The following is a 1,153,433-nucleotide window of genomic DNA, read 5'->3' on the forward strand; positions in this document are numbered from 1 at the left end:
AATGGAGCTCCCAACATTCCAATGTTCTAATTAGATTTGTGTGTTGATTGCACCTGCGGCTGTTTGAGTCTGTGTTTTGATTGCACCAGCGACTGTTCATCTACTACTTGTTATTACCTTTGAATTTTATGATTGTCACGTTTTTAATTGAAGAGCTAACGTGCACTTGTTTTAGAAACACAGTTTAAATGATCTTTGGTACCACTGCATAGATACTGTGTGTGGATCAGTGTTCATCTATTATTGTTTTGGGCACATTGGAGGTTTTGCCTAGCCTTTCTGTCTGAAGGTGATCATTTCTAATGGCGCTTATGTGCTGAAAAATGTGTTAAACCTGAAAAGTGTGCCAAACTTGCATTTTTTTTACATGTAATTGTTTGAGCTTGGCATCGGCTGTCATTATCGGGCAGCGGCGTATTTAAGACTACTGCCATCTGCATCTTTCTATCGTTAACGTTCAATGCGGCATTGTTTAAAAGGCGCACTTCACTTACTGTTTGTCGCGCAACTACCTCGCTGCCTTCGTGGAATTGCCACAGCGTTTCCGTCAGTATTCCAATCCAGTGACATCAGCGCGTACCTCTACGCACTACCCTACGTTTTGGCCGCCATCTTTTGTTTATTTTCGTCACCTGGCAATGCCTGTACGGAGCAATACTACAACTTGGCAATTCCAGTAACTAAAGAAACTCACATGTCGGAAGCTTTCTACTGCATTTTGCTTTCTTTTCAATGCTGTCATTAGTGAGAAGTACTATTTATTATCGTTTTTGGACTCCTTTATTTGTACTTTAATGTGAAAACACCCTGACTTTGTGGACATCGGTGACTACATTTGTTATTTTAAATTATTATTTTAACATTCTATCTTTTAATTTGGGTATTTGTGTATTGCAAATGTTTAACAAATTATTTATTGAACCTTAAAGTGCCATATGTCATCCAATATGTCCAATATTATCGCTCCTCCACATTTCCTATCAGTAGCAGGAGAACCAAAAATGGAATGGTGCCCAATGTTTTTTAGCTTATGTGGATGTATTGGAGGAAGATGGATGTTCTCCTAAGAGGAAACTTGCACTTTTGAGGAATTGTTTAGGAGGAGCGGGTTTGAAAGAATTAGCTAATCTACCTCCCATAGAAGGTTCTGGTGACATTAATGTCTTTGAGGTGACAGTCAAACAAATGAGTATTAGATTTGGTAGGAAGATCAACACGGTTATGGAGAGATTTAAATTTTATTCCCGAGCACAGAAAGTGGACGAATCTATTGAAGATTATGTATCTGCATTGCAAACTTTAGCTGGTTCGTGTGCTTTTGAAACAATAAATTTTGAACAAGTTTTGAGAGATCAGATTATGATGAAGACGAAAAGTAAGAAAATTCAGGAACGTTTATGGATGGGAATTCCTTAAGTGCTGTGCTAAATATAGCTAAAGGAAATGAACAATCAGAAATTTTTGTTAGTGAAATTAGGGGCCAAACTGTTAAAAGTACAGAAATAATTCCTGAAGTAGCAGTAGTAAAAGACCATGCTAATTTTAGGAAACCTTCTTTTATTCCTAATAATAAAGCGAATTTTGGAAAAGATAACAAGTTTCTTGGGAAAAAAGCTCAAGAAGTTTGTTATAGGTGTGGTGGCACTGACCATGTAGGAAGCTACAGAGGATGTCCTGCATGGAATAAAATATGCAATAAATGCAAGAAACCGGGACATTTTAGCAAGATGTGTAGATCTTCCCAAAGAGTTAATTTAATATCATTTGAAGACAGTGAAGACTTTGAACAAGTGTCAGAAATCAATAGTTTACTAAGTATTGGAGATACCAAGTGTAAAAGTTTTCCCAGTGATAACATTTCTATAAATGGTAAAGAAATTTCTAAGCTAATTGGCTCATGCGCTTGGTACACTATTATAGGTAGGAATGTTTTTAACAAATTTTGGAATGCTTCGAAATTACTACCACCTGATGTTCAACCGGGTGGTTATTCGGGTCACAAAGGAGTATCCATCCTTGGTTGGCCTCATCAACAAGAAATGGGCATTAAGCTTGATCCTAACGCATCTCCTCCTGTGTATATTGTACCTCCTGAGAATGATGAGTTCACGAGTAAAATAAGAAATAAGTTTCCTTCGATCTTTACTGATAATTTAGGGGAATTTGTTAATTTCCAACACAAAATCATTCGCAAGGAAGGTGCAGTTCCTGTCCGACAGAGTTAGAAACGTACCATTGGCATATCGGGATAAATTAAAATTGATTCTGTCTGATTTAGTATCTAAAAAAATCATTGAACCTACAGAATCGTCCTACTGGGTTTCTCCAGTGGTTTTATCGCTTAAGAGGAATGGCAAACTTCGTTTATGTGTGGACCTTCGTAGTTTAAATAAAGAAATTTGGATTGACAGGCACCCTTTACCCCATATCCATGAATTAATTTCCACACTCTCTGGTGCTTGTGTGTTTTCCACAATAGATCTAGCTAGTGCATACCACCAAGTGGTCCGGCATGAGGAATCATCATTTTTAACTACTTTTATCACACCTGAAGGTATGTTTCAGTATCGCCGCATGCCATTTGGTTTAGTCAGTGCAGCGTCAGTTTTCCAAAGACTTATGAAGGAAGTTCTGGAAGGGTGTGCTGGCGCTATCGCCTTCCAGGATGATATCTTAATCTTTGGAAAAGATAAGGAAGATCATGATAAAAATTTGGATAGAGTATTACAATGTGTACAGGAAAAAGGTCTGACTTTAAAATTCTCTAAGTGTAAATTTAGGCAAAGTAAAGTGGAATACCTTGGCCATGAAATTTCTTCCCAAGGTATCAAGCCCAAATTCAATCACATTCAAAGTATTTCTAATGCTCCTGCTCCATCAACAAGGGAACAACTTGTATCATTTCTAGGTCTCATTGAATTTTACAGTAAATTTGTACAGGATTATTCTTCAAGAGTGCATCCGTTGAGATCTTTGCTAAAGAAAAATGTAAAATTTGTATGGAACAATGAACAACAATGTGCGTTTGAATCCCTTTAAAAAGAAATTGGGAATGCTCCTTTTGTACGACCGTTTGAAATTGGTAAAGATTGTATTGTATCTGTTGACGCTAGTAATGTCGGATTCGGTTCTGTATTAAAGCAAAGAAACATGGGTGAAGAATTTGTGACTTCATATGCATCAAGAACTCTTCGTGGTGCCGAATATAATTATTCCACTATTGGCATGTACATGGGCTGTGCAACATTGACAGTTTTTGTGGGGCACCAAGTTTCGTTTGCAAACTGATCATAAGCCCCTAATTAATATGCTGGCGTCTGGAGGTGGTAGAACGTGGACTGCTCGCCTGGCACGTTTGGCTGCCAAATTACAGGAATTTCAGTGTGTGGTCAAATATGTTCCTGGCCGTTTTAATGTACGATTGTATGTCTCTGTTACCGTTATCTGACACTCTAGATATTACTAACATTGGTATGGACTTTGATGTAGCATTTTCTATTGAAGATGTTAATCCTGGTCTGATGTTATTTCTGAAAATGAGTGGAAAGCCGCTATGTGCCAAGACAGTGATTTGTCTGATATTGTAAAATTCATGGAATTGGGTTGGCCTGAGGAACGCAAATTGTCTGGTGACCTTTCATCTTTTTGTAAAATAAAAGATGAACTTATGTTTGATCATGGTTTTGTAACCAGGGGTGATAAAATTGTTCCCCCAAAAAAGGTAAGAAAGAAAATAATTTTAATGGCTCATGAAGGCCATATGGGCATTTCCAGCACAAAAAGGCGTATAAGAGAATTTTCTTGGTGGCCAAAAGTTGATGGCATGGTTGACAAATGGGTCAGATTATGTCCTCCATGTGCTAAAAGTGACAAATCTGTCAAACCTGTGTCTACTGATGTTTCTCCCATTGAGTTTGTTACGAGTCCGTGGAAAAAACTTGGTATTGACATTATTGGTTCGCTTAATTTGTCTACCAACAAGGATGTGTCTGCTTTAGTGTTAATTGATTACTTCTCTAAATGGCCTGAGTTGAAGATTGTTGATAAGATTGGTTCAGCGCAAGTGATCGAGTTTTTGGATGAGGTCTTTTGTAGGGAAGGTATTCCGGCAGAAATTGTTTCGGACAATGGGCCTCAATTCATCAGCAGAGAGTTCGAGTTGTTTCTTGATAGATGTGGGATAGTACATAAAAGAGTTTCCAATTACATCCCTCAGGCCAATGGTCAAGTAGAACGCTTTAATAGAGTTATTAAAGAGTCTATTCAATTAGCAGTTATGAGTGGTTTGGAGTGGAAGAAAGCTTTACGTGCGACCTTGTTGTCATACCGTACTTCTCCTAATTCTGTTACAGGGTTTTCCCCCTTTGAGATGTTACGTGATAGTAAACCTGGTTCCAAACTTTTACCTTGGTGGATGAAGATTAAAATTCCTTGTGATTCTTCTATTGATTGTTCTCAAGTTAGAGATAAAGTTTTGAAGTATCAGGATAAGATGAGAGGCAATTCTACTCGTAGTTCAAAAATTAGGATAGGAGATTTTGTGCGTCTCAAATTTGGTGCTTTTCATGGCAATAGGTGGGCTAAATGGTCTGATCAATGCAGAGTATTGGAAGTTTTTAGCAAGGCTGTGAGAGTAGAGGGTGGCAAAATCTGGAATTTCAGACGCATAGTTTTATGTAAAATGGAAAATTCTAAGTTGGCTTCCCAACAACCTTGTTCATCCAAGCCTGGTGACAATTCCGAAAGTTTTCTGCCATGTTGGACACATTTGGGGGTGATGTACAAATTTCTGATACTGTAGTTTCTAGTTCTATGATTTCTAGCAATTCTCAAAGTTCTGTTCCTTGCTTATCTTGTGATAACAACAAACATGTGTGTAATGTTGTTATAGAACCTAGCAATGTGATTGATTTGAGGAAAAGTTCTCGCATCAAACATACTCCTGTCAAATTGCGGTATTTTGTTCATTAATCTTATTTTGTATTTTTTTTATTTTTATTTCTTTTCTTTTTTTAGGGGGAAGGTGTGTAGTATTCTCAGTTAAGTAGATTCTTTGGATTCTTTAGAATTGTTATGTTTCCTCTTTGCTTCAAAATTCTGTATCTGTGAGTTGGACAGAGGGAGAGAGACTTCCGGACTCTGTGGATGTATAAGCTGTTTGATGATAATAAACTTCTTATCTACATCAATCCTGTCTACCAGATTACTTCAGAGGTCAGTTTAGATGCCGCTGTCTCTTGCTGTATTGATTTCTTTGCACCCATATATCAGATCTTTTTCTGAATTGAGTTCTGTAGCAGCATTATTTGCTGTGACTGTGGTTTCACTGATGTTCTTGGTGACCATTTTATTTTTTCATTTACTAGAAGTAGAGATGCAAGAGGAGATCTCGAAGACATAGCCAGAGTAATAACAATACCAAAAGTGACATTAGTGTCCTGCATGACTTGAGGAAATGCCGTCTGTACTAGAGATAAACCAGGGACTGTCTCTCCCGGCAACATTGACCTTATCGCCATTCACCAAATTATCATTAGCACTATGGTATAAACCAGGCAAGATCTTTTTTCTCCTTAAGCGGACTTTGATTGTTTGCTGACTTGTATGAGATAACTCTGCTGAGACACGTGCTATTTCTTTTAGAAATGCATTTAACATTGAACCCCCCTCAGCAACGTCTTTAGTTACAGAGTCTTGATTTGTGTTTAGTTCCTCAGTTGTGTACGAGTTGGGCCTCTTTGACAAATGGTCTTTTCATTTCATAAGGGCATTAGTGCTCAGATTATGTGTATGCTGAATTGTAGATTTTGTTGAGCGAGTTTTCCTCCTCAAGTTGCCTCTAGTGTAGTTGCCACTAATCACCAAAGGTTAAATACTGTATGTATGTTTTAGGGCTATTTGACAAATGAGGTCTGTATTATATATGTAGCCTGTGGAATATGCACACTACCCAGCACCTGGCTGATCCCTTTCTGCTTTTCCACTTTTCTACCTTTCCACACCTTGTGCCCTGCCAACACTTGGACAGGTGGTGGACTCTCTCTGTAGCCTGAGAGTCGAGGAGACAAATAGAGCCAACAAAACACTTTAAAGCCACAAGGATCTACACTCCCAGTTCCAAGTTTATGGGCTAGGATGAGTAGTTCCCAAAATAGTGGTATTGGAACCAGGACAATCGGCAATTGGCTAAGCCAAGCCCAGCCCAGCCATTCCTCAGCCTCGGATCGGGCAAAAGGAGCCAATGGCAGAAGCAAGCCTCCAATGTGTGTGTGTAACAAACAACAATGACTGGTAACCCGGCAAGACGTCGCCAGACGAGGAGGGAGAGGCAAGGACTGCGGGTACCAACAGTAACGGCGGGCAATGGCTCACATGTCACGTGTCGGAAACAATGGTAAAACAGTGGTGCTGACAATATGGCAATATGCATCAGGAGTGGTCATTCCGAGAGAGCCAGCTGTGCCAGCCTAAGGCAGGCCACTTCCGCGCAAACAAAAGGATCTGGGGTTCTAACCTTTCTCACTACAATGCTGCATTGTGCCTCTTGAGTCCTGCACTTTCACTGACCCCTTATCCGACACCTGCTGTCCACCGAGGGGGTAGAAAGAACAAAGGGCCTCCTAACGCCTGCATCGGCTCCGGCTCAGCTTTGGCTTGCACAACATTGCATCTCGCATAACAGCACCATCACTTCCACTTCATCTTGACTTTTCTGTCCTCTAGTGCCAGTCTACTTTCATCCAAGCCCAGTCTTCTCTCCTCCAGTTCTATGACGCTAACTTGGGTCTCGAGGTCGGTGAGCACCTCTGACTGCCAGATACTGGGGAGAGCCTTGGGCGGATGGTGAGGATCAGGATGTCATTGTCCCCCTCATTCTCCTCCATGTGACTCTCCTGTCATCATCATCACCCTCTTCTTGACTGTCTGGGGTAATTTCACTCTCCAAAAGTGCTTGGGCTCTACGGGCCTCCACCCTGGCCCTGAGTGCTCTCTCTGGATCTTCCTTCTTTGCTGGGGTACCCAGGCTGATTTTTCTATCCTTTCAGAAGACTCTCAATTTGCTTATGTTGAGGTTGAACAGAGTGGCTAAGTTGACCTCCATGTTTCCTAACCCTTTGTGTGACTTTCAGAAGCTTTGAAACATTTTGGAAAACTTTTTCAAAGTTTCCAAACCCTTGGAAACTGTGCCTTCGAGACTTAAGAACTTGGCAAACTGATTGTATATCAGAAGTACGTCCTTCTAGGTGTCGACTTGGTGGATTTTTCATTTTTTAAACTTATTAACCATATACAACTGCAAAATACAAGTTCTGGATCCCACTGCTAGGCACCAAGGTAAGGAGAAACGGTGTATTATATGGTGCAGTTGTATCACCTCTCCGTGTAATAAAACTCTACCTCTACTGCATCCAATCACATTCATTTGAGAAACATTAACTCAACCCCTGGGTAACTGTGTCTCTGAACAGTCAGGTTTTATCAAAAGAACAAGTGTAATGCATTAATGGGTACCAAAGCAGATGAATAAGAAAGAAACAAGACCAGTAAAACTCTGACAGCAATTTATAAAAATAAGTTGCATGTGTATCTTTAAATAGCAACCTCCATGATACAAATCCACTGAGGATATGCATTTTCAAATGAACTATTAATCACTACTTTTTCACTAACCTCATTAAATCATTGTAATGGACCACACTAACTTTTATAAAGTTGTAAACCACAACTCCGGTCTGCTTTGGATTATTAACTTCAGCAGGTAGCAAGTCACAGGGACCAACAGATCCAGTTGGTTAGTTTCCTCACAGTCAAAGCAGTCTCCAGTCTAGTTCCAGCACTATGGACAAACCCCCATAGACTTAAATGGAGTTGTCCTGATGTAAGAGATACAGATGCTGAAGATGATGAGGATGCTGATCCAGTGATGAGGTCTTCTAGGGATCATCCCTCCATCCACAATAACATGGAGTGTGAACTACGCCCCAAGCGATCAATATCCCTCAAAGTCCAGGTGAAGTCCAGCTAAAAACCAGTTGCAAATGGTCTACTAGTCTCTAGTTAGAGTGAAACCAATGGTTCCCTTCAACTAGCAATAATGTCCTTGCTAAGCAACTAAACTGCACGCTGATGACTCTCTTGGGTCCAGCAGGCTCAGGTGTAATGTTTAGGATCGCGTCTCAATTTCCCAAATTGCACTTTGGCGGTCAGGGGTTCTTGGCTACCAACTCACCAGGGCAGCCTTCAGCAGATTTTGTGGCCCTGTTGCAAAAACAGTAAGTCAGCCATTAACCCATGGGAACACCTCCCTTCTGAGGGTTAGGGATGACTTTCCTCAAGCAGAGCACCACATGCACTGCCCTCTCTTTACTAGCCTAAGGAGTAGCAGGTGCAGTCTAGTCGTGGGGCAGGCTCTTTGTGCTGGGTTAAGGGAATAGCAGGGCGGTTCTTGAATCTACACTTCAGTACCGACATGATCTAAGGTATGGGTGCTAGAGTTGCCACTTTTATACCCCATTTGTGCCCTCAGGGGATGTGGCGACAACTATCCATTTCATGTAGTTTCCACCCTGTGGTAGGAACTGTGCATTTGTGAATGTCATAACCGTTGGGACGGTGCCAGACAGATTCTATGCACACCTTCAAGCTATGTTGTCCTATAGGCCACCAAGCTCACAGTGCTATAATAAGTACTCCTAAACCAAGGCAGTTTGCAAATGGTTATGGCAACCACTGAACATTACAACCCTGATCCCCCAGGAATCATGGTAAGAGATCTAGAACCCTTTTGCTCAGTCCCTTGTGCTCTCTTATTCTCTGAGTAATGTACAAGGAATACACAGAGGGACATTTTCAATGTTTATTGACCCAGCGATATTCTTGTATTAATTATGTGTGTTGCAATGGTTAATAGACAGAAGCAGGTGAAAGTTATTAAAAGAACTAGGACAGGGAACAGAATAAAAAGTTCAACCATCATGCTAAAGCAATGTTTCATGCAAGCATATAAACAATATAGAAAATCTGACACATGCCTATTATGCAGTCCCTAAACTAAGTGTCTAGAGTGTGTGTTTTGCCAAGAATCCCCATACTGGATGATCCAAACCCGGTTACCTGTACAAAAAATAATGTAAGTCTCGGTCTTGGTCACAAGCTCGACTCCGTACACAGAGATAGCAGAAAGCTGCTCGACCAAAGCTTTAGCGTATAGAGACCTCGCCAATGATAGTCGAGCGCTCCTCTAACGAAACCCAGAAATGCTTTTTTGTTTTTATAATGAAAGCATCCTTGCGAGTCTTGGGCAAGTCAACATTGTATTGGTATATAGATAGCTGTGTTGCCCTGTGGATGAAAAATAGAATGACATTTAGCTAAGCCCGAGCGGAGTTGGCGGAGTGCCACTATGCAGAGTTCCGCTCTCTCCTCTCCCCTCCACCCTCTCTGATTTAATTATAACAAAAAAAAGGTGTGTACGAGGACCGTGCGGATGAGGAGGAGAGAGAGAGACCATGGCGAGGAGGAGGGCAGGCTGGAGACGTCAGAGAAGGTAAGTGCCTTCTTTTTGTTATAATTAAATTAGGGAGGGTGGAGGGGCCGGCTAATTTCACTCCACTGCAGAGTTGGAGTTTTGTCTGAACTCCGCGTTCTCAACGGAGTAGGCAAAACTCCGTAAACTCTGCTGACAGAGCGGAGTTCTCTACCCGGGTTTATATTTAGCACAATGTGTGCCATGGCCGTGTTCAAGGAGTCATGAAAATAGTCTTGCGAAGTGAAATCTGTAAGCAAAACTGTTTCAGAGAAGCTAATACAGCATTGTCACAAACTCAAATGTCTACAAAAGTTTATTGTATGAAAGGGAGGACAACTTAAGAATCGTTTTCATGGTGAAAGATGGAATCGTTTCTACGTGGGCCTAACTAAGACACAAGACACCCACCCTCCTGAAAAAGGAATGGCCAATAAGCTATCTAAAAAATGAAAAGCTATTTAAAAACAGTGGCACATAAAAGCTATGAAATAAAATCATCTAAAGTTAATGATAAAAAATGCAATCATGCAATTTGAAAGTAAAAGTACATGGAAAGTCATTTGTTTAAAAGTAAAAAACATTTAAAAGCTAATAAAATCTGGTTTAAAATCACTTTTTAGAAAAATCAGGGTAAATTAAGCATTCCCACCAAATGGAATAGACAATTATGTATGTGTTCCGAGTGGTAGACAGAACAAATCTGTTCTTAGCAACCACAGACGATGTTCCCAGAGGCGCACCTCGAAGCAGGTTTATGGAGCAAATGTGTTCCCATCCAGCCCCTACAGCGGCCACTGAGGGAGTGACCAAAGCCTGTAAATTGTCCTCTGAGCCAAAATATATTTCACTAGGAGTTTAAGCACCACAGGTTTGCTCGAAAAATGGGTTTAGCAGCAATGGAATATGATGGGAACAACTATATAAATGGGCTTTTAAGGGGTCCACCAGTGCATCAATGTCCGACAGCTAAACCAATTTCTATTTGAGGGGTATATCCAAGGCACATTCGAAAGTGCACAGCAGACAGTGGAATACAGGTTGCACGTTGTGCGGACAGAATGGATAAAATGACAAGAAACCATTCTTGTTCTGTTCCTAAAGCAGAGGTGCACCGAAGCAATGAACCATGCATTCATGGCACAGCAGCAGATTCAGTAGTGCTTGTTCCATTTAGTTTCAACCTGGGAAATCCATTGCAGAGCAGAAACATCAAAATCACAGTCCCAGCAACCAGGAGCATGAATAGCAGAAGACCTCCAAAAATGCTTCAGAGTGCGGAGTGTATGAAGGATTGAATTACTCCAAAAACTGTATATAGACTTAAAAAAGTGTGCTATTCTTTTCATATCAAACATGTAAAAAATACGATGGACCAGCTTCCCAAAATGCAATGGGAAGTTAATCTATAGTAGCGCCTGTATTCTGAAGAGGACCTTGCAACCTGGAGATCAGACATCTCTTTAGCTGATGTTAAGGTCACATCTCTTGAAAACAGCATGGCTTTCAGTTTGCTCAGAGCATCAAAGCATATGTTTGAAACATTTATTGAGGGCTAAAACCTTGCCTCTATAACTGTGTGGGCAGGTGGAAACAAAGCTTGAGTATAACAAGTAGCTATGGAATTTACCATCCTCACCAGATAAGCGATGTCGGGTCTCATTCCACAACAGCCATGACTATTAAGCATCAAATAGCTCCTATTAGAGAGCAATCTAAAAGCCGGAGGAATCATGGCTGCTGGGGAACCTTTCAGGTAACAGGGCAAGTTTGCCACTGACGCATTAAAAGCCCTATGCAACAGGATGTCCTTGCAAACAAAGGATCCACTCAAAGTGTTGTCGCAGTCAAAATCACTGAGAAAGACCAGTTTCACCATGAAAGGCAGTTCCCAATACACGTGCACAAACCCTTCCCCTAACGCTTTATATCTGCCTACTTGGTAGAGTTGCAGACAATATTGGAAATGGAATGTCAAAAGTGGCAAAGTCATATACCCATGGTGTTTCCTCAACAGTGAAAGGTAACTTCTCTAGCTTTTCAATGTGTAATATGGTGTATTTTGCATCTTTACGTGCCATGAGTATCTGCTGTTCCATCAGGTCATATGGAGAAAACAGGCTAGTGGCATTAATATGTCACCATGGCATGTGGCCAGAAAATAGTGTTTGAAGTGTCATGCTCAATAGCATAATAGACCTAAGTTGTGACTGTCCATGTTGTAATGCGGCATATTCTAGAGGATAAGATGGTCATTAACCACTTCCAAAGCCTTTTCTAAATAAACCCTGTCCATTTAACACTGTCTTTCAGCAGCATCCTGCTGAGAATCTTTCCAGAAGCAATTTTGATGTGGCTTCTAGGGACCCAATAAAAAGTCCCTGACCTCCAGGTCATCAGACAAAAGGGACAAGTGTTGTTTCACATGAGACAATGTCAAGGGGTTTAGCCAATCAAGGCACACCCTCCAAACACTGTCATTTGTCACCACCCCGAGTGTTCAAACTGCACATAATATATGCCAGGTCTATCAATCTTGAAACTCTCAGTGCTACCAAGGAATCGTGCCTGACACCTTTAAGTGTCCAGTAGCCAAAATACCCATCCCTTCCTATTGGTGTCATATTAATTGTATGTGCCATTACACAGCATGGCCTCCGATGTATCCTAGCTGTACTGTGTAAATTGTTGCCAATTTTCAAAACAGGCAAATGTGGGAATTTGTGGTTTTTCACCTTGGCTATTCCCAGAAATGTTGTTTGTTGCGCAGTTTTGTTCAGGAAAATCATTTGTTGTGGTATCAGAAATGCTCCAAACAAACCCTCAGTTCCCTGTACCAACCAGTCTTTTCCCCCCAAATAGATTTTACTTCTTCGGTGTCCCTCCAAAAGTTGAAACACAGTACAGACAGCTGGGATGGAAAAGGGGCAGAATATGTCAGCTTGGTGTCAGTGAGAATATTTTTCTTTACACGTAATGGTGCAAGCCTATAAAAATACGAGGCTGAGCCAGCTGTATCATCAAGAAAAATGAGCAAACTTCTGTGCAAATGTTTTTGAAATACCCCATAGTGGTGTAGGGCAATGTTCCCATTGAGTGTAATTGCAAAAAACACGTGGAACACTGGGCTTATGCAGAAAATGATGGCCATAATGTTGAAAACAGAACATGTCACCATAATTAGATTTACCATCATACAATTCATCAGAGGAAACCCCAGTTGAATGCTCTTGATCTAGAAGTGTATGCACTGCATTAATGTCACAATCATCAGAAACAGTACTAGGAGTAATGACATAATTAAAAAAAAATCAGAACAAATATAGAATTTGTAAATGTTTGGTGGGACCTTACAATTCATCCGATTCTCTATCCCAAACAATACCCTCAGGAATTGGAATTGTTGCAATATTCACCAGAGAAAGGTCAGATCAATGGAGACAAACATGCTGTCTTTGTGACCAGCAAGGGGTGGAAGAAGATGGTTCTGGTACCTTCAACAGTCAGCACAGGTACAGGTGCTCTGTAGGATGTCCAAACTCTTTCTTTGTATGCAATTTTCTCCCTGACCAGATCCCCAACCTTCAAGACCCAGTCAGACTTCACCTGAACTACCTTCACTCTCCAGTGGTGGTGCATTTTACTTGGACGTTGCTTTGTTTGTCCCGAAATTTGTTCAGTTCCTGTAAAGCGGCCAAATGTTCATTGGTGTTAAATTGTGTTTTGACCGCAATTGTGCTGGGATTTTCAAGGTCTGGGACCCACATCTTTACCCAAAGCAGGATTTCATTGGGAGTCCACAACTCAGGGATTTTCTAGGCATGTTGTTGGGTGCCCTCTAGACCCCATAAAGGTGATGGAACCAACTGCGAGCTGAGCCTAGAACCCTTGCTGTAAAAGACTACTTTAAGTCTCGGTTTTTCCTCTTCACTACCAAATTTTCCTTAGGATGCTAGGGTGAGGAGTAATGCACGGTCACACCTAACCTTCTCATTGTCTCTTTGTAAGCCTGATAGCCAAACGCTAGACCCTGGTCGGAGTGTAATGTGCCAATTGTGTATGTCCCGATAAAGACTCGTAGATCCATTCATTCATTCATTTCCTTTCTTTCGGTTCATAAAGAACCATAAAAAGTAACCATATAAAATACTAAATACATATGTGTATATATAAAAATACTGTAGGTCAAGAAGTGATAAAAGCAGGTAAGCCTGAGCGGAGTTCGCGGAGAGAAGTACAAAAAAAACTCCACTAGCGAGCTCTGCAAGCAGCGAAGTGCATTAGAGAAATGCAGTTCATGGTGATTTTCAGTGCTGGGTATTCGCAAGGATACGTGATCACTCGCAATGAGAAATTCAACTTCCCGCATTGAGAAATCTCGCCGGGAGGTTGATTTTCCACTCTCCCGATCGCCAACTTGACGCTGATGGTTGCAAAAAAGGAAAAATCTCACCCGGAGGTGTATTTTCCTCGCTCATCCTTACCAACTTGACGTTGACGAGCCCGAACAAGGAAAAATACTCCGCAGTTTGTCAGAGCTCCGCAAGCTCAGCGTAACACAGAGTGCATAAAAATTTGCAAACTCCACGAGCAGAGTTCACAGCCCAGACTTAATCCTGATCAGAGGTGAATGCAAATAACAAGTGGAAGATTAGATTGTGCTGAGCCTGTGGACTTTCTTATGGAAGTATACCAGCCTATTTGCATATTCTTGTTTAAATTCTGGAGAGCAAATTTGAATAAATGTCCTCAGTACTTTGAATGATGAGCTTGGAGTTTAAATAAAAATAGTTTTTTTCTAAAAGATTGTGTATGCGCATGTGGAATTCGAGGGCAGCTTTTGGAAGGAGTTCGATATGGCATTTAAGAGGAAGCAGGCCAGGTGCCAGAATCTATTTTGGGATCAGACTGATGTGAATACATGCCTAAGCCACATGATGCTGAAGAAATCGGAGGTCTATTCCCACCAGCCCTTATACTCAGCACAGAGTTGGAGGGAGAAGAGAAGAGCATGTTGGACATACAACAAAAAGACATGTAGGAGTCCTCCAAGTACCTCCATGATCAAACATAATTCCTCCTTTAGTGGTATACCCACTAGTCCTTATTTTAAAAGTTTCAAGAAAGAAAGAAAAAATGGTTAACAAATGCACTGAGGAGCACTTTCTCTTCAGGAATGCTCATTCCCTGCTTGATTTACATGTTCTTATCGTTTGGCAGTATAGTTATGGCAAAACACATGCCGTGCAATTGCTTTGTGATGACTTTAGATTTAGTTTCAAGAATCCTGCACAGGGTACGGTTGGGGTGCCAATGTGCAAGAAACTGCACGTAAAATGGATGTACTAGGTAAAAGATTGAGAAGGAGAAGAGGTTAAGGTGGATAGCGAGCCTTTCAGCACAGTACTGTTGGGCAATTTTATGTGTTCCCTGCTAGGTGTGGTACCCTAAAAAGTACCAGGAGAGGTTTGCCTTATCCATAACCTTTTTGTCGCACAAGAGAACTCTGTTAATGAGGCGGTTTATCCACCCTATTGCTCTGTCAAATCCACTGCTCCTGACCAAGCGATCACCATTCTGCAAGTTTTGGGCCTAGGGGTATTGTTGGCTTTGGTTTCGATTCTGTGTTCATGTTGTTGTCAGTCCACCTGGATGATGTTTTCCACCTGCTGAGTTTCAGTTTGAGGGACTATTCTACTTTGACAAGATCATGCCTTGGGCTATGCTGTACCATGTTCTTACTTTGTAAAGTCCAGCTCCTTTCTGCAATTAGTGCTTAAGAAAGTAACTAACTCAACTTCAGTGTGACACTAGCTGAATGATTTCCTATTCTTTGGGCCCTCAGTATCAGATCATTTCGGGCAATCTTTGGCAGCATTGGGGGGCGCTAGAGTGCCTGAGGCAAGATGGCCGCACCTTGGTGCTGCTCAGCCAGTCCGGTACAGATATCCGACGTTAATCTGAACATCCCCGCTGCAAACTGCTCATAAATGGTGTGAACAGGGTCTGAGCGACGCTGAGACACTAATAATTTTGAAAACTGCTGAGATGTTTTTGCAGGTGTGAGCGGCTGTGTCGAGGGCCGCCAGCGTGGCTGTGGTGCGAAGAAGTGCCCGTCACTACGATACAGTTGGCACGGCGAAGGTGCAGGTCAGACTGAGTTACAAGGAGCATACCAGCCGCCAGTAAGGAGCGGGCCTGGGAGTGACAGAAGCTGTGAGGCAGGTCGCTTGCAGTTCCCGGCGCTGCGCACTAAGAAGCAGACGGAGATGTGTGTGGGTGCACTCGCATGGTGGCCATGTAGAGATGGCTGTTGGAGGCCTGCAACTGAGGCTAGTGGCGGCAATTAGTGACGGAGATGTGGAGTGTGGATCCGCTCAGGTACTGAATGTGTCTGGAGAAGTGATGCCAGCGGTCTCTGTGCCAGCGCAGCGAAGCAAGTGACTGGGTCTGATCGGCGTTTGGAGGCCGGGACTAACTCGTGTGTGGGGGGTGGGCTCCTGCGGTGCGGTGTGGTGGACTTTAGGCCACATGGTGGCTAGTAGAAGTCGGACTGCGCAACTCACAGTCCCCCTACGGACGTGAAAGAGGCATTTTGCAGACAGGTCCGGGCAGAACAATTGAGGCACAGTGCAGGCGGTGTGGATATCGGGGCCTCCTAATGTAAGAACAGTAGTGGCGAATGCTGAGCAGTCGATGTGTGATGTGCAGTCTATACTGGGAAGGCAGTTACAGAGCCTGGGACTGTGAAGCGACTGACTGTGCTAACCGCTGTAACTGACCAAGTAGGAGCAGTGATACTTCAAGCCTAGGGACAGAATCTCAATATTGACGGCTCAGGCAAAAAGGACACAGGAAAAGGAATTTGCGCCGGAAAGGTCAGTAAAGCCACCATCTGCAGGGCATCGCTTCAGAGTTGAGTAGTGGATCTAGCACCTGTGGGATCGGTGGCAAGTGCACCTGTCAGTATGGGAAAGTAGACAAATCTCAGCCGCGCCTCATCTTCGAGGCCAGGAAAGCCAAAAAATTGGTGCAAGGAGAGCAGAGAGACTCAGACCACGAGTGCAAGGTGCAAGGAGCCACAGCATTAGAATTCACACTACAGGCAATGCAGCAGAGCCTAAGCTCCATAGATAGTAAGATAGACGCACTAAATTTGCACATCAACAGTATCACTACTAAACTGGATAAGCAAACCAACAGAATTACAGAGGCAGAACAAGGAATCTCGTCAGCCGACGATATACTATAAGCAACGGTGAGTAAGTGCTCATATATGGAGAACCTCCTGGAGTCAATTTAAAGATTTGGAGGTGCACTTGAGGCACAGCAATGTGCACTTAGTAGGGTTGCCGGAATCTACCAATACCGGGAAAATTGAGTCGTTGGTGGGGCAAATGTTCAAGGAACTATTTGGGCAAGATGCATTTTCATCTATTCTGGTAGTGGACTGCGCTCACCAGTCGCTGATGTCGAAGCCGCTGCCAGGGGCAATGCCAATCCCCTTCATAGCCAAAATATTGAATTATGAAGAGCAAGACACGGTCTTACGTCTGGCGCGTGAGAAGCAAGAGCTGAACTTTCAGGGATACAGGGTGGCTATTTATCCAGAGTTTACCACGACCTTGCAGGACATGAGGAGGGAGTTCCAGAACATCAAGAAGCAGCTTCAGACGAAGGGAATTCCATACACTATGCTCTACTCGGCCCATTTGCTGAGTGAACATGGAGGATCACAGAAAATATCCATGACCCGAGGGCTGGGCTGGAGTTTATACGATCCATCATGAGACAGATGCGAGGTCCCTGCACTCAAGGAGGCGACGACTCGAATCGAGAACTTTGGAGAGCTGGCGGCAGTAAGCATGTACTCATATATGTGGCATGGATGCCAACTGCATAGTGCTTTGACCCAGGTCAAAGTGGTTCGAGTGGGACTCTTCGATGCCTGGCCTCCCTCCAACCCCAGAGGGAGCTGGTGCTCTGACAGCCCTCCTAGCAGGAGATCCCATTGAGACTGGTAAGTACATTCAAAAGTTTAAAAGGTGGTTTATAAGTGGGGCACTAGAGAAAATATCTTTAGCATATCTGGGTTGCTGACATGGGCGGAGAAGGGGAGGAGGAATGCGGGTTTATTGTTTTTCGTACCACAGCACACAGAAATCGCTTATCAGTTGTTTGCGTGAGGTGGCAAGCAAACACATGAAAGTTACACAATGATCAGATGATGCACACAAATTAATCGGGCACTATTAAACTGGCATGCATGACGTGGAATGTCCGTGGGCTAAATAACCCCAAGAAGACATCACAGGTATTGGCGTATCTCACAAGGCATGATATACAAATTGCGTTCTACAAGAAACGCACCTCACACGAAACACAGAAACAAGGATAGGCGCAGGCTGCGCTGAAGTTCAGCTGGCACCATTGTACTCCTCATATGCACGGGGTGCTCATGCTTGTGAGGAAAGGTACACAGTTCAGGGGAATGTATATGGCCACAGATGCCTCCAGTAAATACGCAATTCTACAGGGAAGCCTCTATTGCCAATTAATAACGTTGGTTAATGTATTTGGAACAAATGTGGATGACTGCCTCTTAAACAGACATCCTAAATGCTGTGTGTTCACTGCTGCAATCAAAGATAATATGGGGGGAACTTGAACACACATTTGGACTCCAACAGGGACAAATCAACACCTCACGGGGGACAGAATCCCAGGGCAGTGAGAATTAGATGGGTTTGGTGGACGCATGGAGATTAAGCTACTCAGACCGCCTAGAGGGTACACATGCTTCGACGGCGTATGGCTACTGGTACAGGCTGGATTACTGGCTGTTGTCCACCAGGATGAATGCCTGGGTGACTGAAGTAGGATGAAGGCCTAGGACACTGTCAGATCATAATCCAGTGGTGTTCACAGTCAACAATTAGTAAAGCCATCACTGAATTTTTTTCAAATGAATAAGAGTTCAGTTAAGGAAGCCTCCACACTACGGGAAGCATTCAATGTTACTATACGGGGGGTAGGCATAAGCACAAAAGCAGGTATATTGAAGGATATCAGGTCACAGCTGCATCACATTGAACAAACTCTATCCTATCTAGAACTATAATATGAAGCAGACCTGAACCAGGACATGCTAGCAGATATTTGAGAGCACATCACAGAATACAATATATTAGCCCACACAGAATTGGGTTACCTATCAAAAAGACATGTAGCAAAGAGGCGTACGGAGAAGGAGACTCGCCAGGGGACAGTCTTGTGACAAAGATAGCTAGCAGAAGGAGCCACCAGCCCAACATTCCAGTAATGGATGAGGCAGGGGAGTTATTATCACCCCCTTAGGATAATCTCTCAATTCAAGAACTTTTAAGAGGGTCTGTACGCTTCGCGCCTGAGGTTCCACTCAGATGAGCTAGACAACTACTTATCAGATATAGCACTTCCATGACTGTCTGAGGCACAGAGTGAATATCTAAGCCAGCCTATTAGCGAAAAGGAGGTAGTGGGGGTGATCCAATCGCTCCCAAATGGCAAATTACCTGGTCCAGATGGATTGGCAGGTGAGTTTTATAAAACGTTCAGGGACCTTCTGGACCTGTATCAGGAAACATTTGACAGGGGCATTTTGTCAGCTACATTGCGGGGGACCTTGATAATAACACTGCTTAAACAAGAAGAACCTCCAACAAGGTGTGAGACTTAAAAACCACTGTCCCTTATCCCTATGGATACTAAAATATTAGTCTGCATACTAGCCAACAGACTCCAGCCCCTTATGGCTCAAATGGTGCTCCCAGATCAGTGATGGTTCATTCCTATGAGGTTTACCACTCATAACCTCTGAACGCTTTTTGCACTTTTTCATCAGTCAACCCAGAGCTCAGGGCAGTGGCAGTTATGCCGGACGCAGCTAAAGCGCTTGACTCCATAGAATGAGGCTATATACTGCAGATACTCTGTTGTATGGGTCTCCCGGACAGCTTTCTAAAGTGAATTGGCCTCTTGTACACATCCCCAACTGCGAGATTACAGGTGGAGGGCTACACTTCTGAACCACTGGAAATAGGCAGAGGCACAAGGCAAGGCTGCCCCCTAATGCCGCTATTGTTTTCTTTAATGATCAAACCTTTAGCATGCAATATAATGCAGAGGCACCGAGTCTCGGCGATGAGGTTTCAGCAAAGACCTTTCAGTATCTCCTTATATGCAGATGATTTGGTATTATATATGAGGGACCTCAAAATATATCTAGAACATATGTTAAGGGAGCACGTCTGCTTTGAATGCTTTTCTGGACTTAGTGTCAACTGGGGCAAATCAGTTATTACACAGAATGTACAATGCCATAGTGATCAAATTCCTACTGGAATGGTCTGCAGAGCCCATGAAGTATCTGGGAGTATGGGTGCATAGAAACCCAAACCGGGTTGTACGGTAAAACTATGGTAGGGCTCTCACTAAACTGGAAAGTAGAGTAGATAGGTGGATAAAAATGCCATTATCACTTGTGGACAGGATAGCATTGATAAAAATGATAATACTCCCGGGTTTTCTCTATTTGTTTGTAAACATCCCTATTACTCTGTCGAGAGTGCTGTTCAAAAAGATATGTACGAAAATGCTCAGGCTAAACTGGGCAGAGAAGCAACTAAGAGTTAAGTTGGACTTCCTCACTATGCCCTACAAAAGTGGAGGATTCTGTGTACCGGATCTTGGCTTGTACTATCTATGTGCGCAAGCGCATTTTGCACATTACTGGTATCAACCCCATGCATACATGCCACATTTAGGGGTAGAGGGGGGCGATGCGCACCTGGTTCCCCTACATAATATGTAAACACAAAATATAAACCAGCTTCTAAAGATAAGAGAAAGATTAATGATATACAACAAGATTCAACAAATTTTAGAATATGTATGTATTCCCATCATTCAACAAGCCTGGTGATAAGCTTCATCATTTGGGTATCCTTTTGTATGGAATGACATTTATGCTCTATGAGTATCAGAGCTCTCTGATGTCAAGAGATATACTTGCCAAGATGAGCAGAATAGAGTATATGGGAACAAATATAAGTGCAGTGCAAAAGTGAAGTGAAAATATGAAATTGATGCGTGATCAGACTATGAATTTTATTAGTGTCTGACACGATCAAAGGTTAAAAACAGATCTTAAAGACCAGTTTTAACAAATAGCTGTCCTAAACAGAAGTGGTCAACATGTTTCAGCACTTAACGGAAAGAGTTAGACCATGTGCTTTCATCAGGACCTCTAAAAATAACAAAGCTACTGCTATTACGATTAATCAAAATTTCAAAATACAAAAAAAGGATATGGTGTGAGTATAGCATCCCACAATTCAGAATTCCTCGCAGACTCAAAGATCTGTGAAAAAAGTGACACAATATTAAATCTTGGGAAAGCAATCACCCAATCGTTCTCGGATATGCGTAGTGAAAAGATTTTAAACCATCGCATACACACCCAATCAATGGGGCGAACCTCCACCTTACCTTGTTAGTGTGGAGGACAAAACCTCACCACACCTGGCAATGGCTCAGGATAAAGGAGGCACCACTCTAAAAGAGAAAGTACACCAAACTAAAGTTTCTGTGATGTGGCATGCGTTAACATTAAAAACAGAAACAATAATGCCCAGGGTATGCGGCACAACAAACCCAGCAAGAACAAACACACACACACTCTCATAACTGTGCAACACTAGATGATATTAGTATTGTCCAAATATATTACTTATCAAGAGGTAATGCAGCCCTTAGCTCCAGATAAAGTGACCATGAATCTCTTAAGAACATTTTAGCCCTAGGACAGGGTTAAACCTGCTCCTAATACATAGTTCATATCTCATGTAGTTACTAAGCTAAAATACCATAACATTATTGTACCAATTGCTTGCAATTTCTGCTGAGCCACCAATACTATGGTACTGGGTAGAGTAAAAAAACCTATGACAGTCCAAAAGTTAAAGATTGTGAAGATCATATTGATCATAATGCGGCAGCACCTAAAGGCACTGTCTCTCATCTCTCATAGTGTAACATCATGGTAGCCCAAGACTCAAAAATAAACATGACAAGGAGATCGTAATGCGGCAGCGCCTAAGGACAATGTATTGCATCTCTCAAATTGTGGCATTGTTATCACTCAGTGAATAGCGATGTTACGAATAGCGATGTTAGGAAAAATCACAATGCGGCATGTGAGCGCTGTCTCTCACCTGTCCGTCGGTACCTCTGACAGTCTACAGAGCCGTCGGGGAGGTACCAACGGTAACTGAAAAGATGGCTAAATACACTCGGACATTCAGCTTCCGGGTTCTATGGTGAAGTCTCGGCATTCGCAAGATCACGCGAGACTACGCCAAGAACTACTGAAAGTTCCGGAGAATCATGGGAAGTGTAGTCAGTCATACTTATGTTAGTATGGAGAATGTATATCAAAAAAAACTCATGAACCCCGGTTAGTATGCAATGATAGCTGTGTGTATAAAGATGTTAACAAACTACAGGGCAAATTAAAGGAGTTTCACACAGATGCGCGCTCACACGAGACTCCACAAACTACTGAAAGTTCAGGGGAATCATGACAAGTGTAGTCAGTCATCATTGTGCTGGTATAGAGAATGTATAGTGAAAAAAACTCATGAACCCTAGTTAGTGTGCAATAATAGCTGTATGTAAAAGATGTTAAATAACTACAGGGCAAGATGAAGGAGTTTCACACAAATGCGCACTCTCTTTGTTATATACACATCAGTAAAGTCTAATTGAATATCGCATGTGTATCCTTGCATGGATATCCATGCTAGTAAGAAGGCCTTAGAACCATGTAACAGTGTGGACACATTAAAGAGATGACCAGGGAATAGAGTCATTAAGTCCTTGTATGTCACTCTTAAGTCTGAAAACCCATCGCTGCTCTCTAAGAAGTAGAAATTTTGAGATATCAGCAACATGTGATGGCATGTAAGGTTGTTCTAAAACAGTCCAAAACATTTCCTCTGGTTTATGGTTAAGTTCAAGGAAATGGGCCGTCAATCTGGTGGCTTGTTTCTTGCACCTCACAGTGCTCATATGTTCCATAATCCATATCTTAACTTTGCGTGCCGTCATGCCCACATTATTAAGTTTACAGGGGCAGGAAATCAAGTAGACCACCTGCTTGTTGTTGCAATTAGTCAGCTTTTTCTGTCCCATGGGCGATCTGTGCCTATATCTACTGTTTTGGATTATCTAGTCATAGGACACACTTTACAAGTACCGCAACGAAAGTATCCTTGCAAGGCAGCTGTGCCCCAGATAGTGTCTTGGGTAGCTGCTTCAGTGGTATGTGATCTAGTATGCACCAGTTTGTCACGTAGGTTGCTGTTTCTTTTAAAGGCAAACAGGGGAGCTAGTAAAAATGTTCTCCTCCAACATTGAGAATTTTCCAATTCTTTCGGATAGATTTTTTTACATCATTAGACACTGTACTGTATGTGTTAACAAATGTCATTCTCGGAATCGGAGTCTGTTTAGTGTTGACTTCGAGTAGACTCTCTCGGTTGTTGGGGGCTTGAGCGAAGGCCTCTTCAAGGGACCCGGTGGATCGTGCTATAGCACATCGTCATCGCCCAGCATTGGATGATCCTGTCTGTTTGTCCTTCCATCCTAGGGCTCAGGGGCTGGTGATTCAAGCAGCTTCGGTCTTGTTGCATTCTGTTCCTCCTTCATTGCTCCTTCCCACTTGGGAGTCTCGCTGGTTGGAGTCATGTGGCCGCCATGTGTTTGCTTCCACCAGTGCAGGCCTTCGATCCCTGAACACGTCCTGCATGTTTGCACAGGCCATTGCTGCTCTTTGGGACTCGGTGGAGCACCTCCTCCCCTCTTTTCCGGAGGGTCCTCGATCTGCCCTGAGTCGGTTGATTTGTGATGGCTGGGACATTGTGCATTTTGCCGTCCGATCGGCCATGGACACCACTGAATCGGTGGATTGTGCTACGGCCCGGTCAGTTGCTCTGCGTCGCCATGCCTGGCTTTACGATGGCTTTTTTCTTTCCAATGTCCAGGAGCGTCTTAGGGATTTGCCCTTTGATAAGGACTCCTTGTTTGACGGACATGCAGACTCCGCGGTTCAACATCTCCTGTCTGAGTTTCCATTAGTTCTATGTTTTCTAGTCCTTGTGTGGACTTGCTTTGGGTTGCAGTCTTGTCACTGCTTAGTTTCCGGGGCTCCATGGTTTCTAGTCATTGTGTTTACTTTGTTGTTGGTTGTAGTCTTGTCACTGCTTTGCTTGGCGCGTACCGTTCTTTGGGTTCAAGTCGTCATTACCCAGACTGTGCGGCTGTTAGCCGCCTTTCTTTTCTTTTGCTGTGGCTGTCCAGCTGTTTTTGTATTTCCATTGTGAGTCTTCTGCTTCAGAGCTTGTCTCAAGAGGTGTCCTTTGCTTGTAGGGATGTGCCTTACCCTATGTGGGGTACTTGTTGGCTATTGTATAGCTACTGCCACAGGAAGTTTTAAAGGCTTCCATGGGGTCTTCTGCCACTTGTTTCCTTTAATGTCTCTGCTGGGGGTTCCTGGTTCGCCCTTCTCTTTTTACTGGTGGGACACCACAGCTGCTAAGCCTCACGGGTTTGATGTTGTCCTCTGTGGGTTGGACCATAGTCCTCTTGTGCCTTCTACTTTGCCTGGCTATCCATGGCGTGTTGTCAGTAGGCCAAAATAGCTCAGTTGGGAGAGCATGAGACTGAAGATCTAAAGGTCCCGGGTTCAATCACAGATTTTGGCACAGTTTTAACTTTTGGCTTTGCTGTGCTCTTTCTGCCTGTCAGCCCGTGCCCCTTGGGGGTGTGTTGTTCTGTTCCATTTCGGAACAGTTTCTCTGTGTTCTATATACACGCCCAATGTGTTCACCATCACAGAGTGTCAACGGTGTTCCTTGCACCTCTGTCTTGACTACGTTCCATTCGGGTCCATCCCTGGTTTGTGTCTTCTCTCTTGGCTCGCGCCCAGTGGAGGTTTTTTTTGTCTATAGACAGTGGAATGCCCGCTAGTTATCTAACTGTGGTGTGTTTCCTAGTTTTCTCTTTCTATTTGCTCTCCCCTGGCAGGGAAACCGGTCCCTTTGTTGCTTACCCCACTGAGGGTTAGCAGCTTCGGCCTCTGGGCTGTTGCTGCTGTTTATGACTGGCTGTGGTGTAGTGGTCTATGTTCCATGCCAGATGTGTCGCTGAATTTGGTTCTCTGTCGATACTGCTGGTGTTATGACTTTTTTCATGACGACCTTCTGTCTATTTATTTTTCACTCTTCCTCGTAAAGTGTGTAGTTGGTATCCCCGTTTGTCTCACAGGAGGCCAGCGTTCCTTCCTCATTGACGGGATGCCGTCGATTTTGGGTATCTTGCCATTGCTGTGACCCACTCTGCACTGGTGCTGTTGACACCTGCGGTGGAGTCTCTTTCCCACGAGCATGCTTCCTGGGTTCTTTACCTGGCTTTCAGAGGGGACGCTTACTGCATGCACGTTTACTGTGCTTCACGTGTCTGGTGTTGTGGGTCCCTACCCCACGTCTCTCTCTCTCTCTCTACTTGTGAGCACGAGACCTTTGTGTCACTCACTGGGTTTTTCTCCCGGTTCTGCTTTGCCGTTGGCACCTTTGGTACGGTGGAAGGCTTGCCTTCCTGATATCTCAGTCCTGGGGTTTTTACTTAGGCATGGTATGGGGTTCATGGTACTCAATGTCTCCTTGTGTGTAACATGTCATCCGCATACATTTTTCTTCTGGTGGCCACGGTTCTGTATTTCTAGAAATGGTGATGTTGTCCCCTCACCTTCCTTTCTTGGCATCCTCTGTCATGTGTGCTTTGCTTGTCTGCTCTGCAGCTGCCCTACTGTCTCGTCCCTCCTTGGGATGGTGTTTTATTGCGCATACCTGGGCTCTGGTGTTACCTTGCACTTCTTTTCCAGACGTTTTTACAAGTTCTTCTATCATACACAAGCGTTATTGGGTCTGTGTTTTTCCTTCTTTTATTCTGCCTGGACAGATGTCTTCTCATCTGTCCTCTGCAGGATTGTGGTGCCTTTGCCTCCCCTTCCCATGGCTCCCCTGTGGATCTTCATGGGTCTCGTGTCGGCAGTGCGGGCATTTGCTGTCCCCACTGTGTTTTAGTCAATGTTATTGACGGATTCCTTCTCTTGTAACTTGGTGGGTTTTCAGTCGCAAACCCCCTCCCCCCCCCCCTCCAATGGGGAATGGCTATGGTATCTATTCTAAGGTAAGGAATCTGCAGCTAATCGCGTGTATAGCAGGGAGGCTCCACTGTTGCTGATTGGCAGCATATAGGAATAGTGGCCAGACACTCCAAAAAGTGCACGTCAGTTTGTCCGGCTTTCTTGCAACAGTCAGACTGACGTGCATTTTAAAGCTCTCCAACCCGAACTGTGTTATACAGTTGAGTGGAGAGTAAGCACAGGCCTCCAGGACCCGAAAAAGCTTCCAGGCAGCCGGTCAGCTCTCTCAAATCCTAGTGCTTCTCTCATGCTGGTTAATAGTAACAGGAGAACAGCATCTGGATTAGTTAGAAGAGTTAACTTTTTGACTCGTGCTTTAAGACACAGACTGCAGGAGAACAGCAAGGACTTGTAGGTAAGTAACATTTAATTTAACTAAAATGTTAGTGTAATGCATGCCAGTGATTTAGTTTCTGTGTTTATATTGCATGATGCTTAATCTGACATAAGCATTAGCTACTCCCACTATGATTTCTTTTTTTTCCATGTAGCTAGCTGAAGGCCTCACCCTCAATATAGGCTAAGTGTTGTGTTTTTGGCATTATCTTCATGCATGAGGTTGCTTACCGAGCACGTGGGGAGAATGCCAGATGAGTTGGAATTGGAATGGGAAGTCGTTGTAGAAGTTGGCTGAGTCTGGGAGTTTCCCCTCTTCTGTCTTGGAATAAAAAAAATATTTTAACTCACTTACATGCGTGCCTGCTCACTACAATTTGGCGACGACAAGAGGACCGCAGACAGGGTGTGCTGCTGTACGGATTGGGCTCCAGTATCACAGAGTTATTCTGCTACCCATCTTCTGGACCGTTATGGTGAGCAATTGATGAAAGGTGTTGTGCCTGAGCAGGTGACCAACATTAGGGAGAGCGGAGAGCTCCATTACGGTACTTTTAAACATTTTGCGGCCGGTGGCCCATTCGCAAGTGGATGTAAGTTGCACTTGCTTCGAGGCGACTTCACTTTTGCTCGTGCTCATTGGAGTGTTCATGCGCATGCCCCTTCAGGCAGCATTGATGTGAGAGCGGAAAACAGCCTTGTCCTATTTCACAGCTCACAGTGCAGATTCGACATCACCACGCCGGTGGCCATATTGGGAGGAGTATATCACTATTTGTGTACACCGCTTGTCCATCGATTTACTGCCATGAAGAAGGAATATTTTTGCAGTGATGCGCACATCTTATGCACATTGTCATATAAAAATACAGACTAACTACCGGTGATTTTCATACATAATTTATGTTTACTACTAATGATGATACACACACCTTCTACACAGGTTTATGCACATGGACAAACTTCTGGTAAATTCTTCCCAGACATTTGTTATTGGTGACAAGCATTTCTACTGCGTGTAGCATAAGAAACAGTGATACACACACCATCTATTGTGAACTTTGCGTACTATCCTTTATGATATTTGAGAGAGATACTGCATTAACCTACTGCTGTGAAGTCATATTATTACGGCTTTTACTTGTTTATTTTTTCATTTTACCACTTCCACTCTGTGTTACTTAGAGTATAACCAACACTTTTTGCACAAACCTTTTTACTCACATCTCCTTTACCATTTTTACCAAGGCCAGGAGAGCCACAAATGAAATGGCCTTAATGAAAAGATTCCTTTCTGTATTACATGTCAGCAATTGAGGAGGAGGGTTCTGATGAATTTTCTCCTTCCCGGTAAAAAAAAATGATTTTACATATTTTGGGACCAGAAGGGTTATGAGTTTATCGTCAGTTGGAAAATAATGTTAGGATGTTTGGGTTTTTTTGGTCCTCATATACCACCTTAGATTCCAGTGTAGTCACAATCGGGAAAAGCACTTCTGTCACAGATTATAAACCTGGCAGGGCATTGTTACAGGAAACTGCCTGGAATCAAATACCCTCAGAAATGTAACACCCTTAAAGACCAACATGAAGAAACCATAGATAAGGGGAAAAAACTCCAGAGAGTCAGCCAAGAACAGGAGAAAGTGCTACCGTTAAGTCCCAATTTTCCAGATGTATCGGGCTTTACAGGTTCAATAACACCACAGGTGTATAATCATCGGACCGGGGGGGGGGACGGGGGGAAACCCGGCCAACTCAGTGGCCCCAAACCAACTGGTGCCAAAATGCCCTCTTGGTTTGGTTGCCAGATCTTGCGAGATCCAGTCTGGAAACTTGCAGAACTGAGGCCTGCCAGTCTATAAATGAGGGAGAGACAGGATCCTTCCATCTTCTACAAATCTCTCTGGGGGCAAGAAGAATGGAATAAAACAGTAAACACTTGGCTTGCCTTTGAACCTGAGCCAAACCCCTGAAGATGATCATTGAAAGATCCAAATTTATTTGCCTTCCGAGTGATGCCGAGAGAGTATGACTTGTAGCATTCCAAAAAGGGGCAAGGCATGGGCATTCGAAGAACATGTGGGCATCCGAAGCTGCGGGCAGACCACATTTAGCACAAACTACCGGATTCCCTTTTGAGAATTTCGTAAGCTTGAGAGGGTAATATTATGCCCTATGGAGCGTGAACAGATGGTTTCTACGCAACCATGCCAGTTTAACGATGTCCCATAAGGTTTTGCAAGATGTATTCCACAGGTCATCTACGTCGCTTCCTGGCAAGGTGTTTCCCCAAAGGTGAGCTGGTAATAAAAAGTCACCATCAACTTCCTCCAATATCGACGTATACCAAAGGGAGACTTCCTTTTTAGCTGGTGGGTTATCTACCAGTTGGGATACTAAATGGCTGTAGCCTCCGATAGGAAACCTATTTGCCAGGCACGGCCGTACATGGAATGCCGGAGTCTAACCCACCATTTGCATATATTTGAACCTTGAAAGGTTCGGACCGACCTTGCCTCTAAGGCAGTCCCACGAGAGGAGATTACCATCCATGAATAGGTCCCCTCAGGCCCTCAACCCGGCTTCTTTAAGTGGAACAACCAAGCTATCACACAACCACAAGGGACTATCTGGAAGACCCCAAAGGGGTGCCCTGCTACCATAATAGCTGATTTTTATGGCAACCGTTAATTTTGCCCATGTTTTTACAAAACCCTGCAGGATTTTCAATTTGATCTTTTTAAAAAACTTTTGGCTGCCAAATTTAAACAAAACAACCTGATTGGCTAAGACCTTCCCCTTTAAGTAAAGCAGAAAATAAAGAGTCAACTCCAAAATCTACAGGCATCCTTAAAAGCATTCGAGCATGGGAGAGTTGGAAAGCCCAAGCGTACATCTGCAGATCTGGAGCGGCCAACCCCCCTTTCTCCCTACACCTCCTAAGTTTCTTCCAAGCAATCCTTGGAAGGTTCTTATTCCAGATAAAAGAGGTGATGTCCGCCTGTAATTTATCTATTAAGGAGGGGTCAAAATAAAGAGGGATGGTGTTAAATAAAAACGAAATTTTGGGTAGAATGGTCATTTCGATCAGGTTTACTCTCCCCAAGAGGGAAAGCGGTAGCTGAGCTCAGGATCGCATTAACTGACGACATACCTTTGCCACAGCTGAGAAGTTGGAAGCTACTAGCTGGTTTATATCTTTAGTTATATTTACTCCAAGATACCTCGTAGATGATCCTGGCTGTATACTGATTTCACACTGATCATCATTCCAGTTTAATACCTCAGTTTTCGATGCATTCACCTCATAGCCAGATATTTCACCAAATTGTTGGGCCACCTCCAGTATTTCTGGAATTGCGGTTTTTGCCTCACATGAAAGGATGAACACATCGTCCGCATAGAGGGCGACCTTTCTCTCCCACCCCCTATAGGAAAAGGGCTTAATTTTAATATCATCCCTCAAGCATTTAGTGAAGGGCTCAATGTATAGATCGAACAAGAGAGGGGAGAGCGGGCAGCTCTGTCTTGTCCCCCTAGAAATATTAAATGGGTCCGACAACACTCAATTACCAGTATACGAGCGGTAGGGCTCTGATACAGAAGGTCAATGACTCGCCGAAAGCTTCCCTCGATATTGAAATTGACATGGGCCTCCGACAGGAATATGCAGTTTACCCTGTCGAAGGCCTTGGTTGCGTCCAATGTTAAAGGAACAAGAGGAAGGGACTCAACTGTAGCTATATCGATAGCTCCTATTAGGTCGTATGTTAATTTGTACAGCTGACTTACATGCGTGCCTGCTCACTACAATTTGGCGACGACAAGAGGACCGCAGACAGGGTGTGCTGCTGTACGGATTGGGCTCCAGTATCACAGAGTTATTCTGCTACCCATCTTCTGGACCGTTATGGTGAGCAATTGATGAAAGGTGTTGTGCCTGAGCAGGTGACCAACATTAGGGAGAGCGGAGAGCTCCATTACGGTACTTTTAAACATTTTGCGGCCGCTGGCCCATTCGCAAGTGGATGTAAGTTGCACTTGCTTCGAGGCGACTTCACTTTTGCTCGTGCTCATTGGAGTGTTCATGCGCATTCCCCTTCAGGCAGCATTGATGTGAGAGCCGAGAACAGCCTTGTCCTATTTCACGGCTCACAGTGCACATTCGACATCACCACGCAGGTGGCCATATTGGGAGAAGTATATCACTATTTGTGTACACCGCTTGTCCATCGATTTACTGCCATGAGGAAGTAATATTTTTGCAGTGATGTGCACATCTTATGCACATTGTCATATAACAATACAGACTAACTACCGGTGATTTGCATACATAATTTATGTTTACTACTAATGATGATACACACACCTTCTACACAGGTTTATGCACATGGACAAACTTCTGGTAAATTCTTCCCAGGCATTTGTTATTGGTGACAAGCATTTCTACTGTGTGTAGCATAAGAAACAGTGATACACACACCATCTATTGTGAACTTTGCGTACTATCCTTTATGATATTTGAGAGAGATACTGCATTAACCTACTGCTGTGAAGTCATATTATTACGGCTTTTACTTGTTTATTTTTTCATTTTACCACTTCCACTCAGTGTTCCTTAGAGTATAACCAACACTTTTTGCTCAAACCTTTTTACTCACATCTCCTTTACCATTTTTACCAAGGCCAGGAGAGCCACAAATGAAATGGCCTTAATGAAAAGAATCCTTTCTGTATTACATGTCATCAAATGAGGAGGAGGGTTCTGATGAATTTTCTCCTTCCCAGTAAAAGAAAATGATTTTACATAATTTGGGACCAGAAGGGTTATGAGTTTATCGTCAGTTGGAAAATAATGTTAGGATGTTTGGGTTTTTTTGGTCCTCATTTACCACCTTAGATTCCAGTGTAGTCACAATCGGGAAAAGCAGTTCTGTCACAGATTATAAACCTGGCAGGGCATTGTTACAGGAAACTGCCTGGAACCAAATACCCTCAGAAATGTCACACCCTTAGAGACCAACATGAAGAAACCATAGACAAGGGGAAAAAAACACCAGAGAGTCAGCCAAGAACAGGAGAAAGTGCAACCGTTAAGTCCCAATCTTCCAGATGTATCGGGCTTTACAGGTTCAATAACACCACAGGTGTATAATCATCGGACCGGGGGGGGGGGGGGTCGCGGGGGGGTAGACCCAAAACTCAGTGGCCCCAAACCGATTGGTGCCAAAATGCCCTCTTGGTTTGGTTGCCAGATCTTGCGAGATCCAGTCTGGAAACTTGCAGAACTGAGGCCTGCCAGTCTATAAATGAGGGAGAGACAGGATCCTTCCATCTTCTACAAATCTCTCTGGGGGCAAGAAGAATGGAATAAAACAGTAAACACTTGGCTTGCCCTTGAACCTGAGCCGAACCCCTGAAGATGATCATTGAAAGATCCAAATTTATTTGCCTTCCGAGTGATGCCTAGAGAGTATGACTTATAGCATTCCAAAAAGGGGCAAGGCATGGGCATTCGAAGAACATGTGGGCATCCGAAGCCGTGGGCAGACCACATTTAGCACAAACTACCGGGTTCCCTTTTGAGAATTTCATAAGCCTGAGAGGGGAATAATATGCCCTATGGAGCGTGAACAGATGGTTTCTACGAAACCATGCCAGTTTAACGATGTCCCATAAGGTTTTGCAAGATGTATTCCACAGGTCATCTACGTCGCTTCCTGGCAAGGTGTTTCCCCAAAGGTGAGCTGGTAATAAAAAGTCACCATCAACTTCCTCCAATATCGACTTATACCAAAGGGAGACTTCCTTTTTAGCTAGTGGGTTATCTACCAGTTGGGATACTAAATGGCTATAGCCTCCGATAGGGAACCTATTTGTCAGGCACGGCTGTACATGGAATGCCTGAGCCAACCCACCATTTGCATATATTTGAACCTTGAAAGGTTCGGACCGACCTTGCCTCTAAGGCAGTCCCACGAGAGGAGATTACCATCCATGAATAGGTCCCCTCAGGCCCTCAACCCGGCTTCTTTAAGTGAAACAACCAAGCTATCACACAACCACAAGGGACTATCCGGAAGACCCCATGGGGGGTGACCCGCTACCATAATAGCTGATTTTTATGGCAACCGTTAATTTTGCCCACGTTTTTGCAAAACCCTGCAGGATCTTCAATTTGATCTTTTTAAAAAACTTTTGGCTGCTAAATTTAAACAAAACAACCTGATTGGCTAAGACCTTCCCCTTTAAGTAAAGCAGAAAATAAAGAGCCAACTCCAAAATCTACAGGCATCCTTAAAAGCATTCGGGCATGGGAGAGTTGGAAAGCCAAAGCGTACATCTGCAGATCTGGAGCGGCCAACCCCCCCTTTCTCCCTTCACCTCCTAAGTTTCTCTCAAGCAATCCTTGGAAGGTTCTTATCTATACTACTATTATAAAGAGAGAACACAAACCTTTTGGCAAGGTAAACTAGGGAACCACAGCGCCAAGCCACACACCCAATACATTATTGTAATCCACTGGGTGGGCAGATGGACATAGGCTATAGAAAATTTTTAAAAAACGTAAATTTAAAAATATAACTTAAAAAAAAAGTAGTGCCCTTAAAGTAGCGCCAGCCGCGACGCTGACAGCCATGACGTAGCGCTGGCTGCAACGTATGTGATGACGAGGAGGAGCGGCGGTGAAGTGAGGAGCTCGGGGAGGAGCGGCGGCTCAGATAAAGGCTCTGGGACACGGGACGGGAGGGAGCCGGTGCGGGAGGTTGGCCCGGAACAACTGCGGTAAGGCTCAGGGTCTGGTGGCAGCATTTCAGGCTTGCGAGGAGGAGCGGCGGTGAAGTGAGGAGCTCAAGGAGGAGTGGCGGCTCATGTAAGGCTCTGGGACACGGGAAGGGAGGGAGCCGGTGCGGGAGATTGGGCTGGAACAACTGCGGTAAGGCTCAGGGTCTGGGAGCAGCATCTCAGGCTTGCGTGCATTCCCGCCCCGGCCCCAGCACGCCACAACATTGCCCGGGACACAGACAATGTCGTGGCGGGCGGGGGCAAGGGCGGGAGTGCACGCAAGCCTGAAATGCTGCCCCCAGCCCCCTTCTGCCCCAGGCAACGCTGGGGCGGGCTGCTAGTTCCAGATAAAAGAGGTGATGTCCGCCTGTAATTTAGCTATTAAGGAGGGGTCAAAATAAAGAGGGATGGTGTTAAATAAAAACGAAATTTTGGGTAGAATGGTCATTTCAATCAGGTTTACTCTCCCCAAGAGGGAAAGCGGTAGTTGAGCTCAGGATCGCATTAACTGACGACATACCTTTGCAACAGCTGAGAAGTTGGAAGCTACTAGCTGGTTTATATCTTTAGTTATATTTACTCCAAGATACCTCGTAGATGATCCTGGCTGTATACTGATTTCACACTCATCATCATTCCAGATTAATACCTCAGTTTTCGATGCATTCACCTCATAGCCATATATTTCGCCAAATTGTTGGGCCACCTCCAATATTGCTGGAATTGTGGTTTGTGCCTCACATGAAAGGATGAACACATCGTCCGCATAGAGGGCGACCTTTCTTTCCCACCCCCTATAGGAAAAGGGCTTAATATTAATATCATCCCTCAAGCATTGAGTGAAGGGCTCAATGTAAAGATCGAACAAGAGAGGGGAGAGCGGGCAGCTCTGTCTTGTCCCCCTAGAAATATTAAATGGGTCCGACAACACTCCCTTACCAGTATACGAGCGGTAGGGCTCTGATACAGAAGGTCAATGGCTCGCCGAAAGCTTCCCCCGATATTGAAATTGACCAGGGCCTCCGACAGGAATATCCAGTTTACCCTGTCGAAGGCCTTGGTTGCGTCCAATGTTAAAGGAACAAGAGGAAGGGACTCAACTGTAGCTATATCGATAGCTCCTATTAGGTTGTATGTTAATTCGTACAGCTGACGCCCCTTTTACAAAACATTTCTGATTTTGATGTAGAAGATTAGGAGCCACGGCAGCCAGCCTCCTCGCCAAGACCATAGTAAAGTTCTTATAATCTACATTTAAGATCGAAACTGGTCTATAAGACCCACAAGAGGAGGCTGGCTTACCAGGTTTCAAGATCAGGGTGATAGAAGCACTACTCCAACATTCGCGGGGGGGGGGTTGGCCAACCCGCAAAATTTGATTAAATAAAGTGGTTAGAGATGGTACTATTTCCTGTTCCAAAAGTTTTAAAATGTCTACTGGTAGGCCATCCGGTCCTGCCGCTTTCCCTTTCCTACCACTTCGAATAGCCAACCTAACCTCTTCCTCAGAGATCTCACTTTCCAGGAGTGTACTCTGCTCAACAGAAAGGGCTGGGAGGGAGATTTTACTCAACCAGGCTTTAACTATTTCTAGATTGATGTTTTATTCTTCATGATATATCTCCTGAAAAAACTCTCTAAAGGTAGATCTTATGCCTTCATCAGAAGAGATTATTTTATTGGTTGCTGTTATTGTCACAATATTATTACGGGCCTGATCTGTTTGGGCCTTCCAGGCCAAAAATTTCCCTGCCCCTTCGCCAGATTGAAAGTGTGCTAACTTGCTGGCCTCCCATCTCTGTTGGACTCTCTTACCTAAAACAGAACCCAACTGCGCTTTAAGGGCGAGCAATTTATCTTGGAGTGGTTTTGAGACTGGGTCCAAAGAAGCTGCATTAGCATCAATGTCCGATTGTGCTTTAGCAATATCTGCTTCAATAGACACAACTTCCTACTTATATTGCTTAAGACGAAATGATACTTTTCCTGTAATAAGCCCCCTTAAAAACGCCTTGAAATAGTCCCATACCACTCCAAGTGCCGCTGAACCAATATTTATATTCATAAAGCTTTGATCTTCACCCCTAAGAAAGGAGACATCATCAGGGTGTGACAGGAGAGAGCGATCAATGGTAGGATGTTGAAAGAGCAAGATTTGTTTTCAATGCTCTGGAAGATCTTGATCAATATTACCTGCCTACTGTATTTGTTACCATTGACAGATTTAACTTCTTTCAAAGGAAACAAGGTAAATCTGAGCCCATCATAGAATATGTTCCAGCCTAAAATAAAGTATCCATTGCTTGCAAGTTCAGCACTTTACATGATGATTTGATTTGCAATCAAGTCATCATGCACACCAATCACTCACACTTACAGGAGACACTGTAGGTGAATGGTGATTTGCCACATAAGGATATAATTGCCTTGGTCAAAAAGATTGAGTTATCTAAAAGATGCGCAAAGGCAGCTTATAGTTTGGCATCTACTGGCTTGGAAGCTAACAAGAGCACGATGATATGCAAGGTTTCTAAGGTGCATAGAAATAAAACAAAGGTGGGGCTCTGAGAGGAAACAAAAAACTCAGAGTGAGTATAGAAACAAGACTTTTGCTTGTTTCAGATGTGGAAGCAAAGACCATTTAGCCAGGTATACGAATTGTCCTGCATTAAAAGCTAAATGTTTATTCTGTGGGGTGTTTGGACACTTTGCAAAGGTGTGTAGGAAAAAGAATAGGATCGCACAGAGTGTAAAGTAAGTTGAGGATAGATGTGAGTCAGATCAGTCAGAGGATCGTCAGGAGGGACAAGATGGTGGACTAAGTATTGAGGGTCCTGTCCTGAATCTGTGAGGGTTGGTTTAGAATAAACCTGTATGCAACTTAAACGTAGGTGGTGTGGAGTTGAGTATCACATTAGATTCTGGGTCACCATATACTATTATTAATAAGAGGGTGTGAAAGAGTAAGTTTGAAGATGTTGTAAAGATGCAGTGAACTGTTTCTGACATTCATCCTAGTTGTGTTCACGGGTGAGAAGATACCTATGTGTGTGTATTGTGTTCTACCTTTTGAATTCAAAGGCAGAGTGATGGTGGGCAAGCTGTATGTTTCTGAAGTGGTCCCGTCATTTTTAGGATGGGTAGATCAAAACGAAATAACATTAGTCTTAATCCTAATAGTGCAGACCAAATGCTAATTTTGGAAGGTATTGAACAAGACATTGTGGATGATGAGAGGCAAAATGGCATCGGAGTGAGTGGTCGCAACAAACCTCGTTCTGTGAGTCCTGACCTGAGCACCGGATTCTGCCTCAACATACCGATGTCCGAGTAAGCCCGAGCCTGAGCTTGTGGCTACCACAATGACTTAACCCCTAACCCTCCAAACTATGAACTACCGGAGCTTCTGTTTTTTGAGTAATCCGATAATCTGAGAAGGATCAATTCGGACTAGTGGGCTAGTGGATTAGTGGGTCTGTTGCCAGCTTTTCTGTGAAGACTTCTGATAATATTAACACTCATGCTTGTACATACGCTGGTACTTAGGCGGATACAAATGTGCTTTTGTGGGTCTCTGGAGCCTTCAGGCTGAAATATGTGACCTGCATCAGAGAGTCGATGTAGCTACCTGACTGCTATATCTTGGTGAGTTACCAATGGGGTATACCCTAAGAACTCGCTGACCTGGGTCAGTTAACATAGGTATGTGTATGAAGGTCAGGGTCTATAGATGCTAGTCATGAGTTAATCATGGATAGAGTTTTTTAACTGTTTTGCAAAAATTACCAACATGTAGTATACAGAAGCATTTATTTCAACATTATTGTGATATTGTGATTCACATTACAAAAATAGAAACCACAGGCATTGAAAAGAAAAACCAATTACTTCATTGGATTTAACTGAGGACTGAAGGGCATAGGTCTCAGATAATTTCTTATATACCAACGCTCTTGTGGAGACAATTCTTAAAAATTCGCTACATATTACATATTTACATATGCGCTCGGAGTGACAAAGAAAGGGAGACAGTTAGGTGGGATAGGTGTGGTTGGGTGTAGGTGAGGACTGGGTAAAGGGTGTTGTGACTTGATTACAATCACAGTGATTAGAAATGCAACCTTTACAGACTAATTAAGTTCATTAGTTCCGTTATATTCTTCAACATAGGGTCTGTATTATTCAATGGGTTGCTTCCTATGTTAAGAAAGTTGGGTGCAATCCGGTCTAAGTTTCGACCCCTGGATTAAGGGTTGATTGATGCCTCAAGCTGGGGTCTTCATCAGGACTTAGAGGTACAGGAGCGCCTAAGGATAACATAATTGTGGTGAGGACTGTATCAAGACTGTAGTTATAAAGGTACTGTGTTACTAACGTGGGCCTATATCACAAATTGGGCTTCTTACTTATTATAGGGCCGTCCAGTGGCCTATTTGGGTTGGACCATCATCGGTTCCATGGAGATATGTAGAAGCCTAAAAGAGTTTAAATTGGAGGTGTAAGTACGGGAGAACTCTTGGTTTATTACTGAGCATGAGTGCTCCAAGAGATAGCAGAGAAGGGCACTTACTGCGACTTCCGTGGTTTTCCACTCAGATCGTTTAGAATCACCGGTCTTGGTACATCTGGAAATATTAAGTCAATCTGACGGGTAAAGAAAGAGATTGAGTTGGTTTTAGTACATGGACAGGTAGTCAGATATTAAAAGACAAAGACAGGCATAGGCAGTCTGAGTCGGTTCATTATAACACCATGATGTAAATTTCAGATGTCATTAAATTGTTAAAAATGCCAATTCTAGTTATTCCACGCAAATCAAGCTAAGTTGAGTCATAGTGTGTCAATTGGCTAAGTTAATGTAGGGCGACATCGTATGGTGGATTAGAGATGTCGTTTTGTTTAAGAAACTATTTCAAAGCAATCCCCAAGTCGGAACGAGTCATGGCGTGTAAAATACCTTGTTTTCGAGTATTCCATGCGTGTCCTCTGGACTGAATCCGATATGATACTAGCATCAGCGCTGCCCGGTCGCGAATGAACCGCGAGGTGCAGGCGCTGGATACTTGCTGGAGGCTCGCCGTGGGCCACCAATCCGGTAGCGGCGTGCACCTCCGCTCAAGGGAATGTCTACAAAGTACATAGAGAGAGCGTACTTAGGGATCGTCATCATTTAGGAGCACCCTCAATGGTTGAAGGCGCGGCAGAGCAAGTTATTACTGAACGAGGATAACAATTTTAAAGAGTACAACGCGTGTAGAAGCGTTATTTAGAGGATGTCTATTATAAAAAGGGTCAACCTCAATTAGAGATCTAAATAAACACGTGGCCTATTTGCATACATTGAATTCTGTTTGCGCAACGCAGTCAAAGGAAAAACAATTATACACAGTGTTAAGCACGAGTGGAAGCATTATTGTAAGGATAAATGCTAACCGAAGGTAAAGCACCAGTTTGAGGTCTAAGTAACCAAACATGTGGCATATTAATGCATAATAGGCTCTGTGAGTGTCTAGCAGTCATATATCATAGAACAGTGGAGCCAATCATATAACACAAATATGATAGCCTTTACAGAGGGATATTCTTACATACGGGCTGGATAGTTATATTGTCAGCTGAGTCCCAATTTTATATATTCATCGTACAGCCACATTCAGCCCTGCAATACAACAGTGTGCATATAGTTCACATTTGGAATTAAGGTCATTGGATTAATCCCAATTAATCAGTGCCATTTGGGAGAACGTTACATCAATCTCATTAAGTCCGTTTTGTACGGAATCAAATCGCTGCATCCATTTACACTCTCGTGTATTCAGAACAGAGTCTAAATCCCCACCCCTGGCTCCCAATGTGATTTTTTCAATGACCACCCATTTGAGGGATTCTGGTGTGTGATTCTTGGCTTGGAAGTGTTCCACTAAGGGCGCTCCCGGGGTTTGGCATCTTATTCTGCTGCAGTGTTGTAGTATTCTGTTTTTTATTTTCTGCTTCTTTTGGCCTATGTAGATAAGGCCACATGGGCATAGAATGGCATATATCACACAGTTGGTATTGCAGTTCGTCAATGATTTTAAATCAATAGTGATGTTATTATGTGTGAAGGTCTTGGTTTCTATGCATAGTGCACAGGCCTTACAGTTAGCGCATTTATAGTTCCCAAGTTGACCCTTTTTATAATAGACATCCTCTAAATAACGCTTCTACACGCGTTGTACTCTTTAAAATTGTTATCCTCGTTCAGTAATAACTTGCTCTGCCGCGCCTTCAACCATTGAGGGTGCTCCTAAATGATGACGATCCCTAAGTACGCTCTCTCTATGTACTTTGTAGACATTCCCTTGAGCGGAGGTGCACGCCGCTACCGGATTGGTGGCCCACGGCGAGCCTCCAGCAAGTATCCAGCGCCTGCACCTCGCGGTTCATTCGCGACCGGGCAGCGCTGATGCTAGTATCATATCGGATTCAGTCCAGAGGACACGCATGGAATACTCGAAAACAAGGTATTTTACACGCCATGACTCGTTCCGACTTGGGGATTGCTTTGAAATAGTTTCTTAAACAAAACAACATCTCTAATCCACCATACGATGTCGCCCTACATTAACTTAGCCAATTGACACACTATGACTCAACTTAGCTTGATTTGCGTGGAATAACTAGAATTGGCATTTTTAACAATTTAATGACATCTGAAATTTACATCATGGTGTTATAATGAACCGACTCAGACTGCCTATGCCTGTCTTTGTCTTTTAATATCTGACTACCTGTCCATGTACTAAAACCAACTCAATCTCTTTCTTTACCCGTTAGATTGACTTAATATTTCCAGATGTACCAAGACCGGTGATTCTAAACGATCTGAGTGGAAAACCACGGAAGTCCCAGTAAGTGCCCTTCTCTGCTATCTCTTGGAGCACTCATGCTCAGTAATAAACCAAGAGTTCTCCCGTACTTACACCTCCAATTTAAACTCTTTTAGGCTTCTACATATCTCCATGGAACCGATGATGGTCCAACCCAAATAGGCTACTGGACGGCCCTATAATAAGTAAGAAGCCCAATTCGTGATATAGGCCCACGTTAGTAACACAGTACCTTTATAACTACAGTCTTGATACAGTCCTCACCACAATTATGTTATCCTTAGGCGCTCCTGTACCTCTAAGTCCTGATGAAGACCCCAGCTTGAGGCATCAATCAACCCTTAATCCAGGGGTCGAAACGTAGACCGGATTGCACCCAACTTTCTTAACATAGGAAGCAACCCATTGAATAATACAGACCCTATGTTGAAGAATATAACGGAACTAATGAACTTAATTAGTCTGTAAAGGTTGCATTTCTAATCACTGTGATTGTAATCAAGTCACAACACCCTTTACCCAGTCCTCACCTACACCCAACCACACCTATCCCACCTAACTGTCTCCCTTTCTTTGTCACTCCGAGCGCATATGTAAATATGTAATATGTAGCGAATTTTTAAGAATTGTCTCCACAAGAGCGTTGGTATATAAGAAATTATCTGAGACCTATGCCCTTCAGTCCTCAGTTAAATCCAATGAAGTAATTGGTTTTTCTTTTCAATGCCTGTGGTTTCTATTTTTGTAATGTGAATCACAATATCACAATAATGTCGAAATAAATGCTTCTGTATACTACATGTTGGTAATTTTTGCAAAACAGTTAAAAAACTCTATCCATGATTAACTCATGACTAGCATCTATAGACCCTGACCTTCATACACGTACCTATGCTATATCTTGGTGAGCAGATCTGAGTGACTACGAGTAACTGTGAGTAACTGTAAGTAAGCAAACATACAGCGCGGTACCAGCGGCTATACACCATGTAAACGCTAATTTGAATTTGACTGTGTCATACTGCTTTGCTTACTCTGTCTGTCTGTCTCCGTCTCCATCCATCACCTCTGCGGGGGTTTCTGCACTCTAGCTCCCGCCGTCTTTTCACGGCCCTTCACGGCCGCTGCCATCGAACTACTTGCCTGCTCATCATACTCTCGCCTCTTGCCTCATCATTCCCGTCATCGGAGCACACAGGGGGTTTCTAGTTTTAAAGAGCCGTACCACTTACAGCCATCAAGGGAACACGGAGGGTGTGCGTGCGTGGCAGCGGCGCGGCACGGCTGATACAGCTGATACTGCAGACACTGTAATAATCGGCGGAAAAGCTGAAAGCTGAAAGCAAAAAAGCAGAAAAGCAGAAAAACAGAAAAGCAGCAAGTGAAACCCTAATCTCCAGTAGACTAATACAGCGCTAAGGATCACCCGAAGTCTGCGATCGGGGATAGCGCACTGAGAAGCTGGGGGCGCTAGTAGAGCCTCAGATAGGGGGTGCTGGAGTCCATATCTATATTTCAACAAACCTATATATAATCAAGGCAAACTCCTCCGTTAAATACTCACGTCCTAAAATCTACCTTTGGAAGTAACAAGAAGTGGTCAAAACAACTACTAAAACTTCAAAGAAAAACGGTCAACAGAGACCAGATAGTGATAAGGATTGCCACAAGTGCCAGAGGGACAACGGAGCCAAGTCCATTCAAACTATATACAACGACCGCGGTAACCACCAAACTAAAACCAACACGGACACCGGCCCAGATACAGGGGGAGGCCGGTAACTCGAGACATTGTGAACAAATAATGGATCAAAAACCCACCAAAGAAGAGACATAAGAAACCCAAGAGGCCCAAGAAGAAACACCAGCAACCCCAAACACATTAGAATCACAGAGCAACGAAAGCACTTCAAACCCACAAAAAGCACATCGCTCGCAGATAACAAAAAGCATGCAGAGACGACCCGAAACTAGAGGATCCAAGGCCAAGGAAGACAAAGAAGACAATACTGAAAGAAATGAGGGCAATGAGAGACCCAAAAGTAAAGTTAAAAATAAAAACACTAATAAGAATGCTGACAAGGAGAAATATAAAGCGAAAGTGAAAAGGAAGGAGAAGACAAACGAGCAAGAGAAGTGTTATGATATCGAAGATAACGATGACGATAAATTGGAGCTAATGGTCAAAAAGGCTAAGAGGCTACAAACTATCAAAAATCTGAAGGCAGCTGCCAAAACTACTGGTCAATCTGTAGATTCTCAGCCGAGGATCTCTAATATATTTATCCCGCTGCCCAAGGATGGGCTGAGCAATACCGCAAAAAATGGGAAACAACAACCGGCAACCACGGATGACCAAAGGAAGCAAGATAACCAAAGAAACGGAACCAGCACAAATACAGGCATACAGCAACCTATCATTGGGATAAAAACAGCTTCAGACCCAGCTCAACGAAATCAGTTTTCGGACATAACCCCGGGAATAGATATTGCCAGCACAACTATAATTGCAACCAACCAAAATGAGCTAATACCTATGTACCCAAGGGATACCCAGGAATATGACCATCTCTCTTCCACGGCACAGACCTCCTCGACGGGGAAAATACCACAATCAGAGAACCAAGAATCCTCTGAGGAATCAGAATCAGACTCAGACATTTATGAAACAGGAGTCTCCATCTCCAGCGAGACAAGTGGGACAAGCGAAATTAGCGATGGCCAAAACCCTGATGTAACAACTCTGGAGGTGTCTGACCATAGAGGCATAAAGGAATTAAGTGAACCCGGACAAGACACAACTCCAAAGAAAAGGTTGGAAAAAAAGAGGACAAGGCACAAAAGATCACACAAACCAACATACAATGAAACCACTGATCCGGGCAGCAATACGGAGCAAGTAAAAGAAAGAACTAATCATATACGGAAAAGTTCAACCCCAAAACCAACAGGAGTACCCAAACGTAATCAGCACACCAAAGGGGGTACCACAGGGGGAGCCCAAAATCAACATGGAGATAGTGGCAGCGCGGGAAAGCCTACAGAGCCATCATTGAGCGAAGTACTCAACTCCATTAAGAATTTCCACACAGATGTAAAAATGGATAGTCAGAGGAACCATGCAGACCTAGAGAACCGAGGCAGAAGAAATAATCCCTGAAGGCGCAGAGGGCAATGACCCAAAGGGCTTCATATCCAACCTCTTAAAATCAGCCCTCCCTGAACTTCAATCCTAGGAAATAGACCGGGAAATTCAACGCGCTCATCTCTTCCCCTTAATGCTCCCCAAGCACACTCATAAGACAAATCATTCAATACCCAAGGGCTATATTGGTTCATTTCGGGAACTTTCTCCTACGAGAGGCTATCTATGACATTTCCAGGCCGACAAACAAAAGAGAATACAAAGGATTCATATTTTTTGCACGTCCAGATTTCTCTCATGCTACGGTGGAACGTAGGTGGAGAATGCGGCAACTCTTCACTCCATTCAAGCAAATCGAAGCGACTGTGTTCCTGCAAAACCCAGCGCACCTAAGAATAATCTGCAAGGGAACAACCAAAAACTTCACAAGCATAATCCAGGCGGAAGCCTACTTAAATGAAATCTCAGAGACAGCGAAGCGAAGCATGGGAAAACAGTAACAAACATTAAAATGTAACAGAGGGAATAGTAGACGGAACAGAATACATCGCCAACCTTTCAAAGGACTATGGGGCTCAATCAGAAATGGTGGAAAGGAGAGGGGATGGGGAATTGATGTTCTATACCTCAAATGTTTTCATACGATAAGGCTAAGTAGAAAGGTATAGAGAAAAAATCATTTTCACATATGACCCCCCTCTTCATCCTATTCACCGCACTTATATTTACTCATGGTCAGGCCACCGGGCGAGCTGAGGTGCACTGACCACTCGGACGCCCACACCTGGGCACCCTCTGACCAAGGACGCCTCAATTGATGATGGGGGGAAGGGGGTAGGGGGTTCTCAGGGTGGGCTGTGGGGGAGGGGAGGAGAGGGAGAGGAGGGGGGGTGAAGGGGTGGGCGGATAATCCGGCACACAGGAAACAAAAGAACACAAATTATAAGCAGGAGTAACACTATTGCCACGCTACAACAGGTACAGCACAAAATAGGGGAAAAATAAAAAAATATTCATGCCCAAACTAAAAATACTCTCCATGAACATCTGTGGATTAAATGACCTACGAAAAAGACAAAATGTCACAATAGGTCTCAGGCCAATAAGGGCTAGCATTGTCTGTCTTCAAGAGACTCATGTAGAGGGTCGCAACATCATCTCTTGAAAACGCTAGGGTATAATTTGATCACTGCTACAACACAAGCAACTTAGACACGCAGGGTGGCTATCTTGGCAACACATGGAGGGCTCCAGTTTACTCGATCTGCAGCCGATAAATTCGGGAGATGGGCGATCGCGGAATGTAATTACGGGTCTGGAAAGAGACTAATTATCTGCTCCATTTATGGATGCGTCACAGATGATCCAGATCTGTTAGAGTCTGTTACTAACGAACTAACGCACTGCCCACTCCCAATAGTTATGTGTGGGGATTTTAATTTAAACTTACCCTCATACGGGTCCTCGGGACCCAACTTTAAATATCAGGGCAGGAAACCTAAGGTAGCGCACCTTTAGAAGTGGTATGGGACACACTTAAAGCCGGAATCAGGGGCGAAACACTCTGATATTCTATCAGAAATAATCAAGCAGCAAAACAAAAAATAACAGAATTACAGGGAAAACTGGCAAAAGCAGAGGAAGGGCTTATCAGAACAGTTGAAGGGGGTTTAAATACAGAAATTGAATTTCAAAAGGTGGATATCGCAAGAAATACAATTACGGAAATATTTGCGGAAAAAGCAATCTGTAAAGCCATAATGTTTAAAGGGAAGGCATATGAATTAAGCAAGCAAATCGGGCATCATTTGGCTATTCACAACAGACAACAAAACACCGCAAACACAATTAAAGAGATCAAAGATCATAATAATTCTCTTAGACAAGACCCAGAAGAAATTAGATCAGAATTCCAGACTGTGAAGGGGCGGACCTTACCTCCCGGGTACAACGCTCCCGTAGGACCGCCCATACGGGCGATAACACTAACCCACAGCCAAAACCGGCTACACCTCTTTCTGTTTCCCTGCAGGCGCCAACAGCAACCCCGGAAGTACAGCGGACCGGAAGCGGCCTGGACCGACCCCGGAAGTACAACGGCCACTAAAGGACCGGAAGTGACCCCATCTGACCCCGGAAGTCTTTCCTCAGGAACCAGAGCGGATGGTAGAAAAGCCGGCGACACAGAGGAGGAGAGGTTCCCAGCAGTGGACTCGTGGCAGGAGTCGGCGAGACGCGACGGACCGGCAGCGACGACTGTAGCAGAGAGGACGAAGAGAGAGAGAGAAGAAGAGGAAGACGTTTGGTGCGAGGATTGGTGGCATCCTCAGGAGGTGGCTGGAAAGCTGCCGTAACTCGGATGAGAGTTACGGCGGGGCACGTGAGTAAACTGTTACCATTCTCCGTGTTTCCCACTCCCTGTGTAATTAGTATAAATAGTGTAAATCTTGTACAGAAATTCACGCGCACCCCACTGTATATTATAAGCACCCCTGCACTGTATAGTACTTTCCACCCAACCCCCCCTCACTATTGACACTCTGTACCTCCAACCCGTCTCTTTCATTCCCCTCTTCCCCGACCTTCCCGTCCTCCCTCACGGTCTGTTTCCACCCTTACACTCCTGGTGTCGGTGTCAACCTGTTGAGTTCCGTGGCCATTGGAACTAACTGCCCTGTGTCTCTTTCCTTTATCTCCGAGGGACACCCCAACTCCCGTCGCCAGGAAGGAGAACCCCAGCAGTGCAGTAGAAGACCTACCTGGACTCTCCTCACCGGAAACCCTCACGCGGAAGCCCAACCCAAACCCCGAGGATCGTACCTAATCACTGAGGCCAAGGACTTAACTTCTCTGTATATAAATAAAACCCTTGCTAATCATAGCACACTATATCCGGCCTCCACGCCTGTTATTCCGGCCCGCACACCCCCACACCCCACAAGTGGTGTCAGAAGTGGGATCGCCAGGAAGCATGGAGGCCGCCGTCAAACAGCTGGCAGAAGGCCAGGAACTTCTCGGCAAGCTGATGGAACGGTTCCTCAAGACCGCAGAAGACGACAGGGGGCAGTTGCACGACGTTCTGAAGGGGCAGGGCACGGCCCAGGACCAAGCACTCGAAAAACTAACGACCGTCATGGGACAGCAAAAACCCATGACATCGCTTCCCTCGGTAGTCTTGCAGAAGTATGTGGCTGGCGAAGACCCCGATTTTTTCTTCACTAACTTTGAACGCCTCGCTCAAGCTGCGGCCTGGCCCGCTGATCGTTGGGGTCATTACCTCGGTCCTCTTCTGACAGGTGAATTGCAAGCAGCCTATCAGCAAGCAAACGTACAAGGTCAGACCCCTTATGCGGATATCAAGAAGTGCATCTTGGAACGTCTGGGGATAGACGATGAAACATACCGGGTTAGGCTCCGCCAGGCCAAGGAGGGGCCACAAGAAAATCCCCGGGCATTGTCCTACCGCATACAGGACTTGGCCGACCGGTGGTTAAAACCTGAGACCTCCAGCAAGGCAGAAATAATGTCTAAGATATACCTGGAGCAATACCTGGCTTCGCTACATCCCGCCACACAGAAGTGGGTCCGCCAACATGCCCGATTGACTCTCGACAGTGCCGTCGAAATAGCCAGCGCTTACAATCGAGCCCAGGAATCCCAACGGGCGAAGGAAGAACACCCAGCCCACATAGCTCGTGGCAGTCATCCCCGCCCATCGAGACCTCCTCTAGTAGTACGAAAACAAGAACCAGCCCCCTTGATGCCTTATCCGGTCCTGCCAAGACCACCTCAACCAGGACCTCAATGTTATCATTGCGGTAGATTCGGACACATAGCCCGCATATGCCCCCAGAAGGAGGAACCCATGGAGATTGGATTGACCAGGAACTATGTGTGTCTTACAACAAACAACCCCTCCGCCCTTCTGTTGCCCCGTACGGATAGATGGACACAGCCTGATGGCACTTGCAGATACCGGATGTCGCCATAGCGTTCTGCGTCCCCAAGAACTACCTCACGCAGTGGGACCCGTGACCGGGTCTGTGGCCATCAAATGTGTCCACGGAGACACGAAATGCTACCCAACAGCACAAGTACGTGTACAACACCCTACCGATAAAGGAAGCCTACTGACAGTTGGTTTGGTGCCCAATCTTCCTGAACAGGCAATTCTTGGGAGTGATTACAGCGGTCTTCCCCATCTCCTTCAAGACACCACAGACTCCCTAAAAAAATGGTGGGCGGAGGCTCTGTTCTCCCGTGAAACCCCTGCTTCGGTGGAGAGTCCCAAACCATTGAAGACCAAGGCCCAAAAAAAAAAGAAAAGAGGGGGTTCGCCCTGGCCTGTCCCGCCCAGGTGGACGACCATCCGTGGGAAACAGATCGGGAGTTCCGTGCTGCTCAACAGGAGGATCCAGTGCTACAGGATGCCTGGGGTCGTGCGCTTCCCGATGAAGACCCTTTACACGTAGGTCCTTACTTCTTCATACGAAACGGACTCCTGTATCAGAAAGGAGGAGCCCAGGCTAATACTCAATTGGTTATCCCAGGGCTGTTTCGCGATAAGGTTTTGTTTCTGGCCCACAGCCATCTGTTAGGAGGACATTTCAGTGATGAAAAGACTGGAGAGGCGATTTTGGAGAAGTTCTACTGGCCAGGCGTGTATGCTCAAATTAAATGCTATTGTCGGGAATGCCCGGTGTGCCAAAGAACCAGCCGGTACCGACCACCGAGAGCTCCCCTACAGCCCCTCCTTCTGATCGATGTCCCCTTCACCAGAGTAGGGATGGACATTATAGGCCCCATGCTACCCTCCAAGAGCGGCTGTAGGTATGCCTTAGTGGTAGTGGACTACGCCACACAATTCCCTGAAGCTGTACCTCTCCGTCAACCAACCACCCAGAACATCTCCAAAGCGCTCATTTCCATCTTTTCCAGGGTGGGGTTTCCACGTGAGATCTTGACCGACCAAGGTACACCCTTTGTCTCCTCCCTTATGCGCCAAGTCTGTTCCAGTCTGGGGATTAAACAAATACGGACTTCCGCCTATCACCCTCAGACGGACGGCTTGGTGGAACGCTATAATGCCACGCTAAAGACCACCTTGAAAAAACTTTTGGGCCTCGAGAGCAAAAGGTGGGAGGAGTTACTTCCTTTGGCCCTTTTTGCCATTAGGTGCAAGGTCCAAAGCAGCACGGGTTATTCACCCTACGAACTGCTGTATGGTCGGGCCCCCCGGACTCTTTTGGACATGGCCCGTGAGGCCTGGGAAGCCGAGCCCGATCGGACCCGTCCTCTCCCCGAATACGTCAACAATTTAAAAACACATTTAGGAGAGATCAGAGAAATCGTGAGACACAACCTGCTGGCCGCCCAAACGTCTCAAAAGCAACAATACAATAAGGGAACCAAACCCCGGTCTTTTGTACCCGGGGACTTAGTACTATTGCTTCTTCCCTCCTCGGACCATAAGTTGCTAGGACAGTGGCAGGGTCCTTTCACTGTAACAAGACAGGTGACTCCGGTCACCTACGAAGTCCAGACAGACGCCACGAGAGGGTCCGTCCAGATATATCATATCAACCTCCTAAAGAAGTGGGAGGGTCCTCGACCCGTCTTGTCTGGTGTTAGCCTCCTCCCCTTTGAGAGCTGTTTTGATGTCGAGCTATCAGAGAGCAAGAAACAGGACCTGTGCCGGACCTTGTCTTCAGTACAAAAGGTGTTTTCTTCCCTGCCGGGACACACTTCAGTAGTGGAACATGCCATCCACACGGAACCCGGGAAAATAGTCAGACAGCGACCATACCGTGTCCCAGAAGCCCGAAGAGCTGTCATAAAAGAGGAAACCAATCAAATGTTAAAAATGGGCATCATTGAACCTTCCTGCAGTAACTGGAACTCGCTCATCGTCTTAGTAGCAAAACCCGATGGCTCCACCAGATTTTGTATTGATTTCAGGGAGGTGAACAAAATCTCAGCCTTCGACTCATACCCTCTTCCTCGCGTAGACGAGATGGTCGAACGCATCGGCAGGGCTAAATATACAAGTACCCTTGACCTCTGCAAGGGATACTGGCAGATCCCCTTGAGAGCAGAGGACAAACACAAGACCGCCTTTTCCACTCCAGAGGGCCTGTTCCAATTTAAAGTTATGCCCTTCGGTCTTCATGGAGCCCCAGCGACCTTCCAAAGGGCCATGAATCAGGTCCTACAACCCCACTCCCAATACTCGGGTGCTTACCTCGATGACATCGTCATCTATAGTGACACCTGGGAGCAGCATCTGTTTCATGTACGGTCAATCGTCACCTCCCTAGGTGCCTCCAGCTTCACCATTAACCCCTCTAAGACAACACTAGCCGCCCAGAGCGTAAAGTATTTAGGGTACCTGCTGGGGGAGGGGCATATCCGTCCACAAGAGAGTAAGGTCAGGACCATCCAAGCCATTCCTTTTCCACAAACCCGTAAAGAACTCCGTGCTTTCCTGGGTATGTTGGGATATTACAGAAGGTTTATACCCAACTTCTCCCATACCGCAGCCCCCCTGACAGATCTACTGAAGAAAACAACGAAAACGGAAGAGATCCTCAAACAGCCAACCCCCTTGTTGCTACAGGCCTTTCATCTGCTCAAAAAGTCCTTAACATCGGAGCCAGTACTGATGAGTCCGGACTATACCCAGCCCTTTATATTGCAGACCGATGCGTCAGACCTGGGGTTGGGGGCGGTCCTATCCCAAAAAGATGCAGATGGAGCTGAAAGACCTGTCCTTTATCTAAGTAGGAAGTTGTTCCCCCGAGAAACCAATTACTCAGTGGTTGAGAAAGAGGCACTCGCCATTAAATGGGCGATAGAAAGTCTCCGGTATTACCTGGAGGGGCGGGAGTTCATTCTGTACACGGATCACGCGCCTCTGGAATGAATGGCACGTAACCGTGGTAACAATGATCGAGTACTCAGGTGGTTCCTCTCACTCCAACCCTTTCGAACTCTACATCGAAAAGGGCTAGAGCAGGGTAACGCAGACTACCTCTCCCGGTATCCACCTTCCGCCTCTTGTACAAGAAACAATCCTAGGGAAAGGGGATGTGAAGGGGCGGACCTTACCTCCCGGGTACAACGCTCCCGTAGGACCGCCCATACGGGCGATAACACTAACCCACAGCCAAAACCGGCTACACCTCTTTCTGTTTCCCTGCAGGCGCCAACAGCAACCCCGGAGTACAGCGGACCCGAAGCGGCCTGGACCGACCCCGGAAGTACAACGGCCACTAAAGGACCGGAAGTGACCCCATCTGACCCCGGAAGTCTTTCCTCAGGAACCAGAGCGGATGGTAGAAAAGCCGGCGACACAGAGGAGGAGAGGTTCCCAGCGGTGGACTCGTGGCAGGAGTCGGCGAGACGCGACGGACCGGCAGCGACGACTGTAGCAGAGAGGATGAAGAGAGAGAGAGAAGAAGAGGAAGACGTTTGGTGCGAGGATTGGTGGCATCCTCAGGAGGTGGCTGGAAAGCGGCCGTAACTCGGATGAGAGTTACGGCGAGGCACGTGAGTAAACTGTTACCATTCTCCGTGTTTCCCCCTCCCTGTGTAATTAGTATAAATAGTGTAAATCTTGTACAGAAATTCACGCGCACCCCACTGTATATTATAAGCACCCCTGCACTGTATAGTACTTTCCACCCAACCCCCCCCTCACTATTGACACTCTGTACCTCCAACCCGTCTCTTTCATTCCCCTCTTCCCCGACCTTCCCGTCCTCCCTCACGGTCTGTTTCCACCCTTACACTCCTGGTGTCGGTGTCAACCTGTTGAGTTCCGTGGCCATTGGAACTAACTGCCCTGTGTCTCTTTCCTTTATCTCCGAGGGACACCCCAACTCCCGTGGCCAGGAAGGAGAACCTCAGCCGTGCAGTAGAAGACCTACCTGGACTCTCCTCACCGGAAACCCTCACGCGGAAGCCCAACCCAAACACCGAGGATCGTACCTAATCACCGAGGCCAAGGACTTAACTTCTCTGTATATAAATAAAACCCTTGCTAATCATAGCACACTATATCCGGCCTCCACGCCTGTTATTCCGGCCCGCACACCCCCACACCCCACACAGACATACTACCAAAATCTATATAAAGAGACTAATAAGGATCAAGAACTAATCATGGAATACCTAGATCAAGCTACAATGACTCAACTCCCACAAATAGACTACGATAATCTAGCGGCAATACCTCAGTGGATCGAAATCTTATTATCCATAAACAGTTAAGCCCCGGGGAAAGCAGCAGGAATCGATGGTATACCCGCTGAATTTTATGTCAAATTTCACAAATCACTCAAAGGAATTTTAACAGAGCTAATGGTTCAAGTATTCCTAGGGGGTAAACCACCAAAATCATGGGCACGAGCCAAAATCATGGTCTTTCCGACGAAAAACAAGGACCCAACTGAATTGGGATCCTATCGCCCGATCACATTAATTAATTGTGACTCTAAAATCTACGCTAAATTATTAGCCACCCGATTAGCTCCAATCATCCACAAGATCATCTCAGTCCGACAACATGGATTTGTCCCTGGTAGATCCACGACAGATCATGTACAAAGGGTAAATACACTCTTTGACATAGCAGAAGTTGCAGCAGACCCCATGGCGCTTATACTCTTGGACGCCGAAAAAGCTTTTGATAGGGTCTCCTGGCAATACCTATGGGCAGCCATGTCAAAGAGTGCAATCGGTGATCAGTTTATAAACGCCATTCATAGCTTATACCATAACCCAGAAGCCGTTGTCATGATAAATGGCGGAATATCGGGCAAGATTGATGTGACTAGAGGGACAAGGCAGGGGTGTCCTTGCTCTCCCCTACTGCTTTCGATATTTATCGACCTATTTATTCGCAAACTTGAGACTAATCAAAGTATATCACCTATTCAAACTCCAAATGGAACCACCAAAACCCTGGCATACACCGATGGCATTGCGATCCCCACAAGTAATCCCAGTGTAGCCGTCAAAATGATGGATGAAGAGGCCAGGCGCTTTGGAGAAATTTCCAGGTATAAATTAATTCAAGGCAAAACCCAGATAATTATTAATAAAATCACAAACTACAGAGATGAAAGGATAGTTGGGAATGCTATATATCTGGGTGTTAACATCACCTCCAATCTAAATCAACTAGTAAAAATCATAATCGACCTACTTCTGAAACAAACTACGAAAAATCTCAGCAAATTGCATAATTTACATCTCACCCTAATAGGTAGATGTAACGTTATCAAAATGATTTTTTCCCCGAAATTTTTATACTTTTTTAGAACCATCTGCCTAAATTTCGACCAGCAAATATTCAAGGAAATAGATAACATATTCTCTCGATTTATTTTGGGATATAAAGATCGCGCAGAGCCTACAGATATATCTCGCTTCCAAGAGATTGAGGGGGCCTCACTGTCCCTAACCTCAAGATTTACTGGTGGACTACACTCTTGAAATATTGTAAGGTTTTATTGACACCAAATAGACATCCGATACAAGAAGGGGGGGTTCCAACTCCACAAGAACTCATTCTCGGATCTGAAGCTGGCGAACATCTGTGGCGACTGACCTATGACAATCACTTTTAAAAAGTTCGTTTTAAAACACTAGCAGGCATTTACAACGCCTGGAAACACATACGTAAACTCGTCAGAATCGGAAGGTATTTGTTGTATTCTACATAATTATAACAGGTATTCGAGCCCTGCTGCCTCTAGCAGCTCAGCCAGTGTGTGTCTTAGTATTAGAATGTTGGTGTGCCTGTGATGCGTGGAATGCCTGGGTGACTGCTTGGGATGAATGTGGCAGTTGGAGATGGGCTGAGCAGCTGGGGAGGCTGCTCCTGATGGGGCTGGTACCACACTAGACTGGATGGAGTACAGAGATGTTTTTACCTTAACTGAAGACTGAAAAAACAAGACTTAAGAATACATCCTAGCTCCTGGTGTCTTTTCTACCAACGACACAACATTATTTTTGGTGACGAGGATGGGATTATGTTCTAGGTCTTTTTATCTTTAGCACTATTCTTGGTTATCCTTTGGGGTCATAGTGCTTTTCATTTACAGAGTATGTGGAAGATAATGCTATGTTCTTATATGAGTTAAAATGCAATGTTCTGATAGGAATTACATTTTCTCGTTTGAAGGGGGATGGGGATTTTGCACTTATGTTGTATTTATTTTTACCATCTTTCCTTTTCGGAAAGTTTTTCTCTTGTGATGTATTTTTTGTCATCGCTGCATCCTAGCATTTAAATATGTTCTAGTAATGATTTCTTATCGCTGCATTCTAGAGATTTGCAATTTGTTCTATTGTTGATTTTCACCTCTTTTATTGATTCCATCTTCTTTGATGCTTTTTCCGTTTGCAGCATCTTTGAGATTAGTAATGTGATTGTATTGCAATGTAATTGTTTTCTTTTGTTTAAAGAAAAAGGGGTAATGTTGTATTCTACATAATTATACCAGGTATTTTAGCCCTACTGCCTCTAGCTACTCAGCCAGAGTATGTCTTAGTATTAGAATGTTGGTGTGCCTGTGATGCGTGGAATGCCTGGGTGACTGAGTGGGATGAATGTGGCAGTTGGAGATGGGCTGATCAGCTGGGGAGGCTGCTCCTGGTGGGGCTGGTACCACACTAGGCTAGCTGGAGTACAGACATGTTGTTACCTTAACTGAAGACTGAATAAACAAGACTTAAGAATACATCCTGGCTCCTGGTGTCTTTTCCACCAATGACACAACAGTATTCCCATTACACAAGCCGCTGTCGAAATAACATTCTACCAGAGATATTCTCTGACATATATATGAAAAGATGGGCTAACAGAGGGATCACCCGATGTGGTGCCTTCTTCTCACCAACAGGCTTTAAATCAATCGAAGAATTGAAGAATGAGTTTGGGCTAGAACACAGAGATTTCTTCAAATATCTGCAAATTAGAGACTTTTTAATGAAAAAGGTGGGTGGAAACGCAGAGTTTCATAAAATCCAGACAATCGAGGCAGTCATCCGTAATAACACAGCCAAAATAGGGGAAATTTATAATAATCTAGTTTCTTCACTGCCGGACGATATGGATAAACACATCCTCAAATGGCAAAATAAATTCGATACAAATGAGGATGCAGTCCAACGGGCAATCCAGCTATCGCAAACACTTCTAATGTCATCCAAACTACAAGCACAATATTATAAAACCTATTTTCAACTATATTACACACCATACCAAATAGCTAAATGGAGTACCGGCAAAGGTACCCAGTGTCCAAGATATGCATCATATGAGCCGATATAATACATATATTTGACACATGCGACACACTAGGCCTCATCAGATGCGAAATCTCTACATTTTTGTCTGGAATCTGGAACACAAGAATCGAAATATCAATAGCCGAAATAATGTTAGGAGTTGACGGAGATCTCAGGCCAAAGGAAATACAGGGACTCATTTTTATCTCCTTGGCTGTTTTCAGAATATGTTTAGCATCTAGCTGGTTAGATCCAAATCCTCCAAACTTTCAACAGTGGCAGGCAAGACTCTTAGCTACATATAGCTTAGAAATAGCTAGCTATATTTAGGAGGAAGGGGTGAAAAGGAAAAAAAAAGGCCTCGAAATATGGGATCCCCTCATACAGTGGATGCAAAACCTTGAATCGTAAAGTGCAAAGTGTAATGTCTAATCTTCTTAAACTAATGTGACTACATTATGAGCTAATATGTCGGTGATATCTGACTATGTATTAATGAGATGTATTACTTTCTTCTTTTTTTTCTTTCTTTTTACATTCTCCGGTTTTCTTTTTCTTTTCTTTTTCTCTCTTTCAAATAACTTGTCAAATGTGGCCGGATGGAGGGTGGAAATGGGGGTGGGAACGCGGGGGAGGGAATGTCTCTGTAAAAAATCTCAATAAAGAATTCTTTAAAAAAAATGACCAAGACTTTGTGGATTGGCTCAAGGAAGAGTTTTCTGGGGTATTTTCAGGTAAGATAGGTAGATTGAAAAATGTTGTCAATAAGAGTTAAGAAATGATGCTGTAGCTATGTCGCACAAAGTAAGGAGCATTCCCATGAGTATTAAGGATGAAGTGACAAGGGAACTGGGAAGTTTGGAAAGTAAAGTCATAATACCAGCAATAGTGTGCCCAGTGGCTGGCACCACTCATGGTACCCATGAAGAGCAATGGAAAATTGAGGGTATGCATCGGCCTTAGAGACCTTAGCAAGAATATCATAGTAGACAAATTTCCGTTGCTCAAAATTAGTGAACTTTTTGGATATTTCCATGTGGGTTAACTGGTTTTCCACAGTTGATTAACCTTATCTTACCACCAAGAGGCCTTAGCAGGCAGACAGCAGGAATCTAACTGCCTTCATAATGGTCATCAGGTGTTTTAGATTTGTTTGCATGCCATTTGGGTTGGCTACTGCTGCAGCAGTCTTTCAAAGACTAATGCGCAAGATCATTAAAGACATACCTGGGATAGCCTAATTCTAAAATGATATACTGATTATGAGCAAGAACAAAGATGAACACAATTGCAGATTGTGTGGAGTTTTTGAAAATGTTGAAGTCTTATGGGTTAGCTGCGGAATTGGGGAAATGCAAGTTTGGCAGTCAATCTGTGATATATCTGGGTCACAAAGTGAGTCGCAGTGGTATAACTCCCAAAAAGGAGATCATTGAGTCTGTTAGGGATGAGCCAGATCCCATGTGCAAGGAAGATTTAAGATTGTTTCTAGAGTTGGCTGAATTTTATGCCAAATTTGTGGAAGGGTTCATGGAGAAAACATATTTATGTATTTATTTATTTAGTGTTTTATATACCAGGCAAGTAACCTGTTAGGGTGTCAGTGAGCTTAACGGAGATATAGTGGTCCCAATTGCGACAATAGCAATCATCATAAACTTACAAATGAAAAACAATATAAAACAGTGGACTGTAAAGTTCTCTATACTTGCAATAATATATGAGACTAACCAAATATCTCAAATTATAAATTTCCTTTTACCATCAAAGGACTCAGAGTTCAAAGGTTAGCTAAGCGCTCGCCTCAGTAGCTTAACAAGTTTGGGGACCCTGGAAAATATTGTGTCTATCCCTATGCGCTTCATTCAAGAATTCATTGAGGGGATTATAAATCCGTAGGGAACGGCTGATGAATCAATAGACAGACGATTAGTTGATTCTTTGTAGAGAGTTATGGTAGGAATTTACCCATTCGGAAGATCTTAGCCTTCTTGAATTTTGAATGGAACTGTATTCTTCTAATGTTTGGCGGTACCAAGTTCCAGATTCTGGGTGCAGTGCCTGAGAAAGCTCTGTTGTATGTTTTCTTATTCTGGAAGAGTTGAGGTTTCATCACAATATCTTTTGCGCCCCGGTAGTACTTGCCTCCTCCAGATATCACCACTTTCTGAGCTAGATACACCGGTGTTTTTGAGTGTAGAGACTTTTGTGTGATGCAGGCCAGTTTGAGTTGTACTCTGGCTTCATATGGTAGCCAGTTCAGAGCTTTCAAGTGTGGAGAGATGTGTTCAAATTTTCTAGAACCAGTTATAAGTCTTTTGGCTGCATTGAGACAGGCTTTTAGCGGAGCTGTTGAGATCTTGGGCAGGCCAGGTAGAGTTAAATATCCGTATTTGATCCTTGCAATGACCAAAGCCTGAACTATCATTTTGAGGTCTGATGTTTCAAGGAATGGTTTCAGTTTTCTAAGACAACTTAGGTGGTACTGGGCGTTTTTTGCCATCATGTTAATGTGGGTTTGCATGTTGATGTTCTTGTCCATAGTCATTATAGGATGAACTGGGGTGGGAGGAGTTTAGCTTTTAATACCATCAAAGAATGGAACTTTCTTCCGTTATATCTCAGAAAAATTACCAATCATCTGGAATTCAGGAAACAGCTGAAGTCCTGGTTATTTCAGCAGTAGTGTAGGTGAGCACAGCACTTTGAGTCCGCTAGCGCCAAGACACCTGAGGGTAATCGTGCGCTGTACAAATTCTATTAACTTTAACATTAACATCGTGATTCCTAGTTATTTGGCTGAGTCCACTAAGATCAGAGTGCATTTAAACGCGGTGATCAGTTTGGACCATTCCTTTATTTCCAAAGAGAAATCGGGGGAGAGGGCGGAAGGGAATTAGTAAAAATTCAGTTTTTTACACTTTTAGTTTAAGCTGATGAATTGTTAGCCAATGAATCATCATCTCTAGTTCTTCATTCATTGACTTGATCTCCTCCAGTGACGAGTCTTTAATGTAAATATGTGTCATCAGCATACACATGACACACAATGTTGGCGTGTTGCAGTCTTTCAGCCAGAAGTTCCATGTAGAGTTTAAAGAGACTTCGGGAAAGAGTTCATCCATGTAGTGCACCAATCGTAGTAGGGGGTGGCGATGGTAGCTTTTGATGTACTAAAAATCTGTGCGATCTGTTCTCCAAGAAAGATTTAAATCTTTTTGTGGACAGTTCTGAGTCGATCTAGCAATTTATCATGGTTTACGGTGTTAAACGCAGACAAACGGTCCAGAAGGATTAAGAGACAAGCTTTGTCTCTGTCTAGAGCTTGCAAGGCGTCATCCACTATATGAAGTATTGTAGTTTCTATACTATGGTCTGGTCTGAAACCTGATTAGCAGCTGTCCAGAAGATTACATTTAGAGATGTGTTGGCTCAGTTGTTGATGCACACATTTTTCTAGCACTTTCGCTAATAAGGGTATATTGGATACTGGCCTGAAATTATTTGGGTCGGTATCGTTCAATGTCGTTTGTTTTTTAATGATGGAGCTGACTTGCCCAGTTTTTAGGCAGTCTGGTATGGAGCCTTGAGTCAAAGAGGTGTTGATTATCGCAGTCCAGATGTGGATGACAAATTGGCTGGTTGTAGTTGAGAATTTCGAAGGGTGAGGATCAACTAAGTGGTTCTTTTGGCTTTGCAGATGAGAGGATTTTGGAGATGTCGTTGTCTTCATATAACTTGAAGGAAGACCATTGAGTTTCATTTTTGTGCACTGTTTGGAGGGAGTGTGAAAGTTCATTGTTTGTGAAGCCGACAGGTTAGGTAGGTTGATAACTGCTGCTCTAAGCTCACTTACCAGTTAATTGATTTTGTCTGTAAAGAAGAACGAAAATTCCTCACAGTCTATTAGGGCTTTTGTTGCTTCTTTAGAGTATTTGGGCAATTTATTTGACTGTAATATTACCATTTCAAAGAGTTTACATGGTCTATTTTGAGCGTTCTCCAGTTCCAATATAAATAATTCTTTTTTTGATTTGAGAATGTTTTTGTTGTGTGCATTTCTGGTCTTTCTTAGTAGTTTAAGTTGGGGGGATGATGGGTGTTTCCTCCATTTCCGTTTGGTTAGTCTCCGATTTCTCCTTTCCTCGTTCAGTTAACCACTAAACCAAGGATTTTTGTCTCTATCTGATTGTTATAATCTGTTTATCTGAAACAGCTCCTAAGAACCCACCAGGAATTTGACTGGAATAGTATGTGTCAGAAACAGCTTAAAGGAATAGCATACCCTTGCAAGGATTCGACCCCAAAGCAAAAACTATTACTACAACTGAGGACAGTTGTAAGGGGTTAGGGGCAGTGTTACCTCAAATCTCCAGTGATAGGAAGACAGTATTATTCCCTTTACCGTCGGGTCCCTAACTACACCGGAAGAGAAGTATTCTGTAATTGAACAGGAGATATTGGTGTGCGTATGGGCAAATGCTAAATTTAGGAAGTTATTTTGGGAAACTAAGTTTACTCTACGCACAAACCGCAAACCACTGGTAAAAGACCTGACAACAGAAGGGTTGAGAAATGCCACTCTGCGCATGGCTAGAATGTCCCTTGAGCTGCTCGATTATGCATACAATGGAGAGTATCTGCCAGGGAAGGTGAACCAACTAGCTGACTATCTCAGCAGGTCACCCTTACAGGGAGGGTGGAATGAAATCAGTGAGTGGGATGAGTACAGTGTGACCAGTGCTGATTGTGATACTGAGGCCATTTTGGATTCTGATTGTGAAGTTGGGTACAGTGAGGATTTAACCTTATGCAAGGTAAAAGAATATATACTGCAGGGTTTGGCCTTAAAAAATAGAAGTTCTGGAACAGTGCAAAGTCTTTTGGGAACTCAGAAATGCGTTATCCATTGCAAGTGCTGGGTTTATATTCAGGGGTGACAGAATAGTTCCACCACAGGGTCTATGCCTGAGGATTCTGGAATTAATGCATGAATGTCACCTAAGTGTTGTTAAATCGAAACAAAGACTCAAAATTTCGCATTGGTGCCCTGGCATGGATATAAGTATAGAGCCGTTTGTTAGAAATTGTGAACATTGTGCTAAGGCTGATAAGTCCCTGGTTGTGCCGAGGCCACCCCTTGGTCTCACAGAAATTCCTTGAAGTGTGGGAGGTTTTAGCCATTGGTTGTACTAAGTCCCCTTTTAGATAGCAAAGGTTTTTCCAAATATGTTGCAGTACTGTTAGATATGTTTTCAAAGTGGCCGGAGTTGATGGTCAGTGAAATGTCAGATGCTGCTACTATTGTTACCTTTCTTGAAACTGTATACCTTAGGGAGGGTATTTCTAAATAAATTTTAAGTTTAAATGGCCCACAATTTGTTTCTGAAAGATACTCGATTTTTTAGAAGGAATGGTATTAAGGCAAAGAAAATCCCAGCATATCATCTTGCCAGCAATGGTGCTATGGAAAGATTTTACAGGGTGGTTAAGGGTAGCATTCAGGCTGCCATTTGTGCTGCGAAGAATTGGGAGTTAGAACACGACATGCTAGTGTGGGCATGTTGCATCACTGCCATCATAACTGGTTCCAGCCCCTCTAAGATATTAAGAGGGCGGGATCCTTTCAGTATGGGCATGTCTGCCTGGATGTCTCAAGAGGTGCAGAGTAAATTGTCACCTGAGGTGGATAAAGCCAATCTGGAGAATGCCCATTGCTCATACAAACAGTATTATGACAGAATGAATGGAGTTGAAGAAGTTGTACTGGAAGAAGTGGAGTGGGAGCGGGTTAAGTTGGCAGGATTGTTGAGACGGATCGTAGTCATTTCTCTGACCACCTCTGGGTGAATAAAGCATTTGCTTGTTCAGCTGAGCAGGAAGATGGATAGGTTTGACATTTTAACAAGTTGGCAAATTGAAACAAAATCTTGTCATGGAGGTGTGGCGGTAGCCCTTCGTTGGAATCATGGATTTGGGATGAAAATGACAAGAGTGAAGTTGGTGCAGACTAAGCTTGCCACGAGTGGAGAGAATTATTTGGAAACTTGTGAGGAAGTCCTTCCTGAAGTTGCACATGAAGTTAGGAGTAACTTTGGATGCACTGAAGGAGCTTTGTCGCTGCAGGTGGAGCACAGTGAACGAGAGGAGAGATCCGGGGTGAAGGTGGCACACTCTGGTAGATCAGTGAACCAACCTGTGAAGTTGAAGGACTTTGTTGTGGGGTAATAATTGTATATTGCTGTATACTCTTAGAACTTGTTATTCACCACTGTGAACTGTGCAGAACAACCTTGCGACCACTTATGTAATAACCAAGTTGTGGGGTATTTACTTTTAAGAACATTAATTGTTGTATTGCATAAACAGGGGAGATGTGTCCTGCTTTTGGCTTTATCTTCATGCGCAAATTTGCTTACCCAGTGCGTGGGAAGAATGTCAGATGAGTTGGAATTGAAACGGGAGGTGGTTTAGAAGTTGTCTGTGTTGACCTGTGTGTCCATTCTTCTGCCTTGGAATACACTTAGATAATTTGAACTTACTGCATACCTGCTCACTACACAAAAGCACTGCAGCATTTTTGGTTTTTGAGAAATAGTGGGGCACTTCACTCGACCCTTCCCTTTCAACTATTACCTGCATGCATTCTCTTTGCTTTGACAGTTGGTCCTGGAGGATGCAGCTTGCTGCAGGGGTCCCATTATGGCCTGATTGTCCTTGCTCTCCTCTCTGGTGGGTGCTGGGGATATCCCAGATTTTTGATCTGGGGGTGAGGGGCTTCTCGCACAAATAAAGAGAGCATGGATTTGCACAAGAGCGGACTTCCTTTTTTCTCTGAGGTGAGCCCATAGTTGGTCCGGGAGGTATGAAGTGCCAGAGGGCGTGGTGGAAGGGCAAACCATGAGTTCGCCAACTGTTTACTGCACAGGGAGTAATTAGGGTTGTATGTAGCTCAATGACTAGTCGGCACATATATGGAAAAACAATTCTGTGTTAACATCTTGGCAATAAGTGCACTTTGTGATGTTATGAACTTGCTGATTTAATATTATTTATTGTGTAATATGGAGGAAATGAGATGTGACTCCCTGACCAAACAACACAAAATTGGTCTCAGGCTGTCATTGAAGTGGGTACTTTGAAGAAGTGGGGAAAAGGCTTTCCAATCTGAAGTCATTGACGTTTCCCCGCCATAACATTACTATTGATTGCGGGTGGATGGTCCAGGTTCCATGGCCCAGATTCCTTTACAACTGTTCCCAAGCGCACTGTAGAATGGCGGGTCTTTCTTTATCTTATTGCCTTTAGATGTTACCTTTAGATGAGGTTGGGAGTAAGCTCCATCTCTATCACTGATCAGATTAACAACAATAAAGAAGATAAAACCCCTTTCGCTTAGATTTTTTTTTTTGCAGCTTTATATAGCACGAACTCGACCCGAGGCACTTTACATGAGCACCAGTCGAATTACACAAGGACACATTCGTGTTGTAAGCACAGGGAGATTAAGTGATTTTGCGCAGAATCACAGGATGTTGAGCCGACGTCGCAACTCCAAACTGGTTCCCCAGTTCCAAAGTCGGCAGCTCTGGTCGTTACGCCAGATCTTCTCTCCTCAAGTGTGGGAACTGGGAAGAAAGTGATAGCAGAAAAAAATGTAGCCATACTAGTGACCCAGGAAAAAGTTTGCAATGTTTAAATGAACTTTTAAGTCAAGACAATATAAATAACGTCATATGTCGCACTTCTTGACACTGCCGATATTTGAATTTAGATAATCGTGGACGGGTTTTGTTTTATCGGGTGAGCGGCGCCTTTTATGCGGTACTTTTCAAGAAACCGACAAGTTTCCCCGATGCTCGTCCAGCATTCACGGCAGAACAAATAAAATTGTTAGATTACTTATTTACATGCAATAATGTCTGATCTGGTATAGAATCTATCAGATTTGCAGCGAGTAGAGAGAATTTATGCTCATCTCATTTTAAAAATGATACATTTCCATTGTTAAATTTACGAATTTTGTTCTACAGTTATACAAACAGTCGATTTGTTTGCATAACTTCTTTCTGTACGAGTCTGTTTTTTTTATATTAAAAGACTGACGGATATGGTCACTACCATTCACCGGTTCTTTTTTCCTGTAATTGGAGCTCCCGCTCAGCCAGGTTGCTATTTCTTGAGTATTTTGATATTCTATATTTCTGGAAATCTTTTTTTATTTCGAAATATATTTATTGAAAACTAACTATGGACATACTGCAGAGGAAGGAATAAATATCACTAACCATAGATTTAGATTGCATTACTAGATGCGGTTCTGCAAGGGAAAAACATAGAACAACAATTACAAAGACATTTTGTTTGTTTGTGTTGGCGCGATCACACTTAAAATGGCAGACAATTTGTGTTTGGGCAATTCTGAAGTCCTTCCAGGATTAAGCAAGGAGGCCCCGCGCTCATTCAGCAGATTCCAAGTCTCCCCTTATTGGCGAAGAATCAATACAACGCGGACAAAGAATATCGCATGCCTATTTGAAAACTTTCAACTTGTGAAATGAAACTTTAAAAATAGCTGGAAACCTAATATAGCCTTTACATGGTCTCGTTTGCAGAACGCATTACAAAAAGATCTAGTTTTCTAAATTGAAAAATATAAGAGACGAAGTAGTAACAAGAAGAAGCTTCAAGCGTTTTTATTTTCGTATGTGGGTAAACTAAATTAATTATTTTTTAACAATACGATATATGTTCTATGACAAGGAGGGCTTTAGAAAATCATCAAAGAAAGGCGTGTCTGGTTAACTAATGGTTTCAACATATATCTTCATCCCAAGATGCTGAATTCACCGTGTCAATCATAAATTAATGGCCGTCTTTAAAAAAACATTGAAAGGGCTCCCATTTTATTAAGTCTACCATTTTATGCATTCCAGATGGGTTATTAAACTATCGTTACCCAGCGGACCAAAAAAAATATACTAAACATGTAAGCAATTTTCCATTATATCCCATGTAAATAGAGGGTGCGGCTCGAGGAGTAGGAATTGATTTGTGAAGCTTTAGGGACTCATAAAAGAGAAAATGTGGGGGCCCCGGTTTATCAACAGTTCTGGCTGCCAGAATATTGAAAATATCATTCATTTTCCATCGTGTCTTCAGTTCATATTTTACCCCTCTTTACTCCAGATGACAGGCAATAGTATTTATTTCAAAACGTCTGCTGAAGGCTGCTTTTAAGGGTTTCCATATTGTTTTCTTGCACGTGTGCTTTATTATGCATCTTGGCTTCCTGCTTGGAGTGAAGTAACTGCGAGGCCGACATCGATACGGATCCGTCTGGTGCACAAATCCTGAAAACTGGATATTTTAGCAAATAAAGTGCATTAAGCCATCCAGAGCTCTGTTTACGTAAGCAGACTGAGCCAAGAACACGACCAGCTTTCCCGCGAATTAAATCAATCTTGTTTTAATGTCAAGTTACACCCAAGTATCTTTCTTGAAGAAAGACACCTTGCTACGGGAAATCTACCTCCACAAAACTGAGCGGTTCTGAGGGGGAAAAGTAGGCTCTCCTTTGGTCCTACTCTGAGTTGTGCAACACAGTGCAGTGTCGAGTAGAAAAGAGGTCAAGATGCGTCATTTTAAAGAAAGGAGATGTGTTTGCAACGCGAGATGAAGAACAAAACAACAGCAGAACAAACCTGAGGTCGGCCCCGTGCTCTGTGCATGGATTCGGTGCGCACTATAGACGTCCATTCAGGAAGAGGTCTAAGCTGCAGCCGCCTTTGTGTTTTTGTCTCAGGGTTTAGCCATGTACAGCACAGAAGTTTACAGGTCTCCTCGTTCAAACACGCTCAGTAGAGCCCATCACCCCACCGCCCACCTAAAGTAAGCTCGTTATTTTGTGGAAAAGATTAAGACGAATCTTGCTCAGTGCTTCGAATGAAAAAAGTATGTATCGCCTCCAAACATAAATTTATTTCGCCTACTTATATTTCCCCAACAAAATAAAAATCACAATAGCTGGATTTTGTGTGTATTTTTTTTTACAGCTGTTAGTACTACGGGATGGTTTGCCGTACTGCTAAAGGTCCAATAATGAACAGTTAAGGTCGCACCTCTCCTATACGGCTCTTTCAGCCACAGTATATTTAGGGCCTTATTTATGAAGGCCTTGCGCCACAGGTGCGTCACTTTTAACATGGGAAAAAGTGACGCACCGGTGGCGCAAGGCCTTCATAAATAAGGCCATTAGTATATAATGTACTTTTAATCAGACAGCACCCCATTGTATATGGTATCATAAAATTAATAAAAACAGAAATTGAGTACTGCCTGTGTTCACGGATGAACGTGCCATTCCACCAGTCGTCCATTTTTCTAGAACTATACGTGAAAAGGGTTAGTGACTCTGTATATGTGGTTGTTCGTGGCAAAGGGCCTCCATAAAAACACTCACGCATACTGTGGACCCAGTTCAAGGAAGCTTCAAGCGTATGTTTAGAAACCGAATCCCTGAGAGGTCGATTCCGAATTTGGCCCTAAACCAGAGCAGCCGACTGTGATACTGCTAAACCGGGTCTGAGTCTGACTGAGGCTCAAACATCCTGTGGTACTGGGCAAATCACTCAATCGCCCGTGTATAAATATGAATGTGTCCGTCTGTAATGCAACTAGTGCTCATGTAGAGCGCTCTGATACCTTGGGGTCGAGTTTGAGTTTTATAAAATGCAAAAAAAAAAAAAAAAAAAAGAATGTGTGTTTGTGTCATCTGTATTCCACGAAGGTAGCCGAAAGACCAACATTCTGCTGTTTCATAAAAAGAAAAAAGTTACACACCCCAATAAACATTCTGCTTATATCCCAATAGAGAGTCCTAGGATCATTCTTCAGTCTTAATACTACTGCTAAACATTTTCATTGTTTAAAACACCCTCTTTCAACCATTGTTAATGTGACCCCGCACACATTGAAGGCACAGGTCCTCTATGTCCATTAGCGGTGGCGACTGTGGGATTCGCAATAAAAACGTGGTTGCCTCACTTCTGAATATGCCCTATTTTCCTGCATAGCGCATATTTCTTAATACACATCCGGAAAATGAAAAGCGACATGTTAATGTTGTTCTGAGTGTAGTCGTATAACTCAGAGGCAGGAGACAGTATTGTTTGATACGAAGCGCTTTATAATGTAATAGCTCTTTATTGTGTATGTAGACAGGCGCACGACGATTAGCAAGTGTAGAAAGAAAGAAATTCGCTGAATGTGGGTGACTTCTTTAACTGGTTTCGAAAATATCGTGACGTGTGAGAGTGTACGGTTGAAAGTCCCCCCGTGCTCCCTGGATGGTCATCGAGAGTGGCCCTTAAAAGCTAAAATATGGAGTATGTATCCCCATGTTTAACGACCACTTACAACTGGTCAAACAAGGGCATCTGTTGCAAATTACGAGTCCAATTCCAGTCTTTTTTAATGAAATACTTGTACAATAAAGAAGAAAAGACCTGTCTTTTGTTTTCGCACATGACGTATGAAGCGGCAACATGGTAGCTGCAATGATGTATCACGAAGCCCTCATACAATGTTCGCCGAATAATCTGAGGCGGGCTGAAGCGGTTTGTTGTGTCAGGCGCGCGGCACCCTGACAATCAGATACAGTGATTCCAAAGAGAGGCTGCTCCTTTCAGAGCATACCCCCCGAATGCCCCTTCCCCCGCGGTGCTATTTTTACCATTTTAATAGAACCGGCGTCACAATTTATACCAGGGAATGATCTGCCTCGAGAATAACTTTACACCCAACAAGGCTATCACTTATTGTCGTGGCTGCTGTTGGACCCTGCGGTTGCACATGTCTACTCCTGCCCTCGCAGGCATTTGGCAGCATCGCTCACGCGGTATGTTTCCGGTTGTACTACAAGGCCGACCCAAAGCCATCTTTGCAGATAAGGTATACGAGGGGTTGACTAAGTTCCCGTTCAGCACCAGTGGGTGGCACCTCACCTTAATCCCTGATATCCACCGACAGCAGCCCTGCAGGGCACCAGAAAGGGATATGTCGAGCTATTTCTGGTAACGATCACATCACACACAGTCCTACATTCCAGCTTCTCTTTTCCCATAGCAGCAACTCTGTAGTCACACGGCTACCGAATGTAGGCTCAAGCGGAATGTACACACGCGCTTTCAAAAACGTGGGTACCTGCCATCTATAGGTTGGTATATTCGAAAGTTTATACTGGTATACACTAAAGTCACGCATATGAAAGATCAGTCTTAACAACTTTTAAAACGAGAATCGTACGTTTTGCATGCAGTGGTATAATTGTTTTTTAAAGGGGGTTTTTCCCAATTCAGCAGTAGTAAGTGTGTCAACATATGGATGCTGGCAGCGGAGTGTCCTCACAGAGATTCGAATCTGTCACTTTAAGATCACATCTCTGAAGCAGACTTCCAACCCCATTGCTCTGTCTTTGTAGCTCCCCAGCATTGTTTCTCGTAATAAAGTCAGCTGCTGACTATGCACGCCTTTAGAGAGCATCAAAGGATAGGGATAAACGCGTCATTTCACGTTATGGACTGTGTGTCCTACTATAAACTTTTGAAAAACTTTCTAGGGGCTCCAGGCCTCGGTATGCAAACGAAGCAGATTACGCAATCATTTTCGGCAAGAAAGTGAATTTATCCAATATTTGCCAACAAGTTAAAAAGTAATACAATAAGAAACCCTTAATTGGAATTTTGCTTTGTTGCACAGGTAAGTATTGTTGAATAAAACTCCCATGAACCTTTGAGTGAAATTGTTTGTGTGGCATTGTTATTTTAACTTTAGGGTTTGTTGCTATCAGGAGATTAATTCCCACTTGTGGGAACACGTTTGGAGTGTCAAAGGGCAATGAGGGGTTACTGTCATCCATCAGTCAATTGTTGCATTATACTCTCTTGACCAGAAGCCATCTTATTAGTGGACCCTCAATTGATCACCAAGTACAGTCCTTTGGCACTTGACCCTCGAGATAGATAGGCAGAGTGGTCCAAGGCTTAGGGAGGTGGCATTGCCTACACCACAGAGCTCAGCACGACCTAATAACACTTCATACATCAGTTTTCAACCAATACTTGAACTTATAAAAGAGAAGTAATTTATGCCACATATATATCGTTACTAAATATATAAAATATCATAATATGGAAATTAGAACAAGACTGAAAAAAGGTAATAGTGTTTCTTCCCACTGAATATGTTCAACCCGCGCTATATTTTTATTGCGAACAGAAGCGTAATTATGTGATTGGCATAATAGTGTAATTGTTGCTGGGATTTCCTGACACGAATTACACTGGCTGGCGTAATTAAAATTTCGCCCGACCTTGAAAGCATCTCACCTTCACACCTCTTCCTGAAATGTAAAATTTGTAAATCTGATACTTGTATAGCGCACTACTCACCCGCAAGGGTCTCAAGGCGCTTGTACGAATACCGCTGTGGAACCCATCCTTGCTTTTCCTGTGAGGCATCCACTCCTGGGCACCCCCAAGGTGGAGGCCAGGCATCCTTAGCATTGTGGGGGCCATTGTGGAGATTAAGCAAGCTATTGTCCAGAGTTGCAGAGTGGGACTCCATGATTGGAATAGGCACCGAGGCGAGAATTATCAGGTCCGTGGAATTTTGAGCCCAAGACCCGCCGAGGCGGGGAATTGAACCCTGGTCCCGGGCTAGACCTCTGCTAGGGTCTGCCGCTCTAACCGTTGAGCCACACTTCTCCACAAATAGTGCACCCCCTCCCTAATCAAGACTAGGACCCCTTCCAGGCTCAATGCGATGGGGGCCAACGGGACGCAGTACCTTGAGTCCACAGAACATAGTAAGCGGGGCTGTCCCTGCACAGTACTTTGGGACTGCACCACTACTTTGGGACTGTACCGCTGCAGCAACAGTTTCTTGGAGTCACATGTTTACATAACGGAGGTCTTTTGGAAGTATTTTCACAGCCACTGAATGGTGTCAGGCATTGGTCGCCAGGATGTTGAGAGTTTAAGACACAGCAGCAACTCCACCAACTCTCCCTGGTAGGAGAGCAGAGCCAAACTAGCTCAAGAGTCAAAGCCAGGGTCGGATTGGGATCACAAATAGGCCTGAGCACCCCAAAAATAGTGGCGCACATTCGTGGAACGCACTCTCATGAAACACTGATAGATTAATATCATGTGATTCGTTTTTGGAGACATAACCAGGACGTTAAGCATTTTAGAGTTTGTATAGGTCAGGACCCTTGGCCAAAGCTGGAAACAGGGTAGAGTTAAACCTTGATAACTTATTTGCAATCTCAATGCCTTAAACAACAAAGTGAAATGCCCTCGCCCAACCATCTATGGGCAAGACTCTGATTGTCACTGAAATCTAGTGGAAAGCCAAGTAGAAGGGTTTAGGTATGCCTGCGTTGGTCAGTCCTCGGGTGGTGGGGTTGGGAGGGCTGTTTAAAGACAGATTAGGTGGTCCTCTGGAGGTGTTCCTCTGATCCTCATAGCTTGAGAGAGTTACAGAAAATAAATGGCTGGCTGAGACTCAGTGGTTTTGGATGGGGGTTGTTGACTGCCTTCTGCCTGGGCCGCGGGAGTTGGACTGATGATCTTGGTCTAGGCCAGCATTCCTTCCTTCTAGGCAGGGCAGGTAATGGCTGAGTCCTAAGGAGATACAAAGATGTTGTCTGAAGTAGAAGTCTGTTGAAGTTGTGTCTCCTATCCACCTGTGGGATGATTGGCTCTTTGCTTTGTCCCCCTTTTGCGACCTCTGGATAAGATCCTGCTGGTAGAGGGCACTGTACAATCAAGCTGCTATTATTGGTCTTACTTCGCTAAAGTGGGCATGAAAATCACGAGGCAGGAAGGAATTCTTTTAATTATCATTCCCCTTCCATCCAGAAATCCCATTTGCTGGCTGGCAGAGAAACGGGTGAGGTCAGACCTTGTGGTAGTAATACCTCAGGCCTGCTCTTTTCAGTGCGATCTTGCCCTAAGCAAGACACATTTTAAGGGCCCCTGTTGGACTAGCTTTGATTTTGTTGCTCATTTTCAGCTAATATAAACCTTCATTATGTCAAACAACACTGAATTATACATTAGCCTTCCAGAAGTGGATAGTACAAAACAGAGGTCCCTAATAAACCAATGAACTCGGAGAAGACAGAGGTCCTTATCCTTGGACCCCCCCCACTACTTGGGACAACTCCTGGTGGCCCCCCACCCTCAGAAACCCACCCACCCCAACAGACCATGCCCAGAACCTTAGCATCACCCTGGACTCCTCCCTCAGCATGACTCGCCAGATCAAAGCCATCACTTCCAGCTGTTTCAACTCCCGCCGCATCCTCTGCAAGACTATCAAGTGGATCCCCACCGAAGCCAGAAAGACCGCCACCCACACACTCATCACTAGCAGACTGGACTACGGAAATGCCCTCTACACGGGAATCAACAAATCTCTGCTTCACAAACCCCAGACCATCTAGAACACCGCAGCCAGAGTCGTCCTCGACACCCCACGGCATGAGCACATGACCCAACACCTGCTAGACCTCCACTGGCTCCCCGTAGAGAAGAGATTAACTTTCAAGCTACTCACACCTACAAATCCCTACACAACATTGGACCCAAATACCTCAACAAAAGAACCTCTTTCCACACAGCCAATAGAACCCTCTGCTCCGCCGACCCCGCCCATCCGCAGAACCAGAGCAGGTGCAAGAGCCTTCTTCTACGTCACAGCCAATTCCTGGAATGAGCTCCCAGTCATCATCAGATGCTCCCCTACCCTGCACACCTTCAGGAAGAGCCTCAAGACCTGGCTTTTCGGCTGACCCGGAACTGCACCCAACCCCCCCTCCCGCCCTTCCCCCACACACACAGTGCCTTGAGACCCTCATAGGTGAGGAGTACGCTTTAATAGCCCCTGATTGATTGAAAGAATAATTGATAACACATCATAAAATGCAAAACAGAAAATGCATTACAATGATGCAGTTGGTGCCAGTGAATAACGTGTGCTTAGTGCCCTCATGTATGTGATACACATGTGTGATGTAAGTGATCATAGTACATATCAAATACAGAAGAACAGCACTGCTTTTAGTATATGATATAAAATATTTTTAAGGGTATGTGCCACAGTCAACAACATTTAGATCCCATCAGATAGATGGTATCATCATCACAACTCTAAATATTGGATCTTGATGGTGGAGCATGTAAGGGTGTTCGTTTCATCCACTGGCACACACTGCATCATTATAATATATTATTTGTTTTGCTTTTATGATTAAATCCCATTTGAATGTTTTTTCAATTGTTCTTTATTGGTATTTGAGGGTCCACCGTTTTTTACTACCCATTTCTGGAAGGTTAGCTTATAATTAAGGGTTGTTGGACATCATGAAGGCAGATATTAGCTGAAAGTGGGCAACAGATTCCCTGCTACTTCAACAGGGTCCCTGGTATATTAGGTATCACTGCTTTTATACTAGCTGTAATACCACAGTTCCCTAATGACTTATGGTTTACTCATTAGTCATTAAAACTTCCAGAGATTGGGGCATGCAAAACCAACTGAAAGCTGAAGCTGGATGACATCTCCCAATTAAATAGTACCAAAATAAAGCTTGGACAAGCATTAATAAAGTCATTTATTTTTACCTTTCGAGCTAAATATTTTGTCATTCAAAAAAGGAGGGAGAAGGGAGGAAGAAATGAGACCGATGTGGAGAGATAGCCGAGGTACGTAGGCACATGCGTTGAAAACAGAAAGGTAAGTTAGTTAGAAAGATATGGAGAGTAGAAAGATGAAGAGGTAGATAGGAAAAGGGGGGTAGGGTGACAACTAAAGGTAGAGAAGTAAATCTGTAGTGATAGCTTAAGACAGGGATACTGAAATGTAGAGAGAGGGGTGGGTTACGCAGAGGGGTGAGGTAGAGAGAAATGTGACATAAAAAGAACGATGAGTTAGGGAGAGCTGTAACAGTAGACAGGCAGAAGGATGATGTAGAAGCATATACAAACTGAAGCTCAAGACAGTGTGGAGGTAGAGAGAGAGAAACAGTGTAGAGGTAGAGAGAGAGACTTATTAAAAAGTAGCGCTTAAGAAGGTAGATTAGATAAAATGGGCAGTAAGATTGAGAGAAAGCTTGATTGAGAGCAGTCAACATTAGGAAAAGAGACAATATTTAGAGAAATTACGTAAAGTAAAGAGACAGAGGTCAGATAAAGAAAGAAATGTGTTTTTGAAATATAGGAAGAGTGAGATTGTGAGGAAGAGCCAGAGAGGTGAAATAGAGAGATGCAAAAAGAAAGGCAGAGAATTGAGACAGAGATAGGGGGTTGAATGGTGATAGAGAGGAGAGAAACCGAGAGAGAAGAGGCAATGATAGATTAAAACAAGGACGACAGGTAGAGAAAGAGACCTAGTGATTAAGAAGTAATGTTGTGAGAGAAGTTATGTATGTGGAAAACTGGTAGCAGGAGGTTGAGAAGTGAAACAGATTGAGTTAAGTTTAGATCTTAGGTAGCAAGAGAGAGAAACATGGGGTGGAGAGAGATGAGGTGGTGTGTGTGATGTGATGTGAAGGAGAGAGAAATGAGGTAGAGAGAGATGAGGAAGAGAGTGGTGAGGTAGAGAAAGGACTCGAAAAGGAAGAAAGAGGTGAGGTATAAAGATAGGGTTGTGAGGTAAAGAAACAGAAGAGGTTGAGAGAGAAGTCAAGTGGATTTAGGAGATAGACAGGGAAGTGAGATGGAAAGAGCGATGAGGTGCTGAAAAAAGGGATGTAGGAAACTGGGTTTTTGTTGCAGTACTGAGGTAATTGAAATTTTTATGGTCAAATGTGTCCCCAACGTGTACCCCAACGGCTCCATGTACGAGTTTCAAGTACATGTAATTTCCCTCCACAACCGAATCTGAAGACGCAAATACATTTGCGTCCAACGTTAACATGTCCTCTATCAGATCCACCATGAATGGATTGATAATTCAGTTCCTAAGTATGCCATGCCACCGTCTTTACATGGTGCACTTTCACGTTTTTCCTGCCTCTGCCGAGCTAGGCCCTGAATTCTGTCTTCAAGCCACGTCTGTTTCTGCCTCTGAAAGCTGCAGCATGGAGACGCATCCCTGACCTCTGCCTTACTTCCTGCCAAGCGAGCGGTGCCCGGCTCGGCCTGGTCTGCCTGCCAAAAACAGTATTTTACCTTCAAGTTATCAGCGTAGCCAGCTTAGCTCTTTGAAAACACATTCCTGTCTAGTGATTTAGGTAAACATATCCCCGGCTGCAGAGCAAAGAGCAAGTCTCCCTGTCTCCGTGCAAGTAATTTACAGTTCCCGTTACCAGAGTAGGCCCATGGCCCCTCACGTAGACACGCAGGCACCTATACACGCACTAACATTCAGTATAGAGTAGCCTCTGCCCAAGTGACCTTTTACTCTAGATTAAACATCCTCTAAATATTAGATATCAGATATGTTATAGGGACAGGTCGATCTGACATGCCAGACTTCTGTCTCTTCTACTAGTGCTAAATGTCAGACCCTTAGCTTCCTCCAGATGTACGTCAATCACACGTCATATTAGCTGCGCGCGCATTCAGGCCACAGGTTTCAGCTGACTCTGCAAGAATTCTCTAAGCATCCACCCACTTGTGACGCTTTTCTGTGACGTTTCTAGTACACGTCTATGTGCACACCCTTGTTCACGCCTTTTTGTTACGCACATGTGTTCTTATCATATACATTTCACTTGTCACGCCTACTGTATTCAATGCTATTGTGTCATTTTACTATATATGTCATGTACTGTGAATAAATCGTTGACATCTTTCCTGCCATCATTGCATACCCGAACCCTTGTATTGATGGAATAGATTTCCATGGCTCGAGTCATCATTTATGATTAAAGCCCTTATGACTCAGACACCACGGACTCTGCCTCTCATTTGATTGAGCTATTTCTTTACTTGTCCGAAATTATATGGAAAACTCGTATACGGTAAAATATTTACCACATAAATTGGCGCCCGAACAGGGACCCCTCCCCCACCCCACGCGCCGGTGATGCGTCGCAGGCTTTGCCCCCGACTATAGCTGTGACGGACCCCATGCGCATCTGCAGGTTTTCTTGTATCTCCCTCAGGCCTACGGAGGTGACTGAGACTGCGATCGACATCCAGACGAGGCGGTGAGGAGTGCGGAGGATCCCGACCAGAGCCCAGCCGAGAGAGCAGTGTCCGAGGTATCGAGAGGCCCACCAGTAGTGTCGAGGCGCATGCGTAGTGCGCAGCAGCAGCAGTGACGTCGTAGCGGTCCAGTCCAGTCGAGTTTCCGAGGACTTCTTTTCTGTGCTTCCCGGTGAGTACCGGTGCTGGGGACGCATCAAGACGGGTGCATTGATTTGTGTCCGGTCAAGACGGGTTTGGGTACACAAATCCGGTCTGCACTGTTTTAGCAGTGTATCTGTACTGTTTAGCAGTGCATCTAGTATCCAGATATCCAGTTATTATTGTTTGTTTCGAAATGTTTCAATGTGTTTTAATGTCGTGGTATGAGTGATTGTTTGCATTTTCTTACTGTGTTTATTGTGTCTAGACCGAGGTAGCTATGCCTTTATTTTCGAAGTTGCGACAGATAGGAACTAGGAAAGGGATACTCGAAGAAGCAGTTCCCATCCCACCCAGGGACACTCCTGGACATTTTATGTACCACAAGCACGGCTTAGATGCCATATTATATCTAGACTTGTGGGTGGATTATACGAAAGACTTAGCAGAGAATCAGAGGTGGCCCGTTACAGGGACATGGGATGCCGAGTGCATCATGAGAGTAGAGGAAGCGTTATGGAAAAAGAAAGCCAGACAATCACAGAAAGATGCCATTGAATTATGGCGTAAAGAATCACACAGACGGACAGAGAAGGCGCTCAGAAAAGTAGAGAAAAGTAGAGAAAAGTAGAGAAGATTCCGAAAAAGCCAAAGAAAAAGACCTACTAGAAGAAGGACAGCGAGTCAGAATAGAACAACACGAAAGACAGAGTAATGCCATTATGACAGGATTGTATCCAGTCCTGGCCGAGGGCCTGCCCAAGGCGACTCCGGAAATACCGAAAGATCTGCCCCCTCCATTGGTTCCGACTAAATTACGTCACAAAACCGCAGCAGATATTTTCCTCTCTTCCTATTTAGACGACGTAGCTCCCGCATATACCAATATAACCGTACCACCTGTACCTGTACCCCCTGTTGATCATCTGCCCCCAGGTCTGCAACAGCAGATCCCTCCCGCACCACTTCCCGCACCTGTTGTCACTTCCCCTATTGTCCCTCCTGGTATTCATCCGCTTAATCCCTTTGGGGCTGGCGCTGCTCAGGTTCCAACTCCGTTACAGATACCGACCCTACAGTCAGGTTATGCTCAAGCCTCCGCCTCAGGAGGTGCTACAGGAGGTTATCGCACCCCGCCACAGTTACAACATATGACAATGAGAGAATTAGCAATGCAGCGTACGCCTAAAGCAGCCCCAGCCGAAAAGCTTAAAGAACAGCTTACAGATTGCAGATATGACACAGTACCTGGTAAAACAGGACCCATGTTGTTAGCATCCCTACGTTTAAGACGTGTTACAGATTACTTGGTGTTATTACCAGAAATGCCAGACCATCTAGACAATATATATCATTTTATTAGAACAGGAGAAAGACCCGAGTGTGTTGGTGAAGCCATGTCACATCAGAAAGTCGAGACACAGGGTTTAATCATGCGATTTTTGGTTAATTGTCTGATAAGGGAACAAGATCAGCCTAGCTTTCCACAAGAAGAGATGGGGCGATTGTCAAGATGGAGTCAGAATATTGCCGAGGGCAAACATGATAGAGAGAGAAGTATACATGCTATGGTTAGAAAGATCCGTAAAGAAATAGTAGCAATACATGCCCGACGAGAATCTGAAAGGCGTTCTGAGTCAGACGATAAAGACACCTCAGAGGAGGAAGAACCGGAGAATCCGGCAGCGACTCAAGATACAATAGCGTATGTAGGTAGAACGAAACTGCCTAAACAATACCCATTAGGTAATCCTTTTGACAGACCCATTCGTTTAGAAAACAAGAAACGTTACCTTTGTCCGATATCAGAGCGATGTTCTCTTGAGCATATATTCCAAATTACTGATAAAGTACTGAAAGAAAGAGTAGGTTATCACAAACTCAATACCCTACGTGATCAGGAACTAGCTCGGTCCGCAGTACAGTGGGCCGGGGATGACAGCATATATAAAGATGATTCAGTAGTGAAAACATTTTTAAGTCTCACCCCAGAAGAACAGCGACTAGCTGGTATATACATGACCCAACACCTCATTATACAGTATGAAAACCAAGCATCTGACCCAGGTCCATTATATAATTTATTGCAGGACTTACTCATGAGAAGATGGAGAGGTCTAGGTACCGATTTAATAGAAATAATCTTAGAACAACGTCACAAGTATAGAACATTCTTAACTCCACATCTTGTCTCCGTTCCACCCCCAGTCAGGCAGCCGTATCACCTAGACAAACAGAATCCTTTACGAGAAGTACATCCAGTCAGGAAAGCCGATGATACCCTTGAACGCGTGTTTGTATACACACCTATAACTAAAATGGAATTGTTAGAAATGAAGAAAATAGTGCCCAGTCATGATAAAGACCCTGCAGGTTTCCACCGTGAAATATAAGACATGTTACTAATGGGAGATTATACCTATCCAGACATTATGAAGATACTGAAAGTGTTATTGCCTGCCGGTATTTACGAGAAACTCAAGGAAAAAGAATGGGAGGTGGGAGACAAAAAGATTAATTGGGCTGAATTAGAAACCGAAGAAACTGGTCGAACCCCAGGTTTAGGTCTTGGGGAGAAAACTAAAGCATTACCAGGATTGTTAGTACAGGTCTTGCCAAGATTATTGGCAACTAAAAAGGAGGATTGGAATGCAATCTCAGCCTGCAAACAGAAACACGACAAAGACACTAGTGATTTTTATTCCCGATTCGAGAAATGTTTTATTATTAATAGTGGCCTGAAAACAAGTAGCGAGTCATACCCACACCTTTTTGTGTCAAAATTAGTCGAGAACTCCCTGCCCCAGGTTAAGAACCGTGTACTGAAAGTTGAGAGCACATGGCAAGCTAATACGCCTTCCCAAATGTTACAAATGTTGCAGTACCACCAGAACAGAATCAGAGAAGAACATGATCACGAACAGAGACGTATGAAAGACACGAAAATGAAAGTACTAGTTGCTCAGTCAGTTCCAGCTGATGGTCATAAAAGGGGTACGGCACACATGAATGATCAGCTGCATATTAATAGTGACAAAGACAATAGGACAAACATAACAAACAGGACAATATTAATAATGTGTTACAAAAACAGACTTGCAAATGCAACAAGAGCACATGTAATTAGTTTCCCGCGTGTTCATGTGTGGTGCAAACTTAATCTAGGTTAGATTAATAAAACAAATCATGCAACAGCGCATTAATTACTTTAGTTAATGTTATGGGGAATTGAATCCACAAGCCAGAATAAAATATTTTCTGCAGCCCGCTTCATCAACTCCCTCATCTGGTGATTTTAAAATCACCAAACACAAAAATTTAGAAAAATTTTACCCATTTTAGAGACAACACACACTGAATTCTCTCGATATTAGTTTCCCTAAACCTCTGTTTCAGCTGTCTGATTATCTCTATCAAACTGAACTCCTCGCATTTCTTCTGATTCATATTCCTTTTCTTGTTCCTTTCTGAGTTTATAAATTCTTCTCTTTTCATTCTGACGCTTCCTCCTCTTGTGAATCAAACAACTAATTTTTAGCAGCATTATCATTATAATAATGACAATTACTGGATAGAGCACTTTGCCAATGATTGAACTGCCAAGTTCTGAAAACCAATCTTTAATAACCTCCATTCTCTTCCCAATTTTCTCAGAAAAGGTCTCCTCCTCCATGGGTTCAATTTCTTCATGGAAGTGCGTGATATTTTTAACAAGTAACTCTATATCCCGACTTTTGTCAGGTATATAAGTACAGCAATGTTGGACATGCAAGACCCCACAGACTCCACCCTCTTTTGCAAGCATAATGTCTAACGCAAGACGATTCTGCATAACCATACTTCTGGTTGCAACAAGTTCTGTGCTAACCAATTGGAAACCACTTGCAGTATCAGTTGACAACCTATCTACAATTGTAGACACTTTTCTAATTTTGATAGAATTCATTGTAATCCCCACCATAGGAATAACAGCACCAAAAATGTCTCCCAGGATTTCAGAAAAACTTTGTCTTTTGTACCTATTCTGATTCAAGTGTTCGCCAAATTCAAAAGTACCTTTTTCATTTCTGTCAACATGAAATATTTTTGGAAAGACCAGGCCAAGATAACATGTCCCATACCAGTGGTCCGGGAGGCTAAAATAAGCCTTATTACCACAAATAAAATAAATTCCAGGGAAAATTGGATCCTTTCCACCTTTGAATCCCCATCCCCCTTCAATACGATAAGTATCTTCACATTGACTAGCACCTACAAAAAGATTATCATATAGAGTATTATCTCTTCTAATGCAAAATTTACCACTAACTGGTTCATCTATATTAATTGCTGCATTAGTATTAACACCATTTAACTTGGCATCTTCTAACTGCCAGTATTTAGATTTAGCATGTTTTCGTTTTTCATTTCTTTTGTAAACAGCCCTTCTCTCCTCAACCATGTTAAGGAAAGTCTTTTCTTCAGCTCTCATTTTGCATGTTAAATTATTTCTATAGGCGTATTCATAGTTTAGTTCATTAGTAACTAAAAATAATTCCCTCATCTGCTTCGCAGACCTTACTTTGTTTAGGCTATTTACAATTTTGAGATTTGCAAAAACCTCATCAAAGTCTGAGTAATAATACTCCAGACGACCAGTTTGATAAAACAGGCTAGCAATCACACTACAAGTAATGCCATAAGTGAGAGGTAACATATTATATGTCACCCCCTCAGAAACAGAGGCCGGTAATTTTATGCACACGTAGCAATCTTTGACATTCATTACTTTGACATATTCAGATAAAAGCCTTGAAAATGAATTAGTTGAAAAGTCACCAATAGATCTATCTTGATGAGACACTGGATCATGATTAATAACTCTACTGGACTTGCCAGCATGCTTCTCATGATTAGACTCTACTTTACTAGTTATATTAGCCTTAGATTTTTGCTTATTAACATCAAAAGGATAGACCACAGCTAAAATTAGCCAAAGTAAAATTAATAATATCACACAAATTGAGGTCATCTTACAACACCTTTTAAAAATTGAACACCTAGAAGTATCTGATCTAGGCATTTCCAAAAACAAAATTTTTAAATAAGAATGTAAGTATAACTAACAAAATTATATCCCCCCTTTTAAATTTTTTTTTTTTTTTTTAAAGATTTTAACCCTAAACAGTTTTTCTTCGACCTTGTGTCACAAAATATGTCTTCTTTAGCTAAACAGAATTTCTTCGACCTAACGTCACCTAACAAATTTTCTTCAGCCTTATGCCAGGAAACAAAAAGTTACCTAACACATATTTTCTTCAGCCTTGTGCCAGGAAATAGATCCTCAACTAATTTCTAACAATTTTAATCTCTGTCACTTTCTAAAAATTCCTGACCACTGCTTTCCACTTCAACAATAGGTGGAATAATTATATAGGTCCATTCTGGAGATCTATATTTTTGGTTTGGCCTAATTACTCTTTTTGTCTTGCGAGTGATAACTTCTATTTTCTTGTCTTCACCTTCAATTTTTTTTTCAAGTTCACTTCCTTGACTAGTAATCTCATTAACTTGTTCCTTTGATTTCTTCACTAGTTTGAATTTCAAATTATTTTCAGGCCAAATGTCTCCTTTTCTCAAGACTTTTTTCTTTGGTACACTTTCGTTACATTCAGTTTTCCAAGCTCTTTTTCTGTGTTTTCTTATTTCAGAATCTTCATCACTTTCAGTGTCTGTATCAGAGACATCAAATCTGTACCTAGGAACTTCTTTACTCGGCAACTTCACTCCGTTTGAAACAATAACTTTATTGGTACTTGGTAATTCTTCTTCAGGAATCACCTTCAGCTTCCCAGTTTCAAGCTTTTTGTTTACAGAGCTACTTCTTCTTTGCCTTTCAAGGGTATCGCTCAGATTTTTGTCTCGCTCAGAATTTTCTGCTTCTTCTGAATCTCTCTTTTCTCTCAGAGACTCTTCTTCAAGCAAATCATCGTCTTCAACATCTCGATTTCCAGTTTTCAGATCTTCTTTATTCAAGTTCTGATTTCCATCTAGATTCTCTTGATGTTGATTTACTTGTTGATCATCAGAATCAGAATCTGAGTCAGAATCAGGATCTTCTGGGTCTCTTTCTGAATCTGAATCAGCTGTTATATCACCTTCTTCATCAGAATTTTCAGGAGGTGACACACAAATTGTATGGCTTGGATGAATCCACCTTTTTAGTCCTCTGCACTTAATTGCATTTGTTGTAATCAAGATTACTTGACGTGGCTTCTGCCACCTCGGTGATAAACAGTTCCTTCTTCGGTGAACCTTCGTTCTTACCCAGTCACCGGGTTGCAAATCATGAGCTTGTACTTTTTCTTTTGAAATAATGTCAGTTCCCACCTGATGAAATACAGAATGCATTACATCAGATAGATTTCGGCAGTATTCAAAAATTGCACTATCATTAATACTCATTAATTTGCCAACTGGAACAAATGCTTGCCTCATCACTCTGCCCATCACAATGTCGTGTGGACTAAGACCTGTCTTTTTATCTGGGATGCTTCTCATTGACATTAGAACAAGTGGAAGTGCATCTGTCCACTTTACTCCTGTAGCATCACACATCTTTGCAATCCTATTTTTGATAGTGCCATTTATTTGTTCAACGACACCTGATGCCTGTGGTCTGTAAGCACAATGCATCTTTTGTTCTATGTCTAAAGCTTTACAGATCTTTTTCATCAAACTGTTCTCAAAATGACTTCCACGATCATTTTCAATGGTAACCGGAAATCCATACCTAGGTATGATTTCTCTTAGAAGTAACTTTGCTACAGTAACAGCATTAGCATGACGAGTTGGGAAAGCTTCCACCCATCTTGAAAACAAACAAACAAATACCAAAATATAATGTAGACCATTATACCTTGGCATTTCAACAAAATCCATCTGCAATCTGGTAAAAGGACCACCCTCCCGTCCTATGATTCCCATGCTTACAACAACCTTTTTGTGGGCATTCATCTGTTGGCAGGTCAAACATCTTTGACAAAGTGACTCCGCAATTGTTCTAAATTTTACATTGTACCATGTTTGTCTGAATAATCTAATCATGGACCCTTTACCTATATGTCCTTGACCATGACACAATCGTGCCATATCAGCAATCATGCTGTCTGGCATTACAACTCTTCCATCTTTGTGTACCCAGATCCCGTCTTCCTCTCTTGGTCTGCAATCACCTTTTAGCCATATGTTTTTCTCTTCCTCACTTGCCTCATCCTGTAAATCTTTTACTTCCTGCCATGTCTCAACTACAGAAATTAGCATGAGAGAATTCATTGTGTGACTATCGTCTTTTTCCCGATTGATTGCGTAATTGTTTCTGGCACAATATTTTGCCATTTCATCTGCAAAAGCATTTCCTTTGGTAATGTAATCATCACCTTTTTTATGAGCTGAACACTTCACTACTGCTATTTGTTCTGGTAATTGAATGCCATCAATCAATCTTCTAATTAATTTTGCATTTCTAATTGGTGTTCCTGCAGAAGTTAAATAACCTCTATTGGACCAGAGTTGTCCATAATCATGAACAACTCCATAACCATACTGACTATCAGTCACTATGGTTACTCTTTTTCCAACTGCTTTTTCACATACTCGAATTAAACCAATTAATTCTGCAATTTGAGCAGAACGAATTCCATCCAAAGGTGAACCTTCAATAACATCTGAAACTGTACACACTGAGTATGCTGCTCTCAGAATCCCTTCATCATTTCTCAAACAAGATCCGTCAACAAAGTATATTATATCTGATTCAGGTAATGGGACATCTTTTATGTCCTGTCTTGGTTTTGTGCAGTAGTCTACAACATCCAGGCATTCATGATCAATGTCATCCTCATTACTTACCTCAGTAATAACTCCATCAGGTAATAATGTGGAAGGGTTCAAGTTCACACATCTAACAACTGATACGTTGTCTGAACCCAAAATTGTTTTCTCATATTTTGTCAGTCTGCTGCTTTTTAAATGTTGAGTTCTACTTCTGGTAAGGAGAATTTCAACTGAATGAGGTACATATACCTTTACAGGAAAACCCATAATGATACCCTCACTTTGCTCAAGACTTACACTTGTTGCGGCCACTGCTTTTAAGCAACCTGGCAAAGCTTTTGCAACAGGATCCAAAACAGCTGAAAAGTATGCAATTGGTTTTCTCAAGTTTCCATGCCTCTGAATAAGGACTGACAATGCACAACCTTCTCTTTCACTGCAGTAAAGTTCAAATTCCTTCTCATAATCTGGCATACCCAGAGCAGGAGCTTCACATAAGCTCTTTTTTAACTGCTCAAAAGCTTCCAGCTCAATTTCTGACAATTTTATTGGATCTTTTACATCTGCCTTTGTTAATCTCTGAAGTGGTTTTGCAATGACTGAAAACCCACTAATCCATTGTCGACAGTAACCAACCATTCCTAGAAACATTCTCACCTGTCTCTGTGTTGTCAGTGGTTGTATTGCTCGAATCATCTTAATTCTTTCAACTGTCACCTTTCTGGTTCCTTTTGCAATTCTGTGACCAAGATATTTCACTTCTTGTTTACAAAACTGCAATTTTGCTGGTGAGACTTTATGTCCCTCATCTGCCAAACGATTTAACAGGGTAATGGTATCAGTAACACAATTTTCTCGTGTTTTGGCTGCCACAAGCAAATCGTCAATGTACTGTACCAATTTTAATTTAAAGGAGCTTGTAGAGCGCCTGGTGACGCCTCCCGGCGTGTCCCCGCGCTGTGGAGAGAGTGTGAGAAGGAGTAGAGGAAAACCCATCACCAAGTGAAGAGGCAGGTTTTTAGTTTCTTCCTAAACAGGATTTCATTATTCTCCATCCTGATATCCGCAGGAAGAAGGTTCCATTTCCTGGCCGCCAAAGTCCGGAAGGATTTGCCTCCCATTCTGGCCTTTTTGGGGCATGTGGTTCTGAGCAGACCCATACCTTTAGACCTAAGCGACCTGCTCGGTTCATAGACAGTAGCCAAATCCGACATGTAGGCCGGTGCTCTGTGATGAATTATTTTATGGCACCACAGCATAGCTTTAAAATCAATCCTCTTCCTGATGGGCAGCCAATGGAGGGCTACAAGAGAGGGGCGAGATGGAGCTCGCCGAGGGAGCCTTAAGACCAGGCGAGCTGCCGAATTTTGTAGCACCTGAAGCTTTTTAATATTTTTCTCAGATGTACCCATGAGCAGCACGTTTCCGTAATCAATACGGGACGTTATCAGTGCTTGCGTCATGGTACGCCTGGAATTAATAGGTAACAAGTCAAGGGTACGGTTCAGAGTTTTCATTACCCCAAAGCATTTGCCCACCGTTTTTCTTATGTGGCTGTCAAAGGACAGTTTATTGTCCACCCACACACCCAAGTTCTTCGCCTCTCGGGATGGGGAGGGCAAAGGACCAAGGCAGCTGGGCCACCACTCCTTCGTCCATTTAGCCTCATTGCCTCCCATGATGAGGACCTCCGTCTTAGTCCCGTTCAGTTTCAGACAGTGGTCGTTCATCCAAGTGGCAAGTTTGGTCATGCAGACATTGAAATTATCAGCTTCCTTGGAAGGGGCTTGGGTCAGAGAAATAAGGAGCTGCGTGTCGTCGGCGTAGGAGACAAGCTCCACGCCGAACGATTGCACTACCTCTGCCAGTGGGGCCATATATAGATTAAACAGGGTAGGGCTCAGGGCAGAGCCCTGAGGCACCCCCTGCTCCAGCCTCACCCTATCGGAGAGAAAGCTCCCCAATGTGGAATGACCAGGCAACACTAGATCTTCCAGGGACTTCTATAATAATTGATTAAAGATAGATGGACTCTCAGTATACCCTTGAGGGATACGACACCAGGCTAGGGTCCTATTTTGGAACCTGAAAGCAAAAATGTTCTGGCTATCTGGATGTAATGGAACTGTAAAGAAGGCATTGCACAGGTCAATGACCGTGTACCATTCTGCATCATGTGGAATCTGGTAAAGAATTACTGCAGGATTTGGAACAATGGGACAGCAGGGAACAACTATCTGATTAATTTTTCTTAAATCTTGAACAATTCTGTATGTTCCATTCGGCTTTTTAATACCCATAATTGGTGAATTGCATGGACTGCTTTCAATTTCTTTTAACACTCCTTGACTTATGAATTTTTCCATCACAGGAATGACACCTTCAATTGTCTCTGCCTTCATTTTATATTGAGGAACATTTGGAAAATCAACTCCCTGTTTAACAGTGATTTTTACTGGATCAATATTTTTCATAAGACCCATATCATTACCTGTTAGGTCCCAAATTGCTGGATTAACCGGCTCTTTGCGCTCTTCTGGCAAATCATTTTTATCAAATACAGGCAATATTGGTGTTTTTTCTTCTTCCACCATCATCATAGTCCATTTATAAAGACCATCTTCTTCTGCTGTTTGCATTTCAATGCCTTCTGGTGAGCAATATATTCTGCAATTCATTTTGCATAATATATCACAACCTAACAGATTCACATGACTGCTGTCACAAACTAGAAATCTGTGTTTATCTTTGTAATTGCCTATCTCCACTTTTACTGGATCTGTCAAACTGGTTCTAATTTGCTGATTAGCTACACCTACAACTTGAATTGTTTCACCCGAGAGAGGAAGGTTTTCTATTTCTGCTGATCTAACAGTAGAACGGGTAGCACCTGTGTCCACAAGGAAAGTGATATCTTTATCATTTACTTTACCATTAACAAATGGACCAGACTGATCTACCTCAAGAGTGGGTCCAAGCACACACTCTTCCTCCTCTCTCAGGCACCGTCATGAGTAATCCTCTGATGAATCACTCACCTCTTTGTCGCTTAACCAAAATTTGGAAGCATTTGTCATATTGACTTTTGACACATTTTTAACCGAATTATTTCCACAGAAACCTGTTTCAGGAGAAAATCTCTGTGTGTTAGCACTACCAGGAAATGGTGCTTGAGGTAACTGACTCTGTTGAATTTGATTTTGCTGTACCTGATTTTGTTGTTGAAACTGGCTTTGCTGTGTCTGGTTCACTATCTGTCGCTGTAGCTGTCGCTGCTGATTTAACTCATGCAGTTGCCGCTGTAGCTGTTGCTGCGGACTTAATTCACACTGCACCTGTGGATTCAATGAATTATTTTTAAAATTTCTGGACAGGTTTTTAAACTCTCGCTTCCAGTGTCCAATTTCGCCGCAATTAAAACATGGGAGCTTTTGTTTTAACTCATCAATATTTACATTAAATTTTGGCTTAGAATTATTAAAATTACCCCTAAACTTTCCCTGTTGCATAGAACCTAACTGTTGTTGTTGTTGCTGCTCAGCTACCTTCACCTGTGCCCACATTGCTTTCTCCTTGAGACTCTTCTGCCTTGCATCTATCTCATCACTGCAATATTTTGCTTTTCTCAGGATGTCATCAACTGATAATGATTGCCAACAAACAATTCCATTTCTAATCATGTCACCAATTTCAGGTCTCAGGCCATATACAAATCTATATATAAAGTGGCTCATGTCTTTTTCACTTAATATTTCATAGCCACTGTACTGTTTAAAGACTAACAGTAACCTTTCATAAAATGAATGAACTGATTCTTTTGGTTCCTGATTTGTTCTGTCTATTTTAACCCAGTCCACTTCTTTTGGGGGAATTTTCTCTTTCAGCCAATAAATTACTTTTTTATAAAGATCCATGACATCTTTTGATGGGGCACCTGTAATTTTATCTCGGGCAGGTTCTTCTTTTGGCCAATCTATAGAAATCTTGCATTCTGTCCAAAGATCTGATGGAACAACAATGTCAAAGAATCCATCCAGATCAATCCACAGGACCTTTGACACCCTTATGAATCTGTCTACCTGACGGTACCACTCCACTGGTTTCTCCCTTAAACGTGGAAAATCATTGGTAAACAGGAGAATATCCTGTCTGGACCAAGGAACATGCACATACCCTCCTCCAGCTATTTCTCTCATTGGAAATTCAGAAATTTCATCATTTCTTAGTCTTTTATCTTGTTCTTTCTTTGACCATTTTATTCTCCATTTACCTAACTCACCTAATTTTCTGAGAAAGCTTATTAATTCTCTTATGTGAGTTATTCTTCCAGCAGCATTTAAATTATCAATGTCCCTCTCAGAGAAATCCACCCTGTAATGTTTCTGTAAATGTTTTTGTTTGCTCAAATCAATTTCTAACTCAGCAGACATTTCTTCCAGTTGTTCATACCTGTTTTTAGTTTTCCACTGAATACTCTTGCAAATGAATAACAATTCATCATCTTGATACAACTTCAAATTATCAGTACCAATTGTGCCAATGATCAATTCCTCCAGATCAGCTTTTAATTTAGCTACATCAAGCTTTTTATAATCAGGGGCTTCAGGGGACATTCCATTTTGAGATAATTCTGTTCTGTTTAAACTTTTTTCTGACAAACCTGAGTCTGAACCTGCCACAGTTGGTGTTTGCGAACTTTATAAACTTCCATGTAGTGTTAAATTTGGCATCATAGATTTTTCTCTATGAATCTCTGAAAGTTCTGAATAAAATTTTTCAGCAACCTTTTGAATTTCAGCATTTAATGGAACTGTTAAGGCTGTTTGTCTATTATCTCCTTGGTCAAAAACTGGTACCACAGGACCAATAGTTACTGGTACTGTAACTGCTTCCATACCTTTTGTCAGCTGTTCAATTAAATCATGCTTCGCTTTATTATAACTAGAAATTTCTTGCTCAGCTGGTAATCTTTCCTGATTCCTTACAGAATTATTTTCTTGATAAGCTACTCTACTTCTGTTAGGTGTACTACAATTATTTACTGAGCCTACCCTTTCAGGTAATTTTAAAAATCTGGGAGAACCTTCCTCAACTTCTCTAGGTGGTGCACTTGGAGAAGCTTCTGTAGAAACTCTCGGGGTAGATTGAGAACCTGCTTGATAAGGTGGCGGTTTGGGTTTAGTGGCATACATATCTTCTAAAACTGCATCATCTAATTCCTCATCAATTCCTCTTCCAGCTGTCTTTTGTTCTAAATCTTCATTAATCATTATTCTTATGGGATACAGACCATCAGACATGTCTGCTTTTCTCCAGCGTCTCACTTTATCTTCATGTGTTTCTTTATTTACAACATATTTTGAATATTTAGGTGCTGTACACTTGCTTTCACGTTCAAGTTCCATCATCTCAACCTCCCACTCAACTAAGGCTTCAAATTGTGTAGGTCTTGGCTTTGGCACAAGATCCATCATCTTTCCTCTCAAATTTTGTAAAACTTTCATATTGAATGACCCATCTTCTGGCCAGGCTAGTACACCATCCTTTTTGGTATACTGCATCCAGTTATCAAACCAAATTACAGTATGATAACCATATTCACCTTCCATATATGCTGCAGGTGTTTTGTACTTATGAAGTAATTTACCACCACGTGTCTCAATTTTCTTGTCAGGTTTAAAATAATTTTTCACCTTTTGAAACCATGTAGGCTTTTTTTATAATCATTCCAATAACTCATGTTTTTATTATTAATGCTGTTTTATCAAAAGCTATAAATATTATAATTTTATTTGTAACTCTAAACAACTGTTTTTATCTAATTTGTATTAATTAAATAATTAATATCCTTATTTTAATCACCTTTGCTACTATTATCCTAATCAGGGTATCTATTGCTGTATTATTTACTAATTAACAGTGGTAAATATCAAAATAATTTTTAAATTTAAAAGAAATGAAGCTTTGGGCATTAATAGCGTGGGAAAAACTAATTTTTCAGCTAAAAGTAAACAATGTGCATCAGCACAAGTATTTCACCTAATCAGCGTGTGGCTGCACAGCGCTCAGCCAATCAGAATGTCTACCAGAGCCTTAACCAATCCTCACTCAATGACTCATAAGCCTTCCTTCACCAAGTCACAGCCTAACAACACTGAGCCTAAAATGTAAGCCTACTTCTTATTCTTACAAATCCCCAAGCAGCAGGCACAAGTGTAGTGTAAAACACAAAAAATAAACAACCTCGAGGCTCACGAAGCCTCAACCAATGAGGTCGCGGCCCTTGTATGACGCTACGCGTCAACAGCCAATGGGTGCACAAGGCTCACGAAGCCTCAACCAATGAGGTCGCGGCCCTTGTGTGACGCTACGCGTCAACAGCCAATGGGTGCGCGACCTTGTTCTGACGTGGAACGAAAGGCGTCTCCCCTCTCTCTGACCATCACAGAGTCAGTTTCTCTCCACACGCGCTCCTCTCAATGCGCGATATACATCTCGAGAGAGACCAAACAGAAGGAACAACAATCTATTACTAAGACGGAGCTTCGCCCAATCAGAACGCGGTTCCTCTAACTAACACGGAGCCTCGCCCAATAGGATGACGCGACGCGTTAACATCCAATGGGTGCGCAATCCTAAAACGAAGGACAAAAAACTTGGCACACGCACTCGGTCCCTCTCTACACGCGCTGCCACACTTTAATTACCATAAATACACGCATTGAGAACATGCATTAATGAGACTGAGCAAGTATCCATCTACGGAGCCTCGCCCAATCAGAGCGCGGCTCTAACTATGACACGTCGGCTTTTGGTCCAATGGGAGCGCGGCGGCTGACGTAGGCAGCCGCTGCAGGCAGCTCTCCTCTCGCTCTTGAGAACCCCCTCCTTCACAGAAAACACTCGGGACACCAAAATAACGTTTAAGAAATTAAACAGTCAGCTATTCTGAGGGAACGCGAACAATAGAAAGCTCATGTCTTTTGTTCTAACACCATTCAATAGCGTGTGAGTTTAAATGAAAGGAAAGCATGCGCACAGTAATTAACAAAGAATCTGAGAAGTGCGCTACTGAACAAGCTCCCAAGACTACGTTCTTTTATCCAATACAATGCAATCAAGGCAGTATTTGCCAAAACAGAGCAGTCTTAAGAGAAAAGAATAGAATTTAAAAAAATGCTTGATCGCACTTCGACCAATAGGAACGCTTGCTCTGACACTCCAATAATTTAAACCAATCAGAGCGCGGCAGGCTCTGACGTATGCAGCAGCTGCAGCTGCAGGCTCTCTCCCCACACGCTTTTACTCCTAAAACAGCCCTTCCCTTCAGAATTTTCGATCGGGGCACTTTTCAATAGATTTAAACAGCGCACAATGTTTCTAAATGTATTTAAATGGCACAAAACACTTTATAATACCCTAAAACAGCGTTTTCTTTACTCTAAGGCTCAAAAAACGTTTCCAATCATTTTATAAAAACGCAATTAATAACATTGAAAACAAACCATTTGTCTGCTTCTCTAACAAAGAGATAGTTTTAAACATTCATTCAAGTATCCTTAGTGTGGAATAGACGACGCTATTCTCACAGAATAGTTTCAAATGCTAATAGAGTAATTTTTACCCTACCCTTCAGTTTGCAAACCATTCACACACTTTCAAACAAGAAAACCCTACTCATACACACACAAATTCTTGGCAGGACTTGAACCAACCACAGAAAACGTCAGGCGTTGATAAGAAAAGACGACGCTATCTCACCCTTCACTCAAGCTTGAATAAATCCTACTACTCTTTTCACAGAAAGCTTTAAAACAGGCTCACCAGGTCCCTCTGCTTAATGCTACAATTTCATAGGCAATCCTCACTATTCATTTAACCATGCAATCTAAGGTCCCTAAACTTGTGTTGTACGCCCACAACATGTGATATATTCTATACCACAATTTTGAAACAGACAAATGCGCTGTGTAACTCTTCTAGTCACACTACCTTGCCGGCAATTAACCAGGAATCTTTCACACTGCTGGAAAAATTCCTTAAGACTACATATAACACTCTGACATAAGTTTTTGGTTAACAGTTGTTAAACATCAATCCTATGTCTATACCAACATATATGTAACATGCATGTCAAAAACAACATATAAACCGTCTGATGCTACCAAATTGATGAAGCCCAAAAACTAAAATACTTCATAAATGATGTCACAATCCACTATCACACTTACCAATCAATACCAGGCCCATAAACATAGAGAGTGAGGTGAATAGATAATATGGTATTTATGACTTTAGGCAATAAACCATCTACAATAAACAAGACCAGCTTGTCATTTTGAAAAGTTTATTTTTAAAATTCATAATTGAAAAATCTTTATGAACTCTCTTTATTAAAATCAAGCATTTAGTTTTATTAATTCAAATCACATAATCATTGGCACAATGTAAGCTGTCAAGATAGATTTGATCAAAATGATGAATTTAAGAAATCATAACTTTTTCTGTAAGTTAATTTTCTAACCTGAAAGAGAAACAAATAATAAACAGTAGCATGCTTACACTCCCAAGGCAATCCGACAGCGCTACGCCCCTCTGGAAAAGACAGTCCCAAACCCTTCAAGAGAGCCAATTTTAGATCATTTTTGCTCTCAAAACTAATTAAATGTTATTATTTTAGAAAAGTTCAGCACTGTGATTGGTTTATGGCTGTCAGGCCACCTCAGCTACCAGTCCAGAGAATATGCGCGTCACCATGCCATTGTCCATTAGAGTGACATCAGCTTCCGAGGCTTTGCAACAAAAAGATGCCAATCTACTTCCACCTAAAGCTCGGCAGATTCACGTTTGTCACTTCCTCAGCCTTGAATAAGAACATTCAGAGCAGTCCATGGAAATATACTTCTTTGTTAGAGTCTCTCTTTTTATAAAAAAGTCAGAGCCACGAGAAGCAAGTTCAATAAACTCTTGCATGGAAAGTTTTTCTTTTTCAACGTGCAGCTTGGCTCCAGCTTCTGCTCAGTTCAGGCCGACCAACTTTTCTCCAAAGCAAAGACTAGGCCTCAGCTCACTCTTGAGCTATTATTTAAACAAACACAAAAAGAGTGATTAATTCAAGTAAAGCAAACCCTTCTGTACCACCCAGTCCCTTATTAATTATTAATTAACCCACTAATAAAAGACATTTAGCATAATCAAACAAATAAAGCAACACATAAAATAACTACCATTCTTCATGTAATCCAGCTTTATGTTTCTGAAAGAGTAAAAAGATAATTAAATGATACACAGACAGACAAACACAACATAGGACATACATGTAAGCACATATAAAAGCACATGCCATGAATGATCAGCTGCATATTAATAGTGACAAAGACAATAGGACAAACATAACAAACAGGACAATATTAATAATGTGTTACAAAACCAGACTTGCAAATGCAACAAGAGCACATGTAATTAGTTTCCCGCGTGTTCATGTGTGGTGCAAACTTAATCTCGGTTAGATTAATAAAACAAATCATGCAACAGCGCATTAATTACTTTAGTTAATGTTATGGGGAATTGAATCCACAAGCCAGAATAAAATATTTTCTGCAGCCCGCTTCATCACCCCCACAATGATACGGGGGACAAACAAACAAAACAGATCAACTTCAAAACCATTCAAAATAGGCTCCAATGAACCAAAATAATTAGGTCACAGCTGGGCCTCTGGCACCAGCCCATCACCCACTGCCCGAATGCCTGAATTGAGTGTCCAACCCTGCTCAAGACTCAATTTTGGGGTCAATAAGTGGAACATACTCAGGGCTTCTGGGATGGGGAGGGCGCACTGCAACTCCTAATAGTGTTGATTTAGTCACAGGGTCCTGCAGTGACAATGTTGTGGTTGTAGGTTGCATGGCCTTTAGCTATGTGAAATAGGAGTTGCCAGCAGGGACGGACTTCCAGCAAGGTCCTGGGCCCATTCCGCTATTGGTGTCTTGCAGGGTATAGGAGTTAACATAGACAAGCTCACATATTGAGTTTTTATGGGTGGCTCTGAAATTCACAGTTTTTTTGTTGTTTTTGGCTAGTCAGTTGGATTTGGATTCCAAGGGTTTTTTAGTTTGTATTAAAATGTAGTACAAATGTGGTGGCACATTTATAAACCTTAAAATTTTTTTAGACTTTATTTATTTATAAATGTTCACAAACCGGGCATCATTAGTTCCCACTCCTTGGGGTCTGCTCTCGGCACCACACATTTGTTTTGTACACCATACAATATATGGGGCCAGATGTTCGACCCACCAATTTGCGAGTTGCAAATTGTGTCGCATTTGCGACTCGCAAATTGGGAAGCACAATAGTGTCTCAGACACTGTTTGCGATTCCTAATGGGGTCGCACATTGCATACCCCATTAATATTAATGAAGTAGGTGCAATTTACGACTGCAATAAGAATGACTAGCACTCACAGGGATGGTGGCCTGCTGGGGTCATCAGACCACCATGTCTGTGACTGCTTTTTTAATAAAGCAGTTTTTTTTTTTAATGCTGCCCGTCTTCCTTGAAGGAAAACCACATGCATTTAAAAAAGTAAAATAAAACTTTTCAGTTTAATTTTTTTTAAGGGTAGGCAGTGGTCCCTGGGACCACTGCCTGCTCTTAAAACATGTTTTTTTCACATACTCACAAAGAAGAAGGGGTCCCCTGGGGACCCCTTCTTGTTTGGTAGTGGTTTACCACCTATTTGAAGTAGGTGGTAAACTGCAAGTGTTTTGCAACCGCAACTGCAGTCTCATAACAATAGTACAGGTCATGGTGACTCGCTATTAGGAAGGGACGCCCCTTCCTAATAGTGAGAGTCGCAAATGCTATTTTGCGATTCAGTTATTTGCAAAATAGCATTTGTACATGCCATTACCCTTTTTTGCAGTCACAAATGGGAAGATCTCCCATTTGTGGCCGCAAAAAAGGGTGGTACATCTGGCCCTTAGTGAAGTTTTTAAACTATTTTCCTCCATTTGCTTCAGCATGTATGCAGGAACATTTACATAGTTTTGGCATCCTGTGTTTCAGGTGGGTGGGTTAGTGCCGGTACTCCAAACATTGCCTTTCATGCTTTGATTTGAGGGGTTGTATCATGTTTTTTTTAAGACTCTTTTTATTGAATAACAAAGAAAAAAGACATTACAAAAAAGAAACCAAAACTCAGGTGAACACATACAGTTTCAGAGCATGGGTCATTGTGGCAAGGTACAGAATCAAATAACAACATTTAATGCTAGGATCTTGGAGATTCCTCTGCTTCCAGTTCTATTCTCAGTGTAAGTGGTTCACAAATCTCTCCTCGGTGGCTATTCCATGCGTCCCATATCTTCCCCCACTTCTTCGGGCAACCCCATGCCATATAAACTGCTTTCTCTCTAAACATACACCAGTCAAGCTCTTCCGCCCATTTGCTGACTCGGGGCGGTTGACTGGCACCCCAGAGCTGAGCTATATTTCGTTTAGCCACCATGCACGCCAGCGTCACCCATTGTTTCTGGTACACATTTAAATCCGTAGGCTCCCACACATTCAACAAACATCTCCGGGCTTCTGGTTGTATCTCCACACCCAAAACCTCCCCCAGCTCGTCGTGCATCTTCGTCCAATATATCTGTATCACTACACAGTGGTAGAGAATATGCATCAAGGTGCCAAGTTCTCCACACTCTCTCCTACACTCTCCACTCTCAGCTCGTCTCATTCATACCGAACAAGGCCCAGTTATATAGGATCTATGTAATATCTTCAACTGCACCAGTCGAAGCCGCATCTGGATAGCGACTACTTTTGGGGAGGAAACCGCCTCTGTCCAGTCCTCATCATCAAGCTCCAACCCATCTGCACTCCATTGGGTTCTAATCCGCTCCAACTGGTTCTCCATATTGTTGACCAGTTTCCTGTATATCAGAGAAATAATTTTCTCAGGAATATGCCCATCTAATACACGATCCTCAAGAGGGGACTCCTCCGGGAGCACCGTGCCCTTAGGGACATGGGTGGTGAGGGCATGCCTCACTTGTCGATATCGGTAATATTCGTTGTCATGTAAACTATAAAGTGTTTTGAGGGACTCTAATGCATGCACTGTGTCATTGTCCCACAATCTTTTATCTGGGTAATTCCGATAAGGTCCAATCTGTCGAACCCCTTAGTTTTCCACAGACTACCCAGCTTCTCAGAGTTCAGCAGGGGAGTGGCCAGTGTCAACCTGCCTTCCCAACCAAGACATTTATTGGCCGCATGCCATACTTGTATCGCATACGCGGTCGGGCCAGTCAACGGAAACGTCCCAGGCCTGGAATATAGAGCTCTATCTATCATCCCACCTGGAGCCTGACCCCGGTCCATGGCATAGCCTGGATCCCCGGGGAGTCCGTAGACAATATGATTCACGGCGGCTAGTTGTGTGGCCCAATAGTACTTCCTTAAATCTGGAAGTCCGATCCCGTTGTCGTACCACGGGAGAGTCAATTTACTGAAAGCTATACAGGCCCTACCGTCCCACAGGAGCTGCCTTTGAAGAGTCTCTATCTCCCTGAAATATGCAACCGGCACTGGGTCCATCGAATTCTGCAAGGTATACAAAAACCGGGGCAAAGTCATCATCTTGAAGAGAGCGGCTCTTCCGAGCAAGGAGAGTGGAAGAGCTTTCCAGCGCTCCACATCTTTCTTACACCTATTCAGCAGAGAAGCTAAGTTCTTAACTTATCGTAACTGTGGATTGAGTGTGATAAATATACCTAAATACTTAAATCCTACCGTCTCAATATGAACAAGGAACGACTGCGGAATCACCGACGGGTCACCCACCAAGACAAAGAGCACAGACTTTGCCCAATTTATGGCCAATCCAGAGTATCTACCAAAAATGGCGAGCATGTCTAGAAAGTTTCGGAAGGATTCCTTGGGGTTGGTGAGGTACAGCAATACATTGTCTGCATAGAGTGAGATCTTATCTTCCCAGTCAGGTGACCATCGTAAGCCCCGTATCCATCTATCCCATCTGACCCAGGGCGCCAAGGACTCCATTGCGAGTGCAAAGAGTAATGGGGACAGTGGGCATCCCTGTCTCGTGCCCTTCCCAGAGAAAAGTCACTAGACTTACAGTTATTGACAATCACCCTAGCTAGGGGTTTTGGGTATAGTAAGCGCACTCAACCAATAAACTCTCTCCCAAAGCCCAGCTTCACCAACACAGCAAACAGATATTGCCACTTAACCCTATTAAAGGCCATTGTGGCGTCTAGGGATACTAACACTGTCGGCTCATGGATCCTCGGGGAACCCCCCAAGGACTCCATGTAGTCTACGCAGATTCAGTGTCGTGTCCCGATGCGGCATGAAACCGGATTGATCCGAGTGAATCAAGGTTGTGATCACCTTGACCAGTCTAGTAGCTAGGAGTTTCGGGAGAATTTTACGTTCTGCGTTGAGAAGCGATATGGGCCTATAGGAGGAGCACTGTGTCCTAGGCTTACCAGCTTTAGGTATGACCACTATATTGGTCACTCATTGGTCGTAGGGGAGCTCACCCTTCTCCCTGCTTTCCACGAACATGGCTCGGATGTGAGGGGCAAGTCTACCAGCATTCAATTTGTACAACTCAATCGGTATCCCGTTGGGGCCTGTCGCTTTACTGGATTTAATCTGCCTGATCGCATGCGCAACTTCATCGTCTGACAAAGCAGAGTCAAGGTAGCTCTTGCCCTCCTCTGACAGACTCGGCATAACAATGTCCCTGATCATTTCGCTATTCTCAGCTTCGGTGAATTCACTACCGGCCATGTAAACCTTCCAGTATTACTCAGAAAACTCGTCTGCCACCGCCTGTCGATCCGTGATCTTACGTGACTCCAACCCTTCCAATTCAGGTACTAGCCAAGATGCTTGCTCCCCGTGCTCAAGCCATGCAATCAACTTACCAGCTTTATCGCCGTGCTCATATATACGGCTTTGGACAGCACTTTTCTGGGCCACTGCTCTATTTCTAACAAGGTCTTTATATTCCTCCTGTCGGAGTCTCAGCAGGTGGAGCTCCGCAGGCGTATTGGACTTGGCCCTCTTCTCCTCCAGAAGTATAACTTCCGTCTCTTTCTGTGCAACTTCTGCAAGACTTTTCTTCTTCTTGCCTGACACCAAGGATAACACCTCACCTCTCGCTACCGCTTTGTATGCTTCCCAGAGGGACTGTGCTGAATCTACAGACCCCTTATTTTCCAGTAACGGTCCGACATCTGAAGTACCTCTTTTTTAATAGCCGGGTCCTTTAACTGCCAGGTGCTAATTGGAGCTATCCTGCCCACTGCCGGCAGATCGAGGGCGAGTCGCAGCCATAATGGAGAATGATCAGAGATTCCTCTCCTGAGATACTTCACCTCGTGGATAATGGTCGCCATTGCCGCTGGCAGCAATATATAGTCTAACCTAAATAAGCTACGGTGAGCTGCTGAAATGTGGGTGGAGTGTTTCAATGTTGGGTTACGTATTCGCCAGCTATCTACCAACCCCAACGTGTCCAGGAATTCTGGAAGCCATTTCTGAGTCTGTCGAAGCGCCCGCGGCGGGCTGCGATCCACCTCTCCATACAACACAGCGTTAAAGTCGCCTCCTAAGACTAGACCACCGAGGGGCAACATGAGAAAGACAGAACTCAGATCACGGAAGGTCTCGGTCTGGAGGCCCGGCGGCACATATATAGATAGAAAGGTGATCGTCTTACCCCCCACTTGCCACGAGACTCCAGCATACCTGCCCCTTTGATCCATCCACGTAGCCTGTACAGACAGAGGAAAGGAGTTCTTAACCAGAATCCCGACCCCCCTGGAGCCGGTGGTAAACCCAGCATGCACCACCAACTTGTACCCCCCTTTGTGGAGGGCCATGCATCTATTACCGACCAAGTGTGTCTCCTGCAACAATACCACATCCGGGGAGTGTCTTCTAATAAGTTGGCTAACCATCCTTCTCTTGATCTTGTCACCCAAGCCGTTCACATTCCAACTCAGCACTCTCATCCCTGATCCTCGACTGCCCTGTGCCATTCAACCCATATAAAGAACATCGCGCCACATTATCGTCACCTGACTCAAAAAGAAAAGGGAAAAATAAAGACAATAGAAAACTACAGTTACACAAAAACAGTCCCATCCCACCTACCCCCACCCTGCACCCCTGCTCGCGGCGTTCGTCAACCCCCAATTTGCAGTGTGCCTGTCGCCCCATATTCTAACTAATCAACTATCTAAATGTAGATCAGAGGAGGAAGCCAGTGCCCCGTATCTCCGCACACGCCCATAGGAATCAAGTCTTACGCCCGGAGCTAGCCCAACGAAAGGAAGCCGTTACATAGGATTAACTCAGAAGCGGTACCCCCGTCCACCAGCTTGTATTACTCGAGCTGCAGCGATACTTATCATTCTTTTTCCTGTGCACCATGTCCATCCTCGCCGCCCTCTCCCCAGGGATCTCTCTGGGGGGAAAGACCCTACAGCCAATCCGAGGCAATTGCAGGGTTATCAAAGAACCAAACTTTCCCACCCACTTCAACTTGCAACTTGGCCGGGTACAACATGGCGTATTTCAAACACCTGTCCCTTAGCCACTTCTTGACTCCAAGGAAACTCAGCCGCTGGCACTGGACCGTCTGAGTAAATTCCGGAAAGAAGGTGAGGGTAGAATTCTCATAACTCAGGGGGCCTCCGGACCTGGAAGCCTGCAGGATAGCGTCTCTATCTCTGAAGTTGAGCACCCTTGCGATCATCGGGCGTGGTGGGGCCCCTGGCTTAGGCCGTCCTCCCGGGATTCTATGAGCACGTTCTACCGTAAAAAAGTTACTCAACCCTTTCGGCTTTAGATGGTTAAGGATAACGTCCTCAATAAAGAGCTCGGGGGCCAGACCCTCAGCTTTATCCAGGACGCCAATAATGCGTACGTTATTCCTCCAAGCCAGCCAATCGTAATCGTCCAGCTTGCGGCTCACCAAGTCACTGACAGCTTTAAGTGCACAAACCTCCTGTTGCAACTCCGACACATCATCAGTCAAGCTCGCCGTTTTGATATGGAGCGACTTGACCTTCACACTGGTTATGGTGAGGTCAACGCGGATCAGGTTGACTTCAATGGACACAGTGTCCAGCTTATGGTCTAGCAATGCCATCTGCTACCCCAAGGAGGTCTTGACCCCCTCTATGGTGGCCATAACATCTTGCAGTGTGGGTTCTGACGTAAAGCCAACAGATTCTTTATTTCCTCCCAGCATCAGTCCCGACCCAGAAGGTGAGCCCCTGGGCAGCGTATATCGGTCCAATGTGTTAGCTTGAATGGATTGGGAGCCTTTAGCTGACCTGGCAGTGTTTTTTTGCCCTCTGGTCGAGCCGCCATCCTGAGTCCGCACGCGGAGGGTCGCCAACCCACGGCCAACGCACCTGCATTGGCAGTCCTCCAAGGTGCACCCTCGTCTCAACCACCGTCTCCAGCACGCCAGTCCCTCACAGGATGTATCAGTATCCACGCCACGAATAATCCATCAGGCCGGTTAGATAGAGGTCTCAAATTCACAGGTCACTCCGCGGGCCACTGAAGCAGCCCACCTCCACGTATCGGTGCAGAGGCTGTGAATGGGGGTCATGTATATATGTCACCATGAGGAGTATCGTCCGCCGGCATCCCCGCAGCACAGGAGGCACCCACCGACAGGGCCGATAGCCAACCCCCAGTCTCACCAAATCAGACAGGGCACCGCAGAAGAGTGCTACAGTTCCGGGCGTACCATCGTCTTCCAATGCCCATAGGACACTGACAACCAGCACCGCAGATCTTCAAGGGGATCTCCGTGGCCCTCACCCAGGCAGCGGCTCGGCTCTCTCCCCACTAGTCCGCTACTCCCTTGGCAATATCTAGATCCTCTCAGCCAGTCAGCCAAGCGACGAACGCGGCTAAAGAATCTCCACTGGCAACTACAGGCCTCATCTGCATCTGTAGAACGCCCAGCCTCGGCGTCTCCCAACTCTTAATTTTCGTGTAGCACGACTTGGGCCGGCCAGTCACCGGATTTCCGAAGCATTGCGCAGTCTGGGGATGCGCTCCTCCCGTTGGCGGGCAGGGAGCCAGATCAGTTCACGGGCCCAGCAAACCACAACCGGCACCCACAGGTGCAGCAATGACCAGGGGGACAGCGATCTCCCGGGACACCCCTGATCGCGCCAGTTGAATTCACGATCGGCTGGGGAAATTCTCTGCACAGAGCTGGTCTGTCTTTATTTCAATAGACCCCCCAACTCCATCTGGTACTTAGAGGGTCAGGCCTTTCAGACGCTGCCAGTCGGCATCCACCTCGTTTTGCTGCACTGCATCAGCTCCACCCGGGGGGCTCCTCCTGGAAAAGGTTGCCAGCAAAAAGACTGCCTTCATTCACTCTCCCCTCATGATCCGCCGGGTCTGCCTGAAACTCTTCACACGGCCGTGCCGCCAATCGGCCCTCAGCGGGCACCTCCTGACGACCGGAGCCCCACCGCAGACGTTCATGGGTCTCCGGCCGTATTGCTCGGTCCGGGGTGAGGTGCGGCCAGGGACTTCCGGCCGGCGCCGCCGATGTTGTTGAGTTCGGCGCCAGCCACTTTAGCACTCGAGTCCCCGACGTCAGTGGCAGCGGAGGCCCAAACTTCACGGGCGCGCCGCTTCGGCCCAACACCACACCATGGGCTCGGAGCGGCACCACCCCACCCCGCTTCCGCTCCGCAAGGCAGGCCCCACAGATGCGCAGCATGATTGTTGCAGGATAGTGAAGGGCTAGGTGCGGGTCACCGGGAGCTACTGGCCTACACGGCCATCTTGGGTGCCCGCATAGCTCCGCCCAGTTGTATCATGTTTAATGTGTCATAGGACTACTGTCACAGAACATGCACATGACCCTTCTAGCACTAGCATTCAGATTGTTCTCCCAAGGGGGATTGAGTGAAGTACGGTGAAACAATTGAATATGTGGTGTTTTTCTCCTGATCCACGCTCTCCTCAGTAAAATCACTTCTTCTATCTTTGGAGAAGAGGCCTATGTTCACAGATTCTTTTTAGATGTGTCAGTAGTTGTTTAAATTTCACAGCAGTAGTGCCTGTCTTTGTGACTGCACAGGCATCATGATTTTAAAAATTGGTGGATGTGTCTCTTGTTGCTTTGTAACATGCACTGTTTAATGTGTTAGAAGGATATGTGAAGTTCCAGCCAATTAAAACATGAGAATGCTCTTTAACTTGTCAAACAGCTCACAGACTCTCTACAAGTCCACTGACTTTAGAAGAATTAGACGAAAGGTGATGTTCTAGGAAGCTTTTTATCAGCTATGTTAAAGAGTTCAGATTTCACAGCAGTAGTGCCTGCCTTTGTGAACTGCACATGTTTCCTGCTCTTCACAAAATGGTGAATTTGTCTCCTGTGCAATGGAAAAGGCCCTTATTTGCCGTGGAGTGAGGATCCCATGATAAAGGCTATTCACCCAAATGCAGTGAGAAAAGGAGTATGCTATCTATGCTGACATGGAGGGTATAGAGAAATATAGTCTCTTCCATAACAAAAACTCGGGAGTGTGCTCTTTCTTTCATTGGATTGAACAAAAAGTGGAGCTTTTTAGATACATTGGCTTGCACACCCATTGAGTGCCCCACTGCCGTCTGGGACGAGGATTCCAGTGAGAATACGGATGTTCCCCACTGTGTAGTTATACTTACGTCAGATCTTTCATAGGAAGAGCGTTTTTTGTTTTAGTAATTGCTTAGGTACAGAATCTTCACAAAATGTTTCAAAACAAAAAATTCATCCAACTTAGCTCTTTCCTGGAAAGTTTCGGGCGATCTGTTAAGCGGGGGCAGAGAAAAAGAGGGGTCCCAAAATGCAAATTCCCCATGCAAATTCCATACGGAATTTTAGACAACACTACAGCCAGAACTGCTCAAGGGAAATAGATCAGATTTGGAAGAAAAATTAGTTCTTTAATTAGAAAGCATGCTTTTTGTGATTTTGTATGAAGCAGTTTAGTAGTTTTTGAGAAATTATGGTTAAAAAATTCTAGAAATATTGACATTTGGGTTTGTATAAAAAAATTCTGATTGGCTGAGGGGGATTTTTTGGATTGAGCATTCTGAGTGGCTGGCCGCAACATGAACAAAAAGTTTCCTGAAGCTATTACATGACTCGAGAACTTGCTTCCCTGTCCTGAAAAGGTTTTAAGAAAAGGACATATGGGGGAAGGGTAGGAATACCCTGACCCCCCGACCCTTGTTGTGGGGTTTCAGACGGATTGAAAAATCAAAAAAACTAATTTGGGTGTGTGGTCACGGCAGTCCCAAGGGACACCCAGAGGACTGTGAAAATAAACAAAGTGGGGTGGGTGTCTGTGGGGTGTTGGCCACACGCAGGCTATTGGGCAAAGAGAAAGGTCACAGGATCTGCATTCAACCCCACTGTGGGAGTTAGTCACCTGTGGGAGGTAGGTACAGCGCCTAGTCACAGGCCAGACCCTGCACCAAACTCCACGCCACACATTCCAGAAGGCCACATGTGCCGGGGGGAGGGCAAGCCGTGGGGGTTGGGTATGGTAATAGAATCTTACATTACGTTAAAAAACATAGAAATTCACTGAAAAACCAAAGATTTAAGTGACATTGTTGGGTATGGTAATAATATTTGACTTTTCATTTAAAAAAAATGAGAAATTTACTGAAAGACGCAAAAGTTAAATCATGTTAAAGTTATGTGAAATTGTCTGTTAAAACATAGCATTTTAAACAAAAAAAATATTGAAATTCACCAGTTATAGTTTACTGAGCTAAGTGAACTTCTGCGTGTCACTTACTTATGAACTTACAGATTGCATCACTCATGACACATTCAATGAAATCATTGATGACAGTTCTAACAACATCTCAAATGATTTAGTTGATGACGACTCTGGGCATAGTGGGGGTATAATTCTAGTTAGATCGCTAAACTTTAGCTAGTGAATTTCATAGCTTTCTGACATTAAAATGTTATGTTTTTAACTGTCATTTTGAGATAACTATGACCTCAATTTAACCTTCAGTTTTTTCAGTGATATTTCCAAGGAACTCCCACAAAATATGTAGAGGTCCTCACTCAAGGACATTTGTCAGTTTATTTAGTCTATATCAGAATATACATATATATATCATGTATAAATTTATACAGAGTGTGAGAGAGTAATGATGCCCCTTCCTTCTTCAACAATGGCAAAAAATAACATATTGTACTCTGTAAATCGACTTGTACACTTCATGCCATGCTGTTTTTCCATGTGTGGACACAGCAAAAGCAAAAGAGGATGATGAGTGGAGTGTTGAACAATGCAAGCACTCACCCCCAGCCTTCATTAGCCAGGCTAGCTTGAATCCAGTGGCAAAGTGAGCAAGGGACCCACGTCTGGACATACCCTGCCAACTTAGGGTGGACAAAGCAAAACCAAAAGTAATGATGGACGGAGTGTTGAACAATGCAAGCACTCACCCCCAGTCAAATTATCTGGGTTTAATCCATCATCATTCTTTAGCTCACTCCGCACCCCAGTTCAGACATGACCATACGCAAATCAGTCTGACCCTGTGCCTCATGGGAACAGTCCAGCCCGAACTGCCAAGCCATGTCTTCTCTGGACCGGAAACAAGCATCCTGGGACCCGTTTTTGGCTAATCAGCCTTCATTAGCCAGGCTAGCTTGAATCCAGTGGCAAAGTGAGCAAGGGACCCACGTCTGGGCATACCCTGCCAACTTAGGGTGGACAAAGCAAAACCAAAAGTAATGATGGACGGAGTGTTGAACAATACAAGCACTCACCCCCAGTCAAATGATCTGAGTTTAATCCATCATCATTCTTTAGCTCACTCCGCCACCCCAGTTCAGACATGGCCATATGCAAATCAGTCTGACCCTGTGCCTCAAGGGAACAGTCCAGCCCGAACTGCCAAACCATGTCTTCCCTGGACCAGAAACAAGCATCCTGGGACCGGTTTCTGGCTAATCAGCCATCATCAGCCAGGCTAGCTTGTGTAGTAGTTATAAACAAACAATTTAAACGACACCCAGAGTACAAGGAGTTAAATCTATGTACTGATATAAGATCACAACAATTAGGCCTTGCAAATTGCTTTTTTCTGTACAGTGATAATAAAATGAAATCCAGTGAGGCATTAAACACTGTTTTGTCATTACAGTCTACTGTGGTAATACCACCTTTGAACTGTAGTAATATACATGCAAGCAAGTACTGTATTTTTTAGCTTTAAGTAATGTGTTATGGAGTTACAATTATTTTCAGCAATATGATATAGCTATATAGTTCTTTCATTGGATTTACTTTCATTTTTTCATAGCAATCTGTTTTGTTTATCTAAAGGTTACATTTCAAGCGCTGTTCCACACTCTAATTGTTTAAAGCTGTTCTTTCCTGTTTTGTCATAATATTCCACTGTTTCCAATTTGTTTCTAATTCTTTTATTTCTTATGCATGAAAAATATATATTCTATTGCCAACTACAAACTACAACAGAAGTTAGATCTTACTTTCATATGCCTTCAGCTGTTACCTAGCATCCCAGTGCCTGGCACTGTGGGCTCCATTTTCCTTTCCAAAAGTTGTTGACACAAAATTATTATTTCTTAAACCATAATTTCCAGGATTGGGAGCCTTGTGTACAGCTCAAAGGATGATGGCCCAGGAATAGAGATAAGCCAAGTCACTTCACATACACCAGCAAAGGTTCAAAGTCAAAACCATGAGGGTTTGTTTAAATTGTAGAGTGATTACCAAAGGCAAGAAAGAGTTATACAGTTCAAATCAAAATGCAAATGAATGCAAATTCTCATAGGGTTCTCAGTGTCTATTCAAGTTATGAATCCAGAACCAGAAATGGTCTAGCACAAGGCAAATCAGTGTATTAGCAAGAAGACAAACATAAGGCCTGCTCAGTTTAAAGTCATGGGTAAACTCCTGAAAATATCTATGTATTGAGTAAATAAACAGACTAATATAGTGTATGCTCTCTAAGGAAAGCCTAGAAGGACTTCTAGAAACATTCCAAAAACACCATGTTAGATAATTTTTCAAACAGAGAAAGCACACTGTCAACATGGTGTGAAGCAAGCGATACATCACAATATCCAATAATAAAAACCCATCACCTGGAAAATTACTTTTCTCTATTACTAATGAATAATCCTCTAGTGTGCATAGAATAGAAAGCACATTTGAAATTACACACACAACCTCCTCTAGCCAGAGGGAAGTGACCTTGTAAAGAGACAGTCCAGCTCTGCTCATTCGTCCAGGAACAATAAAATCGCAAAGAAGAATATATTTTAAACATACAGCAAAACCAGACAGTAAAGCTGCTGGAATTAAGAGTACTTTACAAAATGCTGAAGGACACATATTTAACTCAAGCTTCACATGGAGAGAAATTAGAAACCACAATTATTTTAAACTGTGCAATCTACAACAAAAAGCAGGTGGGTGTGAGCCTTAATGATGTCAAATTAAAAGGCTTTCTTTATGTCAAATACAGCTCAAATACATCATTTACAACCTCATATTATTTTGCAGGGTGTCCCTCCTCCTCACATTATATATCATTTACAACGTATTCATGTTAACTAAACACACTTAAGGCCCGATGCAGGTAAATTAATTTTACCACTTCATAAATACCGAATCATACTGATTCGGTATTTAAGAAGTGGTAAAATGGAGGGGGGGGGGGGGGGGGTGATGTAGGTATTTCAGATTCGGTAAATACCGAATCGTTCTGATTCGGTATTTACCGATTCTGTAAATACCGAATCGGTAATGCCCATTGATTCCTATGGGCATTGAAGCCCATAGGAATCAATGGGCATTACCGAATCGGTATGTACCGATTCGGTAAATACCGAATGTTGCAAGGGTGCAGGGGGTGTCACTTTGACACCCTCTACCACCCCCAATTCAGGCACGTGTGACATGTGGCACACAGACATGCCCTAAGGGCATATCTGTCTGTCACATGGCACAAGTGTGCATGCACACATGTGCATGCACACCTGGATTCTGTATTTTACCACCCAATTAGATTGGGTGGTAAAATACCGATTCTGTAAGGCCTGTGGGACTCAGAAGAGTCCCACCTACATCTCCAAGTTACCGAATCGGTAAAAATACTGATTCGGAATTTTACCGATTTGGTAAATTTACCGAATCGGTAAAATAGGGCCCCTACATCACAAATGACCATTTACCGGTCGGTAACGGCCGAAATCGGCCGTTACCGGACGGTAAATGGCCACCTACATCGGACCCTTAATTTGTTATTTCTTAAATTCACTCCTACAGTTCTTCCCTCTAACTATATACATCATCACACAACATAATATTTAAAACACAGTATGGTAAATTCTTTTTTTTACTTGAAGTCTCCAATGCTCATATTTCATCCTATAACGTCGGTCTAAAGTTGTCCATTTTGGTCTTGTACTTTTCCTTTTTTCTAATTGTTATTTATCTCCCATTTTTGCAGCCACAATTTAACCCATTTCTAAAACATCTTGCTTCTAAGAATTTAGATGTAAGTGTTGTACCAAGTATACACAATAAAATAACAATGGTAGATGTTAATATTTTGTGCATCATTCTTGCAACTACAGAAGCAAACCATTCGCCAATCTTTGTTTAGGTTTTATAGGACTTGATCACCTTTAGACCCTCTCCCTCCTAATCAATGGAAAAAATGGGAAGACAAATTGTCTCTCACAGTGCTACAACTTTGTAACCAGTCCCTTAAATATGGTGTGGTGCCTACATGCTGGAAAAATACCATAGTCAAGCCATTGTTAAAAAAAGCCACAACCAGCCTTACAATCATGCCCAACTACAGATGAATCTCTCTTCTCCCAATCCCTATAAAGATTTTGGAACAACATGTTAGTAAAATTCTCTCCTGTCATTTGGAAGACCATTCATTCTTAGAGGATGAGAAATTTGGCTTTAGAGCAGGCCACAACACTGACACCAGCTTACTCTGCACCACTGACAACATTTGGAGGATGGTTGACAATGATCATTTGATTGGTATTGTCCTCCTTGGCCTGTCAGCAGTCTTTGAGATGGTGAACTACCACACCCTGCTCTCTAGATTAGCCTTAGTAGGTGTTGGTAGTCTTGTGTGAAAATGACCAAAATCATATCTACATCAACGCTGCCAGGCTGTGGCTCTGCCCCCTTTCTGCTCTAGTTTCAGACCTATTCAACATGGAGTCCCACAGGTCTCTCCATTCAGTCTTGTTTAATGTCTAGATCAAGCCACTGATCTCACTTATTAAAACCAATAAGATCAGGGTAATCAACTGTGAAGATGATACTCAACTGATTTCTTTATCAATTAACAACCATCAGTTTGACTGTATTAGCAATTTCTAAGCCTGCATAGCAGACATCTCCAATTAGAGGAGTGTAAATTAACTTAAACTAAACGGAGGTAAAAGAGAGCACCTTTGATGCCTCTAGTAAGGTTCAGGTGCCCCTGCCCTCTATCTTTTGGCCTTGCTCTACCGAGGCTCTTTTTGGTTCTTTAGAGAAGGTTTGGAACCTTGGAGTAACTTTAGACAAACATATTTCTCTTTAAAAGCACTCCAATGGAGTAGTAGGGGTCTGTTTTGCTCTTCTTCGGAGCTTTAAAAAGCGTTTTCCAATGTTACCTGCTTAAGTCAAATCTCTAGTAGTGCTTAGTAGGTAGACTGGACTGCTGCAGTGCCCTTCTTTTGGGAACTCAAATTGTCTTATTAAGAAATTGGTTAGAGTTCAGGTTACTATAGTAAAACAGATGCTAAATAGACCGCAGAATTCTTACGCTTTCAGTTCTCTAAGGGATCTCACTGGTTACCCATTAAACAGAGGATCCCCTTCAAATTCCTTTACATTGTATTCAAAGCCCTCCAGAGTAAGGACCCCAAGCTACTGCAGACCGGACTAAGGAAATATCCTCCAGGAAGATTGCTATGTTCAGCCACAGCTAATCTTGTTCAAGAACATAGATTCAGTAGGATGCCTGAAGAGGGAGGGGGGGGGGGGGGAGCTTTTTCTATCAAAGCTGCTCAGGTATGGAACAAGCTACCACCTCAATTAGGATCTCAGACCAATTTGCTTGAGTTTAGGAAAGCCCTTAAGACTTGGCTTTTCCCAAAATAAGACCGATCAGATGACAGTGCCCCCCCGCCACTCTTTGTACTCTTTTTCCCGTTTCTGCTTCCTATCATGACTTTAGCAATCTTAGCGCCAGGATACCAGTCTGGGCACAATGTGCTCTATAGATATACCACACATATAGAAATTCTTTGTAATAACATTTCCAATCATGTTAAACCATGAACCAACATTTTCTCAAACACCAATCTCTGCTGTACTATAAACAAACTGGTACACCAGCTTCTATAGTGAGAAGAATATGTGAAGTTAGCCTATTCTGTAAAACCATGGCACATATGGTAATCCTGTCTAATCATTTTTGTTAGTGCTCCAGCAGTGCTAGTTGCTAAACGATCAACCAAAGTGCATACCTTTCGAATCTTCACATCATGCAAATCAACACCAATATGAGGATATGCACTTGTAAAAAATTAAGTTTCACTCTTCTAAAACTAATTTCACTCTTTCATTCACATGATACATTCCAGGAAAAAGGAAAGCTAAATAGCAGATGCCCATCCAATTGCATGGTTGATTAAAATGAGCTGTTTCTTTAAGCAAACATAATACATTTCAAAATATATAGAATCTTAACTCTTCATATACTAACCATCAACCAAAAAATGATATCTTCTTTAACTTTTTCCAATCATTTCAAACATTGACAGATTATCACATTTCTCCTGCTTCATGCATTATTCCTTTCTTTTCTTGTTCAATTCTAAGTCTTATGTATCTTTGAAATTCTGAATCTCTCTTCTGCTACTCTTGGAACTGAATTTCTTTTGCTTCACCCAAGTGTCTGCAAATGTTCACTCTTCTATCATTAAATTCTCTAATATAATTATTCTTCACATCAGTCAATTTACATACTCTCTTTTCATTGTTTGGTTTTGTTTCTATGTTTAATTAGTCTTAGGTGCCCTGGTTCAGAAACAAACTCCCCAACATTAAGAAAATCCTCCAATGAAAAATCAAAATTGACGTTGTTTACCACAAGAAATCTGGAACACAAAGAATTTACATGAGGGCACCACACAACAAGCAATAATACAGTGGGAGGTGCTTTTAGGTTGTTCCCTTAAACAAACCAGCATAGGTATTTTTGCTTAAAATCACTCTTAGAAATCTATCTATGATCTAACTTTTTATCCAAAGAAGCATTACTATTAATTTTCAATTACATTTCAGATTTAGGAGCAAGATGTCCAACTAAAGTGTGAAAGCACACAAAGAGACCTATCAAAATTACTAATATGAATATTGTAACAATTGTTCTTCTTTTTTTTTATCAGGAGACATGCGCTATTTTCACAGTGGACATAAATTCAATATCATACGACAAATAGTTCTTTTAGAATAACATGTAGGGATCATACAGAATCCAGCACTAGAAACATGTCTCCAACATCTGGGGGAGTACATATGTCCCCCCTATAGCTATTCCAAGAGCCCCAGATCTTCCCCCACTTCCTGGGACATCCCCTAGCAACGTATACGGATCTCTCCCTGAACATGCACCAGTCTAGATCCTCAATCCATTTCCCAATCTGTGGCACCTGGATGGCACCCCACAACTCAGCAATGTTACGCTTGGAAATCATGCACGCCAGGGTCACCCATTGTTTCCCATGTTCGGTCAGGTCAGTAGGTTCCCAGACATTTAGAATGCAGCGCCGGGTCTCCAACACCAACTCCACTCCCATGACCTCGCGGATCTTAGCATGAATCTTTACCCAGTAGTTCTGTATTCCTACACAGTGCCATAGGGTGTGCATGAATTTCCCCGCCTTTCCACATCCTCTCCGACACTCCCCACTCTCCGCCAAGCCCATTCGCACCAGCCGGGGTCCAGTGGTGTATGACCGATGGAGAATCTTCCTGGAAAAACATGTTCACCATTATCTTACTGAATTTGTTGCTACACACAATTTTCTGCCCTCGGGCCAATCGGGTTTTAGAACTGACCATTCAACAGAAACCACCCTGCTAGGAGTTACCGACAGCATTCGAGGCCAGCTGGACAGGGGTGAGACCGTGGCCCTTGTACTGCTGGACTTGAGTGCTGCATTTGATACGGTGTCACATACTGTATTAATCAATACACTGAGTTCCTTAGGCATTCGTGACTCAGCACTCAATTGGCTTATCTCTTTTTTAACTGATCGCAACTTCCAAGTCTTTTCCCAATCTGCCTGCTCAGATACACATGTTTTAAACATGGAGCTCCTCAGGGCTCTATCCTCAGTCCATTACTATTCAATTTGTAGATGAGCCCTCTGGCCAAAGTGGTGGAAGATTCTGGCCTTCTGATGTATTCCTATGCAGATGATTCCCAGCTGATTTTCTCCCTTTCCTCTGAGAACAATACTACCTCCTCCATACTCAAAGAAGGCCTCATCAACATAGCAGGTTGGATGAATGATAACCTTCTTAAATTAAACAGAGAAAAAACGGAAGTTATCATTCTCGGTAAAGATAAGCACTTATGGGGACCCCACCATTGGCCTCAGGAAATGGGCATCTGCCCTATCCCAGTCTCACAAGCACGCAACCTCGGCATCATCATTGATGATTCCCTTAATATGCACAAGCAAGTTGTAAAAACTGCAGCTACGTGCTTTACCATCCTTAGATGGCTAAAAAAGATATGTTGGATGCTGCCTGAATCCACAAAGAAAACAGTAGTCAATGCCTTGATTACTTCCAGGATCGACTACGGTAAAGAGCTCTATTTGGGCTCAAATAAAGCAACCATCCGTAAGCTACAGGTAATTCAAAATTCTGCTGCCAGATTGATCTGCAAAATCCCTAGATCCACTCCAACTACTCGTTACCTTCGACACCTCCACTGGCTTAAAGTTCAGAACCGAATCAAATTTAAAACACTCGGTTTCATGCATAAAATCTATGCTGGCAAAGCCCCAAAATACCTTCATTCACTTGTCACCCCTTACCATCCTGCCCGTACTCTTCTGTCCTCCACATCAAAAAAATGTGTAATCCCCAAAATTAAACTCTCACGTACGGGTGGCAGATCCTTTTCTTACATAGGACCTTCTTTATGGAATTTTCTGCCTTTTACAGTACGAAACGGAACGAACTACATGAGCTTCCGTAAAACCTTAAAAACCTGGCTATTTAACATCTAGCAACATTTTCTCTCCCTCCCTACTTACATATTCTTCGCAATTCGCGCAGGGAAACCCTTTGTGGGTAGCTGCTGCGCGTTACAAATGCAATAAATAAATAAATAAATAAATAGTACCAACCTAAGCCTCATCTGAGTGGCCACTAATTTAGGGGAGGAAACTGCCTCCCTCCAGTCCTCGTCATCCAACACTAGGCCATTGGCACTCCACTGTTCCCTAAGCGCCACCGACGGATTCCCTATATGGTTAATCAGTTTTATGTATACTAGGGAAATAGTTTTTTCCCGGACATGTCCGTCCAAAAGCCGATCCTCCAGTGAGGAGGCCTCCAGAAGCACGGTGCCCCTAGGGACATTTGCTAGTAGGGCATGTCTGATCTGAGTGTATCGGTACCGCTCACTCTCCCGCAGGTGGTATTTAGCTTGCAGGGCATCAAATGTAAGGATCCCAACTTTCCCCCAGGAGGCCTTAATCTGTGAGATCCCAATGATGTCCCACCTATCAAATCCCTTCGTTTTCGACAAGCTTCCCAATCTCTCTGAACTCCACAACGGAGTTGCTAAAGTAAGCCTCCCTTCCCACCTGAGGGATCGAGCAGCAGCATGCCATATTATGGACCGCGTGTGCCGCTTGAAACCGGCCTTTCTTAGCATACAGAGCCTTAGTATAGTCCCACCCCCGGCATCTGACCAGGATCCATCGCATATCCAGGGTCAAGAGGAGACCCATAGACAACGTGGTTTATCGCCCGTAGTTGAGAGGCCCAGTAGCATTTCTGGAGGTCCGGCAATCCGATCCCTCCATTGTACCAGGGAAGAGTAAGCTTGGAGAAAGCTATGCGTAGTCTGCCTTCCCAAAGGAGCTGTCGCTGGAGGGACTCTATTTCTGTGAAATATGAGGAGAGCACCCGGTCCATTGCATTTTGTAGCGCATATAAGAAGCGAGGGCGGGCCAATATTTTAAACAACACCGCTTTGCCCAGCAAGGAGAGCGGTAACGACTTCCATCTTACCATGACCTTACGAAGTCTAGCCAAAGGAGGACCCAGATTCTTATCATGCCTCAACTTCAGGTCCATAGTCACATATATGCCCAAGTAGCGGAATCCCACCGACTCAACTCGTACCGGGCAGGAGCCTGGGATGACTGGGGGGTCTCTCCACTGTTCCCTAAGCGCCACCGACGGATTCCCTATATGGTTAATCAGTTTTTTGTATACTAGGGAAATAGTTTTTTCCGGGACATGTCCGTCCAAAAGCCGATCCTCCAGTGTGGAGGCCTCCAGAAGCAGTAGGGCATGTATGATCTGAGTGTATTGGTACCGCTCACTCTCCCGCAGGTGGTATTTAGCTTGCAGGGCGTCAAATGTAAGGATCCCAACTTTCCCCCAGGAGGCCTTAATCTGTGAGATCCCAATGAGGTCCCACCTATCAAATCCCTTTGTTTTCGACAAGCTGCCCAATCTCTCTGAACTCCACAACGGAGTTGCTAGAGTAAGCCTCCCTTCACACCTGAGGGATCGAGCAGCAGCATGCCATACATGGACCGCGTGTGCCGCTGGAAACCGGCCTTTCTTAGCATACAGAGCCTTAGTATAGTCCCCCCCCGCGGCATCTGACCAGGATCCATCGCATATCCAGGGTCAAGAGGAGACCCATAGACAGCGTGGTTTATTGCCCCTAGTTGAGAGGCCCAGTAGTATTTCTGGAGGTCTGGCAATCCGATCACTCCATTGTACCCGGGAAGAGTAAGCTTGGAGAAAGCTATGCGTAGTCTGCCTTCCCAAAGGAGCTGTCACTGGAGGGACTCTATTTCTGCGAAATATGAGGAGAGCACCGGGTCCATTGCATTTTGTAGCGCATATAAGAAGCAAGGGAGGGCCAATATTTTAAACAACACCGCTTTGCCCAGCAAGGAGAGCTGTAAGGACTTCCATCTTACCATGACCTTACAAAGTCTAGCCAAAGGAGGACCCAGATTCTTATCATGCCTCAATTTCGGGTCCATAGTCACATATATGCCCAAGTAGCGGAATCCCACCGACTCAATTCGTACCGGGCAGGAGCCTGGGATGACTGGGGTGTCTCCGCTCTGAACAAAAAGCACCGATTTCATCCAATTAATGGCGAAGCGACAATATCTGCCAAATATGGCCAGAATATCCAGGAAACTAATCACGGATTCCCTGGGAGTAGTAAGACAAAACAGTATATCATCTGCATACAGTGAGATCTTATCTTCCCACTCTGGTGTCCAACGCAGTCTTCTGATCGACCGGTCCCAGCAGACCCATGCCGCCAGGGGCTCAAGCGCCAACGCAACCAATAGTGGGGACAGAGGACACACCTGACGCGTGCCCCTATCCAAGGAGAAATCGGCGGATTTATGGTTGTTTACCACAACCCTATCAAGGGGGCCCGTATACAAGAGGCGGTCCCAACCTATGAACTTGTGGCCAATGCCCAACTTTACCAGAACTGCAAAGAAATTTTTTTAGAACTTGGTCCTGAAGAAGGTTGTCTATTGTTAGCCCGTAACCGAAACGCCGCGTCGACCGATGTTCTTTTGAACTTTTAACCAATGTTTACTTTATGTGATTTTTAATGTTTTTAATGAAATGTCTAATATACTTCATGTATTTTTTTAATGATTTGTTATCACTGTGATAAAATGTTAACATTTGAATAAATACACAAAGTATATATATTTTTCCCCAAAAATATTTTCTGGCTTTTCCTTTTTTTATCTTGACTTGAATTTAAGAAATGTGTGCCATAGTGGTTTAATTTTGCAATTTGTGGTGGTTTAATGACTATATTGGTTGGCCTATGTTTTGTAATTTAGCCTTCTGCTTCATATACAATTGTGTGATTGGTATTGTTAAACATCTAAAACTAACTTGGTACCATTATTCCACTCCTCACCAACTTAGTGGTAAATGTGTGGGACAAATTTGGTTTACAATATATCTCCCCTGTCCCAAAGTTGACAGATAAGGGGGCCTCCTTTACTTTCTAGGACTTCTGTAGTAACACCACATCTGGGGAGTCTCTCCTAATGAATTGACTGACCATCCCCCTCCTTAGCTTGTCCCCTAGACCTTTTACATTCCAACTAAGCGTGGATATCCCTAATCCCCGTTTACCAGTAGACATTGTAATAGTAAATCATGTCAAGGTCACCTGATGCTGTGAAAAACCGAAAACAAATTGGTGGTAATGTGTAACATATTGAAATCTCAATTGCAAAAAAAATCCCAACAACTGGTGAATCCACCTGAAACAAACCCCCCCCTAAGCAGAACCCTCCACCCCCCACCCTGCACCCCTGCCTGTAGCATGCGCTCATCCCCAAATACCAGTGTGGTTGTCGCCCAAAAACGAATCTACACTAAATAAAAGTAGTAAATGGAGGGAGGGCCCGAAAGACCCGCCCACCTTCCTCGCCATCAATTCTTAATTACAGGCTGAATCACCGTGATTTTAGTCTGACATAGCCCATCATAAGAAGTATTGAGGACCTGTCCCACCCTCCTCATAACATACAAGTTAAGTCCAGCGATCTCCATTATATGCTCTCCTGTTGTTCATTCGCTTCATCTCGGTCCTGAGCCTCCGCATCGGTCAACTGCACTGTGTCCAACCAGTCCGACGCCACCTCAGAGTGATCAAAAAAACAGGTCTTCCCATTGAGTTCCCCCCGAAGGCGAGACGGAAACATCATAGCATATTTAATCCATTTGTCTCTCAGCTTCTTCTTTACCGACAAGAAACGCTGTCGCTGTTTCTGTACCATTTGAGTGAAGTCTGGGAAGGAGAGGGTCACATTTTCATATTTCAGAGGTGGCCTCGAGCGCACCGGTTGCAGGATCACTTCCCTGTCGCAGAAATTCAGGACTCTCGCAATTATTGGGCGTGGGGGTGCTCCGACTCGTGGTCTTCCCCCTGGCACCCTGTGCGCTTGCTCAACCGTAAAAAAAATTGCTTAGTTCTTTAGGCTTAAGATGGTTGAGATAATGGCCTCAACGAACAGGTCCGGTGTCTAATCCTCTGATTTCTCTGGTACCCCAAGGTTGCAGACGTTATTGCGCCTGGCCCTCCCCTCATAGTCATCCAGTTTACGGTCCGTTAGGGCTCTTGAGGCTTTTAGATCTCGTACCTCTAGCTGCAGCTGAGACACATCATCGATTAGACTGGCTGTCTTGACCTCCAGCGTCTTCAACTTCTCACTCGCCTTTGTGGGGTCCGCTCGTATCAGCCCCACCTCGATCGTTACCGCATCTAGTTTGTTGTCAAGGGTCTCCATCTTGTGACCCAGGGACGTCTGGACCCCATTGATGGCCGCCATAAGATCCTCAAAAGTTGGCTCCGTGGGACTGAGGTGGCTTTTTCTCCAGTCACCTGGGTCCTCTTCATCTCCACAGGGGGTCCCTTAGGCAAGGTATACCGATCTAGCTTATTAGATTGGATAGTTCTGGATTCCTTGGAGATTCTGGACTGAGATTTATCAGGGTGAGTTTTGGTTGCCATCCCGGTTCCGGGGTATGGGTGCTAGACACAAATCAAGGCCCACACCCCAGGCAGACCTCCTTGCCAGTCACAGACGTCTGCAGTTACGATCACTTTTTCCCAGGGTCCCCGCCGGCCCACTCCCGGCGGGGACCCACTCCCGGTCATCAGAAGAAAAACCCAGGCCGGATGAAATATGTTACTCCGATATCACAACTATCCGAACACTGGGTAAGTATGCAACACCTCCAGAGGCACCATCGCGGTCCCCAACGGCTACACAGGTGAGGGCAGTCCACTCCGCTGCCCAATTCCACTGCTACCACCACCACAGGGAACTGTGTGTGCGGGACGGGTCCGTGTCCAGAATAGTGTACAATAGCAATGTGCACACGCAGAAAGTTGGCTACACGCAAACTACGGATCAGAGTATGTGGTGGACACTCTGCACACCATGCCACACCCTACCTCAGCCTACTGGGTGACCGTCTACAGGTGGCAGGCAAAAGGACACTTCTCAGCTCACTCAGGCCACACACCGATCATGTCGCCTCTGGGTGCTCACTGCAATCATGGTAGGTGCTTCTCCGGGGGCACCGCATACCAGCGCTCCACAGGTAGGACCCCAGACACAGCCTGGAAGGTAAACGCAAACATCAGCACTGTCTATTGATAGTCAGCCACCGCAAGGACAAGCTGCAAGACGCCACAAAGGATTATTCTTAAAATCTCAATCTCTATGTGGTCATTGTCACTGTCCTTGTCCTCAGTCTGGACTTCAAATGCAGGTGGTAGTACTTTGAGAGCTTTGCTTTCTCCTGCTCTAGGCGCTGCTTCCTCCACTTAATCCGTCGGTTTTGGAACCATACCCCCACCTGTGTCTCAGTGAGGCGAATAGTGGCTGCCAGCTACACCCTCTCGGTGCCCACCATGCACTGCCGCTTCAGGAACTCCTGTTCCAGCCGCTCCAGCTGGTTGGGCGTATTATTGGAGCCCCGGGGCCGGGTAGGCACATAACCAGCACTCGAGCCGCTCCGTCAAGCCCCAAGCTTTATTCACCCCCACAGGGGCTGCCAGGATATTAGGGATGGAGCCAGATGAAAGTCGGGTCGGGCCGGTCACTTCCGGCCGCCGGCCCCTGTTGTTGTGAAACTCAGGGCAGCCACTCCAGTACCCGAGGTCCCGGCCTTCACGGACCCCCAGGCCTCGATCCGCTGGATGGCACAGCTCCGCCCCAGAGCCACGGAGAAACACCAGAAAGCCCGCGGCAGGAGTCGCTTCACTTCGCATTGCCGGGAGAGGGGCTTAGTCTTAGGAAATATATCAGGATGTTGATGAGAGGACGGGGGGGGGGGTCGGCGGAGCCGGTCCTCTACGCTGCCATTGTGGTCGCCTACTAGGCTCCTCCCAACAATTGTTCTTCTTGATAAGCAGCAGCTTTGTTTTATTTTGGCACTACATCTATAAAAACCTATCAAAAATAAAAATCTAAACTTCTACACATGGTAGAAAAAATTAGTACCTTCAAACATTAATATTTCACCAATAATAAGTTCAGTTCAAGAGAAATATTCATGCAATACCTTATATCTCCTACAGGATACATCAAGTACAAAATGAATCATCTTTGAATATAAGAAATCAGACTCTAAGTAAGGAAACTAATTTAGGCATTTTCAAAAATGCCAAAAAATATCTAAGCTCGATTTCAGTATTCTATCAACAATTATTCTATGTTGTTTTTCTCCATCTTCATTTCACAGCAGGTTCATGGAGGTTCTTCAAAGACAAACTGATAGTCATCTAAGTTAATGTCGTTTTGCTCTGGGTATATGCCCATTCAGGCATTGCATAATTTTTGTTTGGTACTCTTTTTCTTGTAGATCTTCTCTTTGTCATGGTACTCTGTCCGTCAGATCTGTTTCTATTTGTTTTGGTTCATGTTCTAAATCTTCTTCAATTGTTTCTAGTCTGTGATTTTCCTTTTACATTCTTTTCCTCCCTCTCACACTCTTAGGGCATCCATTTTGGATTCAGCTTTCATCTTTAGTCGCACATTTGACAACTGCTGCATCTTCATCTTCACTTTTCACTGTATCTTGAGTTTTTGACTGGAGCAGCTTGATTTGTGCTAGGGATTTTTGAAATTCTAACTTTTAGTTTCACTTTCTGCTTTTCTTGAGTTTGAGAAGTTTTTTGTTGTCCATGCTCCCCCTTGAAATCAAACGACTTCCTTCCCTTGACCTCTTTAGGAAGTCATTGAAAACTTGGCTCTTTATTAAGGCATACCAGTAGGCTCTGTTTCTGTCTGCTAACAGCTTTATATTTTGGTTTAGGCGCCTTGACGCCCACTGGGCATAGCTGCGCGTTATAAATAATATTTCATTCATTCATTCATGCTCTTCTTTTTTCCACAACTTGATATTCTTGTCTTGCTCCTCCCTGGATCCCTGTAGCGTACTCAAGTTTGACGCTATGTGAGTCAGTGGTTGGTGTCAACTAATTATTTATCTGCAACTTTCATGCTTTTTGTGTGAGATCTGTGGCAAACGTTCACATTTCACAGCAGTATTTGTCACAACTATGACTTGATATGGTCCACACCACCTCTGCTCTAGTCAACTCTTCCCAACGTGCTACTTCACTATGATCCAGTCACCAGGTTCCAGGGCATGGAAGGGTTATTCACGTGTTGAAGGTTTTTTGTTTTAACTCAGTCACTAGGTTCCAAGTTGTGGCAGGGTTCATCACTTGCTGAAGGTGTTTTAAAAAAACAATCTGTTTATTAAGACATTCACCAAAGATATCTTGCTATAGAAAGCATTAAACAAGCTGACACACCAAATCACAACAGAATGATGCTTGTACACAGTACACATGGCTCAGCTGGCTTATTTCAGGGCATATCGGCTCTTTAATTGCTTAAACATCCCATCTCAAGCCTTCTCATGCTATCCAGTCCATGCTGCTGGCTTTAACTTCCTAGGTATTCCTCCCCACTCTGTTGTCATTTCCAGTTTCAAAAATCCTTCCATGGGCCCCATATTTTTTCAAATTTCTGAGGGCCGCCATTTGAATTGCAGACCGCTTGGTCTGCGAGCATGCACCAGTCCGTTTGCGCTGTCCATTGGTCCACCTCAGGAATCTCTGGACTGCCCCATGAGGCAATAATGTTTTTCCTGGTTACGGCTAGTGATAGGTTGCAGAGGAGTAATATGTATCGGTGCAGAGTCCTGTCTCCCCAAATGTCCAGTACAGCTACTGGTGGGTTAAGCAAGAGATCCTCCTCAATAATCTCCCCAAGCCTGTGTGTCACCTGGGTCCAAAGGGCTGCATGTGTGGCCAACTCCATAGGGTATGTAGCAATATGTCTGACTGGCCACAGTGTCTCAAGCAGTATTCATTGTCTGCCCTCCGCATGCGGTTCAGCCTAGTTTGTGCGAAATATGCTCTTTGGTGGAATTTAATTTGTACCCACCAAAACCCTGACCTGATCACAAGTTACCGTGGATGTCGATAGCCTTCTCCCAATGTGTCATCTTCCGGGACCCCGAAATTGCATTCCTACCATTCCCGTAACTTGTCTAGGAAGGGCTGACTTGCAGTCGCCAGCGTGCCGTAGAAATATGATGTGGTGTGCTTGTTTAGTGGGCCATCCAGTAGCCTGGACTCCAGGAGGCACCTTCCGTTACCTCCTGCAATCTGTCTCTATTTCTTGCCAGGGTGTGTTTCAGCTGTGCGTATCTATACCTCTGATTCTGCTAACTCTACTGTCTCTGCAGCTTCTCAAAAGGCAAGAGTTCCTGTGTACCCCAAACATCACCCATTTTAGAGATGCCCCTTAGGTCCCATTGTCTTTTCCCTTCTTGTATTTTAGTTCTGTTAGTAAGTCGGAATCCCATGGGGAGATCTCAAGTGTGACCTTACCTTTCCAACCCAACTTCCTTGTGATTTTATTTCCATTCCCACAAAATATACATAGACGTTGGTCTACTCTTAGTGCTGGCTACCTCTGGTCCATGAAGGCCCAATCATTCAACAACAACAGCTCTGCTGCCCAATAATACAGCTTCAAGTTGAGGAGAGCTATTCCTCATTTGTGTGGGGTCCTGGTTAGGGTAGGCAGCACTATTCTCAGCGTGCCTCCGTTCTGCAGTAAAATCTGCATCATTGCATCAATGGTCTGGATTAACTCCTCAGGTAGCTTGAACAGTGTATTTTTTAGTATTATCTTGTTTAGGGCCACTCTACCCAACAATGAGAATATGAGTTCATGCCAGTGGCCTACATCCTTCCTAAGTTCTGTTGTTGGAACATGGCCTGATCTAGGGTTACATTTATTCCCAAGGACTAGAAAGCCCCCTTGTCCAACTGACGGATTAGCCCCAATCCTCCAGGGGATTCCACTGGGTGAGCGGAAATGCCACTGACTTGCACCAGTTTCTGTGCATTCCGAAGAATCTACCAAAGATCCTCAGAATTTCCAATTTTCCAGCCATAGATGGCAGCGAGTTTGTCAGGTAAAGTAAATGGTCATTGGCATAGAAGGAGATCACATCCTTCCAGTCAGGGGTCCATTGTATTCTGCATACTTGGACATCAACCTACACCCAGTCAGCCAGTGGGGCTAGCTCTTATGTGAACAATAGGGGGAGAGCAGGCAACCCTGCCACGTCCATCTTCCCAACTCAAATTCCCTGGGCAATACTCTATTTACTCTTACTTTGGCCTTTTATAGAGAAGTTTAGCCCATGCACAGAACGACGGGCCAAACCCCTTTCATTGCAATGTCACCCATAGGAAATTTCACTCCACAGAGCCAAATGCCTTCTCGGCATCCAGCGCTGAGAGTTGTGCCCCTTCACCTAGGGGTTCCATCCACGCTAGACAGCCGAACAGTCTTCTAACATTGTGCTGCGTTTTTTCTCATCAGCATGAAGCTGGTTTGATCTGCCTTTCCCAATTTGTCACTGACCTTCAAAATCTGGTCAGCGAGCACTATCAATAATACAATAAGAAGGGTCTGAGGGAATTTTAAAGACCCTACATGGATTAAATCCCCCTATCCAATCTATCACAAAAACAACATATAATCCGGGGTCTACTATGCTAATGCTATTCAAGTATGTACCACCTGGTGTACTGTAAGTGAGCAGAGAATGTCAAACCAAGTGTCATCAAGAAAGTGGTAGAAATGGCAAAGAATGATCAGATGGAATGACCCTTCTTGATAATTGGATTCCCATCATATACCAAAGTGATCATTGTCATCATTTGGGTTTATAACCAAACTCCCATATACCCTCTTGATTATAGATGGGTTCTGGGTGGATTGGGTCCTCTCATGGGTCATTCAGAGGAAAAGGAGCAGAAGGAAAGTAAGAGACGTATCTGACCCCTAAGGGAATCCCCAACAGTTGTGAACAAGTGCAGTGCAAAAAGTTGAGTGAGTGATAAAAGAGGATTTGCTAGAGAAAAGAACTTAATGTATTTAAGATGTCACATGCAATCCTTATTAAAACCAGTGCAACAATATAGCAGTATGAAGAAGTTGCACTTTCTCCAGGATTTTGACTTCAATGTTTAATAAAGGGATAGGTTTTTAGGAGGTGCAATGTTCCCCTGGCTTGTCTTCCTTGTGACAGAGCACAATAGTTTCTGTACAGAGATCCCAAGGCAGACTGCCTGCCACCCTCACTTCGCCGAAATTTCAGAGAATAGTTCCCAATCTTATTCCAGGGGATCATAACATTTTCTACCGCAAAGCCATTTGGTCCAGATGTTATGAGAATTTTGAGCTGTCTAATGACATTTCCCATTTTATTCTCCCCAAAGTCTCCATCTAACATTTGCCTGTCTTCTTAGCCTTGCATAATTATCAGTAAGTCGACAACCAACCTCTGGAGCTCATTTGGGATCTCCACTGACTGGGACCAGCACAAATCAAACAGGAAGATAGAAAGATACCCACTATCTCCCCGCCCTTTCCACTTGGTCCACAGTCTTTGTGGTAATGCTTTGTATCCATTGTGGCCCCTCTTCTCTCCATGTCAACCAGGCCAGCAGCTTGCCCACCTTGTTCCCCGTATTGTACAGCTTGTGTTGTCTTGCTCTGTAAACTGCCTGCTCCCTGCCCTCAACCAACACTTTATATGTATCTCTTACCAGGGAAAAATAGTGCATAGGCTTAGGGTTTGTCTGTGCAACATATTCTGCCTTCCAGCAACACAGTCCTTGCACATCAGATATCATCTTCAGTGCTACTGTCTTTTTCCTAGAGAGGTGCAATGTCACCTTGTGTGCCTCCCAGACACCAACTTGGAAGGACATTGATTAGGCATTCTGCATATAGGAGTGCTCTGTGACCAAACCCATGAAAGTTCTCACACACCAGTCGGTTAGATCCCATGGATCTAGTCCCCACTCCCAGGCCCCTTGTGGATCTGTGACCCAAGCCTCGTACTCATCGGTGAGTGATCTGAAATTCCTCCTGGCAGAAACTGTGACTACGAGTACCTCCGTTACTGTGTTCAGGGTACCATGAGATAATATCTAGGCTTGACATCAACCCCATCATTCCCGACATAAAGGAATAGTGTCTTGTATTGTAATTGCTCTCTGATATGATATGATAAAGGAACTTATACAGCGCACGTTCACCAACGATTTCTTGGCGCTTTCAGGACGAGCAAAAGACAGGGCTGCGCGGAAGAGAAATTAATTGTAGGCTTGGGAAAATAGCCAAGTCTTCAGAGCCCTCCTAAATAAAGGATAGGAGGGGGCGAGACGGAGATATCAAGGGGGAGAGCATTCCATAAACAGGGAGCTTGCGAGGCGAATCTTAATCCCCCAAATTCTTTGCGCTTGAAGGAGCTGGTAGACAGTAGGTTATAGCCTGAGGAATGAAGAGCACGGGAGGGAGTGTAACGGTGGAGGCGGGAGGCAATAAAAACTGGACCTTGATGAGAGAGGGCCTGGTGAATCAAGCAGCCAACTTTGAAGAGGCTGCGCTGGACCACAGGGAGCCAGTGCAGGCTCTTCAAGAGAGACTTAGCAGAGCTAGACTTAGGTTGTCCAAAGAGGAGTCTCGCTGCTTGATTTTGAATGAGTTGGAGTTGATGGGATTGGTAAGCAGGGATACCAATGTACAGTGAGTTTACGTAATCAATCCGGGAAATTAATAAACCCAGCGTAACTTGGACTAGGGCATCATGGGTAAAAAATCTACTGATTTTTCTGATGCGGCGAAGATGGAAAAAGCATGCCGACATCACTGATTTAATTTGAGGTCTCATAGAGAGATCCTTACTGATGGTAGCTCCTAGGCTCTTGACTGAGTTGACCGGGCTAGGTGCACCGCCAAGGGAGTGTGGCCAGAAATTAGAGTGCCAGGGGTTTCCAGGGGGCCCAATGAGAACCAGCTCAGTCTTATCTGGGTTAAGTTTGAGCTGGTTAGCAGTCATCCAACTGCTAATGAACTTCATGGTCGACTGAACATTCTCAGTGGAGGTGGGAGAGGAATCAATATTAAAGATGAGCTGGAGGTCATCCGCATAGTTAAAGGTGACCACAGGCCTTTTCCGCAGTTCGCAGATGAGGGGAAGAATGTACAGGTTAAATAACAGCAGGGAAAGGGAAGAGCCCTGGGGGACCCCACAAGTGAGGCCCTTGGCTTCAGACATGAAAGTAGTGAGGCGTTCCACTTGCTTTTGGCCTTGTAAAAATGAAGCAAGCCACCTGACGGTCAACAAAGGGAAAACCAAGGTCATCATCTTCGGATCGTTCCGTCAGAAACGGCACCCACAGTGGCAGTTGGAGAATGCTCAAATACACTATGTGGCCTCGTACAACTACCTGGGGGTTTGGTTCTCGGAACGGGCCAAAGCAAATGTCCACCTCAATCATCTGGCCTCAAAAGCCAACAAGGTAATACACCTGCTAAGACAACTAAACCGGAACCTGATCCGCCCCTCCGCTAGCCCAATTCTGATAGCTTTAAGAGCAAAACTTCTGCCTGCAATCTCTTATGGGCACTTGGCATTTCCAGGGAAGTTGGACGCAATTCTCACCTCTGCCCAGGTCAAGGCGTATAAGTCGGTGTTACATATGCCAAGGTCTGCAAGGAGAAACAGGCTGAGACTGGAGCTTGGCCTAGCAAGGCCAGACGTGATCGGCCAAGGGGAGCTCATCAAACTGTACCTAAGGACATTAAAGGCCCTGGCTAACTCCCTAAAACACCGCATGAGACCCATCTTTGAAGACCCAGCATCGACATGGCACATTAGGCTGGGAAATGCAACTAAAGCTCTTAAGTTAGTAGAAGAAAATTTGTCGCTGCAGGACATTCCGCTGAATGTTTGGAAGAGAGCTATCAACAAACAAGTGAGTAAAATCTCCTTTGAACTTGATTATAGATCCCTTCGTCGAAGCTCGAATTTGAAACCCCTAAACAACTCCTACACGGTGGGCAAGGCACAACCATATCTAAGCGAGGCCATCACAACACATGCCCGAAGTAAAATTCTATCCATGAGGCCGATAATGCTCGGGATAGCTGATTTCAACCCCGCTTGGGCCCAAAAAGGGGTCTCCATATCTTGCAGGCTTTGCACGTACAAAAGGGAATCCTGGCTGCACCTTCTTTGCTGCTGTCCTCATTTCAAGAGTGAACGCCGGCGACTGCTGCGCCCGATCTGCCTCAGAGCATAACAACATGCTCAGAAGCATCAGCCCTGTGCTTGTCAACCACTAAAACCATGTTCCTAGCGAGAGTAGCGAAATTCATTAACCAAATTAGCTTAGCACTAAAAACTCATAATATTTCTTCATCCAGGATACTCACCACAACCAGAACCGACTTGAGCTTAACTGAACTAGACACGTTGTTTCACCGAAAAAGCCACCTGCAATTCCTCGTATCCAAGAAAGTAAAGACTTATCCGAACCAATACAAATGCTGGGAAAGCCTAATCAATGGGACTAAGATTGTGGGAGTTGTATTCTTCTCTCCCCATATTGTTTTCTCTTTGTATACCATTATCCTAATCAGCATTGGTATACACCTTTATTTTTTTTTAAAACATGAAAGGAAGTTTTTTAGGATTATCGATCTTTGTACTTTCTCTTTTACTGTAAAGATTTTAATTAATTGTACAGTTAATAAAAACCTAACCTTAGCGGGGTGCCCCAGATGCCGGCGTTCGACCCGTTCGAGGAGGATGGCATGGTCGACGGTGTCGAACGCCGCCGACAAATCTAGGAGCACCAAGGCCTGAGAGATGTTTTGGTCCGCCCCCTTTCTAAGTTCGTCGTGGACTGCCACGACAACAGATTCAGTGGAATGTTGGGGGTCTAAAACCAGCCTGATGCGAGTCTAAGAACTGAGAACTTTCCACAAAGGAGCCAAGGCAGTTGGTAACATGGGCCTCTAAGAGTTTACCTAAGAAAGGGAGCCAGGATATTGGGCGAAAGTTACTCAAGACCACAGGGTACACACCAGGTTTTTTGAGAATGGAGAGACAACTGATGATTTGAATGGTTTAGGGACCCCCCCCCAGAGCAGAGAGAGTTGTTAAGCAATGAAATAGGTACATCAGGAAGATTAAGAAAGATCTTACGGGTGATATGAGCGGGACAGCTGTGCAGGGTGAGCCAGATCGAACTTTACTGAGAAGAAAAGAGAACGTCTCTTGTGTAATCAGAGGGAAGTTAAGGAAAGAGGAACGGTTGCCCAGAATGCAACCTGGATTGAAACTAGGATCAGGCTTGGGAATACTTGCTTTAATTTTGACTATCTTATCCACAAAATAACTGTTAAGGGAGTCACAAAGAGACTGAGATGAAGAGGGCGTGATGGTAATACGGTCAGGTTTGGCAAGTTCATGGACTATAGAAAAAATGTCTTTCGATTTGTTGGAAGAGTTGAAGATTTTATCAGAAGAATGCTTAGTTTTTGACCCACGGATGGCTGATTTATAATCTTTTCTCAACACAGATCTACTAGGCCAATTGCTTTTACAAATGTATGCAGTAGTTTGTTTGTGCCATCCAACTGCCTCTGACAAGTCTATCCCACTCCCCCCCCCCCCCAAAATGAGTTTCAGAACCCTCCCCCCACCCCACTATAGTGGACATTTCCGGCACTCAGGACAACCAATCTCACATCAAAGTCAACAGACGAGATTTTAGTTGTGGCAGAAAGTTCCTGGAAGCCATTCCTATTGGTTCCCCATTACACCTCCCACTGTGTGCAGCATAGCAGACCCCTGGGTCTACCCAGGTTCTATTAACCTCTAATTGGAGTGATCTAAATACCAAAATGACTACCAAATGTGACCCAGAGGAGAATCCAGAGTGCACTAGTACTTTCTATAGGCCCCTCATGAGGAACTTACAGTTCGTTCCAGCTAGGTGGGTTTCTTACAGTAAGATAATGTCTGGGCTCTACTGGTCCATTGTCCCCCAGTCCATTAAAATTCCAGGACAGAAGATGGAGTCCCCTTTTGTTATCTGTGTGTATACGTCTCTGGTCCTTGTGTGGTGTGCAGTCACCCTCGTCAACTGGTATGTTGCGTTGTGCCAGTCAAACCCCTTCCTTTAAAAACTCCTCACTTCTTTACACTAGATGCTTAAAACTAACCACTTCCCCAAAGCCTGAGGAGTCTCTCACCCCACCCTACCCCTCCATCATCAAACCTATAATTGAACTCTAATGTTCCAGGCTCTTTCTCTGATGACTCTTAGGAATGTCTTATGTCTCAGTTAGGTGCATGGCTGTGCCCCCCTCCTCCCCAAGCACAGTTTTTTCACTGCAGCCAGTCTCTAGCAAGCTCTCATGTCTCTCAGTATTTCTAATGGTGATAGCGTCCCCAGAGTCTTGGTACCTTCCTTGGTTCTGTGTGTTTCCTCATTGCTCCCCACCTCAGCCTCTGTGGTCTCCAGCATCTTCCTTGGGGTGCATACCCTCTTGCCATTCTCACTCTGCTCCACTTCCCATCCATCCAACCTTTCCCTAACCTCCTTCGGTGATATGAAGAACCAGGATTTGCTTTCTGATATCACCTTCAGTTGTGTTGGGAAGATCATCATGTACAGCACCCCCGGTTGCTGTAGCTCCACTTTTATCCTGTTGCAGGATCACTGCCTTGCCTCCACCTCCTGGGTGAAATCAGGGAAGATCATTACTATGTTGTTTTCAAATCACAGAGAGTCTGTCTCACCTCTTTCAAGGTGATATCTTGGTTTCTAAAACTGAGAATGCAAGCTATAAGTGGTTTTGGTTGAGTGCCAGGCTTAGGCTGCATCCCGGGCACTTAGCTGCCCACTCCACTGTGAAGTGGGGTAAGGGTGCCTCTGTTTGGATCATGATATGCACAAAATGCTCCACAAATTGTTCTGCTGTCAAGCCCTCTGCATTTTCTGCGAGGATCATCAGGCATATATTGTTGCATCGGGATCTGTACTTACTTTGAATTGGAGGAATTTGCTAGACTCAGCATGTTCCCCCTAGAATGAGTTCCACCAAGTGCATCTGTTCAGCGATCTTGGCCACCTCAGCACAAGTATAGTGTCCAATACCACCCTATTATTTTCTGGTGAAGATCTGGTCTCTCTGATAGCTAGTAGCAGTTCGCTAAGTGTAGACTCTCTTTCCACCCTATCTTCTCCTCTTGTTGCCACCTTTAGGAAAGGACCATTGCCTCCTTCCTCGTTTTGCCACTTTAAAAAGTGTGCTTGTCTATTTGGTTAACCTGGTATTTGGAGGCTTTCTCAGAACAATATCACCACTGGGAGAAGGTAAAAGGTGCCTTTGCCACAGGTAGACTGCTCCAGAAGTGGGGGACACAGACGTCTGTGTCTGTTGCTTTGTGTGAGAGCCCAGAAGTGTTGGACCGGTGCAACCAAGGGTGTATTGGGAGCTCTGGCAACACCCTGCATGCCGGAAAATTGTGTGGAATTGTCTTGGAATGGTTGTGCATGTGAGTTCGAATGCACCACAATTATCCCTTTGTGTTGCTCAACCACCGTTCTCACCTCTTTCTATCCAGCTCCCACAGAATTGGCAGTCCATACTCTGTGGTGGAGACTGGAGGACCTGCTGCCATAGATTCCTCGGGGGTCCCTCGCTTCCAGTGGCTGCTTGCACACTGTGCCCTCTCAGCTCGGAGCTGCCTGGGAATCTATTCTTGTGGGTGGGTGCCCTATTGGATTCTTCTCCCTCCCACCCACTTTGCAGTATTGAGCTGGATTATCACTGACCAGCAACTACTACCTTGCCAGGCCTCAGCTCCGGCACCCTCTTCACCGTATGCCACCTGGGGCTTGGGTTCAGTCTTGAAGGGGGGGGGCTAATTCAAGCCAGTTGATAGTGACTGCAGCAGGAACCCATGCTTTGAGCTTCAGCCCACCATCCTAGCTGCACTCCTTTCTGAAGGTGTATTCAATTTCAACTGGTTAGAGATGGAGCATAACACACCAGCCAGACTTTTGCAATAGTCTAGAACAATATCATCAGAAATGTTCAACAGTGCAGCCGAAGAAATACCAGGAAAACACATTGCTATGCCCTTGATAACTTCATGAGACAAGCGTCCAGTCCCTTAATTAGGAGTGTTTCTTAAAAATCATCAGAGGTATGCTTCTTCATATGGCATCTATCCATTTTAATGATTTTAAGTAACACATCTTGAACAACTTTGGATTAAGAGTACCATTGATTAACTTGACAAAATGTGAATGCTCTGTGTGATGCTGAAAATGAAGTTTCTATCCAAAATGAGTGCTCTACCCACACCATTCTCATTAGTTTACTTTTAAGGGGGACGCCCCTGCCTGACTCTAAGAAAGTAGGTAAGCCAAATCCAGGGATGAACTCCCTCAGCAAAAGCTTGCCAACAGGTAAGCAGTCACACATCCTAATTGAATACGCTTGTATCCATCTGTAAAAGAGACAAACAATGACTAAACTAATTAGTAACCCATTACATTGAGGCATCTCCACAAAATCAATCAGTAACCTCATAGAATGGCCCTCAGAATGTCTAATGTGATTTAATGACAGGGTCAGACTTGAAATGAGAATTAAAACAAAACTGTGTGAAAAGCTTCAACATCTCATCACGTCCAGCATGTGCAGGCCTATGCATATAACTTGCCATTTGTTTCAAAATACAGTTTGTCAAACCAGATCTTTGATCAACTGACTTCCACATATCATTTTTATGTTTTGCACAACCTGCTGTAACCCACTTTTCCTTTTCATCCTCAGATATATTATTCTGCAGATTTGTTAGTCGTTCAAAGTCTGTATTGATGTTGCCAAAAACAATGTATGCTTTTTTACAGAATGACATTCTCCATTTAATTCCAATGCATAAGATACGGGTATTTTGCAACTTCATCAACATATTGGTGCTAAATGTAACTATATCCTCTTCCCTATTATATGCGTAACATTTTAAAACAGCATTTTATCATGGCAATTGTAATGAATTGAACAAATCCAAAATTCATGACACATTTTAAGAATCCCCTTTGAGACCACAGATGCCCAAAATCATGGAACACTCCAAAACACATAGTCTGCTCATGTGATGACAATATATTCTGCCAGTTGTGCTGCAGTTAAATTACATAATTATGATGCTTCAACAATGTATGTTATTGTTTATTTCACATTAACTGCTCTCAATGTTCCTTTCTGGTCTCTCAGACAAGAACCATAGACAAATAAAAATAAAATTAGCCAATTTGAGTAGTAAATCGTCAATACCTGGTCTTGGGTTGATACACAATTTTGTTACATCCATGTAGTCATGATCACAATTGTTGTGTCCATTAGCAGTATCTTTCCCATCAGGGACTGGCAAAAGTGTGGCGGGATTCAGAGTATTGCAATGTTTAATTGAAATGTTCTAAGCCGCAAGGATTCATACTTCTTCAGACAGCTCCTTACGAGATGCCAAGTTTGGTTATGAATGAGCAAAATCTCAATTGAATGAGGAACTAACACAATATTTGTATAACTCATTCCAACCCGGTAGTGCAGTGGCTACTGGAGCGAATAAATCTGAGAAATAAGTTATTGATCACTTTGATCCTCCTTTTTTCTGAGTTAGTACTGAAAGTGAGCACCATTCTCTCTCATGACAAAATCAATAAAAATATTTTAAGTAATTAGGCATTTCAAGAGCGGGTGCAGTACAGAAACTGTCTGAGCTCACAGAAGGCATTCATAAAGGCTCCGTTCCACGGCACAGGATCACTCATATCATTGTAAGTAAGCATCTGTAAAGGGTTTGCAATCAGGGAAAAGTTTGAAATTCACTGACAGCAATAGCTAACCATTCCAAAAACATGTTAACCTCTTTCCGGGCCATGGGTGGATTAATTTTCAGAGTCACAGAGATGCTTTGGTACCTTTCTCACTTCTTTTTCATTTTGTTGACCCAAACAAACAACCTCTTTTAAACAATATTGCAGCTTTGTTAGAGACACTTTATGACCATTTTCTGTGAAACAGTGCAATTGTATCTAGCTCACAAGCTTCTTTTGTTTTAGCTGTGACCATCTGGTCAGTGTATCCCATCTGTACTCTTAAATCTTTCTGCAAAATCTGGAAGAAAATTGACAGAGGGGCATATTATCAAGTTAAAATGATTGCGGCTTTAGCAGCAGGAAACTGCCGCTAACGCGGCGATAATGAGCTTGATAATATGCCCTTGAGAATTCCAATAGTAGCCCATGTTCTGGTGTTAACATGGGCTTCTATTGGAATTCTCTACTGCATATTATCAAGCTCATCATCGCCATTTTAGCGGCAGTTTCCTGCAGCTGAAGCGGCGATAATTTTAACGCTGTATCTTGATAATATGCCCCAGAGTTTCTGTATACCATTGAGGGATCCTACAACAGACCTTTACTTTATTTAAAAATATGAATGCAAAGAGACACTGGCTATCCTCATGAACAGGGATGAAGAAAAGTACTTGACACAAATATTTGATGGTAAACCACTCTGCATCTGCAGGTATTTGGAGCACAATGACATCAGGATTCGGTACGGCATTACAAAATAAAAACAATATTAGTATTTTACACAGGTCTTTTACGATGTGTCATTTTCCATTCAGCCTTTCAAACCCATGATGGGAGAAATGCACAGGTTTTCTAGCACTTCTTTTAACAGGCCTGTCTCACTTATTTTCTCACTGACCAATGACATTCCTCTGTTTCACTAGTAAGTTTGTACTGAGGAGAATGAGGATACACCATATTTAGTTTCACTTTAATCTTCACTGGTTGTGCAATTTTTACTAATCCAATTTCTTTTCCCTCTAAAATCCCAAATCTCTTCTTTTACTTAGTGCATTAAATCTGTAGGTAAATCTTTTGTGAGACCTGGGGACAAATTTACTCTTAACTCTTGTGATTTTAGTTTGAAATCAGAATCTTCATCATGGGTTTGATTTGGTACACCATCCAGTGTACAGTTCATTTTACAAAGCAAATGACAACCCAATAAATTAACATGGCTCTTGTCACGTATTATGAATTGATGATAATTTTCAATTCAACCAATTTTTACAAGGACATTTGCCGACACTTTATTAGTCAATCAGTCAAACAATAATTATTTATTTGGCCAAACAAACAGGCCATTAAAGACACAGCGAAAAAACACTGCATTGCTCAACAGACCAAAACAGCATCATTAAGAAAGAAAAGACCACAGTTCAGACAACAATATAATTTTAAAAAGTGGTGGTGCAACAAGGTAGTCTGTCAATAAATATCAGCTAACAGAGATAAATACATAACATACTCATGTAGATTAAGGAGTACACATTATCAATGTTAAAACAACAATAAAAACAATCAGCAGATAATAACAAATAAAGAATCACACAAGTCAGTAGTACCAAACATGATAAAAGTATTCATCACAACCTTGAGTAATAAATTAGCCCTCCATCTTATTAGTCATTTGTGTATTGGAAATATGTACAAGTTCTTTTCCAGAGACGGGAAGGTTGGAAACCTCCATTGGTCTAACTGTCACGTGGGTACCTATGTTGTTCAAAAATGATACTGGAAGGCTCGTCATTTAACTTTCTACATATGAGCCACCCTGGTCTACCTCTAGAATTGCACCAAGCATACAATCTTCTATCCACCTCAACTCGGGCATTGTGCCTGACTCGGTCCAGTAGGAGCTCTGACTGTAGGATCAATTTGTGGGAATTTGTCACTTATTACTGAAGTATTTTGTTGAAAACCAGGATTCTGTTGAACATTCTATATTATATTCTCCACATTATGATGTATCACAGGGGTTAACTGCATGTTTCCCTTGAACTGGGTTTGATTCTACATATTCTGTACAGAGACCATTTGGACCAGGACTATTTACTGTGTCATCCCATTCTGTGTTATTTGATTCATGTTCGCATTTAAGAAACCATTTGTCATTCATTTTTGCCCTCTAGTTGGATAATATCTACTTTTTTGTTTCCAGTGCCCAAGCTTTCCACAGAGGTGGCTAGGCGAATTCGTTTTTTGCATGTTAATGTTAGCATTGCCTATGTTGAATTATTAATAAAACCTCTACCTCTACATGTACTTTGTGAGGCAACATTTTCAGTTTGCATCAAAACCAAGATCTGACATATGAGAACATTTACTTGCACCTTTCTGGAAATACTTAGTCTGTGCCACTGCCAGCTTTCCTTGATTTTACTCTGTGTACATCAAAACCATCACTACATTATTTTGGGGTCTATTTCGATGTTGGTCGGGAAGCCTCCGAACGCAAGTCCTGACCGACATCGATGGTTTAAATTCCAACTGCTCAATTACAATCTAGGGATTAGGGGGTCTGTCTTTCTGCCTGGATTCTGATGGGCTCAAGGAGCACGTTGAGCAGTTGGAGACAGGCCCGTAATCCCAAAGGAAGACATTTTTGCTGTTGGGATTACGATGCACTGTTTCTGACAGACTTTCCATGCCAGGCTTTCTGACATGGAAAGTGAGTTTGGGGGCCCCTAGCAGGGCCCTCTTCTGAGGTTCCGTGACAATTGTAAGTGGTGTTTTTGACTCGCCCGAATATGGTCGAGTCTGGTATCTATGAACCGCAAATGACGAGTTTAGTGGGTGTACGCGTTTTCGCTGTGCTAACCTAAGCCGTTTGTTTGTTTCGTGGGTTTCTTCATCTAAACCCAAGGGTTCCATTTTAGATACGGCATCCATTTTGTTTCTTGCCCTCAAGTAGCCAGCGAACGGACACTGTCCGTTTCGTGACCCTGGGATTCCCAAAACTCTTGCGGAAGACACGTGTTCCTTTGAGGGTGTCTTTATGATGAGGGGGATGACACTAAGGCAGATGGCCCCGCTCGAGGCTCATCTTGCCGTGCTGGTCTATTGTCTCAGTTGCGCATTCATTAGACACGTCTCCTTTGATCCCTGCAATTGTGTTTCCTGATACCACCCCTTTTACACTCTCTTCGATCTGTTCGCTATCCTCGTCTTCCTCTGCACCTGTTTCTGTCTCTTCCTTGATTCGTTTACAGTCGAACGGAATGCACTAATGGTGGGAAGATGTACTTTTACAGTTGGGAACTGCCAAATGCTACTGTAATTATGTTCCGGGCCCTGAATACATGAAAGCGACCCCCTATGAAATGTACTGTGGGAACCGGGTTGTAATCTTTTGTTTGCCATGTTATCCTAGGACGAAAAACAGTATAAAAGGAGCGATCTACAGATACAATTCGAAGCAGTCTCCGTGAACCTACATGTTATGTACTTCTCGTGACTTCTGTGTTCCCTGCAGTAAATAAATCTCGAATCTTTGACGCCGAAGGAAGTGTCCCGTGTCTCTGTCATTTGTACGCCGGAACAGGTAACCCACAAAGGTTTCAGGTGTTATCCCTGGCACCGCTGGGTCTTAGAAAAACCCAGTCCTTCAGTTGGCGCCCAACGTGGGGCTGCATCAGCGGTACCGGTCCAAAGCCCGACGATCGTGAGGAACTTCGTGTGAAATCTCCGAGGGAAAGTGCACCCCGCTTCATCGATCCTGTTGTCGAAACAAGTGGCCCGAAGACTTTTCCAGCGAAGTTCCCCCCGTCTCCTGACGGCTGCGACGGACTGCTGCCCTGACTGTAGACTTGTTTTGGCGCCTGGCGTAGACCTTGGTACAGCAAGACGATTGACGGGCCTTCCTGGTGACGCCATTGTTCTTTGAGTTAAGTATTTGTGGGTCGCTCCCAAAGTTCTCAGTTGTGGTGGGTGCTTAGTTGTTGCATGGTTCCATTGCATTCGTGGTTCTTGGTATTTTGTTCTTAGTTGTTCTATTTGACGTCTGCAGTCGCCAAAAACCGAGGGTTTTTGCACTTTTGCAGGGACATTGTAATCCAATAACCCTTGACGTTTGTGAAACTCGGTTAGTGTGCACGATGCCTGGCCGTAGTACTTTGTTCAGTTGCTTTAGAGGTTGTGGTGCAGATTCCCGATTGGAGGACTCGTGTCCGATACCTCCAGTTGGAACTCCAATTTATGAATTATACAGTCGACATGGTATGGGTCCCATTACATTCAAAGATTATTGGGTTTGTTATACTAAAAATGACGGTGTCCTTAGTTGGCCACCTCATGGTAGTTTTGAGACCCCGATTTTAGATAATCTTGAAGCTAAATTGTTCCAAAAGAAAGCAAGGCCGGCCATGTTTGATTCCTTTCGGTTATGGCGTAAAGAAGCCAAGCAGAAAGAAATCAAGCAGCTTAAACGTAATAAGAGAGAAGGTATCGTTACAACGATGAGAAATGCAGAGCAGTTTCAGCGAGACAAAGTAGAGAAGGAAAAGGAAATTCTTGATAGATTGCAGCGTATGACGGTAGATAAATGTTATCCCGCTTTACTGACGGATACGGAAAAGAAGGGAGAGGAAGCAGTAGAGGATCCTTTGTTGTCCTATCTATTGAAGTCGCCACCTCCATATGCACAGGATACCACAGCTCCCGTGGTTCCTCCTGTTCTTCCGCCTGCCGTTCCGGCAGCTGTTAATCAGCCTGTTGTTGGCCCTGCCATTGCGAATCCTCTTGTTCCTATTCCTCTACCTGCTCCTGTTCCTACTGCTCCACCGTCTATACCTTCTCAAGCTGTTGTTCCCGCTACTTCTGCTCTTGTAGCTACTCCTACTGCTCCTGCTGCTCCTGTCTTTAGCCCCCATGTCGTTGCTCCTGTACTTTATTCCTCTTCTCCGTCTGTTCGAAGACGCATTCCTAACACTGTTGCTAATCTTTATTCTCCTTTTGGACCACTTCTTGGGTCTGATGATTCTGATGCTCCCCAACGGCGGAGTCAGCTTCCTGGCGGTAGGGAACATGATACACTAATCAATATGGCGCGTAATTGGATTAGGTACCCTCTTAAAAATCCTCCGCGCATAATTGTTGAGACTTTCTCTCAATTCAATGTCCCAACACAGAGATTTGTGTTTGACGAAATGTGCAAATTCTTACGTGAAGCAATATCTAATGATGAGGTTAACGAAGTACCGGTTGACGTAACTGAACTTCAGCTTCAGTTTGCGAGTGGTATACTTGTGGGTAGCAATGTTCGACGTGCTCTGGAGCATATTCTATCTTTTCGTCCCACTGTGATACCCCGAGCATTGTTCAAAGATGAAACTGAGGAGTGGATGGCAACACCTGGTCAGTATCCCATGCGTGAAGTTCCACCAGTGTGGATGCCAGGTGATGCGCAGGCCAATCCTATTATTCCACCACATTTCCAGAGGGTATGGATACACCTTCCATGGAAACGATTGGAAGTTTTGCAGGTTAAGCAGACTTTGCCCGATCCTCGCAAAAATCCTGCAGGGTACTATAAAGAATTGTCTCAGTTAGTGGATGCTACGATAATGAATCTTGCCGACATCGATATGTTGTTCGGCAACGTTGTACCACAACCAGTATGGGCGAAGATTCGTCAGGAAAACCATGTAGCTGAGTTAGGCGGTGACTGGCCTGCTCTTGTGGCGGCTGATGTCCGACAAGTTGGTGGGGCTAAGCCTGAGCAGCTCATTACCGATCTTCCTCAGAGAATATTTACCCTTATGAAAACGCTTATGCCAGCTATGAAAGTCAATTGGGACAAATTGTCTGCTTGCAAGCAAAAGAAGGACGAGAGTGTCTCCGATTTCTTTACAAGATTTGAGGAGGCATTCATCGATCATAGTGGTCAAGATATGGGTACTGAGGGAGGTCAGAGATTGTTTGTGGACAAATTTGTGTCGAATTTGTTGCCGGACCTAAGCAATAAATTAAAAAATTCAGAGAGTGCGTGAGCTGTTTCCACTTCTGCTCAGATATTGGCTACGGCCCAGTATTATGAAAATAGGGAGAAAGAGGAAAATGATTGTGCAGACAAAAAGACGAAAGAACTCAAAACGAAAGTATTGTTGCAACAAGCGTATCCTCCGCGCTCGAATCAGAATGATTCTCAGCAGCGGAATAGGTCGCAATCGCAGTCATCTAGGTCACAATCGCGAAATGACTTCTTCGCAGAGATCTATGCTTGGGTACAATCAGTGTGCCTATTGTAGAGGTGAGGGTCATTTGAAATTTGATTGTCCAGTTTTGCGTGATCGAAATAGTGGAAATTCATCTAGAGGAGGCCGTAGTGGTCCTCAGCAGGCTTCACGAGGTAGAGGTCGCGGTGTTACGCAAAATCAAAATGATCATTCGAATAATTCCTCTGATTCTAATAATTGTTTTGATCAGCGTGGGTCATCATCAGGTAGATCCGCACAGTACAATGTGGACGATTATTACGTCGATCAGGGCACTGACGACGGTAATTACTAGGACAGCCATAGACAAGGAGAGGGAGTAGTATCAGTTCCGGTTGATCAGAGAGGGCCTTACGTCGCAGTTGCCACCTCGGGCGTAGTTGCCTTTTCTGTTGGACACTGGTGCAGCGAAAAGTTCCATCATGCATTCGAAACTCCCTGGCGCACCTTTGTCTGGCTTAACAAATGTTTCTGTTGGATTCTCCGGCGCCCCTGTTAGCAATCCGGTTTCTCGCCCTTTGCCCCTTACAATTGGGCCTCGTGAGCTGAAAGCTCCTTTGATTTTGACTACTGGTTGTGGTGAAAATCATTTGGGCCTGGATTTGCTGAAACGTCTGTATGCGACTTTGTATTGTTCTCCTGCGGGAGTGAAGCTTACATTGGGTGGGAGAGTAATCTCTCCTATGTATTTGTCCATCGATAAGCTCCCACCGGAATGGAGTTCTCTTCCTGCATCTTTGTGGGCAACAGGTCCCAATGACGTGGGCCTGCTTGATATCTCCCCTTATGTTGTTCAACTGAAATCGAATGTGCGATTACCACGTATTCCCCAGTATCGTATCTCCCGTGATGGTGAGCGAGCGTTGTTAGCAATCATCTATGATTTGATCGAGAAAGATGTCATTGAGGAGACTCGGGGAAACGTGTGTAATAGCCCTGTGCTACCCATTCTGAAACGCACTGATCCGTCTAAGCCTCCTGTTTATCGTTTTGTCATTGATTTACGGGAGGTGAACAAAATTGTGGTTCCTCAGTTCCCTGTGGTGCCTGACATTACGGCTCTACTGACTCTGATTCCAGCATCTGCGTCCTGGTTCTCAGTGATCGATCTGAAGAATGCTTTCTTTAGCATTCCGATTGCTGAAGAGAGCAGGGACTTGTTCGGTTTCTCTTTAGGTGGCCGCAGCTTTAGGTTTAAACACGCTCCTCAGGGCTACTGTGAGAGTCCATCGATATATAGCCAAGCCCTGAAGAGCCAACTTGATGCGTTTGTTATCGGCTGGTGCGGCCTTGATCCAATATGTCGATGACTTATTGGTGGCTGCGGACACACAAGACATTTGCAAAACTGCTACGGTGTCTTTGTTGCAACATCTTTGTGACTTACATCACAAGGTGTCACCTTCTAAACTGCAATATTGTTGCCAAGAAGTAACCTATCTAGGTCACTTATTGTCAAAGGAGGGAAGAAGTTTGACCCCAGAGAGAATTGCAGCGATCGCTCGAATGACTGTGCCAACAACTCAGAGAGATGTGCGTGCCTTTTTAGGTATTACGTCATACTGCAGGCAATGGATTCCCAATTTTTCATTGCTAGCAAAACCATTGGTAGGCCTTACGTGCAAGGATGTTCCAACTCCTTTGCCATGGACGGAAGAATGTCAGAAAAGTTTTTCTGAACTACGTGATGCGTTGTGTTCGGCCCCTGTGTTAGGTACTCCCGACTATAGTAAGCCGTTTACATTATACGTTCACGAGAGGGAAGGTTGTGCGTTGAGTGTTTTGACGCAACAATTTGGCGGTAAGCAGCGTCCATGTGCATATTTTTCCTCGACCTTGGACCCAGTAGCTAGAGCATTGCCGAGTTGTATGAGAGCGAGAGCGGCAGCTGCTGTGTCCATCCGACAATCTGCAGGATTGGTCATGGATAATATGCTTACGGTGATGGTTCCGCATGCAGTTGACACTCTCTTGAATCGTACGAAAACCCAACACTTGACGAGTGCAAGGCTGTCTGGTTACGAGTTGACGCTCTTGGCAAGTCACATTCAAATAAACCGCTGTAATGTACTAAACCCGGCGACTTTGTTGCCAACCAATATGGAATCAGATGAGGTATCACCACACGATTGTTACTTACGAACTGAGGAGGAAACGAAGGGTCGTGTTGACCTAAAAAACACTCCATTGGAAGAACCCGATGGTACTTTGTATGTGGATGGTTCGTGTTTTAAGTTGCCGAATGGTGATGTGACGACTGCGTATGCTGTGGTGACGTTGAGTACGGTTGTGGAGACTGCAAGATTAAACCAGAACTCTGCACAGGCGGCAGAGCTGATTGCCTTAACCAGAGCGTGTGTGTTGTCGAAAGGGAAACGGGTGAATGTGTTTACTGACAGTCAGTATGCGTTTGGTGTTGCCCATAGTTTTGGACGATTGTGGAGAGAGAGAGGTTTTATGACATCGCATGGTACGAAGATTCAGCATGGACAGCTTGTGAACGATCTTTTAGATGCACTTACATTGCCCAAGCAGGTGGCGATTATTAAATGTAGTGCACACCGTAAGGTGACGGATGATGTTGGTCGTGGCAATGCGTTTGCTGATGAGATTGCTAAGGAGACTGCGAGAAACCTTACAACTAGAATGTATGTGACGAGTTCAGTAAGGTGGCCTGCAGAAGCTGGTATGTGTGAAGACACTATTGAGAGTGTGAAAGCGATTCAGAATGAGGCCATCGAGACTGAAAAGACCAAGTGGAAAGAGAGCACGGGAAAGCTGGATGCGAATGGCTGTTGGATTGATTTGTCGGAGAATAAAAGGTGGATGTTGCCGGATGCATATGTGCTAGCTGTTGTGACTATGGCACACGGTTTGTCACATATTAGTGCAAAAGGTATTTGCAAGTTATTGTCCCCTGTATGGAAGAATGATGGTATCGCTAAGTGTGCTGAGAGATTGGTCAAGAATTGCATGATATGTATGATGTACAATCCTGGCAAGGGAACTCCTACACCCCCTGGCCACTTTGCTCCTCCTTCATGTCCCTTTGAGGTAATTCAGTTGATTTCATCCATATGGAGCGATGCAATAACCTAAAATACGTTTTAGTTGTGGTTTGCGCATTCTCCCGATGGGTCGAAGCTTACCCTCTCAAAGACAATACTGCTCTGTCTACAGCGAAGATCCTACTGAAGGAATACTTTCCTCGGTATGGAATGCCACGGATTGTATGGTCTGACAACGGAAGTGAGTTTGTGGGGAGTGTGATGAAGAGTGTGTGTAAGGGCCTTGGAATTACACAAAAATTCCATAGCGCCAACCATCCCCAGTCAGCAGGTTTGGTTGAGGGGTACAATGGCACTCTCAAACTAAAACTCGCAAAGATTCAGGCTACGACTGGTCTGACGCTTTGCCTTTGGCTCTTCTGTCAACCAGGGCGACTGTACACTCTCGAGTACGGCTCAGCCCATATGAGATTGTGTTCGGTCGTCCTGCGAATATTTGGGGGGTCCCTAGACCCAGTGCATTTACCGATCTTGAGTATCCAATGTTGATTGATTACCTTCATGATCTGACTGCTAAACTGAGGTTAATTCATCAACAGGTCTTTGAAGCACTGCCGGCGCAGACGGAGGGTCCAGGCCACCAGCTCCAACCCGGAGACTGGGTGGTTACGAGGAACTTTGGCCGAAAACGAAATCTTGAGCCAAGGTTCATCGGGCCCTTTCAAGTGTTCCTTGCCACGAGAACTGCTGTTCGTTTGGAGGGCCACAGGCATTGGGTGCATGCCACCCACACCAAAAAGGTACCAATACCTTTACCAGCGGACTCGTGGGTGAGGACGGGCATCGCCTCATCTGAAACGGAGGTTTTGCCGAACTTTGTGCCATTCAGTGACGCTCAGCCTGTGGGAGATACCTCAGTGCAGCCGGACAATACTGTACAACCTTTGTCATTGGAGAACTCAAGATCTGAGCTATTGTCTGACCGACAGGACTCTGTTTCACCATCCGACCAACTGTTTGAAGAGCAGACTCGTCCTGGAAGAAGCAGATATTTTCTCCGTTCTACCACTAGAGACTAATAAAGAAAATTATTTTTGCTTTTTCCTTTTGAAATGCACGTTACCCCATTATCACTCTGAACATTTTTGAATAACTGTGATTTTTGTATGAATTCTGAGTTTTTTCCGCATATGTGTATTTGTTTCCACAGCTAGGAGATTTTGTATATATATTGTTTAATTAAAAAAAAAAAGAACCTTACATCCGGGTGGACCGTAGGGCCGTGCGGGTACTTCCTTCTGTTTAGTAGGTCCTTACACTAGGTTGGAGGCCGTCGATTCCTAGGAACTCCTGGGGATTGACTATTGCTACACAGAACGAAGTGCGTCAAGAATGTTGCGGACAGTTTTAGAGGATGGCTTTCTCGAAGCTGTCGGAATCGGAGAAGACTCAATCACAAAGATTCGAATTGCATAGGATTGTACGTACTAAATGCTTTATGTTTCAGGTGTTCCTACTGTTCCTAACTGTTTCTTCGTTATTGGTGGGTGGAGTGTACTATGCGATACAATCCTTATTGCCTTCTGCTTCACCTACCCCTTCTTCTGAACCTAAACCTACTTTCACTGTTTCTCCTCATTCCTTCCACATTCTACCCCAACACGAGCAGGTTAGACGTGCGGAATTTATGAACAATTCCTTCGTTCAGCTCCTCCATCAGCATCAGTTGGTGATGAATACTACCAACTGTTGGGTGTGTGGGTTAATGCCACATACCACCGATAGGGGAATTCCGTACTTGGTCCTTCCTTACAGTTCCCAGGGTTCAGCTCGAGCATTCCAAACAATGTTTCGTAGCGCACTAGATTCTTACCCCCATCGAGAGCCACGCACTGCAGATCATGGTCCTGGCCCGTACCACAAGCCTTTGGCAAGAGCGATTGCCGATTTAGATAGGGATATCTTTGACGCATCGCTTATCCCAGAGGAAGAGGTGCGAGCATACCGAGATCTGAGTGAGGCTGAGTATAGCATGTCAGTGGGTGATCGGCAGCTTAAAAGCTCGTCTCCGATCTGGATCGTACCCCATCTCGGTAATTTCTGTCTGAAAGGCATAGGCCGAAGCCCGCGAGCTCAGCTTGGGAGGAGTGCTTGTACCGAAATGTACGTTTTGCCAATGCTCTCTTCCCCGATTCTTCTGACTGCCAAGGGTACTTACTTTGTTTGTTACGATCGCGCATATACATGGTTGCCTCGTGACTTCTCAGGCACATGTTATATTGCGAATCTGTTGCCGCCGACCTTTACTGTTGGGTCGGATTATCACAAGACCAGAGTTGTGAGAGGTGTAATTAGCGAAGAGGACACTGCCGGTCAAGAGGCAGGAGATTTCTTTAAGGGTTTCTTGCCGTTTTGGGGACCTATGATCAATAGTAGGAACCTGAGACAGTTGACTCGAGTGGTGGAATCGACCACTAATATCACTGCGAGCGCCCTTGGCAACATCACAGCAGAGCTTCAGGCGGACAGGCTTATGACGCTACAAAATCGTATGGTTTTAGACGTTGTCTTAGCAGATAGAGGTGGAGTATATAAGGTGATCCATTCGAGTTGCTGCATTTTCATTCCCGACAACGCTCCAACTGTCTATCAAGCCATCTCGAAGTTGCATAAGATCTCCGAGTCCATACACGTGGACGTAGGTGATTGGACGCTACTCGGGTGGTTTTGGGACCTGATGTCGACGTGGGGTTGGAAAATTCTGATGATCATCGGGGTTGTTTTAGCATTTCTGTTCACGTGTTGTCTTTGTGTGCAGTGTGGTCCTGCCTTATGTGGCCTTTGTGCCACGACGTGTATAAGACGGCCATCTGTTACCAAGGAAGCACTGATGGATAGAATAATGTTGCAACAACATCTGGATGGTCTGATGAATATCGAGATCGATTCCGATTACGACTAGTGCTTGCCTACATGAGGGCAAAAGGAGCGTCTGAGGTTCTGTGACAATTGTAAGTGGTGTTTTCGACTCGCCCCAATATGGTCGAGTCTGGTATCTATGAACCGCAAATGACGAGTTTAGTGGGTGTACGCGTTTTCGCTGTGCTAACCTAAGCCGTTTGTTTGTTTCGTGGGTTTCTTCATCTAAACCCACGGGTTCCATTTTAGATACGGCATCCATTTTGTTTCTTGCCCTCAAGTAGCCAGCGAACGGACACTGTCCGCTTCGTGACCCTGGGATTCCCAAAACTCTTGCGGAAGACACGTGTTCCTTTGAGGGTGTCTTTATGATGAGGGGGATGACACTGTAAGGCAGATGGCCCCGCTCGAGGCTCATCTTGCCGTGCTGGTCTATTGTCTAAGTTGCGCATTCATTAGACACGTCTCCTTTGATCCCTGCAATCGTGTTTCCTGATACCACCCCTTTTACACTCTCTTCGATCTGTTCGCTATCCTCGTCTTCCTCTGCACCTGTTTCTGTCTCTTCCTTGATTCGTTTACAGTCGAACGGAATGCACTAATTGTGGGAAGATGTACTTTTACAGTTGGGAACTGCCAAATGCTACTGTAATTATGTTCCGGGCCCTGAATACATGAAAGCGACCCCCTATGAAATGTACTGTGGGAACCGGGGTGTAATCTTTTGTTTGCCATGTTATCCTATGACGAAAAACAGTATAAAAGGAGCGATCTACAGATACAATTCGAAGCAGTCTCCGTGAACCTACATGTTATGTACTTCTCGTGACTTCTGTGTTCCCTGCAGTAAATAAATCTCGAATCTTTGACGCCGAAGGAAGTGTCCCGTGTCTCTGTCATTTGTACGCCGGAACAGGTAACCCACGAAGGTTTCAGGTGTTATCCCTGGCACCGCTGGGTCTTAGAAAAACCCAGTCCTTCACTTCTCCTGGCAGCCTACAGTTGGGGGTCGAGGGATGCACCTATCGTGCCCCCTTGTTAATCCCGGAACTGCATGGCAGGGATTAACAGAATCTCTAATTTTCCTATGGGAGCTTGTGCTATGGCTGTTTTACGGCGGTCGCATTGTAATTTTGGTGTCAGTACCGCCGACCAGAGGTCGGTAAGTCCCGAGACCACTACGGTGTTGGTCAGAGGCAACTACGACCGACATCGTAATCGAGCCCTTTGTGTTATTTAGAATTTCATCCAAAGACTTTGCTTGCCAAAACATCGCACGGGGACACACTGCTCCCAGTGTAACCATGTGCTTTAGCGCTGGGACACACTGCTCCCAGTGTAACCATGCGCTTTATAAAATGTATTATTATTATTATTATTATTATTATTAAATATGAAACTGATTTCTGGACACTAACCCAATGTGAAAGCTGAAAGCAAACCACTAACACCCTCCTTTGTGGAGTCTTCAACTCTTCTATACTGTCTATGAATCTACACCAATTTCTTGTAATATTCACACTTTGTTTATTTCAGCTTTTATGTTGCCCATGTAATGTTTGACCAATTTATTTCTCTCTGTGTATCCTTAGTCTGCTGATGTTCAATCAGTAATTCATATTTATCCATAACAACAGGTGATAAACTATTATGGAGAGCCACTCTCAGAGTCTGTGTATCTGGCCAACTAAAAATTCCCTAAGCACTCTACTCATAAACCTTCAATGGTAATTATCTCAAATAGTATATTAAAATCTATCTAAAGTACTTTTGAAATTGTTTCAATCTTTCTACTTCAATATACCACTTAGCCAGTACTTCTCTAAGCTTTGAAAAGATTTTCTTAAGTGTGGGAAGATCAGATCCCATCCATGGCACATATGCTCCTCCATTCACTTCTCTCAGTAGGTACCCCACAGCTATTTCACATTCAGCATCACTCACACTGGTGTATTTTTCTTTTTTCTTTTGTTTCTGCATCATTTAACTATACACGGCCAATTATCTTTAAATGCATTTAAGACCTCCTAATCATTTATGCTTTTTATTCATTCTCTTATATGTGTTCTGAAGCTCATATGTCCCATTCCTTGTATTTCATCTTCACTCGTCCATTCTGTAATTTCTGTGTTTTATACAAATTCACATTAATCTGGCAATTCTTTAAGTTGTTGTATGTATCTCACATATTTTTCTATTTTCTTACTCACGTATGCTCTTCCTAATTACAGGATGATATTCTTTTTTAAACCAATAGTACTAATAACAGTTTCTCCAAATTCAACTTTGAGTTTGGAAATGGGAATTTATTTTGTTATTGGCTCACTCTGTGCTCATGCACTAGTAAGCATACTGGGTCCTGCTTCCCTTTTTTTTAATAAATTTGGAAGGGTACACATACACGGCGACCTAGGCTGTGGTAGCAGGCTGTCGGAAATCTTGCTGCTGACCAAATAGCACGCATTTTATTGCATCTTTTAAATTGTATATTTGCACTTTGACTCTGTTGCTGATTTGAATAGCACGCGGAGTTCATTTTAACAATTGTATTTTGCACATTGTATTTGTAGCCTGCCACAGTCACTCTTACCTGTTTCCTTCTCCCCTCGTGGCCCCGTTCCGCCCCGGCTTGTGCCGTTTGCGCGGAGGGTCAGTCCGAGGAGCAGTCACTTTGTGTTCGTGACACCACTTCCGCCCTGCACTGAAGCCCCGCAGGTTAGCGGTCTAGTACTCCCTCCCCCTTCAGTACTTAATGACGGCATTAGGAAGCGCAGCGGACGAGCGCAGCGGGAGCGCCGACTTCGCGCCGAAGTCGCGCTTAAGTCAAGCCCGTCTGCGCCCGTCCGCGGCCGACCGGGCCTAGGGCCTCGTCGTAATGCCCATTGTTATTCTTATTCCTCGGACGATCTCATGAGACTCAATTCTTTTGGACCCATTCCTGCCCGTGCCGTTAAAGCGGCTCTGGCATGCGATATCTTGGCTCCATCAGATTCTCTGCAACAGATCTGCTCCCTTGACCTTTCCCCCCTGGCTCCCCAGACATCCTCGTCCCTATCGATTTATTACCTCAACACCCGCTCCCTTATCCGTCATCAGCTTGAGCTCTTTCAATTGCTGCATCAGAGTTCAATTGATGTCCTTCTGTTAACTGAAACTTGGATTAACGAAGATTCCGCCCCCGACATCTTGGCAGCTATCCCCATGGGATATTACATCATTCACGCTAACCGACCTGCTGGGAAGACAGGTGGCGGGGTAGCGGCAATAATCCGCTCTGAATATACCTTCTCCGAGATTACGGTAATTCCCATCCCCAAAATTGATTATTTGGCAATAAAATTTATTTCCCCTCAATCGTCCTTCATTTGTGTTCTTGTTTATAGGCCCCCCCATCATATGCCTCTGTTCCCCCAACTCTTTAGCGACGCTATCGCTCCGCTTGTAATTAACCATGCCAATATTTTGGTAATCGGTGATTTCAATTATTGGCCTTCTGATGCCCATGAAAGTAACACGTCAGTTGAATTCTCCGAACTTCTAAAAACCATGAACCTCTCTCAACACATCAATACCCCCACTCATCGGTTGGGTCATATCCTTGACCAAGTTTGGACCTCTAACTTAGACATCTCCCCTCCTTCAGTTGTTCCTTGTTCCTGGTCAGACCATTATTTCATTTCGTTTCAGCTACCCCTTCACACTTTGTGCCCTCCACTTCGCATTAAAAATCTGTCCGCTCGCAACTGGAAAAGGGCCAACATGCTTGACTTTCACGATTCGCTGGTCTCTACTGCTCCGGAGTTGTATACTTCACTTGAGAATCAGGCTGATAATCTCAATGATTGGCTACGCCAGGCCAGCGATAAAGTAGCCCCTTTTAAGAAAATAAAAACCAAGCGCCCCCATGATGCTCAATGCTGGTTTTCTGACCAACTTAAAGCAGCCAAACTTGCGCTCAGGCAATCGGAGCGCCGATGGCGGCGCCACTACGATCCCCAGCTTAAGCTCGCTTACAGGGAGACCTTAAAAACCTATAAATTATCCATCCTAGCAGCCAAGACGGCATTTTTCTCTCAAAAAGTTTTGAAGTCTAATAACAAATCGAAGGATATTTTCTCAATCGTGAATGAGCTGTCCCGCCCAGACAGAGTCACCCCTCAACCTTTACCTACCCAAACACTCTGTGACTCGCTCAACACCTATTTTTCAGAGAAAATAACAATAATTAAAAACAACATACCGGCTCCGGCCTCTTCCATTTCTCCCCCTCTCCCCCCTACTAACACTAGTACCCTGACGGAGTTTTCACCCATTTCGCATCAAGAGTTTGTCTCTCTCCTCCACAAAGTCAGCTCTGGCGCCCCCAGTGACTGCTGTCCTCCGCAAGTCTTGAAAGAGGCTTTCCTAGCGTGCCCAGGTCCCCCATTAGCATTGCTAAACAACTCTCTTGCCTCTGGGGAGGTTCCATCCTCCTTCAAGCAAGCTGCAGTCCTACCGATCCTAAAAAAAACAAATGCTGACCCTACCCTACTTAGTAATTACAGACCCATCTCCCTCCTTCCATATTTAGGAAAGATCCTGGAGACTTATGTCACCCGCTGCTTGAGCTCGTTTGTAGAGAAATCCTCTTTCTTGGATCCTCAACAAGCAGGCTTCAGACCCCTCCACTCCACCGAGGCGGTCATAGTAGCAGTCATGGACACTCTCAGGAAGGGTGCTGATAACAACATCTCTCAAGCCCTTGTCCTACTGGATCTTTCAGCAGCATTCGACACGGTCGATCATACTATTTTGATCGACCGTGTCCATAACGCTGGCATTCAGGGAGTGGCCCTTGACTGGCTCAGATCTTTCCTTCATCAGCGTTCTCAATCTGTTCATCTTTCCACTTTTTCCGCTCCTTACACTTCCCTTCCTTGTGGTGTACCCCAGGGTTCTGCACTTTCCCCTCTCCTGTTTAATTTGTATCTCCAGCCACTTTTAGCCTCCCTTCGAAACGCCCCAGTCACAATCCTTAATTATGCTGATGACCTTCAGTTAATTTTTCCCATCACTTCTCATCCGTCTTCCCGCATCGATTTTCAGTCCACTATGCTGTCCATTGCGGAGTGGATGTATCATAGTCATTTAAAGTTAAATCCTACAAAAACAGAGCTTGTCCTGGTAGGAGGACCCTCGCATCCTTGGAATGCCACCTTCTGGCCCACCACTTTGGGGTCAGCACCCACCCCGGTGAGCTCTGTCAAAAGCCTGGGGGTGATCATCTCCAATGACCTCTCCATGAAGCCGCACATTAACGCGGTGACATCTGCCTGTTTTTTTCACCTCAGGCGAATTCGCAAGATCAGTCGTTTCCTTACTAAAGAAGCACTAATTCAAGTTGTCATCGCGCTCATAACTTCCAGGCTTGACTATGCTAATAGTTTGTATGCTGGAATCCCTGCCTGTCACCTCCACCGACTTCAGCTGGTGCAGAATCAGGCTGCCCGGCTGATCTTTCGTCTGCCCAAATATGAACATGTCACCCCCCTTCTCCGTTCTCTTCACTGGCTCCCCATTTCGAAGCGTTCCACTTTCAAACTGGCATGCACTACCTTTAAGGCACTTTCGAACGCAGCCCCTCTGTTTATATCCTCAACTCTGTCTCGTCACATCCCTTCTCGAGCTCTCCGCTCTGCGTCACTCAACCTTCTGGATGTCCCCCGATTTAAAAGGAAAAAACACGGTGGTCTGAGTTTTTCGGTCCTGGCCCCATCGACCTGGAATTCCTTGCCGCCTTTTCTCCGCTTTTGCCCTAAATATGAGCTGTTTCGAAAATCTTTAAAAACTTTGCTTTTTCAAGCTGCTTTCGACTAACTCCCCTCCCTAGGTCACTGGTTACTGTTTTAAGCGCCAAGAAACCTATGGTGATAGCGCGCGGTACAAATAATTTTAATAGAATAATAATAGAATAATAGAAGGGTAACTGCACTCTTTTTGCTAGGTGTGGTAGAGCGATATTACGGTATGTGTGCTGTGCTGGTATGTAGCCTGCAAACTATGGAGTATAAGGTAAATTAGGCCTGGTTGAGAACCAGGACACCAGTACGCACTACTTGATAGAATTTGAACGTTAGTACATTTATTTAATTTTCATCAGTAAATTATCTTAGGTCAACATAACATTCATATTCATGTTACATTTGTTCTAGCGCATGTTCATTTGCCAACAGATACATTGTTATTTTCAAGCATATCATATACATCAAAATATCAATACATTCAGTGTTCACCCAATGCATTTCGGGGCGCGAGGCCCCTTCGTCAGGGGTCTGTGTATAGAGAAAAGAAAGAAGAAGAAAGAGTAAGGAATCTTTTTACAGTTGATGCACTGTCACAAATAAGAGTCTCTAAATGATGTATTCGTCTTACCGCAAACTAGGTGAAATCTATTGAATGATTCTCCAAATTAGATGAGTGATATTAATCTGCATGGCAAAGAGAACTGGGTTTGAATATATGGGTTTTATTAAACAAAAGACGTGTGTAAGAAAATTGCATGAAGCATATGGTTACCTGTGTTCATGTATTGATAAAGTCTGCGGGAACAAAGAAGGGAAAAAGAACAAAATATGGTACGTGGAAGGTTTTAGAATATTTTCATTACACAGTGCTGCATAGGGTATATGCTTACAATATATATGTGAGAGCCCTCACCTGATGTATGCCGACTTAATAGCATGGAGCCTGTGTAAAAAACAAATGAAATGCTATTCAATGTAGCGAAACAGCGATGATTACAGTGAGTAAACGTGCCAATAGTGGCGAAGTTTACCTGTGAGTCCTACTTAGTGAACGTCAGACTCGACAATTGCTCGAGAGGTGAATAGAGAAGATCTGCCAAAATAAACAAATGAACACGATGTTATACAAAAGTGCTGGCTTGCGCGGGTTTTGATTTAAACTAACAGCTGCTGACATGCTCGGCTTGGCGGTCAAGGGAAGAGTCTTACCGGAGCTTGGTGTTTAGTAATCCCGTAGCGGCGTTTCTCCGAGTGGCAATGCGAAGGCAACTAGTCCTTCCTTTATTCAAAAGGTTATTGTGCGCACGGCTATCGAAAACGGACTCTAGTGATCCTGACTCCGCGTTTGTGTGGGTAATACAAATAAGCGGCTAGTCCTTTCTTCATTTGAATGACTGTTTCTTCAATAAGTGTTGATTCACAATGGGTTTGACGCATAATAATAATAAAACGTTGATTTTTTGAACGGAAAAATAGAGAGAACGCGCTAATAGTATATTGCTAACGGAAATCTTAGTTCAGCAGATCGGTTGTTAGTACGGGATTATAGATGGCGATGGGCGCCATCTTAAAGTGGTGTTAGTCACTGCGAATTCTATATTTGAAGTGAATGGGATAGAACTATTAAGGTGAATAAAGAGGGAGAATAAAAAGTTTAAGATGAATGAAAAGGTTAGAACACATGTGGGGGTCAAATAATTCCAACCAAGCAAATCTTATTGCCTCAAGTATATAACCACCTTATATTTCACTGTGAGTGTTGTTGACAAATAAAAAGTGTGAAAGCAAACCTGCCTATTTACATTCTACGAATAGAATACATTATATATCTTTTATGGCTTAATCTTGTCATGGCATATGCCTGTATAAAGTGAGATGAGGAAAGTGAGGACAAAATCAAAAGTAATCAGGTGTGCATTAATGTGGGACCAGGGATGGAGTATAGAATGTGAATAGATGAATTACAATGTCTAGTTAAAGAATGGGTATTGTCAAGGGGACAGTGGTGGTTTGCGGTTTAGAATACCTATAGAAAACATATTAGGTCTAACTTGTCATTCAATCCGTTTGGGGTGAGGGTTTGAAGCCTGCGGATCCAGAATGTTTCTCTCTGAATTAGTATTTTAGCGTTGTCAATGCCCAACTTTTGGGGGACCATTTCAATAACTTGGAATCTTAGTTGGGCGATGGAGTGTCCAGCTTCGTTCCAATGTTTAGCAAGGGGGGCTGTTAGATTCTTGTTGCGGATACGGCTTTTGTGTTCCGTCAATCTGATCTTAAGTTTTCTGTCTGTTTTACCAATATATAATAGTCCACATGGACATTTTATAGAGTAAACCACGTGTTCTGAGTTGCAGTTAGTTGTGTGCCTCAGTTTTATTTTTTCACCCGTTCTTGGGTGCAACAAAATATCTCCTGCAATTACATTGTTGCAGTTTTTACAGTTGTAACATTTCTGGGTTCCTTTATGTATTCTTTTTGATGCCATGTCGTCGTCGGTAGCCTTGTTCAGTAGTTCTTTTAGGTTTTGTGATCTTTTGTATGCGAACAGTGGTTTGTCATGGAAGAGTGTTGCGAAATCTTTTTCAGCTGTGATAATTTCCCATCTTTTGGAGATAATCCTTTGTATGTCTTTTGACACTGATGAGTATTTAGACACAAAGACTGTCCTTTGATTGTCTGTCTTGGTCTTTTTCTGCAGTAGATTCTTTCTAGGCATATTTTTGACTTTTTCCAAGTGACCTTCTAGCAGCTTTTCAGGGTAACCCCTGTCCAAGTATCTCTGTCTTTGTTGTTCAAGGCTTTTCTCGCATTCCTTCTCATTGGATGATATTCTTTTAATTCTCATGAATTGAGAAATTGGGAGATTATTTATGAGGTTGGTTGGATGAAAGCTCTCGTAAAGCAGTGCCGTATTTCTGTCCGTTTCTTTTTTAAAAAGTTTGGTTTGGATCGATCCATTTTGGAGTTCAACGAGAACGTCCAGAAAGGGGAGTGCTGTGTCACTGATACTGTGGGTGAATTGTATTCGAGGATTAGCCAGATTTAAACTCTTGATATTCCGTGCTAGCTCAACAGATGTGTGTCTCCATATGATGAAAATATCATCAATATAGCGTTTGAAATAAACTAGTCCAGCTTGCCATGTAGGATCTTCTAGTATGAAGTCTAGCTCGAACTTCGCCATGAAGATATTCGCGTAGACGCAGGCTCCTGGGAATCCCATGGCCGTACCTGTTTGTTGAGTGTAGAAACTTTCTTTCCATACAAAGTAGCTGTTTAAGAGACACAATTCAAGTAGCTGTAGTAAGAAGTATTTCAGTTCTTCCGGTATTTCTGATCTTAGTAATGCCCATTCCATCGCTTCCAACCCTTGTTTGTGGGGAATTGATGTGTAAAGCGAGGTTACATCAATCGAGCATAGTGTCCAATTTTCGTCGTTCATTTTTGTGACTTCAGTTAGGCTTCTCAAAAAGTCTGACGTGTCTTCTATATATGTGGTCCATTTTTGCATGAACGGTTGCATGTGCGCATCTATGTAGATGCCGAGATTTTCGAAGATCGAGGAGCAACCTGATACGATTGGCCTGAAGGGGGGGTTTTCTAGGCTCTTGTGAACTTTCGGTAGAAAGTATATTTTTGGCCTGCGTGGATAGGGTTGCTGTAGGTAACGTTTCGTTGGATTGTCAATCCAGTTGAGCTCCTCCGCTTTATCCAGAATGTTATCTAAATGCTGTGATATGTTCGTGGTGGGGTCTTGCTCCAGTCTGGTGTATGTGCCAACGTCTTGAACATGTTCATCTCCTTTTTGTGTGTAGAAAGTTGTGTCCATTAGAACTAGTGCACCGCCTTTATCAGCTCTTTGGAATGTGAGGTCTCTGTTATTCGCTAATCTTTGGAGAGCACTATATTCCGCTCTGGTGAGGTTTCTGCTTTTCCTTTTGAGTTGAATTCTATTCATATCCGCTTTCACTAGAGTTTCGAATGTATCTAGAGTTTTGTGGGATGTTGGAGGCATAAAGTTGCTCTTTGGTCTGAATCGTCTGTCTGTTTCCGTGTTGTCCACTACTGGATTCAGGACTGAGAAAAAGTACTTGAGCCTTAGAATTCTCATAAATTTGAAGAGTGCTACCTCCATTTCCAAGGCATTCGTGTGGTACGTGGTTACAAACGATGTGCCTTTGTTTAATACTTTCTTTTCAAAGTCGGTAAGAGTATAACATGAGATATTGATTATGAGGTCTTGGTCTGGCTTCTTAATCCAGTTTTCTTCAGTAGATCTCTGTCTTTCTCCCGCTGTTTTTCCCTTTCCCTGTCCTCTTCGCGATTTTTTTCTCCAGTTGTTGTTGTGGAAGCTTCTGGTGGTTTGCTTGGTGGAAGATCCATAGCTAAAAAAGGAGTCGAAAGTGCTACAATTGCAGTACTTGCTAAATCAGAGGGTTGTGCTGTGGGTTTTGATGTTTGTGTAGTTACCACTGGTTGCCTTCTTGAACTTATGTCACTGTCCGAAACTACACTTTCATCTGAGGAGGTAGGTTGTTGTCTTGTTTTGCTGTTGAATCGTCGCTTCGCGTACACCTCCGCCCAAGTGTAGGCCTCATTTAATTTATAATCAATAGTGTCACGTTTGAATTTACGTAACTTCGTTTCTTCCAGTTCTTTGCCGTATTTGTCTAGTCGTGTGTTTATGTCTTCGAGGGTCCTACCCCATACGTCATCCTCGATTCTTTCTGATAAGTCACGTTTAAGGTTGTGTATTTCCTCTTCCAGATCAGATATGGTTTTAGCAAGTTCCTCAACTAACAAGAGTATTAAGTCCAGGGAACATTTGTTAAGGATTTCAAACCATTTTTCCATGAACTTTTGGTTGTTGTTCAATCTATATAGCATAGGTCTTATTGCTAGTCTGAGTCCTCTAGGTATCCGCTTAACTCGATGGTATTGAATGAGTGTTGTTGCGTGTAATCGCTGGTTTAGCTCACGTCGAGTTAGATATTCTAGTTGCTTCAGTTGTTGTGTTATTGTTCCTCCTTGTGCATCAAATGTTTTGGATTCCTTAATCAGTTTGTAGATCTGATTGGCGTCTTCGACAGTATAAACTTTGGTGTTGGCTCTGTTGTCCGTGATGGCCGCTATTGATTCAAACGACATTTTCTCTGGTTGGTGCTAGTACCCTGTGGTTGCAGTAGAGTATATAGTAAATTTGGAAGGGTAACTGCACTCTTTTTGCTAGGTGTGGTAGAGCGATATTACGGTATGTGTGCTGTGCTGGTATGTAGCCTGCAAACTATGGAGTATAAGGTAAATTAAGCCTGGTTGAGAACCAGGACACCAGTACGCACTACTTGATAGAATTTGAACGTTAGTACATTTATTTAATTTTCATCAGTAAATTATCTTAGGTCAACATAACATTCATATTCATGTTACATTTGTTCTAGCGCATGTTCATTTGCCAACAGATACATTGTTATTTTCAAGCATATCATATACATCAAAATATCAATACATTCAGTGTTCACCCAATGCATTTCGGGGCGCGAGGCCCCTTCGTCAGGGGTCTGTGTATAGAGAAAAGAAAGAAGAAGAAAGAGTAAGGAATCTTTTTACAGTTGATGCACTGTCACAAATAAGAGTCTCTAAATGATGTATTCGTCTTACCGCAAACTAGGTGACATCTATTGAATGATTCTCCAAATTAGATGAGTGATATTAATCTGCATGGCAAAGAGAACTGGGTTTGAATATATGGGTTTTATTAAACAAAAGACGTGTGTAAGAAAATTGCATGAAGCATATGGTTACCTGTGTTCATGTATTGATAAAGTCTGCGGGAACAAAGAAGGGAAAAAGAACAAAATATGGTACGTGGAAGGTTTTAGAATATTTTCATTACACAGTGCTGCATAGGGTATATGCTTACAATATATATGTGAGAGCCCTCACCTGATGTATGCCGACTTAATAGCATGGAGCCTGTGTAAAAAACAAATGAAATGCTATTCAATGTAGCGAAACAGTGATGATTACAGTGAGTAAACGTGCCAATAGTGGCGAAGTTTACCTGTGAGTCCTACTTAGTGAACGTCAGACTCGACAATTGCTCGAGAGGTGAATAGAGAAGATCTGCCAAAATAAACAAATGAACACGATGTTATACAAAAGTGCTGGCTTGCGCGGGTTTTGATTTAAACTAACAGCTGCTGACATGCTCGGCTTGGCGGTCAAGGGAAGAGTCTTACCGGAGCTTGGTGTTTAGTAATCCCGTAGCGGCGTTTCTCCGAGTGGCAATGCGAAGGCAACTAGTCCTTCCTTTATTCAAAAGGTTATTGTGCGCACGGCTATCGAAAACGGACTCTAGTGATCCTGACTCCGCGTTTGTGTGGGTAATACAAATAAGCGGCTAGTCCTTTCTTCATTTGAATGACTGTTTCTTCAATAAGTGTTGATTCACAATGGGTTTGACGCATAATAATAATAAAACGTTGATTTTTTGAACGGAAAAATAGAGAGAACGCGCTAATAGTATATTGCTAACGGAAATCTTAGTTCAGCAGATCGGTTGTTAGTACGGGATTATAGATGGCGATGGGCGCCATCTTAAAGTGGTGTTAGTCACTGCGAATTCTATATTTGAAGTGAATGGGATAGAACTATTAAGGTGAATAAAGAGGGAGAATAAAAAGTTTAAGATGAATGAAAAGGTTAGAACACATGTGGGGGTCAAATAATTCCAACCAAGCAAATCTTATTGCCTCAAGTATATAACCACCTTATATTTCACTGTGAGTGTTGTTGACAAATAAAAAGTGTGAAAGCAAACCTGCCTATTTACATTCTACGAATAGAATACATTATATATCCTTTATGGCTTAATCTTGTCATGGCATATGCCTGTATAAAGTGAGATGAGGAAAGTGAGGACAAAATCAAAAGTAATCAGGTGTGCATTAATGTGGGACCAGGGATGGAGTATAGAATGTGAATAGATGAATTACAATGTCTAGTTAAAGAATGGGTATTGTCAAGGGGACAGTGGTGGTTTGCGGTTTAGAATACCTATAGAAAACATATTAGGTCTAACTTGTCATTCAATCCGTTTGGGGTGAGGGTTTGAAGCCTGCGGATCCAGAATGTTTCTCTCTGAATTAGTATTTTAGCGTTGTCAATGCCCAACTTTTGGGGGACCATTTCAATAACTTGGAATCTTAGTTGGGCGATGGAGTGTCCAGCTTCGTTCCAATGTTTAGCAAGGGGGGCTGTTAGATTCTTGTTGCGGATACGGCTTTTGTGTTCCGTCAATCTGATCTTAAGTTTTCTGTCTGTTTTACCAATATATAATAGTCCACATGGACATTTTATAGAGTAAACCACGTGTTCTTCTATCAAGTAGTGCGTACTGGTGTCCTGGTTCTCAACCAGGCCTAATTTCCCTTTTTTTTAAAACACTTTATTTTCCAGTTATAGAATATTTGTCACATTGCATTACAAACAGCCATCTGACATGTCAATCAATTCGTGCCTGACAGGAACATATATATCTATGTGCATGAAATTACTCAATGTCATGGACCATCTCAACACAGGGGAAATCCAACCCCACCTCCCGCTCCCCACCCCATGTCTCCGAGTACAGCACAAGTAACACGACTAGCGACGTCTCCCACATACAGTGATGGACCAAGGCTGAAGGCAACCCACCGACCTGGAAATGGAAGTCATAACACAAATAAAGAAAAATATCCTCCTTAGCCCACCCCCTCCGGCACCACACCAGCATTCGCCTGTGAGGCAGAGGCCCGCCCTGCGCTCTCAAAATAGGACTTCAGCTGCCCACAAATGTCACATGGACGTGACCTAGCTGGCATACAATCAGCGTATATTTCAGAGTTGGTGTTACAGTGTACCAGGCTCCCCAGCCAATCATGCAGCTTAGGAATAGACTTCCTGCCCCAGTGCAATGCCACCTGCCATTTAGCCAAGAGCAGCCCCAAAGATGCAAGCTTCCTGACCTTCTTGGGAATCTGTACAGTGTACCCTAATAGGGCGATCTCAGGAACGGGGACCATCAGCAGTCCTACTATCTTCCCCAGGGTCACATGCACCTCTGACCAATAGGATTGTAAGCAGGGACATGACCATGCTAAATGTATGAAGTCAGCATGTGGTGCATTACATTTCATGCAAGTGTGTGGTCGACCTGCGTCAATCCTGGGTGCCAAGGCAGGGGTAAAATGAGCACAGCGGAGACATTTAAAATGTAACAGCTTATGGCGACTATTGAGTGAAATGCCTTTGTTGGCCCTCTAATAAACAAAACCACTGCCAATACTGTTCTCCTTGCTACCTGTTATTTGTCACAGCACAATGGAATCAAACCAAAGTGGGCTCTATGACTAATTGTTCAGTCAAATTAAATCATCATTTTGTTTTATTCACTTTAGATGCATATGTCAATTATTTTACACATTTTTTTTCATATCTTTACATCCCTGCGATCAGAAACATTATATACAATGAATAAAAAATACAATACAAAAGCATTCCAAAGCATACATTAATTTCGCATCAATCCAAGCATTCAACATTCATCCAGTCACTCTCATACTCATGAAACAATTATTAACAATTTACATAAAACATTCATCACACCATAAACAATATTTTTTGTGTATTTGTAATTTTGAACAAAAATTGCTAATATTTTAAGATCTTATGGCGTATAAATTAGCGGTCTACGTGTTTCAAACTCCAAATGGTTTGGGAGTTCTCATCAGGACCTCATGACTGTGGAAAGAAACAGAAAAGTCTGTTTATAACCATCCCTTAGTTATGAATCATTAGACACCCCCTACAGAATGCCGCTACCTCTTACCTCCTTCTATGGAGAGGAGTCACAAAACTGAATCCGACGAGAGACATTGTGTCAAAAATAAACAAGCCACCATTATCTGACGGTCATGATAACCCAAGCACTTCTCACGCTAATCACAAGCTGCGCACAGGGCAAAGGATACTCACAAAGGCCCCTGGTCGGGTGGAAGCAGTTCTTTAATTGAATGGGTGAGCAGATCACACTATCCTGTGTGGAGGCAAAATAAATGCTACTATAAACCCTTCTGTTGAGCCAGTCTATCTATCTGTTAGCAAGCAATTGTATGGACCAAGGGGGAGGATTTACCTTGATCGCAGTCTCGGGGCACCGTGTATGAAAGGGGGGTTAGAGTCAATCACGCTCGTGTTGTTTCCTGCAAAACCCAAACATGAGGTGTGTTAGGGAAACGTGTACCGCATTGTGAAGCGCCAAGTCCGTGCATGACGTTACAGAAAGAAATCCTACCTTTCACCGACAGTAATCTGCGTTCTGCAGCACGACGCCGAAGCCGCTGACCTGAACACCTGCTGGGGCCGCATCCGGGCGCAACGTAAATTAAGCGGAAGTTGTGACTACAAAATCCCGATTTCAATGGGAATTGTAGTCAGCCTGTGATGGGTGCGCACCAACTCGAGATTACACATTTAATGAATTATTTACAAGCTGGAAATGTGATTGTTAGGCCCATTAAAGGTCACGAATGGTAGTCACTTATGAAGTTTGACTTCAAATATACAATGATGTTCGACAACGAATTGCACCTACAAAATTCCCAGGTGGTGCTGGGAATTGTAGTCTTCTTGATGTTTACAGACGCAGCACTTGGCCCACTGCTCGTCCGTGATTGTGCACTCTGTATCCACCTCCCAAGCCCGTCTTAGGCCGGAGTCATCCGACGGCAGCATTTCGGCGCAAGCCTTGTACATTTTAGAGATAAGGTGTGTCCCGCCGGAGGACTCCAACACCAGTGTACGTAGAAGGAAAGAATCGGGCTCAGTCGGGTACGTGGGGAAGGCAGCCCGCAGTGAAGACTTAATGCGGCACAACAGGAAATTCGTCATGAAGTCACAATCAGTGAACCAGACGTCTTCATCTAGTGAGAATACATGGCCCCGGGAAACAGATCTCCCACCTTTGTAACCCCCAGCCTGGACAATGTGTTCTGCACCAGTCTCTCCCCAGTAACGGGGACCCATCTAGTGTTGGGTAAGGGCAGGGCAGAGGAGTATAAGTGTGGGGCGCCAGTACCCTTTTCAGCCCATTCCACGCCCATGCAGTTGTAGACACGTCGGTATGTCGTGCTTGTCGCGTGGTAAGCCAGTAGGCAGTACCTCGCATAATCTGTCAGGGAGTAGCAGGTCAGCCTCTGGCCTCAGGAAGGGTATGCGTGCATCAGGATGAAACCAAGTAAACGCATATTGTCACTGTGCTACTAGGTAGTAAAGATGGAAGTCCGGCACATTGAACCCGCCCCTTTCATACGGCAGCATCATCGTAGTCCATAGAACTTGCGGTCTTTTCCCACCCCATACCAGCCTGGTCATGAGAGTCCGCAAAGTATGGAAGAAACCAGCAGATAGCGGGACCGGGATGTTATTAAAAAGGTATACAAATTTAGGAAGAGCTACCATCTTCAGAATGGTGCCCGACCAGCCAGCGACAAGGGCAACCTCAGCCAGCACTTGATCTGATCCTCCAGCTCCAAAGTCTGTCCATAATTGATTTGAGGGGTGTCTAAGTGCATATGTAAACCAAGATTCTTTACCGAATCTTGGCACCCCTCCAGGGTAAATTCGCATTCCCATGGGGCAGTGCTTGCTGTGAGTGGGAAAATGATGGATTTGTGCCAATTGATACCAAGTCCAGAGAAACGGCCAAAGCGAATGATCTCCCGTATAAGAAGGGAAAGATTGATACATGGCTCACAGATGTAAAGGATAGTATCATCGGCATATGGAGAGGCGAGTAGGGGTCCAGTATTAAACTGTAGTCCCCTATGGAGATGACGTTTCTGGAGATGTATGACCACGGAGTCCATGGCTAGGATGAACAAAAACGGGGACAGGGGGCAGCCCTGCCTAGTCTCGCAGTACAGCCGGAACGGCTGGGAAAGGTATGCCGTTTAGCCGAAGACGTGCCGAAGGCTGACTATACAAGAAGAATACCGTGGAGATGAAGCCATGGGGTAGACCCATGCGTTGCGTCGCCTCCACCAGGAAAGGCCACTCCAAAGAATTTAATGCCTTTTTGGCATCTAATAGCACCACGGCCGCAGGGTCCTCCAGGCGTATTCCCTGCAGAACCGCAAACAACGTGCGGAGGTGCAGGGATGTGGATCGCCGGGGAACTAAACCTGACTGCATCGGAGAAATAATGTATTCCATGAGTTGTGAGAGTTTATTAGCTAGCACTTTGGCTAGGATTTTGTAGTCCAAATTTAGAAAGGATAGCGGTCGATAGGAGCCGCATTGTTTATGATCTTTGCCGGGTTTCGGAAGAAGTATGATTACGGCTTCTCGCAATGTAGGAGGGAAAATGTGCTTCTCTAGTGCCTATGCATAGACCTCGATTAACGCTAATATGTCCCTAAATTCTTTATAGAAATCCCCAGGAAAGCCGTCAAGTCCTAGGGCGGAGGAGCTTTGCAGGGTATCTATGGCCATATCTACATCCGTCACTGATATGGGCTCAGCCATAAAGCCAAGCATGTACTTTTCAAGGAACACCAGCGCAATCTCATCTAAATAGGCAGTCTGGGCGGCGCCGTCCAAGTAAGCCCGTGAGGTGTATAATGTGGTGTAATAGTCTAGGAACTCATCCCTGATGGCCGATGTGGTGGACAGTGTGACCCCAGAAACAGAGTGTAGATCAGTATTGTAGGAACGGCTGTAGGGTGGTTTCAACATTTGTGCAAGAACTCTGCCAGGACGTTCGCCCTCGCCATATCTACGTGCCGCCTGATACGTCCCCATATATAATGTCTCCCTTTCCGCCGTGTCCCTACACTCAGTCAGCAGTGCGAGCCGTTCTGGCTGGTCATGTGGACCAGGAAGGGAGACGCGTTGTGCGTCCAGCCTAGAAATATCTTGCTCAATGCGGGTCAATGTGTTGCAGAGATCACGGAGTACTCCGGATTGTTTGGAGATGCATGCTCCCCGAATGACTGCCCTGAATCCCTCCCAAAGCACAGCAGCCATGTCCACCGAGCCAGTATTTAATTCGAAATAGTCCTCGATCGCCTCTTGCAGCTCTGCCTTAAACACTTCGTACAGGAGGGCCCTACTGGTGAACCGCCACTGTCTTTCGTACCTCTCTGGACGCGGGAACAGTAAGTGAAGGGTTATGGGGGAGTGGTCCGAGAACGTGCTGGGAAGTGTGTGGAGGGAACTGTACCAACCCATGATGTGGGGAGAAAGGAGCCAGTAATCTATCCTGGTCCAGGTGCCGTGTGGGCCAGAAAAATGGGTGTAGATGGTGAGAGTGGGGTTGCGCTGTCGCCAAATATCAACCAGTGAGTAATGTGTCCTGAGGGCCATAAGGGCACTCCTCGCCCGTGGTTTAGTGTCTGATGCATTGGATGAACTATCTAGAGCCGGGTCCATCAACAAATTTAGATCCCCCCCAAGAAGTAACGCCTGAGGATCATGTCTTGCAATCCAGGCATCCAGGTCGTGAAAGAAATCTGGATCGTCGATGTAAGGAGCATAGATATTAACCAGGGTGACCTTATAGCCGCACAGAGTCCTCGTGGCAATTACAAATCTACCAACCGGGTCAAGGGTCATGGCAAGAAGAGTGAAGGGGATCCTCTTGTGTATTAGTATAGCCGTACCTCTAGCATAACTGCTACAATTGGCAAAAAATATCTGTGAGCACCCCAGCTGACGCCAAATTGAGCCGAATCAGTGGGGGGGAGGTGAGTCTCCTGCAAGAACACTATGTCGACCTTGTGTCTAAGGAGGTAGTGGATCACCTGACCTCACTTACGGGTATTATTAAGGCCCCGGACATTCCAGGTCATAAGGGTAAGGGCAGAAGGCCTCTGTACATTATCTAATCGAGACATTGAGATCTTGTGAGAACACAATCCTGTCATGGCTGCAATGCGGCAATAACGCAGTAAGCAATGTGCAAACTAAGTGTAAGTTAGAACATTCGTGATATGCAATCTTCCCTGAAACCCCCCACTCCCCACCCAGCCACCTACTAGCCCCAAGGTGGCCCACCCCTGACAACATAATGTACTCGGAAATCATAACTATCACCAGGCTACTAGTTGAGGACCAATAAGTGGGCCTCAAGAGATAAGAACCAATTGTAAGATACACCAGAGGGGGTGGCAGCCCAGGATTCAGCCGGCCTAATGCCACAACAATGAAAAATTACTGATCAAACAAATAAATTTCCCAATTAAACAGTGCAAACCAAATATGGTGGCATGTAGTGCTCTCATTCAGCGCCAGTGTTCGAAAAGAGTTCCACACTGCCATCTAATCCACTGTGATGTGGGGAAGCAAGCCCACTTCCTGCCGAGTTCTGCGAGGCTCATGACTTGCGCGTGCAGCAAAATTCCTGGGCCTCTGCAGGGGAATCAAATATTCGCGATCTGCCTCCCACATCTACTTTCAGTCTCGCGGGGTATAGCATGTTGTATTTGAGTCCAAGATTCTGACACATAGCCTTTACCCCAAGAATTTGTGCCGGGCCTCTTGTACCACTGGAGTGAAGTCTGGGTAGAATGACAGCTTGGACCCCTGCCATTCAATCGTGCCACGTTCTCATGCCAGGCGGAGTGCCGTGTCCCAGTCTCTAAAATTCAGCAGGCGTGCTATGATGGGTCTAGAAAGGAGGCCAGGATTCGGCCTAGGACCAAAAGACCTGTGGACCCGTTCAACAACAAAGCCAGGCATAAATGCCTCGCTCCCAAACAAATCCGTAAGTAGCTTCTCTATGAAAAGGTCCATTCTGCCAGTGGACGTCATCTCCAGGACCCCCATAATGCGGACGTTGTTGCAACGTCCACGCGCCTCCAAATCCTAATTTTTTATAGCCACTTCCTTGAGTAAATGTTCCTCCCACTCCAAGCGCTTCAGTGACTGTGCTGTTCCTTCCTCCAGGTCAGAGACGCGAGCCTGCGTGACATTTGTCGTGACCATGCACTTTGGCGCCCAAGGATGCGATCGTTTGATCTAGGGAATCAAAACAAGAGTCAAGCGCCTTAAATCCCACCTTCATTTCTTGCAGCAATGCAGCGACAGAGGCCTCTGGGGCCTCAGGAGGTGCAGCGGCAGGACCCCCCTCAGCCCCACCCGAACTGTGTGATGCCATGCTGTCGCTCACTGGCTCAAAGGGCAGGGTACGCTGTTTAGGGTCCCTGCGCTCCATGCCCTGAACAGGAAGCAGAATAACAAAGGAGGGGGGCGGATCCAGGCAGTGCTGAGAGGCCCAAAGTCAATAGTGAGGACGCCTGTGAGTGCAGACAACAAGCAACCAGACAGTGTAAGGGGATAGGGGGCAAATAAAGCAAAGGCTGGGTGAAAGCGCAGGCCCACAGTCCAATCAGCAGAAAATGGCTCCTGGCCTCAGGGGCTGTGTGAATGTACCAGCAGAGAGAGAGAGAATCACAGTGCATGTGGAGCTCTTATGATGGAATCAAAGACATTTAATGGGAGGCCACACCAGGCCACATATATCCATTAGTCGCCCCAGTCAGTCTCAGCAAGCGTGTGCTGTGGGGCGGTCCAGCATCGGTGTAACAGTGCCAGCCACTACACTCCCACGGTGCCCACAGTGCCCACGGGGTTAATTGCGGGTAGACAAAGCCGCCGCAATGCCTCTGGTGGCCGCTGCACTCACACCCATCCCCCCATGGCTGCCGCAGTGCCAGGCCAGTGCCCAACCCACCTCAGCCGAGTCTAGAGGGCCCTGTCCCCATTGGGGCTCACAGCAGCAGAGTGGCGGGCCGGAACGACAAGGCCAGTCACCGCATCAGACCGGGACAGCAGGGGAGCAACGCAGAGATCGCGGGTCTGACCTGCTGAGTTGTGGCCTCATGAAGCTCCCCAGCGGCAGCAGGAGGGAGAGGCATACGCATGAATGTTCGTCACGGCAGAGCCGGCCCACCCCACATCGCCTTGGGCTCGACGATGCCCCGCATCAGTGTGGTGCAGGAACCCAGCACCCAGCAGGTCACACGCCACTCCGCTTCAGGCACACGGACCCAGGGATTTTAGCGCCGAACGAGAACGCAGTGCGGGAGAAATTGTCCTTAAGGCTGGCTGTCCACTAGAGCTTCACTTGCGGGTGGCCATCTTTTCCGCCGGCTCGGCCACGCCCTGAGCCTGTTTCACTTTCGTGCGGACTCAGCTCTCCAGATCCTCTCTCATGAGTTTCTCTTGCAGTCTTGGTTCATCGTTATATGGAGTTGTAATGAATAATCGTCTAAGAATCCATTCTACTCATCAGAATGACTTTCTTTCTTTAACAATCACATGGAACAGGTGTACACCTTCTAGCGTGTTATCTCTCCACAAATCTTTTGCATACGCCATCTCACATCCAGCCAATGTTTTACTGCATTTCTAACCTGACTTTTTATAATTTTCTTACCCTTCAATATGATGCCACTCATTTAAAGCTTCGAACTGTGCAGGTCTCGTCTGGGGCCTCACCTCATACATAGCATGCCAAAAATACACTATTGTTCTCACATTAAAGATGCTACTCAAAGGAAGTTGAATATATTTATCACCAGCAGTAATCGTATTCCAATCTTTAAGCTACGAACAAGTATGAAGTCCTGCATTTAGCAACATCTCGTGCGTAGGTGAACCTTCAAGTGTTATTTTAGCTGATTCACAAAAAGGAATTTTGGAACTTTCAAAGCACAACCCATGTTCCCTCAACATAGCTCTATTAAATGCATATTATTGTCACAACAAACCAACCAACCAATCACAATGCAGTTCAAAACAAAAACAAAACTAAATACAATAAGCCTAACTAAAAATATAACTGACTATCTGGTTTACCTGGACAGGGTAAACAAATCAAATGCACTATAAGAAATGGAATAGTGGGTTATACCGGAATTTGCAGGACTTAACTCCGGAGACGATTTTCGCTTATCTGCAGAGACACCACTCTTCAGTCCACTGTTGGTCCAGAAATTAGATGCCTCTCTGACTCTTGAGGTGGTTTCATTGGCCATTAAGCACATAGCAAGCGGTTAGACACCTCGCACCAATGGCCTACCTATTGCGTTCTATGTCTCGTACTGCTCCATTTTAGTCCCAAACTTATTGGATATATGTGCTTAATCCTGCAAGCGTGGTAGACTTTTGGATAGCATGCGAGTAGCCCTAATCACAATACTACTGAAACCCAGAATAGACACAGTCAAGGTGGCATCTTATCGTCCACTCTTTCTACTTAACCCTGATTGCAAGTTGTTGGGCAGGGTTTTGGCAAATAGATTGACCCTGATGGTACACATGGTGGTCCACCGGACCAGAATAGGTTTATTTTGGGTAAGAACATCTGTTATTTATGCAGTGTTAAGGCCTGGGCGCGAAGGATGGACACTCAATGTTGGGTGGCCTTATTAGACATTGAAAAGGCGTTTGACACCCTGGGATGGAGCTACCTGCAGGAAGTTTTACAGAGACTGGGATTTGGCCCGGGATTCAGCAAGTTGATACAGGTCCTTTATGACTAGCCCATGGCCAGGGTACACACAGACAATATTATTTCAGATAGTTTCCCCATTGAACAAGAAACTAGACAGGATTGCCTTCTATCTCCCTTATTATTTGCCCTGTCCATAAAACTGTTAGCTTATCTGCTGCTGGGCGAGCGATTGCATGGGAATATCGGGTCGCAGATCACCCACAGATAGTTTCCATATATGCTGATGATAACCTTATTTATTTGAAAGCAGACCCCTTGTTTCTACCAGTGGTCATGTCGGTTTGGTGGTCATGTCGTTTTTTTGACGATTTTGGCCATAAATCTATACTCCGGACCAATTGAGAGAAATCGTGCATTTTCTCACTGCTGCAGATGCTTGCTCCACTATGTACTCTAGGAGTAAACTTGCCCCTACCATGGGCATACAACATAATCAAATATCTAGGGGTCCATATTAACCATCTTGAACAAGATCTGATAGATAGTAACCTTTGTAAGGTGCTCACCTCAGTCTGGCAGTCACTGCCCTTTTGGACGCAGTTGCCACTATGGGTAGGGCGTCCACAGCGAAGATGTTAATACTTCCCCAACTCTTTTATTTTTTTTCAGCACTTCTGGTGATACTGAAGAAACAATTCTTTGGGGAACTGCGGCGACTGCTCTCCTCCCTGATCTGAGTTGCTAAGAGACATAGGGTAGCAATCGAGACGATGACTCCAGCATTGGAGGTGGGAGGCTTAGGTGCCCCCAATTATGAGCTTTACTACGCTGCAGTTCAACTTCAGTGGCCGCCACCCTAGCTACATGATACATTGAATCCTGAAAGAGCGTGTAACTTATTTTGCTGGACCTTGCCTGCCTCCTGTACCTCAGGACTCCACAGCCCAGAGGGAACCGCTGCCAGACCCGCGTTAGAATCACGCCCGCCGGCGCATTAAGCCTGCCTCCAGCTCCCGCTGTGCGGGAGCGTATCACTTATTTTGCTGGACCCTGCCTGCCTCCTGTACCTCGGCCGCGTTAGAATCGCGACAGCCGGTGCACAAAGCCTGCCTCCAGCTCCCGCTGCATGGGATCAACGCAGGCGCACCCGGGCGAAGCCCGGGCCAAGGGCAGGCCCGTCTGTGCCCGTTGGTGATGGGAGGAGGCCAGACTGGGCCTCCCCCCTTGGCCCTACCATCTCATCCCAGTGATGTAAACGGTTAGGTTCGGTGAGTACCGGAAATCTATTCGGCAAGACTAGCTGGGAAGTCTTTACTCCCGGAAGCCGGCCGAAAATTTGAGACGGTGATGTATAAGAAGTTTTTTTGGTAACTTGGTGTAACAAAAGCTTGGTGACCCGTTGAAAGTACTATAGTATAACCCGTTTTGTATTATTAAGATGTGGAAACTAATGACAGAATCTGTTAAAACACAAGGGAAAACCCTGGTCTCAAAAAAGGACCCAAAAAACAGTACCTCCTTATTGAACTATCTGACGGGCGCCGTGGGGGCCATTGAAAGGCAAATCAGTACAGCGGAAGAGACACTCAACGCAGAAGTCAGGGGAGAGTCACAACCATCTACTATTCTGGGCGAAAAGGGATAAGTAGAGAAATCTTTAACGAAAACACCGACTAAAAATGGTTGTCTAATTAACATCAGTTCAAGTGTGGGTTAGTGACGATGACGAGGAAGGGTATCAACCGCCCTCAAAGCGTATGAAAAATCCTGAGGGTGGGAATGGTTCAGAAAAAGGGGGTTTTCTAGACTCTAATACAACCTCCTCAAGACAACAGAAAAAAGTACCAAAAAGAAAAAAGCTAACAAATCAGCCACAAACAAGAGAAATAGGGAAAAAACCCACACAGAAGGAGCCAAGTCACAGTCATAGTAACAGCGGGTTAAATGACTTTCCATTGATCATAAAGGATTTAGAATTGGTAATCAAAGAAGCACTGAGTAAGTTGGATGATAGATTAAAAAAGATTGAAATAATCCTTCAGAAGATTCAGCGGAAAAGTGTAGTATGTAATGACCAGGTAAATAGTAATACTGAAGCTATAAGGAGACCAAGATTGCATGAAATAGCGACGAGTTTGACAGTAACAAGCATCCTAGCAAATAAGAAAAATGTAGACACGAGAGAAAGAGTTGATCCAGGAAATGAAAGGCAGTATGACCCCCAGGATTTTAAGGCCTACAGATTGCCAACAGGCCAATGTTTCCCACCACAGTACAATATGAGACAAACAAATGATGGGTACAATCTGCCGAGTACCAAAGTGAGAGAAGTTACTACACATTATCCCCAAGCTAGCCAACCCTACCATGCCCTACACAGAACAATAACGGGCAAAATATAAATTGCTTAGAACTCCCCCCAGAAACAATGCCATATTCTATAATTCTGACAAATGTCCTGCAGTTAACTAGCCAAGAAAGAGAATCTTGGGAGAACCTGATAAATAAATCCTTACACTGGCTAAATATAAAGACAAGACTGGATAGAGCGCTGTTCTTGGAGTTTAAAATGGCGAGAAGAACACCATGGGTGGGGAAAACTCCTAAAAACCTAGTAGGGGATCGTATAGTCTTAACTTTTGCTTCCACACATTTAGTACAAACAATATTGGAACGTCTTCGAAACTTTTTGATAAACCCACGAGGTATAGATGTGGTTACTCTGGGATATTTATATAAACCGCCCCAAGAGCGGGAACTTACGAACTGGGCTTATCCGACAAATTCTCGCTGTAGCATCTCCACAACAAATCGATTTAAAAGTCTGTATTGTTTAAACAATCAAGATTGACTTGAAGAAAATAGAGTACCACAATCACAAATTTCAAACATGCCCTCTCTGGAAATATCGGCAGATGGTTCTCCTACGATAAAACTTAAGGCTAACAACTGTACGGTTGAGGCAGATATTTTAGACGGAACATGCACTGACCATATTAAGTTGTTAAAAGTGACTTTTTGGAATGTGTCAGGCTTACAAGCTAAGTTAGGGATTCCAGAGTGGCGTAAATTTGTAGATGGGTTTCAAATTATATTTTTGCAGGAAACGTGGTTAAAAGAGCCCGCATATTTGAGTGGTTATCGCTCTTATCTTACCCCCGCAGTTGGAGGAAAACATGGGAGGGCAAAGGGCGGGCTGGCGATTTATGTGTCTAACATGCTAAGTATAGGGAAAATCACATTAAAACTCGAAGATGTTAATTACCAATTGTTGGAGATATGTATGGGGAGTAAACAAAGATTGATGCTGATAAATTTCTATAATAATGCACCGTCAGATAAAATAGTTAGAATTATTACGAAACCAATAAATGTCTTAGTGGCATTTGCAAAAGAACCCAGAGGGGATAAGTATATCATTTGTGGGGTAGAGGGTGATTTTAATATTGCATTATGTCTCAAAAATTGTACTAATATATGTGGGTTTGTGAACGAAGTAGGCGAATGTGATAAAGTGATAAAAAGCATTGCACCTATAGAAGCCATGTTAGAGAAAATGCAATGAATGAATTAGTTCTGGCATCTTTTCAAGAGGTTACCAGAGTAATAAATGAAGTGTTATGGAGGACTAGCAATAATTCTGTGAAAAAAGCCAATGGCTGCTTTGACTGAAAGTGCACCAAAGCGTATTCTATACTGAAATAAGAGACCCACAACATCCCAAGGAACCCAATTACATTGAGGGAGGCAAGGAAGGGCTAAACAAATGCAATAAAAGAACGCAAAAGGGAACTCAAGGAGAGGCACTGGCTAACCCTACAGGAAGCAGTTAACTCTAAGGACGGGGAGGCTTTCTGGAGGGCTGGCCGGGCACCCTTTTTGGACCCAGAGGATACCCCCAAAATAGAAATAGCCATAACAGAAGACCAATGGGTAGAACACTTTGCCACAATCTTCAGTAACCATGATTCTGGTAATCAGATAAATAATGTAGGTAAAGATGGGGATAAGCCCAACCCCTTACAGCGTGCAGTTATAAATAATCTTCAAATTACATTAGAAAAGGTTAACATGGCAATATTGGCAAGCAAGGGGGGTAAGGCACCCGGCCCGATGTGATCCCCCTAGATCTGTATAGGGCAAATATGGAGTTATGGGGCCCTAAACTGACGCAAACACTAAGGGCTAGTTGCTCCTCAAAGCATATTGAGACCTGGACCTAATCAATCTTAGTGCCAATATTCAAAAAGGGTAACAGACATGACCCGGCATGCTATGTCCAATATCTTTATTAGATTTTTCTGCGAGGATTATAGGGCGTATTATACTGGGAAGACTACAAGAATGGGGTGAGGAAAATCGGATCCTATCAGATTTGCAATACGGTTTCCATAAAGGTTTGGGAACCGTAGAACAAAGCCTTAATTTGAGCATTCTAATAGGGAAATATGTTAACCTAAAGAAAGGAAGGCTATTTTTACCCTTCGTAGTTTTAACTTTGGCCATAGACTGCGTGGTGCATGAGAGGCTGTAGGGGATCCTCCATGAAATAGGAGTGAATGATAACATAGTAGACTTTCTTAAAGAATCAAACCAGAATGCAAAGGCTAAAGTACGCTATTGCAAAGATGGAGAGTGTACAAGATTTTTTCCAATAAGGAAGGGGGTCAGAGAAGGTTGTGTCCTGGCCCCCTATTTTCTTATCATTTGCTAACTCGTCTAACGGGTGCAACATTTCAGAATCTTCTATTCTTAAATGACTGTGTTTTTTCTTTTTGGTGGCCTTGGGTAGTAATTTCTACATAGTATTTAGCTTATATACGTTTTTCTGGTGTTCTTATAGAGAACAATCCTTTTTGTGCATAATGAAATGCATTGTGGGACAGATATTGATTCCTTTTTCCAATACCTATGTCTCCATGGCACTCACAGAGGTTTACTAACATCATTTCATTATTTTTTATGATTTTCCATTTTAAATCAATTCATATAATACTTTATTCGGCTAACTTAGGGCCTAACTACGAGTTTGGCGGTTCAATGGCCAAACTCGGGGTGGAGGAGCGGTGGTGGTCATGGACCACCGCACCAGTGGTCTGAGCGCCATATTATGAATACAGCTGTTGGACTGTGAGAGGACCACCATAGCCGTCAGAGATCTGGGATCCCTGGTGCTAGTCCGGTGGTCTTGAGGCCGCAATATGCTTGGCGGTGCAGCCTTGGGCACTGCCAAGCATATAACGAGTTTCCTCACTGTAACCCTAACCGTGGCAGTGAGCCCGAATTGGAAAGGGTGGCAGTGAGGAAACAAAGGGACCCTTCCTCAGTCCGATGGGATGCATGCAGAGCTGTCTGCATGCGCCCCCTTCCTTACATGGCATGGACTTCAGAGTCCATGGCCTGCAGGAACAGGATTTGAGGTTCCCATTGGGGTGCTATTTGAAAGGCATTGCTGTGGGAACACTGAAGGTCTGCCGCCAGACTACGAGGGAACTCGTAATCTGGCAGGTGGCCGGAGGCCCTGTTTGGGGGTGTGGGAGCAGGGCAGTGGCATGGTGACACACTCCCACACTACCAAACTCGTGATCAGGCCCTTAACTGTAAAAGATAAACATCATCTTATCAAATTTCATAAATTTATTAAAATCAACATTATTATAATATACAATACACCTGACATCTCTATGCAATTTTCCTTTTGCACATTATATAATATAAATATAATATACAAATACTTGCCACCTTATGTATACTGAAATTCATATATGGCACACCATAAAACACATGTTCTATCCTAAGATAGTATCACTATTAAAACATTTAAATAAAATCGATGAATTCCTTCTCCAAACTGCAATACCCATCTTTCTAATTTTCTTGAAATGTACAAAAAATGTAACTATTGAAAAAAAATATAACAGGAATGAAATTGTTGAAGGTACATCAAAGCCCAACTACATTGTACAACATGTAGTGGTTTCATCAACAATATAATATATATTTTCTTGGGGCTACATGAAAAACCACAAAAACAAGGTTACATGAAGTGTGGAGTGCTCAGAAAAGTTATCACATGGGCAAGGTGTCAGGTGTCTATAGAGGAATTTTAGTCATTATAAACATATGGAAAATGTATAGTGTTCAACCGAAATCTAGTCAATAAAAACCGATGTTGCACCGTAAGTATCATAATGAGATAAGGCTGTATTCCAGGGGCTAAATTCAAGTGACTGTATGCTGCCACAGACATTTTACTTAGTTTCCTGTCATTCCTTCTTTCTATTCTCACCTTAGTAACCATGGAAGAGAGATCACTTTTAGTTATTCTCCTTATCAATTCTGGGTCCTCAAAGAAGGTAAGTAATCCAATGCTCTCACATACTTTCTTAATGTAAATCAGCCAAACGATTTGCAGTGCACACTCCAAAGCCAAACAGCCCACCTATTAGCTACCTGTTCAATGAGGCGACCTTTTTTATCCACACCACTCTCCACAATAGGAATTAATTTTATCTTCATGGAATGGGATGCCTAGTTTAGCCTGGCAAATATAATTGGAACAACTGAAGGGAATGCAAGCATCCTTTTCAGGTACCTGTTTTCTGCTTTCTGAATCACATCCACATTATAATAGCCCTAACTGCCTGCCCCATAATTTGCCTCAGTCACACACTTGCTTTTATAAATAATAACCATTCCTTTTAAAGGCTTAATGACCAGTCTTTCAACAAATCTAAAGACCAATGAAATAGCTTAATGAAAATTAAACTTTCTGTTCCCATCAGGGATTTCCAAATGTTTTCGGTACTAAATAACTAGCCAAGGTACAACAATGTATGTGTGGCTAACATCTTTTTACCATTCATAAAATACGTACCAGCTGTTTTGCTTCCTGTTCCAGTGCACTTAGGTAAACTATTTCCCACTATTCACTTTCAAACCCAAATTATCCATAAAATAAGTAAAAGAGTCTATTGAACACTGTAGGACATTGCAACTGTGTACCATCAAAAGCATCATCTGCATAAAGCAGTATGGGAAGTGGACACGTTCCTTAATGTGGCATATCCTATGGTCTTTCCACTAAAAATCTTTCTATATTATTAATGTGTAGTGTAAACAAAAACAGCACTAAAATGCAACCTTGCCTTACTCCTCCACTAACCTCAAACAATTATGTGCCTTCTCCCTGTTTGCTGTAGCTTACTCTGACCTTAGTGTCACCATGAAATTGTTGTAGGAAATCAATAAGAGGCTTCTCCTCACCCATATTTGATAGAAATCCCCACAGAATTGACCTGTTTACACAACCAGTCCATAAAGGCCATTATAAAAACTCCTTTTTTAACTAGAGTATATTTATTCACTAGAAAGTGTTAATTCAGACTGCTCCATAGTGCAGCGGGGCATATTACCAACGCTATGTTGGTTTAGCGGCGATATTTTTATCGCCGAACTGCGGCGATATTTATCGCTTAGGAACCCTGCTATTATCAAGGTTTATCTCCTAAGCGATAAAAATCGGCCGAAATGCATGAATATCGCTGAAAAGTCAGCGACATTCATGCATTAACGAGCTAATGCTCTTAGCCATGTTATCCACTTACCATTGGATAACATGGCTAAGAACTGCTCTGGGCAAGCGTTAGCTTTTGGAGATATTCGCGCTTAGCGCGAATATCTCCAAAAGTTGGTAATAGGAGATAGCGATGTTAGCGAATGTTTCCAGTCGCTAACATCTTGGCACGCCCACTTTGCACGTCATTAGTGATAAATATCACTGACATGCACAGCGGGGCCCAAGATGGTCGCTATCTCCTACTAGCTGTTGCTAACTGGTGTTAGCGACAGCTAGGTAATAGGGAGATAATATTATCCCCGCTTTCTTGGCTTTTAAAGCCAAAAAAGCGGAGATAAACCCCCTTGATAATATGCCCCGAGTTCCTTACGGAAGCCATACGGTACATCACAAATGATGTCCTCTACTCATTCTTTAAACCTGGCCAGAACAATCCTTCCTATGACTTTCAGGGTCGAACCTAACGGAGAAATGTCTTTAACAACTTGGGTGAGATTTATTCCCCTTTTTAAAGAATGGTACGAATATGGACTGTGATACGTAGGTAGTGATCCGCACACTGTAACTACTCTAAGGACATGTGTCAGCAGTGGAGCCCAGAACTCTGTACGTTTTATAAAACCATCTAAAAAAACTCCACCCAGGCCTGGAACTTTCTTTTTACTACTCGCCCTTATTGCTTCAGTCACTTTACTTAGACTATACTCAATGGGAATTGCTGGGAATCCCTCTATGTTCTGTATAGGATCAGTACCCTTCACCCCCTTCTCCTCTTCTCCTGTGGAGTGAAAATTCCGAACCCATTTGTACACCGTGATTACGGTGTCCACAGCAGGGCAACCAAATCACTGAAGTAATGGGCATTAATCCATTTCCAGAAAGCAATGCTATCTGAGTGAGCACATGTTTCCTGAAGAGCTTCCCAATCTTTTGCCTTAATTGTATTGTTCCTCCTAGCAAGAATGAGTTCATCCCATCTACATTTCTAAGCAGCGCTCTATCCCTTGGAATGCTCCCTTATGCACTTTAAAAAAAATTACGGGCCTTACTACAGGGTGCATCTAACCATCCTTTTCTTTTTAGTTGAGATTTGCCTGGTTGTCTTATCAGAACCATTTTGCATATAATTTGCTAACTACAAATGCTGTCAGAACAGCTACCCCATCCACTGTATCATCCAGAGAAGTGTCCACTGAACTATGTGTGTCCTTATTAAATCAGTAAGCAGACTCTCAGCATCCCCACCCTCCCACTTTAAGGTGATTCCATTTTGTCTCCCCACGGTTATCTCCTGACACAGCAATTCTGGGTTAACCCCTATATTTAATGGGTTGAAATTCACAGATAAACGATTATGATCACTCATACCTGATAAAAGACTTTGAAAATTATCAACAAAGGGGCTAAGGGTCTTAGAGATTAAGTTATGATTAATAGTACTGCTATTTTCTTTCCCAATAACATTTGGTGGTGTAGTAAGTGATAGGGGATGAACACCATTTAAAAAAAAATAATTTTCCTTCAGAAAGAGCCCATTAAGAGCATTCCCATAGGTGCTATGCAAAAAGTGATTCAATCCCGCTCCTTCGTTAATAATCATACCCCAAATCTCCTTGGCATCAAACTTAAAAACATTATTATTGAAGTTTCCAAGTCATATTATGTACATCTCCTTATCCCTCATTTCAAGAAAGTCACAGTATCTTAATGCTGCGATCTTCCACAACAGACTGCCACACGATATTGGACCACCCTCCATACTATTTTCCCATCTTACATCCTCAGAGATATTCATAATTAAGTTATTTAGATCCTGAGTGACCTTTGTTATTATTGAACGTTAATCGTGGCTTTGCAAGGTGGTCAAAGGAGTGCACTGAGGGCAATGTCTGGAAGGCTTCCTTTGCCCTGCAACTGCCCATTTTGTCATTCCCTCAGCACCCTGGCCTGGGAGTTTCTCTCCCACTATATTAAGACAGTCGAGAAAACATAAATGAACCACTGTATTTCCTCAGCGTGTAGTGATTGGGATGCCAATATTGATAAAGCTTTTTCCACATAAGATGGGAGCCAAAAATGAACAACCACATAATCCTCTGGGCAAGTATTGTATCGCATCCAGAAAACACTTCTCATCATGCTAATAGCATCCAGCAGGAATTGAACCTTCCAACTCTGTATTTAAACGTGTTGCCCCTTTTAGAGAAATTACTAATGGAGTTGCTTCAGGTGGCAAATGAAGGAATGCTCTTCCATTATCTGAGTTAACTAAGTTCCCTTTTTTTCCTGCTTGTTTGCATACTTGTTGTGCTACCCCCATTTGATTATTCAGAACAATGGGTTGAGTACTGATGGAGCAGGGTTTTAAGTACAAGACCTGCTCGAATTAACGCCCCAGTAACATTTATTAACAGTGTGAAGTGTGACTAATGTGTGCCGGCACAAACACAAGGGGAAAACGCTTTACGCATGCGTGCACTAATGCTAAGACTAATATGAAAGATAAGGCCATGTTTTCCCTTTACTTAAAAAAACTAACAAAAATATTACTGTTTCTGCACACTAATGCAATTGCTAGGAAAAACAACAGTGGGATTAGTACAATGGAGGGAGGTTAACAGTGAAAAGTATATTCGTGAATGAATAATGTTTGTGTTTTATTTACTCTAAAAAATATACGGGTCTGTAATTCTGCATGAATACTAGAGGGTTAATTTGGTGAATGGAACAAAATAAAATACTGAAAATTTAGCACTGACAGAGAGTGGAGAGAAAAGCAGTAGCTGACCTCGCGAAAGCATGTTGTGTGCTTGCCAAGAAGTGGAGAAGATGGCTTGGGTAAGAGAAGAGATGTTAAAACTTCTTCTTTCGAAAGCGGCAGTTTCCGATACATGTTACAGTCTTGAGGAAATGTGGGACCAGCATAATAAGAATAAATAGAAAACAAAGAGGGTATTAAAATTGTGTTCATGACTATGCTTGTGGGACAGAAGAACATCCCCTGAATCAACCAATGAGAAACCGCAGTTTAGTGAAATGTTTCAGCTACTGTGGGTTGGACATGTAAGTTTTAGGATATAACTGGGATGCCTTTATGGGTGTGGTTAGCTCACTCATGCTCAGGTCGGCGTGGGGAGAGGCTTAGAGGGAGATTGTCGCTGTCCGTCGGTTTGCTGAGGCCTACCTGTTTCCTGTTCCTATCCTGCATTGGTATTCTGTGATCTTTGTTCCTTGAAACCTATCTCAAGGGACCCCCTACTATCCCAAAGGCCAAGGGGTTAGTATTAGCTAGATAATTCATACTTTTTTCATAATGATTTGCAAATTTATTTTGTCTCCGGAACTTGTGTCTCTCCATCTATCCACTCCTTCATGTGCATTTATTCATTTTGATATGAGTTTGATGCTATTTGCATTGTTATGTTTTTCTCTCTATCCACGTGAATAATACATTGCTTGGCTTGTGATTTCTGTATATGTATGAGCTATTAACCTTACATTATTTGGTGATAAAAAGAATTAACTTTATACCAAGTTTGTGTTTATTTAGATAATCATAGATAGATAGATAGTTATTATTATTACCATCAACTTCTCAACTTTAGGTCCATCAACCAAAGGAAAGAAGTTGGCATGCAGGCTCAGTAAGTTATTTAGAAATTGTTAAATACGAGCTTGTATAATTAAACACTGATTTTATTTAGTCGTTAGGAACTAAATAATTTAGCGTCAAGGTTCAGGGGATCATAGTTTGCTGTGCCATTGGGACCGTTGAATGTGTTGTCGTGAACTTATCGATTATCGATCCCTTCATGGCGCTGGATCAGTTTTTGGTAGCAGAGAATGGTTAATTATTGATTAGTTTGGTAATAATTATTTATTATTTGTTTCCTAACATGAAGAGTTAGTGCTTTTTTCTATATTTTCTAGAATTGCGGGTATGGAGTTACCTGAGATCCCGGGAGAATGTAATTAGCCTGAAGTAGGCAGAATAATACTGTGGATAAGTTATCACAATGGAGAAGTACTTTGTGTGTTGTCATAATACTGAACAGAGGCTGTAGGTGTTAAATTAGGGACTTTTCATATGGGAGTAGATTTTTATGAATTACAGCGAAAGGTCCACTTCTGAAACTCTGGCGTTATCTCCAAGGGAGTAACAAAACCTCTTTAAATAAAGTCTTCTTGTGAAACTTTGGCCTTATCCCTAGAGGAGTACCAAGTCCGCCTGTAGCTTGTTTGGGTGTAGAATAGCGCTGGTCATTGTTTTACTCGAAGTGTTAGAATCTCTCATTTGAAGTTAATACTATCTCTGTATTTAGTGAAACAGACAAGATTGCGCTGTTTTATGTTGTTATTAACAAGATTTTGGTTAAGAAATCCTAGAAAATACATTGTCGTAATATTTTGTAAAGGGGGGGTCAGTAGAATGAGTAATACCAACGTCAGAAAAAGCAGCACTGGCATTGGTCCGATAGCCGGGGCTTAGAGAGCTGTGATTGGTTGACTCAAGTGAGCTGTGTTGGTATTGGTTGAGAAGTTGCTTACATAGGAGTGCTCTGATTGGTTGGTTGGTGCGAGTTGCGCTTGTATTGGATGACTGTTAACAAATTGAAATCACAGTAGTATTTATTTTATTTTATTTTTAGAGTTTTCTATAGCGCGAACTTGAACCGATTAGGTTATCAGAGCGCTTTACATAGCACCAGTTCAGTTACATGTTATCACAGCAGTTTACATAGAATCAGTTACGTTGCACATTTCAGGATCTTGAACCGAATAGGTTATCAAAGCGCTTTACATAAGACAGCATTCGATGTCCAGTGCCCTCCTCCGCCGTGTAGCGGGGGACCTCTTCCAGCCCTCCGAAGTCGTCGAGCTGTCGGGACTAGGCTCCTGGAATTTCAGCTGTCCCTTTACAACTAATTTGTTTGAAGTCATGACGGAAATCTCAATCCCAGCAACAACCAAGTGAGTTCTCTGTCTCCAAGTTTCTCTCCGCGCTTGGTGATAGTCTAGTATTTTGGATTTAGGCGGCTCGCACTGGTCATGGCACGTGACAGACTTCAGGAAACCTCGTTGTTTTCGCAGGTGCGTCGCCAACTTGGGGACCCACACGTCGCCATCTTGGGGAGCCTGCGGTCATCCGGCTCGGTGGGTGTGAGGGTGCACAAGGTGGTGGAGGTGTTGGTGCGGTCACGCGTTGGCCATGGGGCGCTGCCCAGGCATGTTAAGTGCAGGCCCTATCTTCGCTCTGCGGTCACTGGCGGTCCAAAGCTTAGGTCCATTGGCGAGTTGCAAGGAGCACTAGGGGCCAGTTGTGCACCCCCCTGCCCAGATATGTTAGCGGGAGGCTCCGCTAGGAATCAGCGAGCAGCCAGCGACCCTACCTCCCGGGTTGTTGTCGTCGGGTGGGCACCTCCCGATAAGGCACTGCAAATGTCCGGTAGATCGCACTAGAGGTAGATGCAGGCGAGGGTTACTACCAGGGATCCTTGAAGAGGGCTCACCCCCGCAGGTATGAAACACAAAGAGAGCTTGCGGGGTCGCCTATGGGAGAGGCAGTAAGCGCTGGGACCCATGGTCAAGTGGAGGCGCCGTCCGATAGTTACAAGTCCCACCCGGCCGCCATTTTAAGGTCAGGCAGGCGTGGGAAGGCAGATTGTAACCGGGGCCGCCCCCGGTGTCTTGCCGCTACCGAGGCCCCCGGAATACTATCCTCAACTAGAGGATTCTCAGAGGTCTCTCAGAATCGATCGTCAAGCGTACCTCCCACAGAGAGTTGCGGTCCTCGGCGCACTCATCAGGGCTCCGACCGCCATTTTGCCCGCGGCCGTCTTCTCCTCGCGTCTCCAGACCGATCCAGCCGCTACAGCGGCACCAGGGGCGATCGGAGCAGCCCCGCAGGTGCCCTGCACCTTCCGCTTCGTGTGGTGCCGAAAACAGCCTACGGGCCACTGGGGAACCGCCAGGCCAGGCTCCCGAGCAGCGCCGGAGCCGGGAGCCGAGATGGAGCTCGACCGCCCGGCTCGGCTCCTTCCATGAGGATTGTTTTGTTTGTTGAGTTTTATTTTAGCGTAAAGAGTTGAAAAAAGGAAGTTGGTTAATAAGATAAAGGATTTCGTTAAAAGGGGTAAACCAATTGTGACTAGAGAGGGAGTTCTCATTCCACCTCCGAATAAGCCTGATTCTTTTATGATGTTAGAATGTGGTTATCATACGTGTACCTGGTTAGAGAAATGGATGAAGTATACAGAAGGTGATGGTATTTTGGCTCTCCCAGAGCATGGTACATTTAATGTGAGGATTGTACAGAATATAAGAGATCAAATGACTTCTTTAGAACCAAAACCTAGACCTCCTCAGTATGAAGCACTTGAGGAATGGGAGTTTGAAGCATTTGAGCAAGAGAGGTATGGGGTGGAATAAGATACAGGAATATGTTTACTAGATTTCCTTTTGAGCATCGAGAAGACAGATTAAAAAGATGGAGAAGAGCTGTAGTAACAGAGGGTTTATATCCAGTTCTAGTTGCTGATGAATGGACTGGAGGCAAATGTAAAGAGAAAAAGGAAACATTTATAGACATCAGAATTACATTTTGAGGATTCAGTTGATGAATTGTTAGATGATATTTTGACAAAAAGATCAAGAAAGTCCAAAAGAGACAGTTCCAAATGCACCCTTATTGGGAACATCACTAATTCCGCAATCCCCACCAGTTCCAGTAGTCACTAGAGTAGTCCAGGAGAGTGAAATGGAGATGTTGAATAAAGCAAGAGAGGAGTTAACTCAGAAAATGTATCAATTGAGTTTGAAGCATTGACAGTGCCAGTAACGATTTGTCCTATAGTTCCATTGTATGGAAATAAACAGAACATATCGAAGGTACATACATTAACAGTACTGATGAATGGTGTTGGGAATGAAGTAGGAATGATAGCTAATCAGGTTGAACACGTTGGGTCAAATACCTCATTGATTGACCTTCCTGTTTGTGAGCTGATAACTGAAACTCCAAAGAGAAGTGAAAAAACAAAGCCAAGAAAAATAGTGCAGAGTGTTACTTCAGCATCAGGGAGTTCAGTGGTTCCTTTGCCAGATGAATTAAACAATTGGATAAGGGGAATGGAAAAACGAAAACTTCAACCACAAAGTATAGATGTGAGCAAACTGAGAGTGGATCTGGAAGAAATGATTACTGGTACAATTAGTCCAGACAGATTGGGTACTTATCGAGATGAAGAGTTGTTATTCTTATGTAAAAATATTACTTGGAAAGCAAGGAATCTTCATGAGAAATTAGCAGAGTTTGCTTGTGAATATGGAATAGACATAGAGCAGTCGAAGGTGTTACAGAAAACGTATAGAATGGATTTCTCTGATAAGGACTTCAAGAGTTTGAATGCGTCTGGTAGAAGAGTACAGATAAAAGAGTTGATGAATACTTTGAAGAAATGGGGAGATGTAGAACGATGGAAAGGTGATGGGCAAAAAAGAAAGAAGAAGCGAATACTGAGAAAGATGCATCATTGTTTCCATTGAGAGAGGCAGAGCAAGCTGAAAGAGTGTGTCTGATGAGAGAAGTTCCAGGTGGTGGATATGTTTACGTTCCTTGACCGAGACAGGATATATTGTCTTTTACAAATGACCTTCCTAGATTGAGTAAGAAACCAGTTAAGTGGTGCAAACAGGTTGAGAGGTTTGTGAAAGTGTTACGAGGAAACTAAACTCAGCAGCTAAAAAACCAATTGTGCACGTTTTCACGTAATGCTTATCCTGTTATTTATTGTGTGCATATTATTTTCATTGCTGCCTCATCTGTGACCATTGATTTGTGTCAAATCATCTCTCGATTCTTTTAATCATATTTTGATTCTTTTAAAAGAGGAATGCTGAGTTAATGTGCAACAACTGTAAAACACCCTTGTTGTAACCAATGCTTGTTTCTAATTTGATTCACATGAAACAAGACCTTCTAGAATGTTAGGGAATTGAAGTAAAGAAGCATCTGCTGTTGCACAAAGTCAGTACATGTGAAAGCCGCACACATCTTGTACACGAATAAACTGCCTCAGCAGCCACACGCGCGATGCAAATGAACATCAGCCTCCGCTATTTAAACCCCTCCCGCGTTAGCCCTGATGCTTTGCTTCACGAGACAGTGCTTACCTGACTCTGGTAAGTATCAACGTGGCTCCCATTCCTCTTCCGGATTTCTTCCAGCATGTTCCCTGTCTTCATCCGTCATCCTCAAAGGTATTCCAGCTCTGGATATCCCTCAAATTCTTCTTGTTTCCAGCTGAGCTTTTCCTTCTGGTTTCCTGCAAAAAGAAAAAGAGACAAGAGAATCAACAAAGGGTTGCTAGGAAACCCCCCCGAACCTCCCCGAAGGATACGGTAAAATGTTTTTAGTTTCATAATATAAGGTAAGATCTCTTACATTGCATTTTTGACGCTCCGTTCAGATAAAGGAAAGCAATACCGAAGCTTGGAACATAGAAGGCATTGAGTTGTACTAATTGCTTGACATTAGTTGGAAAAGGAGATAGTTGAAGCGCACCTGACTTTCTAAGGACAAAGAAAAATTATTGGTCTGACTTCAAGACAACCAGAAAACTATGTGCGCTGAAATGTTTGCAGTTTAGGTCTGAGTTAAGAAGATCATCGTTCACAACAAAGTCATTGAATTAATATTGTTTTGGAGATCAGTAACCATTGTAACTATTGTGAAAAAAATATGCTTATTTCTTTTGATTTTTTATTGTTTTATGAAATCCTTTTGGGCAATTGTGCGGGTAACTTCAGGTATGTGTTAACCACAGAACTAAGAGGCCTATTAGGATGGCGGACGGAAACGTGCTAGCGGTAGCGATCAGGATATTAATGACATCAAACATCGACCACGGCGGACGGATCACATTAAACACCGACCGCGGCGGACAGATCACATGAAAGACCGCCGCAAGCGGACGGTACCACAGAAATACCCTCTGCCGCTGACACATTCACCGCGGAAACAGGCCCAACCGCCGCAAGACCTGCGGATGGTCCGGCCGCACGATTAGGATAACCCCGCCATCCCAATGGAACTCACCACCTCCCACGACCGCCGCGGAAAAAAAGTCATCAACAAACGGAGCATGACTGCGGAAGGACCAAACAAACATCACCCCTGCCGTCAAACCGATTAAAAAATGGCGGACGGAAGTAAATAGAAAACACACAAAACAGGACACACACCCACCTGAAACACCAACCCCCAACAACTACACACCGCAATGACACCCCCCCAGCACAAACAAGAGCACCCAAGTCACCACACCCACAGAACACCTGACTGGCAACAACCATTGGGACACAACAACCACGCAGAGTATAAAATGAGTCCCTCCCATTACCACTATCCTTTGCATCACAGCATAGCTGGAAAAAAGAGGCAGAATAGCACAAACAGTAGGCACACACAAACACACATACAACCTGCACACCAACACACCCACCACACAAACCCCCACAACACCATCCCAACATACCACACACCTGCACACCCCACCCCACCCCACGAACACCTTGCACATCACACACCATGACACCCAAGAAAAACCCCAAGTTCACAGAGAGTGAGTTGAAGGTCATGGTGGATGAAATCATCCGTGTCGAACCACATCTGTTCGGTACCTTAGTCCAGCAGACCACCTTGGCAACCAAAACCAACATGTGGGACAGGATAGTGACCAGAGTGAATGCTTCAGGGACTGTGCCACGCACCAAACACAAGATCCAGAGGCGGGGGCACGACCTCAAGGCAAGGGTGGAAGGCATTAGGGCCAAGAACCACCTGTGGGCACACCACACTGGCGGCGGCACTCCCCCGGAGCCCATACCATTTGCCGAATGGGAGGAGAAGGTGCTGGGCATACTGCACTCTGAGAGCCTGGAAGGAATAGAAGAGGGACTTGAGCCTGGTAAGTACAAAGCAATGACCACTATCACACTGTCATGGTCTGCCTTGCACAACTGATATGACACATCTCCCAGGCTCCAATCTATGCATGTGGACCACATAGTCACCCAAATGTGAAGGCCTGGGCTCAAATGTACCCACCATGACCAAGCACAAATGTTGCCTCCTACGTTCCCAGGCGTGCATGTTGTCATACCAGCCAAAACTACAACTTCCAACAGGCCCCCATGTCTACAGGGAGGGTGGGGGTGGGTGGGGGGTGGGTCCAGCACTACAACTCCCAACAGGCCCCCATGTCTACAGGGAGGGTGGGGGTGGGCGGGTGTGGTCCAGCACTAAAACTCCCAACAGACCCTCATGTCTACAGGGAGGGTGGGGGTGGGTGGGTCCAACACTACAACTCCCAAGAGGCCTCCATGTCTACAGGGTGGGGGGGGTGGGCGGGTCCAGCACTACAACTCCCAACAGGCCCACATGTCTACAGGGAAGGTGGGGGTGGGTGAGAGACCAGCACTACAACTCGCAACAGGCCCCCATGTCTACAGGGAGGGTGGGGGGTGGGTAAGAGACCAGCACTACAACTCCCAACAGGCCCCAATGTCTACAGGGAGGGTGGGGATGGTTAGGGGGGTTTCCAGCACTACAACTCCCAACAGGCCCCCATGTCTACAGGGAGGGTGGGGGTGGGTGAGAGACCAGCACTACAACTCCCAACAGGCCCCCATGTCTACAGGGAGGGTAGGGGTGGGTGGGGGGTGGGTGAGAGACCCGCACTACAACTCCCAACAGGCCCCCATGTCTACAGGGAGGGTGGGGGTGGGTGGGTCCAGCACTACAACTCCCAAAAGGCCCCCATGTCTAAAGGGAGGGTGTGGGTGGGTGAGAGACCAGCACTATAACTCCCAACAGGCCCCCATGTCTACAGGGAGGGTGGGGGTGGGTGAGAGACCAGAACTGCAACTCCCAACAGGCCCCCATGTTTACAGGGAGGGTGGTTGTGGGTGGGCGGGGGGGGAGGGTCCAGCACTACAACTCCCAACAGGCCCCCATGTCTACAGGGAGGGTGGGGGTGGGCCCAGCACTACAACCCCCAACAGGCCCCCATGTCTACAGGGAGGGTGGGGTGGGTGAGAGACCAGCATTACAACTCCCAACATGCCCCCTTGTCTACAGGGAGGGTGGGGGTGGGAGGGTCTAGCACTACAACTGCCAACTGGCCCCCATGTCTACAGGGAGGGTGGGTGGGTGGGAGAGTGGGTGGGTCCAGCACTACAACTCCCAACAGGCCCCCAAGGCTACAGGGAGGGTGGGGGGTGGGTGGGGGGTTGGGTGAGACACCAGCCCCACCACTCCCAACAGGCCCCCATGTCTACAGGGAGGGTGGGGGTGGGTGGGGGGGTTAGTCGAGACACCAGCACTACAACTCCCAACAGGCCCCCATGTCTACAGGGAGGGTGGGGGTGGGCGGGGGGTGGATCCAGCACTACAACTCCCAACAGATCCCCATGTCTACAGGGAGGGTGGGGTGGGTGGGGGGTGGTTGAGAGACCAGCACTACAACTCCCAACAGGCCCAATGTCTACAGGGAGGATGGGGGTGGGTGGGGGTGTAGGTCCAGCACTACAACCTCTAGCAGGCCCTCGTGTCTACAGGGAGGGTGGGGGTGGGTCCAACACTACAACTCCCAAGAGGCCCCCATGTCTACAGGGAGGGTAGGGGTGGGTGGGTCCAGCACTACAACTCCCATCAGGCCCACATGTCTACAGGGAAGGTGGGGGTGGGTGAGAGTCCAGCACTACAACTCCCAACAGGCCCCCATGTCTACAGGGAGGGTGGGGGTGGGTGGGGAGGTGGGTGAGAGACCAGCACTACAACTCCCAACAGGCCCTCATGTCTACAGGGAGGGTGAGGGTGGGTGGGGGTTGGGTGAGAGACCCACACTACAACTCCCAACAGGCCCCCATGTCTACAGGGAGGGTGGGGGTGGGTGGGTCCAGCACTAAAACTCCCAACAGGCCCCCATGTCTACAGGGTGGCTGGGGGTGGGTGGGTACAGCACTACAACTCCCAACAGGCCCCCATGTCTAAAGGGAGGGTGTGGGTGGCTGAGAGGCCAGCACTACAACTCCCAACAGGCCTCCATATCTACAGGGAGGGTGGGGGTGGGTGAGAGACCAGCACTATAACTCCCAACATGCCCCCATGTCTACAGGGAGGGTAGGGGCGGGTGAGAGACCAGCACTGCAACTCCCAACAGGCCCCCATGTCTACAGGGAGGGTGGGTGTGGGTGGGGGGGGTCCAGCACTACAACTCCCAACAGGCCCCCATGTCTACAGGGAGGGTGGGGGTGGGTCCAGCACTACAACTCCCAACATGCCCCCATGTCTACAGGGAGGGTGGGGGTGGGTGAGAGACCAGCATTACAACTCCCAACATGCCCCTTGTCTACAGGGAGGCTGGGGGTGGGAGGGTCTAGCACTACAACTCCCAACAGGCCCCCATGTCGACAGGGAGGGTGGGGTGGGTGGGGGAGTGGGTGGGTCCAGCACTACAACTCCCAACAGGCCCCCAAGGCGACAGGGAGGGTGGGGGGTGGGTGGGGGGGGTGGGTGAGACACCAGCACCACAACTCCCAATAGGCCCCCATGTCTACAGGGAGGGTGGGGGTGGGTGGGGGGATGGGTCCAGCACTACAAATTCCAACAGGCCCCCATGTCTACATGGAGGGTGGGGGTTGGGTCCAGCTCTACAACTCCCAACAGGCCCAAATGTCTACAAGGAGGGTGGGCTGTGTGAGAGACCAAAACTACAACTCCCAACAGGCCCCCATGTCAACAGGGAGGGTGGGGGTGGGTGGGGGGGTGATTGAGAGACCAGCACTACAACTCCCAACAGGCCCCCATGTCTACAGGGAGGGTGGGGGTTGGTTGGGGTGGTGGGTCCAGCACTACAACTCCCAAAAAGCGCCCATGTCTACAGGGAGGGTGGGGGTGGGTGGGGAGGTGAGTGAGAGACCAGCACTACAACTCCCTACAGGCCCCCATGTCTACAGGGAGGGTGGGGGTGGGTCGGGCGTGGATCCAGCACTACAACTCCTAACAGGCTCCCATGTCTACAGGGAGGGTGGTTTTGGGTGCGAGATCAGCACTACAACTCCCAACAGGCCCCCATGTCTACAGGGGGGGTGGGGGTTGGGGTGGGGTTGGTCCAGCACCAAAACTCCCAAGAGGCCCCATGTCTACAGGGAGGGTGGGGGGTGGGTTTGGGTCCAGCACTACAACTCCCAACAGGCCCACAGGTCTACAAGGAGGGTGGGGTGGGTGAGAGACCAGCACTACAACTCCCAACAGGCCCCCATGTCTACAGGGAGGGTGGGGGTGGGTGGGGGGGGGGGGTGGGTGAGAGACCAGCACTACTACTCCCAACAGGCCCCCATGTCTACAGGGAGGGTGGGGGTGGGTGGGGGGTGGGTCTAGCACTACAACTCCCAACAGGCCCCCATATCTACAGGGTGGGTGGAGGTGGGTGGGGGGGTGGGTCCAGCACTACAACTCCCAACAGGCCCCCATGTCTACAGGGAGGGTGGGGGTGTTTGGGGGGGTGGGTGAGAGACCAGCACTACAACCCCCAACTGGCCCCCATGTCTACAGGGAGGGTGGGGGTGTGTCCAGCGCTATAACTTCCAACAGGCCCCCATGTATACAGGGAGGGTGGGGGTGGGTGGGTACAGCACTACAACTCCCAACAGGCCCCCATGTCTACAGGGAGGGTGTGGGTGGGTGAGAGACCAGCACTACAACTCCCAACCGGCCCCCATGTCTACAGGGAGACTGGGGGTGGGTGAGAGACCAGCACTACAACTCCCAACAGGCCCCCATGTCTACAGGGAGGGTGGGGGTGGGTGAGAGACCAGCACTACAACTCCCAACAGGCCCCCATGTCTACAGGGAGGGTGGGGGTGGGTGAGAGACCAGCACTACAACTCCCAACAGGCCCCCATGTCTACAGGCAGGGTGGAGGTGGGTGGGGGTGGTCCAGCACTACAACTCCCAACAGGCCCCCATGTCTACAGGGAGGGTGGGTCCAGCACTACAACTCCCAACAGGCCCCCATGTCTACAGGGAGGGTGGGGGTGGGTGAGAGACCAGCACTACAACTCTCAACAGGCCCGATGTCTACAGGGAGGGTGGGGGTGGGTGGGGGGGGGGTGGTTAGAGAGACCAGCACTACAACTCCCAACAGGCACCCATGTCTACAGGGAGGGTGGGGGTGGGTGGGGGGTGGGTCCAGCACTACAACTCCCAACAGGCCCCATGTCTACAGGGAGGGTCAGGGTCGGTGGGGGGTGGGTTTGGGTCCAGCACTACAACTCCCAACAGGCCCCCATGTCTACAGGGAGGGTGGGGGTGGGTGGGGGTTGGTGGGTGAGAGACCAGCACTACAACTCCCAACAGGCCCCCATGTCTACAGGGAGGGTGGGAGTGGGTGGGGGGTGGGTCCAGCACTACAACTCCCAACAGGCCCCCATGTCTACAGGGAGGGTGGGGTGGGTGGGGAGGTGGGTGAGAGACCAGCACTTCCACACCCAACAGGCCCCCATATCTACAGGGTGGGTGGGGGTGGGTGGGGGGGTGGGTCCAGCACTACAACTCCCAACAGGCCCCCATGTCTACAGGGAGGGTGGGGGTGTTTGGGGGGTGGGTGAGAGACCAGCACTACAACCCCCAACTGGCCCCCATGTCTATAGGGAGGGTGGGGGTGTGTCCAGCGCTATAACTTCCAACAGGCCCCCATGTATACAGGGAGGGTGGGGGTGGGTGGGTACAGCACTACAACTCCCAACAGCCCCCCATGTCTACAGGGAGGGTGTGGGTGGGTGAGAGACCAGCACTACAACTCCCAACAGGCCCCCATGTCTACAGGGAGGGTGGGGGTGGGTGAGAGACCAGCACTACAACTCCCAACAGGCCCCCATGTCTACAGGGAGGGTGGAGGTGGGTGGGGGTGATCCAGCACTACAACTCCCAACAGGCCCCCATGTCTACAGGGAGGGTGGGGGTGGGTCCAGCACTACAACTCCCAACAGGCCGCCGTGTCTACAGGGAGGGTGGGGGTGGGTGAGAGACCAGCACTACAACTCTCAACAGGCCCCATGTCTACAGGGGGGGTGGGGGCTCCAGCACTACAACTCCCAATAGGCCCCCATGTCTAAAGGGAGGGTGGGGGGGGGGGGTGGGTCCAGCACTACAACTCCCAACAGGCCCCTATGTCTACAGGGAGGGTGGGGGTGGGTGGGGGTGTGGGTGGGTCCAGCACTACAACTCCCAACAGGCCCCCATGTCTACAGGGAGGGTGGGGGTAGGTGAGAGACCAGCACTACCACTCCCAACAGTACCCCATGTCTATAGGGAGGGTGGGGGTGGGTGAGAGACTAGCACTACAACTCCCAACAGGCTCCCATGTCTACAGGGATGGTGGGGGTGGGGGGGTGGGTCCAGCACTACAATTCCCAACAGGCCCCCATGTCTACAGTGAGGGTGGGGGTGGGTGGGGGGGTGGCTCCAGCACTACAACTCCCAACAGGCCCCCATGTCTACAGGGAGGGTGGGGGTGGGTGGGGAGGTGGGTGAGAGACCAGCACTACAACTCCCAACAGGCCCCCATGTCTACAGGGAGGGTGGGGGTGGGTGGGGGGTGGGTGAGAGACCCGCACTACAACTCCCAATAGGCCCCCATGTCTACAGGGAGGGTGGGGGTGGGTGGGGGGGGGTGGGTCCAGCACTACAACTCCCAACAGGCCCCCATGTCTACAGGGAGGGTGGGGGTGGGTGGGGAGGTGGGTGAGAGACCAGCACTACAACTCCCAACAGGCCCCCATGTCTACAGGCAGGGTGGGGGTGGGTGGGGGGTGGGTGAGAGACCCGCACTACAACTCCCAACAGGCCCCCATGTCTACAGGGAGGGTGGGGGTAGGTGGGTCCAGCACTATAACTCCCAACAGGCCTCCATGTCTACAGGGAGGGTGGGGGTGGGTGAGAGACCCGCACTACAACTCCCAATAGGCCCCCATGTCTACAGGGAGGGTGGCTGTGGGTGGGGGGTTGGGTCTAGCTCTACAACTTCCAACAGGCCCTCATGTCTACAGGGAGGGTGGGGGCTCCAGCAATACAACTCCCAACAGGACCTCATGTCTACAGGGAGGGTGGGGGTGGGTGGGTCCAGCACTACAACTCCCAACAGGCCCAATGTCTACAGGGAGGGTGGGGTGGGTGGGGGTGTGGGTGGGTCCAGCACTACAACTCCCAACAGGCTCCCATGTCTACAGGGAGGCTGGGGGTGGGTGAGAGACCAGCACTACAACTCCCAACAGGACCCCATGTCTATAAGGAGGGTGGGGGGTGGGTGAGAGACCAGCACTACAACTCCCAACAGGCTCCCATATCCCATCCCAGAGCAAGATGGAGTCCGCCCACCATTTGCTGACCAGTGTATCTCCTCCTTCAAATCTACAGGTAGGTAGCCATCTTCACAGAGCACCATCCAATAGCAGGACCGGACCACACGCATCCAAGTATTGTCTCCCCACCTCCACACCACCATAATGCCCAGTGCTGTCTACCATACCAACATGATGACACCAACAACCATTTCCTGATTCCATAATAATTTGTAATGGAACAACAACAACCCTGTCATGTCCACAGCATTGAATGTTAAATTCTTGTCCCTCAGGTGATCGCAACTTGGCAGGCAAAACCAGCAACCGCCAGCATCAGTCGCCCCTCTCACAGCCAGGACTCTCCAGCAAAGATTCCACGGACACCTCGGGTACAGAGGACGATGCTGGCCCAAGTACACTCCCAGGGCCATCAGACTCCCATGACATCCCTGCCTCCAACACCTTGGCCAGTGTCACAACACCAACACCTGCCATTGTGAGCTGTGCAGCTACCACCACCACCACCACTGCCATCACCACTCCTGCCTGTGCCACCCTGCCTGACCCATCGTCCGATGATGGGCCATTGACATCTCAGGCTAGCAGGGAGAGTGGACGGGGGTGGACACAGGTGAGGACACAGGTCACAAACAGGAGTGCAGGTGCAAGGCGAGGTCGGGAACAACACCCAGCCCATCCAGGGACCGAGACCCTAGATGCCATTGCCAGAGTGGAAGCCTCCTACGAGCGGTCGCAGGCACAGGCGGATCGGGCACACCAAGACTCGCTACAGACCTGCCAGCTGTTGCGGTCCATGGACACACGAATGGGACAAATTGTTGTCCTAATGGGGCAGCAAACAGCTCTTTGGAGGGAGTGGTTATCCCATACCACATCACCTCCCCCTCCCCCAAGTGGCCAGCGGGACAGGGTACCAACACCACCTCCCCCTCCCCCAAGTGGCCAGCGGACAGGGCACCAACACCACCGCCACCATCACCTGAGGCCACTGACAGGGATGTCGTCACTGAACAACCTGCCCCCACAGCTGGTCCCGCTCCAGCTCCAAGACGGAGGGGCCGTCCGAGGCTGGATCCAGCTGAGAGCAGTGGCAAAGCATCATCCACCCGCTCGAAGAGGGGCCACCACTGATTTCACCCTTCCTTGAGCCTGGCATTCACTCTGCGAACTATCTTGCCCCACAATGCCAAGCATTGGCACACGTCTGTTGGACTAGGTGTACATCACACAATGTGGTGTCCCCACTGTGTTTTCATCTGAAATGACCTTCAACTCTCACTTCCCTCAAAAATCTATTTGTAAAGATGCACAAACAGTAATCCACACCCTGTAAATAAACACCACGTAAACACTCAATGCTGTGTGACCTCCATGTTTTAAATACAGGTTTGTCTTAGTAGTTGTCATTACCAGGTGCAGGGATCAATGTTCTAGTGAGAATCATGCCTATGTGGGAGTGACCTAGGGATAATGAGAGAACAACAAGCACAGGTCAGGAAACTGAATCACACCCATCACACCACACCGTACTGCAACATCCCACAAACCACACTCATCACTAATTAAGTGGATCACAGGACACACATCAGGGAGCATTGCATGTACACCATCTCCCACACCCATTTGCAAACAGAACATACCAGAACAGGCAGCATTAACACACCACATCCAGACATCACCAGCAAACATACATTACTCTTTGAACACCAGCTCATGAGGTAGTTGCTCACATTCAAGGAAAGAAGCGAGCAATGAGCTGACGCCTCTTGTCCACACCTTCTTCCTCCCCACTCTCCTCATCACTGGACATGGGTGGTATGGGAGGCGGAGCAACCTGTTGTTCTGCAGGGTCCATGATCAGTGCAATATTATTGCGTAAGGCCAGGTTGTGGAGCATGCAGCAGGTAATCACGATTTTGCATACTTTGCCGGGTGAGTATGGCAGGGCCCTTCCGGTTTTATCCAGGCAGCGAAACGTAGACTTCAGCTGTCCAAATGTACGTTCCACCACCCAACGTGTCCTCCCATGGGCCTCATTATAGCGCATTTCACCTAGGGTAGTAGGATTCCGTAGGGGGCTCAGCAGCCACGGTTGGTTTGGGTACGCAGAGTCGCCTAGGTGGGGGATAACAGACACATACATCATTATCAGGATTGGTGGGAACAGCATGGCAGACATACAACACAGTAGTCATCACAGCACACTCACCTACAAGCCACGCACGTTCTTGACGCAGATTAGCCATCAGTTGGGGGACAATGCTGCTCCGCAGGATGTGGGAGTCATGTGCGGACCCAGGAAATCTTGCACACATGTGAGATGATGTTGTCAGCCAGGCACACCACTTGCACATTGATAGAATGGTAGTGCTTCCAATTTGGATAGACGGGTTCACGTGCCTGGGGTAGAATCAGACCAATCTGTGTGCCATCAATGGAACCCACTATGTGTGGGATCTGGCCCAGGGCATAGAGTCTCCTTTCACTGCAGCCAGCTCTGCCGGACATGGAAAATGGACGTAATCATCATTGTAACGCATCATGGCATCCAGCACATCCCTCAGTACCATGCTGAACATGGATTGGGACATCCCCCCGGCATGACCAACTGTGTACTGGAAAGTGCCTGTTGCGAAGAAGTGAAGTGCCGCCATCACCTTTGATGTGGTGTAATTGCTCCTGGATATGGCCTGCATGGCTGCAGATGAGGTGACAATTGGGCTACAAGGTCCTGCAATCTCCGTCTGTCAAGCCAAAATTTGTGCAGTACCTCCTCATCTTCAACCAAGTCCTCCAGCACAGTGTATGGCTGATGCACATTTGGAGCCCTCCTGTGTGGGAGTAGATGGGAACAGATGTCAATTGACCAACAACGCACAGCTGTGCCTCACTATCACATCTTGACCAACACAATACAAATAATACATGTTGTAGATTGCCTACTGATTGTATGTGTAATGTGACCGAAATATAAGGCACTACAGCTGACTACACACACAATGTTCACCCACAAACAACATCCTGTGTGCGAACATGTCCAATGTTACGTGCACACATGTTGAAAGAACAGCCAACATCACATGACTGAGTGCCCAAGTGTTGGCAAGCATCCCCACAGACACACATGACGTGCACACACAACACGAACATGGACCACACCCTCCTTGTCATCATGCACCCATAACCCCACCTACAATGCTCTGCATCCTCACATGACAGGCATGGGCATACAACAGTCGACACACATACGCATACACAGTATGCATGTATACCCCCATCAATGCTACTTGCACACACACACACCACACACTCACGACAGCTTCAGAATGTTGGTACAGAGCCTTGATGTACTGTGTAGATGTGTACCAATAGAAACGTGTGACCTCAAAACCAAGACGTCAACACATAGCCATGCATATCTGACACAACTTGGGCTAACATCACTGGCCTTTGTTAACCACTGGCAAGGTCAATAGTATGACCACACATGTAAGTAATGGACATAAATGACATAATGATTCTTGACGCATTCCGGACATGTCCTGACACACATGTACAACTATGAACATTACATGTGTGCAGAGACATGCAGTGTGTGTACACACGCCATCCGGGTATGCCTTCCCCCAAACACAGAAGATGATCCTTGATACTGCAATAGTGCATAACATTTGCTGCATGGTCAAGGACCATCACGGTCACACCCCGCAAACAGCATGTGCGCACTACTGCGACGGTGCATCTTTTGAAAATCATCACTCACTGGCATCGTAATGGCGGAGCACGCATTCCACGTGGGCGGGACAGGCTAACACATACATTTGAATGTACAAGTTGAAATGCCAGTTGGTATCCCCCCTTTCAGTCACATAGCAGCACCCACTGCAGACCGCTGGGTGCAGGTGGTGGGTGACTGCCGGGTGCGGGCGGTCACCCACCACTGGGTGCGGGCAGTGGGTGACCGCCGGGTGCGGGCGGTGGGTGACCGCCCTGTGTATTGATGTTAGCCTGGCATGGATGGCCCTGGCTGGTCACCCACCACAGGGCACGGGCGGTCAACCACCGCCGGATGTGGGCAGTGGATGACCAGCCAGGCTGGCGGTGGGTGACTGGCCAGGCCCGTCGGTGGGTGACCGGCCAGGCCCAGTGGTGGGTGACTGGCCAGGGCCATCCATGCCAGGCTAACATCAATATACAGGGTGGTCACCCACTGCCTGCACCCGGTGGTCACCCACCGCCCGCACCCGGCGGTGGGTGACCGTCCAGGGTCATCCATGCCAGGCTAACATCAATACACAGGGTGGTCACCCACTGCCTGCACCCGGTGGTCACCCACTGCCCGCACCCGGCGGTGGGTGACCGGCCAGGCCCGGCAGTGGGTGACCAGCCAGGGCCATCCAGGCCAGGCTAACATCAATACACAGGGCGGTCACCCACCGCCTGCACCCGGCCGTGGGTGACCGGCCAGGCCCGGTGGTGGGTGACCGGCCAGGCCCGGCGGTCTGCGGTGGGTGCTGCAATGTGACTGAAAGGGGGGGTACCAACTGCTATTCCCACTTGCACAATCAAATGTATGTGTTAGCCTGCCCCCGCCCCCACGGAATGCGTGCTCCTCCATTGCAACACCAGTGAGTGTTGAATTTAAAATGATGCACCATCGCGATAGCGCGCACATGCGGTTGCAGGTGTGTGACCGTGACAGTCCTTGCACATGTAGCCAATGGAAACAGGTAACGCGGGGCGCGTAAGCGATTTCAAAAATAGCGGAAGCCGTGCACTGTCACAGCAGGGCCAGTCATTGGCTCATTTTGAATGAGTCGGCCCGGGAAAACCAATTGCTGCAGACGTGTGCCACTGATGTCAGCTCAGGGCCCTATAAATGTGTGAATTTCTGTAGCACACATCCACTGCTTCCAGCCACTGCTGCCTGCACCCATCACCTCTACATGCTGCTGCTGAGCAATCCACCAACTGCTGCCTGCACCCATCACCTCTACCTGCTGCTGCTGAGCAATCCACCAACTGCTGCTGTTGTGCCACAGTCCTGGACCTTGCCATGCCGAGAGTGCGAGAGATCCGGTCTCGTCCCTTCACCGCAGCCGAGCTGGATGTCCTTGTGGACGGTGTGCTCCGCCACTATGAATGGCTCTACGGTGCCCCCGGACAGGTGGTAAGTGCAGTGGGGGACATGTTGGTGTGCGTGAGGCGGTCACAGACTCCTGGCTTCTGCAATCTTGGCGGTATGCTGTGGGACCTTCACATGTGCTGTACTGTGCATGGCTGCTGAAAGATACGTGTTGCTCCTATCTTTGTGAATGGCCAAATGCCCACTGACTTTCCCCTCTTGTCTCACATCATGGTAGGTCAAGCTGCACCTTCGCAAGGCCGTGTGGAGGACCATAGCACGTGATGTACGGGCAGTGGGGGTAAGCAATAGACGACACACACACTGCCACAAGCGCTGGGACAACATCTCCAGGCTCAGCAAGAATGTGACGGAGAGGACACTGGGGCTGATTCCAAGATCATCCCGGCTTGCACGACACACCATGACCCCTCTAATGCTCCGTATCATTGCTGTGACCCATCCTGACCTGTCCACCCGGTTGAGAGGGGAGCAGCAGCAAACTAGCGGTAAGCACTCTGAATGTGTTTGTGACTTGTGAGTGCATGCATGTATTGCTGCTCAGACACAGTAGTGACATCCGTGGTGTGTATGTTGTGCTGCAATTGCATGTTGGTGCCATTAGCAGAGTGAGCGTTAGCATCCTTGTCAGCCAGGTGGACATACCAGTTGCATTGTAGTGCAGGGTTCCAGGATATGCCGTTGAGGTCTGTGATCCCATGGTATCACATGTGTGGTGGTCTGCATGCACTTGCTCTGTTTGTTTGATGTACTTGTTTCACAGGCACCCCCGGTTCTTTGACATGAGGATGTCTGGTAGGGGTAGTTCGTGTGCAGGATGGGTGCTACATGTTGGTCAGCAGTCAAGGAAGTTTTGATTTTGTAACTTACAGTACATGAGTGTGGCACTTTGGTATACCTCTTTTCTCTCTCTTTCAGCTTTGGCCGAGGGCACTGACACACAAATGACAGAGCACAGTGGTGGCAATGCATCTGGATCCGAGATCACAAACACGCAGACTGAGACTGAAGAGTGATTCAGAAAAGGGGTTGATGATGAACAGAGTGTCTGAATTAAGCAGACCACTCTTACCCAGTCCAAAGATCAGGGCTTGATCCATCACCGTTTTTTAGCTCACTGCACCATCCCAGCTCAGAACTTGGCTATATGCAAATTAGTCTGACCCTGGCCCAGTGCATCATGGGAACAGGGCAGACCAAACTACCAAGCCAATTCTTATACTGGGAAGGAAACAAGCTTCCGGGGACCGGTTTCTGGCATTTCAGCCGTCTTCGGCCCGGCTTGCTTGAATCCTGATGGTGCATTGAGCAAGGGACTCACATCTGAGTATACCCTTCCACGGTTATGGTGGACAAAAATGATTCAGAAAAGGGGGTGATGATGAACAGAGTGTCTGAATTAAGCAGACCACTCTTACCCAGTCCAAAGATCAGGGCTTGATCCATCACCGTTTTTTAGCTCACTGCACCATCCCAGCTCAGAACTTGGCTATATGCAAATTAGTCTGACCCTGGCCCAGTGCATCAAGGGAACAGGGCAGACCAAACTACCAAGCCAATTCTTATACTGGGAAGGAAACAAGCTTCCGGGGACCGGTTTCTGGCCTTTCAGCCGTCTTCGGCCCGGCTTGCTTTAATCCTGATGGTGCAATGAGCAAGGGACTCACATCTGAGTATACCCTTCCACGCTTATGGTGGACAAAAATGATTAAAAAAAGGGGGTGATGATGAACAGAGTGTCTGAATTAAGCAGACCACTCTTACCCATTCCAAAGATCAGGGCTTGATCCATCACCGTTTTTTAGCTCACTGCACCATCCCAGCTCAGAACTTGGCTATATGCAAATTAGTCTGACCCTGGCCCAGTGCATCATGGGAACAGGGCAGACCAAACTACCAAGCCAATTCTTATACTGGGAAGGAAACAAGCTTCCGGGGACCGGTTTCTGGCATTTCAGCCGTCTTCGGCCGGCTTGCTCAGACATGAGTCCCTTGCTCACTGCACCATCAGGATTCAAGCAAGCCGGGCCGACGACGGCTGAAATGCCAGAAACCGGTCCCCGGAAGCTTGTCTCCTTTCTGGTGAAGAATTGGCTTGGTAGTTTAGTCTGCCCTGTTCCCATGATGCACTGGGCCAGGGACAGACTGATTTGCATATAGCCAGGTTCTGAGCTGGGATGGTGCAGTGAGCTAAATAACGGTGATGGATCAAGCCCTGATCTTTGGACTGGGTAAGAGTGGTCTGCTTAATTCAGACACTCTGTTCATCACCACCCCCTTTTCTGAATTGAGACTGAAGAGAGCAGCCCGGAAGAGGGGGACAGAACTGCCCCTGAGGACTCACATGTGGAGACACCATCGTCCTCATCTTCAGACAGTGGTGGTGAGTCAGCACTGTTGGTAGACACAGGGAGTGGGCAATCTACACCTTCAGTTGGTACACAGCACTCAGGGCCCACACTGCCACCAACTGCAACAAGTACTGCTTGTGCTTGCCAGACTAGGGGGAGCAGAGTGGCATTTGGTGCAGGCACCGCTGCCCCTGCCCCTGTGACACAAAGTGCCCTTTGTGCTGAGGCGGTTGATCTGCTGCGACAGCTGTGTGTAGGGCAGACCAACATGATCAATGCATTCCTAGACCACGATAGGAAGTTGGGGCAGGTGGTAGCATTCATGGAGGGGATGCATGGCGATGTTGCTGTTCTCCACAGAACAGTTCAGTCATTATACAACACAGTGTCTGCAGGACAAGGTTTTACTTCAGTTCCCCCATCCACACCACTTGATGTCTCAGCGGAAAGTGACATTTCTGACCAGGCCTCATTTTCGGGGTATTGCACTAGAAGCAGACACAGGCAGCAAGGATAGGCACGGAGGGCACAGACACCATCCCCTAGGACAGGGAAATCTTTCACAGAACACGACATCAGCTGCCCTGGAGTTGACACACAGGATCCTCAAGGGGTGTTGGGGGACAGGGATTCACATGTAACACAGGCATCCCCCTCAAAAGGTACTCCCAAGCAAAGGACACCTCCCAAGGCCAGGGACACTCCCAAGGACAAGGACACTACAAAGAAAAGGGCACCTCCCAAGGACATGGACACTCCCAAGGACAAGGACACTACAAAGGAAAGGGCACCTCCCAAGGACAGGGACACTCCCAAGGACAAGGACACTACAAAGGAAAGGGCACCTCCCAAGGACATGGACACTCCCAAGGACAAGGACACTACAAAGGAAAGAGCACCTCACAAGGACAGGGACACTCCCAAGGACAAGGACACTGCAATGAAAAGGGTACCTCCCAAGGACAGGGACACACCCAAGGACAAGGACACTGCAAAGGAAAGGGCACCTCCCAAGGACAGGGACACTCCCAAGGACAAGGACACTACAAAGGAAAGGGCACCACCCAAGGCCAGGGACACTCCCAAGGACAAGGACACTGCAAAGGAAAGGGCACCTCCCAAGGCCAGGGACACTCCCAAGGACAAGGACACTGCAAAGGAAAGGGCACCTCCAAAGGCCAGGGACACTCCCAAGGACAAGGACACTGCAAAGGAAAGGGCACCTTCCAAGGCCAGGGACACTCCCAAGGACAAGGACACTAGAACGGAAAGGGACACTACAATGGACAGGGACACTACAAAGAACAAGCCAACTCCCAGGGACAGGGTACCGCCCACGGATCAGGCACATTCCAGAAACAGGACACCTCCTATGGCCAAGGCACCTCCCAGGACCAAGGGTTCTCCCATGGACACGAGCTCCACCAAGGACAGGCATACATCACCCCTGCGTCCCCTGAGGCTGATGTTGGTGAAGGAACGTAAAACACATGTGTCAGCGGTGGAGTCCCCTCATCCCTCTACTTCCATCCACACCCCGCTGAAGCAGAGGAAGGAGTACACTGTTGTTGCATCCCCCATTACACATGATGCAGCTGGCAGAAGGCAGGGCCACAGCAAACGCCAAGCAGGGTCCAGCACGTCCCCAGAGAGCAGACCCCCACCAGCACATGATCCACCTTTGATGGGTGATGTTTCTGATAAGGCCACACCACTTACCAGTCCAGTCATGTCCAGTGTGCCCTTTCATATCCCAAAGAAACGGAGACACCCACCAGTGACACCTGCCCACCCCAATGTCGCTCCAGTACAGCTGTCCCCAGCTCCCAGAGCCACCCTGCCTCCTGGACCATACAGCCCTGTGGCTCATCATTTCAGTGGTCCTAGTGGGTCAGCTGCAGTTCACTCTCATGTGTCAGATAGTGGCACTGTGTCTGTTGTTCGCTGTCATGCCTCATGTAGTAGCACTGTGTCAGTTGTGGCCTTTCCTGTTTCAGGTACTGCCAATGTGTGTGTCCGCCACTCTCATGTCTCAGATGCTGGCATGGTATTTGTTGGTCACTGTACAGGGACATGTCCTGGCAGTGTGTCTGGGTCTATGGCTCATGTGTCAGTCACTAGAGCTGTGGCTGTGTCTCACACCTTTGCATGTGGGTCTGTGGCTCATATGTCAGTCACTAGAGCTGTTGCTGTGTCTCACACTCCTGTATCTGGTGCTGGCAGTGTGTCTGGGTCTATGGCTCATGTGTCAGTCACTACATCTGTGGCTGTGTCTCACACTCCTGTTTCTGGTGCTGGCAGTGTGTCTGGGTCTAGGGCTCATGTGTCAGTCACTAGAGCTGTGGCTGTGTCTCACACTCCTGTTTCTGGTGCTGGCAGTGTGTCTGGGTCTATGGCTCATGTGTCAGTCACTAGAGCTGTGGCTGTGTCTCACACTCCTGTTTCTGGTGCTGGCAGTGTGTCTGGGTCTATGCCTCATGTGTCAGTCACTAGAGCTGTGGCTGTGTCTCACACTCCTGTTTCAGGTGCTGGCAGTGTGTCTGGGTCTATGGCTCATGTGTCAGTCACTAGAGCTATGGCTGAATCTCCCATTCCGGTATCAGATCCTGCCACTGTGTCCGAGGCTACTAGGTCAAGCAGTCTACCAGATTCTGTGCTGTGAGGTGTAGTTCCCATCGCTCACATGTCATTGTACTTGGTGTGTAGATAGTCCATTGTAACTACCCTTGCATTATTAATGTCCATGGGACGGGGTGCTTGACACACGTCCTTGTGCTGCCTCAGATGTACCTGTTCTGTTAGGAACACTACCCTGTTGCTGTTATGATACTGCATTGTGCCCCTCTCATGTGCTACCTGAGATGTACCTGCTCTATGCCATGGACTGTTGATGCACTTAACCCCTCTCATGTGCTGCCTCAGATGTACCTGTATTATTAGGAACACTGCCCTGTTGCTGTTATCATACTGCATTGTGCCCTCTCATATGCTGCCTCTGATGTACCTGCTCTGTGCCTTGCCATGGACAGTTGATGCACTTAGCCCCTCTCATGTGCTGCCTCAGATGTACCTGTTCTGTTAGGAACACCACCCTGTTGCTGTTATGATACTGCATTGTGCCCTCTCATGTGCTGCCTCAGATGTACCTGCTCTGTGCCATGGACTGTTGATGCACTTAACCCCTCTCATGTGCTGCCTCTGATGTACCTGATCTGTGCCTTACCACGGACTGATGATGCACTTAGCCCCCCTCATGTGCTACCTCAGATGTACCTGTTCTGTTAGGAACACTGCCCTGTTGCTGTTAGGATGCTTCATTGTGCCCTCTCATGTGCTGCCTCAGATGTACCTGCTCTGTGCCTTGCCATGGACTGTTGATGCTCTGTGCCCCTCTCATGTGCTGCCTCAGATGTACCTGCTCTGTGCCATGGACTGTTGATGCACTTAACCCCTCTCATGTGCTGCCTCAGATGTACCTACTCTGTGCCTTGCCATGGACTGTTGATGCTCTGTGCCCCTCTCATGTGCTGCCTCAGATGTACCTGCTCTGTGACATGGACTGTTGATGCACTTAACTCCTCTCATGTGCTGCCTCAGATGTACCTGCTCTGTGCCTTGCCATGGACTGTTGATGCTCTGTGCCCCTCTCATGTGCTGCCTCAGATGTACCTGTTCTGTTAGGAACACTGCCCTGTTGCTGTTATGATACTGAATTGTGCCCTCTCATGTGCTGCCTCTGATGTACCTGCTCTGTGCCTTGCCATGGACTGTTGATGCACTTAACCCCTCTCATGTGCTTCCTCAGATGTACCTGCTCTGCTATGAACACTGCCCTGTTGCTGTCATGATACTGCATTGTGCCCTCTCATGTGCTACCTCAGATGCACCTGTTCTGTTCTATCCAGTGCCCATGCTCCTGCCTACTCTAGGAGTCATTTACTAATATGTGCAATAAAGCAAGTTATTTGTGTGTAGTGGTTTCTCAGTGTCATTCCTGGTTGTCTCCTTGCATTGTTGATATATTGGTGCTATCATAAATGCTGTTTCCCCAACAGGCACCTCCCCCTCCCCACGTCACAGCCCCGGCAGGTACTCCCCTTCCGACAGCGATTGGTGTGTTTGCGCACCTGCGTCGTCGTCAGCGACGGTCCATGACTTGCTGGTGGTGGAGCACGAAGGAGCAGAAATGCGTGTAGAGCTGAGTCCATGACAGCGATCTGCCTGTGGTGAGTATCTTTGGAATGTTTTGCCTCTCCGCTGTGGTGTATCCACCGTGTTCAGGCTGGTGGTTTTTCCGCAGCAATTTGCTGTGTCTTTTACGGCGTCGTGATTTGGAAGACAGTCGGAGACGTCATTCCGTACGGCGGTGTCTCTGGATTGGTTACGTCTGCAGCGGGGTCGCGTGTATTTCCGCGGCGGTGCATATTCTTCCGCGGCGTACGGAAATTTGACAGTGCTTCCCATCCTAATATGGCGGATGGACTGCCCACGACTGTCGGACTGTAATAAGGCATTTTCCGCCTACTCAAGGCCGGTGGTTGTCCTTCCGTCCACCATCCTAATTGACTCCTAAGTTAGTGATTGCATGTTTAACCCAGAGAAGTCGCTTATTTACACGGAATAACATTTGTGTTTTCTTATATTTAATGAAGGAATGAGTACAGTTTAAGGAGCAATTTGCAGATATTAAAACTCAGGAAGTGATTCAAGCACCCAGATTAATTGGGTAGGTTGTAAGAGAGTAGGGTTTAAGAGAAGAGTTGATTTAGTAGAATAGTGTCTTTCATGAGCCGATTGTTGTTCTTTTTTAATAGGTGAATGTTCCTGAACGTTTTTCACAGAAAAACCAGACACCCATTCCATTTCAGCTCCCTGAGAGGCATTCGGTGTGACCTTGACTGCAAGGCAGCCATCAAGAATCCTGTGTTTCTCTTCTTGTCTCTCATTTCCACTTCCCCTTTACCCTGGGATTCAATAGGACTGGTAAGCATGTTCTTTCCTTGCCATTCTGGTTGATTTCAGAGGGAGTTGGGAACAGTCAGCATCGAGGAGAGAACAACCCGCAGTACAGGTGGGTGACTTCGCAACAGAAAGTTTCAAAGATTTTGTTGAAAGATTTAGATGGTTTGTTTGAGATTTATGTGCAGCCGATTCGTAGATTGAATGTAAGATTACTGTAGATTCGCCCAAAGATGAATATTCAAGAGATCCGAAGACAGGAGCACTTCAGATGAGGTGATGGAAAAGTACAATCAGGTAACAGCTTACCTGAAGAGTAAAATTTCCCCAAAAGAAACAGATTGGGTTAAAATAGACAGAACGACCCAAGGTGTTCAAACAGTATAGTGGGTTTGAGAACATTGGAGATAAGAATATGGGACATTTTGTATACCGTTTTGTGTTTGCATTAAAACCAGAGATTAGTAACAAGATTCAGCAACATTTAATTTGCTGGCAGAGCAAGACGGTAGATGAAATACTAAGGTATGCTAAATATTGTAGTGATGATATTGAGTTTAGACATAAAAAGTTGAAAGAGAAAATGATGAGGACACAAGTGAAAATAGCAGAGCAGCAAGAAGCGAATAGTGGCTCTCAAACAGATTACCAGATGAAAGGTGTAAATCAGAATGGTCAGATATCTGGTGGTAGTGGCAGAGGTAGAGGTAAATTGAGTAAAGAGGATTTGAAAACGAAATATCCTTGTCATACATGCAGAAAGTTTGGACATTGGAGGAATGAGTGTAGATCTGTACAGAAGAGTAATCAGGTGAATCAAAGTTTAAATCCACAGATGCAGAATGAGGTGGTTGTGACTCAGCAACAGCAACAGTAGCAGCAGGTAGTTAATCCACAGTTACAGGTGCCACAAGCTCCTATGTCAAATGATGTGAATGCTCAAGTACAGAGATACAGTGCGAACACTGGATGTCAGGCAGGTGAACAAGTTGGTAAGAATCAAAATGTGCAAATTGTTTCGCAATACTTGTTGCAATGCAAAGAGAGTGATTCAGACTCATCTCAATGATGGTGTCTGAGGGGGGAGTAAGAGTGGGTGCTTAGCGCAACTCTAGAGGTAGATCAGTCAGGTCCATTTGTTGATGGAAAAGTGGAAGGTAATGACATTACATTCCTAGTGGATACTAGTGCTACCCGTTCTAATGTGAGAGCAGCAGAAATTCATAACCTACCCCTCTCGGGAGAAACATTCCAAGTTGTAGGAGTATCTAATAAGTATATTAAAACTCCAATCACAGAGCCAATTGAGGTTCATATTGGTATATTCAGAGGCATGCATCGGTTCGTGGTATGTTATATGAGTCCTGTGAACTTGTTAGGAAGGGATTTACTCTGTAAGATGAACTGCAACATCTATTGTATGCCAGTTGATATTGAGTTCCAAACACCAGATGAGGATGTTGCATTTAAGATGATGTTAGCGAAGCAAGGGAGAGAAGTGGATGAGTTGTTTTCACTTTTTATTGAGAAAGATTTGCCTGCAGAGCTGAGAGATTCAGTGGGGTCTGATGTATGGGACTTCACAGGAAAATAAATTGGATTGATGAAAATTGTGGATGCTATTCAGGTTACAGTGAAACCTGGTGCCACATATCCAAATACACCTCAGTACAAAATGAGTCCTGAAATAATAGCAGGAGTTTTTCCTGTAATTGATCAAATGATTGAACAGGGTATTCTAAGAGAAATATTAACCAGTCCTTGTAATTCGCCTATTATGGGAAATAAAAAGCCAAGCGGAAAATATAGAATAGTGCAAGATTTGAGGAAAATCAATAAAATTGTTGTACCCCGTTGTCCAATAGTGCCAAATCCAGCAGTGATTCTTTTCCAAATTCCCTGTGACACAGAATGATACACAGTATTTGATCTGTGTCAAGCGTTCTTTTCGATTCCATTACATCCGGTTAGTCAATATTTATTTGCATTCCGGTTCAGAGACCGTGTTTTGGCATGGTGGCAAGTTCCTCAAGGGTACACAGAGAGTGGCTCAATCTTTAATCAAATTTTGAAAAAGTGTCTAGAGACTTTGATTATGCCATAAAAATCAGTATTGGTTCAGTACATTGATGACCTACTGGTGGCATCAAAGACACAAGAGGCATGTGTGGCAGATACAATTGATTATTGAACCCTTTGGCAGAAGGTGGACATAAAGTTGCACCAGCAAAATTACAATTTTGTAAGCAAGATGTTCACTATTTGGGGTACAAGATAGAGAAGGTAGTCAGGAAAGTGACACCAGAAAGGATTAATGTGATTCAACAAATGAGTCCTCCTAAAACTCACAAAGAAATACAAATGTTTTTGGGAATGGTTAGATACTGTCAACAATTAATCAATGGATTTTCATCGAATGCAAAACCTCTACAGAGGTTGACACACAAAGATGTGACTGATCCGATTGAATTGGATAATGAAAGCATGAGATCTTTTATTGAATTACGAGACAGTCTTTGTCAAGCACCTGCATTGGGTATGCCAGATTATGTAAAGCATTTTGCATTGTGTTGTTGTGAGAGAGATGGGTGTGCATTATCAGTTTTGACTAAAAAACATGGAATGGAACGACGCCCAGTGGCATATTTTTCTCTACTTTGGATTCAATGGCTGCAGCGTTACCAGGTTGCTTGAAAGCAGTTGCTGCAACTTGTGTGAGTCTGGAACAGAGTGAAACAATTGTGATGAGATATCCATTTAAAGTATATGTTCCACACTCAGGTAAAATTATTTTGACAAGAACCCAGACTGAGCATATGACTTATACTCGGCTGACCAGGTATGAAAGAGTAATTTTGGGTGCTGAGAGTGTGACAGTGGTGAGATGTAGGATGATTAATCCAGCAACACTGTTGCTTAGTCCTTTTTGTGAAGAGGTTAGGATGAAGCAGGTCATGATTGTTTGGATGTGACAGAGTTGTGTACGAAACCAAGGCCGGACATCAAGGATAGTCTACTTGAAGAATCAGACGGCGTGATGTTTGTTGATGGATCTTGTCTTAGGAAATTAAAGTGGTGTATTGAGTTCTGCCTGTGCAGTATGTACAGTGGCTACAGTTTTAGAAGCATCCTGCAGAAAAGGGGTCAATTCTGCACTAACTTCTGAAAAAATCTGAGAGTAACCATATTTACTGATAGCCAATATGGTTTTGGGGTGGTCCACGACTTTTGGCAGCTATGGATGCAAAGGGGATTTCTGACCTCTTCAGGTTCTCCGATCAAAAATGGGAAAAATGTAAAAGATTTATTGGATGCCTTGCAATTTCCCAAAAAGACTGCAGTGGTGAACTGGTCTGCACATAAATCGGGAAATGTTTATGTGACGAATGATAACAGATATGCAGACCAAATAGCGCATTTCTGTGCATTAAATTCAATTGGCATTAACAGAAGGGTGGAAAAAGAAAATACTAATTGCTACTTGATGTATTCTTCTCTAGAATCTTGGGATGAAATTAAGCAGTTGCTGGATGTGGCAAGTGATGAGGAAAAATTACTTTCCATAAAATCAGGTTCTACAAGGAGAACAGAAGATGAAAGTGGGTGTACACAGATGACAGACCAGTCATGCCAGATTGCTTACTTTCCCTGCTGGCGAGAGTATACCATGGAATTGCACATGTTGCAAGAGATGCAAGGATTAGGCTCTGCAAACAGTCATGGTATAACCCTAAATTTAGGGTTATTGCAGAGAGCCTATGTCAGAGATGTGCCATCTGTCAGCAGCAGAATCTAGGTAGAAAGACAGTTGTTCGTTGGGGACGAATTGAAAAGCAGCAGGACCAGATACAAGACTCCAACTTGATTTTATTGAGTTACCCCCATGTAACAGACAAAAATATGTGTTGGTTGTTTTTTCGTTTTCACGTTGGGTAGAGGCTTATCCTACAAGAAGAAATGACAGCCTTACCGTAGCTAAATTGCTTGTGAGAGAATGTATTCCTAGTTATGGATTTCCAGTCACTTTAGAGGCAGATAGGGAAACATTTTAATAATGAAGTAATTTGTTTGATTTGCGCAGCATTACAAATTGAACAAAAGCTGCATTATGCCTATCAACCAGAGGCTTCTGGAATAGTAGAGTAGATCAATGGCACTATAAAATCTAGATGGGCAAAGGTATGTGCATCCACAACACTGAAATTGCCCGACGCTTTACCCCTGGTTTTGATGAGTTTTAGAAGCATTCCTGATCTGGTGTGTTCTGTGTCTCATCAAGTTGGAGAAATTTCAACCACAACACAGCGGGATCAAGCACATGATTTGAGTCCTGGTAAGGGGGGTTGTCATCAAGAAACACGCGAGGAAGTCGTGTTTAGAACCCAGGTGGCACGGACCATATTAAACCATTTTGGTGACAACAACAGCAGTGAAGTGTGGTGGCTTGCCAAACTGGATTCATGCAAGTCATACAAGGAGAGTCCCAAGTCCACTTGAAATCGATGAACAGCATCTGGTCAAAAAAAAGAAGAAACCAGAAGCTGGAGGTTGTAAAGCCAAAGAATCTAGAGTGACAGATTCTGATGAGCCTGTGGATGATGAACAACTGAGCACCAGCTTCTGGGTCTTGAAAGACTGCTGTTGAGAAAGGAAAAAAAAGTTACAGAAAACAAAAAGCGCAAGTACAACAAAGAGAAGGGCTGAAAAGGAGGTTGAAGAAAAGATTCGAGCAGAAAGAGCGAAGAAAGGAGACTATTGGCCAAGTGGAGTGAAAAGACTGAAATACACTCTTGAAAATAGAAGGCCAGATCAAATAAATTAAGTCTCAAGTCAAACTAAACAAGAAGAACTAGAAAAGGAATTAGTGGGAAAGGGTATAATGCCAATCTTGATCAATTGCTGTTCCCTTGTGATGATCGAAGCAGGCAAACAACGTTAACCCCTTCGCTGCTCATGACGAGCTCAGCTCGTCATGCAGTACACTGGTCGTGTGCTCATGATGAGCTGAGCTCGTCATGAACAATGGGGATCCTGGAGTTACAGCACAGGAGGGGAATTCCCTTAGCACTGATGTGGTTAAACTTTCTATTTTTCTGAAATTTTTATCTAAAATATACAATGTGGTTTCTGATACCATTTTTTAAAAAGACTTCCCCTGTCCACTATAAAGCAGCTTACATGAAAACCCTCAAACTGGAAGACGAAGAACTAATTTTTCGGGTGGGATCGGTTTTGAAAGCTGCAGTACATGCTCGTAATACAATGTGCACTCCATGACGGCTGTTTTTTATTGATTTTATGTTAATATCACACTTATGTTTATAGCTCATAACTTACTGATGTTTTTTTGACTGATTAACTTTTTTACTTTTTCTTTGCAATCAGCCAGGCAACATTCAAGTGGGATTAAGTGAGTCCAAACTGGAATAATTTTCACATGTTATCTTATCATGAATTGATTGTATTTTAATGTTAACTTGGTTACCATTATGCTGCTTTTTTATCCTGTTCTTTTATGGATCTTTATGTAACGCAATAAAGATTTTTTGTTGATTGATTGATTGATTGATGAACAACCGAGCACAAGCCAAGTAAAGTGGTCACCAGCTACTGGGTCTCGAAGGACTGATGTTGAGAAAGGAAAAGAAAAAGTTACAGAATATTAAGAGCAAGTACAACAAAGAGAAGAGCTGAATAAAAGAAATTGTGAAACTGAAAAGAAGGGTGAAGAATAGGTTCAAGCAAAAAGAGCGAGGAAAAGGGACTATTGGCCAAGTGGAATGAAAAGACTGAACTACACTCTTGAAAATAGAAGGCCAGATCAAATAAATAAAGTCTCAAGTCAAACTGAACAAGAAGAACTAGAAAAAGAATTAGTGGGAAGGGGTACAATGCCAATCTTAATTAATTGCACTTCCCTTGTGATTATCAAAGCAGGAAAACAACATTACATTTTCTATTTTTCTGTAATTTTTATCTAAAATATACAATGTGGTTTCTGATGCCATTTTTTAAAAAGACTTCCCCTGTCCGCTATAAAGCAGTTTACATGAAAATCCTCAAACTGGAAGACGAAGAACTAATTTTTCGGGGCGGCTCATTTTTTAAAGCTGCAGTACATGCTCGTAATACAATATGCACTTTATGAAGGTTGTTTTTTTATTGATTTTATATTAATATCACACTTATGTTTATAGCTCATAACTCACGGATTTTTTTTACTGATTAGATTTTTAACTTTTTCTATACAATAGGCCAGGCAACAATTAAGTGGGATTAAGTGAGTCCAAACTGGAATTATTTTCACATGTTATCTTACCATGAATTGATCGTATTTTAATGTTAACTTGTGTACCATTATGCTGCTATTTTATCCTGCACTTTTAGGGATCTTTTTGTATCCGAATAAAGATTTTTGATTGATTGATTGATTGATTGATTGATTGATGAACAACCGAGCACAAGCCAAGTAAAGTGGGCACCAGCTACTGGGTCTCGAAAGACTGCTGTTGAGAAAGAAAAAGAAAAAGTTACAGAAAATAAAGAGCTAGTACAACAAAGAGAAAGGCTGAATAAAAGAACTTGTGAACTTGAAAAGGAGGGTGAAGAAGAGGTTAAAGCAAAAGGAGCAAGGAAAGGAGACTATTGGCCAAGTGGAGTGAAAATACTGAAATACACTCTTGAAAAGAGAAGGCCAGATCAAATAAATGAAGTCTCAAGTCAAACTCAACAAGAAGAACTGGAAAAAGAATTCAGAGCAAAAGATATACAGCCCCAGAGTGGACGTACGTGATCTTAGAAGAAATTGAGAACATTGATCAAATAAAGAAAGAAGCTAGTAATGGTACTGAGCAAGTTGATGAAAGCAAATTGAAATCTCCTGAAAAAGAACTGTAAATAGATTAAGGTGAATCAACTCCAGTCGAAATAAGCTTAAACATAAAGAAGAATTGAAGAAGATTTGAAAGAGACTTGAAAAGACTCTGAAAAATAAAAAGAAGGGAAAAAAAGAGGAGAGTAAAGAAGAAAGCCTTGAAGTGATTGGATAGACTAGATGAGGGTTTTTGATTGGATACACTAGATGAGAGTTTTCTAGTAATTTTTAAGTTTTTCGGAGAGTTATTAGAGTTTTTTTAGATATTTTTTCTAGTTTTTATTTTTTTTATAAGTATACAAAAATCGCAGAGGCTACAGTGACTACACATCCAAAATCAGTCTGAAATGTAGGTGTATTAAAGCTGGTTTATGTAGTGTTTTATTATTAATATTAATGTGGTTGATACTAACTGTCATTGTTCCTGTTCTAATGGTGACTAATAATCAAAATAATAATAATGTGATAAGTGACCGGGCTGCGCCTTTTCTATGGGGAAAATGAGCAAATGCAAGGCTATGAAACGCATTTATAAACGTGGTAGGCTGAGGGGCAGTAAAACTGCAATGACTCACCCTCCATTACAATTCTGGAATATCAATTGCAGGTCCCTTCCCAAGCACAAGCATAATATTTATGATTTTCTTGTTGATGAGAAGCCGGATGCTGTGTTTCTCACTGAGACCTGGCTCCATGAGAGTTCCGGGTCAGATGTTGCAATTGCTATTCCCTATGACTATGTCATGTTGAGGAAGGACAGGAACATCGGTAAAGGGGGAGGTATTGCAATAATTTTTAAATCTATGTATACCTGCAAGCTTGAAGATCTTCCCTTACAAGGATGTGAAGCTGCTCTTTTTAAGCTGGCGATTAACCCCCAATTCACTATGACAGGTCTCTTGGTTTATCGGCCCCCTGGTAATGGAAATTCCTGGGTGTCTTCTCTAGCTGAAACACTAGCCCCTCTGCTCTTAAGGGCAGCTAACTTCACCATTCTTGGTTTCTTGGTGATTTAAATCCTTTACCTTGAAGATTCTTCCTGCATTTCCAGTAAACATCTTATTTCTGACCTTGAGGTTTCTAATATTCTGCTGTGTAACTCAGGTCCCACTCACTCTACTGGTCATTTGCTGGATCCAATCTTTTCTAATCTTCAATTTGACTGTGCACAGAGTGCTCGTCCATTGGAGTGGTCAGATCATTATGCGGTTCACTTCTCCTTACCTCGCAATAAAATCAAGGCCGGGGTCAGAATCAGAAAAGATGGGCATGTACGCCGGTGGGGCAAGATTGATGTAACAAAGTTTAACCAACACCTATCGGGGACTCTTCCTGATACTGATTTGCCCGCCACTGAGTTAAATACCGTGGTACTTCAATGGCTAAATAATACGGTGGATACTCTACTTCCTTTGACATCCAAGCACTCCGGGTCTCATCGTCCACCGTGCCATGGTTCTCTGATGATCTGAAACTTCTGCGGGCAAAATGTAAGGCCCTTGAAAGGATGTGGAGACGTTCATATTCTGTCTCCCGGAAAGTGGCCTACAGAGAGGCCTTAAAAGGATACCATAAGCAATGTAAAACTGTGAGAGAGGCTTATACTGTGAATATGGTGACGCACGCACAGTATAGTTCTCGCGTACTCTTCTCTGTAGTCAAGAAATTGATCGGAGCAGACACTACCCCAGCTCCCCCTGCATTAGATGAGGCTCAATGTAAAGCTTTGGCTGAGTTTTTCATTGCTAAGGTTGAACGCATCTATGCCTCGCTAGGTTCTCCTTCTGTGGTGGAGGAATTCCAGACAGAATCTACATTGCCAGTGTAATGCTCCTTTGCCACAGTGAAGCTCACGGAATGGCAACTGCTAGATGATGTCTCTTTCCTCTCCTGTTTGAACAGTGTAAGATCGGGCTCTCCTCGTGACCCGTTACCTGTTAGAATTCTGAAGCTACTGGATTCCAATTCCCATCAGGTACTTATGAAACTGCTAAATGCTTCTTTAATTGAATCTTATGTACCCCAGGACTGGAAACATGGGATGGTGGTGCCCCTTTTAAAGAAAGCAGGTGCGGATGCTTCCAACTTGTCTAATTTTAGACCTATCTCCTTGCTGCCCATTCTATCGAAGATTCTGGAAAGACACATTAACACTCAGTTAAATCATCTTGTGGAGAGTTCGGGATTTCTGCACCCATCCCAGTCCGGCTTTCGAGCTCATCACTCGACCAAGACTGCTCTCCTTGGAGTTACGTAAAGTCTGCATCACGGTATCGATCGTGGGGAAACATCTGCACTCATCCTGTTGGATTTGAGAGCCGCGTTCGATACCGTGTCCCACTCCATTCTTTTAAATTCTCTCCGGTCCCTAGGAGTGGCAGGCTCGGCACTAGCCTGGATTGCCTCCTTTCTTAGTGGGCGTATGTTAGAAACGGGACCCTGGCCGGCCAAGACTCACGTCGAGGTCAGTCAGGGATCGCCATCTCTAAAGTCAGGGCAGGGGAGTCACACACCAAGGTAACCCCCACTCGCCCTCTAGGTAACGTGGCGCGAGCAGTCTAGGCTAAACTTGGAGGCGGCATGAGTTAAGTATTTGCGCACGCACCCCAGCAACAACACCCAAGGCCCACCACAAAGAAAGACTCCACACAAGGTTATATATAAAAAATAGCCTTTGTATTATAATAAACAAAATACATTAGATAACACACGCAAACTGTACAATGTGCCAGGGGCACGGGCAGAATTTACAAGGGGAATTATGTACAGGACAGGGCCACATGGACCACTGTCAGGGGTAGGCACTTGTTAGAAAATAATACTGGTAGATATACACTTATGTCGTAAACATAGAATGAGTAGCACCAAAATTATAAATGCAACACACATCCAGTAATCACTGGAACAGAGTCAAGACCTCCTACGCAACCCTAAAACACTGTAGGTAAATCACGCAGGTAACTAGGACCTTATCATCAGGACCTAAGGAAGGAATACCAACACCTAAGCAATTCACTCTTAGCAAAGGGAAGGAAACCTAAACATAAAATGAGACATCACCAATCCTCTATGCAGGTCACATTTAGCAGAGTGGATAAACCTAAACAATTCTCTATGCAGGTCACATTTAGCAAAAGGGGATAAACATGAAATGGGACATCACCAATCCTCTATGCAGGTCACATTTAGCAGAGTGGATAAACCTAAAGTGGGATGTCAACAATTCTCTATGCAGGTCACATTTAGCAAAAGGGGATAAACATGAAATACCTAATCAGGTCACTTTTAGAAAAGGTAAGCGGACATAAACAATTGCACATGAGGCATTAAACACAGAGGTGCAGATTAGAACATTTTGCGCAAGAATCACATTCACAGAAATCACAATGCGCGGGGTGCACGTAGCACAACACTCACAAATGTCCCTCAGGCCAACTGGCCTCGAAAGGGGCGGAAGGCCCTGAGTCTCAGTGTCAGGGAGGTCTGCGCAGGCAGCACAGAACACAAAGCCTAAACGTGGCAACTGTCCACTAAGTGCTGGACAGTTGTAAATACAGATGCACAACGTTGGAGCCAGGAGGGCTCAAGAACCAAGTGGGCAAGGAGCCTCTCAGGGCTCGCAAAGCAAAATGTGCAAATTAGAGCTTCAGCGCTCTAAAATAATGAGGGGCTGTGAGCCTCATGGGCTCTTCACAACAAATGCCCCCTTCGAGCCTCGCAGGCTCACCAACAAATATCGCCGTCGTTGGAGCCTCGCTGGGCTCAAAACGAACAACTTGCCCCCAGGAGCCTCGGGGCTCCAATCTGGATGGCAGGCTTCGTTGGAGTCCCTCACGGGGGACTCGCGATCAGAAATGCCCCACAAGCCTCTACTCACTTGGGCCGCTCTCAGGCCCGGCCCGCACACGGAAGGGGAGGGGCGGCACCGACAACGTGCCCCGACGCCCTCCTCCCTCTCTTCACTCACCGGCTGTCTCGCTGGGGCTCCTCCGCACCACGGAGCCCTGCCGGTGTAATCAGCTGTTTCTCCCTTTGCTTCGGGAGCCTCCGGACGGCACGGCAGGCTACTTCCTGCTTCTTCCTCCTCGATGACGCGTGGAAGGCTCGGCCGGCTGGGCCAATCCCAGCGCGGCCGGGCGTTGACGTCAGCGGCTGCTTCCTCTCGTCCCCGGGCTGCAGCGGTGAACACGGGGCAATGCCGGGTGGGCACCGGCTTGAAATAAAATCAGCACAACGGGGCAATGCCGGGTAGGCACCGGCCTCTAATTAAAAATAAAGCGAGGTGGGCACTCGCTCGCCCAAAAATCGGCGAAATTGACTCCAAGGGTGGGCACCGGCAATGTCAATAAAGCGCTCCCAAGCGCTCTGGAGCACAGGAGAAGCGCGCTCAGCGCTTCAAGGAAATAAAAGCGCGCCTAGCGCTCTAAATCAAAATCAGGGTGCCTCCAGGCACAGCAAAGCTCCAGCAGGGTCTGGAGGCAGACAGAGGGGCAAGGCTGGGCCAGAGCCAGCACTCTGGGTCTCCAGGCAGGGAGACAGCCAAGTGGCGGTCCTCTTGGCCCCTGCAGCAGCAGCAGCCCCCTCTGGCAAGGTCCAAAGCAGAACAGAGAACAGGACAGGACAAATTGTATGGGGACACAGCCCCTTCTTATACAGTAAAACCCCTTTGTCTCAGGGTGCAGGGTGGGGGGAAAACCAGTCGCAGCTGGTTTTGAAGTACTCTGTTTACCTCAACCACCCTCTCTATTCACTGGCAGGACTAGGGCCATCAGTCGCACTACAGGGGGTGGAGCCAGCATTGTCCGGGGAAAGTCCAGGCCCATCAGGGACCAGGTGCACTCCTCCCAAGCCATCAAGCATGCTAATCTCACACTCACCACCGGGCAGACTCATCCAGCCTTCCTGGAGCCAGGCTCACCAGCCAGCTCCAGCCAATCACACTGCAGACATATTTTACAGTAATATGCCAAGTCCCAGAAATGGCATTTCTACTCATGACACACACATGCCACATACACCATTGCAAAGCATTCATTCCCACGAACACGCACATACCAAATTCGAGCATGCACTCCCCACACATCAGGAATTACTAGGGACACAGACATTCCCCATGCATGCCTATGGGAGAGCAGGCCAGCCTAACTACATGCACGCACTTTACTCTGGGACACAGAGAAAAAGTGCGCACAGACCAGAAAATCATCCACGCATATCACAGATCTAAAGCAAAAAGATTAGGGGTGAACCTGCCTTAAGGGCCAAGTCCAACAGCGTACTTTCCAGGTCTTTTCAGCAACAGCGGCATCTGCCATCTGTCCATCAGCGCACGGCGTCCCCCAGGGATCTATACTCAGCCCTCTACTGTTTAAGATCTATATCAAACCCCTGGCTACTATCGTGGAGGATGCGGGGTTGACGCTATTTTCCTACGCCGATGACACCCAAATCGTCTTCTCCCTATCAGGCAAAGACGGGAACAACCCCTCTGCTTTGAAGCTCGGTTTATCTCTTGTAGCCGAGTGGATGCAGAGGAATTGTCTTAAGCTAAACGGGGAGAAGATGGAAGTGGTGATATTGGGCAAGAATAAAGACCTCTGGGGCCCCCAGCATTGGCCTAGTGATATGGGGCCGCTCCCACAACCAGCGGCGGTAGTTCGCAATCTTGGATTCCTTGTGGATGAAAAACTATCCATGAGACAGCAGGCTACAAAGGTGGCCGCCACCTGTTTTGTTACTCTAAGATGGCTCCAGAAAATTTTATGGATGCTGCCCATACCTTCCCAGAGAACTGTTGTCCAGGCGTTGGCCGTTTCCCGCCTCAATTACGGTAATGTTCTCTATCTCGGAGCTGACGTAGCAACAACCAAAATTCTTCAAGTGGTGCAAAATGCGTCTGCCCGTCTCCTCCGTAATGTCCCAAGAAGAACTTCTGCTGCCCACGCCTTGCGCGATCTCCACTGGTTCAGAGTTCCGAGTCGCATTAAATTTAAAGCCTTGTGCTATCTGTTTAAGATCAGGCAAGGCTCGGCGCCTAAATATTTGCAGAATTTGGTGCAACCCTATAAACCTCACCGTATGCTGAGATCATCCGAGAATGGTGATTTCATCATTCCAAGGTTCAAGCTTGTAAAAATGGGTGGTCGGTCTTTTTCCCACCTGGGCCCTAAGCTCTGGAATGCTTTACCGGTGACTTTAAAGTTGGAGACAAACCTGCTTCGTTTCCGGAAGGGACTCAAAACTTTGCTTTTTGAGTTTTCTATCTGATGTACCAGTTCCACCTTTATTACCTGCTTTTCTTTCTCGAAATCTGTCCCTAGCGCCGGGAAACCCACTGTGGGTAGCTGTGCGCTTTATAAGTTTAAATAAATAAAAATAAATAAAATAAGTGAAAGAGTGAATGCAGTGACTAAAATACCTAATACTAATATAGAACAAATAGATGAAAGTATTCATCATCAGGATAAATCGATTTGTCAAATCTTTTCACAAGACTACTCTACGTGCATTTGGACACAATGGATGTGAGTGATTGTCATGTCTGCATGTAAATACCTTTGTCTGTCTCAGAGGGTGTGACCTACCATCATTTACCCCTAACATATGGTGTGTCATGTAGTGTACTAACCAGTTTATTTTATGTAACAGGAAAGTTGGAGTTTTACTACTCAAATTTAGATTTAGTCTTTTCTGAAAATCCTATTAGAAAGGATATTGTGAGAAGGTGGCTGGTATATGCTGTCCACTAATTATAGTGGGTATGTGTACCAGTTCACACAACTCTTATGATGTATGAGGTCAAAGATAACCTTTAGAAAGCTATCCTAGTGGTAGCTGTGAAGAGCAGCCTTCAGGCTTAATCTTGAAGGGATGTAAGGCACCTTGTTTCGCCAGAATATCACCTCCTAAATGACTAAATGAAAGGAGAACCACACAGTAGTTATATAAAATTATGTATTTATTAATATAACACTCTCTACTAGTCTCTGTACGAGACTAGGGCACAAAGTACACAATACTGAATCAATAGAACATTCGTAAGATGCAAATTACACAGCCGGCTCCAGGGGGAGACCGAACCATATACTAAAAAAATGGTATAACAATAACGACTTGACTAGACACAGTGCCTAGAGCACATAGAATCGTTGGGACCCCAAGGAACCACCCAGAGGAGTGACACAGGGAGCCCACGGAGGACGGGTGCAGTGAGGAAACATGACAGCGTGCTGCGTACAACTCTATAGGAAAGTTGCAGTTGTAAAGTTACAGTTTAAGGATACTTCTATGAGGACTTCGAGCAAACCCATTGCAACATAGGAAGTTCTAAGGCCAACCCACCAGTGAGTATCAAGGTACCTGTGCTACCTATCCCAGCGGAGCCGGGTGCATAGGGGTCAAGTGGCATTGAAAACCTTTGTCGTTTTCAATGGAGAGTTACAAAGAAGTACTGCTGCCAGGAAGGCGAAGAGTGTCCGGTGGAATCCAAGCCTGGATTTGAGGTGAGAAGAACCTGAAAGCAGAGGGGACAGAGTCTGGGTCACTTCAGGTGACTAGGGCCTCGGCAGTCGAATTCCCAACAATGTCTGGTACTTCAGGTGTTAAGAAGGGTTGCTTGACTCTGCAGCCACGGGGACCAGGAGATGTTGAGGATGACCAGGATCTGGAGGTGAGCTATCGCACAAAGGATGTCGAGTGCTGAGGAATCGATGTCCGGCTGGAGTACCAACAACCCTTGGCAAAGCAACCCATGCGGTCAGAGGAAACAGGTTACGATGTAGACCATCAAGGTCCAGGGGACTCTCCAAGCAATGGAGAGTAAGTACACATCTGGAGCAACCAGGTAAGCCCAAGAACAAACAAGGTGACCCTCGCCAGGACCCAGAGGCCAATGGCCAGGGATCGCGAGGAGACCTCCAGCAAGTTTGCAAAGTACCAGCCCACAGGACACTCGGTGAGTGCAGGCCAGAAATCTTCAGTACAAATACTGCTCGGGGTCAGGACTACACAGAGTCCAATGCAACAGTTCAGAAATTGTCAACAAGCATATGCAAAAGCAAATGTATGCACTGAACAGGGGTTCAGGTTTCACGGTCCCCACAAGGGATACTAGTCTTAGAATCACTGAGAGAGCAGATAGACCTCAGAGACCTTCAGAAACCCACCTCCTGTGTTGCTGAAATCTTCAGAGTCCTCAGGACCTTGGGAGAAGCAAACCAGTCAGATGCATTTAGGTGCCTGCTTTTGAAGGGGTGTAACTCCTTTACTCCAAGGGAGATTCTCCAGTTGTCCAACATCTTGCAGGCAGCCGAAGTACTTGGTTTCTTCTTAGCAGAATCTTATCCAGGTAAATTCTAAAGTCCTGTAGTCAGGTAACCCACTTTATACCCATGGGAAGGGGTTGGACGGATTCTGTGGACCCTCCTAGGTGAGGGGCAGGACAGAGGGGTGGCTACACCCAACTCCTTTGTCTAGTTTCACACCAGAGCAGGAGCCAATGGCTCCCAGAACTGGTTTGAACTGGACTATGCACAGGAACACCAAATGTGCCCCCAGTGCAGACTTTCTGGCACTCTTAGAGTGCACCCACCCAGCCCCAATACACTAAATCCTGACCGGGAGGTGTTCACACCTCCATGTGACAGGATGCCTATAGTCATGCCTTCCTCTGCTCGAGCTTGGCTCAGCAGCAGGCGAGCCGAATCATGTCTGTGGCTGGCAGCATCCATTTTGTGCTGCCCAGGTCGTGAAAGCTGGTACCGGGCAGACGGGTGACCCATAATAGGGGTTCTAGAAGGGTGAATCATACCTCCCACACCAGTTACTGGTGTGGAGGCATTATTCTAAGATGTCTCACACCAAATATGACATATTTCAAAGCATCATTTTAAAATTAGCATTTACTACGAGGTTATAAAGCACTTAAACATATATGTCTGGATGCATCACAGACAACCCCGGAGAATGGTCTCCGAAGGCTGCAGAGGGACTCTGCTCGTGCAGGGGCACCCTCTCATGTAAAACCCAGTACTCTGGATTGATAAGGCCTGCCATAAGGGTGACTGTTAGGCTTTTAAGTGTAGTGATTTAGATAGCTATAGTGAACCTATATCTCAGTAAGTGGTGCAATTCTCATCTTACACATTCTGCAGTAGCAGGCCTGTCGTGTCATTTTGAATGGCCTCTCATGGGTGGCAAAATACATGCTTCAGCCCATGGGAGGCCTCTGTGGTACCTATGGCCTGGGTACATATGTGTACCATATGCTGGGGACTGATAAGGGTACCCGAGTATCCAATCTGGAGTGTACCTAAAGTACATTGATGCAATTTAAGGGAGAAAGCAGATAGACTCGGGTCCCGGATAGCAGGATCCCAGTCAGACTAGGCCAAAAACTGTGATAAATCAGCAAAAAAGGGGCTAACCATAAGAAGCAGATCCTACTTTCCTACAGATATGAAAAGGGTAATTAGTGATAGAAAAACAGAATATATGGGTGAGTTTTTTCATATTACTCGGACTCTAAATATAGTACATGCTCAGAGAAAAAACTTAACTTGTAGTCTGTAAATTGTAGAAAAGGATTTTATTAACATGGTAGAAGATAGAAAACAGGATTTTCAAAGGAAAGTTGCTGAAAAGAGGTCATATATTCCACAATGGGCTTTTAGAGAGTGAAACTATAAGAAGGGTGAGACTTATGCTGCAATGTCTCTTGATTGGCATTATAAAGGGAAATAGTGCTTGCTTAGACTAAAACCTGATGTAGTGTTAGAGGCACTCCTGTGGTTTGAGACCCTGTGATGACCTTTGACTACCACTAAGTTAACTACCTTTAGTGTGTTATTTTATCCTAGTCTGGATGTATGCGACTGTCCTGCATATGCCTTGCTTCTCTTCTTTCTTGTAATCTTGCTGTCTTTCAATGGGAGCTGTCACGGAATGGACAGCCTTGCCAAGAGCAGAGCTTGTGGGATGTGCATTTGAAAGCATGAAAGGGAGAGAGAGGTGAGGAATGTACTCTTTGGCTTCGAAGTGCAGTGTTGTGGGCAGTGATGCACATACATGCTTGGTGTTGTACATTGAGAGATAAAGTAGGTGATGCTATGGTACATTGAGAGATTTAGTATGTGAATCTATAAACAGTTGTGCACAGTTGTGCATTGTGTTGTACATTAATGAGAAATCTGAGAATTACTATTGGCTTTGACATAGCTTCATGTCATCCTTTTTCCCTGGCTTTGCCTTGCTTCAGCTTTGATGTGTGCACAGCAGCGCTTGCAAATTGCTTGGGTTATTTACGTTCAAGGTCGTTCTGTTTTGGTGAGGCATTGTTTGTGTTCTGAAAGGCTTTTGTAAGCTTCATCAAGATAGAGGCTGAAACACGTGCGATTTGGAGAAGGGAACGTGAGAGTGCCTTCCTGCCATGGTAATGCTTGCTTGGAACTTGGCCAGTCCTGGTAAAATTCCTCTGGGCCAGGGCGAGGCCCCGCTCGAATCTTCTAGTGTGTTTAAAGCTGAGGGTTGTGAGTTTGGAGACCAGGAGTTTGGAATCCGAGCGAGGACGAGCGGGCATTAGGTACAAAGGCTTATACCCCACCTGCAATCGGTGTAGGTGGTATTTCTTTCACAACTCACAAGGTTGCACCCAGCTATATTTAAGTCTTCCCAAGAGGTAACAATATCCCTTAAATCCCACTGAGTATTCTCAAACCTTTCTTTAATGTTGCATATTTCCTCATTGATAAACCTGTCTCATTGGTTAAAAAGCTTACAGCTCTGTTTGCTGTAGGTTTCTCCTTACTGGGCAGCATAGTAGGTAAGTTATCTCCCCATGTCAACAAACTTTTCATCAGGGGAGGAGAGAAGGACTGAGGAAAAGAGAACAACTAAAGAGACTGGGCCCTGGCCAGCTTCTTCTGGGCTCTGATTGATACCTATGAGCCTGCTCTTGGCCTGGTCTTTGCCCGACCTCTGCCTAGTGTGTCCCACGCAATGGGTCTGTAGCACGTGCTAAAAGCACGGTAGCGACTCCCCTAGTGCAGGGCAACACAAGGGGCACTCTGGTAGCTGAAGTCCTGTGAGCCCCAGAACTCCAACTGTGCCCGCTGACTCATCCCGCACAGCTGGTCTGTAACACATGCTACTGGTCCTGTTGTTACTCCTCTAGGGCAGGGTAACACAAGGAGTACTCTGGTAGTTGAAGTCCCACGAGCACCAGGACACGAACAGTGACCACTTACTCGTCTCGCACAACTTCTCTGTAGCACGTGCTAAAAGTGCTTTAGCACCTCCTCCAGGGCAGGGCAACGCAAGTGGCACTCTGGTAGATGAAGTTCCCCGAGTCCCAGAACACCAACATTGACCTCTGACTTGTCCCTCACAGCAGGTCTGTAGCACATGTTTAAAGCGCTGTATCTCTTCCTCCATGACAGGGCAACACAAGGGGCACTCTGGTAGTTGAAGTTCCCAGAACACCAATAGCGACCTCTGACTTGTCCCCATTTGTATGTTGGTTCTGATCATTCTTATGTATTTTGTGATATTTCCATTTTGTATCTCTCTTCTTGGTTTCTTCTATCTTTTCGTTTGCATTTTCCTCTTCCCATGTTTCCCAATGTGCCTTGGTTCCTCTTTTTTTTATCTTGATGTGACAATCTCATTTTAAAAAGATATTTATTTGTTTTTGGTTCATCACATTAGTTGATGTGCCTACCTCATCACTAGAATCTGTTTCTGAAATGGTCCCCATTTCTCCTGTTTCTTCTTCGATCGTTAATTTGTCCAGTGTTTAATTTAGCAGCGCCCCGTGCAGGTATGAGTAGTGGGCGGCGAGACTGTGTTGGGGAGGGGGGAGGGGATTTGACAGAGGACCACGAGGGAAAATCAAATAAATAAATAATTTTTCCTCATCGTCGCCTGTCCCCCTCATCCGGCCCCACAGCCCCAGCGCTGTTACCTGCACGCCTGCTCCTTGTTTTATGTTTTCACAAGTTTATAAACTTTTAGGCGAAGATAAATATCCTTCCCTAATCATAGTCTTCTTTATCCCTTTGGAATGTATTTACTTTTCTCATTTTACTTCATTCTCATATTTTAGAATTGTACTAAAAATTATAATCTTGTAATTAGATATCCACTATAAACAGTAGACACCAGTGGCCAGCAGAGTATTGAGTTAGAGTGGTGATACCCAGTACCTCTGTTTTCTATAATCCCATTCCATTTCCCCATGCGGCTCTGGTAATCAACATTTTACTGTGGTGTTTGCTTGGCTGTGGATACTGAGATGTGCCGGAAAGTTAATCACTCCTTTTGGATCTGGAATTTTGGCTTGTGCTTTCTAACAGTATCGTAGATTGTGTCATCTTTCAAGCTGAGCAATGCATTCTGAAACCACTCTGTCTAGATTATAAACGAAATTACACATGACAGCACTTTAGGAAGGTCTGTAAAATGAAGCCTTGCAAGCAGAGTTACTTTGAGTCATACAAGAAATAATTGTCACGCAAAAAGAATAATAAGAAAGACTGTAATCTAGTGTAATTACGCTCGGATTCCAGAAATACAAATCCTTGGCCCTTGCCACTTTTGTTACGTTATTCCAAGCTTCATTAATATACCTATCCACTAGTAACCCCTAATATTACTTTAGGACCTATGGAAAGATTTACAGGAGCTGCAAGGAAGTTCACAGATTCCTTAATCAGTGTCAATTGCATTTTTATGCAAGCATTTTATTCCAACTGATGAAATAGTGACCTTTTGTCTTGCCATATTTAAGTAGGAATGCTGTTAAGTGAAAGGTTCAATTAGTAGAGAAAAAGTGTATAATATTTCTGCCATCTGTGAGCTAATCAGGAAGTTGAATGGCAGAAAGTTGGATATTCTTTCTTTGTATAATGAATTATTAAATTTAAAAGAGGGCTGCCTAGAGTTTTTGAATTATATTACCATATTTAGTTGCTTATCAAAGTCTATGATGTGTGTTGGATGTTTTGACAAAGGTGTAGATCATCCTGCTAAATATGCAGAGTTTATAGAATAAGTGGTATAAATGGATGTTGTTTAGATGAACACCGTTGAGAGAAAGCTAGTAACATATCCAGATTTAGAAGACAGTAGAAAACCTAGGGCCTCCTGAACCTATGCAGTTAGACCGTGAACTCTCTCTCTCTCTCTCTTTCTCTCTCTCTCTTCTCTCTCTCTCTCTCTCTCTCTCTCTCTCTCTATATATATATATATATATATATATAAGTATATAAATCCGTGAAAATTATCCCTGAAGACGAGGTCGGGGTGTGTGAAACTTCGAGTTAAGCCACTGGGCTTTGGTCAGCTATCACTGTATGGGTTGTAACCGTGAACTCAAAGTACCAGCATGCCTCTGGTCTCGACATCGTCACAGGAGGCAAATCCATTGAAAGCGGAGGCTGGGGATTTACATCTACAAAAGGAGTGACCAGAGTTATGCTCAGGACCCTGATTATCCCCAGCTGTGAGGCTCTATGAGGAAACGAGAACCGGCACTGATGAAAGCTAAGACACTTGCTAGAAACGCGTCTGCCTGACATTTTCCTGGACTTTGCTGTGATTTTACGCGCAATGAATCCTGGTGGGAGCCAGCATATGTCGGGCTCATTCTTTCTTTTGAAGGTGAGCGTGGTGTTCATATAAAGAGCCTGTATGCTGTTCCCTGGCTTACCGGCATGCCCTCTTGATCTGGCGTGACACGAAAAATCAGCAAACTTTGGTGTGTGTATAAAACTACAGCGTGTCACCCCCCCAAGCGGTCTCAAAGTATTTTGCTGGGACTTACTGCTATGGGGAAAGAGGCTGCAGCGTGTCTGCAGAGGCCCCACCCGGTACCGTGAAAATTATCCCTGAAGACGAGGTCGGGGGTGTGTGAAACTTCGAGTTAAGCCACTGGGCTTTGGTCAGCTATCACTGTATGGGCTGTAACCGTGAACTCAAAGTACCAGCATGCCTCTGGTCTCGACATCGTCACAGGAGGCAGTTCCATTGAAAGCGGAGGCTGGGGATTTACATCTACAAAAGGAGTGACCAGAGTTATGCTCAGGACCCTGATTATCCCCAGCTGTGAGGCTCTATGAGGAAACGAGAACCGGCACTGATGAAAGCTAAGGCACTTGCTAGAAACGCGTCTGCCTGACGTTTTCCTGGACTTTGCTGTGATTTTACGCGCAATAAATCCTGGTGGGAGCCAGCATATGTCGGGCTCATTCTTTCTTTTGAAGGTGAGCGTGGTGTTGATATGTATATATAGTTAGGATTTTTTCTCTATGGGACTTTTGAAAATTCTATGTCTAATAACTTTGGCGTTTGTGGACGGAATCGGCTGAAATTTTCAGGAAAATGGCATATTTTGTTTCTGAGCAGCCCCTGAAAATGTGGGGGGGTTTCGTCAAGGGGGGGCCGAGAAAAAAGGGGGGTCCCAAAACGCGTTTTTCCCATTCATTTTTCCATAGGGCGTTTGGCCTCACTTTTAGCTCGAACGGCTGAATGGATTTGCACGAAACTTGGCAAAATTGTAGGGACTGGTAGCCCGATGTGCCTTTGCTAGGTCTCAATATATGTGCTCCAGTGGATTTTGAGAAATTAACGTTTTAAAAAACAGATATATCTGTGACAGCGTCCCGGGTAGCGCTCCGGTTCGCGAACTTTTCGCGTAACGGAGCTTTGCGAAGCGAAGCTGATTGGCTCTCCGGTGTCTGTCAACATTCTAAACAGTCCGGAACGGCCGCCATCTTGTCTCTCGGTAGGATCGAGAGACAAGAGGAGGAGAAAAATGAAGGGGGAATTTAATGAAAGGGGGCAAGGTAGACCCTTCTTGACCCCCTAGGAATGATGTTGGGGTTATTAAAGGGTCCCGTGGGGCAAATAAAAAAATGTTGATTTTTCGCGGTAGAAGCGCTTTCCGGTTCGCGAACCGGGTAGCGAACAGGGTCGCGAAACGGGAATTCGCCATTTTGTGTTTCGTTTTAATTAAATTACAAGATGGAGGAAAAACAATGTGAGAAATGGGTATAAGGGGGTACGGGAGACGTATCCTGACCCCCTATGTTTTCTGAGGGTGGCTGAGGATGCTCATATATGTTGATACATGTCTTCCAGCGGCTGCTGCGTGACGTCTGTTAACGTTCGATTCGAAGGAAATCAGGAAGTGTTGACCGCCATTTTGTCACTGCGAGTAAATATATTGTTAAAAATAATTGTTATAAATTAATCCGTATTGATAAACATTGTCTGCGCCATCTTGCCTTTTTTCCAATGCCACACTTTTGTCGTGCACGGCAGCCTTTTTAGATGCCTTGACCAGACCCACTCTCTGCACGCCGCCGATCCTCAGCATGGCTCCCCACCCTCGCAAGCATCTCCCCCACGCACTGGTCACCCCGCTCTCTCTCTCATGCATGGGCCATAAACCTCCCCCCATCTGCGCTGCTCTTCCCTGAGAATCACACCCTGTGCCCGCCCGACACCTCCCTTTCACCCTATTCACTACTGCACCCTCTGACACTCCTCTTCCTCTGTGTCTGATTGTGCAGGCCGGTCCCAGGCTATCACCTAGCCCTGCGGATGTAGTTTATGGCCCCAACTGTAAAGAATCACCCTTCTTCAAAGGAGTTACAGTAGATCAAGGCCCCCAACCCATGAGATCCGTCACACCACACGCATTCCTACTATCTAATAACGATCCTGTATTGTGATTGGGGAGGGGATTCTCACTGTAAGGGTGTGTGGGACTGAGCCTGAAGCGGAAGATTCCAGGGATGCCTTTTTGTACATCAAAGTCTTCACAATTATGTGTCACATTAAAAATCTATAGCACTCCAACAAAGTAGTAGGATTATAACACTTTAATAACTTATAAATATATACAACGCTCCAACAAAGTAAACACGTTAAAAAATAATTTTTTTAAACAAAGCAACAATGGGCTGCTTTGGTTTGTCTTTTAGTCGGCAAAATCCGTCTGCCTGTGAGGTGGCGTCAGTAGCAGTCCGTTGTGCGAATAGGCCGAAGGCAGCACAACGCGCCGAGATCCGGACGGCACCCAGGTTATGTCCAGTAAGTTGCCGCACTGGTCTTGGCATCCAACAATGCTGCACCGAAAAACGGCGTGGGGCGCCCCGGGGGGGGGGGGGGGAGGCGGCGCGAACGGGCCTCCCCCGCCTTCCCAGGTGGAGGCTCCTCTGCTGCAGTGGGGCGCCCCTTTAGCGTTTCAGTCGCCATTCAGCTGTTTACCGCCCGCTTTTGCTGCACTGTGCCTCATCCGCCATTCAGCTGAGTTGCGCCCGCTCTTGCGGCTACAGCGTCTCGCCTACCATCCAGTTGAATTGCGCCCACTCTTGCGGTGCAGCGATAGGCGGCTGCCACAGGACTCTTAAAATGGCGGCCGGCTCTTCGGATTTGGGCCTGGTCCACTAAAATGGCCCTGGGACACATTTGAACTCGGACATTTGCCTGCTAGGGCTTGGGCCCCATTCTCGAAAGCGTCCCCTCAGCCTTGAAGATTCTACAAAAGTCATCGGGGCCCCCGACTCCCGCAGGCTTCCGGTGGGGAGCGGATGCCTTGATTGCTTGCGAAATGGCCACGACGGAGCTACGATATGGGGTGCTCTCATGCTGACGCCAGCTTCAGTCTGAAACATCCAGAAACACTGTAGACTATCAATTCAATGACTTCCGGTGGAGCCCCAACGTGACCCGGTAGGGAAGAACTTGCCCTCTCCTCTTTTGACTGATGGTTCTTGTTGCCTGTCCCCTCTGTTGTCATCTAACGGAACCTTGTTTCAATCCAATGAAAAGTGTTATTTTTAGGTCATATGATCAAGCATTTCATCATTAGGAAACCAAAAGTAAAATGAACCAATGAAAAGTTTTATAAACAAGTCACATGACCTGTTATGCGGCTTTGGGCTATAAAAAGCCTACAAAATCCGTTGGCCTGTGAGGCGGCGTCAGTAGCGGACCGATGTGCGAATAGGCCGAAGGCAGCACAACGCGCCGAGATCCGGATGGCACCGAGGTTGTGTCCAGCAAGTTGCCGCACTGGTGTGGCCATCCTACAATGCTGCGCCGAAAGACGGCGTGGGGTGCCCGGGTGGGGGAGGCGGCGCGAACTGGCCTCTCCCGCCTCCCCAGGTGGAGGCACCTCATCTGCAGTGCGGCGCCCCTTACCGTTTCACTCGCCGTCCAGCAGAGTTGCGCCCGCACTTGCTGCTACAGTAGGCCGAAGGCAGCACAACGTGCCGAGATCCGGATGGCACCGAGGTGGTGTCCAGCAAGTTTCACTGGTGTGGCCATCCTACAATGCTGCGCCGAAAGACAGCGTGGGGTGCCCGGGGGGGGGGGGAGGCGGCGCAAACGTGCCTCTCCTGCCTCCCCAGGTGTAGGCACCTCATCTGCAGTGGGGCGCCCCTTAGCGTTTCCCTCGCCGTCCAGCAGAATTCCGCCGCTCTTGCGGCACAGTGCCTCACCCCCCATCCAGCTGAGTTCCGCTCGCTCTTGAGGTACAGCGTCTCGCCCACCATCCAGCTGAATTGCGCCCACTCTTGCGGTGCAGCGATAGCCGGCTGCAACAGGACTCTCAAAATGGCGGCCGGCTCTTTGGATTTGGGCCTGGTCCACTAAAATGGCCCTGGGACACCTTGGAATTCGGACGCTTGCCTGCTAGGGCATGGGCTCCATTCACGAAAGCGCCCCCTCTTTTGACTGATTGTTCTTGTTGCCTATCTCTTCTGTTGTCATTTAACTGAACCTTTTTGGACTGCCGAAAGGGGTTCTGGTCCGACCGCTGGTTGGTGGAGACATTTTGACTATATCCTGGACCTGCCCGGCCTCGCCCAAAATGGCGCCGGTATAAATGGGACTCGTAACTCCTTGTTGTGTACTGGTTGCCCAACCTTGATATCACGAGATACGTATGCAGTTTTGAAGCACATGGCGGGCGGGGACGAGTACTGATTGAACATTTGGACATCCCTATTGATATTAAGTTCTGATGTGTTATTGATTACTGTACTATTGAAAGTTCGAATTAACGTCACCCATGGTACCTGCCCGCAAATGTATATCTAGATAATTTTATTGTAACTGGCCCTGTCGTACTTTAATTATAAAATGTACGTCCACCGATTTCGCAACTGTTAGACACCTTAGTTCTTGCAACCTAATGGCCCGCCCGTTACGTTCTTCTACAGTGTAAATGTCCCCATATCATATACGATTCCAGTTTGCTCAGTGGCCGGCCCACGTGGTTATAGGCCCGTATTTGTATACTGACATTTTCACAATAAAGGTTTTTAAAACAAAACATGGTAGTAGTACCTAGATTGGTAAAGTTTTGAATAATAGCCACTGTTTTCGAATCAGTAAAAGGCAAGTGAAATAAAGCAGCCCGATTACATGACGGTTAAAAGGTATAATACGCAGGAACGCAGTAAAGATAAATGGTCAAGGGCTGTTGTGTTTTCTACTCCTGCAACATAAAGTGATCGATAAGAATCCAATATTCATGCCTATCAGCGACTAAGACAGCAGGCCGAGCCTCTTTTGTTCAACGGCTCCCTCATGGGACGAAGAAACGCCCTTTTTCTCGAAATAGGAATATTTTACTTGCAGGACAGTTGTAAATTTCCCGGTAAAATACATTAGCCTGGAACATTGTTAGTGATAAACTGTAAATGCATCTGGGTCCTTTGCTTTACAAGTCAGAGTGAGAAAAAAAAAGGTGGGGCTTTCATCATTTGGGGAAAAAAAATGTTCGAAAGCAATGAAAAGTGTTATTTTTAGGTCATATGACCAAGCCTTTCACATTAGAATAACAAAAGTAAAATGAACCAATGAAAAGTTTTATTAACAAGTCACATGACCTGTTATGCTTACGTTACGCGCTGCGCGCCGCGCTCTGGATCGCTTCTGGGAAGCTGCGCCTCGCGCACCGGAGCACTTCCGGGTGCGCTAACGCGGCGCGTCATATGACACATTACACGACAACGCAGGTCCAGAATATAGTCAAAATGTCTCCACCAACCAGCGGTCGGAACACAACCCCTTTCAGTAGTCAAAAAAGTTCTGTTAAATGACAACAGAAGGGACAGGCAACAAGAACCATCAGTCAAAGAGGGGAGGGCAAGTTCTTCTCTCCCGGGTCACATTGGCGCTCCACCGGAAGTGATCGAATTGGTAGTCTACAGTGTTTCTGGATGTTTCAGACTGACGCTGGCGTCAGCATGAGAGCACCACCATCTCGCGGCTACGTCGTGGCCATTCCGCGAGCAATCATGGCAGTCGCTCCCCACCAGAAGTCTACGGGAGTTGGGGGTCCCGGTGACTGTTGTAGAATCTTCAAGGCTGAGGGGACTCTTTTGGGAATGGGGCCCATGCACTAGCAGTCAAGCGTCCGAGTTCCACGGTTGCCCAGAGCCATCTTTGCAGGCCAAGCCCAAGTCTGTGGAGCCGACCGCCATTTCGTGAGCTCCGTAGCAGCCGCCTGTCGCTGTACCGCAAGATTGGGTGCAATTAAGTTGGATGGCGGGTGAGACGTTGTAATAGCAAGAGCAGGTGCAATTCAGCTGGCCGAGCGAGGCACTGTGTCGCAAGAGCGGGCGCAAGTCAGCTGGTCGAGTGAAGCGCTGGGGTGTAGCTGAGAAACCTCCACCTGGGGAGGTGGGGGAGGCTCCTTCGCGCCGCCTCTCCCTTCTAGTGCACCCCACGCCGTCTCCAGGCGCAGGTATATGTGATGGTCGGACCAGGGCACCACAGGACGTGTCTTCAGGTCAAACGGATTGTGGGACAAGGTGTGGAGCAGGCGCAATTATCTCGGGGGCCTCCGTCAAGCGGTTCAGGGAGGCACCGCATCACATTGTTTTCCAATGCAGTCAGGTCCACAAACAGCCCCCACTTACTTTGAGAATAGTGAAGCTGCAGCAGGTGCAAATAAGCTTCAGACAGTGTTACCAGCGCTGCTCGGAACCCTCAACTATGGCACCCAACATCCAGGACTTATGCCATTTGTGCAAGGCAGTGACATCGAAGCATCTCAGGAACCAAGCAACATACTATATCCAGAGTCCTTACCAAAACCTCTGCCTTCCTTCTTACCTAGTTATTGTTCTTTCACTCCCACTCCAGGCTTTTAGTCTGTGGATGGAAAACCATGAACCTACACTCACCTATGAAAATCTTACTATTGATGTTTGATTTTGAGCCCCAAATACAAAGGCTTGTTTGGATCGATGTTGCAGCAGGCTGCCATGTAAATAGATATTTAATAAAACGTTTTACCCTGTTACTTGTTGATTTTGAGTCCCAAATACAAAGGCTTGTTTGGATCGATGTTGCAGCAGGCTGCCATGTAAATAGTTACTTAATAAAACGTTTTACCTTGTTACTTTGCTAGTGTGTTGTATATATTTATAATATTTGCATAGGGTTTGTCGTTATTTTGGGTGGGGTGGGCGGCGGAGCCGAGCTGTCTTGCAGCCATCATGGTGTCGAGCTCAGTTCCTCTCACTAGTTTCGTATTTCTCATGAGGGGTTGTTCAAAATGTTTCTATTTTAGCGAGGTCAAAAAGAGATCCCATTAGTGGCCTACTGATTTTGCTTGATTCCTTTTGTTTTTTAACGATTTTTCACTATCTGCAAAGACTAAACAGAGTATTGCGACTCTGTGCTTGTTTGTAAATAGAGAATGAACCAAAGAGAACCAATTCCAAAACAATAAATGCTAGGATAACAATCAATCAAATGGAGAGGGAAGCAGGCACGACGGATTACAACGGGGGCAAAGGCCTGTGTTACCTACCCTTCACTATCTGCAAAGAGAGAATACTCCTAAAAGAAAAGAGTGGGGGGGGGGCAGCGTTCAAAGCACATCAGCGTGCATAAACACGAAAATGTTTTTACCTACCACGTACTTGAGATTTTACAGCTTTTGATATTTGCTATTAAAAAACCATTGAAATTCACTGAAAAAACCATAGGTTATAGACCATATATAGTTAGGAATTAGCATTTACAAAACCTTGAAAATTCACTGAAAAAACCATGGGTTATAGACCATATATAGTTAGGAATTAGCATTTACAAAACCTTATTTTACTCACACAAAACCATTGAAATTTCATATATAGTTAGTTGCACTAACTATATATCGCGCACCCGCAATCCACTGCTGATCATGTCACATATTACATCATTCATGACATGATCAGTGACATCACTGATGACATCACTGATGACATCACTGATGACATCTCATTTGACATTACTGATCACATCACTGATGACATCATTAATGTGATAATACGGTGAACCTCTTCAGACTCTAATATAATCTTAGATACACTCAGAGTAAATAGACACTCACAGACTGTCACTCATCCATGGAGTTACTCACACACCTAGTCAGTCATGCAAAGAATCAATCACACTTCCATTTCCTCAACTTTACAGTTATACACACCCTACTTATTCAAACATATACTAACACATATTTACTCTCTTATACAATCCCTGATACAAGTTCACAATGATCCATACAGCCACTCACAAATTCACTGGCTCTTATGCACAGTTATTTATATATGTCAACTCTCACATGTACTGTGTTTTACATATGTACTTACTTTGACATGTAGCACTGAGATATCCATTCACTCACCAATACACTCATGCACACAGTCAACCGCCCATACAGCTGTTTCCACATGCACTTTTGAACCCATACATCTAGTGAATCAACTGCTCACACATCTATGCACAGAGTCATACACCTCCCATCCACCCACACACACACTCAGTCTCCCATCCACCCACACACACACTCAGTCTCCCATACAAATACTTGTCTTACATATTGAAGAATGAGCGGATGTATAAGTGTCTGGATGAAGGATTTAGTAGGTGCATGACTGACTGTATGAGTGAGTGATTAAATGTGTCTCACTGAGTGCATGGCTAAGTGACTAAACTGTCTTAATTTGTGCATCATTATGTCTGTTGTTCTGTAAACTGCTGCATGTGTTGATCAGTAGCTTTATGATTAAGTATATGGGTTATTGATTGGTTGCCCAAGTATTTGTATGGGAGACTGAGTGTGTGTGTGGGTGGATGGGAGGTGTATGACTCTGTGCATAGATGTGTGAGCAGTTGATTCACTAGATGTATGGGTTCAAAAGTGCATGTGGAAACAGCTGTATGGGCGGTTGACTGTGTGCATGAGTGTATTGGTGAGTGAATGGATATCTCAGTGCTACATGTCAAAGTAAGTACATATGTAAAACACAGTACATGTGAGAGTTGACATATATAAATAACTGTGCATAAGAGCCAGTGAATATATATATATTCACTGACAAAACCATAGGTTTCAGGTCATATATAGTTAGGAATTAGCATTTAAAAAACCATTGAAACAAATTGCTCCTATATAGTTAGTTGTACTAACTATATTTCGCACACCCGCAATCCACTGCTGATGATGTCACATATTACATCATTCATGACATGGTCAGTGACATCACTGATGACATCACTGATGACATCTCAAATGACATCATTGATGACATCACTGATGACATCTCAAATGACATCACTGATGACATCATCCAGTGACTGTGTGTTTCTGTAAAGTTTAAATATGTTTTACATATTGAAGAATGAGTGGATGTATAAGGAGCCGCGTCCAGCTGATCAACTCGCGCCAAGAGGGGCGCTAAAAGGACGCCGCCCCCGTGTCGCGGGAGCGCCCGGGGCTAAGCCTAGGCAAAGGGCGGGCCGTCTGTGGCCGTCCGGGGACGGTCTGGGACGGGACGGGCCACATCTCTAACATCCCCCCCAGAAAAGGATTACCAACACCAGCAAAAGCCGTAAGAGGAACTTATTATCTTACTGTGACTGTTTTGCCTTAGGGGCAACACATTGTATTCTTTGTAAAGACGATCTCCCCGTACAACCTAGCTACATGGGGGACCGAAAAGCGATGGAGGGGGGAAACGGAGCAGGCAATGCATCAAAGCTTCACAAGGGGAAGAGAGCATCTAAAAAGGCATGTCAAACAGCAGATAGTGACGTTATGGATCGTATTGACATCCTTGTGAATGAGTGTAGAGAAATCCTCGTTGACGATCATCCTAAAATACCTGCCATGTTCAAGGCAAAAAGGAAACGTAAACCCAAGGAAAGTATGGCAAACCCTACTGAGGATTGTTTAATTGCACCAAGTGAATCTGTTAGCGCAGCAGGCAGAACTACTCCGCCTGATTCCGAGGGTGAGACTGAGCCATTGGCCTTAGCCTCGCAGGTACTTTTGGGAAACAGGTTTGCAGTTTTGGCTGAGGTCCATGAAGAGCCTCCTTCTCACTTTAGCAACAATAGTAGCAGGGATAAGATACTGCCTATGGACGTTGGTACTCTGTCCAATCTAGTTATTTTACTAAGAAATGAAATAGAGGCCTTGAGGACATTGATCGTAAATGTAACCTCTATGATCACTGAAAAACGCAAAGGTGTACCAAAACTAGCAAGTAAAGTGGCTCCGCCAGTACGTAACTCATCTCAAACTTATACTGACGTCGTAAGCAAAGAACCCCTAGTTAAAACCCCGAACCAATCTAGTACCCAGAGACAGGGGAATACAGCAGGATCAAACACCGGGTGCCTAGCCACGAAACTGAGGAACACAGACCAGCCTCCCCAAGACCTTAGGGGAGGGGGGTGCGGCCAAACAAGAAGACAAACTATCAACGGGCCAGCTGGTCCCCATTTATACTCGGCCAAAGTCTCTGAGGGTCTACCAACCTTAGGGCCAAATAACTTAGGTCCCAAACCAAGTAGCCTCTATAATAAAGTACACTCCTCTAAGAATATAATATATATGACCAATGTTCCGAAATCAACAAAGGGAAAGCCTGGCAATAGCGAGCCCCCGGATTCTCTAACCAACAAAGCAATCCATTGGCTGCGCCATGTTAGAGGATGCCGATCGGTGATTAGGGAGGATATTGTAGAGGCGAAGAGATTGAGCTCCCCAAATCTTGTAGGTGACTCTATAGAGCTAACTCTGAAATACCCATTCCTTGCAGAAAACCTTTTCACACTGGAGTTTAGAAGTAGTGCCCCATCTCCTTCTCAGATCCAGCTAGGGAAAGCATGCCCCCACACCTTGGTGTCCACCCCTCAACTCCCTGTAAGACTAGGTAGTAGGTTTAACTCTGGGCTAGACAATATTGACTGACAATCATTGGACTCCCACCAACGGGCCCATAGGCTCTAATGTCCTTATTCCTCCCTTCATTGTCCCTACAAATGACATGCACAGGCTATGGTGGGTAAATGTAGCGACCAACCAGCAGGCCATTGCCAACATTAACTGTGAGGCAGATAAAGCAATACTAGCCCTAGAATACATTAACTCCTCTAGTTGTGGTTGAAATTCATGAAACTCTCTTTTGTGTAATCAAAAACCACTTTTGGAAGCCCGTAAAAGTCACTAGAGCGAGAGCCCCCAAACAAGCAAAATGGTTTAATGCCCATTGCAGGGAAGCACGACTGGCCTTAGGAGCTGCCATAAAAGGGAGACAGCCCCTTGCTATTCGATCTGCCAGAAAGGAGTATAAGGCTAGTATAGCGAAAGCAAAGAAAGCCTGGGATGAGCATCATTGGTAGCCTGCGATAGAAATGATTCTAGGTTATTCTGGAGCATTGTTAAGTGGGGTAGTGAGGGGCAACCCGAGCCCCCATGTAACAACGTTCCAGAAGAGGAGTGGGTAAAATACTTTAAAGCACAGTATGCTGAGCCTAAACAGGTCCCCACATTGGTGGGTATAAGTTCAATCACTTTAAAGATAAATCCTTTAGCGCAAAAGAGATCATGGTGGCCCTGAGCTCTGTGTCCAGTGGGCGCGCTCCCGGGCTAGATGGAGTTCCAGCAGATGTCTTTATCAACGATAAGGAACGCTGGTGTAAGTACATCTATCTTCTTATTAACGCTATTGCCCAGGGTGCAGAGGTACCGACATCCTGGCATGGTGTGGTAATAATACCAGTGTTTAAGAAGGGTGACCGATCACAGCCTGGCAATTACAGGCCGATAAGCCTTATTGACACCATCCAAAAGGTAGTGGGGCGTGTGGTTGTGAACAGGCTGCTTGACTGGGCAGAGGAGAACAACGATCTGTCACCTTTCCAAGCGGGATTCCGTAGGTCCACAAGCACGGTGGACCAGGTTTTCCGCTTTACCTTGTTGCAATGGAGGACCGTGGTACTGGGCGGGGGCAGTTTATACGCAGCCTTTGTTGACTAGCGGGCTGCCTTCGACCTAGTGCCACGGTCCAAGCTGTGGTCAGTCCTCAAGACTATGGGTGTTCCTACAGAACTGTTGTCACTGATAATAAGACTTCATGAAACAAACTTTGCTAGGATTCAGTGGGTGGACATGGTAAGGTGACTGAGGACTTCCCGGTTGAGCGGGGCGTCCGGCAAGGTTGCCCAATGGCACCCACCCTCTTTACATTATTCAATAATGGCGTTGTAGCCCGTATGTTGTCTGCGAAGGTGGATGTTCCTTCACAATCTGGCATAAAAATGCCTATTTTAATGTTCGCAGACGACACGCTCATCCTATCAAAGACTCCGAGCGGTCTCCAGAGCGCTTTGTCCATCTTTGATCTATTCTGCGAGTAGCACGTCCTAGAGGTCAATGTGGCCAAAACAAAACTTATGGTTTTCAACCCCCACCGTAGCTTCAAATCTATAATTACTATGAATGGCCGCCCTCTAGAGATGGTGAATGCTTTCACATATTTGGGGATTCATATATCGAGTAAGAACAGATGGAGCCAGCACATAGATCTTGCCACACTGAGACACAGACAACTGTCAGGTGCTATCAGTTCAGAGCATAGAAAATCCATGACTAAACCCGTAAAGCCTGCTCTCCAGGTATATGAAGCAAAGGCTCTTGGCTCCGCACTTTATGGTGCTGAGCTATGGGGGTTTGAGAAGGTGGTTGCACTTCAAACCTCGGAAAATAAGTTTTTCCTGGCAATAACAGGTGTACCTAAAAGTACTCCCTTGCTGCCCCTGAGGTATGATCTGGGCAGAAAAGCGGTTACAGACTTGGTCAGGCTTCGACCGATTCTGTATTGGCGAAGGCTCTGGATGACTCCTGAGCTTTCCCATTATGCCGAGGGGTTCTGAGACATAATTAAGGCAGATGTATTTCACAAAATCGAGTGGCTCAAATCACTCAGTGCAATTTTGACTGAGCTTGGTATGAGTTCACTTTGGATAGATCCAGCGGGAACGCATTTTCCGACTAAAAGAGTCTTAAAAGAAATTTACTGGGAGAAGGTAGCCTCTTGGGACTGGGGTAGCTCGAGTACAGGATCTATGGCTGGAACATTCCTAGAAGCTAAACTTCATCCCTGCCTGGAACCCTATTGGGACATCATAACAAGGCCTGGTGATAGAAAGCTCCTTTTCCAATTAAGAGCAGGTGCACTTCCCCTTAGAGTTTTGACAGCAAAATGGGATGGTGGAACGAGCGACAGTTGTCCTGCTTGTGGTACCGCCAAAGAAACAATTGGACATTTTTTATTTTCTTGCACAGCCTATTCTGATCCACGGCGTACTTGGTTAACACCGATGTGTAAGAACTTGAGAACCACCAGCAGCACTGTTGCCTTGCGTATTATATGCACTAACAGCCTGATATGGCTATCAATAGCTACTGCCAAGTATCTTGGATGGGCATGGTCGATCAGACAGAGACTCCTAGTCATCTGACTATTTTCTGACCACTTAACTTGTCTGCATTCTATGCCTATGTTTTTATCTATAAAATTGTTTTAACCAGGCAAATTTTAATTTTTGTATTATTTTTAACAAATTACTTACTTTGCACTGCTGCAAATTCCTAAAATTGGAATTGCAATCCAAGTCAATAATTGTAAAATGAATGCTTTAGTTCTTAATATAATTAACTGTAATTGTAATTGTATTTTTAAAATGTTGAATGTATCTGCTTTTATGAGTGAAACCTCGAATAAAGCATACTTTGACTTGACTTGACTTGAGTGGATGTATAAGTGTCTGGATGAAAGGTTTAGTAGGTACATGACTGAATGTATGAGTGAGTGATTATATGTGTCTTACTGAATACATGGGTTAGTGATTAAACTGTCTGAATGTGTGCATCAGTATGTCTGTTGTTGTGTAAGCTACTGCATGTGTTGATCAGTAGCTATATGAGCGGCTATATGTGTTATTGATTGGTTGCCTGAGTATTTGTATGGGAGACTGAGTGTGTGTGTGGGTAGCTGGCATATATAAATGACTATAAATAAGAGCCACTGATTGTGCGAGTGGCTGTATGGATCATTGTGTACTTGTATCAGTAATTCTATAACAAAGTAAGTATGTGTTAGTATATGTTTGAATAAGTAAGGTGTTGTGTGTATAACTGTATAGTTGAGGAAATGAAAGTGTGATTGATCCTTGCATGACTGACTAGATGTGTGAGTAACTCCATGGATGAGTGGCAGAGTGTGAGTGTCTGTATAGGTGTTTGAGTGCAGATGATAGTGTTGTGTTGATGAGTGACTGTATGTATGAGTGATTCTATGGGTAAATGATTGGATGTGTGTATAGACCTAGCAATCAGTGTCTGCGTATGTAGTAACTGGTATTGGTGTGTCAATGGTTTCAAGAATGGTAGTCTGGGTTTAACACTGGGTGTATCAAAGGTTATATTAGAGTGTGAAGAGGTGCATCGTATTATCACATGAATAATATCATCAGTGATGTGATCAGTGAAGTCAATTAAGATGTCATCAGTGATGTCATCAGTGATGTCATTTGAGATGTCATCAGTGATGTCATCAGTGATGTCACTGACAATGTCATGAATGATGTAATATGTGACATCATCAGCAGTGGATTGCGGGTGCGCGAAATATAGTTAGTAAAACTAACTATATAGGAGCAATTTCAATGGTTTTTTAAATGCTAATTCCTAACTATATATGACCTGAAACCTATGTTTTTCCAGTGAATTTGCTCTGTTTTTTAAATGCTAATACTTAACTATATATGACCTGAAACCTATGTTTTTTTTATTGAATTTGCAAGGTTTTTTAAATGCTAATATCTAACTATGTAAGGCTTGAACCTATGGTTTTTTCCAGTGAATATATATATTTAATATAATATATATATAGTTTTTATTTTCAAGTTTTTTTTTTATATGATTACAGGGTCCGCGCACCGTAAACGCTCTGAGCTCTTACCCCGACAAATTTTTTAAATTTCTAAAACATAATATCTACGTTTTTAACGTAGATTTTAAAGGTAGACAAAATCTGCTTTAATGTAGATAATGTTTTTTTAAAACTTTTAACAACAGTATATTACTTTTGAAGTAGTAACAAATCTCGCGAGGGTACGTCACACGTGCATGCAACGTAAGAGCTCCGTCCGTGCACCGTAAAAGCTTCGAGCTCTTACCTCCGAAAATTTTATAAACTTTAAATCGTTATATCTACGAATTCATTGCACAATGTAAAGGTACATATTATCTGGGATAATAAAAAACATGTTAATTTAAAACTTTTAAAGACCATATATAACTTTATTTAAGCAATTATAAATCTCGCGACGGTGCGTACTACATAAAGGCATCGTAAGCTTACGTAAGCACTCCGTAAACGCTCCGTAAGCTTACGTCCAACCATGTGACCTTAAAACAAAAGATTTAATTGGTTTATTATACTTCCTACTCCAATTGTTGAAAGACCCCTCCCATGTTCATCATTCTTCTTTGGCTTTCAGAGAAGCAACACCTTTTTTCTACAGCTCCTAGCTACAGAAAAATACTTCCAAATGGCTGAACATCCAGAGTCTGACCATTCTTCTAATGAAGACTTTGTTGAAGAGGACCCTCGCCCAAGTCAGAAGAAGGAGTCCATAGTCTGGAAATTTTTCAGCTTTCCAGAACATCAGAAGAAGGTAAATGCACCACTGGTCACCTGCAAGATCTGTGACACAGTGTTATCAAGAGGAAATCCAAATAAGAAATATTCATTTTGAACCCACACCATGGAACACCATGTAAAAAATATACACCCCAACAATTGGAGTAGAGCTGTAGTGCAAAGATCTCAGAAGGAGGACTCTTCTCCTAGTACATCTACAGCAAGAACCGGAGTACCACCAATACCATCTTCAATGGTGGCGAACATTCAGCCAGAACTGAAAAATTTAATGATGCAATGCATACATTGCAGTAAATTAGTAGCCTTCGGACAACTGTCCATTGAAGTAATTTTGCAGAAGAACAGGAACCACAGATGCAGCAAATAATTTTTTTCTTTCAATTTCATAGTTTGTTCCTGTTGAACAATTGTTTTGTGTAAAAAGTTTATTTTTCTACGTTTTTCCACCAAAACAAAAACCAAAAAAAAAACAGTTCTTTATAGAACTACCTCTACTGGTTAAAGAAAGAATTACATTTCTATGTTTGTATGTAAAAGTTTGTCATAGTGAATGTCAAAGTGCAAAACTATAAGGATGTGGTACAGCATAAACCTATAAGGTGTTTACCTATAGTATACTGTATTACTTCCAAAGCACTGAATTGTAAAATATCTATATAAATATGTTACAACTCTATGGGCTAGATGTACATAATCTCGATTTACCTACTCATAAATACAGAGGGCCCGATGTAGGTAATCCCAGATTACCACTTCTTAAATACCGAATAATACCGATTCTCTATTTAAGAACTGGCAATGGGGATGTTGGTATTTTTACAGAATTAATAACCGATTCGATAAAATTCGGTAATTACCGAATCTGTATTTGCCATTGATTCCTATGGGCCTTGAAGCCCATAGGAATCAATGGCAAATACTGATTCGGTAATTACCGAATCGATAAATACCGAATCCTGCCAGGGGGAACAGGGTGTCACTTTGACACCCTGTAGCACCCCTGTTTTTGGCTTGTGTGCAATGTGACACACATACATGCCCTTAGGGCATGTATGTGTGCACATGGCACAGGTGTACATGCACAGATGTGCATGTACACAGGAATTCCTTATTTACCACCCAATTGTATTGGGTAGTAAATAACGAATTCTTAGACGCCTCTAGCACTGTCAACAGTGCTATCTACATTAGAATTTACATATTTGATATTTTTACTGAGTCTGTATTTACCGATTCGGTAATTTTACGGATTCTGTAAATACAGAATCTGTAAAAATACCAAATCTGTAAATAAATGCCTCCTACATAGGAAAAGGCATTTACCGGTCGGTAACGGCCAAATTCGGCTGTTACCGACCGGTAAATGCCTACCTACATCCGGCCCCAGATCATACCACTTCAATTTTTAAGAGTAGATAAATGGTATGTAGGTAATTTCTCTTTTGAAATGACTGAATCTGTATAATTCAGTCATTATACCACATGCACAGATGTGCATGTACACAGGAATTCATTATTTACCCCCAAACGTTTTATCGTTATATCTACTTATTCATTGTACAATATAAAAGTACACATTATCTGAGATAATAAAGAATATGTATTTTAATTCTTAAACAACATATATAACTTTATTTAAGCAACTTTTAAACAACATATATAACTTTATTTAAGCAACTTTTAAACAACATATATAACTTTATTTAAGCAATTACAAATCTCGCAAGGGTGCATATCAAACAGTTCTTTTTACAACTACCTCTACTGGTTAAAAAAAGAACTACGTTTCTATGTTTGTATGTAAAAGTTTGTCATACAGAATATCATAGTGCAAAACTATAAGGATGTGGTACAGCATAAACCTATAAGGTGTTTACCTATAGTATACTGTACTACTTCCAAAGCACTGAAATGTAACATATGTATATAAATATGTTACAACTCAATAGGCCAGATGTACATAATCTCGATTTACCTACTCATAAATACCAAATCATACCACTTCAATATTTAAGAGTAGTTAATTCGGATGTAGGTAATTTCTCTTTTGAAATTACCGAATCGGTATAATTCAGTCATTTTGCCGAATCGGTATTTACATATTTGGTAATTGCCATTGATTCCTATAAGTCTTAAGGCCAATAGGAATCAATGTCAATTACCGAATCGGTAAAATTACCGAATTGTCAAGGGAGACATGTTGTCACTTTGACACCCTGTTGCACCCTTGATTCTGATTTGTGTGCCATGCCACACACATACATGGTTTTGGAGCATGTGTGTGTGCCACATGGCACAAATGTACATGCACAGATATGCATGTACACAGGAATTCATTATTTTTCTCTGAAAGTTTTATAAAACTTTAAATCGTTATATCTACGTATTCATTGAACAATATAAAGGAACACATTACCTGGGATAATAAAGAACATGTTTATTTTAAACTTGTAAACAACATATATAACTTTATTTAAACAATTATAAATCTCACAAGGGTGCTAAATCATTATATCTACATATTCATTGTACAATATAAAGGAACATATTAACTGGGATAATAAAGAACATGTTTATTTTAAACTTTTAAACAACATATATAACTTTATTTAAAAAATTATAAATCTCACGAGGGTGCGTACCACGTAAGCACATCATAAGATGACGTAAGCGCTCCGTAAATAAAATGTAAACGCAACGTAAGCTTACGTAAGCGCTCCGTAAACGCTCCGTAGGTGCTCCGTAATCTTACGTCCAACCATGTGCCCTTAAAACAAAAGACTTAATTGATTTATAATTAGGGCTCCCGGTTTTATGGTATTTATCTTTTGACCATTTCCGTCTGTATTTATCCATATTTATTTTTTGGGCATTTTTTCTGTATTTATCCACATTTATTTTTGCCACACGCAAAAGACGCCACTACAGGTAGTATTTTTCTGCATTTATTTAAATTGACAATGCACACTAGCGTCTGGTTGTTATTGGTCAACACAATACATTCATCTGAAAACTTTGCCATTGTAGTACAAGCACATGTGCATTTCAGGAGACTTTGCAGACATTGCGGCTCTTTCTAGTTTGTTAATGAAATGAAGACCACTGAAAACCCGTTTAATATTTGCTGATTTGTTGTTTGATGTGCTTTTCCTCTGAACAGTTACCCTCACCGTAGGCAAACACCATACTGACTATCAACCTGATAAGGATGAAAGGCTGAGTGGGTCCACCGATTCAAAATTAACAACCTCTCTTTCAAACAGTGTGCTAATAGTAATAATAAATAATTACATGGAAGTGCAAGGGCCTTGCAGCAGCCGGTGAGTCAGGAGAGTGCAACACACTGAAAGCAAGAAACACAAAGTGAACACAGACCCCTCAAGGAAGTTCTCTCACTATAGGAAATTCTGTACTCCATGCCTATAGAAGTGCCTTCCCAGTGTGTTCTTGTGTTTGGAGTGACAGCACTCATTGCAGTATTATACTTCTATTTGTATCCAGTATGCTTATGTAACATGCACACTTGTCACTGTTCCCTCTTGTAACGTACCGGTTGCTACCTCATCTGGTACCTTGGTTACTGTTGTTACTTGCACAATTGTCACTTTTCCCTCATGTCACGTAGCGTTTGCTCTTGTAATGTTACTGTTCCTATTGTGAAGCGCTCTGATACCTTCGGGTAAAGTCTGCGCTATATAAAAACGCATAAATAAATCAATGCCTTGACAGGGGGCCTAAACGCAACAGTCTGGCCCTGATGACAGCTAGGCACCTGGCATGTGCATAGCGTTCCCATGGGACAGAACTGCAGGACGCAATTCCCATCTCAAGAGAGAGGAGGCAAAGTGCAGGGAGTAGACCAGGATCTGCTGGGCACATGAGAAGGCAGATAGACAAAACTGAGTGCAGGAGCTGCGCTAGGCAGCAAATGGAGCCATACGCACTGCCCCAGTCGATGAGAAGTGGAAGCTGGAACCTCGTGCACCGGGCTGAGCTCTGTACCAAGCTGAGGATAATACATTTTGTTCCTCCAAGCCCTGCTAACATTTCTCCTCGTTTCCTGCTGTTGGGAAAGGCCGGCATAGGTACCGGTTCGCTGTTTGTGGTTATTTAGTTCCTCGAGGTATCGGTCGACTACTGAGCGCAAGAGGGGGTATGTTTGGCTCCCCGTGGTCTGGTACAGCCCTGGGCACAGATACAATCAACAATGCCATGAAAACAAGCATTATTGACAAAGTCCTATATCGAATTGTGCGCTATTACATTTGCCAGGAAGACCGGATCTTGCTTAATGTGCCTGTTACATTATTAAGACCATGCTTGAAGTATGTGTGTGTTAGAAAGTGAAGTTATTTAATCAGAGCATGGTAATAAGGTTTGACAAATGCTGTTAAGTTTGTGAAAATGCCGGCGGGCTGGTGCAGGTGAACTCTGGCGGGGGGCTGGCCTCTGTAAGCTGCCTCTCTCTGTCCCTCTGCAGCCTCGGGCTCCTGCCCTCCCTCCCCCACCCACGCAACACCAGGGATGCAAACAGCTGGTGCTGCGCAGGTGGGGGCGGGTGGGCAGGAGCCTGAGGCTGCAGAGGGACAGAGAGAGGCAGGAGCTGCTTTTATGGTGTATAGATCTGCCCACAGACATCGGTCACATACACCTACTTTTAAAGTGAAAATGCCGGCGGGCTGGTGCAGGTGAACTCTGGCGGGGGGCTGGCCTCTGTAAGCTGCCTCTCTCTGTCCCTCTGCAGCCTCGGGCTCCTGCCCTCCCTCCCCCACCCACGCAACGCCAGGGATGCAAACAGCTGGTGCTGCGCAGGTGGGGGCGGGAGGGCAGGAGCCCGAGGCTGCAGAGGAACAGAGAGAGTCGGGAGCAATCGATCTGCCCATAGACATCGGGCACATACCTTTACAGTGAAAATGCCGGTGGGCTGGTGCAGGCGAACTCATTTACTCGTATTTTTCCGCTTCTACATATAAATACAGACGAAGGAAAAAAACTTTTCCGTCTGTATTTATATGTAAAAATCCGTAAATACGGAAAACCGGGAGCCCTATTTATAATTCTTCCTACTCCAATTGTTGAAAGACCCCTCCCATGTTCATCATTCTTCTTTGGCTTTCAGAGAAGCAACACCTTTTTTTCTACAGCTCCTAGCTACAGAAAAATACTTCCAAATGGCTGAACATCCAGAGTCTGACCATTCTTCTAATGAAGACTTTGTTGAAGAGGTCCCTCGCCCAAGTAAGAAGAAGGAGTCCATAGTCTGGAAGTTTTTCAGCTTTCCAGAACATCAGAAGAAAGTAAATGCACCACTGGTCACCTGCAAGATCTGTGACACAGTGTTGTCTAGATGAAATCCTAATAAGAAATATTCATTCGGAACCCACAGCATGGAACGCCATGTAAAAAATATACACCCCAACAATCGGAGTAGAGCTGTAGTGCAAAGATCTCAGGAGCAGGACTCTTCTCCTAGTACATCTACAGCAATAACCGGAGTACCACCAATGCCATCTTCAATGGTGGCGAACATTCAGCCAGAACTGAAAATTTTTATGATGCAATGCATACATTACAATAAATTAGTAGCCTTCGGACAACAATCCATTGTAATTTTGCAGAAGAACAGGAACCACAGATGCATCAATTTTTTTGTGTAAAAAGTTCATTCTTCTACTTCATCTTCAGAAGAGTTTGTTCCTGAAATCCCTAGAACACAGAGAGAGTCCATAGTACGGAATTTTTTTAAAAAACCAGAAAGAGAGAAAAAAGTAAATGCGCCTTTTGTTTCATGTAAAATCTGTCACACAGTACTTTCAAGAGGGTATCCACAGAAACAGTACAGCTTTGGAACTTATAGCATGGAATGCCATGTCTGGAATATACACCCAAATAATTGGAGTAAAGTTGTAATAAAAAGATCATCAGAGGAGCAGGGCTCTGCTCCCAGCACTTCTTCTGAAGCAACAGCACCACCAATGCAAGCATTAATGGTTGCAAATATCCAACCTGAACTTAAGAATTTGATGATGCAATGCATTCGTTGCCAGAAACTAATAACCTTTGCACAAGAGTCCATTCAAGTTATCCTGCAAAAAAAACAGGAAGCACAGGTGCATTACCAGGAGCATTTTTTCTTTTCTCTGAAGATTGTCTTCTGGATGAATCTTCTAATTCAGTCCTCTTGATTGATAAAGCTTGCTTATAAACTCTTTGTTTGAGATTCTTGGTAGAAATAATCTATTATGACTTTATAGATATGTATAATCTGTTGAATAGAAAAATATGACATATTATAGACCACTACTAACATAGCACATAGCAATTACATTAACTAAACAATATAAACACTAGTTCACATCTCTTTGTGTGTCTCATATCACTCTCTGCCTGCACCATCTCCCTTTTTGCATGCCTCATCTCACTCTCTCCTTCCACCATCTCTCTGTTTGTATGTGTGTGTCATCTCAATCTCTGCCTACACCATCTGTCTGTTTGTGTGTGTGTCTCATCTCACTCTCTGTGTCTAAAATGATTGGAAAGGGGAGACCACTCGGTACCCCCGAACGTATGGATGGGTGCCCCGATTCCCCGGGAAACCATTGTGGGCGGGGGGCGTGTCCCGGCTGGTATGCCCGAAGCGGCGTGGCCGGAGCACGCTCCTCCCGCCCAAAAAGAGGTTGTCCTAAACACCCGCCCGGAAGTCCGTGCACTGAGGGGCGTGCTTGAGGCGGGTCCCTGCCCTCCCACAGCTGGATAAATAGTGCGAGAATCCAACAAAGCTTCCTCTTGTTCCTGTGCTCTGAAGGCTGCACCACTCGTCGCTCATGAGCCCTCAAGGGAACAAGCTGCACTTTTTTGAGGACTTGTATTCTTTGTCTTTCTCTTTCAGTTATCAACACGTGGTTGGAGATCGAGTCGCCTTCCTAGGACAGGTCGGACGGATCGATCGCAGACATGTCTGGCAAGAAGCCCGGAAAGAGCTCCGAGATGGAAAGGATGCTGCGCATGTTGATGAACCAAGTAGCGGTGATGGACCGAAAATTGGGTAAAGTTGACCGGCTAGATCGCGGCTTGGCGGCCATCAGGAAACAGGTGGAGGCCCAGAATGCCCCCGCGGGGCGGCCTAAGAGGGTCATAGGACCGGCCTTGCCGAACGTCACCCCAGGGGATAAGGGTAAAAAGAGGAAGGGGAAGGCAGGTCCCAGCGAGGCCCCGGTTCCGGTAGAAACTCCACCAATTCCGGTAGCGCCAGCGACCAGCCCGGTACCGGGACCGGATGGGGGGTTGCCTATCCCCGTGGTTATCACGCCACTAGGGAATGACCAGATGCCCCCGGAATTAGCGCTTCAGTTAGCGGCGGTGTTACCATGGCTAAAGAAGGGAGCAGGGGGATCTGCAGCAGAGGGAGACCCGACCGAAGAGGCCAGAGTAATTATCGAGCAGTTGCGGCAGGCAAGGGATGCCGGGACAGCGAATGTGCCTTCTATTTCCCCGCAGGTGGCGAATGTGGTCACGGCTGACAACCAGGAGAAAACAACGGATTCGGCTGGAAGCACGGCAGAAGCCGGTAAGGGATCGTTACCGATGGTGGGGGAGGGTGCGGTACCCTCAAGGCGGGAAAGTTTAGCTCAACATGTTCCCATGGTTACGAAAAAGATGGTGTGGGCAAACAAGTATATTAACATGTTTTCACTGTTAACTGATCATCGTGAGTTAGAGTATGCAAAGACCCAGAAAGATTTGTGGCACCCCAGTGTATGGCGGGCCAAGATGGCAGAATTCAGGGTCGATGAGACAATGATGAACTAGATCAGGGCCTTTTCTATTTTTGTAGCGATTATCAGAGAACGTACACCAGAGGTCTTGAGTGACTTAGCATGTTATCAGAGTAGAATCACGAATTTCCATGCAAAGTATGGGGGTGATGAATGGAAGGGCCAGATATGGCCTTTAGAAAGGCGAAGGAATTTAATGTGGCCTTGACATGGGATTGTTTGGATGCAGTCTCCTGGCATGCACAGCTCTTGCCAGGACCAGCGAGTGCTTCAGGGGCGAGCGCCAACGGCTCTGGGGTATTCCCTCAGAGGCAGTCACAGCCCTTTCGGGCGAGCTCTGGGGGGGAGTCCCAACCCAGGTCGGGCGGGAACGGAAGCAAGCGAGGGGTGTGTTGGGGCTTTAACAAGGGAACTTGTAACAGGCCCCATGGAACGTGTAGGTTCCGGCACGCGTGCTCGGGCTGTGGGAATTCCTCACACCCGGAAACGAGTTGCCGATCAAAGGCCAATGGCGCAGGAGGAAAAGGGGGTCCCAAGCAGGATTGATATGGTGCCTCGGAAGCAAACATCTTCGCCCGTAGATATCTTGGCTTTGAACCCCTGGCTAAACGGATACCCTGATCATGCGTCCGCCGGGACTCTGAGGGATGGCTTCTCATATGGCTTCAGGAACCCGGCGGGCAATTTTCATGGGAACTCTTCCTGTAAAAATCAGTTGTCTATTCAACACAACCCAACAGTTGCCGCCAAAAAAATAGCAAAGGAGGTTAGCCTGAGACGGGTGGCAGGACCATTTGGCGACCCACCAGTGGCTGATTTTGTGTGTTCCCCATTAGGAGTGGTTCCAAAGAAGGACCCGGGGGAGTATAGGCTCATTCACAATCTATCGGCCCCGAGGGGGACTTCAGTGAATGAAGCGATTGACCCTGAGATATGCTCGGTAAAGTACGCATCGTTCGATGACGCAGTTGTAATGTTGAATCGCATGGGCCCGGTGCATTGTTAGCTAATTCAGACATTGAATCTGCATTCAGATTGCTCCCAGTTCATCCTCAAGACCAGCGCCTGCTGGGTTTCACATTTCAGGGGAAATACTACATGAATATGTGCATGCCTATGGGTTGTTCAATTTCATGTGCTTATTTTTAAATGTTTAGCTCGGTTTTGGAATGGGTGTTCATGAAGGCCACAGGGCACAAATATGTGATGCATTATCTGGATGATTTCCTCTTTCTTGGCCCACCGGGCACTCGGGACTGTGCGTGGGCATTGCAGGACTTCTGCGTGCTCATGCAGGGTTTCGGGGTTCCGTTGGCACCGGGTAAGACGGTAGGGCCGACTACCTCCCTCGAGTTTCTGGGGATAGAACTAGACTCAGAAGAGGGGTGTTTCCGTTTGCCGTTGGAGAAGGTTGTCAAGTTTAGGGCTTCCTTGTTACGTCTCCGAACGGAGAAGGTGACCCTGCACCAGTTACAACAGACAGTGGGTCAGCTTAACTTTGCATTAAGAGTGATACCGATGGGGGAGGAGCTTTGCGGGCAACCAAGATGGCCGCGTAAGCTCGGAGCTCCGCGGACCTCCCGATCCTCCGCAGATATCCTGTCTGAAATCCTGATCCACGAGGGTGGATTCTTGTTGCTGATGGTCTACTGAGGCGAGAACCGTTTTCAGATCACGAATCGGCGCTTCCTACGCTGAGCTACGTCGAGTGGGACTCTGTGCCAGCTCCGTGCCATTGTCTCTCCGGACTCCGTCGCTACGCACGACCGTCCTGCGGAGTGCCTGCTTGTCGTCTCCACCGGTGGGATACTGGTGGCCACAGTGCGTTCCTGAGACGGCCTCTTACTGTCCGGCCCGGACAAGCCCTCCTGCTCACTAGGCTCGGGTTAGCCTGGCATAACCCTTTGTTCTCTTCAGACCTAACATGGCGGGCAGAGGGGACCCCGACAAGACATCGAGCAAAGGTGTCCGCGGCAAAGCACAGTCGCAACAGAACAAGATTGAGCGCTATACCCAGCCGAAGACACCACCTGTTACCGGACCCTCTGCCAAGAACCTCCCGTCCTCGGGCTCGCCGGACGGCTCTGAGCCTACCCTGGGCGACATCATGGGAGCCATTACTAGTTTCCGGGCGGACATGCAGCAACAACACGAGGTCCTTACACATAAAGTGGACACTATGGCCGTTGACCTGACTCTCATTAGAGCCGACTTGGGCAAGACTAACGATCGAGTCAAAAATCTGGACATTAAGACCTCCAGTCTTACGGCCGTTGTCTCGGACCTACAAACAGAGGTCCGGAACCTGCAGAGGACCGCGGAACAATTCTCAAGGCGGCTGGAGGACTTTGAGAGTCGTGCCAGGCGGCAGAACGTCCGCATTGTCGGTGTCCCGGAGGGTTCGGAGGAGGCGGCGACGGACCTCCTCGTTGAAGAACTGATAAAGACCCATCTGGCACCGCCTGGCCTTAGCAACTTTTTCTCGGTGGAGCGAGCTCACCGAGTACCGGGTGGCCCGCCGAAGTCGGGCGTTGCGCCTAGACCCATCGTGGCTCGTTTGCTCAATTTCCGAGACAGGGACGCGGTCCTGCAGGCTTCCAGACGACATGGACCGCTTAAATTTCAGAACGCCAACATCCATTTCTATCCGGACTTTACCAGGACAGTACAGAGGCAGCGCCAGAGCTACGCCGGGGTGAAACGGAGACTACGGGACTTGGGATACAAATACTCCATGATGTTCCCTGCCAAGCTCCGGATCGAACACGAGGGCCGTGCCCTCTTCTTTGACTTTGCCGAGAACGTAAGTGACTGGCTGGACACTTTGTCGCCGCGTCGAGACGCTCAGGATGAACATGATGGCGGTGCTGCCGGTGGCCCGGACCTATGAGACTTGGCTCTATAGTGGGAGATCCATCGCTTGGTATTTCTGCCTCATGTGACTTTCGGGTATTGTTTTAATTGACTCTGTTGACTTTCCTGTCAGTACATGGAGGGTGGCTGGGGGTGTTCGTGGAGATTCCTTACTCCTCTGGGTCTCTTCTTGTAGAGTAGTTATGGGGCGACAGGCACACTGCTGGTTGGGGGGGCTTTTTAGTCATATGCAGGGGTGCAGGGTGGGGGGTGCAACTATGCAAGTTTATTTGTTTGTTCGTTCTTTTTCTTCCTTTTTCTTGAGGCAATGGATTGTGTGTATTACTGTTTACTTGATGACTGAGTTGGCTGGGGTCGGGAGGGGCGGGTTACTGGACGATGGGGGGTAGGAATTTAAAAGTGATCAGTTGGAATGTTAATGGGTTGGGTGGCCGAGTTAAGAGAGGGGTGGTGATCCAACTGATAAAGCGACATATGCCCGATATTGTGCTTCTGCAAGAGACGCATTTGGTAGGGAACTCCTGCAAGGCCCTCAACCGTAAAGGCTACAAAATGGTTGCCCACTCTGGGTTCTCCTCAGGTTCCCGGGGGGCGGGCATCCTGGTGCATGCGTCCCTTCCCCTTGAAATAGACGTCACAGTGCTTGATGAAAGGGGACGCTACGCCGCAGTGGCGGGAAGATGGGAGGGGCGTTCCTTAGCGCTACTTTCGGTTTATGTTCCCCCGGGCCTCCAATCCAGCACCTTTCAGGACCTTGGTGGCGCCATCTTGTCCCTGCCTTCAGGCCTACTGATTCTGGGGGGTGATCTCAATTCAGTCTGCTCCGGCTCCCTGGACCGCCAACCGCCGAGGGACCTTCGTAGTTCCCAAATGTGGCTGCCGGCCTTCCTCGACTCCATGGGGTTGGTGGACAGCTGGCGATTACTACATCCCGCGCTCCGCCGATTTTCCTTCCTCTCAAGTGCCCATATAGATTGCGTTCTTACCCTGGCGGCACATTCACCTGCCGTATCTGAGGCCCGTTTTCTGGCAAGGGGTATTTCTGACCACTCCCCGCTGTGGGTCTCGTTTGACTTTGGCATCGTCCTGTCTAGCCGACTGACGTAAATAATTAATTTACTCTCTTAATTTCTATGCAGGTAAGTACCTAATCAATGATAACTCAATCAGAAGGAAAGAAAACAGAGTCCGTGGTGTTAGAGTTTCTAAGGGGTTTATTCCTCATAAAGGAATCAGGATATCATGTTCTGACCACCACAGGGGTGTCAGAAGGGATAGATGAGCGCGCTCTCGTTTATTGACAATACATAGCTTATATACTTGATTTACATCATAATGTTCAATGTAAGAGGCGTAACAGCTGAGAGAAGACAAGATAACAGTATACACGTGGTACCAATACATCATCAAGAGGCGTAAACTAGGCGTGAACTAGAGGTGTGTGCTAGAAACGTCACTGATAGGTGACGCAAGTGGGTGGCACCAAGGGGTGGTGCTAACAGAATGTTGCAATGTCAGCAGAAATCGGAAAGCTTGGATGCGCGCGCAGCTGCATGACGTGTGATTGACGGGGTGCAGGGGTCTTGACATTTACACGGACGGAAAGAGACAGAAGTCTGGCATGTCAGATCAACTTGTACTTCTATCATATCTGATATCTGATGTTTAGGAACTATACTATCTGGGCGGAAAGGTCTCTAGGGCAGAAGCTATTCTATGCTAACTATGGATGCGTGTATGAGCGCCTGAATGTCTATATGTGAAGCGTGGGGGCACGGGGCCTTCCATGGAAGCATGGCAACAGAGGCTATGAATTACTTGCATTAAGACAGGTCGGCTCTTTTTGGCTCTGCAGCTGGAGAGGATGTTTACAGGATCTAGTAGGCAGGAATGTATTCTCGGGGAACGGAACAGATAACTCGAAGGTTATAGTCAGTCTTGGCAGAAAGCAGGCTTGAGCTGAGCGCGAGGGGCCGCGCTGAATGTAGGACAGAGTTCACGAGTAGAGAGGTAGCCTGGGCAGAGTCAGGAGCCACAAAAGAGGTTCAGATAGTAGGAATTCAGGGCCTACTCTGGCTAGAGCAGGAAAATGTGAAAAGTGTACTACAAAAAGACGGTGGCATAGCATACTTAGGAACGGATTACATAATCCATTCATGGTGCTTCTGAAAGAGGACAAGTTGACGGTGGACGCAAATGTATTTGCGTCTTCATAGCTGGCACAGGAGGGAAGTTACATGCACTTTAAGCTGGTACATGGAGTCGGTGGGGTACGCGCTAGGGAACACAACATGGCCAAAATTTAATTTTCCTCATTCCCTCCTTGTTCCCTACGGACCCTTCATGAAATATCGATCCTCATGAATCGATCAGTCTGTTCTTGTAACATCATTTGTTCTTCTTTCTTTTGGTTACGTTTTGAGTGAAAACTGGAATGTTCAATACAAGAGGTGGCACACAGTCCACAAATCGCTGGCCCACACTGCAGGCACAGGCAGCAACTGAATACTAGGACTAGGCCAATGCCTAGGAAGGATAGGATCTTCCATCCCCAAGCTGTTAACGTTGTCCAGAACCAACCGGACCAAGTCCAGGTGCCTGGAGTCTGATGTATCTGATTTGCAATTTTATGAAGACGGGTGATAGCTTGATATACAGATGGTGCATTTTGTGGAATGAAAACACAGCAGCTTGACCCGATGACCTTACAGGCTCCACCTCTATCTGCCAAGATGACGTCAATTACAAGACGATTCTGAAGGACAACAACCCGCATAGCGGACTGCTCTTCTGTTAAGTTACCTAAGGCGGAGGCAGTTTCATTTACTACTGCTTCAAGTGTTCTAGTTAATCTGCGTATTAATTTACTATTCTGGACAGGGCCTAAGAAAAAAAAGAATCCTTTATTAAAATCAGTGTACTGTTCCCATGCCGTTTCTGTATAGTCGACAAGGGGGGCATCTCTTCTGGGTCTATTCTTTACTAGATTGCTATTTCTGTGGTAATCAGGGGGAGCTAGAAAAACAGGTGGCAGAAGGAATGCAATGTAACAGGTACCATCCCAATCTGGAGGTAGACGAATGTATGCGGTATGACCACAAACAAAGTAAGAATGACTGACAGTTTTGAAAGACGATTTTCCATGATCACTGAATTCGACCACAGTAGTGCATTTACTATGACCTAAGTGTACGGAACCTTTCTTCTTGATACATAATTCACCAGTGACTGGCAGTACTGACATAATAGGTAGAACTGGCGTGTCTTCGGATTCGACAGTAAGAATCATAAGGCTAATTGTGTAATTACCTAATCCATACACTTCATTTTCTAGATCAGTTCCTATTCTAGTGGGAAGTCCCTCCTTATCTGGGTAACAGACGTCTAGTAGGACCAAGTTCAGGTTTCCCCAAACCCAACCCCCATCGAAAACAGCAATGTCAGGATCTAAGGAATTAATTATTTTGAACCATGCTCCACAGGAGCCATTGTGAGAGAACGGATACGGAAAGAGAGGCAGCGCTCCCTTGTAATTCTGGTAGGGAGGGAGTCGGCCACATATCCAGCAATTTGTAGCATTGTTAGTTCGATGAGAATGATGTAACATACTAATGAATGTATTGTTGCGCAGCGCAAGTCTGTAGGAAAGCTCATGAGGAGGTAACTCACTAAAAGTGTGTTCAGCAGAGACATTGTAAGCAGATTGTTCACGCTTGAAAATAGGATAGTATACAGGTAACAAGATGCTAGCGACAATTATTAATATACTTAGAATAAACATAATTATTAGTGTCACTATGCAGTGACTACGAAGTGATTTGCAATATGTTCTTTTCTTTTCTTCTCTCTCTCTAACTCGATCTAGGGGATACATGTCAGAAACTATTTAACCGATTCACCTAGGGGAGGACTTAAACAATTAAACTGTCTGACTTGCTAGATCGTAACTTCATACGGTATTGTTCTTGAGGAGTCTTTTCTCTTTTAACTTCGGTAAAGTCTTTGGAATCACAGTCTCTGGTGGGGGTGGGTGTGTCTTGTTCCGGTTTCAGTCCTGGGAATGTTTTGATATGGCTTAGGTGGACCCACCCCTTTCTGCCTTCCAATTTGACTGCGGTCCTTGTCGTAAGTAGAACGGTCTTCGGAGACTTCCAGCGGGGCTCCAACGGACTTTTCCTGTCGAAGTTTCGGACTAGCACAACATCTCCGGGGCGGACGTCATGCTCCTTCACATCGGTGTTGTCAGGGAAGGCTGCGGCAACCTGTGAACGACATGATTGGAGTGCAGACATCAAGGAGGCAAGGTAATCTGTCAACATATTAGAATCAACATCGGTTATTTTTTTAGGAATGGGCGTCCCCCACATATTCGGTGGTCTTCCAAAGACCACCTCGTACGGGGATAGCCCTGATCTCGAATGGGCGACCATTCTCATATAGAATAGTGCCACTAGCAGAGCGACTATCCAGTCGACCCCTTTGTCCTGACATATTTTGGCAAGGCGGATCTTTAATGTCTGATTATGCCTCTCAACAAGGCCTGCGGCTTCTGGATGTCGGACACAATGGAACTTCCACTGGTATCCCAATAACAAGGAAACTTCTTTCATTAGGGCAGACGAGAATGGCTGACCGTTATCTGAGTACACGACACGAGGCAAGCCGTACCGTGGGAAAAATTCACGAACCAACTGTTTGGCAGTGGTCGGAGCAGTGTAATCTGGAACTGGGTATGCTTCGGTCCAGCGGGACAGAGCACAGACAACTACGAGAACATATTTAAATCCTCGACAACGGTCCATCTGGATATAATCCATCTGGAGGACTTCAAAAGGGTGATCGGGAGGATGAAATCCACCTTGCTCTACAGGGACGCTTTTACCTGGATTGAACTGACAACAGATCATGCAAGTACGCACTTTCTGTTTTGCGGCTGCTCGTAAGTGTTTATTGTACCAGAGATTTTGCAAACTGTCTAGCATTGCTTTCTCTCCTAGGTGGGCAGGACTATGTGCTGTATTTATCATGACTTGAACCATAGAGTCAGGGAGAAACCATGTAGATTTTCCCTTCGTCATCCAACCTTGATCTGTCTGGATCCCTCCTAGTTCGATCCATTTCTTTATTTCGTCTGCAGTAGCATGTGTCTGAATGTCAATAACATCTAGTGTGGGATCTCTGACTGTCATACAGATTGTCGGATCTGTTGTTTTTGTGGTGTCAGTTGTCTGAGTGTCGGTCAGTGCTGTATGTTTTGCTGTCTGATCTGCCAGGTCGTTACCCTGGGAAACAGAATCTGTGGCTTTAGTATGTGCTTTACACTTCATGACTGATATGGCTGAAGGCAGATGTATGGCTTCTAACAGTGCTTGAATGAGAGGACCATGCTGTATCTTTGTACCATGAGAGGTCAGAAAACCTCGTTCCTGCCAGAGCATACCAAAGTCGTGTACGACTCCGAACGCATAACGGGAATCTGTGTATATGTTAACATTTCTGTTCTTCGCTAGAATACAGGCTTGGGTCAGAGCGATGAGCTCTGCCGCTTGAGCAGACAGTGTATCAATACGATGTGTTTCTTTAACTTCAGTTTCAGTGGTCACGGCATACGCGGCCACTAACTCTCCTGTACTTGTTCTCATGCATGAACCATCCACATAAAGTGTCAGGTCTGGATTTGTCAATGGAACATCTGTTAAATCTCGTCTGGGCTTTGTTACTGCATTAATAATTTCTATACAATCATGTGGAGCTGGATCTGTCATAACTGTAGGTAACAATGTTGCTGGATTCAAGATACTGCAGCGTCTGATTTCTATGTGTGGCTGGAATAATGTCAATTCGTAACCTGTCAGTCGTGCTATAGTTAAGTGTTGAGTCTGAGTTCTGTTTAACAGAACCTCTACAGAATGTGGAACTTGTACTGTTAACTGATGACCTAAAACAATTGAGTCGCTTTGTCTGATTGCTAACGCTGTTGCTGCTACTGACTTTAAGCATGCAGGGAGTGCCTGTGCTACTGAATCCAATGTGCTTGAAAAATAAGCGCAAGGCTTATGTGAACCTGCTTGATCTTGAGTGAGGACAGACAATGCTGTACCGTCACGTTCTGTAACAAAAAGTGTAAACGGTTTGCTGTAACATGGTGTCGCTAAAACTGGTGCTTGGCATAAAGCTTTCTTTAATTCCTCAAAGGCTTGTGTGTGTTCCTGAGTCCAAGGGAGGACAGTCGAAGTTGCTGCCTCCTGTGTTGTTAACTGGATGAGGGGTTTAGCTAGAAATGCATATTGAGGAATCCATTGTCTGCAGTACGAGGTGAGGCCTATGAAGGCCCGCACTTCCTTTTGTGTCTGGGGTCGTGGCATGTTTACAATTAACTGAATGCGATCGGGAGTGAGCTGTCTCCCCACTTTGGACAGCAAGTGACCCAAGTACACAACTTGCTGAACACAGAATTGTAGCTTCGAAGGAGACACCTTGTGTCCCTTGTCGGCCAGAAAATGCAAAACTATCAGAGATGCTTGTTCACATTCGGGCTCACTTCGTGCGGTGATCAGTAGATCATCGACGTACTGTAGTAAAGCGGTATTAACTGGCATTTGGATACAATCTAGTTGTCTTTTCAGTGCTTGACTATAGATGCTGGGGCTTTCTGTAAATCCTTGAGGTGCGCGGGAAAATTTGAAACTTCGTCCATTTAAACTGAATCCGAAGAGATATTGGCTCTCCGGGTCAATGGGTACACTGAAGAAGGCGTTCTTGAGATCGATTACAGTAAAGAACGTTGCTTCTGAATCAATGGCAGTTAACAGGGAGGAGATATCGGGGACCACAGGATACTGTGGTACAATGCATTTGTTCAGTTCTCGAAGATCAATCACCAGCCGATATACTGGCGGTGCATTGCGGTCTGTACGTTTAAGAATTGGAATGATGGGTGAATTACAGATATTGGAGTCGGTCTCTATGACCACTCCCTGGGCAATAAGCTCTTCAATGATTTTCAGTAAAGCCACTACAGCATCGGGTGGTAACTTGTATTGTCTGATTCTGGGTAAAACAACTCCTGTCTTGAGTGTAACACGGTATGGTGTGATATGCATACATCCTACATCAGCTGGGCCTTTTGCCCATAAGTGATCTGGTACATTTTTCAGTCTGACATCAAAGTCACGTAGAACATAATGACCCTTGAAATCCCGTAGAAAGAGTCTGACTCCCTCCGGGGAACAGCAAATTATAGCTCCTAGAGCCTTCAGTGTTTTAATTCCTAACAGATTTTCGGGGCATGATTTCGTAAGTAACAAATCTGTAACTCGAGATAATGGACCCACAGCTAGTGGTACTGGTTCCGATACTTCATTTACAATAGGCTGTCCTGAAAAACCAAGGGAAACATTCTGTGAGCCTGAGAGGGGTGCCCCTGGAACTTCATTATGACTTATAGTAGTGCGACTTGCCCCTGTGTCAATTAAAAACGTTCTGTCTTTTCCTAATACGTGACTATGTACGTAAGGACCTTCTTGATCTACAGGAATTTCAATAAGAGGCAAATCACTTTCCCTCCCTAGGCTGTTTCATGTATAACGCTGATAATCTGGATATGCTGACTGGGCATACTGGTACATCTGTTGTGATACTTGTCGTGTTGCGGCAGCGGGCTGTGTCTGAGCATGCTGTGGCTGCGGTACTGCTACTGTCTGTACTGTATGGGACTGATCATGCATAGGCTGTGTATTCTGCATTGGCTGTTCGTTCTGTGAGGTCTGTTGTTGACCCTGTTCATGTCTAGGCGGACGCGGTCTTTCTTTAGTTTTACCTGTCTCGATGTTATGTTTCAGGACTGGGCATTCATGTACGTAGTGACCTGGCTGCTTGCAATAATTACATGTCCCTTTAACGGGAGCGGCAGAATGATTTGTCTGGGCCCCACCTTTTCTATGACCCTCGGCTGGAATGGTCTGAGCTACTAACATTTTCATTTTCGTGTCTTTCATACGTTTCTGTTCCTGATCTTGTTCTTCCCTAATTCTATTCTGGTGATATTGTAACATTTGTAACATCTGTGATGGCGTATTTGCCTGCCAAGTACTTTCAACCTTGTACACTCTATTTTTAACTAGTGGTAGGGCGTTCTCTACTAATTTTGTTACAAAAAGATGTGGATATGACTCGCTACTAGTTTTTAGGCCACTATTGATAATGAAACATTTCTCGAATCTTGAATAAAAGTCACTAGTATCTTCATCTTGTTTCTGTTTACAGGACGAGATTGCGTCCCAATCTTCCTTTCGAGTTGTCAATAATCTTGGCAGAACCTGTACTATTAAACCTGGTAATGCTTTAGTCAGATCCCCAAGGCCTAACCCTGGGACTCGTTTCTTTTCTTCGTCTTCTATCTCCGCCCATGCTATCTTTGACTCTCCCACTTCCCAATCCTTCTCCTTTAATTTCTCGTAAATGCCCGTGGGCAACAGTACCTTTAGCATTTTCATAATATCATCATACGTGTAATCTCCCATCAGTAACATGTCTTTAAGCTCTCTGTGAAAACCCGCAGGGTCTTTATCATGGCACGGAACTAATTTCTTCATTTCTAACAGTTCTAACTTAGTCAGTGGTGTGTGAACATACACACGCTTCAGGGTATGATCCTCACCCATAACTGGATGTACTTCTCGCAAGGGATTCTGACTTTCAATGCCACCACCGCATTGCATGTGGTACATTTTTCTTTCTGGAGGCGGGGCGGGAACATATTCAGAGCTCAGGAAGGAGTTATACTTGCGTCGTTGCTCTAGAATTATTTGTATTAATTTGGTACTAAAACCTCTCCATCTATCCATGATTAGTGCTTCTAATGTTTCGTGTAAAGGACCTGGATCAGAATGATGGTTTCTGAACTTGATGAGGAGGTGCTGAATCATGTATACACCTGCTATTTTCTGCTCTTCCGGGGAAAGGTTCAAGAATGTCTGCACTAACGTGTCATCATTATATATGTCTGGGTTTTCGGCCCACAACACGGCTGACCGGGCTAGTTCCTGTTCGTCCATAGAGTTCAGTACATGGTACCCCACTCGGTCTCGAAGCCTTTTATCAGTTTCCTGGAACTGATGTTCAGAAGAGTTCGGATTTGTTAAAGCAGAGAAAAGGACTCTCTTGCTCTCCGGACGGACACCTTTCCTAAGGTAGTTTCCCCTACCTACATATGCTATAATGTCTGTATATTTTCCTGATGTTTCATCTTCATCTTCCTCCTCGGAGGAATTTTTATCATTTTCTTCCTGATGTGCAGTTAATACTGCCTTTCTAATTTTCTGGGACATAGTGGCTATGCAAGTCCCCTTGTCATGTTTCGCGTCTGCTATATTTTGGCCCCACTTGTTTAATGCGTCTAACTCACTTTGATCTGTCCCGGGCCTGTCTCGTTCTCTTATTACACAATTAATGAAGAATCGTAATATCTGTTTTTGAATGTCAACTTTCTGTTTATACATGGCAGCTTTGACACTGTCGGGGTCTTTCCCTGTCTGTATGAATTTGTATAGTCTGTCGAGAGCTTCCTGCATTCCTACACAGCATAGCAAGTTATCGGTGGCAGATCTTAAGCGCAGTGATGCTAATACCATTAGATCGTCCTTTCCGGGTACTGGATCATATCTGCAAAATGACATCCTATCTTTGAATGCGTCAAGCCGGGCTGAGTAGGGAGACTGGAAAGGATTCTGTGTGTCCTTTAAATGCAATCTGTGTGTCGGTGGCGGGGTCTGTAGACCCGCTGTCGCACCTCCTGAGGCGGATGCTTGGGCATTATCTCTCCGCGGAGTCTGTATCTGGACTTGAATCTGTCTTTTAGTAAGATCGGGTAATACTGGTTTCGGTAGATCCGTCTTGAGTGGAGGAAGTGGCGGAGGTGGCGGAACAGGGGAGGTCTGTCGCGGTACCGGTGGAACATTATCTGGGGGCGCAGTGCCACCCCCATCCCTGTCAGTAGGCAGGGCACGAACAGGCAGATTGGTGTAAGCTGGTGCTACATCCTCTAGATACGAATTCAGGAATATGTCTTTAGTAGTTTTATGCATTACTTTAGTTGGAACTAATGGTGTCGGTAAGTTTTTCGGTATCTCTGATTCCGTTTCGGATGGGCCATCTGCTACGAGATACATACCGTTTACAAGATTATTTCGGGCACGGTCTATTTGTTCTGTTTTTACTCGGATCCCTTCAGTAACTAATTCGTTTTCTCGCTCTTTATCTGATTCTTTAAGTCTGTCTTCTCTACGGAGTGCTTTGTCAGCACGCTTACGTGATTCCTTACGCCAAAATTCTATGGCGTCCTTCTGGGATTGCCTAGCTTTCTTTTTCCATAATACTTCTTCTACCCTCATGATGCACTCAGCATCCCACGTTCCGGTAACAGGCCATCTGTGTCTCTCATCTAGGTGCTTGGTGTAATCGGCCCATAAATCTAGATATAATATGGCATCTATGCCGTGTTTTTGATACATAAAATTGCCTGGAGTGTCCCTAGGGGGGATAGGAATTTCTTCCTCTAGTAACCCTTTCCTAGTTCCGATCTGTTTTAACTTGCTGAGGAACGGCATCCTGCTTACTTATTGCTGAACGCTAGGTCTTTTATTCCTTGATACGAGTTGCTAGTTGATACAAGAAATACAATAATTACACAATAAAACAGTCACATTCATACCACAACATTAATCACATAAAAACATTAAAAGACATAGCTAACTACCCCCTACACTGAATGTACCGCTCAACGGTACGGATACACTGGTGTAACAGTGCAAAAATTCGGAATACTTTATATACTGCTAAACAGTACAGATACACTGCCTAAAAACAGTGCAGACCGGACTTGCGTACCCAAACCCGTCTAGATACGACCCAGCAATGGTACTCACCGGGAAGCACGGAAAACAGAAGGCCTCGGAAAACTCGACTGGACTCGACTCGGAACTTCGGAAAACCTCGGAGAACTTTCGGAAAACTTCGGAAAACTTCGGAAAACTGGTGGGCCTCTTCACACCTCGGACCTTGCTTCTTTCGGCTGGGCTCTGGTCGGGATCCTCCGCACTCCTCACCGCCTCGTCTGGGTACTGATCGCAGTCTTCGTCACCTCCGTGGGTCAGAGGGGGATGCAGGAAATCCTGCCAGTACACGTGTAGTCCGTCTAACTGATGGCAGGGGACACGGATTGCAACGCACCTTCCGGCGCGTGAGGTGGGGGAGGGGTCCCTATTCGGGCGCCAAAATGACGTAAATAATTAATTTACTCTCTTAATTTCTATGCAGGTAAGTACCTAATCAATGATAACTCAATCAGAAGGAAAGAAAACAGAGTCCGTGGTGTTAGAGTTTCTAAGGGGTTTATTCCTCATAAAGGAATCAGGATATCATGTTCTGACCACCACAGGGGTGTCAGAAGGGATAGATGAGCGCGCTCTCGTTTATTGACAATACATAGCTTATATACTTGATTTACATCATAATGTTCAATGTAAGAGGCGTAACAGCTGAGAGAAGACAAGATAACAGTATACACGTGGTACCAATACATCATCAAGAGGCGTAAACTAGGCGTGAACTAGAGGTGTGTGCTAGAAACGTCACTGATAGGTGACGCAAGTGGGTGGCACCAAGGGGTGGTGCTAACAGAATGTTGCAATGTCAGCAGAAATCGGAAAGCTTGGATGCGCGCGCAGCTGCATGACGTGTGATTGACGGGGTGCAGGGGTCTTGACATTTACACGGACGGAAAGAGACAGAAGTCTGGCATGTCAGATCAACTTGTACTTCTATCATATCTGATATCTGATGTTTAGGAACTATACTATCTGGGCGGAAAGGTCTCTAGGGCAGAAGCTATTCTATGCTAACTATGGATGCGTGTATGAGCGCCTGAATGTCTATATGTGAAGCGTGGGGGCACGGGGCCTTCCATGGAAGCATGGCAACAGAGGCTATGAATTACTTGCATTAAGACAGGTCGGCTCTTTTTGGCTCTGCAGCTGGAGAGGATGTTTACAGGATCTAGTAGGCAGGAATGTATTCTCGGGGAACGGAACAGATAACTCGAAGGTTATAGTCAGTCTTGGCAGAAAGCAGGCTTGAGCTGAGCGCGAGGGGCCGCGCTGAATGTAGGACAGAGTTCACGAGTAGAGAGGTAGCCTGGGCAGAGTCAGGAGCCACAAAAGAGGTTCAGATAGTAGGAATTCAGGGCCTACTCTGGCTAGAGCAGGAAAATGTGAAAAGTGTACTACAAAAAGACGGTGGCATAGCATACTTAGGAACGGATTACATAATCCATTCATGGTGCTTCTGAAAGAGGACAAGTTGACGGTGGACGCAAATGTATTTGCGTCTTCATAGCTGGCACAGGAGGGAAGTTACATGCACTTTAAGCTGGTACATGGAGTCGGTGGGGTACGCGCTAGGGAACACAACATGGCCAAAATTTAATTTTCCTCACGACCGGTGGCGGTGAACCCTTGGTATTTTCGCAATCACAAGACGCGCGCACTCCTAGCCAAGGCCATCGACCTGTATTTTTCCGAAAATGTTGGCTCGGTTGGCTCGGCGGTCACATTGTGGGAGGCGTTCAAGACCGTGCTGCGGGGTGAGGCCCTAGCTCTCATTGCGGAGGCTAGGCGAGTTCGTGATGCCGACCTTGCGCATATTGAAGAAGAGGTCCTGGACCTCGAGTCCCGTTTGGGGCCTGAGCCCGATCCTTCTCTTTTACACGACCTCTCCCTTAAACAGTCGGAGTACCATGATCTCGCCACGAATGCTGCCCTAGTGCTGGCTAAGGAACAGCAGGGCCGCATTTATGACGTTGGGGACAGGGCCGGGAAGTTGCTGGCCTGGTTGGACAGGCGTGAGATGGCTAGTCAGGTGGTGCCGGAGATCTTGGGGGAGGACGGAGTGACGGTCACGGACCCAAGTGCCATTGCCGAGTCTTTCGCTGACTACTTCCGGGGTGTCTATACTTCTAGCTCAGACCGCTCCGAGTCTGACTCGGCCGAGTTCCTCTCGACGATTGACCTCCCATGTCTTTCTGACGAGGAATGTGCCGACATGGATCGAGATATTACCGCGGACGAGATTGCCTTGGCGATCCGTGCCTTGCGGTCGGGTAAAGCGAACGGCCCCAATGGTTTACCGATCGAGTTATACAAGATTCGACCAGACGTGGTCTCTCCTCATCTGAGAACTATGTTCCTGCGGGCTCGGGAGGAGGGTATCCTCCCCTTGGATCAACGACTGGCCACTATTGTGGTTATTCACAAGGAAGGAAAACCGAGAGACGTTTGTAGATCCTACCGTCCTATCTCACTCCTCAACGCGGAGCCCAAGATACTAGCTAAATTGCTTGCAAATCGATTGGTCGGAGTCATTAGTGACTTGGTGCACCCGGATCAATCGGGCTTTATTCCCCGCCGCAACACTGCCCTTAACCTGCGATGGCTGCATGGCGTCATGGCCAGGGCTCATACCCTGGAGGAACCGACGGTGCTTGCTTCTCTTGATGCCACGATGGCCTTTGACTCCCTGGAGTGGAGTTACCTTTGGGCGGTGTTGGCAAAACTTGGGTTTGGACCGGGCTTCCTGAGTGCAACTTCTTTATTCGTGCCCATTGGCTGCTGTCGCAGTCAACGGCCGCATGTCAGCGTCCTTCGCGCTTCACCGAGGTACTAGACAGGGCTGCCCCCTGTCACCTCTCCTGTTTGCATTGGCCCTGGAGCCACTTTCAGCCATGCTACGCTCGCACCCTGACCTGCATGGTATCACCTGGGCCCCGGGCTTTGAAGACAGGGTCTCCTTGTACGCGGACGACATCCTGCTTTATCTTACCTCTCCCTGTAAGTCACTTATTGTAGCATGTGACGTGCTCCGGCTGTTTGGGCGCTACTCGGGCCTGGTCATTAACTGGGCCAAGTCCTCCCTTTACATCCTGAAGGGGGACACGCCGCGCCTCCCTAGGGGTTGCAATATACAACTGGCCGGGCAAGGTTTTACGTACCTGGGAATCTACATCTCGGGCAGCCCGAAGGCGAGATATGACCACAACCTCCTTCCACCTCTCCAGCGACTGCGGAGAGATGTGGATAGCTGGCGCAAGCTTCCGCTTTCTCTTCTGGGCCGGGCGGCATTGTTTAAAATGATGTCCCTGCCTAGGTTCCTGTATGCCTTACAAAACACCCAGGACTTGGTCCCGGCTCGCTACTTTAGAGAGGTTGAGAGCCTGCAACGTGCCCTGCTATGGGAGGGTCGTCCTCATGTCGCCATTCAGAAGCTCACATTGCCATGGTACGACGGGGGTATCTCTTTGCCGGACGTGCGGCGGTATTACTGGTCCTCTCAACTCGCTGCCATCAACCATGGCCTTTACGGCCCCGCGGATAGTCCGGGCTACGCTATGGATAGATGGCTTCTACGTGGAGGCAATTACTACCGCGCCCTGTACTCCAGGTCCTTTGATCGGCGCCTCACGGGCCCGACCAAGGCAGCGGTTCACACGTGGCGGACGATTACTAAGATACAGGGCTGGCAGGGCAGACTGACGAGATTCACACCTTTGTATGATTCTGATATCCTGGGCAAGCTCTGGCACACCAAGGGTTTTGATAAATGGGACCTTATAGGCATCTCCAGGGTGGAAGACATGGTTGCTAAAGGAGAGGTCAAGACCTTCTCCCAACTACAGGCCGAGTATCACTTGGGCGGATCGGAGTTTTTCCGATACGCCCAACTGAGACACGCGTTAAATGCCGCTAGGCAGGAGGAGGGCGAAATCCCTGAAAGCTCCCCCTTGGAGGACAGGATTTTGGACGGCCATATGCCTGATAGTGCCATTTCTTTGTCCTACAGGAAATTGATCAATGTTAGAATTGACCTCCTCCTGCGTTTGCGAGAACAATGGGTAGCTGACGGCCTGGAACTGGACGACGAGGACTGGCAGAGTGCAGTGTCTTCCCCTAAGGAGGTCGCCATTTCCTCGCGTCTACGTCTAGTGCAATTCAAGATCCTACACCGGGTGTATGTCACCGGCCCCCGGCTTGTGCACATGGGCTTCTCGCCTGACGGCTTTTGTCGTCATGGCTGTGGAGCCCTTGCTACCTTTATGCATATTCTGTGGGAGTGCCCTGTCATTGCCCCTTACTGGGAGAGAATACATCGTGTAATGAGGGAAGTGACTGGAGTTGAGTTGGCGGCAGAGGCGAGGAGGTGCCTCCTCAACATTTGGGAGCCGAATGATTATAACACGGCGCAGACTCGTTGGGCTACACTAGGCAACATGGTTGCTAAGCGAGATATTGCGCAGAAATGGGGTTCTACCACGGCCCCCCTGGTGGTGCAATGGAAAGCCAATATGGACTGGTGTATGCTACGGGAAAAGACGGTGTACACTGCCAGGGGGAGGCCTCAAACGTGGAACAAGGTGTGGGGGGCCTGGAATGCTTACATGGGCGAATTGTGTTTACCACCGGAGCCTATTCCCCGCGACGAACACCTGTCACCATGACCGCTGACACCAGCTGCTTCATACTTATTGTAATTCTCCTGTTTTCCTTCCCCCCCCCCAACATCCTACTATCCGTTCTTTCTGTACTTATACCTGACCTCCGATGCCCCCGACTGACTCATACACGTCTCTTTACTCCATTGCCTTTCTAATGCGCCCTTTGGCGTTTCTTTCCTGGTTTGGTTATCTTTATAAAATAATAAAAACAACCTGCAATGTCCTGCTGTAATTTGTTTCGCACATTCGTCCTCCTGATACTATGCTGCCTTGCCTCCTGGATGTTAGGCTGATTAGCTGTGTGCTTTTATATAATAAAGGTTTTAAAAATTAAAAAAAAAAAAAAAGAGTGATACCGATGGCTCGTCCTTTCTCTCGATCCATTGTGCAATCTATGGTGGGCCTTAAAGAAGGACACCACCGCACTAGACTGTCGGCAGAGGTTCGCCAGGACATGCTCATTTGGCTGGCATTTCTGGCAGACTTCAACCGCCGAGTAGTATGGAGCAAACCCCCAGCCTCGTCGGTGGAACTCGGCTTATGGACCGACTCGGCGGGGAGCGTGGGGTTTGGCGCAATCTTCGGAAACCGGTGGTCGGCGCAAACATGGCCGGCGTGGTGGCGAACAAGCGGCCTGACATGTAACATTGGTTTCCTGGAATTATTCCCCATCTGGGTGGCTCTGGTGGCATGGCCGGAAGACTTTAGGGACCGCTCAGTGGTGTTTTGGTCAGATAACATGACAGTGGTCGAGTGCATTAATCAGCAGGCAGCACGCTGCAAATGGATCTTACGACTGTTGAAAGAGATTGTGTCGCAATGCATGAGAGTGAACGTACAGTTCAGGGTAAAACATGTGCCGGGTGTACTAAATAATGCGGCTGATGCGCTCTCTCATTCAAAAATGCAGGCTTTCAGGGATTGTCTACCCTCAGCGGAGCTAGTGGCGGCACCTTTCCCCGAAGCACTATGGCAGATCGGTGCCCCGGATTACAAAACCTCGTGGCAGCCAGTTTAGCGCCCAGGACGAGGAGAGCTTATGAAGGGGCGTTCCGTTCATACTGGGCCTTTCTTGGGCCGGCGGGGGAGCATAGATGGGGGCGGGATGAGTCCTTGCTCCAATTTTTGGTGGCACTTCATAAGGAAGGCCGGTCGGCGGCCACCGCCAATAGGTATAAGGCTGCCATATCATTTATGGCACAGCTCCACGGGATAAGGGACCCGACTGACTCCTTCTTAGTCAGGAAGGCTCTCCGCGGCTGGCGGCGCCTGGAGGGTCGCAGACAGGATAACAGGCACCCGATTGGGTTTGATAAATTGACCACCCTACTGGCGAAACTGGGCGAGACATGCTCCTCGCCCAGCGAGGCAATACTGTTCCGAGCAGCTTTCACATTGGCATTCTATGGGGCCCTGTGGGTGAGTGAACTTGTGGCTGGGAATAAGAAAGATGTGGAAGGAGGTCTACGCAGGGATCACATCCAAGTAAGGGGGATTCTCTGCTGATCTCGATAGCCAGGTCAAAAACGGACCAGGAGGCCCTGGGGAATAGTGTGGTGTTACAGCGCGCTCCGGGGAATCCCGGTTGTCCAGTAAGGCATGTCGAGGCCTACCTGAAAAACAGGTTGACAACATGGGTGGGGGCCCTGCTTAGACATATGGACGGCACCCCGTTGACAAGATTTCAATTTCAGAGGGTGCTGGCAATTACGATTGCAGCAGCGGGTTTGAACCCGTGTGATTTTGGGACCCATTCATTTAGAATAGGGGCCGCTACAGAAGCTACGGCTCGGGGTCTGCAGACAGACGAGGTGAAACAATTAGGCCGTTGGTCCTCGAATTGTTTCAAGAGATATGTGCGGCTGCACATGTTGTAAAAGACTGTTGATGCACTCACGCTTGTTGTCTTTTGTTTGGATTACAGTTTCGCGAGCCTGTGACGCGGGGCGGAAATTGGGTTCGGCCCAGCATCAGCTGACCAGCGGGAAAGGATCCCGGAATGGAGTTCAAGTGGTCTGGGTCGCGGGCCACTCATGCGTGAGGCGTGCTGGGGACATATTCAAAGCAGGTGATGCGATCCACACATCTGAGGAATATGGGTTCAGAGTGACCTTCCATGGGAAGGGCGGCCTCTGTATTGACCGATTGCAAAGTTTTGTGGAGGAACTATTAGGGCGGCACAGGTCACCGCCATCTGTAGTCATAGTGCACGTAGGGGGCAATGACTTGGTGAGACTGGGAAGACGGGTGTTACTTAGGCACATACTGTCTGTAGTTACCTGGTTAGCCAGAAGGCTCCCGGGATGTGCGATTGCCTGATCCCACATTTTTCCCAGGAGGATATGGCGGGGAGGTTTGTCTATGACAGCGTTGAACCACTCGGTAAAGAGGGTCAACAATAAAATTGAAAAATTGTTTCGCTCTGCTCATCTCCCAAGCATTTCTCATGGGTGTATCAGGGGCGATCATTGTTATTTGAAAGATGGGGTGCACCTGTCTAGGACTGGTAATGACTTATTAATAGGAGACATCGTAGCTTGGCTAGTGGGTTTGAGGAGACATGACCTATAGGAGGTGTGGGGGGGCCAGATAGTCGGTCAACTATCTGGCCTGTGGCGGTAAGGTCATGATCGGTGAGCAGTGATTTCAAGGTCCCTAGGGAGGCGCCACCCATTATGGATGGGAGCGCCCGGGGGGAGGTGGCCATTGGCCCCTCCCATGGGGGGGCGGCACCCACTACGGATGGGTCGCCCAGGGGGAGATGGCCATAGGCCCCTCCCGGGGGGAGATGGCTATATGCCCCTCCCACTAATTTCCCGGGGGCCGGATATCCGCTCCGGCGGAAGAGAGTGTGGGGAAGGGGGGGAGTCCACGCTGTCCTTCTTACGGATACCTCGCACACGAACTCAGACGACCTTAAGATGGTGTCGAGTGAAAGGGGTCCCCCACTAAAAGGGAAGTTACAATTGGCGGCGAGGGTAAAGTCCTCTGTGCATGCGCCACTCACACCGTGAGGGCGGGAAGTTGGTGATAGGGATCTGACACCGGTTAAGACCTTGCTGTTGGCCCTTAATGTTAGGTTGTACAAATTCAAATGTAATGCAGTTATCAGGATGCTAGACTCGGCTAGGAAACCTTTGTATTAGAGATTTGTTAAGGTTAGCCTGAAAAACCTGTCTTCATCAAGATGTAATTGAAGTTGAATTTGTACATGATTCATGAAACGTTTTATTTAAAGTTTTACATTTTGTTTCATTTAATTAATACGGCCGGGGGGGTCGTGAGGCCCCCCCGCCTTCCAAAAGTTCAAATCTGCTTCTGTCTCCTCCCATGGGGAATTGGTGTTGGGAGAGTTGGCGGGCATCCCGGCCCATATGGAAAGGGGAGACCACTCGGTCCCCCCGAACGTATGGATGGGTGCCCCGATCTCCCCGGGAAACCATTGTGGGCGGGGGGCGTGTCCCGGCTGGTATGCCCGAAGCGGCGTGGCCGGAGCACGCTCCTCCCGCCCAAAAAGAGGTTGTCCTAAACACCCGCCCGGAAGTCCGTGCACTGAGGGGCGTGCTTGAGGCGGGTCCCCGCCCTCCCACAGCTGGATAAATAGTGCGAGAATCCAACAAAGCTTCCTCTTGTTCCTGTGCTCTGAAAGCTGCACCACTCGTCGCTCGTGAGCCCTCAAGGGAGCAAGCTGCACTTTTTTGACCCACCCACCAGCCCCTTGTAGCAGAGTTTCTGAAATAAAGAGATATCGTCGGTGTTATTGGATGTAATAAAACATGTATGGCAATCATTTCTTGCATCATAAATATATGACGATGGTATGTATGTAATTTGATACTTGCTTGTAGGCCAATTTTCCTTTGTAGAGATGTACAGGAATGGATTTAATAAAGATTGGGCTTTGCTTTAGTACCTTTTTCCCTTTGTAGCAATGTGATGTCGGTGAATTTTTTGAGCTGTTGCAAGTTTAGTCATAGTTTTCTTTCCCTAGTAGATAAAACAACTGTCGTATTTATATTTTGGTCGGGCGGTAAGGTCATGATCGGTGAGCAGTGATTTCAAGGTCCCTAGGGGGGGCGCCACCCATTATGGATGGGAGCGCCCGGGGGGAGGCGGCCATTGGCCCCTCCAACGGGGGGCGGGACCCACTACGGATGGGTCGCCCAGGGGGAGACGGCCATAGGGAGACGGCTATATGCCCCTCCCACGAATTTCCCGGGGGCCGGATATCCGTTCTGGCGGAAGAGAGAGTGGGGAAGGGGGGGAGTCCACGCTGTCCTTCTTACGGATACTTCGCACACGAACTCTGACGACCTTAAGATGGAATCGAGTGAAAGTGGGCCCCCACGACAAGGGAAGTTACAATTGGCGGCAAGGGTAAAGTCCTCTGCGCATGCGCCACTCACACCGTGAGGGCGGGAAGTTGGTGATAGGGATCTGACACCAGTTAAGACCTTGTCGTTGGCCCTTAATGTTAGGTTGTACAAATTCAAATGTAATGCAGTTATCAGGATGCTAGACTCGGCTAGGAAACCTTTGTATTAGAGATTTGTTAAGGTTAGCCTGAAAAACCTGTCTTCATCAAGATGTAATTGAAGTTGAATTTGTACATGATTCATGAAACGTTTTATTTAAAGTTTTAAATTTTGTTTCATATTTTAATAAATACGGCCGGGGGGGTCGTGGGGCCCCCCCGCCTTCCAAAAGTTCAAATCGGCGTCTGTCTCCTCCCATGGGGAATTGGCGTTGGGAGGGGTGGCGGGCATCCTGGCCCATATTACCAATCTAAATGTTTTTTGGTTGAAATGTCTGGCTTCAAGTTTTTTGACAAGGAACACACTGAGTGTGTATGTGAATTAAGGAATTATATTTTCATCTTTTTCCATAATGTTAGCTGTGTGTGCTCACAGTTTGTATATTTTAGCTTACAGGGTACACTTCTTTTTCTCATGCTTGGATTCAATGCTGGTACAGAGATAGTGCTAATAGTTTAATTTGGCTTGTAAATATGCTCCTTTTTTACAAGTGCCTTGCACAACCTTTAACATGGGTGCAAGCTGTGAATATATGGAGAGGGATAAGAATAGCAGATAGAAAACAATATGAAATGGTGTGGGAGATGCATAAAGGATTTCACTAATGGCATCAATTGAGGTGGAATATAAGATAAAGAGGGGCATATTTACAAACCCTTTGCACACTGTTTAACATGGGTACAAGCAGTAAATGCATGCAGAGTGATAAAATTGGCAAACAGACAAGAAATGAAATGCTGTGAGAGATGCATAAAGGATTTTACTAATGGCATAAATTGAGATAAAAAATACAAAAAAGCGAGGCATATTTACAAGTCCCTTGCGCAATGTTTGACATGGGTGCAAGCAGAAAATGCATGCAGACTAATAAAATTGGCACACAGACAAGAATACAAAATGCCTTGAGAGATGCGTAAAGGATTTTACTAATGGCATAAATTGAGATACACTATACAAAAAAGAGAGGCATATTTGCAAGCCCCTTGCGCAATGTTTGACATGGGTGCAACCAGAATATGCATGCAGAGTAATAAAATTAGCACACAGACAAGAATATGAAATGCCTTGAGAGATGCGTAAAGGATTTTACTAATGGCATAAATTGAGATAGAATATACAAAAAAGAGAGGCGTATTTACAAGCCCCTTGCGCAATGTTTGACATGGGTGCAACCAGAAAATGCATGCAGAGTAATAAAATTGGCACACAGACAAGAATATGAAATGCCTTTAGAGATGAGTAAAGGATTTTACTAATGGCATAAATTGAGATAGGAAATACAAAAAAGAGAAGCATATTTACAAGCCCCTTGCGCAATGTATCACATGGGTGCAAGCAGAAAATGCATGCAGAGTAATAAAATTGGCACACAGAGAAGAATATGAAATGCCTTGAGAGATGCGTAAAGGATTTTACTAATGGCATAAATTGAGATAGAATATACAAAAAAGAGAGGCATATTTACAAGCCCCTTGCACAATGTTTGACATGAGTGCAAGGAAAAAATGCATGCAGAGTAATAAAATTGCCACACAGACAAGAATATGAAATGCCTGTGAGAGATGCGTAAAGGATTTTACTAATGGCATAAATTGAGATAGGAATAGGAATAGGAATAGGAATAGGAATAGGATGTGTATTTATACAGCGCGAATTGCTGCCCAGAGGCGTCCAATCGCTAAGAGAGAACCAGAAACCCGCAAGAGAGAGACTATAAGGGAGGCTAGGTTAAAGTTAGTTGGGTAGGTTAAATAGGAAGGTTTTCAGCTGTTTGCGAAACGCCGAAAGATTGGGGCTGGCCCTGAGATGCAGTGGGAGGGAGTTCCAGGACCTAGCTGCATTATGGGAAAACGTCCTGCCTCCAGATCTGGACCTTTTTATTCTAGGGGCCATTGCTAGGAAGGTCTGACTGGAGCGGAGGCTTCTGCTAGGAGTGTAGTGGGTGATTAGGTCACGAGTAATCCTAGGAACAGTGTTCCAGAAGGCCTGGTGTGCTATACACATTGCCTTGAACAGAACTCTCTGGTGCACCGGTAGCCAGTGAAGGCTTACCAGCCCGGCCCTCACTGATTGTCTGCGGGGGAGATCGAGCAATATGCGTGCTGCGCAATTCTGCACTGTCTGGAGCCTACGCAGAGTGTATTCTGGGGCGCCGAGGTAGAGCACATTGTTGAAGTCAACACGTGACTGTATTAACCCCTGTATGGCCACCTGTTTGGCTACCATGGGGAGGAGGGGGAGGATTTTCTTTAACATCCTCATGATGCCAAAACAGGTGGCTAAAAGCTTTGTGGCCTGCACGTTAAAAGACAGGGATCTGTCCAACCAGACTCCGAGACTCTTAATGTTGTTTTTAGGAGTTGGAGGGGGACCCAGACAAGGCGGTCACAGAGAGGCGGGAAGGCTGAGATCTGGGGGCCTAAGAGCATCAGCTCCGTTTTGTCCCCATTCAATTTAAGGAGATCCAGATCTTCACCTCTTCTAGGCATTCTCTAAGCCCGCCTAGTGCAGGCAGGTTGGCTTCCTGCGCCAGTGAGACCACCAGCTGCGTGTCGTCCGCATAAGAGATGATCTTAACCCCAAATGGACGGACGACCTCAGCCAGTGGCCTCATGCACAGGTTAAAAAGTGCGGGGCTAAGGGAGGAGCCCTAGGGAACTCCGCACTTCAGAGGTCTGCTTGTGGACACAGACTCACCCTCGAACACTCAGGAGGATCTGTCCTCAAGGAAGGACTTAAACCATGACCAGGCTTTGTCCTTGATCCCGGCCCGGGACATGCGGCGCAGCAAGGTGTTGTGGCTGACTGTGTCAAAAGCCGCGCTGAGATCAAGGAGGATCACTGCCACTGATCCTCCTTGATCCAAGATTTTTCTGGCTTCCTCTGTGACCATGAGGACTCAGTCCCGTGTTTTGGTCTAAAGCCCGTCTGGGTGGGGTCTAGTAAGTGGTGGTCTTCTAAGAAGTTTACCAGCTGTTGATTTATATATTTTTCCAGGATCTTGCTCACCCATGGAAGCAGGGAGATGGGTCGGTAGTTACCCAGGTCAGTTGGGTCTAGATTAGGCTTTTTCAATAATGATCTGACCATAGCCTGCTTCCAGACGGTCGGAACAGTGCCCGAAGAGATGGATGCATTTAAGACCTCTCTGATTGTGGGCAGAGTGATCTGAGAGGCTGCCATTATTATATCTGGCGGGGCTGGGTCATCAGGGGATCCGGTTTTTACTTTCCGCGCTAAGGATTCAAGGGTAGCGAGATCCAGAGGAGGAAAGTGAGTCAAAGTGGATTGATGTTGACAAGAGGGGGGAGCTGTGGGTTCAATGGGTAGGGCTAAGGGTGTGAGGTTTTTGGGGGGAAGGCTGAGTAGATAGTGTTTACTTTCTGGTGAAATAACTCAGCAACGTTATTACAGTGGGTGGTGGATTTTTCTGCCTGCAGGCTGGGGGAGGGTTTCATTAATTTTTTTACGATTTGAAAAAGTTCCTTAGGTTTTGACTTTGCAAGCAGAATTCTCTCGGAAAAATATGTAGCCTGGGCCGCTTTTACTTGAGCTTTATATTCTCTGATGGATTCTCGGTAGCGGGTTTTATTATCTGCAGAGTAATCTGAACGCCATCGTCTTTCCGATTTCCTGCATAGGCGTTTCTTGTTCTTGAGAGCCTCCGTGTACCATGGTGCAGTTTTGTGGGAGCGCTTGAGCGTAATTTTCTTTTTTGGAAGTGTGTCATCTAGGGTTTGAGTAATCCAGTTAACGTATGCCTGGTTGGCTAGGCCAGGATCATCGTTGATAAGGGGTTGATTACTAGCGAGTTTGATACACCAGTTATCAACTGCTAGGCGGGACCAGGCTCGCATGAATCTCGTGGTAGGTACAGACGGTGAGGGCTTGAGCGCTGTCCAACTGATGGGAACCAGGAAGTGGTCCGTCCAAGGCAGAGGAATAGGTGGACTGGTTAGAAGGTCAGAGCAGTTGCTGAAAACAGGGTCCAGCAAATGGCCCTTCACATGGGTGGAGGTAGTAACACGTTGGGTAAGTTGCAGTGCTGCTAGATCGTCTGCTAAGGTCGAGGCTGTGTGGTCTAAAGAAGAATCGAAGTGAAGATTAAAATCGCCTAGCAAGGTAAAATTGGATGTAGTGCTGACTCGTTCGGCCACACTTAAGGGTAGACTATCGTGGAACTGCTTCGGGGGGCCGGGGGGCGGTAGATAAGAGTGCCTGAGAAGCAGCTGTTAGGGGAGAGTTCAATGTTAAAGGCAAGGCTCTCACATTCCGGGATGGTTTCAGGGACAGCTCGGCAGTGAAGCTGTTCTTCATGAATAATTTCCAGGCCTCCTCCTCTCCCTTTAGGTCGGTCTTGCCGAATAATTTGGAAGCCTGGCGGAAGAGCGTCTACGACAACGGGGATCGACTTCAGAGGTGAGCCAGGTTTCTGTTAAAAACAGTATGTCTGGCGTGTGTTCCTCTATTAAAAGTGCGATTTCGGCCCTGTGTTTTGGTAAGGAACGGCAGTTTAATAAGAACATGCTTAAGTTGTGCGTAAGTTCGTGTGGAAGTTCAGTAGTTATTTTGGGTTTGAGGGGGGGATAACATTTGGGGCAAGCTTGAGGCAAGGTGTCAGCTTGATAACTATGCCGAATGCAGATGCTGGCAGATGGCCTGAGGCTACGGAGGGTTTCAGCGCTGTAATATATGGGATATGATGGCCGAGTTGCAGGGGGACTGGCCCTAGGCCCGGACTCGGCGCCGACGAGCGCAGACTAGCTTGCCTTATGCGCGCCTTTGGCTCGCAATCGTTGCGCCCGCTGCGCTCGTCCGCTGCGCTTCCGGTAAATGCACATTTTTTATGGGGCAGGGAGGGGGCGTGGCCTCGAGGTGGGCGTGTCCCTCATTTCAGCGTGGGCGATGGTGGCTGGCAGATAGCCCACGAGCTCTCCCTCTCAGCGCTAGATCCGCTGGTGGAGTGCTTTCAGGCAAAGACGGGTGTAAGGTAATGGTTTTAGTTTTAAAAGCAGCAAACAAGTTTTAAAAGGAACAAATGTGCAAAGTTCGCAAATTAATCTAACTCCCGGCTGTGCCTCAGGAGGGTTCGAGTTGTCTGACGCGCTAGCAGATCAGCGCGCTTTTATCTCGGCTGAAGGGGGCGTGGCCTCGAGGTGGGCATGTCCCTCGTTTCAGCGTGGGCGATGGCGGCTGGCAGATAGCCCACGAGCTCTCCCTCTCAGCACTAGATCCGCTGGTGGGATAGATAGAATATACAAAAAAGAGAGGCATATTTACAAGCCCCTTGCGCAATGTTTAACATTAATGCTGGTATAGAGATAGTGTAATGGTTTAATTGGCATATACATAACATAAGACACAATCGAAATTAAAACAATACCCTATTAGCTAAGAGATGCAAACTGTCAGAAAATACAGTTAACATTATGGAAAAAGGTGAAAATATAATTCCTTAATTCACACAGACACTCACTGTGATCGTTGTCAAAAATCTTTAAGCCACACATTTGATCAAAAAACATTTAGCATGGTAAATCATTTTACACAAAGAACACAACCCATTTAAATGAGCACTACACTACAATGCAGAAACCTGACTCATTTTCAAAATACAACAGTAATGAAGCCCAATATGCTTGTTATGCTTCCCAATACTGCAAACAACAATCTCTCTATATTACTCACCTTTAAAATCGCTTTTGAAAATGTAGAACAGTGTGAAACACGCACCAGATTTTCTTAAGCAGAATCCCTGAACTGCAGCTCAGACACTGGAAACAGAAATGGTGCAGTTTCCCACTCATTCTTCTCACTTATTTCTGCTCATAATCAATGAAACGTCTTCCCACACTATTTCAAAACTAAACTAACATTTCAATTGGTTCTACATTTCCACACTTTCAAACTCACATAATATTCACCCACCCCCCTACTGCTCATTCAACCTGTTACCATGGTAACTCCCACCTAAGGAAGAACAGAGTTTAAAAGTTCATCATACTATGTTGCAAATAAATTCAGCATGGTTGTTAGAGCTTTCAATATAACACCTAATCATGTGCAATGTTCCTTCCAATGACCTTTTCTGAACCATTAGAATTGCTTCTTTTAAAAAACAAAACTATGCACCCTAATATGCTCTTTTGCATTTTCAGAAAGCACCAATCATTTCTGAAGCTTCAAGTGCAGTGAATGTCCTCCTCTTTTTTTTCTAAACTGCAAGCTTTCCAACTCCCATTTCATTTACAGCCCTCATCTGAGTACAACCGGATCTGCCTTGAACATGCTTTCAGTATGGTTTGTAGGACACAGCTTTGTATTCTGGTCTAAAAGGGATGCAACAAACAGAGGAATTGTAAACCTTGATTTACCAAATGTGTATATTTTATGGATTGGCCAGAGAGGATTGAGATGTCACCAATTGATACCATTGGTGAAATCCTTCATGCATCTCCCACACCCTGACCTCATAATTGTGCACTGTGGTGGAAATGACTTATGCACTTTGACTGGGGTTGGTCTGGAAATGCTAATGAAGGACATCTTTGGACAATTGATGTCACTTTTTCCTCAAACTGCCTTTGTCCGTTCCAATATATGCCAAAGGCAAAAATGGAATTGGTCGAATCAATTTTGTCCGCAGATTGAGAAAGCAAGGAAACATGTAAATAAATCTATTTCTGTATACATGAGAGACTATGGAATGGGTTGTATATACCAGAACAACTTGCGTTACAACATGCAAGGCATCTATAGGACAGATGGTGTACATTTCACTGATGAAGGGAACAGAGTCTATCTCTGTAACATCAGACTCTGCATTGGTACTTACTTGTAGGTACCAAAAAAAACACAATGAACACAATGGCTCTTTTTGGAGCCAACTAACATGTAAACACTCTAATATGATTTTTAACTTTATTTTTTTTATTAATTTTTACCGAGGTCCGCGCACCGAGCACTCACAGAGCACTCCCCGTGCGCGGACATATCGTGTTTTCTGTTATTTTTTAAAAAATAAACATTATTTTTAACCTTAGGAGTCATTGAAGGACCCCCTGAGGAGGCCTAAGGGGTCAGGGATACTCTACCCTACCCCCTTTCCACGTTTTTAAGTTATATTATTCACTCTCTTCTGAAACCACAAAATGGCGGCGATAGGGTTCGCGCACCATGCATTTACCGAGCACTCACGGTGCGCAGACCTAATGGAATTTTTTTTTTAAAACAAAACTAAATGGAAAAGGACATTGTCTCCACTGTAGATACCTTGTATGTTGTAATGCAAGTTATTGTGGTATATTGAATCCATACTGTAGTCTTTCAGGAAAGCAGAAACAGATTTGTTCACATGATTCCTTCCTTTCTCAATGTGTGGTCAGAATTGGCGTAGGAGGTCATGAGTTCCTACTCTGGTGAAACACACTTGCTATTCTATATACTTACTTATGTTGTAAACTAGTGAATCTGAGACAGTGAAAGAAAGGATGCAGGACATGAAGAACACAAAATTGTATCACTTTGCTACTACCTCATAAATTACATTTAAATAAGTATAACATCAAAACAAATGTTTCATTAATAAATTAAAATTTATTTATCAGAATTTTCAAAATCTAAAAGAACTTGTAGCATTTCTTCATCAGAAATTTCATCCGTCTAAGTGTCTGAAAATGATTCATCAAACTCAACAATGTCTACACACTCCATTAATTCCATGTCTAGTGTTTCATCCAAAAAATCTGCCATGGTAGCTCCTTCATGTTCTTCATGATTTGTTTCATCTATAGGATCAATATCCACCACAGAATAATTTGCCTCAATAAATGTTGCTGATATTTCAAAGAAGACATTGGTAGGCTCCTCACCTTCAGTCATCATTTTATGTAAGTGTACTATTAAAAGAAAGAGAAACAGCACATAGGAAGAGTGAGATAGGGCAGAGAAAAACTATTAAATTCTATTAGAAGAGTCACTACTGTGTAAATCTCACACCAGAAATTGAACACCAAAATTTCCTCACAAAACTACTTCAGACACTATAGTCACAAAATGGCCGTGTTTCCCTAGACAGTGTATAGTTTCCCTTCTCCCCAAACCTGCAAAGGTCTTGGAAAAAGCCGTGCAGTTGCAACTCACGGAGTATTTGGAAAGCAACTCACTACTGCACGACTCACAATCTGGATTTCGAGCGGGATACAGTACAGAGACGGCGCTGCTGGAAGTCTCGGAGACTATCCGGGAGTGCGTGGACAGGGGCGAGGAGGCTATGTTAGTCCTCCTCGACCTGTCCGCTGCATTCGATACGGTATCTCACTCCATCCTCCTTGACCGATTAAAACACATTGGCATTGGCGGCACTGCCTTTAGCTGGATCGAGTCCTTCCTTTCAGGAAGAAGTCAGAGGGTATTGTTGCGTCCTTTTACATCGGAGGAAAAACCCCTGTCCTGCGGTGTGCCACAGGGCTCGGCCCTCAGCCCTCTGTTTTTTAACATCTATCTTGCCCCACTGGCCGGCGTGGTGGAGTCCTACGGAGTCAGGGTGGTCTCCTACGCTGATGATACCCAGCTAGTGTTTTCCTTCAGAGACCACTCTGATTCCGCGTTCTCCAACTTCCGCCAGTGCCTTAACAACATCAGTGGCTGGATGTCGGAAAACCATCTAAGACTCAATGCAGACAAAACAGAGGTGCTGTTTTTTAACCAGAAAAATTCCATCCCCTCCTCTTGGTGGTGGCCCACGGCACTCGATCCCGCCCCCTCCCCTGTCCACTCGGCCCGTAACCTGGGCTTCCAGTTCGACGACTCCCTCTCATGCAAGACTCAGATTCAAAAAGTGACCTCTGCCTGCTTCCTGAAGTTACGCATGATCAGGAAAATCCTCCCCTATCTCCCTCTGGATTCCCGCCGTACAGTTACCCATGCCCTCATCACGTCCCACCTGGACTATGCTAATAGCCTCTATGCTGGAGCTCCCCAATACCTGATTGACCGGCTGCAGATTGTCCAAAATGCGGCTGCAAGGCTGATTGGCAATATTCCCTATCGTCAGTCAGTTGCCGCATATCGTAGGGAGTTACACTGGCTACCAGTGGCCAGCCGTATCCAGTTTAAGATCCTCACTCTGACTCATCGAGCCATCAACGATCGTGGTCCAAATTATCTAAAAAAACGCGTTTCTATATCCCGCTCCATCAGATCTCTGAGATCCAATGACCTATGCCTTCTGATCTCTCCCCGTTTCAGACTATCCAGAATGGGTGGCGGAGGGTTTAGTGTCATTGCTGCAAAATTATGGAACGCGCTGCCGGTCGATCTCAGATTCTGTCCCTCTGAATCCATCTTCCGGGCCAGACTCAAAACTTGGCTCTTCTCTGGACTATGATTTACTACGATACTTCCCCTTTCTTTGCTCCTTTTCTCTCCTCTGAGACTCAGGTTCTAGCGCCGGGACACCCCTTCGGGGGTAGCTGTGCGCTCTACAAACTACATAAAATAAATATAGTATCAAGCAAGAATTAGAAATATATTAAATAACTAACAGAAAATGTTTTAACTTAAAGTGAACAACAGAGTTCTCCTTACAAATTAACAACTCACCTTCTAGAAAACTGTTGAACAGTAAATTCTGTCTCAATCACACACCTCAGAAGTATACCACAAACACTAAAATCTCAAAATGGCTGCGTAACTTAAAGTGAACAACAGTGTTCTCCTTACAAATTAACAACTCACCTTATAGAAAACTGTTGAACAGTAAATTCTGTCTCAATCTAACACCTCAGAAGTTTACCTCAAAAACTAAAATCTCAAAATGGCTGTGTTTCCCTCTCATTTCTCATACATAGTCAGATACCCAGCCAATCAAATTTCATCACACACAAAATCAACACCAAAGTAACATTTTAATTGGTTCAAATTATCAACACTTTCAAAATCACATAATCTTCAACCTACCCCCGATGCTTTCTGCCAATTACCATACTAACTCTCCACAAAACACCTACCTAAACCCAAAGGTGAAAGAATCATCACTCAATGTTGCACTCAACCAACAACTAAACACTGAAACTTGTAATTTTAATGTATTTCTTTTTTGTCTTTTTGAGCCGAAGTCCGCGCACGGTGCGAGGACCCCGCGATTTAAAAAAAAAATGTGTTTTTTTTTTTCAACCTTCGGGGTCCTTTACATACCCCTTGACAAAACCTAGGGGGCTCAGGAATCTCTACCCTGCCTCCTTTGTTAACTATTACACTTCTGTTTTCAACCACTATCATCTGCCACAAAAACAAGAGGCGGACAACACTTCCTCATTTCGACTGACTGGAATGTTGACAGACGTCCAACAGCCAATCAGAATTCCGCACGCACACGCTAAGGTCCGCACATGTAAAAGAACAGTGCAAGGACTGAGCATGCCCGTGTGAGCACCGTGTCCCGCCCATAGATATATAATTTGAAAAAAACTCGATTTTTTCAACAATTACTGAAGGGATTTTCACCAAATATACAAAAGGCACAACTGCATACCAGACCCTACCATTTTGCCAAGTTTGGTGTAATTCCATTCAGCCGTTCAGGCTGTAGCCATGTCTAAAGGTCCTATGGAAAATTGCATTGGGCTACATTTCACATTACATTTTTTCAAAAACTACTGGAGGGATTTACACCAAACATACAAAAGGCACTGCTTCATACCAGTCCCTACCATTTTGCCAAATCTGGTGTAATTCCGTTCAGCTGTTCGAGCTGTAGCCTTGTCAGAATGTCCCTATCGAAATTAACATGTTGAAAACATGTTTTGGGACCCCCCTTATTTCTCGGCCCCCGTTTGACGAATACCCCTGTAACTTTCAGGGAAGGAGCGGAGCGCAGCGAGGAAAATTTAAGGAAAATTACAGGCAGATTCCTCAATCAGCGGCAAAGTTATTACCAATAAAATGTTCGGAATTTCCTATGGTAACTAGGTCCTAACTATATATACCTACTGGCTATCACCAGTAGGTAATATATATATATATTTATATATTAAGAAATGATATGTCTGTATGTTTTTGACAATATTGTTTGTTATGCAATACTGTTGATTCCAATATTGTGTCAGTGATCTGCCCTAAGTTTTGTTATGATAGCTATAATTTCACATGGTGTAAGTGATGTCATGTGCAAAAGTATAACCATGCATTGAGAAGGCGCTTGTTTAGGGTGTATTAAGTACTGCTCAGCTCGGGCTCTATTCAGTTTTTGACAGTGTAAGTGATAGGGTTGCCAGATCCCACTTTCGGGTGGACATCATGTTATCATGTTTCAGTCCTGGTTTTTCATTTTAACAGACTGTTGTATTCAGTGAGTTGTTTTCTTCACATTCTTTCATTCAAACCAGCTGGTCTAACACAGCTGGCAACAATGATTCGCCAAGGAAAGGACTAGGAACATGATGTCCTGTGACATGGAGTGATATGCCAAGCGTAGTTGGGGAGCATGAGATAGCAGCAGTCTGAAAACTCTGTTTGGTTGGAACTAGCATCTGGCGAAATGTTGTGTTTGCTCGGATTTGTTCCAATATTCTGAGCAGTACTGTTTCATGATAAAATTGGGAGGGCTATTATTTTATTGGAATATTGCATCTGCTCGGCACATGGTGCTTATCAGTGCAGTTGTTTGTCTTGTACAAGCTTTCTTGTGTGTTTTCATTTGACAGTAACGCAATATTCTCGATTGTCATTATTCTGGCAGTGTATTTATAGGTATCACTTTAGGTGAGACTTACGGTTTCAAAAGGAGCCTTGTTGTCTAGGATTCCTACGGACATCGGAGGTAACCCGTGACAGCTGAAGCCATCTCCCACGGATGTCCTTGTCCTGGGACCACTGTATTATTGCATCCAAGTAGAAATTCTGGGTACTCCCTCCTTACCAGTAAACTCTGTTTGGTAAAGAGGCAAAGAATCTGAAGCGCACTTGAGAATATGATGTGGGCTAGAAACTCAGAACACAGTAAGACACTGTAACATCACTCAACAAGGCTACCACTTTATTCAGTGATTTACTTTGTAAAATCAAAAGTACGTTTTCACACACAATGACGACAGAACCTTTGTTGGCTCTGCCATTGAAAAATCTTGAATTGATAGCTCGTCAGCCACTGGGTTTGCATGAAACCAGTTGACAGTGGCTGTTGTCCTACCTTAGTTTTCCCTGCTTGGGTTTACTGTGTGGGGCATGGCTGACCAGGGCAAGGAAGACTTACAGGGGCATATGTACAAAGCCCTATCACCACCACAACGTCACTTTTCCCAACGTTGTGCTGGTGATAGGGGCTTAACCTTATTTACAAGGCAGCGTTAAGCCACTTAACAAGGCTTAACGCTGCTTTGTAAATAAGGCCTCCTTTCACACTATGGTTAGTGTGAAAGGGGTGGGAAGTGGGTTTTGTTGTGTGCATTCCACCACAACACCCATTGATTTTGACGCTGCACCCTATGTACAAGGGCAGAGAACATAGGAGGCAGCAACTAAATTAAGACCAGGGAAAACTGGTCTTAAATTGGCGAAATGAGGAGAAATGCATTATTTCTCCTCATTTTTGCTTTTTCCATGTGTACTGCCTTGTGCAGCTAAAATGGAAAAATCATACTGCCATGGTTTGTTTATGTACAGGAAGGTCCTCCAACCTGTACATAAATAATCTGTAAAAACAAATGCCCTTTTGTGACTTTCGTGTGTGCTGCATGAAGCAGCGCACATAAAAGTGGCAAAATGGCATTTTAGAATTGTTTATGTGCAGACAGGGACACCTTCCTACACATAAACAACCCTCCCCTGCACGCAGACACCCTTGAACTATGGTGGCAGGGTGCTTGCGTTGGCACTACGCTGATAAGTGTAGTACCAGCACAGGGGGACACGCAAGGCTGCACCATATCCTTGTAAATATGGTGCAACCTTGCGTTTCTGATGTGGCGAAGTGAGGAGTTAAGCCATGATGGTTAATGCCTCTTTCCGCCACTTCCTCATACATATGCCCCACAATTGCTTCACATACAGTGAAAATTCCAGATGCCTCAGCGTCATTATTAACAATGTCTCTCATTTGAGGTTTTTTTTAAAACAAAAAGAAAAAAACAGAGCGAGTAAAACACATGGAAAACATGGAACATACTCGGTATTCAAGCCTGCCTAAGTACAAATGCCACACTGACAGATGCACTGTAGGCATATAGATCCCCACCAGCAGGTAGGGATTTTGAATAATCTCAGGTTAGGCAGCAATGCCCCCTTACTTCTGCTGTCACTTGCTAATCTTAAAAAGAGGCCCTGAATACTGCACAAGAAATGAGGATAAGCATTGAAAACAAGATCACCCTTGCTCTATCCCTGTCAGATGTCCTAGTTCCAATTTCGGTACAGTGAGTGGGTACTTAGCATTACTGTTCTCTCAAAGTGAAGCCAATGGAAATTCTTTTCAAAGGTGTCTACGAATACTATGAGGTCTATTATGATGGTGGGCGGACATCGCTCCGGGAAATGGGATCGCCCACTAAGGGTGTGGAGGTCCTGCATGGGAAATTAGGATGCGCCCGTCACATTGGTGGGCGGATCCCACATTTTTTGCATTGCGGCAGACGGTGCTGTCAGCAGCACCCGCTGCAATACAAAAAAGGCATGTGTGCATTTGCATGCACAATGTGGCAAGCACAGTGCGGTGCCTGCCACTTATTCCATGCAAATGCAGGGGGGTACCATAGGTACCCCACATTTGACCCCCCAACATCTAGGAGGTCCGCAACGGGCCACCAACAGAGAAAACCGCATGCCTTTCTGTGGCAGCAACACTGCCATGGAAAGGCTGCTTCCCGCCTGCATTCTAATATGGACGGCGATGTCTTGCCGACACCGCCACCATATCAGACCCCTTTTCCGCCCAGTCACCTGTGTGACCGGCGAAAAACCGGCAGACGGTCTTCCTGTCTGCCGGGGTCCCCACGCCATCCTAATATGGCAGGGTGAAATGGGTGGCGGGTGGGGAATAATGTCAGGCGGATCGCCACTGCCATACGGGCGGTGGTGTTCCGCCTGACATAATAATTCACCCCATGGTCTCTAAATCCGAACTTGGATTTGTTGATCCTGGTAAGCAAATACACAAACTAATTTCTGTTCTGATGTCGTTCTTTGGCCACTCACTACAGCTGCAGGTATTTCAAATGAGACTTTGGCCGTGTGTGTCACTGGATAAGGAATTGTGCATGCTTCAAAGCATGTTGGATGAGACGAGCCTACTGTACTATAATTGAGATACAAGAGAGGATGAGATTGCCAACATGCATTGTCCAGTACCAGGCACCGTATAGCCATGGGTGTCCAGATGGTGTGGGGACAAAGGTGGTGTCAGTCTAGAATCCCCAGGCTTATAGTATATTATTTAAAAGACTAGAGGGCAGATGTAGGAGAGAAAATACCGGTCGGTAACGGATTTGGCATGTAGGGGCCATCATTTTACAGAATCGGTAAATTTACTGATTCGGTAAATTTACTGATTCTGTAAAATACCGAATCAGTAATTTTACCGATTCGGTAAATCCACATGTAGGTGACACTCCTAAGAGTGTCACAGGCCCTTAAGAATCGGTATTTTACCACCCAATCCAATTGGGTGGTAAAATACCGAATGCAGGTGTGCATGCACATCTGTGCATGCACACCTGTGCCATGTGACGCACAGACATGCCCTTAGGACATGTATGTGTGCCACATGTCATACATGCCTGTATTTGGGGTGCTAGAGGGTGTCAAAGTGACACCCCCTGCACCGTTGCAGGATTCGGTATTTACCGATTCGGTAAATACAGAATCGGTATTGCCCATTGATTCCTTGGGCTTCAAGTATGAGCAATACCGATTCGGTATTTGCCGAATAGGTAAATATCGAATCCTACCGATTCGGTAATTCTTAAATTCGAATTACCTACATCTCCCCCCTTCATATTTACTGACTCTTAAATACCGAATCGGTAAAATTCGGTATTTAAGAGTCGGTAAATATGAATTACCTACATCTGGCCCAATATCTTCACTATCTCTGATCACAACTGATCACAACTAACGTTTCATTAGCCAACTTTGACCTTAACCTACGAGGGTTGTATCTCTGAAACTGCAGATTGGAGGTCAGCCTTATGTGTTCCAGGGAGGCTGCGCATCTGTGAGACAGGCAGGCAGAAATTCTAGGCCCTGATGTACGAAAGTGAGTTTTTACATTCAGAAATAGTGATTATCATCAAATTGCTATTTTCGAACTGAAAAAACTATGCAATCCAGTTACTAAATAGCGGGCTCTTCAGATTCTCTACATTTAAATAATGATTACCTATTTGCAATTCTTTTTTAATTGCAAATAGTGAATCAGTGTTCACAAAGTGCAAACATCGCAGTGTCTGCAAACGATGACATCACAAATTCAGGAACTGTTTCAAAATCATCCATTCTGAGCCTTGAAGGGGAACAGATCTGTAAAGCTCTTGACAGCCATTAAAAGAAAAGAAAATGTAAATAAAGGAGCCATAGGAGGAAGTCAATAGGATACAAAAAGAAAGTTTCATGTCAAAGGGTTGGAAATCCTTGTCGAGGAGTATGTAGTAGAGAATGAATGGTTGCTCGGAGAGACCTACCTTACAATTTCCGAGTCAAGCGAATCCCAAATCTGGAGACAAATCTAAACCAAATAATGCTGGGGTGACCAACGTGTAGAAGAGATTTGGAAAAGTTGGTACAACCTTAGGTCAAGAACAAAAGAAAAAATAACTACCAGAAGACAGGAAGCAACAGTGTAAACAGGCGGACCTAGCTCACAGGAAACACCTTCACCTTTGGAGCAATTCATTGAGTCAACTCTTTAACCTGAAGCAGTATCAGGAGTTTCTAATATTGACTCTTCTGCACGAAGGAAGAAAATTAGATATTTAGGGCCCGATTCACAAAAGTAATCTGAGACAAAATACTAACTTTACAAATTTCTGTAGTCACAGAAGGCATTTAGGAGTACTGAAGTTAGGATTTTGTCTCAGTTAAATTTAAGTTTTGGTCTTAAATTAAATTTAAGACAAATTTAAGTTTAACTGAGACAAAATCCTAACTTTATGACTAGGATTTTGTCTCAGGTAAACTTAAGTTTGTCTTAAGTTTAACTTAAGACCAAAACTTAAGTTAAACTGAGACAAAATCCTAACTTTAGTTCTCCTAAATACATTCCAGGAATACCGAAAGCCATAAAAATAGGATTTTGTCTCAGATTACTTTTGTGAATCCGGCCCCTATATTTTAAATATTTTATTAACTTTTAACATTTGATATTAAAATATAGAATTTAGGAAACTATTTACAAAGCTTTATTATAGAAAAAATTAAAAAACATCCATGTCAAGTTTTAGAAAAAGATTTCAACAGAGAATAATGGTTAATGTAGTCTCTCATTGTTTCAGAAGATTACCGTAAACAAAAATAATTTGTAGATATGCAAAAACATTCTTTAGATATCTTCAAATAGGATATTTTTTTCTTAAATTTAGTTTAGAAATGAGAGTGCAAATCACTATTATAAAACGTATTGTATATCTATGTTACTTAAGAAATTTAAACACAATATTTACAAAAGTCATAACTTCCCAAATAAATCCATATTTAGACATCACAAAGACAGAAACTGTAAATAAAAAAGCTGACTTAGAGACCTTGATGTTATTGTGCATATTGCACTTCACCTACCACCAGATATAATGGACGCAATGCTGACTACTAATAATGAATGTGTTGCGGGTATACGATTGATACACCTAGGGGCCGATTCCGATTCGGTAAAATTCCCTACGATTCGCCGTACGGAGCGTTTTTCCCATACGATTCATAGAGTTTCAACTTCCCCGTACGTACAATCAAGTACGATCCTAACCCAAAGCAGATCTCTGTACGAATCATATCAAACACCATCCAATCAAAAAATACATACAATTAGTATCCGGTTCACGCAATAGGCGACGTCCGTACATAAACAAGCAGCAGTTTCCGGCCCAGCAAGTACGATTCGTCTCTGCGACACTCCATACGACCCTTTTTGTAAGGGAAATGAAAATAGCCGTAAAAGCAGAGTCCGGCTCGAACCGCACCCCGGTACGCGACATACATGCCATGAACCCCATTGGCCGTGTCATCCCAGTCCTGTACGCCTACGACCTGGTGCATAGAAACCGACGACAGCGCAGATGGTGAGTACAACATATCGCAACAACGGAAGTCAACTTGTACATTGCGTCTTACACGTTCGCCTATACCACCATTTCAATAGGGATACGAGCCGCACATATGCCATCAATGTTGGGGTACGGTGCGTTTGACGCTCGCGTATGGCACCATTGTAATAGTGATACGACCCGCACACACGCATGAATGTTGGGTGTACGGTGCGTTTCACGATCGCGTATGGCACCAGTCTAACAGTGATACGACCCGCACACACGCCATGAATGTTGGGGTACAGTGCATGACATCTGAGGGGTGGGTGCAGAGGACACCCAGCAGTGTCCAGACAGATGAGGGGTGGGTGCAGAGGACTCCCAGCATAGGCCAACAGTTTGGGGGTGGGTGGATATGACTCCCAGCAGTGTCCACACATGTGAGGGGTGGGTGGATATGTCTCCCAGCGGTGTCCACACAGATGAAGGGTGGGTGGATATGACTCCCAGCAGTGTCCAGCCAGATGAGGGGTGGGTGCAGAGGACTCCCAGCAGTGTCCACGCAGATGATGGGTGGGTGGATATGACTCCCAGCAGTGTCCAGACAGATGAGGGGTGGGTGAAGATGACTCCCAGCAGTGTCCAGACAGGTGAGGGGTGGGTGCAGAGGACTCCCAGCATAGACCAACAGTATGGGGGTGGGTGGATATGACTCCCAGCAGTGTCCACACAGATGAGGGGTGGGTGTATATATGACTCCCAGCAGTGTCCACACAAATGAGGGGTGGGTGCAGAGGACTCTCAGTAGTGTTCAGACAGATGCGGGGTGGGTGCAGAGGACTCCCTGCATAGGCCAACAGTATGGGGTGGGTGGATATGACTCCAAGAAGTTTCCACACAGATGAAGGGTGGGTAGATATGACTCCAAGCAGTGTCCAGACAGATGAGGGGTGGGTGCAGAGGACTCCCAGCATAGGCCAACAGTATTGGGGTGGGTGTATATGACTCCCAGCAGTGGCCACACAGATGAGGGGTGGGTGGATATGACTCCCAGCAGTGTCCAGACAGATGAGGGGTGGGTGCAAAGGACTCCCAGCATAGGCCAACAGTATGGAGGTGGGTGGATATGACTCCCAGAAGTATCCAGACAGATGAGGAGTGGGTGGATATGACTCCCAGCAGTGTCCAGACAGATGAGGGGTGGGTGCAGAGGACTCCCAGCATAGGCCAACAGTATGGGGGTGGGTGGATATGACTCCCAGCAGTGTCCAGACAGATGAGGGGTGGGTGCAGAGGACTCCCAGCACTGCTCAGATATAGGATGTGTACATCATCATCAGCATACCACAACTACATGGGGGTATGTGTACATCCCTAACTTTTGACTTTCATGACAGTGCCATAGCAACACATCACTTGCAGCAGTGTCCCACTCCCTGGATGATGGATTACTGTCACACACTGCGTGACACACCACATGTGGGTGTGATGTCAAATTCCACATGCATACCCACTCATGGAGTTTGCTGGCTAAATACACACCCGACCATCATGACACTATCGTGTCTAGTGATGTAATAGCCCACCAAAGAAAGAGAGCAAAATGGAACTCACACTGTCACGTACATCCCTGGGCTGATATGAATGTCCAGATGGTGGGCCGACCATCAATATGTAGTCTATCATGGAAGGAATAGGGTTCAAATCCCTTAGGTACAATGCTAAGAATTGTGAGTCATGTGCCCAAATACCCTGCAGAACAATTTCCAACATAGGGGTAGGCTGTGATAACACACATGCATAGTGCCAAAAAGGGTGAATGTGTCCATGAAGGCATTTGTACATACTCAAAACACAAGTAAAGTGAGTAGCATGGATGGCACAGACAAATGAGCAGTACACATCTGTGAGCAGGCATGGCCCTTGCTGAAGGGAACCGTCACCAAAACCGGAAATGTGCACACATGTCAGCACAACAATTGTGCAACTGTCTGCAGTGAAGATCTCAGGTGCCACAGAGGAAGGAACGCTTTTTGGGACAATGTCTGTAGCCGAACTGAACATACACAAACAATGATTAATTGCAGAGACATTGTGAAGACACACAGATCCCATGGTCGACCTCATGACCATCATCAAAAAATATAGTTCACAGCCCCATAACATTAGCATGACACCAACTCCAGGACCCTCATCAACGACATCAAGCACCTGAAATGCAATAGTGTAGAATGCAAAATAAAAGGCTTTATTCAGCTTCAAAATCAAATAATTAGAAAAATGAGTCCAAGCTCGAAAGAGTCCAATTGTCAGTCCATAACAAAGTCCTTTGGGGACGTAGGGGAGGTCATCTACCCTAAACTTGCTTGCACAGGAATGGACTAATGGTCTGTTGACCCTTGGGGGGCATCATCGATTTCAGGACCAGGCACCAAAAGGACAGTAGTGGGAAGGGTAGGTGTGGTGGGTGCAGGGTGGGACGTATCATCCTCAGTGGCTTGTGCAGTGCCAAAGGTGGAAATGTACTCAGCTCTGCACACTGCTGCCAGTTTGTCAAGACCACCCCTTGCACCCGGGGACACTATGGGAGTGGAGGTTGAGGGCTGTGCGGGTTGCGGACTGTGAGTTTGGCTGCGTGTGTGTGGTCTGACCCCAGTCCCTGTGGGTGTGCCTGCCGCCCTCTGAGATTGCGTGCCAGGAGGTGTGCGCTTTGACTTTTGTTGTGGTGTGCTGCATGTGTCCGTAGGTGTGCATGATCGCGCTTTCCTGCGTGTGCTTTGGACAGGTAGGGGAGAGGGGAGTGTGGATGGGTCCGAAGGAGGGGGGACAGACAGCTGCAGGAGGGCAACTGCTGCCATTAGTGAGGAGTCCATGGACATGAGAATCCGATGTTGGTCAGACATCATAGCTGACATGCCCTCCATGAACGACAACAACTGGGTCAGTATTTTAGTCTGGCCATGGAGGACTGTCAGCATTGATGTCTGACCAACATGAATCTGCTGTAGTAGGTCCACAGACTCAGCACTGAGGGCAGCAGGGGAGACAGGGGCAAGGGGTGCGGTGCCTGGGCCGAAGGAGACATGGGGGCTGCATGGACAGAAGGGACTGGAGGAACTGGGAGGGTGGAGATGGTACTGGAGGAGGCGGGGACAGACATAGTGCTGCCATTGGGTGTTGCGGCGTATTCCCCCTCCTCCAGGAAGTCAGAGGGGGACCCATCTGCATGGTAGGAAGTGTCACCTTCCAAAAGGTCTGCAGGCCGACTCCGCTCACCCTCCTTGCCACTGGCTCCCTCCGACTCCACAGCGATGGTAGCACTGTTGCTGGGTCCCTCCTCTTTGTCCCTGCATGTGTCTCCTTCTGTCTCTGTTGATGATGCTGTGGGCAAGTAGAAGAAACTGAAAGGCATCAGTCACTTGTACACATCTGACACATGAGCACAAAAACAGTAGGTCACACTGCAAATCATGGCATGCATCATGAGTAACAGCCAGATAGCCCTGCACATATTTGAGACTTGTACTGCTCAGTTGGTATGGGCACAATGTAACCTGGACACAAGGATCCAAAGAACACACCAGGCCACAACTTGAATGAGAATTACACATAGAGGCTACTGTTTCTTTACAGGAGAGCTGATCAATACAATGAAGTGATGCCACCTCAAAGTCACAAAAAAGTAACAGTAGTGGTGACCCTCAGGGAACAATAACCCACCTCACCCACCAATGTGATACCACAGCTATATGCTGAAGAGTCCCTTCATTTGTTTTTTGTTGTTATCGCTATATGTGCAACTTTATAGAGACTCGATTTCACCTTAACAGTTGAATGCGTATTGACCCAGCTCCCGATCACATGATCGGACGCTGGACCAATCACAATTCGCATTACCCAGGACATTGCTATTTTCCATCTTATCAGACAGCTCATTGGTTGTTCCACACTACCGCTATCTATGTTCGAGTAAGAGTAGAATTGTCGATCGTGTGGGAGACGCTGCGACGTCCTAAAAGTAAGTTTTGTGTTACTTGATTTGTTCTGATACGTGGAGTTTTAAGAATGGACTTAGCGTGTTTTAATGCCAAAACTTTCTCTCACAGTCCATGCAAAACTTCGGAAACATTACCGTTCAAACATCTAAAGTGAGTGCCGGTCGGCATGATTATCTATCATTTATTAACTTCATCACGGTCACTTGTTTTTTTTTCACGTTTCACCACAGAGTTGCATTGCACTATGTTGTTCTTTTTTTAGTTGCATGCTTATGATGATACTATGAATTCAGGGAATTGATTATGTTTTTTATGCACCTTGTTTTCAGCTTTTGGTCCCCGATGAAGGGCATCATAGCCCGAAATGCATTGGACTAACTAAATGTCGGTTTATATGAAAAGCAATAGAATATAAGCCTTTAAAAGAAACAAATGAGAATAATGATGAATAAAAGAAATTTTTGAGACCACAGAATTGTGATATTTATGGAATTCTGGTACGCCAGAAGATGAATGAGTGGAGCGCCAGGGGATGCTTCTATGATTATTGGGAGTACAACTTGTGTACCCTTTAAGATAAAACACTGTTAGAAACAAATGGCATTACAGATTTTCCACATACATGGACCAACGGAGTTCTGGATGTCTTGACACTCATTACTTTGTAAAATTGACAACAAACAAGTGTCAAGACCTCAAGACCACTGTGGGGACATGTATATGGAGATCAAGACACACCATTATTCACTAACACTGGACTCTTTGAAAAGCTGCCTGCTTCTTTGATGAAAGTGGAAATGCCGTTTTGTTAGACTCCCTTGTGAGACAGCTATCAAGCAGGCACATAAGTCAGACCCCCAGGATATAGCAGCATGGATTAGCAAATTTAGCGGCACAAATATGGAAATTTAGCGGCACAAATACGGAAATTTAGCTGTATTTTTGTAGCACTTTATTTTACTCCTAATCATTCATTTTCAGCATTAAAACAATGGAAACTGTTTTAGCAGAGTGTTTCACTTTGAAATAGGCTCTAATGTGAAGTAATTTCCTTTGATGTTCCTTCCACTACCCGTAGCATTTTAGTGAATTGACGCCCATGCTCTAGTTGGCCATGTACCCCCTCACCTTCCATGTCCAATGTACCTGTATTTAAAATATATCTTGATGCATTGAGACAACCCATACTTTCATATATTAAAGCAACTTCTGAATTAGAAAGGTTTATTCTGTCCCACACGGAGAGAAGGGTAGCTAAGCTTAGGTTCGCCTTACTGGATGTGGCCGAAATGGGATTACTGAAATGACAGTAAAACCCTGTATTTTTTTTTAATTACACAACAAACAGCCGCTTTTTTACTCTGATTGGTGGATTTCCCACCCCCCATGCTGGAAGACTTACTCCCTCTGACAAGGCAGCTGTTGAAAATTCACCTTATGAAGGATTAACCAGCAGTGCACAGGAGGGTTTTCCACCAAAGTTGCAGCATCCGCCATGAGAAGAAATACTTTGGTGGGTTTCGGCCTTAATGTTTTATCACCAAAGTGGCTCCTCCCATGGGGGGTGCATATACTCTGTTGAGTAGCATCCAACGCTAAGGAGATTCCACCAGTAACATAGCATAAGTATTTGTAAAGAAAACATTCACCCAAGGGCATCTTGACGCTGAATAACAGATGTTTACTGTTACTCAACTCTGTGGTATAATTTTATTGACCTCAGAAAGGTGAAAGGCTGAGTGGACCCACCGGGATTTGAACGTGTGACTATGAGGACCTGGCTTAACCATGGCCACTGGGAAGGTCCCGCGAAGTGGAAATACAAGAGTTTGCACCACATATCAGCTGGATTTGGCACAGATTTGGGGCGTCATGATGACTACCTTTACATGAAGGCCCACCACGTACTACCTGCCTCATCCTCCCCAAACTGACCCACACATAGCTGCCAACGTTTTAGATTGTGATGTGTGACATTTTCATAATTTCAGTGAAATTATGAGTGACATTTCAATGACTATGAGTGACACTTTCTTAGTTGCAAAATCAAGCAACGAAATCAATCAATGAAAATGAAGGAACATAAATACCATCAATTACACCCAGTTGAGCAACAAGAAACTCCAAGAAGATCTTTCAACTTCTAAAAAGCACCGTAAATAGAAGGGCACTAACCACTCTGTCAATGCCGCCCACCCCACTGTAATGCATTATTGCAGGTATATCCATTCCACCCGTTTGCGCCCACAGGAGGGCCTGTACAGTGAACTGTCCATCCCAGCAGGTGCTGGACTGCTGGAGTACTGCTCTTTCGGCAGCGTGTAACAGAATTCACACAGATGAAACATGGCTCCCGTCAAAGAATAATGGAGGGCTTTCCATTTAAAGGAACAATCTCCTGGTTCACAAAGCATTTGGGTGTAAAGTCAGAAATCTGCCCAAAAGGGATGCTTTTCCATTTCGATGAAAATACCGACTTTTTACCAATTTCCAAAACAAACCCAGTAGCTCGCCGGCAAATCTGACCATAATACATAAGTACAATTTGCTGGTGGACATTTTCCAAAAGGTCGAAGATTCTGCATGAGAGAAAGTCATGCACACTCTTCTGAACTTTTTTTCTCTATGGTGAAATTGTTTCCCTCTGCAGAACCCTTCCACCCTAAACTTCCATTATATGGAGGTGTTACTTTCCCAGTCATACCCAGGAGACAGCCTTCCTTCTGTTTTTGGCAGAGGTAAATTTGTGTGCATTTTCAGAGTAGGAAGATGTTTGATCAAGTTGCGTGAATACCTAAAACAGAGGGATTTTGAGTGTTCACTGACTGTTGTTGAGTCCCACACGTGAAATTCCTCAAACCTGTTCCAGGCTATGAACTTGAGAATGTGGCACCTCGACTACAGTTGTGGTATTTCCGCATTCGTAGGTACACTTTACACATGTAAAAATCAACCAGTCCTGATACTCTGAAAAGAGAAAATGCAAATACATTTGCAAACAGCAATGGTCCTTGAGGTCATTCTAACCACAAAAAAATTGTTGGTAACTCACATCCTGAGGTAGATTTAAAATGTTTGGAAGCTGTGTGCCCTGGTGTAATATTGCATCTCTTCTTTCGACATCCACAGACTTCCAGTCTTACTCATGGGTATGCTTGGCATACTCATATGCCACTGCGCAGGCGGGCAACTAGAGCCAAATTTTGGGGGGGGGACTCAAAAATATTTGGGGGGGGCTAATTTTTCTGAACCTAGACAGAGTGGCTGTAAGAAGGGGTGAACACACAACAAAAGCCTCATTTACAACTAAAAGCCTTATTTACAACTAAATGGTCTTTTTTTTTCAGTAATTTTTTATTGAAAATTATATTTACATGGTGCAGAGGATATACATGGGTGATAACTGAAAACATGAACAAAAGAAAAAACAGGGAAAAGGCGCCCCGGGGTGGGGGTGGGGGGGTTAAGCATTGGCTCGCAGCTATTTTTCCATCTTTCATTCTTGTTTCTTCTTCTCGTCGTTCCTTTCGGCATCCCCCATTCCTCCCTTTGGACTAGACATGTTAAGTACTCGGGTGCAGCTGCAATTAGATGCTCGCCAGCCCGCAAAGCTGTCTTCACCCGGGCTGACACACACGACCGGGGGCGGGGGCTGAAGCCCTGTGAGCCCAATGGGTGTTGAGCGCTTGCCACTGTGCTGTGCAGTGCTGGCATGTAGATTCTAAGAGGCTTGATGGCACAGGAGTTGTGCTGACAAGCCATAATCTGCAAATGAGGCCACACTCCCCACCACCCTCATTTTCACGGGCGCTTATGTAAAAATCGCTGCATTTTTACAAAAGTGCCAATTTCACTGGCACTTTTGTAAAAATCACGTCATTTTTACAAAAGTGCCAATTTCGCGGCAAACCGCGAAATCGCGAAGTCGTGAAATCCAGGAGGGTAATTGACACAATTCATCATATTAACACATCCAAAACATGAACAACTTTTTACAAGTCCTGTGAGTGCCAAGGTACAATCATTTATGTGACACTACTTGAAATAAGACAGTCCTCTCATGGGCATCCATTCCCTGATGACACAGTTGCTTGCACATAAGACCTACTGGTTGTCATGTGAAGTGGCACACATGTCCCAATTCAGGACAATGCTTCAGCTAATGGGCCTGCAATTGTGATGAACAAAATCATTGCTGCATTGTGGACACACTGTTATCCCCAGGCAAAATGTCAATGCAGAAGTGTGCACAGTAACATAACACACCGTAGCATCTGCACTACATACATTTGGCAAAATTGTATGAGGCACAATCATGTCTGGAACCAAATGACATCGGCTGCCAAGCCCCAAATGAAATCACTGACCAACATCACAGGGGCAGTGCATGGTGAAAGATTGATCAGCCAATTCACACCCACAGGTCAGACCTGGCAAGGCTAAATCAGGCAGGCTCATGTAGACCTCTCCTGCACAACACCCCCATACCTCAGTCAATGTGACTGCTACAGCTCAAGAAGTAAGACCTCAGAATCAGGCTAACAAAAACTGTGCAGCAACAATCCAAAAAGTAACAGCAGCTCACCTCATGGGGCTGGCAATACATTTTACTCACAAACAACCAACAGCAGATTGTTGTGAATAGGCACACAGGCACTGCCCAGTGTGAGTATGCACAATCCAAATCTTGTATCCATGTCCAGTGGACACATGTAGCAGACACAGGAAAAATACAAACTATGCCAGGGATCAATACCACTGAGGCAGACCCATGCTGAAGCCACATAGAATGGGCACAGTGTTGGATGATATACATGATTAGGAGGCCAGGGTGTCTCAGGAGACTGTAGTGGGCACACTGGTCCGTGGGTCTGGAATGAGCTGACTGTACCATGAGTAACCGTCATGGTACTATGCATATCTCACACTGATGTGCATCATGTCTGAGAACCCAACATGGGTCTTGCATGCTGCACGGGTGTGCAGTAGAAACCTCACACTCCTATGTTGAGACACATCATCAGTGCAAACACATATGAAGGCAAACCACAATGCACAGGTCATGGCACAGGCAAGGTCCCAACCCATGTCACAGACCACCCTCCCTCATGATGCGTAGATCAACGTGCAGTCTTATTTCCTTACACTATAGATGAGCATGATGCAAATGTGATTACACACAGACCAGGGGACACGTGTGAAGGAGGGGAAGGGATGAAAATGAGTACCAGGTGTCTATGGTGAACTGAAAAGACACTGCACATATAACCTGTCTGACCAGACACCACAATTGTGGGAGTGTAGCCAGGCTTCAGAGCAATTCAAAAAGCATGTAACACACTACACAACAAACAGCCATGTACCTACCCCCTCCTTGCTGCTGTCTCTCATGCAACTACCTATCGAGGTCTGGGAAGACGACTGCATGGGGGGGTGAGGTGATGGCTTCGCCATGCCGGCGTGGGGGCTCCAGGTCCAGCTGGACCTGGGCGATAAACCGGTTTCCAGCACCGGATGTACTGCCACCGTTTCTGAATGTTGTGCAACAGCTGGCGATGGCCCCCGCGGACCTGACGGCCCTGACTATCTCTAACCATATTTCGCCCTTCTCTTAGGCAGTTACCTGTCAGGAATACAAAGTGAAACAACATCACTACACCTGCTCCATGTCTCCGACACACACACTTGCACACCATTGATAATGTGAACAGGGCATAGGATGGTGACAGGACTTGCATCATTGTCCATGTGAATTAGGCCCGTGTGCAAGCCACAATGCACTACATGGCATTGAAAGCTTACAGATGGCGTAATGGGTGCAACAGACTCACAGATCATGGCACATACTGGGCAACACATGCAACTGCAGGGTGTGGGACAGCACGTGACAAGCACTCACATATCCCACTCACTTGAGAACCCTCAGCAAACCAGACAGACACACCCTGGCACAGATCACTCTCCTGTCACTCACAACAGCGGAAACAACCCTCATTTTGCACATGTGCCATTTGACAATGGGGTGTTGTGCTACCTTAGCAATTCAGACACACAGCACTGCTTACATGTCACATCAGATGGCAGATCAGCTGCATAGGCCAGGAAGCAGTGGTGCAAGACATCACATACACACTCAGCCAGATGACAAGGAACATTCACACACATCAATGTTCATGAGGTCTAACACATCATTTGGACAATCTCACCACAGGTCCCCTCAAGTCATAAACATCTGTGAATACAGTCACCTGTCACTCCCATGGGAACACTGTTCCACCTCAGGACATTTGAGAATGAAGCTACTAAGGTCTGGCATGGCTGAAAGTGTCATTCACTATGCAGTGAAGGTCACAGTAAGCACAATGCAAGTGAGGAGTGAACACACATGAACTACATCATGCTCTGCATGAGGAACACCACCATGTACACCCCCGGGACACACTCACCACCACATTGCATGTCTGTCCCACCAATACACAATGCCTGTTGTGAGACTCACACAACAGGTGCACACTGAAAGGTTGTGCAGTCAGTACTCACCTGCTCCTCTGGTCTCCCATACAGCTTGCTGTACTGTGGTAGAAGTGCATCCAGCAGGGCCTTGTTTTCCTCCTTACTGAAGGCTGGGGCCCTATCCACAGTACGAGCCATCATGATATGCCAGAGGATGCAGAGACAGCAGCAGTGTGGTCATCTCCAATGTTGTGCAGGCAAGTGCTCTCTCAGGGCTACATGCAGGCTTAAATCAGTGCCACTGAGGGGCTCTCATTTTCCGGGGTACAGTGTGATAGGCCAGATTAGTTTGCATCTTATGTTTCATCCAATCCCTTCACACATAAGGCCCTGACACACATTTGCATGGTTTAAAATTTGAGCTTTAGCTTCACAATCATTTTGCAACATTGTATATATATATGACCAACTGAATTTTGCAGGGCACCTGTAGCACACATTCAAATCTCAGTATCCATGACAACCAGGATGTATTCAAGGCCTACTACTCATCCCCTAGGTGTCCCCTAACTCTTTTTTGTCATACACACACGTGTACGGTGCGTTTCATGCGCTCGCATATTGCACGATTACAATAGTGATACGATGTGCACACACGCACGGAAAGTAGGGGTACGGTTCGCTCGCTTATGGCACGATTACAATAGTGATACAATGCTCACACACGCACGGACAGTAGCGGTATGGTTCGCTCCCGTATGGCACAATTACAGTAGTGATAATATGCGCACACACGCATCGAATGCAGGGGTACGGTTCGCTCGCGTATGTCACGATTACAATAGTGATACGATGAGCTGAATCCTCGCAAACCGGAGATGGGTGTGCCCCGTGCAATGTCGATCGTGAGTGAAGCGCCAACTCGTTAGCAGAACGATACAGAAAAGGGGGTGTAATGAACAGAGTGTCTGACTTAAGCAGACCACTCTTACCCAGTCCAAAGATCAGGGCTTGATCCATTACCGTTATTTATCTCACTGCACCATCCCAGCTCAGAACCTGGCTATATACAAATCAGTCGGTCCCTGGCCCAGTGCATCATGGGAACAGGGCAGACTAAACTAGCAAGCCAATTCTTCACCAGAAAGGAGACAAGCTACCGGGGACCGGTTTCTGGCATTTCAGCCGTCTTCGGCCCGGCTTGCTTGAATCCTGGTGGTGCAGTGAGAAAGGGACTCATGTCTGAGTATACCCTGCCACACCTATAGTGGCCAAAAATGATAAAAACGGTGATGGATCAAGCCCTGATCTTTGGACTGGGTAAGAGTGGTCCGCTTAATTCAGACACTCTGTTCATCACCACCCCCTTTTCTGAATCATTTTGTCCACCATAAGCGTGGAAGGGTATACTCGGATGTGAGTCCCTTGCTCATTGCACCATCAGGATTCATGCAAGCTGGGCCGACGACGGCTGAAATGCCAGAAACCGGTCCCCGGAAGCTTGTTTCCTTCCCAGTATAAGAATTGGCTTGGTAGTTTGGTTTGCCCTGTTCCCATCATGCACTGGGACAGGAACAGACTAATTTGCATGTAGCCAGGCTCTGAGCTGGGATGGTGCAGTGAGCTAAAAAACGGTGATGGATCAAGCCCTGATCTTTGGACTGGGTAAGAGTGGTCTGCTTAATTCAGACACTCTGTTCATCACCACCCCCTTTTCTGAATCATTTTGTCCACCATAAGCGTGGAAGGGTATACTCAGATGTGAGTCCCTTGCTCATTGCACCATCAGGATTCAAGCAAGCTGGGCCGACGACGGCTGAAATGCCAGAAACCGGTCCCCGGAAGCTTGTTTCCTTCCCAGTAGAAGAATTGGCTTGGTAGTTTGGTTTGCCCTGTTCCCATCATGCACTGGGACAGGAACAGACTAATTTGCATGTAGCCAGGCTCTGAGCTGGGATGGTGCAGTGAGCTAAAAAACGGTGATGGATCAAGCCCTGATCTTTGGACTGGGTAAGAGTGGTCTGCTTAATTCAGACACTCTGTTCATCACCACCCCCTTTTCTGAATCATTTTGTCCACCATAAGCGTGGAAGGGTATACTCAGATGTGAGTCCCTTGCTCATTGCACCATCAGGATTCAAGCAAGCCGGGCCGACGACGGCTGAAATGCCAGAAACCGGTCCCCGGAAGCTTGTTTCCTTCCCAGTATAAGAATTGGCTTGGTAGTTTGGTTTGCCGTGTTCCCATCATGCACTGGGACAGGAACAGACTAATTTGCATGTAGCCAGGTTCTGAGCTGGGATGGTGCAGTGAGCTAAAAAACGGTGATGGATCAAGCCCTGATCTTTGGACTGGGTAAGAGTGGTCTGCTTAATTCAGACACTCTGTTCATCACCACCCCCTTTTCTGAATCATTTTGTCCACCATAAGCGTGGAAGGGGATACTCAGATGTGAGTCCCTTGCTCATTGCACCATCAGGATTCAAGCAAGCCGGGCCGACGACGGCTGAAATGCCAGAAACCGGTCCCCGGAAGCTTGTTTCCTTCCCAGTATAAGAATTGGCTTGGTAGTTTGGTTTGCCCTGTTCCCATCATGCACTGGGACAGGAACAGACTAATTTGCATGTAGCCAGGTTCTGAGCTGGGATGGTGCAGTGAGCTAAAAAACGGTGATGGATCAAGCCCTGATCTTTGGACTGGGTAACAGTGGTCTGCTTAATTCAGACACTCTGTTCATTACCACCCCCTTTTCTGAATCATTTTGTCCACCATAAGCGTGGAACGGTATACTCAGATGTGAGTCCCTTGCTCATTGCACCATCAGGATTCAAGCAAGCCAGGCCGACGACGGCTGAGATGCCAGAAACCGGTCCCCGGAATCTTGTTTCCTTCCCAGTATAAGAATTGGCTTGGTAGTTTGGTTTGCCCTGTTCCCATCATGCACTGGGACAGGAATAGACTAATTTGCATGTAGCCAGGTTCTGAGCTGGGATGTTGCAGTGAGCTAAAAACGGTGATGGATCAAGCCCTGATCTTTGGACTGGGTAAGAGTGGTCTGCTTAATTCAGACACTCTGTTCATCACCACCCCCTTTCCTGAATCATTTTGTCCACCATAAGCGTGGAAGGGTATACTCAGATGTGAGTCCCTTGCTCATTGCACCATCAGGATTCAAGCAAGCCGGGCCGACGACGGCTGAAATGCCAGAAACCGGTCCCTGGAAGCTTGTTTCCTTCCCAGTATAAGAATTGGCTTGGTAGTTTGGTTTGCCCTGTTCCCATCATGCACTGGGACAGGAACAGACTAATTTGCATGTAGCCAGGTTCTGAGCTGGGATGGTGCAGTGAGCTAAAAAACGGTGATGAATCAAGCCCTGATCTTTGGACTGGGTAAGAGTGGTCTGCTTAATTCAGACACTCTGTTCATCACCACCCCCTTTTCTGAATCAACTCGTTAGCAGAAGGCAGCCCGCTGCAATAAACAGTACCTGAACCTAACAAAATTGGACCAACATTGAGCTCCGTGTTGAAATCACTTTACCTTAGCGCGCTAATAGCTGTTGAGAGACTTAAAGAATAAAAATCTGTGCTATCTGAGGTCCAAGAGCTTTCTTGCATCCCAGTGAATAAAACACAGCAGTGTTGGGAGGAACAAAATATAACAGTGAATGCCACTTCCAGTCCACATCCTGATGAGAACCCTCAAGTAAACTTGGGGTTCAAAATGCGTTGACCCTGTGCTGGAGCAAGAATCATAATAGGCGCAACAGGGAATGAATTTTCTCCAGTATTACATCTTTCATAGATTCACATGCTTGTATCTTCCCCGTCGTCATGGTGGGAGTCTCACGGTAACAGAATGACCAAGCAGTATCATAGAAAAGAAAAACTGCATAGAAAATCCCCACAGGGACTGTAATATTTGGTAACCAGACCATTTCCTTGTTTGGTCCAAACGTCAGCCAATCAGCATTGCTGCCCTGCCCTCACACTCCCTAGCAGAAGCTTCCTGCCTCAGATTTCCAACCACCTTCGTGTGAGAAAGGAGTCTCCCTGAGCTCTGCTCAGTTTTCTGTTCCTGAGTGAACTTTTGACCTTTTGGAATCTTACTTTACTGTCTTCTGGATTAAGGTATTGTGTGTACCTATTTTGTTCATTATGGCTGAAAGCTCTAAAAAGAGGCTGTTCAGGCCTTGCAGATCCTGTGGGAAGGCCAGGCTCTTCTCTGAGGACCCACATAAGTACTGCCTTTACTGTCTTCATCCTAAACATGTGGCTAAGGATTGTAAACTATGTAGAAAATTTTCTGACAAAACTAAAAGAGACAGAGAGGCTCGATTGCTGTTATGGCTTCAGAAGAAGAAGGCCACAGCAGGCTCTAATTCTGAGGAGGAATCTTCTCATTTGACACCCAAGAAGAGGAAGGCCTCTGTTTCTGAGGAGAAAGTGGAGCCTAAAAAGAGTAAGTCAAAGGAGAAATCTGCTTCATCTCTTCCTATTACTCCTCTAAAAAAGCAGTCAAGTCTGAAAGGGCCTGGGTCTGCTCCATCGACCAGTTCCCTAACTTCTGCTCCAAAATCTGTGGTAAAGACTTCAGCTCCGTCGACGACTTCACCGTCGACGACGACTTCGTCGACGACGACGGCTTCGTCGACGATGGGATCTAAGGCTGCGTCGACGGCGACAACGTCGATGAGTAGAATTTCGCCGTCGACAACGTCGACGACGACGACTCCGTCGACGACAGGTTTGACGTCGAGGATGTCGACGGGAGCCCCGTCGACGATGGTCTCGTCGACGAAGGCTCCGTCGACGAAGGCTCCGTCGACGATGGGCCCGTCGACGATGGTCCCGTCGACGGCCCCGTCGACGACACCGTCGACGAAAATGATTTTAACAACTGCGAAAGCATTCAAATCGCCGCAGTCGAAGACTATGATCTCTATCCGGTCTTTTCAGTCGACCAGGGGTTCGGCTACTATCAGTAAATCTGCGGAGTTTACCTCATGGACGCAGATTTCACCCTTGCCACCATCCTCATTGTTAGAGCACGACTCAGATGGAGAGGAGTCATCAGGTGCCGCCTACAGTCCCTCTCAGCTCCAGATAAAGAGCCAAGACACGGACGAAGAGGAAATCTATTCCTTCAAGGACAGACCCCAATCTTCCAGATACGAGTCTTTTCAGGAATCTGGTGATTATGATGAGGAAGAGGAGCAACATGAGGACTCACGTGAGGAAGAGCGCCAAGAGTCGGTTTCCATACCTGTGTCTCTTGTGTCTGACCTTAGGTTGATGATTAACGACTACTACCGTCGTTTCCCAGAGGCTAACACCTCTCAACCATCTACGCAGGTGCCATCTTCACAGACACCTGTAACAAACACTGCCTCACAAGAGCAGAGGGTGAGATCACCGCCAGTTGTTACTATTAGGGATGATCTAACGGAATCCGACGAGGATGAACAGCCTGAAGAAGGAGAACTTATTCATGATGCTTCGGGGCAGGAATGGAATGAATACATTTTGCCATCGGCTCCGTCACCTGTCCCACTACCGTCTACCTCCCCTCCTCAAGACATCGGAAGTTTCCACGATATCATGGAAAAAGCGGCTAAGAGGTTCAACTTGGAGGTAGAAGTTCAAGAGACGGATTGTTTCTTGTATGATTTCAAGGACGATGCCAAAAGATCGCTTCGCTCAATTCCTATTATCCCTTATATCTGGGAAGAGGGCCTAAAGATTTTAAAAACACCGGCTTCCGTAGCGGTTTCTGTTTCTCGAATTGAAAAAAAGTACAGAGCGCCTGAGTCTGCAGCAGCCTGTCTCATAGGGCACCCCAGACCGGAATCAGTCGTGACGCAGGCGGCGCTGAGAAATTCAAAAAACCCGGTGGCTACTTCCTTAGTGCCACCAGACAAAGAAGGACGGAGAATGGATGGTGCCGGTAAGAGGTTTGCAGTAATGGCAGCCTCTACTATTAAAGCGGCAAATGCGATGGCCCTTATTAGCCGTTTCAACAGGCAAATGTGGTCAGATCTTGCACCCATACTATCCGCACTGCCGGAAGATAGAAAGGAGGAGGCGGCAGCCATCCTTAAAGACGGAGCTAAATCTGCTGCCGAATCTATCGACATCGCCATGGATGTCTCGTCTATGGCCTTCAGACAGATGGCTGGGGCGGTTTCGCTTCGCAGGCAAGGCTGGCTAAAAGCGACTTCGTTTCTCCCGGAAGTGCAGGCGAAGATTGTCGACATGCCTTTTGATGGCGAAAATTTATTTGGGAAGCATATAGACGAGGCCTTGCAAGGCATACAATCTGACACGGATACAGCTAGAGCGCTGGGTTCCCTTCAACAGGGAAGGTTTCAGTCCTTTCGAAAAAGGGGTGCACGAGGTCAATTTAATCAAAGACCCTCTTTTCAGACCAATCGATATCAACCGTATAACCAACAGGGATATCGACAATACAATGCCAACAACCAGTACAGGTCCTCCAACTCCTCTTATCAGCAGCAGTCTAGGGGCAAAACAAACACCAGAGGGAAGAATCAACAGTCTAACAGACGTCAATGATTTCAGGCAGGCGCTCCCCACACAACAGATCCCGGAAAACGGCCACTATCTGTCTCAATACTTCAACAACTGGATGTCAATAACTTCGGACAAATGGGTTCTGGATGTCATAAGCAGGGGTCATACTCTGGAATTTCTAGAAATTCCAGCAAATCATCCCCCGGTGCTCAGGCTCAACAAACATCGTCAGGAAATGCAGAAGGAAGTGCAATCACTTCTGCAAAAGGGAGCCATAGAGGAAGTGCCACAACATCTCAGAGGGACAGGCTTCTACTCGCACTTCTTTCTCATCAAAAAGAAACAGACCCTGAAATGGAGACAGGTATTGGATTTAAGGGATCTGAATCAATACATAAAGAAGATACCCTTCAGAATGCTATCTTTGCAAGAGATCCTACTAATGATAAAGGAAAGAGACTACATGGCGTCTTTGGATCTCTTGGATGCGTACTTCCATATTCCCATTCATCGGAAGCACAGGAAGTATTTACGATTTGTCGTGGAGAGTCGCCACTTTCAATTCAAAGTCCTGCCATTCGGACTCAAATCAGCCCCGAGGGTGTTCACCAAATGCATGGCCCCGGTGGCGGCCCACTAAAGATTGCAAGGGCATTATGTTTACCCATATCTGGACGACTGGCTGGTGACAGGTCCATCTTTCAGAGAGGCAACGAGATCGCTCCAGTGCTGCATCCGACTGTTTCAGCGCTTGGGACTACGGACCAACTTGGAGAAATCTTCGCTGACTCCGGCCCAGGGCATCCAATTCTTAGGGGCATGGATATGCACCAGAGCGGGAAAGGCCTATCCTTCCGAGGACCGAATGAGAAAGATCATGGGTCTAACGGCGTCGCTTCAAACAAAAAGGTCCACTTCTGTGAGAGTGTACAAGTCCATGTTGGGGATGATATCATCCTGCATCCCACTGGTGCCAAACTGTCGCCTTCGTATGAGGCCTTTACAGGAACAACTGGACGAACAGTGGATTCAGTCCAAAGGAACCTTCGAGGATCGGATTACCATCACGACCCGTATGAAGGTGGCCATGTCATGGTGGAAGGTTCAAAAGAACTTGGACCAGGGCTTGAACTTTGTACCTCGAGATCACGACTTCGTGATGACAACGGACGCTTCGCTGAAAGGATGGGGTGCGCATCTTCAGGATCTGGAGATTCAAGGCCTGTGGTCAGACTGGGAAGCACAGCTTCACATAAACATGTTGGAGCACAAAGCGGTGTTTCTGGGGCTCCAAGCATTCCTTCCCAGGATACGCCAATCGTCAGTACTTATCCAAACGGACAGCACCACGACTATGTTTTACTTGCTGAAACAGGGTGGAACAAGATCCAAACAGCTGTCGACATTGGCGCAAAGAATCTGGAAATGGCTGATAACCAACGGCATTTCAATTCAAGTTCAACATATACAGGGAGTGCTCAACATACGGGCAGATGCTCTGAGTCGCACTTCCAAGGTGACGCACGAGTGGGAACTGCACGACACTCAGCTTCGCAACCTGTTTCTAAGGTGGGGTACTCCCACATTAGACTTGTTCGCAACAAAAAACAACTCAAAGTGCGTTCAGTTTGCGTCCAGGTACCATCAGCAAGGATCCAAGGGAAATGCATCCCACATGGACTGGACGGGGAGGTTTACCTACGGGTTCCCTCCATTTCCTTTGATACCGCGAGTTCTTCGCAAGATGAGATCGGAACCGTGCCATGTCATACTGATAGCACCAGCCTGGCCAAGACAGGCGTGGTTTTCAGACCTACTTCAGATGTCGAAGGGCAACAAGATCCAGCTTTCGACATTCAAGGACCTCATTTCCATGAGAGACGGTCAGATCCTGCATCCGGATCTGCAATCACTAAAATTGTCAGCATGGAACCTCATGAGCGGGAATTTCAAAACCTAGACATTCCGCAGGAATGCAGGCATATTCTCTCGCAAGCCAGAGCTGTGTCAACAAACAAAACATATGCGGCGAAATGGACCCGTTTCTGCCACTGGTGCGACAGTCAAAACGTACACCCGTTTGAAGTTCACCCCGAAGGTATCCTACCTTACCTGCTGTCTCTATCTAAGGCAGGTTTGTCGCATGCCTCGGTTAAAGTGCATTTGGCAGCAATATCACGTTTCAGGAGGAAGCCAAACGAGCCATCCCTCTGGTCTTCAAGGATAATAAAAGAATTTATCAAAGGACTTTTTAGAGTTTATCCACCCATTCGGCGTCCACCAGTGCCGTGGCACCTCAATACAGTCCTATCTCAACTTATGAGGCCGCCTTTCGAGCCTATACACAAAACAGACTTACAATTCCTATCTTGGAAGACAGCCCTACTTCTTGCACTGACATCAGCAAGGAGGGTTAGCGAAATTCAGGCATTTTCAGTAGAAGAGCCCTTCTTACAATTTCGCAAGGACAGAGTTATATTAAGGACAAATCCAACTTTTATTCCCAAAGTTCCTACGTCTTTTCACCTCAATGAGCCTATTATTTTGCCTACCTTTTTCAGCAACCCCTCATCGGAAGCAGAAAAGGCATTGCACTCCCTGGACATCTCTAGATGCTTGAAGTTCTACATTGAACGGACAAGGACATTCCGCAAATCCAAGCAATTATTTATTGCTTTCGAAGGTCAAAGGAAAGGCCTTCCTCTGTCCAGACTGAGTATTGCCAGATGGATATCATCAGCTATCCTGAAATGTCATGAGAAAGCGGGAAAGCCGCTCTGTTCTAAAGTGAATGCAGACTCCACAAGGAAGATGGCGACTTCAACGGCCTTGTTCGCAGGAGTGTCGTGCCCGACATCTGCAGAGCAGCGACGTGGAAGAGCGTGCATTCATTTACAAGACACTACTGTCTAGACACTGCGTGGAAAGAGGACACGGCAGTGGGACAAGCTGTTCTGAAACGCCTATTTCAGTAAGGTATGTTTTAATTGTCTGATTGTTTTTCTATGCAGTACTTTGATTTATGTTTGAGCATACATATATATCTATGCATTTATCATATTATTTTGATGTATGTGGTTATATCATTGCTTTACTGCAGAGCTTCCTTCTGGGTTCTGTCCTGGAAACGCTACAAATTTTATGAGCACTGCTTACTACTCTGATACAAGCATGTGAATCTATGAAAGATGTAATACTGGAGAAGGAATTAGTTACTTACCTGTACACTATAGTTCTCCAGTATTATCTTTCATAGATTCACATGCGCCCGCCCGCCTCCCCGTTTCTCAGACAGATCCTGTTTCTCGGTATTATCCATGTCTCTCACTCGGGGACGGAAATCTGAGGCAGGAAGCTTCTGCTGGGGAGTGTGAGGGCAGGGCAGCAATGCTGATTGGCTGACTTTTGGACCAAACAAGGAAATGGTCTGGTTATCAAATATTACAGTCCCTATGGGGATTTTCTATGCAGTTTTTCTTCTCTATGATACTGATTGGTCATTCCGTTACCGTGAGACTCCCACCATGACGACGGGGAAGATACAAGCATGTGAATCTATGAAAGATAATACTGGAGAACTATAGTGTACAGGTAAGTAACTAATTCCTTAGGATGTATTCCCCCTGAAAATTTGACCCTTTTTAATAATAGCTTCCAGCACAGTAAACAAGCAGGCCCGTGTAAACTATTAATTGTTCGCTTGTTTGTATATATCACATAAGGACTGGTGCCCTCTAAACGAAGTAATTGGAGGCATTCCACTTTTTTTTATATGGAGTCTATATTGATGTTTTTCATCGATTGTCTATATCATGTCTTTTTGATTTTTTGAATGTTTATGTACTGATGGTGTAAAAGTGTTACAGTGGTGTTGTTTTTGGATATAATGAAATGCTATGAAAAGAATATATGTAAATAAGTAAAAGTGATGAAATGAAAATTGTGCCCGCTTAGGATTATTTGGCTAGATGTGGTATAAGAGTGTCCAATGAGCCTATCTGGCCATCTTGTTGTTTAGTAAATTAGAGTGGTCTAGGCCAGGTAGTGATAGGACCCAAGCCTTTTTTGGTTTCACTGAGAGGATGCAGAGACAGCAGCAGTGTGGTCCACTCCAATGTTGTGCAGGTAAGTGCTCTCTCAGGGCTACATGCAGGCTTAAATCAGTGTTGCTAAGGGGCTCTCAGTTTCAAGGGTACAGTGTGATAGGCCAGATTAGTTTGCATCCTATGTTTCATCCAATCCCTTCACACATAAGGCCCTGACACACATTTGTATGGTTTAAAATTTGAGCTTCAGCTCCACAATCATTTTGCAACATTGTATATTATGACCAACTGAATTTTGCAGGGCACCTGTAGCACACATTCAAATCTCAGTATCCATGACAACCAGGATGCATTCAGGGCCTACTACTCGACCCCTAGGTGTCCCCTGACTCTTTTTTGACATACACACACATGTACGGTCATTTCACGTGCTTGCGTATTGCACAATTACAATAGTGATACCTTGCGCACACACGCACGGAAAGTAGGGGTACGGTTCGCTCGCGAATGGCACGATTACAATAGTGATACGATGCGCACTCATGCACGGACAGTAGGGATACGGTTCGCTCGCGTATGGCATGATTACAACAGTGATATGATGCGCACGGAAAGTAGGGGTACAGTGCGTTTCAGACGGTACAGTTCACACGCTGTAGTGAATGCAGGGGTACGGTGCGTTTCAGACGGTACAGTTCACACACTGTAGTGAATACAGGGGTACGGTGCATCTCAGACGATACGGTTCACATGCTCACGTATGGCACCAATACAATAGTGATACGAGGCACACACTTGGCAGGGATGTAGGGGGACGTTTCAAACAAGGATGTCTGTCAAGTTCTTGTCATTGCATACTTACATGAGAAGGCCCTAGGTGTGGCAGGCAGTGATATAGCACAGGACATGTGATCTTGTTGCACAATCGCTGTGTGATGACCTGTTGACACATGTCATGTGTGATGGGGCACTATGTGGTACACATCACCTTTACACTTGTCCCATATGTATCATTATGCAGATTGAATGCACATCAACACCGGGATGGCACATTCATCACTACGGGCACCTGTCTCATGATGCCAGGGACCGGGGCACTTTGTCACTTGACATTTCACGCTCAGCATGACCCTATAAGATTATGTCCGATGTGTGTGATGTTAAAGATTGAGCATGCTGTTTGTGTTCAGTAAACTGCATCTGCTGATGGTGCATCTAACATGGGTCTGTGTTGAGATGGGAATGGTTTCACATGTACGCACACCATGCCACATGTGCATTCTCACAGCTTTTGGCTCTGATGGCATCAGACATTATTTTTCCCCAGGCATACATGTCTGCATCGTGACAATGGCTGTGTTGTTTTGTTTTCACATGCACACCTTAATCGCAATGTGTTTGATATGTACATTAGACATTCCATGTGACCTCTGCTGTCTGGATGGGATGACAACCTTACACGTCAGGTATCGTGAGATGTGTCACTCCCGTGATATCTTGGACTGTTCACTCAGACCAGCCCAGTAGCTCATTTGAGGGCCTGTCATGTTTATTTTAAAATCAACTGGTGTGTCTGGGTTGTTGTAGGAGTGCCAGCAAGCTGCGATATGTGTCCTTGATGTATTGCACACGCCACACTCCATAGTGACCTGATGTGTACTATCAGTTTTGCATGTGCTATGTACATTGCTATCGATGTTGGCTGACAGTTATTCTCCATTCTTCCGAAATATGTCCTGCAGGGCACCGCCTCTACCTAGGCCATTTCCAGACTTGGCTATCATGAGGGAACATGACTGCATCCGACGCTACAGATTCACTCGACAGTTGATTCTGGACTTGACAAACAGGCTGGAACCACATCTCCAACCGTGACACAGGTATCCAAATGCGCTGAGCCCCAAGCTTAAGGTGATGGCAGCCCTCCATTTCTTTGCAACAGGTGTGTTTCAATTTACCATAGGGGATGTCGGGGAATGTCCTAAACAATGTTCAGCCGTGTCCAGCGTGATGTTTTAGCTGCCATGTTGGAGCACATAGATGAATTAATCAGATTTCCAACTCTGGAAGAGATGACAGATGTCAATGGTGAATTCTATGCCCTGGGAGGGATGCCACATGTCATTGGGTCCATTGATGGGACACATGTGGCTTTGGTGCCACCACAGGCTCAGAGCAGGCTTACCGGACCAGGAAACATTACCATTCAATAAATGCCCTGGTGGTGTGTGCTGATAACATGCAGATTTCCCATGTTTGTGCACGCTTTCCAGGACCGTGCCATGATGCATTCATCATGAAGCATAGCAGGGTGCCACGAATGATGCTGCAGCTGCGCAACGATTGGGCATGTCTTGTTGTTGGGTATACTCTGTTTGTCCTCTGTGTCTCAGTATCTTATGCTCTGAAGGCATCTCCTGAACCACTTATTTACATGATGTATATTTGTAGGTGACGCTGGATATCCCAACATGCCATGGCTAATGACACCTCTCTGCAACCAAAGAACAGCTGCAGATCAGCTGTACAATAATGCACACTGGCAGAGCAGGCAAGTGATTGAGTGGACATTTGGGCTCCTGAAGAGCCGATTCCGGTCCCTCGATAAGACCGGCGGATCCCTCCCATATGCCCTGGCCAAGGTCTGTAATTTCTTCATTGTGTGCTGCATGCTGCACAACATGGCAGTTGAGAAGGCAGTGCCACTCATCCTGGATCCTGAGGAGCAGGAACATCCACCCGTTGAGGATGAAGGGCTTGGTCACGATGCAAGTGACGATGAGGAGGAGGAGGATGATATCCGGAGTCAGCTCATACGCTACTTCTTCTCATAATGGTGAGTCACTGGGAATGAGTGTACAAGCATGTAGCATTGAGTGGCATGTGTTGCAATGTGTGTGTCCAGCCGACTGTATGCAATGTAACTTTGATGTGTGTGTTCTGATGTGTCACGCAAGTGCTGATGCCATGCCACACTGAAATGCGCAATGACTGAGCTAGAATTTTACATGTGTACTACATTGTTCCAGTTTATTACATGCCCATGTCCTTGTCAATGAATTTAAATGGTGAGCCCTTGTGTGTCTGTCATTCCCATGTTGCTGTGCCTGTTGTCTGTTCGTGTCATCTTCATCCTCCTGCTATTCCTCATGATGATTGCAAAGTGGACCGAATCAGCGTTCCATGCACGGACATGTGTAAATGTCAGTTTGGATAAGAGATCCAAACAGGCTGTTTATGGTTGGTTTGGTGTGAGAATGTGTGGGAACTGTTTATGTGCATGTTGTAGAAACATACATACATGTCTCATCACCATGGATCACATTTCATGTTGCACCCCTCCCATTACAGGACAATCACCCTTCTTGACTTTCATCTGTTGTGGAGGTTTTTACTCTGGTGAAGCATCAACGTCTGTAAACCTTCACACTGACACATTGCGGATACCACTAGTTGACATTGTGTGGGACATCACAACCACAGGCTCTATGGGGAATTGCAGCATCACTGTGTGCAGCAGGATGTGTTTGGCTCATCCACTTAATCGTGTGTGCCAGTACAATTGGATTTCCAATCAAACATGTTGTGAAGGTGTGGGCCAGTGTATGTCCCACATGTTCTGTCAAATGTCCTGTGAGTATGTTTGTATGGATGCATTGTCCCTTGTGCCTGTATGTCATGCCACTGTCACGTCGCTTCCTCAGGGCCGGTGTAGGACACTGCTTTGAAAGCCTTCTCTGTAAGTTGATGTTAACTTTCTATTCCCATGATGGCAGGAATGTTGCACTGATGACATCACAGCGTTGTGCTGTAGTAAATGTCAATGCATCCGTGGCACCAGTCGTGTGACGTGAAGCCCAGGATTATCGTGTGCAGTGCTGCATATCCTGGTCATGGTAGGGGTGGTTTTGTGCCATTGTGCATCATTACTCTCTGTTGAGTTCTGGACCGGCAGCTTGTTATGTTAGGCATTTCAAAGCCTAGTAGGACGAGCCAATGACTTGCGGGGCTTCCTTGTGTTTACCTAATTTACTCCCTCATTGGATGAGGTTCTTAATGCTCATGCGGATGATGTGTCATTTCCCTTCTTGACCCACACTTATTCCCAGGGGTAACTATGGATTGTTGTCTTTCTGTGAGTAGCACTGCAGCGCATTGAAATGTCTGTTTATTGGAGCCATATTCATACACTGTGATTCCTTGATATCCGCATGGCAATAATTGCATAGAAGCAGCCTGCAGAGTGTTATCCCCCCTTCATTTAGCTGCCAAACTCTGCTACCTTTTATGTGTCCGTGTTCAATCCTCAGATCTACTTACATTATTATTACTGTGATCCCAACTAGGATACAGTGGCTGTTGTTTTCCTTTACAGGTGTAACTGTTACAGTATAGGTCCTGAGGGAATCTGTGACAAGAAGTGTTGAATCCTTATGCTTGTTTACCTTTGTTTCAGATCTTACTACATGCTGTTCCCTTACTTTCCTTCTCTCACCTGATCACCCTTTTCAGTCAGTCAATTGTACTCAGACCAAGGGACTATCGGGAGATGGACCACTTTGCGCAGCACACGTTTCTGGGGATTAAAGAATCGGACAGTCCCAGGCAGTCGTGTGCAGATTGTTTCACCAGCATTACAGGTAACCTGTATGGATGACTGTTATTTTCTTCAGAGCAATGACACTGGCCATGGACATTGGCTATAGCAGCATGGCCTCAACACAACTTTGATCCATTTGTGTAGTAAATGTGTTCCCCACAGTACAATATGCCTCATTATTGTCACCGCAGATCTCTTGCCAGTTTGCATGGTGTCATCTGAGGCATACTTTACGATGATTGTGCATATGGGAGTATGTGTACTGTGGCAACATGCATGCAGTTTATCATGGCTAATGATCCATAATGTACATGAGGTACATGTTTGTATATGTATTTGTGCAGCTTGCAACCACAACGGGCAGCCAACACCTGCTGACGCTGTGTGTTCCGGGCGCAGCTTGGCCTTTTGGTGCCTGATCTTGTGACTGTCATATTTGGTGATTGATCATCCATTTTCTTTCAGTGACCCATGAGTAACCAGACACTCCTTCCTTTCAATACACCTGTTACATTGTGCCTTTCAAAGCTCCTTGTCTTTGTGTGCTACTTTCTGCATGGTTTCTCACCCCTTCCGCCGTCATGTGTTCACTCATTCATGCTGCTGCCTCCCCTGCGGCACCGCACCACCGAGTACCCTGATTCTGCAACACACACGCCTCCGAGATGCTCCTCCCTCCCTCCACTCATTCTTATTTCAGGCAGCAGCTTGTCAGTGTCACTGTTGCGCCACCTCTGTGCCATAGGCAGGACCATCAGCGCCTGCAACGTGCACAGTGCAAAACCCTCTGGTCCTTCCATGATGCAGGTAACACAACAGACTCATGCTCCAGCCATCTGAGGGAAAGCTTCTAGATGGTAGTTAAATGGTGATTGTGAATCTTAGAAAGGAGGTTGTATTGCTTGGCGGGCAAGGGGTCAGTAGGGGAACCGGATTTACACATCTGTAATTCGAGCAGAGAGGCTTCCTATGAAATTGTGTCTAAATCTGAGACCACAGAACTAGGAAACGGCTTTAGTGATTGGTCCTCAGACATTGGACAACTACATCAGCACACAGGCTGTCACCTACACAGATTGCATTGGTCAGCGGAACATCAACTCCTGGCTGGAGGACAACCACACCACCATCCTGCATTGGTACATCAACATTTGCATCCACTTGTCCAAAAAACAACACACTGCACCACACTCCACTTCAATGCACCAGGAAAGCTTGACCAGAGTCAACACAAATGAGCTGTGTGGCACCTTCCCACAGGACACTCCAACCAACTAGACCGTCACACCCTGAAACCGCACACACTGGATCAGTAACTGATCAAACAATCTTGCCACATTGACTGACTTTCCTGTGAAGCACAACAACAGTTAAGCCACCAGGGAGAAGGCAGGCCTACTGGACTCATACAGGTCTAGTCGGACTCATGTGCACACCTTGTAAAACAAACAACCACCTGTTAACTTTCAGCCCTGAAATCCTCCACACACAGATATCACCATATCATCAGCACGGACAAGAGGACAACCTTTAGGTAAGGCCTAGACACCAACACGCACAACATAAATGACATCATCGGCATTGTGAGTGAACTATATAACCCCAGTTCTCCATCCAAAATACATCACACCCTTGCAAGGCCAAGGGGATCCCTTGCAACTTACTACCACTCCAAGCTCGTGGACGTACACAAAATCCTCCCCACACAGAGGCAAACAGCGCTATTTTCCACAGGACATACCCCCCTCAAGTCCTGGACTCCCGTCAGCAGCAAAGACACCACCCGGCTTATGTACACCATCCACTGCAGCTATCCATCAGGAGCCTTCACACACAACATCTCAATCACAGCATACACCATCCTTGAAGCCCACATCCAGCACGTCATGAATGTGTCCTTTGAGTATGCTACTTTCCATGGGAGCTGGAGGCATGCCGAAACCCAGGACCTTCTTTGACAACGGACGTCAGTAACGCAGGATGTCCTGGAACATCACCCTGCTTCCCTACCCGGCAAATGTCATCAATAAGACAGTAAAGGAGCAACTGACCATCTGCCTCGAAGCAAACATCTCCAGCCAACCTGCTCCAGAGCATCTTCCAAAGTAATCACCCCACTGCAACAGCTCTCATTGCCGCCAACAACGACATCTTGGACCCTGCTCAACAATGGTGAGGCCACCACCCTCACCCCATCGAATGCTCCACGGCATTCAACACCATGTGCTAACACACTGTCAGATCACACATCTCCAACACTGGGATCCACAGGAAGACCCAGGATGAAATTACCAAGTACCTCCCCAGCAAGGCCCAGGGAGTCCGCATCACCCCTTCGTCGCATAGTACACTGGGGTCATTGGTCCCATGGTCCAGGCCACATCTCTCAGCGTGACGATCTACAATGTCTCCATGAACCCCCTCTCCAACATCACATGCGCACACGACCTCATCATCATGTCCTATGCCATTGACACCCAGCTGCTCCTCACCCTCACCAAAGACCCAGCCACTCCCAGATCCTACATTCAAGAAGGCATGAGGTGCTTTGACAAATGGATGAACTTCAGCCACCTGAGGCTGGACTTGGACAAGACTGAGCTCATCATCTGAGGAATGTCCCCTTACAGCTGGGACAACTCCTTGTGTCACACCGGCCTGAGCAACGCACAAGCACACAGTGGTCACGAACGCAAGCAGGTGCTGATCGTACACTCCTCGCTCACAATCACCATGCAAGTCAACACCATCACTACCTCATGCTGCAAGTTCCTCCGCATGCTGCAAATGATCTTCAGATAGACCCACTCCTAGTCAAGACAGACAGTCACCCAGGTCCACGACACCAGCCTCCGAAACTACGGCAAAACCCTCTACGCAGGAACAAGAGCCAGACTCCAGGAGGACCTGTGCACATCCAGGGTGCATGCGCACACCTCAGCCTCAACATCCCCTGCCACAGCCACATTACTGTCCACCTGAGATACCTACAATTGTCTCACTGTCAACTGCAGGATCACCTTCATACTCCTCAGCCACACTCAGTAGGCACTCCACAACCCCTGCCCCAAAGAGGATCATGGACATCTCCCATCCAACACCCCATTGCCCCAACTCCCTCCAGCCACCCGTGGCCTGGGCACCATTCATCACATCCACAGTATAACTGCACGCAGGAGATAGTTCTCCCACATCACCAAACAGACCTGGTACTCCCTCCCTAGGCACCTCAACGTGACCCATGACCTCTTTGCCATTTTGAAACTCTTCCAGAAGTCTGTCAGAGCAGTAGGTCAAGCCCCCCCAGCAGATTAAAACCATCACGGGTGAGTATTGCGCTCCATGTATGTATTTGATGATACATTGTGACTTATGTGTGTCCTCAACCGGACTCAGATCCCAGTGTATTGATGGCTTGAGTATGTTGCACACTCTGGCATACTTTGAGATATCCCCACACATAGGTTGTTGACTCGTGTAAAAAGAATGCAACATCAAAATCTATTGTGTTTCTTTTGTTTATTTTTCTATGTTGTGCGGGAAGCGTGAATAAGTGCTAGGTGCTGGACAAAAAGGGGGGAATCCAAAGTTCACAAAGGGAGATGTGATACCTTGCAGTTTGTGTCAACAGTCCAGACCACAGTGCTTGCCATCATTGGTCAGGCTGCAACCAGCAAGTCCATGTGGGTGAGTGGGACAGTCAATAAGGTGATGCTGGTGCACAGAACGGCAAGATGCCAGACCAGGTGACCTGGGAGATTTGCATGGCCCACTGCCTCTCACTGTCTTTTGCGTGTACGACCCACCTTCCTTGGGGGACCCTCATATGCAGGCCTTGACAATGCATGGGATGCTCCGTCGGGCAATTCCTCCTCCTCCTCCCTCCCTGTGCCTGTTGGCGGTCTTCACCTCGATGTTTCTTGTCTGGTGGCACAGGGAGGGTGCTGCATGTTGTCAGCGATCCGACAGAGTGAATGGCTTATGTCCCTGTGCACCGCCAAGAGCTCATCCAGTCTTGCCTCCATCCGCCCTTGGTGTTCTCGTTGACTGGCGTGTTGCTCGGCCTGCAGGTTTTTGATTTATTTTTGTGAGGGCCCCCACTACTTGGCTGAACTCCCTGGTGTCCCGCCGGTATGCCTCCATGATGTTTCGTAGTTTAGACATACCTGGCCCTGCAGCTGGGTGTTCAGGTTCCCGCCTCCGCCTGGTGCCACTCCCACTACCCCTGCCCACATGAGCCTGGCTTGCGGTTGTGGGCACATTGGGTCAACGGGACCCCTGAGGGATGGCAGTGGTGGTGCTGTCTGCCACCTCCTGGGTGCCCGGCGAACCTAGTCCCTCATCGTCAGACTGGCTCAGTTGTGGAGTGTGGGCAGGGCTCCAAGCTGGGTGGTTGGGGCAGATGTCCCTGATCCAGCTGCTGGACGGGTTTGGGCTCAGAGGTGCCAGGTTGGTCGGGGTCATCCATGGAGTGGTGAGAGGCGTCACTGTTGGTGGGATCAGGGTTGTGCGTAGCCTGGGACTGTGGTTCATCTCCCCTCTTGTTGGGGGTCGATTCAGTAGGTTTCCCTGTGGGAGTGAGAGACAGACAACCTTAATGCCATTCCATGCAACATACAATTTTCATATACATTGTCGTTGGCACTGTTCCACCTGGTAGTTGTCTATGCTTTGGATTGTTCTCAATGTTCACTTGTGGATTGGTATGTTGTGGGGTCAGTTTGATCTGTGCTCCGGGGTCATTGACATGTGAGTGACTATTTACAATCACTGGCACAGCTATGCATGTCAGCAGTGATTTGCCAGTAATTGTACACCACAGTTATGCCAGCATGTATGCAACACTCTGACACTGCGTATCACCATGGTGGAACAACGGCACAGCTGCGTCACGCATCTGTGCCATAGAAGTGGCACATTGCTGGAGTTGTGTCGCAGGCGCAACGCAGATCCATCAATGCTCTGTGTGGCCCTATCTGCATAATGCTGCGTCAATCCTTAGGTCTGTGTCAAGCATGCACAGGGTTTTGAAGCAGCATGTGAATAAAAGTGACTGAGTCAAATCTTGAAGATTTCAATCAGCCACTTTTGTGAGGTGTTGCTGCGCCGTGACAGCCACCCACCGCCTCCCCACCGGACCAGTACACCTACTTCTGGTGCAGGGCTTTAGAACATGGTACATCTCCCAGATGCAGCACCTTGTAAATACCCAGCATCAGGGCACAACTTTTGTGCGTTCGCTGTGTCACAAAGGTGGAGCAACGCCATCGTGAAAGAAGCGCAAGGGACTTGTGAATCAGCACTGTGCATTGTTTTTGCTTGGATGCTTCATCTGATCTGTATTTGTTTTGTTGTGTTACATGACGATTGTGACAGTGGGGCACTCCATTGCCTGTCCCAGGAGGCTATGTTTATATAAGGGGTGTGTGTGACAGGCCGTGCTGGTAGTTGGAGTCTGATTTGGAACTGGGCGTCCCTCGTGGTGTGGCTGTCCCCCCACGGGGCATGCTGCCAGGACAGTGTTTTTGAGTTCCTGTCCAAGATATATGACCTTGTTATCCTGGTGTTAGTGTTTGCACTGGTCACAGGAGGGCCTTGTGCTGCCTACACCAGGGTCCAGTGTCAGCTTTCTTGTCAGTACTTTCACACTCCCTGTGCATTGAGCATGGTGCATGGGTGTGTACATAGGCCGTATGGGATGAGTGCAATTGGCCATGGGCGTACACAGAAATATTGATGAGGTGGCCACATTTTTTGCATCATCCCCATCCCCCTTGCACCCTTCGGGCCCCCTGCCTTGCACCCTCCTCTCCTCTGCCTTGCACCCTTCTCGCCCTCTGCCTTGCACCCTTCTTGCCCTCCCCTTGCACCCTTCGGGCCCTCTGTCTTGCACCCTCCTCACCTCTGCCTTGCACCCTTCTCGCCGTCCGCCTTGCACCCTCTTCCACTCTGCCTTGCACAATTCTCGGCAACCACCTTGCACACTTCCCACCCAATGGAGGGTGCTGCCACCTGGGACAATGGCACCATTTCAGAAGCATGATGTACTAGGGCCAGCCCTGACTTGGCCCACACAGACACACTGGTGATCCAGGGGGGCCAGGAGCCAGCCAGGCCCCCCCTGCGGACGCCCATGCAATTGGGTCCTATTTGGAGTGCCACAATGCATTTTGAGACAGCCACCCTCCCGGGATACCGGACGTCCATTCTTGGGTTTCTGCTTCCTGTAGCATGGGACATAGCATGGCCTTGGTTTGTCAATGGGGCATATACATGTTAGTGGCATTAGCGTAATTTTGGCCTGTAGTTATAGGCGCCAGGTGCTTGCCACTTGTTGCTGGCATTTTTTGTACTTGGAGTGTGGATGCCATTACCCCCATGTTACTTGAGTTGTTTGTATACTGACCAGGCTCCACGACGCCTTCAATGCCATGTACTCCCACCGGTGGTAGCAGGGCAATGACCTTCTCCTCCCAGGGATGGTACTGTACTGGTCTGTGGGGACCACCACCTCCAGTGTGCTGGCTATTGGCATAGTCCTCGTCTATCTTCCGCTTCACCATCCTCCGCAGATCGTACCACCTGGCCTGGCAATCCTTCCTGGTGCGCCTGATAGGTGCAACACCATTGACCCTATTGATGATCCTCACCCACAGCCGTGTTTTGTAAGCTAGTCTGTCTGACCAATGCACCAAACAGCTGTGGCTCGACTCTGATGACTTCATCTACAAGGATCTCCATCTCCTCCTTTGTGAACTTTGGATTCTTTTGTGCGGACATGGTGTGGGGTGAATGTGATTGGGGGAGTGACAGTTTGTATGGATGTGGGTGTGTGGGTCTGAATGTGAATGGGGGGTGTGTGGGTCTGAATGTGATAGGGTGGGTATGTGTGAAGGTGGATGTGTGCAGTTGTTGGTGTGTTGCCTGTGTGTCTGTAGCTACATGGCTATGTTACAAAGGATGATAGTTTGTGTGTGTGGGCCATTTTTATTGGTCCATTTGTGGGTGGGGCTTAGTTTGAAAATGTTGGTGGGTGTCTTATAAGGGGTGGCTCTGAGTTGGGACCTCTGTTTGCCTGTTTGGATCTGGCCAGGACATTCATTTCCAATGGATTTTACACAGGAGACATTTTTTAGGGTGTTGTGCGAGTCGATTGCACCCTCCTTGGGCTGTTTTTAGGGGTTCGCGTGCGCTTTATTAAGGGCGGGTTCATTTCGAATTTGTTTGTGTGGCTCGCTCATATGCGACGTTTTTACGGGGTTCGCGTGCGCTTTGTTAAGGGGGTTTGTTTCGTATTTGGTTATGTGGCTCGCTCATACGCGACGTTTTTAAGGGGTTTGCGTGCGCTTCGTTAAGGGGCAGTTCATTTCGTATTTGGTTGTGTGGCTCGCTCATGCGTGACGTTTTTACGGGGTTTGCGTGCGTTTCGTTGAGGGGGTTTGTTTCGTATTTGGTTGTGTGGCTCACTCATACGCGATGCTTTTAAGGGGTTCGCGTACGCTTCGTTAAGGGGGGGTTCATTTCGTATTTGTTTGTGTGGCTCACTCTTATGCAACGTTTTTACGGGGTTCGCAGGCGCTTCGTTCGGGGGGATTCGTGTCGTATTTGATTGTGCAGCTTGCTCATACGCTATGTTTTCAGTACAAATCGCTGTTCATACACGACGACGTCTTCCCGTACAAATCGCGTTCTCGGTCCCCGGACTGGATCATACTTGTCGGGTCGTACGGCATGTTTACGAATCGTACGGTTCACTTTCCGAGTCCGTATCGTACGGATTTTCGCTTGTGTTTCGTACGGTTCACAAACATTCAGACGTATTTTTTGGCAACGGATCGTACTATGCGATTCGGACGGATTTGTACGATTCGTATGGAAACAGCTACAAATACGAATCGTCGGACGGTTTTCTTTCCCGAATCGGAATCGACCCCCTAATGTTACCACTGTATCCCCATAAAAGTGCTAAATTTACTTGTAGGAGTCAGTCTGTCTTGAGACAGGGCCTGAAGACAAGTAGGGCCTTAATTAACTGAAAATATACCATTAGGGACTCACTCTTAGTGAATCTCAGATTCATGCCCTGCCCTGATCTTAACAGCTTAGAAAAAAACACATAGGGCAGCTGTGAGCCTAGTTGAGTGATAAACTAAATGAAGCATGCCATGTCTTAGTGCAATAATATCATCCAGTGTGATATGTCTGATATTACTCAGGCAGTGAGGTATTTATGCTATCAGAGGTGAGGGCGGACAGGCAAAAACAAAGACATAATGATACACACCTATAGGCTTTAAGTTGGGCTGGTGAAAGATTGGCAACTGAAGCAACGACAATGTGTAGATGCACTTCTAACATGCAAGTAAAAAAGGCACAAATGAAATATACCCATGATGAAATAGAATCAACTAATGTGTATATTGATCCAATATTGGCCAATACGAAATTGAAGCATTATCTACTGTTAATGGTGTCTCTGCAACACCCGAGCCTTGTCCTGTTAGAACAACTAGAGGTCAGACTTTACATGGAGAATCCAGTTTAACTTCATGTCCAGTTGATAAGTCTACTTTTAGAGAAACTTGACGTAATACATTTGTCAGATTTGTTTCTTTTAGAACTCAAACATATGAACAAACAATTCACTGTCATAGTACATCATAGATACAACCCATAAAGGGTTATCTTTTACATCATAATTTTCTATTTGCAGCAACACAGAGCAGAGAGAAGGAGAAAAAAATGTAATTTATAATTCAGACATTTTCTGTAGCAATATTAGTTTCACATGAAGCTCGGTATATTCCTTATCGTTAGTATGGTAGGTCAGATCTGGATCTCATGGGTCATCCTTGTTAACTACTGTAACCAAGCTATTCATCATACCCCAGATGCGTATATCCTCTTCATATTTTGAGTTTCTTCTGACCTTTTTCAGGTGCATTTCTTCCACTGTTGCCCATCCAATCATATCTTTTTTCCATATCCTCACCAAAGATACACCTCACTACAGCCATTGCATGGTGGTATGCCCTTTCGCCAGGTCTGGTGGCTCAATGGACTAATGAATCCACTTCAGGGGACCTGTGTTCGACCTCTTGGGGACAGGTTCAGATCCCGGTGGGTCCACTCAGCCTTTCATCCATCTGAGGTCAATAAAATGAGTACCATTGAGTTGGGTAAAAATACATATCTGTTATTCAACACCAAGAAACCTCAAGGTGAACGTGTGCTTTACAAATACGCCTTATGTTTGGCTAGGACCAGGCCCATCCATGAATATTTATGACTTAACACTCTTTTTTTCTTGTTTAGGAATTACTCTCAGACAGAAGTCCTCATCCTCTGACCCTCCCCCTCTGCATGGGACAACAACTGGTGGCCCACTGCCCTCGGCAGCCCTCCCACCCCCACGGACCACTCCCAAAACCTCAGCATCGTACTCAACTCCTCCCTCTCCATGACCCGACAGTTCAATGCCGTCACCTCCAGCTACTGTAACACCCTCTGCATCCCCCAAAAGACCTTCGAATAGATCTCCCCCGAATCAAGGAAGACCATTACCCACGCACTCATAACCAGCAGACTGGACTATGGAAATGCCCTCTATGCCAGGATCAACAAGTCTCTGCTCCACAAACTCCAGACCATACAGAACACCGCAGTCAGACTCAGCCTCAGCATCCCTCGACACAAACACATCACCCAATACCAGTGTAACCTCCACTGGCTCCCCGTCGAGAAGAGAGTTACTTTCAAGATACTAACCCACACCTACACATGCCTTCACAACTCCGGACCCCAATATCTCAACAAGAGAATCTCCTTCCACATACCCAAGAGAAACCTCCAATCCGCTGCCCTCTCCGAAACCCTGCACATCCACAGAGCCAGAACAGGTGGAAGAGCCTTCTCCTACATCATGGCCAAGACCAGGAATGAGCTACCGATTGACATCAGACGCGCCCCCTCCCTGAGTATCTTCTGGAAGACACTCAAGACCTGACTCTTCGGCTGAGAGGTGGTGCTTACCCCCCTCCCAGTGCCTTGAGACCCTCACAGATGAGTAGCACACTTACAATTTCCGTGATTGATTGATTGACTCAGAAAGCATTGTTTTAGGTTTACATTCCAGAGGTAATGTAGTTACCTTCCATAGCCTTGACACAATGGCTTGCCAATAACAAGTTAATCCAGTACAGGGCCATGTCATGTGAAAAAACAGATCTCTGGCATAGAGGACCTGTAAGGTAGTACAGCCATGCTTCTCACTGTCATATTCTGGCACATTTGTTTAGGAGGCTGAAGCTACCTGACATCTAATTCCCTTGAAGGTGTCTATCATAGATCAGTACTAACTGAACACTTCAGCAGCCTTTTTTCCATTCCTTCTCTGGTGAGCACCATTTCTGAGCTGACTTGCCAAGTAACACAATTCCAAGTCTAGGAGTGCAATGTTTCCATTCCCCATTTTATTTTAGGTATGTTTAGTTTGACTCTGCTCCATTTACCGGTTCCACCGAGGAAATCAAAAATGAGTGTACCTCTTTAAGTTGTAGGGCATATAGAAATTTGGATCTCATACAGACATCTGTGCAGGGACACGATTTTGGCTAGGGCAATAGTCCCATTATTGAAAGAGGGAGCATTGCAGAACATGACCAAGGAAACTGAACCCTGTTTGACCTTATCCATATTGTACATATATAGTTGCCTCAGTGTGAGTGACTTGCATACCAAGGTATCTGAAATTATCTGTTTCACTTCTGTTGCCCAGTACAGAGAGATTAGCCATGGGTCGACCTTCAAAGCTCTCCAATGGGCCTGTCACTAATTTGCCACTGTGGTTAACTGGCCCGATACTTTGCAAATGTATTATACTCTATAAGCAGCAGTGGGGCTGCCCTGTGCAGGTGGATGACATAAATCAGCATGTCTTCGGTGTACATTGATATAATCTGTTATATTACAGACAATCTAATTCCGCATCCCTGCAGCTTGTACCTTTGAACGCAAAAGCAAATATCAGGGGTGAGAGTTGGCACCTCCTAGTTGATGCAACATTTTATATTCCAGCTAGACACTATGGGCCCGATGTAGGTGGGCCAATACCGATCGGTAACGGCCGAAAATACAGATTTTCGGCCCTTACCGATCGGTATCCAGCCATCGTGATGTAGGACGCTGAAAACCGTCCGATTCGGTATTTATACCGAATCGGTATAGTTACCGAATCGGACATAAACCGAATCGGAAATACACCGAATCGGTAAAAGAACGAATCGTTAACATACCGATTCGGTAAATATACGGATTTGGTCCATGTACCGATTCGGTAGATATACCGAATCGGTAATTATTCCGAATCGGACTATCTACCGAATCGGTAGAGTTACCGATTCGGTAAATTACCGATTCGGACAGGCCAAAACTCTGATTGAGATTTAGGGAAGCACAGAAATACCGATTTTGCCTCAAAATCAGTATTTCAAATTCGGTATTTACCATGGATTTCAATCAGGTGGTAACCAACTGCAACCTATAAAAAGAGACCCAAAATGCAATGCAACTTGCAGGATGGCGGCATTTTATGTCATTGCAAGGCGGCTACGGCTACAGCAGGAAGGAGAGAGGGAATGGCAAAGAGAGGAACAGGTCTACAGACAGAGGATCACCCTGTTCATGCTCACAGAGGCAGAGATCCTACAGAGGTACAGGCTGGACTCAGACACCATTCTGGAGCTCATCAGGGACCTCAAACCACTGTTGGACCACCCCACCCCAAGGGCACACGCCATCCCAACGCACGTGCAGGTGCTATGCAGCCTACACCTGCTTGCGTCTGGCAGTTATCAAAGTGGAGTCGCTGTGGTAGGAGGGGTGACCCAGAGCAGCCTGTCAAGGTTTTTCAACAAATTCCTTGACGCCATGATACAGAGGATGGACCAATACATATCTTTCCCTGCAACCCATGCGGAACTGGTACAAACAAAAGCAGACTTTTACCAGATGGCACGATTCCCCCAAATCATCGGCTGCATTCATGGCACGCACATTCCGATTTGCCCCCCTGCTGACACAGAATACATATACCGCAATAGGAAGTCTACGCACACCATCAATGTGCAGGTGATCTGCAATGCTAAGTGCACCATCACAGACCTGGTAGCAAAATTCCCAGGGAGTACCCACGACTCATACATTTTTCAAAACAGCGGCATCTATGCACGGCTGACAGCTGGGGAATTTGGTGAAGGATACCTCCTAGGTGAGACACATCATCAGACCCCCATAACACAAAGTAGCAAAGTAAAGTACATGTATGCATGTGAGTAATGTTACCCCTTTTCCTTCTAGGCGACAGTGCATATGCCCTCCGCTCATTCATACTCACCCCCTACCTCAACCCCTCTACACCCAGCCAAAGGAGGTATAACCGGGCCCACAAAAGCACAAGGAATGTAGTAGAACGGACCTTTGGCATCTGGAAAAGCAGGTTCAGATGCTTGCACAAGAGTCGAGGTGCAAGGCAGTATCCCCCCATCACCTGCTGCAAGATCATAGCTGTCTGTGCAATGTTGCACAACCTTGCGGTGAAGAAGGGCACTGAGGTGGAGTTGTCAGACTACTAGGACCATGACGACGACGTTGCTGTGCCACAAACACAACCTGCTGGGGTGTCTACGTCAAGTGATGGCAGATACAGACGTGAGGAGATAACAGAAAACTATTTCTGAGTGAGTACAGATGCACAGACAGGTCAATGGATGTGGAAAAAATAAATTTAATAATGTTGGCACAACGTTACTGCACTGATGTGCAACAAATTAAACAATTACAGAATAGGTGGGGAATGTAAATTGTCCGGGTTGCCTCACCCACCCTGGCAGTCTTACTTCTTAGCTGACCCACTTGCGTGTGGCTCACCCACTTCTGTGTGTCCGGCTGCCTCAGCGGAGCGCCTGGTGCTCCGGCGCGGCTCAGATACAGCGCTGGCGGGGCTGCTGCTGTCCCCAGCCTCGCCCACGTCCAGGGCAGGATTCACCACTGTGTTTGATATAATTAGTCTTCGGTAGGTATCAGGGACCCCCTGTTAGGATCTACTCCTGGGTCAGGGAAACAATCATTTTTGAAAAAGTATATACCCAGGCAGACTTAGGCTACAAGGGACTGGCTAAATCGTAACACATTTTAAGGGCAAAACATGATAAACACACAAATGGTAAAAAACAATTAGTACAACAGACTGTTCTGATATCAAAAAATATAATTTTAATCTCGATTTCTTTCTTTAAAAAATAGCATAGTCAGTGGTCTAGAAAATGTTACTGTGTATACATAATGAATATAATCAGTAAATTAGTACATTAGTTATAAATAGCAAATCTGATACACTGTTAAAATCAAAACATAAAAGGAAACACAATAAAAGTTGATTTCAAGATTATTCCTTCAGATTTTGTTAGACTTGGGCTGTGTGGGCAATTGTTTTTTACCATTTGTGTGTTTATCATGTTTTGCCCTTAAAATGTGTTACGATTTGATATAATTAGTGCCTCCATGGCAGTGGTGATGCGGGCCATGCCCCTGGTCACCTCTGCAGTGTTCTGGGTGAGGCAGTCCTCCATGTTAGCCCCTCGGCGGCATAGCTGGGCGGTTGCTGCAGCAAGGAGGTTGATTGCCCAGTTTTGCACGCGGGCATCCCTGCGCCTACAGTGCTCGTGCTCCTCCATCTTACTGCACAGCTGGGTTATGGCAGTAGTCATGCGCCACAGTCCAGTTGCTATATCCTTGTTGCTCTCAACGAAACTCTTAAATCCCTTTGTCATCTCCCCCATCTGCAGGTTGTGCTCCCGCAATTGGCACTGGCAAGCCAGGATCGACTTGGCCTGCATCCTTTGGATCCGGACCATACTCCCCTCCAACCCTTGGAATACACTGCCCTCCCGTGCTGGTAAAGCACTGCTGGATGTGCGTGGCCTGCGCCGATTGCTGCTGCCCTGCTGTGTGGGCTGGTGTGCCACAGGTGTTGCAGGGGTGGGTGCTGGAGCCTGATCCGCTGCTCCCTCCATGATGTTCAATGGTGCAACGGTGATCCTCCTGGCAGGAGATGTGGCAGGTGCTGGGTGGGTCTGTGTGGGTGAGTTCTCCGGTGAGAACTGCAATGGGGGCGTTAGTGACAGTAGGGCGGAATGGGGAAATGAGAGGGTATGTCCTGTGTCATCCTCATTGCCCACGGCACTGCTGTTCTCCTCCTCCTCCTCCTGTGATGGTACAATGCTGCTTGGCCCTGCCACCGCACTGTCTGATGGTGCTGGAGCTGGAGCTTGTGTAGCTGCTGCTCCACTGCCTGATGGTGCCCCTAGGTATAAAGAAGCATTTGTGAACTGAGTGTAAATGTCTTACAGTCACTACAATAAAAGCATTGCACATCTCATTTTCAATACTCTGATTCAGTTTTTAGGTGCATTTCATTTGAATGTGCACTGGCATTTGTTACTACATTAGCTGACTACATTTACCATGATGCATTGCTCATGTATGTTGCTAGCAGTACTGGGCTGGGGATTGGCTGTGCATTGGGGCTAAAGGGGAGGTGTCTGGTAGGGTGTGTCATGCTGCGCATGCTTCTTACCTTTTGCTGTAGCTCTGGATGAGCTGTCCAGGTCCCCAACTCCCACCACACTCTCGGTCTGAATGGTCGTGGACACAAGTTCCTCAAGGTCAGTGAGGGGTGGCGCCGGGTTCCTGCCTCCACCTGTTAGTCCTGCCTGCTTGTGCAGCTCGGCCAGTTTCCTCTTGGTGAGGCTGCGAATGTCATAAAACCTCTTCTTGAGGTCGTCCAGGCTCCTGGGGGTGACACCAACTGCGTTCACCCTCTCACCGATTGCACTCCACAGCTTCCTCTTGGTGCTCTCTGGGACTGTGAGGGATAGCCTCCCAAACAGCTGCCTGTGGACCCTCACCACCTCCTCCACCAAAACTTGCAGCTCCATGCTGCTGAACTTGGCCTTGCGCTTGCGCTCAGCCTTCTGGCTCTCAGAGCTGCTTGCCATTTCCACACAGATCAGGATAGTGCTACCACTGCTGCTCACTCTGAATGCTCAGCTCAGGCTGCCTCTCCAAAAAGTTCTAATGAGTTGCACCTGCCTGGGTAGCCACTCCCTGCTAGGATGGGGGAGGGTGGCTCCACCTCATTTGCTGTTGTCATTAGTTTCACTTTTACTTGCTCGCCGATTCCGTGTTTACCGACTCGGTATTTACCAATTCGGTATTTACCGAATCGGCTACTACCGATTCGGTAAATACCGATTCGGTATTTACAATGCATTCCTATGGGCCTTTTGGCCCATGGGGGTGTATTGCAATTACCGATTCGGTATTTGCCGAATCGGTATTCGCCGATTCGGTAATTACCGATTCGGTGAATACCGATTCGGTAAGTATCGAACCACGATACCGATTGTTACCGATTCGGTATTTTACCGAATTTTTTTTCCTACATATCATTTTCCGATTTCAAAATACTGATTCGGTAAAAATCGGTATTTTAAAATCGGTAAATGGGTTTTACCTACATCGGGCCCTTAGCCACCTGTTTTCTGTCTTGTTGTAGGGTTGCTGTAAAATAAATGGATTTAGCTCAAGAAATTCCTGCCAAATCCATACCACGATAGGACCTCAAACAGTAGCCCCATTCTAAAGTGAAAACTTAGTGCATTGTCTGTGTCTAATATTTAAAAAAAAATAATGGTACCTGTGGAAAAAAATAATAAAACAGTAACAATGGTACTTGTAATAATGGTATTCATTGAACACAATAGCACTAGATATAAAAAAAGATTCTTGACTCACGTTGCAAACAGGTTAGTATTCTGAAGGAGCAGCGACGGCTCGTGGAGGGAGTTACGGTGGGGCAGGAGGGCGGGGAGGGGGAGGGGCAGGGCGGAGGTTGCTAAAAACCGGCATATGGATAATTGCAGGTAAGTAAACAATTTAATTAATAAAACAAATTTCGTAGCTCGCACTGCATTGCATTTTGCGATGCAAGGCGCACTACGAAATTCGTTTTATTAATTAAATTGTTTACTTACCTGCAATTATCCATATGCCGGTTTTTAGCAACCTCCGCCCTGCCCCTCCCCCTCCCCGCCCTCCTGCCCCACCGTAACTCCCTCCACGAGCCGTCGCTGTGAAGGAGGCAGATGGAAGCGGTCTCCTCCCAGCTGCGCATTTATCTGGAAGCGCCCGACTGATAACTGCAGTCCTCACTTCGCCGATGCAATAATTCTAAATTATACAATCTTCACTTACGGTAAGACTTTCATCAGATTTAGATACCGATATCGGGAAAGCAGCGCAATTCCCTACTTCAGTTCACATGTACTGACTCTCTCGCCTAAACCTATTTTCCCTCAACTCCCCAGAAGTATCATACGCATAAGGATTGTTGGTTGATTCATTCCTCACTGTGATATAAAACGTGAAAATGGATCCATGCTGAAGAGACTGTCAGAGCCCCTCCCACTTACAGGGGTGAGTTTTTTTATCACATCAACGTACGACAGTTTCCCCAAATGGGTCCTATCCAGCCCAGTTAATGATCTCATTTGTCATTTTTGTCTCATATCAGATAGTGCCCGGCTCGGCCCCGTGTAAGTCATTTCCCTCCCGATAACTCCTTTTAAGTCCCTGTGCATATGGGTGTGCACCTCACCGCGCTGATAGAATATTATATCAATTCAAGGTAAAGGAGTAATCCAACAAATTTCCGATTTTCCCAACTCTCATATTTCCAGACTACTGATCCCTTCTTTAAAATTATCTGATTTCTCCCATTGTTAGGTCCTACTGAGAACTATTGTATGAGAGGTCGAAATGCCGCCGACACGCTTGTAAAACGAACCAATTTACTCAGCCTTCATGATTGTTACTAAAGGCTTGTGTAAATTAATTATATATTGATTAGATGGTCGTTTTTGCACTTTGGAAACCTTAGCATATGACACAACCTGTCACTTGTGTATATAGGTTCTAATTTCACTTGGGACTCCTTACACCTCTTTTCTATTCTTACATCAATTTGCTATATAAATAATAATGCATTTTACTTTTTGGGCTTCTTGACTCTTTGTCTGAGTGTGTGCATCTTCTATATGTATTGCCATTGTGCTCAACGAATCGCATTATTACAAGTACCACTGTTAATGTTTTATTATTTTATACACAGGTTCCATTGGTTTTTTGATATATAACATATACCCTGGTTCCTTGCGTTTTCCTGAATGCAAATCTCTGTGCCTAAGGCTATAAAAGCGCTATCCTCTTTAATTGCGTGGTATCAAGCAGTACATGGGTGCACCTGTATATATTCCTTAAAATACAAATTCCGGGATATAACTGGATTGATGCTCGTGCATGAGCATCCCTACCATTCAACCGTAATCTGATTGCCAGAAATTTGCAGAATTTGCAAAAGTACATCATAGACAGGAGTCTACATTAGTGGTGTGGGAAATTTTCAGAACTTGCTTTTCCAAATACATTAAATTATTGCACATTTTTGTGTAATTACATGAAGTCCCTTGCATTAGGGTTGAGTTCTTTCCAAATCTCGGTGCATCCCTATTCATTCATTCAATGATCCTGGCTGGTTTGCATGCTCTCTCTCAGGGATATTTTCTCATAATTCCAGCTAAAATACAGTTAAAATACCCCACCCAGAACGCAAGAACATCTAAATATGGGGCTAGTCTCAAGTCGAATTCGCCCGAATAGAAGGTTTTGATTCAGAACATAAATATTTAAAATTTCTATCTCTCTACCATCCAGCAGACTGTACACCACCCTGTGTCTACCCTCAGGGTCAGCACTAGAATATCTGTTTTGGAAGCTTAGTCCCGAGGCCACCCATATCAAACCTCTTTGGCATAGGTCCTATAGATGGATGAAAAATGAGTCCTCTTCCTTTTTCATGAGTTTCCCTTCCTCTGTAACTGTGACTGTAACCTTGAAATGTCTCTCTTGCAAAAACGGTATATCTAAGGGTTATTGGCACAAATATGTGTGGACTCTATATATTTTAGCAAAATTATTCCCCCTTGACATTCCAGGTAACATACTTAATAGTTTGAGTCGTTGTTACCTAAAGGGGTTACAGTTTGGCTGCCCAATTGTGTTCTACGCAAACATATGATGGACTGAATGCTGAATAAATCATACATTCACCCCCACTCAAGAGATCTGGGTTAAATCCATGTTCTTTTGCTCACCATGCCACCCCGGTTTAGACCTAGCCATTTGCAAATCAGTCTTGACCCTGTGCCTCATGGGAACAGTTCAGCCCGAACTGCCAAGCCAGGTCCTCCCTGGACTGGAAACAAGCATCCTGGGACTGGTTTCTGGGTGTTACCCTTCATCAGCCAGGCTAGCTTTAATCCAGTGGCACAGTGAGTAAGGGACCCACGTCTGGGCATACCCATCCCACATAGGGTGAAAGGTGCTACGCAAACAAATGATGGACGGAATGCTGAATAAATCATACATTCACCCCCAGTCAAGAGATCCGGGTTAAATCCATTGTTCTTTTGCTCACCATGAAACCCCAGTTTAGACCCAGCCATATGCAAATCAGTCTTGACCCTGTGCCTCTTGGGGACAGCCCAACCGAACTGCCAAGCCAGGTCCTCCTTGGACTGGAAACAAGCATCCTGGGACCGGTTTCTGTGTATTACCCTTCATCAGCCAGGCTAGCTTGAATCCTGTGGCGCAGTGAGCAAGGGACCCACGTCTGGGCATACCCATTCCACATAGGGTGAAAGGTGCTACGCAAACAAATGATAGACGGAATGCTGAATAAATCATACATTCACCCCCAGTCAGGAGATCTGGGTTAAATCAATTGTTCTTTTGCTCACCATGCCACCCCAGTTTAGACCCCGTCATATGCAAATCATTCTTGACCCTGTGCCTCATGGGAACAGTCCAGACCGAACTGCCAAGCCAGGTCCTCCCTGGACTAGAAACAAGCATCCTGGGACTGGTTTCTGGGTGTTACCCTTCATCAGCCAGGCTAGCTTGAATCCAGTGGCACAGTGAGTAAGGGACCCACGTCTGGGCATACCCATCCCACATAGGGTGAAAGGTGCTACGCAAACAAATGATGGACGGAATGCTGAATAAATCATACATTCACCCCCAGTCAAGAGATATGGGTTAAATCCATTGTTCTTTTGCTCACTGTGCCACCCCAGTTTAGACCCAGCCATATGCAAATCAGTCTTGACCCTGTGCCTCTTGGGAACAGTCCAACCGAACTGCCAAGCCAGGTCCTCCCTGGACTGAAAACAAGCATCCTGGTATCGGTTTCTGGGTATTACTCTTCATCATCCAGGCTAGCTTGAATCCAGTGGCACAGTGAGCAAGGGACCCACTTCTGGGCATACCCATCCCACTTAGGGTGAAAAGTGCTACGCAAACAAATGATGTACAGAATGCTGAATAAATCATACATTCACCCCCAGTCAAGAGATCTGGGTTAAATCCATCTTTCTTTTACTCACCATGCCACCCCAGTTTAGACCCAGCCATATGCCTGACATTGTTCTGCATCTGTCCATCATTGGTGATTTTTGCATTTGCCCAATTGTGTTCAGCATCAATGTTGTCTGCTTGTTATCGACAACGCTACTTCTGTGTGCCGAAAACTATGAGTGCCCTATGTGTACTGCCAGCTGTAGTTAAGACATTAAAAACTCACAACTCTCTTCACTGCCACAGATAAGCCCTATGTGTACCAGCGCATAAATGAATGCCCATTTAATGAATGCTTTAAACAAACTTTGGTAAGTAACATATCAGGTGTACATTCCAGTACCAACTACTTCACTTAGAGTGTATTCTCAACTAATGTGTGTTAATGCAGGAGAGCTGTGCCCAAGCATCCCTGCCCATATCATACACTGGCTAGGCAGTTGACCCCCATATGACCTTCCTTAGAACTCCTAAACCAAAGTGAGGATGTCATGCCCTCTTCAGGTCAACTGAGCTACCAATATCACCAGATGGGCATACGCCCAAAAAAAGTAACCCTAGCCCTCACACTATTCCCCCACCATGTCTAATACACTTTTCGCCATTCCCATTAATAGGATTTCGAGCACAGTCTGGATTCCCACATCTGTCACCTTCGTGCACAACCCAACCTGCTGGCATTTCGAAAATCTCTGAAGACATGGCTGTTCCCATGAGCTTCCCTCCCTCTTCATTCTATCTGTAATGGTTCAGCGCTGGGACCCTCACGGGCAGCTATGCGCTTTAGAAATCCGGTAACATTACCATTAACATTAACAAGGTTGATAGATATCTGGCGTCGTACAGGTCAACTGCTTATGTTCCAAGCCATGTGGTGCAAGAGGGCTCACAATTCTAAAGTTATCCCGGTTGATTCCTTCCTTATGGATCAGTGCAGTCATAGTGACTAGGGGGCATTTTATCAAGGGGGTTTATCTCCGCTTTTTTGGCCTTAAAAGCCAAGAAAGCGGAGATAAAATTATCTCCCTATTACCTAGCTGTCGCTAACACCAGTTAGCGACAGCTAGTAGGAGATAGCGACCATCTTGGGCCCCACTTTGCATGTCAGAGAAATGTATCACTAATGACAAGCAAAGTGGGCGTGCCAAGATGTTTAACATCGCTATCTCCTATTACCAACTTTTGGAGATATTAGCGCTAAGCGCGAATATCTCCAAAAGCTAACACCTGCCCTGAGCAGTTCTTAGCCATGTTATCCAGTGGGAGGTGGATAACATGGCTAAGAGCATTAGCTCGGTAATGCATGAATATCGCTGACTTTTCAGCGATATTCATGCATTGCGGCCGATTTTTATTGCATTTGCGATAAACCTTGGTAATACCAAGGTTTATCTGCAATAAAAATCGCCGCAGGTCAGCGATAAATTTTTGTCTCTAACCAAGCAATAGCGATAATTATCGCTATTGCTTGGTAATATGCCCCTAGGTTCTTCCTTCCAAGTTGGAATGGAGCCTCCACTCCCCCTACAATCAAGCTCCAATGTGACTTCGTTTCTGACAACCACTCTTGACTCGCGCGGCTGAGATCTATGGCTCAGGATATTTTCAAAAGCTTATCTGGAATGTATAATGGACCTGATAGAGAACCACTGTCTGGTTTGCTTATCACTTCTTCCTGGTCTGTTAGTTCTAACTGGTCCCAGGCCTCATCTGAGTAAATGAAAATAATTAGATTGTTTGTTGTGTATGACACGTAGCTACGCTGGAAAGAGCAACATGTATTTATTGTTCATGGCTCTCAGTTTTTGCTTCACTACCTCAAAGGACTTCCTGAGATTTTGAACATAGTATACTCTCCTAGCTTTCAGAAGGACCTTAGCAATGATTGCTCTGGAGATTGCACCAGAGCCATGTGGGATTTCTCTAAGGTGAAACTTGAAGCTAGAATCTCCGATTTGATGCTCCTTAGCTCAACCCCTTCCGGAAATCTGACAAAACAAATCGTTATTTTGGATCTTCTTTTGCATCCCCAATCCTAAAGTCCAGTCTCTGAACCAAGTCATAGAGCCACAATTTGATGTCAGGTGTGAGATATCAATTTTTAGTTCCTCAACTGTCTTTTCAATTGCAAGGCACCTATTGCTGACTTTGGCTTCCATTGGTAAATTGACTATTTTGCTTTCAAGTGCCTTCCTGGGACTTTAAACGCTATATAATGCTAATATATGAGCTCCTATTTGTTCAGTGCCAGACTTGGGCTCCATTCCTCATTCCTTTCCTCTTCTGACCTTAATTCAATTCGATTTCAACTCAATGCATTTATTTATGCTAGTTAGATAAAACCATTGCATAAAAACACCATGTTATAAAAAGTAATTTCATGAACATTGAATTTAAAACAAACAGCGTTCAGCCCTCACAGTTGACATGCCTGCTCCAAACTGATGTATTGTGGTTTGTGACTCCCTGGGAGCCAGTCCCTACCAATGGTAGTTTTGTGGCCAGATAGTTCAATGTTGCAGGATAGGGTTTGTTGCAGGCACCACCAATCAAATTGGGTAAATAAACACCCCAACCCCACTGTTTTGTGACTACTTAAGTGGATTTTGGGAGTTTGCTTCAATCTGCACAATAAAAGCTTCTAAAATAATCTAGTGTCCCAGGAGGGAAGAAACTGGTGATTCAAATAGCACATTGACAAGTATGGTACCCCTTCTTCAGCACACCTTGGTGAAGTCAAGACTGGTGTGACCATCACCCTTAGGTTCATGTCAGTATATTGCCTGGTCTCCAGAGCCATCTGGGTGAGAGTCACAAGCCCTGGCACTCAGCCCACATCGGAACTGATTCAGAAAGAGGCAGGAAATAGTAAGAAAACTGTTGTCTCTGTGCTTTTCACCATAATCAGTTTGGTGCACCCTCCAGCTATACTGCAGGCTCAACATCCCCAGTTACGCCACTAATCTACTGGTGCATTGTTCAACAAGGCCACAAAGCCAAGGTCTAAAATATTGGACTCCTGTGGCTCCAATTGCTCACTGGCAGCAGTACCTAGTCCCAGGTATAAAAAAAAGCAAGCATGAACAACTCGTTTGCCATATGTGGGTACAGGATGTCGAAGGAGGGTTGAATCGGGAGCCCTTCTTGTTGGCCATAATGTCAGGCCCCACCTACCAGAAATGTTTTGCAAAAAAATCATTGTTCAAAATAAATTTGATACAAAGCTTCATAATGAAGCCACTTAAATGGGCTACTTTGTATTAATGTTATGGATAAAGAAATACATTTTGTGTGTTCAACATTTTTATTAGAGTTTAAACACAAGAAAACTAAAAATCGTAAATGCGATGCGTGATACAAGCTGGGCAAAGCATAGCATGTGTAAAAAGGAACAAGGAGCATATAAACCCCAAAACACATTTGAGAAGAGCTAAGTATGAGTCATCATATAACACCAAAGATAAAAGAGAAAAGAGGGGGCGACAGGAGAATAGGGAAGAGGGGTCAAGGGTATTCAAGTTGAGCAATTCCTACAAGAGTAAGTAAGAGGAAATGGGAAACAAAATAAAAAGATTATGCACAAGGGCCAGCCCTAAAAAAGGTCAGGTAGATGAGGAATTGGATGCCCCAGAAGCCCCAGAAGCTAGAGCACCATGTTAAACAAAGGTGTCCAAGGTTTGCCAGACTGAGCTGGAAATACCCGGAGAAGAGTGACTTGCAGAGTATAATGTATGAGCACTACAAAGATAATACACCAAGGCCCACCAAGTGTGAAAAGACATGTGTTGGAAGGACTTCCATTCCATAAGAATCACTTTGACTGCAATCGATAAAAGTAAATTCAATAATGACATATCCGACTTGTCTAGGGGGAGAGGAGTCATTGATGCCCATGGGCCCAATATAAGGGAGAAGGACAATTTAATAGGAACATTTAAATACTCGCCAAGTGCTTCTGTATAGAAGTCCAATGGCCAGCTAAACGTGTACAATCAAAGAACATGTATTGATGTGTTCCTGGTTTCAAATCACAGCTCCAGCATTTATTATTATCCCTTAACTTCAATTGTGTAGTCAAGCAAGATTCCAGTGAAGCAAATGCATTGTAAAATATTTAGATTAGAAAAGGGCAGGAGCAACTTTAATATGAAGGGAAGGATTCCCAATCAGAAACCAATAATGCGGCGAGATGTGTTCAAATACCCCTTTGTCACAGTGTTTGGATAATGGGGAATAGATCGATGAGCACTGAGGAACTGATGGTTTTGATACAAATTTGTAAACTTGGGAAGCTACATGGCCCGTACGAAGCCAAAGGGCTAGGAGATCAGCTAAGGAAGAATGGCTGGAGAATTGAAATTTTGATAGTTTGACCATAATTTTCAAAAAGTTATAGAAGTCTAGCTTAGTACGAACATATTTTGTACTAAGAAATGAAAAAGGAAGAGGAGAACCGTTAATGTAGTAAAAGTCCTGAATAGTCAGTATCAAAAGTGAGTTTTGGATTAAACCAAAGAGAATACCTCTAAAACTAACAAAATGACTCTCAAGTTCCCTTTCAATATCTTTAAAAGCAGAAACTGTAGCCAAGAGGAACTATGCGAAGGAGAAGGGACACATTTCAACATGGAAATGAAGGAAGAAAGAAAGATTATATGGATGACAAAGAGATTGTTCAATATGTATCCATGGAGGAGAATGAGATGAATCTGTGGAAATCCACAGTGCACCCTGAGAAGCTAGGAAAGTCGTTTGGTACAAACACCAGTCAAGGAAGTTACAACTATACAAAACAACAGGTTTCCTAAGGGCTTTATACGAGATCCTTGTCCGTTTGTCATTCCACAAAAACTTAGTGGTAAGTTTGTCGAGCTCATGAAAGAAATTGGCTGAGAGTCTTGTAGGCAGCATTGAAGATAAGAAATTAACTATTGGTGTAATCATCATTTTAAGAGAATGTAACCTTCCCCACCAGGAAATAAATTTGGGAGGACAGTTATTAAGAAGGTCTTTCACTTTGGATAGTTTAAAAGATTTGTTTAAATTAAAGATTTCCACTTTAGAACTGAAGCGCCCAAGTGGGAGGGAAAACAAACTATGTTAAGAGAAAAAATATCGGTTTTATTTTTATTTAGGGGCCGATTCCGATCTCAGTCGGAAGGTCACCGAATCGGCTTTGGGATTAGCGGATTCAATGGCTGAATTTCCGTCCGAGTCGTACACGGGTCCGGACGTCGATGTACGATGCGAAAAAGCGCGTAATCTCCGTCTGAATCGTTTCCGGGTCCGAACCGCTCCGTACGAATCGGTCACAAGCAAACCGTGGTGCGCAATGGAGATGTTTCACAACCGAGCTAGTATGAAGCTCGATTCGGACAGCCGGATCGAGTGGGAGCGTCTGGCTCGCAATAACTTCCAGAGTTGGACTTCGGGGGTCTGCGTCGGACCCCCTGTTACCCGCAGCCTTACGAATTGTACAAAGGGGGAGACTCCCCAACACAGGCATGTACTGTGTGAATTGCACCGAAGCATACCGACTGTGAGGGGTGCACTTGTCCACAATGTACCGACAATGGGAGCCCATGTACGCGTCGTATGACCGGCTACCATTGACTTCTAGGGGAGTCCGACCGAACCAAGTCCAACAGAATACGGCCGCATCCTACTTGCTCGAGCGGACTGCAGGAGTCCGAATCGGTCGGAAAACACCCCGGATCCGGCTCGGTCACAGGCGTTTCCGACTCAGATCGGAAACTGCCCCTTACTGTATACCCACAGACTTTTAAGAAGTCTTGAATAATACTTATTAACGAGGGACTAGCCATCTCAGCATCCTCAGAAAAAGTAAGTACATCATCTGCATAAGCCGCCGTCTTAAGCGTAAGACCACAAAATTGAATGCCTTTAATGTTATGGTCAGAATTACGAAGTCTAAGTAGAGTATCAATTGTAAGTAAGAAAAGCAGGGGAGACAAAGGGCGCCACTGTCTCGTTCCTTGGTGAAGGTCATAGAACGAAGAAGTAGAGTAACTAATTCTAATGTTAGCCCTAGGATTTACATATAAAGCTAAGATCATGTTAGTAAAAGAAATACATTTTGAATTCAAATATTATAGTAAAGAAAACTGAATGTTGCAAGAATAAATAAAGTGTTTGAATTACCTCAAAAGTAATTGTTAGCCAGATCAATTCAGAATTGTGGACCTTGGGCAGCTCTAGAAGCATCTTGTTCATGGGGTCTAATAATATTTTGATCCTTATTGTCAGAACCAACTGATACTATTTCTGAAGGTATGCGTCACCTAACTCCAATGTTGTGCAGCATTTCACATGAAGCAATCATTGTTCAACATGTTGCATGGTGACACTTCTCTGCACCACCCCACTTATGAAGACAACAAAACCCCTCTTTCAATAATCAGGTGTCCTTTCTTAAACTGATCGGGCTCACCTGTGTGCATGATTGTGCCTCCTCTTTATAGCCGAACTTGGTTGATAAAGAGTATGACTCCAAGTTTACAAAGAATATGTACTGTCACCTAAACAGGTATCAAAAGTTTAAAGTAACATATGTTTACATTAACAATTGAATGTTGAAATGTATCCTTACCAAGCAACCATCTATCTCCTAATCCATATCCAAACTCTAGTATAAGTAGCCGGTAATATAATCTTCAATGTTAAAAATGTATGAATCATGGGTACCTCATGTAAGCTGTGCTACAATATCCTTTATGAGGCATCACAGACCACCAACATATTTAGAGAGGGGTGACATTCTCTTTGGTAATTGATATATTCAGGTTCTTCCGGTGGGCAAATGAAAATACATGTACTGTCTACTCATCCAAGTATATTTGAGAACTTTGAAATATTCTAAACACTTATATTTGTGATTTGAAATTCAACTGGGTGAAAACAGACATGGACATTTACTTTAAAAATAATAGCAACTAGAAAGTTGAGGAATATTCCAGAGACAGCACTCTGCGATATGCCACAAGCAGCTGCTACTATGTGCTGATAACTTAAAGATGCAAGGAGGTGATGGCTACATAACACTTGAATATGTGGAGGGATAGCAAAAACGCTGAATGGACCTTCCTAAAACAGGCTTTAACTCAGAAGTCAAACTTAAATTCATCTCTTTACTAAGCCTGTATCTACAATACACTTCCTCTTCTATTCACACCATGTAGTCCTCTGCCTAAAAATCCTCTCTCTTCTCTTTTCCTCCTTCTCTGGCGGGGACCTAGAATTTGCATCCTCCTCATCATAGCATGCTGTGCTTCCGTTGTGAAAGACTGAAATGCATTTTTGGGCGGGCTTTAATACTTTTGACAGGTTACCACCTGGTTCAAATTTGTGTTAAATTGCAAATGCAACTTGCGTCCATTCGCAAATTGCGAATGCTTAGTATATTCAATTTGTGAATCTGTAATTGAAGTTCACATTTGCAGAAAGCAATCACAAAATAAGAAATAGTAGCTATTCAGTTGGGTCTGCAATTTTAGCGTGCCTGCACTTACGACACATGATGCATCAAAGAAGGCTGGTTTCATGATTGTAAACCATTTTGTAAATACTCTGTGATGCATTATACCTTTGTAAATCAATTCCCTATCCTCACAAATCAATCATTCAACCTCTGATAACTCTACAACCCCACAAAGTATTTCCACACAGTTTCTGAAATGGAGATTAGTGAAGCTCACCTAGTTCCTTGTCTGACAATCTCAAGGTGACTACAAGGAACCAAAGCATTCTTCAAGGTTGTTGTGGGGACAATTATGGTCAGCCTGGTGGGCTCAGAGACAAAGGTGTTAATCACAAATCACTGTAGGTTTTGTCCTTCCCCTGGGCCCAGGCAGTATAGATGGATCTACTGCACTGATCTGAAAGGTACTTGGACAACTAGGACGATGAACTTCTCTCAGGCAGTATGTAGGGTGCAATCAAGCAATCCTATACCCCAGCAGGCATGGCACTTCTTCTGCAGGCAGTCCAGCAGTGTTTCTGGAAGGAACCTTAAGGAAAATTCAATCCACGGAGGTAGGAGGCTAGCCTTCAGCATACTCTGACCCTGCAACACAGCCATCTCTTCAGTGTACAGCTCCTCGTCAGTCAGTGGGGGATCTTGGAACACTCAAATGAGTAACAAGACAGTTCTTAGCAACAGAGCTGACCTATCAGTTGTTGTGCACTTTTCACATTTTTTGGGGGGGCTCCACCGATCAAATGGTGCATGATCACCACATGCCAGGAACAAGGACAACGGAGGCCGTACATGCGGGTTCCAGCCGGGTGAGTATGTGTAATTGAGCCCAAGCAAGAGGCCAAACTCTTAATGGAGCACCTCCGTCAGGTAAAAAGTTGGAATTGAGGATGAGTTTTGAACTGTAGACAAAACTACAAAGCAAGGACAATAGGAGAAGGGAATGAATGCACATGTAGAGTCTTTCTGGTCTGCAGAGATAAGGCCAAGCAGTCTTCCTCCATTTTGTGTTGATTTACACACTCAGAGAAACCAAAATGCACTCCTTCCTATGCCCCACTCAAAGTACACGGAAACAGATTTCACACTCATCTAGCACCACATTCATAGCTCACATGGATGGGTGGATAAATCAATCAATCAATCAGGAGTTTGTATAGTGCGGGTACTTACCCATGAGGGTCTCAAGGCCCTAAGGGTTGGGGATTCTGATCCTTCTAGGCATGGAGGTTCGGGCGAAGAACAAGGTCTTGAGATCCTTCTTGATTTGGATCAGCGATGGGGATCATATTAATAACAAAAAAGACAAAGCCCACCAACTGGGAGTCTGATTGTGACCACACTAATTGCACATAATTACATGGAGCAGAACCAGTGGGATTAAAGGTAGGCTCATTCTACCTGGAAGTCGAGGGCTTATAGCACAGGCCAGTTCAGGTTGAGACACCATGATTCTCTAAGTCTTTGTTTAAACAGTCCATTGTAAATTGGACAAATCGATTTAGACCGCGCTGTTTACCAATCAAAATTGAGCCAGCAGTCCATTGGTTGTTTCTGGTGCTTTAGTTTTGTTAAGATTAATTTCTTTAAAAGACATTTTGTCAACAAATGGCAATATCCTAAGACATCCTTCAGAGCTTGCACTCCTTGGTCACCAAGGAGTGCAAGCTCTGAAACGCATTGAGTTGTTGCCAAGCTAAAAATAAAATCACTGCTTTTTGCAATACTGGGAGTCCACGGCATGCTGTTATTGGCATTGGCAGCACGCTATTTACATCAAGGTATCCTTCTCCGTTGAAAAAGATATATATATATATATATATATATATATATATATATGCACTTTTCACATTTTTTATATATATATATCTTTTTCAACGGAGAAGGATACCTTGATGTAAATAGCATGCTGTCAATGACACGCTAAGGGGACCCTTCCAAAAGCGTTTATTGGACAGGGATCAGTGGCTTAACCCGGACCACCCCACACCCACTGGAGGCAGAGGTTATTGCTGCCAGTTGACAGTCTGTGACCTACACGGAGAGACGGAGTTACTTGAACAGCGTCTCCAAGCCTTGCCGAAAGATGGACTGTGAGGTTGGAAGTGCAGGGCTCAGAATCATTTTTGGCCCAGTACAGTGCTACAATTTAAACCGACCACTCTCAAAACTCAAGCACTCACTTTGAGGTGAAAGAAATCCGGCTGTGGGGAGAATTCGTCTACGCTGTGAACCAACTGCATGATGGGATCTGCAGTCCGTAATCATGAACTGGCCGAGTGCTCTGTGACGAGATGCGGTGCAGGTGTGGCCCACGCTACTTCAGAAGGAGTGGCCCAATAAATAGAAAGGAAAAACATTAAATGTGTGACAACGGAGGCATTTGATGAGGCTACCGCCGAAACGTGTCATGCCAGAAAATCAATAAATAATTCTTTTAAAGCCCTGCCGTGTCCCCTTATTTTTTTCAACGGAGAAGGATACCTTGGTGTATATATATATATATATATATATATATGGGAAGCAAACGCTCTGGAGCTTGGGAGGGAAGCACGACCATGGTCCGCCCTCCGGCCATAACATGCAGCCTGCTGTTACCTTCGTGTTTGTCATTGTCTCTGCCGACGCGTTTCGGGGCTCACACCCCTTCCTCTAGGGCAAACAAAGAGCACGCCATGAGCCCTGCATCTTACGTTATCCAACTTTATTGATACCATTCCCGCCTCCCAGGGGCGTGGTTACATCGCTCTGGCCTCTGGTGCATTCTCATCCCAGGGGCGTGGTTACATCGCGCTGGCCTCTGGTGCATTCTGGGGGATGGAGTTTTCGATGCAGGTAAGTCTCCTTTTAGTAAGTTCAGGCATGGTCTTCCAATCTGTTAAAAATATATTTCTCTGAGTGAGTCACTGTTAGGTGCGAGCAGGCTCAATCTGCATCTGGAGCATGGTGCTGACTTAGTCTCGTAAAGTTCAAAACAGCAGCCTCGCATAGCTGTGATGTGTGTTTTCACCGGCTATGGATGGTTCTCCTCCCCACGGCCATGCACCGTGTGTAGCTATGGGAAGCAAACGCTCTGGAGCTTGGGAGGGAAGCACGACCATGGTCCGCCCTCCGGCCATAACATGCAGCCTGCTGTTACCTTCGTGTTTGTCATTGTCTCTGCCGACGCGTTTCGGGGCTCACACCCCTTCCTCTAGGGCAAACAAAGAGCACGCCATGAGCCCTGCATCTTACGTTATCCAACTTTATTGATACCATTCCCGCCTCCCAGGGGCGTGGTTACATCGCGCTGGCCTCTGGTGCATTCTCATCCCAGGGGCGTGGTTACATCGCGCTGGCCTCTGGTGCATTCTGGGGGATGGAGTTTTCGATGCAGGTAAGTCTCCTTTTAGTAAGTTCAGGCATGGTCTTCCAATCTGTTAAAAATATATTTCTCTGAGTGAGTCACTGTTAGGTGCGAGCAGGCTCAATCTGCATCTGGAGCATGGTGCTGACTTAGTCTCGTAAAGTTCAAAACAGCAGCCTCGCATAGCTTGTGATGTGTGTTTTCACCGGCTATGGATGGTTCTCCTCCCCACGGCCAGGCACCGTGTGTAAGTATGGGAAGCAAACGCTCTGGAGCTTGGGAGGGAAGCACGACCATGGTCCGCCCTCCGGCCATAACATGCAGCCTGCTGTTACCTTCGTGTTTGTCATTGTCTCTGCCGACGCGTTTCGGGGCTCACACCCCTTCCTCTAGGGCAAACAAAGAGCACGCCATGAGCCCTGCATCTTACGTTATCCAACTTTATTGATACCATTCCCGCCTCCCAGGGGCGTGGTTACATCGCGCTGGCCTCTGGTGCATTTTCATCCCAGGGGCGTGGTTACATCGCGCTGGCCTCTGGTGCATTCTGGGGGATGGAGTTTTCGATGCAGGTAAGTCTCCTTTTAGTAAGTTCAGGCATGGTCTTCCAATCTGTTAAAAATATACTTCTCTGAGTGAGTCACTGTTAGGTGCGAGCAGGCTCAATCTGCATCTGGAGCATGGTGCTGACTTAGTCTCGTAAAGTTCAAAACAGCAGCCTCGCATAGCTTGTGATGTGTGTTTTCACCGGCTATGGATGGTTCTCCTCCCCACGGCCAGGCACCGTGTGTAAGTATGGGAAGCAAACGCTCTGGAGCTTGGGAGGGAAGCACGACCATGGTCCGCCCTCCGGCCATAACATGCAGCCTGCTGTTACCTTCGTGTTTGTCATTGTCTCTGCCGACGCGTTTCGGGGCTCACACCCCTTCCTCTAGGGCAAACAAAGAGCACGCCATGAGCCCTGCATCTTACGTTATCCAACTTTATTGATACCATTCCCGCCTCCCAGGGGCGTGGTTACATCGCGCTGGCCTCTGGTGAATTCTCATCCCAGGGGCATGGTTACATCGCGCTGGCCTCTGGTGCATTCTGGGGGATGGAGTTTTCGATGCAGGTAAGTCTCCTTTTAGTAAGTTCAGGCATGGTCTTCCAATCTGTTAAAAATATATTTCTCTGAGTGAGTCACTGTTAGGTGCGAGCAGGCTCAATCTGCATCTGGAGCATGGTGCTGACTTAGTCTCGTAAAGTTCAAAACAGCAGCCTCGCATAGCTTGTGATGTGTGTTTTCACCGGCTATGGATGGTTCTCCTCCCCACGGCCAGGCACCGTGTGTAGGTATGGGAAGCAAACGCTCTGGAGCTTGGGAGGGAAGCACGACCATGGTCCGCCCTCCGGCCATAACATGCAGCCTGCTGTTACCTTCGTGTTTGTCATTGTCTCTGCCGACGCGTTTCGGGGCTCACACCCCTTCCTCTAGGGCAAACAAAGAGCACGCCATGAGCCCTGCATCTTACGTTATCCAACTTTATTGATACCATTCCCGCCTCCCAGGGGCGTGGTTACATCGCGCTGGCCTCTGGTGCATTCTCATTCCAGGGGCGTGGTTACATCGCGCTGGCCTCTGGTGCATTCTGGGGGATGGAGTTTTCGATGCAGGTAAGTCTCCTTTTAGTAAGTTCAGGCATGGTCTTCCAATCTGTTAAAAATATATTTCTCTGAGTGAGTCACTGTTAGGTGCGAGCAGGCTCAATCTGCATCTGGAGCATGGTGCTGACTTAGTCTCGTAAAGTTCAAAACAGCAGCCTCGCATAGCTTGTGATGTGTGTTTTCACCGGCTATGGATGGTTCTCCTCCCCACGGCCAGGCACTGTGTGTAGGTATGGGAAGCAAACGCTCTGGAGCTTGGGAGGGAAGCACGACCATGGTCCGCCCTCCGGCCATAACATGCAGCCTGCTGTTACCTTCGTGTTTGTCATTGTCTCTGCCGACGCGGGCAGAGACAATGACAAACACGAAGGTAACAGCAGGCTGCATGTTATGGCCGGAGGGCGGACCATGGTCGTGCTTCCCTCCCAAGCTCCAGAGCGTTTGCTTCTCATATATATATATATATATATATATATATATATATATATATATATATATATATATATATATATATATATATATATGTATATATATATATATATATATATATATGTATATATATATATATATATATATATATGTATATATATATATATATATATATATATATATATATATATATATATATATATATATATATATATATATATATATATATATTCTCAACATCTTCCACCAAGCTTTGAAAATGGGCTCACAGTGGCACAACGGACTCTTTGTGTAAAAATTGAAACTGTAAAACATTTCCTTTCAGCCTGGGAACCATTATAGACTACAAAGACCAGGAGTCTCAGCCATTGGGGGCGTGTCAAAATGGAAAAAGTATGAAAGCTTGGTTTCCATCAGCTGAAAGGACAAGGACTCACGGCGCACCTTTGAAAAAGCTCGAAGGTCGAGCGAAACATGTCAGGACTGCCGGGTGAGAGAAAGTACTTTTAATAAAAACACAAAGGCTCCGCTGTTGGTGTGCGGCTTACTATCTTTCTTGGTGGAAGATGTTGGGGAATTTGTAACGGCGTGGTTCTGCCGTAAAGCGACGCACCTCCAGCAAGGGGCGCCATGCCTGCCCGAAGGGAACCGCAGGAGGAGTTACAGAAATGTCAAGGGCAGTGCGGTGAACGCCAAAGACCGACTTTGGTAATGGACCACAGGCAGCTTTGAAAATGGGCTCACAGTGGCACAACTGACTCTTTGTGTAAAAATTGAAACTGTAAAACATTTCCTTTCAGCCTGGGAACCATTATAGACTACAAAGACCAGGAGTCTCAGCCATTGGGGGCGTGTCAAAACGGAAAAAGTATGAAAGCTTGTTTTCCATCAGCTGAAAGGACAAGGACTCACGGCGCACCTTTGAAAAAGCTCGAAGGTCGAGCGAAACATGTCAGGACTGCCGGGTGAGAGAAAGTACTTTTAATAAAAACACAAAGGCTCCGCTGTTGGTGTGCGGCTTACTATCTTTCTTGGTGGAAGATGTTGGAGAATTTGTAACGGCGTGGTTCTGCCGTAAAGCAACGCACCTCCAGCAAGGGGCGCCATGCCTGCCCGAAGGGAACCGCAGGAGGAGTTACAGAAATGTCAAGGGCAGTGCGGTGAACGCCAAAAACCGACTTTGGTAATGGACCACAGGGAGCTTTGAAAATGGGCTCACAGTGGCACAACGGACTCTTTGTGTAAAAATTGAAACTGTAAAACATTTCCTTTCAGCCTGGGAACCATTATAGACTACAAAGACCAGGAGTCTCAGCCATTGGGGGCGTGTCAAAACGGAAAAAGCATGAAAGCTTGGTTTCCATCAGCTGAAAGGACAAGGACTCACGGCGCACCTTTGAAAAAGCTCGAAGGTCGAGCGAAACATGTCAGGACTGCCGGGTGAGAGAAAGTACTTTTAATAAAAACACAAAGGCTCCGCTGTTGGTGTGCGGCTTACTATCTTTCTTGGTGGAAGATGTTAGGGAATTTGTAACGGCGTGGTTCTGCCGTAAAGCGACGCACCTCCAGCAAGGGGCGCCATGCCTGCCCGAAGGGAACCGCAGGAGGAGTTACATATATATATATATATTCACTTAAAAAAACATAGGTTTCAGGCCTTATATAGTTAGGAATTAGCATTTAAAAAAACCATGCAAATTCACTTAAAAACCATAGGTTTCAGGCCTTATATAGTTAGGAATTAGCATTTTAAAAAAACATTGAAATTGCTCCTATATAGTTAGTTGTACTAACTATATTTCGCACACCTGCAATCCACTGCTGATGATGTCACATATTACATCATTCATGACATGGTCAATGACATCACTGATGACATCTCAAATGACATCACTGATGACATCTCATTTGACATCACTGATCAGATCACTGATGATATCATTCATGTGATAATACTATGCACCTCCTCACACTCTAATATAACCTTTGATACACCCAGTGTTAAATACAGACTACCATTTTGAAACCATTGACACACCAGTACCAGTTAGTATATACGCACTCACTGATTCCTAGGTCTACACACACATTCACTCATTCACCCATAGAATCACTCATACATACAGTCACTCATCAATACAACACTATCATATGCACTCATACACCTATACAGACACTCACACACTGCCACTCATCCATGGAGTTACTCACACACCTAGTCAGTCATGCAAAGAATCAATCACACTTCCATTTCCTCAACTATACAGTTATACACACAACACCTTACTTATTCAAACATATACTAACACATACTTACTCTCTTATACAATCACTGATACAAGTACACAATGATCCATACAGCCACTTGCACATTCACTGGCTCTCATGTATAGTCATTTATATATGCCAACTCTCACATGTACTGTGTTTTACATATGTACTTACTTGGACATGTAGCACTGAGATATCCATTCACTCACCAACACACCCATGCACACAGTCAACCACCCATATAGCTGTTTCCACATGCACTCTTGAACTCATAGACCTAGTGAATCAACTGCTCACACATCTATGCACAGAGTCACACACCTCCCAGCCACCCACACACACACTCAGTCTCCCATTCAAATACCTGGGCAACCAATCAATAACCCATATAGCCACTCATATAGCTACTGATCAACACATGCAACAGCTTACACAACAACAGACATACTGATGCACACATTCAGACAGTTTAGTCACTAACCCATGCATTTAGCAAGACACATTTAATCACTCACTCATACAGTCAGTCACACACCTACTAAATCCTTCATCCAGACACTTATACATCCACTCATTCTTCAATATGTAAAACATATTTAAACTTTACAGAAACACACAGTCACTGGATGATGTCATCAGTGATGTCATCAGTGATGTCAAATGAGATGTCATCAGTGATGTCATCAGTGATGTCATTTGAGATGTCATCAGTGATGTCATCAGTGATGTCACTGACCATGTCATGAATGATGTAATATGTGACATCATCAGCAGTGGTTTGCGGGTGCGCGAAATATAGTTAGTACAACTAACTATATAGGAGCAATTTCAATGGTTTTTTAAATGCTAATTCCTAACTATATAAGGCCTGAAATTTATGGTTTTTTAAGTGAATATATATATATATATATACAAACAATCGCATTTTGAAGACACCGCACACAACGTTATACTCAACCCTTATTTATTTGGCAGACAACAGCAGACTGAATCAAGTCTTTTCAGTGAAAACGTGCGCCACCTCATGCCATACGTGATTTGAGAAAACTTCTCTTCTTCATTGGCTTGGCATCTCAGGGGAAAGGAGCAGCGGACATAGTTCTTGCAGGTGTTTTAGATTCTTAATTCGGCATCAATGGGCGTGTCTATTGCTCAGAATCCTGAATCTCATAGTCCAAGTGAGTATTTCAATTCTGTAGTAGAGCTGCTTTTCCTTCACCACCAAATTTACACATCCATGGGTTCACTGACAAGCACAGGGCCAGACTGCTGTTCTGCTTGCACCTCACTAAGCATGGGCGAATTTTGCGAATCTCGCATTCGCGAATTTTGCGGATTTGCGAACTCGCAATCCGCAAAATCCGTGAATTCCCGCGAATTTGCGGATTTTTTTTTCATGTTCGCACGGGTTTCTGCAAGTTCGCAAGGGGTTTGTACAATTTCGCAAATTGCGAAATTGTACAAAACGCGTGCGAACTTGCAGAAACCCGTGCGAACACAATGTGCCCAGTAGGGTATGTGCCTCTTGTGTAAATAGAAGGTCAGAGAAAGATCAGTTCAGCAGATGAAGAGAAAGAAGCTCCTGGTCACAGGAACAGCACGGGTATTGCGCTCGTGAAAGTCAAGGATGCAAAGCCTATCCAGCATCACAGCTGATTTTCCACTGTAGATTTGGGAAGAAGGCACACCTGTCCAGCCTCGACGACGCTCACAATTGTTTTTGGGCTAATGAATGAGTCACTGAATTTGAGCATCAACTAGTTTGAGCGACCATGTGTGTGTTACTATGCAATCGCCCCGAAGGGCGCAGGGGTCCCTTGAGTGAGCTGCAGACCTGTGCCCAGCCATGCAAGTATTTTACAATGGCGCAAGCAAGCTGCCAGCGCCGTTGTAAAATAGTTACAAAGTTAGCTTGCACAGGAAGCACTTAGATAAAATAAAGCAGCACCTGCTTCGTTTTATCTAGTGGTTCCTGTGCAAGTTAACTTTGTAACTATTTTACAACGGAGCTGGCAGCTTGCTGGCGCCATTGTAAAATAGTTGCATGAGTGGGGGTTCAACTTTTGAACCCGTTACGTTCGCGGATTTTTTTTTGCGGATTTTGCGGGAAATCCGCAAAATTCGCGGATTGCGGATTTCCCAAAAATCCGCAAAATCCGCGAGCGTAACGGATTTCCCGCTCACACTTACACCTCACCAATCGGGTTTGTTGCTCCATTTCGTGCCTAACAATCACGGCACATGGACTTGCTTACAAGCAGTGGGGCCGTCTTCATGACCTGAGTGGGCCACAATATACTCCATATGCAAATGTTCGCATTTTGAAGACACTGCACACAACGTTGTACTTAACCCTTCTTTATTTGGCAGGCAACAGTAGACTGAATCAAGTCTTTTCAGTGACAACTTGTGCCACCTCATCCCATAAGCGTTTTAAGAACACATCCCTTCTTCATTGGCTTGGCATCTCGGGGGAAAGGAGCAGCCAATGTAGTTCTTGCAGGTGTTTTAAATTCTTAATTCTGCCTCAGTCGGCGTGTCTATTGCTCCAAATGCAGGATCTCATAGTCCAGGTAAGTATTTCAACTCTGTATTAGAGCTGCTTTTCCTTCACTTCCAAATTTACAGATCAATCGGGTCAATGACAAGCACAGGGCCAGTATGCTGTTTTGCTTGCGCCTCACCAAATAGATTTGTTCTTCCACTTTGTGCCTAACGATCACCGCACATGGACATGCTTTACACGCAGTGGGTACACAAAAAAAGATCTGAAACATTCAGATCAAGAGAACCTAGCTAGCTACTGAGACATTTCACAATTGGATCTGTCTTAGGAAAAACAAAATAGGGCAGGGAAAGAAAAACTTTTTCTTTTAGTCCCCTCACTCACCGGAGTTTCCTCACAGTGACATGCTTCATCATAGGGGCTTCCCAACCCGCTGCGGGTTGAGGCGTGCTACAACTAACGATATTGCGTAGGAGCACTTTTTTCGTGAGGACTATGTGTCGTGTAATGTGAAAAGGGGAAAGTGAAGTGGAGTGATAAGGGTTAAAAATATCCTACTAGTGAGCTAAACTAACTTTATTCAGGCGCCTAGCGGATACATTAAAAATGGGGTGATTTACCAGGTGAGCCGGTTCTATTATGAAACACAGTACCCTAGTAAAAAGTCAACTAGTTTCGAGCTGTACCCCCCAGCTCTTCTTCAGGACTACACAGGGTCCCGCCCTGTGAGTACCACTCCAAAAAGAATGTGAAAAGTATGCCTATGTTAATATATGATTATACATACTATTTTTTCTGCAATTCAATGGCATATCTGTAAAGAAAAAAACAATTCCAATGTTATATGCTCAGAACCATATTGATATTAGAATTTCCAATGGTCTTTTTTACTTTTTTTCTTTTTTCAATGTTCAAGTAGTGTCTAGTGACATTCATAGAAGAAAAGTGTATTCATAAAGAATTAATTACACCTTCACCCGTTTTGCACACACGCTCCAAAAACGAGTGATCCCCAAGTGTAGGAACACCCTTAGTGATTTGCCTGTGACGATATTTACATTAATTTAAAAGTAATTTAAAAGAGCACAAATGCGGCGCAGTCTCTAGGTTCAACACAAAACATGACGGACATACAAACAAATAAACGGAGAAGCAAAACATACTTTTTCAGAGGCTTAACTGAACCTCATGGTCAATCGCGGGAAAATTATTTGTCCCCGTAAACACCTAAAAAATGGAGTAATCAGAGAATGGTATAGGTCTTAAATACCTGGGTTTAGGTACACCACGCATTTCAAAAAACGCGCGCGGACCTCGTAACTGTTCCATTTCAATAACTAAGACAGATCTTACTTGTTACGAGGCTCTGTTATTGCGGAAAACCTACTCGGCTTCCCTTGAGACCGGCGGACCCTGTCTCGTTCTCACAGGGCGATTATCAAGCTTCCCTGATCCTGGTCTTACTTCCGGTGGGTAGCTAGACCGCGTTTGTTATTCAAAGATGGCCGTTCGTGTTGGAACCGAATGAGGGCCTTCTTTGAATACTCGGGATGGAAAAATAAACAGATTCAAATGGAGATTTAGAATATACAGTAAAAATAAATGTAGATACAGACAACATGTGATGGGACTTACGATTATTTCAGAATATTCATTTTACGATCTTTCCATGTAGAGATCTTCAGGGTATGGTCGTTCGCAGGGGGTGTATTTATGATGTTAATAGAAACAGACCCTTTACATTGTTTATCATTGTTTTGCCAAAAGGCCCCAAGGGATGGTATCATTTAATCCCTGAGTGTCAGTTTTCAATTTATACACCCACCGTTGTTCTTTTTCCAGCAGACGCTGTTCCAAATTGTCTTGTCCATACAGTTTATCAAGGATTACCCACTTCATATCATTTGGCGTATGATTGCATTCAATAAAATGGGATATCATTTTGGTCGTGATCTTTTTCTGTCTGATATTGCTTCTATGTTCTACTATCCTGGTGCTGGCTTTTCTAGTTGTCATGCCAATATAGTGTAAATTGCAATTACAAGTAATCATATACACTACACCAGAAGTGTTGCAATTGGTGAAATCTTTTATTTCCCAGGTCATGTTATTGTTGAATGTTATTTTCTTCGTGATACTAGTCAAATGACAGACACTACAGTCCCCACACGGGTAATGTCCTGTGGGTACTGTGCTGATAGTTCTTTGTTTTGGGTTCCTATTTTCTACTTTTGGGCGAGTATGGACTAGATAATCTTTCAGATTTTTTCCTCTTTTCTGACTGAACATGGGTTTAGGTATATCTAGAGTTCCGCAGTTCAGGGTGCGCCAATGTTTTCTGATGATATTGGTTACCTTATTGGAGGCAATGTTGTAGGTGGTGATACATATGGGTCTTTTTTCAGAGGTATCTTTGATGGTTTTTGGTTCCAACAATGCGTCTCTGTTGTTGTTGGCCGCTTGTTTTTTTGCTTTTTTTACCAGGTTTACTGGGTATTGTCTGTCTAGTAGTTTTTTTGTGAGATCGTTAGCTTGTTGGTTAAAAGCTTCCTTGGAACTGCAGTTGCGTCTTAGTATTAAAAACTGACCAAAAGGTAAGTTCTCTTTTAGATGTCTCGGATGGAAACTATCAAAAAATAAAAGGCAATTTCTTGCAGTTGGTTTGAAATGAGTAGTTGTACTGAGGGAATTTCCATTAGCCATAATATTTAAATCCAAGAACACCAATTGTGACCTACTCATAGTGTGTGTGAACTTGAGGAAAGGATCCTGTTGGTTTAACCATATCAGAAAATCTTGTGCCTCTATCTCCGTACCTTCCCAGATGAGAAGGACATCATCGATGTACCTTTTCCAAAGACTCACATGTTGTCTGTGAGGATTCATGTTGTTGAGGATTTTCCATTTTTCAAGATGGTGAACGTATAACCCTGCTACGCTTGGGGCGAAAGTACTTCCCATGCTGGAACCATGGGACTGCCGGAAGAGGGTATCTTCAAAACGAAAAAAGTTTTCTGTTAAAGCCAAGCGACAGCATTCCAGGACGACATGGCAAGGTGTTTGATACTCCCATACTTGTTCAAAGAAGACATCCTCCAGTATCTGTAGTGTGTCAGCATGGGGTAAGCTTGTATAAAGACTTTCCACGTCTAATCCAATCAGAATATTCTTGGAGGGGTCAAATGGTAGGTCTTTGAGTACTGTAAGGACCGATTTGGTGTCCTGTAAATAGGTTTCAGTAGATTGAATCAATGGTCTTAGGAAAGCATCGGCATATTTTGATAAAGGTTCCAATATTGATCCTATGCCCGATACTATCGGTCTACCAGGGGGGGTGTTATGGATTTATGAATTTTTGGTATTGTGTAAAAGTAAGGAGTTACTGGATTTTTGCTTTCTAAAAAATCTGCTTCTTTTTTCGTTAGCCAGTTGTTGGCAGTAGACTCTTCTACTAGATACGCTATCTCCTTTCTAAGACGATTAGTAGGGTCTTCTGTGATTTTCACATAATTCCTTCTGTCAGACAGGAGACCAGGACAGACTTCCCTGTAGGTGGTAGTGTTCTGCAGCACTATCGCACCCCCCTTGTCCGCTGGTTTTACTGTAATCTCCTTTATGGATGAGAGTTTCTTCAGCGCTTCGTTTTCTACTTTGCTGAGATTGTGGAAAACTTTGATAGTTTTTGGGTCAATTTCATCAATGTCCTTCATTACCGCCTTTTCAAAAGCTAAAACCTCCACAGGAAGGTTTGCACTGGGGGGAGTGAAGGTAGATTTTTTATGTAGACCTGTGTCTGTGGTAGGTTGATTGGTTAAAGGTTTATCTTTAAAGAAAACCTGTAATTTTATCTTCCTTATGAAGTCATTCATCTCACGGGCTAGAAGGAACTTGTCCATACTGGGGGTTGGGACAAAACCTAATCCTTTCTCCAAAACCTTTCTTTGGATATCTGTGATCTGGATGTCAGATAAGTTTACTACTAAGCTGGTGGTTTGCTCGTTGTTGGTTGGTCTACTGGTCCCATGCTCCTGGTGTAACTCGGGATGTTTCTAATGGTTGGGCCCATTGGACTTGTTGAGTTTTTCTTGTCTTTCCTCTTTGTTGACCCCTGCCTCTCGATAAAAAAGGCTGCTGTTGTTGTGGGGATATTGTGGAGGGAAGCCTGGTGGTCCGTAGAAGAAATGATGACTTGGTGGCGGTGGGCCATATGAGGAAGGGCCAAAAAATCCTGGCCAGTTCGGATTATAACCGCCTCTATTCCTAAAATGACCTCCTCTGGAGCGTCTAGTTTTATTTCGACCATAATTGTCACTGTTGTTGGAATTATCTGATCCTGTATCGGAATTGTCTGAATCCGTATTGTAGCCTGGATTTCTGTTAGGAGGGACGTAGTCATCTTTTGTGTATGGATACATTTTTTCACGTGAAAAATTCTTTAGCTCTTTCTTGAATTTAATGGTCTTTGTGTCTTTTAGACTTATCTCAAAGTCTGCCATTTGTTTATTCAGTTCATCCAAACGTTTCTTAAGGTCAGTTACGTCCTGAAAGGTTTTCAATTGTACTTCAATTTTTATGGCCTCTACTTTCATCTCCTCACCTAATCTTGCAGCAGTTTTTATTATCAAAACGAGGCAATCTCTGGTACAGTGCCAAGAGATTAGCGACCAATCAATTTTGAATTATTTGTCATGCTGGAAAATGAATGGTTCGTTCCTTACTACTAATCCCCTTGGTGCTGTATTTGCCCTTAGGTACTGTGGCATCATTACACCATGTATCAAAGTTTTTACTTGATTTCTTTTGAGTTCCGTTAATTCATCCCAAAACTGGTTGAAGCCATCTGAGTCCCTGTGTGTGTTATCTGTAAATGGAATCATTGATGCCATGACTCTCTCAATTTCTTCCTCTGAGGAAAGACAAGAAAAACTCAACAAGTCCAATGGGCCCAACCATTAGAAACATCCCGGAGTCACACCAGGAGCATGGGACCAGTAGACCAACCAACAACGAGCAAACCACCAGCTTAGTAGTAAACTTATCTGACATCCAGATCACAGATATCCAAAGAAAGGTTTTGGAGAAAGGATTAGGTTTTGTCCCAACCCCCAGTATGGACAAGTTCCTTCTAGCCCGTGAGATGAATGACTTCATAAGGAAGATAAAATTACAGGTTTTCTTTAAAGATAAACCTTTAACCAATCAACCTACCACAGACACAGGTCTACATAAAAAATCTACCTTCACTCCCCCCAGTGCAAACCTTCCTGTGGAGGTTTTAGCTTTTGAAAAGGCGGTAATGAAGGACATTGATGAAATTGACCCAAAAGCTATCGAAGTTTTCCACAATCTCAGCAAAGTAGAAAACGAAGCGCTGAAGAAACTCTCATCCATAAAGGAGATTACAGTAAAACCAGCGGACAAGGGGGGTGCGATAGTGCTGCAGAACACTACCACCTACAGGGAAGTCTGTCTTGGTCTCCTGTCTGACAGAAGGAATTATGTGAAAATCACAGAAGACCCTACTAATCGTCTTAGAAAGGAGATAGCGTATCTAGTAGAAGAGCCTACCGCCAACAACTGGCTAACGAAAAAAGAAGCACATTTTTTAGAAAGCAAAAATCCAGTAACTCCTTACTTTTACACAATACCAAAAATTCATAAATCCATAACACACCCCCCTGGTAGACCGATAGTATCGGGCATAGGATCAATATTGGAACCTTTATCAAAATATGCCGATGCTTTCCTAAGACCATTGATTCAATCTACTGAAACCTATTTACAGGACACCAAATCGGTCCTTACAGTACTCAAAGACCTACCATTTGACCCCTCCAAGAATATTCTGATTGGATTAGACGTGGAAAGTCTTTATACAAGCTTACCCCACGCTGACACACTACAGATACTGGAGGATGTCTTGTTTGAACAAGTATGGGAGTATCAAGCACCTCGCCATGTCGTCCTGGAATGCTGTCGCTTGGCTTTAACAGAAAACTTTTTTCGTTTTGAAGATACCCTCTTCCGGCAGTCCCATGGTACCAGCATGGGAAGTACTTTCGCGCCGAGCGTAGCAGGGTTATACGTTCACCATCTTGAAAAATGGAAAATCCTCAACGACGTGAATCCTCACAGACAACATGTGAGTCTTTGGAAAAGGTACATCGATGATGTCCTTCTCATCTGGGAAGGTACGGAGATAGAGGCACAAGATTTTCTGATATGGTTAAACCAACAGGATCCTTTCCTCAAGTTCACACACACTATGAGTAGGTCACAATTGGTGTTCTTGGATTTAAATATTATGGCTAATGGAAATTCCCTCAGTACAACTACTCATTTCAAACCAACTGCAAGAAATTGCCTTTTAGTTTTTGATAGTTTCCATCCGAGACATCTAAAAGAGAACTTACCTTTTGGTCAGTTTTTAAGACTAAGACACAACTGCAGTTCCAAGGAAGCTTTTAACCGACAAGCTAACGATCTCACAAAAAAACTACTAGACAGACAATACCCAGTACACCTGGTAAAAAAAGCAAAAAAACGAGCGGCCAACAACAACAGAGAGGCATTGTTGGAACCAAAAACCATCAAAGATACCTCTGAAAAAAGACCCATATGTATCACCACCTACAACATTGCCTCCAATAAGGTAACCAATATCATCAGAAAACATTGGCGCACCCTGAACTGCGGAACTCTAGATATACCTAAACCCATGTTCAGTCACAAAAGAGGAAAAAATCTGAAAGATTATCTAGTCCATACTCGCCCAAAAGTGGAAAATAGGAACCCAAAACAAAGAACTATCAGCACAGTACCCACAGGACATTACCCGTGTGGGGACTGTAGTGTCTGTCATTTGACTAGTATCATGAAGAAAATAACATTCAACAATAACATGACCTGGGAAATAAAAGATTTCACCAATTGCAACACTTCTGGTGTAGTGTATATGATTACTTGTAATTGCAATTTACACTATATTGGCATGACAACTAGAAAAGCCAGCACCAGGATAGTAGAACATAGAAGCAATATCAGACGGAAAAAGATCACGACCAAAATGATATCCCATTTTATTGAATGCAATCATACGCCAAATGATATGAAGTGGGTAATCCTTGATAAACTGTATGGACAAGACAATTTGGAACAGCGTCTGCTGGAAAAAGAACAACGGTGGGTGTATAAATTGAAAACTGACACTCAGGGATTAAATGATACCATCCCTTGGGGCCTTTTGGCAAAACAATGATAAACAATGTAAAGGGTCTGTTTCTATTAACATCATAAATACACTCCCTGCAAACGACCATACCCTGAAGATCTCTACATGGAAAGATCGTAAAATGAATATTCTGAAAGAATCGTAAGTCCCATCACATGTTGTCTGTATCTACATTTATTTTTACTGTATATTCTAAATCTCCATTTGAATCTGTTTAGTTTCCATCCCGAGTATTCAAAGATGGCCCTCGTTCGGTTCCAACATGAACGGCCATCTTTGAATAACAAACGCTGTCTAGCTACCCACCGGAAGTAAGACCAGGATCAGGGAAGCTTGATAATCGCCCTGTGAGAACGAGACAGGGTCCGCCGGTCTCAAGGGAAGCCGAGTAGGTTTTCCGCAATAATAGAGCCTCGTAACAAGTAAGATATGTCTTAGTTAATGAAATGGAACAGTTACGAGGTCCGCTAATTTTTTGAAATGCGTGGTGTACCTAAACCCAGGTATTTAAGACCTATACCATTCTCTGATTACTCCATTTTTTAGGTGTTTACGGGGACAACTAATTTTCCCGCGATTGACCATGAGGTTCAGTTAAGCCTCTGAAAAAGTATGTTTTGCTTCTCCGTTTATTTGTTTGTATGTCCGTCATGTTTTGTGTCGAACCTAGAGACTGCGCCGCATTTGTGCTCTTTTAAATTACTTTTAAATTAATGTAAATATCGTCACAGGCAAATCACTAAGGGTGTTCCTACACTTGGGGATCACTCGTTTTTGGAGCGTGTGTGCAAAACGGATGAAGGTGTAATTAATTCTTTATGAATACACTTTTCTTCTATGAATGTCACTAGACACTACTTGAACATTGAAAAAAGAAAAAAAGTAAAAAAGACCATTGGAAATTCTAATATCGATATGGTTCTGAGCATATAACATTGGAATTGTTTTTTTCTTTACAGATATGCCATTGAATTGCAGAAAAAATAGTATGTATAATCATATATTAACATAGGCATACTTTTCACGTTTTTTTTGGAGTGGTACTCACAGGGCGGGACCCCGTGTAGTCTTTAAGAAGAGCTGGGGGGTACAGCTCGAAACTAGTTGACTTTTTACTAGGGTACTGTGTTTCATAACAGAACCGGCTCACCTGGTAAATCACCCCATTTTTAATGCATCCGCTAGGCGCCTGAATAAAGTTAGTTTAGCTCACTAGTAGGATATTTTTAACCCTTATCACTCCACTTCACTTTCCCCTTTTCCCATTACACGACACATAGTCCTCACGAAAAAAGTGCTCCTACGCAATATCGTTAGTTGTAGCACGCCTCAACCCGCAGCGGGCTGGGAAGCCCCTATGATGAAGCATGTCACCGTGAGGAAACTCCGGTGAGTGAGGGGACTAAAAGAAAAAGTTTTTCTTTCCCTGCCCTATTTTGTTTTTCCTAAGACAGATCCAATTGTGAAATGTCTCAGTAGCTAGCTAGGTTCTCTTGATCTGAATCTTTCAGATCTTTTTTTGTGTACTTAAAGCTGTGGAGGGCGAACCTGGCTAATTTTTTCCTCTACCTCCCCCCTTTTTTGAATTTTGTTACACGCAGTGGGGTCATCTTCGTGACCTGAGCAGGCCACAATATACTCCATATGCAAATGATCGCATTTTAAAGACACTGCACACAACGTTATACTCAACCATTCTTCATTTGGCAGACAACAGGAGACTGATTTGAGTCTTTTCAGTGAAAACTTGCCCCACCTCATGCCATACGCGATTCGAGAAAACTTCCCTTCTTCATTGGATTGACATCTATAGGGAAAGGAGCAGCGGATGTAGTGCTTACAGGTGTTTTACATTCTTAATTCTGCCTCAGTAGGCGTATCTATTGCTCAGAATGCTGGATCTCGTAGTCCAGGTGAGTATTTTAATTCTGTAGTAGAGCCGCTTTTCCTTCACCTCTAAATTCACAAATCCATTGGGTCACTGAGGGGCACCGGGCCAGTCTGCTGTTCTGCTTGCGCCTCACCAAACATGTTCATTGTTCCACTTCGTGCCTAACGATCACGGCACATGGACCTGCTTAATACACAGTGGGGCCGTCTTCGTGACCTGAGCGGGCAACAATATACTCCATATGCAAATGCTCTCATTTTGAAGACACTGCACACAACAATATACTCAACCCTTCTTTATTTGGCAGACAACAGGAGGCTGATTTGAGTCTTTTCAGTAAAAACTTGTGCCAACTCATGCCATACGCGTTTCGAAGAAAACTTCTCTTCTTCATTGGCTTGGCGTCTCAGGGGAAAGGAGCAGTTCTTGCCGTTGTTTTAAATTACTAAATTCTGCCTCAGTGGGCGTGTCTATTCCTCAGAATGCTGGATCTCGTAGTCCAGGTGAGTATTTCAATTCTGTAGTAGAGCCACTTTTCCTTCACCTCCAAATTTACACATCCATTGGGTCAATGACAACAGGGTCAGTCTGCTGTTCAGCTTACGCTTCATTAAACGGGGTTTATTGTTCACTGGATGATGTCATCGGTGATGTCATCAGTGATGTCATTTGATATGTCATCAGTGATGTCACTGACCATGTCATGAATGATGTAGTATGTGACATCATCAGCAGTGGATTGAGGGTGCGCGAAATATAGTTAGTACAACTAACTATATAGGAGCAATTTCAATGGTTTTGTATGAGTGAAATGTCCAGCTAACTATAACACCCCTAAAATTTATAGTTTTTTGAGTGAATTTTAAAGGTTTTTTAAATGCTAATTCCTAACTATATAGGGCCTGAAACCTATGTTTTTTCCAGTGAATTTCAAAGGTTTTTTAAATGCTAATTCCTAACTATATAAGGCCTGAAAGCTACGGTTTTTTCAGTGAATTTGCAAGGTTTTTAGGGTTAAAGTATTTTATGTTGGTGCAACATAAATGGACAAACATACAGAGTGCATGAGGCATCAGGTCAGTGCGGACAAGGCTGCGCCCACTGCGTTGTATCTTCAATGGACAGTTCAATCGTGGACCAGTCCGCAGCGACATTGAAGGATATGCATTGTTGCAGTGATAGAATAACCTTCCCTTCTCAAACTCCCCCCCAACCCCAACTCCCGGATCCTCAATCCCCCTGCCCCCCCGCCCCCCATCGTCCAGTGCGCAGGTCTGCTCCCAGCCGTCTACCTTGGTCGCCCTTAGCGAGAGAGGTTGATCCCGCATCCACTCAAGTGGTCAATTCTGCAGGGCTTGGGGGCCTCAAGAGGCGGAGGTATTTGGGACAGGTGAGTTCCTTGAATTCAGTGAGCAGCAAAGAGTGGAACGGCTGCCAGAGATCGTTAAATTGCTCTACATCCCCCGCCACTGTGAGTGATAATTTCTCCATGCCCAGTACATGCCATAATCTATGTAGCCAGCCCGTGATAGAGGGTAATGTGGCGGTGTGCCAATGTTATAAGATGTTCTGAACTGCTGAACCTAATGCAATAGCTATCTGTCTGCCCCTGCGAGATCTGAGGGGATACACCAACATGTTTGGGAGCCCTAACAGGGTGTATGCGGGGAAGCGTGGCAGTTCGGTGTCAAAATGCCAATCAATTTCATCTAACACTTCTTTCCAGTAGGGCTCTGGGAGCGGACAGTCCCATAGAATGTGTGTCAGTGTGCCCCGTTGCCCGCACCCTCTCCAACAGGTGTCGTCCTTGCTACGGTCCATCTCATGGACCCGTTCCGGCGTATGGTACCCCAGTAGGTAGAGACCTTAGTCAGTGTTTCAGTGAGGCCCATGTGGTATGCCGAGTGTCTTGCCCTGTAGGATATCTGCTCCCATTCCTTATGGCTCAGTATCCTGCCCAACTCCCGTTCCCAGCGCTCCCTCCCCGGGTTGTAAAGGTGTGAAGAGAGTGGTTGCAGTAGCTTATAGAGATCTGTAATCAGTTTCGTATCTGACGTGCGTGTCAGGAGCCATCTCTCATAGGGGAGGAGTTGTCTATCGGCCGACCCCCGTACCTGTGGGTGTAGTGCCCAGTGGCGAGCCTGCATGTAGTGGAGTCTTTCAGACTCTGGGAATGAGAATTACTGGCGGAAGTGCGGGAAGGGGATGACCCCTTCTGGGCTATACATATGACACAGGGCTCGACACCCGGCCACTTGCCAGTGGGTAAAGGCCCCCCTTTCCATCCCCGGAGTAAAGTCCGGGTTGTCCACCAATGGTGTGAGTGGTGACGGGAATGTAGTAAGATTGTGCGTGAGGTTGGTGGCATCCCAGACCCGCAGGGGCACTCTGGTGACAAAGGAAGCATATAGATTCGCGGGGCGTTGAGGCCGGCGTAGGAATGGTACCTCCTGCAGGGGTCGGTCTGATGTAAATCGGGGTTCCCAAGGCCTACACGCTTCGGAGATAACCCACTTATACTCAAGAACTGTTGGCACGGAAACTGTAAAAGGCAAAGAACAAGTTTATTAAGACCCCATGGGGTGGTGGTACACTCAAACAGCACCCTTCGGTAATGCAAGAGGTATCACACCGAACACCGGTGTGACCCCGTTTATATACAATTTTGGGGCAATAAAAGATAGGCGGCACAAGTTAAGACACATTTAAGGACATATATGGTCATGTTTTGGAATACTGCCAGCTCATTGGAGGGGGCACTACTCCGCTGGTCAGTTTGGTGCACATTCCTGAAGGCTTACGGGTCAGTGGGAACTGCGCATGTGCGGCTTGACCAATACTAAAAATAGCCTGTTGCTGGGCAGGTTGGGGTGGTCAGTGGAACGGACAACGGACTAAAGGGCACGCCAGCCACGAGGCCGCTCATGGTCTAAGATGGCCGCCGCAACATTCAAAAATGGCGTTTTCGTATATAGCCAAGTTAAGGAGGACAACGTGTAGGTTCAGCTAATCGCTAATGCGGCCGGGCCAATTACGACAGACGACCCTTTTAGCGTTTAGCTGAATCTACCTCATAATGAACATAATCAGGATGTTCGTCCTCGATGTCTATTAACATTATTTGTGTTACCTCTTTGTGAAGCATCATTTTGTCATGGGCAAGAGCTCGTCTTGATGGTATGCAAGCTGATAAACACATTGAGCATAAAACTGGGCCACATTGAATATATAGACATATGAAAAACATGGCTCCCACAAGTATACACAGAATCGTCAACAGTTTCCAGCCCCATGTTGCAAACATGGACCAGAACCATCCCGAAAGTGTCCAAGTTCCATTGTCCGGGTGTATCTCAGCTGCAATCTTATGAAGCTTGGAGATGGCATCATACACAGATGGAGAATTGTCCGGAATATACACGCAACAGCTGCTTCCGATAATTCTACATGCCCCCCCACGATCAGCTAAAACAACATCCAATACCATCCTATTTTGGAGTGTGACAATCCTGGAAATCTGTAGTTCCTCGGTAATATTCCCCAGGGCAATAGCAGTGTCATTCGCAACAGCCTCGACAACACGCGTCAGTCGTCTGATTTTCCGGCTGTTCAGTGCAGCCCCCACAAAGGAGAATAGTCCCAGATTAAAGTCCACATACTGTTGCAATGCAGTGTCTGTTTGGTCAATGTCTTCCAGAACAACAGTTTGTTTGACCCTATTCAAGACAAAGTCATGGTACAAGGTATAATCATTGTGATACATTGGAGGGGCAATGAATACAGGAGGTAACACAAACGATACATAGCACGTGCCCAACCACCCCAATGGAAGCTGATGGTAGCCCTTCGTTCCACAGATAAAATATGTATTTCGTGATGCAACAAATGAAATGCCATTCGGGCTATCAAACGTGAGAGTAGTATTACATTCACTTTTCCCTACTGCAATCGAGCCCTTATTCCTGATACATAAATCGGCTTTTGTAGCAATGACATTTATAACATGAGCACTAGATACATTAATGTTCCGCTGATTGCTGTATACACGTGGGGCAGACACATTATCAGGCCTATACTCTTCCCATTCAAAACGAGTACCCTCAGCCCGGGGAAACCCATCCTTGTCATGGGAACATACTTTATTCAAGCGGAAAAGTACCCCCCCTTTTGTTGGCCATCTCAAAGTAAAGAGGAGGGTGTACCATGCGTTGCATGACCCATTATGCGAAAACGGGAGTGGAATAAGTGGGGTGCCCCCTCTCTTCTGGTGCCCTGGCAACATCCCACACACCCAGCAATTTGAGGTATTGGTCATGTTATGTGTGTGGTGAAGAATCTGAATGAAGCTGTTATTTAAATACGTTTGGCGGTGGCGCTCTTCATGAAAAGGCAATGTAAAATGAAAATGTTCAGAAGGAGCCGGGGTAGTCGGCAGCAAATGTTCACGTACAGGCACCACAAGTTCGACTACCCAGGCTATAACAGCTATCACCACAATAGTCAGAACAAAAAGAAAGGCACCCAATATTTTCTTATCACGAGATGCCGTTGATGCCATAGTTCAAGAATATTCGTGCAAAGTCTCAAATAACACAAATCACGCACAAAGTCTCAGATACACGTACGTGTATACCTAAAAAAGAAAAATACGGTGCTGAACTCCGAGGTAGCCGTTGTTTTCTTCTCCGGGCCAAGACGGGTGTCGCTACTCTGGCAGAACTGATCCCCCCCCCTTGGAATTCCCGGTTTCCGTTTCACAAACCTGGAGCGGTAACCAACCAGTCATAAAAGTGCCAAAAAAAAATCTTCTTATCGTGGACGCAAGTTGTAGCGCTCTCGTCCGGCAGCAGCTTGGTCCGGGAAGGCTCCCTCAACTTCGGTCAACGTCACAGCTGGGCTCTTTTCTTTCTCCAAGATCTCCTTGTAATCAGTCAGTACAGCAGGAGTCACCAGATCCGGAGAGACACGGCGACAATGTGTCGAATGCACCCACCGCTTCCTGTTTGTCACTCATACTGCGGTGCGGGTCGCAAGAAGGACCTGCTCGGGGCCCTTCCACCTGGGCTCCAGACTGCTTGCTCTCTCAAACGAGCGAACCATCACGTGGTCACCAGGGCGGAGATCATGGCCCTCTCCAGTATAGTTGTCAGGGAGCGCTTCTCGAACCTGTTGATGAATAGAGAGCAAATCATTTGTTAATCGTGCCAAATAATCATTCATCATAACACAAGGCACATCATGTATTAATCGCGGCTTGGGCACCCCCCAGATATTCATCGGGCGGCCAAACACCACCTCATAAGGCGTAAGGCCAGTTCGTGAGTGGGGTACTGATCTAAGAGAGAGCAGTGCTAGCGGCAAAGCGTCTGGCCACTTCAACGATGTAGACGCCACAATTTTGGCCAGCTTAAGCTTCAACGTAGCATTGTACCGCTCGACCAAACCTGCTGACTGAGGGTGGAATACAGCGTGGAACTTCTGCTGAATCCCTAACCCCTTCAGTACATATTCCACGATCTTTCCAACAAAATGGGGCCCATTGTCGCTCCACAAAAATTTACAAACTCCAAAGCGAGGAAAGAATTCCTTAAGCAACACCTTAGCTGTTGTCAAAGCCGTGTTGTCTTTCGTGGGGTAAGCCTCAACCCATTTGCTAAAAGCACATACCACCACTAGGACGTACTTCAGGTTATTGCAACGCTCGAGTTGGATATAATCCATTTGAAGCACCTCAAATGGTGCAGAAGGTGGAACGAACCCTCCTTTCGGAGTATGGGTCCCCTTTCCGGGATTGTGTTGCAAACATACCAGGCAGGTCTGCACTACTCTCTTTGCAGTATTAGCAATCTCGGGATGTTCCCAAACTCGTGTTAAAAGCCGAGTGATTGCAAGAGCTCCGACATGAGCCAGTCCATGCGTCATCTGGACCATCGCCTGTAAATAAGCCGCAGGCAATTTCCACTTCTCCATGTCTTTGCTTCTCCAACAACCCTCGTCATCTAGTACCCCATCTGCTGCCCAAGCCGCGAGTTCAGATTCAGTGGCTGAATTTTGAATATCCCGTATTTCTGCTCTAGCATCACTCCATCGCTCAGCCTGTGATTGTACCACGTACATGGGGGAGCTAGTTCGGGACATGGCCGTCTGTCTTGCTATACTGTCTGCAAAGGCATTTCCTTGGCCCACTTTGTCCGTGATCTTTTTATGGGCACTACACTTCACTATCGCTACTTTCTTAGGGCCAAGCAACGCGTTTAGGAGATCACGCACTAGCTCTCCGTGCATAATGTGCTCTCCGTGCGATGTCAGAAACCCACGTTCCCTCCAAAGTAGCCCGAAGTCATGGGCCACTCCAAAGGCATACCGGCTGTCCGTGTATATGTTCACACATAATCCAGCACTCAATTCGCAGGCTCTTGTTAAGGCTATCAGCTCTGCTGCCTGAGCCGACTTTTGTGGTATCCTAGCTGTTTCTACCACTGTCTTAAGCGTCGTGATCGCATATGCTGCGGAAGTCGTACCATCTGGCAGCCTTAAACACGATCCATCAACCCACAGTTCCCCATCCACTTCTGGAAGTGGCATATCCTGTAAATCGACACGACCCTTTGTCTGTTCCTCGGTCAGGAAAACACAGTCGTGATGTTTTTCTTCCTGACCCTCCTCGGCCGGATAGGGCAATAACGTGGCAGGGTTCAAAGTAGCACATCTTTTCAATGTAATATGTGGCGCCAAGAGTGTCAGCTCGTATCCTGTTAGCCGTGCACTCGTAAGGTATTGGGTCTTAGTTTGGTTTAGCAGGGCATCTACTGCGTGAGGAACTAACACCAACAGTTTGTGGGATAACACTATTCCCTCACTCTGTCGTATGGCCACTGCTGTTTCTGCTACCGCTCGAAAACACCCAGGCAACCCTCGTGCTACAGGATCCAGAATGGCAGAGAAGTATGCACATGGTCTCTGCTTATCCCCGTGTAATTGCACTAACACTGACAACGCGCACCCATCATTCTCATGCACATACAATGTGAAAAGTTTCGTGTAGTCTGGTGTACCTAACACGGGTGCGGAACAAAGGGCCTGCCTCAACTGCTCAAAAGCTTTCTGACATTCCTCTGTCCACTCAAGGGGCATCGGTGTAGCTTTGGACAGTAATGCTAGCAAAGGTTTTATGATATGTGAAAAACCCATGATCCACTGCCTACAAAAGGACGTCAACCCTATAAAGGCACGTACATCTCTCTGCGTGCGGGGGACTGGTGTATCTAAAATCGCTTGAATTCGATCAGATGTTAATGCACGCCCCTCCTTAGACAACAGATGACCGAGGTAGGTCACCTGAGGTCTACAGTATTGAAGCTTTTTCTTGGAAACCTTGTGATTGTTTTGTGCCAAAAAGGAAAGCAACGCAAGTGTGCTCTGTTCACATTGTGCATAGGAGTCAGCGGCAAGCAGAAGGTCATCCACGTATTGGATGAGCACGACGCCAGACTGCAATTCAAAAGAATCTAACTGCCGTTTCAAAGCCTGGCTGTAGATGCTAGGGCTTTCAGTATAACCTTGGGGAACACGACAAAATCTATACGATTTATTATTGAGTGTAAAGCCGAACAGGTATCTGCTATCAGGATGAACAGGAATGGAAAAGAACGCATTCTTTAAATCAATGACGCTAAAGGTGGTGGCTGTCGGTGGAACCAAGGTAAGCAAGGTCGTAATATCAGACACCACCGGGTATTGGGGAATGACAATTTTGTTAATCTCTCGCAAATCAATAATAAATCGATAGATTTTACCGTCAGTATCCCTCTTAAGAATCGGAAGGATAGGACTGTTACAAACATTATAAGGGACCTCCTCCACAACCCCTGCAGAAATCAAATCCTGAACAATATGTGTCAATGCAATTTTACCTTCTCTCGAAATCTAATACTGTGGCACTCGTGGCAGAGGGGCCCCCTCCTTAACAGTAATGTGTATTGGTGGAATACGCATCTCTCCCACATCCGTATCTGAGGTCGCCCACAACGTATGCGGTAGAGAGGCCAAAGCTGGAATGTCTAAAATAGCATAAAATCTGTCAGGGTCAGGGTAATTGTCATTCAGGATAACCCGCACTCCCTCTGGAGCGCAACGTATTGTCGCTCGAAAGTATTTAAGCAAATCAATGCCCAGGATATTGTCTGGGGTATGGGGTGATAACAAAAATTGGCCAAAACTGAAATATTTATCAATGCATAGTGCAAGGGGCTTGGACAATGGGCTGGGGGAGGGTGTGCCATCAAACCCTACACACGTAATCATTTCGCCAGACAGGGGAGCCCTCGGAACCAAGTTTTTCGACAAAGCGCTACGAGTAGCTCCTGTGTCGACTAGAAATTGATCAGTAGAACCCAGAATGCCCGCTGTTACATATGGACCTTGCTGATCTACCGGCACTTCAACTGATTCCTTACCCCATCCTACGCAATCCTATGCATGCACATAATCCTGGTGCTCCACATTCTCTCCCTCAGAAATTTGATATTGATTCCGTCTATCAAACGTATTTCGTTCGTCCTGGCCACGGCCCCTCTCCTCAATCTGCCTACGATCACCTCCACCACCTCTCGCTCCAGTATAACCTCCTCTTGACCTTCCACTTCCTCGACCACGCTGACTACGCTGTTCGCGAAGTACCGGACAATCTTCAGCCCAATGCCCAAACTCCTTACAATACGCACACTGATCCTCCGCTATGTCCGTACGACCATACGATGCGTTTCCTCCACCTCGTCTACCTCTATCATTCCCTCTACCCTGTGTTCCCCGAACCTGCGCCAACATCACCTTCGTTTTCAATTCCTTCGCCTTTTTCTCTACACTTTCTTTAGCCTCCACTTCCTGCCGCTCATAATACTGAGCCATAGTTAACAAGGACGCAGGGGTCACCGTGGCCCAGGAACTTTCACTCGACTTCAATCGCTTTGCAATCTCTGGTAGGAGATTAGCTACATACTTATCTACAAACAAATGTCGACCCGTATCGTCAGTTAAAGATTGACCACTGTAATCATGAAACGCCTCCTCGAAGCGTGTAAAGAAATCTGAGACCGTTTCATCGGGTTTCTGCTTGCACGACGTTAACATGGTCCAATCAATCTTTTTGGAGGGAACAAGCGTTTTTAATTTATTCAAGATAGCTGCCGGAAGGTCTAGAATTAGCTGACAAGGCTTACATGCTGGTTCTCTATCCAGATCTGCAGCATTTATTTCTTTCCATGTCCCCCCCAATATCGTTTCATCATTATTTTTACGAATTTGCCTCCACATATCAGGTGGTAAAATTAGCCCAAAAAACAAATCTATATCCACGAGAGTCATCACACAAGACGATATAGCCCCCTCCACCCCCTCATAAAATGCCGCCGGATTCTTCCGAAGATCAGGTAAAGAATTTTTCAATGCCATGACATCTGCTCTATTCCATGGCGTGTAGACCCAATTATACACAAAATACCCTTTCGCATCCTTCGACAATTTATCATCATCATCAGTACCTTCCCCTTTAGGTGGAACATACAAAGGCGCGGCTTCACGCATAGGCATAACATGCAACGCAGAACTCTTATCTGAACCACGGAGAGAACACTCTTTAGCCCGCCCGTTATTCTCCAATTCGGACTCCTTTTGCCTCCGTTTCCGTTCCTCCCGCAATTGGGTTGTCTCATCCCGCAGCTTGATCAATTGCTTGAACAGGTCGTCAACATCTGAAAGATCAAAATCACCTTTAGCCAAATTCTCACGATACACTGACAACACTTTAGGCTCTAACGTATCAGAAAGTTCACGATATGCGTTTACAACTTCATCCGCCAGACTGGACAGAAAATACATTAATTCAAGATCCGACCACCCTTTCTTTTCTGTTAACAACTGCTCCTGAGTAACACAATGCTTATTCACTTTACGAGCCCAACTGCGTAAATGAGCGGACCTTTCCGCAGTAAACCTGAGAGCCGAAACCCCCTTCTGACCCAACTGATCCTGTCCATCGTCCTCTGAATCCGCAGCCGGAGCCGTCGGCGAAACGTACGGAGGCGGTGACCGATCTAACAAAGAAAAATCATCAATTTCATTATTAAGGACAGGATAAAGTGGTCGACGAATAGGAAATTGACCAGTCATTTGCAATTTACGTTCTCGTTCCTCCCTTTCTTTCTTCTCCTGAGCCTCCTTTTCCTCAAGCTGTAAAGCCTTATCCCGAGCAGTCTTACGCTGCTCTTTTTCCGCCAAGGCAACCTCACGCTTCATTCGTTCACGCGCCGCTTTCTCCCACATTCGCACGCAATCAAACATATTTTGTCTAGACCTACGTTGAAACAGACATTGCTCTACAAATTGTATTTTACTTAAATCAAACGACCCGTGTAGAGGCCATTGCAATTCAGGATCGGCCTTGGTATACTTATGCCATAATTTACTGTACATAATAGGGGGAAGGCCAAGTTTGATATACATTTCCCTATTTGGTGTTCCCTCTGGGGGAGCCGGCTGTGCTTCTGCTAACCTAATTGAGGTACCTTCTCCAAGACAACACATTCCTCGGAGTGTGCTAAAAACAGGCATGTTCGAAAAGTATCACGAAAGCGTGACACCGGACAAAATGGCACTTACAGTTCTTCACACAATTGTGCCGCTCAAGGGAAAAAAACAAAGTTAGAGAAACATCTCTACATGCCTGCCTATGTGAAGTGCACTACACATATAAGTTCAAAGATCACAAATTCACAATGTTAGCTAACTCGAATCAAAGACGTAGATCATAGGACTTCGGCAAGCGTCCGAGGACTACCTTACCGATCACAAATCACAGAATTTCAGTAAGCGTCCGAAGACTACCTTACCGAACACAAATCATAGGACCTCAGTAAGCGTCCGAAGACTACCTTACCGATCACAAATCTTACCCAAATTCCCAAATGTCCAGATTCCAACTGCCAAGGTTTTGTAAGCCAAATCAGCCAAACGGCACTTTCTCAGCGATGCAGACACTTCGAAAACTCAGTCGGAGACCGGCGCCACCTGGAAGGTCAGATCGGAAGGAAAGGAAAAAACACCGTGGCAGCCAAGACTCGGGTCACTCGTGGCAGCGCGCGCCCATGGCGGGTTTCCAAGCCTTCGTCACGACCTCTCCTTCGGGCATCCGAGTCGCCGATGAGTCCCTTCGTGGTCGCCAATTGATGTAAATCGGGGTTCCCAAGGCCTACACGCTTCGGAGATAACCACACTTATACTCAAGAACTGTTGGCACGGAAACTGTAAAAGGCAAAGAACAAGTTTATTAAGACCCCATGGGGTGGTGGTACACTCAAACAGCACCCTTCGGTAATGCAAGAGGTATCACACCGAACACCGGTGTGACCCCGTTTATATACAATTTTGGGGCAATAAAAGATAGGCGGCACAAGTTAAGACACATTTAAGGACATATATGGTCATGTTTTGGAATACTGCCAGCTCATTGGAGGGGGCACTACTCCGCTGGTCACTTTGGTGCACATTCCTGAAGGCTTACGGGTCAGTGGGAACTGCGCATGTGCGGCTTGACCAATACTAAAAATAGCCTGTTGCTGGGCAGGTTGGGGTGGTCAGTGGAACGGACAACGGACTAAAGGGCACGCCGGCCACGAGGCCGCTCATGGTCTAAGATGGCCGCCGCAACATTCAAAAATGGCGTTTTCGTATATAGCCAAGTTAAGGAGGACAACGTGTAGGTTCAGCTAATCGCTAATGCGGCCGGGCCAATTACGACAGGTCTGCCACTGCCTGGTCCTGGAAGAGCCAGTGCTTATCCGATTCCCACCTACTCCATTCTACAAGATAACGCAGCTGTGCTGCTTGGAAGTATTTGCGAAGATCCGGTATTCCAAGCCCTCCGGCCTCGGGGGCTAACATGGAGAGTGCCCTGCGCATTCTGGGCTTTCTGCCCTGCCAGAAAAGGTCTGCCTGTATCTGTTGGATCCACCCGACCGGTGGCTGGAGCGGCAAGGCCCGAAACAAGTAAGGAACCTGGGATAGGACCGTCATTTTGACAGCAGCTATTCTTCCTAACCAGGAAAGCATGCTGCGATTCCATCGCCCGAGTTCCTCCCGGATCTTCTTACCCAGTGCGGTGTAGTTAGCCGTCACCATGGCCGGCAAGGTGGGGGCCAGCTGGATCCCCAAGTAAGGCACCAGATCCGACGACCAGAGCATGGGGAACAGGCCTTGTAGATGAGATCTAGTGGCTGGCGCAAGGGAGATGTCCAAAGCCACAGATTTCCCCATGTTTATTTTGAAACCCGCAACAGCAGCAAAGGAGTCCAGCTCCTCGATGCATGCCGGAATGGCCGTCCGGGGCTCGTCTAGCGATAGTATGATGTCATCCGCGTAGAGGCTTATGGTGTGAGTAAATCCCCCGAACCGCACCCCCATCGCCGCCGGATTGGTACGGACCCGCTGGGTAAATGGTTCCATATAAAGGGCGAAGAGCAGGGGCGAGAGAGGGCACCCCTGCCTGGTACCTCTCTCAATTTTAAAGCTCCTCGAATTATAACCATTCACCCGCACCACTGCAGTCGGTAATCTGTAGCAATTAAGGATCATGGAGCGGAAATTGTCTCCTATACCCACCTTCATCAAGACTCGAGATAAGGCCAATGCACTCGGTCAAACGCCTTCTCAGCGTCCACCGCTAGCATCATTCTCTCTCCAAGAATCCGGGAGGCCTTCTCTAAGAGGTGGACGATCCTCTTGGTGTTGTCCACCGTCTGTCCCCCTGGAATGAATCCCGCCTTGTCCGGGTCTATAAGTCCTGGTAGGTGGGGGGCTAGTCGGGCCGCAAGGATCCCTGTGTACAGCTTTAAATCCACATTCAAGAGGGATATCAGCCTGTAAGTGCCGCAGTGCATCCGATCTTTCCCGGGCTTGGGGATAACTGTGAGTGAGGCTCGCAGGAGGCCAGGTGGGATGGCCCCCGGAGCAGCGAACAAGTTAAATAGGCGGGTGAGGAGTGGGGCTAATGTCGTGCAGAACGTTTTATAAAAAAAGCGAAGTATATCCGTCCGGTCCCGGAGCTTTGCCATGCTTGAGTTTGGCGATTGTGGAGATCACTTCCTCCATTCGAATTTCCCTATCTAGGTGCTCTGCCTGCGAGGGGTCCAGGGAGGGGAGGGTGACCGAGTCTAAGTATGTTGACGTCGCAGTATCATCTGGTGGGTCTCCGGCATATAGATCTGCCTAAAATCTGCAGAACGTTTCAGCTATATGGGCGTCCTCCGTGACCATCGCCCCTGTGGAGTCAGAGATCTCTTTCACTAGCTAATTCTGATGTGCCACTCGAAGCCTATTAGCCAGCAGTCAGCCACAGCGGTCCCCCCCGGTGTAGTAGGCATGGCGCAAGCGAAGCGCAGCGTACTCCACGCGGTCCAAGTCTAGGGCCGCTAGGAGTTTCCTCGCCTCCCTAAGCTGCCTCCAGATCCTGGGGGCTCCCGTCCGGCGGTGCATCTGTTCGAGCTCGCGGACCCGCTGGGTAAGTTCATCCCTCTTGTCCTGTCGTTCTTTATTTTCAGCAGAGGAGATGGCCAAAAATTCCCCTCGAAGGACTGCCTTCAAGGCTGCCCACTGCGTTGCCAGGGTGGTGTCGGGGTTATCGTTGTGGGACAGATACTCTCGGATAGCACCCTCAATGCGGTCAACCACTACCTTCCTGTGCAACAAGGTGTCGCGGAGGCGCAATGTTCTGGTAGGACTAGATACCGGCGGTAGACATAATGTGGCGGAGACCGGGGCATAATCTGATAAGGATAGAACTCTCAGGTCCGATGCCGAGACCAAAGCCCGTACCGGTGTCGTGACCAGGAGATGATCTAACCTCACGTACGTCTTGTGGGCATGGGAGTAATATGAATACCCCTATCAGCGGGGTGCATTTGATGCCAGAGATCGTGTAGGTCTACCACCGACAGCTGTGCCTTACACCTGGCTGAGAACTCCCTGACCTGCGGGGAGCGTTGCGCGGATCTATCCATGGCTGAGTCAAAGTCCATATTAAAGTCTCCTCCGATGATAACATGCCTATTCTGCGAAGCAGTGATGTCCACTAGCACTGATCGCAAGAAGCGCTCCTGCTGTTCATTAGGGCTATACAGGGACCCAACTGTAAAAGCGACACCTCCGATCTTAAATCGGTATGCTAACAGCCGACCTTTGTGTTCTGCGTGTTTGTGAAGGATTTCCCCCCTGAAGTGTCGGGCCACCAGGATCGCCACCCCCGCAGTCTAGTCTTGCTAGAAGAAAAGAATTGTGTCGGGAATTTATGTGAGCGCAGTCTGTGGGTGTCTCGGGATAGTAGGTGTGTCTCTTGAAGGAGACAAATATCAGCTCGGGTGCTCTCCAGGAGAGACAATACGGTTAGGACCTGCATAGTGCACTGGACGACCCACCCCCCTTCTTCCAACTCCCCAGCCCCTACCCAAAACTCCCCATCCCCACCCCCCAGCCCTCTCTCCCCAACCAAACCCCCAAAACTCCCCACCATCCCTCCCCTCCCCCTTCCCCCTTGACCCTCAACGAGTCCCAAAACGTCATAGTCCCAGTCCGGTCCTCAAGGGACGAGTCTGTGGTAAGTTATTGAAGTGGACGTCCAGCTACTACACCCCCGCCCACCACCCCCAACCCCTAGAACCCCCAAACCTGCAGTATGAGGAAGGCTGTGTGGATCTCCCCCCGGAGTCATCTTAGGCCGTCAGCGCAACATCATTCAGGACAGTGTCTCCGGGCGCCTCCTGCAGCGCACCGTTCATTCCAGCTCAGATGGTGGGCGAGTCTGGTCGAGCAGAGGAGGCAGAGGGCCGATGGTCAGGGACTCTCTGCCAGCCTTCTCTGGTGATACATCTATGGCGCGGCGTGTGAGCTTCTTCATCTGTCGCAGTGATCCCCAGCACTTCGCAGGTGTCCCGAAGGGAGCGAAGTTGATGTAGTACGCCATTCCACCAAAAGATGAGACGGAAAGGATGTCCCCAGGAATACTGCGTCCCATGGGACCTCAAAAAGTCTGTCGCTATTTTAAACGTTCTGCGTTTCTGAAGCATGATCGTCGATAAGTCCTGGAAGAGAGCAACCGGGTGCCCTCGGAATTGCAACAATTGCTGCTTCCTTGCTTCAAGAAGGATTCGCTCCTGTTATGTTATGTTATGTTAAAATCACTTTTACCGCGCACGGTCACCAAATGGTTTCATGGCGCTCAATAGACAACAGCGGAGGCAGACAGTATAATCACTCAAAAGCTAATTGAAAGAGGTAGGTTTTAAGTAGTTTGCAGAAGCAGAGATAGTTGGGGCAGAGTCGAAGTGGGATAGGAAAAGAGTTCCACAGTGCAGGGGCAAGAAACGAAAAGCACAAGCCACCATGCTTTTTACGTTTGTACCGGGGGGTGATTAGAAGGTTATGGGCAGAAGAGCGGAGATTTCTTAAGGGGATATGACGTTTGAGGCTGGAGGAGGTAAAAACTGGGGCAGAAGCAAGAAGGGCTTTGAAGACAGTACAGCCCAACTTAAACATACAACGGGAAGCTACCGGGAGCCAGTGCAATTTCTTCAACTGGGACGAGACATGTTGATGTTTGGACTGTTGAAAGACCAGTCTCGCCGCCTGATTTTGGACCAGCTGAAGTCGGTGGAGATGGTACGCAGGAATCCCAACATAGAGCGAGTTGGCATAGTCAATCCGGGAGGTGACAAGAGCCATAATGACCAGTATGAGAGCCTCAGTTGTGAGGAATCTGCGGATTTTGCAGATCCTGCGAAGATGGAAAAAGCAGGACGATGTGACTGCATTGATTTGAGGTCTCATAGACAAGTCACTGGATATGATTACGCCAAGGCTTTTCACCGAATTGACAGGACAGGGCGGGATGCCGAGAGCGGAAGGCCAAAAGCTAGAGCACCATGGGTTAGCCGACCCTCCTGTTAGTACCAACTCTGTCTTGCTGGGATTAAGCTTCAGCTGGCTAAAATGCATCCACTCAGAGATGGTGAGCATGGTGGACTGGAAATTGGCACAGGAAGAGGGGGATGAGTCAGCAGGGAAAATCAACTGTAAGTCATCTGCGTAGTTGAAAACAGTGACAGGGGTGTGGCGGAGAGAAACTATAAGGGGTTGCATATAAAGATTAAACAAAAGAGGTGAAAGAGCCGAGCCCTGAGGAACACCACAGGATAGTGCAGAGAAAGGGGTGGAGAAGGTGGAAAGGTGAACTGATTGGGAACGTTGGTGCAAAAAAGATCTGATCCAAGTGAGAGCCTTGCCCCAGATACCGGCATTGTTGACACCCTCGATCAAGATGGCATGATCGACCGTGTCAAAGGCAGCCGACAGGTCTAATAAAACAAGAGCCTGGGCCAAGTTTTTGTCGGCGCCTTGCTTCAGTACATCCATTACGGCCACGATGACAGCTTCAGTGGAGTGAGCCGGTCTAAAACCGGCTTGCTGGTCATCCAGGAAAGAAGACCCCTCAATGAAAGCACTGAGGCAACGGGTAACATAGGTCCCTAAAATTTTCCCCAAATAGGGGAGAAGGGAGATCGGTTGATAGTTGCTCAGGACAGAAGGGTCGGCACCAGGTTTTTTGAGTATGGGAACTACAACCGCCTGTTTGAAAGCATCAGGGATGGAGCCGGTGGCAAGCGAGCTGTTAAGAAGTGCCAATGGTGGATCTGGACAAGCCAAAAAGGCGGCTTTCAGGATTTGGGGGGGACAGCAGTCATTGGGATAGCCAGAGCTTACCATATGTGATAGGGAGGTAAACTCTGTCATAGAAATGGGGGGAAACACATCAAAACAGTGAGGATTGGGGGGGTAGTGAAAAAACAGTAGAGGAGGAAGGGAGGGGAATATTATTTTTAATAGTGATAATCTTGTCAATAAAAAAGGAGTAAAGGGAATCACAGAGGGCTTGTGTGGGTTGAGGTTGGACAGTGACGCTCCTTAAGCTGGAAGTCCTGCAAGAAGGCCAGTATATCAGGCGGGGGTGCCGAGGCTCGGCGCATCGTACCCACCCTATGCGCCCTGTCGATTCTTATAGGGAAGTCCTCTGGCTCACCCAGTATCTCCCTAAGCATGCTTTGCAAATATCCGGCAACGTCCTCCCCTTCCTCCCTCCCTGGATGGCACTCCCCGGACCCGGATGTTATTCAGGCGGGACCGGTTTTCGAGGTCTTCATTGTGTGCCTGGAGGTCTAGCTGTTGTTCCATTAGGCGCAGTACCTCCTGCTGCAGGTGCCCGATCTCTTCATCCCTGGAGTGTCCGGATCCTTCCATGGTAGCCACTCTTTCACCTAGACTATCGACCTCTCTCCGCACCTCTTGGAGTTCTCCAGCTACCTCCTGTTTTAGTGTCTGAAAATCATCCCGCTGGGAACTAAAGAGAGATTCCAGGAAGGACCTGGTGACCAGCGGCTCCCTATCCCCTGCCTCCAGCGAGCTTCTCGAGGGGCCTGGCGAGTGTTGCCCCTTGTCTTCTTTCGTCGTACCCCTGTTCATCATCTCCGGCAATGTCCGTTCCCCTTTCTTGTTCCCTCTGTTGCCGGCCATTGCAGACGTGGGCACCACTCAAGCAAGTCCTGTCGGATCTCCGGCCCAAGGCGGCAGCCAGCAATGTGCAGGGGCACTGCCAACTGGGGAGGGCATCTCTCCCGACTCCGTCGTTCAGCCCGTCAGCCTTGGTGAGCGCAGCGGACCGTCCGCCTCCATCACAGATCTCCGGCGCACACCCCGGGTGCCGTCACAGTGTGGTAGCCACCACCAGCTGCTGTCCAGCCACGTGGTAGATCGTCCTATCTGGCGCAGTTTGGCTTCGTACCCTTCTCGGGCCTCGGGCTGCTATCCCTACTACTGCGGCTTCCAGGCCTGCCCGACCTCTGCTGCTGTCTGGTAAGTCCCAGTCCGGATTCCCTGCGAAGCACCGATCTGACTGTGAGCTTCTGTCAGTCGTCTTCTCCGTCGTAGGGGATCGCGTGGGCTCAATCCGCGCCTCAGCCCCTCCTTGGGCCTTTGCTATGCCCTCTCAGTAGCGAGCAACCGGACCTTCCTCAGTCCTCGGGCCACTTCAGTAGGCCATCATTGCCCCCATTGTCATGGGCAACCCGGGGACGTGTCTGTCCACATGCCCTCGTCTTCAGCCGCCTTGTGACTCCGCCGTCCTTGCCATCTGCCGGCGATGACCCAATGTGCCCACCAAGCCGCAGTCCAACCTCCTCGGGCCGCTGTGCCTGTCTTTCCGGGCCAGGGGCCACTCTCTGCGACACCGCTGGTCCGTGTGCCAGTGTAGGTCGGAGGGCCCACTTTCGTATGGGGCCGGTCACAGCTGGGGGCCCCCAGGTCCCAACTAGGCCACTCGCTCCGGTGTCTGCCGCGTGGCGCGCAGAGAGGGAGGGAGGAGGGGGGCCGGCCGCGCTCCTCCTGTTTCCAGGCCACCGGTCCTCTCTGGTTAGCGGCCCCACCGCTATCGGCTCTGCACTGTTACCAGGGGCTGGTTGAGATGGGAGGGCCCCGAAATGCACTGTCAGCCGCTAATGCGAGGGTCGGCTGGTCAACCGGCCACGTGAAAGGGAGGCTGCGCTTCTTAGGCGGGTCCGGGCCGGGGCCTATCCCTCTCGCTGATCATCGTGCCTTGTGTCCCTGTGGGATTGCTCTCCGCTTCCTTCCATGCTACCGCCAGCCTCCACCTCACCTCCGTCAGCGGCAGGTCTTGTCTCCGCCCGCTCCGCCGAGGGTTCCGGACCGCTCCAGTTCACAGGCCACGTCCCCGACCTCGTGTAGGAGTCTCGTGCCGTCCGGGCTGCACCGGCAGTGTTGCTGGGCGCTTCCGGTCACCCCGCAGACTCTGGGTTACGTCCGCGGAGCCGCTAAAGTCGTGCCCCCACAATCGGGCAGCCTGTCGCCTCCAGGTCCGTCGCGGGCTGGGTCTCGATGCCTCCCTGCGTGCCAGCGGGCCGCGTCTCGTGGCTCCTTCCGTTCCCCGCTCCGGCTTCAACCTGTTTCACGGGGCTCTTTCGGTACGACCTCGGCTTCTGGGCCGCTCTATGACGGACCATAGGTTGCTCCTTCGCCCCCATTGTCTTTCTTCGGCCGACCGGGGGGAGATCAGCGTGAATTCAGGCTTAAAGGTTCAGGTACGGGGGAGCTCGCGGAGAGTGCGTCCGCTCACCTCGCCATCTTGGCCACGCCCTCCCTTGCAAGGTTTTTAAATGCTAATTCCTAACTATATAAGGCCTGAAACCTATGTTTTTTCAGTGAATTTCAAAGTCTTTTTTAATGCTAATTCCTAACTATATAAGACCTGAAATCCCACCAGGAATCTCCAGTATGCGCCAGGGGACTGCATTGATGAGAGGTGTAATGAAGCCACGCCCCTTGTTACACCTCTCTGCAATGCAGCCCCCTGGCGCGTTTGCAGAGGGGGAACTAATTCCCCTTGCATACTGGGGATCTCTGGGGGCCAACTAGCCCACCAGGAGCCTCCAGTCTGCGCCAGAGGGCTGCATTGCAGAGAGGTGTAATGAGGCCACACCCTTTTTTACACCTCTCTGCAACGCAGCCCCCGTGCATGTTTGAAGAGGGGGAACTAATTCCCCTTGCATACTGGGGTTCCCTGGGGGCCAACTAGCCCACCTGGAATCTCCAGTATGCGCCAGGGGCTGCATTGCACAGAGGTGTAATGAGGCTATGCCCCTTTTTACACCTCTCTGCAACGCAGGCCACTGGCGCATTTGCAGAGGGGGTCTAATTCCCCTTGCATACTGGGAGTCCCTGGGTTATATCTGCCCAAATCTGCCGTTATCAACTACTGCTAAAGTCTTTTCTACAATAACTCTGTCAATTTCATGATTCAGCTTATCAGCTTCCTGCTGGAAAACCTTCCAAAGTTAATTGTTTACATCATACAAAAAGTGTCTTTGATGCAGCTTTCTGAGACCTAACAAGAAATTGCCAAAGGTGGATCATAATAAACAACTTTGTTGTTAGCATGTACAGCATGTACAGTGTGTGTGAGTTCACATATGACTTGTTTATGGTGTTATTAGATTTAACTGGAAGTAGCAAACCCTCAGATATCCTGTGCCTGTGGTCAGAAACTTCTGTATTGGGTAATGCTTGTAAATGGATTTCCTGTATGGTACTGAGAGGAGGAAGATAACTACCCAGGTGCCCTTGTGGCCTACTATATGGGACTGTCCACATGGTGTGGTTTGATTAGATCTGTGAAATTGCATTTCTTCTGTTTACAACCAGCAAGGGGTGGTAAAAGTACTATTCTGGTACCTTCAATTGCCAGGACTGGCACCAGTGCTCTGTAGGATGGCTCAAATACCTTCTTTTCCACTAGTTGATCGTTACACTTTCACTGATTCAGTGGCAGTACGTTTTTCTTATTCATTAGAACGACTATCTCCTTAGTCTGTGAATGTCTGTAAGACAGCCAAACGTTCATTGATGTCAAAGGGCATATTCCGCCACCACAGTTCTAGACGTATCTAGGTCTGAAACCAACTTCTGGATGCCAAACAGGACCTCATAGAGGGTCTGACTACCCAAGGATCTTCTAGGCAGATTATTTAATGCTCCCTGGACCCCGTATTGGTGATGGAGCCAGCTACAACCTGAACCATATTGTCTAGCTGTTAAAGACTGATTTAAGTCACGAATATTCCTCTCAACAATTGAGTTTCCCTCAGGATGATAGGGGCAGGAATATTACTCAGCCACATCCAAGGTACTCATGGTATCCCGGTAAGCCTTAGAGGCAAATGCTGGTCCCTTGGTCTGAGTGGAGTGCAGCTACTGCTTATGTCCCATTGAAGACTCACAGATCTTTATAACAATTCGAGCATCAGTCCATAGTTGTAGCCACACCCATAGGAATATAGAACATGAAACTACTGGCAACACAGTATCCAGGTTTTCGCGTTGTATACCAAATAACCGGATAATGCCCCAAACCTTTTAGCTTAAACTTCCACCCTGGGAATAGTTGAAACCATATCTGACGTATATATTACAAGTTCATCGGCATATAATGCGATTTTCTTTCTATAGGTGCCGGAACTAAAAGCAATTACCTGATCATCCAGATGCAACATCTGGGCGAATGGTTTGATGTATATATCAAACAATAATGGTGGAATGAGGCAACCCTGCTGCCTTCCCCCAAAAATCAGGAAGCTTTTAGTAAGAAAGCCATTCAGAAGAATCCTAGCTGTTGTATGTTCATATATAAGGCTTTCAGTGTTGTTGTAAAGAATGGACCGAACCCCATAGCTGCCAGAACTTCCCATAGGTAGGCCCATCAAACGCAATCAAAAGCCCTGACGGCATCCAATGTAACTACGGCCAGGGGTGCCGACCTTGATGTAACCAAGTCTATACTACCAATTAGAACATTGGAATGTTGGGAGCTCCATTGCAAACAATGGAGTGCTCCCTGCTTCTACGGGCCGGTAAAGGCCCGCAGAGCAACATTCCAATGTTCTACAAAGGCTTCTCAAAGTTCGAGGGGATTTATATCCCCTTGAGCTTCGAGAACCCTTTGTTTAATTTGTTAGAACATTCTGCCCTCTAGTAGCAGAATGTTCTAATAGCCTTATAGCCCTTCGTAGCAGGGCTATACGGCTATTGAAGTCCCGCTGTTTCATTAAAATCCCTTGCCTTCAGCTCGGGCCTTTAACGATTCAGCGGGCCTTTAATAGCCAGTATAGCCCACTACGGCGGGCTATACGGCTATATTAATTGCTGGGCCAGTCAATGGATCTGCCTCTCAGGAATAAATCATTTTGATTGGGATGTATGAGTTGGGGAGGCAATTTAGCCAACCTCTCCGCCAAAATGCTGACGAAGATCTTAAAGTCAGCATTCAGCAGGGAAATAGCCCCCCTAATCTCTTCCTGGGTGATTTGAGCTTCCATACTCTCTTCCCCTACTCTAGTCAATTCAGGGAGACTGATTGTCACCAACCAGTCTTTAAGCCGTCGGGGTTCGGGAGTGGTATATTTGATGTAAGGCTGAGAAAAGAGTGCACCTACATGATTCTGCATTCCTTACCAATTATCGAACAGTTTCCCTGAGGGTCCCCTTAGCTCATTAATCATATTCCTGGTCCTTTCAACCCTGGCCTTCTAAGTTAATAACACCCCTGCTTTCTCCCCTTAATCGAATTCCCTCAAATTCACTGCCGCCACCTTGCCTTACATTTTGAGTCTAATTTAAATGTATAATTCAATTGGACCTCTTCTAGTCTTCTTGCCATCCCCTCCCTTTCTTCCCCTTCACTTACAGATTGTAAGGCAGCCTCGAGGTTGCCCACGTCTCTTTCCATACCTAGTAATTCAGCCCTCTCTTCACTCCCTTTAGCACATTCGAGATACAAAAAAACATGTCTATGGCTATGCTTTAAAAACATCCCACACTATTCAAGGGGAGGCGGTGTCCTTATTGATCAAAAAAATAAATATACAGATATGGCCTTTTTTAGAGCAAACACCACCCCCTCGTGTAAGAGAAGAGCATGTTTTAGTGTCCACCTACTATTGGGCTGTACTCCTGGGACCTGTAGTGTCATAGTGACTGCTGAGTGATCCAATATATGACCTGGAGGTTTTATGATCTTTTTAATGTTTGACGCTAAGCATCTTTCAACTAAGAAGTAGTCTAATCTAGAATAGTGGTGGTATTTTTTGCCGTGATAGGTATAGCCTCTCAACTTTCCTCTCAGATGCCTCCAAGCATCCACTAACCCTAAATTCTGCATCAAGCTTTTCAGGGCATGTCTCGTTCTAGGCACTGGGGCACTATCCCACATGTGGATCTATCCTATATGGGATCAAATAGAGTATTACAATTCACCCCCAAAATCACTGGGGTTGATATGTCAACTATGTCAAGCATGAAAATGCAAAATGGGCAAACCATTTGGGGGAACAACAATAAGCACTAAAATAAGGAGAGGGGATACTGTTGCACTTAACACACAGCAAATTGCATTAATCAGCTGCTTGTCACTTAATCAATTCTTGCTTCTTTTTATTGTATCAATTAGTGACTTTACATCACCTACTGAATGATACTGTGTTGGAACGTCCTAGACTGGAAGGGAAATGTTCAGAGTGAGCTTAGATATCTTGGAATTAGTATCATCAACTTATTATAGGGAATTATCCAGCTTAATTTGGAGAGGGTAGCAAAAGAAATCAAAAGGTGGAAGAATCTCCCCCGACTCTACATGGGAGAGTGAATTTCATCAAAATTGTGATTTTGCCTAAATTAACCTACCTTTTCAATCGCATCCCCGTGATGTTCCCTAAAGCTGTGATTGATAAGGTACAGGTGAAATTAGCTAGTTTTGTTCAAGCATATAAGGGAGCCAGGCTCACCTAGAAGAAACTGAGGTGTAAGTTGGAGAAGGTCAGCTTGGCTCTCCCTGATTTAAGAGCATGCTGTATGGCTTTCCAGTTGAAAAACTGCAGAATCCGCTTAGGCAAACCAGGGGTCTTGGGATGGGGTGGCCTGTTGGAAGAAATGGTAAAGGAGTGGGGATCTAAAGGTTTTCTTTATAAGTTTGGGGCAAGGATATTCTTTAAAAAAGTTACACTGAAGATGTTGAAGGCAGCACTTACTCTTTGGCTGGGGGTAAGGAAAATACTTGGAATGGGCTATTTCTCTGATTTCTCACCAATCTGGAATTCACCAGGTATGCCAGAGTGCCTGCAATATCGGTTAAGTCTCCCGCTGAGGAGGGCAGGAATTGAAAAATGGGGGGATCTCCTGACGATGCAGGGAGTGGTGCCATGGGAAGTACTGGTGGGGAAACTGGCAATTGGCTCTCAAGATTCAAGTACCTGCAGCTACTATCCTGGGCGGAGGCTAATAGCCTGGAGAGTGGTGAAGCATGAGAATTCGAATCAAAATTACAGAATGAGGCCCCTAGAAAAAAGGAAGTCGCTGATTGGTATTGGACTTTGTTGCTCACTGAAGATAAGAAGCTAAAAGCCCCGGATGAGAACTGGGAGGGAGCAATTCAGGCGATGGAGCCACAGAAAACTTGGCAACTATCATGAAAACTACTTTATATGGTGATTAAACCAGCTAGCCTGAAAATGAACCATTTCTTCACAATTAACGGGTTGTGCTGGACCCCTCAGAAACTTGCAAAGTTTGTATCAGCTTCAACTCCAAGATGTTATAGATGTGGTATGATACACGCCAAAGCTTTACATATGTTTTTTGAGTGTCCAAAATAACAGGAGTATTGGTATACCATTGAGAAAGTATTTCATGATATTCTTCAGGTCAATATAACAATGAGTTTAATGCTGATATTGTTGGGCAGGAGGATCTGCCTGTTCTCTGCGAATAGGAGGGATCTGTAAGAGATGGACACACCCCTTCCCACCTCAGGGTTTTGACTGGCTCCAGGCAGTTAAAACTATTGCAAAATGAACACCAGTGTTGAGGGTGACCCTCGCAGTATGATCTGGGACGATTATTTGAGTTGGTATGGAACAGTAAGAACTTAATGGAGACGTCCTATGACTACACCTGCGTGAAACCAGTAACCAGGTACCTGGATGGACTGGATTGCAGCCTAGATGTTTAATTGCAAATAGCCTGAGGCGGAACAGGTCGGGTACAAGGCTTGGCTTTGCAAAACACTGGTGATATGAGGACAAAAAAAAATGTAACCACTGCCAACAGAATGCATATAAAGGATCTGTCACTGTTTAACGGCCCACAGGGGTCCAGATACAACAGTCAGAGGCTTGTTAAAAATCAAGATATGTGTCTGCGATGGGTGTGCTGCAGTTGAAACGTATATTTTTTGGCAAATGTCACAACTAAGGACGTACTGTTAGTCTATTTGTATAGACCTGGCCACCAATAGTGTTTCTGTAGTAGTGAAACTATAGTCGCCACACCAACATGGGCAGAAGGTAACCCTTCATGAGCAGCCATGATTAATTATTGTTTGCAATTGGAATGAAACTTTCCTAGCTATCGTAACGGAAAGTTTCAATTCAATTAAGGACTGGGAGGCGAGGATTCTGCCTTCTTTCTCCACTTTTATTAACAGCAGCCACATTTTAAAAGGGTGTTTTAAAAATACAAAACTACATTTCCCAGAACCCTTGGGAAGAACAACACTGTCCAATCAGCCAAAGCCATGGTCTATCCAATCAGGACACAGCTCCCTTGATGTAGACTGCCCTCACCGGCCCATCGTCCTTTTTTGTCACGCGAAGTCAGCCGTCATACAGCATTCATGCGTCTTGTTTGGTTGTATCAGCACCTACGAGGACAAAGGCAAATCGTCATACTGAACTAGGCTACAATTAAACCTAGAAGTTCAAAATCAGTGAGGCAGATGTATATTTGAACACAAAGCAAATATTCACCATTCGCAATAACAAGGGGAGACTTCACCAAGCTGAATTACTTACTCCAATACGGGGAGGGTCACATTGATCAGAATCCTAGGAAGGCATAATCCTTTCCTCCGAGTCCTTAATATAATTGAAACTTTCTGTGACAACAGCTAAGAAAATTTTCATTCTTTGTCAGGACTGGAGGCGAGGATTATGCTAGTTCAAAGCCTGCTCACCACGAGGTGAGCCATATCCAGGACTGGCTTGAAATAGAACCTCTTAAAGGTAGAGTCCGAAGACCAGTCAGCTGTGTTTAGGATATCCTGTAAACGGGCACCCAAGCCAAAAGCTTTCGAAGCCATAGCACCTCGTGCTGAATGAGCTCCAAAGATCCTGAGGTTAATGCCTGCTTCTTGCATTACTCACCTGACCTACCTAGCAATGGTGGGGGAAGACCCAGCCCTAAAGCATTTACGCAGGGCAATAAGACATTGGCGTTCTCCTGGAGAACGGTACTCCTCTGTCATCTCCTCATATGCCTTGCTGCACCGAACCACGCACAACTTAGGAGTATCGGGGAATTCCGGATACGAGATTACCTTTGTGTGACATTTCGTCCTTCTCTGGAGGGTGAAGGTGACTCCGGCCGGCGGGAACATTCTAGACATTACGTCTAAAGCTCATACATGTGAAACTCACCTACAGGAAAAAAGGCAAAGCAGCATTGCTAGTTTTGCTGACAATTGTTTCCGAGTCAAAAACTGATTAGGTTGCCATGACAAGAACACATTAAGGACCTGGTTAACATCCCATAAAGCAGAGTAACAAGGCTCTGGAGGAAGGGAAAGTCTGACCCCTCGAAGAAGCTTACACTCGAGGGGGTGTTCGCCAAAAGCAGAATGATCGATTGGGAGGTGGCCTGCTGAGACAGATGATCAAAAGGTGTTTACGGACCTATAGGTCAACCCGCTCGACACCAGGTGAGCCAAAAAAATCAAGATATGAACTATATCGGTGTCCATGGGATTGAGACCCCGTTGCACACACCCGCGGGCACATCTGCCCCAAGCGGACTTGTATCGCTTGGTGGTGCTGTCTGCCCAAGCCTTAGATATGAGCTCTTCAGCCTTTGACGAAAGTCCTAGGACTTCCCAACGTCCCGGTAATCATCCACGCCATGAGATATAACTAGTTTCCCAGATCCAGAGGTTGAGGAGACCCGTTGGGATTCAAGAGAAGATCTGGAAAGAGGGGGAGTAGGATTGGAGAATCCCAGGAAAGTTCCAGAAGAACTGGAAACCATACTTGTGATCTCCAAAACGGGGTGAGAACAACCACATCTGCTCCTTGTTGTCTGATCTGAGTAGTCACTCTTGTGATCATCGCAAATGGGGGAAATGCATAGCCTCTCTCCTGCTTCCAATCCTGGAGGAAGGCATCCGTGTCCACTTCCCAGGGATCCAGCCTCCAGCTGAAGAACCAGGGAAGCTGGTGGACTAACCTAGAGGCAAAAAGATTGATTGAAAAGGGACCCCCAGGTCGTTCAACTACTGAAAAATCTCTGAATCCAACTTCCATCGACTGGAGTCTTTGAAGTTGCGGGACTGAAAATCTGCTACCGAATTCTCCAGACCGGAAAGATATTCTGCTGTCACAGAGATGTGGTTGTCTAGGCAATATTACCAAAACTCGGTGGCCAAATAGGAGAGGGCTTTGGACCTCGTGCGTCCCAGATGGTTGATATATTGTACAGCTGATATGTTGTTCATCTTTAGAAGGACATAGGACTGAACAGACTCCCTCGTCCAGCAGTGAATGGCGAATGAGCCTGCAAGAAGCTCCAGACAGTTGATCTGTAACTTCCGTTCTTCTGGCAACCACAATCCTCCTGTGGAGAAATCACCGAATTTGGCAACCCAGCCTAACGTGCTGGTGTTGGACTCTATCACTAAATCTGGAGCGGAGTCAAAAATCGCTCGACCGTTCCAGGCCTCCATGTGTTGTAACCACCAATGAATTTCCTCCCGGCCTCTTCAGAAAGCACTACCTTGTGGGAATAGGGGTGCCCTTTGCGCAAATGAAGCACCTTGAGACGTTGCAATGCCCGATAATGAAGGGACCCCGGGTAGATTGCCTGGATGGAAGCTGAGAGAAGACCGACCAAACGGGTGATGTCTCTGAGAGAGACTTGACTCGTGCTTGATCTTGGAGACCTTTCTGGTCGGTAAACTGAGTGTAAATGTTGTGGAGTCTATTACAAAGCCTTGAAAGGTAAGAGACTGAGAGGGCATGAGCACTGACTTAGACTCGTTGATGACGAACCCCAGGCTCTAGAGAAGATCCACTGTCATCCGAAGATGACAAAGAAGCCGAAGAGGGCACGTTTCCATCAAGAGGAGGTCATCCAGGTAGACTATCATATGGATGCCCCGGGCTCTCAAGCATTCCACTACAGGCTTCAGGACCTTGGTGAAGCACCAAGGCTCTCAGGAAAGGCCGAATGGAAGGGACACAAACTCGAATAGCTACCCTCGCCAGATGAACTGAAGAATCCGCCTGTGGGGAGGGAAAATCGAGATGACCAAGTAAGCATCTTTTAGGTCCAGATGCACCATCCAGTCTGAAGGACGTAAGATATCCCTGAGGAAATTAATCCCCTCCATTTTGAAATGGTGGTAAACCACCCACTAGTTGAACCCACTGAGATTCATGACGGGACGTTTGCCTCCACCCGGTTTGTCCACCAGAAAAATGTTGCCGACAAAGCCTCTGGGATGGAAGGCCGCGGGAACTATAGCCCCCTTCGAGAGGAGGGAATCAAACTCCGAGTCCACTAGGGAGGAGTCTATAAGAGAAAACTGCATGGGACGGGCCTCAGTCGCTGAGCAGGCTCATCTATGTACTCTATGTGAAAGCCTTGAAATGTTTGCAGCACCCATGGATCCCCGGTGATAGAAACCCAGGACTGGAAAAAACTCCCCAGTCTCCCCCTACTTTTAGTTGGGAAGAAGGGAGAACACCCACCAGTGTTATTTGAAGCTGCTGCTCCTCGGTATCCTCTATCCTTGCCACATCGACCTCTGGTAGGGTAAAAGTTTCCGAACCGGGACTCATCCTGATATTGTCTCTGCTTGGGGCCTCGCCCTCTGGATTGTTGGTTAGGACCACAGCCGGTCGAGCAGCCCCTACCTCGACCGTCCCCCGTGAAAACCCTGGGAAATAGCTTTTTTATAGTCAATTGCGCTCTGTCAAAAGAGGTAAATGTGTTCACAAATGTACCTAATTCCCTGACAAAGATTTCTCCAAGGAGACCTCCCTGAGCACCTGGTCCTGCCTCTGAATCTGGCAGGTTCCCGAGCTTTGGATCAACTTCGATGAGTAAGGAGCAGCGACGCTCCGTGGAAAGGGTACAATTAGCGTTGCCCAAGAACACTATCGCCCTTTGACCTCACCCAGAAAGGGACTCAGGGGAAATAAGGGAACCTGAAGACTTGGCTTCCTCTGCCTTATCCAGAATTTTGGTGAGGTGCCCAAAAACATCCAGGAGCTTGTCCTGGCATGTACGCCAGGACCTATCTATCCCTTTTTTGGGATCCCGCATAAACTTTTACAAAAATGTATCCATACTGGCATCAATTTCAGGAGTAAGGGCCACTTTGTCGTCCAGTTAAGGATGAGGGCATTCTGCCCGGAGGCAGTTCTGCACTTCTTTATCTAAGGGCTTCCTGATACGCATTGACACATAGCTGGCAACCTTATCTGCCGGGGCCCAGTCCTATGAACAGGTATCAATAATGTCATCAGGATCAAACATATCAGCGGAGTCATCCGGGAGTGTTGAAGTACCAGGCTCGGAAGGGTCAGGGTCAGAGGCATCGTTCCTTATATCGCCCCGAGGATTAGGCAGACCGTCACCTGTAGATGGTAAACTAGGCTGTGTGGCTAAAAAGGCCTGTTTCAGTTTGTCAAAAGAAGAGGAGTCCACCACAGCGTTGAGGGTGCTTTTGTTGGGAGGAGGGACAAGCTAATGGGTTGGAGTAGGAGCAGGGAGCTGGGACTGAAGATGAGCCAATGGAAGGTGAGTGAGGCGAGCCAGAGCTTGGTCAATTTTGCGGGATAGTCTGTCCTCCAAGGGGGCCATGGCTGCCCCCACAACTTTGTAGATTGATGCGTCCACAGCATCATAAAAATCGTCATCCCAGGGAAGGTCGGCTAGGGCATTCTCTTCCCCTTGAAAGTCCTCCTCATAGTCCAGATACATTATTGGACAAAAGGGAAGGAACCAGCACTGGAGTACCCGGTAATAAGCTAGAACTGGGAGTCAGTCATGTTGTTTTCAATATGGGCTGGGTGTCAGCCTGGCCTCAGAGTGCGAGGGATAGTCACAGGTTTTATAGGGCAAAGCCCTGGGCCCAAATGGTCTAGTGCAGCAAAGAAGACATAAAGCAATAACCTGCGTGGGAAGTTGTGCCCAGAAAGGCTTAAAATCCTTGATACAGACTCCAAGGCCATGGAAAATACCAAATACTGACTCCGTTGATAATAAGTGTCAGAATACAGCGGAGCGTGAATAAATTAATACAACCTCCTTGAGGCGTACAGCCAGGCCGGTGCTCACGAGGGAACTACGACGCCCGTTCAAACCCCTAAGGATAAAAACGAGCACGCCGTCTCACGCGAGTCCAGCACACCCCCTAGCAGCGGGAGGACCGTGAGCACACCAGAGATCGGCCGCGTAGGAACGTTAGAGCGTTCCCACGGCCCCGTGAGGATGTGGCACAACACCCACAAACAAAATTCACATATGAGATGAAATGAAGAAAAAACAAACGTGCGTAAGCGCCAACTGGGAGAATTGCACGCAGTGAAAAACACACACGGATATGTCACACGCAGTGAAAGCATAGACGAAAAGCATACCAATATGGGCAGAGTGCGCGTGTAAAACAGCAACTGTGCACAGAGCGCGCTTCAAAGTCAACAGTAAACACAATATAGCAAACTGTGGTAAAATCACACCAAGCAGAAAAGAAACACTTAACTCGGCTGCTCAGCAGCGAAGAAAGAGAACGATGGGCCAGTGAAGGCAGTCTATATCAAGGGTCGCTGTGTCCTTATTGGATAGACCACGGCTGTGGCTGATTGGACAGTGTTGTTTTACCTACATCTTCCCAAGGGTTCTGGGAAATGTCGTTTTGTACTTTTGAAATACCATTTTAAAATTTGGCTACTGTTAATAAAAGTGGAGAAAGAAGACATAATCCTTGCCTCCAGTCCTGACATAGAATTAGAAATTACTCTATACCCACTCCGGGAAGACAACCAAACAATATGTTTTGCACACTCAGTAGGTAGGAGTACTTTGCTGGATATTTGTTAGGCAATGGGGTACCAGCGCACAAAGCATTGACAGCAACGATGATGTCTCCATCAACTCTCTTACATGAACCAGTAATTACAGCTATGACAGCAGTTTGCACTGCTGCCTTTGTGGCTTCATCATCCAGCGAATTCCCAGCAATTTGTATTCCAACACGTTGATGACTCACTGTATTTATTGCATGAGATCTTGGCAAACTTGCTTTAAGATTGGCTACTTATACACAAAACAGTTGGGAGGTCATTAAGATGGCGGGCGGACTTTGCCCGCCTACCATCCTCACGGGGATTGGGACCGCCCGCCATAAGAGCGGGGGTCCCGGGGTGGGGATTAGGATGCGCCCGCCACAGTGGCGGGCGCATCCCTCATTTTTAACATTGTGGCGGGCGGTGCTCTCTGGAGTTTATTCATGAGTCTTTCTTGAATGTTTAAATAGAGACTGTTGCAATAATCCAGCCTTGACATGACCAGTGCTGTGACGACTGTTTGACAGCCAGCAGGTGGTAAAATTGGCAATATTTTCTTGACTGTTCTAAGAATATACGCTGGTCGATGCCACTGTATTTGCTTGGTCACCAAAGTTAAGTCTTTCATCCACTATTACTCCTACGTTTGTAACTTTTTTTGAAGGCGTAAGGAGAGTGCCCATAGAGGCAGGCCACCAATTGGGGGTCCAAAAGTTGGTATCATTCCCAAACAGTATGACTTCAGTTTTGCCTGAATTAAGTTGTAGGCAATTTTCGGACATCCATCTCCCGACTGATTCCATACAGTCTTGGAAGAGTTTGTCCAATTTCCACCTCCTGACCTAGAGACACCACGATTTGGGTATCATCTGTGTATGAGGTGAGACCAAACCCAAAAGCACTAATAAGAGGGCCCCCAGATGGCAGACCCGCCCGTGCATGGCGGGAAAATCGTGGAGGGAGTATAAGACGCCGCTTCCCATAACAGCAGCTCTCACTACATCGTGGAGCTGCGGAGCGGCGCAGAAGAATTTTTAGTCCCACCCACCCACACCTATGTACCAGCAGTGTCGCAGTGCTGGCGGGTAAGAGAGGTACAGTGAATGGTCATGGAGGCACACCGACAGGGCGGTGTGTAGAAGGAGGGCCACTCACACTGGTATGCCAAACGGCAGGGTGAGTTTGCCTGACAAAAGGGGGTAGCAGACAGAGACGGCGCTCGCATCCCAGACCCAGCCGGACGGCAGGGCACAAAAAGTAGACTAGCAAGGTAGCGAATTGGGACCTAACTCTGAGGAGAGGCTACCCTCCACACGCAAAGGAGCATGGAAACCAACAGAACAAGTTGGACCACATAAGAGAGAAGAATAACGAACTGTTATGGTGATTCATGATTATAGGATATGCAGAGGAGGCATGACAAGCAAATGATTTATGACCAAGAATGATGGATGATAATGGAGTTATGACAATGTAGCACAAATGATTTATGACATCCAAATTATGGCAGTCCATCACACAAATGATTTATGGTACACAAATGATTTATGACACATGATGTATGACCCTGGATATGCAAATAAGTGATGACAGATAAATGATTTATGACCGACAGAATGATTTATGACCAACAGTATGATTGATGACAAATGATTTATGACAGGCAACTCTAATCATGTATGACGTCCAATTGATCATAACGCTAAATGATTTATGACATGCAGACAATGTAGGACGCATGATTTATGATATGCCATGATAACGATGTATGACCCTGGCCATAAAAGTGATGCCCAGGGAACAAAATGTGTTGGTATATAATTGTAATAAAACTGCGACCAACAACGACCACAACGAACTACAACTCGTGTTGGCTGTAATTGGGTAACATTGCGTTTTCCGGAGTGGGCCCTGTGCGGGGGTTATGTTGGGAGTAAAGGCAATTGCTTTGTAGACCTAAATGGTAAGCAAACCTAACAATCTATTTCACGAATTATTTAGAAATACAAGTTCACCCTAAAACAGAATTATTTGTTAGAGGGGACAAAGAGTCGAAGGAAGAAACACACACCGTTTTGGATATAATCCCATATGTTCATTATTTTAGAAAGTCTGTCATATATATGGTATTAATGTACATAAAAATGGGTTATCCAAAACAAAGTTAAAAAAACATACAAATAACAGATACGTGCTTAGGTGAATAATAGTGACAGGCGATGTTGACTGTGTGTCAATATAAACATACATAAAAACAAATGGAGATCTGTCCAGGATTCAAAATAAATTAGTTTCAACCAACATTTCTTTTATCTCTTATTGCGGTTGAAACTTGGTATGGACTGATAGGTAATACAACGTCGACGTTTCGATCCTATAAAATGGTGCTGACTTTGTAGCAACCGGATCGGGTCTTCATCGGGACTAAAAGGCAGGTTGACAACCTGTGGAGGAAAAAGGAGGGCTTTCAGCTTCGGGTGTATGGGGCAATGCGTTTAATATGCGACCGTGAGATTCTTCCAAGCATGGCCTTCTCACCTGTAGAAATCGATGACCTGCGTCTATTTCTCAGGACGAGGGCGGGGGGATGTGTCAGCCGACAGCATCCACTAACGGAAGTTCATTCACGGAATCTGCAAGTGAAGTTGCATTGTCACTACACTTGTCATCCTGATGGGTATTAAAACACTACTTAAAGAGAGGGTTAAGTTTAAGAGCCTCTGTATAGTGCACAAGGCGATCTACGGCCATGCGCCGGCCTACATCAAAGCTCGCCTGGAAGTATACAACCCGAAGAGAATACTTAGATCATCGGATTCTCAGTTATTGGTCTGCCCCCGCTACAAATTAGTGACTAAGGGAGGGAGAGCCTTCTCTGTTCTGGCCCCCCAGTTATGGAACAAACTGCCTGAGGGGCTACGCAGGGAGGTGAATCTCCTACGGTTCAGGAAATCACTGAAAACCCTGCTGTTTGGAAGAGCCCTGAACGCAATATAGTCCTGTAGCTGCGTCTCTCTGAGGAGTGAGCCAAGTTATTGTAATGACATCGATTTCCAAGCGCTTAGAGACCTGTAGGTGATTGGGCGCGCTATAAATCTAAACTAACAATAACAACAATAACAATAACTACTATTCTTGGTCAGGACGTATTAGATTCATACGTACCTTATGCAATAATTGCGTGGAATTCCTCCACCAGCCGGTGGAGAAATCGGGAATTAGTTGTAAAGTGCAGCTGTGCGATCACCTATAGGTCAGATGGGAAGAGAGAGGAAAGCTGGAATCAGATTCTCTATGCGTTCTGTCTTGTAACAGCTAAAAACCATGGTGTAGAGGAACTCGAGTTACGAGACTCTAAATGATGGTGGGTGACTTATCTACGTAGCTAGGTCAGGTCTGCTCTTCTTGATATTCCAGTGTCTGCGCGACGGTATTGCAGAGTGCGTGAATGGGGTGAGGGCGGTTCCCGGGGTGTGCTTAGTGTTGGTTATAAACGGTCTCTGTGTACGGGACCCTTATGCGCGCATCTATATACGAAGGTCTGTGTGGTATCATCCATATACTTCCAACGTGTTACTGTATCTACGATGTGCCCGGAGTTGGCGATTATTGCTTCCATTAGAAGGTGCTACATGATTGTGCCTGAAAGCTCTATGTAAGTGTGGTTACCGGAAAATCAAGTGCCGATTAAAAACAATTAGCGTGACTTGGTGCAGTGGAGAAGTACTCCATGATTGTTGAAATAAGTGCCTGGGGTGTTACATAAGTGTAATCTAAGGGGAAAAACGGCTTAGTGAAAACCTATTCTTTAGAGTGGACCTAGACGGTCAATCAGTGTAGCTAAGCACTACCGACAAACCGAAAGTTAGAGGTGCTTTGGGAAATGCAATTGTGGTTGGTGCCGGAGAAAGGTTTATTATGAAAAAGGGGAGTCCGTGAATTTGTCTAGTCAATTTCGGAGACTGATCGAGTGATCTATTGGTGTGGCAAGGCATTACAGAGGCCACAGCAATGCGTGGTGCCTGGGGGAGTGCAAAGCGGTTAGTGCCGCAGATCTGCCTGTTTAATAAATTAAAATAAAAAAATTGGAGACAGTGATTGCCTCTAGTGAATCCAGCGCAAGGTGCCTTGAGAGTACAGCGCGTCTTGTGCAAGGCACAGCAGGAGCGTACTTACTTATGGGCAGAACGAGGGACGTCTCTCTCCTTCGCGATCAGGCTGTCAATGCATGAGGGTCTAGCGTTACGGTGTATCATTTAAGGCTGATTGGGCGTGGTTTAACGTGCCGGAGTGCACGTGGTAGCTAATCCCGAAGGTAGGGCGTAGGATGTGGATATAGGATTCTCTAAGGAATCTAAACTTATGCTAGCGAGGAAATCGGTAAGAAGCATTTAATCTGTTACAAACAAAGGTGGTCGACAAACCGGATAATGTTACATATTCTGATTGCTTGTATCGTGGTGGCAAGTAACATATATTATGTGCTATAAGCAAGAAGATTCACACGATATTTTATGTCTATAAGCGATTTCATATGATAATATTACAACCAGTTCACGGATCAATGGCATATTGATAACATTTCATGCTGTTAAGTGCAATCTACATACAGTTTTAAAGACATACAAGGTATAACTGTTTGTTGCTCAGCTCTGTCTAGGCATAACCATGAGATTTACGATCATGTGGTGCAGGGCTGGTTGGGATCTGATGGAAGGTCCACAAAGTTCAAACAACTTCACAGTTTACTCATTTGTAAATAAGTCTCTTCTTGTTCGTTCAGTCTCTGTGCCACTGAGTTAAGGATATGGATCCACAAGCATTCTTTGTAGTTTAGAGTAGAGGCCATGATCCCTCCTCTCTGGTGTAAGTCCACTTTTTCAATGACCCACCATTCTAAGTCTTCATGGGTATGGTTGGCCATTTTGTAGTGTTCCACTAGTGGCGCCCCTTGCACTTTGCAACAGATTCTGCTCTGGAGCTGCATGATCCTGTTTTTTACACGTTGCGTGGTTTGACCTACATAAATTAGGTGACATGGGCATTTGATAGCATAAACAAGGTTTTGGCTATTGCAATTCGTGAATTTGGTCGTAGTGTGTTGTTTTGACCTATATGTAAATGAATTTCCTGTTGTAGTGTATTTGCACATTTTACAGTGACCACATCTCTGATGGCCCACGATTGGTTGTAGTCCCAGTTGTGTTCTGATGTCGTCTGGCTTGGGAGTTTCCAAGAAGGAAGATACAACATATTCTTTAACATTTTTAGCCCTTTTGTATGAGCACATGGGGGCTTCTGGCATTCCAATTTCTGGGCCCACCAAGTTCCAGTATTTTTTCACAACCTTGGAAATTTCGTGGCTCCTGGTATTAAATGTGGTAACACAAATCAGTTTATCCAGTCCTTCACATTTTTCTTGAACCTCCAGCAATGTCTCTCGGGGGCGATACCATGCCCGTTTGCGGGACCTGTTGGGCCACCCCATTATAACTAATGGCTTTTTGCCAATAAAGCGGCGATTTTTTTATCCCCCCAATTACCAAGCTGTCGCTAACAGCAGTTAGCAACAGCTTTCAGGCGATAGCAACCTATTTGAGGCCCACTTTGCATGTCAGCGATATTTATCGCTAATGACATGCAAAGTGGGCGTACCCAAACTGGCCTATTAGCAATACCTGCGACGCGATAAAAAATTAGCGGCAGGATTTTACACCTGGTAAAAGCCTGACTTAGCGATATTAGTCAATGGGAGGTGGATTCTATGGCTAAGTCACCACCTGCCTATTAGCGAGATTTTCCTTATCGATTGGATTTTTATCACTGGAAATCTCATGTTATAGATGGGATTTGCCGCTATCGCTGGATTTTTTTATTGCTGTGGAGATAAACGTTGGTAAAACTGCGTTATCTCCACGATAAAATTCAGCAATAGGAGGCGATAAAAAAAAATGCGCTTTGTGCAGTTTGTGATAATTATCGCAAGTTGTTGCTAATATGCCCCCAAATTCGATAGTGGCTCTGATAACGTTGGAAAACAGGATATATATTTATTTTTTTTGCGGAGTTTTATATAGCTCGAACTTTACCCGAATCGGGCATCAGAGCACTTTACATAGCACCAGTTACGTTACATGAGGACACACATTCATTTTTGTTAGGCACGGGGAGATTAAGTGATTTGCCCAGAATCACAGATGTTTGGCGTCGTTACCGAGACTCGAACCCAGATCCCCAGGTCCGAGGTCGAGCGCCATAGCCATTTGTTGGCCTACCAGAATCTGAAAATTACTAAACAACGGCACTGACGTTTTCTGTTGCCTGGTTTGCACTGTGCAAGCTAACTATCTTGCTCTCTACCCCTTGATGACTTTGTCACCCCATAGCCAATTGAAGGATTATTTTTTGTAAAGCTTATGTGCATCACATTCCCGAGCCCACCAGATGCCTGTACATAAATGGTATATGCAGGGAAAACATATATAGTGTTGTCCCAAACTGAATTGAAGTGCATGAGAAAAAAGATATTTAGCAGTAAAGCCTGCCTCTTATAAAATGACATTTTTGAATGTCCTTATGCAGAGCCTCTGTAACTTATTACAGTGCACTCGTTACTTTGACGGTGTGATATAAAAAAAAAGACATGGGTAGCAAAAAATAATCTATGGTACATTAATGGAAAGGGTCTGGAGGGGAAGCCAACAGTTCCGGGCTACAGACAGGGGAGCATGTGGTTAGATCATTATGCAGCCGCTAGAAATCCAATCAGCTTCTTCCATCATCAGTGCAGCGACACCTCGTCCATCTACCCAACTAATCCATAACACAGGGCTGAGTAGCCCCCAGCCCGCCTCCAAGGCCAGAAGGCGGCACGCAGAGCATGTAAAGGCCGAGGATAGGAAGACATGCGGTTTCTGTTCAGACTGCTTTACTCAAGAATTTACTACAGGAAACCAAGGGCGTCTGCTGAAACTCGGCCTTGAAAGATTCGGACGCACCCTCGAACAAAGTTAAAAGGCGTGGAAAACAAAAATATGGAGCCCAGGATTGCACGTTGTATACGGGCCCCCAATGAAGTGTACATGTTGGTCATGCACACTTGGACTAAGGGGCGACCACGATCAATTGGACGAGCTTTCCAATCTAACCGCTTTCATTTGTGGCTAAAGGTTCATACAATTTGATGTACTTCTTTTGAGGATTTGTTAATCCTAGCATACGCCCTAACAGGGCTTCTTGGTGTTAGAGAGAATACGTATTAGTGCTGGGAGAGCACGTTAAAAGCTAAAGGATACTTAGGAAAGAATTCCTTGTGGGTACCCTGGGGAATAAAACACGTTTTCACCAATTTCCAGATTTCATTCAGATCAATAGCTGAAGGGGCAAAGAGTTCCAATGTTTAGCAGCCGCCACAGTTAAGGCTCTGCTGACAATGGTATTTAGGCCAAATTTAGGAACCTTTAAAAGTTTATAGTTAACTGATCTCAAAGAGTGGCTGTAACAGTCCCATTGGAATCTAGAGCATAAAGGAGAAAGTGATGCCATATATACTGATTTATGAACCAAGCACCTGGATTTAAACAGAATGGGTTGCTTAACTGATAACCAGTTAACTTGACTTACAGCAGAAGGTCTCCCCCTTCAAGTCCCAGCACAATCTTCACAGTCTAATTCTGGATCAAGGCAGACTCCATCTCTGATAAACAGGAAGCAGCGTCGGATTGGTAACGCGGGCATTCGGGTAATGCCCGAGGGGCCGGTATCCGAGTTCTGCTGTGAGATGCTTTTTTTAGCAGGCTGGGGGCCAATTTGGGCGCTGTCTCTATTGTTCGAGCACAGCCAGCGGCCCAGTGGGTGTCTGAGTGGCCTTTCTAGGGGCAGATAGGCGCTCTTTACCTCCGTTTTGCAACAGGCAGAGGTGTCACTCCCTTTGTCTCGCTGGCCGGCCCATTAATGTGTGCACATACTGAGCGGGGGCAGGGGGTCTTAGTAGAAGTGGCCTCACTTGTTTCACCAGTGTGAACTAAAGCATGCTTTTTTTTACCACCCCCCCCCCCCTAAAGTTTTTTTTATAAGATTACGCCAAAGCAGTGATTTGAGGAGTGACAATGCAAATGTGGGCCGATTTTTTTTTGGGCTTGCCGGGGCCAATTTTCAATCCCAATCCAACCTTGGTAGGAAGTTCAAGATAAGTGGAGTTTCAATAGAAGTCCACATGAGGACGAAACGCGTCGGCGATCTCGAATTTTAAGAATTTGTCAATGGAAAAAGAATAAAGAATTTATTTACCTACAATCAACATTTATCAGTGCTTTCCTTAATTGGGAAGATCTTGACTTATTGTGGTTTCCTTTTATATTTCTGTTTTGATAATTAACACGTAAATGAAATGCTTTGTCATTTACACTGCCGATAGCTCAAACTCTTGTAAATGTGAGACCTCGGCCACCATTGTCCGGGCTGCTAGAAAAGTGAAAGTGCACATGGAGCGCTGAATGCTGCAGGAGAGCATGTTATGCCTGCAGTAGGAGAAACGCATTAAAGAAAATAGTGCTTGCAGACTAAATAAGACAAACCATGTAACAACAGAAGTAAAATGGCCAGTCCTCATGGGAGGTTACAAATGATGACCAGGCGGTACTAAGGATGGGCTAACAAGCGTATTCATGAATCAGAAGCCAGCATTTACAAAGGACAATAACACAAGTCAATGAAAAATATGGTCGGACAGTATGCCGAGCTTCAAGTCCACACTCTAATACAGCATGCCTCACAGAGCAGCACATGTGCTGCCCATGCTCGACCAAAAAGGAGAAAGAAATTTCATATTTTTCTCTATTTAATTTGAACTGGTTAGCACTCATCCAAATATACACCTCTATAGTACGCAATCTCGGGTTCCTCATTGATGAGAAACTCACAATGAGACAGCAGGCCGTGAAGGTGGCCTCTATTTGTTTTGCCACCTTGAGATGGCTTCAAAAAATGTTGTGGATGTTGCCCTCTTCCACACAAAGAACCATAGTCCAGGCGCTGGTTGTTTCACGCCTGGATTATGGTAATGTACTCTATCTTGGAGCCGATCTGACAACCATAAAGAAACTCCAGGTTGTTCAGAATGCGGCTGCCCGGCTCCTCCGCAATGTCCCAAGGAGAACATCCACCTCTCTTGCACTTTGTGACCTTCACTGGCTCAAAATCCCGAGCCGAATTAAATCCAAAGCCCTTTGTCACGTTTTTAAAATCAAACAAGGCTCAGCCCCAAAATATCTTCAGGGCCTAGTTCAGGCCTACAAGCCAAGTCGTACTTTGCGCTCCTCAGGGAATGGTGATTTTTCCGTTCCCAGATTTATGCTAGCAAAAATGGGAGGCTGCTCCTTTGCCCATCTGGGTCCTAAATTCTGGAATGCTCTTCCTTTGACCCTGAAGACGGAAACCAATCTTTTTCGTTTCCGCAAGGGACTCAAAACTTGGCTTTTTCAGCAGTGATTAGAAGCTACTTACCAGTAAAATCAGCATGTCAGTTCTTCTTTAGTCTGTCCCTGAGCGCCGGGAAACCCACTGCGGGTAGCTGTGCGCATTATAAGTTTAAATAAATAAAATATAAGATACTCATCCAATTGAGTGGCTGCATTTTGTTCAGCATCGGATATTGTAACGATGATCTGCTTGTCATCAATATAAAGAAAAAGTGTGAAGCCATAGCTCTCAATGAGGTGAGAAAGTTGGGACATGTAAAGAGTAAACAAAAGGGGGGACAAGACCGACCCTGTGTAGTAGAAGAGGTGAAGGAGGATAAGATTTTGGATCAACGCTGGAACAAAAAAATATGGCAGCCATGACAGTCTGAGGCCTTTGACAATAAAATATTGCTCCTTAGACAGTAAAATTTGGTGATTGATACGCCAAATATGATGAATGCAATCCGAATATTATCTGAACAGCAACACAACTTATCCAAGGCAGTAAGAACTGTGGATTCCTTAGTACAACGATCAGGAAAGACCACCTGACAAAGGTGTAGAAGATGGTTACTCTGAGCAAATTCCGACAGCTGCCCATAAACTGATTTTTCCAGCAGCTTGGCTAGATAGGTCAAACTTCAAATACAATGTACTGGAAATAGTCCATTTTATGAAAGGTATCCACCAGCATACATAACTAAGGGAACAAAATAACCTCTCCCTTCTTTTCCTTAGGTGGAAAATGGCTGTAAACAACAAAAAGCCAGGGCAGGGATAGCTGAGAACTGGAAGAATGTTGCGTGAAGGAAAGTTCTGCTCTTATGGAACTGAACACCTTTCTGACCCGGGATACTTTCTCACTTCGTTTATGTCAACAGCAGTTGCTGCAAATCATATTAAATACACGCTTCCATCTATGGAAAGATGTATATCTAACTTGCAGGTAAGCTTGAAATAGTCAAATATACTGGCATTGTTGGTGGAGGAAGACCTCAGCAAGACAGGTCTGGTGCATGACCGGTTAAGAAACATAATCATCAGTAGCATCACGCTGCTAGAGCCAGAATACCTGACAGGGCCTTCATGCATGTCCCATGGTCTCGTGTCTACTAATACCTGTGATAAAAAAAAAAAATTGGTAATGTCTTTCTTTGCGAATGAAGGCCATCTAGTGGATATTTGTGGGGATGCTGAGTAATCGAAAGTCATGTTTGCTTTAGTGTATAAGTGACACCATCTCATGTTATCGTGTATTTTCGAAACAGTTTCACAGTAGGCAACCTATGCAAATATGACTGAATCTCCTGTCAGCGTCTAAGAAGGCACGGTCTGGGATCAAGATGTACCTCTTCCTGGTTCGCCAGGAGTCTAAATTATCTGACGCTAACAAAATTATTTGCATTGGTTTGAAGCAGTGCCCAGCTTACTGGGGTCTGAATAAAACGCTGTATTAATTCGCTGTCACTGCTGTTTTTTTCTTAAGTGAATGCCACCTCTTCTCTCTGTGCTGCTCCTACGTATGAAGAACCTAAAAGAAAAATGGGAGAGTTCCAGTTAAAACAGGCAGAAAACAGGTATCCTGCCCATTCAATACGAACGCACAGTAGATATATCACCAGGGCACAAGTCCCAAAAAAAGAAGTGGGGGGCGCTGACGTCGCGACAGTAAGTGACGTCACGAAAGGTGGCTTGCACCATAGACTCATTGCCTCCCCTCGCTCACCCCTAAGATGCGATTGAATCAAAGAAGCCAGCGCGTGAGCAGCGTTCTGTGGGTGCTCCGATCTCGCCTCAGGGAGGCCAAAGAGTGAATGTGTGTCTCCATTTGCTCCAGTTATCGAACTCCCGTTAAAATAAATGGTGCGACGCCGTCCACCGACGTGGTACCCCGACTCGAGCCCTGCATATCACCTACCTGTGCATGCCAAAGTGCAGGCCGCGTAGACTTTATTTGTGAAGAACAGCAGAAGGACGACAGGCTGCCCCAGATATTGTCTGTGATATCAGCATACGCGCGACATCATCACACAACTCAGTCCGCTTTTTATGCGTGGCTAATGATTATGTGTGACACTAACTTGTAAAATAATCGTGAATTATATGTCAGAGGTGTGTTGCATTAAGCAATGGCACTAGAGAGTGGCTCGGGTTTTGATTACCTCCCAAGGTATATATAACTATGAGCAAAAAGCAATGCTCAGACCAGCTACCTGATAGGAAGAAAGCCACGCAGAGACACGGACAAAAAAGATCTCGTGAGGCATAGGAGCTGCATTATAAGGCAACTGGAGGGAAAATAGTGGCAAGAAAATACAGCAATGCTAGCCTGGCTTTTGTCACGCAGTTAGACCTTTCTCCTCTGTCTCTGGGGGAGGGGCGCTAGATGTGTTGCTGCTCGCGTATTTTAACAAGAGGCCTGTTGTAAAAGTTTACCTCCATCCCAATCATTTCTTCACCCACCCCACCTTTGGTTTTGTAAATTTTACCTCACAAAAAGTCATCGCGCCGAAACCTGTTGGTTTACTGATTTTGTTAAGTGCACATATTTCACATGACAACCAAAAGTCCTTCGTTCTGTCCACTGCGGGTCTGTGTGCCATCCAGTTCCTCGTTCGTGGAATCGGTTGACTGATCCAAATGAATAGGAATGTGGGGTGGGGGGCGCTCCCACGTTTATGAATAACCGCTTTCTCGTTCTGCTTTTTTTACCTATTTTGTCCCCAACACATGCTCTAATTTGTTCGGTTTGACATCCTAGCTTAGAGATTTGACTTCCTTACCCATTTCAGACCTTACCTATACGATTGAACCATAAAGCCATCGTTATAATGTATTGCTGTTAAGATCACACGTTCTCTCTGTCCAAAGCAATTGAGTTTACAGAACATGTCCGAGCCCGACCGCCTGCCCCTGAAAAGTGCTTCTTCAGTTAAATGCGAAAACTCGGGTTCCATAAAACTAGTAAATATAAGTATTCCTTTGGCGTTTCAACGTCGCTCCTGTTTATACACTTGTGAATCACCAGCGCCGAGAGCACCGGGTAACAAAGTGGGGCTGAGGATGAGAGAACCGAGCGACCCCGCACCCTTCCCAGTCTGCGGTTTTGTGCATTAGATTATGGATGTTAGGTACACCAGTGCAACAACCAGTGCTGGGGGACCCGTGTGCCTCCGTTGCTAACTGACCAAACTTAAATGCGGCCCCGGGCCGGGTAGCACAGGGCTGGTATAATAGGTCGCGGCCGCTGTTGTTGTCTGGGGCTGCCTTCTGAAACACCCATGGGGTGGGCGTCCTGGGGCACTGGAAGTACACAACGGCCATCGGATAGGCCTGTCTGCTGCAGTCTGATCCGAGCAGTCGGGACCGACGCAACGTAAAGTACGCATGGGGGCCACCCCACCTCCATTATCAGTGACGGAGTCACGCAATCTCCCTCATAGGCGTGTTCTGCACCCACTGTTCAACCTTTCAGGAGTATTTCTTTTACCTGCGTGCGTTAGCTTACACGGCTTGTTGGAATGCATCAGCTGGTTTCCCTTCAATTAATTGACATCTCAGGATTATCATTTTTCGCTCTAACCAAACTTCTTGAAATATAACAAATGGCACACACACTTGTATTAGAGTTAGCAAACTCCCCTTGGAGCTAGTGTGACTTGTACACACCATTTGCAGGACTCTGGCGTTAGTTCTCCAAAATACTTTTATCAAGGGCTCCTCGGAAGGTGAACATGCATTAATTATTTGAATTCAAACAATATGCATGTTTTATCCACATGTGACAGCGAAGTGCGTTTTATATGCTATTTCAAACCACACCCGCTTTTTTTGTAAATAACGAGTATCACTATTACCCGATTTAAAAGTAGGTATCTATCTATCTATCTTTCTAGCTATCTATCTACCTATCTATCTATCTAGCTATATACGTCAGAACGTGTGAACACTGGGAAAAAAACTAAGGCAGAACAGGAAACACTGGTCCCATATTCAGTATTTCATCAGAACTTAAAAATTCCCATAAATTATAGACTTCATTTAGCACAGACCCGTCTATACCATTCGCGTTTGAGTCTGATTTCCTTCTTACTTGTTAATTCGTCTTAAGAATGATTTAAAATATCAAAACATCTACTTAAAAGTGACGAAACAAGGATTACTGTTACCTGTTTTCTAATTCGCACTCTTCATCTGTAATGAAAGAAGTCTACCTATAACGGATCGATGGATAATTGGTGGTTGATTGTGTGTATTGTTACGTTCGCTATATTTTTCATGATTTAGAAAGATGCGACGGGAGATATTGTGTATTTAGTTAACATGTTGTTTTTTAATTGAACAGCGACTTTGCCATTTTTAATCTCTGACTTCAATATCCGTTCGCAACTTTTTCTATTTATCTTTAAACAATAACTCAACTATGCAATTGTTTGAGATTGTAAATCACCACACAAAGTTCCAGATTTGTTTCAATTTGTTTGCTCCTAAAATGCACAGAACACCCCAGTCTGATTCTAACGTATGTTCTTGCATTCATTTTAAAGTTACGTTCTTAAACAGGCAAGTTCTTGTGCACCTTTCCCTGCAGCTGCTCAATGCGTTAAAATTAGATTTCTTTCGAAAGGGAGAAAATGGTACGTCTACACAACCTACACGCATTAAAAATCAACTCGTCCTTCGAGAACAACTCATTTGAAACATCCCGACAGACTTTCCAAGCAGCTAAGACGAATTTCCGCTGCCCTGCTGCACAGTAGATGAATTCCTTCCTTTTGAAATTGGGTCTGGACCTATCGAAGTGGTTAAAGGTGGCTTGATTGGCCAGACGACGACAACAAGGACATTGAAAGATGAACCAAGTCACAAACAACAGCCTGCTTCACTTGGCTCTGCTGAATTGTAATTCCTCTATATGAACTGTCTAATAATATGTAACAGGTTATAAAAATATATGTAACTGTTTACAAAATAATTTACTTTATAACTAAATTTGAAAAAGGACACATCATGGAACTAATAATAAAGAACAAGTTAACCTACCTCCGATGCATGTTTTGCACGCACGGCTGCGGGAACTAGGATAATAAAATTCCCCAAATGATAGAATTAAAAGTCCTCAACATGCACACTGCTTGTTTGTCAAGAACTAACAGCTCCATCCGAAAACTAAACTTATTTTCTTCCTGCGAGGGTTTATACCAGAGAATTGGCTTTTGACAAAGTGATGCTGCCTGGATATGGGCGATGGGAAACTCTTTTTTTAAACACTCGAGCCCAGGATTAATTTATTACGCACTGTGAAATGTTTCTGTTTAACAAGCGAATTTCACATTAACAAACCCGTTACCCTCACTATATTCCAGTCATCAAACATGAATGGGGGAGGGTAGTGACTAAAAAAATAATAATAAAGGAAGAAGCAATGGAATATGTCCGCTGTGGGGGAAGCAAGTGCGAGCAAAGTTGGCAGCACAGGGAGTCTGGCGGTTTTTTGTGCCTGCTGTCTCCGCCCTCACCCCACACATATCTAGTTTTGAGTAGCGTAACTGCCCGTGGTGGAGACTGGGGGCGCTACATAAATGAGATTAAAGCAGGTGGGGCTTTGAACTCAGCTTAAGTAACTGACCCTCATAACCAACAGTCCATAAGTTTGGTGCACATGTCGCAAGGGCCCGTCTGCATCGATTTGGATCAAGTGTCTCTGGCCTTCCCCAAAAGTCACATCACAACAAAAGAAAGCAGGCTTCCAAGGCAGCTCCTTGTGTTGCTTTTGTGGCCCATTAGTCCTAATCGACAATTAGTGCCTGCAAGATCCCTTGTCTCTTCACAAAGGAGGACATTCCTGGCGGGAACAATGATTAATATAATCATTAAAAAAAAATCCTTTTAAATTAGGCAATAACAGATATTTCAATAAAGCGTGATAAACAACTCAAGAGTATAATGGATTCAAGAAACACAACTTCACAAAAGGAAGAATTGTCATTTTCCACTTGCACCAAAAACATATCTGAGGTTTCTGTGCAAATGGAGCCGACCTGGGCTTCTACCCGTGTCCTTACATCCATGCAACATCTTTAATCACACTAATAATGATGAAACCAGGAAGGGCAGCGGTGTTCCCGCTAGATGATCCCGCACGTGGTTTGCAGATAAACATATTTCACGCCAGCGAGTTTAAATTACCAGCGATTGATCTGCTTTGCCAGCGGTTTTTACAGTTGTTTACCCTGCCAGGAAGGATCTAGACCCGCACTCCCAGGAATAAATAGGGTAATAAAAACAGGCTGGCGGTACCACCGCCTGTCGAGTTCTGCGATCCTGTGCTCTATAAATCTGCGACTGGTGATCTACCACATCTGGAAAACAACAGGTAGGAAGGCTGGCCCAGCAGGAGTCTTAGAGAACCCCCTTCCAGTTGAAGTGCAAGTCTGGAGAGATTGAGATAAAATGACCCCTGGGTACGGATTGTACGTCCGGTCCCCAGGCCCCGCCCCAGGCCTGCGCTCCGGTCTTTTTGTCAACACCCAAGTGGCAGAGGGTAGAGAACCAACCATGCCTCTGCCAGGCTAGGCCTGTAAGTCAAGGGTGACCTCCCAGGGGAGGTGGAGTTTCAGACGGGCGCTGTCTCAGAGGTCTGCTGTCTCAGAAGTGTGCAGTCTTAGAATTGTGCTGTCTCAGAGGTCTGCAGTCTCAGAGGTGTGCAGTTAGAGGCCTGCAGTCTCGGAGATGTGCTGTCTCAGAGGTGTGCAACTGCGTGGAAGAATGTGGGCGCACGGCACCAACGCACTCTAAATGTACCCGCTAAATAACTGTGCACGCGCGTGCAGCTACGACCCTGAATCCACAACTGCCATTTGGTAAAATGGAACGGAGAGATGACATTTCTTATGCACGTTGTGCTCAACGGGGAACGGGACCAAATGCACCCCATTCCTTGATTGGCTGAAACGAATAGAACCATAACATTTTAGCTATGAAAGTTCACATCTGACTGGCAGAGAAACACAGAAGATTATAGGGGTGTAACCGAGGCTCCTGCAGACCCTGCAGTCGGGGAGGGGGGCGCAGGGGGGGGGGGGGGGGGGGGGGGTGGCGCGGGGGGTGGCCCGCGCTGATTTCTGAACGGTAAGTCAAATCTGGGTCTATACTGTGACCAGGGCCGGCCTTAGGCATGTGCAAAGTGTGCACCTGCACAGGGCCGCCAAACCCCAGGGGCCGCCACGACGAGGATCGGATCCAGGATCGGAATGATACATCGTGGCACTGGCGGCCCCTAGCAGGATTTGGCGGCCTCCGACCCCGGCTTCCAATTTTACTGTCACTTAGTTCCGACCAGTTCCAAGCCCTGACACTGACAGTGAGCCTGTGTGTGTTAAGCAGTTTGTTGTGTATCATTTAACTGGACTCTATGCGGAAAGGACAGTATATCCGTTAGGAGTGTGGCATTTGTTGTGTAAAGGATGTGTACATTTGCTGTAAACAAACACCTAGAGAAGGGTACCAGAGCGACAGAATAAAGGAGCACTCCTATTATTCCACAAACAATAAGAAGCAGAACTATTTTATAAATGGTCCAAACTTAAAGAAAGAGCGGGAAGCATAAACCTAAGAATATGTAATTTCGTCTCGTGCAGCAGCACTCGTGACAGCTACAGTCACAGTCTTCAGTTTCATTGTAGCCTGTGCATGCAGCCTCGGATCTTCCTCATTCCTGATGGTTTTGCACATCTGATACTGCTACAGCTGCTTCTGCCACAATTTGTGGGCACCTTGTGCAGGCGACACCTCAGCCATCAGGCTATGTGTGCACCACTTCTCGGGTAATTAGGCTGACAACAGGGGTGTCCAAGTACGTCCAGGAGGGTGGAATCCCTTGAAGATGTTTTAAGATTGCCACTGACTTATGTTAATTAGTTTCATTTACATTGTATCTGAATGTGTGTTCTGTTTCATACACATTTTGCAATCTCCCCTGGACCTATGCTGGGCATCCACTGTTGCTGTATATCCAATACAGAAAGAACTGCTTCTGTTCTGCTGTTTTTATACTTAGAACAGCCACCACGGCTTCTGTGACATTTTTTGGAAGAAGACTTTATGCAAGTAGTCTAGCTAAGACAACTTTAGCTGTCTTGTGCCTATGAGTTAATGAGATTCTTCTCATTGCATAAATGTGTAAAGCTTTAATATTCCAAATCATCCTGTGAGGAGCTTGAATCGGCAGACACTATGTCAGTCACTCAGTGCACCTGCCAAGCAGGTACAGTGTGAACACAGAAACAGACTTTGGCAGCTTCAGTTCACCTTCAGCAGTTGAAGAAGAAACTACTTGTGCTAGGTGTTCAGACTATTTACAAGAGCGGTGCAACCTGTAACAGGTACACCTAACCACAACAGGTCGGAGGCAACAGTAATATCTTCACGGATGTAGTGAAACATTGTGACAAAACCACTGCTACCCTCATCGACTGTAGAGGAGAGCGACCGTCACTCCAATGTCTATGCATGCATTGACGCAGTATGACATCAGCGGTCCTAGCAGCAGGAGAATGCACGTGCATATACGAATGTGTGACACCTGCAGCCTAAGATGTCATGAAGCATTGGCAAAGAGGACAGTTGCCGAGGCCCCCACCTTCCAATGAGCCTTGGGGAACTGAATTTTCTATATCACCTCTGTATATTCTACTTCTCTTTCTAAATAACTCTTTCTCTCTCCGCCCCGTCCGGACCCCCTCTTCAGGGGCCCCCACCTATGCTCCCTGCACAGGGCCACCATGAGCCTAGAGCCGGCCCTGCTGTGACATGCAGGCGGCCCTCACCGCATTCTGGGGGTGGGGTATGAGGGGGGGTGGGGGGGGGGGGGGGAGGGGGTGGGGGCGGGATGAGGAAGCAGGCACAATGCTGCTGTGCTACACCACTGAAACTACGACAAGTAAACATACACGTGTCTCAGATGTAGGTGTGCTTGAGCAGTACAAAACATCATAGTTACCTTACCTTGGTGGCCCACTGTAGCGTGGTTTACGTTTCATATGAAGATGTTCAAGGCGATAGCTGATGTCGGTATGCGGATTATTTTTACTCTTTTCCCTGTTTGCTAAATTACAAATTTAGAAAATACTTTTAAATAGACAATTCCTATTCTGTGGCAAGTCAGTCAATGGGGGTGAGGAACGGAGGAGCGGTTGAGACAGCCAAATGTCACTTCAACTTTTTTCTTCCGGCCAATTACGGGTCGAAAACCACCTTATTGAGGGATAGAATGTACTACTTATATGTCTCAGCAAACACATCTCTATGTGGCTTTTTAAACCCAGGTGTATTCAAAAACCTCATTAGAAATCACCCACCCCCATTATCTGTGAAAGTGAGCAGACATGCTAGGGAGTTTTACCAGAAAAGGAAGTGGTTGTTCTGGCGATTACTGACCAAGGACCTTGCTTTAACACACTTCATGACATTTTCTGAGAGTTCTATACATTTATTGACCTTGAGATAAACACAACAGCATCGGGGAAAATCCGGGGATATAAAAGTTGTTGTGCAAAACAAACGGCTGAATTGGAGGAATAATTCGCAACAATATAGTCAACCTTTTTGTTGAAAACACTATGTCCGATTATTTGTTTTGACAAACAATGTTTTCTTATTCTTTTCCGTGCAGAAATACGCTGCGACCAATCTTCTCAAAGAAACATTGTTGGCGACATTTCTGTCATATTTCGATGTTTTTAGTCCACGACAAGGATTATAGAGAGTATTTATTCTTAAAGCTGTTGTGATTTATGATGCTAGAGCGATCCTGGTGAGTGGCGGCCATATTAGGTGATAGTTTTCCTGTGACCTGCAAACTCAAACCATTCTGTTTATTTGGCATTTAAGATAACGAGGATGGGTGAATGCATCGGGGAGGGCCGAGGACACATCAACCTTTTAAATGTATTTTTGGAGCGGGGCATGTGGAAGTGTGGAAATATGACGGACGTGACGTGACAGAGGTATACCTCTGCACAAAGGAAATCTTGGGCATTTTTTTTACAAATTGATTACTGATTTCCCTTTAATAGGGCAGCAAGAATGTGGTAGAGTTGGCCCGGCAAAACAGTTATTGGCATATCGACTAGGTCTAATGTAAAAAAAAGTGACGTGTAAAAAAAAAAGATTTAAGTGCCTTTTTATTAATTGGCGGTTTTGTGTGTGTATGTGGATTTCTGAGTGGGCGAAACAATAAATGAGTCAGAGAGTAAATGAACCGGCGAGTGTGCTTGGGTGGTTGAGCGATGAGATACATGGATGGTTGCATGACAAAGTGCATGAGGGTGAGAGCATGGATAGTTGAAAGGATAATAGAGTGAATACGTGGGTGACAATTATTGTTGGTGGCAGAACTGCCCCAGTGGTTCACTTGCACTTGCAGTGATCCATGCAGTCACTAACCCACTCACCCATCCTCAATCACTCACATTCGACCACTTATATATGTAATTCAATTCTTTCATTGACTTATCCATCCTCACACAAATGCATGATTCAATTATCAAGCACTTTTACTATTAAAAAGAAAAATATATGGCTTTTGACAATGCTTTATTTTCTGTGCATTCTAGGAAGTGTTGGGCTACATTTATAAAAGGCAAATCAACTGTACATATTCTGGAGGGAAAACATTAAGGGCTTCATTTACAATACCTTCCTGCACAAAAAACCAGGAGAGGTGTTTTTCTCTTTCTATGTGTTATGCAGAATGCAGCGCACATAGAAAAAGGAAAAACAAGGAGAAATAAAAGTATTTCTCATCATTGCGCCTCCCTTATACCTCTCCTGGGGAGGTGTAGAAATCTGACGCATTCCCAGGTTTAGGAAACCTTGTAAATCTGGGAATGCATCAGGTTCCTTGGATGTTGAATGGGAGCACCCACAGCAACACCCAGTCGAGGCCGGCATGACTCTAGGGTTGGAAGGTTGTGTGGGGGTACACAGGAGGTGGGTGTGGGTTAATTAAAACAAATAAAATAAACTTACCTTACTGCGTCCCGTGCCGTTGCAGCTCCTGGCCAGGTCCTGCGGTAAGGAACAGGAAGCAAGCAGCCTCCCTCCCCTTCCCTAAGCCAAACACAACACTGCAATGGCAGCGTTGTGATTGGCAGGGACGACGGCCAGCCAGGCACCTATGGGGAGGCCATTTTCTCTATGTAGGCTGCAAGCAGCTACATAGAGGAAAAGGAGAGTGAGCATGACTGGTTTGGTTGGCCCCAGAGGTCCGACCAACAGTCAGGCCCACAGCATTGGACTAACCACTCCTCCCCTGCTTTCCAGCAGACCTTCCAACCCGTCCGCTCCCAACCAAACACTTTAGCTTTCTCGCAGTGTGAGAAGAAGAAACATAAAAAGGTAGTTTTACCATGGAACACCCATTTCATGCAGTGTAATGCATGAAAGAGGGCCATATTTACAAGGTCCTAAAAATTCCATGCAGGGTGGCTTTAAGTGGCCTTGCAAAATGGGCAGGCACACTATGCTGTTGGTGCGTCAAAAAAGTTGGTGCACCGGGGCACAATGGGCTTGTAAATAAGCCATCAAAAGTGGAAGTAAATATGCTATTCATGCCTGACATGCGCTATTTTAGGAGCTATGGATTCCCAGGAAAAGTAAGTTGTGTTGGGCACCGCTTCTCATGTAAAAAGTTAATTTCTACAACTCTTTCAAGCAGCATTTGAAATTATTCCACATATTCAGCAACATCTTCTCCCCATAAAGATGCCACAAGATTACACATCACTAACACTAACCCATTTATCAGCCCCTTGCTGCTGCTTAAGAATAGATATTACTTCCTCCATGTACCATCGCCTTTAAATTAGAATGGGAGTGGACCATGGCTACCTTCTTCGACAGCATCTTCGATTCCGGAAGTGAAGTCTAACCCGGGGGCAGTAAACAGCGCCCTGGATCTGTAGTCGAATACAGCCATCCTATGATGGTTATGTAGAGTCTACATAAAAAATCAAAACAGACGCAGTCTTGCAAAAGTCGCTTTACAGTTTAAGTTGTGGCCATTTTTTAATAGGCCTGGGTAGAATTTTAATTATGCTGGAGTAATTTTGGCAATTCTGCATTATTCTTTGAGTTGGAATAACTGAGAAGAAAGCAATTACACCTGCCTACATGATTAAATGTAATTTGGAGGGAAAAAAAAACCTATCCCAAGAGTACATTTAGTGAGCGCGAGAGTCTATTCATGCTGTTGTTTATGTTCTTTTGCATTTAGCGCTATTATTTTAGCGCAAAATGCATTCTCGCATCCATTTTGGACGCAAGGGCGCATTTTGCGCTGAGAGACGCGCTAAATGCTAGGAGTAAGTTGGGGAAAAATCCTGCCACAAGTGCGCAAGCCATTCTTGTTCAATCATTAGCGTTATGTCTTAGCGCAAAATGCATGGTCTCTCCCATTTACGATGTGAGGAGACATTTTTGTTGAAAGAAAATAGTGCAAAATACAGAGTTACTCTTCTCACGTAATTTGCGTAATCTTGTAGAATTTTTGGGTAATTATGCGGGATTAAATTACACCGAATTATGTGAATTATTCGAAAATTTTGAACTGTTTGAACACATGAAAATTATTTTGTGATAAGTAAAATGAAGCGTTGAAAAACGAGTCAATAATGGTTGTTTTATCTATACTACTATTATAAAGAGAGAACTTGCACCTTTTGGCAAGGTAAACTCGAAAACTACACCACCAATCTGAACACCCAAGACATCTTAGAAAACCTCAGGGCAAGCAGAAGGACATAGGCTACATAAAAATAAAAAAAATACGTTGTTTAAAATATTTACTAATAAAAATAAAGTAGTCCCTTGCAAGTAGCGCCGGGCGCGACGTATGCGTGAGGGGAGTAGCGTCGTTCACAGCAACGTCGTTCACAGCAACAGGAAGAGCGAGGACATGAGTAGCGTCTGCCTGAGGGGAGGAGCGGAGTTCACCAGCAACAGCAATACGGAGCGGTGAGAAGCGGAGGAGCAGTGGCAGCGCAGGGAGGTAAGTCGGGACCTGGGGGGCGGGGGTTTACAAAGCCGGGGCAGGAGGCGGGAGGCGGGCGGGAGACTCGAGGCGCGAGGAGGGAGGCGGTAGGTGCTATGCGCTATGCTCAATGTCGAATCGGGGGGCGGCGGGCGGCGGGCTCAAAGCGGCGATATGTGCTATGCTCAATGTTGGGTCGGGGCAGGGGGCGGCGGGCGGCGGGCGGCGGGCTCAAAGCGGGAGGCGGTATAGCCAATGTCAAGGCGGGAGGCGGGAGGGATGAGGACAGGGCAATGTGGGGGGGGGAGGTGCGGTGCAGTGCGGTGCACAGAGGCTTGCAATGCTGCCCCCAGCCCCTTTCTGCCCCAGGCAACCCTGGGGCAGGCTGCTAGTTTATGACTAAAGGTGTAATGCCATAATAGCGGGCCCCAAGCACAGGTGGACCTGACACCTGGAGAAGGGAAGGGGCACACCAACGGCATTTGTTGCTTGGTGTTTTATAAAATTTCGCACACTTTTCTGGACTGCTCGGGAAACTGCGCTTGGTGCCTATTGGCTGCCAGAGGTCAGCAGAGTCCCTGGGCGGCAGGCAGGGGTATTTAAATCGTGGGTTGTTTGAGGCACCCACATCGCTTCCAGGATTAGCGTGACCCTGTCGATTGTCGACTGCTTCCCTGCACACAGGCCACAAAGTCCAGGGTGGTGTCAGCCCAGTCTCCTTCACCTGCCACTATTCAGCTTGCCCAAACAGACATAATTACACTAGGTGAAGAGGCATTAGCGGTCACCACAACAAGGTTTATGGTGGCAACAAGAGATTTGGTCACCAGCTTGGCCAAGTCACTTCCATGACTGTTGAGGTTGGGGTGTGAGAGGTGTGCCCCAATTAACGGGGGGTGATGTCCTATCTGTGGCAAAGGGCATGATAGAAAAAGCCTCAAGCAAGCCTCCAGAGACCCTACCAAGGTCCTCAGCAGCGACAGACACCATCTCCCAGCCTCAGCCTGTCCCAACACCACAACACCCTAGTGTCACCTCTGGGAGTGCTGGCTTATTGGGTCTGAATCCATGGCTGGATGCTTGCTCGAGGCATTTCATAGCTCAGCAGCTTTATTGTGGTTTCTGCTACGGTTTCAGAATTCATGCCCAAGTGGTGCAGGCTGTGGCAGTGCAGCTTCACATTACCATGTAGGCAATTTCCCAAAGCGTACAAACATTTCAAATACAAATAATCGTTTATATTACTGTGTAATTATGTTGGCTTTCCCTTTGAAGAGTGGATTAAATAAACCCCACCTCCCCTGCCAAGCACTAGAGCAGGGCAGGCTTAAACAAAAATAACCATTAATATGTATTGAAAATGGTGACATCTGTACCAAAAGACTTATAGGAAGACTATAAAAGAAAAATGCAATGGCCAGTGGTGGAACCAAAAACAAAGGGGGCAGCTGGGAGATGAAGTAGAGTTAAAATTGAAGGAGGTATTTAAAGATTGGAAAGAGAAAGTGCAGAGAATAAGGTGGACTGGTCAAAAATAATACACACCACACAGGAAAAGGACTAAAGTGTATACTCCTATTTTGACTGCCTTATGCAGGTCTACCAACAGAATAGCAAAATGTGAAACCCTTTGGTAGATGCCCTACTGGCCTTAGTCACCACTTTTGTCCACAGTCCGTGACAACCAATTCAGATACACTTACAGACCTCTTTTGACTTTTTCAGAAGACGCACAGTGGGAATTTTGCCTGAGACTTATAGATCAACTTAGGATCTCCAGACGCATAGCATAAAGGAAGATTAAAGCTTGTTTGCCTATCACGACGCCCTGAAGAAGTCCCAGGCCGGATGACCTTGTCATCAGGGGCGAAGCACGTATTGGCTGTTTGTCACCTTTTGCCAATCCAATTCAGAATTCCTAAATCACCTTCATATAAGGATATTTCACCATGAAACCAGTATGTTGAATTTTTTCCTGAATCAGAACGACTACGTAAACTTGCCGAAAGATCTCTTTCTGACACTTACAGACCTCTTTTGTTTGTTGGCAACTAGAGCAGATAGAAAAGGTGCTAGCAGTGGCTAAATAAGGTGCTGACTACCAGGTACACTTGCAGGCTATGGAGACAGAGAAAGTTAAGAATGAAAAAGTACGCCTGAAAATGGCACAGGAACAGTTTTACAAAGGGCAGCAGACCAGGAGTGAGTGCAGGGGAATGGGACCGGGGACAGACAGGAAATGAAAGGGCAAACTCCCAGCCCCCCTCAGGGACAGTGTGCTTCCACTGTACTGACCCTGGACATTGGAAGGCCAATTGCCCCCTACTTAACAGATTGCAGAGCCAAAGGCAAAGGCCCCAAAGGCAGCACATTAAACAGAGAAATGCACCACAACTGTACACAGACAACACATTTGACACAGACCTTAATAAACAGCAAGACCCCACAACAGCTCAACCATGAAATGGTCCAGCACACACCCCTCCACCCCCACACCCCCCAGAAAGGAACAGGGAACAATATGATATGGCAGTCAATTATCCACCATACCCCGCCCTCAGCAGAGATGTTTTAGGGATGCCTGAGTGTGATGGACTGCCTAATAACACCAGCAATAACAGTGGACTCGGCTGGTCCATATGTTGAAAGGAACATTTTGGACAAAAATTTAAATTTCTTGGTTGATACAGGGGCTACACGATCAATGCTCAAGACATCAGAGATGTTGAATGCAACATTTTCAGGAACACAAATAACGGCAGTCTGCATAACAGGACAATTAGTAGGACTTAACAAAACCTTTGTAGCTGGTAGTGGGCCCAATAGCAGTTCACCACAAATTCATCTTTAGCAGATACTGCCTGGTAATTTTCTTCGGCAGGGACCTGCTTCGCAAATTGCAATGCATCATCCACTGCTTACCATTGAGGGCTTTCTTGGAAAGCACAGCAAACTGGCTATTGTAACAAGCATTCATGATGTGTGCAGAGCCAGTGACACCACCAGAACTGCGAGACAGCGTACCACACCATGTCTGGGCACACCACTCGAACGATGTAGGCCAAGTGCTAAACTATCCACTGGTAAAAATAAAGTTAATACTAGGGGCATCATTACCTTGCATTCCTCAGCACACAATTTAAAAAGAAGGAGAATAAAGCATAGCCTCAGTAATAAAGGGTCTTCTGCAACAGTGCATAATAAGGAAAAGATTCTCTAGTCCTTGCAACACCACAATACTGCCTCTAAAGAAAGTTTCCCAGGGGCTGGATGGGGCCCCCATGTCCAGATCTATGCAGGATCTCCAGGAGTTGAACAAAATAGTGATCTTGTCTATTCCTGTGATTCCTAACCCTGCCATCACTTTGTCCAACATCCCAGTCATGGCCCTTCCCCATCACTATGTTGGACCTAAACTCCGCATTCTTTACCATTCTTCTGCACCCTAATAGCCAATATCATTTTGTATTTACATTCAGACTGAGTAGATATATCTGGTGTAGGTTAGCACACGGGTAAACAGAGTCACCATCCATCTTTACCAATGTCCTGAAAATGGATTTGGACCCCCTGTAACTGCCGGGGGGCTCCACCTTGATACAGTACATTGACAACCTACTGTTGGCCTCACCATCACAGGCAGCCTGCGTAGCAGACACTGTGGTTCTCCTATGTCACTTAGCACTGAGAGGGCTACATGGTGTCCCCAAAGAAGGTGCAGTTCTACTTAACAGCAGTACGGTACCTGGGACACAAACTGTCTAAGGGCACATGAAAATTACTAATTGACAGAATTTCCACTATTACACATTTTCCCTGACCATGTACACAGAAGGAGGTGTGGCCTTTCCTAGGGGTGGCTGGCAATTGCAGGCACTGGATGCCAAACTTTTCCTTGATTGCCCGCCCACTACAACACACAAGGCTGTCCCAGACATTGCACCATGGTTCAATGACTACGACAAAACTATCTATAGCCTAAAGAACGAATTGAGTATGGGACTACACTGGGCCTCCCAGATTACAGTAAGGATTTACACCTGTTCTGCCATGAGAGAGGGGGTTGGTCACTGGGGGTACAGGCATAAAATCATGGATCTTTCTGTCGCCCAGTGGCCAATTACTCTGCCATTCTAGACCCCATTGCCGTGGCTCTCCCACCTTGCCTGCAGGCACTGGTGGTACAAAAGGGTGTGGTGATGGACGGAGCATCTGAATCAATCAAACACTCACACCCAGTCAAAAGATCTGGGTTTAATCCATCACCGTTCTTTAGCCCACTCAGCCACCCCAGTTCAGACATGGCTATATGCAAATCAGTCTGACCCTGTGCCTCATGGGAACAGTCCAGCCCGAACTGTCAAGCCATGTCTTCCCTGGACCGGAAACAAGCTTCCGAGGACCGGTTTCTGGCATTCCAGAAACCGGTCCTTGGATGCTTGATTCCGGTCTAGGAAAGACATGGCTTGGTAGTTCGGGCTGGACTGTTCCCATGAGGCACAGGGTCAAGGCTGATTTGCATACAGCCAGTGTCTGACCTAGGGTGGTGTGGAGTGCAAAAAAAACGATGGATTTAGGCCCAGATCTTTGTACTGGGGTGAATGTAAGACATTGTTCTGCAGTCTGTCCATCAACTGTGTTTTTTGCAATTTTCACCCCGAGTGGGCTGGGTATGCTCAGACGTGAGTCCCAGGCTCTCCACATCACTGGAGTCATGCTATCCAGGCTGAAGAAGGCTGATAGCCAGAAACCGGTCCTTGGATGCTTGATTCCGGTCTAGGAAAGACATGGCCTGGTAGTTCGGGCTGGACTGTTCCCATGAGGCACAGAGTCAAGGCTGATTTGCATATAGCCAGTGGCTGACCTAGGGTGGTGTGGAGTGCAAAAAAACGATGGATTTAGGCCCAGATCTTTGTACTGGGGTGAATGTAAGACATTGTTCTGCATTCTGTCCATCAACTGTGTTTTTTGCAGGCAGTGGTGGCAGCAGCCCTGGTGGTAGAACAATCAGAAAATATGCTGCTGGAAAACGCTCTAGTTTGACATGTTCCACATGCCGTGGACACATTGTTAATATCCACTAAAACACAGCACTTAACAACTGCATGCCTCACTAGGTATGAATTAATGTTATTAGCATCAGACATTTTCATTAAAATGTGTACCAGCCTGAACTCCACCTGTCTTCTGCCCACTGAGTGTGACAACGATGACCCAACAATTGATAATGCTTACCATGAGTGTGTGCATGCTATTGATAGACATACCAAGGTCTGGCCAGACCTGAGGGACACACCATTCCCAGATGCCATCACATGGATGACATGGGGACCCAGCAGGCTCCCTATGCAGTGGGCACAGTTCGAATACTGCTGGAGAGGTGACAGCAGTTAAGAGTGCCCACGCTGCAAAACTAGTGGCATTAATGAGGGAATGGCGTTCTGGCAAAGGGGAAGAGAGAGAACATATACTCAGACAGCCAGTATGCTTTTGGGGTGGCACACAACTTCGGGCAGCTATGGGCAAAGAAGGAATTTCTCACCTCAGCAGGTCAACAAATACAATATGCAGCACTGATTGGTCATCTTCTACAGGCCTTGCTATTGCCAAAGAATGTTGTTATACTCAAATGTGCAATGCATACCTCATCTCAGGACTATGTTTCAGGGGGAAATGCATTCATTGATGGGGAGGCAAAGAGAGTAGCACTAACAGATTGCAAGGTTGCAATGGTTCAGATGACTTCCACTACACAGGTGACAAGAATAAAGGATGATTCCATGTATTTTGACCCTAAGTACATTCAAAACAATGTTGGGGAAGGGGGACAGGAGGAGTGGAAAATTAGAGGATGCGAGCCAACACAATAGAGTTTGTGGACAGGTCCTAATGGTGAAATATATTTGCCTATGTCAATGCTTTTTTTCATGGCCCGCCTTTTTCATGGTTCTCCACATGTGGGACGTGATGTTATGATCCGTTTGTTTTCCCATTGTTGGTACAGCATCATGTTCTGTCAGACTGCAGAACGCTTATGCAGACAATGTGCTGTTTGTGCACAATACAAGACCGGGAGGATTATACCAACTGCACCTGGCCATTTTCCACTTCCACACAAACCTTTTGAAAGCTTACAGCTTGATTTCATCAACATGCCCCCTGTTTACAAATATAAATACATTTTGGTCATTGTGTGCATGTTTAGAAAATGGACTGAGGCATACCCAGAAAAAAACAGTGATGCACAGACTGTTGTCAAATGCTTGGTGAAGGAATTTATTGCACTCTTTGGGGGTCCCTGTGTTAGAATTAAAATAACAAGCATGAACATTGCCGGCGCCATCTTGCTTAACGTACGCCTCTGCAAGCGCCTAAGCGGCAACCATTTTAGACATTGCGGCCATTTCATACACTGCTGGTCACCTGTGTGTCACCCTGACCCCACCATCATCTCCCGCGCTCTGACTAAGCCCGAGCACTCATACTGGGGTCATAAAACCATGTCAGCATGACAGTGCCCCGGAGTCACTTCCCGCGCAAACCCAATTGTCCTTTCATCCTCCATGCACAGGCAAGCCCCCTTTTATAACCTCCTTCCCTGCACCTGGCCACTCAGTCCGGTCCCAGGCTCTAACCGACCCCTGTGGACATTGTTTATTGCCTACACATGGCAGGGCTTGTTTCACCAACAAAGGGGTCTGACTTAATCAATAATCCAAACCCTTAGATCTGACCAATCCCACATACTTTTAGATCCTGTTGGAATGTCCAGCTGCGAGATAGCGATCATCTGTTCCACCTGGGTGGGGGACGATTGCTGTACGGTTTGTGTGGGAACTAGCTTAAGGCGGGGATTCCAAGGATGTTTGAATATGCAATAAACTGATGTCAGGAATGTTTGACCATGTAATAAACAGACAGAAAATAGTATAAAAGGCCATGCCACAGAGATGCAGTTAGAGCACCGCCTGATGATAGCCCCGGTGTCTGATGTGATGTGTTCTCCTCCAGAGAAATAAAGGTGTTCTTCGCCTTCCAATTTCCAGCGCCTGCCTAGTTATTTTGAACGCTATTCTTATGCGAATTAGAGGTGGTTTGCACCAAGCAGCATCGAAAGTATTGGGAGTCAAAGCTGCTTTTACACACCGGTGCTCCTGAGTTCTGACAATGGACCAGCGTTCATCTCCAGGGCTAGGTGGCAGACAGAAACTTGATTGTGCATATCACCCACCAGCAGCAGGTGCCGTTGAGAGAAGAAATCGTGTGTTGAAAAACAAAATATGGAAGATCTGTGCATCCACTGAACTATCCCGGATTGATCTTTTTTAAAACTCTGTTTATTGTTTTCCATATACAAACAACATATATAATGATGACCAATCATACCTTCATTAAGCATGATATTACTAAAGCACTTGGAAAATCATGTGACTCATGATGCTACATTCAGGGTTGAATATCTGTAAACTAAACCCAGTTGTCAATGATTCCAAAGTCAGGGTATTGTTCCATAATAGCACCAGGACCTCTATACAACACCTGTATACTCATGCTGCAATGCCTTATTAACAGGCCAACTTATATTTCCTACCACTATTCGCCCTCCCCCACCCACCTTCTCGTCAGCGTGTCAACTATATAACTAAAGTTTGACAAAATGCCAAAATATATCCATGAGATCTATACATGGCATCATACAGACAGCAGTATTAGATGTTAAGACTATTATTGAAGTGGAGAAAAACCCATCTACGCTTCTTCATATCGTCACTTGGGATAATCATTTTACGAGTCTTCATCCCCAGCAAGGGTGCTCAACTCAGAATCGGACTCCATATCTGCAGCCTTCAGCTCTGCAACCAGGGCTTCCCATGCTCGCGCCGCCTCTAACGCCTTTTCATTATGGGACCGCTGGGTCTATTGCAGGTGAACTATGCTCTCGCTCCCTGCCCAAACAAGTAACATAGCTTTCCATCTGGGGAAACTGGGCCCCCTACAGCCTTCCAGTGGGATGTGATTTCTCTTTTGGCAAGCACTAAGCCTAAGTCTAGGAATTTGCTTGTCAATTTAGTTTTGCTAATATGCGGAAATCAATGTAGTAAGAAGGTCCCCTTGTCCGGACTAATCTGTCGCTCTGTTACACTACAAAGTAAGGTAATTATGTCCTTCCAATATGTACCCAGCTGTGGACAGTCCCACAACATATGTAATAGGTCTGCGTCCCTCAACTTACATCGAGGGCATTGTGCTGTATCTACATGGAAATATTGGTTGATCTTCGCCGGTGTTAAATATGCCCTGTGCAATATATAAAAATGGACCAACTGGAATCTGGCATTTACAGTGCCCTTCCACGCCCTCTTAATTATTTGCGACCAAGCCGAGTCAGGTATTTCTTCATCCATATCCGCCTCCCATTGAGTGCGTAGCCTCTGTGGTGATAACCCCTCTCCGATCATTCGTCTATATAAGCAGGTGATAGCTTTATAATTGCCCGCCGCCATCACTACGTATTGGCACGCCTCACTCACCCGTGCCCCAGTATTTTTGGATGGCAGCAACTAGACCCGCATGGAGTAAAAAGTGTCCCCGTGGGAGCCCAAAGCTCTCCCGGAGCAGACTATAGGGCAATATGACTCCGTCCCCATACAAGTCTCCAATCACCTGCAACCCCAACGCCTCCCACTCCGCAAGGGCAGACCAATCTCCACCATGCGGGAGGGCCGTGCACATGCCCAGTGGTGTCTCTGGGGCGTAAGGTCGCTGCACCCCAACTCTATTATGGTATCGTTTCCAGCAATGCCTCAGAGTGCGTTCTTCAACAGACAGCTCATCTGCTCGTAGGTTTTGTTGTAAAACCAAAAACGACAATACATGTTGTGGCACATCCGGATCAAAGTCTCACTCCGGTCCCCTAAATTCCTGCGCCACTGCCTGAGTAAGGCCTTGGAACTGTGCTGCCAGGTAATATAACTCAAAATCAGGGACTGCAAGTCCCCCCTCAGCTCTTGGACGCATTAGTGTGTCCAGCGCCACTTGTCGCCTTCCTTTCCCTCAAATAAAGCTGCCCACTGCAGACCGGAGTTGCCGAAAAAATGCGACAGGTACCGGTATTGGCAATGTTTGGAAAAAGTAAAGGACCCGGAGAAGCGCCACCATTTTTAACAGGGCCACACGGGCTGCCACCGACAATGGCAAAGTTCCCCAAAACTGCATGCTACTCTTAAGTCCCCTCATTGCTCTGCCAATATTACCTTTGAGCAAATCGTCTCTGAATCTGTGATAAACATGCGTCCCTAAGTAAGGGAGGCAACTGAGTTCCCATGCAATGTCAGGCAGAGTTACAGGTGGATCGCATGTCTGAAATACAGGGAAGACGCAAGTCTTAGCCCAGTTGACTCGTAGACCAGAGATATCCCCAAACCGATGGAGGAGAGCATGCGCTCTCTCCAATGCCTCCCCGGCATTTTTCAAAAACGGAACTATCCTGGATTGATGCACTACAATTAGCTTTGCTGTCCATGAGGAGCACTCCAGACAGAGTCACAAAAGTGAGCCCACATGAGATTTTTTTGGGCTTTCCAATGCATATTCCAGGCCAGATGTCTACTGCTCCTCTGTCAGTATTGAATGATTTGTTTTTGCAGTACTGTAAAAGACTAACATAGACATTGGGTTATCTTCATAGCCAAGTGCTGTAGCATACACACAATCAGCCCATGGGTTCCGGCCAGTAGACTGGGTCTTGGTCAAGGCCCACACCAGACAGCACTGCTTTCAGCCTCGGTGGAAAGGCCCAAACCAGGTCCTCCTGACAAGTGCCACAACGGTCAAGTACGAGGGACTGACCTACTGGACCCACAGCTCTCACACCAAGAAAGCATCAGAAAGATGTCAAGGGTCCCAGGGCCCAACCCCTCTGCTCACAGTGCACTGGCAGGACATCAGTATAACCTCTGTTCTATGGAAATTACCTAGTGGCTGGCGTGGCGAGCTGCTAACCTCTCACGCCACACAAAGGGTACCACTGAACAATTTTGAATCTCTCTGAATTCTTTGTTCCTTTACTCTATCCCACATGTATTGTTACCTGGAACAATGCAACCAATGGAGCAAATGAAAGACAGGTAGGTGCCCTGGGTGCTGACTGAGGTATGCACCCCCATTCCCAGTATAGTAATTACAACAAGAGTGATACTATTTGCTGAACACATCTCCATACCCTTTCTCGATGGACCAGAGACAGTTATGAATAGTACTGAAATACTGTACCAAATGCCACCATCCAATCAACGATGCCATGTCGTAAGAGAACTGGGGGTCTAGGGGTGGTAAGGAGAAAACAATTTGGAAAGAAAATGAAAAAAACAAATACATCCAAATGTTGCTAAGGTGGTGAAGATATATTATATCATTGTGTCAATATATTATATCTGCACACATCTGCCAACACATGCTGAAGAAAAAACAAGCTATAATGTAAAAATACCAGTGCAAAAGTAAGTAGGCTGCTCCATGGTGAGAGATATGCTACTGATCAACCCAATATGTCAATAAAGGCATGACACACACCTAAGGGTATAACAACACCTTCTGGATGGCTCACCTAGCCACGTTTCGTGCATGCCACACCTGAAAGATCACCATGCATGAACCTGCAGCTGTAAGAAAGATTCAACAAAAGCCAAAGACAAGGGGTGGATAGAGGGACAGACCCAGCGGCTTGGCATTCCCCAGGGAACAAGAGAGCAGATGACATCGGGGTGCCAAGTCTAAAAGTGAAGGGCACCATGACCGTACCTTGGTGCATAAGAAACACCCAAGACAACACAATGGGTATTGAGGAGTTACTATATGCACATGGCACATTTCAGGAGCTACTTATGGTCGATCAGGGTCGGAAAAAGTGTAGGGAATGCCCATATGCACCGCACAGAGCACATTTTGCAACCTATTAAGGGGCAAGTGGAACGAGTGAGGGAAACAAACATCCCTAGGAAAACTCAAGCCAAATATTTATGTAGGCTATTACAACTGCGTACATTATGCTATCCTGGGAAGGATCAAAAATGGTCCCCTACAACTGTCACCAGAGTTAGTGAGATATAAGGGGTTGTTTTTGTATGTGGTACATCATCATACTTTGTCTGCCCGCCGGAATGTATGGCAACTGGTACCTCTCCTTTGTACTGCCATGAATGACGCATGTCTCGGCTCGGTCACAGATAGGATCCCAGGGCCACTTAATGGCCCTGCTCAAAAGAACAGCCGCATGGGTGGCCCACATGATGACAGGGATGGGAGTCCTATTGGCCCCAGCAGGGATGGCCTACACCACCTATAGGATGAGTGCGCTGGCAAGACCGGTTGCAGACCTGCCAGGCTCCATGACGGCAGCCCTGGGAAACATAACAGAGAAGCTCACTCTCTGTGATGGGAGTAGTAGTGATTTAGAATAGCATTGCTTTAAACATCCGTCTGGCCAAGGAAAGTGGGGTATGCCAAGTAGTACATCAGACCAGCTGTTCCTACATTCCAGATAACAGCAATAATATCAGCAAGGCAATAGGCAACATGAGAAAGGTGCAGAAGGAAGTGCATAATACACATGGGTGGTATGTGGGGGTCAGTGATATCATGGTTTAGGGCCTGCGGTGCATGGCTGTTTGAAGCACTGATGATTCTGGCGTACTTGTGATTTTATTGAACATGCACTGAAATGCTTTGGGACGCCTTTTTGTGGTTTACAGAAAAAAAGACTGTGCTGAACGTCTGCAAATAAGACACTTGGGGCCCAATGTAGGTAATCCGAGATTACCGATTCTTAAATACCGAATCATACCGATTCGGTATTTAAGAACAGACAAGTGGGATGTAGGTATTTTTACCGAAAAATTACCGAATCGGTAAGTTTCGGTAATTACCTAATCAGTAAATATCGATTCGGTAATTGCCATTCATTCCTATTGCCTGATTCGGTAAAAGGGGGAAACATTGAAGGGTGGCAGGGTGTCACCTTTGACACCCTGTTGCACCCCTTAATTGTGTACGGGTGCACTTTTTGCAGACATACATGCCCTAAGGGCATGTATGTCTGCAACATGGCAATGTTGGAAAAGCAAAAAAAATGCTTTTTCCAAGGTTTTGATTATTTACCACCAACTTGTAGTTGGTGGTAAATAACGAATCCTAAAAGGGGAAAAGCACTCATTTGAGTGCTCCCTACATAGCAAAATCGTTAATTTACCGGTTCGGTATTTTAAGGAATCGGTAATTTACTGATTCGGTATTTTAAGGAATCAGTAATTTACCGATTCCTTAAAATACCGATTCGGTACATTACCAAATCAGTAAAATGCCCACCTACATCTCATTTTCCAAATCCCGGTCGGTAACGGCCGAAATTACCGAATTTCGTCCGTTATCGGCCGGTATTTGCCTACCTACAACTGGCCCTTGGTTACCAAGCCAGCTGTCCCCATGTTCACATATCGTAAATCGTTCTAGATGTGAGCGTGATGAAGGGTTTGTCTTATTTTATTATTTAGGATTCTACATAATCATCCACTATAGACAACATTCACATTTAAACGAATGTTTTTCTCTTTTCTTATCATGATAAACAAAGTGCTCATTCCAGGGTTCTTGCAAAGTCAGTGTAAAAAAATATTTGCTGTAAATTGGGACGTGAAATGCAGGGGAAATAGTTTTCTCCTTTTTAACACTACTTCTAGTTTTTAGGAGGCAGATAGAGTGATTGCAGTAAGAAAGTTAAAGAGTTAGTCAGGGAGGAAGCCCTAAGTAGCAATGAACGTTCCTATGATGAGTCACAGCAATACTGTATACTGAGGTCAGCGCCGGCCATTGCTGAGATAACGCCCTCGATAGAAACCAATTTGGTGCAGTCACTGCTGTTGGTGAATAAAATGAATCAATGAGAGAGCAGGGAGTCTACTTTTGTGATGGTATGTAATGGAGGGTGATGCTGTATGCATAACCTTAATGTAACAGCTCCATGTGCCCCTCTGAAGATTGGCGCCATGGACCTGGGCCCAGCGTGCCAAAAGTTGGCCCTGTCTGATGTTGCTGTGTTTTGGTTGCCTGCAGTAGTTTGCAGAATGTGACTAGGCCAGGTGAGGTGGAGGAAGGACAGTAGGAAATAAACATACATTTTGCTATGTGTACGTTTGGTGTAGGAGTGCTTTCTTGTACTTCTGGGCTTCTTTTTAAAAGGGTAATCAATGTTTTAGTTGCTCCTGGGAATAGTCAGTCTAATAATGCTCCCTTTCACTTTCCTTACAGACCTCTATGACTGGTGCACATCTCAGAAACAAAACACAGACTGCAGCTGAAGGATTTTACATGCATAGCAGTGCCCCTACTGGCTTCTGTGCCACGAATATAGTCAAGATTATTGCCACTTCGTAAAGAAAACAGTACTCAAAGGCAATCCACGTATAATAAATTTGGTGAGGACATCTGTTATTTATAGTCCTTTGAAAAACGATAAGTGTGGTATGTAGTGCTTTATAAGGACAGAATGGAAGGAAGGAGAAAAGGGAGGCCAGACCTGCTTCTCCTTTCTCCTTTGAGCCATAGAATTAATCAGTTCTAAGTCAGTCATCTTTTGCTCTTCTCTTCCAGCGAAATTACCAATCCTGCCCAGGACACTCTTACTTTCCTACTCTCCTTTTCTACAGAATTTGTGAATCATATCCTGGCCAGTTCCGGTTCGTTCTTCTCTTTCACTGCGTTTATCATCCTTCCTAGTTCGGTCCTTCTTCTCTCTTCTCTCCTTTCATATAGCCTACCAGTCCTGTCAGACCAGTACTTCACTGCAATTCCTCTGAATGTATCTTTCCTGCCCCCTAGTCAGTCTTTCTGCATTTGTCTCCCCATGTCTCCAAACAGTTTACCAGTAATACCCAGGCCAGTTTGACTGCTATGTGCTTGTAATATTATGCGCTCAAAAAAGCTTGCACCACGGAAGCATCATCATTGGAAATTAGCTACTCCCTTTTGTTCAATCCATGGCACCTCCACATGACATGAAACTCATGTGCCTAAAAGTGATTCAGTTCACTGTGCTGCTCTATCCAAACCATATTTTATTACTTTTTTGCTTTGACTTATATTTTCTATGTTTATTGTATTTAGCTGATGTGGAGTGTGTTACAGTGAACACTGGCGAAAACTGGCTGATTTCTGGAAAAAGATTTATTGTACTTTTTTGAAGGGGGTACAAAAATGTTTATGAGTCAAAACAGGATGCCACATAAAATTGTGTATATTTTCACAATGTATCAAGCCATTTGTCAACTTAATATTCTGTTTTGATCAATCGTTTAAGTAAAGCTACTTTATAACTGTACCAAGGAAATATGCCTGAGGGACAAGTATAATACTCCCAACCCAAAACCTAGTTTTACCAGAAATGGATAGGTGGCTGGCATAGTGACAGACGATGTACTACAGTTTTGCACATGGCTAAGGGAAGTGCTCTTACAGACAGTCTCTTGCTGCACATGAAGGAATGATATTTGAGGGAACATTGGGTACAGAGTTCCAGCATCTTGAAGAATCAACAATCTGAGCAGGGAAGATGCGCTGAAAAAGAATGAGAAGAAAGTGGGCTTGGGTAGGGGAACGGGTCCATTTTGGGATCTTACCTTTCAGTATTTTATATGGTCCTCTCTGGGGCTGGTTCCCAAGAAAGAGCCTGGAGAATTTATATTGATTTATAGTCTATCAGCCTTCAAAGGTATGTCAGTAAATATTGAAATTCACCCATTGGTCTACTCAGTAGGATATGCTTCACTGGATGGTGCCCTCAAACAAATTGCGAGACTTGGGCCCTGGTGCCCTTATGACAAAAGCAGATATTGAGTCAGCCTTCATACTGCTCCTGGTTCATCCAGACGACTTCCACCTGCCAGGTTTTGAATTTGAGAGTGAATTTTACTATGACTAAGTCTGGGCAGAGTTCGCGTAGCTGTGCTACCCGGAACTCTGTAAAGTTGCAAACAACCTCTGCCGTGCTACGTGGAGTTGCGCAAGCGGGCGGACTTGCTTATCCCACCAGTTGGCATGATGTTTTCTGCCGTACTTCAACGCGGATTGCGTGTTTGGGTTTAAATATCGCACAAAATGCACCACGCGGTTGACATGGGCGCAGCCATCTTGTTTCTTACTCTGTTTATGTTGCTGGGGCCTACTTTTCCATCTTCCTTAATTGCTGTAATCCTTGGCTTTAAAAACTTTTTTTGCCATCTTTTTTTTATTTATTATCTTACCCTTTGTCTTTCTAAGTGCGTATTTGTGTTTTTTTTCTACTTTACTGAGTGTTTTGGTGAGTTTTGTACTTTATTATTTAACTTTCCTGCTTCCTTATTATTAGCTAATCATTCCTTCTTTTTTCCCGTTTCTTTTTTTTTTCTCTTTCCCCCCAGACCCATGGCAGATAAAGGCACCCCAAGGCGCAGCCGCCTTCCTTGCGGATGGTGGCGCCAGGCAGGGGTGCATCCCAAGCCCTGTTTTTCGAGGTGAAGGTGGCAGCACTGGATTTTTATATCCAACACCACCTCCCCTCTACCCTGGCAGTAGGCGACAGGCCTGGGTCTGGATACGGGATTTGGGAGCACCAGCAGCACTGGGTGAGGATGCAACAGGCCTTTTTCATCTGCCACACAAGCTTCCATTGACAAATGGAGGTTTGCGACCGCCATATGGCCTATGGGCGATCACATGGATCCGTAATAGACTACGGTCGGGCGGTTCCAGAACCGCAATGGCGTCCACCCGACATCATTGTAATCATTATAATTAGTCCCTTAGTGATTAGTGCATTGGCCTGTCAAAGGGGGTTGACTTGAGATTGAGAGATTACGAATGAGATTCGAGAAGAAGCAAGCATCATGATTTGTTGCAATTTATTATTAGTAATTCCAAAATGCAGTTTACTATATTTGGAATAGGAGTGGACTAGGTAGGTAGGGTTTGGAAATTTTGACTAGGAAAAGACTCTCCACGATATACTACTACTAGTTGATTTGATTTTGAAAATTTCAATGTTATTGTGATTGCCTTTGCCTGTCAAATATATTTTGGGGACATAATATTTATTGCCACAAATCTTTTTTTGTCTTTATGTTTACATCAGTATCTTGGGACAAGAAGAGGGCTGAGGCGGGTGAGGGTCCTGGAGCTGGAGGTGCCTCCCAAAGTTCCTCAGTTGATGGCTCTGATGGCGCCAATAAGTCCTCCTGGTGTTAACATTAATATATTTATTCCCCTCATTTTTCTGCTCCTTTTTGAATAATGTGACGTCCATCCGTTTTATATTATTTTTCAAATTCCTCTTCGATGTATCCCTTTCTAACTTCTTATCCCTGCATTATCCTATTTACTTATTTTCTATATTTCAAGTTTCTCTCCTTTACGTTGAACTGTGTCTAGTTACTGGTCTGTCTGTTGCTTCCTTCTTCTGCTTTTTTCAGTCAGCTTTCCCTCTACCCTTTTGTGGACTGCCTAGTGGTGGTACTCTAAGACTCAGAGTACCCATTGGTCACACAGTAGTACTACTCCTCTGTCATGCAGATTGCACGCCCATTGCCCAAGTAAAGTATTCTATGCATGTAATAGATGAGAAGGCTTCATCACTAAACCAAGAGAGTGGCAATAGTCACATTGGACACCCCGACATTGTGTCTTCTTATTAGCTAGGCCTAGTAGTATTAGCAGCAGTTGGTGAACTGATGACTATGCACCATGTCTGGGAGAAAGTACGAGGAGGACCGCCCTATTGCATTTGCCAACCAAGGCCATATGCTATTTGTTTCTCAGAATATCAGATTCATCAATCAATAGCTCCAGCCACTCCCTAACAGCTTGTCTCTTCTCTTGACTTCAGGCTTTTTTAAAACTTTCCACCAACAAAATGTCTAACCTGATATTTTTTATGGAAGATAATGTCTGTAATGTATCCAATTTGAAGTGAATGATGTGTGTGGTGTTTTTTTTTAATTTTGCTATAAAACAATTAATAGGGGGAGGTGTATCTGGCATCTAAGAAATACATAATCTTATTTTTCTAGCCGCACTGACCACCAGTGCCGGGGCCAGTGCAGGTGGCGCCAGCCAGTCTGCAGATGTGGCAGCAGCAGGCGGTGAGCCAGACACACTGGCGGGCGGTGATAAGTCATATTGCTTTCTTATTATTCATAATTATAATTATAAGCTCACTGTAAAGGTGTAGTCTTGTTGACTTGTGAACAACATGTGAACACAGCAGGAGTTGAAGTTGAGCTGAGTAACTAATGGCCTCTCCTATCTTCAACTCAGCAGAAAACGGTTCATGAACAAGACCTTTAACTAAGGGTTGTTGGAAAAGGGAAGAATGAAAGGGCAAAGGTTGGATGAAATGTATTATATATGACTGAAAACAAGGATGCGTGGGTGAAAGTGCTGTTTGCATAAATAGTACTATAGGTGGCTGATAGTTAGGATGCATGGGTGGGTGAAAGCATATATGTGAAAGGATGCCTGCTTGGGTGGGTGATTGGAATCCTGTGGTGGTTTCTTTTGATTGAAATAAACTTAAGGACACATGAGTGGGGAAATGTCAAATGAAAAATATATGTTGCTGAAAGGCTGGTACGTGAGATTGTGAGACTAGAGTGAGACAGAGAGCCATGTTTGGAACTTTTGGATGGATGGCTATATGGATGGATGGGTAGTTTCAATGGTGAATAGTGGATTGAGACAATATAAAAACTTAAATGGTGGTGAGTAGAAAATCCAAGGGTGAAGAATAAAAAAATCAAATACTCGACAAACGATACAATGATGAATGTAAAAATCCTTGGGAAGGAGAATAAGGAACTATGGTGCTCCACTGTAGTGGTGTTCGTCACCACTACATCTCCTACGCTGACGACACACAACTGATCCTTTCCCTCACCAAAGACCCTAACACCGCCAAAACCAACCTCCATGAAGGCATGAAAGAAGTAGCCGAATGGATGAAAAACAGCCGTCTAAAACTTAACTCAGACAAAACGGAAGTCCTCATCCTAGGATCATCCCCCTCTGCCTGGGATGACTCATGGTGGCCATCGGCCCTGGGCACGGCACCCATACCCACAGATCACGCACGTAACCTGGGCTTCATCCTAGACTCCTCCCTCTCGATGTCCAGACAGATCAACGCCGTCTCATCCTCTTGCTTTAACGTACTTCGTATGCTCAAAAAAATCTTTCGGTGGATCCCCACCGAAACAAGAAAGACTGTCACCCACGCTCTGGTCACTAGCCGACTGGACTATGGAAACACCCTCTACGCCGGAACCACAGCCAAATTACAGAAAAAACTCCAACGCATCCAAAACGCATCAGCCAGACTCATATTGGACGTCCCACACCAAGCTCACATTACCGGTCACCTGAAAGACCTCCACTGGCTTCCCGTCAACAAGAGAATAACGTTCCGTCTCCTCACCCACGCTCACAAGGCCCTCTACAATCTAGGGCCTGAATGCCTCAACACACGACTGTCCTTCTACTCACCGACCCGCCAACTAAGATCCTCCAATCAAGCCCTCGCTGCAGTCCCACGCATTCAAAGATCCACCATGGGTGGAAGATCCTTCTCCTATTTAGCGGCCAAAACCTGGAATTCTCTCCCCACACACCTCCGCCTCACCCAGAACCACATTTACTTCAGGAACCTGTCTATTCGATAAATAACTCACCCCCTACCCCAAGCGCCTTGAGACCCTCTGGGTGAGTAGTGCGCCATACAAATTCCTGAACTTGAACTTGAACCTTTACTTGTCTGGAATGGTTTTTCAAGGTTTTCTATTCAAAGGGTTGAGGAGGTGGTATTCCAGACCCGTCCCTGGACTCACAGTAGTTTTCAAGTGCAACAGTATGTATCCTTACTACCCACATATAATCAATCACCTCCCGCCTTACCCATTGCATAATTTTCTATGTATTTTGTTCAGAGCATTGCTTGGAATTTGACTTTTTTCTTTCTTGAAATGTAGCTACTCCTGCTGCAGCCCGGACCCGGCGTTGGAAAATGGAGGCTAACAGGACTGAGTACCAGTGCTGGTGGCTGAGGAGGATGACACTGTTAAGGGTACACATGCAGCCATTGGTTCACTCTGTTGATGCAGTATATATGCAGTCTTAATGGTAGTGTGCCTATTCTTTTGTCAGTACCAATGCTTGCTATGTATACAATCACAATGGCAGTTTATATTTTTTGCTTGCTATGTAAACAATCACAATGGCAGTTTATGATTTTCCTTGCCACTAACAATGCTTGTTAGAACAGCACGTCACGCATAGCAGTAGCGGGATGGGCTCCGCGTGCGCTGTATGTAAATAATAAACCGTAGCTTGTGGGAGCCTATTTAGGGAGCGCTCGCAAACGTGACTCTGCTTCGTCTCTTTGCTTTTCGTCATGACGAGCGCTCCAGTCCTGCTCCAGCTTCAACTCCTGTTCCTGTTACCCAGTCCCTGATCTTCCCCCTCGCTCCTGCTCCTTCCTCCTGCTCCAGTTCCCTATTACCTGCTCCCCTTGGCCTTCTCCTCGGCCCCTTTGGTTACCGGCGGCCATCTCCAGGAGATCGTCGGAAGCCATCAGGAATCCCCGCCTTCCAGGAAACGCCTCACAGGAAACGCGGTCATACCTAAAGGACAAAGAAGAAGGACAGTAAGACTCACACTGTTGTTTGGCAATCGGACAAAGGTTTTGCACTGTTTATTAGCAATAATAACAGATTCTGAATACGTGTGGTAAAGAGTTTGTAGTAAACAAGCCTTGGACAATTCCACAGTACTTGTAAAGACTTTAAGAACATCGCATTGTAAAGAATTTTTCTGGATACTTAAATTATGTTTATGTTGGGACAATTTTTTTTCAACCTATTGCACAGACAGGTTTACTGTGTAACATGTTGTATCACTCACGGTGTAAATTTACCACTGTTTGCAGTTGTGCTCTGACCATATAGCATACTTGAAGTCATTCTAGGTTGCTGGTGCCTTTTTGTTTTATTTATTTTTATTTTTCATAACCCCATTATCAGCCATCATCCTGGGTTTTCAGGTATGTGCATGAGTGTTAAGCAATTTCATTAACAACTAACTTCACTAATCTGTTAAACATTTGCATCAGATCAGTAGAAGAACAGACTTTTAAGTATTCTTCTTAATGTTTAAAGGAGTTAGTCCGAGGCAAAATCAGACTGCATAACTCTTGATCCAGCGAAGTGTAAACAAGGTCCGACCTCTCAAATGGTCAGTATAATGTGTATGTATTAACAAATGAATACTTGTGACAACTGAGTCACTCCTCAGAGACTCAAATTAATTGTTGTGTGATATAAATACAGGAGCACGTGCGGACACGCAACCGGCCCTGAACACTTCCAAGAGAAACGACATCTGAAGACCATTGTTTTGTTTGCTTGTTTCTCTCTCTACTTCCCCTTTCCCTTGTGGACGAGTTAGCCTAGCAAGAGCCTTCCATCCTTGCTACGTTGACTAGTTCTTGAGGGAGTTGGGACATTACGACATCAAGAGGAAACAACTGGAGTGTTCCACGTGATTGCGCAGCAGAGGCAGAAGCTGCTGTAGATGCCCCTGGCCCCAGCCAGGCCCCAACAACCACCCCACCACATGGTTTCTGCAGTCCAATGGTTGCCCACCGGCGCGGCCACCATTCAACCAGCACTGCTGCTTCCCCTTATTTCGGCCAGTTTGAGCACTCCATCATGCGAAGGCTGGCAGATATTGAACCCAGGCAGGAATCGGTGGAGAGGCACCTCCAGAAGCTCCTAACCCGCAGTTAGTGCTCTCTTCAGACCCTTTCTATATCTATTTTTGGGTGAGTCGGAGTTGGAGGATTGTTGGATTTTTCTTTATTATGGACATTTCATGGACACTACTTAGACATTGGGGGTGGGCCAGTTTTGGGTTTGGTATTTTGTTCAGGGAATAATAAACATTTCATACTTTTACAATTTGAATGATTTTTAAAAAATGTGGTGGGGATATTGATTGTTTGTTTTACTTCTCAGTGGTGCCTTCGCAACAGCCAGTTTTAAAAATCTGCTGATAGTGTAAACACAATAGTGATGTGGTAACCTCCCTTGTCCTACTACTCTCTCCTCCTAGTCTCTGCATTCTACTCTGCTAATATATATATTATTAACCCCTAAGGACTCTGAGGGGGTGGGTTGAATTACCATTGTATAGAATGATTGTCGTTCAACAATGATCATTCAACCACAGTTCACTTCTCTTACTTGATTAGATGAAGCAAGGGCTCTATGATTTCCCAAGGAACCATATTGGGGGTGGCAGTAGTAGCAGCATGTATTGCTAGTGCTTCTTGTGATATTTCAGGCAAACTTATCAGAACTGAAGCGAGGTCCCACTCCCTCCTAGGCGAACTAGAACTGCAGGATAAGGACTCGGAGAGTGGGGATTTTTCATCGAAAGGGAAGTTACCAAACTGAAATAAAAAAAAGCTAGGTTAATGGTGTTATTATAAGCCAGCTTGAGGACAGTCACCAGAGACTAGCCTACTAGAACAGACTCAATCTCAAACACAAGATGAGAGTATAATAAGCAAAGAAAAATTGAATAATTAGAACAATGTTGAGCTACTACGAACTGTACGAAGTGGACAAGCTTAACTGGCTTAGACGCAAATTTTATACAGTGCTTGAATGATGATGCTGGCAATGCGATGCTCCTCTGAAAAAAATATCATACACTGTGCTGGGGTGGATATTGTATAATATATACTGCTGGTGTAGTCTATATGAGCTTAGTTAAGAATAAGATCCTCATCACCCTGCGCTGAATTGTTGTGTTGCTTTCACCACATCCACCCCACCAAGTGTGTGATCAATTAATGGTGTAAAAATAGTTAATTCACACCTCAATAAATCACACAGCCTGGGGGGAGAGGGTTAGGGGTTTGATGAACGGTTGGGAAGGGGGATTTGAGGGAAAGGTTTTACAGTGACAAATACTATACATGGGCAACACTCATCTTGGCAGCCGACCATCATAAATCTGTTATGTGAGGAAAAGGAAATGCATGCATGATGATGACACCCAAGTTATATACATTATTTTTATGTTCTGTTGTACCAGGCTTAGAAAGATAGCAAATACAATTACATTATCTGTAGTAGTAAAATAAGCAAAAGTAAACAACACACACAGTCGTAATGATTGAAGAGAAAAAAAGATACTGTATAAATTGGGAGTTGCATCTCCGCATTCCTATTGGATTGTCAGCACGTGTATCTTGGGTGTCTGGCGGATGCAGTTTAATATAGTAAGTGTGAGTTGTTTTTCCAGTATGGCGCAGGGTAAAGGCAAGGGCCTGTAGATGGAAAAAAAGGATATTGAAAAATCAAGGAAAAAACAAAAAGTTAAACTGCATAAGTAGTGCAACACAAAGCCTTTCATAGGCAGCATGGCTAAATCAGACTCTGATTCCGGCAGTTACCTCCAACAACAGGCCACCCCCACCCAAACTCCACTTAGCTTTGGATTTGAGCCAGACAGCACTGAGCACACATACATAGTATACACGCAGCAACATAGCATTTTCTAAATGAAGTAAAAAATCAATGCTGTCTGTAACACCACACTCACCGCCCACCGCCACTACACAGACATGTAGGTCAAGTCTGTCTTGTGGTATACCTTTAGGCCACTTCAAAGTCATCATCAATCATCCAAAACGGTTAGTTTCAATGAATTTGAAAAATTCCATCTACTTCTGGTGGCATTTCTCTAAGTAGTCACGCTCACGCCCTGAGTTATTTCATCAATCATCTCTGATCCTCCTGACCTGACTCTGACTGCGAGTATGGTCATGGTGTCCAACTCTGAGTCCTTACTAACAGTGTCCGACTTCTGAGTGAGTCCTCCAGACTCGCAACTCCCAATTCAAAATGCAATGGATCGGCCTGTAGTAGTATAATACTGCTATTAAACAACAACAAGGGAAAGATTGACTTGAGTCACTTTGTAGAGTAGATATTCACAACAAACAAAAATCACTCATCGTGCAATGCATGCCATCATTTACCTGTTCTTCCGGGGCAGTACTCTAGGTTAGGAAAGGATAGATAGATAGTCAGGGCCCTGGGTTGGAGGCAGGCATACATTTGTTTGACTTCTCCATTCAGTGTGTGGCTTAAGGGAAATGTCTTTTGGGCAAATCAGGAGTGGACTTTACGTCTTCATTGACTGCACACAGTTACAACTCTGATCGGGCAATAAAAAGAGTATGACGGTGGGGATGGATTTGTGAACCAGAAAGGCAGTGACAAACACAAATCTTAAAGTAAATAATGTTCCTTAGCTATATCTTTTTTTGTTTATTTTTGGGGCACCAAAGAAAGAAAGTAAGTAACTGGAAAATTAAAGAGGCTAGTTGTCAGGGAAGTAGAGCTCTTCCTCAAACTCTAGTGGTTTGCTCAGAAGTAGATCACCTAACACACTACTTCCATGACCTGAGTCGCCGTGATCATCTTGGTACTGTGCTACTTCAGGTATGGTATAATCCGGTGGTATAAAGTGCTGATTCATTTTGATCATGGTTAACCTCTACATGTTTTGGTGCTAGAGTCCTTCTCACTGTCAGACTGGCCCCAGCAGCACTCAACACACGTTCAGCAGAGACACTTGCAACAGGTCAAGCCAGATAGTTTATCGCCAGCCTGCTGAGCACTGGCCAGTGGCGCCTTTTCCCATACCAATACAGCAATGGATTTTGATCAAAGAAGACCTCTGTTGGGTTATCCAGATAGACCTGGACCATCTGCTCAATGCTCATGGGTGCTCCACTTTACTCAGCCTCTTTTACCTTTGCCTAAGCACTGGACTTAAGCTCTGCCTGTAGAAACCATTCCTGTGCCGATTTTGGGGCTGATGTTTCATGTTGTTGTTGTTATTGTTGTTGATGTTGTTCTTGGTGTTGTTGGTGGTTTTGGCTGCTGTGAGCCAACTGCACTGCTCTCAGGCTCTGAAGTTGAACTTGAAGGCTGGCCTGCAGTACTTTGTGTCCTGGAGGAGGAGCAGGCCTCTAATTTCCGGCCGTTCTTTTTCTAACAGACTGGCTTGCACAGCTATCCAAGTATTGTAGCTGGCAACATCCCCGTCTGAAAAAAGGAATGAAAGTGTGCTGTGCAGTAATGGTTTGTACTGTGGATAAAGAATTGTGCCACAAATATAACGGTTGGATGACACAATGACTCTTTGCACCCTTGTAGGATTAAGCTCTCCACCAACTCATAGGCTTCTTTTTTCCCTCAACACCTGCATACATTGCAGACACCCCCTTCAGCTGTTCCTGTGGCATGTACAACAGTGGGATACCTTGTCCCATAGTGCAGTCCTCCTTGCTGACTTCACATGTGAAGACCTCAAAAGGAAGTAGCATCTCTCTCAGGCATTTAACTAGGCCACTGTAGTAAGGCTTATAGGCCCATTGTCAACTTTTGCTAAGTTAGCATGAGCTTCGCTGTCATGAGGCTGCTTTTGGCACGACAATGCATGCATATATTTCCCTAGACTCTGTTTGTGCCCCTTTCACATCAGAACTGTCTATCTTGCAAGTTCTTTGCTGCGCTCTGAGGTTTAGTCTGCACACAATGCTCAAGGTTAAACAACAATGTCCCTTGTTATTTTGTTTTGATCAGTCCCTCGCACCTAGACATAACATGCTACACACAGCTGCACTCCTGGAAATCGTGTACTTTAATGTTGTAACCGCAACCTGTTTTTGACACATTTTGAAGAGACACCTTTCCGGAAAGAAGAGCTGTGCTTGTCCTGCGATGTGAACATTGCATCTTGGCCCTGAGGTATGGGGGTCTGCTGATAAGCCCAGATGTATTCCTTTTTATAATAAACTATCTCTTGTCAGAGGGAGGGTGGTTAGGTCGTTCAGTCCTTTTCCACAGCTTTTTATAACATACTATCCCGTTCATATTCTATGGTATTGTAACAATGCTGACAATATTGTGTTTATGCATTTTGCTGCTAGTGTTGGCTCGTGTACTGCACCAGAGAGCGCGTTAGTTGAAATAAATATTTTAAACTATACCGGGTCTCTGATTACTCGCATTGTGGACATGCATGAGTGAGTGAGTGAAAGAGTGTCTGGTTCCCGTGATTCCCAAAATAGGGTGTCGTGTTCTGGGTTATCTAATCATTGGTAGCTTCGCTGTAGACAGAGAATGAATGAGACACTATAGCTAGTTGGTTTGGGATGTTGGGTACGGATGTGGTAGGTTGGTACACCACCTATTCACTGAGGCCCTGTTTTCCTGTGCAAAGTTCTGTAAATGTGCAAAATCCCTGCAACACTCCTTTGGTCCATCTTTATGATCATGCCTTTCACGATAGCATCCCTCTTTGCATGACATGTTCATTGATTGGTCTGTACTGCTCAAATAGATGTTCAAGCATGTAATTTGTTGAGTTCCAATGGGTTGGCACCTCCTGGACGAGTGCTTTAACTGGCAATCTATTATCACGTTGAATGAGCCTCAGCTGCTTCCGGGCTTTAAAAGAATGGCTGAAATGTGTGCAGATTCTTCTGCAGGTGGTCAGTAAGTTGCTGACTCTGTATTCTTTTTTCAGAAAGTTTTGAAGAATGATGGTAATGCAGTGTGCCAAACACAGTACCCTGAAATAGCCACCATCGGCCATGGCCTTAACTATATTATTTCAATTGTGCATGGCAACAAAACCAATGTTAAGCCCTCTTGGTCGCAGCCATTCAAAGACCTTGCTGTCAAAGTATTCCGAAATGTTTACAGCAGAATAAGTTTCTCCATGGCAAACATGGCTACAGTTGCATGTTTCTGAGCGGCAATAAAAATCTCAGCAGTGTCAACACCTGCAGATATCTTTTCTGTAACCCCCACAAAAGAGATCCAGTTTGCAGTGATGCACCTGTAATCAGTGGCTTGGCAACTGGTCTACATGTCTGTTGTCAGGTGGATAGTGTGAACAGCACTCTGCTACAAAGCGTGTCCAAGCAATTCCAGAACGTCGTGATGTAGTGCTAGAACAGGAACTCTGGCAAAATAGGATCAGCTGGGAACCTTCCTTTTTGGGGAGATTGGTGCCACAATTTCCAGAAAACCCACCCTTCCACAAAAGAAAAAGGGAGGAGGTCCAGCACTAACATTTTAGCCATCTTTGCATTGTACAAAGGTGCCGTTGGGTGATTGCGTTCATACTGTCCCTCCGGCCTAAACATGCTGCGAATGATAGCCTGGATTTTTTTCTTTTCTGGTGCCACTGATGCACGTGACCTCTTCACACCAGATGTTAGGCTCAATGCATGTTTTTTCATTGCGGTACTCTCTTGCCTTGGACCCCTTGGTGTCTCAGCCTGACTCTTGTGTCATTGCAATGTTGCTGATGATGATGTGGGCGGTACCACTGCACTGTTGGGGACAGGGCTGCTTTGTCTAACAGGTTCACCTTCTCCTGTGATCGGATCTTCTTCTTCAACCCCTCCACCAAACACTTGTGCAGTATTTTGGCCACTAAGGTACGCCTCCCACTGGATCAAGTGGCATTTTCTCAGATGGGTTGTTTGGCCTCCGGTACCATAGTTTGTACAAAGCTTACCCGACTAACACCTTATCCACAAATGGAGCATAAAGCAATGTTCACCTCCTACTGGCTAACCTAAAAAAAGTGAGTGCCACCTGCAATGTCTATGAACTAGTAGGTGGGCGTGACGTTTGACTCTTTGTAGTACCTACGTTTACTGAGGTGGTTGTGGTGGATGTAGGTCACTGCCAATGAAATATGGAAGCTGAAGGTGGTGTTGGTGGTATCTGTGTTGGTGGTATCTGTGCCACATCCCTCACAACAATTTGGGATGAGTTAATGTCAGTCTCCACTGGGGCAGGACTAATGTCTAGGACGGCTGGCTCGGCCGGCACGTCTGGAAGTGCATACCAGCAGACCCCCATCGTTACGGAGAAGCGCTCACAAGCACAAGAATCTAAAACCTGGAAGAGATCACCCAGCAAAATTAGCTCGCTCTGCAATGTTGGAAAAAAAGGAATGGTTCTAGCGCTAAGAAAAACAAAGATGACATACCTATCACGATAAAAAACCCTTCTTTCAACCTGTTCATTATTTAAGGTCAGAATGTGGATCACATCAAAAGGTTGCGAACATAGACTGCTGACCCGCCACCTCCCGTAACGCACTTGTTCAACAATATCAGTACAACAAAACTCCTGCTGAAATCTCTCTAATATTAAAAACTATCGAATCTTCTCTATAATCGGAATCTACTCTACAGATTAATCACAGAATTTGTTGTACACCTGTCTCTGTAAAAAACGAATGACGGTCACCTGATGAAGGCCTCAGGCAGAAACGCGTTGTGTTCTATTCTACCGCATTTGCCTTCATAAATTTTCCATCGACCGAACATATCGTACAGCACCTGTTTGTATTTAGATGTATATTGTCTTGTTTTTTGTCCACAACGAGCACTGCATGTTATTTATTACTATTGTTATGAATTACTAGTGTTTTTCTATGAATCAAATCAATATAGATGTATATAAATAAGAAATATAGAATTGTTCTGTCCAAAATGGAAAAAAGATATAAAAAGTAAATAAATAACAAGAAAAATATAATAATCATATATTTTTCATACGTTGCTGTCTAAGTGAATTATTATTGCCTATGTAAACAATATGTAAAATGAGGGTGTAAAAAGGGCATTAATATTATCAATGGTTTGCTATTCTTCTTCTCAACCCATAGGACGGCTGGCTCGCCATCATCCTCCTCTTCTACATCTATCTCCGTAAGTCTAAGGCTTTCTGGATCCTTCCTTTTCCCTAGCCTTGTCTCATGGCATGTCTCACTCTCAGACTGAGGTGGCTTCCAAGTGGCATCTAGATCACCTGAAGGGGTCTTGCAGAATAAGTTGATGGACTAACCCTTCTTTTCCTTGCTGGGGGTCTGGAAGACAAGGGATCTTATGAAATAGTGGCTAGCTCTTCTTCCTCTGCAGGAAGCTCGATCTCCTGAACTGCCCCTACTTCGGGAGGAACAATTACTATTGGGGGTGGTTGCAGCTGTTATTGCCCACTTATCTGAGTATCCTTCATTGATTGGGTACTACTTTACGATAATGATAAGTCAATTTCAACATCACTACTCATTGGACTCATGATTAGACTGACTGCCTCTGCGACACCCAGGTGTTTGGGCCTAGGTTGGTGGGGTGGGTCCACTGATGCGGGGGTGCTGCCCCACCTTGCTAACTGGACAATGCTGCTGCAGGCGCAATTTTTGGTTTCCCAAATAAGGTCTTGGGCGACATACCGGTCTTGGTAAGTGGCAGTGCCTTCTTCTCTCTGGCAACTTTCTTGGTACTGGACCTGGTACCTTTCTATGGGGCCATCTTGAAGATGTCAGCAGCATGCAGTTGAAGAGATGTCTGTGGTCACAGGTGACGTCAGGTCGTGTGCAGCAGGACTTCTGTCTGGCAGTACAATGGGTGAAGTTGTATCTTCCTTTTTTTTGTTCAACTAAAAGCAAAGAAGCAAGAAGAACATCAGTGAAATGTGGCATTCATTGTTGTGGTTCAATTACAAAATAAACAAATATAATATATAACTTAGTGTGTGGTCACACTTGTATGTGTTCTCAATATTATTAAATGTATTACCTCAGTTATTAGAAAAACATAACAATACAGTGTAGCCATTTGTGAGACTTTGATAACAACAAGGGCTTTCATGGTGTACTGTAGAGTACCCTCTAAAAGGATAGGAAAAAGAACAACAACAAAAATACAAATGTATCGGACCTGGTTTGGCATTGTGCATCACGTGGGATGCAGCCTTCAGGGAGCAGCGGCTGACAATATATGGAAGCAATAGGCCAAGAGGAACAAAGGAAATACATGCAGGCCATTGGCTAAAGCAGTAAAGCACACTAACTGTCACCACAAAATGGCCACCAGCCACATGGCCACTCACAAGTCACAACAACAAGCAGGAGGCCTGGAAAACAATGAACTCAAGCAGACCTATGTATGGAGTTGGACACAGACTTTACAAAATAAATGACCTCTGGCCACATGGGGAGGCTCAGCCAAGGCAAATGCTGCCCACTATTACAAACACACTCACACACTGGCTAGACAGAGGAGGCATGCTAAACAACACAGCTTTAATGCAACAATGCCAAATACCAAAATCCACTGGGCTAAAAAAGGTTTGCAAGTTACAACAACGACAGTGCCACACACATCCAACAAAGGCATTTATTTAACACATGAAAAAAAGTGAAATACCAAAATCCATATTTTGTATTTCAATCCAATTCCATCCATGCCGTAAATTATGTTTAAATTGAACAGACACTGTTGTTTAATGCACCCATGAGTAGCTCTGGGCCTATTGGTTGGAAAATCCATTAGCAGACTAGGCCACATAATGAATCAATTTTAAACAATAATATTGCAAATTTATTAGAAAATGTAGTGAACTCTGCTGCAGTGTTTGCTGGATAAAAGAAGAAAAAATTGCATGCAAAACAAGAACCAGCAAATAGGCCTGGCGACCACAAAGAAGGCTTGCAGGCCTAATGCAGAAGCACACTGGCTGCCCCTCACAAAATGGCCGACAGCCACATGGTCAGGCCACAACAACAAGAAAGGGAAGATAGACAATGCAGATCTATGGCAAAAGCACACTGGCTGACTTCACAAAATGGCCGACAGCCACATAGCCAGGCCACAACAACAAGAAAGGGAAGACAGACAATGCAGCGATATTGCAAACGCACACTGCCTGCCTTCACAAAATTTCTGACAGCCCCATGGCCAGGCCACAACAACAAGAAAGGGAAGACAGACAATGCAGCCATATAGCAAATTCACACTGGCTGCTTTCACAAAATGGCCACCAGCCACATGGCCAGGCTACCACAACAAGAAGCATTAGGCCAAAAGGAACAAAGGACAGACATGCAGACCTATGGCAAAAGCACACTAACTACCACCACAAAATGGCCACCAGCCACATGGTCACTCACAACAACAACAAGCAGGAGGCCTGGAAAACAATGAACTCAAGCAGGCCTATATGGAGTTGGACGCATGCTTTACAAAATGGCCCCTGGCCAGATGGGGAGGTTCAGCCAAGGCAAATACTGCCCACTATTACAAACACACTCACACACTTTCTAGACAAAGGAGCCATGCTAAACAACACAGCTTTATTACAACAATGCCAAATACTAAAATACACAGAGCTAAAAAAGGTTTGCAAGTTACAACAACCACAGTACCACACACATCCAACAAAGCATTTATTTAACACACATGAAAACAGTGAAATACCAAAACCCATATTTTGTATTTCAATCCATGCCCTAAAAGATGTTTACATTCAACAGAAACTGTTGTTTAATGCACCCATGAGTAGTCCTGGGCCTATTAGTTGGAAAATCCATTAGCAGACTAGGCCACATAGTGAATCAATTTAAATCAATAATATTGCAAATTTATTAGAAAATGTAGTGAACTGTGCTGCAGTTTTTTCTGGATAAAAGAAGAAAAAATTGCATGCAAAACAAAAACCAGCAAGTAGGCCTGGCCACCACAAAGAAGGCTTGCAGGCCTAATGCAGAAGCAAACTGGCTGCCCCTCACAAAATGGCCGACAGCCACATGGTCAGGCCACAACAACAAGAAAGGGAAGACAGACAATGTAGGCCTATGGCAAAAGCACACTGGCTGACTTCACAAAATGGCCGACAGCCACATAGCCAGGCCACAACAACAAGAAAGGGAAAGCAGGCAATGCAGGCCTTTGGCAAAAGCAAAATGGCTGCCTTTCCAAAATGGCCACCAGCCACATGGCCAGACCACAACAACAAGAAAGGGAAGACAGACAATGCAGGCCTTTGGCAAAACCACACTGGCTGTCTTCACAAAATGTCTGACAGCCCCATGGCCAGGCCACAACAAGAAAGGGAAGACAGACAATGCAGCCATATGGCAAACGCACACTGGCTGCCTTAACAAAATGGCCGCCAGCCACATGGCCAGGCTACCACAACAAGAAGCAATAGGCCAAAAGAAACAAAGGACAGACATGCAGACCTTTGGCAAAAGTTCACTAACTACCACCACAAAATGGCCACCAGCCACATGGTCACTCACAACAACAACAAGCAGGAGGCTTGGAAAACAATGAGCACAAGCAGGCCTGTATGGAGTTGGACACAGACTTTACAAAATGGCCCCTGGCCAGATGGGGAGGCTCAGCCAAGGCAAATGCCGGCCCACTATTACAAACACACACACTGGTCAGGCAAAGGAGGCATGCTAAACAACACAGCTTTAATGCAACAATGCCAAACACGAAAATCCACAGGGTTAAAAGAGATTCACAAGTTACAACAATTACACATAGACAACAAAGGCCTTTATTTAACACACATGAAAAAGAAGGAAATACCAAAAAAAACATTTTGCATTTCAAACCAATGCTATCCATACCCTAAATGATGTTTAAATGCAACAGACACCATAGAAAGAGTTGTTTCGTGCACCCATGAGTAGCACTGGGCCTACTAGATGAAAGGCCTATTGGCAGACTACTGGGCTACTAAATTAAATAAATATTGCAAATTGATTTCAAAAGTTGGAGAAAATGTAGTGTACTGTACAATATGTTTCCTTTGTAAAAGAAGAAAAATTACTTTAAAAAAACAACTAGGCCCCTACTGAAACTACAGATCACCCGCCACAATAAATAAAAAAACAATGATGAAAAATACAAAAAATCTAGGTGCATGGCCCCAATCAAACAAACAACCCCAATTTTCCAACTTACTTGTGAAATCTCAAATTCAAAAGTCCTCAAATCCAATGATATATGATGCAGCAGACACAAAGAGTGATCATTCTCGCTCCAAATCCAAATGAAAAGTGGAAAGGAGCTGGACAAAGCACTGGGAGGAGCATGCAGGAAAGGAACAGGAAGTTGGAGACTATGGGGCACTTCCCTCCTTTTAAAAAAAAGTGAAAAAAGAAAAAGGACTCCTTGCACAAAAAAGTACAGCCAAATGTCAATTAGAGGAGTTTTATTTAGAGAAGGTTTTGATGCTGCTCGGGAGAGAACCTTCTCCAGATTGCAGAGTCTGTGTGTTCGGGATCGCGTTCTTCACAAAACAGAAGTCCGATGGCGTGCACAAATGATGTCTTCATGATCGCAACCCTTTTGTGATACCGTGTAGCCGGCTAGCAAATTTAGTGGTACTTGCGAATGGCTGGGAAATCTCGTCACGATCGCAGGCACCCAGTAAGTTGGTCCTGCGTGTGCAGAAACTCATTTTGGGAGCACAAACATTAAAAAAAACTCTGCTCTGTTGCAGAGTGTGGAGTTTCCCGGCAACTCCGTGTTCTATTTGGAACGGGGAGTTGCCAAAAATCCGCAAAATCCGCAAGCAGAGCTGAGTTTTACACCCAGGGTTAACTATGACAAGTGCATGCCAATGGAATGTGCAGTCTCTTTCACTTACTTTGAGAGATTCAGCACCTTTTGGGAGTGAGTATTCACACAGGACTCTGATTCAGACGGGGTTCATTCATTATTTTGATGATTTCTTATGTTTGGATCCCAGGGGTTCTGAGACTTGTGCCAACTCCTTATCTACCTTTGTGAGGCTGATGGATAACTTTGTGGTATCGTTTGCCCATGATAAAGAAGCTGGCCCAACCACAACCTTGGTATTCATGGGTATCTAGATTGATTCAGTGAATGCAGCTTGCCACCAGAGAAAGTGCACACATTTAAGTCATCACTAGAGTTCTACCTCCAGGTGCAGAAAGTAACTACATCAGTTACACGTATTGTTATGCCAGATCAACTTCACATTATGCAGCAATTCTATGGGCCTTCCATTCTTCCACTCTATTGCACAGGCCATGACTGGGTTGAGGTGAAAAGAAACATACAACTAGCTTTTCCGCAGCCCAGTAGCAGGACATGTGACTTTGGGTGACATTCTTCGCAAGTTTTATTGGGTCTATGGTATGGCTGGCACTCATGTGTTCGAGTCACGATTTTGGGCTTTTTACTGACACTGCAGGTAGCGTAGGTTTTGCTGCCATATTGTGCTCTAAATGGTGTACTAAGACCTGGCCTTATCATTCGTTTGGTAAAAAATGTGAGCTTCTTGGAGCTTGTTCCCATAGTGGTGGCTTTACATATATGGACGGAGCAGTTCCACAACCAACCAGTAACATTTTGGCCTGATAGCATGTCTGTTGTGCAGTCTATTAACTTCCAGCATGCAAATGTAAGAAAGTCACATGTTTCTTAAAAGAATTAGTACATATTTGTTTAAAAGAATCACATTTTGTTTATAGCTGAGCATGTTCCTGGTCTCCTGAATAATGAAGCCAATTCATTGTCTTGTCTCAAGTTCCAGGACTTTCAGTGCTTCCATCTTGAGGCAGAATCAGAGCCCATTCCTTTTTCAGCATCTCTATGGACTTTTAGTTCCCAGCTCTGCTACAGCTAATCACTGCCAGTCTTGCCCCCAGAACAAGGAGAGCATACCAGAGGGCTTTCCAAACCTTTCTGGCATGCACAGGAGGGCACGCACAAGCACAGCATTTTTCCTTGAGCAGTTGGTTAGGCTTTGTTGAGCAATTGTGAGTCAAGGGCTGGTCTGCTGCATTTGCCTGGCAACATATATAAGCTGTATCTTTCTTCAATAAGCTCACAGATGCACCAGGCCATTCCCATATTTTTTTGGTTAAGAGGGCTCTAAGGGGTTAGTTTAGGAAAGTGGGATTTTGTTGCAATTGTCCCCCACCTTTTGTCTGGTATTTGGTGCAACTTTGACTGAAGTGCACTGGGTTCCTGCTAAACAGGTCCCCAGTGCCAGTGTTCTTTCCCGGCAAAAGAAGATAACTGGTCATTTGATTCCCAAGTGACCAGGCCTTTAGCCGCTCTTTACGTCTCTAGTAAGTGGTACCTCTAGTACCCAGGGTATAGGTACTAAAGAGGGTCCTTAAGAGCTGCAGCCTGTCTTGTGCCATACTAAAGGACCGAGCACCAACCTCAGACAGACTGCCACTGCAGGCTGCATGACAAGGTGCTCTAAAAAGTGAAAACACAACATGTCAAACACCTGTGTGCCATGTCCCCTACTGCATGTAATATTTGTAAGGCAAGGTACATTATATTTAGGGCTCCCGGTTTTATGTTATTTATTGTTTTGACAGTTCAGTCTGTATTTATCCATATTTATTTTTTGCTAATTTTATCTGTATTTATCCATATTTATTTTGGGTTTTGTGGCAAGATGAAGCTGAAATTAGTATATTTCTATATTTATTTAACCAGGTATATATGCACTCATGCTTCAATGCCTAATAGGTTTCAATACTGTAAACATTCACAGAAGATAAATAAATGCACTTATAAGAAGATATGCAAATTTCAGTATCAATATTCTGCATATCTACTGCTGTTAAAGACTCTTTACTAAAATTCCTTTCTTTTTATAGCCCCCTTATCTATCAATCCACACAGCTATTGCCTGGCAGACATGGCAGACAGTATTTAGACACTGAAAAGCACCTCTGCACCCAGCCGGCCCTGTGCCCCCCGAGGGGACCTGTTGGTGCTGCCTTGGACCTTGCCCCAAAATTACCTTTAGCCAGGAGATTGGTCCTATAAGTCGCTGTGAGGTGTCCAAATGCAGTTCATGTTTTTCCCCATTGGATAGCATTGGGCACCGAACGCTGAAAAGCACATCTGCACTCGGCCACCTCAGAGCCAACAGAGATAACCTGTTGGTGCAGCCTTAGATCTTGCCCCATACTTACCGTAAGTCCACGAGATTGGTCCAGTAAGTCACTGTTAAGTACCTGTATGCAGTGTATGTCTTTCCTCCACAGATTAACATTACCACTTTAAAAAATGCACTGTTGATTTTTCAAACTTTATAAATTAATCACTCGAAACTTACTTACCTGATTTTGATGATCTTGGTGCCAAAAGTTATATTAAGACAAGAGTTATTTTTATAAATTGGTGTGGATCTCCTTATTGAGTCGTGTGCATCATTTATTGACTGTGTGTGCATTGCAGATGTCTAACACTCCTCTCTGACACGGCTAAGGCTGTTTGACCAGATAGGGCTCCAGTGGACAGTAGACGTCATATAGACATTGACAAATTGGAAAACATGCTCAGAGTCTTACAGGAAGTTTGCTGCTCAGCTTATGAGGCAATGCTTTTCTGAGTAGCCTTTTCCCTCGCCTTTTACGGGTTGTTCAGGATTTACGAGCTCATGGCCGAGTCAAAAAAGATATCCATAGAGGGCTGTCACACACAGTCATATCTCCTGGCTCAAAGGGGATCTTATTGTCAATCTGCCGCATTCAAAAGTTGGTCAATTTGGGAAGGATGACCAGGTGATTTTGAGACTGGCTTAGGGCATCCTTAGGTGCCCAGTAACCACCGTGTCTACCTTGTACACATTCGGCCTACTACAACTTCCACCTTATTGTAAGTGTATGACTCGGGCATATCGCTCACAAAATACCAGTTCAGTTATGCCATACAGGTGGTGTTACACAAAGTCGGCTTAGATACCACACCTTCAGCTCACATTCATTTAGGATGGGGCTGCAACGTCAGCAGTTGGGCCTGGACTAACCTTGGAAATAGTCAAGAAAATTGGGAGGTGGCAGGCTAATTGCTGAACACGCTATATGCACCTGAATATGGTATAGGGAATGGCCTGATCATTGGAGGTGATAGATTAATGGTGGCATCTTTCCTTCCCATTGTTTATGTGTGTTAGGTCACATGGTTACACACAGTGTGTGAATTATTGGCCATTCTATTATGCAACAAACATAAAACCTGATTGTTTTGGGCCATTTCTTTGCCTGTTTCTGTAGATTGTGGCCCTGTAATTTGGCGAGAAAAACAAGGACCCCCTGGGTATCGATAATACACAGATTCCTAGGGCAGGGTATAAACCAATATGAATTCAAAAATCTAGGCCATCCACAATAAGTGACCATACATGTTGAGACCAATGGAGAAGAAGAATTGCCAAAAGATAACGTGTATATTAAAAAATTATAAATTTAATTAAACATAGATAAAAATCATATAGAGACTCAAACTAATAAGTCAAACTATATGATACAGTAAAACAGTTACATATATATTACTGGAGCAAAAACATCAAATACATTCATTAAAAAACAAATACATCTTTAAAAACAGTGTAGACCCTGACTGATTTTAACAATATTATACACAGACGACAGTTGCATTTATTAGAAAGTTATACAAAGGACTCGACGCGCGTTTCGGCAGTAGGAGAACTGCCTTCCTCAGGAGTCTTTGGTGGAACTCTGTAGAGAATTTTATAAAGAAAGGATGTTATACATAACAGTGCATATATATTCTTGTACATTTTCACACTTATCTGATTATATATCCCTGTGCATATTTACAAACTACATAATCCATGACAACTCTTTATCTAGCCAAGGTCCAGACATACTGATTAGTCACTTAGTTTCCTTTACTGGACTGATGCAAGTTACAACTTTAGTGCAGTACTTCAGCTAAAACTGAAAAGGCCAACAACATAAGTTGGCTACATTAGGGGTATAGGTAATTGTCATAAATAAATTTCACATACACTTTCGCAATGATGATTTCAATTCACAGATTCTTTACATATTGTTAGCATAAACTAGATATAGGGTTCATACATGTAAATTCACTTACATTAATGATGTTATATCATATAGAGCTCATGGCAAAGTAATCGGTGATAACTTCCTTTTGATTCTTGCAGATAGAGCCAACCAGTACAAAGAGCCAGATGGTAAAAATGGTACCTGGTTATAAATGAAAATTATGATGGAATAAGCTACATATTTTAAAAAATTGTGGAGAACGCTTTGCTCACAATAGGTTAAAAAAGGCCAGTTACTTAATGTCACCAAATGTGGTCTTGTATAGAAGGGAATGGGGTGTCTATGTTAGATGATTGTATATACCATTCTGTTGGGCACTTAAATACAGCCAATCTCGTATCTGGATACATAGTTGCCGGTAGATCAAACCGTTTTAGCATATATAAAGAAGGCAGGGGGATTTTTTCGCCCATAATGATATTGTCAGAGAACCCATCACTCTAAGGGTAATATCATAAGTTAGTCGATGGATGGGTTAGCTGTCAGATAGAGAAACAGTTACCTATTAATGTTACCGCATAGAAGTACTGGCTTACAATGCCTTCATGTTGGTGTTCAAATGGATGGAAAGAATAACTGTGGGTAAATACAAAAAAAGATATAAATAGATCATAGATCGTTTCTATTACATGTCTGTTTTTCAAAGAAAAAACATAGTGATGCAGTTCATGAGGCTTAAAGTAGTTAGTTGGTTTAACATAAGAAAGTCCTGGAAATTACCTCCAAAATCGTTTTGTGTAGATATTTCAATAGGGGTTCATAGAGAAGACCGGATGTAATGCCGATTAAAAGATGCCCCAAGCATTGGATAAACTGGAAGATAAAAAAAAAAAGGGGGGTGGAGGGGACACAACGAGCATTAGGAGTGACCAATACCAGCTCTGTATGTGCCAGGGTTTACAAAACACTCAATAGTTTGAAAATTAAAGATGGAATTTCGCATGTATGTAGACCTGTTAATATTCTTTAGGACCACATGAATATAATCAATAGTTACCTCCTAAATGCGTAGCTTAGTGCCGGCAGCAAGGTGGTGCTGTTCCGCTTTTAAAACACCGATCGGGATGTGAAAGGTTGCGGAAACGCTCGGTTCCGTGAACGAGTCGTTTCTATGGTGAAAGATTGAAAATTCAGGGAAAACTGGTTAAATAAATAACTAAGGGGGAAGCCCTATATAGCGATTCCTAAGGATCTCGCTACCTCAAACGGATACTTTTCTTACCTAGTTTTGGTTGTAGTTTCACGGACTGCAGGATGGTGCAGTTCCGGACGGCCAAACGGCGGGGCAGTTTCGTCGGGTTTAGAAAAATGAGCGTCTTGCCGATGACAGCTCTATTATAGTAGAAATTCCGCGCCAAAATAGAGTTTAAAAAAAAAAAAAACTTTGAACAGAGGTGTAATTGAAAGAGTTGGCGGACAGCTTGTCAAAGGGTTCTCGAGTGTTAGATACCCTTTCAAAAATGGCGTTTGAATAGGCGAGAAAAGTTAAAGGACAGAGCCCGATTTGACTCTAAAATGATAGCAGAGAGATGACAACGTCTCAATCAAATATTATATTTTAGAGACACCGTAATATAATCACGGTAGTTAATCTATTATTGATGCTATATCATATGTGATGCTATTAAAAAGATTTAGCCATGGTCAGGGTATTTTCGAAATTACAGATATTACAGAAACAACACACAGAATATTATGAGCTATTTAGTGGGGTATATCTTATATATGTGGGCAAATCTATAGAGGAATGGGTGCTGATTCATAGTACAAAACAAGGAGCCCGTTCCAAGATGGCGCAGGTTATAGCATTTTGTTCCTATGCAATTAAGATAGAAACAGGTTATGTGGTTGTACGAATAGAGTATAGCTGTATAATGGGATATGGTAAAATAAGTGGCAAGAATGTGTGTGGTTATCCGAGGCGGGTTAAAGGGGGGGGGAGGGGAAGGGGTAGGAAGGGGGGGGGGGGAAAGGGGAGGGGGTAGGAAGGCGGGGGGGGGGGAAAGGGTGGAAATGTTTCTTGGTTTCTCTCAACTACCTCAGGCCTTGGTGTGTTCCCTTACCTGTTAAGTAAAGTTGTGATAGGGGCCTTAAAGTTCAGCATTAGATTCTGTCTATAACCCCTTCGATGCTCATGACGAGCTCAGCTCGTCATGAGGCACGGTTGAGCTGTGCTTATGACGAGCTGAGCTCGTCATGTATAATGGGAAAGCTCACCAAGAAGCACAGGAGGGAAAAACCCATAGCAGCCAAGGTGTTAAGCTTCTGCCAGAGTGGGACAAACACTCAGGTGCTCATTTATGAGCTTTGTGATGCAGTGCAGCACAGCAAGAACCTTACTGTCCTTCATGACATGGAAGAGACAGGAATGCACAGTATTTAATCGAAAATGGTGCATTCCTTTCCTTTTCCATGTGCTGGCCCACATCGGGCTGCCTAGCACCAATGCAGGCACCCTTGCACCATGATGCAAGGTGTCCTGATTTGCATGCAGGATTGTTTTTGTGCGGGAAGGGGCACTTTCCTGCACAAAAACAATCCTGGGAGGCATATTCCTCTTTCTAAGTGGGCTTCAGAATGTAGAACACTTAGAAGTAGGAAGAAATGTGGATAATTAGAGATATATCTCCTTGTTATGCCTCCCGTGGGAAGGTGTACATTTTTGGTGCATCCCCAGGTTTACTATTTCTTGTAAATCTGGGGACTTGTCAAAATCCATGGAAGTTGTGTGGGAACACTCATGCAACAACACCAGTGGAATGCCTTCCCAGGACAGAGTAATGCAATGCAGATATTTGTGCTGCGTTGCATTACTCCAGATTTTTTAAGCAATGCAAAGTGGCTTTGTGTGGCTTCAAAAATCTGTCTTATGGTTTGTGTTGCTCTTGCATCACGTTGCGTGGTCCAAGTACGACCCAAATGGGCAGATAATTGGACCATCATATACAGAACACAGCTACCCATCTCCAAAACTACGACCACCCCGCACAGCTGCAAACTGACAACCTCACTCACTAACCTCCCGATATGGAGCAGCAACACTACTGTGACCATATACACAAACGGCACTGTCCTGATTCAATTCAACAACAAGAATCTAGAGGCCTTCGACTCCATCTTCCCCTCGCTGCAAATCACCCCCTTGCACACGCCGCTACCCTCCCCGCCCTTCTCTGTACTCCTGGCCAGTCTTCCATACCAGGAGAGATGATAAACCACTCCTACGGCATATACCAGAACAACCACCATTCCTGCACGAGTCACCACCTGTACCCCCACCCCCACGAATCAAGGGCTACAACCTCCAGCCGAGTCCCACCCTCCTCCCCAGATCACTCAAACCTTCATGCTAGGATCGAGCCCCACCAGCAATCACAGAACTCTAGATACCTCACTCATGCTGTGGACAATAGGACGGCGATATCGCGTCATGACCCACTGCTCCCCCTACCTACGGTCCTCAATACGGTCAGCTCCTCCACCAACAGGCCCCACAACACTGACATGTGCACCTCCTCCCGAGATGCCCCTGCCCGAGCCGCCCTTACCCCCTCCTCAGTAAACATGGAGCAGCGTCTAGCCCTTCTAGAAAGCCAGCTAGAACTGACAACCCAGGGCCTGAGCCAAATCGTAACCAACATAGACTCGGCCCGAAGGATAGGCTTACCCCTCAATGGACTCCCACTCTGACCAGCTCCACCCTTCTAAGACCAGACAACTTACCATGCCTGAATGAGCTTCCAACCACCCCTGAGACCCTGACACAGAGACCCAGAGAAACCGATACAGAGTACCGAACTCAGAGACCCAGAAGAACCAAAGCAGCCATGTCCTCAAAGGAGGCAACCAAACTATCTTTAACCTACGACTCTCCCACCACAGCCTCCCCTAAAGCCAAGATCCAATTGATCACAGATTTCAGAAGGGACCACCGCACCTTGAATTCACCAAGACCCCCGGCCATCCTCACTTCCATACCCAGGGCCCCCCATAAAGGAACACACCAAAGAGGAGTCCACTACCAACTGAATGCTTATAAACTGTAGATCAGCCTCCAAACATGCAACAGAACTAGCAGAAACCATCCTCTCCCATGACATAGACATCGCGTTCATCACCAAGACTTGGCTAAATGAGTTCTCTGCACCAAGCCTAGATATGTTGGTCCCCTCAGGCTTCACTATCATCAACAAGGACAGAAAAGACCAAAGAGGTGGAGGCATAGCAATCATACATAAGAACAACATTGCCATTGTAGAAATGGACACCTTTAATTACAGCACCATTGAATGTCTTACAGCTAACATCAATACAAACGACAACAGAGCAATTCTCTGCCATCTTCTATATCATCCCCCTAGGCAACACTTCCTCATTCGGGGAACACTTGTCTGATCTGATTGCTCACTGCTCACTGCTCACTCAGTGACTCAAACAACTTAATTCGTGGTGACCTCAACCTATGTTGGAATGAGATAAACAATTTGCTAATTCTAACCCTTAACAATCTTCTTCAGGACAACAATCTGACCCAATTCTGCTCAGAAGGAACACACAATAAAGGAGCAACCTTAGATTCCATTATCTCTCAACCTCATCTCCACATCCAAGCCCTCCTCACACGCTCTAGGTCCTCTTCCTCCACAACTGACCAAAAAGCTTAAACTCTCCCTTGCCCCGCTCTGGTGCAAGATCATAAATAGCTCCCTGAGATCCGGATTCATCCCTGATTCCCTCAAAGTCGGGCAAGTCATGCCACTGCTAAAAAAATAGGCCTAGGCCCAAAAGATCTGAATCATTTCAGACCAGTTTCTAACTTGCCTCTTCTATCCAAAACCTTAGAAAGATGCAAGCTCCTGCAACTAACTCGGCACCGGGTTAGCATCAGCCTCCTCGATGCCCACCAATCAGGTTTAAGAAAGGGCTGCAGCACGGAAACTGCGATCCTCAACGTCATTGATGACATTCAAAAATCACTGGATGCGGACAAATGCTGCCTTCTCATTCTCCTAGACCTATTGGCAGCTTTTGACAAGGTCGACCACAAACTCCTCATTAAGGTGCTTCAAGAAAGGGCAGTTCTAGGTGAGGTGGTCTTACAATGGTTCTCCTCCTTACTTCACAACCGCACCCAAAGAAGAAAAATCTAAAACTTTATGTCCGACCTACCTGCTGTCAGCAGGGGAGTCCCCTAAGGTTCAGTGCTCTCCCCGCAACTTTTCAACATTTACATGGAACCACTCACAACCCTACTCAGAAAATCCAACATCCCCTTCCACCTATATGCTGACGACACACAGATCTATCTTGAAACCACCTCCATTGGTGACATTCAGAGACTCAACTACACGCTTAGAGAAGTTCAAGACTGGCTGTCAAGTAACCACCTAAAACTTAATCAACACAAGACTGAAATACTCCACATCTCAAACAAGGAAGAGTATCCACAAATCACGGAATGGATAAATGTGATTGATGCCCTCAACAGAAACTTCACCCTGGCAGACTCTGTAAGATCACTAGGCATCACTTTAGACCCGAAACTGAACATGACCAAACACATTAAGAACTCCGCCAAAGGCACCTACCTCTTTTTTTTAACACATTTTAATATTGAAGTTTTTGTATCAAGTTTCAACTAGTAAAGAAAATGCATATATTGACATCCAAACAATTCAAAATCAGTTTACATAATACAGTTTCCAAAATTACTCAAAAAATGATTTCCAAATTTTATCAAATTTCCTTATCCCCCCAATTCGCTTTGCATAACGAAATTCGCTTGTTCTAACATTTCTCATTTTCTGAAGTCAAATATTAAACAAGGGAGCTTGAGTTGATTTCCAATTCTGTAGAACCAAGGACCTCGCAACTGCCATCACAATAAATAATAATTTAACCGACTGTCCAAACAAGCCGAGATCACTATCATATCCATAAAGTATTAATTTAGCATTATAATCAATCTGAATCCCACAAAACTTTTGTAAGTATTCGAATATCTCAGTTCAAAAAGGAACGATTTTAGTACAGTGAACTGTAATGTGGGACCAATTAGCTGGACTATGTTTCTTACATCTAAAACAGACAGCACTAACGTTCGTATACATTTGTGAGATAACAGCAGGAGTTCGATAAAGAAGCCATTTAGTAAAAAAAATCATTCTCCTCCAATTAGATCCACGAAGAACACTAAAATTCAATTTGTTTATACACTTCCAGGTATTCATAGTAAGAGCATGATTTTCTTGTTCTTGCCATTTTTTAATGGCTCTTGTACTAAGGTCTAAATCAGTGTATTGAGCTAAATAATGCTTCCATGCTCCTGGTTTCTTATTCTGAGAAATCAGAAATAGATCATCCCACAGCTGACAAGGAGAATCAATCATTCTTACTTCCACTTGTCCCAGAACTTTAAAAATCGAAACATATGAGTTAAATAACATAAACTTCCCTGGGATTAATTGTTGCATTTCTCTTGGTGACAGCCAAGTCCCTTCTCTTATAAAGTCAAATAAAGTACAAAACCCAGCTCGCTCCCATTGATAAACAATATCAGATCCAATTTTAATTCTCATAAAAATTAGAGCATTCCTTAGAGGAGTTCTAGAATTGAACTGCGGAAGAGAATATTTTTTCAGGAGGGCGTCCCGACATTTAAAGAACCAATACATTATTTTATATTGAGTAAGTTTTGGCGATTTAGGGATGTGCAAAGGAACAGGGGTTTGAGCCTCTTGACTAATTTTGTCAAAGAAAAAATTAATACAAAAATTTGGATTCTGTCTTTCTAATTTAAATCGTTCTAAATACTGAGCAAAATATGTGCTATAATAATCTCTGAGATTGGGGAGAGATAGGCCTCCCAGTTCAGTATCTACGTAAAGTATCTTTATTGCTATCCTGGGGCGTTTTTGAGCCCATATGAAATTCGAAAATAGGGATTCTACTTTGGAAAAAAGACTACTGGGTAGAAAGCATGGGACAGCTGAAAATAAAACATTGAATAGTGGTAGAACTGACATCTTTATCAGTGCCACCCGTCCCATAATAGAGTGTGGTAGTGAGCCCCATCTAGTAAATAAGGATTGAACTTTTCGTACAAGTGGGTCAAAATTCAACGTAAATAACTCAGAAACCAATGTGGAAAACATAACCCCTAAATATCGTTTTGGTCTTGGATTGATACAACCAGCTAAATCCGCGTGTAAAACCACCTCCCCTCCACCACATACTAAAATTTCAGGGTTTTTTTTGTTAATTCGGTACCCTCCTAAAGCCTCAAATTCTTCAAAGAGCTGCAAGACAGCGGTTTGAGATTGGATATCCGTCTTAGTTATCAACATGATATCATCGGCATAGAGTTTAATTTTTGCCATAGATGTAATAGGTGGAGGGATATTTACAGAATCACGGACAGCAATGGCTAGCGGTTCGATAAAAAAGCAAAAAGGATAGGGGATAAGGGGCAACCCTGTCTGGTGCCCCGTTTGACCGAAACTGCACCTACCTTAACAGAATTTATAATTATATTTGCTCTGGCACCCGTGCATAAAACTAGATTAAACTAATAATTTGTGAAGGGATACCAAAGTGTTTTAAAATAACAAATAAAGTTGACCAAACTACTAAATCAAAAGCCTTCTCCGCATCTAATAATAAAATTAAAGCCGGGATTTTTTTAACCTGAAAATAATTTAACGCTTCAGTAAGAAAATGGGTGTTAGTTGTTAATTGCCGGCCTGCCACAAAACCATTCTGATCTGGGTGGATAAGATCTGTTGCAATTGAATTAAAGGCACCTACCTCAACCTGAAGCTACTGAACAAAATAAAGCCTTTCATTGCATCTAAGCACCTTAAACAAGCCACCCAATCACTGGTGTTATCAAGATTAGTCTATGGGATCGCAGCCCTCTCAGGCACAGCAAAGACACATCTTGCTCCCCTCAAAACAACACTAAACACAGCAGCTAGAATGGTCACAGGAGTGAAGCAATTCAACCATATCTCACCCGCATTCAGAGAACTAAAATGGCTCCCAGTTGAACTGTGTGCCAGTTTCAGAACAGCCAGCCTCACCCACAAAGCCCTTCACACAGGCAAACCTGAATACCTGGCGCCCAAAATCTGGAACGTTATTCGTCCCCACATCAGAACTATATCCTCCTTCGCAAAATTTAAAGGAAAGCTCAAAAACCTTTTCCTAAATTATTCCCTAGTGAAGGGACATGAGCCGCAGAAGCACCGATGACATTACTCCCTGGATGGGAGCGCGACCCTAGACTATGACACCCGGTGAAGGCACTACAAGTCTTCATTGCCCCTGATTACTTAACCCGCTGAAACTCACTGTCCATGCTTGATACTTTCGCTGTATTTTTTGTTACTTGTATTGATACGTTCACCATTTTTTTGTTACCTGTATTTTTGGTCTTTTGCAATTTGCCTGTTGTAAAGCGTTCCAATACCCTCGGGTCTGGCCAGCGCTATATAAAACTTCAAAATAAATAAATAAATACATAAATATTAAATGGCCTCATAAATAGGCCCCTAACACGCTTATTATGAGTGGTACTGCCATATCTAGAGTTTAGTGAGTTGGACAGAGGTGATATGGTCCTGGCCAATACAAGTAGCCCGGTGTATAGAGACTGACGATTTGCGGACCCAGAGAAGCAAGCCTCAAAATCTCACCCTAGCTAATGACTCCCCAATCCATCTGCTTTGAGCAGATTGAAAATGTCAGCGGATGAGTCCCCGGAGTCATGGAAAATATCAGCAGATCTGTATTCTCAGATTTGTTAGGTTATTTCCCATTTTGGGGACACAAATTATAATAGGCTAAATTTTGGTGGCAGGATACTGGACAGAATCTTAGATTTCGTTCCCATGGTATTCCAATGGCAAAATACAACTATTTGAGTATCAAGGTGTATGTCCTCATTATGAGTGGCCCAAAACCATAGTCAATGGGACACACCAAAGTGGTATGCCAAGCAGGACCACTACAACTTGGCCGGTGTAATTCAGGAATGGAAATACCTGGTCCACACATTCTGGATGCAGCAATAAGTGACCATACATGTTGAGACCAATGGAGAAGAAGAATTGCCAAAAGATAACGTGTATATTAAAAAATTATAAATTTAATTAAACATAGATAAAAATCATATAGAGACTCAAACTAATAAGTCAAACTATATGATACAGTAAAACAGTTACATATATATTACTGGAGCAAAAACATCAAATACATTCATTAAAAAACAAATACATCTTTAAAAACAGTGTAGACCCTGACTGATTTTAACAATATTATACACAGACGACAGTTGCATTTATTAGAAAGTTATACAAAGGACTCGACGCGCGTTTCGGCAGTAGGAGAACTGCCTTCCTCAGGAGTCTTTGGTGGAACTCTGTAGAGAATTTTATAAAGAAAGGATGTTATACATAACAGTGCATATATATTCTTGTACATTTTCACACTTATCTGATTATATATCCCTGTGCATATTTACAAACTACATAATCCATGACAACTCTTTATCTAGCCAAGGTCCAGACATACTGATTAGTCACTTAGTTTCCTTTACTGGACTGATGCAAGTTACAACTTTAGTGCAGTACTTCAGCTAAAACTGAAAAGGCCAACAACATAAGTTGGCTACATTAGGGGTATAGGTAATTGTCATAAATAAATTTCACATACACTTTCGCAATGATGATTTCAATTCACAGATTCTTTACATATTGTTAGCATAAACTAGATATAGGGTTCATACATGTAAATTCACTTACATTAATGATGTTATATCATATAGAGCTCATGGCAAAGTAATCGGTGATAACTTCCTTTTGATTCTTGCAGATAGAGCCAACCAGTACAAAGAGCCAGATGGTAAAAATGGTACCTGGTTATAAATGAAAATTATGATGGAATAAGCTACATATTTTAAAAAATTGTGGAGAACGCTTTGCTCACAATAGGTTAAAAAAGGCCAGTTACTTAATGTCACCAAATGTGGTCTTGTATAGAAGGGAATGGGGTGTCTATGTTAGATGATTGTATATACCATTCCGTTGGGCACTTAAATACAGCCAATCTCGTATCTTGATACATAGTTGCCGGTAGATCAAACCGTTTTAGCATATATAAAGAAGGCAGGGGGATTTTTTCGCCCATAATGATATTGTCAGAGAACCCATCACTCTAAGGGTAATATCATAAGTTAGTCGATGGATGGGTTAGCTGTCAGATAGAGAAACAGTTACCTATTAATGTTACCGCATAGAAGTACTGGCTTACAATGCCTTCATGTTGGTGTTCAAATGGATGGAAAGAATAACTGTGGGTAAATACAAAAAAGATATAAATAGATCATAGATCGTTTCTATTACATGTCTGTTTTTCAAAGAAAAAACATAGTGATGCAGTTCATGAGGCTTAAAGTAGTTAGTTGGTTTAACATAAGAAAGTCCTGGAAATTACCTCCAAAATCGTTTTGTGTAGATATTTCAATAGGGGTTCATAGAGAAGACCGGATGTAATGCCGATTAAAAGATGCCCCAAGCATTGGATAAACTGGAAGATAAAAAAAAAAAGGGGGGTGGAGGGGACACAACGAGCATTAGGAGTGACCAATACCAGCTCTGTATGTGCCAGGGTTTACAAAACACTCAATAGTTTGAAAATTAAAGATGGAATTTCGCATGTATGTAGACCTGTTAATATTCTTTAGGACCACATGAATATAATCAATAGTTACCTCCTAAATGCGTAGCTTAGTGCCGGCAGCAAGGTGGTGCTGTTCCGCTTTTAAAACACCGATCGGGATGTGAAAGGTTGCGGAAACGCTCGGTTCCGTGAACGAGTCGTTTCTATGGTGAAAGATTGAAAATTCAGGGAAAACTGGTTAAATAAATAACTAAGGGGGAAGCCCTATATAGCGATTCCTAAGGATCTCGCTACCTCAAACGGATACTTTTCTTACCTAGTTTTGGTTGTAGTTTCACGGACTGCAGGATGGTGCAGTTCCGGACGGCCAAACGGCGGGGCAGCTTCGTCGGGTTTAGAAAAATGAGCGTCTTGCCGATGACAGCTCTATTATAGTAGAAATTCCGCGCCAAAATAGAGTTTTAAAAAAAAAAAAACTTTGAACAGAGGTGTAATTGAAAGAGTTGGCGGACAGCTTGTCAAAGGGTTCTCGAGTGTTAGATACCCTTTCAAAAATGGCGTTTGAATAGGCGAGAAAAGTTAAAGGACAGAGCCCGATTTGACTCTAAAATGATAGCAGAGAGATGACAACAATCAAATATTATATTTTAGAGACACCGTAATATAATCACGGTAGTTAATCTATTATTGATGCTATATCATATGTGATGCTATTAAAAAGATTTAGCCATGGTCAGGGTGTTTTCGAAATTACAGATATTACAGAAACAACACACAGAATATTATGAGCTATTTAGTGGGGTATATCTTATATATGTGGGCAAATCTATAGAGGAATGGGTGCTGATTCATAGTACAAAACAAGGAGCCCGTTCCAAGATGGCGCAGGTTATAGCATTTTGTTCCTATGCAATTAAGATAGAAACAGGTTATGTGGTTGTACGAATAGAGTATAGCTGTATAATGGGATATGGTAAAATAAGTGGCAAGAATGTGTGTGGTTATCCGAGGCGGGTTAAAGGGGGGGGGGTGGGAAGGGGTAGGAAGGGGGGGGGGAAGGGGAGGGGGTAGGAAGGCGGGGGGGGGGGGGGAAAGGGTGGAAATGTTTCTTGGTTTCTCTCAACTACCTCAGGCCTTGGTGTGTTCCCTTACCTGTTAAGTAAAGTTGTGATAGGGGCCTTAAAGTTCAGCATTAGATTCTGTCTATAACCCCTTCGATGCTCATGACGAGCTCAGCTCGTCATGAGGCACGGTTGAGCTGTGCTTATGACGAGCTGAGCTTGTCATGTATAATGGGAAAGCTCACCAAGAAGCACAGGAGGGGAAAACCCATAGCAGCCAAGGTGTTAAGCTTCTGCCAGAGTGGGACAAACACTCAGGTGCTCATTTATGAGCTTTGTGATGCAGTGCAGCACAGCAAGAACCTTACTGTCCTTCATGACATGGAAGAGACAGGAATGCACAGTATTTAATCGAAAATGGTGCATTCCTTTCCTTTTCCATGTGCTGGCCCACATCGGGCTGCCTAGCACCAATGCAGGCACCCTTGCACCATGATGCAAGGTGTCCTGATTTGCATGCAGGATTGTTTTTGTGCGGGAAGGGGCACTTTCCTGCACAAAAACAATCCTGGGAGGCATATTCCTCTTTCTAAGTGGGCTTCAGAATGTAGAACACTTAGAAGTAGGAAGAAATGTGGATAATTAGAGATATATCTCCTTGTTATGCCTCCCGTGGGAAGGTGTACATTTTTGGTGCATCCCCAGGTTTACTATTTCTTGTAAATCTGGGGACTTGTCAAAATCCATGGAAGTTGTGTGGGAACACTCATGCAACAACACCAGTGGAATGCCTTCCCAGGACAGAGTAATGCAATGCAGATATTTGTGCTGCGTTGCATTACTCCAGATTTTTTAAGCAATGCAAAGTGGCTTTGTGTGGCTTCAAAAATCTGTCTTATGGTTTGTGTTGCTCTTGCATCACGTTGCGTGGTCCAAGTACGACCCAAATGGGCAGATAATTGGACCATCATATACAGAACACAGCTACCCATCTCCAAAACTACGACCACCCCGCACAGCTGCAAACTGACAACCTCACTCACTAACCTCCCGATATGGAGCAGCAACACTACTGTGACCATATACACAAACGGCACTGTCCTGATTCAATTCAACAACAAGAATCTAGAGGCCTTCGACTCCATCTTCCCCTCGCTGCAAATCACCCCCTTGCACACGCCGCTACCCTCCCCGCCCTTCTCTGTACTCCTGGCCAGTCTTCCATACCAGGAGAGATGATAAACCACTCCTACGGCATATACCAGAACAACCACCATTCCTGCACGAGTCACCACCTGTACCCCCACCCCCACGAATCAAGGGCTACAACCTCCAGCCGAGTCCCACCCTCCTCCCCAGATCACTCAAACCTTCATGCTAGGATCGAGCCCCACCAGCAATCACAGAACTCTAGATACCTCACTCATGCTGTGGACAATAGGACGGCGATATCGCGTCATGACCCACTGCTCCCCCTACCTACGGTCCTCAATACGGTCAGCTCCTCCACCAACAGGCCCCACAACACTGACATGTGCACCTCCTCCCGAGATGCCCCTGCCCGAGCCGCCCTTACCCCCTCCTCAGTAAACATGGAGCAGCGTCTAGCCCTTCTAGAAAGCCAGCTAGAACTGACAACCCAGGGCCTGAGCCAAATCGTAACCAACATAGACTCGGCCCGAAGGATAGGCTTACCCCTCAATGGACTCCCACTCTGACCAGCTCCACCCTTCTAAGACCAGACAACTTACCATGCCTGAATGAGCTTCCAACCACCCCTGAGACCCTGACACAGAGACCCAGAGAAACCGATACAGAGTACCGAACTCAGAGACCCAGAAGAACCAAAGCAGCCATGTCCTCAAAGGAGGCAACCAAACTATCTTTAACCTACGACTCTCCCACCACAGCCTCCCCTAAAGCCAAGATCCAATTGATCACAGATTTCAGAAGGGACCACCGCACCTTGAATTCACCAAGACCCCCGGCCATCCTCACTTCCATACCCAGGGCCCCCCATAAAGGAACACACCAAAGAGGAGTCCACTACCAACTGAATGCTTATAAACTGTAGATCAGCCTCCAAACATGCAACAGAACTAGCAGAAACCATCCTCTCCCATGACATAGACATCGCGTTCATCACCAAGACTTGGCTAAATGAGTTCTCTGCACCAAGCCTAGATATGTTGGTCCCCTCAGGCTTCACTATCATCAACAAGGACAGAAAAGACCAAAGAGGTGGAGGCATAGCAATCATACATAAGAACAACATTGCCATTGTAGAAATGGACACCTTTAATTACAGCACCATTGAATGTCTTACAGCTAACATCAATACAAACGACAACAGAGCAATTCTCTGCCATCTTCTATATCATCCCCCTAGGCAACACTTCCTCATTCGGGGAACACTTGTCTGATCTGATTGCTCACTGCTCACTGCTCACTCAGTGACTCAAACAACTTAATTCGTGGTGACCTCAACCTATGTTGGAATGAGATAAACAATTTGCTAATTCTAACCCTTAACAATCTTCTTCAGGACAACAATCTGACCCAATTCTGCTCAGAAGGAACACACAATAAAGGAGCAACCTTAGATTCCATTATCTCTCAACCTCATCTCCACATCCAAGCCCTCCTCACACGCTCTAGGTCCTCTTCCTCCACAACTGACCAAAAAGCTTAAACTCTCCCTTGCCCCGCTCTGGTGCAAGATCATAAATAGCTCCCTGAGATCCGGATTCGTCCCTGATTCCCTCAAAGTCGGGCAAGTCATGCCACTGCTAAAAAAATAGGCCTAGGCCCAAAAGATCTGAATCATTTCAGACCAGTTTCTAACTTGCCTCTTCTATCCAAAACCTTAGAAAGATGCAAGCTCCTGCAACTAACTCGGCACCGGGTTAGCATCAGCCTCCTCGATGCCCACCAATCAGGTTTAAGAAAGGGCTGCAGCACGGAAACTGCGATCCTCAACGTCATTGATGACATTCAAAAATCACTGGATGCGGACAAATGCTGCCTTCTCATTCTCCTAGACCTATTGGCAGCTTTTGACAAGGTCGACCACAAACTCCTCATTAAGGTGCTTCAAGAAAGGGCAGTTCTAGGTGAGGTGGTCTTACAATGGTTCTCCTCCTTACTTCACAACCGCACCCAAAGAAGAAAATCTAAAACTTTATGTCCGACCTACCTGCTGTCAGCAGGGGAGTCCCCTAAGGTTCAGTGCTCTCCCCGCAACTTTTCAACATTTACATGGAACCACTCACAACCCTACTCAGAAAATCCAACATCCCCTTCCACCTATATGCTGACGACACACAGATCTATCTTGAAACCACCTCCATTGGTGACATTCAGAGACTCAACTACACGCTTAGAGAAGTTCAAGACTGGCTGTCAAGTAACCACCTAAAACTTAATCAACACAAGACTGAAATACTCCACATCTCAAACAAGGAAGAGTATCCACAAATCACGGAATGGATAAATGTGATTGATGCCCTCAACAGAAACTTCACCCTGGCAGACTCTGTAAGATCACTAGGCATCACTTTAGACCCGAAACTGAACATGACCAAACACATTAAGAACTCCGCCAAAGGCACCTACCTCTTTTTTTTAACACATTTTAATATTGAAGTTTTTGTATCAAGTTTCAACTAGTAAAGAAAATGCATATATTGACATCCAAACAATTCAAAATCAGTTTACATAATACAGTTTCCAAAATTACTCAAAAAATGATTTCCAAATTTTATCAAATTTCCTTATCCCCCCAATTCGCTTTGCATAACGAAATTCGCTTGTTCTAACATTTCTCATTTTCTGAAGTCAAATATTAAACAAGGGAGCTTGAGTTGATTTCCAATTCTGTAGAACCAAGGACCTCGCAACTGCCATCACAATAAATAATAATTTAACCGACTGTCCAAACAAGCCGGGATCACTATCATATCCATAAAGTATTAATTTAGCATTATAATCAATCTGAATCCCACAAAACTTTTGTAAGTATTCGAATATCTCAGTTCAAAAAGGAACGATTTTAGTACAGTGAACTGTAATGTGGGACCAATTAGCTGGACTATGTTTCTTACATCTAAAACAGACAGCACTAACGTTCGTATACATTTGTGAGATAACAGCAGGAGTTCGATAAAGAAGCCATTTAGTAAAAAAAATCATTCTCCTCCAATTAGATCCACGAAGAACACTAAAATTCAATTTGTTTATACACTTCCAGGTATTCATAGTAAGAGCATGATTTTCTTGTTCTTGCCATTTTTTAATGGCTCTTGTACTAAGGTCTAAATCAGTGTATTGAGCTAAATAATGCTTCCATGCTCCTGGTTTCTTATTCTGAGAAATCAGAAATAGATCATCCCACAGCTGACAAGGAGAATCAATCATTCTTACTTCCACTTGTCCCAGAACTTTAAAAATCGAAACATATGAGTTAAATAACATAAACTTCCCTGGGATTAATTGTTGCATTTCTCTTGGTGACAGCCAAGTCCCTTCTCTTATAAAGTCAAATAAAGTACAAAACCCAGCTCGCTCCCATTGATAAACAATATCAGATCCAATTTTAATTCTCATAAAAATTAGAGCAATCCTTAGAGGAGTTCTAGAATTGAACTGCGGAAGAGAATATTTTTTCAGGAGGGCGTCCCGACATTTAAAGAAACAATACATTATTTTATATTGAGTAAGTTTTGGCGATTTAGGGATGTGCAAAGGAACAGGGGTTTGAGCCTCTTGACTAATTTTGTCAAAGAAAAAATTAATACAAAAATTTGGATTCTGTCTTTCTAATTTAAATCGTTCTAAATACTGAGCAAAATATGTGCTATAATAATCTCTGAGATTGGGGAGAGATAGGCCTCCCAGTTCAGTATCTACGTAAAGTATCTTTATTGCTATCCTGGGGCGTTTTTGAGCCCATATGAAATTCGAAAATAGGGATTCTACTTTGGAAAAAAGACTACTGGGTAGAAAGCATGGGACAGCTGAAAATAAAACATTGAATAGTGGTAGAACTGACATCTTTATCAGTGCCACCCGTCCCATAATAGAGTGTGGTAGTGAGCCCCATCTAGTAAATAAGGATTGAACTTTTCGTACAAGTGGGTCAAAATTCAACGTAAATAACTCAGAAACCAATGTGGAAAACATAACCCCTAAATATCGTTTTGGTCTTGGATTGATACAACCAGCTAAATCCGCGTGTAAAACCACCTCCCCTCCACCACATACTAAAATTTCAGGTTTTTTTTTGTTAATTCGGTACCCTCCTAAAGCCTCAAATTCTTCAAAGAGCTGCAAGACAGCGGTTTGAGATTGGATATCCGTCTTAGTTATCAACATGATATCATCGGCATAGAGTTTAATTTTTGCCATAGATGTAATAGGTGGAGGGATATTTACAGAATCACGGACAGCAATGGCTAGCGGTTCGCTAAAAAAGCAAAAAGGATAGGGGATAAGGGGCAACCCTGTCTGGTGCCCCGTTTGACCGAAACTGCACCTACCTTAACAGAATTTATAATTATATTTGCTCTGGCACCCGTGCATAAAACTAGATTAAACTAATAATTTGTGAAGGGATACCAAAGTGTTTTAAAATAACAAATAAAGTTGACCAAACTACTAAATCAAAAGCCTTCTCCGCATCTAATAATAAAATTAAAGCCGGGATTTTTTTAACCTGAAAATAATTTAACGCTTCAGTAAGAAAATGGGTGTTAGTTGTTAATTGCCGGCCTGCCACAAAACCATTCTGATCTGGGTGGATAAGATCTGTTGCAATTGAATTAAAGGCACCTACCTCAACCTGAAGCTACTGAACAAAATAAAGCCTTTCATTGCATCTAAGCACCTTAAACAAGCCACCCAATCACTGGTGTTATCAAGATTAGTCTATGGGATCGCAGCCCTCTCAGGCACAGCAAAGACACATCTTGCTCCCCTCAAAACAACACTAAACACAGCAGCTAGAATGGTCACAGGAGTGAAGCAATTCAACCATATCTCACCCGCATTCAGAGAACTAAAATGGCTCCCAGTTGAACTGTGTGCCAGTTTCAGAACAGCCAGCCTCACCCACAAAGCCCTTCACACAGGCAAACCTGAATACCTGGCGCCCAAAATCTGGAACGTTATTCGTCCCCACATCAGAACTATATCCTCCTTCGCAAAATTTAAAGGAAAGCTCAAAAACCTTTTCCTAAATTATTCCCTAGTGAAGGGACATGAGCCGCAGAAGCACCGATGACATTACTCCCTGGATGGGAGCGCGACCCTAGACTATGACACCCGGTGAAGGCACTACAAGTCTTCATTGCCCCTGATTACTTAACCCGCTGAAACTCACTGTCCATGCTTGATACTTTCGCTGTATTTTTTGTTACTTGTATTGATACGTTCACCATTTTTTTGTTACCTGTATTTTTGGTCTTTTGCAATTTGCCTGTTGTAAAGCGTTCCAATACCCTCGGGTCTGGCCAGCGCTATATAAAACTTCAAAATAAATAAATAAATACATAAATATTAAATGGCCTCATAAATAGGCCCCTAACACGCTTATTATGAGTGGTACTGCCATATCTAGAGTTTAGTGAGTTGGACAGAGGTGATATGGTCCTGGCCAATACAAGTAGCCCGGTGTATAGAGACTGACGATTTGCGGACCCAGAGAAGCAAGCCTCAAAATCTCACCCTAGCTAATGACTCCCCAATCCATCTGCTTTGAGCAGATTGAAAATGTCAGCGGATGAGTCCCCGGAGTCATGGAAAATATCAGCAGATCTGTATTCTCAGATTTGTTAGGTTATTTCCCATTTTGGGGACACAAATTATAATAGGCTAAATTTTGGTGGCAGGATACTGGACAGAATCTTAGATTTCGTTCCCATGGTATTCCAATGGCAAAATACAACTATTTGAGTATCAAGGTGTATGTCCTCATTATGAGTGGCCCAAAACCATAGTCAATGGGACACACCAAAGTGGTATGCCAAGCAGGACCACTACAACTTGGCCGGTGTAATTCAGGAATGGAAATACCTGGTCCACACATTCTGGATGCAGCAATAAGTGACCATACATGTTGAGACCAATGGAGAAGAAGAATTGCCAAAAGATAACGTGTATATTAAAAAATTATAAATTTAATTAAACATAGATAAAAATCATATAGAGACTCAAACTAATAAGTCAAACTTTATGATACAGTAAAACAGTTACATATATATTACTGGAGCAAAAACATCAAATACATTCATTAAAAAACAAATACATCTTTAAAAACAGTGTAGACCCTGACTGATTTTAACAATATTATACACAGACGACAGTTGCATTTATTAGAAAGTTATACAAAGGACTCGACGCGCGTTTCGGCAGTAGGAGAACTGCCTTCCTCAGGAGTCTTTGGTGGAACTCTGTAGAGAATTTTATAAAGAAAGGATGTTATACATAACAGTGCATATATATTCTTGTACATTTTCACACTTATCTGATTATATATCCCTGTGCATATTTACAAACTACATAATCCATGACAACTCTTTATCTAGCCAAGGTCCAGACATACTGATTAGTCACTTAGTTTCCTTTACTGGACTGATGCAAGTTACAACTTTAGTGCAGTACTTCAGCTAAAACTGAAAAGGCCAACAACATAAGTTGGCTACATTAGGGGTATAGGTAATTGTCATAAATAAATTTCACATACACTTTCGCAATGATGATTTCAATTCACAGATTCTTTACATATTGTTAGCATAAACTAGATATAGGGTTCATACATGTAAATTCACTTACATTAATGATGTTATATCATATAGAGCTCATGGCAAAGTAATCGGTGATAACTTCCTTTTGATTCTTGCAGATAGAGCCAACCAGTACAAAGAGCCAGATGGTAAAAATGGTACCTGGTTATAAATGAAAATTATGATGGAATAAGCTACATATTTTAAAAAATTGTGGAGAACGCTTTGCTCACAATAGGTTAAAAAAGGCCAGTTACTTAATGTCACCAAATGTGGTCTTGTATAGAAGGGAATGGGGTGTCTATGTTAGATGATTGTATATACCATTCTGTTGGGCACTTAAATACAGCCAATCTCGTATCTGGATACATAGTTGCCGGTAGATCAAACCGTTTTAGCATATATAAAGAAGGCAGGGGGATTTTTTCGCCCATAATGATATTGTCAGAGAACCCATCACTCTAAGGGTAATATCATAAGTTAGTCGATGGATGGGTTAGCTGTCAGATAGAGAAACAGTTACCTATTAATGTTACCGCATAGAAGTACTGGCTTACAATGCCTTCATGTTGGTGTTCAAATGGATGGAAAGAATAACTGTGGGTAAATACAAAAAAGATATAAATAGATCATAGATCGTTTCTATTACATGTCTGTTTTTCAAAGAAAAAACATAGTGATGCAGTTCATGAGGCTTAAAGTAGTTAGTTGGTTTAACATAAGAAAGTCCTGGAAATTACCTCCAAAATCGTTTTGTGTAGATATTTCAATAGGGGTTCATAGAGAAGACCGGATGTAATGCCGATTAAAAGATGCCCCAAGCATTGGATAAACTGGAAGATAAAAAAAAAAAGGGGGGTGGAGGGGACACAACGAGCATTAGGAGTGACCAATACCAGCTCTGTATGTGCCAGGGTTTACAAAGCACTCAATAGTTTGAAAATTAAAGATGGAATTTCGCATGTATGTAGACCTGTTAATATTCTTTAGGACCACATGAATATAATCAATAGTTACCTCCTAAATGCGTAGCTTAGTGCCGGCAGCAAGGTGGTGCTGTTCCGCTTTTAAAACACCGATCGGGATGTGAAAGGTTGCGGAAACGCTCGGTTCCGTGAACGAGTCGTTTCTATGGTGAAAGATTGAAAATTCAGGGAAAACTGGTTAAATAAATAACTAAGGGGGAAGCCCTATATAGCGATTCCTAAGGATCTCGCTACCTCAAACGGATACTTTTCTTACCTAGTTTTGGTTGTAGTTTCACGGACTGCAGGATGGTGCAGTTCCGGACGGCCAAACGGCGGGGCAGCTTCGTCGGGTTTAGAAAAATGAGCGTCTTGCCGATGACAGCTCTATTATAGTAGAAATTCCGCGCCAAAATAGAGTTTAAAAAAAAAAAAACTTTGAACAGAGGTGTAATTGAAAGAGTTGGCGGACAGCTTGTCAAAGAGTTCTCGAGTGTTAGATACCCTTTCAAAAATGGCGTTTGAATAGGCGAGAAAAGTTAAAGGACAGAGCCCGATTTGACTCTAAAATGATAGCAGAGAGATGACAACGTCTCAATCAAATATTATATTTTAGAGACACCGTAATATAATCACGGTAGTTAATCTATTATTGATGCTATATCATATGTGATGCTATTAAAAAGATTTAGCCATGGTCAGGGTGTTTTCGAAATTACAGATATTACAGAAACAACACACAGAATATTATGAGCTATTTAGTGGGGTATATCTTATATATGTGGGCAAATCTATAGAGGAATGGGTGCTGATTCATAGTACAAAACAAGGAGCCCGTTCCAAGATGGCGTAGGTTATAGCATTTTGTTCCTATGCAATTAAGATAGAAACAGGTTATGTGGTTGTACGAATAGAGTATAGCTGTATAATGGGATATGGTAAAATAAGTGGCAAGAATGTGTGTGGTTATCCGAGGCGGGTTAAAGGGGGGGGGGAGGGGAAGGGGTAGGAAGGGGGGGGGGAAAGGGGAGATGGTAGGAAGGCGGGGGGGGGGGAAAGGGTGGAAATGTTTCTTGGTTTCTCTCAACTACCTCAGGCCTTGGTGTGTTCCCTTACCTGTTAAGTAAAGTTGTGATAGGGGCCTTAAAGTTCAGCATTAGATTCTGTCTATAACCCCTTCGATGCTCATGACGAGCTCAGCTCGTCATGAGGCACGGTTGAGCTGTGCTTATGACGAGCTGAGCTCGTCATGTATAATGGGAAAGCTCACCAAGAAGCACAGGAGGGAAAAACCCATAGCAGCCAAGGTGTTAAGCTTCTGCCAGAGTGGGACAAACACTCAGGTGCTCATTTATGAGCTTTGTGATGCAGTGCAGCACAGCAAGAACCTTACTGTCCTTCATGACATGGAAGAGACAGGAATGCACAGTATTTAATCGAAAATGGTGCATTCCTTTCCTTTTCCATGTGCTGGCCCACATCGGGCTGCCTAGCACCAATGCAGGCACCCTTGCACCATGATGCAAGGTGTCCTGATTTGCATGCAGGATTGTTTTTGTGCGGGAAGGGGCACTTTCCTGCACAAAAACAATCCTGGGAGGCATATTCCTCTTTCTAAGTGGGCTTCAGAATGTAGAACACTTAGAAGTAGGAAGAAATGTGGATAATTAGAGATATATCTCCTTGTTATGCCTCCCGTGGGAAGGTGTACATTTTTGGTGCATCCCCAGGTTTACTATTTCTTGTAAATCTGGGGACTTGTCAAAATCCATGGAAGTTGTGTGGGAACACTCATGCAACAACACCAGTGGAATGCCTTCCCAGGACAGAGTAATGCAATGCAGATATTTGTGCTGCGTTGCATTACTCCAGATTTTTTAAGCAATGCAAAGTGGCTTTGTGTGGCTTCAAAAATCTGTCTTATGGTTTGTGTTGCTCTTGCATCACGTTGCGTGGTCCAAGTACGACCCAAATGGGCAGATAATTGGACCATCATATACAGAACACAGCTACCCATCTCCAAAACTACGACCACCCCGCACAGCTGCAAACTGACAACCTCACTCACTAACCTCCCGATATGGAGCAGCAACACTACTGTGACCATATACACAAACGGCACTGTCCTGATTCAATTCAACAACAAGAATCTAGAGGCCTTCGACTCCATCTTCCCCTCGCTGCAAATCACCCCCTTGCACACGCCGCTACCCTCCCCGCCCTTCTCTGTACTCCTGGCCAGTCTTCCATACCAGGAGAGATGATAAACCACTCCTACGGCATATACCAGAACAACAACCATTCCTGCACGAGTCACCACCTGTACCCCCACCCCCACGAATCAAGGGCTACAACCTCCAGCCGAGTCCCACCCTCCTCCCCAGATCACTCAAACCTTCATGCTAGGATCGAGCCCCACCAGCAATCACAGAACTCTAGATACCTCACTCATGCTGTGGACAATAGGACGGCGATATTGCGTCATGACCCACTGCTCCCCCTACCTACGGTCCTCAATACGGTCAGCTCCTTCACCAACAGGCCCCACAACACTGACATGTGCACCTCCTCCCGAGATGCCCCTGCCCGAGCCGCCCTTACCCCCTCCTCAGTAAACATGGAGCAGCGTCTAGCCCTTCTAGAAAGCCAGCTAGAACTGACAACCCAGGGCCTGAGCCAAATCGTAACCAACATAGACTCGGCCCGAAGGATAGGCTTACCCCTCAATGGACTCCCACTCTGACCAGCTCCACCCTTCTAAGACCAGACAACTTACCATGCCTGAATGAGCTTCCAACCACCCCTGAGACCCTGACACAGAGACCCAGAGAAAGCGATACAGAGTACCGAACTCAGAGACCCAGAAGAACCAAAGCAGCCATGTCCTCAAAGGAGGCAACCAAACTATCTTTAACCTACGACTCTCCCACCACAGCCTCCCCTAAAGCCAAGATCCAATTGATCACAGATTTCAGAAGGGACCACCGCACCTTGAATTCACCAAGACCCCCGGCCATCCTCACTTCCATACCCAGGGCCCCCCATAAAGGAACACACCAAAGAGGAGTCCACTACCAACTGAATGCTTATAAACTGTAGATCAGCCTCCAAACATGCAACAGAACTAGCAGAAACCATCCTCTCCCATGACATAGACATCGCGTTCATCACCAAGACTTGGCTAAATGAGTTCTCTGCACCAAGCCTAGATATGTTGGTCCCCTCAGGCTTCACTATCATCAACAAGGACAGAAAAGACCAAAGAGGTGGAGGCATAGCAATCATACATAAGAACAACATTGCCATTGTAGAAATGGACACCTTTAATTACAGCACCATTGAATGTCTTACAGCTAACATCAATACAAACGACAACAGAGCAATTCTCTGCCATCTTCTATATCATCCCCCTAGGCAACACTTCCTCATTCGGGGAACACTTGTCTGATCTGATTGCTCACTGCTCACTGCTCACTCAGTGACTCAAACAACTTAATTCGTGGTGACCTCAACCTATGTTGGAATGAGATAAACAATTTGCTAATTCTAACCCTTAACAATCTTCTTCAGGACAACAATCTGACCCAATTCTGCTCAGAAGGAACACACAATAAAGGAGCAACCTTAGATTCCATTATCTCTCAACCTCATCTCCACATCCAAGCCCTCCTCACACGCTCTAGGTCCTCTTCCTCCACAACTGACCAAAAAGCTTAAACTCTCCCTTGCCCCGCTCTGGTGCAAGATCATAAATAGCTCCCTGAGATCCGGATTCATCCCTGATTCCCTCAAAGTCGGGCAAGTCATGCCACTGCTAAAAAAATAGGCCTAGGCCCAAAAGATCTGAATCATTTCAGACCAGTTTCTAACTTGCCTCTTCTATCCAAAACCTTAGAAAGATGCAAGCTCCTGCAACTAACTCGGCACCGGGTTAGCATCAGCCTCCTCGATGCCCACCAATCAGGTTTAAGAAAGGGCTGCAGCACGGAAACTGCGATCCTCAACGTCATTGATGACATTCAAAAATCACTGGATGCGGACAAATGCTGCCTTCTCATTCTCCTAGACCTATTGGCAGCTTTTGACAAGGTCGACCACAAACTCCTCATTAAGGTGCTTCAAGAAAGGGCAGTTCTAGGTGAGGTGGTCTTACAATGGTTCTCCTCCTTACTTCACAACCGCACCCAAAGAAGAAAAATCTAAAACTTTATGTCCGACCTACCTGCTGTCAGCAGGGGAGTCCCCTAAGGTTCAGTGCTCTCCCCGCAACTTTTCAACATTTACATGGAACCACTCACAACCCTACTCAGAAAATCCAACATCCCCTTCCACCTATATGCTGACGACACACAGATCTATCTTGAAACCACCTCCATTGGTGACATTCAGAGACTCAACTACACGCTTAGAGAAGTTCAAGACTGGCTGTCAAGTAACCACCTAAAACTTAATCAACACAAGACTGAAATACTCCACATCTCAAACAAGGAAGAGTATCCACAAATCACGGAATGGATAAATGTGATTGATGCCCTCAACAGAAACTTCACCCTGGCAGACTCTGTAAGATCACTAGGCATCACTTTAGACCCGAAACTGAACATGACCAAACACATTAAGAACTCCGCCAAAGGCACCTACCTCTTTTTTTTAACACATTTTAATATTGAAGTTTTTGTATCAAGTTTCAACTAGTAAAGAAAATGCATATATTGACATCCAAACAATTCAAAATCAGTTTACATAATACAGTTTCCAAAATTACTCAAAAAATGATTTCCAAATTTTATCAAATTTCCTTATCCCCCCAATTCGCTTTGCATAACGAAATTCGCTTGTTCTAACATTTCTCATTTTCTGAAGTCAAATATTAAACAAGGGAGCTTGAGTTGATTTCCAATTCTGTAGAACCAAGGACCTCGCAACTGCCATCACAATAAATAATAATTTAACCGACTGTCCAAACAAGCCGAGATCACTATCATATCCATAAAGTATTAATTTAGCATTATAATCAATCTGAATCCCACAAAACTTTTGTAAGTATTCGAATATCTCAGTTCAAAAAGGAACGATTTTAGTACAGTGAACTGTAATGTGGGACCAATTAGCTGGACTATGTTTCTTACATCTAAAACAGACAGCACTAACGTTCGTATACATTTGTGAGATAACAGCAGGAGTTCGATAAAGAAGCCATTTAGTAAAAAAAATCATTCTCCTCCAATTAGATCCACGAAGAACACTAAAATTCAATTTGTTTATACACTTCCAGGTATTCATAGTAAGAGCATGATTTTCTTGTTCTTGCCATTTTTTAATGGCTCTTGTACTAAGGTCTAAATCAGTGTATTGAGCTAAATAATGCTTCCATGCTCCTGGTTTCTTATTCTGAGAAATCAGAAATAGATCATCCCACAGCTGACAAGGAGAATCAATCATTCTTACTTCCACTTGTCCCAGAACTTTAAAAATCGAAACATATGAGTTAAATAACATAAACTTCCCTGGGATTAATTGTTGCATTTCTCTTGGTGACAGCCAAGTCCCTTCTCTTATAAAGTCAAATAAAGTACAAAACCCAGCTCGCTCCCATTGATAAACAATATCAGATCCAATTTTAATTCTCATAAAAATTAGAGCATTCCTTAGAGGAGTTCTAGAATTGAACTGCGGAAGAGAATATTTTTTCAGGAGGGCGTCCCGACATTTAAAGAACCAATACATTATTTTATATTGAGTAAGTTTTGGCGATTTAGGGATGTGCAAAGGAACAGGGGTTTGAGCCTCTTGACTAATTTTGTCAAAGAAAAAATTAATACAAAAATTTGGATTCTGTCTTTCTGATTTAAATCGTTCTAAATACTGAGCAAAATATGTGCTATAATAATCTCTGAGATTGGGGAGAGATAGGCCTCCCAGTTCAGTATCTACGTAAAGTATCTTTATTGCTATCCTGGGGCGTTTTTGAGCCCATATGAAATTCGAAAATAGGGATTCTACTTTGGAAAAAAGACTACTGGGTAGAAAGCATGGGACAGCTGAAAATAAAACATTGAATAGTGGTAGAACTGACATCTTTATCAGTGCCACCCGTCCCATAATAGAGTGTGGTAGTGAGCCCCATCTAGTAAATAAGGATTGAACTTTTCGTACAAGTGGGTCAAAATTCAACGTAAATAACTCAGAAACCAATGTGGAAAACATAACCCCTAAATATCGTTTTGGTCTTGGATTGATACAACCAGCTAAATCCGGGTGTAAAACCACCTCCCCTCCACCACATACTAAAATTTCAGGTTTTTTTTTGTTAATTCGGTACCCTCCTAAAGCCTCAAATTCTTCAAAGAGCTGCAAGACAGCGGTTTGAGATTGGATATCCGTCTTAGTTATCAACATGATATCATCGGCATAGAGTTTAATTTTTGCCATAGATGTAATAGGTGGAGGGATATTTACAGAATCACGGACAGCAATGGCTAGCGGTTCGATAAAAAAGCAAAAAGGATAGGGGATAAGGGGCAACCCTGTCTGGTGCCCCGTTTGACCGAAACTGCACCTACCTTAACAGAATTTATAATTATATTTGCTCTGGCACCCGTGCATAAAACTAGATTAAACTAATAATTTGTGAAGGGATACCAAAGTGTTTTAAAATAACAAATAAAGTTGACCAAACTACTAAATCAAAAGCCTTCTCCGCATCTAATAATAAAATTAAAGCCGGGATTTTTTTAACCTGAAAATAATTTAACGCTTCAGTAAGAAAATGGGTGTTAGTTGTTAATTGCCGGCCTGCCACAAAACCATTCTGATCTGGGTGGATAAGATCTGTTGCAATTGAATTAAAGGCACCTACCTCAACCTGAAGCTACTGAACAAAATAAAGCCTTTCATTGCATCTAAGCACCTTAAACAAGCCACCCAATCACTGGTGTTATCAAGATTAGTCTATGGGATCGCAGCCCTCTCAGGCACAGCAAAGACACATCTTGCTCCCCTCAAAACAACACTAAACACAGCAGCTAGAATGGTCACAGGAGTGAAGCAATTCAACCATATCTCACCCGCATTCAGAGAACTAAAATGGCTCCCAGTTGAACTGTGTGCCAGTTTCAGAACAGCCAGCCTCACCCACAAAGCCCTTCACACAGGCAAACCTGAATACCTGGCGCCCAAAATCTGGAACGTTATTCGTCCCCACATCAGAACTATATCCTCCTTCGCAAAATTTAAAGGAAAGCTCAAAAACCTTTTCCTAAATTATTCCCTAGTGAAGGGACATGAGCCGCAGAAGCACCGATGACATTACTCCCTGGATGGGAGCGCGACCCTAGACTATGACACCCGGTGAAGGCACTACAAGTCTTCATTGCCCCTGATTACTTAACCCGCTGAAACTCACTGTCCATGCTTGATACTTTCGCTGTATTTTTTGTTACTTGTATTGATACGTTCACCATTTTTTTGTTACCTGTATTTTTGGTCTTTTGCAATTTGCCTGTTGTAAAGCGTTCCAATACCCTCGGGTCTGGCCAGCGCTATATAAAACTTCAAAATAAATAAATAAATACATAAATATTAAATGGCCTCATAAATAGGCCCCTAACACGCTTATTATGAGTGGTACTGCCATATCTAGAGTTTAGTGAGTTGGACTGAGGTGATATGGTCCTGGCCAATACAAGTAGCCCGGTGTATAGAGACTGACGATTTGCGGACCCAGAGAAGCAAGCCTCAAAATCTCACCCTAGCTAATGACTCCCCAATCCATCTGCTTTGAGCAGATTGAAAATGTCAGCGGATGAGTCCCCGGAGTCATGGAAAACATCAGCAGATCTGTATTCTCAGATTTGTTAGGTTATTTCCCATTTTGGGGACACAAATTATAATAGGCTAAATTTTGGTGGCAGGATACTGGACAGAATCTTAGATTTCGTTCCCATGGTATTCCAATGGCAAAATACAACTATTTGAGTATCAAGGTGTATGTCCTCATTATGAGTGGCCCAAAACCATAGTCAATGGGACATACCAAAGTGGTATGCCAAGCAGGACCACTACAACTTGGCCGGTGTAATTCAGGAATGGAAATACCTGGTCCACACATTCTGGATGCAGCAATTCCTAGTTCCTGAACCTAGGACCAAGTGAGGTGTTGTGGGGCTGCAACAGTGGTGTAGCCAGTGTTCCATGGGCCGTAGTGCAAGGAAGGAAATTGGCCATTGGCACTGTTTGAACTGTGAAATACAGCAATATCCAGGGTTCGGGGGCCCGCAGGTCTCAGTGCACCTGCTGTACCAATGGAAGCTACGCCCTGGCTGCATTTTTTGTGGTGCTTGGACCCCGTAACACTGTGCTTCTGCACAAAGGGAGAGCTGCAATTGATTCCCCAAAGAACTCTTCTCATCTGCTCTGTCCTCTCTAGCCCCTGTCACCCACACAACAGACCAAAACAAGACCCATGCAGTCATTTAACATTAGCTCAAAGCAGGTGTTAAATTGTTGCAGGTTTTAGCCCCTCAATTTCCCCATGATGGGAAAAATTCACACAACTGGTCGCTGTGAGCATGTTTCTTCTTTATCAAGTTATCACTGTGCGAATCATGAGACATCAGTTCAGATTCTCTTAAATCTCCACCATGAAGGCATCGATAGACAACCCTAGCTGGAAGTGCTCGAGAATTTAACAAGGCGTGATTGTTTAAGTAAAGTACCCCAGATGGCTTGGCAAATCTTTTTGGAATTCTAACACCCACTATTTAAAAATTAAAATGCCAATCTTTTTTTCAGTTTAAAATGCTTTATTAAGAAGATAAAACAAAGTAAAACATCATTACAAGGATAAGATAAAAACAGGAAGCATAAGAACATGGTAAATGTATATAAAACAAAATACGTTAGCATCCTTTTAAATATAACTATACTAAATAAAAATGCATTTTAGAAAGTTTTCGTAAAAGAAAAGAAGAAAAGAGGAAAGGAAAGAAAGAGAAAAGAGGAAAAGGAAAGAAAGAAAAAGAGAGAGGGAGATGAGAAAGAGAAGAAAAGGCCGTAAAAGAGAAAATGATAAAGAAAAAGTTAAGCATGTTGAAAATATAACAAATAACATTACAAAAATTGCAACAATAAAAATTAGATTAACTTTCTAGATAAAAAATTAGTTAAAGGCAACCAAAGTAAGTCTTTTTTAATCATCAAAGAAGTGGAAGTGGAGTACACTCTGTCCATTCTATGATGACGACATAGTAAGTTCCACCAGGCTTGAAAGGAAATTTTGGAAGCGTCCTTCCAGTTGGAGGTAATAATCTGAAAAGTAATAGCTAAAAATAGATTGATAAATTTACCAACATCTTTATGAGCAACCTCTGCAAGCCCTGTTCCAATGGTACACACCTGCGAGAAACCTACGTTCTTCTTCTGCTTGTCTGGTAAAGGTACCCAGATTTAACAGAACTAGAACAGGGGGCCGATCGTTCAGCGTAGCCGCGGCCAAGCTTTGGAACACCCTACCCACTGACATACGTCAGACTCCACAGCTTCTCCCTTTTAGGAGACGCATTAAGACTTGGCTCTTCCCCAAATAAACTGTCAGCCCAACTGTTCTCCCGGTCTACCGTCAACAGAGTATTTTCCAGCGCCAGGAAGCCTGCAAGGTGTCAGTTCGCGCTTTACAAATTCTCTAAATAAATAAATACAGGGGAAAGATGTCCAAGAAAAACATGGTTAATATCAAAAGGAATGTCTAACAAAAGAATATAATTTAATTTGGACCATACATTGGACCATAATGTATATATTATAGGACAATGGAAGAACATATGAAGGGTATCTCCCAAAGCATGGGGACATGACCAGCATTGAGGAAAATCGAGCAATTTAAATCTATGGAGGAGTAAAGAATAATCTGTTATAAAAATAGTATAAGGTCTGTGTTGTGCTGGCTGAGCGGGAAGTGGTGTGAATCTTAGACCAGAGGAGATCCCAAGTATCTACAGGAAGATCGAGGCTTAAATCCTTTTCCCAAAGGAGTTCCAATGAGTGGAGAAGTCAACAGGGGTAGGAGAAGGAGGCGAGGGCACGGGAGAGGGGGTAGAGCTAGAGTGAGGAGTTGTAGGGTAGTAGTAACTGGTAAGAGCATCTTTGAGAATAGTATAGTGAGAAGAGTAGTAAGAGGAAATATCATAAAGGGATTGAAGCTCAGAAAAGGATAAGAAAGTGTCGTCTTTCATCAGATGATGAGGTTTGAGGATGCCTTTATCAATCTATTCCTTCCAAAATAAGGCACAATTGTTAATCCTAAAATTTTTATTATACCAAAGAGGAAAGTTCAATGAGTTGATAGCAGAGGGAAAGTGCACAGCAACCAAGGAGCGAACCAAAGCCTTAGAGTGAACCAGAGTTGGAAAGGTCATACGTTTCGGAGGTAACGTAACCTGAATAGCTGAGAGAAGGGTAAAAGGAGAACATTGAGCTTGTTCCAAAGCACTCCACGCTCTGCGTGGTAATGTGTCAGAATCAGACAGAAAAGTCCAAATTTGTTTCAAAGAGAAAGCGGAATGGTAGTGTCTGTGATTGGGAAAGTTTACACTCCCCAAGTGTTTAGGATGACGGAGACAGGCTAGTGAGATCCTAGGTTTACGATTATTCCAGAGAAATTTGCTGAACAAACTGTTGATGGTACGAAAGAAGGTATTAGGGAGAGAAATGGGAAGCATGGAAAGATAAAAATTAACAATGGGAATAAGCATCATTTTAATCGTGGCTAGTCTGCCCCACCATGAAAGAAAAAGAGGAGACCAACTATCAGTAAGGGCTGTAAGTTTTTTAAGAATTTCATTGTGGATGAGTTTAATAAGGCCTCTAAGATTGTTACAATATAGTATATCAAGACATTTAATATGAGAGGAAGACTATTCAAAGTCACATGTAGTAAACCTTGAAGGGAGGCAAAACTTATTTAGGGGAAGGATTTCTGATTTGTTGACATTTAATTTATAACCCGAAACGCAGGAGTAAGTATGTAACAAAGAAAAAAAGGCAGGAAGGGAGACATTTGGATTGGAAATAAAGAGAAGGATATCATCAGAATAAGCCGTGAATTTTATATCAACATTTTGAAAATGAAACCCAGTATAAGCATTCGAACGACTAATAGTCTCTAAGAAGTGTTTGAGGGCTAGGATGAAAAGAAGGGGAGAGAGAGGACAGCCCTGTCTAGTACCTCTGAGAAGGGAAAAGTAACGAGATTGACAACCATTTACCCAGACTGATGTAGTAGGCGCAGACTATAAAATGTTAATAAAATTTAGGATAGTAGGGCTAAATCCATGCCATTTTAGAGAATCAAATATAAAATCCCAGCAAACCCTATTGAACGCTTTTCAGCGTCTAAAGTAATAGCCGCGATAGGGGAATCAGATTTCGGGGCTAAGTGTATGATATTGGGAAGGGTGAGTGAGTTATCAGTAATTGAGCGTCCTTTCACAAAACCAGATTGATAAATATTAAGTAAATTGGGAATAATCTTATTAATAAGGAGGGCTAGAAGTTTAGCATAGATCTTGCAGTTAGTATTTATTAAAGAAATTGGGCGATAATTCTTGCATAAAGAGGGATTTTTTTTTCCGGTATTAAGCATAGAATTGCTTGTGTAAAGGATCCGTGAGCCTCCCAGAGGTCACAAAAGAATTTATAAGTGAAAGGAGATAGGGAATCAAGAGTGCTTTGAAATGGAGAAAAAATCAAACCGAAAAACCGTCCAGTCCAGGAGTTTTATCTTTAGGTAGGAGGGCTGTAGCCTCCAAAAGTTCAGAAGCAGTGATAGGAGCGTCAAGGGAAGAGAGGTCAGGAACCTTCTCAGGGGATTTAGGAATGTTTTGGAAGTAGGAATCAATGTGATCAGAAGACGGGTTAGTCTCAGGTGTATAGAGAGAAGAATAATAGTCAGAAAAGCAGTCAAGTATGGCATAATCAGAAACGTGTAGAGATCCGGAATCATTCTTAATGGCTGTAATTTTAGATTTTTGCTTCTTAATTTTAAGATAATTTGCCAAAGATCTGCCTGCCTTGTTGCGACCACCATACATTTTGGCGTTAAATTTGAGAAGAATGTTACTAGCAGAATCCCAAGAGAGTTTGTTATATTGCAATTTAGCGTGGATAAGGAGAGGTAAGGTGTCGTGACCGTTAGAGGTGAAGTATTTATGTTCTAGGGCCTTGATTTGTTTAAGCAGCGATAACGAATGAGAAAGAGCCTTCTTTTTCTTTCGGGACACAAAGTCGATGATGAAACCCCTGGCAGAAGCCTTAAAAGCATCCCAAATGACGTGAAAATGAGAAACGGAGGAAAGGTTCTGTTGAAAAAATAAATTCCTGGGCAAAAGAAAGAAATTGATCAGAGAATTGAGTATCCAGAAGTAAAGAGTTGTTAAAGTGCCACCTTTTAGAAGCAGAAGAGGGGAGGGGGTAGTCCATATCAAGAATGACAGGAGCGTGACCTGATATCAAAATTGAGCCAATCTCGACTTTCAGCAAACATTGGAAAGCAGATTGTGTAAGAAAGATATAATCAATCTGTGAGTGTGATTTGTGAATAGGGGAAAAGAAAGAAAATTCTAGTTTATCAGGGTGTGAGGTGCGCCAGGAATCAATTAATCCCCTATTAGTAATGGTCTTGAGAAAGCCCTTCTGCATCCTATTCAGGACATATCTGGTCTGGGATTTCCTATCAAGGAAAGGGTCCATGAGTTGGTTACAATCCCCACCCAAGATTAAGTGCTCAGCTGCGTGTTGGGAAAGAAAGGTGGAAAGGTCATTCCAAAAGCCATTAGGGCCATATACATTGCAAAAAGATAACTGGTGATTATTAACCAAAACTTCTAAATATAACCATCTACCATCAGCATCAGAAAATTAATTCTGCAAAAAACATTTAATGATTAATTAAACAAAATGACCACGCAGAAGAACAGAAAATTTCACCTGCCCAATGCTTACGTAATATGGATAAATCATCGAGCTTTAGGTGAGACTCTTGTAACATAGCAACTTGACAATTAAGTCTGGCAATGTGTAATAACACCCTTTTTCATTTAATGGGATTACGTAATCCCTTAACATTCCACGTTATAATACGTAAACCTTTCATAGAATAGAGAGATGAAAAGATAGGAAATTGAGAGAGAGTTTTAAAGGAGAAAGACCAATAACAGTGAGCGTCATGAAATAAAAAAATAAAAGGGGGAGCAGCCTGAATAAATGGCATGAGAAGATAAAAAGGCAAAACAATAGAGAATTAAAAAGATAGGAGGAACAAAACCATGACTGATAGAAAAAAGCATGGTGAAGAAGGAAAAAGAAAAAAGGACAGAGAAATATGAAGATTAAAAGAAAATTGGAAAAAAGAGAAAGAAAAGCAAGAAGCAGAGAAGGTGGAAGAAAAGGCTCCACCCAAACAGAAATCAAAAAGAAGATGACCGAAAGTCCACAGATTCAGTAAGAGAAATGCGGGAAGCTTACCATACACTGGGAAGAACAAAACCATGAAGAACTACAACATGAACAGAACATACAGAAGAACCACGCGTGGAGGGGATATCATCAACCATAAAAGGAAAGACAAACTTAAAGGAAAAAAAAGAGAACAAGAAAATTAAATTAGACCATTAGACATAAAACAGCAACCAGAGAGCAAAACACAGGTGACAACAATGAATCATTATCATGGCTTGCTAAGCTCCATTAGTTCGCCTTTGTGAGAGTGGATAAACTTTCGGAGATCAGCTGGACCTTCAAAACTCAGAGTCCTGTCTTTATAGGTAACTTTGAAAAAACAGGGGTGAATTAAGCCATAATGCGCATTCATGGAGCGTATCGCGGGTCTCAAGTCCAGAAATTCCTTCCGTCGATTAGCAGTCGATTTGGCAACGTCTTGGCTGAAGAAGATTCTATGGCTGGACCAAAAGAGTTGTTTATGTTTCTTAACAGTGTTAAGGATAGCCATGAGATCAGAATACAAAAGGAAGTAGGCAATGATGTCTCTTGGTTTGGAGGAAGTGGAAGCATTTTGAGGTCCAAGTCTATGCGCCCTTTGAATATTGAGATCCATAGTCTTTGGAAGGCCAACAACTTGAATTTTCAAAAACGAAATCAAGTCTGCACCTTCAGAATTTTCTGGAATACCATAAATACGCAGATTATTGCGTCTGTTGAGGTTTTCAAATCCTCTGTGGTTTTTTTCAGTTGAATAACTTCTTTTGTGAGAAGTTCTGCTTTGATACAACATCTTGAGCATCACTAACCTTTTGTTCAACATCTGAGAGTCTGGAATCCAGACCCGTCCATTTATCCTCGATGAGTTGTAGTGATGCAGCAGTTTCAGTCATAAAAGGTCGAATTAGGCGTAGTTCCTCCATAATGTCCTCTAGCGTGAGAGGGAGTGAGGTTCTGTAAATTACGAATTTGTTCGTACTCAGCCTCCATTTTGTGATTGTCGCCATTTTATGTTGCCCTTACTCAGGTAGCTCGGCGAACGCGATGTTTTTGTCGTTTCTGCCTTTGCGTGTCAGGTGGCTTCTTTGCTTATGTTTACTAACGAGTGCCAGGGTCTGGCTGAGTACACTAATTCCTGTCTGAGCTGATTAATCCCCGTCCGGACTACATGTTGGTTCACACCATTGTTTCCTTTTAGTTTTCTTATCTGCTGTCCTTCGCTACATGTCTCATGCATTCTCCTGTTTCACGACTGTCCTTCTACAACACGCAGCTGTGTTTTCTCTACTTGTAAATCGAATTGTGTGGATCCATTTGGGATTTACTTAAGGGGTCGAGTGACAAACAGAACCGGGAACTTGATTTGCTTTGGTCTTAAAACATTGTCTGTAACGTTTGCCTATAGCTCATGCTTGTGTGTGATTGCAGTTTGCGTTGCATTGTATTGTATATAAACCTGTGCGCCACGGAGTTAAGTGGCAGTCTCTTTTGAACCTCGTTGTACTGACGATTTCTAAGACCACTGTACTAGCTGCAGCTAATAAATACCATCTTCTACGCCAGACGAAGAGTCTGTGTCTCTGTTCTTGACAAGGCAGGTGAATCCCGGGGATTTCAGGCGTACCCTGCGCCGCCGGGCCTTAAGGCTGCGGTTCTCCAACTGGCGCCAAACGTGGGGCGACATCAGCGGTAGTGGTTGAGCCCGAGGGTGGTGAGGCGCCCCGCAAGAAAATTCTGGAGGAAGCACACCACGTGATCGACCCCTGTATGTCGGAAGTGGACCGAAGGTCTTTGACAGCATGGCTACTCCTCTCCGACGGCTGCTGACGACTGCTGCCCTGACTGTCGCCCTGCCTTGAACCCTTCTGATGACGTTTGGTAAAGCGAGACGATAGACGGACCTCCGCTGGTGTAGAACGATCCTTAGTTAAGAATTTGGTGGGTCGCTCCCACAGACCTTTGTTTTGTTTTATTTTGTTTTTTTTAATTCAGGTATTACAATAGCTGAATCCAAGGGGTAAGTACGATTGTACTGTTTTACTGATCTATACCCCTTGTTGTTTGTGATCAGTCTAGAGAAGTGACGATGCCTGGGCTGAGTAAGTTTAAAAGATTTTGTTGTTTAGGTTGTACGAGGGATTCCCAGTTGGAGGAATCATGTCCGATCCCTCCAGTTGGAACTCCCACTTATGAGCTCTATTCAAAACACGGTATTGGTCCCATTACCTTTAACGAGACATGGGTCCGATATACGAAAAATAGTGGAGTTTTGAGATGGCCCCAGAATGGTAGCTTTGACCCCGCTATACTAGATAATTTGGAATCGATTCTGTTTAGAAGAAAAGCCCGTCCGGCTATGTTTGACTCCTTTCGCCTTTGATGTAAAGAAGCCAAACAGAAAGAAATTAAACAAGCGAAAAAGGATAAGAAAGCACAAGACATGTCGATTTTACAGGCTGCCCAACAGTTTAAAGACAACGAAGTAGATGGTGCGAAGGAGGTATTAGAGAGACAACATCGTATGGCGATAGATAGATGCTATCCGATGTTGCCTGCTTCCTCTTCAGATAAAAATAAGGAATTAGAAGAAGATTCCCTAATGTCTTGATTATTGAATTCACCTCCGCCCTATGTCCTGAATGCTAATGCACCTCTGTTACCCCCTCCCGTTGCCCAACAAGTGGTTGCTCAAGTGCCGATTGACCAACAACCGGCTCCGCCTCTTGGTGCTCCTTTGCCTGCTTCTGCTCCATCCTCACAGTCTGTAGTTCAGCCCCCACCTTCTCCCGCTCCTACTCTTCAGTCTGCTACGTTTCAGTCTCCGTTGCCTTCTACATCTGAAATGCCTTCTATCCTCGCGAGGGATTCTCCTACTTCACAGAGGAGGATAGCAGATGCTGGTTCAAGTTTCTTTTCTCCTTTTGTTAGGTCTTTAAATCTGTCCCCAGCTTTTTCTAAACGACAATCTCGGTGTTAACTTCCCCTTACGGACGAGAAAGTAGTTTTGGGTTCTCTCGCTCGTAAATGGATTGAGCATGGGCTAGAATAAACTAGCGAAGATATCATGAGTTGCTACTATCAATGGGGAGAGCCCACGCAGAGATATGTTTTCAATGTTATGTGTCAAACCCTTATTAGAGGTTGGGAAGATATGGTGTCAGATACAGTTCCTTCGGAACTACTGAAATTACAAGCTAATTTTGATAAAGGTTTTATTGTAGGACATCGAGTTGAAGAGGCATTGAATAGACTCATTGCGTTTCGAACAATGTTTTTGTCCCTGTCCTTTTCCGAGGCTGATCCCGTTAATAAACAAAGAAGTAAGAATTATCCAATGCGTGAAGTTCCTCCCGTATGGAGAGAAGAGGTGATTGGTCCACCTCAAGTCCCTGCTCATTTCCAGCGTATATGGGTCCACGAACCCTGGAAAAGGTCTGAAGTGTTGGCACTCAAGCAAACTCTTCCAGACCCCCGTGAAAAAACCTGTTGGATATTACAAAGAATTGTCCCAAACAGTTGACGCCTGTATTTTGAATTTGGCGGACATTGATGGAAATGTTGTTCCGCAAGGTATATGGGCACGGATTCATAGGGAAAATCATGTGGCTGAACTAGGCGGTGATTGGGCCGCTATCAGAGCTGCGGATGCGAATCAGGTGGGTGGTGCGAAACCCGAGGATTTGATTACGGCTCTTCCAGGTAGAATCATTGAATTTATGAAGACAATGATGCCTGCGGTGTGAGTAAATTGGCATAAGCTGGCCGCATGCAAGCAGAAGAAAGATGAAAGCGTCTCAGAGTTTCTTCACTCGCTTGGAAAAGACGTTTATTGACCACAGTGGTCAGGATTTGAGTGTAGAGGGTGGTCAGCGATTGTTTGTGGACAAGTTCGTATATAATTTGCTTCCCGAGTTATCGAACAAATTATAGAGTTCCGAAAGTGCATGGGCTGTCTCTTCTCCTGCTAAAATATTGGCTACAGCACAGTATTACGAGAATAGGGATAAGGAGGAGAAGGAGAAACAAGAAATGAAAAAACAAAGATTTGAAAACAAAGGTTCTTTAACAGCAGGCGTATCCACCTCGCTCGAATCAGCATCAGCAAAATTCCCAGTTTCAGCAACCTCCACAGTTTCAGAGATTGTTGTAGAAGCCCGAGTATTTTACGCCGCGACCTTCGTTAGGTCCTAATCAATGTGCATATTGTAGGAAAGAAGGACATTTCAAGAATAGTTGCCCAGTTTTATTACAGCGTAATAATGGGATGTCCGCTCCCCGAGGTCGTGGTAATTTTCAGACAGGATCTAGAGGTAGAGGACGAGGTGCGTCCTCTCAGGAACAGCGTTCTTTCCCTTCAACTATGCCCAATGCTTACGTAACATGGATAAATCATCGAGCTTTAGGTGAGACTCTTGTAACATAGCAACTTGACAATTAAGTCTGGCAAGGTGTAATAACACCCTTTTTCATTTAATGGAATTACGTAATCCCTTAACATTCCACGTTATAATACGTAAACCTTTCATAGAATAGAGAGATGAAAAGATAGGAAATTGAGAGAGAGTTTTAAAGGAGAAAGACCAATAACAGTGAGCGTCATGAAATAAAAAAATAAAAGGGTGAGCAGCCTGAATAAATGGCATGAGAAGATAAAAAGGCAAAACAATAGAGAATTAAAAAGATAGGAGGAACAAAACCATGACTGATAGAAAAAAGCATGGTGAAGAAGGAAAAAGAAAAAAGGACAGAGAAATATGAAGATTAAAAGAAAATTGGAAAAAAGAGAAAGAAAAGCAAGAAGCAGAGAAGGTGGAAGAAAAGGCTCCACCCAAACAGAAATCAAAAAGAAGATGACCGAAAGTCCACAGACTTTGGCCATAAAGTGAATTGAGAGAGGAACGTTGAAGGGGGAAGGGGGCAGCGAAGGCAGAACAACCACACAGAAGAGGAGCACCGAAAGATAAGACATGATAAAATGGGACAAATGAGAAGATACAAATATAATTTAGGTAAGAAGAAAAAAATTGGGGGTAAGAAAATGATAATAAACTAGAGATTCAGTAAGAGAAATGCGGGAAGCTTACCATACACTGGGAAGAACAAAACCATGAAGAACTACAACATGAACGGAACATACAGAAGAACCACGCGTGGAGGGGATATCATCAACCATAAAAGGAAGGACAAACTTAAAGGAAAAAAAAGAGAACAAGAAAATTAAATTAGACCATTAGACATAAAACAGCAACCAGAGAGCAAAACACAGGTGACAACAATGAATCATTATCATGGCTTGCTAAGCTCCATTAGTTCGCCTTTGTGAGAGTGGATAAACTTTCGGAGATCAGCTGGACCTTCAAAACTCAGAGTCCTGTCTTTATAGGTAACTTTGAAAAAACAGGGGTGAATTAAGCCATAATGCGCATTCATGGAGCGTATCGCGGGTCTCAAGTCCAGAAATTCCTTCCGTCGAGTAGCAGTCGATTTGGCAACGTCTTGGCTGAAGAAAATTCTATGGCCGGACCAAAAGAGTTGTTTATGTTTCTTAACAATGTTAAGGATAGCCATGAGATCAGAATACAAAAGGAAGTAGGCAATGATGTCTCTTGGTTTGGAGGAAGTGGAAGCATTTTGAGGTCCAAGTCTATGCGCCCTTTGAATATTGAGATCCATAGTCTTTGGAAGGCCAACAACTTGAATTTTCAAAAACGAAATCAAGTCTGCACCTTCAGAATTTTCTGGAATACCATAAATACGCAGATTATTGCGTCTGTTGAGGTTTTCAAATCCTCTGTGTTTTTTTTCAGTTGAATAACTTCTTTTGTGAGAAGTTCTGCTTTAGATACAACATCTTGAGCATCACTAACCTTTTGTTCAACATCTGAGAGTCTGGAATCCAGACCCGTCCATTTATCCTCAATGAGTTGTAGTGATGCAGCAGTTTCAGTCATAAAAGGTCGAATTAGGCGTAGTTCCTCCATAATGTCCTCTAGCGTGAGAGGGAGTGAGGTTCTGTAAATTACGAATTTGTTCGTACTCAGCCTCCATTTTGTGATCGTCGCCATTTTATGTTGCCCTCACTCAGGCAGCTCGGCGAACGCGATGTTTTTGTCGTTTCTGCCTTTGCGTGTCAGGTGGCTTCTTTGCTTATGTTTACTAACGAGTGCCAGGGTCTGGCTGAGTACACTAATTCCTGTCTGAGCTGATTAATCCCCGTCCGGACTACATGTTGGTTCACACCATTGTTTCCTTTTAGTTTTCTTATCTGCTGTCCTTCGCTACATGTCTCATGCATTCTCCTGTTTCACGACTGTCCTTCTACAACACGCAGCTGTGTTTTCTCTACTTGTAAATCGAATTGTGTGGATTCATTTGTGATTTACTTAAGGGGTCGAGTGGCAAACAGAACCGGGAATTTGAGTTGCTTTGGTCTTAAAACATTGTCTGTAACGTTTGCCTATAGCTCATGCTCGTGTGTGATTGCATTTTGCACTGTATTGTATCGTATATAAACCTGTGCGCCATGGAGTTAAGTGGTAGTCTCTTTTGAACCTCGTTGTACTGACGACTTCTAAGACCACTGTACAAGCTGCAGCTAATAAATACCATCTTCTACGCCAGATGAAGAGTCCGTCTCTGTTCTTGACAAGGCAGGTGAATCCCGGGGATTTCAGGCATACCCTGCGCCGCCGGGCCTTAAGGCTGCGGTTCTCCAGGAGCGGTGACTTGGAGGGTGATGGGGTCTTTCTTAAGGCGTTTGCCTGCTCCCGCGGTAACATCCTTTCGCCTCCCAAATGAAGTACCATGAGTTTTATGGGAAACCTCCATATTTGCTGAGAAACAGGGAAGAACCACAAAAATAATTGGTTAAAAATCGCCAGTAAAAAATTGCGACAGAACCCTTAGCGTGAAAAATAGCAACACCAAAGAAAACAATGAAAGTCAGTGAGAGCAGTGTAATAAGAGTAACTCAACCGCAGGAATGAGGCAGGAAGTAGCTGCAGGCTGCATAAGGGACTTAATAATAGCAATAAAGTAAATAAAGATTGACATCTAATTTGCCTCCATGTAATATTGCAAAAACAGTGTGTTTAAGCAAAATGAAGGAGATGGAAATGAAAGGCAGAAAAAAAGTGGCATGTCGACATCGCGTTGAAATTTCAGTCAGAGGAGGCATTCAAAATGGCGGCCGCAAGGGGCTAGAACAACAAAGCGCATAACTTTCCAGCCAGACCTTAAAAAGGAAAGGTGGTCACAGAATCGTTGTCCACAGACATTCTGACACTGGATTCCACCGTCGGAACGAAGTCACAAGCCCCGTGGGAGGTCCCTGATAATCCGAGGGCCGCTCGGGAAACAGAGCTCCTCAGGTGGCGGCCGTCTTGCGTTGCCGCGCCGCCGGTCTCCCTTAAAATGCCATTCTCATTTTACTTCATAAAGAAACACGTCTTAATGAACTGGACGTCAAGTAATAGCTCTTGCGTCACTAAATCGAAATGGAGCCTGACCTGTTAGTAGGTAGTGAGGCAAAACTAGTTGCTGTACATCCCACTCTGTGCCAGTTCAAATGAACTGGCTGCCTTTCCAGTGAGGAATTCAGCAGTATAAACCAGCGTAAGCATCCGCTTTTTCTTCATTAGAGTCAGCAGAGAAAGGGCTCGCTGACATGGAATTTTGAATTTGTGAAGAATATTCACTTTAAATGCTTACAGCCTAAAACGAAACTTTCGTGATGTTTCATGTCATTATTATTTATTTATGAAGTGTTTTTATATAGCATGCACTTTACTTACCCATGGGTGTCAGAGCCCTTTACAGAGAAAACAAAGTTTATTCAACGGGTTTTGTTAGTTATTTAGAAGCCTATGTTCCAGTCCTGTGTCTAATATCCAGTCTAGGGGGACCTAGAGTTATGTTTTCTCTTTGTCCCTGTAGTGGTGGTACAATCAGTGCTGCATTTCAATTACAGGCTGTGGGTGCACAGAGTACAATATACTAAGGACTTATAGGTAAGTGAACTATGCCATTTATGTATTAGCCAATTGCACCCATTCTTTAGGAGTCAGAGCACATACACTGGGCATTGAACATCAGCTCCCCAGTGGTCATAGTCCGCAAACTATCACTAAATATAGGAAAAAGTAGGGGCAAAAATCAGGGTGATACTGCAAATTAGCCCTTTTGTCATACAAGCCCCCATAGCTCAAAGACAAGGAGCAAAAAGCATGCCCTTGGTAGCTATCTTTGAAGTTTCAGAAGAAAGGATGTGAAACGCCAGTGGAACTTTCCAGCCTCACATACTTCTATCAGGACCCATCCCCGCAGGTGTTTAGTGTCCTTCAACAGAGTTTGTCTGAGGTCTACAGAAAAACAGAGTGTCAATATTCTTCAAAGGGAAATGTATGTCCAATTATTTCTAGGAGATGTGTATCTGGTGATTCTTCTCTTTTTGATTAGTTTCCAGAACAGAAAGAAAGCCTTTCATTGATTTCCAAAACCAAAAATGGCCAACACGTGTTTTGTGATGCACAAGTTTCTTGTGCAGTGAACATTTTTAATCCAGTGTATGATTAAGGCTGTTCGTTTTGCATTTTATCTGATTTTTACAGATAAATACAAACAGAAAATAATGTATTTCCTATCTGTATTTATTTCATACAAAATAATTGTGCTTCTTGTGGGCGTCTCTCCATGATGTTTTTCGTGATTTCCATGACAACAGCTGCGAAAATAGCATGGGAAGTTAAAAAACAGGTTAAGATTTCCTTAAATACAGGCATATGTTAACATATATTTGTATTACAATGCTAATAATTACCTGTGAGCATAGTGTTTCACTACATTTGACAGCTTAATTTGCTAAAACGTGACAGGCAGCAATGTTTGAGTGCATGTTTAACAGTTAAATAAATGTGGAAATATATGATTTTATGACTCCATTTATTTGCAAATCTCAAAATAATTATGGATGAATTCCAATAAGATGGCCAAAAAAAAATATGTATAAATACAGACAGAAATGTAAAATAAAAAATACCATAAGACTTGGACCCATACTTATGATTAGTATCAGAATCTTTCCAAATAGGGCATGTGCACAGGACAGCAACCTGACAACCAATAATATACTACATTTTTTTTCTTTTCTTTTTTGAAGTCAAATGTACAAGTGCATCCATAACTAACACTATTATCACAATACCGGCTTGATAACCATCTTCAGTTTGCTTATTGTATAAAGTATCCTTTGTTGTGCCAAACAGTGTCAGGCCTTACCTCAACTGTTACCTTGAACCAGACTGGGTCTCTTTCCAGCTCTTTGAGTACTACCTGGGACCAATGGGCACTTGACTCACCTTGCCTGGGTTAAGGCTAACACGTGCTTCCCCATAGATGTAAAAACTAGATCAGCAAGGTCTGATAGGCAATTTTGCCCTCCAGGTCAGGCTTTGATCCCCACAAGAGGGCAAGTGCTGCCCCAAATGCAGGCAGCCAGAAGAGGTCACTGACAGGTGTCAGTGACAGTAAGCAGACCCCAGCACTCCCCTGACAGGTGGACATGCTAGTGTGAGGCCAGTAGTAGGCCTCACTTCCAGCCTAGGGGCTGGGAAGAGCCTCCCGCTTGCTCTGGAGATTCTCTGGACCTCTTGGGGTATTTTGAGAGGGGATACACCACCTCAGATGGAAAACTCCCCTACCTACACTCTCTCTTCAGTCAGCCCAGGGACGGTGCCCTGGGTCTGAACAGGGGCCTGGTAGTTCAGGAATTCTAGGGTGGACTCACTGTCTGACTCGGCCCCCTGTCTCCTGTTGATGTGGCAGGTTAGGGCATACTCTGAGTCAACAACAGCTTCACCAGTGCCCATCCTGGGGCCTCTCCAAACTGAGTAGGTAGCCCCTGGCTCTCAGGTCCTCTCACTGAGAGTGGCATTCTTCACCTCCTGACCTCTTGTCTCTTGCAGGGCCTCTTTTGCCTGTGTTTAGGGACAGTTCCACCAGTATTTTGAGCTGGCGAGGTGTTTCTCACCTGAGGGACTTTGCTGCCTAGGATACAGACTAGGGGGAGGTCAGGAATAACCACCACCCTCTTCTGGGTAAGGACTCCCTCCCATTTTAGGAACACCAAGGCCACAGGACAGACAGTGTTCCACTCATGGGTATTCCTCACTCTAATAGCATCTCCTGGTAGATACCGCCCTTGGAAAAAAAACAGTCTGTCCACTACTACGGTCTGGCTGGCACCTGTATCCATCAAGGCAGTGGCAAGACCCTGTTTACTGTGATCTGCTGGAAGTACTTTCTACCACCTTCAGAGTTCACCATCTGATCCCACCCACAACTAAAGGCTAATTAAATTTCTGAATCTGGGGACTCCTCCCCACAGGCTACACTAGTCATCTCATTGCCAGCCTTTCTGTGGGGGAATGAGGCATCCTCCATCGAGAGCCCTGACTGCCTGCAGTCATAGCACCTCCCCTTCTTAAACTGGTTCTATGCCTTTGGGTTCCAACTTTCACACTTGCCAATAGTGGGTTGGGTCTTTTTCCCCTGTCCAGGGCTTTGAGGCTCTAAGGAGGTTTCTTTTGGAGACTTGTTTCACTCCTTTCAATTTTGTGGGCAGAGACCACCTTCTTGTGATCTAGTGTCTTTACTGTGATGTCCACAAAATATACCGAGGACTTTTGTGAATCGTTGGGATTGTTTCTGAACTTTTGCATATACTGTTAGGTTGTAAGGCCAAACTTCTCTTCCAGGGCATCCTTCATGTGTGAGTATTCAGCCACTCCCTCCTCTAAATTCAGGAGCCTATCTGTACCTGCTACTGGGACCAATTCCCACAGTAAGGAACCCTAGTGTTGTGGACCCACCTTGCTTATCCTGCAAACCGTTTCCAATGTGGAAAATAATTTATCGATGTCATCCCCCTCCACATAGATAGGCACAATTCCCTTAGGTTGGCGGGGTTCATGAAAGTGCTTTGAGAACTGCTAGTGCTGACGAGCTTCTCTCACTGCCAGCTCTGGAGGTTACCATTTGAAGAGTGGGTAGGGATAAGCTGTCCCCTTCTTCTTAATTCTCCATCGCTGAAGTGCCCTCTGTTTCAGAGGTGATCTGGCTTTTCTAGCTTTCTCCCAGGCTTGAGGGCAGTGACAGAGTCTTCCTTCTTGGCATAATATCTCAAATTGAGTTGCCTGTCTCTGCACATGGCCTTCATCTTCACCACTGTGATAATGGGCAACTTAGCTAGATCAACTTTCATTGTCCCCTTTAGATTTTAAAAAGTGCAAAAATGACCCAATTAATGACTCAATCCAGTTGAAAATCCTAAATTATTTTTGCTTTGTGTCAATTTAAAGAATGTACAACTTATTAGCTGCGTGTCACTGCTAAACACATGCTGCTGGATCCCACTGCTGAAACAGAATAGCCAGAAAGTGGATTATTAGTTGGGGTGGTTGTGTGTCCTCACCAAATCATAATGTCACTATTCTGTACGAGGGCCAGTTAGGTTACTTTAATTTAAACTTTGTCAGTCCTGGGTAGCTCTGGCTCAGAACCGTCAGGTTGAACTCAAAGAAAACAAGTGTAAAGCAGATATCAGTACAGAAAGATTTAATAATTCAAAAGCACAAAACAATAAAAACCCCGCCCCAATTTACAAAAACAGTTTACATATAGATAATCAGCAAATAGGCACCAAAACAGCAACAAGCATTTGCAATGCAATAGGTCTCGCATTAGGAAAGTTTGAGCTATTGGTATTGTAAATGACCAATATTTTATTTATGTGTTGGTTTTGAAAATAGCGAAATGAATAGCTTTGTCATTTACAATGCCAATGCTTTTAACTTTTGCAAATGTGACACCTATACCATTTGTAATGCAACATGTTTTGTATTTACGTGACTTAGATGTATTTATATTACAAATAACAATGGCTTTTATTTTTTTTTAATAATGAATACTTAAATAAAAATTATTGTAATTTATAATGGCAATAGCTTAAAATTTTGTAAAGATTATGTTCATTGTATTTTATTGTGACCAAAATCCAAGAACTGAAGTGAAATATTAACATCTTTTTGTGACGTTTGTAATAAAGCTTGAAACATTGAGAGAACATATTTGAATCAGTTGTTGTTGGTCTGTACGTAACCGCATCGCACTCCAAAAGTAGGGCAAAAGGTGCACGAGGACCTAACCCTTCCTTCCCCAGTGAAGAGTGCATAGCTGCCAAAGTTTCCGATTTCCATGTGTGACATTTTCATAAATTCAGTGTAATTGTGTGTTACATTTCAACAACTATGAGTGACACTTTCTTGCAACCAAAATCAAGCAATGAAAACCAGGAAAACATATAAATGTCAGCTGTTACACCCATTTGAGCATCAAGACATTCTAAGAAGATGTTTAAACTGCCGGAAAGCACCAGAAACTGAAGCACCTTAGTTCTCTTCTAAGCTGATCATACTGTTAAACAAAACGAGGACTCAGATCTGCACCACTCATTAACAGTGCGCGCCATGCCACTGCAAACAAAAGAATGTTTCTGTGAATTTTAGCGGTCAGTCATTGTAATACGGCCAGATTATCTATTGAAAAAACCGGCGCATTGTGCTTGCCACCTGCTCATCTCGAGTACAAAGATTAAATAATGACAGCAATAGTGGGGGATAAAAAGAGAAAGAGGCGGATCTGTTTTCCAGATTTGGTCTCCTCACATGCAAGCACATATCATCGCTCGCTGGGGAACAGATTGTAGCCATGGTGCAGTCTCCACTACCGAAATATTCAGAAGGTGTTCTTTAATTTCTCGTTTTGCTCTGACAAACGTAAAATAACAAGGTTTACCTAATCGCTTTCTTGACTGCTCGGCCGCTATAAATCTGGCCAATAAAATGAGCAAAGGGACATCACTTTTATTTAAGAGCACAGTTTTATGAGTTCACAGTTTATAAATTCACTTACTTGGATTTGAGGCAGGCGATGAATGAAGACAGCAACAGGCGCATTCCCCCGGGCTGGTACATGCTCTCACAGCTGCAGTGCAGGCAGCACGGCTTCGGTCGGGCCTGAGTTGGTTGATCCCTTGTCCACCATGGGATCATGATTGCACCACTCCACACACTACACAGAGCAGGCAGCGGGTCAAAAGTGGCGAGCAGCACCTATCTCTGCTACCGGGCAGCAGCAGTCTCACAACTGAGTCAGCTGCCGCCAACACTGGTTGGGCCGGGTGAGGCTCAGAGAGGCCGAGGCAAGCCGGCGGTGGTGCGAGCGGTCACACGGTGGCTTGCACATAACTTCAGTTGCCTCTGACATAACTCAACAACCTATTCTCACTGTCCAGTTGAACGCCGCCACGCATTATGGAAGAGGCACTTAAATAATTATTGTGGAGGGCAGCGTGAAACAAAACAAGGCGGAAGAGACGCGAGACGCCAGCGGCCAGTCGCGTGCACATCTCCTGTTGTTGTAGTGATCGGGAGAGTGCCACCGCGCTGCCCGCGACGACCCGGAAGCTCTTGGCCGGCCGGCCAATCCGCTCGCGGCCGACCGGAAGTCCCGCCTCCTGAGGTCCGTGAGACGGCCTGCCGGCGCATGGAGCGCCCTGCCGGTCCTGGGTAGCCCAGGTCCCCAGGAGGGGGCCGGGGAGAAGGAGGAGTGTGGCGCCTGTTGCGGTGCTCCTCTGACCTGAGGGAGCCCCGATTGAGAAGAGGAGACGTGCCGTGAGGAGCCCCGCCGGAAGAGCGCAGTCGGTGAGTGGGGCCCAGGGCTGATGTGAAGTCCGTGCGTGCCTGAGTGTATGCCTGTGGGGGAAGGGAGGGGGCGGGAGTGTAAGCGCGTGTGCGCGCGTGTGTGCGCGAGGGAATGTGTGTGCGCATGCGTGACTGTGTGTGATTGAGAGAATGCGAGGCAGGGGATAGTGTGCCGTGTGCCTTTATGTGTGCCGTGTGCCTGCGTGTGCATGCGTGCGCCTGTGTGTGTGTGTGCGTGCGTGCATACAGAGGGGTGGGGGCTGCCTGTGTCTGTGTGTGAGCAAGAGCTTTGCTCCGCGCAAGCGCAGCTCAGACGCGCGCTCCCGAGGTGAAATCTGACAATGTGAAAGCGCGCGTCTGATTGCTGTCCACTTTCCTAAATACGAGCAACATAAGTTGTCGAGCTGACAGCATTCATGCTTTCTCATGAATGCCACATCAGCTCGACCTAAAAATTAGACCAGCGGGACTGTAGATATGAGTTTCAGAGTCTTCAATCGACAAAAGGTGCAAAGTGTCAACCATGTGTATCTGAAGGGGCGTGGCTACGAGCCGACCGAGATGGCGGCGTAGCGCTGTAGCTCTGCAGGCGAGGCGGCTCCGATTTCATTAATCCGTATATCCAGCCTTCCCATTCTGTCTTCGGACGCCGGGCCGGAGTGCCCATGTTGAGGGGATTGGTCCGATCCTGCTCCGGGCGCCGTCAGGGCATCCCGACCGGAGCTACATTGAAGTGCTCTGCCGGGCCCTGTGGTACCAGACGGACGCCGTGCTGCCGCACTTCCCCAGGCCGACCGGAAGTGCCCCGGGGTCGGGAGGCCCCACCGGAAGTGGCCGCTGACCGGTGCCGGTCCTCTGTGCTGGCTGTTGGGGCTGGACCGAGTGTGCTTTGGTTCGGGGACACCCTTCGCCTACTGTAGCGGCTGCCCGGAGGTGAGGAGGGCCGCTTTTCAGGAGTGTCCGGACCCTGACGGCTGGGGGGGTCTCTCAAGCTACGTCACGAGCGGACCGTGACGGCAATACCTGCCCTGCCGACTCCCGGCTCTACAGATTTCCCTGCGCGGCACCCCCCGCTGGGGACCGCTCTATCCTGCCTGGCACTGCGCTGCACGCGCTGAGGGGACCCCGCACTGGCATCGGACCCCGGGTCTCGAGGTGGGCGGTGTTGCTGGAAGGCATTGCAGCCTGTGGACGGACCGGTGAGGCCAACGGAGCATAAACAGGTGGACTTCTCACATCCCCGGTGCTGATGACCCCCCTGGCGGTGCGGTGGCCCTGAACAACGTCGCCATTTTGCTAACGTTACACCCTTCGTTACGTGCAATCTAGCCTGGGCTACCCACAGCTATTCTCAGTGACTGGAGCTCAAGCATCATCTCGGGCCACTGCGCCGGCGCTATGGCGGGGCGGGGGCCCAGGCAAAATTCGGCGCAATCCAAGCTGGAGAAGTATGCCTTTGAAAAGAACGCCATGAAACACCCGGAGGGGCGCCCGTCCACGGACAAGAGCGCAGAGGGAGATGGCGCCAAAAAAGTAACTCTGGAGGATCTGATGAAGATGCTTTCCAGCGTCCAGACGACGGTGGGGTCTATCTCGACGGACGTGGGCCTCCTGAGGGCGGATCTCCACAAAATGACGGAGCGTGTGGCGCAGGTGGAGGTAGTCACCAAATCGTTGGTGGAGGACACTTCGGAACTGCAGCTTACGGCGGAACGCATGGAGGCGGTCACTAGAAAACTACAGGAGCGACTGGACGATCAGGAAGGACGCTCCCGAAGAAACAACGTCTGAATTTTAGGCATTCCAGAGTCGGAGGGCAAGCAATCCATGGACCTTTACGTGGAGGACCTAATCAAGACGAAGCTCCAGCCAAAGGGTCTCTCCCATTTCTTCTCTGTCGAGAGAGCGCACAGGGTTCCCGGCGGGAAGCCTAAGCAAGGAGCGAACCCGCGACCAGTGCTGGCTAGACTCTTTAACTTCCGAGATAGAGATGCCATACTCCAAACAGCCAGGGTCTCGGCACCTATCAAAGTTCTGAACTCCACTCTTGCGTTCTTTCCGGATTACACAGCAGAAGTGGCCCGGCGGCGTAAGACCTTCACCGACATCAAAAAAGCCCTGCGGGCACAGGAGATACCCTACTCCATGCTTTTCCCAGCAAAACTGCGAATCGTGGACAATCATAAGGCGTGGTTCTTTGACACCCCAGAGGCGGCAAGAGACTGGCTGGATGGTTGGAGGAAGGTGGAGGCCCCACGGCGAAATGACCGGCATCAACGTGGCCCAAGGCCGGTCACTCAATCGGAACATCAGACAACTCAGGGTCACAGCCAGGATCTATTTGCTGAGTCAGGCCTGGAAGACGGAGAACGCACCGATGAGTAGATTCCTCCGATCATGGTCCTTGGTCGTCTACCCCTTGCCGCACTGAAACTGTAACATGTGCGGTAGCTCCGTGCTCGGCGGAGGAGGACACTTGGGGCTGCTCGTGAGGTTGCAGAGCTACTTACCCCTTTCAAGCAAGTACACTGGGTTGGGATGGGACTACGCGCTCTGCTAAGTTGGGGTGGTGGGCGGTTTTAGGCCCGCGCAGCAGGGAGGCAGGGAGGGGGGAGGAGGGGTTTTGTTTTCACTGTTCAAGTTTCTTTACCCACACCGAAACACGGCACGTTCCACATTGCACGAAGGTGAAGTTTCTCTGGAGGCAGGTACACAGCGGGGCCCATCCCTTATCGGCATCCATGATCACAGATACACCTGTAGATGGCAGCACAGGAAAGTGATACACCTGGGGTCCTGACACCACTTCCCTCTCACACATCAACTTTCACAGCCCTCACGTGGAACGTCAGGGGATTGGGCGACAGGGTGAAGAGAGGTCTAGTGCTCCAATATTTGAAGCGCCGAAAGCCGGCAATTGTTTTGTTACAGGAGACTCACTTAACTGGCTCAACCTCGAGGGCAATGAATAGATGGGGATACAAGTTCCTTGCACATTCTGATTTTTCCTCCGGTTCCAGAGGGACAGGGATATTGATACGGAAAAATGTTCCAATGGTGTGTCAACAGACCAAAATTGACGATCAGGGGCGCTTTGTAGCTGCGACGGTTCAGTGGGAGGGCCGACTTTATAACTTTGTGTCTGTGTACATATCTCTCGGCCTGCACGCCTCAGCACACTCAGCCCTTGCTTCCTTTCTCCTGTCTTTGCCAACAGCGACACTAATCATAGGGGGAGACCTGAATGATGTCCGAGACCATGAGATGGACAGACACCCACATAGTACAACAGTGCGGGGAGGTGGGCGACTTGCGGGTCTACTAGACGCTCTTGGGCTGACGGACTGCTGGTGCTACAAACACCCCCATGATAAGCAATACACTTACTACTCTGCGACTCACCACTGTCTCTCACGTATAGATTACTTTTTACTGTCAGGGGACGGCCTACAGGGAGTTGAGGACGTTCACATCCACCCCAGGGGCATATCTGACCACTCACCGCTCCAACTTACGTACACAAACCACCGCCCCCATAGAAATCGCATCTTTCCCCTTCACGCAGGTTACCTGCAGAGCGGCCCTTTGAGGAAAACCCTTGCTAAAGCTGCGAAACACTACTTCCAGGAAAATTCAGGTTCTGTGCGCTCCCATGGTACCCTTTGGGAAGCGTATAAAACGGTCATACGCGGACGGGCAATTGCTTCCATCACTGCCCACAGACGGACCCGGGATCAGGAACTTAGTACCCTTGAAGGTGCTCTTGAGGCGGCCATTGCCGACCAGGAGACCAACCCATCCGCAGCGACCGCCCAGACAGTCCAGCTGCGGCGGGTAGAATGGCTGTCCTACCAGAGGGAAATGGTACGGACCACCCTTCAGGCCACCCGTCATAGGGTGTATGAGCTGGGTGATAAGGCCGGGAAGATGCTGGCCAGGCTCGATAAAAAGGAGAGGGCGGGCAGGGTCATTGCGCTACTGACTCCGCCCCGAGGCAGCCTTACCTCAGACCCGGGAACAATAGCCGACCTGCTAGCTGATCACTTCGAGGTGATCTACACCCCCCAAGCGACCTATACTACTGAGGAGGCATACGACTACATTAAAGATCTGACAATTCCATCCCTCTCACCGGAGGAGGCGCTCCTGCTCGATAAAGACTTTACTGTGGAGGAGGTGCTGGAGGCGACCAGTGCTCTGGCGTCTGGTAAGGCTCTGGGACCTAACGGGCTCCCGGTGGAACTGTATAAGCACACTGGTTCCATAACTGCCCCCCACCTGCTCAAAATGTTCGAAGATAGCCTGCAAAGGGGTATGCTGCCTAAAGATCAGCGCCTGGCCACGATTGTTCCTATTCACAAACCTGGCAAACCCCCGGAAGTATGCAGCTCTTACCGTCCCATTTCCCTGCTTAACGCAGAACCAAAGATCCTTGCCAAATTGCTCTCGCAGCGCTTGGCTCCCCATCTTGACACTTTGGTCCACCCGGACCAATCGGGCTTTATGCCGATGCGTAACACCTCTCACAATTTGCGCCGTCTACAGGCGGTACTGGCCCGCCGGGAGTACATACAGGAGCCGGCGGTACTTCTTTCCCTAGACGCCACCATGGCGTTTGACACCGTAGAATGGCCTTACCTATTTGCTGTGCTCCGACACATGGGCTTTGGCCCCAAGTTCTGCGCGTGGGTCGGCTTGCTTTATGCCGGGCCTCTGGCCCAGATAGCGGTGAATGGCCACGTCTCCAGGGAGTTCCAGCTCGGCCGTGGGACGCGGCAGGGATGCCCGTTGTCCCCCTTACTGTTCACGCTGATCCTTGAACCTCTGGCAATTTGGATTCGGTGGGAACCATCCATCAAAGGTATCAGGTGGTCCCCGTCCTGGGAAGACAGGATATCTCTCTATGCGGACGATGTCCTTCTTTACCTCACCTCCCCTAAAAAGTCAATCCTAGAAATCCTGAATGTCTGTGAGAAGTTTGGGAGAGTTTCAGGATATAGAATCAATTGGACTAAATCAGTTCTATACGTTCTCGCCGGCAGCCCTCCTCCCCTCCCAGCGGATTGTCCGCTATGTTACACGAATACCCCTTTTAAATACTTAGGAATCCAGGTGTCCTCCGATCCAGACGAGTTCCACGCCCTGAACTTGAGACCCCCGCTGGAGAGACTTACCCGGGATGTAAAGGTGTGGCGTTCACTCCCCCTCACCCTCCTTGGTAAAGCCGCACTGTTTAAAATGATGGCGTTGCCTCGTTTTCTCTACCTACTCGAGAACACTCCGTTCCCGGTCCCCTCTTCCTACTTTAGAGCCATCTCAGCTGCGGTCTCCACTTTGTTGTGGGATGGGAAGCCGGCACGAATTGCACAATGTAAGCTGGTAAAAGATTGGTACGATGGGGGTATTTCACTCCCTGATATTGAATTATATTACTGGGCTGCCCACCTTAAACAAATTAACTACTGGCTGCACGCTCCACAGACTGAGCCCGCCTTTAGGGCGGATAGGCAGAATAGCGAGTCCCGGGGATTGTTGAGAACCCTTTATAGTCGACGAGTTCCGTCCGACCTTATCGGTCCGACCCGCCCCACGGTCCAACTCTGGTACAAGGCACATGGACACCTTCGGTGCACGGACACTATCACGCAGATGACACCCCTCTGGGACTCGCACAAACTAGGCTTCATGGGAAATAGCAAGGGATTCCGGGCGTGGGACGCCATAGGCATTTCAGTGGTGGGGGATCTCTGGAAGAAAAACAACATAGTGGACTTCACTTATTTACGAGCCAAATACGACATGGCCCAATCTGAATATTATAGATATATGCAGATCCGTCACTCGCTCCAATCGGTCATCCCAGCTGGCACAAAACTACAAGAGTCCACACCGCTGGAAGATAGACTACTGACAGAGCATATGCCCCACAAAGCCACGTCCTACACATATAGGAAGCTACTCAACAATCTACCTGACAGGCTTTCCAAACTGCGCCTAACTTGGGTGGGAGACGTTGGCGACCTTGATGACTCAGAATGGCAGGAGGCTCTCTCGTCACCCCGAGAATCAGCGATCCCATCCAGACTTAAGTTAGTTCAATTAAAAATACTACACCGCACATATTACACCAGAACGACCCTTTACAAAATAGGAGGGGCCCCCCACGAGTACTGCCTCCGTGGCTGCGGAGATAGAGGTACATTCTTTCATACCATTTGGGACTGCAGCCGGGTGGCCACGTTCTGGGCAGGGGTGATGCGGACCATCTCTCAATCAATAACAATTTCGTTACTGCCCAACCCGCGTCGCTGCCTGTTAAACATATGGGATGCGGAGGACTTGACCCACCGTCAGCAGGATTGGGCCATACTGGGGATGTTGGTGGCCAAACGTAACATTGCTAGGCTGTGGGGTTCTGGCGTGCTGCCTACACTGCGAGACTGGTGCAGCGACATGGATGTAGCAATGGTGGCTGAGAGGGCGGTGTTTGTCCACCGGGGGTGCCCGGAAAAATGGGAACAAATCTGGGGCGCCTGGAACAAGTTCAGGGGAGACATATGTGAGCCGCCACGAATTGAACCAGATGAATGTCTTTCTGATTCTCAGATTTGATCTAGGGCCTACGTAAGAAGGTGCATGGCTCCTCTGGCTGTGTTGGACCCCGCCTGACTACTTGTCGGGCTCCCTTCAACGGAATTGGTTGTTTTCTGGTCACAATGTTAGTATTGACTCAGCTGCAGTCCCGGGACTTAATGGTCACCTTTGTGGAACTGAACATGATTGCCGTGGGTTTATTTTACTTGTGGGGTTTGTTAATTGTTTTAAAAAACAGAAAATTCCTAGACCTAAGTCATATCGTGTTTTAATATTTTTGTCATCATGCACTACGATACTCCCATCCGCCGCCGGGCCCTCTGGGTTGTCGGCTCAAAGGCCGTGTGTTTCCACTTTATATTCGATGCTGACTGTTTCAATGCTGTGGTTGGCCCTGGGGATTGCCGGCCTTACCTTGTATATTCTTATGCATGAAATAAAGGTCTTCAAAAAAAAAAAAAACATGTGTATCTGTGTGCACTAGACCGAGCCAAAGTAAAAAGTTAGGGCTGACTGCAATGGAGCACGGATAGGATCCAGGTACCAGGTTTAGCCCGTTGAAAGGTTTATCATCAGGAGCTCATTTATATGTTGGCGGTAAGGATATTTCATTGCAATGCCAACAAAGTGTGCTTACCGGCAACATATTGGTCTGCCGGCCTGATTTAAATGCGGGCGGAACTTAGGTGAAGCTGCAGAGAAGAATACGCTGTCTCCACCATGATTACTTCAACGGCCCAACGGAGTAAGCTGGGCAGACATACATGTCAGTTTTCACCACCAGTCACTGTCAGGAAAACCCTGGCGGTAACGGACAGTGAAAACTGTCTAATGACCCCCTCGCCATGGAAGGTGTCTCCTATGGCAAAGGGGCATTTTTTTAAAAAGAAAATCCCACTTCGAGATGTAATTTGTGAAAATAAAATAAACGTTGTAACTTTGATATACAGCTCCTAAATGTTTGATAGAGACACATGTCGAAGTTATAAAGCACTCACAGGAACTACTTTAATGGTGGTGCCTGCAAATGCTTTAAGTGTTAGTTGGCCCTATGGACATCTCTAAATTTGGTCTTCAAGATCTCTGCCAGTAATTTGCTCCATCACTCTGGCAGAGCCGCACGATAGGCAAAATCTGAATCTGGCAAATAGTCTTTATTTCAGAGGAATTTTCTCGTTGGAGGGGTGGGCTTCTGACTAAACCCAGTGGAGGACTCGATGATGGCAGGCTACTGCTCGGCATTGGTTCCAGTGAAATCCTCCATGTTGGGACTCATAAGGTTTTCTTGAAGTTTTGCCGCTTTCAGCAGAACAAATCCGTAGGTTGGAGCCAACCAGCGAAGCAATGTCAGCAGCTGCGTTTTCGACAGCATTCCTGTGGAAGCCTATTGTTCTTTTGGGAAAAAGTTCCTAAGCATCCACTTCTGTATTTCTTAGGAGGAGAGAGCACACTGTAATACTAGCCAAGGGTTCAGAACATTTTAGGCTCAGTTTGGTGAGTTCGGACGTAGGGCTTGACATAAATCTTGGTGGGAATGGTACTGCCGACGTTTTTCCGTCGGATTCCCCGTCTGTCTAGTGCACAGTCTGCCTGCTCTATTTAGATGCTAGTGGGTTGATGGATGAAAGACCATTGGAGTGCCACCGACTCCCCCAGGTTTGTCTGCCAGGCAAATCACAATGTGCCTTCCCGCTGATGTGACTGTGGTGGCAAACCTTCACATGTGAGTTGGCAGATTGGAAGGGACATAAGGCAGAAGCTCACCTTTTCTCACTTTCACACTTCCTTTTCCACCATGAACCCGATCTTCCAAGTCCTACCTTTGCTGCTGCTTCTTGATGATGAAGAAAATTAACCCAGTTGTGACCAGAATCAAAGGTAAGCTTCACTTTTACCTGTTACCTTTTGACTTGTCTGCTTACAATAGCTATCGACTCATGCATTTTAAATCTCTCACACAAGCAATGGCATACCAATGTGTAATACATGTGTGTAATGTTGACGTTTAAGAAATTTAAAGAAACACAACTGCATGATTACATTGTATATAACATACATTTTCATTTGCATGTGTTTGATTCCAAGAAATGTTTATCACTAAAATGTGAAGTACATATTTATATTTACCATTAAGCAGGAAATTCTGCAGGTTGTTTTTATGTCTACTTTGTTAAGTGCATGCACTGGTTAAAATTGTATGTAATGATCATTTAAATTTAGATGCAAGGATTCATCATGACAATTGACACTTGCACCAATAAATAGATGTTTTAATTATTTTTGAAGTGTTAACACAGGTGTGTTTATTTCAACTTAATAAGCAATAGGAATAAAAATATATGCATTACAACTTTAAAAATAATGTGACGGTGGCGGTCACATCCTAATTAGCATGGAGGGACCGCCGCTGCCCCTGCAGACGGTTCCTCCTCCTCTTGGGTGGCGGACGGACGCAGGTCCATCCGCCATCCTAATAGGCCCCATAATAAGGTTCTGTATAATTATGTCTTAAAATGTATATGTATTGAAAACTGGATGAAAAGTGTGGTTTAATTTTAAAATATCTTTTCAAACATTTACAACATTTTTTTATTTCTCAATGCAGACATATGAACCTAAAGAGAGTGAGGAGACGACAGCCTCAAGCATAGCTGCCAAGGTTTCAGATTGCTTATGTGTGACATTTTCATAATTTTAGTGCAATTATGAGTGACATTCAATGAGTACGAGTGACACTTTCTTGTGAGCAAAATCAAGCAATGAATACGTGGTAAACATTTAAATATCAGAAATTACACCCTTTTCAGCAAAAGGTCGGTGATCCTAACCGACCATAGTTGTTAGCACCGCTGAGGAATCCAACAACACCAGTGGAAGTCTGCTTCAATGAAGCCTATGGAAAAACAGAGGCAAGTGGAGCAAGCTTTTAGGCTCCTAAAGCCCACATTTCGATGTCTGGGACTGATGGAGCCCTCCTCCACTGACCCGATAAGGTGTGCAAAATCACCATGGCCTGTTGCATGTTACCCAGCATAGCCCTGCGACGGAACAAACCATATATTGCAGTTGAAGAAGACCATGAAGAGCCACTGGGTGAGTAAATTGAAATGCCAAATGAAGATGATAGTGGTACAGTAGAATGAATAGACGTACATCAAGTTGCCAGATTGACAACTTCTTCACATGAGCCTAATGCCCACATGCATCAAGCATTTTTGGAGTCGCAAACGGTGCGATTCCTTAAAATTGGCCGTTTGCGATTCCAAAAATGCTTTTTGAGATGCATCATTTGTTTTTGTTTAAAATCGCTAATTTTGCGATTTTCTAAAATGCGATTGCATTTAAGGAATCGCATTTTTGCGATTCCTTAAATTCAATGCATCATTCTTAAAAAAATTGTGAATTTAAAGATTGCAAGTGCAAATTACCACGAGGTTGAACCTCGTGGTAATTTGCGAAAAATGTTTAAAATGCTCAAATTAGCATTTTAAACACTGTCATGTTACAGACACACATGTCCTCAGGACATGTGTGTGTGAAACATCCATGTTAAAATACATTTCAGGGGTGCACGGGAGGGTCCTTTGGACCCCCCCCTGCACCCATGGAATGCATCAACATTTTGCGAATTCCAATTTGCGAATTCGCAATTACCATTGATTCCTATGGGCCTTTTGGCCCATAGGAATCAATGGGAATTGCGAAATCGCAAATTGGAATTCGCATAATATTTGCGATTCGGTAAAAATTGCGATTTTTATCAAATCGCAAATATTATGCACTTTCAATAATGCATCCCGTTTTGCGATTCCTTATTTGTGATTCGGTAAAAATCGCAAATTTGGAATCGCAAAACGGGAGTTTGATGCATGTGGGCATTAGTAAATAATTGCATTTTATTAAATGAAATGTTAAACCAACTTTTAATGTGATGATGTTAAAAGTCTGTGCAGGTCATTTTTTAGAAAGGCCAAGTTAAGTGACATCCAAGGCAAGATGTTTATTGAACAATGTTTTGACACATTGACTACTATGCTCATTTGCATTGTTCATCTTTGATTGTTCTTAGAAAATGTGTCTTCAAATATATTCATTTGTAAGGTGTCAATTCTGTAATGTTATTTAATGAACCTTTTTGTTTTATCTGTGTTCGGACCCATCACCATGTCATCTTCATTTGGACATTTCCAAGTTGTGACAATCGCAGTTATTCGATGCTGTTGCAAAGTGCAAAGGAACATGGGGTGATCTTGTGGAAGTCACACACAGACTTCGGGTGTACATATCTTGTACTAAGACAACTTGCACAGTGATTGAAAGGAAGTTATTACAATTGTATTAGACTTGTTTTCTGTGGAATGTTGGCACCAAGCCAATATGTGCTACTTGACTTGCTCTACCCACATGTGGTAGTCGGCCCAAAGCACACTAATCTCCCTTCATATTGGCAAAATGCTCATTTTATGTTGTGTATGAAACTGTTGATGTAACTCATCACTGTAGAAAGAACTTCTTGAAGCATACTACCTAAAGTTGGTTGGGACATTCCCCCAGATGCTACAACAGTGTATTGGAATGATCCTGTGGCCACAAGATTGAATACTGACAGGATTTATTACTATTAGTGTTATAGTTGTGCAATTCCTTTTGTAAGTAAGAGGATCTGGCTCCACTGGAGGACATAATTAAATAATATTTTGCCTATTGAATCTGGTTGTTTTGATTTTGTCCCCTTTTTCCATGATGGCAAGGCGTTGAACTTGAAATGTAAAAATGGAACTGAGTATTTGTGTTATGTATGGTGTGTTATATTTAAGAAAGAATTGATAGATCAAACTATTTCAAATTTATGCAAATACTAGTTGATGTTTTTTGGTTTTGCTTTTTGTTGTCATGGTAGAAAGCTGTGGAAACATTGACGACTTGCAATTTATTCATAAATAAACAATCATTTGATTGTTTACATTTTAAAATGCATGATGGAAGGAATAAAATGAATAAATACATAAAATAACTACACATCAGTCCTTGACTTTATTAGTTTTGCTTTTATTAAACACAACCAAATAAACTAAAACAGGATAAAAACCAAAAACCAAACCAAAAATGTATGTCAGTCATGGTGAATGAAACCGTTGTTGGAAATCCACAATTGTTTGAAGTCCAATGTTCAAATTACAACTGCCATCAGAGACGTAAATTTGTCCAGAAAATAGTTCATAGAGTGAATGGTAGTCACACACTTGAGAAAATTAGGTTCTGCATCTCTTGGTGGTAGAGGTTCCTAGTGGTCAAGATTAACCTGTGCTCCTGCGGGGGCTGCTGAATTCACAGTCGCAGGGACTAAGGTTTGTGCTGGTTTGGCCTCTTATGGCAGGGCCTCTCTTTCTGTGGCTGAAGCAGATGTATTTGGCCCAGATGTTGAACGACAGAGAGGGGAAGATGGTGCTGGATAAATGGGCGTAAATGTCCTGCAGCACCCGAGTCAGGGAGCTGAAATTGGATTTCAGATTCACATCTATACATTGTGTTTCCCCTGCAACTGCTTCATCTCCCAGAGCTCTGTAAAGACCAGACCCAATACAACTTGGGAATGTTTTATAGATTGTTAAACACAAAAAAGGCTACGGGTCCAAACGAGCAGTACAAAATGTGACAAAGTGTAATCAACCTCATGCTTAAGGGGGATCCCTTTTAAGGGCGGTTCCCCTCATACACCAGAGGTGTCATGCTTCATCATATGGGTGCCTCCTTGCCTGTAAGATCTAGTATTTACGCTACAACCCCCTCGCTATGAGGGAGGAACTCAGGGATGTTTTTCAGTATAGATGGGGTGAGTTGGACTAAAACCCTATGTGAGTTTGATTAAAACAGGCTACAAGGTTAGCTCTGTAGCAACTTTATTCCGCTACCTTGTGACAGGATTAAAAACAACAAATAGGTGAAAACACAGCTTCCCTGAGCTCCTTCCTCATAGCAAGGGGGTTGTAGCCCACGTAAAGACTTGGTCTTACACGCTAGGAAGGCACCCCTTAGATGAAGCATGACACCTCTGGTGTGTGAGGGGAACCGTCCTTAAAAGGGATCCCCCTTAAGCATGAGGTTCATTACACTTTGTTGCATTTGTACTATTCGTTTGGACCCATGACCTTTTTTGTGTTTAATATTATGAGAGGGGAGGTGGCCACACAGGTCCTTAAATCTCCTTTGGCCCCCTTAGTGTGAATTCATAGTTGTGCAGCGGCTCAGCTCCAGGCTTTTACTTCTTCTACTTAAGTTCTTCTCTCCCTCTATTTTGTTTGGCTTCAAGCCCTGGTGGACAATATTCCCTGCATATTCCACACTCGTTTTGGTTACAATATCCTTACATCATGGCTGAACGCACAGGACTGTCATTTGATGATGCAATGGTGTTGGATATTCTCACCACACCAAGCATTCTAGACACACCTTTGACAAAGACCATTAGAACATCGGATGAATGGAACAAACTATTGAATCTTAAACGTCTGTATATGAGGACAACTACACACGGCTCCATCATGACCGAATATCTTTACGGCAATTGTCACCCTATGGGACTTATAGTCACCAATGCCCCTAGACTTTTTTAGACAATCTCTCCTTCCTCAAAGACTGGTCCCTCATTGCATGGCGCCGCACAAGGGATTGGCTGGTTTTGATTATTAGCACTGCTAAGAAGGAGGCAGATACTATCTTGATTCAAATTCAGATGCTGGAATCGGAGATTAAAACCATAGTTGGTGCCCCTATATTTAAAAAGTACCTAGAAGAGACCTATAAGACTACAAAGAAACACAAAGAATCTTTACTAACTACTAAAATCAGCAAGTTTAAGAAAGATTTAGTGAAGTTCGCAATGGAGATGGTGTATCTCCTTACGGATGCATCATACAAACCTCCCAAATACCACAGGGCTGGAAGACGCTGTGGCTCCAACTATTCGTCCTTTCATAGAGAAATGGAATCCAGCGATTCTGTCACAAACCAAGTTAACAAACGCCAGAGAGCGCAGAATCAAGAAAAAAAGAAGTGGCGCGGGGCACGGGGTGAACCCCAAACTAATCAGTGGTGGCGACTGAACCATGGGGTTACCCCCCTTCCCGGTATTCGGCCCAGGTCAACAAGGCCCAATGATGGGATTTCAACCACAACCTCAACAAGGTTACAATCAGCCTTTTTTAGGGCAAGGACGAGGCTGATCAAGAGGAAGGAGACTGTCCCAACAGCAAGTACATTGGAGCTCCCCGGTATCCCCACGGAAAACCAGGAGCATGACCAAGACGGTACCACAACCAGGATCGGGCAGGGATTCAGCCTCATAGTTAATCTGAGCCAACAGATTTTGACTCTTGATGAGACTGCTGTGCTTAACCGTGGACTGGGTTTTGTTCACACTAACAGTGGTGATTCTTTCCAACTCCAACAAGATGTTCACCAGTTCTTTCGGAAGGTGAGGCTTTATTTCTGTTTTGCAGACAGGATTCCCCAAAAATACTGAACTAGAGATTACAAATACTAATCTACGATTAAAATCGACATTCAATCCACCCATCGGCTCAGTCCCAGTGGAGGTGGCCACCTTTGAGAAGGCTGTCCTGAAAGATCTTAACCTTGGACTATCCACACCATCTAGTACGTACCACAATATTCCGAAATATGAACAACAGGCCTTGCAAACTCTAACTACGGACAATAGTATCACCCTCAAGCCGGCTGATGAAGGTGGAGCAATGGTGCTCATGGACAAAGACTCATATAGGTCTGAATGTCTACGGCAATTGAACGTGACCACATCCTATCACCGACTAGTCAAGGACCCAACTAAGAGGATCACTGATACTATCTTCGCCATGACACAAGAAGCAAGAGACAACTGATGGATCACACTCAAAGAAGCTGACTTCCTCTGCACTGAAGAACCGGTGATCCTCTACTTCTACGTTCTACCAAAATACACAAGCCACAGAGACAACCTCCAGGGAGACCGATTATTTCAGGCATCGGCTCTACACTTCAGCCTGTTACAATTGATTGACTTTTTTCTTCAACCTTTGGTCAGCAGGATGCCACATACCTGCTGGACACGACAGATGTTCTCCGCCTTCTTAAAGTAATCAAATTCAATCCGGACACACACTATCTTGTGTCCTTTGATGTGAAATCACTGTATACCTGCATTCCACAGGACAATACCCTAACAACAATAGAACATCTCCTGACGATGCAGCCACCTGATACCATCACACTGGTTTCCTTCATATTGAGGTGCGCCAGGATGGCCATGAAAGAGAAGGTCTTTCAATTCGAGACACAGCTCTACCTTCAGGTACTTCTATGGGCAGCCATTCGCTCCGAGTCTAGCGAACCTCTTTATGCATATCTTCAAGGAGGGTGTCGTCCTTACAAACAACAATCCATACCTCAGACACTGTGGAAGAAGTACATCTACGATATCCTCGTGATTTGGTGAGGTGATGTGACTATGATCAATGCCTTCCACAACTAGCTCAATACCTGGAACGACCATCTCTGGTTCACGTGTGAATACAGCAAGGTTAAAATAGCCTTTTTTGACTGATCTATCTATCTTTCTATCTATCTATCTATCTATCTATCTATCTATCTATCTATCTATCTATCTATTTAGAGGTACTTTAGAGACAGAACTCTACCAAAAGCCCATGACCCAGAATGCACTGCTTCAATATGAGAGTCATCACCTGAAATCCCTGTGTGAAAATCTGCCCTTTGGGCAGTTTCTCAGGCTGAGGCAGAACTGTTCCAACATAGACAAGTATAAAGAACATGCCTCAAGACTGAAGCGCAATCTACTGGACAGGCATTACCCAACTGCCCTGGTCAAGAAGTCGGCCAAAAGCAACAACCGAGAGGCACTGCTGGATCATCCATCTACCAAACAACCACAGACAAGATTGGTTTGTGTTAACACTTTCAGCATCCCCTCCAACACGATGAAAAAATAAATTCTGCGTAATTGTAACATTTAGAACAAAGGACAATTGTCTCTTGACAAACCCTGGGCTGTAGCTTGAGAGACAGCCTAGTTCATACCAAACCTCCACCTACAATCACAAACAGACGGAGTGCTTGGAAACTCTGCTGCAGAGTGAAAATGGTAGTCCTGCCATGATCTAAGTCAGGCCCTTAATCTCCCAGAAAACACTAGCAGGGGCAGGGCAAATCCAGTTGAAAAAGGTCAGATGGGCATTTCATTGTTGCTGACTTCTTGCAACTTTTGAGTTCCTGGAGCTTAACAGGAGAGTAACCAATTAGCCCTTGGAGAGCACTGTTCTGGCCTGGGTTCAAGTGGGAGCAGATCCAGACCTTAAGAGTTTTCTCCACAGAAGAAATAGCAGGCATTGCACTGGTTCAGCAGTGTTTTGAGGAAAGGGGGCACTTTTTATGCCAGACACTAACTTGTGGTGGGGGCAACTCCCTAACCAATTAGGGAAAAGCTTCCAGGGGCAACCTTACCCACTCTTGGGGGAATGGTACTAAACAATCCCACAATACATCTCTCGGCTCAAATACAAGATGTCAGAACATTCCCTGGGTGAGATCCATCGGCCCAACCATGAGGTGTGTCTAGGTAAATAAGGAACCTTCCCTGCAAAACCAGTTCTAGGACAGGTTTTCTCCCTCACTCGCTTTGGGGCCACTCTAGCTACCTATACAATGACACGGACATTCCTAGGTGTGGGTTGTATCTGCCTGCAACAGGTCCTACTCCTTTGAAGCTTGCACAGTTGGTGACCACATCCTCACAGGCCATCCTGTCAGAAGGAGGCCATAACTTCTTTCAGTCAAGTCCCTTTTTACCTTGTCAGGGAGCAACTCCCACCTCCAATCAAGCTGCTTGTGAGCATTATGGATTGTCGCAGAAAGGGTTACTAGAGTCTTTAGGCAGGAAAATGCTAACTTTTCAAAAGTAGCATTTTCAAAGTAATAGTTTAAAATCCAACTTTACCATCAGATTGCATTATAAATTCCTATTATTTTGAGTCTTTGAAACATGGGTCCAGGTATTTCAAACTGATTGTATACACATTTTAAAGTATTATAGTGTAACCCATTGCTTTTCTATTGGGGAGCCAGCCTTGCCACAGTAAAACGCTTTTGAAGATTTTTTACTGCCACGAAATGTGAAACTAAAGAGCACATGTGAAACCTTTAAATAACATGCACCATGCACTATGGACACTGGGGACCTACCTTAGGGCTGACATAAGTTATTATAAAAGAATATTTAGCCCTGGAAATGGTTTATTTTACCAGGTCAAATTTGCAATTTGAAAACTGGCATGCTAGGTTGCAGTGGCAGGCCTAGAGTCATGTTTTCACTCTTTCACTGTAATGGTGGCACAATCAGTGTTGCAATTGACAAGTGGCATTTAACTTACAGGCTCTGGGTACACAGAGCAACATATACTAGGTACTTATAGATAACTTAAGCATGTCAATCAGGTATTAGTCAATTGCACCTATATTTTAGGGGTCCGAGCACTTACACTGGGTGCTGGATGTCAGGGTCCAGTGTTCAGAGTCGGTAAACCAGCACTAAATCTTGCATAAAGTGAGAACAAAAAGTAGGGGTGTTCCTAAAAGAATTGCCTTTTCTCGCAGGGGTCACTAAAGAAGAATTTTTGGAAGAGCAGAGTTTTCATCTCCGGTTGGAAGACCCTGAAAGAGGGATTGGCTCTGATTGAGGGGGGGGGGTGTTCTTCTACAGCCTGAGGGTACTTCCTGAGAAGGATTGTTTGATGGTCCCTTTCTTTTTGGTAAAGGAGTATTTCAGGTAGGAGGATTTTGGAATGCAGAAGAAGGGGCTGACCTCCAGAGATGGTCAGTTTTTGGCCAGATGGGTTGGAGTCTTGTTGTGAGGGACTTTGTGAATAACACAAGTCAGTTTCAGGATTCCATGAGCTTTAATCAATAAACAACCTAGTGAACTCAGGTTGGGTGAAATATAGCCATATTTTCTTGAGTCTGATACAGTTCTGGCATCAGAGTGGAAGGCTGCTTTTAGGGCAATGAAATGGAGTTTAGGAATCCCAATTAGAAGTGCATTCCAAATTTCTAATCATGAGAGGACACAAGTTTGAACAATGTGTTTGAAGTTTTTGGGAGGAATTAAATGTTTCACTCCTGGATAAGGGATGATTGAGCTTGGTATCAGATCATAGTAAATGTGTTGTATCTTATTTTTTTTAACATGTATTGTTTTTGAAGAGCACAAAAACAATAAAACTTGGGAAGAGGTTAAGTTGGTAAGCACAAACAACATTGAGATAAAAACGTAATGTGAATAATGAGTGAATTGAGAAACCAGCAATCCAATTGCTAAGCCTAAGCTGTGTAATCTCTTGAGAGAACTAGCAATAATATAAAACATGCAATAATATAAAACTTGGTGACTTAACATTTAATAAAAAGGAATAGCAGCAATATGTTTTTCTCCAATGCTGCTTTTTTATGATGTTGTTTTAATGGGTAGCTGCTGTTCCAAAAAAGGAAGGTGATCTCTGTGTATGTACAGATTATCAAACTGTAAACAAGAACAGACATCCCTTGACTGATTTCAGTTATATTAGAAGAAATTAAGGAATCAGCCATCTCCATCAAAATAGATTTGAGAGGAGAGCATAACTTTTTGCTAAAATGTGATGTGATGAATGGAAGGCTGCCTTCCGTACTAAATTTGTATTGTATGAAGATCAAGTCATGCATTTGGACTCTGCAGTACAGTAGCTGCGTTTCCATTATTTTGATAAATGATATCATTAAAGTTAAATGATATCTTGTTTTATTCAAAAACAAAGAAGATATTACAAGAAAACAAGCTATATGCCAAAATTGATCAATTTAATTTTCATTTAACTACACAGGAGTTTCTTGGTTTATTTGATCTCTTCATTGCATAATCATGGATCAAAAAAAGATTCAAGCAGTTCTTGACTTGCCTCCTTCTCCTACATCTGTGCATTATGTACAAAGTTTTCTAGGATGCTGTAACTTTGACTGGAGATTTATTCAAAAATGTTCTTCGGTCATCACTCCTGTTACTTGTTTATTACATGAAGGAGTTTGTTTCTGTTGGTCTCCAGAGTACCAAGAATTGAAAAACCCTTGGTGAAGAACATGCAACTCCACTTTGACAACATGTAATTGAGTCTAAATGTTGGTCATTACTGCTTCTGTCTTGTTAGATAGGTTAGCAGCCTTAAGATGGTGGTGTTAGCACACCTTTTGTATCAATTCCATGCTTTTCCTTTAGACCTGCATGCATATTCTTGGAGAAGCTCACATCTCTCCTTTAGAGCTTCTTTTGGGTTCAAGGTTGTCCAAGGATAATCCTAAAAAAAATTCTAATCCACCTACGATGGAGGGATGGCGGTCTCTGACGTGTGGTCATACTATAGATCTTCCCATTTGCTCATTATAAATAAATGGATCTATGACAAGCAAAACGGCCCAGTGTTTACCACAGAGAAATGGGCATTGCAGAGGTTTCAGTGGTGCATCTGCTATACAGGGACCAGGTAGACCCCTTGCTACCACTGGCGACTAGACTTGTGCTGTAGCTTTGGAAGGAGACTTCAGAGGCCAAGGGTTGGGATGGGTGCTTGAACAAAGACACATCTCTATGGAAGAGTAGGGTGCTGGCACAAGTTTTGGCTGTGGTGGACTTTCAGAAATAGGACGTTATTAGAATCTCAACCCTGGGAGATGTGATGCGAGGGAGAAACTGAAACCCTACCAGCAGTGCCTAATTTGTAAATATGTAAGTGCCAGAGCCCTTCTCAGGTGGCCACTGAAGCTTGCTCCACCCATTTCCCTTTCCAGTACTCCCATAAACAGTGCTAGCACAACTACTAACCATAGTACGCCTACCAGGAGCTTCGGGGGAAGGTCAACCAAACTGCAGTCAGTTCTTCCACTGCCTTGGGCTGAGACTTGCAATTACACCTTACATAATGAGGCTGGAGGAACCCCCTAATTTCAGTCCACTATACTTACCTTTCCCCCTTTTGGAGGTCAGTACTCACCAACCTGGGCTAGGTGCCAAGATGGCCGGTGCTGCCCGAACCTAAACAAACTATTCTCCACATCACTACTGGTATCAGCTGGCTTTGCTCCAGCTGGGCCTGACATCTTCAAAGAGAGATATAGTCTGCTGCTGGAGAGAAAGGGAGGGCCCCTCTGCTGAGTGGTGGGGTAAAGGCTTAGACTGGTGTATGATCATGAAAGAGCCGATATATGAGGCCAGAGGATGTCCACAAAAGCACTACAAATATGGGAGGCTTGGGGCTAGTACTGATGCCTTGTTCTTGACCCTATCAACTCACCATGTACATCAATGGATGAGGAGATTCAAAGTTATCGGGCCTCACATTCCAGGTGGATGGCATCAGGGGCTGTTTAGGGCACAGAAGAAGTGACTGATGTCAAATATGCAGTATGGCAATGTTTGTAGAGGGCCTCCGATTGGGAAGGGACAGGGCATAATTTGTTGTTATACTGTTGTCAAATCTGCTTGCATTGACAGAACCACATTTGAAGAAAATGTGTTATTAATTCTTTTTTGAAAAACTGATCCATGACAGCATATGTATTATGCCACTCAGAAAAGCAGTAACCATTTTTTGTAGACAGTTATGCCTCTGAATATGCAGTTGGAGCTGTTCTGTCCCAACACCATTCTGTGAATGTGCAAATGCATCCAGAAGCACCCTTCTCTAGAACATTAAGTAATGCAGAATGTAATTATACTGTTACATAAAAGGATTTATTGGCTATCAAGTCAGCATTTGTCTGTCAAAGAAATTGAGAACTGGGCCTCAGAAGAAGAGGAGAGATCCAGTTAAGAAGGATTACTGTGGTATGAAGATGATGTGAGCTACGAGAAGAGGCAATTTGAGATTCTTATGAATCTTGGGGCCAGATGTATCAAGATACACTTTTGCGATTCTCAAATAGCGATTTTTAAGGAATCGCTATTTGAGAATTGCAAAATGGTATGTATGTAGAAATTCGCTATTTTTTAGCGATTTCTTAAAATTCCTTAATTGAGATTAGCAAATTGCTAATCGCAGTTAAGTAATAATTTCCAATTCATTTCTATGGGCCAGGAGGCCCATAGGAATGAATGTGAAATTATTCTCAATTTGCGATTCGCAATTTGCTAATCGCAAATTGAGAATAATTTCAAGGGTGCAGGGGTGTCCAAAGGACACCCTGTTGCACCCCTGAAATAAGCATGGGTGCACATGTGGTGCACATACATGCCCTAAGGGCATGTATGTAGGTCACATGGCACTTTGAAAAATGCAAGAATGGGCATTTTTCAAGAAATTCGCAAATTACCACCAACTTGAAGTTGGTGGTAATTTGCGATTCCTTACGGACAATTAGCACATTTTTTTGGCTTCATACATTGCATTTAAGAAATCACAAATTTTGATATTCCTTAAATGCAATCGCAAAATAAGGAATTGCAAATTTGCGATTCCTTATTTTGCACTGAAATTTGCTACATACACACCATTTTGCTCAAATGAGTTTGCAAACGACCAAATTCGGCGAATTTCGGCGTTTGCGAACCCATTTGAGCTTCATACATCTGGCCCTTGATTAACTGGTCATCAAGAAATAGCCAAACCCTTTAGAGTTATTTAAAAGACACTTTTGTTGGGGAAATATGAACATGAGTGTACAACAATATATTTCAACCTGTGAAACCTACAATAGAGCCAAAGGAGACCATCAAAGTCCTGTAGGTTAATCCAGCCTCTTAAAGTGTCTCGCAAACCCTAGCATTATCATTTTGGTAGTAGATTCATTCTCAAAAATATCTCATTTTATTGCTCAAAAAGGAATAACAACGGTTGTAGAAATGAGTAATCTTTATTTACAAAATATTTTGACACTGCATGGATTACCACATGTAATTATTTTAGATTGAGAATCACAATTTGTTTCAAGGTTTTGGAAGGATTTCTGTTAAGAATTGAGATTGGAACTATGATTATCGTCTGCATACCATCCAGAGACTGATGACCTCTCTGGTGTAAATCAAGATTTTGAAACACATATAAGATGTTTCATACTAAAGCAAGAATCTCTGATAAAACATTTCAGATTAGAAGAATTCAGTCATAATAAATCAGTACACTGATCTACTAAAGTTACTCCTTTCTTTATTCATTAAATTTGTTAACCTCAGTTACTTCCAGAAATCAGGTCCAAGAGTGGCAGTAACAGTTTAAAGAAATTCAAGCAATACAGCAAATAGTGAAGGAGAATCGTAAAAGCAGATGCAAGAACTTTGCAGCGACATCCTACTTCAACAGATCAAAGAGGTGATGCAGTTTGGTTAGATAGACAATTCTTAATTTACATGCAAGACGCAAATTACAGCCCTGTTTTAGGACCATTTTCCATTACTAAAATCATCAATCCTTTTACAGTCAACTTGGCATGGCATTGTCACTTACTTAGACGTTTCAGTTGGTATGCCAAGTATATTTGGTAAAACCAGTCAAAGTGGGTACTTGTCTACCCAACCCTTCTTCTCAAGTTGTGATATCTTCTGAGAAAATAATTACTAAATCAATACAATCTTAGATTCCGTAAATGTCAAGAAAGAAATGCTATATTTAATTGTTTGGAGATGATATGAACTTGGGTGCGTTCTTGTGAGCCAGCTGAGTTGGTTCAAGCAGCCCAATTAGTAAAATATTTTCATAAGATACTTCCTAGTAAACCTGAGCTACTGGCATAACTGTGTAAGACAATAATATGGTTTCAAATAGGATGGTGATAAGAATGAATAGGGGCAGATGGTGAATAAAGGATTGTGATGGCTGAAAGCTCCTAACTTATCCAGTGCTGTAGACAGACTCTATTGAAATGATTAGCACACAAGTAGAAGAATGGAAGTGACATCAAGCGTATGAAATTCGGGAATGTCTTTTCAAGAGAACTGGCATGGCGAGTGGCACCTTGGGTATTTAAACTCACCTCTGATTTGTGACTATGCTTTCCAATATGGTTGGCATCTTGAAATCTTTTCTCTGATTATAGTACCATTTGGTTTCTGAAATGCGATGGACTCCGTAAGTTTTTTCTAGGCAATTTCTTTTCTGAGCGAGGACTACTTTTGGAAGATTTTGTTTACCAAACAAGAATGCAATTCAATTGATAACTTTATTTCGGTCAAAGACCATAAAAGTGCACATAAAATACACACAAGCATAAAATATTAAAACAATAAACAATCATCAAATGTTAAGAAGAAAATTAAAAAATGAGTTATCAAGAGCTGGAAAATAGACGGTGTCATATTTTCTGTAGTTAGGTTAAAAAAGTTTGTCTTCTACGCCACATTCTAAATAAATAACAGTATATGGCAAACACAATAGGGGGATGGGTATCATAGGTTAGTATCCTGCAAGCCTGATTGAAGTTCAGAAATATGAGGTACTTGCAAATTGGAGTCAGCCAACAGTTTCTAATCGTAGAATAGGCAGGACAAAAAAACAGTACATGTGGTACATTTTCGATTTTAGAATCACATGCAGGGCAAGCTTCATTGTTAGATTTTAACCATTTACATGTAAATGACCTAATGGGTAAAGTGCCATACCTTAGCTGGAGATACAACTTTCTAGCAAGCGGAGGTTCAAAAACATCCAGGAATTCCTCAATTTTAGATTCCAATTTAACTAAGAGGAACTCTGCCGTTAGCCTGCCCATGGTTGCAGAGCTCTGTAGTGTTAGAAAATTCTGCCTCCGAATCTGAGTATGGAGTTCCCTTCTTGATATCCCAGGGCAATAGGTCTCGGGTGCTTCCCAAAGTTCCGGAAGGCCTATCCGGGTACTAACAGCCCTTATGTGCTGCAGCCATGGGTTCTCTTTACATTTAAGGGAAGTCCATACCTCAGATAATTCTGCTCTGTAATCTGCCAGTTCTGGGACTGACCAGAACCTCTTCCAATACATAATTGGCCTTGCGCTTGTAATCTCCTCTATAGGCTCCATCCCAAGGTCTAGTCTAAGTGGGATCAATGGAGTTCTTGCCGGTAGTCCAACTAGATTCCGCATAAAGCTTTGTTCCACCCTTTTGAGGTTCAATATCTGTTTATGCCCCCAAAGTTCGGCACCATAAATTGCAGCAGTTCTGGCCTGATGACAATATATTTCCAAAGCCGGAGACACCGGCTTAAAGACTGACCCCCTAAATACTTTACTTATACCCCCTGCTATCTGCGATAATTTGAGTGCCGACTTGGCAATCTGCGTGTTCCACTCAAGGCTCTCTGTCAGGGTAACACCCAAATATAAAAAAGTCTTGACCCTCTCGAGGGAAATACCGTTTAAGACCGGGTTTGGGCGTGTCCGCTTCGGGGGATTGAGAATCATGAACTTTGTTTTTTCCAAGTTGATTTCCAATCCCCGCAGCGCGCAAAACGCTACAAATCCATCGAGTGTTTTTTGAATGCCCGTTGATGTTCTAGACAACAGGAGAGTGTCGTTTGCGAACATCAGAGTGGGCACTCTCCCTGTGGCCAATTTTGGGGCATCATTATCCACCACACCATTCAGATAATCCACAGGTCCATTAATATAGAGACTGAGTAGTGTGGGCGCCAAGACGCACCCTTGGCGCACACCTTTCTGGACAGAAAATTGATCCGTGAGATCACCGTACCTTCCACACCTGACCTGCGCATAATTATTTGTGTGGAGCATGGATAGAATGGCCAATAGATAGGGCGGGAGTCCCAAGTCTGCCAACACCTTCCACAATTTCGCTCGAGGGACTAGGTCAAATGCTGCCCGCAGGTCCACAAACACAAGGTAGAGGCTGCCACCCTCTATACTTGCTATTTTCCAGTACAGGACCTGCAAGCAAAATATTTGATCTAGGGTAGAGGTGCCAGACCTAAAGCCTGCCTGGAGTGTGTTAAAATCTCGTTCTCATCAATCCACCCAAGGATCCTGCCAAGAACGATCCTCTCCATTAGCTTTTGTGATGTGTCTATTAAGCTAATGGGTCTGTAATTTGAGGGGGTGAGTGGGCAGCCCTTTTTAAAAATTGGCACAATCTCAGCTCCCAGCCAAGTAGGGGGCAGATCGGCTAACCGCAAGATCTCATTGAATAAAATGGCCAGGTAAGGTGCCCAAATTTTGGGTTGTGTACGAAACAAATCCCCTGGCATTTTATCCAGTCCTGGGGCTTTATTGGGGAGCAATTTACCTATTGCTACTTCGACCTCTCTTAGTGTGATAGATTCAACCTGTGGTAAACAGATGGGAACTACGATCATTTTATCACAATCTGCAACCCCGGGGACACTTTGGGCTTGTTGGGGTCCAGGGGTTTCATGAGTTAAGATGTCAGTCTCAGGAATTCCGTATAATGCACCAAAGTGCTTTTCCCAAACTGCAGGAGTAATATTAGGGGCAAGCACAGGGGTAAGCCCATTGAGGCCAGTGGTAACAATGAACCAACATTGTTTGGAATCCCTACACCTTAATGCAGTTCCTAACTCCTCCCACAACATGACCTCCCATTCCTTCTTAGCGTCATAGATTGCCTTTTTGTATAGAGAGCGTTGGACCCTAATAGCTCCAGTGTCCTTTATTTTTACTGCTGACAACAAGGCTTTTTTAGACTTTCGGCAGGCTGCATTGTACCATGGATGCATCTCCATCCGGGGCAAATTTACCCTTCTCACAGGATAAAGGGCGTCCTTTAAAATGGCAACCAATTGTTATGTATATCAGTGGCCCTTCCCCTGGAACCAAGATTCCCCATTTCGACAATAAATGGAATAATGAGCTCATATAATTCAGCAAGTTTGGTTGGGGAGTCTTGGAAATCTGGCCATTTCACCCTTCTCCTACAGTTAGATACTATTAGTGGTTGCGAGGCACTTTTTTGGGCTGGCGGTGGATTTGTCAGCCCAAAACTCCCCGGTTTGAGGGACAGAAGAAGAATGCAGTTCACTTGTTTGTGGATTGGTTTTTGACGCATGAATAGATTCCATGGACACGTACTCAGATAAATCTTACATAAACTGTCTCAACATGTGTCTATTTTAGCATTAGGCTCCAACAGACACCTTTATAGTGACAGCTTTGAGCAATTGAAATGGCAATTGTCTTTTAATTAATTAGCTCTGCTTCTTGCTATTTTTCATCAAATGCAAGTTAAACTTTGGGCATCCTGGTGTGTTGTGTTTTATTTTGAACAGATGGTGCATGTGACGTTTGTAATCACCTAAACAGAAAGAAGGCAGGGGAGCGCTTGACCCAAACTCCACATGATAACCCCAGACACCAGAGGTAAAGGAGAAGCTTCTCCAAAACTTTAGGTACAATCTAACTTTGCTTACCATGTTTTTGTCGCTTGCTTGTATGCCGGATAATATTTTGTGGCTGATGTATTGTCAAAAGAGCTGTGTACAAAAGTAGTCCAGGTAGGAGACAATGGAGAATATAAAAGACATTACCTGGGTAGGTATAATTGGGAGGAGTCCAGAGAACAGAAAATGAGAATGAGTGTGAACCAATGGAATAGATAGAGTGGGCTCTAGAAGTAGTGTGGTAATAGGGAAGATAGGCAAATAGGAAGAAAGGCAGAAGTGTCAGGAATTGAAGCACAGAACCTTGGAGTATGAATATGTGAGAGAAAGAAACCATCTGATTTAGCTTCTCCAACCACTTCACGGGCCCCCTCGGTAGTTGAATGAAGGCCAGTCAAATGCAAGTAGGTCTTTGTATTTGTATTTTGTATTTTGGATTTGTAGAGCGCCTTATCACCCAGGGGTCTCTAAGCGCTTAGCGGGGAGTGGATACAGAGTTGTAAGGGGAGCAAGATAGATGGTACCCCATGCCCCATAAAACAGCATGGTTTTTAGCTTTTTTCTGAAGGGCAGCAGACTTGTTTCTTTGCTCAGGTTTTCTGGCAGTTTATTCCATGCACTGGGAATTGTGTAGGAGAAAGTGCGCCCTCCTAGAGAGGACAGTTTGAACCGTGGGCAGACCAACAGTGCGGCCTCTACTGATCCTAAATTCCTGCTCGGGGCATACGGGACAAGACGTTCCTTGATGTATTTAGGGGCTTGCCCGTATAAGGCTTTATGCGTAATGCATAGGCCCTTGAACTTGGCCCGCTGTTTCACTGGCAGCCAATGAAGTTTGCGGAGAAGGTGGGTGGCATGGGACCTTCTTGGTTTATTAAAAATGAGTCTGGCCGCGTCGTTCATGACAATCTGGAGTCTGTTCATCAGCTTTTGTGGAGTACCGACATACATAACATTGCCGTATTCCAGCCGTGCCAGGATTAATGCTGATACTGCTCTCCTGAGAGTGTCCACCGTCAAGATGGGGGACAATTTTCGCAGTTGTCTCATTAGGCCCAGGCAAGTGCCCACTACAGCTGAGACCTGGGCTGACATAGTGAGGTTGGCATCTAAAACTATGCCTAGGCTTTTGACTGCTTCTGCAGGTACTCCTGGGTTTCCTAATTCAGTGGGCCATAAGAGGTCACTCCAAGGGCTAGATGTTGTCGTAATTGCCAGCACCTCAGTCTTATCAGGATTAATCTTTAATGAATTTGCCGCCATCCAATTTACGGTAAATTTTAGGATGTTTTTCAATGTCTGATCTGCTGTTGGAGTGTTACCAATTTGAATGATGATTTGAGTGTCATCAGCGTAGTTGTATATACTGCAGTCCATCTGATTTACTGATGAGATAAGGGGTTGCAGATATGCATTAAACATCAAGGGTGACAGGGCGGAGCCCTGTGGGACTCCACATGTGATCCTTGCTGCCTCTTAAACCAGATCATCCAGCTGTACTCTCTTTGAATGCAAGTGCACAATACCTGCCCCCCCTCTATGAGATAAATTAGAATAAATATAGTTGAATGGCAGCATCTCCAGTTTTCTGTTTCCTTCCTCATACCCCTCTGTGGGATGAGCTAGGGTGCAAGTCCTGCAGACCCATTCCTTGTTACCAGAGTGTGAGGGAACTATAAGAAAAGGTGATGGGGCTGGACAATCTAAACAGAGAGAGTTCCCACCAAAAGGGACTACTGCCTATACTATAGTCCAGCAATATGAAACTGCTGTATGTTTGCTTGTCTTGAGCACACTTTACCAAATTTGACAAAATGCAAAAAAGGCTGCTGAGTTTTTGTGTTGGAAGCACTGGTTCGGTTTGGGGAAATAGGGCCAAAAGTATATGCGAGCGAAAGTGGCGTTTGCAAAGTCATTCGTGTTTCAGCCCTAATTGCAGAGCGCGAATGCTTGTTGTGTATGTGTTCTTGTCCAAATGAAAGATAAAGGGCCATATGTATCAAGCGAAATTGCATTCGCAAACACCGAATTTCGGCGTTTGCGAATGCAATTTGGCCTAATGGTATGCTTTAAGCAAATCTGCGTGCAAAATAAGGAATCACAAAATTTGCGATTCCTTATTTTGCAATTGCATTTAAGGAATCACAAATTTTGCGATTCCTTAAATGCAATGTAAGAAGTATTAAAAAAAAATGCAAATTGGCATTAAGGAATCACAAATTACCACCAACTTCAAGTTGGTGGTAATTTGCGAATTCCTTGAAAAATTCACTTTTTTGCATTTTTCAAAGTGAAGTGTGAAGCAGATATGTGCACCACATGTGCACCCATGCAAATTTCAGGGGTGCAACAGGGTGTCCTTTGGACACCCCTGCACCCTTTTCAATTTGCGATTCTCAAATTGCAAATCGCAAATTGAGAATAACTTCCCATTCATTCCTCTGGGCCTCCTGGCCCATAGAAATGAATGGGAAAGTATTCCTTAATTGCGATTCGCAATTTGCTAATCGCAATTAAGGAATTTTAAGAAATTGCAAAAAAAAATCGATTTTCTACATACATACAAATTTGCGAATCTCAAATATTGATTTCTTAAAAATCGCTATTTGAGATTCGCAAATGGGTACCTTCATACATATGGCCCAAAATATTTCCTTCCCAAAAGGAACAAATTGATACCTTTATTGTAGCAACAAACTCAATTATTTGTAATCATTCTTCTCATGCATGATGTGTACACAATTTACATAGTACATTTAAAACCGAAAGCTTGCTTCAGAACGTTTTTGTGATGGCATACAGACTACATGCAACCGAACAATTGCACAGCACTACACAAACATACACACTCCTTTTTGTAGTTTATTATGTGCAGTTCACATAGACCTACCTAATCGCGTTCTATCTATTCATCTTTTGATTATGTAAGTGAGTTTTTGTGTACAAAAGATCCTTAAGGGTACGTTTCCGATGTTTTTGGAGAAGGTTGAATACAAGAGATAAAATCCCACACTTTCAGTGTTGCCTATCAGTTTATACAAACTAAATGAAGAACAGTGTAAAGGTGCCCACAACCCTTCTCGTTTGACCTCTTCCACATCCTTCTCCTCTCCTCTTTTCGCACACACATATCTGCGTTTATAAAATACGCCTGGGGGTATCACTGGGGAACAGTTTCTGTTCTATCGGAGTGGGCTGCAGCTAAGAGCCCTCCCAGAACAGCGACAGCACCGAGAAATGAATTGCCTTCTAATTGAGGGTGAACAGACTAGGTAAGCAACCCTGAAAGCCCAAAAAAGGCGGAGCTGGCAGTTCAAGGGAAGGTCTCCATCATTTCCTTCAACCGAAGCTCTTTGATGGTCTTATTAAATCAGGGACCGAAGTCTAACAGCAAAGTATTTCCCTTCTCGTCCCCCTCCCCCCTCAAACTCTCATCTATTTCTCGTATCATTGTTTCAAGTGGGTTTCCATCGACAATTTATGTGCCCTTCAGCTCAAGGGAGCGGAAACCAGAAACAGCTCATTCCATTCCACCCCTTGCCCTAGAGCGTGGCGTTAGCCCGTTGACCAAGTAGGTGTCACACAGCTTGAGTCCGTTCTAGACTGCACGCTTTAGAGAAACAAACGTATAGGGGTGATAAATTAAATATACATTCATTGAATATTTTTCGTAAACTCGCCATACTGTGATGACTGCTGCACATTGACTCAAGAAACCTGTCCAACATTATAATATATGTATATTCTTGGACGGTGTGCCAAAATAACAAAGTGCCCCACTATTGACTTTCCCCCTGCTCTCCTGCCACTCACGGCCACCAAAAACATTTTATTATGAGATGCATTAGGCAATCCATTTTTTCACTTAATATAATTTACAATAGGATTTTTTTATTTTCATTTGATTCTCATGCATGTTTACCCATCATCTGGGATTACGAAATAGTATTATTATTCAGGAACCATAAGGCCTTGTCATTAAAAAAGAGAAAGATCTAAAATCACATCCTGTTGTAAAATCCCCAGAAAGTTGAAACAAGCCTGGTGCAGCCATCAAAAACATTTTGAATAAGTTCATTTTAACCCACCAAACACGGCTTAACAAGGTGTGACTATTTTGCAAGGCAGCAGTAAGATTATTCACGGTAGCTATCATGATCCACGCTTAAATGCTTTTAACAGCTTCTGAATTCCTAACATTTTACAAAGGTGACTTTATCATTTGTTTAGTTCCACCGTAACATTATTTTGTTCTTCAACAAGAAGGCTGCGAAAGTCGAGTAATTTACCACATATGATAAATATCAATACAGTGGGGTGACATATTTACTGGGTGCAGAAAATACCTTCTACTTTGAATTTTCATTTGAAAATGAGGAATTGCATGTGGAATTTGGTGTTTTCCTTAGCAAAACTCTGCATATATTGGAATTTACCGCATGTATTTGCCTGGCCTATTAAAATTCATCAGGGGTAAAATGCGTGGGTGTGGGGTTTACCACAGAACTCAGAATTTCGATTTCTGTGTAAACAAGTTGCACAAAGATAGGAATTTAGTGGCCCACTTGGAACCAGGGACAAAGTATACAATAAGAGAAAATTCACAGAATCATTAATTCATTTGTTTTACACATTGTGGGCCTGATCCAGAAAGATTTCTAAAAATAATGATTTAAACACGAGTAAAGAACATTTCTGTCTATTTGGATTTTTCTAAATCAGGTATGCATAAATTGCACTTTTTCTACTCACAAATCAAATTTACACCTTTAAAAACGTTTGAAATTTATGTCATTTAACTAAATATTGTATTTGGGTGATTGCTGATTAAGGGTTTGTATCTGATTTCACCTTTATAGACGATCATGAGCCAACGCTAATGCTATGTATGAGTGATTGTGGGATGGACACTGTGGAACTCGTGGCAATCTAAAATGTAAAAAGTTTGTAAAATGAGTATGAAAAGACGTAGCCAAATTCACACTTGCAATATAGATTCCACATTGATACACATCCTCAAAGTTTGGTAAAAACTGATATGCTTAATCAGCCTCCTTCTTGTACCGTGACGAATATGCTCACACAGAATAAAAGTAGTGTTGGGTGTAATTGTTATTAAGAAAGGCCAATCTTGCACAGTTACTGATTATTAGCCCACTGTAGCTTGCGTCATTTCCTATTTTCCCTACGGTTATTCCAACCATGTCTTTCTCTCACAGGAGAGTTGGTGCGATCAGCAGTGCTTACAGGAACTGTGAAACCGGATGTTTGCCGGATGCGTTTCTGCTGCAACTTTTACCACGCGACTTACATACACAGGACAGGAAAGAGGACTTTCTCAAGGGAAATGTAAGCAAAATATTTTTTCATGCTACCAAACAGATGTTAAAAATGATACATGCCAACATTTTAAAACTACAAAGAAGGAGATTTTGAAAAAAAATCGGAGTACTTTATATTCCTCATAATTAAAGTTTATTGAAGCACAGACAATTGTAGGCGGAAGACATAAACTATTTTTGGCTTAAAAAATCGTGAGTCTCTCGTCTGAATCGGGTTTGTTGGTGTGTACGATAACAGGGCCTCGCAAAGAAAAGCATCATGCAAGTTCTGATTTTCATGCAGATAACTACCCACGCGTAGCACACGTGGAACCCATTTTATTCATAGGCATTTTGGGGCAGATTTACAATAAACTGGCGCATCCCCAGAGATGCGCCAGTTATTGTGCACCATATTTACAATGCGGCGCACCATGGGGCAAAAACGGCACAGATGCGTGACGCATCTGTGCCGTAAAGGCGGCGCATTTCTGGAGTTGCGTCGCAAGCGCGACGCAGCTCCAGCTATGCTCTGGGGGGCCCTATCTGTCCAATGCTGCGTCAAGCCTTACGCCTGCTTCAAGCAGGCGCAGGGTTTTTACGCAGCATTGGCCTAAAAGTGCCTGCGTGAAATCTTGTAGATTTCACGCAGGCACTTTTGCGAGGCGCACCTGCCCCGGAACGCCCACCCTGCGCCGGAACGCCCACATGTGGCGCAGGGCTTTACAACGTGACGCATCTGCCTAGATGCGTCACGTTGTAAATGGGCCGCAGGGATGCACCACGTTTACGCCGCCGTTACGTGACGCAAAGGCGGCTTAAACGTGGCGCAAGTCCGACATAAATCTGCCCCTAAGTGTAGTATGTTTAGAAAAAACTAGACAATTTCGTCCACCCCTAATGTGAAAGTGCACACATGCACTGTAATAACATTTAAAACCCATGGTGCCCCTTTGTGCGTCCTGCACCAGGGATGAGCACACAAACTGTGATAAGAACATCATCCCGTGGCCAACCATTGATGAAGTGGGAGAGGAAAGGCGAGAGGGCGAGGAGGGTGTAAAACCCAGCACGTTCTGCCTAGGTTCCCATCCCACTCCCAAAACAAACTGCAAACGCTATTGAGTCTGCACCAACATCTTCAAGAGGTTATAAAACCTTCTGGTCAGTGAATGCGCAGAGCCCTCACACAATGAGCCTGAAACCCACACTCTGCAGAGCTTTCCAGCTCACTGTGTGCACAACTGCACACTGTGTGATATCGGCTCTTCACCGGGCACCACCTGAAGGCACTAGCAGCCGATATCAAGTGGGACATGAGGGCAAGTGTGCCCCACACAATGATTGTTTTTAATGAATATTCACACAAGTCAGGCACATTTAGGCTCACACGCAGCCGCACCGAAAAAGCCTAAAGTTCAAACCCTTGCTGGATGACTTGGCAGAAACACGGTCAAGTACTCACAACCTTAACCCGGCCATTCTTGCAATATGTCTCTGCTGATATTCCCTACAGCATGGGTACTTGCAAACATGTTCCCATGTACCGAAAAGTATGGTCTGTGGTGTGCCGGAGGGCAGCATTGAAGCCATTTAGGTTGGTCTGGGGCTTTGGAGGGGTGTAAGGCAGGCATAAAGGAAGCAAAGCATGCACATGATGTGGCCAGCGAGTCCAGGAGTTATTTTAAGGGTTTCATTCCACATTGTCTCTAAATGAACCATCTTATCTCTGGAATAGTCATTGATTTGATAGTACTGACTTATTGTGTATCTGAATCGCTATACCTTTACTGCAAGGCCAAGCATTTTCTGCTTCCTACTTGGGAGTATCAGGTGCTAAAAGGAAGTAACTTGATTAATGAATTGGAATGAAATAAGATTGCACAATAGGAAACCAGAAAACCCTTAGCTACACCCCAGCTTCCACACTTGACCAAATTATGTGATCCTAGGCAATTGTTTTAGTTCACTTTGACTCCACTTTCTTCCATATAACACGTAAGAGTACATTGAATTGCATCAGTTCAGGGTGTGTGCTGTAAACAGCCTTCTTGTGTGCTTGCTTTAATAAATGATAATGTTATCCATGTATAATAACAACCCTGATGTCCCAAAGTGGGCTACATGACCACTGACTTGCTTCATAATTCACTACTGGCATTGTTGTCAGTGTGGGAGGAGCAATGAACGTGTCTATGTTCATTTTTGTAAACTATCTGTTTTAAAAACATACTTCTCATTGCACTGATATAATCTGGTGTACTAAGGTGAAACAGTTCTGCATGTTAATGAAATACACTTTGTTAGAACCCTTTTCGGATGCCCACGGGGCAAGCAGGGGTTACTGGGCCCAACCGTGGAGATTGAGGCCTTTTGCTCCTAATGTCCCAGCCTGACCTATAATGGATTCTGAGCAACTGGGCCAAGTACCCCTTCTACACTTGACTCTCAGTAATAATGTGGTCGAACAGTCCAAGGTTCCCCATGGGAGGGGGGGTTGTAGATACAAGGAAGTGAACACAGGCTCACAACTCAAAATGTATGCAGCAGCAGCAATAAATCATTGTTCGGCCAAAGACTTGCTTATATGACAAAAGAGAAGAATTTTATTTCTTCGGTTACCGACACACAAGAAAAATACGACAATAACAAAGAACTTCACAATCCCCCTAAGTTTGGGACTCTAGTGTTTCCTTGGCTGTTCCCTGTTCCACTTCTTCCTCACTCTAGAAATAGTGGTTATTTCTCATTAAGTATTGGCAACATCCAGGGTATGCCCAATTAGCCGTCTGAGTCTCAAGAGTCCACACTCATACTCTTCATAAATAGGGGTGGGTAGAATCCTTGGAGTTTAACTCCACTGAATTCTGAGGAGTTACAAAAAAACTCCACAAGATTCTATGGAGTTCCTCCAATCCCAAATAATCACGTTGATTAAGTTTTCCTGCCAAAAGTCACAATAGTCTGAGTTGCAATGCTAGAAAAGATCTTCAGTCAGAAGTAGCTGCAGAATATGTTTGCTTTTCCCACTGGCAGGTCGGATGGTCTCAGGGTCCGGATGGGCTAGCATAAGCTGGTCATCTCTCATACCCACCCAGACAGGTGTGTAATCAGACCCTTCCATTGTGTACCCCTCCCTGCAATTACCTGTTGACTAGACAGTGGCATCCTGCTGCAGCTATCCTGACCACTTTGTCTCTCAGACAGTCTGGCACCTCCTAAAGGCAGAATATAAGGTGCTACAAGCTGGAGGCACCATGGGGATGGGCCTGAAAATAGTGCCACCGGCCCCTTCACTGTCACTCACCATTACAGGGAAAAACATTTAATACAGGAGCTTCCTCTGTGCGTGGGACAGGGTGATAAGAATGTAGATTTACGTCACACACCATGTAGCTTGGTATTCAGTTATATAGGGCCAAACTGTCCAACCTTAGAGGCTTTCATACCACAGCCATTCAGTGCATGTCTTAGTATAAACAGCTGCACTCCCCGCCCCATTCGGAAACAACTGAACTGTGGGAACCAGCTGAGAGGAAGATATCCAGGTTGAAAAACACATGCAAATTTGCACCATAAATGAAAAGGACACATCACACAAGATATAATTTGTATAATATTCAGCTTTGGCTCTGCTTTATACTCAACAGTTCTTCGTTGGCAGTGATCGAAATTAGGCCATCATCTTTAATACTATATACAGTCAGTAAATGACTCCTCACAAATAATGCTTAAAAGCCCAAATAGCATCACTGCTACAAGATGTCTGCCACCTCCGTGTGCTCAGAGGAGGAACTTGAGCCTACAGTCCTTCTTCATTGTTTTATACCCCAAGCGTGAAGGCGATGAATGTCAAGTAAAGTGCAAGTGGGCATGGACTTACTCAAGAGCTTATAAGCCTTTCCCAGTATTGCCACTTCAGCAGCACCTCAGATGCACTCTCTGCAAACTCCATCCAATATTAAACTAGAAATAAATGACAGCTGGTATGAGATCGAGGAATGTGTGGTGAACAAAGGATGATACTTTCATCAGTTTTTGCGATGAAATGCCTAGTAGGCAAGTGTGTCACATAGCTGTTAAATGCAAGATAAAACACATACATGATTGTCTTGTTTCTAGCAGAAAAAGTACACCTTTATGTTCATCCCAGGCTACCAATCCCTGCAGAAATAGAGCCATTGGTCAGCGACCACTGCAGGGAAGTGAAAAAGCACACGCTGTTATCCCATCATAACTAGGAGTGGGCAGTAAACTCTGCCACACAGACACATTGGAATTCTTACTGAACCCCACACTCTAAGCGGAGTATGAAGTGACAAAACTCCTCCAGTGTAGAAGAGTTAACCTCCCACCTCTATTCATAAAGTGAAAAGCAGATGCACTATTTTAGACAGCAAGTATCCCTGCAGCTGATTGACTCGAATTCTGCCTTACCCCCACCAGTAGGTTCTTAGGATCTGGACAACCCCCTCTGTGGGTATTGGAGTGGCAGCGGCTGATCTAGGTGAGTTCAGTGAATGGGGCCCAGGAAGGCTGCACTCGCTGATCCCAGATCTCCTTCACATGCACTCCTGCGACAACTGGAGTCTGCTCATGGTTCCTCCTTGCATGTAAGTTTATTTGATCTCTCTCACAACAGGGGCAAGAATAAGAAAAGTTCCAAGAACTGGTCCCTCATCTAGGGATAGATGCTTGAGGGGGTCTGATGGCAGCCTCATTCCGATGGTCTGGAATAGTACATACTTTTGGCTAGGTCTGGTATCTCCTCTGGCCTACTGGGTCACAGTGTCCATATTTTACATGGGCGCTGACCTGCTCGGCACAGCAGATGTCTGTGTCGCAGCCCCTGCTGGCATACAGGGTTGTTGATCCTCATCTGCACATAGATTCTGGCCCGATTGGTACAGCGTTCAGTAAAGTTAACTAGTGACATCCCTTACTAGCATGCAGGGTTGCAGATCCTCAGCTGCACACAGGCTCTGGGCTGATCAGCACAGCGTTCACCAAAGTTCACATGCACCAGCTCCTCCTGGCAAATGTGGTTCGCGTTCCCTAGCTGCAATCGGACTCCAGTCCAATCGTCAAGGCATTCACTATGGCTCACTTCACGGCTGCCCTCATCCAGCAGGGAGATTATCAGGTGTTGGCCCCCTGTTCTGGTCACAACAATACATCCTTCATGTATTGTATCACTCACAGACACACATTTGTCCAGTGCATACTTTTATGCGCAGTACTGCATTATCCCTGAATAGTACCCTATCCAGGCACACATATACTCAGCACAGATACAACACTCATGCACTGCAGCACTACGCACCAAACTGATATAGGCCAAGTGTGAGTTAAGCACACAGAAACAGAACTTTAAAATGAGTGAATATGTGGGCCTCACTTATGTGACACAGGTTAAAAAGAACTTGTTAACGCCTAGGGATCACTACGTTGTGTTCTGCCACCACTACACTTGTGCTAATTAACTACTTGTGAAGGCAGTAGCCTTCCACAACTATGAGGGTAGCGCTTTGGACACCCATCCTGGTCCAACAAGACCGCGATCCATGAGGCAAGCCTATTTCATGGCGCATAAGCATGATCCATTTGAGCTTATAACACAAAAATTAGAATTAGAGATCCAAACATCAGTGCATTTGGGCATTCAGGGCACATGTGCACGTCCATTATACACTTTTTGGATTTTTGTAGCGATTTGATTACAATTTTACATGTTTGTTGCAAGATATATTTACGAATCAATGTGCTCCTAAAGTTAAGTGGTGCATAGCACTTTATTTGCTTCTTTTCATTCACTTCAGTTAACATGTAAATAAATGCCTGACTATTTGGTTAACATCTTCCTGAATCTTGTGCTCTCTCAAGTTAAAAGCAGTCCAGTGTTGCTGTTCACCAGGGGGCTGGATGTAAAGCTCAAAAGGGCCGCACGTGGCACCCAGGCCACACTTAGAGTTTATCACTGCCCTACAGGGATCCTCCCACGTGAAATATAAATCACCGTGCAAAAGTTGCTGTTTAGATTTTAAAAAAAGTCTGCCACATTTGACATGGTTATTGATCAATCTACTTCTTGGCAGCCACACTTCACATCTTATGGAACAAAAAACATCCTGCACCTAATCAGTTTTTTAAAACTTTGCTGGGGTAGATTTCTTAGCAGTTTCAAGGCTTAATCCTGTTACCAGTTATCCTTTCTGCGCTGTGTGGTCCTCTGGCTCGGTATCAGGTGTTGTGTCCACTTCTTTGTTAGCTGCCTCCTTCCCAGGAGCCCTGCCGTCTGGCATCCTAAGGCTCCCTGTTCACCGGGCTCCCTCTTATACCCCACTGTGAGGTGTCCTGTTCATGCTGTTCCATTTATTCCAGCTCCACAAGACATTCAAAACTTTTGCCCTGCCTTCACCTTCCCTTCTGTTCTTCCTTCTGTTGTGATTGGGTGTGAGAAATTGGGTTATTGGTTGGGGAGGCGGAGTGGAAGCCTCACTCAGGCAACAACCGCAATCCTTGTCAGGGTGAACCACGAGAGTCACTAAATTAACCTGCGCTTAATCCTCTGGTAGCTTGGCACAAAAGCAGCCAATCCTAACTTATAGGCATTGTGTAAAGTATTAATGCAGCACACAAACAGTAATAAAGTGAAACCACAACTCAAGAACAATCCCAAACCAATTTAGAAATTTTAAAGAAATAAAACGATACCAAAAATGACCAAAATCAAATGCGTAGAACCAGAGATATGTAATTTCAAAGTTTTAGGTGAAAATATATTTTAGAATGAGAAAGTGCCAATTGATGTTATCTAGTAGCACTGGATCTGGACCAAGTCATATGTTCAAGCAGACCGCAAAGCAGGGCGGGCTGGATGCAAGGACCAGGTTAGTACCTTATGTCTTTGATGGAAGGTTCTCTTCCAGGAAATCCTCATCAATAGTCATAAGCACTGAATATTACCGCCCATCTGCGGGGACCCCAGAAATAATATAAAAATTATATTTGGAAATCATATGTATGTACAGCTCTACATATATATATTTAAATATATATATATATATATATATATATATATATATATATATATATATATATATATATATTGTATCCACAAATTGCCTAAGCTGTTCAAGAATTGCACTCCCAGTCCCGGCTAACCCATACGGGATTAATTGCAGCAGACAGCCGCCAACAGTCTCTTGATTGATTTTTCAGCTTGACCCGACGCATTTCGAGGCACAGCCTCTTCCTCATGGGTTCCTGTTCAAAATGCCGCATTGGATGTCCAACTTACATGCTGGTTCGTGTTTCTCCGCCCACAGTGGGCACGTGATTTACGTCAATAGTATGCACAGCATGCTGGGCTTTGCAGTCCGTATTGGTTAGTTATTACCTTTAGTAGGTTCCTTGCTGCATTCATATTTGCACAGTGTTCTCTTACAGCAATAACAACCTTTGTAGGTTCAAGTGGTCCGTGACGGCTTAGTTACATCATACGGGCTGTGCTGATCACGGCTATGACAAGTTCTGGCACCGCGCAGCCCTTTCCTTTTCTGTTTTCATGGAAAGTGGTGCAATTCTTACGGCGAGGCGGCCATTATAAGTATTGTATCCACAAATTGCCTGAGCTGTTCAAGAATTGCACTCCCAGTCCCGGCTAACCCATATGGGATTAATTGCAGCAGATAGCCGCCATCAGTCCCTTGATTGATTTTTCAGCTTAACCCGACGCGTTTCGAGGCACAACCTCTTCCTCATGGGTTCCTGTTCAAAATGCAGCATTGGATGTCCAACTTACATGCTGGTTCGTGTTTCTCCGCCCATAGTGGGCTCGTGATTTACGTTAATAGTATGCACAGCATGCTGGGCTTTTTAGTCTGCATTGGTTAGTTATTACCTTTAGTAGGTTCCTTGCCGCATTCATATTTGCACAGTGTTCTGTAAGAGACCACCCAGGAGGGGGCCTCGCCATCGCACACAAGAGCACCCTCCGCCTCACCACCTACATCGAAACCTTCCCCTCCGCCGAAAACCTGCACTTCTAGATCCAGACATGCCCTAAAACCACACTCTGAGGAATCCTCGTCTACCGACCTCCGGACACCCTTCGCCACCACCATCACAGACTTCATCACACCCCACGCCATTGCATTAATGAACTACATACTCATTGGAGACGTCAATTTCCACCCCGACAAACCCAGTGACCCCCAACTCCACCATCCTCCAAGAAAACCTCACCAACATCGGACTCAACCAACTCGTCACCACATCTACACACAGAACAGGACACACCCTCGACCCCATCTTTGCTACAGGCAACAGCGTTCACTTCAACCACACAACGCAACCGCCATTGACAGACCACCACTGCGTCCATTTCACAGTCGACAAACCAAAGGCACCAAAACCACCCCTCCCGCCCACCACGAAGGAACTGGAGTAAGGTTACAGATGAGCAACTGCACCCTCACCTGAGACAAACCCACCTGGGCATCCGACACAAACATCACAGCCACAGGACTCCACACAAGATTTCCCCGCTACGTAATCCCAGCAAACAGTGCCCCAGGAGCGCCGCCTGGTTCACCACCAATCTCCAAAAAGCCAGGTGCACCTGCAGATGTCTGGAGAAGAACTGGAGGAACACAAAGACAATCGATAACTACTCCACCTACAAGGACGCCATGACAAACTACCACAACCAAATCAGAACATGCAAAAGGAACTTCATCCACAACAAACTACTCACCAAATCCGCCAACTCCAAGGAACACCTCAGTGTCATCCAGGATTTCACCAAACCACGCAACAAAGCCATAGACATCACCCTGTCTCAAGACCTCTGTGACAAGCTTGGAACCTACTTCCACCTCAAGATCATGACATGCTACAACAACTTCGTCGATCACCCACTAGACACCACAGCCAGCCTCTGCCCTCCATAGACACCAGCCAGCCCACCAACTCAAACTGGACACCAATCACGACCGAGGACACCGCCACAACCATGAAAGGCATCCACTCCGAGGCCCCCACCGACCTCTGCCCCTGCACATCTACCACAGGGCCATGGACACCATCGTACCCAAACTATGACAGACCATCGACACCACCTTCACAACAGGCACTTTCCCAGATGACAGGAAGCACGCGGAAGTCAGATCACTGCTCAAGAAGCCCACAGCCAACCCCTCCGACCTCAAGAACTACCGGCCCATCTCACTCCTCCCCTTCGCAGTAAAGGTGGCAGAGAAAGCAGTCAACAGGGAACTTACACGATTAATTGAAAAGAATGCCATCCTTGACCCGTCCCAATCCAGATTCTGAAGCAACCACTGCACCGAGACCGCCACAGACGACATTCGCACCCTCCTGGACCAAGGCCACTCCACAGTCCTCATCCTCCTTGACCTTTCTGCAGCCTTTGACACAGTCTCTCACTGTATACCAGTCGGCAGACTACACAACACCAGCATACGAGGAACTGCCCTGGACTGGATCCGATCGTTCCTCACCGGAAGAAGCCAAAGGATCAGACTACCACCCTTCCTCTCCGCCCCCACAGAAATCACCTGTGGAGTCCTACAGGGGGTCATCGCTGAGCCCGACCCTCTTCAATATCTACGTGGCTCCCTTTACAGCCATCGTCCGACAACACTGCCTCAACATCGTATCCTACGCCAATGAAACCCAACTCATCCTCTCCCTCACCAGAGACTCTACCATCTCAAAACTCAACTTCCTGAGAGGAATGCAGGACGTCGCAGTCTGAATTACCATCATCTGCCTAAAACTCAACACTGAAAAGACAGAAGTCCTCGTCCTCGGAACCACTCCTTCAGCATGGGACAACACCTGGTGGCCCACCGTCCTCAGAAGCCCACCTACCCCTTCAGACCACACCAAAAACCTCGGCATGGTACTCAACTCATCACTCGCAATTATCTGACAGGTCAACGCCGTCACTTCCAGCTGCTTCAACACTTTCTGCATCCTTCATAAGACCTTCAAATGGATCCCCCTTGAATCAAGGAAGACAGTCACCCACGCAATCATCACCAGAAAATTGGACTATGCAAACGCCCTCTATGTCGGCATCAACAAGTCTCAACTCTGCAAACTCCAGACTATACAGAACACCGCGGCCAGACTCGTCCTTGGCATCCCCCGGCACAAGCACATCCGCCAACATCTGCGGAGACTCCACTGGCTCCCTTTGGAGAAGAGAGTCACCCTCAAAATCCTCACCCACACCTACAAATTCCTACAAAACAACGGACCCAAATACCTCAACGACAGAATGAAATTCCCCGTGCCCAAAAGAAACCTCCAATCCGCCAACCTCGCACTAGCTGAAACCCCACACATCCACAGAGCCACATCAGACGCAAGATCGTTCTCTCACATTGCAGCAAAAACCTGGAACGAGCTACCAATAGACATCAGATGTGCCCCCTCCCTGAACACCTTCAAAAAGACCCTCAAGACCTGGCTCTTCGGCTGAACGCACATGCTTACCCCCACCCCCTTCCCCACTCAGCGCCTTGAGACCCTCATGGGTGAGTCGTGCGCTTACAATTCCCTGATTGATTGATCGATTTATTGAGTGTTAGACAATGGGAGAGATTGGCCTTACAGTAGCGAAAGCCAACTCTAGGAGTTTTCCACTACCAGCACATATAAAACTTAAACCCACATGTCCTCATTTTTTTAATACAAGGCACCCTGCCCTATGACCTTCAATGGTCTACTTGAGGGGTGACATATATGTATTAAAAAGGAAGTTTAAGTCCTGGCAAACATTTTGCCAGGTCGAAATGGCAGTTTAAAACTACACTACAAGCTGCAATGAGACATATTTTAAAGTTCTACTTTAGTGGGTGGCACAATGAGTGCTGGAGGACCGCAAGTAACATTTAATTTACAGGCCCTGTGTTTATGTAGTACCATACACTAGGAACTTACAATTAAATTACATGTGGCAGTTAGGTGTTGGCCACATTTTACTAAGTTATAGGAGGAGAGCACAAACACTTTAGCACTGTTTAGCAGTGGTAAAGTTCGCAGAGTTCTAAAGCCAGAAAATCAAAAAGAGGCAGAACAAGAGGAGTGAGGGCAAAAAGTTTGAGGGTATCTCTGCAGAGAGGGCCAGGTCCAACAGTGGGTGAATCATCTTGCTGTAACTGCTGAATGTGTGCCTGGGGCATTTTCTCATCCTTTTTTTCCAGTTGCTACCCTGGGACTGATTGGCCTGTTTGAATAAAACATGGGGGGCAAAAACCAGTGGGGTGATACCAGCCTTTCCTCATCAAATGGCGTTTTGGCTTTTACTCCGTTTAGCACCCACAGCCCTGCTAGAGCCTTTGGATACCATTTTCCTTTTCTTTTCCCCTCTTTGGGCAGCAGACCAGGTTATAGCTCGGGACCTTTTAGTCCCTTTTTTTACACTGGTCCAGCACTTCTCTATCACCTGGCCAATTCCTGCTACTCAACCTCTTCTGATATCTGCTCTAGCGATCCAACCACTTGCTCTTTAACAGGCCACATGTAGTCGCTAATTGGGCAAAAAAGGCTGCGGTCTTTCGTTAAGGATTTGACATGATTATTGGTTCATAGGTGATCACATTTTGCATCTTACATAATAAAACACCTCCTGCACATATTCAGCTTTTTACCTTCATGGGGGAGACTTTTGAGCAGTTTTGAGGCTTTATCCTGCCACCAATTGTCCCTTCTTGAGCAGCGTGTTCCTTCCGGTGAGCAGCAGGTGCTGTTCCTATGTCACTGTCTTGACAATTTTTGAAATTTCTTCAAACACTCCTGTATGGTGACGTTTTGATTCTTCAATTGACATCTTTTTTTGGCAAGTGTCAAGTTGTTTGAAGGCAGCTTGCACCAAATTTAGAAATACAATGTAATCATATGGGTGTGTTTCTTTAAATGTCAACATTACACACACATATGCATGACACATTGGTATGCTATTGCTTGCAAGAGAGATTTAAAAATGCATGAGCCCAGTGCAAATATTAAATGACAAGTCAAAAGGTAACAGGTGAAAGTGGAGCTTACCGTAGATTCCATTCATGACAGTGTTGATTTTGATTGTCATCGAGCAGCAGGGTCACGACTTGGAAGATCAGGTCCATGATGGAAAAGGAAGTGTGAATGTGAGAAAGGGTGAGTTTCTGCCTTATATCCCTTCCAAACCTCCAACTCAGGCATGGAGGTTTTACCGCTACAGTCACTTCGGTGTGAAGGTACATTGGGATTGTCCTGGTGGATGAACTGGCGGTCCGCCCTCTTACATCCACTATAGACAATTGTGCCATTGACGCAGGTAAACATACCTGGCAGAGTTGGCGCAATCTGACGGTCTTTAGTACGTCGAATCATCAGCATCTAAATAAAAGCAGTGGACCTCCAAGTCAGCAGGTGGGAAAACCGTTGAAAGTGCAATAGCAGGACCCGATCTGCCAAGATCTAAATCAGGCCCTAAGTGTACCTGATCCACTTAAAAGGTGAAGATTTTCTCTCACATACAAGAGCAACTCGGAAAACACATTCTGATCTGTTTCTCACATACACTTTAAGTAAAAACTTGACTAGTCAGATCTCACTCCAATTGATAAAGTTATTCCCTGGGCACTGAGATCAACTATATCAACCACTTCTCACTACCACACAAAGTAAAGTCTCTGTTGACGACATCTCACGACAAACAACACAACACAGCAGACCACCTAGGTGTGTATCCCGGGATTTTAGTACACGACGGACCAGATAACCACTTCAAGTTCTCTCTATATTAAGCACAACATTCACACATCAAATTATCATCTCCACATGACATCACACGACCATTACAATACACCACAGTCAAAGCATAATTAATTACAATGCGCAGCCCATCAATACTCACACTCCTCTGCTTCTACAAGTCTTCTCTGCATTGTTGATACTCCATTACTCCTCTGACCTATCCATGGGTTTTGGGCTTTGGAATGGGCTGGGGTAATTTCCAGATTGGGCATCCTAACTCTCACTTCAGTAAACGGAACCATCTGACATCTACCAGATTTCATTCAGCAGATTTAATCATGTGTCTCTCGGCCCACTAGATATATAGGATGTACTTTTTTTTACTGAATCATTTACCCACATTTACTTACTTTCTGTCTTGGCCCTCCAATAAACATTTCTCCATCGCCAGAGGGGAAGGACAGTTAGGGCCTTAGACGAGTTTAGCGGACTGTAGGACTGCCGAACCTGTGGTGACAGTCCGACCACCACCACAGTGCGAGCCCGCCCACAGTATTACATTTGTGGTGGTTTGGCCGCCACAGGAATGCTGTGACCGCTGGGGATACAGGATCCCACAGTGTGGTGGTGGCGGTCAGAATGAGAAATATGCTGGTAGTGCCACTGCAGCACCACAGAGCATATTACAATTTGCCTCACTGCCACCCTTTCCATGTCGGTGAGCCCGCTATGAAACGGGGTGACAGTGAGACAAGTAAAGGGGCTCCAACATGACTGCAGCTGTTCCAGAACTAGCGGGTGAATGCATGGGGGCACATTTTGTGCCCCCCTAGAAATGCACCCCCAGTTCCTGCATGATATGGAATGCATAACATGGTGCATTCCATGTGTTCTGGAATGTGCGGTGGTGGTGTCATGGCAGTGTCTGTGTAAGGCTCTCCCATGAGCCTCGAACAGGCACTACCATGACATCATTGCCGCACCTATGGCCGGCCAAGGATTACTATTGTAATCTGGCCAGCGGTTGCATTAAGGACTTAGTGGTTCTCCTGCATAGTGCTGCCATTGCGGGCTGCAAGAGGACCGCCAAACTCATTATAAGGCCCTTTGTGTTTCCTGTCCAGTCAAATAAAACAACTGGCTACTCAATGAGGACCAGGAATAGGAAGACAGTATCTATAGAGTTTTATTATAGGTTTACAATCAAATTAAGATAGATCACTCACAGAACACTTTTATAGAAGTGGAGGATAGTGACAAGCAAGCTGTGCCTCTTAAAGAAATTCAAGTGTATGAAAATTAAACAAACCAATAACTCAGTTGTAGCTATGCAGACCAACAGCATCAATGTCTGATGTTCAGAAAATACATTTCTCTGATGCGTTCTATACATCTGTATTCTAGATGGTCCAAACACAACTCCTAGCACATAAATTCTTAAGATTCAGAAGGTAGCAAACCTACAGAAGACAATGGGGATAAGACACAAGAAGTACGAATATTTCCCACAAAAGCATTGTAGAAGCTTGGTCAGGAGTCTTCAAATGTTCAGAAATAAGTATCAATCACTAGGTGTGTCATAGGCAAAAAGGACTAAAAAATGTGCATAAGAGTCTATTTTAGGGTGAAAGTGAGCTTAGGCAATGGTTCGAGTTGGAGTACAAGGAAGGCCCTGCATAGTCTGCAGAACAAGGCTCAGCATTTAGTCCGCAAGAAAGTTAGAAGTCATCTGCTCTCAGCAGTCTGAGAACTGCATTGCTCTTCCAGGGCAAATGATCAATTAGACCCATAATGTTCATTGGAACCTCCTCTCTGGTTTAGGTAATCAAATGAAGATCATTGTATTTGTTGCAAGAGCCATAGGTGTGTTTAGGCAACATGAAGAATGTTCCTATTAGCAATGGAAACATCAGTTCAGTCCCACACTCAGAGTTCAGAACAACAGTCCATTGTTCATCTACAAAACTCTCTGGGCTCTTCGTTGAAATCGTTTCCCAGTCATGTATCTATTGCTTGTTACAAGAAATGTATCCATTATAAACTAACAATTTGTGGAAAGACCTGTAAAGAAAGCAAGTTAGTAGAATGCGAAAGCACAGTAGGTTCCTATGGGGCAAAGATTCAGGCATTTGAGAGAAACTCTGCTAACTTAAGACATCAAATCAATACTGCACACATTTGTATATGTGTGCAAAATTAAACATACATTTGAGCACAAAATCTTTAGTACTTTAATCCAGTCTGCATGAATTAACTAATATACATTTAACAATTCATTGCACAATGCTAGGTGTGACTGAAACCTACATTTTGAAAAGTATATATGTGTAACATTAATGCATTCATTAATGAAACATTATCGTTCAATCTAATTCAGCATCCTACCTCAAAGAGTAAACTACACACTGCAATGTTTCACTATTCAGCATAGCATGAATTACAATTGGGATTCTTTTTAGTTGTAGTAAAGCATACATGGCTTTTCTCAGTACTTGTTAATCATCTTTATTAATCAACATCAGGCTAATGCCTACTAAATCCTTCTCACTAAGATCATCTCTTATTATTGTAAGCAATTCTAAGTTAAACATCAAATATTTCTTTTAACATTAGTGAAACATTCTATGCAATCTCTATAAATTTCATAGCAAAATCTCTCTACATCCGAGGTGTTAGGTGTAATGTGTGCAAGTATCATTAAGACACAAAAAGCTCGTGCAAAGGGCACATTCTTTGTCTGATCATTAGACTTCATAACGTACAGATCAATTTTTTGTCAGGTTTCTTTGACATGTAAAGAGTGGCCAACTTTGCACTGTACGAAGCATTTATTGGGTTAATGAAGTCTATACCAATGGCTAGTCACCGAAAGAAGATGGAAACCTATTTAAAGTAAATCAGGCTCCATCGGCTTCGACCACGCCCCCACACCCATTTTCTTAGGTCTGTAGGTATTATTATGTATTGTTTCCGTTAGATGCTGACTTTGCTTTGATGATATCAGTCTCATACTATTTCCTTATTTGTTTTTACCTTGGAAAGAGAAATCGGGGTCTCTTTTGTCCCCCAACATATTTCACGTTTTCTTAGTGCTTTCCCTTTCAAGAATAATTCGCCTGTAAACCATACACTAGATTTTTTTCATTATCGTTTTTTGTATTTAAGTAGAGCTATTTCAACTGTGAAATTTTATTAAGGTGGATTCAAAATTTGAAAAGGAGTAGTTGACATCTTTAGATAAGGTGTTGGAAGCACTCACTTTTCTAGTGGCAGCTTCAAAATGAAGATTGAATAATTTGTTAAGGAATCTTTTTGCAGAGACAGAGGTAATAGTGAGCTGACATGTGTGTGGTTTCTTGGTATGGATTTCCATAGGTACCAAATTGTGGTCAGACCAGTTAACCTCAATTGGTTCTAAGCATTATACATGAACACAAGGGGTATTGGCAAGGTACCCTATGGCTATAAGATGAAGTAGACATTGGTGGGCTGGAACATATCTTCAGTTCAATGCAAGAGACACAGGAATCAGAATAAACGAATTGCTGGAGTCGGATTATTTTTACCGTGTGGTTAGTATTTTCCTTCTGGCTTGAAGCACTGTTGTTCAGATGTGCATTCCAGTCCACCTTCTGTGGGGCAAGCAGGGTCAGTGAGTCGATGAGTATTATGGTACAGTCTGGTTGATTTAAAATTAGAGAGGTCTTGGGAATAGTAGTTGACTATCAAAAACAGTAAGGACACTGCAGTACTTTCCAATCTATTGTTTATTAATAAGTGCTCGGAGAGCGGTTTGGTGGAAAAACAATGTGGATTCTGGAGTAGCACAGACACCGAGAAAGGAGTGAGTCTCATCATGACAGGATTCAGAGATTTGTGATAGCAACTGAGGGGGAGTGCGGTCTCGTGATAGCATTCTGAAAGCTGTGAAATGCAACTGAGTGAGGAGTGCAAACTCATGACTGCATTTAGAAAGTTGTGATACGTCTATTGAAAAATTCAAGGACTGAGTCTGCCAAATTGAAAAACGAAAGCGATATTTAGAATGGAAGTTTCAATGCTCCATTTTCTAACAGTGTTGCAACAGGGGAATTCCCTCCTGCAGACCTCCATTCCACAAAGGATTTTTGATCAGATGGTCTCTGGCATGCCCCACAGTGGTGCATCACATTACAATGTATATAGTTGTGTTGGTGAGCTACAAGGAAACAAGATGATGACCTAAATCACCCCTTACACTGCAGGAGGCATTTCATAGTGTCCTTAATGAGAATACTGCTTTTAGCAATAGGTCGTAATTGAATAAGTGAGGTCAAAGCGTCAGTATGCGGTGTGGTATACAAAGTAAGCAGTGTGGTTGGATATGTGATAAATTAGTGATTTTGAGACCTTTCAGTAGGTGGAGTTGCCCAGCTGAGCCAGAGGGAGACAGGGCAGCTATCTAGAAATAGCAACAATACTGTTAAAAAAAGATCAGGGGTCAGCTTTGCTTCACTGAATGCCAAAGCGCCATCCAGAAGACAACGCTTGGGGTAAGGTAGGTCTATCACTGTAAAGTAGAGGGCTGGGGGTGTTACCAGGTGCTGAGAGTCAGGCCCCATTATCTGCTAGTCACTGACCCTAGTGAATAGATGTATGAGGAGCGTCTTGAGTTAGTCAACAGTGATGGTGGTCTCAAAGTTACTGTATGTGCAAATTGTGTGCATGGAGAATATTCTATTAGGATAGGAGTTTGCAGAAGGCTGCCCTCTTCCATTATAAGTGTACTTCGGAAAGAACGCATAGCAGAAACTGGTACAGTGTTTTATTTCTTTTTGCCATTTGTGGGCATGGTGTCTTCATCCTAGTATGTCTAAGGTAAGTAATATAAATGAGGGGATGCTGTTTATGTTTTTGACAAAATGTGTCCGATGTACAAACACTATATCACAATACAACCCATCTGACATATATGCTTCAGTGCTCCTATATCGGGGTTAAACCTGGGTTCCATGTGTAAAATAAAAGAAATGACAGCTGCAGAACAGGTTCAATGACTTTTGCAGAGTGATACCAAATAGTAAATTGTCTGTTATGCATATGTCTCGCTTAGGGCAGTCATTTTCCTAAATCATAGATGCCAAATTAGTGAACAAGGCTAGCTATCTCCGGACCCTGCAATTATGGGGCTATTAAATTTGTATAGTATGTATTATCGTTCTTTATTTCTTTACTTTATTTCGGCCAATTGCCATAAAAGTAGTACAATTAGAATAATTTTTAAAAGAAACACAGTACATTAAAAGCTGAAAAATATACCAATACCAAAAATAAAATAATCTTTGAAGTATACACTCGTGGCCTGGAAACACAGAATAATTGTACAAACCCTTGACCATAGACAAAAACCTATTGTGGTCCTTCATGCCTAAAAGTAAAGTTTATACATATCAAACTATAGTAAAAATGTTAGTGAAAACTTCAGACCAGAATAATAATCTTTCAAAAAGAAAACCCACCGAGAAATGCTTTGCTAGGCATGCACAAAATACGTGACACCTAAAGCACAAGAATGTATCCATTGTGGGACATCAATAAGCTGGTGCACAGACAAAATATCGACTCCAAAATATCGACTGGACATAATATCGAGTTTTAAATATAGACTGGACAAAATATCGACTGGACATAATATCGACTACAAAAATATCGTTTTTCAGGTAAGTGAAGTAATATCGACTGTATAAAATATAGATAGCAAAAATATCGAATTTTTAATAATATATAATATTTTATAGTGTATTTTTATGTAATAATATGTGTGAAAAGTGTGTATTAATGTTATAAAATATTTTATTAAATGAATTTTGTTTTTTTAATAATTGCGTAATGTAATTCTGTAGCGGGTTGTGGGTTTATAGGGGAATAGGGTGGGAAGTAATTTAATAATAATTAATTAATTAATTAATATATGTTTGTAAATATTTATAATTAATAATTAATTGATTATTAATTAATAATAATTAGTTAATTAATTAAAATAATTGTGTACATATTTTGTATTAGTAATTAATTGGTAATTAATTATTTGTAATTAGTTAATTACATTAATTAGAGTACATTTTTATATATATAATTGTGTGTTATTGTTAAGTAATTAATTGGGAAAAAATAATATTAATTATTAAAATAATTACAGCTAATGTGCTAATATATTTACTTTATTGTTATTGTTAATTAATAATTATTTGGTAATTAAATAATATTGATACATTTTGGGTAAAGGAGTATTTTTAGGGTTCAGGGTCAGTTTTTAGTTTTTGGGTAAAGGGGCATTTTTAGGGTTCAGGGTCAGTTTTCAGTTTTTGGGTAAAGGGGCATTTTTAGGGTTCAGGGTCAGTTTTCAGTTTTTGGGTAAAGGGGCATTTTTAGGGTTCAGGGTCAGTTTTCAGTTTTTGGGTAAAGGGGCATTTTTAGAGTTCAGGGTCAGTTTTCAGTTTTTGCGTAAAGGGGCATTTTTAGGGTTCAGGGTCAGTTTTTAGTTTTTGGGTAAAGGGGTATTTTTAGGGTTCAGGGTCAGTTTTCAGTTTTTGGGTAAAGGGGCATTTTTAGGGTTCAGGGTCAGTTTTTAGTTTTTGGGTAAAGGGGTATTTTTAGGGTTCAGGGTCAGTTTTCAGTTTTTGGGTAAAGGGGCATTTTTAGGGTTCAGGGTCAGTTTTTAGTTTTTGGGTAAAGGGGTATTTTTAGGGTTCAGGGTCAGTTTTCAGTTTTTGGGTAAAGGGGCATTTTTAGGGTTCAGGGTCAGTTTTCAGTTCATGGGTAAAGGGGGATTTTTAGGGTTCAGGGTCAGTTTTGGGTTTTTGGGTAAAGGGGTATATTTTTAGGGTTCAGGGTCAACAAATAAGATTGTAAAAAATTATTTTTATTATTTTCATTTATTATTTAATTATTATAATTTAATTTAAGTATTTTTAAGTATATTTTAGTAATTAAAATTTAATATTAATTTAATTTAACACTGTTTTTAATAAAGTCGATATTCTTTACATCTATATTATTGTTAACGATATTTTGTACTCAATATTTTTGTACTTACCTGTTTGTAGATACAAACTCGATATTTTGACTGTCGATATTTTGTCCACGATATTTTGGCAAGTCGATATTTTGTCCCTCGATATTATTTCAGTGATCCCAATAAGCTAGATACAGGGATAGCTAGCGTTACATACTCTACACTGTCTCTCAGAACATCCAAGCTGAATAAAGTGCAAGTGCTCTAGCTTAAAAAATAGCTACACATACAAGATCTAAAATCAATAAAACCATGTACAAAGGAAGGGGAATTCATACTAGTGGGAGGTCAAAGACAGAGTAAGAGAGCCAGTTTTTTGCCGAATTGGCCATATGTTCTCCAAAAAATGTAGCAATGGAAAAGACAATGACCAGAAACGTGTTTATTCTACATAACATTATTGCTATCCTGTATTGGGCTACACATAAAAGGTGGCACAGAGGAACACTCCAGCACCTACGCTGCATATAATACCTTGGACGAAAAAAAGAGGAGATGGTTGTTGGTTTCTTCAGTACTTTTACAAACAGGACATATTTTACTGCTACCTTGTTGACTATTCTTTTTAGCATAAAGTTGGCAAGCAGTAATGTGCCTAACGTTAACTTACATAAAGAGGTTTTGTGTATGAAGGATCAATAACCTTCATATAGTTTTCGAAGCAAGAGGTAGGCTTGAATCCTATGAAAAAATCAGTCAGTTGGCCCACGCCTTCTTGTTTGGAGAATTTATCCTCATCAAGCTCCCAATAGATGTCCTTCAGCCTCTCACTTGCTGAAGATGGAATAGTTTCAGGGTATGAACAATACTGTAGATTCAAAGAATATAAGGATTGTTTTACTTACTCCAACCAGAGTAGCAGTACACCTCTCTGAGGATTATCTAGGGCATCTCATAATCCCATTTTATATTCTGCATGCTCGGTCATGGACCAAATCCATAGCCGGAACAGAATAGGTTTCAGGTGCATTCGGGTAATATTAGACCAACAACCTAGGTCATGTCTAAAAATCAATGCATGCTTTGAGGCAGTTGAAGAGCTACTCCCAAAAAATATTCTCTGCCAACTCAAGGACTTTTTAATTACCATATCCCCAAAGTTATGCTGCATATGTAGCAGCAGCTACAGCTTTGGCCCGCCAAACCTCAAGAAGGGGAGGAGATTGGGTGAACTGAGGTCTTATTTCTGGCAAATAAATCAAGGAGAGTGCATGGAAGCCCTTGGTCTCCTACCATGTACCAAAACTTATCCATACAGACCATATCAAGTGCTGTCTTGAGGTCGGCAAAAGTGACTTATGTTACCCCTTTTTATGTGTACTTCTTTCCACCTTATTAAATCTAAACCTAAAAACTGGTCGACTGTACTAATTTAAGGACAGTATCCAGACTGAAACGGGGTTAAATTTTTATTTTCTTTGAAGTCAGGGAAAGAACTTGTCTAACAAAAGCTTGCAAAAGATTTTTGGGGGAATAATCAATAAGGCTGATTGAGCGGTAGTTGATTGATCAGACTTAGGGATTTTCTTGTGTTTAGGAATTATTTACTCCCCTTTCCATGAGGTTAAAATCTTGTCACCAGCTAAAATGGCACTAAAAACCCACAGGGGGTAGGGTGCCCAAATTACTGGCTTGGACTTAAAAAGGTCCACCGGATTCGATTTAGCCCAGGGGCCTTTCCGCCTTCTGGGATCTAATGGCCGTGGTCACTTCGGTCACTGAGAAAGCCCAACCATCTTTAGTAGTGTCTAATTTAGATGTAGTCTTACAGGATGTGGAAGAAACAATTGAATAAAAAAAAAGGATCAATAATCACACGGTTTGGAAGATTTATATGGTTCACCCAGTTTGTGGAAGAATGTGAGCTTCTGGCTTCATCCTATTTGTCTTAGCACCATGTGCTCTTAAATGCCAGAAAGCTACCTGTTCCCCTGAGCATGTTGCAGACAAAATGTTGTTCCAAATTGCTGATGTATATTTTGCATGTTTCAGGACTAGTTTGTAGTCTGTTCTATCTGACTTTATGTCCTGCAAAATCCCTCTTTTAAGGGCACTAAGGAGATTACTCTTGGCTGACCTACATGCCGTATTGTACAATGTAGGATCTACATTCTGAGGGGGGTTCTTACGCAGGGCAGGTATGGTAAAGAAGCTACTTTCCAGTTTTTCAAACCATTTAGAGTGAGCATCCATAATATTACTGATTTAAAGGGCACCTCCAGGCAGTTGAAGATTCTTGCTCCCCCATTCGCCACTGCCACAAACGAAGAGGTGGAGAGGGAACTGGTAACTCTTATATCTAGGCAGGACTTCCATATCACTAAGCTTACCCCAGAACTGAACATCCAAGAAAAAGTATTCAATAAAACTCTGTTTCTATTAAAGTAGGGTGCAACTCCAAATAAGTTTTGGTTATACTGTTGCACGCCCTCCAACGACAACACATACGAAGATCCAGTATTTGTAGGGCAACCCATGGAAGTGAGGTTAGAGAGGGACTTTAGATTCGGGGAATGGTGCAATATTGGTCTTCCTCACCAACTATTTCATTATAGAGTGCCTAGAAAAACTGCTTATTTTCTAGGTAAGGTGGAAATACAATCAGACAATAGATTGAGGACAGGGGAATCAACTGATTTGGACACACTCTTGCTATATATGTTAAAAATAAAGATTTATGTTTTATCAGTGGTGGAGTTCTCAATGCCGAGCAAATCTGGACTGGTGATAGGTAGTTGGCCAGCATGGAACCCAAACATAATCTCAACGTAAATTAACAACCCACCGGAGGGTGTACCTGGTTGTGATTTAATATGCTGGGACATGGAAGGCTTTAAAACCTGGCCTATATGAAGGGGAGTTCTCCCAGGTTTCTTGAAACATGATTATATCAGCTGTTTCTATGAATTCCCTCCAGTTCACTTGAACAAGCTTGCTACCCAGCCCCACAATGTTCTAAGAAATCATTGTCAAGTTAGTCGTAGAAGTAGGGGGCATCACCAAAAGGGTCATTCTTGCATGCACCAAAGCCAATTTATGTCTAAACGTCTCAAGGTGTGGATGGTCTACGTAATATTTTGCATACCTTTGTACTATATAAAAACGAAATGTTCTAAACACCTATTCGGAACAGTACTTGGACACTAGATTGCCTAGTCTATTGGTCCCAAATCCTTAAACACCATACCACTTGCTCAACTGTTGTAAAAGTTAAAATGAACGTTTTCCAATGCACATGGATGCTAACAATAACGTTTTAATTGACTGCAGTTTTATGGGCATTAATGAAGACTATTAAATGGATACTGCTGGAGAAAATAGTAGTCTTGATAACTTATCAAGGGCTTAATATCGCAATATAGAACAAGTATTGGCAAAGGCAATAGATCTTAACTAATGCATGCCGTTTTAGCACCATCAATCAATCAATCAATCAGTGACACTTATAAAGCGCGCTACATACCCATAGGGTCTCAAGGCGCTGGGGGGGGGGGGGGGGGGGGGTGCCGCTACTGCTCGAACAGCCAGGTCTTCAGCTTCTTCCTGAAGGAGAGGTGGTCTTGGGTCAAGCGCAGGTCGGACGGGAGGGAGTTCCAGGTCTTGGCGGCCAGGTAGGAGAAGGACCTTCCTCCTGTAGTCGCTCTTCGGATGCGGGGGACGGCGGCGAGGGCGTGGTTGGCTGATCGGAGGTGGCGTTTGGGAGCGTAGAAGTTGACTCGGCTGTTGAGGTAGCTCGGGCCTTGGTCGTGTAGGGCTTTGTGTGCGTGGGTGAGGAGGCGGAAGGTGATTCTCTTGTTGATGGGGAGCCAGTGAAGGTCTCTCAGATGTCCGGAGATGTGGCTGGATCGTGGGATGTCGAGGATGAGCGAAACACAGGGGAGGGAGTAAAAGTGAGAGGGACCAAGGCCGTAGCTGGAAAAAGGGGCATGCTAACTACTAAATGGGTTTAGGGAGGTGTAAGTAGGGGTTTATGGAGAGTTAGGAAGGGATTTAAAGAGGGACATACACCCAAGCACAAAGGACTAAGCTGATCGCTAATCACAAACTGCACTTCTAAAGTTAATGTTGCCAAAAAGGGACCCATAACAGTAGTAAACTACTCCGGTTCCGAGCTGGCGTAAGTCAGGCACCATATGGCCAACCAGTTCTGCAGCAACACCCTCTCACAGTAAATATTGGCAATATAGGCTTAAATTAACACCCCATAGGAAATAACATGGAACTAAATTATTTAAAATAGTTAAACGTATAAAAACATATCATTTAGTGTGAAGAATATCTAAAAATAAAACATATTTATTATTTAAATGAAAAAATGTTAATACACTTTTTCAAATGTATAAAGCAATGCAATTAACTTTTATTAAAATATAATTAAATTACTTTTCATTAATTCTAAACGTCACTTTTAATAATCATTAATACATAGTAAAAATGTTTTTCTTCTTCCGGTCAGAATTATTATTTTATTTAAACTTTAGAAAAATATTTTTTATTTAATATATTAAAATTATTTCAAAACGTAATTAAAAATGAAGGGATTTGTGCTGTAGCATTTTATCTGAGTTTACATGTAATATAACTGTATACAATTGATTTTCATCAATATTTAACATGAAATATTGAAAATGTAATATGTAAAAACATTTTTTTAAATTCTTCCTATACTTTACTCTATGAAGTCTCCACTGTCAAGATGGAGATCTCGCTATCGTAAAATATAGGGGCATTTAAAAAAGTTAATTAAACTTTATACTGAATGATTGAAAACATTTTTCTTAAAAATGTTATTGTTAAATATAAACTTTCCTTATCTTTTATATTCATTTTAAATGTAAAAAAAATATTAAAATGTTGTAGCACAATTTACTTAATTTTAAATTACATTTATTATTTCATCTACTTTGTCAGTTTGCGATTGAAATGCCCATTGCCCAAAGTGTACCTTATGTACTTCACTTGATGGGACATAGGATTATGTACGGAAATGGGCCAAGCTGCATTGCCCAAAAACTCAACTGGTACCAATATAAGAGGACGCTCAGGTCAGGAACTAAATACCTCCTCACCACCCTTAGGATGTATACCACTATAAATGGCGGAAGATCCTTTTCTCATTTGGCTCCTGCTTTTTGGAGCGAACTCCCACTGCAGCTCCGCATGCTTATGGATCATAAGCAGTTCCGCAGGAGGCTAAAAACATTGCTTTTTTTGCCCCTTTCCTCCTTTGGTCAGTCATCTCTTCTGACTTCCATCTGAGTTTTTCACTAGCGCTCTGAGCCCCACGGGTGATATGTGTGCTCAATAAATCTCCCCAACTTATTGGCAGCTGACAAACTCTTTATGGGATTGGCATGTAATTCTGCAGGTTGTAATGTCTCCTGATCTTTGTGTAACCTGCATGGGAGTTAAGTTATGATCCATTCGTTTTTGAAAGCTGGCCGATGCCCCCTAAAGGCCGAAGGGTAAGATAGTAGCCTTGCATAAGAATGTGGGTGTTGAGAATGCAGGTATTTCAGCTGCTAGTTGTCGGGCTTGCCACATTGCGTTTGGCAGCGAGGTATAAATCAGCCCCAGTCTTGACGCGGTATGCTTCATGTTCTAGTGTTCCAAGGGTACAGCCTTACCTGCTTCCTGTTGACACATTGTCCTGTACTGGTTCGCAGCGGCGGAATCCTGCTGGTTTAGGCATTGCATGGTTCTCTCGCCCCTCCTGTACTTACCTGCTTTTGAGTCGAATCCTAGTAGTGGCGATGACTTCCTGGCAATCCTGGTGGCGGCAGTGGCGTCCTGGCATTTCTTCCTTTAACTTGGGTAACAGCGGTGTTTTGGGCAACCTGCGTCAACTTCCGGTGGTGGCGGTCACATCCTGGTGCCCCTGCATTGTCTCCGGGTTGTGACGGTCATTTCTGGCATCTTGCGTTTACTCCTGAAAATGGCTTTGTATTCCTGATGTCCCACGAGTACAAGGTTTTCAAGATGTAACCTTATAGGATAAACAAAACATAAAACAGACAACTAGTTTCTCAGCTTTACGGTAATCATGTATATATTAAGCCGTTATACTTATCTAAGATTTTTGCTCTCCTCTTTGGAGATCTGCTTCTTTTTTGTCTTTAACCTCAGTTCCTGCAAATGAAGGGGACAACATTACATTTTCTTTATTACAAGACTTAAGGGAAGTCTATAAGTAGTTTTAGTTCTAGCTGTCTATTTTTACATAGTTTAAGTGGAAGCTAGGAGTGAGTGAACTTCAGGCATTGTCCGTAGTCCTACCATTTACCCAGATAGATAGATCCTACGGATAAAAGCAGCATTCCTGCTCAAGGTAGTTATGTGCTTCCTCAAAGGCCAATCCATCACTTTACTGGCTTTCCATGCACCAGTTCTAAAGATAAAAAGCATCCTTTTAGCCTCGACCATAAGAGGGCTTATTTTCTGTGTGGATCAAACTATAGAGTACTGGCAAGACAACCAACTTTTTGTCTGTTTCTGTGGGTCAAAGAAAGGAGAGGCTGTGGAGAAGAGGACCATCTCCAGATGGATTTAAATCTGCATTAAGATCGCTATGGTCTTGCAAAATGCAGGCCCCAGAGGACTTGCTAGTTTGTTCAACCAGAGTGACGTCTGCTACTAGTGTGCTGGTGTGTAGGTTGCCAGTCTTGGATATGTTAGGCTGTAATGCGGGAGCCCCCCTGCAGGTTCCTGAAGTACTACTGCCTGGAGAGCCATGTCCTGTTTTCCATGGGATTTCTTGGTCTAAGTCATTCCGCAGACCCACACTTGGGAAGGTACTCCTTTGGTATCTATTCACAAAGTGGGGAATCTAGGGTTAGAAGTCTCTGTCTGAAGAATAAGTTACTTACCTTCTGTAACCCCTTTTCTAGTAGAAACTTTATCTAATCACAGATTTCTCTTCAACCTATTCTTCTATGGAATAAACTGATATAGTCCTTTAAAAAGTTTCCAACCTGAAAGTCTCCACATTGCCGTATTCTGAATTCAATGACTCTTCAACTGTCAGCCCTGACATCAGCGCGCGGAGTTGCCACATATATGGGACCCCAATGTCATTTTTGGGGAGGGATTGACCCAATACAGAGCCACACAAAGGCACTTTTCAACACACAAAGGAATTGCTCTGAAAATGTACATATCCAGTCTAGTGCCTGAGGAAAGTCGCAAGTTGAGGAATCTATGGTTAGATAGAGTCTCCAGCAGAAAAGACATTCCTGAAGGTAAGTAACTTGCTCTTCAAAGATCAAGGAGGAAACACTGCAATCAACCTTGAGCTGTCGTTTTTAACCCACTGAATAATGGTACCTGGCTTTAGAAAGGAGAAGTCTAAGCACTTAAAATAAAAAAACATGAGAAAGCCAGTACATACCAGTCCACTTATAGCACTGGGTATCAAAGCAGCATTTTCTCAGCTCTCACTGGCCATATTATTTCAGTTCACATGCAGCCCTGGTTAACTCTGTGTTGCTGTAAGGGCAATTCTTATACTTTAGAAATGGATGGAGCATTAATCAAACAATTCCTAGACTAGGTTTCATGGCTAGTGCATTGTCAATCTCTTTCCACTTACCGTTTCTATGAGGGTTGGTTCATCAGCACTTTCAGGGTTTCATATGGAAGTTGGTTGGATTCAAACAAAATAAGCTCCTTCCCGACTCCCAAGCAGACTGTTGACCCGTGTTTTATCAAGAGACATCAGGCTGCAGGTCCTTTTGATGTATTTTGCTAAGTGAGAGACTGGAACACATCGAGAGGGAAGAATGTTATCATCTGTATCCGATTCTTGAAAGTTTGCCGGCAGCCTGTGGACAGCAGCCCTGTATGCACTTGAATCCCTCCTCCTGCAGCAGGGTTACTTGACAGATAAGGAAGACACTGGCTGGTAACCAGATGTACAGTAAGCGTCAATGTCAGGTCTGCACCGCCTTCCGCTTCCGTGGTTACATGCATTCTACGAAGTAAAAATGTAAAGAATTTCTGATAAACCCATTTAGGAAGCCACTTAGTGTTAAGAGAAACACATGGAAGCTGACTGAATGTCAAGAGAGTGTGTGTGTGTGGGGGGGGGGGGGGGGGGGGCGGGCAGCTTGAGCAGGAAGTGCGTCTATTTCTGTCTGTAGTTTGAACATGAACTAGAAATACTGTTATTGAACATATCTTCCTGTGCACCGTGCTCCCTGAAGCAGATCCGTATGTTTCACATGGTGGTGAACGCAGCACTGTTGATCTGCAAATGACAGCATGTGCATTTATTTGTTTTCCTTCTAGCATCTACCAGAAATTGTGCCGGGCCTAATAATTTCGCCCTACATGATGCCGCTGCTAGCTAGTGCTTCAAAGCTGAATTGTTTGTTATGTATAATCCCTGTAGAAAGAATACTTCCAAATTGGATTAATACAACAATTTAAGATTTCTGGTTATAGGTTCAGGTCAGTGTTATTAAAAAAGCGTTTGCAATCCTGTAATATTATTTTTTATTCAGTCAATGGAAAGACATATCTGGGAATATTCAACACTGCATTTACTTATTTATTGATTGTACATTTGTATACACTCATTAAGCTGCTTTGGGTCACATTTTCTGATCAAAGGCAACTCACAAAGGGAAATATGTTTTTGAAGCCCGGCCTAAAACGCTCATGGCTCGTATTTGTTTAATTATTAAATGAATGTAGTAGCAAAACAAAACATTGGATATTCATTGTTGAATTTACTCAGATCAATTAAACGATGCTGTAATGAGATGTGTTTGAAGTCTTCGACTAGTGCTACAAAAGCTCATCAACTCATGCTTTACAGTTACGTAAAAATCAAATTATAATAAAAGTAATGGTCCAACCTATCAATAGAAAAACTAAAAACATTAATAACGTCTCCCCAATTTCACAATAAATATATAAGCATCAATTCTACAAATCATCATAAAATCAACCAATTTTACAAAGCACCCAAGCATTCTTAAATTGTCACCGAAAAAGATCAAATTACACATTGCGCAATAGGAGTGTATGCCCATTAAAAATAATGATAATAATTAAAAAAAACAGATGGAGTAATTGTTTCCGTACAACAGAAGGGTTGGGCATACACGTATTACATTGACTTATATATTTTACCCACAGTTACAGAAATTACAGACTCTTGTTCGGTCCTTTTAAGTATCTACAGAAACCCTCAATTCGTAAATGCCTAGCAAAAGAAACCTGATGAAGAAATATTTTTCCGAAGTTGGACTTGAAAGGGGAAATATTAGGTAATTTGCCACCAAACCTCATGAATTACACACAGATACAAATGTAGCGTCCCTGCACGGACTAAAACGCCTGAATCTTGAGTTCTCGAAGATTGCGAGAAGATTTCCTTAGCCTCAGTCTTAAAAGTCATAAAAAATCACACCATCATTCATTGATGTTTTACATTCATAATTTCCAAAGATTCCATCATGGGCAGCTAATACTTATGCCTTTCTCAAGTCTCTTCCACGTGTAATATTTCAGGGAGCCTTCGTCTGCTAATCACAGGGGGAGACGCTGTGTTATAATATATGACCTCGTCATCAAAGATTAGCTTAGTAAATTAAAATCAAATCTGGTCTGGAACTGGGAAACAAAGCGAGGCAGATGAATGACAAATTGGAAACGTTTCACCGGTATTGGGCCAGCTAGAGAGTTTACCTGGGAAGGCTGGATGCCCCTAGGTCATTGAGGGCATTAATGTAGATGCAACGACTTTCCAAAAAGGCAGAATGGCGAGAGCCTCTGAATTAAGATACAATTAGATTGTGCTATATATATATATATTTGGTTACTATATACTTTTCATCAATGAATCCAAGTGGCTTTCATAAGTTCCCTTCTCCTCCAGCCAAACTCTCAAACAGTTATGTTTAAATATCCTTTGTATTTTCACAGATGCCACAACTGAATACTGTGACTACAGATTTTTTTTAGGATTCACTATAAGCTTATTCATCTTACTATAACTATCCAAGAACTTCAGTGATGATTGCAAACCCACTGCAGTATGGTCGTCAACTACGTTATTGTCTGCATGCAGTCATAGAGGAAAGGCCTAGCAACCCAATTTAGTAGGAAAACTGTGGTCTGGGAGAGGAAAGTACCAAGGTCCTCTGTGTAGTGCCAAATCATATCGCTGCTTAAGCTCCCTGTCGCTATGTTTTTTTAAAAGAAAGATGCAGATGCTGACTCAATTTTATTTGAACCCAGGAAGGATAATATAGATGATAGGTGTTCAACAGTACTGATGGGATTCCCTAACTCTGCAACGTTTCCGCAATAGACCTCGGTTCCCTCTAGCAAGAGCCATACTATAATAGATAAAACAGTAAAGAGCCTTGTTTTCCCTCAAATTATGTCGTCAATCTTAGACCTCTCCAACGCGTACCTCGTGAGTTACTGGTAGCTCTACAGATACCTGTACGTATCTCTCCTGTGTGAAGCCAAGTCAATCTGCTTGGTTGAATCAATATCTGTATTGCAAAATTAAAAAGCATGTATTTGAGACATAAAATGTGTATATTTTCAAAATTCATAAGCAGATGTGTGAAGAAAAATGGTTGGATTTCCAAAATATAATTAAAGCTGTTATTTGAGTGAGAAAAATCAAATGATGTTGGGGAGATTCTTTACTGATAATATTAACTTGGTGACAGAGCATTGCACCTATTTGTTATGAATTACCAATATAGAGGCATTCCACATTGGCAAAGCATTTTCACATTACTGCTAGCAACCTTGTCTGAGGTGATCACTGCTGGTAAACTTGCATAAGATGGCACTAATGTAATCTTGTCTGATGTCGTCTATTACATCTCAAATAATATTAGTGCCTCAGGAGAATTTTCATTAACCATAAGTTACTCGTATTTCAGAAAAGGTTGGAGACCCTGTTGGTCTAAAGCCAGTTTCATGTTGGGGAATCAGTCCTTAAGTGTAGGCCTAGTTTCATGCACATAATGAAACAATTTAGCATCCACTAATTACAGTAACTGGAGAGTTCTGCTGGGTCCTCTCATCTGAATAATAGTTGTAAATTGGAGCATCTCTAGGAAGCTGGTACAGTTAGTGATCCAGACATGAGGCAAATTGAAGAGATATGTTATGTTATTTAGCTTTGTATATAGGGCTCTAATCACTTGAGAGGATATCCAGGCGCTTGGGCCGGTGTATACGTGTGATGTACCAAAGGTACTTATACAAAGAGCCCGGTCTTCAGCTTCTAGTGGAACTCAAGAAGTGGGGATGACACTCTGATGTGTAGAGGGAGGTTGTTCTATGTCTTGTGTGTGATGTAGGAGAATGAGCAACCTTCAGTTTTGCTTTTGCTGATGCGGGAAATGTGTGTGAGTGAGTAGTTATTTGGGGGTTGTTGAAAGTGTATGTGCCTGCTCAGGTATTCTTGTTTTGTGTTGAGAAGGGCTTTGTACTTGTGCGGGAAAAGCTTACATTGCCTGCTGTTGTGAGTGTGGAGCCAGAGAAGCTTCATGCAGTGTGGTGGGATGTGGGGTTGAAGTGGGTGGTCAAGTATGATTTTTGAAACAGTGTTCTATATGGTCTGGAGTCTGTGTAGGCGTTGTCTCAAGATTCTTTTGTAGAGAGTGTTGCCTTAGTCCAGGATGCTAGCGATGAGTGCTTGCGTGATGGTCCTTCTGGTGCTCTGAGGCAACCTTGAAGATTTGTTTGTAGCATGCTTTGGATATGGAAGCAGGAAGTGCACACTGTGTTGACCAAACTCAAGTTGAACTTGTCATCTAGGATGATGCTTAGATTCCTTGCGAGGTCTGTGGGTGTGGGTTTTGATCCTTGCTCAGAACGGCCACCCGGTGGAGTCCCATGGCGAGGTCTTGTTGCAAAAACGAGTACTTTTGTCTTGTCAGAGATGAGCTGCAGGCAGTTGTTTCACATTCAGTCTGCTATCATGGTCATGCAGTTGGTGAAGTTGGTCCTGGTGGTGGTTGTCTTGTCCGTCACAGGGAGGATGAGTTGGGTGCCATCGGCATAGGAGATGATGGTGATGTCTTGTGATCGGATAATGTTGGTGAGTGGAGACATGTAAATGTTGAAAAGGATAGGGCTGAGGCATGATCCCTGTTGGATCATGTAGACCACAAATTTAGGATCCACTTTAAACAACCCTCATGAAAGTCCCATTGGGACCAGGGACCCTAACAACTCTTACTACTTTAATTTTTCTGATAATTTAATTCCACAATAGTTAAAGGTAAGTACAGACTTCAGTCTACTGGAGGATTACATTTGACGTCTTATGCACATAACATTACTTGAGGTGCTCCACCTATTTATTTTCAGGTTCTAGATTGCCCCTTGAGAACAAAAAGCTACGATATATAAACCATTAACCAATCGCTAGTACCTCTTCTCTTCATATATCTCACTTTTATAATTTTCCTTTAAGCGAACACCTCTTATACAGCTGGTCTATTTTAGAGCCCGAACAAGTTGCTTATATTGAGATCTTAGTAAAGCTACTCTATTGTTAGTATAAGGTGATGATGGACAAGAACTAATATGTCGTAATTCTCGAATTAGAACTTTCATTAGTATCTGATTTGATGGGTGAACTATAAGTTCTTTGATAAATACTTTTCACAAATTGCATACTTTCCCTTGCAGTTGCAATTACAAGGAGTGCACCAGAGAAATACAAAGTTTTCCTTGTCTGTCCTCTAAGTATGAATAGTGATTGAAAACCCAGGGATCGCACACACATTTATGCGTTTTAGCACTCAAACTGTTAATGAGTTTGTCTAGGCCATATTCTTATATACTCATTCTCTAATATTAAACATCGTCATGTTTGCATGTAGTCAGGCCTGTCTTGCATTGAATATGTATCATATGCATTTGAAAGCCTTGCCAAACACCTTTTCTTGTTCGATAGGGCAGTTACTCTTGGTTCATTAGCAGGCATGGTTTCAATATAGGTTGAACCCTTCAAAATAGATGTTAATTCTGAGATTGCATTAAGGGGTAATGGGGGCTGGGCCTGCTGATGAATAGTGCTGTTACTCCACAGTAGTCCCCTGACGTTTCTGGACTTAACTGGGGAAGGAGATGTGGCTGTGTTTATCTGGCAGGGACACACAAAGTTCTGATCGAATCAATTTCCGCCAGACCCCAAGGAGCTCTCTCAATATAACCACTGATTGGGACATCCCAAATTCTTTGCTTCTTGATTGCAATAAGCGTCCGATGGATCCTAATCTTTCATCTGTGGAGGAAAACAAATGCTGACGGAGGTAGCAGGAGCTCAATTTGAATATCAAATTTGTGTGATTGGTAATGCAGAGGTTTAGTTCAGACATTGAATGTATATCAAAGTGAGGTGAACAATTATTTGCAAATGCGAGTTTATGAAGCAGAAATTGTTCATCAATTGGTTGCAAATGAGAGATTCTTAAACAGAGATTATTCCGACCTTGTTTGCAACATACTTAGAGTTCAGTCTAGCGATTTCTGGTAAAAAAAGTAAATTCTTACAGAATGAAAATTTGGTGAAAGAGGGTGTTGCCTCAGGTGCTGCCTCTTTGGTTTATGACCCAGAATCTGGATCTTACTTTGCACAAGGTAAGTGTGACCATTTCCTGTAGCCACATTGTCACCATAAACTGTATGTAAGGAATTGGGTTATTAGTTAAGGGGGATGACTATTCACCTTAAGTAGTAAATACAATCCTTGTCAGGGTGAACCACTAGGGTCACTAAATTAACCTGAGTTGAACCCATTGGTAGCTATGGCATAGACCAGGCAGGCTTAACTTGCAATGTAGGCAGTACTAAAAAATGAATAATGTCAAAACACAGCAAAAGAAAAATCTCAATCCAATTTAGAAAAAAGGAAGACATTTTTGTAAAGAAAATTACACCAAAACGACAACAATCCAATAAGGGGAAATGTAGATGTACATTTTCAGACTTTTAAATAAAAATAGCACCAAAAAGCAATAAGAGTAAGTCTTGGCGGTGAACTCTGCTCCGTTTGCGGAATTTGCGGAGTTTTCTGCACTCTGCGTTACGCAGAGCTTGCAGAGTTCTGTACAACTCCACTCCACATAGCAGAGCGGAGGTTTTTCTCATTGTTTGAAACGGAATTGTACGTTGTAACACATGTGAGGGGAATAGAATCATAGTACAATTCCGTTTCAAACAATGTGAGTAAAAGCATCAACAAACATTGGAAAATCCTCAACACAGGCGCACTGAAATGGGACAAACCACTTTTTTCTTACAAGAAAGCACCAAGTTTAAAAGACAGCCTTGTCAACACAAGGCCAAAGAATGCAACGAATAACTCTAACCCTAGCATTACCGAAATGTGGAACTTGCCAGCAATCATTGGGCACTTCAAATGTGGAGATTGCAGCGTATGCCATCTGACAGAGAACACGAAAACACTGAATCTCGAAGAAGGTAGAGTGTGGGAACAGAGCAAACACACGAATTGCAACAGCACCAACGTTGTGTACATGATCACATGCATCTGCGGAAAGAACTACATTGGTATGACGACCAGAAAGGTCAAACAACGTATTTGTGAGCATTGCAGCACAATACGCTGCAGAAAAAACGCCACCAAGTTGACAGACCATTTCCTGGGTGCGAACCACACTCCGAATGACATGAGATGGACTGTCATCGAGCAGATTCCAAACGGACCCAACTCCCAAAAGATCCTACACGAGAAAGAACAACGTTGGGTGTACCGACTTTCTACTCATATCACGGGCCTTAATGATAATATCCCTTGGGCCTCAGTACTTTAATCCTACCCACTATTCTTTAAGCAATATTCTGCCTACTTATAACCACCTAATGAGTTGTCTATTTTTTCAACAAACATGACCGAAGCACCATGGCCAGGCACTCTTGTATTGATAAATAGTCATGGTTTGTTCCGGATAGCATGACCACTTATTTTGGCTGTGCTTAAATCATAACATTGGTTTTTTATTGGGGTTTTCCGGTAATAGACACCCCAGTTCTATCTGAGAACTCTCCTTAAATATGGCTGTCTACGATGTAATTACTAATAATTTACCAGTCATTCAAGTCAGTGGCTATAATCACTGGAATACACCTGGTGGTTTTACTGTCCATCTTTTCCATATAAAATAATTTTGTAATGTTGTAACTCCTAGCCTGGGATTTACTCTAACTACCCTGCCCGAGATTCGATCCCTCGCTAAAGCTGTAACTAATTGAGGCTATGCGGCCACCGTCCTAGTATCCCTGCCGGGCTTCCGCGCACGTGATCGCGGCTTAACCACGCCCATCACGGAAGCGCTTACACTCAATTTTACTCGCGCCTTCACCCAGCCTAGTACTAGCGGGGCGGTGCAGGCAGTAGGTTACAACCTGAATTCCTCGGCAACAAACTGTGAGTAGAGAAGCCTTTTTCCTGCGGGCGTGTCTTTTTCAACAAGCGCCAAAACGAACGCACCCAGGACACGATTTGGATGCTCACTCTTACCCGCATTAACAGCCTCTTGTAAAAATATCACTCTTTTTCAGAATACGTTTTTCACGAGGGTAACCTCCCCTGTCCCATGAAGTCCTTGAACACTCCACTGAGAGTGAGCCTTGGTTATATATACTCTTTGTCTGTCTTGTGTCTGTGTTGTGTTTGTCTTATTCTGTGTTGTACAGTTTTTTCATTGACAATGCATGCACTATCCAATTGGATATAGTCTCGCACTAACTAGTTGGTATGCGAGCAAATAACACGCGGTGACTATTTTATGAACTGCGTGAGAGTTGTGAATAGAGAAAATCACGATATTCCCTCTGCGTGCAAGTTGTGGGTAATCTTCACCGTCCCACATTGCGCACCTACACTTCCCTCCTCTAGAAGTATGCTGGAGTAGAGCCCAACACCGGTAACGCTAGACATATGATGCTACCACTGAATTCACCATGTAACTGGGTGTGACAGCATGCTGACACAACGTTGAAGCACTGCACTACGTTACAGGCTTGTAAATATGCTCAATATTGTGACAAATGTCCGTATTTTCTTTTACAGGTGTTTTGATTTTTTTAGCTCACCCAGTGTGGAGCGAGCTAATACCACGGGCACATTTTCGCCATCCAGTGGTCCCATGTGGTAGGATTGGGTGCGTCTTTTAGGGGACGCAGACCGTCCACCTACTTGGTTTTGAGGTCCTGACGAAAACCTGGTTAACCATAACCGCTAAGGTTGAAACATGTAGACCTGACACATAGACCCTATTATTTACAGAGATACACGGGCTCATCGTTGCCCTATTTTATCTCGCCACGATTTTAATATTGTCCAGTTGCTTGCCAATAAAAAATCTTTATTTTACAAGTTCAAACCAGGACAATTTTTAACACACTGATTTTTTTCATTTTTCACGCACCACCACTCACAACCTGCTCCACTGTAATCAGGTGTTGAAGCACACCCTGATGACGCTAGGTCATTAGGGTGGACCCCGATGATGAAGCTTGTCATCACTAGGTGATGAGTGAGGGGTTTTTAAGAAAAAGAGTTTTCCTCTACTTTGTGAAAACCGTCCACCGATACAGCGACTTGTGAATTCTCACTGGTGGTACTCCTCCAATACCTGATTGCAACACCTATCCGGTTAGGGGCTGGTCCCCGCTAGTTCTTCAATTAAATTCTCTTACCCTGATACATATGCTAAGGGCATGTAATGGACGTTTCCCTTCAGACAACTCGGCCATCCCTACTTATAATAAGATAGGCCAAACTTCAATTATAGATTATGTACTGTTAGATGTGGAGCTATGGCATAGAGTCTTGGATTTCGCAGTTTACCCTCGCTGCGAAAGTGACCATAACCCACTTAAAATTTAAACTGCCAATTTTGGAGTCACTCCAAGGTAACCCTATTCCGGCAAATCTAAATTTAAATGTAGTAGCTACATGTGGTGGAAGAAGCGTTCAGTGGAAATCTTTCATTAAATTAGATAACAAAAAGGCTGCTCTTTATGAACAGATTATTCCCCACCTGGAAGTTGCTTCTCAGTTACCAAAAATTGACGTTCGCACAGGCTGTTTTCAAGAATTAGCTAAAAGTTCTTTTATAAAACTGATAACAATCCTACTCCCTGTTCTAGCAATGCAAACTCCTGGTATAATAAACCTTGCAGAGAGGCCAAAAGTGCCCTGCTGCTAGCGGTTAAATATAAGGATTTCGTTCGTATTAGGGAATCTAGGGCAATATACAAACAAACTGTAGCAAAGGCTAAATCTATATGGGAAGCAGACAAATGGGATTCAATTAAATTGGCTTTAGACAACCTAGACATGAGGTCCTTTTGGAATTTAGTGAGAACCGGAAGGGCTGAAAGTAAACTGGCCATTGAACCGAACTTGGGGGAGGAAGTCTGGAGGTTGAACTTCCAATCCCTATACTCTAAATTTGAGGAAGGAGAAAAACCTGATGGATACCCCATAGATCATTGTACTTCTATGGTTCCTCTTGTCCTGGAGTGTTCAGCAAAAGAAGTCACTGTAGCTTTGGCCAAAATGCTTACGGGTAAAGCTTCTGGATTAGATAAAATTTCAGGGGACCTATTTAAGGACGAAAGCTCAGTCTGGGTACCATATCTAACAAAGTTTTTTAATGCCATCTTCCAAGGTATCTTGGATCTCCCTCCAACATGGGCATGGGCGGAAATTATCCCTATTTACAAGAAATGCTCCCCTATGAACCATGCTATTTATGGCCCTATAAGTTTAATTGACGTGACGTAAAAATTGTTTGCTCACATGCTTTTGGGTAGGTTGCAGTCCTGGATTGAGGAACATAACATCTTAACAACTTTCCAGGCAGGGCTTTTTTTTTTTGGTCTAAAACTTCAACAATAGACCAGCTATTTCGACTGCAATTAATCCATTGGAAAACCGTTATTTTGAATGGTAGCAGTCTGTATCTAACCTTTGTGGACCTCAAATCCGCATTTGACATGTGCAGCGTGATCAGCTGTGGGATATCCTTCGGGATATGGGTGTTCCATCGTATCTATGCCACTTACTAAGACGTTTGCACCATAGTACTTATGCGAGGATTAGATATGGGAAAAGCGGGGACCTAACAGCACCCTTTCCAGTGGATAAGGGGGTGAGGCAGGGTTGTGTGCTTGCCTCACCTCTGTTCTCCCTCTTTCTAAATGGATTAATAGATGTCCTGCTGGAAAAAAAGATATAGATTCCCCGAGGTTGGCTAATTACAAAATACCTGCTCTTATGTTCGCGGATGACACGCTGCTACTGTCTAAGTCACCAATGGGTATGCAGCGGGTTCTAGTGGAGTTCTGCAAGTTCTGTAAGAATAGGGATTTGGAAATCAATATTGAATAAACAAAATATATGGTTTTCAATGCAAAAACCATAAACTGCCCTCAGCCACAAATGAATGGTAAGCTGTTGGAAATGGTCTCCACCTTTGATTACTTCGGTCTTACTCTCAATGATAAGATGATCTGGGGCACCCAAACTAAGAAGGCTAATCTTAAACTCACTCAAGACATTAGGGGCATTCTAAAAGTGTTTAAAAATTGTTCCCAAAAAGTTGTAGGACAGCCATTGAAAATATATAAGATCCAGGCCAGGGGAGATTCCTTATATGGTGCAGAACTTTGGGGCTCTAGCTACCCGAATGTCCTGAGAACTCTTTTCTAAGACAACTTGTAAATTTACCAAAAAGTACTCCATTAACTCCTTTGAGGAAGGACTTCGGGATTGGCCCGATAAGTGACCAAATAGCCTCTCGTCCGTTGTTATTCTGGCACCGTTTATGGAGTACGCCTGAGCTCTCAAAGTATAGGGAGGAACTGAAGGATGTACTTTCTATTATGGGAGCAGGAAACTTACCATGGATAGTACACATTCAATCTAGGCTCTATCGTATGGGGTTGACAATCATGTGGTCTTCCCTGGAGGAGACCTGCCCCCTAATATAAAAAAAACTTTGAAACACATTATCAATGAAGATAATTTCTCACAACTCCTTCAGAAAGCAAATATCAATTCTTTGACCTATAGCTTTTTGGGTATTAAATCTCATTACAGGCTTGAACCCGTCCTAAATGAAATCTATCCACTTTGTGCCAAGAAATTATACCTGCAATTTAGATATGGGGTGATCCCTCTCAGAGCTTTTACAAACAAATGGGAAGGTAATACCATGTTGGCCTGTCTAGGGTGGGGGCTAAGTGAGGAAACTGATTTACACGCCCTTCTTTTTTGCCCGGCCTACTGCAGACCTAGGGCCAAGTGGATACTCCAGTTTTGCAAAAATATGGGAATAAGAGATCACACTGAGGTTTACAGGATACTGAAATACGATACTAGTCAACTGTCTGTATTTGTAACCTCAAAATTTTTGCTAGCAATGTGGCATATGCGTAGAGCGATCATTGAGACCCAGAAAGCTGTAACCATTTAGGAGCTAAAAGCAATATGTTTATGCTGTTTTCCTATATAGATACAAAATCTGTGTTATTTTTATCTGTGCAAACCCAATATTTTATTCCTATTTTAACTTTTCTAAATTGGATCTTTTAAATTATTTATCGGAACTTTTATATATATTTTATATGTGTATATTAGCTTGCTTTTATTTAAAATGTTAGCCTCTGCTCTGCCCAATAATTATGATTTCATCCAGTATCGTATCGTTTTTTTAAAGTTGTCCCAATGATTGTACTTACAACCGCAAATACCCTGTTGAGATTGCTGTACCCCTGTATATGATAATTGTTTTACTTTTGTAGTGCTTTTATGGTTTTCAGCCTAAATAAAGTAATTAAAAAAAATAAAAAATTAAAAGCCAACCGTGGTCAACTGGTCATGGTAGACCTGGAGCTAGGCGCAATTTAAGATTGACTGTGATGGAGTGCAGGTCAGATAGAGAAACCACATTCTAGCTGGTTGTAGGTTTTACATTGGAAGTTCTTAAAAATGGAAGTGAAAAATCTTCAGCGGAGCAAGGCAGCAGTCTGTAGTTGAAGAGAGCTTCACAAGGTTGAACAGCCATTGGATGAGGTCCTGGTGAAGCAATTGGTTTTTGGCAACAGATCTTTGAGCAGGAGAAAATCAAATAAATTGCACAGGAAAAGTCCCCAATTGACTTGCTACCTCTAGTGCCTTGCCTTCCCACAGTCAAGATCTCTTCATTCACACTTATTCACTTTTATGGAGTTCTGATTCCTCCTGCGGGGCACAGCTGTAGGCTGTAACTAGTTATAGTCAAAGAAGGTTCCACGTGGCCGGAGACCATCTCTCTGACATCCCGCTGACTAGGATTTGCTATTCTGAAAGAGCTCCAAGTGGAGAAAACCTACATCTTCAGCCCAGCGGCAACACAACTTGGTCAGATCTATTTGACAGGTTTGTCTCATCCGGTGGAATTCTTTGGAGACAAACAATAAATTAAAAGTCCCAGTTTATTAGGGGTGGACGGAGTAGCCCAGCCAGACACTGCCAAGGGTTACTGGACATGAACAGCACTTGATCATCAGGTCTCAGCACAGCCGAGGCCAACATCAGGGTGCAGGACAAGTCCAGTTATACCTAGTCAGCACAGAGTAACCAATAAACACCACACTCCGCAACGGAGCAGAGTTTTTTTGTTAGAGCACTTGAAATATTCTTTTGCACTTGCAGGAGTGACTTACCAGGTGCTCGCCCATGAGATTTTCATATCCATTTGCACACACCATGTCATTTGCCAGCTGACTGCATGCTTCCACAAGATTTTGCAGTCGCCAACATGTCATTAGGGCATGCCAGCGACTTCTGGCGGATGTTTTCTACGTATACGATCCAGAACATGCAGGATCTACCTCAGCTGCAATCTGGGAAAGATTCTGTCCTCAAGAAGCATCAAAATCTTCTTGAAATGACTATTTGGAGTAAATAAACTCCTACATATTTGGCATTGTTTTTTTGTGTGCAAGGAGTCCTTTTTTATGTACTTTTTTTCCAACTGGAAGGAAGTGCCCCAGAGCCTACAACTTCCTGTTCCTGTCCAGCAGGCTCCACACAGTGCTTTATCCATCTACTGGTTACTTTTCATTTGGATTTGGAGTTGGAAGGATCACTTTTTGTGTCTGCTGCATATACCATTTGATTTAGGGACTTTGCATTTACAATGTCACAAGTTGAAAAACTGGTGTTGTTTGGTTGATTGGGGCCATCCACCTAGATTTATTTGTACTTTGAATCAATTTTAAAAATGTATTGTGGTGGGTGGCCTGAAGTTTCAGTAGGGGCCTAATTTATTCTTTGTAAGTATTTTTTCTTCTTTTATAAAGGAAACATATTGCACAGTTCACTACATTTTCTCCAATTTTTGTAATACATTTGCAATATTGATTTAAGTCACTATGTGACCTAGTCTGCCAATTACCCTTTCCATCAAGTAGGCCCAGTGCTAGTCATGGGTGCATGAAACAACTGTTTCTGTGGTGTCTGTTGAATTTGAAACATCATTAGGCCATGGATGGATTTGGATTGAAATATAATTTCTTTTTTGGTGGTATTTAACATTTTTCCCCTGCAAACTGTGCATAGGTGGGGTAATGTTTTTGGAGGATGTGTGTTGTAAACATTTTAGCCTTGTTAATTTTCATTTTTGCCATTGCTGAATGAATGCTGTGTTCTCTGGTTTGCCATGCCTCCTTTGTGTGGCCTATGTGTTTCCCATAGGCCACCATTTGTCTTTGTTCTACATGCAATGTGGCCTTTCCTTTCAAGGTCTCCTGCCTCTTGTTTAGACCATGTGGCTGGCGGTCAATTTGTGTAGGGGGCCAGTGTACTTTTGCCTTAGGCCTGCATGTCTTCTTTGTTGTGGCCATGCCGTCTTGCTGGTTGTTGTTGTTATGACTATGTGGCTGTTGTCCATATTGCTTAGCTAACCATTGTGCTTTCCCCATAGGCGTGCATTTGTTCTTCTTAGTTTGTTCCCCATGCCAACTTTCTTGTTGTTCTGACCATGTGGCTGGCGGCCATTTAGTGTAGCTAGCCAGTGTGCTTTACAAATAGGCTTGCATGTGTTCTTTGTTTTCCAGGCCTCCTTCTTTTTGTTGTGACCATGTGCCCGGACGCCATTTTGCTTAGGCTGTTAGTGTGCTTTTGCCATAGCCTTGCATTTGTTCTTTGTTTTTGCCCATGCCTCCTTACTCATTGCTGTTGTTTTGCATGTAATTTTTCTTATATTATACAGGATAAATGTTGCACACTTAGTACATTTTCTCCATGTTTCCTATTACATGTGCAATATTCTATTAATTTACTATGTGGCCTAGTTTGCAATGGGCCTTTCAGCCAGTAGGCCAAGTACTAGTCATGGGTGCATGAAATAGTGGTTTTTGTGTTGTCTGTTGGATGAAACAGCTTTTGGGACATGGATGGTATTAGACAAAAATAAAAAAAATTTTTTTAGCATATTTCAAGTTTTTTTCTCCTGCAAACAGTGTATAGGTGGGATAGTATGTGTTATTATAAACATTTTTAGCCCTGTTAAATTTCACTTTTGGCATTGCTGAATTAATGCTGTGTTCCCTGTTTTACAATGACTCCTTTGTCTGGACAGTGTGTGTGTGTGTGCGTGTGTGTGTTTGTCTTTGCCTGGGGCCATGTTGTATAGTCAGTGTCCATTTGCCTGGATGTGTTCTTTGTTTTCCAGGCCTCACCCTCCTGCCTCTTGTTGTTGTAACCATGTGGCTGACAGCCATTTTGTGTAGCCAGCCAGTGTGCTTTCCCCATAGGCCTGCATGTGTTCTTTGTTGTGGCCTTGCCTTCTTGTGGATTGATGTTGTTGTGACCACGTGGTCGGTGGCAATTTTGTGTTGGCAGCCAGTGTGCTTTCCCCAAAGGCCTGCAAGTCTTCTCTGTGCTCCCAATGCCTTCCAGCTCAGTGTTGTTGTTGAGGACCATGAGGCACTGGCTAGCAGCCATTTTGTGCATCCAACCAGTGTGGCCCTTTGCCATAGGCTTGCATGCATGGTTCAGCAATTATATAGTAGTTTCAAAATTATTTTATATTCTTGAGGATAACTTCACTTATTTATGTTTTTATTTTAATTTTTCAATGGCTTTATTTAATTGGTAAATGTATTTGTTTTATTGACAATTGTGTTTTACTTTTTTAATATATATGTATATTTTTAATTTTTTTTTTGTTTAAACCATTTTCACTACATCTGGCATCAATGAATCAACCGCATATCTGCTATAAGTGCACAACAACATTCATTGTCTAAGGATTATACCTTCTATTGTCATTTGTCATTGTGTGGTGCAGCGGCCAGAGTGGCTGATTCTGGAAGATGGGGCACACAGTTTGATCCCCAGCACTGGGTACAGCTCAGCTCAGCACCCTGTGACTCTGGGCAATAGCTCACTTAACCTCTCCAATGGCTCCCAGCGCCTTGAGATCCCTGGGGATGATTAGTTTGTGCTTCACATATACAGGATGTATGTTTGCCAGCTCCACCTCCCTGAGTGCCACACCCACATGACATGATGCACATAAAGCAAACAGTTACATCTATATGTTGTTGTTGTTGTTGCTCTTTCTTATCCTTCCTGAGTGTACAGTCAGTTCCCATGAAAGTTTATGTTGGTGTGGTTTTCCTGTTTACGAATGGATACACTGTATTGTTAATTATTTATAATAAGAGTAACCAGTGATCGCACTAAATGATATTGTGTTTGTTTGTACAACCAATTGAACTGCAACAATGTTACGTTTCACTGATGTTCTTCTTGTTTCTTTTCTTTTAGGTGCACAAGAGACAACATTACCCACAGTACTGCCAGACAGAATGCATGTGCACGATGTGACACATGACCCAAATATCGCAGACTTCTCTTCAACTTGTAAAGCTAAGTGCCACTGCTAAGTGGCAGCTTCAAGGTGGCCCCTAATAAAGGTGCTACCAAGAAAGTGGCCAAAGAGAAGAAGAAAGAGCTTATGCTGACCCAGAACTTTTTTGGGGAAAAAATCTGTCCTGCTGCACAGGCCTTTGGGGAGCAAGGTGGGAGCAGCACCCCCACATCAGTAGACTCACCCCAATCTAGGCCCAGGCCCATGTCTGTCACAGAGACAGCCAGTCTAATCACAGCAACGCTGACAAGCAGTGATGTTGAAACTGACACATCTCAATTGCAAAGTAGGCCCTAAATGTTGCAGGAAACTCGGGAGGTGGACAAAAATAAAAACACCAACAACCACCAATAGTAGTTACTCCCAAAGTAGCAGGAGTTCAAGAGATTGAGCTTCATGCTGAAGAAGTAGAGGAAGCTTCTCTTTCAGAAGATCCATTGTCTCCCTTATCTCCCGCAAGAAAAAGGAGGGTTAGTGGTGCATTATCTTCTTCTTCAAGCCCCCTATTCGGATGATCTAGACACCATTTGGAGCTCGCATCAGTCTGAGATTGAGACATGCCACGAGACGAGACTAGGGAGAAGGAATGTTCCAGAAAGCCTTAGAGTTTTGAAGGCAGATGTAAAAGAAGAGGATGACGATGAGCCAGTCATCATGGATGTTAGCCCAGCCCCTTTGGAGACCCACATTACCCCATCCCAACTTGCTGGGAGGGATGTGGCATTGGCACCACAGATACAAGTACAACTGCGAGCTGCCATACTTGCAAAGTCCCGGGAGCGACCTACATCTACAACCACCTCAGTAGAAGTAGGTACTGCAGAGAGTCAAATGTCAAAACGCCTACCTACCGCCAGTTCAGCCAACATTGGCAGTGGCACCAGCGTCTGAAAGTTGAATTCACCACTTTGGGACTTCTTTTCCGTTAGCAAGAAGGAGGTGAACATTGTCAAATACTCCCTTTGTGGAGGAAGTGTTAGTTAGGGTAAACTTGGTGCAAACTATGGTACTGGGGACCAAACAACCCATTTGAGAAAGCACCATATGATCTGTTGGGAGGCGCACCTTAGGGCCCAAAAAACTGCAAATGTTGCTGGTGAAGAGATGAAAGTCAGCTGAGCAGTGAATCCAATTCGATCACAGTGGAAGGTGAAGAAGAGGAAGACACTTTCTTTATGAAATGTAGCCCTCTTCTCTGCAGTGCAGTAGTGTCGTCCACATCAGCAGCATTGCAATGAACAAGACTCAGGTTGAGAAACCAAGCCAAGAGAGGAGATTGACTGCCCTGCTGAAATGCACATTGAGCCTACCACTGCCTGCTCTCAAGAAGTCACCTGCATCAGGGCACCAGAAAATAAAAAACTTCAGGCTACTATTCCTTGTATGTTTAGGCCGGAGGGGCAGTATAAATTAAGGGTGGGCGTAAAATCCGTTTCGCGGGCAAATTTGCGGATTTTCCGCGATTTCGCGATCCGCGGATCTCGCGAAATTGCGGCAAAATCCGCGAATCAGCGGGGACGGATTTTCAGCCAAGCAAGGGTTACAGCAGCAGGTGCAAAAGTTGAACCTAATTTCTTTGTAACCTTTTACAAAAGGGTTACAAACAAATTAAATTCAACTTGGACACCTGCTGCTAATTGCTTCCTGGCGCCTCGTTGCCTACTTGCAACTATTCTCTGACCCTGCTCTGACCCTTGAAGCAGGGTCAGAGAATAGTTACAAGTAGGCAACAAGGCACCTGTCCAAGGAATTAAACCTCATCAGGAAGCACTTACAGATATAAAAAACAGGAAGAAGGGTGAGGATGGCAAATACACCCATTTTGAGTTGTCAGGAGGGGTTAAACTAAAAGAGACCTTTCCAGCACAATTTTCATATGCATTTTGCTAAAAATCTATCTATCTATCTATCTATCTATCTATCTATCTATCTATCTATCTATCTATCTATCTATCTATCTATCTCTCTCTCCCTCTCCCATAAACGACTGCATGGGTAACTTCGCTATGCAAGCGGCTCGCGAAGACGCAAAAATCCCTGCAAACACGCAAAAACCCCCCGCGAACACGCAAAAAACCCTGCGAACATGCAAAAAAACAAAAATCCGCAAATTCGCACAAATTCGCGAATTTTGTGGGATCACGAATTCGCAAATCCGCAAATTCGCAGATCGCGAATTCGCAAAATTCGCCCATGCTTAGTATAAATGCAACCACCCAACGGCACGTTTGTACAACCTGAAGCTGACAAAATTTTAACGCTGGACCACCTCCTTTTTTCTTTTGTGGAAGGCGTGTTATTTTTTTATTTGGGGCAGCCATCTGCCCGAAATAGTAGGTTCACAGCCGGTCCCAATTTGCTGGAGTTGCTGTTCTGGTGCTACATCATGATGAGCTGGAATTGCATGGATAAGCTTTGCGACAGAGTGCTGTTCACAGTATCCACCTGACAACAGACAAGTAGACCAGTTGCCAAGCGACTGATTACATGTGTATCATTGCACACTGGATCTCTTTTGTGAGGGCTAGAAGAAAGATATCTGCAGGTGTTGCCACCGCTGAGATTTTTAATGCTGCTCTGAAGCATGTGACAGTAGCAATGTTCGCCATGGAGAAACCCCATACAGTTGCAAACATTTTAGAAGACTTTAACAACAAGGTCTTTTGAATGGCTGAAACCAAGAGGGCGTAAGATTGGATTTGTTTTCACTGACAATGGAAGTATCAGTCAAGAATACTTTATTTAACTCTAAAAGAGACAATGGGAGTAATATAGTAAAGGCCATGGCCAATGGTGGATATTTCAAGGTCCTGTGTTTGGCGCATTGTATCAACATCATTGCACAGGACTTTCTAAAAAAAAAAGACAATATAAGCAATTTACTGTCCACCTGCAGATGAATCTGCACTCATTCCAATCATTCATTTGAAGCAGCCCAGAAACAGCTGACGGTCCTTCAGCTTGGTAATAGAATGCCAGTTAAAGAATTCATACAGATGGTGCCAACATGTTGGGAATCGACTTATTACATACTTGAACGCCTGTTTGAGCTGTACAGGCCTATCAATGAATATGTCATGCAAAGAGGGGATGCAACTGTGAAAGGCATGATTATCGAGATGGACCGATGGGGCCTGGTTAGAGAGGCCTCTTCCTTTTGAGGTGTCCACATGGGAAGTCAGCAAGGAGGACAGTACCATAAGCCAAGCTATCCTGTTGTTGAACATGCTACAGGAACAGCTAAAGGGGGTGTCAGCAATATAAGCAGGTGTGGAGGAAAGAAAAGATGTGTAAAAAAGGAAAGGGAGGCCTCCTTTATGTGGTTATAAGGAACAAGGAGGACTGAGTAGGAAAACACAAGGAAAGTCCCTGGGTTATGTACTCACTTTGGAACCCAAATATAGTTCACGTGTACCAAAAAGCTATGCCCCAATCCTAAGGTATACATTCATAATAACACTATAATACACCATATTTGTACAAATTGTAAAGCAGAAATGTGAAAATAAGAAATTAAGAACCTTAGATGTTGTTGTTTTATCAAAAAAATGTACAGTTTATTACAATATTCACAAGGTTAAAAACATTAATATGCACAGATAAAAATTAATAAAATATCACAATTGAGTTAAAAACAATGAGTTTCAGGAGTCACAGTTTGTTTTCGTTGTCGACGCTGCGTTTCGGTGAATCTGTGATAACACCTTCCTCAGGACAAACAAATTTCTGTGTAGGAATTCTTCAGAATCCTCTTTTGATCAATTATGAGGAACTTCTCATGCGTCAATTTGGCGAAAATGGCTTCCTGTTTCTTAATTTACAAGTCGCTATTTCTGTTTAGATTCAAAGCTCTATAATGTAGAGGTTACCGGAGGGGGGCCACCGATTTTGAATTGGGGGACCACAAACATAAGTATTATGAATAGTCCTTCCTTCTTGGATTAAACCGCGCTGCTGGATGCCTTCAATTATATCCAAAGCGTTGGGTAAAAAACACTCACGGCTGTTTTAGCATTCAACCTTTTGCATTCGTGTCGGCCTCCCTGCTCCCCTCACGGTCCTGTCTGCATCTGCTTAAGTGCACGATCTTTGGCCGATCGTGCAAACTATTAATGTCCACTTTCATTCCTTTTTCAGGCGGGATGTTCGAAAATACAAAACATGGCTAGCTGAGCAAACCAGTGAGCTAGAAAAAGAACTGCAGGGAATTATAGGCCCACTCCTTCAGTGTACAAGTCCTGCAGGGAAGCCTTCAAGTTCAGAGCCTGAGGGCAGTGCTGTTGGCTCACAGCAGCTAAAACCAACAACAAGAACACCATCAACAGCAGCAACAGGAGCATCAGCTCCAAAATCTGCAACTGAGTGGTTTCTTCTGGCAGTTCTTAAGTCCAGTGCAGAGGCGAGGCAAAGGAGGTTGAGCAAAGTGGTGCACAAATGCCCATTAAGCAGATGATTCAGGCCTATATTTGATACATCTAAGCTCATTGGTGTATTGCTAAGGGGAGAGGGTCAATAGCCAGTGCTCAGTAGGCTGGCAGTAAACGATCTGGCTTGCCCGGTAGCCAGTGTCTCAGCTGAGTGTGTTTTCGGTGCTGCTGGTGCTGTTGTCTCAGTGAGAAGGACCAGTCTCTCACTCCAAAACATGGAGAAATTAACCATGATCAAAATGAATCAGCACTTTATACCACCTGGGCCATACTGGAAAAACAACACAACACACTCATGCTTACCTTACCGAACTATATCCGCCAGGTACTCAAGATTGAGGGGCAATTCAAGAGGAATGATGATGCAGCTCCAAATTTGGCAATACAGTATCAATTTTTTTTACTAATCATTAGAACTGTGTGTGTTGTTTACATGACTTCTACAGATAATTTAATTTGTAAAATATTTGCTATCGTTGAACGCTCAGTACCACAGAACATTTAGATGTATAGTGTCTGTCTAGAGGCAGAGTGACAATTTAGTTTGGTTTACCTGCACTCATAATTTCTTTGTTTCCTTTTCCTCCCATTACAGATTTATGATGGTCAGCTGCATATTGCCAAGATGAATATTCTCCTTGTGTAATGTTGTCTGTCAACCCTTTCCCCAAATACCCCTTTCAATCCATTCAACTAACCCTGACACCTCTTCCCCTGGGCTGTGTGATTTAATGAGGTGTGACTTAATAATTGACGCCACTAATTGATCACACACCTGGTGGGTGGATGTGTTGAAAGCAACACCAACTCAGTGCATGGCGAGGATCTTCAGCTCTATGTATAGCCCACACTGGCAATATTATGTTACCCACTCAAATAGTGTTCAATATTTTTTTCAGAGAAAAATCATTTCAATTTGTTTAGTTCCCTGCAATTAATAGTCCATATCATACAAGTCAATTTCCCCTAGGAAGGAGTGGGACCTCTTTTCTGATGCCTTCACTGTTACTGCACCTGCATGCCTCTACTACTAACCACCATGGCACCTTGGGAATCCACGCATCCCTTGCTTCATCTAATCAGGTAAGAGAATTGTAGTTGATTTATTGTTGAATTGAAATCATTCTATATACAATGGAAATTCGCACATCCACATCCCCCGAGTCCTTAGGTGTTAATAGGGTTCCAGACTGCAAATATTAGGAGTAGAGAGTAGGAGGACAGGGGAGGGTACCACATAACTATTTTGTTGTTATACTATCAGCAGATTTTAAAGCTGGCTGCCGCAAAAGCAGCAGGGTGAAGTAGAACTGTACACACCATAAAAGATTTAAATCATAGTGTACAACTATAAAAAATGTTTCCCCTAACAAATATATGTAAACTAGTAAACCCACAACTGGCTCACCAAGTCCAAAAACGAAATTTTCCATACAGAATATTGCAAAAAGGCCCCAACTCCTATATTTCCACCCTCTCCCCATAACAAGTCCTACCCACCAAAAAAAAGATAAAAAAGGGGCAAAATAGTAGGCTTAATGGCAAGGGAGGAGCTTCTTAATGTGCCTCTCCAATGGGTCCATCCATTCCTCCTGCCTTGTTTCCAGGCGTGCTAGCTTCTGCATAATGAGGTGCTGAAATGTGTAGAAAGAGGGGGGAGCAGCAGTGGTGGAATGGCGGCGGCCAGCTGTCTTTGGACCGCAGCAACAGTGTACTGGAGGTGCTGGGACCAGGGGCATCTGCAGCTTCTGCCTCCTCCTCCTCCAAGGCAACCAGCCGCAGATACTCAGCCCCGATGGCCGCTGGTTTGCTCTGCTGGGTCCAGGCTGCTATCTCCTGCCGGTTAGGTGTCAGATCAGCAGGAGTAGGTATATCAAGATAAAAAGACAAATTTTAAGCAATGCTCTAAGCCAAACACAGAAAATTATATAATGGCACAGTAGTAGTACATGGTGGTATCCTCTGGCCATTTGATTTTGGTGTGATTAGAGTGTCAGACATTATGCACTATGGAGTATACAAGTATTCGTCTCTCTCTTGTTGAGCTAAATTAATGTAGGCATGCTAGCTCAGCAGGCGTCCTAGACGTACTCTTGTCACATTACTTTGCTACTGACTGCAGGTGGGGCAGCTGTACTAGACAATTATCTTATTCCTATTTCCAATCTGGCCATGCTTTGTTAAATGCCTCAACTTCACCCGGACTACAAAGCAGATGAATAGTTACTATGAATGATATGCGTCATGTGAGTTACGATAGAAAAGCAATTATGCAGACAGACATCCTCCTGTCTGCCCATGGGAAAAGGGCCAGGAATAATAAGGACAGTTTGGTCCACACCCGTTCCAAAAGAAAGACTCCTACACCCAATGGTCCTGAACGCATAGGGCCTGCCGAAGGTAGTTGGGCATTTTCCATGCAGACACTGTAGTATCTGCCATTTGACCACACTGCCACTAAAACACTCAGCCTGGAACAGAATAAGACATGAATCCGAAAAGCACACACATACTGCAACTCAAGCAACGTGGCTTACCTAATCACATGCCCCTGTAGCCTACGTTATGTAGGCATGACAACCAGAAAAGTGAAGCAAAGAATCTGCGAGCACCGGAGCAATATCCGGTGCAAAAGGAACACTACAAAACTGACGGACCATTTCTTGCAGGTGAATCACAGTACTAACGACATGCACTGGAAAATAATCGAACAACTGATACCAGTCAAGGACATGTAGAGTGCTCTCTTTGAGAAGGAGGAGCGCTGGATCTACGCCTGGTCACCCAGAAACAGGGCATGAACGATAATATCCCATGGGGATCAGTACTGAAGAGATAAGTAGTTTATATGCTGAGCAGTGACCTTTTCTCATTGGGTCTACCAACGCGTTTTTGCACTGTGCTACATGCAATTCGCGTAGCGTGTAGATGCACAAACTACGCGAGCATAGCATAGTTTTCCGCCCAGGCCTAACTGAGATTCCCTGTATTTATATTATGTTTAGACCTGGCACCCGCGTTAGCACACCTTGCGCAGTGAGTGTAAATCTTGCTCAGGCGTTATTCAAACACGCACACCAACCTAGGTGTAAGCATGCTCTTTCAGGCCACCAGAATCTCTCCCCACTCTGCCACAGGGTTAGCGGTCCACTCATCAGACATGAATGATGCCCGCGCTAGCGCGGTGACATCACTGAGTCAGCCTGTACACCGCCCCGGTGGCAGAGTCGGCACACCGGTATTTAAGTTTAAGCTGTCAACACATCCCTGAGTTACGGGTGTAGATGACGGGCATTCCATATGCGAAGCGGACGGTTGACCGACAGTAAGTGATGTTTGACACTTTGATCATTAGGAGGGATTTGTCTCTCTTAGAAACGAAGCCGCATTAACCGCCGTTTTTTGTCTCCCTTCTGCTAGCTAATGTTGTGTAGTCAACGTTCCCTGCCAGGACCCAAGAGGTAATTCCACCTTTCCTTCTACGTAAGTTAACAATCTTGGTTGTTTTCAAATCGTAGTTCACAGGCACCAGCTCCACTTGGGCCATTCTTCCGAGGAGTTTGCAATAGAGACTATTGTGTCATGATGACTACCGATCTGTTAGGTCTCTCACCTGATGATATTGTGAGGAAACCTAAAAACAGATCCTCCTGATCAGATCCATCTGTTTCATAGTAATATTTGTTTGAATGCAATCCACAATACTGTTGCTTTTAATATTACCTCTGTGATGACCCCCCTAATAAAGTACTTTGCCTTGGCATCACACTAGGTAATTTTATCTCACTTTCTTTTTTCACTATTTGTTTCACTGCAACCTCTCCCATCTAGCCATGTTATTTATACATCCTCTTCGTCACTGGAGGATCTGTTTTTAGGTCTCCTCACAATATCATCAGGTGAGAGACCTAACAGATACCAGTCCATGTACAAAAAAATCCCAGATGACGATTTTCCGCCAAGTGGTGGGCTGATGGGAGTATTTTCTGTCTTGTTCTCACACTCTATTTTTCCTTATTGATCAGACACTTGTTCATACATGCTTTACTCTGGAATTGGCACACAATATTGAGCCCATTATAGACCTCCAGTATCCCTTGTGTATTTGTTATTATTTAATAAATGCCTGAAAACCCAGACTAGGGGTCATTTTAGGCTATCTAACTCGCCTAATCCAAAATAACAGATAGGTGATGGTGGTTATATTGATTGTCACTAATTGTCGGGCACCTTTAATTACTAGACTGTTTAAACATGCATAAATAAGCATTGAAGTATGTTGTTTGTTATGTGTTATGTCACTGTCATGTTTACTTTACAGATTGGTTGCGCATTCAGAAACCCTGAAGGCGTGGTTATTGGGAACCGTGAATAGTCCGGCTTTTGTTTGGGCCATAGGTCAGGATGCGCCTTAGTGGGCGCATACCGCAATGATTCACGGTCCTGAGGAAAGCCTCGCTACTTGCTTACAGAGGCTGAAACATGTTGACCTAATGTACTAAAAAAACGGATGTAACTGATCAATTCACAACGTCCACCCTGCACCAATTTTTATGTTCTATTCTTTTTATTGAGGCCCCACGAGTGGGATTATCATTTCAATGACAGTAACACAGCGATAAGCCTACAACCCTTTTGTCCCAGGGCCGGCCGCGTCATATGGAATGCACAGGAAACTCATTAAAGAAGCATATCAAAGCATGTTTCCAGCACAGAAGGATGCCCATAACCCAGAGCGGGTCGTCCGCACAATCCATCGCTGTTAGCAGTAGTGTCTTGTAGAAGAGTCACTAGTCATTATCTCTCTGTCCCACGGGCCAGGGTCAACTCAGGAGTAAGAACTAAGAAATTTGTACGGCCAACCGGGCCCAAACAGTAGTGCAAAGCCGCTAAAAGAAGGCAGCAGGTAAGAAACAAAAGGAGAAGGAAGAGGCAGGAAAGTAAAGACCAGAAGGTGAGCAAGGGACAGAAGAAGGGAGGACCCAGGGAGAAGAATCAGGTAGCAGCAATGCCGGGGATCACCATCCCCCCTCAGACACGTACAACAAACTGTTCGGGGTTACTATGGGGGGAGCAGGGCGTCCTCAATCAGATGCAGAGTCCGCAATCGAGGGGATACATGGCGCGCATGCTCTACTTTGCATAGGTATTTTACCAGGGGCTGCCACACTTTATTGAAGCGCGCATCACGGGCCTGTAATCTGGCCGTAAGGAGTTCCATGGTCAGCACATGCCAGAGGCGCACAAACCACATCGCCACTGGAGGCGCCTCCGCCCTTTTCCAGTACAGGGCAATGAGCTGTGTAGCCGCCCCCAGCATGTGTAGCGCTAGTATCCAGTCATGGCGGGTAAGCGCCAGGATCCCAGGTGGTTTGATCCCGAGGAGAACAGTGCTAGTGGCATCAGGCAGAGGAAACCCCAGGACCCTCCTGATATGACTCAGGACCTCCTTCCAGAAGAGGGTTAGTGATGGGCAGTGTTGGAACCTGGGATGACAGGCCACCTAGGGTAGCCTGGCCTAGGGTAAGACACAATACTAGAGGCACAAATGTGAAGGTTGCAAACCACCCAGCAGTAAATCCACGCAATAACACACAAAAATGACACTACACCAAAATATGGAAAAATATGAGTTGGTTTATAAAAATATTCTCTGTTCTCTATCACTTAGTAATTACAGCTCAGTACATACAGTTGTCATGAAATCAGAAATAACACTTTCAGATAAGCTATCTTAAATCAGTAGTCAACATCAATAGTGCATTTGATTAAAATACAGAATTACTTAGATTTGATTATTATGAAGTGCTCTAAACTTTTCTCCCACAGCACCTCTAACCCCGTCCTTCAGGTACACAGTCACTGAGGGGTTTCAAGTATATCAGAATTTACATAGACACCAGCAACCTCTTTTGAGGGACTTATGCTCTTACTTAACCAGCAAGCACCTTTCAGCACTCCCTTTGCAGTTGGTTCCCTCAAGCTACTCCCCACCTGGTGTAACACAGTGGTGGAAAAGCGACCAGTGTCTAAGTTATTCCTTCGTGGGCTCTAGCGCCACTCTCCCCCTTCAAATCACCTCCTTACTTGTGAAAGAACTGGCGGTTGTAGTCTTGCTGTGCCAGAGGGTGGGGAAAATCACTCTGCAGGACAAAAGGAGCCAAGCGCTGGCAAGATTAACCAGCCTCCAGGGCCCCTCAGCTCTCCTCACCCCGCTTGAGCCTACTCCTCTGCGTGGCGCTTAAACGAAGAAGGCAGTTTCTGACGAATTTCCCAAGTCGCTTTTGGGCTCCACAGTTCTCCCCTCCCGCTCACGCCAGCCTCACCGTGTGGCGCTCGAGCAGGGGAGAGAAGTTACCACTCGCCTCTGCCGCCGTAGGACTCCCGGCGTTCCTCTTCACCTCTCCCTCGCACTGATCGGGGGAAAACACTGCTCCTCACAGTTGGCTCCGCCTCAGAGAGCCGAGCGCACAACCGGGCATGCGCGACGGGGAAGCGTCTCCCTGCTGAAGCCCGCGCTCTCCTACCGGTGCTCTCTCCGCTACTCCGCCCACTCCAGGACTGACAAGGGCATAACCAGGACCGCTCCTCGCCTTGGATTCTCTACCACAGCTCAAAGCCAGTGCCGATCCTCACACCGATTCAGGGGCGGAACAGCCCGATTTCTCCTGGCCTCTGCTCCCTCAGCGACCGCTGCTCTCCCTAGTCAGCGCTCAGCCCCTGATCCAGCGCAGTTCACCAGATGGGCTCAGTTTTACTCCGCTTCCGCCCCTTCCAAAGTCGGCCCCTCTCCACAGTCAGGGGTCGTCCACAACAGGTGAGAGATGACACTCTGTGTGATTTTGAAACTAGGGGAAAGTCACTGCAACCAGGGCAGGATTTAGTTGCTAACTGAACACGGGGGAGGGGGGAGCCTCAAGGTTAGCCCTATTCCTTCTGATCCCTTATTCAGAAAAAGCCTCTCTTAAGTCCCTCTACTGGGCAGAGGACTGCGCTCCGCAGTACCGCAGTCTCCTTCTCCTCTTCGCACCCCGATATTCCTAGACTCGGGGTTGGTAAGGCACCCAGGGTCTCCAGTCATCCAAAGTAGCAGGGTCAGGTCAGGTAACCCAAGGGAGGAAGGGTGGTGAATCAATAGGTCAACCCTCTGACTAGCCTACCCCCACCTTCAGCTACAGCCTGTCCTCCAGCTGACTCTCTCCAGTGAGATAAAATGGCTGTCCAGCATTCCGCCTTTTATAGGCTGACCCTCAGGAGTCCAGAAGGGACCAGAAGGTTCTGGAATGCCCTATACTACTCTATGGGACAGGTTCTGGGTTTGGCAGTTAGGGCAGTTGGTAGCCACCATTTTGTGACTCCAACTACTTTCCAGTCAGAACAGGCCTCTAGGCCTGAGGTGAAAAACTATGAGGGGGGAAAAGAACACCTATCCCCTTGACCAACACCTAGAAAAAGCTAGTGGACACAAAAATTAATAAAGGTATGAGGGGCAAAAAGGGGACAAAATAAATAATTAATTGGAGGGACTACGCAAAAAGCCAGACAGGTCTAACACGCGTCCCCCCCAGCTGAAAGTGGGGAGAACTACCCAACCCCTTGGGAGTCCTCATCACTAAGGCGGAAATACCTGGAGAGACCGTCTGCATTGGCGTTGTCCACTCCAGGCCGATGTTCCACCCGGAAGTCCATTCCCTGTAGGGAGATGGACCACCTCAACAGCTTGGGATTTTCCCCCTTCATTTGCATCAGCCAACAAAGGGGTCGGTGGTCAGTCTGAACCAGGAAGTGCGAGCCAAAGAGGTATGGCCGCAGCTTCTTCAGAGCCCACACCACCGCAAAAGCTTCCCTCTCAATTGCACTCCACTTCTGTTCCCGGGGAAGCAGTCTTCTGGATAAGAAGACCACAGGCTGATCCAGGCCCTCTTCATTTAGTTGCGATAACACTGCCCCAATGCCATGTTCTGATGCATCTGTCTGGACAATGAACTCCTTGGAGAAGTCTGGGGCCCTCAGGACCGGTGCTGCACACATTGCCTGCTTTAGTCTCTTGAAAGCTTGCTGACAAGCTCCCGTCCAAACTACCCATCGAGGTTGTTTCTTAGAGGTGAGCTCTGTGAGAGGCGCTACAATAGTGCCATACCCCTTCACAAAGCGACGGTAGTAGCCTGTGAGGCCCAGGAAAGCTCGGACCTCAGTCTGTGTCTTGAGGGGTTCCCAGGCCATGATTGCCTCAATCTTCGCCTGCAGGGGCTGCACTGTCCCCCTACCCACCAAGTGTCCAAGGTACACAACCGACCCCTGCCCAATCTGGCATTTGCTGGCCTTGATTGTCAATCCAGCTTGTTTCAGGGCCTGGAGAACTGCTTGCAAATGTTGCAAATGGTCCTCCCAACTGCTACTGAAGACAGCAATGTCATCCAGCTAAGCAGCAGAGAAACTCTCCATTCCAGAGAGGACCTGGTTCACCAGCCGCTGAAATGTGGCAGGGGCATTTTTGAGCCCAAAGGGCATCACGCAAAACTGGAAGTGTCCCTCAGGCGTGGAGAAGGCTGACCTTTCCTTTGCTCCATCTGTCAAGGAGATCTGCCAGTACCCCGAAGTGAGGTCAAAGGTACTCAGATATTGGGCTGCTCCTAGCCGGTCAATTAATTCATCCGCCCTAGGGATCGGATGAGCATCAGTCTTTGTCACTGAGTTCAGTCCCCGGTAATCCACACAAAACCTCAGTTCGGGTGTGGTGCCTGGTGGCGCGGCTTTTGGCACGAGCACCACCGGACTGGACCAAGGGCTGTTGGAAGGTTCGATAACTCCCAGCGCTAGCATCTTGGCAACCTCTCCATGGATGCTAGCCTTCACCTTGTCGGACAGCCGGTAGATCTTCGACTTCACTGGTGGGCTGTCCCCTGTGTCCACGTCATGGGTACACAGGTGAGTCCTTCCCGGGACAAGGGAGAACAGCGAAGAGTACTGCTCCAGTATCTGGCGGCAGTCCTCCCGCTGCTCAGGAGTTAGAGTGGGAGAGAGAATCACTCCCTCCACTGACCCATCCTTCTCTTGAGACAAGAACAAGTCTGGGAGAGGTTCGCTTTCCGCTTCCTCTTCCCCATCAGTCACCATCATCAACATGACCTCGGGCCTCTCATGGTGGGGTTTGAGTCGGTTGGCATGCAGCACCCGTAGGGGCTGTCGAGGGGTCTTAAGGTCCACCAGGTATGTGGCCTTAACCTTCTTCTCCAACACTTCAAAGGGGCCTGTCCAGCGATCCTGGAGGGCACTAAGCTCTCCAGGCTCCATCACCCACACTTTCTGGCCAGGCTCCAGTTCCACCTGGTGAGCATTGTGGTCATACCACTCTTTCATGACTGCCTGGCTGGCCTCCAAGTTGTCAGAAGCTTGCTTCCACAACTTCGCCATTTGGCTCCTGAAGGCCAGCATGTAGCTCACCACATCCTGGGGGGGTTTCCTGGGAGACTTCTCCCAACCATCCTTCACCAGGCTGAGAGGACCGCGTACAGGGTGCCCATGCAGAAGTTCAATGGGGCTGAAGCCCACTCCCTTCTGGGGCACTTCCCTGTAGGAAAAGAGCAAACAGGGTAGGAGGACGTCCCATTTCCTCCGCAGGCTTTCGGGCAGACTTCTGATCATGCCCTTCAAGGTCTTATTGAACCTCTCAACCAGTCCATTCGACTGGGGGTGATAAGGAGTGGTGAACCGGTAGGTCACTCCACACTCCTTCCACATCGCCCGCATGTAAGCTGACATGAAGTTGGTCCCCCTGTCAGACACAACTTCCTTGGGGAATCCCACTCGGGTAAAGATCCCCATTGGAGCTCTAGCCACCACAGGTGCAGTGACTGTCCTCAGAGGAATTGCCTCTGGGTACCGTGTGGCATGATCCACCAGAACCAGGATGAACCTGTGACCAGCTGTTGTTGGTGGTTCTAAAGGCCCTACAATGTCGATGCCCACCCTCTCAAAGGGTGTGCTAACGACTGGAAGGGGTTCCAGGGGAGCCTTCAGCTTCACCCCTGTTTTCCCACTGGCCTGGCAGGTTACACATGTCCGACAGTAAGTGTTGGACACCACTTTCATCTGAGGCCAGTAAAAGTGGAGGACAAGCCGAGCAAAGGTCTTGTCCTGGCCTAAGTGTCCTGCCAAGGGTATAGCATGAGCCAATTCCAGCAGAAAGGCTCGGTATTGTTGCGGGACTACCAAGGCCCTTGATGAACCAGGTAAGGGTACCTTGGGTTCACTGTAGAGGAGTCCATCCTCCCAGTAAATATGGTAGTGTCCCGTAACATCACCTGCTGCCTGGGCTTCAGCCTGTCGCCTCAGTCCCTCAAGGGTGGGGCACTCCCTCTGCCCCTTACAGAATTCCTCTCTGGTAGGACCTCCCTCCACATGCCACTCAGCCGGGATGGGTAAATCCTCCAGAGAGTCTACTTCCCCCTCCACGGACTCCTGGTCCACCACCGCAGGTGGCCGATCTATCACATGGGGTGTGGAAGCCGAAGCAGGCTCTTCCTGTCTCCGGGTCTGTCCCTTTTTGGCAGCGGGTTGGGCCATTGTTCCAGGCTCCAACCCAGGTGAACTCCCTCTCCGGGCAGTCGCAGACCGTGTGCTCGCACAGGCCCAGTCAGGTGTACCCAGCATCGCAGAGTGCGTCCGGTATTCCACCTCTCTCCAAGTGTTGTGCTCCATGTCATTCCCCAGCAGGCAATCGACTGGCACGGCAGGGCTTACGGCAACTCGAAGTGAACCTGCAACCCCCTCCCACTCAAAGGGAACCTCAGCCACTGGATAGTGGCCCATTCTGCCGTCAGCCATCGCGGCGGGGTGGAGTACATTGGGAACCACCTGCTCTGGAGACACCAGTTGACTTCTCACCATAGTCATACTGGCTCCCGTATCTCTCAGAGCCTCCCCTCTCTGGCCATTGATGGTGACCCATTGCCCATACTTTGTAGTATTTGGGGGCACCTGGATCTTTGGAACCATCTCCCGCTCTTCCAGGGACACTAAGGTGACACCCGCCCACTCACCCCCCTTATCTAAGGGCAACTCCTCCCCGAGCGCTACACTAGCTACTCCCGGTGGTTTTCCTCCGGTGGGAGGGGGTGGTCTCTTTGGGCATCTGACATCTCCCTTATAATGTCCAACACCACCACACTCGAAACAGTGGAGAACCCTTGGCTGCTGGCTTTGGCCAGGATTAGGGTTTATGGGCGGGTTTGCCTTAGGGGTGAAACCTGTTCCCTTTCCCTGGAAATTATTTTGGGGACCTTTAGAGAACTCCCTCTTTTTCTCTCCCCCCTCCTTCTTCTGGGGGGCGCCCTGTCCGGCTTTTTGGGAATCCCCTCCAGTCCCCTTTGAGGACACCCGGGTACTTGCCCAGATGTCCGCCTCCTCTGCAAGCTTCCGGGGATTGGTCAGCTTGCTGTCCACCAGTTGCTGGCGCAGCTCCGGAAAACATTTCTTGAGGAGGTGCTCTTTCAAAAATAGATCATACAACCCCTCATAATCCTTCACCTCACTGCCCTTGACCCAGCCCTCTAAGGCCTTTCTGGCGTAGTCAAGGAAGTCCACCCAGTTCTGGGTGCTTAATTTGTGGCTCCCCCTGAACTTCTGACGGTACCTTTCTGGGGTAAGCCCAAACTTCCTTACCAACGCCAGCTTCATGGTGGGGTAGTTGGTTTGTTCCTCTGGTTCCAGGGCAAGCAAGGTGTCCCGTCCAGCAGGAGGCATGTATTCATACAAACCACCCCCCCAGTGCTTCTCCTGCACCCCATGGGCTCTTAGGGAGACCTCATAAGCAGCCAACCACTTGTCTATGTCGTCCCCCTGACTGAAGCTAGCTATAAGGTCTTTTGGTAAATAGGGTCTGGACTCCCTGGCTGTCTCTTTTGATTCGCTGCCACCATTCATTTCAGGAGAGGACCCCCGTCGCAGGCTTTGGAGCTCTAATTCCTTCAACCTAAACTCATGGGCCATCCTCCTTTCCTCCTTCTCCTGCTCCAGCTTAGCCAACTCCCATCTCAATTGCCTTTTCTCCCTTCTATCAGTGAGCTCGGCTTCAGTTAAGCTTCCCCCAGAGGCGCCACTGCCCCTCCTGGAGTAGGGCACTGGTCCTGGGAGTAAGTTTTCCCCCTCAGAGTGGAATAACCCATCTATCTCCACCACCGTGTCCCGGTCTGCCCCTTCATCCTCCTCCTTCCCTTCTCGGTGTGCCTCCACCCAAGCCCTTAGACTGGTCTGGAGCTCCCCCTTCCTGGCACCATGCTTGAAAAATACCCCCATTTTCTGGCAGAACTCTTTCAGCTGAGCCACAGAATAGGTATCTAGGTTTTCTAATGCAAACTCCATTCTGAAATATTCAAAACCAGTTTATACACACCAGAAAATTAGAGTTGCAAGGGCAACCTAAAGCTACCTCCACCCACCACCAGGAACAAATTTGGAAAAGCAAAAAGACAAATTAGGAGGGCCGCTAGGAGAAAACTCCTGGTGTAGGCTTAGTGTATTACGTTTAATTACTATTGAGTAGCTGCAACCAAGTCAGAATCCCACCGCTGCCACCAATCTGTTGGAACCTGGGATGACAGGTCACCTAGGGTAGCCTGGCCTAGGGTAAGACACAATACTAGAGGCACAAATGTGAAGGTTGCAAACCACCCAGCAGTAAATCCACGCAATAACACACAAAAATGACACTACACCAAAATATGGAAAAATATGAGCTGGTTTATAAAAATATTCTCTGTTCTCTATCACTTAGTATTCACAATTTAGACTTATACATTTGGACAGGAGAAATAATATTACTCTTAGGTCTTTGGAAAAATTACAGCTCAGTGCATACAGTTGTCATGAAATCAGAAATAACACTTTCAGATAAGCTATCTTAAAACAGTAGTCAACATCAATAGTGCATTTGATTAAAATACAGAATTACTTAGATTTGATTATTATGAAGTGCTCTAAACTTTTCTCCCACAGCACCTCTAGCCCCGTCCTTCAGGTACACAGTCACTGAGGGGTTTCAAGTATATCAGAATTTACATAGACACCAGCAACCTCTTTTGAGGGACTTATGCTCTTACTTAACCAGCAAGCACCTTTCAGCACTCCCTTTGCAGTTGGTTCCCTCAAGCTACTCCCCACCTGGTGTAACACAGTGGTGGAAAAGCGACCAGTGTCTAAGTTATTCCTTCGTGGGCTCTAGCGCCACTCTCCCCCTTCAAATCACCTCCTTACTTGTGAAAGAACTGGCGGTTGTAGTCTTGCTGTGCCAGAGGGTGGGGGAAATCACTCGGCAGGACAAAAGGAGCCAAGCGCTGGCAAGATTAACCAGCCTCCAGGGCCCCTCAGCTCTCCTCACCCCGCTTGAGCCTACTCCTCTGCGTGGCGCTTAAATGAAGAAGGCAGTTTCTGCCGAATTTCCCAAGCCGCTTTTGGGCTCCACAGTTCTCCCCTCCCGCTCACGCCAGCCTCACCGTGTGGCGCTCGAGCAGGGGAGAGAAGTTACCACTCGCCTCTGCCGCCGTAGGACTCCCGGCGTTCCTCTTCACCTCTCCCTCGCACTGATCGGGGGAAAACACTGCTCCTCACAGTTGGCTCCGCCTCAGAGAGCCAAGCGCGCATCCGGGCATGCGCGAAGGGGAAGCGTCTCCCCGCTGAAGCCCGCGCTCTCCTACCGGTGCTCTCTCCGCTACTCCGCCCACTCCAGGACTGACAAGGGCATAACCAGGACCGCTCCTCGCCTTGGATTCTCTACCACAGCTCAAAGCCGGCGCCGATCCTCACACCGATTATGGGGCGGAACAGCCCGATTTCTCCTGGCCTCTGCTCCCTCAGCGACCGCTGCTCTCCCCAGTCAGCGCTCAGCCCCTGATCCAGCGCAGTTCACCAGGCGCTGGCTTAAAGGATAGATGGGCTCAGTTTTACTCCGCTTCTGCCCCTTCCAAAGTCGGCCCCTCTCCACCGTCAGGGGTCGTCCACAACAGGTGAGAGATGACACTCTGTGTGATTTTGAAACTAGGTTAAAGTCACTGCAACCAGGGCAGGATTTAGTTGCTAACTGAACACGGGGAGGGGGGGCCTCAAGGTTAGCCCTATTCCTTCTGATCCCTTGTTCAGAAAAAGCCTCTCTTAAGTCCCTCTACTGGGCAGAGGACTGCGCTCCGCAGTACCGCAGTCTCCTTCTCCTCTTCGCACCCCGATATTCCTAGACTCGGGGTTGGTAAGGCACCCAGGGTCTCCAGTCATCCAAAGTAGCAGGGTCAGGTCAGGTAACCCAAGGGAGGAAGGGTGGTGAATCAATAGGTCAACCCTCTGACTAGCCTACCCCCACCTTCAGCTACAGCCTGTCCTCCAGCTGACTCTCTCCAGTGAGACAAAATGGCTGTCCAGCATTCCGCCTTTTATAGGCTGACCCTCAGGAGTCCAGAAGGGACCAGAAGGTTCTGGAATGCCCTATACTACTCTATGGGACAGGTTCTGGGTTTGGCAGTTAGGGCAGTTGGTAGCCACCATTTTGTGACTCCAACTACTTTCCAGTCAGAACAGGCCTCTAGGCCTGAGGTGAAAAACTATGAGGGGGGAAAAGAACACCTATCCCCTTGACCAACACCTAGAAAAAGCTAGTGGACACAAAAATTAATAAAGGTATGAGGGGCAAAAAGGGGACAAAATAAATATTTAATTGGAGGGACTACGCAAAAAGCCAGACAGGTCTAACAGGCAGGTCCACCAAATATGTAAAAAATCCCCAGTCGCGGACCGGAACCTCCAGCACAAAGGTGAAGAAGCCGGGAACATCTTATGCAAACGCTGTGGGGTGTAGTACCACTGAGTCATCATTTTGTAGGCATTCTCTTGCTGTGGTACGCTACGATAGACCTTGGGTATATCACGCCACAGCTGCACCCATTGCACAGGCGTAATATCAGCACCCGAGAGGGACTGCCATCAAGCCTGGTAGGTATGGGAAGGCGGCGTCTGGGGGTAGTGAAGAATATGATAGATCTTAGAAACCAGTCCTTTCGAGTCGGTGAAGTAACGGGCCAATTTCTCGAATGGTGTAAAGGCCCGAGTGGCCGCCCGGTAGGTGTCCTCCCCCATCGCCCAGTGCCGTAGTTGAATATATGCAAAATACACAGTTGATGGACAGAATGTAGAAAAATGTCATACATTTACCCCAGTACAAGGATCTGGGCCTAAATCCATTGTTTTTTTGCACTCCACACCACCCTGGGTTAGACACTGGCTATATGCAAATCAGCTCTGACCCTGTGCCTCATGGGAACAGTCCAGTCCGAACTACCAAGCCATGTCTTTCCCAGACCAGAATCAAGCATCCAAGGACCGGTTTCTGGCTATCAGCCTTCATCAGCCTGGATAGCTTGACTCCAGTGGTGTGGAGAGCCTGGGACTCACGTCTGAGTATACCCAGCACACTCGGGGTGAAAATTGCAAAAAACACAGTTGATGGACAGAATGTAGAACAATGTCATACATTCACCCTAGTACAAGGATCTGGGCCTAAATCCATCGTTTTTTTGCACTCCACACCACCCTGGGTTAGACACTGGCTATATGCAAATCAGCTCTGACCCAGTGCCTCATGGGAACAGTCCAGTCCGAACTACCAAGCCATGTCTTTCCCAGACCGGAATCAAGCATCCAAGGACCGGTTTCTGGCTATCAGCCTTCATCAGCCTGGATAGCTTGACTCCAGTGGTGTGGAGAGCCTGGGACTCACGTCTGAGTATACCCAGCACACTCGGGGTGAAAATTGCAAAAAACACAGTTGATGGACAGAATGTAGAACAATGTCATACATTCACCCCAGTACAAGGATCTGGGCCTAAATCCATCGTCTTTTTGCACTCCCCACCACCCTGGGTTAGACACTGGCTATATGCAAATCAGCTCTGACCCTGTGCCTCATGGGAACAGTCCAGTCCGAACTACCAAGCCATGTCTTTCCCAGACCGGAATCAAGCATCCAAGGACCGGTTTCTGGCTATCAGCCTTCATCAGCCTGGATAGCTTGACTCCAGTGGTGTGGAGAGCCTGGGACTCACGTCTGAGTATACCCAGCACACTCGGGGTGAAAATTGCAAAAAACATGGTTGATGGACAGAATGTAGAACAATGTCATACATTCACCCCAGTACAAGGATCTGGGCCTAAATCCATCGTTTATTTGCACTCCACACCACTCTGGGTTAGACACTGGCTATATGCAAATCAGCTCTGACCCTGTGCCTCATGGGAACAGTCCAGTCTGAACTACCAAGCCATGTCTTTCCCAGACCGGAATCAAGCATCCAAGGACCGGTTTCTGGCTATCAGCCTTCATCAGCCTGGATAGCTTGACTCCAGTGGTGTGGAGAGCCTGGGACTCACGTCTGAGTATACCCAGCACACTCGGGGTGAAAATTGCAAAAAACACAGTTGATGGACAGAATGTAGAACAATGTCATACATTCACCCCAGTACAAGGATCTGGGCCTAAATCCATCGTTTTTTTGCACTCCACACCACCCTGGGTTAGACACTGGCTATATGCAAATCAGCTCTGACCCTGTGCCTCATGGGAAAAGTCCAGTCCCAACTACCAAGCCATGTCTTTCCCAGACCGGAATCAAGCATCCAAGGACCGGTTTCTGGCTATCAGCCTTCATCAGCCTGGAAAGCTTGACTCCAGTGGTGTGGAGAACCTGGGACTCACGTCTGAGTATACCCAGCACACTCGGGGTGAAAATTGCAAAAAACACAGTTGATGGACAGAATGTAGACCAATGTCATACATTCACCCCAGTACAAGGATCTGGGCCTAAATCCATCGTCTTTTTGCACTCCCCACCACCCTGGGTTAGACACTGGCTATATGCAAATCAGCTCTGACCCTGTGCCTCATGGGAACAGTCCAGTCCGAACTACCAAGCCATGTCTTTCCCAGACCGGAATCAAGCATCCAAGGACCGGTTTCTGGCTATCAGCCTTCATCAGCCTGGATAGCTTGACTCCAGTGGTGTGGAGAGCCTGGGACTCATGTCTGAGTATACCCAGCATACTCGGGGTGAAAATTGCAAAAAACACAGTTGATGGACAGAATGTAGAACAATGTCATACATTCACCCCAGTACAAGGATCTGGGCCTAAATCCATCGTTTTTTTGCACTCCACACCACCCTGCGTTAGACACTGGCTATATGCAAATCAGCTCTAACCCTGTGCCTCATGGGAACAGTCCAGTCCGAACTACCAAGCCATGTCTTTCCCAGACCGGAATCAAGCATCCAAGGAACGGTTTCTGGCTATAAGCCTTCATCAGCCTGGATAGCTTGACTCCAGTGGTGTGGAGAGCCTGGGACTCACGTCTGAGTATACCCAGCACACTCGGGGTGAAAATTGCAAAAAACACAGTTGATGGACAGAATGTAGAACAATGTCATACATTCACCCTAGTACAAGGATCTGGGCCTAAATCCATCGTTTTTTTGCACTCCACACCACCCTGGGTTAGACACTGGCTATATGCAAATCAGCTCTGACCCTGTGCCTCATGGGAACAGTCCAGTCCGAACTACCAAGCCATGTCTTTCCCAGACCGGAATCAAGCATCCAAGGAACGGTTTCTGGCTATCAGCCTTCATCAGCCTGGATAGCTTGACTCCAGTGGTGTGGAGAGCCTGGGACTCACGTCTGAGTATACCCAGCACACTCGGGGTGAAAATTGCAAAAAACACAGTTGATGTACAGAATGTAGAACAATGTCATACATTCACCCCAGAACAAGGATCTGGGCCTAAATCCATTGTTTTTTTGCACTCCACACCACCCTGGGTTAGACACTGGCTATTTGCAAATCAGCTCTGACCCTGTGCCTCATGGGAACAGTCCAGTCCGAACTACCAAGCCATGTCTTTCCCAGACCGGAATCAAGCATCCAAGGACCGGTTTCTGGCTATCAGCCTTCATCAGCCTGGATAGCTTGACTCCAGTGGTGTGGAGATCCTGGGACTCACGTCTGAGTATACCCAGCACACTCGGGGTGAAAATTGCAAAAAACACAGTTGATGGACAGAATGTAGAACAATGTCATACATTCACCCCAGTACAAGGATCTGGGCCTAAATCCATCGTTTTTTTGCACTCCACACCACCCTGGGTTAGACACTGGCTATATGCAAATCAGCTCTGACCCTGTGCCTCAGGGGACCAGTCCAGTCCGAGCTACCAAGCCATGTCTTTCCCAGACCGGAATCAAGCATCCAAGGACCGGTTTCTGGCTATCAGCCTTCATCAGCCTGGATAGCTTGACTCCAGTGGTGTGGAGAGCCTGGGACTCACGTCTGAGTATACCCAGCACACTCGGGGTGAAAATTGTAAAAAACACAGTTGATGGACAGAATGTAGAACAATGTCATACATGCACCCCAGTACAAGGATCTGGGCCTAAATCCATCGGTTTTTTGCACTCCACACCACCCTGGGTTAGACACTGGCTATATGCCATGATTTGCATATATGCAAACACAACAGGTGATGGACCGAATGTGGATCAATGTCACACACTCACCCCAGTCTGGATCAATGTCACACACTGACCCCAGGGATTTGCATATAGCCAGTGTCTAACCCAGGGTGTTGTGGAGTGCAAAGAAACGATGGATTTAGGCCCAGATCCTTGTACTAGGGTGAATGTATGACATTGTTCTACATTCTGTCCATCAACTGTGTTTTTTGAAGTAGTTGAATATACTGCATTTCAGCTTCAGGCGGCACACGGAATTCCTCCCTGCAATGCGCAAAGGATTTCAGTGCGCTTCCGTCAAAGAGGTCTGTAAGTATCCTGCAGTCACCCCGGGACCAACTTCGGAACGCCCTAGTGTGGAGGGCCTTCGGGAACCAAGGATTTCCCTCAATTGGGGTATGCGGTGACGGAAAGGTGGTAAGGCCCCGGCGCACCGCCACCCGATCCCAAATGTCCAGCACCGTCTTCGTTAGTACCGCCATGTAAGTGCTTGGGGAGCGCCCTGCCCTATGTGTCCATGCTAGATTCCAGATGGTGCGCCCAGTCACGGCTCTGTCCATATGCAGCCACCCCTTCTCGCTTTCAGTAGTACCCCACTCCACTACATAGCGGAGGTGTGCAGCCCAGTAATACTCCACTAGGTTGGGGCACCCCACACCCCCTCTATCTCGGGGCGTCAGGAGGAGCGCCTGTGAGAAACGGGGTCTCTTACCTCCCCAGACAAAGTTGGTTAAATCCCTCTGCAAGGATCTGATATTGTGTATCGGGATGGGAGTAGGTAAGCACTGGAACAGGTAGAGTATTTTGGGCAGGATAGACATTTTTATGGCGTTTATTCGCCCCAGCCAGGATGGGACAAGCGCCTTCCATTTTCGCAAGTCCTCTAGCACCGCTCGCTTATAATCTTTCCAGTTGACATGTGTCCAACCCTCGAGCGAGGGGGTCAGCTGCAGGCCAAGATACCGGATGTGCTGGCCCGTCCAACGGTAGGGCGCTATCTGTTCTAGATGGGGGATTTCCGTCTGCGGAATGATGAGATTGAGCGCCCAGGACTTGTCATGGTTAATTTTCAGGCCTGAGACACGTTCGAATAAGCTGAGCACAGAGTGGAGGGCCGGGAGGGAGTCGCGTGGTCTCGTGAGCGTCAATATGAGGTCATCTGCAAAAAGCGCCACTTTATGGACAACACCACCTAGTGGGATACCATGAATGTCAGGGGCCTGACGAATCACATCAGCCAAGGGTTCAATCGCCAAGGCAAAAAGGAGAGGTGAAAGCGGACACCCTTGCCTGGTGCCCCTGCCGATGGCGAATGGTTCCGTGAGCTGCCCGTTTATTCTGATCCTGGCACGCGGCGCAATGTAGGGTGCCATGATTCTAGCAATCATCTTTGGGCCTAGTCCTATCTTATGGAGGACTGCTCTAAGGAAGGACCAATCCACACGGTCAAATGCCTTCTCGGCATCCAAAGAGAGGAGGTAGGCCGGGATTGGCCAGTGATGAGCCTTACCTACTAGGTGAGCTACTTTTCGCACATTGTTAGCCCCCTGCCGCCCTATAATAAATCCAACTTGGTCGCGGTCAATCAGGCCCGGCATGTGGGGGTCCAGGCATTTCGCCAGGATCTTCGTGTAGATCTTAAAGTCAGTATTTAATAAGGCGATCGGGTGGTAGGATGAGCACAGGGATGAGTCTTTTCCCGGCTTCAGTATTAGGGCAATCTCAGCCATTCCCATGTCCAAGGACGGCCCTTGCCCTTCAGCAAAGGAGTTGAATAGCCTAAGCAGATGGGGGCCCAGTTGCGCCTGAAAAACACGAAAAAAGGATAACGGAAGGCCATCAGGGCCTAGCGTCTTCCCCAGGTGTAGCTCGCGTATCGCCGAGGCCATCTCCTCCTGCGTGATCTCCTCTTCCAGGGGTTGTGCAAAGTGGGGATGAAGCTGCGCGCCCCCATAGTTCCCCAACACTTCCTGAACGAGCTCTGGAGGGGGCCTCTCCTCAGTATAAAGGGATTCGTAGTAGTTTTTGAAGGCCTCACATTTAGCAGATGCCGCCACTACTCGAGTCCCGTCCGGCAACTGCACGTTGGATATGTGGGCCTTAGCGGCTCTGGCTCTCAATCGCCTGGCTAACATTCTCCCCACCTTATCCCCGCCCTCGTGGTATTTTTGCTTCAGCGCCACCAAGGCAGTTTCAGCCCGGTTGGTACGCAGGATTCGGAGCTGACCCCTTAAGTTGGCCAGGTGCCTCCTCAACTTTTGAGTTGAGCCACACTGATCGCGCGCCTCGATCTCCCTCAGCTCCTTCGACAGACTGTCCTCCAGGGCGCGAGCCTCCCGCATTCTCGCTATCGATAGAGACGTGATGTGGCCCCGGATCGTTGCCTTGAAGGCATCCCACACCACCGGGAAGGGCGTCTCCGGTATGTCATTGTGCTCAAAGTAGGAAACGATGGCCTCACGGATGCTTTCCACATCCGCCGCGTCACGCAAGATACTCAGCGTAAGGTGCCACTTCCGTTCTCTGGGAGGGCCAGCCGTGGGGTCTTGTAAGATCAGTTCGATATGAGCGTGGTCAGAGATCGAGATGTCGGACATCTCAACTCCCAGAATGTCGCGGGAGAGATCAGGAGATATGAAGAGGAAGTCGATGCGGGAGTAGGAACGGTGGGCGTGGGAGTAATAGGAGTATTCCCTTTTATCTGGAGAGAAATAGCGCCAGGAATCGAAGAGCCCCAGATCCCTGAAGAGATTACGCAGTTCCGAGGACATCGCCCCAGTCCCGCTAAAGGAGCCTTCACTCCTATCCAGCTTCGAGTCCCACACCAAATTCAGGTCTCCCCCTACAATAAGCGACGAATCGTTCTTCGGTACATGCTCCCTCAAAAGGTCCCTAAGGTAGCGGTCCAGCGCCTGATTGGGAGCGTAGATATTATATAGGGTGAGGCGTCTCCTGCCCACTTCCACACCCACCCTGAGAAAGCGCCCATCGCCATTCTTGTAGGGCCTGCCTGTGCCCCGCCTGATGCCAGCCCTGCACAAAATCGCCACCCCCGCTGTCTTTGTGTCGGCAGCCGCCCAGAACTGTAAAGGGTACTTCAGGTGTGCCATGCGCAGGGTGTCAGCTTGGAGAAGGTGAGTCTCTTGCAAAAAAATAATGGCTGGATTCTGACGGGTAAGATAGTGCCACACCAGCTTGCGCTTATTGGGCGAGTTAAGGCCCTTAACGTTGAGGGACAGGATCTTTAGGGGGCCATGCAAACTACCAGCCATATCAGGAACCGTCAAGGGTCACTAATGTGACCATCATCGCCAATCTACACACAACCCTCACACCCCTGTCAGAGGCCCAACCTCCGTCTCCCTTCCCTGCCACCCACAGTCCCCTCCCAGGTCCCACACAGAAGAGAAGAGAAACAGAAAAGAAGACAGAAGGGAGAAGAGAAATAGCAGAGAAAGGAAGACAAATATCAGTCAGCCGGATAGGCTGGACGTTCGAACCAAACAAACACGGTCAACAGGGCCGGAGTTCTCTGTCCCCAATATAGGGCATCCTACACCCGTAGGTTTGGACGCTCTCCGGGATGTCACTCCCCAGGGGGCAGTTCAAGGGGGTTGTGGTGATCATAACGTATCAAGAAGCACAGGGCTCCCCACTGCCCCAGGCCTCGGCCATCTGGATCCGGGGGCGTAGTGTACACACTCCCCGCAGCCCGAACCCTAGGCCAGTGAAAGGAAACATGGAATCAGCACATCCGGAGGAATGCAGCACAGTAGATCCTCTGTCAGGGCGTGAGGGGGGCACCCTCCACTTCAGTCTTGTCTCCTTCCAAGGAACGGATGTGGGCTATTGGGCTATGATATCTTGTTTGACCTGGCTGTGAGTGGACTCTGCAGCTGAGGGAGCGCGCCGCCGTCTCTGCACCGTTGTCCAGTCCGGTCCCGCTGGTATTCGCTTCCGCGTAGGTTGCCGGGCTGGGCTCGCCGGGGGGGACGCCGACAGGCGGAGGAGCTGCGCCGCCTCGGTGTAAGATCGCAGAGCCCTGTGTCTCCCCTCCCATTGGAAAATCAATGCGAAGGGGTGCCCCACTGATAGGGAATGTTCATGCCCGCAGCTTCTCCGTCACTGGCCGGAACGCCCGCCTTCTCTTCAGCGTATTAGGCGCCAAGTCTTTGAACATTTTAATCTTGTGGCCTTTGTATTGGAGGTCGGGATGGTCGCGTGGACGTTTCCATATCGCCTCTTTCTCCGCAAAGAAGTGCACCCTAGTCAAAATATCCGGCAAGAGGCCCGGTTTACCCGCTGGAGCCGCCACTCGATGCGCTCGGTCCAGGGTGGGGGGAGACACATCATCATCTCCCCGGACCTCGTGAAGGAGTTGCGCCACATAGTCCAACATGTCTTCCCCCTCTTCTCCAAGCGGTCCTCCTGCTTGATCTGGAGTTCAATATTTTGTTCCTCTAGGGTCAACAGGCGCTGCCACAGTTGCTCCTGATCTTCCGTGTGCGCATCCATGGTCTTTTCCATGCTATCGACCCGGTCTCCGAGCTCTGTCACCTCCCTCCTAAGTTCTGTGACACAGGAGTACACCTACGATCGCAGGGATCCTATCTCCGCATTCAGTTCAGCCATAAAAGTCGCCATGAAGGCCTGGGTGACCGGCGGGGACTCCGTCGCCGCCCGGGACGGGCCTCCTCCGGCCGTAGGCGCCCCAGCCTTACCCCATAGGGCCACCACGGTGTTGTCCTTAGGGGCCCCCGCCGAGTCACTCTTGGGGCCTTTATTTGAGCGCGTCATCGTCTCTCGGGCCTGGCACACCAGGGGGAAAGGTTCACCTCTCAATCCAGGATGCGAGTCGGGTCGACATACCACTTCTCTCACACCGCCGTGTACACTCAGCGATGGCAGGGGGGGTAAGGGAGACCCACCGGGAGAGTCGCACCAAACAGACCGCAGCGCAGGGAGCAGGCACACCCCAGCCCCTCGAGAGTCACAGGCCCAGGCCACCAGCACCCGGCCGCAGGGCAGCAACAATGGGCCCCATAACCCCCCCCAAACAGTCAAAGCAGCTCACCTCCTTTTCTGACGCTCAGTTCAGCTGTGTAAAGGTACCTGGGGGCCAACTCCGGGCACCACTCTCCGTCCAGCCACCAGGTGCTCCCTCGCAGGTCAGCGTCGGCCTGTCCACCGCAGGTCACTGGATGATCCAACCCCTCCTTGTCCGCTAAATGGCGGTCACTGCACACCACAGTTCGCAAGATGGCGGTCACCACACAGCACAGGCCCTCACCGCTTCCTCCGCCGCCTACTGCCAGGCCAGGGTCATCACCGGCGGGCCCCCGTCAGCTTGCCCCCGTTCCTGCAGACCTCCTCGGGGGACACGCCGAAGCCCCCAGCAGAGGCTGAAGGCCGGGCCGGCACCGCAGGGACCGGGCTCCAGGCATCAACCCCCTCCAGCCGCTGCTGTGCTCCCGAGCATGGAGCGGAGTGCGGCGAGTGCTTCCGAGCACCCGTCAGGGCAGGCCACCACGTGGGGCACACAGGGGGGGCCAAGGCTCCGTCTCCGGTGGGGCAGGGCGGGCAGGCCACCACGTCCACCCGCCTCCAAGTGCCCAAGTGCGGCAGGCCCTCATCCCAGGCCCCCGCCGCAGGTCTCCTTCAGGGCCGCGCAGGAGAGCCCCCGATGCCCCCCAGGAGCGTCCGCCGCACAGGGTGTCAGCAATCTCGCCTCCGGTCGCCCCAGCAATCTGCACTCGGTTGACAGCAGGGGTCGCGCCCGCCAACACCAGGCTCTCAAAAATGGCGGGCACCGCCGCCGGGGTCCAGTCGTCCGCTCCCGACGGCGCTCTGCAGTCCTCCCTCACACGGACCGCTCACCGGGCACCCAAGCACAGTGTGTCCACACCTCTTGGACATTCGGGGTGAGATCAGCAAGCCCTGACTCCGCAAAAATAGCAAATTAAGGCCGACGGCAGCGGGAGCCCCACGAGAGCACGTCCGCTCACATCTCCGCTCAAGCCACACATGCACCAATTTTTACTCTAGTCATACTACCCTACCATTAAAAAATGTTTAAGAAGTAGTATAGGCTATTTTAACACCACTCACTGCACCATCACTTACTCTCAACACTCAAAAAAATCCTGCTCCGCTGTAATCAGGCATCGTAGCACACCAGAGGGGAACTCGGCCTCTCTGGTGGGGGTCCTGTTATGAAGCATATCACCAACTAGGTTGGTGAGTGAGGACCCTTCTAAAAAGCATGAGTGATTCCGCCCTCTAGCCTTCTCCACCTTGGCTTCACTCTTTTGTTGTTTATTTTGTTTGCCCATGGGAATAACAATGCACTAAAGTACAGGGAAAGCATTAAGTATATTGTATTTGGCACGTTAATCAAAGACTATTCCATCTGCAAAATGCAAAGGCACTTACTCTTAGTCCCACTTTTCTCCCCGGCCTCACCATCCATTACCACAATTGACATTACTTTTTTCCAACAAAATAGATTTAATTGGCATTAAGGAAAATAATTATTAACTTTGCCTACTGTAGGAAAGTTAGAGGCCAGATAGGTAAACTTTCCACTGATCATCATCATCATCAAGTGCCTAAGCTTTTGCTAGTAGTGAGTCCCTTTGTTCGGCACTTGTTGAAAGGTAAAAATTTGAACTGACGTAATTCATTATGACGCAATAATAAAATATATTACTGGCCAGAGGAAAGTGGTGCATGCACAGAATGTTTTTTTTTCAAATTTTCTTGAAGGCTGGGACAGTAGGAATTTAGGAAAGCAGTTATGTACTAGGAAGTGACTGAGTGGGCACTGGGAGTGAAGAGAAATACAACATTTTTTCTCATTACCATGAAATGTGTAAATGGGCCTGTTGTATATGAATTTAGGAACCTAGTGTAATTTTCCCGATTCATGCCCATATATAGGTATAAATCACCCTATCCTTGTGTAGGCATAGAAATCATAATCATATTTAGACTTAGCCTATGCAGCCCAAATACGGCATGGCTACTTCCACTAGTTCTGAAAATCCACAACGATTTCTTGGAAAAACCCACCTTCAGCAGTCAGGGACTTCCCCTTGCTTGAATATTAATTTATCCAAGAAATCATGGAGTTTTCAAAGAACTGAGTCTTTGATGACATTATTATGTCCAACATTACGTCAATCTCGGCACCTTTAAGGTATAAATATGCCCACATTTGCCCAGGCAAACACACCGTGGTTTGGAGCAATTCGACCTATCTACTTGCCCGACGCATCTCGCTGTAGCAAGTGCCGAAGGAAGCCGACCGTCCAGCAGACGCACTGAGATAAACGCTGTCTTTTCTCCTGCCAAGAAATCCAGCTCCAGTGTTTCCACGCTACCCTTGCAGGTTGCTGCGAAATTGAGTGCTGAGAAAGAGATACAAGACCTCCTTCATTCTAAAGCCAAGGTACGGAGCTGATTAGACCCTTAAGAGAATTCTTGGATAGATTCTTGGCAAAAAATACTAAACTTAAGCTACACCTCACTTACTTCTCCCCTCGTACAAGACTAAGATTAGGTACACCGGGGTAGGTGTATTGTAGAAGCACCAGTTGAGTACTTTTAGTCTTTATTTATTAATGTATGTATTCTATGTACTTTATGGCTTAGAAACCATATCAAGCTTTTACAGTATTATTTTATAAAACTCTTCATACTGTATGCATTGTACTTTGCAGCCAGTATTACGATTGTAGCAGTTCATTTCTTCTGCATGAGAAAGAAGACTGTTCAATAAATAATTTTTATTGAAAACGCCCGTCTCTCTATTTCTCTGCATCTCTGGTGAAACAAAGCATGCACGATTGACTGATTAAAATAACCATCTATTGTTTCCGCAACTCTAGAGATACATTTCTTATTCTTGGGAAACAAAGTTGTCATGTTTATGCGGTTATCAGAAACTAATCCCTTCTTGTGTATTCAAGAAAGTTTCTAGTGATCTTTGAGCTAGCTGGCACTCACAATTAAGTCTAACATATTCGATAGAGACCTAGTCGACCTCAGTCCTACGTCTAATCTATAGTATATGCTATTCCAATGCACAGAGCCTATTGGGAATATAGGAACTACACTACAGGCCTATACATTAACTGAGGCATATGCACATTGCACAGCCAACAAAACAGTGCCGCCGATGTAACCATGCAGCCGATAGGTCACCCTTAGGTGTAACTGGCAAAATGCCATGGATAGGGATGGATAGAGGTGATTGATGATGGGTGGGTAGGAAGGATACATAATATATGTTGCCCTTGAAAACTACTGTGAGTCAAGGGAGTAGTCTGAAATTCCATCCCAACCCTTTGAATCAAAAATCTTTATAAAAACCATTCCAAGCAAGTAAAGATGAGAAGAACACCCCTACAAGGAGCACCCTCATCCATTGTTTATTCTTCTTCCCAAGGATTTTTCTATTCATCATTGCATTGTTCTTTTAGTATTTTATATTCTTCACCCTTAGCTTTGCTACTCACCGTTTAAGTTTTACAATCTCTCAATCCAGTCTTAACCATTGAAAACCATCAATCGATATATATCTATCCATCCAAACATAGCTCTCTGTCTCAACAAACCTTTCACTAACATACTTTAGTCTTTTACCCACCCATATGTCATTTCACTTATCAAACCCACTGGAGGATTATTTTTACCCACTCAGGCAGTCATCTTTTCACCCATACAATTCCACCCACCCAGGCAGACATCCTTTCATCCGTTTACCTTTTTATCCACCCTTTACCCACCCAGGCATCCTATCAGCCACCTATGGTATATGCATTCTTTCACCCGTGAATCCTTCTCTTCCTGTCATATAACATTTCACCCAACCTTTCTCCTTCCATCCTTCTTTTCCTTTTCCATCAACCCATTATATTCAAAATTCCTCATAAAACTTTCTCTGATGAGTTGAAGATAGAAGAGACCAATAGTTACTCAACTCAACTCCTGCTGTATATGCTAAGTAAAGAGGGGTGTGTTCAACTTTTCACAAGTCAACAGTACACCCTTGCAGTAAGTATATATTTAATTTTTAATAAGCAAGCAATATGACTTACAAACGTTCACCACTGCCGTTCGCTCACCCCCTACCGCTGCCACAATAGCTGATTGGTTTGCACCGTCACTGCTGTCCCCGGCACTGGTGGTTGGTGCGGCTAGAAAAAGAATTACACATTTTTAGATACCAGGTATGCCTCCCCTATTTATTTCATTTTCATTGGAAAATACACCACACCATCACTAAAATTTGGATATAGACAGTATCCTCTATCAAATATATCAGGGTGGGCATTTTGTTGGTAGCAATTTTTTAAAAGCCTCAAGACAAACTGTAAAGGAGTGGCTAGAGCCATTGATGAATCTGAGTTTTTGAAAAGAAATAAAAAAGTGGAGAGCTGGACATATGGTCTTTCTTGACAAATTACAATGAATTCACAGAAACCTGTGGTATGGGGTGCACTGTTCACATATACACAATTACGTGTTAAGTTTTATCCTTTGTTTTGTCTACTCATCTTTCATCAATATTAAATCAAAAAGCAATTAATTAACATTTAATGTTCAGAAAGTTGTATCAACATTTATACACGTTGGGCTGAAAACATGAAAAAACACCAAAATAAATTATCTTCAAACAATGCTTTGTGTTTTCTTTCTTCAAAATAGATTTATTCTTCTTTTTTCATCAAAGAAAATTTGGATTCCTCAAACAACTCATGAAGCCATGTCCCAATGCATTTCGGTATGCACCTTCTTCAGGGGAATGCGCTACAAATAACATAAAAATCTATCACAATTGTATTAAAGAAAATGTTTTCAATTTCATACAACCTTTAGTTTTCATGAATAGAAACCAGAAGATCTTATAAAGTGAAACTGCATTACTTATGCAGTAAAAAACCATGCTCAACAAAGTTCACCTGCCACCTGTTAATCCAAAACATGGTGTACAACCAATACTGCCACCACCTACTAATCACTACATGCAAGTGCAAACAAAATGCCAACTAAAACCGTGTATGTTACCTAGCGACCCCAAATTCACAAAGTGTCACAAACGTGCACTCTTACCTTCACTCGCAACAACACGAAAATGAAATGCCAAACTGTTCTTATTCTAAAAAACAACAACACCAAAAAACCTTTACCCTTACTGTGTTATCTCTAGTCTTACATGTTTGTTTGTCCTAAGGTAAAACACCCGATACTTACTCGGTCTTTTTAACCACACGTCTTAATCCTTACAGCGCTTTCTCTAGTGAACTCGTATTTCTACGCTGAAAAATAAACGCAGGGAACCTCCTTAGTATTTCATTAAATTATACACGCGCTTTGCTATAGTAAAACCTCCGTAATATCTTACCTCTAGCTTCAAGTGTACGCGTGCCTCTAGGGTTCTTTCGTGTAACTCTCCTCGTTCAATCTGAACCGCGTTAGAAACGCCGATTCTTGGCGTCTGACATCATGGTGTGTAAAACATAAAAAACGGACTACGCAACGCCTTGTCCTGATCCAAAATGGCGCTTGCATTAAACTAACGCAAGAGCTACTCTGCCTGAAGTTGTGCCTACCTAAAAAAATAATAATAATAATGCCTATTGTGTGCGTGATCCAGTATTGTTGGTGAGATTTATTGAGCATAGATAATGCAAAATATACATAAACAGATACATGAAATTGCATGAAAAATTACTAGGTTACAAAAGACAGCTAGGTTACTAAAAACAGCACTCATATTACAATACTAATTTACAAAAAATAAATCATTTCGATCCTATCATTTAGCCCATAGGGTGTCAGCGTCCTAAGGGACTTAATCCAGTATGTCTCTCTTTGAGCCAACAGTTTCATTGTGTCAACATGTGGTTTAACCACCAATCTCTCTAGCACAGTATATTTCAATTGAGGTATAGTGTGACCCCTCTCATGCCAGTGTGTTGCCAAACATGATTTCAAGTTTTTTGTGCGTATCATGCTCTTATGTTCGGTCATCCGAACCTTCACCTTCCTTGCAGTGCGTCCAACATAAACAAGTCCACATGGACACTTGATCGCATAAACTAGACCACTAGAATTACAGTCTGATGTATGTCTCAAGGTGATCTTTTTGCCTGTATGTGGATGTGCAAAAGTGTTCCCTACCAATACATTGCCACAATGACCACAATTTTGGCACTTCATCATGCCTTTCTGACCTAGATCCGCTTTGACCAGCTTACCACCTTTCAAAATTTCTTTAATATTCCTTGATCTGGAGTGTGCAAACAAAGGTTTGTCAGGAAATATCTGTCTAAAATCAGGTTCTTGCTCAATTATTTCCCATCTTTTCATGATACATTTCTTTATTGCCTCTGAGGCTGTGGAAAATTTCAATACATAGACTTCTCTCCTGTTTTTGCTCCTTTCTCTCTTTTCTAACATGGTAGATCTGGACATTGTTCTAACTTTATTTTCAGCTTGGTCAAGAACTGTATCCGGGTACCCCCTTGCTGTGTATTCTGTGCGCATTCTCTTTATTGTTTCTATCTCTTGGTCCTCATCTGAACAGATTCTTCTTGCCCTAATGAATTGCGACAATGGGAGATGTCTCTTTAAAGATTGTGAATGAAAACTCTCAAAGTGTAAGGCGTTGTTTCTGTCTGTTGCCTTCTTGTATACACTTGTTTCGAGTATATTCCCTTTTCTTGTAATCATGATATCAAGATAGTTAATCTGCTCTGTGTTGATGGTGTATGTAAACTTGATGCATGCATGGCAATTATTTAGCTCTTGAAGTTGTGTTCTTAAATCATTTTCTGAGCCTTTCCACACTATTAGTATGTCGTCAATATACCTTAGGTATAGTGCCAGATGTTCTTTCCACTTATCTTGCTTTAGTATATGTTCATCTTCAAACTTGGACATGAACATATTGGCATAGGTGGGTGCCCCAGTAAACCCCATAGAGGTCCCTGTCTTTTGTAGAAAAAAAGTGTCCTGCCACTGGAAATATCCATGGTACAAACAGAATTGCAGTAATTCAAGAAGAAAAATGTTGTGACTCTCCTCGTATTCATGATGCAAAAGCATCCACTCTGCTGCTTCTATACCTTCTGTATGCGGGATTGAGGTGTACAGGGCTGAAACATCAACCGTGCACAACCATATTTCCTCATTTTCAGAAATAGGCACGGTCTTCAATTTACGCAAACAATCAGTGGTATCTTGCACAAAAGTTGACCATTGTTGCACCAGAGGTTGCATAAAATGATCTAAATATCTTCCCAGTGGTTCATGCAATGACCCACATCCCGCCACAATCGGTCGGAATGGTGGGTCAACAGGATCTTTATGCATCTTAGGCAGCATATAAATATGCGGCCTGTTGGGATACTCTGTGGTTAGAAATCTTTTAGTCTGTTCGTCAATCCTGCCTAGCTCTATGCCTCTTTTCAAAATCTCAGATAAAATCATCTGGAATTCCATTGTGGGGTCTGTCTCTAACTGAATGTAGGTGTTGGTGTCCTTCACATGTTGATCTACCTTTAGTTGGTAATAGGCAGAATTGAGCACCACTAGTGCTCCGCCTTTATCTGCAGAAACTATGGTGAGCGTCTCATTTGTTGCAAGTTCGTTCAATGCCAGGGTTTCTTGTCTAGTCAAATTTCTTTTTGTTTTACGATGGTAATTTAATTCAACAAGATCTTTTTTTACCAAGGTTTCAAACAAATCTAGAGCTTTATGCGTCATTGGTGACATGAATGTGCTTTTCGTTTTGAATGTTTTAATCCCTGAAGTGTCTGCTGTATGTTCAGGATTATCTGTGGTTATTTGGTTGAAGAACCACCTGAGTCTCAGTTTCCTCATGAATTTAAAAAACGAGACTTCAGTCTCAAGATCATTGCTTTGATATGTGGGCACAAAGGACATGCCCTTGTTCAATACTGCTATTTGTGTGAAAGTTAGTACAGTGTCTGAAATGTTCATAATCAATTCCTCTTCGGATTGCGTCGTACTGCATCTGGTTTTTTTACCTTGTCCCCTCCTTGTTCGTTTGTTTTGTTTTGTGTGTGTTGTGTCTGTTCGTCCGGTGGATGGTTGGAACTGTGGCCCCCTTCTAAAAAAGGCTGCCTACTTTGGTTACTAGATGTGTCTTCCGCACATACTCCTGCCCCTGATGTCTCTACTGCAGGCCGTGTAGGTAAAATATCTTGTTCAGTGGCCAAGCTCTCTTCTGAGGTATTTTCAGTTGGCTTTCTGAAAACCCTTCTCTGTGCATATTTATCGGCCCAACTGTACACCTCATCCAACTTATAGTCCAAGGTGTCACGCTTAAATTTTCGCAGTTTTCTTTCATGGACTTCCTTTGTGTGCTCATCTAGTTTATCATTAATTTCTTTCAAAGTCTTATCCATGTCCTCAGCAGACATCCGTGTAGACAATTCAGTCTTCATATCCTCAATCTCCACCTCTAGTTCCTTCAAAACATTAGATAATTCTTCAACTATAAGAAGTACTAAGTCGAGTGAACATTTATTCAATATCGCAAACCATCTTGCGAGAAACGGTTTATTAAATTTGAACAGCATTGGTCGTAATGAGATGCGCAGTCCCCTGGGGATGCGCTTAACCCTATGGTACTGTATCAGAGTTGTGGCATGAAGCCTCTGATTGATTTCTTTGCATAACGTGTATTGTAGTTGTTTGATTAGTTGTGCTGTGGTACCTGGCTTGGTTTTTAGATCTCTGGTTTCTCTTATAAGGGTGTAGATATTCTCAGCCTCCTCAGCTGTGTACCCTTTTGTATCTGCCTGATTCTTAGTTAACTGCGCTATTTCATCAAAATCCATCTTTTTTTGTGGGTGCTAGTCACAAATGAGGCTAAAGCAGTAAAATATTCAAAAATGTTATGTGATAAGCACTCCTGTTTTGACTCCTTAATCTAAGTTTATTCAAATTATAAATGGTGCTAACCCATATCTTGACTAGCCCCTAGCCAAGTTGGTACAAATTACAATGAATTCACAGAAACCTGTGGTATGGGGTGCACTGTTCACATATACACAATTACGTGTTAAGTTTTATCCTTTGTTTTGTCTACTCATCTTTCATCAATATTAAATCAAAAAGCAATTAATTAACATTTAATGTTCAGAAAGTTGTATCAACATTTATACACGTTGGGCTGAAAACATGAAAAAACACCAAAATAAATTATCTTCAAACAATGCTTTGTGTTTTCTTTCTTCAAAATAGATTTATTCTTCTTTTTTCATCAAAGAAAATTTGGATTCCTCAAACAACTCATGAAGCCATGTCCCAATGCATTTCGGTATGCACCTTCTTCAGGGGAATGCGCTACAAATAACATAAAAATCTATCACAATTGTATTAAAGAAAATGTTTTCAATTTCATACAACCTTTAGTTTTCATGAATAGAAACCAGAAGATCTTATAAAGTGAAACTGCATTACTTATGCAGTAAAAAACCATGCTCAACAAAGTTCACCTGCCACCTGTTAATCCAAAACATGGTGTACAACCAATACTGCCACCACCTACTAATCACTACATGCAAGTGCAAACAAAATGCCAACTAAAACCGTGTATGTTACCTAGCGGCCCCAAATTCACAAAGTGTCACAAACGTGCACTCTTACCTTCACTCGCAACAACACGAAAATGAAATGCCAAACTGTTCTTATTCTAAAAAACAACAACACCAAAAAACCTTTACCCTTACTGTGTTATCTCTAGTCTTACATGTTTGTTTGTCCTAAGGTAAAACACCCGATACTTACTCGGTCTTTTTAACCACACGTCTTAATCCTTACAGCGCTTTCTCTAGTGAACTCGTATTTCTACGCTGAAAAATAAACGCAATATCTAATATCTTATCTAATTCTTAGTTACACGAAAGAACCCTAGAGGCACGCGTACACTTGAAGCTAGAGGTAAGATATTACGGAGGTTTTACTATAGCAAAGCGCGTGTATAATTTAATGAAATACTAAGGAGGTTCCCTGCGTTTATTTTTCAGCGTAGAAATACGAGTTCACTAGAGAAAGCGCTGTAAGGATTAAGACGTGTGGTTAAAAAGACCGAGTAAGTATCGGGTGTTTTACCTTAGGACAAACAAACATGTAAGACTAGAGATAACACAGTAAGGGTAAAGGTTTTTTGGTGTTGTTGTTTTTTAGAATAAGAACAGTTTGGCATTTCATTTTCGTGTTGTTGCGAGTGAAGGTAAGAGTGCACGTTTGTGACACTTTGTGAATTTGGGGTCGCTAGGTAACATACACGGTTTTAGTTGGCATTTTGTTTGCACTTGCATGTAGTGATTAGTAGGTGGTGGCAGTATTGGTTGTACACCATGTTTTGGATTAACAGGTGGCAGGTGAACTTTGTTGAGCATGGTTTTTTACTGCATAAGTAATGCAGTTTCACTTTATAAGATCTTCTGGTTTCTATTCATGAAAACTAAAGGTTGTATGAAATTGAAAACATTTTCTTTAATACAATTGTGATAGATTTTTATGTTATTTGTAGCGCATTCCCCTGAAGAAGGTGCATACCGAAATGCATTGGGACATGGCTTCATGAGTTGTTTGAGGAATCCAAATTTTCTTTGATGAAAAAAGAAGAATAAATCTATTTTGAAGAAAGAAAACACAAAGCATTGTTTGAAGATAATTTATTTTGGTGTTTTTTCATGTTTTCAGCCCAACGTGTATAAATGTTGATACAACTTTCTGAACATTAAATGTTAATTAATTGCTTTTTGATTTAATATTGATGAAAGATGAGTAGACAAAACAAAGGATAAAACTTAACACGTAATTGTGTATATGTGAACAGTGCACCCCATACCACAGGTTTCTGTGAATTCATTGTAATTTGTACCAACTTGGCTAGGGGCTAGTCAAGATATGGGTTAGCACCATTTATAATTTGATTAAACTTAGATTAAGGAGTCAAAACAGGAGTGCTTATCACATAACATTTTTGAATATTTTACTGCTTTAGCCTCATTTGTGACTAGCACCCACAAAAAAAGATGGATTTTGATGAAATAGCGCAGTTAACTAAGAATCAGGCAGATACAAAAGGGTACACAGCTGAGGAGGCTGAGAATATCTACACCCTTATAAGAGAAACCAGAGATCTAAAAACCAAGCCAGGTACCACAGCACAACTAATCAAACAACTACAATACACGTTACGCAAAGAAATCAATCAGAGGCTTCATGCCACAACTCTGATACAGTACCATAGGGTTAAGCGCATCCCCAGGGGACTGCGCATCTCATTACGACCAATGCTGTTCAAATTTAATAAACCGTTTCTCGCAAGATGGTTTGCGATATTGAATAAATGTTCACTCGACTTAGTACTTCTTATAGTTGAAGAATTATCTAATGTTTTGAAGGAACTAGAGGTGGAGATTGAGGATATGAAGACTGAATTGTCTACACGGATGTCTGCTGAGGACATGGATAAGACTTTGAAAGAAATTAATGATAAACTAGATGAGCACACAAAGGAAGTCCATGAAAGAAAACTGTGAAAATTTAAGCGTGACACCTTGGACTATAAGTTGGATGAGGTGTACAGTTGGGCCGATAAATATGCACAGAGAAGGGTTTTCAGAAAGCCAACTGAAAATACCTCAGAAGAGAGCTTGGCCACTGAACAAGATATTTTACCTACACGGCCTGCAGTAGAGACATCAGGGGCAGGAGTATGTGCGGAAGACACATCTAGTAACCAAAGTAGGCAGCCTTTTTTAGAAGGGGGCCACAGTTCCAACCATCCACCGGACGAACAGACACAACACACACAAAACAAAACAAACGAACAAGGAGGGGACAAGGTAAAAAAACCAGATGCAGTACGACGCAATCCGAAGAGGAATTGATTATGAACATTTCAGACACTGTACTAACTTTCACACAAATAGCAGTATTGAACAAGGGCATGTCCTTTGTGCCCACATATCAAAGCAATGATCTTGAGACTGAAGTCTCGTTTTTTAAATTCATGAGGAAACTGAGACTCAGGTGGTTCTTCAACCAAATAACCACAGATAATCCTGAACATACAGCAGACACTTCAGGGATTAAAACATTCAAACCGAAAAGCACATTCATGTCACCAATGACGCATAAAGCTCTAGATTTGTTTGAAACCTTGGTAAAAAAAGATCTTGTTGAATTAAATTACCATCGTAAAACAAAAAGAAATTTGACTAGACAAGAAACCCTGGCATTGAACGAACTTGCAACAAATGAGACGCTCACCATAGTTTCTGCAGATAAAGGCGGAGCACTAGTGGTGCTCAATTCTGCCTATTACCATCTAAAGGTAGATCAACATGTGAAGGACACCAACACCTACATTCAGTTAGAGACAGACCCCACAATGGAATTCCAGATGATTTTATCTGAGATTTTGAAAAGAGGCATAGAGCTAGGCAGGATTGACGAACAGACTAAAAGATTTCTAACCACAGAGTATCCCAACAGGCTGCATATTTATATGCTGCCTAAGATGCATAAAGATCCTGTTGACCCACCATTCCGACCGATTGTGGCGGGATGTGGGTCATTGCATGAACCACTGGGAAGATATTTAGATCATTTTATGCAACCTCTGGTGCAACAATGGTCAACTTTTGTGCAAGATACCACTGATTGTTTGCGTAAATTGAAGACCGTGCCTATTTCTGAAAATGAGGAAATATGGTTGTGCACGGTTGATGTTTCAGCCCTGTACACCTCAATCCCGCATACAGAAGGTATAGAAGCAGCAGAGTGGATGCTTTTGCATCATGAATACGAGGAGAGTCACAACATTTTTCTTCTTGAATTACTGCAATTCTGTTTGTACCATGGATATTTCCAGTGGCAGGACACTTTTTTTCTACAAAAGACAGGGACCTCTATGGGGTTTACTGGGGCACCCACCTATGCCAATATGTTCATGTCCAAGTTTGAAGATGAACATATACTAAAGCAAGATAAGTGGAAAGAACATCTGGCACTATACCTAAGGTATATTGACGACATACTAATAGTGTGGAAAGGCTCAGAAAATGATTTAAGAACACAACTTCAAGAGCTAAATAATTGCCATGCATGCATCAAGTTTACATACACCATCAACACAGAGCAGATTAACTATCTTGATATCATGATTACAAGAAAAGGGAATATACTCGAAACAAGTGTATACAAGAAGGCAACAGACAGAAACAACGCCTTACACTTTGAGAGTTTTCATTCACAATCTTTAAAGAGACATCTCCCATTGTCGCAATTCATTAGGGCAAGAAGAATCTGTTCAGATGAGGACCAAGGGATAGAAACAATAAAGAGAATGCGCACAGAATACACAGCAAGGGGGTACCCGGATACAGTTCTTGACCAAGCTGAAAATAAAGTTAGAACAATGTCCTGATCTACCATGTTAGAAAAGAGAGAAAGGAGCAAAAACAGGAGAGAAGTCTATGTATTGAAATTTTCCACAGCCTCAGAGGCAATAAAGAAATGTATCATGAAAAGATGGGAAATAATTGAGCAAGAACCTGATTTTAGACAGATATTTCCTGACAAACCTTTGTTTGCACACTCCAGATCAAGGAATATTAAAGAAATTTTGAAAGGTGGTAAGCTGGTCAAAGCGGATCTAGGTCAGAAAGGCATGATGAAGTGCCAAAATTGTGGTCATTGTGGCAATGTATTGGTAGGGAACACTTTTGCACATCCACATACAGGCAAAAAGATCACCTTGAGACATACATCAGACTGTAATTCTAGTGGTCTAGTTTATGCGATCAAGTGTCCATGTGGACTTGTTTATGTTGGACGCACTGCAAGGAAGGTGAAGGTTCGGATGACCGAACATAAGAGCATGATACGCACAAAAAACTTGAAATCATGTTTGGCAACACACTGGCATGAGAGGGGTCACACTATACCTCAATTGAAATATACTGTGCTAGAGAGATTGGTGGTTAAACCACATGTTGACACAATGAAACTGTTGGCTCAAAGAGAGACATACTGGATTAAGTCCCTTAGGACGCTGACACCCTATGGGCTAAATGATAAGATCGAAATGATTTATTTTTTGTAAATTAGTATTGTAATATGAGTGCTGTTTTTAGTAACCTAGCTGTCTTTTGTAACCTAGTAATTTTTCATGCAATTTCATGTATCTGTTTATGTATATTTTGCATTATCTATGCTCAATAAATCTCACCAACAATACTGGATCACGCACACAATAGGCATTATTATTATTATTTTTTTAGGTAGGCACAACTTCAGGCAGAGTAGCTCTTGCGTTAGTTTAATGCAAGCGCCATTTTGGATCAGGACAAGGCGTCGCGTAGTCCGTTTTTTATGTTTTACACACCATGATGTCAGACGCCAAGAATCGGCGTTTCTAACACGGTTCAGATTGAACGAGGAGAGTTACACGAAAGAACCCTAGAGGCACGCGTACACTTGAAGCTAGAGGTAAGATATTACGGAGGTTTTACTATAGCAAAGCGCGTGTATAATTTAATGAAATACTAAGGAGGTTCCCTGCGTTTATTTTTCAGCGTAGAAATACGAGTTCACTAGAGAAAGCGCTGTAAGGATTAAGACGTGTGGTTAAAAAGACCGAGTAAGTATCGGGTGTTTTACCTTAGGACAAACAAACATGTAAGACTAGAGATAACACAGTAAGGGTAAAGGTTTTTTGGTGTTGTTGTTTTTTAGAATAAGAACAGTTTGGCATTTCATTTTCGTGTTGTTGCGAGTGAAGGTAAGAGTGCACGTTTGTGACACTTTGTGAATTTGGGGTCGCTAGGTAACATACACGGTTTTAGTTGGCATTTTGTTTGCACTTGCATGTAGTGATTAGTAGGTGGTGGCAGTATTGGTTGTACACCATGTTTTGGATTAACAGGTGGCAGGTGAACTTTGTTGAGCATAGTTTTTTACTGCATAAGTAATGCAGTTTCACTTTATAAGATCTTCTGGTTTCTATTCATGAAAACTAAAGGTTGTATGAAATTGAAAACATTTTCTTTAATACAATTGTGATAGATTTTTATGTTATTTGTAGCGCATTCCCCTGAAGAAGGTGCATACCGAAATGCATTGGGACATGGCTTCATGAGTTGTTTGAGGAATCCAAATTTTCTTTGATGAAAAAAGAATAAATCTATTTTGAAGAAAGAAAACACAAAGCATTGTTTGAAGATAATTTATTTTGGTGTTTTTTCATGTTTTCAGCCCAACGTGTATAAATGTTGATACAACTTTCTGAACATTAAATGTTAATTAATTGCTTTTTGATTTAATATTGATGAAAGATGAGTAGACAAAACAAAGGATAAAACTTAACACGTAATTGTGTATATGTGAACAGTGCACCCCATACCACAGGTTTCTGTGAATTCATTGTAATTTGTACCAACTTGGCTAGGGGCTAGTCAAGATATGGGTTAGCACCATTTATAATTTGATTAAACTTAGATTAAGGAGTCAAAACAGGAGTGCTTATCACATAACATTTTTGAATACTTTCTTGACAAATGTAATGGGGCCATCTTCCTCATACTTCCGTCCAGCCATGGTGCATGGTGTCGGTCTTCAGTTCACCAACTGCTGCTAATGATACCAGGCTTAGCTAACAAGATACAAATTTGAGTTGTCTAACGTGACCATGGCCACTCTCTCGTTTCAATGATTGAGAATAAGAAAGTAAAATAAAAGCCTTTTCATCTCAACAAACATGCATAGAACACCTTATTTGGGCATGCAATTTGCTAAGTAAAGTAGTAGTAGTAGTATTAGTATGTGACCAATGGGTTCTCTGAGTATTAGAGTACCACCACTAGGGAGTCCACAAAATATGATACACGGGGACAGTGAAACCTGACTGACAAAGCTGAAAAAAGGAAGCTACAGATAGACTAGTACAGAGACAATTTGAAATAAAGTAAAGACACTAGGAATATAGAAAATAAGCAAATATGATAATGCAGGGATAACAAGAATTTAGAAACGAATACATCAAAGAGGTTTGGAAAAAAATAGGAAACAGGTTGAAATAATTCAAAATAAGGAGCAGTACAAGTGAGAGAAATAAATATTAATATTAACGACAGGGGGACGTACTGGGGCCAGCATAGCCATCGGCAGAGGAATGTTTGGACTGGGAGGGACCTCCAGCTCCCTCACCCGCCTCGGACCCAGGCAGTCATCTTTTCACCCAAACAATTTCACCCACACAGGCAGACATTCTTTCATCCATAAACCCTTTTTTCAACCTTTTACCCACCCAGGCATCCTATCAGCCACCTATAGTATATGCATCCTTTCACCCACACATCTTTCTGTTTCTGTCATATAACATTTCACCCAACCTTTCTCCTTCCATCCTTTTTTTTTCCTTTTCCGTCAACCATTATAATTAAAGTTCTTCATAAAACTTTCTCTGATGAGTTGAAGATAGAAGAAACCATTAGTTACTCAACTCAACTCCTGCAGTATATGCTAAGCAAAGAGGGTGTGTTCAACTTTTCACAAGTCAACAGTACTCCCTTGCAGTTAGTATATAATTCATTGTTAATAAGCAAGCCATATGACTTACAAACGCCCACCACTGTCGTTGGCTCCCCCCCCTACCGCTGCCACAATAGCTGACTGGTTGGCACTGTCACTGCTGTCCCCGGCACAGGTGGTTGGTGCGGCTAGAAAACGCATTACACATTTTTAGATACCAGGTATGTCTCCCCTATTTATTTATTTTTCATTGGAAAATACACCACACCATCACTAAAATTTGGATATAGACAGTATCTTCTATCAAAAATATCAGGTCGGCATTTTGTTGGTAGCAATTTGTAAAAGCCTCAAAACAAACTGTAAAGGAATGGCTAGAGCCATGATGAATCTGCGTTTTTAAAAAGAAATAAAGAAGTGTACAGCTGGACAAATGGTCTTTCTTGACAAATGAATGGGGCCATCTTCCTCATACTTCCATCCAGCCATGGTGCACGGCGTCAGACTTCAGTTCACCAACTGCTGCTAATGATACTAGGCCTAGCTAACAAGACTCAAATTTGAGGTGTCTAACGTGACCATGGCCACTCTCTCGTTTTACTGATTGAGAATGAGAAAGTAAAAGAAAGCCTTTTCATCTCAACAAACATGCGTAGAACACCTTACTTGGGCATGCAATCTGCACAGTGAAGGAGTAGTAGTAGCAGTAGTAGTGGTATTAGTATGTGACCAATGGGTTCTCTGAGTATTACAGTACCACCACTAGGCAGTTATTGCTAATCGCAAATAAGGAATACTCCCCATTCATTCCTGTGGTCCTTTCGGCCCATAGGAATGAATGGGGAGTTATTCCTTATTTGCGATTAGCAATTTGCTCATCGCAAATAAGGAATATGTAGGAATCGCATTTTTTTTGCGATTCCTACATGAATCCCGTTTTGCGAGCCTGTAATAGCCATTCCTTATGAATCGCTATTATAGACTCGCAAAACGGTTCGTTGATGAATCAGGCTGATGAAAAATAAGCAAATCTGATAATGCAGGGATGACAAGAATTTAGAAACGAATAGTTCAAAGAGGTTTGGAGAAAATTAGGAAACAGGTTGAAATAATTCAAAATGAGGAGCCGTAAAAGTTAGGGAAAGAAATATTAATATTAACAACAGGGGGACTTACTGGGGCCAGCAGAACCATTGGCTGAGGAATGTTGGGACTGGGAGGCACCTCCAGCTCCCTCACCGGCCTCAGAACTCTTCTTGCTGCTGGATGCTGATGTAAGACACAAAGACAAAACAAGATTGGTGGTAAATAAATGATCTCTTCAAAAAGATTATTTGACAGGAAAAGGGCAATCACAATAACATTGACCTTTACTAAATCTGATCGACTAGTAGTAGACTAGTATCACAGGGCGCCCTATCCTATTCCAATTTTCCTAAACCTACCTACCCTTATTCCAAAATTAGTAAACTATGTTTTGGAGTTACAAATAAATTGCAATGATTTATGTTTGCATCCCATCTCATTCACAACTTCAACTTCCTTTGACTGGCCAAATCACTAAGTCTGCATTTTTATAGAATATCGATCACATAATATAATATTTATAAACTTAACTTACCTGCATGTGAGCAGCATGCTTGCTATTTAGAAAAAATATTAACAATAGAATAGAACACACAAGTAATAATACAAAAAATTACTACTCACTGAGCCCTGTGACTCCAACCCCTTGCAGGTCCAGAAGGTCCTGCTCTTGGCCCAGGATGTCGGACCACTGGTGCGTCAGCGGATTATGAGCACGCCAGACCCCAGAGCAGTGATACTCTGCCTGGCGCATCCTTGCCCAGCACTCCTGCCATTCCTGGAGTCATTACCCAGACCCAGGCCTGCCGCCTGCTGCCAGAGTAGAGGGGAGGGGACGCTGGACTTACAAAACAAGCGCTGCCACTTCCACCTCAGAAAACAAGGCAGGGGGCTGCACCCCTTCCTGGTGCCGTCTTCCACAAGCAAGGTAGCTCCTTGTTGCAGGCTCTTAAGGGATACCCTTTTCTGCTGTGGTGTTGGGGGGAGGAGAGAGAAAAAACAAAAACAGGATTAAGAAGGCAATAAGGAAAAAAAATTAGGTAGGAAGTAGAACAAAAAAATAAAGTACAAAACTCACATAAAACACACACAAAAGTAGAAATTTTTTTAAATACACACTCAGAAAAACAAAGGGTAAGAAAATAAATAAAAAAGATGGGAAACAAGTTTTAGATGACAAGGATTACAGAGAATGAGGAAGGATGAAAAAGTAGGCTCCAGCACCATAAACAAAGTGAGACACAAGATAGCCGGTACCATGCATGACAGCGCAATGCAGTTCATGCAATATTTCTGCTGAAAATGCAATTAACGTTGCCGTACGGCAGAAACGTCACACGAAAGGGTCGGACAAGGCAACTCTGACCACGCGTGGAACTCCGTGTAGTGGGACGGAGTTTTTTTGACACTTTGTGGAGTTCCGCATAGCACATATGCGAACTCCACCCGGGCCTAGTTACCTGGAATACAGCACACCATTGCGTCTTCCTAATGGCTACAGTAGCAGTGCAGCCCTGGAGAGACACCTGAATAGTCTGGACAGAATATTTGATCCACACTGTCCAAGACATCACTGCTACCATGATTTTAAGTTCTAGAAAGTTTGGAGTGACAATCAAAGGACTGCCATGTGTGTAACTTGAAAAACCCACTCTCAGGATTAGCGGACATTTGATTAACGAATTTGGACATTCGACTACGTCTGCATGTGTTTGTGTTTGGAAAACCTGACATCACGGAAGACACACCGTTTGCCATATGTGGCAATGTGTATGGGACAACATTGTTTAAACATAATAGAATCCACTCAGAAGGTGGTAGTGATCCCTAAAGTGATGGGGAGCACACAGTGTTGTTTAAATACCCCTCACACACCAACAGGCCCCTTGGTGTCATGCTTCATCATCGGGGCCTTCGCATCCCTCTACGGGATGCGGCGTACTGCGACTCACGGATACGCAGGAGCACTGATAGTGAACTATGTGTTTGTGTGTGTGAGAGGGAGAGTGAGTGGTGAGGTGAGAAAAGTGAAGGTTAAAAAATACCTGCCTCGTAGGAGAAAATATTTATTATGTCCTCGGCTGGTATTGTTAAAAGGGGTGCAAAAACGAGGTTGTCAGTTATACGTATTAGGGTATATCAACCTCAAAAAGTGCGTTGACATGTTTCGGAGTACAGCGACTCCTTCTTCAGGATGAGGATATGCACGACTATCCTCACCTTACTCACATGGGTTTAGAACGTAAAAGTGTATTCTACAAAAAACACTAGGTGAAATGTACCTATAGGTGTTATGGAATGGAATGGATAAGCTCTGTTGCGCCCAATTGGCGTTGAAGAACTTATGGATCAAGGTTGTCTGACCTCATAAGCCTTAGCGCGGTATTGGGGGTTCCTTCCTCACTGCTCAATATAGCAACGGTAACTGCACGACCTAGTAGACTGCCATCCCCTCAACGCGGCTCCGACATCGCCAATGTCGATGCACTTTTTGAGGTTGATATACCCTAATACGTAAAACTGACAACCTCGTTTTTGCACCCCTTTTAACAATACCAGCCGAGGACATAATAAATATTTTCTCCTACGAGCCAGGTATTTTTTAACCTTCACTTTTCTCACCTCACCACTCCCTCTCCCTCTCACACACACAAACACATAGTTCACTATCAGTGCTCCTGTGTATCCATGAGTCGCAGCACGCCGCATCCCGTAGAGGGATGCGAAGGCCCCGATGATGAAGCATGACACCAAGGAGCCTGTTGGTGTGTGAGGGGTATTTAAACAACACTGTGTGCTCCCCATCACTTTAGGGATCACTACCACCTTCTGAGTGGATTCTATTTTGTTTCACTTCTTCCTCTCCCTCCCTCCTTTTGTTGTATTTATGGGACAACATCCAAATACCATTGCACATTGTACATAATGCATGATCACATATTATAACATAGCAGGTGATGCACTTAGGAACTGCACTGCAGATGCAACTAACTATCTGTAACATGTTTTACATTATAAAAGTTCCTGCACAATGGTATTATCACTTAAATGACAGTCAGACTGCAAACATGTGTGATTAAGGTGCCTGTCCTCAGGCACTGACACACATTGACAAAATGGGTCCATGGAGAGAACTCCTGGTTCTGGGCCTTACATCATGTACCAGTACAACTGTCTCTACACTAGGAGAGGTCAGGAAAAATCCCAGTCCTGTTAAACCTAATGAGGCCACAACTGAGGATCTGCAGATTTACAAGGGGAGTACACTGTGCATCAGTACCATAGGCAAGATAACTGTGCTACAGCATTGGTCATGGACTGTACACTGCACAAATCATTGCCAGTGTTAACTCTCTGCATGCTAAGCCTACAGTTCAGACATGTCCATCATAAGGCCATATTTCTCATACCTACCTGCACATACAATGGCCACCCTATATCTGACATGACCATTGATGGTCACTGTGAAGTGGTCTGTGAGGTGTTGTTGTATCCCTGACGTCAAGTTAGTGTGGCCTCAGGTGTGTTTAGTGAGACTGCACACATATCTCACATAATCCTCACATGCAACTCACAGGTCACATTAACAATTTGGGTAAAAAGGCCTATAAATCTTTCAACATATCTTGCATCAAATTATTAGCACATTCATCTTTGGCAACAATAGCTTTCTGCATGCATAGAAATGTGCCTATGACGGGTGTAGGGTACAGAAATGTATACACATCACTAACATAATGTGAAGTCCAAAAAGTACAGTGCCACATACACAAGAACATTTGTGTCTTTTTTTCTGGCCACATTATCTGACATACATAACTCTTATGCCTGTCAATGCCACATGCAGACCATGTGATGAGTACATACTGTATAAATAGTACACACCTGCTCCTCTGGTGAGCCATAGAGCTGGTAATACAGGGGAAGGACTGCATTGACCAGGGTCTCCAGCTCCTCTAGAGTAAACGCAGGGGCCCTGATCCCTGTACAGTGTGTCATGGCAGCTCCAAGAGGTGGTAAACAGCAGCTGATGGATTTGTAGGTGTACTAAGCAGCAGTTTCTGGAGGCAATTGACGTGATTTTCAACTCGCAACATATAAGTAGGCTCCATAGGCGTTCTTCTGTGTTGACGGTTAAAAACATTGGTCCTCGTCAGTCGTATTTTCCAACCTTAGCCAATGGCTGTGACTGCTGTGTGAGACTCTGCCCACCACGCGGTTCAAACTAGCCGATGGTCAGTGGTCCTGCATGTTCCATTGACAAGGGTAGGTCTCCACATAGGCGGTCTCCTCTTTAGGTGAACACATCCTTTGAACTGTGACCATCACTATCACAACCATCAGCCTATGGCTGTGTCCAGCGTAGTTGAATCTACCTTCTGTGACATTTCAAATTGGCTGTGTGTGGCAATCCATCATTCACCATTGGTGAAGGTTAGGCCTCCACCATGTCTGGGCTAATATCCTTTGAGTAAAACAACCGGTAAGTGCATCTCACCTACTGCATTTAGCAGTTGGAAAGTGTCACCTGTTGTATGATACCTTTTCTCTACATATCCCATTACTCACGTCACTACATACCTGCCAACTCACACAGTGCCACCAAGTATCACATAATTTTGGCTCCCTTAACATGGTCACCTGGTGAGGAGCTGAAATCACATGGTAGCAGGAAAAAAGAGCTGAACGCCACTGTAAACAGTGCATTTTCAGCTCATTTTCAGAGGCTGTAAGCAGCCGATGTCTATTAAGAGGTGAGAAAACAACCCAGAACATCATTGAGATGACTGTCAGAGTGCCACTTTGTCACGAGGTCCTGCCCCTTCAAGGCCCCGCCCCCTCCTCACATGGTAGCATAAATTTGTAAGTTGGCAGATATCTCACTGTCGTACATGACAGCATGAACACATTTTTTTTTTTTTTTTAACATTTTTATTGACATTTCACTTCGAACAATTACAATTGTGTAATGACATAGTACATAATTAAGCACCTTAAAGATCTGAGAATGTTGATACAGTGATTCTATTGTATATTGATGCATTGCGCATTATGGGGTATGGGTTGTTCCTTGAAAGAATGCATTCCACTCACAATAAGGACCAGAAGAGGCTTTGTGGTATACAAGCCTATGCTCTGTAAGTGTTATGTCGCATATTTGAACTGTGGGAGAGGGATACAACAAAATGAGGACAAAGTAAGCCAATCCAGGGAAGGGATAACCGCTTCAGACCTGTTTGCTTAATGTATTGACGCTTGGGATCATCTGCCAACAATAGTAGATGGGTGCCGCATGTTGTAGTGGGCTAAGCGAAATTTGTGGGACTCTACCCTCCCTGTGATTCCATCAGCTCAACATCAGTATGCAACATTTGGATTGCCTGGTTACCTAAACTCTCTTGGGAGTCCTCCTCTGGCTTTTCCGGGCCCTGTAGGTCTGACACTATAGTCCCCCAACTACTGGCCAGGGGAAACTTGCAAAGACCCGGCATGTCTTCCCTTCACAATGCCATTTCTTCCACCCTGGCTCAGTTTAGCAGTGAACAGCACCAGGCTATTGTGTGGGTGGCTATCAGGGTTTTCCATTGTTTGGTGATATTGGGCCCGATGTAGGTAAATCTTTTTTACCACTTCATAAATACCGAATCATACCGAATCGGTATTTAAGAAGTGGTCAAAAAGAGAAGGGCAGATGTAGGTAATTTAATTTAAAAAATTACCGAATCGGAAGGAATCGGTATTTACCGATTCGGTAAATACCGAATCGGTAATGCCCATTGATTCCTATGGGCATTGAAGCCCATAGGAATCAATGGGCATTACCGATTCGGTATTTACCAAATCGGTAAATACCGAATTTTGCAAGGGTGCAGGGGGTGTCACTTTGACACCCTCTAGCACCCTGAATTCAGGCACGTGTGCCATGTGGCACACAGACATGCCCTAAGGGCATGTCTGTGTGTCACATGGCACTGGTGTGCATGCACACATGTGCATGCACACCTGTATTCGGTATTTTACCATCCAATAGGATTGGATGGTAAAATACCGAATCTGACTGGCCTGTGGGACTCAGAAGAGACCCACCCACATTAGGAAATTACCGAATCGGTAAAAATACCGATTCGGTATTTTACCGATTCGGTAAATTTACAGATTCGGTAAATTTACCGAATCGGTAAAATGGCTCACCTACATCAGGAATGTCCATTTACCGGTCGGTAACGGCCGAAATCGGCTGTTACCGGTCGGTAAATGGACACCTACATCGGGCCCTAAGTGCTTTGCTGTAATTAGGCCTAGGTCCAAAAATCAGGAGGTGGCCCTGTTTCTCTTACTCATTTTAAAGAGATGTAAAATGTATACCTTCCAGTGAAAAGGAATATCGCGCCCACTGCAATTGGCCTAGGTAGCTGCTACGTTAGTCCAGTATTCACCCAAAACAGTGCAATGCCATAACATGTGTAGTTGATCAGTGTCGGGTAAACGGCATCTAGGGAAAGCTGCGTCAGTGAGGTGGAAGTACTTATTAAACTGGGCTGGGGCGAGGTATGTCCGTGTAAGACGAAGAACTGAACTGTCTAGAGCGCTGTTTTGAGGGGCGAGTGTTGGGCCCTCCCACACGGCTGTCCACTCCCTGTCTGTGAGAGCACGCCCCAGGTCATCCTCCCACTGTTTTCTTAGGGGAGTTAGGGCAAACCCTGTGTGTTGGTGAAGTGACAATGCAAACCAGCAAGTCAGATGCCTCCATTCCCCCCTTAATTTGTAGGTATTGGATCGTATGGTGCATTGGGAGGTTCCGTGGTGAGATTGTCCCATCTAGAAGACCGGGAGGATATTAAAGTGCAATGTAATAAAAAATAATGACTGATTGGGACAGTGTGGGTGTTCCTGTCTAATTAAATACGCAAGAAGTTTACCTGCCTTATTAGATGTTGAGTGGGTGCGTGCTGAGTGAGCTAGGTAGTTGTGACATTGCAGCTTTTCCAGAAGTTCTGAACGATCTTTATGAGGGCAATTCTGCCAGAGATTGCCAGTGGGAGAGTCCTCAGAAAGTAATCTAACGATTGATTGGGATGATGTGGGTGTTCCTGCCTACTAAAAATACGCAAGACGTTTTACTGCCTTATCAGATGTTGAGTGGGTGAGCGCTGAGTGAGCTAGGTAGTTGTGACAGTGCAGCTTTTTCAGAAGTTTTGAACGATCTGCTTGGATGTTGTCCAATTGTGCTTTGGCTTCCGGGTGGGTGATAGACAATGATTCCCAGCAAAGGAGTTGCTGCTCAATAGCAGTCAAGGATGTGTCTAATTGCTTACGAATGTTCCATGTGGGGCCCAGGCAGTTCCTCCTGGTCTCGACCCTAAAGGCCTCCCATTCTGTCAAGGGGGGGGGGGGGCTGTGGAGTCAGCATTGTGCTCGAAATAGTCGAGTGCTAAAGTTTCCAGGGAACTGCTCAATGAATGATCTTCCAATGCTGCTATTTGTAGCCGCCAGGTTGGGACTGGGGAAATTTTCGACTCCCAGCAATTTTTTTTTTTTAAAAGACCTTTATTGTACACTTATAGAAATACACAGCACAGGGCCTACAACCTCAAGGGCCGGCCGCAAACATTTGTCATCAATTTTTTCGGGGTTGAACCACAGCCGTGTAGCCGACAATCCTGGGGTCCAGCAGCGTAATATCATTTAGCTTATTTGTTATCAACTGGGTCTTATGTCGGGTAAATCCTAGGTCTAGCATTTTTCCTTTTTATTATAAGTAACTGTGCAACTAAAACCAAGATATCAACCTGTTCGCTAATTGGCACCATGTCCATATTTTGTTGCTGTGTGGTGGAATATTCGCGTTACTGTCACAGTCATACTGTATAAATGCACACTCAAATACTCGCCTAAGCCACTGTTCGGAAGAAATGTTACGTTTCGCAACAGTTGTACACTCACTTTAGTGGACAGAGCAACAATGAACTAAAGAAAAGGCAAATCATTTAGAGTGGTTTAGCAGAGACGTTGTTCGCTATGATATTACAAAGAACATACAGTGGCAAGTCTCAACCCCAACCAAATGTATCCCCAATGCGCAACAGTGAAGTGTGCAGAGCAGGACACTAGCCGTGTTGTGCCCCCAGTGGAAGGCTAAACATGTGCTTCAACAATGTAATGGACATTCAGATCTTCCACTTCAGGAAAGGTCAAACTGTAAAGAACAACACAAGAATAAATGCTAGTAACAGAAAAAATAAGGGGCTGGTGGTATCGAACGATATGTGTGTGTACGAGTGTGGCTCACGGGGCAGGCAGGCGGTAGTCGCGCGCGGTACCGCGCCAGTAACGGGAGCCGCATAGCGCGGCCAGTCAGTCATGCTGCGGGGCGAGGGGTGGGGCGGCGAGGCAAGGAGGGGGGGTGGGGGAAACAGTCGGTATAGTGCCCAGTGTGTTACATGCATCTACACAATACCCTTTTGTAGGCACTCCTGGTGGAAGGCCGCTAAGACAATATCCCAGTCGTGTGCAATGGGGTACATTCAGAGACCCGCCGTCTCCTCCCTGCGTAGTGCAACACTCTCCGCCCTCGCCCAATTGTCAAATGAGGTGCGCCAGTGTGTCGCCTGCGGGGATGCACTATTTTTCCATCTCTTGGTGATGAGGTGCTTCGCTGTTATTTGCCCCAGATCCCAGAACCTCGCCTGAACCTTCGTCTGCTTTGTTCTCTTAAATAGGCCCAACAGACAAGCTTCCCACGTGTGGGGCAAGTCACCTCCTGTCGCTGCTGCTAGAGTAGCAGTCACTGAGGTCCAATAATCATGCAGTGGAGGGCACGTTCAGAGTATATGTAACAGCTGCGCATCCACAAGTCCGCACCTGGGGCACGCCGATGAGTCAAGACCGAAGTAGTGATTAATTTTATCTGGAGTTAAATACGCGCGGTGCACAATGTAATACTGTATTATCTTAAAACGAGAGTTGCGTGGAACATTCCTCGCCCCAGCTAGCACCATTGCCCATTCCTTATCAGTCCAGTCACGACCTCTATCGACTGTCCATTTGTCTCGCAGTCGCTGCGATGAAAATTGCGTATGTGTGTGTAGCGCTTGGGCAAGCCAGTGAACTATGTGGGAGCCATTACCCATCACATGTAGATACTGGATCAGCAGGTGTGTCGGTGGTTCCTCCATCAGGTCACCCCAAGTTTGTGTCAGTTTATGTATGAGTGTCGCATGTGTCAGGAACTGCCCAGCAGGTAGTCCGGTGTTGGCTGCCAACGTCGCAAAAGCAAGCAAACAGCCCTCTACAAACAAATCTCCCAAGCTTTCTAAATCAACAGCAGACCAACTGCCTAGCACAGTCTCCGTAAGTGCGCCTCCCTCCCAGGGTGTCCCTAACAGTGGCAGATTAGGGGCGTATGGCGTGGTCGAGCCCGTGAGTTTTAGGCTCCTCACGAAGCATTTCCGCGCCACTGCAAGGTGTAACTGAACAGGGCAGCGGACCTTAGCTAGCGGGTGAAACAGTGCATGTATCTGCGCAACAGTCATGACCGCGCCGTCCGAGGCTGTATCGCTCAAGTTCTTCCCACTCAACCAGTAGGCAACCCATTGCAGCTGCGCAGCCAGGTAGTAGAGCTCCTGATTAGGAACAGCCAGCCCCCCAGATTCCGTCGCGGCGCACAGCGTCTTCAACGCGCCTCTGGGCCTCCCCGTGCTCCAGATCAGACGTCTGGTCAGTGTTTCTAGTTCCCGGAAGATGCGAGTTGGGACATATACCGGTAGGTTTGTGTAAAAATACAGCAATCTGGGTAGTACCACCATTTTTGTAAGTGTGATTCGGCTCGGGACATTCAACGGAAGAGAGTTCCAAAAGGTCACGTGAGCCGTAAGCGACGAAATCGTTCTTGCGATGTTACCCTCCAGCAAGTCGGCAGGTTCGCAATAAACTTGTATCCCTAGGTAGCGAAAAACAGTTGTATACCAAAGGAGCCGTTCTCCCATCACCACTATATCGCACTCCAGGGTATCTGCAGCGAAAGAAAACACGCCAGACTTCGCCCAATTAACACGGAGGCCCGACATTTCACCAAAAGCGCTGAATATGTCTGTGAGCACTCATGGGAAACAGGTCAGGTCTCTGATATAGATCAGGAGGTCATCTGCGTATAGCGACACTGAGTGCGTCCCATCAGCCAGAGGGATGCCCCATTCCGCACCGGAAATACGGAGCTGAGCTGCCAAGGGTTCCATTGCTAAAGCAAAGATTAAGGGAGAGAGGGGCACCCTTGCCTAGTGCCTCTTCGGACTCGGATTGGGTCTGAGAGAAGCGCACCCGCTCGAACTCGCACCACTGGGTCCTGGTATAGAAGCTCCACCATATGAAGGTAGTGATCTCCCAAGTCGAACTTCTCCAGCACTTGCAGCAGGTAGGGCCACTCCACAGAGTCAAACGCGTTCTCAAGATCGAGAACCACGCATCCCGAACGAGGCCAGCGGGCCGTAGCTAGGCTCTGCACACGGAAGAGGCGTCTGATGTTATAAGACGTGCTACGTGTTGGCACAAATCCGTTTTGGTCTGCATGCACCAGTGTAGGGACCAGGGGTGCTAGCCTCTGGGCTAGCGTGGACGCCAGGATTTTATAATCTGTATTGAGGAGAGCGAGTGGTCTGTATGATCCCATACTGAGCCCGTCTCTGCCTGGCTTCAAGAGTGATATCACATTTGCCTCATTCAGGGTAGGCGGGAGTGTAGCGTCCTCAAAGGCCGCCCCATACATCCGTAAGAGTTCAGGTATTAGGATGGTAGAGTATGCCTTATAGAACTCCGCCAGCAATCCGTCTGTCCCTGGGGTTTAGCCATTGGAGAGGGAGTATATGACCGTTCGGAGCTCTTCCCCCGTTAACGGCGCGCCCAGCTCCTCCTGTTGCGCATTGGTAGCCACTGGGAGAGGAAGCGTCAATAAATATTCTGCGATATCGCCTTCAGTAACCCGCAGATGGGAGCAATAGAGATTTTCATAATGGTTCGTGAAGGCAGAGTGAATCGCCCTTTGCGTGTAAACAGTGTTGCCCTGAGCGTCTCGGATAGACATAACAGGCGTCGTTTGAGCATCCTGCCTTATTAGCCAAGACAATAGTTTACCTGGTTTGTCCCCGAGGTGGTGTGTGCGGGCCGAGTGCACAACATAATTTAGGTTCTTCAACCAATCCATAAGTTGAATGTGCTGTTCTCGAGCTGTCACCAGTCGTGTATCATCTCCCTCAACCGCCTCCTGTTCACCAGTCAGTAAGGTGGACTCCACTCGCGCCAATTCCCTCTCCACCTGGCGCCGCATTCCCGCTTGCATGCCCAGGCAGCGACCCCGCATGACCACCTTAAACGCATCCCACTCAACTTGTGGGGTGGATGCCGTGTCACTATTGTCCTCAAAATACTTCAAAATGCAGCTCGAGAGCACCTCCCTGTATGGGGCATCCAATAGGACGTCCGGTTGGAGTCTCCATGTGGGGATCGGTGGGTGTGGGCGTTCCCAGGCAAAGTCCAGGGTGTGAGGGTTGTGATCTGAGTGAGTACGCCCCAGGTAGCCACTATCCGCAACGTGGGGTAGTAAGTCGCTTGATAGCATGAACCTGTCGAGCCTAACGTGCAGCACATGGGGACCTGAATAGAAGGAATAGACCCTCGTGTTTGCGTTGCGAGTGCGCCAAACATCATGGAGGTCCCACTGTGTCGCCCAGTCCTGTAGCGCTCTTGATGCTCCGCTTGCCGGGGCACTGGCCAAGGGGGGGAGCGACCGATCTAGTGCGACATCCAACACACAGTTGTAGTCACCTCCAAGTAGAAGCGGCATAACCGGCCACGGCGCTAGAACCGATGACAAGCGTGAGAGGAAACTCCCCTGTTCGGTGTTAGGAGCGTAGACAGAAGCTATCACCACCTGCTGTCCGTCCAATTTACCCTGAAGTACCACATATCTCCCCTCCACATCTATGTTGCTATGAGTGAGTGCAAAGGAAACCCCGGGGCGTATCCAAATTAAAGTTCCACGCGCAAAAGCGGAAAAGCCCATGGCATATAGCTGCCCCCTCCACCTGCGGCGCAGTGTGAGCGCCTCAGGAGCAGTTAAATGGGTCTCTTGCAACAACGCACCCTGCACCTGGTGCCGCCTAAGATACGAGTAGACCTTGTAACGGCGTGAAGGTGTATGCATTCCACGCACATTCCAGGTACAGAATTTAACCGCAGTCATTGTATACCTGTGTCTCCGTGTCCCCCTCCAGCCATCCACCCCCCACCCCCAGTCTGACCACCCCGCAGAGCAGGCACCCACCACAATCCCCACCAGTCATTCCCGCTCGTAGACAGCCCAGTGCACACACTTCAGAGGAAAGGGAAAAGGAGAAGATTGTCACCAGCATCGTATCCAAAGAAAACTTAAAAAGATCTAAACAGTAGTAATACCAAGAAGTCGGTTTCTGAACATGCCTCTGTCCAAACACTCAAATGAGTCCATTAAACTCTGCAATACTAGGGGGTGTTAAGCGTTAGGCACAAGGAAACAAGTCAGCAGTGTTTGCTAGGAAAGGGTGTCTTCCCACCCTGGGCCGTAGTGAAGAGGCCATTGTTAGCAGGCGTTTCCGGGGAAAGTACCGCCCAGGTACATTGGAAAACGTCTGGCCAATGCAAGGGGATATGTGAGAGATCGTGTAGGGGCCAGCGTCCCCGGCCAAGCCAGGCCACAAGCAGTCAAAGTTCAGCTGGCGGGGGCAGGGTGAAGAATATCTCTGGCATTTGACAGCAATATTGTACAAAGTCTGAGATCATTACTCACTGCGTCTCGTCGTTGTTGCCCCTCAGAAGCAAAGGGCTCCCGTGTCAGTCCTCGTTGCACCCCGTTCATACCACGGCAAGTAAGGATGCTACAGGCATGGTAATGCCACCTCTGCGTCGTGCAAATGGGGCCATTTATCTCTTTATCAGTTGACTAGATCCGCTGTCTGTGGGGTGACGTCTGGTAGATCTGCAGATAACTGTGAATCTGGTATTCCATAGATAGCCTCGTCGTCACTTGGGAACGCATTTGGGCTAGTATTCAAGGCAGGGGGCGGTGCCAGAGAGACGCTGATTTCTGTGACTTTGAGGAGTGCTTCCTGCTGCTCCAGCAGTACCAGGTCCGCTGGCGGGGCATGGGTTGTCTCCCCCTGCGATCGGTTGGGTGTAGACCATTTACGCCGGCCGTGCCATCGTGACCCTCATGTGCACGTCATCGTAATGGTGCCCTGTGCCCGGCGGGGTGCCCTTTCCACTCCGCCTTCAAGCCAAGTTTCGACCTCCTCGGGGCTAGTGAAAAAGTGTGTCTTGTCTTGTGCCACCACCCTCAATTTGGCGGGAAATAGGAGTGAGTACTTGAGACCCGCCTGTCGTAGCCTCCGCTTCACTGCTAGGAAGGAGTGTCTCTGGTGTTGTACTTGGACAGTGTAGTCGGGGAAGAACATTATCTTAGTGTTATCGATCTGGACCTCTCCGAGTTTCCTGGTTTCGCGGAGGACCGCATCTCAGTCCCTGTAGTTAAGGATTCGTAGGAGCAACGGTCAGGGATTGGAGCCCGGGGGGAGAGGTCTAGTGGGTACACGATGAGCGCGCTCCACCACGAAATAGGGCTATAGGGTACCTTCTGGCAGTAGAGCTCTCAGCCAGTCCTCCACATGTTGCGTGGGGTCCGTTCCTTCCCATTTCTCCGGTACACCCACCAGCCTGATGTTGTTTCTTTGTGCCCTTCCTTCCGCATCCTCAGCACGATCTTCCGAAAATTCGACCCTGTTCAGGAGGTCTTGTACGTGTTTGTCCGTCTGGCTCACCCGGGGCCCCAGGTCCGCCACCGTGTCCTCCAGCGTTTTGGTGCGGTCTGCCAGTTTTTTGTGGTCGGCCTTAAGGTGATTTAAATCAATCGCCACACAGTCAATTTTAGTCTCTAGTGAGGGGCGAGTTTGTTGGAGGGACTCCTCCAGGCGCTCCATGACAGCCAGTACATTATCCAGTCTCTACGTCACTTGATCTGCATCCATTTTGGGCAGGGTTTTGACTAGCTTGCCCTTCGTGGATGTGCCTCCTGTGCCCGTACGAGTCTTCACTCCTCCAGACATGGGCAAGGTGATGTGCGATAGCGTCCGGCGCATCCAAGAGGGTGAGCCCGGGTGGGGAGTGTCTCGGTCCGTCAGTCAGGCTGTCGGGGCACCATGACTCAACCACCCCAGCAGGCAGACAGGGAATGCAGGGCTCACAGTGTGGGTGCCGTCAGCCCTCCCTCACAATCACCTCCAGTTGGTACAGCGGGTAGTTTTTATAGCCGGGTAATCAAGGGTAGGCAGGGCATGTAACAAGCGTTGCCGCTTCTCCACGTGGCGTTGTTATGTTTGCCGCGGGTCGTCGGTAACTCCCGGTGCAATGGGCGCTTCAGAGCTCGCAGTTGGTCAGGGGTAGATAGTCCCCTTGCTGTAAGGGGGTAGTCGCTCACCTCTGTATCCCCCGCTCTCCCCAGTCGCCCCCGGCTGCAATGGGGCTCGCCGGTCTGCGCGTCCAGGGGGATCTTCCCGGCGGTCAGCGGTGGGGGTTCCTCACGTCAGGGCCTAATAATGGCCGGGACACGGCTCCCCGAGGGTGTGTGGCTCCTCCCGACCCCCGGTGATCAGGATTCCAGCGCTACTTGTTGTGTGAATCCGGTGCCAGGCCTAGTCTCGCAACTGTGTTACCATGCATGAGCAGTGCCGCTTATTTTGCCAAGTCCATCGGGTCGCAACTACTTCAGGGGGGCAATCAGGCTCTCACCTCGGTGTAGGCCTCTGGTGGTGGCTCACCCTACTGTGCAGCACATCGCAGAGTGCCGGAGCTCCCTCGTGGCATCTCCGCGGCAGGAGGGCAATCGGGCTCCCACACCTCTGCGCAGGTCTTCGGTGGTGGCGTGGCGTGTGGCGCGGTTCATTGCATGGTGCTGGAGCATTATCGTGGCTGTCCAGTGGTTCCAGGTCTCAGCACGGCTGCCCGAGTAGCTCCGGTCACTTGGGCGCTCCACATCAGGCGCCGACCATCACGCCAGTCCACTTGGCGCGCCAAGCCCCCGAAGCGCTCCCAGGTTCCCAACTTCGCGCCGGGCTCGGGCAGGGGCAGTTTCAGTTGGGCGCCTGAATTTGCAGTAGTACCCCAATGTCTCCCTCCGGGTCTGTGGAAGCAGCTTCTCGGCTGCTATCTTCACTTGCCAGGTGTCCCCGCAGTGTAGCTCGGAGGCAGCGTCGTTAGCCCAGCATGCAAGCAGAGGCCTCGGCCTCGCGTGATTGTGCACGCCGGGTCTGCGATGTTCAGCGCGGTCGCGGGCTGCCAGGTGGCGCTGGGGTAGTTCCGGAGCAGTGAGCAGCATCAAAGTCGGCTGGCGGGCGGAGGAGGGTTATCTTTTGCTCCGCTCAAAATTATGGCCGAGTCAGGATAAGTGTGGCAGAGTAAAGGCCCAGGAGTGGGGAGCTTAGATCAGAGCTCTACCCTGGTGCTGCCGTCGCCATTGCGTGATGACAGCATGAACACATGATTAACAATATGCAGTGTACACCAGCGTTGACTCTTATTGTATGTGCAATACAGACTCCACAATATGAGGGTGTCTACCATACAAGAGTTGTGTGTATGATGTGCACAGTGCAGTTACAGATAACCCTGGGTGGAGTATGCAGAGGGGCACTCCGTGGATTTGCTCAGAGTTAATAAAAAACTCTGTGGAACTCAGCTCCACCCCAGTCCCACTATTTTTTTAATGAAAGGGTAAAAAAAACCACTTACCTTCTCCTGTCGTCTGTGGGCCGCCCTCCTCCTCGCCGCGGTTCCTCCTCCTTGCCGTCGTCCTCCTCCTTGTGTTGCCGGTTGCAACCCCCTATGTTTTACCTCTTGTGTTGACTGCACATACGCAGTTCACGCAAGACATAAAACATAGGGGGTTGCGACCGGCTATGCGAGGAGAAGGACGATAGCATGGAAACACCGCGTTGAGGAGGAGGGCGGCCCGCAGATGAAAGAAGAGAAGGTTATTGGTCTTTTTTTACCCTTTTTTAGGCCATGGCACAGGGGGCTGAGGGGCCTACTCCACTCCTCCTTGGAGTAGGAGTTTTGCCGCGACTACTGCCTCTTTCCAAGATGATGGAATGTGTCCCAAAATAATCGCCTTAAAAACATTAAGTAACAGGGGGGCCCAAACTTTAGGATTGTTTTTAAACAAATCCAGGGGTACAGCGTCAGGCCCTGGTGCCTTGAGGGAGATACCTTTTCTCGAGGACTCCTCCACTACACCCAACGAGAGCGATAGACTAAGCTGTTGTGCAGTCTGAATATTAAGATGAATTTCATCCTCACATTCATTTATCAATGGAATGCCCTTTGGGTTAAATATCCTTGAGCAATGAGCCTCCCAAACCTCCCCAGTTACGTGCGTGACCATGGTCCTATTTTCATTACTAAAAAGGGGGCGATTTATAACCTCCCAGAATAACCTACTGTCTCAAATCAGTGGCTTTCTCAAGGTCATCCCAGGCCTGCTTTTTCAATTCTAATTTCCTTTTTTCAATGGCCTCTTTATAATTTTTTATTGCGTTCTTAACCATTGCCTTATCCCGTGGGACTAAATGTAAAGCCTTCTTCGGTGATGTTTGTGCTGCAGAACATTCAACATTAAACCATTTAATGTCCGGGATACTAGCCTTCCTGGCAGGTTTAAGCAAGTTTGTAGCCACACTCTTACAGAGAACTTCCAAATTCTGTATTATCAGTTCTGGCTCAGAGGTAATCGTCAAACAAGTCATTATTTGTGATAAATTGGCTTTAAAAATCGTTTCCTCCAATGTTTTAGGGTCAGTCTTATCCCATTTCACCCTAATGCCTTGATTATAATTATATTTCATTAGTTGTTCAGAGGACTTTTCCCTGGCAGCCACAGTACTCAGCAATAGAACAAGTGGGTTGTGATCACAGGTGTTGTCATACGCTGACGAAACCCAAATTCTGGTCTCCCTTTCCCAGTCAGTGGCTGAGTCTGCCTCCAAGTTTAGATCATGCATGGAAGCAATCTCCCAGTGGATGATTCGAAACTTTCTTAAACTATACGGAGACAAAACGGAGTTCCTGATCTTTGGGGCGAGACAGGACCTCTGGTCTAATGAATGGTGGCCGTCGTCCCTTGGAGACTGTCCGGTCCCTTCCCATTCTGCCAGAAATCTGGGGGTCCTGTTTGATACCACTCTCTCCTTTGACCTTCAAGTCAATATGACCGTATCTACTTGTCGCGGTATCGTCAGGACCCTCCGAAAAATTGCACCTTACCTCTCCCTGGCGGCCCGGAAACAAGCAACAGTGGCTCTGGTCTCCTTGAGACTAGACTACTGTAATATTTTATATGGAGGTATGAATAAATTTGCGGTCCATCGCCTCAAAAAGGTCCAGAACGCGGCGGCTAGGATGGTCTTGGACCTTCCCCGGCTCGCTTTAATCTCTCATGCCCGGAAAGACCTCCACTGGCTTCCTGTCCAAGCCAGAATCTCCTTTAAACTCCTCTGTCTGACCGAAGGGGCCTTCCATGGCTATGGCTCTAAAGGTGTCAGCTCTCTTCTTCAGCCTTACTGCCAAAGCAGAGTGCTACGATCTTCCTATCATAATCTTCTTACGATTCCGAGATTCTCAAAGGCCAGATGGGGAGGCAGAGCCTTTTCCACCCTGGCGCCCCAACTCTGGAACTCCCTTTCTCCTGAACTGGCCTCTCAATCCTTGCCTAGGTTGTTCCGTAAACAACTGAAAACCTGGTTTTGTTGGGATGTTTATTAGTAGACCCTGTTCTTGGTGCTTAAAGACTTCTGTTCTATGTTTGTTCTTGTGCTGAAAGACTCTGCTGTATGTCTGTCTTGTCCATGTTGTTCTGTATGGCGCCTTGATGCCCTTGGGCTAAGTCGCGCCTTATAAGACCCATTTCATTCATTCATTCATCACTGACAGGGTTTGCTTCTATTCTAAAATCATCAATAAGGTAAACATATCTGCTAGAAATTAACACAAAATCAATTACACTCATTCGTCCCCTGGCCCCTTGGAAGGTTGGAATAGGCACCATTGGGGTGTTGGTCAATATATCGAGCATGCAAGGTCGTTTGCCACAATAATTTTATTTAATGCATCGCCCTGTATGGTGTGCTTAAAGTATGCGAGAGGTTGTACATTAATATCAAATAACCCACAGACCTAGCTCCCACTATGTTGACATACAGTGCCGTTAAAATCCCCCAGCCACATGATACACAGAGGAAAGATTCTTTCAGTCACCTTGACAATTTCTACCTGCAAAGAGTCTATAACAGATGAAGTCTGCGTATCAAAAATAGTGTAGTACCAATTGATTAAAAGCAAGGAAGCAACAAACAAGTTGGTAAGTAAGATCAGTTGGTACCATGAGGAAGCCATTATTTTATCTATCTTTAGTGACTTGTATTATACCGAGATTGAGGTCATTAAACCACCCTTTGCCCTCCCGGCCAGAGAAGGTTCAGCCTGGACGACTGATGTATTATATCCGTCTAAGGATGGATCCTTTCTGCTCCAGGTTTCTGGCAGACAGATAATATCAAAGGATTGAATATACTCCATCCACACCTCATCCGATAATCTTCGTGAGATGCCTGCCACATTCCATGAGATTAGGTGAAGAGTACGTCTATCAAGTTGACTATTTGATGGGTCTAAATATTTCCTAGGCCTGTGCCCTTCCGCTATGTGACCAGCTTGTATAGTGTTCTGTTTACCCTCACTGTCTTTTGCTGGGCCCTGCGTTTTATTTTTATTACAGGACAGCTGCAAGTCACTATGTTTTCCCAAACCGGGTGGTATGTGCTCGCCAATATTCCTACAGTATGTTGGAATTACAATCATATCTTTAGGATTTTTTCCCATGGTGGTCTCTAACTGTAGTAAATCAACCTCTGCTAAACTACTCAAAGGGTCAAAACGATTTACATGGTACCATGGTGGAAACTATGATTGCTGTTTTGGTTTATTTTGACACTCTATTTCTGTTAGATTGAATTGCCATGTAGGAGGGAGATAAAAAAAAGCCCAACTGTAATATCCAAACTTTTGACTTATCCATGGTTTTGTCGGCCATCCTATCAATTATAGCTCTCACCAGACCTGGAGACCTAAAGATCAAAACAATACAATCTCCCTCCAATGATTTCTCAGTTAGTCCAACCCATCTGACCCTTCGTGCCATCTTAAGTTCCGGGAACAAAACATTATGGTTAATGCCTGTCTTAGCATTTACAAGATGCAAAGATTTGTTCCTCAGAGACGGCCAGTCTTCTCCTTCACTTAGGGCGCGCACATTTGCTAAAACAACAATATAAGGTGTAGTTTGTGGTGGCAAATTTAGAATTGAATCTGGGCTACTATGGGGCTGATGGTGTGAGTGACGTTCCACAGCAGTGGCCTTTTGTAATCTACCTTCATTTTGAAGGTCCCGGAGCCCTGGACCTTTGTTAATACTACTTGTGGGATTTGAGGCCTGAATACCATCCTGGGTTGAGAAATCTATATCCACTAATGTGGCATTTAAAAGAGGACTGGCATTACTTGTATATCCCCTTGTATTCCCATCCTGTGTTATACTTTGCCCCAGGCAGTCTAATTTGACAGCATCCCCACTTCTAGTTTTTCCCGTTAACTTATTCAAACTGGATCTTGTTTCGGCATGTAGCACACAAATACTAGAGTGTTGACTCTCTATGCGTGATAACCGGTTTTCAATATCTGTCAATTTGTGCAAAACAGGTTTTAAATGAACATTAATTACTGCTTCCAGCTTAATCCCGAAGCTTTCCTTTATGCCCTGTTGTATAGTCGGTGTGATCAGTGTGGGTGCTATATCTGTCAGGGGTGTATTGTAACTTGACTCGGGCACTAATTCTGATGTAAGTTCTGTGGTCTCTTGTGTGCCCTTCCTTACTGGGGGTTTAGATGTATGCTGTTTACTTGGTCTATTTATTGCCTGTCCCCTTCGTTTTTTACCCGGTGGTGCCGGACAACTTCCGCTTATTTGTTTGGATTTTTGGGCCCTCGTAACTACATTGGGTTTGTCCTCAGTAATGGGGGAATCTAAAATTTCCTGGATACTAGGGGATTCTGCCGACAATAAGGGACACCCATTAATTTGTAGTCTTCCATCCGCCTGGCCCTCATTTAAATTTGGGCTAGTGGTGGTATAACGACTCTGGAGCATTTGGGAGTCTAAAGGCAATCTGCGTTCAGTTAACTTAATTTCCTGTATTATCGCAGATTCAGCTCTTACTAAGAAGGCATCAAAAGTACCTACTACCCCTTTCCCTTTACCTTCTTTTGGTTTTGCCATTGCTAATATGCCCTCACAAAACACTGATAATCAATGAAATGACAAACAAAGCAAAAGTGTAAAGCCCGACAGATGGTATGGTATGCGTAGGTATCAACAAACGACAACCAGCGCCGTGCACAATACAGAAAATATATATTTTCCAGTCCACTTTACGGATTTTGGGGCAGTTTCTTACATGATCCGGAGGGTCTGATGTTAATACCTTGGCCCAGCCCGGCCTCTTTCGGCCCCTGACGGCCCACCCTTATCCGGGCGCACGCCCGTGCGCGGCCCCCGAGGCGGTAGAGGCCAGATGATTAAATCCCCCTGATGGCGTGGGGGGAAGGGCTGAGGCTCCGCCGAGGGCCCGCTGTCTCCTGGGGCATGTAGTCCCTCGCGGCCCCGCTGCACCAAAGACGAAGCATCTCCCGTGGAGCGGGAGGCGCAAGCAGTTTATCATGTCGCCTGATGGTGTGGGGCGGAGGGCTGAGGCTCCGCCAAGCGCCTGCTGTCTCCTGGGGCATGTAGTCCCTTGGGGCCCCGCTGCACCAAAGACGAAGCGTATGGAAATCGCATTACTCCCAGTACGTTTTCATCCTAGTTGAGAAAGAGACATAATCAGCCAATTTCAGCTCAATAGGCAGACCATGAAAGACTAATGTCAGTAGTTGGAGCATCTTTTAACTCCACCTTGATGAGGAACATGGGCAGCTACAATCAGCTCCCCAAGCGTGAAGATTTGGCCAATGTTAAGGGTGACTTTTATGGATTTGGTTGCATCCCACATATGGTTGGAGCTATTGCTGGCACACATATTGCCTTAATACCACTACAAGACAGTGAATAGGTATATAGGAACAGGAAGCACTTCCATTCTCTCAACGTATGAGTGGTTGGTTTAGCAGATTTGTACATCTCAAACATCTTGCCAGATTCCCAGGTTTAGCCCAAGACTCCTATATACTGTGGAACAGCATCATACCACAGATGGTGTCACAACTATTACCAGAGAGGACCTGGCTCGTTGGTGAGCATAATGTGTCCAACTTTTGTATATGTGTTTTCAGTTCAACTATTCTGCATATGTATATCTATTTATTGCACCCTTGTCTATCTTCCATCTAGGAGACTCTGGGTATCCCAACCACCCATGCTTGTTGACATCATTGCGGAATCCAACAATGCCAGGAAAGTCTGCTTCAATGAGGCCCATGGCAAAACACAGCAGAGTGGACAGATTTTGCTGTCTGGACAGGTGTGTCAGATCACTGTAGCAAGCTGCATGGTCCACAACCTCACAGGGAGATGGAACATGTCTCTTATCACAGAAAATGGAGACTAACAGGTGCCACCTGGTAAGGATCCTTAAATGCCAAATGATGATGACAGTAGCGAAGAAGAAGGAGTTGACATGCATCGACAGTTCATCAACAACTTCTTCTCATGAGCGTAAGTATGCTGTGAGATGTCTTTACTTTGTCTGTTACAGTGATTGGTATTGTCTAGCTGTGAAGAGTATGCGCAGGGATCTGGATCGGTGTGTTAAACTCTGTGCATGGCTGTTTGTGGAGCAAGGTCTTGACACATGCACATGTTGTTGATGTTGGTTGGTGTAAGTGACATTTACATATGTACTGTGTACAGTAGAAGATTACAGAGATTGTTTTCGTATGTATAGTTTCCTTGCTAATCTGCTCAATTTTGATTTACGTTTTAGGTACCTTCACCATATCATCCTCATTTGAACACTTCAGAGTTGTGACATCAGCAGGTATATGAAGCTGTGCCTAAGTATGATGTGGCCATGGATTGTTCTTGGGAATGTTTGTCACAGACTTTGGGTGTACAAATCTGGTACGAAGCTTGCTTGAACAGCTATAGGAGTGAAGATGCTACAACTCCAGTGGACTTGTTCCCTGTCGTGTGGTGGGTTTTTGCAATATGTATGCCATTATGTGCACCAACACAAAATGGTTATGGGGCCAAAACATGCTAATCTTCCTTCAGATTGGCTAAGTCCTCGATGTGTATGAACCAGATGTAGCAGTTGATGTGTCTCATCATTGTATCCAAAAATCAAAGTAGAGAGTGAGACTGTTACAGCTGGAAGGACATCAAAATGAAAAACTTCTGTGGGACCCTCATCAGCTATTTTTCATTAATGGTATATGCTTTGCAATCGACGTACTCATAGTTGGTAGTGTCTTCGTTGGGTCTTACTTGCACTTCCAGGAGATAATCTCTCTGATCAAGAGATTACTTGGGATCCAGATGTGGAATCCTGTCATAAAATTACCTCTTTTCTAGAAAAGCTGCTTTAATGAAAAATGTTGATAAGGGTAAGATTAAAAGGAAGGTAGATGTGATATGTACAATGTGTCCCTCACATCACATAATGAAGACACAGCATATTTAAAAAAATGGTCTACATCCTTCAGCCCACCTGCCCCCTCTCAGGGTCGATGGCTTTCGTAAGGACCAATAGTGTGTGGTATCCTTTTCTCTTAGGATACCCAGGCCAGGTGGAACAATGTCCCCGATATCTCTACATAAACTGGATTGATTTTTCCGTTTCTCTATTGTCTGGTGAGTCTAACATGCAGCAGTTCTATATTGTCCTAGAATAGTAATCTTCATGATGTCTAATAAAGATTTTTTAATCAGTGGTTAGTATTTATCAACTTGTAATACATTTGTCATGTCTGAGGTTCGTTATTAATGACAGGTGACGTACATTATGTTGTCAGAGCCTGTTGTGGCGATGTTAAGTTACACTTAATATAGACAAAACAAATAGAAATACGAGATACATTTATAACAAATGTTCTTGGTGTTTACTACTGCCGAAATATCAAGTGGCCTTTATCAGCTGTCTAACATTAAGTGACTAATATGATAACATGTGTATCAATCGAACAAAACTAATCTTCGTTATTTAAAAAAAAAAGACATATCTCTATACAGGTTTGTCTCAAAAATACCTTGGTGCAATGGTTTTAGGGCCCCATAGGTTACGGGGCGAGATGGGTTTATCGCCTTCCTAAAGGTCAGAGGAGAAAGAAAGGAATGAAAAAAATACATTGTGTTAGTTTATATTGGTGGGGTGATGCCAGTGTCAGTTACTTACACGTCTTCAAACCATACGTGTTGTGACCTCTGGCTAAAGGCACCCGAAGCTCTTCGGCTGAGACTTACTTTTAGTGCAGTATGCATTTCTTCCTCCAATCTCTCCCGTCCTGAATATTAACTGGCCGGGCTCTTACTTCCGTATTTATGCCCCGCTGGTTTTCAATGGCAAACCCGGTTGTTGGCATGGAAGAAAGACTCCATATGCTTACGAATTGTAATTGTCATAGTGTTCCTTAGATGTTTTTTTTGCTTTTTTTTATATGGGATCAGCTAAACATTGAACAATTTGGAATGTTTATTATTTATTTGTTCAAAGATGTGTTTGTTGGAGGCGGCCATCAAACCTCGTTTCTTCTGTCTTTTGGATGGCCATTACAATTGTGATCTTCTGGTGCTATAAGGTCATCGTTACTATGTTTGGACATGTGCATATGGCGGGGACATCATCTGTCCCACTCTTTTTTTAAGTCGGCTGTTGTAAGAAAGTGACACCTTTTAGCATGGTTGCCCCCACTTTTTGCTAAACTGTTGACGCACTTTAACTGAGTGCGCCCTAAGTTCCTGCCAAACAGGTACCCAGGGCCTAAGTTCTTTCCCTAAAACTGCATTAAGACAAAACCCAATTGACACTCTATGGTTATAGGTTAGTCCCTTGTAAATGGTACCACAGGTACCAAGGGCACTGTGGCCGGGGAAGGCCTCTAAGGGTTGCAGCACTTATTGTGCCACCCTTAGAGGCCCTGCACCTTCACACACACACACACTGCCTTTTCAGGCTTCGTGTTGTGGTGCAGAACAAAGTGAAGAGTCAACATGGCACACATCCCTGTGTGCCATGCCTACAACCCACTGCCCTGGCATAGGTCAGTCACCCCTCTAGCTGGGCACACTATACCAGTGGTGAGGGTACAGGCCCATGAGCCCTGTACCCCTACAGTGTTTAAGCCAATTCTTAGACATTGTAAGTTCAGTAATGCCATTAAGAGTATATGGGACTTGAAGTTTGTCATTAAGAACTCCACAGTATACCATAATGGCTTTACTGAACACTGGGAAGTTTGGTATCAAACTTCTCAGCACATTAAACCCACACTGATGCCAGTGTGGGATTTAATGAAAAATGCACACAGAGGGCATCTTAGAGATGCCCCCTGAAAAATGACCTAACACTAGTGTCCAGGCTGAGTGGCTGCTCACCAGCTGCCACCACCAGACATGTTTCTGGACCCCTGGGTCAAGAGCCTGCTGCTCTTGGGGGCCTGAAACAATGCACATCATGGGACAAGGTGCAAAGCATCCTCCCCCAGGATGGGCAGGGTCCATGAAGGGGAAGCTTCAAAGCCTTGCTGTCTTTGTGAGCTTACCCAGGCCTTTGCTGCTTCCAGCAACTGGCCCCCACCGAGTCTGACCCCCACTTTGGGCAGGAGAAGAAACAGGAAACCCAAGTGAGGAAGGGAGGTGTGCCCACATTTGCCAACCCCACCCATCAGGTGGGGGAGGCGAGGTGAAGCACCACTCCCAGTCCCCACCATCCTGCAGATGGGGGACACATCTAACCAGAGTGAGGCATATGCCTCTCTTCCACTGGAGCGTGGCATAATAAGGGGTGTACCCACCTCAAGGAATATATATAGGGTACAGTGTCCCAATAGGTGTCAGTAATAAAGACAGTTTCAAAGATGCATGCAATAAGCATTACAGGTAAAGAAACACAAGGAGTCTCAATAGATTTGTGAGAAGGTTATTAATCACCAACTTATTTGGAATGGGAAGCACAGTTAAAAAGCAGCACTGTACATGAAAGCATTCATGAAGCAACCCAAATAACACTTGGTGACAAGGTGATAGCAAAGTGAAAGTGACGACGCAAGTGAACGTGGTGAACAGCGTGGTCGGCGCAAAGTGACTGGAAAAAATCAGAAAAAGGCTCCACAATGAATACACATGATTACAATGTTTGAATTGGACACAGTTATGAGCCTAGAGATAGTACGCCAAGAAATTGCACTGTAATTGTCGACGGCGTTTCGATCCTCGGTGATTTGGGATCCTCTTCAGGACAGGGTTGGTGATGATTAAAAGTGCTCAAGGAAGGCACCCATTGGTCCCAACCTTTACCTACTTGTAACGCCCCTAAATCTAGTATTTGGGCAAAACCCTAAACCTTGATTCCTCAGGCAAGAACCAACCAAGAAGAAGAAGAAAGACCAAAGAGCCGTGCTGAAACCAAGAAGAGGAAGATGCCCACTAACTTGGCCCCAGCCCTACCTCGAACCTACTTCAGAAAAATCCTGGTGTGTCCTGCAGTCAGCAACCTCATGAACCACAAGGACCTGCCCTGCCTTCCACAAGAAAGACTTGGTCTCTGTGAGCACCAGATTTGCTCACCCACAGACTCTGGCTCCGGTCAACTCTGCGAGTCTGCACCACTCTGCACCTGACACAGCGGCCCAAGTTCGAGTGACCCAAAATCACGAGGAGGTCTCCCTGGCCATCCTGGCCTGAGATCTGGAGATCTCTGACTTGCCTCTAATCTCCAAGCGCAGCCAGCAGCCTCTTTCAGGAGGAGCCCACCGACCTCGACCAGAGCTGTTATGAAAGCCTGACTACTAAAGACACCCCTGCACCCAACGGCCCATGGCCTTGGGTGGCCCAACCGACGGTGTCCCAGCATCCCCAGGAATCCCAACTTACCTCTCCAACCGGTAGTCACCTCTAGAAGATCTTCATCCCGAGCCTGCAGTTTTTGTTGTAAACAGAGAATCCTCTTTGAAAACAATAGGGCACCTGACACCCAAACAGGACCCTGCACCCAGCCGCCGCTGCAGGTGGTGTTAACTCGAATTCCCCTTCGTCCTGAGCCTAACACCAGGACCTTTGCTCCCACAACCTTGTGGTCTGCTCATGAGCAGCCACCAACCGGAGGCCCCTTATCCCCTTTGGATAACATTGGCCTCAGCACTCTGCATCTGGCCCCCCTAGTGCCACTGAGGGTGTGTCAGGAGTGATCCTTGGACCCTGGGGAACCCTGGTTCTAACCCCAAGATACCAACTCCCCAAAACTTGTACTTACCTGCAAATCGTTAACTTCATTTTTTTTCATAGGAATACATCAACTGTTTTTACTTTAAAATGGTTGTGTGTGGAGTTGATTTGAATGAAACACTGAAAAACTGCAAATGTACAAAAACTGATTTCATTACCTTTTCTCTAGGAAATGTCCCAGTGTGATATCTACGCATATCACACTTAGTAATAAAAGTTACTTTAAAAGTAATCTAAAAAGTATCGTACAAACTAATCTGTAAAGTAACTGAAAAGTAATTCCAAAACCATGATTTAACATCAATTCAATCGACTGCATTTGAACCTGCATTCAACAGTAAAACATTGCATAATATTTTGCAAAGCTTTTATTTCACTTACCTGCACCAGGCTTGGCTTGGTTCTTGAAATAAAATAACTTAATAATATTTTTTATACAAACAATTTGGTCTGAGTTCAGACTTTGAGAGTGTGACATCATTTGCTGCCTGAGTGTCTATAACAAATGCTTAACACTACCCTCTGATAAAGCCTTACTGCTCGCCCACACCACCACAAATAGAGGTGCAATCTACTTTTACCTCTGCCTACATTTGGGGTTCCACTGCACTCTGTGATCACTATACCTCATTTTGGTATAGTATATACTGAGCCAGCTTCCTACAACTGAGGGATAGGTTTTCTATTTGTTAGGGTCATCCTCATGTTTCCGAGACCTACTCAAATTTTATTCTTCCTTTTCTTTTTATCGTTTATGTTTTTTCGTCTATGAGGGGATTACACAGGGTTGCTTTTACCTTACATTATTATCATAATCGGAGTTCCCGCATGAATAAACCGAAATCGGTTTTATTGGTCATTGTATGTTGATCTTCCTGATCTGAACTTGCGGAAATCCTTTCTTACCTTATTTATATTATCCATTGTGTGGTTTCTTGATATGGTGAAAATTGAATAGCGTGGTTATAGTTCGATAAACCATTTGTTACTTTTAATCAGAGTGATATGTAGTATTCCTGATATCGCTGAATAGCACGATAAGTGTGAGAAATTAATGATTTGTGACTTGGCTCCATGGAATTTGGTCATTTAACCCTCTTTGTGAGTCCCCAGACGGAAGACCCATCATTGTTCCTTCTGTAATATGTTCCATTCCGCATTGGAGTCTATGTGTTCCAAGGTTTCCAAAACTACCCAGCTGATGTCATTGGGACAGTGTCCTACAGTGAGGACGTGATTGCTCATTTTTATGGTGCATTTTTTACATCTGATTTTAATCCTGTGATCGCATATGTGAGTTTTGATCTTCCTGCAAGCCATTCCCATGTAGCGCAGGCCGCATGGGCAGGTGATCATTTATATCACATGCGAGCTATTACAATTACTGTGTATTCTTAGCATCCATTTCAAATCAATTTTGAAATGTATTATCTTAGTTACTGTTGTTAGGTGGCACACTGAACAATTGTTGCAGGGATAGTGACCTACTACTGGAGCGAGGCCCCATGCTGTTTATATGGAGTTATTTTGTTCCTCCATTCTTTGTGGGTGAGTATGGACCTGTATGTTTTTAGGCTTTTTTCTTTCTTGTAAGAAAACCATGGGCAAAAGTGCTGCCCATAGATGTTCTGTGGACTTGTAGTGCATTATCTCATTACATTTGAAGTGATTATCCGTAGGTGTCAGTCTGCAACATTCCAAGATGAAATGACGTGGTGTGTGTAAGGTGCAATCCTTTCTAAAATGTATCTGTTCAATTGTCTCTCAGGTAGCATTCTGCGGTAGACTTGTGTGTACAAGATTTATTAACAGATATTCTATAGTATTAAATTCAACCTCCTCCAGTAACTTTAAAATGTTTTGAATGTCTTTTAGATAGGTCGATGTTTCTTGGACCAATGGTCTTAAAAAATGGTCTACAAACTTTGAGAGTGGTTCCAGTAAAGACCCTATCCCGGATACTAATGGACAACCAGTTGGTGGTATTCTCTCTTTGTGTACCTTTGGGAGGGAATAAAAGTATGGCATCTTCATGTTCTTTGTACATAGAAAATCGTCCTCCCATTGTATGTCACAGTGCATGTGTCACACCACTGACATATGTTTGTGACATTCCACCAGAAGCAACAAGACTGGACTGGAAATAACCTGTGCTCAGAAACTGTAGTACTGTATTTAAAAAAAAAACATTTATAATGGTGATGTGGGATACCTTTTGTGAGGTAGTGGCTGTGGCTCCAGCTGATGACATGAAGCAAATGTTGGTTGCCTATTGTATTTGACATTGCCAGATGTGTACCCTCCTACCATGTTTTTGAAGCATGCACCTGACATTTGTGGTCAATGACACATATATTGTTGTGAGATATCTTGTTTTGCAGATTTTTTGTTATCATGACAGCCTAATGTTAGGCACTATGGAATAGAGTTGTCCTGAAACTGTACACCTCTATGTCTGTTTTGTGGTGGCATGGCTGAGTGAGTGTTTAGAACATTGTTGACAATACATATATACATGCTTACCTAAGAAGCTTGCACTTTCATCTGAGGAATCACATGGTAATTAAAACATAACTTGCTAGATGATAATGATACGACATGAGCTAGTGTTGTTGAATTTATTGCGGTACATATGGTGAGTACAATAAATATGGCAGAATAAGATTTAAAATGAACACAATGGAGTGTAGTTGTCAGTGTTGGTAAATTAATCCATTGATATTGGAGCCACTTTGCCTGGAGTCCAAAGTCCAAGACACTCCTTTTATCATAAGTAGGAAAGTGTACAGGAATAGTCATCACAGCGAATGGATTGCACACACAGGAGGAAATCTCTTCTTACTGGCGGTGGTGGGTGTCTTAACATCTGACACTCCTGGATGTTTCCTTTGACTTCCCACCCTACGTCGGGTTTGGGGATCCACACCTGCATGGCCCAGGTTGTCTGAGTATTCTCCCCCTGACAGTGCGTTCCTCCCAGTGGCTGCCACAGATGTAGAAGGGACAGATGCATTTGTGCTACAGTGAAGGGTAGGTGTTTGTGCAAAAACCCTGCAGAGGGCGGTATTAATGTCCCTCAGCACCTGTATGACGTGGTCCATCTGATCGCTATGTCTCTCCATTCTGTGATCTAAGGACCCCTACAGTTGCTTAATGTTCCGTAATACCTCAAGTACCTGGCCCATTGCTTCCTGGTAACCCTCATATTTGCCCATGACTAGGGCGAGGTTGGCTTGGGCGTCTGCAGCACCAGAAGCCTCACGTTGTGAGCCCATATTTGCCCTCTTACTTCCCCTGCCCCCACGGGCATGTACCATTGGTCCTGCCTCTGCCCTCCTACTGAGCTTCCATCCTCAGTGAGTGGGTTGTGGCACCTGAACTCCTGATTTGGGAGGGGTGGGCAGGAGAAGTTGCGGCCCATGCCCGTTTGTCTGGTTGTTGGGGTAGGAGTCAGCTGTGATGTTGAAGCTGCAGTGAAAGATGTAGCTGTGGACCCAGTTGGACTCATAGGTGCCGTCTTCTCAGGTACACAAGATGGGCCAGGTTCCTCCTCTACGTTCATGTTTCCAGGATAGTCTGCTTCGCTAGAGCCTTGATTCCGGGGTAGAGTCTGTTGGGACAGAGATTACATTGCAATCTGTAAGTGTGGAATATAGACCCACATCATTTGGGTCAAGGTAATTAATGCCAGGGAGAGAAAAGGTGTTGAGGTAAACATTGGCGACTAACCCCGTTATGTTTCACTCAGTTTCATTGAGTAACTTCACTCAACAGGGACCTGCAATCGAGCAGTCCTGGTCCCTTGAATTCCGACTATCATGCCGGCTCTCAAGCACTGAACAATCTCTACATTGCACCCAGGTTTATTTGTAGTTATACCAGCCATAACGCTACCGGTCACTCTCATTCTCCCGGTCCCCATTGGAGTTCCCGGTGCCATTGCGCACGACTGAGCCATGTGTCCCGATACATTACATCCGGATCCCTTCCGCTTTACCCAATTTCCTTGGCAATTGAGGCTTGTTATCTTTAGGCATAACACTTATGTCCTGATGATGATCCGCGTACCTCATAGGCTGATCGAAACGCCGTTGACAATTTGTAAACACCTTATACATTCAAAACTTTATATGTACTAAAAAGTGTAAAGGTGTAGGTTACGTTCTGTTGTACTTTGACACTGTGCAATCCTTAGTGCAACAAACCTTAAGCTTTTGCCTAAAAGCCCTTTGTTTCATGTTTTGTCACTTATTTGTATGTTGTTGATGTGTTCAATGGGCACAGGCTTATGCCCCAGTTTGTGTATTTTGGTATAAAACTCCCTTATTTTTTCAAGTAAATATCAGACCTCTATCCAGCTGGATATGTCAAACTAATATAGAAACAATTGAGTCTATATTTATTGTCCCTAACCCCCTCTTCTTTTCAGGGACCACTGTTGTCTAAACATATCACTCAGTTTCATGACATTATAATACCTCAATTACACAAAGTGGTATGGGCCTGCTCATTAGCTGTGCATATGGTTAATTTTGTAATGAGGAACAGAAAAAACAAATACCAGTGACTAGCTCTGAACACACCGTAGGCGTTACGTGGGGGTAAATACATTCCAAGTCCGATTTGTGTCCAGTACAGGCATATACACAACTTGATGTTAGTTTTGTGTGTGCTGTGCAGTGTCAATGTGTTACCATGCAAATTGAACTTGCAGGGTTACCTACATGCATGAGTGATATTTCATGAACACACTTGGCATAGTGTCACTGATGGAATCAATATTTCCTGTTCAGGAGACCAGAGAAAGTTCAGGCTAAGCAGGCAGACATGTGTTTACAGTGCTTAGTCCATGTGACTTGACCCTCTGTAGTGACAAGGCTGACAAGTGAGTATGTAGAAACAACACTGGCACCTCTTGTTCAGAGTTACTAGTAGAGGGCATGATTGTAGAAGTACTCATTAATATCCTCCTTCCCCCACTTGACCTATGGTGAACTGTCTGTGAGCTGAACCTCAATAGTGGCATGTCAGACAAGTGAGTATTGTAGAAACCACACAGGTGCCTCTTGTTCAGAGGTCAAGGTAGAGGGCCTGATGGTAGCTGTAGTCATTTGATACCCCCCACTTGACCAGTGGCTCCCTTGATATGAGCTGAACCTCAATAGTGATATGACTGAAAAGAGAGTATGGATAAACAACACAAGTGCCGTTTGTTCAGAGGTCGAGGTAGAGGGCCTGAAATTAGCTGTAGTCCTTTCAATTTACCAATTCTCAACACTTGACAAAGTGGTTTGTGTTACATACCTGTTAGCTAAATGCAGTTGTGATGAGCCATACTATTGGATATTAGCACAGGTTATTGTTCCTGGGATGATGATTTCATGGTAATGCACTAACAGCCAACATTTGCACATGTGCAAATGTAATTGTTATTGATACTTGGGATCTTATTTGCAGGTCAACTGATTGTCACCATTGATTACACATCTCAGATACTTTGGCTACTGCATATTGAACCAACAGTTGTACGGCAACAACTGTGATGTGTGCTAAGGGAACTTTGATATGTTATTACAGTTGTTGAGATGTTACTTACCAGACTCCATTCCCACAGGTATTCCTATCAAGCCCTCCGAATGCAGGATGGCATGCACCTTCTACTCCGATGCAGTGAGTTGTAATGGGGGCCCGGTAGGCCCAACTGCAGTTTTCTGAACAGCCTGGTGGTGCCTGTTTGCCCGGGTCTTGATTCTGGCCTTCAGGTCATGCCACCTCTTCCTGATGTCCTCCTTTGTGTGCAGGGTGGTACCCTCAGAGTTCACTGTGTTGACTATCTTGCCCCAAATCTGATTCTTCACAACGACAGGAAAGTTGTTAGACTTGGGCTCCAAAAATCTGTGGCTCTACTATAATGATTTCTTGCACCAGCACTAACAACTCGGTGTCCGAAAAACGTGGGTGTTTTTTGAGTGACATTGTGTGACTTAAGGTGAGTGAGAGAGAAATTAAAGGGGTTTACAGGAAAATTATTTAAAAATATTACATACAGTAAATGGTGCGATGAAAGTGTGGAAATGTGAGGATGGGCTGGCTGCTCTGAAGGAAAAGACATGGTCATTCCTGCAACGCTGAAGGGTGGTGGCAAAGAATCATGGTCTGGGATGGAGTGTGTTTTATAGTTTGAATAATAGGTGTGTCCACTTTGAAAATTGACATCAGCTGTGCTGTTAATTGTATGCATACAATGGGTAGTGTTATGATGCTTAGCAGTAGCAGCACTGCAGCAGCCTTGTGATGAGATGTAAGGACCGGCATGGAATCGCCAAGGCATAAAATGTATCGTAATCTGCTCAGCGGTGCAACCGCAGCCCTCAGTGGTGCAACAACAGCCATGGCAGTGTCGGAATCCCTATAGGCATCCTTTCCAACTGCTGTGATCCATGCACAGTCAACTCTGACCGATGTGGTTGGTGATTCAGCTTGCATACATCATAATACGGCATGAGAACAAACCACTGACTCAGTGATTGGAATCGAACTACGGCCACTGCTATCAGACAGTCGATCTGATTGGCATCATAATAAGCCCTAGTATTACTGTATTTATATACATTTATAAATATATATACAGCAGGAAACTCTGTGCTTCATGCCAGTAGCTGCCACTCAGGGAAAACCATATCTAGCATACCCTATGGAGAATTACTGAGAATAAAAAGAAATTGTACACGACAATGTGACTATGAGACAGCGGCCCAGGAAAGTATAAGGAGGTTCCAAGTGAGAGGATACAGCAAAGAGATATTGCAAGAGGCAAAGTTGAAAGCTGATAAAAAGTCCAGATCAGAACTAGTTTCTAAACACAGCACAGTGGTATCTAAAAAGAAAAAGGCCAACCAGAACAGTATGAGACTGATCATGAACTATTCTAGTGATGCTCATGAAATTAGAAAAAAGTTCATTAAGAACTGGCACATGCTCAAATCTGATCCTATCATTGGAAAGGATTTACCTAAGTCTCCGCTCATCACTTTTAGGAGAGCTAGGTCATTAGGTTCAAGTGTTGTGCAAAGCCACTGTAGAAGACAGGAAAAACCTCTGCCATTTGGCAAATTGGCAGGGTTTTACCCATGCCTCAAGTGCAAAGCCTGCAAGAACAGCAAAAAAGTGATGAGTTATCAAGTACCTTGGGTGAAGGAGCCCAAGAAGATCACGAGTCTAATGAATTGTAACACAAACCACACGGTATACTGTCTTGTATGTCTGTATGGCTTGCGCTACATTGAGAGCGCAACTCACCCAACCAAGAATAGGATTCTAGAACACCTGAGGGCTATACAAAACAGGGATCCCACATTTCCAGTGGCCAGACACTTTGGAGTGTTTCACCAAAGCAACAGAGAACTTCTCAGTTTCTACTGCATGGATCAGGTGCCTGCAGACATAAGGGGAGGGAACAGGTTGCTCCAGCTACGAAGGTTGGAATCTCGCCACATAATTGAGAATCAGACCAAAAAAACAGGTGGCCTAAACGCTGGGGAGGAGCTAGCAGTCCATCTATGATTTTCCGTAGAATTGAAAGCTGTATATATTTATGCGCGAAAACATTTCTGTGTGAATGCCCATTCGGGGCCTAATTGTTCTGTTGGTTTTGATATATTTCGGAATTATTGATTGCGTAATGTTGACAGTGAATGTAACTGGATTTGTACCACTTAGCAATGGTGGTCTTGTAATGCAAGAATCATGTCCTTTCTTTATTTTTATGATTGGAAAACACTGCCTGATGGTGGCGCCAGCCTCTAATTGAGAAAGGCGGTTGCCGGAACGCGTCTTGAAGAGTGTTTTGCCCAATAAACCTTTGGACACGTCCCTGCGAGTGCTGCGTACTTTTGTACAACTGAGCCTAGGTCTGAGTGTGACCCGCTTAGTGCAGTCACCCGCTGCTGCAGCACCCGGCCTAGAGTGAAGGGAAGCGGACGGACAGTAAGCTTCAATATATATATATATATACATATATACATATACATGTATATATACATATATATGGTATGTTATCGTCCTTTAACTCAGCATGCCCAGCCGAACATTGAGGAAGAGACGAGACCCGTTCTTTAGGTGTTTAAACATTTATTTTGCCCAACACCAGTCTGCCATGACGTGTTTCGGCTACCAAAAGCCTTGATCACATGACGCAGTCATGGGGGCTGGCCACCCGTTTTAAAGTGCAAGGTGCCTGCTGCGTGAAAAACATAGTAAAAATACTACATTCGTAAATGCATAAATGCCTTAAAGCAAAGTTAGCTAACAGTGATAAATGTATAATACATGATATAATGCTATTGACTGTATAAATACAATTTTGTCACTTATTTTCACTGCAAACTGTTGAGTTTGATGAAGTGCACAAGTTTAGAGAAGAGGAATGAAACGGCAATTCGGAATAAAATACATTAAAACACATAAATACTTAAAAATGTATTAAAACTATATAAATATTCCTAATCCGTGCCAGAATCACCTCAAAACCTTCTATGTTAATGGTCCAATGAAATACATGTCAGACTATCAACCGTATGCTCCTGAAGTAACAGTAGGATCTGTGCAAAACACGCAAACGGGACATTACATTTAATGGCTTAGGACCATGACAACAATAGTGCCCATGTGGGCAATTCTACTTCTTGTGCAAATTGGCAATAGGTTCAGTGCAAATCAGCTAAATGTGCAAAACCACGCAACAGTAAAATCAAGGTGCTACCTGTGAATAAAACAAAGATGTGCATAGTAAATAAAAGGAATAGGTAAAATATCTCATAATTCAAAGTTTATGGTGTGGAGGACAGGGGTAGTTCAAAGATGGTAAGATTAAAACTGAATAGTGATACAGGTTACAGGTACAACCTCAGTGCATAATTATCATCTTGGCAGAGTGAGTAGTTTATAGGTATGTGTGAAAATCCTCACTATTGTTGAGACCGTTGGGCATCTTGGTGTCCAGCATGATAATATACCTAGTCTCTAGCTTGCGTAGTAGCCCCTCTCTATCACCCCCTCTTCTTTGAGGAGGGACACTGTCAATCACATAGTAGACTAGACCAGTGGGATTTTTTCCATGGATTTTTTCGAAATGCCTCGCCACAGGGTAAGAGGGGTCTGCATTGGTGATGGCCCTCAAATGCTGCAAAATTCTCTTGTGCACTTGGGGTCTGGTACTCCCCACATATCTGAGCCCACATGGGCATTCTAAGACATAAACCACAAATTCAGATTTACAGTTGAGTTTCTCTCTTATTTTGATAGGATTGGGGGAGAGTGGTGTCATGTACTCTGATTTACTGACACCATTCTTACAAGCTTTGCATGTGGCACATTTCAAGAACCCTCTACTTCCACCTAGCCACAAGCCCGTGACTAGTTCGGGGCTACTAGAGACCAAGCTGTTTTGCATGGATCTAGCTTTTTTGTACGTAATGCTAGGCGAGGAAGTCACTAAGCTACCTACAACAGGGTCACTCTTGATTAAAGACCAGTTGTTTTTGTCAATTTTATGAATGGATTTGTGCTGGTTGCTGTAGGTCATGATTAATCGTATTTCATTGGCCGTATCGGATTTGGAGGCCCTAACGCTATCTACTGGGGAACCCAACAATTGCTGTCTTTCTTCCTTGTTGGCTCTCCTCATAGCATTATCAATAATTTTCGTGTCATAACCTCTAGCAAGAAATCTAGTTTTGCACTCATTTTGCGCAATAAGACAATCTGTGACATTACTACAAATTCTCCTGATGCGGAGCATCTCCCCATAGGGGATGCTCTTTATCAGTTGTGCTGGATGATGGCTGTGGGCATGCAACACAGTGTTGCCGGCCGTGGGTTTTCTGTATAGCCTAGTTTGTAGCTTGCCCTTATCAATATAGATTTCAACATCTAGAAAAACAATGGACATGTTGGTAAAGTGTAGATTTAAATTATTCACATTGAGTTGCTCAATAAATGCAGTTGCTTCATCTACAGTGCCATCCCATACGAGGAAGAGGTCATCAATATACCTCCACCAACATTTGACCTTAGTGTTCATGGTGGCAGTGTGGTTAGGCATGAGGACCTGCTCCTCCCAGTAGCCCATATGAAGACAGGCGTAACTGGGAGAGAAGCAGGCCCCCATAGCCACCACTCTAGTTTGCAAAAAGAGCTGATTCGAAAATAGGAACACATTGTTCTCTAAACAAGCTGAAATCATGTCCAACCCCATTTTGGAGTGTTCTGCAAATTCGGCGGGCCTCTTGCTTAGGTAATGATGAATTGCCTTTATCCCATCCCTATGGTGAATACTCATGTATAGGGAGGTGACATCTAAGGACACCAGGAGAAAATTTGGCTGCCACTCAAAGTTGGAAAGTTTTTTCAGTAAGTCTCCCGCGTCAAGTATAAAAGATGGTAGGCTTTTGACAAAATCCTGCAAAAAAAAGTCAATATATTTACTGACATTTTCCAGGAGACTATTCCTGGCCAAAATGATTGGCCTTCCTGGTGGTTGCTGGTAGTTTTTATGAATTTTGGGGATAAAATATATTACAGGGGTCACAGGATGTTTGTTCTTAAGATATTTGAATTCATCGAGCGTAAGCAAGCCCTTGCTCCTCCAGGCCATCAGTTTGGAGTAGATTTCGGTTTTTGCTGCTTGCACTTCCTGTGCGTTGGTTCTCCTGTAACATTCCCTGCTGTTTAATTGTTTTAAAGCCTCCTCCAGGTACATTTTTCTTGGCCAGAGCACAACGTTTCCGCCCTTGTCCGACTGTCTGATTACCAGCTGTTTGTGTCCTTTTTTATCAAGTTATGATATTGCATGTCACGGTAGTTGTGTTTTTTCTTTGCGTTTGCATTGTTGATTTGTAAATCCTTGAGTTCCAATTAAACTCGATCGTGAAAGATGTCTAGATTATCCTTCAGCATCACAGGGCAGAATTTGGACTTTGGTTTGAATGATGTTGTACATGGGGTCTGTGCCGGTTCTCTGCCTAGGGCCAGCTCAGATATTGCCCCTTCCTCTTCCTGCAACTCTAGTAGTTCCTGGGTGAGTGCAAGTCCTATTTGTGGTGGATTGTTCAGAGTCATGGTGGATGCGCTGGGGGGAATCATGGTGTTAGATCTTCGTGTGCTGTGGTATTTTTTCAACTTGAGCTTGCGGACATATTAGAATAAATAAATACGTGGGAGACACCGAAATTGATTAAAAGGGAAACGGGCGCACTGAGGCCCATTTGCGGGCTTTGAACTTTTGCAGCAGTGGATATTATGTGCAATGGACTACGAGACCCAGCATTCATGCTGCACTCAATGTGAGCGGCCAAATTGGGCGGTGTCCCACACATTAACTTTCACTGATGTCCATGCCCCTGAAGTAGAAGGATGTATACTTCGAAACGCGTCAGGAAGATGTCTATGAACTGCTAAATGCTATCAGTGCTGCATCGCATCTCTTATCCCAAAATAAAGTTTTTTTTACCTTCCTTCGGTATCTGAGTGCTTCCCTCCGGAGGGCAACCTTTTGAGCATTTAAAAATGTTACCATTTAGAACCACTAATAGGTTTGGTTATTAATTTAAAAATTATGTCTAATCGAATTTAAAGGACCTTAGAAAGAGGTGGTTGAAATATGAGGAATGATGGGTTAAACGAACTGAAATATAAATGAATTGATCTGTGTAAACAATGCTTCACATGTAAAGAAAATCGGGCAGAAACACAATAAGTCCCCTTAACTACATCAACCATAATCCTACCTGTGAGGAAACAGGAAGCCATGTGATTACCATTTTTAAACTTGTATATATGTAGAAACAAAAGAAACAACCTCCTACCGTGATCAAGGTGGCAGCCACCACCGAAACGCGTTGGTGATGCAATGTTTCTCTGATATAAAGAAATAAAAGCCAATTTTTGGAAAGTACCCGGGAGTGCGTATCCTTTCTTCTTTGAAGAGCAGAAGAATGTTGGACGGCAGGGCTCCGCAGTTGATGATGCACCGCTGAAAGAAGCGCCAAGCCCCGACAAAAATCGAGCCACTTAAGAAAGAGTTGAACATAGTCAGTGCGGCGAACACCGGCAGAATTGCAGAAAGAAAAATTTAACCTGAGTGGAGAGCACGTCTTCCGTAACCAATCGGGAGAAGGAGGACTGCCGAATCCACCGGCAGGTAAGAAGGAACTCTTGAAGTGCATTTGTGCATGCCAGTTTTTGCTCGTATAAACGTTAGAAAAACCCATAATATTAAGCCACTGAGACAGCACAGCCTGTGAGGCAGAAAATAATGGGTTGTCGTAAATAACGTAAATACACGAAGGGGTGCACCTCTGGTCAGTCTCAAATCAAAAGTAACAAACAAAAAGGACGATACAATTAAATAACATTGCACAATGGAGAAACGCGAAGCTAGGAGAAACGTGCTGGCAGAAAGCTTTTGTGAACCGAAAACAAGTGAAAATCAAACAACAGGAAACACGCAAAGCTCAAAAAAATGGACATGAAAACAAAACTAAGAAACTGGGAAAAACTATCACGCAAAGAGATCAATAAGTGGTGGGAACTCTTGCCACTAAAAAAATATCTAGAAGTGAATCGAATTCCGAGAGGCTTAAGAATAACACTAATGCCGAGCCACCAGGACACAAGTAGCTAATTACTAAATAAATGGGGCGAATTCATTTTAAATTCATCAAGAGGATTAATAGAAATACTGGTGAAACATTTGGAATTAGCACTGAGCAAAATTAAAGAGCAATTGAAAACAATGGAAACGGAAATTGACTCACTAACTTTAAACACTGAAATGTTAAAACTAAAAGAAAATATGGAAAAACAATTGGAAATCCATGAGGACAGTGTACAGGAGAGAAAACAAACCACATTTTTAAGAGACCAACGTGACTACACAGAAGGACGAATCTTCACCTCTACAAAAAATATGATACCTTAAAACAACGTGAATACCAAGAATGGGATTCCAATGCCTCCACCAGTGCCTCATCACTAGCATCAACTGGAAGAGGTGATGAGACAGTTGACACAGATGAAGCTAGACAAAGGACGTCTTTTTTAGTGGATATGCGGCTGGTGCTCCAACAACGCCAATGGGAACAAAATATGAGCAGCCAGCCGCAACAATATCGAGGAAGAGGGAAAAACAGGAGAAGAGGCCCTGGAATAAACAAACAAGGAGAGGGAGAAGACAAAGGATCCCAAGAAAAAGTGGGAACACAAACACGCAGCATGAGATTGAAAAAAACATAGAAAATGTCACAGAAGAACATGATCCCAAAGATTTTAATGTGATAAATCTTTCAAAAAGGGAAATAACCGAAACAGAAAAATCTCTTTTGCAATGTGGTCTAAACTTTTGTCCAAAGAATAGCATGGATCTAGGTCAGACCAGGATAGACCAGTACAAATATATAAGAAAAATAAAACTAGCCAAAGTTTTCAAAGAAAATGATCGCATGCGGCAACATGCAGAATAAACCAAAAAACCAACTGAACAAACTATGGGACCCACAGTAGGCGAAACATCCATCTACCTAACTTTGCTAAACTTAGATACACCCAATGAGGAGGATCATATCGAATTGGAAACGGTGCAAGAACAACTAGGCGCAAGTCTCAGTGGTCTGAAATCTAAATCCTGGTTTTTGCCACAACTCCCACCAGCCAATAAAATTGACATTTTAGTGAGAATGTTATTCATGACCTGTACAAAATAAAACAAAAAAAATATAAAGACAACTTGAACGAAATGGAGAGATAGTCCTTGAAAAATCTAATGGAAGATGATCAAATAGTTTTGAAAATAGCAGATAAAGGCGGAAACGTGGTGGCACTGGAAAGAACAGAATATGAGAGGGAAGCTCACAGACAACTAAACAATACAGAATATTGTGTCAAATTAAAGGACAATTCCACAGAATCCTACAAAAGAGAACTAGACATACATTTGGGCAAATGGGAAGATATGAATTTACTAAATGACGATGAAGTGAAATATCTAAAAACAGATCATCCAGTAATGGTGACGATACATTTTCTACCCAAGGTCCCTAAACACCAGACCAAACCACCTGGGAGACCGATTGTCTCGGCAAAAGGGTCCCTATATGAACCAATGGCAAACCATGTAAATTATTTCTTGATGACCTTTATCCTCAATTTGACATCATACTTAAAGGACACGAGTGACCTTTTGAGACATCTGACAGATTTACCATGGCAAGATTCCCATTACCTAATGACGATGGATGTCGTTGCATTATACACGAACATCAAAAACAACATAGGTATCAAAGCCTGTGAATACTTCCTCCAGAAACGTAACATCAAATACACAAGACACAACAAAATGGTGTTAAAAATGATTGAACTTTGCCTTACCCACAACGTTTTCCTTTTTGGTGATGAAATATATAACCAAACAAGCGGAACTGCTGTGGGTTTTTCTTCAAGTCCCAGTTACGCGTGCCTAGCGATGGGTTGGTGGGAGCAACACCTCGCTTGGCACGCGGCCAATGACATATACACAGACAAAACCATTGTTTGGTTACGATATATAGAAAATCTGTTGATCATATGGGACGGAGAAGAACAAGACTTCAAGAACTATTTTTCCATTTTAAACTCAACAGAAGCTGGCTTCAAATTTACTCACACAATGAGCAAAGAATGTGTAACCTTTCTGGATACAGAGATATATATCAATGATGGCAAAATCCAAACCACACTACACCGCAAAATAACCACAACCAATTCGGTCTTGCATGCAAACAGCTTCCATCAAAATTCACTAATTCGCAGTATCCCTTATGGGGAATTCTTAAGAATTCGGAGAATCTGTTCGGAGGACAATGAGTGGCAGAAACATAGCCAAAAAACAGCAAAAAATTTTGAGCGCAGAGGATATCAAAAAACAGTAATTGAAAAATGCCTGGAAAAATCAAAAGAAAAAACTAGGGATCAAATCCTAAAAGAAAAAATGCCTCCACCTGAAGAAAGAAAAATAAGATTCATAACAACGTACTCACAAGAATCACGGGAAATAACGAACATTTTGAGAAAAAAATTGAAACTTTTAAAAATGGACCCCACAGTGGCAGAAATTGTAGGAACTCATCCCCAAATAACTTATAGGCGAGCAGGAATCTTAAAGGACAAACTAGTACAAAGCCATTATTGGAAAAATCAAAGTAAAAAGAAACACTGGCTAAAAACATCCAGCTTTGTAAAGTGCTCAAGCTGCAAGGCATGTCAAATTGCAAAAAATACCAAAACCTTCACAGGTTACAATCAAAGAAAATGGAACATCCGACAGCTAATAAACTGTAATACAACACATGTGGTATACATCATTGAATGCCCCTGCCCTCTGAAGTATGTTGGCAGCACCAACAAAGAAACAAAACTTCGAATTCCCGAACATGTGAGAGCGACCACCAATAAAGACAGGAGCAATGCGGTAGCAAAGCACATGGAAGAAAAACACAACAGTGACTGGAAGGCTTTGAAATTCTACGGAATTGAAAGTGTCAACAAACATGCAAGAGGTGGTAATCGTGAAACGAAACTGCGGCAATGCGAGTCAAGATGGATTTTAGCATTGAGAACAAATACTCCATATGGCCTGAACCAGGATGAGGAGATGTATGTACATCTCCTATTGACAGCACTTCGCGATCACAACTTTATTTTATTTTGATTCTGTAATCATCTGTTTTGATTTCCCCGGGAATCGAAACTCCACAATGACAGACTCCCTGTATAAACTCTTTACCTTTTGCTGAAAACTAAGGAAGGGGTTTTGTTACAATAATAATATTTTGGAAAAATCATTACCTAATTTGCCACTTATTGATATTGGAACTACCACCATGAACTTCACAAGGTTGTAGGCCCACCGGAGGGCATAACTATAACGATCATTTAATAATGTTACCATTTAGAACCACTAATAGGTTTGGTTATTAATTTTACAATTATGTCTAATTTAATTTAAAGGACCTTAGAAAGAGGTGGTTGAAATATGAAGAATGATGGGTTAAACAAACTGAAATATAAATGAATTGATCTGTGTAAACAATGCTTCACATGTAAAGAAAATCGGGCAGAAACACAATAAGTCCCCTTAACTACATCAACCATAATCCTACCTGTGAGGAAACAGGAAGTCATGTGATTACCATTTTTAAACTTGTATATATGTAGAAACAAAAGAAACAAGCTCCTACCGTGATCAAGGTGGCAGCCGCCACTGAAACGCGTTGGTGATGCAATGTTTCTCTGATATAAAGAAATAAAAGCCAATTTTTGGAAAGTACCCGGGAGTGCGTATCCTTTCTTCTTTGAAGAGCAGAAGAATATATATATATATATATATATATATATATATATATATCTTGTAGAGACTATAACAAAGAAAGATTTAATATCGTTCTTTAGCATGTTGCAAAGACATTATTTTGTACCCACATGGGTTTAATACCGTTATGATATTGATATTTGAAACGGATGTACAATCTGCTAAAAACTCTATTGAAGTTTTATGTTAATATTGAAAAAGTTAACAAAAAGAGTGGAGGCATACAGTTATTTCACTTTGTGAAAGTGTTGCACTAGAAATGTAAATACGAGTCGCAGAAGCACATTAAGTAAATTAAGGTCTAAAAGCAAGTCTGTCTTCATTTTTGTTACTTTGTAATCACGTGGTGTTATAAAAAAGAAAGCAACGCGAAAACAGGCACTCGCGAACAAGGGAGTGTTCCTGAAACGTGTTGAGTGTTATTTTGCCATTCTGACCTTTAAAATAAACGGAGGTTAACTGCAGCTGAATCTGTGTCTGTGATTGCTGTCTTGCTGCAAAACGTAAGACGGCTTGGGTGTATTTGTTCGAGGCTGCCTGCCTCGTCACGGACCGCCTCCATGAAGTGACTGGGGGAGGCACTGTGAGCGTTGCTCACAAACTCACAAACTTTGACTTTATATATATTACCTACTGGCGGTCGCCAGTAGGTAGTTATAGTTAGGATTTTTTTCAATGTTAAATCTCAAAATTCTATTTGGAATAACTTTGGCGCCGAATGACGAATCTGCCTGAAAATTTCCTCAAAATGGCCTCATCGAGCTCCGGTCCTTCCCTGAAAGTTTGGGGGAATGCGTCAAGCTGGGGCTGAGATAAAAGGGGGGTCCCAAAACGCGTTTTCCCCATGTTAATTTCCATAGGGCAGTCGACCTCACTTTTAGCCGGAACGGCTGAATGGATTTACACCAAACTTGGCAAAATTGTAGGGACTGGTATCCCAATGTGCCTTTGCTATGTCTCAAGATATGTGCTCCAGTGGATTTTGAGTAATTTAGGTTCAAAAAAATATATATATCTATAGGCGCGCCCAGGTACGCGCACCGGGGCGTGTACCGGGCGCGCCACGTGACTTGTGCACGGAGAGCTGATTGGCTGTCGGGTGTCTGTAAACATTCTAAACAGTCCGGAGCGGCCACCATCTTGTGTCTCGGTAGGATCGAGACATGAGAGGTGGCCAAAACAAAGGGGGAAATGACCATAAGGGGGCAGAGTAGACCCTCCCTGACCCCCTAGTTTGATGTGGGGGCTTTAAAAGGGCCCGCGGGGGCCATAAAAAAGTATTTTTTTTTATTTTTTGCGGGGGGAGCGCCCGGTACGCACATCGGGAAGCGGACCGGGGAGCGTACTATGGGGAAAAAAGAATGATAGACTTTTCAAATATTGCATGTTTATTAATTGTTCTTTTTTTTAAAATTTTTTTATGTAAGGACCAACATGTAGGTACCAATGCAGAGTCTATAATTTAATATACACCGTCTTCTTTGTAGATATCTTGCATGTTGTTATTGTGGTATATGGAATTCATAGCGTAGTCTGTCAGGAAAGCAGAAACAATATGAGGCAGGAGATGATCAAGAGATGTTAAATACACATTGGAGATAATATAGTGGGAGAAAGGAAGTAACTATGAGCAAACTTATTATGTAACACAAAAAAGTTGCACAGTATATTTTAAGTCTGACTTTACATTATAATCAATTTGGTACTAGTTTAAGAAATACATATAAAAATGAATAATGTCTCAAACAATTTTTGAATTATTAAATATAAATTTATTTTTCAGATTCCTTTTCCAAATTTAACAGAACTTCTAATATTTGATTGTCAGAAATGTCCTCATTTTGAATCAGGAAATCTACATGATTGCACACATTGAAGTAGTTCATAGTCCCGTGATTCATCCATGAATTCTGAGTCATTGGGTTAAATAACTTTATTATTGTTGCTCTTCAGAACAATTTTGTTGGAATTTTTTTGCTCTCCTTCCATTTTTGTGCTGTAATTTGCATTTAAAAAAAATATATCAGTAGAGATAGGGCACTGTTGGGTTTAAGTTCAGACAGGTACTTTGTTTTTTTTAATAGTGATTTTATCTTTGGGCAGTGTATGGTATCAGACTGGAAGTAGAAATATAAAAAAGTGTATATGATAAAGCCTAAGTAAATTCATAATTATACAAGACAAGCCTAACTCCATCCATAACTATAACAGAGAAGTCTATCTTATTCTATAACTATTACAGAGGGATAGTATATAACTATCAGAAAATGTTTTCCAAATTAATTTAAAGTGCACAACATACTTCAGTTTTTAAAAAACCATCTTACCTTTCAAAAAGAAGTTTAAGTTGTCAGTGAAAATGCTCTTGAAATGTACTTCAGGAAGTAGTAGTCAAAATGGCTGTGTTTCTCTCTCTTTCGTTATATATATTCAGGTACATAACCAATCAAATGTCATGAAATAATAGTAGATAATGAAAGTAACATTTTAATTGGTTGTCAATTCTAACACTTCATATGTGTTTTTGTCATGTAATTTACCTCAGGATATTTAGTCAGGCCTACAGCATAAATGTCTCAATGGAATTCCATCAAATTTGGGTAAATGGTAGGGATTGCTATGTAGTTGGGCCTATTCTATATTTGATGAAAGTGTCTCCAGTGGTTTTTCTGTAAATTACTTTCCCACCTTTTTTTAGGGAGCGCGTACCGGTGCGCGCCCCGGTACGCGCACCGGCAGCGTTACGGGAGTCCTCCATTTTGTGTTTCGGTAGAATCGAGACACAAAATGGAGGACAAACAACGTTGGGAATGGGTAGAAGGGGGTACGGTAGACACTTCCTGACCCTCAAGGTTTTCTGAGGGGGGCTCACGACGCTCATATAGGCCAAAAATGAAAAACAAAATTGAAAAAATTTGCGGGGGGAGCGCCCGGTACGTGCACCGGTAAGCGTAACAGGGAGCGTACTTTGGTGAAAAATAGTGAAAAAAGTTAGAAAAAGATAAACGTTTTGAATGATCAGAGGTAGGGTAGCTCTGAAAAGAGCTTTTGGGTTCTGTGGCTGATTTAGGTACCTACAAGTAGGTTCCAATGCACAGTCTTAAATTCAGGGGGAATATTCTATTCCCCTCATCTGAGAAGTGCACACCATGTCCTCTGTAGATGTCTTGCATGTTGTAACGCAAGTTATTGTTGTTTATTGAACCCATTCCACAGTCTCTCATGTAAGCAGAAACAGATTTATTCACATGTTTCCGTGCTTTCTGGAAAGGGGCGACCACTCGGTCCCCCCGAACGTATGGCGGAGTACCACTATCCCCCCGGGAAGCCATCTTGGGCGGGAGGCGAGTCTCGGCTGGTATGCCCGAAGCGGCGTAGCCGGGCGCGCCTTTTCCCGCCCTAGAGTGGGTTGGCCTAGACACTGACGCGGCTGGCCACGCCCTTGGGGCAGGCAGGGGCGGGTTTACGCCCGCCCTGAAGACGGATAAAAGGAGAAGCAAGATCAGAAGGCATCCTCTTGTTCCTGTGCTCTGAAGCTGCACCTCCTCGCTGCACGTGAGCTCGAGACGGAACGAAGAGCCAATTTTGAGCGTTGTAATCGTTCTTGTTTGTTTTTCAGATACTCTGTTGGAGAATGCCGAAGAAGGCGGGAAAGCGCATGACTACTGACCAGATGCTGCGCGTTCTCATGAAAGAGGTGACCGAACTAAAGAGGCGAATGGATAAAGACGAGGAAGGGGGACCGAAACGTCCTTTGGCGGGAGCAGCCCCGGGAGGGAAAAACAAGAGGCCCAGGAGGGGAGCAGCTGGGGGAGACAACCCGGGTCCCAGTACCCCGCTCGAGGCACCCACTCCCGTGCCGGAGGAAGGGAATCCGATTCCCGTTGTGGTCACCCCCGTGTCCGGGGAAGATATGCCGCCCGAGCTGGCAGCACAATTAGCAGCGTGGTTGGGAACAGGTAGCGAGGGCGCCACGGCTGTCGACGCACAGGTGCTGATGAAGCAACTGCGTGAGTCACGGGAAGCAGCGAAGGTGTCCACGCCGGCTGCCGCAGTAGAGAAGCCACAGGGGACGGGTTCAGTAGCAGAGGCAGCGTCCGGTTCAGGTAAGCGGCCATTGCCGATTGCGAGGGATGAGTCAGCACCCTCTCGTAGGGAAAAGTTGGGTCAGCATGTTCCTTTGGCTATTAAAGAGAAGATATGGGCAGGGGAGTACCTAAACATCTTCTCGTTGCTTACTGATCACTATGAGATGGAGCATGTTAAGGGCCAGAAGGATCTCATGCATCCGAGTGTTTGGCGCGCAAAAATGGCCGCCTTTAAGGTAAATGAAAACATTGGCAATTGGGGCAAAGCGTGGGGGGTTTTTACATCGATCTTGGGGGAACGAAGGCCCGATCTGTTACCCGAATTGCCGATTTATCAGTCACGAATCATGGGGTACTCGGTATCACACGAGGGTAATCATTGGTTCTGCTATGATAACCTGTTTAGAAAGGCTAAAGAACATGATAAAAACTTAACGTGGGATTGTTATGATTCTGTGTCATGGTCCAAAATGGAGGATACTGGTATGTTAAAATTGCCATTAGTAGGGAGTAACGTTGGCGAATCCTCCCGCCAGTATGCGGGGACGCCCTTTCGATCAGGTGCGGGTACCGACAATTACTCGAGGCCTGCCGGCAATACAGGAAAAAGGGGGGTTTGTTGGAACTTCAACAGGGGTAAATGTACTAGGCCCCAGGGATCGTGCAAATTTAGACACGAATGTAGTGGGTGTGGGCAATCATCCCATCCTGAGGCCACGTGCAGAGCCAAAACGGGTGATAACGGGGGTAGAGGAGGCGCCAAACAGGTCTAACATAGTCCGAGGGGCGCCTTTACCTACCCCGATTGATACCTTGGCAATGATTCCTTGGCTCAGTGAATACCCGGATCGTACTTCTGCTGGGGTGTTGCGGAACGGGTTTTCTTATGGTTTCCGCATCCCAGTGGGGGACTTTCAAGGTGTAGAGAAATGTAAAAATCAGCTATCGGTCTTCCAGCATACGACCGTGGTACAGGATAAGATCAGGAAGGAGGTTACTCGAGGTCGAGTCGCCGGTCCGTTTAGTGTACCACCGGTTCTTAACTTTGTTTGTTCCCCTTTAGGTGTGGTCCCAAAGAAGGACCCGGGTGAGTTTCGGCTGATACATAATTTATCAGCCCCACGTGGTCTTTCCGTAAACGAAGCGATAGACCCGGAAGTGTGTTCGGTGCGGTACGCATCCTTCGATGAGGCCGTAGCCATTTTGAATCGCCTGGGGCCCGGGGCGCTGATGGCAAAATCTGATATCGAGTCAGCATTCCGGTTGCTCCCGGTACATCCAGACGATCAGCGTCTCCTAGGTTTCATGTTTCAGGGTCATTATTACATGGATAGGTGTATGCAGATGGGGTGCTCTATATCTTGTGCCTATTTCGAAAAATTCAGTAGTTTTCTACAATGGGTCTTCACAAGGAAGACGGGTTTCCAACGTGTGATGCATTACCTTGATGATTTTTTGTTCCTGGGGGCAGCCGGGGATCCGGAATGTGGGCAGGCTTTGGCGCAATTTTGTGTCTTGATGAATCAGTTTGGCGTGCCATTGACACCAGGTAAGACTGTGGGGCCTTCCACTTGCCTCGAGTTTCTGGGGATCGAGTTAGACTCCGGAGAAGGTTGTTTTCGTTTACCAGCTGTCAAAGTGTCAAAGTTCAGGACATCCCTGCAAATGTGTATAAGTGGACCTAAGGTTAAGCTGCATCAATTACAGCAGTTAGTTGGCCAGTTGAATTTTGCCCTGAGGGTTATACCAATGGCCCGCCCCTTTTCCCGTTCGATTGCTCAAGCCATGGTCGGCCTGAAGGAGGGCCATCATCGCACAAGGCTCTCGGCAGAGGTCCGCCAGGACATGCGCATTTGGTTGGCATTTCTGGCGGATTTCAATGGTCGAGTCGTCTGGAACAAACCGGCCGTGTCCTCTGAGGAGCTGGGGCTGTGGACAGATTCGGCAGGGAGCATAGGTTTCGGTGCCATCTTCGGCACAAGATGGTCTGCACAAAAGTGGCCGACATGGTGGCATGACAGTGGACTGACAAGTAACATTGCTTTCCTGGAACTTTTCCCCATTTTAGTGGCCCTGAGAACTTGGCCCGAAGGGTTCAAAGATCACTCTGTGGTATTTTGGTCTGACAATATGACCGTGGTCGAGTGTATCAATAGTCAGGCAGCACGATGCAAATGGATTTTGAGACTGCTCAAGGAAATTGTTTTACTGTGTATGCAATTGAATGTGCTATTCAGAGCAAGACATGTCCCAGGGGTAATGAACCAGGCGGCTGATGCACTGTCTCGTTTTCGTATGCAGGCTTTCTGGGGTTTTCTTCCCACAGCGGACCCGGAGCCGGCACCCTTTCCCGAAGCTCTCTGGTCTCTCGGTGCCCCGAACTTCGTAACCTCGTGGGATAGAGTTTAGCACCCAGGACGAGGAAGGCATATGAAGGGGCGTTCCGGTCCTATTTAGCCTTTTTGGGGACTGATAGAGAGGAGCTTTGGGGCCAGGAGGAGTGGGTGGTAAATTTTCTGATGTCCTTACATCTGGTCGGGAAATCGGTGGCCACGGCTCAGAGGCATCGGGCTGCCATTTCCTTTGTTGCTAGGGCTCATGGGATCCATGACCCGACAGCGTCTTTCATTGTACAGAAAGCGCTACGGGGGTGGCAACGCCTTGAGGGTCGCAGAGTAGACGAGAGGCGCCCGATAGGTTTGGATAGGCTGGCCCAGTTATTATCCAGACTCCCTGCTACGTGTTCATCTCAGTTTGAGACAGTGTTATTCCGAGCCGCTTTTACGCTGGCATTCCATGGGGCTATGCGGGTAAGCGAACTAGTGGCGAGGAACAAGCAGGATGTGACAGGAGGATTGTGCCAGGAGCACGTCCAGATCAGAGGGGAGACAATGACGGTCTCATTTGTCAGGTCCAAGACCGATCAAAGTGGGATGGGTGACTGCGTAATCATACGCAGGATTCCCGGGTCCTCCATGTGCCCGGTAAAGTGTTTAGAAGATTATTTAGCACGAAGGGTGGCATCATGGGGGGGGACCTTGTTGAGACACGCTGACGCCACCCCACTGACAAAGTTTCAGTTTCAGCGGGTGCTTGCGATGTCGATTGCCGCCGCGGGCTTGAACCCGGGCGAGTTTGGGACCCATTCCTTTCGGATAGGGGCTGCTACAGAAGCTACAGCCAGGGGTCTGAATGTGGAACAAGTTAAACGGGTGGGGCGTTGGTCCTCCAATTGTTATAAAAGGTATGTGCGGTTGCACATGTTGTGAAGCTGTAACAATGTACTCACGCTTCTTGTTTTTGTTTGGTTTTCAGTTGCGCAAGCCTACGAGGCGGGGCGGACTTTGCAGTCGACCCAACACCGGGCCAGCGGTCAGACATCACCGGCTGTGAAAAAGGAGGTGTGGGTCGTGGGCCACTCATACGTGAGACGTGCCGCAGACGTATTCAAGGCAGGTGACATGATTCACGTAGCTGGGGAATACGGGTACAGTGTGTCCTTCTACGGAAGAGGCGGTCTCTGTATTGACCAGTTTCAATCATTTTTTGAGGGTTTGCTAGGGCGGACGAGGTCACCGCCGTCTGTAGTCATAGTACATCTTGGGGGTAATGATTTGGTCACCACTGGTAGACGACTTCTTCTTGAGGCGATGCTTTCCACTGTAAGTTGGTTAGCGAGGAGAGTTCCAGGGTGCACAATTGCGTGGTCCCATATGATCCCACGAAAAGTGTGGCGGGGGGCTATTTCGGTTCCTGCTTTAAATCATTCTGTTAGAAAGCTTAATAACAAAGTAAGTAGGTTGTTCCGTTCCAAGACACTGCATTCTATTTCGCATGGGTGTATTAATGATGACAGTATGTATTTGGGGGATGGAGTGCATTTGTCTCGGGTGGGGAATGAGTTACTCATAGGAGACTTCTTAGCATGGCTAAAAACGTTATACCATGACCTTTAGGTAGGAGTGTTGTGGGGGGTCCGGATAGCCGGTCAACTATCCGGCCTGTGGCGGTAAGGTCATGATCGGTGAGCACTAATTGGAAGATCCCTATGAGTGGGCGTCACCCAGCACGGATGGGAGCGCTCGGGGGAGGTGGCCATTGGCCCCTCAACGGGGAGGCGGTCCCTTCTAAGGATGGGTCGCCGAAGGAAAAGGAAAGGCGGTCAAGGCCCCTTCCTGGGTAGGAGGGGTTAGAGCCCCCTCCTGGGGAATTTCCCGGGGCCAGGACGTCTGCGACGGCAGATGTGGTAAGTTGTGTGGGGTTTGGGGGGGGGTCTACGCTACCTTCTAGATACCTCACACGAGTCCTCGTACGACCTCTAAGTGGCGTCGAGTTTTATTGGGGCCCCCGTCAAGTCAAGGGAAATTGGTAATTGCACTTGAGGTACGCCTCTGGGCCGCCCCTCACAAGTGAGGGCGATATTTCTGGGTTAGGGATCTTGACACCGGTTACGACCTTGCCGTTGGCCCTTAAACGTTAGGATGTACAATTTCAAAATTTCAAGTAAATGTTTTGTAGGATGTTAGTTCGGCTAGGAGAACCTTTGTATTAGAGAATCTGTTAAGGTTAGCCAAACATCGCAATGTGGTAATGAAATTGTACATAATATGAAACTGTTTATTTAATGTTTTAATTTTGTTTCATATTTTAATAAATACGGCCGGGAGGGTTACTCCCTCCCGTCTTCCAAAAACTTCAGAACTGTTTCCGGTTTCCCATCCTTGGGGATTGTGTTGAGAGGGGGTGGCGGGTATCTCAGCCATATGGAAAGGGGCGACCACTCGGTCCCCCCGAACGTATGGCGGAGTACCACGATCCCCCCGGGAAGCCATCTTGGGCGGGAGGCGAGTCTCGGCTGGTATGCCCGAAGCGGCGTAGCCGGGGCGCGCCTTTTCCCGCCCTAGAGTGGGTTGGCCTAGACACTGACGCGGCTGGCCACGCCCTTGGGGCAGGCAGGGGCGGGTTTACGCCCGCCCTGAAGACGGATAAAAGGAGAAGCAAGATCAGAAGGCATCCTCTTGTTCCTGTGCTCTGAAGCTGCACCTCCTCGCTGCACGTGAGCTCGAGACGGAACGAAGAGCCAATTTTGACCCACCCACCAGCCCCTGAGGACAGCACGTGGTTTTTTGAATAAAGTTGATGGATAACTCTGATTTTCGTTTACAGGTTGTGGTATTATCGTGATGATTTTGAGTATGTAATAAAGAATGGTCGATTTGTGTTACGTTTCGCAAATAAAGAAATTCTGCTTTAGTGTTCATTGGTAAGCATGCTTTTAATAAAATTGTAGTTGCTACTGTCTTTTTTAGTTTAGTCATTTAGTTAGCATTGTCGTATTTATTTTGGTCGGGCGGTAAGGTCATGATCGGTGAGCACTAATTGGAAGATCCCTATGAGTGGGCGTCACCCAGCACGGATGGGAGCGCTCGGGGGAGGTGGCCATTGGCCCCTCAACGGGGAGGCGGTCCCTTCTAAGGATGGGTCGCCGAAGGAAAAGGAAAGGCGGTCAAGGCCCCTTCCTGGGTAGGAGGGGTTACAGCCCCCTCCTGGGGAATTTCCCGGGGCCAGGACGTCTGCGACGGCAGATGTGGTAAGTTGTGTGGGGTTTGGGGGGGGGTCTACGCTACCTTCTAGATACCTCACACGAGTCCTCGTACGACCTCTAAGTGGCGTCGAGTTTTATTGGGGCCCCCGTCAAGTCAAGGGAAATTGGTAATTGCACTTGAGGTACGCCTCTGGGCCGCCCCTCACAAGTGAGGGCGATATTTCTGGGTTAGGGATCTTGACACCGGTTACGACCTTGCCGTTGGCCCTTAAACGTTAGGATGTACAATTTCAAAATTTCAAGTAAATGTTTTGTAGGATGTTAGTTCGGCTAGGAGAACCTTTGTATTAGAGAATCTGTTAAGGTTAGCCAAACATCGCAATGTGGTAATGAAATTGTACATAATATGAAACTGTTTATTTAATGTTTTAATTTTGTTTCATATTTTAATAAATACGGCCGGGAGGGTTACTCCCTCCCGTCTTCCAAAAACTTCAGAACTGTTTCCGGTTTCCCATCCTTGGGGATTGTGTTGAGAGGGGGTGGCGGGTATCTCAGCCATATCAAATTGTGGACAAAATTGGTTGGACCAGTTCCATTTCTGTCTTTGGCATATATTGGAATATACCAAGGCAGTTTGTGGAAAAAGTGTCATCAATTGATCAAAGGTGTCCTTTAAAAGCATTTCCAGACCAACCCCAGTCATAGTGCCCAAATCATTTCCACCACAGTGCACTATTAAGAGGTCAGGGTTTGGCAGATGCAAAAAGGTTTTCACTAATGGTATCAATTGATGACATCTCAATCCTCTCTGGCCAATCCACTTGATTTCCACATTTGATAAATCAAGGTTGTGATAATTTCTGCTTGCTGCATACCTTTGAGCCCAGTGGATGTAGCTATGTCCAATAATCCATACAGAATACATGATGTGAGAAGGTTCAGGTGCAGTCAGATGAAGTGTGGGAATGAAATGGCAGTTGGAACAGTAGGAGTTTACAAACAAATAATTGTGGAGTTTCCCTGCTGTTGAATCACAAGCAATCATTGGTGGATTCAGTTAGTTGAAAACAGAAAGTTAGGGTGCATGGTTGAGTTGTGTGTAAGAAGCAATTTGAATGGTTAAGAAAAAGTCACTAAAAGCAATAATGCCCTGGATAAGCTGGTGTATTGAGAGGTCAAACATCCTTGCTGACTTAATTTGCAACATTGTAGAATAAACTTTTGAACCTGAGAGTTCAGTTAGGAGGGAGTTGCTATGGTAACAGATAGAAAGGTCTGAGAGGGGGAAGGGTGTTGGTTTGAAAATAGTGAGGAAAGACTTTTGATAGGTTGAAATAAGGCATATGTGTGTAAAGTTAGAGATTTTCTATGCCAGTCTTGGTTTCAGTGTATTGAGTGCACACCTTTTGCTCTGCTAAAGAAAAATTGGTGTGTGTGTCTGACACTGTTTTCAATCTCCCAAAGCATTTGTAAAGGTAAGTAATGATTAATTTAATTTAGATAGAGACTTGTTTGCTCTATGGAGAATATTTGGAAACAGATAGTTAAGTTTCAGTAGTGAAATTGAATGCTTGTACATAGGTCCTGTGTTGTGTTTCTAAAATGTTATTCAAAAAACGATTTTGGGTGCAAATGAATGGTATTTCCATTTTGCCCTTATTTATGATTGCCTTGTGCAGCCGGTGCATCACTTTAAACATGGGAAATAAGTGACGCTCTTGTGGTGCAAGGCCTTCATAAGTAAGGCCCTGAGTTTGTTGGCTGTTGATTTGTTTTTTGCTTTTTGATAATACTTATTATGAACATTTGCAAGATAGTGGATTTGTATTTTGGGAAACAGTGAGGTTTCAAAAGTGATATTGAGTGGTTGTACATAGGTTCTGCGCAGTGTTTCTTAAATGTTATTCAAAAAACGATTTTGGTTGCAAATCAATGGTATTTTCATTTGGCCCTTATTTATGATTGCCTTGTGCAGCCGGTGCATCACTTTAAACATGGGAAATAAGTGACGCTCTTGTGGCGCAAGGCCTTCATAAATAAGGCCCTGAGTTTGTTCGCTGTTGGTTTGTTTTTTGCTTTTTGATAATGCTTGATATCAACATTTGCAAGATAGAGGATTTGTATTTTGGGAAACAGTGACGTTTCAAAAGTGATATTGAGTGGTTGTACATAGGTTCTGCGCAGTGTTTCTTAAATGTTATTCAAGAACGATTTTGGGGGAAAATCAATGGTATTTACATTTAGCCCTTATTTATGATTGCCTTGTGGCACCATTGCGTCTCTTTTAACATTGGACGCACTCGTGGCGCAAGGCCTTCATAAATAAGGGCCTGAGTTTTTTTGTTTTTGGTTTGTGTCTTGCTTTTTGATAATGCTTGATATCAACATTTGCAAGATAGAGGATTTGTGTTTTGTGAAATAGTGAGGATTCAGTAGTGAAATTGAGTGCTTGTACATAGGATCTTTGCTGTGTTTCTAAAATGTTATTCAAAAAACGATTTTGGGTGCAAATCAATGGTATTTTCATTTGGCCCTTATTTATGATTGCCTTGTGCAGCCGGTGCATCACTTTAAACATGGGAAATAAGTGACGCTCTTGTGGCGCAAGGCCTTCATAAATAAGGCCCTGAGTTTGTTTGCTGTTGGTTTGTTTTTTGCTTTTTGATAATACTTGCTATGAACATTTGCAAGATAGAGGATTTGTATTTTGGGAAACAGTGAGGTTTCAAAAGTGATATTGAGTGGTTGTACATAGGTTCTGCGCAGTGTTTCTTAAATGTTATTCAAAAAACGATTTTTGGGGAAAATCAATGGTATTTACATTTGGTCCTTATTTATGACTGCCTTGTGGCACCGGTGCATCTCTTTTAACATGGGACGCGCTGGTGGCGCAAGGCCTTCATAAATAAGGCCCTGAGTTGCTGTGGTATAAACTTTAATATGTTGCAAATTAGTGTTTATATTGTTTTCTTTTTGTCATTACTTTGTTGTTTGCTAATAGTGGTCTTTAATGTGTTATTTTTTTCAGAACCACAGATTGAAATCAACATTTTAAAAGCAAGCAAAAATGCCATCAAGGCAAAGGAATAGAGAAAATACCATACGTAAAAAAACAAAATCATCAAAGGAAATAAAAGAATCCTCTACAACAAGTACTTCAAAAAACACCAGAAAAGCTCCTGGTAAGACAATTAAGTCTTTTCTTCGCAATTTATGTAGATCAAAAGTAATGTTAATGGTAATAAGAAGATCCAGAAGCAGAGAACAAATCTAAAAAGGAAGGAGAGGCCCTCAAAAAATGTCTCTATTGGAGCAGGAGATAAGACTATGGATAGCAATAGAAGGTTAAATCAAATTAGGGACATTCGTAGACGAATGTTTCGCAATAGGGTAGTTTTAAATTTGCTAAAAAATGAAAAGAAAAGTAAACAGAGAGCTGCTTTTTACTAGAAAAAGAAAAGTGTAGAGAAGATTGTTGATCAGGCTTTTGAAGTTAAGAAAAAAATATTTATTTTAGTAATCAATAGAATTAGAATACTTAATAAGGCAATTGATGTTTTCAAATCGAACAGTAGATGGAAAAGAATTATTAATCGGACTAATTTTTGTGAAGTATTTTCTGGAGAATGGATGCATAGTTCAAGTTCTGAGCCATTTTTTAATGAGGAGAGTTACTTTCAGGAAAATGATTTGGTGCATGCAGTTGACACAAGTGGTCGAGCATATGAGGTGAAAGATGGTTGTGTGATGGAAAAAGAGAAACTTGTGTCTAGAGATGCAGAAGAGGTGTTAAGTGATGAAGTTTTAGGGAGATGTACTAAGGGTCCAGTGTACACATGGAAGTGCAGTAGTATTTGTAGTGTGCGACAGGATTCAATCGATTTGCTTCAAAATTTCTTACGTACATATAGTAAGAAAAGTCTAAAACAAAAAATGAAGATCTTGCAAGAGTTAGATCCTTGCAGAGTGAGAGAAAGCACAGGTTTGCATGGGCATTCACTGGCTTGTCTTTCTAGAAAAGTATGTCAGAGCGTTTTTCATCATTTTAGGATGTTAGCAGTGCATCATAATAAGGTGAGGAAATTAGTGAGAAGGTTGTATTTTGCAAAAAGTCCATCACTTAAGCTTAAACAGTTAAACAGTGCTCTTTTGCATGGATATGAAGTAGATGTGAAGACTATTTGTGAAGAAGTTGAGTTTTGTTATTTTGGGAACAAAGAGGATAGTGTAGAAATGGATATAGTAATGGATGGTAATGTGGAAGACAATGTACAGAATTCAAGTACAGAAAAGTTTGACAAGGAAATTACCAAGTTTAAGGTGAAATCAAGTGAAAGGCCTAATTTAACTTGTGTGTGTTGTCGACGGACTCATTATAAGATTCAGACTAGGTTAGTTGATTTATATGCAAAATGTGAATTGGAAAATAATAGTGAATGGCAGGATTTTGTAATTTATTTGTTGGTGGAGAATTCTTTTGATTTGAGTTTTGATCAGCGTATTTGTAATTATTGTTTGAAAAAATTAAATGAAAATAGAATGCCTGCTAGAGCTGCTCATAATAATCTTCAGTTGATAGATATTCCTTCTGAATTGATGGATTTAAATACTTATGAATCAAAATTGATTCATATGTGTCCATCCTTTTCAAGCTATTGTTCGCATGGAGCCTAAGATAGGGAAATTACCTCCTACAGATTTACAAAGAGGATTAAAGGGAAGAGTTGTTTATTTGCCTCTAGATGTCAAGAAAAATATTGATACAATTGGTGTAGAAAGAGTAGAAGAGGATCCTCTAGTTATTCTAGTTAATGGGGTTCCGACAAAGAGTAAGAAAATCTGGCAAGATTTAGTGAATGTTAGGAAAGTCAAAAAGGCAACGTTGTACTTGGTCAAAAACAATGAGTACTATGAAGATGTAAGTGTTGGAGCAGAGGAAACAGCTACAGAAGAAGACAGTGATTGTTCAGTTGGCCAAATTGAAAAAGTTGATGTGTCTAGAAGTGAAGAAATATATGAACATTATACTGTTCATCCTTTGCATTCCAAAGAAGTAATGGGGAATGCAATTGACTTGTTTCAAATGAAAGCAGCAAAAGGAAGTCCCATTAGTGTATGGGAAGAAACTTTGGAAGCTCGTTGTTTTCCGCAGTTATTTCCAACAGGTCGTGGTGGACGATATGACGATCGACCAGTTCAAATTCCTGCAGCTGAATACCGGACTTTAAGATTATATGCTGAAGATCCAAGGTTTCGGCAATGCATTCCGTATTTGTTTCATCTACTGTATGAAAGTGATTTGTCTGGGCTTTCTTATGCAGTTAATCATATATTGAAAAGTGGAGCTCATCTGCAAAATGTTTCGGCGAGGGACTTTATGGAGAAAGTCAATCTGCAAGACAGTATTTTGGAATCTCAGCTAATCAATCTCATGGCATGTCAGCGTGGAACAAATGAGCATTGGTTCCGTCGTCATGGGGAATTGAAATGTATGCTAAGAAACTTAGGAACTCCTACATGGTTCCTCACTCTTAGCTGTGCTGAGTATGCATGGGACGACCTACTTCAATTTCTACGAGAGGCAAATGGAAACATACAAAATATAGAATTGGAAACACCTGGAGAACTGTGTTCTTTGGATCCAGTAAATGTTTGCAAATATTTTAATCATAGATTTGAAGCTATGATGTCTTTTATTACCAACAAAAAAAATCCTCCCCTTGGAGAGGTTTTGGATTTCTTTTGGAGGAAGGAATATCAAGCGAGAGGTGCTCCTCACATACATATGCTGTTATGGATTAAAGATACACCCACATTTGGATTAGATTCGGATGAAACAGTGATGAGTTTCAATGAACAGTATTCAACATGTGCTGTTCCAAAAACTACTGAAGAAAACAGTTTAAGGCAACAAGTTTTACGTTTTCAATCTCATTGTTGTGGAAAATACTGTCGTCGAAAATTTAGAAACAAGGAAAAGTACTACACGAAATGTCGTTTTGCGTTTCCACGACCAGTGATTTCTAAGGGAAGAGTAAATAATTTGATGTCATCTCTATGACATACTGTGACGAGGAAATCTCCCAAAAATACATATAATTTAAAAAGAAATGAAGAGTCCAAGTACATCAACGACTACAACTCAGTGATTTTGTCAATGTGGAATGCTAACATGGATATTCAGTTCATTGCTGACAACTCTATTGCTGTGGCTCGATATGTGACATCTTACATCACAAAAAAAGAAAAGACAGAACTGAAGGAAATGTGGGAGGACATTTCACATGAAAAGAGTCTAAGCAAGAAATTATACAGTTTCAGTCTGAAGATGTTGTTGCATCGAGAAATTGGAGCATATGAATGTTCTGATCGGTTATCATCAGCAAGTCTCTATGCCAAATCAAGAACAATCATTTGGGTGAGTCTAGGTCTTGCTGCAACACGAAACCGAGTTTTGAAATCTGTACAAGAAATTGAATATTTGGCGGAGAAAGAACCAAACAGTACAGATATTTTGAAGACAAATATGTTGGATACATACTCTCCAAATAGAAGTACTCACCTTGAGAACACTTGTTTGTATGAAGTTCTGCAAAACTACAGTTATAAGAGGAACATCACAGAAGATATCAATAATGGAAAATATGCTGTCATTGGGTATGAAGGATGTCTAGTGAAGCAGAGAAAAGGACATTTGATTAATCATCGAAAATTGAGTTGCGAAGCTCCAGACAAAAGAGAATTTTACTATTTAGCTCTTTTGCAACTCTTTAAGCCATGGCGTACAGAAGAGGAACTACTTGGAGATTTTCTGTGTTATGAAGACTCTTTTAATGCAACTAATTATGCCATAGAATGTCCTGTTTTTCCAAATTATCTTCAAATGTTGAACGAAGAAATAGAGCAAGAAACCACAATTGCTGAAGAGATTGCTAGAGACAGTTCTCAAGACAGTCAGAGTTCTACTTCATTGAGTCAGGATCCACTAGGAGGACCAATTATCCAAAATGAAGCTGCAACTGCCATGGATGAGGTGGAAAGAGCTATGGAACAAGCTCAAGAGGATGGAGTTAACTTAGAAGATTTGATAAAGCAACTAAAAGTTGAGCAGAAAAATATATATGACGAAGTCACAGAACAGATTGAACATGGATTCAGACATGAGAAAAAAGAGTGCTCATGTACATCATTTGAGCCTGTCCGACTGTACGTAAGTGGAGAAGCGGGAACAGGAAAAAGTTTTCTGATTAAAGCCATTTCAACTTATCTGCAGAAAAGGACTGATTCACCGCTGTCTTGTGTTGTAACTGCTCCAACTGGTCTGGAAGCACATTAAAGGAATTACTCTACATCGTTTACTGATGCTGCCAGTTGAGCATGATAATAAATTGCATTAAAACAAGTTATCTGGAGATGCGTGTTCTGAAGTTTCAAGAGTCCTGAAGAAAATGAAACTTCTTATCATTGATGAAGTAAGCATGGTCTCAAATCTAATGCTTGCTTTTGTGCATTTGAGAATGCAAGAAATTCTTAGAACAGGGTATGATGTGTTATTTGGAGGAAAACATATTATTGTTTTTGGAGATCTATTGCAGTTGACTCCAGTAAAATGACAACCAGTGTTCAAAATGCTCACGCATGAAGATACCAGGAAGTCCCTTGGAAGCATTGGAAACGTTAATATATGGTTACATTTTAAATATGCTGAACTGCTTCAAAATATGCGACAGGCAAAGGATGAAGATTATAAAAATATTCTACAAGATGTAAGAATTGGAAAAGTAAGTGAGCTTGGGAAAGAAGCTTTACATGCTCGATTAATTTCAAATTCGTATCCAAATGAAAACATTCTGCCAGAGAATATTTTTTAAAAAATTACTGAGAAGAAATCTGGGATATGTTTGATGCCAACTCTGCAAGAATGTTCCATCTTCAACAACAAAATGTTAAAGTTAGAAAATGAAGAGATTGTGAAACTGGAAACAATAGATAAAATAGGGTAAACAGTCATAATATCGATTCCAAAATATAGAATGGACATAATATCGAAGTAAAAATATAGAATGGACAAAATATCGAATGGACACAATATAGTGTTTAAAAATATCGAATTTAAGGTAAGTAATATCGATTTTCAAAATATAGAAGTCAAAATATCGAAGTATATAATATAGGCATTAAATATATCGATTTTTTAATAATATCAATTTTTTTAAAGTGTTTTGTATGTTAGTATATGTGTGAAAAGTGTATATTAATTTTTGTAATGTATGTTTAATGTTTTTTAAGTAATGAATTTTATGTTTTTTAATGTTTGCGTAATTTCATTCTGTAGCGGGTTGTGGGTTTATAGGGGAATAGGGTGGGAAGTAATTTAATTGTAATTTATTAAATGTTTTTATTTATTTATTGGTATTCATTTTGAATTTATTGTTATTTTTTAATTGGTAAATAATTTTTATTACTTGCCAATTAATTTGTATTAATTGATTAATTTTTTATTATGTTAATGTTCTAAATTTATTTTCTGTAGCGGGTTGTGGGTTTATAGGGGAATAGGGTGGGAAGTAATTTAATTGTAATTAAATAAATATTTTTTTTCATTTATTGGTATTGATTTTAAATTTATTGTTAATTTTTAATTGGTAATTAAATTCTATTAATTGGCAATACATTTTTATTAATTGGTAATTATTTTGTATTAATTAAATATTTGATAATTATGATAATTGTATTAATGTATTTTCTGTAGTGGGATGTTGGTGTATAGGGGAATAGGGTGGGAAGTAATGAAATAGTAATTAATTACATATTAAAAATACTTTTTGTGTATTGATAATTAATTTACTGTTAATTTTTAATTGGTATTAATTTTTATTATTAATTAGTTTTTGTTATCGAAAATTAATTAGTTGTTAAATAATTATGAATAGGTTATTAATTTTTAATAACTAATATGTAGTTGTATTTCTAATTATGACATAATATTAAATTGGTTATTTATTTCAATTAATGTTTTATTGGTATTGATATTTAATTTATTTTTAATAATATATTAAATCATTACTTTCCCTACTGTTAAACTCACTGGAGTGGGAATAGTAATTTTCACCCTCCCGCTATCCAACGCTTTCCTTACTGTTGCATTCTCTGGAGTGGGAATAGTATTTTTTACCCCTACGCTATCCAACGCTTTTCCTACTGTTACACTCACTGGAGTGGGAATAGTAATTTTTACCCCTACGCTATCCAAAGCTTTCCCTACTGTTGCACTATCTGGAGTGGCAATAGTAATTTTCACACTCCCGCTATCCAACGCTTTCCCTACTGTTGCACTATCTGGAGTGGGAATAGTATTTTTTACCCCTACACTATCCAACGCTTTCCGTACTATTGCACTCACTGGAGTGGGAATAGTATTTTTTACCCCTACACTATCCAACGCTTTCCCTACTGTTGCACTCACTGGAGTGGTAATATTAAATGTTACCCTCCTGCTATCCTACGGTAAAATATTGTAAATTTTTTATTAATAATTTAAATTCATTATATCTTAATTTTAAGGTTATTTGAGTATTTTTAAGAACGTTTTAGTTAATAATATTTATTATTTCATTAATTTTAAATTACTTTTAAGACATTTAAAAAAAATCGATATTTTGACTGACTATATTTTTTACAGACTATATTTTGGATTCAATATTTTTGTACTACCTTTTTGTAGATAGGAATTCGATATTTTGGCATTCTATATTTTGGTGACTATATTTTGGTAAGTCTATATTTTGTCATTCTATATTATGTCAGTGATCCATAAAATAGAGCATATGGGGGTAACAATTGTTTTGTCAGAAAATTTGAAAACAAAATTGGATTCATTAGAGAAAAGTATTTCTAAAACAGCTGGTTTTGAAAAGACTCTGAATGTGTGTTTAAATTGTCGTATCATTTTGAGAAGGAATTTAAATGTTGAAAGAGGTCTGGTAAATGGAGCAATGGGTTATGTTGTTGATTTTGTGAATTATAGAAATAGAGATGGAATTGAATTTTTTAAAATAAAATTTGATGGTATTGAGCAAGTACAACAAATCAGTCGTTGTTCTGCTAGATTTTTACTTGTAAAAGACTTATATGTTCGCCGAAAACAGTTTCCTGTTTGTTTGACATATGCAGTAACAATTCATAAATCTCAAGGTTTAAGTGTAGATAGTGCTTTGGTGAACATTGGAAGATCTGTGTTTAAAGAGGGTATGGCATATGTGGCATTATCCCGAGTCAGAACTTTATCAGGATTGTACTTGATTGAGTGTGATGAGACAAAGATTTGTGCAGATCTAGATTGTGTCAAAGAATACAATAGGTTAAGAAGAGAGTATGCTCCACATTTGCCTCAATATCCTCTGTTTGAAAAACGTGTGGTAGGCCGAAAAAGAGGAAATGAGGATAATTGCAGTGAGGTAGTAGCAAAAAGGCCAAAAGTAGATGAAACTGTAATTCAAAACAGAAAGAAAAAGGATTGTGATGAAAATGTTGTTGGATTTCAGTTTGAAAATAGTTCTGGTGACAACTGCTATGCTAATGTAGTAGTTAATGTTGTTTTTTTCTTCAAACTTTACAAGAACAGATTGTTGAAAATCGGGATCAACGATTGTGTGGTTTATTGAATTCTGTGTTTGAGAAATGTAGCAGTGATAGAGCAAAAATAGAAAGTGTAACAGAAATTCGAAATATTTTAGATATGTGTTCTGGTCAAGATAAATTTTCACAGAACATTCAGCAGGATTGTCAGGAATTATTAATGTATATGTTTGGTGTTTTGGAAGATGAAGGTGTAGATGTAGATAATCTTTTCAGCCTTTCTTATCAATGGCAGCATGACTGCCACAATTGTAGTTCATCAAGTAATACTAGAATAGACACTGAAAGATTTATATATTTGACTTTACCAGACTGTAAATCAGTGTCATTTAAAAATCTAGTTAAAGCAGCAGATCATAATATGGTGTGTACCCAATGTAAGTGTCCAATGCTATCCACATTATTTATACAAAGTTATGGTCAGTATATCATTTTAGTTTTCCAACGATGTAGACCTGATGGAACTAAATTGACAACTTGTATCAAAAATTTTGTGGCTTCTCAGTTATCAATTTCAGGAAGAACCTTTACAACTGAAGCTATTATTTATCATGACGGTCCTTCGACAACATCAGGACATTATACATGCTACTTAACATGTAAAAAAGGTTGGACTTACTGAAATGATTCTCATTTGACTTATAAACAACGTTTGCCTTATGACTTTAAAAATTCTTACCTAGTGTTTTTAAAACCAAAGTTTTAGTAAAGGGAATTGTCCTTTGAAGACGGGAATAGTTAATAAAAGTTAGTTAGTTAGTTAATCTAATGTTTAAAATTATTTATCTCATATAGGTACTGTAAGTGGATCTCATAGTAAAAAATACTCATATATCTGACACGATTTGGTCGTTAGGAGAGTGTAAGGTATGATGTTCTTAGATCTTTTTTCATAGGAAGTCGATGTAATGGAAGTTATAGAGAACAGCAGACTTTTTTCCACCAAAAAGACCTTCACTATCTTCTATTTGGCCTCACGGAAAAGTAAGTGAATCAAAGATTAGTGTACATATATGAGTTGTAAGTTTGTATGGTTTTTTTTAAACAAAATCTTTTAGATTGTGTTTTTTTTTCCCCGCTGTTATATGATGAAGAGTTTGAACTCACTAATTTAAGTGGAATTCAATATATTCTGAGAACAGCAAAAATAAACAATGTAACATATTGCAGAAGTTATTCTATCCTTTGCATTGTGTAATTTATATTGTATTCCCATTGTCTCACACTCATTTTCCTTTTTCCACCCTTATTTAGCTCTCTTTACTCATTTACACTGCCTTTTTTAACTTTGTTTCATCGCTGTTCCTTTACTCCACTTCATTCACAACTCCTCAATCCAATTTAAACTGTCTGCATTTCCTCTCTCCCTTCCACCACTTTTTATCTTTCTCACATTCTCTCAGTACCACTGCTTTAGTTTTCTTCCCCACTCTTTCTTTCTTTTTCTCCTTTACTCGTTTTCCTTTCTCACTCATTGTACTGTAGTTCACTCAGTCCTTCCCTTTGTTTTTCTGTGTACTTACTCTCTCACTCCTTTTTCCTCCATCGTTCTATATTAACCTCATTTCCTTCATCCCTTCGCTCTGTGACTCCCCTTCACTCACTCTGTCATCTTCTATTCCTCTTTCTTATTAATAGTTCCTCATTTAGACTCCTCTCCTTTTCACTCATTTTCCTTTTACTTTCTTATCTTTCATGATTTCGTTTTGGTATCTCACATTCTTTTAGTATCTTACTTACCTTCAGTAATTTGTTCTCTTTCTATTTCTTTTTCCCTCTTTTTTCTCTTTTACATTACTTTATTTCTGTTTTTGTATCCTTCACTATTGCTTTATTTCTTAGGAAACTTTTTTAGATTTTTTACCTCTTGACCTGTTTCTTCTATTTTTAAATATATATTTTACTAATTATAACTTGTTTTTTCTTTTGTCTTTCACAGATACAAGTAAGTTTTCATTAATTATATGGTAAGTGTGTCTACAAAATGTAGTTTGTCATCACCCTTTGCTTTAACCTCACTACTTTTCTTTCACCCTACCTCACCCCTGTTTCCTTACTCTGCTTGCCTCACTTATTCTTATCCTCCATGTTTACTTCTCTTTTCTTTACTTTCCTACCACATTCAACTTCTTACAGTGCCCCTGCTCATCCACACTCCTTCACTTACCTTTTTTACTGGTTCACTTAGTCCCTTTCTGACACTCCTTCCTTTACTCTCTCTCTTCTTTCTCTCTGTCACTCCCCATGTCTTACCCTTATTCACTTTTATCCACCCTCTTTCTCTCCTCTTTACTTACACTCACTGCTATTTTCTTTCCCTCCGTCACTACTGTTCCTTTTGTCTGGTTCCGTCACTACCTGTCATTCTCAATTCTTAACTCTCCTTCCTTTTACTTTCATCACCCATTCACATTCTCCCAGAACCTCTGCTTTAGTTTTCTTCCTCTTTCTTCTCTGCTTTTGCTCCCTTATTTATTTTCCTTTTCTCAGTTACTTCCTCTTACACCTTTTCTCTGTTTTATTATCTATTACACAGTCTCTCTGTCTTGCTCCCTCTAGCTCTCTTTCTCTTTACACCACTCTCTTTGTCCCCATTCCTCATGGTCACTACTTCATTATTTTTATTATAAGTGCGCTGACGGAACGTGCCCCAGTACGCGCACCGGGGCGCTCACCGGTATGCGCGCCGGGAGCGCTCCAGAGTGAAATATAAAAAAAAAAAATGAATATACTTTAAAAAAATATATATTATATTAATATACAATATAGGGTTCATTTTTAGAAAAACATACCTTTCTCACCTATAGACATTTGCGAAAAAATAACCTTAGAAATTCACTAAAAAATACATAGGTATGAAGCCCTATAAAAAGTTAGGAATTAGCAGTTAAAAAACCTATGAAATTCACAGAAAAAACCAAAGGTTTCACATCAGTTATAGTTAGGAATTAGCAGTTAAAAAAACCTAACAAATTCACTGAAAAAACCATAGGTTTCACACCAGTTATAGTTACCTGGAAATTTTACTGACATAAAACCATTGAAATTCCCACGTTATAGTTAGTTGGACTCACTATAACTTGCGCGTGTAATGCACTGCTGATGATATCACATATTACATCACTCATGACATGGTCAGTGACATCACTCATGACATCACTGATGACACCATCCTTGTGACAGAGAGACTGACCTCCTTTCACTGTAAAGTAATCCATGAAATACATATTGAAAAATAAAAAATAACATTTTAAAAAAAGTGGACATACCTATACCAGTTAGAACAACCAATTCAGTAATTCCACCATTTATATACACATCCACTCATTCACCAACACTTCTATATAGTCACTCATACATATACTCACTCATCATATGTAGTGAGACACCTATACATCCGTTAACACACCGACAGTCTTCCAAAAGTTGCTCACACACATACTCACACATGCAAATAAACTATTGAACATCCATTTATTTGCATATAAAGCCATACATACACTACCACCTTACTTCTAAAGAAACTTTCACATACTTACTCTCTTAAACAATCACTTATAGAAACACATACTTATTAAAACAAGAACTCTTTCAATCTCTCACTCTCACATATACTCACTTATATACACCAATACTCACATATACTAGATTAAAACATATGTAGTTACTGATAAAGACACTAGTGAGACAGTCATTCACTTACTAACACATACATATACACACTCACTCACCCATACAATCCTGCACATATGCTGTCTTCAAAAGACATACAAACAGTGAGTCAGTCATTGATGAATCTGTGTGCTAAGTAACACCCCCACCAAATCATACAGACATGTATACTGATACTAAAAAAAATCTAATAAGCCAGAGAAACACATATGTAGCTACTCACCAACCCATGCAGCCACTTATACACAAAGTGAAACACTGATACATATATTTAAATATTTAAACATTACTCGCTAATATATGCATTCACTAAGATACACTTAATAAGCTAGTTAACCAATAATTTTTTTTTAAAAAAACATCCATTTAGACACTTATTTAAATATTTATTCTTCAATTGACCTTTACATATACATATATAAAGCATATTTATTTTTCAGAAAGGCACACATTCACTGGATGGTGTCATCAGTGATGTCATGAGTGATATCACTGACCATGTCATGAGTGATGTAATATGTGATGTCATCAGCAGTGCATTACACGCGCAGGTTCTAGTGAGTCCAACTAACTATAACGTGGGAATTTCAATGGTTTTATGTCAGTAAAATTTCCAGGTAACTATAACTGGTGTGAAACCTATGGTTTTTTCAGTGAATTTGATAGGTTTTTTAAATGCTAATTCCTAACTATAACTGGTATGAAACCTATGGTTTTTTCAGTGAATATATGTATATATATATACTGAGAAAAATAATCTATAGACATTGGCCCATAGTCCGTAATGACCCAGTCATAGGAAAAAGTTGCAACAAAATACCGCAACTGACTTTTAGGAAATCCAAAAGTATGAAGGAAGAACTGGTAGAGAATGCCCCAGTGTTAAAGAAAAAAGAATCAGCATGGTTAAAAACTAAGAATGGCTTTTATAAGTGTATGAAATGCAAAGCATGCCAATATGGAACTAACGTTACCACAGTAGATGTTCCATATAGGAAAAAACCACTAGAGATACGTGCAAACTACACATGCAAGACAGACTTTGCAGTCTATGTTTTGCAATGTAGCTGCAAGAATAGATACGTGGGAAGCACAATACATCCTGCCCACGTAAGAGTGCTACAGCATCTCAGGGCCATAAAAAATAATGACCCAGCATATCCAGTGGCAAGGCACATTAATTCCAAACATGAGGGCAAAGCAGAAAATATCAAGTACTTCATCATTGACCATGTGAAGAAAAACATTAGAGGGGGAAATAGACAATTAGCCCTCCGAAGACTAGAATCGAGATACATTATTCTCCTGGACAGTAAGGCTCCACAAGGTTTAAATGCAGACGAAGCGCTAAGTGTACACTTATAATTACAAAAGTTAATTGTTTTCATAGAAACCTCTGAGTGTTCCCTAAACCTTCCTCCGCAAGAGAATTGTAAAAATGAATGTAACTTATTAGATACATGTCATGTATCATAAGAAAATCAAAAACATGTTCACAATATTTATTGGTGGTTTCAAAAGTCAAGGTGATTTATCATTGCGATCAAGCAGAGAGATAGAGGAAGACAATGTACAAAGGACAAACTAACTTAGTTAGGTTTAACACTGCAATTGGATGATTAACTGCCCACTTGGGCTCTATTCATGAGAACCTCACCAAATATAGGTTCCCAGAGTAATACTGTTATCAAGATGATTAAACGGGCACTAGACCCTATATAATCAAACTTTAATCCATAATGACACAGTAAATGTAATGCAGTACGATTTGTATAAACCTATTACGTTTTCAAAATTCACAAATGTACATGAACCGGAAAAAAGTGCAAACGGTTGATAATTGTGCAAAAGCAAATGTTAGCAATGATATAATTAATTGTGCGCTAGTAATCGACAATGCTATTTAATTGTCTTTTATTCAGAGTTGATGTAAAAATGTGCAGCGGAAACAATAAGTAAAGCAAAAACATAACAACAGTGGCTAAGTAAAATGTAACGCTGTAACTTTCCAGTGAACTCGGCAAACTGGTTGTCATGACTACAGGTAAACCATCACATGATCCAATGAGCACTTGACATGTTTAAAAACACTGGCGAAATGTTTTTCTTTGTTGTGAGCAAGACGGTTGTATCCGTCGAAACGCGTCAATCTGAGCACTAAAAGAAAATAAACTTGTTTCTGAACAAGACCCCACGGAATCAGCGCCTGTTTTCTAAAGCAGATCGACAGGATTGGAGAATATATATATATATATATATATATATATATATATATATATATATATATATATATATATATATATATATATATATATATATATATATATATGAAAAAGTGCTGCAGAAAAAAATGCTTTTTTTCCCCTGTAAATGGCATCAATGAAAGGTTTGCATAGATCCTTCAAGGTTTTCCTATACAAAGTAATAGTTGAAATAAAAACAATATTGAAATTGAGTTGAAAAAAGCAGCTATTTGTGTCTGTTTTCATCTGTAACTTCTTCTTATAATGACAGGTTTTCAAAAGCAATATACCATTTCATTTATTGGACCCTTCTGGGTGCAGGGATATATAGGGCATATAGGTTATCCAGTGTACTGACTATAAAATAATTCATATGGCAAATTATAAAGAATGGGAAAAGGATATGAAGGAAAACTCCATATTTCAGACATATAAAGCAGATGATAAGTTTAGGAGCACTGGTTGTTTATACATCTCTGAATTTATGTGTTCGACACTTGATTTATTTATTTATTTGTTTATTTATTTGAAAGGTTTTATGTAGCGCGAACAAGGGTATCAGAGCGCTGTACAAATAGCAGATAAGATTGGTCAGTAAAAAGCGTGCACAGTAAACATATAATAAGTTAACCAGAACTGTTCCAGAAAGAGCAAACCAAACATGTGGAACATGTAACTTGACAAAACTTGCATCAATGAATGAGAGACCCCTGTTGTCTTTAAGGCATAAAAGTTAGTTTTGTTGACTTCAGGTCGATTGCTGCAGCTAGTTATTCAGGAGTAACCCATTGACCTGTTTTTTGAATGAAGAGATCGAAAGGTTAGAACGGATATCAGGAGGAAGCGCGTTCCAAATTCTTGGGGCAAAACCAGAGAAGGAGAGATTGTAGGTTCTTTTCTTTTTGAATTTGTGAGGTTTCAGCAAGAGAGTGCTGGAGCCGTTTAGGGCCCGTTTCATTCCAGAAATGTTTAGTTTTTTTGCAAAGTAAATGGTGGTGTTATAATGAAGAGCTTTGTGCCTCAAGCAGGCAATCTTGAAACAAAACCTATCTTTGAGCTATAGCCAGTTGAGATGGATTAGGTCAGGTGTGATGTGATCACATTTTTTTGAGCCCATGATAAGTCTGGCAGCAGAATTCAGGGTGGCCCTAAGGGGGCAGTCTAGCTTTAGGCAACCCAGCCAAAGTCACAATTCCATATTCCAAATAAAAGATAACTAGGGACTGGACTGCTAGTTCCAAGTCCACATGCGACAGGAACGGCTTGATGTAAGTGTGCTGAGATGGTGGTTGGCTCCCCTAGTTGTTGCACTGATTTGGTATTACATATTCAGGTATTTGTCCAGCATTATGCCTAAAGTTCCGGTGGATTCAACAATCGTAGTTGAGAGCCGTAATTTGTTTGAGCTAACCTTGAAGGGGGGGGGGGTAGTGGTTGGGAGGGGCACTTAGGAGGAATTCGGTCTTGAGAGTATTTAGCATAAGGTGATTGTGGTCTAACCATTGTTGAGTTTTCAGAAGAACACAGTTCAGGGTTTTGATGTCTTCCTGTGAGGCTACTTTTATATACAGTTGAGCATCATCAGCGTACATGTGGTATTGTATGTTTGAACGTTACAGAATTTCGGTGAGGGGTTCCATGAACAAGTTGAAAGGTGTGGGCGAGAGTGTAAAGACTTGAGGCAGTCTAATTGAGACTCGTGTTCTGTTTTTTGGAATGGGTATGACTTGTCCTGTCTACTGGAAGTCAGGAATCCTACTCTGTAAGGGATATTCATGGATAATCAAGGACCAGAGTGGGAGAATGTCAAATCTAAGCTCTTTGAAGAATTTGGCAGGCAAGGGATCATTGAAATGATTAGAGAGATTACCCTCGAAAGGCACACACATAGAGACATTCAATTGATAATAACAAATGTTGTACTATTCTGTATTCCCACATGTCTCCTGAGAAAAACGATACCCCAATTCTGTGGTTGGGCCTTGCACTTTCAACACAAAACATCAGAAAACGTTACATTTTCATCCAGCAGAATGCATATTTTTTACATGGTTGCTAGCTGTGGATTTTAGACTCCAGCTACGCCGGCACCTATGGAAACCTACCAAACCAGCACATTTTTGAAAACTACACACATGGGAGAGTCAAAAGTTGAGTGACTTTCACCAGGTTTTTTTATCCAGAATCTCGTGCAAAGCTCATATTTGGCTTACAAAACACATTTTCTTTTCATTTCTATGAATAAAAGTCCTGGAATCTGCAAGAAGCCTAAAATGTCCTACCACCCAACAATGCCCCAAGTTTCCCAGAAAAAATGGTGCCTCGCTTGTGTGAGTAGGCGAGGAACATATGACATTAAGGGGCGCCAAGCGCAACGTAGACACAGCATATATTTCCACTGAAAAACAATGGCTTTTTTGCAATGTGGGTAGCTGTTGGTTTTAGACCCCAGCTCAGCCAGCACCCAGGGAAACCTACCCAAGCAGCACATTTTTAAAAACTAGACACCAGGGGGAGTCCAGGGTAGAGTGAATTGTGTGGCTCTCACAAGGTTTTATTAACCCAGAATCCCGTACAAAACTTAAACTTTGTCTAAAAAACACATTTTCCTTGCATTTCTATGAGAACATTTCCTGAAATCTGAAGGCAGCCACACATTTTCTACCACCCAGTAAGTCCCGAAGTGTCCCAAAAAAATGGAGCCTCACTTGTGTGGGTAATCCAACTGCTCGTGACACAAAAATACGCTAAAAGCAATGTAGACACATTACTTTCCACTGTGGATTTTGGGCCCCAGCTCAGCCGGCACCAAGGTAAACCTATCAAGCCAGCCCATTTTTTAAACCTATTCCCCCAAGGGGCAGTCCAGAGAGGTGTGGCTTGCCTGAATCCCCCAACATTTTCTTACCCAGAGTCCCCTGCAAAACTCCAATTTAGCTAGAAAGTCTATTTTCCCCACATTTCTGTGTGCGAAAGTTGTGCAATCACTGGCCCAGCACAAATTTCCTACCACCCAGTGTTACCTCAGGTTTCCCGATAAAAATGCAACCTTACTTATCTGGGTGGGACACGTGCCCATGACATGGAAGGGTCCAAAACGTATTGTGGTGACATTAAAATGATCTATCACAAAATTAATAGGTTTGTAACTGTTCCCATGAGGCACAGGGTCATGCTGATTTGCATATGGCCATGTCTGAACTGGGGTGGTGGAGTGAGCTAAAGAATGATGATGGATTAAACCCAGATAAGTTGACTGGGGTTGAGTGCTTGGATCGCTCAACACTCCTTCCATCATCCCCTTTGGTTTTGCTATGTTCGCCCTAAGTTGGCAGAGTATGCCCAGACGTGGGTCCCTTGCTCACTTTGCCACTGGATTCAAGCTAGCCTGGCTGATGACGGCTGATTAGCCAGAAACCGGTCCCAGGATGCTTGTTTCCAGTCCAGGGAAGACATGGCTTGTCATTTCGGGCTGGACTGTTCCCTTGAGGCACAGGGTCAGACTGATTTGCATATGGCCATGTCTTAACTGGTGTGGCGGAGTGAGCTAAAGAATGATGATGGATTAAACCCAGATCAGTTGACTGGGGGTGATTGCTTACAATGTTCAACACTCCGTCCATCATCCCCTTTGGTTTTGCTTGGTTTTGTAAGAGTGGCACCTGCGTTTTTGGTCCCTGGATCGGCAGCGATCTAAGGAAACCTATCAAACCAAGACTTTTCTGAAACTAGACAGCCAAAGTAGTCCAAGGAGGAATTGCTTAAGTGGATCCCCCAAAGTGTTCTTACCCTCGAATCCCCAGCAAATCTGACATTTAGCTCAAAAGTCACATTTTCCTCACATTTCTGGGTGCAAATATTGTGGGATCATGAGGCGGCACATATCTCCTACCACCCAGCGTTTTCCCAAGTCTCCTGATAAAAATGCTACCTCACTTGTTTGGGTGGGTCAAGTGCCCATGACAGGGAAGGGCCCAATATATGTTGTGGTGATAATAATAAGTATGGTAGGTGTACTAATTAGTTCTGAGGTCAGCAGCCATGTAGACAAACCTATCATACTCAGACATTTCTGAAAAGTAGACATCAAGGGGAGTCCAGGGAGGTGCCGCTTGTGTGGATCCTCCAATGTTTGCTTACCAAGAATACACTGCAAATGTGAAACATTGAATACAAACTCTAACTTTCTTTGCATTTCTGTGACGTAAACTACAGGAGTGTGTACGGGCCCACAAACTTCCTACCACCCAGCATACCCCCACTTGCCCCAATAAAAACTCTACCCTACATGTGTGCCTGGACCTATTGCCCGCAACAGGAATGGATCACACCAGGGTTATTGGTATTTCTTGAGCCACAAGCGCGATCCACAAGCTGGAATAGATTTGTGAGAGGCATCACTGGCAAGGGGACCCTTTCCAATGATGCCTCCCACAAACACGAGGAGGCATCCTAATGGATGAAAACCCCACTGGAAACATCAGCAGCACACTTACCTGCCTGCTTCTCTGCTCCGGTGGAGAAATGTGATGTTAGATCACCTTGCGTTGCAGACGTTGCAGATGGGCGGGAGCAGACGCAGAAGCAATCCTGCATTTCCCCTAAAGGAAAAATATATATATATATCTATGTATGCTTCCTCATGCTGTCACTCCATCAACGCATAACATGGTGGCACCAAGCACCACAATCCACAATAGTTTTCTTTTGTGCTAATGCAGATATATTAATGTGCAATGGAACTCCATAAGGCTTCTCCAAGAGATGCAGCTTCAACTGACAATTATTTATAAAACAAAGACTGCTGACGTGTTTCGGCATGATGCCTTCTACTGGGCCTGTTAAACCATATATTTAAAAGCTTCCTAAAACTAACCCTACATTATACCTACACTAAATCTACACTTACACTAACTAACTACTAAATATGTCATCAGGATGATAAATAGGAGGGGGGACTGGACAGGGCCCCCTTAATTTCCACGAGGTGGCCCTTAATTTCGTCCTGGTCCCGTTCTAGTCAGGCAACTCATGTTAAGACTGAACATTAACCTCCTCTCCCTTCTTCTGAGGACTGACCTGTCATGGTCGGCATGAGCTCTTGAGGATGTCCCTGATTGAGCACTCTGTGAGCAGGGAAGAGTGAAGCATGAGGATGTGGCAGCTGCATGAGGAGCAGGCCCTGATCCCCTCCTTGGAGTGGGCTTATGAGTTCCCGACGGTCCAGGGATTGGCTGGGTCTGTCTCTGCTGTGTTGACGATGCAGGCAGTGTATTGTGTTTCTTCCCAGAAATCAGTGCACTGTCCGGGATTGACTTCTATCTGCCTGCCGCCCTTTAATTTTGGTACCTCTTGGCCATTGCCCTGTACACCTTAGCCACACACCTGATATGTTCATAACGTTCCTTTTGCAGGAGGAACTGACGCTGCTCCTCTGGGGACAAGTTATCTTAAAAAAATTAAATGAAAATTGTCATATTTTCTGACTCCAAGAACATGTTGGCATAAAGCATATTTGACACACCAATCAATAATTAGCCATAGATTACGTGAACATCATCAAAAACAACATGCTCATTGACGCATGACCTGATGAATCATGAATACATCATAGCCGTATTCCAAATTGGACGGTCCTGACAGGGAAACATCCTTTACCCTGCATGCGTTACTCCGCAGTGCCATTTCCCTGCAGTTTCTACCCCGCTACATCTATTACAACACAGGGCAGTACACCGCAAACTATCACAGTGTTTTCCCCATTATATTGCAACGTTGGAGTTTGACTACTAAATTATGTTGTAACGGGGAATGTGTTGTAATAGTTTGCGGTCTACAGCCCTGCGTTCTAATAGATTTAGTGGGGAAAAATCAGTATTCACAACAGTGGTAGTTATGTGATACATTAGAGCAAATGTCAAAACAATGTCTGAGTGAGCCCTTGGAGGTTTCACCACAGGTACACAAACAGATTATATCATTTACACAGGTTATTGTCAATTTGTGGTACAAAGACTTAAACGTTTGACAGGCATGCAAGGAGAGAGGGCATATGCTACATGCAGCTGTGTATACCAGTATTAACCATCTCTGAACACTAATGTGCCATAAACCAATGGGACTGCAAATATGCTGCATGTGACCCCCACACGTTTCTACCGTGTTCACATTACAGTGGCAGTGTGAACACACTTATGGTATTGCATGGGCAAACAGCCTCGCCCAAAGGTGCTCTGTTGTCTGGTCTGAGCACATGTTAGTCAATGTTATGCAAGGATCCCCAACATGCTCCTGATCCATCAGTGAACTGATCTGTGTGACACTTCTAGATGCCCAAATTGTAACATGTGAAATGGCAGAAGCATTGAGCATGTCAACGTAAACAGCATGTTTTCAACATTAATTGCACACAGTATGAGAAACAGTCACTACACGGAGTTGTAGGTGACCATGTGTGACTGGTACTGTGTCATGATGATTGCTCTAAGCAGTGTTCCAATGTCCAAAACTCATTAAGTATATGCGGGACTGCAAGGATGCCTGTTTTGAGATTTTCCTACCCTGATTTCACAATGCAGGCTTCCACAGTGATTCTGCATTAGTCTGTTCAAGACTTAGGGGCCCATTAGGATGTCGGGCGGATTGCCTCCGCCAGGGTAGCGGTGGCCACCGCCACCCTGGCGGAGGCAATTCGCCCGACATCCTTCCCTGCATTCCCCTCCGCCATATTACGATGGCGGAGGGGACCGCAGCGGTCGGAAAGACCGGCCGCCTGTTTTCCGCTCCGGTCGCATAGCGGCCGGGGCGGAAAAGGGATAACATGATGGCGGTGTCTATCAGACACCGCCAGCCATATTAGAATAGGCATTTCTCAATGCCTTTCCGTGGCGGCATCACTCTGGGGGGCCCCTGTGGGCCCCCAGAGTGACGGGCAAAGGGGGGTGGCACACGGGGGGTACCTGTGGTACCCCCCTGCATTTGCATAATCGCAGCGGCAGGCACTGCGCGGTGCCTGCTGCTTCGAGTATGCAAATGCGTGCATTTGTGTTTAACGTTGTGGCGGGCGGTGCAGTGAGCACCGCCCGCCACAATGTTAATTTGAGGAATGCACCCGCCACAGTGGCGGGCGCATCCTAATGCCAATGTCGGGACCCCCGCCCTTTAGGCGGGCGGTCCCGATCTCCGTTAGGATGGCGGGCGGACTGTTTCCGCCCGCCATCCTAATGGACCCCTATGTTGGGAGTTTAAGCTTTCTTATTGGCTACAGAGGCTTGCTTATATGACACAGCATTGAATTGATTGGCCTTATTCATCATAAAATACACAACTATTTGATATGACCGATTCATGTAATGACAATCCATTCCACATTGTGTGACTGTTCCTGCGAAACATGTTGTTGTTCCATCATGTCATTCATCCCTCTGTGAGACGTACTCAGGGGGGGGGATATGTACAAGTAAGTGGCTGAGAGATGTGTGGTCATTCCTGGTTTATTCTCTCTTTTCGCCACATCTTCCATGCAAGTCTGCACCACATTGAGAAGAATGTCGGGCAGCCCTGTGTTTAACCCTGTGATGGGCTAACTTTTCCAAGTTAGCACCAACGCAGGCACCATTGCACCATGTTGCTAGGGGGGCTGAATGCAGTGGAGTATTGTTTATGTGTGGGAGGTGCACCTACATGCACATACACAATCCTCAAATGCTATGAAGTCACTTTCATGTTTGCTGCTTCATGCAGCACACATGAAGGTGACAAAATGACATAAACATTAAAATGTGTTTATGTACTGGAATGGACACCATCCTGTTCATGAAGAAAGAATGGCATTTTGCATTTTCGATGTGTGCTGCACAAGGCAGCGCACATGGAAGGAAACTGATATGAGTAGATACAATGCATTAAGTGGCTTAACGCTGAATTGTAAATAATGCGCACACACCATTGCCACCACTGAGTAAAAGAAAATGACATTGTGGTGGCCATAGGGGATTGTGCATATGCTACACTGTTATGGTGACACAGTTGATGCCATGGGGGAAAATACCATATGGTGATGGTAGTACATTCTAGTAATTTCTTAATAAGTTTGTATGTGGCCATATGTCAATAGTTCATGTCTGAATGGCACATCACTTAGCATTATAATGATCAAAAACAGCTGTGACATGTTTGTTGCAACAAATCATCATCATATATGACACCCTACAATTGAAATTGGCGGATGCAGATCTGGAATCATTGCACAACAATGTCAGGGCACATAGATGTTTGGGATGATGTGTGGTTGACTCCAGGACATGTCTATGACATCACCCATATCATGCATTCCAGTGCTTGGACATGGATACAGTGTTGTGACTCATCTGACACTGTTGCAACACCAAGTTAGAAATGTCAATTATGTCCTCCTACATCACATGATGCTGATGTGCAATACACCTGACTTGATGCATCATCATCACACAAGAGCTGATTATCGTGTGATGCACATACACAATGTGTATTACAACATACATTGCCTGTGGCATTGCTTACATATATCAACACAATATCCATAGCTAATGACAACACACTCACCTGTGGCATGTAGGTCCATAAATACATCCACGTCTCCTTGTGTGATCAAGGGTCTGCCTGCTGTTGGAAAAATGGTAAAGGTACAATGAATTTAATTAATGTTAGATTTGGGGGTCTCTAGTTGGCAGAGGTACCTTTCACCAAATAGGGACCCTTGCATCTATTCAGGGTAAGGGGGTAAACTCCTAAAATAACCCCTGATCACCCCCTTGGCATGAGCAGACAGGCTTATCTCAGAGGCAGTGTGTAAAGCATTTGTGCACACATACAGTAACCTAGTGACAATACTACAAATGGACACCACACAAGTTGTAGTATAAAAATAGGTATTTTCATATAGACTTAACACAAGACCACAAACAACAAAAATCCACAATACTGTACTTTAAAAATGGTAGAATTAGCTTAGTTCTCGTTAAAAATGGTAAATGCAACACTTTTTGTTCAGTGTACCTTTGGATGTGTAACCCTATACAACGAAAGTGTTGCAATGAAGGTGATGCGTTGGTTCCTTACACGCAAGAATGGTGATGCGTCGGGTCCCTACTGATGCATAGGGGATATGTCGGTGCTTCTCGGCATGGGGAGGTGATGTGTCGGTTTCTTACTCCGCTTCTGTGGTGATGCGACCAGCAGCGCCGTGATGCGATGAAGATCCGGTGCAACGAAACAAAAGTGACGTCTTCTCCTTGATGCAACATGATGCGTGTATGCCCGACGGCCGTGCGGCAACTCAACGATTCTTCTGAGCCACGACAAGCCCTACGACACGCTTCTCTGGTGATGCGACGGCATCTGATGCGACGGCGACACTCTTCTCCGATGATATGAGACGCTTTGGCGATGCAATACGACAGCTACAGCGGCAACACCCTTCTTCAGTGATGTGACGACAGCGGCTGTGGCGGCGACACGCTTTTTATTCGTGAGTCACGCTTCCAGCTCCTTGCGACATGCAGTCCCTCAGAAAGCCCAACACAACTGCAGGCACTTCCAAATAACTCTTGCGGAGCTGGTGGGTGAAGTCTGTTGTCCCTGAGACTTCAGCAGGAGGCAATCTCTATCTCAAGCCCTTGGAGATCCTTCACAAGTTGAATAAAAGTAGCACAAAGTCTTTTCTCCTTTCTTTGGCAGTCAGGCAACCACTGCAGGCCAATCCCCCAGACAGCACTCACCTTAGGGATAGTCTATTCCTGAGTTCCTCATGTTCCTCTCCTCAGCAAAGGTTTCTTCTTGTTTCCCAAAAGTGATCTAAAGTTCTGGGGTTTGGGTCCCCTCTTTAATATTCATTTTTCCTTTGTTCTCTGAAAACAGAAAGGCCTTTGCCTAGTCCAAACCAGTTCTGGTCAGTACTGGAGCTCTTTGTTGATAATACTCCTTCTTTCCTTTTATAGTGTAGGCCAGGGACATCAGGCGCACAACAGGAGGTGGAGCCAGCATTGTGGAGGGAAGGCACAGCCCTATTCAGGCCCCAGGTGCAACTCCACCCACCCAACTACATGCAGATCTCTCTATTCTGCCCTATGCTGACTCACCTTGTCTCTTGGAATCCCCTAGCCCCTGTCACTCAAACTCCAGACAAGGAATACACAACCTAGCAGAGGCAGGATTGGATGGCTAGACAAGAAAATATCTACTTTCTAAAAGTGGTATTTTCAAACACAGAATGTTAAAACCAACTTCACTAAAAGATGTATTTTATCATTCTGAGTTCAGGCATACTAAACTCAAATTTCTACATAGTACCCTGAGTCGGTTAGGATTATAAGATGTAATAAACAAACTGCCCATTCTGACCAATGGGGAACAGGTAGCCTTGCAATAGTGAAAAACAAAAATGGCTATAATTCACTAATTGGACATGTCACACACGTCAGGGCTAGAAGCATGCCCACTTCAGACCTCTCCAAGTGGGGCTTCAGGCGGTTGACATGTAGGATCCTGGGAGACCGCAAGTCCACTAAGTAGGTAACAGGGCATTTGTGCTCCACTACCTCAAATGGTCCGGTCCATTTATCCTGGAGCACGCAGGGCTCCACTGGGGCTATGACCCACACTTTCTGACCAAGCTGAAGCTCTACCAGAGTGGCATTCTGGTCATACCACCACTTCATCTCCTCCTGGCTGGCTTCCAGGTTCGCCTCAGCGAGTTGCCTGAAATGCCTAGTCTGGTTCCTGAAGGCCAACTTGTAGCTATATACATCCTGGGGAGGGTTCCTGGGAGAATGCTCCCAGCCTTCCTTGACTAGACTCAGAGGTCCTCTCACTGGGTGACCATAGAGAAGCTCAAAGGAGCTGAACCCTAGAGATTTCTGTGGCTCCTCACAGTATGCAAAGAGCAGGCATGGTAAGAGGACGTCCTACTTACACCTCATAGGTTCCTCTTGACCCATAATCATGCCTTCGAGGGTTTGGTTGAATCTCTCAACCAACCCATTTCCTTGGGGGTCGAAAGGAGTGGTGAACTTATAAGTTACCCCACTCTCCTGCCACAGGGACTTCATATACTTGGAAATGAGGGAATCCCACATGGGGGAAAATTCCCATCAGTGCCCGTCTCACCACGGGGGCTATCACTGTCCTCAGAGGTATGGCTTCCGGGTACCGGATGGCATGGGCCACCAAGACCAGGATGCACCTGTTGCCCATGGCTGTGTTGGGGTCCATTGGCCCCAAAATGTCAATATCCACACATTCAAAGGGGGTGCTGACCACAGGGAATGGCTGGAGAGGAGCCTTCAGCTTCCTCCCACTCTTTCCACTTGCCTGGAAAGTTGGACAGGTCCTGCAATGAGTGTCTGATTTCTTCCACATTTGGGGCCAATAAAAGTGTGTGACAAGCCTCTAAAAGGTCTTGTCTTTCCCCAAAGGTCAGGCTAAAGACACATCATTAGCCAGTCCCAGTATGAAGGCTATGAAGAGCTGGGGGACTACCAGCACATAGGCTGACCCAGGCTCAGCAACCTTAGGCTCAGTATACAGGAGATCATCCTCCCAGTAGATCCAATGTGATCCAGATTGATCACTTACTGCCTGGTCTGCAGCCTGCTGCCGCAGACCCACAAGAGAAGGGCACTCCTTCCACTCCTTGCCGAACTCTTCCATGGAGGGCCCTCCTTCCTGCTGCCAATGGGTCAGCTCAGGCAGGTCCCCCTATTCAGATATATGTCCCCCTGTAGGCTCTAGGGCATCACCCTTAAGGTCTACCTCCTCTTGGACCGTGGGAGGTTCGGGGGCTGGTTACCCATGCCCCTGCCTTTTTTTTCTTTAGGGCAGGCACCTGGGCCCCTCTCTCAGGCTCCAGGTCCTCTTGAACACCCTAACTGGCTGCCATGGACCGTGTGGTCACAAACGCCCAGTCAGGCAGACCCAACATCTCCAAATGAGCACTTTGCTCCACCTTAGCTCAATGTGAGGTCTCCAAATCGTTCCCCAACAAACAGTCAAAAGGCATGGCTGGCCTCACAGCTACTTGAAGAGTACCAGAGACCTCCCACTCAAAGGGAACCTGTGCCACCTTGCAGTGGCTCTCTGTGTTGTCAGCGGTAACAACTGGGTAAAATGCATTGGGGACAACCTGCTCTTCAGACACCAGGTGACACTTGACAACTGTCACACTGGCTCCTGTGTCTCGAAGAGCCTCCACTCTATGGCCATTGATGGTCACCCACTGCCTGTTCCCATGAGGCACAGGTTCATGACTGATTTGCATATGGCCAAGTCTGAACTGGGGTGGCTTGGTGAGCAAAATAACGATGGATAAAACCCAGATCTATGACTGGGCATGAATGTTTTGCCATTGTGCAACATTCCGTCTTTCATCTTGTGTGTTTTGCAGCACCATACTGCACACAGGCTCTGCAATGGCGGATTTGAGACACACTTTTACAGGCTGTTTCTGTGGGTGGCACAACCAGTGCTGCAAGCCCACCAGCAGCATTTAGTTTACTAGCTCTGGGCACACTCAGTGCATTGTGCTAGGGTCTGACAAGTAAACTAAACCAACCAATCATGGAATCACTAATCCATACATCAATGTCTCAGAGGGAGCACTTGCACCGTGGCACTGAATAGCAGTGGTACAGTACCCAAAGCATCTATAACCAGCAAAAACACATGAGGCAACAGCAAAAAATGGAATGGAGACCCATGCCAAGGTGCAAGGTCGAACAATTAAAAATCACGTTTTGCAAGATAACAAACATAATTGATATTTACATGGAAAAGTACAGTCATTGGAACAGTCAGGTGTGTTGCCACGCTACATACATGTTGCAAGCTGCTGAGCTGGTCTTACACACAACACATGCCAGGGCCACACTGATGTCGTAATGGGCATCCATGCCATAATCTGATTGATATAACAGACTACAACCTGTCCAAATTCTACATGGATGTTAAATCTACTCTCACACCTCAAATTGATGTGACATTTGAGGGTCAAATCAGTCATTCAGATTCACACAGGTATGTAATGTGATCAGGACTTGTGGTGAGCCACAATATGTATCCAGTGTTAATTTGCAGCCAATGGATCATGTAAAGTGTACACAATTATCAAGGATTTAAGTGTGGCACAGTGTGTCATGACAGGCAATCTATTTTGCCAAATGGCTATTCAAATGATGTGTGCGTCTATCTTGTGCACCACATAATTTGTGTCCTAGGCATTCACCCTCTAATGTGATATGATGTTGTTCATGTACTGACCACCTTGCATCCAGACGATCAGTCCAAGATGATCCAATAGGACACCCTCATGTTCCTGCCACTGGTGTTCCACTGCTGGACAGTCCTGTCCACACCCAACATGTCCAGCATCTTTTCACGGATGTGCTCTCATCTCACCTTCCATACCTTCACATCGTAACCCATGAGGATGTGTCCCCCAGCCACAACCATCCTGGGCAGGTAACATTTTGCCAGCCAGAGGAAGGCCCCTCTGGCATTCTGCCCTCTCTACCCTGACCTAACATACCCCAATACAATACTTCCCACAGGCAACCCCAAACAATGTTACCACAGTCAAAACCGAAGAACATCTTAACTATACAAAGATACCCCAGAGACGTACACCTGACAAAACAATCAGACAAATGAAATTGACACGGAGGGACAGTGATACAGGACTTGACTGGGACAGTATGGACAATAACACACAAAACTCTCTCAACACATCACTCATAACAAATGTCTTGCTTTTGTTAATTCATAACCACAGATTTTCCATAAAAATGACAAAACTATCACGGAGACGCTGCAATGCCAGAGTCATCATGAGGCACTTTTATCACATTGGTGTTGTTTCCGGACTGGACATGTGTGTAAGTAGATCCCTTGACAGGGTGTCACACATTACGGTTGGCATTGGTGGCATTTGTCCCTACATGTGAGCCTCTGACATCACACATTGCTGTGATGTTTGTGCTAGTCTGATGGTCTTACTACACATATGTGCTGGATCAACAAGCAGTGACTACTTATGAAATTAGCAGATCGGCATGCAATGGACAGACATGGCTGAACATTCACAATGGAGTGTATGAATATCTTCTACACAAAGGGGGGCATTGGTGACAGTCTGTGGTATTACACTCATGGATTCATTTTGACTAGATATGTGTATGCTTTTCCTTATTGCTGGCCGTTACATAGTCTCTGCTCAGTGTGAACTGACCCTCTCCATTACCACCATTAACCTGAAATGCTAGTCCAAACATTACATGTTGTGGGTCTGTTCTTGTGCATACAATGTCACAAGAAAAAACATGCATGTCAGCAATGAGCTGATGTTATCCTGTATGTTCCAATATGTAGTGGGCGCACAGTTGACATTGTAAGTTAGTTTTGGTGTTGTCTCTACACATGTCAATAGTACCCAATGGACTACAAGATCCTACAGACACAGATCAGATTATTCATACTTAGATGTGTGTAACAGATAACATGAGGGAGCAGCATCCTCAGATTTATGCATATCTCTACATGACACACTGAGCCATGAGGAAGCATGTTGTAGACCCAGCTGCACATGTGTACATGTCATTGTTACTTTGTAATGTCATGTATACACTTTGCATGTCACAGTCCTTGCAAAAGCTAAAGTGACAATGCCTGTTACCATGTGCTGTCCACATGTCCTGAGGATCATGCTGTGCCTTTGTTTGAGACCCCGGTGTATAGGCACATATGCTGCTCACTTAAGCAGAGTAACAGAGTGACAGAGATGACGTTTCCTGCGTTGTGCATGGTCTGGTGATCACATTTCCTTAGAGTTATTACATGTACAATGAACAATAACTGTTGTCAAGTCTTGTCATGTCCTTGTTTTGACTACACTCACATGTGAAGTATGCATGTTGCAACTTGTTGTGTTCATAATTGAGGGATGGTACTGTTTGTGTATAAAGGTTAGTGTACATTTCAGTACACACAACATGTGTACACTGATGTTGCATGGTAGATATTCGATCTCTTTGAATGTACTCTTAACGTATGTAAGCAAGAATATGTTGCACAGACCATCACTGTCGAGGAGGAGGCACATCGGCTCTCCTGGACTTGTAATGAGGCACATTGGGGTGTTCACTCCCATCCCCTGCATCAGTTATTTGAATTGCATGGTTTGCATTCCATACTGTACCCTGTATTTGATTGTCTGTGCTCACAAAGGATGCTGCTTGCTTAGTCAGTGAGCCAGGGAGAGTGTTTTATATTGATGCCTTCTGTAGTATTGAGTTGCTAGTAATGGTTGTGAGTGAGTGATAGGAAGACCAGAGGTTGTATCAGCAGGTCATCCATGGAAAAGGCTGCTTGTGCCTAACATTTTAGAATGGATAACATTGTCCATGTGCTCTCCTTGCAGATGTTGCCATTCACAGGACAGATATATGTTATATCCTGTTATCAACACATGCTGGTGATCACTTTGTTACATGTCATAATCACTTGGGTGATTGATGTTAGATCCACTGCTATATATGATAGGTGTGTTGCTAATATTATGATTTTACTTTCACTTTACAGATATGTGTTCTTGTGAAAGGATTAAACTGGCATAGAGGACTTTGGTGTGGTGCTATTTTATTGTACTGAGTTACAATGTTTAAATATTTTGGATGTATATTCATGTAATGGGATAATTTGTCAGGTGATTAGGTAAAGACATTTAAGATACTTTGATCTCTTCTTTCTGTTCAAGCAGCAGAGGCTGGTGTGTGTCTTGCATCTGCCTCTTCATCCTGGCCATCAGGTGGGTTGTCCCGATCCTCCTGCTCTTCATCCAATGGCGTGGTTGTGCATAAACATATATTGTGCAGCATTATGATCTTGCACACGAGTTCAGGACTGTACAGGAGTCAGCCCCCTGAAACATCAAAGCACCTGAACCTGGATTTGAGGACTCCAAATGTCCATTCAACCATAGCCCTTGTGTGTCCCAGTGCAACATTGTAGTCTCTCTGGACCTGTGTGTATGTCACTCTAAGGGGCATCATCAGCCATGGCATGAGAGCATATCCTTGATCACCTGAGACAGATTTAAGAGATATGTGGCCATTAGTACATGTGGCTGCTGTGTTTAAGGAGTGACTTTTTAGGTGTGTGTGCATTGTGCAAGTTTGTGCTTTCTGGTGTGACAGTTTTTTTTTTGCTGCACGGTACAAGCATCATTGAAATTGACTTGCCTATATCACCATGTTGTCATTGTCCTATGTATTGACTCCATGTTGTGACTGTAATGATGTATGGGCCATTGTAAATGAACATGGGTGGTTATTTGCGGGCACATTGTACATACCTGAGGACTACTGTGCATATGTTGTTGAGGGTGCACCATTGGCACATGTGCCATGTAAGGCATCAACCTTGTGTTTTGGATGACTACTATGTTGGGACATCATCAGGGTGCCTCATTGTTAGTAATTGTGCTGAGTGTGACTGGAATTCTACATCTTGTCTGCTGAACATTTGAATCATTGGGTTCTCTTTACATCAACCTTGCCACTATTGTGGGACAGAGTGTAGTTGACAGTGGCACTGCTACATGGTGCACTGGACTTACTGGGACAATTATGGACAACATACATTTGCCTTGATGTCCTTGGGCATGGTTTGACTTGGACTCTGCATGTATGCATGTTGTGGTACAACATGTCAATGTACACATGTGTGTGTCTGTTCACAGACAACACATATTCTGGAATTAGATTTTGGCCATCAGATTGCTACACCTCACAAGGGGAGACGTGTGTGTACGACATGTGTTGAGGATGTGGGGGCATATTAGCAAGACAGGTAATAAAATTATTGCAGTTTTAGCGGCAGAAAACTGCTTTTAAAACGGCGATAATAGGCTCAATAATATGCTCTATGGAATTCCAATTGAAGCCCATGTTAGATGTCCTTTACATCTAACATGGGCTTCAATTGGAATTCCATAGAGCATATTATCAAGCCCATTATCGCTGTTTTAGCAGCAGTTTTCTGCCGCTAAAACTAGGATAATTTTATCGCCTGACTTGATAATATGCCCCGTGATTTGGATAGTTGGCATGCTCTAGCTATGCATGCTCCATTCAGCAACAGCACAGACTGATATACAAAACAACTTTAGATTAAAATTGTGGTCAGTTGGTGCTCCCTTAATTCACACTACTTGCAGAGCCATGATGCATGTATGCACACTGGCTTTGCATGCCAGCAAATTATGCACTTTGAAAAGTGGGGGCATGGTCATATGTCATCTATTTGTACATGTGGTGCATGTTGTTGGATGTGGCACCGCAGTATCATATGTTCTGTATCATGTACTGCATTGGATAATTAAAATTTGTGTTTGATGTGTTCTGTGATGTCTATGATTCCAGCATGCCATGGTGGTTTGTGGGATATTTTCATGGCTCTTCTCTTGTTGGGCTGTGTACCACATGTCTTGATTGATTTGCAGTGTGTGGTTAAGTGCATTATTTGGACATGTTACAAGGTATGTAGTATTACATTTGCTACCTGTGCATGGTCTCATATTTGAGCTACGTGCTTGTGTACTTGAGGTGTATGGTGTGTTCAGTTTGTATTTCCCAACAAGCAATCCATTTCCATAAGTGCCATTCTCAAACCGCTGGTTGATGACCAATTGGCAAAATACATATAAGTCAGGCCCACTCCCAGGGAACTTGGCAACGACATTGACGAACAGGCCCAAGTGGTCCACAATTGCCCGAACGTTGATGGAGTGTGTGTGCTTCCTGTTCCTGTATATGTGTGCAGTGTCCACAGGAGGCACATGAAGGACATGGGTGCAGTCAATGGCCCCCCAACACATGCGGAAAACCAGCAATGTCCTCGAAGCCTTGTTTGTTCTCCAGTTGTTCCTGTGCAGTGTTGGGGAAGTGTAGATGCTGTGGCATCAGGCTATAATGCATCCAAAACTTTGGGTAGGAACCTGGAGAAGGATGACTGTGAGACTCCACCCACTGTGGCAGTGGTTGGTTGGAAGGCACCAGAGTCCAACATGTGCAGCACTGCAAGTAGCTTTTGTTTGCGGAGAGATGTTTGTGTTGCACTGGTTCTTGCCTGCGGCATTGGCGCTATCTGTGTGAGTATGCGCAAGTTGGATTTCCTCTTGAGCCTGTAGTGTGCTGTCACGTCCTCAGGCCGGAGGTCTATCAGGGTAATGCGTTGGTGGTAGACCCGCTCTCTTCTTTGGCGCTGCCTCTGTGGCGGTACTGGTGACAGTGAAAGGGGTGGTTGTTGTCTTCTTGGAGCTCCAAGATGCAGAAGTAGTACCTCCATAGCATCATTTGGTGTGCAAATGAGGCTCTGGCTTTGTCTCCCTTATATTCAATTTTTTTGCTCCATTTTTTAGACCAGCTTTTTTCTTGTCTTAAAGACCAGCCGCTAACTGGTTTTAGCAACAGATTTTGGGGATTATCGCAGGACAGAGGATTCATTGTAAATATCGCGAAGTGGGCTTAACAGTAATGTCTTTCCCGGTACGCCCACCTTGCATATCATTTTCGTTAAGTCCAGCTAACAGAATTGACGATCTGGAAATCGCACGTTAACGAAGGAAAAGTGCTGCTAACTGTGGTTAGCGGCAACTTGTAAATACGGCAATTAATAAAGGTGCAGTAGCGTCAGAAAAGTAATGCTACAGCGGCGTTAACTCCTTGTACGTATGCCCCTTTATTTTAGTATGTTTTTAACAATATTAGTGTAAAACAAATATTTTCCAATATTAATGGACTTACCAATGTAAGTATAGGAAAGCAATAATTTTGTAATCAATATTTTCGACACTATATTTTTGGTCACAATATTGTTGGTTTGATTATTATATCAGTGATCCCTTAGTATCACTGTCTCTTCGCACAACTATTGAAAGAAACCTAGAGTCACTCTATGCTACAGTGGGGAAGGGTGCTGCATTTACAAGTAACTTATAGGTTTAAAATACCCTGCTGCAGAGTTCCTTGTCTGACCAGCAGTTTTCAGGCAACAATAAAAATGTCAAGATAATGCTGTTGATTAATGTTCCTGCTAGAGAGAGCTCTAGGAGATTGACATTTTGTCTTGTGGCTGTTTTGAATTTAAACACAGTAGCGCAGAGTGTTAATGTGCCTGCTGTAAATAACATGCACTGCACGGACACAAATATAGATAGCTCAGTTCATTACTGCTTTTGTCATTGAGATCCATTTATTACTTGCAGTTCATAAATCACAATTCTAAAATAATACAATGGGCTATCAATTGGCACGAAAGTGCTGCATGCAGACTGCAAGGTATAGGTTAAAACATGATTTTCCCCAGTCGCTAACTATCCTAGTGTTGTAAAAGATGTGTGTTGATTATAAATACATTCTTATTAGTAAAGCCAACCGTAACCAGTGTGTTATTCGTAAACGCTGAGCATGTGCTTCTCGAGACCAAGCACTCTTAACATATAATGCCTACCCATATGGATGACATGTGACTCCTACTCATTATAATTATTGTCTTATGCAGGGGAGGCCGTCACGGCTCATGGGTGGGGCTGCCGGCCCAGGGGAGGCATTGTGGTCCTATTAAAATAATAAGGTAATAATACAAATATAAAGTTTACCTTGCCGTTGTCGCAGCCGGGTCCTGTGTCTTCTCTCCTGTGTCCGACTCCATTTCGGAACATGAAGCATGCAGCCAGGCTCCCACCCCTAAGTGAATCACAATGCTCTAATGGAGCTTTGTAATTAGTCTGAGCGCTGTGACACAGCGCTCATCCATGGGCTGAACGGGTGGGCATGTTCTCTATGCATGGTGTACTGCAGCCTGCATGGAGAACACGGGAGTGCGCATGACTGTCTGCCGACCAAACAGTCATTGCACACAGGAGTGTCTACAACTCCTCCATTGGAGCTCTACTCCACCTCCTCACGCACTGACACAGCAGGAGGAAGAAATAAAGGGGCACATGCATCAAGCATTTTTGGAGTCGCAAACGGTGCGATTCCTTAAAATCGGCCGTTTGCGATTCCAAAAATGCTTTTTGGAATGCATCAAGCATTTTTAGAAATCGCACATTTTTGCAATTTCTAAAAATGCGATTGCTTTTAAGAAATCGCAAATTTGCGATTTCTTAAAAGCAATGCATGATTACTTTTATAATTGCGAATTTGCAATTAGGGTGTCAAATTTACCGAGTGGTTGAACCACTCGGTAAATTTGCAAAAAGTGTTAAAAACGCTGCAAAAGCATTTTTTACACATTCATGTTACGGACACACATGTCCTTAGGACATGTGTGTGTGCAACATGATGCGAAAACAACATTTCATGGGTGCAGGGGGGGTCATTTGAACCCCCCCTCTCCACCCTTGAAATGCAATCAGGATTTGCGATTAGCAAAGTGCGAATTCGCAATTCCTATTCATTCCTATGGGCATTTTAGCCCATAGGAATGAATGGGAATTGCGAATTCGCACTTTGCTAATCGCATAATATTTGAGAATCGGTAAAAATTGCGATTTTTACCGATTCTCAAATATTTTGAGAAAATGTACATGCATCCCATTTTGCATTTCCTAATTTGAGATTCCCTAAAAATCGCAAATTAGGAAGTGCAAAATGAAACAATGATGCATGTGGGCCAAAATGATAATAACATAGCGTTATTATCATTTTATTTTCTCCTTTCTTTGCTGCCCTGGCAGTGGGGTGACACTCCTCCACCTTAGCATTGGAGCCGCCACTGGTCTTATTTAACATTTCCTATACACTGATTAATAAACAGATGATTCATTGCCTCTGTATAATGTGTGTGTAATGTAAGGTGCTCTAACATCCTGCACTGGTCTGGGTAACACTATTAAACAAATTAAATGCATGTGAAAAGGGGGCTATGGAGAGATCAGGTGCACCGTTGGAGGGAGGTAGTGAGGGAATCTGTGAAGAAGCAGGTCAAGGGGTAGGATGAGGCACCAAAAAAGGTTGTCATTCCATCAATGCTAAAGCCGGCTCTGGGTATGGAGGTACTTTTAAATCAGGTTAAAACAAAGTAGGCAAAGGTTAATGAATCTCAGACTGGATGTATGGGTGATTAGTAAAAATATAGTAGACATGCACTATGCAAAAGGTAAGCACTTGAGCAATATAGGATGTACTCCAGGGGCGAGAGATCTCTTTGCGGGTGTGTGGTGTTAATGGCGGCACCTGCCTGCAAGGAGATGTCTGGGGGCCATAGGACCCACTTCCCCTCCTCCAGAGATCTGCCATCAGGGGGCGTACTAACAGTGTGCCACCTTTTAGATGGAGCACTGTCAGTGCAACTCCTGACTGCTTCTATGCCTCTGCGCCTGATTCTATAATATGGCCCCGGCTTAGAGCCAAAGGGAATCCCTCATTTGCATGTGGCCAAGCCACCATGAAAAAGAGGGAACACCCACTGGTGATAGCACTGGTGCTAATTGTGCACCAGCGCTATATATATGTATTACAGAAAGGGCTGTACAAGCATCTGCAGCCCCTTCTGTAATATCAAAATGCCCCGGGGTGTGCAAAATGGGCACTAACATTTGTTGTGCCCTGGGCCACTTCCATAATATGGCCCCTGGTTTACTATTGTCAGCATGTTGGTTAATGTTATAAATAAGATGCAATATAATTGTGAATGTTTTAATTGTAAAACTAAAGACATTATGGGCCAGATGGACCACCATTCTGTTTTGCGGGTCGCAAATTGCGAAATTTTTGCGACTGGCAATTTGTGACATGCAAAACAGAATGTACTAATGTGTCTTGGAAATATTTAGCGATTACCAATGGGGTAGCAAATTACCTGCTTCATCAATATTCATGAGGCAGGTCGCAATTTGGAACCCATTGGGAATGGACTGCAATCACAGAGATGGTGGCCTGCAGGGGACAGCAGACCACCATGTCTGTGTTGGCTTTATAAATAAATCTATTTTTTTCCATTTGCAGACCATTTTCCTTAATGGAAAACGGAATGCATTTAAAAAGAAAAAAAATGAAAAGTTTTCTTTTCATTTTTTATGGGCAGGCAGTGGTCCACGGGACCACTGCCTGCTTTAAAAAAAATATTTTCTCATACATTCACAAAGGGAAAGGGGACCCCTTCCCGTTTGTGAGTGGATTCCCACCTACTTGAAGTAGGTGGTAACTGTGATTGTTGTGCGACCGTATTTGCGGTCACAAAACAATTGTACATACCAGTGTGACTCTCTTGGAAAGGAATGCCCTTGGCACGCCCCTTCCCAATAGCTACTTACAAACCCCCTTTTGTGAGTTGGTAATAGGTTACTGAGTCGCAAAATAGGGTTTGTACATGCTACAGTCCTTTTTAGTGGTCACAATCAGCCCGCTTTACAGTTTGCAACATCTAAAAACAGTTGTACATCTGGCCCCAAATGTACTAGCTTGACTATGTGGTGAGGGGTTCCAACTGAGCAGTTTATCAGTCCTTAAAAAGAAGTGTGGCAGACTAACCAAGTGAGGCAGTATGTAAATGACATCATGGTGTGTGACAATACAGCACGTGACATTGCATGTGACATCACAGGAAATGGCATCACAATTTATGACTGCACAGGGATTGACATCACAAGAAGTGAAATCAAATCTTAAGACCTCACACATATGTTTGGCTGGTCTATCAAGAGTAAATTGAAGTACATCACAAAATTTAAAAAATAACATTTTGCCCTGAAGATGTTGCCAAAAAAAAGATGCAACCCTGACGCAAAATCTGGGCCTCAATTTATACATTTCGTTTTAAAAATACTGCCACAAACAAAATTGGCAAGAAGGGGAAACATGGCATTAAATCTGCTCTGCTTAATTGGTTGCAACGTCTGCATTTTAAAATATCTTATGTGTTTAAGGTACCTGCTGTGTAGATCTTTGTGTGCCCATTAAATATCAGGGAATAATAATAATAGTAAGATAACTCTGGATGTTAATGCACTTGCTGGAGACATCTGTGCATTGTTCAGTCCCAGTTTTGAATTAAAGTAGCATAGAGAGTTAATATGTCTTCTGCAAAGCATGTCATGTGACACGTAGATGACAGATTTTTATTTCATGTAGGTAGGTAAGCAGGTTACTACTTTAAACTCACTGCCTTATGTAACACATATACATTGGTGTACACACATATGACTTATTATCAAAGTATAATGCGTATGTATGGCGTAAAGTGCTCCACACCCTGGATTGGGATGAGTAGCACTATAAAAGAAATGAAACAAAATAGTGGCATTTAAATTGTTATTTGTGTAAATAGTCAATGCCTCATCATGGGTAGAAAGCACAATGTAAATAAAATCCCATTTACTGGGACAGACCAGCATATTTGATATTTTTACTGTGCATGCATATGTCTTATATACAGGGACAGGACAAAGTCAAAAGCATGCCTCTCTTAAGTAAGTACCTGTGAAATAATAGCAAGTTGGTGAGCCTTTGAATACCCTCCATTGCATTTGCAGCCTGGTGTGAGGTTCCAGATAACTCCCAGATAGGATACTCAATCAAAAGGAGGCCTGATGGCCCGTTAACTTCAGCCTTTATTTTTGGCTCAGCTGAAATTTAAAATAACTAAGTGCCAGATCTCGGACCATTTTGTTCTGTAAGTCTCTAGTTGCGATTTTTTGCGACTCACAATTAGGGACTCACAAAATGCGATGTACTAATGTGACACACATTTAGCGAATCCCAATGGGGGTCACAAATGGGATTGCCTGTAATTACAGGGATGGTGGCCTGCTGGGGTCAGCAGACCATCATGTCTGTGATTGCTTTTATATAAAGCATTTTTTTTTAATGCAGCCCGTTTTCCTTAGCCCCTTGCATGCTGGTGACGGTTCCCGTGCGCCATGGCACACAGTGCTTGTGTGCTGATGACGCCGGGAGCCGTCACGACCACGCCCGCGATTGGAATGTGCCGCACAGGAGCGGAATTCCGATCGTAGGCAAGGGGTTAAAGGAAAACAGGATGCATTTGAAAAATAAATATGAAAAACTGCCTTTTCTTTTTTTGAGAGTTGGCATGGTCTGTGGAACCACTGCCTGCTATTAAAAATGTTGCCCCCCCCCCCCCCCCACATTCACAAAGAAGAAGTGGTCCGTTGAGGACCCCTTCCCATTTGCGAATGAGTACCGCCTCCTTCAAAGAGACGTTAAAATATGAATGTTTATTACCACATTCTGGTCGTGAAACATTCAGACATGCCCGACATCTCACTATTAGTAAGGGGTTATCATGGCAAGCCCTTTTCTAATACTGACTTGCAACCCCTATTTTGCAAGTCATTGATAGGTTACTGACTCGCAAGACTGGGTTGGTACATGCTAAAAGCTATTTTAGCGGTCGCAAATGGCCCAATTCTTCGTTTGCAACCACTAAAAACAGTTTTACATGTGGCCTCTAGTTCACTCGCCTGCATGTTGCTGCTCGGAATGAAGGCAGACAACATGCAGGGGCTGCTGAAAGTCCCGGTGTCTGATTCTGTGGGGCCCAACTTCTTGGCAGGGGAGACAGCGTCCACCCTGTTAAAATACTAGTAAACATCGTCTACCCGCGTACCCTCGACTTGTGCCCTGCAAATGAGAATTTCTTCCTTTTATGTTTGGTACATTATCATTTTCTAGATTCAGGTTTTTTCCAGGAATGTTTTCAACATGCTTGCCATATCACAACATAAAATAAAATACAACAACAATATACAATAAAACAACATAAAATGAAGTTCTCCAATTGTAGATTGTGTGACTGCCAGAGGCACCTACTGCTTGTGTTCACGGACTCGTAGCCTTTACACATTTCTAAGATACAAGAGTGAGAGGATTGGATTTGCTGGTGTGTTCCTGTTCCAAAGAACTAGGAGGTGAATCAGTCACTGACAGTATCAAAGAAACAGTGATTGAACATGAGGGTCTATTTCTAATGATCAATACTCTATAACTGATAAGTAATGCAAGAGAAGTTAGTGTTTACCGTGAATACTGACTGGCATTGTTGTCTTACTGGCCTCTGGCTACAGCTACAAAACACAAGTTTTATATAGTAATTTATGAATGGAGGTTAAAGTAGGTTTTCCTTAAAATATACCGAATGTAGGGGCATATTACCAACGAGTAGCGATATTTATCGCTAACTAGGCGTTGCAACGATTTTTTTATCGCTAAGCATCGCCGGAAATTATCGCTGGGATAACTTGCTATTAGCAACGTTTATCTCAGAAGTGATAAAAATCCTCACGCTAACTGCCAAATGAGAGATTATCGCTGGAAAACCAACGATAATCTCTCGAAGTTTGGTGTCAGCTTGATGATAGGGGCTCACAAACTTAGCCATGATATCCACCTTCCATTGGATATCATGGCTAGGTCAGGAAAATAGCAGGTGTAAAAAAAGCAGCGCTAACCACGGTTAGCGCTGCTTTTTAATCACTAACAGGGTTAGCGATATCCTTGATAATAGGAGAAATGTCGCTTAACAACATTTCTCCTATTATTTTTCTCTGGAACGCCTCCTTTGCATCTCATTAGAGATGCAAGGGGAAGCGTAGAAAAAAAGGGTGCTAACATGCGAATTTGCGTGTTAGCACCCTGTTGCTGATAGGGAGATAATTTTATCTCCGCTTTCTTGGCTTTTAAAGCCAAAAAAGCAGAGATAAATCCCTTGATAATATGCCCCGTAGTTTCGAGAGATGTCTCAAAAAAGGACGTTGAGTTTTCCCGCCAAACAGGTTGATAAAAACAAAAAACACATATCGATGCATATTTTGGGTTTTGTCTGCCATTTATATATACCAAAAGAAACAATTCACGCGATTAAATGAACAGTGAAAAACACCTTGGGTGAAGCCTATTCATGTGCTTTTGCTGCTCCCTAAAGGCCAAACTGAAAAGTGCATACAGAAACGTAAAGGATTTAGTACAACTGAGAGGAGAAAATGCTGTTTAGCCACCTGATGATACCCGGGAGTGTGTCGTACGTTATTTATCGGATGTGATAAATAACACCTATGCTGAGATAGTTGGGAGAAGCGTGGATTTTAGTGCTTATCGCATCAAAAATTTGTAGGTACGGTAGTGGTCTAATTTAATTCTCCTGATAACTACCACATTAAATACTACCCCTCAGAATGTTGAGCCCTGGGGAAAATATGGTTTGCACAGGAGTCGAAAAACACTGACCCATTTATAATCAGGGCCATAAAATATAACCAGAAGAAAGTGACTCCGTCTTTTACTTTGAACACATCGTTTACTATACCACAATGGTTGACATCTGATGTCCATTTTTCCTTTTTTTTCATTTCGGCTACCACTCTTTCACTGATTGTACACTGCCCCCGACTTGGATTCTGTTTTGCCTTGTATGACTTTTCATTTGCATCTGTGACGTACAATACCTGGACATGTGATTACTTTACATGTTTCTTGGCGTTACACATGCTAAATGTTATATGGTACTGTGGTATCTGGTTCACAGTGCTAGACATCTTTCCTGCTTAAAACCTTCAACATCTATTTACACCTCGGCTACATGGACTTATTTACTATTACAACAGGTACAAGTTACACAGTTACTTAGAAGTGCTATATTCTGGCAGTGTTATACACTATACCATCTGATTACCATGGTGACCTTGCAATATGGCCGCCTCAGTGTTACAATGGTGTAGATTAATGAAATAATGTGTCCGGTATTTAAGTTCTTATCTTTTCCTACAAAGACACCTGCTTGTAATTCTTCATGTGATGAAGACAGCGAGACGGTCGAAAGTCGAAACGCGACTTTGGAGTTCAGTGAATCATCATGGCAACTGCACTGTGTCCTGAGTGAGCTTTACTCTTTGGGGCAGATTTACAAGCCCCATGCTCCACATTTACGCTGCTGTTGCATCACTTCTGTGATGCAGCGGTGGCGTAAACCATGCGCCACATTGCACCTTATTTATAACGTGTCACATCTATGGAGATGCATCACGTTATAAAGCCCTGTGCCACATAAAACCTGCGTTAGGTTTCATGTGGGCGTTCTGGCGCAGGGTGGGCGTTCCGTCACAGGAACACCTTGTAAAAATGACGCCATGAAATCTGCAAGATTTCACTGAGTCACTTTTACGTTTATGCTATGTCAAAACCTTGTGCCTGCTTGAAGCAGGCATAAGGAGTGACGCAGAATGTTAGGCATAGGGCGCCCCTGAGCATTGCTGGAGCTGCGTCGCGCTTGCGACACGACTCCAGCAATGCGCCACCCTTGCGCCACAGTATGCGACACACATCGCCCTATCCTTGTGCCATGGTGCACCGCATTGTAAATGCGACACATTCGTGGTGATGCAGGGAGGGAATTGCGTGTCACATATTTTCTGGCACATCCCTGCTGATTTTCAGAGATGCGCCAGAACTCGTAAATCTGCCCTACAGTGCTTTGGTGACTTTTCACTGGTGCGCTCCACCGGCATCCGCTCCACCTCTCACAGGTCCTGGGCTTCAGGGGGTGCTATATCTGATTTAGAACAATTTGAGGCGCCTGGCCTGACTAGCCTCACCATACTCGTGACTGTGTTGTGTAATATTTGGTATCCCCGTCGCAGGGGCTACACGCTGCGATGGGAATACCAGATAATACAGAACACCAGCATCTTCGAAGTGGCCGGCAGACTGCACGTGACACAACAACTTTGAAGAGCAGAGGCTGGGGTACGGGCTCGAAAATAAGAGGAAACGGTCAGAGAGGAGCAGACAGAAGCGACAGAGACTTCAACAGAGGCAACAAAAAGGTGGAAGAAGAGCTCAGGGGCGTGTGGGAACCAGGGCAAGGAGCCCCAGTTCGGGAGTGTTATTGAGGTTGGTAAAAAGAACTATCATCAACCTCACCGAACCTTCTCTTTCAGACATTGGAATTACTGTTTTATACTTTGGCCTTTCATTTTGCCCCTCCAGGCATTCTAACTATGCCGAGGCACGGGCGGACATGTTTAAGTTAGTTAGAGAGCCAAAATTGAAATAATGGCACTGTCTTAAAAAAGCAGTAACACCATAACAGGCCAGAGCGAAGCCAGTGAGAGTATTCTTGTTGTTGACATTGTTGACACTGATATATATTGCTTAATATGCACGAGCTGGAAACATTTCGAAATGAGGATCACATGTCCAAAGATCTACACACACTGCTAGATAACATGGGGATAACATTTGATCAAGCTTCCCCCAGTGATTTTAAACCACGCTCTACCTTTTTACCCATCATGCCACACAACAACATCAACACAGTTCATAATGTCATCACCAAGGAGCTCAAAGCTCTCCGTCACAAAGATTGGAACGCAAGCAATAAACAACACAACCTTTCCTTTACTCAAAGACAGGCTATTGATACTCTAGCTGCAGACACAAGTATCGTCATACCTCCCCTAGACAAAGGATGTATTGACAGAGAAACATATCTCCAAAGTGTGAATGACATCTGGGACTAACTCAGCAATTGGACGAATAAGTGGGACGAGTACTGCTATCTCCGGAAAGAGTTTCTTAAACCGCCCATAGCATACCTCCGCCTGAGATACATAAGGGCAAACACAATCCCCGGGGAGACCCATTGTGTCATCCAGTGGCAACCCCTGGAAAATGCATCCAAATATGTAGACCACTTTCTCAGGGACTTTGTGACTGCCCTTTCATCCCATGTGCAAAACACCAAAGACTTTCCGGGGAAAGTGGAGGATTCTGCTGGGAGAGGGATTACATCCTAGTGACATTGGATTGGATGCCAGCTCAATATATACCCTAATTGCAGCGGAAGCAGTGGGGGGTTTTATCCTCTTATATCCCACCCCAAATTCTATATAACTATTGAAAACGTAACTCTAATGACGCGCCCATAAGTCATAATCACACAGTTAGCAACATCATAGGTCCTCCGATGGATCTTTGGTGGAGCTAAAAGGGACCAAATAATGAGAGACGGAGATGCAATTCCCTCATGAGGACCTACAATGAAGAAATAGGCTAAACATCTTAACATGTCAGATATTTTAATAAACTCATGAATAAAAACAAACACTCATTCTTATCTTATTATTTCTTATTATTATTATTATTAACATGAATGGTCAAATACAAGTACATAGATTAGAATGTCATCACTCAGATCCAACATTACATGATAAGTTCACGATGAGACACAACTCATATCGAAATACATCAAGAGACGGAATAGAGGAGTGAGAAGGAGAGAGAGAAAATCATTGCAAAGACAAATATGCAAGATTATCAGTTTTTCATATGAACCTAGTAATAAAAATGCACACTCTGCATTAGTCTTAAAAGCTACGCCCTTGGCCGAAAGGATATAGCACAAGCAGCATCACCAGCCGATGATGAGCAAAGTCAATAAGGATAGTCTTTAGGTATTGCAGGAAATGACGCCAGACAGAGAAATAGGATCAGCACGGCATTCAGCATACCCCGAATGCAGGGAAAGGTCACCGATCTTGTAAACGAGCCAGCCCATGAACATTTTCTCAAAGTCATTTTTAGAATACATCACACTTTTATCGCCAATAAATGTTTCATTTTCTCTCCTCTCCTAGCATCTTCCTTGGTCATTTCGTAAGGGGAGACAATCTTCCGAGTTCTACTTTACAGATTTTTTCTAAATGACTATTGTCTAAACTACATTACATCAGCTTCCGAGGAAGAAAAGGAAGTCCTTGATACATGAGTATATAAATGCTGAAAAAATTACACTGGAACTACCTCATCTCTCGCCTAGACAGGAAAAATCTAAAAAGTTCATTCAGAAATAGACTAATATCTGCATTCTAAGGAAACATTTGAAACTTTCGAAGGACAGGAGCACGGACGCACATGCTCTAACATTTTGTAAGGCCTACCTTATTTTTGCAAAAGAGAGAATTATTTCTAAAAGATTTATAAGACTTTCATGACGAATAAAAGGTTTTTCTTCTGTGTTTGTCGTGTCTCTGCATTTTAGGAGACAATAGATCATATTCAATTAGACAGACAGGGTAATCCTCATTATTCAGTAAGTACTAATCATCTACGTTTCTCAATTATGTTATTTTTATTACTTAGGGAAACATTTAACGAGTTTTTCCCATACTCGTCATCACTTTGTACACTATGGGGGTCATTATCATAGCGGGTGGATCACCACTGCACCTATGGTGGTGGCGATCCACCCGCCATTTCCCGCTGCCTGCCTACCATTCCCCCCCCACCATATTACGATGGCGGGGGGACCCCAGCGGACGGAAAGACCGTTTGCTAGTTTTCCACCAATTGGATAGGCGACCGGGCAGAAGAGGGCTCAGATATGGTGGCGGTGTCTGGAAGACACTACCATCTTTATCATGAAGTGCGGCGTTCAGGGCTTTCCATGGCGGAGACACCGCCATAGAAAGCCAGGCAGAGAACACTTGGGGGGGCCCGTTGCGGGCCCCTATGATATTGGTGGGGTGGAGTGTGCACATTTGCATGCACAACATGCCTTTTTTACATTGCGGCGGGTGCTGCAGAAAGCACCACCTGCCGCAATGTAAAAAATGCAGGATGCGCCCTCCAGTGTGGCGGATGAATCCTAATCTGAATCACGGGACCTCCACACATATGGCGGGCGACCCCTTTTGCTGTTACGGTCTGCCCATCATCGTAATAGACCCTCAAGTTTTCATGTGTTAATAATAATACATCTTTATTAGTGTCTTTTGGGCAGATTTTCTTGAGTAGATTGTATTTACAAAAATAATTCTCCATCACCCTCATCGAGCATCAGAAAGGAATCCACGCCTGTCAGCACTTTTTGCGCACCAGGTCCCTCAGATTCTTTTCCCACATGGAAATGATTCTGGAGATGAACCACCACTTTTTGTCCAACAACATTTTTCTGTTCAACAGGAACCTGTACAAACAGGCACTGAGCACCACCCAGGGAACTTGTTTCACTCCTAGTTTCACAAACGTATTCCTAAGGTGGTGGGAGGAAGACCTTTTCAGCAACACAGAGGGTTATCCTGAGCTTAAGCAAACCGCACTTTGGCTCAGGTATATTGATTACTTGTTTATCATTTGGAGAGGCACCAAAGAGTTGGCTGCGCTCTTTATCAACAAACTGAATGATAACCCTCTTAATCACATCCTCACACAGACCATTAGCAGTACCAAGGTGGAATACCTCGATGTCAGGGTAGAGATAATTGACAATTAGCTTCACAAGAGCCTCTTCAGAAAACCCATTGATGGTAAGAACCTCCTCCATGCGCTTAACACCCATCCAGACACACTTAAATGGAGTATCTCATATGGTGAGCTGCTGTGGGCGAAACGCAACTGGAATACTGACAGTGATTACGCCAAGGCGGAATCTGACATGATCGACAGGTTTAAACAAAGAAAGAGGCTACCCTTTCTGGGTCCTCAAAAGAGCCGTCAATAAAGTCAAGATAGTCCCCATAGAATTGACTCTTTTTGATAGAAGCAGGAACCCTGATATTGACACACAAATTGACCTGAGAGTAAAGATGACCTTAAAGGACAATTCAAAGTCATGTTCACCATATAGTGGCCAAAATTGCGACATACTAAAAAGCAACCCCATCATAGGTCACTAGGTGTGTGAGTGAGCTAAAAATACTTAAAGGAGTGTAAGCAACCTGAGGGATATACTTGTTCACAGTGATATCACCCATACGAATTAGATAAAGGAACACCATCTACTGGGCTTTTTTCTCTGCTGGCACTGCACAGCTTACAGAACCAGCACCATGAAGAAAGACTACTCTAAGCCCCGGGATTGAAAGCATTGTGTGATAACACCGTTTCTCACCTGCAGCTCACCTTTTGTGATTTGTGTCCTTGAATGCACCTGCTCACTGAGGTATGTAGGCAGCAGCATGCAATTTGCGACTCGCAATTGAGGAATATTAAGGAATCACAATTATATTTGTGATTCCTACATACATTGCATTTTGCGAGTCCTTAACCCATTTGCTGCTGTCGTTGGCCAACGGCCGTCTCAAGCACTACCTCGGTAGTGCTGCGCACGTCCATTGGCCGACGCGGCCCTGCCCGCTTAATACAACGTTCCGCACTGGCACGGAACGTTCAGAACAGCAAACGGATTAATAGCGATTCCCTAAAAATCGCTATTAAGGACTCGCAAAACGGTTTGTTCTTACATATGCCCCATAGTACCTAGCACATATGTGTGCATCACAGACTTTTTATCTAACCCCTCCAAAACCCAATACAGGAGTCACGGTCTTGACCCGAATAGGAATACATGAGCTTTCAAAGCTCTTTGGAGCATTACTCGTTTGCTGAGCTGCACAGTACATGTGCCAGAACTAATTATGTGGGCAGCTACTCACGCCATATAAAAGCCACATCTTAACACTCAATTGTTTTTATGTTATTTGTTGTAGTGTCTAGCAAAAAGGTGTCAGACTTTTTTCTTAAACCCTCCACCAGTGTTCTTAATAGAACTAGATAAAACTATCATAAAGTTGCATTTTTGTTCTTAAAGATAAATATCAGGAATAATTTAAATCTATATGGAAAAAAACATCTTCTACATACCTAAGGACCTGAAGGTGTACATGTGCACATTCAAATGGAAAATAATAGATATCTGGATTTCCTAATAGCAAATGTTGGCAATTTGCTAATAGGAAATCGTAACAGCTATGTACAACAGTGTGTTTTGTACTGCTTGCGATTCCAAATGAGTCAGAAGGGACCTGCCTCATTAATATTCATGAGGCAAGTTGCAATTTGCGATGCATTGGGAATGGGGTGGAGGCCACCATGTCTGTGACTGCTTTTTAAATAAAGCAGTTTTTTTTACTTTTAAAAGGAGCCTGTTTTCCTTCATGGAAAGCGGGGTGGATTTAAAAAAGAAAAATTAATCGTTTCCTTTAAATTTTGCAAGAGTAGGCAGTGGTCTGTGGGTCCACTGCCTGCTCTTAAAAAATGTTGGCATCAACATTCACAAAGGGAAAAGGGTCCCTTGGGGACCCCTTCCCGTTTACAAATGGGTTACCACAAACTTGAAGTTGGTGGTAACTGCAAATGTTTTTCAACCGCATTCCCGGTCTCAAAACATTCCTACATATCAGTGCGACTCGCTATTAAGAAGGGATGCCCTTGGCATGCCCCTTTCTAATAGTGGCTCACAAGCCCAATTTGTGACTTGGTAATAGCTTACTGAATGGCAAATAGGGCTTTGGACAGTTAAAAATGCTTTTTTAAGGTCAGAAGCACCCTGACAATGCAAATCGGGCTGTTTGTGAACTGAAAAAAGCTTTGTAAATCTGGCCCTAGGTACTTTCTTTCAGGAAACCTGCTATGTATTGCAAATTTAGAAATTGGCCTCGGAAATTAATAAGGGACCAAATTATTATGCATCCTGACCCTACTTGCACTCAGGAAATTTAATGGATGTGTGGTGATTCCTCTCTAAAGGATGTTGTGGCATTTGTCAAGAAAGCTGAATTATCCGAGAGATGTGCCCAGTGTGTAATGTTTAATCTAAAAAACATCCATCATCATCATAGAGGAGAAAATAGCAATGTATTCACCAATAGTAAAGTTAAATTGTGTTCTAAAAACAAAGCAACATTGTTCATAGCTAGAGTCAATGGTCAAGAGTGTTACAGATACAGTAGCAAGGACCATTTCACACTTGATAAATTATATGCATCTTTTAACTAAAAATGTCTGAATTGTGGCCTTATAGATCAATTTACTAAAGTGTTCAGGAAAAACACAATTCATTCAAGGTTAGGTGTGTGGTTAAAAATTCATGGTCTTATTCCTCCGATAGGGAGAGTAATGGTGATAACCATTGTGTATTAGGGGGCTTATTTATGAGAACTGATGCAGCACTTCAGCAAATCAGCGATGCATCAGAAAAACATGTGCTGCTGTATGACAGTTTGAATCAACATGGTTGCACAATATTTATGGTATGAAGCATTGTGCCAGGATGTCCAGATATAATCCCAGGGAAAGAGAAAGAAAAGGAGTCATTTCAGTGAGGAGGAGAACCAAACTTTAATAACAGAGGTTACAAAGAATGAGCACAATCTCTTTGTCATCTCAAAATTGCCCTTAGGGAAGGAAGAAGCCACCTGCCAAATCATAGTTGAGAATATAAACAGTGTAGGGCAGACGAAAAGCACAGTGCCAGAGTGCAAGAAGTGCTGGCATGACTTTAAGTGCAGGACCAAGAAGAAACTGGTCAAAAACCTGAGGGCAGCCATACAGACTGGAGTGGGAGGACCTGAGGACCAGGAGGTGCTAGACCCTTTGGCATCAGTCAAATAAGCATGGGCGAATTTTGCGAATCTTGCGTTCGCGAATTTTGCGGATTTGCGAACTCGCAATCCGCAAAATCCGCGAATTCCCAATGAAGTTGCGGATTTTTTTTATTTTTATGTTCGCACGGGTTTCTGCAAGTTCGCGAGGGTTTTGTACAATTTCGCAAATTGCGAAATTGTACAAAACGCGTGCGAACTTGCAGAAACCCGTGCGAACACAATGTGCCCAGTAGGGTATGTGCCTCGTCTTGTGTGAATAAAAGGTCAGAGAAAGATCAGTTCAGCAGATGAAGAGAAAGAAGCTCCTGGTCACAGGAACAGCACGGGTATTGCGCTCGTGAGAGTCAGGGATGCAAAGCCTATCCAGCATCACAGCTGATTTTCCACGGTAGATTTGGGAAGAAGGCACACCTGTCCAGCCTCGACGACGCTCATGATTGTTTTTGGGCTAATGAATGAGTCACTGAATTTGAGCATCAACTAGTTCGAGCGTCCATGTGTGTGTTACTATGCAATCGTCCCGAAGGGCGCAGGGGTCCCTTGAGTGAGCTGTGAGCTGTAACTATTTTACAATGGCGCCAGCACGCTGCCAGCGCCGTTGTAAAATAGTTACAAAGTTAGCTTGCACAGGAAGCACTTAGATAAAATAAAGCAGCACCTGCTTCGTTTTATCTAGTGGTTCCTGTGCAAGCTAACTTTGTAACTATATTACAACGGCGCTGGCAGCTTGCTGGCGCCATTGTAAAATAGTTGCATGAGTGGGGGTTCAACTTTTGAACCCGTTACGCTCGCGGATTTTTTTTTGCGGATTTTGCGGGAAATCCGCAAAATTCGCGGATTGCGGATTTCCCAAAAATCCGCAAAATCCGCGAGCGTAACGGATTTCCCGCTCACATTTACAGTCAAACCAGCAGAGTTGGTGGCAGGACTTACTGAAAAAGACAGTGCTGGGTTTAAGGAGCAGGAAGATCACACAGTACGTGTCAACAAGCGACAATATGGTTAAAAAAGTTCATGTGGTGCAGTGTAGCAAGCTGCGTTCGTACACTACACTGCTCTGTGTGCCAGGAAAAGGACAGGAATCTTGCACATATTAATTAATATGTCACAGAAATGTATGTCATACTGCCCAGTTACATTTTGTACAGCCCAGTCCAACTTTGTCAAATTTGTCCAATACATGAATGAAGTGCTGCCACAGTCCAGGTTCACATTTGTATACTCGCACTTGGAGTTGAATGTATATCATTAGTGACGAGGACTACAAGTCCCACAATACAAAGCTAAAAACCTGCACTGGAGCAGCACATAATGCATGGACATTTGAACCATGCCCAACCTCACTGAGACAATGCAGGCCCCCTGGGCACCTTGAGGCTAGTGTCTCTATCTTAGAACCATGCATCCAAAAATTGATTATAAAGGAAAGGAATGGGGTTGCCAGAGGATTAACTCCTCACCTGACAAGGCGTTCAAGTGTGGAATATGTGAAGCATCACCAAGTGGGATCATGTGAAGAGCCACATGTATAGTCACTAGCATGAAACTACATTGTACACAGCTGTCCCGATGTGTGGGGTGAGAGCACACAGGTGGTTGCTGCCACGATAGAGACCATCCTATCCCCTGTCATGTACAAATGTATACTGGGGGTGTGGGTGAATGTAATCATGCACATGAGAGGACCATGAGTGTTTGTTGGAAGAATAGATGGTGTGATGACATGGTGGGCCCCTGGTAGTACAGTGCAATGTAGGTGTGACTGAGCACATTGAACTGGCAGTGTGTCTGAATGGGGAGTCATTGGATAGCAAGGAGGTGAGTTGTGATGTGTGTACTGCAAGGTAGCCGAGAGAAAGTCACACACTGCTGTGTCCTATAGTGTCTGACACATTATTGTCCCCGGTTTGTAGGGTTGTGTAGGAGAGGGCATTGGTGTACTGCATCCTAATGTAATGTGTGCCTTGGTGAAAGTGTAGCAGGTGTCAGGAGGGATCCATAAATACAAATGTCTGACTATCTCACATGTCAAAAGCAAGAGGATGTGAAACAAGGAGTAGTGAAGTGACAGGATGAGTTGCTGTCCAGATTGATAGGCAGGTTTTGGTGATGGTTGGAGGGTGAGATGTATGGGCCTTGCTGTGTGGCCAACCAGGGTAGGTACTTGTCAAAGAATAGCATTACTACTAGCATGAGGGGCTTAGCTCTCTCATACAGGTAGACATGTCAGTCAATTGCACGTGGTTGCTCTGAAGACCCCCAAGTAGATTTCCAATGGTGAGTGCTAGGAATCCAGCAGCAGCTCGTTGATGAGGTGCAGACAGGGATGGAGACCATTGTGGACACCCTAGAAGGAGCCCGTAGTTGCCTCAGTCCTAATAAGGACACCTCTGAGGCAAACAAAGGGTCTTACCTGTGGCTCCATATAATGGATGAGTCTCTTGCTGACATTGCTGGTGTCATGAGGCAGAGGCAAGAACAATAGCCTTGCAAATGTAACACCAGTGAAGATGCCACCCAGCTAGGGGCCATCTGTACTGTCTTGCAATATACAGAGCGCAAGTAGGACTCCTCTATAGCATCTATGGAACAAGAGTATTCTGCCTTTTGAACCGGAGGAATCTGGGTGTGTGCCCACACACGGGCACCCCAGAGGCGACATCGGCCCCCTTCAACCACCATCCCCCCAGTCCTGATGAAGACCCGCTCTGACCCATGAATCAGGTGTCATTAGGGTCGAAACGTTGACAGACAAAGAGGACCAACACAGAATATTCCATAGCAATTGCCAACTGTAGTGGCACAAGGGAATATTTCCAATCAAATACCGTTTTGGCCAACTTCTTTTAAAACCCAATTGTCCCTTCACTTGTACATAATTCACTGTTTCTATTTTCTTCACTGCATGATAAATCACTGCACTACTATATCACTATCACTTTATCCTGATGCGCCACTTTTGTAAAATTTATAAATGTATATATTGAATGCAGGGTAACTATGAATGACATTGAATTCATAAAATAATCTACTTATACCCTATTGGTTGTTTTGGATTTGCATTTTTTTGTTTGGTAAATTGAAGGCAAATTGATACTGTAGTTTGAGAAACTTATGAAATAATATATGAAAACTTGAAGAAATCGTTTGCCCAACAGAACCATTGTTTATATTGTATATCATGGGAACAGTCCAGCCCGAACTGCCAATTGTATGAGCCAAACAAGGCCAGCTTATGTAGCCCTGAGAAGTGCCATTAATCATGAGTGACACAATGTATTGCAAATTACGGCATTGGCTCACTCTGCACCAGAGAGAGGCTACTTGACTGTTGTGTGGGGTACCCATTTACACCTGATGGTTCAATATGCATTCCCAAACATACCATACCAGGTAAACCTGGAAATGCGCCAGTAAGTACTACCTTTCTAGGGATGGCATCACAAGGACTTGGGCCTTTAATTCTCCTCCTCACTTCCTTTTTGTATGTGTATTGTGTTCTGCAGCACTCATAGATGGGTATAAACTGTTCACAGGATATTTTTGTTAGAATGAAGATGCCCCTTCATGCACACATGCATTCCAGCATGCGATAATTGCATCCCTGCTCCATGGTGCAAGTGTGCCTGCGTCGGCCCTAGGCAGCCAAAACAGCACTGGCACAGGAGAAAAGGCATGATTCACTTGTGTCGGGCGTAAAAGAAACATCATGACTGCAGCATACACACTTTGTCATTGCACAATGCTTGGTTCTACACTCACTATTGGACTGTGCTTGAGTTTCAGAAGGTGAACACAGTTTTGCAGCACACACACACTCAGCATATGCACACTGTTCCATGTTGCAAGCATTCTGTTGTGTATGTCTTGCACAGTCACTTGTTCTGCACATGGTGTTGTCATGCACACATTTGTTTATGGGCATGATGTTGGGTATGGGTGAGTGTGACACACAACAGACCTTTTGGAATAGGTGAGTGAGCCATTAGGTCTCACCTCAGTGAACCAGGGTCACATGGTCATGTATATTACTGATGTTCAATGATCCTCATTCTGCCATACACACATGATATCTGTATCACTCCTGTCATAGTAGTCTGGGGGCCGTTCTTTGTGTGGCCGTATGGGTCCAAGAAGACATCATTCCCTGACACACGCCTATGTCATGGCTCACATTCAAATACCATTTACCCTTTGGATTAATGACTCTCTAAACTATGCACTAATTTGCTCAGGGCAGGGGTAAACTGCTCTTGCCATGCAGAGGTAAGTGTCCGTCCCAATTCCGCCATCAAACTATGTTCAATGAGTGTGCTTGTGTACAAATTCAGATTTGTCTGACTTTTCACATGGACATGTCACACTTTTGACATTTCTGTATTCTTCAGGTGTTGTGATGTTTACAAAAAATCTTCATTGTAATACTTTTCTGTATAAATATTCACAATGCAAAGTAATCTGCTCATTTTGTTGTGTTACATGACTTTAAGTCACATAACGTTGCCGTGCAAGTCCTGTGAAATGTGTATTCTGACAACTGTGGCCTGAAGTGGTATATATGACAATGTGGCCAAGATTTGAGTGCTGTGTTTAGTGCTATGAGGCTCCCCTGACATTTATGTATGCATTCTGTACAAATATTCGTCTTGTGCACATTAAACGTGGCCTTTGTCTATGACAACTGTAACTCATGATCTGTGACAGTATGTGCTACAACATTAGCCCCTTAGTGAGACAGTGCATGAAGAAGGAATTATCATTTTGGATGAGGATATGTGGCATGCCTGTCTGACCCTTTAACGTAGTACACCACATCACATTGCATTTCTGTACGGGTGGATCAATGAGAGCCATGTCCCCATGTTGCTCAATGGGTCTGGTGACATTATTGTTACATGTCGAGGACTAAATCTTGTTGAGGAGATGCGAGTGACTTGATGTTTACAGTGACTGTGTCATAAAAAGCCAACACAAACAATAAGTACAAACATTTATTTTGATGTTGCACTTTTCAGTTAATATCGAGATTGTTTCCATCCAGTAAACGTAAAATAAGCAAAGAAGTTTTGCAAAATGTAGTTGCATCACTGTCTACCAGCAGCTGTGTGCTGGACTTCTCCTCCATCCTCCTCCATTGGTTCCTGCTCCTCACGGTCCACGTCCCATGAGACATTTGTCCATACACATATGTTGTGTATGATGGGACATACAAGGATAATCTTGCACACCATAGGGTGGCGAGTATAGAACTCTTCCACCAGACATGCTCAAGCATTGGAACTCGGACTTCAGCACACCAAACTTACATTCCAATATTTTCCGGCTCTGTCTAGGCGTGTGTTAGAAATGGGGTTTCTGGTTGGGTAAGGTATGCACCCATGCCAGACTGAACCCACCACTCTAGTCAGGGTGAGATACATGCATACCAAAGATAACCAGTGCTCACCCTATGGTAGCCTGGCCGAAGCAATCAGGCTTATCTACAGAGGCAAGCTGTAAAGCATTGGAGGAACGCACTCACAGCAGCACAATGAATACACTACAAAAGAGACTCCACACACCGTGTAAAAAAAACAGCTTTCTATATTGTGCATAGAGCAAGAATTCCAAAACAACTGGTATCAATAAATACTTTGCAAATAATGCAGGTTGTTAGGGTAGATCATAACCGATTGCCTTCAGAAAACATAGGGCACAGGAGCACCTGTGCGCCCACAGTCATTTCTGTGAGACTTGTTGAGAGACAGCAATCCCCGTCGCGGATTGACCACACGGACATTTTGAGGCGTCGGAGCTGGGAAAGTCGAGATCCAAAACATCCTCAGAAGCGGTTTAAGTGTCCTACAAACAAGTAATGCCCAGAATTCATCGACATCAGGTGCGTGAACTCTAACCAATAAAGAGTGAAATACAACATAATACCATTTTTTTAAAAGCCGGTTTTAAAAAGTGAGGTACCCAAAACACACAGTGCCTGAACAATTATCCAGTGTACAGAATAGTCCACTCTTTCGGTAATTACGTTGCCTCCAAAGTATATCATGCCCACATACAGGCTCAGCAGAAAATGCTTTATGCAGCGAATGAATTGTACTAAACATGAAGCCCATAAACACCTTAGAGCAGTGTTTCCCAAACTGGGGTCTGTGACACATTCCCAGGGGGTCCTCAGGCAGCAGTTTTAAAAACACTGCAAAGTTCCTTGTAGAATTAGCAGTTTTCGAGCAACAATAAAAGTGTCAAGATAACACCAGCGATTAATGTACCTGCTGGAGAGAGATGAGAGGTTTGTCCAGTGGCAGGTTTGACTTATCTAATGTAACGCAGAATGTAAATATATGCCTGCTGCAAAGAACGCGTAAGCATGGGCGGAAAATCCGTTCCGCTCGCGGATTTTGCGGATTTTCGGAAAAATTCGCAATCCGCGAGATTCGCGAATCTCCCGCAAAATCCGCAAATCCGCGAGCAGCGGATTTTGCTCGCACTGCTCGCACTGTTCGCGTGAGTTCGCGCCCCGCGAATAAGTGCAAAATTGCAGAAATACGATCTTAGCAAAACTGAAAGTAACTACTTACCAGGTTCAAAAGTTCAGGCTCATCATTAGTAGCCATTTCCTGTAGTGCTTCCTGAGGGGCCCCTCCAGAGTTCAGTTGCCAGTTGAAACTATTATGTGACCCTGCTCTGAACCTCAGAATAGTTACACATATGCCACAAAGGTCCTGAATTACAGCTAAGGGAGACAAGCAGGAGCCAGGCTGGAAGTTAAAATCCATTAATCAGCCCCTAATTCATTATTGTCAGTTGGGGCAGGGCAGGTGTTGTAACTAATTTTGCAACAATGAAAGCACTTAGCAAGTGCAAAAGATCACTAATCAGGGCGCACTAAGGAAGCAGGTGCCAGCTAAAAAAATATTCTGTGACACATTAATCAGCCCCAAATTAATTCAGGTCACTTGAGGCAGGGAAGGTGTGCTTTGCTTTGCCGAAAATAATGTACACTGGACAACCAGAGGGTGTGGTGATGAAACAGAGGGTGGCATGGGTGGGCCAGAGGGTGGCATGAGTAGTCAGAGAGTGGCAGTGGTGACAGAGAGTGGCAGTGATGAAGAAGAGTGTCCCAAACAGGCTGGACACGTAGAAACAACAAGTTCGCAAAACTTGCGACCCGACAGGTAAGTTCGCAAATTGCGAAATTGTAAAAACCCTCGCGAACTGGCAGAAACACGGGCGAACACAAAAAAAAAATCCGCAAATTCGCGGGAATTCGCGGATTTTGCGGATTGCGAATCCGCAAATCCGCAAAATTCGCGAACGCGAGATCCGCAAAATTCGCCCATGCTTACGCGTACCATGCATTTGAAAAAACAGTATTTTATGTGCATAGGTCAGTGGGTTACTGCTTTTGTCACAGATATACTTGTGTTACTCTGCAGCTCATAAGAGACAATCATAATCTATCACAGTGACCTATAAACTGTCATCAAAGAGCTGCTAATACACACTGCATGGTACAAGTTAGTAACTTATGTTTTTTCCCAGTCTTTCATTATCCTGATGCTGCTAAAGAGGATTATTTTGGTGGAAATAGATGTTTGTTGTTAAAGTCAATGCTAACCACTGTGTTATGTTCTGAATCCTGAGTTTGAGCTTTTCCAGACCAAGCATTCTTTAAAAATGCCTACTAGTATGAATGACATGTGAATCCTACACCTTGTAATCCCCTTTGCCTCATCTAATTTTCTCTACACTGATTTACATGTATGATTCATTGTCTCTATATGTGTGTGATGTAAAGTGCTCTTACATCCTACAAAGGTATGAGAGATGCTATAAAAAAATTAAATACATGTGACAGATGTGCTATGGACCGATGAGAGGCACTGTTGAAGGGTGAAAATAAGGGAATCATTGAAGAACCCCAACAAAGATTGCTCTATCCTGGTGCATAGTAAGGTCATCATTTACTATTCTTTAAAAGCTAATACAATTCAAAATATAATGATAAATATGTTGTAGAATGCACCATTGTGTCCTACATTTTCTTGAGGGGAGAGCCTCTCAAAGCCCCCTTTGTAGTGAACAGGCTCACTCACTGCACTTGGTGTGCATTGTATGGGGACTGGTCTGAAAACATTTTGCTGCTTCGGGTTTCAACTCTAGCCTTGGCAGGAGCAGGAGCCTTATACTGCAAAATAAAACTAACCATTTAAAAGTTTATCATGGAGATGCAGCCCCAACCTTCCCATTAAATGTTTCCCTCTTTTGCAAAGTATTTCAACATAAAATGCTTAAATCCTTAGTATTTTGAGTGTTTTGTGTGCATGTGTGTTTATTGCCACTGGATTCAAGCAAGCCGGGCTGAAGACGGCTGGAATGCCAGAAACCGGTCCTCGGAAGCTTGTTTCCGTCCAGGGAAGACATGGCTTGGCAGTTCGGGCTGGACTGTTCTCATGATGAGGCACAGGGTCAGACTGATTTGCATATAGCCATGTCTGAACTGGGATGGCAGAGTGGGCTAAAGAACGGTGATGGATTAAACCCAGATCTTTTGACTGGGTGTGAGTGTTTAATTGATTCAGATGCTCCGTCCATCACCACCCCCTTTTGTATGCTTACATCGTGGTCAACAAGTGGAGCATTTACCACTCTATAACTTATCCATGATTGATGTTGGAAAATTACATTTTTGACTCGTTGGATGGTTGTACCAATATACAACAGTGCACAAGGACACTCAATACAATATGAGACATTCTTTGAACAGTAGTTTGAATGATGTTTCAAAACCCAAGATTTTTTATTTAGTACACATGTTGTCACTAGTCATCGCGGCACATGCTGAACAATTCCCACAAGGATAATGTCTAACTACCGGCTTCAAGCCCCAAAGTTGATTCAGTGACATGGGTTCTAGGTCATGATAGGCTCTAACCAAATGATCTCTCAAGTTTCTACCTCTCTTAAAGACAAACATAGGTCTTTCTCAATTAGTATGGGCTGTATCTAGTAGATGATATTTGTACAATATTTATGTCAGCCTTCAGCTATTGCTTTTCGTCTTGTTGCACTTGGATTGACAAATAGGCATTGTGATGTGAACCATCTTTATGTATGACACACTGATGCTGTTACAAGTTGCTATCTACCACAGACTTGGACACAAAACTTTGATGTTTCATATGTATGTTTATGACTCTAAATTGTAGGGGATTGTGTACTTCTATGCCTTGATTTTTTTTTCATTGCTGTGGCGAATAAATGTTCAGATTGGTATCCTGAGCAGCCACGGTCCATGCAGGTAAGAGCGGGTGGACAGCGGGCCGGGTAAGGGGGGATTTTGAGGGGGAAATCATTTATTTATTTAGTTTTCGCTCAGCATCGTCCCCCGAAATCCCCCCTTACCCGACCCCACCACTGTTACCTGCACGGACCACGGCTAATCCTGAGTACATTGCTGCCTTGGCTAGGTTGCATTTTATTCTGTATACATGACTGATGTATGACATGTTTGACGGCATTGGGTTAGACCTAGCGAGTTTTACATTGCTTGATTTATACGCTTTTCATGTGGGCAACTTACACCACTAAACAGGTGATCTATCACATTGGTTACTTATGTCACTGTGGCTTGAAACCTAGGTGTATGTGTGCCCCTAGACTGTCTGTATGGCTGAGACATATGTGTGATTTGTACTGTTAATGTTACAATGTTATCCAGTATTGACATTTACACATGTCTGGGACCTACATTGACATGGCATGCCACACATGGCCTTTTCAAATACTTCTTCCTGTATTGCTCCTGAAACTTTGTTCAACATGCAAGTATATTGCCATGAGTGACACACTTGCTCATTTTCTCTGTACTTGTTATCACACCATTGAATTTGTTGACCTTGACTGATACTGAGAGTAGGCATGCCATTAAAGAGACACTAATCTCACACGTATACTATTGTGTAGCCTTTGTACTCATTTTGTCTTATCTGGCTTACCACATGATTTATATTGTGATGTGTTGCCCAGTGCAGATGATGTAGTTCCTTCCATTCACACAGAGTGAAATTACACATTATTACTCACTGATGTTCTGTAGCTACTGCCATTGACAGATTATTGAGGGAATGTCTATTTGGGAAATCATTAGCTACATGTTGCAGTACATTGTTTCCACTATGTACACATGACACAACGGTGTGGATATTTGGGAAGATGTCACTGTGCAGTGCAGCAAGTCACCTATCTGCACTGCACTGTGTCACTGGGAAAGGGCAGTAGTGCACATAATTTTGGCCATACAGTGCATTCTTGTTCTTTCTCGCTGCACTGGCACAAACACTGACACACTTGCACCATGGTGCAAGGGCGCCTGTGTTGCATGCAGGATTGTATTTGAACAGGAGAGGGCACCTTCCTGCACATGTTGAACCCTTAAAGGCATAATTGTCTATGCATGTGTGCTACGGTAAGCAGCACACATAGGAAGCAGGAGTAACTTGGATGACTTAAGTGATTTATCCTTGTTACACATCACCTGGGGAAACCAATTTATCTGACGTATTTCCAGGTTTAACTGGTGTGGTATTAATGACATGCATTGTGTACCATGTGAGTTGCATGGAGCCACTCACACAACATCCATGGAGCCCCTCCCTATCACACAGCGATGAAACACTGTATTTTGTGCAGTGTTCCACTGTTCCAATTTTTTTTTTCACCAATCAAAGGCACACAAAGTAACTTTGTGTGTATTTACATGTCTGAATTAAGGGTTTGCATTACCCATATACTATGATGCAAAGTGCAAGTATGAGACACACCGATCATACATATGGCCATAGCTCTGTTGACAGACACAAAGATGGCTATTTTGTCACACATTTTATTATGTTAGTAGGTCGTTATATACTTAAGATTTGCTTACCAATGAGTAGGCCATTCCCATATCACCCATTCTGGAAACACTTGATGCTGCTTTGCCTGAAGATGTAGACATAATGTTCAGTTCCCGGTATTTTGCTAGCACATGAACATCCCCAGATGGTCCACAATGGCCTGGACATTAGTGGAGTAAGTGTGCTTTCAGTTCCTTAATAGGTGTGATGTTTCTACAGGGGAATACGTTGCACATGTGTGCAATCCATGGCAACTAGCACATGGGGAAATCCCACAATGGCACAGAAAGCTTGCTTGGTCTCTATCTGCCTTTATTGTGTATTGGGCAAGAGGAGGTACTGGGGTATGAGGTGGATGATGGCATCCAGAACAGAGAGTAGGAATGCAGAAAATGATGGTTAAATATTCCTGCCACTCTTGCTGTTGAGATCTGGAAGGAACCAGACGCCAGCATGTGGAGAACTGCCATCAGCTTGACCTTTGGAGGGCTGTAAGCAGGCCTGGCAGTTGCTGACTGGAGCCTTGGTGCTATCTTGTTCTGCAATTCTATAATGGAGTCCCTCCTAAGTCTGTAATATCTGATTACCTCATCCTCCCTGAGGTCAAAGAGGGAAAGCCGCTGGCAAAAAACATGTTCCCTTCTCCTGCTCTGCCTCTGTGGTGGTGGTCTCCTGGCAACTCCCAGCTGCAGAATGACCACCTGTATGGTGTAGTTATACTTGGCAGATTGTTTTGCGTGGCTTGTCTTTCTGTACCGCAGCCTCTGCATTATTTCCTATGCCTGCGTTGCTGATGTGCAGCGATTTTGATGCTTTATAGGCGTTGCACAACGCTTGCTAATGATGTGTCGCACATTGGCAAAACCATGAATATCACTGCGTTCATTTTATGAGAATTTACAGGGGAACGCCTACCTTGCATATTTACTTTGTGTGTGGCACAGCTGGTTTTGGCACACGTATTGTTTAATACAAGCGTTTGAAAACTGATGCATTTGGCCTCATGTGCCAGCTTGCAGATATGGATTAATGTCTGCATCGCATCAGAATTAGTGATGCACTGGCAGCACTAGCCTCCCATAAATATGACCCAAAGTGTTTAGTCACATGTTTTAGAAGTTAGCCTCCACTCAATAACCAAACCTTTTGGAGAAATAACCCTCGGGTGAGTCGTCATCAACATAGTTGCAGACACAGGATCACCATATACCTTTGCGAACCAAAAAGGTTTGGAAACAAAAGAGACAATAGGTAGTACATTTCTTCCCTTAGAAAGTTTCATTGGCGAGGCAACTCCTATTAGTGCATTTATGCCTTTGCCATTTGAGCTTGAAGGCAGAAAATCTTTGGGAGATCTTTATGTGTCTGAAAAATAACCAGCTGTTTTGGGGTGGATGGCTCACAGAGCCTTAGGTATAACATTAGATCTGAACAGTCAAGATCAGGTTTTAGTTATTGATCAGGAAGATGATTTTATCAACAATTTAAAAACTGAGGGGCATATTATCAAGGGGGTTTATCTCCGCTTTTTGGGCTTTAAAAGCTAAGAAAGCGAAGATAAAATTAGCTCCCTATTACCTAGCTGTCGCTAACACCAGTTAGCAACAGCTAGTAGGAGATAGCGACCATCTTGGGCCCCACTTTGCATGTCAGTGATATTTATCACTAATGACATGCAAAGTGGGCGTGCCAAGATGTTAGCGACTGTTTCCAGTCGCTAACATCGCTATCTCCTATTACCAACGTTTGGAGATATTCGCGCTAAGCGCGAATATCTCCAAAAGCTAACACCTGCCCTGAGCAGTTCTTAGCCATGTTATCCAATGGGAGGTGGATAACATGGCTAAGGGCATTAGCTCGGTAATGCATGAATATCGCTGACTTTTCAGCGATATTCATGCATTGCGGCCGATTTTTATCGCATTGGCGATAAACCTTGGTAATACCAAGGTTTATCTGCGATAAAAATCACTGCAGCTCAGCGGAAAATTTTTGTCTCTAACCAAGCAATAGCGATAATTATCGCTATTGATTGGTAATATGCCCCTGGATTTCCCAAAGGGGTTTCTGGTATTGTGCTGAAACTCAAGGGGTTTTGCATACAATTATCATTAAAAAATGCAGGTCTGGTTTCACATAAAACCAGGAATATTCCCTTAACCACAGGAAAGAAATTAAAAGAACTAACTGAAAAAACTGGAGGATGATAGGATAATTGAAACAGTGGAACCTGTTGAATGGTTGGCACCATTTGTTGTGGCCAGACGCTCAAATGGTAAAATTAGATTATGCCTGTATTGATCTTGACTTGTTATTAATAAAACCTTAATCGATAAATTTCCATAATGTAGAAAGAGTGTATTGAAGACCGTGACCAAAGAAAGGTGTTAAGTGGTTTATCTCCTTAGATTTAACTTCAGGCTACCGTCAGGTATTTTTACATCCCAACAGGAAACATTTCACTGCTTTTATCAGACTGCATAGGTGCTCTCCGTTTTGTCACATTCCATTTGGATTAGCTATGGCAGTGGCTGTTTTCCATCAGTTGATGTATAAAAGATTCAAGGGCATGGAGGGAATTGCCTTCCTCCAAGTTGACATTCTGGTCATAGGGAGGAATATAGTTGAGATTGACATGAGGTTAAAGAATGTGTTGAAAGTGTTAGAAGAAAAAAGTTTAATGTCTGAGTTTACTAAGTGTAAATTTGCTGTACGTTTAGGGATGTATTTGGGACATCATGTTTGTAATAAAGGTACTTGGCTAAAAACAGAATTACTGGCAGCCATTATTAATACCCTTTCACCTTTTAATAAGGATGAAGTCAGGTCATTCCAAGGTGTAGTGCAATTGTATTCAAAGTTTGTGAAAACCATGCAGCTAAAACATATGACATCTGCTAGCTATTATGAAAAAAACCTGAGTTTTTGATTGGAACCAGAAGTTCCTGGAGGGTTTTGACACTACTAGAGGTAAATTTGCTAAACCATGCTCTTCGTCGATTTTAATCCTAACTAAACCATCAATACCTGTGATGCCAGAAGTAGCGGTTTAGGAGTTGCAGTTTCTCACATTGATGAGAAGGGATTGGAAGTCACTGTTGCATATTATAGGGAAGAGGTGTGGTGCAGCGGCCAGGGCATCTGACTCCATCCCACAGGGGTTCATGGTTCGATTCCCGGTGCCACTGGCAGGAAAGCCCAGCACCATGTGACTCTGAGCAATAGCTTGCTTAATCTTCCCAACAGCCACCAGCACCGTGACACCTCTAAGGAGGTAGCTGTGCGCTTTACAAATGCTGAATTTCATTTCATTCACGTCAACGTCTCTTACACAACCAGAAGATTACTATTTTGTCATTGAGAAGAAAATGTTGGCTTCTGTTTGGGTGTAGACCAGTTGTGTGGGAAGGTGGTTTGGGTTATGAACAGATGATAAAATATTGAAACAATTCGCTCCACCGTCGGGTTATCAAAAGCTACTCCACGGATCGCAAGAATGTCTGTGTCTTTTGAATATGGCTGAGATACCCGCCACCCCCTCTCGACGCAATCCCCAAGGATGGGAAACTGGAAACGGTTCTGAACTTTTGGAAGGCGGGAGGGAGTGACCCTCCCGGCCGTATTTATTAAAATATGAAACAAAATCAAAACATTAAAATAACAGTTTCATATTATGTACAATTTCATTTCCACATTACGATGTTTGGCTAACCTTAACATATTTCTAATACAAAGGTTCTCCTAGCCGAACTAACATCCTACAAAACATTTAACTTGAAATTGTACATCCTAACGTTAAGGGCCAACGGCAAGGTCGTAACCGGTGTCAGATCCCTAAACCAGAATTACCCCCCCCACTTGGGAGGGGCGACCGCACAGAGGCTGTACCTCAAATGCATCTACAAATTTCCCTTGACTTGACGGGGGCCCCAATGAACTCGACGCCATTTAAAGGTCGTCCGAGGACTCGTGTGAGGTGTCTAGAAGGTAGCGTAAACCCCCTCCCCACCCCACACAACTTACCACATCTGCCGTCGCAGGTGTCCTGGCCCCGGGAAATTCCCCAGGAGGGGCCCGTAGCCCCTCCTATCAAGGAAGGGGCCTTGACCGCCTTTCCTTTACTTTCGGCGGCCCATCCTTAGAAGGGCCCGCCTCCCCGTTGAGGGGCCAATGGCCACCTCCCCCGGGCGCTCCCATCCGTAATGGGTGACGCCCCCCCATAGGGATCTTCCAATTACTGCTCACCGATCATGACCTTACCGCCCGACCAAAATAAATTCGACAATTAACTAAATTACTAAAAAGACAACCATAACTACTTCACGTATGATTACTGATCAACACTAGTGCAAAACTTTATTCAAAAAACATACTCTAGATAATCATTCTCTTTATTGCATACACAAAAAACACGTCCATCATCACAACTTGCAAGAAAATAGAGTTACCACATCAAAACTTTATTTAAAAACCACTTGCTGTCTTCAGGGGCTGGTGGGTGGGTCAAAATTGGCTCTTCGTTCCGTCTCGAGCTCACGTGCAGCGGGGAGGTGCAGCTTCAGAGCACAGGAACAAGAGGATGCTTTCTTGGCTTGTTGCTCCTTTTATCCGTCTTCGGGCGGGCGTAAACCCGCCTCCGCCTGCCCCCCGGGGGCGTGGCCGGCGGCGTCAGCGTCTTAGACAACCCACTCCAGGGCGGGAAAAGGCGCGCCCCGGCTACGCCGCTTCGGGCATACCAGCCGAGACTCGCCCCCCGCCCAAGATGGCCTCCCGGGGGGATCGGGGTACTCCACCATACGTTCGGGGGGACCGAGTGGTCGCCCCTTTCCATATGGCTGAGATACCCGCCACCCCCTCTCGACGCAATCCCCAAGGATGGGAAACTGGAAACGGTTCTGAACTTTTGGAAGGCGGGAGGGAGTGACCCTCCCGGCCGTATTTATTAAAATATGAAACAAAATCAAAACATTAAAATAACAGTTTCATATTATGTACAATTTCATTTCCACATTACGATGTTTGGCTAACCTTAACATATTTCTAATACAAAGGTTCTCCTAGCCGAACTAACATCCTACAAAACATTTAACTTGAAATTGTACATCCTAACGTTAAGGGCCAACGGCAAGGTCGTAACCGGTGTCAGATCCCTAAACCAGAATTACCCCCCCCACTTGGGAGGGGCGACCGCACAGAGGCTGTACCTCAAATGCATCTACAAATTTCCCTTGACTTGACGGGGGCCCCAATGAACTCGACGCCATTTAAAGGTCGTCCGAGGACTCGTGTGAGGTGTCTAGAAGGTAGCGTAAACCCCCTCCCCACCCCACACAACTTACCACATCTGCCGTCGCAGGTGTCCTGGCCCCGGGAAATTCCCCAGGAGGGGCCCGTAGCCCCTCCTATCAAGGAAGGGGCCTTGACCGCCTTTCCTTTACTTTCGGCGGCCCATCCTTAGAAGGGACCGCCTCCCCGTTGAGGGGCCAATGGCCACCTCCCCCGGGCGCTCCCATCCGTAATGGGTGACGCCCCCCCATAGGGATCTTCCAATTACTGCTCACCGATCATGACCTTACCGCCACAGGCCGGATAGTTGACCGGCTATCCGGACCCCCCACAACAACTCCTGCCTAAAGGTCATGCTTTAAACTCCTTAGCCAGGCTATGAGGTCTCCTGTGAGTAACTCGTTCCCCACCCGGGACAAATGGACCCCGTCCCCCAAATACATACTGTCCCCCTTGATACAACCATGCGGGATAGAATGCAGTGTACTTGAACGAAACAATCTACCCAACTTGTTATTTATTTTCTTCACTGAGTGATTCAGCGCAGAAACCGAAATCGCCCCCCGCCACACTTTTCGTGGAATCATATGGGACCATGCAATTGTGCACCCTGGAACTCTTCTCGCCAACCAACTTACAGTGGAAAGCATTGCCTCGAGAAGCAGTCGTCTACCAGTGGTTACCAAATCATTACCCCCAAGATGGACTATGATTATAGACGGCGGTGACCTTGTCCGCCCTAACAAACCCTCCATAAAACTTTGAAACTGGTCAATACAGAGCCCGCCCCTTCCGTAGAAGGTCACCCTGTACCCGTATTCCCCAGCCACGTGAATCATGTCACCTGCTTTGAATACGTCCGCGGCGCGCCTCACGTATGAGTGGCCCACGACCCACACCACTTTTTCCGCAGCCGGCGATGTTTGACCGCTGGTTCCCAGGTGTCGGGTCGACTGCACAGTCCGCCCCGCCTCGTAAGCTTGCGAAACTGTAAACCAAACAAAAACAAGAAGCGTGAGTACATGATAGCAGCTTCACAACATGTGCAACCGCACATACCTTTTGTAACAATTCGAGGACCAACGCCCCAAACGTTTCACTTTTTCTACACTCAGACCCCTGGCTGTAGCCTCAGTAGCAGCCCCTATCCGAAAGGAATGGGTCCCAAACTCGCCGGGGTTCAAGCCCGCGGCCGAAATTGCCTTTGTAAGCACCCGCTGAAATTGAAACCTCGTCAGTGGGGTGGCATCAGCGTGCCTCAACAAGGCCCCCCCCCATGATGACGCCCTCTGCGCTAAATATTCCTCTACGCAAACAACAGGGCACATGGGAGATCCGGGAATCCGATGTATGACTACACAATCCCCAATCGCACCCTGATCGGCCTTGGACCTGACAAACGAGACAGTCATCGTCTCCCTCTTTACCTGAATGTGCTCTCGGCACAGTCCCCCCACCGTATCCCGTTTGTTCCTCGCCACCAGTTTGCTTACCCGCATTGCCCCATGGAATGCTAACACAAAGGCGGCCCGGAATAACACAGTTTCATACTGGGATGAACATGTCGAAGGGAGTACGGATAATAACAGGGCCAACCTATCCAGACCTATCGGGTGCCTCTCATCTACTCTGCGACCCTCAAGGCGTTGCCACCCCCGTAGCGCTTTCTGTACCACAAAGGACGCTGTTGGGTCCTGGATCCCATGAGCCTTTGCCATAAATGAAATGGCGGCCCGATGCCTCTGGGCCGTAGCTACTGACTTGCCTGCCTGATGTAAAGACAGCAAGAATTTTACAACAAGCTCTTCCTGACCCCAAAGCTCCCCCCTAGCAGAACCCAAAAAGGACCAATAGGAACGGAACGCCCCTTCATATGCCTTCCTTGTCCTGGGTGCTAAACTCTCTCCCACGAGGTTTTCTAGTTCGGGGCACCGAGAGACCAGAGAGCTTCGGGAAAGGGTGCCGCCACCGGGTCCGCTGTGGGCAGAAAACCCCAGAAGGCCTGCATACGGAAACGAGAAAGCGCATCAGCCGCTTGGTTCAGGACCCCTGGGACATGTCGCGCCCTAAAGATCACATTCAACTGCATACACAACAATACAATTTCTTTGAGCAGTCTCAGAATCCATTTGCAACGTGCTGCCTGACTATTGATACACTCTACCACGGTCATGTTGTCAGACCAGAACACGACAGAATGATCTCGGAACCCCTCAGGCCACGTTTTCAGGGCCACCAAAATAGGGAAAAGTTCGAGAAAAGCAATGTTACTCGTCAGCCCGCTCTTGTGCCACCATGACGGCCATTTTTGAGCCGACCATTGATTACTGAATATGGCGCCAAAACCTATACTCCCCGCCGAATCTGTCCATAGCCCCAGCTCCTCGGATGACACTGCCGGCTTGTTCCAGACAATTCGACCATTGAAATCCGCCAGAAATGCCAACCAAATGCGCATGTCCTGGCGAATCTCTGCCGAGAGCCTTGTGCGGTGATGTCCCTCTTTAAGGCCGACCATGGCTTGAGCAATCGAGCGGGAAAAGGGGCGGGCCATTGGGATCACTCTAAGGGCAAAATTCAACTGGCCCACCGTTTGTTGCAATTGATGCAGGTTCACCTTAGTCTCACGAATACATGTTTCAAGGGATGCCCTGAATTTCAACACCTTCTCTTTGGGCAACCAAAAACAACCTTCCTCCGAGTCGAGCTCGATCCCGAGGAACTCGAGTGAAGTCGAGGGACCCACAGTCTTACCTGGTGCCAATGGCACGCCGAAGTGATTCATTAAGACACAAAACTCTGATAAAGCCTGCCCACATTCTGGATCCCCGGCTGCCCCCAGAAACAGAAAGTCATCGAGATAATGCATCACATGCTGAAAACCCGTCTTTCTTGTGAATACCCATTGCAGAAAACAACTGAACTTCTCAAAATAAGCACAAGATATGGAGCAACCCATTGGCATACATTTATCCATGTAATAGCGACCCTGAAACGTGAAACCAAGGAGACGCTGATCGTCTGGGTGTACCGGGAGCAACCGGAACGCTGACTCGATGTCTAATTTGGCCATCAGCGCTCCGGGCCCCAGGCGATTCAAATCTGGTCTAGATCCGAAGGCCCCGGTTAATTATAGGCCCATCTCTTTGCTGCCGGCCCTCACGAAGATTCTGGAAAAGCACGTCCATGGCGTGCTCTCCAATTTTCTTGAATCTAATGAGATCCTGCACGCCACCCAATCGGGCTTTCGTCCCCATCTCAGTACTGAGACTGCGCTCCTGGAGGTCTCGGAAACCATTAAAGGGGTTCTGGACTCTGGGGGCAAAGTCATGCTGGTGATGCTAGATCTGTCGGCGGCGTTCGACACCGTTCCCCATGATGGTCTTCTCGCTAGACTTTCCGAGATAGGCCTACGGGGGACGGTGTTCGACTGGTTTTCCTCTTTTCTTGCCGGCCGCCGGCAGTCGATCTGGGCCCCGCCGGATTCCGCCGTGATGCCGCCTCTGGGAGTTGGGGTCCCTCAGGGCTCTATTTTGAGCCCGACCCTCTTTAACATCATTATGACCCCATTGGCGGCGTTGGTGGAGTCGCATGGTGCCCAGATCGTATCCTATGCGGACGACACCCAGCTCCTCTTCTCTTGTAAGAGAGGAGGCGACTTTGATGGGGAGAGCATTCGGGATTGCCTTGGGGCTGTTTTTCACTGGTTCCATCTAAACAGCCTTAAGTGCAATTCCGACAAGTCCGAAGTTCTTTTCTTTGGGTGCGACATAGAACCAGACTGGCAGACCTGGTGGCCACGGGATATGTTCCCTCCGTCCTGCTCCTCTCAGGTTGCTAAGAATCTGGGGGTGAAGATGGATAACAGGCTTACCTTGAAATCCCAGATCCTGGGGGTGTCGGGCATTTGCTTTGGCATCCTCAGGATGCTGCGGAGGTTTCTTCCTCTGTTATCCGTGGAACACAGGACGCTGACTGTCCAGGCTCTGATTGGGTCCAGGTTGGATTATTCCAACGTTCTCTACCTGGGCCTCCCAGAGTACTTGTTGCAGCGGCTTCAAGTGGTACAGAATGCCGCTGCAAGGGCAATCTTTGGCCTCAGCAGGCGCTCCAGGACCTCGGGCTTGCTGGCAACTTTACACTGGCTTCCTATCCGCAAGAGGATCGCCTTTAAGGCGCTGACCTTGACCTACAAAGCTCTTCACAAGGAGGGAGCCAAGTACCTCCAAAAGAGACTGGTCTTTTACCACCCGACCAGGTCTCTGAGGTCGGAAGCCCTGCACCTTGCTGTTGTCCCCCGGGTCAAGAAAGCGCGCCTCGGAGGCCGCTCTTTTGGACTGCTGGCTTCTCAGCTGTGGAACTCTTTACCACTGGCCCTGCGGGGAGCCACCAGCCTACTGGCTTTTAGGAAAGGCCTTAAAACTTGGCTGTTTATTCAGTAGCCGGTCTTCCGTGAATCTCTGGTCCACTCTTCTGTTAGTTTTTTATCTGGTGTTATGTTTTTTTATGTTGCAGTATTGTCTCTTTCTCCTTTAAAGCGCCGGGACACTCTTTTTGAGTAGCCGCGCGCTATAGAAATAAATAAATAACATAACATAACATAACATAACATAACATAACATGGCGACGGCTTCATCGAAAGATGCGTACCGCACCGAACACACTTCCGGGTCTATCGCATCATTCACGGAAAGACCTCGTGGAGCTGACAAATTATGTATTAGCCTAAACTCACCCGGGTCCTTCTTGGGGACCACCCCTAAGGGAGAACAAACAAAGTTAGCAACCGGCGGTAGATCGAATGGACCGGCAACCCGCCCTCGAGTCACCTCTTTCCCAATCTTTACCTGTTCCACCGCCGTATGCTGCAGGACCGACAGTTGGTTCTTACAACTTGAGTTACCCCGAAAGTCTCCCACTGGAATGCGGAAACCATACAAAAACCCATCTCGCAACACCCTTGCTGCGACATGATCCGGATATTCATTGAGCCAAGGAATCATTGCCATGGTATCAACCGGGGTAGGTAAAGGTGCCCCTCGGACTATTTCAGACCTGTTTGGCGCTTCCCCTACCACCGTTATCACCCGTTTTGGCTCTGCACATGGTCTCAGGGTGAGAGGACTGTCCACAACCCCCACACTCGTGTCTAAATTTGCATGACCCCTGAGGCCTTGTACATTTCCCCCTGTTAAAACTCCAACAAATCCCCTTTTTCCCTGCGTTGCCACTCGACTTCGAGTGGTGCTCGTTACCTGCACCCGTCCGAAAGGGTGTCCCAGAGGTTTGGCGGGAAGACTCCCCCCCGCTACCCCACAACAATGGTACCTTTAACATGCCCGAGTTCTCCATTTTTTGCCAAGAAATGGAGTCATAACAATCCCAAGTCAGAGCAGGATCGTGCTCCTTGGCCTTCCTAAAAACATTGTCATAACAAAACCATTGATTGCCCTCATAAGCCTGAGAAAACTCCATAATACGTGTCTGATAAATAGGCAGTTCTGTCAACAACTCAGGCCTTCGCTCACCCATAATGGAGGTGAAAATGCCAAATGCTCTGCCCCAAGTACCTATGTTCTCATCGACTTTAAAGGCGGCCATTTTTGCGCGCCAAACACTCGGATGCATAAGCTCTTTTTGGGCCTTCACATGCTCGATCTCGTAATGGTCAGTAAGCAAAGAAAACATGTTCACATACTTATTAGCCCAAATCTTTTCCTTAACTTCAAGTGGAACATGCTGGGCTACTTTCTCCCTTCGTGAGGGTACAGACCCCTCCCCCGCAATCGGCAGTAGCCGCTTACCTGAACTAGGTGCCGTACTTGCTGCCGAACCTGCGTCTACCGCGATCTCAGCCACCGGAGCCTGCGGGGGAACAAAAGATGGTGCCTTCGCAGACTGTCTAGATTCCTGCAATTGCCTCATCACGCCCTCGCTATCCTTTCCCAACCATGCTGCCAGTTGTGCAGCCAACTCTGGAGGCATATCTTCTCCGTTCACGGGGGTGACTACCACGGGAATCGGGTGCCCTTCCTTCGGAACCAGGATTGGCTCCTCTATCGGTGTATCGGGAACCGGGGTCTCCCCCCCAGGTGCCCCCCTCTTGGACCTCTTGCCTCTCCCGCTAGGAACTACTCCCGGCAAAGCTGGTCCGACGATTCGCTTCGGGCCTCCCTCCCCGTTCTTTTCCGCCATCTGCTTCTTCAAATCAGCAACCTCCTTTATGAGCATGCGGAGCATCTGATCGGTACCGACCCGCTTTCCGACCTTCTTGCCCGGCATTCTCCAACGCAGATATCTGTAAAACAGAGAACAAAATTACAACGCTCAAAATTGGCTCTTCGTTCCGTCTCGAGCTCACGTGCAGCGGGGAGGTGCAGCTTCAGAGCACAGGAACAAGAGGATGCTTTCTTGGCTTGTTGCTCCTTTTATCCATCTTTGGGCGGGCGTAAACCCGCCTCCGCCTGCCCCCCGGGGGCGTGGCCGGCGGCGTCAGCGTCTAGGACAACCCACTCCAGGGCGGGAAAAGGCGCGCCCCGGCTACGCCGCTTCGGGCATACCAGCCGAGACTCGCCCCCCGCCCAAGATGGCCTCCCGGGGGGATCGGGGTACTCCACCATACGTTCGGGGGGACCGAGTGGTCGCCCCTTTCCATTATATCTATGTGGTACAATATTTACCTGGAGTTAAACACAGCATTGCAGACTTCTTAAGCCAAGCACCTTTACTGTTGAAAAAGTATACGTTAGATGAATGAGCGAATTTTGTGTTGCCTATGTAGTTCCAGACACCAACACTATTTCAATTGATGAGCAGAAGGATGTACATGAAAAAGACGAACAGCTGCTCAAAGTTAAGAACTGTTTTTCATCATCCTGGTGAAGAAAGACTTGTTTAAGTGAGAGTGCTAGGAAATTTTGGAAAATGAGAAACGATTTACCAACAGATGAAGTAGGGTTCATGTTAAAAGGGTTGTGAACCCCTCCTCCCACATCGAGAGAGAGGCCTAAAAAAAACAATCATCAAGGGTACTTCGGAAAAGAGAAAACAAAAAAGAATCAAGGAACAGTGGGGCATATTATCAAGGGGGTTTATCTCCGTTTTTTGGCTTTAAAAGCCAAGAAAGCGGAGATAAAATTATCTCCCTATTACCTAGCTGCCGCTAACACCAGTTAGCGACAGCTAGTAGGAGATAGCGACCATCTTGGGCCCCGCTTTGCATGTCAGTGATATTTATCCCTAATGAGATGCAAAGTGGGCGTGCCAAGATGTTAGCAACTGGAAACAGTCGCTAACATCGCTATCTCTTATTACCAACTTTTGGAGATATATTCGCGCTAAGCGCGAATATCTCCAAAAGCTAACACCTGCCCCTGAGCAGTTCTTAGCCATGTTATCCAATTTTAGGTGGATAACATTGCTAAGAGCATTAGCTAAGTAATGCATGAATATCGCTGACTTTTCAGCGATATTCATGCATTTCGGCCGATTTTTATTGCTTAGGAGATAAACCTTGATAATAGCAAGGTTCCTAAGCGATAAAAATCTCCGCAGCTCGGCGATAAAAATATCGCCGCTAAACCAACATAGCGATAATTATCGCTAGTTGTTGGTAATATGCCCCAGTATTTGGTGGCCTGGGATGTATTCAGACATTGAAAGATTTATGCGTACATGTTTGATTGCACCAGGGCTGGCAAATCTCAAGTTACATTTCAGCCTGCTTTGTGCCCTATAGAAGTTACTGATATACAGTGGGAGACTTTGAGAATTGACATGCTTGGTTTTGTCCGAGGTGTGTTTGAGGAGATGGAGTATATTTTCATGTTATTGGAGACATTTTACAAGCGTCCTGAGGTTAAAGCAGGGATAAAAGATGATGCACCTAGTATAGTTAGATTCTTTGTTAGGTTGTTCGAAAGACAAGGAATGCCTAAATGCTTAGTAAGGGAAAATGGGCTTCCATTTTATTCAAAGGAACTTGGGGATTTCCTTTTTAGAAATGGTATAAACCACACATTTACTTTGTGTATCATCCTAGTGGTAATGGTAGCATTGAGCGCTTCAATTGAGTCATTATGGACAATGTGCAAATCACAGTTAAACAATGATTGTCATGGGAAATTGGGTTATCCTCAATGATTTTGGCTTATTGTACAACTTTTATTGTCACTGGGTTCAGACTTTTTAAAATTCTCAAAGGGGAACGTATGCTAAGGAAAATATATGCTGGATGGCCACTAAAAGACACTGGCTGGTCTCCTACTAGAGTAAGGAGTGACATTAAACATGCACAAAAAGTGTACAAGAAATACTATGATAGTAAACGTGGAGTCAATAATATAAAATTGTAAAAAAGATTCAGAGTTAGGAATCAAGGGTCTCAATACATTTTCCAAGGGTCAAAGTAAATTTACCAATCATTTGCGGGTCGTGGAAAATGTTGTTAACTCTGCTAAGTTAAGTGATGGTAGGATTTGTCATCTCAGTAGGTTGTTGTGGTAATTGGACTTTTGTTACTTTTGTGCATGTGTTGTTTTGTTTAAGCCTGCTTGTTTACTTTTAATAAATGTGTAATAGTGTTATGTTGCTCTGGTTGCTGCTGTTGTCCATCCGCAATGCTAAGTGGATTATCAGTCCAGGCACCAGCAATTCCAGAGGCTCCTGTCTGCTCTTAGTGGGTGAGGATATCAGACTTCAAATAAGCCAACAGTTCTTCTCAATCAATCAATCAAGGTTTGCAGAGCTCACTACTCACCCATGAGTGTCTCAAGGCACTGAGGGAGGGGGTGTGAGCAGCTCCCCAGGGTTCATTCAAAGAGCCAGGTCTTGAGATCCTTTCTGAATTGGTGCAATGTCTGGCTTCATCAAATGTGGAGGGGGAGTTTGTTCTAGGTCTAGGCTGCGAGGTAGGAGAATGATCTACCTCCTGCTTTGGCCCTGTAGCAGGCCCGGACTGGTGCTTTCGGGCACCGGGCAATCCCCCGGTAGGCTGGGTGGGGGTGGGGGCCGGTTTTTGAACAGGGGGCCGGTTTTGTGCCTGGGGGGCCGATTTTCAATCCAACCGTCACTACTTCAGAGAGAAGTCAACAGGTGTCGTGTCTGAGAGTCTCAGACACTACTGGTGACTTCTCTTTGAAGTATTGATGTTCGGATTGAAAATCGGCCCCCGGGCCCCACCAGCCAAATACTGTACCGAGCAACTACCAGGCCTGAAATAGTCTCTGACCGATACGAGTCCCCCCTGTCCACTCCGCTCTCGTGACTCATGCAGGGAAAACAGGTTTGCCAGCAACAATCAGCATGTCTGATTGACCGCCCATGCCGTGTCTGTGCAACCAAACAAGGACGGAGGAGGAGGTGCCTGTGCGCAGCGTGCAGAATTATGCACTGCCTCCTCCTCCGCCTCATCTGCGCGCCTCTCTAGGGTGCTCTGGTGATGTAATTCCCTGATTCCCGCATGCGCACAGCACATTGAGCTATTAAAAATGCGCGTGACTGCAGTGCACGAGACAAGCAGAGGTGCGCACTTCTTGACCGTCCGGAGCTGGAGCAGCCAATGCCATAATATAATTATTTTACTGGCTAGCCAGCTGAGCCTGTAGCCCCCCTGTGTCTGCCATCAACAGCAGGACTGCAGGAGGTGAGTTAGTAAGATGTTTTTCCACCTGCCCGCACCAAATCATTTGTTTTCATCATTTCATGTCTGTGTAGTGATGATGTGGTGGCACAAACAGTTGGCGCGTGGCCTCACGTAAGCGGTGGTCCGACTCTGGTCTGTATCCTAAGGCCTCCTCCCTGAGTGCCTCAAGTTCCAGTTCTCGACCTCAAGCCAGGGGAGGGACCAACCGTCCTAGGTTACCGTGGTGTAGCACTAGCTGCTGGGCAGTCGGTGCTCTCTGCCTTGCGGGCTTATAGGGGCCCATTAATTTGATATATTAATTTATGATGAACCAGGCTGACCAAACAGTTGCCGGGCCTCACGTAGTGGCGGTGGTCAGGCTGACTCTGCTCTGTGTCCTATAGGAATAGGTATATTCTTTGCTATGAAGAGGGTTTTTTGTAGTACTTTGCAGTGGAAAGCTATTTATCATGGTGCTTCTTGTCTCGGGGTTTTCGCTTCATGGTTCTCTTTTGTGTGGGGTGTTTGTGTCTTGGTTGTTTAACTGTGGGCTTTTCTGACCTGATATCATTGCTTTTGGATGTGTTTTGCTTTTGTATATGTTTGGTGGCGAGTGCCAATTGTGCCGCTATTAATGCTCCGTTTTTTGGTGCTTTTCCAAGAGTAACTTATGGTGAGTCTTTAATGTGGGGCACTCTTCTTGTTTGGTGCTGATTTGGTGGGGTGTTGTTGTCAGTGTTTCATTTGTCTTCCTGTTCCTCTGGTCTTAATTGCTGTAAAAACTTAGCGAATCCTTCAATCTCTCCTCCGGTTGTTTCGGTTGCAAAAACAAGGACCCCTCGCCCTAAAATGCAGTGTCAGCATATAGTTAAATATAAACCAGCTGTCTGTTTTATAAGCTCCATATCATCCCCGATTTTCAGAGTACATAAACACTCCTCCACCACTGTTGGTTGTCGCACCCACTGGCATCTGACTCGCTGTGCAATCTGGGGCCACTTAAAAAAAAGCCCTCTTTTCAGCAAACATCAATAACGTTGTGACTGCATGTTTCTATTTGCTGACAGATGTTAGTCTATGTCACCATTTAGACATGCCTGTAATTCTCTTTTAGGGCTACCTACTTCCCACCTTGCTCACTCCATGTAGCATGAGTCACTCCTGTTAGTGCACCATCCTTCATCTCAGGGCATTTTACGTTCCTCCATTGACTTACGCAGGCCAAACCGACCCATAGTTTCGGCCAGTGGGCCGTTTACAACATCCGCCCAACCTTCTTCCGGCCTAGATAGTAGTGATACGACCCCAGCTGAACGTTTTCCTCGTCCTCTTCCTCATTGTTCCAATGATCATACTGGGGATGGGGTGGAGTGTTCCTTTAGCCGAAGTTCTAAGTAAATAATACATTTACAGTAGACATAGACAACACACTGCTGTCCACAGCACTTCATGGAAGCAAAAAGGGTCAAGATGCCATCTGAGAAGTGCCAAAGAAACCAGAGGCTTGGCTTTCCTGCTTTGTTTCCTAAACCTCTTCACTGCCGTCTGCAGTCTATTTTGCATATGTATTTTACTTTTGTTTATCTAAACAGTGTTTCTTTCTAAGAAGCAACTGATGAGGTCCTTTGCCTTCAGACCGGCAGACTTACAACAAGCATTGGCGGATTCCTGGTGCTCTTTATTCCCTGTAGGCCGTCTGCGCCTCCTGTCCTTGTCCAGCCACAGGCTAAGGCCTCCCTCCTCCCCCCTGAGTGCCTCTTCCAGTTCTTTACCTCAAGCCAGGGGACCTGTCTGGAACGGTCCTAGGTTACCATGTAGCTGATGGTGAGTCGCCAGGCGGGCTCTGGTTTTGCGTTGTCTTTGGCCCTGGCTGGCGCTATCACATGAAAGCACCCGCCGCTCGCTCCCTCATTTCCTGTGAGGAGAGTGGCAGACTGATGGGGTGCAGGAGACACAGGCAGACATGATTCAAGTGTGTGCATAATATTTATTATTGTGGGTTAGAGAAGTGGGAGTGGTGGCGGGAGGGAAAGGAAGATAGCAGAGAGAAAGGCACGCAGAGAGGGAGGAAAGGGGAGATGAAAAGGATTGGATAAAAGGAGGATAGTACTAGGAGGAAGTGTGGCCGAGTAATACAAGAATTTGGGGGTGCATTTTTTCTATTTTTGTTGTTTTTTGGCGTAGAAGTATTGTATCACTCACCTGTATTATAATATGTTTTCCAAAATGTTTTTCCTTTTAGGGATGGATGTGGTCTTCTTTCCAAAGGGCATTGCCCTGTAAAATGCAGGTCTTTTGTATAAAGCACTGGAGCAACCCTTGGTGGCTTCTGTGAGCCTATGCAACCTGTCTGTCAGTGTTGGACTTGGCCCGCAGGGCAGGTTCACCCCTAGACTTTTTGCCTTATTTGTGACCCTGCGTCAGTGATTTTTGGGTCTCTGCGCACTTTCCCCTGAGTCCCAGAGTGAAAGTGCGTGCGTGTAGTATGGCTGGCCTGCCCTCCCATAGAAATGCATGGGGAATGTGTGTATCCCTGGTAGTTCCTGATGCGTGGGGAGTGCAGGCTCGAGTTTGGTATGCCTAAACTCGTGAGAGTGAATGCTGCAAGATGGTGTCTGCGGCATGTGTGTGTCTAGTTGAGAAGTGCTACTTCTGGACATTGAGATATGTGTACAGTGAGGGTGCTGGAGCGTGATTGGCTGGAGCTGGCTGGCATGCCAGGCTCCAGGAAGTCTGGATGGGTCTGCCCGGTGGTGAGTGGGAGATTAGCATGAGTGATGTGTGGGAGGAGTGTACCTGGGTCCTGGATGGGCTGGGTTTTCCCCACACAATGCTGGCTCCGCCCCCCTGTGGTGTGTCTAATGACCCTAGCCTCCCCAGTGAAAGGAATGGGTGGTTGGGCCATCAAGAGTGCTCCAGAACCAGCTGCGACTGGTTTTCCCCCCACCCTGCACATTGTAACAAAGGAAATTACAGTATAAGAAGGGGCTGTGTCCCCTTGGAAAATGTTCTACTTTGGAATCCTGCCAGAGGGGGCTTTTGCCGCTGCTGGGGCCAGAAGGACCGCCACTTGGGGAGTCTCCCTGCCTGGAGACCCAGTGTGCTGGCTCTGGCCCAGCCTTGCCCCCCCTGCCTGCCTCCAGCCCTGCTGGAGCCCTGTCCTGTCCTCCAGTGCTGGGGAGCACTGAGGACTTCGTTGCCTGCAGCCTGAGAGCACTGCTCTCTGCCCTTCAGCGCTAGGAGCGCTGAGATCGCCTGCCTAGCGCTTGGAAACGCTGGATTTTACCCCTAGCGCCTGGGAGCGCTTTTTGCTGCTGTTTAGCGCTTACGAGCGCTTATTTGTGCCTGCAGCGCTTGGGAGCGCTGTGGTCTGCAGAGGCCGGTGCCCACCCGGCCTCCGATCGCCCCGTGTGGTGGTTTGACGGCGCGGGTGCCACCCCGCTCATTGCCGTATTGTTTTGCCCAGGTCCGTGATTTATTGGATTCACGAGGGAGCCCACTCCTCGGATCCTGGGAAGCCGCCTGCCTGCCTAAAACGGGCCGCCGCGCTGCCCGCGACGACCCGGAAGTGTTCCGGCCGGCCGGCCAATCAGAGCGCAGCCCCGGAAAGGCCGACCGGAAGTCCCGCCTCCCTCGCCGAGCCGCGAGAGAGCCTGCCGAGGCTCCCCGAGAGGAAAGGAGAGCCCCGCGACCAGCGGGAGAGACCCGCCTCCGCTGGAGAGACCAGCGCAACCCGGTAGATGCCTGCCGAGGAGGGGGGGGGAGCGTCGGGACAAATTGCCGGTGTCCGCCCCGCCCCCTCTCTGTAGCGCGACCTCGCGCCTTTGTGTTTCGAGCCTGAGGGCTCCGGGGGCATTTGTGAGTGACCCGAGTCCCCAAGAGGGGGACTCCAACCCGAGCCAGCGAGGCTCCAACGAGAGAGAATATCTCCGCGTCTTTGGAGCCACGAGGTGCCCCGGGGGCACCAGTTGATTTAGAGCCCAGCGTGGCTCTTGGCCAGCATTATTGTTTTGGGTCCCCAGAGCGAGGGACCCCCCAGCCCAGCGAGGCTGCACCTTTTCTGTTGCTGGAGCCCTGAGAGGCTCAGCAGCCCCCCCCCCCTTCCTGGTGAGAGAGCCTAAGAGAGGCTCACCAGTGCCACAGTGGTGGTTACTTGAGCCCAGAGAGGCTCCAACTTTGTGCTAACTTTCCCTGCTCCAGTTGCCCAGCACTTTGTGGGCAACTGCCACGTTTAGGCCCTGACATTGGGACACCGGGACCGTCACAGGTGGTGACTGGTGAGTTTGGGGGACATAGTTAGTGATTTTACACCTCTGAATGTTACGGCATCATGTGTTTTGCTTACACCTCTGAATGGGTAGATTATTCATCATGTGCTCTCTTTGTCCTTTTACACCTCTGAATGTTACGGCATCATGTGTGTTGCTTTTGCACCCCTACAGGTAGTGTGACGTGTAGGTGGTTGTTTTCTCCCTAGTACAGGTGGTGCTAGAGAGGTCCTGTTACCAGTGATTACTGGTTGTATGCTCTACTGTTATATTTTTGTGCTACAGTAATTATTTCTAAAAGTGCTGATACCCTTGACAGTGGTCCAGGTGGCCCTGTCCTGTACAAATATCCCTTGTAAATTCCGCCCGTGTCTGTTGGCACCGTGTAATAAGATGTGTGTTTTATCTGATGTATATTTTTATAATACAAAGGCTATTTGTACATAACCTTGTGTGGAGTGTTTCTTTGTGGTGGGCCTTGGGTGTTGTTGCTGGGGTGCATGCGCAAATACTTAACTTACATCGCCTCCAAGTTTAGCCTTGACTGCTCGCGCCACGTTACCTAGAGGGCGGGTAGGGGTTGCCTTGGTGTGTGACTCCCTTGCCCTGACACTTAGAACTGGCGATCCCTGACTGACCTCGGCGCGAGTCTTGGCTGGCCAGGGTCCCGGGTCTAACATTGGTGGCAGCGGTGGGATAAGAATTTGTGCTTGCGTTGTACCACAGTGGCAACTGGCCACTACAAAGCTCTGCATTTTAGATAACCACATTTTTGGGGATTATTGTGTTTTTGGTGAAGTTCCATTATTGCATCTCCTGAAGAGTGTCATTTGATAATTGTGTTCAGTACATTTGTCCCCCGCCCTGCTTCCAGAGTTTGGTACCTGTGTCACATGTGGTCAGGGTGAGAAGTCAGGGGTGGTAGAAACTGCCTTACCGATCCGAGGGGAGGGTGTGTGGATGAATGGTGTGTTTTCCTGGACGCATGAGTGAGTTCTTTTTTAAGGAGAGTGGAAGTTTTGGAATTGTGTACTTTTACTTCAGATTGCTAGTTCCCTTGTGTTGCACGTGTCTGTGAGCATCCTGTCAAGATGGAATCTCCTTTTAACCTGTGTGGCCTGTCTAAGTACAGTGTGCATGAGTTGGTACGGTTATGTAAGGAGAGAGACATCCCAGTGAGTGAGTCAGACACCCAGTCGAAGCTTAGGGATAACATGATCCTGTGGCAGAAGAGTGACTGGGAGCGTGAGCACAGTGAGAGGGAGAGGGCCCGGACCGCACACCATGAGGGTGGTGGGTCTGAGGGGAACCCTGAAGAGTCTGAAGTGGAGAGTGAGTTTGACAGTGGATGGGCGCCAGCAGAGAGCGAGTACCCTCTAGATAGGGAGTCCCTTGCTGGGTCCCGTGTCAGAGATAGCACCCCATCCCTTTCCCTGTCCCCAGAGGAGTGGATGGATAGGAGAGAAGAGAGGGAGCACCAGTTGGCCATGGAGAAGCTCAGGTTAGAGTATGCCTGGAAGATGGCGCAGCTGGGTGTGAATGAGCGGATTGCAGAGGCTGAGAGGGCCTGGGCCAGGGAGAAGATGGCCCTAGAGAGTAGGTTATCCCCTGCCCGCAGTCCGAATTTTCTGGATCCCCCAGGGAGGGTGGAGTCCAGTGGTGGCAGCTTTTTGAGTGTTGATGTTGACAGTCCCACTCCCAGTTCCCAGAGTATGGTTCCTGGTTCTCCAGAGGAGGAGAAAAGGTTGAAATTCAGGGGCAGTAGGAAGCTGCCTCACCAGTCGTGGGAGGAATTTGAGGAGGACTGTTGTGAAGCCCTGTGTGATTGGGTACAGGAGCCCACGAAATGTGATTGGGACATATTGTTCGATATGTTTCTCAGAGAGCAGTTGCTCAGTTGTTGTTCCCCAGGGTTGCGGCAACACCTGATGGGGTGTGGATTGTCTGACCCGTGTGAGCTTGCAGTTGAAGCAGACCGCTGGGAGAGCGCCAGAGGTTCTGCAGAGTCATTAGAGGGTGAGTCCAACAGCAGTGGTACAGGGAGCTTCCAGCCCAGCGTGGTGGAAGAGGCTCAGTGTAGCCCAGCTAGGTCCCAGTATAGTGAGAAGGGTGAAGGGGCTGACTGCCTGGCTCAGTGTAGCAGGAGTCAGGGGGTGGCTGAGAGCACCCAGAGGCCCGAAGCCCTGTCTCAGAACTTGGGTGGTTTCTTTAGGGAACGCCAGGTTAGGGACCTAGGCTGTCCTGTTAGTACACTTGAGGAGGATCTCCTAGTGTCTAGGGAACCGGGAGTGTCTGTAACCAGAACTCCAGGGGTTCCAGTGTCCGGCAGTGTCGCTCCAGTTGGGAGGGCACAGAAGTCCGAAGCGAGGAGTGATTGGGGGACGAGTTTCCCAGTGGATGCACCAGTGGACCAGAGACTAGCCAGTTGGGCTAGGTCTTGGGTGGACCCGGGTGGCGCCACTTCTGGTCTGGGGGATCTTTGCGCACTGTCAGGTGGACAGGAGGCGGGAGATCTGCGCCAGACAGACCGTCACACGACACATGGGTCATGTGTCAGCCTCAGGGGGATTGCGTGTGAGTCCTCAGAAGTCCTGGAGTGCCAGGCAATTATTCCACTAAAGGTTTTAGACCGGAGGTTGAGAGGCCAGGTGCAGGTTCGGCCTGACCTGAAGGGTAGGACGACTGTAAGCAGTGTCCTGACCGGTTCTTCCAGGGGAACTTCTCCAGTTGGGAGAGGGCAGACCTCTGGAAGGGGGTGCAGAGGGTGGGAAAGCCCACCTCTGACCCCGGCGCAACCTGAGGGGTTAAACCCTGGGTTGGAGTGGCGTTGTAAGGGTACCCCTCGCAAGAGGAGGAGGAACCCTGGAAGACGAGGTAAGGGGAGGAGAGCCTTCCCTGAGACTCCTGGTCCGCCTGAGGTTGTAGACCAAAGGCTGGTGAACCAGTGGCAGTCTAGTCCTGTCTTGCAGACAGGGAGAGTGGAGAATGGACACTATGTGCCAGGGGTTACTACCCCCCGCTCTGCGAATTGGCAAGGACCGGTGGCACCTGGGTGGCCCAGGGCCGGGTCCTGGCCGCGGACAGCTGAGGAGTACCAGTGGGGTAGCCCAGTTGGTCCTTACAGGAGCTTTAGAAGGAACCCTAGGGGTTCACCGTGGCATAGAACAGGAGAGTGTCCCGGCAGTGGCGGGCCTGCGTCCGTGTTCTATCGCCCCAAGCAGGGAAGTCCATCACGGTGGTGATTGTTCTCCCCTGCGTTTTGGCTGGAAGGGGGTTGTGTTGGACTTGGCCCGCAGGGCAGGTTCACCCCTAGACTTTTTGCCTTATTTGTGACCCTGCGTCAGTGATTTTTGGGTCTCTGCGCACTTTCCCCTGAGTCCCAGAGTGAAAGTGCGTGCGTGTAGTATGGCTGGCCTGCCCTCCCATAGGAATGCATGGGGAATGTGTGTATCCCTGGTAGTTCCTGATGCGTGGGGAGTGCAGGCTCGAGTTTGGTATGCCTAAACTCGTGAGAGTGAATGCTGCAAGATGGTGTCTGCGGCATGTGTGTGTCTAGTTGAGAAGTGCTAAATCTGGACATTGAGATATGTGTACAGTGAGGGTGCTGGAGCGTGATTGGCTGGAGCTGGCTGGCATGCCAGGCTCCAGGAAGTCTGGATGGGTCTGCCCGGTGGTGAGTGGGAGATTAGCATGAGTGATGTGTGGGAGGAGTGTACCTGGGTCCAGGATGGGCTGGGTTTTCCCCACACAATGCTGGCTCCGCCCCCCTGTGGTGTGTCTAATGACCCTAGCCTCCCCAGTGAAAGGAATGGGTGGTTGGGCCATCAAGAGTGCTCCAGAACCAGCTGCGACTGGTTTTCCCCCCACCCTGCACATTGTAACAAAGGAAATTACAGTATAAGAAGGGGCTGTGTCCCCTTGGAAAATGTTCTACTTTGGAATCCTGCCAGAGGGGGCTTTTGCCGCTGCTGGGGCCAGAAGGACCGCCACTTGGGGAGTCTCCCTGCCTGGAGACCCAGTGTGCTGGCTCTGGCCCAGCCTTGCCCCCCCTGCCTGCCTCCAGCCCTGCTGGAGCCCTGTCCTGTCCTCCAGTGCTGGGGAGCACTGAGGACTTCGTTGCCTGCAGCCTGAGAGCACTGCTCTCTGCCCTTCAGCGCTAGGAGCGCTGAGATCGCCTGCCTAGCGCTTGGAAACGCTGGATTTTACCCCTAGCGCCTGGGAGCGCTTTTTGCTGCTGTTTAGCGCTTACGAGCGCTTATTTGTGCCTGCAGCGCTTGGGAGCGCTGTGGTCTGCAGAGGCCGGTGCCCACCCGGCCTCCGATCGCCCCGTGTGGTGGTTTGACGGCGCGGGTGCCACCCCGCTCATTGCCGTATTGTTTTGCCCAGGTCCGTGATTTATTGGATTCACGAGGGAGCCCACTCCTCGGATCCTGGGAAGCCGCCTGCCTGCCTAAAACGGGCCGCCGCGCTGCCCGCGACGACCCGGAAGTGTTCCGGCCGGCCGGCCAATCAGAGCGCAGCCCCGGAAAGGCCGACCGGAAGTCCCGCCTCCCTCGCCGAGCCGCGAGAGAGCCTGCCGAGGCTCCCCGAGAGGAAAGGAGAGCCCCGGGACCAGCGGGAGAGACCCGCCTCCGCTGGAGAGACCAGCGCAACCCGGTAGATGCCTGCCGAGGGGGGGGGGGGAGCGTCGGGACACATTGCCGGTGTCCGCCCCGCCCCCTCTCTGTAGCGCGACCTCGCGCCTTTGTGTTTCGAGCCTGAGGGCTCCGGGGGCATTTGTGAGTGACCCGAGTCCCCAAGAGGGGGACTCCAACCCGAGCCAGCGAGGCTCCAACGAGAGAGAATATCTCCGCGTCTTTGGAGCCACGAGGTGCCCCGGGGGCACCAGTTGATTTAGAGCCCAGCGTGGCTCTTGGCCAGCATTATTGTTTTGGGTACCCAGAGCGAGGGACCCCCCAGCCCAGCGAGGCTGCACCTTTTCTGTTGCTGGAGCCCTGAGAGGCTCAGCAGCCCCCCCCCTTCCTGGTGAGAGAGCCTAAGAGAGGCTCACCAGTGCCACAGTGGTGGTTCCTTGAGCCCAGAGAGGCTCCAACTTTGTGCTAACTTTCCCTGCTCCAGTTGCCCAGCACTTTGTGGGCAACTGCCACGTTTAGGCCCTGACATTGGGACACCGGGACCGTCACAGGTGGTGACTGGTGAGTTTGGGGGACATAGTTAGTGATTTTACACCTCTGAATGTTACGGCATCATGTGTTTTGCTTACACCTCTGAATGGGTAGATTATTCATCATGTGCTCTCTTTGTCCTTTTACACCTCTGAATGTTACGGCATCATGTGTGTTGCTTTTGCACCCCTACAGGTAGTGTGACGTGTAGGTGGTTGTTTTCTCCCTAGTACAGGTGGTGCTAGAGAGGTCCTGTTACCAGTGATTACTGGTTGTATGCTCTACTGTTATATTTTTGTGCTACAGTAATTATTTCTAAAAGTGCTGATACCCTTGACAGTGGTCCAGGTGGCCCTGTCCTGTACAAATATCCCTTGTAAATTCCGCCCGTGTCTGTTGGCACCGTGTAATAAGATGTGTGTTTTATCTGATGTATATTTTTATAATACAAAGGCTATTTTTACATAACCTTGTGTGGAGTGTTTCTTTGTGGTGGGCCTTGGGTGTTGTTGCTGGGGTGCATGCGCAAATACTTAACTTACATCGCCTCCAAGTTTAGCCTTGACTGCTCGCGCCACGTTACCTAGAGGGCGAGTAGGGGTTGCCTTGGTGTGTGACTCCCTTGCCCTGACACTTAGAACTGGCGATCCCTGACTGACCTCGGCGCGAGTCTTGGCTGGCCAGGGTCCCGGGTCTAACAGTCAGTGCATGTGAAAGGGAGAGAGTGATGGAAGGTGACGCCATCTAGGGGTTGTCTCTGAAAGGCCTGGAGAGTGGTTGTGACTGTGAGAGCCTCGGCGAATTTGATGTATGATTGAGGGAGTGTGTGCCAGCCCCCAGAGCACGGCTTTTATATTTCCGCTTTGTGTGCGAGACACAGAGAAAAACAACAAGAGACCTCATTTCATGAAGGGCCTTATCTGCATACACATTTTCCCATGCTTCCCATGTGGCAAAGGAAAGAGGCTGGGCTTAACCTACATTAATGACAAGGTAGCTAAAATGTCCCTTTATTCTTTCTCTGTCCGCAACTTGTGCCTGCCACTCGCAAGTACCTTGACCTTTCACTGGGTCCACATAATGCCTTGAACCAGTCAGCCTCTTCATGTGTGGTGTAAGCAGTCCAATGTAGATCGAATTTGAGACACAGAGAATTTGGAAAGTTTGGACAAATATTTACATCTTTTGATCTACATCACTGTTCCTTATGGATTCTACTTTAAAGCACAAAAATTAAGCTTAAACATGAATTATCTTTTGTTTTGTAGTCAATTTATGATTGTGAACCACATCACACTGAGATACGTGGGAAAGGAATACAGTAAAAAGAAGGGTGCAATGTTTATACGATTGTTTTCATCCACCACTCCACCATTCATAGGTAGGAAGGAGCGCACATTCAGTCTATGCAAACACTTTCTTATGTCTGGCTTTAGTCAATGCATTTTGAATTTACTGACATAAATATAATACATTTATAGGGGTTTTCGCCAGCCTAATTCATTTATATATCTGTAATTAAGTCATCCATATTTGTCTTCCACCCACAACAGCACACTGCACATGGCAGTCCGCTTCAACCACTGGCAAACTTAACTGAGATTGAAGCAGTGCTTAATTTGAGCTGGTAGTTTCTGGTGCTCAGCACAGGCGGCACTCAATTGTCACCACCGGCACATAGACAAACTGCGCTACCATGTGCAGGCTGCCCTAATTTAGAAATCGCAAACGAAACAGGTGATGGACAGAATGTGGATCAATGTCACACATTCACCCCAGTCCAAAGATCTGGGCCCAAATCCATCGTTTTTTTGCACTCCACACCACCTTGGGTTAGACAATGGCGATATGCAAATCAGCTCTGACCCTGTGCCCCATGGGAACCGTCCAGTCCGAACTACAAAAGCCATGTCCTTCCCAGAACGGAATCAAGCATCCGAGGACCGGACCGGTTTCGAGGTAACACCTCTCATCAGCCCGGCTAGCTTTACTCCAGTGGTGTGGAGTGCCTGGGACCCACGTCTGAGCATCCCCAGCGCACTTATGGCGGCAATTGCAAACAAAACAGGTGATGGACAGAATGTGGATCAATGTCACACATTCACCCCAGTCCAAAGATCTGGGCCCAAATCCATCGTTTTTTTGCACTCCACACCACCCTGGGTTAGACAATGGCGATATGCAAATCAGCTCTGACCCTGTGCCCCATGGGAACAGTCCAGTCCGAACTACAAAAGCCATGTCCTTCCCAGAACGGAATCAAGCATCCGAGGACCGGACCGGTTTCGAGGTAACACCTCTCATCAGCCCGGCTAGCTTGACTCCAGTGGTGTGGAGTGCCTGGGACCCACGTCTGAGCATCCCCAGCGCACTTATGGCGGCAATTGCAAACAAAACAGGTGATGGTCAGAATGTGGATCAATGTCACACATTCACCCCAGTCCAAAGATCTGGGCCAAAATCTATCGTTTTTTTGCACTCCACACCACCCTGGGTTAGACAATGGCGATATGCAAATCAGCTCTGACCCTGTGCCCCATGGGAACAGTCCAGTCCGAACTACAAAAGCCATGTCCTTCCCAGAACGGAATCAAGCACCCGAGGACCGGACCGGTTTCGAGGTAACACCTCTCATCAGCACGGCTAGCTTGACTCCAGTGGTGTGGAGTGCCTGGGACCCATGTCTGAGCATCCCCAGCGCACTTATGGCGGCAATTGCAAACAAAACAGGTGATGGACAGAATGTGGATCAATGTCACACATTCACCCCAGTCCAAAGATCTGGGCCCAAATCCATCGTTTTTAATTTAGAAATCAGCACACCAACATTTGTTTATTAATTCAATTTACATTAAAAAGGTGTAAAACATGTGCCACAATCCATTCTTATAGCTATGAGGGACTCAAATAGTCTGAATTGTCACACTGCTAGGTGTGTGGTGGTTAGTAGATGTGTTGGTACTGGTATTGACAGCACTGGTAGGAGCTATGGGTGGTGAAAGGTGCAGTTGCTTTCTGACGAGCAGCCCGGCACTTATTATTTCACAAATTAAGCACTGAATTGAAGGCATTCTGCCCTTTGTCGAGGAGCACATCCACACATTCATTTAAGTGCCAGGGACTGACGATGTGTGTTAATTTAAACCAAAACATATATTTGCTTTTAGTATTGAGGAGGCCTGTAGATTCCACAAAAGTGGGCAACCGGAAGCCAAATCACAGTTATGCTGGCCTCAGTGGTCCTATGTTTCAGACTGGTATTTATATCTCCTCTAAATCACAAATAAACAGACTAAAAACTTAAAGGAGTATGTTTAGTGCGCAATGCATATGCTGCACATAAATTTACATCGTGGCCCTCTTCATTTTTTAGTATTCTCTGTAGGAATGTCTGTGATTTATGACTGGGTATCCTGGTGCTCTATAAGGTAATCATTTACTATGCTTTAAAAGTTAATACAATCTAATATGTAATGAAAAATGTGTTGAAAAATGCTTTTTTTGGTCTTTCTGTCTCCCAAATTTTCTTGGGGGCAGGAGTTCAACCCCCCAAACTCCCCCTAGTGGTTGCTCACGGCACACCATGTGGGGGCTGGTCTCACTTTTACTTTGTTCTCTCTGATTCACTACTTGTGTCTATTTTTGGTGCTCTCCGATAGAATGCCTATGGGTACATATGACTGGGTGGGTAACCTGATGTTCTTTAAGGTCATCATGTACTGTTTACTGTGCTTTGAAGGTTGATACAATTTGAACATGTAATGAAAATGTGGTGTAAAATTCACCATTTTGGTCTGTAGTTTTCCAAAAATTTCTTGGGGTGAAAATCCCCCCAAACCCCCCTAGTCCCCGTCGGGCTTGCTCACTCGCTACGCGCCAGGCGGGGGCTGGCTCACTACGTGCCGGATGGGGGCTGGTCTGGCAAAATTTGTCAGGGCTGCTTTCAGTTCCCAGTCCGGCCCTGCCCTGTAGACACAAGGGACGATGGCTAGGTCGAGGTCGACTGAGCGGAGGTTTCTCTTCCGGGCGTGGAAGGCGATTTGTTTTTTGAAATATTGGGGTCTGGTGTTGTGGGGGCTTTGTAGGTGTATGTGAGCAGTTTGAAGGTTATTCTTCTTTCGACCAGGTAGCCAGTGGAATTCACCGAGGTGGTGGGTGATGTGGTCATGCCATGGGATGTCGAGGATAAGTCTGGCTGCGGCGTTCTGGATGGTCTGGAGTTTGCAGAGGAGATTTTTGTTGATTCCGGCACAGAGCGCTTCCGTCATCCATTCTGCTGCTGATGAGTGCATGGGTGACTGTTTTCCTGGAGTCGAGGGGGATCCACTTGAAAGTCTTGCGATGTATGGAGAGGGTTTTGAAGCATGTGGAGGATACAGCATTGATCTGGCAGTTCATGGTGGGTGAAGAGTTGAGTATGTTGCCGAGGTTGCATGCGTGGTCCGTTTGGGTGGGTGGCTTTCCCCGGGTGGGGGGCCACCAGGTGTTGTCCCATGCAGATGGGTTGAGCCTAGGATGAGGACTTCTGTTTTCTCTGAATTGAGCTTCAGGCAGCTGTTGCTCAACCAGGTTGTGACGTCTTTCATCCATTCTTGGAAGTTGCGCCTGGTGATATTGGGTTCCTTGGTGAGAGAGAGGGTGAGCTGGGTGTCATTGGCATAGGAGATGATGTTGAGTCTGTGGTTTCTGACGATGGGTGCAAAGGGGCCATGTAGACGTTGAAGAGTGTGAGGCTGAGGGAGGATCATTGGGGTACTTTGCATCTGATCTCTGATAGTTTTGAGAGGAAGGTCGGGAGTCTTATTCTCTGTGTTCTGTCTGAGAGGAAAGATTGTATCCAGTCCAAAGCTGTACTCCGGATGCTGGAGTCATTAAGCCTGGTGGCTAGTGTGCGGTGGGAGATATTGTTGAAAGCTGCTAATAGGTTCAGGAGGATGAAGGCTGCCGTGTGGCCTTGTTCGAGGAGGGCACGGATGTCATCGGTGGAGACTATGAGGATGGTCTCTGTACTGTGGTTGCTGCAGATTCCAGATTGAGAGGTGTCTAGGATGCTGTTGGTTTCTATGAAGTGTGCTAGCTGGGTGTTGGTGGCCTTTTCAATCACATTGGGAGGGAAAAGGGAGCAGTGTGATGGACCTGAAGTTATTGAAATCCATCGGGGCTGCCAAGGGCTTTTTTAGAAGGGCTTTAACTTTGGCGCGTTTCCAGTCGTGGGGGAAGGTGGGGTGAATGTGTGGCAGGTAATTCAGAGAAAAGAAAAGTTTTCGCAACAGAATGTTTTTACAAGGTCATAATATGATAAAAAAAAACGAATTCTTTTGTTATTTGTTGAAGATCTCTATTTGTTGTTATTCCGTCAAGGTGGATTTGTTTTATCTCAATACTTTAGTTACCCTGCCAAAGGTCCAAGTTTCTTCATTTTGATAATATCCGTTTTATTATTTTTGCAACTGTAAGGAGGGAAAATGTGCTTAGTACTGGAATGACCGGGAGCACAAGCATTCTAATTCTGGATTCTTCAAATTTGAGCGACTTTATGACTATGGGATCGATAGTTGTTTGTTGTCAAGATTTCCCGTGTAGCTGCCCGTAGGCTGCCGCTGGATAAACTTATGTTTTTTTCTAATGAACAAATTGCATAGCATTCACTACAAGAGCCAAATCAGACACTGGCTTCGCGCTCTCTTTGAATGTGATGGCTTGTTCCACTCTCTCGAGTACTCTCAAAAACCTATTACAGAGCAAAAGCTTGAAATGCCATTTTGGTAAACTTTGACAGCAGCGACCCCTGCTGTAAATCTGTGGTTTTGTGTACTTTTATTTTCTTCTACATGAAAGCTTCCTCTATCGGGTAAGAGCAATCATAATTTGACGCGCAAAGATTGGGGTAATATCCGTTTTGCGAGAATAATACATATTTTAAACGATAATCTTATTCTGTAAATTCCCGTTCGCACGTTTCTATTGGTACACTAGTGCATTTGGAAGGAAGTGCGCATACAATGGCACTGATGACATGAAAAGAAGCGTTGATACCAGAAATAATGCTTTTTATTATATTTTTCTAGTTTAATATAGCGCGAACTCGACACAAAGGTAGGAGCGCTTTACATGAGCACCAGTTATGTTATACAAAGTCGCATTCATTTTTTTTGTGGCACAGGGACATTAGAGTGATTGGACCTGCAGCACTGGATGTTTAGGCCATGTCGAGACTCGAACCTGGTCCCCCACTTCCAAAGTCAGTAGCTCCTGCCGTAACGCCACATTCTTTTTTTGTGCATTATGGTGATTCTTATTTAGAGTATCATCAGATCGCTTTCCTGCCACTTCGCAGGTCTGTACATACAACTATACAATAGACGCCGTTCAGAAACTGGAAATTGGCTACTTGGGTTCCACTTTCAAAATCGGTAGCTCTGGCCATTATGCCACATCCTTAGTTATGTTGATATCGATTTTCACTCATAGCGTCATCAAGTCGCTTCCTTGCCTCTTCGCAGCTCTGTACATACTAACCATATAAAAGATGCCATTCAGAAACAAGGGACTATTTCGGATTCCCCGAAACTATTAAATTATGAAACAATAATAGACACATGTATACATAGACAAAATAGAATCAAGAACATTAGAAATCCAGCCAAAATTTCAAACAGAAGATTTTAGGGCATATTATCAAGGAGGGCGATAAGAGATTAATGCCGCTTTAGCGTCCGTTTTTGGACGCTAAGCGGCGATAATTCTATCGCCCTATTAGCAAGCTGTCGCTAACAGCAGTTAGCGACAGCTTTGAGGCGATAGCGAGCGTTTTGGGGCCCGCATTGCATATCAGCGATATTTATTGCTAATGACATGCAAAGTGGGCGTACCCAACCTGTTAGTGACTAAAAACAGTCGCTAACATCGCTATCGCCTATTATCAACGCAGGCGTAGCAATGGAAATATTTGCGCTAAACGTGAATATCTCCAGAAGGTAACGCCTGCTCAGACCAGTTCTTAGCCATTATATCCAAAGGGAGGTGGATATTATGGCTAAGACCCTATTGGCATTAATGTGTGAATATCGCTGTATTCTCAGCAATATTCACGCATTTCGCCGCTAATGCCGGATATTTGATCGCTTTAGAGATAAACGTTGCTAATAGCACGTTATCTCTGCAATAATATCCGGTGATGCTTGGCGATAAAAAAATACTCGCTAAGCCCATTTAGCGATAAATATCGCTAGTTGTTGGTAATATGCCCCTAAGTTCCTGTGGTAGTATCTGTGGAATTTTGTGCTATAATGTGGAAACTTTTGTGGCTGTAAGCTTGTTTTAGAGAGAGCTTTACAGCAATTTCCTCAACATGTTTTAGATAAGGACATTTGGGGCATATTTACAATGAAGTGGCAGAGTGAAGCGTTAGCCGTAAAGGCTTAATGCCCAACTCAGTCACTTCCAAAACACAAGGCTGCACCATATTTACAAGGATATGGTGCAGCCTGGTGTTTCCCTCTGACCTGGCACTACACTTAGCAGTGTAGCGCCAACGCAGACACCCTTGCATACAGTGCAAGGGTGTCTGCGTGCAGGGGAGAATTGTTTATGTGTAGGAAGGCGTACCTTCCTGCACATAAAAAATTCTGAAATGCCATTTTGTCACTTAATGCAGTACACATGGAAGTTACAAAATGGCATTTTTTTCAAGGATTGTTTATGTGCAGGAAGGGACACCTTCCTACACATAAACATTCAAAGGTGTTTTGCTTTTTCCATGTGTGCTTCACAAGGCAAAAACGAGGAGAAATAAAGTAGTTATCCTGATTTCGCCAACTTAAGACCAGGGGGATATGTACAATGAAGTGGCGGAGCATGTCATTAGCCTACTGGGCTTAACGACATGCTCTACCACTTTGGAAATGCAAGCCTGCACCATATTTACAAGAATTTGGTGCAGCCTTGCGTTTCCCCCTGCAATGGCGCTAAGTTTAACAACTTAGGGGCATATTACCAAGGGCCCTTATCGCCGCTTTAGCAGGACTTTTTCCCGCTAAAGCGGCGCATAATTTTCTAGCCCAATTACCAAGCTGTCGCTAACACCAGTTAGCGACAGCTTGTAGGCGATAGCGAGCATTTTGGGGCCCGCTTTGCATGTCTGAGATATTTATCGCTAATGACATGCAAAGTGGGCGTGCCAAAATGTTAGCGACTGAAAACAGTCGCTAGCATCGCTATCGCATATGATCAACACAGGCGTAGCGTTGGAAATATTCACGCTAAGCGCGAATATCTCCTAAAGCTAACGCCTGCCCTAACCAGTTCTTAGCCATGTTATCCAATGGGAGGTGGATAACATGGCTAAGAGCATTTTCACGCTAATGCGTGAATATCGCTGTATTGACAGCGATATTCATGCATTTCGCCTGATTTTTATCGCTTTTGAGATAAAACTTGCTAATGGCAAGTTATCTCAGCGTGCAGGGTAGGATTGGTTATGTGTAGGAAAGTGTCCCTTCCTGCACATAAACAATTCTAAAATGCAATTTTGTAACTTTCATATGTGTTGCTTCATGCAGCACACATAGAAATTACAAACTGGCATTTTTTTTAAAAAAAGATGTGTTTATGTACAGGAAGGGGCACCTTCCTATACATAAAGAAACCATGACCTTTTGTTTTTTTCCATGTGTTCTGCCTTGTGCAGCATTCATGGAAAAAGCAACAATTATTGGCATAGCCAATAGGTCTCACCTTTGGGACCTTATACGTTTTTAGCCATTCAGCACATTATTCTGGGTGCTTAACTTTTACAGGTTTTACTAGGTGTAGCACTGGGTGGGAGATTGCTTACCTGCTGAATATTTCTGGTAATCCAGTGCTGACCCAGACAAACATCCAGGATAAAAAGGTGAGGAAAGCCCCACGGTATGTCCAACTGCTAGGTTGTTAGGTACTTGTCTACCCTGGAAGCACAGTACTAGACTGCTACACTTTGGGCTGTTACAGGGACTTTTAGGAGGCTTTTAGAAATTATAGGATTACATCTCAAATGTAAGCAAGTGATAAGTGCTCACCCGCAGAGATGGGGCAGAACTTTAACTTTTGTGGCTAGAGATCGAGAATCTGGCAGAGCGGGTGGAATCGCGCGTGTTTTTTGTTTATTTATTTTGTTAGTAGTTTGTGGTATGTTAATATCCAATTTTTGCAAAGACTTCACCCTAGTGCCTACTCTTTCCGGGCGGGAGTCCGAGATGACGCCTGATGGTGCTGGGCACTGGTTGGGGTCTCGCTGCTGACTGGATGCCCTCACCCTGCTATCCTGTTTTAAAGGGTCGTGGGGTGCTGACGGGGTAACCTCGGACGTCGCCAGTGGAGGACAGATGGCCGAGGGCCCGGAGCCGGGATTCCCCAGCCGTGCTTACTTTTCACCCGCCCCTCTGCGTGCCTTTATGTGTGCATCAGTCTCAGAGGAGAGGCGCCCGGGAAGCTGCGGCAGAGAGACCGCTTCCCAGCAGAGACACAGGGAGGAAAGAGTGAGGGGGCAGGAAGTGATCAAGAGGAGGTAATGAGCGAAAGAGATACTGACACGGAGGGAGATGTGCAGCTGTGACGCAAGATGAAAGGGGGACATCAGTACCGGGAGAGAAGAAAACACATTCACAAGAGCAATAATTGTGCCTTGTTGAAAGGAAAGCAAGACAGTGGAAAGACTTCAAATGCACTTCTTCAGCAGTTCGAAGAGGAGAGGATTACAGAGAAGATGAACAAACACGAGTGCTTGAAAAGTGTAGACATGCGTGCAACCACGTTAATTGCAAACAGATGATTCCTGCGTGCCACTCCTCACTCCCGCACTGTGGATGCCAGCACAAGCACGGGTGCTTGAAAAGAGCTGACTGATTTCTAAAGGTCATCTCCTAGTGCAGCGCACGCGCGCTGCACTAGACTCGACCTAAAAATGAGGAGAAATAATGCATTTCTCCTCGTTTCACCAACTTAAGACCAGGATTTTCCTGGTCTTCATTTTGGCGCTGCCTCCTATGTACACCACCCCTGTACATAGGGGGCAGCATCAAATACAATGGGTGTTGCGGAGGAAAGCCCATGACAACAGCCACTGCATGCCCCTTTCACGCTAAACATAGCGTGAATGGGTGCCTTATGTACATGGCAACATTAAGCCACGTTAAGTGGCTTAATGCTGCCTTGTACATATGACAAGGCCCCTATTGCAACAGGAACATCACAAAAAGTGATGTTCCTGTGGTGGTCGGGGCTTGTACATATGCCTCCAGGTTTTTCCTGGTCTTCATTTTGTAGCTGCCACCTTTTATACTGCCCTTGTAAATAGGGGGCAGCGTCAAAATCAATGGGTGTTGCGGTGGAACCCCACTGCTACACCCAATGCCCACCCCTTTCACGCTAAGGATAGTGTGAAAGGGGGACTTATTTACAAGGCAGCGTTAAGCCGCTGCCTTGTAATTACGGTGAGGCCCCTATCGGCACCACAACATCACTGAAAGTGACATTGTGGTGGTGATAGGGGCTTGTAAATATACCTCTTTGTGTTTTAACCCCTTGGACGCAGCCGGAATTTTGCCATGGTGTGGCAAAATTCCATGCGTGCGCAATTCGAACGGCTCCTGGCCATCTGATGCACACGCCCAACGCTGCGTCGGACAGCCGGGGGCCGTCCGACGCTTGCAAGGGGTTAAAGAAGTGGTCTCTGAGTATTTGAAAGGTGTTGTAAACAAGACATACACAAAACTGTTGTTACACAGGAATTTTTTGTATGTGTGCATTAAAATTGTTACAAACACTAAAGCCCGGTTGCATTTCCGAAATTGCTAAATAGCAAAATTAATGTTTATAGAAGACATTGCATTACTGATCTCGAATTTTACTTCCTATGACAATGGATCACAATTTAATGGTTACTTTAATCTCTAAAAGTAGTGACATGTGTACCCCTAGCTCCTTTTCTTAACTTGAACAGCATCATCACTCCAACCTGTACCATAAAACTCACCCTTACATCATCCCTTAATCCTTACACTAACCCCATTCCTTACTCTAACCATAAATCTTTCACTTGACGCCAAATTCGTCTTTATGTAAAAGAAAAATATACCCCCCTCCCAGTGATGTAACTTGCTAAAATGTACAAAGGTGAACATTAAATACTCATTACGAAGCACTTTAGAAGACACAGGGGCTTGGGACTATGGGGCTCAATAGGATGGAGGTGTTTGGCACATCCGCTATGGCGGAAAATGTCCTTTTCCGCACTCCAGCTGCGGTCCTCATGTCCAACATATTACAGTGGGCAAAGATAGCCCATTTCCCATCCGCTGCAGAGTTTCAGGGTTCGCCAGGATTTTCCTTCTGCAACGATGGAGGAGGGAGCCACTAGAGAAAGACATCCTTGCTTAATAACGTGCCGCCCGCCGGACAAATCACGATGCCTCAAACAGCCCATCAGAATGCAGAGGAGAACCCAGCCACTTGGAGACGGCGAAAGCACTACTGCGGAAAGCGAAACTAGAATCCCGGACACCTCCATGCGTTCCTGACCGCTATGTATCCAGCTCTTCAAGCCCTTCCGCTGTACCTCATCCACTGCCAGCAGATAAGGCGTCGCCGCGGTCAACACCGCAGGTACGTAAATAACACATCTCCGCACACAACCACAACACACAACTTCTGTGCTGAAATATAGTTCCTGTCCACATCAGACACTCTGGTGGAGACAGAAACATATCCCCCAAGGTACTCACACAGGTCCTGCCTGTTAGAAATCCACACCTCCGCATCGGGGTCACCCATCAACAGCGAAATCACTGCAATGTCCTGGTCACATCACCGCAGCGGTGAAGACGTGGGAAAACCTACCAACAATGTAGTAGGCAGAGCTGACGCCTGGCATGGGCAGTCTGGGCAGCTTCCCAGGGCTCCACCTTCACCCTACCCACATGGTGGGCTGCATCAGTTGGTCACAGCCCACAGCACACTTCCCACATCTATTTCTGCACATGCTGTGTGCCCCTCTTGTGCCCCCCTCAATGCACTATTTAGCAGCCAGATGTGGCTTGACCTCACACATCAAAGGGCAAGGTAAATTGACTGGGAAGGTTGTGGTGAAGATGAACACCCTGCACAGAAGGTCAGGGGCTGGATAACCCTCCTCCTCACACAAGCCTAACACTCATGTGAATCGAGCTGAATACATCAAGAACTGAAGACTCACACTGCATATCAACAACCACTGAACTGTTCACACTGCATGTCAAGTCCCTTAGAAAGATCCCACACTGACACATACACATACCATAGGTCAGCAGCAATGTATGATAAAAAATGGACTAGCTCAAAGTGGAGTGCACAGTGCTGGAAAACCATGGAGCAAGCCACATAGCATTGGTACATGACATGCAAGAAGAGAAACATATCCCACAACCCTTAGGCCATCAAATCAGACATGAGTGGCAAAGTGAACAGGAATGATAGGAAGTGTCAGAAGACATACAGTGACCAGTCCCACATCTGTGTCAGCTACCTTGACATGCTTATGCTACCAGCACAACACACATGGCTCATTGTCACACTCCCTGACTGTAAAACCCAAGTGGGACCTTTACGCATACACCTCATCTAACCCATCTCACACCTCCAACACTCAACAACTGTGAGAAACACACATAAAGGTGCAAATAAGGTCCTGTGATTTCCCAGACAACCAATGACACACCCTGGTGTGTTTTTACAAATGTCAGACTCATACTCAGGGATGTGTGGACCAATGCTGATTAAAAAACAATAGCCAAGCACAATTCCCACAAACAACATCCAAAGAAGTCCAACAAGCTCAGCCATGTGCAGGCAAAGAGTGGATAGGCAATGTGACTCCAGACAGAACAGGAATACACAACATTTTCACTCTGGAGAAATGCACAGACACCACACTTCAACCCAAACAAGAATTTCATCATCAAATACCAATCATGAACACTAACTGGGATCAATGGGACAAATCAGCTAACACAGACATAGACACCACACCAGTTATCAAGTGAGCATATTTTCAATGTGTACCACAAGCATGCACATGCACAATCCTGACAAGTGACAGGTCAAATATAGGAGGACATAGCACAATTGTGCACTCAAAAGAAGCTCATGAACAAGAAAAAACCTCTTTGCAGCATGTGACATTCACACAAGAAATGCACAGTACAAATCCAACACACAGCAGAACGTATTATAAAGTACAAACTACCCTCACACAATGTCATGCAATTAGAACATCACACACATGCACCTGTTAGTAGAAAGCCAACACAGGCCAAACACTGCATCCATCAACTACAAAACCACAACATATGCACATACCACTACATCACATAGTCAACTCAGCTGGACATCAGGGTGATGCACACCCGGCAAGTACAAGGCAATATGCACTGACAGTGGTGCATGCACATTAAGCAGTGTGTGAACACCAACAAAACCAGTATCACACCTATCTGAGTGCTCCACCATGGACTTCCACACCAGGAATCATCACAGCACACAGATCACATCACACCTCAGCAAACACACATACACCTTAGCCATCACCCACAGCTGCACAATTTAGGAAACCCTAGATGCATATACCATGACTTGGGACTCTGCTGCCCAAACATATACACTGCACATGAGCAACCATGACTGTAATCAAGTAGAAAAATATACAACATAACTAATTGTGAAACTGTCCTGAGTGGCACATTGGTCCTGTTCACAGATCATCCTCCCACACTATAGTGTCACGCTTTGAAGTGGTGGGGAGGGTCACACACTGGTAAGGCATGGGGTGGAAGACATGAGACTGTACTGGTGTGTACATCAGTATTTGACAGGTGAGGAGTGTACAGTGCTAAAACACATAGAGGAGTAACTCACAATGTGTAGGCATCAGAAACACCTATAGGGGATGGTATGACTCTTCATACCACATACTATACTTGTCCCATAAATGTGTCAAGTGACAACAATGGGTGAGAAAACTCACAAATAATGTCAATGTGGTTGAGCAGGTCAGCCCAGTGAGCACAAACTTAAACAAGGCCTATGGATGATCAACAAAACACAACACAGACTTTGCAGTGAAACATTCTGCATATTCACAACTGACAGCAATAACAAGTAGGTGTCCCCCAGGTGTGTAAGGACACATCAACACACTGCACAGTGCTCAACCTACAACTCCTACATGTGCACACAATCATCTGAAGCACATGTCTGACAATGTAAACAAACAAGCACTCATTACCTGGATCATACAAGTGTGTAGTTGGCATGTGCAGGGGCACATACACCTCAACACTACTGACAATGACAGGCCAATCACACTGTATGACTACCCAAGAGCACACATTTAAATGTACCCATGTGACCATGAAGACAGTCCTACATTAGATGACTACACATCAACACTGCTGTTCACACATAAAGAAAGATCCCACATATATGAAGGAACTTGGCCACTCCGCAAGTAATCCCGGGGATATAATCCACCTCTGTTGTGGTATTGCATCCTAATGTGACATGTCTACAATTTAGCAAACCTGAGCATAGAATGATTAGGAGAAGAGTATATCATCACAAACAACCAGCATTGCACCCTGAAGCCTCAGAGTCAAGAACAACAAAAGTGCCTGGGACCTCTGTCAACCTATGAAAAAGTAAAGCAAGTAATTGCCAATGTGGAAATGGCATACAGAGCATGTGTCACATGAACATATACCCATACATAAAACTCTTTTCATTTATCAAGGGCAGTGACAAAGCAGACAGCAAGAGTAACAGTCTTTATTACATATTATCCAGATAGGTATCAAAGGTGCAAACCATCAAGGTCTCTGACCATTACAAATTCCTAGCATGTACATGTGTGCATGAGAAACTTCACTGGAAATGGGCATCAAAAGTAACAAACTGCAAAGCCATTGGCCAGTCCATAGTTCTAGTCCGCATATGTGTGCATGAGAAACTGCACAGGAAATGGGCATCAAAAGTAACAAACAGCAAGGCCATTGGACAGTACAAATTCCTAGTAGGCACTTGTGTGCATGACAATGAAACTGCACAGGAAATGGGAATTAAAAGTAACAAACAGCAAGGCCATTGACCAGTACAAATTCCTAGTAGACACATGTGTGCATGACAAACTGCACAGGAAATGGGTAACAATGTCCACTGCCATGGGAATCACCTTGGCTCAGGGGCTACATATGGGCAGTCCAGGCACCGCTGTTGGGGAAAAGGTGTTGGGAGGAGCACTTGGCTTAAATATTTGGGTTTAAGTCGAACTAAGAGGGGGCTGATTGTTGGGGCAGTTGGAGGACTGGACCTGGGAAGAAGAGAACCGGCTGAGGTAGAGGCATCCATGACTGTGGGAGCTTGAGGGCTGCTTGGACCGGGTGGATTGGTGGCACGGGGAGGTAGAGACATGCTGCGTGGAGGCACAGTGGTTGAGGATGAATGTTGAGGGCTGGGTCTCAACTGTTTGGGGATTTGATAGCCCACTAGTGTCTTGGCCGGAGTAGGAAGTGAGGCGAGCACAACAGCCTCACTCTCCACCAAAGGTGTATCAGGTGCAGGTGGCTCTCCCCATGGGGATTTGCTGGATCTGGTGGTATGCTTGGGGTGGTCTTGCCTCTTCCCCTGCATCCCCTGTTGTCGAGGTAAACTCCCCACTTAGCTCTCTTGTCCCTGCTTCACAGGGTTATAGGTGGGAGTAGACATTTTGGGTGAATCTGCCTTTGAAATATGTTTGGGCTTGGTAGGGGAAGGCACCAGGTTCACTGCAGACAGGGCAAGTGTTTGTGGGTCTTTGTGAGCAGGTGTGGGGATGGGACTCTCCTTGGCGGTGATTTTGATGAATGTGATGTTGATGCTTGCTTCTTGGCCTGATGCCCCTGAGTGTCACGTGATGGGCTTTTGGTTTTGCGGTCATGTGTGCTCATTTTGTGTTGAGGTGATGGTGTCTGGTCTGGCAAGCTTAGAGTGCTACTGTTGTGTGCTGCTTGTGGAGGACTTGGTGCCTGAGGGCTCTGGTGTGTAGGCACTCTCGTCAGGTGGTGCCACTGGCAAGATGGTTGCTGAAGGGACAGGAGCTGGACTGGGAGCTTGGTACTGCTAAATGGCTGCCGTCACTGTGGAGGACAAAGGGGCATATGTAGGTAATTCACATTTTGCGATTCTCAAATAGCGATTTTTAAGGAATCGCTATTTGAGAATTGCAAAATGGAATGTAGGTAAAAAATCGCAATTTTTTTGCGAATCTCAAAAATTCCTTAATTGCGATTAGCAAATTAAGAATCACAATTAAGGAATGAGTGTCCCATTCATTCCTATGGGCCCAGAGGCCCATAGGAATGAATTGGGATACATTCTCAAATTGTGATTTTCTATGAGAAAATCGCAATTTGAGAATCGCAATTCCAAGGATGCCAGGGTGTCCAAAGGACACCTGTTGCACCCCTGGAATGTGCCTGTAAGTACATGTGGCGCACATACATGCCCTAAGGGCATGTCTGTGCGCCACTTGGAACTTTGAATTAAAAAAAAAAATCATTTTGAAAGGAAATCGTAAGATACCATCTACTTGGAGTGGGTGGTATTTTGCGATTCCTTAAGACATATTCACAATGTCAAAGGCACTCCTACATAGCATTTAAGGAATCGCAAAATTGAGATTCCTTAAATGCTTCAGCAAAATAAGGAATCGCAATTTTTGCGAATCCTTATTTTGATATGTGGCACGTACATACCAAAAGGCCATTTCTGCTAATTCCGGCATTTGCGAATCGCAATTGCCTACCTACATATGCCCCAAAGACATTACAGTTCGGTGTAGGCCACCCATGTCAGAATGAATGCCCTCCATGAATGCAACTACCTGTTCCAACTTCATGTCATGATCCTGGAAGGTATTCAGGGGAGCAGCCTGACCCACAGCCACACAGCTGGTGCAAAAGGTCAACCGCCTCCACACTGAGGGCAGCAGCGGAGACATGGGCAGGGGCAGCGGTGCCTGGGAGGAAGGAGACTCTACCCTTGCCAGGGCTGCATGCATGGACAGCACTTGGGGTAGCATCCTGGACAGTGGGCACTGGACCAGGTGTGGCATCAAGCAGTCACTGCTGGAGTCGGAAGATGTGGAGGTTGGTGTTTTTGGGCATCATTCATCCAGGGCACTCCTGTCCCCTTCCGAGTTGCTGGTCACATCAGTGTCAGTGAACTCATGTGTAGCAGTCATGCCAGAAGCTTTCCCTCTGGTGTCCATCCCCCGTCCTTCCCTGCCATCAATATATTCTGCAAGAGACAGAGACATAGATTCAGTATAGTAACATCATATGCGAACAGACTACAATACTTTTAAATTATTTTCCCATGTTGAACTCCTCCATGTACATGCAGCATGTGCTATAAGCATGTGCGCAAAATCCGTTCCACTCGCAGAATTTGAAGCACAACTGCAGTTGCACATTGGTGTCAGCTGTGTAGATGTCACAATGTATCCGCTGTGCACAGCACACATCTATGAATACACACTAACATGATGCTCACTGCTGTTCACTGCCAGTTGATGTCTAAGAGAATCATACTGCAGCATATGTCACAAGGCCACAGCTCATCTGGCAATGACAAGGGTCATAGTTTTAAACACATGAGAAACCACATGTTGTACAAATGCAGAACAGCTGCACTCAACACTGAGGTCACTTATAAGCCATTGCATCACACTAGAAATATCACAGAGCTGCGCACTGGCTCACAGTTGGGATTCATGCAATCGCTCACACCCAAAGTCAACCTTCGTTACATACTCACCACCAACTTGCTGCTGATGGGCCCTCAAGCGTCCATCCAGCTCTGGCTGTGTCACTGCCAAGATGCGGGCCGTTAGTGGTGTCATACTCCTGAACGCCAACCTGCCACTTCGAGGGAGCACCCCCAGTGTCATCTCTGCCACGTTTTTGCTCAGCCGGGAGATGTCATCACACCTCTTGTGACAGCGTGTGTGCTGTCGCTTGGAGACACCCAGGGCCTGCACCTTGCGTGCAATGGCCCTCCATATCGCCTTACGCTGGTGGACCTTAAGCTGCAGGCATGGGAGACAAGAAGAGGAAGTTTCAGTGACATAGTGTTATGTCCCAATGTGTGTCAGTACAGGAGCATGAAAAACATAGCACACTAATACATAAATGTTGAGCAAAGGCCATACAGAAGGACACGTAGTACACTTGCATCAAATAATCTCAGATAAATGTATACATGTATGAGGGTGGACACAGTACATGGCTATCTCATACACATGCAGAGTGCCAGCACAGTAACCAATGTGAAAATGACCCTCATCTGTGATGCAGTATGTGAGTGAGCATGACATACCATACATTGGAAATGATGTGCTGTGGCAGACTCTCTGTGTCCAACACTACACACCCTTTAATGTCCTTGCCCAGTGCATGGGTACATGTGTCATGGTGGTCACATTTAGGGCCATGAACCTACATTCTCACACTCTTCTCACAAGGTGTAGTTCTGTCTGGTGAAATCCTTAGGCCTATGATAGCTCATTGAGAAATGGGGTGGTGGACAACACATATGTTTCACTCAGTCATTTATTGAAAGGTCCCTGTAACATTGGGCAGTTTCTTTGCAGGCCAAAGTGACTCACACTGAGGTTAAACGTGGGCCATAAGAGAAATCACATGCATATACAATATGAGTGGGTAAACAGTGCCTACAAATGCAAGACTAAACACATAATGAAATCTCTAGAAGGATGACATCTCAAAATCACCTTTATCTGATGTGTCATAGGTGAATTACCACCAAGAGTGTTACACTCAGGCATTGTACTCATGTGCATAATGCACACATCACCATAGGGGCAATTTGAAAACGGTACACACATCATTCAGTACCCTATGGACAAAATACATTTGTAATGCCACAAATGACCATGTGAAGACTTAATGGGCTATGGCATCACATCGCACAGGCAATGTTTGTTTATACTTTGAGTGTCTTAAACCAGCAGTGCAACTGCATGGCAGCAAAACCACAGCATGTCACTCCCATCCTTCAATGCAGTCATGGATGTCAATGTCAATGTCAAATGTTCTTATTAAGCACAAATATCACCGGGGAGGTCTCATGGCCCTGAGCAAAACTTCAGCAAAAGGGCGATGTAAAACCAGTTTACTGGGAAAAGAGCAAGGTCTTTAATTCTCTACGAAAGCATCTATGATCAACTATGGATGGGAGATGCGATGGTAGCTTATTCCAAAGCTTAGAGGCCAAATAGGAAAATGATTAACCACCATTTCTAGATGTTCGGATACGTGGCAAGACAAGGTGGAATTTGGTACTAGACCTTAGGGGTCTTCCAGGCTTGTACCACTGGAGTTTCCTGGCTAGATATCTTGGGCTGGTATCATACAGGATCCTGTGTGTGAGACACATCATTTTTAAATAGCCTCTTTGCCACACCAGAAGCTAATGGAGGGTTTTAAGTAGGCCTGGGCGGAGTTCGCGGAGTGGGGCTTCGCGGAGCTACGCGAAGTGGGCGAGAAACTACGCCCACCTCCGCACTCCGCGTAGCCCCACTCCGCAAAACCACTGGCCGGCAGCCCCGCAACCCGCCTCCCTCCCGCCCTCCCTAAATACTTTAAAATAAAAGAACGCAATAATTTTAAAAGCACTTACCTTGCCGCCGCTGGCCGCCGCGTTCCCCGGGGCTCGTTCTCTTCCGTCTTCTGCAGTAATGCGCATTCTTCCGTATTTTGCAGTAATGCGCATGCGCGGGCGGCCGCGCATGCGCATTTTCTCGTGAAAATGCGCATGCGCGGCCGTCCGCGCATGCGCATTACTGCAAAATACGGAAGGCGGAAGAGAACGAGCCCCGGGGAACGCGGCGGCCAGCGGCGGCAAGGTAAGTGCTTTTAAAATTATTGCGTTCTTTTATTTTAAAGTATTTAGGGAGGGCGGGAGGGAGGCGGGTGGCGGCCAGCTACGCTCCGTCTGCGGAGCGTGCGTAGTGCCGCCTGGCTCCGCCAGCTCCGCAAAATGCGGAGTAGGCGGAACTACGCACACTCCGCAGACGGAGCGTAGCTGGCCGCCCACGGTTAGTTTTAAGGTTAGGAGCAGAGGGTGATATGGATGGGAGATTGAGAATGAGTCTGGCAGCGGAGTTCTGAAGAATCTGGAGCTTGAAAAGCAGATCTTCATTGAGTGCCACCAGTAGTGCATTCCCATAATCCAGGCGACTGATAACAAGATCTTGCACCAGAGGTTTCCTAGCTTCAATGTGTAACCACTTGAAGATTCTGTGTAGATTACGCATGATCCCATAGCAGGTGCCAAGTACCATGTTTATCAATCAAACAGGGATGACAGGGGGAAAAAAAGGCAATATAGGGCAGCCCCCCACTCAACAAATATGAAACAAAAAGCCCTAATCAGCCTGCATGGTTAAAGTCACAAAGCCCTGTAACTATTGGGGCCATACCTCTTATTGGCTCACCAAGATAAAATTAGTGTTGTGTTACAGGTCCGACCATACCTTAAAACGTAAAAAATAATGACTGTGTACAGCTACACCCACAATGAAAATATGTGAGAAAACAAGGAAAGTACCTCACGGACGTAACACCCGATGGGGGTTCCCGGTTTGTTAATCACCGGTATACCCACTTCTCATCATCGGTTACTTTCCTTGTTGGGAGGATGAAACATGTGCAAAGAAGATGTGAACAGGAGAGAATAGATAGAGACAGAAAAGGAGTGTACAAATACACAACCTAGTAGGAAAGAAAGGTGCTTAGGAAAGAATGCCAAGTGCCTACACCCAACAACCAACAAATATAAAACAAGTGAGGTTTGGCTGGTTGAGTCGATTTTATTCTGATGCTGCCAAACTTCACTATTAAAAAATGGTTAAGTTAATACCATAGATGCATTGTAACTGGACCGACATGTTTCATTGCCTTGTCATTGGCAACTTCGTCAGGGTACGTAGTTGGGTCTCAATTCTCAATCCTCCGTATTTTAGTGAGGACCTTATGCTTGACTATGGTAATCGTACCATCAAGCATCAAAGGACGACGTGTCAAAGATCACGTGTCCGTCATGGATACTCCTAGAGGTGAGTAACCACTGCCGAGTCCCTCCGGCGCTTCCGACGTCTCAATGAGTGAGACGTCGGAAGCGCCGGAGGGACTCGGCAGTGGTTACTCACCTATAGGAGTATCCATGACGAACACGTGATCTTTGACACGTCGTCCTTTGATGCTTGATGGTACGATTACCATAGTCAATCATAAGGTCCTCACTAAAATACGGAGGATTGAGAATTGAGACCCAACTACGTACCCTGACGAAGTTGCCAATGACAAGGCAATGAAACATGTCGGTCCAGTTACAATGCATCTATGGTATTAACTTAACCATTTTTTAATAGTGAAGTTTGGCAGCATCAGAATAAAATCGACTCAGCCAGCCAAACCTCACTTGTTTTATATTTGTTGGTTGTTGGGTGTAGGCACTTGGCATTCTTTTCTAAGCACCTTTTTTTTCCTACTAGGTTGTGTATTTGTACACTCCTTTTCTGTCTCTATCTATTCTCTCCTGTGCACATCTTCTTTGCACATGTTTCATCCTCCCAACAAGGAAAGTAACCGATGATGAGAAGTGGGTATACCGGTGATTAACAAACCGGGAACCCCCTCAGGTGTTACGTCCGTGAGGTACTTTCCTTGTTTTCTCACATATTTTCATTGTGGGTGTAGCTGTACACAGTCATTATTTTTTACATTTTAAGGTATGGTCGGACATGTAACACAACACTAATTTTATCTTGGTGAGCCAATAAGAGGTATGGCCCCAATAGTTACAGCGCCAAGTACCATGTTAACATGGGTTTTCATGGACAGTGAGATATCGATGGTTACTCCAAGTTTAAGTACTGCTTGCTTGGAAGATGGACATGGTTCCAGTTCTGAAGGACACCAGTCATGTGACCAGTGTTCCTCCACTCTACCGAACAAGATAATCTCGGTCTTGCTGCCACTAAGTTGTAGTTTTTGACTGCCAATCCAATCGTTCACATGGACCGTACAGTTTTTAAAATGGTATTTTGTGTCCACGTAGTCTGGACCAAAGGTGATAAGCAGTTGAGTGTCATCAGTGTATGACACTGTTTCAAAACCATATGATATAAGGATACCAGCCAATGGTGTTAAATAGAGATTAAACCTGGGAACAAGAAAGGGTTTGGCTAAAGCGCAGTAAGGCTACGCCACATCTATATATAACAAAACAGTTGCCAGTACTGCTCAAACAATTTTATCATAGAATCTATGGGTTGAGTTAATAATTCTCAACTTAAAAAGACCACTCTTTCAGTCCTGCAATGTATCTCAAGAAAAATGTATACATTTATTTTGTTTCTACCAACAATTTTTTAGGAGTTGTTTTCTTATTTATATATATCAACAAAAAACGTTCACAATTTAAATTTTTATTGTTCTAGAGTTACACTAAAAAGGAAGTCTGAATCTTTGGAAGAAAAAAAGTGAATATGTACAATTTGGTGTGACAAAGGGTTGTGTAGGCGAAACAGGGGAGACAAACTACATATATTTCAAGTGCTTACTCATCAAACTCGCAAAACATCACTCATCCCACAAATATTCTAGACAATACATAACACATACAAGTGGTGGGGAAATGAAAAAGTATGTGAAAAGAAAAGTGATCCAAAAAATGTGAAAGGAACTGGATTGATTGTACTCGTTAATAAGGCCCCTCTTAAACGTGTACAACTAGGGTGGGCCTAGAGAACTGAATTCGCAAAACGAATAATAGTCTAATTTAACTCCAATTCAATTAATCAAATGCAAAACATGCGATCATCTAGTCACAATTCAATGAATCAAACAACATGCGGTCATCAAGTCAGTACAAGTAGATCATGTACAGGTATTTCAATGTAAATAGGTCGATGTGTTTCAAATCCCATTATTCCGTGGGATTCTCCTCAGGACCAATACAGATACAATCTGAAAAACATACAATTGACACAAAAACTCAGTCAGATCTCAACACACAGAAGAGACTCTCAACTTAACATTCGGAGCAACACTCACTCACGTAGTACCTGTAGGGGTTTCTTCTGGGTTCCTTTGGTGGAGACTGTGGACGGAAATTGTAAATCTATCAGTTACTGAACCTAGGATATATGGAACATGTGTCCATAATTGTCGAATTTACTCACTGAGGTCTAGTCGTGCGTTCTCCTATATCAATGGCGTCTGTGGATCAACCTCAGTAAATGAGGGAAAATGATCCGTACATTCTAAATTGTTATTCCTGGTGGGGGAACAAACAAAAAAAGATTCTCAGCGGACGGTTTAGCTGCCTGCAGACTCGCAATAAAGTCACCATAATTTGTTAATAATTTGGAAGTTATACTCGAAGAAGAGACGTAGCCACTTGTGTGGTAGCGGTGTCTGCTTCTTAGTTATATGCGGGAGACTGTCTTTTCGTAGCGTAAACATCTAAGGTCCAGGGCTTTTTTTATTTAAACTGCAACGTCAGGGAGTCCAGGGTGCGGAGCACTGTTAATGAATTCAATTATATGCTTGATCTATAAGCCCAAAGGGGCGTCCGGGTTCTCTGAAGGCTCTTACCGTCGGTTTTCTTATTCCCGTCAATCTCGTTTGGCAATTGACTTTGGCGCCGTGCTGATGCGTCATGTGTTCGGCGCTTAATAACAAAGTAATTGATGTCCCGTGGTGTGGTGGGATCTGTAGTTTTGAAAGAGTTGGAACGTGAACCGGATGTTTACAATGGGCTATAATGATAGAAATTAGTTTTCTGAATCGAAGTATATCACGAGATGATCGAACTCGTTGACTTATCTCTTAACGAGGGAAAGGATCCCGTACTTGTCATCTATTTGACGCTAATTAGCAAAAATCGCGATTAACGAACAGTGCAATGAAAATTGTAGATTTTTTTAGGGGTTGAGACCGGATCAGAACAATTACACCATTGAAGTGAATGACTGATTCAACAAGGTGGGGGCGGGAGGAGCCGAACAGGGCGCAGCGGGGAGAAACCTTTGAATGTCTCATTGATTGTTGGATGAGCTGAGGCCACTTATTACCATTGATAAAATGCAGGCTTAACGCTGAAACCTATAAATTATAGAGTTCTGACATTTCATTCAGTCCACTAGTTGCAGTATTGAATTTGAGTATAAGCATAGCTTCCCTCTGTCTTAGTTTTGCTTCCTGGTCGCCACCTCTTTTGTCAGGGTCGATTTTAGAGATGACCGTCCATTTAAAATCGTTGTCGTTGTGTCCCTTTTCTAACCAATGTTCTACTAATGGTGCTGTGAGTACCTTCTTTTTCACTCTTGATTTATGTTGTGAGATCCTTTGTCGTATCTCTTGATTTGTTTTTCCGATGTATAGTTTGTCGCAAGGACACACTATCCCATAGACCACATTACGGGTTTTACAGTTGGTGAAACTGTCATGTTTCCAAAAAATTCCGTTGTGTTGGAATAGTGATCCTTCCATTGTTGATGGACAGTTTACACATGTACCACATTTGTGGTGGCCTTTTATGGGTGGTAAGCCTACATAATCTCTCAATGTAGGGTTGCGTGCATTTGGTACTGTAGCCCGTACTATCTGATTGGCAATGCTCTTATCCTTTTTGAACGCAAAAGGGGTTCTTTGTTGAATTGAGGGTCCAGTTCTTTTAATAAATGCCAATTTTGATGAATGGTCTTTTTTAACCAGTTTGATGAAGGACAGTAGGTGGAGACACAGACAATTCTAGATTGTCTTTCTCGTTCTCTCTTTTTCAGCAATTCTTCCCGTGGTGTCCACCAAGCCCTTTTCTATGCTTGTTTCAAAAGTTTAGAAGGGTATCCTCTTTGGAGTAGTCTTTCTCTAAGTAAGTTGGCGTGATCCATATATTCCTCTTTAAATGTACAATTTCTCCTCATCCGGAGGAATTGACCCACCGGTAAATTTTGTTTGAGGCTTCTCGGGTGGTTGCTTGAGAAATGGAGCGCTTTATTCCTAACTGATTTTTTTCGATACAAAGTTGTCACCAGCTCGCCATTTGTACAGTAAACTTCTACATCCAAGAAAGTAAGTCTGGTTTTTGAGAACTGGATGCTGAATTGTATGTCTGTGGTCCGGTTATTTAGCCATCCGTGGACATTTCCGAGTTCATCTTAATTTCCTGTCCAGGTCAAGAAGATGTTGTATATAAACCGGACCCAACCTCCGATCCATTCTTTGTAGGGATTGTTGTTATAAACGAAGGTCTCTTCATACTGGCTCATAAATAGTACGGCTAGCTCAGGGGCGAAAGGACAGCCCATCGCAACTCCCTTGATTTGGAAGAAAAAATCTTCTTTGAACTTGAAATAATTCCTCGTGAGGGCCATTTTTGCAAGCTCTAAGATAAATTGAGTCGGGATCTTGGTTGGTCGATCCCTCCGATCTAGGTATACTTCCAAAACCTCTAAGGCCTGATCCTGAGGGATTTGTGTGTATAGAGACACAATGTCCATACTGACAAGTAGATCTTGATTTTCAGTAAATGGTAAGCTGTTTAGTTTATTGATGAAGTCTGTTGTGTCTTGTAAGTACGATTTTACTTGTGGCATAAATGGTTTCAGGAAAAAATCTATGAATTTGGATATGGGTTCGAAGAGTGACTCACAGCCGGAAATGATCGGTCTCCCTGGTGGCGATCTTTCATCTTTATGTACTTTGGGCAGTACATAGAACAATGGTGTTCGAGGGTGTCTATTTTGTAAATATTCAAATTCATTTTTACCAAGAAACCCCTCTGCAAACCCTTTGTTCAAAATAGAGAATAGTTCTTTTTTAAGTTCTTGAGTTGGGTCGTGGTCAATTTTGCGATAGCATTCCTGGTCTGTCAATTGGCGGGTGGCCTCCGCAATGTATTAATTCGTCCCCCAAACGACAATGGATCCGCCTTTATCAGCTTGTTTTATTATAATATTGTCATCGTTTTTTAAGTTACATAACGCCTCTCTTTATCCTCAGCATAGGGCTGAGGATAAAGCCCTGTGGACACCTACACTTACTGGTCGGCTGCACAAGGATATAGAGTCAATAAGGACGGTAGTTGAGCGGTCGGTTAAATAGTTTTCAAGCCATTCCAGGGCCTTCTCTCTGATTCCCACCTCCCAGAGCCGATGTTTCAGAATACTGTGTAAGATGGTATCAAAGGCCGCGGATAGGTCCAGGAGGACCAACATTGCTGATTCTCTTTTATCCAGTGCAAGCCTGATGTTATCGGTAATCTCAACAACCGCAGTTTCCATGCTATGAGCTGTGCGGAAACCCGATTGAGAGGGGTCCAGGAGACCATGGTTTTCAAGATGGGCAGTGAGGCGTTTATTGAATAGATGTTCTAACACCTTCTCAATGTAACGTAACAATGAGATGGGATGATAATTAACTGGTAGACTGGGGTCAGCCGTAGGTTTTTAAGAATAGGCTAAAACATGGGCATTTTTCCGTCGAGTGGGGACCCAGGTTTGTTCCAATGACATATTAAAAATTTCAGCTAGTGTATTTGTGAGTTGGGTCATAATTTTCTAACAAGAACGGGGTGGGAGGGGGTCCATGGGGCAACCTGATTTAATCTTAGTTAAACCATCTAACACTTCATTAACAGTTAGGGGTTCAAATTCCAACAGCAGGGGAACATCATTTAGTTCGCAGACAACATAAGAATTGCCTTGGACAAACACCAATCTTCCATTCTTGTCCTTTTAGATCTGTCTGCGGCCTTCGACACCATCTCCCATCGTATTCTGATTCAGAGACTAAAGGAGATTGGTGTCAGAGGGCAGGTATTGGAATGGTTCAAGAGCTTCCTCTCAAACCGGACAACCACAGTTCAGATGGGCAAAATCTTGGCCAGTACTCGGCCTGTAAAAAAGGGGGTGCCACAGGGCTCTATCCTGAGCCCCACGCTTTTTAATATTTATATGGCTCCCCTGGCCAAAGTAATCAGAGTGTTCGGCTTCGATGTTATTTCGTAGGCCGACGATACTCAGATTCTAGCTCCTTTTGGCCCGGACATTAATGAAACTAAAGACCGTTTTAAGAACTGTCTGATGGAGGTGAAAAACTGGATGGGTCAAAATCACCTACAGCTGAATGGCAGCAAATCAGAGGTCATGTTGTTTGGTAAAGCCATTGGACATTGGACCCAGGACTGGTGGCCTACATAACTGGGCGAATGCCCAGTCCCAAAGGAATCGGTCCGCAACCTAGGTCTCCACATAGATAATAAGCTTTCCATGAAAGCCCAGGTGAACCACATTGTTTGCACCTGCTTTGGCATCATGCGTAGCTTACAAAAGATCTTTAAGTGGATTCCAGCTGAAGCCCGTAAGCCCTTAGTACAAGGCCTTGTTATAAACAGACTTGACTATGGCAATTCACTGTTACTTGCCACAAATGAATGTCACATCAGGAAGCTGCAGGTCCTGCAGAATACGGCAGCACGCCTCGTCCTGGACCTGCCTCGTGGATCCCCCTCTGTGCCGTGCCTAAAAACCTTACACTGGCTTCCTATGAAAAAACGGATCACGTTTAAAACATTATGTATGGTACATCAACATATGTATGGAAGGGGCCATAAATATTGGACCATGAAACTTACATGGTACATGCCAAGGAGGCAGCTGAGATCAAGCACTGAATCATTACTCACTCCTTTGAGAATCCAAACGGCCAGAAATGGAGGTCGCGCTTTCTCCTATTTGACTCCATCTCTCTGGAACAAAATGTCTCTCAGCCTTCGCACAACTTCTGATCACACTAGCTTCCGAAAGAAGCTTAAGACCTGGCTTTTTTGCTAATCTTGCTACCCACCCTTTTGGTCAGAAATCGTCCGCATGCGCCATGAGACTCCTTTGGACGTGATATGTGCGCAATAGAAATATCCTGACTTGACTTGACTTGTCTATATTTCCTGTGATCTGCGTTAGATTTAGTTTTCCTCCGTTGGCGTTCGGTTTTTCTACAAAATTGTTTATACACTTTTAACATTGCCGTAAACCGAGGTGAAGCTATCCCTTTAATTTTAACCCTGGCTAGAGGGACAACCACGTCCAGTGCGGATGCAATGGCGTCTTCAAAGGCAATTGCGGCCTGTTCCACAGTATCAGTGTGGCATACCTGCTGCTGCTGAAAAAGCACCAGGTGTTAATTTGTGCCAGGGCCGAATTGAAATAGATGTATTCTGTCCATGTTTCCTAGAAGAATTCATGGGAATGAAACAATTTATTAGATGGTGATAAGTCCACAATAGTGGAAATGATGGCTCAATTGTCAATTTAGTAGAATTTGTAAACAACAAGTCTAAGGTGTGCCCAGCTTGATGGGTGGGGCCTGCTACCTTCTGGGCCTTACCAAGGGTGTCCATTGTTCCAACCAGCTGGTTAGTGTCTGGATCAGACAGTTGCTCGGCATGGTAGTTAAAATGTCCAATTAGGATGAAATTGTCAGCAGCTAGTACATGTGGTACTACCAATTCCAATAGTTGATTTGCAAACTTCGATTTTAGACCTGGGGGTCTGTAAACTAAGGATCCTCTCCATGTTTCAGAGACGGGAGTGCTAATCCTAAAAATTATTATTTCCAGCATTTTGGTGGTATGGGATTCTACAATAATGACCTTGAGGGGAGCATGGTTGCAACTGTGATGCTTCCGCCTCTGCCTACTCCCCTGTCTAATCTAGCTGAATGATATTGAGGGGGAATGGCTTTGGTGACATCAGGAGAGGCCTGACTATGGAGCCATGTTTCAGTAATGAAATAAATGTCGGGATCTTTTACCTCCAAAAAAGGTTCCAGAGTTCTAATGCTTGTTTGGGGATGGACCGAGCATTAAGACATAATGGATATGGATCTGTGGAAATAAGGCTAAACACCCAATTGACATGCAGTCAGAATGCTAGACAGTGTATCACACATTTACATTACCTAGTCTCAGACCAAGGTGTGTTTATTTCAAAAGATCTTTATTGACAGCAAAGCCATTGACATCACCAACATTATCACATGTGCATGAATTAACTCCGGGATCGGCGCCAATGTCTCAGAAACTGCTAGATGTAAGTCGTACACAGCCTTAGTGCCAGCATCCCGGAGGCCTGGCGGCGAGGTAGTAAATTAGCAGCACAACCATGCCAATCGAGGGCTCCCAGCACAGGTAGCGTATTGTGGTGGTGTGACAACTGGCAATCAACCTGTCCACATGATAATCAGCGATCCAGCGTCATATCTACTATAAGAAATTAAACAATGCCCAACAAACTGCCCCCCCACCCACCTGTGTGTGCCTGTGTGTCTGCCTAACCCGTCCCGACTATACAATCACCCGAGTGTTCCTACCCCGTGTCCCCACCCCGTCCCCCCCTATAAGCCTGTCCTTACCCTACTATCCTTCAGCAGCCCATCTCCGAGTTCTCACAGCCACCCTCAGTCAACCAGAGGCCTCCCCATTCCCGCCTCCCCCGTGTCACCGTGTGCAGTGCCGGCTTCGATCTCTTCTACTCTATCTTGTAGTTCCACCTCCTCAGCGGTGTCAGAACCGTCCTCCTCGCCCCTCTGTTTATGCTCTTTGTAAAGGTCCCAAAAATTCTTGGGCCTGCTTCTGGGCGGAAGAAGGTCGCTATATAGTTCTGTCTGGGTACAGCAGTACTGCAGGTCCCTCAGCCATTTAGCTTTGGTGGGGAGGGGCCCCCTCATCCAGCAGGTCGCTACCACCCTCCTTGCAAGGAGCAACGCCATGTCCACCAGACGACGCAGTCCCGGGGCTAGTGGTTTCGAATAACCGAGTAGCGCCAAAGCAGGGGCACGAAACAAAGGCTCCCCCAGTATTTGATCGAGTGCCGCAAAGACCTCCCCCCAGAATGCCTGCACTCCTGGGCACTGCCATGCCAAATGGTAGAAATCAGCTGTCGGAGTCCGGCAGCGTTCGCATTCGGCCGAGGCGCGGAGGCCATAGCGATGGAGGCGAGCCGGGGTGTAATACACTCGTTGTAAATATTTGAAATGCACCAAGCGGTGCCGACCGTTTAGAGATATCTTGCGCGTGCTTGTGCAGCAGTAGCGCCACATTCCATCATATATGGGGGATTGTAGGTCTGCCTGCCAGGCCTCTCTGGCCTTCGACTGTTGCAGACGCTGGTGCGTCACCCCCAGCTTGTTAAGCTGTGTAATGAGTTTCGCCGCAGAGGTGGATTTCAGTATATATGTTAGTTCCGGGATCTCCTCAGGTTCCTCCAAATCCGGGCCCAGTAGCTCACGAAAGGCCGAGCGGAGCCTGTGGTATTGGAATTTTTGTAATAGAGTGTGGCCTGCCCCGGCAACTAGTAGCTGATCCCAGGTTTTGAGTACACCTCCCTCAAACAGGTCCTCCATTTTCGTTACACCAAGAGAACTCAGCGCCTTGACCACTCCCTTCTCACCGAGCGGGTCGAGCCATAGGGCCCACTCCACCGGTAACAGTGGGGAGTAAAGCAGAGTGCAGCCCCGAGAGCGCACTAGGCAATTCCAGGCATGGTTGGTCGCCTTCAGCGAGACCATCGGGCCAGTGGCGCGGTCTGTGGGTAGGCAGACAGTAGCAGGCAGAGGGAGCGGGTCCGCGAACAACCGCTCCAGTATAAGGTGCGGGGTCCGAGGGTCACCGTGCACCCATGAGTATAAGTGCGATGCCTGGGCGACTCTATAATACCGTTCTAGGTCCGGCGCTCCCAGCCCCCCCATTTCGCAAGGTAGAATCAAAGTCTTCCAACTAACCCTGGGCTGTTTCCCCCCCCAAGCTAGTTTCACCAACACCGAGGTGATCTGCCGGAAGAAGGTCCTGGATAAAACCACAGGTAGATTCAGGAAGAGGAACAGAAATCGGGGGAGTACCACCATTTTCATTAGTGCAATCCTACCCGAGAGGGAGAGCGGGAGACGGATCCACTTATCTACGTCATCCACTAGGTTGTTATAGGCCACTCCGTAGTTGTCTCGAACAAGGACCTCCGGGTCCGAGTGGAGTTGAATGCCCAGGTAGCGAACTGAGTCGGCGGACCAGTGCAGTGGGTAGTCCATGTCGAACTGTCGTGTCACCGGGGTGAGCGGGAACGCGATCGATTTGTCCCAGTTCACTTTCAGGCCCGATAGCGAGCCGAAACGGACCACTTCGCGGAGCACCGCCGGCAAATTAACTTCCGGTTCTCTGACGTACAACAGCGTGTCGTCAGCGTATGTTGATATCCCGATCTTATAGGTAGGGAAGCTAACCCCCTCTAGGCTGTGGTACTCCCGCATGGGGCACGCCAGGGGTTCCGCCACCAGTGCGTAAAGCAACGGCGACAATGGGCAGCCCTGTCGAGTGCCCCTGCTTATGTCAATCGGATCCGTTACCCTGTCACCCAGGCGGAGCCTAGCGAAGGGTCGATGGTACAGCGCGCCAACCTGCTGAAGGAACTGTTCGCCCAATCCCATCTTGCGCAACACCCAAACCATAAAGGGCCATTCAACCGAATCGAACGCCTTTTCCATATCAAGGAATATAGCCAATGCGCTGTTCTCCTGCTTGATATGCTGCATCGCGCCTAACACTGTTCTGATATTGTAGGTTAAATTCCTGCACGGGACAAACCCGGACTGTTCTGGGGCAACCAACCCAGGTACTAGCAGGGCCAGGCGAGTGGCCAGGACCTTAGCATAGATTTTGGCGTCTACATTAAGGAGACTAAGGGGTCTATACGAGCCGCAGAGATCGGGGGGTTTACCCGGCTTGGGTATGGTGATGAGTAGCGCCTCCCGCATGGTGGTCGGCATTTCACCGTTCTCGCAGATGGCGTCAAACAGGGTGATTAGGTGTGGCAGCAGCAGATCCTTAAATGCCTTATAAAACCCCACCGTGAGGCCATCTGAGCCCGGTGCACTACCCGAGCGCATGCCCACCAGTGCCTCTAATATTTCGTCTTGGTGGAAGGGGGCCATTAAGAATTCCCTGTCCGAGTTCTTGAGGAACGGCATGGCTATATGGTCCAAGTAGTCCTCCATCTCACCCTCCACTCCCTGTGTTTTAGCTCGGTATAGCTCCGCATAATAACTCCTGAACGTCTGAAGTACCTGCTCCTCGCCCGTCACTGTGCCTCCCTCCGGAGTTCTCAGTTCCTCTATGACCAGCGGTCGCCTGGTGATGCGAACCATGCGTGCTAGAAGCGCCCCGGGCCTCTCACCCTCCCCATATTGCCTCGCCGTGGCATATTTGCCCATGTAGAGGACCTCTCTGTCCGCCAGTGCCTGAAACTCGGACAGGAGTTGGGACAGCGCCCCGTCTCCCGCCTCGCCGCCCAGCTGCAGCTGCTCTGCCTCAAGATCCGCCATCTTCGTTTCCAGAGTAGTTAGGTCTCGCCGTATGGATCGTAACACACTGGAATGTTTCGACATCGCTACCCCCCTGATGTAAACCTTAAATGCCTCCCACACCGTAAAGAAGTCATCCACTGTGCCTATGTTTGTAATAAAGAACTGCTCTATTTCCTCTGCTAGTTCCCCCCTGAAGGCCTCGTCAAGCAGTGCAAAAGGCGGGAACCGCCAGGTGAAGGCTGGGATCCCCCTCCTGGGTGTCGCGAGGCGGAGGAGAATAGGGGAGTGATCTGAAAGCGTGCGTGGGAGGACTGTGCATGTGCCAATGTTGTTGAATACCAGGGGGGATGCCAACCAGTAGTCTATCCTAGTGTGTACATCGTGAAATGCAGAATAGTGTTTAAACCCACCCGCCCTCGGATGCTTTTCCCTCCACACATCCAGCAAGTCAGATTTGATCATTTCAGCCGCCATGTATGTGGCCGAGGCCACAGGTCTCCGGGCAGGGCCCGCGGAGCGGTCTATTGATGGGTCAAACACAAAGTTAAAGTCCCCGCCCCACAACATCCAGGGCTGAGCATGCGTTCTTGCCATAGCTGACAGGGTCTTATAGAATTCAGGGTGGTCATAGTTAGGGCCATAGACGTTCACTATTAGTATGTCCATCCCCTTACCCACACACCTCGCCAGGACATATCTACCGTCTGGATCTGAATGCACCGGAATGAGCCGCAACTGTGACTTTGGATTGGCCCAAATTAACACCCCTCGGGCATGTGTAGTGTAACCCGCCGCCACTGTGTTCCCCGACAAACCCCTGGATTTGAGCATTCTGCTGGAGAGTGGCAGGTGTGTCTCCTGCAGCAGTGCTATGTCAACGTGGTGTCTGCTAAGATAGTTAAGGACTTTCCTCACTTTGCGGAAGTCGTTCAGGCCCCGCACATTCCAAGTCAGTAAATTCAGCTCATTCCGGGCATGTGCATGCAAAGTCGGTGTGGCATCAGCCATTGCTAAGTGGTTTCAGAGCATGGAACGTAAGGATGGATAGTGCTGGACACAGTAGGACACCCCAACTCATAATCGCCCTCCGGCGCTCGCAACCAGGGATAGCAGAACACTCCAATTCACACACTTCACAGTCAAACCCCGTCAACAACCCCAACCAAACACCCCCCCTTTCCTCCCCGAGTCTAGCTCCCACCCCAAGTACAGCAACCCACCCACAGCCGACCTCCCCCAACCTGGTCAGACAGACCCCACTCTCCCCCCCCATGTACCCCTTACAGGTGTAGAGTCAAATAGCCCGACACCAACCCCTCAGTGAGTAAAAACAACCAAAAGCTCAAGGGCAGAGCGCACCAATGCAGTACACCCCGAACTGTTCCAAGAGAGTGCAAGTACCGCTCCCCACTCAGCTCCATTCAAGAGTCAATGCTCAAGGCATGGTAGAAAGTGTTACTCGGACCCACTCTGACTGGCTCCCCCGGCACAGTGTATTTTGCCACGAAGCACACAACCCCTTACCAGCGCCATAGAGTAACCAAGTTGTCCATCCCCAAATCGTGGAGCAGGTGCCAGTGCAAGGCCGGGGCGCCCATATTACCCGGGTCCGTGATCCGACCAGTGTGTAGAGGATCAACCCCCTCTTCAGCCGCTATTTAGTCCTGTTCCTCCATAGATACCTCCTCCTCGTCCTCCCGGCCACTCCGGTTCTCCTTCCTTTCCCGAGTCCAGGTCTTAAGGGACTTATGCAGTTCTTTCGGGTCCGTGAAGTAGTACGACTTCCCACCTGTATTGATCCGAAGTTTGGCTGGATACATCATTGCATAATCTAGGCCTAGTGTTCTGAGTTGCTTCTTATATGGCGCGAACTGCCGCCGTTCCTCCTGTACCTTGGCTGTGAAGTCCGGATAGAGGGAGATGGTCATGCCCTCATGCTGGAGTTTGCCCTTCTCCCTCGCCACTCTCAGGGCAGTGTCCCGATCGCGATAGTTGAGCAGTTTCGCGATTATTGGGCGAGGTGGCAAGCCAGGCTGGGGCTGCGGGCCCAGTGTGCGGTGGGCGCGTTCCACAATGAACATGGGGGAAAAGACTTCCTCTCCCAGGAGTGTTCTCAGGAGTTTCTCCACAAATAGTTCCATTTTCCCCGTTTGCGTGGATTCCGCCACTCCTGTGATACGGAGGTTGGATCTGCGAGAACGTGCTTCCAGGTCCTCCGTCTTGTCCCTGATGACTGTCAGGAGTCTGTCGAATTGCTTGCGTTCCTTGTCCCACTCCATCTGGGCTTCTTCGGCCTCAGTGAGCCGGCGCTCCGCCATGTCAAGGCGCTCCGCATGTTTGTCCACACGCTCTGCCATACGGTCCATGCGGTACGACAGAGCATCTATCTTGGTGCCCACCGCCGCTATGCTCTCCTGAATGCCTTTCTCCATGGCTGCCAACATGTCCCGGAGCTCCGTCGGAGCCTGGGTCGGCGCCGCTGCCGCACCCTTCGGCGATGTGTCCGGTGCCGGGACCTCTGATCCCTTCAGACGGCGCCGTTCAAAGGAGATCTTCCCCTGAGTCGCCTCGTTCTTCCCCATGGTCGCCGCACTGGCCGGTCAGGTGTCTGCTCCGCTCCTCGATACCTCGTCGCCAGCGGTCAGGTATCCGATGCGTGGAAAATGGCGGCGGCAATGGCGGGTAGTACTTTCTTGTCCGCAGGTTCCAGAGCGGCCCAGTGCCAGATAGGGTCAGGTCCTTCTCAGCTGTCCCAGATAATCAGTCCCTCAGCAGAATAAAAGGAGATGGCAGAGCCTCATGCGATCTGTGCAAGTGAGCCGGGTTGCAGCGCCGGGCTCGGAGTCGCCCCACCACGTGGCGCGGCGCTTCAGGTAGTGTGCTCCACCGCTCCGCTGCTTCTCCAGTCCCCTGTCCCACCGGGGCAGTGTGGGGTAGGAGGTGGAGGGCTTTGCAATCCAGGGTCCGGTCCAATCGCGCCTTGGTTTGCACAGTGTGCGACAGCCGCCGGAATTGTGGCCGCACGCACAGTGACGTCGCCCGGCCTCTTTTCCAGGATAGCCCGCTGCTTTCGGCCTAGTCCGCCACAGGCGCGCCACCAGGCACAATGCCCCGGGATGTTCAGAAATTCACGCCCTGCAGCCGTCCAAAAAGATCATCGATCACTGCCCGGGGTGCCAGCCGATGGTTCCAGACAAGCTATAGCCGATTTGAGCACATCAAGGATAGTCAAGCAGGATAGTTCTGGAGCTTTGCGAGGAGCCGAGGGCTCACGCGTCCGCCATCGACGCCGGCTAGCTCCGCCCCCCACCAAGGTGTGTTTATGTTTGCTTAAGGAGAGCTGTAGAAGTGTCCATGTTGCCATCCTCCCCACATACTCAATTGCAATTCTTAATAGGTCATGTATGTAGCATGCTATATGAAACATATGGATGCATGCACATTTACTTGCACTCACAGGCACATACAACTGCAGAGCAACATCATGTGAGCATTCTGAGCACTCTCAAACCTTTACTCAGACACTTACCAGTACATCTGGTGCACCATATAGCCTCCCATACTGTGAAAGGACCTCATCCACCAGGACCTCCAGCTCCTCTGTGGTGAAGGGACGGGCCCTGATGTTCTCAGTTCTTGCCATCACTCGGTCCAGAATACAGGAATAGCAGCAGTTGGTGGTGAAGAATGGCAGGCAGAAGTGTCTGAATGCAAGTGAAATGTATGGCTCTCTCACAGACATTTTTAGGCCCCTGGGGTTGTTTCAGAGGTACTCTGCTGCTGCCATTGATCTCTCTGGTTTGCATTTTTCAATTGTATCAAATAACCGGGCCCGCAGTAGCAGAGCACGCCTACTGTGGATTTCAAAATTGTATTTCACTACATGATCGCGGTTCCCATTGGCTGCAATGGCATTGGCATAGGCGGTGGCACACCGCGGGGTCCAGGCAGTCGCTACTGCAATTGTGCATCTTTCAATTTTATCCACTAACTGGGCACACGGTAGCGGAGCACATCTACAGTGGGTTTCAAAATTGTAAATCACTACTGTGATCGCGGTTCCCATTGGCTGCAATTGCATTGGCATAGGCGGTGGCACACCGCGGGGCACAGGCGGTCACTGCTGCAATCATGCATCTTTCAATTGTATCCAATACCCGGGCCTGCGGTAGCGAAGCATGCCTACCGCGGGTTTCAAATTTGTATTGCACTATCGCCATTGTGGTTCCTATTGGCTGCAATGGCATTGGTATTGGCGGTGGCACAATGCAGGGTCCAGGCCGTCACTACCGCTGTTTGGCATTTTTCAATTGGGAGCAATGACCGTGATTGCGGTGGTGGACACACATACTGCACCTATGGACACATAATGCTCAGCAATGGCAATGGCCAATTCTCATCATAGAACACTAGACCCTTACAATGTATGATAGCACCTGGTTGCTAAATTCAATGATAGTGTGACATTAAATTCACTGATGCCTACACATGCCATGTCAATGCACATGATTACATGCATGTACTTCCTCACATGCCACATATGACATTTGTGTGCATGTACATAGATTTGGTGTGTAATGGACTCTCATATTTGTGAACATGTCAATGTGTGAGATGGCTAATCAACCCACAGTAATGATGGACTGACCACATTATATTTACTGTGTAGATTGCTGTATTCATTTTGATAGTTGATCAGCTTGCACACACTGTGCTCATTATGTAGAAAAGTTGTGCTCTGTGCAACTTAAGCAAGAAGGTGTGGCAGTTACAGCAGCTACTTACAAGTCAGCAGTGTTGCTGTTTCAAACATGTGCTGTGTCAACTACTCACAGGGCTGGGGACACAAGATGTAGGAATGTACCATTTTCCATTCACACAGTCAGATTATGTTTTGGAGGTAGTCAGTATGTACATACTGACCACATGTACGACTACATGAGATCAAGGTGTCTCTGCATGTGACTTGTGCATTAAGCTGCTGTTTCAGCCCAGTCATTGTTGGTGCTGTGTCAGTCAAGATGTGTGGGACAAGGGTACCTGGTGGGAGTTGTAGTGATGGCTTTCCACCCACAAACACCCCTCCCTCTTAAGATGGCTACCAACCTGTAAGTTTGATGAGAGTAATAGAATGGCTGCTACATGGTTGTGGGTGGGGGTAGTGCTCCATCCTGCTGAGCTGTGGGACAAGGGTGCCGGGTAGGAGTTGAGGTGCAGGCTTCCCACCCACAGACACCCTTCCCTGTTAAGATGACTACCTACCTGTTAGGTGAAGGTGAGCAGTGAAATGGGTGCCACGTGGTTGTGTGTGGGGGGAGGGCTCCATCCTGCTGAGCTAAGGGGGCCTGGTGAGAGTTATAGTGATGGCTTCCCACCCATAAACACCTGTCCCTGTTAAGGTGGCTACCAACCTGTGAAGTGGAGCAGAGGAATTGAATAGGTTACACAAGACTCTTGGGTGGGGGGAGTATTCCATCCTGCTCAGGGGTGAGAAAAGAGAGCATGAGAAGGCTAACTAGCTGTAATTTTGATGGGAACAATTAAATGGATGCCACATGCTTCTGGGTGTGGGAGGTCTGCATCTTGCTCAGCTGTGGGACAATGGTGCCTGGTGGGAGTTGGAGTGCTGGCTGCCTGTACACATGCCCCCATGGAAATATTGCTGGTTACCTTATGGGTAATTCAGAGGAAGGAAATGTTAGATCTGTGAAACATGCGTTGGGAAGAGTATGTTGTACGCAAGTGCATTTGTGTTTAGGAAGTGTAGCTTTTTAGTTGTGCAAGACAGTACATGGCAAAGTAATGGAAGACATTTGTTGGTACTTACCAGCCTCCACTCCCCTGGGTATTCCAGTGAGACTCTTTGGAAGCAGTATGGCAAGCACCTTCTCCTTCCATTTGGTGAATGTTAGTGGTGCAATGGGAGGCCACCGCCAGTCCTCTGAGCCAGCTCATGGTTCTCTTTGGCACCCTCTTTCACCCTGCTTTTGAGGTCATGCCACTTCCTCTTGATGTCCATCATGGTGTGCCGTGTGGTTACTAATGCACTGACTTTGCTGACTATCCTTTTCCACATTTGAATTTTTGTGGCTAATGGTGTCTGTTGGACCATGCTTCCAAACAAATGTGGTTATACTCTGATTATCTCATCTACCATCACTGACAACTCATTGTCAGTGAATTTGGGCATTTTTTTCTGTGACATGGTTTGTGATGTGGAAATGGGTGAAAGGTGCAGGTGTGAAGGTGGTGGTGGTGATGTGTGTGGTGTGGGTGTTGTTGTGAAGGTGTGATGTGTACGGATTTGCCTCTCCTTTGTGCTGTGGGGTTGGGCCCTTCAGTTCTGGAGTTGTGCAAAGGATTCTGAGCAGGGAAGATGCTGGTTTTATACACAGCTATGTGGGTGGGTCAGAATGGAGTAGTCATGTCAAGTGAGTTGCATGGGTTGACCTGGGATTTGTATTTTTTACTTGCCATGGGGATGTGTCATTGGGGTGTGTTAGGTGTTTTTTGAGGCTGAGCCAGATAAACAGCCACATTTGGTAGCCTTGTTGTGTGGTTGCTTTCGACTGCCATTACTCTTCCGGTGCGATCAAGGAGGCCGGAAACAACTGATCGTTCCGCTGGCACCGCCATTGTATCGTAAGTTCACTTGGGGTCATTCCGCTGCTCGAACAGCAGTTTCTGGTCTTTCCGCAGCACATCCGACCACCACATATGGATTTTAGGCTTTTCCGGACGGTCCCGCAGAGTTTCGTGGAATCTGTCCACCGCGGTCTGATTTTTCTGGCAGTTGATCCTAATCTGACCACCGTTTTTTCTGTGGTACATGTGGACGGTTAATTTCTGCTACCAAGGCAGTCGGACTGCATTTCGGACCTCCATCTTAATCGACCCCTAAGTTCAAAGGTATCAGAACAAACATTTGGTGTCATCTGTCCCAACCTCCCTTTAAATACAAAGGAGCATATTTATCGAAAGTTCACACAACGCAGGGTAGCAAGCAAAGTTGCCCCACTGCATTGCAGAGTGCTTAAATGCTCATTTTCTAGTAAGATAAGGTACTTTCATCTCTCTCCCTGTGCTGACGCATTTGTAGCTGAGTAGCAGCAGTGCAGGTGCTCTTGCATCATGGATACCTTCCTGCACAAAAATAATCTTCTAAAACAATTTCCAGAATGCATCACGCATAGAAAGAGAAAGTAAGGAGGACATAAACATATTTCTCCTCCTCATGCCTCACTAGGGAAGGTGCAGCATTTTGACCCCTTCCCAGTGCAATGTACCCGAGTTAGGCCCAGTAGGAATTAGTATAATTCTTGCATATACACTAATCCTTTTTCCTAAAGTTACCTTCTCTTTGCCACATTAACGTTTAAAACACATTCCACATTTGTGATGCTTGGATTGGTTTCACAGAAACACCGACCTTGCTGATAAAGAACACTTCATGAGAATCTTACCACATTGCCTTGCCATTTGGAAAAAGGCCTCTAACATGTGTAATACAAATGTGTGTTATTATTACATCCATATGGTGACATAGCTATCTTCTGAACACAAACAATGGTTGCCTGATTACAATATCAACCCGAGGTAAGTATGCCATTTTCTATATATAGAGGGCTAGATGTAGGTAAATTAGATTTACCGATTCATAAAAAACGAATTTTACCGATTCGGTATTCATGAATCGGTAAATCTAATGTAGGTAATCATTCGGTATCAAATACCGAACCGGTAGGAATCGGTATTTACCGATTCGGTAATTACCGAATCGGTATTTGCCATTGATTCCTATGGGCCTTAAAGCCCATAGGAATCAATGGCAAATACCGATTGGGTAATTACCGAATCGGTAAAAATACCGAATTGCCAAGGGGGACAGGGTGTCGCTTTGACACCCTGTAGCACCCCTGTTTCTGGCTTTTGTGCCATGTGACACACATACATGCCCTTAGAGCATGTATGTGTGTCACATGGCACAGGTGTACATGCACAGATGTGCATGTACATAGGAATTCGTTATTTACCACCCAATAGTATTGGGTGGTAAATAACGAATTCTTAAGGGCCTGTGGCACTGTTTGCTGTGCCACCTACATCTGGATTTACAGAATCGGTAAATTTACCGATTCGGTATATTTACCGAATCGATAAATTTACCGATTCTGTAAAACTCAAGCCCCCTACATGTCAAACACCAAATACCGGTCGGTAACGGCCGAAATTGTCCGTTACCGACCGGTATTTGGTCTCCTACATCTGGCCCATAGCCTTTTGTTTCCAAACATAATCAGAGGAGAAACTTCTGATGATCTTGAGGGGTCCCTGCATGCTAAAACTTTCACTTAGCAGCTGAATGACATCTCGGTGAAGGGTGTCCAGTTCATGACAACAGGGTCGAACATTCTCACCAATTAGGTTAAGGGGTTAGATCATCCAGACAGGGGTTTTCTTGGCTAACCATACATTCACACCCTAGACACATAGGTTAGGGTTAGCATCATAGGGGTACACTTGATTGTTAAAATCTTTTATATATCTTTTATATATGAATATATATAAACCGTCCCAGCAAGATGGTGGAGCTCTTTGTTTTATTCTCTGTGTTGACCCTCATTATAACTTTTATTAGCTTATGCCTATTAATCATCGTAGCCCATATATTCTATACAAGAATCACTCTTGTTCAATAATGTGCAGATACAGAATATCAAAGTCGAACTATTGAATTGCATGAATATCGAGTCAAGAATATCGATGGTGGAGAATATCGAGGTAAGTTTTTTCGTTGTTTAAAATATTGATTTTTGTGTAATGTCGAAATTACAATTTTGTAAACATTGATGGCAATTATTTTATTGTAAATAATATCGACTGTATTTTTTGTTTTAGTTTAATTTTTTAATTAATTTGTTAGTAGTTATTTTATATTTTTCAATTCATTTTTTATTTGAATATGTTTGTTTTTATTGTGTTTTAATTTATTTTTAGGAGAGGGATGTTTGGTTTACAGGGGAGAAGTGTGGGGAGTAATTTAAAAATATTTGTTTAAATTGTAAAATACTTTTAAAAATGTTGTAACATTTTAGGAGGGTGGGTAGCAGTGTTCCCTTTAAGCTGCGTGCCTGGGCACCCGCGTACCTCAGTTACCCCAAGCGTGCAGTGTTCTAATTGAAGCACGCACACATCCCAGGAGAGCAATAGCGGAAAACTGTAATTTTGAGGTTCCCGGGTTGAGTTCTAAAGCAAGTGTCTCCTGCACTTGTCTTTCTTAATGGGCCATGGCTGCGGACTGGTTGTGGGCCATTGTGAAAATATTCCTGTTAATTGCAGTGCAGTAGGGTGCTGCAATTAACAGTAATACATTCACAAGTGCCCACAATCAGACCGCAGCTGCGCTCTATTAAGAATAGGCATGCATCAAGTTCAAAAGCACGGCGTGTAAAGCGCAAGTCGCGCTTTTGGGCTTGCTGCATTTCTTCTCTTAATAGAGCGTGGCTGAGGGCTGCATGTGGGCACTTGCGAACGTATTCCTGCTAATTGCAACACCCTACTGCGCTGCAATTAACAAGAATACTTTCACAATGGCCCACAATTATCCCTCAGCCTTGCTATATTTGGCTCTCAAGTGAATGCCGCCACAGAGGCTGCTGGACAGTCTCGGTTTGGTGGTGCCTGTTGTGTCGGGTGATCTACGCTCAAGGGGCATCTAACCCTGACTAGGCCTGACACGTGGCCCTAGAATAAACTCAGCCAGACACTGGGAATAAAGTTGCTTTGTCGGTCGGCGCGTATCTCTGAACGCCCTCGCACGTGCTCGACCTCTTTTTATTATAGGGCGGTTACATGACCAACTTGTCCGGCCCTCCGGACCTCGGGGGCGGACCTTCGGGAACATTACATTCCTCCTAAAACAAGGAAACAAAAAACAAGAACAAACTGCAAAAAACCGCAAACAGGGTCTGATCCAAACCATTGTCTTAATAACATCAGGACCGAGACCTTCAGCGTCTTTCAAAATGCCAGCGCATTCAGTTCAACCATTACGCGCATGTATGTAAATGAGAACAGTCTTACGTAAAGTAGTCTCTCAGCCAGCCGGAGGGGGTGGGGTTGGCACGTAGCTGGCGTTGGGACCCCCGATGAGTCATCAGCTCTGTTACAGTCTCCACCTCTTGTCTTGGCGCCTCGTTGTCGGCCCCCTCCGGATCTGGGGCCTCATTCAGGGCCTCCGTGTCTCCGCCCACGTCCTCACTAGAGACCTGCTGCTCGTCACGTGGCCTGACCTCGGGCTGAGGTGTTGATTCACCAGACGGCAACGTAGTTGCAGTTTCGGTTTCTCTGTCGCCTTGCTGGCGCCTTGGCTCACTGCTCGAAGGGTGATAGAGCTTGAAGTGAGACACGTTGCGAGTCACCCTGTCTCGTCCTCGAGTGGCTGTGATGCGGGTGCCCTTCACACCACTGACTCGCCATGGTCGTTTTTCGTAACTGAGTTTGAATTTGCCACCAGTAGCCCTATTCTTGATGAGCACTAGGTCACCTCTTTTGAAATGGGGGGCCACGGCCCGGCGTTTATTGCTGATCTTGTCACAGGCGGAACGTCTCCTTATTTCCACTGTGTGTTCATCTATCAGTTCAGGTGCCCACTGGGGGTGATGTGGAATGAAGTCCGTTATTACCCGCCCTAGGAGAAGATGGGCAGGAGCTACCCCGGTTGTGGAGTGCGGGGTTTGTCGGTAGCTGCGGAGGAAAGTGAAAATGGCCATTTCCACTGACTGTCCCTTATCATGCGCAATGCGGATGACCTTGTTTAAAGTTCTCATGAACCTCTCGGCCTCCCCGTTGGCTTGAGGCCACCTCGGGGTGATGCGCCGGTGACGTGTTCCTAGGGACGAGAGATATTCCGCAAAGTCTTGGCCCTGGAAGGGCGGTCCATTGTCTGTTCTGAGTTCTCTCATGGCTCCATGGGTGGCAATGATTTTCTCTATCTTGGGAATCACACAGTCCGCACTGGTGCCGGTGATGATTTCGACCTCAGGATATTTGGAGTGGTCATCGATCATCACTAGCGTGTGCCGTCCATCCGGAAGGCTGCCAAAGTCCATGCTGACCCTTTCCCAGGGGCCTCGGGGCCTGGGTTCCACAATGATGGGGGCCTCGCGGGGGCTGTCGCCCGTAGTTTGGCAGGCCGTGCATGTGCGCACCACAGTTTCCACCATATCGTCCATGAGCGGGAACCACACCTTTGTCCGCAGCCGGGCCTTTGTTTTAACCATTCCCTGATGCCCTACGTGCGCCAGTTGAACTACTCGGCTTGTCAACGCCGTCGGGATCACCAGGCGATGCCCTCGCAGGAGGCACCCCGCCGCGTCCTCGTTCAGTTCAGCCCTCACGTGGTACAGGCTGTCCATGATCTTCTGGGCCTCTGGTGTGAGTGCCTTCCAGCTCTCCTTGGCCTTCTGCCAGTTGGCCGTCCGGAGCAGATCCTTGGCCCGCTGTATGCAGGCATCCTGAGCCGTGGCGCTCACAACCTCTTCCAGGGATATGGGGCGCGGGCATGATCTGGCCACGACCCATCGCACATAGGCCTCCGTCTCTTCAGCTTCCTCCATTTCCTCTGGGGTGGCCGCCCGGGGGTGTCGTGACAGATAATCCGCCGGATTCTTTGCCCCTGGCTGGTACTCAATGGCACAGTTGTACTCTTGCAATTGCAAAATCCACTTTTCAATTCTGGGGGGTGGCTTGGATGAGGTACCTGAGAATAGCGACAGCAGCGGCTTGTGGTCCGTCACTACTGTGAATGGCTTGCCATATACATATAAGTGGAAGTGCCGGCATCCCCAATGAATCGCGATGGCCTCTTTTTCGATTTGGGAATACCTCTGTTCTGTGTCCGTGAGGGACCGGCTGGCAAACGCGACAGGGGCCCAGTCTATCTCGTCTCGGGCTCTCTGCATCAGAACAGCTCCCAATCCCGCCGGTCCGGCATCTACCGCGATGAGAGTGGAACGTCTTGGGTCAAAAAACGCCAGCGTGGTGTTGCTGGACAGCGCACTCTTGATATTTTGGAATGCCCTTTCCTGCTCCGGTCCCCAGTTCCATGGCGTGGAGTCTTTGGTCAGATCACGTAGAGGGAGGGTCAAGTTGGCTAGGTCTCTGATGAAGCGACCACAGTAATTCACCATCCCGAGAAAGCTTCGGACTTCCGTGACAGTCGTGGGTGGAGGTGCGTCCTTGATGTCCTTGACCTTGTCGGGATCAGGATTGACGCCGTCGGCCGAGAACACGTAGCCGAAGAACCCCAGTTTGGTCTGGAGAAACTCGCATTTGTCTCGGTGCAGAGTGAGTCCGACGCTGCGGAGCCTACGGAACACCTGTGCCAAGCGTTGGTTGTGCTCGGGAATTGTCCTGGCGTGCACCATGATGTCGTCACTGACGTTGATCACCCCCGGTATGCCAGTAATGAGCTCTTGGATAACATTCTGGAACACCTCGGCGGCACTGGATATCCCGAAGCTCAGCCTGGTGTACCTGCGCAGTCCGATGTGGGTGGAGAACGTCGTAATGTTCCGGGATTCTTTATCTAGCACGAGCTGATGGTACCCCGCCCTGAGATCCAACTTGGAAAACCACCGGGCCCCGGCCATTTCTCCGATCAGGTCATCGATCGTCGGGGTGATATGTCGTTCCCTTTTGATGGCCGCATTGGGGAGGCGCATGTCCACACATATCCGGACCGCTCCCGGCTGCTTTGGTTTCCTGGTAACCACGATGGGCGATACCCAGGGGGTGGGTCCGGACACTTTTTCAATGATGCCCGCAGCTTCCAGCTTCTGTAGTTCTTCCTCAACTAGGGGCCTTAAATGAAACGCAACCCGCCGGTGTCGCAGGGCCACCGGTTGGACAGTGGGGTCCACATGCAGGTGTATCTCCCGACCCTTGAATCGGCCAATCCCTTCGAACAGGTCCGAAAAGTCTGCAATCAGTTGCTGCACCGATTCCTCGTGCACCCCAAACGCAAAAGAGACCACTCCCAAGTCTTCTGCCATCCGACAGCTCAGGAGCATGCCTTGACCTTCCTCCGACACGAAGATGTTGGCACGCGTGATCTTGTCTCCGTGCCGGACTGCTGCTTTGAACTTTCCTCGAATGCGGAGGGGCACGTCCTGGCCGTACGCAAAAACGGTGATCGGAGTGGAGCGGAGGCTGGGTGGAGTTGCCATGCCTCCGTAAAGGGACGCACTCATGAGATTTATTGAGGCGCCCGTGTCCACCGTTGCCATGATGTCCTGATCGGCTACTTGTATTGCACACTGTGTTAGTGTCCTTGTGCGTCGGGTGGCCGTGCCGATCATGTGCACCTTATGTACGGACCGCTCCTCCTCGTCGTCGTCCATATCACTGTTGCTGGGTCCTCCTTCCGCGCCTTCCGGCTCCGCCACCGTGTGTACTGTCTGGCGGGGCTTGCTGAACTTTTTGGACCGGCACACCTTTTCAAAATGGTTCATTCTTCCGCACCCGGAGCATATCTTGCCCCGTGCTGGACATTCTGGCGCCGGGTGTCTCGGGCCTCCACAGTACCCACATGATTGCGCCGAAGCTCCGCCCTGCGGAGTTGTTGTTCGCTTCACCCATTTGGGCGGTGGGCGGACTTGCAGCTTGTTCACCGGTTCCACTTTCATGTTGGCCTGTAGAGCTGCTTCCATGTGGGCTGCCCTGGCCTTGGACAGTTCCTTCGTGCGGCCCAGCGTGAGAATGTCTGGGAGGGGTTTCCCCGACTCCTCCAGAATTCTCTCGCGTAGTTTAGCAGAAGCGCAACCCTGAATGATCTGGCCTCTGATTTCCTCCGTGACATCCTGAAATCCACACGTTAGTGCCAGTTTCTTCAACCGAGAGTGATAGGCATCCAGCGATTCATCTGGCAGTTGCCGCGCCTGTCTGAAAATAAACCGTTCATAGTCTTGGTTGGCCATGGGTTCGAAGTGCGCATTGAGCGCGTTTATGAGCGTGTGGTGGGTTTTGGGAGTTGCTTCCGTAAGGGTGCGGGCGATGGAGTGAATGTCCTTGCCACCAAGATGGAGGATCATGGCACGCTTCTGCTCCTTATGGACCTTGGTGGCCTCGAAGAATATGAAGAGCCTGTCCACCCATTCTTTCCACTTCGGTGCGAGAGTGGATGGCGCACCCTCCACCACAAACGGCTCAATGGGCGGAATGTTGGCCATCGCTTTGGACGCCCGGGAGGATGTCCGTGGGCAGCCGGGATGTGATCCAGCGGCAGCCGGAGCGCCCTGCCAGTTGTGTCTTGTTGCGAATTACACCCGTGCAGCCCAGTGCAGCGTGGCACCGAGGAGTGGAGGGTCCACGGGGGAAGCACCTCGCGCGACCAATCAGACTCCTGTGCGCCGCAGGAAGATGCAAGCCAGCGCCGCTCACCTGATGAGAGCCAGGAATGAGAGCCAGGGATCAGAGTATTTCCACCAGGCAGGCAGAGCGGGGGGGGGTGTGTGGTGGCAAGGCACGAGCACCGCAGACACGTGGTAGTGCCCGCAGCCGCCTCACGAAAGGGACGCACACCCGCACCCCAAGCGGGGGATCGATCACCACCCTCGTCGCCAATTGTTGTGTCGGGTGATCTACGCTCAAGGGGCATCTAACCCTGACTAGGCCTGACACGTGGCCCTAGAATAAACTCAGCCAGACACTGGGAATAAAGTTGCTTTGTCGGTCGGCGCGTATCTCTGAACGCCCTCGCACGTGCTCGACCTCTTTTTATTATAGGGCGGTCACATGACCAACTTGTCCGGCCCTCCGGACCTCGGGGGCGGACCTTCGGGAACATTACAGTGCCTGCTGCCTGTTATGGCCTGTGTGTTGTATGTAGCACGACGGTCTTTCATCCCCTGTTGGTTCCTCCCGCCCACCCCCACATCGTTGGAATTAGATTGATGATCATAGTAGTTAACCTACTTAATACATAGATTCATTTTGGGAGTTTGTTTTAAAACCACATAAGCAAAGGAGCATGTTGGGCTTTAAATACATTGAATTATTGGGTTTTTTGTCCATCGCACAACACCTTTATTTTGCCTCAGTTTTTTATAGGAGGTGGACTGGCCAAGCTGAACGTTACTTGGGCTGAGAATCTACACCACAGGTACTCATAGTACGGCCCACGGGCTGCCAGCGACTCGGCAAGCCTTCCTTTGCGGCCCGCGGACCTTGCAGACATTGTACCTGTGTTTTAAAAAAAAGACGTAAAGAGTGTCAGCAAACACCGCTGGTTGCTACTCTATGGGGGCTGGGCGAATCCAGGGACAGTCAAGAGTGGAGAAGCAGGGATGCTAAGAAGAGGTCAAATACAACAAAGCCTCATTAACAAGTATGTGGTCTTTTAAAGACCTGTGAAGTACTCTGGTGACTGGTACCAAAGGGGGGGTTTGATCTGACAGCTCAGGGTGAGAGTCAGAATTAAAGCCAGCGACAGATGTGACCCGAGGCCCAGTGGTGGGACACAAACCCTGCCAAGCAGCAAATCCAGAGAGAAAATGAGGTGGCTTTTACATTACACAGGGAGAGAGGGGAGCGGGGGGCTGTCTCAGGGCTGGTGATGGGGATGTTTAGACACAGTACGTGTGCACTGCCTGAGTCACAGAGACAGACAGAGACAGGGAGAGACAGATAGAGACAGACAGATGCAGAAACGGATAGAGGCAGTGACAGATAGAGACATATAGAGACTGAGCCAGATAGAGGCAGGGGCAGATAGAGCTAGATAGAGGCAGAGACAGGGACAAACTGACAGAGGCAGAGACAGGTTGAGGCAGAGACAGATAGAGGCAGGGGCAGAAAGAGCTAGATAGAGGCAGAGACACGGATAGACTGGCAGAGACCGGCAGAGACAGAGGCAGAGACAGATAGAGGTAGAAACAGACAGAGGTAGAGAGCAATAGAGCGAGAGACAGAGATAGAGGCAGGGACTGATAGAGGCAGAGACAGACAGAGGCAGAGACAGACAGAGACATATAGAGGCAGAGACAGACAGAGATAGGGACAGAGAGAGACAGAGATAGAGACAGAGAGACAGGGACAGAGAGACAGAGAGGGAGACAGAGGGAGGGAGACAGAGACAGGGACAGACAGAGACAGGGACAGACACATTCAGAGGCAGAGATAGACAGAGGCAGAGACATAGACAGACTGAGACAGAGATAGAGAGGCAGAGAGAAGGAGATGGAGAGGGAGATGGAGGGCTGCAGAGGGAGAGAGAGTGATGGAAAGGGAGGGAGACAGAGGAAGGGAGACAGAGGGTGACAGAGGAAGGGAGAGGGAGGGAGACAGAGAGAGGGAGTCAGAGGGAGACAGAGGGAGATATGGAGAGGGAGACAGAGAGAGAGGGAGACAGAAGGAAGGACACAGAGGGAGGGGGTCAGGGGAGACAGATGAAGGGAGAGGGAGACAGACAGAGGGAGACAGACAGAGGGAGATAGAGGGAGGGAGTTTGAAGAAGGGAGACAGAGGGAGGGAGACAGAGACAGACAGAGGGAGACAGAGGGAGGGTGTCAGAGGGGGATACAGAGAGATAGGGAGACAGAGGGAGACAGAGAAAGGGAGTCAGACAAAGGGAGACTGACAGAGGGAGGCAGAGGGAGAGAGAGAGGGAGGGAGACAGAGGGAGAGAGAGAGGGAGGGAGACAGAGGGAGGGAGACAGAGGGTGGCAGACAGAGGGAGACATACAGAGGGAGGAAGACAGACAGAGGGAGACAGAGGAAGCCAGACAGAGGGAGTCTGAGGGAGGGAGACAGATAAAGGGAGACAGAGGAAGGGAGACAGATAGACCGAGAAAGACAGAGGGAAACAGAGGGAGGGATACAGAGGGAGAGAGAGATAGAGAGAGGGAGGGAGACACAGAGAGAGGGAGAGAGAGGGAAGGAGACAGAGAGAAGGATGGAGAGGTAGAGAGAGGGAGGTAGAAAGAGAGAGAGGTAGAGAGAGAGAGAGATGTGTGTGTATGCCGGGTCTGGTGGCTCAGTACACGAAAGCGTCCGCTGCAGGGGCCTATGTTCAACCTCATGGTCACATTTTTTTTTGTTCTAGCCCATCCCCCAACCCCCACTGACCCTGCCCCCACTGGGACAGCCCTCGGCCACAAACCACACTGTAAATTTGGCCTCCAATAGAAAGTTTGTGAGTACCCATGATCTACACTAAATAAAACCAGTTTTGTTTTCTGCCCTTCTCCCTTACTTGCTTGCATCTCCATAACACTATTCTTTGATCTAGTTTCACTTTGGGCCTGCCTACTCACTAGACATGCAACTCATCTGATCTACCTGTCCTGGAGTCACTCACCACATAACCACCCCCAAGAGTGCTGCCCTGCATCTGTGTTATTTGCCACTGAAGGCAGAATATTAAAAGAGTAGAAGGTTGCCATTGCAATGGGGTTTGTAAAAATATATATATATAAGAAAAGAGAGGGACCCCTTATGTTAACCAGGGGAATAGGGTACTATTAGCAAGTAAAAAACAAGGAATCTCTTGGAATATGCAGAGACAATAACAAAAAGCTCAACTCAAATTTGAGTCATACCTTTAGGTGAGTACAGTACTTCAGTCCATGCAATAGACTCCTACAAAAACGTTTTTACCATTTATACTCTGGCACTCAAAATTTATCACAAAACCTCTTTTTATTTAAAAAAGCATTTTTATGTAATGTGTGTTTTTTAAACAAAAATTGTTTTATATGGGTTTTGTGACATAGAATATGTGTGATGATTTTTGATAAAATATTGTAATTTGTAAAAAGGCCTTTTTAAATAAAAAGAGGTTTTGTGATACATTTTGAGTGTAAGAATATAAATGATCAAAACGTTTTGTGGGAGTCTATTGCATGGACTGTAGTACTGTACTTTTATCCATGGTGTGTTGTGGTGCTACAAAGTCATCGCAGCATTTAGATGACGTGCAAACTCCTCCTCCTTGGGGCTCCGTAATTTACTATCCTGTCACTAGAATCCTTCACTGTCTTTAAAAGAAAGATGATAATACCCATTACATTTTACACTTGTTTCTTTGTTACATGTGGCCAATGGTTAATTTGAGCCAGTGGTCTCACCCTCACTCATTTTTTGGGTACTGGCATTTATTTTTCCTCATCTCGTATTGACCGTGAGCAAGAGAGAGAGAAACACACCAACTGGAAAGAAGAAAGAAGAGAAAAACAGGAAAACAGGCACAAAAGGAGAAAGCAGAGACAGGGAAGAGTGGAAATTGGTATTTTGCTGCATCTTTTTGTCTGCATCCAGATGTATAATACAACAAGTAACATTACACCTACAGCAGTAAAATGTTATAATGGTACCACCATTGGAGCCTTGTGCTTTTCTAAACTCGAAGTGTACTTGCCTGTGTCACCAATTCATGTCATGGCGTGTGTATCCAAATTGCAAACCTGCCTTAAGACCCTTAACGTGGTGCTGCATTTGTGGAAATGCACCGTCTTTTCACTTCTTTAAGCAAAAGTTTTGAGTGATATTTTGTGCTGAACCCACACACGCGGTCAAGTTCCTGGCGCACATAAGCATGACAGCAGTGCACAGAGACCCTACACTGTCTCTCACAGAGGAAAAAAATTAGAGGGAACCTTTGTGGGGAGTAATTAAAAATTATTTATTAACATTTTTTAAATATTTTTATAATATTATGTAAAAATTTAGGAGCGGGGTTCTGGGTAAAAGATATAAATAATTTAGAAAACAATTGAAATGTAAAATGTAGAAACATTGTGACAATTTTGGTGTGCCAAATATTCTGATGCAAATTTTGTAAAATATTTCATAAATATTTTTTTTAATTAAAAAAATAATTAAGTAAATATTTTATTAGTTTATTATATAAAAAATTACATCTTTTTTATTGTTTTGTTTTTTTATTGTATTTTTGGTTTCAATAAAAAAATTACAGTTTAAATAATTTTGAATTTTAAACATTTTTTACATTTTACTTGTGATTTAAATTGTAATATTTATTTTTTTCTGTAAAAAAAGTATTTATATTTTTGGGGGTAAATGTAAAAAAGAATTGTGTTAAATTTTTTATTTCAATAAAAAAAATGTATTTTTGTGTTTTTTGTTTTAGAGTTACGAATACAAATTTTGGGGGGTTTATTATCCAGCACTTTCTTTGAGTTTAGTTGGTTTTGGAGTTGGAATAGTAATTTATTATGGTTTATTATCTAGCACTTTCTTTGAGACTAGTTGGTTTTGGAGTTGGAATAGTGATTTATTATGGTTTATTATCCAGCACTTTCCCTGAGGTCAGTTGGTTTTGGAGTTTAGTTGTGTATTATCATAGCGCTCCACTGCTCGCATTGCCCGCATTGCTTTATTATATTAAGTAGTGCCTGATTTCACATAGTTTAGGAAACAAAAAGGGTCTTGACTCCTAAACTCAGCAAGGCTGAGCCAATATAAACTGAAGAAACAATACACTTGCCAGTGCTGAGAAACTTATTTTTCAATTGAAGTATATAGCATACATGACAATGACATGGACACTAGCTTTACAAATTGCAACTTTTTAATTTTCTTTTTGAATGCTATTTCAGTTCTGCATCATTTTTGGTTTTGTGCATGGGAATACAAAAAATAATTCTATGTACATTTATATACACACATGAAAAACAAACAATTAGGTATGGACAATGAGTCAAAAGCTTACATACAACACATTCTTGGCCATCCATTCATACAAATACACATACATACTGGTTCCAGTGTCAAAAGAAACTTTTTGTTCAACAGATGAAGAGTCCTTTTTTTAACGTATTTGACACTTGATTGTGACAGTTATAAGAAAAGCAAAATGTCTTTCTATAAATTGCCAAGAAGTTTTCAGTCAAATCAAGGGAATGACCCGGGACCGGGTCGGTCGACGCGTTTCGAGCCCTGTGACTGAAGGGTTCTCCTCAGGACCAAACAGTAACTACAAAGAAAAGGAAAACAATCATAACTCTTGGGTTCTAAGAGATCAACACCTTGTTCGCAACCTAACTTCCCTCAGCCTACCTCTAGTGTTGGGTCATGGCTCCACAATTGCAGGCAATTGTATTCCGAATACAGAGAGTGGGTGGGGGGAAGTGCTGGAACAAAATGGGAAAACAAACGATAAGTGCACTGCATTTAAAGTGATTGTGAAATCACACACGTTTACACTAATGTGACTCATTCGTTAGGTGTGTGTGCGTGCGCCTACCTGAGCTGTTAATGAAGATTGTCGAGGATAGGTCTGATGAAGGTCAGGCTCTTTCGTAAAGTTTCGCACCAAATCTGTTGAAAACGATCAATGGAGAAAGCGTGTGTTAGCGCTTGCTTTCTGGCGTATCATTGACGATGTGTGGGAAAACTCATGGGCCCATACGGCATCCTTCTTACCGTTATTGAAGCTCCGCGCTAGTTCTTAAAATCCACCGCCGTTCGTATAATTCACTCCTTCCCCTTCGGTCTGTTGGGACTGAGTGAGCACACTAACTGTTCTTGGCTGTGGGTGTGGCTACGTACTGAAGGATTGTGAGGGATGTAGTCCCGTGGGTCTTAATCGGAAAGGCTAAAAAGTTTATGTGTTGGGTTTGTAAATTTCGGAAATCTCATTCAGTCCGGTTACTGCTGTATCAAATGTCATTATTAACATGGCTTCTCTTTGGTTTAGTCGTGCCTCGAGACTGCCACCTCTCGGGTCATTTTCAATTTTCGACATGACAGTCCACTTAAGCTTGGTTTTGTCGTGTTTCATGGCTACCCAGTGATTGACTAGAGGTGCGTTTTCAACTTCCCTATGTATTCTTGATTTGTGTTGGGTAATACGTTGCCTGACTTCTTGGGTTGTTCTTCCGATGTATAACATTGGGCATGGACACATTACAGCGTACACAACATTCCTTGTCTTACAGTTGGTAAAAACCTCATGTTTCCAATTGATGTTGTTAAATGAGAAGACTGACTCCTCCATTGTTTCTTCACAGGAGATGCATGTTCCACATTTGTGGTGTCCTATAGTCGGTGGAAGACCGAATAGACTTCTTAGGGTCGGGCCTTTTTCAATGGGTAAAGCTGCTCTCACGGTGTGATTAGCCACACTTTTTTCTTTTTTGTGCGCGAATAAGGGAGGTGTCTTGAAATCCTCATGTAAATCTTTTACTAGATGCCAGTTAGATGTAATCAATTTCTTTAATTGGTTGGTAGCTGGACAATAGGTAGACACACAGACCAATCGTTTTTGTTCCACTTTAAACTTTTTTTGCAAAAGGGATTCACGCGGCGTCCACCATGCCCTTTTCAATGAATTTTTTATTAGTTTGTTGGGATATCCTCGTTGGAGAAGCCTCTCCTTCAGTAGGTTGGCATGTTCAAAGTAGTCCTCTTTCCGTGAACAATTCCTACGAATCCTGAGGAATTGTCCAAAGGGTAAGTTTTGTCTTAGGCTGAGTGGGTGATTGCTAGAATACAGCAACGCCTTATTTCTGTCTGTCGCTTTTCGGTAAAGGGTAGTTACAAGGCCTCCGTCAGATGGTTCAATTTTTACATCCAGAAATGTGATGGATGTATTGGATGATGTGCAACTGAATTTTATATCATCGCTTCGTGCATTCAGCCAGTTGACAAACTCATTCAGGGTTTCAGGGTTCCCGGTCCAAATGAGGAACACATCGTCTATGTATCTCATATAGTGAGAAATCTGATCTTTAAAAGGATTGTCATTATAGATGAATTTTTGTTCATAGAGTCCCATAAACATCACCGCTAATTCCGGGGTAAATGGACACCCATAGCTACTCCTTTTATCTGTAGGAAGTATTCAGAGTCAAACGTAAAAAAGTTTTTTTGCAGAGCCAAAGTAGCCAGTTCTACTATAAATTCCGTGGGTACTTGGACCGGTCTATCACGTTTATCCAGGAAGAAATACAATGTCTCAAGAGCTTGGTCTTGGGGGATCTGGTTATAGAGTGACACGACGTCTAGTGTCACCATTAATTGTTGGTTTTTATCAAACTGTATTGTCTCGATCTTTTGGAGAAATGCAGTCGTGTCCTTGAGGTGAGCTGGAACCATTTCAATGAATGGTTTCAAAAAGAAGTCTATGTACTTGGCTACCGGTTCGAAAAGGGATTCACATCCGGAGACTATTGGACGTCCTGGAGGGTTGTTTTCGTCTTTATGGATTTTTGGCAGTACATAGAACACTGGGGTTCGTGGATTTTTGTTCTGCAGAAATGCCAATTCCTTTGGGCCCACAAAGCCTAGGTCGAATCCTTTTTGAATGATTTGAAACAGTTGGTTTTGGAATTCATTCGTGGGATTTTTTGGAATGCGTCTGTAGCAAGTGACATCATTCAATTGTCGGTGGACTTCTGTTTTATATTTGTTGATGTCCCACACTACCACTGCTCCCCCTTTGTCCGCTTGCTTTATAACCACTGATCTATCATTTTTCAAGGCAAATAATGCCTCCTTTTCTGTTTTAGCAAGATTGTATTTCACATAACTTCTTTTTTTTGTCAATGACAGAAATCCCGGATAGAATTGTTCGTTCGAACGTGATGACTTCTTTTGGAATTTTAGACCCAGCAGGACAAAAAGTGGATTTTTTCTTTAGACCTGTCACTTCAGGTTGATGGTCTTCGATGGCATTTGAAAAAAATGTTTTCAGCCTGATCTTGCGGCAGAATTCTAAGGCTTCTAACTTCATTTTGATATAATCTGTGGGCCTAGATGGCACAAAACCAAGTCCTTTTGTCAAAATCGATGTCTCCGCTTCCGTCAAACTTCTGTCAGATAAATTGAATATAGGGGGGAGATTTAGCTCTTGTAAAATCGGGACCGTGTCCTCATTTCCCATGGCTGGACTGGTCGTGTACGACCTCTCTCTTTCTGTTGGCCCTGCCCTAAAAAAGGAATCTGATTTTGTTGCTGTCTTTGTTGTTGGTCCTGTTGGTTACTTTGTCTGTTGAGAAAAAAAGAAGTTATGTGAAATACAATCTTGCTAAAACAGAAAAGGAGGCATTATTTGCCTTGAAAAATGATAGATCAGTGGTTATAAAGCAAGCGGACAAAGGGGGAGCAGTGGTAGTGTGGGACATCAACAAATATAAAACAGAAGTCCACCGACAATTGAATGATGTCACTTGCTACAGACGCATTCCAAAAAATCCCACGAATGAATTCCGAAACCAACTGTTTCAAATCATTCAAAAAGGATTCGACCTAGGCTTTGTGGGCCCAAAGGAATTGGCATTTCTGCAGAACAAAAATCCACGAACCCCAGTGTTCTATGTACTGCCAAAAATCCATAAAGACGAAAACAACCCTCCAGGACGTCCAATAGTCTCCGGATGTGAATCCCTTTTCGAACCGGTAGCCAAGTACATAGACTTCTTTTTGAAACCATTCATTGAAATGGTTCCAGCTCACCTCAAGGACACGACTGCATTTCTCCAAAAGATCGAGACAATACAGTTTGATAAAAACCAACAATTAATGGTGACACTAGACGTCGTGACACTCTATACCCAGATCCCCCAAGACCAAGCTCTTGAGACATTGTATTTCTTCCTGGATAAACGTGATAGACCGGTCCAAGTACCCACGGAATTTATAGTAGAACTGGCTACTTTGGCTCTGCAAAAAAACTTTTTTACGTTTGACTATGAATACTTCCTACAGATCAAAGGAGTAGCTATGGGGTGTCCATTTGCCCCGGAATTTATTTATTTATTTATTTATTTGTGGTTTTGTATAGCGCTAGAATCACTCCATCAGGCGTATCTCTGCGCTTTTGACCGGTAACTCCACGAACTTATTGATATACTGAGAGATGTTTAGATTTGATTTTTGAATAAAATGGTTTTTAGTTGCTTACGAAATGTTAAATGTTCACTACATTGTCGTAAGGTCAGAGGCAGTTTGTTCCACATCTTTGGTCCTAGAGTGGATAGAGCTCTACCTCCATGCCTGGCCTTTTTGACATGGGGGACCACAAGTAAAAGGTTGGTGCTTGATCTGAGGGACCGCGCTGGGACATAAGAAACAAATCTCCGTTCGAGATAAGTAGGTCCCTGTCCGTTCAGACACTTGTGGATTAAGCAACAAATTTTAAATTTGGCCCTTTGTCTGACTGGGAGCCAATGCAGTTGCTCAAGGAGTGGTTTGGAGGGAGTTCTCGGAGGGGCATTCAGAACAAGGCGAGCTGCCGTGTTCTGAATGACCTGCAATTTGTCTAGCACTCCTTCATTGGCTGAGATTAACAGACCGTTACAATAGTCTATCCGACTCAGTACAAGTGCTTGCACCAAGATTTTCCTCACTGAGTTAGGTAGAAGAGGGAAGACTTTACGAAGCAGGCCGATAGTGTGGAAGCATATCCCTGCTATGTAACTGGTATGCTGTTTAAGAGACAGATCTTGGTCCAGTCGAATGCCCAAGTTCTTCACAATCTTCTTGGGTTCAGGGACAGCTCCCAGCTCAGCAGGCCACCAATCCGGAGTCCAGAGTATCTTAGCTTCTCCAAACAGCATGATCTCTGTCTTGCTGACATTGCATTGGAGGTAGTTGGAGGACATCCAATGTGCCACTGCTTTCATGCCAGCTGAAAAAGAGTTCTTAACTTCGGCGGAAAGAGATTTGAGAGGAAACAGGAGTTGAGTGTCATCTGCGTAGGATACGAGGACAAATCCGTATCTACGCAACACTCCTGCCAGGGAGGCCACGTAGATATTGAAGAGTGTAGGGCTCAGACATGAGCCCTGTGGCACCCCCTTAGAAATCTCAATTTCCGCCGAGCGATATGTGCCCATGGTGACTCTCTGGGTACGATCAGCTAAGAAACTCTTTAGCCATTCCAGGGCTTTGTTCTTAAGGCCAGCGCTCGACAACCGTTGAATTAAGATGGAATGAGATACGGTGTCGAACGCTGCCGATAGATCTAATAGAACCAAGATGACTGATAGGCCCTTGTCCTGGTAGGCATGGAGATCATCAGTAACAGACAGCAAGGTGGATTCAGTACTGTATTTGGGGCGGAATCCAGATTGGGACTCATCCAAGGCATGTACTTCTTCAATATGTCTAGATAGATGTTGATTGACATATTTTTCTGTGACTTTCCCCATGAAAGGAAGCAGAGAGATGGGTCTTAAGTTTGTCAAGTCAGACCATGGTAGGGCGGTGTTCTTCCTCAAAGGTCTGACAAGAGCTCGCTTCCATTCTTTGGGGACAGTGCCTGAGATGAGTGAAAGGTTCACTAGTTCTGTAATCAGTGAGCTAAGGTGTTCATCCAAAGTGGGTATTAGTCTGGCTGGTATAGCATCCTCTGGGCTGCCACTTTTGATTTGTTTTATAAGTCGCGATATTTCTTGAAATGAAACAGGGGGAAAGATATCCAGAGATTGTGAGTCTGGTGTGGAGTCAAGGAGGGTAGGTAAGGGGTTCACCGGAGTAATAGTTGAAGCCTGATTGGTATATAAAATCTTATCGTAGATTTTATCTATTTTGTTGGTGAAGAAACATGAAATCTCATCACACAACTGTTGGGACGAAGTATCAGGAGCTTCACATGCTGTTGGTTTAGCAAATGTCTGTACTATTTGAAAAAAAACTCGAGGGGAGTTTCCAGCTTCTTGTATTTGGGTAGCAATATGTGCTTTACGCGCGCAGCGAATTGCTTTATGATAGGAGGATAGAGCGCTCCAATATTTTTCTTTGTCTCCTAGAAGATGGGATGTTCTCCAAATTTTCTCTAATTTCCTGGCTCCTTGTTTGAGGGTTCTTAGTTTATCGGAGAACCAGACTTCTTGCTTCCTAATTGGCTTGGATTTAAAAAGTTTTAATGGAGCAATTCTGTCTATAGTTTTCCTGATTTCATCATCAACTTTCTTGAGAGCTGCTTCAGTGTCATTTAAATGTCGTATTGTGGGAGGGTTAAAATTATCTTTAAAAGTGGAATTGGTAACTTTGTGCCACTGTCTACGGACGCAAGGTAGTGTGCTGTGGTGCGTGGGTTTATGCGCCTGGAGGGGGGTTATAAATTCCACAACGAAATGATCGGTCCAGCTCACCTGAGTGGCAGGCGGGCATGAAATCGCGTGAATATTCGAAAAAACTAAGTCCAAAGTATGACCAGCCTGATGCGTGGGTCCTTTGTTCTTTAATGTCAGACCTAGCATTGATAGGTCTGTTATCAGTGATTGAGCATCATTGCAGTCGTGTTTCTCACCATGGACGTTAAAATCTCCCACTAATGTGAACTCCCCATCATTATATATATGTGGGGCAAGTAATTCAATTAAAATGTTGGAGAAATTTTTGTAGGTGCCAGGTGGCCTGTAAACTAGGGCACCTCTATAGTTTTCCTTCGAGGACTGTATCTTAAAAATCAGGATTTCTATGTCAGGGGAACAAAACGCTTCTAAAATTGTTGCTTTTAATTCATCTTTGTATGCTACAGCGATTCCGCCACCAATTTTTATAGGGCGGTCCAGTCGCAGTAATTTGTAGTTACATGGAATTGCAAGAGTGATGGCCGGTGTGCAATGTGGTTTGAGCCATGTTTCAGTAAGAAAACACAGCTCCGGTTGACTAGAGGATATCATATCCCATACCTCCACCGTGTGTTTTGATAGGGACCTTATATTGCATAAGATATTTTTCCTCCCTCGCGGGGCGGTAACTACGGCAGGCGATGGCATGGGTATCAACAAATCCTCACAGTGTATACGCGGAGTTACAGTGTGAACAGTCGTAAATTGTGCACAACAGGATTTGCAGGAAAAGGGGCCTACCACCTCTAGATGGGAGGGGCACTTAGCGTTTGGTAAGTACGGAACATTTAAACTTCGCAGTACCTTAGAGGAGTATGTAACTCTCGGCGTTGCGCTGGACGGCGGTGGAACAGCAGGACCTGCCATAGCCCCTAGCCCGGTCTAGCGCGGACAGGCGCAGACGGGCAGGTCTTTGGCTTGTCTTAGGCGCGTCGAAGGCGCCCCCTGCGCGCAATCGCTGCGCGCTTGACTCCCGACGAGTGGCTAAATAGCCCCAGTTGCAGTAATGCTAGAGCGCTAACCGCTCTGACTACAACGGGAACAGGAAGTGTGTCACCAGGCTCGTACCTGACCCGCCCTCCGCTCAACGGTATTGGATACCGAGTCGGACCGGGGCGGGCAGGCAGAATGACAGAGCACTGGGTGTTTGTTTACCTGATTCGAGCCCCTGGCAGCGCCTAAAGGGAGCGAGTGAGCTTACAAAACGGGTATAAGTATCAGTCAATCAACTCAGACTGTATTAAAATTATTTTACCATCATTTTAAAATCAGCAATTTAAAAACGGATCCTTCCGTTAGGCTGTTAGCGGTGATGTTTATGGGACTCTATGAACAAAAATTCATCTATAATGACAATCCTTTTAAAGATAAGATTTCTCACTATATGAGATACATAGACGATGTGTTCCTCATTTGGACCGGGAACCCTGAAACCCTGAATGAGTTTGTCAACTGGCTGAATGCACGAAGCGATGATATAAAATTCAGTTGCACATCATCCAATACATCCATCACATTTCTGGATGTAAAATTTGAACCATCTGACGGAGGCCTTGTAACTACCCTTTACCGAAAAGCGACAGACAGAAATAAGGCGTTGCTGTATTCTAGCAATCACCCACGCAGCCTAAGACAAATCCTACCCTTTGGACAATTCCTCAGGATTCGTAGGAATTGTTCACGGAAAGAGGACTACTTTGAACATGCCAACCTACTGAAGGAGAGGCTTCTCCAACGAGGATATCCCAACAAACTAATAAAAAATTCATTGAAAAGGGCATGGTGGACGCCGCGTGAATCCCTTTTGCAAAAAAAGTTTAAAGTGGAACAAAAACGATTGGTCTGTGTGTCTACCTTTTGTCCAGCTACCAACCAATTAAAGAAATTGATTACATCTAACTGGCATCTAGTAAAAGATTTACATGAGGATTTCAAGACACCTCCCTTATTCGCGCACAAAAAAGAAAAAAGTGTGGCTAATCACATCGTGAGAGCAGCTTTACCCATTGAAAAAGGCCCGACCCTAAGAAGTCTATTCGGTCTTCCACCGAATATAGGACACCACAAATGTGGAACATGCATCTGCTGTGAAGAAACAGTGGAGGAGTCAGTCTTCTCATTTAACAACATCAATTGGAAACATGAGGTTTTTACCAACTGTAAGACAAGGAATGTCGTGTACGCTGTAATGTGTCCATGCCCAATGTTATACATCGGAAGAACAACCCAAGAAGTCAGGCAACGTATTACCCAACACAAATCAAGAATACATAGGGAAGTTGAAAACGCACCTCTAGTCAATCACCGGGTAGCCATGAAACACGACAAAACCAAGCTTAAGTGGACTGTCATGTCGAAAATTGAAATTGACCCGAGAGGTGGCAGTCTCGAGGCACGACTAAACCAAAGAGAAGCCATGTTAATAATGAAATTTGATACAGCAGTAACCGGACTGAATGAGATTTCCGAAATTTACAAACCCAACACATAAACTTTTTAGCCTTTCCGGTTAAGACCCGCGGGACTACATCCCCCACAATCCTTCAGTACGTAGCCACACCCACAGCCAAGAACAGTTAGTGTGCTCACTCAGTCCCAACAGACCGAAGGGGAAGGAGTGAATTATACGAACGGCGGTGGATTTTAAGAACCAGCGCGGAGCTTCAATAACGGTAAGAAGGATGCCGTATGGGCCCATGAGTTTTCCCACACATCGTCAATGATACGCCAGACAGCAAGCGCTAACACACGCTTTCTCCATTGATCGTTTTCAACAGATTTGGTGCGAAACTTTACGAAAGAGCCTGACCTTCATGAGACCTATCCTCGACAATCTTCATTAACAGCTCAGGTAGGCGCACGCACACACACCTAACGAATGAGTCACATTAGGGTAAACGTGTGTGATTTCACAATCACTTTAAATGCAGTGCACTTATCGTTTGTTTTCCCATTTTGTTCCAGCACTTCCCCCCACCCACTCTCTGTATTCGGAATACAATTGCCTGCAATTGTGGAGCCATGACCCAACACTAGAGGTAGGCTGAGGGAAGTTAGGTTGCGAACAAGGTGTTGATCTCTTAGAACCCAAGAGTTATGATTGTTTTCCTTTTCTTTGTAGTTACTGTTTGGTCCTGAGGAGAACCCTGTCAGTCACAGGGCTCGAAACGCGTCGACCGACCCGGTCCCGGGTCATTCCCTTGATTTGACTAAAAACTTCTTGGCAATTTATAGAAAGACATTTTGCTTTTCTTATAACTGTCACAATCAAGTGTCAAATACGTTAAAAAAAGGACTCTTCATCTGTTGAACAAAAAGTTTCTTTTGACACTGGGACCAGTATGTATGTGTATTTGTATGAATGGATGGCCAAGAATGTGTTGTATGTAAGTTTTTGACTCATTGCACATACCTAATTGTTTGTTTTTCATGTGTGTATATAAATGTACATAGAATTATTTTTTGTATTCCCATGCACAAAACCAAAAATGATGCAGAACTGAAATAGCATTCAAAAAGAAAATTAAAAAGTTGCAATTTGTAAAGCTAGTGTCCATGTCATTGTCATGTATGCTATATACTTCAATTGAAAAATAAGTTTCTCAGCACTGGCAAGTGTATTGTTTCTTCTGATTTCACATAGTGCCCCAATCTCGTCCTGTTTGGCTTTTGTTGTTGCTGCTATTTTGTTGGTGTGCCTCCAGCCCGTCTCTCCACCCCACTCCCGCCTCCCAGCTGCCCCTCCTTCCCACTGTAATCAGGATCGTCCCGTCCGGTGAAGCACTGTGACTTTCCTGACTCCTGCAGTAGCGGTCGCTCCACCCTGGTTCTCTTGGCTATCGTTGCGCTTCCCTCCCCACTGCTGCCAAAAACGATTCTGTGCATTGCTCGCACTACCTTGCAATTATTTTGTGCTTAATTTGTGCCTGCTCAGTATTTTTAGCGCTTTATTTACTCATTGCACTGCTCGCATTGCTTATAAATTAATTGTGCCTGTGTATTATCATAGCGCTCCACTGCTCGCATTGCCCGCATTGCTTTATTATATTAATTAGTGCCTGATTTCACATCGTGCCCCAATCTCGTCCTGTTTGGCTTTTGTTGTTGCTGCCATTTTGTTGGTGTGCCTCCAGCCCGTCTCTCTACCCCACTCCCGCCTCCCAGCTGCCCCTCCCTCCCACTGGTAATCAGGATCGCCCCGTCCGGTGAAGCACTGTGACCTGCCTGACTCCTGCAGTAGCGGTCGCTCCTCCCTCGTTCTCTTGGGTATCGTAGCGCTTCACTCCCCACTGCTACTCCCCACTGCTGCCAAAAACGATTCTGTGCATTGCTCGCACTACCTTGCAATTAGTTTGTGCTAAATTTGTGCCTGCTCAGTATTTTTAGCGCTTTATTTACTCATTGCACTGCTCGCATTGCTTATAAATTAATTGTGTCTGTGTATTATTATAGCGCTCCACTGCACGCATTGCCCGCATTGCTTTATTATATTAATTAGTGCCTGATTTCACATCGTGCCCCAATCTCGTCCTGTTTGCCTTTTGTTGTTGCTGCCATTTTGTTGGTGTGCCTCCAGCCCGTCTCTCCACCCCACTCCCGCCTCCCAGCTGCCCCTCCCTCCCACTGGTAATCAGGATCGTCCCGTCTGGTGAAGCACTGTGACCTGCCTGACTCCTGCAGTAGCGGTCGCTCCTCCCTGGTTCTCTTGGGTATCATAGCGCTTCACTCCCCACTGCTGCCAAAAACGATTCTGTGCATTGCTCGCACTACCTTGCAATTCTTTTGTGCTTAATTTGTGCCTGATCAGTATTTTTAGCGCTTTATTTACTCATTGCACTGCTCGCATTGCTTATAAATTAATTGTGCCTGTGTATTATCATAGCGCTCCACTGCTCGCATTGCCCGCATTGCTTTATTATATTAATTAGTGCCTGATTTCACATCGTGCCCCAATATCGTCCTGTTTGGCTTTTGTTGTTGCTGCCATTTAGTTGGTGTGCCTCCAGCCCGTCTCTCCACCCCACTCCCGCCTCCCAGCTGCCCCTCCCCCCCACTGGTAATCAGGATCGCCCCGTCCGGTGAAGCACTGTGACCTGCCTGACTCCTGCAGTAGCGGTCGCTCCTCCCTGGTTCTCTTGGGTATCGTAGCGCTTCACTCCCCACTGCTACTCCCCACTGCAACCAAAAACGATTCTGTGCATTGCTCGCACTACCTTGCAATTATTTTGTGCTTAATTTGTGCCTGCTCAGTATTTTTAGCGCTTTATTTACTCATTGCACTGCTCGCATTGCTTATAAATTAATTGTGCCTGTGTATTATCATAGCGCTCCACTGCTCGCATTGCCCGCATTGCTTTATTATATTAATTAGTGCCTGATTTCACATTGTGCCCCAATCTCGTCCTGTTTAGCTTTTGTTGTTGCTGCCATTTTGTTGGTGTGCCTCCAGCCCATCTCTCACCCCACTCCCGCCTCCCAGCTGACCCTCCCTCGCTCTGCCCCCCTCCCCTTTCTACATATGTCAGAGCAACAGACGTGCAGCGTTCACGCGCAGCGGACGCGCCCCATGCGTGCCGAAGGTGTGCCAAAGGTAAGCCCGTCTACGCCCGTCTGCGCCTGGACTGCGCACAGCGCCAGACCCCCTGGTCCTCGCAAATCCCACTCCACCCGCATAACGTACCATGCCACATCCCTCTCGGCCCTCAACCCCGGCAGACTCCAAGACAGCTACCAAGCCGCCCCTGGACACACCCACGGACCCTTCACCTGCCACTCCTGCAAATTAGACTGCATCAAGACCCACACTAAATCCACAGACTCCAAACAGAGCTCCGACTCAAACCAACTTAAGTGCATCCTACTCAACACCCGCTCGATCCACAAACATGCCATTGAACTTTGGAACCTACTCGACACCACATCGCCGGACGTCGCCTTCCTTACAGAAACCTGGATAAACGCCTCATCAGCTCCCGACATCGCCACAGCCATCCCGGACGGCTACAAGATCATCCGAAAGGACAGCATCATTCAAACAGGAGGAGGCATCGCCATCGTATATAAGAATTCCATCCGCATCACGACCAGCTCTGACGATAACCTCGCAGCCGCTGAACACCTTCACTTCCAGATCCACACCGACCCCAAAACCACACTCAGAGGCACCCTCATCTACAGACCACCAAGACCACGCACTCAATTCAGCGAAGACATCACTGACTTCATCAGCCCACACGCCCTCCCATCTGAGGACTACATTCTACTGAGAGACCTCAACTTCCACCTGGAAAAGAAAAATGACAGCAACACCACCACCCTCCTGAACAACTTGGCCAACCTCGGACTAATACAACTTGTTGACACCCCCACCCACTATGCACACGCTCGACCCAATCTTCAGCTCCAGCAAGCACATCTCCTTCAACCACACCACAGCTCTCAATTGGACGGACCACAGCTGCGTTCACTTCAACTACAAAAAGACCACGACCCACAACCTCCTACAACCAATTCCCCGAAGAAACTGGAACAAAATTACCACCGACCAGCTCTTCACTTCGCTTCACAAAACCCCCCCTGCCAAATCTCCGGACCCAAACCAAGCTGCCACCAACCTCACACAATGGATCAACCACAGCGCCGAGGAACTAGCACCCTTGAAAAACCATCAAATCAAGGAAAATAACAAAAATGCCCCCTGGTTCAACGATGACCTTAAGACATCCAAGAAGTTCTGTTGTACCCTCGAGAAAGCCTGGAGAAAAAACCCAACCACTGACAACCTGACCACCTTCAAGAACGCCACCCGCAAACACCACCAACTGATCCGATCCACCAAGAAATCAGCATTCAAGGATCGACTCGACAACAGTGCCCACAACAGCAAGGAACTATTCAACATCGTCAAAGAATTCACCAACCCCACCGCCGGCACCAACGACATCACCCCATCACAAGACCTCTGTGACTCCTTAGCCTCTTTCTTCCACAACAAAATCGCCGACATACATAACAGCTTTGAAAACCAACCCGGAGACCAGTTCACTCCACCCACCACCGAACTAAATCCCCACTGCAACAACCTTTGCACCTGGGACCCAATCACCACTGAAGACACCATCCACCTGATGAACTCCATCCACTCAGGATCTCCTACCGACCCATGTCCCTACCACATTTTCAACAAAGCAAACTGCATCATCGCACCCCATCTCCGAGACGTCATCAACTGCTCCCTCAACTCCGTTACCTTCCCGGAAAGCTGGAAACATGCCAAACTCAGCGCCCTTCTGAAGAAACCCACAGCAGGCCCCACTGAACTTAAGAACTACCGTCCCATCTCGCTCCTCCCATTCCCTGCCAAAGTCATTGAGAAAGCCGTCAACAATCAACTCGCCGCCTTCCTCGAATCCAACAAATCCCTCGACCCCTCACAGTCCGGCTTCCGAGCCAAACACAGCACCGAAACAGCACTCATCGCAGCAACAGACGACATTTGAACACTACTGGACAACGGAGAAACAGTTGCCCTCATCCTACTTGACCTCTACGCAGCCTTCGACACAGTCTGTCATAGCACCCTCATTCAACGCTTCAGCAACGTCAGAATACAAGGAAAAGGATTGGACTGGATCATCTCGTTCCTCGCCGGAAGAACACAGTGAGTCCGCCTCCCCCCTTTTAGATCAGAAGCCACCGAAGTCATCTGCGGTGTACCTCAAGGATCATCACTCAGTCCCACCCTCTTCAACGTATACATGAGTCCCCTCGCATCCATTGCGCGCCAACACAACCTCAACATCATCTCCTACGCCGACGACACCCAGCTGATCCTCTCCCTCACCAAAGACCCAAACACCGCCAAAACCAACTTACACGAAGGAATGAAAGATGTTGCCGAGTGGATGAAGAACAGCCGTCTAAAACTGAACTCGGACAAAACGGAAGTCCTAATCTTAGGCTCATCCCCCTCTGCTTGGGACAACTCATGGTGGCCAACGGCCCTGGGAATAGCACCCATACCTACGGACCACGCACGCAACCTGGGCTTCATCCTGGACTCCTCCCTCTCGATGACCAGACAAGTCAACGCCGTTTCCTCATTATGCTTCAACATCCTACGCATGCTCAAAAAAATATTCCGCTGGATACCCACGGAAACAAGAAAAACGGTCACCCACGCACTAGTCACAAGCCGACTGGATTACAGCAACACCCTTTACGCCGGAACCACAGCCAAACTACAGAAAAACTCCAACGCATCCAAAACGCCTCAGCCAGACTCATACTAGACATCCCCCGCCAGGCTCACATTTCCGGTCACCTGAAAGATCTCCACTGGCTCCCCGTCAACAAGAGGATGATGTTCCGACTCCTCACCCACACACACAAAGCCCTCTACGACCTAGGACCCGAATACCTCAACACGCGCCTCTCCTTTTACACCCCCACCCGCCATCTTCGCTCGTCCAATCAGGCCCTCGCCGCTATTCCACTCATCAACAGATCTACCATGGGGGGAAGCTCCTTCTCCTACTTAGCGGCCAAAACCTGGAATTCTCTCCCCACCCACCTCCGCCTTACACAGAACCACCTCTCCTTCAGAAAGCAACTTAGAACTTGGATATTCGATAAATAAAGTACCCCTCCCCTCCTCCCTTCCCTCAAGCGCCTTGAGACCCTCTGGGTGAGTAGTGCGCTATACAAATTTTTGAACTTGAACTTGAGTTAAACCAGTAATTTTTTCAGTTTATTATCCAGCACTTACCCTGAGTTTAGTTGGTTTTGGAGTTGGAATAGTAATTTATTATGGTTTATTATCCAGCACTTTCCCTGAGTTTAGTTGGTTTTGCAGTTGGAATAATAATTGTTTTGGGTTTATTATCCAGCATTTTCCCTGAGTTTGGTTGGTTTTAGAGTTGGAATAGTAATGTATTTTGGTTTATTATCCAGCACTTTCCCTGAGTTTAGTTGGTTTTGGAGTGGGAATAGTAATTTATCTTGATTTATTATCCGTCACTTTCCCTGAGTTTGGTTGGTTTTGGATTTGGAATAGTAATGTATTTTGATTTATTATCCAGCACTTTCCCTGAGTATATTTGGTTTTGGAGTTGGAATAGTAATTTTTGGGGGTTTATTATCCAGCACTTTTCCTAAGTTTAATTGGTTTTGGAGTTGGAATAGTAATTTATTATGGTTTATTATCTAGCATTTTCCATGTGTTTAGTCGGATTTAGAGTGAGGCATAGTAAATGTTTATTGTTTATTATGAAGTTTTTAAAGAGTTTCATCTTCAAGAGATAACATTCTAAGCTGCTAGGCAACCATTAACATTCTACATTAGTCAACCTTACACAATGTACATTAAAATAAAAGGAGAGGCCTGTTAGTTTTTATTGTTAACGTTTTTATTTGCAAACGTACATTTTATTGTTCAAAATGTAATTATTTTTATTTAGTTGTGTAATACAATTTTTGAATATTTTAAAACATGATTCAGAAATGTTGATATTATTCACAATTTATTGTAAAGTATAATATATTTTTAACATATAGTTTTCATGTACATTTGTAAAATAGTACATTTTCTGAAGTGTAGCCATCTAATTGTAAAGTAAATAAATATTTACTTCTTTAATTATAAACAATTTGATTTTTATTATTTATATTTTTTTATGTGAAAAAGTAAACATTTCAGTACATTTCTTTAAAAAAAATTAATACATTTTATATAATTATATTTCTGCTGTAAAAGTACCTAATATATATTTTACAAATTTATAGTTTGTACATGTTTTCATTATTTAGTACATAAAATAGTTTTATGGAGAAAATAATTTTTAATATATACCTTTTTTTACAAATATATTTTTGTATCATATTTTTTTTTATAAAACATTGTTAAATTGGTTGCACATTTACAATGGTCTTATTGTAATTTTATATTTTGAAGGTGAGTACATGAAACAAACATACATTTTAATATATATATATATATATGATCTTATATTTTTTGTTTACTGATAATACAATATCAACAAATATTTTACAAATTTGTGTACATTTTTTGAACAATTGTAATTTTTTTTACATTAAATAAAAATATACATTGATTTTTTAATATTTCTCCATTCTTGTCTATGGGGAGTCAGTCTTTTTTTCATTTTTTATTACACAGCCATTTTTCTTTCCTTTTCCTCACTTTTCTGTCTAACTGTTTCAGTTTTAGGTCATATTGCAAGATGGAACCTCACGGTTGGAAGCTGTGTTTCGTCGGTTAACGTAAGTTTGATTTATTTTACTTTTAAGGTAGTTTTAGGGTAGGGCAAGGTAGTAGTAGTTTAGTTGGATTTGTTAGGACATTAATTGTTCGTTTTTAGTGTAGTTAGGTGTTGTTTTGGTAGTTCAATGTTTTATGTGTATGATGTAGTATTGTATAGAATTAGATTGTCATGTAGGTTTAGTTATGTGTTGTTTAGTTATGTTATGTTGTATTAAATGTTGATATTAATGCTTGCCGGTTTGTACATGTTATTATGGGAGGACATTCTTTTTTTTTCTTTACAGGTTTTCCGTTTCGTGAAAGGATGGTGCTGATGATGCGTTTATTTTTTTAAAAAAGGGAAATGCATATTTTTACTTTGAAACAAGTTAATTTATTACATTCATTTTTATTTTCAAGTTTTTGGAGCATTTTTTTATTTTAGAGGATTTTCGGGGTTTTTAGGGTTTTGTTATTGAGAGGATTGCGTCGTTGGAGCCTTTTTTCTACAGTTTTATTTTTGCAGGTTTTTTTAGCTAATTTTCAGGTGTTTTAGGGTTTTGTTGTTGAGAGGATTGGGTTGCTGGAGCCTTTTTTCTACAGATGTAAGTTTGCATTTTTTTTGGCTTTCTTTTCGAATGGTTTCGTCTTTCGATTTATCTACTATGGGTTGGTTCATTTTTGAGGACCGTCTACTGCAACATAACTGTAAGTTATTTTTTATTATTAGGGGTTGGAATTTTTTTTGATTACATTTGGTTTATTTGTTTCTTTTTTCTTTTAATAATTATATTATGTCATATATTTATATACACGTTTTAAATTTTTACATGACATAATTATAATTATTAATTTAAATAAAAGTAGAATTGTGTAGTTTGAATGTTTTGTTATTTAAAAGTGCTTATGAAGTCTAGGATTTTGTTTTTGTTTATAGTATCAATTTAGCAATAATGTCTAGGTATTTTAGCCCTCTGGTGTTTGGATATAGTCGAGTTTTATGTTGTAGGTATTCAAACATTGTTTTTGTTTGTTTACTGAGTTTAGGGCAGATTTTAGGGGCCGATTATGATTGCGGAAGGCCCGTCACCACCAGCCATGTAGTGGCGGTCATTTTGCAATCGGACTGTGAGATTCTCCCGCCACACTACGATGGTGGAGGGAATCACGCTCGGACTGTGGTGACGCAAAGACTGCCTGCTATAGGTACCCCAAAAGTAATCTAACAGATTGCCTGGCGGACGGATCCGATAGCCCTAAAAGGGGGTGCCTAGCAGGCACTGTCTACCAAATTAGGATGCTTGGAATTGTAGGCCTTTCCATGGCTGCATCGGGCTGGTGGAGATTAGGGATGACCCCCTCGTGCATAGTAGCCGACACCCGAGCTAAACTCCCAGTAAGGTGCGGGCACCCTACGCCACTAGCATATGGAGCATTTCTCCTTTCCCTATTAGGTCACGATCAGAAGCGGACTCGACTATTTTGTTGTAGCATTAACTAAAGTGCTCTGAGTTTATGGCCCTCACTGATTGTCTAGTTGGTTAATTCTACCCTTCTATCATTATTCACGTGCACTACACACCACTCACAGTTTATTTGGTCCTGATAATACGCCAGGGATCTTTTTGACCACAGAGGCGTGAAACATGTCGACCTCATAGTTACATGGGCACATTGAGCCTACAGGGGTAACTTTTTACTCTGCCAAGGGTACCACCACATTAAAAGTATTTCTTCTGGCAACCCTAGAGTACTATCGTAGACATTCCACCAGGGAATTTGGAACTTTGGTTGTCTACGGTGCCCTGACCTATGTAGCCTTCCCACCCAAGAGTCTTCAAAGTAGTCTAGGAAGGGAGTTAGTTTTGTTTTATTTGCTTGGTAGAAAGGGCTTTCTAGAAGTATTTTATCGTGGTTGGCTACTTCAGTTGTTGGTACATAGGCTAACAATGGGTGGGGAACTCCGCTCCGCCGGCAGAGTTCTCAGAGTTTTTGACACTCCGCTTAGAGTGTGAAGTTCTGTAAAAAACTCTGTCGAACTGCAGGCGGAGTGGAGTTTACAATATGGGCATGCTTAAGTAAAAAATAAGGCTAAAGATTGCATTTTTAAAAGTTTATTACAACCGGGCTATACACCCATCCATTTTGTTATGTGAAGTGGGGGAACATTTAGGCCTTTTTCTACAGGCGCCACTCCAAATGCTCCGGCGCGAATGCAGCAGTTTTTTTTAAGGTTGGGAGGGGGACTGGAGTGGAGCTGCAGGGTAGGAGAGAGCCAGGCATTGAGCGAGTCACACCACAGGTGGGCGTAGTTCGCGTAGCCGCACTCCGCGAGCTACGCGAAGATGTACTTGCACTCCGCGAACTACGCATAGCTCCGCGAGCATGCGTAGTAGCTTGCTTGACCCGTTTGCAAGCCATTTTTCATCTTCGGGAGCGCCGTGGAACTCTGGAACCTGCTCGACACCACATCTCCAGACGTCGCCTTCCTCACGGAAACATGGATGAATGCCTCCTCAGCGCCCGACATCGCCGTCGCCATCCCGGACGGATACAAGATCACCCGGAGAGACCGCGTCAACGAGACAGGAGGAGGCATCGCCATCGTCCACAAGAACACCATCCGCATCACGACCAACTCAGACGACACCCTCACAGCCGCTTAACATCTTCACTTCCAGATACACACCGACCCCAAGACCACACTCAGAGGCACCCTCATCTACAGACCCCCAGGACCTCGCACACAATTCAGCGAAGACATCGCAGACTTCATCAGCCCGCACGCCCTTGCCTCCGCTGACTACATCCTCCTAGGGGACCTCAACTTCCACCTGGAGAACAACAACGACAACACCACCACCACCCTGCTGGACAACCTCGCCAACCTCGGACTCATGCAACTGGTGAACACCCCCACCCACTACGCCGGACACACGCTTGACCCAGTCTTCTCCTCCAGCAAGTACATCTCCTTCAGCCACTCCACCGGACTCCACTGGACAGACCACAGCTGCGTCCACTTCAGCTTCAGAAAGACCACGACTCACCACCACCCGCAACAGGTTCCCCGCAGGAACTGGAACAAGATCACCACCGACCAGCTCACCACTTCACTGAGCCAGAACCCGCCCGCCAGCTGAACGGACCCCAACCAAGCAGCAAACAACCTCACACAGTGGATCACCAATTGCGCTCGCCCAACCAGCCTCGACCACTCGCAGTCCGGCTTCCGCGCCAACCACAGCACCGAGACCGCCCTCATCGCAGCCACTGACGACATCCGAGCCCTGCTCGACAACTGGGAAACAGCAGCCCTCATCCTCCTGGACCTCTCCGCAGCATTCGATACAGTCTGCCACCGCACCCTAGTGCAGCGCCTCAGCAACATCGGAATCCAAGAGAAGGCACTGGAGTGGATCATCTCGTTCCTCACCGGAAGAACCCAGAGAGTCGCCTCCCCCCGTACAGATCCAAGGCCACCGAAGTCATATGCGGCGTACCACAAGGATCATCACTCAGCCCCACCCTCTTCAACGTCTACATGAGCCCCCTCGCAGCCATCGTACGCCAACACAACCTCAACATCATCTCCTACGCCGACGACACCCAGCTGATCCTCTCCCTCACCAACGACCCAGGAACCGCCAGAACCAACCTACACGAAGGGATGAAAGACGTAATCGAGTGGATGAGGAACAGCCGCCTGAAACTGAACTCAGACAAGACGGAAGTCCTCATCCTTGGATCATCACCCTCCACCTGGGACGACTCCTGGTGGCCCCCTGCCCTGGGCAGCGCACCCAAACCAACGGACCACGCACGCAACCTGGGCTTCATCCTGGACTCCTCCCTCTCGATGACCAGACAAGTCAACGCCGTCTCATCATCATGCTTCAACATCCTACGCATGCTCCGAAAGATCTTCCCATGGCTCGCCACCGAAACCAGGAAGACGGTCACACAGGCACTCGTCACCAGCCGACTGGACTACGGAAACACCCTCTATACCGGAACCACAGCCAAACTCCAGAAAAGACTCTAACACATCCAGAACGCCTCCGCACGACTAATCTTGGACATCCCCCGACACAGCCACATCTCCGGACACCTGAGAGACCTTCACTGGCTCCCCGTCAACAAGAGAATCACGTTCCAACTCCTCACCCACGCACACAAGGCCCTCCACGACCTGGGCCCCAGGTACCTGAACAACCGCCTGACCTTCTACACTCCCACCCGCCAGCTACGATCGACCAGCCACGCCCTCGCTGCCGTGCCACGCATCCGAAGATCCACCATGGGAAGAAGATCCTTCTCCTACCTGGCAGCCAAGACTTGGAACTCCCTCCCCATCCACCTCCGCCTGACCCAAGACCACCTCTGCTTCAGGAAGCAACTCAAGACATGGCTGTTCGAGCAGTAGCGGACCTCCCTCCCCCAAGTGCCTTGAGACCCTCTGGGTGAGTAGCACGCTATACAAATATCCTGATTGATTGATTGATTGATTGCCTGCATGCTCGGGATGTGTAGCGCGCGAAGTTACCCATGAGGTTTGTCCCGCCCGCTCGCGTCCCCTTATTTCCGGTCACTACTAACGTGTTCGCGAGTTATTCTGTGCCAGATTGCAGTTTCTGCGTGTTCGGCAACTCGATCTTACCCACAAGCATCCTCGTGCACACGAAAATGCTATTGAGCGCGCGAAAACTACGCTACGCAGCAGTTTGCGGAGTATTCGACAACTTTGCGTTCTCCGCGGAGCGCGGAGTTGCCGAAACTCTGCAAACTCCGCGAACGGAGCGTAGTTCTTCGCCCAGGGTTAGTCAACAGTAGAACAGGGGAGGTAGGCAAGGGGCAGCTGAGACGGAGCCCTGTTTAGAGTGGAGTGGTGTGCCCTACTGTGAGCTGCTCTTACTGGAGTGGGCTCACACTCCTCCTAGGCCTCAGAGTCGAGGGATAGCCTGTTCAGGCCTCGGGATTTAGGAGTCTCGGGACACACGCCTCACCAGCTACGGACTTGGAGTACTACTACGGTCGGAGCCAATCACCAAAGGAGAAGGCGGGCAAGCTGTGAGGGACACCATGCCCTCACTCCTGGGCCTCAGAGCAAGTGATGCTCTGTGCAGATCTCTCAGGGTCTGCCCTTTGTTTGCGGACATCGGGTTCACCACCAGATGCCATTGCCAAGCCGAACACCGGACAAGAACTTAAAAGGTGAGTGAGCTGTGAGGGACACCCTGTCCTCACCCTCTTTCCCGGGGTCACTCACTCTTCTTCCTCTTCCCTCCCCCATTGAGTCTTACTCCTTACCAACCCAACACATTATCCTCTTTTCTCCCTCAGCTGGCTCACACACCACGCTGACAAACAAAACGGAGCAGAGATGCATGATAAAATAATTATTTTATTGTATTTTATATCAATGCACACTCTTTCCGCAACATATATTGTAAAAGCGGTGCCCTGTTGTGTTATGTTTTAATGCAGCCATCGTCGACCACAGGCCTTCCGTCTCAGTCACCAAATGCTAACAATTGGTGGACAGCACATATACGCTACCCACCTTCATATCATACTGTGCTACTCTTCAGCAGGCTGTGTATTCCTTTCACTAATGTTTTAATATTTTGAATTAAATTAAACTACAGTAGTAATGCAAAGCGCACTGCAGGCACAGCGTCTGTCAATGGAAAGAGTCAAAGCTAAGCATGAGCGGATTTCGCGGATTCACGATCCGCGAATTTTCAGATTTGCGTATTCGCGGATCCGCAAAATCCGCGAATTTGCGGATTTTTTGGATTTTTTTTAAATGGGGGGGTCTTCTGTGCGAGTTCAAGTGCCTCTTGTGTGTATAAATGGTCAGAGACCGATCAGAGCAGCAGATGAAGAGAAAGAAGCTCCTGGTCACAGGAACAGCACGAGGATTGCGCTCGTGAAAGTCAAGGATACAAAGGCCTCTATCCAGCATCACAGCTGATTTTCGACTGTAGATTTGGGAAGAAGGCACACCTGCCCAGCCTCGACGACGCTCACGATTGTTTTTGGGCTGATGAATGAGTCACTGAATTTGAGCTTCAACTAGTTCCAGCGGCCATGTGAGTGTTACTATGCAATCGCACCGATGTGCGCAGGGGTCCCTTGAGTGAGCTGTCCATCCATCATCCTGTAACTATTTTAGGATGGCGCCAGCAAGCTGCCAGCGCCATCCTAAAATAGTTACTAAATTAGCTTCATAAGGAAGCACTAATAGATAAAATAAAGCAGGTGCTCAAGCACCTGCTTTGTTTTATCTATTAGTGCTTCCTGTTGAAGCTAACTGAAGCTAACTTAGAAACTATTTTAGGATGGCGCTGGCAGCTTGCCGACGCCATCCTAAAATAGTTACAACTTCAAGCTTGAAGGCTTGAACTTTTGCCCCCCGGATCCGCCGCTCGCAGATTCGCGGATTTTCTGTAAATTCGCGGGAGTTCGCGGATTGCGGATTTACCGAAAATCCGCGAAATCCGCGAGCGGAACGGATTTTGCGCTCACGCTTAGACAAAGCAAACTTTAAGTGCTGCTGCCATCTTGTGGATTATAATGGCAGTACCACAAAATAATTAATTTTGCTAGTAAGAACGAAGTATGTGTAAAAAATGGGTTTGAAAAGTTACTCAGCAGTTCACAGAACTAAGCGGAATTTTGCGTAGTTTTCCAGTGACTCAGAGGAATTTTGCGTGGTCACACGCCGCGAACTCTGCCCAGCCCTGACATAGGCCTGCAATGGCCCCCCAAAGTGTGATTCTGACAGCTGTTTCATCTTGTTGAGACCGAGGCGATACAGCTGCCCGAATCGTGCATTGTACTCGCTCACTCGGAATCCAGCTCCATTGCGTGGCACGATTCGTCTGCGAACGAGACGGTCGGAGAGGATTGGGTTCAGGAAATGATTCAGTCGGTGTGGATGAGATCTTCTCATTGTGATTGGTAATTCGGAGCAGGTGACGACCCAGACAGAAACATAGGCGCCGAATCGGATTCACATATTTCGGTACTCGAGATCGTAATCTGGCCCTCAGAGTAGATTTTTGTAGGTATTGTATTTTTTTAATTGACTGAATTATTGCTTGTTCAAAGTCAATGATTATTTTTTGTGGAAAGTAGTTCTCAGTGTGTTTTATTATTGTAAGGAGCTCTATGTAGGTGGTATTTTGCTTATTAGGGAGTAGTGCATATATGAAGGGGATGTTAGTGTTTTCATATTCACCATGGAAGGTATACAGTTGGCAAAAAGGTTTGGGGAAAACTTAGAATGTGCCATCCATCATTCGTGTTTCTCAGTTTTTTAGTTTTTGTATGTTATTGGTGGTGGCAAAGAAGATAATTCGTTTTTCATGACTGTTATTGTCATGAAGAATGAATTTCTCATAATTGTGGGTGACAGTGTATTCCGGTAAGATTTCTATTTCTGCAAAAGTTTAGGGGATGGGTGGTGTTTAAGCAAGAGCTCTTTTAGTTCGGGCTATTAGTCTTTTTAGAGTGGGGATGGATGGTAGTTGTCCTGTGACATGTTCAGGGACCCTAGTTAAAACGTTTTTTAGTATTTGGATACTGGTCTGTTGGGAACTGGTGCTTGCTTCTCTGATTGTTTCTAGATCATCTCTGACCTCAATTTCTGTCACATTGGGGGGATGGTTGTGTTCCCTGACATGAACTACATTTGTTTCTACTGTTGTGGCTCTCCCATAGCAAGAATTGGAGTAGTATTTAGAACATTTCCAATGGGTTTTGTTTCCAGTTATTTTTTCTTGTGCACAAGTGTAGCCCATGTAGCTTAGAAGTAGTTTTCCCTTTTATGATGTGATGAATTTTGCTCCTGCCATTTTGTTTGTCTATCTGTGAATATATGTATATATATATATCTATATCTATATATATATATATATCTATATATCTATCTATATATGAAAGTGAGCAACGTTACGGGAAAAGGGCTAGAAACGGCTTTTTCAACACGGTCAGTTTCTCCTCAAAGGAAGAGCACCTCGGTGCACGATAACACTGCATAGACTGCCTCTCTCAATAAAATACAATGGCAACAATGTTAACGGACGCGGTACGAGACCGTGAGGCTAATGCAAATGCCCTATATGATAACATTACTAACAAAGACACAGCGAGTGCAAATGTGAATGTTAATACAATCAGTGAGGACGCTAATAAAGATGTCAATCTTCTATTAAAGAACTTGGAAAAGAAGATGAAACTAGAAACCACTAAATGGTGGGAATATAAATCACTTACTAAATACATAGAGGCCAACAGAGTTCCTCGTGGATTACGAATACTCTTAGCCCCAAGCTTTGAAAAACCGAATCCGGCAATGCTACGTGAATGGGGGGAGAGTAATTTGCATGCCTCAATGAATTTGGTGAAAATTCTTGTGAAATATGCTGAGTTGGATCGTCTCGCTTTGATACCTGAGATTGAAGAAATAGAAGGTGAATTAAATAAATCCGACAAGCAGGATTGGATTGTGGCAAAAAAGAAAGAAATTAAAGAACGTTTAAAAAAACACGAGGAAAAAATCCAAACGAGGAAGGTACAAAAGTTTGCTCGGGATTTGGAGGACTATCGTTTGGGACACATTTACACGTTTGCCAAAAAATATGAAAATATGCGCAAACAAAAGAGTGAGAATCTGAACAAACCAAATATTTTATGTGTAAATCCCACAAATGAAGCTAATGAAAATACAGACACTGAATCACTCACAAGTGGATCTAGTATTGATGAAGACAGAAACACCAGCGCGTCTAACCTAATGATCTCTAGCCTAGAGGAGGAGGTTGATTTTTTAGTGGAGGAGCGGATGAAAACGCTAAGGCCTCGGAACAACCCAAAAGGGGGCGGAAAAAACGTGACACCATCAGAAGGACAAGGCGCAGGAAACGCCAGCGGGAAGCCAAAAAGGAAGCAAAACTATTGGCGGAAAAAGTGATGGGGGAAGAAAAAGAAAATACCATCATAAATTTAACCACCATGACTCTGACTAAAGCGGAGGAACAGCTCCTATCCTTGGGGCTTAATTACTGCCCCAACACCAACTTCAGTTATGCCTCAACGCGCGTAGATTTATTCTGTTTTATCAGAAAACTGAAGCTGAAAAAATTCTTTGCGCTGAAACAGGGGTGGGAAGACAAAAGAACAAAAGAGTCTGGTGGTCCATGCTCAAAACTAACTGTAGCTGAAATTCCTGCTCTATGGGCTTTACACGAGCTCAGTAATGAGGAGCCCAATTCATCTCAAATCGCCACACAAACTAAACTAAAAGAGCTGAACCTACTGCAAAAAGGAGCAGGTGAAAGTCCGTTCAAACCTAAATCAACCTTTACTCCGCTTGTTCAAAAAGATGCGATTGATGTTTTCCACGATCGTATGATTGAAGACATCAAACAACTCAATATCAAAGTGAACTTTAAGAAGCGGCAAATGGATCAGAAACAAAGAGAATTTAATCAACTTATGGACAAAATAAGAAAAAATCCTGGGATCATCGTCAAAAAATCAGACAAGGGTGGGAATATTGTTCTGTGGCCTAAATCAGATTATGATAAGGAAGTGATGCGCCAACTTAATAATGCAGAATGCTATGAGAAGACATCCATGAAGGCATACATCAAGTCAAAAGACAATCTCAAAAAGGAACTCCTCAAGTGGAAAAGTGAGGGTTTGATCACCTCAGAGGAATTTAACTTTATGCACAATGCACATCCTGAGATACCCTTTATATATTTACTACCTAAAATTCATAAGGGGAAAATGCCTATTCCAGGACGTCCGATCATATCAGCCATAAACAGCATGACTGAACACGTTGGCCAATTCATTGATTTCTACCTGCAAGATCTGGTAAGAACTCTGCCATCGTATATAAAAGATACTGGGGACTTTCTTAGGCACATCGATGATTTTGCTTGGTATGATGACCTAACTTTAGTGACTCTGGACATAGAGTCGTTGTACACAAGTATTCAACACGAATGTGGCCTACAGGGGGTTGCGCATTTTTTGGACACTAGACCTGCTGATTATTCTATGCACAACAGAATGTTAATATCACTTACTGCCTGGTGTCTCAATAATAATTTTTTCTCCTATGGCATGGACATGTACAGACAAAAGCAGGGCGTGGCGATGGGGGCTTGCTTCTCCCCAAGCTACGCGTGCTTGCACGTTGGGCTCTGGGAGAAGCAAATCCTCATGGGCAAATATAAGCATATTTTTGAACAAAAAGTAATAGTTTGGCTGCGTTTCATTGATGACGTTTTCTTGATCTGGAAGGGTGACAGCAATAGTGCTGAAGAATTTGTAAACCAGATCAATGAAAATGATTGTAACCTACACTTCACACCTCACTGTAGTTCAACCAGTGTAGACTTCCTGGATGTGCGAGTACAGGTAGCTGAGGGAAGATTAAACACTAGTGCATTCAGGAAACCCACTGCAGGTAATGCATTACTGCACGCTACTAGTGCTCATCCTAAACATTTGATCGCCAGCATTCCCTTCGGGGAGTTGCTACGATTAAAAAGAATATGCAGCACACAGGAAGAATATGAAAAAAGCAAGAATGAAACTTTAAATCGTTTCAGAAAAAGAGGTTACTCGGAAAGCGTACTTAGCAGGGCAGTAGACAAAGCCAATGGAAGATCCAGAGAATCCCTGCTTCCAAATGACCATGCAAATGCGGGAGATGAAGACAATGAGATGGGCATCCCTAGATTAGTGACTACCTACAGTATGCAGGAACGCAAGATTAAGGCAATCCTCACTAAAAATTGGCCCATAGTATTAACAGATAATGTCTTAAAATATAAACTACCTGACAAACCTACTGTTACGTTTCGAAGATGTAAAACCATGGAAGCACATCTTTCCAAATCTACAGGGGATGGGGCCTCGGTTAAAACCTGGTTACCTGAAAAACAAGGTTTTTTTAAGTGTACAACCTGTAGAGCTTGCAATTTTGGGGTAAACACTTCGAAATACAGTACCCCATTCAGGGAACAAGAACTTAAAATTAGAGGTAACTTTAATTGTCGCACGGATTATGCAGTGTATGTTCTCACGTGCACTTGTGGGCTCAGGTATGTGGGCAGTACAATAAAACAAGTGCACGTGAGAATCCTACAACACATAAGAGCCATCATCAACAGTGATCCGGCTTATCCGGTAGCTCGGCATTTCAAGTCCGTGCATAACAAGGACATTAACTGTTTAAAATACTTTGTAATTGACCACGTCCCGATGCCCAGGAAGGGAGGTGACAGGGAAACTCTCTTGCGACAACTAGAGACTAAGTATATTCTAAATCTTAATTCGAAGTTCCCCCAGGGCCTTAACAATACAGAGGACTTACATTCATTCCTGTAAAACATATTGCAGTGTCAGGCCAGTACTGCTGACTTTCCAGTTTCTGAATCTATTACCACATGGAGATTATGCTCTCTTTACACTGTCATTTTCTTCTTTTTTTAGAAACTTTGGAAGAATTGATAGTAAAAGAATATTAAGAGAGAAGAGAGGATAAGACAATAAATAACATCAAGCTCCAATATATCCATAACAACTACACGAGTGGTAGGATCACAGAACCTTGACTTATCTGGATATATCTGAATAAATAAGCCACACTTCTCCTTGACCACTTTGATAAATAATGTGTGTTTTTTTGATTAGACATTTATATTAATGAATTATAATTAAGGCATAGGAAATTGCATAATCAGTCAAACTTTATACATGTATAAACTTTTTAATACTGTATATTTTAGCATCAACTCACCTTCATTTGTATAGCACTTAGCACCTTACATATTTTTTGACATAGGAATTGGAGTGAGCTGTTCTTTAACAACTGGGACCAGTTGTTAGAAATACTGTGATTATTGAATCTGGTGGTATTTTGCACATGAATATATGTATCTGGATATATTTGCACTTTTTGCTCATTTGCACATAGATATTTGCACTTTTGCAGAAGATTTGCACAATTGGTAGTACTGGGTTAAGCACTTTAGAATATCCAATAGTGAAGCCTACAAGATGGCACAATTTTGCACATATTTATAATAGCATTTATGCTGTTAGAATTCATATGTATTTGAATTTGCATATCTTTTTTAAAAAAATTGTGTATAAATAGATAGACACATTTATTTTGGTAATAGTATAAACTTTGTATTTAGACATATATATATTTTTATACGGTTTTTAATATGTATATAATTAATGGTTTTAGAACTCCATTTTTTGTATCAACATGTGCCATACCAATTAATTCTTGTAAACTATTATACACTGCAAAATCCAGATTTACCAAAAATTGCATTTATGCAGCTAGTATGTACTCAAGCTTGATAGAACAAAAAGTGTTTTTGAAAAAATGAAAAAATGAAAAAATGAGAATAATATTACATTAATGTGCTTTGAAACAGAGGAAAGAGCCACTTCCCCTATGTATATTGTTTAAGAGTGTGTTTTCACTTTCCATTAATCACGTGGTGTGCTGAGTAAAAAATGTAAAAAAATGTGTATTTAAGGTTCTCTTAAACCACAGTACCGTTATGTGATCAAGGGTAGTTTCTACTCGAAACGCGTCATGCCAGAGAGAATGCGAGGAGATAATAAACTGACCCTCTAATAACTGGAAAAAGCTGTGTGGTGGTCCTTGTGTCCTGCATGCCGAGCTGGGAGAGGCAGGAAGAAGTGGTATATATATATATATATATATATATATATATATATATATATATATATATATATATATATATATATATATATATTCACAGAAAAAACCATAGGTTATAGACCATATATAGTTAGGAATTTGCATTTACAAAACCTTGAAAATTCACTGAAAAAACCATAGGTTATAGACCATATATAGTTAGGGATTAGCATTTAAAAAACCTTATTTTATTTGCACAAAACCATTGAAATTCCATATATAGTTAGTTGCACTAACTATATATCGCGGACCCGCAATCCACTGCTAATGATGTCACATATTACATCATTCATGACATGGTCAGTGACATCACTGATGACATCACTGATGACATCTCAAATGACATCACTGATGACATCACTGATGACATCATTGATGACAACACCCAGTGACTGTATGTTTCTGTAAAGTTAAAATATGTCTTACATATTGAAGAATGAGTGGATGTATAAGTGTCTGGATGAAGGATTTAGTAGGTGCATGACTGACTGTATGAGAGAATGATTAAATGTGTCTCACTGAGTGTATGGGTTAGTGATTAAAGTGTCTTAATTTGGCAATCATTATTTATGTTGTTCTGTAAACTGCTGCATGTTTAAATCAGTAGCTATATCAGTAACTATATGGGTTATTGAATGGTTGCCCAAGTATTTGTATGGGAGACTGAGTATGTGTGTGGGTGGCTGGGAGGTGTATAACTCTGTGCATAGATGTGTGAGCAGTTGATTCCCTAGGTGTATGGGTTCAAAAGTGCATGTAGAAACAGCTGTATGGACAGTTGACTGTGTGCATGAGTATATTGGTGAGTGAATGGATATCTCAGTGCTACATGTCAAAGTAAGTACATATGTAAAACACACTCCATGTGAGAGTTGACATATATAAATAACTGAACATAAGAGCCAGTGAATGTGTGAGTGGCTGTATGAATCATTGTGAACTTGTATCAAGGATTGTATAAGAGAGTAAATATGTGTTACTATATGTTTGAATAAGTAAGGTGTGTATAACTGTATAGTTGAGGAAATGGAGATGTGATTGATTCTTTGCATGACTGACTAGGTGTGTGAGTAACTCCATGGATGTGTGACAGTCTGTGAGTGCCTGTTTACACTGAGTGTATCTAAGGTTATATTAGAGTCTGAAGATGTATTATCACATAAATGATATCATCAGTGATGTAATCAGTAATGTCAAATGAGATGTCAGTGATGTCATCAGTGATGTCATTTGAGATGTCATCAGTGATGTCATCAGTGATGTCATTTGAGATGTCATCAGTGATGTCATCAGTGATGTCACTGACCATGTCATGAATGATGTAATATGTGACATCATTAGCAGTGGATTGCGGGTCCGCGATATATAGTTAGTGCAACTAACTATATATGGAATTTCAATGGTTTTGTGCAAATAAAATAAGGTTTTTTAAATGCTAATCCCTAACTATATATGGTCTATAACCTATGGTTTTTTCAGTGAATTTTCAAGGTTTTGTAAATGCAAATTCCTAACTATATATGGTCTATAACCTATGGTTTTTTCTGTGAATTTCATTGGTTTTTTAAAAGCTAATATCTATAGCTGTAAAATATATTCTTTATTAAGTGACGTATCACGTAGCCCGTGAGACGCCTCATGATGCATCGCATAACCGTGACGTATCGTCTCTGCAGCGCAAACCAAACCCAAAACGTAAGCGCGCCAGAACACGCTTAAAGATATATATATTTTTTTTAACCTTAATTAGACAAAATCCACACGTGCACATATCACAAACGTTCAAAAAACACAATATGTCGGACTCCCGTTACGCTGCCGGTTAGCTGCCCGGTTAACGTACCAGGAAGCACCTTTACCGCGAAAAATCGCAATTTTTTTTTCTTATGCCCCGCAGGGAACTTTAATAGCCCCCTCATCAATCCTAGGGTTTCAGGAGGGGTCTGCCTTACCCCTTTCATTCATTTACACCTTTTTTTTTCCACCTCTTGTCTCTCAATCCTACCGAGAGACAAGATGGCGGCCGCTCCGGACTGTTTACAATGTTGACAGCCAATCAGCTACTCCTCAGACTCCCGTTACACTGCCGGTTAGCTGCCCGGTTAGCTGCCCGGTTCGCGTACCAAGATGCGTCTCTACGGCGAAAAAAATCGGATTTTTTTTTTTTTTTTGGGGCCCCGCGTGGCTTTATAATATCCCCCTCATCAATCCTATGGGGTCAGAAGGGGTCTACCTCGCCCTCTTTCCTTCATTTCCCCCTTTGTTTTGGTCTCCTCTTGTCTCTCGATCCTACCGAGAGACAAGATGGCGGCCGCTCCGGACTGTTTACAATGTTGACAGCCAATCAGCTACTCCTCAAACTCCCGTTAGACTGCCGGTTAGCTTCCCGGTTCGCGTACCAAGACGCGTCTCTACGGCGAAAAAATCGGATTTTTTTTTTTTTTTGGGGCCCCGCGTGGCTCTATAATATCCCCCTCATCAATCCTAGGGGGTCAGAAGGGGTCTACCTTGCCCCCTTTCCTTCATTTCCCCCTTTGTTTTGGCCTCCTCTTGTCTCTCGATCCTACCGAGAGACAAGATGGCGGCCGCTCCGGACTGTTTAGAATGTTGACAGACACCGGAGAGCCAATCAGCTTCGCTTCGCAAAGTTCCGATACGCGAAAAGTACGCGAACCGGAGCGCAGCCCGGAGCGCTGTTACAGATATATATCTTGTTTTAAACGTTAATTTCTCAAAATCCACTGAAGCACATATATTGAGACCTAGCAAAGGCACATCGAACTAACAGTCCCTACAATTTTGCCAAGTTTCGTGGAAATCCATTCAGCCGTTCGGGCTAAAAGTGAGGCCAACCGCCCATGGAAATTAACATGGGAAAAACGCGTTTTGGGACCCCCGTTTTTTCTCGGCCCCCCCTTGCCGAACCCCCCCCAAATTTTCAGGGGCTGCTCAGAAACAAAATGTGCCATTTTCCGGAAAATTTCAGCCGATTCTGTCCACAAACGCCAAAGTTATTAGACATAGAATTTTCAGAAATCCCATAGGGAAAAAATCCTAACTATATATACCTACTGGCGACCGCCAGTAGGTAATATATATATATATATATATATATATCTATATATATATATATATATATATATATATATATATATATATATATATATATATATATTACCTACTGGCGGTCGCCAGTAGGTAGTTATCGTTAGGATTGTTTTCCCTAGGGAATCCGTAACATTCTATTGGGAATAACTTTCGCGCCGGTAGAGGGATCAGCACAGTTCCCTTTGAAATAGCCACAAACGTTCCCACTTATATAGCATAAAATCAATAATGTGTGGATATTGGGTTTCAGAAAAAATATTCATCACTAAGTAAAGTGCATTTCAGCGCCTGCCTTAATTAGAGTGAACAGTGTGATGTCCTTATTTTCTGTCCACCATTACCAGGGTGAGAGACAGAAAAAACATTACTCCGCTCCCTACACAAAAAAACAAGGGAAAATCCCCATTGTTGTAGGATTAATTATTTCATTGTTTTTCAATAGCAAATGAGTACTCTGGGAGTTTTTTAATAGCACTTTTTAAAAAAAGTTTGTTAAATGTTTTGAACCTTGGCAGGAATCGCCATGATGGCAGATCCTATCTAGCTACAGAGATCACTGCTGAGTCAGTGGTGACCTCTAAATTTGGCAGACATTAATGTGTCACAGTGGTGGATCTAATGCCATCCACTACCCTGACAGACTCTTCTCCTTCCTTCAAATTTGTAATCTGTCCCAAAGTCTCCAACTGCTGGGAAAGCTTGTTCAGGACAGTCCTGCAGTCTAAGCATGGGCGGAAAATCCGATCCGCTCGCGGATTTCGCGGATTTTCGGTAAATTCGCAATCCGCGAGATTCGCGAATTTCCCGCAAAATCGGCGAACGGAAATCCGCGAATGGGGATTGGGTCAAAAGTTCAAGCTGACTTTTGTAACTCTTTTAGAATGGCGCCAGCAAGCTGCCAGAGCCATTCTAAAATAGTTACAAAAGTCAGCTTCAACAGGAAGCTCTAATAGATAAAGTAAAGCAGGTGCTGCTCAAATTCAGTTACACAATCATTAATCACCCCCAAACTTGGAGTGATTAATGATTGTGTAACTTAATTTGACCTTAAACTGGAGCACCTGCTTTACTTTATCTATTAGTGCTTCCTGTTGAAGCTATTCCTAGCTATTTTAGAATGGCGCTGGCAGCTTGCCGGCGCCATTCTAAGTGGGGCTGAGGGCAGAAGGGCAGAAAAGTGGGACAGAGGGCAGAAGGGGACAAAAAATGAGTGGGGCAGAGGGCAGAAGGGCACAGAAACAAGTGGTACAGAGGGCAGATGGGCATAAAAAACAAGAGGGTGGCAGTAATTAAGCAGGCAAAAAAAAAACAGCGAAATTGCAAAGCACCTCGCGAACACCCGCGAACACGCAAAGCGCCTCGCGAACACCCGTGAAGACGCAAAAATAAAAAAATCTGCAAATTCGCGCGAATTCGATAATTTTGCGGATTGCCAATTTGCAAATCCGCAAATTCGCGAATTGCCAATTCGAAAATTCGCCTATGCTTACTGCAGTGCATAGCTCCTCAGGGCAGGGTTCTGGGCAGCATATCTCTCTCCATCTTGGTATCTTGAAGGGTATAGTCCTTGTTAGACAGATAAGCAGCCCTTTTGCTTTTTGTGTCGCTCAAGCCAGTCAACAGGAGGCCAATCACTTTACTGTTCGATAGCTGTTCCCCTGGGAGCCTAAAGGATCCGGGAGTACTTAAGTTCATGTGTGATTCCTCTTCTTCCAGCAGGAACCAAGATTCAGAACTCAGAATTGTTCTACAGGTGGCTCTTCTTTTTCAGATTTAGACTTCCCAGGTGTAGGAATGTTTCAGAATAGGTGGTGGCTGAGATGCCAGATTTAGTCATTGGAGAAAATCTACCACCCAAATCCTAACTATTCTTGCATATTCCCCTTTTGCAGCTTTTCCTCTTCACTTTCTTCTAAAGTTACCCAATATCTCCTGTTTTATCTTGGTTAGACCCAGCAGTATGCAGGCAGACCTGTCTTCAGCTTTTCAGCAACTCCCATTTCTTAGCCACTCACCTACCTGAAAGGATGAAAACTCGTTTCCCTCCTACTGACACTGGAATCTGGATGTTAGGAGATACCTAGGAATAAATAAGAGAAGCCCTCCCAGGTAACTCCAACTCAAAAGAGATAGTGGTAAATCTGCCCTTTGTCCTGCCAACTGCTCCTGTCCACTCCCAGATAGCTATTCCCTGCTAAACGGTCAAGTGTTAACACCTATTATCTTTCCCTAGGCTCAGGGGCATGTATCGTCCTCTGAGCCAGAGTCGGTATCTCTTCTAGCCAAGAATGTGCATACCAGCTCTGGAGGTGTATTGAGTGGCAAAACTGGTTTTAAACCAGTTCTGGCCCAGGCAGCCTAAAGTACAATTTTACAAAGTTATTTTCTGCTTAAGTTATAACAAATCTGATTTAACCTCACATTTTAAAACCTAGGGAGGAAATAACTTTGAAGTATTTTTCTAGCTCTTTCCTAAATGGAGGTGGAAAATAAAGATTGTAAACCCATTTGGGCTATTAAAGAAAATTCAAGATTGTAAATTGAAATAGCTTTTTGGTTTTGATTTCTGTGTGAGGACACACTAACTCAAATATGTGGTGTGCCTTTTTTGGTTATTAGCACACTGCGGCTTACCAGGCACTCTTTAGGGGTGACTTAATGAATGAATATAAAAAGCTAGTTTCTGACATGGAAAATACATTTCTTGCTGCCATGTGCCACTGCAGCATATTCAAACTTCTGCAAGCCGAAGGACAGTGGTTCTCATGGCAGGCTTATATTTGTTTTCATAAATTCACACTGCAGCCCACATATGACATTTAACTTTCCATGCCACAACTGCACTTAAATGTCTATCTTCAAGTTAAAGAAGGAAGGAAGTTAAATGTGCTAAATAAGAAGTTCCCGTATACAGCACAGGTTTGGGAGGGGTCGCACAAGCAATTCATTACTGTTTGCAGAGGTTAAGGGCATATCGTTCTATAGTCAGCAAATCCAGGCATGCATAAATTGGGGACCATGACAAAAATGGGGTACATTTTTTATAGTACATCACAAGAAAATTGGATTCTTATTTATGTAAAGAAAGGCACCATTAGCATTGAAGTACTGTAACCGTAAAACATAACTTAAAAAAACAAGGATGACTAAAAAATAAAAGAGTATTTTCCAACCAGCTGTGGCAATGAATTTCTGTTTTTTAAAGACAAACATTTATCCGTTATTAAAAAAAAAACACTCACAGTGATGGCTGTGCTGGGTGGAAGCAAAAATATCAATGACATTTGAACAGATCAATGGATGATTATGGCTGTCTCAGAGGACCTAATTATGGGCCTCATTAGGATGGCGGACGGACCTGCGTCCGTCCGCCACCCCAGAGTAGGAGGGACCATCCGCAGGGGCAGCGGCAGTCCCTTCGTGCAGATTAGGATGTGACCGCCACCCTGGCGGTCACATCCTGTATATTTAACATTGCGGCGGGTGCTGCTTGAAGCAGCACACGCCGCAATGTTAAATAAACCATGTTTTCCTTTATGTGCACGAAGCTGCAGGCACCGCGTAGTGCCTGCCGCTTCGTGCACGCAAAGGCAGGGGGGTGCCATGTGCACCCCCCACCCCCCCATCACCCCTGGGGCCCACAACGGGCCCCCAAAGAAAAGTCTGTATGCCTTTCCACAGCGGAAATGCCGCCGTGGAAAGGCATAGGACCGCCGCCATACTAATATGGCTGGCGGTGTCTGATAGTCACCGCCAGCCATGTTAGAGCTTTTTCGCCGCGGTCGGAAGGCGACCGCAGAGGAAAAGCGGCAGATGAAAAAAAGATCCCCCAGCCATCCTAATCTGGCGGGGGGTCTTTTTTCTGTCTGCAGCGGTTAATCCTCATCCTCCGGGCCGGCGGTGGCATTTTAATCTAGGTTTGTGGTAAAGACTCCTTATTTGTCAATTGGTTGTTGTAAAAAGATATGAATTTATTCTTGAACTTTGAGATGAATCTAAACAAGATGCATAGAAGTAATAGGTTGCTTAACAGAAGGCGCAGCCGCCACCTTTGCACTCTTATTTTTAGAGAGTGTTTTGACTTTTTAGGCACTAGCACTTTGTTACATTAAGCCAGGAGCTGACAGTGATTATCACAACATTGCAAAATTAGGAACTTTCGAAAAGATGGATATAATGAGTACCTTGGTATTTTACTTTACTTGGATTACAATTTTAAACGCCCTTTATGCATTCAATATACATGCACTTTACATCTGCACTTTACTTCAGCATAGAGTCTGAGTCAGGAGATATTTTATCTATATAGCTCTATGTAAATAAGTCGAGAATGAAAGCCTTTGCACTCGCACTTTATTCTTAACTCATTTGTTGCATGCAGATGCTTTCAATATATCAATGTATTTGTATATATTTTTTGTCTTGTTACTCATGCTAACTTTATTTAAATTCATCTATGTTCCTTAACAATAGATTTGAATAAGAGCACTATGCTCAAATTACTGCAATTATTATATCAGGTATATGAATTGTATAACCTGTTAAATTCATTTCATGTCAGTTACTGTGCTATTATTTTCACTTTTGCCTTTCATCCGTTTTTTAAGGCTGTTAGGGCTTTTAATCTTCTTAAATGTAACACCTACTCCTGACGGGTCATGTGATCAAGCTCCGCCCGCGGAGCGAAACGCGTCAAGGAGAGCACTTGCTCTGTCAATGCTGCAAATAAACCTTCACTGCTACACGACTAACGATGTGATGGCGATTCATTGAAATTCCTATCTGAAGTGATTTCCTAGGAGAGCTGGTCTGCTCCTGCTGTGTCCGCGCTGATTGCGGTCAGGATTTCTTTTTATATATATATATATATATAGGTAGTTATAGTTAGGATTGTTTTCTATAGGAAATCCGCAACATTCTATTGGAAATAACTTTGGCGCCGGTTGAGGAATCTGCCTGTAATTTTCCTTAAATTTGCCTCGCTGCGCTCCGCTCATTCCCTGAAAGTTTGGGGGGGATTCGTCAAGCGGGGGCCGAGATAAAATGGGGTCCCAAAACGTGTTTTTCCCATGTTAATTTCCATAGGGCGGTTGGACTCACTTTTAGCCCGAATGGCTGAATGGATTTCCACAAAACTTGGCAAAATTGTAGGGACTGGTAGCCCGATGTGCCTTTGCTATGTCTCAAGATATGTGCTCCAGTGGATTTTGAGTAATTTAGGTTAAAAAAAATATATATATCTGGGCGGAGCCTAACCACGCATCTGATTGGCTGTCAGCACTTCATCCAAGAAGTGTTGGCAGCCATCTTGGGACCAATATACATGATAGCACCTCATTAAAAAGCATTGTAGTTAATAGAGGGTTTTAGGACTTTAGTTACATTATAAATCATTTGTTGATGGTACCATACTCATTTTAGGAATTGTGGTGCGTTCTAAGGTGATTTTACCATGTGAAAAAGCCTTCTGCTGTGATATCATGAATCATGTTTGAAAGAAAACTAATATCTCATGATTTTCCCACAGTGGTTTGGAAGGGGATCTATAGGCTAAACTGAAAGCATATTTTTCTGTAAATTCACATTATCTTTCTCAGTCATGTGAGAATGAAGTCTGACATTCTCAGTAAAACATGTACATCCAACAAGGACAGAGACTGTCAGTTGATTTCTTTGTGTTCTACTGCAGCCTCCTAGAGTGTTCTAAAGAACAACTAGAGCGCTAACAGTCCTACTTATTACAAAGGTATAGCACACCTGAAGCCATTGTGATGGGAATAAAGTGGTAACTCTTAAAACATTGAATTTAAAAAGGAACAAAATGAGGGGGTATATTATGCCATAGAAAGTATTATTAGTGCTGCAGAAAGAAAAATTAGGGCACATTTTGAGTAACTTCTCAAATCCTCTTCTATGTCATTTAAAAATTCTGACATGCAGTCTCCCAAGATGGACACCAGAGACAAAAGAGCCCAAATGTAGCCCAAATATCACCCAGATGTAGCCCAAGTATAGCCCAATGACAGAATGTCCCAGAGTGTTCTAAAGAACAACTAGAGCGCTAACAGTCTTACTTATGACAAAAGCATGGCACGCCAGAAGCCATCTTGATTGGAATGAAGTGGTAAGTCTGAAAACATTTAATTTAAAAAGCAACAAAATGAGGGGGTTCATTTTGCCATAGAAAGTATGATTAGTGCTTCAGAAAGAAAAATTAGGGATCATTTTGAGTGACTTCTCAAATCCTCTTCTATTTCATAAAGAAAATTCTGGCATGCAGACTGAAACATGCACTTTGAATACCAGCAGAAGACTTCCCTGGTGAGTGTTGGGGTTCAAGGGGGCCTGGTGCCTTCTGTCTAGTTCCCCGTTCAGCGGTTTTTCTTAAAGTGCCAAGTGCATATGCGGATTTATGGACGCTCCCTAGGGCTCGCTTTAAAAGGGGGCTGCCAACAGGAAACAGGTGCTTGGTTTCTTTATTGGTCCCTTGCCGTGTGATTCCTGTTCCTGTGGTTCTACCTTGTTCCCCTTCCTTCGAGCCCTGTTCCAGCGGTCTTTTCCAGTGCTGGGTTTTTGATCCCCTTTTTTCCCTGTTACCCTGTTTTCCTATTCCTTTGAGCATTACTGAACCCTTTGTGGGGAACTGTTTTTGTTCTTCGGTAACGTTCTGGGATTCACGGCTGCTTTTCCCATGAGTTCTGGCATCCCGTTATTATCCCTTTTTGTATCCAAATCATCTTGTTGTACGTTGTGTTTGGGTGGTTTCACGAAGGAGCTGAAAAACGGACGTTTTTTGCGCTACCTTCATGTTCTTTTTTAGATTCCAGGTTTTTTTTTGGGTGTCTTTCGTATTCCCTTGATGCCTTTTTTCCCCTGTCCCTTTTTGTCTTATGAATTGTGAATTCCACCCCCTTCGACATTCTCAGTGTTTCCCGAGGGGGCGTGGTTGGTCTGGGGTTACGCAAGAAACAACTAATACGATTGCAGTGGAAGAATTCCTGTTTTGTATCAAGCCACTCCCATTTGTTAACTGGGGTAAGCAGGGAGGTCGGTAGTTCGTGTGCGTACTTGGCACTGGTAATAGTAGTAGTAGGGGTGTGTTTAATCTTGTCCCCTTTTTTCATTTTACCGGTCTCATCTGCGTCAGGCTGTCAGCTGCCAAGAAGCCAGAGGAGACGAGCTGCGTTCCCCAAGACCTTGGGTTCCCTTGTTTTGTTACCCACCTTCTCCCGGTGTCGTGTTCTCCACTATCCGTTTTGATTGCGGGTGTTGGGGGTCACGGTGAGGGTAGAGGATTGGGACGTTCTTCACTCCTGCGGTGTTGGGCCGGTCGGCATCGGAACAGAAAACCAAGCCCACAAATTAATTCACCGCCCAAGTGAAGAATGGTTGAGGAGGCAGCAGGGGGGCTTCTTCAATGCAGGAAATTAGGCAGGCTTTAGCGCACATGCAGGGTGATGTTCAATCCCTGCATCAGGAGAATCAGGAGTTACGGGGGACACTGAGTGAGGTGAAGGAAAGCACTAAGAGAAGAGGGAGGGATCCCTCAGTTAAGGCTAGGCCCCCCTTGATCCAACCAGCCACATTTCATTATGAGAGGAGTGGGGGCAGAGTGGGTCTCCTTCTCCTTTGTCTGTTACAGTGAACACTCCCGTGCCGGTGCCTCTCGCAGCTCCAGAGAGGTTTTCCAGGGATAGTAGCAGATATGCTATATTTATGAACCAGTGCCATTTGCACTTCATGTGTCGACCAACCTCTTTTCCTGACGATACTACGAAGGTAGCATTCGTGATCTCATATCTTTTGGGTACTGCAGCTAGTTGGGCGGTCCCATTAGTGGAAAACAATTACGCTGTGTTAAGTAGTTTCCCGGCCTTTAAGAACCAGATGCATAGTCTGTTTGCTAAGCATGCTTTCATACAGGCAAGCGATGTTGAATTGTTAAAGCTACGGCAGGGTAAGCAAGATCTTCTGGGTTATGCGGCTACTTTCATTCGCCTAATAGCAGAGACACAATGGCCCATGGCAAAAAGAACCTCTTTATTTTATCATGGCTTGTGCGAGGACTTAAAAGATTTAGAGTCTCAGGTTGTAGACCCCACCGAAGATTGCGTTGAGTTCGTCGAATTGGTTGTTAAACTCAACCATCAAATGAGTGAAAGAAAAGGGGAAAAGATCAGGTTTCAGCCCCCAAGGACAACTGTAACCAAGAGAGAAACATCTGAGAATGGGGGCGTAAAAACAGATCCCGAACCTATGCCTTTGGGTGGGGTGCGGGGTCCCTTATCCAAGGAGGAAAAGGAGCGGAGGCGCTTGCTGCAGTTGTGTTTGTATTGTGGGAGGGGTGGACACTTTGCTCGAGAGTGTCCAGTGAAACCGTCCCGGGTACCGGAGAATAAGGCTGTGGCTTTCGTGGGAAGGGATTGTGAGAGTCCTTCTGTCCTTGAAAGTGTTTTTTGTACTCCATATGACGTACAAGGGGCGGTTCAAAGAGTCCCGCATCATTTCACGGTATCGGCTAGTTTCGCTTATTCTTCTAGTGGTAAAGCTTCCTTGTCGGTATTATTGAATTGTGGGGCACAGGGAACTTTATGGACATTGGGTTGGCCGAGAAGTTGATGGTTCCCTGTGTGATGAAGAAACAGCCTGAACCCCTCAGGGCTATTGACGGCACGGAGCTAACCTCTGGGTCGATTGTACGACAAACCGAACCTTTGTTGATGACATTCGATAATGGGCATTCTGAGACGGTATGTTTCGATCTGAGGCCGCACCAGCATTTGGGGTGGTACTCGGGTTGCCCTGGTTACAGGCCCATAATCCCAGAATCGAATTGGCACGGAGGTTGGACACGCTTTATTCGGAGTATTGTCTTCTTCACTGTTATTGTGAGGCGACTGATTGGGTGTCTCCATTGTCTTGTGCAGCGAGTGGTTGCGTTCAGAACAGTTTGCCTCCTTCGTTTGTGGCATATAAGGAGGTGTTTGATAAGGATCAGGCGTGTGTATTGCCACCACACAGGGCTTTTGATTGCCGTATTGATTTGGTTCAGGGGGCCATTTTGCCCTGTAGTAGGGTTTATGCGTTGCCGGAGCCGGAGGAGAAACATCTACGGCAGTATTTGGATGAGATGTTAAAGAATGGGTTTATTCGGCCTTCTTCTTCGCCTGTGTCATCCTCCATATTTTTTATACCAAAGAAGGAAGGTGATCTTCGCGTTTGCGTGCACTACAGAGTGTTGAATAAGGTCACAATAAAGAACAAGTACCCATTACCTCTCATACCGGGGTTGTTAGATCAGCTGCGACATGCCAAGGTGTTCACAAAGCTTGATTTAAGAGGTGCTTACCATCTCGTTCGTGTCCGCGAGGGCAACGAATGGAAAACGGCGTTCCGTACTACGTTTTGTTTATTTGAATATTGTGTTATGCCTTTTGGTTTGTGTAACGCCCCTGCCGCTTTTCAGTTTTTTATAAATGAGGTTTTGCGTGAGCTTTTGGATGTCAGTGTGATTGTTTACATTGATGACATTTAGTTTTTTTCCCCATCCTTTGAGGAACATGATGCTCATGTTTCGCAGGTTTTGTCTAAGTTGTTGGAACACCGTTTATTTGTCAAGCTGGATAAATGCACATTTGGTGCGACACATGTTGAGTTTTTGGGATTCTTGATTTCTGCGGATGGTATAAAGATGGATACCCGGAAGATCGAAGCTATTGTTAACTGGCCCATACCCACATGTGTTAAAGATATACAGGTGCTACTTGGTTTCGCCAACTTCTACAGGCGTTTTATCAGTAATTTCTCTGACATTGTTTCGCCTATGACTTCATTGTTGAAGAAGGGAGTGGTGTTTGATTGGACGCCTGCAGCACAGTTGGCTTTGGAAAGACTGATCGGGCTTTTTACATCTGCTCCTGTGTTGATGCATCCTGATCCTGCTCTTCCGTTTTATGTAGAGGCGGATGCGTCCCAGCTAGCCGTTGGGGGCGTGTTGTCTCAGCGTGACAGTGAATCTGGGTTGATGCATCCAATTGCGTTTTTTTCAAAGAAACTACTACCTGCTGAGCAGAATTATATGGTAAGCGAGAGGGAACTATTGGCCATAAAGCTGTCTTTTGAGGAATGGCGCCATTACCTTTGGGGGGCTCGTCACCCCGTTACTATCTATACGGATCACAAGAACTTGGAGTTTTTCCGGTCCGCTAGGGCTTTGACTCCCAGACAGATGAGATGGGTGCTATTCTTGAATGAATACGATTTTACCATCAAGTATAGGCCAGCCGCTCAACAGGGGAAATCTGATGCATTATTTCGGATTTATGCGGATCCGTCACAGGGAAGCAAGATGGAGGAGTCCTGTTTTATGATTCCCGGTGATAAGATCGTTGGTTGTGCTTCCATAGACGAATTCATGGTTAAAGTGCAGGATGAAATGAATCAATTGGATCTGGCTCCGTGGTTGTCGGAACCTGGGATCACGTTAAAGGATGGGTTATTGTATCAGGCAAAGAAGTTGTTTGTGGCCCCTGAGTTGCGTACACTGGTTCTTATATATTGTCATTGATCGTCCTTGGTTGGGCATCCGGGGGTCAATAAGACCAAAGAGCTGTGTATGCGTTGGTTTTGGTGGAAGTCTCTGGCCCATGATGTACAGGTATTTGTGGCCTCATGCCCGGTGTGTGCTGTTAGTAATTCCTCGCACATGTCTCCATCTGGGTTGTTGCACCCTTTGCCAGTGCCTCCCTCCCCCTGGCAAACGGCCAGTATGGACTTTGTGACCTATTTGCCGCTTGATTCAGGGTTTACGGCCATTTTAGTTGTTGCGGATTTATTCACTAAAATGTCTCACTTCGTTCCCTTGCCAGGGTTACCCACATCTAGAGAATTGGCTGATGTGTTTATGCCCAAGTGATCAGACTACATGGGGTTCCTACTGCCATCGTTTCGGATAGAGGGGCACAGTTTGTTTCACATTTTTGGACTGCCCTGTGTCGGTCATTAAAGATGGAAGTACGTTTGTCAACAGCTTACCATCCACAAAGCGACAGGCAAACAGAATGTACCAATCAAACCATGGAGCAGTATTTGCGCTGTTTGCTAACGTCACTGATGGGGAGTTGGGTACAAGCCCTTCCTGTGGCTGAGTTCGCATATAATAACAGCATGCACTCAGCTTTAGGCATGTCACCGTTTTATTGTTCAATGGGGTTCCATCCCAAGACAATTCCTATTCAGCCATCTGAGAGGGTACCAGCAGTGGATTCCCTGAGTAGGGGTTTAATTGAAATCTGGAAGAAAGCCCAACAGCAATTATTTGAGTCCAAGAAAGCCATGAAAGTACAGGCAGACAGGCATAGACGGCCAGCTCCTCTGTATGCAGTTGGGGATAGGGTTTGGCTAGCAACGAAGAATCTGAAGTTGCCGGGACCAAGAAAATTACAGCCTCGGTTTGTAGGTCCCTTTCCTGTCCAGAAGGTGGTGAATCCAGTTGTGATCAGGTTGACTTTACCGGCTGAGTATGGTATTCATCCTGTATTTCACACCTCTTTATTGAAGCCATACGTCACCACTTCTCAAGAGTTGCCACCTCCTCCTCCCGTTTTGATAGATGATAACGTGGAGTATGAGGTTAAAACGGTTTTGAATTCCAAGCGGATGAAGGGACGGCTGTATTACCTTATTGACTGGAAGGGTTATCCCCCAGAGGATATATATATATATATATATATATATATATATATATATATATATATATATATATATATATATATATATATATATATATATATATATATATATGTCGCCAGTAGGTAGTTATAGTTAGGATTTTTTTCAATGCAAAATATCAAAATTCTATTGTGAATAACTTTGGCGCCGGTTGTCGAATCTGCCTGAAAATGTCCTCAAATGTGCCTCGCGGAGCTCTGGTCCTTCCTAGAAAGTTTGGGGGGGATTCGTCAAGCGGTGGCCGAGATTAAAGGGGGGTACCAAACGTGTTTTCCCCATGTTAATTTCCATAGGGCGGTCGACCTTACTTTTAGCCCGAACGGCTGAATGGATTTCCACCAAACTTGGCAAAATTGTAGGAACTGGTAGCCCGATGTGCCTTTGCAATTTGTCTCAAGATATGTGGTCCTGTGTTTTTTGAGTAATTTAGGTTAAAAAAAATATATATATCTATGGCAGCGCCCCCGGTACGCGCTCCGGGGAGCGCTCTGGGCGCGCCACGCGAGTTGGGCACGGAAAGCTGATTGGCTCTCGTGTGTCTGTAAACATTCGAAACATTCCGGAGCGGCCACCACCTTGTGTCTCGGTAGGATCGAGACACAAGAGGTGGGAAAAACAAAGGGGGAAATGACCATAAGGGGGCAGAGTAGATCCCCCTTGACCCCCTAGGTTTGATGTGGGGGCTATGAAAGGGCCCCGCGGGTAAAAAATATATATTTTTTTTATTTGCGCGGGGGGAGCGCCCGGTACGCGCACCGGGGAGCGGACCGGGGAGCGTGCCATGGAGAAAAATGAATGATAGAGTTTTAAAAAAATGTAGCCTTTTTTTAGAAATTGGAGGTAGTTCTAAAAAGAACTGTTTTTTTTCTTCTTTTTGTTGTTTTATATTTTTTTTATCTTTTTTGAACATTTTGTACTTTTTTTGGCTTTTATGAACTATTTTATATTTTGTAGGTTATTTTTATGGGGAGAAACAAAAAACAGGGGATTGGAAATGGCTCAACGGGAGCAAAAAAAAATCAGGAAAAAATTAGGGTGTTTTGGGGCCATTGTGGTTGTCACCAGCAAGGAGGATGAGCTTTAGGCTCTGCTCACCATAGGAGATGGTCTTACCACAAAAAATACAGGTGACCCTAAATTCTCCAAATCGTGGTTGAATGCAAGGGATTGTCTCCCTTGTCTCTAGGTCCCGATGGAGTGGGTTCTTTTCGTTTGGAGGTGCTGGGTGTAGATTGGGGAGGGTTGCTAGCCAGTTCTCTCATTTCTGTGGCAGCATAGTTGTTAGGGTGCTTGCGCTGCATGTGCCTTATCATGGTATTGTTCCCAAATGAATATTTTTTATTTGGGTTACCCCTTGAGAGTTCCGTGTCACAGATAAGGCAAGTCACCTTTGCCGCATTCACTTTCTTTTTTCCCTCAGGGATGGAAAAAAACCCCCATACAATGTGTGGCTTGGGTTGGTATGGGGTATTGTGTTCTTCCAGCCACCTCCTCCTCGTCCCCTCCTCCTCTTTCTCCTCCTCCTCTTCTTCTTGACCACCAATGTGATGTTGTGGTGGTCCTCTTGGTGGTGGTGGTGGTGGTGGAGATGCTCCAGCTGATGCTGCAACTGTAGCCATTTCAAAGTACAAAAGATACCTAAAAGATTTCAAAACAGGTCTTCCTCAGTCAAAGGACAAAGTCAGAATAAGGAAAAAAGGTGGGGTCTTTCATCATTTGGAAAAAAAAATGTCCTGAAACAATGAGAAGTGTTATTTTCAGGTCACAAGACTAGGGATTTCATCATTATGAAACCAAAACTGTTCTGCACTAATTAAAAGTGTTATTTTCAGGTCACATGACCCGACGCGCTTACGCGACACTCCCCCGGGCGCGCCCGTAGGCGCGCCCCGGGTCGCGTTGCGTAAGCATGTCAGATGTTTACGTTGCACGATCGTATTCGCTCGAGTGCTTCCGGTCGCGCTTACGCTGTGCGTATCACGTGGACGCTCCAGGGCAAAAAACAAATATATATACATTAATAAAATTGTTTTAAATACAAATATAAGATAGGATTCATTCATTTTTGAAAATATTACATTTCATAGCTATAGACATTTGCTATTAACAAAATTTTTAAATTTACTGAAAAAAACATAGGCTTGGGGCCTTATATATAGTTAGGAATTAGCATTTTAAAAACCTATGAAATTCACTGAAAAAAGCATAGGTTTCACACCAGTTATAGTTAGGAATTAGCATTTAAAAAACCTATTAACCCCTTCCACGCTCATGACGAGCTGGGCTCGTCATGGCGTAGCCTCCTCGCACGCTGATGACGAGCCCAGCTCGTCACGTAACATGCGCTTTTGAATATCTCAGCGCAGGAGCAGAATTCTGCCAGCTTTGATGCGGTTAAATTCACTGAAAAAACCATAGGTTTCACACCAGTTATATTTAGCTGGAAATTTTACTGACATAAAACCATTGAAATTCCCACGTTATAGTTAGTTGGACTCACTATAACTTGCGCGCCTGCAATGCACTGCTGATGACGTCACATATTACATCACTCATGACATGGTCAGTGACATCACTCATGACATCACTGATGACACCATCCTTGTGACAGACTGACAGACCTCCCTTGGGTGTAATGTAACCCTTGAAACACATATTCAAAAATAGAAACTAACATTTTCAAAAGAATTGAGATACCCATACCAGTTACAACAACCAATTCAGTAATTCCTCCATCTATATACACATCCTCTCATTCAGAAACAGTTCTATATAGTCACTCATACATATACTCACTCATCATATGTAGTGATACACATTTACATCCTGTTACACACCGACAGTCATCCAAAAGTTACTCACACACATACTCACATATGCAAATAAACTATTGAACATCCCTTTATTTGCATAAACAGCTATACACACACTAGTACATTACTTCTAAGGAAACTTACACATACTTACTCTCTTAAACAATCACTTATAGAAACACATACTTACTTAAACAGGAACTCTTTCAATCTCTCACTCTCACATATACTCACTTATATACATCAATACTCACATATACTAGATTAAAACATATGTAGTTACTCATAAAAACACTACTCAGGCGGGCATTCACTCACTAACACACACATATTCACACTCATCCACCCATACAGTCCTGCACATTCGCTGTCTTCAAAACACATACAAACAGTGAGTCAGTCACCAACCCATGCAGCCACTTATACACAAAGTGAAACACTGATACCTACATTTAAAATATTTAAAAATTACTCGCTAATATATGTATTCACTAGGATACACTTTATAAGCCAGTTAACCAATCAATATTTTATTAAAAATAAACATCCATTTACACACTTATTTAAACATTTATTCGTCCATCGACCTTTACAAATGCATATACAAAACATATTGATATTTCAGAAAGACACACATTTACTGGATGGTGTCATCTGTGCTGTCGTGAGTGATGTCACTGACCATGTCATTAGTGATGTAATATGTGACGTCATCAGCAGTGCATTGCAGGCGCGCAAGTTATAGTGAGTCCAACTAACTATAATGTGGGAATTTCAATGGTTTTATGTCAGTAAAATTTCCAGCTAACTATAACTGGTGTGAAACCTATGGTTTTTTCAGTGAATATATATATATATATATATATATATATATATATATATATATATATATATATATATATATATATATATATATATATATATATATATATATATATATATATATATATGTATGTATATATATATATTCACTGAAAAAACCATAGGTTTCACACCAGTTATAGTTTGGAATTAGCATTTAAAAAACCTATTAAACTCACTCACTCATGACATGGTCAGTGACATCACTCATGACATCACTGATGACACCATCCGTGTGACAGAGTGACATACATCCTTTCATTGTAATATAACCCTTGAAACACATATTCAAAAATAGAAACTAACATTTTCAAAAAAATGGAGATACCCATACCAGTTACAACAACCAATTCAGTAATTCCACCATCTATATACACATCCACTCATTCACCAACAGTTCTATATAGTCACTCATACATATACTCACTCATCATATGTAGTGATACACTTATACATCCTCTTACACACCGACAGTCATCCAAAAGTTACTCACACACATACTCACACATGCAAATAAACTATTGAACATCCATGTATTTGCATACACAACTATACATACAGTACCCCCTTACTTCTAAGGAAACTTACACATACTTACTCTCTTAAACAATCACTTATAGAAACACATACTTATTTAAACAGGAACTCTTACAATCTCTCACTCTCACATATACTCACTTATATACATCAATACTCACATATACTAGATTAAAACATATGTTGTTACTGATAAAGACAATAGTGAGACAGTCATTCACTCACTAACACATACATATATGCACACTCATCCACCCATACAGTCCTGCACATATGCTGTCTTCAAAACAAATACAAACAGTGAGTCAGTCACCAACCCATGCAGCCACTTATTCACAAAGTGAAACACTGATACATATATTTCAATATTTAAAAGTTACTCGCTAATATATGTATTCACTAAGATACACTTAATAAGGCAGTTAACCAATCAATTTTTTTTTTAAAAACATCCATTTACACACTTATTAAACCATTTATTCTTCCATCGACCTTTACAAATACATATATAAAACATATTTATTTTTCAGAAAGACACACATTCACTGGATGGTGTCATCAGTGATGTCATGAGTGATGTCACTGACCATGTCATGAGTGATGTAATATGTGACGTCATCATCAGTGCATTGCAGGCGCGCAAGTTATAGTGAGTCCAACTAACTATAACGTGGGAATTTCAATGGTTTTATGTCAGTAAAATTTCCAGCTAACTATAACTGGTGTGAAACCTATGGCTTTTTCAGTGAATTTAATAGGTTTTTTAAATGGCAATTCCTAACTATAACTGGTGTGAAACCTATGATTTTTTCAGTGAATTTCAAAGGTTTTTTAAATGCTAATTCCTAACTATAACTGGTGTGAAACCTATGGTTTTTCAGTGAATTTATTTAATACTATTTTCTTTATGTATATGGTTCTTGGTTTTTTTTTTTGCCCTGGAGCGCTCCCGCTGCGCGTACCGGTGAGTGCACCGGTAAGCGCAGTCTTGCGGCGTGCCCCGGTACGCGTACCGGTGAGCGTCCCGTTAGCGCTAATGCCACGCACGAAAACATCATCATGACGTATCGCGTAGCCGCATCTGCATGATACGCACAGCGTAAGCGCAACTGGAAGCACTCGAGCGCATACGATCGCGCTACGTAAGCGCCCCCGGGCGCGCCCCGGGGCGCGCAGCGTAAGCGCGTCGGGTCATGTGACATGAAAATAACATTTTTCATTGGTTCAGAACAGTTTTGGTTTCCAAATGATGAAAGCCCTGGTCATGTGGCCTGAAAATAACACTTTTCATTGGTTCAGGACAGTTTTGTTTTCCAAATGATGAAAGCCCCCACCTTTTTCCTTATTCTCACTTTGTCCTTTGACTGAGGGAGACCTGTTTGGAGACCTATTAGTACCTTTTTGTTCTGAAAAATGGCTACAGTAGCTGCAGCAGCAGGGGCATCTCAGCCACCACCACCACCACCACCACCACCACCACAAGGACCACCACAACACCACAGTGGTGGAGAAGAAGAGGAGGAGGAGGAGGAGGAGGAGGAGGAGAGGCATTACCTGCCTGAGGATACTACCACCTACAAGCCAAAGGAGCACAACGTCTGGGAGTTTTTCAAAATCCCTATGGGCCTCAAAAAGTTAATGCGCCAAAGGTGACTTGTAAGCATGGGCGAATTTTGTGAATCTCGCGTTCGCGAATTTTGCGGATTTGCGAACTCGCAATCCGCAAAATCCGCGAATTCTCACGAATTTGCGGATTATTTTTTTGTGTGTTCGCGCGTGTTTCTGACAGTTCGCGAGGGTTTTGTACAATTTCGCAATTTGCGAACTTACCTGTCGGGTGGCAAGTTTTGCGAACTTGTTGTTTCTACGTGTCCAGCCTGTTCAGGACACTCTTCTTCATCACTGCCACTCTCTGTCACCACTGCCACTCTCTGACTACTCATGCCACCCTCTGGCCCACCCATGCCACCCTCTGTTTCATCACCGCACCCTCTGGTTGTCCAGTGTACATTATTTTCGGCAAAGCAAAGCACACCTTCCCTGCCTCAAGTGACCTGAATTAATTTGGGGCTGATTAATGTGTCACAGAATATTTTTTTAGCTGGCACCTGCTTCCTTAGTGCTTCCTGATTAGTGATCTTTTGCACTTGCTAAGTGCTTTCATTGTTGCAAAATTAGTTACAACACCTGCCCTGCCCCAACTGACAATAATGAATTAGGGGCTGATTAATGTGTCACTGGATTTAAACTTCCAGCCTGGCTCCTGCTTGTCTGCCTTAGCTGTAATTCAGGACCTTTGTGTAACTATTCTGAGGGTCAGAGCAGGGTCACATAATAGTTGCAAGTAGGCAACTGAACTCTGGAGGGGCCCCTCAGGAAGCACTACAGGAAATGGCTACTAATGATGAGCCTGAACTTTTGAACCTGGTAAGTAGTTTCAGTTTTGCTAAAATCGTATTTCTGCAATTTAGCGCTTATTCGCGGGGCGTGAAGTGTACTGGGAAGCCGCGAACTCACGCGAACAGTGCGAGCAAAATCCGCTGCTCGCGGATTTGCGGATTTTGCGGGAGATTCGCAAATCTCGCGGATTGCGAATTTACCGAAAATCCGCAAAATCCGCGAGCGAAACGGATTTTCCGCCCATGCTTAGTGACTTGTATGATCTGTGGCACTGTTCTTTCCAGGGGGAACCCTGCCAAAAAGTATTCTTTTGGCAACACCATCATTCACCACATGCAACGCCGGCACCCGAACAACTATGCTGCAGCAGAGGTCAGAGAACTGACCAGAAACCCTCCCCAATCTTCTCCCAGCACCTCCCAAAGTAAACAACCTACTCCATCGGGTCCAGAGACAAGGGAGATGGTCCCAAACATCCAAACCCAGTTTGGAGAATTCAAAATAGTTTGCATCTTTTGTGGTCGGATAATTAGCTATGGTGAGCAAAGCATTAAACTCATCAACCGTGCTGGTGACAACCACAAGTGCCCAAAAAAACCTTAATTTTTCCTGATTTTTTTTGCTCCAGTTGAGCCATTTACAGTTCCCTGTTTTTTGTTTGTCCTCATAAAAAAAACAAAAAAATATAAAATTGTTCATAAAAGCCAAAAAAAGTAAAAAATGTTCCAAAAAACAATAAAAAAATATAAAACAACAAAAAGAATAAAAAAACAGTTCTTTTTAGAACTACCTCCAATTTATAAAAAAATGCTACTTTTTAAAAAAAATCTGTCATTCTTTTTTCCCCATGTACGCTCCCCGGTGCGCGTACCGGGCACTCCCCCTGGGCAAATCGATATTTTCTTTCCCCCGCGGGACACTTTTATGGCCCCCACATCAAACATAGGGGGTCAGGGGGGGTCTACCCTGCCCCCTTTTGGTCATTTCCCCCTTTGTTTTTGCCACCTCTTGTGTCTCGATCCTACCAAGACACAAGATGGCGTCCGCTCCGGACTGTTTGGAATGTTGACAGACACCCGAGAGCCAATCAGCTTTCCGCTCGCGAACTCGCATAGCGTGCTGGAGCGCGCCCCGGTGCGCGTACCAGGGCACGCTTCTAGATATATATATTTTTTTGAACCTAAATTACTCAAAATCCACTGGAGCACATATCTTGAGACATAGCAAAGGCACATTGGGCTACCAGTCCCTACAATTTTGCCAAGTTTGGGGAAAATCCATTCAGCCGTTTGGGCTAAAATTGAGTCCAACCGCCCTATGAAAATTAACATGGGGAAAACACGTTTTGGGACCCCCCTTTTATCCCGGCCCCCGCTTCACGAATCCCCCCCAAACTTTCAGGGAAGGAGCGGAGCACAGCGAGGCAAATTTCAGGAAAATTTTAGGCAGATTCCTCAACCGGCGCCAAAGTTATTCCCAATGGAATGTTGCGGATTCCCTATGGAAAACAATCCTAACTATAACTACCTACTGGCGATATAGATATATATACGATTCACAGTCCTGCTCCGTTTACTCCAAAAGGACAAGAATTCCGTAAGCAACCAACGGAACCCACAGGTACGGACCACTCCACAGCGCAAAAGGTGACTTCAAAGGTGGTTTATTATCACGCAATCGCCAGCATGACGCATTTCGGTCACTACACGGTGACCTTGATCACATGCCAGACAGAACCAATGAAAGTGCATATATAGGGTGCCTAATTAACACAAAAACGGGGCGTGTACATTAATAGCAACTGAAAAAACACGTAAATTGTAGTTCATCCAGATAAGAAAACAAACCCATATTTACAAATGTTAAAAATTATTATATACAATCTAAATAACAAATGCATAAGTATAATACATTGCCGTAATTACAAAAATTAATAATTTTTTCATATTTACAAGCTGCAGATCTACTGAATTTATAAGTTCTTTATATACAGCATAATATACATTTTTAATTCGATATTCGAATCCCTGGTCTGCAGGATGACAGTGCAAATCAACATGTACAATCAATGTCGCCCTTTAAAGTGCTGGTGCTAACTGTTTCTGACCCTTAAGTGCAAACCCTCGTGCAAAATATAAAGTGTCAAGTGCAGTTTCAGCCAAAATCAGAGTCAGATCCCTGACCCTTAAACTCATGTGTTGATGGCTGAAATATTAAAAGAAAAAAACGGGGAAGCTAGGGGGGAGGGCTCAAGAAAAACCATGTTACGCCATTTAGGAGGTTTACATGTTAACGGATCCATTATTATGAACTACCTATAACCCTATACATACAGTGTGTATGCATCAAATTAAAGACAAGGATCCCTAATTTTGTGTTGAAAACATATTCTTTGGGACCCAGCATTAGGACATAGTGCCCTATTTATCACCCCATTGAGATACAATATGCTGAAAACTGGACAATGCAACCCAGAACGGTCCAGTCATACCCCCTCTCATAAATTCATCTATGACCTGTTTGTGTAAGGCTATTGGTGATCTCAGAGCGGGGGAAGTTAAATGCAAACAGCAGTTGTACAAAGTAAATACCACATGACATGGTGGATACAGGGAAAATGATCTACCAGTCTACTCAAAGGACTACTAAATAGTCCTCCATGTGGTCATACTAGGTTTACTGTTAAACTAGAGGAGGATTATACCTATGTTACAGATTGAAAGATGACCCTTATAGATGTCTGGCCAGACTTAATGAAAAGGTTTTATAAAAAACAAGGAAGGTCCTCTCCCGTGTTTAACCCATTGGGGATTCTCGTGTCTAGTAGCAAGATATACTTGCTCTCCAACTGCCTAAGAGATTTTTCCCTATTACCACCCCTAGTATTCTTGGGAACTCCGTCAATGATAAAATAGCTCAAATCATTCACATTTCTTTGATGGATCAAACCAAAATGACGTGCGACCGGGTAATTCTCATCAGAGTTGATGATGGCCCTGAGATGTTGGAGGATGCGGTTGAAGGCCTGTAGTTTAGTGCTTCCAACGTACTTGAGCCCGCAAGTACATTGGAGCACATAAACTACATATATATTTTCACTGAAAAAACCATAGGTTTCACACCAATTATAGTTAGCTGGAAATTTTACTCGCATAAAACCATTTAAATTCCAACGTTATAGTTAGTTGGACTCACTATAACTTGCGGCCTGCAATGCACTGCTGATGGCGTCACATATTACATCACTCATGACATGGTCAGTGACATCACTCATGACATCACTGATGACATCTCTAATGACATCACTCATGACATCACTGATGACACTATCCAGTGAATGTGTGTCTTTCAGTAAAATAAATATGTTTTACATATGTATTTGTAAAGGTCGATGGAAGAATACATTTTTAAATAAGTGTCTAAATAGATGTTTTAAAAAAAAAAATGATTGGTTAACTGGCTTATTAAGTGTATCTTAGTGAATACATATATTAGCGAGTAAGGTTTAAATATTTAAATATATGTATCAGTGTTTCACTTTGTGTATAAGTGGCTGCATGGGTTAGTGAGTAGCTACATGTGTGTGTGTATGGGTTATTAGATGTTTTTTAGTATCAGTATGAGTGTCTGTATGGTTTGGTGGGGGTATTACTTAGCACATAGATGCATCAATGACTGACTCACTGTTTGTATGTGTTTTGAAGACAGCATATGTGCAGGAATGTATGGGTGAATGAGTGTGTATATGTATGTGTTAGTGAGTGAATGACTGTCTGACTAGTGTTTTTATCAGTAGCTTCATATGTTTTAATGTAGTATATGTGAGTATTGATGTATATAAGTGAGTATATGTGAGAGTGAGAGATTGTGAGAGTTCCTGTTTAAATAATTATTTGTTTCTATAAGTGATTGTTTAAGAGAGTACGTATGTGTAAGTTTCCTTAGAAGTAAGGTGGTAGTGTGTGTCTATAGCTGTATATGCAAATAAATGGATGTTCAATTGTTTATTTGCATGTGTCAGTATGTGTGTGAGTAACCTTTGAATGACTGTCGGTGTGTAATAGGATGTACAGGTGTATCACTACATATGATGAATGAGTATATGTATGAGTGACTATATAGAACTGTTGGTGAATAAGTGGATGTGTATATAGATGGTGGAATTACTGAATTGGTTGTTGTAACTGGTATGTGTATCTCCATTTTTTTGAAAATGTTAGTTTCTATTTTTGAATATGTGTTTCAAGGGTTACATTACACTGAAAGGAGGCCTGTCACCCTGTCACATGGATGGTGTCATCAGTGATGTCATGAGTGATGTCACTGACAATGTCATGAGTGATGCAATATGTGATGTCATCAGCAGTGCATTGCAGGCGCGCAAGTTATAGTGAGTTCAACTAACTATAACGTTCGAAATTCAATGGTTTTATGCAAGTAAAATTTCCAGCTAACTATAACTGGTGTGAAACCTATGGTTTTTTCAGTGAATTTAATAGGTTTTTAAAATGCTAATTCCTAACTATAACTGGTGTGAAACCTATGTTTTTTTCAGTGAATTTCGTAGGTTTTTTACAAGCTAATTCCTAACTATAACTGGTGTAAAACCTATGGTTTTTTCAGTGAATTTCATAGGTTTTTTAATAGCAAATCTCTATAGGTATGAAATGTAATATTTTTTATGATGAATTTTATATTTTATAATTATGTAATACTATTTTTTATGTTTTTTTTTTATTTGTTTGCCCCGGAGCGCTCCCGGGGCGTGTACCGATGCGCTCACCGGTGAGCGCATTGCTACGGCGCGCCCCGGGGCGCTTACCGGGGAGCGTCCCGTTAGCGCTAATGCCGCGAACAAAAACATCATCGTGATGTTTCGCGTAGCCGCGTCCGCGTGATACGCACGGCGTAAGCGCACCATGAAGCACCCACGCACATACGAACGTGCTACATAAAACGCCGCCGGGCGCACCCTGGGGCGCGTAGCGTAAGCGCGTTGGGTCATGTGACCTGAAAATAACACTTTTCATTGGTTCAAAACAGTTTTGGTTTCCAAATGATGAAAGCCCGGCTCATGTGACCTGAAAATAACACTTTTCATTGGTTCAGAACAGTTTTGTTTTCCAAATGATGAAAGACCCCACCTTTTTTCCTCATTCTCACTTTATTCTTTGAGTGAGGAAGATCTGCTTTTTTCTTACAGATATGGCTACATTACTATCAGCAGCTGGAGCATCTGCCCCACCACCACCACCACCACCACAAGGACCACCAGAAGATCACATTGGTGGTTAAGAAGAAGAGGAGGAGGAGGAGGAAGAGGAGGAAGGGACAAGGCAGTTCCTGCATGAAGAAAATCCCCCATACAAACCAAGAGAGCACTTCATATGGGAGTTTTTCAAAATCCCAAGGGGTTTTAAAAAAGTACACGCTGCAAAGGTGACTTGCCTCATCTGTAAAGCTGTGCTATCCAGGGGGAACCCTGCTAAAAAATATTCCTTTGGGAATCATACTATGATACAACACATGCAGCCTTTACACCCTAATAACTATTCTGCAGCAGAGGTGAGGTAAATCTGCAGTAACCTACCCCAATCATCATCCAGAACCTCTACAACTCAAGAACCCACTCCATCGGGTCCAGAAGCAAGTGAAGTGATTCCAAATATACAAACAAAGTTTGGGGGATACAAAATTGTTTGTATTTATTGTAACAAAACCATTAGTTATGGTGAAAAAAGCATTACACTAATCACTGTTGCTATGGATCACCACAAATGCCCGAGGAAACCATAATTTTTCCTGGGTTTTTTTGTGCTCCAGTTGAGCCATTTTCAATTCCCTTTTTTTGTTTCTCCCCATAAAAAATACAAAAAAAATATAAAACTGTTCAGAAAAGTCAAAAAAAGAAAAAAAGATAAAAAAATATAAAACAACAAAAAGAATAAAAAAAACAGTTCTTTTTAGAACTACCTCCAATTTATAAAAAAGGCTTCATTTTTAACCCCTTCGGTGCTCATGACGAGCTGAGGCACACTGGAGCTGTGCTTATGACGAGCTGAGCTCGTCATGAAACTATAGTATTTCAAGCCTTTCAGCACAGGAGGGGAAAAGCCATAGCAGCCAAGGTGTTAAAAAACTCTTTCATTCTTTTTTCCTCATAGTACGCTCCCCGGTCCACTCCCCGGTGCGCATACCAGGCGCTCCCCCCTCCCGCCCTTTTATAGCCCCCACATCAAACCTATGGGGTCAGGGGGGGTCTACCCTGCCCCCTTTTGGTCATTTCCCCCTTTGTTTTTGCCACCTCTTGTGTCTCGATCCTACCGAGACACAAGATGGCGGCCGCTCCGGACTGTTTGGAATGTTTACAGACACCCGAGAGCCAATCAGCTTTCCACGCGCAAGTCGCGTAGCGTGCCCGGAGCGCTCCCCGGGGCGCGTACCGAGGCGCGGCCATAAATATATATATTTTTTTGAACCTAAATTACTCAAAATCCACTGGAGCACATATCTTGAGACATAGCAAAGGCACATCGGGCTACCACGCCCTACAATTTTGCCAAGTTTGGGGAAAATCCATTCAGCCGTTTGGGCTAAAATTGAGTCCAACCGCCCTATGAAAATTAACATGGGGAAAACACGTTTTGGGACCCCCCTTTTATCCCGGCCCCCGCTTCACGAATCCCCCCCAAACTTTCAGGGAAGGAGCGGAGCACAGCGAGGCAAATTTCAGGAAAATTTTAGGCAGATTCCTCAACCGGCGCCAAAGTTATTCCCAATGGAATGTTGTGGATTCCCTATGGAAAACAATCCTAACTATAACTACCTACTGGCGATATAGATATATATATATATATATATATATATATATATATATATATATATATATATATATATATATATATATATATATATATATATATATATATACGATTCACAGTCCTGCTCCGTTTACTCCAAAAGGACAAGAATTCCGTAAGCAACCAACGGAACCCACAGGTACGGACCACTCCACAGCGCAAAAGGTGACTTCAAAGGTGGTTTATTATCACGCAATCGCCATTAGCGAGTAATTTTATCGTTTGGTGGAAATCCATTCAGCCGTTCCGACTAAAAGTGAGATCGACCGCCCTATGGAAATTAACATGGGGAAAACACGTTTTGGGACCCCCTTCTTTTATCTCGGCCCCCCCTTGACGAATCGCCCCCAAACTTTCAGGGAAGGACCGGAGCGCCGCGAGGCAAATTTGAGGACATTGTCAGGCAGATTCCTCAACCGGCGCCAAAGTTATTCACAATAGAATGTTGAGATTTTGCATTGAAAATAATCCTAACTATCACGGCGACCGCCAGTAGGTAAAATATATATATATATATATATTACCTACTGGCGGTCGCCAGCAGGTATATATAGTTAGGATTTTTTCTCTATGGGACTTTTGAAAATTCTATGTCTAATAACTTTGGCGTTTGTGGACGGAATCGGCTGAAATTTTCAGGAAAATGGCATATTTTGTTTCTGAGCAGTCCCTGAAAATTTGGGGGGGTTTCGTCAAGGGGGGGCCGAGAAAAAAGGGGGTCCCAAAACGCGTTTTTAACATTGAGTTTTCCATAGGGCGTTTGGCCTCACTTTTAGCTCGAACGGCTGAATGGATTTGCACGAAACTTGGCAAAATTGTAGGGACTGTTAGCCCGATGTGCCTTTGCTGGGTCTCAATATATGTGCTCCAGTGGATTTTGAGAAATTAACGTTTTAAAAAACAGATATATCTGTGACAGCGTCCCGGGTAGCGCTCCGGTTCGCGAACTTGTCGCGTAACGGAGCTTTGCGAAGCAAAGCTGATTGGCTCTCCGGTGTCTGTCAACATTCTAAACAGTCCGGAGCGGCCGCCATCTTGTCTCTCGGTAGGATCGAGAGAAAAGAGGAGGAGAAAAACAAAGGGGGAATTTAATGAAAGGGGGCAAGGTAGACCCCTCTTGACCCACTAGGAATGATGTTGGGGTTAATAAAGGGTCCCGTGGGAAAAAAAAAAAAAATAGATTTTTCACGGTAGAAGCGCTTCCCGGTTCGCGAACAGGTAGCGAAACGGGAATTCGCCATTTTGTATTTCGTTTTAATTAAATTACAGGGTATAAGGGGGTACGGGAGATGTATCCTGACCCTTTATGTTTTCTGAGGGTGGCTGAGGAGGCTCATATATGTTGATACATGTCTTCCAGCGGCTGCGCGTGAGCGTTTTTTTTTTTTTTGCTGCGTGACGTCTGTTAACGTTCGAATCGAAGGAAATCTGGAAGTGTTGACCGCCATTTTGACACTGCGAGTAAATATATTGTTAAAAATAATTGTTATAAATTAATCCGTATTGATAAACATTGTCTGCGCCATCTTGCTTTTTTTCCAATGCCACACTTTTGTCGTGCACGGCAGCCATTTTAGATGCCTTGACCAGACCCACTCTCTGCACGCCGCCGATCGTGACGTCTGTTAACGTTCGATTCGAAGGAAATCAGGAAGTGTTGACGGACATTTTGTCACTGCGAGTAAATATATTGTTAAAAATAATTGTTATAAATTAATCCGTATTGATAAACATTGTCTGCGCCATCTTGCTTTTTTTCCAATGCCACACTTTTGTCGTGCACGGCAGCCATTTTAGATGCCTTGACCAGACCCACTCTCTGCACGTCGCCGATCCTCAGCATGGCTCCCCACCCTCGCAAGCATCTCCCCCACGCACTGGTCACCCCCGCTCTTTGTCTTATGCATGGGCCATAAACCTCCCCCCATCTGTGCTGCTCTTCCCTGAGAATCACACCCTGTGCCCGCCCGACACCACCCTTTCACCCTATTCACTACCGCACCCTCTGACATTCCTCTTCCTTTGTGTCTGATTGTCCAGGCCTGTCCCAGGCTATCACGTAGCCCTTCGGATGTAGTTTAAGGCCTCAACTGTAAAGAATCACCCCTCTTCAAAGGAGTTACAGTAGATCAAGGCCCCCACCCGATGAGATCCGTCACACCACACGCGTTCCTACTATCTGATAACCATCCTGTATTGTGATTGGGGAGGGGATTCTCACTGTGAGGATGTGTGGGACCGAGCATGAAGCAGAAGATTCCAGGGATGCCTTTTTGTACATCAAAGTCTTCACAATTATGTGTCACATTAAAAATATATAGCACTCCAACAAAGTAGTAGGATTATAACACTTTAATAACTTATAAATATATACATCGCAACAAAAACAGTAAACACCTTAAGAATTTTTTTATTAAAACAGAAGCAACAATGGTCAGTAGCGGTCTGTTGTGCGAATAGTCCCAAGGCAGCACAACGTGCTGAGTTCTGGACGGCACTGGTTTTGGTATCCTACAATGCTGCTCCGAAAAACGGCGTGGGGCGCCCCGGGGGGGGGTGGGGGTGAGGCGGCGTGAACGGGCCTCCCCAGGTGGAGGCTCGTCTGTTGTAGTGGGCCGCCCCTTTAGCGTTTCACTTGCCATTCAGGGTTTTCCGCCCGCTTTTGCTGCACTGTGCCTCGTCAGTAGCAGTCTATTGTGCGAATAGTCCCAAGGCAGCAGAATGCGCTGAGATCTGGACGGCACCCAGGTGATGTCCAGTAAGTTGCCGCACTGGTTTTGGCATCCTACAATGCTGCTCCGAAAAACGGCGTGGGGCGCCCCGGGGGGGGGGGGGGGCGGTGTGAATGGGCCTCCCCAGGTGGAGGCTCGTCTGTTGTAGTGGGGCGCCCCTTTACCGTTTCAGTTGCCATTCCGCCCGCTTTTTCTACACTGTGCCTCATCCGCCATTCAGCTGTTTACTGCCCGCTCTTGCTGCTACAGCGTCTCGCTCACCATGTAGTTGAGTTGCTCCCACTCTTGCGGTGCAGCGATAGGCGGCTGCCACAGGACTCTTAAAATGGTGGACCGATGTGCGAATAGGCCGAAGGCAGCACAACGCGCCGAGATCCGGATGGCACCGAGGTGGTGTCCAGCAAGTTGCACTGGTGTGGCCATCCTACAATGCTGCGCCAAAAGACGGCATGGGGTGCCCGGGGGGAGGCGGCGCGAACGGCCTTCTTCCGCCTCCCCAGGTGGAGGCACCTCATGTGCAGTGCGGCGCCCCTTAGCGTTTCACTCGCCGTCCTGCCGAGTTGCGCCCGCACTTGCTGCTACAGTAGGCCAAAGGCAGCACAACACTCCGAGATCCGGATGGCACCGAGGTGGTGTCCAGCAAGTTGCCGCACTGGTGTGGCCATCCTACAATGCTGCGCCGAAAGACGGCGTGTCCAGCTGAGTTGCGGTCACTCTTGCTGCTACAGTACGCCGAAGGCAGCACAACGCGACGAGATCCGGATGGCACCGAGGTGGTTCCAGCAAGTTGCCGCACTGGTGTGGCCATCCTACAATGCTGCGCCGAAAGACGGCATGTCCAGCTGAGTTTCTCCCACTCTTGCGGTACAGTGACTCGAACGCACTGAGATCCGGATGGCACCGAGGTGGTGTCCAGCAAGTTTCACTGGTGTGGCCATCCTACAATGTTGCGCCGAAAGACGGCGTGTCCAGCTGAGTTTCTCCCACTCTTGCTGTACAGTGAATCGAACGCGGTGAGATCCGGATGGCACCGAGGTGGTGTCCAGCAAGTTTCACTGGTGTGGCCATCCTACAATGCTGCACCGAAAGACGGCGTGGGGTGCCTGGGGGGGGGGGAGGCGGCGTAAACGGACCTTTTCAGCCTCTCCAGGTGAAGGCATCTCATCTGCAGTTTGATTTGGTGGATAATGCCCGACCTGCCAGTACATCCACCATTGAAGTGGCAGTGTCAGAATCAGAGGCAAGGGAAACGGTTCTAAATCTTCAGAAGAACTTTGGACAAATGAAAATGACATGTTTAACTTGCGGCAAATTAATTTCATGTGGAGAGAGGAGTGTTAATCTAATCAATAGAGCTTATGAACATCATCATAGTCGCTGGTTGGTGGAGACATTTTGACTATATCCTGGATCTGCCCGGCCTCGCCCAAAATGGCGCCGGTATAAATGAGACTTGTAATTCCTTGTTGTGTACTGGTTGCCCAACCTTGATATCACGAGATACGTATGCAGTTTTGAAGCACATGGCGGGCGGGGACGAGTTCTGATTGAACATTTGGACATCCCTATTGATATTAAGTTCTGATGTGTTATTGATTACTGTACTATTGAAAGTTCGATTTAACGTCACCCATGGTACTTGCCCGCAAATGTATATCTAGATAATTTTATTGTAACTGGCCCTGTCGTACTTTAATTATAAAATGTACGTCCACCGATTCCGCAAATGTTAGACACCTTAGTTCTTGCAACCTAATGGGTTGCCCGTTACATTGTTCTACAGTGTAAATGTCCCCTCATCATATACGATTCCAGTTTGCTCCGTGGCCAACCCACGTGGTTATAGGCCCGTATTTTTATACTGACATTTTCACAATAAAGGTTTTTAAAACAAAACATGGTAGTAGTACTTACATTGGAAAAGTTTTGAATAATAGCCACTGTTTTTGAATTAGTAAAAGGCAAGTGAAATAAAGCAGTCCAATTACATGACGGTTAAAAGGTATAATACGCAGGAACGCAGTAAAGATAAATGGTCAAGGGCTGTTGTGTTTTCTACTCCTGCAACATAAAGTGATCGATAAGAATCTGATATTCAGGCCTATCGGCGACTAAGACAGCAGGCCGAGCCTCTTTTGCTCAACGGCTCCCTCATGGGACAAAGAAACACCCTTTTTCTCGAAATAGGAATATTTTACTTGCAGGACAGTTGTAAATTTCCCGGGAAAATACATTAGCCTGGAACATTATAACATATATGTTTAAGAAAAAAAAATGTTCGAAAGCAATAAAAAGCGTTATTATGACCAAGCCTTTCATCATTAGAATAACAAAAGTAAAATGAACCAATGAAAAGTTTTATTAACAAGTAACATGACCTGTTATGCTTATGTTACGCGCTGCGCGCCGCGCTCTGGATCGCTTCCGGGAAGCTGCGCCTTGCGCACCGGAGTACTTCCGGGTGCGCTAACGCGGCGCGTCATATGACGCATTACGCGACAACGCAGGTCCAGAATATAGTCAAAATGTCTCCACCAACCAGCGGTCGGAACACAACCCCTTTCAGTAGTCCAAAAAGTTCTGTTAAAAGACAACAGAAGGGACAGGCTACAAGAACCTTCAGTCAAAGAGGGGAGGGCAAGTTCTTCTCTACCTGTTCACGTTGGGGCTCCACCGGAACTTATAGAATTTGGGCGGGGTGGGTGGCGGAGCCGAGCTGTCTTGCAGTCATCATGTCGTCGAGCTCAGTTCATCTCACTAGTTTCGTATTTCTCATGAGGGGTTGTTCCTAATGTTTCTATTTTAGCCAGGTCAAAAAGAGATCCCATTAGTGGCCTACTGATTTTGCTCGATTCCTTTTGTTGGACTTGGCCTTTTCCCCCCCAAATTTTTCGCTTTTGACCCCCTTACCTAGGATGTCTCCCCCATGGGATTAAACCTGTATAGGCCATGAGTGGTGTGAGACACCTTGTTGAAAATGTAAAATTACATGTTGTTAAATGGTGTACAGAAAATATCCCCCATTTTAAAAATGTACCTGACTAAAATGTACTGTGATTTTAAAATGGATGCCATGGCCTGGGTAGTGCCACCTGACTGCGTTAGGTTGGCGGTCTAGTTAATATTACCCAGCTACCCCTAGCTTTTGGAGGGAAGCCTGGCACTCAGGGTGCTCAACCCCTCCCCTTGAGCCAGTGTGAACCAGATTTCCCCAACATTCCGGAAGGTGCTGACCCTGTGAGGGAGGAGGGTATAAGTAGCAAGAAGTAAGTGCCACCAGAGAGTCAGTCAGCGCTGGGACAAGGAAGAGAGGGGACCTGCTGTGAGGTGCTACCGCCACATGGGCCTGTGAGCTGGGCCCTGCACCCCTATAAACCCCCCCTCTGCTGTCCCCATGGGCCCCTGACAAGGGAGGGCCCCTACCCAGGCCCCTGACACTGTGGGAACCGGGAGTTACGCCAGCGCTGCGATGAAGAAGCGCCCAGGAGGTGAGAAATAGGATTTTCCAATCCCTCTGCTGAAGCTGTGACCCTGTGGAAGTACTGGGTCGTGAGGAGCTGCCTGGAGGAACTGTTGCCCCTTGTGAGGTACGGCCCGGCAAACGCTATTCTGGGGAGGTTGATGCCCCCAGGGAAGTTGTGGCCCCTGTGGAAGCGCTGGACGGGGAGGTGCTGCCCAGGGAGGAGTGTGCCCTCGAGGAACTGTGTCTCTTAGACTGCCCCTGGACAGCCTATCAAGCGCTGTGGGGAGAGAAGCGCTGGGGCTAGTGTGGCCCCCGGAGTGCTGAAGGCCCTGGAAGTGGTATGGGCCGAGGGAGGAGTGGTGCGCTGTAAATAGCGCTGTTTCCACTGTTTTCCTGAGGAGACTGACAGCCTGTGAATAGCGCCGTCTGTGGAGGCGCGCTGTCCGCCATATAATTAAGTAATTGAAAGGGAGCCTACCCCTTATTGCCGCCAGATATCACCGCCGCGGCCCGGCGCTGTCGTGGGGACCCCCCCCACTGCTGGGGGTATCGTTGCGGCGGCCCCCGGTACCAGGAGAGGGCCGCCGAAGTGAGGAAGGAGCCGCGCTAGGCCCTAAAGGCCGCGGCACTCGCGTCACGTGACGGGGGCGCCCGGCCGCGTCATCGGCCCGCCCCCGCCAACGCCGCGTAGAGATTGGCTGCCGGCCCGGGCGGCCGGGAAGGCAGGAAGAAGCCGAGTCGGAGCCCCGGGTCCCCGTGAGGCAGGAGGGGGACCCGGGTGAAGCTTCGTTGCGGGGCCCCCGTGCCAGGGAGGGAGCCCCGAGAGGAGCAACCGGAGCGGGAGGCCACCCCGCCGGTCTGTGCCCCCACGCGAGGGGCCCGTGAGGTAGGCGGGGCCGGGGCTCACTGTCGGTGCCAGCCCCGCCTCTCGACCTGAGGCGCCCAGAACAGAGCAGCTGCGAGGCTCCCGTGAGGACGAGGGAGCCCCGAGTGAGCCGCCCAGGCCCCCGTGAGGAGGAGGAGCCGGGTGACTCCCCCAGAGGGGAGAGAAGTTCCCTTTGCGTGCGCTACGCCAGGGGGCCTCGAGGCACATTGTCGGTGCCTGCCCCCTCCGCCTTGCAGCCCGGGTCCCCACTATAAGAGGGGCCTGGGAGAAGGCCGCGTGGAGCCTCCGGATCGCCCTTCCTTGACAAAGGGGCCAGCAGTATGGATGGAGCCCGGAGTCAGAAACCAGGAGTAGCCGGTGAGTGGGGCCTATGAAGAGGGTGGAGAGGGCAGGGGGGCACAGGGTCAGTGCTAGCCCCCACCCATGACTTGTACATTTAAGACACATTGTGATAGGGCACAAGGTTGTAGGTGCTTCCAGTTCGGGCCGTATAGGTGGACCCTGGAGTGGGCAGTCATCTGAAGAGTGAATTGACAGTGATGCCTAGTGGTTGCCTGTTACCTGTGGTGCATAGGGTCCCAGACAGGTCGTGAAGCTCATGTACAGGTGCTCCGGTCCCTAGAGGATAGGCTTAACATTCAATCTATACGTTTATGCCCTGAGGAGGGTCTACCCTATGTTGAGGTTTGTAGGCCTTAGGTTCTATGCCCTGGGGATATTGTCTCCTCTAAGGTGACCCGGGAAGAGTTGCTACCACTGCACTGCCTAAAGTTTATGTTGCTGGTTGGGGGCTGAAAAGCCATGTTCCCAGGTTACCCTTGATGCCTAAGGTGTATACCTCAGTTATTATTGAATGCCAGGTGCCTTCCTACCTGTTGTTTTATATCCGCAGGTGGAGGGTGGAGTAAATCTGGGTGTTCTCTTTTACTGCAAGGGTGCCACTAAGCTGGCCTGACGAGTTATCTCAGGCCCCTGTCTATGCCCCAGATTTATGAGCTGTTGAACTGATTTATTCCAGGTGTTCCTGTAAGTTGTATACTGTGATAACCTGTTGTTATTCCCTTACAGGGGTGGGGTTTGGCGTTATAACGCCTGAGGTGTATTCATGCATAATGTTGGATTTTGCAATTACAGCCTACCCCCGAGGATGAGAGCCTGAGTTGGCCCCGCCAGATTGGCCCCAGGTCTAATGTTCATTTAACCAACCTTTTTCCTTGCAGCATGGACTATGGACTCAACCCTTTTTTTGTCCCATGTAAATAATCCCCCACTGAAGTACTTGGCTCTGGTGCCAGTTGGCGCCTTGTTGTGATTACCAGTGTATTCTTCCTTTTTACCTTACAGGTTGGAGATATTACTAAACTTCTTCTTTTCCAACCAAAGGTGGAGTTGTGTCTCTTTTGTGGTGTGCCTGGTGTGTCGTCTGTGGGTACTGCGTGAATGCTTCACATGTCCTCGAAGTTTGGCCTGCCCGCTTGATGCCATGCTACCCCCTTGGAGATTTGGGTGACCCCCATTTCTTACAGTGGCCTACTGATTTTGCTCGATTCCTTTTGTTTTTTAAAACGATTTTTCACTATCTGCAAAGACTAAACAGAGTATTGCGACTCTGTGCTTGTTTGTTATTAGAGAATGAAGCAAAAAGATCCAATTCTAAAACAGTAAATGCTTGGATAACAATCAATCAAATGGAGAGAAAAGCAGGCACGACGGGTTACAACGGGGGCAAAGGCTTACGTTACCTACCCTTCACTATCTGCAAAGTTAGAATACTCCTAAAAGAAAAGAGGAGGGGGGGGCAGCGTTCAAAGCACATCAGCGTGCATAGACACGAAAATGTTTTTATCCACCACGTACTTGACACTTTAAAGCTTTTCATATTTGCTATTAAAAAACCATTGAAATTCACTGAAAAAACCATAGGTTATAGACCATATATAGTTAGGGATTAGCATTTACAAAACCTTAATTTACTCGCACAAAACCATAGAAATTTGCATATATAATAACTATATATCGCGCACCCGCAATCCACTGCTGATGATGTCACATATTACATCATTCATGACATGGTCAGTGACATCACTGATGACATCACTGAAGACAACATCCAGTGACTGAATGTTTCTGTAAAGTTAAAATATGTCTTACATATTGAAGAATGAGTGGATGTATAAGTGTCTGGATGAAGGATTTAGTAGGTGCATGACTGACTGTATGAGTGAGTGATTAAATGTGTCTCACTGAGAGCATGAGTTGGTGACTAAACTGTCTTAATTTGTGCATCATTATGTCTGTTGTTCTGTAAACTGCTGCATGTGTTGATCAGTAGCTATATGAGTAACTATATGGGTTATTGATTGGTTGCCCAAGTATTTGTATGGGAGACTGAGTGTGTGTGTGGGTGGCTGGGAGGTGTATGACTCTGTGCATAGATGTGTGAGCAGTTGATTCACTAGATGTATGGGTTCAAAAGTGCATGTGGAAACAGCTGTATGGGCGGTTAACTGTGTGCATGAGTGTATTGGTGAGTGAATGGATATCTCAGTGCTACCATGTCAAAGTAAGTACATATGTAAAACACAGTACATGTGAGAGTTGACATATATAAATAACTGTGCATAAGAGCCAATGAATGTGTGAGTGGCTGTGTGGATCATTGTGAACTTGCATCAGGGATTGTATAAGAGAGTAAATATGTGTTAGTATATGTTTGAATAAGTAAGGTGTGTATAACTGTATAGTTGAGGAAATGGAGGTGTGATTGATTCTTTGCATGACTGACTAGGTGTGTGAGTAACTCCATGGATGAGTGACAGTCTGTGAGTGTCTGTTTACACTGAGTGGATCTAAGGTTATATTAGAGTCTGAAGAGCTTCATCGTATTATCACATGAATGATGTCATCAGTGATGTCATTTAAGATGTCATCAGTGTTGTCATCAGTGATGCCATTTGACATGTCATCAGTGATGTCATCAGTGATGTCATTTGAGATGTCATCAGTGATGTAATCAGTGATGCCATTTTAGTTGTCATCAGTGATGTCATCAGTGATGTCACTGACCATGTCATGAATGATGTAATATGTGACATCATCAGCAGTGGATTGCGGGTGCGCGATATATAGTTATTGCAACTAACTATATATGCGAATTTCTATGGTTTTGTGCGAGTAAATTAAGGTTTTGTAAATGCTAATCCCTAACTATATATGGTCTATAACCTATGGTTTTTTCAGTGAATATATATATATATATATACATATATATATATATATATATATATATATATATATATATATATATATATATATATATATATATATATATATATATATATATATATATATAGCATTGTTTTTTAATCTATCGGACATTGAAAATTAGCATATTAGACAATGGAACAGCATCATCAATAACAACTATTTCAAAAATTTTTGGAGCACACCAATCATTACAGTCCAATTTATACAATATCCAGTCAAAGAACACAACAATAATAATCCATTGGGCTCTGGATGATCTTTTTTTCTCAACTCCAATCCCTTATGCCAACGTGTTTCGCCGTGGTTAGGATAACCAAACGGCTTCATCAGGGCTGGAAATAATACAAAATGTTAACTTAATATGTTAAAGAGAAGAGAGAGGTTTCCCTATTTGACAATAGGGTTGTGTACATATATCGTGCATGTGTCACAGCCTTGAGTAATAGTGTGTACACAAGGTTGTTTTGGTTTTGTGGGCTCTATAACATTCGCTAATCAAGGCGTAAGAATGGGATTGTAAAAGCGCATTTTGTATTATTCTCAGAATCCTAAGCAAAATAAAGAGACTGCTTTGCAAACTTGTAGTTTGGTGTCTAATTCATCAACTATTAATTACATCCAAGACACAGTTAGGGGAAGGTCCAGTAATAGTAGCTAGAGTCTTGGAGGATCTGGATATTAGACCTATCAATCTCAAGTGGCCTGAAGAATAAATCTAGATGGTCTCCTAATCTTGCCGGTGGCAACAACATAGAAGTTTTTCACAGATTGGTCACAGATTGGTCATCTCAGATTTGGATGAGAATAGCAAAAAGGCATATCCAGGAGGTTTTATGAAAGACAACTTGACACAATATGAAAGAAGTGCTCTAAAGGACTTAATGGGAAATACAGAACTAATTATCAGAAAACAGACAAGGGTGGAACATAGTGATCATGAATAAAGGTGATTATGAGCAGGAAACATATTCCCAGCTGAGCATTGTACACTGTTATGAGAGAGTGACGCAGAATCCTATGTTCACCCTGACCAATACTATCAATAGTTGTTTGAAAATGTGGAATGAAAGTGGGCTGTTGAGTGAGGATGAGTACATGTTTCTGAAAGTCAGTCGCCCAAGATACCCTTGTCTTTACACATTACCAAAGATTCACAAAGACCTCCTCTTTCCACCAGGGAGGCCAATTGAGTGTCTATCAAAAAGACCAGCAAGTCATTGGGAGCACACACGTATGATAATAGCCATGACTGAACTAATTTTATCTAACTATTTCTTTTTATTTAAGGGAGATTGTTCAAACAAACACAGGGTGTGGCCAGGGGCTCCAGACTTTCACCAGCCTACGCCAATATTTTTATGGGTTGGCTGGAGGAGATGTTTATCTGGGGCCCAGGGGGAAGTCAGATGAACGAATATATCCTGCATTGGGGAAGATTCATAGATGACTGCATCATGATTTGGACAGGAACAGAGGTGGCATTTCAGGAGTTTTTTGAGTATCTCAATAATAATGATATGAATATCAGGTTCACCACTAACCACAGCACAAAGGAGATTACATTTTTGGATGTAGAACTGTATGTGAAGGATGGATGTATTCAGAGTCAAATGTATCATAAGCCAACTGCATGCAATATATTCTTGCATGCAAGAAGTGCGCATCCGCGTCACCAGGTAAAAGCTATTAGTTTTGGAGAGATGATAAGGGTAAGACGGAATTGTAGTGAGGAGCAGCAATTCAAGGAATGTATCAATGATATGGAAAAAAGGTTTCTCCATAGGGGTTACTGCAAGCAGGATATACTTAAGGCAAAGAAAAGGGCAGTGAGGACTAAGCACATAGCCATCTTAAAACCTTTTAAGAAAAACTTGGAGACAGAGAAACCGATTAGGTTGATTACGGATTACACCCCAGTGGTAAATGTCCTGCTAAAAAGTATGAACAAACATTGGAATGTTTTAAGAATGGATAAAACATTAGAAAAGCATATTGGGGTGAAGCCTCAGATTACATTTCTTAGGGGGCGAACTTTGGGATCATTATTAAGCCCAAGTTATCCATAGTCAAAATAACCTGCTACTTGGCTAGATCAACACTCAAAAGGCTTCTTTAAGTGTGGGCATTGTGGAATGTGTAGGTGTGCTAAGGATAAGACTAAAAGATTTCAAATCAATAACGGCAAAATGTATGACATTTGGACGAACATAACTTGCAGCACTAAATGTGTCAATTATGTAGTTGAATGTAAATGTACACAATTTTATGTGGGCAGTACAATATGCTGAAGGAACGCATGAGCGGACACTTAAGAACGATAAAGAACAATGACTTAAGGTATCCAATAGCGGAACATGTGCACAATTGTGAAACACAGGATCAAAGCAGAAGTTTCAAATTCTATGGCATTGAACATATCAAAGCTGACCCATGGGGAGGTAATACGAATTAAAACTAAGGAGGCAGGAGGCAAGGTGAATTATGTGCCTGAGGGCCGTAGAGGACGGCCTAAACTTTGATCAGGAGCTACAATATTTTCTTGGAGATTAATTGTAGTTTTTATAAAGGATCATGTACAAACTCTTGAAGTACTTAGGTTTTCTGAGGGGACTTAATGGCTGTTGACCATAAGTATCCAATCAAATGACTCAATGCAGAATCACCGTATCATCTATCACAAGAATTGGTATTTGTTGCTTATAGAGTATACCTGAAATTAGTTGTAAGACATAATTCAGAAGGTATGATACTTCAGGCCAAACAAACTGAAGGCTTTCTCACTTGTAGCATAACCTGGGATAGTAACATATTGGAATCAATGAGGGGTGAGTAAATACAGTATAGAGAAAAGAAGGGTTGTGGCAAATCGGACTAGAGAGAAAAATCTTGAAGTTATTAGTAAACAATTTGTGAAGTTGGGGCAGTGCGTTCTATTATTTATAAGAAGCCTGATGTGTAAATAGTAAATACGAGCTGTATTTTTATTGTACCCTTGGCTTCCGGGTAGGTACACGCATGTTAGATATGTATTTAACCTTAAGGTTTACATCGGCTTCAATACTCCAAGATTGCGGCTATACAAGCGTGGCACGTCGTCAGTGTCGATGCCCTTTACTCACATATACCGAAACTAGGAAATGTGAGCGCCGTCGCCTGTAGTCGGGTGCGGAGGAGCGGTGAATCAAGGTAAGAGTGGAGGGGAGCTGGATTACAGGCTGAAGAAGGTATTTTATATTTGATTAGAGGAGATAGTGATGGTAAGAATTTGTTTGTCAGGTAACCGGCGTGTGAAAAGTGGATTTGTAACAGTCAGCGGTGTAGAGATTTACTCGAGAATCTAGGAGTTGAAGATAACAGGTAGGCTTGGCTAACAGAATTCACGTGTTTATATGCGGAGGTCAATAGTTGGAGCATAGAAGTAAAATGGATGATTTATTAATTGCAGATAACTTGGAGCTACTAAAACTGAGTGACTGAATATAGACGGCTGGGTACACTACTTGTTGCACCACGCCATAAACACTAAGATTGAAAGGTAAGATTGGGAATATGGTTCAGAGCCGTTACTTAAACATTATGAGATTTCACTGAGTGTACAGTCACTGATTGAAATACATATATATTTTCATGTAGATTGGGACGGATACAAATCCATTGTTTACATGACTGTCTGACTTATTCTAGACTCGTGGGTGATGATACACCATCTAAAAGGTAGGAAACCCTTTGGAAAATATTTTAATTACTGAACAAATTCATATACTTAGTCTGTGGGGATATAACTGAAGTCCTTCATCTCATTTAATTTTTCTCACAATAGGAATTCTAGACTAAATACTTCAGAGGTAACTGCGTCTTTGACGTAACGTTATATCTTCTTTTCTTTTCACTTGGAATGGAATGGAAGGAATGGAATAGGTTTTTATATAGCGCGATAGTTACCCGCAGACGTCCCAGCACTCAAGCCGAAGTACAGGAGGGTTAGGCAGGTCGCGGTTATCTGTTAAAGAGGAAGGTTTTTAATTTTTTTCGGGAGGGCAAGATGTTAGGTTCCGATCGGATGGAAAGAGGAAGGGAGTTCCAAAGCCTTGCTGCATTTGTTGAGAACATTCTTCCTCCACTTCTTTCTCTTTTAAACCTGGGAGTGGTGACTTGAAAGGCGAGAGTCGACCTTAGCTGTCTGTTGGGGTGATAGGGGGTAATCAGAGTATGATTGAGGATTGCTCCCTTTCTCCAGTAAGCACGGTGGGCGATACACATGCTTTTGAAACTGACTCTGTCTTTTACAGGTAGCCAGTGCAGGGCTCTGAGTTCGGTTTTCACTGATTGCCGACGGGGGATGCTAAGAAGAGTTCGAGCAGCGCAGTTATGAATAACCTGCAATTTTTTCATAGTGGATTCGGGGGCTCCTAAATATAGGGCGTTTCCGAAGTCCAGCCGGGAGAGGATTAGAACCTGGACCATGATTTGTCTGGCCTTGAAAGGAAGGAGTGGTAGGATCTTTCGTATGAGTCTAATTATGCTCATGCAAGTAGCTGCTAATTTGGTTGCCTGGTGGCCGAAGGTTAGTGCGTTATCCAGCCAAATGCCCAGGCTCTTGATGGTATCTCTGGCTACGGGGCAGGGCCTAGTGCTGGCGGCCACAGTGAGTCAATAGGTTTTTGAGGGGAGCTGCCCAGCATCATTAGCTCAGTTTTATTGCCGTTGAGCTTTAGGTAAGACTGGCTCATCCAGGAACAGACTGCTTCCATGCAGCCTCTGAGATACCTGGAGTAGGAGGAGGGATGGGTAAGGGTAACTATCAATTGCGTGTCGTCGGCGTAAGACACGACTTGAACGCCAAAAGGGCGAAATATTTCTGCAAGGGGGAGCATGTAAATATTAAACAGTGTGGGGCTCAGGGACGAGCCCTGAGGAACCCCACAACTGAGCGGTTTACTGGGCGATGTGATCCTGCCCTCGCAGACTCGGAAGGAGCGGTTCGAAAGAAAGGAGTGTAGCCAGGCTGCTGCAGTGGAGGTTATTCCTAGTTCTGACATTCTGTGACATAAGATGTCATGATTCACAGTGTCGAAGGTGGCACTGAGGTCCAGTAAAATAATGGAGGCAGTGCCACCCTCATCCACAATCCTTCTAGCTCCCTCTGTCACTGCTAGTAATGCAGTTTCAGTTCCATGCATGGGACGGAACCCAGTCTGTGAGATATCCAGGGAGTTGTTTGTTTCCAGGAATTCAGTGATGCATTTATTTACATGTTTTTCTGCAATTTTTGTGATCCATGGTAGCAGGGAGATCGGACGGTAGTTTCCTGGATTCATCTGATCTTAGTTAGGTTTATTTAGGAGGGCTTTGACTGTGGCCTGTTTCCACTTCGGGGGGACAAGTCCTGTTGAGAGAGAGTTGTTAATCAGATTTTGGATAGTAGGGAGGATGGTGGGCGTGATTGTTTTTAGGAAGCGAGCTGGGGCTGGGTCACTTGGGGATCCAGGCTTTACCTGCAGCATTATAGTTTCTAAGCTGGTATGCTCCAGAGGTGTAAAGGATTCCAGGTAGGTTGGAGGGGTGGGTCTGGGATGTTGTTGTTCTGGAAGTGGATGAGGAATGGGGGGAAAGGAGGAGTATATTGTTGCTATTTTATTGTAAAAATAGTCAGCCTGCTCATTGCAACGGGTTTGTGCGGTCAAAGGGTCTCGTAGTTTGTCCGGGAGTTTGATCAAGCTTTTGGCGATCTGATAGATCTCCTTGGGTTTGCATGCTGCTTCGTTGATCTTATTTTCAAAGAAGGTGGCTTGAACCTTTTTTATCATGATTTTATAGGTTTTTATAGACGCTCGAAATTCAGTTTTGCTGGTGTTTGAATAGTCAAGGCGCCATTTACGTTCCAGTTTCTTACATTCTCTTTTTAGGGAACGTAATTCCTGTGAGTACCAGGGGGCATTGTTTGGTTTGTGTTTGAGTTTCATGATTTTGTGTGGAATGATGGAATCTAGGGAAGAGGAGATCCAGTTGTTAAAGTTGTCATTACTGACAATAGGATCAGGGTTATTCTCTGGAACAGAGGATTCCAGTGTGGAAGTCCACAAGTTGGTATTAAGTTGAGTCCACTTGCGGTCTCTGCTTGGGGCATGAAGAGTTAAAAGGCAAGAACCTGGTGGAGTCCATAAGAATGGAATTAGAAAATGGTCTCTCCATGGAAGGGTAATAGGTGGAGTAACTGAGAGGTGGGTGCAGTTACTGAAAATGGGATCCAAGAGATGCCCTTTTTCATGAGTGGGTTGTAGTACTAGCTGGGAAAGGTCTAATGCAAGCAGGCTGTTACGCAGTTCAATGGCAGCCGAGTCCGTCAGATCGTCCAAGTGCACATTTAAATCGCCTAATAGGGTGTAGTTAGATGAAGAGCAGACGCCACTGGCTACCTCTGGGGCGAGCTGATTAATAAAGTTAGTCGGGGTGCCGGGTGGTCGATAAATAAACGTCCCTGAGAATGTGCAGGTAGGGGAGAAATCCAGCGAAAAAGTGAGGTGTTCGCATCCGGATATATTGGTTGGAGAGGAACGGCAGATATAATGCTTTTTATAAATAATTTCTAAGCCACCGCCTTTTCCCAGGGAGCGGTCAGCTCCCAGTATTTGATAATCTGCCGGGAGAGCTTGGATGATATCGGGGTCAGAGTCACTTTGAAGCCAAGTTTCCGTAAGGAATATGGCATCCGGGTCTTTGTCCATGATCAGCAGGGATAGTTCAGTGGCATGTTTGGGAAGGGATCTGCAGTTAAGCAGGAACATGCTGAACGAGGGTGGGGGTGTAGAGGAGTGACTGTGAAATGGACAGTATGGACAGTTGAAGTGTTTTGATGTAGGGTCCCAAGATGTGAGACACCGATCGTTAGTGAAGTGCCGTAGTTGGTGCAATGTTTTGGAGGAGTAGTGTATTGGTGAGTTTTGGCCAGCGGTCATGGCCCCTGGGCCCGGTTGGGCGCGGACGGGCGCAGATGGGCAGATATATATATATATATATACATATATATATACAATATTACCGACTGGCGGTTGCCAGTAGGTAGTTATAGTTAGGACCTAGTTTCCATAGGAAAAGCGTTTTTTGTTTTCCCAATAACTCTGGCGGCAATCTTCGCAAAATTTTCAAAACTTGTGGGGCAGCTCCTATCTTGAAAGTTTTGGGGTGATTCAGCAAGCAGGGGCTGAGAAAAAAAGGGTGTCCAAAAACGTGTTTTCTCCATGTTAATTCCCATAGGAAACCGTAGACACGGCTACAGCCCTAACTGCTGAACGGAATTACACCAAATTTGGTAAAAAGGTAGCCCTTGGTTCACAAAGAGACCTTTGTTTTAAATGCTGTACATCAGTTCAGTAGTTGCTGAGAAAATCTAAAAATTAAAGTTTCGATATATAGAGGCGTGGTGGATCCGTGGACCCTCCGACCACGAGCTTTATTCTAATTGGCTGTCAACATCCATACCAGGAAGTGTTAGCAGCCATCTTGTGACTCGGTAGAACCAAGTCACAAGAAAAGAGGAAAAGAAACATGAAAAACAAGAAAAACAAGAAAAGGGGGCAGGGTAGAAATACCATGACCCCCTAGGCCTGCTCAGGGGGTCCCACAAGGACGCCCAGGGCCCAAAAAAGCATTAAAAAAATGTGGCTGAGAAAATAAAAAAAATGAAGTGCTGGCTCAGCGCTTCATTATTATTTAGCCCCCGGGTTGGCCAAGTCCTGGGGGCAAGGTGAAATAAAAGTGCGGGGACCCTGGGGGACCCCAGGAGCCCTGGGTACAGCAACCCCGGGGTTTTCCTAAATATTTGTGGGGCACTGGGCCCCTCTCCAGCCCCAGGGGCCGCCACCCCCGGGGCTTTTTTTTTAATGTTTGGGGAGGCCTCCAGCCCCCCGGCTTTTATCAAATACTTGCGGGGGCACATGCCCCCCCCTGCAGCCTTGGAGACTGCCACCCCGGGGCTTGTTTTAAAAAAAAAATTTACCTGTGTGAAGGGGCCTGAGCCCCCACATGCCCCACCTCCCCGCCACCTCCCCGGGGCACTAAAATACAAATTTGGAGGTCCGTTACGGACCCCGAGCCCCAGGGACCAATGCCCCCGGGGCTTTGCAAACGTTGGGAGGGGGGCTGTGCCGACCCCTCCTGGAGCCATTGATGGCCCTGGGGACCACCACCCCCCACACCCGGAGAGTCATCTCCTACAGTGTCCCGGGGTGCCCACCCCCTGTACACTGCTGTTTACTATGGCAGGGCAGGAGCCGTGCAGCTCCCGCCCCGTCATAGCAAACTGTGGTTTGGATTTTGGAAGAGAGAGCAGGAAACCTGCTCTCTTCCAAAATCCAAACCAGATTGCTTTTCCACACAGGGAGCTGCATGTCAGCAGCTCCCGGTGTGGAAAAGTAATGCCGGGTCCCGCAGGGGGCAGGGAGCCAGCTGGGGCCTTGGGGGCATTAGGGCTCCCCCCATGGTCCCAAAAGAGAGGCCAGGCACTGGGGCATGGGGTCCCCGGGGCAAGGAGTGGCCCTGGAGGGGACCACATGGCACCACTCCCCCATAATAACATTATTTTTTCTAAAACAAGCAAAGGCCGGCCCCGGGGGTTGGGGTCCCAGGGGCCATAAACAGCCTGAGGAGGGAGGCCATGCAACTCCTCAATAGATATTAAAAAAAAAATAAACACTGGCCTGCCCCGGGGGATGGGGTCCCCGGGGCCGAATATGGCCCCGGAAGGGGGGCCACGCAAACCCCTTCCATTTTAAAAAATAATTATAAAAGTAGGGGTTAGGCCCTAGGGGATGGGGTTCCCAGGGCCCATGAAATAGGAAAGGAAGGGGGGCCACACAGCTCCCCTTCTTTCATTTAAAAAAAAAAAAAGACCGGCATCGCCAAGGCCCGCCCCCTCCCAGCAACCCTCTGCAAACGCACCCTGTGGCACGTTTTAAGTTGAGGAATTAATTCCCCTTCAATACTGGGGGTCCCTGAGGGCCAACTAGCCCACCAGGTACATCCAATAAGCGCCACAGGGCCGCGTTGCAGAGAGGTGGTCCAGGCCACGCCCCTTTTTACACCTCTTTGCAACACAGCTCTTTGGCACTTACTGGAGGTACCTGGTGGGCTAGTTGGACCCAGAGACCCTCAGGATTCAAGGGGACTTTATCCCCCAACTTAAAACGCGCCACAGGTGTGTTTGCACAGTGGTGAAGGGAGGGGGCGGGGCCAGAGGTTACATGTGTGAAAACATGCCCTGTGGCGGGTTTTTAGTTGGGGAAATAATTCCCCTGCAATACTGGGGGTCCCCGGGGCCAACTAGCCCACCAACTGCTTCCAGTAAGCGCCACTGCGCTGCGTTGCAGAGATGTGGTCCAGGCCACGCCCCTTTTTACACATCTCTGCAACGCAGCTCTGTGGTGCTTACTGGAGGTACCTGGTAGGCTAGTTGGACCCCAGGGACCCTCAGGATTCAAGGGAACTTAATCCCCCAACTTAAACAAGCCACGGGGTGCGTTTGCACAGTGGTGAAGGAAGGGGGCGGGGCCTGAGGTGACATGTGTGCAAACACGCCTTGTGGCGCGTTTTAAGTTGGGGAATTAATTCCTCTTCAATCCTGAGGGTCCCTGGGGGCCAACTAGACCACCAGGTACCTCCAGTAAGCGCCACTGTGCTGCGTTGCAGAGAGGTGGTTCAGGTATGCCCCTTTTTACACCTCTCTACAATGCAGCTCTGTGGTGCTTACTGGAGGTACCTGGTGGGCTAGTTGGACCCCAGGGACCCCCAGGATTCCAGGGGACTTAATCCCCCAACTTACAAAGCACCAGGGGGCAGGTATGTAGAGTGGTGGAGAAAAGGGGCATGGCCTTTGTCTACCTCTCACCAATCCCACTGTGTGGGGCTTACTGGAGGTAAAAGGTAGGCCTGGGTGAAGCTCTACGCTACGCTCGCGGAGTTTGCAAAGTTTGCGCAACTTCGCACTACGCGAGCTGCACGTAGCGCAGTGCGAACACGCGTAGTGCAGCGTAGCGTAGTGCAGCGCTCATTTTTTGCTTGTTCGCGGTCCTGAACGTCATGTTCGCGACTGCGAGCAAGCAAAATGACATCCCGTAAAATTCTCAATGCGCTGAGGTAAGGTTTCTCATTGTGAGTATTTGCGCATGCTCGCGACCGCTCTCAATGAGAAACTACCAGTTCGCGTTGGGAAAGCTGCAGCTCGAGTAATAATCTACTCGAGCAGCAGAAAACTACAGTTCGCACTGTGCAAGATGCCGTTTTCAATGATTGCACAGTGCCGGATGCTTGTCCGCACTGTGCAATCACTGAAAACACATCTTGCACAGTGCGAAGATGCTACTACGCAGCTCGCGTAGTGCTACGTGAAGTTCACGTAGTGCGAAGTGCACTTCGCGTAGCTTCGCGTAGCGCTACTTCGCGAACTACGCCCAACCTTAGTAAAAGGTAGGCTAGTTTGCCCCTAAGGGACCCCCAGCAGTGAAGGGGACTTCAATCCCCATCCAAGAGCGTGTCAGGGAGCGCGTTTGTAGAGTGGTGGGCAAAGTGGGCGTGGCCTGGTACGAGTACTTACCAGTGCTGCTGTGTGGTGATGTCCTTGGGGGCCAACTACTCCTCTTGTTACCTCCAGTAAGTCCCACACAGTGGGATTGCTAAAACGTCTTCGGAGGCCATGGCCTCCTTTCTCTACCACTCTGTAAACGTGCCTCGTGGCAGACTGCGGGATGGGAATGAAGTCCAATTTAGTTCTGAGGGAGTGTGGTGACCAAGAATTTCTGTTGGTTGGACGCCCAGCACCTTTTCTCCACCACTCTGCAAACGTGACTACTAGTTAATGTAGCATATTTCGGCATCTCTGACTTAGAGGTAGTTTTAATTCCCCTGCCCTATAATGCACTAGGGTCTTACAGAGGAGGTCATGCTATTCACAGGGGTACCCCAACGCATAGTGTTCCTTAGTGTAAATAGGGATTTTCACTGTATTCTAAGTGTCTTTTAGCATAGCACTGGCTCTAAGCCTGGTTAGTCAGAGTCAGTTACCACCAGTACCAGTCTGAAAAAGTTGTGGTCACAGGATGATTTTGCAACAAGGCCTCTTTCTGCTCCTCTGTAGGTCTGCACATGTCATGCTTCTTCCTGCACTTTTCTTCATCTTTGCGGACCTCTGTTGCTTCTTTCTGCATTTCTTTTGCTTCTTTCTGTGCGTTTTTTATTCTGTCTTCATATGTCCTACATAGTTAGAAACTAGCAGTTAAAAAAAACGTTTAAATTCACTTAAAAAACCATAGGTTTCAGGCATGTTATAGTTAGAAATTTGCATTTAAAAAACCTTCAAAATTCACAGAAAAATCCATAGGTTTCAGGCACGTTATAGTTAGAAATGAGCATTGAAAAAACCTTTGAAATTCACTGAAAAATCTGTAGGTTTTAGGGAAAGTTATAGTTATTTGGACATTTCACTCGAACAAAACCATAGAAATTCCCCTGTTATAGTTAGGTCAGCTAACTATAACTCGTGCCCCACCCATGCACTGCTGATGACGTCACATATTACATCACTCATGACATGGTCAGTGACATCACTGATGACATCTCAAATGACATCACTGATGACATCAACCATGTGATAAATTGATGCATTTTCTCACACCCTAATATAACCTTTGATACACCCAATCTAAATTATAGACTCCCATTATCAAAACCATAGACACTCCAATACCAATAACTACATACCCACTCACTGATTCTTAGGTTTACACACACATCCACTCACTCACTCGTACAGTCACTCAAACTTATGGTCACTCAGTACAAGACTATCATATGCCCTCATGCACCTATATAGACACTCACACACCGTCACTCATCCATAGAGGTACTCACACACCTAGTCAGTCATGCAAATAATGCACCAGACTGCCATTTACTCACCTATACAGTTATACACACACCAGCTCAATTACTCATTCAAATACTAGCACATTCTTATGCTCTTATAAAATCACTGATACAAGCACACACTCATCCATACAGCCACTCTCACAACCACAAACTCTCACTTATAGCCATTTATGTACTCCAACACACATATATACAGCTTTTCACATATGTAGTTACTCACACATGCACCACTGATATAAACATTCACTCACTAACACACACATATACACCAGCCACGGCCTGTGGAGGGAGTTCCGGTGGGGCAGGCAGGCAGGGTGGGGGAGGGGTAGGTTGGGGGGGGGGGGTGATAAACACCGTAATATGGATGATTGTAGGTAAGTAAACAATGAAATTAATAAAACGAATTTCGTTCCATGCCCTGCATCGCAAAATGCAATGCTTGGCACGCTACGAAATTCCATTCCATTTTACTTCCATAGAGCGGGCTCTCACAAGTCCTGAGCCAGGTCCAGGAGAGGTGAGGTCTTTTCCCCGGACAATCTGGGTGAGTAGATCATGTCCGTACAGTGTAATATTTTGGCCTTGTGATCTGTTCACAATTAATCTTTACAGTGGGGTCACTGTGTTTTTTATGTTGTAGATATAAGTAATACACCAGGTGTCACGGAGGAGAATCAACAGACGTCCGAAATATATATCCTTTGCTGGTATTCACGAACTTTGTTTTGGCACATTATTCACACTATATGCAGTAGCTTTATCTTTGAGAACAGAGGCCCTGAAGAAAGCCTGTGTCCCCTTTTTCCCATTAGGCTGAAACATGTTGGCCCCCTTGCAGCTATTTTGTTAAAACTGCTTTGTTATTGCGCGGTTCTTGTTTTTAACAGGAAGAGACCTTCCCTATTAAAAATTTTCCTCTTTAGGTTCTCTATCCTATTTTAATTCACCACTTTTTAGTTTTTCTGCACTGCACTAGAACCCATCAGATCAATATCATATGGTCCAACAGTGATTGCGGGTCGCAACCCTTATCCACCACAGGGTACGATCTTTGTCTGAATCATCCAGAGACACACGACCCTAAGGATGACCAAATGATAACATTGATCATCACAAGTCTTTGATGGGAATCCTATAAAAGGTTCTGTTGATCTACAATCACTGGTAGCCCCATTCCTGAGGTTTTTTGTGCCTTATGAGAACGTTCTAGTCTTAACTTCAACCAGATGTACTATGCTAGACGTCGGGTTAAGCAAATAGGAATTTCTATGTTACTTTCCCACAGAGACCCCTAGGTTTTCCTGTTGTTCACTAAATAAGCTGAAGCATTACAAGTGAAGGTAACACTACGATTTTACGTGTGCAGTGTGCCTAGTACATTTCACTTCTGTTATAGTCCCGCGATCAAGTGGTGTCTATATGGAAGTGCCTACTGTGTTACTGACACAAAAGTCGCACAATGGGATTGTAAATACGCCGATTTATTTCTAATGCATTGCAATAGAGGCATTGTATATCTAGGCCGCTGTGCTTACCTTTTATAAACACTGCGGCCACTGGAGTTCACAACTTCAATGCAACTCCGCTTCTACATGTCAAAGTAGACAGCAGTATCTATAAGTTTAAAAGAGAAAGAGAATTTATGTCACAGAGAGTGAGAGAGAGAAAGAGAGAGAAAACAACATTAAAACTGTCTCGCAGAGTCTGCAGTTGAGATTTTTTTTTTAAAGTGAGACGCAGATTTGCAAGCTCCTTTCGCCACTTTTCCCATGTTAAACGTGACACAAAAGTGGCGCAATAAGCTTGCATATCTGTTTCTCAGACTGTTGTAACCTATCTGTTGTCACTGCTCTGAGGTAATTACATTTCTACTCAGTCAAGCTGCTGCACACTACCCACTCTCTCCTTTCACAAATATTTTGTTGTTGTTTCGAAAACAAAATTATTTGCTCACCTAGTGCCATTGGTGTGATTGAAAGAGGGTGCTCTACGTATCGAAGAAGAATTCAGTGTAACCAAGAGAGTTCACCACTTCAATTCAGTTAAGGTTTTATACAGCAGATTGGAGATAGCAGCGTCCAAAACGTAAAAAAAGAAAGAGAAACGAAGTGAGAGAGTAAGAAAGAGAAAGAGAGAAAAAAGGACATTAAAACGTGGGAGAGACTCATATGGCAGGGGGGGGTGCCTGAAGCGAGAGGCGTAACCACAGTCAAAAATATGAGGGGGGGCTAGAAAATATATTCGGGGGGCTTAACTTCAAGCAAAAAGAAGAGTGGAGCTGCTCGGGCTGTAAGCGGGGGGGACATCAAAGCCTCATTAACAAGCAAAATGTCCTTAAAAGACCTGTGAAGTACTCGGGTGTGAATGTGTGTTGGCCCAGGAAGCTATCTCATCCTAGCTGAAGTCCCGTTAGCCCAATGTGTGTTTTGCGTGCCTGCTGCATACTACACATTTTCTCCTTTCACAGATAACTTGTCGTTCTTTCGGAAACAAGCTTCTTTGCTCACCTTGTGCCATTGCCGTCGTCCTTGTTACATAATCCATCCTGAAGGTCTACATCTAAAAGACATTAAAAGAAAGATGTTATGATTGGTAATTGTTACTATATTAATTTGGATTCATATAACATCGCGCTTTTATACACGTTCCTTCTCACATTGCTACGAACTGTTTGTATTGGTAATATTCCGGACATTTCAGCGATTATAAAAACGTTTCTGCTATTGGGAAAAAAATGTATACATGTAAATTAATACACTATATAGAAGTGCGTTCTTCTAAAATACTAAGTCGCGTTTTTGTATCTAGTCTGCTACAACCCTTTGACTCCTTCCGATGCGTACTCAAGACTCACTGCTCACCTTTTCGTGGAAAAGACACCTTCTACATGATGTAGTTCCGATCTCCAACAAAGAAGTCTCATATATGGTGCCCAGTCTTGATATCTCTATTGCTAACGACATACTCCTGCTCCCATCATCATCATCGCAGGTTCTTCACCCGCTCGGTGCTTTGGGCACTACTAACTCAGTGACCAAAGAGGCCATGCATGTAGTAGTAGGTCCCTTGTTCGGTACTTTGGAAACAACTCTAAAATGGCGTACAACACGTGTGCTCCGTCTTTTTTATACACAGGGTCACGTGTGTAGTGATGAATGCGCTGGATGGGTGTGGTGTGGTTGTATACCAGCCATGAGGGAGTCTGTGTGTCGATCTGACACCTAGGCCTGCAACTAAGAAATCACTACAATGGAAATCTGGGCCTTGTACTGTTGTTGTCTTTTCCTGGTTAAGTAAGCACAGTAGGCTGTACTAACGTATTCAGTCTCGATTAATTTACCACCTCCCCCAGGGGCTTTTAAATGTTGGGAGAGGGGTCAATAATTGTGCTGACTTTTCTCCTTTAGCGTGCAGTACTATATTGTTTTATAAAATGTATAACTCTTCAACCCATCTTTGCTCCTACGGCGTACGGCCGCGATTTCCGTAATTGCTTTTAAAAGTAATATACACTTATTTAAAGTTTTAAAAAACTATTTTCATGATTAACCCAGATAATGTCTTCCCTTAATATGTACATTAAATACATAAATATATGTTTTTGAACAATTAGAAACTTTTGCGCCGTACACGTTTGGGGCGCCGTACATGACTTCACGCAGATTTTTTTTTTATAAAAAAAGCGCGGGGTACGCGTTTTGGGCGAAAAAGAAAAAAATGCGAAGCCCTCTTTATTGTTATTTAGCCTCCGGGGGGCCAAATCCCGGGGCAATTTTTTTTCATAATGGGGGGCCCAGAGGGTCCCCCCTGCGCGAGGATGGCTAACCCCTGGGTCTTTAACTATATGTATGCAGGGGTGTTATGGCCTCCCGGAGTTCCGGGGACCGCCTCCCCCCCCCGGGCCTCTTTTTATTAAAAAAACTGTGCAAGGGGTTGCAAATGTGGTATTTTGCTTTCCTTTCTGTCTTGTAGAGGATCCAGGGTAAATATAACGTTTTTTTTGTACAGCCAGTACCTTTCTGCCTGTTACCATAGTAACAGTTCATGGATCACTTGCGTGAGTACAGAGGTTAGAAGTTCACCACAATATGTTGTTAATTGAAATAGTTACTGTGCTGGAGATTTATATTTTTTTTTTCATAGGAACCGCTAGTAGTAGAAGAAGTCAGTGGAAAAGTTTTGTAAGCGATTCCTTCCTGTTCGGGGAGTATTAGGGTAACGTGCTCCAAACGGGACTTTACGAAACTTAATGTTCATTGTCTGTGAAGTATTAAAAGTAGAAGTTTTGGCAGTCATTCCTTGCTCGTCTGTGGAACAAAATGGACATTTTATTGGCTAAATGGTTCTGAGCACAAGTTTGCTCCTTATTGGGTGGGAACAGTTCACTGTTGTCAGTGATATTGTGATGCATTTTCCAAAGGAGTATGGGGAAAGAAAGTAATAGAGGGCAGGTTAGGAACAATATTAACTCTGTACAGTGCCCATAAGGTGGTGGAGAGGGATTATGAGGGAAACCATTTTTTTTATATGTTTCAAGGGCCATTTATATAATTGCCGTGTGGTGTATAAATCACGGCAGAAAAATGACAGTGTCTTGCGCTGTTTTTTTTATCAAGTTTGTAGGTGACAAACTTCTTAGGAGTACTACTTACTTATAATGTGGTGTTTACTTTCCTGTTGGGGAGGTGTGGTTGAGCACCAAAAAAATCAGTCTAGGTTTGAAACATTTTTAATTAAGCAAATACAAATACATTTTTTCAGAAACTGTCACTGTATATATGAAAGCAGTGACAATTAAAAATGGAATTTCATAAAATATCAGTTAAGCGTGGCTATATACTTCTTTTTTGGCTACAGTTTGTAAAATTGTTGCCCCACATTCTTGATGATGTAAGAGGGCATCAGTTACTTTTAGATAAAGTAGAATAGAAGTGCTACAACAAATACTCCCACACTACATCATCTCAGATCAAGAGAATAAGTAAACAACAGTTAAATACAAATGATTTCATATTACATAGGAATGCATGCATTATTATTTTTCATATTTGCATTCTGTACAATTCAGGAATGTGCTGTCGTAGTGCTTAGAGGTTGCAGACTGTTCCGCTAATAAATCACATACTTACTAAAGAATATATTGGATGGTACTGTTATAATATAAAGTACTGGTCCTATATATTCTTTAGGGAGAAGATGAATAGGAACAGCAAATAAGAATAGAAATAAGAAAATAACATTCAAAAATGTAGAGTTTATTAAATATTTAAATTAAAAAAGTATGCATGATAGCTATATTTTTTTGAAAAGCAGTTTCGTAAAATAAGTTTCTTGAAAAAATATCTGATCAAATACTTTTTAATATTTCAAAGTTATATTATAGATGGCGCTGAAAAATCTCCCATTCCTCTTCTGTAGCAATAGGACAATCTATTATAATATAACGCTTGATACCATTGTTACATTAAAAAGAAAAGGAAAATAAAAATATGTATTTAACAGAACATCCATAATGGAATACTTTCGAGTGGTAATTATTTACTGAACTTCTTTTCTCCGGGAGGTGAAAAAGTTTGATCATCGTGGTGACGGGCCAAAAACTCCTCTGAGATCATGATGGTGAGAATAATAATATGTATATATTCTCACAGCACATGATCACAAGGGGAAAACCGCAAGCTGGTATTGTTGCTTACTTATCGTTACTCTTTCTGACGACGGATCGTGAAGTCCACTAAGATCACCAAGACTGTTAATGTTATAATATACATATTAACAGTTTGTGATCTCTAGGGGAAAACACAATACCAAGTGGAAGATGGTGATGTTGATTGTAATTGGTTAGGGTTTGCGTTGACGGGTCACCAACACCTCTCAAGCTAAGTACAGTGTTAATATTATAATATAAAAACTCACTATATATAAGGTGAAAGTAGCCAGAAAAGGAGCAATGTTTGTTATAATCTATCTGTTTCTAAAAACAAGCTGCCGACGTTACAGAGAAAAAGCGAAAAACATGCCATAACATTTTTTTTGTACATATAAATGTTTAAATATTGATAAATAGCCACAAATTATAACTAAGTACTATGCCTATGCCATATTGAAACAACTTACAACTCTGGAATAGGTTTGTTGACGCAAAAAGAGAATCCAATGTTAGAAAACGGAACCTGCAGCACAGATTGGCGACTCAGAAATAACTCGTGAAAACGAAACTAATTGCACAGTAGGTGTGATTTACATAGTTTTTGGTTATGTAGTAGTCTACGGAAGGAAACTGTGGGTCCGCCTATTTAGATGGCACGTTTTGCAGTTTACACGTGCTCACGTTTTAAGTGTTTTTCATTTGCACGTGTTCGGAAAAGTTACAAACTGTGAAGCTGTGAAGGTTTCGAAGCACGTATAAGGTATTATTATCTACATATGTTGGAGAGTTTAAAAAGTGTTACTCAGTAAAATGTGTTCTTTGCTTTTTCATGATTAAAAACATGTAAAGAGAAGACATAAAAAAAATATCGTTATCATTAGAGGAAAAAAAAGGATTAATATTTGTTATTATTATGTTTCTTAATTTATAAAATGCTAGCATTTGTAAATCGTAAATCTACCCACGGAAAGGTGTGCTGGCGCTTCAGGCATTAGGAAATTAATAAATAATAAATGTCGTTTTCAATGCACCTGCAAACTTGGCTTTTAAACTTTCAATTGTCCAGTCTGTGTCTTTACACTTCCTCCAAACATTCTGCTACTGCTATTTTAGTATTGTAGTGAGCCACACAGCAGTATGTGTTTATCTATACACTGTTTTAAAAGTGAAGCAGTTATACATTCAGCTTGACACTCTCCTTGGACAACTGTAATAATACAGTCAGTATCTAAGTAGTCATAGATCAAAGTAGGCCTTAGGCCATGGACTGTTTTAAACTCTTATAGACTATGATTGCAGTCTTCTATGCACCTGCAAACTTGCCATTTATATGTTCAATTCCCCAGTCTCAATCCTTACACTTCCATCAAACACTCTGTCACTCCTGTTATAGTTTTGTAGTGACTCATTGATCAGTGTGTACTAATCCATTCACTATATTAAAACACTAATGGGTAGATGTACAATAACTGCCATATCCCCAGGGGTATGCCAGTTATTGTGCACTGTGACATCATCACTATGGATGTGCCGTATTTAGAATGTGGCGCACTATGGGGCAAAAACGGTACAGATATGTGATGTATCTGTGCCGTGAAGGCGGCGCATTGCTTAAGTTGCGTTGCAAGTGCAACGCATTTCAAGCAAAGCTCGGGGGCTCTATGCTCACAATGCTGAGTCAATCCTTTTACCTGCTTCGAGCAAGTACAGGGTTTTGGCGCAGCATGAGTTCAAAAGTGACAAAGTGAAATCTTGTATATTTCACTCAGCCACTTTTATGAGGTGTTCCTGCAATGGAACGCCCCTCCATACCCCCGCTTCAAATCATTATAGACTATGCATTCACTGTTGTATACAGCAGCAAACTTGTCTTTTATATCTTCAATTACCCAGTGTGTATCGTTACACTTTCACCAAACACTCTTACACTACTGTTTCAGTATTTTCGTGAACCATACAGCAGTATATGCTTATCTATACACTGTTGTAAAAGTAAAGCTGCTATACATTCAGCCACACACTCTTCTTGCAGAATTGTAATCATTCAGCCAGTATCCAAGTACTCATGGTGGAAAGTGTGCCTTAGGGCATGGACTGCCTCAAACACCTATAGACTATGCATGCAGTGTTCTATGCACTAGAAAACTTGTCTTTTATACCTTCAGTTTCTCAGTCTGTATGTTTACACTTTCACCAAACACTCTCACACTACTGTTTCAATATTGTAGTGAGCCATTCAGCAGTATGGGTTTATCTATATACTGTGGTAAAACTGAGGCTGTTATAAATTGAATCAGGCTCTTTCCTTGCAGAACTGCAATCATCCATTCACTACCTAAGTACTCATGCATTAAAATAGGCCTTGGGCCATAGACTGCCTCAAACCTCTATAGACTATGCATGCAGTCTTCTATGTACTTGCAGATTTGTCTTTTATACCTTCAATTCCCCAGTTTGTATCCTTACACTTCCCACCAAACACTCTGTCACTGCTGTTTTAGTTTTATAGTGACTCATTCATCAGTATGTAGTAATTCATTCACTACATTAAAACACTAATGGGCACATAAAACAATAACTGGCATATCCCCAGGAATATGCCAGTTATTGTGTACCGTGACACCACCACCATGGATGCGCCGTATTTACAATGTGGTGTACCATGGGACAAAAATGGCACAGATATGTGATGTATCTGTGCTGTAAAGGTGGTGCATTGTTTGAGTTATGTTGCAAGTGCAACGCATCTCCAGCAATGCTCTGGTGGCCCTATGCTCAGAATGCTGTGTCAATCCTTACACCTGCTTCAAGCTAGTGCAGGGTTTTGACACAGCATGAACCCAAAAGTGACAAAGTGAAATCTTGTAGATTTCACTCAGCCACTTTTAGGAGGTGTTCCTGCACCGGAACACCCTCCCCCCCCATGTAGGAATGTCTCCTTCTGGTACTGGGATTTACAATGTGACACACCTCCCAGATACGTCACATTCTAAATACCACACACCATGGCGCATCTTTTGCACCACTGCTGCATCAGAAACGTGATGCAACGGCGGTGTAAAAGAGGCACAAGGGGGTTGTAAATCTGCCCCTAACAAACACTTACAAATTCACCCAGGCAGTTTCACTAGCAGTGCATTCTTTTTGAATTTACTTTTGTTATTATTTTACATTAAAAATATGAAATGTCACTTCAAAAACAAAATAAATATAAGTATTTATAATAAAAATGTAGGAAATTACTATAAAAAGAAAGAAATATAATAAATAATACATATCAAAATTATCATTTACAAAACCTTTAAAATTCACTGAAAAAACCATAGGTTTCAGCCACGTTATAGTTAGAAATTAGCATTTAAAAAACCTTAGAAATTCACAGAAAAAAACATAGGTTTCAGCCACGTTATAGTTAGGAATTAGCATTTAAAACACCTTAGAAATTCACTAAAAAAACATAGGTTTCACACATGTTATAGTTAGCTGGACATTTCACTCATACAAAACCATTGAAATCCCCCCGTTATAGTTAGTTCAGCTAACTATAACTCGCACGCCCCCAATGCACTGCTGATGACATCACATACTACATCACTCATGACATGGTCAGTGACATGTCAAGTCAAGTCAAGTCAATTAATTTATATAGCGCGCTACATACCCAGAGGGTCTCAAGGCGCTTGAAGAAGGGTGGGGAATTACATGTCGAAAATCCAGGTTTTAAGTTGCTTTCTGAATGCTAGGTGGTTCTGGGTTAGGCGAAGGTGAATGGGAAGTGAGTTCCATGTTTTAGCCGCCAGGTAGGAGATGGATCTTCCTCCCATGGTGGTTTTGTTGATGCGAGGTACAGCAGCAAGGGCTTGGTTGGAAGAGCGTAGCTGGCGGGAGGGGGTGTAGAAGGAAAGTCGTGTGTTGAGGCATTCGGGTCCAAGTTCGTAAAGTGCTTTGTGTGTGTGGGTTAGGAGGCGGAATGTTATCCTCTTATTGACGGGGAGCCAGTGGAGGTTTTTCAGGTGACAAGAAATGTGGTCTTTACGCGGGATGTCTAGTATGAGTCTGGCTGATGCGTTCTGGATGTGTTGGAGTTTTTTCTGAAGTTTTGCGGTGGAACCGGCGTATAGGGTGTTTCCGCAGTCCAGGCGGCTTATAACCAGTGCGTGGGTGACCGTTTTCCTAGTTTCGGTGGGTATCCAGCTAAATGTTTTTTTGTGCATGCGAAGAATGTTGAAGCAAGATGATGAAACGGCGTTGACTTGTCTGGTCATCGAGAGTGAGGAGTCCAGGATGACGCCCAGGTTCACTCATGACATCACTGATGACATCATCCTTGTGAAAGAGTGGCACACCTCCTCTTACTCTAAAACAACCTTTGATACACACATTGAAAAATAGAAACTACAATTTTCAAAACAATGGAGATATCAATACAAGTTAGAACAACCTATTCAGTAATTCCAAAATCTACATACACATCCACTCAATCACCATCAGTTCTATATAGTCACTCATACATGTACTCACTCATCATATGTACTTATACACCTATAAATCCTGCTACACACCTACACTCATACATAGAGTTACTCACACACATACTTACACATGAAAATAAACTTTCAAACATCCATTTGCTTGCATATATAGCTATACACACACCACTACACTTATTTGTACAGAAATGTACACATACTTACTCTCTTAAAGAATCACTTATAGAAACACATACTTAGTTATACAGGAACTCTTCCAATCTCTCACTCTCATATATACTCACTTATATACACCAATACTCACATATAGTAGTCTAAAACATATGTACTTAGTCATGAAGACAGTATTGAGACAGTCATTCACTCACTAACACACCTATACACACACTCATCCACCCATACAGTCCTGAACATATGCTGTCTTCAAAACACATCCAAACAGTGAGTCACTCATTCATACATGTATGCACTAAGTAATATCCCCCACCGAACCATATAGACACTCAGACACTCATACTGATACTCAAAAAAACAACTAATAAACACTCATGTAGCTACTCACCAACCCATGCGGCCACTTATTCAAAAAAATGTTTGCGACTGATACAGATATTTACATATTTAAACATTATTCACTAACCCATGTATTCACTAAGATACAATTAATCAGTCAGTAATTCAATTTTTTTTTTAAAAAACATCTATTTAGACACTTATATACCCATTTATTCTTCCATCGACCTTGAGATATAAATATATAAAACATATTTAAATTTAAGAAAAACACACATTCACTGGATGATGTCATCAGTGATGTCATTTGAGATGTCATCAGTGATGTCATGAGTGATGTCACTGACCATGTCATGAGTGATGTAGTATGTGACGTCATCAGCAGTGCATTGCGGGCGAGCGAGTTATAGTTAGCTGAACTAACTATAGTTATAGTTAGCTGAACTAACTATAACGGGGGAATTTCAATGGTTTTGTATGAGTGAAATGTCCAGCTAACTATAACGTGTGTGAAACCTATGTTTTTTTTCTAAATATATATATAGAAGATCACATTTGTGTTATAATACGACTAAGGGATTTATCCCACAATTTTGAAATTGTATAAATATGTTGTAAATTCATATCGGGATTTAACCCATGATTTTTATCACAAATGTATATATAACAACTCACTATGGCATAACTATGTACTATAGTAAGGTTTTACATGTACTAGTAATTTGCACCTGCACTTTATGGTACGATTTGCCTTGAAACAACAATGAGTCTTTCCTCTATTATCATGTTTGTAATAGACCAATCATGAAGCAGCACTGTGCACTTTATAAATTCACGTAAAATGTGGTTACGCTGTCATGTGATGAAGGCTCTGGGCCGAAACGTTATGGCGACAGCTGAATAAATCTAACCAGCATCTGAAAATTTTGGTCCGTGTCTGTGTCCACAGCGTGATCGTGGTGAGAGCCATTGCGGGAGGAGACGGTGGTTGTGATTATATATATATATATATATATATATATATATATATATATATATATATATATATATATATATATATATATATATATATATATATATATATATATATATATATATATATATATTCACTGAAAAAACCATAGGTTATAGACCATATATAGTTAGGAATTTGCATTTACAAAACCTTGAAAATTCACTGAAAAAACCATTGGTTATAGACCATATATAGTTAGGGATTAGCATTTACAAAACCTTAATTTACTCGCACAAAACCAAAGAAATTTGCATATATAGTTGCAATAACTATATATCGCGCACCCGCAATCCACTGGTGATGATGTCACATATTACATCATTCATGACATGGTCAGTGACATCACTGATGACATCACTGATGAAATCTCAAATGACATCACTGATGACATCACTGATGACAACATCCAGTGACTGTATGTTTCTGTAAAGTTAAAATATGTCTTACATATTGAAGAATGAGTGGATGTATAAGTGTTTGGATGAAGGATTTAGTAGGTGCATGACTGATTGTATGAGGGAATGATTAAATGTGTCTCACTGAGTGCATGAGCTAGTGACTAAACTGTCTTAATGTGTGCATCATTATTTCTGTAGTTCTGTAAACTGCTGCATGTGTTGATCAGTAGCTATATGAGTAACTATATGGGTTATTGATTGGTTGCCCAAATATTTGTATGGGAGAGTGAGTGTGTGTGGGGGGGTGGCTGGGAGGTGTGTGACTCTGTGCATAGATGTGTGAGCAGTTGATTCACTAGATGTATGGGTTCAAAAGTGCATGTGGAAACAGCTGTATGGGCGGTTGACTGTCTGCATGAGTGTATTGGTGAGTGATTGGATTTCTCAGTGCTACATGTCAAAGTAAGTACATATGTAAAACACAGTACATGTAAGAGTTGACATATATAAATAACTGTGCATAAGGGCCAGTGAATGTGTGAGTGGCTGTATGGATCATTGTGAGCTTGTATCAGTGATTGTATAAGAGAGTAAATATGTGTTAGTATATGTTTGATTAAGTAAGGTGTGTATAACTGTATAGTTGAGGAAATGGAGGTGTGATTGATTATTTGCATGACTGACTAGGTGTGTGAGTAACTCCATGGATGAGTGACAGTCTGTGAGTGTCTGTTTACACTGATTGTATCTAAGGTTATATTAGAGTCTGAAGAGGTTCATCGTATTATCACATGAATGATATCATCAGTGATGTGATCAGTAATGTGAAATGAGATGTTATCAGTGATTTCATCAGTGATGTCATTTGAGATGTCATCAGTGATGTTATCAGTGATGTCATTTGAGATGTCATCAGTGATGTCATTTGAGATGTCATCAGTGATGTCATCAGTGATGTCACTGACCATGTCATGAATGATGTAATATGTGACATCATCAGCAGTGGATTGCGGGTGCGCGATATATAGTTATTGCAACTAACTATATATGCTAATTTCTATGGTTTTGTGCGAGTAAATTAAGGTTTTGTAAATGCTAATCCCTAACTATATATGGCCTATAACCAATGGTTTTTTCAGTGAATTTTCAAGGTTTTGTAAATGCAAATTCCTAACTATATATGGTCTATAACCTATTGTTTTTTCAGTGAATTTCATTGGTTTTTTAAAAGCTAATATCTATAGCTGTAAAATATATTCTTTATTACGTGACGTATCACGTAGCCACGTGAGACGCCTCATGACACGTCGCATAAACGTGACGTATCTTCTCTGCAGCGCAAACAAAACCCGTAACGTAAGCGCGCCAGAGCACGCTTACAGATATATATATATTTTTTTAACCTTAATTAGACAAAATCCACATGTGCACATATCTTGAGGCCTTGCAAAGGCACATCAAACAAACAGTCCCTACAATTTTGCCAAGTTTGGTGGAAATCTATTCCTTTAAATTTTATTTTACTGTTTCTCTTGGTTTTCCCCTTGTTACGCTTACCGGAACGCTACCCGGTACGCAAACCGGACGCTCCAAAAACACAAGATGTCGGACTCCCGTTACGCTGCCGGTTAGCTGCCCGGTTGGCGTACCGTGAAGCGCCTCTACCGCGAAAAGACGCAATTTTGTTTTTTTTTTTGCCCCGCGGGGCACTTTAATATCCCCCTCATCAATCCTAGGGGGTCAGGAGGGGTCTACCTTGCCCCCTTTCCTTCATTTCCCCCTTCGTTTTTCACCACCTCTTGTCTCTCGATCCTACAGAGAGACAAGATGGCGGCCGCTCCGGACTGTTTACAATGTTGACAGCCAATCAGCTTCTCCTCAGACTCCCGTTACGCTGCCGATTAGCTGCCCAGTTAGCTGCCCGGTTCGCGTACCAGGAAGCGCCTCTACGGCGAAAAATCGGATTTTTATTTTTTTTGCCCCGCGGGGCACTTTAATATCCCCCTCATCAATCCTAGGGGGTCAGAAGGGGTCTACCTTGCCCCCTTACCTTCATTTCCCCCTTCGTTCTGGCCTCCTCTTGTCTCGCGATCCTACCGAGAGACAAGATGGCGGCCGCTCTGGACTGTTTAGAATGTTGACAGACACCGGAGAGCCAATCAGCTTCGCTTCGCAAAGCTCCGTTACGCGAAAAGTACGCGAACTGGTGCGCTATCCGGTACGCTGTCACAGATATATCTGTTTTTTTAAACGTTAATTTCTCAAAGTCCACTGGAGCACATATATTGAGACCCAGCAAAGGCACATCGGGCTAACAGTCCCTACAATTTTGCCAAGTTTCGTGCAAATCCATTCAGGCGTTCGAGCTAAAAGTGAGGCCAAACGCCCTATGGAAAAATGAATGGGAAAAATGCATTTTGGGACCCCCCTTTTTTCTCGGCCCCCCCTTGACGGAACCCCCCCAAATTTTCAGGGGCTGCTCAGAAACAAAATGTGCCATTTTCCTGAAAATGTCAGCCGATTCCGTCCACAAACGCTAAAGTTATTAGACATAGAATTTTCAAAAGTTCCATAGAGAAAAAATCCTAACTATATATACCTACTGGCTATCGCCAGTAGGTAATATATATATATATATATATATATATATATATATATATATATATATATATATATATATATTTATATGGATAATGTCTGCAAACACATATATATATATTTTTCCAAATAAATGCCACAGATTACCACCAAACTCCTGAGTGGACGGGTGCTTCCGTACGTGAGCGTGGCCTCACGTCAAATAATTTTCCAACAAATGTCCACAAAGGACCAGGGGCACTCTCTGGTTCCACATATGATTTTATTATGACCAGAAGATGTGTTTCGGCACATTCAATTTTTTCAATTCTGGAAAAAAAGGTTTGAGTTTGTATCTCTGTTTTTTTATTTCCAGAATTGAAAAAGGCAAAATAACGTGTCAGTATTTGCAGAGAAAAGTGGTGTCCTTTCAGGAGTTCGATGATAATCTGTGGCATTTGTTTTGGAAATTAATTTAATCAGCAGAACCGCACAAAGAACTGGCAAACCTGCCAACAGGTTTTGAGACATTACAAAATGTCAAGAGGTGGTTACTAAACTTTCAGGTATGTTACCATTTGGCAAAGACTGTTGTGCAGTATTGTGACCCTCGTGTATTTCCCATCGGGGAAGGATTGAACATTTACACTATTGGGTTTAAGTTCAGACTCGATGAGGGAATCACAATACCCCTTTGGCATGGTAGACGTACAATTATTCTGTTTAAAATATTTGCAGGCCTCCTATTGGCTGATAGTATACCAATGGCAGTAATGGTTACTTTATTTAACATCCAGCTAGACTCTGTGTTTGTACTGAAGCATTTCCAGAACTTGACAAAGGCAACTTCGCCAAAACGCGCCATGGAGTAAATAGTGGATGATTATTAAATCTTTTTTAAAAACAAACCCCGTGCATGTTCCAGATTTCCTTGGTGGATGCTGTATAAAAAGCGAGTTGCCATCCTCACTGTGGGTAAAAGCACCCCACCTGAGTTCGGGGCCTTCTGATGGGAAAACAGACTATGCAGATAAGCTAACTGCTCCTGAACCGCCGTGCAAGATGTTCCAGTCGCCCAGGGAGGGCGCAAGTTACACAAACCTGGGGTGTGACTGTTATTGAATTGGCACCTTCTGGCACGTCTTCATGTTCAATCCAGCAGCTGTTGCAATGAGGGCCCCCGGGGGGAAGTTAAGGTCACAGACCAGTCTTCCCCCGGGGCTATTCGCGCAATGGCCCGGAAGGACACGGTGTGAGAGGGTTTAGAGGATAGGGGAAGGGGCGGGCGTTAGGAAGACATATAAGGTGTCAGGAGAGGAGGATCCAGCCTCTTCCTGACACCTTAGCACCACCGGGGGGATTAGAGAAGAAAGTTTGTGCAGGTTAGCTGGGCCTGGGGGTGGGTTTCGCAGGGGCCGCTTCTATGATTTGGGCTTCCAGCGTCGGTTAGGTGTTAATGGCTGGTGGGCCGGTGTTAATGGCTGGCGGGCCGGCCCGGAGCTCATGCAGGGTTTTCCAGCATTGCTGCTGTGTGTGAGGCCGGAGGGGAGGGGTCTTTGGGGGCATCGCAGGTTGCCTGAGTCGCTGAGTGGGGGAGCCCTTCCTGAGTTGGTGGCAAGGGATGTGCCTGGTGCATGGCAAGGGTGGCGGAGTGCCTGTATAGGGGGTGAGGCGCCGGGCTGGGGTTACGGACTCCGCGGGTAGCTTTATGTTTTGCCTGCCCCCACCGGAGGAATGTTGGTGCCTGGCTGTCAATGCAGTGGAAGTGTCTGCCGTGTGTGGTTATAAAGTGTGCAAAGTACAAGTAGAGGCATAATGCTGTGATAAATGGCAGACTCAGGCACAGGAATGAACGGTACGTAGGCTAGGGTGGTGCTTGTGCAAATAACAAAAGCAAACAAAAACAAGAGGTAGGCAAGCATAGACAAATGGGAGGAGGGGGCACCCCCCCTCCAGTTTCTTTGCCCAGAGGACAAGATGGATGCCAAAAGCATCCAACTTGTAATTTTTGTTGCTGGCGCTCGTAGGGGGGGTTGGTTTGTTTGCTGCCACGCGTTCCCTGGGGTAAGGGTCAGTTTGTCTGCATAGGGCTTTTGCGGTTCAGTATAGGAGGTGAGGGACTGCCAGCACGGCATGAGGCCCGGTGGTGCTGGGACCCCTCCAGGTTGGAGCGACCAACGAGGGCTCGCGCATCACGGAATACAACATGAGGAATTAAAGTGGTGCTGGATGACATGGATGGTGAGCGAATCTGGACTGAGGGAGCGTGGTTGTATGAAGGGATGGGAGTGTTGGATGACGGAGAAAGTGTGATGTTGGCTGTGGCTAAATGGGGAATTCTAATTGGGGGGGTTCTGGGTAACTAGAATCTGTTAGTTTTACAGGACGAGGGTGCATTTCCGTATGGACCGGTGGACATGGTGCAGTAAGGCGCAGCAGCGACAGTCAGGATGTGGAGGTCCCGGACGGACTTTAAGGTAAAGGCTAAAGCCGCGGGGGAGGTGTTGGGGGAGCACGGGCAAGTGGGGTTTTCAGCTTGTCAGTGGGGTGGTGTGGGATTTGACACAGAGGCAGGTGCAGCAGCGGCATCCTGCAGGGGGATTTGGGAGCCTGGCGATTTGGTGGGGATGGGTCCAGATGGACAGTAGTAAACAATCCTGCTAAGAGGGGTTGACCAATAAGTCACATGTGGTGGTTGGCCAAGCTGGATGCGTTAACTGCAAGAGGACATCAGTCTTCACTGTTGGCCACATCTTACGGTGAGGGGGAGGCCAGGTAGATTGCCTGGCTGATATACCAAAGAGGCATCTGCGTAGCAAGGAAGATGGGGTTTTGCCACAGGGTTAAGGAGGGCAAGGCTTCGACCTGTCTTACTTGAACCAGTAGGGGTATTCAAGGTTCAGTCTCTCCGCAAAGTGATCATTAGTGGTTATGTGGTCATTGAATTTATGCATGAGGTTTGTATAGTCAGCACTTGCAAGCCCCGTGGGTATAAGAGCTGTACATGTGCACAAGGAAGGGAGCAACTGCCTCCAGTTTGGGATACTTGATCATATGCAACCATTTCGGACCTGTGTATACGGTGCAGGGAAAGGATACGCGGGGTTGTCAGTCTGAGGACATTCATCCTTGTAGCCAAAGTGCAAGGGGAGTACAGTGGGATGGTTGAGTCCTCAGTGCGTTAATTTGGTTGGTAATCTATTGGCTGAGGAGCACACGTTCAGGTCCCTGTGGATGACAGAGAAGGGGGTTAGGGTTGTTGGCGCTTAGGTTGATTTCCTGGGTCAGTGTAGGACTGGTGAGGAGTGGGATGTTCAGGCATGTCTTGAAGCAGGGATAGGGGTGTTTGCAGCTGAGGTTGATGGGGAGTCCGTTCAGGGTAACTTGATCAGGAGGATCGGCAGTGGATATTTTTTAATTTCAGTGTCAGAATGGGTTGGAAAGTAGCGAGTTGGTGCTCTCGGATTTTGGTTGTCCCAGTTTGGGGTTAGTGAGGGGTGGGGAATTGGTCCGGGGGTGACCAGGTTTGAATGGGAACAGCGTGACAGAGAGCAAGGGCAGCCTGGAATGTTGCAAGGAAGGAGGTTGTTTTGTCAGAGGCTAAGTGAATATGCAACAGAAATCCGAAGGCAGGCCATGGACGAGGAAGGTTGGGGGATGTCAGGGAGGGGCAGCACACATGAGATTTCAAATAACAAGGATAGTGGTATTTTTTCCGGAGGTCAGGTTGGGGTACGGGATGATACGGTTGGAAAAGAACGTAGACAGGGGTCACGGCTGGGATGAAGGGGTATTTGCTGTACCTGGTGTATTGGAGGTGGCCCACGGCAAAGGTTTTTCTTAGGCAGGGCGGTCCATGGCTGCGCAGTTGAAGAGTTTGTTGGGTCGGGGGTTTGTGCCTGGGGACGAGGGCGGTTTAGGGGGTGGTCAAGTTGGTCTTTTGGTCTCAGCGGATGGGGTGCTCTTGAAAAGGGGGTCATAGACATTGAGTTTCCCAGGAAAGGACGAAGGGAAAGGGGATGTAATTCTAAGGACTAATCATTATTTTTCTACTATAGGAAATTGGTGTAGATCGGGCTCCAGGGCGGTCGCCTGGTTGGGTGGCCAGTCACCTGGGCATTTGGACAGCAAAGGAGGCGAACTACCAGGTGTACAGACATGTCCGAGTGGGGAACGCCCTCATTAGGTTGTGAAATGATGAGTGAAACAGTGGATGGTAAAGGGGGGAGTGGGGGCCTTTACGGCTGTCATGGTATCGCAGGAAACGAGAATTGGCTACGATACGAGGATACCTGAGGGACAATGGAGTATCTGGGTTATGTCAGGTTTGGTGTTGCATTTTGAGGCATGGGCTAGGTTATGGTTCGCTGACATAGACCGCGGGGCAATGTTGGTTGCGTGAATGAGCGGGGGCCTTGACGACTTGGGAATGGGGTCCTATGGAACTCACAGGCCAGGCAGGAGCCTGCTGGGTATGATAAAGATTGGCCCGTCAAGGTTCATGGTACACAGTGTGCAGGTACAGGTGGTGGATGGTCTTTCACCGAAAGTGGGGGCACCTTTCATGGTCAAGGACTAACCTGAAAGTGTTACTTGTTTTGCATGGGGCTGAGGCCTAAGTAGTGGATGGTCATTCACTGCGATTGGGGTGTGGGGGGGGGGGGGGGGACATCTTTCACGGACAAAGATTGGCCTGGCAATGTTCATGGTTTCACTGGCTGCAGGTACAGGTGGACGGTCATTCACCGCGAAAGGGGGGGAGCCTTTCATGGACGAGGACTAACCCGAAAGTATTACTGGTGGCATGACGGAGGCCCAGGTAGTGGTTGATCGTTCACTGCTATAGGGAGGGCACCTTTCACAGGAAATGATTGGACCGGCAATTTTCATGGTTACACGGGTTGCGGGTACAGGTGGTGGATGGTTGATCACTGGGAAAGGGGGGGCACCTTTCATGGACGAGGACAAACCTGTAAGTGTATTCTGGTTCGCATTGGACAGAGGCCCAGGTAGTGGTTGGTCATTCACTGCTATGGGGGGGCACCTTTCAGGGACCATGATTGGCCCGGCAATGTTCAGGGTTGCAGGGGTTGCAGGTACAGGGGTGGATGGCCGTTCACCTCAAGCGGGGGCACCTTTCATGGACAAGGACTAACCCGAAGTGTTCCAGGTTTGCATAGGTCGGAGGCCCAGGTATTGGATGGTCGTTCACTGCGATGGGGGGGCACCTTTCATGGACTGAGAATGGCCCGACAATGTTCATTGTCACACAGGATGGAGGTCCAGGTGGTGGATGGTCGTTCACCGTGGTGGTGGGGGTTTTTACGGACTAGGCTTGGCCGAAAATATTACAAGGTACACAGGATGCATGTTGTGGCGGTGGGTGGTCGTCCACCGGGACCACACTGGGGAAGAGATGGGTGCACAGGACCTGGAGGAGCAGGTGGTTATGCGGAGATTTGGCGCCTTCGCAGTCAATGTCGGTCCCAACAATGAGAATTTACACGGGACACACGTTTCAGTGGTGGATTGGTCGTCCACAGGGTGCCACAGGTTTGGCTGACTGGAGGAGAAAGGGCGCACAGGACTTGGAGGAGCAGGGGGTCGTGCGGAGGTTTGGCGCCTCACTCGTTCAACGACGGTCCCCACAAACCTCATTTATAGGGGACATAGGTTTCAGTTGTGGATTGGTCATGCACCGGGGGGCCGCAGGGTCGGCTGACTGGAGGAGAAAGGTGCACAGGACTGGGGGGTGGGCAGGGAACCGCCCTACAGGGGTTCCCTGGTTGGCGGTACTTTGGAGGGGTGGTGTCACATATGGGCTGATCCACCCCTCAGGGAGGGAGAATGGTACACGGGTGACTGATACGGGGCGCGGGAGGCAATGAAGGAAAGTCAACAGAGGATGTTTGGAGGGCAAGTGAAGGTGAGAATGGGGAGAGGAAGGAGGTCACTGAGTGAATGGGGAAGAGTCAAACAGGTGAGATGGTTTCTAGAAGGCTGAACGGAGAATGTATCGCCATGGGATGGGAAAAGTATTTTCTTACAGTTATGTAATGTCAATAAAGTTAAATGATGCAACCGTGTCCTAATAAAATGGCCTTTTACGCTTCAAGTAACAGCGTGGAGTGTAGTTATTGCGCAATGAGGGCCCCCGGGGGAAGTTAAGGTCGCAGACCAGTCTTCCCCCGGGGCTATTCGCGCAATGGCCCGGAAGGACACGGTGTGGGAGGGTTTAGAGGATAGGGGAAGGGGCGGGCATTAGGAAGACATATAAGGTGTCAGGAGAGGAGGATCCAGCCTCTTCCTGACACCTTAGCACCACCGGGGGAATTAGAGAAGAAAGTTTGTCCACCCACCCACCCTACAGGTTACGTGGAGGGCTTGGGACTGGAGCGGTCTTAGCATGCCAGTTTAGGGCAGGTTGCAGAGTAGCGACGTTACGGTACTTTGGAGGGGTGGTGAGTCACATACCTCAGGGAGGGAGAACGGTACACGGGTGACTGATACGGGGCGCGGGAGGCAATGAAGGAAAGTCAACAGAGGATGTTTGGAGGGCAAGTGAAGGTGAGAATGGGGAGAGGAAGGAGGTCACTGAGTGAATGGGGAAGAGTGAAACAGGTGAGATGGTTTCGCGAAGGCTGAACAGAGAATGTATCGGCATGGGATGGTAAAAGTATTTTCTTACAGTTATGTAATGTCAATAAAGTTAAATGATGTAACCGTGTCCTAATAAAATGGCCTTTTACACTTCAAGTAACAGCGTGGAGTGTAGTTATTGCGCGAGGGGTAAAGTTCACTGAGTAACAGTTATCCCTGGAAAGGGAAGTGAGGGACTGTGGTACCATGTGGCAAAGATTGTTGTGCAGTATTTCCCATCGGGGAACAATTGAGCATTTGCATTATTGGGTTTAACATCAGACTTGATGAGGAAATCACAATACCCCTTCGGCATGGTAGCCATACGAATATTCTGTTTGAAACATATGCAGCCCTCCCATAGTCTGATATTATACCAATGGCAATGATGGTTACTTTATTTACCAGCCAACCGGACTCCGTGTTTGTACTGATGCATTTCTAGCACTTGACAAAGGCAACTTCACCGAAATGCGTTGTTGAGATAATAGTGGATGATTATTAAATCTTTTTTAAAACAAACCTTGTCAGTGCTCCAGATTTCCTTGGTGGTTGCTGTGTAGCACGCGAATTCCCGTCCAACAAAAAGGTCGCCCCACATAAAGAGGCCACCACAGAGATTTTAAATGGCTTTAATTGAAGATTTCAGTGCACCAGCGTAACAGTCTCTCCCTCCATCCAATCTATTGACCTCAGAAGGATGAAAGGCTGGCCTTACATTCCGAGGCCAACATTCTCCTTAATAAGTCTCGTTATTTCAAGAATAGATCTCTCCCCAACATGTCCTCTGCAGGTCTGGTGCTGCCACAAGATATTGAAACTCTTCTCAAGACCACACACTTAAGTCCTCTCCCTACCCCCTCTATGGTGCTCTTGAATATGACAGATTCTGAGGAGTGGAGGGAAGGTAGTGCATGAGTGAGATGCCCTTGGTAGTGGGAGAAAGGGGTAACAGGGTGAGGCAGGGGGGCTCAGGAGACTGGTACCGAGCTTCAGCAATGAATTAGACAAAATAGGGATGCTCTAAGCTGAGACTGGCTTATCAGACCAACTCAAGTATTGCCTTGAGGCTTTAAATACTGCATATCTGTCTTTATTTGCTCGTTAGTGATATCAGCTAAAAACAGGACTTCGGCAAGAATCTGAAGTTCTTAACCGACATGTACTAGACTCCTGTTCTTCTGGGTTACTGCTTTGGGAAACAAGATTCAGTTTCCAGGCAAAACACACATTTTTCAACATTTACTGATCACACCTCCCGGCCCCTTCCAAACAGAGGCACACAGCACAAACAGATCTTGGAGTTGTGCTTTTCCAGCTCTAGCTGTGGCTGCCGACAGAAGTGCATAGCTCAGTCTGGATTAACGCTAAATGCAGTGATAATTTTACATTGAGATAAAAACAGTTATTCAATATTAATAAAAAATATATATATTTTGTTGTTAAAAAATCATATTTTCAGAGAATTAATAATCAATTAAGGGGGCCCTATTAAACCCTTTGGAAATAATGTAAATAAAATAAATATATCAAAACCGCCAACTGACTAATTAATGGGAATGAGACAAGTACAGATCTTTAAAAAACAGCACTATCAAATCTTAAGCTCCTGATATTATTGGTATATCTCCACATTGAGCAACAAGTCAAGTCAAGTCAAGAAATTTATATAGCGCGCTACATACCCAGAGGGTCTCAAGGCGCTTGAAGAAGGGTGGGGAATTACTTGTCGAATATCCACGTTTTAAGTTGCTTTCTGAATGCTAGGTGGTTCTGAGTAAGGCGAAGGTGAGTGGGAAGTGAGTTCCAGGTTTTAGCTGCCAGGTAGGAGAAGGATCTACCTCCCATGGTCGTTTTGTTGATGCGAGGTACAGTGGCAAGGGCTTGGTTGGAGGATCGTAGCTGGCGGGAGGGGGTGTAGAAGGACAGTCGTGTGTTGAGGCATTCGGGTCCAATTTCGTAAAGTGCTTTGTGTGCGTGGGTTAGGAGGCGGAAAGTAATCCTCTTATTGACGGGGAGCCAGTGGAGGTTTTTCAGGTGACCAGAGATGTGTTCTTTACGCGGGATGTCTAATATGAGCCTGGCTGAGGCGTTCTGGATGCGTTGGAGTTTTTTCTGGAGTTTTGCAGTGGTACCGGCGTATAGGTTGTTTCCGTAGTTATGCGGCTCGTGACCAGTGCGTGGGTGACCGTTTTTCTAGTTTCAGTGGGTATCCAGCGAAATGTTTTTTTGAGCATGCGGAGAATGTTGAAGCAAGATGAAGAAACGGCGTTGACTTGTCTGTTCATCGAGAGTGAGGAATCCAGGATGACGCCCAGGTTCCGTGCGTGGTCCGTCGGGATGGGTGCTTTTCCAAGGGCCTCTGGCCACCAAGAGTCATCCCAAGTGGAGGGGGAGGTGCCTAGGATGAGGACTTCTGTTTTGTCTGAGTTCAGTTTCAGACGGCTGTGCTTCATCCATTCGGCTACTTCTTTCATTCCTTCATGCAGGTTGGTTTTGGCAGTGTTAGGGTCTCTGGTGAGTGATAGGATCAGTTGAGTGTCATCGGCGTAGGAGATGATGTTAAGGTTGTGTTGGCGTGCGATGACCGCGAGGGGGCTCATGTATACGTTGAAGAGGGTGGGGCTGAGTGAAGATCCTTGTGGTACGCCGCAGATGACTTCAGTGGCCTCTGACTTGAATGGTGGAAGGCGGACTCTCTGTGTTCTTCCGGTGAGGAACGAAGTGATCCATTCCAGTGCTTTTCCTTGGATTCTGACGTTTCTGAGGCATTGTAAAAGGGTGCTATGACAGACTGTGTCGAAGGCTGCGGAGAGGTCGAGGAGGATGAGGGCGACTGTGTCTCCATTGTCCAGTAGAGTTCGAATGTCGTCTGTTGCTGCGATGAGGGCGGTTTCAGTGCTGTGTTTGGCTCGGAAGCCGGACTGTGAGGAGTCGAGGGATTTGTTGGTTTTGAGGAAGGCGGCGAGCTGGTTGTTGACCGCTTTCTCGATGACTTTGGCCGGGAATGGAAGGAGCGAGATAGGGCGGTAATTTTTGAGTTCGGTGGGGTCAGCTGTGGGTTTCTTCAGGAGGGCGCTGAGTTCGGCACGTTTCCAACTTTCCGGGAAGGTTGCGGAGTTGAGGGAGCAGTTGATGACGTCTCGGAGGTGCGGTGCTATAATGGAGTCTGCTTTGTTAAAGATGTGGTGAGGGCATGGGTCTGTGGGGGATCCTGAGTGGATAGAGTTCATCAGACGGATGGTGTCCTCAGTGGAGATTGGGTTCCAGTCATTGAGGATGTTCAAGGGGGGTGGGGGTCCTGCAGAGGGTTGGGTGGGTTGGTCTTCGGGTCGGTTGTCGAAGCTGTTGTGGATGTCTGCAATTTTGTTGTGGAAGAATGAGGCTAGGGAGTCGCAGAGGGCTTGAGAGGGGGTGATGTCGTTGGAGTTGGCTGAGGGGTTGGTAAATTCCTTGACGATGTTGAATAATTCCTTGCTGTTGTGGGCGTTGCTATCTAGTCGGTCCTTGAAAGCGGCTTTCTTGGCATTCCGGATCAGTTGGTGGTGTATGCGGGTGGCGTTTTTGAAGGCGTCCTTGGTGCTTGTGTTTGGGTCTTTTTTCCAGGCCTTCTCAAGGGAGCGACAGAGTTTCTTGGATTTCTTAAGATCATCGTTGAACCAGGAGGCCTTCTTGTTGCCTAGTTTGATATGTCGTTTTTTCAGTGGTGCTAGGATGTCGGCGCTGTTGGATAACCATTGGGTGAGGTTAGTGGCTGCCTGGTCGGGGTTTGAGGAGTGGGCGGGGGGGTTTTGAAGAAGTGATGAGGAGATCTGGTCGATGGTGATTTTGTTCCAGTTTCTTCGCAGAGTGGGTTGGGGGTGGTTGTTGGATGTTGACTTGTTGTAGGTAAAGTGAACGCAGCTATGGTCAGTCCAAAGGAGAGCTGTGGTGTGGCTGAAGGAGACATGTTTGCTGGAGGTGAAGATAGAGTCGAGTGTGTGACCTGCGATGTGGGTGGGGGTAGTGACAAGTTGTTTAAGTCCGAGGTTGGCGAGGTTGTCCAAAAGGGTGGTGGTGTTGCGGTCGTTGTTCTTTTCAAGGTGAAAGTTGAGGTCTCCCAAAAGGATGTAATCCTCGGAGGGGAGCGCGTGTGGAGTGATGAAGTCTGTGATGTCTTCACTAAATTGTGCGCGGGGTCCTGGTGGCCTGTAGAGGAGGGTGCCTCTGAGTGTGGTCTTGGGGTCTATGTGGATCTGGAAGTGAAGGTGTTCAGTGTTGGCGAGATTGACGTCAGAGCTGGTTGAGATGCGGATGGATTTCTTATGGACGATGGCGATGCCTCCTCCTGTTTGGCCGGTACGGTCCTTGCGAATGATCTTATAGCCTTCCGGGATGGCAATGGTGATGTCTGGGGCTGATGTGGCGTTCATCCATGTTTCTGTTAGAAAGGCGACGTCCGGAGAGATGGTGTCTAGTAAATTCCAGAGGTCGATGGCGTGCCTGTGGATCGAGCGGGTGTTGAGCAGGATACATTGTAGGTGGTTGGGGTCGGATATCTGTTGTGTGTTCGTGGATGAGGAGTTGTTCTTGGTGCCGTCAAACTTGCAGGAGTTGCAGGAGAAGGGTCCATGGGTGTGTCCAGGAGCGGCTTGGACGCAGTTGGGGGAACGGCCGGGGTTAAGGGCTAGGAGGGTGGTGGCATCGTAAGTGATGCGAGTGGGCTGGGCATTACGGGGGCCAGGAGGTCTGGCGCTGGGCGCGGTCCAGGCGCGGACGGGCGTAGACGGGCTTACCTTTGGCGCACCTTCGGCGCGTTGGGACATCTGACATAAATGGATAGTGGAGGGGGCGGAGCGTGGGAAGGTCAGCTGGGAGGCGGGGTCTGGGAGGAGTCACGTTAAAAGTAAAACAAACTGAAATGGCCGCCCGGTGAGAAATCGAAACTGGGGCACAGCCGGAGCTTCAGTCAATAAATCTTGATACAAAGTATCCAAAGAGACGCTTCATTAACAGTTACATCCGCCGCTATGCACTAAATCACAATGAGGCAGTGTGAGCAAAGAGGAGACTAAGCGCTCATAAGCTATGTATTCAATTAGAGTAAAATGCGAGTCAAAACGATGCTAAGCGCACAACAGCTGTGTAATTAATTAGATTAATCAATGCGAGTAAAAAAAAAACGATACCAAGCGCTGAGGAATGAGCGCTGTAACAGGGCGGCAGGCAGCAGGTATCAGGGCAAGCGAGGCAGGCAGCGAGGAGAAGGCTTCCGTTTTGCGGGTGGAGTGCTGGGGGAGCGACCGTAATGGAGGGAATCCAGACGGTCACACACTTCCAAAGCGCCTGGGCGTGCAACGTTTTTTTTTATCGACCCCCCCCATCACCTCCTACTTCATGGATTCCCTCATTACCACCCCCCAATAGTGTACTTCATCTTTCAAGTACCCCTCTCTCACACACACCATTAATTTGTTGTATAGCACTACTCATGCCAGTGTAGAGTGTCAGAGCACTTTACATCACACACATACATTATACAGAGACAATGAATCATATGTGTGTAAATCAGAATTCAGAAATAGTTACATAAGACAATGAGGATTAAAGGATATAGAAATCACATATCATCCATACTAGTAGGCAATAGTAGTAGTAGTAGAAATATCTTTATTCAGTTTATACAAAAACCATGAAAGCTCACCTGAATCATGAACATATATCATAATTTACTAACATTCATTCATTTTTAGTAACATACAAAAACATATACTTTACAAATGATAAAAATAATACGCCTATAGAATTTACAATTCTAATAGATAAAAACCCAAAAATAATTAAATACAGTAAAAAGCAGACTATCTAATTTGTATCCACAGCAATTGAAAGTTAACCTCATAGGCGCTTATGTTTATCTCATTAAACTAACATGTACCAGATGTCCCCACGTAAGATATGAAATTCCATAAGTTTACATAATATAAATCATGACCAGCCATTACAGTAAATAATCATTAACATTGTTTTGTGGGAAATGTCATCTTCCTACTCCTCTTTATTCTCCAGGCATATAACAGGTATCTGGACGAGGTAAAAAGCACCCCTGCAGCCCAGACGAAAGCCCGAGACCAGTTAGGCTTTCTAGTGGGAAGAAACATGTTGGTGATTAGCAGAAAGGTCTCACCATTTTGTTCAGGATTCCAGCTGAGTGATTTGTTTTTAATCATACCCAAAGTACTCACGAATAAAGGTGACAACTGAGTAACTTTGAGGAATTTTTAGAGTATCTGGAGCCCGTTTCTATCCAGGAAGTTTTATGAAAGAACTCCCTCCTTGAGTCTTCGTGGAGGTTTAGGTCCGCCCTGGTAGTACCAGCTTACCAGGGTGAGGAGAGGATGTCTATGATGAAGCATGACACTAATATGTTTGAGACATCTTCTTCCATTAAGGATGGCTTCTCTCATATGACATTCAACCCTTTTCTAATATAAATCGACAGAGAAGACCCCCTCTAGAATCTTAGGATGGAGTCTCTTGAGTGCATCTGTGATACAGGCACCCTGAATTTTTGTGTTAGCGGTTTCATGTACAGAAGGAGTGTGTTGGTGTTCTCTCCTCCCCCTCTGCCTTTGTGATATGGGTTTGTAGTATAACCAATTGGTTGCGAGAGGCTTTTACTGTTTGTAAAACAATATTGAATAATAAATAAAGGTACCCCTTTTTACTCACCACAAGTTGCGGGACCTTTACTTACACTTGAGAAGGGAAGGTTTAACCTTTGACAATGACGAGGTGTCCACAAGTCTTTCGGCACTATCAATGTTAGGCGACACTACGTTAGCGCAGACTGTTATCCAGTTGGGTGATTAGGATTTTTTGGTAGAGATCAAGAGGTCTTAATTTTAAACACTGCTCATGGGGCAGTCCTCGCCGAAAACCTACGTTCCAACTCTGCTCCCAATGGATTGATAGTAACCAACAAACCCAGAATTTTCTTAAATGATAAGGAATTTATGAAAGACTGGTCCCTGGTAGAGTGGAGGTGCAAAAGCAACAGCAAAGAGGCTATCTGAAGCTCTTCTTATTCAGATTAAGGCATGTGAGACTACCATCAAGTCAGGGATAAGTTTAGCGGCCTTCAAAAAGAAACTCAAGGAAACTAATGAAGTGATTTTAGAATTTCGGGAATACCTAACCCAACAGAAAATTTCCACATTTTAAAAAGGATCTAAATAAATTCTCTCATGAAATCATTTATCCTTATTCTAAGGTTGACTTTGTCCCCTGAAATCTCTCTGACTCAGAATCATCCACCCGATACAGCACCTCATCTGACTCAGATAGGGATGAATGATGAGAGAACTGCCAGAGAAAGAAAAGGTGGAATCAGAGAGTCTCTAACAGACAGAGAGATTTCCCCTTTCCTAACACTCCTGTAGGGCATCCCCAGTTTCCCCATGAAAACCCTTGACCCTGGACACTAACCCACCACCCCAGACGATGCAATGGTACTTCCCCAACAATCTACAGTCCCCTTTTTTAAAGAGGAATCGAATGAGAGGATGAGGAAGGAAAAAATAGGTCTACTGGCAAAACGGGGACTCTCCCCAGGAAGGGAATACATCTCGAGAAGAGATGCTGAGCACAAGCAGGACAAAAGAAGAAAAAAATGAGGACATAGTTATTAATCTGAGTGAACAAACACTGAGCCACACAGAGAGAACTGTCCTTAATAACGGCATTGGTTACGTACACATGCCAAAAATTGATTTTTTGAAATTGACACAGGAAGAAGTGGATTTTTTACAAAAGGTGAGGCTTAGAGTTTTCTTCCGGGATCACCCTCCCTTCACTTGTGAAGAAAATACAGGCTTACTATAGAAACCCACCTTTGACATGCATGATACTTCCAGAAGTCCTGGCTCTTGAAAAAGCAGTACATTTAGGATTGGATGGAATAGGAAGACACCGCAGAATGGGATTTCATAACACCAGTAATGCAGAACTGGAGGCTTTAAAAACACTGGCTGATAAATCAATTGTCATAAAACCGGCAGATAAAGGGGGAGCGATTGTTATTAGTTATTGTTATATAGACAGGAATGGAAGTATCTTTGCCCCCAGTTTACCCTGCTTATATGTACATGCGTTCGAAACAGAGGTTATCCAACATGAAGACTATCCCTATTGTGAAAAAATAAGACTATGGAAACGATACATAGATGATGTCCTACTGATCTGAACAGTGACAAACAATAACACCCTACGGTTTGGTGAATGGCTAACTGCACAGATCCCTTCCTACATTTTACCCTCACGATAGAAAGGAATGAGTTGTCTTTCCTAGGCTTACTGATCGAAGAGAAGGGTGGTGAAATAACCAGTGAAGTTTTCTACAAACCGACTGACAATCTCCTGCTGTTCGAAAGCAACCTCCCACGTAGCCTAAGAGAAAACCTGCCAGTGGTTCAGTTCCTGCACCTTGGACATAACTGGTCTGACATGAATGACTATCACTGACATGAAAAAAAGCTTCCACAGAAACTCGATGTGAAACACTACCTGCCGGTACTCCTTCCAAAAGCAAGCACACTAGCCCAGAACAACAATAGAGATCAACTCCTCTTGCCAAAAGAGAAAAAAGAACATTGACAGATTGATCTGTATCTCCACATATGGGACTCTATCTAAGAAGCTCCAAAAATGATTCATAAGAAATGGGATATCCTCATATATGGCTATGCCAATGTTTTCCTTCCGGAGAGCTTGGAACATAAAGGTTATGCTAGTCCATACAAGAACAAAACAGAAGGATAAGGGTGAGAATCAATGCACACTGTGGGATGTCCCTCTGCCCACGGGTCATATCCCCTGTGGTGGGTGCAGTGTCGGCCCCTTTACAAAAAGAGTAAAAGAACTTGACCTGGGTCTACCAACACCATGGCGGTTAAAATCACACACAAACTGCAACACTACAAATGTGGTATACATGATCAATCAAATGTCCAGGAGGTTTGATCTACATTTGCATGACAACTAGAAAAGTGCAGATTAGGATCTCCGAACACTGTAGCACCATCAGATGCAAGATAGATGCTACCAAGCTCACCTCTCATTTCATTAAAAAAGGTCACAATGCTGACAACCTTGAATGGTTTGTCTTGGAAAAACTAAAACCCTACCATCAAGACATGACAAAGGCCCTTTTGATTTTTGAATGAAGATGGGTGCATAGATTGAAGACAGACCGGTTTGTAATGAATGGTGATATACCAGTGGCTAGTTTATAAGCATAAACACCACTATCATGGTCTGCCCAGTGCTCCAATAATACTGCTCACTGGAAATGACATAAACATAAGAGCATAAGGTGTTCATTCTCAACTTTCTGACAAAACAATGTGCATCCTCCCTTAGGTTCTGGCCAAAAAAACAATCACCAACAGGCGCACTTTATGCTGACTAGGGATACCCAGAACAAACTCCTGTCTTTGTTCTGCGTATCTGTATCACAGAACGAGCAGCATTATTAGTGAATTACACTTCCTATGAAACCTGCAGGACAGCACGTTCCGTGTCGCAGCACGTACACACAGCCACTACATGCTGTTCGAGAAACTACAAAGAAGACTTTGAGTTCCTTTCTCACTATACCAGCGGCATGGAGCGGGAACGCCTAGGTCCACCAGAGTGGTGAACCTTTTGATGTAGTACGGAGATTTTGGGAGGGCTGGGATTGTGGCACTATCCACTTGCTCTCTTTCCTAGGATACATATCTCCTGCACGCATTGAATCCCGCCGTTACATGTCCTGAAATTTGACCAATGGCGAAAGCCAGCTGTACTAATTTGCTTTTTTCCTCCATGTTGGAGTGTATGTGTGTAGATGATTGCAAACTAGTACTATATGGGATCCAGTGTAAAATATTATTTCACCGAGATTTTGCAACAAGATTTCACAACTGCATAACACTATTCCTCAAATGCATAACTAGTAGCTAGAATTGAGACCTTTACACTGAGTCTTTCTCTGTTACTCGAGATGGCTACTCCCGGTATTCTTAACGACACAATTTTAGGACAGGCAACCCAAAAAAAAAGTCTTCTGCATGATGCCCTTCGTCCATTTTCCATGCTTTTAGGTGGTTATTAGTATATTAGAATTAATGTTGAACCTCTGTCCTTCTCTCAAGATGTTAGTTTTAACTGTTCCCTTCCCGCTTCTCTTTTTCAAACTAAACATCTAGGGGGATATTCTCAAGAACGTGCGATAATCATCATCAAAAGAGGCTAAAGCAATTTTTCATATCGTCGTCTATCATGGGATAATAACTCTGTGTTAAAGTCGTATTCACAACATGGACATAACATGCAATAGTTTCCCGATAACTCATCAAATGTCCGTGAATAAATTACCGGTGTGGCAATAAAAATCTAAAGCCAAACGTGAAAAAATTGGCGATGGGCCCAACCGTAATAAAAATTCTGCGATAAGCTGTGTGAGGCCTGCAATTCACACACTTCACTATAAAAGCAGAAAAAACACACAAACAAAACCAAAACAACTGCGATGCACAAGAAAGGTAGCCGAAGCAAGTACAGAGGACAAACCAGAACACGACAAGCCCCATGGAGGACAAGCCTGGGACCTCGGGGTCAGGGAAGGGCAAGGAGAAGAAGAAGAAGACACTGTTCAGTCCGCAGGAAAACAGGATCCTGATAACAGAGGTGTTAGAATCGGGGGTCTCTGGTTGGCACAGGTATGCACTTGTGACTAGCAGGGACCCTCTCCTTGCTCACCCTCTAGGTAGTGTGGTGCGAGCAGACAAGGCTAATCTTCAGGGCGATAGTTAGTTAAGCATTTATGATCACATACAGGAAACCCACTGACCCACCACAAACGGACACCAGTCGTAGGATTGTATCAAAAATACGTAGACTTTATGTAAAAATATATGCAGAGTTATCACAAGACCATATAACATTTAGCGAATGAAGGCCACCAGATTTAAATAGGCAATTGTTCTTAAGTGTTGTTTGGTTAGCAAGGTACGATGGCAGGGAAAACAAATGTTGCAGACCCTGGATCCGATGCGAACTCGGGATAGAGTTCCAATGTACCTTGCGATGAGTGTCGGAGGCGTTTCAGGCGCGGCTACTGGTGAGGGCGGACCCTGGACGAGGCCAACGGTTCTCCAAAGGATCTATCCGGCTCGGAGCCCCCTCGAGGTGCGAGGCGGGTGAGCGGGACGGTGTGGAGGGTTGTGGGGATCTGATGCAGCTCACGGGGCGAGGTGCCGTTCAGGCCTGCGGGGCGTACTACTTCTTAGCACACCAGTTCGTACCTGTGGATCTGTGTGGGGCGTTGCGTTCTCGGGCAGACGGGCGCAGCATCGGGCCTTCGGTACCTCAGTACGGAAGGCCTTCTTGAGGTGCGGCACGGCCTTGAAATGCAGGAGGGCAAAGCGAGACAGTCGGGTACGTTACGACGTACGGACCATCCGAGGCTATCAGATGCGCTCCGTGCAGATTCCGGCAAGAGAAGATGAGAGGCGCACAGCGTGCTCCGTGGCAGGCGAGGTGACAGGAGAGCGGGCGGCCCGGCACTGAAGCGGAGAGCGACTCAAGCTTGAGCGGGGTTCTCTGTGGCGGGGCGACCAGGCTCCGAGCTGTCACAACATTGGAGGGCGAAGGCACCCGAGTCACAACTCTGGCGAGGGAATAAGAACTAAAGGCCCGACAGCAAACGGGCACAGGCAGAATAGAACCCAATGGTTCTGGGGTTCCGTTCAGGGGGCAAGCTCGTGATCAAGCCCTTGGAGATAGTTTCAGGCACAAGTCTTCAAAGTCCGTTCTGGTCTTTTCCTCTCCTTCCTCAGCAAGGCACCACTGCAGGATTCCTTCTCCTCAGCTTCTCTTGGTCCTTCTAGTTGGGCAGAGGTTCGTCATGGTCAAAACTGGATCTAATTTCTTAGGAGCAGGGCTCCTTCCTTTATACTCGGTTTCTTTTGTCTTGGCAGGCCAGGGGGCCTGAGCCTGATTCAACCCGGTTTTGGAGTACTCAGTTGACAGGACGCTGCCGTCCTCTTTCAGGGTGCAGGGCAGGGACATCAGACGCTCCGCAGGAGGTGGAGCCAGCATTGTGGTGGTGGAGCACAACCCTATTCAGAGTCAAGGACTACTCCGCCCACCCATCCTGGTGTAAGCACTCTATTCACCACCTGGTCACCCCGACTGTCCCCGGGAATTTCCCAGCCCTGTCACTCACACAAACCCAGACAGCAGATACACATCGTGGCAGAGGCGGGCTGAAATAGTCAGGCGAGCAAATGCTATCTTTCTAAAAGTAGCAGTTGCAAACACATGATATTAAAATAAACCTTGCTAAAGGAAGTATTTTATTATTCTGAGTTCAGGCATACCAAACTCGACATGCCACCGTGTTCCCTGAGCCGGCCGGGACTATAGCGTGTAATAGTTCCGGCCACTCACCGTGGTCTAAGAGAACAGGCAGCCCTTCAATAGTGAAGAACGAAAAAGGGCGGTAATTCACTACTAGGACATGCCACACACATCAGGGCTTGTCCTACCTTACGCTTACAATGCACCTTGCCCTTGGGCCTACCATAGGGGTGACTGATATGAAGGTTAGGGAAGGTTTAGGGACCGGCAAGTGTGGGCACTTGCACAGTCAGCGTGACAGTACCAGCCTGTACGCAGGGTCTGCAATGGCGGACCCGAGACATCTTTTACAAGGCCGCTTCCAGCGCTGCAGGCCCACTAGCGGCTTTTGTATATACAAGCCCCGGCACTCCTGGTGCACGTTACTGGGGACTGACAGTAAACCAAATAAGCCAATCATGGAAATCAATTACGGATACACTTTATATAGGGAGCACTTGCACTGCGGCACGGGTTGGCCATGGCGCAGTGCCCTGAGCATCGAACACCAGCAAAAACATCTGAGGCACATCAGCAAAAAGTGAAAGGGAGACTCACGTCAAGGTGCCAGGTCTAATAGGAGGTGATAGAACACCATCAACTACTGTTCGTCACCTCCACTGTGTAATTGGCAACATAAAATGGTATATGGCAGTCCATCGTGGACAAGGTGAATGCACTTGGAATGCTGAGGAGGCCCATGGAAGAGGTCACGAGGCGCTGGAATGATGTGAAGCTTAAAACCAAGCAGAAACTCGCCAACAACCAGAAGGCAGCAATGCAGACTGGAGGTGGGAGTCCAGCGCCATAGGAGGAGCTGGATGAGATGGAGGAAATGGTGTCCACAGTCATCAGTGTGGGGACCGTGGCAGGAGTTGGGAGACCGGACACTGCTCAACATGACCTGACACAACAGCAACAGAATGAGTAATGACCAGGGACTGGGCGGACGGGGCGATGGGCACAATGGCACAATTAAGTATAGCACACTACACACCCACAATGACTCTGGATCATGTCCCTGATCCCCTTGGCACACTGCAGGACACTTAGAAATAGCAAGCAGGCCCCGTCAACTATGTGCCCAGAGGGGGCGCTTCCCACACATCACCAATTTCACAACTAACACATGCATATGTGCTAAACCCAGCAAAGTGGCGTATCTGTGAGCCACACTGGCAATGCAAGTGACACTGCATGACGAATAGCATGGCTGCAGTCAATATATCATGACATGTTGCATGCCACGACACTGAGGGGGCTGAATGTGGACCACATCCATAAATGAGCAGGTACACTCTGACACATCCACGTGCACAAACAACCCCTGACGTCAACAACACATCTGCTGACAAACCATGCCCCAGAGTCTCAACTCCCACCAAGAGCCCAATGTACCCAAGTCTGCAACATCTCAGCACTATATAAACACAGAAGTCAAAGGCACACCGCATGAAAGGGATAAGAGGCAGCAAAATCAGAGCTGCAGGGGCGACTCTCCCAAAATGCAGCACACACACATAACATTCAGAGCACATCAACATTGACAACAATGTGGTACAAACTGCAACAAGTTCACAACATAACAGAGGACACAACTGGTGCCGCTTGTGTGTAGAAACTGGCCAATCACATTTGGCATAGCAGGGAAATGTGAGATGATAAAGTACAAGTACAAACACACATCCGTGATATTGTTGAAATGTCCACTGACCCGCATCAAATAGGCATCTCCTCCCAAACTGTCACAATGTACATTGTCATGCAGTCTGTATTTAAACTTGAACAATGCATCAACGTACATGTGAACACAATGTTAAACTGCATCTTCCCTTCACATTGCAGAGGGAAAATCAACACCTCCTGCAGAGCAGACCGAACATCTCTTCACTGGTAATGAAGAGGACCCCCACACCTTTGACAATGACGCCCTCCAATAGCTCATGAACAACTTCAGCACCCCACCTCCAGGATCAGGGCAGCCCAGCACAGACCACACAGCAGGAAGCACCACCCTCCAAGGCAGTCTCCCAGGACCCCCACGAACAACACATGTCCTTCCAACTCCGTGTGTTGGGGTGCCAGGAGAAGATGTCTGATCAGGTGCGGGTGGGGTTCGACCTCATGCCAACCAAACTAGATGCAATAAGTGGATGTCTAAGTCACATCAGGGACCACTCACAATCCCTAACACACACCCACAGTCCGCTCCATGCTCTCCAATGATACATGGCTGACATTGTTGGAGTCTGAGACAAGAACAACTGTCTAGTTAGAGTGGCTCCTTCGATGTCAGCCGGGAGTTGGGACACATGCAGAGGATCATGTAGAACATGGAGCAGACACAAGTGGAAAGAACGGCTGCAACGGCTGCACACCAGCGAGAGGCAGCTGGGTTCTTTCATGCATTGCAGACCCTCATGATAGCATTGCTGCCACAAGGCCTGGCGCGGATGAATGCTGCTTGTACTACTCAATCCACATCTCCGCCCCCTGAAGTGTCAGTGACACACAGTGCTGCAGACAGTCCACCTCCAGCCACTGATGTGTCACTGCCACACAGTGCTGCAGACAATCCACCTCCGGCCACTGATGTGTCTCTGCCACACAGTGATGTAGACAAAACAACACCACCCACATGTGAGGCACATGATACATCAGAGGACGAAGATGTGTATGATTCTGCCTTGGTGGTAAGAAGGAAGCAGTAGCATTCATCTCCGCATATGGCCTGTTTCTGCTTGGTTCTGCCCTCTGCATCATCACCTTCCACTGTCCCCCAATACACTCTCCGACACTCACCTTGGACCTCGACATGGACTGGCATATTCTGGTTTGTTGCAAATGACACAGCAATCAGACTGTGGACTGAACTCTTCCTCTTCCGATGAACATGTCATTCCCTAAAGGACTCTGGCTGGTCCTCCACATGGCAACAATGTAAAGTGGGGTTTGCATGGCCCTGTACTGCTCCAGCTTAGCACGCCACTGAATGTGAATGAAGCATTCAAATTCACACAGATGTGTCATGTCTATGATCATTCAAGTATGAAAGTCTGGATGTATTCAGGGTCAGTGATTACCCCTTACGTTCATGTTACTCATGTTGTGGGACCTGACTCACAGGGTGCAACATTGCCGATTGCGGGCCGGTTGGCGCTAACACTACAACAGAGACACATGCATTAGTTACTTTCTTGTCCAGCCCAGAACTGAATCACGCCCAGAGTCCCAGCCTCATTGTTCACACCACTACTCTAGACTGGCATACTCCAGCCCAGCCCACTCCACTTGCGCTTACAGGGGGGGGGGGGGGCAAAGCTACATGTCCCAGGCCTTCCCTGTAGTGATCTGCTTATCAGTGGTCTAGTTGTCAGCATGCCACAGCCACTCCCTGAGGGATGGTTTACACTCACACCACACCCATCCAGATCGGGCATCACAGGACATGTGACCCTGCTAGTAAAAGGTGCCTACCACATCACATTCCCCACTGCTGGAGGTGACATAATGGCATCTGCACCCCGAGACTCAATCATAAAGGGTCCATGATCTGTGACACACTGGGTTGGTGGCACCCGATGCACTGGTTCTGGCACGGGACTACCGCCAAGGGACGATGACTTGCAGTGAACAGTGTTGGTGGCTCCCGATGCACTGTGGCCAGCATGGGCCTACAGCCACACGACAATGACTTGCAGTGCACAGAGTTGGTGGCACCTGATGCACTGCGGCCGACATGGACCTACCACCACGGGATGGTAACTTTCGGTGCACAGAGGCGGTGGCACCCAATGCACTGCGACCGGCACGGGCCTACCGCCACTGGACAGTGTCTTGGGGTGCACAGAGTTGGTGGCACCCGATACACTGCGGCCAGCACAGGCCTATCGCAATGGGACGGTGACTTGCGGTGTAATGAGGCAGGGGCACCTGAAGAGCTGAGCAGGTGTGCAGCCTGCGATGATGCGTAGGCCTCAATACGCCCTCCTGTCAATCAAGATCCGATTTTAATTGAGAGCCATACTGTACTACAGTGTGCGCCGAAGGCAGCAGTCAGCACGCACATGACTCCGGGGTACTGTGGCGCAGGGTTCACTCGGGGCCTGTGGCGCGGTATCCAGCGATCGGCTGATGAGGTTGCACCGGCAGGTGGTTGGCCCTCTTGGAGACATGCCAGTGGCGGCAGGTGAGCATTGAGGCCTGGGCGCGCAGGGGCGGCCATTCACTGTCGGGCAGCGGACGGGTCTGGGGACCAGGGCTGGGGTGCAGCAGGTACACAGGATTGCACAGGCACCACCGGTCACGGCGGTGGCCTCGTGGCTGGGTGGGGTCCGCCCCCCTGGCAGACACGACCCTGCATGGGTTTCAGTACAGAAGAACTTTTAGCAATAATTTGTGTATCATGTACTATTACAAAGGACTGTACAGATATTGATTGTGTAAAACAAGATATTAAAACATCAAAGGAATTTCACGTTTTGGATGTTCTCTCTATATGGTCAAATATCGGTGCTATTGATATGAGCAATTGGCAGTCGTAACTCTTTAAACAGGTCAAGACAGGGAACAAACTCCCTTATAAGCACTGGCTTCTTTGATAAATAAGCATTTGAACGGCGAGGTACGATACATTTTTTACAATAGTCTCTCACAGCCAATCCCTTTTGGGATTCGTGGTGGAAGCCGACATCTGTGGTAGTGGGATGTCAATGTTACCTTGAGGGGCACCGTCTTTCATACAAGAAATAATTTGCATTGATACAATCAGCTATAACGAAAAAACTAAGGATTGGAAAGTGCGACAGTCCAAACCACCACTACCTCTGTTTTATTGTGACGACCCTGCATGCGATGACAAGATGTGCGCTGGTTGCCAGGGGATGTGGCCACCTCGTCTCCAGTGTAAATCTGGCCATTGCAGGTGGCCGGCCACATGTGTGTAGGCCTATGAACAGGATATGGCGGACACAGAGACACACGCAGTAGTTACTTTGGTGGCCATCCAGGAACTGAACCACGCCCAGATCCCCGGGCTATTTATTCACGACATACGCCAGCCAGCCAAGGCCACTCCGCTTATGCATACAGGGGGGATGAAAAACCTACATGTACAAGGTCTTCCACACTGCCTGAAGTGACCTGTTTGCGTCCACTGTCCACAACAATACAAACACCAGCAGTATATGTCCACATGGACATGTCTGTGCTCTACATACTGAAGTCTGTCCAGCACATCACCGCCGCACTTGGCATTGTGTCCATTCTCATTGATGGGTCACTTGCCTCCTTCGCACATACTTGGTTCCCACCTTTCCCCACATCCTGCTATTGTGTGGCAGTAGTGCCATGCGGTGGATGGTTTGTCTTCATGGCTGGCCACGGTTACCACCGTTACTTGTGTTGTCATGTCTGGTAGTTGGGCATGTTGATTGGCATGTGGTATGTGATTTTGTAACATGTGCATTCCCACAGTTGTGAGTTGTATGCTTGTGGTGTTGAGGTGTGTGGCGTGCTCAGTTGGTACTTACCTACAAGCAGTGCATTTCCATAGGTGCAATCCTCAAAGTGCTGGTTGGTGATGGACTTGTAGAAGATGTAGGAATCATGCACACTGCCTGGGAAGTTTGCAAAGACATTGGTGAACATGCCCGGTGGTCCAGTTTTGCTTGCACATTGATGGAATGAGAGTGGTTTCTGTTGCAGGGATTGTGCGCAGTGTCAGCAGTGGGCACAAGTAGTTCCGTGGATTCTTACCGACCCTTGCAGTCACTGGGTAGCTCATAGTGGGACTGCGAGAACCAGCAGCCCCGCAATTCACTTCAGCTGCGCTCCTCTTCCTGCCGCTACTTAACTGCTCGCGGCCCCCGCTCCGCTGGACACGCGCAGGTGCGCGCCGGGCGAAGCCTGGGTCAAGGGCGGGCCCGTTTAAGCCCAGTCAAGAAAGGTTGAGGATGGGACGGGCCCCCCTCTAACATCTGCAATCAAAGGTTAGTGTACGACCAGCATCCTGCCATTTACCACAGATTTAACAAGTACTAACTACTCTAAGCGCTTAAAGGAGTAGGCACTTTTATTCTTTCTCCTGCAATGACTACTTCTGAAGCTGGGAGGGGCAGGAAGTCTATCACCGGTGGGTCAATAGTGGGCACATTGGACCATTTTTTTACGAGAGCATCTTCCGTTTTGGCCCACGAAATAGAGTTGACCGAAAGGAGACTATCAATGGACCCTGCCTTTGATAAATGGTCGCACATGGCTAGATTGGCCCAGGTATTGTCGCCAGACCTCCAAAACGATACTGAAATTACTAAGCCAGACGGCAATGGCGAGTGCAAGGGGATTCAACCACTACAAGCCGCTGAAGGCTTGTCCATTTCTTCTGCTAGTAGAGATGTCATATCAGTCACTCGAAGTGCTTCTAACCACCATAATTAGCACTCTGGATCGCCGACGCCAAGCTTAAAAACACGATCTGCACATAATTCTAAATTAGGGGACATACAACCTGCAGCAGATCTAATTCTTAAAAGGAAGCGTGGGGGCGTGCTGCTACTGCTCGAATAGCCAGGTCTTGAGCTTCTTCCTGAAGGAGAGGTGGTCTTGGGTCAGGCGCAGGTCGGGAGGGAGGGAGTTCCAGGTCTTGGCGGCCAGGTAGGAGAAGGACCTTCCTCCTGTTGTTGTTCTTCAGATGCGGGGGACGGCGGCAAGGGTGTGGCTGGCTGATCGGAGATGTCGTTTGGGAGCGTAGAAGTTCATGCGGTTGTTGAGGTAGCTCGGGCCTTGATCGTGTAGGGATTTGTGTGCGTGGGTGAGGAGGCGGAAGGTGATTCTTTTGTTGACGGGGAGCCAATGCAGGTCTCTCAGATGTCCGGAGATGTGGCTGTGTCGTGGGATGTCGAGGATGAGTCTGGCTGAGGCGTTCTGGATCCACTGGAGTCTCTTCTGGAGCTTGGCGGTGGTTCCGGCGTAGAGGGCGTTGCCGTAGTCCAGTCGGCTGGTGACGAGGGCCTGGGTGACCGGCTTCCTGGTCTCGGTGGGGATCCACCGGAAGATCTTCTGTAGCATGCGCAGGATGTTGAAGCATGAGGAGGAGACGGCGTTGACTTGTCTGGTCATGGTGAGGGAGGAGTCCAAGATGAAGCCCAGGTTGCGTGCGTGGTCTGTCGGTTTGGGTGCGCTGCCCAGGGCGGGGGGCCACCAGGAGTCGTCCCAGGCAGAGGGCGAGGAACCCAGGATGAGGACTTCCGTCTTGTCTGAGTTCAGTTTCAGGCGGCTGGTCGTCATCCACTCGGCTACGTCTTTCATCCCTTCGTGAAGGTTGGCTCTGGCGGCGGCGGGGTCGTTGGGCAGGGAGAGGATCAGCTGGGTGTCGTCAGCGTAGGAGATGATGTTGAGGTTGTGTTGGCGTGCGATGGCCGTGAGGGGGCTCATGTAGATTACATCTTCAAAATTTCTGAAACCCAACAATGCAGGGGAGAGCATGATATCAACATCGCCAAATAGCCCTGCAATATGCCAGCCTATTACTCAAGTGATTACATCTTCAACTACCCCTAGTGCTGCGTCCCCTACTGAGCTGGGATTGGACTTTTGGACCAAACTGGAACACATCTTTAACAAGACATGTCTCCCTATTTATGATAGACTTAATATGATAGAAAACAGACTTGCGTGCCTTGAATTATCGTTTGCTTAGGCCAAGACACTGGATGGAAAATGGGATAAAGGGGCAACTGAAATGCAAAAGAGATTGACTGGGCAAACCAATGAAGATGACCACCATCTTGCCCCATCGACCACGAACAATATAGTTAATACAATTTCCCCAGCTGTAGTATCTAACAATCCTTTAGCCCACTCTAGCGATACTGCAGCGATTAATCACACTGTAATGAGTAGAAGGGCGGAGACAGGGGATGGCAGCAGGACTGTGAATCAACAATTCCGAGTGAACAGTAACAAGCCCTGTGATTTGCTTACAAATGGTCTACCGTGTTTAGATCTACCTCCTGAGTCTATACCGTATGTGGTGGTGCTTGCAGGGGTTCTAGTCTTGAGCCACGGCAAAAGGGAGGTGTATTCGGAGCATAAAAACAAATGGATTCATTGGCTTAATTACAACAGGTCACTTCCCACTATGGTATCTGCTGAAATTCTGTTCGCTAGGCGAGTGGATTGGGTAGGGCCACTGGAAAAGTCTATCAAAGGAGACTGTGTTGTAATTAATTTCAGGGATAGAAGGGCGGCTGAACATATCTGCAAATGGGTCCCGGCACGTTCAGCTACGCAAATTCAATCCCTGCCCTTAACCTACTTTTACCCAGTCACCCACACTGATCCCAGAAATATGTCTTTAAAAGGGGAGGCAGGTCAGGACTGATGTAGGGGGAATTAGGCTGACCAACAGATATGATGTGTTGTCTGGTTTAGAAGATTGTGATTGAGGATTATCAAATCCTAAGCAAAGGGCAAATGCATATTGCTACATTATGGCAAGTTAGACTGGAGTAGGAATCCAACTGCCGGTAAGACTAACACTCAGAACGGGACATTAGACCCCCCCAGTTTAATAGTATCCAAACATGCACAGAGAAAACGGATCTGGACTCTCCGGGTTGTGAGTTAACACCAATTCAATCGATGGGAGAAACAACACTAATATTAGCTCCAGGGCCAAGTAAAGAAAACAGGCAGCAATATCTACCCGGCAGGATTGACAATGCTGATGGCTCGTTCCGTAATAATTGCCATACATCAATGTTATCTTGGAATATAGCGGGACTGGGATCTAAATTAGTATCGCCCGACAGGTCTGATTTTATCGAAAAACACCACATTTGTCTCTTTCAAGAGACATGGTCGGTGGACCCTGTTTTTCGTATGGGCTATCTTAATTTCCAGGTCCCTGCGATAAAGAAAGATAAAGGCCGCCCGCTAGGGGGATTAGTGATTTGGGTTCGGCAGGCCTTAAGTTGTAAAGTACAACAACTTGCTGTATCAAATAATGATATTCTTTCAGTGAGCTAAGCCTATCCTTAGGTAGTTGCATAGATATTTATAACATATATGCAAGAGGTCATCCGGGGGGACGAAATCAGAGGTAATTTCAGCCCTAGATGATCTGATAGATGCTATGCCTAGCAACATTTTGCCGCTTGGAGCGGGGGATTTTAACACGACATTTGAGCTATTAGGGCAAGAAGATCAGAGCCTCATGGAGGAGGAAGACACTAGATGGGGTATCCCAAACCTTGAGATAACACCTATAAAAAATGGACTGAGGTGGCCATTCAATTGAAGGGGTTATGTATGGGGAAACAACTGAGGGCTGCTAATGGCCGAACACCATCTGACAGGCAGGGTGCCAGTACATATGACAATGGCCACAGGTCTAGTCGCATAGATAATTTGCTAGTCAACATAAAAACTGTGGCACCGCATTAAGGATATGGTTGTAACGGGACGTATAGAAAGTGACCATAATCCCCTCACCCCAACATTTAATATATCTGTGGGAGATGTGGCACCAGCAACCCATGGTGCAATAACATCAGATCTTATTTTAACCAATGATAAGCGCCACCTGAAATGGAGCAAAATCATTTAACATCCCGAAACCCTGGTCGCCATAAATAATTATGTTAATAATGCATTATTAGACCTGGGTGCCAGTGCCAATAACTTGGACTTTCACTCCCTATGATTGATACCCATGTTAAACTCTTCGCTCGATTAAAAACATATTTTTGTAAATCGGGCTCAGGCAAGAGTATAAAGAACAAGAAACCCGGAGTGTGGTACAATGAGGCCGGTCGACAAGCTCGGGCTAAGTTGGGCTCAGCTCTAAGAGTTAGGGACCCTGGTAATGTTAGAGCGGCTCGGGACTGCTATTGGAAAACTCAGATGGAGGCAAAAAAATTATGGGACGAATGTAGATAGCAGGAATTAAAACAAAACATGCGAGGCCAAAAACCCGAAATTATTTTGGGATACTTATAAATGGGACAGGGGGGACGTCCAGACCCTCCACAGAACAATGTAGTGCAGCACCTGTGTATTGATCATTTTAAGCCACAATATGCCTGTTTTACAGATGAAGGGAATAAAGAAACATTTCCACACACATTTCATATAGGTGTGGTTTTTACACCAGAGGAGGTTGATAGGGCGCTAGAAGCAGTTACATTGGGAAGAGCTCCAGGCATAGATTGTATTCCAGCCGATGTCTTTCTAAATGATAAATTAATCTGGAGTCAATATATTGTTTATCTGGCTAATGAAAATGCTCATGGAGCTGTTGTCTCCGCCTCATGGAAAGGGGCAGAGATTATCCTGGTGTATAAGAAAGGAGATAAGTCTGTTGCAGGTAATTATAGGCCTATTGGTCTAATTGATTTGATGCAGAAGATCATGGGTAGACTAATTTTGAGCAAGGTGCAGACCTGGATGGAGAAATATAATATATTGACCCCCATTGCAGGCCAGTTTTCGTCCCTTAACAAGCACGATTGATCAAGTATTTCGCTTTATTACCATTTACTGGAGGACAGTAGTTTTAGGAAAAGGGGCATTGTATGCCGTGCTTGTCGACCTAAAGTCAGCTTTTGACTTAGTACTGTGTAGCAAACTGTGTCGAGTCTTGGGGGAGTTGGGGATGGCCCCGGAGCTGCTGTCATTGATCGTCCGCTTACATGAGGAAAATTTTGCCCGGGTCCGATGGGGGTCAGAGGGTAAAGTAACGGAAATCTTTTTCGTTGATAGAGGAGTGCCACTGGGATGCGTTTCGGCGCCCACCCTGTTTTTGTTCTTTATCAATGGAGTGGCAGACCACCTTTCCTTGACCCCCATGGATGCGCCGGTACTGGCAGGAATTCGTATCCCTATCCTCATGTTCGCGGACGATACCTTGATTATTTCCAAAACACTGAGCAGCCTTCAGAGGACCTTACAACGGTTCAAAGAATTTTGCCTTCTTCGTGGTCTATAAATCAATACTGCCAAGACCAAATTTATGTCCTTTAACAAATATAAATCTTTTAGAGAAAGTGTGTATATGAATGAAATCCCCTTGGAACAGGTTAATGCTTTTACCTATTTAGGTGTCACCTTGCAGAAGGATATGCGCTGGAAAAGCCAACTTGATCTGGCTGCTTTTAAACATCACCAGCAATCAGGGATCCTTGTATCTAAATGTAAATCCTCACTTACCAAAACAATTAGCCCTGTACTAGATATTTATGGTATGAAGGTATTGAGCTCGGACCTATATGGTGCCGAATTGTGGGGGTTTGAAAACTTAAAGCACTTAACTCTAGCGGAGAATGCATTCTTACGCAAAATTACTGGTGTTCCACAAAGTACTCCCCTGAGGCCCCTTCTTTTGGACCTAGGTAGGAAAGCAGTGGAAGATTCTGCCAAGCTTCGCCCCTTATTATTTTTGTGCAGAATATGGTGCACAGAGGAACTATCACATTATGCTCAGGGCCTTATGGATATAATTGTAGCAGACTCATTCCACAAAATTAAATGCTTGAAGGAGATCCGATCTTTGCTAGTGAGATTGGGTATGATCAAATTATGGGATGACCCTTCTAATGCTGACTTTTCTTCAAAAAAGATCTTGAAGGAAAGGTATTGGGAAATGGTCCTCTCATCAGCATGTTGTAAAGGATTCTCCACCCATCTTACTGGAAGTATTGGGATTTTATCGAGAAGCCCTATGATCGAAAATTGTATTTTCAGCTTAGGGTGGGCACACTGCCAACAAGGTTATTCACTGGTAAATGGGCGAAGCCACTAATGACACATGCCTTTGGTGTCTGGATCAGCAGGAATCAGTAACTCACATTCTGTTCTGCTGCCCATTATATGCTGCACCACGTCACATGTGGATAAAGCCCATTTGCAACTCAATGGGTATTAGAAGACATGTTGAGGCTTTGCGAATTGTATGTACTGATCCCACCCCACATATAGCCATAACCATGGCCAAATATTTGAGTTGGGCATGGTCTATTCGTTCAAAGATGCTGCTTTTGGTTAGCTAGTAGTTAGCCCCTTGTATTATCCTTTAATACTATGATGTTTATCAGTGATAGTAGTCCTATGTTTATTGTATTCAACATGGTTGTATGAGTTCTCCTTGTCTAAATTGGATACCTTGATATCGTAATGTCATCAAATTTATACAAAATATTATTGAAATGTGGTAGTAATGAATTTTTAAAGTAAAATCAATTTTATTTCTAATGTTTAACAATCTATTCGACAGTCATTATAGGAATTTAATCATATTTTAACTATTTATTTAAAATTATCAAATATAGATGTTTTGGATTGAGTTGTATTTTGAACTATGATGTTTGTTCTTTTTAATGTTTGTGCTTTTATGACTTAACTGTCTAATAAAGCTTGCATGAATGAGTACGTGTGTGGGGCGTGGCTAGCAGGCCAACATGGCGGACGGAGCTTGCTAGTGCTCCGGGGCCGCTGGGAGAGGAAAAGATCCTGCAGCCCACGCCGAGGGGTCGTCTCCGCCTGAAAACGGTTGTTTTCTGAGGCGCTTATCCCCCGACTGCTCTGCTGAAAACCCTGAAGCTCTGACGACGGGGGTTCCGGATTTACGCCGTGGCTGCCAGCGGGGCCTAGTGTCACGCTGCAGACCGGGGCCTCGAGTGACAGGGGGGCCCGGAGAAAGAAGACGGTGAGGCGACAGTACACCGGAGCCTCAGAACCCGGAGGCGGACACCTGCACCTGTGATCCTGACCCTGCGGCTGCCGAGGGGCGAGGACGGCGCCTTGTGTACCCGGGCGTCGGGAAGAGGAACGGAGGCTGCGGGCGGACCTGTGCTGCAGGCTAGGACGCTGAGACATAAGCGTCGAGGGCCGAACATTCCCACCGCCGGCAGTGCCTACCTGCTGAGAGCCCCCCCCGCCTGGCTTGCTGCCTGCCCGTGTTGAATTGAAGGTGAGGAGCCCCGGGAGAGTGCGGGACGGACCCCTGAGGCCCTGCACTGGGCGGCGAGCCGGGGTCTCGAGTGCCGCTGCTGCCCTGCTTCCTGATAGGGCGGATTGAGACAGGCAAGGACCCCTGGACTAGGGACCGGATCCGGCTGGGGCGCCCTGGAGGCCTGGCTGGGACGAGGCTGAGCTACGCTGGTGAAGGGACTATCCCCACGCGGTGGGCTAAGTACTGGGGCGCCGGAGAAGCATGCAGCAGCACAGTTAACACCCCCAAAGCTGCACTAATACTGCGCTACAACCCAATCCTTTTGTGACTGCATTTTGCCCATGCATAGCTGGGAGCCCAGGCGGGGCGGCGCCCAGTTACTCCTACTGCCGTTCTTGAACCGCTGCAGATAGCCTGGTGAGGAGAGGGACATAGCGCTTCAGGGTGGTAGGCCCAGTGAAGGCCCTTGGCGCCCCTATACGCTGGGTGAGGTGGAAAGCGGCCCCTCCCCCCCCGCGGAGGCGCGGACATTACCAACAGCTTCCCCAAGGTGGGAGAGCCAGGAGAGGCCAGCGGGGAAACAACTGGGACATAAGACGCACACCAGGCGGCCAATACTCGCCCTGAACCGCGCTCCTGCCGCGAACCGGGCACCTGACGTCTAATATGGTGCGCAAAGGCGTGAAGAACACGGAGGGCAAGGAGGGACCGGGCATAGGACCTGCCCAGGATACGGACCCTGGGGGCTCTGCACCGCTGACATTGACCTCCACCATCTCAGAGAGCCAGCAAGGCGACAAACTAGACCTTATACTTAAAGAGATCAGAGACTCTACGGCCGTGATGGATACGCAGATGGGCACCCTCACCACTAACCTATCCTTGCTTAAGGCGGATCATGAGAAATTGGCGGATAAAGTTAAGGATCAAGGTCTGTCAATAACTGAACTCGCCCCGACAGTGGCGGAACACACGGACTCAATCCAAGTGATCCAACGTCAAGTCAAAACCCTGCTGGAACGCGTGGAAGATGCAGAAGGGCGCAACCGACGCAATAACATTCGCGTTATTGGCCTGCCGGAAAGAAGCGAGGGGTCCCGGCCGGCAGAGTTCATGGAACAGTGGTTCCGAGATAACGTTGCCCCTGAGGGTCTGTCACCGTTCTTCTGTGTAGAGAGGGCACACAGAATCCCAACTGGCCAACCAAAACCGGGACAGACACCACGGCCGCTTATTGTCCGGATCCTAAATTACCGGGATAGAGACATGCTGCTAAATCAGGCCAGAATCAAATCGGTCATACCGTGGGAGAATAAACTAATTTCACTGTACCCGGACTATACCACTCAAGTGCAAAAACAACGGTCCTCATACTATGCAGTGAAACAGAGGCTCCAAAAGGCTAAACTACGCTACACCTTATTGTTCCCTGCACACCTAAAGGTGATCCACGACAAGAAGACTCACTTTTTTGAAAGCCCCACAGACGTGGAGGAATGGATGGAAGTGATGGACATTGAGGAGCGACTGGACCCGACGCAGGACTCCACAGGCAACGGGTCCAAGGAAAGCTCGACTCAAGGGGAGACCGAGAACGGCGCCCGACGCACTCATCCGAAGCAGCGCAAACCGACCGCCCACCAACAAAAGCAGGGACAGGCTTATGCAGTGGCAGCGGTGGCTCCTTCAGAGACGACTGTGCAACAATCAACACGGACACTGAGGATAGCACTGTACACTCGGACTCGGATAGCAGTATGGTCCTATTTCCGACGGTGACGCCTAGAGCCGCGGATGAACTTATAGACAATGCCCAAGAGTAATACCTCCTATGAACCAGACCTGAGACTTGAATAGAATACAACACGATATCCTTTTCCGTATGAACTAGGGGGGCAGCGGGGATGGGGGAGGAGGGGAAAAATGCTTGCTCAGAGTATGTATGTGGCCCTTTATTTGCTGGCGAGCACTGTACGGCCTGACCTTGGATGGGGAGAGAGACTCAGATGCGGGGATCGTGAGATGCGATTCCTGCGCCTCCTGTGCTCCTACGGCACATAGCTGCAACTGGCTAGTTCTGCCAGTATGAGACCACCCTTGTTCCCCCCTCCCCTGACCCTTTGCTTCCCCCCCCCTCCACGAGACGTGACTACATACACTGAATAATTCCGAAAGAACTCTCCCGGCGGCGCCGTTGAGCCAGCGACATGACCGAGCATGGCACTATGGACACAGCAGGTGTTGGCCGCCCCCCCACTAGCGTATGAACTGTTACTTGTTTACTTACGTTCCAAAGTTTATGGTTCGGCACAGCAGGGTTTAGAGGCTGTGCCTCCACAGTTGGGGTTTGGGATAGGGAGGGTACTGTCTCCTGGTGGACACGGAGGAATCACTCAATAGGACATAAGGGAACACTCCTTGTGACACCAACACGGGGCTATGGCTGACATACAAGGAAAGTATAGGCTGGTCACCTGGAATGTGAGAGGGTTGGGAGCAGTGCAGAAGAGACACAGAGTACACGCTTTCTTGCTACGACACAGGCACATATAGTGTTCCTACAAGAGTCACACATGACACACTCCGAGGCACTCCTACTAAGAAAGAAATGGAGGGGTACTGTATTCTCTACAACATACTCTGCCTTCTCAAGAGGGGCCACGATATGGGTGCACCATGGTACTCCATTTGTGGAACTGGAAAGGCGGACTGACGAACAGGGATGCTATGTATTGGTGAGGGGCACCTTGGACGGGGAGGTGGTAGTGCTGGGCAGCATCTATGCCCCGAATTTTGACCAGGATATGTTCCTTACTGCAGTGGACCGGGCGTTAGCGGATTGGGTGGACGTCCCCTGGATCTTGGGAGGTGACTGGAACATGATCTTAGATGTGAACCTCGACAGATCACACCCCCCCCTCCAGGCGGCGGGAATACATAAACTGTCAGAATCATTTGGGACGTGGCTTCAGGGTTGGAGGCTGGCGGACATCTGGCGCACACTGCACCCGACACACAAAGAATACTCATGCTACTCCCCTGTACACAAACTACATACCAGATTAGATAGGTTTGTATGCTCTAACTCTGTAGTGACTAGGTGCGCCAAAGCGGATTACCTTGCTAAAACGTTCTCAGACCACCGGCCGCTGGCGATTGACCTACAGTGGGGTAAGATACCCTCACCAGTTCCTACCTGGAGGCTTAACCCCGCGCTGCTCGAGGATGGCCCGTTTCGATCACATATAGCTGACGCCTTAACTGATTACTTCAATACAAATTGGGATTCTGCATCCTCGAACCTAGTGGTGTGGGACGCAATGAAAGCTGTAATACGGGGGGCTGCTATAGGCCGACAGGTGGGAGCCAGACAGGAGATACACGGTAAGCTATGCGAGGTGGAACAGCGCTTGCGCGACCTAGAAAATGCGGTGGGGCAGTACCCTGGCCGAACAGTTGAGCTACAGCAGTGTAATATTGACCACGCAGAATTGCTAGAAACCCTGGGAGTGATGGACTATGGGGCCTATCTGAAAAGACAACAGGCGGAGGCGGACAGATCCGGCGCTCTGCTTGCCCGGCTGGTCCGGGATGTCCCTGAGTGCCCTACAATAACGACGATTAGGAACGCAGCGGGTGCACAGGTGCACACTCAAATGGGGATTAACACGGTATTTAAGACTCACTTGGACAACCTCTACGCCCTCCCCTCTGTAGGGACCAGGGAGGACATGACAGGATTCCTAGATGAACTAACGCTCCCAGTGCTGACCCCGGGAATCCAGGCGGCAATAGCCGGGCCTATAACACAACATGAAATAAAGGTAGCAATCCATACACTTAACCGGGGCAAGACCCCGGGCATGGATGGCCTGCCAGGGGAATTTTATCAATCCTACGCTGATGTGCTGGCCCCGTCCTGTAGAAAATATACAACACCGCTTACGAGGTTGGCCATCTCCCGACTACCACCATGCAGGCCTTGGTGATTTCTATCACGAAACCCGGCAGGGACGCTCAAGATGTGGGTAACTACAGGCCCCTATCCATGCTCTCCACGGAGAATAAGATCCTTAGTAAGGCTATTGCCATGCGGATCCTGCACCACCTCCCTGGCCTGATCCATACTGATCAATGTGGCTTCCTTCCAGGGAGGAGTACCTCCCAGAATTCGAGGCGACTCCACGCTCTCATGACAACTACACCTCACAACTTACCACACGCTGGCTGCATAGCCCTGGACCTCCGTCAGGCTTTCGATTCCCTGACGTGGGACTTCATGTTCGAAGTCCTGCATCGTTTTGGTTTCCCAGAGGCCCTTATAAAATGGATCCGCTTATTGTACACAGGCCCGACGGCTAGAGCACGCACGGGAAGACATACATCTGACTGTTATGAGGTCCATAGGGGCACACGGCAGGGCTGCCCACTGTCGCCACTGCTGTTTGTGCTGACGCTGGAACCCCTGGCTATTGCGCTTCGCAATAGAGCTGCGGAGGAAGGCATACCAGTGGAGGGCACCGACCACATGGTCTCAATATATGCTGACGACATCTTGGTATTTCTCCGGAACCTACGAGGGGACCACTCGCCCCTGGCGACTGTTTTCGGACGCTTTGAGACCATATCTGGACTGGCTATAAAAATAAAAAAAATTAAAAAATGAGTACGTGTGTGCAGTCAATTGCCCCCAACACGTGCGGGAAGCCATCTATGGCGTAGTTGCCTTGCTTGATCTCCAGCTGTTCCTGCGCAGTGTGGGGGAATTGAAGGTGCAGGGATATCAAGCTGATACAAACCGTGATGCTTACAGGTATGAGAAATCCTGCATAATAAGACCGTAACAGAGGTTTGTGTGGTCGTAACCTTCCCTTGCTTTCCTACGAAAGTTACCACCACACAATCTTCTATTACAGTCTTTTTAGGCAGCATATGCAGTTAATTGAATCCACTTGTTGCCCTGATGAAGTTCACCGTTGGGAATGGAATGCGCTGGCTGAGCTTTTCGTATTGTTGATTTATGTATTTGTAATAAAGAACTGTTTTTACTCTACTGTTGACTACTGGACTTCATGACCTACCTCACACCCATTTCAGTAACCACAATCTTGGATTTGGAACACGGAGGCGTCAAGCAATGGCTGGTGTTGGAGTTAGTTGCGCAGGAACACTACGAATTTGAACTAGCATGTGGTGCGGATACAGGGGTCCGCTGTTGCTTTGGTGGACATGCATCCAAGACATGTGTGAGGAAGTTTGATAGGGCTGGCTGTGAGAGTCCTCCGTCTCTGACAGTTACTGGTTGGAAGGTACCACAGGTGCGGCACAGCCAGCAGCTTTGTCTGCAGAGGGATGTTGGTTCTCTGCCTTGTTGTTACCATTGGGCAATGTGGGTTAGGATACAGAGGATGGTTATCCTTTCGAGCCTGTAGTGGGCAATGGCATCCTCTGGCAGTCTGAGGCTGGTGCATTTTAGGAACGTCCGCTGTCTTGTTCTGCGCTGCCTAGGTGGTAGTCCAGGGGGGTTAGTGGGGGGGTCCTGGGGGTGGTGGCGGTGGGTGTTGTGGCCCTCTTGGGTCTGCGAGCTGCATGATCAGTAGCTCTATGACATGTGTTGGTCTTCAGATGTGGCTCTGGGCTGGGCTACCTTTAATACTGCAGGTAGTTGTTCTGCTTAACACCAGTAAAAGTCAGGTGTTAAATCCCTGCTGCTAACGTGCCTTATTGCCTGTTTTTGGATTGCATCACACATCTGGCTGGTCGTTGAGAATATCGGGGAGTGGTGTTTTCGTGTGTTCTTGCATGGGAACGCCTACTCTGCATATCATTAGCGCTAGTTGTGGCTATCATCCGTGGTGATGTTTTTTACGGCATCTATCGCTGGAAAACTGGTGATATAGGCAGTTTGCACCAGCTTGAGAATAGGGCGATAAACCTATCCCCACTTTTGTGGTGCTAAAGTGCTGATAAATCAGCAATAAATCCTTGAGAATATGCCCCCTAGAGTGTGACTATAAAGGACATCGCCCCCTCCTTGACCAATGTAGTGGTATCCCCTAAAGTTATGGGTAAGATGGTAGTCATTATTTGTTGCGCTTATGCTAATTAGTAATATATAATGCCCAGTCGGCTGCCTTTCAACAACAAAATAAATTGGACATATTTCACTAATAGCTGATTCAATTTTATAACTTTCAATTACCATGTGATATTAGTTTGTGGCAATATTACCCTATTAGCATATATATTTTTAAATGCCCAGTAGCTAAATAAATTGGGGATCCTGCAGCCCTGACAAGTACCCCAGACCAGTTAGACTTTCTAGTGGGCAGAAACATGTTGGTGATTAGCAAGCGGTCTGAACCATTATGCTCAGTATATGCCCGTCAAGCGATTTGTTTTTAATCATACCCAAAGTACTCAGAATAAAGGTGACAACCAAGTAAATTTGGGGTATTTTTAGAGTATTGTATTCCCATTTCTATCCAGGGAGTTTTATGTGAGAACTCCCTCCTTCACCTAAGTCTTCGACGAGGTTTAAGTCCACTCTGGTAGTACCATCTTACTAGGGTGGGGAGACATCTTCCTCTATTAGGATGGCTTCCCTCTTATGACATTCAACCCTTTTCTAACATAAAATCAAGAATCTTAGGATGGAGGACGCACAAGCTTTGTGTTAACTTTCCAAGGTAAAAACTAACCATTCAGTGCGATCTGTTCTGAGAATTCAAATAGTGTTGGGGTGCCGCTCGCAGCGGTCTTTCTGTGCCTCACCGGGACCCTGATTGTTTGCCTGGCTGTCGAGGGTGAGTGTGAGCAACCACCATAACCTGTGCTCCTCCCCTCCAGCCTTCATTGCCGCTCGCAGCGGTCTTTCTGTGCCTCACTGGGACCCTGATTGTTTGCCTGGCCGCCGAGGGTGAGTGGGAGCAACCACCATCACCTGTGCTCCTCCCCTGCAGCCTTCATTACCGCTCGTGGCCCCCGCTTCGCGGGAGCCGCTCGCAGCAGTTTTTCTGTGCCTCACCGGGACCCTAATTGTTTGCCTGGCCGCCGAGGGTGAGTGGGAGCAACCACCATCACCTGTGCTCCTCCCCTGCAGGCTACATTACCGCTCGCGGCACCCGCTTCATGGGAGCTGCTCGCAGCGGTCTTTCTGTGCCTCACCGGGACCCTGATTGTTTGCCTGGCCACCGAGGGTGAGTGGGAGCAACCACCCTCACCTGTGCTCCTCCTCTGCAGCCTTCATTACCGCTTGCGGCCCCTGCTTCGCGGGAGCCGCCCGCAGTGGTCTTTCTGTGCCTCACCGGGACCCTGATTGTTTGCCTGGCCGCCGAGGGTGAGTGGGAGCAACCACCATCACCTGTGCTCCTCCCACTGCCGCCCACTGCCTATATCTTTGGCCAAGCCCCCCCGCAAAGCGGGACATGCGCGGGGCGATCGTTGAGCGCCGAGCAAAGCCCGGGCCAAGGGCGGGCCCGTTTGAGCCCATTCGAGGCCGGAGCAGGCTGGGCTGGGCCCATTCTCCAACGTCTGGTTTCGGACACTGGCGCTCAACACTGTCTGGTAAGACCTGCAGCACTGGTCTAAGTTTGCTAACTGGGGGGCAAAAACTGTACGTGTTGCACCTCTACTAGTGATGGCGTCTGGTGCCATCAAGGAAAAGATGGGCCCCAAAGGTGGGGGCATGATGGGAACATTGGATTACTTTATCACAAGAGCCTCGAACGTGATCGCACAAGAGATAGCGGTAACAGAACGCCGGCTATCACTTGATGCGCTCCCAAACATCCGTTTGCCTGTGGGAGGTCACACGCTGGACCACTCTCCTGTACAGGATGTGTTTACTGGCAATGCCTATTCCCCTAGGATGGTTAATACACCAGTAAATGATTCAATAGACTCTGTAACAGAGAAAAGGACACTAGACTAGTCACCTTGCCCTACAACCAGGTCAATGGCTGCCCCCACTCACTAGAAGAAAGGATTACCTAACAGAGAGGCATGGAGCCATCAAAAAGAAACGGGAAGCAGGCAATATTAAGAAAAATTGTCCCAGTAAATCCAAACCAAAAAGGCTCAGGGATGAGCAGAAATCCTTGGAACACTATGAAGAGACTGAGCCAGCGTCATCTTTAGCAGAAAACATTGCCAGCGATACATCTATGGCCCAAGCGCCTACAATGAACAATGCTTTCTGGGACAAAGTGGGGGCCCTATTTGCTGACAATCTATCACCCCTCACTCATAGATTGGCTGCTATTGAAGCCAACCTATTAATTCTTACTAATGCTTCCAACCAGATGGCAGGGGCTCTAGGTAAACTAACCAATGCCGATGACAAGCACCCACTATCAATTTCATCTGCTTCAAACGCTGTGGGTGTAGTTAAGCCAGTCGCACCAAATTTATCTGCTCAGGGGGTTGGGAGTTCGGAAATGGGCATAACAGGGTGAGTAGCGGATGCTGCTAATTGTGGCTTGGTCCAGAATGTCCCAAACAGATTTACATCACGCCATGACCCTAACGCACCTATACAGCAACAGCGCATTAGTAAAACACAGGCCATAAAAGTTGACTTACCACCTGAATCTAGCCCATATGTGGTGGTTCTAGCTGGGGTCCCCGAGCTGAAGAACGCTAGCGAGGAATTACACACGTCACTTAAGAACAAAGTCACAGATTGGCTCAACAAAAATAGACCACTCCCGCCATCTGTAACTAGTAAAATTTTGCTTGTTCGTAGGGTGCCTTGGGTGGGCCAAAGGATAAAGGATGTAATGGGAGACTGTGTTTCGATAAACTTTAGAGACACACGGACAGTGTCTCACATATGTGAGTGAAACCAGACCTGTTCTGTGCCAGCTATTCAGTCGCTTCCCCTGTCGTACTTTTATCCCCCTGGCCAACGGCGCATTTACCCAGGTTCCAAACAACCTTGGAACTTGGTAGGGCCCAAATAGCGGGTGGTAACAGTCAAACATACTGATGAAGGTATTAGAATCTTTTATTGATAGACCCAACATCACCCTTTTAGGCGATTTTAATTTCCATCTGGATAACATGTATTCCAGAGACACCTCTTCCCTGGTAGAAACCCTGGGCTCATGCGGCCTGACTTGTGGATAGCCCCACTCATTTAGCGGGTCACACGCTGGATGGAGTCTTATCCAATGATCCCAGAATGAAGGCAGGCACCCCAATCCCACTTGCTTGGTCAGATCATTTGGCCGTCCCCCTGGAGTTTAAATTCAACCATTCTGTCTCCTCCCTTTCGGACCCTAGGAGATGGGAACTTAGAAGGAATTTTAAGGAAGTAAATAATGAGACACCAGCTCCATTTATGAACAGATTTAGGCCTTTCACATTGAGGGATACTAACTCCGCTGCTCTTGAATTTTCTAACACCATTTCGTGAGCCGTGGACATCTTGGCCCCTGCCAAACAGCACTACTCTGCTAGAAAGAGGCCGTCAGCACCCTGGTTTTCAGATAGATTGCTAAGGCAGGGATGCAGAAAACAGGAGAGGCTCTGGCGAGCTCATCTTGATCCCAAGGAGAAAGAACAACATAAATGTCTCCTTAAAGAATACAAGCTGGCAATAATTGAGGAAAAGAGGTCTCATTTTGTTAACCTGACTGCCTCCCTGAGCCTGAAATATTTGAATCGCATCTTAACCGTCACCTAAGCTCCTTCTTGGATGACTCCAGCTTGCTAGACACATCACAACATGGCTTTCAAAAAGCCCACAGTACCGAATCTGCCCTCACTGTGGTCATTAATAACATCCGCTCAAAGTTAGATAAGGGCCATACCACTCTTCTGGTCCTGCTCGACCTTACGACGGCCTTCGACACCCTGTCACCCTCTGTCCTGGTCTCATGACTCAGGGAGATAGGAGTCGGAGGCTCAGCTCTGAGCCTCTTGGCCTCTTTCCTTAATCAAAGAGAACAAAGGTTGAAGTTGGGGAATTCCTCTCTCCCTCCAAACCTGTGCAGTGTGGGGGTCCCCCACGGATCCTCTTTACGTCCCACACTCTTTAACATCTATGTGGCCCCACTTGCCAGGGTAGTGAGATCTTTTGGGTTTGAGCTGCAGTCATATGCCAACCACACCCAAAATTATGGTCCCCCTCACACAGTCTGTGAGTGACTCTGCCCTGAATTTCAGGAACTGCATGGAGGCAGTATCCCAATGGATGATCCAGAACTTCCTGAAGTTAAACGGAGAAAAGACAGAGGTCTTGATTTTTGGGGGCAACCAGGACATCTGGTCGAGCGACTGGTGGCCAGTGTCCCTTGGAGATATCCCCCCTTCCCTCTCAATCCACCAGGAATCTGGGGGTACTGATAGATACCTCACTCTTCTTTGATCGTCAGGTTAGTAGGACTGCTTCCACCTGCTGTGACATCATCAGGATCCTCAGAAAGATCGCCCACTATCTCTCCCCCGATGCCTGGAAGCAAGTCACCGTGGCACTCGTCTCTTCGAGACTGGATTACTGCAATGCGCTCTATTTGGGTATTAATAAGAGCCTAATTCCAGCGCCTGCAGATAGTGCAAAATGCGGCGGCCAAGATGGTCCTCAATCTTCCTAGACTTTCTTCAGCTTCTTTGGCCAGGAAGAACCTGCATTGGCTGCCTATCCAGTCTAGGATCTCTTTCAAGATCCTTTGTCTTGCTCATGGGGCTGTGTATGGCTCTGGTCCAGAGGGTATCAGGTCCCTCCTACACTCTTACTCCCCCAGCAGAGCTCTCCGCACATCTAACAAAAATCTTCTTTCAGTAACTAGATTTGGGAAAGCAAGGTGGGGAGGTAGAACCTTCTCTACCCTGGAATTCCCTTCCCCCTGAACTGGCAGGATAACCCTCTCTTGCGCTTTTCCGTAAAGCATTAAAAATGTGTTTTTTTGTAGAGGCTTACCCGTAATTGTGCACTAGGAGAATTTTAGACTGTATGACCTTATTGGCACCTTAATGCCCTTGGGCTAAGTTGCGCTGTACAAGTCTCCTTTCATTCATTCATTTGTTCAGGGTAGGTTTAGAGAATCTCCAGCTCCCGTAGCCGTGTGTCTACAAAACATATATAGTGGACTCGACGTGGTGGATTCACTGGGGCCTACTCTGGGGGGCTTAAATAGGGCAGTTACTGACACAGATGAGATAGAGCGGGAGGCGGGAGGAAGAATAAAAGAAAGGAAAATTGATAGCTCTTCAGGGGCCAGGACTGTGGAAAGAAACAGGGTGAATACACCGACAGCAGCCACCGGAAGAAGCAAGGAGCTTCAATCTACTACTACTGTGGAAAATAACATACCGCCCCAATTACTACGTACAGCGGTCTTGACCGAGGTGGGAAGTTTGGAGCCATCTAAGAATAAGGACTCGGGCCCTAACCAGACTCATTTAAAATACTATCATGGAATCTGGCGGGGCTGTCTAACAAACTGGCCTGTCCTGAATGGGGCTCCTTTCTAGATGAAAGCGATGTGTGCCTCTTTCAAGAGACATGGGCTCGGACGGAGCAGTATCGGTCAGGGTTTGCCTCATTCTATGTCTCGGCAGTTTGGGGAGGAAGAGGCCGCCTGTCAGGGGGTCTCACTATCTGGGTCGGCTCCCACCTGGGGTGCACCGCCAAGACACTAAATACCCACTCTAAAGACATCCAATGTGTAGTCCTTACCTGGCCAAATGCCTTTAAACTGGTGTTGATTAATGTCTACTCTCGCCCAGTAGGCATAGCTAGCAAGTCCAGTACGACTGAGGATCTTTCTCTCTTTATCCCAACAATCCTGAGTGACACTTATCTACTGGTGGGGGGTGACCTGAACTGCCATTTTGCACCACTACAGGGCCTAAATGATGAAGTCCAGTCGGCAGAGGATGAACATTGGTCTATCCCTTTGACTCAGGCTCCATCTCCTAGGGTATGGTCACCGTTAGCCACACAGATTGTGGCACTTACCCTAAATCACTCCCTAAGAGCTTGCAATGGCCGCACTCCTTCTGACACCCCAGCCAAATGTACTTACAACAAACCAGGACAAATGTCTCGTCTTGACTACATTTTGGCTGAGACAAGGCTATGGCCAAAGGTCATTGATTTTAATGTTGCTGTAAGAGTGGAAAGTGTTCATAATGCCCTAATCCTAGAACTGGCTCCATTGTACAACAGTAAGAATGGCGCCTTAGTTCTCGGCGCTAACGATGGTAATTTTACTGTCCCTAATGATAGACGCAAAGTAAACTAGGAAAACTATACAGTTCAATAATCCCTTCGCTCATAGAGGTTGCAGCGTTAATCAATCAACCATCATTCCTTGACTATTTAACCAAGCTGGAGGTTCTCCATGTGGGTTTGACATCCAACTTGGTAGAGCTGCTTAATCCTCGGGTGTCCAAGAGGGCAAAAAGGGTGCCCAAATGTTCATGGTATACTCCGGAGTGTAGGAAGGACAAAAAAGAGTTATTGCAGGCCATAAAAGATAACGATAGACCTGCAATTAAATCTAGGAGAACACACTATAAATGGTTGGTCAAGTGTGCTAAGGAAGAGTGGGACAACGACAAATGGTCCAGCCTCTCTCTGGCGCTTGCTACCAAAGATTTGCTCAAATTCTGGTCTATAATCAACAATGGCAGCAGTGAGCCAAAAGCAACCATTGAATCTAACATAGCGCCAGAAGTCTGGGAAGGCCATTATCGGGCCTTGTATTCCATTGAGGGACTTCCTGAGGACCCCAAAGACCTAGCCACCCAGCCTGCATTTACTTTGCTTCCTGAGGTGATTGAGTTTACGGTACTAGAGGTCTGCAATGCTATCTCCAAAGTTGCCACAGGTAAAGCACACGGTCTGGACAAACTTCCCGGGGACCTTTTTAAGCAGGAGCCAAAAATCTGGGGGCCATACTTCCAGATCCTGTTTAATGCAGTTTTGAGAGGCATGATTGTTCCCTGCACTTGGTTGGGTGCAGAGATAGTCCCTATATTTAAAAAGGGTTCTCCTGTGCTCCCATCCAACTACAGACCCATCAGCCTTATCAATGTCCCTAAGAAGATCTTCGCAAGACTCATCCTAGACCGGATGCAGGACTGGATAGAGGAGTCTGCAATTCTCAGCCCCTATCAGGCGGGGTTTAGGAAGAATACCTCCACCATGGACCACATTTTCGTCTACAACTCCTGTACTGGAAAACGGTGAGACTAGAGGGTGGCAACCTCTACATGGTATTCGTCGCCCTTCGCTCTGCCTTTGATCTTGTTCCCCGGGGTAAACTTTGGTCTGTTCTTCTTGAGCTGGGCATTCCTACCCACCTCCTGTCTGACCTGATGAGGCTACATGAGGCTAATTACGGCCAAGTTAGATGCGGGAAAAACGGTGCATTGTCATCTCGATTCCCCGTTGGCAGGGGGGTAAGGCAGGGCTGTGTGCTCGAACCGACCCTGTTTTGCCTCTATGCCAACGGCGTAATCGCGCACCTTAATGGAGTTCAGAACAACGATGCTCCAAAGCTGGCCGGTAACAGGGTCCCTGCAATCATGTTTGCCGACGATACCCTTTTGCTTTCTAAAACCCCGATGGGTATACAGCGAACATTGAATGGTTTTCAGGAATTCTGTACCACTCGGTATTGGAGATCAATTCCCTTAAAACAAAATTCATGATCTTCAACCCCCCGAGATCCACACTGCCAAATACAAGTCTAGGGACAGCGAGACTTGAAAGGGTAACTACCTTTGACTATCTGGGGTCACCATTAATGAGAACCTGACGTGAGGCCCCCAGCAGATCAAAGCACAATTAAAACTGACTCAACTCTCTTTCTTAAACTATCCAACAAGTCCACTATTAAACCTGTTGGACCACCGCTGGAGGTCTACAAATTACAAGCCAGCGGTGCCATCATGTACGGGGGAACTTTGGGGTCACTGTAATAAGACCGAAATCACCAGGAATGTAAATAAATTCTTAAGTCAGTTGTTAGCATTACCGTCTAGTACCCCATTCCTTCCTCTAAGGCTTGATTGAGGCATCAGACCAATCGACGAAGTGCTAGCGCTAAAACCGCTCAGATTTTGGCGCCAGCTCTGGGTAACACCTGAGTTGTCAAACTATAGACAGGAACTCAAGGAAATATTGACCTTTCCGTGTATAGGGAATATTCCCTGGCTTATCTATATAAGAAAATAATTTAATAAGGCTAGAAGTTCCTGCCCTATGGTTTGACCCAGAGAGGGGCTGTAAAATGCTTTCACGCACTCAGCTTACGAACACTTTTCGTGCTGATAGACTTAATGCCACATTATCCAATCACCAACTTGACTCTAGTCAAAGACTGCTACTTATTTGAGCGATTTCTTGACGATTTATATCCCCTATTAGCAAAAAAACTCTATGTTCAGTGGAGGCATGGTTTCTACCTTTGCGAGCTCTCACTAGCAGGTGGTCACCCTGTGCCCCGAAAAACTACCCGGCATGCAAATGTGATACTGAAACTGAGCTTCACGTTTTATTTTTCTGTCTGGAGTATCACAAGGCTAGGAAGTACTGGCTTGTCCCTTTATGCAATAATTTGGGCTTCCGACAATGCATGCAGGCATATAGACTACTAAAAACAGAAACAACTGGCCCTATTGTATTTGCCGTTTCACAATTCTTGGCAGCTATGTGGCACAAGCGTAGATTCCTAATTGCTGGAACTTAAGCCGGGAAGGGCTGCCTGTGGCTGCAGATTGTGATTTTTATAAATTCTTAAACTGTTTTTAGAAACTTATTTTTTTTTTTAAATAATTGTGCCCATGAATTTTTACCAATTGTGTCTATCTGAAATATGATCTTGAAACTATTTTTGCTATAAGTAATTAATATTGTCACCAATTTGTACCGTTTTTATATGCTATTGTCTACTTTTATGGTATATTGCCGAAATAAAGATTTCTTGAATGAATAGTGTCTTTTAAGCGGTTTGTCGAAAAGATGCGACAAACGGGGAATAGCCAAGTTCATTGGATCGCAGTGTATTCAGGGGAAAGAAACAAAAAAATGACTTCATTTTCTTGGCCAGCTGAGCAGGCGGGACAGGTGGGCGAGATGTTAGCACCATTCCAATGATACAGAATTCATTGACTGGCAAAATGCCATAACTAAAATTTAAGAACAGTGATGTTGCTATAGAAGGTTCTAATGTGTTTATACTCTTTATCCATAGCTTGTTAGTATAGTCCCAGTATCTATTTTTTAGTTTTGTTAGAGATCTTTTTTCAATATCTCTGGCTTGGTCTAGACCTCACTCAGACCCAATTTGAGCATCCAGCTCTTAATATACTTAAGCCACTGGATATTCCCTTTTGTTTCTAATGCCATCACATCAGCAGTGATTGTCTCAGAGAGAGTGGAGAATTGTTTGACCACACTCCAATCTAAAAAGTAAGCGGCCTAAAGCCAATCACATGAACTACATTTTTGAGCCCCAGATCCAAGCGCATAGGGATCAGGGGGCATTTAGGGGAAGGTCCAGGACTGATCTCATAAAAACTCCTCTTGATACATATACTCTTTAAAATCCAGATACCTACTTGCTAGGTCCCCAGTTCTTCCCCCATTTATCCGTAGGTTTTTAGTATAGTTCCAGTACCTCTTTTTTAGTTTTTTCAGAGATCATTTCTCAGTTTTCTCTGGCTTGGTCCAGACCTCACTCAGACCCAATTTGAGCATCCAGATCTTAATATATTTAAGCCAATGGATATTCCCTTTTGTGTCTAATGCCATCACATCAAGCAGTGATTGTCTCAGAGAGAGTAGAGAATTGTTTGACCAAACTCAAATCTAAAAAGTAAGCGGCCTAAAGCCAATCACATGAACTACATTTTTGAGCCCCAGATCCAAGCACATAGTGATCAGGGGGCCTTTAAGTGAAGGTCCAGGACTGATCTCATAAAAACAATCTCAGGTTTTTCAATAACCCCTACATTGTTGTGGCCCCTCAGTTCTGCACCATACACCGCGGCTCCAATGCCCTTGGCTTGATAGAGTCAATAACTGGGGCAGTAGGCCTGTAGGCAGAACTTATATGTCAGAGTGTTAGATGGCTCTTTGCAACTTGCGGGGCACATGTTAATGAGTTCATCAACCCGACCCACAGGCATTCAAATTGCGTCACCCGCTCTCATGGGGTTCCCCCATTTTAACCGTCCCCTAAATGACTTGTGAGCATTGAAGACCATAGACTTGGTTTTCCTTCCATTCATTTCCAGCCCAAATTTCCCACATGGTACTAAGAAGTGATTCAGTAAATTTTGGAGCCCCATTGGCATCCTAGAAATAAGTAGAGTGTCATCAGCAGACAGGAGAGATGCCACAGCTTGACCAGCTAGTTTGAGAGGATCGCCTCTGCAATCGGACAGTGTTTCAATTAGTCCATTAATATGTAGGGTGAACAGAGTAGGTGCCAGTACACTCCCTGTCACACTCTGCTCATCCTTATCTTGTTGGTCAATTCACCATTCTTCCCACATCTCACTTGGGCATAGTTACCCCTATGTAGTCTAATAATGATCTCTAGTCGATAACGCAGGACCCTTGTTAAGTGTACGACTTTCCACGGTTTTTCCCGGGAAATAGGTCAAAGGCAGTTCGCAAGTCCACAAATACAAAATATACATGTTCCTTCTTAATGGATGGATCACTGACATAATATTGATCACACTAATATAGACTTACACAAATATCGAAGTTAAAATATTGAATACAAAAATATCGAATTCCTATCTACAAACAGGTAAGTACAAAATTTTCAAATCAAAAATATAGTTTAAAAAAATATATATAGTCAAAATATCGATTTTTTTTAAATGTCATACAAGTAATTTAAAATTAATGAAATAATAACTATAATTAACTAAAACATACTTAAAAATACTTTAATAATTTAATAATTATTAAATAATTATTAAATAATTAATTTAAGTTAAAAAAATATACAATTACATTTTTAACACATATGTATATATATATATGTATATATATATATATATATATATATATATATATATATATATATATATATATATATATATATATATATATATATATATATATATAATTATTTTTTTTGCATTCATGCAGCTATTTTGTTTCAGTGCCCTTCTCACTGTTTTATAATTTGTTTAACGGTGTGCACTTATACAAAACCACTATAGTGTGTTTTTTATGTCTATACACCATGTGACTCACTGAGCATCACGTAACCAAAAAAATGTGTATAAATTTGTTTGCTGACCAGGTGCGCGGTGTGTGACCAAGAGCACAAGTTGCTCGAAACATGTAACCTGAGAGGTTTGGATTAAAATCTCCCTTACTGCAGCCTTCGTGGTCCGTGTCTTCATTTCTGGCAGGAGTGTGCTGTTTGAAGATTTGTTTATATATATATATATATATATATATATATATATATATATATATATATATATATATATATATATATTAACAGAATATTCATTATTAATATACAATATTTTTACTGTTGGATTGCGTAGGGGTAAAAAATTCTATTCCCACTCCAGTGAGTGCAACAGTAGAGAAAGCGTTAGATAGCGTAGGGGTCAAAATTACTTTTCCCACTCCAGTGAGTGCAACGGTACGGAAAGCGTTTGATAGCTTAGGGGTAAAAATTACTATTCCCACTCCAGAGAGTGCAACAATAGGGAAAGCGTTGGATAGCGTAGGGGTAAACATTACTATTCGCACTCCAGAGAGTGCAACAGTAGGGAAAGCATTGGATAGCGTAGGGGTAAAAATTACTATTCCCACTCCAGAGGGTGCAACAGTAGGGAAAGCGTTGGATAGGGTAGGGCAAAAAATTACTATTCCCACTCCAGCGAGTGCAACAGTAGGGAAAGCGTTGGATAGCATAAGGGTAAAAATTATTATTCCCACTCCATAGAGTGCAACAGTAGGGAAAGCTTTGGATAACGGGAGGGTAAAAATTACTATTCCCACTCCAGAGAGTGCAACAGTAGGGAAAGTGTTGGATAGCATAGGGGTAAAAATTACTATTAGATAGCGTAGGGGTCAAAATTACTTTTCCCACTCCAGTGAGTGCAACAGTACGGAAAGCGTTGGATAACTTAGGGGTAAAAATTACTATTCCCACTCCAGAGAGTGCAACAATAGGGAAAGCGTTGGATAGCGTAGGGGTAAACATTACTATTCGCACTCCAGAGAGTGCAACAGTAGGGAAAGCATTGGATAGCGTAGGGGTAAAAATTACTATTCCCACTCCAGAGGGTGCAACAGTAGGGAAAGCGTTGGATAGGGTAGGGCTAAAAATTACTATTCCCACTCCAGCGAGTGCAACAGTAGGGAAAGCGTTGGATAGCATAAGGGTAAAAATTACTATTCCCACTCCATAGAGTGCAACAGTAGGGAAAGCTTTGGATAACGGGAGGGTAAAAATTACTATTCCCACTCCAGAGAGTGCAACAGTAGGGAAAGCGTTGGATAGCATAGGGGTAAAAATTACTATTCCCACTCCAGAGAGTGTAACAGTAGGGAAAGCGCTGGATAGCGTAGGGGTAAAAATTACTATTCCCACTTCAGAGGTTGCAACAGTAGGGAAAGCGTTGGATAGCTTAGGGGTAAAAATTACTATTCCCACTCCAGAGGGTGCAACAGTAGGGAAAGCGTTGGATAGGGTAGGGCTAAAAATTACTATTCCCACTCCAGCGAGTGCAACAGTAGGGAAAGCGTTGGATAGCATAAGGGTAAAAATTACTATTCCCACTCCATAGAGTGCAACAGTAGGGAAAGCTTTGGATAACGGGAGGGTAAAAATTACTATTCCCACTCCAGAGAGTGCAACAGTAGGGAAAGCGTTGGATAGCATAGGGGTAAAAATTACTATTAGATAGCGTAGGGGTCAAAATTACTTTTCCCACTCCAGTGAGTGCAACAGTACGGAAAGCGTTGGATAACTTAGGGGTAAAAATTACTATTCCCACTCCAGAGAGTGCAACAATAGGGAAAGCGTTGGATAGCGTAGGGGTAAACATTACTATTCGCACTCCAGAGAGTGCAACAGTAGGGAAAGCATTGGATAGCGTAGGGGTAAAAATTACTATTCCCACTCCAGAGGGTGCAACAGTAGGGAAAGCGTTGGATAGGGTAGGGCTAAAAATTACTATTCCCACTCCAGCGAGTGCAACAGTAGGGAAAGCGTTGGATAGCATAAGGGTAAAAATTACTATTCCCACTCCATAGAGTGCAACAGTAGGGAAAGCTTTGGATAACGGGAGGGTAAAAATTACTATTCCCACTCCAGAGAGTGCAACAGTAGGGAAAGCGTTGGATAGCATAGGGGTAAAAATTACTATTCCCACTCCAGAGAGTGTAACAGTAGGGAAAGCGCTGGTTAGCGTAGGGGTAAAAATTACTATTCCCACTTCAGAGGTTGCAACAGTAGGGAAAGCGTTGGATAGCGTAGGTGGAAAAATTACTATTCCCACTCCAGAGAGTGCAACAGTAGAGGAAGCGTCGGATAGTGTAGGGATAAAAATTACTATTCCCACTCCAGAGAGTGCAACAGTAGGAAAAGCTTTGGATAACGGGAGGGTAAAAATTACTATTCCCACTCCAGAGAGTGCAACAGTAGGGAAAGCGTTGGATAGCATAGGGGTAAAAATTACTATTCCCACTCCAGAGAGTGTAACAGTAGGGAAAGCGCTGGATAGCGTAGGGGTAAAAATTACTATTCCCACTTCAGAGGTTGCAACAGTAGGGAAAGCGTTGGATAGCTTAGGGGTAAAAATTACTATTCCCACTCCAGAGGGTGCAACAGTAGGGAAAGCGTTGGATAGGGTAGGGCTAAAAATTACTATTCCCACTCCAGCGAATGCAACAGTAGGGAAAGCGTTGGATAGCATAAGGGTAAAAATTACTATTCCCACTCCATAGAGTGCAACAGTAGGGAAAGCTTTGGATAACGGGAGGGTAAAAATTACTATTCCCACTCCAGAGAGTGCAACAGTAGGGAAAGCGTTGGATAGCATAGGGGTAAAAATTACTATTAGATAGCGTAGGGGTCAAAATTACTTTTCCCACTCCAGTGAGTGCAACAGTACGGAAAGCGTTGGATAACTTAGGGGTAAAAATTACTATTCCCACTCCAGAGAGTGCAACAATAGGGAAAGCGTTGGATAGCGTAGGGGTAAACATTACTATTCGCACTCCAGAGAGTGCAACAGTAGGGAAAGCATTGGATAGCGTAGGGGTAAAAATTACTATTCCCACTCCAGAGGGTGCAACAGTAGGGAAAGCGTTGGATAGGGTAGGGCTAAAAATTACTATTCCCACTCCAGCGAGTGCAACAGTAGGGAAAGCGTTGGATAGCATAAGGGTAAAAATTACTATTCCCACTCCATAGAGTGCAACAGTAGGGAAAGCTTTGGATAACGGGAGGGTAAAAATTACTATTCCCACTCCAGAGAGTGCAACAGTAGGGAAAGCGTTGGATAGCATAGGGGTAAAAATTACTATTCCCACTCCAGAGAGTGTAACAGTAGGGAAAGCGCTGGTTAGCGTAGGGGTAAAAATTACTATTCCCACTTCAGAGGTTGCAACAGTAGGGAAAGCGTTGGATAGCGTAGGTGGAAAAATTACTATTCCCACTCCAGAGAGTGCAACAGTAGAGGAAGCGTCGGATAGTGTAGGGATAAAAATTACTATTCCCACTCTAGTGAGTTTAACAGTAGGGAAAGTAAAGAATTAATATATTAATACAAATGAATTTAATATCAATACCAATGAAAATTAATTAAAATAAATTACACATTTTAAACTATGTAATAATTAATCAATTCAAAATACAAATAAATATTAGTTATTAAAATTAATTTCATATTAAAACAAATTAAATACCAATTAACAATTAATTAACAATAAATCAATACCAATAAATACATAAAAATGATTTATTTAATTACAATTAAATTACCTCCCACCCTATTCCCAAATAAACACACAATCCACTACCAAAAATAAATTAATAAAATTAACATGATTATCAATTAATCAATACAAAATAAATAGCAATTAAAAATTAATTACCAATTAAAAATTAATTAGTTACAATTTAATAACTAATTAACAATTAATTATACAAAAATTGAATAAAATAATATAAAAAACACTTTAAAAAATTCGATATTATTAGCAATTCGATATTTATTAATAACTATATTGTATACTTCGATATTTTATCTTTCTATAATCAAAAAATCGATATTACATTACTTACCTTAAAAATGATATTTTTCACCACTATATTCTGTCCATTCGATATTTTGTCCATTCTATATTTTTACTTCGATATTTGTGCAATTCTATATTTTTTACTCGATATTATGTCTGTATACTGGTCACATATATCCATAAAATCAATAAAAATCTGAACAATTGGTCAACAGCGCTCGTGTTTTCTCTAATGCCCCCTTGTAAGAGAGACAATATTTGACCTTTTCTAATCCAGTCTTGGCGCCTCTCCAGCAGGTACCTGCAAAATAGTTTCTGTGCCATCAATCAGGCTAATGGGCCTATATTTTAGCTTTTGTTCCCCTTTTTGAATATTGGTATAACTTCTGCCCCCAACCAAGGCCCCCATTAGGATGACGGGCGGATTTTGTCCGCCCGCCATCCCATCAGAAAAAGGGACCGCCCGCCATAAGGGCAGGGGTCCCAGGGGGGTTTTAGGATGTGCCCGCCACAGTGGCGGGCACATCCTGCATTTTTAGCATTGTGGCGGGTCGGGCTCTCTGCACCGCCCGCCACAATGCTACAAATGCATTATTGAATTTGCATACACAAAGCGGCAGGCACCGTGCGGTGCCTGCCGCTTTGTTTATGCAAATGCAGGACAGTACCACAGGTACCCCCCGTGTGCACCCCCACCTCTCCGGGGGGCCCCCAGAGTGAAGACAGCATGCCTTTCCGTGGCGGCATCACTGCCGCGGTAAGGCATCTCAACAAGCCCATTATAATATGGCTGGCGGTGTCTGAAAGACACCGCCACCATATTAAACTTTTTAAAATCGAAGGACGGTCTTTCCGTCCGCCGCGGTCCACCGCCATACTAATATGGCGGGGGGCTTTAGAGCAGGGATGGCGGGCGGATTGCCCCCGCCAGGCCAGCGGTGGCTACCGACGGCCTGGCAGGGCAATCCGCCCGCCATCCTAATGGGCCCCCAGGAGTCTAGGATAGCTGCGCCCTTTAAGATTGCATTAAAACTATGGTTAAGAATCACGCTCCATATCTCATGTTCGGAAAGGTATAATTCGCCTGGGATTTTATCTAAACCTGTGGCTTTACCCTTCTTCAGTTTAGCAAGTACCATCTGAGTTTTTTCCAGAGTAAAATTAATCATATATATGTCCCTTGCCCTGTCAGGAAGGACCTCTGGTGTTAATTCACTACTCTCCAGTCTTGTGCTGTTCTACCCTGTATATAGAAATGTAAATAGTTTACAGGTGCCATCTGGGTTTCTCCCGGGGAAAGATTAGTCAGATCTGCATCCCTTGCCCTGTCAGAAAGGTCCTCTGTTGTTAATTCACTACTTTCTAATCTTGAGTTGTTCTCCCTTGCATATAACAAATTAAAGTAGTTTTCCCAGGATTGTGGCTGGATATAGTAATTTTCCTCTACAGCTAGACCTTTTGTTCCTTTGGCTAATATGTGCCAGAACTGTCTGCTGTCCTTGGTTAGTGCAGTCGTATACAGGTCTTTCCAGAATCTCTCATGCCAACTTCTTATTGCCTCATGTTGGACTGAGTTATAATTTTTCATGACCTGACCTGGCTGCCTTCCTGTGCTCATCATACCACTCATTCTTATAAGAAATAAGTAGCTTATGTTTCCCCATCTTAAAGAAAAACTTTTTATTCTCTGCCGTCAGTTTAGTGAATATGTCCAGTGTAGGTTAGACTTCCATGCAACATTTACTTAAATTCACCAATGAGTCAACTACAATATTGTAAAGTTGCACCAGGATATCATTTCTCTTTTCGGTCATAGTCCACTTGACCTTCCTTCTATCATTACTGACGACTATTGGGTTTATCAAGTGTTCTGATTGGCGGGGTTGGAGGGGAGTAAATATGTCCGACAGTTCTAGAGATAAAGCGTTATGGTCACTATCTAGTCTCTCAATGGCCTTCATATCTAGAAATTTGCACTACAAAAGTACATCCAGCAGGAAGTAATCAACCCTGGTTTTACTATTGGCTCTTTTAAATGTGTATCAAGACTCTTCATCAGAAGGTGAGCGGCCATTACAGGCCCAAAGGCCATACTTGATTGTTAGAGTGGCCACCTGGAAAGCTACCTTCACATTTTTGACCAGTCTACTTTTTCTTAGGCTTCGGATGCCCCTCTCGGCATCCTCCTTATCTGTGACATTCAAAGTTGTCACTAGGGGATCATAAGTAATATTCATATCCCCTGCAAGCACTAGGTTACTAGTAGGCAGAGTGTTTAGTCTGGAGAAGAATAAACTCAGAATTTAAAATGAACCCCAGTGGTTGGGATTCACCCCAGTGGTTGGGGTCAGCATTACTAATAAGACTCGTCCGCCCAAACAAACCCTTTTTATCAACATTAGGATAATGAAATCCCAGGAAAAACGTATAAAGGTCTAACCTATACCATGCAGTTTGCAAGCAGCTCTTTGATAACAATTCATAGGTCACTGTGCTATATTAGGATTATAACTTATGAATTGCAAGTAACAAGAGGATCTCTGTGACAAAAGCGGTAACTACTTGAGCTATCCACAAAAATACAGTTCTGATGGATACTTCTGCCTGTGGATTCCTCGCCTTTTGAATACCCCCTGCACCAGCATTCTGCTGGAAATTCTTTCCTAGCTCTCCCCACTCCGATGAGGACGTCACAATGGATCGACTCTGCACGCGGCATCGCGTGATGTCACCGGAGCCACAAAAGGACCTCGTCGGCGTGATGACGTCAGTTCCCTTTTTTCTGCCCCATCAAAGCTAATAGATTTTCTGGGCTCTCCATTTTCATAGTGAGCAAACTTTGTATCCTTGTTTCTGTTTTTTTAGGAAATGGCTACTTCAGGGAAAATAGGTTTTAAACTGTTTAGGAAATGTGGCAGGCACATGTCTATTATGGACCCGCACGAAGATTGCCTTTGGTGCCTTTCCTCGGACCACGATGTCGAGGAGTGCAGAAGCTGTAGGAAAATGAACACGAAAGCGATCAAGGACCGGGAGGCCAAGTTATTTATGGACAAAGCTAAAAAAGAGAAGAGAGGAAGGAAAAGGGCGAAGTCTTTTTCTTCGCACATGTCGAAGTAGACGAAACATAAGAGGTCCAAGAAGAGACACGCTTCACGACATCGCTCTTCGAAGTCAAGAGTACCGACTTCAAAGACGAGGGCGCGGTCGAAGTCGAGGTCAGTGACTCCTGTTGAATGATCTCGAAGAAAGGATTATGGGCCATATGTATCATAGTTCCATTTTGCGAATTCTAAATACCGATTTTTAAGGAATCGCTATTTAGAAATCACAAAACGGTATGTATGAAAAAAATCGCAATTTTTTTGCGATTCCTTAATCTTCCTTATTTGCGAATTCGCAAGTTGCGAATTTGCAAATAAGGAATTATTTCCCATTCATTCCTATGGGCCAGGAGGCCCATAGGAATGATTGTGAAATGCATTTCATTTTGCGATTCACCCTGCTGCACCCCTGAAATCAGCATGTGTGTGCATATGGCACCCATACATGCCCTATGGGCATGTATGTGCGTCACATGCCACATTCAAAAATGCCAATTAGTGTATTATGAAAAGAAATCGCAATTGACCACCAACTGAAAGTTGGTGGTCAATTGCAATTTCTTAAGCTGAATTTGCTACAGTAAAATGCTTCATACATAGCATTTAAGGAATCGCAAAATTGCGATTCCTTAAATGCTATAGCAAAATAAGGAATCGCAAGTATTTGCGATTCCTTAAGATGCGATTTTTTGATACATATCAATTAATGTAAAACAGCCTTTTGCGATTCGCAAAGGCCGAAATTCGGCGAATTTCGGCCTTTGCGAATCAAAATAGGCTTGATACATATGGCCCCAAATTTCTCCTTCGCCTTCTCCTAATGTGACGCCAGTATCATCTCCGAAGCCAGTGGCGTCTCCAGCTTCTGATGTCTCTTCTCATCATGATAATTCTCCGGCTCCAGCAGCTTTGCCGACTCTGGGTGAGTCCTCTCCAGTCCGTGAGACTTCACCTGTGCGGGCGCTGACCCCGGCTCTGCAAGCTCCAGTTCAGCCTCAGGTGACAACCCATCAGGAAGGATGTGGATCCTTACCCTCCTTTTCCTGCTCCTGGTGCTGATTCATCGCATTTTAAAATGCTATGTTTGGCATGTTTGCTAGAGCCTCGACTCCATCTGGTGTGCGTTCGGGCTCGTGGGTCCGTTGGCTTTTAACCTGGGAGTACCTCAATACTATCCCCAGGCTCCTTTTATGCCATTTATGCAGTCGACTCCGGCTTGGCATTTCCCGGCGCCGAGGACCTCCACTCTGGCTCCGTGGACGCCATCTGTGGTTGGGTTGGCTCGGCATCGAGATCGTTCGACGTCGAGGAACGAAGCCGAGGCTCCTCCAGCGAAATCGCTGTTGTGTTCTCCGACGTCGCATACGGCTCCACCGACGCCGTTGCCTAAACATCACTCCAGGAGAGAGTCACAAAGGTTACTTGAGGAGGAGGAGTATCTGCATAAGCAGGAGGAAGGTAAAATTATAGAATCTGTGGATAAATGTGAAGGTCTTCAGGATGCAAGTGGCCTTGACACTTCCCCTGAATATAACCTGCCTTGTGCTTCTGGTAATATAATTCAAGACGTGGCACCGTACTATGTGGTGATAAGGAAGGTGGCTGATTTGTTGGGTCTTAAACTTCTGACTGCGGTGGTCAAGTCTAACATTCTTACAGAGGTTTTGAATAATCCTTCTTCTTCCTCTGAACCTCTGCTTCCTTTTACAGAAGCTTTAACAGAGCCAATTTTGGAGGTTTGGCAGAAACCTTTGTCTGCTCCGGCTCTATCTAGATCAATATTAAGGAGCTACAGGCCTGCACCTAGTGATCCAGCGTTCTTGTTGTCTCACCCAACACCTGAGAGTCTGGTTATACAATCATCTTGCTTGAAGCAGTCTTCTAGTGCATTCCCAACCATTTTGGGTGAAAGGGATTCAAAGAAAATGGAGCAAGCAGCAAAAAAGGTGTTTTCTTCTGCCAGTATGGCTTTAAAATCTACATTTGCCACTTGCCTTTTAGGTAGATACATCCATGCTGAATGTTAGGCATTAGTGGCAGTGACAAACACATCCTTTGAAAACTTCGGGGACAGTCACGGAGTGGGGGTGTGAAGGGGAGGCTCACGGTGCAATTTGGGCCCGTTTTTAAAGACATTGCTGCTAAAAATCTATTGTTATTTTTAAATTGTATATTGATGCTAGCTCGTTTGTTTTCTAACTTGCGATCTCCTACCTGCTTCCTGGTCCCGCCCGGTCCGCCGCGTCCATTGTGGGCGTTTGAGCGGAGGGTGAGGAACACTTCCTGCCTCATCAGCGCTCGTGTTAGCACTCTAGTTTTCCCAGGCCTATGCTTATTTAGGGAGGTAGGGACGTTGGCTGCGCCGTGGATGTTAGGCTGTCAGTGGCAGTGACAGACACATCCTTTGAGAACTTCGGGGACAGTCACGGAGTGGGGATGTGAAGGTGAGGCTCACGGTGCGATTTGGGCCCGTTTTTAAAGACATTGCTGCTAAAAATCTATTGTTATTTTTAAATTGTATATTGATGCTAGCTTGTTTGTTTTTTTAACTTGCGATCTCCTACCTGCTTCCTGGTCCCGCCCCGGTCCGCTGCGTCCATTGTGGGCGTTTGAGTGGAGGGTGAGGAGCCCAACACTTCCTGCCTCATCAGCGCTCGTGTTAGCGCTCTAGTTTTCCCAGGCCTATCCCTACTTATGAGGACAGGAGAGCGACCGCGCAGCGGACGCTCGCAGCGGGCGTGCCGAAGGCGCGCACAAGGCAAGCCCGTCTGCGCCCGTCCGCGACTCGATGCGGCCAGGTGCCAGTACCCCTGTTCTGGGCCCCAGTGAGATGGTAAAAGACCTACGATATTCGTGTGAAGAGCTTACTCTTCTCCGTCCTACTCCCAGTGCCGCATGTAAACATAGTATGCAGCCGGATTATATATTCCAAAAGTGCAGGGTATGCCACTTTAACCCTGTGATCGCCCCGGAGAACGTGAGGAGGGTGGACCAACTCGCCATGTTTCTAGTGAACTGTCGTTCATTCAAAAAACACAGATTGGACATCTATGATATTCTTATTTATTATCAGCCGGATCTGTTGTTTTTAACTGAGACTTAGCTGGATGAGGCCTCTGCCCCAGAGATTCTAGAGCCCCTCCCACCGGCCTACGGCCTTCTAAGAATTGATAGGGGAATCCAAAGAGGGGGTGGCATTGCTATGGTTTATAAAATGGAGCTCGAGTGCTCCATGGAGCAAATGAAAATCAATAACTGTGAAGCGGATTATTTTCTATCAAAGTCTCCCCTGAGTGTACTATCAAGGGCTATCTTATGTATCGCCCCCCCCCCCAGTGGTTTCCACACATTTTGTTGAGAGCCTTCTGGAAACGGTGACTCAGCCCGCCTTACGGTATAGTAAATTCCTCATAGTTGGTGATCTTAACCTACCTTTTGAGGATGTTAATTGTGCAGAAGCGCAATCAGTAATTGCTGCTTTGAAATCCCTGACGTTTAGACTCTCTGGTGGGATGCCAACTCACCAAGCGGATATTACGAAAAACCACCACTGGGTAAGGGCTCCCAACAGCAAGGCTTGCCACAAGCTACTAATAATCAGAAAGAAGTGGCAATACTGTAACAGAATTCAAAATCAGTTGTCTCAACACATTTGAATCAAACAAAATGTCTTGGTCTCACATATATGAGAAGATGTAATCTTTTATTTTAAATGAATTATTTTTTGTTCCTTAGTTTGGTTTATAACTTTACCAAATTTTGCATATTCAAAGACCTCATATACACCACATTTACATTAATTACAATCAAAAACAACAGATATTATGTACATTGAAAATCCACTCACAACTCAGTCATTCTATCTTAACATGCAACCACAGACAACATATAATCGAAATTTACACTAGAATAACAATATTCACAGTAAGCCGTCAAATCATTTTTCTTTTCAAATACAAATCAGTTTTTTATTATTTTTTTGGCTATTATGGTCTGGTTATAATGGTCTACGCGTTTCGAACTCAGGTTGTTGTGGAGTTCTCATCAGGACCAAAATCTGTGAAGAAAGGGGAAAAAACAAAAACAACCTTTCTTTAGACTCATCATCTATTTGTGTGTCTCTAGTGCTTAACCGCCATCACTACAAGCCTCTTTACCCTTACCTCTGCAGTTCAAAGTTCATGTGGGTAACAAAGGCAATCCCGACACTCAATTCAATCTATAGGGTGGAAAAATATATACAAAAGTGCTCGATTACCAATCAAGAGCTCAACTTCCATACTTTATCATGCTTTTTAACTGACAAGGACTCACTTGTGTGTTGGCGATGGTTTTGACTTGTAAGCATTCAATGGGGCAACTCGGTTGATTCGATCGGACCTTTCGGTTCAGCCGGTGTGTGGCCGATATGTACCGCTGTCTGTCTGAAAACTAAGGATTCGCAACAACATTAATGGTTGCTTCCAAAGGGGAGGCTGATATAGTAGTTCTTCTTACAGTTTTGTCGAGCGTCAAAGAGGTAAAAAGGTACCAAAATGTGTACCTGTTTTCGACAACGTCCATCTTTGTTTGTTCTCCTTCTCGTCCTCAAACGGTCCACGAGCGACGGATTTCCGGGTCCACAAGGGATCACGGGAAAGGTAGTTTGAAATCGGATTAGCTCCGCATTTATGGCAAAGGGTCATAGGAAAATTAGTCTTGAATTAGAGTTCGCTCGATCTCTATGCTGCTAAACATTATTTTCGTCTTCTCCTTATCGTTGCCAAATTGGAAATAAGGTTGGTTTTGTACCTAAAAGTGCCAATTTACATCAAGTTTGATGAATTTGTGAAAATTCTGCTTTCGAGTCCACAAGGATTGTTGGGAATTGTAGTTCACTGTTTCATGATCTGTCTGTTCCTTGCGAACTATGAATTCATTGTGGACGAGAAGCAGAACAAACAAAGTTGGACGTTGTCGAAAACAGGTACATATTTTGGTACCTTTTTACCTCTTTGACGCTCGACAAAACTGTAAGAAGAACTACTATATCAGCCTCCCCTTTGGAAGCAACCATTAATATTGTTGCGAATCCTTCATTTTCAGACAGACAGCGGTACATATCGGCCACACACTGGCAGAACCGAAAGGTCCGATCGAATCAACCGAGTTGCCCCATTGAATGCTTACAAGTCAAAACCATCGCCAACACACAAGTGAGTCCTTGTCAGTTAAAAAGCATGATAAAGTATGGAAGTTGAGCTCTTGATTGGTAATCAAGCACTTTTGTATATATTTTTCCCCCTATAGATTGAATTGAGCGTTGGGATTGTCTTTGTTACCCACATGAACTTTGAACTGCAGAGGTAAGGGTAAAGAGGCTTGTAGTGATGGAGGTTAAGCAATAGAGACACACAAGTAGATGATGAGTCTAAAGAAAGTTTGTTTTTGTTTTTTCCCCTTTCTTCACAGATTTTGGTCCTGATGAGAACTCTACAACAATCTGAGTTCGAAACGCGTAGACCATTATAGCCAGACCATTATAGCCAAAAAAATCATTAAAAAACTGATTTGTATATGAAAACAAAAATGATTAGACGGCTTACTGTGAATATTGTTATTCTAGTGTAAATTTCGATTATATGTTGTCTGTGGTTGCATGTTAAGATAGAATGACTGAGTTGTGAGTGGATTTTCAATGTACATAATATCTGTTGTTTTTGATTGTAATTAATGTAAATGTGGTGTATATAAGGTCTTTGAATATGCAAAATTTGGTAAAGTTATAAACCAAACTAAGGAACAAAAAATCATTCATGCAAAATAAAAGATTAAATCTTCTCATATATGTGAGACCAAGACATTTTGTTTGATTCAAATGTGTTGAGACAACTGATTTTGAATTCAGTTACAGTATTGGCACTTCTTTCTAATTATTAACACACCAAGCAGGACATCTTTTGGATCCCATCTTTTCTAATTGGGACGATATTAAGGTGCTCCCTCCCATCAGAATCCTGTGGTCTGACCATTATCTTATTCTGTTTGTTGTTACAGGCATGTCCAGAGGGGAAATACCCAAAAGACCTCTCCTACCCAAGCGCAGGAATTGGAAAAAATTCAGCCATGGGGCATTCGAATCTGCACTAAATCAGGATACCCCTCCGCTTAGTAAGACTCTTATGGTAGCTTGGAAGGACTACGAGGAATGGGTATCTAAGGCGTTAGATAAGGTGGCCCCGTGGACTCAAAAAGCCCCAGTACGGAGGACTAGGTCAGCCCCATGGTATAATGAGGATTTTCGCACAGCCAAAGATAAATGCAAGGGTCTGTAACGCCTCTGGCACAAAGTCTATGATACGGCCCGTAAAGAGTCATATAGGAACAGCATGAGGGAATACCATAGTCTGATTAAAAAGGCTAAAAAGAATTTCTTTAATGAGAGGATTGAAATATCGGAAAATTCCTCCAAAGAACTGTTCTTAATCTATAAGGAGCTAACGTCACTTATGATGACAGTGACCAAAGACCTCTTTTCTATCACGATATGCGAATCCATTGCTGACCACTTTGTGAGCAAAGTGGATAAGATATACATGTCTTTTCAGCAGAGTCCAGTCAACGACATCCCGGTTGTGGATACTGGCCAAAGGCTTATTAAGGATATATGTCTCATGGAGTTCAAGGTCCCTCTGAGGGAGGAGTTGATAAAATGAATTACGGACATCCATTCTGGATCCCCTACGGACGTCACCCCTGCTAAGATTCTCAAAAGTCATCTACCCTTTCTGAGCAACTATATAGGTAAACTGGCCGCCCTATCTTTCCTAGAAAGTCAGGTGCCTGAGGAATGGAAACTTGCCCAGGTGGTTCCTATAAAGAAGAAGGCCAATTTGAGTATTACTCAGCTGGATAACCTTCGCCACATCTCCCTCCTGCCTTTCTGTGCCAAAGTTGTGGAGAAACTGGTTAATAACCAGCTGGTTAAATTTGTGGAGGATAATCATCTTCTACACTTTTCCCAATCTAGTTTTAGGGCGAAACACTCTACGGAGACCGCCCTTCTTTTCTCCACAGAACTGCTTCGTAAGAAAGTTGACGAGGGTCATACAGCTGCCTTGATATTACTGGACTTGAGCGTGGCTTTTGATACCGTATCGCACTCCAGACTCCTTGCCCGCTTGAGCGAGATGGGGATAACTGGCTCAGCCTATGAATGGGTGGGCTCTTTTCTGGCGGATAGGAAATTTCAAGTACACTGCCCCCCTTTTAAATCTACGCCACGGTCTCTTAGACAAGGGGTTCCTCAGGGCTCTACATTGAGCCCTACGTTGTTTAATCTGTATATGGAGCCCCTGGCAAGATTGGTGGAATACTATGGGGTGGATATTGTGTCATATGCTGATGACACCCAAATGGTGGTTACTTTATCTCACAACCCAGTTGAGACAGCAGATAATTTCTCCGCTTGTCTTGTGGCACTCGCTGGCTGGATGAAGAGCAACTGCCTCCGCCTTAATGGGAACAAGACAGAACTTTTAGTGATCGGTTCTTCTACCTCTATCTGGACATCGGCCTGGTGGCCCGCGGATCTGGGTCTGACACCCACCCCCTCTGGCACGGTGAAGAACTTGGGTGTTCTCCTGGAAACTAACCTTTCATATTCCCAACATATTGGAAATGTGGCCGGTAAATGCTATGGCATACTAAAGGTTCTACGTAAAATCTTAGATCTCCTTCCCATTAAGGCGAGGAAAATTTTACTTCACGCTTTGGTCACCTCTCATCTTGATTATGGGAATTCTCTGCTCTGTGGCCTCAGTAAAAAAGGCCTTAACCAACTGCAATCTGTCCAAAATGCGGCTGCCAGTCTTGTCTTGAACTTGCCTAAGAAGTCGTCAGGGAAGTGTGCTCTACAGACCTTGCACAGGAGCGCATCCAGTTTAAAACCATGTGCATGACCCACCGTATTGCACACGGCCACGGCCCTGCTTACCTCCAAAATATGATCACCATATACCGTCCCAAACGCCTTTTGAGATCTATGGGCAGCATGCAATTTGTGGTACCTCGTATCCACAAAGCACGGATGGGTGGGCGTTCTTTTAGGTATTTAGCCAGTAAACAATGGAACGAACTCCCCATTGAACTTCAGATGGAGCCGTCAGAATTATGGTTCCGGATGAAACTGAAGACCCACTTGTTCCCCAAAGATAAGAATTGAGGCTGGTCCCTGCCCCCCTGTTCCCTCCCCTCTCTGTGGGCCGGTTCTTAGGAGCTTTTGTGGAATGCATCCTCAGCGCGGGGACGCACTGTTCTTCTGTGTAACCAGGCGCTTAATAAATGTTTTTATCGTTATTATTATTATTATTATTATTATAATTATTATTATTATTATTAATGGACTCTGTGGTTCAGTTGGCTCCTAAGTTACCTGAGGAAGACCGTGCCAACTTCTTGGAGGTCCTTTCTGACTCACAAGCTGCAGCACACCAAGTAATTCAATCAGGCATGGATACTGCTGACTCTGTGGCACGCATTATAGGTTCATCGTAGCAACAAGGAGGCAAGCTTGGTTCCGTTCTTCGGGCTTTTCTGCTTATGTTCAAGCCTTAGATCTTCCATTTGATGGCTCAAGACTCTTTGGTTTGAAGGCGGACTATGCCTTAGAGCGTTTCAAAGACAGCAGAGCTACTGCAAGATCTTTAGGCCTCCAGGTACAGTCTAGAGGCTATGGCTATAAAAGATATCAAGGATTTGGGAGATCTGCTTACTTTCGTGGACGACAGCAGTCCCAGCAGAGTCAACAACAGCAAAATCCTTTGCACAAGTCTTACAGGAGAAGAAATAAAAGAGGCTTTAGAGGAGCAAATCGTAAGTCATCTTCTTCGTCCTCCTCTACCTCCCCTCCCACCACTGTTGGTGCAACAGGAAAGCAGCTCTAGATTCCCCATCTTGGAGCATGTTGGTCCAGTTGGAGGTCGGGTGTCCCACTTTCTATAAGATTGGAGACTGATCACTTCCGATCGTTGGGTCTTGAATCTTGTAAAGAATAGGTACGCCCTCCCTTTCTTGGAGTTTCCTCCTCCTTACCCTCCTCACCAGGGTGGGTGCTCAGAGGACCAAGTGCTACTTTTACAGCAGGAGGTTCTTACTTTGCTTCAAAAAGGTGCAATAGAGGTGGTTCCGGAGCAGGAAAGGGGTCAGGGTTTCTACGCCCGGTATTTTCTGATTCCCAAAAAGGATGGTCGTTTGAGACCATTCTTGGACCTCAGAATTTTGAAACCTTTACCTCAGGCAGGAGAAGTTCAAAATGTTGACCTTGGCTCAGGTTCTTCTTGCATTGCAATAGGAAAACTAGATGGTGTCCATCGTCCTGCAGGATACGTACTTTCATCTTCCCAACCTGAAGTCGCATCAGAAGTATCTTCGGTTCATGGTAGAATTGCAACACTACCAGTTTGCGGTTCTCCCATTCGGTCTTACTTCAGCACCTCGAGTATTTACAAAGGTGATGGCATTGGTAGCGGCTCATCTCAGAAGGTTAGGGTACCTGTTTTCCCCTACCTGGACGACTGGCTACTCAAAGCGGAGACTCCAGAGTTGGTGTCACGCCATTTGCAAGTTACAACTCAGCTGTTGTTCAGATTGGGTTTCTCGATAAATGCACCCAAATCTCACCTGGTGCCTTCACAGAGCAGCCTGTTCATAGGGAAAATACTGGACACGTCTGTATGTCGGGCATACCCGCCTCCGCAGAGGATTCTTGACATACAAGAAATGATTCCTTTGTTTCATGATGGAGTGGTTGTTCAAGTCCTGAAGGTTCTTCTCCTGCCCGGTCTGTTCGCTTCCTGCATTCTGTTGGTCAACCATGCACGCTGGCATATGAGGGCACTCCAGTGTTGCCTCCACAGGCAGTGGTATCAGAGCAACGGAGATCTCGGGGAGAAGATCAAAATCTCCAGAGAAGCTGCAGCAGAGCTGTCTTGGTGGAGTGTGCAGGGCAACCTCTCTCAAGGAAAGCCCTTTCAGCCTCCTCCACCAGTGGCCACAGTAATCATGGATGCCTCCACTCTAGGGTCGGGTGCTCATCTGGGGGATCTGGAGATCAAAGGTCTTTGGTCTCCAGAAGAGAGGTTGCTTCACATCAACCTGTTGGAACTGTGGGCGATACGTTTGGCGCTCAAGGCCTTTTTCTCTCCCCATCGCGGTCGGTCGGTTCAGGTCCTGGCGGACAACACCACCGCGATGTGGTACATCAACAAACAGGGAGGAGTAGGGTTGTTCCGTCTTTGCCGAGAGGCTTTGCGACTCTGCTCCTAGGCTCAGGGCCAATGGATTTGTGTGTTTGCAAATCATCTGGCCGGTGTACTAAATGTTTGTGCGGCAGTCTCAGTTGGCATTACTCTGCCGATCACGAGTGGCGGCTTCATCCGCAGGTGGTCCATCACATCTTTCAGATGTGGGGGGTCTCCTCAGTTGGACCTGTTTGCCACACTAGAGAACGCGCACCGCCCGTTGTTCTGCAGTCTCCAGCGTCTGTTGCAGGGAGCATTGGGGAAAGCTTTTAGATAGATTGGAGTTTTCAGCTTCTTTACGCATTCCCCCCATACCCTTGATTACTCGGGTTCTGAGGAAGATTCGCCAAGACCGGGCCCAAGTTATATTGATCGTCCCGGATTGGCCAAGAAGGGTGTGGTACATAGACCTACTTCACCTCTCATTGCGCCCTCCGCTCCGTCTCCCTCTCAGGGCAGACCTCCTCTCGCAGTCGCAGGGGTAGGTTCTACACCCCCACCTCCAGAGCCTGCACCTTCATGCCTGGAGATTGAACGGGGCGAATCACTGACATAACCTCGACAGACCGAATATCGACTAGACAAAATATCGATGACAAATTATCGACTACAAAAATATTGACTCCCAATACTTAAACAAGAAATAACAAATATATCGAAACAACAATATCGATAAAAAAAACATTGACTACAAAATTATCGACCATCTATATTATCGCATGTATAAAACACCGACCAGCAATCCTTAATATAAAAAAACGTCAAAATATCGACCATCACTATATAGAATACTATAATATCGAAAATTAAATATTATCAACTTTACAAAATACATACAAAATGCGCTTTCTAATTAAAAAAACATATTATACACATCACAAATATACATAATATATTTTTATAAAGGATACTACATACAATAAACATTTCTAAAATTAAAAAAAAACATTCACATCAAATATACATTTTAGAATACATATACAACATTGCAAATAAATAAACAATAAATAATATTTCTCTTTAAATATAAAAAAACGCCATTAAACATTTTAAAAAATTGCTTTACCCATAAAAAAAACATTAATTGGCGTCCCCCATTTAAGGAAAACAATTACCAAAGCAAGTAAAAAAATTCAAATAAACCATTAAGAACAAGGTATCAAAGTGGAGAACCAATAAACTTTCAGAAACAATTTAACACACCCATCGGCGGAGGGCTGTGAGGTGGGAGCCAGAGACCGAGTGCTTCTTGTGACTATGTGACGGGGAGAACACAGCCCCACGCAGCCCCGGGTTTAGAGCAATCCTCATAAACTCGTGTACATGTTCCCCCACAGAAATACTGGCGAGGGATAATAAGTCGAATAGTTTTCCACCACTACGCAAGAATTAAGGTAATAAACACCCTAGCTGGGTAAGGATTGGAAAACAGGGTTCAATACCCTGATGAAAGCCTAAATGCCATCCAGATGGAGGCGATGTAGAGGCAGAACCATGTTGGTAGTAGCTGTGGGGATATAGGGACCGTGACTTTCCCTACATACTCCTGATTTTACTTTTTAACCCAGCCAGGGATCACCAACAGAATAAATAGGAGAAGGTTGATCCTTAGGCTGTTTTAACACTTTCATACTGCATTGTTTGGTCCTGTGAAAACAGGGAAGAGGCCTTCCTGTTTTTCTCTGTTTTCTTTTCTATGTTATGTCTTAGTGTCATTTGTGTATCATCACTTCTGTATTCCTTTTACCCTGACCCTCAACACTTGTCTTCGTCAAAATAAGATTGCGCTCCATCAAGAGTGTTGATCTGCACCTAGGTGTCTGATGCGGCCCAGTGATGAAGCATGACACCGCGAGGTGTGTGAGGGCAGTATTAAGATATCTATGATCTTCCTCTAAGTGTTGTTGCAAGGAACAGTATACACTTTTCTGTCTGTCCCCCTGTGCATATTTATGTTAGGACTAATATCCTTAATCTACGAATAAGATACTGTATGGATGAGGCTATACTGTTATATGTAGAGTTTCTCTGTTGTGTGAGTTTAGACTGTTAAAAGGGAGTCAGAGAAACAGTAATCCCTTGTCTCTTTAGTGTGTTTTCCATTTAAAATAATTGTTAAGAAATAAATTGTACACTATGTAATTATATTTGTTATAAAAATTGACATTTGCAAAATATGTGAATTAACATAAAAAATGTTCATTGCAATTTAGGAATGTTTTTATTATATAAATATTTACTTGCAATTATTTTTTTAAATATTCACTTACAAAATTAAACTGCAAAGAAAAACTTTTCCTTTAATTCCCATTTCTTTTTACTTCTTAATAAACAGTTTGTAAATGTTTCACTCAAACATGTGTGTGTCTCCCTTTTTAATTTTCTAAATAAAATAGAATGCAAATATATTTTAAACTATTTATTAATTATTTTTATTACATTATAAAAAATCGTTGAGTTCTTTATCAGTCTACTACTAATATAACAATAATTAAAATTACTACTATAGTTAATATATTTACAGAGAAATAATAATTTTAATATTCTATCAACCAAAATGTATATCTCTAAAAGGTTTTTGCTATTCCCACTCCACCAAGTATAAAGTCAGAGAAGGTGCTGGACACAAAACCCATATAAATTACTATTCCCACTCCACCAAGTATTAACTCAGGGAAGGTGCTGGACATTCAACCCATATAAATTACTATTCCCACTTCACCAAGTATAAAGTCTGGGAAGGTGGTGGACAGTAAATCCATATAAATTACTATTCCCACTCCACCAAGTATAAAGTCAGGGAAGGTGCTGGACAGTAAACCCATATAAATTACTATTCCCACTCCACCAAGTATAAACTCATGGAAGGTGCTGGACAGTATACCCATATAAATTACTATTCCCACTCCACCAAGTATAAAGTCAGGGAAGGTGCTGGACATTCAACCCATATAAATTACTATTTCCACTCCGCCAAGTATAAAGTCCGGGAAGATGCTGGACAGTAAACCCATATAAATTACTATTCTCACTCCACCAAGTATAAACTCAGGGAAGGTGCTGGACATTCAACCCATATAAATTACTATTCCCACTCCACCAAGTATAAAGTCTGGGAAGGTGCTGGACAGTAAACCCATATAAATTACTATTCCCAGTCCACCAAGTATAAACTCAGGGAAGGTGCTGGACATTCAACCCATATAAATTACTATTCCCACTCCACCAAGTATAAAGTCTGGGAAGGTGCTGGACAGTAAACCCATATAAATTACTATTCCCACTCCACCAAGTATAAACTCAGAGAAGGTGCTGGGCATTCAACCCATATAAATTACTATTCCCACTCCACCAAGTATAAAGTCTGGGAAGGTGCTGGACAGTAAACCCATCAATCAATCAATCATGGGCATTTGTAAAGCGCGCTACTCGCCTGCGCCCTTTTCACATAAAATTAGAAATTATTCTCCAATAATTCTCTAAATGTAAATTATTAATTTTAAAATAATTTCGAAATTAATTTCAAATAAATTTAGAAATTTCAATAAATAATTTCACAATCATTTCGAAATGAATTTTCAAAAAAATTCAAAATTTAAATAAATTTAAAATTATTTTCGAAATTTAATATATAAATATTTTAATACACTTCCCACCCTATTCCCCTAAAAACCCACAACCCGCTACTAAAACATAAATTTTTACTAAATTTTACAATTATTATACATTTATTTTCATTAATTTCTATATATTTTAAAACACTTCCCACCCTATTCCCCTAAAAACCCACAACCCGCTCCTAAAATTTTTTATTATTTTTTAACTACATATTTATTATTTTTTTTAAAATTGTTTATAAATTTTATTACATTAAATAACAGACATAAACAAAATTTTACAAAAATAAATTAAAAGTACTACATTATTAACATTCTACATTCCACAAATCGATATTCTAGCAGTCGATATTTTCTCTTTCGATATTCTGACACTCTATATTTTGACATTCGATATTTTTTACATATAAAAAACTCAATATTTTCTACACTCGATATAAACTACTCGATATTCTATACTTCGATATTTTTTAAAACACTTAAAATTGATAAAATTAACATCGATATTACTTGCCCCGATATTACTGCCATGTCGATATTCTGTAGTCGATATTCTGTCCAGATGATAAAAAAAACTCGATATTTAGACTGCACACTAAACGGGGAAACCTGAGTTCTTTCTCTCTCCCACCAGAGATAGTGGATGTTATTTTGTCTTGTCACTCCACTAAATCTGTTTACTCTTCCCATTGGTCCAGGTTTGTGAAGTGGTGTGGCGAGAGGGATATCAATCCTCTTCAAGCCCGTTTACTTAACATTTTGGAATTTTCTCTTTCTTTGGCACAGCAAGGTTGTGCTGTAGCTACTGTCAAAGGTTACTTATCAACTTTGCCAGCCTTTATATGTTTGCCGGATCAGCCATCCTTATTTAAGTCCCCCATTGTAATGAGGTTCATTAAGGGTCTTAGAAATGTGTTTCCTCCCATTCCTTACATTATGCCACAGTGGAATTTGAATCTAGTCCTTACGTTTTAATGGGTTCTCCTTTTGAGCCTCTTCACTCTTGCCCGTTGAGGCTTCTTACTTTTAAAACGGTTTTCTTGATTGCCATTACCTCGGCTAGGAGGGTAAGTGAGCTTCAGGCTCTTAGCTCCAAACCTCCTTTCCTGACCGTTCATGCGGATAAGTTGGTTCTAAGGACCAGAGCTGCTTTCCTTCCCAAAGTGGTTACCCCTTTTCACATGGGACAATCTATTACTTTGCCTACTTGTTATCCTCCCCCTCATCCTTCCAAGGACGAAGAAAGGTTGCATCGATTGGACCCTAAAAGAGCTATAAGCTTTTATTTGGATTGGACTAGTGATCTAAGACTGGATGATCAGCTCTTTGTGGGCTATGTTGGGAAAATTAAAGGCAAGGCAGTGCACAAGAGGACGCTGTCAAGGTGGATCATCTTGTGCATCAAGATTTGCTACGCTCTGACCAAGAAAGAACCTCCGGAAGGTATAAGAGCTCATTCTATAAGAGCTAAGTCTACTTCTTCTACTTTGGCTAGAGGTGTTCCTGTTCTTGATATATGTAAAGCAGCAACTTGGGCCTCCCTCCATACCTTTGCAAAGCATTACTGCTTGGATTCTGAGGTCAGGAGGGATGGCCATTTTGCTCGTTCTGTTTTGCCAGATTTGTTGGTCTAGTCAGGTGGACAACCTCCTCAAGGAGAGGTACGGCTTCGGGAATCTATTCAAAAGGTGAGGAATCCACAGGCAGAAGTATCCATCAGAAGAACAAGTTACTTACCTTCAGTAACGCTTTTTCTGGTGGATACAATATCTGCCTGTGGATTCCTCATGCTCCCACCCGCCTCCCCGTTGTCCACCTGTTTCTACCAACAAAAAAAAGTAAAAGAGAAATGTTTTATTTGATTCATGTTTAAGTATAATGATGAAAAATACATTATGCTAGCTTTTTGTTTTTGCCTTTATTGATTATGCAATTGTTATTTTGTATGTGTGTATGTATATATTTGATATGTTATGGATATATTTGAAAATGTGTCGGTCTCCCCGTCTGCCTCGGTGGCACGGAAAAAATGGGTGAAACTGACATCATCACGCCGACGAGGTCCTATTGTGGCCCGGTGACGTCACGCGGTGCCGCGTGCGGAGCAGTCCATTGTGACGTCCTCATCGGCGTGGGGAGAGCTAGGAAAGAATTTCCAACGGAATGTTGGCACAGGGGGTATTCAAAAGGTGAGGAATCCACAGGCAGATATTGTATCCACCAGAAAAAGCATTACGAAGGTAAGTAACTTGTTCTTCTGTGATTTATATGGTACGCTGTCTTGGCATCAGGCTTATTAACCCTCTACACTACTTTATAATAAGTCAAAACGATCATTAGACAAAGATCCATCTCTCTCCAGCAGGGACATTAATCACCAGAGTTAACTTGACATTTTATTGTTGCCTCAAAACTACTTAACACACAGCACAACCCTAAAACCGGACTTGCCCCTTAGGCGTCCAGAAATCAAGTATTTGAAGGAGCTCTCCTATGTGATAATGAACAATAAAGAGGCTTATTAGAAAAGCATTTCCAAAGTCTTTAAACAAAATAATTCAGCTCAACGCATGTATTTCAAACTGCCGCTGACTGGCCTCTTGAAATTCTCTATTCTTAAATGAAGCAGCAGCCCCTTTGTCTTAAAGTGTATGTCTTGGGCTTGCTGCGGCGCAGCTTGTCACACTAGAAAGAGGTGTTTTCACACCTGCCCAACAGGTGTGAAAACACTTGCAGCATGGCAACGGCAAAATGCCTTTTTATTGTCCCTTTTGCTCCTGGAAGTGGCCAGGGCGCTCTCAGAGACACTCTGGGTGCAGGAAGAGGCAAGGCTGCTCGTGGACCATGAACAATTTAACATGAGAGATACTTGTGCCATAATCACCAATGTAGGGGCTGATTTAGAGTTTGGAGTATCTGTCAACGGAATCTAAAGATGTCCGCCACCCCAGAAGACATTTCTTACATTGGCAGTTACCGATGTGATGGTGCTTCCTGTCAATGTATTAAAACATTGATGGATGGATGGCTCCATCAATCTGACAGTACCCTCCGTCAAACTTTTAACCCATAAAATCCCAAAGAGAGATTTCATTTTTTTATTTTAAAAAAATGGCCCTCCACATCATGGGAGTTGGGAAATATGGTGTGGGGGTCATTAAGAAGCTTTCACTGTCCCTTACTGCCTGGCCTGATTCTCAAAGGTAACTTATAGTTTTGAGTATGTTTACACCGTTGAGTGAATTTACTACTTTTCAGTATTCACAAACTGCACCATTTGTAGTAAATTACACTTTTTTTTAATTTAAACTTTTGTAGTACGGCCAGCACTACTCATGTTTAACCACTGGTACTGCAACACCCTGCCAAAGAAAATAATGGAGGTAGGGACTTAGTGCAAAAGTGTAAGTTACTACAAACGAGCAGCGTGTGAATACCGAAAAGTAGTCAACTTAACTCAAAATCGCAAGTTACCACAAAAGTACAGATTTTGAATAGCACTTTGTCATACGATTTGTAGTACTACTGTTGTATTAAAAACCACACTACAAAGTGCAGTTTGTGAATCAGGCCTAAGTCGGACAGGTGATTAAATGGCCAAACCTTTGACAGCCCTTTCTCGGCTAGACTTTTGGAGGTGTATGTCAGCGGCAGAGACAGAGTAATCACTGCTGCTAACAAAAGGAAGTTCACCTGACTATAAATTTGGCATGTGGAACTTCAATTTGGTGGAGAGAGTAGCTGCCACTTTTTCGACAAGCACTCGCCACCAAACTTAATCAGGCCCTCCAGTAATTAAAAGTTGAAGAAAGCACTGGAGCTGGAGCTGCTCGGCAAGAACTGACCTAAAATGACCTCAGTGGTTTATAGGATAGGCTGCAATTGAATGAGCTCATTTTTAACCAACTCCTGTGTTAGGAAAGAAAATCGGGAACAGTACTTTTTTAGGTGGGGTCAGGAGCACTTTAGTTACATACCTATTCTAAAACGTTTTCACAAAAGATATATATTGCAAGAATGCAATTAAAATTATTGTGTGCCAGTGGCAAGGACATGGATAAGTGTTAAATCTCAGATTCCACAGTTTGCTTGGCTTCTGCTGGAAGGTAGAAAACATTTTACATATATTAAATATATAGCAATCAACAAGACGCCTTCAAAGAGTCACGTCAAAGCTCGGCTATAAATCATTGCAGGCATCAAACGAAAATAGTTTAGCAAAAGAGATGATGTTCTGTAGTCTAATTACAGCTAGACCGCTGTAATAACTTGCAGTCTCTGGTTTTATTCCCGCAAGCATCCTCATTTCTAATGAACATTTATTTTTTCAGTGCTTTTAACCTGCCAGCTGCTGAGGCTTTTCCACCCCAGTTCTTAACCCTCTTTTGATGTTTGGGGAACTTTGTGGTTAAGCCTTCAACCTTTCCTTTTTTCTCTCACATCATGGCGATTCTAAAGGTATAGTGGGGCATATTATCAAGGGGGTTTATCTCCGCTTTTTTGGCTTTAAAAGCCAAGAAAGCGGAGATAAAATTATCTCCCTATTACCTAGCTGTTGCTAACACCAATTAGCGACAGCTAGTAGGAGATAGTGACCATCTTGGGCCCCACTTTGCATGTCAGTGATATTTATCACTAATGACATGCAAAGTGGGCGTGCCAAGATGTTAGCGACTGAAAACAGTCGCTAACATCGCTATCTCCTATTACCAACTTTTGGAGATATTCGCGCTAAGCGCGAATATCTCCAAAAGCTAACACCTGCCCTGAGCAGTTCTTAGCCATGGTATCTAATGGGAGGTGGATAAAATGGCTAAGAGCATTAGCTCGCTAATGCATGAATATCGCTGACTTTTCAGCGATATTCATGCATTGCGGCCGATTTTTATCGCATTTGCGATAAACCTTGGTAATACCAAGGTTTATCTGCGATAAAAATCGCCACAGCTCAGCGTTAATTTTTTCACGCTAACCAAGCAATAGCGATAATTATCGCTATTGCTTGGTAATATGCCCCTCAGTGCTTGTAGATTTCCTTGGAGGGAACCACGAAAAAAGCCAAAATATATTTTTTTTTTATTAATTAGCACAAGCAAAAGCTTTGCAGTTCTAAGATTATCAACTTCCCAGTTTTCGGAAACAAACACAGTTGTGAAAACACACAATTATTCCTCAGTTTTTACATTTGACTATGTGTTAGTCAAATGTTCGTATTTTTTCTGATGTCCAATAGGTGCAGATTGTATCAGAAACAGGTGGGAAATCCACAGGTAAACCCAAAAAGCTATACATTTCTTAAAACTAAACACAAATTTAAATTCAGCAAAAAATAATCATTGAATTATAAAACAATGTAAAAAAGAATTTGTATAAAATATAAATACCTTACAACATTATAATCTGTAATTTTGTGCGATAATGACCCATTTACTAAAGCAATATCCTATTACATCTCTCAGACCCCTCTGGTCAAAGGGATGTTTGTTAATTGTATAAAAAAATATGCGTTGCCCAGAGCTAACAACTAAGCTGAAGCTTATAATTATGATTATTGTATACTGATCATGCAGCAATTCATTTGATAAAATCTAATGAATGGAAAATCGGTAGGAAGGATGGATGTGTATTTTTATATTTGTCCTGGATACTGATTTTAGAAATAGTGGTTATCTGTACAACTCAGAATTTGGCGTTACCCATACTACCTGGTGATTTGGAGGGCATTTATTAAAAATATGTTCTGTTTTTACACATTGGTTAACAATGGATATAAATTCAATTTACATTAACCAATGTTATATTATTTTGTGTTACCACACTTCTTCCGATAAAAGCAGTACACATTTGTGTGCCTTAGCCTATTGCCAGAGACACAAATGGCTTTGAAACACAACATGGAAACATCAACATTTTCTGCCCAAAAATGACCTGCTTTTGTGATTGTGGTAGCGAAGAGTTTAGACTCTGGCTTGGCCAACTCTTAAGGCAACCTACCAAAGCCTGAAATTTCTGAAAATTAAATATGCTGGAGAGTCCAAGGTGGTCTGACTTGCTTTGCATACCCACAATCTCCTTCAAACCTCAAACATTGGCTGAAGTCACACATTTTCCTCATAGATCTGTGACAAAAGCTTACAGAAGCTGAGGTGATCCACAACATTCCCACGATTCTGCGGTTCTTCACTTCTCCCAGGAAAAACGGTATCCCACTTGTCTGACTGTACCTAACTCCTGTGACATGCACAGACTAGTCATGAACCATGGGAAGATCACATTGCTTTCATATGATCACAGTTTTCATCCATGCCTGTTGCGGGTAATAGGCCCTGCCACACAAGTGGGGTACAGTTTTTATCAGAAGCGGAGGAAAGCTAGGTGGTAGGAATTTGTGGATTCCTGCAGATACGAGAAGTTTCTATCACAGAAATGTGTGGACTATGTGTGATTTTTAGCCAAAGCTTTAGGTTTTCGGGGCACTGTTGGTAAGAATCTTGAATGGGATCAATGCAAGTTACATCACCATGGTCCCTTGTTGGAGTGCAGTTTTCAGAAATTTTAGGGTTTATTATTGTTCAGCCACAGACCATTCTCTGCTCAAGTACAGACTTGTACCTGTTGGTTTTGGCACCAACGATAGAAATAGGTTCAGATAGTAAATGCTAATAAAAGTGTAAGAAAATTGAACCATTGACATATTGGTAGTGATCAATAAATCCACATCAAACCACCAACCACTTTACTGTCCAGTCACACGTTTCATGTGTGCCACACAAAGCTATTCACACTGCCAATAATGGGCCCAACGAAACACAATACTGACATCTGCCAACCACCACTGTTCAATATCCCTTTACGTTCATATGCCCAAAGAACTGAAAGAAAAATAACATAGTTATTCACCCAGTCATTAGCCAACTTACATACATAGGATATTCAGGCAGAATATTGTGTTGGAATTGTCGACTTACACAAATATCGTGTTGGAAATATTGTGACACAGAAATATCGACTGCAAGAATATCGTGGTCAAGAATATCGAAGTCATTAATATCGTTTGCAAAAATATAGAGGCCGATTAGGATGATGGAAGGCCCAACACAGCCAGCCGTGGTGTGGCGGGCCCTCTGCCATCCAACTGGCAATTCCCCCATCTCATCAGGATGGCGGGGGAAATCAATCCGCAAGCATGGCGGGCGAAAAGTCCGCCCGCCACGCTTCCGCCACAGACAATTGTCACGATTGCCTGGCGGAGCAGACAAATGCATGTGAATGGTGGTGGTGCTTATCAGGCACCATCCGCCAGGCTTGGTTGGCGGGGATTGGGTTTGGGGGCCCATTGACGGCCCCCCTTATTTCAGGAGAGGTGTTGCTGCACTGGAGGGGTACCCTTGGTACTCCCCTGCATTTTCCTGCACGGCGTGGCAGGCACCCCTATGGTGCCTGCCACGTAGTCGTGGTGCCTGCCACGTAATGCAGGGAAATGCACAGCATCACATTTTAACATTGCATATGGTGCTGCAGCCAGCAGCATTGTCCGCAATGTTAAATGCCCGGAATGCGCCCGCCATATTGGCGGGTGCATTTTAATTGCAGCGGTGGGACCGCCGCATGATTGGTGTGCGTACCCAAACACCGCAACGATGGCGGGCAGACTCATGTCCGTCCACCATCGTAATAAGACCCATAGTTGTTTAAAATATCGATTTTTTAATTAGTGTTATGTATTTTAGTTTATATTTTAAATGTCTGTGATGTATTTTTTTGTTTAAGTATTGTTTATGTTTTATATCAATTTTATTTTAAGTAAACTATGCATTTTCTTTGTTCCGTAGCGGGTTTTGGGTTTATAGGGAAATAGGGTATTAAGTAATTCAATTAAAATAAAGTAATGATTATTTTTCATTTATTAATATTTATTAATTTGAGGTTTTATAGTGTTAATTGTAGGAAGTAATTTATTTGTAATTAATTATTAATTGGTTGTTAATTAAAATTAATTAGTTAATGGATAATTATGGTAATTGTGTAATTTATTTTAGGTGCGGGTTAGTGGGTTTATAGGGTTAAAGGGTGGGAAGTAATTTATGTTTGATTAATTAATAATTAGCTGTTAATTCATGTTAATTAATTAATTGAAAATTAAATATGGAAATTGTGTTATAAATTTTAGGTGTAGGGTGTGAGGTTTATACGGGTAAAGGGTGGGAAGTCATTTATGTTTAATTAATTAATAATTAGTTGATCAATAATATTAATTAATGATTTGATATTGAATTGGGGTATTTGTCCATTTTTTGTGTGTGGGTTTTACTGTTATAGGGATACAGTGTGGGAAGTAAATTAATTTTACTTACTTTATAATTAGTTGTTAAATACTATTAGTTTTGAAAATAGGTTTTAATTGTATAATACATTCTTTTTAAAGTTTAATTTTAGCTGTGGGTTGTGGGGATTATAGGGGCAAAGTGTGGGAAGTCAATTAATTTTTATATTTTAATTATTTGTTTAATTGATATCATTTCCTTAATGTAATTCATTATGTTAATTAAGGAAGTACATTCTATTTTAATTTAGATGTGTGTTGTCAATTATGTGCTGTTATAGGATAGGAAATAAAAAAAAGTACATGTATGTAATAATTAATGTTTCTGCCTCTAAATAATTTCAAATAAAAAATATTTATTTGTTTGGAAATTATTTTTTATTGTATTTAATATAACATTTGTAGGTATTTGTCATATGTATTTAATATTATAATATGTTTTTAATTTCTCTTAAATATTCCATATATTTGTATTTTAATTTTTAACATATTTATATATTTTTTATTTATTTAGTTTAAAAATATTCTTGTTGTTAATTTTTTGTTTGTTTTTAATTTTGAAATGACTGGAGTGGGAATATTAACATTTACCCCTCTGCAATTCAATCCAAACCAACACTTTCCCTACTTTCTTTTTTTTAATCACTCTTGTTACTAGAATTGTTTTTTAATTGATTTCAAAACTGTGGTGCTACCAGCTCTGACGGCCATCTGCTGGACAAACTTTTTAAACATTTATAAATGTGGCATTTAATTCGGACTCACCCTCTCTTTAAACTTTGGTTAACTTCTTGCTCCTCTGAGTTGTTGCACGCCTTGGGAGGGCGGGCACATCTTTTGGAGCAAGCGGTTCCCGCGAGGCACTGCGGGACTGCAATTGATAGGTTAACAGCTAGTCTTGCACACCTGACACTCTACAAATGAGCGTGCGGACGTGCAGCGCTTTCTCCTGAAGCTTGAGCCGGGGGATAGCTGACAGGGCAAACCAAAATGCAAGAGTATCTCTATGCAATCTAAAGCTTCCACTACAATGAACATATGTCCAAACTGCCACAGATCACTCCCCCGGATCCTCAATCAGAGAATTAAACCCAGCAGACCTAGGGAGATTTCTTCTGGAAATGACAACCAAAAACCCAAGGATTGGGCGATAAAATGTCTCCTGGCGAATGCCAGATCCTTAGTGATGCATAGCATTGAGTGCGCTAAACTCCTTGTGGAGCAAGATGTAAAACTGACATTCATCATGGAAACTTGATGGATGAGGCCTCAGGGCAAGACTTAGTGACGGCCACTCAACTTGGCTCCTTGTGCTCCACCTTAAATAGACCAATGGGGAGAGGAGAGGGGCTAGCAATAATCTATCACAACACTCTTAAACTAGCGTTTCAGACAACAAATAGCACGGCTTGAGAAAAGCTTTCATTTAATGTTTGCTTATCACCGCAACACTCCTTTAAGTGTATTTTAATTTACCGACCACCAGGGTCCAGAGCATCTTTTCTAGCTACGCTTGGGACCCTACTTGAAGAAGGGCTCTGCTCCAACTCATTTACCATTCTGGGAGATTTTAACTTCCACTTGGAAGCCCCCATGGATCCAGATACCAAAGCGCTCCTATATCTGATGAGCAGTGCTGACCTGATCCACTTGGTAAATGAGCCCACCCACAAGGCAGGACACATGCTGGATGGCGTTTTCTCCAATCATCCATATTTAGCCTACACACGAACAATACCTTTGGTCTGGACTGACCATGTAGGAATCTTATTTGAATTAACCACCCCAGTTTACTGTCACAAACAAGCAGGCGGGTCAAATCATATAAAACAAGGGCATGGAACCAAATGGTGGCATCTGAATTACAAGAACTGCTTAATACCACCTTCCGGCCACAACCAACAAATGTGGAAAATGCTGCCAGATCATACACTGAATGGGTTCACTCAGCCTGTAAAAAAACTAGCCCCTGATAAATTCGTTCATCACAAACGTCTACACCAACCTCACCATGGTACTCAGAAGAGCTCAGAAGTCAGAAACTAATTTGTAAACGGCTTGAACGCAACTGGCGTAAAAAATATACTATAGCAGAGAAATAAGTCTACAAACAAAGTCTCATTGTTTATAAACATGTCGTTTTCAACGCAAAAAAGCTCTTCTTTATAAATCAAATTCACATTGCAAAAAATTCCTCCATGGAACTTTATAAAACTGTATCTAGGCTAGCGTCCCCAAGTCCACCGAGTGTCGAGGCAAGCCAAGAAATGAGTGAGGAGATTGTTAAGTTCTTCCAAAATAAGGTAGAAGTCATTTTTTATGCTTTTAACCAACTCCCGCAAGGAGCTACAGGAAATAGGAGAACAGGTTCTAAGCAAGTCCTAGTAGTATGTCCCACACTTGAGAAATTCGCCCCACTCTGAATCAATGACACAAAGATGCTACTGGGCTCTGTTAAGTCCGGTTCTCCCTATGACCCTGCCCAGTGACAGTGGCCAAATTAGCCCTGGTACCGATTGCTACCACAATGACATTAATATTTAATGCCATGTTTGAATCAGGTGATTTCCCTACATTTTGGAAGAGGGCCTCCATACTCCCACTTTTGAAAAAGAATAATCTGGACCCAAAGGATCCAAACAACTATAGGCCCATCTTCCGCCTCCCACACCCAGCAAAAGTGGTGGGAAAAGAAATAAACGCTCAGCTGAGTGCATTTCTGTATGAAAACAAGTTACTGGATCCCACGCAGTACGGTTTTAGAGTAGGACACAGCACGGAGACCGCCTTGATAACGTCAACTGAAGAAATTAGGAAAGCCCTGGACCAAGGAGGCGAGGCGGCCCTCATTATACTGGACTTGTCTACGACCTTCGATATGATCCATCATAACCTTTTGATGGACCATCTGTCAAAGTTGGGGGTCAAAGGAAAGGCGTGGAGGTTGCTAAAAGCGTTTCTAATGGACATGAAACAAACAGTGTCCTTAGGGGAACTTCGACTCCAATCCTTTTTTGCTACCATGTGGAGTCCACAAGGATGGTCTCTTAGCCCAACCCTTTTTAATGTGTATGTGACATCCTTGGCCCCTTTGATCAGATCATATGGCTTTAGTCTTACGTAATACGCAGATGACACACAATTTGTTGTGTCACATTACCAGGGCAAGAAATAGGCATTAGCAAGAAATTCCATGACTGTATGGGAGCAGTCAAATCTTGGATGTCAAAAAATTGCCTACAATTAATTCAGGCAAAACCGAGGTCCTCACATTTGGAAACAAGGCTACTTTCTGGACCCCGCACTGGTGGCCAGCAAATCTGGGTATCCTCCCCAAACCCACGAAGAAAGCAAAAAAACTAGGCATAATGGTGGACGACTGTAGTAATGTATTCTAGTGCTCACTAGAATATTCCTTACTTCCATGGTGATAGAATGGGTTCATTTGAACTCCCAGGGACTGTTTGTCATTTCCCTGGAAGCTGTGGAGATGAACGGTGATTAAGCACAAGGTTTCTCCATTTACCTTGTTATTGTGGTCACTTTAATGAGTTAGCAGCTGCTTTAGGAAGTGGGACGGCCAAATTCTCGCTGCGCGCACTGCCTGCATTATTTTACCTATTTCTGTGATTTTAAAAAAAAAACTGTTGCTGTGCTAAGTCGCTGTTTTTATTGTTTTAAAACATTCCTATCTGTCTTTTGGTCTTTTAACCCCGCTCCGCTGTTATTTTCGGAGATGGTGCGTTTCCTACTTGTTATTGTTATTGTTATTGTTATTGTTATTTTAATTTTATACCGCGCTTAATCACCTGCAGGCCTCTAAGCGCCCGGAAATATGGAATAGGACAATAACACAACAGGTCAGAACAAAAGATCGCATTGGATTAAGCCATGCTCAGGCTGACTTATACTGACCACTTCCCTGCTCCACCGCAGTCATTAGCGGGCTGTTTGTGTGGAGGGAGTACTGGACAACCCCAACCGGAGGAACCTACTTCCAGTGGGCCGGTTTTCTACCGCCATTTTGCTTGGGGTGGCGGTCTAGTCCTCCTGCTAGTTTTCATTTGAGTGAAAGAATGGTGGATAACCCAATAAACCCTTGCGGGCTTGGGCAGATTTATGTAAAAAGTAAATTGCCACCAAGGGATTTATTTAACACGCTTATCAACAGCACTAGAAATCTCTAAAAAAGAGTTTTAGACCCTAACTGTGAGCATCAGTTGCTGTATTCTATTCAAATGCCTGATTATTTTAGACCAAAGCACAAGAGTCACAATACCGGCTACCACACTAGCCAGAACAAAAAGAGGCAACACAGGAAAATTATATATCAAAATTGTTATTATTTTAAAGTAATTATCAGGGTTCGTCATCAGTTCTTAGAATAAAGCATACTATACAATTCTAATGTACAAGGAATATATCAGTTTATCCAACAGTACAATAGAAAAAGTCCAAACTGTTACAATTGATGCAATGACTACTGCTAAAATCGAAGTAAGTCACTGAACGCAGGATGTCAGTAGTGACAGAAGTGGAAGTGAAGGTCGACGTTTCGGTCTTATCAAAATAAATCAAAAGACCATCATCAGGACGAATTTATTACATTGTACTGTTGGATAAACTGATATATTCCTTGTACATTAGAATTGCATAGTATGTTTTATTCTAAGAACTGATGAAGAACCCTGATAATTGCTTTAAAATAATAACAATTTTGATATATAATTTTCCTATGTTGCCTCTTTTTGTTCTGGCTAGTGTGGTAGCCGGTATTGTGACTCTTGTGATCTGGTCTAAAATAATCAGGCATTTGAATAGAATACAGCAACTGATGCTCACAGTTTCTCTAACATCCCTTCCCTTACTGTCAAGACTCCCAGTCCAGTGTGCTGGTCCGACAACTTTTTTGTCTCCATGTCACTTCCGCTGTACAAACCTGTGTACAGAGCTGATCCAACGGCTTCCTTTCGATGCAGTCGGCATAGATTGAATCTGCAGGAGTTTCATGCCATCTTGTCACTTAGTCCCCCTACTCTAGCCAGTGACCCTGATCTGGCATACAAAACACTCTGTGACTGGATTTTACATGCTTTAGACTCACTTATTCCAGCCAAATGGTCCAAAGGCCGTTGCACGAATTCCAATCCGTGGTTCAATGAGTCTTTGGCCGCCATGTACAAAAAACTTGAACAGGTCTGGCGAAGGGATTATGACCCTGTGGCTAAAAAAGGTTACCAGGATGCAATTAAGAACTATCACAGGTCATACACTCCGCACGGGCGGCCTACTTTACCAATGAAATTAAGTCCAGTAAGAACCCAGCCAAGTGTATTTTTAAAATCCTTAACGATCTTAAAAGTAGGAAAGACTCTGCTACTTCTTTAATTACGTCTGAGCGGCAGTGTTAGGACCTGCCTACTTTTTTTGTGAGGAAGATGGAAGCCATTTATAAGTCCTTTCCTGGGGCTAACACTGGGTTTGCTGTTGCGCATGGTCCCCCTCCCACGCACAACCTGACACCCATCCCCTCCATCTCACAGGATGAGTTTCTCCTGCTAAGTAAGAAAGTTAAATCTGGTTCTCCCACGGATCCAATTAAGCCAGCCCAGTTTAGGGATTCCCTACCTGTGCTTCTTGCACCATTGTGTCAGGTGATTAACACCTTGCTTACCACAGCAGTTGTCCCTAGGATGTGGAAGCAAGCAAGGGTAGTCCCTCTACTTAAGAAACCCTAACTGGATCCGGCAAAATTGGAAAATTCCGCCCTATACCGTTACTGCTGTGGGTACCAAAGATTGCAGAGGCACACGTTAATAACACCTTCACATGCTTCCTGATTAACATCGGCTTCTTGGACCTGTCCCATAATGGCTTCCACCCTGGTCACAGCACGGAGACTGCTCTCCTAGCTGTGACCGAACATCTGTGGACCATTCTGGATGGGGGCACACTGCGGCGCTGATACTGCTTGATCTAAGGGCAGCGTTTGACATGGTCTCCCACCAGATCCTTTTAGATCGTCTGGAAGAGGTCGGTGTCGTAGGTTTAGCCTTGGAATGGTTTAGATCGTTCCTGTCAGACAGAACATTCTAAGTTTCTGCCCCCCCGTTTCTCTCCCGCGCCCAGTCCAGTGGGGTGTTCCTCAGGGCTCTGCCCTCTGTCCTGTACTTTTCAATCTATGCATCCAACCACTAGCCGCGGTGGCCAGGGATAATGGGCTTACCATGGTCTCATATTCTGATGATACGCAGTTGGTGGTGGCCCTCTCCGACGACCCTGCGCAGGGCGCCGCCAAATTTCGGAATGGCCTAGCAGCGGTCGCCCAGTGGATGACCACCAACTGCCTTCAGCTCAACGCCAATAAGTCTGAGGTGTTGTTGGTGGCGAGAGATAAGGGACTATGGAGTGAGCATTGGTGGCCCAAGACCTTGGGTTACGCTCCCACCCCCAAGCTGGTAGTAAAAAATCTTGGGGTTTGGTTGGATGCCACTTTTAGCTTTCACGGGCACACCAAGAAAATAGCAGGTACCTGCTTTGGCATACTCCAGGGATTAAGGCCCCTGTTGGGGTTCTTTGACCCAGATGATAGTACAGGCGGCCATCTAGTCCAGATTGGACTATGCTAATTCGCTCCTGTTTGGGGCAAATAAGGCAGAAGTGACTCGTCTGCAGCATGTTCAGAACGCAGCAGCCCGAGTCCTGCTGAGGCTTCCCAGAACCTGCTCTGCGACGGGGGCTATTCGTCGCCTATATTGGCTGCCTATGACCCAAAGGAGCAAATTTAAAACCCTGTGCCTGACTTTTAAAATTTTAAAACTTTCTTCCCCTGAGATCCTGTCCAATATGCTGGTACCTTATGTACCCTTGCGCCAGCTAAGATCAGCTGGGCAATATCTGGCTACGGTCCCTTGAGTGAAGCGTCTTCGAGCTGGAGGATGATCTTTTCACTGTTTAATGGCTAAACTGTGGAATTCCCTGCCTACACAGATTCGCTGTCTGGATAGCCTGCTGTCCTTTCGTAAGGCTGCCATAACCTATCTTTTTCTGTGGCTTAGTCCCGTGTTTCCTTATTGACACTGCTACTAGGGCCGGGACACCTCTGTGCTGAGGCAGCTGCACACTATATAAAAATAATTAACATAACAAATATAACTGCAATTTGGAGACGGGTTGGACCAGTGTTCTTTGTCTTCATCCATGCGTGCAGTCGAGATGTAGTGGGTGTAGGAGAGTAGGGTCTGCTTCCTATGGTTACCCCCACGTTTTGCTGTGATTCTCTGGTTTTTCGACTTTAGTGTGGCTGTGGGCCTGCCAATCCGACCCACAGCCCAGCTGTTCTCTCTCTAAATTGATACCATGTACTTTAGGTACATACCAGATTGGTTACTGGGTCACTCTTGTGAGCCCCTGTATAGTGTACCATAGGTACCCAGGGCATAGGTGCACCTTAGGCCTACCAGGGGCTGCAGCATGTATTGTGCCACACCTGGTTTGCCTTCCAAACTGACACCACATGTCTGTTCACAAAGCCTGGGTAAGCTGGGTAAGGTGGTGTAATCACCCCGTACTTAGATATAGTGTACCTATATATATATATATATATATATATATATATATATATATATATATATATATATATATATATATATATATATATATATATATATATATATATATATATATATATATATATATATATATATACATATACACCTATACGTCACTCCTATGGCAGGCCTTAACAATCCTGGAGGCAGAGTGCTTGGTTTTATGTGAGAGGGTGCCCTAGCATGAGCTGAGCCCCTCTGCAGCCTTTGGAACCATCTCCTTATAGCTGTTCTATGATATAGGTATACCATATACTCAGTGCATAATCCTCGCGGTTAATGCTAACTTTGGTTTGGCTTTATCAAAACATGATGTGTAAGGTGTCAAGCACTTTGGAATACTACCCCCGCCAGTCCTGGCAGCAGGAGTAGCATTCCACCATTCTAGAGGGAGAAGACATGTAGTTACTGGTTTACCCGGTTAAAGTTAAACAGAGCCTCAGCATCACAAAATGGATGCTGCTGCCACAGACACAAGTCTGACCTCCTGTTGCTGGACGAAACTCCAGCAGGGGAGGCCTGGACAATAGGTTTCCTGTCCAGGGAGGTGCCAGAACCTCCCCAGACAGGCTTTTGTGTATTGGGGCAGGGAGGGCTGCATTCAGTGAATGCTTTCCAGACACTGCCTATGGGCACACAAGGTGCTCCATGCATTTCCCAGTTCAAACCGGTTGCTGGGGCACTCTGCCCCAGCTCTGGCACCAAACTGGACAAAGGGAAAGGGGTGTAACCACCCCCTTCCCAGGTTCACCCATAGGAGGGACCTTAAGGGTAGTCCAGCCCCTAAACTCAGTATAAGTATAGGAGCTGTGTCCCTAGGACTTTAGATTACCCTGGAGGAAACACAAATCCTGGACCTTCAACATTCCATTTCGACTGGAAGATGGAAGACATCTCCCTTGTGGTCAATGAGTGACCACCCTGTTCAAACAGGCACCAGCAGCAACTTTGCCGGTCTGCATTGTCGAGGCTCCTGCCAGATCCCGAAGATTCTGTGACACAGGACATGGACTTTCAGACATCTCTGATGCTGCTTGACAATCCCAGCAAAGCTGAGACCCGTGGCGGACATGAGAGATGTGGGACTGGAACTCCTGGACTTCCTGCATTTTGCTAAACTGCATCGACTCCTGAGGTAACTTACAGTTGTGCATTGGGATATGAGAAGCCCCAGACCCGAGCACCATTTGCACCAAAGCTCAGGCCTCCAAACTCCACGAGTGTCCCGTGGAGATCACTCTTGCATTTCAGCTTGACGCGTCTACCCAGTTCCTAGTCCATTGGCTAGTGAGCCCCCTGAAGACTTTCTTTTACTTCAAACTTTCTTTCCTGATTGCTCCAGGCTTGCTCCAGCTTCCCTACATAGGAGAAGTGCCACAGACCTTGCTGGTCTGCTCCAAAGCCATTCTCAACATCCTGCATGGGTTGCATTTGCCAAGGCTTGTTGGGTACAGTCTGGATACCAACACCGCAGTCAACTAGATAGTTTGTGGGAAAGCTCGAATCCAGCTCCTGGTCATTTTCAACACCTCCTGGTCCTCGTGGCTGAAGAGACAAACTTCACTTCTTCACCTGAAATCACCCGATATCTGGTGGCATCTTCCCATTGCCGCCCTGGTCACTGGCAAGTGACCAAGACTCTGTCCCTTCTGCTTTCAGGTTCTACAGATCTTCAGTCCGCCCTTGGATCCACCCGGACACTTTTCCTCTGGTCGCCTGCAGCACTTCTTTGCAGCTTTCCATTGAAAACGACGAACAAACCCAACACGAAAAGCCACCTATGCACCCGGCTTCCCTGGGTGAGGCAACACGAGTACTCCTATGCTCCCATGGGTCTTGACTCTCGAAGTGTCCTAGTTTAAAAGGGTTCCATCGTAGTCCATCCGGAAGTGTCCTTAAATTGTATATTTATAACTTCTACGATCTCTATAGAAAGTCAATGGTAACCCGTGGCAGTGTTTAGACACTGCACGCGTCTCCCGTGGGCCTCCTACTTCCTAACCTTTGGTTGTTTAGAGTAGCACCAGTGACTCCACAGGCCCCAAGCTTGCTTTCTAATTCTCTTGTGGTTCTTATACCCATATTTTAGTATATGGTTTGTGAGGCACCTAGGGCATAACATATACTGTGAAACTTATTGTATATTAACTCAGTGACTTGTATTTTTACCTCTGACCTCATAAAGCATGCAGAGGGGTTGTGTTTAGAATAAATACATATATATTTGATTTATACCTTGTGTGGTGTCCTTTCAATTGGTACTCAAGGGATTATAATTGGTAAAACAACTTGCTTAATACGCTCTCTGAATTCTTAGCCTGACGACTGCTAGTTCATGCTACCACTAAGATAGCTTTCTATAAGGTTGAATTTACAACCACCATCAATAAGGGTCGATTAGACTAGTGCAAGGTGCCCACTAGAACTAGTGGACATCATATGCCAGGCTAACTTCTCACAGTGGTATCCGGAACGTATATGCTGTCTTCATGCACTTTGATTTACTGAAGTGCAACCACGCCGGTAGCTGGATAAAGTACCGATGGGACGTTTCGTCTCGGTACACAGTCTACAACTTTCTTCTGAATCCTGTTGAGCCTGGCCATCTTTTTCCCTAGCAGGTGCGCAGTCTGTTGTCATCGACAATTCAGAGCGCTGTGAGACTAGAAAGGAGTCTTCTGTTGTACACTCTCCTTTTGCATTTCCACCATATTGTGCAAGCTTTGCCAGTGTTCTGCTGAACTTTATCATCTGCTTGGGTGTCCTCCTGAAGCTGATCGTCTGCTTTTCCTAGCAGGTGCACAGCTGGTTGTGGTCATGGCATGGGAGCTGTACGATACTGGAGGGGAGTTTTCCAATCAGCACTCTCCAGTTGCCAAGCCCCTACTGGTGACATAGGGGGATGCAGGAATCGTGACGAGTTTACCACATATCAATTCCATTATCTTGTGGGTTCTCTACACACAGGAAGGAGAAGAGATGGGCTTCGTGTCAACGCAGCATTTGTGATGCCGTACATCAAGCTTCTGCAGACACACAGGATCTTACACACGTTGAGGAAAGGAAGAAGAATGCTTCCTCAGTATATTGTGGCATTTGGATGTTGCACAGTTTCGTCGTGCTGCTGTGATAAAAGACAGTCTCCAAGCATTACTGGTGAGACTGTTGCTGCTTTCTCAGATCTTTAAAAAATGTTGTGGTTTGTTAGTGAGACATTCTTCTAAAAAATGTTAAATTTTGGGATCTTAATTGAATTTTTCTTAATCGATCTTTAAAGTTAAGACTAACTTTTTGTCCAGCAATTTAATCCACATAAAATAAAGATAATATTAATATCTCAAAAGGTGTGTGTTTTACAAAAGGTGGTAGGTCAGCGACCCCCACCACCACCATCAACTCCTGGACTCCCATCAGCAGCGAAGACACCATCCACGCCATAAACACCATCCACTCCGGCTCCCCCTCCGACCTCTGCCCTCATCACATCTTCAACAAGGCCGACACCATCATCGCCCCCCACCCACGGAACATCATCAACAGCTCCTTTGCATCAGCTACCTTCCCTGAGAGCTGGAAGCAAGCTGAGATTAACGCCCTCCTGAAAAAACCCACCGCAGACCCCAGGGACCTCAAGAACCTCCGGCCCATCTCACTCCTTCCCTTCCCATCGAAAGTCAGGGAGAAGACCGTCAACAAACAACTGACCACCTTCCTCGAGGACAACAACGTACTCGACCCCTCCCAGTCCGGATTCCGGGCAAACCACAGCACCGAGACGGCCCTCATCGCAGCCACAGACGACATCAGAACCCTGATGGACAATGGGGAAACAGCCGCCCTCATCCTCCTGGACCTCTCAGCAGCCTTCAACACCGTATGCCACTGCACTCTACTACACCGACTCAACAACACAGGCATCCAGGGAAGGCTCTGGAATGGATCTCCTCATTCCTCACCGGCAGAACCCAGAGAGTCCGCCTCCCCCCCTTTCGCTCCCCGGCGACAGAAATCATCTGCGGCGTACCCCAAGATTCCTCACTCAGCCCTACACTCTTCAACATCTACATGAGCCCCCTCACCACCATCGCACGGAAACACAACATCAACATCATCTCCTATGCCGACGACACCCAGCTGATACTCTCCCTCACCAAGGACCCAGCCACTGCCAAATCAAACTTCCAGGAAGGAATGAAAGAAGTAGCAGACTGGATGAAGCACAGCCATCTCAAACTCAACTCTCACAAGATGGAGGTCCTCATCCTCGGACCATCCCCCTCGGCTTGGGACGAATCCTGGTGGCCCCCGGCGCTGGGCACCGCACCAACACCCACAGACCACGCACGCAACCTGGGCTTCATCCTAGACTCCTCGCTCACAATGCCCAAACAAGTCAACGCCGTCTCATCCTCATGCTTCAACACCCTACGCATGCTCCGGAAGATCTTCAGATGGATCCCCGCCGAAACCAGAAAAACAGTCACCCAGGCCCTCGTCTCAAGCCGACTGGACTACGGTAACGCCCTCTACGCAGGAACAACCTCCAAACTCTAGAACCGCCTCCAGCGCATACAAAACTCCTCCGCACGACTCATCCTCAACATTCCCCGCTGCAATCACATCTCTACACACCTGAGAAATCTCCACTGGCTCCCCGTCAGCAAAAGGATAACGTTCAGACTGCTCACCCACGCACACAAAGCACTCCACAACTTGGGACCTGAATACCTCAACAACCGACTCACGTTCTACACCCCCACCCACCAGCTGCGGTCCACCAACCTCGCCCTCGCCATCGTTCCATGGATCTGCAGAGCCACCACTGGAGGAAGATCCTTCTCCTACCTCGCAGCAAAGACCTGGAACTCCCTCCCCACTCACCTCCGACTGACCCATGACCACCACAGCTTCAGGAAGCACCTCAAGACCTGGCTCTTCGAGCAGTAGCAGCACCCCCTCCCCCAGCGCCTTGAGACCCTCACGGGTGAGTAGCGCGCTCTACAAATTCTATGATTGATTGATTGATTGATTGATTAATCCTTTCTTAGTTAATTATTGTACAAATCAAGATCTGTGCTGTTTCTTGGAGACATTTGTTGTTTTTGTGTACTCATATTTGTTTTCCTGTTTATATTAACATGCAAAGTGTACAAGCTCCCCCTCCTTTTTTACAGCTTCCAGGGGACCCACCAGTTAGGTGGAAAGTATGGTACAGGGCATTCACTAAATATTTAGGAGCTATTGAAGGTATTAGATTTAGCACAGAACGGAAAAAATATATTTTAGAGCACAATCTTGGGCTTGAAGAACAGGCTGTTGTGGAACAATTACCCCCTCTTGATGTGCTGGAGGGTGAGGAGCTTCTTAATGAATTCGATCAAGCTGTCGCTATGTTAGAAAAACAATTTGATTTTGAGGGTAGTTTACTTGTATATAAACACACATTTCTTACTAGAGAGCAGGAAGCAGATAAAAGTATTGTATCGTATGTAGCTTCTTTGCATATATTAGCATCGGAATGCAAATTTGAACATTTCACTTCGCAGTTGATCAGAGACAAAATTATGGTGCATTGTAGGGATAAAAAAGTCCAAGAAAAGTTACTTACATTGAAAAATCCCTCATTACAAGAAACTATATCAATTGTTAAAAGTATTGAGTTATCCCCAAAATCTTCTAGAGAGTTTAAACCAGATAAAACAGCTGTTGGTGTAGTAAAAGAAAGGAAGGACCATGGAGAAAAACAGTCCAATGAACAAAAAGGGAATAAGCTACCTTCTGTTAAACCAGAAAGAAAAACTAGTCAACAAAGGAGAGTTTGTCCGAAGTGTGGTTTCCCTTCACATTTTCCCAACTCATGTGTGTGCCCAGCAAATAATTCATCTTGTCGTAAGTGTGGGAGACAAGGTCGTTTTGCCAAAGTGTGTAATTCCAGAGGTGATGTCAATGCAGTATGGGTTGACGATAAAAAGTGTGACACATCAGTGGACGTGGTAAGTTCCATGAATGATTTGATGTTAGTGGTCAAAGCTGACGGTGAGGATTGATTGTGTAGATCCCATTGTGGATGCCATTGTGGATGGTAAAACCATTCAACTTCTTGTTGACTCGGGTGCTTGTATGACGATGATCACAGAGGAACTATTTGAGTTTGCGTGGACTGATAAGTGTCTGGAACCTCCTGACTAAGCATGGGCAAATTTTGCGAATCTGGCGTTCGCGAATTTTGCGAATTTGCGAACTCGCAATCCGCAAAATCCGCAAATTCTCGCGAATTTGCGGATTTTTTTTTTGTTGTTCGCAAGGGTTTCTGCCAGTTTGCGAGGGTTTGGTACTAGTTGGTAATCGGGAACTTAGTTGTCGGCTCGCAGCGGTCGCGACTATCTTGTTTCTACGTCTGGTTCATCATCACAGGTTCCCAGCACCCTCTGTTTCACCACTGCCACCCTCTGTTTCACCCATGCCACCCTCTGTTACATCAATGCCACCCTCTGGTTCATCATCACTGTTGATTATGGGGGGGAAAAGCAAGCACACCTGCCCTGCATCAACTGACATGAATTAATTTGGGGTTAGTTTATTAACGTGTCACTGTTTTAAAATTCCAGGTCTGGCACCTGCTTCCTTATCAGTAATTTGCTTTCTGTTGCAGTGCAATTTTTTTTCCAGGACCTTTGTGGCCTACTTGTAGCTATTCAATGAGCCTGCTGTGAGGGTCAGAGCAGGGTCATACAATTGTTGCAACTAGCAACTGAACTCCAGAGGGGCCCCAGTCAGGAAGCACTACAGGGAATGGTTACTAATGATGAGTTTGAACTCTTGCACCTGCCGAGTGCTTTTAGTTTTGCAAAACTCGTTTTTCTGCAATTTCGCGGGATTCGCGGGGCGCGAACACGCGCAAAATCGGATTTGGAAGCCGCGAATTCGTGCGAATATGCGATTTGTTTCTTTGCAGTGTGTTAGTTTGCAAGGTTTTGTGCGTTTTCGCGAGCCGCTTGTAGCGCAAGGCGCAAAGTTACCCTCGCGGTCGTTCAAGGGCGCGGCCATCTTGTTTGCATGACGTATTTCCGTTTCCGGGTGCGAAGTGTAATCTCGCAAAGTGTGCGGCTCGCCAGTACAATTTTGCGAGTGTTCGCGAGGAAAATCTTGCGCGAACTTACCCGCGCGGTCGTGAACGGGCGCGGCCATCTTGTTTCTCATTCATTGCTATGGTTCTGGGCATGCTTTTTGTATCCTCTCTAAATCTCTGCCATCCTTTGCTTGTTTGAAGTTTTTTTTAATCTATTTTACTTATTATCTATCCCTCTATTTTTCTAGCCCTATATTTTTGTGTTTACTGCTACTTTTGGTTAACTTTAAACTACTTTTTTAAACTCTTTTCTTTTCTTCCCTTCCCTATTCTATTTTCTTTATTCCTTTCCGCCCAGACCATGGTGAAGGGAGCCGGGAAGCATCCCGAGAAGGGGAAGGGTCCCGCACCCCGTGCCCGGCTCCCGTGCGGGCGTTTGAGGGGGGAGCAGGTCGTACCCAGGGAGATCTTTAGCCCGGAGGAGGTGGCCGCACTCATTTTTTATGTTCAGCGCCGCCTCCCCAGGACCATCATGGCAGGCGGCAGGATCGGTGTCGGGTACGGGATCCGGGAGCGCCGGAAGCGGTGGGATAAGGTGTGCCGGGCCATGTACCACCACTCTCGGGTCCGGCGCACCTACAACCAGGCCACCCACCGCTGGACGGATGTCCTGACCCGTGAACGAGATCTGCTCGACCTGCTTGGCCTTGACATCCCCGGGCTTGGTGAGTAGTAGTAGCTATTTCTTTACTACTCTGTTTTCTCCTGCTGTGTTATTATATTGCAAATTTTTGTTTTTTACCAAGAGCAATAATGCTGCTCATTATATTGTAGGTAAATTATATTTCAAAATCTTCTGTGCATTTCAGGTGCACTGCTCTCCTTCTCAGTAGTGTTGCTACTATGCTTATTTGTTTTCGATTTTGTGTTCATTTCATTGGCCTGTGAAATTATGTATGAGTGTAGTTTAAAGAACTGCGTAATGCTACACACTAAGGTTCAGATTTTTAATTACCGGCGCATCCCTGCAAAGTAGCAGGGATGCGCCAGTAATTGTGCGCCACGCCACCTTCACCCATGGTGCGCCGTATTTACAATGTGGCGCACCATGGGCCCAAAAAGTCACCAAAGCGTTACGCATCTGTGGCGTAAAGGCGGCGCATTGCTGGAGCTGCGTCGCAACGATGGTGCAGCTCCATCAATGTTCTGGGGTGCCCTATCTCCCCAATGCTGCTTCAAGCCGTACGTCTGCTTCAAGCAGGCGCAGGGTTTGAGTCACGCATCATTGTCGTTAAATCTTGTAGATTTCCCTCAGCCACTTTTACGATGCGTTCCTGTGCAGGAACGCCCTCCCTTGCGCCGGAACGCCCCCTGATGGCGCAGGGCTTTACAACGTGATGCATCTCCCATATGCGTCACGTTGTTAATATACGCCGCACCATTGCGCCTCTTTTGTGCTGCCGCTGCGTCACAAAAGTCACGCAACAATGGAGCAAAAGAGCCGCAAGGGGCTTCTAAATCAGCCCCTACAGACTCAAGTCCAGTCCTTCCTTTGTACACATGGCGATAAGAAGAAATAGTGGTGGTGGATTGATAGTTTGAGTATTTTAATGACTGGTTAATGTAGTAGGAAACTTTAGTGTTGTCGCTGATCTGCAATCACGATGGACTTTGGCTGTCACTTCGCGTGCTGCGGACTGCTGCCTGCCAAACCTAGGCAAACCTTTTTAGTACTTTGTTTAGTGAGTTACATAAGAAGTTTCCAATTCGACTGTCCGCAAATCAAGCAATACTAATAACGTAGTAGACCACATGAGATTGGTCAATAATATATCACGTTGAATAGTTGTCTATTTGCTATTTCGCCAAAATATTTTGTTAGTTCTTTTGAAATGTTTGATTTGGTTGACAAATATCATCCATGTTTTCTGTTTTTCTTTCTTTCATGTTGTACATCAGCTTCCCCCAGGGGCAAGAGGAGGACACAGGAGGAGGAGGTGGAGGAGGGTGCTGTTCGGGATGCAGGCCAGGATCGGGCAGGCGAGGGCTCCTTTGCTGGCCCCAGTAAGTTATAATTTTAATATAGAGTACTTATTTTTTCCTAGCGTTCCTCATTCGATTTTTTCTAAATCGTCTTTGATCTTCTTGTAGACTGGATCTAAATTCTTATCCTGCCTCGACTATGACTCCGTGTGGTATTACTAGATTATTCTTATTAGTCTGTCTGTGTAGCTAACTAAGATTGCACATTTGGCAATTTCATTGGACTCCCATTCTAGTCAGCAATAGCTCTATGCACTGAGTGCAGTCCTCTGGGATTGTCCATAATGTCTTTTCAAGTCTTCTAAATGTTTATGCTTTGACAATTGCCAACAATAAAAAGGGGAATGACCACCAAGAAAGAATAAGATACTACTTTACTTTTGGTTTGGATAGGAGGACAATCCATTCTACTACTGTTGCAGGGACAAATCTGCACAAACAGAACTATGGACACTAAACAATGCATTGCTTAGCTTATCAATTATAATAGGTGCTGTTAGACTTTCCACATACCTCAGTGATAACAGACTTTGTAGTTGAACCCCCAATCTCCTTACTGACTAGATAGTGTGGCAGAGTCATTTAGCTCCCAAAGTCACCGATGATTGATCCCCAATGATGTCAGAGGCACGGACTCATGCTTGCAAAAATTGCAAAACCTTTAGCTCATCCACTCTAGTCTGGAGGACCAAAAACCACAGAGTTTATTTAAGTTTAAAAGCTTTATTAAAAGTAAACACATTTATTAAAATCAAGTTTGTCATAAAAGTAAACGTTTAACTGAAAATGGAAAAGTGCTTAGTGCTGACGATTAATTGGACACATTTCTTGTGGTCGAGCCGAGCTCTCACCTGGTTTGAACTTGATCCTGCTCGTGTTCTTAGAAGTCAAGCTTCTGTCTGTTAGGAGAAAAAGTGGTGTGTGTTAAAAATAAAAAGCAAGCATTCATCAGTTGTGCCAAAAAGTGCTGCAAGACAACAGCCTTACCTGGAAAAAGGGACATTTCTACTTTAGAGTAGACAGTCACAAATTATTAAATTGTATACTTTTTTTTCACATTTCTTTCTTCCTCCTAGACCAAATATTATATAGTAGTGAGTGGTGTATTCTAACATTATTAAATGTACTTTGTAGGTGGAACATCTGGAGGCGGGGCCAGTGCGGAGGTGGTGGTGGCATTGGACGAGGACAACTCTGGGGAGGAGGCGGTGGAAGTGCCGAACAAATCTGTGAGGGATAACACGGTGGTGGCGGGCAGAGGTACGCTATATATTCCTTACTTATTGAGATTGAAGACTGCAGAGTGTGCTTTCTGCACGGGTGTATTATAAATAAACCAGGTAGTAGCCTCCTCTAAATGTACTTCGACTTAGCTGTGAAGTTTTTGGCGAGAAGAATCCCAATCAGATCTGAGATGAACTGGATGGATGGGATGAACGAAAAGCGAAAGAAGGGTGTAAGTAAGTATGGAAGGACGAGAAATGTAATGATGACTGGCAAAGAAGAATGATATGTGTTTGCTTGGTCCCCGAGGTGGCTGGGAAGGAAATAATATGGTATGGTGCATGGCTGGGTGAATGATGAAGCAAGGATGGGTGGAAGGAGAACAGCCTGGGTGGGTGAAACAGAAACTGTATGTGTGCATATACTTTGAATGGATGGATGCCTGGAAAATTCATGGTACTATCTGACTCTTAGATAGCATATGTGTATCTAGAGAGAGTAGACGGTCACTGGATGAACTAAGTGTTACTTTGAAGAGCATGTAACACCGCACCCGCACGTCCGTTCCAGTGTAGGAAAGGCAAGGAAAAGAAGTTGTAATTTTGTCCAAATACTACCATGAATAGTAGCAGTAGTTTGTATTGCAACTGCAAGCACAGCATATATCCGGTTATTACAGTGGACACTCCCTACCTCTCTTAATAACTTTAGTTTAGTAGTAGTACGTCATTCATGTGTGGGTGTATCACTGTTCACTCAATAATAAGCAAAGCACCTAAAGTCATCCCATATGTCATCAAATACATCCCATGTGAAGTGATAGATAATCAGATTATTTAGCTTCTTCATTTTCCTTTTCTAATACTCATTTGCACTATAGGGGGGAAAGCTAAATTAATTAAGCAGTAGCCCTTTTAACAGAGTATTCTCAGTGCCACCCGTAATAGAAAAGTAAGAGCTTCACCACCTGCATGTACTGGACCGGTACAGTAACGCAAGTCTGTCTCACTCACCATGGTGTGCATCTGTTTTTCTCGGGTGCAAGTTCACTGCGCTGGCATTATGCCGGCTTGCATAAGATAACGTACCAATTTTCCTAAACAAGAGAGAAGAAGAAGAATAAGACTGGTGTACTGTCATAGTCGACTGTAATGGAAGTCCATAGTGCTCGTAGAATTTGTTCCTTAAACTCCCACTAATGTTAGAGCAAGGATGAAGAAGTCGGAGGTTACATAGATACTGTCCTCAATAGTTATGTACTGTGCTTTCAATTTGCTATTTGTACTGTGACACAACTTTCTGCTTAATCATTTTGTGTTAATCTTAAGGAGCATTGGTTACAGACTATGTCTTTCTTTCTTCATATAGTTGCTCCTTCCAAATCCAAGAGACCATCAAGGAGGAGGGAGCTGGTTCGAATGGCCCGGCAACGGAGGCTGTATGCCACTGTCGCTGAATATCGGCGGCTGGTGGCCCTGGAGGAGGAGGAGACGCAGTCTGGTACTACAACAACATCCACTGGGACAGCTGCATCCTCCTCCGTGCGGGCTGCCAGCCAGCGCAGTGCTCCAGCGGTACGGAGCCGGGCTACCAAAGCCAAACGCCACCACCGAGCAGCAAAGACAGCAGCTGCCCCCCACAGGATTTGCAAGGCACGCCGGCGCCGCTTATGCCTCAGACTGTCCTACCTGGAGCAGGAGGTCCTAAGCTATAAGAACTTGGTGGAGGGCCTCCGCTTCGAACATGCCACCCTCCACAAGGAGCATGATGCCCTGGCTGCTAAAGTCAACAGCACCCTGCCGTAGTGTCCCTTGCCCCTTGTTTAGAAACTTTTGGGTGGTGGGAATTGGGAGTTGGGTTTTTTGGGGAGTTTTGAAGGACAATCGTTGGGGTTAGGGAGGGTCTTGCGGGAGATTATTTTGTTAGGGCTATAAAAATATACTTTTTGAAACTTTATCTGACCATACCTGTTTTTTACTGCTTTTGAGTCTGGTGGGTGGGGGTTTTAACAGTAAGTTTGTTTTCCTGAATAGTCCTAGGACTTTAGTAGTACTACCGTCAATCTCTCGTCTCTCCTAATACTCCATTATACTACCTCCAACCAAACGCTTATCTTACCTGTAATTTCTGTTTGAAAGTAGGGCTAGGCCCAGGGCTGGCTCCACCGGAAATGGTGATTAAGGTTGCAATCCAGGGCGGATGAAATTTCCTCCTCATTGCGGTGGTACTAGTGGTGTGACACAGTGGCAGTTGCATGGCTATGGAAAAAAGAAAATGAAACCTGGTTTGTCCTTACTGTAGCATTACAACGGTATGATAGATAATATAGCAGGTGACAGTACACTAGACTACAACAGTGCCACAATGTAGCCTAACAAATGGTAAAGTATTGATAGTATAACTTGTACTTGTGTAGGATTTCTTTGACATTGGCTACTACTACAAGAAATAGTACTGAAGCTGAGTAAGTCTAGAATATATCCTCAGATTTCTTCACCAGCCTGTTGCTATGACCTTATCCTCCCCAGCAAGTGTGTGGAATTATTGATGTCATTTAGTCACACATCAAGCAAAACCACACAGCCCGGGGGAAGAGGGTTAGGGTTTGTAAAATGGATGGGAATGGGGGGTTCTTTTTGGGTAGGTTTTGTTGAGAGAAAAAAAAAAAAGCACAGCATGGACAAACAATAATTGAACATAAAGAAATTTTTGGGTACAAAGCTAACCATAAATCTTTTACGTGACATAAAGGAAGTGTATGCACTACTGAATGCATTGTTACTGAAAAGTAAGTAGTTCTTTCGACAACCGTGAATGACAGAATGCGACAGTACAGGGCTACATTAAATTACGTTTAAAAAATAGCCGAAGTAAAACCTATAGAATGGCTGTAGGGATCAATTTAGAAGCAGAGAGAGATCCAAGAAATGCAGTCACACACACTCATAGAAGAAAAGAATGGATACTGTATCTGTATTGTTGTAGTTGTCCTGTAGAATTTGGTAAGTAAGTTGCATGCAGCAAACAATTCCTTTTATTAGCAGCACTCCTCCATTCCAGCTGATGCTTTGTCCATCAATGTTGGTGACCAGAAGACACCCTGTCCACTGCCTGCCTGGCGGATGCTGAATTGCGGCTCGCTAATGTGAACCCTGACTCCATCCTTTTTTCCCCATTGCACAGACTGAAACCCGGCCTGTAATTATTGAACGAAAAACAGCACTGATAAATAAATATAAGATATGTACGCTGTGTAGTGCAAAAAGTCACACTTTGATTTTCCTAATAGACAGTACAACATTTTTGAAAGTGCGTACTCTGTCTGAGTCACCTTTTGAAGGATAAATAAGTATGGGCAAATTAATTTAGCAGATCTTTCCCCTCAAGCTAGGTGTACTGTAAACTGTGTTTTAGAACAAAATTAGACCTTCCCAGCAGTGCTCCCACCCAGACCCTTACTAAAGCCAGTCGCAAAAATGTAGAAGACCCCCAATCAGATCTCAAAAAACGAGGCCTAGCAGAAAACTGGTGACAAAACGTACTTCGAAAGTAAAAGTAGGCCCAAATACCCGCTTACCCACCGTGGATTGTATTCAAACCACTTGCAAGCAAGCAAAAGTATCCATAGCCAGCATCGCTCCAAGACTCGAAAACCCCCCCCACCCAAACACATGCAATAGACATACTGCTAACCCTAACGAGCCCTAAGTTAAGAATAGTGGCAGAGGCTTTCTTTAACTGTGCCAAATCCCCCCTTTCCCACCATGGATTTTCTTCAAATGACTTGCAACCAAAATTACACATTCTCACGAGTGCTCTAAGACCCCAGAACTCAGTTGCAAAAATCTAGAACACCCCGAAACACATGCAATCCTGCTGCTAGGGCTAACCCTAACGAATCCTAAGTTACAAAAAGTGCCAAAAGGCTTTTCCTTATGGATTTTGTCCCAACCACTTCTATCCAGTATTAGACCTTCCCAGGAATGCCCCAAGACCCGCCAACCCACCCGCCAAAAAGCACAACACCCCCAAACAGCACAAAAGGAAAATCTCATACTTACAATATTTCTCGGCCTTCGGTCCAAACTCGCTGTGCAGCTAGGCCATAACTCCAGTTTTCCACCACGGATTTCCTAAAAAGCAAATGCAATCAAGATTAGAGTGTCCCAGCAGTGCTCCCAGACCCCAAAACTCACCCACAAACACCCGGAACCCCCCCAAAGAGCTCCTCAAAGGCAAGCAAGTCAGCAAAAACACACAAAAAATTCCGCCTCCGATTTGGTCCAAACCACTTTTATCCGGTATTAGAGCTTCCCAGCAATGGCCCCAGAGCCATCAACCAAGGAGAAAACGAGTAGAAGACACCCAAACAGCCAAAAAGCAAAAGTACAAAAATGGGGACTTAGTCATTTTTTGCCAATTTCCCAAATCACTCCGCGCGCACTCTGCAGCTAGGCCCTAACTCCCCTCTGCCACCATGGATTTTCTTCAAGCCTCTTGCAAACTAAAGTATCCATAGCCAGCAGTGCTCCCAGACCCCGAAACCCACCCACAAACACCAGGAAGCCCCCCAAACAGGCCCCCGAAAACGCTACATTGAGCAATATCCGGTATTAGAGCTTCCCAGCAATGGCCCCAGAGCCGTCAACTCACCCGCAAAGAAGTAGAACACCCCCACAAGTACTGAGTCTTTCATCATTGGGCATAATCCAGCCCTCTGCTTTGATGGAAATAGGAGTCTGGAGGAGGAGGATAGAGGAGCATGTTCTTCTGAACTTGTGAACCTGAGGAATGCAGACTGTGGCACCTTCAAATCAATAAGCAAACAAATGAAGACAGTTCTGCCGATGGGCTTGTTTTTGTGATTAGGTGATTAAAGTTTGAATTATATTAACTGTGCACAACAAAGAAAGACAGACACACAGGAATAAAAGTGAATAAGGACAAAAAAGAAAGTTATTGATTCATTGTCTCATTTTCAGGGCTCGGTGTCAGGGTCCAGGAATAAGAATAAGGCTTCGTCATAATACTCTGCAAATTCAGGCAGGGTGAGCTCAGTGTCACCTGACAGAGACGAAATTCCCTCATCTACGTTGCTGTCCACCTCGTCTTCATCCGGCGTGCTTTCTCGTACTCTGTAATCTGGTGGTATGAGGTGCTGATTCATCTTGATCATTGTTAACCTCTGGTGCAGATGATCCGGTTGCCGGTGTCTTTAATGGCTGAGAGGTCACTTGTGCCACAGCCACAGGTGCAGAAGTGGATTGTTTTGACTGGGGATGGCCTGCTGATGCTTATGTACTGCCTTTTCCTTCAATTTTCTGCCGTTCTCTTTCAAACCTCTTGGCTGACAAGGCTAGCCAACGTTTGTACTTTGTAACATCTTCATCAGCAAAAGGAAAGAATGCTCGGCCTGCCAGCGCCTTTTTGTAGCGTGGATCCAGAATAGTAGCCAAATGTAATGCTGGTTTGAGTGGATCATTTTAAGACGTTCATCACCTTGTAGGCGCTCTAATAATTTCTCCGCCAAAACAAAAGGGTCTTGGTTTTTTTCATCTTTTTGAAACACAGAACACACCTCCTTCAGTTGGTGTTCCAGCATGTACAACAATGGGATAGCTTTTTCCAAATTACAGTCCTCCTTGCTGACTGCACGCGTGAAGACCTCAAAAGGACGAAGCATGCGTGTCAGGCTTTTAACTATGTCCCATTGCGCCGCACCCATCCTCAGGTCCTTCTGAGCTGTACCCTGTTTTAAGAAATAGTGATCGAGTACCGTATACTGCTCATACAGACGCTCAAGCATGTAGAAGGTTGAGTTCCAACGTGTTGCCACCTCCTGGATGAGTGCTTTCACTGGCATTCGACGTTCATGTAGCAGGCTCCTCAGATGCTTCCGGGCCTTAATAGAATGGCTGAAATGGTTGCACATTTTCGGCAGGTCTCCACTACCTCGTACGCTGCACTGTCTTTATCACTCAAGAATTTTTTGACAACCAAGTTTATACAGTGCGCCAAACACGGCACTCTGAAATACTGACCCAGCTCCATGGCCTTAACTACATTGGCGCCATTATCCGTGGAAACATAACCAATCTGGCGTTTTTTTGGGGGCAGCCAGTCAAGGACCTTTGTGTTAAACTCATCCAAAATGTTTTGTGCTGTGTGACGTTTCTCCAAACCAAACATGGCTAGTGTTGCATGTTTCCGAGCAGCTTTAAAAACTTGGTCCGGGTCAACACCTGCGTTTAGCTTTGCTTTAACCCCTGAAAAAGAGACCCAGTGTGCAGTGATGCACATGTAATCAGTGCCTGCGCCACTGGTCCACATGTCTGTTGTCAGATGTATAGTGTGAACAGCACTCTTCTGCAAAGCTGCCCCAATCACCTCCAGCACATCTTCATGTAGTGCTGGAACCGCAACTCTGGCAAAATTTAACCGGCTAGGAACCTTCCATTTAGGGCAGAGCGCTGCCACTAATTCTAGAAAACCAACACCTTCTACAAAAGAAAAAGGGAGAAGGTCCAGAGCTAGCATTTTAGCCAGCTTAGTGTTATACAGACGCGTCAGTGGGTGGTTGCGTTCATATTGCGCTTCTGTAAACAACATCTTTTTAATGTTGCCCTGGACAAAGGTCCTTCTGAGCTGTACCCTGTTTTAAGAAATAGTGATCGAGTACCGTATACTGCTCATACAGACGCTCAAGCATGTAGAAGGTTGAGTTCCAACGTGTTTTGCCACCTCCTGGATGAGTGCTTTCACTGGCATTCGACGTTCATGTAGCAGGCTCCTCAGATGCTTCCGGGCCTTAATAGAATGGCTGAAATGGTTGCACATTTTCGGCAGGTCTCCACTACCTCGTACGCTGCACTGTCTTTATCACTCAAGAATTTTTTGACAACCAAGTTTATACAGTGCGCCAAACACGGCACTCTGAAATACTGACCCAGCTCCATGGCCTTAACTACATTGGCGCCATTATCCGTGGAAACATAACCAATCTGGCGTTTTTTTGGGGGCAGCCAGTCAAGGACCTTTGTGTTAAACTCATCCAAAATGTTTTGTGCTGTGTGACGTTTCTCCAAACCAAACATGGCTAGTGTTGCATGTTTCCGAGCAGCTTTAAAAACTTGGTCCGGGTCAACACCTGCGTTTAGCTTTGCTTTAACCCCTGAAAAAGAGACCCAGTGTGCAGTGATGCACATGTAATCAGTGCCTGCGCCACTGGTCCACATGTCTGTTGTCAGATGTATAGTGTGAACAGCACTCTTCTGCAAAGCTGCCCCAATCACCTCCAGCACATCTTCATGTAGTGCTGGAACCGCAACTCTGGCAAAATTGAACCGGCTAGGAACCTTCCATTTAGGGCAGAGCGCTGCCACTAATTCTAGAAAACCAACACCTTCTACAAAAGAAAAAGGGAGAAGGTCCAGAGCTAGCATTTTAGCCAGCTTAGTGTTATACAGACGCGTCAGTGGGTGGTTGCGTTCATATTGCGCTTCTGTAAACAACATCTTTTTAATGTTGCCCTGGACAAAGCATTTACGGGATGATGATGATGATGATATCTTCGACCCAGTTACGCTCGCTGATGAACTTTTTCGCATTGGTGTCTCACTCTCTCCCACACTCTTAGTGTGGCTCACATGGGGTGTGCTGCTGACAGGGGTGCTGGGTGTAAGTGAAGTGTTTGACACGTCTTCTTCCTCCTTGTCATCATCAGATGAAAAATCAACGTTTTCATTACGTGCAATTAGGGCTTCCTTGATCGCCTGTAGGTGCGCAAACCATTGGACAGCGTGCTGTCTCTTAAGATGGCCTCTCTGGCCTCCGGTACCATAGTTGGTACCAAACTTACCACGACTAACTGCAACCTTGCAAATGCTACAAATGGTGAAGTTTTCCCTTTTTGGGCAAACACTAAAGAAGTCCCAAGCTGGGGACTTGAATTGTCTGTGGGGGCCGGAGGAGGCGGCGATACTGGTGGCGGTGGTCTTGCTGCTAATGCCAGATGAAGTGGAGGATGTGGATTGCCGAACTTTAGTACGTTGTGCACTTTCACCACCACTAATTGAGGTCGAGGTGGATGGAGGCCCCTTCTTGCGAGGAAGAAATATGGAAGCGGTACGTGTTGGTGTACTAGTTAACTCCAATGATTGTTGTGTTTCCATTGCCTCCTCGTCGACATCATCATCACGCTCAGCAGCTTCTCAGGCTAGGGTCGAAATGTCTCTTTGCTGCATGCCCGCTGGGGCTGCAGTGACCTTTATGATGACTGGCTCGTTGTCGTGAGAGGCTTTATCAGCAGCAGTATCCGCCACTTCTTGTTGAGCCTCATCACACTCCATAACTATGAGTTTTTCGACGACCTTCCTTTTACGCTTAAGTACCTTTGTCAGATCATGGTGTGCCTCACTCTCAGACGGCCGTGGTGGTTCCCAATTTTCATCCAGATCATCAGAAGGAGGTGGGCTTGAAGAAGATGTAGACACCCCCCTTGATCTTTTCCTTGCTAGGGATGTGGAAGACAATGAATGATCATCAGGAGGAGTGGCTTCCTCAAATGATACCTCGGCTTGATTGTCGATTTTCTGATGTGCCCCTACTTCGGGAGGAACAACTATTGTGGGCACTTGTGACCCTCCATGCACCTCTGCTTGCGCATCTCCTTGCGCTGCCTCTCCTTCCACATGTACTTGGGCTTGTACTTGCACATGTGGTTGTTGTTGCGGCTGTGGTTGTTCAACACTTGTAAGATGAGTTACAACAACCTGTGTTGATTCAGGGACATTGCTGCTACTTTCTTGCGATGAGCCAACATCACTGGTCGATGGTGATTGAAGAAGTACACTGACTGCCTCTGCAGCACTCAAGGGCTTGGACTTAAGTTGGCGTGGTGGTGGCGGCACTGAGCCCAATGGAGCGGGGGTGCTGCTCCCAGCTTGGTCCCCAGCAGATCCCGCTGCTGCTGCAGGCGTACTTGTTTTTTACTCCCAAAAAACGTGGCTGCCGGCACACAAGCCTCCTTGGTAACTTGCTTCTTCTGCTCCTTACTGGCAACTTTCTTGCTAGAGGAGCTACGGGGACCTTTTTTTGGGGCCATCTTCTTCAGAGCAGGTCAGAACAGCAGGCCGCAGTTGCACGAGTTGCAGAGTTGTCTGTGGCCAGACGTGACGTCGCGTGACGTTATGCTGCACACACACACCGCTGCAGGACTTCTTCCTGGCACTGGTGGTTCTCTTGAGTCTTGTGCACCTAAAAGCAATGGAAGACAGAGGAACATCAGTTCAGTTATACACCCCAAAAAAATTAAAAAAAACACAGAAAAATCAGCACAATCCCATGCCCTCCATGATGTTTAAATTCAAGACACCCCACAGAAAGACTAGGCCCATGCAACACTCACTACACCTGGTGAAAAGGCCACAACAACAGGCCAAAAAAACAAAAATCACAGAAAAATCAGCACAATCCCAAACCATCCAGGCCCTCCATGATGTTTAAATTCAAGACACCCCACAGAAAGACTAGGCCCATGCAACACTCACTACCCCTGGTGAAAAGGCCACAACAACAGGCCAAAAAAACGAAAATCACAGAAAAATCAGCACAATCCCAAGCCATCCAGCCCCTCCATGATGTTTAAATTCAAGACACCCCACAGAAAGACTAGGCCCATGCAACACTCACTACCCCTGGTGAAAAGGCCACAACAACAGGCCAAAAAACGAAAATCACAGAAAAATCAGCACAATCCCAAACCATCCAGGCCCTCCATTATGTTTAAATTCAAGACACCCCACAGAAAGACTAGGCCCATGTAATACTCACTACCCCTGGGCATAAAGGTTGAAAACTAGGCAAAATGGTTGCAGGCCTAACAACACTGCCTGCATTCAAAATGACCACTTGCTTCCCAGCACATGGCCTGCCTGTACCAGCACTCAAAATGGCCCCCACCCACATGGCCTGTCCCCATGAACACCCCAAAAAATCGAAAAACACAGAAAAATCAGCACAATCCCAAACCATCCAGGCCCTCCATGATGTTTAAATTCAAGACACCCCACAGAAAGACTAGGCCCATGCAACACTCACTACCCCTGGTGAAAAGGCCACTACAACAGGCCAAAAAAAAGCTAATCACAGAAAAATCAGCACAATCACAAACCATCCAGGCCCTCCATGATGTTTAAATTCAAGACACCCCACAGAATGACTAGGCCCATGCAACACTCACTACCCTTGGTGAAAAGGCCACAACAACAGGCCAAAAAAACGAAAATCACAGAAAAATCAGCACAATCCCAAGCCATCCAGCCCCTCCATGATGTTTAAATTCAAGACACCCCACAGAAAGACTAGGCCCATGCAACACTCACTACCCCTGGTGAAAAGGCCACAACAACAGGCCAAAAAAACGAAAATCACAGAAAAATCAGCACAATCCCAAGCCATCCAGGCCCTCCATGATGTTTAAATTCAAGACACCCCACAGAAAGACTAGGCCCATGCAACACTCTCTACCCCTGGTGAAAAGGCCACAACAACAGGCCAAAAAAGCGAAAATCACAGAAAAATCAGCACAATCCCAAACCATCCAGGCCCTCCATGATGTTTAAATTAAAGACACCCCACAGAAAGACTAGGCCCATGCAACACTCACTACCCCTGGGCATAAAGGTTGAAAACTAGGCAAAATGGTTGCAGGCCTAACAACACTGCCTGAATTCAAAATGGCCACTTGCCTCCCAGCACATGGCCTGCCTGTACCAGCACTCAAAATGGCCCCCACCCACATGGCCTGTCCCCATGAACACCCCAAAAAATCGAAAAACACAGAAAAATCAGTGCAATCCCAAACCATCCAGGCCCTCCATGATGTTTAAATTCAAGACACCCCACAGAAAGACTAGGCCCATGCAACACTCTCTACCCCTGGTGAAAAGGCCACAACAACAGGCCAAAAAAACAAAAATCACAGAAAAATCAGCACAATCCCAAACCATCCAGGCCCTCCATGATGTTTAAATTCAAGACACCCCACAGAAAGACTAGGCCCATGCAACACTCACTACCCCTGGTGAAAAGGCCACAACAACAGGCCAAAAAAACGAAAATCACAGAAAAATCAGCACAATCAAAACACCCCACAGAAAGACTCAGTCCACCCACCACTGAGTACCCCTGGGCAAAAGGCCCCAAAACAGCCCAAAAAACGAAAATTCCAAAATTGTAGTTGCAGCAACTGTAATGCCCAAAACAAACTTACTTGTGAAATTTCTAATCCAAAAGTGATCCAAAGAAAGTCAAAAAGGCCTCAAATCCAAATATCCAGCAGCATCCACAAAAAGTAATCCTTCCAGCTCCAGATCCAAATGAAAAGTGACCAGGAGATGGACAAAGCACTGGGAGGAGCCTGCTGGACAGGAACAGGAAGTTGAAGACTGTGGGGCACTTCCTTCCTCCCACCCCCCCCCCCTCCCTAAAATGGACTCCTCGCAAAAAAAGTGCAGGCAAATGTCAACCTGAGGAGTTATTCAGATAAAAATCATCATTTCCAGAAGGTTTATGCTGCTTGCTGGTGGATTTCTTGTGCAGAATTGCAAATTTTGTATTTTCGCAAATGCGAGATTGTTGCTGCTCACCGCATCTACAAGGTCGCAATTGAGAAGTCCCGCGATACATGATCACGGCGTACTCGCGTTGACAAACTCTCGCTGTGCAAGTTGGCAAGCCGCGAAGACGTAATCGCGCTCGCCATGGCGCAGCACTCGCAAAATATCGAGAAAAACAACTCGGCAAACGCTGAATGACGGTAAGTAAACGACACGCGCCGCAAAATTGTATCACCAAGAAAAAAAAATCCGCTGCGTGCGAATTTGCGGATTTTCGGTAAATTCGCGAGCATTCGCGGATTGCGAATTTACCGAAAATCCGCAAAATCTGCGAGCATAATGAATTTTCCGCCCATGCTTACTCCTGACAGAAATCCTGTTTCATTTGAAGGGAGGAGAATTGAGTTGAGAAGATTTTTTTAAAGTAAGCTAGTGTTTAAGGAAAATGCATCTCAGGAAAGGTGCATGTTGCAAAAAAGGAGTGAGCATTTTAGGGTGGTACCACCAAGGGTAATTTGGGATGACCATTAGGCCTGGGACAAAAGGACCTGTGTCTGTGGTGCATGATGGTGGACATAATGATGGACTTTCGCATTGGCCCACCAAGCTTAGTAGTGTGTTTTATGACAAACTTGAACTTATCAAAGGGTTCAAACATCTTACCAAGGTGAAGGATCAAGCGATTCCGGTTAAACACAAGCTGCGTAACGTACCCTTCAGTTTTATAGATGATTTGGCAAAGGAACTTAAGAGAATGTGTGAGTCAGGTCTCATTGAACCTGTGGAATCGTCCTTGTGATTAAGTTCCTTGGTCGTGGTATGCAAAACAAATGGTACTCTTAGAGTCTGCATCGATTTGCGCAGCTTGAACAAAGAAATATGGGTTGACTCACACCCTTTACCCCGCATTGATGATTTTCTTTCTAAGTCTATAGGTTCAAAGTAGTTTTCTAAGATTGATTTAACTTCCGCATATCATCAAGTTGAACTAGACTCATCCTCTAAACACCTTACTGCTTTAGTTTCCGCTGTTGGAACTTTTCAGTTTAAAAGTATGCTTCTCGGTCTTGCCTCGGCGGCATCCGTGTTTCAGCATATTATGGAGAAAATTTTGGTGGGAATTGAGGATACTGTTGTGTTCCTGGATGACATTCTGGTAGCAGGAATATGTAAAGCTTCACATGACACGAATCTTACTGATGGAATGTTTGCTCTTTGAGTTTTGGTTTGTACAGAGTATTGTTCGAGGGGCTCAATTAGCACTATTGATGGACATGCGGGTGGCGGGCGGCGGCGAGGGAGGACAAACACTTCTTGGGTGCCTTTTACTAGCGAGTTATGACACATACACCGAAGACACGGAGGATTAATATATTGTCTTCGAACGTTAATGGTCTGCAGAACAAAATCAAACGTACCATTGTCCTTCAGTACCTTCACAGAAACGCCCCAGACATAGTCTTCCTTCAGGAGACACACCTAATAGGTAATCTTTATAAGGCCCTTAACAGGTTTGGATATACGCTTCAGGCCCATGCAGGCTTTACCACGGGCTCCAGGGGGGTCGGAATCCTTGTAAAAAACCTGCTTCCATTGGTGGTTAGCCGTAAGTGGCTTGACCCTCTGGGGCGCTATGTTGCTATATCTGGGCGGTGGGAGGGACGCACAATTAACCTCTGCTCTGTTTACATTCCTCCAAAACGGCACAGCACCACACTCCCAGACATCGGGACACTGGTCCTGGATATGCCCGGTGGAGTCCTGGTCATAGGGGGGGACATGAATGATGTGATGGCCAGGGAAATGGATAAATCCATTGCTCCACCTGACCGGGGTGGGGGGAAACCAACTTGGGGACTTTGTACATGCGATGGGATTGGTGGATCTATGGCGGGCACATAATCCCCACCTCCAACAGTACACGCATATTTCCGCGGCTCACGGTTCGGGGTCAAGGATTGATTACTTCTTTACACAGGTGGGACACATGGGCCTCTTTCATAATAGTTGTCATGAAGCCAGAGGCATATCCGATCACTCCCCGGTTGGAGTACAGCTAAGAGGTCCCACACAGGATTGGTCTACCCCTCCTAGGTTGGATGTTTTTTTGTTCAAGGACCAGGAGTTTCAAGAATGGTTTGGGGAGCGAGTGGATCAATATTTTGAGGAGAATATGGGCTCCGTTATATCCCAGTGTACCCTCTGGGAGGCATATAAGACCGTGGCCAGGGACTTTGTGCAGGCAGAAGCTGAGGAAGGAAAAGTATGCCCAAATTGATAGCCTAGAAACTGAGATTTATGACTTGGATCATGCCAGGGGGGAGTTACAGGAACAGGAGCAGGAGATCAGGCGCAAACTGAGACTCAAAGAAAAAGAATTGAGGGATGTGATGACTGACCAGGCAAGATCGCGCGCTATTGCTACGCAGAGGCGTGTTTATGACTTAGGGGATAAAGTGGAATAAGACAAAAAGCAACTTAGTCCACAATGTTTAATTCACACTGTGGAAGCATATTGAATATACAATGATTCAAGGCAATTAGTAATTTATTGCAGTGCCCCAAAGTAGTAAAAGGGAAGGGAGGGTGTGATAGTGTAAGGAGGTAGTGAAAAAGGAGGGGGAAATTTAGATACTGGTGTAATCAGCAAATATAGCAAATATTTATATATGTTACATAAAACTGTACACAAAATCAGGACCGTTTAGGTTCATATAACTCATTCAGGCAGAGATCATACTCCACATAGTTCATAAATGAAAGCAATATGGAATGGAGTTGATGTAGACAGACTGGTAGTTGTCGACGTTTCGACCCTTATATATGCAGACTGTGATATTCTTGCTGTAGGGTCTTCATCAGGACAAGGAGCGGGAGACACATAACCACAACAGTGGTGTAGTCGGGACCCGATGTCATCAGTGTCACGGTCGATCTAGTAAATCATATTGTCGAGTTTCTGTTTGTTATAAATGCCTGTCGTAGTCCTGAATTTTAGCGGTGCTGGTGCCAATTCCGATCGCCGTATTTATAACACGTCCGACGGGATTGGGGTTGGTTGATGACTTAGGAACACAATCAAAATGCGTCAAGTACGGAATGAATCTCGTGCTGGTCGCTGCTCGACATCGCAATCATTGCAAACAGGACTACGACAGGCATTTATAACAAACAGAAACTCGACAATATGATTTACTAGATCGACCGTGACACTGATGACATCGGGTCCCGACTACACCACTGTTGTGGTTATGTGTCCCCCGCTCCTTGTCCTGATGAAGACCCTACAGCAAGAATATCACAGTCTGCATATATAAGGGTCGAAACGTCGACAACTACCAGTCTGTCTACATCAACTCCATTCCATATTGCTTTCATTTATGAACTATGTGGAGTATGATCTCTGCCTGAATGAGTTATATGAACCTAAACGGTCCTGATTTTGTGTACAGTTTTATGTAACATATATAAATATTTGCTATATTTGCTGATTACACCAGTATCTAAATTTCCCCCTCCTTTTTCACTACCTCCTTACACTATCACACCCTCCCTTCCCTTTTACTACTTTGGGGCACTGCAATAAATTACTAATTGCCTTGAATCATTGTATATTCAATATGCTTCCACAGTGTGAATTAAACATTGTGGACTAAGTTGCTTTTTGTCTTATTCCAATTTTTATTGTGTGAGTATTACTTCTATGTTACTGGGACCCCTTCCTATCACTAATTGTCCACCCAGGTCCCCGTGACTTTAACTGGGTATAACCCCCTTATCTATATTAGGGGATAAAGTGAACAAGATGATAGCTTGGGTTGAGAAGCGCAACAGGGACCGTAAATGGGTTCCTGGATTCCAGCCGGCAGACTACGCGAGACACCAGTGCAGAAATAGCTGAGGCGTTTGCGCAATACTACAAGACTATCTATCAGTCGCACACTGAACGACGGAAATGGGAGTGTGCCGATTTCTTGCGTGACGTGCCCCTGCCTACCTTAGACCCTGATAATAAGGCGATCCTGGAATCAGACATTACGGTAGAGGGGGTAGAGGCGGCAATGGGTGATTTGCAGGCGGGGAAGGCACCGGGTCCTAATGGGTTCCCGGCCGAGGCGTTCAAATGTGTGTCGGGACAGGTTGCCCTATATATGCTAAAAATGTTTAATGAAGCCAAGCAGGTGGAGATGCTCCCAAGGGATCTCTGATCCGCCAAGATAGTGGTAATACATAAGTCAGGCAAACCGGAGGATCTATGTAGCTCCTACAGGCCCATTTCTCTCCTTAATTATGAAACTAAGGCCCTGGGCAAGATCCTAGCCACTAGATTGGGGGCGGTCATTCAATCCTTGATCCACCCGGATCAGTCGGGCTTTATGCCCCGTAGAAATACAAGACTCAACTTGCGTTGCTTGTTCAGGGTGCTTCAGGCCGTGTTCACTGGCCCGACTATACCGTCGGCGTTACTGTCACTGGATGCTCATATGGCCTTTGACAGTATGGAATGGCAATATATATACGCGGTCTTGGCCAAACTGGGCTTTGGAGATACTTTTAGAGCGTGGGTGAGATTGTTATACACGGCTCCGCTTGCGAGGGTCTGGGTAAACGGCGCCCTCTGCAGGGAGTTCCAATTGGGGCGGGGCACGAGGCAGGAATGTCCGTTCTCTTCGACATTATTTGCCCTGGCTCTGGAACCACTGGCAGCGTGGTTACAGACTGATCCCCAGGTGCGAGGCATTGACTTAGGGGGCGGCTGGAAGGAGCGCATATCATTGTACACTGATGATGTATTAATATATGTTCAAGATCATGCTGACTCCATTTGGCGACTCATGCTGATCCTGCGCTCGTTCGGTGAATACTCTGGGTACCACATTAATTGGGACAAGTCCCTGGGCCATCTGATGTCGGGACCTCCTCCGGATTTATCTGTAGAATGTCAAGGGCTGGTGGGGAAGGAGACCTTCCTATACTTAGGTGTCTGGATCACGAAGTCAGAGGAGGAGTTCATACATATGTTATCTTATGTTAGCCGGCTTATAGGATGGACCGTAGGCTGTATCGCAGGGGTAGATGTAAATACCTTCTGCCACCTTTGACGGCAGCGGTTGTGGAGGCGTGGGAAAGGCGACAAAATTGTTGGTATGGGAAGCGAAACTTACAGCACAAACCCGCTGTGGGCTGGGAATTACCTCTCTGAGGTGGTGAATCTGCAGGGCCTTCGCAAATGAAGTCTTATTGGCATAGATGTGTTAGGGGATATATGGAAAAGTGGGGACATGTTAGAGTTTTCTACCTTGCAGGAGGAATTCCACCAGGGGGGGGGGGGTTTCTTCACTACCAACAGCTCAGGCATGCCGTCTTTCGCCATATCCATCAAGGGGATCAATTACCAGAGTATGCCCCACTGGAGGATAGGTTGTGGCTGCACCCGATGGTAGATAGGGCCATTTCCCTCACGTATAAAAAGCTTATCAATAATCTGCCTGACCCCCTTGGTCCTCTACAAGAAAAAATGGGAGTCTGAAGTTGGGTTGTTGAAGCAGGATGATTGAAACAAAGCTTTGCAGAGCCCCCGGGAAGTAGCGATTCGTGCCCGGTTTAGACTTGTTCATCTCCGCATCCTGCATCGCTCTTACACTCCACACACGACACAATACTGTATTGGGTACATTGATTCACAGTTTTGTCTGCGAGGCTGTGGAGAAGTGGGCACCTTCTTCCACATTTCTGCGACTTTACTAGGATCCGGGCGTACTGGTCCAGCCTGGTGGACGCTATGTCTGAGGTGGTTGGTGCGGAAGTTCCTCTGGAGGCCCGTTGGCATATCCTGGGAGTGACAAGTGACATTAGCTGGCTCAAATGGGATAAGGCCTGGTTAGCATTTTCAAGCATGGTCGCCAAGAGAAATATAGCCAGATTGTGGGGTAGCGATGTGGTGCCAACATTGGAAGAATGGGAGAATGACCTAGATTGGTGCCAGAGGGCTGAGAAGGTGATATATAAGAGCAGAGGGTGTCCTAAAAAGTGGGAAAAGATCTGGGGAGCGTGGAGACTGTATAAGGGGAGGTGACAGATACTCAATCTGTTTCTATAACTGACTGATATTGTATGCAATTTTGAAACTGATTATGCAGACCACAATGTTCGTGTCGAGTTCTGTACATCACTCTGTCACTTGTATGTTCACCTACCATCAAATGCTGTACAGTATGTTACTGTCATAGAGCCTGTTATCTTAATAAAAATATCTTCAAAAAACAAATAGAATCTTACTGATGTTCTGAACAGGCTACAGGAGAAGGGTATTGTTGCCAACAAGCTCAAATGTGTCTTTGGGGTAGACTCCATTGAGTATCTGGGACATCGCATTTCTGGTAAGTGTATTCTTCAGAGGGAGAGGTTCATTGATGCTATCATTGAGGCCCTGTGTCCTAAGTCAAAGGAACAAGTGTCTTCATTTTTGGAAATGTGTGAGTTCTACTCTAAATGTATCTCTAATTTTGCTGCAAAGACTGTTCATTTACGTGAACTTCTCTAAAAGAGGGTTACCTTTTTGTGGGATCAAGTCAGCCAAAGTGAATTTGATCAGATTAAACTCGAACTTGGTGGCTGCGAAATCTTAACTCCTTTTGATCCTTCTTAGCAGTGCATTGTCTCTGTTGATGCAAGTTTGGATGGGCTTGGTGGAATGATCACACAAATCAAACATTGTGTCGAGCACACGGTGGGGTTTGCTTCCCGTTCTTTGCGCCAAAGTGAAAAAAACTATTCGGTTATTGAGAGAGAGCTTTTAGCTTGTTGTTGGGGTGTGGAAAGATTTAAGACCTTTTTGTGGGGTAGGACTTTCAAACTGTTGACCGATCACAAACCTCTCATTCCCATTTTGAATGGTGTCGTTGTAAAGGAGCATACCCCCAGGATAGCCAGATTAAGTTCTAAATTACTTCAATATAACTTTCTGGTTGAGTACATTCCTGGTGGAAGAAATACCAGACCTGATTTTCTGTCTCGATCACCCATAACTTTTTGTGAACCTGATTTTCCTGGATTTGATGATGAAGAGAGTTTAATTGCAGCTATGGGTGTTTGTAATGTTGGTTGCTTTACTGAAAAAGAATGGTTTGATGCATTGGATTCTGATGCTGTACTTAGAAAGGTTAAATATTTTATTGTCATGGATGGCCTAAAGAAAAACATCTTGATAGTGAGCTCCAGCCGTTTTCAAAGATTGCAGATGAACTCTCTCTTGAGGGTGGTGAAATGATTTTACGTGGTGACAAGTTTGTGCCTCCTGTTTGTTTGAGAAATCGTATTGTTGATGCCAGGCACGAAAGTCATCTTGGGCAGACCAGCACCAAACATAGAATTCAGGCTGTTTATTGGTGGACTTCCATGGACCGTCAAATTAAAGATGCAGTCAAAAGTTGTGTTATTTGCTGCTCAAGTGACAAAGTGGTTAAAACAGTTACTCCGCCTAAACTAGTTTTTGAGCTTCCTTCTGGATCCTGGATGAAGTTAGCTGTTGAGTTTGTTGGACCTTTCAATTCTCTACCCAACAGGTATAAGTTTGCTTTGGGGGTTGCAGATTATTATAGTAAGTGGTGGGAGGTGCATTTCATTGTTGATCCCAACACTCATATGGTCATCAGATTTTTTTAAAGTAATTTTGCCAGAGAGGGTTTGCCTAAAGAAATTGTATCAGATAATGGGGTTCAATTTGTTTTTAGGGAAATGTCAAATTTTCTTAGTCAATCTCGCTTTGCTCATCACTGGGTTGCTCTTTATCAGCTCTAGGCCAATGGTTTTATTGAGCGCATGAACCGGATTTTGGTTGAGTTAGTTCAGTGGGCTGTCCCTAACAAAGTGACGATAAGAGAAGCTGTACAGAGTATGTTGTGGGCTCATGGCACTACTCCCGGTGTGGCTGTGGGGAAGAGTCCCTTTGAGTTGTTGTGAGGGAGAGTGGCCACTTTTGGCATGTGTCCTGCTTGAATTAGGCAATGGGGTTTGTGTTCTAAAGTTTCCACATCTGTGTCTGGTGCAGGGGGTCGAGATGAATCTGACAAACCTGAAGTTGGTGATGAATGTAGCTTGCCTTCCGTTGATGTTCCCTCCAAGTGTGACATGGGTAAAAGGAATGGCATTCTAAAATCCAGTTGGGAGAGTGGGTGAAAATTAAGATTCCTCATAATGTGCGTAAGAGCATGTCCAAATATGGCTCTACTGTTCGAGCGGATGCAATTTCTCGTTATGCGGTTAGAGTTAATGGAAAGAATTGGTGGAACATCTCAAGGATTTACAGAATTCCTGATCCTGTTGTTCATCAAATGGGACTAGAAGTCGGTTGTGAACATTCTTCAAACAAATCTTCTCAACAGGTTTCTGATTCTAACGACTTCAGGAGTTCTCTTGGATCTCCTTCAGTGCGGAGAAGCGGTAGAAGAAGACTTCCACCAAAACGCATGGATTTGTAATTTCATCAAAACACATAGATTTGTAATTTTTCATTTGTAAATGTGTTTTAGGCATTGTTATATTTCTTTTTATCACTTTGTGTTAATGCTTTTGTTATATCAGCTATTCTTGCTTCTGTGTTCTCTGATTCCCCTCTTTCCTTCCTCTTTGTTTTCTTTGATTTTTCCCTTCCTCTTTTTAGTTTTCACTTTTCTTTTCTTTTGTGTAGTAAGGAAGGGAGATGTTGTAGAAGTTTATTCTCGTGCTCACTGGAATGTTCCTTACTTCCATGGTGATAGAATGTGTTCATTTGAACTCCCAGGGACTGTTTGTCATTTCCCTGGAAGATGTGGAGACAAACGTTGATTAAACACAAGGTTTCCCCACTTACTTTTTTATTGTGGTCACTTCAACGACAGACTGAACTTTGAGGACCAGATAAATGCTACAACCTCTGCCACCTTTTATTCCCTTAAACTGTTAAAAAAGGTCAAACCTTTCCTGCCAGAAGACAGTTTACGTATGATTGTCTCATCCATTATCTTATCTCGACTGGACTACTGCAATGGGCTCTGTTTACAGATCCTAGAGACAGATTGCAGAGCCTGTAAAAATGCAGCAGCAAGGCTGGTAACAGGCACCCCTGTATTTGTATTGTCTTTAAGGCACTTCATTGTCAGGGTCCTGATTTTCTGACTCACCAGTTTCGATGGTATACTCCCAAAAGAACCCTCCACTCACAAATATGTGAGCGTACCACCCATGAAGAAAGCCTTGTAGGGGGAGAAGTTTTACTACAGGTGCGGCAAAATCCTGGAACTCCACTAACCGCCTCGCTTTCAGGAATCAACTCAAGACCTGGGTTTTTAACTTAAAATTTCCCTCAGCTACATTTTGTCATCAAGCTACCCTGTTCTCAGTAGAGTTGAGCCACTAGCACCAGGACACCTCCGGGTAACCGTGCGCTCTACAAATATATTTAACATAACATAAACTACTGCTGCACTAACTGGTGTGTGGGAATTGTAAATGTTACCCCACCAACATCTAACACTTTCCCTACTATTGCACTGATTGGAGTGAGAATAGTAAATTTTATCCTGACACTCTCCAACACTTTCCCTACTTTTGCCCTCACTGGAGTCGAAATAATACTTTTTACCCCTTTGCTACCCAACACTTTCCCTACTGTTGTACTCATTTGAGTGGGAATAGTAATTTTTACCCCTCAGCTATCCAACACTTTCCCTACTGTTACACTCTCTGGAGTGGGAATAGTCATGTTTACCCCTCTGCTATCCAAAACTTTCCCTACTGTTACACTCACTGGAGTTCGAATAGTAATTTCTACCCCTCCGCTATCCAACACTTTCCCAACTTTTCCAATATATATATATATATTCACTGAAAAAACCATAGGTTTTAGCCCATATATGGTTAGGGATTAGCATTTACAAAACCTTAATTTACTCGCACAAAACCATAGAAATTTGCATATATAGTTAGATGCAATAACTATATATCGCGCACCCGCAACCCACTGCTGATGATGTCACATATTACATCATTCATGACATGGTCAGTGACATCACTGATGACATCACTGATGACATCTCAAATGACATCACTGATGACATCTCAAATGACATCACTGATGACATCACTGATGACATCTCAAATGACAACATCCAGTGACTGTATGTTTCTGTAAAGTTAAAATATGTCTTACATATTGAAGAATGAGTGGATGTATAAGTGTTCGGATGAAGGATTTAGTAGGTGCATGACTGACTGTATGAGGGAATGATTAAATGTGTCTCACTGAGTGCATGGGTTAGTGACTAAACTGTCTTAATTTGTGCATCATCATTTCTGTAGTTCTGTAAACTGCTGCATGTGTTGATCAGTAGCTATATGAGTAACTATATAGGTTATTGATTGGTTGCCCAAATATTTGTATGGGAGAGTGAGTGTGTGTGTGGGGGTGGCTGGGAGGTGTGTGACTCTGTGCATAGATGTGTGAGCAGTTGATTCAGTAGATCTATGGGTTCAAAAGTGCATGTGGAAACAGCTGTATGGGCGGTTGACTATCTGCATGAGTGCATTGGTGAGTGATTGGATTTCTCAGTGCTACATGTCAAAGTAAGTACATATGTAAAACACAGTACATGTAAGAGTTGACATATATAAATAACTGTGCATAAGAGCCAGTGAATGTGTGAGTGGCTGTATGGATCATTGTGAACTTGTATCAGGGATTGTATAAGAGAGTAAATATGTGTTAGTATATGTTTGATTAAGTAAGGTGTGTATAACTGTATACTTGAGGAAATGGAGGTGTGATTGATTCTTTGCATGACTGACTAGGTGTGTGAGTAACTCCATGGATGAGTGACAGTTTGTGAGAGTCTGTTTACACTGATTGTATCTAAGGTTATATTAGAGTCTGAAGAGGTTGATCGTATTATCACATGAATGATATCATCAGTGATGTGATCAGTAATGACAAATGAGATGTTATCAGTGATTTTATCAGTGATGTCATTTGAGATGTCATCAGTGATGTCATCAGTGATGTCACTGACCATGTCATGAATGATGTAATATGTGACATCATCAGCAGTGGGTTGCTGGTACGCGATATATAGTTATTACATCTAACTATATATGCGAATTTCTATGGTTTTGTGCGAGTAAATTAAGGTTTTGTAAATGCTAATCCCTAACTATATATGGGCTAAAACCTATGGTTTTTTCAGAGAATTTCAATGGTTTTTTAATAGCAAATATCAAAAGCTGTCAAATGTCAAGTACGTGATAGGTAAAAACATTTTCGTGTTTATGCACGCTGATGTGCTTTGAACGCTGCCCCCCCCCCTCTTTTCTCTTAGTAATACTCTCTCTTTGCAGATAGTGAAGGGTAGTTAACGCAGGCCTTTGCCCCCGTTGTAATCCGTCGTGCCTGCTTGTCTCTCCATTTGATTGATTGTTATCCAAGCATGTACTGTTTTAGAATTGATTCTCTTTGGTTCATTCTCTATTTCCAAACAAGCACAGAGTCGCAATACTCTGTTTAGTCTTTGCAGATAGTGAAAAATCGTGTAAAAAAACTAAAGTAATCGAGCAAAATCAGTAGGCCACTAATGGGATCTCTTTTTGACCTCGCTAAAATAGAAACATTAGGAACAACCCTTCATGAGAAATACGAAACTAGTGAGATGAACTGAGCTCCACACCATGATGGCTGCAAGACAGCTCGGCTCCGCCACCCACCCCGCCCAAAATAACGATAAACTCTATGCAAATATTATAAATATATACAACACACCAGCAAAGTAACAGGGTAAAACATTTTATTAAATAACTATTTACATAACTATTTTATACTTTTAGTTGCCCGATCCGGCTAGCTCAATCGATCGAGCATGAGACTCATGCACTCTGATCTCCTTGGCCTTAGTCAAGCATCAATAGTAAGATTTTCATACATGAGTGTACGTTCATGGTTTTGGTCCCTGAGTTGCTTCGATGTCACTGCCTTGCACAAATGGCATAAGTCCTGGATGTTGGGTGCCATAGTTCAGAGTTCTGAGCAGCGCTTGTAACACTGTCTAAACCTTATTTGCACCTGCTGCAGCTTCACTATTCTCAAAGTAAGTGGGGGCCGTTTGTGGACCTGACTGCATTTGAAAACAATGTGATACGGTACCTCCCTAAACCGCTTGACGGAGGCCCCCGAGGGGCGGTGTGATGGCGCGGACTCGGAGAAGACGCTTGGCTCCGACCCCCTCCCCAAGTCTTGTTGCCCTGGTGTGGCCTGAGATCGCCCCCGACATAGGCGGCCGGCTCCCGGGGTCAAGCGGAACTTTTTGCCTTTTGGTGACTCTTCCATTCTGAACATTGTCCCACAATCCGTTTGACCTGAAAGGATTACACAAATAAAACATTTGGGAGTTTTAAATTTCAGGAGAAGTATAATTCACCAATACCTTTCTCTGTAGATCTTTTTCCATTAACAATCCCAGTTCCATCACCCGCCCAGGATATCACTACTGTTAGTTGTCATTTTTGCTTCTGTTTTAATAAAAAATGTTTTAAGGTGTTTACTGTTTTTGTTGCGATGTATATATTTATAAGTTATTAAAGTGTTATAATCCTACTAATTTTTTATCGATTATTGCTCTTTGAGATATTCCCTGTTACAGGGAATATCTCAAAGAGCAATAATCGGACCCTGTCTACAAACAGAGAAGAATAGGAATATTCTGTCTCCCTTTGCAGATAGTGAAGGATAGGTAATGCAGACTTTTGTCCCCCGTTGTAATCCGTCATGCCTGTTTTTCTCCCCACTGATTGATTGATTGGCTGGACATTTATTGTTCAAGGAATAGTTCTTTCTTGGTATTCTCAGTTTACAAATAACGTGGAATAGAAATATTCTGTCTAGTCTTTGCAAGTAGTGAAGGGTGGGTAATGCGGACCTTTGTTCCCCGTTGTAATCTGTCATGCCCATCTACTCCCCACTGATTGAGAAACTAGTTCCACCCGGACCATTTATTAGAGGTACATCATCTGGCTCAACCGGAGAGTACCCCTAATAAAGAAGACATATGTAAAATACGAAGTAATCACTGTGTCCTAATAAACAGAAACTGTAGCATGAAACACACTTGAAAAGGAAGGGAAAGAAATCGAACAAAATCAGTAGGCCACTGATAAGTTTTTGACTTCGCTAGAAATAAGAAACATGGAAGTGGTTAAAAAAGCCAAGCTTGACGTTACGGCAGCCACGAGGTAGCTAGGCTCCGCCACCCCCCCACTGCTCCAAGCATGTCTGTCCCACCGCCCGCCACGCCCATTAACGGTAACATGAAATAGATACAAATCAGCAGATACCTACCCCCATTCCGGAAACTCCCAAAGTGCAACAGGGCCACGGTTACGCCCATCCGGAAGATGAGGCCTCGACACGTGCAGGGCGGGGCCCGGCTAACCGCCATCAGCCGTGGGGTGGATGGCCCAAAATGTACTGGTCTCCCGATTCCCTTCTTCTGCCGCCTTGCAGGCCACGGGGGGATGTCTTGCCTCTGCCTCCGCCCCCCCCCCCCTCTTATCGCCTGGTCCGGACATCACGGATATCAACGCCAGGTGTCGGCACGTTTGCTGAATACTGTAAAGGTTTTCCTACACTTGGCGACGTGCTCGCTGCCTTGAATTCCTGGCGTGAGTCCATGAAGTTTCAGTCAACAAGGCCAGAGGGTGTTCTTCTAGACTGGCTCGCTGACCCGCTTCCCACGTGTGCTTGATATGAGCTCCCCGTTCGGGCCTGAAGCGACGCCCTGCAGGCCACGGGGGGGATGTCTTGCCTCTGCCTCCGACCCCCCCCCTCTTATCGCCTGGTCCGGACATCACGGATATCAACGCCAGGTGTCAGAGTGGGGTGCGCTAAGAGGGAGAGGCGGCGCGAACGAGCCTCTCCCACCCCCACAGGTGGGGGCCCCTCAGCTGCACCCCCAACGCTCTACTCACCCAATAAAAGGGTTCCTCCACTCTTGCGATGCAGCGGCGCTGCACTCACCCGACAAAAGGTCTCGTCCACTATTGCGAGGCAATGATGCTCCGCTCACCCAGCGGGGGTCTCGTCCACTGTTGCGGTGCAACGACGCTTCTAGTTTCCTGCGTCCAGAAACGTTCTCCTCAACTTTGAAGATTCTATAAGAGCCACGGGGGCCCCCGACCCCTGATGGGGAATGACTGCCATGATCACCCACGGAACGACCACGACGTAGCCGCGGGACGTCGGCGCGCTCATGCCGGCGCCGGCCTCAGTCTTGAAATCACCAAAATCCTGCAAGACTACCAACTTGATCAGTTCCGGTGGGACACCAGTATGACCCGGTAGTAGGCATGAGCGAATTTTGCGGATCTCGCGTTCGCGAATTTTGCGGATTTGCGGATTCGCAATCCGCAAAATCCGCGAATTCCCGCGAATTTTTTTTTTTTTTGTGTTCGCCCGTGTTTCTGCCAGTTCGCGAGGGTTTTGTACACTTTCGCAAATTGCGAACTTACCTGTCGGGTCGCAAGTTTCGCGAACTTGTTGTTTCTACGTGTCCAGCCTGTTTGGGACACTCTTCTTCATCACTGCCACTCTCTGTCACCACTGCCACTCTCTGACTACTCATGCCACCCTCTGGCCCACCCATGCCACCCTCTGTTTCATCACCACACCCTCTGGTTGTCCAGTGTACATTATTTTCGGCAAAGCAAAGCACACCTTCCCTGCCTCAAGTGACCTGAATTAATTTGGGGCTGATTAATGTGTCACCGAATATTTTTTTAGCTGGCACCTGCTTCCTTAGTGCGCCCTGATTAGTGATCTTTTGCACTTGCTAAGTGCTTTCATTGTTGCAAAATTAGTTACAACACCTGCCCTGCCCCAACTGACAATAATGAATTAGGGGCTGATTAATGGATTTTAACTTCCAGCCTGGCTCCTGCTTGTCTCCCTTAGCTGTAATTCAGGACCTTTGTGGCATATGTGTAACTATTCTGAGGTTCAGAGCAGGGTCACATAATAGTTTCAACTGGCAACTGAACTCTGGAGGGGCCCCTCAGGAAGCACTGCAGGAAATGGCTACTAATGATGAGCCTGAACTTTTGAACCTGGTAAGTAGTTACTTTCAGTTTTGCTAAGATCGTATTTCTGCAATTTTGCACTTATTCGCGGGGCGCGAACTCACGCGAACTCACGCGAACAGTGCGAGCAGTGCAAGCAAAATCCGCTGCTCGCGGATTTGCGGATTTTGCGGGAGATTCGCAAATCTCGCGGATTGCGGATTTCCCGAAAATCCGCAAAATCCGCTAGCGGAACGGATTTTCCGCCCACCCCTACCCGGTAGGAGAGATTGTTGCCTCCCACCCCACTTTGACTGATGGTTCATGTCGGCAGTCCCCTCTGCTACCCTTCAACGAAAACTTTTGGACTGCATAAAGAGGTCCCGGTCCAACCACGAGTTGGTGGAGACATTTTGACTATACTTGGACCTTCCTGACCTCACCCAAAATGGCGCCGGTACAAATGAAACTCTCAACTCCTTGTTGTGCCCCGATTGCTCAGCCTTGATATCATGAGATATGTATGCAGTTTTTAGCACATGAATTGACATGGGATAAGACTGATTATATGTTCGGACAATGAATTGATCCAGGATGGGTATTGATTATACGTTCGAACAATGAATTGACATGGGACGGGTACTGATTACACGTTCGAACAATGAATTCATATTAAGTTCTAATGCATCATTGATTACTGTATTTATTATTGAAGGTTCGAATTGTCGACACTTTTGGTACTTGCTCACAATGAATTATCGATATGATTTTGTTGCACTTGTCGCACTTTTTACAATGAAATCAACGACCACTGACTCTCTGTTATGTTTTCCACAAATAAATACCCCCCCCCCATTTACAGTTCCAGCCTGCTCCGTGGCCGGCCCACGGGGTTGTAAGCCCGTATTTGGGCACCAACATTTTTATTAAAGGTTTTTGAAAAAGCAAACGTAGTTGTAACGCGTAGATTGGTAAGTTTCGAATAAATGACCACTGTTTCCGATTTTTTTTTTTTTTTTTTTTAAAAGCAGGTGAAATGAAGCAGCTCAATTAGTTAAGGGTTAAAAAGTATAGTACGCAGAAACATTGAAAATATGAATGGTCCAGGTTTGTTGTGTGTTTTTCATTTTTGTACAGCATAAAGCAATCGATAAAGATCCTGGTATTTAGCCTCTACTTTATATGCTACCTGTATCAGGGAAGTTGTTTTAAATGCCCATAAGCCACCCCGAACGAATGTCACCTGGCCCTCCTAGTACGAACGAAAACAACCCCGTACCACTGTAGGTTATCTCTCTTCCTCAAAAATGACAAAAATTACTTTCTAGGACGTTTTGGACATTGATGATTTTCATATGATCTATTTATTAAAGTAATACTCATCTCTCCGCATGAAATTAATTTTCCACATGCTACACAAGTCAATCTCATCTGCCTAAAGTTCTTTTACAGATTTGGGACCGTTTCCCTTGCCTCTGACTCACTTATTGCTAAGTCATTGGTGGATGTTTTTGCCGGTCGGGGATTATCCACCAAATCTCGAAGTTGTGCTTTAGAATAATTAAGAGGGTGCCACCTCTCCATGTGCCGATGAATGGTATGATTACCATAGCTATATTTTTTTTCGGTCCCTCTCGAGAGTTTTTTTTTTGCAGATGAGGCAGGTAACGAACCTGGCATTAACTTTCTTTTCATGAGAAGGAAAAGAAAAAATTTGCCAGATAAAATTCACTTTCACATGGGACGTTCTTGGCATTTCTTTCAGAAACTTTTACATCACTGTGTCATTTCTTTGTCTATCCTGGTTAAAGCAATGTCATGTAAATAGTTGTTTAAAAAGTTTTTTTTACCGTGTTTACTTTGTTGGAGCGTTGTATATATTTATAAGTTATTAAAGTGTTATAATCCTACAACTTTGTTGGAGTGCTATATATTTTTAATGTGACACATAATTGTGAAGACTTTGATGCACAAAAAGGCATCCCTGGAATCTTCCGCTTCAGGCTCGGTCCCACACACCCTTACAGTGAGAATCCCCTCCCCAATCACAATACAGGATCGTTATCAGATAGTAGGAACGCGTGTGGTGTGACGGATCTCATGAGGTGGCGACCTTGATCTACTGTAACTCCTTTGAACAGGGGTGATTATTTACAGTTGGGGCCATAAACTACATCCGCCGGGCTAGGTGATAGCCTGGGACCGGCCTGGACAATCAGACACAGAGGAAGAGGAGTGTCAGAGGGTGCGGTAGTGAATAGGGTGAAAGGGAGGTGTCGGGCGGGCACAGGGTGTGATACTCAGGGAAGAGCATCGCAGATGGGGGGAAGTTTATGGCCCATGCATGAGAGAGAGAGCGGGGGTGACCAGTGCGTGGGGGAGATGCTTGCGAGGGTGGGGAGCCATGCTGAGGATCGGGGGCGTGCAGAGAGTGGGTCTGGTCAAGGCATCTAAAATGGCTGCCGTGCACGACAAAAGTGTGGCATTGGAAAAAAGGCAAGATGGCGCAGACAATGTTTATCAATACGGATTAATTTATAACAATTATTTTTAACAATATATTTACTCGCAGTGTCAAAATGGCGATCAACACTTCCTAATTTCCTTCGAATCGAACGTTAACAGAAGTCAAGCGGCAAAAAAAAAAAAAAAAAAACGCTCACGCGCAACCGCTGGAAGACAAGTATCAACATATATGAGCCTCCTCAACCACCCTCAGAAAACATAGGGGGTCAGGATACGTCTCCCATACCCCCTTATACCCAATACTCACATTGCTTTTCCTCCATCTAGTAATTTAATTAAATCGAAACACAAAATGCCGAATTCCCGTTTCGCTACCAGTTTGCGACCCGGTTCACGAACCGAGAAGCGCTTCTACTGCGAAAAATCAATTTTTTTTTATTTGCCCCACGGGACCCTTTAATAACCCCAACAACATTCCTAGGGGGTCAAGAGGAGTCTACCTTGCCCCCTTTCATTAAATTCCCCCTTCGTTTTTCTCCTCCTCTTGTCTCTCGATCCTACCGGGAGACAAGATGGCGACCGCACCGGACTGTTTAGAATGTTGACAGACACCGGAGAGCCAATCAGCTTCGCTTCGCAAAGCTCCGTTACGCGAAAAGTATGCGATCTGGAGCGCTATACAGGACGCTGTCACAGATTTATCTGTGTTTTTAAACGTTAATTTCTCGAAATCCACTCAAGCACATATATTGAGACACAGCAAAGGCACATCGGGCTAACAGTCCCTACAATTTTGCCAAGTTTCGTGCAAATCCATTCAGCCGTTCGAGCTAAAAGTGAGGCCAAAGGCCCTATGGAAAAATGAATGGGAAAAACGCGTTTTGGGACCCCCCCTTTTTTCTCGGCCCCCCCTTGACGGAACCCCCCCAAATTTTCAGGGGCTGCTTAGAAACAAAATGTGCCATTTTCCTGAAAATTTCAGCCGATTCCATCCACAAACACCAAAGTTATTAGACATAGAATTTTCAAAAGTTCCATAGAGAAAAAATCCTAACTATACTATTATAAAGAGAGAACTGTGACCTTTGAGCCAGGTAAACTCGAAATCTACACCACCAATCCAAACACCCAATACATGTTTGAAAACGTCAGGACAAGCAGAAGGACATAGGCTATATATAAAAATAATCTATACCTTATTTAAAAAATTTATGATTAAATAAAAAGTAGTCCCTTGGAAGTAGCGCCGGCCGGCCACGACGTGCGTGCTGACATCAGCAGCGCGGGGAGGAGCGGCGTACAGGAGCCCGAGGAACAGCGGTGGACATGAGCCCCCCTCAAGTCCTACGGATCCACAGTGTTTCCTTAGCCCCTGCGCCTGAAGAGTGGAGCCTATCAGAATGAAATGCTGGATTGCTTTTGGCAGCGAGGAGTTGTGCAGAAGATGGGAAAGAACCCTCCAGTGATCAGTAGCTGGAGCGGAAGGGTTTACTCTCTCTTGAGCTACTGAAGTACAGTCACAGGTACGTACCTTCTTGGTCCTGCGCTGTTGCAGCCCCAGTAACAGAGTAGTCGGAGACATTTGGTCCCTCAGATAGACAGTGCCACGGCTTTTGCCGACGGGGTAGCAAGCTTGCCTAGCTACAGGGTTTGAGATGATTATTAGTCACACCTGCCTCCTAGGATGGGTGATGGGGCACCTGAGGGTTCACTGAAGGTGGTACAAGAATCTCATGGATTTCCAAGGGTGGGTTGTTTTCAAACAGCAACTCACAGGGCACACATATAAACCTTAGTATTTTCCGTGTACTGCAATGAATGCTTACTTTCGTTGTCTATTATTCAAACCTAACAGCTGCATGTCACAAACATCTAGCTTTTTGCTGTAATATTCGTAAATAAACGAGCCTACACCAACATAACATTGCATGCAATTGGCCTTGCAAGCTCGGTGCTAGCTACTTTAAAAAAATTCAGAATCCCAGAAAGCAATAATCCCAGAGGAAATCTTCGGAAAAAAAATACTACCTTTAAGATTCCAGAAATATAGCATCCCTTGTTTTTATTCAGTAATAACATCTAAATAAAAATGTAAAAACGTGACAATGTCGCAATAGGAACTATGAAAGACATCTGGATTCCAAGTTGCTGCTTACATGCCGATTCTCACTACCAATTAGAAGTGTTATTTGTAATATATTTGGGATAGTAGAGCTATATATTTGACTGTCTATTGGGTGGATTGGTTGGCACTCATTGGTGGTCTGCCTCTTGATAGACAGGACCCGGCTTCACATCACCTTGCATGGCAGTGAGAACAGGGGCATAACAGGCTGTTTCACGTACCTTATGAGCGTAATTAACTTTCCATTTATTTTGTTTGTCGTATCAATGAAATCAATACTTACAATAAAGAGAATTATTAGCTCGACAAAGCTAAAAACCATCTACTGGGCCACTTCATTTATTGTATGGCCACCCAGCTACTAGGAGCCTCAAGGCGACTAGGAGTAAAATCAGAATTTAATTTGGAGTACCTCCTCGAACACCTTCATGTTTAACAAAGCTATAAGAAATCTTAAATAAAATGACATTCTAAGATTTTACTACATATATATGTCCAATTAGCTAAAACCAGAGAATTCGGAGAACTGAGTCACTTTTGATTAATACATTATATTTCATAGGTACAGAGTGAGGTAAAAATCATTTCAAATTTACATTGAGATAATACAGCAAATAATAAAAAAAAAGATTGCACAAAAGCATCTTCTATACTACTATTATAAAGAGAGAACTGTGACCTTGGAGCCAGGTAAACTCAAAAACTACACCACCAATCCAAACACCCAATACATGTTTGAAAACGTCAGGACAAGCAAAAGGACATAGGCTATATATAAAAAATATATACCTTATTTAAAAAATTTACGATTAAAAAAAAGTAGTCCCTTGGAAGTAGCGCCGGCCGGCCGCGACGTGCGTGCTGACAACAGCAGCGCGGGGAGGAGCGGCGTACAGGAGCCCGAGGAACAGCGGTGGACATGAGCGCGGGGAGGTGTGGCACTGAAATGTCTACACAGAATGAAAAGCGAGGAGCGGTGAGCGTCGGACAAGCGGTGAGGCGGAGCGGCGCTGAAATGTCTCCACAGAATCAAAACGGAGGAGCGGTGAGCATCAGACAAGCAGTGAGGCGGACCGCTGAAATGTCTCCAAATGTCTCCACAGAATCAAAAGGGAGGAGCGGTGAGCATCGGACAAGCGGTGACGCGGATAAGCGGAGAGACAGAATCAAAAGGGAGAATCTGTGAGCGTCGGACAAGCGGTGAGGCGGACAAGCGGTGAGTAATATTGAAATGTCTCCTCAGAATCAAATCATCGCTGTGTGTTGGGCTGCTGATGCAAGCCCCATCTCTATGCTAACGTGATGTAAGGTTAAAACGGGAGGTCCAAGCAGCGCAACACTCTGCATTAAGTAATGCGATTGATTGACACAGTCAGCAAAGTTGATAAAAAAAGGCTTTAGAGACAGAATGTTAAGTGGGATTTAGTAAAAACAGTCATTGGGAAACGTCGGGGCGGGCGGGGGCCATGAACACTGATTGCTCCCAAGCCTTTTGCTCCCGGACAACGTCGGGGCGGGCTGCTAGTATATATATATATATATATATATATATATATATATATATATATATATATATATATATATATATATATATATATAAATATATATATCCAAGAGCCAGCGTCTCTCTCCACACGCTCAGGAATACTCCCAGCAAGGGATCACGCAGACACGAACCAGTTGAGTTCTAAAGTTTTTTATTTAGTGCAAGTTAGCCGCATGACGATTCGGCTCAAAGGAGCCTTGTTCACATGACAGTGATCACAATCACGAGGAGTCCTTTCAAAGTGCCAGTAATTGGTTCTTGCCCAGTCACGTGTAAGGGCTATGAGTGAACATGGAAAACATACTAGGGTCTTTATATCATTCAATAGAGTTAATACCACATCCAGTTGAAGACAGTACACATTACAATCTGGTTTAAATACAATAGAAAAATATGCTGTTCATTGGGCTAATTAACAAAGTACAAATCACGGTAAAATACCAATAGATTCTGAATGTGTGTATACAATCGGTATACGTAGTTTGACGTGGCAAATTATGAATAATAATTTACCCATTCAATATTCAAATTAATAAGACTAAAGTGCTAGTGCTTGATATTGATGTGCAAAGTACGCATTAGTGCAAAATTCAAAACTTTGGATATATCACTCCAAAAACGTTTTTTGTGCAAAATACGCCAATGTGGAAATAGCAAATGAAGTGCAAATTATATGCTTTGGTAGGTAAAGCAACAAATAAAAACCGTATACCTGATTCCCTTATAAATAAGTAAAATCATGTTAATATCCATTTTATATACACAATACCAATCATAATAAGTTAAAATGGCCCATAGTCGCATAGTTACTGTAAATGTATACTGTATCATTATATTGACCCCTAATTAGCTGAGCATGTAGTGTTTTAGTAAATGAAATAAAATTTAAGTGAATTTGCATCATATATTCTGAAAATCGACTGTTGGGGAATAAGGACCCTCCTAGTCTAAACAGATATGATGTGCCCTCATTGTGTACAAAAAAAAAAATTCAAATCTTATAGCAGCAGCTCCAGCAAAAAGTCTGACCTGATTGAATGTTATCATGTCCGTATTCCCTATCATGATGTTTCCCAGCAGGGTATACTCTCACAATGGCACACTGTGCCTACTAAATAATATGTACAGTTCTAGCTCAATACGATGAATTAAATTGTAATTGAATGGCTCATGGAAGACACGTGTACAAATCCTCTGTGACGATCAACCCACCTGGTGCCCTGGTATCAAGTAAGAGAATGTAACGAGTTTCCAATTTTCTCAGTTTGGCCTCTCTGTCACCGCCCCGTCTGCTAGCATTTACCGTATCTATCACAAAGTATTTAAGTGAGGTGTGAATACTTTGGTGGTGGTCACGAAAGTGTCTCGCCACCGGATAAGTATTATCCACATTTGTGATGGCTCTCAAATGTTGGAGAATACGTTGGTGTCCAGGGAGTTTCGTACTACCAACGTATTTTAGTAGACAGGGGCATTGAAATACATAAATTGCATACTCAGTTTTACAGGTTAATACCTGTGTAATTGGATGTTGTACCTCACTAAAGCCATCAGTATAGGTTTTAGTATTTATTCCATGATTACAGGCCTTACAGGTCTTACACTTGAAGAACCCCTTGTTATTCTGCCACCATGTGGTCTTCATGATGGGTTCAGGATTAGTGTCTACTAGTTGGTCTCTGAGAGAGGGTGCCCTACTATACATTAACGATACCCTCTTAGGTAGATCAGCACCAATAATAGGGTCACTCTTAACTATGGGCCAGTGTCTGTTAACTATCCTGTAAATCTCACGGTGTTGTTTGCTGAAGCCAGTGATAATTCTAAAGTTATTAAACTCCTCTGACTTCTTCTTGCTTACATCTGGCTCAGTCCCAGGTTGGTGTCTGATACTGTTTGTAAGGAGTTCCTCTCTGGTGAATGTCATAGATTTAACCCTGGCCTTTTCAATAGTTTGTGCCGAATAGCCCCTTTCAAGGAAACTTTCTCTACTTTCCAATTGGGCTTTTTCCAGGTCTATAGGATTGCTACACACACGTCTCATTCTTAGCATCTCCCCATAGGGGACTGGATACGAGATGCATGGGATGTGCACTGGCCACATGTAAAATGCTGTTACCAGCCATGGCTTTGCGGAAAATTCTGGATTCAAGTCGACCTTTGTCAATATACAGTTCAGTGTCTAAAAATGTGACCGCACTCTGACTAAGTGTAGCAGTGAATTTGAGGTTTAAATCATTCTGATTGATGTTATCAATAAAATTCATTGCTGCTTCCTCACTGCCCCTCCATATCACAAGTAAATCATCAATAAAGCGATACCAAGCGATCACATTGTTTTCAATAGTTTGTTGGTGTGTAGCCCTGAGTACCAGCTCCTCCCAAGCTCCCATGTGCAAACATGCGAAGCTCGGGGAGAAGCTGGCCCCCATTGCAACCCCTTGTAATTGACGGTACATTAAGTTGTTAAACATAAAAATGTTGTTAGTTAGACAAAATTCTAACATATCCAATAGCATCTTGTTATGCTCTCCAAACATAGGGTCGCGTCTCGATAAATAATGTTTTACAGCTGACAGTCCATGTACATGTGCAATACTGGTATATAGCGAAGTCACATCAAGCGCCATCAGCCAATCACCTGGTACCCAATCAATGTGTTTTGTTTTCACCAGAAAATCATCTTTGTCTTGCACATAGGAATCAAGTTTTTGCACATAGCCTTGTAAAAAGTAGTCTATGTATATCGATGTATGTTCAAGCAGGCTACCTCTTGCAGATATAATGGGCCTGCCAGGAGGATGTAATGGATTTTTGTGCACTTTGGGGATAAAGTACATGATGGAAGTGACTGGATTATCAACCTTAAGGTATTTGTACTCTGCATCACTAATTAATTTGGTTGATTTCCATCGAGCTAGTTTTTGATGGTATATCAATTTGATGGCTGTCAAAGTCTGGACCTTAATGCGCTCATAACAGTCCTGGTCATTTAGTTGGGAAAATGCCTCCTTATCATAGTTCTCTTTAGTCATTAGAACAATGTTCCCACCCTTATCGCTCCCTCTTATGATAACTCCTTTTTCTTTAGATAGGCAGGTCGTGAGGGCTGTGTATCGTTGTGACAGTCCATCATACTTTCTTTTGGTGTTAGATATGTTTCTTTGTAATTCTTTCAATTGTCCTACAACATTCTCGTGAAAGATGTCAATGGCATCTCTTGGAAGTACCAGGGTGAATATCGAAGGGGGTCTGAAAAGGGTTTTAGCCGATAATCTGTTTCCTAATTCATCCATTTCACGAGTTTCTCTTATGGCTTGTGTAGCTCCTTCATAGCCTGCCCCCTCCGTTTCCCATAATTCCGTAATGGTCCTGGTGCCTTGGGATGCATTGCTCACGGAATCATCATTTCCACTGGAAGGCAGCGTGGAGTCTTTTGGCTTAGCTTTGAGTGCGTATAATTTTCGCAACTTAAGTCTTCTCACCGCTGTATAAAAGTCACATCTTGTCGTGGGATAATTGAAGTTGCACTGTGGAGCAAAAGATAAACCCAAATTAAGTATCTCTTCTTCCTTTGGGGTCAAACTTAATAGGGTTAGGTTGATAATCGTTCGATTTTTACCTCCAATTAATTTTGCTGGGCGGCAGATCCCTGCTCCCCACCTTTCCGCTTTTTCTGATACCCTCCTCTTGGCCGCCCTGTGCCTCCCGCTGTTTGCATGTTTTTGCTGTGTACTTGATCTCAGGGTTTGAAGCCTCTCTTGGCATAAAAAAACAATCTCTTGTCCTGGTGAGGGTTTCGGGATACCTTCTGCCTGGGCTTGTTTGCAGAGTTCTGTGTCTGATTCTGTGTCAATATCAGAACTGAGAGTGGACTTAATCGTGTCACCTTGTCCTTTATTTTGTCGAATTATTTTGGGCTTAGGTTGGGGTTTGCTTGTCCCACTTCACAATGAATCATATTTTCTGGAGAACGTGAAAATTTGTCCTAAGTCGTAATCACTACGATCTCGTTGAAACTTATAGGTTTTTCTCTCAATGATTTTTGCTTCCTCTTTTTTCAACCGTTCATTCATTGCCTTTGTAAGCCTGGCTCGTTCCTCATCTTCGCCCATACTCTCTATTTGCTCCTGAATGGCTTCAATTTCAGTTAGTAATTTAGCCCGATCGATATCAGCATATTTGATTAGAATCTGGACTTGGCGGCGTGATGCCTCCAGGTTACATTCCGCCCATTCTTTCATCAGATCGGGATTAGGATCCTCGTACGTGGGGGCTGTTAGTGTGCGTAGACCGCGGGGGATGCGGTTTACCTCAATATACCTCTGTAATGATTTAGATTCCCACCATTTAGATTGTTCACTACAGGATTTCTTTTCTAATGTCTTGAATAGGTCTCTTAGTGCTGTGCTGCTGCTACTGCTGGCGCCATTGTCAGTCCTCCCCCGGATGTTGGTAGGGAGAGGAGAACTATCAGAAAACATTGTTGATGCCAATGCTTCCCGGTCTCGAACACTGTCAGCAGACATGCTTGCAATATTAAATGATTGTTAAACGGCGTCTGAGCTGCCCCGATATGATAATAGGTAAGCAGTGCGCCTAGGCACTTCACTCTTCTCCCACCGTGCCGCTGTGTTAACTTACTTGTTGACGAGTCTGTAACTGCCGGTTCTTTAATCACCCGGTCCGCCACCATGTGGGCTCGTTCACACCAAGTTCTTTCTGATTCACAGTTGCGGCTGTTGGGGGTCAATCGTCTTACTCCTTCAGGAGTTTGAAGATCCCGGAAGCAACTCTAAGAAACGTCCCGATTTAGGCGTTGACCAGTTAACAAAGAGGGTCTCATGTGTTGGTCGGTTGGCAAACTGCCCGACCTATATATCCAAGAGCCAGCGACTCTCTCCACACGCTCAGGAATACTCCCAGCAAGGGATCACGCAGACACGAACCAGTTGAGTGCTAAAGTTTTTTATTTAGTGCAAGTTAGCCGCATATATTTATTTGTACATTTTTATATAATTTTAAAATGATAAAATAAATTTAAATTAATAGTTTATTAATTGTTTTAAAGTAAATATATATATTAATTATTATGCATGTGCTGAACTTTTTTAAAGTGTACTTGTTATATATTTGTTATTTATATTAAATCTACTTAATTGTTTTATATTAATGTTATTATTTAACATATTTAATATTTTATTTTTAATATATATAAATCGATATTTTGTGCAACTATAATTTTTACATCGATTTTTGTTTTCTTGATATTTTTGTACTTACCTGTTTAAGTTTAGGGAGTCGGTATTTTTGCATTCTATATTTTTTCATCGATAATTTTTGTATCTATATTTTTGTAGTCAATATTCTGTCAGTGAACCCATACATGCACGCCCCCAGCAAGCCATGTCATGCATATCGCCAAGCCAACATCCACACATACTGCCAGTCAACACAGATACATATTGCCAGACAACCGCCACTCAGCGCTAAGAGACCTGACGGTGATTTAGCGCTATACAAATATCAATTAACAATAACAATAACTCATAATAGCAGCAAATTGCCACACATTATTGCAACCACTAGGCACATAAACGTGACTACACACATACTGCCAAATTCTGCTGTTGAAGCCTTCTTCTGCATCGCATTCCTACGTTAACCATCTCCCTTGAGCCTAAATTGGGTCTCTTTCAAAGCAAGCTTAGGCTAAGCTGTAACCACCTGCTCATGTGTCTGTCTCATTCACAGTACTAACTAATACCCCATGGGTGCCAGGTGCTCCTTTACAAATACTAATTAACAACGAGAAAGAAGGGTCTAAGGGAAATTTAGAGACAACCCAGAATTAAATCCCCATACCAGTAATGCTAAACACAAGAAAAAACTGGGGGTCTGTGTAGGAGCTAGAAGTACTCCAAAGCAAGCTACGAACTTCTGAGTAAGTAAGTTCGTGCTGGTAGAGCTAAATAAGTCTTACTACCTATATGCGTAACAGGGCAAACCTTCAGATGGACCTACTTAGATTGTTGGTAAGACCCATACAGAGAACATTGGATGATCAAGAGAAACACCATCCCTGCTTGGATGACCAAATGATAACATTTGATCTACACATACTTTTGATGGGAATCCAATGTTCTCTGTATGGGTCTTACCAACAATCTAAGTAGGTCCATCTAAAGGTTTGCCCTGTTACGCATATAGGTAGTAAGACTTATTTAGCTCTACCAGCACGAACTTACTTACTCAGAAGTTCGTAGCTTGCTTTTGAGTGCTTCTAGCTCCTACACAGACCCCCAGTTTTTTCTTGTGTTTAGCTCCTTTACAAATGCCTCCTAGTGGTAGCCTGCTTAGGCTCAGGAAAACTTATCTTTCATGCTCTTTCAGTACACTTACAACGCTATATCCAACTCGGTCTACAGTGTGGAAGTTGGCGTGAGGATTCACATATTGCCTTTTCCTCAAATTGTATGAGCATATCTTCTTTTGAACACTGGGGTAAACATACTCTTTCAGACTGTCTTACATTCCATGTAGAGCACTTCCAGAAAAACTAAAGGCCTTGGAGCATAGGGTACCCTGTCAAAATGTGATAGATGTCCCATCCACTGATAAGTGCAGTGCATTGACTGTAATACACTTGTATTACGGCGGATGAACCACTTGACTAATTTTAACAGAGGATGAAACTGTCAAATAGGCCACAAGTATGACCTTTGTGATAAGTAATGAGTGTAGTGATGTGTGTGTCACTCCTACCTTACAAATCTGTCTTCTACCCGTATGAAATACCTAAGAAAACATTCTAAGCTAAGCAACTACCTGTCTCTGTCTCACTCAGTCCATTCATCAGACTGTTTGAGCATATCTTCTTTTGAATACTGGGTTAAACATGTTGGGGCAGACTCTGCTAAGATCCCTAAAGAGCACTTTCAGAACGTTTAAGGGTCATAAGAGTTGCAGGTGAAGGTAATCTCTCATAATGTGGTGCATATCCCATCCAGCACATTTCAGAGGATGAAGGTGGCAAGCAGGCCATAAGCTAGATCAATTTGTACCTATTTACGGGAGTCACTAAAGACACAGGACCTGACTCACAAAGGTAACTTAAACTCTTGAGTAAGTTCATTTTCTTTTTCCTATTCCCAAATTCTGAGTGTAAATGTACTCCGGAAGTGTAACTTACATGTCTCCACAAAAGTAAAGGACCTGGTGATATTAACAAACTCCACTGGCTTTTCACAAAGGTAAGTTACACTTTTGAGCAATTTACATGTGTAATTTACTCTTACACTTTTGAATATCTTTAGTACGTTTGCATGGTCATAGAATCGGAGTCGATTAATGTAATGTAATTGACATAGGTTAGCGTGTGCCCCTACCCATGACGTGATGCTCCAGTCATGCAACCCGAGAAGACCCCTGGAGGACTGGACCAACTCTCTCTGTCTTGTATGTAAGACAAAAATGTGGTTCCAAGGGTCATCAGGTTGACCCCCTGTTCAAGGTAAAGGGATTCCGCAAGCTACAAGAGGCCGTTTCTGCAACTGCCTAGCTGATCAGTGCAACTGGTCCTGGATTGGACACTACCTGACACCCTGCGAGTCTCTAAGTACCTCCCGGAGGACCTTGCGGAATTGGGGTTTAAAGGACTAAAGTCAGAAGGTAAAAACTTTGATCAGGACGTGTCCTTTTTAAAATTAAATTTTTCTTTATTTTTCCAATTCATTTTGGGACTTTTATTCTTTTGATTTTATTATCGCTCTAATGCTGGATAAATGCTGCACACATTGCCCTAAGTAAAGCCTGTCTACTCTGTGCCAAGAATTGTGAATAATATTTGAGGTGCAAACTTATCTGTGGCAACTGGTAACATTCTCATTGTGTAAGTGATGGGTTTTATCTGGAACAATGTAGAACACGATGATAGGGTGTTCTGATAGATACATCTGCCGTGTGGATTCCTCACCTTGTGAATATCCCACTTGCGCCAGCAACATTCGGAAATTCTTTTTCGTAGCCTCGCGCCGACGTGGATAGGACGTCACAGAGACACGGCTCCGCTCGCGACTCCGCTGACGTCACCGACGCCTATAACAGGCCCACGCCGGCGTGATGACATCAGTTCCCTTTTTTCCGCGTCGTCGACGCTAACGGTTATCGGGAATCTCTGTAGCCTTTTGGTACATTGTTGCCATTTTGTTGGTTAATTCTGCTCTCTGTATCCAGTTTCTTCGAAAATGTCATCTAAGAAGACCGGCTTCAAGCCCTGCAGGGAGTGCGGTAAAATGATGTCCATTACCGACCCCCATGAAGACTGCATCTGGTGCTTAAGTTCTGACCATGATGTGGAGGATTGTTCTTCATGTCGGAAGATGAATCCGAAGGCCCTGAGGGAGAGAGAAGCCAAACTTCTGGTTGCGAAGGTGAAAGCTGGAAAGGAGAAGTCGTCGAGGTCTCGTTCTCGAAGGGCGAGGTCGAAGTCCAGGGCGAGGTCGAGATCTGCTTCTCGAGAGAGGTCGTCTTCGAAGTCGGCGTCGGATCATGTTTCGAAGTCGAAGAAAAAGCACAAGAAGAGGAGACATGAGTCCCGACGCCAGTCTGGTAAGGAGTCGGGCTCGAGGTCGAGGTCGAGGTCACCGAAGAAGGTACGTTCGAAGGTGGTTACCCTCGAAGTCTCCGAGCATGAAGGTGAGGCCTCGCCATCTGAGTCGCGTGGGCGATCTCCATCTCCGGCTCCGAAAGCTTCTCCGGTTCCGAGTCCGTCTCCGGCGCCGTCCCCGGCCCGAGAAGAGGAAGAGGCCCGGGAGGTTGTGGATTCCGCGCCTATCGTAGAGCCGGATCCGATCCCTCTTCAGGACCGGCCTGATGGTTTTCAGCCGCCCTTTCCTGCTCCAGGCCAGGACCCTTCTGCGTTTCTTAACGCAATGTATGGTGTCTTCTCAAGGGCGTGGTACCCCTCTGGTGCGCCTTCGGGCCCCACGGGTCCGTTGGCATTCAGCCTGGGAGTTCCTCACTCCTATCCTTCGGCTCCGTTTATGCCCTACATGCCGGCTCCGGCGCCGCATTGGCATTTCCCGGCTCCGCCGAAGTCGTCGACGCCGATTCCGGCTTCGCCTGCTCCTGATCATCCTCGAGGGCATTCTTCTGTGCCGTCGGATTCGATACCGGCGCCGGCCCCGAATCCGTCGAAGCCGCTGGTGGATCCGGTTGCGAGGCGTGTTAAGGAGAGATCCAGAAGAGAAGCACAGCGCCTTCTGGAGGAGCAGAGTTATATGGGCTCTCAGTCTGACGTTGAAGAAGGTGAGCTAGAGGAGAGCTGTTTTGAGGAATTGGCGGATTCTGGGACCCTTGATTTCTCTCCAGAGTGGGAGTTGCCCTCAGGCTCAGGTGCTCCTTCTAAGGATATTCAGCCTTACCATCTAGTAATGAGAAAAGCTGCTGAGCTTCTTCAATTGACTCTGCCTACAGTGGAGTTCAAGTCTAACCTCCTCACAGAGGTCTTACATTCTCCTAATTCGGTGGTTGAGCCTTTACTTCCATTCAATGATGCCTTGACTGATCCTATTATGGAAGTCTGGAAGAAACCCTTGTCTGCTCCTGCGGTATCAAAGAGTGTTGCAAGGAGGTACAGGGCCGCTCCTGAGGACCCGGCTTTTCTCTCTTCACATCCTTCGCCGGAGAGCCTGGTCATTCAGGCTGCCTGTTCGAAGAAGAGTCTTAGTGCCTTTCCGCAGGTTCCTTGTGAGAAGGAGGCTAAGAAACAGGACCAGGTGGCAAAGAAGACCTTTTCATCGGCTAGTATGGCCTTAAAGTCAACTAATGCCACATGCCTAATGGGGAGGTATGTTCATGCCCTGATGGACTCCTTACGTATCCTGGCCCCTAAAATTCCTGAAGCAAACCGAAAGGATTTTGAGGAGGTGATCAATGACACTCAGGCGGCTGCCCGCCAGGTAATTCAAAGTGGTCTGGACACTGCTGACTCTGTGGCTCGAATTATGGGCACCGCTGTTGCGACAAGGAGATCTGCCTGGTTGAAGTCATCGGACTTTTCGGCTGATGTTCAGGCGACTCTGCTTGATCTCCCCTTTGATGGCTCAGGTCTCTTTGGGAAAAAGGCGGATGCTGCTCTTGAGCGGTTCAAGGATTGCAGGGCAACAGCGAAGTCTTTGGGCCTCCAGATCAGGGGCGCTTCTTCCGGCAGAAGGTTCAGGGGCTTTGGTCGCTCCTTTCGGAATTTCCGACAAGGCCATCAGCAGCATCAGCAACAGCAGCAGCAGCAGCAGCAAAATTCAATGTACAGATCGTACAGGGGAAAGCAAAGAGCGCGTCCTCGTGGACGTCAGCCCTCCTCTTCCTCCACCTCTTCCAACCCCCCTGCCGCAGAAAAGCAGCCCTAGATCCGCTATTCAGGATCATGTGGGTCCGGTTGGGGGTCAGCTTACCCATTTTCTACAGGATTGGGAATCGGTTACGTCAGATCTTTGGGTTCTCAATCTTGTAGAAAATGGGTATGCCCTTCCCTTTCGGGAATTCCCCCCTGTTTACCCTCCTTGTCAAGGTTTTTGCACCCAGGAACATCTGTCTCTTCTGCAGGAGGAGGTTCTAACTCTGTTACGAAAGGGTGCGATAGAGGTGGTCCCAGAGCAGGAGAGGGGTCAGGGATGCTACTCCCGGTATTTCCTGATCCCCAAGAAGGATGGCAGGCTTCGTCCTATCCTGGACCTCAGGATCTTGAATCTCTATCTGAAGCAGGAGAAATTCAAGATGCTCACCCTTGTTCAGGTTCTTCAAGCGTTGATGGAAGGAGACTGGATGGTGTCGCTCGACTTGCAGGATGCGTATTTCCACATCCCAATCCTGAAGTCGCACAGGAAGTATCTCCGTTTCACGGTTGGGTCACAGCACTACCAGTTTGCGGTCCTTCCGTTTGGTCTTACTACTGCGCCTCGAGTCTTCACCAAGGTGATGGCGGTGGTGGCAGCGCATCTCAGGAGATCGGGGATACCTGTGTTTCCGTATCTAGACGACTGGCTGATCAAAGCGGAGTCGTCGGAGAAGGTGCTCCATCATCTGCAGGAGACAACTCAGTTGTTGTTCAGGTTGGGTTTTTCGATAAATGTACCCAAGTCTCACCTGGTGCCCTCCCAGCGCAACCTGTTCATAGGTGCCTTACTGGACACTACTGTTTGTCGTGCATTCCCTCCTCCTCAAAGGATTCGCGACATACAGGAAATGATTCCTTTGTTTTACCCTGGAGCGGTCGTTCCAGTCCTGAAGGTCCTTCGCCTGCTCGGTCTGTTGGCTTCTTGCATTCTCCTGGTCAACCATGCACGCTGGCACATGAGGGCACTCCAGTGGTGTCTCCGCAGGCAGTGGTATCAGCACAACGGAGATCTCGGGGAGTCGGTGAAGATCTCCAGAGAAACTGCAGCGGATCTGTCTTGGTGGAGCGTGGAAGGCAACCTGTCGCAAGGGAAGCCTTTCCATCTACCTCCATCGGTGGCCACGGTGATTACGGATGCATCCACTCTAGGGTGGGGTGCTCATCTGGGGGATCTGGAGGTCAAGGGTCTTTGGTCTCCAGAGGAAAGGTTGCTTCACATCAACCTTCTAGAGTTGCGGGCGATACGTTTGGCGCTCAAGGCCTTCCTCCCTTCCCTTCGCGGTCAGTCGATCCAAGTCCTGACGGACAACACGACCGCGATGTGGTACATCAACAAGCAGGGAGGAGTGGGGTCGCAGTGTCTCTGCAGAGAGGCTCTGCGTCTCTGGTCCTGGGTTCAAGACCACCAGATTTGCCTGATGGCAAATCATCTGGCCGGAGTTCTGAACGTACGTGCGGACAGTCTCAGCCGGCAGTTCTCTGCCGACCACGAGTGGAGGCTTCATCCAGAGGTGGTTCGTCACGTTTTTCGGACGTGGGGGACCCCTCGGGTGGACCTGTTTGCCACTCGCGAGAATGCTCACTGCCCGTCATTCTGCAGTCTCCAGTATCCGATGCAAGGAGCCTTGGGGGATGCGTTTCAGTTGTGTTGGGGAAGTCAACTCCTTTACGCGTTTCCTCCCATACCCTTGATTCCTCGGGTTCTGAGGAAAATTCGCCAAGACCGGGCCCAAGTTATATTGGTCGCCCCGGATTGGCCAAGAAGGGTGTGGTATACAGATCTACTCCACCTCTCCTCTCACCCGCCGCTCCGTCTCCCTCTCAGGGCAGACCTCCTCTCTCAGATGGAGGGGCAGGTTCTACACCCCCACCTCCAGACATTGCACCTTCATGCCTGGAGATTGAACGGGGCAACCTGATTTCCTATTCTCTCACACCTGATGTGGTGGATGTCATTTTGTCTGCTAGACGTGACTCCACTAAGACTGTCTATTCTTATAGATGGTCTAGGTTTGTTGTTTGGTGTGGTGAGAATGATATTGACCCGTTGAGAGCCCATTTATCAGATGTGCTCCGGTTTGCTCTCTCTTTGGCTCAACAGGGGCTGGCAGTTGCCACAGTTAAGGGCTATCTTTCGGCACTGTCAGCTTTTATTTGTTTGCCTGATCAGCCCTCTCTTTTTAAGTCACCTGTTGTCTTGAGATTTTTGAAGGGTCTTGTAAATAAGTTTCCTCCTACCCCTTTTATTGTACCTCAGTGGGACTTGAATCTTGTTCTGACTTTTTTGATGGGCTCTCCCTTTGAGCCTCTTCATAAATGTCCTATGAGGCTTTTAACCTTTAAGGCAGTTTTCCTAGTTGCAATTACCTCGGCAAGGAGGGTGAGTGAGCTTCAAGCTCTTAGTTCCAAGCCCCCGTTCCTGACCATACATGCTGATCGGATGGTTCTAAGGACCAGGGCTGCTTTTCTTCCTAAGGTGGTGACTCCTTTCCACCTTGGTCAATCCATTACCCTCCCTACCTTTTATCCTCCCCCGCACCCATCCAAGGAGGAGGAGAGGTTGCACCGTCTGGACCCTAAGAGGGCGGTGTCTTTTTATTTGGACAGAACTAGAGACTGTCGCTTGGACGATCAACTCTTCATTGGCTTTGCTGGCTGCAAGAAGGGAAGAGCGGTCCATAAAAGGACTTTATCAAGATGGATCGTTCTGTGCATAAAGATCTGCTACTCTTTGGCCGGTAAGGAGCCTCCGGAGGGTATTAGAGCTCATTCCACTAGAGCTAAGTCATCTACCTCTGCTTTAGCTAGAGGTGTTCCTGTGGAGGACATTTGTAGGGCGGCAACCTGGTCTTCCCTCCATACTTTCGCGAAGCATTACTGCTTGGATACGGAAGTCAGGAGGGACGGCCACTTTGCGCGCTCTGTCCTTCAGGATTTCCTGGTTTAGAAGAGTGGACTCCCTCCTCCGGGAGTGGGGACTGCTGTGGGACTCTATTCACAAGGTGAGGAATCCACACGGCAGATGTATCTATCAGAAGAACAAGTTACTTACCTTCGGTAACGCTTTTTCTGGTAGATACTATATCTGCCTGTGGATTCCTCACTGACCCACCCGCCTCCCCGTTGTCCACTCTTCTATGCCAGAGTTATTGTACTGTAATGTATATTTGTTTTGATGTCAAGGAAATGTTTCATTTGCTTCCTGCATTTGCTTTACACTGTGTGTTTTGCCTTGACTATTGTATACTGTGTATGCTTTGTATATATCTACTGTCATTGGTCCGTCCGTGTGCCTCGATGGCACGGAAAAAAGGCGGAACTGATGTCATCACGCCGGCGTGGGCCTGTTATAGGCGTCGGTGACGTCAACGGAGTCGCGAGCGGAGCCGTGTCTCTGTGACGTCCTATCCACGTCGGCGCGAGGCTACGAAAAAGAATTTCCGAATGTTGCTGGCGCAAGGGGGATATTCACAAGGTGAGGAATCCACAGGCAGATATAGTATCTACCAGAAAAAGCGTTACCGAAGGTAAGTAACTTGTTCTTCATCAAAATTCCCACTTGCGCCTTTTCTAATGGAATTTGTTGTTTGAAAAGGGAACCACAGGTTGTCCATGGTGGATGACTGAGATGTCTCTCCCTAGATTTGTACTTATTCATCATCAATAGACTTTATTTCGGTTGAATTATCATAAAAGTGCAACATGCAATACAGTACAATACATGCTAAAAATAAATTAAAATATATAATAAAATACATGTATTACAGAATGCAAAAACAATTGTCGGGATTAAGCTAATATGAAATTAGAGCCCATGTTATCAATCCATCCTTCCATCTGGACAAGTAAAACCAATAACAGCTAAATACCTCTAAAAAAAGGCCTAAATGTGGGCTAAAAAGGGTCCTTTAAGCTGTCTGGGCCCTCCAGTCCAGCAGGGGGTTATATAAGCCCTAGTGTCCTGTATATATCGCTATAAGCTTGTCCCAAGATCTAAAAAAGAATAAAAGCCATTGCTATCTCATTAAGCACAGTAGATGTAAAAAATTAAGGACCAAAATAGCAACATTTTACATTCAGGACTATATACTACATAATTTTGGTGTCACTATTTAGGGAGGAAGAAGCCTACAATGATTTGCACACCTTGCTGGGTCTGTCCATCGTAAATTATGTTTTATTTTGATCATGCTGTGATAGGCACACCTGGGAGCAAAGGGCCTGACACATAACATTAAACTTCTAAGGTGTTTTGAGTTGGAGATACACACACCTGTGTGTTGTGTGTTTACTATTCAATTTTGTAATTCACTACTTTGTTTTGGTATTGTATCCATGAGAGTTTATGCATCATGTACACAATTTTACAACTTATAATAATTAGTAAGTAACTGGACCGAGCCTCACAGAATAATTAAAACATGTCAAATTACTTATATTAATATCATAATTTAAGATAATACAATGTTTAAGACCAATAATTGCTTTATACCACTCCGGTATTCAACGAAAAAAAATGTCATCCAAGAATCTTTAAAGGTGTCATCACAACTATACTTAGTAGCCCTAGTCCAAAAGAGAGACGGGCTTTCACCAAGGCGGCCACTTTTGAGTTATTAACTTTTATTGTCCATGCCCATAGTAAGAATCTGGACACACTGAAGACAATTTTCACCCGGAAGCTTACAAATTGGAACAATCCATTTCTTATGAGGTGTTGTATAAATGGGGCAAAAGAATAATAAATGATTAATAGATTGCTCTGTCCTGGATTTATATTAGGGATGGATGAAGAATTACTCTCCGCCAGCGGAGTTCGCAGAGTTTTTCCCACTCCATACTCCGTGGGGAGTTAAAAAAAAAACAGCGAAGAGAGTTGAGTTTTTGTTCTCAAGCGGCTCACCAACGGTAAATTGGCAAGCGCTTGCGAGAAAAAATAATTTTAGACCTCCTCCTGGCGAGGTTTCTCATCGCAGGCAGTCACGGCATGTCACGACCACTTGCGTTAGGAAATCTGCCAATCGCTATGAGGAAGTTGCCACTCGAGGAGAATATCTACTCAAGCAGGAGAAAACAGCAGCATCCTGTGGCACACTGCGTAGTGCTGTTTGTGCTGATTTTACAGTGTGAGACAAAATCCTGGTGCTAAAAATCAGTGCAGCACAGCTTAACAGACCTCACCGCTGTCGGAACTCCGTAGAGTGCAGCAGAGTTTTTCTGGCAATTTGTGCAGTTCTGCGGAGTAAAACTTTGCGAATTCCACCCAGACTTATTTTATATATCACCATTTTTGACCCATGAGGAAGTAAAGAAATTTAAGGGTAGAGTACCAAGCCTAAACTTTAAATACAGTGATTTGGCCTGGGGTGGTTGTATTCTGTCTAGAAATGGCTCAAAAGGAGGGTCGGTTTTATCGCTCGGGAACATCTCAGTTAGGCTCCCCACATTTTGGTCTTCCCATATTTGTTTCAGTCTATTTTCCCAATAAGTTTGTTTCAATATTGCTGTTGTGCCCTTTGTTGTTTTATCCAGATAAAACCGTACCTCATCCATCTCAAGAAACTCGCACAAGACCTTTTTCTTCCTTCGCCAGGGAATCTGGAGTTTCTTGTCTGGACTAATAATCTCCACCAGGGATTTCCTATATATGTCAATTTCTTGGGTGTTCCAGACTCGAACTGAATAGATTAAAAGTTTTAATAAAGCCACGTGATCAGTTCTCTTCAGTTCCAGATCAAACCGTAGTGGTATAAGGGGAGTGATTAGAGAAATATTAATAAGAGACCCAATAAATTGATTTTCTGCACTACTGAGCAGAGATAAGTCTATTCACCTCTAGAGCTCCGCAACCTATACTGCACCTGACAGGGTCATATTTTCTATATGGTCTATATTAAGTGTGAGCGGGAAATCCGTTATGCTCGCGGATTTTGCGGATTTTTGGGAAATCCGCAATCCGCGAATTTTGCGGATTTCCCGCAAAATCCGCAAAAAAAAATCCGCGACCGTAACGGGTTCAAAAGTTGAACCCCCACTCATGCAACTATTTTACAATGGCGCAGGAAGCTGCCAGCGCCGTTGTAAAATAGTTACAAAGTTAGCTTGCACAGGAACCACTAGATAAAACGAAGTAGGTGCTGCTTTATTTTATCTAAGTGCTTCCTGTGCAAGCTAACTTTGTAACTATTTTACAACGGCGCTGGCAGCTTGCTGGCGCCATTGTAAAATAGTTACATGGCTGGGCACAGGTCTGCAGCTCACTCAAGGGACCCCTGCGCCCTTCGGGGCGATTGCATAGTAACACACACATGGTCGCTCGAACTAGTTGATGCTCAAATTCAGTGACTCATTCATTAGCCCAAAAACAATCGTGAGCGTCGTCGAGGCTGGACAGGTGTGCCTTCTTCCCAAATCTACCGTGGAAAATCAGCTGTGATGCTGGATAGGCTTTGCATCCTTGACTTTCACTAGCGCAATACCCGTGCTGTTCCTGTGGCCAGGAGCTTCTTTCTCTTCATCTGCTGAACTGATCTTTCTCTGACCACACCATCACCCGCCAAGCCGAACACCAGCAGCAACCACCTCAAGTGCATCCTGCTCAATACCCGCTCCGTCCACAGGCACGCCATCGAACTCTGGAACCTCCTCGACACCACAGCTCCTGACGTCGCCTTCCTCACGGAAACCTGGATGAACGACTCCTCAGCGCCCGACATCGCCATCGCCATCCCAGAGGGCTACAAGATCACCCGAAGTGACCGCGTCAAACAGACTGGAGGAGGCATCGCCATCATCCACAGGGACACCATCCACATCACGACCAACACCGACGACAGGCTGAAAACCGCCAAACACCTACACTTCCAGATCCGCACCGACCCGAAGACCACCCTCAGAGGCACCCTGATCTACCGACCCCCGGGACCACGCACACAATTCAGCGAGGACATCGCCAACTTCGTCAGCCCGCATGCCCTCCCCTCCGCTGACTACATCCTCCTGGGGGACCTCAACTTCCACCTGGAGAACAACAACAACCGCAACACCACCACCCTGCTCGACAACCTCGCCAACCTCGGACTCAAGCAGCTGGTATCCACCCCCACCCACCTCGCTGGACACACACTCGACGCCGTCTTCTCATCCAGCAAAGACATCGCCTTCAGCCACGCCACTGGACTCCACTGGACGGACCACAGCTGCGTCCACTTCACCTTCAGAAGAATGACGATCCACCACCACCAGCAACCGGTTGCTCGAAGAAGCTGGAACAAGATCACAGCCGACCAGCTCGCCGCTTCCCTGAGCCAGCACCCCCCCGGCCAGCTCAGCGAACCCCAGCCAGGCCGCCGACAACCTCACGAAGTGGATCAACAACTGCGCGGACGAACTCGCCCCACTGAGGACCCCGCCTAGCAGACCCGGCAGCAAGAAGGCCCCATGGTTCACCGACGAACTCAAGAGCTCCAAGAAGAACTGCCGAGCCCTCGAGAAAGCCTGGAGAAGGGAACCAACACCGGGCAACATGACCGCCCTCAAGCTTGCCACCCGGAAGCACCACCAATTGATCCGCGCCACTAAGAAAACTGCATTCAAGGACCGGCTGGACAACAACGCACACAATTGCAAGGAACTCTTCAACATCGTCAAAGAGCTCTCCAACCCCAACGCCGGAAACAACGACATCACCCCATCGCAAGTAAGCATGAGCGGGAAATCCGTTACGCTCGCGGATTTTGCGGATTTTTGGGAAATCTGCAATCCGCGAATTTTGCGGATTTCCCGCAAAATCCGCAAAAAAAAATCCGCGAACGTAACGGGTTCAAAAGTTGAACCCCCACTCATGCAACTATTTTACAATGGCGCCAGCAAGCTGCCAGCGCCGTTGTAAAATAGTTACAAAGTTAGCTTGCACAGGAACCACTAGATAAAACGAAGCAGGTGCTTCCTGTGCAAGCTAACTTTGTAACTATTTTACAACGGCGCTGGCAGCTTGCTGGCGCCATTGTAAAATAGTTACAGCCTTACACAGGTCACTCAAGGGACCCCTGCGCCCTTCAGGGCGATTGCATAGTAACACACACATGGTCACTCGAACTAGTTGATGCTCAAATTCAGTGACTCATTCATTAGCCCAAAAACAATCATGAGCGTCTTCGAGGCTGGACAGGTGTGCCTCTTCCCAAATCTACAGTGGAACATCAGCTGTGATGCTGGGTAGAGGGCGGCCTTTGCATGGTTGCTCGAACTAGTTGATGCTCAAAATCAGTGACTCATTCATTAGCCCAAAAACAATCATGAGCGTCTTCGAGGCTGGACAGGTGTGCCTCTTCCCAAATCTACTGTGGAAAATCAGCTGTGATGCTGGGTAGAGGCCTTTGCATCCTTGACTTTCATGAGCGCAATCCCCGTGCTGTTCCTGTGACCAGGAGCTTCTTTCTCTTCATATAATTGTGTTCGCACGGGTTGCTGCAAGTTCGCACGCGTTTTGTACAATTTCGCAATTTGCGAAATTGTACAAAACCCTCGCGAACTTGCAGAAACCCTTGCGAACATAAAAAAAAAATCCGCGCGGATTCGCGGATTTTGCGGATTTTGGCAATCCGCAAATTCGCAAATACGCAAATTCGCGGATTGCCAATCCGCAAAATCCGCTCATGCCTAATCGCAAGACCTCTGCAACTCCCTCGCCTCCTACTTCCACAACAAGATCGCGGACATACACAACAGCTTCAGCACTCAACCGACGCACGCCACAACCGAACCACCGCCCCCCACCACCACCCTCCGCGCCTAGACTCCGATCAGCACCGAAGACACCATCCGCTCGATGAACTCCATCCATTCCGGATCTCCGACCACCCCTGCCCTCACCACGTCTTCAACAAGGCCGACGCGGTCATCGCACCCCACCTGCGGGACATCATCAACACCTTTTTCGACACCGCCACCTTCCCGGAGAGCTGGAAGCACGCCGAACTCAGCGCCCTACTCAAGAAACCTACAGCGGACCCCACGAACTCAAGAATTACCGCCCCATCTCGCTCCTCCCGTTCCCAGCCAAAGTCATCGAGAAGACAGTCAGCAAGCAGCTGGCCGCCTTCCTCGAGACGAATGGATCCCTCGACCCCTCACAGTCTGGCTTCCGAGCCAACCACAGCACCGAGACCGCCCTCATAGCTGCCACCGATGACATCCGAGCCCTGATGGACAACGGAGAAACAGCGGCCCTCATCCTCCTAGACCTTTCCGCGGCATTCGACACTGTCTGCCACCGCACCCTAGAGCAGCGCCTCAGCAGCGTCGGAATCCAGGAGAAGGCACTGGAATGGATCATCTCCTTCCTCGACGGAAGAACACAGAGAGTCCGTCTACCACCGTACAAGTCAGAGGCCACCGAAGTCATCTGCGGAGTCCCTCAAGGATCCTCGCTGAGCCCCACCCTCTTCAACATCTACATGAGCCCCCTCGCGGCCATCGCACGCCAACACAACCTCAACATCATCTCCTACGCTGACGACACCCAGCTGATCCTCTCCCTGACCAACGACCCCGCCGCCGCCAGAGCCAACCTTCACGAAGGGATGAAAGACGTAGCCGAGTGGATAACGACCAGCCGCCTGAAACTGAACTCAGACAAGACGGAAGTCCTCATCCTGGGTTCCTCGCCCTCCGCCTGGGATGACTCCTGGTGGCCCCCCGCCCTGGGCAGCGCACCCAAACCGACAGACCACGCACGCAACCTGGGCTTCATCTTGGACTCCTCCCTCACCATGACCAGACAAGTCAACGCCGTCTCCTCGTCATGCTTCAACATCCTGCGCATGCTACGGAAGATCTTCCGGTGGATCCCCACCGAGACCAGGAAGACGGTCACCCAGGCCCTCGTCACCAGCCGACTGGACTATGGCAACGCCCTCTACGCCGGAACCACCGCCAAGCTCCAGAAGAGACTCCAGCGGATCCAGAACGCCTCAGCCAGACTCATCCTCGACATCCCACGATACAGCCACATCTCCGGACATCTGAGAGACCTGCATTGGCTCCCCGTCAACAAAAGAATCACCTTCCGCCTCCTCATCCACGCACACAAAGCCCTACACGATCAAGGCCCTAGCTACCTCAACAACCGCATCAACTTCTACGCTCCCAAACGACATCTCCGATCAGCCAGCCACGCCCTCGCCGCCGTCCCCCGCATCCGAAGAACGACAACAGGAGGAAGGTCCTTCTCCTACCTGGCCGCCAAGACCTGGAACTTCCTACCGACCGACCTGCGCCTGACCCAAGACCACCTCTCCTTCAGGAAGAAGCTCAAGACCTGGCTATTCGAGCAGTAGCAGCACTCCCCGCCCCCTAGCGCCTTGAGACCCTCTGGGTAAGTAGTGCGCTATATAAATGCCTGTGATTGATTGATTGATTGACATTTTATTCACACAAGAGGCACATACCCTACTGGGCACATTGTGTTCGCACGGGTTTCTGCAAGTTCGCACGCGTTTTGTACAATTTCGCAATTTGCGAAATTGTACAAAACCCTCCCGAACTTGCAGAAACCCGTGCGAACATAAAAAAAAAATCTGCAAATTCGCGAGAATTCGCGGATTTTGCGGATTGCGAGTTCGCAAATCGGCAAAATTCGCGAACGCAAGATTCGCAAAATTCGCCCATTCTTAGTCTATATACTCCCAAAGCTGGGGTTACTGCTCTACTGCAAGTAGCCCTGTGTTTCTTTCCTATAGCCATGGCCCTTTAGAGCAAGATTGCTTTTTTTTTCTTTATCTGTTGGGCCCAGGACATCTTATTGGACAATCTTACTCCCAGTAAGTCAAAGAACTTTACTCGCTCCAGCAGAGCTGTATCAATCCTCATGTTCCCCCTAAATGAGCAATGGGGGTTTAATACCATACATTTTGACTTGAGTTTATCTCAAGACTAAGCCTGGGCAGTGTTTGCCGAGTTCAGCTACGCAGAACTCTGCGAAGTTAAAAAAAACATCTGCTGCACTACGTGGAGCTCCGCAATCTGTGGAGTGCGTTGAATAAATGTTGTTTGCGGTGATTTCCAGTGCCAGGTGCTTCTCTACACTGTGCAATCATCGCAAACCGCATCATGCACAACGGAAGCAGAAGCTGCTTCCTTTCTACCGCTCAAGTAGCTTTTTACATGAGCTGCAGCTTTCTCAACGAGAGCAGACAGTTTCTCAACGTGAGCGGTTGTAAGCATACGCGACCATTCGCAATGAGAAATCTGACCACCTGCGTTGAGAAACCATGCCGGGAGGTTGATTTTCCACGCTCGTGGTCGTCAACTTGATGTTGACGATCACGAATGAGGAAAAATCTCGCCGGGAGGTGGATTTTCCTTGTTTGCGCTCGCCAACTTGACTTTGACGAACATGAGCGAGGGAAAAAACTCTGCGAGCTCCGCGTAACACGGAGTGCATAAATCTTCACAAACTCTGCGAGCAGAGCGGAGTCCACTGCCCAGACTTACTCAAGACCCCTTGTGTTGCAAAAAGATGAAAAGTGATTCAGAAACAGCTGGAGTCCATGTGGTGTACAAGAGATTAGAACCATGTCATCAGCAAACATCATAATTGGTACAATAGTGCCTTACGTGCGCCATGATAATATTTAGCTAGCCATTCCACAGCCCCATTTATGTATATGCTAAAGAAGGTAGGAACCAGAATGCACCCCTGTCTGACCCCATGGTTGATGCTCACCTTAGCTGTGAGATCACCTTTCACATTCCACCTGACCTGGGCACATGAATCTGAGTGCAGGGTTTTTAAGACTCCTATGAGATTATCCCAGATGCCATATGCCTCCAACACGGCCCAAAAGTTCTCCCTTGGGACCAGGTCAAAGGCCACCCTCAAATCAATGAAGGCAATGTAAAAATGGTCCCGCTTCAGGGTAAATTACTTCCAGAACAATGCCCTGAAGTGAAAGACCTGGTTCAAGGTACTGACCTTTGCCCTAAACCTTGCCTGACAGTCTTTAAGGATATGATGTTCAACTATCCAGTCTTGTAGTTTAATTAGGATTTGCTTGGCTTATGTCTATGAGGCTAATGGGCCTATAATTGCCAGGCACATCATTCCTCCCCTTATAAATAGGCACAATAATTGCTCTGTGCCAGAGAGTGGAATGTCTTTCCCCCTCAAGATAGCATTGCCAAGGGAATTCAAGTACAGAACCCATATCTCAGTATGTGACGAATATAAGCCTCCCAGAGTGCCGTGAAGCCTGGGGCCTTCTCTCTTTTTAATAATTGCAACACCTGGGTGGTCTCTGCCATTCCAAGGACTATAATGTAATTAGCGATTGTCCTGCTTTTTTGCTCCACAATGTTCTTCTCCGAGGCTACTGTGCTGTTCTTTGACCATGGCTTATAGAGGTCGTTAAAAGTGGGCTTCCAAAACATCAGGTTGAACCACTGAATCCAAATTATTTACTGCTGAATAAGATCCCAAGAATATGAGATGCCAACATTTCCTAGAGTTCCTATTATACAGGACTTCAGTAATAGTATCCCATTGATCAATGCCCCACTCCCTTTTTGCCTGTGTTAGTTTGTCCTTATAGATCTTTGGAGCAATCTGTATGCCATTTCCATCCCTTAGTTTTGCGGCTTCAACGATCTCTGATTTGGCCTTTCTACATTCACTTGAATACCATCCAGGTAAGTTCAAACAAAATTTGCCCCTCTGTCTTTCTTTAGTGAGGAGCAATTTTGTTTGCCTTATAAGATTTGTATGCAATTCTACAAAGATGGTTACACCTGGGTCTAGCATCTCAAGAGATGACAACTTCTCTAGGATAAGACTATAGATACCAGACTGTACATTATCCTCATCTTCTACTGACGCCCACTTCACATCCCTTCTGTTGTTAAATGTGTTAATTCTGCCTACAATGGAAGCACTTCCCAATACAAATACATTTACAAGGTCTCTAGCACAGAAATGAGCCCCTAGTGCTTCATGGCCTTTATCATTTCTTCGTATCACCCCCACGTCATTTACAAAGGACCAGATAGAACTATCCACCAGGATGTAATAAATATTACTTGTAAAACGAATCACACCTAATTTGTGTGGGGTATTCTAGATTTGTATTTACGAGTGCCAGTAACAGGGCTTTTAATTCTGCCAGCTGTGCCGTGCAGTCTCCTAGAAACTGCGTTTTTGTACAACTTGGATTAAATTTGCCATCCTGCATGCGACATTTAACGATCGCGCATGCAGCGCTGTATTGCTCTTTACTTCCAATGGCCGGCTGAGCAGATCCGTCAGTGTAAATTATGTATTCATACTGATTTAGAAGCATTATCTAATTCAGGAGAGGATATTCTTCTTCATTTTGCAAAAATGCTTGTGTTTTTAGACTTGGGTCGTACCTATATTCTACATCTGTTGCAGTGAGAGAATTAGCCAATTGCATCTATCTCAGATGTAAGGTTTTTGCGTTAGGAACACTTGCCTTTGTTGCATCTACTAAGGCTGGTACTGAGGTTAAGACAATTATTCGCTTGCCTTGAGCCAGTGCTCTTTCTCTCACTACAGCAGTCTGTACCGCTGTAAGAATCTTTTCTGTTGATAGAAACACATCTACGCATTTGTATGTGATTTGTATGCTATTGGTACTGTTTCACCTTCATTATTAGTTAGGTAGGTGTACCCTGATTGACCCGGAACTATATGGATCATGAGGTTGTGGGTATTCATGCGTGTTTTTAAGTGTTTGGACGCTATCATGTCCGTTTGTAGGGAGCAAAGGATATCTGTGTGTTCCTTTGTCCATTGTCTAAATGAAAAGTCAGGTTTTATTAAATCATTGAAAGGTTTAACCCTTTGTGCATAATCCAAAATATATGTTCTGCCAACATTCAGGAATTCCAGGATTGATTGTAAGTTTTTCAATAATTTTGGAGATTGGAGCAGCGCACACTTTTCTAAAAAGTTAGTGGCTAGGCTTTTCCCTTCACCTGAAAGCTCATATCCCAGGAAAAGGACAATGAGGTGGCCTATCTTTGTTTTTTTAATTCAATGTGTAGCACTCAGAGGCAAATTCCAATATTATGGTATTCACTCTGTTCAAGTGTCCCTCCAGGTCATTATCTCTTAGATAAATACCATCCACATAGGACAATGCCTCTTCATTCAGATTTTGAAGTAATTCATTTACTCTGGCCGAAAACAACCCCGGGCTGTTCTTATACCCTTGGGGGAGTCGACAGAATTGAATCTGTGAGCCTAATACGAAAAATGTGGTTAAATATCTGCATTCAGGCACTATATTCTGGCAGAAGAATCCATTTGAGATATCTAGGGGTCGATTCCGATTTGGGAAAAAAAACATCTGTACAATTTGTATCTGGAGCTCTCTCCGTACGAATCGTACCCGTCCGGCCAAGTCGCGAAGTACTATCCGTATTCCGTGAATCCGTCCGAATCGTCGCGATCCGTACGTATTGCAAGGCTGAAACCGTGAACCGTACGACTCGTACACATACCGTACGACTCGTACACATGCTGTACGACCCGACGAGTACGATCCGGACCGGGGTATGAGGACGTGATTCGTACGGTCCACGTCAGGTAAGGGCGAGTCGTACGCAAAAGCGCACAAATACATACACACCGTACGGTCCATACACCCCATGATCGCAGGGGTACACACCGTACCCCTGCGATCATGGGGTGTACGAGCCGTACCCCCATTGTATGATCGGTGTATGAGCCGTACCCCATGTACGATCGGTGTACGAGCCGTACCCCATCGTTCATGGGGTACGGCTCGTACACCGATCGTACATGGGGTACGGCTCGTACACCGATCGTACATGGGGTACGGCTCGTACACCGATCTTACAATGGGGGTAAGGCTCGTACACCGATCGTACATGGGGTACGGCTCATACACCGATCGTACAATGGGGGTACGGCTCGTACACCGATCGTACAATGGGGATATGGCTCGTACACCCCATGATCGCAGGGGTACGGTGTGTATCCCTGCGATCATGGGGGTATGCACCGTACCCAGGGGGGCCATTCCGTACCTGTTTCGGCGCAAACTCTGCTTTTACGGCTGTTTTCAGCTCCCGTAGAAAAAGGGTCGTACGGTGCGTACCCGAGACGTATCGTACTTGCTGGGTCGTAAAAACCAGCCACCAACCGTACAGATGTCACCTACAGCGGGTTCTGAGGGAGAATCGTACGGAGATTAGAGTCGTACGGTGTCTTGTACGACTCGTACGGAGTACGGCTCCTGGTACGAATCGTACTTTGTCGTACGTACGGGGGACGTTGCAGGGTATGATTTGTTTGGGAAAAACGCTCCGAACGGCTATTCGGAGCGGTTTTTCCCGAATCGGAATCGACCCCCTAGTGTTGGTTTTTATTTTATCCGAGCAATGTTAATCATTAATCCGTATTCCGTGAATCCATCCGAATCTTCGCGATCCGTACGTATTGCAAGGCTGAAACCGTGAACCGTACGACTCGTACACATACCGTACGACTCGTACACATGCCGTATGACCCAACGAGTACGATCCGGACTGGGGTATGAGGACGTGATTCGTACGGTCCACATCAAGTAAGGGCGAGTCATACGTAAAAGCATACAAACACATACACACCGTACGGTCCGTACACCCCATGATCGCAGGGGTACGCACCGTACATGGGGTACGGCTCGTACACCGATTGTACATGGGGTACGGCTCGTACACCGATCATACATGGGGTATGGCTCGTACACCGATCGTACAATGGGGGTACGGCTCGTACACAGATTGTACATGGGGTACGGCTCGTACACCGATCGTACAATGGGGGTACGGCTCGTACACCGATCGTACAATGGGGGTACAGCTCGTGCACCCCATGATCGCAGGGGTACGGTGCGTACCCCTCCGATCATGGGGGGTACGCACCGTACCCGGGGGGGGGCATTCTGTACCTGTTTCGGCGCAAACTCTGCTTTTACGGCTGTTTTCAGCTCCCGTAGAAAAAGGGTTGTACGGTGCGTACCCGAGACGTATCGTACTTGCTGGGTCGTAAAAACCAGCCACCAACCGTACAGCTGTCGCCTACAGCGGGTTCCGAGGGAGAATCGTACAGAGATTAGAGTCGTACAGTGTCTTGTACAACTCGTACAGAGTACGGCTCCTGGTACGAATCGTACTTCGTCGTACGTACGGGGGACGTTGCAGGGTACGATTCGTTTGGGAAAAACGCTCCGAACGACTATTTGGAGCGGGTTTCCCGAATCGGAATCGACCCCCTAGTGTTGGTTTTTATTTTATCCGAACAATGTTAATCATTAATGCGGCACTGTGTGCATTTTGTACTGCAAATGTCTTTGTCCCAGTGTTTAAATGTCTATAATCCAAAACTAGACGGTATGAGTTGTCAGGTTTTATGACCGGAAACATAGGATTATTCATTTCAGAGATGTAAGTTTCAATCACCCCTTGGTATTCAAGTTGATCTAAGATCTCCCTGAGGTGTTTTATAGCTTCTTGCTTTATTGGATACTGCCTTTGTGGAGTTGGGGTATTATTAAATGAAATTATGTGGTGGGTTGAATCCTCATCCAATCCAACATGGTTTCGCTATAATGCCATCGCTAGGGCTACCACCCACTCCTGTGCATATGTTTATTTTAGGTGCTTGGGAACAGGGTTGGAAAAGGCTGGTAAAATTACTGTTTCTCCCCTAGGGCAATCCATAATGAATGCTGGCAGACAATCTTGTTCAGCTAAAAGGATATCATAGCCAAACATCAGGTTCTCCCAAAGGAGACCTTTTACTTTCCTGGCCGTGTCCCCCTCCATCTGGAGTGTTATTTCATATAATTTATGTGGGACATTTACCCTAGTATCAGGTGTTTCCACCGTGATAAAATCATTCAAGTCCGCTGTCACCGGAAATTCTATCAGGTTCTGGTGAGCTATTGTTACTTCTGCTGCACTGTGTAGCATCATCAGAGCCCATTCCCTGTTCAGTAGTTGAGAACTCAGAATTCTGGGCATGTCCGATCTTTAGACCTGCAACTTTCTTCTTTTTTAAATGAGGCTTTGTTTTGGATTTGTCTTCTTTTTTGGGAGTATAGTCTGCAGGGTGCTGCTTGTCTCTGGACTTTGCACACTTTTCTTGTCTGTCTGGCGATCTTTCCCTCTGGGAGTTTTTCAATGAACACTGAAAGAAATGAGAGGAACATGTATCAGTATCCTGATACCTGTCAGGTTTCCGAATATTGTCCCTATTCTTAAGGTTATACCTCCTTTCGGAGGGCTCTTGTGGAGGAGGTCTACCTCTGGATTGAGATCTATTTTCATTATTCTTTTGTTTTTTTGTTGTTGTGACACTTCTACCCATCAGTTGTGGTTTTAATGCTTTTTCACCCAAATTGTCTCTGCTTAACTTTGCATACGCAGTCTCAATTCTTTTAGGTAATTAATGTTCCTGTTGTAAAAGACTCAACTCCCTTAGGCGTTGACGGATTGCCACTGATGCTGCCTCCCCTATAATATTTGCTAATATTTTAGCTGATACCTGGGCATAATTAACTAGTAATTTCATCCCTAAGTTCAGAGCAGGCTCTGCTCCGTACTCATTTTGTATTTGTCTTAATATAGCTGATATTACTGCTAATGACAGGATACCATGTGTCCTGGTATATGTGGCAGCGAAAACTGTACCCCAAAAGGCACAATCCTCTATTTGTGGTGTTATTCCCATTGGTAAGCAGACTGTTAACATTCTGTGTTTTTCATAAGCACTGGTATTTGGGAATACTGCTTCTAGATGTGTTATTTTCTGAGCTACCCAGAATGGCATTTGTTCGCGTTTTGCAGGCATTTTTGCCATTACTGTGTGTAAGGTTTGTGGTGTGATTCTAGGTGCTGTATTTTGAACTGTATTTGTGTTTGTTGTAGCCGTTCCTGACTGGACCACAAGTGTCTTCATGACGAACTGTGTCATGTTCTGTAAAGTTTAATCAATTCTTTGTGAAGTATAAATAAGTCTCCTCCTGGCATTGTTTTAATGTCAGGATGTGGTGTGCAGGCCGCTAATACTGGCCATTTCACGCTTTCTCTTCTGAGCGGACCGAGTCTTACTTTATTTCTTGTATGGGGAGGGCGCCTTTAAACCAGTATAAGTGCTCCTGGTAAGTGAGCAGAACTTCAATGTTCTCATAAGGAAAATATTTGTCCGGTATTTCGTCTTCTGTGTAGTAATGAAATGTTTTTGTTCTTGCATTTGCAACTGGGAATGCTATCTATGAATAGAATACCTCTGTTCTATATGATTTGTGCACCTCTATCAGGAATGCTACCATTCCACCCCTGGCTGTTAAACCTTGGGTACCTATTTTTAGGGTGACTGCATTTCTAACATTTTGAGAGCTGTCGTTCTTGTACAACTGTATTTACATTTTCTGCTGGCTCAGACATTGTTTTTAGAAAAAGAAAAGCTTTCAAGGGAACTAAGATAAGGTAATAGCCTTGTAGCCCTTCTTCCTTGGGCTATACTGGTTGTTAAACGCCTGCAGCTTGGCCCTATAACTCGGGTTCAGGGCCTTTAACAACTTGTGTAGCCCTCAGTAGCGGGTTCTAGGGCTATATCAATTTAACCCAATATTTCCTTTCAATAGTGCTTTATTTTCAAATAGCACAGCTCAGAAAAAAAGAAGCAATCCATGCTCACTTTTTTTAAGTTGTATTATCTGAAAATGAAGTATTAACTCAGAGAAATAATGGGTTAAAATAATTCTCTTAACTCACTGAAGCACATAAAACCGGTGCCTGGGGGTGAAGGTGGAGGGGTTTGCTTGACAAAATTTTGAGATCAAAAAATATCAACACACAAAAATATTGGCCCAAAAATATCATGAGCATACATTTCATCTCGCTATACTTATTGTAGGAATAACAAAATATTGTGATAAAAGGAGTCGCCCCCTGCATAAGTAGTTTCAAAATTGATGACAACCTTAATATCGATGACAATACAGTCCCCTGTCTCCTTTTTACTTAGTGATTTATAATGTGGTAGCAGGTTGTTGGGTTTGTCAGGGAAAAGGGTGAAAGGCAATTTAAATTATAATTCATTTAATGTTATTGCTACTCAAATATACTGTAAATGTAATATTAAATAGATGTACAAGTATTTAATTTGTTTAATTGTTTTAATGTTTAATTGTTTTATTGTTTAATTGTTTTTTTTTCAATTTAAGTTTAGCTTGTCATTTTTATTGATATTTACAATTTTAAGTTTTGATAAATTATTTTTATTGTAGTTGAGGATTGTTGATTTTTTTTGTGAATAGGGTGGAAAGTTTCTTAAATTTCTAACACGTTTGTGTTTTAAAAGGTCAGCTGGTAGAGCATTCATGCTGAGATTCATTAATTCCAGATCCAACACAAGACTGATTGTATAATATGCATCTACGATTATAACAAGATGATCAGGTATTTGTTCTTATTTGACAGAAACCATTATCTGTATCATATCCATTACATTTATGCTGAATGTTTAAAAATTTCCGTCGCAGTGAAATCATTTTGGATTTCTAACATGAGTCCTATGTAGGGGTGGGCGGAAAATCCGTTCCGCTCGCGGATTTTGCGGATTTTCGGGAAATCCGCAATCCGCGAGATTTGCGAATCTCCCGCAAAATCCGCAAATCCGCGAGCAGCGGATTTTGCTCGCACTGCTCGCACTGTTCGCGTGAGTTCGCGTGAGTTCGCGCCCCGCGAATAAGTGCAAAATTGCAGAAATACGATCTTAGCAAAACTGAAAGTAACTACTTACCAGGTTCAAAAGGTCAGGCTCATCATTAGTAGCCATTTCCTGTAGTGCTTCCTGAGGGGCCCCTCCAGAGTTCAGTTGCCAGTTGAAACTATTATGTGACCCTGCTCTGAACCTCAGAATAGTTACACATATGCCACAAAGGTCCTGAATTACAGCTAAGGGAGACAAGCAGGAGCCAGGCTGGAAGTTAAAATCCATTAATCAGCCCCTAATTCATTATTGTCAGTTGGGGCAGGGCAGGTGTTGTAACTAATTTTGCAACAATGAAAGCACTTAGCAAGTGCAAAAGATCACTAATCAGGGCGCACTAAGGAAGCAGGTGCCAGCTAAAAAAATATTCTGTGACACATTAATCAGCCCCAAATTAATTCAGGTCACTTGAGGCAGGGAAGGTGTGCTTTGCTTTGCCGAAAATAATGTACACTGGACAACCAGAGGGTGTGGTGATGAAACAGAGGGTGGCATGGGTGGGCCAGAGGGTGGCATGAGTAGTCAGAGAGTGGCAGTGGTGACAGAGAGTGGCAGTGATGAAGAAGAGTGTCCCAAACAGGCTGGACATGTAGAAACAACAAGTTCGCGAAACTTGCGACCCGACAGGTAAGTTCGCAATTTGCGAAAGTTTACAAAACCCTCGCGAACTGGCAGAAACACGGGCGAACACAAAAAAAAAAAAATCCGCAAATTCGCGGGAATTCGCGGATTTTGCGGATTGCGAATCCGCAAAATTCGCGAACGCGAGATCCGCAAAATTCGCTCATGCCTAGTCCTATGTAGCTCTGCCAAGTACCATGCATCAGGCGTTAGACTAACACATTTCAGTATGATGGTCCGCAAATGCAAAGTCACGCATTATAAGCCCATCCTGAGTTGTCAAGCCAGAGTGCTGCTTATGGCAGCACGCAGCCCGTTGCTCCCGGCAGACTCAGGGGCTGGTCAGGCTGCTCGCAGGCAGCTCTAGCTACAAGCAATGTAACAGCCACATACTTTAATAGGCTGCTAGACGTTCTGCGGCCCGGCGTGTGCCCAACATGATTCAGTTCAAGTTTGTTGCCTGCTAGCAATGCAGCAGCACAGACAACTCTTCGGTAAGATCTAAAATGCATATGTCATTCTGCGATTGGAATCACCCAATCCGTCACTCCACCAGCGGCACCCAGATGAAAGTAACTGAACCGACTGTGGCGCCATGTCGGATTGAATGACGGACAGACTCAATAGCCCAACACCAAAGCAGCACACAGGAGAATCAAAGTCATACCGCCAGCTGCGGTCGTGGGCAGCCCATTTCTGAATTGCTGTGCTCACCAGCCTTCCAAGAAAGAGTAAAGTGGATTAAGGCATTCTCTGCTTTTGTTTTCCATGTGTATTATAACAGCGCACAGTGCATATTCCCCTGATGCCAATCCTCTGCCACATTCAACAATAACATTGATGATAATGAAAAAAAGGCTTAAGCACCGCACATGATCTGAAATCTCAAATATGCGTCTGGTAACTGTTAGGATATAAATGCTCGTTTATTGGCGGGACAGGCTCCTTTTGACGTACGAATGCCTCAACAGCCGGGCTAGCTCTGTCAGTGGTCAACCTGTGACTAGCACCAAACAGAATCAGGTTTTTCTTTAAGCAAATCCTGCTGGACCCCTAGGAAGACATTGCTGCGACCCTAGCAGGGCCCAGGCAAAATCACATGAACTACTACTAGTTTTACTACTGATTTCTTGCCATGGAGTTAATGCAATTTAGGGTTTTGCTAGCAACAGTAGTGATCACAAATGTTACAATCATGTAGGATGTGAGTATACTGTGGGTACACAATCGTTCTACAATAGTATTAGGTGCTCTGCCGCAGTTTCAAGTTCTTTTTTGTAGCTCGTCCTTGCTCAAATGAGTGTAATTTCTTATGTTTATCTGTTTACATGTACTTAATTTCTTGATTTTGCTTCCAAAAAGATGTCACTCTTAGTGTCAAACATTTAGTAGTTGAATGTCATTCATAAGTATTCTGAAATCTTGAAAATGTTACACACAAGCACTCTTAAATTGTGGCCTCTATGCAGTATGTGTTTCATGTTTGATAGTGCCCTTCCATTTCTGGTGCTTTACAATAGTTTTAAGATCTTTTTAGAGTTTCTCATTGCTGAAATGGCTGTAATTTCTGATATTTATATGTTTTCCTCATCTTTTTTGCTTGATTTTTGCTCGGGAGAAAGTGTCAGTCAAAGTTGTCAATTGTCACTCATAATTGCACAGAAAACATGAAAATGTCACACATAAGCAATCTGAAACCTTAGCAGCTATGCTTATGTTTGTTTTCATTACACCTGAAATAAACTACTCATAATCTTTTAATGGCTAACTCCGTGACCCGTAAACAAGGCTCAATCCGAAACATTTGGTAGCTTCAATACAATAAATCACTGGAGGTGCTGCAGCAATGATGTGAATGCAAGTTTTCCAGTGGTTGCTCTAAGGAATAGAGTTTTTCATAATTACAGGCATTTTCCGCCCGTGAACGTGCCGCCGTCAAAAATGCACAGTAGGAGGGGAAAATTGCGTTTGCTGAATTACTGTTCAGCATATTGCATGAGTTTTGGCTGGAATTATGTTAATTTGCTTCTAATTTTATGAATCACTGGGCAACATACTTATGAGTAGCATGTTTATATCAAATGAAAAAAGATGTTGGTTGACTAATCAGAACAATGGGATCTGGAAATGTGCGAAATGCAAAGTGTGCTTCTAGTGCATACATGTGAAAGAATATGAAACATTTTAAGTCAGGACCCAAGAGATAACAGAGATGATTATGTGTAACAGGGATTTTGCTGTTTATTTGTCAGAAGAAATACGTCAGCAGTACAATTAACAAAGTAAAGATCCAGATTTGATAACATGAAAGAGCCAAAAGGAATCATCATAGGAATTACCTCATGGCTAAACATGTTCATAAACACAATTTCACTGGTCTAAAATACTATGGGATCAAACACATTACACTATAGCCATGCAGTGGGGATCGTGAGTTGGAGATACGGAATTGTGAATCCAGGATGATCCTACTATTAGGCACTGAGAGACCATGGGGTTTCAAATTGGATGCTGAACTCCATGAACATATTTAATGCTTGCTTTGCACTTGCATTACTTTGATATCAGTTACAAATGGTATTATGATCTTGGTGACAGTATGGAGTTTACTGGAATTACTCTATGAGAAGCTGTTATTCTGTGAATAACTTTGATTGATATCTATTTCTTTTGATATGATTCATCACCAATGATTATGTAATGGGCTCTATTATTAGGGGTATGTACATAAACAATATATCATTAATGAAAATGAGACTATATAGGAAGACTTTCATCATATTTCATCAAAATTAAAATTGTTTGAGCGAGTAGGCTGATAATGTTTCAAAAGAAGTATTAGGTTTTGTACTTATTTGTTGCTGTGTTATCAATTTTAGATTGAAAATTACTTCAATATTATGCATTAGCTATACTTTAAGGGTAATGTTTAAATATATGTTGATGCCAATTATATGTTCATGAGTTATATAGCATGGAGCTGCCTTTGCTTTGAAAGTATCCTTCTATATTTCGATACATTTACATCATTATTGCACTGTAGATGCACTACAGCACTTTTGAAGATATTTGTACTTTGGCACGGGGCCCTTTGGAGGATGAGAGGCATTAGTGAATTCTTAGATTTTTTTTAAAAAATCTCTCTTCATAAAAAACGAAAGAAGACAAAAGAGAAAAATATATATTTTTTAATTTAAAAAAGTTACTATCTATACTTCTTGGTTTGAGGATATGGATTATTAAGTATATGTGCCCAAGGATATAAAAGTTGAAGTAAATTATTAAATCATATGCAAAATGCAACATAATTATAATCGTGTCTACTTGATCGATTGTGGTGATCCCCTCAGATACATTTCTGTGGACCCTGGTGCTGACTCAGTGGTCTGCCTCCTTAGCAAGCTCTCTGGGATCCACAAGTTGCTAGCTGAGATCTGGAAAACAAAGACTGAAAAGTGCTCTGCTGCAAATAAATTATACAGCCTTCTTTCACCTCACTGCCCTTCACCCAACCATCAATTGCCTTGCAAAAAGAATCCACGCAATCCACCCAGGTCTGTTGGGAAATCTTCTTGCTAACTCTGAAATGTTGTCAATACTTCTCTGGGGTCCAACCAAACCTCCTGATTAGGGTTTATTTAATTGGGGGAAACTTCATCCTGTCATTCCCTTCTAGGGCCAGTAGAGGTTCCATCCCCTCACTAGGGATTTGCCTCCAAAGACTAGCCCCAGTCTGCTTCAGGGATCTTGTGCATTGGAGGTGCAATTTCATAAACCTCAAACCATCCGTCTATGTCATTTCCCACCACAAAATCAGACACCAGATCCTTGGGTATATGTACCCTCCTCTCGGAGGGCATGGAAGAATTGTAGCCACCATCACTGCCTGGACTCCTCCTGCCTGGACTTTCTGTCCAGCTCTCTCATGTTCAACTCTTGAGCCAACATAATTTTTTTCCTTCCTCAATACCCAACCACTTTTGGCTTTCTTCCATCTCCATAGCAAGCCTTTTCTCCTCTAAGGACTGTTTCTGTTGCTCTGCCTCAAGATTTAGTTTGGAAAGTTGTAATTTGAAATTACTCTCCTCCCTTCTGGGGGCAGGCCTTTAGAGGACAGGGTGTCCCCTCCTTGAGGAGAGCCATTTCTCTGTGCAGGCTGGCCATTACCTGCCCCAAAGTGTAGGAGAGTAGGGTCTGCTATCCTATGGTCACCCCATTTTTTGCTTTTTGCTTCACTGGTTTTCGACTTACTGAGGCTGTGGGCCTGCTAATCAGACCCCCGGCCTGCTGTTCTCTCTCTAAATTCATAATACATGTGCTATAGGTACATACCACAATTGGAAATGGACTCCTTGTCAGCCCCTGTACCATGCACTATAGGTGCTCAGGGCATAGGTGCCACCAAGGCCTACCAGGGGCTGAAACATAGCTTTTGCCACCCCTGGCTGGTTCTTAAATTTGACACAACTGGCTGATCACTCAGCTGGGGCAAGTGGGTGTAATCACCCCTTGCTTAGATATAGTATACCTATATCTAAACCTATATCTGGACACATATAAACCTGTGAGTCACTCCTATGGAAGGCCTTATCAATCCTGGAGGCAGAGTGCGTGGTTTTATGTGAGATGGAGCTCTGGCATGAGCTGAGCCTGTCTGCAGCTGTCGGGAACAACTCCCTAAGCTGATCCGGGATATGCCATACCATATACTCTTAAGTGCCTTATAATCCTCGCGGTTATATAGCAACTTTGGTTTGGCTTTATCAAAACATGTCGTGGAAGGTGTCATACGAATTGGAATACTACCCCCTCGCCAGTTCTGGCGACGGGGGTAGCATTCCACCCTTCTAGAGGGAGAAGACATGTTACTTTACTGAAACACGGTTGATTTAAAATGAGCCTCAGATCCACAAAATGGATGCCTCTGCCACAGACACGGGTCTGGCCTACTGCTGCTGACCGAAACTCAGCAAATGGTGGCCTGGACAAAGGGTTTTCTGTCGCAGGGCGGTGTCAAACCACCCCAGACAGGAGATAGTGGATTGTAGCAGGGAGGTTTCAAAGAAACCAGACACTGCCTGGGGTGCACAAGGCTGCCCCTTGCATAATCCGGCCAAACCGGTTCTGGGGCACACCAGCCCCAATCCCACCGCTGCCACCAATGTGAGAAGTTGGCCTGATATGTAGTGTAAAGTCAATGGTGCGTAAAAGTTACACAAAGTTAGTTTAAAGATACTTCCGCTGAACCTAGAGGAACAAAACTTAAGACACAGACCCTAGAGGTGTGTACCAGCATGGGAACACCGGCGTTGCAATGTTACCTCACCCACAGGAAGTGGGTGCACAGGGTCGAAGTGGCGTTGGGTTTTGACACGCAGATTCTTGGTGCTTGGAGCTGGAGAAGCTGCAGGCGATGGGAAGCAGAAGTGTCCGGTGTGATCCAAGGGTGGATCGAAGTCGAGATGAATCTGAAAGCAGAGGGGACAGAGTCTGGGTCACTCAGCAGTGACCAGGGTGGAACCAGGACGGAACCAGGCAATGTCGGGCGCAATCAGATGGTTGTCGAGAGGCTTCTCTCTGCTGTCACGTGGCCTCTGGGGCATCTGCGACGTCCAGGAGCAGGTCACGATCTGTCCCATGCAGGCTCTCGCCGTCAGCACCGTCGGCTTCAAGATTGCAGCAAACAGCACTTGGAAAAAGCAATCCACGCGGAACCGGGAGATTGCTTCTCACTCAGACCAGGAGGGTCAGAGTGGGGCTCCTTTTCACAGGAGCTGGTGCAGATCTGGAGCAACCAGAAAAGTAGGTCGTTTTCATTTTTTTGTCGGCACAGGGGCCACAAGCCTGCTGGCAAGTGACCGGGCCAATGCGTCGAGCCAACACAAGCAGAAGGGCCCCACGCAGCACTCGTCGAGTGTGGAGGGGGTAGCTTTGGTGCAAGTGTAGCTCAGGGTTGGGGCTTCTCAAACCCCGGTGTACAGCTTCGAGGGTCACTCGTGGGCTGCACGGTCAGCGTCTTGTGGCCTTTTCAAGATGGCATGCCCCACGCTTCTGGTCGCCTCCACGGGTCTCAGCTCTGCAGGGACTGTGGATCGGGCTGGGAGAAGGCAGGCAAGCTTGATCTTGTCGATCTCTGTTGCTCAAGTTCCGGCGGGAACTGCAACAAAGCAAGGGTCGAGGGCTGGATGGTGCCTGTTTGCACAGGGTGGTCACTCCTTGACCACAAGGGAGATTCTTCAGTCTTCTACGTTGAGTAGGATGTCAAAGGGTCCAGAATTCGTTTCTTATGTTTCTTCAGGATGATCTGAGTTGCATTGGCACTGCTCCCACTCTTATTCGAATCTGGTGGGCTGGACATCCTGCTAGGTCCCCTCTTATGGGTGGGACCCAGGAAGGGGGTGGTTACACCCCTTTCCTTTGATCCAGGCCGCGCTGGGACTGGGGCTGGTGTGCCCCAGAACCGGTTTGGCCGGATTATGCAAGGGGCAGCCTTGTGCTCCCCAGGCAGTGTCTGGTTTCTTTGAAACCTCCCTGCTACAATCCACTATCTCCTGTCTGGTGTGGTTTGAAACCGCCCTGCGACAGGAAACCCTTTGTCCAGGCCACCATTTGCTGAGTTTCGGTCAGCAGCAGGAGGCCAGACCCGTGTCTGTGGCAGAGGCATCCATGTTAAAAAGGGTTTCAAAGACAACCAGTAACCAAAGACCCTTTTATGTTGCCCGGCGGTATCGCCTCTATGACCCACCAATGTTAATCAATGAAGAAGCAGGCGCTGGAGACTGGAAGGCAGGAAACGAGGATTTTATTCTCTCCGGAGGAGAACACATCAATTCAGACAGCAAGTATCGTCACGAGGTGCTCTAACCACATCTCTGAGGCCTGGCCTCTTATACTAGGGTTTATGACCTTTATTGCACATAACACATTCTCGCAACATTTTGATATTTGAAAGAACATCCTCGGAATCTCCCCTTCAGGCCCGTTCCCACATACATTTACAGTTGGATTCCCCACCCCGGTCACAACAGGTGATGGTTGTCGCACAGCAGGGCATTCCGCCGATTCACGGAATGCATGGGGTTGATCGGATCTCATAGGGTGGGGGCTTTGATCGGCTCGAGGGTCTTTTGATGGGGAGGGGAAGCTTCCTACTGTACGGGGTAATAAACAGTATCCGCAGGGCCAGGTGGCGGCCTGGGAACAAGGAAGACAAACGGGGACACAGGGAAAGGGGGTTTGCATCAAAAGGATCTGAGGCCATGAAAGGAATGAGGGGAGGTGTCGCGCTGGGAACAGGATGGGATTCTGTGGTGAAGCTGCGCTGAAGAGGGGTTTATGACCCGAGGCATGAGAGAGCGGGGGTTGTCAGCGTGCGGGGGGATGCTTGCGAGGTTTAAGAGAGAGAGAGAGACGCGCTGGCTATCAGCGAGGGGCAGGGAGGCCATGGTGCTCAAAATGGCTGCCGCCTACGCGCACGAATGGGCTCGAAAAGGGGCAAGATGGCGCCGATAATGTTCACCAAGCTTGTATTAATTTTCCACAGTCCTCCCTTTAACATTTCCAAGACATCTTGCTGGCCTATTTCCTATCTATACCTATTGCAGCGGTCATAAGTAAGGGAGAGGGGACTTAGGCAAAGGAACTGTACATAAACATCATATTATAAACATCACATTGAAAAATCTCATCATCTAGTAAGCGGGTTCATTGTTAAGTTGGTTGCAGAAAAAGTCATCGTAAGGTAATATCAGACTAGAATTACGTAGCGAGGGCGTTGGGTACAGATCATAGATACTTATAGTCATTCGAAATAGGAGCTGGTAAGTTATCATATAAGTAAGTCCTTTTTGTATTCGGCGAGAGCATAGTTAGTCCAATGGTGATTGGGAGAGAAAGGATATATAGTAAAAAAATATCAGAGTTCTCGGTGTCTTTGTCGTCTTCTGTGGGCACTGTTGAGCACCTGGATTACAAGTTGTTCTGTCAACAGAAATGTTCATGTGGATTGAGTCGTTGGGGGTCTGCGGGTAGGGGTACATCTTGTCTGGTTTCGTCAGACCTCATAGGAGAAATGCGTTACGGTTTTGGAGCAGGTGCATTTTCTTCCGTAACGCAGAGCGTAGGATTGTGATGAAAAGTGCAATTGTCCCTGAGTTGTGGGATCTGTTTGTTTCTTGAGTCTCTGTGGTGGGTATTTCCTGTTGCTTCCATCATCATTGAGGCGTTCAGCAGCGGGTAGAACCACATACTTCGTTCATCTTCTCTTTAGGGGCGACCCTTGGTGGAGTTCTAGGTCACCGTTCTGAGATTAACATAGTTCGTGGTCTACTTAGTCGGAGCTCCCTCCCTTTTGACGCAGGGAATACCCTTCTCTGGGTAGCTCAGTAGGATTTTGGAGGAATTTGGAAGTTCAGGTGGAAAGGTGTGGGTGTGAACAGTCCTTATGGTAGGTCGGAGGAGGAGGGGATGGAGCAGGGCCAAGTCGGGAACAGATCAGGGGGACGGAGAATTTGAGACAGGCGGGTCCATAACCAAGTTCAGAGAGCGGGGACCTTTTGGCACACGTCGATCATAGTGCAGGGGCTTCAGGTCAGCCCTTTCCTTAGTTTTGTCTGAAACAGTGCCTCATCCTGCGACTCCTTACTGCTGTGGTCTCGCCTCGGCCTCCGTCGCTGATGTTCCACGATCCGCAGTCAGGCCGCGTGCTCCCACATCCGGTCTCTTTCTCCTCCGACAGTGATACCCTTGAATGAGTTTTGAAAAGACAGTCTTTAGAGATTTTGCAGAAGAAGGTAATTGCATAAATCTATTTCTCTCCCAACACCAAGCAACTGGGGTAAACACTCGCTACATTTGAGATTTTGCAGCCTAACGTATAAACAATTGATGATGGGTTTGCTGGATTCCTTACAACTTTTCCTTTGTGGCTAATTCTTTGGCGTTTTGTTGGTTATTACATTCATTCGTAATAGGTACGAGGTCTGGTACCCATTCATTGCATTCGTCTATTACAGTAGATGTCAGTTCTTCTGGTAGAGACCCATTTCCCTAGTACGAGTCTTGCAAGGTTAGGCTGGTCTTCAGGGCTTTGTACTTTACGAAAAAGTGCAACGTGCTATTCACCATAGTCTGATAGGCATCCTTCTAAGGGATGAACCTAGGCTAAACGACTCTTCATTACATCAAAACATCCTATTTTCAACAAGGTTTACTGCAACAAGTTCTTTCGATTTTCGATCTAATTTTAACTTCGCACACATCTTCCTAACTTTCTATATAAATTCTCGCAACCTGGTTACTACAAAAACTCGGGGGGGGGGGGGGCTTGCGATAATTATTAAACTTATCCTTGGGGTGGGTGGGGTCTTATGGGAAGCAATTAGGAACACAGCGAATTGGAGCAAGGGGCGTTTTTCAGGTTCTCGTTCAGGGCAGCTGATACCAAACTGGGGGCATTTTGGGAAGACGGGGGTGTCTCGATCATTTCTTACTGCTTGGGGTATGGAGACAATTTGGAATGGGGAAGGTCGCATTACCACAGACACATTTTATTATAGAAGCCACTGACAAATAGTTCCCTGACTGTGGGTCAAATTTAGGGAACCTTAGTCGTCTTACCTGTCCCTTTCCTTTTGGCCAATTTAAATTTCATCCATATTTAGCAGGAAAGGAGAGGTAGTAACGTGGTACCGATACAATTTTATTTAGGACGAATTTGTGCAAATACTTGTGGTATTTGGGGCCAATTCAGGAGGTGCACCAGGTTCGCCAATTAGGTGCCAGTCGCTAGGAAGAAGGAAAGTGTGGAGGGGTGGAAGAGTGAGAGAGAGAGAGAGAGAAAGAGAGAGAGAGAGAGAGAGAGAGAGAGAGAGAGAGAGAGAGAGAGAGAGAGAGAGAGAGAGAGAGAGAGAGACAATAGGCCAAACAGTACACGTGTGACATGGAGAATGACCGTGTATTGTTTGGGCTATTCAGTGCGTTACCCAACGTTAGACGTTTCGGGTCTGTGTTAGGATGTAGAAAGCATGCAGTTTTGGGACGGAAGAGCATTAGGTCAGGTACAGAAAGATCGTGCATTGGTTAGGGCGTCTTTTTTGTGTCGTCTTGCAGCGTTAGTCCGTTTTCATGCATCGGGCGTGACGTGGCTCCAGATCCCTTACGATACTCTAATCGGGACTCCAATGTAACCTGCAGAGGGAAAAAGGAGGAAAAGGGAGGGGGAACAACATTCGAGCACATCAAATGTATGGGCACGAAAGTCCTTTACTTACCACATACTCGTACTTATCTCCTCGGGATATAATCCCTAGGGTCTTGGTTCCTGAAGTCAAGGGGGCGGGCAGTGTGATAGGTGGTTCATGGGGGGGAGGTTCGAGGATGGCATTATGGATCGTGTGTAGGGAAACGCTAAAAAGAGGAATCCGAGGTGCCTAGCGCGAGGTACCTGGTTTTGTAGATGTATCTGGCCATCGGGATCCTTAAATCATTCCCAAAGCTGTGATGTTCTAAGGCATACCAGTTCTTTGGTCAACCCTGTCCTTTAGTACCTTCGACCACCATACCTTTATAACATTTTATCAATCACACCGCATTACTTTACCCATTCTCAGAAGTCGAGGTCCTTCTTCATACGTTAGTTCACACATCTTAGTCGCATATTTTGGAGGCAACGTATCATCCCTTTGATTCGGTCATCAATCCAGGGCCGAACAACCATTTCTCGGATAACCTTAAAAAGGAGCAGAACGGTTGCGCACAGAAAAACCCTCCCACTGATTCCCACATTTACAAAAGTATGTGATGCCTATTCATAGTTTTGAAGACCTTTATTTGCATAATCATTCAGTACGTAAAATGTGAAGAGTGCAATCATATTTTGGCCGGACATGTCGACGATGGAAGCACATACAGTAGGGGGTTATTTTGTGGCACAAGAGCATGTTAAAAAGGGCCTAATTAATTATTTGCAAGTAACTAAAAACATTTCATTGCGTGATGAGGGATCAGGGGCATTTCAGTTCATCAATGGAAACACAGTCAAGCTCATTGTAATCACATTTCCTAGATGTATACCGTGGGTGTGCATCATAAGCGACGTTATGTACCAGTTACAATAAATATCAAAATAAATCGTTCATTGAAATCAACATTTTTTCGGAACCCCTTTCAAATGTTCGCCAAGTGAACCCTCCTCCCTTTTTCATCGAGTGCGCAATGGTTCGTATATATATCTTAGTACATCAAGTTTCATTAGCTAACGAACACCACGAGGCATCCGTTAGTTCCTATTGATACCGGCGCCATTTTGGGCGAGGCCGGTTTAGTCCGGAAGTAGCATCAGGGGCAAAAATGTCTCCGACGATTGGCGGTTGGACCAGGGTCCCTTTCGGCAGTTCAAAAAAAACTGTGCTAACAGGGGGGCTGGTGGTGTGGACCGTCAATCAAGAGAGGGAGGGGGTAGAGTCTTTCTTACCGGGTCATGTTGATGTTCAGCCGGAACTTACTCGAGTTCGTTAGCCCATAATGTTCCTGGGTGGTTCAGACGGAAGCTGATGCAGACACGAGAGCACCGCCATCTTGTTGCTGTGCCGTGGTTATTTCATTTGTGATCAATGCAGCTGTTCCCCACCGGAAGTCTGAAGGGGCTGAGGGCTCTTGAGACTTTGGTAGAATCTTCAAAGTCGAGGGGGTGTTTATCGATGGTGGGGGCTTGCGCCCAGGTGGGCAAGCGCCCGAGTTGTAATTTCGGACAAAGTTTCTCCAGCGGCCTAGACCCGCCTTCCGAGGGCCCAGACGCCATTTTGAGACCCTGCAGCAGCCGCCCTTCGTCGTATCTATCAGGAGTGGAAGAAACTTCTTGTGGTGATGAAAGACAGAACATCATGCTGTTGGAGCAGGACATTTTGGTTCGGGGCGCCAGGGTGCAGCAGTGGAGCCTTCATCTGGGGAGGTGAGGGAGGCTCGTCTGTGCCGTCTCCCTCTCCCGGCGCATCCCACGCCGTCCCTTTGAATCAGGGGTGCACATGATGACCACCCTACACCCCTGATTCCGACTCTTGGGGGACCATTGTACGTCCGGTGCTCCGCAAGTATGCCCGTCGGACATTGTATGTCCTGTGCTGCGTAAATATACCAGTCGGGCGTTGTATGTCTTGGGCTGCGCAGGTATATGGCCGTCGCCCGGCTGGAGGACATCGGCGCCGGACCAGGGCAGGGAAGCCTCCTACCTGTGGAGGCGGGAGAGGCTCGTCCGCGTCGCCTCTCCCTCCCTGCCCACCCTGCATCCGCTCGATGGAGGAATTCGTGATGGCCGGACCAGGAGATACGAGGGAGGGGGTCATTTGCATCCGCCCCCTCCCTACTCGTGGCCCGGGGGACGCCATCCCTGGAAGGGTAGTATGGGAAGACCATTTCATTGCCTGCTTTGTGGAGCCTCCAGTACCTTCTCGCCGGCGATCTCTTTTGGTCCATGGCTGCTGGCAGGCCCCGCCCCACACGTGCTATGTGTTTCGGGTGGGCGGGACCATCGAACTGTTACATTTCGAGGACTTCCGGAGTGAGCATAATACGTTTTATATTTCTCCTATTAGTACAGTTTGTTTTAGAGAGTGTTCTACTAGTTATTCTATTTACCGTTGGTTGTGTGTTTTCTTTACCGTAATTAAATCCTAAGTTATATAATAGACGCTTGGCTTCCTTGAGTCCTTTCTCTAACGGGGGTTGTTTACACTGGCCTGTAATTGTGTTTGTTTTTCAGAGTGGGGGAGCAACAGAGAGCAATCAGTCCCAGAACTCTAACATGTCGTTAAAATTGGTCTGACGAAATCTGTGCCATCGAGCATAATCAAACGGGGTGGTTCTGTCTGTCCTGTCTGCACTAGTCTGATTGGTTTTTATCTCGCGTCTTTTCTCTTTCTGTCGGCCTGTTCTTTCTGTCGACCCTCCGTTCTTACCTATGCTCTGCAGAGTCGGGCATTGGGCTTTCCAGTGCCCGAGACATTTACAGAAAGCACATTGGTTTTGTTTTAAATCTGTTCGTCCTGTGCATAGTGTCGGGGGATTACCTTCGGGTCGTTGTGTCCCGGGGTTGACTTGTCGGCACATCCCTTTACACCGTTCTCTTTTCATGTCTACTCCTCGGAACTGTGCCATCGCTGGCCCTTCCCTTTGCCTACTAGACGTTTGGAGGGTTGTCCGTCGTGTCCCTTCACCTTTTCTGAATTCGTCGCCTTCCCTTCGTCGTGTGGCTTCTTTGCGCCACATACCGAGACTATCGAGCATAATAGGTGTTGTTTCATTCCTACGAAGGGCTACTTCTACCGTTTCTATTTTGTCAAGATCGAAGGATCCTCTCAGTGGCCACTGACTTTCTCGATCCCTTTTCGTATATTTATGCCACAGCTCACTATAGGCTATAGCGATTAATCCATGCTTCATGAACATGTCCTTATTAGGGGTGCCTTCCAGTGGAGCCGGATGGTTCATCTCTAATAAGCGGTCCGCGCTAAACAGGCTACTAACCAGTGGGGAGAAGACAGGCATGACGGATCACAATGGGATAATAGTCAGCACTACCTATCTTATCGCTGCGTGCAAAGACTAGACAGAATATTTCTATTCTACGTTGTTTGCACGTAGTGAATACCTCATGAACCAATCTTGAGCAATCAATGTTAGGTCAAAAATAAAAAATCAATATGGTCAATGGGGAGAATAAGTAGGCTCGCAAAGGTTCGCGTCACCTACCCTTTCACTATCTGCAAAGAGGGGACCTATTCTTCCCTGTTTGCAGACAGAGAATCTCCAGAAAACAATCTATAACAGTTAATCAATGGGGGGGGGGGGCAATTGTTCAATGGGGGAGAAAGATAGGTCCGACGGGTGCGTACCTATCCTTCGCTGTTTATAAAGGGAGAGCCTGTTGTTTCTCCGTTTGCAGACAGCGAATCTCCAAATAAATTAACAAAAAGTAATACTAGTATTTTCTCATCAATTATCAATCTCTTTCAATTATCAATCACTTTCGCAATTCGTCGTGTTTACACGACCTTACCCGGACCGCATGGACAGTTTCTTGTCTTCCGAATCCAGCGCCCGATCGTCCTCTTCTCTTCGTACTTCTCGTGGCACTCCTGATGGTTCCCAGTCAGGACCGCAGATCACTCGAGAGAGGTCTGTTCGGAACCAGTGAAGTTCGGATGATCGGCTGTCAGACGAGGGTCTATCGGACAGGGTACCTTCCGATCGTTGCAGTCGTTCACTCTGTCGTCAGGACCTCTCCCACTGGATCCACGAGTCGCTGATGGGCCCCACGTTTGGGACGCCAATTGTTAAAAAGGGTTTCAAAGACAACCAGTAACCAAAGACCCTTTTATGTTGCCCGGCGGTATCGCCTCTATGACCCACCAATGTTAATCAATGAAGAAGCAGGCGCTGGAGACTGGAAGGCAGGAAACGAGGATTTTATTCTCTCCGGAGGAGAACACATCAATTCAGACAGCAAGTATCGTCACGAGGTGCTCTAACCACATCTCTGAGGCCTGGCCTCTTATACTAGGGTTTATGACCTTTATTGCACATAACACATTCTCGCAACATTTTGATATTTGAAAGAACATCCTCGGAATCTCCCCTTCAGGCCCGTTCCCACATACATTTACAGTTGGATTCCCCACCCCGGTCACAACAGGTGATGGTTGTCGCACAGCAGGGCATTCCGCCGATTCACGGAATGCATGGGGTTGATCGGATCTCATAGGGTGGGGGCTTTGATCGGCTCGAGGGTCTTTTGATGGGGAGGGGAAGCTTCCTACTGTACGGGGTAATAAACAGTATCCGCAGGGCCAGGTGGCGGCCTGGGAACAAGGAAGACAAACGGGGACACAGGGAAAGGGGGTTTGCATCAAAAGGATCTGAGGCCATGGAAGGAATGAGGGGAGGTGTCGCGCTGGGAACAGGATGGGATTCTGTGGTGAAGCTGCGCTGAAGAGGGGTTTATGACCCGAGGCATGAGAGAGCGGGGGTTGTCAGCGTGCGGGGGGATGCTTGCGAGGTTTAAGAGAGAGAGAGAGACGCGCTGGCTATCAGCGAGGGGCAGGGAGGCCATGGTGCTCAAAATGGCTGCCGCCTACGCGCACGAATGGGCTCGAAAAGGGGCAAGATGGCGCCGATAATGTTCACCAAGCTTGTATTAATTTTCCACATCCATTTTGTGGATCTGAGGCTCATTTTAAATCAACTGCGTTTCAGTAAAGTAACATGTCTTCTCCCTCTAGAAGGGTGGAATGCTACCCCCGTCGCCAGAACTGGCGAGGGGGTAGTATTCCAATTCGTATGACACGTTTTGATAAAGCCAAACCAAAGTTGCTATATAACCGCGAGGATTATAAGGCACTTAAGAGTATATGGTATGGCATTATCCCGGATCAGCTTAGGGAGTTGTTCCCGACAGCTGCAGACAGGCTCCGCTCATGCCAGAGCTCCATCTCACATAAAACCACACACTCTGCCTCCAGGATTGATAAGGCCTTCCATAGGAGTGGCTCACAGGTTTATATGTGTCCAGATATAGGTTTAGATATAGGTATACTATATCTAAGCAAGAGGTGATTACACCCACTTGCCCCAGCTGAGTGATCAGCCAGTTGTGTCAAATTTAAGAACCAGCCAGGGGTGGCAAAAGCTATGCTTCAGCCCCTGGTAGGCCTTGGTGGCACCTATGCCCTGAGCACCTATAGTGCATGGTACAGGGGCTGACAAGGAGTCCATTTCCAATTGTGGTATGTACCTATAGCACATGTATTATGAATTTAGAGAGAACAGCAGGCTGGTGGTCTGATTAGCAGGCCCACAGCCTCAGTAAGTCGAAAACCAGTGAAGCAAAAAGCAAAAATTGGGGTGACCATAGGATAGCAGACCCTACTCTCCTACACAACCCCCCCCCCCCCAATCGCAGGGACATTAAACTTAACCTTGACCAGATAAGTCTTCATGTTCTAAGTGGAAGTACCTGGCGAGACCATCTGCATTACCATGGTCAGTCCCTGGGCGGTGCTCCACTGTAAAGTCCATCCCCTGTAGGGAAATAGACCACCTGAGCAGTTTGGGATTTTCACCCTTCATCTGATTTAGCCACAAGAGGGGCTTATGGTCTGTCTGGATTAGGAAGTGAGTACCAAACAAGTATGGCCTCAACTTCTTCAGGGCCCAAACCACAGCAAAGGCCTCCCTCTCAATAGCTGACCAACGTTTCTCCCTGGGGGTCAGCCTTCTGCTAATAAAAGCAATGGGCTGGTCTTGACCATCTTGATTAAGTTGTAAAAGCACAGCTCCCACCATCAACTCAGAAGCATCTGTCTGTACAATGAACTGTTTGGAGTAGTCAGGACTCTTCAGGATAGGTGCAGAGCACATGGCTTTCTTCAGGTCATCAAATGCCTTTTGACAGCTAACTGTCCACTGAACCTTTTTGGGCATCTTCTTGGATGTCAAGTCATTCAATGGTGTCACAATGGACCCATAGTTCTTTACAAATTTTCTGTAATACCCAGTCAGGCCCAAGAAGGCTCTGACTTGTGTCTGGGTAGTTGGAGGAGCCCAGTCCTGTATGGTCTGGATCTTGCTCTCCAATGGTTGAACCTGACCCCCACCTACTAGGTGGCCCAGGTACACAACCTTGCTCTGCCCTATCTGGCACTTAGTAGCCTTGATAGTCAGGCCTGCCTTTTGCAGGGCCTCCAGAACCTTCTTCAGGTGGATCAGGTGATCCTCCCAGGTGGAGCTAAAGACAACAATATCATCTAGATATGCTGTGCAAAAGTCATCCAACCCAGCAAGGACTTGATTCACCAACCTTTGGAAGGTGGCAGGTGCATTCTTCAAACCAAAGGGCATTACCACAAACTGATAATGTCCACTAGGGGTAGAGAATGCTGTTTTGGCTTTTGACTCTTCAGCTAGTCTGATTTGCCAGTAGCCAGCTGTCAAATCAAATGTGCTCAGAAACTTGGCAGAAGCCAATTTATCAATGAGCTCATCTGCTCTTGTAATGGGATGTGCATCTGTCCTAGTGACAGCATTGAGACCTCTGTAGTCCACACAAAACCTCATTTCTCTCTTTCCATCTTTGGTATGAGGTTTTGGCACAAGGACCACTGGGCTAGCCCATGGGCTCTCTGATGGCTCAATCACTCCAAGCTCCAACATCTTTTGCACCTCAGCCTTTATACAATCCCTGACATGGTCAGGTTGCCTGTAGATCTTATTCTTCACAGGCAGACTGTCACCAGTGTCCACCTCATGGGTGCACCAATTAGTCTGGCTGGGTGTGAGTGAAAACATATGCCTGTGGGCCTGCAACACTTGTCTGCAGTCCACCTGTTGCCGCTCAGTGAGGCTGCCTGCCAAGGCTACTCCATCAACTGAACCATCATCAGGGTTCTGGGAAAGCAGGTCTGGGAGAGGGTCACTCTCTTCCTCCTGCTCGCCATCTGTGGCCATGAGGAGACTCATGTCCTCCCTGTCAACAAATGCTTTCAAACGGTTTACATGGAGCACCCTATGGGGGCTCCTAGGGGTGCCAAAGTCAACCACATAGGTGACTTCTCCCTTTTTCTCAATGATAGGGTAGGGTCCAGTCCATTTGTCCTGGAGTGCTGCTGGCCCCACTGGGTCCAACACCCACACCTTCTGCCCTGGCTGGAACTCAACCAGAACAGCCTTTTGGTCATGCCAAGCTTTCTGTTATTCTTGACTGGCCTTAAGGTTTTTGGATGCTCTCTCCATGTATTCAGCCATCCTGGAGCGGAGACCAAGTACATAGTCCACAATATCTAGCTTAGGCTTTTTGAGAGGTAACTCCCATCCTTCCTTCACCAAACACAATGGACCCCTCACAGGGTGGCCAAACAAAAGTTCAAAAGGGCTGTAGCCAACCCCCTTCTGTGGGACCTCTCTGTAAGCAAAGAGCAAGCAGGATAAAAGGATGTCCCATTTCCGCCTAAGCTTCTCTGGTAAACCTTTTATCATTCCCTTTAGGGTCTTGTTGAACCTTTCAACAAGCCCATTGCACTGTGGAAGGTAGGGTGTGGTAAACTTATAGTTTACTCCACACTCTTTCCACATTGCTTTTAAGTATCCAGACATAAAGTTGGTACCTCTGTCTGAAAGAACCTCCTTTGGAAAGCCCACTCTTGAGAAAACTGCAATGAGGGCTTTTGCCACCACAGGTGCTGTGGTGGTCCTCAGGGGAATTGCCTCTGGGTACCTGGTGGCATGATCCACTACCACCAGTATAAATCTGTGCCCAGATGCTGTTTGAGGATCCATGGGACCCACAATATCTATTCCAACTCTTTCAAAGGGTACCCCCACCACAGGTAGTGGTATCAGGGGGGCCTTTGTTGTGCCACCTGACTTACCACTGGCTTGGCAAGTGACACAGAAGCGACAAAACTCCTTGACATTTTCTGACATGTGAGGCCAGTGAAAGTGTGAAACAAGCCTGTCACAAGTCTTGTTCTGGCCTAAGTGTCCTGCAAGGGGAATATCATGGGCCAAGGTGAGAAGGAAACCCCTAAACTTCAAATGTATAACCAACCTCCTGGTTGTGCCAGGCTTGGGGTCTCTAGCCTCTGAATAAAGGAGTCCTTCATCCCAATAAACTTTATGGGCACCTTGAGCATTCCCTGCAGCCTCAGCAGCAGCTTGCTGTCAGAGGGGTTCAAGTGAAGGGCAATCTAATTGGGCCTTCCCCAGGTCTGCCCTTGAGGGTCCCCCTGTCCCCAGAAACTCAACCTGGTCAGGTTCAAGCTCCTCAGAGACAGTCTCCTCTTGGACTGCAGAATCAGTTTCCTGTGAAACTTGATCCTCAACCTGGGGCAAGTGGGAAGGCACAGCCTTAACCCTCTTGCTCCTTCTCTTGGGTTGTGGTTGGTCTAATATTTCAAGATCCACCACTGGTTCAGGAAGGCACTTCTTAGCCTGAGACCTTGTCACTGCAAGGACATGAGCTGAAATCCCTAGCATTTCTGCATGAGTCCTGGACTCCACTTCTGACCAAACTGAGCTTTCAAGATCATTGCCTAACAGACAGTCTACTAGGAGGTCTGCACTCACAACAACTTTCTTTAGGCCATTTACCCCTCCCCAGGAGAAGTTCACAACAGCCACACTATGTGAAGTAGTGGAGTTGCTCGCATTGGTCACTAGGTAACTTTCACCTAGTACAATCTGACCAGGGTCCACAAAGTCTGGTGTCACCATAGTGACACTGGCACAAGTGTCCCTGTAGGCCTGAGCCAGTTTCTCATTGAATAAGGGAGTCTGCCTATATTTGCCCAGGTTACTGGGGCTCACTGCAGTGGTCAAAGATAAGTCCACATCATATAGGAGAACTGCATGTGTGGGGATTCTGACTAGGCCAGATTCCACCTCAGTACCCAGGGTTAACCCTACTATCCCCTTAGGTTGTGCACTACCACTGCTGACTGTACTAGGGGGTGCAGTTGCTTTAGGAGCTGCAGTGGCAGGAACTGGATTTTTCTTAGTGCATTCACTGCCCCAGTGTGAAACTGATTTGCAGGTATTACACCAAGGTTTCTTTGGGCCATTATTCTTCTTTTTCTTTTTGTCATTTTGGGAACCACCCTCCTTATTACTAGTTTTGGTGCCTGAAGACTTCTGGTCCTTTTCTTTATCTTTCTGATTCCCACCCTTCTGGTCTTTTTTCTTCTGGTCACCATGGTTCTGGGGTTTCTGCTTAATCCTTGTTCTGACCCATTTGTCTGCCTTCTTTCCCAATTCTTGGGGAGAGGTCAAATCAGAGTCAATAAGGTATTGATGCAACAGCTAGTTCTGACAGTTATTAAGGATCTGCTCTCTCGTTATAAGATTGTACAATCCTGTATAGTCTGAGACTTTACTTCCCTGCAGCCAACCCTCCAGAGCCATAGTGGCACAATCAACAAGATCAGCACAGTCCTGAGTCTGTGCTTTTTGGGTGTCTCTGAACAACAACCTGTATTGCTCAGTGGTTAGGCCAAACCCTTCAATAAGAGCACTCTTCGGGACAGAGTAGTTTTTGGCATCCTCAGGTCTAACAGTGAGGAGCCTATCCCTCCCTTTCTCAGAAAAGGAGTACCATAAAATTGCTGCCCACTGATCCTCAGGGACCTGCTGTACCATGCAGGCCCTCTCAAGAGCAGTCATCCATTTGTGGATGTCATCCCCTTCCTTGTAGGGGGGCACAATTTTTGTCTGGTTTCTATTATCATAGGCCCTGTCTTTCTCTTTAGGAACTTTGCTGCCACCAGTGGCATCTAAGCCACACAATTTTCTTTCTCTTGCTAAAGCAAGTTTAGCTTGAGCCAAGGCTATCTCTTCCCACTATATCTGGAGTTGGACAGCCCTTATCCTGGCCCTATGCTCTTTCCTCTGGGGGGAAGTCATTCCCCTTTGAGATTCTCTTGAGACACTAGAAACACGAGAGTCCCCTGATGGAGATCTCACCCTCCTGTTGCCTGGGAGAATTAAGTTATGGGATCTGGGGAGGTGCTGGCCCTCTCCACTCCCATGTAGGTCTAGATTGGCCTGGTTAAGCCTGCCAATCTGTACCTGGGTCACCCTCTGATCCTGATCTTCAGGCTCCTCTATCTCTGAGCCTTCCTCTTCCTCCTCCTCTTCTTCTTCTGGAAGATCCTCATTCTCAGGGGAGTTCACCCCCTCACCTGAATCTAAGGGAGCTTGACTCACCTTATCTAAGTCATCCTTTTCCAGGATAGCTATCAGGGAAGGAATGGTAGGGCCTCTGCCCTTCTTTAGCCCCCTTGCTGTGCACAAGGCACCCAAGTCTTTGTGGCTACGGTTGTCATATCTGGAAGTTGCCTTGGTAGGGTCAACTATTACAGGAGCAAAGCCTGAGGCTCCACCTGTATCAGACATGACTGCTAGTGGTGCACTTACCTACACTAAGTGTTTTCCTACTGTACCTTGCTAGTGAGTTGTAGTCAGGGTGTGCTAATCCCTTTAATCTACAACTACTAAGTTCAGTAGAACTTAATATGCTAAGCTTTTGATTTATATGTACCTAAGGTACTTGATGTGATCTTTCAATTTGATATAAAGATTGCAATGGTAAAACAAACAGAAAGCTCAAATCCCACCGCTGCACCAATGTGAGAAGTTGGCCTGAAATGTAGGGTTTCCGATTCTGGAACCACTTTGTATCAGTCCAAACAATCCCTTATGGTGTCTGGTTGTAAGTCAACCTTGTAGACAAGCTATCCTACGGGTAGCATGGACTAAGCAGCCTTAAAGGCTTAACTTAAGAGGTCGTGTTAAGCGAGCTGTTTTACCACATACAATCCTGTAATACCAAATGAAAGGACACCAAACACATATATTTTTATAATATATACTTGTGTGGTGTCCTTTCATTTGGTATTACAGGATTGTATGTGGTAAAACAGCTCGCTTAACACGACCTCTTAAGTTAAGCCTTTAAGGCTGCTTAGTCCATGCTATCCCTAGGATAGCTTGTCTACAAGGTTGACTTACAACCAGACACCATAAGGGATTGTTTGGACTGATACAAAGTGGTTCCAGAATTGGAAACACTACATATCAGGCCAATTTCTCACACAAAGGCAGCCCCAATTTCTGAATTGAATCCTTGTCTTGCTCATCATTATCCTCTATTTCATCCTCATCCTCCTCAGGGATCTCATATGCTGCATCCCAGGCTTCTATACTGGTCCTTAGCACCTTTATCAGCTCCACCTTCCTGGTTCAGCCTTTAGTGGAAACCCCAAACTACTTGCAAAAATCCTTTAGCTGTTGTACTGTATATTTCTCCAACGTGGACAACTCAAAATCCAGGTTTGCAGGTGCAGATACAGTTATGGGACCTTTAATCAGACACATGATTTAGAATAAAAAGCAATAAGGCTAATCAGGGTGAATTGCAAAATTAAAAAACATGCCAATTGAAAGAGAGCAGGAAAAGAAATGCCAATGGAGATCAAAGACAATTGATTCAAATTGGTCTAGATGTGGATAGTAGTGTACACCAAAGGACTGTAAGGTAATGCATAAACACAAGTCCTATTCGCACCATTGATCACCAGTGTTATGAATGGGGTATTTAGGTGGAAGAGGTATGCACTCTGTCCAAGTAGAGACCACCACCCTTGTCAGGGTAAGTCATATACACACCCTAAATTAACCCTCTGGTAGCTTTTCACAGAGCAGTCAGGCTTAATTTAAGAGTCAACGTGGAAAGTATTTGTGCAACACATTATTTACAGCAACACAGTGAAAAGACCACAAAAAGACTCAACACCAGTTAAGGAAAATAGAGAATATGTATCTGATTACAACAAGACTATAATGACAAAATCCCAATCAGTAGAAGTCAAAATATGAATTTTTAAAGATGAAATCCACAAACAGTGCTTAAAAATCAATAGTTCTAAAGGGTTACCTGAGGTTGCGCTAGACCGGGCCAAATTAAGTCCTGCCAACCATGATGGAGCCCAAGTCAGATACAGTTCCAAAGAGGCCCCGCTAAAGATTTACCTTGTCAAGATTAGCCAAGAGTCTGGTTCACGAGGAAAGAGTTAGATGGGAGCACAGTGAGCATCGCTGGTGATGGTCCACGGGTCACAAAGAGCTGCTGGGCATCACAGACAGATAGGCTGGGGCCTTGCGCTCATGAGCAGTGACACTGCAGTGTGAGTAGATGAACTTGCACCTGACATGCTGATCCTTTGAGCGAGTGACCTGGTTCTGGAGGGAATGGGCCGTTTTCGGTTGCGAAGACACAAAAGCTTGATTTAAAATTACTGTAAGGCAGGAAACCCACTTCTATTCTGAGGCCCACGACTGGAGGGAGGCACCACAAGCAAGGATCGGATTCACAGATGACAGAGTCCAGCAGCACCAGCAGAGTTGCAAGAAGTCCTTTGTGACCCTGAGATTTCAGAGAACTGGAGGCAAGTCAACAAGCCCTTGGAGAAACTTGGGTTTGAGGGTGTAGCAAGCAGATCCAGACCCTCTCACTCCCAGGTAAGAAACATCAGGCAGCAAGTAAACACAGCAGAGCGGGTAGCAGTTTCTCCTGTAGTACATGAATCAGCAGGCAGCAGGCCAACACAGCAGAGCCAGTAACAATGTGGCAGTCCCTCCTGCAGCACAGCAGCTCTTCCTCCAGGCAGAATGTCCTTGGTTCCAGTAGAGTTCTGATTTGGTGGTGTCAGGGGTCCAGTACTTACACCCAAATGTGTCTTTGAAGTGGGGTAGACATCAAAGAGGCCTTTGAACAACACAAGGTCCCTGCCTTTCCTGTTCTGGCTACAGACAAACTATAGGGGGTGACTGGCACAGCCCTATTCAGGTGCAAGTGTCAGTTCCTCCCTCTTAGTCACCGCAGAAAGGCCTATCAGCCTGGTGATGGGCCATCAATATGCAAATGTCACACCCCAGATCCTTTTGTATGATTGTCTACAGGTAATGCACACAGCCCAGCTGCCACCCTAACCCAGGGCAGCTCCTCCATGTGGGCGGAGGAGCTTCGCCCCACTGCTTTCTCACAGTGCAAGAAGTGGAAACATAAAACAGTATTATAAATACCATTTTATGTTCCTGCTTCTCGCACTGCGAGAAAGTAGAAGGGTTTGGTTGGGGGCGGGCGGGTGGGCGAATCTGCTTGAAGGCAGAGGAGGAGTGGTGAGCCCAATGCTTCAGGCCCTGACTGTGAATGTTCAAATTAATGTATAGGAAAACAAAATAAAAAGAAGGCTCAAAGTGGAGGAGATGGAATTGCCAAAGAGCCCAAGAGTGCTGACATACATAGAAACGTGGACTGCTTTGTTCACCATCTATCCAAGCATTGTATCTGAGAAGACACCAGAGAGCAGTGTGGGGTAATTAAAATACATGGTTGTGATAAAGTCAGTGAGTTTAAGTTTTTGGGGATATTCATGGCTGAGATATGATTAGAAGTTCAACTCCCGCAGGAGCCAGAACCTGGCCAAGGCATGGGGAGAAGTACATAATGAATTATGGTTGCAGTTCAGGAGTCCAACCAGGCTGCTTATGCCATTGCACACGACATACCTGGTGGGGCAAGCACCAGGGGTGCTTAATTTAATTAGAACTAGGGGGCATGTTACTGATACCCATGTAAGTTCCAACAAAAGTGCTGCAACACCTACTAGCAAACAATATGGGGTAAATTCACAGTCTCCCAATTGATGAATTGGTGATTTCACCAATAGGAACTGTGCCCAAAAAGAGCAAGGAAGACTTTCAACTGATACAGCACCTGTTTTTAACTGAAGGGTCGTCAGTGAATGTTCATATGGACCATGAAAGATTCAGTGTTTCATGTGAGCATAGATGAAGTAGTCAGGATGGTTCAGAAGTGTGGGGTAGGTGGTGAGGTGATAAAGACAAGAGTTAAATTGGCATTCAGACTGTTGCCAGTTCACCCACAAAACAAGCCACTACTGGGCATACAATTTCAGGGTAAAACATACACTGACACAGTCAAGCCAATGGGATGTGCAGTGGTGTGCACAGCTTTTGAAAAGTTCAGCTCATTCGTACGAGTGGACAGTACTGGAAGTAGCAGGGTCTGAGCATCTGTTGCACTACACTGATGACTTTATGAAGGTGGAAGTGAAGGAGAGGGCAGGAGAAAGTGCTAGACTGTTTACAAAATTCAAAGAAGTGACAAGAAACTTGGGCATACCTTTGGCTCAAGAAAATATTGAGGGGCCCTCCACCTGCTTGCGGTTTTTGGGCATAGAGCTTGCCTCAATAGCAATGGGGTTTCACCTGCCTATAAATAAATTGACTGTTATAAGCCCCACTGGAACAGGCAAAAGGCAATAAGAAGTTTGAGGTGCGTTCCATACAATACCATTTGGACCACCTGAACTTCTTTAGCAAAGTAGTATCTCCGGAGAGGTCTTTCTGTACATAGTTAGCTTTTATTATGAGTGGGGCATCAAAGCCCCATCCCCAGCTTTGAGGCAAAGTACGGAAGGAGTAACAAGTAATCAATCAATCAGGGATTTGTAGAGCTCACTATTCACCTGTGAGGGTCTCAAGGCGCTGAGGGGAGTGGGATTTCAGGCAGCTCCGGTTATTCGAAAAACCAGGTCTTGAGACTCCTGATGAATGCTTGCAGTCAAAGTCAAAGTCAAAGTCAAATGATTTATATAGTGCACTACATACCCAGAGGGTCTCAAGGCACTTGAAGAAGGGTGGGGGAATTACTTGTCGAATATCCAAGTTTTAAGTTGCTTTCTGAATGCTAGGTGGTTCTGAGTGAGGCGAAGGTGCGTGGGAAGTGAGTTCCAGGTTTTAGCTGCAAGGTAGGAGAAGGATCTGCCTCCCATGGTGGTTTTGTTGATGCGAGGTACAGTAGCAAGGGCTTGGTTGGAGGATCGTAGTTGGCGGGAAAGGGTGTAGAAGGAAAGTCGTGTGTTAAGGCATTCGGGTCCAAGTTCGTAGAGTGCTTTGTGTGCGTGGGTTAGGAGGCGGAAAGTAATCCTTTTATTGACGGGGAGCCAGTGGAGGTTTTTCAGGTGACCAGAGATGTGGTCTTTACGTGGGATGTCTAGTATGAGTCTGGCTGAAGAGTTCTGAATGCGTTGGAGTTTTTTCTGGAGTTTTGCGGTGGTACCGGCGTATAGTGTGTTTCCGTAGTCCAGGCGGCTCGTGACAAGAGCGTGGATGACAGTTTTTCTAGTTTCAGTGGGGATCCAGCGGAATGTTTTTTTGAGCATGCGAAGAATATTGAAGCAGGATGATGAAACGGCGTTGACTTGTCTGTACATGGAGAGTGAAGAATCCAGGATGACGCCCAGGTTCCGTGCGTGGTCCGTCGGGATGGGTGCTTTTCCAAGGGCCTCTGGCCACCAAGAGTCATCCCAGGCGGAGGGGGAGGTACCTAGGATAAGGACTTCTGTTTTGTCTGAGTTCAGTTTTAGTCTGCTGTGCTTCATCCACTCGGCTACTTCTTTCATTCCTTCATGTAGGTTGGTTTTGGCAGTGTTCGGGTCTTTGGTGAGTGATAGGATCAGTTGAGTGTCATCAGCGTATGAGATGATGTTGAGGTTGTGTTGGCGTGCGATGACTGCGAGGGGGCTCATGTATACGTTGAAGAGGGTGGGGCTGAGTGAAGATCCTTGTGGCACACCGCAGATGACTTCAGTGGCCTCTGACTTGAATGGTGGGAGGCGGACTCTTTGGGTTCTTCCGGTGAGGAACGAGGTGATCCAATCCAGTGCTTTTCCTTGGATTCCGATGTTTCTGAGGCATTGTAATAGGGTGCTATGACAGACTGTGTCGAAGGCTGTGGAGAGGTCGAGGAGGATGAGGGCGACTGTGTCTCCATTGTCCAGTAGAGTTCGAATGTCGTCTGTGGCTGCGATGAGGGCGGTCTCAGGGCTGTGTTTGGCTCGGAAGCCGGACTGTGAGGAGTCGAGGGATTTGTTGGTTTCGAGGAATGCGGTGAGCTGGTTGTTGACAGCTTTCTCGATGACTTTGGCCGGGAATGGAAGGAGCGAGATGGGGCGGTAGTTTTTGAGTTCGGTGGGGTCAGCTGTGGGGTTTTTCAGAAGGGCGCTGAGTTCGGCATGTTTCCAGCTTTCCGGGAAGGTGGCGGAGTTGTGGGCCTTTGTCTGATGCTGAGGGGGAGTTGGTTCCAGGTCTTGGCTGCGGTGTAGAAGAAGGATCTGCCTCCTGTTCTGCCTCTGTGGATACGGGGGATTTCGGCCAATGCTAGGTCTGTGTAGGTTTCTCTTGGGGGCGTAGAAGGAGAATCCTTTGTTGAGGAATTGTGGTCTGGTGTTGTGGATGGCTTTGTAGGCGTGTGTGAGCAGCTTGAAGGTCACTCTTTTTTCGATGGGGAGCCAGTGGAGGTCTTGTAGGTTCTGGGTGATGTGGTCTTGTCGTGGGATGCAGAGGACGAGTCTGGCTGTGGTATTCTGGACGGTTTGGAGGAAGTGATGTACTATTGCATTGTATTCCTGTGGTGGTAGCAATATGAATGTGGGAAACATTGCTGTGGGTAAGAGTAATGTTCAGGATTGATAATCAAGGAGTGGTGTATGTAGGGAGCAGACAGACCCCGCAAGACTAACACTTGTTTTATTTGTTGAGGGAAGGGGGAATGTGGCCATCCACTGGCTAAAATGGCAACCTGAAATGGGAGCTCCACTCCCAAGCCCATAAAAATATTCGGTATCCTGAAGAATCACCTTGTTGAGTGCACCAGACTGCCTGCATTGTTGTGAGGGAGCCACCGAGATGACAGCAGAGCAGATCTGATGGAATATTTGTGCCCAAAAAGACGATGTGCTACCTGATTCCATGAGGGAGTGTTGGATTCTCTATGTGCTCCGTAGTTAACACCCCCATGTGGGGTGCATATTGAAGAGATGGTTGCCTCATCCTAGGTGGACCACTTAAAGACCTAGTAGGAGTGCAATAAACTTGGCTGTGCTGCCTTTGCCGATGACCTGGGGGGGAGGCCGGGTCATGTTTGGGCCAGTAACCCTGCCCAATGTGGAAGAGTAAGACACCAGCCCCACTTCAAGAACTAAATTCTCTGGCTGACTCACCTTCACAAGGTGTGCATGGGAAAGCTGAGTTTCCCTCCTGAGGTGGACTGCTTGGAGACCTGGTGAGAGTGGAACACTTGCATGGTTGCTCGATCCAAGACGATCATGCAGTCACTTACCACAGATACTGGAGAACCCACATGAGGAGTGATCCTCCAAATCTTTTATGATTACTGGATTGGCCTCTAAACTCCATTACTCAAAGGCCCAAAGTGACCCCCTTCCTCAAAGACATTACACTGGCCTGGGTGGTGGGTGGCATGCAGGAATACCTAATGGCAAATTTAACATTAATGGACATTGGGTTGGCAATTGATAGCTTTGCGAAAGGAAAGGCCCTTGGCACTGACAGCTTAACAATAACGATTTTAAAAGATTTCAAGGAGCTCCTTTGCCCTCATCTGTTAGAATTTTGCTACATAGATATGGTTATTCTTCCCCCAGCCACAAGAGAGCCTATGATTTCCATTATTCCCAAACAGGCAAGGAACTCAGCAAGGCAGACTCTAATACACCACTGTCCCTTCTTAGGGGTCCATTAGGATCATGGGCGGATCATCACCGCCTGCATGGCGGTGGCGATCCGCCCATGATCCGACCCCACCCGCTACCCATTTCCCCCACCATATTACTATGGCGGGAGACCACGGCGGATGGCGGAAAGACCATCCGCCGCTTTTCCGCCCGGTCAACTCGTTGACCAGGTGGAAAAGGGTTTAATATGGTGGCGGTGTCTGTTAGAAACCGCCAGCCATATTACCATGGGTGCGGTAACATGCCTTTCTGTGGCGGCATTGTCTCCACGGAAAGGCATGTGGGTATAGACTGTGGGGGGCCGCTGCGGGCCCCCAGGGACTCTGGGGGGGTTGGGGTGCACCTGGGGGTACCTATGGTATCCCCCTGCAGTTCCATGCACAACATGGCAGTGCACCACCCACCACAATGACAGGAATGCAGGATGCGCCCGCCACATTGGCGGGCGCATCCTAATTGCCCCACAGGACCCCCGCCCTTATGGCGGGCGGTCCTGTTTCCCGATAGGATGGCTGGTGGACAAAGTTATTGTAAAAAAATTGTACAAATGGTGATTTAAAAAAAAGTGATAAAAAGCCACATAACATTTGTGAGAAAAAAGTAATTAAAAAGAAGTTTTATAAATCCATAACTCATGGTATTTCAATCTATATAATAACAATGTGTGACAGAGTTCTAGAAATACACACATAACCCGGTGTTCAAGCTAGCTTTTACAAAAAGGGACAAAGTCCTCCCACCATCCTAATGACCCCCTTAATGTGGACAATAAAATATTGGTTTGAATCCTCGCAAATAGGCTAAATCCTATAATGACTGGATTGGTACTACCCGATCAGTCTGGCTTTATTCCAGGCCGAGCCACCTCTAATAACCTACGTACTTTCATGGCGATGATTCACCACATTAGGCTGGAGATACAGATGATCTCGGTATTTCTCAATGCAGAGGAAGCATTAGATTCTCTTGAATGGCAATTCCTCTTTGCAATGCTATGCCACATGAGCCAGGGGCACTACTTCACCCACCCAGTGGATCCACTGTATGTTGTTTCTACCGCCAGAGTGCAAGTTAATGTTACTTGTCCCGCTATTCTGGGAGGGTAGGGGAATGCGCCAGCAGGGCCTCTTGTTCCCACTTTTATCTCCCCTCTCTGTCAAACCTTTGTCCTTCCTGTGGCGTGAGTAATACAGCCATAGGGATTCCCGACTCCCAAGCATGCGTTTCTGCTCATGGGATCATAGTCAAGGGGTGGATTTACAGTTCCAGACCTTGAACAATGCTTCCTGGCTGCTCAGGTGCACTATGATACATACTAGTGAATGCATACTACTCTGCCCTACTCACCTCCATTGAAGACAATAAGCTCAGTGTTGAATCATTCTTGATGATCCTTGCTGTTAGGTTTCCCAGATCTGGTACGTTTCGTTTGCACTGGTCACTGCACCCACTGTGCCAGATATGCAGGTCACACTGTTGTATATTCTCCAGCGATGCCCCTAATGCATAAACCTGCCCTGACCCCGACCTCAAATGGATTATTACAGCAAACACCACTGGGCCTCCAGATGATGGTACAGCTGTTTCCAGAAGGAAGGCACCTTGTTGGCCCTAGAGCAGTTTAAACAGCTGGGAGAGACACATTTAATGGACCTAATTGTGTACTTTCAGCTGAGAGGGGCTCCCATGGCCTGGTGGAATGATATCCCAAGGAGCCCCAGGAGTTTCCACTGCTGACACAAATGTATCACACCACTAGCACCAGGGCTGGGTTGTAAGACTATGCAAATTAATAGATGATGCCCCAACGTCTACCAACACTTCCACCAAATTTAGCAGGGATATGAACCTGGGTATTGTGTTGTCCAATAAGGCTTAGGAGTACTGTTGTGAACAAACAAAACAAGGGTCTGCCAATCTGCGTCAAAAACGGATACATATATTTTTCTGAGTAGACTATAATATACACGGAAGAGGCTCCACTATATGGACATACCCTTCCGCTTGAGCTGCCCTGGTTGCTCAACAGACCCAGTAGATGTCATGCATTTGGCATGGCACTACCCTCCCATACATATTTTCTGGTTGGAGATTATTGGCAAAATCAACAAAATAGCCTCATTCACTACTGCTGCAGCGCACCCCACTTCCTCTGATATAGGGCTATGTGGTGGATAAGCCCTCCCAAAGTCAAAAAGTAAAAGTTGGTAGGTCTTTTGCTGATCCTGATACACTCAAAGGTCTCTAAAGCATAGTTGAATGATCCCATTCCCAAACTTCTGGACTAGCTTCGGATGTTTTTTTCTGTAATGAGAGTGTGGAAAATTATGCCGCTTTGTAAACTGTCAAAGCAAGACCCCGAGACACCTGGGGGTGCTTCTGTGAGTAAATGGCTGGCAGGGTGGAGGGAGATAATTAGACCTTTCCTCTGGGCCGACCACACCTGCTACAGAGCCTGATTGCAGGGTACCTGTGGGACGCCATTGGCTTCCTGCCCTAGAAGAAGATGTAATACTGGGTATAACCTGAAATTACTATGCTGTGGGTTGGGTTATTCTTCATGTCCCATAAAGTGTCCCTGCATCCTCCTTAATGCCAAGACATTAATGTTAAAATGAGTGTTGTCTTGCATCTATTTCTCTCGTGTCCTTTTTGATGTATATATGATTACACTTGTTGCTGCTTTCTCTGTACCAGTGTGAAAACCTTAATAGACAGATTTTGAAAATGAAATATTTGTTGAGGGAATATGTGTTACTCTGTTTAAAATGGAATATATTGTTCAGAGCCAGACACATACCTGGGTTGGAAAACCAGGTGACTGATACACTATCTCGTTCACAGTGGGTAAGGTTCTGTGATTTGGTTCCAGATGCATACAAAGTAGCGATGGCAGTGCCAGCTGAGATGTCGGACATTGAGTGAAGGCTAGGCAGCTGATAGAGAAGTCAATTGTGGAATCCACAAGGCGGTCATACCAGGAGTGAAGACGAGACAGGTTATAGACTGTAGAAAAGGGAAGATGATGCAGTTCAATTCTTGATGTGTCAGATTGGAAAGGGGTTCTCATCAGTGACATTTGCGAGGAAGCTGGTGAAAATGTTTGGGGGGCTGCAAGCCAAACAAGCATTTGCAATACAATAGGTCTCACATTTGCGAGAATTTAAGCTATTGGCATTGTGAATGACAATGCCTTTTATTTATCTGTTTTACTAATTAACACATAAATAAAAGGTATTGTCATTTACAATGCCAACAGCTCTAGCTCTTGTAAATGTGAGACCAATTGCACTGCAAGAAAACACGGCTGCCATTGTCCCAGGATGCTTGGAAAGTGAAAGCGTGCATGACACACTGAATGTTGCAGGAAAGCATGTGGTGCCTGCAGTAGGGGAAACTCATTAATGAAAATAGTGTTTACAGTTTAAAAAAGACATACTGTGTAACAACCAAAGTAAAAGGGTAGTCCTCATGGGAGGGTGCAAAAGAAGACCAGGTGGTACTATGTAGGTACTAACAAGCCTATTAATGATTCAGAAGCCAGCATTTACGAAGGACAATGACCCAAGCCAATGACAAATATCGGTGGAGAGTGGGCAGGGCTTCTATTCCATATTCCAATACAGCATGTGCAGAGCAGCGCAAGCGCTGCCTAGACTTGACCTAAAAATGCACTGGTGCAGGAGCTCTGGCTGAGTTACATCACTTTTTTTTACACTTTCAGCTATGATCTTTCCCTCTGACTACGGTGTAGAAAAGTGTGTGTTTGCAGTATGCACTGGTAGCAAAAGACCAAAGAGTGGGTTTCCCAAATGGAATAGATCTCCATCGACAAATGCTGCTTAATCCTATTCCGTTCTATGGAAGACCTGGCTTGGCAGTTTGGGCTGGACTGTTCTCAGGAGGAACAAGGTCAAGACTGATTTGCATATTGCTGGGTCTGAACTGGGGTGGCGAAGTGAGCTAAAGAACGATGATGGATTCTACCCAGATCTGTGACTGGGGGGTGAGTGTCTGAAAAGTTTCAGTGCTCCGTTCATCATCTCCTTGTGTTTGCTTAACCATGCCTGACAGATGTCAATGGGTTAATATCTCAGTCCAAACAATGCCCGTCCTGGACCGATTGGTAGCTGCGTCTGTGTTGCCATTGTCAAGTTATTACCAGGATCACCGAAATTATGCGGCAGGAGATGGCCAAATTATGTGGTAGGGTTGAGTAAATAATGTGGCAAGAGAAGCCAAATTTAGCGCTATAATGTGGTACGTTTCATAACCGTTTTACTTCATTATTTTGTCTTTTTTAGGTCTCGCCTATGCAGCGCACATGCGCTGCTTAGGAAAAAGACCTTTAGCCATCGGCACAGATTGCGGCCAAAAAGGTGCACGAGTTGCATTGCTTCCAATGACAACGCGTGCATGTCTGGCGATTCCCTTCCGGGAGCGAGCTTTCAAACCATATGTTTGTAAATAACTTGCTCGCTCCCACAAGGGAAACAGACCCAGGCTCCCTCCTCTATCCCCTTCCCCTGCTGCTTTTTATTACTTTCAGCGCGCGCTTGTTTTCGAAGTGTAGGGGGACGAAAGTTGAAGGACAATATGTCACGGTCTTTTGCCTCGCTTGTTCAGAAGTCTTGCTGATGAATACACCACGTGAAACAGTTATGTCAAAGGATACCATATCGACTGTAGAAAGATGAAAGGCTAAAGCAGTCATGCAAGATAGGAAGTAGCGCATTGTACAAAGATCTCCCCAGGAAGTGCGTGAACCTGCTAAGCTACCTAGTAAGCTAGAAGTTGCAGACCTGCTCCCTCCGGTTTTTAAAGGGGAACAGCAGGAGTAACTACCAGCAGAGGTGTCAGACGAAGGAAGATGAGGAGAGTAGCAGGCACTACATGAAATTACAGAGCTCTCTTAGTACTTAAGGGCAACGTCAGAACCAAACTCTCCCTTGGGAAGCTTCCCACCTTCTCCTTCACAAACAGATCGGCATCAAAGACTCCCCAGAGCGGCTTGTTTACAAAAACAACTTGCTTCCTAACAGCAATATTATCCGGAGAACCTCAGCACTGTCATAATAGAAGTAACTAGTCCAAAACTCAATTGTTCTCATCTCATACACTTGAGAAGGATGAAAGGCAGAGCCTGCTTTGTAGCATGCAGTTTACAAATAACTACAGTCACCACCATCCTTGATCTATTGTACTAAATGTCTTTATAGGGTCTCTGACAGGACGGGAATCTAATCTGACTGTCTCGTTACCTGGGAGACAGCTCTGATGTTCAATACCTGCTGGCTGCCTAAAATACTTTGGACACTCAAGAGGGGGCTGGGGAGGGTGAGCATTGCTGTTTTATCCCAGAGTCTGCCTTTCATCCTTACCAGCAGAAGCACATGGAGAAGCACATGGGCACAGACGTTCGACTGCTTCCCTATCAACCGTAGAATGCGCCTCTCACAAATAGCGTCATAGCGTCATAGCGCTTTTTTCACCTGCACAGCGCTTGCGAAATCTCTTGCAAAATAAAAAATAAAAAAATCTTAAAAGGGGCTTACAGCCCACCCATTACTAACCATTGGGTGGCTTCACTCTAATGTTCTTGCTTCTCATTGGTCAGCAGCATTGTCTTTCACTTCCTCTGGCTGCCTACAGGAAAATGTACTTGGCCCATGCTTCAGGAAACAGGCAAATGCCAGGAAGTGTCCTTCACCTGACCGTGTGCTTTGTGAGGTATTCGGTTTTGTGTTTTACTTAAGCGCAAGCACTCCATAAGAGTGCATGTGTTTTCTGACCGTCACCCCTTCACTGTCACACCTCTTCACGTTGCTAGCACCACCCCCTCCCCTTAGTTGCTTGCACCAGCACCCACAACCAATCGCACAAAGTTTAAATATATATATATAATTGCTCTTTAAAAGAAGGCTCTGTTTAGGACACCTGGGAACATATACTATGTGTTCGTATTTCATAGCAGCACAAGCTAGTTTGCAACACGGTTGAAAGGGAAAAAAAGGCTCTATGATATGGGTACCATTGACCAAGTCATAGAGCTTTCTTTTTTAAAATGTACTTTAAGCCATGTTGCCCACCAACTCTTTGGTGTGGAACATGTATTTAAAAAACATTGACAAAACCAAGAGATCCAACCTAGGCAACATCTATTGGCTTGTCCAATGCTTGTTCTCTAGGGGGAGCAAGAATAAGGGACAACAGAAGGGGCGAATAAGAAAGATGGAGGTGGGAGGAATAGGGCAATCAGCAATAAAGTAGAAGGGGGTGGGGAGGATGGAGCCAAACAACAAGGACAAGGGGGGTAGAAAGGGCATGCAAACACATGCACTCTCACAGCGGCCACACAATTGCATAATTTCTGTGGCCCTGGGTATTATTAACATTGTCAAGGACATGCAAACACTACTGAATGACTTTGCACCTGGAGCTTCAGCCTATGCCATAACTTGTTACCAGTGCTTTGAGTGAAACTACGGTTACTTATGAATCCATCATACCTGTAAACCCATCAAGGTTCTAAAGCATTATTGATATTGCTTCGCTTCTGTTGGTAGCTGCATTCTGTAGCCATGATGGGCATCCTACAAACCATCAGATAAAATGAATGATAAATAAGCATATCACCTGCACCACCCAGACGATTCTCAAGGTGGGCAAATTTTGACTGTGATTGTTGAACATCCGTGAAAGACATTCAACTTGTCTGTTTGGCAGTCAAACCTAAAGTGAAGATCATGCTCTTGTGACAATATTTTGAGCTTATTGTTTACTTCATTCAGGCTAAAACTAGTTGATTGATTATTAAGCGAAATGTTTTAGTACATAGGGTGCATGGAATAATAACTCATTGTGTCTAATGGTTGAAAAAGTAGTGAAATGTTTCCAACTGTTTTTGAAGCACTTCTGGAGGAAATTGCTTACATCATTAGGATCAGTAGTAAGTTTTCAACCAAACAATGAGACAATAGGATTTTCATTGTGAATTTGTTTCTCCATTCGTAGGTAGAGCTGTTTACAGAGGTATAGAAATTGGGTGGGGCGTCCTCTGAGCTCAGCAGTGTTTGCATATCTTGTTTATGCGCCCCGTTTGATTACTTCAATCCCTTCGCAAAAATGAATTTGTGGCCTCCTTCCATCTACTCAGGAATCACTGGCGCCTTCGTGGCTCCCTGCTCTGTATTAGGTCTTAAACGTGATCCAGCGTCCTAGTCTGACCTGATTTCATCTTTTAGAATCAAACATTTTTTATTCAGCAGCGACATATCATGGAACACAGCTGGGCTGCCTACATCCACCAGCCGGCAGAGCATAGTCTGACAATATTGAAACACAGCCATGGGGTCTACATCCCGGACGGCGACCCGGCGAGGATAAACTGACGGCCAGATGGCGCATCCAATTCTTGTGCTGGTACTGCATTTTATATAAAAGGAAAGACAAACACTAACAAAGAAACAAAAACCTACCCATCCCCTCCAACCCTCCCCCACCATGGACCCCTCTTTCCCCCCCCCACTCCGCATCAGCCTTGCCTGAGCCTTCGCCTCTGCCTCTGCCCCCCACCGCATCTCTGCCCTCATAAAGCCATTCCAATCCCCTTATGAGCTCGCCCTCGCCGGTACCAACGGGATAAGCTGAAGAACTTGCAGGAACTTGGGGCATGTCACCTCCCGCAGATCCCGCGACAGCAAATGTATAAATGGTTCCGATAGCTGCGCATACGTCTCCCCTTTGCCATCCACACAAAGGGAAAGCCTCTCCATACCCAACAACAACCAAAGCCGTGTAATCCAATCTCTCGGGTCGGGGGCAGCAGGGGAGCGCCACTGCGCAAGGAGGACTAGGCGAGCGGCCAAAAGAGCTAGGGCTATCTGCTTACCTCGCAGGGAGCGCAAGGGGAACGCTTTAGGGCGAGGAAGACCTAGTAGCACATGCTCCGGGGCCCTGGGAAATGTAATACCAAATGCATTATCTATATCATCCAGGACTACCTGCCAGTAGCGCACCAGCTTGGGGCAGTGCCAAAGCAGATGTGTCAGGGTGCCCGTCGCACTGCAGCCCCGCCAACAAAGATTCGGGCACTTGGGATCCCACCCGTGGATCCTAGCCGGTGTGTGATACCAGTAGGACACCATTTTGTAGGCTGATTCGGCCCCAGCCACATTAGTAGCTGTGTGGTGTGCGCGATAGTGCACCCTGTCCCATTCTTTGCGTGTCAGAGGGCGGCCCAACTCAGTCTCCCATCGAACCTGCGCCTTAGTGCGCTGTGTATGTGGACGCGTCATTGATTTCATCTTTTAAAAGCATAAAAAGTGCAAATGGCCAGGGCCTTGTCTTAGTGGTATGTACGTTGTATGATTCTAAAATACTGCAGAGTATCGGTAGCCAATTAAAAAACTTTATGCAATGCGAAGGGATGAGGGTAGTGTGGAGCCGGCAAGTAGATGGTTTTGCGGTGCCAAAGGGAGAAAATATATTATTCTGAAATGTAATCATTATTGCTAGTACTAATATATCGATTCCTGCGCTAAACTTTCGATAATTACAGGAGACAGACAGATTTTGGTGTTACTGGAAGCATCTGTCTGTACTACCAGTTAACTTTTATCCAACACATGGGCTAAAGAGATATTGAACTAGCAGCTGTGAATGAAAACATCATATATCCTTCAGAGGAAGACCTATTTTCCATTTTCATCTACTTTTAAAAATACACAGGAATAAAAAAAAACAACACTGATGCTTGCTTTTCCCACTAATAAAGGGAATTATGGCACAGCAGACGGCGGACCTCGACACCCCTCACCGCCAGATCGTGAAGAAGGAATAAATGAATGTCCCCTCATAGCCGCTCTAGTTCGCAACGCGAGGGCCTGGACGCGTGCTTTCGCTTTTAGGGCCTGATTCTGATGCGGTTAGGGAAGCATTCCCATCTAGGGTCTGATTCTGATGCGGTTAGGAAGGCCTCCTAATGGCATTTGCTCCTTCCAAATCAGATTGGGAATGTGTCTTCCGGACCCAGGGCCCAATTATGATGCGGTTAGGAACATATGCTCCCATTGAAGTCAATGGGAGACCAACCAAATCGTATCTGGAAGCATCCGGATGCATCGTACTCCATCTGTCGGACTCTCCTGATCTGAGTGGGTCGTAACCATTTTCAAACCGATTCGGTTGGGAAGCTTTCCAACCTGCATCAGAATCAGGCCCTTAATAGAACTGAAGTCAACTGTGTATCACCGGCAGAGCACACCACACACAATAAGAGAAGAAAACAAGCATTTTAACATGTACCTACGCCTCCATTAAGCAGGTTTGGGCTCTGAGCAAATCCTTTGTGGTGCAGACAGACACAGTACAGAGCCGCGAGTGCCGAGCCATGCTGAGCTGAGCCAACGAGGAGGAGAGAGGTGTGAGGAGAGAGGAGCCGACTCAAGGGGTCGAACGGAGCGGGCCCGCAACACCATTGTGGGTAACTGCGGCGCATCATCGGAGCTCAGTCCAGAGCTCCAGAGTGACCTAGTGCATGAGTCCACCTATTGAACAAGCATTTGCAATGCAATTGGACTCGCATTACGCGAGACCTATTGCATTGCAAACGGAGTGCGGGCGGGGGCTGGGGGGCAGGGGAGCAAGAAGACACGAACAACAAGAGTGTGGGCAGGTGGGGCGAGAAGGCACGGACTGCTGGAACGGGGGACAAGGCACAGTCAGTAGGAGAACCTTATTAAAGAAAATAGTGCTCACAATCTAAACAACACATACAGTGCCACACTTGAAGTAAAGGGGCCAGTAACCATGGAAGGATACAAATGTTATTTATTTTTTATTTATTTATTTAATGCAATTTTATATAGCGCAAACATTACCCGAAGGTGTCAGAATGGTTACAAAAGAACCAGTTGCGATACATAAGGATTTAGGATTACATGAGTTACATAAAAGATACAAACAGAAAAAATTGCAAATGTACAAGTTGCAAAGTCACACAAGGAAGAGATATAAACAGAGACAAATTGCAAATGTACAAGTTGTAAAGTCATTCAAGGAAGATATATAAACAGAGAAAAATTGCAAATATACAAGTTGTAAAGCCACTCAAGGAAGAGATATAAACAGAAAAATTGCAAATGTACAAGTTGTAAAGCCACTCAAGGAAGAGATATAAACAGAGAAATATTGCAAATGTACAAGTTGTAAAGTCACTGAAGGAAGAGATACAAATGGATAAACTCTAAGAATCACATAGGAATGGTAGTGAGTACGACATGGTCAGAAGGAGGGACTAACAAGCCTATAAACCAATCTGAAGGACAAAGACACAAGCCAATGAAAAGATGGGTGGGGCTTCCCTCAAGTAGTGAATTACCACAGATCAACCCCAGAACTGTGCTTGCGCACTGGCTCAGGGCTCAACCTAAAAAGGAGAGTTGGTGAAAAGGATTTTTAGGGGATGAGCAAGAGAGAAAGGGGTGAAAAATGATTGAAGGTGATCGATCACTACAGAGATTTTGGAGGAGTTGGTGGAACAGGTGAGATATGTGTGTGTGTCTATCTGGGTTTCAGAAGTGGTGGGGGACAAGAGTGCAGAAGGGTTGCAAAGGCAGGATTTGTGGATCAAGTACAGTACCATGCGGGTCAGTTTGAAAAAGAGTAAGATCAATCAGAGGACGAGAGGTTGTTTGGCAACAGTGGAAAGCAACTGGAAGAAAGACATATGCCTAATGAAAATATTGATTGGGCGTGAAGTGGAATGGGAGAGGCTGTTGTATGTGCATAAAGATGGGACTAAGGTGACTGTATCCCAAGTGCTGGGGGTGTTGAGGCTCTGCCTCAAAAGAGGTGGGATAAATAGTGAGGAATTTAGAATGCAATCCTATAAGGTAGGACTGGTAATGGAGGGGTTTAAGAGGGGTTTACAGAAACAGGAGATCAGAAGGTTGGGACAGTGGACGAGTGAATGCATGTGAGGATACGTCAGAGAGCAAAGAGACAAATAATCATTGAAGGTGTTCTTCTTTGATTGGCAGGTAAAAAGCTGATGGGAACTTGGAAAAAGGGAGTCTGGACCCTGGGACAACTTGCCTTTATGTGGGCTGGGGTAGAGGCAGACAGTCAAAGAAAGGGAATGCAAGTATCATTGGATGGAAAAAACATAGTGGTTAAATGGTATGGAATTGGAGACATGTGGTCCGGTCAATTGATGCCAACTGTGTGGGAACTGTGGGAGAGATGTTCTCACCCAAATGTTTTGGTGCTGTACTTAGGGCTGAAATGTACTAAAATGTTTGATTAAAATGGGAGAAATGTGGTTTGGGAACAGTGAAGGAAATGTGGGAAAAGACAGTGGTGATGGGGGTGCAGTTGTTGCCCAGGAGAGTGCTGACATGGACAATAAAACCAGCGGCGATCAACAGGGCAAGAAAAGAGGTGAATAGGGAGGTGTCAGGATTTTGTAAGGCACAGGGGGAGAGACATACGGGGATAGATAGACATTTTTTATGAGTGCCCAGTTAATTTGACATGATGGAGTCCATTTATCCTTCTCAAATACAGCTCAATTATATAATTTTTTTCCCTTTCATGTTAATTAGACAAACACTATTTGTAAATTCCAAATTCACCTCTTTTATGTGGGGGGATATTAGTATATGCAGCAGAGTCAAATGTTGTTAATAGGTGCTCGCAGCTCCTCTTTCTTGGATAGAGCGGTCTTTTTGATGACAACAAGGCGTCCATGATGATTCCCTCCCTGCACTGCACCAACAAAGCCCATGATGATACAGCCCTTGGACTTATAAGTCCAAAGGGAATATGGAAGCCGAGGGAGGGCATTTTATATCTGTAAAATTGTATCTCATTTATGTAAAACAAAATACAGCTTCTTATGCCTAAGACCAGTCTTGTTTGTTCAGTCTTATATGATGCAATCTCGACCACCAAAATATTGATTCACCACAATATTTCTAAAAAGATTGTTTACTGAAATTTCACCACCCTATATAGGAACAATAACATCAAAAATATTGATAGCAAAAATATTAACATAATATTGAACACAAAAATCAAGTAAAGAAAATAGTGTATGAAAAGAAAACAACATAAAAACCAACAATATTACCTACAATAAAATTGTTTAAAGATTTTTTTTTTTTAAATACCAATTAATTTTCAACTGATAAATACCAATAAAAGCTAAAAAAGTAACCAAACAATAATAAAACGTTTTAAATTATTAAGCTACCAAATAAACACAAATCTGATTATACGAAAAAGCAGCAGCGGACCTTAAGGTGCCGCACCTAAACTCCAGTTCCAATGAATCAATGTTCAAGTAAATTTGGTATTGTGCTGCCAACCCTGACACCAGCTGCTGTTTGGCGTCGCTGTGCTCTCCAGATCAGTTGAACAATTTTTTAAATGCTCATGGGGGCGCACCAAAATGAAAGTCCAAGAAGAAATAATTAGAAAAATGTTCTTTATTTATCTTTGTCCAGCTAAAAAACACATCATCAGTAAAATATGTAGCGAGTTCAGCCACACGTTTCACTCCCTACCAAACTAATGGAACCCACCGAGAATAATGCCCTTCCTAACCTGCTTTCTCTTCTGCGGGTTAGAATAATGTGGGGGCTAGTCTGTGAATTTTTGATCTTCATTAGTAGCATGGGTCGAGACGCGATATTATTCTGTGAAGCTATGGCACAGGGTAGGGTGTCCCCCGGCAATGATAATATGAAACAGCTTGAGAGAATTAAAATCTTTATATACATATTTCTTACCTTTGCCCAACTGGTATCTTTCAACTTGTGAAGTCGGGCTATTATGATTCTGTATCATCCGGCAGGGTAGCTCCTATAACACAAAGCGCAAACATATAGCATAATGTCTAATAGGAGTACGTGATGGACTTAGTGTCTATTTTTAACTTTTTTACCATCTAGCACTGTAACTACCTCGAACAAATACAGCCAGGGACGGGTAAACATTGGATTACCAGAACCGCTTTTTGGACAAGATATACAAAGTCCATGATAACGTGAGAAGATAAGGGAAGAGAGATACTACAAAGAATTTTAAGGTATGTTCAACAAGGGAACAAACGAATGATATCATAGAAAAACCTTAATAGAATATACACATAGTGTAAAACAATGTTTTCTATACTGAATAGAACCATGTCGGAATGAAGAAATGATTGGCGAAATACTAGTGTGACTACAGAGGGAACTCCTAAACACAACACACCGAAAAGACTTGCAGCGGTAAGAACCATAGTCCCGATACCATACTCTTCTTTGCTAATAACAGATAGGAGAATTATGTTCAAACTATCGCTACCATTTCCGCTCCATGCCCTCTCGACTCCAAGTTAAAATCCAATAGAAACAGTTGAAAGAAGGATGGTCTATTTTGAATGTGGGACGGCAATGTTATGATATGAACCTCAGAGAATAGACAATAAATGATGTAGAGTGTTCAAACCTGTGACTTATGTATATATATATTCTTTAGTCTTTTTCAAATTGCATGGTATAATAAGACCAAAAATTTGCGGAATGTACTCTTAGAAAGTGGATATATGAGTTTGCAGTTATTATTGGTGTATTCTCTCCTACTCATGAATGTAAAATAGTGATATTATACAGATGTTTCTTACTCCTGAATGTGAAATAGTGATGTTAGACTTATATATGCTTATGTTACTGTAAAGTGAGATATGTGTTATTCTCTATTGACGGTGGGACACTCACCTCTCTCCGCGGGTTCCCTGCGGGGAGGTTCAAAACTATAGTGGGATTTCAGCATACATATATACTCTAACTAGGATGTTTTGCACTTTTCTTCACGGTCTTCCATGTAAACCTTCCCCCTTCCGTGGTAGTAACCGCTTAGAAAAGGACTTTTAAGATAAAAACAAATGTTCGCGGATCAGTCTTTCCCTGTTATTAGGCTACTGTGTCCTTCTCTTGTTTTCCCCGGTTCCAGGGAAACAAGTGTTCTACAAAGAATCTACATATTATGTAATGTCAAATGGGAAAATATGTATACACTTGGCTATGCAGGAAATTGATGGGAATATTTGTTTTTTATTGTTTTTTCAGCCCTGAAGAAACTCCTTGGTAGGGAGTGAAACGCGTTGGCTGAACTCGCTACATATTTTACTGATGATGTGTTTTTTAGCTGGACAAAGATAAATAAAGAACATTTTTCTACTTATTTCTTCTTGGACTTTCATTTTGGTGCGCCCCCATGAGCATTTAAAAAATAAAACAAATCTGATTATATTTAAAAACATATTTACTAAATATGTAATGATTTTCAGTAATTAAACCTATACAGATAATACAAAAGCTAATAACCTGACATGTATATACAAAACTTCAACTAAACAAATATAATATACATTTATTTACACCTGAAATAAATCACCTTAGTACATACAAGTATATGCTACAATTAAACATAATCCTTAATTCGTATCCATCAAATAGGGAACAAACTGCCCAAAAAAATCAAACTAACCACAAAGTAACCAATAAAATTCAATGTAAAACAAAGTAACTAATAGAACTGTTCAACTATAAAACCAGAAAAAAATTACCAAAACGTTGCAGCAAAAATGCTACATCTAGAGTAAAACCAAACTCTGCCGAATTGTAAGTAGAAATTCCAGGCGGGACCCTTCACAAAACTCATTATCTACATTTCAAATTTAGTAAAATAAATACACTAACTAAAAATGAAACCCACTATTTGCCTAATGCTTAGCTTAAAATAACCTTTGAAAGAATTATTTTTCTTTTTGTATCTCCAATGTAGCTGCCACTACATGAGTACAAACAAGAGCTCTGTTCTGCTCATCAAAACATCTATTTCCAAAATAATAAATGCGACAAACAGACTGAACATAAGTAAGTATGATGGAACCCTCAGTGGCTTCCCTGAAGGTTCTCCTCGCTTCACTCTCGGCGGATATTAAGAGGGGGTTTGAGGTTTCGGCTGCAAATCAAGGAGAGATTAGGTGCTTCTGCGAGTCTTTGGAGAAGAAAGTGGATCTTTTAAATGCCAGAACTGAGACCTTAGAATGTACTGTGGGGGTATTAACAGGCCAGCTTGGAGTGGTTGAAGCAGACATAGTCACTCTTAAAAGGGAGGAGGGAGCCATTCGGGACAGGTTAGAAACACTAGAGAACAAGTCACGAAGGAGTAACAAGCGTATTTTGAATGTCCCTGAAGGGAGTGAGGGGGACGACCTCAAGTCTTTTGTGATCACATTCCTGAAGGAGTTCCTTGAACTGGAACAATCGGAAGATGAGCTGAGGAGTGACATTCAGAGAATCCATAGAGACCCCTTCAGGAGAAACCCGAATAGATCCAAGCCAAGGAAGATACTTGTAAATTTCCGTACTTATTCCCTGAAGGAGAAAATACTTAATCTATCTCTCAAGCATGTCACTGAAGGTCAAAAATTTAGTATTTCAAATCCGATCCGACCTGGCCCGAGCAACTCTAGATAGGCAATGGGAGTTGGGCAGGAAACTTGAGGATTTCAAGAGGCGCGGGCTGTGGCTCAACTTAAATTTCCTGCCACCCTAAAAATCATGCATAAAAATAAAATGCATAACGTGAGGTCGATACAGGAGGTGGATGAATTGTTTACGATTATGGGGAAGGGTGAGGTCTAGGCAGGGACAGAATTCCCCCCCTTTTTGCATATGCTAGCTTCCCTTAATAGCCCAGCTGGTCACTAGCTTGAGAGACTGATGAGTCGCTTTGTAGCACCAGTAAAGGGACCTCATAAGAGAGGGTTTTCGGCCTTTATCATGGTCAGTATTATTGTCCGCCTGGAGCTGCTTTTTCATCTTTAATGGTGGATAAAGTTAGAGTGACAGGGGATTATTCGCTGGAAATTGTTTTACGTAGAGTATAACAACATAATTTAAGGAACTTAAGGAAATAAGGAATAAAAAAATAAATAGTGAACAACTAGTTAATAAATTAAAATAAAAAAAGTGTAGGTTAGAATATCTCTTTCCTTTTCTTTTTTTGGTCCTTGATTTTTTTTTGCAGGGTCGGATAGGTTTTCATTCCTATTTCTTTCTTCTTTTTGCACTTTTTCACTTTAGGAAGGAGGGGGTGGGTGGGCATCTCCGGGATGCAACTGTCTGGACTCCATCTGCCTAGATGATTGGGGTTGGGGTTCTCCAAGGGTGGGGTGGGAAGGGAGGGGCACAGGGGTTCGGTGCGGCAGGGAAAAAAAAAGTATCCTCATTCTCCCTTTTTTGATCTTACCGATTTTAACTTTAATGGCTAGGGCATCGAAATGGTGTTGAACTTTGTGCTGGTGTATCCAAAGTATGTTCTTTATGACAGGCGTAGGCTTGATCCACCATGAGTTCCATACAGATTTTGTCGTGGAACGACAATGGCCTGTCACCAGACCGAGAAGATATAAGATCATACAATATCTCCGGGATTTCCCTGTGCAGGTTACTGTCCTTCAGGACACACATCTACTTGAAGAGGAGATGACCTTTCTCTTTACATGTAAAATATGGGTTGGTTTGTATGTGTGTACTAGTCAGTCAGCAAACATCAGAGGTGTCCTAATTCTATTTAAGAAATCATCCAGGGCCCAGATTATATCACAGCTAGTTGACCCAGGTGGCAGATGGGTCATTGTTAAAGTCATTATAATGGGGACCCTGTTTACCTTGGTTGGCTACTATGGCCCCAACCAAGATGGTCCCTCCAGTCTTAAGGCTATCTTCTCCCATTTGCTTGACTTTCCGGAACCAATGGTCTTGACTGGAGATGTTAATATTGTTTTGAATCCCCTACTAGATAAGACTCCAAACAACAGAGCTCTGGTCCCTTCTAAATCTTGGTACTTCTTACTTGGAGCAATGAAGCAATTCACCTTCTCGGATATCTGGAGGGAAAGATCAGGCCAGCAGCCAGGCGTCTTGTACCGAAATGACAAATATTGGCACCAATCTAGAATAGATTTTGTGCTGATAAGTTATTCATTAAGAGGCAGGGTAAACATAATCTCGTATTTGGCACCCCATCTTTCAGACCACTCATGGGTTCTTCTGGGTTTGGAATTCCAAGTTCCTAGTCTACTAGGACATGGTCTTTCGACCGTGCCTTACTTTTGGAGGAAGAGGAGATCGCCTTCCTTTCACAAGAAATCAAATGGTTTTTTAAAGTGAATTCTGGTTCAGCTTCAATAACGATAGTATGGGATTCTCTAAAAGCTTTTTTGCAGGGGCAAATTACCAGAAGATCCAGCTTTAGAAATAAAAGATATAAAGAACAGATTTCAGTTATTGAAGCCAGGTTGAAGGACGCGGAATCCGATTTAACCGGCCAAGCTCCCCCTGAAATCCAGCAAGAACGCTGGCTAAGAATGCAGGCGGTCCGGCTTGGTCCCTTCACAGCCGCACAGGTCCCATCCATCTGCGGAGTGCCTCATGGATCGTCCCTGTCCCCTCTGCTTTTTAATCTCTATCTTCAGCCGCTCATTTTTTCCTTGAAGAGGTGGAATATCACCGTATTCAACTATGCAGACGATCTGCAAATCATTTTCCCGCTTAACACCCCCAATGCAGCCCTCGATTGTCAAGCAGTGATGCTACACATCCAACATTGGATGAACTCCCACCAGCTTAAATTGAACCCGGGGAAGACTGAGTTAATCCTTCCAGGAAACAGTCTCACTCACTGGGGCCCACAGTTCTGGCCAACTGAGCTCGGCTCCCCGCCCATCCCGGCTAAGTCAGCAAAGAGCCTCGGGGTCATAATTGACTCGGAGCTCTCTCTTAAGCCTCAGGTTGGCGCGGTTGTGTCCTCATGTATGTTCCAGCTCAGAAAAATCAGGAAAGTTTCCCATCTCCTGACACCAGAGGCCCTGATACAAGTCCTGATTGCCCTGGTGCTCTCCCGCCTGGATTTTTCAAACTCCCTGTACTACGGCCTACCTAAATTCCTCCTTAATAGGCTCCAGATTGTACTGAACCAAGCAGCAAGGCTGGCCTATAAAACCCCGAAGTGGCAATCCGCGAGACCACTGCTTCACAGACTCCACTGGTTGCCGGTGGAGCAGAGGACTGCATTTAAGATCGGCTGCCTGACCTTCAAAGCTGTGTTCGGGACCTCCTCTGCCTTTCTCAAATCACTGGTCATTCCTTACCGTCCGGTACGCAATCTTCGTTCCTCCCATCGCCTTTTGCTAGCTGTCCCTGCTACCAAACTAAAAAAAAAACGGCGGTCGCAGATTTGCCACCCTTGCCCCCGCCTTCTGGAACCAGTTGCCTCTCCCTCTTAAATCTGCCAATTCCCTTCTGGCTTTCAGAAAACTCCTGAAAACTCACCTCTTCACACAGACTGGCTAGACCCCCGTCTCTTCATCTCATTGGCACTCAGCCAGTGCCAGGAAACCTTTCGGTGTCAGTGCGCTATATAAGAATCCCCTAAGATAAGATAAGATTAGATAAGTTTGACAGCTTGAAGGGTCAGTAAGAAAATGCCTTGAACACCAGGCTTACTCGAAGATGGGAGGCAAGTAAAATCGCCCACTTCGAGTATGGGGAAGGGGCAAGCAAGCTCCTCGAATGGAAGAGCAAATCAGACCGAGCGAGGAACTATATCAAGGAAATCATTAATGGAATGGGAGTGATATTTACTCTTCAGATGAGAATATTTGTGATGCTTTCCAGACCTTCTTTCAAAACATCTACTGTGAAGATACAAGGGTGGACAGCCTTAGTGCACAGAGTTGGCTTGGAGGCATCCCTATTCCCTCCCTGAAGCCTGATCAGCAACAACACTTAGATCAGACTTTTTCTCACACTGAGGTCAGGGAAGCTATTTTACGCTGCAAGAATGGAAGGCTGCGGCCCCAGACGGGTTCCCAGCAGAGATCTACAGATTAATGTGCGACAAGATCATCCCAACCTTGACGTAACTTTTTAACCAGATACTACAGAAGGGCCTAAAGCTTCCAGCTTCGAGGAATGACGCCACCATAGCCCTGATCTTGAAACCAGGGAAAGCTCCATCAAGCTGTGGGTCTTATAGACCTATATCACTCCTGAATGCCGACTATAAAATCTTTTCTTCAATATTGGCAGCAAGATTAGGACTCGTGGCGGGTGACATTCTTCATCTGGATCAGAAGGGTTTCGTCAGGGGTCGACAGCTTTCAGACCTTACATATGATTTAATTGGTGCGATTGATCTGGCTTCTGCATATTCTATCCCACTAGCAGCTATGACTCTAGATGCAACCAAGGCCTTCGACAAAGTGAATTGGATTTACTTGTCGGAGGTCTTGAGGAAATTTAATCTGGGAGAAAAATGTTGTCGCACAGTTCAGCTAATTTACCAGAACCCAACGGCCAGACCTTTTGTTAACAGCAATATTACTGATCCCTTTAAGATTTCTAGGGGAACCAGACTGGGCTGCCCACTCTCCACTCTCCTATTGACCTATACATTGAGCCATTTGCTCAACAGCTCAGGGATGATCCCAACATTTTTTAAGTACGGGGAGTGGCAGAGGAAGGTAGCCTTGTATGCTGACAATATTCTAGTTCTCTCAGCTAATTTACACATAGCATTCCCAGCTGTCGTCAGCCTAGCTCAGGAGTTTGGTCGGTTTTCAAGCTACGAAATCAACGCTTCAAAGACAGAAATTATGGTTTGGAACATAGAATAAACCCAGCATCAGCACCAGACCAGTTCTAAAATGAGGTACTTGGGGATAAATATCCTTCAAGACATCACCAAGATCGTCGAGACCAATCTGGCTATGGTCGCAAGGGAGTGCCAGAGGCTAATGAAATCTTGGGCCCTACTCCCTTTATCTATTATCGGCAGAGTTAATTTGGTCAAGATGTCAATACTCCCGTAAATTACTTTCCTCTTCAACTGCATTACCCTCCACTTTTAAAAAATCCACTATTGACAAACTGCAGAGGGATATTAACTCTTTTGTCTGGGCACATAAATCACCCAGGATTGCATGGAAAAAACTGAGGCGCATGAGAGAGAAGGGAGACCTTGCTTTACCAGATCTCCAGCTTTATGCTTGGGCCTTCCAACTTTCACACTCAGGTATCCTCTTGAAAATGCCTGTTAATACTGGTGCGGGGGATGTTTTCAGCTATGCTTAGGGGTGCTAGTTTATCGGTGGAGGGCTTTCTGTTCAAATTTGGCGATCCAAAGTTTAAAAAAAAGATTAAGCTAAAGGTTCTCCAGGGCTTAGCCAAAACATGGGCAAAATTAAGGGGCTCAGCTGCGCTTGGTTACTTTTCCAGCCTGGCTCCCCTCTGGGACTCCCCTGAGGCTCCAGAGTGTTTGAGGGATAGGTTGGCAATACCCCTGAGGAAAGCCGGACTAGCGGCTTGGGTGGACCTAATCCCGCACGGCACCCTTGTTTCATGGGAGAAACTTAGGGATAGAGTCGGAGCAGGCCTCTCCAGATTTAAATATCTCCAGTTGGAAAACTGGGCCCATTCACGCTCACAAACAATTCACGGAAGCTTAATTGGATGTGGTAATTCCCTGGAACATCAGCTTGTGACTAAGCCCTTTGGAGGGAAGGAAGTTTCCTTTTGGTACCAAGCCATTTCTGAAGCAGTGGATGGTGAATTCAAACTTGCCTAGGAACTGTGGTGAGGCTCCTTACTAGCACAAGACTGTGGTACATTATGGCAAAACTCATGCAAGATCCTATATGAGGTAGTAAAACCAGCATGGCTAAAAAGGAACCACCTGAATACCATCCACAGGGCCTATTTTTCTCCACAAAACCTTTCTAAAATCACTAAAGGCTCACCGGTCTGCTGCAAGAAATGTGGGCTGGCTTCTGCTTCTGATATTCACATGTTCAAAGAGTGCCCTGCCCTTGCATCCTTCTGGGATAGCATCGGAAATTTTCTGGCAAGTGCCCTGGGGTATCCTATCAACATCGGCTTACCTTTGATCATATTTGGCTTGGCAGATAGTGTTAGGGGTCCTGCCAGATCGCTGCTTTTTATGCTATCCTCCTAGCTAGGAGGCACATTTGTATAAGATGGACAGATTCCACTCCCCCTCCTTTCTAGAATGGCAGACTTCAGCCTTGGCGGTCTCTAAGCTTGATCTTATGAGATCACGCAGTAAGAAGAAAGCATTTTGGAACCTCCTGCTTCTCAGATGAGGTTCAGAGTTGACTGATTGAGTTTTTTTCTCTCTTTCTGAGTCCTATGATTATGCAGTCTTAATACTCTTCGAGCTAAGTCGGTTACTCTCATTTTGTTACTGGTAGTTTTACGACAAGTGGCCTCTAGCTCTTGGAGCTTGACAGAAGAGGTATCTCAGCTGGTTCTTCATTAGCACCCAAGCCAAGTTCTGGTACTGGTAGGGGGGTCTCCACCTCAAGTTACCTACGCCTCTCAGCTTGCTGAGTGTGGGTATAGACATCTTGAGTGCAAATTGAAGTGAGGTTAGTGGCGAATGAGGATAAAAAAAAAATTATTTTAATAAAAAAATAAGTAAGTATGATTAAGGGCCAGATTACCAACTTGGCGGATGGGATACTCTGTCACAAACGTGACAAATATCCTGTTTGCGAATTACAAGTTCCATTATATCCTATGGAACTTTTAATAAGGCGGGCATGATTTCTGTTACGTTTGCAATATTCCATCCACCAAGATTTTAATCAGACCCTTAGTATTAATCAACGCAAAAACCCTAAAAGTCCATATCAAACTAACAGCCAAATCCCCTTAAAACTAACATAACTATTGTTTTAAATGAATAGACGACCTTTAACTTGACTAAAGGGAAAAGATAGCTCACAGCTGCCTATAGCCGAGATCTAGCTGCCCTCAAAAACTGTACAAACCGGACATTTGAAGACTTACGATAGCCACTGTAACAATAATGTAATGTACTGCTGGTGATAATGTCTGCTATGTGTTGAAACAAGGACTTTGATGATATCACACCACCATCCTGGTTGCACTGAGCGATGTCTGGTGACTGTTTTGTTGGATTGTAATATATGTTTTTACAAATGCCAATAAAAAAAACTATTGTTTTAGCTGTTAACTAAAACAAACCTTCTTTGTAAACAGACAAGGCACCATTTGACCCACTTTTCGACTGAGCATAACAGAGAAGAAAAAAAGCAGCAAATTGAAAGTAGGCCTGGGCGGAGTTCTGCTACGAGGAATTCCACAGAGTGCAAAAAAAACTCCACACGATTCCTCTGAGTTATGTGTGGGGGCGGAATACTGCTTGCCTGTTTGGCAACCCAAGGCATGAAGCTGAGCACTCACTGCATGCCCCTAATTCTTAGTTGCCAAAAATGAAAGCATTTAGAACAGGCAAGCACTGGTTTGGAGAGCTTTACAAACAGGTTATGTTGTGTACTCACATGCACCATTTACTTTTAGTTGTGCAACTTGTACCACTCTGTAAATGAAATTGGCTCTTGGATGCAACTTCGATGAAAACAACGAAAATCAAAATAGCAGCTCTTGCCCCACCACAGGTTATTTTGAGGGCAGCTCACAGGCACCCCAAGGGATCTCTTATCCACTCCTACTCGGGGCGTCCAACTCCACCCAAGGCTGCCCCGCATCCTTGTATTGCTACAAGGAGACTGGATGACCATCAGCTTCTTCCCCAATGCTCCTGCATCTCCTCGCTTGCATCACAGCCAGATGGGAGGCCCGCAGGCTGCAGGGCCCCCAGCTCATGGGCCTCCTTCCAGCTGGGATGGTAGCAATTGCTCGGCTCCTCACCGCACGCCCAGCAGTGTGGAGGCAACAGGTTTCCCAGGGTCACCAGGCTGCAGTGTGCAAACTCTGGCAAAATCAGAGCTCAATGATGACAACTATCCATCACCCAAGCAATCCTTATCATTGGTGGCCAAGAATACTTTGTTTTACCTGTGTGAAGGGGTCTTAAAGAAAACAGAAAACCCACTCTCTTGTCATACCTTTCTTCTGTGAAAACACACTACCCTTCGTGTAATTAATTAAAACAGCAAATGGCCTGCTAACCTTGACTGAAATGATCCTTATGGGAAGGTTTCTTAAGTACTTTCCATTCATTAGCAAGGCAGCCATTAGTGCTGCAGGTTATATATGTTTCATTTTTTGTAGAATGTTTTATTGGCATGAGGGAAACTTGCAAAACCGAGGCTGACCTGCAGACCTCGCACACTCAAGAAGACTCGGTCTGGCTTCTCAGAGTTACTCTCCAAGTCAAACGTGCAAGGCCAGACAGGTAGTTGTGAGGGGGAGCATTTTGAGTATTGCAGACGGGTGGTTTGTTTCTTCCAACACACAGACCTGTGTTGAAAAATTAAAGAAACAGCAATAAGTAGCAATGTGTTGTGTATGGTTTTCTATCTTACATAAAGTAACTTGCTTAATCTACATGGAAGTACCGGCTTCTTTCTGATAACATCATAAGGCAAGCAAGGTAGGATTGGTGCTTGCAGTTTGCCTGATGCGGGGTTTTGTACTTTATACAAGACTTAAGTTGTGCAGATATCAAGCGATTGTTCATGATAAAAGGTGGCTTGGCACTGACCTCGCGAAGCCCGCAACCCTTAAGGTAAATTGCTGACAGTCATCACTTGATAGATCATAGAAGACATACTTGTAGAGCATGCGTTCACCCTCGATCAAGTCTGTTGGTGCTACTGACAGACCCATCTAAGCCGCCAAAAGAAGACGGATGTGTATTATTACCAACCTCAATGGGATGCCTTTATTGACCTCTCAAGGATAACAAGATGAGGAGACAGGTCATGAATAAAATCTGCGAATATGCGATGGAACAAAAATCTCTAAGTAGGATATATGCAGTGACTGAGCCATGTTAATGTGTGGTTTGTAAACTGGGACTGTACTGCATCTGTCAAACAATCATTCTGCTCTTTGCATTAACTTTCAAAGGTGCATTCCCTAGCATAAACATTTACTAAGACGTCCATGCCATCATAAGCTGTTCACGGGCTGGCTAATCATCATCACTTGCAAAAACAATTAATGGGGAACACCACAGAAGCGGGCAACCATGCCATGTGTTGTGTGTAAAACATGTCTATTAATTCATGACTCTTGAAGTCACCAGCACAGCGTGTGGAAAACACCCGACGGTCCACATTCTTGGTTGTGAGAACCAGGCAGAATCACAAGGCATGCTTTGAAATGCAACAGTCAGTAAGCACAGAACATTGCTAACACCCACTACATGACAGCGCACAGACGACTCCGGCCTTGGAGCATGGCATCAATGGGAACTAGTTGCAAAAGGATATTATCCCCTTAGAACAGACTGAGCCATGAGGTCTTAGTCGGCCGGTTTTAAATGGCGCCCTTTCTTCAATTTGATGGCAACCCATGTTGTCGAGAACTGAAAATGAGTGAGTGCTTTTGCATCAGTAACTACATGAGAGCGCAACAGGGACAGGCGAAACAAGACACCACACATTTTGAAAGAGACGTTATTAAGCTAGGGGTGGGCTGGCACAGGTAAACTCTGCTACACTGTGGATGATAGCGTTTCAGCCAAAAACAGCGCTCCAAGCAGAGTGCATGGTGGCAAAACTGTGCAGACTCCACCAGAGGAGCGGAGTTTACCACCCACCCCTAATTGAAAGCAGGACAGACATATAAGTAAAGAACATAAACAGCAAAAATGCATTTAAAACTGTTAACTGCAACTTGCAAACAGTTTGAACATAAAGTAATAAAAATACACTTCTAATATTTAGAGATATAATATTAAAAATAGCCACATACATCACCTCCCTGAAAAGCAAAACATTTGGGTTAAACATACAGCCAGGAGAGCACAAGCACACGGAATATTGGAAATGCACTGAATACTATGATAATGCATGTTATGTAATGGCGACAACTAGAAATTATGTCATTGTTGATGTTAGGGAGCAGAACATCCCTTAAATATAACAGAGATAAAGGTAATACATGTGTTGCAAGACCTGTGCAAAGCAAGCACTAGCTGCATAGTAACCACAGCAAGAATCTTACAAAATATACTCCCATAAAGTTCCTGAGCACACCTCAGTGTAAATGTCAAGAATCCTCAATTTAAAAAGATTAATAGCAACAACCAAAACATCCACAAGAGAAGCCTCTCTTTCCCTCAGAAGATACAAAAATGCAGACATTCCTAGAAATCTAACCACTACACATATAGAAGAAACCATCCTCCTGTAAGACAATAAAAATAATGACAAGAGAATCATAATATATGCAACAGAAAATTTCGACTGTGCCAAACCCAAACACGGATGATGGATGGTTTTAAATGGACCCGCCACAATACACACAACTATACACCACATATTGTGAACATCAAAATTTTAACATACCCCAAATGTAGGCTCTGTTTCCCAGTAAAGTTCTACCTACTGTGAACTACTAAGCCAAATTGCATTAAGGACTAACATTTACTACCACCAAAAAATGATGATAGACTTTGATCAAGCAGTAATACATACAATCTTAAAAATCTACCCCCACAAAGCCTCATAAGTCTGCTATTTTCATTCCAATCAAGTCATTTGATGACACCTCCAAAATAGAATACGCATCTGTAAGAAGGTGGTTCTGACCATCTGAGCCACCTGGATTTTTTGCTTTTTGAACACCTGATTTCTTTGAGCTTTTACTGTGGGAGACCCTCCTAAGCTGGGATTCACCCACGGAAAAATCATGATAAAATGGACTGCATTTGGGTTCCACCGGTGTCCGTCTTGTGAGATAAGGATGCTGTTTTGCAGCCAGGGTAAGGGGCACCAGACTGGTTACGTGTGGACACATGTGCACTCATGTCTGCACCCATGTAAGGCCTGTGCAGGGAAGATATCGGTTGTTCGCAGCCCAGGAGCTGGGTACAGATAGAATGGTGTGGAAGGGACTATCCAGAGTTGGATGGTAACATGGAATAGGCCTTATAATGTGGGGAGACACATGTAAGGGATAGTCAGTGTGCTTTACTATTTCACTGCAGGAACACTCCATTATCGTCCTATGGAGAAGGAGACAGCATGGGGTAGTTTCAGTTCCCTAGGGCCTACAACTTCCAGACACCCACCAAAGTACACTGTAAGTTGTGTGAAAAGAACCATTCTGCTATGTTCAAAGCCATGTCTGTTCTGCTTATGTGTCATCTTGAAATGTCATATTCCTCAGACTCAGCTCAGAACCAGAGCCCAGCCTGATGTGACCGTGCCAGGCTGTATTGATAACCTTCCTTCTCAAGCAGTAGTATCAGAGGCGTAGCCTTTCTCTGCAAGCATTCCCCAGAGTGGAGGTCTTCTCTCCAAGAGGGAGAGATGGGGTGAAGCAGCAGGGCATCAATCAGCAGCTGTCACCCGGTACCAGGCACCCGGCCTGCTCCAGGCCCAGGCCACAAACTCAGCCAGTGGTGCAAAGAGACTTTACAGAGACCATGTAGTATGATACCCCAGGACAATGCCATCTTGAAGAATCCCAGAGCCCTGTGAAGGAAGGAAGGATCAGGGCAGAGAGGTGATGTGCCACTGCAGGAGAGGGCAGAAGTGCATTTCTCCAACCCCCTCCATTTTCTCTTAAAAGGGCTTGCATAGGACGAGAAGCTTTGGGGTGTGGTCTTGCTGAGGAAGACTGGTGCTGGGGACTGGAGCCATGGGCGGTTAGAAGGAGGAACCCCCTGACAGGCCTTAAGGCTCTGAACTGTGCCTCTGAGGGAGTCCAGGGCCAGTGAGAGGAAGCCTGGGCTTCTGCGTAAGGAGAGGAGAGGGCCAAAATGAGAGCCAGGTAAAAGTCTGGTGCAGGGAGCCAGAAAAGACAGCTCTTTGCTGAGTTCAACTTCCTGGAGGCTAGGAGAGCAGCAAAAAGTGCTCCACGAGACTAGGCCACCAGGAGCAAAATGAGACCAAGATCGGTGAAATCTGTCCACCGCTGGCTGAGATAGCCCCCCTCAGAAGGTAGGCAACCTTTCACAATTCATCGGACCGACGACGAACCATGTGGGGCTCTACCGCCGGTCTCCGTTATGCCTCTGGAGTGGGTCAAGTCCAAGCGGCTGCCCCCAGAAGAAGGTGACATCGCAGAGCACCGTCGCACCCCTGTGAAAGTGCCTACAGGGCCCAGAAGCCCATCACAGGGCCCCAGCGAAGCCTAACCATGGGCCTGATGAAATTAAGGCAGACAGCGCCGTCACACCCACGTAAAGAAGACTTTGGGGCCCCGGATCACCTCATTGGGCTATGCCAAAGAGGAAATCTAGGTGGGTGGGGGCCCAGGACCTCATCACTGGGCCCCTGCGTCGGAGGGGGGAGTGCCGTCATACTCCCCCACAGTAGGAGAAAGGAGAGGGAGTGTAGTCGCACTCTTCTAAGGCCCCGCCCAGCTGGCCATAGCCTTAGTGTCTGCCAGCAGGAGCAGGCACCCCAGAATGAAGGGCCGGCTCCAGCAGCAGCACATGAGGGTGCAGGCCAAGCAGGGAGCCGGCGAGAACAGTATAGGGTGGGCTCACTGAGGTGCTCTCCAATTTACACGTGTACGGGATGCCCAGGTGGGACCGGGCCCCTGAGTAAGTGTGGAATGCAGTGTGACGCAGCACGGCTCTCACCGGAGCAGCGGTAGAGCCACTGCTTGAATATGCAAGCTCTAGAGGAAGCGACCCATAATGCCCTGAAGGGCATGGTTATGCTATTAGGAAAACCTGCTAGTTTTCAGCGAGTGGTGACACCAGGAAGATAGGGTTGCCACCATTTGAATGCAAAGGAGCAGGGGGAGCTGCAGGAGCAGCGATGACTCCCCCAGCACAGAAGTGGAAAGTCCCCACCCTAAGTCCCTGGTGACTTAAAGGACTTAACCCCTCAAGGTTTTTTGGAAGTTATGAAGCCTAACTAATGCTGTAACCTTTGTTTTTCAGCTGGGAGCTGATGGTTAGAACTACACTGGGGTGTGATAGGCTTAATATGAATTTTATATAGTGGTGACATCACCTAGAGGTGAAACTGTGTAATTTCACAGGAGGTACATTTACATAAATGTGGTCCTTTTGTCACTGGAGGTCAAATGCCATATGTGATGTTATAAGTGAACTGAAAATATGTTGCCAGTATTCTTGTCAAGGTGCCTGGTTGTAATTGCATAGCCATGTGATTATAAATGTGATGCCTTTCAGGGGCTGTGATTGAATGCATTGTATGTGTTACCAGATATAAATAGTACCCTTCATTCCAAGGTACGCTTAGATATGCAGTCTGCTATTCTTGTATTCCTTTCGCTTTTACAGTTAGGGTCTGCAGTTCAGTGTCTAGTTGTTTTGCAATCAGAACACCAAGGGTTTTATTATGAGTCTGGTGGTCCACGGACCACCAGATGTGTGGGGTGCCATGGTGGCGGTCTTGCAACCATCCTATTATGACCAGGGCTGTTGGGTCACTCCAGGACCACCACAAATGCCAGGGATTCGAGATCCCTTGAGGCAGGAATATACGTAAAGCATACTACGAGTTTCCTCACAGATGCAATTTTCATGGCAGTGTGACCACCATAAGAAGTGTGGCGGTGAGGAAATAATAAAGGGGGTCCTACAGGGCTACCTTGTGCCACTGTCCCATGTGGATGTACACAGGGGATACAACAGGTGACCCCCTGTCTGCATGCACCGAAGTACCTGCACTGCATGGATGGCAGCTGTCCATTCCGTGTAGTCACTGATTTTAATGTTCAGATTGCAGTACCCCGCCTATTTCATAGGTACTGCCATGGGAATGCCAAAGAACTGCCTGCCAGACAGGAGAAAACTCCTAATCTGGCTGGCGGTTCAAACATGGGTTTAACAGTGCGGGAGCGGGGGCCCCACACCGCAAAAATAATAATAAGGCACCAAGCCTTCTTACTATCCCTGTCCTACCCTGGTACCCACCCTTGGATTGTCAAGTGTTTCTGGGCCCACCCTCCTCAGCAGATTATTGGGGGCCTGAAGAAGACTAATTTTTGTTTTTATCTTTCTCGTCACCATCTTTTTCTTGGGTGGTCTTTTTGGTCTCTATCTTTTGGTCTCCCCCACCAGTGGTAGTCTTGGTCACTTTTGTATTGACCCAGTCGTTTACCTTCTTCCCCAACTCTACAGGAAAGTGGATCTAGGTCTACCAGATGCTGATGCAACTTCTCATTGTAACAATTACTTAGGAGATGCTCTTTCATGATTAAATTGTAAAGCCCTCCATAGTCATGCACATGGTTACCATCTAACCAATCACCTAGTGTTTTAACTGGAACATCAACAAGTTCTACCCAGTACTGAGTCTGGGTTTTCACGTCTCCCTGAATTTTATCCTGTATTCTTCATGAGGTCATATAACTTAGCATCTCTCTTATTCGGTGTCTATCCCTCCATTTTCCTTAGAATAGTTCCCACAAAAGAGGAGCCCAATTTTTTTCAGGCTACTCTTCTGGCTAGGCAGGCTCTCTCAAAAGCAGTGAACCATTTGGTGATGTCCTCACCCTCTGAGTATTTAGGAACAACCTCTTTGGTGGATTTCGAGCCAAAGGAATCTTCTCTCCCCTATATACAAAATGTTGCCACCAGAGATAGGTCCTAGGCCCAGCTCTTTTCTTTGTCTTTCTATATACAGGAGTTGTGCTTCAAAGTTCAACCTCCTGGACATTCTTTCCAGTATGAGTTCCTTGTCTGCGGGACCCTCATATGTTTCTCAGTGGGGAGACTCACCCACCTCCTCAAATTGATCTTCAATAATATTCTTATCCGCATAAGAGGTGGCTACTATCTCTGGGCTATCTCTCTCAATCCCAGCCAAAAGCCTTCTAAGCTTATCTATGGTAGGGGTGGGCAGAACTTACTGAGTGGAATTCAGCGGAGCTAGTATAAAACTCTGTGAAATTCCATAGAGTTCTGTGTGCGGCAGAATGCCACGGTTCCCAATTGGTAAAAAAATTGCAGTGAGTCTAACTCCCCTTCGAAATACCCGGCTGACCAAACTAATAAAGCTGTAAGCCCCAACCTGTCCACATGCCAGTGTATCAAATGATGCATGCTGAAACACCCAACCTGTAGACTGTGAACCTCACAACTTTAGCCCCTACAAAATTTGCTCATGTCACAAGCACAAGCATGGTCTTTGCTGAATCACACAATGTCCTCCGCGAGAAGGGAGTGTGCTGCAATGCAACCAGTGGTCACACAAAGTGCCTCAATGCACCCTCTGGTCGAGTTTGCACCACTCTGCAACTGCAAAAGCTAAACACAAAACATAAACACACACACAAGAAGGGGTTTAGAGGCCTCAGCCCAGGAGAACTCAAATTCAAACAAGAGGAGCGCTTCCAAGCCCCCCAAGTTAAAGCCACAATCAACTAGACGAGTCCACTACGAGGCTCGCAGAGCACACCAGCTGCACACTTCATGGCATCCATGTCAAGGGGCAGCCTGCATGAATATGTACCAAGGCCGGGGTCTGATGCCTCTAAGCTGCAGCGCTCACTCCACACTGACGTGTCCCGGGCCACTCTACATGCACAGTGCAGACACTCTGCAAGGCCAATGGAAACAAAGTGATCTGCAGATTAACCACCAGCCACTGCATCCTCTGCAGAACGTCACCCAGTCTGCATTGAGGCAGAAACCATGGGGCGTGGCGTGCAGCAGCAAAACACCACTTCCAGTGAACCTCCATCTCCCCCGTCCCACAAATTATAAGAATGTCCCAGACAATACCAGACAATGGCACACAGTCAAGTGTACCTCAACCAATGAACATTTCAAACACAAGCTCTCAGCCAATCCCACAACAAGAGCTCTCCCTCAAATCTGGAGGGGGCACTGCAATGATCAGATGCTGACAGCAAACTCCGCTACATTGTGGCCACGGAGTAACTGATGAACTACGGGCTACAAGAGGAGTGCAGAGTGGGCAAAACAATACAAAGTCTGCCAGTGGAGTGGAGTTTGGGGCCCACGCCTAATCTATTGTAGCATGAGAGACATTTTTGATACCATATCCTTTACAGAGTGGTCATTCCCATATAAGGGTCAGGGTGTGCTCCTGATTCTGGTTCTCTGTACCACTCATTAGTTCTACTAAAAGTTGGGACCTTTTTGGAGAGGAAAATAAACCTAAACAAAAATTATTTGTCCTAAATACAATTAAAGGCTTTTACATTTTTACCCACTTAGCTTCAGGCACTTAGGCAATGCCCTAGCAGTAGATACAAATTTTGGAAAATTCAGACCAATTAAAAAAAATACAACTAGGCTAAAAATAATTTTTAGATTTACTCATATGGTCACTTATTGAAAGAGTTGTATCAGCAAACGCAAAGTCATAAACTCCACCGCTGATCCACCAATGTAGGATGCTGGCTCTCTATATAGTGTACTAAAACAAAGTACACGATGCAGAGAGTCCAAGGAATCCCTTATTGGTTGACAGAGGCAAAAGTAGATAATACTAATACTCTATTTGTGGTAGTGTAGGCGAGCAGTAAGGCTTATCCCAGGGTAGGGCTAAGCATTTGTTGCATTCACAGAGGCAATAAATGAGACACACACTAATAAATAAATCCAAGACCAATTTATAAAAATAGTATTCATTTGTATGTAATTTTTAAGACCAAGAAGTTTGATTCACAGTAAGTACTTCAAAAGTTATGATTTTTAATAGTTCAGGAAATATACCAATTACTACACTAATTAACCGCTTTAAAAATTAGCACAGAACCAAAGGAATTGTCTGAAAAAAATACAAATATTTTGGTAAGATGTTCAGTTTAACTCTTTTACCTCTCCCATATATACTGAGTGGGAGCCGAAGCCACATTCGTAAATTTGCCTGATAGTTCTGAGCAGTGGTTCATAGTTCAAAGAAACAACTTCTTCCACACGACTACTTAGACAGACTCGCAAATATACTGCTGTTGTTGTAATTCCTACCAATTGTGTAACCATTGCGGGCTGATGGTTTAGGATAGTTTGAGTTTTGTTCACATTTAGTTTGTAACCTGAAAATGAGCCAAAACGCTGTGCTTCTTGCGTGAATACAACTACAGCCTCATCTGGACTAGAAGAAAAATGGCAATGTTGTCCGTGTACACGGTTACTTTAAGCTCCATACCACTAAGCAAAACTGGGCAAATCTTTCTATTTTGCAACAAATGCCTTATATATAGTGCGTACAATAATGAGCATAGCGGACATCGCTGCCGCGTACCTCTTCTAACATGCTGCATCAATCCTTACGCCTCCAACAAGCAGGCGCAGGGTTCTGACGCAGCGTGGCCATTAAAGTGACTGAGTGAAATGTGTTAGATTTCACTCTGCCACTTTTAGGAGGCGTTCCTGTGCTGGATCCCCCCCTGCGCAGGAACGCTCAACTGTGGCGCAGGCCCTTACGACATGACACATTTCACAGATGCTTCACATTGAAAATAAGCCACAGCATGGCGTTGGCCTTGCGCTGCCACTGTGTCACTAAATTGACGCAACTGTGGCGCAAAAGTGGCATACAGGGCTCGTAAATCTGCCCCCATGTGTCTGTGACATATCCACACTGCTCCACACTAATGTTACGTGACACATCACACAACTCTGATACTGAGCACTCAATGTAGACTACATGTCCCATAATGCAAAGTATGAGAAAATGAAACGGGGCTCTGATGTTATGTCAGCCCCCCCCTGCCTGTGCAGAAATGTCATTAAATGATCTGTTCCCCCTTTAGATACATATTCATGATTCACACCTGCACTGTCAATTCACTTTTTACTACAACAGAACAACCGGATGGCAGTGGATTTGATTACTGATTGTGGATGCACCATGATGAATTCAAAATGGCTGCCAATTACTTCCTGTGATGTATTTCCTGTCTGTATGACCTCTGTATGTATATGTTTCCTGTCTGTATGACCTCTCCTGTATGATATAATGTGTTCCGGGTCATTTTCTGAAGTTACGGCGCAAAATCGTAACTTCCGGTATCGCGTCATAATGCGCGTGCGCGTAATTTGCGACCCGGAACCGGAAACTACGATTTCGGGCCGCAAATTCCAAAAATAAACTGGAACACATCATTTCATACAGACAATATAATATAGGAAGTGGGAGACAGGAAATACATCACAGGAAGTAGTTGGCAGCCATATTGTGTTCATTCTGAGTTATCCTCTATCACTGAACAGATCCTCAGGCCTCCTGCTGCTCTCTTAATACTTATTGCCCCATAATGGCTGTGGATTATGAGGAGATAGCACCCCCTTTCTCAGAAAGGGAATTGGACATCTTGGTGGAGGGGGTGCTGGAGAAATTTCCTCAGCTATATGGGGACCCTGAGCACCAGCTGAGCACTGCAGCCCGGGGCAGGCTATGGGCCAACATCGCCGAGCACTGCAGTGCAGTGGGAGTGTCCACCAGGAGGGCTAGGGCGTGCCGCAAGCGCTGGGAGGACCTAAAGCGCTGGGCCCGTCACAAGGCTACGGAGCTGGCTGGCCTGTCTTCCAAGCACCATGTGCATCATCCTCACCTCTCCCCACTGTACAGGAGGGTCCTGCAAGCAGCCTGGCAGAGACCTAGTAAGTGCATCATATGCAAATGTGTCTGGGAGTATGATGTGAGTGAAACAGTGCTGTACCATTGTGTGTCCCATGCCTCCATTCACCAATTCTGTGTCCAAGCAGCAGTCACCAAGATTGAAGTAGCACATTGTGGCATATGGACTGTACAGGGCAGAGTGCATTTTGGGAGTTGTAGTTTCTTCATGACAACTGGGTAAATGAGCCACACTCATGCATTCATATTGAAATCTGCTCTGCCAGCACCACTAACATTGAACCAAGTAAATCATGACTGATGTGTGCATTGGATGAGCAATGGCACAGAGACGGTCCAGTGTGCGCATGGCAGGCCATAGGGTATTGGATGTTGTGATTTCCATTGCACCTGTAGAGTTGGGTTCCAATTGAGACAGATCATCATATGCCATGGAGTCAAGACAGACTTTGAGATCCTTGCATCACTCTTAAGTGTTCCTAAATTAGCAAGGTGTGTCCACTGACAGACGTCTCACCCTTAGTGGCCTGTATGACATATCACATGTACAGGTAGCTGTCACAACCACCCACTACTGTTCACCAGTCTACTGCACTACAGTTTAACTCAACTAAGCCAATATGTTGCACTGGATTGTCCAATGATGTGTGGGGAGGGACAAAGGCTGAACTCACAATGTAGCTATAGAAGTAGTCCAGACCCATTGTGGATGTGTGACCCACATTCGCCTTGTCCCATACAATGCTCCAAAGCAGATGACACTTGGCCAGACGTTGAATAGATGAAAATCCATACCAATGACAAGATTCTATCTAATCTGGACTCTTCATGTTCCCATTTGGTGGACTGGTTTTTGAACATGCACATGTAGCAGTGACAGGACACACAGATCACAAGAATGCCAAGGTTGAGGTTTTGCACATAACGTTGCGTAAGGCACAATAAAACACATGAGATGTCCAAGTCAAACTCAATTCTGTATATGACAGTGAACATACATGTCATGTAAGTACATAAACAGAATGGGGGTTGGGAGCACACTGTCTCACAGTCCCAGCTCAGTTCGCCCCTTTGCATCCTGGTAAATTCAGTACACAGTTCAAACTTACTTCAAATTCATCTTGAATCATTCACCAAAGTTGGTGCAGACATTGCTGTATATCTCTAGACACGTGTTTCTGTTTTGAGCGCCTCATCGGTAGAGAGCAGCTGTTTTAGAGAGCAAAGGAAAATCATCTGGGTTTGCTATGTGCCAGTGAGTGGTACTGTGACCTGGGAGGAACTTTGCAGCATTTGCAGCAACCACAGATGATTTTGAAGTAAGGTTGTACTGTGTACTGCATTGACCAGGATGCAAAGGGGCGAACTGTGCTGGGACTGTGAGGCAGTGTGCTCCCAACCCCCATTAAGTCCATAAAGACTGAGGGGCAGATTTACAAGGCACTTGCGCCACCATTACACCGCCATTGGGTCACTTTTGTGATGCAGTGGCGGAGCTGATAAAGCACCATGCTGCTGGGTAATTACAATGAGACACATCCAGTGCTGGAACGCCTCCTAAAAGTGGCAGAGTGAAATCTACAAGATTTCACTCAGTCACTTTTAGGGCCATGCTGCATCAATACTATGCACCAGATTGAAGCAGGTGTAAGGATTGACGCAACATGTCAGCGATCGTGCACCCCCGAGCCTTGCTGGAGTGGGGTCGCACTTGCCACGCTACTCCAGCAAAGCGCCGCTATTCCTCCGGGGATGCATCACGCATCTGCCCACCCAAGCACCACGGTGTGCCGCATTGTAAATGCGGTGCTTCATGGGTGGCGCACGGGTGGGCAGATGCGTCGCAACTCTTCTGGCACACCTCTGCTGATTAGCAGAGATGCGCCAGAAATAGTAAATCGGCCCCTGGCAACTGTAGAGTGTGATCAGAGGAGAAATTAATTCTGACCTTGGCTCATCTATGTATGTGCATCGTCCTGCAGGCACGGCTGGTGAGACCGAAGATACACAGGAACAAGTCCGGAGCAGGAGGACATATGTTTTCCGGCAGCTACACCCTCTTTCCACCAGCGAGGAAGAGGAGGAGGGGCCCTCTACATCTGCAGGCCAGGGGGTTGCACCCACCCGGGTTGATGAAGAAGACTCTGGTACTACGTCCCGGGTGGAGGCTATGGACATTGTAGGGGTGTGGGAAGGACCGGACACCTCGGACCATGATGTGGTGGAGAGCTACTCACCACCCGCAGACTCTTCACCAGTGGGTAACAAAGAGGTGTCCCCGGGGCAGGCCAATATTCAATCTAGGCCTGCCACCTGCCCCTCATGACCTCTAGAGTCCCCCATGCCATCAGGGGTTCCAGCTCGATCCCCTGAAACCTGTCCCCCTCGTCGTAGCCGCCAAGCCGAACAAATCAGCTCCGGACCAGAGGCACCACATCCCTTCTGTCCCTCCCCCACCCCTCCCAGTGTTGTTCCTCCTGTGGCTGTGCCAGGGGACTTGGGTTGGATGGTCGAGGGTCAACCTGACAGGTACGCTCGCATGTTCCTACAAGTATGTCTGGAGATACGGTCTATGCGAGCGGACCTTGTACGATCAATGGACAACTTCGGCACCCACATGCAGTCCATGAGCACAGCCATGTCGTCTTTTGTCTCACAAATGCCCTCCCATACCACCGTCAATGTGTCCCCCTGTCCATTGCCCCACACAGTTTCCCCCCGTACTCCTTGTGTGTCACGTCCCCATGTGGTGCCTGTTCCTGCACAAACCAGCCGTGTGGATTTGTCAGACCCTTAGGATCTAGATATTGTGGTCCTGGAGGATGACCAGAAAGACACTTGACTTTTGGACTGAGAGGCAGAATTGCCCTGGTGAAGATGGTGGTATTGCCAAAATTCCTATATCTCTTTGTTAATGTTCCGATCCCTCTGACGAAGCACTATTTCACCTGCCTGCGCTTCCAACTATTGACGATGATATGGGCAGGCGGTCAAGCAAGACTATCTTGGGGACTCCTGACATTGCCATTGCGGCAGGGTGGAATGGGTGCGCCGGACATGCACCTGTATGCCTTTGCTCACAGGCCCAGTTTGCACACTTTTGGGCTTACCCCACTCCCTATCAGCCACATGTGGCGGTGGAGATGGACTCTGTGGCTCCGCTCCCACTCAGTGTCGCCCTATATCACAAAACTCTGAGGCCCTCGCTTGACGTTGATACAGCCAATATGCTGCGCTGGGCATGGCATGAACTGCGCAAGCGTGCGGGGCTTTCTATACTATATGCTCCGGCAGTCCCTCTCGGGCAAAACCCACTGATACCGTGCCTAGCGGAGAGTAAAGGAGACATTTCCCTGGCAGGTGACACATTACATACATTTGCTGATCTTTATCCCAATGGCATGTTCCGCGACATACAATTGACAATGGATGGCCCGGCCCTTACCTTTGCCGACAGATTCTTGTACCATAAACTGAAATCTTCCTGTAAGGCCTTCGGTGACCGCTTCCCCGAGGAACCTCCGCCACTTCAGGCTCTTCAGAGCGTGCTAGCAAGGGCCTCCCCGAAGAAGCTGGTATCACGCTTGTATAATGCCATGCAGGAGCAATCCCCCCTTGTCACTCCCAACTCTATGCAGCTGCGGAATGCTGAACTTGACCCGCAGCTCACTGAAGACCAATGGGCTTTTTGTTGTAGGCAATTGTTGGACCTTTCCCCTAATTGCAAGCTCAGGTTGATTCACTTCAAATTTTTACATAGGTTTTACCGCACACCAGTTTCACTGCATCGAATGGGCGTAAGAGAGGACAGCAAGTGTTGGAAGTGGGGCGCGGAGGGCGCCTCCTTCCTCCATGTTGCGTGGAGCTGTCCATCCCTCCATGCTTACTGGACGGCGATCTTCGCTGCAATAAATCAGATCCTTAAGAGAGCTGACATGCCTTCTCCACTGCTGGGCCTATTGGGGGGGTAGCTGACACAGAACCTAAATGTCGCAAACTACATGCCCTCTTGTTATTATATGCCAAGCGCCAGGTGGCTATCTGCTGGGGGCGCAGAACCCTTCCCAAATTTGCAGACTGGTTGTCAGATGTGACCTATGGCCATACTCAACTTGGAACGTACTGGGAATCCATGCCGACTGCCTCTCACCCTCGAGACATCTGGAAACCATTCCTCCAATGGGTGCGTGATAGAGATGAGTCGATATCTCCTGGGCCCGCTGGCGCGACATAGATTGACACTGCTACCGGAAGTTGGAGTATTGCTCTGGGCATAAGAAGGGGGCTATCATTTCGAATGCGCTAGCCTGTTTTGGAACTCACATATTGATTACATTGTCTGTGAACGTACCGCTTTCTCTGTCTTGTGAATTTGTGAGACGCCCCTGGTCTCCCGATAAGTCCATATATCTATGCCTTGATTATTGGACGTCATACCGGCCACTTGACCACTGATGACCTGACCTGTTGTAACATGTTTCTGCTGTTTAAAATGTGATACACATGTTTCATTCTTGGGGTACTGCCGACAGCCTACGTTGTTATACTGTTCTTCAAAAAAAACATGCATCCTTTTGTTCGAAACTGCAATTTTAAGAACTTTGCTGTTTGAACTGCATATGCTACTTGTGTAAAATGCAATCTGCTATGTGTGCTTCCATTTTTCAAACAATAAACAGAATTAAAAAAAAAAGACTTTTGGACTGAGACATTGTTCTTGACGAAGATTACTTTTTCCCCTTGTAAATAGACTGGTTTCCCTGATGCTCCCTGACGTATTATATTTGTTTTGCCCCACCCCAATCCAAGTTCCCTTCTCCTTCTGCATTAAGATTATCATTTGGTTTCCTTTCTCCCTTCTAAACGGACGGTCAGTTATTTTTGTCTACATAAATATCTTTGAGTAATTCTACTTTGTTTAACTTGTTTGAGTTCATTTTGGATGTCTGTTTCCAAAGAAGGACACATATTTATGGAGTCATATGCTATGCACATAATAACGTGTTGCTATGATGTGTTACACTTGTAACTGCTCCTCCCGTATAACGTATGACGCCGCCACCCTCTTTGCCCTTAACCCTGGACGCGCACCACAATGCTGCGAGGCTGCCCCTGGACGCACCCATAGACCCTTCGCCTGCCACTCCTGCAAATTCGCCTGCATCAAGACCCACACCAATTCCACTAACTCCAAACACAGCTCCGACTCTAACCACCTGAAGTGCATCCTGCTGAACACCCGCTCGGTCCACAGACATGCCACTGAACTCTGGGACCTACTTGACACTGCATTGCCGGACGACGCCTTCCTTACAGAAACATGGATGAACGCCTCTTCAGCGCCCGACATCGCCATAGCCATTCCGGACGCTTACAAGATCATCCGAAAAGACCGCACCAACCAAACAGGAGGAGGCATCGCCATCGTCCATAAGAACACCATCTGAATCACGACCAGCTCCGACGACAACCTCGCTACCGCCGAACACCTTCACTTCTAGATCCACACCGACCCCAGGACCACACTTAGAGGCACCCTCATCTACAGACCACCAGGAACCCGCACACAATTCAATGAAGATATCACTGACTTCATCAGCCCACATGCCCTCACCTCCGAGAACTACATTCTACTGGGAGACCTCAACTTGCACCTGGAAAAGAAAAACAACAGCAACACCACCAGCCTTCTGGACAACCTGGCCAATCTCAGACTCAAACAACTTGTTGACACCCCCACCCACTCTGCCGGACACACGCTCGACCCTATCTTCACCTCCAGCAAGCACATCTCCTTTGATCACACCACAGCCCTCCATTGGACGGACCACAGCTGCGTTCACTTCCGCCACAAAAAGACTTCGACCCACAACCCCCCACAACCTATTCCTCGAAGAAACTGGAACAAAATCACCACCGACCAACTCTTCACATCGCTTAACCAAAACCCTCCTGCCATATCATCGGACCCAAACCAAGCTGCCACCAAACTCACACAATGGATCACCCACAGCGCTGACGAATTAGAACCCTTGAAAAACCACCAGATCAAACAAGGTAGCAAAAAGGCCCCCTGGTTCAACGATGACCTTGAGAAATCCAAGAAGTTATGTCGTACTCTCGAGAAAACCTGGAGAAAAAACCCAACCACTGACAACCTGACCACCTTCAAGGACGCCACCCGCAAACACCACCAATTGATCCGATCCACCAAGAAATCAGCATTCAAGGATCGACTCGACAACAACGCCCACAACAGCAAAGAACTATTCAACATCGTCAAAGAATTTACCAACCCCGCCGCCGGCACAAACGACATCACTCCCTCCCAAGACCTCTGCGACTCTTTATCCTCTTTCTTCCACAACAAAATCGCTGACATACATAACAGCTTTGAAAACCATTCCGAAGAACAGTCAACTCCACCCACCTTCGAACCAAAACAGTACTCTCACAACCTCTGCGCCTGGAACCCAATCACTACTGAAGACACCATCCGCCTGATGAATTCTATCCACTCAGGATCGCCAACCGACCCATGTCCCCACCACATTTTCAACAAACCAGACTCCATCATCGCACCCCATCTCCGCGATGTCATCAACTGCTCCTTCAACTCCGCTACCTTCCCTGATAACTGGAAACAAGTCGAACTCAGCGCCCATCTGAAGAAACCCACAGCAGACCCCTCTGAACTTAAGAACTACCGCCCCATCTCACTCCTCCCATTCCCTGCCAAAGTCATTGAGAAAGCCATCACTAGTCAGCTCGCCGCCTTCCTTGAATCCAACAATTCCCTCGACCCCTCACAGTCCGGCTTCCGAGCCAAACACAGCACCGAAACCGCCCTCATCGCAGCTACAGACGACATCCTAACGCTACTGGACAATGGAGAAACAGTTGCCCTCATCCTACTTGACCTCTCCGCCGCCTTCGACACAGTCTTCCATAACACCCTCATACAACGCCTCAGCATCGCCGGTATACAAGGAAAAGCTTTGGACTGGATCATCTCGTTCCTTGCCAGAAGAACTCAAAGAGTCCTCCTCTCCCCTTTTAGATCAGAGGCCACCAAAGTCATCTGCGGCGTACCACAAGGATCATCACTCAGTCCCACCCTCTTCAACGTTTACATGAGTCCCCTCGCATCCATCGCGCGACAACACAACCTCAACATCATCTCCTACGCAGACGACACCCAGCTGATCCTCTCCCTCACCAAAGACCCAAACACCGCCAAAACCAATCTACACGAAAGAATGAAAGAAGTAGCCGAATGGATGAAGAACAGCCGTTTAAAACTAAACTCGGACAAAACGGAAGTCCTCATCTTAGGATCATCCTCCTCTGCCTGGGACGACTCATGGTGGCCACCGGCCCTGAGTACAGCACCCAATACCCACAGACCACGCACGTAACCTGGGCTTCATCCTAGACTCCTCCCTCTCGATGACCAGACAAGTCAACGCCGCCTCATCTTCATGCTCCAACGTCCTTCGCATGCTCAAAAAAATCTTCCGTTGGATCCCCACCGAAACAAGAAAGACAGTCACCATCGCACTGGTCACTAGCCAACTGGACTATGGAAACACCCTCTATGCCGGAACCACAGCCAGACTACAGAAAAAACTCCAACGCATCCAAAAGGCCTCAGCCAGACCCATATTGGACATACCCCGTCAAGCTCACATTTCCGGCCACCTGAAAGACCTCCACTGGCTCCCAGTCAACAAGAGAATAACGTTCCGTCTCCTCACCCACGCACACAAGGCCCTCTACGACATAGGACCCGAATGCCTCAACACACGACTGTCCTTCTACACTCCCACCCGCCAACTACGATCATCCAATCAAGCCCTCGCCGCAATACCGCACATCCATAGATCCACCATGGGAGGAAGATCGTTCTCCTATTTAGCGGCCAAAATCTGGAACTCTCTCCCCTCTCACCTCCGCCTCACACAGAACCACCTCTCCTTCAGAAAACAGCTAAAAACCTGGCTATTCAATAAGTAATGCACTCACCCTCCCTCAAGAGCCTTGAGACCCTCTGGGTGAGTAGTGCGCTATACAAATTCCTGAACTTGAACACAAATTGCCCATGTGATCCTCACTGGCGATTGTGTTTGCGTTTCCGCAAAAGTGGGGGTGATGAACGCGGTGAGGGGTGAGGTTGTGCTTGTCGCCTTCGTGTATGTGGCTGTACTATAGGGTGACCAAGAGGTGCAGGTGGAGTCTGCACATTTGGTGTCTGTACCTGGACAAGGGCTGGTTGTGCAGGTGGTGGGAGTGACTGTCCAGAGGTTTGTGGTGTTTGTGCATGTGGTGGGGGTGGTGGTGGTGGGGGTGCCTGTCCAGAGGTTGTTGGTGTTTGTGCAGGTGGTGGGGGTGGTGGGTGTGCCTATTCAGAGGTTGTTGGTGTTTGTGCAGGTGGTGGGGGTACCTGTTCAGAGGTTGTTAGTGTTTGTGCAGGTGGTGGGGGTGGTGGGGGTGCCTGTTCAGAGGTTGCTGGTGTTTGTGCAGGTGGTGGGGATGGTGGGGGTGCCTGTTCAGAGGTTGTTGGTGTTTTTGCAGGTGGTGGGGGTGGTGGGGGTGCCTGTTCAGAGGTTGTTGGTGTTTGTACAGGTGGTGGGGTGGTGGGGGTGCCTGTTCTGAGGTTGTTGGTGTTTGTGCAAGTGGTGGGAGTGCCTGTTCAGGGTGCTGGTGTGTTTGTGTACCTTGGCTGTGGTGCTGTGCAGTTGGTGTTACAGTTATGTGCTGTCCTGCAGTCCGATATGATGGTTCCCCTCCCTGCGTTGGCCGTGAAGGTAGACTTTGGATCACTCTCTTCCCTTTGGATGGATATCAAGGCAGTCATATTCCTAGACATTTCCTTACAAGTGCTCTCCATCCTATCCAAAGCTTGGCACACCCTGTCCACCCCCTGAGGGATCTGGACCATGTCCTGCAGGGACCCTGACATGACTGACAGTGTAGCCCCTATGGCACGAATGTCCTGCCTCACATCTGCCTGCTGTCAGAAGAAGTCCTGCTCCCACTGGCCACCATCACCATGTGCAGGCCCCCTCTGCAGGTGTCTTCCAGGGATGAGATGAGCAGGTCGAACAACAGGGGGGCTGGCAGGTGGAAGAGTGTGGGCAGGAGAAGAGTGCCCAGGGGATACCTGCACCACAACAGGACTGGTACTTCCCACAGATGGTGGAGAGGGTGTCAGGGATACACTGCGTAGGGAAGAGTGGGTAGGGGAAAAATAATGTCGTCCCGGACGTGAGGGCTGTGAAGGAGTGATGCCTGTGATTGGATGCGTGTGAGCCGTGGCTGGATTGATTTATGCCCAGTTTGTTTGAGAGGAGGCAGACGAGCGTTGCTTGGCAGAGGATGTGATGCCGTGATGTCAGTACCGTCATCCTCTGAGTCAATGTACATGCGCTCCTCCTCCTCCTCCTCCTCCTCCTCCTCCTCCTCCAAGTCAACTTTCTCTTGATCTTGAGCCTCCTCTTGGGCATGAGTTGCTGCCGACATCACTGCCTGGAGGATCAGGGGATTCTCCCCTCTGATTCCCCGTCGGCCAGCACTGGTTGTCGGTCTGTTAACCTCTCCCTCAGCATCATCTGAAACACAGAGGTTGCAACCATATTAGTGATTGACCAGGTATTACATGTGCTGCGACACCAGGGTTGTTTTAACTGTACTTTGCATCAGCAGATGACCATCATGTGATCTGGTCAGGGTACCACCCCAAATGACCGTTCAAACCATAGCACTGAGGTGTTACACAGAGATGTACATAATACTAGCAAACTCACCAGCTCCAGCCACAACTCTCTGTCCCTTCGCACTCCCCCCTGGTGTATCCTGCTGCACCTGTCTCCTCATAGTTGTTGTAGACATAGCTGTAGAGGGTAGAAACGACATTCTCAATGATCTACATCACCAATTGACAGACAGACATATGTGACACTCCTGGTTAGTTTTTCACTTTGTAAACAACAACTGTTGATTCCATGCAGAAGGGGATCTCGATCTCTGTCATGGCTAAGTAATCTAAGCTGGTGACACACCTCATGCCCGATTTACCTGAAGGACAGGTGCGCGACGGTTTCACAGCTGCAGCCAGGATGTCATGCATCCCCCGGGATGGTGTCCACTGCAGTGGTCTCATCCTGTCAGCACCTGTGATGAGAAATACATGTCCATATTTTGGTTCAACAGATTGTAGCTATGAGCCAACATGTTATTCTCATTAACCATTTGCAGATAATCAAGGACGATGTGCAGCATGTTTACCTCATTGACTTTACATGTGGGCACCTGCTCACAAGCAGCATTTGACAGCTGTTACATCCATGCAGCACTGACATCAATAAGATGACACAAAACTGACAAACTTGTATGAGAAGGTTACTGATATTTCAAGGAAGAGGATAAATGACCCTGACTCATCTGCATCACACTGATTTCACCTTTACCATTGAGACTAACTTTTATCATCGGTATAATGTTGTCTGTTAACAAGTCAGTAAGGAATTCATGTGTGAGATATGCAGTTGTCAGGGACATGATCTTGCCCATTTGTGTTTCCCTACCCATGAGGTCACACAGCTCATATTTGAATGAGAGAACACAGATTACTAATGTCCATCCTTTGAGTGTTCTCTGTTCCCATACTCCATTTCCAAAATCATGGTACTACTTACATGACAACGGATGGTTTCTTGTGCAGCAGACATCCAAACCTCTTATGTCAAACACTCACCTATACATGTGAATACGATAGAAGGGAGGCAAGCAGAAAACAAAATTTGGTTATGATCACACACTGCAGATGAGCTGAAAAGCTTTGAGGCTTCCCACCTGCACTGGATTATCGTGTAGCTCTTCAGCCAATTCATTTTGCAGGTGTAACTGCATGAAGAGTCACTTTAGCAGCCCCTACACCCATCTGAAAGGTACACAACTGGCACCAGTGTGTGCCTCGGCCATACCAATTTAATTTTGATTTGACCATGTACAGTTTTCTATGGATTAATCCTATCATTGAATTGCAAGCCTGTTGTGTTTTGGTCAGTTCATATGACACATTGTTCTATTGTATGTCCATTCTGCACACACCTGGCATATATTTTGTGTCAGCCTCTCATTGACCACCAGGGTCTGATTGGCCATGTGTTCAGATGTCCTATGTGAGCATATTGTGATGCAGGACAACAGTGTTATACAACACATACGGTGGAGGTGAAAGGCACAATTGATGTGCATTCAGCCAGGTTGACTTACCTTGGCCCAGCACTGGAGCAGGGTGTGGTCCCTGGACAGATGTCAAGTCCAACCTAGTAGCAGGAGTCAGTGTGCGTCTTTGTATCTGGGAGGACCGCATTGTACCTACAATGATAAGTGTGTTTTGCAACTTTACATTCCTGCTGCCACATGTGATGCTTTCAATTTCTGGCACAGAGGACAAGCACAAGCAGTTGTTGACAACACTGTTGCAGAAGTGTGTAATACATAATGCAAGGAGTGCTCCCATATATATCACTTGGAATGGGCCCACTACCTTGATGCTACCTATATCACAATGACATGCCTACGAATTCTGAGGTAAGGTCCACTATCGTGTTTTGTTGATGCCCAAAAAATTATCCATCCAATGTACGCAGTACATGACCAGCTGTGTGGACTGTGCAATTTAATGTTGCTTGTTAAGATTTGAAGTTGGACATTGTATGCATTGTCAATACTACAGAGACTGGTATCTCACTGTTTGTTTTTCATTTCCATATCTGTGCAAATAGACTTTCTTGATAAGTTCTACAGACACTATGACAATATAGTGGCTACACCCTTTTGACTAGTTGTGGCCTTTGATTACAGGAATGGTTTCCCCGATCTGGGTCTGTTCGTGAAATACAAGTTGTGTACCACATTTACAAAGGTATGATGAGCCAAGACATATTACATTTTGTCTTTGGCTGTTCACAAATGTCATATGGTAAAGGTGAATGCCCATTGACAACTCCAATTGTAATGAAGCTAATTTTGCATCACTGGTTGACTTACGTATCTGGGCACTATTTGTCCCTTTGTTGTCTCATGACACTGTATGCATTTTGACCATCTCATGGCCAGCATGACTTACCAGTTCTTGTGGTTGTCATGCCTTCCTCTGTACGTTGCTGATTCCTCCCATTAGATGCAGTGACCTCTGCTACTGCAGTTGTCCGTGCTCTAGCTGGATGTGTCAATGGGCGAGAATAGAGAAAAGTAAACAGATGGGAAAAGTGTTTGTGGAACGTTTTGGGGATTTGCCCATATCTTCTGCGTGCTAACAGTGTTATGAAGTACTGCGGCAGACGGGGCAGGTAGGAGCAGTGGTGTGTTGGGGATGTAATGGCGTGGCAGAGTGGAAAATGGACAACAGAATATGTGAGTGACATATTTACATCTGATGATACTCTCACCTTCTGCTTTGTGATTCAGGCTGGCACAGGGTGATGTACTCCTTATAGATTTTGTGGCAGGTTTACAAGCCCCTTGAATAAGATTTACACTGCTGTTGCATCACTTCTGTGACACAACGGTGGTGTACAACAGACAACACATTTAGAATAATTCACAAGGTGACGCTTCTATGGTGATGCGTCACATTGTGAGGCCCTGTGCAACATTGAACCTGCATATTTCAAATATAACAAATCCTAGGCAACTTGAGGGTCCTGAAAATTGTCAGGTACATCAACACAATTTGAATCAATATGACAGTGTACTGAACAAATAAGGCAAATAAGTTTAAAAAATATATTGTTCATTTATTAAAAAAACATATACACATGAAAGTTTAAAAACCACATGGGGTGGCAGGAATACAGTGAATGACAATAATGTCTAGAACAATATAGGACATGAAATGACATACAATGCATATATAAAATTAAATGAAAAGACTAAACAACAAAACAGTGGGTAAAAGGTAATCTCTACGCGCGTTTTGGCGTTACACACGCCTTCTTCTGGAGAACCACTGGAAGATTCTAAAAACAGTGAAATATGGGCGCAAGATGATGCAAAAGAAGAATTTCAGAAGGATGAAATGTATTCAGAAAGGTGTGCACTGTGTTGCATGAGCCAAAGATGGATGGCTCCTGCAGTGGGTGAATAAAAGTATCACACTTTTCATATGTAAGTACTGATCAAATGGCAGATGAAATTCTGCAATTGAATAGACCTTTTAACAAATGGCCCAATTATGGAGCACTTCAATATTAAGCAGAAACGATGTACTGCTGGTTACAGGGCAACATTCGGGACCCCTAGTGACCTTAAATAATTTTCCAAGTACAGATGATCTTGATGTATCATCGGGAAAGTTTACCAGTTGGGTAAATTATGGACAAGACCATCAGGGGCGCAAAGGATTCTCGATATTAAGGGTCCCGAGGCAAAGGACATTGAGCCTGCGTCAGCTCTGGTGTAGCCAGGGTGGGCATTCCTTTGGGATGAGCAGCGTACAAGTGGTTCCGTGAAATCTACAAGGTTTCACAGTCACATTTCAGAGGCCGCTGCAACGCAACCTTATGCCTGCTTGAAGCAGACGTAAGGAGTGGCGCAGCACGTTAGGTATGGGCAGTGCATGGACATTATTGGAGTTGCATCGCTCTTGCGCCACAACTCCAGCAAAGCCCCCCTACACACCATACGATTCAACACACATCTGTCTATCCCTGCGCCACAGTGCACCACCATCTAAACACAACGCATCCGTGTATGTTCAAGGGTTGACTTGCATGTCACATTGGCACTGGTGTTTCCCTGCTAATAACTGTCAATTGCTACTTTATATTTATAACTTTATTTAGCATTTCCATATAGTATTGCACATTTTCAGTCAATATGAACAGTTATTAAATTAGCAGGGTTGTGTATGTACGGCTGCAGTACTGTGTCCATGTTTTCAATGGGGGGGGGGGATTTGCCATTTCTAGTGCAAAGGATTCTGGGACTTGTGGTGCTATATACAGAGGGTGACACATGAGTCTCTGGCTGACTATATTTTAATTTACACTTTGGACAAGTTCCTAAATAACAATAACAGTGTAACACAGACAATCTTTTCATGCACTTTTCCTTTTCAATCCACTTACCTGGTACCACGTTGCGGACGTCACTGACAGGCAGCCTATGGATCAAGGTGGGGTGTATTGTTGACAGGATATCGTCCTCCAGTGGGGTGAGCTGGATGCGGGGTCCAGGGCATGCAGCAGGGAGGATCCTGCTTAACTCAATCCTTGAGTATTTCTCCTTCACCCTCTGCCTTTCGTCCTGCCACTTTTTCTTTCATGTCCTGCACTGTGCGCCTCTCCACTCCCAAGGCTGAGACGGCAGTGGCTATCTTCTGCCATAGCTCTGCCTTCTGTGCCCCACTGGTGCAGTAGGGTGGTAAGCCATAGAGGCGATTGTGGTGCCTTACTATGAACTCCACAAGCATGGTAGTCTTTTCTGCTGTGAAGTTCCTTTTCCTCCTCATGTCCATTTTCAGGGTCACTGTGAGTGTTGTAGCCACAACCTCTGTGGAGAAACCGGTTCCTTCAATGTGTGCTGCTTTTATGTGTTTTCTAGAGCTGGTCAATTATTGCTGATTGGCTTCAGCTGGATTGTGGTGGGGCATGGTAGGCACTGGCAACATTCACCATGGCAAAATGGGACTGTTGGCTGCGATTGGCTGCAGTGTATCAGCTGATTCCTGGTGGGGGATGGTAGGCACTTGAACAGGTGTTTACCCTTGTATTACATGACCAACTGCCAAAATCCGTATCTTGCGGCCCGTAATCGTAAATTATGGCACTCTTCCGTAAATTGCCGGCCGTATTCGCAAAATCCGCCAGTGTGCCGTAAATTCCGACCCGGTGCTGTAAATTTCGGCCCGGTGGCGGAAAATACGGCCCGGCGGCGGACGTAAAGTAAGTCGTTTTAAGTTCATTCTGTGAATCCCGAAAGTAGTAAGTTCATTCTGTGAATCCCGAAAGTAGTACGTTCATTCTGTGAATCCCGAAAGTAGTAAGTGCATTCTGTGAATACCGAAAGTAGTAAGTGCATTCTGTGAATACCAAAATAGTAGTAAGTTTAGGATTTAGTCTTAAGTTCACTCTGTGAATCGGGCCCCTTGTTTTTGTCAGTCTCACAAATGTCTATAGTGTACTGTTATGTTTTTTTAAATAACTGAGGTAATGCATTTAATATTAATATCAATAAGTGTGACCACACACAAAGTTATATATTATATTTGTTTTGTGTACTAGTAGCAATTAAACCACAACAAGGAGTACCATGTTTCACTGATGTTCTTCTTGCCTCTTTGCTTTTAGGTGCACAGAAGATGAGAAGGCGTCATCACCCAATGTACTGCTAGACAGAAGTCCTACAGTGCACAACGTCACGTGGCGTGTGACCACAGACATCTCTTCAACTTACTTGTGCGTGCTGCTGACATCTGAAGAAGATGGCCCCAAAGAAAGCTACCAGGTCTTCCAGTAGCAAGAAAGTTGCCAGTGAGAAGAAGGAACTGCCCCCCCAACAACCTAGGCCCAAGCACATGTCTGTCACAGAGGCAGCCAGTCTAGTCACAATAACGCCGACGAGCAGTGATGTTGAAATTGACTTATCATCATCGCAAAGAAGTACCCAATCAATGCAGGGAACTGAGTTAAGTGGGCAACAACAGCCACACTGCCCCCAATAGTAGTTGTTCCTCCTGAAGTAGGGGCAGTTCAGGAGACAGAGCTTCGTGCAGAGGAAGAGGAGCAAGCCACTCTTTTAGAAGATCCATTGTCTTTCAGATCCACAGCAAGGTAAAGGAGGGTTAGTCCATCAACTTCATCTCCAAGCCCCCCTTCTGATGATCTAGACTCCACCTGGATCCCACCACCTGAGTGTGAGAGTGAGGCAAGCCACAAGACAAGACTAGTGAAAAGGAAGGTTCCAGAAAGCCTTAGAGCAGAGATCGTCAAACTGTGGGGTGCACCCCCAGGGGGGGGCATTGAAACATCTCAGGGGGGAGCTCGAGCATCGCAGAAAGATTTCCTCTTTACATCATTCATTTCGACATGTGAAGCATGTTTACTGCTGTTTCTTCTCAAGAATCATGGCCATCGCAAACAGGACTCTCTCTGATTGGAAACAGTGTTTCCAACAAATACGTCATACAATCAAAATGTTGTATTGTATGTCTTTATCTGAATTAAGTCAATCAATGATTATATATACAATACATGAGAAGACCGTCAGAATTAGTGCTACAGTGTAAATGGGTGACTTTCATGTGTAGTGCTCAAAAAAATAAATGCAAGATATATACAGTGAGATCAATTACATATATATACATATATACAAATGTTAGCGGCCAGCTACTGATTTATAGCCAAGGATCCCTATTTCTCTTGTTGGAATCCTGGTGATGCTGAACCTAGGACAACCTTTGAAGTTTCGACCCTATTGTGCCCCAGTGGGTGGTCACGGCGGGTCTTTATCAAGACAAATGGTAGTGAGAGGGGGACAGTTCAATTTTCAAGGCTCTGGTCCTCTGCCTTCGAGAGTACAAGGCATGGGTACGGTGTACCCGTAGTGGAAGCGATTAAGTGCGTGGATTGATTACTCGGAGGTTCAGCATTCTATCCGTCTGCTGCCAGGAGGTCTGGGTCCCCCCCTCACTACCACTTGAAGAAGATACGATAGCGGTGGAAGGTGAGCAAGAGGGAGACATTTTCTCTGGTACACAAAGGAGCCCTGTTCCTAGCCGTGCAGTGGTACCGCCCACAACCTTATCATCAACATCAGATGCCACCTCCCTGAGCCAGCACCCTCCGGCCAGCTCAGCGAACCCCAGCCAAGCCGCCGAAAACCTCACGAAGTGGATCAGCAACTGCGCGGACGAGCTCGCCCCGCTGAGGACCCCGCCCAGCAGACCCGGCAGCAAGAAAGCCCCATGGTTCACCGACGAACTCAAGAGCTCCAAGAAGAACTGCCGAGCCCTCGAGAAAGTCTGGAGAAGGGAACCAACACCAGACAACATGACCACCTTCAAGATTGCCACCCGGAAGCACCACCAGCTGATCCGCGCTGCCAAGAAAACTGCATTCAAGGACCGGCTAGACAACAACGCACACAACTGCAAGGAACTCTTCAACATCGTGAAAGAGCTATCCAACCCCAGCGCTGGTAACAACGACATCACCCCATCGCAAGACCTCTGCAACGCCCTCGCCTCTTACTTCCACAACAAGATCGCGGACATACACAACAGCTTCAACAACCAACCAACGCACACCACGACCGAACAACCACCCCCCACCACCACCCTCCACGCCTGGACTCCGATCAGCACCGAAGACACCATCCGCACGATGAACTCCATCCACTCCGGATCTCCGACCGACCCCTGCCCTCACCACGTCTTCAACAAGGCCGACGCTGTCATCGCACCCCACCTGCGAGACATCATCAACACATCCTTCGACACCGCCACCTTCCCTGAGAGCTGGAAGCACGCCGAACTCAGCGCTCTACTCAAGAAACCCACAGCGGACCCCACCGAACTCAAGAATTACCGCCCCATCTCGCTCCTCCCGTTCCCAGCCAAAGTCATCGAGAAGACCGTCAACAAGCAGCTGGCCGCCTTCCTGGAGACGAATGGATCCCTCGACCCCTCACAGTCTGGCTTCCGTGCCAACCACAGCACCGAGACCGCCCTCATCGCCACCACAGATGACATCCGAGCCCTGATGGACAACGGAGAAACAGCGGCCCTCATCCTCCTAGACCTCTCCGCAGCATTCGACACCGTCTGCCACCGCACCCTAGTACAGTGCCTCAGCAACGTCGGTATCCAGGAGAAGGCTCTGGAATGGATCATCTCCTTCCTCGACGGAAGAACACAGAGAGTCCGCCTACCACCGTACAAATCAGAGGCCACCGAAGTCATCTGCGGCGTCCCTCAAGGATCCTCGCTGAGCCCCACCCTCTTCAACGTCTACATGAGCCCCCTCGCGGCCATCGCACGCCAACACAACCTCAGCATAACCTCCTACGCCGACGACACCCAGCTGATCCTCTCCCTGACCAACGACCCCGCCGCCGCCAGAGCCAACCTGCACGAAGGGATGAAAGAGGTAGCCGAGTGGATGATGACCAGCCGCCTGAAACTGAACTCAGACAAGACGGAGGTCCTCATCCTGGGCTCTTCACCCTCCGCCTGGGACGACTCCTGGTGGCCTCCCGCCCTGGGCCCCGCACCCAAACCGACAGACCACACACGAAACCTGGGCTTCATCTTGGACTCCTCCCTCTCCATGACCAGGCAAGTCAACAACGTCTCCTCGGCGTGCTTCAACATCCTACGCATGCTACGGAAGATCTTCCGGTGGATCCCCACCGAGACCAGGAAGACCATCACCCAGGCCCTCGTCACTAGTCGACTGGACTACGGCAACGCCCTCTACGCCGGCACCACCGCCAAGCTTCAGAAGAGACTCCAGCGGATCCAGAATGCCTCAGCCAGACTCATCCTCGACATCCCACGAACCAGCCACATCTCCGGACATCTGAGAGACCTGCACTGGCTCCCAGTCAACAAAAGAATCACCTTCCGCCTCCTCACCCACGCACACAAAGCCCTACACGACCAAGGACCGAGCTACCTCAACAACCGAATCAACTTCTACGCTCCCAAACGCCACCTCCGATCGGCCAACCACGCCCTCGCTGCCGTCCCCCGCATCCGAAGAGCGACTTCAGGAGGAAGATCCTTCTCCTACCTGGCCGCCAAGACCTGGAACGCCCTCCCGACCGACCTGCGCCTGACCCAAGACCACCTCTCCTTCAGGAAGAAGCTGAAGACCTGGCTGTTCGAGCAGTAGCGGCACCCCCCTCCCCCCAGCGCCTTGAGACCCTACGGGTAAGTAGTGCGCTCTATAAATGCCATTGATTGATTGATTGATTGATTGGTTGAGAGTGGCACAGGAGTAAGAGTCAGGCTGAGACACCAAGGGGTCCCAGGCAAGAGAGTACCACAATGAGAAAACATGCGTTGAGCCTAACAACATTTGGCGTCATGAAGTCACCTGCCTCAGTGGCACCAGAAAAGAAAAAAATCCAGCCTACCATTCTCAGCATGTTTAGGTCGGAGGGACAGTACAAACACAACCACCCAACGGCACGTTTGTACAATGCAAAGTTGGATAAATGTTAGTGCTGGACCTCCTCCATTTTTCTTTTGTGGAAGGGGTGGGGTTTCTTGAATTTGTGACAGCCATCTGCCCAAAATAGAAGGTTCCCAGCCAGTCCTATTTTGCAAGAGTTGCTGTTCCAGCACTACATTACGACTTGCTGGAATTGCTTGGACAAGCTTTGCAACAGACTGCTGTTCACACTATCCACATGACAACAGATTTGTGGACCAGTTGCCAAGCTGTTGATTACATGTGCATCACTGCACACTGGATCTCTTTTGTGGGGGTTAGAGAAAAGATATCTGCAGCAGGTGTTATTGACACTGCTGAGATTTTTAATGCCACTTGGAAACATGCAACTGTAGCCATGTTCGCCATAGAGAAATCTCATACTGCTGCAAACGTTTTGGAACACTTTGGCAGCAAGGTCTTTGAATGGCTGTGCCCAAGAGGCCTTAACATTAGTTTTGTTGCCGAGGACAATGGCAGTAATATAGTTAAGGCCATGTTCGATGGTGGCTAATTCAGAGCAATGTGTTTGGCGCACTGCATTAACATAATTGTTCAAGACTTGCTGAAAAAAGAAGACAGAGTCAGCAACTTACTGACCCCCTGCAGAAGAATCTGCACACATTTCAGTAGGGGTGGGTGGAATTTGCGCTGTCGCGCTACGCAAAATTTCACAAAGCGGTAAGAAATCTCAGCGAACACGCAGAAATTCAACGAACACGCGGAATTGCTTGTTCGCGATGCTTTTTTCCTGTTCGCGATCGCTGTTTGCGTGCTCAGGGGGAAATTTCTCGCGAACATGCATTCTGAGAACGCGAACAAGGAAAAAATTCCACTGCGGAACGCAAAATTACCCAAATTCCGCGAGCGGAACAGAATTTACCACCCAAGCCGACATTTCAGCCATTCTTTTAAAGCCCAGAAGCAGCTGAGGATCATTCAATGTGAGCATAGAATGCCAGTTAAAACACTCATCCAGGAGGTGCTAACACGTTGGAACTCAACTTATTACATGCTTGAGCATCTATTTGAGCAGTATAAACCAATCAATGAATATGTCATTCAAAGAGAGGATGCTACTGTGAAAAGGCATGATCACTAAGATGGACCAAACGGGCCTAGTTAAATGCCTGACAGAGATGCAAATTCCTTTCGAGCTATTCAAACGTGAAGTCAGCAAGGAGGACTGTACTGTGGGCCAAGCTGTCCCATTGTTGCACATGCTACAGGAACAGCTGAAGGGGTGACTGCAATGTACGCAGGTGTGGAGGAAAAAAAAGAAGCATGAGTTGGCGGAGAGCTTAACCCTTCACTTATCTGAAAATTCAAGGGTGCAAAGAAGCATTGTGTTATCCAACCATTACATTTGTGCCACAATTCTGGATCCAGGGTACAAACAAGTACTGAACACATTGATTCCTTTTTTTTTTTAAATACTTTATTGTCAGGAGGGCAGAAAAGTTATTCACAGTAATATTTGTGATCAGTAGGTTCATATCAGTACATGGTCGTATCAAAGCTACGGATAAAAAATACCACATTCTAACGTTTGTGTTTATCTCCACATTATGGATACGTAAGAAATAAGAGCAGCTATTTTGCATAAAGTCTCATTCATCAGTACATCATATCCTATTCCTATTCGCAATCTGCCCAGTTACGATACATCAATCTGTTCTTACCAATTTTAACTAACAGAAAGAAGAAAAGTTCTGTAATTATAAAACTCAACTAATGTCATCGTTTCAGTAGAGCGTCGCACCCTTTCACAGTTAGTTGTTGTACATTGCACAGTGTCAGTACATTTTTAAAGGCATTAGCAATTTCTCTCTCCACCCCAACATCAAACCCGGGTTCAATATACAAGTTCGCCCCTTCTAGTCTTCATCTTTTGATTCCTTTTTTAGAAGGGGATGTTGCCAAGTACAAAACTTGGAAAGCTGCGGAAGCCAGTTGCTTAGAAAAAGAATGACTGGGAATTAGAGGCCTGCTACTCCAGGCCACAACAACTACTGCAGGGCAGCTGGTGTCAGCTCAACTTCAGAACCTGAGGGCAGAATGGTTGGCCCACAGCAGTCAAAACCACCAACAATACCAAGAACAACATCAACAGCAACAAGAACCGAAGCATCAGCCCCACCAAAATCAGCACAGGAATGGTTTCTTCAGCAAGGGCTTGTTAAGTCCAGTACAGAGGCAAAGGCGAAAGAGGCTGAGCAAAGGGAGCACCCCTGAGCATTTAGTGAATGGTCTCGTCCTATCTGGGTGACCCAACAGAGGTCATCATTGATCAAAACCCAGTGTTGTATTGGTATGGGAAAGTCACCAATGGCCAGTGCTCAGCAGGCTGGCTATAAACTATCTGACTTGCCCTGTCACAAGTGTCTCTTCTGAGCGAGTTTTCAGTGCTGCTGGTGCCATTCTGACAGTGAGAAGGACAAGTCTCCCACCCCAAAATATGGCAAGGTTAACCATGATCAAAATGAATCCACACTTTATACCACTGGATTACACTATACCTGAAGTAGCACAGCAGAAAGATGATGACAGCCACTTAAGTCATGGAAGTAGTGTGTTAGATGACCTACTACTGGGTGAACCACCAGAGTGTGAGGACATGCTCTACTTACCTAACAAACAGGCTCTCTCAATTTCCAGTTACTTTCTTTCTTTCTTTGAAGCCCCCCCCAAAAGAAAAAAAGATATAGCTAAGTAGCATTATTTACTTTATTATTTGTGTGTGTCACTGTCTTTCTGGTTCACAAATCCATCCCCAACGCCATACTCTTTTTATTGCCGAATTAGAGTTGCAACTGTTTGCAGTCAGTGAAGACGTAGTCCTGCTCCAGTCCTGACTCGCCCTAAATCCATTTCCCTCAAGCCAGACATTGGATGGAGAATAGTACACGAAATGTGAAATGTATGCCTACCTCATCGAGTCCCCCCAAAGAACCTGAATACAGCTATCCTCCTTTCTGAGCCTAGAGGAACTGCCCCGTAAGAACATGTAAATGTATGATGGCATGCATTGGACACTGACTCTGAGTGATTGGTGTTTGTGTTGTTGTTGTACCTGATGTCTACTAGTATTAATGGAGTGGAGGAGTGTGGCTCAATGGTTAGAGCGGCAGACCCTGATGCAGAGTTCTGGCCAGGGACTAGGGTTCGATTCACGCCTCAGCAGGGTCTCGGGCTCAATTTCCTCGGACCTGTAAATTCTCTCCTCGGTGCCTATACTAATCACGGGCCCCACGCTGCAACTCTGGGCAATAGCTTGCTTAACCTCCACACCGGCCCCCACAGCGCTAAGGATGCCTGGCTTTACCCTGGAGGTGCCCAGGAGTGGACACTTCATAGGGAAAGCCAGGAGGGGTTCCACAGCAGTATGAGTATCAGCGCCAGGAAGCCGAATAAGCGATACCACAAGGTGACCGTCTGGTGATAGTGCGCTCTATAAGTACCATGACATTTACATTTACATTTAATCTACACACAAAAAAGTGACTTAAGTCAATGTTTTCCTTCTTGCTGTTCAATAACAAAATTGTACTACTGCAGGCTGATCCATTACATTTTATATTCTGGAGACTCACTTCGTTCACTACAGAGTTGGACACCAGGATGACCATACCATACTCGCAGTCAGTCAGTAGGATTGGAGATGATTGATGGAATAACTCGGGGCATTTCATGGAGTGGCCTAAAAGGAAAACAAGTCAACAATAACAACACCAGACCTAAATGTCTGTGTAGTGGTGGTGGCAAGTGTAGTGGTATGACTGACGGCAGTGCATTGATTTAGTTACTTAATTTGGAAAATGCTATGTTGCTGTGTATTTGTGGGTGCTCGGTGCTGTCTGACTCAAAATTTAAGCTAAATGGAGGCTGGCTGGGCATCCCGGGCCTGCTCCTGTTGTTGTAGATACTGGAAACAGTTAGAGTAGTCATGATTTAGCCATGTCGCCTCTGAAAGCTTTCTTGTCACATTGCTCCCTAATTTATGCAGTTAAACTTTACTTTTCACCTTGATTTTTCAATACCCCTTTTGTTTTTCCATCTACACTTACAGGCCGGCCTTTACCCTCTGTCCCTCTGCTATACTGGGAAAACCAACTCAGACTTGCTTACCAATCTGCATCCACCAGGCAGGCACCCAAGATTGATAGAGGGAGCGTCCATAGAAGGAAGGACCAAGAGGAATGCAGACTGTGAGATGCAACTCCAATTTTACTATAACATAGTTATATTATCGTATTCTTTTCATTTGATTAATTTTTTCTCTTCAATCATTATGACTGTGTGTATTATTTTTATCATTTTTGCTTATATTTGACTCCTACAGATATGTTTTACATTTATTTTTTAGCTTTCAAATGAAATCCGGTACAACTGAACATAAAATGTATGTAACTTGGGTCACTCTGGGGGCAGACAGACAAGGCAATTGTATAATAATAATTAATAATATATATATACTGCTGTCCTGTACTACCACTAGTCTAGTACTACTCATCATCAAGTTATCATCATCATGCATGCATTTCCTTTTTCTCCCTTAACAGATTTATGATGGTTTTCTGCAAAGATTGTGTGTTGTCCATGTGTACTGTTTGTCTTTGTCAAACCTTTCCCTCAAATACCCCTTCCCAACCGTTCATCAAACCCTAACCCTCTTCCTCCAGGCCATGTGATTTATATTGAGGTGTGACTAAATTAAATTTACACCAATGATTGATCACACACTTGCTGGGGCGGATGTGGTGAAAGCAACACTAACTGATGGCAGGGCTAGGATCTTCTACTGCTTGCCCACCCATGCTCAGTATTCACTAGTAAATTTTGTTTCCAGAGGAACATGTCCATCATAACTATAATTGCCGGCATTGATTGATCAACCTTTCAACACTAAAGGTTATTCTTGTCCACTACATAGGTCGAGTCAACTTCAGTTTATAACTATTACTAGGCTATCCCCGCCACCATTATGTTTTATTTTACTTTAGCATTGCTTATCATCATCATGGTTTCTTTTTTTACCAATCTTCTTTTGTACTGTACTTTTACTACTCACTCCCGAGTCTCACTCAGTCGACTGACAGTCTCATTTTCTTTTTTGGAAATGGTACTGTCACTGTCAGTGTCTACTACTACTACTACTACTACTACTACTACCACCACCACCACCATGGCATCTTTGGAAACAAAACCCTCATCAGCATGCAGCCATCACTTTGCCTAAGTAAGAATAAACATCAATCACAGGTAAGAGAAGAAGTTTGGGGGAGGCATAATTAATTAATATCGAAATTGATTCATCAATTCACATACCCACACCCTTCCAAGTCCAGTTGCAGACTGCATAGACTAGGAGCAGAGACTGACAGTACTAATATAACAAGTCACAAGTGAGGGTACCACATCTATCTGATGGTGTGTTACAATATAGCTGATTATTATTTCTATCAAAAACTGGCTGCAGGCGTGCAGCAGCAAAGGAAACCGCGAGAAGTAAAAGAGTAACCACCCACAAAATATTTACATCATATGTAAGGTAAGTATAAATCATTTATTACAAATAAACTATTAGAAAAACCCACAACATCTGACCCACCCCTCTCCCTAACCCCAACTAAAGTCCAAAGATTGTCCACTTCAAAAGCCCATTGTCCATATAAACCCCAACTTTTCCCCAACGTCCCACCACCCACCCAAAAATGTTTTTAAAAGGGGCAAGGTGACAGAGTTCTAGCAGCGGGCACGCAGTCGCCGGTTAAACGCCAGGACCTCCTTTACCCGCTACTCTAGGCGTGCTATCCAGAGGAGCATGCAGCGCTTGAATGCTCCACAATTGCATCCACAGGGGGGGCAGCAGTGTTAAATCAAGATGAAGAGCGGCGGGCGGATGCCAGAGCCACCAGCTGCCGAAATTCTCTTCAGATGGCCTCTAGCTTCCGGCGCCGGCCCATGGCTGATAACTCCTTCCTGTTTGGTTGAGAAGGAGTAGCTAAATCAAGAAAGTAAAACAAGACAATTTTAACCAATACTCTTAGCAAAACTGTAGCACAAAAGTATTTATACACATAGTGGCTAAGAAGCACTAGCAAGCACAGTACACAACGTTTGTGGTATCCTCCCACTTCCTCGGCCTCTGACATTCGTGGGAGTTCCAGGCATTACTACTACTAGGAACTATGGAGTAGACAAGCCTTTCTCTTCTCTCTCTCTCTCTCTCTCTCTCTCTCTCTGTTTTAGCTAAATTAACCTAGTAGGCAATTAGGCATGCCAGCTCAGTCAGCTTGCGCCCTAGACAGACATACTTCTGTCGCAGACTCAAGTTATTTTATTGGGGTAGGTGGGGCAGCTGTAGTCTAAAACTACACAATTATCTTATTTTTCTATTATTGGCATACTCTGTTACATCAATGGCAACTGCTCAATTTCACTTTCACCTTCACTACTACAAAAAGGCAGATGATATGTGATCCAAATGATCATTGATTATATATGGGGCAACGGCAGCTGATAGACCCCCCATGGCAGGCTGACCTAGTCGAAAATGACATAAGTAGTTGGAGGGAGGTGCTTGATAATGGTGGGTGGGTATGGGTACATACATACTCAATATATATGCTGTGCTTGCAAACTACTGTGAGTCAAGGGAGTATTCTGAAATATAACCTTGAATCAAAAACCTTGAAAAAAAACAGTCCTTGTTTCTCTTACCAGTGATTTTTCCATTTATCATTGCATTACTCTTCTAGCATTATATTTTTTTATTCAAATATCTTATTCTATTCTCCTTGGCTTTGCTACTTTGCCACAGTTTATTTTTCTTTTACATTGTTATTATACAGTGACAGTCTCCACCTATGCTATGGTGATTGTACCATCCAGGCATCCATCCATTTAATGTAAACATGGCTATCATTCTTCTTAAATAATCTTTCAACAAACCTTTCACCAACAACGTACATTTGTAAAAAAAAAAGTAACCGCCATTTATGCGTCCTTCCTTGCTTGCCTTTGAGTTTGACCCATGAAACACCCCGGAGGATTCTTCCTATCACCCATACAGTTTCACCCAACCAGGCATACAAATTCACCCAGCCAGGCAGGCAGCCTATCTTTCACCTTCCACCAATCCTTCAACCACCCATGCATCCGATTCCTTTCAGCCACCTATGCATTCCATGCATCCTTCTCTGCCAGTCACATATATGTAATATCACATGTCAACCATCCTTCCTCCTTCCATTCTTCTTTCCCCTTTCATCCAACCCATCCATTAAGGTCGTGTGACTCTTAGTCTTCATCATAAAACTTTCCCAGCTGAGTTGGAGTCAGATAGAAGAGGCAATTAGTTACTCACCTCCTGTAGCTAGTGCTATTGCTAATGCTAAGTAAAGGGTGTCTTCTTCAACCGTTGTTCTCAACAACTTAGTCTCCCTCAATAGTACAGTACAGTACAATCTTGCAGCAACTGTGTAACTATTGTCAATAAGTAAGGAATATAAGTACAACTTACCATCGCCTGCCACTGCTGCTGGCTCACCCACCCCTGCAGAAGCTGCTGCATCTGCTCCCTCCTGGCTGACATCGCCTGCTCCGCCACTGGCCCGGCACTGGTGGTCGGTATACCTAAAAAAAAATTATACATTTTTTAGATGCCATATACGCCTCTTCCTATTTTTTTTTCACTAGCAAGATTGAGAAAATACAATACATACATACATATACCACATACATCACTACAAATCGGGTACTAGAGTTGAGTAGACAGTAGTATGTCCGATCCGATCAAAAATAGTAAAATATCTGGTTGGACATTTTGTTGGTGGCAATTGTTGAAAAGCCTCTCAAGATTAAGAAGAGGACAACCCAAACAAATTGACTCAGTGGCTACAGCTATTGGTGAATCTGAGATTTAAAACTTTTTTTAAAATAAAGAGTGGCTAACTGGACAAGCTACAGACAGACAAATAGTAGTACAGAGGCAGTTAGATTGATGTAAAAAAACAGACACTAGAAAACAAATCTAACTAAGTAGGTAGGTAATGCAGGGATAACAAGAATTTAGAAACAGATAGATCAAAGAAGATTTGGTAAAAAAAGAATTAGGAAACGGAAATAATAGTTCGGAAAAAATAGGGTGCATTAAAAGTTACGGAAATATCATTAATAATGTTAACAACAGGAGTGCTTACTGGGGCTAGCAGCAGAGCCCTCCGTAGAGGGGCGATCCTGGCCCTGGGAGGCATCTCCAATTCCGAGTCCCGCCTCAAATGACCCCGTTGTCTTCTTGCCCATGGATGCTGATCATGTAAGATGTAATAAAGAGACAAAAATCGATTGGTGAGAAACAAATAAAATATTTTTAAAATGCTGTAAAAACATTTTTGGACAGGAAACAACAATTGCAATAAAATTGACCTATCTAATCAGATTGCTTAGTAGCAGTATCACAGACCATCTAGTTATTATTTATTAATCCAGTGTTCCATTCCGATTCCAGAATCCTAAACCTGTAAGTAAGTACCACCTAGCCTAGCCCGCCTATTCCAGAGACATTGGAAATTCATTTAATTGCCAAAAAATATATTTGCTTCTTCTAAGTTTTTCAACCTCATTCGAAATCAAATCATCAATGAATCAACCACCTTTGTCTGACCAATTGTTCACTAAGTCTGCATTTCCATTTATTTTAGTCCTCAAAATGCATAGATGGATGCATGGATATTGCATACACCAAATGGTTAGTTGGTTGCTGCTGATGTGCTGATGAGTTGCTATATTACTCACTCACTAGCAAACTAAAAAAGGTTATACTAAGGACTGTAGTCAGCAGCATGTAACGGAGGAGCCGTCACGGCACAGACCACTAAAAATGACCAATTAACTAATACTAAGTAGCTAAACTACCTACCTACCAGCACTATCTTAGTGACAGGACAAAGGAAAGGAGTGTCTCTAGCATTACTTAACTTAAGTTCTGTAAACTCTCTTATGCAATCAGCCCAAGCGAGCGCAGTTACAAACAAGTAAGATTAGTAGCGCTGAGCACTTGTCTAGTGTCAAGAAGAATAACAATCACATAGGGTTTTTAAATGAAACTTACCTGCATGTAAGCAGCAGCATTCTTGCAATTTGGAAAAAAAAATATTTGCAATAACACAGAACAGAACACACAATACTACTATAATTAGCTTCTCAGCAAACCTCACAACCCCAACATCTAGCAGGACCACCAGCTCCTGCTCCCGGTCCAAGATGTCTGACTGCTGGTGAGTCAGCTGGTAGTGGGTGTGCCGGACCTTGGAGCAGGAAAACACTGCTCAGCGAACCCTTGGTGGTGACGCTCCTGAGAAAGCATAGTCTGCTGCCAAGGCTAAGGAGATGAGGCGCTGTACAAAAAAAAAGGGCTGCCCCCTCCACCTCGGAGAATAGGGCCCGGGGCTGCACCCCTTCCGGGCGCCGTCTTCCGCAAGGAAGGCAGCTCTTTTTGGCCTCACTACCCTTGGCCTTCCCCTTCTGGCTAGCCTTAGCCATGGTTCTGGGGTGGCAAGGGTGTGAAAGATAAATGTAGAAGTAAAAAATAAAGTCAGGAGAAGAAGTAGGAAAGTACAAACAAAAAAAGCAATAGAAAAACAGTATAAAAGCACAGTAAAAGTAGAAATAAAATACAAAATATACACTTAGGGAGAGAGAGGGATAGATAATAAGTAAAAAAAAGATCAGAAAAACAGTGTAAGAAACACAGGATTGAAAAGATTGGAGAGGGATGAAAAACAGGCCCCAGAACCATGCAAAGAATAGAAAAACAAGATGACTGCGCCAATTGGCGATCGCGTGGTGAGGTTTGCGTGATATTTCCCCCATTCATGCAATCCGCGTTACTGAACATTAGAAAACATCTCGCGAGCATGAGCAAGCATGCGGGACAAGCAACTCTGCATGCTCGCGAAACTCTGCAGAATTTCTTGACCGCTTCGCGTAGGTTCGTGTAGCGCGGCTACTTGAACTCTGCCCGGGCTTATCCATTACTAAGGCAGGTCGGGCCTGGTTTAGAGCAGTTAGGTCAGCCGGGTACTATGTGTCGAGAGGTCCTCTCAGTCAGGAGCAGGGAACTTGTAGAGGTGATTCGAGGCCAGCTAGGCTACTCACGATGTGAGTCTCAGGGGCTTGCTTCTGGGGTAGTTGGAGTATGACAGCAACTCTTCGTTTCACTGTTTGCTGAAGGGGGTCTGGTTCCCCAGACATTGGTATGGTGCAATGCAATAGGTTCTGGTGTCTCCAACCTTGGGGGAGGCAAATCTGACCATTCAGAGCTGATGTACACATCTTTTGGTGCAGGAGCTCCATCAGAGTCGTCGGGGAGACATACGTCGACAGACAGGACTTCGCTAGATCAGTGCCAGTGGAGTGCAAGGGAGTGATACCCTGACTCCAAGGAAGGTTCTTTGTGATTTCACAAAGGTTGGAGGAGCTCCAGGTTTCTTGGATTCTTCACAGGTTCAAGACAAGACTGCACAATCACAGTTGTCGAGTCCTTGAAGAAGCAGGCAGGGTTTGCTGCCAATTTTCTCTGCAACAGGACTGCAGTTCTCGGGTAGCAGCTCTTCTTTGTCAATGTCTTCTACTTCCCAATTGAATCTGAAGTTCAGGGTCCAGGGATGCCACCTAAATAATACATTTATAGGCCAGCAATCGGAAACAGGTAGTAGACAATGGGCTATCTAACTTTAGGGTGTTTACACCCTCTAAGTGACCACTTTCTGTGGGAAAGGGCAGTACCCTAGCCCTGATAGGCTGTTTTCCCAACATTCCAAGATGGTGGATTTCCAGCAGAAAGGTTCACATTGCCTGCCACACCTTAGGGATGGTGCTGGCTGAATGTGGACATTCCTCCTCATCTAACTAAGTTTCCCTCCTGTCCTCCCACCAAATGTGGAGCAGCACAGGGGCTTGGTATCCCCCACTATCTGAGAAAGCCTGGGCTGCACTTTAAAAGCGTCATCGCTTTTGGAGCTTCCCACTATGGAAGACCATTCCAGCATGGAGGAGGTGTGAAACACCTCTGCCCAGATCAGGCTTTGTTTCTGGCATCTGAGAGAGCTGACTCTCACCCCATGAGGTCAGAATAATGCCAGGTGGTGGCTGCCTAGCTATGACTAGTCAGGGACCACACCAGTGCTTTGTAGATTTTCAGGTGACCCTCTAAAAGGTTTTATGGGAATCCTCACTGGCATCAGTGAGGCTTTATTAAGAGGAGATGTTTGGTACCAGACATCGTAGGGTGCAATGAAGCCATGATGGACTTAGGAAACTCGTAATGACAAGTATCCAGCCCATGTACTCTCTCTGGCTTCCCTATACACTTAGAATATCTAAGGATGGCTCAGATATTGTAGGGTCATATCTGTTCATGCAGATATGACCACACATCGGATATAGTGTACCTGCCTTAAGGCTGTAAGGCCTGCAGTATCCTGCTGTAAGGGTGGCTTAGCTATATCTCAAGCAGTGTGTGAGGGCATGGCACACAGGGCTATATGCCATGTTGACTCTTCGGTTTTCTCTGCACTAAGACAAGCAGCCTGTAATGACATTTCACATGTTCTTGAAGAGTGATCTCTGGGGTGGCACAATACCTGCTGCAGCCCCAGTGGATCCTCTTCAGTACCCATGCCCTAGTTATCAGGGGACTTACAAAGGTGACTGAAGTTGTGCCAATCGTCGTACAGTTTTGGGAAAGAGATCTGGCACAGGGAGCTTAGCTAACATGGACCCAGTGCACTTACAGTTTGAAATCACAACAGGCATCAAGCAAAAAGTGAAGGTTAACCATGTCAAAAGAGGCACTTTCCTACAATTTGTCAATGGGTGTATGAGTGACTGTATGGGTCTGAGTGGGTATGTGAGTAACTGTATATGTGTGAGTAGCCGTATGTTTCTGTGAGTGACTGTATGGGTGTGTGTGTTGGTGTGTGAATGGCTGTGTGGGTCTGTGAGTGTATGTGAGAGTGGCTCAATGTGTGTGTGATTGGGTGTCTGTGTGAATGTGTCAGTAGCTGTGTGAGTGAATAGGCCAGGACGGAACCTCACCTGCCCCTTTATCCAATAAGAGTCCACAATTTGCACAACTTGTCTACCCAACTGGAGTCCTTTGTATTGGCTAATTAGTAAGTGCTACCTCATTAGGGAAATGTCGAGTGCATAATCTTCACTACAGCAGCGACCACAAGGAAATGTCTCCAGTGGCCTTGAGTGCATGTAATTTAAGAAACGTGATTGTTCCTTGAGGTCTTGATCCACAAATTTGTGACATCATGTATCCCTGCTGGAAGATGGCGAGACTACAAAGAGGTGTATCTTCCCCAAACAAGGGTGCTCCCTGTTAACTCCATGAAGTAAGTGCTTCTTTGATTGGTGGAGATATCCTCGTAGTCTTCTTCATAAAGAACGTGTTACCAAAAGCGGAGTGAAATGTGCTGGGGG

The sequence above is a fragment of the Lissotriton vulgaris genome, chromosome 11 (genome assembly GCF_964263255.1).
Source record: "Lissotriton vulgaris chromosome 11, aLisVul1.2, whole genome shotgun sequence".
Classification (NCBI taxonomy): domain Eukaryota; kingdom Metazoa; phylum Chordata; class Amphibia; order Caudata; family Salamandridae; genus Lissotriton; species Lissotriton vulgaris.